The sequence below is a fragment of the Bombus flavifrons genome, chromosome 5 (assembly GCF_040668555.2).
Source record: "Bombus flavifrons isolate JBK064 chromosome 5, iyBomFlav1_principal, whole genome shotgun sequence".
NCBI classification, from domain to species: domain Eukaryota; kingdom Metazoa; phylum Arthropoda; class Insecta; order Hymenoptera; family Apidae; genus Bombus; species Bombus flavifrons.
In genome coordinates this window covers 15378440-16341493 of record NC_138446.1, presented here as the reverse complement: position 1 = coordinate 16341493, position 963054 = coordinate 15378440, and the positions used below count along the sequence as shown (strand labels likewise).

The following is a 963054-nucleotide window of genomic DNA, read 5'->3' as shown; positions in this document are numbered from 1 at the left end:
ATGTTATTAAAAAAAGCGATGTACAAGATTCTATCCAGAGAACACAAGGAAGTGGAGATTGTGGGGAAGCTGTAACAAAATATGTAACATTATAATTTATTCTTAAAGCCACAGTGTTGATTGTTTGATTGTTTCAAAAGTCCAAGATAATGAATCATAAAATTCTATTAAACTTAATAAACTGTAATTACTATAGGAATTGAAACTTTAATAGAACAATTTCAAATTTAGATTTTATAATTCAATATAGAGAAACGTTGAGGCTTCGTTCCAATAGTTAATAAAATAATTCTAGCAATATACAAAGAATAAACTAAATGGATGAATAATGTGCAAAAATACTTACACTGTTAGGCTCCAGAAGATACTTTATCCTCTTGAGTACTGACTCGAATACAGAAAACGAATGTTTAAAAAGAGAAACTATATACAAAAAGAGAAATAAATAATTACCATCGCGCCCGATAAATAAACCGACGAACAAACACTGACTCTAATTTCGCGTATAACTATTGCAATTGGTACTAATAAGAAATATTCTACTCTGAGAAATATTGAAATTACAATTACGAAACAAACACTGACTTCACTAATCGCATTGCACGCAATCATGAAAACATTCTCTGAAAGTAAAACTCTTAGGGGGAGGAGGGCCGTTACATGTCGTTATATGCTTTTCTTCTTCCTCTTACCGAGCGTTTGTTTTGAAAAATACTGCTGTTTACTGCTGTTATAAAGTTACATGTTAAAACGACGTCTGGGAAAGCGTAAAATATTATTTGCGAATGTTATAAAATATGTATCGCTACACTGAACATTAACGAATACTCTAAATGCAATATAACTGATTTTAGGGATTATATCGTGTTACCGAAGGCTGAAACGTATCTTGTAGTAATAAACCGTATCACATTTTATAAATACTCGAAAATCTTTGCAAAAAATCCAGAATTTCTTGACCAAACAGTTGCTGGAAGAGCACGATAATGTTACGCGCCAAAATCTGAACTTGTAATGGCGTCTTCTTTAGAAACAATAAAAGTTATTGATAAGTGTCGTGAGATGGCGATACCATAGAAAATTCACGCGGGAAATGCAACAAAGTATGACTGATTGCAATCTCTTAAATGAGATTACATACATACATACAATAAAATCAAGTCATTCGATTTAAAATTAAAAAATCTATTAAAAAATATTTATTACCAAAGTCTATTAAGGAAACAATACGAAAGAAATAGAAAAGTTTATTAAGAACATTCATTCTAACCGTTTAGAATTCTATTTAAGATATATGTATAATCAAATGAAAAAGAACATTTTTGTAATCTTTTCCAATTTCATCTGTAATGCTATTCTTAATAGCATTATGAATCATGCGTCTAGTATATAGTAATTGTTTAGTACATACTGTTTGATACGTCATTGAATTAACCATTGATTGTCATAGTATCCATTAACCCTTTTTCCATTGTTTTTTCATTCAATCAATTAATGATCTACACACAGGAAAACCACAAATTCGAGTTAAATGTTAATTAAAAAGTCTTCAAAAAGTAACAAAAGTAACAAAATTGTACTAAGCACTTTACCTCACGCTGGGTAACACGTCTGAACGCCGCGATTTTCGACAGGTAAATGACGTCCCGCGTGAAGGCGACGCTTAGCTGCATTCTAATTGGCTAAAGAACCACTTTCTTCCTTCGCGCGAGCAGCTTTGACATGCGCGCGAAATTGAAATAGTATGTTATATAGAAATTTTGTCGATTGATAGAGTATGAAAATCTTCGATTAAATATCCAAGATAATTTGAATGTTTTACTTTTCTCTCGATAAATGGTACCTGTATGTACATAGATAAATAATTTCCGAGAAAATGTGAGCATTCTATCAAATAATTCTGCAATAAACACTTATATATTTGTACATTTACATACTTGTATCCTATACTACGAATTTTTATAGAAAGAGGTGTTGGGTAATTAATGATGAGTTAATTAATAGTAATTATCATATTTGAAGTGTAATATTTTAATAGTAATTATAATGAAGTTACAGGATGCTTTTATACAATATGTATAGATAGATTCATAATATAATCGTTCTTAATTAGTATGATCGACGTAAGTATGCTTAATCAAACTGTAAGTTTGTTATCGTCTATTAGAGAAAAGGATGAGAGAAGAAGAGATATGTAGAGCATGTATTCGTAAACTTTTACGTGAAAAAACAAGATAACTTCCTATGTTGTCAACGCCATTATCAAAACGCTATTCACAAACATTGCCTGGGAATGATCAAAAGAAAAGAAGGGAAATAACTTTATTTTTTCTTTCTCTTTGCGATTCCGTACACGCCTACGCCTGTACAAAATTCAAATGTTTGAACATTCACGAGCATCATTCTTGAACATCGAGAACAGGGTGAAAACACGCGCGATCCGCTTATTTATTATCCAGTGAAATAAACGTAACAATTATGCGTCTCTATAAAGTACTTCTCGTAACCCATGTCACAATAAATTGATAAGATCGCATATTTATAATATATGCATATGTATAATATCTATCTATCTATATATATATATATATAAATATAGATATGTATATGTATATATAGATAAATATATAGATTAATATATATATGTATATATATATATATTAAAAATCACGGAGAACTTCTGTATTCTTCTTTTTTACAAACGTTATATCACCTAATAGAAATTTGTACACAGATTCTCATAAAACGTTACTCTTTTAATTACATGCTCACTTCAATAATCGTCATCCTCGTCGCTTTGGCTTCGAGCCGACTAACATCAGACATATGCACGTACTTTTCTACCTATTCGAGCACGAGCTCCACGAGGTTCCTTGAATTCGCTTCCGTCGAGAATTGCAACCATCGAACTACTCTCTAGAAAGAAAAAAACGTCGATGCTTAATCTTCTCCCGGCTCTGATATCTTTGAATCGTTGCACGATTAGATCGTCTTGTGTAAATATACATACTATTAAAGGAGGGTAATCGAGATTTAGAAACTCGAATCGGGATCTGTCTTTCGCGTAAGACAGCTTCGCACGACGCAAAATAACTTGCAGTAACTTGAGTAAATAATACTACGATTAGCGACCGATAGTCAGGTCGTCGAAGGGAAAGGAGGGAAAGTTCGAACGATTATTAATTACGTGCGCGTGTACAATGAAAACGAGCCTGTAGGAACTACGCTATTGAACAGCTTGTCCGTAACGAACGTGAATATGTGTATATGTGGGTATGTATGTGTACATGTATTTGTTCGTGTATGAGAAAGGACAGTGAATTTCGTTCGATCTCTCTTACATTCTCACTCTTGCGGTGCAAAAAGAAAAAAAAATAGAAACTTGGAAAATAAAAGCCCACCGAATCCAAAAATGTCTGCGAATTATTATAAACGCACTTTTCTTTAGCGTCTTTAACATCTTCTTATCGTACCCCGAAGAAAGTTCAACTTCAAAGAAGTCACGGTGTCAGCGACGAAATTCTCAAACTGACACTTTTTTCACGACGAGTTGCTTGAAAACACGATAGATCGAATTTTCCTACGGTTATAACAGTTACATCAAGACGAACACCTTTGTAACAGTTCTATGTGCGTCACTAAAACAGCATTTCCGCGATTAATTTCCATCTTCTTCAAACTATCCGACCTATGGGCTATGTGGAAATCTCAATGACAGGCTCAGCCGTGTTATTGTTGAGCAGTTCCTGCTTCTCCCTCAGCTTCAGATCGTATTGCGGTGGTGGAGTGGATTCTTTAGCCTCTGCGGGTGACAAGCCATCCGTTTCATCCAAAGGAGAGACTCCTTCCTCGCTATCCTCGTCTTCGTCGTATTCCGTTTCCATCTTGGACTCGTGCATCTCGTGAAGTCGACTAGGTAAATAGGCCGGGTGTGGGGGCAATCCATAGCCAGCCTCGCCACCATAAGTCACCTTTCCCATGAACGATCTGATTTCGTCGAAGTACGTGTCCTCTCGTTCGTTTTCGTTGCTACTTCCCGGAGAATCCGCCACGGAAACAACGCCACTACCGTCGTCGGCTTCGTGTTTCTTCAAATGTCTGTCTAAATTTGTCTGTTGGCCAAAGCATCTCTCGCAAAGTGGACACTTGAAAGGTCTTTGTTTGTCGTGGATATTCCTCACGTGCCGCTGGAGATTACTGGAGATGCTGAAGGACCGTTCGCAATACTTGCATTTGTAAGGTTGTTCACCGGTATGCGTACGCAAATGTCTGGTCAAATTAGCGGATCGGGGGAACACCTTTCCGCAGAACTTGCAGGAGTATCGGTCTTTCATTTTGCCGTGGGCGTGATGATGATGATGATGGTGATGGGGCGCGATCACGGCCTCTTGGAACGGCTTCACGCCGGGGAACGGTCCCAACGGCGGCCTGGCAAGCAGGTCGAATCCTCCGCCTCCTGGCCTAGCGCCGCTGAGCCCGTTCATAAATGTCCCTAAAAAAGGAATCCCACGCGGTGGTCCGAAGGGTGGTAGCGGTGGTAGCAGTCTGGATTCCGGGGTTGTACTACCAGGAGGCGGTGGTCCACCTGGAAATCCTGGAAAGGAACTAGTTGGTCCGCGATACATGGCCTCCAGCAACATCGGGTGAATCGGTCTGGGATACGCCATGTGCGGTGGTGTGGTGGTAGGTGGTTGTTCCGTGGGTAGGCTGGTTCTCAGCTGCGGGCTGTTGGGCACATCCTTGGAATCGACCTCCATTGGCACGGGCGTCTCTTCCTCGGGTTTTGGAGGATCTGGAGGAGGTGGTGCTTCTTCCATCGGCGCTGGCGTTGGTGACGGGCTACGACTCTTTCTCTCTGCGATGTTCGAATTCGTTCGTTGCTTCTTCGTTTGGACTCTCAGATCTAAAGGTTGATCCGTCGTCTCTTCGTTCGTGGTTGCCGGGGCATGTTCAGAATCCGTCTTTTTCTCGTTGTTTCTGTTGGTCTCCCGTTTCTTAGAGGGATCGTCGTCGCTCTCGGGAGTTGGCTGGACAGGTGGCCTAGCTGGAGATGGTCTGAACGAGGAGGTAGCCTCCTCAGCAGTGGATGGAGATACTTTACTATGCTGCGGCAGTACTCTCGGCGGGGTGAAGCGCTCTTTCTTTGGACTGTCGCTCCTTTTCTCAGCTTCCTCAACTTTTGGCGGGAACAAGAGTGGAGTGTTCAAAAAGTTAGGAGCGTTCGGGAAAATTCCCGGATAGGGTCCCATCAAACTTGGTGGGTAGAAAGGCAAACCTCCTGGGAGACTGACCGGAGGTCTGGGATAGACCAGAAAAGGACTCGGCGCTGGGGTTGGTAACTGCGGCATGGCGCCAGGTGGACCGGTCGGCGGTGTCGAATCGCAGAATCGCTTATGCTTTGATAACGAGGTGACCGTGCTGAAGGACTGTCCGCATTTAACGCATTTGATCTGCATACGACAATCAGCGTGCATTCGTTTGTGTCGGCATAGGTTCGAGAACTGCGTGTATGCCTTGAAGCACACCTCGCACTGAAACGGTTTCACGCTGCTGTGGATATGAGTGTGCTGCTTGAGACCGGAACTGGTGGCGAACGTCTTTCCGCATTCGGTGCACGCGTGGCTTCTCGCGCCCACGTGGTGGGTCCTGATGTGACGCTGGAGGTTCGACGGGTCCGTGAAGACCTGCGGTTTGTCCGACTGTTAGCGAAACTTTGAAGATGTTACTTCAAGGAGATACGTGTCGTGTTTTGTAAAGTTTGTGTCAAAGGTGATGCTTACCTTCGGACAGTTCTCGCAGGGGTAGTTGCGGAGATCACCGTGAACGATCGCACGATGACGAACCAACAGTGGTCGCCAGGCGTACGCACGGGGACAATTGTCGCAGCGATGCTGTTCCGCTGGATATCTGTGACACGTTATCAGGTGACTGTCCAATCTGAAAGAAAAACACCAAGGATCTCTAAGAAATTCATCACACTATTCAGACATCTGTCACTAAAATCCTACACTAAACCATATGTCACATCCTCGTTCCGTCGATTTAGCGATTCAAATCGTCGATAGTTTTCCCACTCTCTTAAATTCAATATTCAAGAATGACAAGCCCGGCTAGAAGAACGGCGCTGTGTTGTCGGCAAAAGCCCTGGAAACTGGAGCGTAATCGCGGCGAAATCTCAATGCGGGTCGAACAAGAAACCTCAGATATAATCGATCCGGGGCAGCGCACCGACGAAGACTGCGCTCGGTGCAGTCGAGGATGATGACTAAGTGACTCCGGTAGCGCGCCAGCGGACAAGCTCTCTCGTAATAACGGTCACACGCCCCCGAAGGAAGAGGGTGGTCATCGTATACACACAAAGAAACGAAGAGAGAGAGTGAGAGAGTAAGAGAGTCGCGACAACGGTGGCGATGGCGGGGTTCAACACGAACAACGCTCGTTGTAAGAGCGGGGTGTCGCGAGCTGGCCACGGGTTATGGTCACAGGATGTGCCATGGTGTGGTGGCGGCATTGATTTTACACCCTCGAACACACGTGTCGCGTGAAACCTATTCGTGGTGAGATAGTAGGTTCACGGTGACGGTGCGCTGTGCCAGATGAGCTGCGGGCACGCGACGCCTTCGATGATGCATAAGGGGGTGGCTCGATGCAACCAAATGCGGATCTCGCGCGTACTTTATGTGCTACAACAGGTGACTCTGCCGAGCCGAGGCTCACGGAAGCGGCTGGTGTTACGGTCTGTCGCCAAACCGGGAAACAGATGCCGGAACGGGCCAAAATGGATGTCCGAAATTGGACCAACTGCGGTTACGTAACACTGAAAAACTTTTCGCCAACTTAATTACGAAAACCGTTAACCGTTGCCCAACAAAAATGTTTATGGAATAACATTGGAAATGCATAATTGCAAATACTAAGAAAAGAAGAGTATTTATTTTTAATTAGAAGACTCGATCCTCTGTAAGGTAATTAGGACAATACCCTTTTTCTTTGGTCTTGTAAGCTCGTGGGAAGAAATTAGAAGGCAAATAATCCAAGCTTTCATACGGCGATCGCATCGGTTAAGTATTTGACTTTTCGTTTAATAGCGCTACGCAAACAATGTCGGCCCCTGAAAAAGCTATCGTAATTCTGAAGGCAACCCTCGATATGGTTCGCGTGCTCGGGCCCCTCTTTTCGAACGGAGCGCAGCTAACGCTCAGATTTCGAGTGGATAACGCGCCTCTCGTTCCTATATTTTCCTGTCGATTAATGAATAACTTATCCGTCATATCAAATTACGATTACCAGTTCGATCTGTTGTTTCTCTCGAGCACTAATGCTAGATATGAAAATACGACCGTCCGTATCTGGTATCGATATAAAAATTAATCCTCAAAGTGATAATATAAGTAGATGATTACGAAAAATATATCAATCTCGATCGCGATTTGTCGTCGGTGTGTCGCTAGAGGGGACAATTCCCGACGATCTGATTTCAACAGCGTATAACGACGAGTTATTTATAAATCCTTCATGAACCAAGCTTTAGTATCGTCGACTTTATGGTGATTTCTCGCTTCATAAAACGTAATAATAAATCTATTGCTCGTTGATAAAGGTTCAAGGAGGTCGAGGAGGAAAAGATATGAATTTTAACGATTTTGTTCGAACAACCTTATTTTTAAGATCGAATCAATTACCTAACGAAATTACGGAAATTTATTACGATCAAAGTATGATTTCTTTTTAAGATACTTACAGTTCAATATCTTGAAACGGTTTGTCGCAGACAGGGCATCTGGTCTCCCCTTCCTCCTCGTCTTCTTTATCTTCGTCTACGGTCCCACTGTGTTGCGAGGCTACAAGCATAGAAAAGAAAAGACACATGAAACGACCCTGCAGAAAGAGAAACGAAGATAGACTGGAAGTCATAATTCCGTTCCACTTTGTGACGGGCTGCGGCTCTATAAATTACAACCCCGAGAACGATGATACGTGACCCGTCCTAGTGTGGGCGAATTACGTGATCGAGAAGCGCGCGGGGAGCCAGCAGAGAGTGGCGTGACAAGTGGACGCCGGGATTGTTCCTGAATTATTAAATCAAACCGGCACTATCGGTTTATCTATCCGTGGAAGAACTCGGTCTATCTACGAGCATCCTATGGACGCGACAATTTTTTCCTAAACGTCGCGTTCCTCCGTTTTTCAACAGAAACGTCGAAACACTGCACTCTCAAAATTACAATTACAACGTCGCCCTTTCAGCCTTTTATTTTTAATCGCGATGAGTATTTTCAAAAATCTACGACGATTTCTTTTTAAACATTCAAAAGTTTGAATAATAAACGCAAAACTGAATACGATGGACGAGTGTGAAAGGAGCGAAGAAGAAAGTTAACACGAGAGAACACATCACGATCACTATCAAGTACCTTCTCCTATCGTTAGTCGGTCACGATGCTGCAGTCGACGAAGACAATGGATACAATGATGCACCAGTTAGCTGGTAGAATGTTATTCTGCAACTGAAAACGCGAACGGGGTGTCGGGGACCGCTTCCCATTGGTAACAGCGAGGTCGGAATCCAACCAATCACAGGTGAGACTCGTTTGCCCCCTGCGGCCTCTGTTCACCCCCAACTGACAAGAGCAACGGCAGGTAAAATCAGGAGTCCGTGAACGAGACAGCGTGTAATTTTTAATGATGGAGATTTCAGACCGATCCAACGGCAGGAGTAACGTATTCCTTCTAAAATCTCCGCAAATAAAAAAATACACTTTTTAAATCGATATAAAAAGTATAATCTGTCGATAGGTTGAATAACTTAGCCTTTTTGGTTCACTTACCTAAATACGTTATCTTTTAAATGTAAAAGTGTAAGATAGAGATCAATTTTAAATCGTAATTTAATCGTAATTAATGTCACTTCAAAGCTAGACATAGACGAATTAGAAATATGGAAATAGTTGATCGATCGATGTACGTTGATCGACTATTAGCCGGACGAATGACAAAGTCGAAACGATACCCGTCCACCAACGGTTATTTAAATCTGCCGCTACACTTGTCCCAACCATATGGTCGAGCGATGGCCCCCAACGGACCTTCATGGGAACCGGGCACAGTCCCTACGCCACCAACTACGCCCTTCGCCACGCAGCCAACCCCCCATAGAACGTTAATCGTTCCTCTATCCACGACTAATTTAAAGCGGCACGCCGTGAATTTAAACAATGAAGGATGCGGTCGACCTCGCGATCTGCTAACAGGGTGGTGCACTGCTCTTTCAAAAAACCATCGCATAGATCGACAGTAGATAGAGACAAAAAATATGTCAACGGTTTCATGGAAGGGAAAATTTGAAAATATAAATAACAACATTAGGAATATTTTTTCGTCAAATTCAACCGACTGTTGTCGTCGGATGATTATAAACGTTTCTGATATATTCGTCGTTTGCAAGATATATTAAATTTCCACCAAAAAATGAGTATCGTGTAGATCAATCTTGGTATTATGCGTCACTATCGAGCACGTTACGAAAAAACCTGGCGGAATGTAACGTCGCGTCGTTGAAAGTCAACAGGTGGGATCCATTGGTAATACCCCCTGTAGCCGTGTCAGTTGGCGGTTACATGGGAAAAAGTAACGGAAATCAATGTTTCCGTGGCATCGTGACGGACCAGGACCAAGTACATGGCCCCGAGGAGTTCGAGCGGGATAACGGACTCCTCGAAGCAAAACAAACAGCTCGTCGTCGCTAATATGTTATTCGTCCGCGTGCGTTGTCCACGAAGGTTTAACGGAACAAAATTTTCGAACAGAGAAATCGTAATTCACATTCGCAAATTCCACAAACACCGCGTCGCACGAGTATCGCAACGCGAGTAAAATGTCAAGCATAACGTGTCATTAGTTCGATGAATCAGATAGGGTTGTCATCCATTTTCACCGCCCTCCGCGTGCGCGTGGCACCCCCCTCGAAAACAGCGTCGCGTGCCCTTTTATGCGTGGATACCCCTTTTTTTAAGCTGTGCCCTTCTTTTTTTTCCTTCACCGACCACGAGGCGAGGTTACGCGCGCGTTAATCGACAATACCAGGCCATAAATTATCTACAACCTTAAATGGAGCCATCCAGAGGAAAAAAGAGATGCGTCTCATGGTTGGAACGAAAATTGTCGGGGTAAGCACCACTAGGTAATAGAGGAAAAAACTGAGCGCCGCGAAAAATCAAAACCATAACTCACGTTAACTGCCGCAGCCCGTTGCATCTACGCCCCCCTGATACGCGCCCCGTGCAAGCGTGGTTTACCGAATCGACGCAAAAAGTCGTGCCTGTCTCGCCAACGTAAAACGTCCTCGCTCGTCATTCGACGAAGCATTAGTTCGCGTAACTGCCTATCGAGAACGATTTCGTTCGCGAATATATCCAGCTACTTTGATCGCCAGAGACGGCGCGAACAATCAAGCGCAAATAAAACCGGATATGCCCGAAAGCTTCCCAGGATATATCCGGTATTTTCGTCGTATAGAGTAATCGTGTAAAAACTGATTTCCAAACGTTTCAAACGCATAAAAGAGATCTTATCGCTGTTTTAATGCTGTTCCATGCATAGTCGCACCCTCATGCAGTCGCGTTAAAGCGATTCCCTTAGCATCCCTCCGCACCAGTGAAAAGAAATGATCCGCTGAAGGGAGACGGAGCAGAGATGTCCCTCGCAAGGGTTGCAACGGGGTGTACGCCGTTTGTTTGACATCATTATTCTCGCTGCACGTACCAGATTGCCAGGGATTTCTCGTAAAAATGGTTTCGCTGGATTAACGGCGATTCTGTTGTACATTTTTCCATGTCTCATAGGTTGTAGTCTTTTTTAGCTTATTACGATCCCTAAGGGGGTGAAAAAACACGAAGAACACGAATAGTTTTGCGTAGGGATGGCGTATCGTTGAAACGATCGAAGAAAAAATGAAGTAGTATTTCTAGCGATACGAATTTTTCGATAATCCTTGATTTTCTGATCAAACTTGCATAATTACGAATAAACGTCAGTCGAAAACGTTACAATGAACCTCTCCGGAAGTTGTCAGGCTGACTCGAAATCGAGAAAGGAGTTGGTAACCGAAGAAACCTGCCACCCCTTCTTCGTAGACGATTTATAAGTGGAATAGAAAGTGGGTTGAAATCTTCGAAATTTTAATTGGCTGGAGGGTGAGACCGATTTAATTAAGAACGAGTCGGCTGCGCTCCGTGTCTTCTGTCCTCGGAGGAGACGTTTACGAGTCGGTGAAATTACGAGGAAAAATCGCCGGCGAATTAACCGTAGACACCGCGCCGCCTCCAACTTTCATAATAATCCCGCTTTTAATTACCGCGACATCTGGGTGTCGCGTATAGCCCCCTTTAATCTCTGCCTAGCAGTCATAAGAATCCTGACCATCGTGCAGGAGTTACAACCAGATAATTGTCGAGCAGTCAGGCACCTAGGTGGCAACCCTCTTTGCAAATGTCTCGTATATATTTCTCGCGCTTCACCTAATGAAAGTTGAAGACAAATGGTCGTGGAGAACGAAAGTTTCCCTTTCGCTATTGGATTTCCAACTTTTTCCGTAGGAATCGAGGCGCAGTTGGGTGAACGACGATTTAAATTGAAATTTAAAGCGACTCGAGGCGAGGTAACACGCGGCACGAGTACGTCTATCTCGCGATAATCAGCGCTTATTACGATAAAAAGGGGTTAATACGCAACGGCCGACCAGGTGAATCACGCCAGAATCACGGGTGCATGACGAGCAGCTCGTGCAATCAACGATTCACGATTTACCTTCTGTCCTCCCTCGCATCAGATCAGTAATTCCGCTTTCCGAAGACACCTGCCTCCTGTCATTCCGACTTTTACGCGCGATCCCGCACAAGTGCGCGCAAGTCACGATGTGTATCGGCCCGAAAAGTCGTAAAGGCAGCTTGCCCCGCATGTTCGACGATTGGGAATATTTTAATGGGTTTGATTATCTGTTCGCTTGCCCCGTGCTTCCGTTATCACGTCAGTTGGCGAACACTCGCTGGCTCGCGATCGATCTCTCCTTCGATGGAAAAGCAAATTTTTTAACGGGCCCGGTTTTTGTTCGATCGAGTAACCGTCTCGTGGGCTAATAAAACGGTAACAGCCACAATAACGCAACGAGAAAACGGTATAGCACGCGTCCTTTCTTGCGACAAGATCGCAGCGCGTTTGATACTCACCGGTCTCTCGATCGCTTCTGTCCTCGGTAGTATTTTCACCAAGCATATCCTGAAGTTGAAGAGGTTCTCGAACACCGAGAAGCAGCTCTTCACCCGCCGCTATATCCCGCACCGCTTCGTACACCATCTGCGGACAATGACACCTCCTTGAATCTTCCGACCCTCTCTCGTTGCCTTTCATCGCGAATTATCTCGAGCTTCTTCGAACAATCTCGAGTACCGCTCAATGACAATATCAAAACGATGCTTCGACAATTACGAATCGTGTTACAAAGGATAAAGATCGGTTAAATCGCAGATCGAATCGTCGAGTGAACCAGGAAATCAAAATTCCAATAATTTCTAATTCCCTCGCCATTCGTTAATATCGTAGTTTTCAACGGTACAAATTTTCCAGCGAGTCCATAACAGTCGAACGCAATGAAAGGATCTTTATGATATCGTCAGAAGGTCCCCGAAAAGTCATTACAACGACGATTCTGTAGGGCTCTGATAGAGCGGGCCACATCCCCCATTCCCACAGCGATTGCAAACAGGGCGTATAGGAAGTCACCGAAACGACCCCGTAGGGTGACTTAATAACTAAACACCCTGTATACACGTAGCTTAGGGAGCGCCCACAACGTAGCCAACGCCATGTGCCATGGTTCACATAGATAGAAAATGCAAAGGACGGGAGGTCAGGATCAACCTCAAATTGACACCGCGACCTCCAATGTCTCTGTCCAATTTATAGAACCATCCTCGAAGTTCCTGAACAGTTCAATGCGTAAAAACGCCGCTGCGTTGAAACTCGATACGTGTTGTCTTCTACGAAATAAATACGATTATGGTGAACACGACGGTATATCGTCTATTTATTTGAAGAGAATACCGCTGGCCTAGTGGTTGAAAACAACAACTCGGCGACTAGCGTAGTTGCGTGCGGAAGAACAAGAGAGTTAAAATTTTGAAGTAGTGCATTTGGCAGTTACAAATCTAAACGTAAATCTACAAACTTGGTCGCGGTTTCCGTTCCATCGTCGTCTCATTAGCGAGTCACGGAAACATGGCAGTGTGGGCACGTGTTTTTTTTTTATTAGTTTCGCTAGCACACGTAGAATTAACTACGAGTGCGTCTGACACCGTGTAATTAGTCCTTCCTATTAACTGCAACTGTCGATCCAGTGTCAGTTGCGTTCGAAATCGAATTCGTTAGTGGTCAATACCGAACGCCACGCGCGAAGTTACTATCGACTTGTAAAACAAATTGTCGAAGCTCGCACGGAAATGGAAACGTTCGTGGTGAGTGGTATTTGCGATCATTACATAAACCGCTGGCAAAGCCGAACGAGCAATCGTTACGTTTTGTGTTTGTAATGTATCGAATTTTTCTTTTTTTAATTAACGGTTATTACCTGTCCACCAATAAGCACGTGTCGCATATTAACGGTGTGCGGACTGCTAGTGCTTCGAACATACTTCAACCAATTATTTGTTTCGTGGGATGCGTCCAACCATCCCCTGACTCCACTTCCAGCTGTACGAACCTGAAAAAAATCATTTCCCCATAATGTACCACTACAGAAACGTTTTCTTTTTTTTTTTTTTCAACGTCATCCATCGCACCTGACGTCAGTATTGACACTACGAGAATCGTATTCGAGTATCGTTAAGAACCAATAAATATCTATTGGGAACACGATGCGGCCAGTGCACGTGCTGAAAACAGTATGAACGCCAACTTCCGGAGGCGAACCGCAATGTTTTGGATCCGGGACATTGCGTTTAACGGACTACCGCTCACGGATATCGCCCTCTCATCACCCAGTGTTACTTGCCGTTCCAGCATCCACTAGGGTCTCTACTCTCCCTACTTTTAGGGCGAGACAAGTGATTTTTTCAATTGTCTCGCGCGACCACGCTTCGCTCCGAGACGCTTGGCCGACCAAGCGTCTCACCCTGATACGCCCCTGGACAGCCCGCCTTTCGATACGTTTCCCAACCAATTCCCACCCTCGACTCACGCTGTAAACACATTTCACACTTCTGTCGAGAACTTCGTTGTCTATAGCCTTCCTAGAAGAACCGTTTAACACTATCAACGTGCGATTTAATTTTAGTTTCGTTTAACGTTAAAAGTGAAAAGTGAAAGAGTTTCCCTTATTATATAAATTCCAAGATATCTTTTTATATTAACAAAAGGATAATGGATCGCAAATATAACGATTCGTCTATTACTGAAAAATGTCACAGGAGTTCGTCGATGTAAAGCTTCTTCCTTAAAAGTAAAGGAGGCACTTCAATGCTTCCGTATCAGAGATATCTAAGAGCGTTTCGCCACAGACGTTCGTCCGTTGGTCGGTTTTACCCTACCACCTGCCGGTCACGAATAAAACTAGGTGTGCCCATAAAAATCAATGAATCTCGCAGGTGGATAAGCGTCTACCTTACAGGTAAGTAATTACGGTTACCTTGACTTGAAGGGTTGTTTCTTACGGACAATGATCCGTAGCTTGTGTAAAGTCTGAAAACATGGGATGAGCCTGCTGGAATTATTTACGTCTCGGCGCTTCCGTATTTCTGCATCACGTTCTTAACTGTCACGCTTGAACACTAACGTTAAGAAGACGATTCTTTCCAAAATATCAGTACGTTATTAAAAGATATCGAGCGTTCGATATGCAAAGACGGATATATAAATTTCTAGGATTCGTAAAACTAAATGATAATGTTCGCGACAACGTGTCGCGCTCGATTTCCCGTTTCGGCGACTTCAATGATTACGTAGGACGTGTCGGTTGCATCGGATATCATTGATGGACACATAGCTCAGGTAGGAACGGTAGGACTAGTAGTACCCTATAATACTGAAATAAGAAGTGGGACAGTTTGGCAGACAGGAAAGGGAAGAAAGGAGAGCGAGATGGCAACGATTCTTTCGGCACTCATAATGGCCAGTTTAGCTACCGGGCCTGGTAAGGAGCGTTTCTGGAAGATGGGCACGAACGAGCCATCACAATAGGGCTTCTAGTTGTGTAGCGCGACAGATTAGGATCTCAGGATGGTAACACCTTTCACCATGATGCGCCAACTTGTTACTTACTCGTGCAGCAAAGAGCATTTTTGCCGGGAAAAATAGAAACTTGTTAAAATTCCCACTTCGTACTCAGGTCCTCAAGAATTTTTCTACGAACTGCAACATCAACGTGTCCATTCATAAATCCGTTTTTTCCACTTACGAAAACTTGCTTCGTACGAAATCGTAATTCGATTATATATAATTACGATAATTTAATATTAAAATATCACTCAAGGTTTGAACGTTATTTTCGCAGTGATTCGTATCATCCTCGAGCGGTTGTCGGAAAGTGACCGTTCAGCTGACGGCAAAGCTCGCAGCAGGATTTCTATTCGCTTTGTCGGCGAGCGCGGACATGTGCTAACAATTCGAAGGACAGATTTGTCTAGCCGTGGATCTCGTTCATTCCCATAATCGTGGCGCAGAAAGCAGCGGCAAACGAGGGGTTGCGGCTCCGAGAGTTCTCCCGTCGCAACCGGAACGCGCATTAACATCGGAACTCTTTGAAATTAAAAGCTGAAATAGCCATTCCGGGAAAGGCGAATAGGGATACTCGAAATTTTGACGTTCTCCGCGACCTCTGCCTGCAGATATTGTTCCTTTTATCGAATCGGAAAGAATTAATTACGAGCCGCGCATTATCTTTGTACAATAACGACGAACACCGGTAAAGCCGGTGAAAACTGGGCTCAAAGGAAAAACGAGAGTACGAGTTAAATGGAAAGCAGGAGTAGAGGAAAGGAGGAGAGAAGGGGGGCGAGCGAGTCGACGGGCGACGCGCGAATAAATTATAATTGCATGATTCCTTGAGCTTCTTTAGCGGCACGCCGCGCGTCGCCGCGAAATTGCTAAAATTGGCAGAAATACGCGACCATTTTAATTACATTCCCGGTGTTCGTGCTGATTTTTCTCTATGAACCTGCATCCTCTAAAACACCGAGCGATATTCACAGTTCGACGAGCAGAAGGCAACGATGATAATTGAACGTACCGGCGTTGACTTTCACAACAAGGGAAAACGTGGAAAAATAGTATAATAGACGAAGGAAATGTCTATAAAAGTGCACCCGCGAATATTTCCTTGCTTCTTGCTTTAAATTTTCGAGCCGTTAGCGACCCATTCGAACTCTGCACCAGGAAAATCCTTCGAAACCTAATTTGTTCGTTCGCGCGGGCAAGAAAGCTGTGCACCGGCTGAAAGAAAAGGACGAGAAATCGGAACAAGCGACAAGAGGCGACAAGATGTATCTCAGGCTTTCGGTCGTTCTGCGGAACACACGGCCAGGGGATTCCTCGTTCGCCCGGCATGAGGCCCACAGGACACAGTCGTGTCGTACAAAACATGCGATCTCTTCGTTTTCCCTTTGTAATCTCACACCTTCGACAAAACCGAACCGACGAAAGATCTTTCCACGTCGGCTGGATTTTACCGAAAATACCCCACGAGAAAGGAGACGAGGTCAGACAGCGCGCCAGATCTTCGTGAATCTTCATCTCTCAATGGACCCTCATAATCGGCGAGGTTCCGCGTCGTTTTCCACATTTCTCGAGGATCAGCCATCGTACGAGGGAAGGAACGATCGTGATCTTTTGCTGTCCAACCCGGCGTTTCTATCTGATGGCGTTTCGTAGGGAACATCGCCCATGGAACGTGTCCATTCATGAATTAAAATACCGTACGCCCAGGTCAGAGCTTCTCGCGTCGATCCTTTCTCGAAGCTCTTAAAAGATGTCCTTTCGGCTCGAGTGAAACGTTGCTCGGTGGAAATATCGTTAAACGTGTAATGCTCGATGGTATTTAATTTGAATCGTGAAAGGAAAAATAAGTCGGGTTGAACGAACGAGAATGTAAAAATAAATGAAAAATGTTGTCCTCGCGTAATTTTAATGTACAACTATAACGGCCACAGAGAAAGGGGATGAGAGAGAGAGAGAGAGAGAGAGAGAGACCTGTGCGACGTGGTAACGAGGGACGAAAGTTATGAATAAAGTGGATCGATAGCATATGATAGTACCGTGATGGCCGACGCAAAAATGCTTTTAGCCGACACAGCGTGTCCGCCCCCTCCTCAAAAATCGACCTCGCAACTTTCCTGATTCGGCAACTTCAAGGTATCGCAACGTTTCCATTCGAGCTTTTCCTCGTATAATATTATCGAAATTTTTCCACGACACGACTCTTCGCCTAATTCCACAAATACAAGTTGACAATGGTCGATGACAAGAATCCTCGGATCCTTCCGAGTTGATCAGAGTCACGGGCGTCACGTAGATTACAACAGCGACAGTGAACCGTCATTATCGTCCTGTGACGCAACAATGGCATATCGAATTCCATTTTCATCCCTCCGCTCGTCGACACCGGGGCGAAAGAGAGACTCGTAAACATCGTGTGCCCCGGCACAGCGGTGAATTTCCCAGAGTTTCGAGAAATTCGTTGGGCGTCGCGAGCCGGGGAGACTGAAACGGTCAATTATCATCCCCTAAATAACAGGACTGTTTACGATTTCAGGCGTCGTATAGCGCCAGCGCAATCCCCCAACCAAATGCGGCATTAGCCATGGCGACATCTTTGCTTAATTTCCTCTTAGTTTAAAGCTCGCCCCTGCGAGGAGATCGTAGACGACTCGAGCCGACTGCCAAAGTCTCCTGCCGCCCTTAATTGGTCTGCGATTAATTTCTGTCGATCGTTCGAGGATTCGTCCGTTTGCCACGCAGAAACTTTCTGCAGAAACTCTCGCGAGTGTTTCAACGGCGTGTCCTTTTTTTCACGACTGTCAGAAGCAATTTATTGTATCGAAGCTGCCGTTGGAGGAGAACTCGCGCGACGGTCGGTCGAATTCCCAAACGGAATGAAATTCGAATGAAGCCGATATCAAACCGACGGACCAACTTTAATTACGTTTTTGATAACGAAGCATACGTGCGATAAAGAGACGAAGCACACGAGCGCGAATCGTAAAATCAAAGCGCGCGTTACGCAAGCGCTAGGATATCGGTGTCTAATCGCACGGCTGCGTCCACTTCCGGACAAAGGCGATCGAGTTTTCCATTTAAACGCAGAATACGATAAAGAACGATTCGTAAGTAGGACTCGACAAAAGGTAAGCCTGGTTTTTATGTCAGAACGTCAGTTCTCTGATTCATGCGCTGTTCGTCGATCGAACAGACTTTTCTCCCCGATTAGGTACATATTTTCCCGTACTTGACCCACTTGACTCGTGCCGGAAAAGTAATGCAAGTAATGACGAAGCAAACGGTGCCCTTCGACCCGTGTCTAACGCGCAGCAGATGCCACCCCCGACGCGCGTTCACGGAACCGACTCCGAACCTCTTTCTCTCTGTATTCCATCGTGTTTCTAAGGGAAGCTACCCTTGGCGTATCTAGCGGTATAAATTATATCCGAGTCGCGTCACTGCCAGCCCCTTATATGATCGATCATTAGAGAGACTAGCCTGCCAGAAAATTTGCCAAAATCGTTCGACTCGTATTTCCTCGAGAAATTCCGCCAAAGGAAAGATAATGAAGTTTCCTCGTTTGACGAATGATCTTTGGTGTCTCGAAAATTAACGACGTGGCTCGTTTCCTGACCGTTTCGTTTCGGACGTTCACAGGACAAAGTCAGAGTTTCCATTTCAAATTACCCGTATATTTTTCCTTTCCGTCGAACAAGCGCGATAGAAGGCTGTTTTATTTAACGAGCAACATAACATCTCGTTGTTGGAGAGAGGTAGGCCGTTCGTCGATGTAAGTGCATCCCAATTAATGAATCCCTGGCGAAACAGGCGGGACAATTAAGTTGACGCCGGAACTCGTGTAGCTCAGGCCTGCCAACGGCGTCGTGATTAATGCAAGCCAATGGTGGAAGGCATACATGAAACGCCTCCAGGCTGCAGTGTATTCCTGTGTATATTGAACTTAGGCTACCTTCCCGGACCGGACCAGATTAGTTCGGTCATTGTGACGGGGCCTGCGCGCTCGTATGCACAATCTGTCAACCGTTCGCGTACCAAATTCTGCCAATCTCGGACTAAGTAGACCTATGTGCGAAACCGTTCTATGGATAAGCTTGAATTTTCCAGCGAATTCCAATAATCCAATGAATTAAATCGTCGCGAACGAATCTCTGATTACGCGATAGAAGGAAATATCGGCAGGTACGATCGTTCGATGATTTTCGCTTTCGGCGACGATCAGTTCGTTTCAATATCGTGGCTTGTAATTCCATCGCGGCGACTGGAAATCATCGAACTGATCAAACATTCGACCAGGCGGATCAAAGCGTCGCGTCGCCATGAAACACGATTTCCCTTTTTTTCAAGCCACTGGAAAACAATAATTGCCATTGATCGCTCGTCGATTCATGGTTACGATATTGAGTGTACATTTTCAATGCAGCGACTGGCGTGCGTCGATGAATATTGCAAATAATACCGAGCTGTTTAACGATAGATTCGTTACGCGGTGCTTTTTTAATGGATGAAGCTAAAAATTTCGTTGCATTGGAGAATAAAATTACCGATTTCGATTTGCAGGAAGGTAATTTCCAACGATATTTTTGCCGAAACTAATTTCGAAAAATCCAACGCGATTCAAACTGCCATTTTGCATTCTGCTGGCCCTCGAAAACATTTTCATGGACAATACGAATTCCGAACTCGCGGGCTAAAAAGATTCGGTAAACGTTCTTTGGATAAACGTAATCTCAGGAAGGTGTTTTCATTTTGCTCCGGGTCACCCCTAAAGAGTAACAGTTTCGCAGATTCCAGACAATTGGCGGCACATCAAAGGCGTCGATTGTTTCCTGTAAATTATAACTAGGAGGGCACTTGCATGACTTCTCGTTATGAGTTGGTGAACAAGTTCAATTAAGTTCACGCGACGAAAACGAGGAACGGCTTCCTACACACGCGGAGACCTTATCCGGCGTCTGTAGCACCATCAACCCCATGAAACTACCCAAACGGTAGAAACACTGTTCCGAGAAAGAGATCCGGAGCTAGAGAGAGAGAGGGAGAGAGAGAGAGAGAGAGAGAGAGAGAGGAAACGTCGAGGGGAAGAGCGAAGCAGGACGTGGTGACAACGAGAAACCAGGAAGGCAACGAGTTAGTTATCAAGTCGTAAAATTTTAACTGTCGTTTGTATCTCGAGAACGTTTTCGATTCGTGATATTGCATTGGCACGAACTATCTCGACGATTCACAAAATCGAACTGAGAACGATTCGAACAAGGAACGAATTTCAAAGAAAATTTAATAAACTCTCGGTGTGTCGCAAGATCGAGGGATCCTTTTTAGGTTTTTAGCCTTTGGTCCAGAAATGAGCGTAGTAAATCGTAGTGGTTCGAAGGGTGGCCGGCCGAGGGACGAGAAAACCAGCGTGCAAGGAGCGATCCTTTGAAGACGATGATTCCGACGACGCGTCTCCATTGTACCGGATAGCCGGGTCAGCCTGACGACCGGGCAACACGTGTCTGTTATGTCTATTATCGACAGATAGTGGGGTAACGAGCGGACGAGATTTATCACCCTCCGTTGCCACCCTAGAGAAACGAGAAGCGGAGGGCTGCGATGGTAAAGCGAGAGAGAAGGCCGGTTTACAGCTGGTTTGACAGAAAGAAAGGCCAGTTAAAGCCTTACAGTCGAATCTCGCGCGACGCGTGCTCGTTTCGGCCAAAGTATACAAACGCCTTTACTCGGAGGAAATTTATTGGCCTGCCGAGACACGTGTACGTAGCATCTCATCTAGACAAAGATGAAGAATTATGTTTTATTGGACAAGGAATTTTAACAACCACGTTAAACTAGACATTTGGGCGAACGATATTTTCAAATTTAGTACTTTCTACCACCGTAACTTTTTGCTATAACCAGGCGAGCGTTTACTCGAACGACTGGATCATGGGGCGAGAGTAAAACTCGTTGGATGTAAATTTAATTGTCAAAATATACACGTTAACTATTCAAGTCGCGCGAAGCTGTATCATAGCTTTATTAACATAATAGGAGAAGGTGCAGCCGCAAACAAGCCTGGGCAAACCTGTCAATCAAAAACCCGATCCACGAGAAAAGGGTTAGTTAGCCGGTGGCCTGTGCATTCTTGGCTTCACACAGGATAACGTATACGATACCACGGTGCATGCACAGTTAAATATTTTCATGCCTATTCCTAGACTTATTTGCCCCTACGTAAGGTCTTATTGCATCCCGTATTATTTATTATTACAACGATCAAACGATTCGAGCTACTTCAAAAGGTACGTTCTACTTTCGATCGAACTTCTTGAGAAAAGCGCGCTAGCCCCATGCAAGGGGTGCAAAAGTTCGCGTTATAAGACCGAATCACCCCGTTGACCGGTATATTCGCATAAATGGCTATCAATGGGGATCCTTTAGCTGGGACACGTCTGACCGTCTGACAGGCCTCACAATGCCAGATATTCCCCGCGTCACTGATTGTCACTTGTTTCCTGCCGATTTTGTCCACCGCGGAACTTTTCTCTCGCACCGTTTCTTTCTCCGATTACAAATTCAAATGACGAAAATCACCAACCGCGTAACCCTACGCCTTGAGAAAGCGAAGGTCACTGCGTTGCCTTGAAGCACCATTCCCTTCGTATTATGGTGACGAAGAATATGCACGGCATGTGGAATGCGAAGAAGAAGAGAAGAGAAGATTTGAGAAGAGAAGAGGAGAGAAGAGAAGAGAAGAGAGGAAGAAACTGCCGTCGCGTTGCGAATCGCGCGCTTCGCGCCGGCCAACTTAATAAGAAGCTGAATCTGAAGGAGGCTGAATCGAGAAGAAGAGAAGGTGGAGAGAAGGAAGGGAATGGAGGGTGAGCATAATGTGGCTCATTGTCGAATCGCTTCCGGGGCTTGACCTCCAGCAACGCCCTAAAGACCAGTTCACCTGGACAATGTCCACGAATAATGGGCACCGGTGGCGTGCATTGTACGATCGGTAGGTACGACGGATACGTAGATTGTTTAGAATACGTGCTTCCAGATAGAGCGAGAATTTAATAATATCCACAATAAGATCCGTCGGCACCACCTACATAGACCCCTCGATGGTTCTCTCGATCCTCTATATCGTTTTCGTCACTCGTAAGTGGTAGGCGTAGAAGGAATACCCTCGCTCCATTGCGAGACATTGTTATTTCAATGAAGATCGCCTCGAACGAATTCGAGAAGGGTGCGTTGTTCGCTCGTTGACGGCGATTAAGTAACGTTTTGAAAACCGTTCGAGCTCGATAGAGGCGCGCTACAACGGGCAAACGGTACGGGATCGCCCAGCACGGATTCTCTGTTTCTCTCTTTGCGACGCGTCACAATTTGTCTCATTACTGGACATCGGGGTGGTTGGTGCGGTTCGCGCGAGGACACGTTTCGTCGAGAGTCGCCATTTATATGATTTGTCAGCGACATACGTCGCTAATGGCGCAGCTTTCCAGCCGATTTGTCGAAAAAGTGGCCCGTACGATCAACGAGGCGCGTGTGCCTGCTTCAATATGAAAAACAACCCATCTTCCGTTCTTTTTTCTACTCTCCCCCGTGGCCGCTTGAAAAAACCAGCCGGCGGCTCGTACTCGAGGACGACGAGAGGGGTCGTCAGCGATCACGTGGAAAAATTGACGATGCTTTCAATATGTCGATGAGCGAACGACGCGAGAAGGAGAGCGGACGCGCCAACGGGGGTGGATTCAACCCTCGTGTCCCATATGGAAATGGATGTGTTACAAACAGAAATGTCAAAAATCAGGATTAATATAAAACACCCTGTTCAATGCAAAGTACAATCGTATTCAAAAAAATACGAAACATAGGAACATCCCCTAAGCGCATAATTAACGATGTCGTATCTTCCGAAGACTAGATTCGAAACGGGAATAACGAGTAATGCTATAAACGCGACGAGATTGATCATTTAAGACGGATTCTCGAGATCATTCGGTAAATTGGAGCTGTACCCTCGACACGAGGGTCTCACGGCCGAACGAGCTAAGCCTAAGATTGGTTTAGTCGCCGCTATGGCACGCCGCGAGTCGGCTGTTCTGCGGATCACGCGTCACCGAGCAAAACGCAACCGGAAAAGAGGATCCCCTTCTGGTTTCCTTTGGTTTTTCATTTCGTACCCCTCCACGAGTATCCGAAAAACGAGACCCGGCCAGTATGGCAGGTGGGGTACCAGCGATACCTCGAACAACACCCCTCGATACCACGACCTTCTTTCCTTCGTTCTGCTTCAGGTGTGTACGCGGCGAATAAGTGTTCACAAAATTTGAGGAAAAATTTCGGTTTGGGCTATTTTTTGCCTCTTTTCCTCCGACGTTACAGCGAGATGCTTTCACTCCTTGTTGTTTACCTCTTTCCTTTCCGTTCTATTCAACTCTCTTGTGACGTTATTGGCTCGATGCATGATTAATATTCGAAATGATATACCGACTCATATTGATAGTGGTTTATCGGTAATCCAGTTTCCATCTTCCCTATCTCCCCCTTTCATTTTGGAAACGCCTTTCCCCGAGAATGTGAGAAAAGGATTAGGATTAGGGGATAGCGTGCGAATCGATGGAAAGGGATCCCTCGTAGATTTCTCCAATTTCAGAAAAGGATCGCGCGGTCTGTTAACCGTTCGATTGGTTCGTTACTACACCACCGTAACTGGTGTATAAATCGTATTGTCAGTTATTTTACAAACATACGGATCCTCGAGTAATACTATTTCACAAACGAGTAAAAATATCCGAAATTCATCCCGATCGATCTTCCCTCGACTCTCGTCCCCGATTTAAAGGGACATTCGAAATTCTGTGAGAACTCGAAGCCAGACCTCTGTGTCGCGATGTTTTCTCCGTTCGTGCGCTCGCACGTTTACGCGCGTGGGGTTGATAGATCGGCCCGACGAAACGAAGGGGTAGTTTGGCTTTAATCGATCCTGTAATCGCCGGTCCGACAGTTGGCCCCGGTTGCCTTTTTGTCGGCAGTTAGATGGATGGCGCCATTTACATTTTGTCAGTGCGACATGCGCTAACGTAACATAACGTTGCCGCTATCATATCTATCACACCCTCTGGACCGGTACACGGCCAGTTTCCGATTCTCTCCGCGCCGTAATCTCGTTTCGAAATGGATCAAGTTTTTCCGCGAGGCTGCAGACAGAAGATTTTAAATCATCGCGAATATAACTCGGAGACGAACGAACCTACGTTGGCTAGAAAAATACGTGTATTTCGCGAATCACACGGATGAAAGATCCTGGACTTGTAGCAACGATTTCACAGACTACTTCTTCGAGTTTGACTTTGTGCGCCGATTTTACGGTCGACTTAAAAACCAACAGAGACGTTCGAGCTCCGGACGAGTATCGAAAGAATTTTAGGGCAGAACCAGAAGGAATAGAAAGCAATGGAAAGAGAACTGTCCGATGCGAGTCAATTGACAGATCTGTCAACATGGATGACACCTTCGGCGTACGAGTCGACCAGGTGTCTACTTTCTAACCGAAGAGACGATTCCGTCTATCCTCTCTCTTTTCTCCCCTATCTTTCTCTTTTCTTCGTTTTTCTGTCTTCGGCATCTGCCGGATAATACCAGGGATTATAGCAGGAGGATAGCGGCGAACCCACTGACACTGGTTTCGAGCAAAGTAGTCCTCTACCGGATCCCGAGCCATAAACAGATCGATCATCTTTCAAACGGATTCACCAGAACCCCTGCGAGATGATATCGCGTACGAATGCCTAGATTCACGGAAAATTCTCAATGTATCTCTTTCGAGATATAGTACAAACAACTATATTCGAAATTCCGGTTAATATCCTCGATTATAGTTCGAATGTACAAAACGCGTCGATCGAACGAGCTGCGATCATTTACTGCAATAGCAAAGAGTTATCGAGAATTTTCTGAATTTATCTAGAGAACGCTGGCTATCGTTGTTCGATCGAGCATCGATTCGCTCGCTACGTTTACCTACGCTCCGCCTTGAAATCCCACCGAACGAGGACGAAGCGATAAGCACGCTCGTGTATCGTAAGAAATACAACTTACCTCCCACGCGTAACGGGGGTTGAAAGGCTCGCTCGCCCATTTTCCAAGAAAAGGGCCGAATCTCGCACCCCGTGGAATGTCCTTCCGCGCTCGAACCTGAGGACCACCCGGTGCCGAACCTCCCACCTCCACTTCCGGTACCGGTGATACCCACTCGCGGTTAGATTGCTCCTTTTGTTCCTGTTTGGTCGCGTCCTCTGCAAAAGCCGAATTGAAATCTTCAACGTGGTAAACGAAGGTAAGATGGTAGAAGTTGCGTTTCGCGATAATTATATCGCAACTTAACAGATTAAATCCTCTCGATAAACCGTTCATGGTACGGTAGATCGTTGTTGTGTAACCTACTATTCTAATCCGGACAATTAACCACCACGTCTCCCGATAATTTACACCGTAATTCGTAACATTAAGCGACCCGCGCGGCTGACCTAGTATTCTAATTTACGCAATTAGCTTGCGCCATTCACGACGATTCGAGCGGTAGTTTAAGAAGAAAGACGAAGAAAATAAAGGGGGAAAAAATGGAATTTATTCACTCACGATACGCTTCGTTCCTGTAGACGGCGTCTCGTGATCTCAAATACTCCTTCCTGTCAGCCTTCTCGCCGTATTCCCACGAAGATTTCTCCTCGTCCCTGGATGAAGGTGGTCTGTGCTGTTCCTTTTCGTAATTCTGATGTTGTTTGTCCATGGCGGGCGAATAGCCACATTGATAAGCCGGCCTCGATTGCGGATTATAATCCTGAGACACGTCGTGGACACTGGTCGCGTGAAGAGCCTTCAGATCTCTGTATACCAGATTGCTGGCAGAGTTGCTGCCGCCACGAATCGAACCGTTTTCCTCCATTTCTTGATTTTCGCCGGTTCCCCCCGTACCTCCACCGGCCGGCGTGCCTGACATCGACTCGCCTTCGTCACTGCTTCCTGAAACAACGCCAACGTAACTTGATAAAACGCATGCGCGTTTTAATAACACGTTGCTTCGTGTTATCGACGACCGAGAAATATCTTAGCGTTCTCGAGCAAGATCGAAAGCGTAAAAGTCGATCAGTCGCCGATCGTCGTTCCGGCGAAAAGTCAGGACACCCATATTCGCGAAATAAGATGCATTCGTTTCAGAATAACTTTAAATCGAAGTATCGTGCCGTCGATCGAAATTCAGTTTGTACGCGAAGATTTGCTTGAAGAAACTCTTGGTACAGGATCAGAGAAATAAGGAAAAACGTGTTCTTAAAACGTAAGGATGTCGGTGATGGTCCTTAATTTGCAGAAAAATCGGTACTCTGGAATAAAGTTGCCTCGTCGCCGATTCTGCGTTGTAAAGGTCACGTTTAGCGAAGACAAGACCAACGACGAGGAGCGAAATTCGTAAAATTATATCATCAGAAACTCTGGAATCACCGGAGAGAGAAACACGGAGGAGAGAAAGCAAAGGAGGTATGCTGGTTCCTGAGAAACAGCAAATTTATCTGTCCCCTTAGCGACTGGTCGAGATCCTAGGTACACAAGGACAAGTGGCGATCGAACAACGCTATCTCCTCGGTCCGTCGCGTCGGTCGTTTTCTCAGTCACAGAGCTACGAGTGTACAATGCGACACCCGAGCCAAGGATGTTTGACGCGATAAACCGAGAACTTTATTGTTCCCCTTACCAGGCTCTTTTAATGCGCCGTGAAACAGTCTCGTGATGCGACAAAGTGATGCGTCGCAGAAACCGAACGTGCGACCATAGGATCGCGACACGTAGCTTTTGGAGCACGTAGCTCGCAGAAATTCGACGTGTACTCCACTATCTTCGTTTTATCTCTTTTGTAAGACCTTACTCACGGCTTTCGCTTTCCTTTGGCTCACGCTATCGCGAAGAACCATCCTCCGAATCTGGATTTATTTGTATAACTCCGGACCGAATACGACGGGCCATTCTAATGCCGAACTTATCTTCGAATCGAACGATATCTCCGGCGTTCTATCGGCTATCTAAAAACAAACTATAAACCGTGCGCGCTCCTAAGAATGACGCGGAGGGACCTGCGACGATCGAGAGTCCTCTGCAAACGTTGTAAGCCCCGTGAATCCACAGCTAAGCAAATTGCCGACAAACTTGCAGGTGCATTCGAGAGGAACTCACACCTTGGCACGTTTCTTCGTCTGTGGCGTCGATCTTTTATGATCCACGTTCTACCAAAATTTATCTCTTACCTACATTCGCGATAACCATTTTCGGACCACAGTTGCGACAATCGAAACTTTCTTCGATCAAAACGAAGCGCCATGGTGTTTATAAAATAAAACGTTAAAAGCATTCGTTTTACGATGGCAGCTTCGATTCCATTCTAATCGAGAAAGTCAACATCGGATTAAGGATCCCGCGAGTCACGTTAACGCGAGCCAGTCGTAAAAGAAAACGGTGATCCCGCGTGGTGGGTCGATCGACACGAAACTCGCAGCCGAACGTTAATACGGAGATATCGAGACGCGCACGCGTTGTTCCTAAGAACCGTGTGTCTCGATTCGAACGACCATCGAAGAGAACCGTAACGTCTTTCTCGATCGTGCTTACTCCCGGATCGAGGTGAAATAATCGTAAAGATACGCCTTTGGAAGCTGGAAGGGATGATCGCGCGGTGACGCTACGAAGTCGATAAACCGAAATCCGGCCTGATCGATGAAACAAACATGATCGCGTGGATTTTAGCTTGGCTTCCGCGGAAGATCGTAAAGAAGAACTCTGTGCGCGACTTAGGAGGGACGCGCAGGGAGCTCGAAGACCTCTCGCGCGACTAGTCGATACGATACAACAACAATATTTGGAAAACTCTCGACGTCACAGGGGTCTTTGACTCCTACGGGACACGAGTGCTCGAGCACTTTCTCCCTTGACAGAACCACGAGTACTTAAACCATACGCGATGTTATCCACGATGATAGCGGCTCGAGAGGCTTCAAACTCGATTAGAGTAAAGTGCCGCTTTGCCGCGACTCAGAGAATCGAAAATTGTTCGTGGGAAGATCGACGTGACTCCAGCTTTTTTTCTCCTCCTCTTTTTCTTTTTTTTCTTTTTTTTTTAGTAGTTAACCCAATTAAAGTGTTATTAAGGTACTTATGCTTGAGAAAATTTGTGTACCCATCGCATACACGGTACATTTTATACCATTAATTTTAAACGAAAGGTTCAATGAGTAATTTAAAGTTATTTCCGTGCACAGATTCGAATTACATACGCTATACTGACAGAAAAAGAAACAAGTTTGACGAATTATGGTAACCGACGAATGATGCGTTTAAATCATCGCCAAATATTGCGTTACACGTACAAAGGACAAACGGAACGTGAAACGACTTACTGGGTCAGCTAGACTTGGTGTGCGAACGCGTTGTGCGCTGAAAAATAAGAAACCAGTAGACGGCCGGAGATATTCGTCGACGAATCCCGGAAAAGATAATTAAGCAAATTGGCAGGCAAGCAACGGGGTATCGGAAGAGCGATTGCATCGTAGACTATATTCACACGCGCGTAAACCGCATTGCTCTGACCACACAGGATGTCCTGGCGATACGAAGATCCTGATGGAAAACGGACGCGTACCTATTAGCGTATATCGTAAGCGAAAACGAAAAGAATTTCCGCGATCATCATCTAATCACGGCCTCTTTTGCGTTGAACATGCGATCAAGGTTAATACAATATGACAAGAATGGTTAGAACAACGTATATCCGAATCCTATGTGAAGAATATTTTGGTGAAAAGAGTATCAAACTCGTCGCGGATCACCAGTAGATGCAAACCAAATTAGATACAAGAACGAATCTCTGCAGACCAGCTTCCGGACGGGCTGCGGTTGAATTTCCTCGTGTCGGTACTCACAGATATAACGCGTTTGCTCGGTAGTTTGAATACAACGAATTCAAAAAAACCGAATACATAACCGACAGAAACTAAAAAAGGAGCGGCGAATAATATTTTGCAGATCGCGATATCATCGACTGTGATTGGAAATGGCAAATCAATGATCGTTAGATTAAATCTATCTAATCGTCCGAATACACGATAAAAATAGCGCACGCTGAATATAAATTTGACGGTATTTAAAAGTTTGCCGTATACATCGCATAAACAGTCTCGTTTTATCGGCACACTTCACCTTTGCTCGTTTCTATTGCAGGCTTTTAAATTACTCGACACACCTACGACGAGTGTACGATTCATCGTTACTCCGATTCTCTTATCAACTCCTTTACAACAATTGTATATAAAACTTACCGTTCATCTTGGAGTCGACCGTGGGTCGAGACAAATCGAGACCGTTCATAGGTGCCGATCGAACAGCCCGATCCCGGTCAGTCGTACAACGTAAAATCACTGTCTGTCACACATGCTATCACCAGAAAGTCTCACGATGACACAAGATCATTAACACAATCCAAATAGCAAAAGAATCAGACGAATTTCTTGGCCAGTAGTAGCGTTCATGATCGATCGATCGATAGGCATGATCGTGCTGCGATAAAAGGCAAAGTAAATGTAGGCGCTTGGCTTGGGCGGCGGGGGGCTGAAATGCTCGCAGGGGGTAGCTCGACGTGGAAGATGTACGATATCGGAAGGCGTGCGCTGCCCGGAGAAAACACGATCGAAATAAGAAACGGATGACGAGAAGAGCGCTGCTCCGCGTCAGCTGGCTCTTGGCAGACTAGAGGATTCGAAATCTGTTCAGAAGAGGATGGCACAACGAGGGTTCCCAAGGGAAGCCAGGGACGATCCACGGGGTGTGGCGGATCCGCTTCCATCGAGACCTCTGGTTGGCTCACGGGCGGAGCAACCCCTATCGCATTCAGATCCCCACCAGTTCACCACAGCATCCCTCGAGAGAGCGAGCAGGAGAGCGAGAACGAGAGACGAAGCTAACGTATACGCTGGTAGAGGAACAAGCTGCGGCTGCCTGACTGAGTCCGAAAGACCGCCGCCTCTGGGAGGGGGTGGGGAAGAATCAGAAAACGTGACTCTGATAACGAAAGAGACACGTTGCTGCCCCGAACATTAAACACCGACTGATTTTTCTTCGCACGATTCATAGTTTCTTACAGGATACGATTTCTATCGATCGATCTATTCGACGTACGATAACCATATCTTTCCTTTCCTTTCCACGATCTTATTTCAATCAAATGGAACTGTACAACTTTTTTATAATAATAACTCGACCAAGACGAAGCATCGTAGAACGTACTTTACAACGTTGAAGAAGATGTTTGGTCGTTTTTCTCTTGAAATTTCATTCGACGATTTTCGATACGATGCAGGGTATATGAAATAAAGTTCAGTCTTCGATTTGCCGGCGACCAAGGGTCAGATGTCAGCGTGCGAAGAAATTTTTTCCATCGCGCGAACCCCTCCATCGAAACGCGTGCAAGTTGGAGAGGACCTCACGCAGAGTCAGGGTCAGTGGAACACCTATCGAAGTCTTTATTGGACAGGCTCGGTCACCTTTTTCTTCGGAAAGTAGCTGTCACGGGGTTGTCTAAATTTTTTTACAGCCACCGTTCACAATACGTTTGCGGTCTGTATCTCGGACAGATTGACTTTGAAATCAATCGAAGTAGTAGAATTTCGAAAAACGTCACTCCCGTTTTTTCCTCACTCTTTCGTTCGTAGCCTTTGAATAACTTTTCTGCTTAACGGAAACATGTAACTGAATCTACTTGAAGGCCGTTGCACCTTCGTTATAGACGTCTAGAAGCCAAGCTTGTGAAAGGAAATTCCGTTACTCCGTTTCACGTCGTCCGACGTTTCGGCTGTGTAAAAAGTCCGATGTCAGTTATTCTTTCGTGTCGTTCCATCAGCGAGCGGCGTTCAAATTGCAACGATTTAAATCCGCCGAGCGCCAGGGAAACGGTTGCAAGAACGAATGGCGTTGCAAAAAGATGTCGAAACAAATCTTCATTTCCCGCGAAAATTGGCGGAGAAGGAAAGTCGCGGAGGCGATATGAGTGCGTTCCACAGGCAGGAAGACATGTGTCGCGTGCAGTTATATCATTCTTTATGGCTGGCTATGCCGGAACCCTTCGCTCATTCAAAGCGAACGTCGTCCGCGCAATATTTGGCCGGGAGCCTTGATTTACACCGGCATAAAAATGTCCCGCTCCCCTCCCGCTATCCTACGACATAGATATCACCTTCTTCGCCTACCTTCGAGCCTTGTTCCTGAATTTTCACGCTCTTTACATATACTGGTCCGCGATAAACGCGACCACGAACGCAAAAGCGAATCAAACACGTAATTTGCTGTGCGTCTAAAATTCCATTCTGTTTCGTACAATCATATTTTCGTTCGTGAGATCGATTAATTAGTTCGGTCGATAGTAACCAACGTAAATTGTCCAGGATCCATGTACTAGATTTATTCTCTACTTGTGCGCGCACCGAGGGAGAAAAGGGTGATCGATTCAAAGACGTTGGACGCGGGACGTCGTCTTTGTCGATGATGGCGACGGCGAAGGGGTAATAAATAACAGGAGTATCAAAGGGTTATCAGATCTAAGCAGAGCTTCTAGGTCTAGCGCAACTTCTGACACGTAGAGTGACGATGCCGTAATGTCGGTGGCAAAGTGTGCGCATGTGGGGTGAGTCCGTAGGGCAAAAGGCGGAAGGGGGGAGGGGGAGGCGCGCGAAGCTATTAAACTGACAGAAACACTTGCCACCCCCTCCTCTGACCCAGCCACCCCCTCAACCTCCGACTCTATGCCATCCCTTACTCGGAAGCCCTTCGTCCCTTACTGCAACACCGGAGTTATTAATATTTTTCACACCCCCAAAAATTGTCTCCTGTGTGCCCGGCGAACCGACAACTTTCGCTGTATCGGAGAAGCAATTTTACAGGCGTGTCACCGCCTGTCGCTGTCAAAACGACTACGACAAGATACACGGCAAGTCTCGACCCCGTTATTGTTGCCCGTGATCGTTCGTGATTATCGATAAACTACGAAATTCCTTTCCGAGTTTAATTACCGATTCTTCGAGAGAAGACTATTATTTTACAAAGTCACGAGACGCGTTCGATTCGACGTGGATTCGACGGTAAAAAAACGTAAAGCAGCCAGCGCGAGTTCATCGTTACGCGTCTCGACAAGGCTTATTATGCCGATATAAATCAGATAGACGAAGTTCGAGTGGCACGACGAGGAGACTCTCGAGATCGGATCGTGGTGTGTTTGAATCGAGAAAGGACGAACACTTCTTGTCAGCCGAATTCGTCGACCGTTAACGGTCGACGGAGTAAGAGAAGCAGCTAATGCAGAGAAAGAGAGAGAGAGAGAGAGAGAGAGAGAGAGAGAGAGCAATTCTCATCGAGGACGAAATAAGAAAGAAGTCAGCGCTGGATGAGATCAAACAATCGGCTACTGCTCGAGTGGTCTTCCAAGAGCGCGCGTAGTCGACTTCTTGATCTACCCCAAAGCGATTCGCGCGTTTCTCGACAAAGACGCGAGAGAGCGAAAGAAAGCGCGAGGAGGCAGAGGCAGAGGCAGAGACGAGGACGGGGACAGAATGAAATAATTCGAGCGGGATACGCGAGCGCTAAGGTGAAAAGGATCGAAAAGGATCGAAAAGGATCGAGAGACGTGCGTGTCCGTGAATGGCTTGTTGCGTACCCTTAGCAACGGAGCACGTATGTCCGTGAGTACCCGAAATAGCGATTGGTGAATCTACGTCGGCTGGAGTCGCTTCAACGGTCGTGCCGAGAGTCTATAATTTGTGTTCGAGTCGAGTTGGTTCTCCGCGTTGTGTACGCACACGCCTTGACTGCCTTTCGAACGCGCTGCCCTCTAATGTGCCATTGAGAGCCACGTTATGTGGCATAAGTAGTCGAGCAGAAGAAAGAAACGAGAGAGGAGAGGAAAGGAGAGAACGAACTCTCTATGAAGCTCAGGAGCACCGCCCTCCTGCCTCGAGGAACTTGAGACGCGATTGTTGTGCGCCGCGTGCACGCCGTGTACCAGAAGCATTGTCCCTCGTTAGAGGCCACCGGAAGTCACCGGAAGACGATCAACTGACGGAAGACCCTCTACCTTCCAACTCCTCCTGCCGACGCCCTTCTTTTCGACAGACTTTGCAGCTTGTCTTTGCTCTCCCCCCGCGGAGACGTTCCGTTTATTACGACTTAACGATTTTTCATCGCGTGCGTCGTCGCGTCAAGGATACCCAACGACTTTGCACGGTTCGATGACTCGATTCACGAAATTTCTCATTTTGAATGTGATTTATATTTTTGACTGGTACGGCAAGACGTAAGAAGCTACGATACCAAACTACACGTCGAACCTTTAACTCGGTGCACGTTAGAAACGCGTTGTACGTAAGCATACGCTAGCGCGGTACGATTCTCCTAACAGAGATCCGGGTTACGGGGTCAAGATCGACGAAACGTAGCAGAAGATCCAGATGTGGACGATAGAATTGTGGCACGCGAGCGACCGGAACAAGCTGAAGTAGGGAAAATCCGGTATACGTTGGGGCCTTCTCGTGCGCGTGCAACACCCTCGTTTCTTCGCCTCCGTACGGCCACGGTTCCTTTTTAGCCATCTCCTTAAACGGAACTCTGCCTGCCTTTTTAACGCAACCAGCGAAAGAACGATCGCAATGTCTGAACCGGATCGTAGTTTCCCGTCATGCGTTCGACGACTATTACGTATTTACAATTTTATAAAGGCTACGATCCTATGGGTGAGTGCATTGTACTAATATAATCTCGCGCAAAAGTAACAAAATTATGGCTACAGGCGCGCGATTGTTATCGACAAATAACGTTCCGGCCTGGTCAAAATTCAGTGGCGAATTAAACGTTGGGCGTGCACAATTCGTCGGTGAACTGCGATTAATTTAGGAAGGTTTGTGCATCAAGTTTACATCATGAGGTCGAACAACGAGCCGGAGTCGAACGGGTAGGTACGTCGTAAAGCGTGAACCGCGCAACGCGGAGAGGGGTGGACACAGTATATTCCGTACAATCGACAGGCGGTGGGAAACAGGCAGAAAGAGACAGGAGAGAAAGCAATAGCGGGAATCAACAGCGATATTCGCGTAATATCAACGCAACAAAGTGCGAGCTTATTGGAAAACGCGTAGCGCGTACAGGGACGGGAAGGTAGGACAGTGTGCAAATATTGATGCATTAACAATGCAGGCTAATTATGTTTTGGTACGAGCATGGCTTTCCCGTCGACGATGGTGTGGCGACGACGATAGCGGAGGACGGTGGTGGTAGCTGAAGTTTGCAGTGCCCACCAGCCCGACCGTTTCGCCATTGTGATCCGGACTTCAGTATACAGCCTCCGGGCGGTTCACAGGCGCAACCCGCCGTTAAATTAATTTTATCTCGTGTCCGATATTAATTTTGTATACACGGTTACCACGATCAGTCTACCTCTTGACTCGCCACCCTTTGATTTCTCTGCGTCCCCTGTTTTCCTGATAGTACAGCTCGAGTTTCTCATAGAAAAGTCAGCAAAGACGTTTGCAAATTTCTTGCCCATTTTAAAGAAAGTATCGCACAATATGCCTAGTATTATCCTTGTAACGTTAAAATAACAACCGGTTTGTCAAATACAAAAGCACAGCCGATTGCGGCTCGAGGCGAACGGAATGGTAATCGGGACGATTAGATTCTAATTAGATTCGCATCGTTCGAGCTCCGGGCTGTTTAAACGAGGCACACGTCCTCAACGAATTCTCGACGAGCTCTTCTCGCTTAGAGAGGAGAAGATCGAAGGGCAAAACCCCTGCGGATATCAGCCCTTAGCGGGAGCAAGCTGCGCAAGGGTAAAACTCGTCCGAAGGAAGGGGAACAGATGTTTTTGAGCGCGATCCAACATCATAATCTATGTTTCGCAACATCGTAATTAAGGAAAAATAGATGTTCCTCCTCACCACTTCTTCTTCTAATCTTCGTGCATCAATTTCGGTATCTTAAGCATTAGTACCTTTCACGTTCGAGTATAAATGTTAAAGATAATGTGAGACCTAGCATTCTTTTGAAGTAAGATACGCGATGTGGCGATTAACGTTTGACAAGTTGCCCGAATAAAATCATCAGTTACTTCGATCGCGATCGTTACGCCGATATGATAAGCCGTAGAAGGTAACGAAGCTTAAAAACTTATCATGACATGGCCGTTCTATTTCGAAGCCGAATAGATTAGAGCTCGATTCAATTTTCGCATGGTTATCCGCGAGAGTTCTTCGATGGCGATAAATCGTTGAAAGAATCGAATCTTCGTGCTTGAATCTCACGCCTGGCTCGTAAACAAAGCCAACAATGCCAACTGACCGTCCCTTTCGTGATCGTTCCCGCATTCACGTATCTCTTACGTCGGGCCGTTTCCAGCCGTAGAATCGTACCGTACGAGATAAAGTGGATTTAAAAGTTTAAATCCTCGGCCACCGGCGGCCCTGTGGCTTGCCTTTTCCACGGACAGAAAGAGAAAAACGGCACGACTTACGGAGGGTGGCCACTCTCCTCCAGATAGATACAATCTAACTGTTTACACCCTCGTTTACAGAAACCGTGCTGCCGAATGGAAATACGAGAAAGCCAAGCGTGGCCCACACACCGCTTGACGAACGCGCGGATCGTCTTCCCCTCTATTCGAGAGAGAGAGAGAGAGAGAGAGAGAGATGGCAATCGTAAATACGTGATCCTCGCAATCACGACTTTCGTTTGATTTTTATCGGTGTTTACCATGACTACCATTATTTATCGGGCATCATTGTCATTGAATCGTTACCCGAAAACAAATGTATCTGGGATCTGCCGCAATTTACGAAGAATTTGGTTCGCGTCGCATCAAGCGACAACGATAACGAACGAGTTTATAATCCATGGAAGTGTTAAGGCGATTACCTTTTTCCTGCGTTTCGGTGATAACGCGACAGAAAAACAAAGCAATCGTAATTGTAAATTGCCTCCGACGGAAGATTTTCGGTCCGTCTATTATTTTCTACGGGAACATGAAGACGCGTTCGGGGCCGATCGATAATTTCGTTATCCGGCCGATCGGCAATATCCGACAGTCGCATTCGCAATCTAGCAGATAAGAGCTCAGATATCTCCTGGCAGTCGTCGTTCCATCACGTGCGAATAGACTACCTCTGGCTCTATTCACGGTGCCTGGAAGAATAGCCCCGTGATTCTATTCAGAGAAAAGAGGAAAAGGAGCGAGCGAGAGAGACGGATAGAGAGAGACGACGAAACGCGCGGAGAGCTCTACACGGTATCGGTACAAGAGAAATAAAACGGGGGTAAGGGAATCTAAAAGAGGGGCATTCAGCCATCTGGGAATCGAATATCTTCGATCCAAAGGCATCTTTCCATCGAAATATCCGCAATTGTGGAAGAGTAATCGATGGACAGTCGGATACGTGAGTTTCTCGGGGAAACTCGTCATGACGCACCCTTTGGTACCATCCCGGGGGGCACCGGTGAAAGGGCGCGGAACGACTAAGACGTTTTCCAGCCTTGCGAGATCGCGCCTCCAGTTAACCTGTACTCGTTTTGTCCTATGGAAATTTTTTATAGAGTCGAACCACGCGAGGGGATGGTGAGAACCGTGAAGTTTGACGACCGAGGGTGAAGCAAGCGCCGTGGTGACACGCATCGAAATGTAATTGAACTTTTATAAAGACACGTTGGCATTCAAAAGTTTGACTATTTGAAAACTTGCAGATTTTAAACAACATGTACTTTCTAATCAGATTCGAACGAACTTTTCGATGTAAACCGTTCTTTTTTTAGAACAGTGGTGGTACAACGAACCTTTACGCTCTACTGTTACCTAGACTTTACGTACCTACGAACTATAACTCTTGCGAAAACGGCATAGGGTACTCGACACCAGGGTCGAAAAGTCAAGTCACCCTTTTCAGATTTTTGTCAAGCACAAAAAGTGGAAAAGGCAAAAAATCAACGAGGGGGCTCCTCTCTGTTATTTTTTTCATTCTCAAGATTCGTGCTTCTCGTAACAGCTACTCGTCAAGTATTGTCTGCGGTTAACCCGTCGCCGACTTCCCCGAAAAATTTCGATTATAAAAGTTGCGGCACAATCGCGAGCAATTTGGTTCGAGGCGTGAGAAATCGTCTTCTCTTTCGAAGATTCGTAGCCAATAACGGGGAATCTATAACTCATCCGTAATTGTTCACCGGGGAAGAAACGAGCTCTTCCTTCCATCCTTCTAATTCGATTTTGATCGCGTCGACACTCGATGCTCCACCGAAGGAAGAACAACCGAGTCGGTAAATAACTGATGCGAATCGAACTGGCGCGAATAAAAAATTCGCCACCCACGTGCCGGAAGCGCGAAGAGATTCAATTTCGTCGCCGATTCGAAACGAACGCTCATCAAATACGAATTCGAAGTCGTTGCCAGCCTAGGGGTTGCGACTCCCTGGATACTGAGAACGTCTCCAAGCCGCGATAACTTTTATTAAAAATATTCCTCGCGTGCTCCTGGAAACCTAACCCCTGGTGCTGTTGTACATAGAATGACTATGGCCTATGACTAGTTTTCGACCAAACGAATAACCGTTGAATAATATGCGATCCTGACGTTGTGCATCGAAAAACAGTATCCGTAACAAGCCAGTGGAAAATATTTGTTAAAGCTTATCCGGCAGCCAGACGCTGTCCTATGGAAATTCAACTTCGATCGTGAATTTGAATTCAGTCAGTGGTGGACGGTTTGAAATGGTACTGCGTGCGTCAGACATCAAACGCCTGGCTTGGCCCTTTGATCAAGCTCTGTCATTCAGATGACTCTTGTCGACCATGGCCGATCAGCATAGTGGCACAGGCGTTAAAAAATTGATTATTGTGTCATGGGCACCGCGCGAATACCTATTGACGCTTTTCGCGCATGCACGGTAGCGTCGATTGACACGGATCATTTTTTCATCGAACCCACGACACCCGGCGATGGATTCGTTCGATATAGCCAACGGCCGAATTGCACGCGAAATCTCGATACGGTTCCTCGGAATGTCTTTGACAGGAAAACTCGAGATCTCCCATAGGGGGGTAGGTAACTTTCGATCCCTTCTACTCCTCCGAACGTCCCGCGATCATTAACATTCATCGTTCGGGAACGTGGACGAAGCCACAGAGCTCTCTCAGAAATTGAAGCGGCGAGCAACGAAGTCGACGGTGGTCTCGGAGTTTCATCGGACTTTCCTCCGCTCCCTCGGAACTTTCTTTTCAGCGGGCAAAGTTTTGACTGTTGGTCAGAGAGCAGCGATACCGAAGTTCGATTACGTCGACGCCACGTACTCCCCCGAGACTCAAGGAGACTTCCGATTAAGCGACCAAAGATGGCAATGACGTCTCGACGTGGACGATTAATCGTTTCCAACCATGCCTGTGCTCGTGTAATATCTGTATATGTATATATATATATATATATATATATATATATATATATATATATATATATGTATGTATGTATGTGTATATATGTATATACATAGAGAGAGAGAGAGAGAGAGATGGAATATCGCGAACGTGTACCTGGATATAACGATGCCAATGTCCGATACCCACTGCTCAGCGAAATAGCTTACATAGCGAAGCACTCAGAGAGGGTTTCTCGTTTTTGTTCGACACTAGGCTAGGACAACACGATATAAACAGATGTCTGCTTTTTGCTACATTTTCGACTTTACCCTATTGCTTGGTTTACCGCATTACAGAGTTTTAACGAACTTCGTATCTCGTGAATACGAAGTGACGTTGGCGAGCGGTTATTTACAGTCTTCATCGTCGTATTAACCCGTTTGCTCTACTAAATGTTAATTGCAATCTAGAACGCGTTTAGACGAGAATCGTAAAAAGCCGACGTGAAATTTCGAGGAGGAGGAGAGTAATGGCGCAGTCGCGGCGATCGGTACTACTCGCGATTTCGAAAATCGAGCCACGCCGCGTTAAAACATCCCTCGGCTCTCATCCTAATGGGGACCCGTCTCTAAGGGTACTTGAGGGTGTGTAATTGCTAGAATCCACGGCCCTGCTACCACGCCGCATTTACGCGTTATGCGGGGTGCGTGTTGGCTACGGATCGACCACCTACTGGGTGTCTCGTAAATTTTGGCCCGCGCCGACTTGCACGATTTAGATCACAAAAGTTTCGATTGTAGCTTCTGTTAAAGAATCTCTAGATTTCCCGGTAAAACAATGTCGTTGAAATTCGACGAAATCAATGTACCTAATCAATAGACTTTAAAATATGTTTCAACGTATCTAAAAAATTGGATAAAAAAAAGCAACGATGCGTATTCCAGGAGACACGGAATAAGGACCGACAGAGTTAAAGAATATTATCGACAACCCTGTCGAGACGGGGGCAGCTCTCGTCGCGAGGAGAAGATTGGAGGGGTTAAACGACGAGCCACTAGAAAACAATCCCTCGGTCGCATTTGCGGATGCTCTTTTCTTCCATTCTCTTTCCTCTCGTCGGTGTTTTTCGCTCATTTCGTCTCTTTCTCTCGTTCGCCCTATCCAACTACCTCCCTCCCTGCCTCTCACTCACGCACACGCGTTCATCGAGCTCGACAGATGGCTCGGCCGCGTTTTTGTTTCAAGGCTCGCGCCAACAATCGTCGCATTACCGGAACAAAACGACTCGACGATCGGCCCTTTGAAAAAAAGAAAAGCTGCGAGAGGCTCGAGTAGCGCTGTTGGGGGAGGAAAGGGATCATGGTGGTTCAGGAAGTCCTGATCGACCATATCATCTCGTTAGAAACAGGCACCACATGTCCAAACAGAGAGACATAGAGAAGGAGGAACGGAATTATTACGTAGCCAGGCCAGAGACAATGATTCGATTGGTCGAACACGCGGCCACGAATAATAATATTCGTACCGCTCCGAGTGTACTTGTACACGATGCCTGTTGCAAGTGCAACGAGCCGACTGGACCGTGGCGATCGATTGTCTTTACGACGGGTGTAATCGTTGCCGATTGTTCTGTCACCAATGGACGCATATGCTCCGTTTACGATTTCGTTTCGTGCTTGAGATTCTCAAGGACAGCGATACGCATCTACTACGCGACCAAGTGTCTATATTATCGACCAGAAAAACGCCACGGTTTGTAAATTTTACGGGAAATTCGTCGAAGAAAGTCCTCTTTTGGATAAATAATTAACGATTATCAGTTCTCACTCATCGAAGGCCACTAATTTTCCCCGAGGCGACTTTTACGATAAACAAAGTATCGAACGACACCGTTCGAATCTGTCACGTTTCAAACTTTATTACGTACGTTTGTATACTCGAGACTCTTAGAATAAACCATCCACTCGTACGTATTATCGTACAATTGAGAAGCAATTATTTTTACGATCATTTCCATCAAAATGCTTTCTACGGATGGCCCCTGCGCTAGAGGTGGCCAGGGCGCGCGCGCAAACTCCAACTCTTTACGAGCTTCTTTCTCCTTAAACAAACATAGATAAAGCTGTACGCGAGCCTATACAAAACACCGCCCACCCATCGTGCTCTCGTTTCTTCCTCGGCAAATACGAGTCGTTCCGTTTTCGATTCACGTAACCGGAGTCGTTCGTTTCTCTCGATGGGTAGAAGTCGAAAAACGCATTAGCGATGCACGTGACGCTGCAGTTGGGACACGAAACTACGCCGCGGTGACAAACTCCCATGCGTCAACCGTACATACGAGTTCCCATCGACTTACAATTCATACGTACGCGTGTGCAGACACGGGACGATGTCGCACTCGCGCACGCCGCCACGGCTGTGAGCGTCGATCGACACAGGTCACAGCTATGGAATCTCCCCTCTAATGGATTTCACTCATTTTTCTCCCCCGACAGCCCCGCGACCGACATCAACCCCTACGACATCTCGAACGCCTTTAAGGTTTTATTCATTCGTCTCGAGCCGAAGATGGCGATGGTGGTAACCGCGTCGTTCGGACATTTCACGTTTTCTATATCGTGCGATATATTTATCAAATTGTTATTTTTAATTAGTTACTAAATTTTACGGTTCTCGGATAGCATAAAGAAAACGATTACGAACCATCGTACAATTCGTCAACGATTCTCTTCTTGCGCGATTATCAGCGATAACGAGCAACCGTGACAATAAAAATAAAAATGCAAGTCTTTGGTCCACGTAATTTCTGCTACCTTGATGTGACACGGAAATTCGATGTTTGATCATTTTTATTCGCTTGGGTCGCAGTTATAGTAAAAATACAATCGTCGGTTTGTGAAATGCTGCTTGATAATTCTCCAAAAGCGAGCATCTTCGCAATTAGCGAACTCGGTTCGTTAGTTTCTAAATCGATCACGAGTTGGCTAATCTTATCGTATCCGATAGACGGGTGGTTCTATCTGTGCGATCGGGATATGTCTTAACAAGCCCGAAATAAACGTTTGATGCGACGGATAACGCAGACAGTCGAAGATTAGTACATATATATAAAAAATCGAAAGACACCTGATTTTCCATATCCCCGATTCCCTATCAATGAAACGATCAATTGGAATTTATTTTAACGACGTCGACTACGCGAAAATCTATACTTATATAGATTACCGCTGGATTTGAAAACTTTCACCAATCGGAGCGTCGTTCGATAACTCATGCGACTAACGAACGAGTTACTACATAGAACAGGAAAACGTTCGTTATCCCTTCAGAAAATTAATTACTTTCCACGGCTTTACTTTTCTGCGACGTTTTTACTACGCGGACGCGAATCGAAACAGACATACCGACTGGAATAAAAGTTTCAATCGTGTTGAAAGGGCTTGTGGAATGCGACGCGACGAATTAAGTCGAAAGCAGACCGTCGAATAGACGGCTGAAAAGAATGTAGGGCATCGTGCTGAGACCTAATCGGCGATCATCTAGTGCGGCGATTATCGGCATAATTCTTCCTCCTATTATCAAGATGCCCATGGAGGACTTTTTTTTTCTTTCCACGTCGAAACGCAGTGAAAGCATGCGAGTAGCTTTCACAGATTGCGTGCCGCGGCCTGTTCTCTTCCTGGCAAGGACGACTCGAGCCAACTAGAAGGCAGAGAGTGAAAAAAAAAAAAAAACGAGCAAGGCGAGAAGGAGGAACGATAGAGGGTGAGCGTCGATAAGGCAAATGGCCACTTGGTAAAGTTCGCCGAACAAGAAACGACACAAATTACATTTCTGCTTCTTTCTATCTCTTCCACTCTCTGCGTCTCTTCACTCCTCGGTTTTCTTCTTCTTCTCTTTCTCTTCTTTCGTAACCCTAACCGTAACCCTCTTTTTCTTTTTCTTTTTTCTTTTCTTTGTTCTACGCTCTAACGGCGGAAATCACGTTTTCAAACGCGGAACAGCGGTCGCGATTAAGCTCGAAAATCGTTCTAAAATCATTCTCAAAATATCTAGCACTTCTTTTCCATGGCAATGAAATTATAGAAATATCTTGTTCGAGTATCTTACAACGATAAATATATTTGAAATCGGAAAACATTTATCGATAGATCGCTACTTACGAATGCCCTCGAATATCATGTTGAAAGACAACGGTCATCGGCCAAGTAAAAGTTGAAAGGTTCGTACTTGAAGTTTAGACACTTTGTTAGAGGCACACTTAGAATCAGGTGTGTCCGGTACAAAAGATACAGCAACGGCATGCATAGCGCCCAAGTATTTACTGAGGAATCAGCCGAAAATGTTTTCGCTGGAAATCGAATGGAGGTGACGACACGTTCGCGTTATCTGATTCTATCTGTTCGGCCACCCTTTGTCATTATCATGTCGGAACAACACACGACGAAATTGACATAAGTACTCCATCCGCTGTTCACTCGAAAATTCATCGAATGACGCTTACTTGGATGATTGATAACACCTGTCGTACGGTGTTACGTCACTCACGCGTGTGTCATAGATTAGCCGAAAAAAGAATTCTTGTGTAACGATTGATTTACCGGTATTATAGCATTTTTCTATCGTTCATAAAGAATTCTATCGTCGACAGGAAAGAAGAAGTTCGAAATAAAATTTATTCGAAACGGTATGGTCGTCCGAAAGATGTCTAACGAGTTGCGACGGTTGCGATAAAGTTTACCGGAGAAGAATCTGGACCCGGAAGATAAATCGTATCGCGGTGACGTGGTCGTAACCGCAAGTTGCTATGACACCGAGAACGTACGGTAATGGCAACTAATGAGCGAGATATGATAGCGAGGCGAATGTGTCAGTAGCTCGCGGTGCAATTAGATTTGTGTACAATGTAATTTGGTGCATGATCGTAAAATTATCGACGCTTAATATCTGAATCAGAATCGGAGATATCGTTCGTTGATGCGCAGTTTATCGATACTTTTCGTACGGAGTTGAATCGATACACAAAGCTCAAAGTTGCAAGCCTCGAAGACAGATCATATCGAGAGAGTCTGTTGATCAAGGTCCAACAATCGAATGTCACCTGCCGCTAAAGTAAAACGATCGTAACAATGTAATCGTGTCTTGTATTAGAGTACAGTATAGTCACAGGAAGTGTTCATATTTTGAAAAGGTTAAAGCAAACACGGTTGAATGATAATCCAGGCCGGTTCGCAGTTAAATGAATCGCTCCAAAGAGAACCTCTAATCCTTGGACCACCTGTGCAGCGTGGGATAGTCGGATTCCTCGTATGATGTTCTTGAATGTGTCACGAGGGCTCCAGCAGCCTAAACAACTCAACGAGATAAAGAAGCACCGGCTTGTACTCCGAGAAGCCTTCGGAGATACTCGTAGCCCTTGTATGCACTGTGCCAGATAAAATTGAAGAGGCCACAGTCGATGACATCCGGGATCTTGGTAGACATCGGTCCGGTTTCCTGATTACTCCCCTGATGACGCGCATTGTCTGGAGATATCGTGTGGCTTCCTGTTACTCGTCGAGTGCAATTTCGTCGAGTTCTCTTCTTTCTCCAACTCCGTTTCATTCGAATGGTTTCCTTTTCTTATCGGTAATCGCACGTCGCCAACGTGATCAATTCGATGGAAGTGGTTTACATTTTAAACGATTATAACAGAATTAATGTTTAATCGTAGGATGAGAAATCTCGTCGTTCTCAGATAGACAGACATCCGCCTTCGTCGAGATAGGAAAATTTAGTCGTCGCCACCGACGATACGGTCGAAAATATTTTGGGGCAAACGCCAAGTATCGTGGCGAACGCAACTGTCTGGTGATTGAGTCACGTTCATGGCCGTAGTATCGCTCGATGATTTATGCGAAGGACTCGCAGGACTCCTGGTGATGCTGGCCGCGCAGTTGTGCGGCAGGCAGGCGTGAAATGAAGCTTCGAATTTGAGAGGTCGTGGTGCTCGACTCTTCGGTGACACAGTAGCTCGGCGGGCCAATGAATGTCCGAGTTCTTTATGGAGCAACCTGAGACTGCAGAGACGAACGTAGTCAGAGAGGACGTCCATCAAAGGGTTCCAAATAATTACCGCCTCCGGGTCGCGCAGCTCCGTAAAGCGAGCTACGAGTCGCCGAAAGGAGCGCAACATCTCCACGAGACGGTGATAAGTCAGGGAAACGTATATTTTTTTCTTCGTCACCGAAAAAAGCCTCCTTTCTTGACGCGGCTATATATCAGATCCTAAGTCAATAACATCGACCAATAAAATACTCGTTTGTAAAAGGGAAACCGAAACGATCGGTTTTATTAACCTCACGATCGGTAATGCTTTTGGAAAATGGTAAACAAGATAAACGAACGTTTAGAAAGAAAAAAAGAAGAAAAAGTATCCGATATACGTTTCGATGTACGCGCCTTGCTTTCCTTCTTTTTTCCATCGTCTCGTCTCGAAGGGGTCGTTTTTCGTAAAACACCGCTATACGAATCGATCGCGTTAACGAGAACAAGCAGGACACAGAGAACGTTCGGATATCTCTGCAGGAACTTTGTAGCTTCTTCGAGTTCCAAAGTGTTTGATCGATGGATCCTCGAGCCTCGGACCGGAAATTATGCGTCAGCCTATCGTCCGCGCCGGAAGTGACGGCACGGCGCCACACCGATCACGCCACTATCTGCCGTTTTGCTGATTGCATTTTCTTTCGTGCGCCGGGAAAACTTCCGGCGTGTTTGTTTTTCGCACGGTCAGCCGTCGTCGAAGGACTGGTGACAATTTCCTTAGACCGCGACGAAAATCTCCGGCTCTCGCCTCTAGAGCTGTGAAACGTTTACAAAGGAGACAATAAAAGACGCCTCTTGAGTTTGTTCCTTGAGAGTTTAACGATATTCTCTTATCTTTCGTTCCTACAAATATTCGATTCACCAAAATAATTCGACGACAGATGCAAAAACTTGAGGATCTCGAAAGTCGAATTGTAGTGAAATGCGTCGCGTGCCGTTAAGACACGCGAGTTTTAGCCGCATTCATATTCTAATAACGACATTGTGAGCGAGGTCAGATGTTGGTAACCGTATGCCATTGTATTCGATCTTTCAGGTTATCGTAACTAGTCGCGTGTACCTTCAAGAAGGGGGATCCGCCCACGAGAGATCAGCAGGGGACCTGAAGAAGTCTTCCTCAACGAAGAAACTGGATATCCTGGGGTCCCGGCGAAAAATAACCGTTGGCATATAGCGACTGATTTTACAAAAAATCTATTTAAGAAAAAAATGTTCTAACGTACGATCCTTCTATTTTATCATTTTACAATCTCTGTTGATCAGTAAAACGGAAGAAACGGATTATAAGGAAAAGCGAATTTAAAAAAAAATAGATGAAACTTATGTTGATAATTATCATACGCAACGTATCTATCATTTTCATCGCGGCACAATCTTTCATCCTTCGTCGGCTGTCGATAATGGAACGCAATTAAAGTCGACTCGTTTCCTGAAATGAACTTCAAATTCCAGAGCCCGGTAGCTCATCAACATTTCAATTTCCGTCGACGAGCATTTCGATGAGACAGCTCGTAAATAGTCGGCACAATTTCGGCGGAAAGTACAATTTAAGGGTGAAGCGAAGGTAGATATAAACGCGAACGGGGTGAAACGAATTTGCTCGAGGCAGCAGAAGACATGGGGAAAGAAATCGCGCTTCGAAGTTCGAAGGGTGGGCGGAATCTCGGTAACTGGACAGGAACGAACTTTCGGATTAGGACGAAATAACTGGAATTACGGGCAATCCGCGAGCTTCGAAGGACCGATAAATCAAGGGTGGAAGCACGAGCATCCGGTTGCTCGTGCCATTGGCCCGGTACACGCAACAGAGAGCTGCTCGCGACGCTTCAGCCAATAACGCTTGCCTGACGAAATGTTGGAACGATCGAATTGGAAAAATTTCCCAGATGCTTTTCGGAAAAATTCCGCTGCCCGAAGAGTATCCAATTTCTCACGTATTCTCTCATCGAAAAGAACTATGCAACTAGCGTTGATAAGAAAGTAACCAGTTATATTGACTTTCAAGCGGAACTAGTTCGTCGACTTTCTACAAACCAATTTATGCAATCTTTCCCGATTCTCGGTATCGAGAGGCATTTACCACTATTCCGGAAGCGCATGTTTCTCATAAACAATGGCCCACAGCCAACAATGGAGGCAGCTAGATTGGCATGGTCTAACCGTAAATTACGATCGGGATCTAAGTCTGAAAATGCTCGGCGCAACGACGCTATCTATGATCGTGAACGAAGGACGACGAAAAGGAAAAAGAAGAGAAAAAATCAGCAGAGAATCTGAAACGCCCAACGGAGGGTAGATATGTTCCGTTGCATCTGTCGTCACGCCCTTTCCCGTCCGTATACGTATGTATTCGCAAATATACTTGTGTGAGTACTCGCGTGCGCGCATACGTGCGAAGTCACATGTCGACCGGTCGTATGGAGATGTATAAGCAGTATCGAGGGATGTTTTTCAGTTTGGGGTCGCGGGAGAAGGGCCTAAATGTTTTATTACTTAATCATAACGTTCGGGGGCGGGTTGTCGGAGAATCTGGCGGGGATAGAACGAATAGAACATAATGCGCTGGACGGGGTGGGATCGGATGGAATTATTCCGCGACCCAATTATTCATACGTGTCGAATGGGCTGCGGAGGATAAGACTTAGGTCCTTACAGAAGAATAAATCACGGAGATATCTCGTGGGATAAGAGGAAAATGTGACACGAACCAGACAAGGTTCGTTCGTCAGACACGCTGCTCAACAATAGAGAAAAATGTAATACCGTTGTTTCTTTCTTTCTTTGTGTACCGTTGAATGAATCTTGTTACATTGTACCTAGATTTATTCTGAAATTGCAATCAAAATAATATTCTGTTAAAAAAGTCAATGACGTATTTATTGCTCCTAGATAAAATATAAATAGTAAATACACAGAAGGGAAGCACTGACTGCGTTATAGAATACCATCGTCTAAAATGTTTATGGCTGAAGCCGTAAAAGTTTATATCGTAATATATATTATTTTCCAGGAATTGGTTCTTTATTTTTTAATTACTGATTTTCTTTATAATACTGCAGAACGCAAGTGGCGAATTATAGGTCATGAATTTTGCGACAGATACGTTCGTGGCCTGTTTCCGAAAAGCATATTTCTCGCCCCTGAAAAGCGCGAACAACTCAATTAGTCGGATGAAGAGGTGACTCGTGGTGTTGCCGTTTTGCGACGTAAAGTAGGGAAGCCAAGAAGAGAAGGCGAGACAGAGGGATGATAAAACGGGCGAAAGATTGAATGCGCATTGACGCGAGAACCACCGTGACAAAGGGGCTGAGGCATCCCTGCTTATTGTCGTTCGCACCGCGTGAGATTCCGCGCGTGTATGCGTGCCCGGACGCGTGTGTCTGCGTGCAGGAAAGTACACTATATAACTACATTAGGGGTCGCAACCTTTCCCCCGTAGCACGCGCCAGCTGGCTCATTGTTAAATTACGGCCCCACCGATATCTGTTTGTCAACGGCGTAGAATCACGATCGTAAAAATTTATTAACTCCTTTTTGTCCTCTCCTAAGCGATAACGTGACACGAGCCTGTCCATTAACGTTTGGGATTGCTTTAACTCTGATCTTATCATAATTTAACATAAAGTATTTAGATGGTATTTCATTGATCTATACCAAGTTACCAGTTTCGCTATATTAAAAAGATAGAAGCTGGCTCGACCAAGTAATGTTACATACAGTCAATGAATAACAAAATTTCCGAAGTGGTCCACGCCAATGAAAGGATCATCCTCTAATGTATTTACACGGGGTGGAGACAGTGCCGGGAGAGAGATGTCTATGGGGGGGAGATTTGTCACCCTGTATACCGAACGATACGTGTCGTACACGGACCACGTTTGTATCACCATTGTCATCCGAGCTGAAAGATTAAGCTAATTTCACACATGTCCGCCCGCTTCGCGCCATTCACTTACATTCACGCTTGACAGTTGACAGTGTCGCGTGACATAATATGAAACTATGTTCGCCTGATGAATGACTATATCAAAAGAAGACGTTCAAATGACAACCATTATTCTTCGGGCAAATTAATACAACATTTGTTACACCGAGCAAACATGCGTCAGAGTTCGACGTTCCTTGCACGTTCATTTTTCAATACCTCGAGGATTCGTGGAATATCCAACGTCGTTTTACTTTCAGGAAGCAGCTAACGATGCTCAGATAAAATCAAAAAACGTCGACCGGACAGTTGTCCGTGGAAGATGGCAACATCTGCTCGGATGTGCCGCTCGATTAGTTAGGTTCTGTCCGGCTGATCGGTTGAACACGCGCGAGACACGGCTACTTGCTTCTGCAAGAAGATCCCGCCCACATCCTTCGAGGTTTACGATTACGTAATGTTCTACATGTGTCCTATGAGGACGTCCACACGTGTCCCTTTCGAGTCACATATTTTTTTCTTCGTTTCCACTCTATATTAGTTCATCTCACTCTACGCTACAGAAAAAAATATTACGGAAGATCTTGACAAGCTTATTTTCCATTCTTCCATATTGTCAACCTGAAGAAATCAACGACTTACGATTGTCGAAGCTCGCTCCCACCACTCCTTGTATTTCAATATTGTCCAAACACGGTGCAAAATATGTTTGAAGATGTAAAGATTAAGAGAAAGAAAGTGAAGCATATAGGACCGTGTAATCTGGCGATGGAGCTCTGGCTCACGGTACTTTCTTCATTCCCACGGGACCTACGACCTGCACGAATCCTTCGTAACGTCCCATCACGGTTTCGAGCAAGTGGCAAAAAAAAAAAAAAAAAGAGAAAGAAAGAGGTGTTGGTACGAGGATTTTCGAGACCATCGTTGTGTCCTGGCAAGAGTGTCATTTGACACAGTCCTAAACCTGATTCGCGCCACAAGCTGATCCTCGCTCTTCTTCTCCGTGTCCTTTCCTTCCTTGTTCTTTCTTACCTCCTACCCACGTCTGTCTCTTGCGAACTGCCAGTTTTTGTCTCGTAGTGCCCGTTCCCAAGCAGAGAACAAACGAGAGAACCATGTATACATGGATGGACTTACGTAATTGTGTGCCCACGCAAGAATCCAGAAGCACGCGTGTAGGTAAATACTTGTGACGCGTACAAATACCATGCACGAGCGACCTGGTGTACATAAATAAACTTCCATGTACTGGCATTGACGTATTTCGTCGTACAGGTACACATACACCCACGGTTTCAAACGGGCACACGTACGTTCAAGGGTTGGAACGAGTTTGTGCGAAAATACACGGTCTGCCGATGTGTTGGGTTATACGGTGATGTGTGCGAACACGCACGAAGTCTGTGAGCGAAACTGCGAGAGGCGGGTGATCACGATTCCCAGAGCGGAATTCAATTGAAAGAGCGGTCCGCGAATCTCTCGTAAAGATAAGGAGACCACCATTCAAGGAAGAATAGAAACGTGGCGTAGAAAGACATTCGAAGCCGAAAGACATCTCCAAGTCCACTGAAGAAGATAATGAACTCCCTTTTGTATAAGTTACTCGATAAAGTGGACTCTTTCTCAGGGGCAATGTTCTTGTTCGCAAGAAACTGATCTTCCGCGTGAACGTGTTTAATAAAACGATTGATTTCTAGATATCGTGAAATCTTTCGATAAAAAATTGTCCAACAAAAAATGATCAAAATTGTGATTCTCCCTCGGTTAGACAGCAGTTCTTGCACACCGCGCGTCGTAACGATGAACCTAGACGCTTCTCATTGAAATAAATACGTATTTCGTTTCGAAGGAAATTCTGAACGAAGCCTGTACTGATACCAAATTGAATTCCACCGCGCATACGTATCCACCTTGCCAGAGGAGCATTAGCCTCGTGCACGTACCTCTGGGAGGACAAAATAGACGCAACAGTCGTACGTGCCTTGAAATGGCAACATGTTTCTCGGTATACGTGTTTATTCTTTCCTCTGTCACTATACGCTGGTTTAAATATCGCGAGGTATATTCCTCTGGATGGTTAGAAGATCGACGAAAGCGAGGGGAGACGCGTGAATTGGCAGAAAAAGAGACGAGAAGAATTTTCGAGCGAGCGAGCATGGCATTTCGTTTTAGAGGTTTTTCCGTGTCATCTCGTTCCCGTGAGATCATCGAGGGGTAATAAACCACATACTTGAGATAATGCGGAATGTACTATATTGCGGTAGAAGTGGCACTAAGAAACCAGAGAGAGAGAGAGAAAGAGAGAAAGAGAGGGAGAGAGGTACCATTAAGATACGAAAAAAATACGCTATTGGTACGGAGCACAAGAAAGATCGTTTATTAATCGAATACAAACGTATCGATTTTAAAAGCAAAAGGCTGTCAATCTCGAAAAACTGCGTAACATCATCCTCGCGCGCGTAAATTTTTAAGCATCGTAAAAGCCGAAGTGTCTGGCGTCGTGATACACAAACAGCGGGATACAGCCACAACTATTGTACTGGCTGTGACCAGGGAATGATCGTAAAATCGTGTGGTTATCGATAAATCTTTCGAAGCTGTCTAAACAAGATCTACGATCGACCAGGCGACCACTTCTTTTTCCAGGTGGAATAAGAGCGATCGGGGCACGAGGTGTTCCTGGCTCGACAAGGACAACCGGGGATAAGCGTTTCTCTTTAACCGCGAGCGAGCGGTAATTTAATCGCCTGCCTCGCAGTCATTACGATCCAAGCTGGTTTATGCAAAATTATGCGTCGGTCCTGCTCCAATGAAAATTCACATACCTACGCACACGTCATGCATTTCGTAGCCGATGCGGTACAACGTGGTGCAGCAACAACGTGGCAGCGCGCTAATGCGATAGACGTGCTGGAGGGTAGGGGGTGGTGGTCGTGCGCGATGTGTCGTGTGTCGTGTGTAAGAGGTTTTCCTCCTTCGGCGTTGTCGCAGCGTCGCCGACTAGAAGTGGCAGCGCGAGGGAGACGAAGACGGAGGCGTAGAACACGGAAAGCAGAAGGAAAAGGAAGGTAACGAGGGGAGTATGGAGAGGAAGAAAGATAGAAGAACCGAGAAGGGAAGGAAGGAAAAGGGTAGAAGGAGAGAGAAGGAAAAAAAGGAAATCTGTAGAGCTAATTCGCGTGCGAGATAACGCGGTGCCCGAGTAAGGTTGTGTGTGCTATCGTTGAAATGGTCTCCGTCGAGTCACGGAGGGGGTTGGTCAGGGCAGGGAAAGGCCACTGTCGACTTATGCCAGGGGGTGGTAAGATGATCTTATCGCGTCCTCTCTCCCTCTCCCTGTCCTTCCTCCTTCATTTTTTCCGCCACTACCTTTCACTCCCCTTCTTTCATCTTGCTCCTTCTTTCACCCCTTTCTCCTTCCTTCTCGCTAACTACTTTTATCCCCTCCTACCCCTGATGACAATATCGCGTGGCCACTGAGATAACCGGTCGTGTCATTCCTACATCGACTACCTACTTCTCAGTCCAACTAACACCGAGCAGGTTCTTCGTGTGACCGGTGTACTCTCCTCGGTAGGGACACTTTTGCGTTGCACGAGAGCCGAGTACATGGTCGAAAGCCGATTGTCATCAGGAAAATCTTACGCTTACGCTGGACACCAAGGAAATGAGAATGGAAGTTATTATGTTACGGAACAGGGGGAGGCGCTTGACGTTATCGAGAATTCGATTCCCTTTAATACTAGATTCATTAGACTGTTATCTGATGGAAGACTAGGGCCCACGTTGTTAAAGTTATCTGCGAGCGAAAAGAATGTTACGTCTAAATTACACCACATTCGTGGTACCCGCGAATTATACTCCCATGTTTTACATTTTATATCGAGAGAACCGTTAATGCATTTTTACCTACCGCGCATCTATATTTCGCCATTTATCTCTACGACGACATCCATAAGAATATTAACCCTCGAATGTTACGCGATCAGTGGTGGGACGAATCGGCGCGACGATTTATGCTATCGGTTACTAATTTTTCTACGAGTCATAGGAGGCGTCAGATCGATTATAATCCTAGAACTCTGGCCCAGTTCAATGGAAGCCGAGATTGTGAACTGACCAGCGAAAAGTGATGGTAACGTTGACGGGAGTAAAGCGCTGGTGGTAGTGGAATGACGTTGCGGGAAATGAGTCTCGTAAAACAATGCTAGACACGCGAACACTTCGAGAAAGTGGCCCGAGTTCACCCTTCCAGCAATCGTGAACTCGCTTCTGAATGTACGTTCATATCATCTCGACCAAGTGTCCTCGACATTAATTAATGTCCTATCGATTTATCTTCGTGATTCTCGCGTTGCATGTCCCCGGTTGGTGCATGCATTTCAAAGTTATAAATGCCGCCGGCCAACTAAAAACTTTTCTTTCCACGCACAAAATGCATTCGATCTTTACGCGAACATGGGATAAAATCAACGTTATTCGCCGTGACAACGAAGAGTTAAAAAAATCGTGCGAAACCGAGAAGAGTGGACGTTCGTTACGGCAGAAGACAAGAACGACGAGGATAGCTCTTAATGTATGAAAGTTCATGCACGAACACGCGTGCTCATCCGTTACGGTATTCTACTCTTTCTGGCTTCGCGTACGTACGCCTCCGCCGAACGCTCGTTTCGCCTTGGTTCTCTTCACGCGTGTGAATGCCATACCGAGAACCGTCGAAATAAAGGAAGATTTTTTAGTTTCAATATCTCCGTCGCAAATACGACCGATGACAGTCGCCAGTATTATCTCCTCTTATATAATAATTGTGTAACGATCTTTGGTAGAATATTCAAGTAACTCACCGAGCATCAAGCGAATGAAACAGCATCGGCATATAAATAACCGAGTAGACGTCGTTATTTATCAGTACCATCGTCGTGTACCAGCTTTTCTTTGTTACAATACGTCGATACTTACGTTCTACGCTTCTAAAGTATCTTGTTTAACGCGTAAAGTCGTGCAACATCTTCTATCTTCCTTTACGTCACTTTTCGTGAATCTAACAGAGAAATAGGAGGAGGGCGGAAAAAGGGAGATGATAGTAAAATAGTACAACAGATCGAATAAAATCACTCGAATAAAGTTTTCATATGCATGGATAGAAACAAGAAGAGTGTATTCGACACGGCTCCTTTTCAGGCGGGTTCGAAATATCGAGGCGAATAAATGTTGACTTTAGCTCGCTCTAGTACTCAGGCAATCGCGTAGCTCGCCGGTACGACACGTCAGTCGTATTCAGGCGCTGTGCGAGTACCTGTCTGCCGCGCGATTCGATGCAGAAGCCCGGCAGTCGATTCGCAAATCGAGAATTCGCGTACTCTTCGTGATTTTTCTACTCATTGAACGTCGACCAATGGTGAACGAGGTAACGAGAACGCGTGAAACACGGCGGATTGGCAAAAGTTTCGCGCGGGATTATGAGTAAGAAACGGATATTTATCAGGAAAACGATCGTTGTGGTGGAAAGGAATCCTGATAGCGGCGGTACGGCACGATGGATGCCTAATTAGATGATTAATCGTTCAATAGCCAGCTCCGGCAACAATGGCACGCTTATCGCTCGATCGTGCTTTTGGATGGCAACATACGGTACCCTGAAGCCTAAATTACACACCTACACGGAGGACGAATTTTGTTGGTCGCGAGCCTAACCCCGATCGAAAAATTGTCAGATTTGTCGATCAATAATATTTACGCGGATCGTGATGGCTACGTTATACCGTAGATTAACGTTCTAGCCGAAGCGCAGGGCACGAGGAAATTCAGCACGGAAACAATTCTACCTTGAACGACCAATTATCGGTATTATCGCTAGTGGAAACGTAGCTCGATGCAGAGGGATCTAGTAGCTTTCGATGCGTTTGTCCGTCGCGGCTGATTGGCCGTGTTTGTTTCACCCCGGCCTGTTTGCATTCCACCGGAAACGGCAAACAAATGACAAACAGCGGCCTTATCGTTAATTGGCGAAGGCGAGAGCCGGAAAGAAAAGAGTCAAGGAAGACTTGCGGAATTATTGCCGAGCGTTGTTAGAGGGAGGGAGCAGAGGCTGGAAGAAAAGGGTGAAGAGGAAAACCGAAGAAGGAGCAGAGACGATTGTTCGTGCTTTCTGTTATCGGATTTGCATGGCCGCGTGCTGTTATTCGAGAGGGTATTGTTGGTATTTTAATTCATACAGCTCGAATCGATCACGTCCAGTCGTCCAATAACCGTGCAGTACTTTCCCGAACCTATGACGTCACGACCGATTAGTATCCTACGATTTCATTATCACTCTCTGCTACCCCTTCGTCTATCCTTTCGCGACGATTCCTTCCACCGTCCCGTAAGGGCTCGTTGCTCGATCGCTGGGCAGCACGATCGTGACTAATTAACTTATAACGGTCGATACCTCGGTAGCACGAAGTGATCATTTCATTAGTCGACAAGCCGGCATCGTTAGGAAAAATTCAAACTGCTTGGAATTGTTCGCGTGACTTTCGAACGTATTATGCATATGTTGTATTTGTATGCAAAACGTAGGTACGTGACAGAAATTTATTGGAATACTGTGTCACCGGTGAAACGTAATGCTTAAGTATCCTTAAATCCATCCCTCGCGAGACTTTCCCGTTCTTGACGGAGCAGCTGAACGATAACAGAAACGACAGGAAATTTTCGTCAGCGTACCGAGATATAGCGAGCGACCTTATTATTCTCCACGTAGGTCGAGCGAATCGAGAAGGAAGACGTTTTTAATTGGGACTGTCCGGGGTTGGAAGCACACTGTACAAGGTACAAGAAGAAGAAGAAGAAGAAGAAGAAGAAGAAGAAGAAGAGGTGGGATCGGAGGTAGCAGGAGTCTCCCGCAAGACGAGAATGGACTGACCTACCTTAGGATCATCCGATCTATTCAGGCTTTTTATTCAATCGTGCTCTCTCAGGATGCGAGACAAAAGCACCGATGAAACAGAACCTCTCCCCCACGCTGCCTACCTCGTTCCACGGCACTCTGTGCGTATGTTTCGTTGGCTTTGTCTCCTCTCGGATACGACTTCCGGTGCCGCGGCTAGACTCAACCCTCAATGGGATGATGCGCCTTTGAAACGGGTGGTAGGTGGATTCCGCGATTATTCCTGCGGTTTGCCCGAAATGGCTCTCTTCTCTTTCTGCCTCCTATCAATTTCAAAAATTCCCTGTCTGTTTTCGAGCACAATGCACTTCGGAAGAAACTCTGCTTCAACGAATGTTGAATCGGAGAAACCAATAGCCCATCGCGATCGGATATCGAACGACTAACGGGAAATCTTTTCCTTTCGACGTAAACTCCGAACTTCCGCCGTCGTTGGCAATTCTTACGAGCAACCGTAGACGAGAAGATGCATTTCGTATAGTTCGTTATAGCAGAAGTACGCGGTGAGAAGTCAATTGTCCTGGTACGCCACTGAGTCCTCCCTTTTTCCACCTCTTTCCTTTCGTGTCTCGTCCGAGTTCGTTCTCGGCGAAACAGAGGGTAAGCTCGTGGATGGATGGTCTATTGTTTCGTCGACTCGTGAGTCAAGCGTTAACGGATTTTGTCTTACAGATTACTAGATCCCTTGAAACTGCCTACCGTCGTCGGAGCGTGGCAGACCGTGGGAAGCGGGAGCTTTATTATAAATCGCGAACACGATATAAATCATCCCCCGTGCAAAACGCTCACCCCGACAGCCATTCCGGAGAAGCAAAGCGGCAATTCTTACTTCTCGACAACGACGTCGCTGGATTCCTCGAGTTGATACGGTTTTTATTATGAAATATGAATCTTACGCGAAGCTTCTCATCGACCAAATTGAATAATCTTTCGGCTATGATTTTACAAAGTAACATATGGAACAACGTAAGGGACTTTAGACACAAATACCTACACTCTTTGTTCCCTAAAACGAGCTATCAATGTCAAAATATCGCGTAGGGATACCGAGAGGGAAGGGAAGGGAGACCGAGTGATCGCGTAACCGTCTTTCATCAATTTACCTATCGTCCTATCCACGGGCTCCGATAAAAATTTAGCCGCGCGCCGCCATTCAAGATACAACAATAAATTAACATTGGCTCGCTGTACGGTCGAATCTTTTGTACACGAAGCGATGCTGCATTGTTAACCGTGGAACAAAGGAAGATCGATCCGCATTCTTATGGGACAAATGTTCTTTGACCGTTCGAAACTATTCAAAATGTTGACCCTTGGTTAAAAAAAATACGTGCGTGAACACACTCAATGACCATGTTTCACAGAAACTCATCGAACTTGTTGACTTTTTTTCAACGAGTTACAATTTGGAGTACCGTTCTGGGTTTGAGTAATTTTCATGAAAAAATTGAGAATGAAAAGCCCCAGCAATTTTTCGCGTGATTTTCACAAACTATGGAGAGACTGGCGAACATGGTGACAGGCAAGAATGGGCGGGACTTTTAAAAGGAGATATCAAGGAGGTGGAGGCGAAGGACGAGCAAAGTGACTAGACAATACAGGAAAAGAAGAAATGATATCGACGTTGCGAGTGCGCCAGCGCGAGGACCGCCTACTACTCTTTTCCGTGTCGTTTTAACGACACGAACGATACCATTGTGAACAATGACACGTTAACGTCGTATTTTTATCGAAACTACAGTACATTCGTTGTTTGTCCAATGTTTACAAGTAGTAAGGAAGAGCGTCGAAGTATTGTTTTATCGCTCGTTTTAAAAATCGTATTTTAAAGTTTGAAAACTCGAATTCCCGTTAATTTGAGAAAATCTACGATTTCGAGTTCGTATCTTCTCACGGTTACCATTTAGAAAAATGCGCAGGGTTGAAGCGTAGGCTCAAACAGGTCCAAATTATAGGCAACGAAACAGGAATTGGAGATGTACATTTTGCTGTTTAACATTTTCTATTCACCACTCGATCAATTTAGTAAAAATAAAAATTGTCAAACTACCGATGTTAACATTACGAAATCGCGAGCTGCAAACATACAAGTTCGTTTTGATACGATAGTTCTGAGAATCGGTGTTATATAGGTTCTTAGGTATAGTTTTATAGTCTCGTCGAGTAAGTTCCGCGGAAAAAACTAATAATGCCTGCCGTTTTAAACATAGCAATTTTCAGAACTAAAACGAAATAAATTTTTCCCTCTCTGTCATTTTTACGAACGTACAATGTCTAATCTCAAAAATAAAGAATACATTTCAAATTATTAGAACACATGAGAAGTTGATGACAATTACTTAATAACAATTACTACACCCCGCGAAGCTTCGAAATTTTTTTATTTACCCTACCACGTGCGTGGTATTCTGATAGAATTTCGACCATCGTTCCACCATTAAAATAGCAACTTTATATCGGAATCCACTTTCAAACGATATTTACCATCGAACGTTAACCCTCCGAGAAGACGAGAAGCACGCTGACAGATTACTTACCCTGTGGCAATCTTCTAGCCACCGGCTTGGATCTCATCGCTGCACGGCGGATGATGAATTCAAAAACAAAACACTAATTGTAAGAACGCTGACAGTCCTCCGAGCCATGCGAGTTTATGCACGATCGTTTTATCCTGTCAATTATTTCACTCTATCCAACAACCTCCTTCCCCGTTCGTAGAAACAGTTCGTTCGATTAAACCGATCAAAACGTTGTCTATACCACAAGCTTCTCCCTTTTCTTTCTTTCCCGGTTCACTCAGATCGATGATAGTACGATAGAATTCTCGGTGGTGGTTCGAGCCGGACACTGCGAAGGATGCACAAAGAGAGTCCATTCCGTCACGCGGGTTCCGGTACACCGGGTCCCCCGGTTCCTCGGTGATCCGACGGCAGCGTCAGTCCGTCCGACTGGGATCCTGACGTGCGTTGGATCTGTCCTCCGACAGTGGAGGCTTCTCCTGTCCTCCGCGTCTCCTCCTTCTCCACCACCTTGTCCTCCACCCTCGCGACTCTGCCTCTCCTCCCCCTCTTCTTCCACACTCCCTCCAATCTCTTTTTCTCTCTTCCTCCGCCTCCCCCGCTCTCTCTCTCTCTCTCTCGTTCCTCTCACCCTTTCGCTCTTTCCCTGCTCTTGCCGTCTCTCCCTCGGTGCCACGGTTTTCGCTCCGCCGCTACCTCTGCCTTTACACCACCGCTTCTTCCACCCCTTTCTCTCTCCTCTTTCTCCTGACCGTGTTGCTTCGTGTTACTCTACTACTACGGGCCACTACTACTACGATTACTTCGCCTCCACCTCCGCCTTTTCCACCTTCTGCCTCCTGGCCTTCCCCACCTGCGGAGTCGACCTGCTCGCTTCCCCACTACCTAAGCAATCCGGCTCTGCTGTCCACCAATGATCAGCCGCTGTCTCTCCACCGCGTTCCTCTCTTCCTACGAGAGCGCAACCTCTCGTTTCTTCGCTCCCGGGCTCCTCTCCTATCGAAACCTCCGTCTAGCCGAAGCTACTGTAGCCTAGCGTATGAACGAACAAAGATGAAACTCCTCGTTCTAGTTTCTCTGCCTAGATCCATCCTGAAGGATTCCTGGTAGGCGAAACTGTTGTCGGTATACATAGCGATATAATGGTCCGTCAGTGGCAGTTTGAAGTTTTCGACAGACGCAACGCTGGACCTCCCATGCGGACTTCTGGATGCGAAACACGTGTCCGTAATGTTTGTATTTGATTAACGTTATCGATGTTTATGGCAGGTTCGATAAAGGAATATACGATTATATTATTTCTTTGATATCCTCGAGATTGCGTCTTGTGCAACATTTTAAACATCTCGCCACTCTGCTCGATGCTGGTCGATGAGCTTGTCGGATGCTGCGTTTGGTCTTTCGCCGAGTTAAAAATTCGAAACTCGATGTATCGTTTGCATTAATGACGGTGACTTGGTAAGGAACAGGTGTTCACCGCGTGCAGTCTCTTTTGCTGACGATACAGATCACCGAATCGCAACTTTGTCCGGCTGGAAGCTTATCGCCTCTTGCTGCTGACGTGTAGTCTGTAGCCGTTCGATACGAAGTATCTAACGTGTGCACTGATTATAAACATTCTTGTCTGATAATTTGGTTATGTCTCGGTCCATGCTCAAGTTCAACTTTCACATCGAGCGTTACGTAACGATATCGTGGTGGTCGCAATTCGATCTCGTCGTCCAGATTTCTTCGACGGTAGCAACGCGTGTTAAAAGAGTAGGAGAAATCGTCGGAAGCACGTTGCCGAAAACACGTGGCGACGAATGGCGCCGGATCGATAGCGCGATCAACGAGAGAGAAGGACACTTTCCATGACGGGTACACGTAGCACTTGTTTCACGAACCGCCGCGCCGCTTGGTATCCGCGAGAATCGATCGATCCGTGAATCGGTCCGTTCGATCGATTGCCCGCGGCCTTTGCAACTCTTCCGATCGGCGCGAATCGCGTAGCGGCGGCCGTCGCGCGATGGACGACGCGACGGAGAGGAAAAGCACGCGTGGTGCGCGACGCGTCACCAAGAAAATGAAAATCGACGAAGGGAATGCGAATGGAAGTGCCGCGAGTGCGTCGACTTGGAAGCTCGCTGGCTGGCAACTCGGTTCACACCGACACTTCGACTTTGCATTTCTGGGTACGTTCGCTCGGCTAGGCGCCCCTCTTCTCCGTCTTCGTCGCACCTGAACACGACCTCCGACCCCACGGATGGTGGTTCGGCGTGAAACGCGCCCGCGCACCCTTCCGAGCGCAGCTCCGCCCTGCTTCTTCGCCCTTTCGAAACCTGGATCGGCACCTCTTCTCCCTTCTTTTTCAGCGTGTGTTTCCATCGGTACGCGTGGAACGTGGAAACACGGCACGCGCGAAGAAAGAAAAACCAACGAGAATTTGGCTCGCGTTGAAAGCGCGATTCGAGAATTTTTTACTTTACATCGCGGCCTTTATAAACTCTCGTTTGCGAAAATGCTGATTTTTTTCCATGATCGTTTCTTTCTTTCTCTCGAGTACCTGCTAATCAGGCCAGGAAAATTGTTTTCCAACGGAAGCTGAACATCTTATCGTAAACGAGTGACAAGCTACTGAAATGACAGGACATTCGGCTAGGTAGCGATTTAGAAAATTTCAAAGTGAACATTTTAAGTGAAACAGTTTCACAGACTACTTCGTTCGTAATGCAATTACGTATAGAGTAGAGTAAGTAGACATTATTTTAATGAGAACTACGTGCAGCTCGCACAATCTGCTTATTGGTGACGGTCTGACCGGAGATTCTGGGTTTCGACTCGCTAGGAACGCTACGACGTGTGCGGAGTGCAGAAATATCACGACGTATCGTTGTACGAGCCGCACGCCAATATAGTTCAACGTTTATTTTCATCGCGGGAAATCATAAAAGATTGCTCCGTTCTTTTTGTCGAAAACGAATATTCAAAAGCACATTTCAAACACATATCATCGTCGTCTAATTTTCATGCATTCTTATTTCTTTTACGAGAACTGCGAATAACATAGATCAGTCGAATTGGTATGAAACAGTTGTTCCAGTTTAACACTGACTGAACGTTCCTGGCAAAGTCAACTCGTTCGCCAATATATGCTAGCTCATGTAAATTCTTTTTCTTTTCGCACGACGATCTGTACCCTTTATTTTCACCTCCATTCCATTTTCTTAGACGTTGCCTCGTCTTGCACAACGACTGGGACTGTTTCGCAGCACACTTTCATCCGGCCCCCCACGCTCCTTTTCGTTCTCCATTCTATTTTTTCTCCGCTCGTTCTCCGAGTCACCTTCTCCGTACGTTTCTCGCCGGCACCCGCCTCATCTCTCTGGCTTTCCTCCTCCAATAACGCCTTCCTCTTTCGCCAGACTTTCTTTGTTTCCCGCTGCACGTGCTCCACCCGCGGTTGTATACACATAAAAACGCAACCAGTCCCTCAGGGAGAAGGAGAAAAAGGAGCACCCGGAGGAGACCAAGTGCGGCCGAAGGATATGTGTAACTTCGCAAGGCATCCATGTTTTAAATGGATATAGTATTTCTTACGCGGATGCACGCGCGTGTGCACGCTCGCTGCGTTACGTTATGTTACGCTTGCTAACGCGAGGCAGGTGTTGGCCGCTTTAGTTGGCGAGGGTCAACCAAGGAGAGAGAAAGAGGGTGGAACGAAGGCATATACGCGTCGTACGTATCTACGCGAGGTAAACGTGCACACGTTTTCCGCACAAATTGAATACGTGCCTGTCAGTGGCGTAGGAGTCAACGATAACCTCGACTGTCGCACCGATACAACGTATTGTACAAGTGCAGCAATTCTTTCGACCGACTTCTTCGAGGTAAGATTTCTGAACGAACGAACGTACGAGAAACGACTGCTCTCTTTCTACGTTTCGCGCGCGTAACTTTCGCCACAATGATTTCCAAGCGATTCCGCGTAACGATCGAAGCTTTTCGGGGAAAATAATTGCCAGTCTTTCCACCTTTGTTATGAAATTAATCTCATTTTCATCGTTTGTTCGATCTACGATCCATGGAGTACGTAACCAAATTGGATCTAGATTTGAAAAATATATTTAAGTTTTACAACGTACGACGTATGATCAGGTACCATCGAAAATGAGCGGGCAGAAATGTATATCATTCGATATAGGAGGGAAAGGAATCCGGAGGGTGGGGATCAATCTCTAGGGTAGTTGTACAAGGCTACTCGAGATCTCGAAATCTATAAAGAGAAGGAGGAAGTAGATTTGGCCACTTCTGACCAAAAGGAGAGGTCGCTGGAGGAAGGGATGTAGAAAAGTACCGCTAACGGATGACGTATATTAGGGATACTCTGGTCGAGTAAGGCACCCGAGGATTCCAGGACCCTCCCTGTCCTTTTGCTGGCTATAAAAACCACTCGCCTTCCTTCTCGACCCTTAGCTAAAAGGCCAATCCGCCCTACCACCCTTATCGATCCAAAAGGAACGAGCGTTCGGTTACTCTTCGGCTTGTGGACTCGACTTCTTGCGCGCGACCACCCGGCTTCACCCCCTACCGTCTCTTCTAGATACATCTTTGCGAGCGTAATTAACAGCCCGCTGGTTTTCTTTCGTTCTAACAGGGCAAGACATTTCCTTTTTCCTTTCTATTTGACAATTACAACCGTAAAGATGAAATTTTCTATTTATATTCAGAAGGCAATTTGAAAGGGTTTGCTCGATACGAAGAAAATCAAACATCATACATCGTTGATCTGTCGAAAATGAGATTTGAACGAGGATAACGAGCATCGTACGATTTCTGAATGGCGATTTCTAAACGAGTCCACTTTCTTTCACTGCTAATCGATACCGTTTGAGACATTACCTGACGAAGATTGCAGAAGAGGTGGTTTACAGCGGCTTTTACATCCGCCTGTTTTCCGGCCTCGTACGACTTCGCGGAAGCGTGGAACTCCCAAATGCTTGTACATCGTTCATGCGCTTAAAAGTTTTATCGCGCGACTCTCCATATTCATCGCGAATTTTCACTGGCCGTTTTTTCCCCAGCCACGCTGCCAAAGTATCATGCCGGAGCTCGCGACTCATGTTTTTCAATTACGCCAACATTTCAAAGCAGCGAGATCTGCCGGATCGATTTGAAAGTTGTAATTTTGCAATATATTATTAGTTCAGCCGTAATGCGGCGCAGATTATGAAATAATGTTTCTCATGCGTGTATACGCGATTATCTTAAAAGTATCTGTGAATAAGAAGAATGAGCTTTTACTCTTAACATCCATTAACATTGGACTCCGAGTACCATGAGTACATAACTTTTTTTATTCGAGTGCGTGACGCACAGCTATGCAGATCTCCGGCTGGATAGCACACCGAGCAAGACGAATCGAATCGCATTTACCTGCAGTAAAGTACCAGCAATAATTGCTGAGGAAGCAAAGAGGCGCCTTCCACTTTATTTTCAAAGACGAACGGCTCGTTATTTTTTACATCGTCACGTACTTATTTCAACGTATCGAACAGCGTTGCATTATGGATTCTCCTACTTGTATTCGTCGGATAGTTAAGGCAATTACTCGATGGCAAATCTTGTTCGAAAAGTACCAACCATCGAGTTCGCATTTCAAAAAGATCGTGACTGAGTAAGCTGATTACGCGTCGTTCGAGCGAAGCGTTTTCCAAAGCTGATGGCGAATTACAAGAGGGTGAGAAACGAGGAGAAGGGTTACAAAGAGAGTGGAAGGAAATTGTGATGGAGGGAGAAAGAGAGCGAAGCATGTCGTGCAGCCTATATCTAAGACGGTCGCATGTCATATCAGCAGTCATCGGGCTGGGATATAGGTATGTCTGTATAATGCCGCGATAGTACCTCGACAGTGCCCCTGTGTGTATATTACGGGGATTTAGCTCGGGGGCCCTCGCATGCTCGGAGACTGATGTGACCACGGAGACCGCCTCGTCGAGACATGCGAACCGACCTGTACGAGAGACCCTGTATCGCCTTCCAAGACCGCAAAAAAATATCATAAATGTTCTCGATCGCCTTGCGCACTTAACTCGAGTTTACGCAATTCCTTCACAAAACATGCGTCCACCCGATGAAGCGCACGCCCGTATTTTTCGCGGCACTGTATTATAAGAAGTCTTTTGCGCATTAAGGTGATATCGGTACAAGGTTTTCGAGCGATCGCGATGAGAAAAGAAAGTCGTATTGAATAACTGGCAAGAAACGGAAGATACGCCAACTAAAAACGCACGATGCATTTTCGAGCGAGGATAAGGAGCGAAAATGCCACGACGGATCGCCCGGTGTTTGCCTCTTCCCTTCTTTCCGATTAAGTACCATTTTCATTCTGTCGTTAACGTATCTGATTGTTCAATAATCGCGCAGATATACGCGCTGGATATTCGCGTTACAATGTATATGAATGAGGGTGGCGTGTATCAGCGGTAAAAAAAGTAGGTTGCCTGGCTGACTAAGCCGCGCAAAAGATTAAAAGCTTTTGATGTTTCGTATTTAAATTAACTCGTTATCCCGGATCCTTGAGCGCTGGAAAATCGCAAAAACGAGCGCACCGCCAACAGCAGTGTCTTACTCGCATAATTGCATCGTATTCGACGCTGATCTAACAAAAGCAACGTCTGCCACTTCTTATTTATATTCGTTACGAGGACATAAAAGTGATCTCGTTAGGAAATCCCGAAATCGTTAAGCCTAGGACTAATTTATAAATTTCCACGATAATTACGCGAGGCCTAAAACCTCGACTAGCCATTCTAAATTAAATCCGAATGATTAACGAGATACACAGAGTGACCTTTACTGCCGCGTATTAATAAGTCTGTGCTCGGCTTACTATTCCGACTAAACAAGGGTGATGGAAGCGATAGCTTATCGATGTAAAGCAAAACGTGTTTCGCGTTGAATCGGAATCTCCCTCTGGATTCAGAATTCGTATCTCGATATCAGCGCCGAAAATCTCGGTATTTTCGACATTGTCCCAAACGAAAATTTCGAGCGATAAGTATGTCAGGTATTCACGAGCTTCGTCACTTGAGGACAAATCGCTCGACCTAACTACCTTCCCTTTCAGGTCCCGCATGGCATTATGGTACAACGTTTTCAGTTATTTCGCCGCACAAATTATGCGCGTTCAATAAGGTGGACAGAGAAACATGGCGTGACTTCTACGTTTCAGGTCAAGACAATATATTTCGTTATTATATTATTACGTGGCTGGATGGCAACGAGAATTATGTATTTATTGCCCGGACATTATTTTTATCGTATCACATACCAGACACACGACGTGCTCTATCTAGCCGTGGCCAACCAAAGATTTATTTTAACGACCGCGTCCCAAATCTTTGATCGATGACTCGTAGAATCAGCATATGCTACCGTGTCATCGATTTCTACAGACGATTCAACTTACATCTGCTGGTTAACGCAATGGGCGAACAGAGACGGAAGTGGATTTGTCTTGGATCGTACGTCGACAGGACGTAGCATCTAACACTTTTTCAGGACGCAAAAAAGGTACGATAATTGTGTTGTCTAAAATGCCATAACCTTACCTTACGCGACGCGATTGCAGTTCACCATACAGCCTCCTTATGGATTCGTGAATACTTGCTTTCTTTTCTTACTACATTGGCATCTTCGCGTGTAGATTGCTCTAAAACCTATGATTATCACAAAAATTATCACACAATGATTATTATTTTTCACTATATATATAATTAAGATGATACATTTCAAATGACGCTTTGACAATGTCGTAAAACGCGCAGATGACTTTCAACTGGTTTACCGCGTAACATGGACGTGACTCAACATCAAAATTAAATATTGAGAAATTTACAGCCGGAAATATTTAAATTATTTGATGTTATATTAATAATACTCAAGTTTGTTAATGTAGTTAGAGTTAAACATAAAAAGTAGTAAAGGATTCATAATGAAAATGGTATAATTATTGACAGACGTAGTATCCTACTCGTATAAAGTTTCGTCTTCTCAGTCTTTTGTGACGTTCACGCGGTAATTCTTTGTTATAATGGATAGTAAGCAATGTACCGTGTTTGACTTGTATAATTTTAAAGTTTTCATAACTGGTGTACAATCTTTCTTCATATATAACGTATTGCGAGAGTAGAATACCTTAAGACGAAGACAATTTCACTGAACAGAGTATATCCGTGTTCCACGATCTTTCAGCAGAAGGTGAGTAACTTCATAAGATATCAAATTTACTTTGTCACTTTTGAACGCATTTTTTCATTCGCAAATTCGTGCCATATTGCATCAAACAAGTCTCGCAATTAGTACATCATTAACACAGTATCGAACAATGACTGGCATAAGTGTGAGGTTATGTCATTCCGTAGGCGTAAAAGGTAGACCGCATATACCGTGTTGAGAAAATAGGCTTCGTTAAAAAACAGATAGAAGTAAATAACGGATCTCTATTTCCTTTTCTACGGAGGGAGTAAATGTCTCTATCTCTTTTTCAACAAGAACCGTGCGCCTCAGTTGGCATCCGTGGTCTATATTTCTTACGTTTATTTACATCCTTCGTTTTTAACTTATTCATATTTTTATATTTACATTTACATCCTACTCTTTATACCTGTTTCAATACATCGACTAAAGTCTGTTCCGAATCATAGAATCGATATCGATTTCCCGACTCGTATAAAGGATTGATTCGTCCTTCATAAAATTAAGAAATTGTTATCGTCGCGATCGAGAATCGTCTATCGATTACCCGGCATTCTCATTGACAAGAAAGTTATCGCGTCGCTATTTAAAGGTTAGTCGAGGCTCGAGTGAGCTTTGTAGTGAGAATTTGATTGGTAATCCTTGGCGTGGCACCCAGTCAATCGTTACCCCTTGTAATATTACCGAGCTCGTACAGACGTTTGCGTAGTCGTCTTTCAGTGTGTAGGAGCTCGAACCGCGCCAATACAGACACACACGTACAAGCGGATCAGGTGTACGCGAGCGAGCGTGCGTGTTAGTAAGTGGGTTTGGGTAACTAAAAGCCAAGCGCGGGTCGAGTGTGCGAGTGTATCATAGAGAGGGCATTCGAGCGGAAAAACGCAACTAAACGCGAGTAATTGGAAGCCCAAGGGGGGGTACATTCGAGGCGCACTGGGTCTACCGACACCCTTGCTCCGCCAGGGACGAATCCATGCTCGTTTATTACTTCCTCCGAATGTTTACCCCCGTATTTGTCATATTGAGTTTCCTGTTTATGTCGTTTCTTCGACACCGTGGATCGTGGCGCCTGTTATCACATGGCATGGAAACGAAATGCGAGTTCTTGATAGAGAAGGCGAGGATACTTGACAAATTAAGTCATCTCCCGTATTGCTTTAACGATCGCATGCGAGATATTGTTTCGTGGTCGATTCTAGAGCCGATTTTTATTCATAGGATGGAACAAGTTGTAGCAGAGTATAAAATTGGAGTAATCGTTTTGAAAACGATTGTTTACAGGACGGGTTGATTTCATCTTTTTAAATTTGTTAACTGCTGCCCTGGCGGAACTTTCGAAGCTCGCGAAGAAAAGAAAAAAGAATTTCGTGTCAAACCTTGCTTCACGTTCCAGTTTAACGCGAGCCCCAGTCGTCATCGTTAATATGTTTCCGATTCTTTTTCTTCGCCAGCGAGAGAAATTTCTCCGTACACCGGTTCTCGTTGTGTTTCACTAGATTTTCCTTGTTTTTTCCCCTTTTCGGTCCGTCGATTAACAACGGGGGTTAGCATTCTAGAATTTTGCGTAAATGCTCCCTGTTAATACGTGCCGTCGGTCTCGCGGAGAGAATCGATCGCTTCAAATTCTCAATTGTGTGCTCTCATTTCCGCGTAACTACCTTTGAAACGATAAATTCATCAATGACCGGCCTTGTTTCACAAAGACGGTCCACGTTGGTCAATAAAACGGAACCTCTCGAATTTCACTGTTTCTGTTTCCATAATAAGATTCCTACCGACCATGAAGTCATTATCATACACGTCTCAACGTGCCCCAATGTGGTCGTAAAATCTTTTTGACCATTAAGCTGCGAGATCCCGTGAAAGAAACCCTCTATGTTTTGAAAAATTTATGTAAAACGGTTACGCTGTTTAACAACCATCTTTTCAGGATGGTGCGGGAAGCTAAAATAATTCAGGATTATAACCATATTCTGTGCACCAAAGTTGGTCTGTCGTTGGCGTAGTCCTAGGGGTTGCTATTTGGAAACTGGTCGTGGTTGGAAGCAGAATTTGATAAGGAGAGAGAAAGAGAGAAGTGATTTAAGACGGTCTCCAACCTGCCGCGGTTCTGGTTCCGTTCTGTCTTCACCTCCGTGGTTTCCACCCTCTTCGGTCTTTCTCTCCCTTCCTGTACATCCTGCCTCTTGCTCCCTCTGCTCCCTACTCTCCCTCTCTTTTCTTGTGTACATGCATCGTCCCGGTGGAGAGGCAGCAGGGGGTTGTTTCGTGGCTGCCGTTGGCTTTTCGTTGCGGTTTGTGTAGGGGATGTTTCCTTCCCTTGTGAACATATCCATAGAATTCCCTTCTCTTGGTATATCCTCCCTCGTTCACCGTTTCGTCCGTCTTGCTCCTTCTCTTTCGATTCAGCTTCTCGACCGTAGCATATTATCGGCATGGCAGTGCCTTCAGTTCAGTCAGTGTAAACCCTCGAAGGCATTTGCTGATTCAAATTAATCACAGCCGAGGTAGACTGCCCAACCCTCTGGATCCTGCCCTCTCCAGTTGAAAGGCACCAACAAGCTGCTGGTGGGGGCAAACACCTATAATTCCTCGTTTTGCGATTCTTGCTTTTACTCTCTCGTCTCATCGTTGGTTTGTCATTAGACAAATATATCTGTAATCTAATTCTTGATTTTCTGACAAGAATAGATATAGTTGCATGCGAAAGCCTTGAAGCGTCTACGAAACGAATTGTGTATTTCATGCACGGATATGGAGATACTCGGTATTATTTTAACTTCAATGATTAGTTCATCAATTGTATATATTTGATCTATGAATTAGTAATTAAAATATACCATAAATATTTCGCGTGCATTTCTCTTGGTTCCGTCAGCAGCAAGAGTTCCTTGGGAAATACGTACCGTCGAATAATTTTTTAACAAACTCATTTCGTATTTTCTGCCATCCTTTTTTTCAGTATTTCAAAAAATTAATTTTTGCTGTTTTTCTCTGACTCGTTTTCCTTTCCTTTCCTATACACGATTCCTGTTTCATAATATTTAGCCGGCGCTTTGTTTGTTGTAGCATTTACCAAATTAGGAAAATCGTAAATAGAACGTAGCACGTAGAAACAGTCTAAAAAGATACTGTGGTAAAAAGCAACGCCGTGAGTACTTGGATGGTCTAATATTTTTACATAGTGCATATATCGTACGTATGATTGGAGAATCGATTAAGGATTTCAATCGGTAAAGAACTTGCTACATCGTGTTCCGTAGTCATGACGGTCATGAGTTCCCTTGGTACGATAACTAAGAATCAAATGCAGGGTTTTTCACCTCCATAAAGTTTTTTTTGTGGTAATATACGTTCGGCGGCGTAGGACGCGGAGCACAGGCATTAAAAGCTCGTCAAACAACGGTGCCTCGAAATCGCGTGGAATCATTTTCCCTGTGGCTCCATCGGCGTCTAAACGATAGAAGGAAGGAAAAAACGAGGACTCGTCAGCGTGAGAGAAGCTCGGGGTAGGAGGGAACGGGAAGAAAGGAGAAGAAAGGACGAAGAAAATGCGTTTTTCATCCCCATGACACGACTACCGGTGGTGGCCTGCTGGATTTTCGTCGCGCTGCAGAGCCCGTTTCGCAGGATTGAAAAAGAGAGAAAGACAAAAAGATGGAGAAAGGGAACGAGAAAAAGCGGGGGAGAGTCCGCCGAGAGTGCTCTTTAGAATTAGAGCAGAGCCAGCTTCTGCATTTCTCTTTCTTTCTCTTCTCTTCCTTCTCTTTTTCCCTTTTTCCTTTTCTCTTCTCCTCTCCTCGATGAATCCGCGAGGCGTCTCATCACGCAACATTACCCACAAGCCTTCGCGACTCCTGCCTTTCTCCACCCTGTCCTTCTTCATCCCCTCTATCCTTCCCCATCTCTGTCCGACCCACCCACATAGTCGGACCACCGACGGAACTCCTTGCATCCCGGCCGCGTAACATTAAGCCTACTCCTTCCCATTTTTTCTTAGACTGTATGAAGCCTTCTGTAAGCGGCAACGTTTTATTTTCCCTTCCCTTCCTCTTTTTCCATCTTATTGCGTCTTTTTTCCTGTTCCAATTGCGAAGAGAGTACCGCTTCAACTTGCAGAATATTAAAGTCCTTCGAAACGAATTCAACTCACTTTCAGGGGCACACATATACACGTGTATGTATCGTAGAATTACCGATTATTTTCTCGATAAAATTTCACTCCATTGCTTCCTCGTTATTTAGGAACCGAAGATGATAGTGGACACTCTGCAGATGGTAAACGATATTTCTGCGCTTAACAACCTCCTATGCGGTTTCTAGCTCGAGACGAAGCTCGTATCGCAGAGCTCGCATTTTTTACTACTCATCCTCCATTTTTTCGTGTTATCCTCTTTTATCGCACGGCCCTCGGCATCGACATAGCGCGATGGCAGGGTGGAGGAAGTTCACCAAAGCAAGGGAAGAGGCGGAGGATACCGGGATGTTGAGACGCTGCAGAGAGCGGGAGGGGTTGTTCTCGAGGGTGCTGCTATGGCGGGATGAGAGCAGAGACGAGAGAGAACCGGGAGGAGGCACGGAGGGGAGGGAAAGAGGTCTCGTCTCCCTGTCTCTATTGATCCTCCGAGGAGGAGCCGCGCGCACCTCGTCTTCCATCCCACCTCATCCTCAATACTACTCTACGCTCCGAGAGACGACGACGACGACGACGACGACTACGACGACGACGACTACGACGACGACGACGACGACGACGACGACGACGACGACGACGACGACGACGACGATGTAGTTGACGGAAATAAGAGGGAGAGAGAGGGAATGAGAACTGTTCTCTCTGCAACTCGGCTTGTGTGTTGCGAGTCTGGGAAAACGCATCGACAACTGGAGCCTTCCACGAGTCCACGCGTTTTACTAAATGTGTAGCTGCCGCGTGTCTGGATCAAACGATCCTTTCATCTTTGCACCGAAAGTCTCGTAATCGAGCGTATTCCCAATTACTTCTGGAAATTCTGTTGTGCATTCGCTCTTGCGATAAGAAAGAGAGGGACCACCGCCGCGACGTTTAGTTTCCGAGTTAACACGCTCGCTCGTGCTACGTATTTTAAAACTCTGCCACAGAACAAATGCCTCGCATTGCTTCTTCGCTTTGTAATTACTCGTAATTTTTATCGCGACTCGATAACGCCGGATAGAGTCCTCCCCGCGTGAGATGATTGATCGATGCTGGCGACGTGTTTTCGCCATGTTTATATTTAACATTCTTCGGAACATACTTGGACCGATGCACTAGGGTATTTGCGGTTTGCTCATATATCACTGGAATATCAGTTGGACAGTTTTGATGTATTAGTCTCATTAGCTTTACGACTTATCGTTGCTGCATTTCATCAAGGTTTATGACTTCTTCCTTGCAACGTGTTCCCCTCCCGCGTTCCACCTACAAGAGTGACTCGTTCTCTTATTATCTATCGCGATACGCGATCTTATCTATGCATATACATATGGAAATCAAAGAATCCTCGATGGCGTGGCTTGTTCCCTGTTGCAAACGTGGGAGCACGATTGGCGCAAAAGTTGCTCGCTATCTTCTCCCACTCTGTTTCGCTTCTCGTTTGCCTCTCTCTAGTCTGTTCACGGCCCCTCGCTGCTATAACTCGACCCATCGTTATCTCCGACAAGAAGACTCCCCATTGGTTGTTGATCTTCCCACTCGTAGTGATGCCTCCCTCGCTCATCGCAACCGTCCTGCGTGTTCCAAAGCTCGTCTGTCCCTCGGCTCTTCAGGACATTCAGTTTGTGCGTGTGTGCACGAGCCTCGCAGCTATTCCAGGAGCCCCATTGGGCCAAGGGGAGCATCCTCCGTTTCTGATTGGGCCGGCACCGAGAGCATCTCTGCTCATCCTCGCGTTTGCGCGTCTACCACGATCATCGTCTCTCTCGTTGCGTGTATAGTCGGAGCTGCGTTATCCAAAATGGTGGATTCCTCGGTATACGTATGTCCGTAGATACGAGAACCAAAGTCGCAACGAATGGAGCTAACAATTTCTATATTAAGAAGCTAACAAGAACGAAGTTGCAGGGATCGGGTTGAAGATTCGGATGGGAGATCCTGCGATCGTTCGGCCGAAGAAAAGAAACGTAACGCGCGGCGATAATTTTCCTTAGCAAAGATAGTCGCGTTATTTGCAATGACGTTTCCTCTCGGTCGTGCGGCTCGGACGATCGAGTTCGTCTCCGAGAATAGAAGGAGGCGTTAGTCATACATCCCGTCGTAGATCTGGCTATAACTGGCGTCTGTGACGGGCCAACGCCATTATGGCAGACACGCAGAGAGAAGCGATACGTGCACCGCGACCGGAACGAAGCGAAGGGGAGAGTAAAGACATTTACGAGGAGGAAGGCAGAGACCGGCTGGCGGAAGAGGAGAGAGAACGAGAAACGGAGAATGCACTGGCAGCGTTCATTTGCGACGCCAGTAACACGCTGCCGCATCTATTCATACACAGCGGCTGCACCCACGCCGACGGCGCGCAGCTTGCGTGTATCCAGCGTCGACGAGGGAAGACCGCGACAGAGAGTCAGCGAGAAAAGAGAGAAGAGAGAAGCGAGAAGAGCGGAGGGAAGAAACAGACAGGCTTGGCAACAGTGGCCACTTGTACGTTCTACCTTCTCTGGCCTTCGCGTCTTTCGTTCCGCTCCTCTCAGTTTCTCTCATTTTACCGTGAACCTCGCGGAGTTCAAGAGAACACAGTGACATCCAAGAAGGGTGAGACCGAGCGAGATAGTGTGATAATTGGAAGAGGAAACGGGTTGGGGAAGAGGAAGGGAGAGACAGAGAAGAGCGTAGCGTAGGTGGAGGCGCTGTTTCATGGTTGGTGGGGGCCGGAGGTGGTGGTGGAGGCCCCTCAGGAGGTGGAAAAGGTGGATGATGAGGCGGGGGAGCAGGAGGTGGTTACCATGGCTACCAGAAACCACAGCCGCCGCCACCGACGATGCGAGAGGTGTCACTGACTCCTGGCAAAGCTACCACGCACTTATACACCTGTACGGATACCTACGTACCGTGGAATATCGTCTCTACAGACACGTTTCTTTGCCTGTACTACGAACCTACCTGTGCTACCTGGTACGCATCGCGAGATAATTTCTCTCGAGTACCTTCTCTCTGTGTCGCTGCCGCTGCCGCTGCCGCTGCCGAGCTCGTTCGTAACGAATTTCATCTTTGAGCCGACGACCGTTTGATCTGTGTACAAGTATCGGTCGAGGTGTCGCATATGGTATTTTGTAACGTTCGAGACTCTTAGTACTTTGAACTTGGAGATATTCGGCAGGAAGAGAGAATTGCCAAATGGAAGTTGGGTTAAAATTATCGTTTGGACTTTAAGACCATTCGCCGCGTATCAGGAACGAAAGCTCGCAACTTGCATATTGCAAACGGTTGAAAGGTAAAAGCAAACGTGCGCTGCGCGTAGTGATCTAAACAATCGATCGTCGTAGCGGACATAAACCGGGCCTCTCTCGAGAAGTCGACGTGACTTAAAAAGACCATCTCGAGCAGGAGAGCGGCGAGAAACAAAAGATCCGCCTCTTAACCGCGGCCGTTCGTTCCGTTCCTACTCCTCTCCGCCCCCAACGTCGTTCCTATCCTTTTTCTTCGACGACTCTCCCTCGACAGGACGGGAATTAAATTAAGGCTTCCGAAAATAAACTCGGCGACATTCAATTGTTCCTCGCAGGGGCCGAAACGACACGAGACGGCGGCAGAACGGCGGTGTCGAGCCTCGTAAAAGATGAGAAACGATCCAGCAAGATGGCCGACCTGACGATGTTGGACGCGCGTTTTCTACCTAGTGCCGCTTATATCGGAGATACCGATATACAGCGTGCAGAAAGTAAAAGGGGCGAATATCGAGAAGGAAAATGGACCGTTGAATGGTCGCTGAGCTTATATGGACGGACGTCCATCTAAAAGAAAAAATATAAATACTTAACACCGAAGCTATGGCGATGAAGGAATATACTGGTTCGAATCGCGGTAAAATGGAAAGGAAACAGGTTAAAGGTCGGTGGTAGAATTTCTCTTAAAACCCTGGCAGAAAAGAGAAGAGGTACTACATGGGGATGGAAGGGTGGTTACTACGGTGGCGATACGATGCTCTTTCCACGTCTTCGTCGCTTATCGTGTGTATAGTCCGATTCGCTTCGCGGTCTCCATGGGAACCCGCGGAAAAACCTATCGATTCTCCCTTTCGACTCCTCTGAAAGAGAACTCCTTCGAGTATCCTTTGGCCACTTTCCGTTTCTCTCATCTTCTACGGATACTCTTTCGTCTCCTCTTTCCGGCGGGAGCCACAGCTTTACCTTCCTCGACAGGGTCAGCTTTTACTCTCTGGCGTTGGTCTCCGGAAAAGAAAAAGAACGGAAGAGTCGGAGCGAAGGGGAGAAGAAGACAGAAGGGGGCACGGCAATGCCGTTAAAAGAGGTTTATTTCGCTAATAAGACCGGACTTGTGCTGTGCTTATTGAAACAATAAAGAATCACCCCTGTGGGCGGAGGAAGGAAACCCTCAAGATGGCGACCCTTCCTGGTCATGCCGTGGATATACCAGAGGTACGTGCACTGGTTCCAGAGTGTCGGCTGATCAACTCCCGATGGATTTATGGCTACGATATTGTGGTACGCCTTCACCTTCCTTTTGTCTCGAGTTTCGTGTTTCTATCGTATCGTTCTTTGCCATCTGCTTTCCAGCTACATTGAAATCAAGCACTGCTTTCGTGCGACGAAACGTTAACGTTAGGGTATATGAAAAATGAACGAAAAATCATCGAACGTGAAACGTTTGAGTCGTTTTCCTTTCACGCTGTCGTGATACGGATCGAGCGATAATTATAGTAAAAAAAAATTGGCGAAAGAGCGACGGTAGTACGACTACGAAAGAATGAATGAAGCCTACATGACCTAGTTTATCGACGCGTAATTTGGGTTACCGGTGAGAAGGTTGGATTAGAATCGAAGGGTCGTAAGTATACGGGTGCACGTCAGAGTTTGCGGCGCTCACCTCCCTAATATGCTGCGTTATCGCGAGATTTATCGGTTATCGGTTACGTGCACTTCCCTCGGCTGCGGCTCCGTCAGCTTTACTCCTACTTTTTCTCGCCATTTTCGTCACCGATGGGGATCCTGTTGCGGACGTCTATTAGGTGCACGGCTCTTTAACATCAAATATTCTCCATGGAACGTTTTTCAAAGTCGCTTCGGCATTAAAAGCATTCTTTAGCCGTGGCCGTGTGCAATTTTTCCCTATCTAATGAGTTTCGTAAAAGCACGAAGACGTCCCCGTATCGAGAGGACAAAAAGGACCACCGCTATTTGCAACTTATGAGGGCAATTCCGAACTCGGTCACGTTCGACCGGTCGAAAGCTTCGAACTTTACGTCCTCGTCGTATCCCTCCTTATCGCGTTGCCACGACGTAATAGTGAAACTTTCCTTTTGTGGACCGAACCGAGTGGTTTTGCGTAAACGAGTTCCACGGGTATGAAATGGGCAAGATACAGCGGAGGATGGTGTGTCTCGTTGAGAATCGATAGAGCTCCTACCGAGACTACCCCGCGAGACACGAATTCCCGGATTCCATGTCGCCACCCCTAAAAACTCCATCTACGAGAGCGCTCGGCCTGTTCGCCTCCCTCGATCCACCACCACCCCTTCGGTACTCCTCGAGGCACCACATTACCTCTGGACGAGAGGACTTCGAGTATGGAAAGAGAGATCGACCACCGAGGAGAGGGAGAGACGAGCCTCGCTACAGGGGAGAGATAGGAAAAGAGGAAGAAGGAAAGAGGTGGAGAGAGCAACGCAAAGGGCCGAGTACAATGGTCCGCGTCGGAGATTCGGAAACGTCGGGACCCGGCATTCTGAATGGGAGACGAATGAGGAGTCTGCCCCAACTGGATCGCAGGACAATGCATTCGGGAAAACGAATGTTAACGTTGACGATAACGCGGCTCGCTAGGAGATAGATGGTTGTTCGAGTTTCTTCGTAGAGGACGATCGTGTCTCGACCTTTCCATGATTAACGTTATCGGAAACGGTGATAGCGTCGTAAGATAGATGGCTACGGCTAAGATAAAACGCGGTAAATGCGGCTTATCTGTTGGAACGTGCGCGAACAGCTAGCGACGAACCTATCGGTGACTGATTTGCACGAAAGCTCTAGTCAGGTTGTAGCCAATTTAATTTTACGCTCACTCGACCGCTAGTGATCCAAATTGTAGCCGCGCACGACGCGAGGTTAAACGTATCTTGACTATTTATAAACCAGTAACGGTTATGCTAATTTTGCGTACGAGTGATAAATCTCGCATTTCTATTTTGCAGCTATTACGAGCAGCAAGTTGCTTCAGAAAGATGAAACGTAATCCGAAACTTTTGTTCCAGACAGTGACAACGCTCTGTTACGAGCAATGAGGAATACTTTCAAGATACGTCATCGAAGGCAACGACTAGGGATGCTACCTTTGCTCGACTTCTCGCTGCGGGTTAATCGGCCACCAAGGTAAACGAAGCTATTATTCGCTAATATGTTTGAACGAGTATCATCGTTGGAATAAAGATCTTTTACGGCGGGTCTTCTCCACCCATTCGGGAGACACCCTTTGATTAAACCGACGTATCTACGATTTATGATGGATAATTGCACGTAATAGGAGTGCTCACGGTACTGTATCGTCTCGAGCGTGATAAAGGTGACAGCGAAGCGAACATGGGCGCGAACGCGTGATCATTTCCGACAGAGGGAACGGAAATTATGGTGTTAGCGTTCCTAATTAAACCTAAATACGAGCGTCCACTTAAGAAACCACCCCGCCGATAAATTTGATACCGTTATCGCGCGTTACACGTGAAACGTAGTCAAAAATGACTCTATCGTGGCCGGCAATGAATCAAAGATGCAAAAAGCAACGAGGTATCTACCGATTCGATTACCAAGGATCGGTAAGTCGTTCTACCTTCGAGTAGCTGATGACGTCCCTGAAATTCACGATCCATGATTCAAGGTGGTTTCTCCACCCTCTCGAGGTAGCCATAGACCACGATATTATAGGGCGAAAACGGTAAATAGCCCTAATAATGCGAAATCTCGGTAGCCATAAATACGAGCGGACGATATCTGGTTACTGATCTCGGTGGCATGTCCAGGAGCTGCGTTGCCGTGTCTCGCAGCGTTGATACCGGTTGCCCCACACAGTACTCACGTAAGTATCGTGGGTACTGGAAGTACTCACGTCAAGTATGTGCACGGCTTATCATACCTCTCGCGACCAGTATATGGTCTTCCTGTTCTTTATGCGAATACACGTGGGACTTGCGATGTACCATGCTCTTTCTCCTCCACAAAATATGTCGGATTCGTCGAGGGGACAAACACAAGTGGATTCTTTGATCTTTTCTATCGTCGAATCGCGTGGCGTTCCCCTATCCGACCGATCTCGTCGCCGATTGTTTTATAGTTTTCACCTTTTACTTTTCCCGGTTAGACGTCGGTGCTACCCGGTTTACAATTTGTTGGAAAGACAGGGACCTATGAAATTCGTAATTGTTACGATCCGAACAACTTCATTTTACGTAGATCAGATGCAGAGCAAAGTTCATTTCTGGTATATAAGACGGGAATCGAGAGAGAGAGAGAGAGAGAGAGAGAGAGAGAGAGAGAGAGAGAGAAAGCCAGACTTGTAAACATGTCGCTCAAAGGTAAACCACGTCACACCGTGCTTCCTGCGCGGCACCTCGAATTTCCATTCATTGTTATTCCATAATCCATAATCAGTGATGAAACACGAGATTGTCCATGTGTTGTACGGAGAAGGATGAAAAACGAAGGTATTAACACGACTCAAGGGTGAGGATAGATCGACGGTCGGAAGGAAAGCGTACGCGGGGACACGATGTTATTAAGAACTGACGTGTACCCGTGCACGCACGAACAATCTTCTCGCGTTCGCCGTGATTTTCATAAGATATTGTAATTGTTTTAACAATCGACACTAATGGATATTCTTGGTAACGCGACTCGCGCCTTCAATTTATTCTCACCTATAGTTTTTAATGAAAAATATAGTGCAGAAAATGATAGAGCCTGTTAATTCCCGATGCAATTAGCTTTGTCACTTGTACTCGCAATTAGCAGCGGTCAATGGTCGTACGCTTTCGGTATTCGTGGTTCGTTTCGATATGCTCGAAATTTATCAGCTTGGTCACCGGTATAAATCGTACCGTGCGATACCATAAAGAACGATGTTAAACACGACGTTATTTACGAGTAGTTCGGCAGTATTCCTCTTCGTGAGAGACAGGCCAGGCCGAGCCGTGCGTGTCAGGGCAATTCTTTCCGCGACCGAGGCAAAAATACGTTCGTGGGTTCTTTTATACACCCTCCTCCGAAGACAATCTCGATGTCTCCCGTCGCTGTGTGGCGTGTCGTGTGGTGGACATCACTCCGGCTCGGAGTGGGTGGTAAGAGAGCGCCTCGAAAGGGTGTAGCGTGTCCGGTATCTCGTGTTGGGATCGCAAGAGACATTTCGTCCCCCCAAGAAGTCAGTTCAGCTCCCACAAATGACCATCGCCGACCACCACCATCGCCGCCACCGCTTCGTTCGCCACGCCATCGAGTTAACCCCCTTTTCCCATCAACCCCCGTTGCTTTCGTATCTTCTAGTCGCCTTCTGCACCGTTCGCGCAGATGAAACGATAAACGAATTTATTACGCTCGAATGAACGAAACCGAGTGTCCTTAGCGAGTAAAACGACGGACGCCATTTATGGAAAAAGCACAATTATTCCGTTCCATGTTCTTTTCCATGTTCTTTTCCATGTTCTTTTCAATGTTCTTTTTCATGTTGTCCAGCTTCGATCGCTCGAAACGTTCCTACTATATATTGCGTACATTTACGATACGAGGTTAATGATTCCGTCGAATTTGTTACGTCTCGGTGCGTAAACAAGACTTACGAACATTTTACTTGTTTTGCTGTGTTTACAAATAAAGCAATTACATTACTATACTATGCTGTCGTAGTGCAGACTAGTTTGACGTTCCATTTGTATTTGCGTCGGTCGAACAACGACGCTTGCCGTTATCTATGCGTAGAATTTTAAACGAGTCTCACTGCCATTAAAAGAATTATATAACAATGGAACTTTGTCGATGATAATCGTACGAACGGTGTTTGATTTCGTAATCTACATCTAACGTATTCACGATAATGTGATATTATGATTCTACAGCAACTTCAATCCTGACTTACTGGGATTTACAATGTCAGACTCTTTTTTATAATATTCGTTTGATGCAACATTCTCTAAATTATTAGAGATACGTATGTATCGCGATACTATGTATCGACTTACAATAATTATGTACTATCGGTACAAACAAACCGTTACCACAGTTACCACAGGAACGTATCTTACCGTCGGCATATCACTTCCAACGTTACCTACCACTGGAATGGAATAAGATTGCCGCAGTCTGCTGACTACATTTGAAATCAAATAGAAAGTTACATAATTTGAAAAGGAAATATAGAGTAATCTGATTTAAAGTGTTATAATAATTTCGTAAAATTATACCTACTGGTTTATTCTGACTACTTTTCCACCTACTTTTCTAAACTACAAACAATACTTAAAATAAATCGCTTCGAGAGAGAAATTCTGATTTAGGATGTTATCTAACGTTATGGCCGATAAATCAAAATTGATTTTTTAGTCCTCTAAAAATATAAATTTATGCCACGTTTCATCTGCCAGAAGCATATCTCTTGAGGTAACTGAATTTTTATCGATATACCAAAAGTAACCATCGTTCGGTCTCAAATAATTATTTCTCCTAGAACGTTCGTTCTAAAATAGCCAATTACATGAAAATAAGATAACCGAAGTGAGGTCTTCGTTAGTATTTTATATAGAGTAGTATGCCATAATTATAGCGGTTAAAAGAATTTTGTTGATTTATTCGCAAGGTCGACGATATTGGTAGCGAGGAATGACTAAAAACGCGGACTGATTCTGTCATCTTGTGGCGAAGTTGCGAGTGAATCGAGTATCAGCCGTCGAGCAGGGATGCCAACGAGACGCGCGCATCCACGGCAGATCGTACGCGGAGTCGCGTCGTAAACAAGGATCCGTTTCATCGGTAGCCGTATTTCCAAAGTTTCCTCGCGAATCTGTCCGTCGTACGTGGATATTTTGCCATATCACTAAGCGAGTCGTTTATCAAGCCACGGCGTAGAAACGTTCGCAACCGAAGGACACCGCAAACGCAACATTTTCCGAACGTTTTTACGGTGGTGTTAGTGCGCGGGTTGGCAAGCGTTGCTCGAGTGCAGTAGGGCTGCCATTTTCCGTGTGTTGCGGTACACGAGCGAGAAAAAGATAGATATCCGTGTACGGACAAGGACGGTAAAGGTCCCGAACACACGGATTTTCGTGGTGCAAAAGACAGAGGAATTCGTCGTGCGTTGATTCATCCCGGAACTGTAACTCGTAATCGCAGTGAAAACGAAGAAAACAAAGGCAAAGGTGGAGGGACGAGTCGCGGGAGCGCGCGCCCGAAACTGGCCCGACGATCAAGGTTAGTTCCTCTTTTCATTTTCGTATTCTTCCTGGTCGTCCTCTTGAGCAGAAACGAGCACGTCTGGTCCGTCCTCGAATAGAACGTTATTGCGTTGTTTCAATTGTTACCGTGGAGAGATTTCTCGCGATAATGGCTCCCTATCTGACACCTTATCGTATCGCGACCGATCAGCTGACTTTTTTTTACGCATCTACCGCGTGTATCTCGCTAAACACCGACACGTTTCAATACGGATGCGCTCGTTAAAGATACGCCATTCCATGGACAGTTTGCCGTCTGGAAGCGGTAACGATTCCGACCGTTTGAAAATACCGATCGCCACGCACGTTCGACGTATGTATATCCAATTCTATCGATGGAGTAATGCTAATCGTCCTGCTGCGTATATTCGTTAACGATACGGTATTCGTCGAATTTCACACGGTGCATCTTTGATCTTTGGGTTAATCGTCTCGGCTCCCAAGTTGTGTGCACACGAGCGTGGCCACCACGAATTTAAAACCATGTCACATCGGCACGAATCGATCGATAAAGTCGTTCGCGAATTCGCTATCGGATGTACGATCGGGTGCATTGTTTACGCATCCGCTGTACCTTGTCTTCGCTTCTATCTCGTTTCGTGCGTTTTTCGTTCGAAACCCCTACAACTGTTCGCGATAATCTCATTACGAGCAGTAAGTACGTAATTTCTAGCTTCGGTATGCGAGCGGTTTCGGCAGTTTTTCGGCGCTCAGCTGCCGCCCGTAAAATTCCCGCTTGCTTTACGCTCGTTCGAAGAAACGATGCCGGCTTTTTTTTTTTTTTTGGTGACCGATACGGGGCAAAAACTTTACGATATTTCTCCACAGTGTTTCTAGAGTTCCCTATTCGAACAGAACCGTAGCCGCTCGCGTTAAAATTTTAGCCGGAAAGGGACAACGAGGGAAACTGTTCACAATGCAGAAAGCAATCAAATATCAATTTCACCGTGGGCATTTCTCGCCGAACGAGATAACGTTGGCCGGTGAAACGGGCCACGGGATGGGACTGGACGATCATTTTCCAATTTACACGGAACGGTTTCAATTATGAAAGCGATCTTGAAACATCACGTACGTGTAACGAGGAAAAAAGAGACCGCACGTCGGTGCCGTACTCCGCGTTATCGTCAATATTACGCCAACCTTGGTTGTGTTTAAGCGATTAACCTGCAATAACCGAGAAACACTGTGTGTCCGGCTTGTAATCGGCTTTCGTAAGAACTTGCTATCTACCGATGTCCGGTTGTAAACAACCGTTACCACGACGTTACGTTCTTTTTTTTCTGTCGTACTATTCCGTCCAATGGAATCGCGGATGTATCCCTATAGTCCCGCGATGGTTTTACGCATTTATTGTGGTCGTACGCGGTTTCTAACCTTTCTCGGGGCAGAATTGACGGCTCGCGTGTAACGACGATCGGTAATCGTATTATTACCTTCTGTATAGCCAGTCGCTTGGCTCTCTTATACGACGATTTCACGTTAATCAGCGGTGTAGCAGCCGCGTGTCTTGTTCCAATAATCGTTGCACTTCCTGATTCATGGCTTCCTGCTGCGGGCTTGGATTTATTATACAAAACCGGTCGACCGATCTTTTGTTTCTCTCCCGTTTGTGCACACGCGTGTCTACGTGTGCCGAACGTAACTATTTTTTTAAACGATTATATTCTTGTCAAATAAAAGTCCCTTGTTAAGCTCTTTTTATATCGTAGAACGATTGGTTCTTTTTTGGTTCTTCTTTGTTCGTTTATTCTATGGACTTTCGTACGTATAAACGCGCTCTGAAACGTCACGTTTTATTCAGGATGCTAGAACGCGCGGAGTATAGTGTTTTCCGCCTAAGCGTCGCAATCGTAAAAATCGTTGGAGCCGGCTGGCTCACGTCACAGTATGGAGGAAGGCCTAACTTATGAGCACTGCAAGCATTCGAAGCTTTACGTTATTACCAAGGGAACAATTTTTCCTAAGAAAATCAGGATGTTATAACAAAAGCAGATGTTACGACTGTTCTGCCTGTTCCTGAATACTACGATCTTCATTGCTTTTATCAAACAAAAGTTTGTTCGTGGAACGACATACGCGATCTACCAAAGTGAAATAAATTAATTTGAAGTTATACGATACTGTGACTCGGTAACAAATATTCAGATAAATAAATACAGTATTTCAGCATACGCTACATTGACCGAATGCTGTAACGGATCAGCTTCCAAAACCAGTTACATATATATAGTTACCTACCCGTTACTTTTAGCCACCATCTCTGTGTATTTAAAAATACAAATTCCCCTATTTTTTTTTCTTTCTTCGTCTTGTTAAACGAACCGACGTTCGTTCGTACGTATCAAGAAGCAGATATCTCGCTTACATATGTTAGAAACGGGGTCGAGAAAGTTTACACGTATAACGATGCAAGTATAAACACATAAATGTCGGAGATTACACAATGTCCGAGTACGAAGCTGAAAGAAAACGGTGCTCTCGTTTTCGAAAACGCGAGATAGTAGTTGAAGGTAACCGATGACTCGGTTTCGCGGGCAAACACATGCGGTCGTGATAATGCGAAAAGTTATTTTAACGAGATTCGATGGTAACGCGGAACGGCGGTTGCTGTGTTGCGCGGCTCGAGCGCGTCAGGTTACTTTTTCTAATTTAGCCAGGGTAACGGGGTAAACTAGATTGTGCTTGTACCGCCGGAAGAGTCTCTCCGACTCGCGAGAACTCGGCTAACGTCGTTTGGAATAGGCGACGTAACGTTACTCGGGTCAAAGCAGCCGTGGATCCCCGGCCGAAAAGCTAAGCAGCTCTTCGCCACGCGTTATAACTCGCGATTTAAAACTCATAAGCTTCGCCGCGTCCGTTTACGAGTCTCTCAGAACCTTCTGCAACTTCTGCCCGCTCGCTGCTTTCTGGAAACTTTGAACGTGAAAGACGCGCGCTCCTCAAGTATCCTTTGGGGATAACGTCGTCGTTGCTGTAAACAAAGTAGCTCGACTTCCTCGAGCTTCGTTATTTTCATCCCCCGGTGTCGACGCGAGGCTCCTGCTTTCGACGTTCCACCAGTCGTTGGAAATTTTATGCCTGCTGGAACCGAGAGGCGGTGTCGAGCGCGGTTGCAGACGAAAACCAGGCAATTCAGATACGTAATTGCATCAGGTTTTCCAGTTAGCGAATCGGTATAGAGCGGTAATCCAATAGCGAACCGCTAAACGGATTTTCTAGCTAAACACGCAATTCCGATATGCAGCTCGTTACCTGACAGTGTTGTAATATAAACTACCTTTTTGTTTTAACGAAAACGATCCATCTTAAATCTATTTATCGAATTGAAATTTATTAGACGCGTTCGTCTGTATGTTTCTTATTACATGTTTTCAGTTCCCAGAAGACAAAACGAAATAATTCTAATTATAAACGATAATTCTTTTAACACGATACGATATACGAACTTCCTTAAATACCAAGCGAACACGAAGATATTACTTTTTCGTATTAATCTCTAGCGATAATGGCCTTCTTCTCTGTTATATTTCGTTGGTACTCGGATTAATTCATCTTTCGGTTGTCACTGGGAATCTGGTCCGACAATGGGTGTTTCAGTAGCCACCCACACCAGACGCTGTCATCTGTTCTCTGACTATCGGAGAAGGGACGCGTGTAAACGTAGCCACGTGTGTCCCTGTCTTTGGTATTAGTTCGATGAAAGCAATCGGGTCAACGGCTTCGTCGCTGTTCTGTGTCGCGCAGTCGATAAGAATCGAACGTGAACTTCGAAGGAAACTTCGTCACATGTCTTAGACGCGTATCGACGTCCCTGAAATTCAAAAGTTGCAAGATGCCCCGTCAATTCGGAATTCGTGCGCTCGAAATTTCCTCGCCAAACCTGCTGTCGAACTGCGTCAAACTTTTCGCCAGATCGAAGCCTCGGCGTTTTACGTATAGAAATTACACAGCTTCCTCTCGTGGTAGTTTTCGTTTGCTTCTCGAATTTCGGATAACATACTCTTCGGGGGGAGAAGAACGAGAACGGGACGAGCAAGAAAACAGGATAGAATTTCGTAAGATGCCGTTTCTTCGAATGGAATCGTATCGATCTCGTTGGCACTGTGTAGCTACTCTTCGTCTTAAGATCTACTATCTACGGTGGAGGGAATTCAGCGTCAGGATTTCTCACGTGTCATTACATTTCACGAGGCGACGATAAAGCGATAAACCTTCGCTTTGCTTCTGCTTCGGTCTGTCGAGTTTCGTTGCGAAAAGCACGGACGTACGCTCGCTCGCACTCGTCCGTTTCTACTTAACGAGGACGACACCAGAGAACCGAACTATTACTCGGATGTTCTCGCTGAAAATAGGAGAATTACCCGTTTCAAAGATACCAGGAGTCGTCAGTCGTTACTTAGTTCCGTATAGTGAAAGATCGTTGTTCGCGCGTCGAATAAATTTAATCGCGTTTTTCGATCTTTCGAACGAATTGGTACTAATTTTTCGCGGGGAACACAGGAATTGTAATTTAATTACGCGTCGACGACGCTGTGCAGGTCTGTCTGTGCAGGTGTCGGCTAATGATATTCGCTGGAACGATAAGAATTTCAATTCTAGAGCTGCTTCGTGCAGGTCGATTTTAGCGCAACGACCGTGATTATCGATCAAATCCACGGTTGTACGTTTCAATGGAAAAGATAGCAGCCAACTTTAACGTTTCACGTCATCGAATTCTAACTTTAACCGCGTGAAAGATAAATTTAAAAGCGGCAGTATCGGACATAGGTATATCGCAAGGTATCATAACTCGAAGCAATTCAAACTTCGTTAAACACACGGAATAAAAATTCTTTGTAAAGAAACGAGAAAACATCGAGCTACATCGTGTTACAAGAGAAACGTTTCCACGTATACCGGGATTTCACGAACAAACGCGTAAGGACTGCTTTGTAAGAATCGGACTGTACCATGGGAAAATGGTGCATGGGGCGTGTGTACGCGTGTATCGTAAACTCTATTTTCTATGTAGAGACCAGTCGAGAGTAGAAGCGACAGCGGAAAACGAGTAGCACTTTGTACAAAGGCCGCGCCACTGAAAATGGCGTCTCCTTCTACGGGCAAATGCGTTTCTCGTTGAGTGGTAGCGACGCGCGCGCGCGCGCTCCAGCAAGCGCCAGGTGAGCGTGTAAAGCGTAGGTGATGGTATACGTTGTACAATGTATACGATCGGTCCACGGCACGCCGCACGGCACGAAAACGGCGTGCGTCCGTCGACCAACGCGGCGCGGACGGCGATCCGGCCGAGCGCGAACGAGTTTCGGTGAACCGGTGTTAAATGCGTTTTCGATGGCGCCGTAATTTCGCCGGAGTTGTTTCACCGTCGATTGATCGGAAACGTCGACGAGAGGCCGCTTCGTTTCCACGCTTATCGAATACCGCCTCTCGAATCGCGTTTTATCTACGTGCACGTTAACGTCGTTGTAGTTTTTCTCGTCTCTCCTTTCTTTTTTCCTCTCGAAGTCTTGTCTTTTCGGTTTGTCTTTCGCAGCGAGGAGAGTTTACGAATATTTTTCTCGACCATCCGTAGGATAATTTTCCGTTTTCTAATTCGCCTTTAAGTTTCTGCGAATGTTCGATGGAACGGTCTTTAGAGCTGCGTTACTGGCCAACCGTTCGGATCGCTTTCACAAGCGAAAATTCACGAGATTCGTGTTCGTCATCGATGTTTTAACCCAATTGCCTTGACCAACATACGTGTATCTGGTATTACGCAAGTGAAAGAAAACGATAGTAGTAGCAGCGAGTGCAAAGGTATTGGCAGAGGCTGTAAATCGTGTCTGTATGACATAACCGGGAGAAAACATGGACAAACAGTTTCCATCGCTGTCGTTAGCAACGAGCTCGTATCGCTAATTTGTTCGGCAACGATGTTTCCAGACAACGAGTTGGATTTCTGAGTCGCGATTGAGTCAGTGTGCAGGGCGTGTTTCTCTCTCTCTCTCTCTCTCTCTCTCTCCCTCTTATGCTACGGTCCTTTTATTCCCAGCGACCTCAGTCTGAACAATATTATGAAATGACTGGGTACATATATACAGACATAAACGTACGACTATGCGCATGAAATATTCATAGGGAAGTTTCTTTGGTGACCCCTGTGCATCTAGGCAAAGAAAAGAGCTAAAGAAAGGAAAAATAGGAAGAAAAGGAAGGAACGTTTCATTTGATACGACTATCGGCCGGACGTTATTCGTGCGCCTTCGTTATTCGTGGCTTTTCATATCGTACCGTTCCGCTGAAATGTCACTGCGATTTAGTTATATACGTATATAGGTAGTAGCACCGCCTCTATACCGACTTGCTTTACGGCCCCGTAATTTTTTAATCCCGCCCCGGTGTCACTGCGAGGAATATAAACGCGCGATTAAAGAGGCGCGGCCCGTTACAAAACGATGCGCGTTCACGAGCTTAACGAGCGCAATAACGCGTCGCGAGCGCCCAGACTTTTTCACGCCTATCGCGCTGCTCTCCGCTTCATCGCGACGAGAGGGAAAATTCAGGATAGCGTCGGATAGAGGCGAAGCGCAAATGGAAAAAAGAAACGTCGCTTGGCAAGCGACACTGTTGCCATTAGAATATCTGTGACGCGCGATGCAGCTACACGCGATTCTTCGATACGTACGCGCGCATTTTCCATTCGTCAGAGAGTAGCTAACCGGAATACGTGTAACGTATCGTCGAGAGAAATTCTCACGATACAGACGCGTTTCCGTTTTTCAGACTAATAAAACATCGAATTATCAACGAACAGATTCTGCGCGAAAACGTCTGGCGCTGTCGGATGATTCTTCCGTCGTCGATCGGATAATTAGCTTATAACGACCACGTTTTCGGTATCGTTAGTAGCTGTGGAAACTTTACGAAATACGCGCAATCGTCGAGACTACCGTCTTCTTAATTAAATCTCGAAATATGTTGTTACTGGCAAAGCGACGTGATGTAATGTTCGTTAGTCGACTCGAAGGTAGACGCTTCGCGTCGCACGACCAAATATCGTGCATACGCCAGCCTCGTTACGTAGCTTTAATTCTTGCTTACCTCGGATGGATCGCAGATGGTGGTTATAGAAATTTGTTATAACGAATTGTAAATGTGTCTTTACGGTCTCCGTAACGAATCATATCGAATGGAAGATATTCCTTACAGTTAAAAGTTATATCCCTTGGTATCTAGTTCAAAGTTATTTTCCTTTCTATCTTTGCGACGCGCGTTAGTCTCAAGACAAACACCGTGGTCGAACGTAATACTTCCGATATCCAACGATGAAATCGGCCGACGCGACGTCGCAGTTGACAATGGCGAGCAGAGGCGGGCGAACGAAAACCCGGAGATCCATTAGCGTTCCATTTGGACCACTGTCTCGTATAAAATCATAAGAAAGCTAACATACACGTTTATTTATTTAACGTTGCAGCATGTCGCGTAGTGGCGTGTGCATGTCGAAATGTCACACGTGCCGCGTTTACGTATCGCCACATTGGCCGCCCGCATTGCTTTCGATGCCGCGTATAGAACAGAACGAAGAGAGAAACAGGGGCTTTATCGAGGACGGGAGAGAGCACGTTGGGAAAGAAACTTGTCAGCATCAATGTCTCGGCTCGGCAGCAGCACAATGTTATCGACCGCAGGAGTGTCCGATTCCTATCCAACGCATTTTTTTCACCGCGACTATTGTGTCACCGTGCTTTATCGAACGTTGTTCGCCGAGATAGGGGCCAGCGTTGTTAACCTGGCCGGACTCTTAGCCGCGAGACAATTTGAGCCCGGGAATTTCAACTTGAGAAATGAGAGGATCCTTTGTCCCTTTTCGCCTCCAATTGGAAATCTTCGCCCGAAAGAACTCTCGAAGAGATAGCCGCGAAAGAAACGACGCGTTTTTTCGCCGCGATTCTTTCTTAGGATGGCTCCGTCCGTGTCGAGAAAAATATTTCGCTCGTTAAAAGAGATCCTGACCGACGAAGCGGAAGGCAGCGTTTCAAGTAACAACGATCCTCCGTTGTTTATTCGTTCGCGATCGAAGTGATATCGAGAAAAAGAGATCGACTTTCGTCGCAATTTCTATGCGATAAAAGAAAATTCTTAGTTAGAGGCACGGTAGGCGACCGAAGCTATTCGTGCTCCCTCCTTCGACTAATTCTGGATGAAATATTCACGCGAGATGATTGCAGTGGAAGAATCTCGCGTCCCATCCTCGCGTGGAAGCGTATTATTAGAGAGTTTATCGAGCTGGCGGCTGTGCAATGTAAATTCGCGGAGGAATTATTTTCTCGGAATGTCGCTTGTTATCGACGGTATTATTAATATTGTCGCTTTCATAAACGACGCCACCAACTGCTCGCTGATGCAACGTCGATTTAGATACGAGTTCTTCTATGCACAAGTTGCTACGCTATGTCAGTCCTCGTACCTCCGTATGCACGCAATGTAAACTAATATTGATTTAAAATTCTCGTATATTGCGCGACAAATTCTACGAAGGACACGTGTCCGCGTAATTATGCAACCCTTTGAAATCGAAAGGGCCGAGTCACGGACCACTGAATTTTATAGTATGACGTCATTCATTTTTTGGAATATAAAGCGTAACGTTAAAAAAGTTGTACGAAGCTTATCGATTAAATTGGCGGTCTTTTAATATTAAAATCGCAAAAAATGAAAAAGTTAAAAGTAAGTAGTTAATTATTATATATTAATTAATGTATAACGAAAGGTACGTTGAAATGCAGCGTAATAGTACATGATAGGAATTCGTTGATGTAAGATCGTAGCAGGCGATTTTATAATTAATTTATACCTATATTTTAATAACATTAAGATTAGTTATTACAAAAAAATTGTAATAATCTTAATCAATGGTAAGATTATTCGAAATATTCGAGATACGAAAGATAAATAAGCCGGATGTATAAAGGAACCAGAATTAAATAAATAAAGTTGTATAAACAAGGGAAAACTGACGGAACTCGCGAAGTCGTATACAACGAATCCCTAAAAAAAAAGGTAAAACTACTGGATTACCGAAGATGTGCTAATAACGGAAATTAATCGATATGTAAAGTCAGTTCGCCTTGACCAGGTTTCGTTTACTACAGTAACACGCGCCGTAGCGAATAAATCGGCTTTTATGCAAACCGCAATTCAGCGATTTTATGTGGAGCTCTTTACACGAATAACCGTGACAATAAGAGGAATATTGCACAACGATCTGCCATTGTTCCTCACCGTGTCCTCGTGTTAATTTCTCGAGCAATAATTTTTTTAGTTTATCGCTTTCTTGTATTAAGGCGTGGTGGATAGAGGCAAGAAGGTTTTCCATTACAGCGTACAAAGTTACGAGATACCTCTTAGCAATAAAAAGCAGAGAAAGGAGATTCGATAGAAAAGCACGTTGGATCGTCGATAGCGCGAGTCTCGGATGGTCGTTCGAGTCGAGGCTTTAAAAAAAATGTTTAAGAGTCACTTGCTTGTCATGTGCACGCGTGTCTGAGTCTGAAAGTACATAGTCTGTCACTGCGTTTCGTTACACGAGCTCCAAAGACACTTCACGGTTCGTTTACCTTAGCTACGGTGCTTCTACCGAAATACTCTACGGTCTACGAAGCTTCGAGACTTCTTTCAAGCTTTCTCTATCCTTTTCTCAATCGGTTGAATCGAAAGATCGATAAATCGATCGTGTTACAGGTCAGTTTTATACGAGGCTCCTATTTTCATTTTTGTTTGGTCGTTGAACGATAATTCACGGATCACGATACACGGACTTAAAAATATGGGGAAGCTCGTGGAGAAGGTTAAATCGAAATTAATCGGTGGAATCGCATGGAAAGACTTTAACCGCGGAAACGGCTCAATTCGCGTGTTTCTCGATGCCGAAATGATAAACGATTGGACGGATTGGCGCGTCGCGTCGAGCGAATCCGCTGCAATTAGATTCTGGCCAAGTATTTGTTCGTTAAAGCGACGAAATGAAAGCAAACTGCGCGTTACCGCGTCAATTTTGTCGGCTGATGGAGCGCCATCGATCAGTCGATCGAATCGATCCTTCGTCATTAACGGGCCGATTCATCCTCGCTGCGAACGTAATTAGAATAAACGTCCATTAATATTCCGGCACGGCATTCGCGACGAGCACGGCCACCGAAATTCTGTAAACTTAAATCGGTTTTAACACTCTGGCCAACCGAGACGCGGATTCGCGTCTTTCGTACTTCACGCGGTATCCTGTAAAAATGTTAACTATCGTTAAATGAAACAGTAAAAAAAAAAGCAATGGATGCTATGAACGAAATGTTACAAAAGTGTCTTTACATTACACGCTTGAATAATAGGAAACCGTAATCGATATATTAGACGTAATATCGGTCGCCTTGAATCATTTTCAATCGCTCCAAAAACAGCCGGGAATTCAAGTTATTTGCTAGTCGGAGCAGCCGGTCCCCAGGGTGTTAATAGTATTTATGCGTTGACGGAAAAGGTTGCCAGAACCGGGAACAGTAAAATTTGTATAACAAATTGCCGAAAGTGTGTTCACAACGTGCTAGTTCTCGCGGCATGTTGGCGATAAGCGCGTAACAGAGTTAGCCGGTTCGCTTTCCATCAATACGCGGCTGTTTGTTTTACGCGTCATCGACAAATGTCCGGTAAATCAGACACAGAAAACTCGTACATCGGCCAGGAATTCGATTTCGATTGCAGCTGTCGCGAATATATCTTTCCACGCGTTTTCGTACATTTTTTACTGGCCGATTGTCGATTCTGGCGAAAAATCGGAAAAGCGAAAAAAAAAAAAAAAAAATCAGAAACAGCAGAAAGCTTTACGAGTGGTAGCTATTTCACGAACTCTCGATCATAAATGTTCATCGACGCTAGAAGGCATAAAAGTCAAAGTTGAAGGGTCCATCGATTTCGGTATGTGTATTATATCGAACGGTGGCTGGTGGTGATCTCACGATCGCAACGAAGCCGTGCACGAGCCCGTAATAGCCGCGTAGTAGTCATCTCGGTGAATGCGACATTAATTTTCATTGCCCGGAGACCTTGGCTGTCATGTACCTTTCGTCGTCGTCCCATTAGCAACAATGTCACGCGATATTACCCGTAACTTTTTATCGTATTTCCCGGAGAAAATTGGCCCCGTTAGGTCGGTCGGCCGCGTGCTCTGAAATCGCGGGAAAATTATTAGATTCTCCTGCCGGGATACGCGTGCACGCTCCAGAGAAACGAAGGAACGCGGACCGTACGAATATTTGTGGAATATTCTCGTAATATTCGCTGGAAGTTGAAAAATTATTCTGATTAATCACGTTTCCCCGACCAGATAGAAATTAATGCGCGATCGTGTCACGTCGGTTACTAGCGGGGCTATTTTTCTGTCGCTCATTAGCAAAATGTCTTTAAATTCGATGCGTGGAACCCACCGCCAGGGAACGGAACAGCGTTTCCGTTAATGAAGTCGACTCTTGAACGGGTCTCTCTCTCTCTCTCTCTCTCTTTCTCTCTCTCTCTCTTTGCACAGGTGCGCCATACGATTTTCGAGCAGCGCGCATCCTCGTTTCGTAATGTCTTCTCGCGACGTGCCGCACCATGACGGAAAGAGAGAAAAGAAAACTCGTCGTGACTCTCTAGTCTAGCGAATCGCCTTGTACCAGTGACCGTACGTACGGTCGTCGAAACGGGAACGAAACGTCTGACGAAACGTGACCCGAAGCTACAAAAATTTCACGCGAATATCGCGTTATGTCGCCGAGAATACGCGTGAACGTGATGGTGAACGTCGCGCCGGTTTAAGCCATGGACCAGCGTTTCGTAACGTTTCTCTTTCCTCTCTGACATTTGACGTGTCCAGTATAAATAACGTTTGTTGCGTCCAGCGCAAATAATCATTTAATAAATGCCACGTCCGCACGCACCTGCGGCTTTAAAACTTGGCATTTGTTTGCGCGGTTTTCACCCAGAGAAACACGACTTGTCGGAGAAAAAAGATCGTTGTTCGCAGCCCGGCCACAGAATCGGCGATCGGCCTCGTCTACACGGGAGTCGATATGCATTTCGTGGCATAAATGTCACGCTTAATCGTTGTTTCGTGTTCGAGTCTCGCGAATAGACGATTCTTAAAACATTAAAATGATATGGAAAATATGTATCGATCTCCTGCGCTTTGGGCTCACAGTATTTTAGCCGCGCTGAATATGCTTTAATTTAAACCGAATTGCTTGCAGTTAGGGTCATATATGATGCATTCTTTAAATAAATAATAATTTCATGCTCTTCAAATTACGAATCACGTTGAAAACGATTGACGTCGAACGTAGTTAAATTTTAACGACTTTTCCGAAAGATTGTTCCACGTATAGATAACCTTTGAATCGATAAAAAAAAATTTACGTCGTACGATTTGCATATGCGAAGAAAAAATCTAGCACACGCTTGTATCCGCGTTCGTTCGTCCGATTAAATTAATCGAATTCGTCACTGATGGCTAGATGGCTTCAGGTGTGACTGCACGGCTTCGAAACTGGTCGGTTCGCCTGACTTAACGGTGCACGCAAGGGCCAAGAACCTTCGGTCGTTGTATGCACCTGGAATACATATTGGCTGCTCGAGGTACGAGTCACTTGTTCCTAAGCAATATTCTACTGGCTGATTGTTCTTAACGTGGCTCCGACCTTCGTCAAAATCGACTGCGAAGTAAGCGCTTTGCGAACATTTCCTTCCACGCTCTCGCCGTTTCCGACATGTTCAACGAACGGACAGTTTTCGCTTGTCCTACTGCGGAACTCGTTCATTTTTCTTGCAAGAAAATTAACTTTTATCCAACAGGGATCCTCTAGTCCCGAGTTTGCGGTAGCTGCGTGTAAATTCTTCGTTCTCCGTTCTTGCGACTCGTTCTCTTTTCATCGCTGAGTGATTTACGCGGTTTCCGTTTTGGGATCAACTATCGTCGATTGGCGTTCGAACTTTATTGTCCGCGTGTGCTCGCGAGTATCGACAGCGGTTAGCGATGCAAGGTCTCTGTTCGACGAGGGACGTCGATACGATATCCTATCTGTCGTTATTTCGAACGGGAAAATTTACAGCAACGTTGGCGGAAACGTTCGTTTCAAGAGAAACTTTGTTTTATCAGATTCATCGACTATTCGGTCGAGGAGCAGGCGCGTGTACAAGATCGTTTCGGCGAGTTTATATCGACAAATGAGCCGGCCGAACCGGATGACCCAATAACATTAGCGACTTTCATATTTCTGACGCGCGTGGCTCGCGAATCGTTTTAGGTAGACAGGCCGGCCGTTCAAGAAACTGCTCGAAAATGCAAGCGTGCATAGACTCTCCCACCTTTATTCCCAAAATAGCTGCACCGTCAATAGAGTGCCCTGGTACGGAGGTGAGAGTGTATGCGGACGGGGTGCGCGCGCGAGGATATTGAATTTGTATCGACAAACACCTATTGGCAATCGATCGATCCCAAGGGGCAAGTTTCCCTTCTACCTTCGAGCACACCGGCGTCTTAGAAAGCAGGGGGAAAAAATGTTGTCTTCGTTCTACGTTTCCGTCGATAACGCTATTAAGGAGAATCCGATACTTGCCGTTACGGTAAATCGAATTCGCGCATTTGGTTCGGTTTCCTGAAAAAAACAAATATTTTGCGATAAAGTAGAATCACGACTAAAATCGTTTCTACGAACGTTTGCTTCAGCTGGTCGTTCTTTTTTCCAAAGTTGAATCATACGTGCATTTTTCTAAATGCACTTTTATTGCACCTTTTGCCGCGAACATATCAGGGATCACACACACACAGACACACGCACACACACGTTGGTTCGAAACGAACAGTGTATCGAAGTTATTTCCACGAAGAGTCACGTTTTTTTCTTTTTTTTTTTTTTTTTGTGGATGTTGGATCGTAGCACGGGGAATATCACGACAGTTCGATGTCGTTCGCGATTCGGTGACATACGACAGTGGCAGAAACCAGGGAGGTAAAGGCAGGAGAAATCCTGTAGATAAACAAGGATGCTTGACGTAACGAGCCCACGAGGAAGTTTCCACATTGCGGATGGTGGAGGCGCCTCAGGCGGCGCCTGCCTGCGAGTCAATCGTGCCCCGAGTGTAGCTTCGGCTACCACCGAATTCAGTTCACGGTGTTGCTTGCTGCTTCGTGCCTCGTATCGGCACCTTGTTTCGTGGTCAAGGTGGATTCGTTGTCACGTGGGTAACTTGCGAAAGTGTAACAGGCAAATAAAAAACGCAACTGGGTCGTTCTATCGTTTCGTTGGTTCGCTGACACGTTCGTTCGTTCGACGACGAAGAAGAATCACATGTTGTGATGCGTGCGTGCAGTTTCCTCGTTCTTCTTCGTTGCTCTCTGTCTATCGTTGTATCGTGATATACGGCTCTTTGATCGGTCGCGTGTGAACAATACCGAGTACAAAGTTGTTTAGTTGGCCTGTGATTCGAGAAGAAAACTTCCTTCGAGACGGAAGGAGCCGTGCGTGCCATCGCGGAACTTCTCAGGAAGACAACGTGTCAGAATCCAAGGACGTCTGTTCCCTCGCGATAATAATTGTCTAGAAAGGCAGCTTGTCGTGCTTGGTAAGTGGTCTGTGCTACGTGATCGGTGGATGTGACTTTTGATGTTGCCGCCACTGCTGGTTAAATGTTTTCGAGAGGATTAAAAGGGAAGTCGACGAGCTGGAATTAATGCAGCGCAACGATAGGTTCGTAAACGTTACCGACCACGAGTTCTCGGTACCTCCCTCCCCCTCACCTCAAAAAAAATGTCCGTCGACGTGCATTGACGTTTAATTTTCCCTGTCACGGAAAAACAGGGTCGATCGATATAGAGGTACTTTCGATACACGCCAGCGTTTAATACAACGTGGCTTGTGTGACTTTGAAGTTATTCAATTTGCAGTTTGGCCTGCGAATCGATGCTAATGGATCGAATAAATATGCTTTCACACCGTGGACCTCGTGACCCGCGTGAGAACCGGCTGAACCCTTCGTCTTTGCTTTTCTATCCTATATTCGCGTCGTTCGAGCTAATCTTATGCAAAATTTTCCTCAGGGAGAAACCTTTCCCAGACACTCGGAATTTCAGGCAATTTCGCCGTGGCTGTTTTTTCCCATTTTCGTGAATAATTATGGAGTTTACGGGCCGCGTTTTTTACGGTTCGTCTTCTCTCTCGGAAAACGTCGTTTCACCCGTGTTTCGCCAGTAGCACAAAGGAATTCTTTTAGAAAATTATCTCGCTCGACTTCCATGTAGTTTCCTCCGGACAACTTTTTCTTTTATCCCGCGAATCGTTTAGCGTCTGACTTTGCGCTTAGAAACATCCTGCGGTCTCTCATCCGTCGTCTCGTTTGTCTCTGTGTCAAAATCTACGAGAATCATTCTCAGCGTTCGCGAGACGTCGCGAATCGAGAGCCAAATGGTCAAAGAGTCGGCGAAGGCGAAACGAAAATACGTATTTAGTCTCGTAAAAATGTTCCGGGAAGACCTCGAGGCTGCGTTCTTTTCTCCTTACTTCCGTACTCGTCCTTCTTCTCCAGGCTTACGTAAGGGATGGATATCGACAATGCAACGTACAACTTTCCCCTTCCCCACCCGCAATCCTTGTTTTATTTTTGCGTCCCGTGTTACGAGATCGACCAAACGGTTTCCTCGTGAGTTTTATGTTTGCTCGTTTCGCGATCAGTGACGTACTTACAGAGCTGGCTCGCAGCTCGCGGAGTAGTAATGAGAATTTATTGGTAAATTCATGGAACGGCCAGAGGTAAACTCTAATGAATTGCTTCGTTATTAACACCGATGCCAGTAGGAGTAACCTGGCAACGCCTACGTGTTCTCTATACATCTATACCTGTACACGCACGCGGATATTTATATATTTACAATTTGTTTTGTCCAGCGAAACGACTAATTTCTTTTTCTCTTCCCGTACGTTTTCTTCGCGAGTTGAAAATACCAGCGGTTTCCGCGCTTCTCGTTGGCTCGCATTCAGAACTCGTTTTTAATAGTGCTCTTTGTTTTTACGTGCCGCCATTAAATCAGTCTTAGCACACTGTTGAGCGTTAACGGCGTCTCGTTTCGTCAGCTCACGCCTTCTATTCTATTCTCTCTTTCCTCTCCTTTTCTCTTCCCGCGTTTCTTCTCTCGGCTCGACGTTTCCGCTCCGCGCGCAGCACGCGACGCCTTCTGAATAAATTAGACGCATCAAACGTCATCGAGAAACCTCGTGAAAAATTGAATGGATTTCGCTCAGCCTGTCTTGCCCGTCGATACCGCTCGATCGATCGCTACAAACGATCCGCCAACGAATGTGTGGCCTTCGTCTTATCGTGGAAACTGCGGCGGAAGAAATTCCGCTGGCTCGATTCGTTGTGTCCCCTGTGAGCTTCGCAGCCAACGACCAAGCAAATAGACCGTTCTGATATCTTGTTACAACTATTATCAAATGTCGTCGGTGCCTGTATGTAACGCGTGCATTATGATATCCGGTAACGATAACATATCCCGAACTCGCCGGTTATCAGTCAGCCACCGGAATCTCGATATTAATTTGTGGCTACAAAACTCGCGCCGGTGCTCTCAGTTATGGCATAATTAGCGAACACCGCAACAAGATCGAAACGCAGGTTGACGGCTATGGAAAGATAGAGACTCGTGATTTCGAATTCAGTCGTCAAGAGGCCGATACTATTTGATTTTCCGTGAAAAATTGTACGGGCTAACGCTGACACGCGTCGTAACACTTGAAGAACGAGAGGAATATTTCGCGACAAGAGACAAATTGTACGCGTAAATCGCGTATTCTCAGGCGAAAACGTGTTAGAAGTTGCTAGTCGCCATATATTTTGGAACGCGTGCAACTAGCTAGGCAGCGACATAAAACGGTCGTTCGTTTTCCTCGTCCGTGAACTACGATTATCTAGAACGAAGAAGGGAACGACCAGCTTCCTGCCGCATCCGATATTTTATCGCGTGCAATAATGACTCGACGTTAGGGAGCCGAGGGAACGTTCCCAATAAGTATCACTGTACAGCGCGGAGAGTAACGCGCCGAGCTGCATTATTTAAACGCGTAAAATCGAAGTTGTGTCATCCGGTCAGGAGCGGGTGGAACCCGCGTTACCTTGTAACGGTAAAAGGAGCGTGAAACTCGGCGAAATTGCCCGCGTATATACCCGATCGCAGAAGCGTTAACGAAAAAAGGAAGAGAGGCAGAGGGAAACGTTGAAAAGAAGTTCTAACGACCGTAGCGCGTGCTACCATTAATCACGAGCAACAAACGTTTTAACTCTGTCCGTTCGTACGCCGGGACGAGAGTCTAGATTCGAGGTGGAGGAAGTAAGGAACGCGAAAGGGAGTTTCTCCTCTTGCGGCCGGTTGTATCTGATGCTTTATTGCCGTTCGGTAAAGTGGAAAGGCCGCATCTCAGCTCGTAGCCAGGGCCTGTTAAACTCTCGACGAAGGAGGTTACGAGCTCGGTCCTTGTGTATGCGCCACCTCGTAATACACACTGCTCGTCTTCCTTAGAGGAGAGACAAGCTCGTGAACTCCCAAATCATTTCGCCAACTCGGTGACAATCTTATAAAACTTTTATACGCCGACCGTCTACTCGCCTACCATTCTCGCTCGTTTCGTCGTATCCTTTATTTTCTCGAAGACTAGAGAAAGAATATGGCCTTCTTCGTGGAGTTTGCGATCCACTGACTCCTCGTGTATCCTATACGCGCGCTGTCTTCTGGCTAGAGGACAGAGGCGAGATCGATGGAAAATTCACGTACGATCGGCGGAGGATAAAGGAAAATCGCGAACAAAACGAGCGAGTGTGGAGTCCTCGGTCGATCACCGGGTTCGTAGCCGAGAGATTAAATCAACCGAGCCTCTTGACATGCGAGGCAATTAATTTTCAAGAGCGGAATTGATCGCGCTAATTTCGGAGAAAGCCGAGCTCTCGAGGCTGCGTTCGAGAGCCATTCATCGCACGAAGAATTCCTTCGAGCCGCGAAATATTTATCGCCGAATTACAAAAAGAAAGAAAATTGTTCCTACTTCGAAATCGTAGAAAGAGGTAAAACGAAAGCCACTCTAGACTCGAGTGGGCGCGTTCTTTCTTCGACGCTAGGAATCATCGCGTTTTCCGAGAAGACATCGAGTAAACGCGATCGTGCGTCTAATTTCCAGCAGGTTTGAACACGCCCGATCGTCCATTCTATTAGCGATATCGCTTTTAGGCGGAAATGGCCAGGCTCGTAGAACGTCGAATAGCTAGCTGTTGTACATCGTTGTTCGACGATAATGAGGAACTGTAGCGAGGAAGATCGAAGTGGAGGATCGGAGAAATCTAAAGGGAAGAGAGGAGGGTATACAGCTGCAACCACGTTCGTACACATAGTTTGTAAATCATCCAATGCTCGCATTATACATATTGCAGATAGTGGAGAGCGAACATATGTATCCAGGAGATTTCACGCGCGTACTCCTAAGCAGATAGCTTCTTATATTATTACCAGGGAGAAGCGTACGCGAGCTAACGCCGGAAGCATCCCCCAGGGAGCTTTTATCATCGGTAGCGACACTTTCATTAGGAAAGATAAGGTTGTCGCTTGCACTGATACTTGCTGGTACGCGATATTCCCTTATTCACGTTTAACGATCGCAACGTTAGTATCGAGAGCATAAATTCGACGAGGATAGAGTGGTTTTAGGACTTTAATCATCGGAGATAACCGGGCGTTCGGTGAACGATCCCGGTATCAATTTTATCTCGCTGTAATTTTTTACTGTGAACAGTTTTTCCCTGTCGAACCAACCCGGAAGGGGATTGAATTTCACGGTAACCGTTACGACCAGACACCGTGTACACGTTTGAGCGCAACGTACACGTAGATGCAGCAGCGCGGCCCGCCACGGGAATCGCATAGATTATTGCATCTCGCCGCGAACCATTAGCCTGACCCCTTTCACGTTCGGTAGCGATATACGAGTTCGAACGTGGAATATTGTGCGCGCACTGCTAACCTGAAAACTGTGTTCGTCCAGTTGCTTCATAATACTCGCTGTTTCATCCTGCGCTGTGCTTCCCAGGGAAATGTAGCCAGCTCACCTGTAACGTATAACGAACGTCGATGCCAATACGATTGTCCGAGCAAATTAGGCGTTTCGCGAAACATTTTAAATATCTGAGTCTGTCGATTTTCGTTTGCTCTCTGTCGTTTCAACGGAAGAAACTCGAGGAACGACGAAATTCGAACAGAAATTATAGAATGAATTCACCTGGCGTTGACTATGTCGTGCTTCTTGATCCGTCCTGGCAGAATCGCCTGAATTTATAACACGCTGCCGACAGTGTTGCACTGATTTCTTCCGGCCTCCTAAGTGAAAACTCTACAATTTTAGCGTCGTTCGTTTTACAAATTGTCCTGATTTATTTTGTGTTGTAAGAAATTGATTTCATAGACATAGAGAAGCTATTTAAAGACAGTTGGTCGATCCTTTTAGGAACGTCACGCGTCGTTTCGATCGATAATCGACTTTTGCTTTGTTTCGATCGTTTGCTTCGCGGAAATCGCAACATTTGTAAGCGCAAGTAGTAGAAGCCGCGTTTCGTCGAAATGCAAACGAGCGCAGAGGCCAGCTGCAGATAAAAAGGGGCACTGTGTGGCTGGTGCTCGCTTAGGTAATGGGTAGAACTTAACAGGATGGTCGTAATCTGATTCGAGAACCATCTTGTTCATAGGGTACGTTTCCATAAAGCGGCGTTGTGTACACGAGTCACCTGTTTAGCCACGTAGGATCGTACACTCACGAGGGCCGAGGCAACTCGTCCGTAATAACGGAAGCTACTCCGGCTCGACGTTGGTTAATCGGATGTCGCCAGAAACACGCCATCCTACCGATGAAAACAGCTAGCCCGTATCCCTGTTTACACACGATACGATTTGCTCGAAGATTCGATGCTTTTCGAACTCGGTCAGCTTCGAATTAATTGGCGCCGTTGCTTTTGTATCGCGCATCGTCGGGTCCGCGATACTCGTTCCACGTTGCAATATTTCCTTCGTTTGCAATATAGGAAGATCCATCTTCAAGCGTGTTTTCTTGGAAATTTCTGCCGCGCCCTCTCTTTCTTTTCGCGGAGGATCTACTAAACGTTACCGTGAGATAAAGTCACGAGGTTAGCCGTAACTAAACTTACTTTAAAATTTGCGGCTTCGTGAAATAGCGGCAAAACTGTGTAACCTCTCGTCAGGTTCCCGATTTCACGAATGATTTTTTTTTAAGCACCGATCTAGGTTGGCTGGATAGCGAGAATGTGTTACGTCGTACCGAACGTCGACGATTTGTCTTACCTATGTAATTGGCCACTTGTCGAGATAATTAATTGCTAGGAGATCTTGGCGACGGTACTTTGCAATTAGCCGTGGCGATGTTATCTGGAATATCGAGCTCTGTAAGAATCTTCCACCCCTTGGAGAAGGTTCGCTATTGCTCGGAATACTCGCTCGGATTCCGCCTTCTCCCGACCGCGGCAGGCTTAGCCCTTTCTCCTTCGCGCCACGAACAATTAATTTCACCTGTAGAGGCGGGGTGCCTTTCCAGAAATTGAATTACGCTATCTGTAGAACAAGTTAATTGCATTATTCGTAGACGAAGTGGTACACGCGGCTTACGTAAATGCACCAACACTTCGAACTCGTTCTCTTTACCGTGTCGCTGTCGCATCGACGTCGCGCGCCACGCTCTCTCTCTCTCTCTCTCTCTGCTCTCTTCTCTCCCTATTTCAGTTGAAATTGAAATTTATTCAGCCGAGACAGCGGGCCGGGAACCTCCTCTTTGGTATTCGACCGTCGTGGCGGCGGCGATGAAGTCGCTCGCCGATCCGGAACACCCGTTATATTTTTCGAAAGTCTACCTCGCGACCGGAATACGAATAGCGGTTAGATCGGGGGTGGTCGTAAAATATGAAACGATAATGGCCGATCGTCGATTCTCGATGGTTTGTTTCCTCCGTAGACGATCGTTGAAACGCAAAAATTACCACGTCGTATTCGCGATGGCGTTGGTAATCGATCGGCGACAGGTCGGCGTTCCTCTAACGTTCGAGCTAATGCACGTCTTTTTCTCTCTTTGCCTGTTCTTTCTTTCTCTCTCTCTCTCTCTCTCTCTCTCTGTCTCTCTTTCTTTCTATTTTTTTCATTTCTGTTATTTTAGAGATGGTGCACGACAATGCTCCCGGTGATCGACGACGACCATGAGTTTTCCAATTTACGCTTTATCGGGACAGATTGCGCGCTAACGCGAAATAGAAGAAACAGAAACGCGGTCGTGTGGCAGGTTTACAACGTGCCGTCCGGTGATTCGTCGTTGTCGATGGGAAACGTCGATGGTTTTTTCCCTTTCGGTGAAAAATAAGTGGATTCATCCGCACACGTTTATAACAGTCGCGGCGACGCGAATGATCGTGGGATTGGCGTTTTTCGACAGCCGAAATCTATCGTTTCCGCAATTTCTTTCAACCCCGGTGAACAGGTTTCGTTCCTTTCCGCGTAATTTTACGTAATTTCCATGATCGAGTCGCATCATCTTTTTCTTTTTTCCTTTATTTTCCTCGTCTTTCTCGTCCTCCCTCTTTTTATCTCCTCTCTTAGGTTCTTTCAGCTTTCTAGCGATTCGTTCCCAAACGGCCAAGAACCATGTACGCGATCCTTGGCCATTTTTCGGGTAATTCGGTTACCGAGAAGAGAGAAGCGTTTTGCCAGTTCCATTAAGCTAGAGGCTGATATCAGAAGAGAGGGGAAAGAAAATCGATTATGGAGCTTCACGACGCGTCCGCTCTGAAAGCATCGGTGCCTTACGCGATAAATCCTTCTTGTGAAAGCAGATATTGCGTTAGCTACCCTCTGACCGGAAGTAGCTGCTACTTTTAAATTTCATCCACGATATATCGACGATTTTCTATCACCGATAAAATCGTCGAATATTCTTTGCTCTCGATCGTCCCGAATTTAACGATCTATTACCGTCTGACCGGATCGAACGTTTAACGTGGTTGCTATTTTCAAGCTGAGCAGGAAGAATAAATTGGCCGTTTGCGTCGTAGATCGTCGATGCCCCGTCACACGAATATTCTCTAACTTAACGAACAACGTTCCGCTCTGACCGCGGTGCGCGCATGAGCCGGAAGATCTCGGAGCACTGCTTCGGCATCCTTGCTAATTAGGTATTCTTTCTTAATGAAATCTGAGATTCGCACAAAGACAGATCATCGTATGTTTTCACCTACCATAGTACTTCGCTCAGTGCCTCCTACAGTCATTCAGGTAAGTTTCTGTACGTTCTGTACTCGTGCAATATCATGTTTGTTTATTTAACGTACAAAGTAACCGTTTCGCAAGTTTAATCAACTATAAAAAAATATGTTATTTCAATAAAAATAGCCTCGTTGTAGAATATTCGCTAATTTTCGCGATTCACCGAATTTCAAAACGGGGCAACTTGGAGTTGGAGCGTTTCTAGATCTTCGAGAAAGTAATTAAAAAGAACCGTATTTCGATTGGAAGGATAGGTGGATGTCTGTGTTACTTGATGCTACGGTGGCAATGTCATCGATATCTCGCGATAATAACGAACGGAAAAGCGTGTCGCGTTTCCTCGCAGAACAGCTCACAGTTTCATACCGATTGCATACCGACATGGATCATGAATACGCTGTTACCACACGGAGAGCCACTTATCCCTGAAATAGAATTGTTTGCACCGACTTGTAAATCGTGTTGTCGTACCAACTGTAATATCGCGACTGAATTACCTTCATGCTGCATCGAGCGCCATGCACCGAACTGCTACTGCAATTTACTACTTTAGCTTCGTATTAGATGACCTCTGCTACTTCTCTATTACCGGAAGCGTCGTATCACATAGCCGGTAGTTTTTAACATCGACAACGGACAATTTATAAATAAAACGCTCTCGTGTTACCGAGTGTTGCACGGGTCGCTTGCAAAGGCACATTTCCAAAGAAGTAGCTCTTTTTTTTTTTAATTTCCCTATCGTCCAATCGATAGTTTTATATACGCGCTCGGATCGTTCCCTTACGACTTACGTCGTAACTAACTCTCGACGATCATTTACGCCTGTTAATTCGATTCCCGAATCGTCTGAGCGGTGATTCCTGAGCGATTTACATTTACACAATGCCCCTTTTACATAACGAACCGCGGCTACCGGCATATAAATATAATACGCTCTTTGCATACGTACAATACGCTGTTTACATAAGCGTAATAGGTACGGCGATCATGTGGTGCGTTTGCGTGCGTACTTACCAATGTGACTCATTAAAGTTATAACGTTCATTAATACGAAGAAACACCGTACTTCTCGTTGTCGTTAGCCACGACGTGGAAGACACTGTTTTTCTTTGCATTATTGTTCGGGCGTACAGGGTCAATCGGTTGTCTCAAAGTTTTCCCTGGAGGAAAGTTGACCACTTCGGTGGTCCGTCGTAGTTTTACGAGAGTTCCGGCGACAAAGGCGAAAATTTCCGAAAGAACGAGCTATCGATCGCCGAATGATAGGGTAGCAAAGATGATTCACGGTTGCTTGGCTATGAACGAAACAATTTCACCGATCGGATTACGACGCGGATCAGTGTAAACGCGACCGGTTGCGTCAGCGTTTGAAGGGACGTGACGAGAAAGCGTGAGCAGCTGGTCCTCGGGATTAAGTAATCCGCCGTACCGTTCAAAGAGGGAAAAGGCGTTATCCATAGGAAAGTGAAGAAACCACCCCGAGGTCACGGTGAATATCGATAACGTAGAATTCCTTCGACGATCGGTCAATTCGAATATCCGATTGGTCGAAAACGCCAAGTTCGCCAAGTACTCGCTAGCTACTCCTTTTAAGGAAATCAAATCGCAAATCCTGCAACCTCGGGAATGGAAATCCTTATAAATGGAGGAAGGACGTTGAGGCTACTTTGTTGTATGTACGATATTATCTTCCGTATACGCGCGCATACGCTGGATATACTTCACTGGTATTACGCTAAAATAGATAAAAGACTGCTTTGGATATTTGCCATTCAGCGTTTAGACGACTCTCGGTAAAGGCAATCGGGATCCGTGCTATTTTCTTTCGTCGTATCGTGTCACGATTTCCGATCGTTTGTTTCTCCACGATCTACGCGTATTCTGATAAATCGATATATCTCTCTGGAAATATATCTCTCACAGGAAGAAAGCGGTAAGTTTTATTTCGGTGAAAGCGTGAATGAAAAATAGCAGATGTAAATACTTGCTTGTGAGTTCGTTACGGATAAAATAAGAATGTTCGTTAAATTCCTCTTGCGAAGCAAGGTAAGAAGCGCGGAATTCTAGCTTCACCCGGTGACGATAATTATACTAATTTCTGCTGCAGGAATTCGTGCGTGCGTTCCCTGTTGGACGCGGTCTACGTGCTCGTACGTCGCTCTCACCGGGTATTCGTAGGCGCTCGTATGTCGGTTGTGCCGTCGCTACCGTCGTCGCGTAAAACAGCATGATTATATTCATTCTTGTGTGCACGTTGACGCATACAGAACGCGAGTTCATCGTCTGTGTACGCGATAGCGTGTTCCGAGTGTGGTTGCTTTGCACTAACAAAGATTCGCATCTGTGTTCGTAGCACGTAGATGATTCGCGAGTTCGCTTCGAAAATTCTATCCTTGGCCTCTGCCATGGCTCCGTTGCATCTTCTCTCTGGTTGCGAGGCGATGCACGCGCACGTCTATACGTCGCTTCGTTTGCGATGCACGCCTGTTGGTACACACCTTCGCTCGAGGGATTGCTCTCGATCGGATTTACCGCCTTTATTTACGTCGTTACGCGCTCGAGGAAAACCTTCCCCGCTTCTTTCTTCCTCTCTCTCTCTCTCTCTCTCTCTCTCTCTCTCTCTCTTTCTCTCCCTCTATCTCTATCTCTTTATTTCTCTTCTTCTCCCTCTCCCTCTCTCTCTCTCTCTCTCTCTCTCTCAATTCCATCCACCTCTTACGGCACCCCTTCTCGTTTTTCCCTTCCTGTTATTTCTTCTTTTTTATGTCTCCTACCTTCCTCGCTTGCTTCCGTCTTTTCGATCCCACCCACGCTCCGCTTCTTCGCTCCCTCGTCGCTGCGAGCTAAAACGCGCGTTCCACCCGTCCTCCGATCGGTTTACGGGAAGGTTTTCAGCCGAGGCCAGCAACGTACGTACGCCGCTGGGAATCTGAAATTATGTATGACACGTATTTACCTCTGGCCTGTAGCTTTCGACTGTCTGTTATCCGATAGCTCGCGGAATAGCAGAGAAGTATTTGGTAGAAAATGTAAAGCTGTCTCCGGTGTTTCCTTCCGCGGAAAGACTGCCCTCTGCAGTTAACGATGGCGACGAAGCTTAGGGTAGAGCGAAGAAAGCTATTTCGTTCGGCAAGACGAGGTAATATTTTTGAAAAGTGATTTTCCTGTGACCCTTGCACGAGGATGATAATCGTCGATATCGAAAGCGCCTTTACATCGATTCGCTTCGTGTTTTACGTCGACGTATCTTTGATCGAAAAATCGCGTGTCGTTTCTACTGTCTCGTGTCATCTCTTTGGAATACGCTTATTTGTCTATGGCTTCTCTCGATTTATTCATGACTGCACAACTGTCCGACGTGACTGTTTGTTTCCAGCTTTCGTTTCGTCAAGGTCGATTTTTATTACCTCGTTTGTCGCTGTTTTCTTCTTTTCTTTTTTTTTTTCAGCACGCGTACGAAATTATTTTTTTCCGGGATCCATATTATTACACGTTCGCTACGAAATATCCGCGTTCCTTAGAAATTTGTGTCTCGTTTGTAGACCTGACTTCCATCGTTTTGTATCTCACTGTCTCCGGGCGATCGTTCACGCGTGTAACCGTTTTCCTTGTGTGAATCGGAACTCGTGCCGTCTAATTTGAATAAATCGCTTGTTCCGAGATCTGTTGGTCGTTCTTGGGAGATTTATGCTTTCCGCGCTATGACAACCAGACCTATTCTTTATTTCCTGTCTGATTTTCACTCGGTTTTATTTCATTGCTGGCGACGTACATAAGCAATAGAAGAAGAACGTTTGCGCGAACTTTCTGAGTCAAAGTTGGAATAGCGTCGATACAAACATCGATCGGTTAATGACGCGTGCAAACTTTCCTAATTCTCCTATGCTAAATATTTATCGTTAGGCTGCGAGTGATTATACAAATTTACGTTATGTGAACGTAAAAAATCGATTCGTTGTTCGATGAACGTTATACGTAGTCGAAAATGTCGCCGTGAAACGATAACGAAGATAAACAGCGTTCGAGTTGTTTGGCAAAGTTACGAACCGAGCGATATTAATTTCTTGCCGAGCCGTTCTGCCATCCTCGATTCTTCCATTTTAATAAAGCGCTTCGCGTTTACGCGTCGTCGGTCCTATCGAACGTTCGCTTCGCAGATTTAATCGGAACTTAGTTTCAGATTTGTCAAAGAATCCGCTCCAAGTGGCACGCAGCCACGAGAAATCGGACAACGAAACTTTTCCATCGGCCTGATGCCCTTTTGTCAATTTCTCTACGGATCAATATCGTTAATCGTTTGAAGTTCGCGAAATAAAAATGAAAAATGCTGTCGCTCTCGGTTGTTTTGACTCTCGGCAAGAGGCTCTGTGAATGTTAAAATTTACGCCGCAAACGGTTCGCTCGTGCATACCCGATATTTCATTCTTTATGGCAAATAAATACGCGCGCAAGATGGAACGTCACGGACCATGAAACTTTTATTTCCGCGGCTCATCCTTTATATATAGAACGCCACGATTTGACCCATAAATGGATATATTGCCAAGAATACGTTGAATTGAAAGAAATAGCACCGGCTAACATTAGGATTGAAATATGTAGAAGGAATAGCGAAGACGACGCGAAGAAAGTTTGAAATATTTCCGGCTGAAATTAACAGAAGAAACACGAATGAGAATTAAATAATCGCAAAGATGAAATTTTTCAATTTGAATTTTAATTCAACGAAAATTTGTTTGCACATTTTATTTTCATGTTTTTTTTTTTTTTTTTTTTTTTTGTTTTGTTTTACATTTATTATTCGTGCATGGAACGGACTTTTGTAGTGAAACTTCCTTCGTATGCGTTTCACTAGAGCGCCATTTTTGCACCAAAAAAAAAAGTCTATTGTGGCATAGTAACGGCTGATGAATCACCGACTCTGTCCTCGTAGAACGTTAGCGTGGGCGCTACTTAAGGTGTATGGGACACCGGAAGCGACAGAATTGATAAGAGAACAAGAAAGGATAGCGTTTCCTCTTTCTTTCGAATCGCGACAGTATTCGAATTCTTATTTCTATCCAACGATAGAAAAGGTGAATGTGCGAATAAAGGAAAAATCTTGTCGACGAAGAGGTCTATGAATTCCGCGCATTTTCATCGGTGGTGTTGCATTTGAAAATATTCGTTGGACCTTTGTTTCCGCAAACGGTAGCGTTTATGAAAGGACGGCGGCGGCCGTCTCGAGTTTGGAAATCCTGAGCAAATGCTTCTCCAAGCCGGAACAAATGTTTGAGGAGAACTTGGCTGTACGTACACGTGTATCGACGAAATGGTCGCGAGCTAGGAAACCGGCGTTGTAGTTACCGGACTAATCCCAGCGCTCCGGCTTAACCTGAAAACTTGTACTTACTTAATCCCTTGGTGCATGAATTCTTGGCTTCGATAGAATAGCGTGCTCGTTCCAGTTTATTCGCGGCTCATCAGATATACATAGGCTCGTCATTCGAATGAAGTTGACGATCGCATGCGACCGTTACGAGTTCCAAATCTGTTTTCCAATCCAACGGCCGGGGGGAAAGGAGAGACCGAGGACAGAAAGGAAAAAAGATCGAGCAAGGTCTACTCTTATGGAGGTCTCGTATGGAGGTCTTATGGTCTTAAGGAGGTGCGATGAAAAGATATCGGCGCGGTGAAAAATAACAGGAAGGGCGTATTGTATTTCGATTAGCAATCAGTTTATAGCGTCGCTCGACTTCTCATAATGTTTACGGCGGTAGAATTACGATAAATTTGCATTTTATCTGGCCACCGTCCTTGGGAGATAGAGCGTTGTTAACGTCTTTCCTTTTTGGAAGTCGCGCTCGCAGAAAATTTCAGGGACACTCGAGATTTTTCTTGAATTTCCAGTCGCGGTTGCTTTTTACGAAACGAGCTTTTCTTTGTCGTGCCGCGTACCTTGAACACTCTGGGAGGAGCCACGGCGTGTGCACTGGCCTGGCCTTGATGAGAAGCCTTTTCACCCTCTCTCGTGGAAGAGCCGTAAAAAATATAAGTCCGCAAAGTAGAGAGAAGTAAACGCCCCCTGCTGTCCTCTTCCGGTCCACGTTGCTCGATGCCGCGCGCTCCACCGATGAAAAACGTAGCAATAACGCGGCCTGTGTTATCGGGGCGCAACGGCCGCACCATTTGCCCAAGTGGAATGTTCACGGACCCGCTTTATAACGTTATTATTTGCAATTAATCTCCTCGTTAATTCAATTGTTGCGCGCCGCGACAATCGCGATAACGCTCCACTCCGCTCCCCCTGTTTCCCCGGATTATCCGTTTACTTTACCGTTAATGCATTTTTCGAACACCGCCGCCGCTTCGATATCGGCATCGCGTATTTTAATTAGCTAAAATTCATGGTTGGCGCGTTTCAACGAGCTGCCTTGTTATTTCGCGATGTATGCCGATGAATCCACCGACCGTCTATCGGAAGCTTGTATCAAAAATTTTAGGGCTCAAAGTCGTCTCGTCCTTCTCTCTTCTTTGTGAATTACATCTCGAACTTCGCTTTCTTTCGATCGAGAGTCCGCTTAACGATACGACGACGCGATCGCCTTGTTGCTGTTTAACGATCCACGAACGCGGTCGCTATCGCTTCGAGAATACTCGGAAGTAGCGAAAAAGAATTAGTCGTGCGAAAGACAAACGAAGAATCAGAGAAAATGACATGGACACCCGATTCTAGGGGACGACGTGCCATTCTGTAGCCAACTCGTCCGGAAAACACGGAACAATACTCGAGAACAGTTCGTCGACTACTTTGTCGCGCAATGGCCGCGATGGAACGCGTTCTTCGTGGATCGTGGAGGGAACAGCGCCTCGAGCAGTCCATTTGCTTGGTTGTGTTTGCAGAGGGTGCTTCTTGGAAGGGCATTCCTGCTATCTTCCCTTTGTGTCTTCCGTGTCTTCGTTTTTCTTACACCCTTCTCACGACCAAATTGGACGAAAGGCATAAGAACGTGAACGAGAGTGCGGGAAGGAGGCGATTGCTCGGCCGTTGCCACCGGCCGGTATCGTTCACCTGCTTCTTTTTACCCATCCCTTGGTTGCTTGCATTTTTCATCCTCGAAATTCAATAAATACCACGTTGATCATCTTCGACGTCCTCTATCGAACCAGCAACTTCCTCGGATTCTTCCACGTCGAAAATTGAATTTTTTCTCATAATGGTTCTGAAGGAGTTGAGTATTACACGCTTTCCTCTGGCTCCGTTCCCTCGTGTCTCCTCTTTGCCTTTCGAGCGTCGATGGCTATCAAGATCAGTCGTTTTGTTTGAAAGAAAATTACTCGCTTAGTAAAGGAAAAACTACTATATTTCGTAAAAAAGTCGTACAGCACGTTTCATTTCAACAACGCAACAACGGCCAAAGGAGGACTGAATTGACTCATCGGGAACGAAGGAAATCTCGAAAATTTGAAATTCGTTAAGCCGTTGCGTTAGAAGTATTCTGAAAAACTTCCAGTTTAGAGTATCCGTCGTGTCAGATACGTATCGAGTGTTTATTAAATTCGTCGCTTGCGTCGTTTATCTTGGAACACCGGTGTTTCATCTTTTCGTCGAAATAAAATCCTGTCGATGGATCTTTCGTCGAAGGCTGTCGACACGTTTTCGATTCCCACGAAACGTTTTGCAATTAGACATCGAAGCGATGTGAAATCTCGCTGCTCGTTACACTTGCAACATTTGAGCGACTCTCGATTACGAAGGTTACCTTTCCTCGTTACGGGTTGATATTCTCGACACGGTTTTTTCTTTCCAACGACTATGTCACGTATCTTTTTATTATTCCCGGGACGCGATCTAGCAATATCCGTTGCGGTATTTCTCAACGAGGGTACTTGATTTCGATATAGGCCAAGTTCGCGTCGAAACATCCCTCGAAATCGAAACAAATAACCCGATGCGTTGATATCTAATGCAGCAAGACGAAAAACGAAGGACAATCTTTTCGTCTCTTCGTGCTGCAACGAGAAACGGATGCAACTTTGGCGGATTCGACATGAGATACGATCAAAAGACGGTCTTACTCCGTCGATTGTGAAACTCAAACGCGTTCTCTCTTAGCGACTCGATTCGCACAGGATCCATGTTAATTGCCAGCGAATAAGCAGGATTAAAATTTTCAACTGCTCACTGCGAATATGCTTGTATCGAATGTATCTTCGACAGACGCGACTTATTTCGAAAACGATCGATTCGATGCCTCCATTAGTAATAAAACTTATGAACTACGTCCCAAATTACATGTACGACTGTACATTCTCTTCGCGTGAACTTTGAATCGTCGAGCGAGAAGGAACGTTCCGAATTTCCCAGGGAAAGTGCGTCTCGGTCCGATCGTTAGCCAAACGTTGCCTCAGCGTAGATCAATTGAACGATACAATTAGTACAACCTTGAAGGTGGCTGAGGTAAAGTCCGATCGGCGAATCGGTGATGACGTTTCACCACTGCCAGCGAGAAGCCAATCGTTGCACGCGTACAATTCGTATTCAAGGTCCATGAGGATGTTCACGGTCGGTTAAGTCGAGCGAGTTAGGCGACCAGAGGTACCATCTAGTGCGAACAATTGCCAAGGATAGTGAAAGCCACGATTCGCGTTCGGTTAGGCTGGCGCGCGCGTGGCTTCCTGTTCGATGTTGCGACCTGGCCGTGGTTAGATTCGTCCGCGTATTATACAATGAAAGAGCCGGTTTCACTTTGACGTAATCGACGCCTGTTACCTCGATTGTGTCATATAGGAGGCTTTCGACGTATTTACACAGCGAAAGGGGAAGCCGCCAGTCGCTCTTTCGAAGAAGAAAAAAAAGGAAAAGGATAGCTTGAGGATCGATTATGTATACGAGAAGCTTGTACGTGGGTAGGTAACGTATCGCCCTAAAGGGAATTCCTGTCTGAATCGATGATTTTATAGTAATTAGCTGACCGATCTGCATGAAAGTTGTATAATTACTCCGCTTGCTAATCGACCGGTTAAATGGCTATCGTTCTAGGGCTTAATTATCGAATAATGCGGTCTAAATTTGCCGGGGGAAAATTTCGACGTTGGTGAACGTCAGGGGACGGATACGTCGCAGCGTGATACATCGTGTGCACGGTTGTTAAACTACCGTTTCTAATTGATAATTTGCATCGCTGCTTCTCCATTTTATTTTTCTCTACGCCGCTAAAAGAGAGAAAACGAGAGGAAGAAAGGAAAGAAAAATGTACCTCTCGAACACTTTCGCGAAACGTGCACCCGAACGGTGGAAAGTTCACGAACTTTTCAATGAAACTGTGCTACGATTCTACCAACGGACTGTTGAATTTTTTCTCTGGCAATTATTCGTGCCGGCATCGTTCACGACTGGTGCACCGCGAAGAAACGCACGGCGAAACCCAGCCCTCGACGTCTCTCCTTATTACCGTATTTTAAATGCCCCGTATTTCCCGGGCTGCTGTTCCTCCCCTGCGCGATTTTCTACGTCGTTTGCTTTTGTGCTCGCTCTGACGAGTTTTTCCATCAAATTAGCCACTTTTAATCGGCCTGTCGTGTAGCCGTATCCTTGCTCGTATTTATGCATGTGCTCGATGCAGCGACTGCTGCCATCGCCGCCGACGTCGTATCCCTCGTATATAAAGTCGCGCATACGGCCACTCTGTCTCGACCGGGTCGACTCGGAATCGATATCGCGTAGCCCAGTTTACCAACGGTGTGCGGATGTATTAACGCGCGATCCTTACGGATGGTTTCCAAGCCAACCAGCGATCCAGTCGTCGCGGACCAATTCTCCTCGCGGCTTGTCCTCTCCGATGCCTGGATTACGCTTGGCCTGTTCGCAAAAACCGCCGGCCAAACATTGCAGGATTCGTCGAAATGAATCCACGTAATTCGTGCGGTGGCACGCTCGACGCGCCGTCCCTTTCCCGCGCTGACAACCACGTTCCACCGTCCAGGATTAAGGTGCTTTCCGCGGTGAGCAAGAAATTTGCGATCGCGTGGCACACGGCTAATTTTCCATCGGGGAATGTATCTTTCTGTGAAAGAAATCGTTTCGTCGAATCGCATTATCGAAATAAAATGCACTCTACAAGCAACGAGCACTGGCAATAGTCTGGAAGAGTTTCGTGCTCGCAAGCGTTGTCTTCTTTCCTCGAAGGAAAGAACAGGGGACAAAAGACGAGGATGAACATGATCGGTATCGTTTTTGGAGCCGGATGAAATCGATCTCGTTCTCTCTCTCTCTCTCTCTCTCTCTCTCACCGTGAAAAGGAACATTTTACTGGTAACGTTCGTACCACGAGGACGGTAGAAGCTCGGTTTTCCACTTGCTGAAACTCGAGCCACCTCCCATTCGCAAAAGCGTTTCTCGTTAACGAAACACGCGCGCTTTATTCGCGCAATTTCGCGCACAAAGGTTATCGCTCCGCGCGGTTTATACGAACTACTTGGTCTCGTTATTATTTCAAAGTGTCTACTACGTTTCGGGCAGCGACACCGATGGGACGTTGTGTTTGTCGCGGCTTTAATGAAAGCGTTCCCCTGTCCCGCACGGCTTTTCACCGACCGTTCAGTTTCCGGCGTGTTTTCGAGTGCAGGATATTCATGAAACTTCGCCGTGATAACGCGCATCGGAGACGAGACTAATTACAGCAGGGACCTGGATCAATCGGTGCTGGATTCGGTGCTTCGTCGATCATTTCCAACGTTCGTTATATCTGCCTTTATTATATTCATTCCGTCAGGTTGCATATTTCATAACGTCACACTACGTACCTACCCTTTCGTTTGCGAATGAAACGACTGCTTTTTAAAAAGCTTTTAAAGCTGATGAAGGTCTTGATTATCAATTGGGTCACGGCTTAATTAAGCTGTCTAGGCGTTAAACGAGCAAGTCTCGTCGTAATATGAGTTACGAGTAGAAAAACGGCTAAAAAGCAAAGATGAAACGTTGGAAATCCGAGTGACGAATAATGGAAGTTTAGCGATCTGAAATATTCAAAGTTGTTACCGTCAAACTGCTAATGACTTCGAGTTGTATGTGACGTTGGGGGAAATTTGAGCGAACAATTTGAACGAGTGGGTGGCGATAAATGGCAGGGAACTTGGCATCGTCGGTTTTGGCACGGCCCAAGTCGAGGCATGTCTTTGTACGTGGCATGAATGGCACGGCTACCTCATCAAGGTCGTGTTACATGCAATATTTCAGGTGAATGTAGGTTTGTGTAATCGCGGTCGCTGCGTCTGCGGTCGTTCACGAGCGGTTGGCCGCCGAAGAAAAGACGAATGCGCCCGTTTCGAACCGTCTGGAAAATTACCCCCATCGAATGAGAACCTCGTCGATATTAGTCCGACCTCGTAAACGGATGATAGGCCTCGTAAATCACAGTCGCTCGATACCTTCGCGATCGCCGAGAAAAATGATTATTTCTTAACTTTGCAGGCATCTGGCGACCGCTGAAATACGCGAGCCTATCTGATCCAGGAAATCATTTTCCATAATATAGAGGATCTTTCGGAAAATTTATCGTTCCCTATATTATCCAGCGATATGATGAAGTTTTAATTTGTTGGCAATGCATCTAGATTTATCGCTGCAACGTACGTAAATATCTCCAGTTAGAATAGCCACCCATTCATATTATTCACATATACGGTTAGAATGTATTACGTATGTAACGCTTTTTATCGTTGGAATTTTTATGGACAATAGCAGCATATATTCGTAACAGGAGCAGGGAATCTCATTAGGTGTGGCGAATCCTTCTGCAGTTTTCAAAACGAGCGAACTATTTCGGTTGTATACACCCTTTTCAAAACTTTATCTTCCCTCGGAGACTCATGAAAAATTCAATATCACGCGTATATTTTCACCAGCGATGTGTCAGTGCCGAACACTCAACGAAGTATCAATGGGCTAACTCAAACACTATCCGTTTCGCGCCCCAGGCCGGCAGGACAGAAATAGATTCAACGAACGTTCTCCTACAAAGGTGGAAGACAAACGACGGAACTTTTCCACGGATTTAATACGTTTTCATCGGTGAACGGAAAGGTTCGTTTATCCGAACGTTTGCGCTGCTGTATTCATCTCAACTTACAAAACCTAGCGAACGAACGCGATCCAATATAATTTACTATTCTCTCTTGACGCGTTATTTTTGGTAAAAATATTAATTAAGGGAAATTGAATACGTACAAAGGTTACCATGACAAATTCGTCGCGCGATCACCTTCTCCGCTTTTATTATTCGCTAACGACCATTCGTCGCCGATTATATTATAATACTCTGCGCGCTCGTTACGTGAACGATAGAAACCGGATTTCTGGATGCTCGTTCGCCTCGATTTTACTTTACACAGTGTCGTGGATGTTCCTGGCAATGGTTTTTGCCAGGGTGGCGGTACAACGGTTTCCTGACGATCGGGCAGGTCCCAACGGGCAAACGAGCGTAGTCGCCGCGATAATTATGCAATTTCTGTCGTGGAAGTTCCGAGTCGAAGGCACACGAGGTCGCCTCCGGGAATCGATGTAAGTATCTTGCTCGAACGAGCGATTCGAGCGGTAGCCCGGCTACAGGCCGATTTTATTGCGTTCGCGTTTGCACAGGATACGTCTGCCGTGTTTCGAACGGTGCCGTAGAGAATCTCGTGCCTCGTAAATTTCACGAAGTTTCAGATAGTTGTTTCTTTTAGTGCGCGATGGCGGCTGCGCGCCGGTCGATCAGCCTAATAACGACGCAAGGAAATAAACCGAGAGCCAGAGATGCGCCTAAAGTTTTTCGCTTCGTCCCTGCTGCTTTAACGTTCCGCTCGTAGATACGTCGGCCATCGTTTCATTTGCATGCGAACCAATTTTCATGGCTGTTAAAGTCCGGACAAAAAAGAGATCGAGCTACTTGGAGGAAGAAAGGAGCAGAATGCAAGCCGTATCCGACTGCTCGCGTGAGAGCCATAAGTTTACAGGAAAACGGTCTTGTTCCTTTTATTCCACACCTTCTTACGTATCATATACTTCAGCGTAATTATGATAATTACAAACATCGAACGCAGCATGACTTCGCTACACTTCTCCATCTCTCCCGTAAATTGATCTATAAATATTTATATGAGATCACAATTCGGAATATTTGCTCTGGCATTGTTTCGTCTAGCGAGCGGTTCGACCACGGAAAGTTTGCTCGTGACAATGTTCCCTTGTCCCGACAAGCTAAGGAAATATTTATTTTGCTGATGAGAAAATAACGTTCGTGGAAATTTCATAACGGTGGGCCGTGCAGGCTGAAATTTAATAACGATCAAACACCTTCGTCGTCTGGTTTCTTGGTCGTTCGTCGGTCCGAAGGGACGTTTACGGAATTCCTTACAACCTGCGCGATCCGAGCGAGATTCTTCCTTAAATCAACGGATTAAACGCAACCGACTGGATTTGTGGCCGGGTGACGTGAAATGTTACACTCGGACAAATTCACGAGCGTGCAGCATGCGGCATCGGGCATACGCGCGAACCGAATACGACTCTCCATGAATCGCGTATAAATATTCACACGGTCCTCGTTGTTACTCCGACCCAGTGTCTTCGGCGAGCAGAGAAGTCTGCCAGCGCAACCTGCTGCTCCTTTTCGCGGTGTAAAGAGAGAACGGCGAGATCCCACGAGCGGGTATGCAAATCACGATGGATTTTCAAGCGGCGTAGCTACCAAAGAGGAAAACTTGGAAACATCATTGTCTTTAAATCGAACGATTCCACGATGAAGCGAAAGAGCACGCGTGCTATTATGCAAAGAAAGATACCTTGTACCTTGGACAAATAACGGTGGGAAACGCATTGTTGGCAAATGAAATATCAGAGAGGAAAAGGTGATGAAACAAATGGAGCGTCGGTGAATTATTGGCTGGCAATTTTATTACTTTTCGAACGCGGCAATTAATCATCTCGTAACGATGAGCGTAGCGATGAGTGTGTTTGCTCGGTTTTATCGGTTTTCCACGTCGATGTCAAGCTCCCAGCAGGGGGAGAGAAAGAATGTCATTCGAGCTTGTTTCTAAGCCCTTTCTGTGCCACGTAAGAGAAAGAGAGAACGCGCGAGCCGAGCCGAGCCAATGAAAATTCAAATTCCAGCTTTCTCGTCACGAAGTGGCGGGCAAATGCCGGATCTCCGCTTGCACACGGATCCGCGTGCGCGCGTCTTTGACGTCAACCGTGGCAACAAAGCCGAACGAACTTGAATGAAGAAACGCGACACGACCTCTTTTCCTGACGACGCTTTATCGCCTCATCCTCTCCATCATCGTCTATCATCGCGTCTATCGGACGTTGTTTCTTTCGCTGTTACAACGAAGCTTTATTGGCACGCTTTATTGCGCGCTTTATTGCGCGCTTTTCCATCGATACACGGCGAGTAGAATAATTCCGACGTGTCGAGACCTCGTTAACGATTCGATCGTTGAGCTAACAACGCGTCGGAACCGCGTCATAATCTGGATATCTGGTTTCGATGGGATTGTACTCTTAATCGGCCGGCATCGTCGCTTGACATTCACGTTTCGCGCGCGCGTGTAATTTCCTCCGTCGATTAATTATCGAGGCGACGCGACGGGTCGAATCGACGCGGTTATGTCACTGCGATTACAAGCCCGACCGTGATTGTAACGCGCGACACGCCGACTCATTAATTAATCGCGTAATCGTAGACGAGCCTACTCTAGCGAGCGCCATCGTCGACGCGCGTACACTTGTACCAACGTTTATACATACGTACATTTGCACGTACATCCACGCGTATATACGCACGCGGTAAGAGGCTGTACCGGGAACGGGAAGGAAAAATCAACGTGTAAATGCCTACGTATGTACGTATACCAGTTACACGCGGCGCGCAGTTACGCAATTCGCGTATTTGCGCGGGTGTAATAGGATAATAATCGTGTTGGCAGTACCATCCAAGGCAAACTGTTTAACTTCTTGGAGCAGTGCGCGGTTGAAGCGGCTGTTTCGATGTCTAACGCGCGCCAGCCCATCGCGACTGCAGGGAAACCCGGAGAGAAAATTCCGCGAAACTTCGCTCTCGCTTCAAGTGCTCGAAGATTGCTATTGTTCCGGCAGAGGGGCTCATTTTGCCTTCCTTCCTTCCTTTTCTTTTCCTTTTTTTTTTATACTTCGTTTAATTGAGAAGAAAGAATCGCGGCCCGAGAGATCGTTTTAAATAGTCGTACAGTTAGTTGAAATAACAGCGTCGTAGCGAGAAGAGACGTTTGAATGTTCTTTTTCTTTCCTCTTTCCTCTGGCGAATGTTTCGCACTTTACGTAGCATTTCTACAATCACTGTTCGTTAGAACTGGATTTTTCCAGTGTCATTAGCAACATTGTGTCGGTAAACAACATTGCGCGATATAATGTAATACTCGATATAATACAAGTAATTTGCATTGACGTATTTTTTCGAAAAATTCTCTATCTGTCGAACGATAAGTTTTTAAACATCGTTGTTAGAAGTTTGCCGTCGTTCGTTAAGTGACTTTTATCAAACCGTAAACTCGGCGCCATTTATTCATTAACACGTAGCCGTAAACATAGTCACGAGACAAATAGCGCCAAATGCGCATCGAAGTAACATTAGTTTCAAGGAGAGTTGTTCGTTCCGAGTCAGACAATGACTGTGCACGGTCGAGCGTGCAACGGTAATTACGTACACATGTTTACGTAGTTTCGTATCGCGATCGTTTTTTCTCTCGAAAACACCAACTACCGTTCACCGGAATAGGAAAAAATAGAATGGGCACACAGGAATTTCAGCGTGACAGAAGAAAATTCGAGCGGCTACTTTGCGACGAAGTTCACGAACGATTAGGATAATCGCGCGGAAAAATCTTGATCAAAGAACGGTTATTGTCAGATCAGAGAATTTAATTAACTTTACTCGGTCTGGTTCGCAGCGGTTCGTGCTCGAACCTAACGTCTCTATTATCTTCTGCCATCCAGGCTGAAATATTGGACAAATCCTCTCGGGGCTTTGCCAGGATTATTGGAAGCTCTGAACGAACGATACTGTATATCGTCGCTGTAGCGGCACATATTCAGCCTTTAAAAACCATAGATAAATTTGAGCCATCCGTTCGTCCGACACACTTCGCAAGACTGCCTGCCCGTACATTTACGGTAAAAGAATAATAAATTAAACACCGTTCCGGGTGGAAGCGGCAGGGGCGGCAGCGTATCAGAGAACAGACATCGTACCAGAAACGCAAACAATAAATGGTCTCCGATATCATAACCGGTCGCGAGGTCTCGTCTCCGTTCCGACCATATATTACGTGATTTCGTGATGTAAGTGCATTTAATTAGACAATATAATATGATATATTAGAACAGCACTCGAAAATAAAGTAGTAATAAAATGTATTGAATTAAGCAATTAGTGACATAAGATTTTAGAGTATGCATGTGAATACGTATGACGTAAGCCGGAAGCCACGTCAAATCGAAAGACAAGGATTATGATAAATGAAAATACTACGGGGTTTCGAGGAACGAGGAAAAAGTCATTTATTTTGTTTCGTTCTGATCTCCATCCCGTTAACCGATGATAACGCAATCGTGCTTCGATCTACGCTTCTGTTCTTTTCTATTTCGTTGCTTAAACCGTCGGTTGAAATATTAAAATCCGCGCAATTCGGTATTACATCGAATCGACTGTAATTTGCGCGGTAACGATTACTTTATTTAAATACAACCGTGAAAAGGTGCATCCTCTCGTATTCTCCGGCTCTCGAATTTATCCTCTTCGTGTCCAGTCGCGTGTTTACCGATACGCCGTTCGAACACGATAATTCTTTCGATTAAATAACTCGTGGTTGGACAGGCAGCAGCAAACACCGCACTGTGTCAGCCGGTTGTCGATCTCGCGGTGCCTGTTTTCATCGTGGACACTGCGAAATAAATGATCGGCGCTGTCCAGGTCCGCGCACGTTTGCATCATGAACTCATTGATGAAGCGTCGAACACCATCGAACCCAAACGGTTGGTCAACGTAACAAACTCGCTTCGGAGGTTACGTGATCTCTCAACGATCGCAATTTCCTCGCGTTCGAGGAAAAGAAGCACGCTCGTGGCTGGTTTTAAATACGCCTCAGGTGTACGTTGTCGATTCGCGTCGTAGTCGTCGCTGTATTCTTACCTGGAACGCGATTCGATGCTTGCGAAACACTTGAAATTGACAAATTGAGATATAAAGACGTCGGTGTTTGATCGTAGAACGTTGGCAGAACGATTATATAGATTGGTAACAGTCACGGGCGAATATTGGGAGATTCTAGATAGTCTCCCTTTCCTGTTTCCATCTCTATTTTCGATGGACTTTTCAATTTTTCACGCGAAAGGAATCAAGCAGAAACTCGCGAACAGAGAACGTGGTAAAAACGATCGATTGCGCAACAGCTGTATAAATTTATACGTGATTAACGCTCTCGAGTATGTGACTATCGATCGGCTGGCAAGATTGACGGCCCAAGATTCGCGCGAACAACCACGCGAGACTGCGATTCGCGGCAATTCCTCGGTGCTTCCTGTGCAGGAATTCGATCGGGTTCTCGCTCACTTCCCATATTTCCTTCTGACGTTTGTTGTATGAAATCACGAGTGACATGGCTGTTCGACGGGAACGGATGATCCTTTGCGCATTGTTACTTCTCTTCTCTTTACTCTCCGGCTTTGATTTGTCGACTTATCGACTGCCGGCGCGATATTTCTGCCTCCGTACAATTTCCACCTATATTCTCTTTCGAATAAGAAAGGAAGAGGCCGAGGGGGAAAAAATGGCTGAATTTACTTAACAAAAAGAATTCGACGTTCAAACTTTCGTAGAAAGATCTTTAACGAATCTATTCCGTGTATACCTTGTTCCGCGAATGCTTGGGAAACGAGGAAGTTGGTAGAGACCGCGTTGTTCCGGGGTTGTTTTTGACGCAGAACTTGTCGAAACCGTTTGCGCCATGGAACGGCACGACAGAGAATTCTTTCTGCTTCCGCCCACCGGCCACGTTGCGAAATTCCCTTTTTTCGATTTGCTACCTCCGTTTACAACGAGAACTTACGAAACAAAGTTGGCCTCGACAAAGCCGAACGATTCCCATTGTTTCCTCTGTAGCACGTTGGTAGAACGCGCCCGCGCGCCCCCTTGTTCCCACCGGAAAATTCCTATTTTCCTTTGAAACGATAGCTCCGACAGCCGACGAACAAAGAATACAAACGCTTCCTATCGACGCAAGTTAAATATTATTCGGCCTGTTGTTTGGAGAACGCGTCCTTCCTTCCTTGTCCGCGCGTAAAACGCATCAGCTTTTCTCTCGAAGGAGAACAAGTTTTACTCTCGTATCCACATTTTTACGTTTCCTTTGTCAAACGTCACTGTCAAGGCCCCGTTTCTTGTTTCTCCCTCGTCCACGTGACGGACATTAATGACATTAAATCGTCGGGCCTTGAACGAAACGACACTCGCGGAAAATGTATCGTAGCGCGTAGATCGAGGTGGCTGAATCACGAACGAGAGGAAGCGCAGGTCAAATGGCAGAGAAGAACGAACGGCCCTGAAGGTCGCGATGGCAGAACGTTCTCACGTAATCATCGGATATCCTGTTTTCGTGCCACAATCTGGCAACTTTTTTCGCTCACGCTACGCCGACTCATCGCGATCCTATCTATCCTCGATTCCAGACTTCCGCCACTTGCAATCTTATCCGACTTATCGGTCGACGAGTTCTGTAATTTTTATCTCATCGCTCTGGCCAGCCACTCGAAAACCGTTCGATCTCCTTCGTAGACGCTTTCTTTCGTCGTTATAATCCTTTCGCTATTCTATCGATTTTTTGAATTCTGAAGCTGTTTTACGCGTAAACGTACATAATATTTGGCTGGAAATTACTTCACCATCGCCCAGCTGCAGCAGGAATCTTGGCGAAGGAAGAGAAAGAAGAGAAGAAAAGAAGCGACTCTATCAATCCGGGGAATCTCGAACTGTCTCTTTTTGTCACTTCTGTTGCCTCTTTCTCTCGTCCACAAATTGCGTTTTCAACGGCCGATTACCTGCTGTCTGCCGCTCTCTCGGTTTCGTAACGTCCTCTTTCGTCCTGGATTCCTCCATCAACATCCTGGGATGAAACATGCCAGCAACGCTTCCGTCCTTTCCCATTTCTTCTTGTGTCGCGTCGCGCGTCTAACAGTTGCGCGTCGAAAAAATTCCCTGCACCTGTGTTTGTGTCGTGTGGTATTCTTCTAGAATTGTTCTGTCCACTTTAAGCCAAATACTTTTACGTCGATTTATATGGGTGTGCGCGTGACAGGTATCGCGGAGAGGTTAATTTTATTAAACGCTTGTTTGTTTTCCTCTTCGATATTTAATTGCGCGTTGATCGTCTAACACCGCGGTCGAGCTTCGCCAAAGAATTCCTATCATCGAGCCAACTGCGGTTGTTGAGTCGCGTTTGTCCGCTGGTAATTCGATCTGTTGTTCGTGTCAAAACCTCGTGTTTCTTCCACTTTCGACGGTAATCGGGATTTTACGCGTTGATAGAAGGACGGTGTAATCGAGTTCGGCGAGTGTAACTGAACGTGAAACGCCATAAATTGCGGCACGACAGGCGGCGGTAAAAAGCGTTTAAAGGAAGACACGAGCTTAACGCGTGCTCCCGGGGAAACTGGAACGATCGGAATCAATTGGTAAATGGGAATCAATAGTCGCGGGAGGTGAGCGGGACTTGCTGGACGCTGTAATTGGTAGGACGAAGTTGAATGCGAACTTACCGCTGCTACTCCACTGAACAAACTTCGCCTCTCTTGGGTGCATTATGCTTTAATAGACAATGCAGTTCGTGTAACGATAAATTTTGTAGTACCTATCAACGTCACTGCGTTACCTTAGTGCAAACAGGGAGTTAATGTAATCCTCTTTGCTTTCCGTGTGATAATCGTATAACTCGTAGGAATAATGTAATAGAACGGCGAATAACGAAGAGAGTCGGTCGGTGGACGGAAATTCCTCGGTTGGCCGAACGTCTTAGTCACGATAGATCGTCGTTCGAATTCCATTCCAGCGATCCTATCGAGCGATTCTTTTTCTCGCGACCGGCATGACGGAAAAAGAAAGGGAAACGGACGTAACGCAGACACGAAAGTGGCCTCTAAAATAGCCAGGAAAATGGGAAGGATTGGATGGAAGAGGGGCAAATTGATCCGGACGACTTGAATAACTCGGCCGATGTATCCCATCTGCAGGAAATGGCGGCGCAATCCCAATCGGAAGCGTGGTTCGGACCGATGGGGCTTCTTACGTGGCGCGCGGTGCCATGTTCTGGCCGCTACGGTGTAAAACGTCGTTCGATTTCCGGCCAGTGGCGTCGCAACTGGCCACACCAGCTCTCTCGGTTACCTGTCGCAATCAACGTCGATACACGCGTGTGACGCAACGACTCGAGCGAGTGTGCGTACGCGTGTGCATGTATGCTGACTGATTGCATCTGTAATTAGGGCTCGGTCGGGGAAGGACCGTCAGAAATGGAAATTCCACGGAATTGCTGTGCACGCGAGATGTTTCATCCCCGATAAAATTTATCGACGCCCGAGAGCGAACGTCGATACAATATTAATCGCAACATTAACGCGTATTAAGGATAAATGTCCCGCAGCATGCCACCACCGCGCTTATCATTTTCAGTTATACGAAGATCATCCGGAACAGCCGATACGATTATTTCCTTTTGATCGTCGATTCTTTTTCGAGTCGCGTGCGGATCGTTTGCATATCGGAGCGAACCAACTTTGCAAAAGCGAGTAGCACGCATTCGCTCGGGCGAATATACAAAAAACGAAACGACGCGTCGACGATCGAACAGAATTTACAACCGATACGCTCCTCTTCCTCTCCCCGGCCCACTTTGTCGAATCTTCCTCCATTGTTAACCCTGTGGATAGCGACGTTTTATCGACATCCTGATTCTCAATATTTTTTCGAGGGAAAAGTCGTCCGATCGGATTACCAGATTCGAATTCGTATAAACCCGATTCGACGATCGAACGGTGCTCTGTCCTCTTTCTCTCAACGGTAACGGTCTCAACAGGTCTGCCAGTCGTGAAAATCTGTCACTCTGGATCGCGCATAAAATTCAAAGCGGCCGCGGTAACTAAACGTAAAAACGAGGGTGAATCCCTCGTCTAGAAACCGTAGGCCGAGGAGGAAGCCCCCTTTAATCGAAGGGGAACAGGCGAGGGAGATGCGTAAACGAGATACATCTACGTTCGGTTTCCCGATTCGTTTATTACTATTTTTGTCGGAGCGCAGTTTGAGGTCTTCTAAATGATAAACGATCCTCGTCTCGTCAACCCACACAGATTTTCAAAAATTTCCATCGACCGTCCTCGTACACCGCAATTAATCGCCCTTCCTTCGAATTAATTATCTCTTAGTACAAAAATTGATTATCGCGTTCGTAAGGAAGTATCTGTGTCGATGTTGACGACGTGGTGTAATATCGAGCTCGTCGAAATCCCTCCGATAGACTGTCGAGACCCGACAACGGCTGCCCTTTCTTCGTATGCGTCTGTCGGAGACTGTAATTACGTGGCGCGCAATTTGCAAACTGCTCGATCGCGTTAACAGGCGTCGTGGTTGGCGTTTCGGCTACGTGATCGAAGCCGGCCCTCGCCGAGTCTTCGAACGTCTGTGGAAAATGGGGGATTCGTATTCACCGAGGCCAGAATTCGCTCGTTTCGCATATCCACCTCTTTTCCCTCTCCCCGCTTCCGCCCTGGTATTTCCAAGTTCGCGGAACACGCTTTCGTTCATCGCGACTCGAATAACCGCACGTGTATAACGTTAGATGGTGGTAAATGCAGCCTAACGAGAACCTTATTGCTATAAGTAACAAGTACGCGTTCATAGACGAAAGGATATCGTCTTACGAGCGAAGTTTTAGGAGCGAATTATTAGATGTCGTTGGTAGTTTGTTTTGCACTCTATCGTTTTGTAACTATCTGTAAAATAATTGCAATGATCGATGATCGTAGAGTATAGGTTAAGGATATGTAGCTTGTAGCGTTATACAACGGTATACTATTAATAATACGCGAGGGGCAATCGATCGCTGATTGATAAGATTAACCAAACGGAAGTGTATCGTAAATTTCGAGGCAGCTGGGTGGAGTTCGGATCAACGAATGCGATTAGTCATTCGTTCGAGCTGAAAAAGGAACGATCGCGTAGGAACAGTTATTTCGCCTTCGAGAGATTAATTTCCTAGTAGAGGAAATCGGATACTTCTGTCGGGTTATATCTTTTACGTTGAATTAAGTTTAATTATCAAGGAATATCTTGGAAGACCGTCGAACGAACGAGTATTCCTAGATATTTCAGTGATTCGATTTGAAGAGCTTTGGATATTGGCCAAACAGCAGTTAACGCGAGTTAAAGGTGCATCTGTTTGATTTAAACGAGTGGAAAATATCGTTATCTCCGCGGCGTATGTACGTGATTGTAAAATGTTTTGTCCGTTTTCGACTTTATTGCCTACGGACAGAATCCTCTTTTATCGACGCCTGTTATCAAATTCTCTGTCGGGATATGGGACCTTTTAAACTTAATCAACGCCGACCTACAGACCGTGTGATCGTTATTTTTATAGTATGTAATATGGTTATACCATTTGATGCCTATCTTTTGTGCGTTTTGTTTCAGGTAAGGGTCCATTCCCATGGATATTTAACCTAGAGCCAGACAGAAAGGAATTGCTGTTCCCTTCCTCGTGAGAAGGTAACGTAGATGTCGGAGTTATCAGCAACGAACTATTCATCGACTTCTTTTTCTTTTTTTTTTTTCTTTTTTTTTTACAAGGCATATAATAAATGTACTTACGAACGAAGGCAATTGCATTTTCGTTTTACTAATCAATTCGATATATGTTATTGCACTAATCACCTTGAATTTTCCACTTCTGTAGCAGCCGCTAAATAATCTGTCCCTTACGATCATATTTTTAGCGTTTGTACGCTTTCTTCTTTCCTAAAACTTTCTTACCGTTTTCGTTCGGTCGCGAACGTCGCGAAAAGATTTCAAAGTGGAAAGTAGGTTTTGTGTCCGGATACGCGTCACTCCGTTTGGCCAATACTCGCGATATCGTAGAAAAATATTTTCGGAAACGACTGCCTTACCGACGGAGTAACAGGAAGTGAGGAACTCTGCTATTCATACTCCGATGGCGCCACCAAATCCTGTCGCGATGATCGCACACGTCCGTTATCGACTTTCGTATTACTCGTGCTTTCAGTTTTGCCAGCCCTCGATCCGCGTTTCCCTCAGCGTCGTTCGCGCAGGCGCTCGCCTGACCTTTTCAGCTAGTAACTACGCGGCACGTTAGATCGCATTTCCGGTACGTGGCTCTGAGAAGCCGTGGTCAGAACCGGAACCAGCAAACTCGAATTTCCTGAATCAATGTTTTGGCACCGACCAAGTAAACAACTTGCGTTAAATTACCTCGCAAGTTCCAGCGTACAGTTTCGTTTATGCAGGATCGATTTAAAAATACGATTTCCTTTCAAAGCGTACGACGACTACCTTTTCAGGCCGTGTCCGTTCGCAAATATACATATTAAGCGATCCGCCACGGCACGCAGAGGCAAACGTTACGGAGCAACATTGTAATTCACCGACATAAATTTCTAAGCTGCGAACGCGGCTGAATTAAACGCATTAAATTATTGATACCCTCCGGAGCGGACTAGGAAAAGAGGGCGATAGGGTTGCGCACGAGCCAATCCAGGGGGCAAGTTCGTCCTGGGGGAGCTCGTTCCGCGTCACCCTCCTCGTCGACGATTCCGTTTCGCTCGCTACACCGTCACTGTCTCTTCCCCTTCCTCCCCAAAAGGGGTTCGCCTCTTTCTTTCTTCGTCGACCTCTGCGCAGCGAGCGTGCCATGTGACGCTCAGCTGTGTATTAAATCCCGAAATTATTGCGGAGCGAGTCGACGAGCGCGCGACTCGATTACAAGCAGCCCCGTTACATAAAGCTGCGAACCAGGGGGCGCAGATAGTGGAGGGTGGCCACTTGGTGAAAAAAAAAATCAGCAGCTCCGCTCCAACGACCGATCGTGACTCGCACGAGCTTCCCGTGGCGCGTGTTACGATCATCGATTCGTGACGCAAAATGGACAGCGAAATTAGTACGCAGGAACACCGGTGACTGACAACGACTTTACTGTTATCGATCTTTCGTCGTTGCTTCCGTCTTCCGCTTTAACGTGCAACGTTTTAAGCAGAGACGATACCCGTACGATAACGTTCCAGATAAGCCACGAATCCATTTGCCATAGATTATCGCGTGGCTTGAGATTTCAGCGCGAGAGAAGCGCAGCTGTCTCGAACAGAAGCGGTTACGTCCACGGTTGTGTCCACGTTTAGATTTTCACCGTAAGCCATGGTAATACCAGAAACAATGGTTTTCCAGTTAGTTCCGGTGGATCGCGTGAAAATTCGCGAAAAACGACGCTCGATGCAACGAAAATATCGGAGAACGGCGCTGCTCGCCGCTCTCGTGACCTCCTTTTTTCCGTTCCGTTTTTCCTCTCCATTTCGTCCTATTTTTTCTCTTTCTCTCTTTTCTTCTTTCCTTCTGTTCTAAGTTAAAGCATCCTTGTCACGCCGGCGAAAATACAAGATCCGCACGTTCGCTTCGATCGACGTTGCTGCGGTTAATTACAGAAATAATCGAGAACAGAGGAATTTCTATTTCGTTTGCCACGCGCTGATTCGTAAGCGCCCCGTTATGAAAATTCCGCGCACGGTATCCTTGACATTTTTCCCACGCGCAACTTGACGAAATAATGCCACGGCATTTTTCATTTCCTGGAACCTGCCGAGGAACTACTTCCGCGCTACTCTTTCGCCAACGACACTCCTCGTCACGTTTACAGTCTACGTTATTCCGTCCACGTTATTTATCCGTCGTACCTCTTATTTTTCCGTTATATCGCATCACATTTTTTTTTCTTTTTTTTTTATTACGAACGAGGCTATTCAGGAACTCGTATCCATTTTACGAAAGCAATCGGAAGGCAATCTCTCGTCGCGTAAACAAATTAACGACGATGCAGATTTCTCAATGACGCAAATAACGCTTGCAGAAGTATATCACTGTAAACACCGAACGTATCCTTTGTAACGATCGTTCGTTTTATTCAAAATATATTTTCCGATGTCGATACAACGTCAACATCGATCGAATAATAAATAAATAGATTTCTGCAACTATGTTTCTAGACCAAACGAACGTAACAGATACGTATAGATTCTTTTTACAAATACGTTTATTTCGAATTTTCGAACATTCGGATTGTAACCGTCGTAAAATTTTGAAGACAACGTACATCGTCACGGTTGATAAGACGCTGGTGGATTCGCGAAAATCCATTGACCATGACCTTTCGACGACTATTTCGTTCGGCACGGGATCTCTGGACTTTCGCAGAAACCTGCTCGTGGTAACGAATGGGCATGAATATTCGTGCCACGAACCAGTCGAAATTTATAGCGACAAGGTGCCGCGAACTCACCCTGTGCCACGTCCAATCAATTTCATTTCGACCGTTTCTCCAACAATCTGTCGTCGAGATCGTTTCTCTAAATCAATTCTATCTAACTTGCAAGATCCATCGAATATTTATCGCCTCGTTCACCGTGGCTATACTACAAAGATTTTACAACAACTTATATCCGAAGCAAGTTTAACGAGCGTAACGAAGAAGCTTCAAGCGGAGAACGACATTCTTCGTGGACAGATAAGCGAAGAATGTCAGTGCAACAGCGATAAAACATGCCCTTATCTTCAAGAAATGGAGAATTAACGAAACTAGATCCAGTGCTCGACAGCGTATTTCGTCGAGTCTTTACTCAAATGTCTCGACCCTCTCCAGGGGTTATGATGATATACATGCCAAGGTAACTTTTTAGAAAGAAACTCTGTTAGAGAATTGTTACAATTTTTCCGACATCGTTGAAACGTAATGGGATATACGTAGATACGACCGAACGTGAAATTGTTGAGAATTGTGGATCTTAATTGCCGAAATAAAAGTAAAGGAACACTAAGGTTACACTTAGAATTTATATTAAAATAGTTTTAGATTTATTTAACCCTTAGAGTGCTGAATACTCGCGGCCTATGCCCTGTGGACGGAGTACTTTTTCGCTAGACTGAACTCTGATGATCGACTATTCAAAGCGCAAATCGTAATAAGTTATAGTAATTCTTTTGCACGAGATTAAATGATTCAAGAGCGTTATTTTTTAGTATTAATTATTTATTATAAACGTTGAAATTTACAATAAACTAGTATTTGCGTAATAAACTAGAAAACGATAAACTAGAAAGCTAAATTTAGTAAATATAAGACAAGTTAATAACTCAGTTGCGCGTGAAAAATTTCAAAACAATTATCGATACGTAATCCGACATCGCATTTTCTGCATTCGTATCGCGTGTCGCTCCTTCTCTTATTTTTCACACGAACGACACATGTTCTTCTTGATAATTGTGTCGTGCCTGCACGATTAGGGCATTTTGATGGAAAATGCCTATCAATTAAATAAAGTGGCAAATCCTCGGACTTTCTCTTTCCTCCTCCTACCATGCTTCTACGTTGGAAATATTTTCGTAAAACGTCTCTTATCGACGCTAAATGAAATTCACTAAATTTTTGTTTCGAAGCAGTAGATTTTTGATATAAAATATACGCATTATATATAAGGAATGCATTTATATGTCGGAGATAAAAGAACATCGGGATTTCCCGGCTGGAATGTTGGGAAAAACCCCCAATGCCCTAGTCCAGACTTTTACTATAGCTACACTCAAGTAATAAAAATAAGAAATAGTTCTAATGTTTCAATCTGGCCTTTATGACGATGGGTTCGGGCTCGAAGTGACATAGCGGGTCACTGGACGTAGCCACGGTCACGGGAGGGACGTGTGCCTGACAAAGGTATGGAATGATTATATGGACCTCATTAAGAACAAAGATTGACCCGAGAAGTGAGGACAGGAGTATATAAGGGCAGTTTCATTTGGATCGAGAGCTAGAGAAGCAGAGAGTTAGTTAGTCATTGTACGAATTACTACTAATTACTGATTGAGTTACTCGAATTGTGTATTACGTTGATACTCGTCCTCCCGTGGACCGTGGATTCGTTATCGAACCTGAATCCGTGGTTACTATCATCTCGACCATCCTATCGCCGCTATTACTCATAGCCTCCTCTTGTAGTGTCCACATTTGTACCAATAAACCTTAGCTGCATCCGCGATGGTAAAGTAAGTAAAGGTTCATCGAACGCCCCGCAAGTCCACCCTGATTCCGACATATATTTATCTCGCGCAAACGTAATGGTATTACTTCTGCGTAGGTGTTCGGAAAAATTGACAAACGCATGTATGCGTCCTTAGTCCATGCCGGACACTTACAGAAAACGCATATATGCGTCCATAGCACAATAAGGGTTAAAATACTCCCGTGGGTGTACTGAGCGAAACATGTGATCTCCGCGTGGCAGTGCAAGTGTTGATTAATCGAATCTAGGTATGATAAATTGAATGAATAATTTACCAAATACGATGCTATAAATGTTGAGAATTGTGGATCTTAATTGTCGAAATAAAAGTAAAGGAACACTAAGGTTACACTTAGAATTCATATTAAAATACTTTTGGATTTATTTAATAAACGATTTCCAGGATCTTCATCGACACTTTCTTTGTCTCACCATCTTCCATGTCACACTTCCAACGGAACAGTTACATTCATCCGTTTTTCGAGACACACACACGTACTTTCACATACTCGTATTCACATACGCGTGTCACTACTACGCGGCCAATCTAGTCTAGCACACAAAATTATACATATCTCAATAGGAATATTCTGTTATAACATATGTCGTTATTAGACTGCGTATATTTACCCAAATTCGTATCTCTATGAATATAATGGGAAAAATGAAATTTAGATAAAAACCTGTTTTACTGATTAAATATTAGGTTGTCCGAAAAGTTTCTTTCGTTTTATGAGAAAATAACAAACGCACGACTTCTTTTTGTTTTATATTATTTTGTCGAATCACGTACGATTCATTTTGTTCTGTTGAGATAAACACCGCGACATTTCACAGACCTAGTTTCACGTTTGTACGAAGGTGCATTGTTGTAAAAAACGCGTTTGCGAAAGAAAGACACTTTCCGGACAACCTAATAATAGAACGACTATTATATTTTTCTGTATATTACGCGTTTTCTCCGCAATTTTACGTGTTTTTCCCTAGAAACGGAGAAAAATCTGCGGTAGAATCGTTGCATTACCGTTGTCGCCCTCCAAAATTGGATCTCAAAGGATTAGAGCGCCAAATCGGTGGAATCTGCGTGGGAACGTCGTTTTACCGCGACTGATAAACGATCGCGGCCACGGAATATTAAGACTCGATAACCGGCTACAACGAAACCAATGACGCGAACAAATGTCGTCGATCGCGTAACTACGCGAAAGAAAGCGAGCACAGTTTCGCGTGCCGATAAATCGAAACGCCGCGCCTCCACCGAGCCATTGCGGGGCTCCTTTCCTTTAAATCCAGTCTCGATTCGACCGGAGAGATCGTTGCGGTGTGTCCACAAATCGCGAGATTTATTTCTCTGGGACACTACTGACAGCGCGTGGAGCCGCGCGGTGTTGGATTTCGCGAATCGATGCATCGAGAGATCGAACGATACGCTCGGTTGTTCCTTTCTTTCTGTGTTCTTGCTTCATACATCGAGTCGTACTCGATTCGTTCTGCCGTATTTGTTGGGGTAGGACCGGTCAATTGGTTAGTTAGCGAACGAGTGACATGGAAAATTCTCGGTTGAGGTATATGGAGTTGGTGCGTGGATCGTAAACTTGCGGAAGGTGTTGCCGAGGTTGCCGAGTAGACCTATCAAAGGGAAAATACGGGTACCGAGGGTACTCCGGTATAATATCCAATGTATAGAGCGAGTACGAGAAGAAACGACGTACATACTGTACGTCCTTTGTATCGGCGTGTACAACATACGTATTCTAAAGCTACAACGACACTTACGGACGTTCGCGTTTTCGTTACGAGTAACTTTGATCGACTTCTTCGATTCCAATAACACGTTCGGTCGGAGCGTTTCTTTCGTACCGTCCATTTGCCACTCGTTTATAACCTTTGCGCACGTTAAAGCATCGTTTAACTAACTTTAAAAACTAGCGATAACAACGACCCTCTCATCCAGGTTATAGATAGCGCAATTATTAGTTCAAAATCGACGTAACCTAGGAAACACGGATTATTGTAACAAACTGACACGATGCTGCGTAGGATAAACTGTTAACGTAAACGTCGCAACCGAGAAATTTCCGTTCGAAAGATCGTTCTCGGTAATTTTCCGGGACCGGTCCGTCAGGAGGGGGCAGCGGAACGTAAAGAGTAGAAAAGAAAAACGAAGAGGTCGAGAAAGAGAGAGGGATGGATCGAGGACAGGGGATACGAGAGAGAGAAGAAGACCGGTCTCGAGAGGCTCGTCCAAGCGGACAGGAATCGGCGATCGCTCGGAGCGTCTCCTTGGCTCCGGTCAGTGGCTGGCTACGGCCAACTTTTCTTCACCTTGCGGGCGAATGACCGTTACGTTTTTTCGCTCCAAGGCTGGATGTATCCTTTCGTCGGGGCCTCCTCTCCCTTCTGCTTCTCGTTTTCGCAGACCACCGCTCGCAAACGTGGCTCCTTCGTGGAACAAAGCTCCGGTCTCTCGGTCTTCCTTTCGTTTTCATCTCATAGTTCCTCGTCTCTTCGTCGTTTTGCCCATCTTTCTCCTCGTTTTCACTCTTTCCGGCCACTTTTCCCAGCTATCGTCTTTTTTCGCCGAGTACGAAACGCATCGTTGTCCTCTTTTGGCTTTAATCGCCCTCTTCAACTCCGTCAATTTTTAGTACGGCCATCGCGAGCGCGTGGGCGCGATTCCAAAAAACGAGCACCCACGAAACGATCGGACGATTTGGAGGTCCGCCAATCGTATTTCCCTGCCGTCGAACATGCACCGTCGTATTTAATATCCGCCACGCAACGTCCAAACTTCTTTCCCCTGCGAGCGAAGAAACTCGAACAACTTTCTGTCGTATAAGAAAGAAGACTATGTAAGTTTCGAGGGAAAAAAGAATCGCACGATAACGTTCGCCGCGAGTTACACGGACGATTTGCATTTTTTTCGCGAAAGCTGGCCTCCCTTCGAACGTGGCACGCGAGTGGCCCGGAGTTACCCACGGTCTATGCGCGCTGGTAACAGGCATTCTGGCCGTGATCGTCGTTTCCAGACGAATCCACGCGCGTCACGCGAACTCGTACACTCGAGGGACCACGTACGCGCAATTACGTTCCCGCCGAAACTATCGAAAATCGGCTGTGGTACGTCGCTGTAATCCACTAGACGTCGCGTTTCTGCAAATTTCGTCGCAGGCAATAACCTCGCGTTCTTCTTCGATGCCGTATCGGTTTCGATTGGACGAGATAGGCTAAAGAACGTGTTGGATATACGGTAGAAGAAGAGACGGAAATTGGAAGGGAACGCGGGGAAATAGAACGGTCGGTTTTGATGAATTTTTCAGGGAACGTTCGCTGGTTACTTGAGCCCGCGTTTACGCGTTACGTTTCAATCAGCTAATTGAAAAAACGAGAATGCGACGGGTGTGCAGCGCACCAGAATCATTAGCAAATGCGTCTCGTGATTGAATTTTTCATGTATCGCGGTCATTCGAACGCGAACAGATCAGCTTGTCACCGTTATTCCTAGTTTCAATTAGCTGATTAAGCTGACGGAATACGCGTTATGGTTATCCGTTAATGCGTTGTCGGTTGATCAATTTGAATTTCAACTCGTTTTCTACGGTACCGTGTCCTTCGCTTTGTCAGACACTCCGAAACCACTGCTTTCCCTGAAAGAGAAGAAGACTACGATCAGACGCGAGCGTAATATTAGGTTGTCCGGAAAGCGTCTTTCTTTTACAGACACGTCTTTTACAACGACGCATCTTTGTACAAACGCGAAACCTAATCTGTCGAACGTCGTGATCTTTAGTTTGATGGAACAACATGGATCGTACGTAATTCGATAAAATAACGTAGCGGCACTCGACAGTCAACTACGATCGGACGACGACGGAGCAGTGGCTAGCGCCTTTGGTTACGAACGTTCGGGACCCGGGTTCAAATCCCGGCATCGGTAGTCCGTTTTTTTCCTGAGAGTGTGGACAAGTGGGTGTCACTACGTAGCGGCCCCTTCTCCTAAAGGGAGAGGGGATGGGTCGGTCAGTCAACTTAGCCTGTGTTGCACTGCCAATTTTGACGTAATCATGGCGGACTCCAAAAGCGATAGGAAAGTCCGTAGTCCACCAAACGCTCACCGCCACATCGACGATTTCGCGTAACGTCTCTGCACGGATTTGACAACAAGCGGCCGACGCTTTATCCAGCATCGAAACGACAAATCCGCAGATGCCGAACTCTCGCAACCGTACGCGAAAACGACGAGCGAAAGTCGTACGACCATATGCACAACACAAGGAAGAAACGTTATCACTGATAAGGAGGTACTCTGTAGCGGCACTCGACAGCCAACTACGACCGGACGACGGCAGAGCAGGGGTTTTAGCGCCTTTGGTTGCGAACGTTCGGGACCCGGGTTCAAATCCCGGCACCCGTAGTCCGATTTTTCTTCCACTACATCTAAATGAGAAGAAAAGCAGCAGTATCTCAGCGTCACCTATACACCGGCAGTAGCACTATCACTACGACCTGTCCACCTCAATAATATAAAACAGGGAAAATGTTGTGCATCCACATCTTCCCTTATAAAACGGAAGAAACCTTCTTAATAATTATTAGAACGTAAACGAAATAATAAAAGTTACTCGTTAATAATAAAAATTACAACATATCAATGAGACAATGCTGGACGAAGCTCGACAAAGTATCGATTCTTTTGATAACCTCTTGCGGAGTTCGTTCACCATGCGTCCGAATGAACATACGTGCTGCGTATATTTCGCTTAAGTGCATGCACATTTTCATTCATCATCCACGGCAAGTTGGCGATGAATCACCTTCTTCGACGATCGGCACAGGTACAAATTTACCGCTTGCCTGTCTCTTCGTACGCAGCCGGTCGACCGCTGTGTATCGCATGCATTATTAATTGTAACGCTACGCACGAGATAACGCGTCGCGCGTCGACGCTCGGCTTCGATCGCTCCTCACCGCCAACGATCTTTTCGTCGGCAAACATTTCGACGCATCGGCCACTTGACAGAAGGTTCGTCGTTCGCGTTCCAACAAAGTACAGAGAGTTTTCGTTTTGCTGGAAAATGCGGTTCACGAAATTTTCAACGAGAAAGCTTATGGTTTCGGGAAAGATATCCGAGACTCGATTTGAATTCGAATCTTGTCTCGATGATAGAATCGATCGCACTTCCATTTACGACCTGATAACTGGCTCGACGAGTGGAAAACGCGGTATTCCACGTCGATCCGACGATGGCCGCTCGGTTTTAGGCGCTAGGGCATTCCAACCACGCGTGTCCGGAATCTTAGATTTCAGCGGATACCGATCGAAGCTCGTCGGCGAACGTGTCGGTCGGAGCAAATCGTGGAAAAGGGATATCCTGCGGGACGTCGGCTATCCACGTCGCATGTAGCGTGTATCGACAGCACGTCGGGAATAACTCCCACGTTCTTTTTTTAATTAACCGGTCGATCATCGTGGATGCCAGATTTCATACACATACGGTAGAGTTTCTCTACGAAGAATAGTAAATTTTTACCAGATTTGAATGGTCTATGTAACGATGAATTTGCAGTAATTACCATCCTTGTATTCTATGTAATTGTATTTGTTGTATATGCTGCTTCGTTTACGTATTAACATTTTGACTGCCACGTTGGTCGTACTATATGACCAGTCACGGTTTCTCTTGTGACGCCACGGTGGTCATTGGTGATCGGAGCGTTTGAACTTCTTACAGGTGAAAAAATTGTATGATAGTTGACAGTTAGGGCATTTTGAATATAACCGATAAATAGACGATACTTTGAAATAAAAAGTGTCTCGTTGAACGATTAAACATTTTTATTAGAACATCGATAAAAAAAAAACGAGAACGAATCTTGCATCTAACGGTGCACTGTGTTTGCATCCAAATTTTTGAGGGGGAATCTACGAATATTATTATAAACACACCTTGGAAAATAATCGCAAATGCTGCTTTATAATGATATATTTGAAGTTAGAAGTGTGAACATACCTCACTGTTATATAGAACGAGCAAATACCATTCTACACGTTTCAACGATATATTCTAGAAGTTTTGCTTGCGACGAAATAACGAACGCGAATGGTTTGTTGAAATAAACGAAGCCTTGTTACAATATGTCGCTATCGACTGTTACCAAGGCGCCACGGCGGTCACCCGTGACCATCAATAAGATAAACGGTCGATTGGAGAAGAATGTCGTCTTACATCATCAATTTATTATTATTTTGCCATTATATGCTTTGAACAATTAACCCTTAGAGTGCTGAATACTCGCGGCTTATGCGCTGTGGACGGAGTACTTTTTCGCTAGACTGAACTCTGATGATCGACTATTCAAAGCGCAGATCGTAATAAGTTATAGTAATTCTTTTGCACGAGATTAAATGATTCAAGAGCGTTATTTTTTAGTATTAATTATTTATTATAAACTTTGAAATTTACAATAAACTAGTATTTGCGTAATAAACTAGAAAACGATAAACTAGAAAGCTAAATTTAGTAAATATAAGACAAGTTAATAATTCAGTTGCGCGTGAAAAATTTCAAAACAATTATCGATACGTAATCCGACATCGCATTTTCTGCATTCGTATCGCGTGTCGCTCCTTCTCTTATTTTTCATACGAACGACACATGTTCTTCTTGATAATTGTGTCGTGCCGGCACGATTAGGGCATTTTGATGGAAAATGCCTATCAATTAAATAAAATGGTAAATCCGCGGACTTTCTCTTTCCTCCTCCTACCATGCTTCTACGTTGGAAATATTTTCGTAAAATGTCTCTTATCGACGCTAAATGAAATTCACTAAATTTTTGTTTCGAAGCAGTAGATTTTTTATATAAAATATACGCATTATATGTAAGGAATGCATTTATATTTATCTCGCGCAAACGTAATGGTATTACTTCTGCGTAGGTGTTCGGACAAATTGACAAACGCGTATATGCGTCCTTAGTCCATGCCGGACACTTACAGAAAACGCATATATGCGTCCTTAGTCCACACCGATAGCTTTCGTCAGACGCATATATGCGTCCATAGCACTATAAGGGTTAAAATACTCCCGTGGCGTACTGAGCGAAACGTGTGATCTCCGCGTGGCAGTGCAAGTGTTGATTAATCGAGTCTAGGTGTGATAAATTGAATGTATAATTTAGCAAATTCGATGCTATAAATGTTGAGAATTGTGGATCTTAATTGTCGAAATAAAAATAAAGGAACACTAAGGTTACACTTAGAATTCATATTAAAATACTTTTAGATTTATTTAATAAACGATTTCCAAGATCTTCGTCGACACTTTCTTTGTCTCACCATCTTCCATACCACACTACCAATGGAACAGTTACATCCATCTGTTTTTCGAAACGCCGTGCACACACGTACTTCCACACACTCATATTCACATACGCGTGTCACTACTACGCGGCCAATCTAGTCTAGTACACAAAATTATACATGTCTCAATAATGAAAAAAAATGAAATATACAATAATCGCGCTATAAAAATGTCCGAGGATTTATCCTCGGATAGTATCCGCGTACTCGGACAGAAATAAACGAACGCAGAACTTTTGAAACGGACTGTAGCGGCGAACATCCCCGGAAACTAGGCCTTAGGCCGGCTAGATTGGACGGGCTCGCGCGAAATTGCTGAATGCACGAAATGAAAGTATCACAGCTGACGGGTTGGGGTGGAAAGCGGTGGAGATAGACGGCAGGGGACGAACAGAGGGAAACAGAGAGAAAGAGAAGCTCGCCATGCCAGTGGAGGGTGGTTTTTGCCGAGGGTGCTTTGGCTTTTTCATAACCGGCGGAAGAAGGGTTGTGCAGACAATGGATCTTCATCTAAATTGTAAATGGCACGTTGTAAAATTGTAAATGGTCATTAGTTCGCATGCCCGTCGATACCTCGTCGCCGCGATTTATATTAGCCTTTCAACCGTCCGCTCTTTTGCATACAACGAACCCCGCGCGTTTACACCGTTCGATTCGCTTTTGAATCGTTTCGCCAGCGTTGAAGCTCGATCGCGTAGCCATCGTCCAAATACCGGCTTCCAGTCGTTCGATCGTAAAAATATTGGCCGATTCCTATGCTGGAAATTCCGACGAATCGTTTTATTAAAAGTTACGATTCCATTTTCTCGATGCGAATCCGTCGAAGAACAAGGATGACTCTTTGGAAAACAGAAGTGGAAGAATCGCGAACTACGGGGCAAGGAAGAAGCTTCTTTTCTTGCTTTTCTAGTCGCGGAAGGAAGAGGGAACGGAGAGCGAAGCAGCGGAAGAGAAGATAGGAGAAAATCAGAGAGGTTGGTCGGTGGATTTACATTTTGATAAGAAATCTCTTGGAAAGTTTCCTCGAAGCGACCTAACCTATCTCCCCTCATCTTGTTCTCTCGCTCGCGATAGATAAGGGAGGTGCTTTTATCCGAGTCCTCTCGCTTCTTCCGGTAACCCTGCCACCACCGCCTTCTTATTCTTACCTCATTACGCCGGATTAGCTTATTCGAGGCGCTGGCGGGCGCGGCGTTCGCGGTGAAAAGTCGCCTTCCCCCTCGGAACACGTCGATTAAGACGAACCTCGGAGGCGAAACGAGCTAAAAGAGAAACCGTGTGCGCGCCGAGCTCCGATCTAATTTCAATCTTGCTCGTTCCTCGCTAGATCTCGCCCAGAGCGTCTTCCTCTTAGCTTTCTTCCTCCGTTCCGGTAGTAACTTCGTCAAAGTGTCCGCTTCGAAGCCGATACTCTTTTCTCTCTCTCCGCTTTATTACGTTCCATTTAATTAGTCCGATTGAACGGAAAGAGAAACTGGCTCCGGTCGCCAAGCGTCGATTAACCGGACCCGCGAGAACGATAAAGTTGGAAGTCACTGTCGGACTAAGAAATTCAAAAGGAAGTTCTTTTCCGTCGCAGCTCGCGGGAATCGTTGTCGGAATTAATTTTCTCCAGCGTCGCGTTTTTCCTCGACACGCTTGCCCGCGTGTCTTTTCCCATCGGTGCAGAGTCGGTCTTCTTTCGGTCGACTTTCGTCGATTCTAAAGAATCGACCGGCCATCTCGCACGGTCGCACCGTTGATCACCTGTGACACGGTGCAACGAGAAAAGACCATTATCGAAGATGCTGTCGGAATTATCTTCCGCCGCAACGCGCGACACGTCACCGCATGACCAAACGGAGGATCTAACGGTTTGCCGAGCGGAACGGCAGATCGCGGGGTCGATGTCTGGAAAGATTATCCTTCGACATCTGCGAGAATCGCCGTCTTATTCGTACGTGTTTGCTGCAGGTAAACAGAAAAACCAGAAATAACTGTTTCGATTTTATCGTAGGAATATTCCATAACAGAAGCTACTACGACCGCGCTACTTCCAACTATAAACTGTCGCACTTCGCACCATACTTTCTATATTTCCAGCAAGTTTCTCTTCGCGTTCAGCTACTTTCTTTCGTGTTATTTTTCGTCGATCCTCGAGAAACACGGTCGAAGGACTTTGAAGAGGAAAAATAAAAAATGCCGCGATGCTGAAAAGACCTCGCCAGCCAATTAAGGATATTGCCAGGTTCGGTAGGGTTGCGAATTAGCGACCCTTGCAGTGGTAATAACGAAAAAAACGCGCGGATCAAAGTGCGCGATACTTAACGAACTGCGCGGCGTTCGCTCCCTCGTCGTTGGAACAGCGAAACAGAGAAAAGCATCGGGTTGCTGGTCGATTTTTACGCGTGCGTGTTTCGCACGTGAGTAGCGTGCGATACGCGCGATCGATGGCTGAAGAACGCAGCCACAGTTTCGTTCGTTGCGAATGCTACGTCGCTCGCCCTCGTCAACTTTCTCTCCTCTCTTCTCCGTGGCATTCTCAGTTCTCTTTCCGGCGATCCACCCTATCGTTTCGTTTCGCTTCCTTCGACGATCCGCCATTTGTATTAATGAGCGGAATCGCTCGGGTTTTTGCGTGTGCACCCTCGTCGCGCATCGATCGGCACGAGAGTGGATAAAGCAAGGACAACGCGGAAGAAGCGCGTTGTTCGGAACGTTTTAGACACCCCTATTTATTCAGCTGATAGGAGAATGCGACGAGTCATCGCGCGTAGAAACCAGCTCAAGAGGGATCACTCTTCCTCGTTAGGTAGAAACCACTCACCAACAAGATGACTGAGGGTTGATCGTTTCGAATTTCGTGGGCTGGGTTCTACCAAAAGTCTCTTCTCGATTTCCACGTTTCCCTCGTGCAGTCTTTAAACCTCCTTGCGTGTCGGTAGTGTTTTCTTTTTTCCATATCGGACAGAGAATGGTTAAAAGCTAGCGCCACCTTCGATAAACACGCCTGATGTGTCATGAACTTCGAATCTCTTTGCCACGATCGAGACGTTCAGAAGTCACGTCAATTTCACAGCTCGAAAAATGCGGGAATATCAGTCGTGTTGCTATTTTTCCGATGGAATTAGAAGACTGATGAAAGTTCGAGTCGATCGGATTGTTTCGAAGGTTTTAAAGATAATTATTCTTGCGCTCCGGATAGAATTTCAAAGGGTGTTATCGCGAGTAGTCGGACTCGCCCATCGCCAAGTACGCGGTTCCGACCATCCGTCACTTTGAAAAATGACGCGGTTCTTGTCCGGAGGGCGAGGAAGTGTAGAGAAAAAGAAAAAGAGGGCAAAGGCAAAGGAAAAAGGAAGAGCGAACGTGGAAACAATGGTTGGACGCGGAGGGCGGATAGAGAGAAGGGAGAATATCGAGGCAGCCGCCAGATTACGAGAGAGACTGAGCTACTTTGCGTCGAGCTACTCTCACCCTAGTCAACGCTTTGTGCAACGTCTCGCCCACCACCTTTTCATCCCCGTGGCTTATTTTCGGCCGAGGAAAGCCTCGTCCGACGTTTGCACCGTCATGCCTCTAACCGGTTCAACCGGATTTCGAGATTGTTACACGATTTTAGAATGATTAATCGTCATAAATGCGCGTTGTACAGGGCGATGCCTACGTTGTACGAACTTCTGGGTCAACGAACATCGATTCAGCGACGTTGAAGTTGCTAAAAAGTTAGTAGGTTAACCAGGATTTAAACAAAGTTGTTCGTGTTAACGACGCATCCAGGTTTATTGTTTTATCCCATGATCCTGCAGGAAGCTATATGCCGATTCAACCTCTTGGTACAATATGTATTTTCCCTAAATCCTTTCCCGTGCCATACGTTGAATCAATATTTTCGTAACCCTGTTCCACGGAGTTTCCCACTTTCGAACAACTTCTCGAGCAAGAACGAGCGCATACAGAGACGGCTCAGCTCGACGTGGCAGTTCGAAACCTCCGTCAAACGTACACCGACATTTTCTGCCAGCAAATCGAGTTAATTCCTCGTCATAACTTGCCGTTCCCGATGTATCGTTATTCCTCTCGTTAGATATTCCGTTTTCCCGTCTGTTTATAACTTGCGTCACCCGGTATATCGATTCTTTTTGCTTTTTGATTCCGTTTCGCCAACCATCGTGAGTTTTACGAATGAAAAAAAGGGAAAACACGACAACTCGTTGTTTCTATTTTTGACGGACAGGAATGGGCGAGCAAAAATTGTTTGTCCTTATCGCCGACCGAACGATTCGAAATACAAGAGGGTGAATACACGGGACAGAAAAGGAGAAAATAGCGGAAACCCCGCACGAATTCCTTTCTCGGTCTCGTTATTTTTCTTCTGGTATAGCTTGCCCCCTTAATGGAGGAACAGCGTTCGATTTTCCGCGCGAATGGAGTGCCTCTTAAATATTCAATCCACCGCGTTACCCGGACTTGTCCTCCTTCGTTCTCTCGTGTATATTCTTCAGCTTTCTCTTCTTGCTTTTCTCCCTTCTTTGCAGATGGAAAAAACCATTTCTTACCTCTCGACGAGAGGACGAGCCCTTTGATTCTCTGACTTCCACTCGAACCTTCTCCGAATATCCGTATCGTAGCGCAGCAAGTAAGGCCGCAGGTCTCTCGTCGGTATTACGTTCTTCTGGTTGAAATCGTTACGCGATTTACGCCTGTTTAACCCTGACCCGTGGCAAAACTTCGAACGAAGGTTCTTCGCATCGATGAAAGTTTCTCTTTTTTTCTTTTTTCGTTTAACAGTCTCTGTAAGCTCGTTTCCTCCTTGTCATAATGGTAAAGAGTTTCGACGATGGACTTTACATTTTGTCGAGTATCAAAGTTGAAGTATAGGTTTAGGAGATCGAGGCATCGAAAGGTTAGTAGGTCGCGCAACTTTCCTCCCAACTACTTCGCGCAGATACGTGTTAGGCAAGTTTGGAGTAAAGGGAATTCTCGAAACGAAACGGAACAAGCGCGAGAGAATCGTATCGCGAGTATATCTCAAGTATCCGTCGGTTCAGCCTCTTTTCATAAATCTTTCGTCGAACGGAGGCGCGGCATCCGAAATTAGCGACGGCTGTCGGTGATGTTTCAACCGCAATTTGCATGCGAAAAGACGGACGAAAATTAGGAGAGAGGAAGGGGAATATCCTCGAAACAGAGATGGTCCGCTGGAGAGAAACGAGCCATCGTATCGTTTCCATGGAATCGAGATGCTCGTTCGCGCTTCCATCTTGAGCTTTCGAAATATTCGAGGAAAAACACTGGAGCACCTTAGAAAGACGGGAAGACATCGGGATGGAGAGAAACAGAGCTGCCAGGATTTTCTTCCCTGTAAGTTGGTTTACTCGGCGGGTATTCGCGCGAGCTCCACTTTAATCGATATTACCGCCCGTGGAAATTAGATCTTCGCGGAGCAGAAATAATTACAGAAGAGTTCGGCCATCGCGGCGGAAAGGGTGAAAGACTCCCCGAGGAAATTGTGATTTCATTTGTCTTTAACGACGGACAGTTTAAGCGAAAGAGAGGAGAACGCCTTGGATGGACTTGAAAAAAGCTCGAGTACCTCGCGAGATTCAAAGGAGAAACGCGATTTCTTTCGCGTTCTTTTCTTTGTCTCGCAACCACCCCCTTTGTTCGACGTCCGGTGATATCGATATTGCAGCCGTAATTACGGCCAATTTTCTTTTTCCACTAGTGGTGTTTCGCGTTTCTCCTGCAGCGCCATAAAATGATCGATCGATCGTCGAACGTTGATCCGAGGAGACGTCGTGGAATTGCTCGAGACGAATAATCGTCCACGCAAAATGTTCGTTACGAAACACGGTGTCCCGATCGTGTTCCACGTAACGAGAAACGATATTTCCTGCAATCGATTCTGCCTACCCGTCTACTTCTCGTTGACATTTTACCACGTCTTCGCGGATAACTTCTTGATTATTAGAAACCATGTCGAAGCGCGTGGGCGACCGTCGTAGTTCCCGATGAATCGAAAATACTTCGACGACCAATATCTCTTCGAGCATCGACAGCCACCAACGAGAGAACCAACGAGACTCGTGTGTTTCTCTTCGAAAATCTTCCCTCGTGTATCAGATTTCCGGACAGGGAATACTCGAGTAACTTCTACGCGAGCCTAAAAACATCCTTCTCGAGTTCTAAAAGCGATTCAGCCGTGCAGTTAAAAACAATAAGCGAAAAGGTGTATGGTGGTATAAAAAGAGAGCCGGTGGCGATGGCGCGGCAACGACGATGGACAACGAGGAACAGCAGCCGCGGAGATCCGGCTTCGTATCTTGCTGGATCTTGCGTGCGAATGTCCTTGCGGAAAGGGGATGAGCGTGACGAGGAAAAAAGGAGCGCGAGAAAGGGCGGCGGTGAGAGAAAGACGGCAAGGAGTGGCGCGGGGCGAGGCTTTGGAGGAAACGCGTCGGCGGATCGATAGGAGCGGTTTCGAGCGGCGCGCATGCGAGCCTGGGCACCAATGGTCGCGCGAGGGTAGTTTCGACGAACCTAGCCGCCCTTGGGCGAAGGAGGACGGGGACAGAGAGGCGGTGGTGTGTGCGACGCCCAGGGCCGGCGTCGAACGCACCCTCGATTCCAAACTTTCTACGCTGTCTCGTTTCTTTTTTTCTCTTCTTTTTTCCAACTATATCGTTCGATGCTATCCGTGTCTCGTCGTCGTATTTGTGTTCGAATCGTAGATTGTTTTAACGGTTGCAACGATAGCGTTGACGAATACACAAGGCAGCGATATTTGCGCCGTAAACGTACAAGGTAAAGAATTTTCCAGGATGTATACGAAGGTGTGTTCTAATGGGTTCAGCCCTGACACGGGAGGGCGCGTGTTTCACTCGATAGCGGATCTCGCTACCGGCAGACGGTGCGACTAGCCAAGAATTAGAACACCTGCCGCGTCTCACGATAAAACGAATCCATGGAGCGGCGACTCGAGGAGTTTAAGATGTACGGGTGGACGCGAGATTCGTCGAAATTGTCGACGACGCGCGTGCTTTCGTATTCGTTGGGCCGCGTGTATGCCTGCTTGTTCGCGGGTTTTACCACGTCCGGATGCATGCTTTCCAGTGTCGGACAAGAACAGAAGCCTGTTCGTAAGGATATCACGTATCGGCGCGGCGCGGCGTTGGGCATGCAGATCTCTGCACCCCGTTCTTTGTTGTTCGCGTTCGCGCGTTGCTGCACGCCTCGACTTTGCACGAACGATCGCTCGACCGTAGCAGCTGTACCACGATCGTTTCCCTTCCTTTTCTTTTCCCTCCATCTTGCTCACCGTCTCCGTCTAAATCTGAATTTGAAGGATGTCGGTATTGGAGATTGTATTCTCTGTAATTTGTCGATGAACGAATAAAAAGAATTGCTTCGCAGAGAGGGTAGAACGAGGGATGCCATTATTCTACGCACGAGGTTGATCGTCGTCGAGGGTGAAGGACCCGTGACACCGAACACCGCCTACTACACGATGACAGCCTTTACGCTATCATTCACCGCGGTAATATAATTACACGCAGCCGTACTTTTAACCCCGTTTTGCGACAAAGAAAGAAATCTTGAGGTTTTGTCCGATGATACGTCTCGATTCTTTCGATTCACCTGAATATTGATGAGGAAAATACGGCCACCGATGCACGAGCTACCTCGTCGACTATATACCGTGCTCACCGGGTTATACACGAGCATGAAACATTATCGCATTACCGTCGTTACCATAGAATTCTGGCGTACGCTTCTAGTCGGTGCATAAAAGCCGGCTGTTTGATCCTATCGCTTCGCGTTATCCAACGCATCGATATTTAACCAGTGGCTCTCACCGGTTGAATAATTACAGATCGGTGTCTAATCGCCTTACCGTTTGCGTCACAGCCTTCGTCATTTTCTTTTTCACGCTCTAGATTTCATCTTTGGCCGATAACGATCGATCGATCGCATCGGCATCGTTTCGCTGCTGACGCTGTCCGATGTATAAAACTACGTTATTACAGCTTGCAGAACGGAGATCATCGATTGACTCGAAATTAATACGTCTTCGCGCCGATAGCATTTTATCCAGCATCTCTAAGCGATCGAGAGAAACGCGCGTCCTATCTATAAAGAAGGAAGACACGACGCATTAACGAGGCTAAGCGTGGAAATTTATTTATCGACCGGCAGAAACGCTGTCGATAATTAGCGGTTGCCAGGTCCGCGATTTTACCGCGAAGGTAATTGAAAATTGCCCGCGTACTCTGCATCCCTTTCGCGTCCTCTCTCTCTCTCTCTCTATCTCTCTCTATCTATCTATCTATCTATTCATCTATCTATCTATCATCTATCTATCTCTTTCACGCGTTGGAAAGCTACCTTAGAGTCGAGACAATCAGGAACGCGCTATCTATTCGACGCGATCTTCTCGTTACCAATTAGTCGCCGATGTAACGGGCGATTATGCGCCGATGAAGCATCGCGCGATAGCCTGTTGTCAGTAATAAACGAGCCGGGAGATCGTCGATGCTTGATGAACAAGGCGATCGATCGATTTCGACGAAGGTCGCCTCGAGACATCCTCTTAAGGACGCTTACCCTTCTCCTTTGCTCGACTTTCCACCGCCCCTATACTGTCTCTCCTCCTTCCGAGACCGAGAACTCAAACAAAAGCCTGGATATAGTGACCCAATTCCCTTTTACCGTATCGCGTACACTCGTCAATTTTTTCCTCGTATTTTTCTCTCGATCTACCAAAGTCTACCGTTCACTTGTCGTGTGTCTTACGATGTCAAGGCACGACGACTCAATTCATCGACAAGCTCGTAAATCGTCTCGTTACCAACCAGTCACGATGGTCACTGATTCGTGACGGTATTAGCCGGCACCTGTACAGGTAGCAGGCCGCAAAAGAGGCCAAGAGGGGGACAGGTGTAAACGACCCACGCGACCGTTCACCCTTTTCTCCGACCCTTCGATGAAATTTTCAGACCGGACAGCCAGCAGGTGCACCGTCGTACCGAGATAACGCGGAATCGCACGATTGAAAAATTCCTCGGTCAACTTCAGCTCATTAGCAGCCTCGTTGCCGCCAATCGAACCGCTTAATTGCGTGTCGACGATCGTCCAACGAAAATTGCCACGAATTTCATTGACCAGAAACCTACTCTCGACTCGATCGAGAAACGTGTGGAAAATTGTCTTTTTGAAAAAATGAGAATTAACGTAGCGGCAGCCAAGAGAGTAAAGAGTAATGAAAATCGGAAGAAAATGATTCCGCTGACTTTTACTTATGTCGTAAACCTAATTAATGGAAGCTTTAAAGATAAAAAAGATGTTCGTGTGTGTGGATACGCGAAAGCCAACGTGCATCGCGGCGGAAGATTGAAAAGGTGGTCGGTCTCTACCGACGTACAGGATATCGATCGAATGCAAAGAATTGTCAGTGGTTTCCGGAACTTTGCACGGAGCGGATGGCCTGATACGAGTATACCGTACCAGGGAATACCGTTCATGTATAAAAATATATACCACTGTGTCAGAGAATGAAAACCGATCCTGTAAGAATATCAACCGCTTCGTATCGGTCACTGTGAAACAGAAGCTTTACATAGACTCTAACTCGGAGATAGCAACTTTTTTTACGATTAACAGCCGAGTAACTTTCTCCGTTAGAAATGTTTCAATTTGTCAATAAATTGGAAAGTTAATCTCGAGTAATTGGATTTTGATTAGTGCTATTTCTGTTAACGCATTGAGGACGGGTGACGCTAATTCGCGTCTAACATACTTCATGCGGTATCCTACAAAAACCGTTAACTATCGTTAAATAAAACAACAAAAAAAAAGACAATGAATGCTATAAACAAAATGTTACGAATGTGTTTTAAATTAAATAAATAATATTGATCGCTGGGAAAGTTCGTCCGACTTTTAAGAAATTTAGTCGACATAAAGAATCATATTGAAGAGTTTGCCAGATGCGTGTCTGTGATCGAGGTTCTGGGATAAGTGCCATACCGTCTCTCGTGGTCCTCTTACGGGAAGATTGTCCGGGGAATATGCGGCAGCATATTTTAGAAGAAATTGTCGGCGCTGAAAAACAAAAGTATCCAAGGAGAAAATGCCGCGTATGTACCGGAAATAAAAGGAGGGACAACGCACGATATATTTGTAAATTTTGCCTGTTACGTCTCCGTCGTGCACATTTTTCCAGCATATCACGCTGAGAAACGTTGCTCGAAGTATCTCTACATATGCTCGTTGATTTTTAATAAAATATTACACTTGTCCAACGCACTCTTTTGAATCTTTTCAATCGTTGGAAAAGTACGCGGGAATTCAGGCTATATGCTTGTCAGAGCATATCGTGCTCGATGCGTTCACGAATCGATATCTCGTTTCCATATGAATCACGACGATCGATTGAAATTACGCGTAATTCCTATTCGGAAGTCTGGACGTTCGCTTCATAAAAAATTGCAGAGAACGAGGCAATTACGCGAGCGTGAGACAGTTGGTTGGACGCGCGATTCGGTGATCTGGAGCGTGACGAAGGAACGTGCGACGCGAAGATGACAGTGTCCAGTTCGGTTGTTTTTACACACAGTCTCGGCTGACCGTGCGGCACGAAGCGCGCGACAAGGTGCGCGCGCGCAGCGCCGTTTGAAATTCGTGGCGCGGCGCGGCGTGGCGCGGATCCTCCTAGGGGGCTGCGTTCCTTCCTCTCCCGGCTTTCGTTCCACGTCCGTTCGTTCGTTGGGTTCGTTCGTTCGGTCTCGCCCGCTTCCGCGCCGCTCGCGCACAAGTCGATGTAAGGTCGGCGTGTCGTGCCGCGAAGGGAGTGTCGCCGGCCATCTCGACGCCCTCTCGAACCGCTTGGACTCGCGACGATTCCGACCGATTCTCGCCGGCCCACCATGCTTCGTTCTATGTTCCTCTTGACGGCTGTGGTCGAGCGCCGGTTGCATTCGCGAGATTGCGACGCTGTTCCCTGATCGGGTGTTCTCGAAGAGTTGCTTGGACGAGACATCGTTCGGGTTTCGATGGTAGGGTCGTCGAACGATACCAAAGTGTAGTTGGTTTTTTGGCTACGAGAACTCGAACTAGCGGAGTCGTATGTAAAGAGTGACTCGAGGAAATTAGGATCGCGAGTGAAAGAATCCGCAGCTCGTTGAGAAGGTAACACACGGCCACACGGGGTGTTGCGCGTTCGAAGAACGATCGGACAGCTTCGATCTTGGAAGAATAGAGAGACGTATCCCGATTCGGCATGACGAGACGCACCAGGGGACGGTAGTTCCTGGTTGATAGGGATGTCCTCGTGACATGTTACCCCGTGACCTTGGCTGTCGCGACTACAACGCTGTCCTCCGCGGAGAGGCACGCCTCCTGGCGCACGGATCGAGCGAGGATAACGGTCGATCGGTGTCGTTTCATCCACGTGGAGTCGAGTACCGCCTGCTGCCCGTGGTACAGGTGAAACCTGATTACGCGGTCCCGTATGTTCTCTGCTGGAGGGTACCCAGCACGACGATCCACAGGATCCAGGTCCCGCTACAGCATCATCATCAGCATCACCGACAACATCGTTATCAGCGTCGCCATCGACAGCGTCGTCGCCGACACTTTCAAGCAACGGCTACGCCTCGAAGACATCCTGTCCCGTTCTTCGCGGCGTCCAGCTATCCTTTTCCATACGCTTGTAGTAGCTCGCAGCGAGGCGATCCTCCTACGGTATCTGGTATGGAAACAAGGTGAGCCCTGATTAGTTTTGGGGATACGTGCCTGCGCTGTCTACCGCACACGTTGAATATCGCGGAAATTATCGCGTCAGAGCATCTACGTGTTCCGTTGTTCCGATCAGAGCGTGCTCTGTACCCTTTGATATTTGATTTCCGCGATTAGGACTCGCTTCTAACGTCTAAACGAGTTACGAGATTAGATTTCGACCGAGTGCCCGCTGTGTTTCACTCGATGATATTTCGGTTTTGAAGATAACTTTTACGGGGCAACGATAGTTTCACGAAAGGCTAACTCTGACTCACCGTAGACTATGGAACGGTGCAGCTTGGAACGTTGAGTGACACGCCAGATTTTCTGGATCATTTTCACGCTGCGACGGTCTGCACTGTGAGAGAGATTGTAATTCGGTATCGGGAAACTTTTCAACGTTTCACCCGTTTTTTCGTTGGTTTCGTCGAAAGAAAAAGGATCGATACTCGTGCCACCGACGGAAGAGCAAAACCAACGAAGGTCGTTTCTGATTGGCTAGGCAGCTAGGTGAAGGCGAGATGCAGTTTCGTCGGCGTGCTTTTTACTTTTTATTCATCAACCTCGATCTTCTCTTGTTATTAGCTTGCTTTCTGCTTTTCCCTCCGCGAATTCTTTGCCACGTTCGCTTCTTCAATTCTTCCGTTCTCCAATTAAACGCCTATCCTCGATCATTAGCTCCGATAGAAGAAAGCAGAAACGCGTAGACGTAAACTTCGAAGCAGACGCGATTCGATTATATAGAAATTTACCTTTGCTCCCCTGTGCACTGTTAAACCCCTCGCGAGACGCGACGCCAGATTGTCGTTCAACCCCCTTAGCCTCCTCCTGGTCACACCCTTGTCGGTTTTTGACAGCGACGTAGAAACATTTCGTCGTCACCTCGAAATTTGATACCAAACAGGTGTTGACACAATGGCAGAGAAAAGTTGCTGATTAGCACACAGTGGAGTTGGCGTTGGACTCGATCCGTTGCTTATATCCCGCTCGTTGAGTGGCGTAACCTCGTGATCCGCCGGTCTTTTCGACCCATTTGCGTTTTATGTAGCCTCGCGTTCGTTCGTTTGCTTGTTTCTTCGAACGTTTGCGAAATAACAGTTCCCTTGCCTGTTGTGCGTCATACCAGAAGCAATTCAAAGATATTGCGACGAAGCGAAATTTACGATGATTTTCCACGATCTCGTAAACACGTTGGTCAACTTCGCATTTATTTATAGAACGTTAGAAACGAAATTCGATAGAAGAAATACGAATAAGCCAGCTTCGTTAAAGCTTGAGGAGTCTGTCAGGAAAATTCGATGCTCCCATGTGGCGATGTCGCTGCGTTCTAAACCAAAAAACTAAGTCGACGACGCCTGCTGCGTTCGCCGGCGTCGACAGATTTCTTCGCGTTCGTTCCTCGACCTCCCGCTGCTCCGGACACTGAACTCCGTGCGGCCAACAGTTTCTTTCCAACCGGACTTGAAAAGTGGAGTGATCCTTTCCCGACTGTCCTTTGCGCCGCGAGCTGACCGGAATATTAATCGAGCCGTTTGTCTCGGCGGTCTTGCACGCGCAAAATAATATTCCTGCTTAACGCGTTTCCGAAACTACGCGCGAATATTGATGTCGGTCACGTGCTGCTCTTCACGCGTAGGCGATTCTTCTTTTTTTTTCTTTAACGCGCTAGGAAATGAATGTAACCAAGATTTTTTAGAAGCAATCTTTAACGAAATAAAGTACATCTCTGTTGGAATCTGCTCGATCGCAGTTGTAGAAATCTGATCGACGTTGCATACATATTTCGATAATATTTTGTATTACGTTCGATATCGAGTAGAAAAATCGAATTTCTGTAATGTGTTTTAAAGGGAAACACGATTGAAGGTGACAAACATTGTCAAACTTTGATCAAGAGTGTATTTAACTTGATAAAAAGATCCTTAGAGCTTTGTGTTTTAAAAGTTCGAATAGAGTTGTATTTAAAAAGTTGAAATAAAGAAGCAGGTAACATTTTCATAGTTTCAAAAATCTTGCGCATCCTTCGTTTTTCCGTGAAGGAATTTGCGAAAGGATTTCTGCGAAAATCCCGAAAGGAAAAAGGTGAAAAAAGCAAACGCGAAGGATTTCGCTGACCGTTCACTGTAAACCATTTGCAGCAGCTGAGTTGGCAACTGGTCGTGGCTTAAAAGCTCCCCGAAGCTCCGACGACCTATCAGCGATGCTTTTTAAGTTTTTACATCCGTCCCGCGGTCAGCTCTGAAGAAAAGCACCGGGCTCGATGAATTCCCCTGATAAAACCGCCCGATCCCCATATTTCTTCCACCGTTACCGCGATTCGTGCCGCGTGAAATCTTCTTGAAAAACCACGACGTCTCATTCACCGATTCTCCTGTAAAAGTCAACAAACTCACGACTTCTCCCATTTTTTATCGGAGGATATTTTTTCAATTTTTACGTTGGAAATCAATGCCACGAGTGTTATATCTCTTTGGAATTTTGTGAAAATAATTGTACAAAATACACCGTAGTTTTTACGCGATTCTGACCGTGGAACATTCAAAAGTCGTTCGTAGGTGTCCATAGAAATGCGGCGAACTCTGTATCACGAGTGGGTGATTTATGCGAGGATTCGTCTCGATTAAATACATTTTTATCTCGGGATCTAAGCAAGCTGGGCCATTACGGCGAGTCCTACGGGAAGATTCATGAGGGCACGGTTATTCTACGAGAGCGTAATTTTCTAGGGTGGTTGCAGGGTTCGCGAGGCCGGCACGGTCGGTGGCGGAGGAAATTCTAATTTTTCAGGGACACCTTCGTGTGCCACGGAAGGGGTTGCGCGCCGCTATCGTCGCTGCTGAAATTGCAACGTTCACGAAAGCGGCGGCCGTTATCGATCCCTCCTTCGTTCCGTGTCGTACATGCTGCCGACGAGTACGTACGTGCTCGTTATCGCCCTCTTCAACCGAACGACACTTTATCTGGATAAACGGCGAATAAAAGGGACAGAGAGAAAAACTAACCCGATATCGCGACGTATGAGAGACGACCTTTCCTTCATCGTGGCCAGTTTCACCCTTATTACGCTTCCTGCTAAGGGGGATGAATCGCTGTACCTCGACCCGCTTTATAGAACTTTTCTTTTCTTTCTATGAATTATTCAGTCTACTTTAGTCAACCGGCTTTGGTTTCAATTTTCCGCGTGCTCGTAGCCGCAGGTAGAAGATCCTTCGAGGTACACACGAGGAAACAAGGGAATTGACCTGCTAACTAGTTGTACACAGTGGAACAGGTTTGTCACGATCAGACGGAGAAATCGCGCGCGGTAAGAGTCGCGCGAAACGGAGAATCTAAAGGGTGTTTGGTAATTCGGCGATCGAATTTCATACGCTGCTTTGTTATCGACGTAATTATTGCTTCGACGTAGTTGTAACCAGCTGTGCAAATATCGTAGAAAAGAAAACGCGAGAGTTATCGGGTGTCGTAATCACGTGACATTAATAAACCCGTGGCTTGATCGGGATTCTATACATATCCAGCAAGTTTCTTTCGCTCAACCTTTCTCAGAAACATTAGCGCCATTATCTTGTAATTAGAAATTCACTGAAAGGTTACGTAAGGTAAATGATTTTCCGATTCCCAGCTGCTCACCGTCAGTGAACGAAAAGAGAATGTTAATAATCGAACGGTAGATGCATCCCTCTTCGAAGACGATTTCCAATCGTCTAAAAAATGTTACTTACACGTTGTTGGGAAAGATTCGATCGTTGGAACGGAATTCATCGAACGAAACGGTCGTTCGTATCTCGCTGGAATCCCTCTTCTTCCTCGAGTGCACTCGTTTCTGCTTCATCGATCCTCCAGACTATCGAATCCAGCTAGTTTTTGAGAATACTCGGAAAAAGAAGGAAGATTTCCACGGAACATTCGACTGCGTTTGGACGTTCGAAGCTTGAGCCGTTTGGCACAAGACACAGGACGTTCGACATCGTCCTAATTCCGCAAAGTTTGCAGCTGAACGAACGAAGCGTGCCGTCAAGATAAACTCGAATCTCACTCGCCGAGCTTTATACGCTACAGGTGAAGATAGAAAATTGAAACTGTGGAAAGCGTAAACCTTTGAAAATTTGAAAATCGAAAACAAAGCACGACCAGATAAACGCGAACAAACGAAACGAAATATTTTCACTCGCGACGATCACGGAACGATCGTACTCGCATCTTCTTTCACGCGCATCGTTATCCATCGTTATCGCGAAACAGCCGGGTTATCGTTGTTTCTGGCGTCCTCGAGCTTCGAGGATCGACCCATCTGTCACTCGGCGCGGATCATTCCGCAGATTCCATTCTCGGATAAAACATAAAATATTACAGAAACTATCGCGGCAGCGTGAGAATGATGCCGGCGATATCCGCGGAGCTGTTTGCCGCGCTTAAAAGCGACGCTGCCGCGAGGAGATTCCTATAAATTGTGCGCAGGTGTTGTGCCTCTTCTTTTTTCCACGCGATCGCGCGCGTATCGACGTTGACTTTGAGTAAGTGCCGATTCTAGCGATCTCGCGAGAGATCGAACGGTGTATCGCAGCCTTTTGCACGGATCGATCCTTGTCGAGCGGCGAAAGGTTGCTCGTCCGTGTCATTACGTTTTATCACTGGCATCCGTGACGTCACCAAGTTATTTTCGATTACGCGTACCGTTACTTACAAGACCGAAGGTGCGACGACCCGTTCGCGACACTGAAATATCGCTGCCCCCGAGACGACCGTGAATAATTCTCGTTCAACCGCGCTAATTTGCCCCAATCTGTCGTGCATTTCCTGTTTGCTCTCGTCTTCTACCAATCGATATCGATATCAGTGAGATTTTTTTAGGATTTCTAAAATAGAAATTGATAGAAAAAACGGTGAAAATTTGCGAGGTGTCGCAAAGTTGCGAGATTTCTTCGATAACCCTGACGAATCGACTGGAAGAACAGAAGCGTCAGACCATACGCGAGTCGAAGGTTTTTGGAAATGAAAGGTGACTTTTAGAGAAAGACGAAGTTCGTGGTTGGCGCGACGTGTCGAACGGTGAAAATCCCAGGATTTTCGTGGGATACCGAACGATCGATAATTCTCGCGAATAAAAGACCGTTGACGTCAGGAACAACGCCGTGCGAGATTTTATTTAAACCATGACAAGCAAGTTGAATGGCCTGGCGATAATGCGGCGTTCGTGCTACGTCAATAAGATGACATAGAAAAAACCGAGTACGAAGCCATTCCGTAAAAAACGAGATTACGTTACTACTTCTGTTTTGCGCGATGTAAAAGCGATTCCATCGAGAAGAAGGCAATTACGTTAAAGATATACGGGTCCTCTTTTTAGGTTATATCAATGTGTAAAGGAAATTCATCGAGGCAGTTTCGTGTCTTCGCTTATCGTTCGTATACGCTACAGAGAGGAATGAAGCCTCGCAACGACTCGTGTTTTTACGCGTTACAGTCTTCTGCACCTGCGGAACTTATTTGGAATTACGTGTTTCCTGTGCACGCTCGCCTCGTGCTCGCCCCTTGCCTGTTCAAGAATCTCGTATTCCTTAGGAAACGATTATTTACCATCAACGACTCGTTTGTTCATTGTTGACAACGTTGGTAGAATCGTCGGTAGAAGGTAATCGAGGCAATTGCTCGATTTTCGATCCGACTCGAAATCCACGATTAAATAATGATTTGCACGCCGACAGAGGATGTTCTCCATTGCGTGTTTCGGCGTTGCCAACGTTCTGTCGTAAGAACAATGAAATCCATTCGCCGCGCATGCATAACCGATCTTCCATCGGATGAAAATAGAACGGTTGGCGAGATGAAAATATCTCGCAGCATCAATAGGGAATTTCACGCGCGATCCGCGATGTATTTGTATTACGTCCGACCGCCCACACGCGACGCGCGCTTCCGCCCTCTTCCTCCCCGTGTCCGCGCCGTATCCACGGATTTATTTACACGTTAATTTCCATCGATCGCGGGATACGGGCAAGATTAAATTACCAAACAAAATCTCCTATGCACGTGCTCCATGACGCGGTTCGCGGCCGTTCGTCGATCAAAGCGTGCGTCGTACCAATTTACGTCACGTGTGATTTAGTCGCGTGTTGGCTGCGCTCGTGCGAAACGGAATAGCGGAGCAGTAGGTAAAACGAGCCTCCTTCAAAGAAGCTGCAAGCAGCGGGACCAACGTGGAGCCGCGCGTGTCGTCTTTTCCCGTCGTTGCTCCAATTATAACTTTCCTCCGATAAATTATAATCTCGATCGCACACGCTTGTTTCGAGCATCGGGTGCATCCTCTCTTTGCGGCGAGCAAAATCGGTATCGGCTGTTGTCCCGGGGAGTGTAGAGTCTTGCTTCCACTCTATGGCCATAACGTCTTCCATTTGTTACGTTGTACGGAATCTATAGAAAAAAGCGTTTCTTCGATCTACACCGGTGGTTTCCAGTAAATTAATGTTTTATCGCAATATTGGCCTTCTGCACGAGGGTTGACAACGAACAGATGTTCGTGGGGAATGCTCGAAACGAGTAAATCGATCGGTCGATACGTCGATACGACTACGTGACTCTTCGGCCGACCGTGTATCGCGAAAAAAACCTCCAACTCGGAACAAAAATTGGGAACAAGAATTTTTTAGTCAAAACTACGCGGCGTCGAGCAACCTGCACGGCTGCACACCGATCAAGGGTTCTCAACCAACCACAAAAATGTCTACTACTCATCCATGAAGCGACATCATCGTTTTTTCTACTTTCATTTCTACGATACCCTTTTTACGACCATTCGGACGGATCTTAGGGTCATCGTTGCAGCTGTGCTTGCTTTCAAGCTGAAGATTCGAAATCTCCACGGAGGATGAGGGAATGAGAGTCACTGTATTAAAGCAGACGGGTCGCAACGTTGCCGCATATCGCAGGTTCCACTCTTCTATCGACCGAGCAGCGTTGCCAGCTCCTTTTCCATGCCTTTATCGCCCCTTTCCATGCAGCCCTCCACTCGTCTCCCTTCCTCCCTTTTCTACCTCTCCTGCGTTCTGCTTTGTCCCTCCCTTTCGAGCACTCGCGGTCTCGTTCTCCCCCTCGATTCAACGCCATATTTCTTTCTTTATCCGTACTTCGGGCTACGAACCGTCGGACCTAGACTCCTCTTCTCTTCTCTTCGTCCTTCCGTCTTTATTTACCCCCTCCCTCGCTTCTCCACCCGTCCCGTTTTCTCTCTGCCTTCGCCCTTTATCCCTGATTCTTCGCCTCACCTCTTTCTGCCCAGCTGTTTAACCTTCCTAGGGCAGATGCCGCGCGGTTATTCCTTTCGCCGCGGTATCACCTTTATCGTACCTGCCCCTCTCTTCCTCGCCTCCCCTTTTTCACTGTATTCGTTCGTAATTACCCGATAAGGGCAATCCGGCCACGAAGGGCTCAACGATCGATTCGACCTCGATCCCTCTTCGAGATTTGCCACGGAATCTCGGTTTCGCAGGATCACCTCGGCCGACCGTCTTGTCCTCCGTACACTCGGTGGAAGCAAGCGCGTAAACGTTCGCACCAGCGTCGCTTCCTCTCGACGAATCGACTGGTGGTCGAAGAAGAGGCTCGGGTCTGGCTCCGTTTTCTTTTTTTTCCCTTCTTCCTTTCAAGCACACTCCCTGGAGTGTTGGCTGGCGTTCGACACTGTCCGCCAGGCTCGTATTAAAGCAGCCATGAAAGAAATATGAAACGGATGACCGGCGGTCTCGAGGTCAGCCCGGTCAATAACTTCGTTATACGGGCCAGTTGAAGGCATTTGCTTCGATTCTGCCGCGAGCTCTAGCGAACGTTGCCTCCTTGCTTGCAACGTTCACGGGACGTTGTATGAATTATTTAAGCATATGAACGCTATTATCGAGCATGAACCAGTTACGTTATATACGAAATCCGGTATATTCGTTCGATCTGTATTCATCGAGATACGCGGTGAAGAAACGTCGTTGACGGATTTTTCCATCCAAGAACCGTATCTTTCGTGGTTGTTCCATTAGTCGCTTCTAAACTCGGATAGTCGAAGGAGAAACTCTAAAGCGAGCGAAAGAGGAGCTGATCGCGCGGATCGCTTCGGAAGGCACGTTTTCTGTTGGTCCGAGTGCCTCGTCGCTTCGAGTTGGTCCCCTCTGATCCGCGTTGGTCTCGAAACTCAAACCAGATATCCTCGGCGAATCTCGTCGCGACGTGACTCACCGTGAATATTACCAGTAGGTGGAGGTCGAAGGGCAACGTGGATCTGGGACGATTTCAGTCGGCCCGTATAGCGTACAGTAGAAGAGAAACCTGGGAAGACGTGTCCGCTACCGCGCAAAGGACGACATAGCTCGCCGAAGATAAGCTATCGCCGGCGCATCTTTCGAATAATACACGGAATCGGGAAAGAAATTTCCAAAGCGGACAATTACCGCGGCTTATTCCGAGGATGTTTCGTTCGTTGTTCAGTTGGCACGATTAATCGATCGATCGATCGTAGATTACGTCTTGGCGTGCGTCCGTCGTGAATGGGAATCGTTGGTTTACGTACTCGGAGGATTTTCGCCGCGTAACAGCCACGCTAACGAGCTATCGAAACCGCGTGATTCAATAACAAATATGCGATCGTATCTGGCGGACGAAAGTTGGAAAGGTTAGCTGGAGAAAATAGGATCATCGATTAATAACAGGTAGAACTATCGTATCCAGGTATCGCATTGCTACTTTGTTCCAAATTGTAGACCGGTAATAGCCTGTTTCTCTAGGAACGAACAGAGCCAAGCAATTGAGCGCATCTCCGAACAAAGACTCGTTCGTTACAGGCACTTTAGCAAAAGTAACAGTTACTTTTTACGACCGTTAATCGAGCGCGACGCGAAAGGTGTGGGCGCGCGTGCATCACGGGGGTTTCATTATCGAGCGGGAAACGCCTCTCGTTATCGTGAACATTTGGTGAAATAAAAGCTCGATGAATTTATCCGTTAAAAGATGAATTCTGAAATTCTACTAGCATCGTTAAAACTTCCGTCGTTCGGATTCTATTCGGCTTGTCGCTTTTCTGTTTCTTTTTCCCCCTTTTTTTATGGTTTCAATTCCGAAATCACAGGTGAAACTCAAGGCAAGAACGATTCGTTGGAAAACGGATAAAGGTCAGCGGTCCGTCATCGTGGACAAGTTTACCTACAGCGAAGCGGGTCTCTCCGCGCGCCCCTCGATGCTCGATGCAGCCAGACGGGATAATGTCGTGTAATGAAGATTAATCTCGTCTAGTAAGCACCGACCATTCCTGTATTCATAAATCAATCGTATCCGTCCGATTATCATTCAAATCTGACTGGATCCTCCAGAACGGCTAACGTACGCGTCGCTGCATGGGATCGGCGAATCGGCCACCGTTAGTACACCACTACCGATCGAATTATCGACAATAGGTGCGACGAAGAATGGTAACCACGGATAAACGCCGATTCTCTCTCCGCGTGTTTGGAAATCTGGAAACACGCCGGAATTATTCGTGATTGTCCGTCATTTGCCACGCCTTGTGTCAGATGGAATCGTTTCCGTGATTGACACGCTTTGCCGCCGCGTCTTTTCACTCGCTCTCGAAGCTAATTTGATGATTAGATCGATACAAACATTCCGAAAACATGAAACTGGAATTGGATTGGTACGTAGGCAACTTGGCACGTTTAATCCTCGCGTAGACAACCAACGTGTAGTGGTTATCCAAAAAGGCCGTAAATAAATTTACATTCGACGTACGCAGATTTTAGCGATAAATTTCGCTAAAAAAAGGTATTCGAAGAACGGAGTATTCGATCGTTGCAACTCCGCTTAATATAATATAATACTTAAAATATTTTCACTCGAAAGTAAAATTGTTACGCAAAATATAGAAATTAGTAGTCGGTTGCCTGCGTTAGGGTAAAAAAATGGTTGGTTGGCAACGACGTTTCGAGACTTGGCTTTCACGTATTCGAACAAAATTACCTGAACGTCCGAAGGTCAGGCGAATCCGCGGGATCTTTTACTCGCTGGGACCTTGTAATTACTCAGGCAAACGCTTTACCTGCGTTGAATCTTATCGAGCCTCTCGCTTAAAGAGCACGATACCCTCATTAGCTTGATAGTAGTTTATCAGGGCCGTTTATTGGCCATTCCGTCACATCCCCGAAAAGGATATAATCGCATTGATAAACAGTCGACCACAGGGTATACCTATATAGGTGACTCTATCATACTTGGGAAATTCTTGGCCGACAGAAACGAGTCTGCAGGAAAGGTAGGAAGTCGTTGGTTCGTTATCGCGAGCCCTCTTTTATTCCCAGTGGCTTATGATAATGACGAATACATATTTCTAGCGATTCGCTTTATGGACCGGAGGAACTCAGCCACTTAACCGATTTCAACGAGATAGCTTTGGCGAACGACCTCTTAGCCTACTCCCACTTTGCTGCAGATATTTCATCGGTCGAGTGGCATTTTTTAATCCGCCGATTTTTTTTTAAGCTTCTCGTGGAAAATACGATTCAACGAGTCGACTCGGCCGCTTCTCAACGATCGCTTCGAGCTCTATCGCTGTGCGTGAAATACCCGATTGCAAAATAACCTTCGAGAGACAATGGGATCGTTTTAATTCAGACTACGCCGGAGATTGATCGTTGGAGGCATTGAAAGGATCGTCGAGGACGCGGCAAGACGAGGTCGAGGCAATATCGACGTATTCCTCGGGAGAAAAAAAAAACATTACGAGATCCAAAGGGACACGCGTCCCTTTCTCAGGATCGTTGAAACCCTCCTGTGTGTAATAACGACACTAGCGACCCATTTTATGGCATGGTGAAATCGTGGCTTCCACTATTCGTATCCTTGCAGTATTATTATACTAACTATATGTATTCGGTGTTTGGAAATTTTCGTTTATTCGTAAAAGGAACTTGACGAGGTATCATCGTTTACGTGCTCGCCGTTACGTAGCGCCTTTCGAATTTCTCATCGACCAAATTTGGCATTTGCGAAAGAAAAGACGAAGGCCAGCATGGAATAAGAAATACCCCGACGATATCGAAGAGCTCGATGCGATTTCGCGGAGAATTTAATAGCCCACGGACCTTTGGAGAAAGGAAATTTTCATTTGGAACGTACGGCGCGTCACAGCTGGAGCGCGTACCTATTAATAACCGTCGTTATTTATTCTTTAATATTTGATTAACTTAATTAATGTTTGCCGGCAACGGTCCAAATGCAAACAACGGCAAGTGCGTTGTCCAACGATGCGTTGCGAACCGCGTGTTTGCAAATTGTCCGCGTCGCGAATCGAAAAGCTTTGCGTATGAATTTTATGCAATAATGGGCCGCGACTAACCGAGAAACGCGCCGCTCTTCGTCCAATTTACAATTTTGGATGGATTAAAGGGAATCGGCGACAAGTTCCCACTGTATTCAATTTCGCCAAATTAACCGTGCATATTTGGAAGCTATTTTTCTCTCCTCGTTTCTCTTTTTATCGTAACAGTCTCTTTACGAAGCGTCTGTGATTCGACGTAAAGAGAAGCGTAAAAGTAATCCATTTAGTTTTTAAGTAAATACGAAACGTGCAAAAACGGAGAAGATTGCGGAGAATGGAAGCAAATGGAAATGGTCAGGTTCTACAGTCTCAACCCAATGACCGCAAACACTCCGGTCCATTTAATATGATAATCGACGATGCGCGAACGCGAGATCGAAAGAGGTTCGTCCTGTCTAAGAACGTGGAAACCGGTTCTCTATCCTTGGGACGAGTGTTGCCGCGGACGCAGCCCGCTGGAAATAGAGCAAGAAAACGTAGAGATTTGTCTCCGGAAGATTACCGCGCAATGTGCCGTGGCGCGATCGTAAATTTCGTTTCCACGCGATCACACTGTTCGATCGCGACGCATCTTCTGTTATGACCGCTGCTTATCACCTTCGAATTTTCTTCTAATTCGATGCCATGCAGAGTGCCTTTGATCGTAAACCAGTCCCTGGATATCCGCATGCGAAACTTATTCCTAGTAATCAGGCTTCGAACTTTGCAATTTCAACTTTGCCGATCGATTCGCTGATTTACTTCGCATAATCTTAACATAACGAATTCGGATGCTTTTCTTAAACTTATTAGTACAACAATTTATCTTTTGTCATTTGGTCACTTTGGAATTACAGCAGATTCTAATTTCTACCGATCGTCGAAAAAGATATCTTTTTTGTAAATGCCTTTCTATAAACCGCAGCGTAAATTCGTCTGTCTCCAACCTTTCCATTTTTCAAATCTAACTTGTACCTTTGTGCTCTTTATGTAACTCGTACGATGATCATTATGCCGTCATTCGTTCCTATTGCGAGCTTAAGTATAAATAAATACAAATACATTATACCACACGTTGCTCGTAAAGAGCGCACACCAACGACCCCACTGTAGCCAGTCTCGGTTTGCGTCAAAGCAAAGGAGAATTTTCCGCGCGATTTCCGAAATCATAAACTATCGACAAAATCGAATAGAATTCGCGGATTGGCCGGTCGTGGTGCAACGAAACGCAGAACGGGCGAGGTTGTAAATCTCGGAACGAGCTTGGAGCTTGGCGGACGGTCGATTAAATCCGGTCGGCACGCATCGTGTGACAATTAAAAAATTTATGATCTTTACTTTCTAATTACGCTCGCCAGCGCGCAAAACGCTCGCCCGTATATCTTCGTTCGTTTTAACGCCTGCGCGCCGATACCATGGCGCGAGTACCGAAGCTCGCTCGTTAATTAGGAAGTTAATTCCCGGCGACGACGTTGGCGCTCACAAGCGCGAGCACGAGTCACCCCGGACGGTCGCATATTAATTACCGCCGCGAGAGAGGAGTTGCAACAATCATAATCGCGCGTTCACGCTACTCACCTTGGCATTTGTCTCGAAATGGATACGCGTGTCGAACAATGCCCGTCGCTAATAAGTCGCCGGCTAATAAGTAATAAACGTTTACGGTCGCGGAACCTCGCCGATGAGCGACGTTTCGTCATCCCTCCGTGGTGTTAACACTTTGCTACTCGTTCGCACGTCGTTCCGAGTTTATATCATTTTGTACAACTTGGCAATTACGCGGCTCGTCTTGTTGAATTAGTAAGTCGTGAGGTGTTAGTCGAGATCTCTGTAGAAACTCTCTGTGGATACTAATGTTTTCAAATATGTAAATACACGATATGTTCTTTGGTACGGCTCGTATCTGAAAAAGCAGACGCGACCGTAGAAGGTAGTTCGCACGTATCGGCACGTTTCTCCTGGTAAAATCAATCGAACATCGTTTTCTTCTTGCAAAGATACGAGCACGATTTATCGTTTTATCGTTAGATACAGCCGCTTATAATTACCGTTGATCATCATTAAAAATAAATTGCTGGAAGCTGAGAGGCGATAATCGACGAGCCGTTAAACGACGGTGTACCTTCTCTTCTCAGAGAACTTGAAATACGTAGATTCCAAGAAATTCTGGTTAGAATTTATACGATAACTCGGCTAACGCTTTCGGTAGCTGGCTAAGGACGATCGTGTTGCCTTCTCGAATAGGGAGATCATATTCGTTTAACACATTGCTGACGAGAGACGCGAATCGACGGTTTTCAGTTTATAAATATCTTCACATTTCTGAAAAATATGCGGCAACTGCGATCAAATTTATTTCACAGCGTACCGTCAACGATGTGTTAATCGACGACTCGACTAGGGACGTCGCGCGGAGGTTTTCGCGTCGCGACATCGTGCAAATGGTCTCCGGATCGAACTGTCCGGCTTCTCGACGTACTTCTTCTGTCCGCTGCACGAAAATGTGCTTGCATAATTTGCTTTGCACGGTAGGTTGAGCGGCTGACCGCGTCCGCTGGCAGATTGCGAAACGGAGGAGTGGAAAAAAGCCGTAGGAAAAGAGAGAAGAGAAAAGAAGAAGCGTGAAGGAATCCATTCCCGAAGAAACGCGGTCACGGTACTGTAGGACAATAGTTCGTTAGAAGCGGAGCCGGGGGAACGGGTAAAAAGGAAAAGAAAAGGGAAAGAGAGAGAGAGAGAGGGAAGCGGGTCTTTTTCGCGAGCGGCGCCATGTTGAGAACGTTCCCCCTCGTCGGGCGCGTACAAGGGCGTGGGCGTGCAAACCGAGGGAATTTAATACTCTCGAAATGTCAAACGTCGAAGATAAAATGTCGTCGAGAATGGTTGCCCGAGTGTCGCCTGCCATTTTTCCGCTCTCCTTTCTGCCACCCTGATCCTGCCTTATTTTACGATTCTACGAATTTCCATTTACAAATTCGAGCCCGGAGCTACGATAATCTACCTGGAAAAGATATTAACGCGCTCGTTGTTACCGCGTCGGGGTCATTGATAAGCCGTAATCGGCAAATCAATTTTATAATCAGAACTCAGCGAGCGCTAATCGCTGTACGCGTCAGAGATTCGCCTGCATCTAGTCCGAATCGTTTGTTACCAATACTTTTGTTGCGCTGTCCATCCGACCGTTAATAACCGTCGAACTGATTTTAATCGATGCTGCGCCGCGTCGCTTAAAGAGTCGACGTTTATCGATGGATTGTCGCGATCGGCGTCGTCGTCTCGTTGGCATTTCACCAGCCTTTTTCCCTCCATTCCCAGGAAACTCGATCTCTGCCGTGTATCTATCAGAAAAAGCCGGCGTCGCGTCGTGGTCGTTGGACAAAAACGAGTTGAACCGGAGGACTCCGTCCTCGTGAAACCGCAACGTTGCTCGCACGTGTTCCGGTTAACGTGGCATACATATGTTCGACTCGAAAGGAGCGAACTCGTGCAGCCTCTCGAACTCATCTCGAATCGTTCGATCGTGTTCGATCGCGCTCGAGTGCCTCGTTGTTCCACGACTTTGCCTCCGCTTGCATCGTACAACGGACGTTTTGAACGTGGCCGTTTGCGCCGTTGCAATTTCAAACGGACAATTAATAAACGTTTCTCTTGTTTGTTTCAGGTAAGCCGGGACTCGGTATTCGCGGCACGGCTCCTTATTCGTAAGTACGTGACTCGACTGTTCATCTGTTCGCGCGGTTTAACAATATCGTCTGCAGGAAAGCTCGTTATCCGAATCGTCAGCATTCTAGGAATCGCGTGCTAAAGAAAAAATTTCACAAGAATTTCATTATAATAGTACGAACGGCTCTATATTACGAATCTTCGAATACAAATGTCATCTCCAATTGAAACGATTCCGCCAGTCCAGCGTCGCGGTGTCCCGCGAAGTATCGCCGCGTCACGTTAATTGGACCGGCTGATAGCTCGTAGTTTTAACGACGCGTTAAAATTCGCAATGTGTAAACACCGCGAGTTCGATTGAATCGCGAGTTGGCGGGGGAGGGGGTAGATTTCGTGGATAGAGGGGTTGCAGCCAATTAATCGGTGCGCGATATCAATTGATCGGCTAGGCTCGAGGCCTCTTTCCGCACGGATGATCCCTTTTCGATTCGCGATCGCGAAATCCTTTGGCCCCGGCCGCGTTAACTCCCAGACAAAGGCAGCGCTCGTAGCGAAAGGGGGATAGCTAGAGTGGGAGGCGATGGTAGCACGAGGGTGAGAGGGCCACGAAATAGGTTCAATCTATGCATCTCCGAGAGGCGTGTCGCGTTTGCTAGCAGTCGTTTACTTGCCGATGACGTCACGCGTGTACACTTATGCCCACGAGACCAGCTGTTTTCGACATCTGCGCCCCTCCGTGCTCCACCACAATCTACTAGTGGTGGCGTGCTGCCCAAGTTTCCGGCCGGACAGGGTTTCCGTTTTGTTTTTTTCTTTTTTTCTTTTTTTTTCGTCCGAGGAAACACTGTCGCGTGCAAAGTGTCGGATAAGATGGCTAGGAAAGGGGAAGAATGAACTCGATAAGGCTACCTTGGTCGGTACTTTGAATACGTAACGTACGGATCTCTATTTATTTGAACTCTACTTATCGACACGAAACCTTACGCCGACGTGAACTCCCGTTGTGTACGAAAGATAGAAAAATTCGTAAATATCCGTCGCACGAACTTTAGCTATACGAGCTGTTTATTTTTCGACGAGTTTAGATAAATAGAGCTTTACCGTGAGTATATCCTATATCGAGGTAGAGAACTTGAAAAAATGAAATTCTACGAGAAATGGTAACTTTCAATCGGTGAAATTGGAACTCTACGGTTGTTATTTTCTACGATTGGATGTAATTGGAATTTCGTTGGCTTAAAGCTGAACAATGGTAAAACAGGCCATTTTGCATCGCCTCCGTAGACACACGCCTGCGTAAAAATTACACGATCTCGTGGCTCGAGACCGCAGCCCTATTCGTTTTTCCGGTAAAAAATACTAGTAATATCCGTGTCGCTCGGCTCGAAACGCCGGGATAGAGAGGAAAAACGGAAACAATTAAGCGGCTCGTGGTCGCGCGGGGCCTCCATATGGCCGATAAAAAACACACGGCGTCGCGGGGCAACGATCATAATTAACGACAGGATAATTACCAGGACACACAGCTCGTTCCGTGAAAGCGGAATCACTCGATCGTACTTTGCTCGTTCGACGCTACTTCTTTCCTCCGTTCGTTCGCTTCGACTATCCGCTTCGATTATCCTTCGCGACTAAAAAGACAGAGACAAGGGCCGTAGGTCTAGTCGGTAACAGTAGGCGTCGGCGACGTCGAAATTGAAATTTCGTCGACGTGCTTCGAAAGACAGACAGACGGTATCCGTGCACCGAACCGTTTGCATTCTCGAATTTACAGCGAATATTTGCAGAGGAGGAACGGAGTTGGCGAAAAAGTTGGAAAAGGTGAAGCGAGTACAATTGAATTCACAGTGCCTGGATTCGAACAACGATCGGAATTCGACGGAAATTTTCGTCGAGCTACCAGTGAGAAGACTCTCTCGAGCGCGATTTTTCGGCGGGCTCCGCGAAGAACTTCGAGCACTCCGTCGACAGACGAAAATTAAGCATTCCGTTTCAATTATTTCGCGCGAATATTCGCCTCTAGAGAGAGAGAGACAGAGAGGGAGAGAGAGAGAGAGAAAATCGTGGGGTGGAAAGTTTCTTGGGAACCTGCGGCTGAATCCACCACCCTCTCTTTGGTTCCTCTGTAAGGCGTCGCCGCCCTAACGAAGTCTCCCAAGTTTCCGCGGGCGGAACTCTCGAAGGCAAAGAAGAGTCGATTGCATTTTTCATCGGCCGGCAACGACGTAATTTCGCGAGCCTTCCTTCTTAGCAACCGTAGATCGGTATATTTGGTACGCTGATTTTAGCGAGTTTAACACAGAGACGAAATTATCAACGCCTTTGGACGTCGATAACCAAAATTTTAACGTTTCCACGGACAATGTTTATGGAGTTCGCAAACGTATCCGAGGAGGGCGTGAAAAATTCTCACGGCCAATTAAACGAGCACAATTACGCGGCAAAGAACGCAAGACGAAAATTGGAGACTAGGAGCACGGATATGTTCTCTCGGACATCGACCAGCTTTAACCGTAAGCTCGATTTTCTGCTTCGTTTAGCGAGATCTGAAGCACTTTCGGTTCGTTCCATGGCCGCCAGCGACACTGTTCTCAGCGTGAGGGTGCATCAACCCTTGGTAAACGACCGGCAGACTCGCGCACCTTGCCTCTCGAGCTACGTCGTCTTTGTTTTTCCTAAATTTGTACGACCAAACGAAATAATCACCACCGACAACGACAACGAGTATAATAACGAAATCGGCATTTTCTTATTTTATCTTGAATTTAATGAAATCGTTGAAACGCAATACGAGTTACCGGTTTGCTGCATGGGATGATCGATTATGGCGAAATTGCGATCTCATATTACCCCGTTTACGATGTGTTTCGGTAATACCGTGAATGTTACATTCGAGCCGGACTCGTAATCTACGTGGAACCACCGCCACCATGTAACAGGATTAATATCCACGCGAGCAAGGGGTTCATCCTTGGCTGTTGCGAACAACGGGCTATCGTTGAAATCGTGCACCTCGACACAGCGATGTATCGTGTGACTGTAGAACAGGGGTAACAAGCATCAGCCGTGACGTTGAATTTTGAACATTCGGTTGGCCCTGATCCGCGATACGCTCATCGGACAGGTAATCTCCTTTGGTTGCTTTGCTATCCGTGTTTCCATTATTCCCGCTTCTTGGAAAATTACGTCCACCGATATTCTCTCGACGGGTGTAATTCATCTTCGATAATTAAGAGCTTCTGTGGAACGTCGTTTATTATAATTAATCTCGCTACTCTTCTCTCTTTCATAGGCAAAAGAACTTTGAACGTCTTAAGAAAAATATTCTCGACCGATTGAAACACGAAACAGTGACGATGAAATACAGCTCGCTAACTGTTATCGAAGGCTACCATAAAAATATATAAGCACGCATCTTCTCGTTCTTTATTTTCCAATATTTTTTACTCGCTTCAAACAAACACTACAGAAATTCTTAGAACGCATTCGGTCGCGTCAACGTCAAACCTCGGCTGACTGTACACGTTTCTTTCGAGCACTTGAAATTCAAACACTGGCAATAAACGATCGTGCAAAGTTTCTACCTTCGCAATTTTTTCACATTTTCCTCGAATCGAAGAAATCCTTCGACAAAGAGAAAACACGATCGTATGGAAAATAATCCAACGTTTCATAGAGCCTCTGTTTGACAAAGGTAAAATATACACGGATACTTTCTTACGAATCTGTTTAACGACGTTGCAAATACAGCAGACCGACGAAACGGCGGTTAATCGAGAGTTGGAAGCAGAAGGGCAGTGCCTCTTCCGGCGATCGGCATAATTCATCGAAGCGGTTGAAAGCGGAATCGTTAATTAATTTGCACGGCACGGAAGTCGTGTGAAAAATTCACCGTTTCCTTATTGGATATTTCGCAGCCGGCTTCCATCGAGCTCGCGTACCAAAAGTAGGAGCCCCTGAAATCGTGAAAATTTAAAACCCTTCGCGATTTGATGAAAAGTCGTGGGTATTTCCACGCGGCAAAGTCACGGATAGCCCCCGTAAGCAAATAGCGGCTCGTTAGCCAATCCTATTGGACGATGCGCGCGTATCGATCGTCCGCGTCGATTCACCGTCCGACTTTGAACGCATCGTTGACCGCGGTGGTCACGGCTAGTCTGTATCGGAATAAAGAACCGATAACCACTGCGACAACCCGTTGTTTCTGCCGTACGCCAGTCGATATCTGGTCCTCCAGCTTTTGTTATGGACTTTAATTGCTTTTTTTTCCTTGCTCGAACCACCGAGTATTTTAACGATACGAAAATTAATAGGAGGGTGTAGAAAGTCGTTGAGCTATAAGTTGCGGTGCTTGCTGCGTACATTTTCCAGTGAAACAACTGAATTATATAAGAAATTTGTTTTCATTTTGTAAAACAACTACCACATAATTCTCGATTTCAACACACATGGCTGATATTAAAAGAGTCGAATTAAAACTTTCAACGCAATTCACCATTTTGCCTCGTATGCCTTTCTCTTTTCTCACGGATCGTTTCATAAATCTTTCTATTCCCCCTGCCGAAACATGTTGTAGTACCTCGATTCCGGCGATCCCAAAAGAGGATTAAGAAAGACGGCGTTCGGATCGAACAGGAAGAATCCGTGGCGGACGAATCGCGTCTCGGTGGGCGGTTTCGCCGAAATAGCTTTCAACAGATGCAGGACACGTGTTCTCCACTTAGCGTATTTAGCGTATCGCGTGTATTCGAAAAGGCGGCTCCACCCTCGATTCGTAGTCGCGAAACGAGTCTACAAAACGGCCGACAAAAAGCAGGGAGGGAGATAGAGAGAGAGAGAGAAAGAGAGGAGGAACGAATGCAAAAATCCGATGAAAAGCAACACATCAATTTGATCGCGACTGAAAAGCAAAACGAGAGTACGACAGCATCGATGTTCGCGTTCGTGTTCGACAGAGAGGGAAGCGTACGGTCGTCGACGCGTCGGCTCCGAAATATTTAAAACGCAAAACGGGCCGTGAAGAGTACGAGAAACGAAAAAGAAAGAAAAGAAAAGAGGAAAAAAATGAGAGTGCGCTCTTTCACGAGGAACGCTCCCTTTCCAGAGGGGTGAACCCTATTCGGACGCGTAGTACTACGTCTAATTGCGAGCCGGCATACTTTCTCTCGGTGGTTCGCTCGTTATCCTTTCCTCCGCGAGCGGCGTCCCGCTGAATGATTGTTGTAAAAAAGGGGCCGAGCCACCCCGCTGCCGCGGTTTCGTCAAAGCTTTTTCGGCGATGCTAGACGGTCGGACCAGTATCGGCACGATAACCAACGCTTTGTATCGATCCTCGCGTGGGTGTGTGCGGGGCACCGAAAGAATCGTCGCGAGGAAGGGTAGTAACGTTTGTCGGTGCGAGACAATACGACAGACGCGTGCACAGAATAAAAAGAGAGAGGGGCAGGAGGATGCGATAGGGAGACGCGTTGGGCGAAAAAGGCTGGTGCATCACCCTGCTGACTGGCGCGTACTTTAAAACCGAATAAAATCAGGACCAGACTCAACTTGGTATACGTTGCGATTGATTCTCGTGGTACTCCGTGTGATAGGGATCTATGTATCTTGGTCTACGTTCCAACGCGTTCGCGAATGAGTTACACGCGGAATGTTCGGACTGGGATATTTATTAGTACCACCGCATCGTACAATTCATATCGGGGTCGTTCTGAAACCAAGCAGTTTAACTCTATAATTGGATCGCAGAGGAAAATGACGATGGCAGACATTGCCTTTTTCGTTACAACGAATTTCATATAGTCTATCCTCTATCTTCCTTGAATCTATTTCTGAAATGTGTTAAGTGGTAATTATGTAATTGGATAATGGAATTGAGAAGCTCGTTAACGACGAGACTGATCAGAGTCTCGTGTATCCTACAGCCATACTTATAACCAACGCTAGTAAATTTAAGATCTCAGATATCATAGAAAATCGATGAATCACCTTTTTCGGGTATGCCTTATTCAGGGAGATTAAACGTAAAAAGGTATATTACTCGTAATATTCTTCAGTTACGACTCATTTGGTGACTCTCCAGAATTTCCAACCAACGCACGAAAAGTCGTATCGTCTAGTAACGTTCGAAGAGGATCGAGTTAATCACGCTCAAATAAACGTACATGCAACGAGTACAACGAGTAGTTGTTGCGCGTATTTCAATTTCAGGCAGGAAGTCTCGGTTGCCGCCATATGGTGGTGCAACGCGTCCGTCTGTTTTTTCGTTGGCGCGTTACGCCTATGCAAACGACCGCTCAGAGAGAGAGAGAGAGAGAGTATGTGTGTGTGAAGTCCGGGATTGTCGATCGCGTCGAAAATGTCCCTTGGCAACGATCGGCGCGCGCGAGGGGGCATCCGCAGAAAGTGCTAGCTGAAAGCTGGCCCCCTTCAACGTCCCGCCGCCCCGTTTCAGCGAACGCTGCCAACCAACACCCTCTGTCTCGCGCGCGCCCCATCGTAATCCGCCATTGATTTCCTTTGCCTCGAATCCGCCGACAGTCTGTCCAAACTCCAAACCCGCTCAAATTCGACCGACCCTCTCTCGCTGCTCTAATTAATCCCATTGATCGTAATTATTCGTGTGTTCTATGGTGGTCGTGTTGCGCCGTTGAATCTCGACCGGCGTGACATCGATAGATCGTGCAGAGGGTGATTTTTCTCTTTCAATTCTATTTTCTCTCTCTTTTTTTCTTTTTTTTTACCCTCTATCTGTCCCTTGTTGCGGATGGCACATGTATCAGAGCTCGGCCGAATAAAGTCGAAAGAATAGGTGTTTCGTGGATTCCGTGAAAAAGCGTAGGAGAAAGAGCGTGACAAGTCCATATTTGCTGATTTGTTGACTTCGATGTCAGCGAATGGCTAAAAAAAGTTGGAAGAGGAAAAGTTTCCTAGATTTAGGTCTGCTAAAAGTAGGTGATACGTGTCACTGTGGAATTTTGTATACGACGAGTAGGATACGACGACATTTTTGAGACGGCCGATAGCGATATGCAGGATGCATATTATTTGCATTCATTTTACGATCAATCGAGAAAGGCAGTTTTGATACCGTGATGTAATATGGAACAGATTGATCGCGCGTTGAATCTTAAAATTGCTTATCGCGTTCTTTCTTTGTGGTCCTCGTGTGTACGTGTATAGACTTTTGCGAGTGTGCTCGTACGCGTTTCGATTCTCAGATGTTTCGCTTATCGGAGGGACAGTTTGCCAGAGCATTCGCTACAACCATAACCTGACAGTGTTCAAAATCAGTTTTTGGGAACAAGTTGGAAATTGTTGGATCGAGCGGTTATAGCGGCGGCCAGTTTTCACTTTCGCGGAACAAATTGATCCTATTTCGCCGTTCGTGATAACTTCGTCCCCCGTTATCGACTGCGTTCCGACAAATTGCTGCGGCTGTAACGAATTAATAACATCGCTGGGGGGGACAATCGTTGCGTCGGCCAGATGGTCTGTCGAGCCATCGCGCGCGGTTCACCTGGACGTGTGGTTTGTTGTTCGAACAGTTCTCGCGGAGAGAACGATAGGAAATCGTGTGTCACATTTATATGCCCGACGTTATTGTACGTTGTACCGTTTACGGTCGAAACGTTTGAACGAATTTAAAAAATCGATCCAGTTCGATGATTGGTTATTTTGCGAAGAGAGAAGTCTCTCGGTGAAGAGAATTTGCAATTCCATTTAACCAGCTCCGAATCGCGATGCAGCGAAATTCTTGTTCCTCTGCAGCGAAAAAGTTGCACGGCTCTCGTTCGAAAGGTGCATTAACCTGTTTCGTCTCTGTTTGTATCGGTGGTACTTTTCATTTGAGATGTTCGTTCGGATACGAAGGATGCAAAGGGCGATGCATTTATTTCGCGATATATTAGAAGACAGATATTCGAATATTTGACTATTTCGTAGTTTTAACATGTATGTTCTTACGATATGCTTAAAACATCGAAAATATATTGTTATTCTGTATATCTTTCTGTACGTTGTTTGTTTGTTCGCGTCTGCTGTTTGTTTACGTTTATATGCCGAATTTGTTAAACATTTCAGATTCCGGTGTTTAGATTTCAGATTTGTTTGTTGACATTTCTGATTGTTTATCCGCATTTCCGATTTCACTATAAATACCCGTGTGTATTTGCTTGTCTAGAAAGCAATCGTCATTTATCAGATGCGAGCAATAATTCCATGGAAAGCATCTACTACCCTATGAAAATCCGAAAGAATCTTTGAACGAACGTGCCAGGGAGTAAAGCGCAAAAAAGAGTGAAAGCTCGAGTTGTGGTAACGAGGCGCTGTGCGCGTCTGTCGAAAATCAACGAGCGTGGAATGAAAACCAACCGAAAGATGGAAGAGAAAAAAAAAGGAAAAAGGGGAAGGGGAAGGAAGGTCGAAAGGAAAGGCAGGTTTTACGGGTAATCTTCGATGCTAGCGAGCATCTGAAAAGGCATTAATCCGTTGCACCGTCGGTGGTTTGTTCAGGTACGTGTTTGCAGGCAGGTAACCCGTTCACTTAGCGGTGGCAAGCGTATAAATAAACGCGTGTGTGCTGGAACTTTACGCGCACATACGCCTCGCGTTGTACGCGTATACGTTGCCGGAAAAGTACTTTCGGGTTAGGTCTCGTCCTTTTTTCCCTGTGGCTCGTCCGCTTCTTTCTCATCGAGGGGGGCTGGCGCGGTCGTTACAGGTTTTTTCAAAGCTCGTTTAACCGAGCCGATACTCTCTCACGACCGGCTGAGAAATTTTTACGTTCCTTTGCGAACCAACAACGTTTTGTTTGATTAATTCGCGAGAACAAACGAGCGGCCGAGGATCCGTGAAAATACAAAGAGATGGTGTTCTCGCGTTACGCGTACACGCGCGTTATAGGTTTCCGATTTTTTCGCAATTTGTAGTCATCAGTGCGAGGATGGACGTGCAAAAACCCGCGATCGTAAATTCGTTTACACCTAACAGAGAAGCGCGGCCATCGTTTGCCGAGCAAATAACGTACGCGACTTTTTGACGCCCCGTGTACTAACCCGTTCCTAACCCGATCGCCATAGATCTCCACTCGTCCCTCGAATCGCAAACTGTCGCTACTTTTCGTTACTGGTTTTCGAAACTCGTCCGAAACGTACCGTTCCTTTTTCTTCTCGGAACGTTTTCCTCGGAAATTTTTGCGATACGAAGAAAGGGAAGGAAATCCGGGTGGTTGGTTTCTGTAGCTGGTTGTTCGTACTGATAGTACGAGTCCCAGGCCTATCGTTAGAAACAAAGTTTGAGGAAAAAGGGATTTAGCTGGATTACACCGATAGCAAAAGGTGTATTATCCGGTAAAACTTTTCCAAAGATAATTTTCCTTTGGAAAAGACGCCCGAGGAGTAATTGCAAGGAGAGAGGTTCGTTCTTCGTTGGTGAGATAACACGCGCCACGTGGCTGTCCTGGGTATTCCATTCGTTATCGCGGTCGGGACCCTTCATTAAACCCATGTAATTAGTCATGTTCCCTTATCGCGGTCCCGTTCCACGACCATGTTCCTCATCGTCGCTGTCATTGTTACCTGTCGACCAATTACCGATGCGAATTACCGATCAGCGTTAATTAAAAGTTACGGTTGCGTCCTTGGCCGAGTAGAAGTCTCTTTTCTCGACGTATATATCTTTCATGGAGCGGGATAACCGGACAAAAAGCCAAAATGTCATCGTCCAAGTTAATTGCAATTATCCCGTTACTCGAACGAATAACATTCATCGATCTGCCTGTGACGTCTTTTCTAAATTCTTCGTACGTATTATACGTTTTGGTCGGTTCGTATTTCATACGCTCTTTCTCCTGCATGCTATCCGTTGTCTACCAAAGGATCTACGATAAATAGGAAACTTCGCAAATAAATAGATAAATTGGCAGAAAGAAGAGGAAACGGAGAATTTTTTCCGTTAGTTCCCGTATATCTACATCAGCAGCAGTTATTCCCGAGTCGCGTATAAAATTTCTACGGTTGACAGAAGATAGAACTGTCGTAAATACGAATATTTCGTTGAATTCTGGCGAAATTTGGTCGTGGCCCGTGATAGTTTACGTCCTAGTCGAGGCAGTATTGTACGATTTGCTCGATGACACGACATTGTTCTCCGTCCCTTCCATTACCCGACCCTAGCCAGCACATCGTGCTCTTCGCTCGTCCCTTTTCTCCTCCTCTCTTTTCCTCCATAACTGTCCCTTTTCTTTTTTTTTTTTTTTAGCCTCTTCTCTCTTCGATTCTGTCCTGTCCCCTTCGTAGTCTGTGAAAGGAATCTCGTCAATTCGTAGATACACAAGAAGAGAAAGAAAGAGAGAATCTGCCATGGGAGCCGTATAACGCCGTTCTCTTGTAACGCTCCGAACATTCTGGCCGACCTCGCCAGGATTGTTCCGCAAGGAAAACGCGAGCCTTCCTGTATATCCCCTAAGGGTTGCCAATCCATTGACCGTATTTCCCGGTAAGGTACGTTGCTCCGTCAGTGTTCTATCTTGCGATCAATGCTCGAGTCGTATCCGAATCGTACTTGAATGTTTCACGAATGTCGTTTCGCAATGAGAAAGAAAAGGAAAAGAAGATTAACGACTAAGGTAACAATTAACAGGCACGAAACGGTAATTTTCAAAGTATCTGCAAACACATAGCAATCACGCGCGTTGGAAAATCCCGATGGCATAGAAGCGTTAGCGCGAGAGGTTGGCAACGATAGCGGGGCGAAAGAATAAAGCGGCGAGCGCGTCGGGGACACGCGAGTTCTCATAGTGAGAATGACGCACAGGCCTAATCGACCTTATTATTCGCTGAACAATGAACAATTGCGTACAAGCGTAGAAATAATCGACGGTAGGTTGACGAAACCTCGTGTCACTCGAGGACGCGAACCTCGCCGCTTCTCTTTCGTTTCCTTTTTTCCGAACGACGTTGAATCGGTCCCCGGTAAACGCTCACCTTTCGTTCCGTCGCTTTGTCGCCCGACAAAAACACCGTAACGATGCGAAATAACTCGGGGAAAATATCGCAGCCACGATGAAATCTTCTTTTTGACAAAGATAAAGAGGAGGAGGAGGAGGAGGAGAAGGAAGGAAAGCAAGCAGCCAGCTTCCAGGTTGCAGGGACTGGAATGGAATCGAAGGAAGTCGAAGGAATCCTCGTCCGGATCGGTGCTCGAGCCTCGCGAAGAAGAAGCTCGGTGAATAAGCGACGGAATATTTCCCTAACCCGCTCTCTCGGTATTACAGCGAACAAGGTATTCAAATATTTAAACACGAAAATATACATGGAAGGCAGCCGTATGAATTATGCATAAGACGTGTCCACCACCTCCTTCGTCTCTTCCTTTCTCTTTTCCTTCTCTCCACTCCTTTCTCTCTCCGGCAAGCTTTTTCTCTCTTCACCAATTTTTGTCGGTCTCCACCTTTGCCTGGCTTGGCTTCCTACACCTTCGTGCAAAAGGAATTCTTGTTTATGCGTTACGTAGTTATGCGCCAGGGTAAAAATTCGGTCGAGCGTCAAAGATCACCGTCCCGAAGATCGACCGTTGATTTCATAAGGATTCGAATCCTGGCCCCATAGATATACGTCGCAAGTCCTTGATCTTGATCCGTGAAGCAACGTAGAGCTTCAAAGATACTTCTCGAGGCTATTTGTAATTCCAATCTGGCGATTTGTCGCGATCTCATCTTGGAACCAGTTTCCTGCAGCTTGTCACGGGTTAATTTAGTTGCGTCTCGTTAAACGATCTTCGGTGACGAAACGGAAAGTTCTTTCTTCGGAAAAATACTAAAAAAAAATGGGAAAATTCGAGTAATTGATTCGATTAATCGTAACGAAACAGAAAAACACACTCGTGCTTATAACAGGCACAAACAGTGGCAAATATATTAACAATAATCATCAGTTCTGCGTATCGACCGAAGCTTTTAAATCAAAGAAACGATCGTATTCCTAAAATTTGTAACAGTTTGAAAAACACAGTGACAACGTGACATATGGAATGTGCCGTAAAATACTTGGACTATTTCATGGAATGAACGTAGTAAGTTTTATTAAAAAATGCGATGAAATGTCAGCGGTGTATAACAAGCATAAATTACGTACGTGTACACGTAAAAGCAGACACAAGTATAAAGGAAACTAACCTACCCTACATTACAACTACATATAGCAATGTATCGTGCTGAAGTAGGGGCTTCGCGGTGTAGTGCGGTGTAGTGCGGTGTTCAAAGCATATAAAATTCCAGCAGTCGTGTTAACCACCAACGGAAAATATTCTTGTTAACGCGAATCTCAAGACGCGATCTCGTTGCATTAGGAATTTTTCCTCGGCGGTAAGCGATCCGTCGACCACCTGGACGACAAACCGTTTAGGAGAGCCGTGATATAATTGAGCTAGTTTCTTGCGAGGAGAAGGAGCCGTGCTTGGCTGGATTTTCGCTGTATCGGGGCTGGTATCAAGGGCACGAGGGTCTGGTTGGCGAATTAATTACGAGGTCGAGGCACCGGTCACGCATGGCTTGCCACCGAAAGCTCGCACAGAAGGAACACGATCGACGTGTCGCTGTTTTCTCTCGCGAGCGCACCCACGCGCTGCGAAACCGCGATTACGCGAATAAACATCGTGGATGTGTCTAACGCGCGCAACCATCGCCCAGGGTAGCCTTGATGATGTAACGTTCGCAAGGTTTCCCCCGCGAATCCGCTTCGTCGCGAACCTCGCTTGTTCTCGCTCGATCTCTGCTCGATTTTACGCACCCACGCTCCCATTTCTTTCCTCTCGCTCGCCCTTCCAGCCGTTTCGCGGTATTGTTGCGCGACACTCGGCTCGGAGCGATTGCTTTGCATCAGTCGTGGGTAAATTGGGAACAGGTCAAACAGAAAATGCAGAATCTTACGTAAATCGAGGCGTCGCTTTATATCGTTGGATGCTAAGCGAGGATGATGAACGAGCGTGTGTGTGTGTGTGTGTGTGCGCGCGTGTGTGTAGGGAATTTTGGTAAGTTGGGAAGAGTATATCGGTCGATGCATGTAACGGACAGCGGATTACTATAAATTTGCTCGCAAGAAGGTGTGAAAACCCTCCGCAGCTTGTCTGAAAGGCTTCTAAGCCAAAGTGGAATAGAGAGTCTTGTCTATAGAGGTCTTCGACGTGCCGATGGCGTAAATCATTCGGAGGGGATCAACAGCGTGTAGAAAGCGAACTCGTCTTGTTTAGAAGCTGTTGGTTGCATTCGATGATATAACGTATCGAGTTAATATGGAGAAAAAGAATAAGCGTAAAAGAAAAGATAAGACGAAATAAAATTAACCCTTTCGACTCGTACATACGTAGGACTTCGTGAAACGCATACCGAATGTTGGTGAATAATTTTACGAAATATATAGGAGGAGTCGTAGCTGAAAGGATTGGATACGTCCTACGCGTTTTATTTTCACAGCACTGCATGAAACTTGGCAGGATTTTAATCGGGGAAGCAGATGTCCCCAGTTTTTTCTTGGTCACGGCCCGGTGACTGTCTCCGATGAATAACGAACCAACCAGCGATACCGCCGATGAAACATCGAGATAAAAGCGACGATCGCCGAGGTTAGCAATTTTCTCGCGATTTTTTCCTCGGATCGGCAACGCTCGAAATTATCCGGCTGTATCGATGTCTCTATTAACCGACAATGCGACGGAGATTGGTCTCCGTTCGTTTACTCCTTGCTTGATTAATACTTGATTAAGCGCACACCCACGTTCCCTTTCTATCTTTCACCGAGCTTATTTTATTACCTTACTCGTGGCACACTTACACCGATCTTTGCCCCACGCTTGTTTTCATTCGATATAAAACTGTCCGATCGTGATATACGACACGATGCTTTCTTACTTTCATTTATCCGTTGTGTCTGATTTTCTAAGTTTTTCCTCCATCAAAAATACAATTGTCCGAACGTCGATCAACAGAACGATCGATTGTACGAACGTCGAGTAATAGAAAATTTGCGGACGCTTCCTTGAAAGAAAGATCATAAAAATTCAGAGAATCTTTACTCGATAATATGTGCTTCCGTTCGATACTAAAACTTCCTCTCGTATGAAAATAAAAATGTTTGATAAAAATGTTTGAAATGTTTGATTGGTTCGAACGATTAAAGTAGTACCGTTCAAGAATTTGGAATATCGTTGCGTGGAATTTGCAACGGATTTAGTAGACACGGCATTCTCGGTTCGTTTGGTATTACGTACGACGAGGACGTTAGATCTTTAGATTCTAAAATAGCTGCGTTTTGGAATAAAACGTATTACTTGTTGACTTTTTGTATATAATAGTCGTAATATTAGTCGAGTCGCATTAGCTGGATGTTTACACGAGAGAAAGTTCCCGTCTGTGGTTTCTCAATTCGAATCGGTTGTGGATTTGCAATGGCGCGGCGTGTCTGGCCGATCCGGCACCATTAGAAAGCGGTCCTAACGGGTCGAGTTCGACGATTGATCCGTGAAGGAGGATCCGGTGACCGCGCGAATAGATCACGAATTCTGCCGCTGTCCAATCGACCTCCAACCGACTCGCTAAAATCCCCCCAAAACGTCTAACGTCAAATGCCAAGGTTCTTCGAAAGGGCTCTTAACGACGTTCGCTTCGACGAGCTAAATCGATCGATTGCGTAAGGAAAAATTTCCATGAGGATTTCGATAGTTCAGGTCGGTGGATTTCTTGGGCAATAAATAAATGGCAGGGAAGTATCAATAGAATTCGCCAAATATATATAACCGGTTACTATGACGGTGATACGAATCGATGTTGTATTATTACGTGTAAGCATGGCGACCCTATTCTACGTTTAGAACACCTCGGTATATAATAAAGTTGCGTGTGTTTTAACGTAGATCGTAATATAAATGAATCGTTGCAAAGTCGTCATTGATAGTTTGCAGCATCCACGATCGGTGAAACGAGAGAGCAACGGGGGATCGTTTAACTTGACGCGCGATTCGATATCTCTACCGTTAATTGTACGGTCGCTAATTGAATCGGACACGCGGTCGTGAGATAGCGCGACGAAGCGAACGAGAAAAACCTGTTTGCCACTTGCCCGGCTTCCTGCGTGTTCACGCGGCTATGTGTGTCTACATAATATGGCAGCGATTTTTGTTAACCATCGAACCGACAAAAACGCGCGCCCCGATGCATTGGATAATTGTTACCGCCGCGTGCGTGCAGACCTTCTTTCGATAGTTTCCCGTTTTTTATTCCCCGCTAGAATTTCTCGCTCTCGACGCCTCGTTTCTACGATTCCCTTCTTTTTTTCCCCCGTTCTTTTTTCTCCCTCTCTCCCGTCCTCCAATACGCCGTTCCTGTCTCTCTTTCGCGTTCGCACTCACGCCGATTAACCGATAATTAGTCGCGACGTATTTACGGTCTCCACGGCACTGTACAGGAATGCCAGCCGATTCTTTTCCCGTGACGTCCTAGTTAGGAAGCGAAAGGATCGGCCTGCTCCAAGGATTTTTTCACGGAAGATAAACGGCCGGTAACGAAGCAGCCGAGCAAAAATCGGCGAACCGCGTAAACAAGCGGCGCGAGAGTTGCCGAACGACGAACGGCGTACGAACTTGTATCGCATCGATTTGCCACCGATCTCGTCGAGCGTTATTCCTCGATGACGCGATCCATGTAATATCGACCTCGACGAACGCCATTTTTTCCGCTCGACTTTCACGTTCCTGCTGAATGAAACGTGCAGATAAAACATCGAACAATAACCAGCTGGCTGAAAAGTGATATGGTAATCAACCTAATAGTATGATAATAATTTCAGGAAGCGGTAATAGGACGTGGAACTTATTATTAAACAAAAGCACGCTCCGTGAAACGGAGAGACGCTTAGAATGCTAAGGTTTCCGAACGTGGATTCACAATAGGAACGAGAAGAAAATTCCTTCCTGCGAACAATTCTTCTACTCGGTCTCGTGTCTCCTCGTCATTTCCTTTCACGCTCGAAACAATCGTCCCGCCACTGGCTTCGTTCGCACTCGCTCTAAAACTAAGATCCTTCGATTCGCCTAGTCTCGCGTTTTCTTCCTCGTCGCTAGAATCTTTGCCGATCGAACGCCATTCGTGCGTTTCGCTCAACCGTAGCTATTGGCGAACCAACTCGATTCCCTCGGAGAAGATTAGTTAGGAAAGAGACGAAACGTAGGGAAAGAGAAGAGAAGAGAAGAGAAAGCAAAGGGAGGAAACGGTAGAGGAATGAAGTTGAAACGAAGTTGGTCGAAAGGACTACGGGGAGAATCTAAGGACGATTGTCCTGGGAAAAGTTGGAAGGACGGAGAGACAAAGAGAGAGAATCCCTTTTACCAGGCAACGGACAATTCCAGGGTCATTCCACGAAGACCCTTCTAACCTCGTGGTTAAACTGTCCCTTTAATAGCGACCTTCTCGTTTACCGCCATGTCCTTTGCCTCCGCTTAGCCCCTTTAAGGGAAATCCCCGTAAAGGTCTCCTCGCCACCGTTATGTAAGACACGCGAGCCGACTCGCCTCCCGCGGTGTCGCGATGCAGATGGTGAACGGCTTGCACGTCCCATTAATAATGCATTAAATAAACCGAAGATTTGTCGGAGCCACTGTGCGCGCGTGTTTCGAAAGCGAAATAACTCGAGTACGAACGAGAGGATCGAAACGCTTTTCGACTCGAGCGAATGTTCGAAAGGGAGAACGGGCGCGGAGAGGAAAGTTGGTTTGAAAGTTGGTTCCGTCGAAAACGAAACTCTGCTTTCGAAGCTTCGCTTTGGGAATTCGTTTCAGGTCGTTGTGAAGCGATACGATCAATCAGGGAAGGAATCGTGAAAAGGATGGGTGAAAGAAAAGCACTCGACCAACTACTTGGCAGACGCGATCCAGAGAGAGCAAGAGAGACGACACCCGGCTGGCTCTTTGGCGCGGATTAATTAATCTTTGTCGTCGGTGTATCGAGAAAGTAGGAAAATCGGGACAAGGGTGCTAGAAGCGTTATTAAACCCGAAGAGCAATATGGAGTGGAATAACAATGTCTATGAAGAGGAGGCGGCCGCGCGCGCCACACAGGGATGAAAACGATCGACCCGCGCCTCGTCTCTTTCTCCTCCTCTCTTTTTCTCTTCTTTTCGCTCGAAGGTTTCGTCGACTCTCTAATCGAGGGAAGCGTAATCGAGTGGCCGCTTCGTTGCGAAACGAAAAGTAACCGCTTCCGATCGGAAGCAGAGAAAAGAGAGACGTCATTGGCACTAGTCCAGAGGCACTGGCTAGAAAATTGTTTCCGGCGCCCACGCGTCGCACCACTCTACAATTTCTACGGTGTCCCAGTTTATTTCAGGCGTTATACAACTCCACGCGGTTGTCACAAAGGCTTTCGGTGTCGTGCGATTTCCTTCGACGCTGTGACTCTCGCACAGGCAGCCGTAACGCGTTTACCGTTCGAAGAAGTACGTACCTCGAAAACGATTCACAAACTCGTATATTCTGATAATCACTTTGTGCCTTACTCGAGCAACGAAAACCGCCTCGATAACTTAGGTTGCCGTGATTCATCCACGTGGTATTCGATCTAACCACATCGAGCATCTGCTATGGAAAAGAAACTCGACGCTACGACAACTGGCTAAGTCCCTCCATGTCGTTCTGTCCCTTTGTAAATTCATCCCCATGTGTATCTTTACTTTCTTCTCGTCGGAATCATTCGCTTTTGTCAACGTGTCTTCCAGCGTCTCTCCGGCGTACACCGTTTCACCAGTGAAATTCGCGAGTTTCCTCGCAACGACTTGCAACGTTCTTCGTAAGATTTCCACGCCATGCGTTACGAAATACTTTACGAGGTTACCCGCGGGTCAGCGAAAGGAATTTCTACCCTGATCCTTGGCCCAAGCGCGAAGTTACCTGCGTGCAGAGTGCGCATTCCCTTTCTTCATTCCTCTGCGAATAGACGTAGCCTCGTCGAAACAAAAGTAGTCTTTTGCCATTTCAAGGGTGTAGCGGATTTACGAGCAGGCTTCGAGAGCTTTCCTGTGGGCACCCAAACGAGAACCGGTTCGACCGGTTCCATCGAAAAACCGTCCGGTTTTGAAACCGTTTCACGACGCTGTACGGGGTAAACTCGGAACAGGGTTGAATCGAGCGTGTCCATGGGAAACTCGGTTGACTGTCGTCTTCTTCTTGCAAAGCGAGCCACTTCTCCACTCTCCAGCCTTTCCATATCGTTGAATTAGTTCTGCAGATTTTCACAGCAGGCTCGCTAATTAACGATAACCCATTGATCACGAATGGCCGAGGTCAGTTACGCGCTGGCCAGCTTTCACTCGTGACCATCGGCGCGAGTCACCTCCGGATGAATCGACGCCGGCCATTGTGTCTTCGAGGAAATGGCGAATAATAGACGCGTACTCTGCGTTTTTCTTTAATCGTGGAAGATAATTCCGAGATGATTGAGAGGGAATTTACTTGCACGGAGGTTAACTCCTAACGCGGTGCCAGGGAAAAAGATCGTCATTCGATGTTTATTCGCGAATCACGGCTTAATTCGCGGAGAACCTGTTTCGCGGATAACGAATATTTATTGGAACGAAAGAATTCTTTTGCTCGTTTTCAACATGCTAGAGCGAGCCGTGCGTATTTCGCAAAGCACGAAGATTAAGATACGTTAAACTTCTAGATCTAACGGTTATGTGGCTATTAACTCGATAGAAAATACGAGCCCAAGTAATCCATTAATTACCGTGTTTGGAAACTCGACCAACGTTCTAGCCAATTTTCGAATCGAAACAGTACGATCGACCGTGAAGAGCAATTAAAGCTAGAATACGTAGAATCGCGCGTTCTCCGTGGATACAACGTTTCTCTGTTAATTTTCCACGAGTCGAAGCTCGGCTCGATCGGTATTTATAACGGTCCTTGATCGCGGGACTATAAGTCGACTCGTAGCGTGCAATCGTCAACCTTTGTCGCCGTTGATCCGAGAGATCGACGGAGAAACGGGAGATCGCGGCCCGATCACCTGTGTCTTATTGATTCTAGCGCCTTTCAAACGGGTTGTGAGTGTTGTGACATTGGTCGATTGGCCTTTCCTAAATACCAAACCGCCAACCATGTCACGCCGCATACTCAACCGACCAGTCGCAAACGTGTATACATTTTCTGTGTTTACCATGAAGGAACGTTTCGTGGGCGATCGACCGTAGGATCGTTTCATATCCAGCGAACGTGTCCAGAGAAATCCTGACTTTTCCTCGAGAACGCGAAACCACGCCATTTCCTCTTGATCGAAAGATCCGTAGAAAATATAAATCGCGGTTAAGCGCGGATTCGGTGAAATTACGTATTCGTCGATGAATAAATAAAGATACGCCGCTTTTCAATAATTCTAAGAAGTCTACGACACTGCAGTGACTTTGGAACGATTCCTCGATGATTCACGGTTCTTTGACAATTCTCTTTGTGAAAGATTTCTACGTAAAAGATACGCGCATCGTTGGTACGGTAAAATCTCCACGTGACACTGCAAATTTCAATCTCGTAGCTTATCGAAGTCAGTTCTTTCTCGCAATCCGATATTTTAGCATAAACAGCTGACCTCTTTGCTGATCTTCTGACACTCGTCATCTGCGACGCATCTTCGGATCACTGTCGTTGTTGCGATCGATACAGTTGTGTACATCAGATCTCTACTTAGTACGTAATAAAACATCGTCGAAATTTGTTAAAATGAAAACTAATCTGGCGATAATCTCGTCGGTATCAGAGCCAAGGTATCGAATAATTTTAATTGGAAATGAAACCGTTTCGGCGAAGAGACGCGAGTACAAATGGCTGCGATATGGGTCGCGAGTAAGAGGTGGCGATCACCTTAATTTGTCATTAACGGCGCTGGAAAAAAGGCAACAGATGGAAAGAGAGCGGAGAGTCTGGAGCACGTTCGATTCGTTGCTAGTCGACGGCGTCCTTGCACCGTGGCTCATTCATTGGCTGGCGCACTTGCAACTCGCGCGCGACACCACGATCCGTCACTCCGTAATGAGTCAATGCTATAAATATTCTCACGCTTTTCCGACCACTTTTCTGCCGTCGCGAAACTGTCTCTCTCCCAAGTTGAGTTTCCCGAGGCCGTATCTCCGCGCAATCCTCGTTTCTCCGCCGACTTATATTTACATTCGTATTGCGTAACGCGACCCGGAAGAATCAGAAATTGACAACCAGAGATAAATGTTTCGTTAACTATCTGATTTCTATAGAAACTGGACTGGATGAAGGATGAGAGTACGAGAGGCGATCGATCGACGTGTGACGTTTGAAAGTCAACCAACAACGAGGTCTCTGCTATCCTTGAGTTAGTTAGGTTAACCCTGTCCTCGGTTACGGAGGGATGTGAGAATTACTGGAAATCGTGTTAGAAAGGTTAAGTACGCGCCAGAACGAACAGTTTCGACAGAAGCGAGCTTCGACTAAATTTGAAACACAATTGAATTTCTGTTTCAACAGCGGGAACACGTGCGAGCGATGCGTGTTCGGAGGTCAAGTATTCCGGAGTTCTCGTAAAATTTGGCAATGTACCGTGCAAAATCTGGCACGAGTACCGGTTACGCGGTGGCTTGTTATTTATCGTCAGGATACAAGGCCTCTGGTTTATTCTTCCTGTTCAGCTCGAATCACCTGCGCACATTCAGCTGCATACGTTTGACTCTTGCGGGTTAAGATAAGCGCTACCTACGTACATAAGACGATCCTCTCGTTAGTCAACTGTAAGGCAGTGTCATCAATCACGTACTCTCGTTTTCGTTCTGCCTACATATAAACACGCGTAGCTTTTTGTCTCTTAATGCAGGGATATTAGCCTTCGATGACAGATCGCACATAGCTGTCGCTGCTGCATTGACTTTGAGTTAACCAGCGGAATAGTCACCCTGTGTAATCGGCTACTCGAATGCCGCCACAACCACCGACTTTACGATCACGTTTTCGTTCGAAGCGGTATTTGCAATAGCATTGCATTCCATTTTCGTGGTACAAGTAGAATAGCAGTGAAAATAGCGAACCAACTACGCAGATAGCGAAACCACTCGCCTGTGGACGCGAGTTGCAAGTTCGATCATCGAGTTGCTCGGCTTGCAAACTCGATTACAAAATTCTGAACGTTTCTGCGTTTTACCTGGGTGGCCGAAATCGAGCGTTCGCACAGGTACGACATGTCGAAGGCCACACGGGAGCTCGATCACGAGAGCGGTGACGTCGGCGTCGATCTCGCCTCTCTCGAACGCGACTCGACTGGCAGCTGAAGGAGAGAGATACCTGTCGCGAGTGTTTTCGCGCGGTGTCGCGCTTTTTACGGAGGTGGACTTGACGATTTTGCAAGAGAGCGCACGGAGAGACTTACTTGGCGTCGCTGGATAATATAGGCACGCTCACACGCCGCCGTTAGGCAACTTCTAATCGTGTTAACGACACAAGGACGCGTGCATGTCTCGAGCGTTTGTAAACGCCTGTAAGTGTTCGCCGTGCGATAGCGGGACGCAACGCGCGCGTGTAAATTGCGTGCAGCCACGGCGCGTACCAATTCGTACATTTGGTTTAAATATAGCCGACCGCCGGCACAAACGTCTCGCGTTTAATTCGATTAAAGGTGAAACGTTCGGACCGTCGTACACCGGCTCTTGCGTGGAAATATCCAGCCGCGATTTCCGTCGCTTCGTATAGAAACCGATCGTGAACAAAGAGCACCGGAGATACGCGCAACGTCTTTTCGCGTCGAATCGATTATCGTGTTTTCAAGTTGAAAGCGAATTCTACCAAATGTCCAAATCGGACAAATTGTGAATGTAAGCAACTAAATAAAAAAAAAAAAAAAAAAATAGTTGAAAGCTAGAGGAGAAGATCTCGATACGTCACATTTCTTACTTTTCGCTGGAAAACAGATTCTCTACGTCGTTAACCGTCTCAACATTTTCAAACATCGCTCGTCGCGATATTAAAATATTAAAATCTGCGAGATATCGTTTGTCCACGGACAGGATTTCCTATGTGCGTCCAACACACGCGTCCACGCGAGAAGCAATCTTAAACCCGAATCACATGACACCTTTGTGAAAGCAAAAGCATATTCCTCCATCGTAACGGTACAAATGCGTCCGACGCGTACGTGTGATTCGGGTTTAAGATCGCTTGTGACGCGGATACGTGCGTTGGACGCACGTAATTCCGCCTTTAACGTTTATAGCTTCTACGAAACTTTGTTAGCGTTTCGTGTTATGCGTTATCTTTAATTCAACTTCCGAAGTATCGCGGAACCCGATGGCAATTACGGAATAAGTAATTAAGTCCGTTTATGGTAAATGGACTTGTGGAAGTAAATCACGCGTTGAGAATCGAAGGTTCGCAACGAAATGTACAAATGTACGAAATACGAAGTCGGTCGCTCTGGTTTCTAAGAGGCTCGTCTAATTCGGTTTAATGATACACCACCATGCAAACCACCATGGAAACCAGAGCGAATTTGGAGCTCGGGGAACGCGTGAAACGCCCGAGCAATGCACAGAAAGCATTCGAGGTTCGCTAGCGAAATTTTCACCGCAAATTCGAGATTTGCTCGGCGGTCCGTGAACGCGAATCGATTCGTCGAGGCGACAAAACGGAGGCGAGGTCGCGCCGACGAACGGGGGCTAACGATTTGCTAGCGCCGATGTAACGCCGGTTTTTCTATCTTTAATGGCCCGTGACGACTGCGACTAAGAGCGTTTCGCGCGTGGGCACCGGTCACCGTGAAATTTCCACGTAAACGTACGTATCCTGCGTTCGTTCGTGTACCGTAGACCGAACGAAAGGATCGCGATCGAAAGAGCAATCGATGAATCCGCGATCGAAACCTGCGATTCCTGCCGCTAAGGACGTTCGCTAGCCTTGTCTCGTTTCACGCGAACCTCCTGCGAAATGGAAACGGCGGTCGACTTGCGTGAGTCAACCGTAGAATGGATTTTTCTCGTGGAAAATGCTTCGCAACGGATGTAACCGAAGGCTGATGCTTTCGATCGATTATTCTTCGCTCGACTCTCGAATCGTATTCTCCTTCGACGCTTGAAACGAGATCGAATAGAAAAAGGATTTTTTTTTCTCGTCCGATAAACGATTATGACACGAACACCGTGTACACTCGTGTTAAATTCGGCCAGTTTCAAGTAACTCTGCTTGGATAACAGAGGAGATAGGCCAAGTATACGATATATCGGAGATTCGGCATAAATTTATTCCGTATGAAGATATAAACCGTACAACTGGTTCAACGTTCAACGTCCGATCTAAGAGTAAAAGACGTATCGACGTAAAGCAAAGTTAGGCCAGGAAGGATTGCGACACGTTCGATAGAACGATTAAGAAATTGCGAAGAATCGCTTCTTTAAAAGCAGCACGCATCAAAATCCTTGAACGTTTGATCGAAGCGGGATAAAAAGTCCATGGAGACTTTTACGTCCACTCACCGCGATCGAAACGCCGTGGCTGGTATCGTCTCTTTAATTTTAGAAACGCGTTACATCGTCGTTTCTGCGCGTATTTACAATCGTTCAACGATGTTCCCTTCACTCGTCGGGAAGACCATCGACGGGAGAAGCTAAGAAACTGAAAAGAGAGAAGAGAGAAGAACGAATCGATTCGGCCAGTGTCTCCGGACTCAGGATGGACTCGAACGACGGGGCTATCGTACTCGAGGCCTTAACCTTTGCGAGATCGTCCGGAATAACTTTGAGGTGTTTGTTTCTAGAACACGCGCGTTCGTCTAGACGCCAACTGGTTCGACCTACGTGTATTTATGCAGCTCGATCTCTGTCGCGTTCCACCGACCTTCGCGATGTACCTTCTCTTCTTTTCTTTCTCTCTCTTACTCACCCTGTATCGCGATTTCTCTCGCGTTCGCGGTCGTATCGGCACCGTCGTCGATTTGCATAAAGACGGTGGTGTATTCCCCGCACGGCGATCGTCGAAACGTTGGCCGTGCCGATGGGATGATCGAAATCCGTGTTACGAGGTCGATCCTCGTAGTCGTCTCCTGCTGAGCCACACCGAGTTTCGTCGAAATGGAAAAGCGAAGAAAAAGATTCAGCCTGCTGCACCTTCTTCCGACCGTTCGTAAATCTTGCTTCCACCAACCTGGCGTATAATATATCCTGCAACGTTGCGATAGAAATCAATTCGCCTTGTTCGTTTTTGTCCGCTTTTAGTCGAAACTTTAACGAGGGCGTTTAGACCGGCTGAAACTTTCGGCGTGCGTATTGGAACGACAGGTAGCAAAGTTTGTTAGATCGGAGAGAAGAACGGTAGAGAAGTTATTTCACGACAAATATATACAAAAGTGTTCTCTGGTTGTTGGTTTTCCCTCGAGCATGAGAGGTAATCGGTTCGTTCGAGAGGCGAACGATGCGACGCGAAGCTCTGTTGCTGTCTAGAGGAACAGGTCAGAGAAGCTTGTGTTATCGTGGCGGAATTGCAATTGCAAAATAATGAATGGGGCAAACCTAGCGTAGCCCCATTGTACGATGCCCTCGTCTCGTCTGCCGTTTCGGAAAAACCTGTTTTTCTACGAGCACCGCTCTTCGTCCACGTCTAGTCGTTCAACGACGCTCGTTCAAATGCAAAAGTTTCGCGTCGACAAAAGGCTAGAGAAATTAAAAAGGAGCTCGCTGTTAAAAGGACGACGATCGTTCTTGCCGTGGTTGCTCGAGACACGACGCATACTATATCGGGTGTTTTATTCTTTAATACCATATCGTTAATATTTATTTATTACTTTCTCGATGGGAATAACGAATCTTCCCACGAAATAAACTCGAACACGATACACGGTAGGATCTGCTAGATCGCTAACTTTCCGCTAACTTTTCAAATCAGCTTGCGAAGCGAAATTAAAAGAATTAGCAAAGAACAGCGTAACACGCTTGCGTGAGTTACGATAAAAGGAAAAACGTAAAGTTCGTGCTGTGACATATTATATAATTTCACGTGAAATGCGATTGTTAGTAGGTATTAAACCGCCACCCAGTATACCGTGTCACCTGTGTGCCTCGAAGCACGAATCCGTTCACAGGAGAACGTCTTTTTCCTTTGTGTCTGTCGTGCTCCTGTGCCTGCTGCATTTGGAACACCTTTCATATCCCGCCTTATTGTCGCGCTCGCATGTAAATACGCGAGCACGATCCTCCGGGTAAATGACTCACAGGCCCCGTACGGCTTCCTTCCTTTGGGTAAACACCGCGATCGCGTGCGATTTCTATCGCTTGGATACCTCGGTGCAACCATGCTGCGCCTTCAAGTCGCGCAGGTTTCCAACATAACAATAAGACTTCACAGCTCCCGTTCGTCGTAGTAATTTTTTATTTTATGATAAAAATATCCTGGGTCCCTGTTCTTTGGATACTTTTACGTCGAAATTTAGTCGATCGTTCGGGATGTCGAAGCTCCGCTTAGCTTACTTGTACACTTGCCGAGTATCGAACAAAGCGTTTTGGTTTTATACGAATTATAACTGGAGAATGTTAGGTAACTACGATGACGATGACCGCAAAAATGTTACATCTACGTCGTACTGTACGTACCTGTAATGTATTCCTATTGTTAGATTACAAACGTAATTCGAGTTGTTCGAACGTCGTTACACTAGGAATTGTTCACGAACAACGATCGTTTGTCTGTTTCAGGTAAGCGAGCTTTAGAGGATAGATCGATCTCTGTAGTGCGGACCCGTCGTTAACCGTTTCCTGGCGTCTGGTTGAAATTTGTTTTACGAACAAAACGCGCTACCTGGACAGAGGTAGGTTGGCCAACGACCGAACGATCTGGAAACGTTGCCCGAGCCGCAATCGCGATAGACGTGTACAATTTAACCCTTTGTGATCGGCCGGGCGCCGAAGCGAGCGCGACGTTGATAGTAGGCCAGTCAGTTTGTTCGACGTTCCGTTAATATTTATGAAAGTTCTCATTGATATTTATGCCTGGAGGAACTGCCCTGTTCGTCGCAATAGACGCAGCAGCCGCTTCGTTCTTGACCTCGACTAATTCGTTATGCCGGTTTGAAGAAGCTCTCGAGAACTCGAAAACAGCACGGAATTACGTTCAATGATGTTAAGAAACGAGCTCGCTGGAATTCTTATTCCGACCTGATAACTCCTGCTCTTGTATTTCTTCGATTCTATCGTACGTACGTATAAATAATAGAGCCGCGTTGTTAGTTTTCCGCGAGTAATCCCGATGAAATGTAAATACCGAGAGAGGTTGAAACACGAAGGGAGTTGTATCGGTGATCGTTCTCGTATTTACGCAGAGTTTTTCTCCGTTCACCGTGTAAATCCGTCGACGAGCGCACGTACATAGGTACGCCGCGAACCACCTGTGCACGTTTTTCCCCGGGTTTTCTCCCCCAGTCCACTTTTTTCATCGACTACGTTTCGACGAGCGAATGTCAAAGCACAGTCGCGACCGAGCCACCTCCAGACACTTGACACGGGCCTGCTTCTCTCGAGTGTACTACCTACGGCATTCAGGGACGAAATAGTGTCGGAGAAAAAACGCAGATGCATATAGATTCCTCATTTTTGCTCCTATTTTTCCGTGCTTCGTACACGTGTTTTTCTAACCCCGCGGGAAACCTCGTCGAGCACACGCTCGATCGATAAATCGCCTGCAGCTCGAGCGCCTCTCGAAAAGAGTTTGAAAAAAAGAAAAATATTATTTATTCATTAATACGTAATTCTTGCCTTCTGAATTTGTCTTACGCCTCTAAAAACTAGTATTACCTGGTAATATTCCTGTAACACACTCGTAGAAATAACGGGGTAACGTAGAACGGAATAAATTAAATACGATATATCATATTGAATTTTCTGTTTTTTATCAAATTTATTCGGATAGAATAAAATAAATTATTGCATTAAGAAGTCGTAGTTCATGCAACGGAACATCGTTTCGCCCCATAACCTACCGTGTTTACATGATCGCAGCAGATTCAGCAACTTTTATGTCTAGTTTCACCACGTATCCCTCGTAAACTTCTTATAACTGACTCGCCTCTGACATTCCAATCAGCATCTTCTTTTTTGTAGCCTCGAAAGACAGACAACCAATCTCCATTCTCTCTAGTTTCGATAAGTCCACACGGTGGAATGGAGCCAACTTCTGACAAGGCAATAAATACAGTTGCGGGCATCAAGAGGTGAAATCCATGTTTTCCGAAGACACGTCGACGATGAGGTTACGGAGAACTCGATCGAAGTTCGAAGCTTCGCGAACGGCTAACTTTGACACTGTAGCTTCGTTTTAATCGAGGAAGACGAAATTTAACTCTTTGCGTAATCGCAGTGTACCATTTGGACGAATGGACGAAGGAAGCGGAGCTGTCGTATTATCCGATCGCGAAAACCGCTCGAATAACTCGTCGAGGTTTTTCACGCGCCCTCGCGTTAAACGGGTCATAATTTTTAATTAGAATGCCCGAGGCAGGCGGGAGTATCGCGAGTTCTCGGGTGGCTCGGCTCTTCGACGAGACTTTGAAGTCGCGATGCAATTAGGAACTCTTAAAGGCGGCCTCACCTGTGCTTGTATTAATAATTTTTCTTTTTATTTACTCGCCCGCTTCTCTGTCGGCGCGTCACATGGCCATAAGGATCATCGTTATTTATTTACGCCTTTGCGAGGTATCGCCGAGCTTGGCTATTTTATTGTGCAAAAGAAAGAAGGAGGAGGGACACGGAGACTTTACGGGGCAAGAGAGACGCTTAATTAAAAAGTAGAGGTTAATTTCTGGTTAGAACGTTTCATAGTAACCGAGGTCATCGAGTGGAATTTTAAGCAAGCCGAATTGCCAAGCGTCTGTTTAATTAAACGTTTGTCGGTAGTATTTGACGACTACAGTGAGTTATCATCAAGGGTGTGTGCAATCATTTTTCAACGAAAAGAATTTCAGGCGAAAGATTTCTAACAATCTGCAACGATAGAAAGGAATAATCAGGATCCAAGCATATCGCATCGACGATCGAAAACAGACGTTGTGTGGCTGGTTTTCGCCGCGCTCAGCCGGTAGAACGGGACGGTGGCTGGTCTCGCGGTGTGACCGTGCGCAGACCGCGTATATCCTCGCTCCATTATTAATTTCAGAGCGACGCAGAAGTTGCACGTGCACTCGGCCACGTGTGGGTGCCCGCAAATGCACGCACGCACAACGTATATACTTTGTCAGGTAGCTGCGTGCGAACGCACCGACGGCCAGCGTGGGCCGGCCGTTTCTAATAAACGCACTAAACCGTGCTATTCCAGCTACGTTACACTTACATAGATACTTACCGTGTAGGTTACGGAAACTTTAGCCAATTTCGATCGAAAGTTGTACACAAAGTCGTACAGCGTTACGTTAACAGGAACGTTGTGAATTCTTTGGAATTTGAAATCGAAACTGGGAGCCTGCTATTTCTCGAGCAAAGAACGAACCCGACAGACGATCACATTCTTTTCTTAGACGACCATCCTTTCTCCGTTTAATTCGCTCAAGTAACGGGCGAATCGAAAGAGAAATTGAATTTCCAATTGCGATCTGGTTCTTCTGGTGCGGGCAACGGAACGGAGCTAATGAATACCGTGGCAGGGAAAAGTAGATTGATCTTTGATCCGCAATGATCCCTCGAAGGAGCGAAATTTCGCAGTTAGGTGGTTAAGTCAAATGTCACGTTAAATGTCATCGATTGCGATCGATTCTCGGCCAATTTTCATTCGATCTCTTATTTTTTTTTCTCTCTCTTTTTCTTCTTCTTTCTTTCTTCTTTATACACGATTCTCAAGCATCGGTCGTCGCCGTCGTCGTTTCGCGACTGGCATCGAGGTCGCCACCGACGATCTTTCTCTCTGCCTCTCTCGCACGAACGAAATAGCGGGATTGTAAATTTCGCTAATGTCCCCCAGGCCGCTCGAAGGGAATAATAAGCGCGGTGGCATTTTTTTTCTGACGCTCGATTGCGCATAAAGCAGGCTGAAACGACGCGAGCCATTTCACGAGGACCATCGAACCGGCCCGTTTATGTAATTTCATCGCCGCACCGACCGCCACTTCAGACCGTTCGAAGGCTTTCGTTGCTCGTTAAGGACTCTCTTCCTCGAGATCGCCGGCGACCACTCGTGCTCTCGCTTCGAGAACGCTTCCTGCTCGTGTACTATATCGTCTTCTTTATTTTTTCGCGGCATACCGTCCCCAGACATTGCGACGAACAAACCGTGAAACGGGGTCGAGGAACCTTGTAAACTCTCCACTTGCCGCAAGTCTAGCAGCGAATTCAATTTTATCCTTCCGGCAGCCGGACCCTTCTTCTCTCCCATTTTCTCCCCCGTTTCCATCCGTTCGTTTTCTACGTCAGTTAGTTTTCGCGTGAAACGACCGACGACGCGGGGAAAAAAGAAGACGCGAAAGGTGCGAAGTTTCGGTGGAAACTGCCGGTAGAAACGTGATTTCCCTTTGCGAAACTACAGAGAATCGAGCGTACACGGTGTGTTTCTTAATTCGCGTGGGTGACTGGGTCTTTTCGTACCACCACAGGATATCGTGGGCCGATCAATTTGTCAGTCGGGTTAATCTGCCTTTTCCATCAAACTTCAAGGCTCTTGAACAGAGCCAGTCCTTTCTCCTTGATATTACGAACAACGTGCGCGTGTCGCTCGGTTTTCCAGTATCAGCCGACCATTCCACCTTTCTAACGCGGTCGTGGATTAACGTTTACCTGGCACTTGTAAATCCTTATTAAGCTGTAAATTACTTTTCCTCTCGTAAACATGGAAACGTAACGAGTTTCTTCTCACGGTAAAAGGACACGATACGCTGTGATTTCATTGTGATATCGCTCCATTAGCTTCTCTCGCGCGTACGCCAAACGAAAATTCGTTCGTTACGAAAACGTAGAACGAAAATGGATGCAACGCAAACTTGGTCGCGCGTTACTTATTATCTGGTTCGGTAACGCGTTGCGTTGCGTTGCGTTGCGTTGCGTGTATAGGACAGGGCAAGCGTGCCCACTCGTGGCTCGGAATGCGAGCAACGAAAGCAAGGTTGATTCCAAGGAGATTGCGATTGATAATTCCTGATCGATTATACGCACACGCCCCAGTTTCCCTGGCGCGTGGATTTTTTTCGACACTTCTTTTCGCCTCGCGAACGGCGGCGAGTGAAAGTGCTGTCCGCGCGACATTTTTCACGTGCCACCACCGCTCCACCAACCCTACCACGTTCCTTGTACACCGTTCACGATCGCCACGCTTCTATCTCGCGCCGCGATAAACAATTGGTGGCAATTTCGCGGAAATACATCGCCACGGAGCAGTGTGTTTCGATCTCACGGCGAGTTAGGTGGTCGTGAGAGAGGCGTGACAGTGAAATAGATAGAGACATAGCGGAACGATGTTTCAGACATTCAGGGTAAAAGTGTATCGAGCCGCATCTTTCCTCGATCTAAATTTATAGCATTAATTTATTTTTCGTTGCATCGAATATTTTATCCTCGCGTTTATTTTAAACAACGAGTTACTCGATTCGTCGAATATCGCAGTTAGTCCACCGTCGCTCTTGATGTTCCATTTTGATTAATGTTCCATGTGGGTCGACTCTACTTATTTCAACGTAAACTCGTACTACGCGAAGGTAACGTAACGGATAATGGGAAAAATTCGTGAGCCCCTGATGTATAAACTTGAAATACACCCTGTTAGTCGTGCGACGAGTTCGAACAAGCAGGCAGGTAAAGGGAGATCTCGAGGTCACGGGGTTGACGATCTGTTCCTGACACGATTAGCCTCTCGCCGTGTTTTTCAGGGATCATTAATTTCGTGTAATCCCACACGGGCGTGTTCGCGTCGTAAAATGGCTGTTCGTTTTTCCAATTTTCAGAATTCCAGTCTCCTGCACAGCAGCGTATATCTAACGTATATCTTTCTATCAAGTTTATGCCGTCGTAAAAAGCTTTATTCGCGGTGGTAACAATTATTCCCACAAAGTCCGTTTATCCTTCCGGAAGAAACGAGCAAAGCAACAATGTTGTTGCTTGGCGGAGGAAGAATCTTCGAAGAGCACGCGAATTCCGCGACACGATGGTACACCGCGTTCCTGGCCAATCGCACGCGTCGGGCAGACAGAAATAAATCCGCCAGTCAGATTGCAAAAGGGGCGCGTGGATGGCCGAGGCGTGTCGCGGGACAACTAAATTCAGCTTCGTGTCAAAAGGAGAAGGAATTATGAGCCGAGACGGCCAGGGGCCGATAGCCTATGGTTAAAGCTCGCGTACACAACGTACCGTGAGTTTCTCCAATGTAGTCGCTTAATAACGGTACAAAACGCGGAAGCGATTGGCACGCGACTCGGCTTATCTCCGCTCGCGAGCCGCTTGCGAAACCGGCGACCAGCCGCGCCGACATTCTCCTCCGGTCGAAGTTTGGCCGGAAACGCGTTCTCTTTCCAGTGAAAATCGTCTTGCTGTTTGCTTCCATGGGACGTTGATCTTGTGGGTTGTTCGTAGGAGTTTACAACGACGTAGGAGATTTCTTTTTCGCTTTTTAGAATTTCGTATGGCTGTCGGGTGATTTCGAAAATGTGAAATGTATACGAGTTTCGTTCTAGCTGATGCAAGATCTTTGTTCGTAATGGAAGAGTCGGTAGCTTGACCTTCCTCGTGTTTGTAATTAACACGTCGCTGTCTCACAGAAGAGAGAGAAAGAGAGAGCGAGGATCTTGCAGCTGCTTCCATTTACTCGCGTGTAACCTATAAAGAAAGGAATAGAAAAAGAATTACTCGTTGCGAGTCAGAAACTATTCCGATGCGTAAGGTACGTGTACGAACACTACGCGAATGACGTACGTGAAAACTACATGGTCCAGTCGTAGAAACATTGGACGTCGAATCGACCAAATTGCAAATGCTGAGACGCGCTGTTCCTCGACAATTGTGAGACGATCGTTTCGAGCATTCATCGAATCGCCATGATCTTCGAGAGGAAGACGCTTCGTATGTGACTGGCGACCGTGACTTTTCGCGGGCCTCTAGACGGAACGAATCAAACGTCGTTCCAGTAAGCGCGTAAGAGCCTGTCGTCGTCTATTAATTGACACGTAATTAAACGGTCGTTAAAACGACGCCCGAAGTTTCAGCGTTCGCCGATGATTTACGAGCAGTTGACCTATGAAAAGGAGTAGAGCGCACGCAAACGAGCGGACGTCGATCTCCTCCGCGCTTTCAGACCTTTCGATCGAACTCGAACCCGCTCGCTCACGCTTCCCCGGTCACAGCTCCCTCCTGTTCGCTGCGGTTTCCAGAGAAATCGCTTTCGTGCGCGGTTCAACGAGCGAATCGCTGGCCAGGGGACGGTGGTGCCGCTTGCGGTTACGGCCCCGGACCGTGTCTTGCTCCGAGCTTCGTGCCTTCCCTCGCACTTTCCACCGCTTCTTGCCGCTAGATGGTCCACTGAGGAAACTGACCTATGCTTCGCGAGATATTATCCGTGCCTGCAGAGAAATTGATTAAACGCCTGCTGTCTAACGCTTACGGTCGCGTGGGTAGATGGGAATTAATTTACGGTGATGTCTTCTTTCGATGAAATCGGGAAAAGAAAAGCAGGTAGCCGGCACAGAATAGAGCGAATATTTATACGTTACGCGTACTCTTCGATCGAATAGAACCGAGTAACCTGTATAGACGGTCCAACAAGTAGCTAACGAGGAGTTAATCCTATTCCATACGATCGAGGTAACAAATTAATCAAGATCGTACGTTCTGCGGACGTTGGTAAAGGCCAACAAAGAACAAGCGTTATTAGCGAACGAGCCAATTAATCGATTAATCCTTGTAACCGTATACTCGGCGACGCGATAATTACCCAAGTGCATTTAACCTCCTTGTCGTCGACGAAATGGTCGTTTATTTAGTCACTCTGCAGACCACAAAGCAAAAAGAAGGAAGGGAAAGAAGGGTAGAATTTTCCAATTTCTCCTTTTTCCTCTCGGTTTCTAGCGTGCGGCGAGCGAGACACTCGTCTCCGTGGCCGCGAGGGGCGATCCTTCGGTTTTTTTTTCTCCTAACCCTCGACGTGGCTGTGAACGAAACTCTTTGTTAAAGTCCGCCGTGTTTTTTTCAATAACACTTCGCCGACCCTTTCGCTTAACGCGCTTTTTCACCTCGGAGCCCTCGAACGTGCAAAAGCGTCGCTGCTGTCGCTGCACCCGCGTAAGCCAGTCTTTAATGCGTCTGCCCGCCCCGCAGGTTCGATGAACTTTTCTCTCTCGAAGGAACTTTAAAGGTGAGCGTCCCGTTTTCCGATCTCGCCTCTTGACTTCTCGACCGCCGCGCCCGAATCCGGACGGACTTAGGCTTCTCTCTCTCTCTCTCTCTCTCGCTTTCTCTCCTTCCCTTCTTATCTCTCTTTCTCTCTCGACCTTCTAATTGCCTTATACATACTTCAACATCGAGCAAGCGTGTTCGGATGCAAGTCATCATATTCCATCATCTACAATCGTAGGATTGTTGCGGTAGATGCGTCGTTTACTTCTGTCACGATGTTAATCTTGCAATACTATACCTGTACAGAAGTGATCGACGTTGCTAATCATGAAAACGAATAGAAGTTCAGGTGGTTGAAGAATATAATCGTATGCAACAGCCGCTTTAAACGAGTCCTTGCAAATCTTATAAATCTTAGTTTTTCTATACTATAAAATCATGAAGAAACGTATATCAGAAAGAGATATCGTTCTTCGAAATAACGGAAAGAAAACGCGTGAGAAATATAGTATTTCAGAGTTAAAAAAGTTGCTACTGGTATCCCCGTCGATTTTGATTTTCCAAAGTTTCATCTTCTAAATTCTAAAGGAATATAATAAAGAAGAGGGCGGAAGATTTCGAAATTCACATATTCCTTTCTATTTTCTTCTTAGTATAGCGTAGATTTACTCTTTATAAAACGACAATGTGTGTCCTGTGGAGGAGAACGTGTGTCCGCATGTGTGCACAAGGTGCAGCGTGCGTTTGAAAAAGTCCATCGAAATCGCAGCTGCGTCAGGTACGTGTCTCTTACGCGATCCGACGACCCGGTCCGAAAAGCTGAAAGCGTAGGTGCGTTTTTTCCCTCGGGGTAACGTCCTCTCGCTGTCTGGACAGATGTTTCCGATCGTCTCCACACGGTCCTACGCTCGTAACCTACTGTTAGCGAGCGGCAACAACCTGAAAAGGGTCTGTTCGTGGGCGCAACAATAGAGCGTCATGATTTCCAGCCGGTCGTCTCGATCCTTTTGCGCTTTCTGACGCCATATATCGTCGATCTACCACAGTAGCCCGCTGGTTCCTTCGTCTTCCTATCTTTTCACCTTCCTCGCCAACCTCTATCTTCTTTTCCTCGTTGGAAAAGCGAAGATCTGTTTGCGTTTTCCTTCGAGCTCGTGTGTACTGAATCATCCCTCCGCTGTGTGTGTCTTTTTCCTTCTACCACATTTAGTCTTTATAGGTCGCTGATTCAGCTATTCTTTGAAATACGAGGATGATGTTACTTCGTGAAATACCTGAGATTGTTTGCGTTTTATTACGAAATTCCCTGTACATACGTAGCTACGTATAGTATGTACAGATACATATACAGAGAAAATCGTTCACATTGCGCGAATGTGTAGTAGCTTACACAAAGCTTTAAATACAAGTAAATCACAATTATTACGATCATGAAATTGTATTTGCACTGTGTCCCGTGTACGAATTTCTTCCCCATAGTAAAATTTGTAATTCATGAAACATTTTGATGAAATGAAACGACGTTTATGAAAGCCACCGATACCAAGATCGTTCGACGAGTTCTCATAGTCGATATGCGTGCGTTTGGGAATCGCATCGCCGGAACAAGTCGGCAAAGCGTTAAAGATACAACGGAGTACCCTGGTTCCGCGCACGTAATATCGTTTTCCTCGGCTTCCGCTTTCTATAATTTTCACGCGACTGAACGTTCGTTCCCGGTTGTTACTCAACGAGCGAACCGAAGAAAACATCGTTCCTCGTCTCTGTGAACACCGTTCCCAATACCGTTCCATCGCGATGGTGGTAGGGGCGGTTTCGATCGCGCGAGCCACGGGTATTAAGGTCGCCTTACAGTCGAGATCGAAGCGTTTAACGCCTTCACATCGGACGCTGAGATTTATGGACGCCGGTAAGCGGCTACTTGTAATCGTATCGCTGCGACCAGCCGAGAACAAATCGCGGTAGGCCGGTATTCGCGTAAGAAAGGGAATTACCGTGGATTTTCTCGCGACTCAGCCCTCTCCTCGTCTACCGTGCCACTCCTTTCTCTCCTCTAACGATACGTTTACATAAACAAACCGTCCCGGTGAACGTAATAGGCGACAGGTGCGCGACGATTGCAATGGTAGCTCGATCCCGTGTCGACTTCTGTCAAAAAACAAAGACAGCGATAGCATCGTCCATCTTAAGCTAATTAATCTCTGTATAATCTTTTTCCTGATAACATCCAGAAATTACATCGTCCACGGTTCGAGTGTTCTGAACGAATGGTTAAAGTGTGGAGAATTGTGGATCTTAATTGGCGAAATAAAAGCAAAGGAACACCAAGGTTACACTTAGAATTCATATTAAAATAGTTTTAGATTTATTTGATAAACGATTTCCAGGATCTTCGTCGATACACATTTGCACGCGTCTCGGCATTTTCTTTGTCTCGTCCATACCACACTGCCAATGAAACAGTTACATTCATCTGTTTGTGTGTGTCACTACTACGCGGCCAATCTAGTCTAGCACACAAAATTATACATATCTCGATATAAAGAACCGAAGATATAAGTATACCTTCCAGAAGAATGCGAAATTACTTGCTTTTGAACACCGAGCGACATGGTCCCGCGATACGACTACCGTAGTTGCTTCTTTTTCCACAAGCTTCGTCCATTACAAGATTGAAATGTTTCTGACGATCCTTAAGACAGATTTTATAACTTCTCTCAACTCGTAGTTTTACATCTCAGCTTCTTCCTCTTAATCGCCACTGTACCTTCGGCGTCGTATCTTTTTTTTTTCGCTGAGGGGATTTTTCTTTCCCGCGAAATTAAAGATAAGTAAATAAAGAAACATAGATGACAGACGAGCGTGGAATAGAACAGCGGGTATCGCCCGATCCGGACATTTGTCTCGCGGCTGCCTGCGTTCACCGGATATTTACATAAGTAAACCTCTACCGGTAGACGCAATTGCCGACAGGTGTGCGGTAATCGCGGGCAAGGGAGCTCCGCCATGTCTAAGGTACTGCCATTACGAACTCTCATAGAATACTTAATAAGTGGAAATTACCGGAGAGCGAGCCGCGTCGAGCTGTCCGCGAAATTACGAATCGACCGCTTAATTGCCGCTAGCGAGCGTGTTAATTGAAATCGAGCCGGCGGACACCGCAGCGGTTCGAATATTTATTAAACATCTGAGTGACGTTGTGAAAGGAGCGACAGCTAGTACAGCTATACTTTCTCGTATGAAACGATACTGAATGAAGGCAATTGGAGACAGGGGACTGCGCAAATCGTTCCTAGATTTACCTTTCGCTGGTACTACGATCGTGTGGTGATCGTTAGTCTATCGATTAATGGATACGATGATTACATACTAGCAATGGATATGGTGAAAGATAAAATTCGGAGGTTATCGTCGAATGGAAGTTTCTTTAGGCAGGTTTCTTTCACGGCGACGGTTGTTTTGCACGCGAGGAGAGATACACGCGGATTCTATGGATAGGCGATGAACAAAGAGGAACGGCTGAAAGAAGTCGGTAGAATCGCGGCCGGACGAAATAGAAACTGCACAGACGGGGAACCGAAGCCACCGTGAATGGGAATTATTCAGGCTAGCCGCTGAATGAAACGTGTTTCTTTCAAATTCTGCTCTCGCTTCGCCCCGTGCCCCAGAGCACGTTGTTGCTAGGTCGCGCGTGCACCGGATGTTGCCTGTTCGAGCTAGTTGATTGGGATCTTCTAAACGGCCACCAGCTCGCTCATATAATTCGTTTCATCGCTGTAAATGCTTCAATTGAACCGTCAAATAGAATCTCTCTCTCTCTCTCTCTCTCTCTCTCTCTCTCTCTCTCTCTCTCTCTCTCTCTCTATCTATCTATCTATCTATCTATCTATCTATCTATCTATCTCTCTCTCTCTTTCTATCTATCTATCTATCTATCTTACTCATCCATGATAATAATAATAATAATATATTCAATTGATCTTTGTTCTCTCAAACTTTATAGTTCTCTCAGTTTTCGTGCATACGTCACATACGTACATACGTACACATACGTACGTCTATTTATTCGATGTAAGCGTATTTTCTACACTGTTTGGGTCAATGACACAGACATCGCTCGAAGACACGGAGAATTTTTTCGAAAATGACTTTCAAGTTGGCCGAGGAGGCGCACGCGGCTTCGAATCGAAAGCAGCGGCTCGCAGGAAGGTTGTGGCCGTCTCTCGATGAAAGGAAGGAGCCAGTTCCACGTCCCTGAAGGTCTTCCTCGTCGGCCTCGGCTTCACGAAGCAAGTCACTCGACTGCCCGGCCCGTCCTTTTCTCACGGCAGTGGATCGACGCTCGACATACCTAAACCTTCCATCAACAGCTGGCCAATCCCTCGGAGGACCAGCTGCGTTTCCTGTCGACGACAAGAGTCATCTCGAAAACGCCTCTCTATATGTACCGCCGCCACGTTTTCTAGAACAAGCACGAAAACCATCTAGGACACTTTTTCGCTTTTCGGATCAAGTGCACGTACATCGAAGGAAGGCTTTTTCACGTCGCCACGGTTTTCACAAACGTTCATCTACCGTTTCGAAACATTTTCTAGGTTTAGGCGTTCCATATATGAACATCGAAATAATATCTCACCTAAGGAGAATCCAAAGCTTCAAACTCGAAAGAATTTTCACGTTGATCGTTTCGATCTCATCGGAGTTAAAAAATTTATTCGACGATTGAACGTTGTCCTTCTTTTTCTTTTTTTTTTTTTTCGTTGTTAGAAGAGAGATGCAAATACTTAGATTATTCCGAAGAAGGAAGAGAACATGTAAATCCGACCATGGCTAATAGAAAACTTCATCAGCGTTGCGACGCTGGCTGGGATAATAATCGTAATTGCATCTGCTATGGCATGAATACAGGTGGCAGATTAGCGCGAATTTCACTTTTTCATCCAGACGAAACGCGTAGGAGACTGTCGCTCTCGCACATTCACCATGAATAGTGAAACGACTGCTTCTGTTCACGCCAACACTTCTTTCGTCATCTTTGTTCGCGATATCGCAGGTGTCGTCCTGGTCCATGGATCCATCGAAAGAGAATTACCTTCCTTGTCGCTCGTCCCGTTTGTCCTTTCTTTTTCCTGATCATCCCTTTCTCTTCGTGTACCAGCCAGACGTTCCAATTAGGATAACGAATGAGTGCATCCGTTACTTAGAACAACGTACACTCGCTTTCTTCCTTTTAACATACCGACGAGGAGGCATCTACGATCCCGAAGATACGAGACTCCGCTAAATTTAACAGCTTTCTTTGTTCGTGAGCGTTGCGTGGATGCAACATTGTACTTTACAAAGTTATTGGCAATAACTGGCATTGATGTTGAAGGATAAATGTATTTATTTTCGGTAAGAGTGTTCTCAGATTTTAGTGCATTATGTCTTTTTCTCGAAAAACCATTCGGAAAAATTTCCGCCTTTACCAAGTAATGGAAAAACGATTCTTCTTGCAAACTTGAACGAACCAATTCCGAAAGGAGCAAAGTGATATTTTTTAAATATTCAATGACGCGTATATAGAAAAATTGTATGTTTTCTTAAGGACAGAAGAAATTCAGCGACGAAGAAGTAATGTGGTGGTAGAGAATAACGAGCGAGAAAAATCTTACGCTTTTCAAGGACACAAATACGTTAGAAAAAAGTAGAGTAAAGGACACTGGAAATATCTAAATACATATTCCTGTGGAGTTGCTGGAAAATAAAATGCCGAATGGTCAGCGCCAGAAGGTGCTCGTCACGAGTTTCGCATAAAGAAAAACAGGGGAATTTCCGAATTCATGTGTTCCTCGTAAAACGTGGAAACTCCGAATTGCCTGACCAGGCAGCCCGAGCCACGTTGTCCGGGCAAATCGAGCGATTTCTTCGAGAATCACGTTTCCTAGGATCACCTCCGGTGCTCTTGGACGCGCACGTGAAACAAAAAGCGGCGCGCAAATTGCACGAAACGAACGATGGCGAAGCGAAGAGGAAACGGATGAGAATACGAGACGTCGATCGCGAGGAAAAATAATCCTGGCGATCGTCCCTCCCCGTTTTGTGCTACGAAACCTCTGTGTTTGTCCGTGTCGTACAAAATCTATACGAAATTGATAATTCGTCTTTAAGAAAAGTCAATTATCGAGTTCGAATATAATTTTCGAGTAAAATTGTAAAACCGCAAGTTTATAATCTACATCTTGTAATTAGTCAATCCGCTAATATTATTAGTTGTAGAATTATTCCGCAAGATTTCTCTTAATCTTCTCTCCGGTTTAAGAATTGTTCGATGACGGCGCAAAGGTTCTCACTACTACGGAGATGGTTCGGAAGAGGTGCGGTCACCGTGTATGTTTTCCACCAGCTGATAAGTTTTACCAGCGTCATCAGACTCGGCCGAAGAATCAGCTGTCCGAAGCCATCCATTATCCCCAGAGTACCGAAGAGAAATCACTGAAATCAGAGACAGAGAGCGCATTCTCGAGCTTCCCAAGGTGCACAGAAGCTGTTGCGGGGTTTAAATGGAAGTGTTGCAACCTCGATCTCCGGTTGCAATCGCAACTCCTGTGTCAGTCAGTAATGAAGTTTCACGATTTGATCCAACAACCTAGAGAACTTGGAATCAACCAGAAATCGGCTCTTAACCCCTTGTTCCATTGGTAATTGAAGGAGGCTTTGCTAGTTTTCGTTGGGAAACGTTCGCGGAGATGGAAAAGGACGCGAATAATATCGTGTGTTGAGAAGGTACGACAATTAGAAAGGTTCCCTCGTGTTCGTCAATGCTCTCTTACGCGCGTATTTCTTTTTTCTTCTTTTCTTTTTTTCTCCCCGTATTGCTTTTCTCTTCCACGCGAGCATTCTGGTTCTTTATGAAGAGATCAACACAAAGAGTAGCATGTGAATCCTCAAACGGAAGTCGATGGTCGTTGAAGATTTCTCAATAGGTAACGACCTCTTACCTGAAAAAGACGACCTTTCCTGTACCTGCATGGTGGATCGATTCGTATATCGAAAGAGTCTCACCGAGTCTTGTACTTTATTCGTTTCGTTCCGTTCCGTTTGCAGAGGCCACGGGAAGGAAGCAAGCATACGTTATCGGGACGTATCGCGAGAGGAAACGTGCAAAAATTAGCGTCGACCGGCGAGAAATGATCGAATTGCCTGTAGACACGCGACGCACCGTCTCGATGAACGACTGTCGTTACCATTGTCGTCGTCGTTACCATTGTCGTCGCGATTCTCATCGTTCGTGCGTCCGCTCGCTTGTCATCGCTTCGAGAAACGTTCCTTCGTAGTGGACGGTTTCGATAAAAACATTACGGACGAACGAGTTAACCTTGGTGGCCGATGGCGGACATCGGCGAACGCGTCTTCTTGCGGTTCTCGATGTAACTCGTCCGATGATAGTCGGAGATATAGACCGCGATAAATTGCTCGAGGTTCGAATTAAAATCGCGATTTTAAATCGAATTTAATTCGATTCTGCTCGGATAGTTGGTTCGATTCTTCCGTCTAGGATACGCAGAAACTTGGCAATTTGTTCGGACGGAGTAAAAACGATCGCACGATGGAAGATATCGTAATGGCTCGATGTACACTCTGTTTCGGTTGAAACGAAACAAAACGAGTTGGAAAAGGTACGAGGGAAATTATTGTAAACACCAGTTCTCAGGGTATGAACTATCTGAGAAATTTTTGCCACGAGTGTACTCGCGGTGAGCAGGTATAGCATCTAACCGAGGTGAGTGGAACTGAAAGGGAAGAAGAAAGGTAAAGGGCAGGTGCGACTGTACATAGCTATACACGTCGGTTCTGCTGAAAGATACGCCTCTGGCACGAGGAGAGGAAGGCTATATCCAATTATTAAAATTAGAGGCTCCGTCGCCTTCGGTGAAACATCACGGGAAGCGTTCACTGTGCACAGCTCGATTGCGCTCGTCCTCTCCTTTTTGTCCTCCTTTTTTCCTCTCCCCTGTTTTACCCCCTTTTTCCCTCGTTCGTCCCGTTCGTCCCGTTCGTGCATCGTACACCTCCTGATTTTTCGATCGTCCAGGAATCGACGCCCTGGCACGAGACGTCTGCCTGTTCTTCGTGAAAAGGAGATGATGCTTTTCACGAAAAAGCAGCCATTTCAGACTGCCACTTTTGTTCCACTTTTCTTTCGTCTTTTTGTTAGCGAAGGAACGAAGATCGATACCGCCAGGCCAACCCCACCGCCCGGTTCCCGCATCTTTTCCACTCGGTAGCATCCACGAAAGTTTGTTGCCTCGGAAAAACCGTAACCAACCCCGGAGGATGATAACGTGGATTCGGGACGAACTTCCTCTTTTCGAGAAAAATGAAACGCATCTTCCACGGTAGCTACCTCTTGTTTTACCTGAAATAATTATAACAAACAAACACGATAATATCCGTGAAACCATCGAAACCATCCAGCAGGCTGAAACCAGAGAAGCAGTCGGAATCAGCGAAACGTAGCCATTCAGCGGATTTAGAGACGCCACACTCGCCGCTCAACTTGGCTAAATCAAAGTCGTCGAACTGTATATGTCCCGTGTTTCGCTCGAATCCCATGCAAGAGCAGCGGGCGATCGCGTATTCAGATTCCGGTGCCCGGAATAGCTCGTCGTCCCTGATGCACGCACGAAGAGAGCCGTGCAACCTCTCTCTGCGGTACACACGCGACACGGCAATAATTAATACGTCGACGCAGCCTCGGCCGAAGATTTTCGCCCGTGTCTATATACGCGGCTGCATCGATGCACCGTTGCACCAGCGCGCGTTTGCCCCTTCCGCACGTGTGCACGAGCCGAGAGTGCATCCCGGGGCTGTGCGTGTCTCGTGCTGCATTCTCCCTATGGTCAATGTCGTCCTTCTCCCTCTTCCTTCCCTCGCTCTCCCGCAACCCTCATTTGTCTCTGTTGCACACGCGTACCCATCGTGCACCAACTTCGGCACGTCAACCCTTTCTCTTCCTCCCTCTCTCGTTCTCTCTTCAGCTTGATTCTCGATGCACCGAAGTGTAGATCCTCGTCGGACTAACCGGTGCATCCATCGTGGCGTCTCTGTCCGCCGGCAACATCGGCGTCGACCGCAGTTCGTGCTGCTGGCGCAGCCATTGTCTCGTTCGCGAGCTATTTATCAGCAAGGTTTACGATTCTATCGTTTGTAAATGAAGCCAGTCGCTGGCTGTTTTCACTTGATCCGTGAGCCAGATGGGCGACGCTGGATGGGGCTTAAAGAGCGTTGGTCTTTTCGCGTTCTGTTTGCAGTCGATAAGTATATCGAGTGCCTATATCGGAGCTACTGCGTGGTATTTTTCTCGAGGATATAGGAAAGTTTTTAAAGGACAAGTCGTTCGATCGAAAGTCGTTGACTTTATATCGATGTAATATCGTGTAATAGGGCCGTGCCAGCGTGGCACGCTGATAAAAGCAGGGTAAAGGTATGTTGGCTCGGTATGCGAGGTTCCCCGCGAGCGCATAACTCGTAGGTGATTTGCGCAGGGCAGCAGCCTTCGGAGTGGCGTTTCTCGTTCCGGCGTTAGACGAAGCGTTGCCCGCACGCATCAACCACACCTCGCCCGTCTCTCGTCCGTGGTCATTGTCCCGTCAGTGCGCTATCTATCGTGACCAGGCCCAGGCAATGCGCGCGATGTATAAATGGATCTAGGTGGCTGGCATCGTACACCGACGAGATCGCCATCGCGAATACGAGCGAGGGAGCGAGCGAATCGAAACACGAAGAAAGAAGCGGCTAAAGAGAGAGGCGGAGGCGCGTTTCTTCTCGCTTCTTCTCCGTTCCTCCTCCGGCTGGGCCTGACAAAAGCCGACCTTCGAGCTGACATTCACTTCACATCCGAGCCTCTTCCCTCTCTTTCTTTCCTCCTTCCATCAACCGCCTCCCTTTCTCCTTCTTTCTCTCGGACGGTTCAGCTCGCGCTCACCTTCTCCGTCTACGCTTCCTCCCGGTTCCTCCTGGACCCGACCAGAGATAGCCTCTCTCGTCGAGAGAGGACTGGACCCGACCGACCGAGCACAAAGACCCGTCATTCCGGCCAACTCGCGTGTCCTTCCTCTCCTCGACTCGACGTGGAAACAAAGTTCAGCAGAGGAGAACCGTCTCTCGCCAACGAGCCAGCGTTTCGAGTTCGACACTCGGAAAGGTTCGAATCCCTTGTCGGAATCGAGCGTAAACTTCGATCGCAGGACAAACCGTGGTGTTCTCCGCTTTTTAGCATGCAGTCTTTATAGACAGTCCTATAGACATTCTCGTTCGACCGAGTTTTTCACGCGATTCCAACGTACATACGTACTCGAAGAACGCGTAAGTACGTGCGTTTCACGCAGGTGGTATGAGACGTGTCTGCTTTCTAACGGTACATCTCGCCCTTGGTTTTTTACCTTCGAATGAAACGAGCGGGGATGAAAGGAACGGAGCAACGACTCGTGTTTCCCAGAGGGAGAGGAAGGTTCGTGACGGCGCGGCCGGCGGGCGGATGCGAGTATCGTTTACCAGGGCCGGCCAGATGCAGGCGGCGTTCAAATTGAAAATAGTTGACGGAAACGCGGTATCGGAGGAAGCAAATGTTTTTGGATAGGCGAGACAGGAGACAGGTTGCGCGGTGAACGATCGGACATTCTTACGGCAGACTCTTCGAGCTCCTCCTTCGAACGAATTTACGTCGCGGCGCCATTAAATTTCAACGATCCAGTATACACAGCCAAATATTGGGTTGCGAGCTATTTTTTGGAAATTCGTAACCGATCGAATAAATCCCTATAATCCTTGCTCTATACCGTACAGTTAATCCCTTGAGAGGATAACAAGAGGCTGCGATTAGGTTCGCATTATCGGAAGATTAGTGGATCGAACCCGCAGCGTAATTGTTAACTCCCGTTTGCCCTCGCCCTCCGCAATCTCCATTTCAGTGAAGAATGCAAATAGCTACGAACCGTTCGTCGATTCCTTCGGACAGGTATTTGCGATAGCGACAAAATTAGGCGCAACGGCGTGAATGCGTTTCTGGTGATGAATTCTATGATGGAATTGTCCAAATTTCCAAAAGTGAAACAAAGAAAGAACACGTTGGAAGTATAGAAAAAGATCGGCATCGGCTCGCCTATTTGTAATTACAGGCGCGCGATCTGCATACAATGCGGCGGTGTGTCGCTCGAGTTGGCAACGAAGTTCCACGGATGACCTTCCTCTTCTTCCTTCTCCTCCGTGTTCGCCTTTTTCTTCTGGCGAGCCGCTCGTTCCGGCAATCTACGCTCGCCTCAAAATTCCGCGACTCCGACCCGGCCTCCACCGGCGCATTCTCTCCCGTCCGGTGCTCTCGTCGCATCGGCGTCGAACTTGATGAACGATCAAAGCGGTTCTGGCCTGGAGTTTTCGAGCAGAAATTTTCAAAAGTTATATAGTTGAAGGCGGGTGGGAGCAGCCCCTTCTCGAGCACGCTGCCTTCCTGTCGTTCGTCGTTCTTTCGCAGTATCCTATCCGCTTCTCTTCTTTCTTGTTTCTTTGCAAACGTTGAGGATCTCCTTTGTTCTCGGAAACGCGTAACTTCGTCCGATCACGCACGGAACCTTCGATTCGTCTGAAAGTTTAACCCTAGTCTGCTCTCGACAGCCCTTTGCCTCCGAGGGACGAGCTGTTAACAAAATAAACGTTCCCTTATCTTGTTAACCCCTCGAATCTAGTCTCCCCTCTGCGATACCCCTTAGAAACGCAAGGGTCAAAGTTTTCAGTCAATACGATCGTTGTTTCGTTATTCTCGCGTTTAGACTTGATTTTTAGGAAGTTCTAGACTCGAAAGTTATTCTCCGAAGTTCCCATACCATTCAAACAGACAGAACATTGTGGGCAGGTTGATGTCAGCGCAACATTCAAATCTACTTGGAATCTCAGATCAGAGGTGTATTCAGGTGAGAGGCAAGCGGTCTCTCCCCTTCTTTGTCGAATTTGCCTGCAAGTTAAATACCTGGCCTAATATACAGACAATCTCAACCGATCTGCGACAGCCTTTTCCCATATGTTCGCACAGAATCCTATTTAGATTCCAATTTATGACATCGGTTTTGGGGACGGCTATCGTCCCCGAGGACAAACTTTTCACGACCGGAGGCCTTTTCATATGTTTCATGGAATGCGAAGCTTAACGCGTTACGTTTTCGGACGAGGCTCGAATGGAGCGGATATCTCGCTGTAAATAATACATGGTGGATGGCCATTTACACGGATTTATTGACCTCGAAAATTCGCTCGGATATTCCATAAAATTTATACACAATTCACGGGAGTATGCGTCTGGTTGGACAAAAGTTTAAAGGGGATGCACCGTGCGCCGCGCCGTGGAAATGCACTCGAAGCTTTTCGAACGATCTCGTGGTGCAGCCGGTTGCGGTACTCGAGTTTCGAGGGGAATTTAATTATCCCGCGCTTTTCATGCTATTATTTTGCACGATATTACGCCGTAATTATACCGCTCGTCTCAATGGCCAGGGATTAAAATCTCTGCGACTTTTTCTGTTTTTTTTTTTTCTCTCCATCTTTTTTGTCTTTCGTTCCTCCCGTTTTTCTCTCGTATACAGCACACTCGTTCGAACGATCTCGCGGTATTACGATTTTAATTTCACCGAGATTTTATCGTTTGCTCTGGCGTTCGGTGTCCTTGAACCGGGGACCACCGCCATTTAATCCGTCGTCGAGCGCGCAGGATGATCGGATGGGTTGTTCACCGCTCCGCGAACATTTTTTTGTTCCTTCGTTTTGTTTCGGATTACGCGCTTTTATGTCCGGCCCTACGGATTTGTACGCCATCGATCTATCAGGCGTCCATCGACCGCGTACATAACTGGTTTCTTCGTTTTTCCCCCCACAGCTCGAAATTTTCCCCGGTTCGTTATTCCGCTCGGGCGTATTCTCGGATTCGAAAGGGAAACGCGTGTGTAATACCGCGCTTGATCGAAGTAACAACGCGCAATTTTTCTCCCTCCAACCGAGAGGAAAAAGAAAAAAGAAAGGAACGTGGAAAAAAGCTAATCAGAGTCAAAAGAAATTCCTTGAACGGACGAGAAGGTGGAGAAGGCAGTGGTTGTCCAGTCGAAGCGTTGCATTCAACGCTACCTAGGATTTTTCTACGAGAATAAAACCCGTCGATATCAATCTCGTGGTTAGGCACACCTGAATTCTGTTCCACGTAGACAACTATCTGGAGACCCTCTCCCCGTCCTCGACGCTCCTTTCACCTTTCCCTTCACCGTCCACCGGCGCATTTGTCATTCCGTTTGGTCCTCCGCTTGTACGACTTCCTTTTACCTGGTTGTACCTCGGACCTCCGAAAAATAGCCCTTCTCGCCAGCTTGGCCTTGAACCTCTTCAGATTCCCTCTCGCGTCCCTATACGCGGCATGGAACGTCCGCTCGGAATCAGCGTATCGTTTATTCCGTAGAAATCGTGGCCGACCACTCTTCTCTTTGGTCGCGGGAACAGCGTTGTCTGTCGAGGCCCCTCTACGTTTCCACCAGAGAAAGGGAGAGAAATTCGCCGCGACTTTATGACGTAGCTATTATTACATCGTACTTCCTGAAAACAGGCGCACCGATCTGCGTCTCAACAGAGGAACGCAGTGACCGGTCTTTCAATAGATCGGAAAAGGAAACGGATGTAATTCGTTCGCATCTTTTTGCATTCTTTCGACCCACTCTCCATTAGTCCTTTTTTTTATCTATCCACTCACCAGACAAAAACCTGTGTTCCATCCACGTGCACATTTAGGCAACTGTGACTGACTGTGAGTGTTTCGAGCACGAGGTGGAAGCAGCCAGAGTTTTCAATCATTTCGACACATGTATATAAATTGTTACGAGCGTATGCATCTCGATCTGCAGATATCTCATTTGTCAGAACACGCGTGAATCGTAATCGCAGCATTACGTCCAAAGTTAATGGATCGAAAAAGGTTGCTGTATTAAAAACGTTTGAAGACGGTTTCACCGAATTTGGGAGATGGTAATGGGCACATCGTGGCGGCAGAGGCATATTCGTCAGGCTGACTCAACATCGGAACAGCTGGTATCGGAGGGATGCGCGAGACCCTAGCGTGTGCGTCTAATATCAGATCCAAAGTGAGAGGAGGCTGTAGGGACCGATCCTTCATGCTGCGTGAAAGCCTCTGTACGCCAAGTATCTTTAATGAATCTCCGCTGCTATCGATTGCTCGGTAAGCTGTTCCACCATTACGAAAACCGCTTTTGCCAACGCGCCTATTTTGCGCTGTTAAAATACGACACGGAGTCGCGTACGAGCTCGGTGTACGCACGGTTTGCGCAATTTCGTAAAATGTCCGTATGTATGGGTGCCTGCGAGATGCCTGTCTGTCGACCACGGATACGCAACCCTCCTTTCATGTTTATCTTGCTTAAAAAAGGCAGAGTTCTTATGCTGTGTGTATGGTTGTTTCGCAACACGCGCACAGCCGCTTCGAAAAATCATCGGCAATTTTCTAAAATAAAACTACCAAGCAAGTTGTGACCGACACTTGGCGATGTTCCTCGTACATCGATAGTGCGCGGGCACGTACACATTTTTCTGGGGTTAATTCGACGTCCGACCGTCTGGGTTCAGGGAGCGGTCCGCGAAACCCCACTGCACAAGGGAGAACCTCCGTATCCCTTCGACTGTTGCTCTCTCTCTCTCTCTCACACACACACACACGCACGCACGTACGCACACACACGCACACATACACACGTCAGTGCGTATTTTCTCTCCTCCTTCCCCATAGTACAGTCCCCCCGGGTAAACGTTTCAGCACTGGGTAGGCTTAGGCACTGGCGTAGGGAGCCGAGGATGATATTGAAGCTCGATTTGAAATCCACGGGATTACGCGCGCCACCCTGCTAAAGCGTCTGATTCGGGGAAATAATCTACCGGAATAGACTAAAATGTAGGAAAGTTAAAAATATTGAAAAATTAAACGATAGAAAGCACTTTGGAGTAGGTTGAAAAATATACATGAGTTATTAGTTGGCTGTCAGTTATGTTTCATAAATACAATATGGAAATATAATATGATAGGTTCTATATGTAAGTGCATTACGATGTACCGCGATAAATCCAGTTGGTTTTAATTGGTGATATATCATATAGTTTTTATCGTGGTAATGGAAGGAACGAATTTCGGGTTATACGCCACTGCGCGTTCGGCACATCATTGGTCTCGGGGCGCTGGAAGCGGTCGGTACGCGAATGCACCCACCGCCTCTTTCTGCCCCTCCATTGGGCGGCGCTCCATGCGCGTCGCAGTCGTCTAGAGTCGACGGGCTCAGTCTTCGTTGGATCGTTGCCAAGTGTGTGTCGTAGATCGGTGCACTCGTTTACCCTTGTGCGTCGATTCGGCGTGGTTTTTCGTTCGCCTCGACTCTTTCTTCCCTTTTTCTCTCTTTTTCCCTCCCTTTCAGTTCCCGATTTTTTTCTCTCCCGCACAGACAAGAGACCCAGTGTGTTATATGTTACATGCGCGCGCAAGCCGCTCGTTGCGTAGCGGGTCGGACCAGTGGTGAAACACGGCCAAGAAAGATAAAAACGCTGTGTGCTGTTGTGCGTGTGCGGAGTGTGCAATATTTTGGTTACATCCGGGATAAAAACGCCACGAAAGCAAACACGAGGTGTATCGTGAAACTCACCGAAAACGTCGCGCGAGATATGGATTGGGCGCTCAAGGCTCGCCGAACGTAAGTCCCTAAGTCACTCTTCTATAGCCCTGTTTCTGCTCCAAATCGTTCCTAGCGCTGTGTTTCTCGATTCCCGCGAGATCGTATTCTCATCGGACTTGGAAACCCGATTTCAGATTGCTCGGCCTGAAATTCATTGGCGTTTCTCTACTCTGGAGTGTAGTGTAGGAAGATTTGGACGTGTATAGATGGACGTCTCTATACATCAACGGATATTCAGTTCGTTCGTTTGCAATCAGTGTGACGGCTTCTACGAAACGGATACTCGTGCAGTGTTTTACCTATCTCTTCAAGTGAGTCTCTTGTTCGAATCTCGTTTCTTCGTGGTTCCTGTCGAATCACAGATGTGTCCTACGTGTACAGAATATGTTTGCGTGGATCGAACCGTCGGCCTCAGTTCGAGGAGAAAAAAAAATTCAATGCGCGACGTCATTCGTGCTTGTGTCTCGAGGTCAGTGTTGTTTGCCCAGCCGTCTCGGCGCGTTGCATATATATTAAGTCAACCGATTTGATAAGCCGATATACGAGAAAAATAAAAGGCTGTGTGCCTGTCTCACACAACGACACAACCGTCGCTCGTGACACGCCACGACTCGCCCGTGGGAATCGAGCTCTCGTTCGACCAAACTACCGTGGATTCATCACACCGTGAAAGATTTCGCGGAAGCGCGGTTCGCGGTAACCGTCCATTCGAAGCGTGACTCGATTTGAATTTTAGTAGTCGTTAGTGTTACGCTCTTCTTGTGCTCTTCGAGACTGACGTTTCCTGAAACATTTGCAGACTCTATTCGATAACGATATGTTCCATATATATAGAATAATTCTTCGTCAGCGTCTCTAAACGTTATTGAATTTGGAGGTCAGTTTACGATTTCTCTACGTAAGAGAAAGATTCTATATATATATATATATATGTATATATTCGTGTGTGCATGTGTGTGTATATATATATATATATATAGATCCAGTTGAAAGCGGTGAATCTTGCATAGTAGCAGTGATCAGTGATTCCCGATGAGAGATCTCTAGAAAACGCGAAATACGTTATTTTCTTCGTGTACATCTGCAAATATCGTTACAGTTAGAAATTAAACGTTAATCTTACTAAGTGACATCGAGATTCGACGTCTCTTCATTAATGGTATTCTAGAAAAAATGAAGCGAGTTGTAAACGATTGCAACCGGCAGTGAATTCTCTTGTAACGTGGTATCCTCATGTCTGATCGAATGTAAGTAATTGAAACCGTTGCACGTTCAATACAAGTGATTATTCGCGTCGAACGTGGTCGCGGCTCGATTCTCCTTTCTCTCATTCATTATTCCCTTTAATTCCCGACAAGTTCGTTGCGTAACGGTTCGATCAATACCGACAATGTCGCGCTGTCGAAGGACGACGAAAAAGAGGTCTCGCTCCTGCGAATAACGCTATGTGGTTAACGTATCGGGATAACCAAAGCCGGGAAGAGGCTTTACCGTCGGGATTCTCGCGGACCGGACGGTGCCCGTTAAGCGGCTCTGGATCGTGGAACAGCTGCTCGTTGTTTAACGACATAACAGTGGTGAATTCGCGACGCGTCCGATAAACGTCAGGACCATGTGCCCACGGTGGAGGGAGTATACGAGGAACAAGCCACGGAATAACACGCTCAGAAGACCTCGCATGTTAACGAGCTGTAACGTTTGAGCTACGTTCGAACGTCCACCATGAACACGGCCGCTTTGATACCTTGGTAGAACTGGTTCAAACGATACTTCGCGTTAGTATAATTTGAATTATGTAAAGATGTACGAGCGTTTATTAATTACAGGAAGACAGTTTGAATCAGACAGAGGTGGAACAGTGTGTGATGTATAGATCGACTAACGCGATCTTAGATTTTCACGAAGAATAAAGCATGTGTAGTGGGTGGTAATGACGGATGATTTATAAAGAACGAGAGATACATAATAACGAAAGTTTGTATAGGAATTTTTGAATTCTGCGTTTCGATTACGTTAGCTCTGTGTCACTTTAATTTTTCTTTCGTTTTTTCTTCTCTTAATTATCTTTCTCTTCTTAGAATTTGTCTGCTGGAAGGGTTTACGGTTGTCACGAAGGAAGAGGGGAGAAAATATGCGTTTTAGGATGTAGATGGCAGCAGCCGCGTAAGATATTAAGATGAAGGAGAACGAGACTGTTAACGACCTATATAGCTGGATTAATTAGATCACAAGAAGAAATTTATTAAGAAAATACGGAAGCGACAGTGACACGTTTTGTTAATTAATAAATACGTCGGAGAACGACGCGGGTTTTTGCGCGATAAACTCGATCCATCTGGAAATTTACGAGCGATATCGACGAGGGAAATCCCCGTGACTGGAGCGCACGCTTTTGTCGTTGCGAGGGTAGATTTTTTAGCGATTTTTTGGAGCGGCGCTCTGACAAAGAAATCGATGATTCGTTCCGTTGTACGCGCGATAAATTTCCCGCAGACGCGTTGAAGAAGGGCGACTTTTTCCAAAGAGGAGAGGATGGTTGGCTAGATAGTTGGAACGAACATTAGCGAATGAAAGGATCTTGCCTCGCCTCTTGTTGAATGTCTGCGGTTAAAAAATTCCTACGAGAAGTCGCGGAAATAACTAAACTTCAAAATGCATAAGTCAACTCATCGCCTTACGCTTCGTAATTTTCTTTCTCCCGCTATCTACCGTTTCACCATTTCGCCTATGACAAAACATTGAAATATATCATGTACACGATTTACTTCTGACAATACAGGATCGCGTAATCTGAAGATAAAGTGTAAGTTAAAATCAAACTTTGACGCAAGAAATCTTGCTTTCGTTGTATTCGATGCATAATTCACGCGTATGACTGGCTATTAAATTAAAAAGATAAAATGGAAGACACGTGTGTGAAAATCGGAGTTAGAAGACAGTTACTGGTCGTCACACTGAATACTCGCACTCCTCAGAAGGGGAAAATTCGCAGAACTCTCGATATCAAACGGGGAGTCACTTCGTATTCAGTCAGAGAACTTCCTGAATATGATAATACTCGCTCAAGAACGGTAATATTCGGCGAGTCTGCCGGACAGGACAATGGTGTTCGAAGTACAGGCGTGACTGGCATAGCGCGACCAGCCAACAGATCCATTTCCTCGAAGAAGCTTCGACTGGCAGAAACGGCTACTCGGTTCCAGGTTGCTCGGTATAGTTGGGATATATTCTAGAGACCAGACTAGTACTAGGTACAGCAAGACGTTCTTTGTTTCTAAACTCTGTATACGCGCGTGTATGCACATGCGCATCCGTGTATACACCGAACTTCTCGTGTAGTAGCTAGTCGTCTTGAAAATTTCGTGTAATATAGATCGGCGGTCGTTACGTTCTCTTCTTTAAGGAGTCGTTTCCCTTTTTACGATCTTTCCCGGGAATACACCTGCAGGCACCTGTTTCTACTCCAACGACATGGAACACGTGCAGTCAAGTGATATTTTTGGAGCATTTTTGCAAAATGTCGCTTTAGAAAGGTATAAAGGTTGGCGCAGCTCTTGATTGCTTATTGACTTTCAAATCTCGTTTTCGTCGGTAAAATTTACGTTTTATAGGAATTCTTCGCGATAATGGCGTTCGTTATTCCACGCGAATCTACAAGAAGCTTCTTAAAAAAATCTTATTTATACGTGTAATTTCTTGTTTCAATCTTATACCAAACATTTTTCTCGGGCATTAAGAATCTTTATGTCTATCGGAATAGGATCGTAAAAAGTTCAAAGTGACGTACGAGTCTATCAAATTCTTCAAGAACACCTGAAAATCTCCCGTCCATGAAAGTTGATCAATCGGTGTAGATTTCGATTTCGCTTCTTTATTCCCGCGGAGTACTCCAATTTCGTCACGATTCACCTGTCTCTTTCTTCGATCCACGAGCAGTCTGTCACACCGAAAATGTTACACAATCCCTTGTCTACAGCAGAGGGTCTACCATTACTAGGACTTTCCTGCTGGTGGATGCATGTGCGTGCTTCGCGAAGACCATGTTGAAGACAGGCGGGTTCGTCTCGAAATACACACCCAAGCCGGAGGCAGAGTAACGTGTGCCTTACACACCACGTGTTGTATGGCTGGCACTGCTCTTTGGTAACAGAACACCCGAAAGGGAAGCATTTCCTTTTGCTCTCTTTCTCTCGACTCTCTCTCTCTCTCTCTCTCCTCGACGACGAGACGTCGTTAATTCTGCCGTTTCTAAAGCACCAGGGGATTGCTTCGTCGATGAAACAAGTGCTCTTGCTCCCTTTTTCTTTTTTTTTTTTTCAAAAACATGCCACGTTGAATTCGAATTCGAATCGCGAGCCACAAAGTTGCGACGAAATTAACTAAACGAATTCTATCGGCAATGACAGAAGTAGCTCCGTTTGATCGTCGTTTGCTTTTCTGGCAAAAGAGTTTCGAACATTGAGATCTTTGGTTTTCAGTCTATCGCACGATTTATTTATTACGAATCAAAATCACCAAATTTAGTTCAGCCTGCTATGGATAAGAGAATTTTCTGTAGGTGATGTAGGCATTCTATAGTTTGTTGACGATAAGAGAGTAGAAAGCGATACGTAATCGAACGTCTAGGTTAAGCATTCCGATGTCATCAGGATAGAGTTTTCGATGACAACTGTGAGTTTAGTCTTTGAAAAGTTCAATTTCGAGTGCTCTATATTCTATTCAGTACAGCTTCGACGCGATTCGTTCTCCGACTGTCCATCTTGATGGCGTTTGACATTTCGAGCTGAACTATTTATTTAACTGTCAGCTACGAACATACTGCGGTAAAAATACCAGTTTCGCTGACAACGCGGCGGTTTTAATTTTAAATAATCTCTCGATTTCGTTTTACCGCAACCAAAAACACATCGTGACGTCACCTATTTTCAACTTCCAAATCCAAAGCTAGATCCAAGAAAAGATTACGTGTTTACAAACATAGATTCGAAACAATTGGAACGTGAACGCTAACCTCGATCTTTCGGTGATTTTTGAAACGAACGGTTATCGAACGGTAGGAAATCAAGACAAAATACAGAGAAGAGAAAAATGGAACGACAAAGGGGCGGTTGCGAAGAAAAAGAAAAACGAACGAATGGATGATACGGTTTTCGAGTGGGCGTCGGTTTATATTTATGCGCGAAAATAGAGGCGCTAACGGCGTCGCTAGCGTCGAGCTGGCTTAGTCGAAGCCGAGCGCGCTCTTAGACCGTGTCGTCATCGAGTAGCAGCTGTTTTCATTCAGCCTCGCCCTTAGTTGGCGACTTCCTTTGCAGCACTTTTAATTAACGTGCACGAACCACGCTCTCTTCCTCCTTTCTCTCTATTTCTCTTAACCTCCTCGTCCACCATCTTTTAACCCTCTTTTTGCAACTCTCTCCTCCCCCCTGGCTTCTTCCTCTTTCTGCGCTCTTTGCGAATCTTCTTTTTTCCCCCGCCACTCCCTTCCTCTTGGCCAACCTCGTTCGTGCAGTTTTTGTGCCCTCTCAATTACTCGCTCTTCTGCCGTTTGTAAGCTCGCTCCGCCAAACTCTTCTCCAAACCTCTCGAGGAGCGCCAACGGATCGACAGCGGTGCCTGCCATGTTCACGACAGAAACACGACTGGATCATCGAAATCCATTATGCAATTTCAGTATTCGTTCGGAGAATTCTGTCGAAGAGGACGTGGCAGGAACGGAAACGCTACTTGGACGCGAGAGACAAAAGATTTCGCAAAACGCAAACACATTTGTTGAGCCGCAGTAAAGTGGAGAACCCTGTTACCGCTGGCTCGGCCTTGAACGAAGCTAATTATTTACCAAAGACCGTGGTGCGTACGCACTTGCTCGTCGAGCAAACCAACCGAATCGAACAAAATATTGAACTTAGTTGTGTCGCAATCGTCGTCATCGTCGAGTGGTCGCGTCTAAGGGGAACAAGGGAACGTTTTAGAGAAAGGGAGTCGTCTTACGAATTATTGAAGGCGCCTCACGAATTACTCTACGTATAAACCCACGCGAGATAGAACGTCCGCGCAACGCCTGCCGCGTTATTAGTGACGTAATACCTGACACAATATCCTACATCGTAGAAGAGAGAGCGAGAGAGCGAGAGAGGAGAGGAAAGGGAACGTTCTTTATGCTCTCAGCCAGTCGCCGGTTAATTAAAGTCAGCCCCTCGTCCTCGGGGCTGCGTTAATTGCCCACCACTCGGAGGACCGAGGCGTCTACCGACGAGAGGCTAATTTAATTAACGTCCTGGCATCCGCAACCATGCTTTTTGGGCTTTTCCCGAGGATTTCCCGACCACGGAGAACGCTTTGATACCTCCTAACATGTGCACCTTCACGTTCAACTCGCTCGATAAATAGACAAAATTTTCACCTAACGTTCGCTCACCGGATGATATTTTCCGTCGAACGTGTTGCAACTGTACGAACACGCTGAACGTTTGAGAAAGCTGAAACGTTTAGCGCTTTCGCGGCTCACCGCGAATCGCTGAACGATTCGCGCGCTACTCTCGAGGACACTCGAGAAGCATTTTCGCCGCGGTGTTTGGCTCGTTTGCGAGACGCGCGAAAGACGCGGCCGGCTCGAGCGTTATCTTGCAAGCTTTTACGGCCAATGAGGGACCTCGAAACGCATTCCTAACGAGCTCTAATTGGAAGCTTGGACCCTCGACGTCCGTCGTTTAGAGGCTCGAGAACGAGCCTCTACAACCCGCCACCAGACGCCTTTCTTCCTTTTTATTTCTCTCTCTCTCTCTCTCTCTCTCTCTCTCTCACTCTCTCTCACTCTCTCTCTCTCACTCTCTCTCTCTCCATCTGCCTCTTTCGCTCTCTCGCGCTCGCTTGCCTCTTCTCTCTTTCTCGCTTTCAATTCGTTCCTCTAAGGCCAGAAAGAAGCGATGACGATGATGCGCGTCTGCGTTCCACCAAGACTTTCCTCCCCGAACGAGCTTTACGCAACGTTTGTCTTGGCACGTTCCCACTTTCGAGGCCGCGAAATTTATCGATCCATTGGCGCCGAAACGGTCTTCCGGTCCGAAACAAATGGCGGCAATTGCCGACGAATTTAAATACAATCGTGACGCCGTTGAACGAGCCGCGCGTAGCAGGCGATAAATCGACACGCTCGGCTCGCGCGGTTCGTTTTGCTCGCCTCTAGACCGATTCCAGATCGGTCGTCCCTCGCCGCCGGCTTCTTCGTCTTCTCTCGGTGACCCAGTGCGCACCAGATGCCTGATAAAATCCGAGTATCTGCGTCGTAGCCGACTCGAAACGGGAATATCGACGCCGCTCCTTTGAATAACCGCTCCTCACCGTCCAAGTTCGCGATGCCCGCAGAGGAAGTCGATTAATGCGCGATACGGCTCCCTGCTTGGCTCCGTGTTTGCTTGGCTCCTGACTTGCAACTATGTTTGAGATCTGTAACTCGATTTCAGTCTCTTTCTTTATACAGCGACTCACCGTTTTCTTATTTGTTAAACCGTTTTGCTTTTAACTGCACGTAACGTTCAATATGCAAGGAACGAGGTTAATCCAATCACAGTAGGATTCCGTTCGTATGAATTTCATTCGTTTGAACGAAATTATAGTCTACGCCCGACTAAATGAGCCCACCTGAATCTATTGTACTGTGCGTACTCTTATTGTACGAGCGGACAATTATAGGCAGTGGGGAAAATCAATGAGGTGCTGTTATACGAACTCCAATTATATAAACTATTTGTTCTCCGACAATTTCGATGATTAAATCATAAGTGAATATTTCATTGGAAATAAATCACACAGTCCGTGAGATCTATAACTGAATATTTAATTAGGAATAAAGAAAGTTTCGTTTCTCTCAGCGATAGAGAAGATATAGAGAAAATCATCAACGTGTGTCGTACACTAGCAGAGATAGTAGGAAGATATAAAAGAACCGTTCATTGTCTATATATCTGCAGAGAAATGAGGAAACCTCTGGCATAATTAGAGAATAATATCCGTAGTCGATGCTGAGATATAAATATAAGATACGTAGGTTGTTCGAATTCATACGTACACATGATTTTCAGCTGACCAAAAGCGAGAAAAACGAGGAGGAGAGCGCGTGGTTAAAAAATTCAGCACGCGTACGCGGTCGCGCGAAGGAAGAGAGTGAAAAGGGCAGTGGGGGAGCGGCAACTCGCCGAGGGAGAGGCTTTTTCGTAAGCGACGATAAATATATTTCCAAACGTATACGAAACGGCCTGGAACGGCGGCGTGCCGCTGCTACCAGTGCTGGCGACTGACCCATTTGTGAAACTCGCGCGACTCGCGTTGCCACACACCTTCTGCCGTGCGCGCGCTCGATTATTACAACACTTTTACGAATTACACGGGCCCGTCGAGCCCGTACCGCGGCACGACAGGGCCGTATTATTTTTCTTACTTTTGTAAATCGTTCGAATTGAAAAAATCTAACGTCGAATCGCGAAACAATTGCTAATTTCAAATATAGACATCGCGTGCGGAAGATTCGTTACGTTAAGAGTCGCGTAAAGAATTGCGGATAACAATTGCACAGAAACAATTACCGTGGCCACCTCCAAGAAAACACCTTCGTTTACGTTATCTTCGAATCTTCTCATACTTCGTTTCTACATCTCTTTATCTGCATACTGATTTACTCGTAACCTCGTAACAGTACCTATACGATTGTCTTGCATTAGAACCGCGGTTCTTGCCTTTCTAACAATGCCTGTTCTCCCCGTGTCCCAGGATTCTTCCATTATTTTTATTTCCTCCCTGTTTCCCGTTCCACGAAACGATTTTAATTAGGTTTTCATCGTATCTTTGGTACTACCGTCTCTCCCGAGAATTAATATGTCTACCACGGCAATTAAGGGCACGATCGTGTAGAAGCGGAACGATTTCGAAGTAATTCCTGTCTTATTTTCCTTCCTTTTCTTTATTACGATCGACAGGAGAAGCGTATAGCGGAGAGCAGTTCCTGAAAATGGTTCGCGTGATAACGCCTTGAAACGAAGCTGTTGCGCTCCGACTGGCGACCGACTACAAAGGCCTTTGTACGATTTCGTGGCGAGAGCTACGTAGTAGAAGCCGGTATCGGTCAGAGCCCTCGGTGTAAGCGGCTTTATCGAGCACACGCGATACACGGCCCGATAAAACGCGTATCGACTCGTGTAATTTGCCGCCTGCATTTTTCCTTGGCGAGGCCAGCTCCGTTGCGAGCGAAACGGCTCTCCTCTTTCAGCCGACTGAATTTTTCACTCGCCAAAGACAACTTTGACTTTCTATCTCCGATGCAGAAACACCAAGCGGTACCAAGGTGGCTGGCTGATTGGTAGAGAGCGGCCCTGCGCGTTGACCCGGTCGATGTTTTTGGAAAGACTCGTAACGGAGAAAGGGCACGTGCCTTTCGATGTTGGGGACATGTACACCGAAGAATTTCGAAAAGCTGACCCCGATGTTTCAGCTAAAAGCGAACCTAGTAAAAAGATTCAGAATGTGTTCAAGTTGTTTGCTCGAAAAGTCATTCAAACTTGATGTGCTCCGGTTTGATTCCGATCGATATCGTCGAAGTTCCTTGCGAGAAAAATGGTTCGAACTCGATGCGAACCGATCCAACTTCTGTTTCGCTCGAGCCAATATCGTTGAATTAATTTAACTCGTAATTCAGATAAAATGACAATAACCGTTGTCGGTGTCTGTATAATCTGCAATACTTGTTTCGTGGATTTCTAAACAATTTTATCTACGCGATAAAGCGATGACGTCGTGCCAGGTACGGATTAAACGCTAGAAAAATGCGAGTAGCTACAATTCTGATCATAAATTCTACGACGTATTTCGAACGATCCGAGTTTCCGTTCGAACGAAACGAGAATAACCTACGAAGACCTCGATTTCCGAACTGATCCGATTGTGCTCTGGACATTAAATCCGACAGCGTTCTTAAATTCGTTCTCGTATCCCGGGAAGCGATGGAAAAATAAACGGAGGAAGTCTGGGAGGCGAACGTCGATAGCCACGTCCGCGCGTATTGCGCAAGCGGATCGTTCGCTTGGCAAATTGACATTTTCCGTGCGAACAGCGCCGGAACGCGGACTTTTGTGTACACGAGAGCAGAAGAGGAGGTACACATGCGGCGAGCGGCGTGTATACACGCAGGAACGTAGCTCGCGCGAAGGTCGTGGGATTGGAAGCTCGTCTCTTTGTAAAAGGCAAAGACGCACGGATTTCCAGAAAGGAGAGCCTTTGAGACGAGCCGCGACGTGGGCAGAGAGATCTCTGCTGCTGGTCAGATCCACGGAGAAAGAAGAGATTTCGCCAGTGAAAGACGCGCGAGAAGGAGAAGAATCGAAGAGACTTGCAACCTACGTGCGAACGGGAAAGGGAGATGGTAAACGTGTGTGTTGGCTTCAGAACTTATCAGGAACGCGTTTCGTCACTGATCCACCTTTTTCTTTTCTCCTGCGCGTGCTTGGGAAACGTTGTTCAGCTTGGACGGCAGTGAACGCTGATCCGAGAGAAGACGGTCCTCCGATGAAAAGGGTCGTGCGACGACGCGAAAGAAAGGAATTCCATTTTCTGAGACGCCTTTTGCAATCGACGAGAGGAGGAGGCAGAGAGCTCTTCGGTTCGTCGTATCTTCTTCTTTATCCTTTTATATCTTTTATCTATTTGGTTAATATCTCGGAAAAACTGTAAAAAAATCGTCTAAAGATTACGTTAAAGGAATCGGAGTGAGCGTAACGCGATTCGTTCGACGAGAGTATAAATTTCGGACACGGCTGAGAACCGTAGAGGGATTAATTGGTTCCCACATTCCGGGTACACGGGCGAAACTTGTTAATCAGGCTGAAATATTCGAACGGCTGGTCGGTGCATTAGAAAATGTTTCGATCACAAAGAGAGCCAGACCCCTTTGTTGCCGGTGGAAGGTTGAAGCCGTGGCTGTGCACGGGCCATTTCGTCGTCTCTGTCTACGTCCCTCTCGCCGTTGCCTTTTATGATTCGTTTTTATTTATCGTCGAACCCGAAAGTCTGGTTCACAATGGTCCCGTACGCGGTATGCGGGCTGGTAGTCGTTGTTTGTCCCGCCTTCTTCGTCCCTCTCCAACCTCGTCCCTGTGTGTGTTCTTTTTTTTCTTCTCTTTTTACCACGAAGAAACGGGACGACCGTCTCGAAACGAGAAACGGACGCGAGCAGAGATGAAAAATCGACGCGGAGGGGCCCCCTCGTTGTGAAATCGTTTTTCTGGCTCACTGTTACGAGAGCAGGACGATGCCTATCTTTTAACGAATTTGCATCCAGCGACCTTTCCGCTTCGCCTCGCTCCGTTACCGATCTCTCCGACTAGATCGCGATCGATGGGTCGCGTCGTGAGCCGATATTCGTAATTTGCCAGCCGACTAACGCTCTGCTTTCCCTTTCCACGCTGTGCAAAGGTTGGTCCCGAGAGACCAGGCGATTTTCTGTTTCGCCATCCTCGCAAAAAGCCTATTCGCGCAACGTCTATTTAAACGAGACCGCGAATCGTCATCGGATGCAACTTGAAATTACGGCAGAAGATGATCCGCCTGGGCACGTAACGTCGAGCGTGTTTAGCTGGTTGGACGACAACTGGTTAATTCGATGGCAAACAGCCTGTTTCTAGTCGTTTCAGCGTTTCTTCGCTCTTTCTCTACCTCCCTCTCGAGGATCCTTGGCTCGAACCCGCTCCAGCGTGTTTTTCGTAACGCATCGCGCAACGCTTCGATCGACAGGTTTCCTTTTTGAATTCTCGGTCGAAGGCTTCTCTTTCACCGAGGCCCTCCGCGGACGCTTTCGCAAAAGCTTGGAGCGGCGCGGTTTCGCAAATTTCAGTCACATATTCGCGGTCCTCGGCTCCTTTACAATTAGTGAAAGGAGAACTCGCGCGTGGTTTCGACACGTTGTCGACAAAATGCTCGAACGTTCGGGCATCTGAATTCGTTTCGATCGCCGCTCTCCACTTTTGCCTGCTGAAATTTCATATCGAATCGCGGTAATTCGATTCTCGATAGATTCGTTCGATTCGATCTCACTTCTCGCGATTTGTTCGCATATTTGCATTCTGTGCTACAACGACAAAGCTATCGGTTTAGATGAGTCGTCTGATCGTCGTAGAAGTTGTAAATTAGTCGCGACCAATCGTTGAAAATTATCTTCCTATATCGTCGTCAGGCTAGTTCGTAAGTACACCGCGCTCGCGAAACAATAAGATTCGAAAGGGAAACTAGAAAACGAGGACACCGCGATCTCGTAATTTTCATCCTCCTCTCCACGGACGAAAGATCATACTACCATAAGAAGCTCGATGGCGGCAGGTCGCGTTTATTGCAATCGATGATCGTCTTGACTCACTCCTAGGGAATGCTAGTGACGTCGAAAGCCGTTTCGCAGGAGAGACGTATTTAAATCATATGACGGAAAAATTAACGGTATCTTACGTCATATATATTCCGCCAAATCGATGAATATCAACGACGTTAATCAGTCGGAGAAGAACTGGTCGTTTCTTCGAAGACGGCGAATCTTGTTGCAACTTCAGAGAGCTTGTAAAGTATCGTCGAATCGACTTGGTAAATTGAAAACAATCCAGAAGACTGGCACGAAGAACGAACGAAGAGTAGAGAATAACTTTAGAATAACTGGCTTATGCGGGCTCGTGTCTCGTTGACCGTCAGACGGTGCAAAGAAGAAGGAGAAGAAGGCTCGTTTGGTCCGTTGAGGCTGTGGCAGAAGGGTCCAGATATGCTGCAGGTTCCAGACAAAGAGGACAAAGGCCCAGATCTGGCCGCGCCTGTGGTGGCCGCCTCGAAAGAATTTCACCACATAGAGAGCGGTGTAGAGAGAGGAGAAAACACGTAGAACGCGGCGTTCGTGTTCGTGATAAAGCCGCGAGGCTCCTCGCTGTATGCGTCTCTCGTATACGTGTGCCTCGTCCATGGAATACTTTCACTGGTTTCACGGCCAACAGACACGTTTACACGATGCTAATAATACGCCCGACGCAGCCGTTGGTACCACTTACTCTCCTCGATGGTGTTTCGCGAATCACGATTCTGCACGCGGTTCTTTCCACCAAGTACGTAAGTACGTTTGGTCCTCGGATGCGAGCTTGGAGAAGTTCGATCGGTCGATGAACCTCGTCGAGAACCGATCGATCTTAATTTCTCGATCTTGACCTCGATTGGTCGAGTTCGAAGCTTCGCCGTGTGATTCGAACACGTTCTCGTGGTATTCGACGGGCAAATTGGCACGCCTCCTCGCAACTCCAACCTTTTGTTAACACGTCAATCGTTTCTTCGCTCTATCTTTGGTTACACGAGAGTTCTTAATTTGGAAATCGACTATGAGGAATCGGAAGAGACATTCGAGAGGCGTCTGCGAAAGGTTCGATAAGAAAAGTACAAGCGTTAACCCCTGTCTCCATGTGCAACGTGGCATAATTGGCACATACAACCAGGAAGAGGAGGGTGCTTGCTATTGTTGTCCTGGTAGCAGGATGTATCGACGACACGTCGCCGCTGCACATCCGCCGGAAGAAGCTTCTCTCTGTCTTCGACGAGGTTGCATTCAGCGACGAACGACCGCTATATCGATACCCCTGATCCCGTTCTCTTTATTCCGTCTTTTTTCCCCCTCTGTCCTTTTTCTTTTGTTTCACAGTGTCGTCGAATTTCTTTTCGGGGAAACTCGACGTTACTTCGGAGCAGGTTTTACTGGATCGTCAACAGTAAGAGATTTGTTAAAGCCAGAGTAAACGAAGATTAAAACGTTTGACGAGCGGCATCTTTCTCGGCAAGTTTCGTAACTTGGATTCCACCTACGCTCTTCCTCTGCTTTCCAACGGTCAAAGTTGCGAAACTATCTTCAAACAAATTTCTCCACGTCACAGCAGGACGATGTGTGGTGGCTTAGAATTATCTCGTTTCTAAGAACATCTGTTCCGCGTTAACGTTCTGTTGACCGCACGATTATCACGGTCATTCAAAGAAAGATCGTCTTTGTTCAGCCGGAGCCAGGTAAAGTCAAGATATCTCAAGGCCTTCCAAAAATTCCAACCGACACGATCGACATGCTAAAAGCTCCGCATTCACGTTTCACGCGTTATCGTTCCACACAGCCTAGTCACGTATAAAACAGCCGATTGGATAGAAATAGAAGCAACAGAGGAAATCGACGAGTTGTCGATATGTTTTTACGCATATAGTTGCCAGAAACGCGTTTCCTGTGATTGCGGTTTTTTTTTTTTATCACGTCATAAATTCTTCGTTCGTAACTTCCGGTTGCATTCCGAGAATCTAACTTCCCCTTCTAACGTGAACCTTCTCCGAGATTTTCAGTTATTCTGCTGGAAATTTTTATCGGTTTCCCGGTAGATCCTTTCATCGAGATATTTAGCCAAAGGAAATTTCAATTCTAAGCTTCTTAATTTTTCAATTCGCTCAGTGTCGCGCAGTACCTACTGACGCGTATGTTGCATTTTTGAGTCACGCGTTACGTTCTCGCCGTATAGAGCATGTTTTTGTTTCACCGAATATTCATTGTTGTCGCAGAGACAATCGTACCGATAAAAAATTCATATTTCATATGCAGCCATTCAAAATGAAGGAGGTCTGGACAAAACTCGTTTTAATTTTCACAACACACGTAGAACGAGGAAGGAAAAATGCCATGTCTCGGTCACGGTTGAACAAGGACGAAGGTGCTAATGAGCTTTTGGCTATCACGGACACGTGCTGCTAGTTTCTGCTCGTTAAATTAGGTAACAATCGGTGGAGGAACGCACGTTCCACCTCCTCCTCGTCCTGCTTGGTCGTCGCGCGGTTACCTTCGCGGCCACCTTCTTGGCTACCTTACCACCTCCTCTATCCATCCGCTCGTTCCTCTCCCTACCTCGATGGCTCTCCTCTCTGGTGCGTTCTCCGCTCGCTTCGTAGTGGGGTGGTAAGGATGTGTGTGGAAGCCAAGGCACACGGTGGGGTCGGGTACCAGACAAGGTCACGGCTACCAACAGCTAGTTTCTTCTCCGTCTCACCATCGCTTCTCATTCTCTTTCTGCCTGTCCCCGTCCCTTTCCCCTTCGAGGCAAGCAGCCATCTTGGGGAATGTGTAACGTCATCGAATGCACCGAGAATAACAATAAATTATCTCTTGGTCGCCTCTCACCTTCCACCTCCATAGACTTGCCCTCTGTTTCCTTCGTTTCGTCGCACTCTTCCTCGCTCTTTCCGCGATAGCTGCGTTTCAAAGATAGCATGTGCCAGGTATATTCTACCTTTGCAGATTCCTTCCAGTCTTTTTAACGCATGTTTGCACGTTCGTTAAAGGCTTCGCGTACTGGAATATCTTAATCCTCGGTTAATTGCGATGGTCGACAGTTTCCTGATAATCCAGGCGCAATTTCTTGCTTAATAAACCGTTGTTGGTTCGTTAAACGAGAAGTATCTGATGTTTCAATGAGAATCGTGGTGGGCTAGGTTCTCTGGGAATCGTTGAAGATTCGTTGGTCTATCTGGCACTCTGGCAACAGATCTCTCCCTTATTTCCATTCCTCGTCGATAGGGGACACGATACAGCCCGCGATAATCTCATCGAAAAACAAATTCCAAAGGGACACGCCCGTGGGAAGAGATATACGCCGGTAGACGTCGGAGAACGGTGAGAAGAGAAGGCCCTTCTCCCCTCTTATCCACGATCTCTCGATGCCCGATCTTGTTCGCATGAATTCAAGAATAGCACCCCTGAGTCCATACCGACGTACCTTCCATAACATAAAGGATCGTACCTTTCGACTTTCAAATACAAATTCAAATCTAAATCGATAATCAAGACCGATCGATCGGTCTGAGGTAGTACAATTGCGAAGAAAGATAGGAATTCCCAATAACGATATGGAGTTCTCGTTTTAACGATCACCCTGATCTCGGCCAAGCATCTCGACGTGGTTATCGCGCGCATAACGTGGTGGGGGTGGCAGAGGCACCTTAATCCAAGAAGGTAGAGACAGAAAGAGGGAGAGACAGAGAGAGACAGAGAGAGAAAGAAAACAATGGTGATTGTCTCGAAACGTTTACAGCCTAATTATGTGAACATGGGGCCCGACCATGGTGGAGTAACAATGCTATAACTCGTAACAATGTACGATTGTTCATTGTCTGCCCGTGCCCCTTCGCTTTTCTTCGCGTGTGCGCGCGCAGTCTGCTAACCCCGTCGTGCTAACGTCGCGGCTACCTTCAGCCCTTCTTCCTTAAATCTCGTATCCTACTCGTAAGCGAATCTCGCCTGAAAATCCTTATTCAGCGAGATTATTTCAGGCCATGATCGATAGATACCGATTACGTAGAGAAATTACCGAGGCTGGAACTACGTTGGAGAGTCCCGTGACTCATTTCTGCCAGCCACGTTTGACTCACGTTTTCCACTTACTCACCGATCGAGTCCAGACTGGAAACAGTTGCGGTAGATCCAAAAATTGCCGGTCTAAATTCGAAACGGTGGCGTACAGTGGCTGACCCACGGATGTACGCGACCTCGAACCTTTCATAGGTTGCTCGTGACTCGTTCCACGAGTTCCTCTCCTTCTCTGGAGGCTGCTGCCGCTCTACCAACATCCGGCCTGTCTTGCAAGGCCACGCAAGATCACAGAAATCGGGTCGTTGAACCGGGCCGATGCTTGTTGCTCCACGATCAAACGACCAGGCGCCAAACGAAGATAAACGCGAGCGCTTGCCTTCGATAGGTTGCGGTTGCTTCTCGATAAGCCGTGATAACACGCCGCTCGGTTCGTTGGTCTTGAAAAGCGAGAGCCTTTCACCTCGCTTGCTTTCTTCCTATTTCTCCTCCGGCGTTCGGAGAAGAATCTAGCGAGATAACGTTTCGAGGTTTGCTTTCAAGAGAAATACAAAGGTAGAATGATGCAGATGCGAGGCGGTTGAGTAAGAGGCAAAATGCTTCTCGAAACGATTGGGAAAGAAACGACTGGGAACGCGAGCATAAGAAAACGCGAGCTTCGAAATTGATATAAATTACAGTTATATAAATTGATTTCATAAAGCGAGATATATGAATTGAAATTTATGGATCCTTCAATTTACGTAATCAGTTTGAATAAATTAGGCACTTCTTGGTAGTGAACCGTGTTTCTCAGCCAAGAGAACTGTTTTGTAATGCAGCCTTTATAGGATCATCGACGCGAACGATCGTCCGAACGAGAAGCACGAGTGTATCGAACAATTTTCGTTGTAAAATTTCCTTTGTCGATAAACTTTTACCACTACGATGACTTTACAGTAGAAAAATTCTATACCGTATAACTCTTTTACCATTTTCTACTTATAATATTGCCTTTGCCATCCCTAGAATTCTATTCGAGCAACTATAATAGAATAGGCCGCTTGTGTATCTGCCTGTATCAGGCTCTGAAGGGTTAATTTTCCATAGAACACAAGGAGGTACTACGTAACACGAGCAATTTATTCAATTTCTTTTCCTACTTCCGCAATGGCGCCCTCCCTCTTCCATTCTCTCTGTTTCACGTGTTCAACAAGAAGCGTGTGTATCGCTCCACCAGCCACTAGTCACTAGACGATTAGCTCTCGCGTCGCGTGATCCCGCCTCGTTACGGGCTCGTCTGGCCGTCACAGTTGTCGGCAAAAAGAACGTTGCCTAAGCAAAGGATAGTTTCTTACCGTGAACTTTGCCTTCCGTTCCACCGGGGAAACCGGTCGCGTTTCCAACGAATGGCCCCGTTCGTCGTCTATTGGATTCTCGTTTTCGAGCGTTCTCGGTACCTGGGTCACGAGCAGTATGGTAATTCTATTTCTCGGTATTTTATCGAATAAGAAAATTGCCTGGCTGTTGGCAAGAAATAGCTCGTAGAGGAAACGCGCGTAAACAGTTTTTTCAGGTAGATATATTTAGAAATAACAACACTTTTTCGTTCTACCTATCAACTATTAGCTTGGTTACGACCATGCGACTCGTGTGTTTAAAGAAACTCATTGAAAGAACCGTTTTTCTTACGCAACGACGAATCACGTTCCTGGTAAATATGTTAACAAGCGAACGTGGAAAACTGATTTGTCATTGACACTACTGAAAGAGATTTAATCTTCTTTACGTCGTCTTCTCTCGCTCGTGCAACTCTACAGAATCTTCGGAGACGCGTCCTTATAAATTAACTCGTTGAAGTATTTTCGTGGAATACTCGGCTGTAGAATTTTCCTCGTAAAATCGTGCGCCAGAGATTGGATACCACCAGCGATTTCTCGATTCGTCTTCGAACTTAATTTCCAGTCGGTCGATGAAAAAGTCATCTGGAACGAGAAAAGCTTCGCGCGAATATCCTCCGCCAAGGACACCTTCTTCGCGAACCAGTCCCTCGGTGAAAAAGCGTGCGCGCTCGTCGTCTGCAACTCGCGAGAAAATCCGCGAGCGGAGAAACGAACCGAGCTCTTCGTCTGCCTTTCGTTTTTCCTTCGACAACGTGGCGCTGTCCTTGAGAAAATCTCGCCCCTATTCTCAATCTCGTCGTTCCGAGCACCTGTTCGTCGTCGAACGAAAACAACGCCTCTATCGATAACTAAAAATTAAACTTACTCTTTTTATTTCTTTAATTAACGTTGCAACGATGATAGTGTTAACTATTAGCATACAATTACTTGTCTATTTATTTCTATTTTTTTGTTTCTTAAATGCCTCAAATTATTGGATTTATCTACAAACGTAACAAGCAGCATATTTTTCTCAATTTTTAATCGCTATTTGCCAGTTTCTAACTGCTTTTATACTAATTTCTCATTGCTAAGATATTTTTTTAAATTTGTCGGAAATACGAAAGAATTGATTATTGGTTTTCCATTTAGATCGTACAGTAAAGATTTTTTGAACGAGTAAAATTTGGAAGTAACTTAATAGAGTGACTTAGTGTCTTTCGCGCGTGAACCAGGTGCTCCGCGAGATTTAGCATACTTCCAATAAAAATTTTATTCGGTTGACAACTAAGGAAATGCGGCTCATACGGGCTGGCAACTAAGCGAGTGCGGCTCATATGGGCTAGGGAACTGAGAAAACGAGGCTTTTGTCGATACCAACTAATAACAAATGCCGCATTCCTTAGTTGCCAACCCAACCAATAAATGTATATAAAATACATAAAGACGTACGAAGATACGTAAAGATTCGTAATACGTCGAGTATAGTCGCCGAGTATTTGCTAGACGAGAGGAATATCTGTTTAGAAACCAATTTATCATCGATTTGGCAAAGTTCAGGAAAATACGAATTTTTTGGGCTGGCAACTAAGTAGATGCGGCTCATATGGGCTGGCAAGAGATACTACGGCCTCGTTCACTCGACGATTCCCTAAAGAGATTGCGTCGCATTTGCATGCGATTGAATAAGCGACCAAAGAAAAACGCACGACTGGTTGTCTCGCTGTTTTCATACGTAGAATTCCATGCTGGTTGTTAGCAACAACTGTCCACTCGTTATTACAATGTTCCACTTGCAGACATTTCCTAATACTTATATACATAAAAAAATTGCTTCGATCGGTCGTTTCGATCAACCAACTGGCTAGTACATTCAGATAGTCTCGATTGCACCTGTACCTCCTTCCTGTTGCCATCGTTTGTCGTGCAGCGAGACTCGTTTATCCGTAACACGATCCGCGAGTCCTGCACGTGCAACATGTAAATGCGATGACTTCTCTTTTTATCCGTCCCCGAAGGATAATGAGCAAACGTGTCGGGATATTTCTTTTCTTAAAAATTCTTACGACAAGTTGCCATACCTGTTCTATGATACGATTATATGTTCCGAACAGGAAAACTCACGTAGGAGAAGTCTGCGAATAATAGCTCTTTGAGTATACCTCTTAAATATTTTAGGTAGAAAAGTCAAGCGAATCTGCAAATATAGCATCTAAGTGGGAAAAGGAAATTCTCGAAGGTGGAGAAACGCGATCGTCTTCGCGACAGGGCTTAAAAATATCTTTCAACGATCGCGTCTGATCGTCTCTGCACGTGCGCTCGATGCGTGTGCAGCGTAAGCGAGAAGTTGACCCGCGTAACCCATCCTTAAATGCATTTGCAACGCGTGGCGACACCGCTGATGATCTCACTTTCGCGAGCGCGAACAGTCGCGCCGATTTAAGCCTCGAAAAGCGAGAGTGCACGAGGCGCCGATTCTCTGAGTCAGTCGAGAAGAAAGAAAGTCTGGAGTGGCCGTAAGTGCCTAAAAACAAAGTCTTAAACGGAGAAACGACTCTTGAAAAGAGTCGACGACTCTACGCAACCAGATTTCGTCTTCGCGTTTCGTGGAAGCCGATCGAACAAAAAGCCTACGCTGCTGGTTCCTTTCGAGGGAATGCTGTCGAGAAGTCGTTTCTCTCTTGATGGATCGGCGTTGTGAAAACGTACGAGGCACTCGCGATGCCAAGACAAAAGAGGTGGCGGGGTAATTGAAACGAGCCAAAAAAAAAAAGAAAGCGCCACGAGGACTCGGGCCCCCGGGTGCGACTCGAAGAGCAAGGGAATGATCTCGACGAGCCGCCTCGTTTGAAAGAATCAGGCGCGAGAGCAGCTGAGACCCGCTAACGGCCGCCCCGATATTTGACTTCGATCAAGCCGCGAAGATCGGTCCATTGTCTTGGAACTCGCTGTTGGGGCGTGGCACTCGCGAACGAATCGAAATCGAACGATCTACGGTGAAGCGTCCATTGCGACCAGAGAAACCAGATCGACGTGGCTCAATTTCCTGCTGAGAGTAGATTCGTTTTCGAGTAATCTTGGGCATATATTTGCTTCGGCTATCGTGGGAAATCGGTGAGAAGTTAAGTAGACTTGTTCGGAACTAGTCGGTCGGACGTCGGTGTCCAATGGGAACGTCTGGTACTACTTTGACTCGGCTTGCAACGTAACTTCAATACGGAGACGACGGTTGTCCGCGTTTTACGCGTTAACTCTACTGGAACCACGATTCTCGTGATTTTAACAGTTATCACAATCTTAACCGAACGCGATGGACTATTTCCATCATACAGAGCAGTGCTCTCGAGCAGATGGTAATTTCTGTTCAGTCTGCCTCTTCGATTCTCACAATCCGTCGCGAACAATAGAACAGCCAAATATATTCTCTAATTCCCTAAGTCATACTTCTCTTTGTACGTCTGACGAAGCACGCGGTTGCGTCAGCCCTTTCGTTCTGGGGGAGCCACGATGATCGCACGGCTCACGCAGATCGGAATAAAGCGATAACCGTCTCGATCTTAATGCAAAGAGTCGCGATCAAGCCGGGAGAAGGCATTGTTTCGGCGCTCCTCGGGTAGGAGGGTGTGGTTGCAGACGGGCGAAATCCTTAAAAGGTCGCGGTCCGCCGTGAAGACCACAGAAAAAGAAGGATTCGTGGTGCCCGACAAAAGAGTTCCGCGCGGAAAACGTTCGGCCAGTGGTCTTTATCTGGAAGAGAAGGGCTTTGTCGAGGCAGCTGGTGAACAGGTGTTGACCTGGCCAGCCTCTAGCCGTCAGCTGTTCCGCTTCTAAGCCAACCGACTAAGTTGCAACGCGCGTGAAACAGCCGTTATTTTGCTCGCTAGTTAACGCGAACTGTCGCGGAGAAACCGGCCGTGTCGATTCTTCCTTTTCTCATGCAAATATGCCGTCCCCGCGACACCGAACTTCGCCCGACACTCCGCTTCGTGAACCCTTTCTTTCGTTGGAATTTCTAACATACGGACGTTATGTGCATTGCGCAAGATGGTGAGATAATTTTCATTGGCGCGATCGTTATCGAGAAAACCGTAGTTGGGAGACGCGTGTTTGTAGCAGAGAATCGTTTCAACTACCATAAAGAACAGTTTTGACTCGTGCGAATGAAATAGCAACTCCGATACGGCGAAATGTCTGCATTCGAGTTCTGACCTACTATTTAGTTCGGTTAAATTCGATTCGCTAATTGCCACGTTTTAAATACACCAATTAAGAGGATTAGGAGCTCCCCTGGAGAGCACATTAGTGGATTGATCTGTCCGATAAATCCTCTTCACCTTTCTAAATGGAAGTAAATGCAATTGCCAACGTTAACTAACGAAATATCGCGAGTATGATGACGCGAGAAATAGAGGACGATGAAAATGCCAACGTTACGTTTGTAAATTTTTTAATTAATATACGCGAACAAAATCTTTCGTTTTAACATTATCGCAGTGAAAGAAAGTTTCGAGTATTCGTTTAATGTTTTAATTTATTTAAAAATTTAATCAAATTTAAAGAGTCGTTGAAGTACTTGTCGCATTGATAAATCCCTTAATGTGTTAACTTTTTTTCTTATTCGAATTATCTTCTTTGAAAAACTGAAGTCGTAAAAGATCAAATGATTTTTGTATCGCCTTGTAAAGAGAGAAATGTCTGTTTATCGTTTGTCAGGAAACGAACGTTATTGAGATTGTACACGTGTCGCGAGAGCTCGCAAGGCTCTCGACACGTCGGCCGAGAATAACGACGCGTAACGCGGCGTCGTTTCACTATCATTGAGCGCAATTGACATCTTGCTGGCCGACGCTCAGTACCGGTTGGCAACCGGCTCGTCGATGGCTGGCAGTGCCGTGCGCGACTAGCCGTGTCCGTGGCTCTTCTCTCTCGTTCGTGTTTGATCGATCTGAGTCGTGCGTTTCCACGCCGATAACCGCCTTATCCACTTGCGGAAAGCTCGCTGGAAAGCTCCGTAACCCCGCGCGGTAGACGCCTTTAACCGTTCCTATTACACTTAATACTCGTCGCGTGACGCTCGCTAATGCTATAAGGAGAAATTTGTTTCTACCCCTTTTGCTTAGTCGATACAGCTGACTTATGGATCTGTGATTATAGCACGAGTTCTAAAAGAGATTTATCGCGAACAAAAGACGCAAGTATCGTAACAGAGGTTTCCGTGGTTTCCGAGAAATCGATCGACAGTCCGTTGATCGATCAAACTCGAGAAAAAATGATTCTACCGTAAATATAGTTCTTCGATAACTATCGGCTCGAGACGTCTTTTCGTAATTTATATATTTTGTATTTTACAGAAATTTCACGCAGGTTCACCGAATCCCACCTTTTTGTTCACCTAATCGAAGCACACTTGTCTATAGGAACAGGTCGTAAAAACCTGTTAATCCGGTGAAAACAGGTGAAACGTGTCTCATTTCAGGCTTCGAGACGTAAAACTGAAGGGATCTGCGACGCCCGCCGGATTTTTTCCCGAGCATTTTTGTCGGTCTATTTTGCAGCTGAGGGGTGGTTTACCCTCTGTCTCTCTCTCTCTCTCTCTCTCTCGCACCCTCGTACTCTCGCTCTTCCCCTCTCGATGGTAGTTGTCGATGTTAGAGGGGTCCAGAGAGGCTGAGGGAGCTCGAGGGGGATGGTAGTAGATTTGGGGGTTGGACCCGTGTCGAGAGTGAGAGAGAAAGAGAGGGTGAGAGAGGTGGGGCAAAGGTGATCCCCGCGGATCAATACCGCCGTCGGTCGGCAGCCTCCAGCCTGCTCCAACGACCGATGCTCTCGTGTTTCCTCTCGAATCTCGAAATCGAATGCCATTCGGTACACTCACTCCGAGAAAATCATTCTTGAATGTACGCGACTCACCGTGCTCGATATTCTCGGCAAATCCGGAGTTCGTTTCGTCGGAGACTCGATTTTCCGCAGACTTTGGTTTCAGGGTAGAGAACGGTTTCCGTTGCAATTGAAGCAGGTGTTTAATTCTTCCATTTATTGTTCACAGGGATTTAAGTCTTTTACATGACCCGCGAATCTTTGAGTTTAATTATCTGCGCGATAACAGTTTGTTCGATTCGATTCGTCGACGCTCGTATTTTATATTTGTCAGACAGTTTTGCTTGAAAATTCTGGCAGACTTATTTCCTATCGATATGATTTAACGTGTCTAGATCACGGCACATTCGCAGTCTACGTCCATTATTTTTTCAAAGAAATCAATTATTCTTTAGAGAAAGGAGGTACGGTACAGAGTTTCGTTCGTCTGTAACGATTCGTATAAGTTCACACTCGGATAAGTAGATTCAATCGCTTCGGACACTAAGTACAATTTCATTCAAATGTACATGTATAGATGCAATTCGTATAAACAAAATTCCACTACGATGCGTCAAATCATTTTTGCTAGTTTCAGTTTTCGCCTTTCGAGAATGGCGAAGACCATTCATTCACGATGAATTTACTTGAAATTAAAAAAAGAACCAGACTAAACATCAAAACAAGTCCCATATCTTCTTCTGGATTTCATCCGTAAACAAAATATCTCGTTGATATAATCTACGCGAATCAGTTCCGCGGATACGCCGATTGCAAGCCGGTTCTCCGCCGTCTTTTCACAAGGCGCGAAAGTAGCCCGGCTCGAGCGAGCGTGACGAAGCGAACGCTTTAAGTTGGCCGATGAACGACGCTGACGCAACGTACACGCTGGCCGATTACTCGGCTACTTTCTCCTGTTCCGGACAGTCGTAATATTGTTCGCGATTAGCCGGCGTGGCTGACGGAGGCGAACGCCGTTAACGGACCCCGATGAGCGCACGTCAGCAACGACCATGACGACTCGAGGAGAACGAAGGGCGTCTCGTTCGGTTCACGGCTCCGCCGTGAAGCAAATTAAACTCGAGCTTCTTCGACCGCGTCTCCTGTTTCGCGCGGTCCTAACTACTAGTTTCTTCGACCCGTCGATGATTAATTGTCCGCGTTTCGCAATCGTTCAAAGAGGAAACGACGATCAGGTGCTCGCCTTGAACGTAACACGCGAGCAAAATTTCTTTCAAAACTGAATCGACTTTCTAGCTCTTGCAGCAGCGTGGAAACGCGCTAGTTTCAATTAATATCGAGCGTTTGAAATTCAAGGGATTTCCGAACGATCTAAAAGCGAGTGCGCGTTATAACGAGGGCATCGTTGTAATATTTGGGTAGTTGCGAAAGCCAGTCGGGTTTTTCTTCGATAGTAATATGCGGAATAATGTTTCGGACAATGGCACGGTTCTCAAGGGACCTTGAACTCCTCCAAAGAGAATTTCCGCTCCTGGAAATTAGGCGTTCGATGTAATTTCGGCACGCGTAAACTCGTTCCACAACTCGCAACGAACAACTCTGGCGTCGAGAGACAGAGCGCTGTTCGATTCGCGACGAGGCCAAGTACCGTTTAATGAAATTTGTTAGAAAATCATCGAAAACTCTGTTTACTTACTCGATGACTATAAAATATTCGTTCGTCTGTATCATTCAGTGGATTTCCCGCGTAGATTTCTTTCGGCGTGTGTAATAATCTCGGGAAGCAAGTCAGAGCCGGATTCAGGATGTCAGTGTCCGGTATCCGTGGCCGGAAGCGTGTCTTGGTTCACGGATACGACCAAACCAAGATCCAGACGAAATAATGGAATAGGAAAAATTGGAACGACCTCGTGGCGCTACAGCCGTGTTTTGTCTCTGTTCGTTTTCTGAATCGTGGCTCGTTCTCTCGTCGCTTGTTTCTCACGTCCTGTCACTTCGAACATGCAACTGGTTAAGAGTCGCGAGAAAAAGCACGACCATCGTTGCGCTGAAAGACGCGCCGTCCGGTCTGTCGGATTGGAGCTCGAGAATGCGCGATGTCGACGATTCGAGATCAACTCGAAGTGAGCTTACACACCTTTTCTCTTAGAACGTTAATCTCGCGTTAATCGCAGCGGTCCAGTCGATGGTTAACCTTTAATTGAAACGAACGTTAATCCACGATAGGTCGACACGTTTCTCCACACTGATTTAAGTGGATTTCCAGAACGAATGGAATTACAACGGCATTAATGGAACATCGAGCCTGGCGAGACTCGCTTCTCGAAATCGTTGCCTTTCCAGCTAGCTCCGCGATGAAACGTAATTCCTCGCCAGCGTTCGTTATCAGCCAGCCACGGCCTTCCACAGACCTCGAAATTTACATCGAGCGACTCTTTTATCTTGACTCTTTGGTCAACGTAATCGCGGACGACGATTAATTCGACGAAATCGAGATATCGACGAGGAACTAGTTTTTATCGCGACAACGGCGTCGTGATTTAATTTGAGAAATGATCTTAACGCATTTGCCTTAACGCATACGTAGACACACGATTGCCGTAGCAGATGGGAAAGAGATATTGGAAAAGAGAAATTTGTTTAATCGACGTCCGATCGAAAGCGACGATTTTCCGCTGGTCGAAGGATCAGCGAGCTTAAAATCCTCCTCTCCGTTCGGTTCGTAAAACCCCGGTGGGCTGCGGTGACACGAAAATCCGCAAGCTGGAAGCTCCTGTAATCCATTGCTCGGTGCCGGTGTGTTGCGTGTCGCGATATTGTCCCCGTCGAACGTGCGTCGCGGAAAACGTACGAGACAAGGTACAAGCTGTGCCGGGCAGCGTTTTCTCCGCTTCGGGACGATGTCTCGTTTTCGCGGTGCGATTTATGCGCGATATCAAACAAGGCGACGAGCTACGCAACTGAACGGCCGCGAATACGATATGCAACGAATTTATTAGGATATTATTCGACATGATCACCACGGTAATAAATATCGCGATACAACGTGCAATTTAATCGTTCTAGAGGGCTTCAATTCGATCTGTACTTGCAATATCTATCAACGAGCATACGATCTTGATAGTTTATGCATTCCTGCGCTATACCACGCTTTATCTACCACAAAACGGTATACCAATCCAACACGATATAAAATCCACTCCAAATGAAACTTGATATAGCGCAACGTTACTACAAAATCGTTCGTTAGTTCAACTGCGAGAAACTTTAACGACAAAATATGACTCCCAATCGAAAGAGAAATTCAGACCATCGCGAAAGAGCAGAGAACGAACGAGCAAAGAGAGAGATAAACGCTCTAAGGATTAGTAGTCGCGTGATAGTGGTTTCCCAGTGAGAAATCCACCCCCTAGTGTGTCCCCTGAAGTCGCGTTGAAGAGAGGACAATTAACTAACCAGGTTTTTCCACTGTGTTCGCGTTGCAGGTACAAAGCGAATCGTTGCGTGAGCGGGGGCGGTGGCCGCGCAAACAGTGCGACTGGCGGTACCGGAGGCGGTCTAGGTAACGGAGGCAGCGGCCGCGGGGGCGGCGGGGGCGGTAGCCCCGGTAGGGGCGGCGGCGGAGGCGGAGGAGGCGGCGGCGGAGGCGGCGGAGGAGGCGTTGGAGGAGGCGGAGGTCGCGGCGGAGGAATAGACGGTGGCGCGGTACCTGCTACGCCACCGACCATCAGCCGTTACCACCACCGCTACCATCATCATCACCATCATCATCGTAATCACGACCACGTCACCACGACCACCACGGCGGACGCCACTACCATCACTGGCGTCGCCTGGCACCTCAGGCACAAACTACCCCTTGGAAAACAGTGCCTCGAACATCGTCTTCAGCACCGGCATCACCATCGGTCCCCCTATCGGGCCGTAAACATGGGCCAAAAGATTTCAGGTTAGGAACATACCTTTCTTCGAACCACGATCAAAATATACGATCAGTCGAACCACGATGATTTCGGGTGTCTGCGTTCGTCGCGAGAGTTCTGGGTGGGTGAGAGGGATCGAGTGTGGGCGTCGAGAACCGGTTCACGCGTCGAAGGTAACTTTGGCTGGATGATACATCGAGAGATTAGGGTTAAATAACTCTTTCGTATAGCTTGTGGGTGGGTTCGTGTAGTATCGTAGTATACATAGGAGTTGAATTTGAGCTACATTTTCGGATGCTGCATTCGTCAACCGCATAAATCGAAACATGTAAAAAGTTCGATGATCGTGTAAGAATTGTTTGTTTTTTTTTTTTTATTAATTTACTTTAGAATTTACCATTATTCATCTTCTTTAACTCGTGGAAGTAAGTTGTTGGTTTCTTGAAAATTGAAGATTAAATCGTGTACTTATATAACGAGATTAAGAAATTACCGAAAGGCGAGTTGCATCGGTTTAATTTCTGAAAGGCTCGTTCGTTGATTAAAATAGCATATGGAGTAGAGTAATATCGTAAAGTTCAAATTATCTGGGACAAGCAGATAGTTTAGGTACCTATTATTGTTTGAAGATACGTAGTACATGTGTTTAGTATGGTTTAGTAGCTTTCTAACGCAGCAGCGTTATATGATGCAATACAGCGTCGAGACCGCGAGTCTAAGAGGTTGATTCACCTCGTCGGACTTGGTCCAGGGTCAAGGCCTTTGACCGCTCTCGATTTTACCTACCTGCTCTCAGGTAGAAGCTCGAACAGGTCCTCGAGACCGAGATTCTATCCTCTGGCGAAGCCCGGTGTGTATAAAATACAAAGTTGAGAGGAGAGTTCAACCCAGCAGCACACAGTCGTTTGATAAATTTTTAATACCGCGAAACAAAAAGTTTGCTGATTAAACTTATCTCGTTGAAAGTTAGCATTCGAACGGTTCTCCTCCTTTTTCTTTTTTTTTTTTTTTTTTATCAAACATCCAAGCATTCTCTTTATATCCCGATCGTAAAGATGTCCAAAATGTAAATTTCAATTTACCTACATTACGAAACACGAACTACGCGCTATTACGAACCACAACTCTGTAATTATCCAGCTGGTATAAATATCCTAGATAATTAGCCAATTAAATTTCCGATTCTGATTAAAAGAATGGCCGGACCGTTAAAAGAAAAATCTCGCGGAGACCGTTTGTCGCCATGAATCAATTCCATAGATCGTGTAGAGCTTGCCATCGCGCGTCCCTCTGTCATGATTTACACTGGCCATTTGCCCGCTTCCGGAGATTCATTCTATGTCTCGGTGGCGCGATCGTGCAACGACCCTCTCTCCCTGTGTCCGCCCGAGCCTGGCCGCGCTTGTCTTTTCGGGAAATTTGTCGCCCTCGACCGCAGCCAATTCGCAGCTCAGCTGCACCCGTGAAATTTACGAGGCAAGTATACATGGCAGTGAGCTGTGTGACACGGCGAGGGCTACCGTTGGTATCTCGTAGAGTGGGGGGAAAAACTCAGCAGTAGCCAGGTCCAGGGTGTCTCGGTGTCTCGGGGCAACAACGAAAAAAAGACAAAAAGAAGATGTACGCGACGAACGCGCCGAGCCTCGAAGAAGAGAAAGAGAGCCGAAAGGTCGTCTGGAGCCGGATACACGCGAGTTCGTGAAAGGGCCTTTCTATCAGCACCCCTCGGCTTTTTGGCCACAAGTGGAAGCAAGACGGACGTGTAGACCCTTTGAAATTCTCGCGCTCCTTTCCAGAACCCTCGTTTCGGAACCCTCGAACGCGCGCACCAGCTAGGGAACAGCTGCCAGAGCAAATAAACCAGCATCCAAGGATATCGTTCTCTCGAGGCTAGAGACCAAACGCGGGAAAGAGAGGGCGAACTTTCGAAAAACCTTGAGCGAGGTCTGCTGATCCCGCCGGACGGGGTCCCTTCATTATTTTTCTTCCAGTCTTTTTTCCCCCGTTCCACGGCAAATCTACCCGGTGCTGGCAGCACAGGTATCTCCGGAATACCGAGCCACGAGAATCCCACGGACTCGCCCTGAATTATTAACGACCTCGTGGAAATTTAGCCCGCGTGGAATTTCAGTGACGATCTTCTTTTCGTTCGACGTATCCGGCTGATCGATGATCGTACGACATTCTGCCTCTTAACACTTAGCTAAATACGCGCGCCACAGCGAGTTGTACGTTTGCACCGCGCTCGGACAAGCCAATCTGTCGATCGCGCATTTTTCCAAGTATCGAGAACTAATATCCACTACTTAAAAAACAAATTATATTTTTCGGTAACGATTTTGTTTAACGATTTCATATATTGTTTATGCAAAACATTAAATTAAAAGTATATATTAAAAGTATAGCAAAAATATAGGTACAATTACAAACGTTTTAAAGATGATTTAAAGATAAATAACACGACTTAAACGCGAAATTAAAAATTAATAATACGTTTTAATATTTTCTTACAATGTGGTATCTGTAGATGTTTATATGAAGAGGACGTTGGTACGTGATGTTTAATGACGAGATTGCTCGTTGTTGTAACCGTCGAATATGTTTAAAATAATAAATTAATATACAGCCGTATACGTGAGTCGTTAGTACGAAGTATAAATCGCAAAATAAGATCGTGGAATACTCGTAGAATGCTCGTCGCGTAACTCGATAGACGCCCGTAAAATACTCGAAGATACTCTAGATACTGTTAGATACTCGATATGTACTGTCGCTCGCGATCGCGTCCGTGTACTTATACTGGTCGGGGGAGAATTGAAAATTCAAATTCGTCTTCATTCGACGGTTGCTTGTAGCGTCGACATTGTTTTGCCCGGAGTCTATTTGTTGTTACGTTACTTGTAACCTAGCGGTCTTGATACTCCGAGGCAAAACAACAATATGATTTGAATAGTCCTCTGACTTATGTGCTGCTACATACCGTTCGATTATAACTTTATTTAGGCATAACTGATAGTGTTACTTTTTAATTAATTTTAACACCACTAGATTGATGTATTTTATTATATACTGTACTTTATAAAAACAGAAAAAGCGGCGCAGTTAATTGGGAACAAATCCAGGTACACAATAACTAGTAACTAATAAAAATAATAACAAAAAAAAAAAAAAACAAAAACGCGTTGTAAAAGTAAAAAAGGAAGATCTCTCCGTTCGTTCACGCAGCGATATACTTTACGCATTGGATTAGAATCGCGTTAAGTTTCAAGGTATTATAGAATATAACGTATAGAATATGATACGAAACGAATGACTAACGGATCTTTTCATTTTTATTTTTTCAGGCGGTGTGAAGAGCGTGACACGTGAGGCTGCAGCTGGATCTGTTGGTGGAGTTGGCGTCGGCGGTGGCGGCGTCGTAGCGTACAAACCCGTGGTACCAAGAGAGCTGGCGCAACACTTCGCGAGGCCACCACGGCTCGATGTCCTGCTCGACATGCCACCCGCCTCGCGGGAGACGCAGATTCATCATAGCTGGAACGCCAACGACCGTAGCCTCAACATATTCGTCAAGGTATATATCCCAAGAATGCACACGGTGAACTTGGAATACTCGCTACAAACTTTCGTTTTTCCATTCTTTCAAAATCCCTTCGTTCTTTACTGTTTGTAAATTTAGTTTGACGCGTTGTTTTCTTCAAAATATATCCATTATTCCATTTGTATTACGTTTCTAAAGTTTTCCTTCTACGTCTCTATATCGATAAGCAAGCTATACGCTTCAACCGCGTATTTTTTCAAGTATCGAGGACTAATATTCGCTACTTAAGAAACAAAGAGGGCTAGAAATCATTTATTTCTATTTTGCGGTAACGATTTTATTTAACAATTTCATATATTGTCTATACAAAACATCAAGTCGTACAATAAAATATTAAAAGTATACAAAAATATAGGTAAATTATCGTATCGTATCTTTCTACAGATTTATTATGTGTAATTGTACTGTATGTGTTATTGGTGAATGATTTCTGTTTCAGGACGATGACAAATTAACGTTTCACCGACACCCAGTGGCTCAAAGCACAGATTGCATAAGGGGGAGGGTAGGATACACGAAAGGTATGCATGTCTGGGAACTGTTCTGGAGCACGAGGCAAAGAGGCACGCACGCCGTAGTGGGCGTCGCGACGGCAGAGGCACCTCTTCACAGCGTCGGATACCAGAGCCTGGTTGGCAATAACGAACAAAGTTGGGGTTGGGATCTCGGTAGAAACAAGCTTTTGCACGACTCGAAGAACAATGCCGGTATCACGTACCCGGCTCTACTTAAACCCGACGAAACGTTCATTGTTCCTGACAAATTCCTCGGTAAGTAATGTTATAATTTCACGAAATACCAATACCTTTTGTAACACGTACTAATCAAAATTTCTTTTTCAGTGGTCTTGGACATGGACGAAGGTACGTTAGCTTTCGTTGTGGATGGTCAATACCTTGGAGTCGCATTCAAAGGCCTTAAAGGCAAAAAGCTGCATCCTATTGTATCCGCTGTATGGGGACACTGTGAGATCACGATGAAATACATCGGTGGACTTGATCGTAAGTAGCGATAGAATCATTAAACGTTCGAATAATCTTATATGTATGTTTAAAATCGACGAAGTAATAATGTAATTCGTAATTGTTTCAGCCGAACCATTGCCTTTGATGGATCTTTGTCGAAGAGTGATTCGAAAACGAATCGGCAAGGATAAGATAGACGAGAAAGTGAATGCGCTGAGCTTACCGTTAGCGGTGAAGACTTATCTCCTGTATCGTGACAGGAGGTAACTACCGAGTGCTAGCTCCGAAACCACTACCACCACGATTACGACTGTGAACACCACCGCCCTATTGAATCATTGCCACCACGACGCACAGGGGAACGCCCGCTACCCCGTCGCAAGCCACCGAACGCACCAGCCCATAAGCCGCTTGTACGATCCATGGTGTTTGTATCCATGTAAGGATAAGTCGAGACGAGCACGATCAACGTGGTCGCGTACGTCGTCGTCGTCGTCGTCGTCGTCGTCGTCATCGTCGTCGTCTTCGTCTTCGTCTACGTCTACGTCTACGTCTACGTCTACATCTACGTCTACGTCATCCTCATCATCATCGTTGGCATGATATTTGTCACCATTATCATATGTTCATCATTGTCGTTGTCATAGTCGTTGTTAATCTGATCGTTATCGTCGTTGTCGTTCCCGCATACAATCGGACGAAGCTACATGAAAAAAAAAGAAAAAAGAAAAATCGGACGCGCAGACGGGACACATACGCGAACCGTATCAGGTCTAGCGAATTATTTAGATAATATTGTTGTCTTGTGTTAACGTCGATATGATTAAAATCGTGACGGAATCTTTATTAATTGTTAATAATGAAAAAGTGACGTACGATGTAGTTGAATAGGTTTCCGAGCACATCGCTCGACGCTGTTATTTTTTCACTTTATTTTCTTTTTCTTTTTTTTGTAGTCCTTTAAGTTGTCGCGTTACTAGAACGTTCTGCGTCTGACGAAGAAGATGCAAGGTGAGAAATCGAGGACCTGAGTGTGAGGATGAGAATACATACACGTACGGCTCGGTCAAGTGGAAAAATCAATAGAAAAAAATGATCACAAGGAAAATAGTTCTTCACACAGTTGGCCAGTAAAACGTTTAGTCGAGTCTAAAGGCTGATACGGATAACGTTTCGGTTATTAGTCAACAATGGGTAGCGGGCTTGTTCTAGTCCGGGCACACTGCGCTAATAGAAAACGAGAAGACAATGGGATAGAAACATACATTTGTTTCACAACTTGAGCGAAGAAAAAATCGACGAAACTTCAAGTAGATGTCACTATGCGGACAGTTGTTGCTCACACGGCTATCGAAAAAGAAAATGTGTGTATAGTGACGAAGATGCCAGTCGATCGAACAGCCACCTTCCAATAGACTCATTTTTCAAATATTTTCTAAGCATGCTAGGTCTAATAAAATATAGTGGTGTACATGGTTCGTGGATGGACACGAGAAAAACAAAAGAGAATTTTAAGAAATATATATATATATATGCATATATATATATATATGCGATTCAATGAGTAACACGCCTCTGATTGTTCTGTGTATTTCATCTTATTTTGTTGTTCGTTTAGTTAGAAAAAGCCCTTAAAGAAAGCATACGTATCACAGTTAGAAATTATCACTAAATGACGTTTGAGCGGAACTCTACGAACAAAGGAGCCATAAAAATTTATAGCGTTGTACGAACATCGATCATTTGAAGATGTTTTAACGAAACTGGATGAAGAGAAAAACGATAGACAGCAGTAACTTACCGCGATTAAGTTAATCGAAGTAAAAAAGAGCAAGAAGAGAACGAAGAAAATTAGGTGTACGTAGTTAAACGTTTAGGGCGAGCGAACGAACACGGTCATATTACGGCTGAGTATATTCCAAACACGAATTAAAACTGACTGGGAGAGTGAAAAAGAGAGAAAAAGAACTGCTGCGGCATTAGTGTGTGAATGTTATGTTTATGATACAATGCAAATCATGCCGACGATCCTGAAAATATAATCACGATGACGATGACGGCCATGAATGAATTGCGATGATAGTAAAAAAATTCTATCGGGCGTGTTGCTACCTATACTATTAGCATGACAAATTATGACTGGTCCCTAGTAACTCTAATCTTACGTTTAATCTTACGTTTGTCGCTTAAGTTTAATCATAATGTGCCGTTTATCGGCGATGTCGATTTGTACATAGGATATAATTATAATAATGATAACAATAATAATAATAATATCTATCGGTACGACAATGAATGTATTGTGGGTAGTGATTGTATCAAAGACCGTAAGGACGAACCGAATGCGAGAAAAGAAAAGAAAAGAAAAGAAAAGAAAAGAAAAGAAAAGAAAAGAAAAGAAAAGGATAGAAAAAAGAAAAGATAAGCAGAATCCTCTCGTATGAAAAAAAGAAAACGCAGAGGCAAAACTGTCGATGAAAACACTTTTCTCCTTTTGATCACGAAAGTACCATTTTCTTCTGTTTATTTTATTTCCTTGTATTTCTTTTAAATTCATTAGATTTCTTTACATTTTCTTTATACTTCCACAAACGAAATAAGATTTCTTGCTGATACCACGCATTGTTGTTCATTCCCGTCGAAAGCGAGTTCCTTCGTGGAACTCGCGTTACAAGAACGCGTCTTCCAGATTGTCTGGCCGGACATACAGTTACACCTTTCAGAAGAAAAAGACTGCCATTCTTTTTCTTCTAACGAGTGAAAACTTTTATACCATAGATCATGGCCACATTTGTTTAACGACCCACCGAGTTCATCGATATATCGCCAACTGAAGGTTTCAATGACACGCACGATCTCGCAATCGGCAGCCACTGCGTCGTGATCTTGCGGTCCTCAATACGCACACCCAAACCACTGTCTGTTAGAGCAATGTTCACCCTTACTATCTTTGCTCGATTTTCCGCTCGGTCGAGATCACTTGTCGAGCTACGGAAAACGCATCAAGAAAAATGAAAAAAAATTTTAAAGATTCGTGACGAAGGAAGGAAAGGAAAGAAAAGTGAATGCTCGTCACGAACATTCGAAATTATAGCTAGTGCAAGATCGCACACCGTGTGTGTCGCGTGTTGTACGATCGCGCAGCGGTAGAAGAATTTACCAAGATCATAGTGACTTGACGTCTTTGTCGTGGACGAGAAAACCTGCGCCTCGTTTGTAAGAATAAGGGGATGAAAAAAAATAAATAACAGGACAGTTGTCTCGAGTACGGCGTGGCCGGAAATACACACCGTTCGTCGAAAACTTCTGCCACGTTTGTAAGAATAAAAGAGACGAAAGAAAATAGATAAGAGGACGGTTCTCTGGAGCGCGGCGTGGCCGGAAATACACACCGCTCGTCGAAAACCTCAACCTCGTTTGTAAGAATAAAAGAGATGAAAGAAAGTAGATAAGAAGATGGTTCTCTCGAGCACGGCGTGGACGTCGTGCGTGTTGTCTCATATGCGTGAAACAAATGTCTCCGGATGGAAGTAAACAGAGCACACAAATAGCGAGCAAAACAAATGAAATTGTATAAGGTAAACCACATATAGAAGAGAAGAGTCAAAAAGGGAGTTGTCGACAACGCAAAGAGAAAGAGAGAGAGAAAGAGAGAGAGAGAGAGAGAGAGAAAGAGCGAGGAAAAGGAAAGATTCACACACGCGCAGAGAAAATATTTTCTTTTTTCCCAGGAGTAATACTCTCCTCTGACTTCGTGTTGTACCTATTCTTTACCAACTATTTTCTATATAAACCAACGGATGATTTCGTTTTCTCTTTATGCGCGTGTCACGCTCCAAGCTAGAGACAGGTCAAAAAAGAAGGTAATAGCGTTTAGCAAGAATGTTGTATATATTATTGATTAATGATTAATATTAATATTATTATTGTATCGGCTCGATAGTTTAATTGATTAATCAATTATATCGTGGTAGTCGGCATAATTGTGGATTCAGTTTTTGTACGGTAGGAAAAACGATCTACTTAATGCGATCGATCGATCGACAAGCATTAGATTGAAAAACGGGTAGGTAAGTTCTCTTCGGCTCGTCGCTTTACGCTTACGATTTACTACTCATTTTTAGTTTCTTTTCTTTTTCTTTTCGTATTTCGCGTCCGAGCGACGATGCTTTCGGAATAAATCTCAGAGACTTCCTATTATTTAAATCGCATCGAAGATTTAACGATAGATTATGGATTACACCGAATAAAGCAAAATAAAAAGTAAAGAAACGTGTTTTTATACCGGTGCGTGCTCGTGTTCTATTGCAACGCGTTTTCTTCTTGCTTTTTTTTTGCATATTTCTTTTATCGATAAGCGTATTTTATATTAATTTCTTTTTTCTACGTTCTAAATTTTAGTAATCTTCGTATTTCGACATTTTTGTCTTTATGCATGGTTATGCATATTAGACGATACCATCCCCCAGGTTGATTCAATTTTCTCTTTTTACTTAATTAATATAGTTCGTTTTAAAATGAAAATGCATTGGTCGAAATTATTTTATCTATATGCGGTTCGACATAAGGATTGATCGATCGATCCAATGACCCAATGGAATAATTTTCCTTTTAGTATACGTTAAACTTTACCCGTTCAAATCACAAATAGGACTTCCGTTGATGTTTTATCAACTCAGATGATCGAATTCAAGAACGAACAAAATAATTATCAATGATTTGCACGAAAAACTGATAGCTCGATCGATCGATCGTCCAATGGAATATCTTCACGATCGATAAAGGAAACGCGGTAACGTTCTATTCATTTCCGCTGTCGTAGCGGAGGATGTTTGAGAACTACGAGACAGAGGAAAATACAAAAAAAAAATACGAAAAGCGTGGGTGTTTCGAAATATTTTTCGTCAACTGCCTGCTGCCTGCCTGTGCAAACTACGTTGCCTCGACAAATATGTCTAATTTATTGACGATACGATAATTAGCAGGACATTTAAGCTGCGTGCGTGTAAGTGATAGCCGACAAAATAAGATGCTGTGTATGTGTGTATGTACGCGTGTGCGTGTACTTTCGGCCGAGAATGAGTGTGAAAGAAGCGAGTAAACTGAAGGGTGTGTGAGTGTGAATGAATGAAAGAAAGCCGGAACAAGGAATGAGCGCGCATCTGGCACCGGGTGGTCTTCGACAGAATATTCGTTCCTTTCCCCTTCTATCTGTACGTTGGCGAAAAAAAAGAACAATTTTAATGGCCAATCAAAAAATTTATCCCAGTCTCATAAATATCGAAATAAACACAACTAAAATGAAGTTGGTTGCATGGAAAAGGCAAAAGAACGCGATATGTACGAAGACCAATTCCGGCCCGATTTACAAGCCTGTTTCACATAATGTTCTTTTCTCATGTGTTCTTTTTTTTCCTTTGAAGCCTGAACTATTGCAACGAGCGATCTCACGTCTATTTAAGCATAAGTTTACGAGTTTAACATGGTATTGCTGTATAGTGGCGAGTGAACGCGAAGAATTTATAAATATGTAATGCCTTAATGTTATATAACGATAATAATGGAATACCGTTACTGTATAATTAGTGACGCGCAAGGACTGGGGGAAACAATGATCGTGACAGTTAGATAGATCGAAAGGGTGGGTGGTAAGAAAAAAAAAAAATGACGAACGAACGAGCAAACATAAAGAAAGAATATGTGTAACAGACAAAATAACAAAAAGGAGTGTAGTACGTGCGGCCGTTTGTCTCCATTCTGTTCGTGATTTGATATTTTTTTATAATTCCGACGACGAGGGCGAACGATATTAGAGAGAAAGAGAGAGGGAGTGAGTATAAATGGAGCGTGTATAGAGAACGGACTGCTATCTAAAATAGTTCAGGCTAGATGTCGATGTTTGTAGCAGATAAAGAACAAAAAAAAAAAACACAACACAGCATATTGTAATTAAAATTAAAAGTCATTAATACCGTGTGCTTTTTTACTTATCCGCTACTCGCATCCCTGTCTTTATCAATGACCCACGACTTCGAACCCACCTTTGTGCTCGCCTTCCGCTGCACTTGAAAATAAAACAACTGCGAGGGAATTTCGCGAGAATTACAACTCGCCTTCTTGCTATTCTTCATCAGGGCATCGATTCGCAACTGCTTCCATTCGCCTGCCACTTCATTTGCGTGCATCCTCGAAATCTTGTTCAAAGGTCTAACAATTCCTCCTTGCACTATCCTTGCACGGAGATTCAGCGTTGTCCAACAAGCTTTTGAGACTCCATATCCGCGCTCGGTATCTTCGAGAATTATGGCCGAGGATGTTCGCTCATCTCGCTGAATTAAATTCATTTCTTGTTTTTATGTGGAGACGACCTCCGTGGCCAACCCGCGCTCTCCGGGGAGAGCTTCTACTTCTACAGCTACTTTAAACACCTCTGGCAGTCTATTACAATCTTTGCTGCCTATCTTACGAGTAGAAACGTCTCCATCCTTCACGTTTACTTCGACGGTGTTTAAGTTAAGATGTCGACTGATAGAATAGTTAGTAGCAAGTCCAGTTATGTTTGCGAAGGCGATATTTATACCGAACCAGTGATGGGGTGTTGGTTGCTCCACCAACGGTCGCTCGCGGGTGGAAATGTCCACTTTTCCCATCGGATCGAACAATAAACCTAAGGAACTTGACTTGAAGGATGTTTTCAAGCAACGAAGTGCCTTAACGGTAAAATATAAATCCTTAATTTTGTAACAGTTCCTCGACCGAGGGATGGTTCTCTTACGCAATTAGCGCGCATTAGCATTAAACTTGCAGTCTCTGATCTTAACATCTCTACAACGTTTCGTGAGTAACACTCGCCACACACTACACACCTATTTATTATAGTGTAAGTTAAAGATGACTTACTCAGGTTGTTGGACTTCGATGGGATGTGTCCGTACTCCAAGCAATTGAAACATTTGGTACCTTTGCTCTTCGTTGGACATTTCGCATTTGGATGATTCTTATTTCCACATAGGAAACATCGTCGCACTGTTTCCCGTGCTGCTTCGTCGCGACTCGTCCTCTTCGATCTTTCTTCAACCCGTTTGGCTTTCGTCTTCGCATTTCCTTCCGTGGCTTCGTACAGGGCAAGCTTCTCTTTTAACTTTGTTCGTCACGAATTCCGTCGATGATGTATTTTATTACGGATTTTCCATGACTCACTTGCTTCACTATGTCGAACATTTTGTAGACATACTCCTGGTATGTCTCGGTTTTCTTCTTGGCTCGACACGACAAGTCTTTATGCACCTTGTACGCATCCACTTTTGGCTCAAATTCGGTACTCGGCATCTTCTTCGTCGTTTTTCAACTTTTACGACACCTTTCGTAGTGGAAAAACAATTTGGCCGAAGCACGTAACTGCCTCTTCGCGTATATTACGCGCTGCACATCAGTTCAATAGCAAAGGTCGCACATCTCCTCAAAATCCAACGACCAGCTTTGCACATTGACGTTGTCGACACCACTGAACGTGCTCATGAACTTTGTGACGTCTCTAAATGTTAAAACGTGCTGCTGTCGGCTCCTACGCGTGTTTCGGACGCTTCGCGCATTTCTTCTTCCTCGTCTTCTTTGCCTTTGCCGTGCTCCATCTCCAAAGCGATGGAAGCTCTTAAGCGCTCTTTCGATTCTTTCTTTTTACCAGTTGTTTTCAATCTTCGTCTTATGGGTTCGTCTTTCGATTTCATTGTTTCGAATCACGTTAGCTTATGGTTAGCAATGCACCTGTCTTCGACTTCATTTCAGCTCACTATCGCTACACGAACAGTTCTGCTGAATGTTTCGTTTCCTGTTTTGTTCAATCTCGACGAGTACCGAAAATTTGTAGAAACTTTCACCTTCTCTGGTTAGTGATGTCTGCAGAGTTATTTATTAGAATTTTAGCAGGAAGCAACGGTTACTTTACGCGAACTTTGATTATTACAACTTACAACGATTCACCCGTAACTACTCGCAACTTGCTCGCTACTCTCTCGCAACTGTCTCGCTACTCAAATCATGGCGGAGGTCTTAGTACCACTGTGCTCTCAATTGACTAACAGCTGTCTTTTATACCACGATTTTGGCATTTCTAGCACAGGGAAGGGGGTGAATTATGGTCACGTACACCTTCTTTAATTACTTTGAGTCATGAGACGCCACAAGTACAGGGCCCATTGAAATTTCCAAATTTTCCCTGTCTGTCGACACTTTTATTGCTTCCCACCTGTAGTACATCGGAATTATTCCCAAGGATTTTCTCCGGTATTACGATATCTTAATGAATAGGATAAATTTGTATATCTCTAAGAAGAGGACAAGTTAAGAAGCGAAGGAAGGGAAGAAATATTTTGATAAATCTTTCATCCTAATCTCTTTACTATCCAACGCTACATTTTTTTCTATCAAGATGTAATAAATAATAATAAATTTTATCAAAAGTCGCTCGAGGTATTTAACTTTAATCGTATAATTAGTAAAAAAAAAGTTCTGAATCATTGTTTATTTAACCGTTTTATTCATTTATTTAACTGTTCATTTCTATATTTCATTTAGCATATACATAAATATATTTCATCGTTAATCCGTAGGAAGTATTTATATTTTGTTTAACAATATATTTCTCGTTTAATAATTGTAAACTGTAACTATTTCAATAAAAATGACCACTTTCTACGTATCCGTATAAAGTTTATATGACACAAAAAATGACACAGTAACATAGATTACAGTCACTGTATCCCTTGGATAATCCGCCAACTGTACGCGGTATCAGGAAAGCTGCGAATAAAAAATAAAACGCATCCCTCTTCTCCTTCTTACTATCATATGTTTTATTTCTACATGCAACGTACATATTCTGATTGTGTTTTAGTTGATCGCGTGTTTCTCTACGATCCTGAGGAAACTTCTTCGTCGCAGCCTCTGTAAAGCACCTCGCACTCCTCACCACGAACCCCTGCCTCCCCGGCATCCCGTACCAATCGGAACCAGCCAGAAGACGATTTCAAAGATTTCTCCACGCTTCGTCTGAAAGCACACGAACGATCTGAATCAACTTCCTCTTCCTCGCGAAATATCCACAACCGCGGTATTCCCTGCCAAGACAGGAAAGTGAGAAGCATCTTTAACACGTTGAATGCCATCGGTGTCACTGGTGACCGGCGCATCAAGATTAGTATACAGTAGCTATACATTTTTTATTATTACCGTCGTTACTAGAATGGCGTGACAAAATTAATTCGGTATAAAACATATAAAAATAGTTTTATTTACACATGAAATATAAATTTAGTATGTACAACCCGCAGCAGTGGCTGTCGATCATGGGAAGACCCGCCTTTAACTTAGTGAACAATGGCCATAAGGAACGTTTTGACTTGAAAGATATACGATGGCAATTAAGGAGCTCGAGAGTAAAGTAAGAAATGCTAAAGTAAGATTATTGCAGTTTCGAATAAGTATGACTCAGGGATGAATTATAGTTTATGGTAAGTCCCAGGACGTAACAATACGGAACAATTAATTAGCAATGCGAACAAGCTATATGAGATAATTCATAATCGCAAAAAATAAGTGAATCGAGCGAAACTGCATAACAGCGATACGGAGGTCACCGGTGACCTCGGTGAGATAAATTCATTAAAACGATGATTATACACCGTAACATATCTCTTGTAGGTAATATTTCATATATTATATGTATCGCATAATAAAAAATTCATCGTGACGCTACGGGCAAATCTTGTAAAACTGCCGTGGTATTCAACGTGTCGATATTCCTACGGTGTGCAAATGGCATTTCGAGAAATATGAGTGGGATACGTCGAAGTTCTCCCGGTCCGGATACCACGACTCGCGTTCGTTCGCGTGACGACACTCTGAATATTAAATTTCTACGCCGCGTCGCGCTGGAAACTGGCCGCAAAGCAATATCGTCGTGTTCTGCAACTCACGTTAAGTACTTGGCGAGTATCTTGCCGGTAGCACCGAACGCTTTCGAGAGCTTCCGATTCTCCAAGCACACGGTTCTCTGTATACATCGTACCCTAGCGTCTTCGTCGAGAACGTCTTCCTGTTCCGGTGTCTGAGACCAACATAGCAAGTAAGATAAAGAAATCTGATCGTTAAAACTTTCAACTACCATCTCGTTATAAAGCTATAAGAAACTTCGCATCGAATTATCGTCGATATAAAGAATATCTTTATTACAGAACGAACCACGGAATGTTTACGCGTCGAATCCTTACCACTGAATCGAAATTATACGCAGCATACAGCTCTCTTTTCTTCCTGGCAGACAGCACGTCCGTCAAAATGTCTCTGCGCTTCGCGTTCACGATCGTGTTCTGAATGATAGCGAACAGCAACAGTAAACCGATGAAGCTGACGATTACGAGCTGCTTCGAAGATGGTCCGAGCGGGTAATCGATCGAGTGCGCTACTGGGTAGCTGAAATGTGGATTATCGTACACGTAAGGCGGCACGTTTTCGCTCCTGTGACGAATAAACGTTCTCTGCGGCGCTGAAAAGCGTAACAACGTTAGCATTTTCCAATATCTATCTACGTCCTCGTCACGATAATTGATTAAAGAAACACGCGAAACGTTACCGAGGAGATAATTATTGGCAGGTACAGGCAGAGTGGGAGGATGCGCGAGAAGCTCGGAAGAACGCGTCATATCCGGTCGAAGCGCGGATTCCTCTCTGCTCGGTGATTCCAGGACGGAGCCATTTCCGGCGAACGGAAACACCGTAGTCTTTGTATCTTGAGCGACGATCGACACCGTGAACGCGCTTAATAATGGAAGAGCTTTCGTCGTTACAGGGAACAACATTTTTCCTTTCGCACGAATCTTTTATCCGACGAGTGGCTTTCGTTGTTGCGTTTGTCGTTGACTTTCGACGAAAAAGGAATGAATTACGATACGCGACTGACGGAGGTTCGATGGCGTTCGGTGGTCTTAAGAAGGTGGAAGAAACAACAGCTTCGTGACGTAAGCAATTGAAGCAGAAGACACGAGAAGCGAAAAAAAAGTAGCGGCAATTTCAGAAATTGCGGCCATCATTCGGCCCGCTGAGCTATCCCGCGACTTCACGCAGAAAACGCCATGACTTATCCTCGAAGCGGTGGTTTCTGTAATGGCAGGCGAATAGGCAGAATCTTTTATGCGCGACGTGATTTTATGCTTGGAGAAACTACGTCTACGAGGTAGACTTTTCCAAGTTACTTATTCTAAGTAACTTTTCTCTCCTTAAAGTCGAAGAAGAAGAACAAATGATAACTCGGGAGAGAGAAAGCATAGAAAACGTTAAACAAACGGAACAAAGACAACGAAAACGGTATAGCATCGTCGATGATGATTCACAAGGTACATCGTACGTGGTCTTTGATACGAGGCAACAAAGGATGTCTAAGCTTTTCTTCGCAATTGATCCGGCAATTCCTCCGAAACAGAAACTTTCCAATTACAACGGTACACGCGACGAACCGTAACATTTAGCCAATCGTAAAAATGAAAGGTAAATTGAAATCGCCGATGCGCAGCCACTCCGCTCGCACACGCGAGTATATCACAACGAAGAAACAAAGGATTGCCTGATTTCGAGTGCGTAAAAAAATAAAAGAAAGAAACGTCGTGTTTGATGTAAATGTTCGAACAACGAACGGGGGACCGGGAGTGTGGGCAAATCGGTTGGTTAGGTTGGCTGCTGAATCCAAGGGGTTGCTATGGCGATGGGACGGTCGTCGCTGTCGGGGAGGGAACAGAGGGCTGTTGCCTGGAGGGTTCGTCTGTCTGGAGCCCTTCTAAAGGGGATGATGTTCTTCGTTCTGTCTGTCTGGACTGCTAGCTGGTAGTTTTGCACCGAGTCAGCTGTTTCGCGGACGTTTCCTCCATAAGCTATCCCTAAAGAACGAATTAACTCACCGCTGCTTGCTTTTTACAGCTGTGTAACCCTTCCTCGACATTTTCATAGGATCTTCTTAAGAAAACAACGACAAATTATTTCACCGTAGTAGATGAGATCGTAGAGGTTCGGCTCGATTCTGCCCGAGCGAAATAAGCTGACTTCCAGATGAAAAATATAATTCAGAATTGCGTTAACAGCTGGTTAAAATGCGTAAATTTACGAACACGAGACATCACCGCGATACTTTGCCGGGGAAGGGTTCCCAGAGGTTTAATAAGAAGAAAGTTCTTCCAGTTCTCGTGACAAGTCTCGAGAAATAATGGACCAATCCTCGCTCTATATTCTCCGAGCTTCCGCAGAGGAAATTTTCGCTCGCTCGCTTCCAACTTTCCTCCTCCACTATTTATTAGTCGTTCCACTGGTCTGTCCAGTTTTTACGACGATATGTATCAACATCTTCGAATAGTCCACCCCCCCCCCTGTTAACCTCTACAAATACGGTAGTCGCTATCAGAGTCAATAATTGTCACAGTGCACTTTCAACCCCAGGTGACACGTTTTCCTTAGGTAGTGAAGCATAGGGTATCCTTGGGACTGCGCTTCTTTGAAAGCCACCGGGAAAATGGAACGTCTATGTACCCTGGTTTATAAATAGCTACTCTGCGTTGCATCCTTTTTTTTTTTTTTTATAGATCGCTCTAAGATAAAACGCATTTCGACGAACCATCCCGCTAGAAACTCTCATCGATAACAAAACGATTCCCCCTATTCGTGTTTCGCAGAGAAAGAAAGAACTAAACGAATATCTTAGAATTTTTCTAAGCGAATTTTAAACGCGATTCGTCTTCGTATCTATGAAATACGGACGTTCTGGCGACAACAAGGAACATGGAGATTATACTCTTGTCGGGCGTTGCCAGTTTATTGCGAACAATAAAAGCGGGCTTGTGTTTTTTTTTTCTAGAGCTGCGTACTTGTATCGGGGTCACATCGATAGACACGCCGCGTGAACAAGACGCGGTTTCACGCCAACGCGACGCGAGCAAGCATTATATTTTTAGTACGCTTTTACAGCAGCCGCCCTATGCTCGGACACCTTGCACGCTGACTTTTTATCACGGTCCAATCGAAACCGCTCGGCCTGCAATCAGAGCTTCGTTAGCAGCCCTTTTATGCGGCCGGTTGACTACAGCGGCTAGACACCACCCACCCCTCCAGTCGATTTACCCCAGCCTGGCATCTACCTTTTTCTTGGACCTGTATCACGCTGTTTTTTTTCCTTTTATTACTATTTTCTCTCTACATTTTTCCTATTTTTGTTTGCGATTAATTGTAGGCCACTTCGTGACCCATTTCTACGTATTTATTTATGGAAGCAAAGCCTCTCTCATCCAGTTTACTTTGCTGGCCAAAGAAAGCAATGAAAATCGTTGTAAGAAGATTCTACGACAAGGGTAAAGTACGTGACGAAGAAACATACCTAGCGATAATTACGGTCGCTTTATGAGTCAAAGGTATCGCCATGTATACAGCGTAGCAATCGCTCGTAGCTTACAAATATTTGCACATTTAATGGAAATTTAAAAGTACAAAATGCATAAACACGTAAGAATATGAAAAACGTAATTAATAGAAGAAACAAATCCGTATGTAGGTTTCAGTGAGTTCTGTTGTATTTATAAAACTATCGTTTGTAATCTCGTTGCTACGAGCGATTGCCAGAACGTTTGTATAAAACGAAGATAAAAACATGGTAATTACTATTAGCTGGGTATCCCCCTAATAAACAGAAATTGATTTCTTCGAAGGAAGAATAGAACTCGTAAAGCTGCAGTTTAAAATTCATTTTTCTTTGTTGCCCTAGCCAGAAGCAATTTCACGCTCGGCAAATATCGCCAAGCACTATGTATGTTGTTCCTTTTCGCGTTTCTTTTTGTTCGATCGTCGTGGTAGTTTTTGGCGCGAGCCAGCCGGCATTTTAAGACCGCAATTACCACCCCGAATTAATGGATAATTCGTGTTTGTTCCGTTTGCATGGCCATCCCGCTTCTCCTCGCGTTGGCTGCTTGTTAAAGTACGCAAGAAACAGTTACATTTTCCATTTCGTCTCTCTTTCCTTTCTTTCTTTTTTTTTTTTTTTTTTACCAAAACTACCAACGGTAGATGTGTACGCCGCTTAATTAATTGGAGGGTTCTTCGTATCGTGTCTGAGCCGTGGCTGCCTTTACTACTCGCTGGCACGCAACCAACTCGTGTTTCGTCCTCGAGTGATTACCGACGAATATTTTGTTGACGAATCGGAGAACGCCCGCGAACCTGACGTGCGTTCGAGCTACACGATTCTTCTGCTCGTTAGTATGACGTAACGTAAGGGAAAATTCAATTAGACGATCGTGCGTTTGAATAATTCAGCCGGTTGGTTCCAGGTCCAAGCAAGGGAGCGAAACTTGGATTAATGCGAATGGTTAGACAGCGCAATTTACATAATATTTCAGGTTCATTATCGTGAGTTATGGAAAGGATAGAGTTAGACGGATTATTTACACGGAACGTATTCTCCTCTTTTCTCGGAAATTATATTTCAATGTAAGTTTAGATTAGATACACGTAACGTACGCAATCGTACGAGCTTCTTAGAATTCTTCGAACTTAGACAGATCCCATCAGGACGTGTGGCGAATCGAACGACGTTTCTCTCACCTCGGTACGAGCAATACATCGACCTTCCGATATTAATAGAATATATGTATCCAGAAATCCGGCGCGACCGAGGAAGCCTCGGAGGATCCATTCGGGTCAGGCAGCCTGGGAAATCCTTTAAAGCCGAGAGATCTCGTTGATTCCATTTCCACGCCGACCTGTTTACCTTCTGCTCGAGACCTCGCACGAGTTTTTCTATTCCTTACGGTCGCGCCTCGAGCGGCTCTTCACCGTGGATCAAGCGTTCCTCGTTTCAACCTGTTTGAATATTCCTCCGGAAACGTATTTAATAATGCGCTGTATTTGCATACTTTAAATAAAACTTTAATCATTTCAGAATACCTTTTAATACAATTTTTACAGAGATCTCCGGTTATACTTCTTTTTCTTTTCGCCAGTTCCTTTTATATTAGTTCGGAAGATTTTAACTTTGAAAATCGCAATTTTATGGCAGTTATAAAAGTCGACGTTCCTTCGTTTCGCTCCTCGGGCAATAGTCTACGAACAGTCGCCGGCGGAACGTGTTTAATATGTGGAACGACATGCTTGCTTTAATATCGCTGGAAAACTTCCTGGACGCCTGAATGATGAACGCGTGCTGGTAAATTAGCGGGACGAGCCTGCGCCGCGAAACTATTCGCTCCAAGACGCGCGTGCATCTTTAACGCTTCGACCGGGTCACTCGTTCGCGGCTTGCACAGAATCGCGGAAAGTAACTCTGAAATTTCTCTCGCAGAGTCTCAACGACCAGGAACCTTGTAACAGTTTCTCATCCGTGTACGTAATTCTCGTTTAGAAGGAAAGTGGAACTCGAAGAACACTCGCAGCTGGTCGTTCCCCGAAATAAAACCGCTGAAAACTGACGAGCGAAGCAATCGGGGATGATTAATCATTTATTCGAGCGAATTGTGAATCGTTGGAAGGGGGAACGTTACGGGAGAAACTGAAATAATTTTCGCAATCGAGGAAGCCTTTATAATACGCGCATAGGGTAGATCAATACGCTTTGCTGGCGGCGTGTGGATTCATCTTTTAATAAGCGACGCTTCTTCCCTTCTCTCGCGTCTCCTCGATGACCGGTCAAGAACGCGATGCATTTATCAGGCGAGGTCCGTAAACGTTTCATCGATTTCTCCATATTTTTCCATTTTATATTTCATCGTTGCAGCTGTCTCTTTGTTCTCGCGTTGAACATCGTAGAACAAGATTCTGGATCTTTCCATCGTGTCGTTAGACTCCATTCACCTGGTTGTTAAGTGAAACGTTAATTAGCGCGTGGTTAATCGATGAAACTGCCCCCGATCGTTTCTTCTCGTTCTCTTTTTTTTTCACCCTCGCCTGGCAAACTTAGTCCACAATACCGACGATAATCATACCTGTAACACGTTCCCGACCTTGTTTCGGGATGATCCTCCAAACGGTCAACAAAGGTACGACCCTCCCTACCGAGAAATTGTAATAATCGGAATTCATAACTTTTCGTGGAAACTTTGTAGGTTTGCAGTGGTTTACTTCTCGAAATTTAAATTGTATATACTAATTATTGCTATATATATGTCGGAGAAGGATTGGAATTATGGGCGTTCGATGATCCTTTAGTTACTTTACCATCGCCGAGGTAGCTAATGTTGATTGGTACGAATGTGGACACTACAAGAGGCTACGAGTAATAACAGCGTAGGATGGTCGAGATGATGGTGACAACGAGTTCAGGTTCGATAACGAATCCACGGTCCACGGGATGACGATTACCCACGTGATACATGATGCGGATAACTGTCTTGATAACTCAATCAGCAATGCGCCCAACGACTAACTAACTATCTGCGTAACTCTCTCCTTGATCCAAATGAAACTGCCCCTATATACTCCTGTCCCCACTTCTCGGGTCAATCTTTGTTCTTAATGAGAGCCATATAATCATTCCATACCTTCGTCGGGTACACGTCTCTCCCGTGACCATGGCTACGTCCAGTGACTCGCTATGTTACTTCGAGCCCGAACCCATCGTCATAAAGCCAGATTGAAACATTAGAAATATTTTTTATTTTTATTACTTAAGTGTAACTATAGTAAATGTCTGGACTAGGGTATTGGGGGTTTTCCAACATTCCAGCCGGGAAATCACGATGTTCTTTCATCTCCGACATATATATATATTACTATGAATTACTGTGATTTATTGCTATATTATCGTAAAGTGTACAAAAGTGTACAATTTACTCTTCTTTTTAGGTGTTAACAATTGCCCTTCTGGCAACATTACGACTCAAAAGACTTCTTTGAAAATACTCATTAGGGAAGATTGACCAAAGGCACGCAATTAGTAGGAAACGAAGCGAGTTCCCCCGAATGAAAGAAATTGCATTTCGAGTGGAAAATTTCGTGATTTGAAGATAGTTTTAGAGATGAAAATAGGTGGTATCCGGTGGGATGTTCGATCAGCTTTTATGGAATGTGCTCGGTAGGTCGAGCAATGGAAGTAAAATGGAAAAGGTTCATACGTTGGTGTCTTATCGAGATAAATGTTGTCTAGTCACGTTTCGAAAGCGACGATGAACGTTAAGTAACAATGAAGACACGTTGCCTCTGTGTAGGTTTCGTCTCTATTTATCTTTCGAGTAGTTCAGTTTTCAAGCACGGAACAACATTGATATCGTGCTTCTGTGTACAATTCCTGGGACAGTGGAGTTTTCCTATTTCAAAGCTAACTAAACCTGGAACGTTCGTGAAATTATCAAATCAACGTGAATTATCGCTTCGTAGAAAATATATATATATCGTAGTTTCTTAAATATATGTCGGAGAGGAAAGAACACCGGAGCCTCTGGAATGCTGGTGAATCCCGCAACGTTGTAACCTGGAGTCTACTATAGCTGTAATTAAACAATTGTAATTATCCAACCTAACTGTAATCGTCCGGGATTAGTAATAATGAGCTTGGGCTCGAGGCGACCGTCGGTCGCCAACGTACCCGCGGTCAAGGGATGAACGCTTTGTTTAACAAAGGTATTTTATAGCCGCCATTAAAAGAAGTATCCCTGGCAAGACATGACAGTAAACATTCTAACGGTCTCTGTCCCGTGGCCACACACAGCTCCTATTCTTCGAGTAAGACGTTTGCCGGAGGTCGATGTGCTCATTAGCAACCTTTTCTCGAGGACAATTAGCATCTTTTCTAATCACCGGTATGGAAATTGACCAATTAGCAGCAATGCCAATTTCCCTTACTCTCTGTACGAAGACTATCCTCGGCGAATCCGATGATTTCGGGCCCTTAGACACGCCCCGAGATAGTTTTCCTCTGTGGCATCACCGGGACGAAGGAGTGATTCTTTCACGCGATCTCGTCAACTGAAGGAAGTAACGTTCTTACGAATTATTGTGCGGACTTAGACTTCGCGAGTACGTTCATCCATCATCCCTCTGACCGCGGTTTCGTTGTCGTACCCGAGACCATTGTTGCTAGTATCGCGGGTGCCTAATCATCATAGTCGATTGACAAATTTGTATCATCTGTTTCTGTGCTAATAAACTGTGTCTTTATTGTATCACGACGATGGCTAATTCCAATGAAGACTCAACCAACACTCACAATCCTGACTACAAGGTATTTCCGACATATATATATCGTAGTTTCTTAAATATATATACATCGATGATTCACAAAGAATGTTTGACAATGCAAAAATAAGGAAAAGTTGCTGCAAATTCGATACCCCGTAATCAAATGCGATAGATATATGAGTCAAGTTGTTAAGGATATAAGCTTGTAAGCTTATCTCAAGTTTACGATACGGACAGCGTATTTGTTATTTTTGAAAGATTTCTTTTCAGCTTTCTGAATATCAACGATTGAATTTCTCACAATGCACGTTACAAAGTTTGCAACCTTTATCTTATAAATCTTAAGCGCTCGACGTGTTCGCTCAATGGCAAACAATGTGTCATAAACTTCGACAGTAGACCATCGCACAATATCGCTAACAGGACGACATAGACTCACGTCACAATTTTCACACTCATAGCGCGATAGTATCTCAAATTTTTCTTAGTTTTTTATTTTGAAGCGATATTTTCAGATTGAAGCTTCTAAAAAATTATAAGGATACGTATTGGCATGTTAAAAAGAACATCTAACAATGGTACATTTATTTTAACGAAAAGCAACGATTGATATCTGATACTGGCGTATCAAAAACAAAGACTATATATCCTGTCTGTACATTGTTGACACTGTTATAAAATGTTGCGAGGGTAAAAAACAGTGTGAAGCAAAACAAATGAAAAATGAGTCAATGAGGAAATGAGTCAGTAAAGTGACTCACAGTGTCAGTAAAGTCGTAACACAAGATGACATCCGCGAAAGCCACTATAGTGGCGCGTCGTACCTAAGAGGTTAATCTACCCTCCACCTTGAGCGCTAATATCGTCCAAGGTTCGTGACCCCAACCGAATTACTGCGATTTAACCGATCGTCGACTAGTTGAGAGGCCACAACGCGGCTACATATCCGATGGATAAACAGAAAACGTAATAAAATGTTGCAGGTAGAAAAGGTGTCATGACCTTTCTCAAAGGCTTTGAGGAATCTACGTTACCTTCACGAACGATGACGTATAATAATCTATATTTTGCAACGATGAAAGATTTACTTGTGATACACGAACGCGAATCTCCAAAGTGTCCTACTAGATTTATTAACTGCCACACGATCCTGAGAATCGATTACGCTGCTTCGAAAAGCATTTGTTTTTGACGAATGTTTAGCGAATGGTTGTAGAAAATTCTTAATAGTTAAGGCATATTGACCGTTGTGTTAAGAAAACAGAATTTTCTTTTTACAAATTTCTTACATCTCCTTCTTCTTCGTGAATCTCGTCCGAATCTTCGATAGAAAAATATATATATATATATATATACTCGTAGTTCGTAGCACTTGTAGCAAGCATAAAATCGTTCTCATCGATCATTACGATCAATCTAATCCGCTTCTAAAAAAGCATTGACGCGTTCGTATCGAAACACTTGGAAAACCCCATGAAAGGAGAGCGTAGAGAGGAGGCAAAGAGTTAAAAAGGCATGAAAGGGTATAGGTATAAAATTGCTCGCCGAGTCGAAAACCGCATAGCGGGAAGCAACCCCCACTCGGCAATGGCTGTTCTCCGCGAGGTAGAATCTCGACCTACGTTCAGGTCCCGCGGTCGCTTCCGGCCAAACATTCGCGTAAGGGCCGCGGGGTGAGAAGGTGAGGGGCGGTTATTCGTAAATTCGCAAGTAAGCTAGAGGTGGAGAAGCGGGCGTCGCGGCGTCGAAGGAAACGAAAGAAATGTTTGGGCGTATGCGGCGTGGCTAGTCTCTCTTCGTTTCACCTTCGTGGTCCGTACTTCACCCTTCTGTTCGGGGATCCCTTGCCGTTCCGTGTGTTCTCTCTTTCCTTCTCCGTGTTCCTTAATCTCCTTATCTCTGTCTCTGTCTTTCCACCCCCGTGAAATCGACGTAGCGCGTTTATCGAACGACTGCGCGCGCACCGATAACAGGGATGGGGCGTGCTACGTGTTGGTTGGTCGTAGAAAGTCTGGCGGTGGACGAACGGACGAACGAACGAACGAACAAACGAACGAGAGGACCGAACGACGACAACGACGAGGACGAGGACGAGGACGAGGACGAGGACGGTGACGGCGACGTCGGCGAACACGGCAGCCAGCAGACACGAATCGGAGCTCGCCGCGCCACTGGTTCCCCACTAGCTCTGTCAACATACACGCAGCCCTCGCGCGTTGTCAACAGTGACAGGTCGTGTCGCGTGAGCCGTCAAAGTGTTCGACATTCGCCGTTGAGAAGCGTGAATTGCGTCGTAAAACGTTCGTCCGATCGAAGAAGAAACTAGAAGAGAGACGAGGCAATCTGGGATTAAGAGGAAGCTCTCGAACGGTGGATTTTCTCTGGTTAGCCGAGAGGTTCGAGAAAACAGGGTGGTAAACAAAGAAGCGTTCGGCTGGTCCGAGAGTGAACGGCGGAGTGAACGTTCTCGTGGATGATTTGTTATTGGCTGGTATCGATCTATCGGCAAGGGAGATTCGAGCCAATCTACGAAATCGGATCCACGAGAACCGCGTGGAAGCAACGGCTGGAAAGTGGTAACCGAGAGTGCGGCGAGAGTGCAGCGAATGTGCTGGTGAACGGCACGGAAGTTGGGAAGGATCGTGAAAGGGAAGAGAGTTGCCAGAAAAAGGGGTATACGCGTCCCCCTCGGATCAGACGAAGAGGGAGAACGGAGTAACATATCTGGTGAGGTAATTCGGTGTGTCGCTTCTGTGTTTTCATTCACCCGATTGATCCTCCCTCCGAAAGGCGGAGGGCGGTGAGGCATCGATCGCTCGCCATTTTGCACGTCGACCGACATCTTCTCCACGCATCGACGACATTTTCCCTCGTGACAGGCAGCTCGAGGAGGGAAGTTTTCGCGAACGAAACGACCAACGAAACGATCGAGAAAAGAGTGTGCGCCGACTGTACGATATTTCTTGGTGGACTTGTTGGTTTATCGATCGCGGTTGGTCGTACAACGTTCTTCGAGGTTTTCTCGCGGAGGAGAAAATACGCGATCGCGTTAACGGTAGCTGACGAGACAGACGACGGGAAGAGGGGAGAAGGCGACGAAAACAGAGGCGAGAAGTTTGATAGGAAGTGCAGGTAAAGGAGGAGACAGGGTCGTTCACGTCGCAGGTAGAAGTCAGCAGGCTGGGAGGTCGGCTGAGCGAGGTGGTGGGTCCCGTCGTGGAGGAGGCCATCGAGCCAGGGGATGCCACCCCGTTGACGGGACCCTCGAGGGAATCCTCGGTTCCTCGAATCCCCCCGCCACCCCCGCACCGCGTTACAACATTGAGACCACCGAGACCTCCGCCCACTACGTCTCAGCAAACACAAGATTCGGGTCATCAGACCCAAGAGCTGAACGCGGACGCTGAGAATTCGGGTCATCAGACCCAGAATCCTGGACAACAGACACAGAGTCCGGAACAGCAGCCGCACAATCCGGATCACTCGACTCAGAACCCCGTTCATCAGAATCCTGCTCAACAGTTTCAGAAAACGGAACAACATAGTCAAAACCCGGGTCACCAGACTTCGAATCCCGGCCACCAGAGCCAGAACCCCGGCCACCAGAGTCAAAACCCAGGCCATCAAAGTCAAAACCCAGGCCATCCGAGTCAAAACCCAGGCCATCCGAGTCAAAACCCAGGCCATCCGAGTCAAAACCCAGGCCATCCGAGTCAAAACCCAGACCATCACACCCAGAACCCAGGACAGCAGACGACCAATCCAGGCCAAAATCCTGGACATCCGACTCAAAACGTAAGTCGACAGGGTCAGAATCCCAGTCACCAGGCGACGCAGACGCAGCAACAGCCACAGGCACCGTCGCAACAACAACAGCAACAACAACATCAACAACAACAACAACAAGAGAACCGTCCCAGCAGCATGGGTACGGTGTTGTCGTTCAGTCCGCGTGACAGACGCGGTTCCGTGTATCCGCCAACGGGACATCAACATCCCGCTGACTTCACGTTGAACAATTTCAATTACGAGCAGTTGAACAATGCGAAGAATCGGGAGAACAAGAGTGGCGTCGCTACAGTGGCGCCGGCGCCGCCCACGAACCATCCGCCTACGAACAATAACTCGTTGCAAAACAATAATATCAATTTGAATAATAACGACAATGCGAGAATTATTTCGGAGAAGAACGCGCTCGAGAAGAACTTGAAGAAACATTCTTTGTTTATAAACGCGCTTTCGTGGAAACGGTTCAGCACGTCGAACAACAACAAGAAGAAGCTCGACAATAAGAACAAGAATATCGGCTTTAGGCAGCCGCTCGATAACATACCCATCGTCGATAAGAATAAGAACATACAGACTCCTCAGGTGAGCCTTGTTCTTTTTTGTTTTCATAGTTTTTACCAAAGATACAGAATATTTCTGATCGTTTCTACTTAATTACTTATCGATATCAAATTGGCAAAAAATATCGATATCAAATTGGCAAAAAATATCAATGGTACCAAATATTCGTACTACTAATGTCATGCTTTTGATTTTTCACGAGACAGTCGTGTTATGAGTTGCGCTTTTGCGCCAATGTTCGCGAAACGTCAAAACGAACGAAAAGCCAATGGCATGGCACCCGTCAATCGTATCGAAAGCTTAAAATTTTCCAAACGATAGGAAAAAAGAGACGCCGTTGCATAGTTTACGCCATACGGCATAGTTTACGTGGCGATTGCGGTAAAAGTGGCCCATTTTCGTGCAAATGTCCGCGAATCAGCCTCGAAATTGACTTGGCAGTCTCGTGCGAAGAACGTCGAAGGTGCTTTGACCCTAGATACGATCGAAACTATATCGATCGCGTCGATGTTTCCCTTCGTCTATTGCACAAGTACACACGCGTACTTCTTCCTTCCCTTCGCGAAAAATTTCTCCAAACGCAACATTGCTTATTCAGAGACATGAACATTGCTTGTTCAATTTTCATCGTCCTAACTCGTCAAGAATTCCAGTTGAAAGCGGAAGTCGAGACTCCCCTGTCGATAAGGAATTATTTATCGCTAACCACGCTGTGAAATCCGCTACTCTCCCTCTCCCTCTCTATGAAAGATAAATCCTCTCCCGCGAGTATTTTTACGAAGATTAATCTCCTATTCCCTTGGTGCAGACGAAACCACCGGCGTCAAACAACAATCATACCACGCACAACCCGACGTGCGAGAAGATCGTACAGAAGCCTTTACTCTCGAAGCCAAGGAAAACCGTGATTCAAGCCTCGACTTCGGAATTGCTCAAATGCCTCGGCGTCTTCCTTCACAGGAAATGCACTCGTTTAAGAGACTTCCAGGCCGGCGACGCTGTCATGTGGCTGAGGACCGTCGATAGAAGCCTACTGCTTCAAGGCTGGCAGGTGAGTCATTGAAATAATTTTAACGTTATATCAACGATGCGCCAAGGTAGACTTACTTCGATTTACACGACAAATTTCATCATTCTCTGCAAAGTTTAAGATTGAATTTTAAGTTACCGAGACTTAGATGACTCGAATAATTCTACCTAACTATATCCTTTTAGTCTTCGTATTCCTTCGATTCTACCTTAAAAACTTATCGTTAGAAACTTTTATCGATATAAGAATTAGTTTGCAGGCAAGCAACGCGGTCACGCTCGATAACGAAAGCCAACCAATTAACGATAACGCGATAATCAGTGTTTATCCCATCGACCGTGCTAGGTACAACCTCGTTAAAGTCCATCGTTGCAATATCATTTATAATGAGTGAATTAAGCGAGACACCAGGCGATTCAGCCGTTCGGTATCATATTATCGTCGCCGTTAGCGGCTGACGAGAAACGCGAGAGACGAAAGATTTGATCAGCCTCGATGATCGAGAACAAACTTTTGGTCGCGCAAGATATTTGCCCTGCAGCTCAGCCAAATCCTCCTCGACATTCGTTTCACACCGACTCGATGCATATTGGGGAAGCGTGGCGAAAAAGAGAGGCGAATGGAAGTGTCGTTTTGCCATTTAGGCGATACGAGATCCGCCACGCGTCTGAACAGTGAGAGCACCCTCGACTCTTTTCCTATCGAAACTCTAAAGCTCCTTCTATCGTTCGAAATGCTCCACAGGGTGCATGCATACGCGATGACCCACGGGAATACGTGGCTCCGTAATGAGAGCTGCCGAGGCCGCAGGTTAGTTACAATATGCCACGAAGGGAATTCAACTTTTTCCCTCAACGAAACACCAGCTTCCATTTAGACAGATCCATATGGTACTTGACGGCGCAATGAACTGTTCGTTGCACACGTACAACGTGGGACATTCGAGGTACAGGATCGATCGAGCGAACTGCTCGCGATTTCCCTTCGAATTCGTTTCGATTTTACCGCCAAAGCATGCTTTTATGCTAATATCGCGGCTTATGCAAATGTTATGAACTTGTAACAGGTTAGATTACTCGTTCGTTTGGCTTTCATGTTTTCAGCAATAACTTTGACGTATCTCTGCTCGTTAACAAACGTTCGCGTATCTGTAGGAAAGCGAGTACTCTGGACATAGAACGAAGTTGATTTTCGTGTCTAGTTTGTCGGACATACCATTATCGCGTGTTGCTTCAGACACTCTGAATAGACGAGAATTCCATTTTCGATGTATTGTTGCAAAGCCGATCAACGCGCAAGACGTTGAAAGCGAAAGGAACACCGACTCTTTTGTCATTGGAATATGTGGTTGTCGCACGATGAATCGTGGGCGAAGGAATGAAAAAATTATTAGCGATATAGAAGCTGCCTCGATTGTTTCTGGTTTCTACAATAAAATCTCGGAGAGAATGAAACATAATAGCTGCGAATAACAAATTGGGTCAAGTACTAGCGTATAATTAAACAATGCCTTGAATTCAAGACTACCGCGAATTTATCGTTTTATTTTCGCCCACGAAATCGACACGAACGTTCTCCGATATCTAACCTGCTTTCTACAAGCTGATGTTTTTCCAGAATCAACATATTCCTTCGTGCGACGTATCTCGTTGTAAACGACGATTCCTTCCACTGTCCTTTTTCTTTCGCAGCTACGAAGGTCATTATCGATTATCCAGCTTACGAGCTATCACGCAACGTTGCATTAGGTTTTGCGGAGAACCATCGTCGATCTGCCCACGAAAACGATATTTACTCACCCATTGACAAGTGACTCTTTCTTCGTCATCGGTGACGTTCGCATCCCTGCTATCTTAAGCACAATTTCATCACGTTCACGTCAATCGAATAATTACCACCGATCACGTAAAAACATACTTCCACGCTTTCTTGCTCTATCCACCGTTCGAGCAACCTATTTGTCTTTTTCAGAGAAAACTTCATGCTCATATTTTATTGCTTACGAGTTTCGAAATTCTCCAGATCTTAATCGGTTATTCGAACCTGACAGTTCTTTAATCAGAATTTTCAATTAGCCGAATTTTAATCCTTGCGAATACGAATACGAGAAACTTTAATTTTTAAATATTCTAACATGTGAGACTATACGATACTAAACGATTTCCTACGTTGATAAGTTCGTCGCGTTTAGTTTTGGCGCACGCTACCGATAAAGCCTTCCCCTCGAAACGAATGCAACGGGGGTTCAGTTTATCTTTCCATTCAAAAAATCCTCCGTTAACGACTTTATCCTAAATGCTCCGCCATGACATCCTTCTATCGTGCAACGATGCGTCAATTCTTTATCGCTGTAAGTCGAACATCGACGGAGAAGAAGAGGAACGGTCGAGGAATAGCTCGAGTCTTCTAAAGTTGAACTATCTATATTCGGAACAGGAGAGATTCGACTGGAATATTGATATGCTCGTGGCGCTAATCCAGTTTCGAAGGTTCGATCGAAATGCGACATTTCCATCGGCACGCGGCCGCGCGTTTTGCGTCGAATTGTTAACATCGATCTTTAGATTCATCCCTGAAACGTCGCGCCAACAACGATCGAGAAATTATCTTCTTTATTTCCTCTTTTCTGATCATAATGCATTAAGCATTCATAAAGCGTACTGTAATTTGCTGTATGGTAATTTGCATATATACAAACATATATATACAAAAATTTGATTTATTGTCTTAGCTTGTGCATTTTTGCATTCATAAATCTTCTATAAACTCGTGAATATCCACAATCTGATCTATGTTTTTTTAATTTCGCGCGTCATCGTTCGAAACGCCAGCGAAAGCCAATGAAAAACTACGCCAAGCTTCGTTCCCAGAATTCTTGCGAAGAAACGCAGAAAGCGATCTCCTTTCAGCATCTATCGAGAAGCTATCTGTGCAAAAGTCACGAGTATGCGGTATTCCACGATGGTAGACGCTCGGGAGGGAAAGTAGCATCGATATAAACGTGCAGTCACGCACACGTCGATTCGTAATAAGGGTAGCATGGAGCCCATCCACGTGCGTGTGTTTATTCGTCCGAACGAGTGTACAGCGTAGGTAAATATACACAGAGCCGCAGCTTTCGCTGTCAAAGAATCTCTCTAGCGATCGTCGTTACCCTGTTTTTCAACCCCAAATCCTACTAGCCCTTACTCGAACGTTAAGCACTCGCGTCGGTCCCTGCTACGAGTATTCAATTTCCTGGCCGCTTTTCCTCCACGTTTGATATCGCGAACCTGCCTACGTGACATCACACACCTATAAAATCCGCCAGAATTATCAGCGGAATAATTATTTTTAGCGCGATACTCGGCCGTTACGTTATCATCCACCCTTTTTCCGTCACCTACTTTCCTCCGCGGGCTCTCTATAATAAACTGACTAAAATCCTTTTATAGCTAGGCTCGACGCTTTTCTCCATTCCCTAGTTCATCTCCCATGCGGCACTAATTCGCTCGTACTACGCGTACAGCGAGTATATATGTGCTTTTTTTTCTCAGCCAGAAATTGGAACGCCGCGCGGTTAATTATAAAGAACGGTCGCGAATCGATAGGGGGAGGGGGTATCGAAGAGGGTGGTTAAGGCGCCGCGGAAAAAAAATGTGTGCAGCAATGTGCAGCATCGGGAAAACTGCGTGCAAGGGTGGGGGTGGAGGGTCACGTGCGTGGAGCGGCAACGTTGCAGAACCACCCCTTAACCAGCGCCGTGTGGAAATATGCGGGGAACCTCGCTAGGGACGTTCACCCCTCGGTTTTAATTGCAACGGGGAGACGACCTCTTCCCCGAACCCCAGAGCTTCTTACCCTCGAAAGAAGTAGCTTCCAGCCAAGGAAAAGGGGATTACTTAAAAAAATTGCAGCTTTCGTCAGCCGTTTGCCAGCGTACCATAGATTTATCGACACGATGCAACCACGTTACCCTACTTTCGGAAACTAGGATTTTTGGGGAGGAAATGTCTACAGCAAGGAATGTCGAAGAAGCTTACAGCTTCCTTGATAAAGTAGTCGGCGTGTAGATTCAAAGGTTAGGATTTGGGGTGTCGTTGAAAGTTGCTCGTTAGGGGTGAACTCCAACTCGAACAGAGAAGTTTTGTAGTTGGAGTAGAACAGGGTGAAGTAAGCTTATTGCTGGATGTTGGACGGATCGTAGCTGCATCGAATTATCGAAAGCCCAGCTAGTGTTACGTAAAAGTTGCCTTTATCGATTCCTCGCTGCGAAACCGAATCGCTACTATTATTAAATATCGGACGAAAATTTCTTTTATCCGTTAGGGCTGGAAAATCGTTCGTCTATAAAAAATGTTTGCCCTAAATATATTTTTATTTATACGTAAACGAACATCAGGTAAACGGTTCGTAGTATCGAGAAAATATTTAAAAAAGGGAATGGGAAAAGCTTACTTTGCTACTTTCTCTGAAAATAATTTAAAACTCAACGAAGATGTTACTCCCGCCCATTCTTGTCAGGAAAGTTCAGAAATCGGGCGTTTCACAAGGACGATCGTTGCATACTTAATTAGTCGTGATTCGTGGTGACTTTGACGCAAGTAGGGCAATCAGATGCCCTGAATAATTTTCCATCGTGCTTTCTGCCACTTTTCCTTCCAGATGCCACTTAATTCGACGTTAAGTGGCGCGCATAACAACGACGGTTATCGAAGCGACGACTGTAATGGCGAAATATATACTTCCTGAGAAGTTGCACTGCTCGTACGAAACACAGCGAAAAAAAGCAAAAGCTCGACAATTATTGGAAAATAGCGGTAGATGATATTTGTACTTTTCAATTTTAAAGTTGTTATTTCATTTTTTAACGAGGCAGTGGTATCTGGATTTTTCTCGGCGCAACTTTGTGTACGTCATGTAGAAATAAAATAATGCGAAAGCACGCTCTTTTCACTCTGAGGTTTCTACTCGGCGACGAAGAACCGCAAATCGATCGTGCACGTGCTCAAATCTAATCAGTCAAGGGTGACACATGCAGTCCGCCCTAGAAACACACTCACAGCGAGGGCGTCGACAGATTTCGCACACTTGACACGATCAATGGTAAAATTGATGTTTTCACAGAACACAGAATGACGAACAGCGTAAAAGGAAACAAATTATCATCGATACAATTATGTTCACTTAGCTTTTGTTCCACCAAAATGACGATTTCACGACGATTCTCGAAAAGTACGCTAACTACGCTAATGTCGTCCTTCGACAGCTTTCGAAGCTTGCGATCGGAATATTCCATGTCTCATGGTTAGGTAACCGAGTTTGTTTTATTTGTTGCAACAGCGTTCCCGTGTCGAATCGCATAATCTTCGTTCAGCGGAAACATCGCCAAACTTTCAAACCGCAGCGTGGTCGTCCGATTTTTCGAAAAGGTTCGATCGCCATTCTAACAAGATAGATTCCGATCTCGACCGATCAACGCCGATTTAATTTCGATTTAATCCACTTTCCCCGACGTGTTTGTTCGTTGAGAAAAAGCACGTGACTCGAGAGCAAGTGTGACGATCGCGAAATACCGAAGCAGGAGCAACACGTAGATCGTTTAAGTTAGAACGTTAATCCACTTTGTCTAGACGGTAAATAGAAGAAGCTTGAACGTCATTGCGGAGAATCTCGTTAAAGGGAAACCATATGCCGGTGCAATCGTTTTTCGTGTTCACGATGTGGTTGGGTTGTGACGACAAAGGGAAAGCGCACGTGTAAGATAGCCTATCTTATTCTTTGTCAACAGGAAGCCAAATAAACCGATTCCGGATTCCACGGTATCACGATAGGTAATCGCTCGTCCATCACGCGCCCACGTGCTTAATTATCCTTGGATTATCTTTCCGTATGCAACGCGTGCACGATCGCGATCATATGTGAAGCTTCTCAGAAGCCAAATCGACTCTACATTTTATTCTCGAAAAATAAACGACTTACTTCCATACGTCCATTTATCGCAAGAACTTGACATAAGATGTAGGAAATTCCAAGATAAATTTTAAAACATAATATATGATCGTTCGCTAAGTATTTATTACAAGTATTTACTTAAGTCGTAAGAAATTAAAAAATAAAGGACGAACGAAAGAAAACCGATTCCTGAGTTTCAAAAACTCGTCCGATAGCTGAACGAGTGTTACCTAATATTCGCTGTCCAAATACTCTCCAGAGGCGGTATCGAATTCAATTATACCGAAGAGAGTGATGGCTCGAGTACGTTGTAACATCAAAGAGACACTTTCGTGCGGATGAGTGCGACCTCGAGTTGATTGGAGTTAAAAGCGTGTATCTGGTCGGGTTCTGGTCAGTCGAATTAAAGGTCCGTCACAGTCTCGTATGTACAGAGTCTCGAAAATTCAATTAGAACCGTTGAATCTTCGATAAGCTGATGAAAAACGCGGTTGCAGAGGTCCGTGTATGGATGCAGGCCGCTCACCCCAAGAGAATATCGACCGAGGGAACGAATATACCAGGCGGGTCGTGTGCTCCGTCGGCTCTGTATCGCCGTTTTTCTACCCTCGAAGGCTTTGCCACAGAGCCACGTTATACCCGAGCAGGTGAGCTCTGTGAACCGACCAAGACACGCGGAAACTCCACGGATACGTATCGAGTACATGGCTCGGTGAGGTCTTTATTTTAAAAATAAATCGCGCCTCCTTTGCCGTGCCATCGTGTTCTCCCCGTGTTCAGCTCCGATACAGGCTGCCAATTAATATCGAAAGTTATTATCTGTCCTGAAAAACGGAAATAGCCGGGCTATTAATACGTCGAAGCGCGACGTTTTGTAACTTAGCTGGCCTTTTTCCTCCTTTTTTACAAGTTCGCGCGGTAAACCTCCTTCCTTTTCGCTAAATATCGATCGGTTTCCTTTCCTTCCTTTTGCGGGCTGCTTTCCTCTAGTTCTTTGCTTTCTTTTCACCATTCGCTCGGATCTTCTCCTTTTCTTCCTTTGCAACGTGCGCCACAATATCGTTAACGCGACCGCAAAGCTTCGGATTCTATTACGATAGTTACGGTTATCGCTCGTGGCACACTTCCTGGATCCACCTGTTACGATTCAAGCAAACATTCGTGCTTTCTATAGCCTCCGAAACAATCTTCCGCTCGATGGATTTTCTATCATTAAGAAAATCATTAAGAGAGAGTGCTTTTCGTCTACTGCGACATACGACTACGTACAGTTCCGTTTATAAGTATTAAGACACTTACAGAAAATAAAACGTACCTCAAAAACAATTTAAGACCTTTGCAAACTTCTTCTCTGTATTCTGAATCTTATCCTAACTCTGACCGACCATCGTTTTCTTCGTAATATTGCTCACATTCGTTATATTATCGCGTTTTGCACGAGTGATCGGTAAATATTGTAATACTTGCGAAAGGATGGGGGGGGGAGGGCGTATGTATCTAGTAGAAGCACCGACGTCTCCGAGTATCGTGACACGTCAGAGTTGTTCGTTGGCATTGAGCCGTGTACCAACGCTTTGTACCGCGTAACGCACGCGTTTAACACGCTTAACGAGAAGGCGACGATGGCGGTGGTGCAACAACCGGCTGGGCGACAACGCGCTGGCAAAATCGCTGCTACCCAAGAGGAAACGCGTAGTATCGGGAGCATCGATCCTGTCAGGTCACCGCGGGGTCTCACTGCCGGTGCATCCACATGTGCATGAAACCACCTCCCTATACGCCGTTGAACCCTCGCCGATTGAAAGAACCGCCTCGCCTATGATCACCACCGTACGTTTTAATTATCACAAAGCATTCGTTGTAATTGGAGAACTACGAGAGTGGGGCTAGAGATTGCTTCAAGGGTCAAAGACTCGCTCCGCTTTGAATATGAAATCGACGACGTATGTGTAGGTGTATGGTAGATAAATATACATGTGTGTATAGAGCGTTCCAGTAATCGTTTCTACCGACTTATTTTTTCGCGTGGTATCATTTTCTTCTCGATAACACTACAATTACTGTAACACTTTGTGTATACCTGTATGTACGATAGATACTTAGATCAAACGCACAAAAAGTACCGAAATTCGATTGATTTTGAAATAGCTTTGTACAACATTCGAAACATTTGTCTAATTAATATCTTTCTCTCTGAATGTTTCAACGCTGTCTGGTATTCGTGACAGCGATTGTAACGATCTAAGTTTAGCTTTCTTATAGCTTTTGTATAATATATCAACTATACTTACGTATTACAGCGATAATATTGACGCAAAGAACGTATCGATGAAACGTTAAACGCGTGTGATTTAGTCACTACCGCTTACCTGTGGAATATGGGTGTGTTTTGACGGATGTTTGTGTAAATATAGGTATTTACAAGCCACACGTATACGCGAGATAACTGCGTGTTAAGCGTAAAACGAATACGAAGCTAACGAAGAAGTTATATAAACCAGTGGTTCAAGCGCACTCGACAAACCAATGCACTTTGGCTTGTGCACTCTGGAACCAAGTCGACCTACGCGCGGCGTCCTAATTCGCTAATGACTCGGAGGACTCGGTTTCTAGAGCAAGGAGAACGCCTTTGGTAAAGGACAGCTGACAAAAGTGGACGATTCCAGCCGCGATCGCTAATATTTAACACGCTAAGAACAGGAATAGATACGTAGATCGTAATATGCGATATTAACAACTTCGTTTACGTAAATTGCCTTACGTCTGACGAAGAATTGATTGCCTACAATTTGAATCGTATAGAGTCTATACACCGGTATCTTTTAAAATAATGTCAATTTTCTCTTCATCGGGGTGTAATTGAATATACCAAATGAATTTTTACGTTGCCATTAGCCAGTTTTCGAAAGATGGCTATCTAAATTCAAAAGAATATTGGGTAATGCGATCGACGTTAGAAAAAGTTTGATGAAATTTTATTTTCATCAAAACAGTTTCTCATGTACAAAAACTTCCACAACTGACCGTAGATGAATCTTCGAACCCTGAAAATCAAACTTACCACGCAGAACATACTTTATTCTCTTCCACTTCTTAGTTACGCTCTATCTAACTAAATAGGAAACACATACTTCCTAAAACTTACATATATCACCGAAAAGAGAGATACGAAAGTACCGATAAAATACAAAGTGCACCGAGGTAGAAGTTTTCCGTTTAACAACGGCAAGCAAATCGGAGAGTGCAGCGACGGGTCTTCGTGGAAACCGCGAAACATCGTTTCCCCGTGGAGGTCACGATGAAAGGAAGACCCTTTGCAATCGAAGTATCGACCGCAGCCGGAGTGCTGAGTGCGACAATGCCGATTGCAATTTCGTAAGCGCAGCACGTAATGCGACACCGCGCGTGAATCATCCCTTTCTACCGGTGAACGAGTATCGTCTGCCTGGCAAGAAGAAGCACCTCGCTTCACCTGGATGCACGGGGCTGCGCCGGCGAAACAACAATACGTGCGCTCCCCTGCACCAGACATGCATCGAATGTCCGTCTAGCCCTCTGTATTCGTAGAAATTCGATTTTGCCTTGCTATTTTCCTTGATCGTTGCTTACGATAACTCGCCTCGACATTGATCTTTTTACGTTGAAGCTGAGGAAAATAGCGACAATACGTATTTAACGTATGGGCGATATTTATTGGCTAAGTTAAATACAAATATAAAGGAAGATGTATATATGAGAAAAGACAGGTTTAAGTTAGTGTTGATATGTAGGTGTACATTACGCGTTACGATATTCGTTATTGTTTAAAAAGAAAAAAAAAAGTGACGAGCTATATATATAAAACAACATGGTTGAATGTTTAAAGTTGGTATTAATATAGAATGTTTTTCAACAGGATGTCGCATTCATTAATCCCGCCAACGTTGTGTTCATTTATATGCTGGTGAGAGAGCTGGTCGACGGAGACGAAGCGTCCGAGAGGGAACTTCAGGCGACGGTATTAACGTGTCTGTATTTGAGCTACAGCTACATGGGTAACGAGATCAGCTATCCCTTGAAACCGTTCCTCATCGAGGACAGCAAAGACAAGTTCTGGGATAGATGCCTGTTGATCGTCAATCGACTGAGCTCCGAGATGCTGCGGATTAACAGCGAACCAGGATTCTTCACGGAGGTCTTCACTGAGCTAAAGGTTTGTTATAATTTATATTATTAGTCCGCACTTTAACACGCATGCGTGCTCTCTAGGTGCTCGATCGCGTTAGAATTAAAATTATACTATAAATTTTAATTAAGTATCGTTTAACCAAGTGCGAAATAAATGAAACAGGCCTGTGGAGCTGGTGATCGAGGTAGTCTGCCTGGTACCGGCCTCGAGCGGAGCCTCGTCGTCTCCGGAGTCGCGGTACCCACCAAGGCGGCTTGACGGAGCTACACACACTTGCTGGTGCGCATCGACAGGCACGGCTGCGACGTCACGACGCTCTGACGACGGCCGTCGCGACGACGAGGAGCTGCCCCCGCAGCTTGACCCCACAGCATCGACCTCGACCTCGACGTTGCATCGACAGCCTCATCAGCATCATCATCATCATCGATCTAGCCGCGACGATGGAGAGCCAAGCGGACGATGTCCGTCCTGTGGTCAGAGGCGACGCGAAGAGATTTACTATACCATCGAGGATCTGGACGCGATCGAGCCAGCGCCTCTCGAGCCCCAGAGAACGCCAACGTCCCAGAGGACGTGCAGCTGTGACACGTCGGTCGACGCGGTAACCGATAGGGATCGTACTGATCTACGCAAGTACCGTAGCATCGATTCTAGATGGACCGACGGTAGCTTCCTCTCTCCGGACGACGCGATCTGGGACCTGAAGAAGCGCACCAGCGAAGGAACCGAGTTTCGATGGGCTCTACACACGTCCAGCACCGATCTGGATCTGGCCAAGAAGACGAGATGCAGCTGCCATAGCCTGACACCGGAGGACAAGAAATCGCACGATATCCAGCGAGGTGATCTCAGAAAGCATCATAGCGCGGAGACGGACAAATGGTCGGTCAAGCCGGATTACTTGCAAACGCCGATGCACGATCTGAGAAAGCACAGCAGCGATGACACCAGAATGGCCAGGGAAGCCAGGTGGCTTCAAGTTCCGGAGGTGTTGCCGAATCCAAAACCAAGGTGCACTTGTCCAAAGTCGAAGATCTTGGCACCTTCACCGCCGTCGGAACCCAAGGAACCGCCTGAACCGGAGAAACCGACGATACAGGAGCCGGAAAAGAAACTGTACCATTCTACGTCGTTGACGGTGGAACGTAAGGAAGAGCGGGTTGTGCAGCTAGCGGTGGAGAGGCCGGAACTGAAGAAACACGCCAGCGAAGATACAAGGCTAGTGAAGACCGAGAGGGTCAGGGAGAGACCGAAGCTGGAAAGATCTCACGCGAGAGTCGACAGCCAAACATCGAAAAAATGGGGCGTGAAGGAGAAAGTGAGTAGCCCCGACGAAGGGAAAAAGATTCGATCCAGGTGGGCGATGAAACCGCACTTCTCTCTGCCCGTCGAGAAGAAGGACTCGAAATGGAGGAGTCAAGACTCCACGGAAGGGTTCAAGAGCAAGAGCTTGAAGGAACGGCCAAAGTACAGTATTCGAAGGAGCATGTCACCAGAGCCGGATCCTCGACAGATGTCCAAGCTGGATAACAGAATCGTTCGAAGGTTGATCTCTCCAGAGATCACGATCACGAACGCGAAGTGGGCTCCGTACGAGGACGCTTCTCCTCTGCCGACGGTCGGGATTAAAAAACGGGAGCCGAAGCACATCAGCGAGATCAAGTGGACTCCTTACGACGGTTCACCGACGGAGGGTGGTGGCGGGAGTTTCGCGGTTCAAGAGCCGGAAGAACCCAAGTCCTGGTCGCCCTTCCACAACGTAACGCCTACGCATCATCCACCTCCAGAGGCGACTCCCTGTAGAAGCGACGACGAGGACTTTCGATGGAGAATTCTTAACCAAGTCTCCGCGTTTCCTATCTATCAAGGCGGCTGGAAGGACGAATCTCCAGAGAGAACTCCACCGAAAAGGATACAGTCTCCGGTAGATCTGTCTCCGCCAATTTGGTCTCCTCAGGTTCCTGTCACTCCCGTGAAGAGACAGAGATCGCAACAACAACAGTACTCTCCGCAGCCTGTTCACAGGAAGAGTATCGTAAAGAGTCGTGGCTTGTCGAAGAAAAAGGCTCTAAGGGCTAGATCAGAGAGTAGTCATCAGAGCGAGGACAGATTGATACCGCCTACTGTGATCGTTCGCGCGGCTAGCGAGGAAGCAAAGGGCCGTCAGAGGCCGCAGTTGATGAGATCGAAAGCTTTGTTAGAGGTTCCCGTGACGATGGGGATTACCAAGAGATCGTTAAGCGAGGAGGTGCCCCGAATGCGTGCTCGTGAACGGGCACGTGCTCCTAATAGAGCTCGTAGCGAGGAGGTGCCCCAATACGAGGACCCGTGGTTTACTAACGACAGGTTAGCTGAAACGACCGAGTTACGGGAATACGTGACGACGGTTTAAGTGGGGACGGTAGAAACGGTTGACGGTACTCGAAATCGAAGCGAAGGTATTTTATAATTAATTTCGTCCCTCCCTTTCGTCTATACGATGGGAAGGAGGGGTGGCGTTTCTCATAGTTAGCCCGCTTAGATATTTTGTACCGGTGTAGAAAAAAGAGAACGTTAAAGAGAAATTTGCGTGCAACTGCGATGACAAGGTTATTTCCGTCTCTGAGCCATACACTTTGTTCAATTGCTGCTTCTGCTTCACTCATCGTCGACGCGTGATGGATGAGTAGCTAGGAATCGTACTGAGACCGTGGATTCATGAGAGCGAACGAACAAGGTGAGGAAGAAATTTACGAACACCATAAACGATGTATAGTTACCATTGAAGAGGAACGAAAGAACGAGAGGATGAAGATGACGTGAGAACGAGAATCTCGTGACGGCTATCCACGCTGGCGCAATTCCACATCGTTGGCCTACGAAACGAAGACTACGAATCGAAAATTTCGAGCATATACCGAAAGAAAACGGTTGAAGTAGTAGTAGTTGAAAAGTCAACGATTCTTTCTATAAAAAGGAAAAAACAAGAAAAAAGTAAAAAAGAGATGTTAAAAACTGAGCGGATACACAAAGGTCGAGGCGAGGGGTCAAGTCAAGGACTAACCAAACCAAGTTCGCGTCACAACGCTTGGAAATACTCAAAACGAACAAACCAGAAATCATGGTAGCCCTCGTGTGAGCGCTCTTCTGATAAACGAAGAACGATTTTTCGGCTCAATAATACTGAACTTTTTCAGCAACACTGAGCACCGAAAAGTACAGCTCGACGCGTTAACGGTCGAACGTAATATTCGATTAAATGGTACATCCGACATAACGATAATAATACGAGCTTAGATGTTTAAGTATAGTTGATATTGATATCGAATACAAAGGAGAATGGAAAGGCGAGTTACAAAAACTGTGCGGTTTGCGTGTTGCTGATGAAAGAGCAGGCAAATCGAATACGAGAAAAGGATCGTAGGATAATCGAATGGAAAGAAAGACGAAACGAAACGAGCGATACGATTAAAGTGCACTGTGAGGGTTATACGAGTATAAATCGGTCTCGTATCAAGAACGAGACGAGAGTATAAAAGTTCGTTCGGTGAGTCGTCGGGACTCGACGAGAAGGACACCTTTGTTACATATTCCTTTCTGTTTTCGCGAATAATATTAAAAATCGCGTCAACGACTCGTCGTCGTATAGTGAAAATAGTGGATCCCTCAGGGTCTCGGATGGATCGATTCGCGAATGCATAATACGCATAATTAAGTTCATACATGAAGTAAAGTAAAAAAAAAATGAAGAAAAGGGGCCGCTGTTTGACAGCTGAGCTAAACGACATTTAGCAGCCCCTATGTGCCGGCGCGTGCAATATTAATTAGGATTATATTTACAGTTCATTGAATAGCCACTTAAGGATGGGGTACTAAGATTAAGCGAAACAAAAACGCAACTAATCCACGTTATCGACGGCTGCACGTACTTATTAATGACTACGGTATGTTTTTTCAGTAGCGAATCTTTTTCCATTGACTGGTAACCGTGGAATCGACGAAGCTCGCGGCTCGTCGAGGATTTTCGAGTACTGTATACATATTGTAAAACGCATATGCTCTCTGTACACACGTTCGTCGGTCTCTTGCCGGCTTCTTTAGCCGCGATACTCGATCGTTTTAGATTTTTGATATTATTCCAAGGAGATTCAGACGTTTTTCTGACGATACGGAGGAAGCCTCGATCGAAAGTCCATTTTGTATTTCGATTTCAATGTGTCCCCGATCATTCATCGGTCTGTGCTATACCGATTAATCAGTGCTTCGAACAACGTGTCACATATATTTACACGAACATAAATACAAGAACACAGAAACGAGCATTTTATTGACTTGAAGCGTTTAACACGTGTGTTACTTTGTTAATCAATTTTTCAAAGTAACACCTATGTTAGCTGCTATGAACAGAGCTGAACATTTTCATGCATCTGACATACATGAACACATACACCACGCGTTCACACAGATTTTGTACATATTTTTAATAATGTATAATAACTATAATTCTAAATTACGAGTACCAGAGTATCCAACAGCACAGTTGCGTAATGCGCGTGATCGTATTATATCGTGTATGCCAAAAGAAGAGAACAAAAAGAAAAAGAGGTAAAGAGAGAAGACGTATTCTGTTAAAGAAAAAAAGAATTTTTGTAGTAACTCGGGACTTCCTCCCAAAGTCTTCGGACTCGAATTTTTTGTTCGATCATTCATTTTCCTCGCGGTTTCTCGATGTCGTCTCGTTGTATGAACCTGTTGCAAGCAACGTGGAGGTGGTTTTACGTCGCGGGGGTGTGAAGTAAGCTAAATAAGAGAAAAGAAGAGAAAGATTAGAGTTTCGCGACGGACACTTTAATTCTAACTAATCGCACGAATAGAAATCGGAACTTCCGGATCGGTTTCTAAGTCCCGATGCAGACGAGCCTCTTTTATCAGCGCGATATCGCTACGATCATACGTCTTTCTTTGTTTTTCCAATTAACAATAACCAAGCAGACGTAGTGTCGCAGTGATATCGCGCGAAGAAACGTCGCTCGTTTGTATCGGACTTTACTCGTGTGGCACTTGACGCTATCGCTACAAAAAAAAAAAAAAAAAAAATTACAAAAAGAAAAGCGTACTGAAACACAAAGAAAACTCACAGAGATAAAAATTATTTTCTAAAGAATGAAAAAAAAGTGTGAAGTAAGAGAAAAGGAGAGAAAGTGATCGAGAGAAAGTGAGAGAGCGAAAGTATGATAAATTTAAAAAAACAAAAAAAATATTTAACGGAAAAGGATTAAATGTCAACGACTTTGCTTGCGCAAGAATCGCGCGAGGAATAAAAGAACAGAACAAAAAAGAAAGAAGAAAAAAAGATTTAAAAGAAAAATAAAAATGCTAAAGAGTTAGACGAATATAATTCCCTTTTTTCTTCCACGTGTTACGCGCGATCTCGTGCTCGTAAATTTTTTCTATGGAACTGCGGGTGTTTTAAGACGAGATCGAACAAACTAAACAAATTGAAAAAAAAATAGAAAAATACAAAAAATCTACGACAGATACAACAGTATAAGAAAATTAAAAAAAAAAAAAGAGAAAATGAGAGATTAAACAATGTCTAAAGTACTGCGCGCCTGATTTTACCGTTGCATAGCGTACGAGAAATTCTCACTTAGGTATTTGTAAGTACCGTTTAAGGGGGTGGGGGGGCAGTCTGCAGATAATTATACGCCATTAGTTGCATTTGATCGATAATATATTTAATTAGTTGGCAGTTATCCGTGGCTAGCAATCTGTCTTTCTTTCGTCGACTCACGAAGGATTCGTTTGATCTCGAGAAACCGTGACACACCATTTTCTTCGTTCAGAAGTTAAGGATTATTCTAGCGTAAATCGTTAGCGGATAGAGACGCGCTCTTTTTTGAACGCTTCACTTTACATTCCCCCTCGAAGGCTCCAAGGGTTTTTAATGACTCAACACATACACACAGATATTTACGCATACACGCATAAACATATACACGTATACATACACGAATACAGTCATGTACATACAAAAGCATATGTGTACTTATGTGAGCTATTCCCAGAAGACTATGATCATTTTAGACGTACGAGCCCTGTCTCTTGTTTCGATTACTTTCTTATTCTCTCGCTACGTATATTTAAGGACGCCGATGTTGTAGCCGATTAACGATAGCTGATAAATTACGAATATGTACTTTTACGAGACAAAGGCTGTTGTTGCATTTATTGTTTAAACCTCGACGATCGTTCGTAGCTGCACACGAATATGATATAGTATTTATATAGCGAGCAGGATCCTTTCCCGATCGAGCTTTCTCGAGATCACACGCGAATCTGATTCGCGTGGTCGCCTTTAGAACGAAGCGTATAGATAAGTGACGTCGAGAAGGGTCACGATGCGTTTTTCATCGGATACCAGAGCATCGTATACACGAAGGTGTTCCTTTTTGCGTTTGAAATTCCACGTGGATCGTCATTCCAGACGATTGTTTTCGCGAGATGAAAAAAGGCGAAAGAAACGATGCGACGCGATCAGTTCGCCGAATAGGATAAGTTCGAAAGAAAAGAAAGGAAAAAGGGAAGAGAGGAAGGAGAAAGTAGAAAAGGGACAAAAGAAGGGAAACAGGAAGGAGCCACGCCACTTATATTAAACGTACTATAATAACGCGCTGCATAGCGATTCGTTTCTTCTCGAAGTACACACGTATACATATACATATATAGGTTCTTTCCTTCGTAGTGCATACAGTAATTAATTCCGACGTATTCATTGCGTACTGTATAAATGTATACATAGCGTAATGTATTAATTGCGTAATTATCATTCGGATGGCGGCAATTTCAGCGGTTTCCGTGCGCAGGGGAGCCGCTAAACGCCCGTTACAAAGTGATTCATAACACGTTATTTCTATAAGAAGAAAAGACTCGGGCACGTTAAGATGCTATACAATGTAAAACAAAGAAAAAAAAAAGAAGAATAATATTGTATCTGTGCTGCCATTAGCGTTAAAAAGGAGAAAGAAAAAAACAAATTAAAAGGACAGACAAAGCCAAAATATTATAGTTAATGAAAAACACGCGGGTATTACATACATATAAATACGATACACCCAGACACGTACACACATTCACATGTTCCACACAGTGGATCACGCATGAAGGTGAGAAAACATATACATATGATGACATATGAAGACCGGTATGTTGTGTATGCAACATAAGTTTATCTATATATATATATATAGATATTATACGTATGTTTCATACAAAATATAGGTCTTCACGTATACAACACGTACATTACATACCCAGCGATGTAATTAATAAGTACTTTAATCCCGACAAAAAAGATTCGTTTCGCGGTATGAGAATGATTTTAGGAGCCTTCGTGTTGAATAATTAGCAGTCTCATTCTATGTATCGTATAATCGAGAGATCGAGTGACCGTGATCAGTACGTATATAGCGATAAAATCATTAAATGACAAAAAAAAATGCAAAATGATGATGAACCTGTTAAAAAAAAATTACGGTTCGTAGTGTGTACTGTATTCGAATGTGATCGATTTGTTACTTATGTCCCCGATTATTGTTACGTTGTGCTTTTTATTATTGCTGATGTATTTATTATTATTATTATTATTATTATTATTATTATCATTATTACTACTATTATTATTATTATTATTATCATCATCATCATCATCATCATGTTTATTATGTCTCCGAGAAGTATTATCATCATTGTGAATATTATTAGCTCTATGACTGCGATCATTATTATTGAATATTATTTATTACTATTGCTATTTATTATCATTATTATTACTACTACTATTAAGCGAGCAAGATCGACCGCTCATTTTTTTTTCTAGTGAAATTTCTCTAGTCCCAATTAGAGTACTGTCGATACTTAGTCTCCCCCGTCCCCGATGTATTTGATTTTTTGTCAAATAATCCCAAAATGATACCACGCGTTGCAGGACACATAGTTCTTGCGTAATAGAGTGATGCATTACCTGTGCAACAAATGCAGTATACAACCCGTAAATATGAGGTCAATGTTGATTTGTTTAAATAAATGTAAGTTTGAAAACTCATCACGGATGTAATCATTTTTGCAATCATTCTCCCTACGATTCTCTTGCCGATTAAAATGTAATTAGATAAGGTGAAATCTATTTTATCGGCATATACATAAAGTGCATGTGCGGTACGTTTGAACTTCACACTCGTGATATGTAAACATAACATATGTGGTTTACACAGTGCACTTCTTGCTTGCCAGAGTACGATGAAGATAACGAATATGTCATGTTCCCAGATTAGTATTTGAAGGATACTATGAAGTAAAGATATCTTTCAAAATGGAATTATTGCCTATTGTACTTTGTGTATATAAACGTATAAATATAAAGTATGGCGACGTGTCAAAATGGCCGATCTCAACAAAGAACTAAACGAATATCTTCTTAGCAGTAAAAATGAAAAACAATTCAAAATTACCGTACCTTCGGTGACGATACCGAAAGCGAATATTGGAAAATGGTTCGGTCGAAGCGAAGATGATAAACAAGAAGCGGGATGGATTCAAGGAACACAAAAGGAATGTTGTCCTAGCATGGTTTGTATATACGTTTTAGTATAACCTAACCCTCTAAATATTCTTAAGAAGTCTACATAAAAAAGTTAACAAATTCCATCTTTCCTCAACAGACAAGAGTACAAAGGCTAGTAGCATTTGTTGCATGCTTTTCTATGGGTGTACTTTGTTTCTGTTTGTCGGCGATTTATATCCCAGTTTTGCTCCTTAAAGCAAGAAAATTTGCACTTCTGTATACATTAGCAAGTGCTTTCTTCCTCTCAAGGTAAGTTGATAAATACGGACGCCACTGTCGGGAATAAAATAAGATTTATATTGAATTAATTTTTATAGCTTTTGCTTCCTTTTTGGTCCATTAAGTTACCTAAAGTCATTATTCAGCGCTGAAAGAACGTGTTTCAGTATGTGCTACTTTGTAACTTTAGTGGCAACACTTTATTGCTCTCTGTATTTCCAATCTACTCAACTAACAGTACTCTACGCTGTTTTGCACTTAATAACTATGTTATCATTCTTGATAAGTCATATACCAGGAGGAACTAAAGGCCTAATGTTTTGTACGAGAATGTTCAAGTCTTCGGTAAATTCTACATTGCCTGTATGATACTACAATTACTTAGGCATTAAATATATACATGTGAAATCAATATTGTATCTTCAATTGTAATATTTTATAAAACCCCATATATACAATATTTATATGCAAATCAACGACATGCTATGCTGCATGTTTTTATGTGGACACAACATATATGAAAGACTGACTTATCTTAGCAAATAATCTGACCTTATATACTATGTATAATAATATGTTTATTTATATTTAAAGGAATGAATCAGTAAAAACACTTTTGTTATAAGAAATAAAAAATAAAAGTTGCTATATATATATATATATAAAAAATAGAGTTTTGTTATTTCTATATATGATGTAAGGACTATTTATTTAATAAAATAAAAAGTGCATTTGTATATTCGATATTTATTAACATATAAGATAAGAAATTCTCTGGTGACATTCATGAAGTATATGATACTACTATGATGCGACATTATTTTTTATATTTGGAAACTTTCGCCGCTTTTGCACGATTAACGTTACCCTGTAAGCGTTTGACTTTTAAAGGTAAATATTTAACATTAGCAGATGCGTTAGTATCTCTCGAAAACTTTTTTCGTTTTGTCGGATGCTGATCTTCATGAATATTAATATATCTCTTATGTTTCTTTATACTTGTATCGAATTCATCAGAATCATAATTAGTTAAAGAAATAAAATTATCTTGTTCTTCTTTTTTCACAATGGGCTCATTTGTGGAACTTTCTGTTATGCTAGGTGGAACAAATGCCCTTTCTTTGCGTGAAGATCTATACATATATACATTTGTAGATACTGTATGTTTAATTGGTTCTGAGGAGACTCGAGATTCACTCTCAACGCTCATTTTGTTTTCTTTATCTGATGTAATCTGTTCTAATGTTTCAATATCTTTGAATAATTGGAGCCTATTTTGTGGTAAAGGTACATCCTTAAAAATATCACATATTGTTGTATACAGAGGATGAAAATGATGATCTGTAATATCCATCACAACATTCTGAAATCAAAATAATAAAAATAAAATAATATCAGCAAAATGTCATTTATGTATTTAAATAATTATACCTTCAAGGCACACGCAGCAGATGCAAATCCTATGGTGTTTAATGTTACAGTTTTCAATTTAGGCAATAATAATACTGGTATTTTCTTATTTTGTGCCATATAAATAACATGCTTTATTAAAAGCGGCGGTGAAATGTTCGCATCCATTAGAATACAACAGACATTGTTTTTTTCCAAAGATCTTGTGATATTATTTATGCCCAAGACCACAGAATTTCTAAAAATGTAAGTTTTAAAAGTATATGTGAATCAGAGAAGTATGTAACAATATAGTTAAGAATATTTACATTAATTCTGAATTAGGAATATTCTCTTGTTTTAGAAGCGCTTCTTTTTTGGCTTTTATACGTTCTTCTTTCTTCATATGTCTAAGTTGTGACCATGGAACTAATTTAGACGGACGTTTTATAGATGGCATTAATCTATAAATATGAATTATAAAAGCATTAATTTATATCAATATCTTCTATGTTTTACAATTTTTTAAAACCTACTTGTTTAAAACATCTTCCAACAATGGACACTTTCCTTCATCAACAATTGGCCTAAAAATATATATATATATAATGCAAATATAAACATTTTTAATATGGTATCTTTAAAATGAAATTATTAATTAGAATTATATATGAATTGTAGACTTTACACTTACCAATAACTATCTTGTGGTTGCGCTAAGACATTTCGTAATCCTTTGACTGATCCTTTCTTCGCTGACAATGACTGTCTCTGTTGTTGTTTTGTTAATATTGGAGTACCCATAGCAAAAACATTAAAATATTGATATAGGTTAGCTTTCACGTAGACACGTTGTAACACGACAGTATCACCACGATTAGTGCGTCGTGTCGTGCCTTAACGTGATAATCGAATCAGAGATGAGTAGAGAGGACTCTCATGACTATGAGGGAAATTCAACTAAAAACATATTTTACGAATTACCGCTCCTGACGGTCAAATAACCGAACTATTCACATATTTCTTTCTTCGGTATGTTTGGTGGGAGAAATAACTGTATGCATGGCGAAAAGGGAAATGTGCGTTTGTACCAAGTCGTTGACTCAAACAGAATTGGCCAAAAGCAGAGGCTTATTGTTAGTGGCGATTCGAAAATGAGATGTAAAACGGTGAGCCGTATCATGAGCATCTATAAGTTTCTGATCATCATTTTCGTATGTGAAGAATAGTTTCACCTTCATCGATCGAGGAACGGAATTAAATCATTTGAAAATTACGCAATTACACAAATCATATACAGAAAATTATGAACTCATTGTAAAATTGCATAATTAGTGTAAACTTACAACATAGGAGGTGACACGATTTCGATAATTCTTGGAATTTGATGTCACTTCTTAGAACTTTCGAAAGCTGTTTTGCGATCTTTTTTATGCTATTTCTATTTGAATTTCTCGTTTAATTTTTTTGTGGAAATGGTCAGAGAAACGGATAAATAAAAGGATCGTGAAATGCTGTTAAACTACTTTGGTTTATTGAAACCCTTTCTAAACACATTTTATATAATTATCTTGCAATAAATAATCTTAGTTTTTATTATATCGTATAATTATTAGTGGCTGTTAGTTATTGCTGACTGCTCTTGATATTATTATTGTTGTTTCTGTAATCATTACAAAGAAACGCAATTTATTTCCGATATTTCATTAAACTTATAAGCAATTTTTATGTTTTTCCGCCCTTATCTTTCAGAGCGTCGGTACGAGACACATTTCTACTCTTAGCGTCATACACACGTTTCTCCCACCAAAAGCACTATCGAGGAAATGTACGTATAGTTCGAGCATTGGTCACTAGAGGTCCTTACTGTTTGTTCGCACTTTTCGGCTGACTTTTTAAACATTAAATCGGCGTTCTCTCTACTCATCTTTAATTGAAAAAACTTCTATCTATAATCCAGTTGTTGTTTAAAAGTTCTCCTTGTATATATCTATTTTTCTTCTGCATTTCCGATGTTTTACCTATTAGTAGAAAGAAAACCAAATTACATTAAGTGCAACAATTTGATTTTAACTTTTGCAGATTGATTAGATCAATTTACATTCTAAGCACATGTATTTCAAAGTTTACACTTTTAACTACTATAATTTTTATCCAAGTTTCGAATGTAATTTATGAGAAATTAATTATTATTACAGCTACTGCTTCGAACTGTTGAATAGAATTTGTAGATCTTTATATATGCATTTCGTAGGTTAAAAGGAATGTAGGGAGAACGTTGTGGAATTAATTCGGAAGACATAATCACAAAAGTTCGCGAATTCACCTTCTTAATTAATTTCTTTTACTAATGAAAATTTAGTACATCATGAAGTATGATATACATAATATATAAATGGACCATCGTTTGCGAAAGCTTACAAGTTTGTGTCGGAATACATAATAACATAATGAATAGGAAATAGCATGTGAACTTTTAATTCTTTAAATTCAGTTTTCTGTAGAGAATTCGAATCGTTAGCGCGAGAGCGGCGTGCGCCTGCTGTTGTAAACGGTACCCATCGATTCCAGCGGCGCTTGCGAAGAAAGTTTACCGAAGTAAAAAACGTAGATGCTACGCCACTGGACCAAAGTGCAGGGGAATGGATAATGTGCAGAATACGGTTTCGAAAGGGAGCAGGACCGCAGCAGTGCACGCAGCAAGTCAAGATTGTCAAGATGGATGCTCGGTGCCGTCGGTGCGGAGTATGGATTTTGCCGCGTGATTCGTAAACGAGAATTGTCATTGTTGTTCAGTGAGCAAAAAGGAAAAACGTGCGTCGGGAAGCATTGTTGTTCATGGTGTTCCAAGGTGTTCCATAGTGTCTCAGTATGCAGCGTTAAGTAAACGGAATGCTTTCATATAGTGATGAGAAAAGCACCTAAAAGCAGTGCGGTAGTAGCGGCCTTCTACAATGGTGGATAACAATTGTATTATCGAGGGAAACGTCAAATTTCGCGACGGCAAAAAGGTAAGTACTTTCGTTCGAAATTTTTCTCAAACACTTATCTTTTCTTCATTTACCATCGAGGTATCCAATTAATATCAGCAGAATAATTGCTTAATTCAATATTCGTTAAAATAACATGGTTTAATTTATCTCACAAATCTGTGTAATGTAATATTACACGATGGTCGTTCATATCCTCGCGAAGAAATTTAACGATGCTTCGCTCTGATAGATCATAATTCAAAGCAAACTCACGTTCATGTTTAATTATTCCAAAGTCACTCGAGTACGGTACAGTTTCAATAAAAAAAATTATATAATGATGTAAGGATCTTGCGCTAACGCGCTCGGCAAACAGTTATATATACGTATATACATTGCATGTAAGGTGTATATGTATAAGCATTCATTGAATCAATGAAAAATATGAAAGTCAGAATTCAACTAAAATGTGATTAAATTTTGTCTCTTTTGTGAACACACACCATAAATTGTAGTAATATGTTGAAAATTATGTTGTAAAAAAATTTATAATTTTATACATTCAATTAAAACTTTTTCTACATAGTTAAATATTAATTAGCAGCCATGCTTCATGTAGTAAATGAAAACTTGAATGTTTCAATGAGCCTGTGTTAATATCAAATATTTATTTCTTTATGCCCATTGAAATTTAAGTACAATGGTGAAGTTTATTTGTCATGGGCAAGAAGTCAAATTAAGGTATCCTGATGTGATTTCAATGAACATTACAACTTTTAAGTAGTTTGTTGAAGGCTTAAGGAAGTAATGTGAAAGAAATGAAGAGCCACAAAGCCATAAAAAGCTAGCTCATTTTCTTTTATTTACATTGGGGCATCAAAGAAATCATTCAGATGAGAAAGGGTAGGAAACTCTTTTATTTTTATCACAGGGGTACGGAGGGTCTGAATAGATTCAGGCAAATGTATATTACATATGTATATGTTTCCCAGCATAATAAGTCTATGCAAACATGTAGCATACTAATATATGATATTCATGCATATGATTACTAGTCATGTTTGTCGACACTGTATCAAATGATATCAATTTAATAAAGCAATTATGTCTGTATTGAGTTATTCAAAATTGTTTGTTGCATTACAGTGGAAATCAAGATGGTGTGTCATGAGGAAGTTGTCACCGGTTGCAGGTAAAAATGTGTTTTTTATATTCTTTTAATGGACTATATTTTTATTTTTTACAATTAAGGAGTATACTTGATAAGAAATCACTTTGCCTTTTATGTCACCTACAGAAATATGAGATATTATCACTAACATAAAACATGAGAAATCAACTGTAGATAGTAGACAGGAAGTGTTGGATATTTTATAGCACATATCTTTGTTCTTGGTGTCAAAGATGAAAGCACTTCCCTTTTTATATAACATCTGTGCATTCCTCACAATGAATCATTCTTGTGCACCATAAAAATGAGTCCCTTTAATCTTATCAATGCTGATAAAAAAATGATAATGTTTGAGCTACAAGGAACAAGGGAATGCCAGATGTTGCAAACTGGCCCTAAAAGGCAATGCCAATTCTATTTCCTACCACATTCCTAATCATATCTCCTGAAAGAATTTCCTTACTTGTTATCAGCATAAAGAATCTCTCCCTCTGACTCTGTCCAAGGGTGGCAGCTGGCACATCTGTTATAGATTGACTAGCTGGAGAAACAAAAAATTTCCAAGAAGAGCTTTGCTTCTGGCAATAACCATTAATACCTGACCCTAGTAACTTGAAGATATTTTAAAACTTAGGGACACCAGTATCTCGTAAATTTTCTTTGGGGAGAATTAGTTAAAAGTACATAGAAGGGTCTCAGAATGGATTTAGTGCGTTTCTACGTCTGTATAACTGTATTAATAGCATGTTGTGCTCGTCAGTTAGCGTGTGAAGTTTCGTTGACACATTTCGTTCGAACGATCTTCGATAAAAAGTACTCGTTAAAGAAATTTTTCATTAAAAAGTCTTCGACCGTTTGCATATTTCAAACAATGCACGTTGTTTAGAAAACGTTATACTCCTTTGTAGATTGTCTTCATTTGCAACTTTACGGAGATAGCAAGGATCGATATAAGCAAGGTCAAACGAAAGCTTCATTAAGTTTGCAACATTTTCTCGGCGTGGAGAGTGGTTTCACTCTTGACAAGGAATCCAATACTATAGCTATAATATGCCAAGACGTGACGGTTGTTCTGGCTTTCGACACTAGAGAACGATTGATACAATGGCAAGTGAAAATCTCGAACAACTTGGGCGAAGGTATGCATCTTCAAAAATAAAAAAAAAAAGAAAAAATTACTTAAAAAAATCAGCAATTAAAAATTCACGATCTAACACAATATTTATTTTACTCCCACAGATCAGCAGTTCCTGATACTGATCTCCACGGTTCCATCGAAAGCGAAGCTCACAAATGGACCAGCACATTTACACATTCAAGATCGTCGTTTTTGCATCACCGTCGGCATACCTCCCAGATTAGTCGGTATTTGGGAAATCGCGCATCTCCGACGATATGGCGTGGTCGAAGGACGATTCTGCTTCGAGGGTGGTTCGAGATGCGGTCGAGGAGAAGGTCTCCACGTGCTGATAACGGATCAAGGAGAGGATATCGTGAAGATGCTGCAATTAGCGGCAGAGGGGAAGCTGACCAAAAAACGACCGGTTAGCAGAGAACAGATAACGCAGGAGAGCCCGCGTCGTCAATTCTCTCGATCGGAAACGAGGGCCAGCGATTTTTTCCCCTCGGCTATTTACTCGTCCACATATGAAGAGCAGTGCGACAGCTGCAAGAACGAGAGCTCCCCCTATTGGTCGTCCACTGAGAGTAGGCAACAAACGGAGCTCGACAGGGATTACAGTAGCAGAGACACTGTCTCCGTGTCGGAATTGACCGATCAGCCAGGGGAATGGCGCAGCTGTTCTCTTACTCGTCAAGGAACATCCGCTCTCGAGAGATGCGCTAGCTGTATCAGCAAGCTAGGAACTGTATCCAAATCGTCGACTTTAGCCACCACGACTGGAGCAAGCAGTATAGGCAGTCCAGCAGGAACGATAAATAATTTTGGTTGTCATCTACAGCCACGTACGCTCGATCGGTTATCGTTATCCTCGTACAGTAGTAGCAGCCACGACAGTGACTATTCCAGTTCACAGCAGATGGAATGTCACTGCTCGCAAAATTCAAAGAGCTCGCAACAACAAACGAGCGTTCATCGCGTGTCGCCAAGCCCTAGCGCACTGCCACCGAGACCTCCGAAACCGTCCCAAAACACTGCCACGAAGAAGGTTAAGAAACCTCCTATGCCCTTGCCAAACGAACAAGTTTGCGTGCACTCGCGTAGCAAACAGCAGCTGGTTGTACGAAATGCAACCGCGGCTGCTGGTCCTTACGAGAATTACGACGTACCCAAAACGATCTTGGGCCATCATATGCTGTTAGAACAAAGTTCCCAACCGGATCAGTATTACGACACGCCAAGGAAAATTAAAGAATGTCTAGCACTGCCAAAAACCTATCCTAATTACGATACGCCACAGGCGCCTCAAGCTGTGGTATTACAACAATGTGGTTGTCCGGCTAAACTCACCGTTCAATCTCCCAGATCTTCGGGATGTCCCTGCCAAAACATGATGAGTTGGGCTGGTTTTGTATTGCCGTACTGCAGACGTGGAGCAGGAATTGAACCAACCGGTGTTGCCGTACATCCCGTGAAACTTTCTGGAGAAGGTAAGATGCCTGTTGTGAACGCGAGCGGGGAGATCGCGATTTACGCGACGGCGAAACGGCCGAAAAAGTCGGAGAAGTCGGAGAACGACGAAGACAAGAACAAAGACAATTGCGAATGCCCAGAGAATAGAACAAACAATTACGAGAACGTCGAGCCTGTTATCGACACGCAACCTGAGTCCAAACAAACGAATTACGCGAACATAGACTTTACCCAATCTCTCGAACACTATGAAAACAGCAAAGATCTTTTAGCAAAGAGTGGAATTTCACAGGAGGAAATTGAGAAGTTCTCCAATCAAATTAAGGACGAGACATCTGAACCGCCCACAGAAGATTCGTCCAAGATATGCCAGAAATGTGGCCACGTTAAGGACCGAGAGAACGATTACTTAGTCATGGATCTCGAAAAGCAAACACCAAAGAAACCGTTCTCTGGATACCTACCGATGCAGCCAGCGCACAATGCTTGTTCAAAGGAGATTTTGTCGAGAATTTGTAGCGGTATAAAGAGCTCGAGTAACCCTGCGTTATCAGGTTCCGCGTTAAGCGAGGGAGGGAAAAAGAGATCCGATTCTGAATTTCGCGTTCCAGGTTCGGCGATGTTGTCTAGTCCGTACCTTAGACGCCGTTACCTGGAGGGAAATAGCGGAACAGAATCCAACGGGAATATTGGTCTATTGTTGAGAAAACGATCTTACTCTGCGGAATCTGCACACTATTTGGACGATGAGAATCATACGTTCCCATCGACGTTGACCATTCACAAATGTTCCAGCGAAGCGGACAAAGCTTCCCTGGTTAGAGGGGAGACCCATTCCCCGTGCGTTAACTCAGAAGTCAAGATAAATCAAGATAGCGGGCAGATATCGATAACCTCACCTCAGCCGTCATTCATAAAAATTCGACGCTCCTCCTCCGTTCCATCCAAGACCGGTCACAATAGAGACTCTTCTAGTAGCAACGACTCAGGCGTTTCTACGGGATCTCTTAGTCACAGAACGGCGGAATTTGTCGAGTTCGAATTGTCATTGGCCCCATCGACGTCGGCGAGAAAGCAAAACGTGTTGTCAGTTTATAGGAAGAGTCCACCGCCTACGTGTTATCACAGCAGCCTACCAAGGAAATCCAAGTCCAGCGATCCGCTTCGAGAGTTGTCGTTTCAGTTTCAAAAGATTAAGATTCCTACAAAATCCTCTTCAGCGGAAGCCGATATTCCCACGTGTTTACCTAAGGCCACGAAAGGATTCAATAGTCCAGGGGAAGTGTCCAATGCTCCTTATATCGACTCGCGAAGCACAAGCAGCGGTACATCCGATATGTCCGACTACATCGAGACACTGTCGTTGTCGTCCCACTCGTCATCCGATACGCCAGACAGTCTGAGGTAAGGTACTCGTGGAGAGAATGTAATTGTTACGTTTTCTTAGAGCTTCTTCGCCCTCTAGCGAAGAAACACCGACCAAGCGTAGAAAAGGTCATTAAGAAGAGAAGATGAATGCTCAGTCTTTTACTCGGTTTTTTGCAGACTGGGTGGCAGAGCAGTGGCAACGACGCTTCGTCCTCGCAGCGGGAAAGAGTATTACAAGATTGACAGAAGTATTCTTGTTGAGCAAGGAAGAACGTTGACGACGCCATCCGCCAATTACGCGAATATTACCCCGGTGCTTGAGAAAAGCGAGTCCCCTTCGCCTGGATACATGAGTAGCTCTCCCTTTGAACAGCCACAACCTACTCGTGAACACTTTTTGTTTCCCGATGTGAGTAGAATGATTAACGGAATTGTTGCATTACGATTACGCTAACTCTCTGTTAATAATTTATGCTTATTTTTTTATTCTTTTTACAGGAAGCTTGAACATAGCAACACTGTTTGGCAAGAGAGCGGAAAACTTGAAGTTCCTAGGAATTCCAAACAAAACCAGTAAGAGTATTCATGGTAGAAATTATAATCGGGGCATCGTGACTGTTTACACTATACGCGGGTATCTAGTAACTGACCATTAACGCTTTTCGAAGCAGCACACGGTATGAAAGGTGCATTTCGTTAAACCGGGAAGAACGAGGATATCATCTTCCAGTGGTCCAAGGTTCAGGAATCATAGTAAGGAATTTATTCAGGACGGTTATCTTTCTGCGTTCTTTATGTCTTTTTATGATAATGTCTTCTTACAAAGCGAACCCGCACAATCAAAAAGAACCTAACAGAGGGGAGATTTCGTAAGAGAATCTAGGTTCTAGCGTATAGTCGAAATGAAGTCAATATACAATTGAAATACTTCCTACAACGACTCAAACAATTTCTAAAATATGCTCAATAAGAAACTGTAATAGTTTGTATAGTAAGAATCCTGCCCTAGGATAAAAACAAATGTGTGCATCGTATACTTTATATGAGTATATCGTTTTTTGGATATGTTTTATTTTATATGAGTATACTTCTATATAGGGTATTGTAAAGCGGTTAAACCAGAGGATTGCAATCAATGCATTCTGTGTTTATACTGGTTAACGCGATACCATCGATTTACATTCTAAAATATACAACCAAAAGATAAAGCAGATGGAGAGGAAGAAAGAAAAGAAAATGCAATGAAAGTAGTCAGTTGCATAGCGTTCACAGGGTTTTCAAATCTTTACTAGTTATTTTCTAAAGGCTTAAGATAACATTTATATAGCCGTGAAATGGTCTTCTTTTTAACGAGATTTATATGGTGGATATCGTAGTCTCTGGGCAATCAAAGATGGCACTATGTATAGATTATAACAAGATTTAAATAAGTCCTAAGGATACGCGAACTGATATAAAACTCGAATTATTTTTATTGAACATTTTAATGGTTCATGGGCAGACATTTTTATTCGTAATCATTCTCGTCGTAATACGTTCCCATTTTTACACATTCATGTACATTCGATTTCATATAATTTTCCTACTAGATTTACGTAGATCTACGCAACGAATTAGTTCTTAGAATCATAATTGCAATATTATATTTCTCTTCTCATTTTTTATTCGTAATAGTAGCAAATGTACTTAAGATATTTTTTATTCGTACTTAAGATATATCTATGTCGTTTCGTATGCGCGAAGAACGTATATGTCTATGGAATTCTTTACGAAAAAAAAGCGACAAAAAGAAAAAAAAAAGAAACGAAGAATATTTATTTTTACTTCAACGGTGCAGGATCTTTTTGATAATAAAAGTATATCGTAGACGATTAAGCGAGGGAGCTAGTACGACGTATCGAAGGGAAATCGAACTAGTTAGGCCTATTTTACGTCTGCACGGCTTCGAACTTTCTTTTAATCGTCATTAACAAAAAAGAAAAAGATTAATTATATATGCGCGAGCTGTAATTGAAAATTTTTTCATGGCATGCAATCTTTCTTGCTTATGTCGAAATCGCGCATAAAAAGCAATAAAAAAGAGAAATAAAACAAGGTTACGCGATCGTTAATAGAATCTTGCACCGAGGATAATCGAGTTTTGGAACGCGCTGGTCGGGCTGGTCGATATTGATATTATGCAATGCAGTGATACTGAACGCAATAATAGAAATGCTAGGAGTTATATGGCCATTAAGAATGAAAAGAAAGAAAAGAGAGAAAGAGAGAGAGAGAGAGAGAGAAATGAAAGAATCGATATCGAGTGTTTTCGCAATTGAAATATATTAAAGCGGATTATTCTCTGTTTCATGTACATGTTACGCTCCGCGGAGTGGATAATCAAATCAGTATTCAGAATCAAAAAGATCAACGGTAACGTGGATTTACCATGCGTATTAGAGGTTCATTGAACAATGTAAAGTTAACCGGGAATCATGATTCAACGACAATATAGCTTGTATTCCCACCCCCGTCGCCCCTCTCCAACACTCAAGGAATTGTTTTCATCGAGCCGGAACAGAATTTGTAATATACGATAAATTGTAATAACTCTCTAACACTACTACGTCCGTCGATGATTTTTCGAGGTTATGTTCTGGTCTAACCTTTTCTTACTTTTTTCTATCAGAGCAATCGCAACTATCGCTGTAGCAATGCCACGCTTGTCCTTTTTATCACGCCGCGGTTTTTTTGTAAGGATCCGAAGCGAAACGAGCCACGAGCAAGCAGCTCTAAAGGCTGTTTCGCACAGAGAGCGATTATGTATAAAGAATTATATACTTACAGTTGACTTTATAACGAATTGTAAAAGTATTAAAGTAGTATTAATCACAAGACTGAATGAAAAAAAAAAAAGAAAAGAGAGAAGAATGAAATAATAGTTGCTGTGTGATTAAATCGTAGGAAATATCTAAAGAAGCTAGATTTATATATCATTTTTTGTTCACGTGTGCAGCTCCCTTCGAGCGCCATTTTCCGATTAACCATTTTTAATCAGGGAGACTCTTCTCTCCCTTTTATTTTCTACTCTGCATTCCATGCATCGAACCTGTGTCTGTGTCTTCTATAATATCGTAGATATGGCGAGACGTAAACGCGAAAAAAAAAGAAAAATACGGAAACACAAGAATAAGGTTAGACACTTATCGTGCTTGGCAAATTTAACAGGTACCAAGCCGCTCTGCTCTGTCCAAGCTGTCCGAATTTCATATGCTTAATTACATTACGAGAAACTCGTATTCTCCATACGAATGATTTATAGAACACGGCACGAAGGATGCTTGTCGAGCAAGAATCGTGCGAATATTATTAAAATGTCAAGATTATCCGAACGTAGAATTAAATCGATCGACCTTTATATTTCTCTCGCGAGGGTCGTAGAGACCCGGGGAGGAAGTTGTTAGAACGTAACGTCGAGAAAAGGTATAATCTTTAAGATACAAGCTGACATTGTACCCCACGATTTTCCAGTAAATATTGTATAATATTAAAAGGAATAATAGAGATGCGTGACGAGAGTGCGTCCACGGATTTATTACGCGACTCTATTATACGTTGCATCCGATGATTCCCAACCGAAAAGAACGAGTTTCGAAGCGATCAAAAAATGAAACGTCTCGACGAGAGTGTACCGTTTAACGTGATCGCTATTATCGATTCTACGTGGTGACGTAAGAATTGGGAATCGGTTCTATGAACACATGCTAGTCAAAGTTAAGTACTATCGTAGCGATAATATATTTTTACTGTAAAAGGGACTATCGCGGACAGGTCGATGGCTGAGCACGCGCTCCATTGTACGGAAGGGGCTCATTCGAGCGATCAAATCGCCAATTGAATCGTCTCTTCTTCTTTATCATTCCATTTGTTAGAAAAATATTCGATTGCAACGTACAAAAATCGAATCGTATCGTGTAATTACAAGCTATAATAACGATTGCATTTATAATAAGACTTCTTAAATGCTAACAAGTAGCTTCTAGTCAACAAAGGATCAATCCGAAAAGTACGATGAACGCAGAAGAATAATCAAATCGAGTTTCTCGCACGTTGCCATACAACGTGTTCGATACTCTCTGATACGCTCTAGAAAAAACACGATCCCTCTAGGCATTCGAACGAGCTTGAGACGAGATGACGAGGAATTGCTGGAAGTCGTGAAGACGCGTGCCAGCCTTCGAGCCTCGAACAACCATATCTAAGAATTTACTAACGATATTATTGATCACGAATAGTGAGTAACGTTTTTCGAGGGTATTATATATAATATATATAATACATATATATTATATACGCTCTGTTTATAATTTCTGTACATATAGTCGGTGTGTGGCATTAGCGTAACCAAGGTTTCTTTATTTTGTGATCCGAGAGAATCGCCGCTCGAGAAGATGAGGCACGACTTTTACTTAAATGTATATATGAGATAATATACAGAAAGAAGAGAATGGAACGGCTCGAGAGGAGATTGAGAGATATCTATCTAGCGTGACGAAATGCGCTGAAATCGTCTTCGGTAACCATTAACGCGTTTCGATTGATTTCGCTCGCGCGTGACAATGCCGCTTCGTGTAATTGCACGTTCAACGATGGAATAATTGGTTCGCGAGAAACAAAGAGAGAAAGAGATTTAATGGCGGGAGAACCGCGAGCGGTCCGTATTGTCGTCGTCAGGGATTATTTATGCGATACGAGCAATCTGAAACGCTTTACCGCGCGTACACATATATACACATGTATACACAAACAGAGACACACGTACACACAGAGATATTATAGCATACGAACGTCAGAGACAAAACCAAAAAGGTAAGAAGAGAGACAGACAGACTGGCGATATTTGTTCTCTCCGTGTGAATTTAAATCTGTCTTTTTTTTTTTTTAATGTGTGTGCAATGGTTTCGCGAACGGTTTTCGAGAGAAGAAACTAATCGCGAATCATTTGTACGTACACGCGAACACAGATACATAAACAATCCGTTCCTCGTGGTCGTCGATGCTACCGACTCGACTCGAAAGTATTCTCGATTGCACGCGATCGTAGTAATTACGGGTAAAAATGGGGGAAGTGCAATCGAGAGGGACGCGCTGCGTCTTCCTACGCTCTTCGATTCTTACTTAACGCGTTCTCGTTTCTTCTTCTGCGATATCGTCGAGCCACCGATAAAAGGATATTTCAGTTCGACGAACTGCTAATGGCTGTTTGCTTCTTAAAGTACATTCTTAAGGTAGATCCTTCTCATATTTCGAGTATACGATCTCTGGTTGGATGATTCATGGTCGTACTTTCGACAGTACCAAGAAGGTTAGAAGTAGTTTGTTATAACTCTGCTGTGATTCTCGAATTTGTATATCTCGATCTTACATTCAATTTTGCAAACGAAGACAGATCTTTGATGTTTGACGAAAATGGCTAACGTGAAATTGCAATGGCAAATTTTTTCTTACTTTGTTCGAACTTCATTTTTTAACGTTAGAAAAATGCAACTCTCTATTGTAATTATATAGAATACGTAATACGAACAACAATTATTTACGCTGTTCCGACTAATTAGAAAATTACTCGACCAGTTATCATTCGACGAGATTCTCAATAAAATATTCATCTTCGATTTGTAATCTAACTACACGATACTCGATTTAAATACGCTGCTTTCCTTCTTATTCGTTTTGAGCAGCTTTACGCGTGCGATCCAACCGTCTCCGTGTGCCAGGTAAAGAAAAGAGAAGACGTTAAGCGCAAGAATGCGAGGGCTATTTCGACGAGACCGATAGCATCGAGTCACGAAGTCTCCTGTACATACTTCTGCCGCAGACAGTCTGCTGATCAGACGGACGATGATCGTGTGCAAATGAAAGAACGCTATAGATATAACGAAAGAAGTAACACGTTGGTTGCACGCGAGTCATTCCAAGCGAGCTGGTTCCGCGTAAACGATTCGCATGTGATGAATACCGTGCCATCTTTATTCAGCTATTATTTATAACCTTAAAATGGCACGCGTTAAGGCGATAGATGTGTACTTACGTGAAAGAATCGGAAAGGGGAATGCGTGAATTCCACTAGGCGATAAGGGCATACATTGCAAGAGCACCGAGAGAAGGAGAGAAAAGAAAAATGAGCAGATCGGAATCCGTTTACTTTGACAATCCGTTCTCGACATAAAACGAAAGAAAATATTCAGTTCGGACTGTTCGAATGTACTACAAAGGATTCGAAAGAACGATCCTCGTTTTAAGCGAAGATATCGTTCAGAGAAATAGAGAAAATTTTATATAAAGCCAATCGCGAGAAATCGTCCTTCGACAGTGTGTTTAAGTTCTACTCTCCCCCCCCCCCTGAAAGAGTTCTACGAATTAGAAGAGGAAAATATATAGAATGGAAAGATGGTATTTTACAATTGTGGGATGGAAGGTGTTTGTTGTCGAGAATCTCGAGAAAATATTTAATATACATAAATGCCGCGTTTATTTTCGAAATCCTCATTATTATAGCGTAAACATCGACGCGTTTAAAGACGCGACGATGAATTCGACGGATTAAAAGGGAAAAGAGCAAACGAAACGATAAAGCGACGGGAGCTTACGTACCGGGCCATAATCGCACGTTTAGAACGCATTCTATCGAACGGCGAATGGAAATTTCCGATCGATTTATCTTTTTCGAAGTTTTTTATAATCAAGGTAAGCGGGTGCGTGTGAATGAGCGAGGGTGATCGAAGAAAAAAAAAAAGGAAAAAAAAATTCATTATTACGTATTTCGTAAGTAAATTATAAAAGGAACTCATACACAGTTTGTAGCGACTCGAGTCACTGATTTATTAAGAAAGTAGAAGAAATAAAGAGATTAAAAAGAAATTCTCCGTTTACTTCTCCTTCTCCCTATTCTTTGATTTTTATAGGAAACAAATTATCGGGCGATAAGATCGTTAAGAGAGACGGGTTATGTAACAAAAAAGGTTCGATTTATTGTTCGTAACGTATATTAAAACAGATGTATAATATCGACAGAGCCAATATAATCTACGATCGCGTTGTTCTTTAGTCTCTTCACATTTAACTAGATTTTTGTTTTGTTTCTTACAGGTATACCTCACAAAAATACACTTCTCTCTGTTTGTAACATTCCTTATTCTTTACGGGAGCAGTTACGAGTAATAAAAATATCGTTCGACGAATTTCATCGTTCATCATGCGCGACGTGAACGACTCTTCGCGTTATTTATTTGTTTCCTCTTTGTTCTCGCGTTTAAATATGTATCTTTATTTTATGTTACTTTATTTTTTTGTTTGTCATCACAGATTACTCCTTCCCGAAAGAAACACGCAGGCCATAGCGTTCGATCTCTTTTTTTCCTAACAGTTTCTAACGCGATAAATTCAATTGACGCACGACGTGCTTCTTTTCTTTCTTTCTTTTTCGTTCGATAATCACCACGCCGTTGTTCGTTTTTTAATACGGTCGACGACCGACGTTTATCCAGGGTCGAAAAGATTCTATCTCTCGAGAGTATTCCCGATATACGACGTTTACGTACGCGATATACGTAACAATATGTATAATATATATAACAGTGTCAGCGATAAAAGCGCTCGTCTCTTTCTTTCTCATTTCTTCTCATTTCTTTTTTTTATCCTTTTCCTCTACGTATATAAAGAAACGAATACGTTAGATAACAATTACGTAAAACGAGCGTAGCACGAGTGTGTGTACTTCTTATATATAATATACTGCGTATTTTTTTTTTTTTTACTTTCTGGCACAAAAGTTAATATTAACGTACACGGTAAGAGATCTGTACAAAAATAAGGAGCAGCATTTTAAGCGATTATTTCTTGGCGAAAATTCGACATTCGAGAAACTTTACTTTCTCCCTGCGTTTTCCTAGTTATCCTTCTAAACATGCCCGAGTAAACCTTCTTCGTTTTCTACTTTCGCTTGCTTTTCTTCAAACTGCGCCTCCCCGCGCTACGGCTGATCCTATAGTTGCACATTTAACAATTTGTTCAATTTTTGTTAAATCATGTATACTTAGCGTGTGTGTATATATATATGTATATATAGTATATTCTAAGATTTCCTATAAAAAAGAAGTTTTTTTTTTTCGTCGCATGGTTAACCAACAACCGTACGATTATGCGAAACACGCACACACACACACACACGCTCTTTCTATAAACTCAACGCGTCGTAGAACGATAGAAATTTCTATCGAGAAATGTCTGTACTCGATAGATACGAGTATCATCGGATCCGTGTTTGTCATTAGACTCGCGAAATCGTACGGCTGACGCTACCCTAAAGTTTCCTATAAAAATAATACAACAAGCTTCGCTATGTTATTATACATATATAAGTCGGTAGCCGTACGATCTTACAATTATAACAAAATAATTAATATCGTTACGCGGCAACAATCGATCGGTAAATTGCGTCTCTTTCTAGTCCCTAAGCGTAAAGAGTGTGATCTATTCTCGATGTTCGGTAGCTTGTAGAAGAAAAAAAAAACTATATCATCCTGCTCGTAAAATCGACGGTAAAATCAAATAACGATTAACTGCTATACAGGCGAATCTCGCGAAAAACGGATTGACTAGCGATTATTCAAAAACGTTCTATATAAAATCGAGTTGTTATCCTCGGAAATACGATCGGAGAAACGAACGAAAGATGATGAGAGGTCGAAACTAAACGGACAAGCATCGAGCGTAACGAACGAGTTATTAATACGTATAAGAAGAATTAGTCGATGCCTCGATTCTTGAACAATATTTTTATATAAGTCTACTATATAACTACTATAATCTTTCTTTATTCGAGCAACGTATCGAGACTGTGATATTAAATATCGGACGTGAATATCGTATTAGTTGCACGATACATGTATTTTGGGCGTTATTTTTCCAAGTTTCACCGTAAATTCATCGTTCGACGGTACGGTCACCCTCTTTTCAGGCGTTGAAGTCTCCAGCGTCTATTCAATGGCACTTGCACTGTCAAGCTTACATAGTATATGTACACGATACAAGTACATAATGCCTTTAAGGGTTTGTACGTTGATACTTAATCGTATCGTTTAGATAACATCTTTGGCTTCGAAGCGTCTTATTATCCTTCATTTCAATTCTTTTCGTCCTTCATCCCAAAATACATTTATTAAAAGCTCAATGAAAATATTCTGCGAAGATATTATACGTGCCCTTCCTATGCTGTACACTTGTACACCTCTTGTCGTTATTTCGTTCCATGATAAATTTATTAACTTCTCTTCCCTCCCTCGATGCTACTTTATTAATTAGACATTCGCTAAATTGTCTTGGTCAGTCTATATACATACATATATATATTAATATATATATATACATATATATATATTAATATATGCGTGATTTTTCTCTGTAAGACTGTATGATATTTTCGTAGATATTTCTCGTTTTAAGACACAACAGTAACTCCAGTCCGCTATATAAGAGAATAATTATAATCGTTCAACGTGTTTAGAGGGAATCGGGGAATCGAGAATCCCTAAAGTTGCGCTCAAAAAGATTTTGTTTTTTTGTTTTTTCTTTTTTTTTCGTTTCTCGTCAGTTCACTCCTTCTTCGAATAAAAATTAATCGTTCGTGTCGATGTTTGTAAATAAATCGAAAATTACGATAACTAGTATACAACGGTCTCTACGCAACGCGATACAATAATGGAAAACGATTAAATTAGTATAACGCTGTCTGTTACAAATAACGTATAATACATACGCGCATCTATGTATACTGTACCAAGCTGGTTCTCTGTAAATTCATGCTATATTAATAAAGGTCATAAAAATTGCGGTAAAAGATCCTAGTAAAAACTTATCTACCTTCGTTAAATGAATTCGTTGAAAGGAAGATAACGATAACGGAAAAAAGCGAAATATAAAAATCGTATCGAACGTTTAAAAAACGTCATTTCACGGACGTTGGAAAACGAGAGCTGCTTTTTATAACTATTCAAGACTAGACCTACAATTGGCTACTAAGAGATAATTAAACTCTATCTTTCGTTAACTCTTTTGTATAGTTTCCTAAATGCAATAATCTATTAGAATATATTCAATTAGCGAGTAAACTTTGATAGAGCAATACGTATTAGATATGCAGCTATAAAATTAAAGTGCAAAATAGTCTTATTTTTTACTCTTACGAACTGCGATACGGCATCGTCTAATAAAACAGTCTTCCAACTCAAGCATGCGTGTCCGTACAACTTGTACAAACGCTAAAACACGCGATGCATCTTTCCAAACGATATATCGAAAGATAAACTTTTTCTTTTATAATTTAACATGGAAATACTTTGGACAAGATAAAGTAACTAAAAAACTATCTTGTGTAAAGCACGCGTTAATGGTAATAAATGAAATATCGCAAGAGTTCTATCCCTTGGCCTCTTTACCTTTTACCAATTGCACACGAATAGAAAAATTCATCGTTAAACTCGTTAATAAAAAGTGAGAAATGTACAAGGCTGTGTGAAAAAAAAAAAAAAAAACGATCGTCAACTACGGACGAAACGAAACTAGTCGAGACAACCTCGTAACAGTTTCTAAATACGCCGTTATTTCGTGAAAGGAAAACGTAGACTTTGTGAACTTCAGATTTTCTAAAAGATCAAAATGCACAAAATAAAAAGTATCCTACGAAACTTTCTATCTTTTCGACACACAACATGTTTGCAATTATAATATGCGAACCAGCACATACAGTTATTTTCTTTTTTTTCCCCCCTCCTTTTACATGGAGATTTTAATTTCTCGATACCTTAAATGCGTTCTGTGTAATTACACTAATACAATTGGTACTCCTCGAACTTTCGGCACAGCTTGTCGATCTCCTCGTACCTTAATTGCGAACCTACGGGGCTGGAAGCCCTGGTAGCTGGTGCGGTTCTACTACGACGTACAAAATTTCTTAAGGGTATTTTACTATGTCCCTGATTATGATTCACGTCTAAGGTCGAATATCGTCTTAGAGCCCGGCTTAAACGTTCCGAAGATGTATAGTCGGCCACGTCCAAGCTATGCTGAGCCTTCAAGATAGGCTTAGTCTCTTTCGTATCCAGCATCTTTAAACTAAAATTCGCAGAGTGTCGTTTAGTCCTGTCCAGCATACACTTTGACTGTATGATTTTAGGCTTGTCTTTATCCATTATCAGTGAGTTCCGCCGTTTCATTTTATCGTCCATCGACCTATCCTGATTTACGCTGAACCCGAACCTAGATCTCATCAGAGGCCCAAGATATAATGGATCCTTCTTGTCGAGCTGTTGATTCTCCTTCACTAAACTCAAACCATCCTCGTAATCGATCGATCGTAATCTTATACCTTTCGCTTGATTAGTTCCGTTGGTTCTCCGTTTTATACCATCCTCGTACTCGGCGGAGAGATTTCTCTTGGGCTTTCCCTTGTCGAAATTGGCCGAGTTCCTTTTAGTTCTGTCCAACGTGCACTTTGACTGCACAACCTTCGGCTTGTCTTTATCCATTATTAACGAATTTCGTCGTTTCATCTTGTCGTCCATCGTTCTCTCCTGATTCACACCGAATCCAAATCTAGATCTCATCAAAGGGCCAACGTATACAGGATCCTTCTTACCCAGCTGTTGATTTTCTTTTACCAGTCTCAATCCGTCCTCGCAATCGATGGAAGTTCTGACATCGTCTGACTGATCGGCATTCGTTCTTCGTTTCATGCAATCTTCGTATTCAACGGAAGAGTTTCTCTTAGGCTTTCCCTTGTCGAAATTCATACTGGTAGGCCGAGCATGATTCACGTTGAACGAAGTTCTTCTCTTGCCAAACATGGAATCTTGCAGATGCGGTATCTTAGAGGTGCTTTGAGAGAACTGTACCGGTATCCTGATACCAGCGTCTACCAGGAATTCGTCATCCGACAGCATTACCGGTATCTCCGGCATAGAGCTACAAGGCCAACAAGAGTTATAGTGAGCTGCAAGCGTTCTTACAGTGGCAGTGTCCTTGCTGGCAATGTTAGTGGAAAACTCGCGGGCATAATCTCGGGTTAGTAGGAAATTTTGCTGCGATCTTCGCCGGTTCTCTCTCATGATCGCCAAGAAGACAGACCTCGCGTAATCGGACGAGGGACAAGAATGGAAAGCGTATTCTTCCGCATAGTCGCATTCGCACGTTTCCGGCCACAATATAAATGGCAATGCTAATTTCGATCGACTCTGCTGAGCCTTTTGCATTAGATAATCACTGCACGATCCATTGTCAAAGTTAGTATGGGTTGTACTAATGTTTGAGTTGGTATGCCCTATTCTTTCCCAAGGATGTGTTAGTTGAATTCTGTTAGATGCAAAGCATGCAGAATTTGATATTAGATTTTGCATGATATCGTTAGTAAACTAAGAAAGATAGTGAGATTTAACTCTACTTTTTCATCGGTTCTAAAAAATCTATCTCTTCTATTCTCGAATATTAGTGTTATATTAGACGTTAGCATCATGCTTAAAATTAAAGTTAGTTTTATTTGTATATGCGAGGAATAAGTAGATATGTAATTTATGTACCTCGCTTTTGATCCGTCGCTTGATTGGCGAGGTGAGCCTATGCTATCTGTAATAAATATTACTAATTTCAATCATTGTTGTGAATAATATTTTATGTTTGATCGGTGGTAACGAAAGCGAATATTTACCTTTCGATGATGTTTGCGGCCTGAACAAAAAGAACAGAATAAATTAGTTCAAAATTTCATAGGAAAATCATTAGACGTTCAAATTATAAAGTATAACTTACATCGTTTTTGACGAGGAATCGGCATTCACATGACGCCACCCCCCTACAATTACAGGATTCCAAATATTCAATCCGTAAGTAATAAGAATTGCTATAATTATGGAAATTTATCCTCGCGTACCTTTCTTTATTGTAGCACCTCCGCCTGGAGATTTCCCATTTGCCATTCCTGATAATCTTTTCTCTTCCTCTAACTTTCTAATATCTTCAGTGCCTTGTTTTGAAACTGCTCCAGATGTCTGAAACAAAGTATTTTGTGCCAACATAATTCGCTAACAATAAAAGTGAATTATACTGAATATTACTTACAGTTCGACCTTCGTATTTAAGCGATATATCATCCAATTTTTTTATAACGGATGACAACTCGGCTAGTACATCTCTATCCTTTTCGCTATTTATTAAATGCGTTATAGTTGATTCTAACAAAGTTAATAATTTTTTATCGGCCGGCATCCGCAGCATACTTTTTAACTGAGGCAACAGAGAAATTACTTTCATTCTTATGTTAGCTACAGGATCTTCTGCCAAGTTCAATAAAGCAGTAAAAAAATGTTCCTTGAAATATGCAGAAGAAAAAATTTCCAAAGCCTCTATCATCATACGAACGAACATCATTCTCACATAACAATTCGGATTACTAGCCAAATCTGAATACAATTTGCTACGAAGTTCTACCCTTTGCATAGGTTTCATGTTATAACGTAAAAGGAAAAGATATAGAGTTCCTGCGGAGAGTCGAACGGGTATTGGCCTCTGCAAATTAAAAATAGTATTGAAATTTGATTATGTCATATATTTTGGTTAAAAACGAAACACGAGTATTTTTTAAACTTACAGCGTGTAATATTCTAAAAAAGGCCATTGGCACAAAATATGAATATATAAAGTCACTTGGGAAGTATTTAGGCAATATCTCAAGTTGTGAATGCATTGAAGACACTAATCTCCAATTATGTGTAGCTGCTATTTCCGACTCACATTTCAATAAAGCTCTACCAATTTCCATAACGGTGGAATCCTGCAGTCGACAAACAGATTAATATAAATAGAGCAAATATATTTCGAAAATGTCTAATTATAGAAAACGCATACGAACCATTTTATCTACTCCAATAATTTGACTTTCAGCCAAGCAATCAAGCGTTAATCCTATATGAGGAATTAAACCTTGTAAAACTTCTTCAGAGTTATCTTTCAATAATTTTATTAGATCTGTTTTTATCCGTCCACTTTTTGGACCCAACACCTTGGCCACCTGCATGGTAAATTATGATTATTAGTAAAAAGTCATACATCCCAATTTCATATTCCAATCAAAAAAGTCTCACTTCATGGATTCCACACGCTACAGTTCTCCGAACCAAATAATAGTGATCACTCGCCAATGCAGTGAATGTAAGAAGTAATGCATCTGTATCATCCACGGAATTTGATACAAAGATGAACATTGCTGGCAAATTAAACGCGCAACACCTTCTGCATTCTACATATTTTTCATCTTCGTCAAAATTAATATTCATCTAGAAAGGTGTAAATTTATAGAGAAACTTCATTATAAAACACATTCGATTTTATCAGAGTCTATATCGTATTCGTACACACTTACAAATGGAAGATGAGGCTTGGATTCTTTTTTCATTAAAACAATACCCATTTGTGCAAGTTGTTGAAAATATTTTAAGAACCATGTTTTTTCCGTAGGTAATAAGCATGCTGAAATATCAATCGTACATCAATTAACTGCGATCGTGAAAGTAAAATTTAAATTCATAGGAGATCTTACTTTCTAGGCCGAGTACAATTTTTCCAAATTCTTGGGCAATGACGCATATCACGTTATCGTCTGACTGTACAGATTGTGTATTTTCACATAATTTCTTAACAAGTGGCACTATGGTAGTTTTTATTGTATCTGTAAATAATTATAACTACGTTGCATCGCGTTCTTAAAAAACTCGCGTCCAAAAATTAATCGAGACATATTTTACTACAAAAATCTTGGAATGCTTATGATGCACAACTAGTCATTAAGCATACCTTCCTGAAGATGAGGTAGCAAATACGCTATTGTTTGTACAGAGGCGCATCTTACATTGCTTTCTTCATCACTTGCTAATTCTACGAAAGATGGTAGCAAAGCAGATTTTACAGACTCAGCACCAAGGCCTTCAGCAACAAAACGTAGCTGCAAGCAGATACTAGCTCGTACTTCACTATTTACATCCTGACAGAGGGAGTGTACCATTGGTAGAACTTCCTTCTGTATCCTGACAACAATTTCAATACGTATACTTATTTAATGACTTTATCGAGAAAAAATTGTCTTTTGGCATATGTTGCATACTATTCAATTTCTGTACGTTTAATCTGTCATTCAAGAATATAGTGTTTAAAAGTTGATACCCTCGACAACAAAAATATTAGATTTTGATAAGATGAAACATACTCACAGAGCAGATTCAAATCTTGTACAAATCTTTCCTAATATCTTGCTGCATATTATCCTGGAGTGGATAGGTTGTGACAATTGCCCTTTGCTTACAGTCAATGGCAGAATCTGTATAATTTTATTTCTATTATCATCCGGATGATGTTAGTTATTATATTTGAGTATGTTCAAGTTTCAAAAAATATTTGTATCGTTAAGGCTATGTTAAATACGTAGCATCTCTTTGCAACATATGAGTTTTGATAGAGTACTTGATGCTTAGTCTAATGCCAGGTAACCAAGTAACATAAAATAAATCAACCTAATTACCAATCTACCATAATCATATTATAAGGTTGCATATGTGCTACAAAAATTACAATACATTTGCCCTTCTAAATGACAAATTTTTCTGAATATCAATTTCTAAGATCATCTATACAAACCTGCTTTCTTATGACTTCTACCGGCAGTAACTCTATCACATCCAGTAAGGTCTCCAGCCATGCATGACAGATAACTTTAAATGTACATATATACATGTTTAGTTACATGGAATAATACCAAATGCATGAAACTGTCGATATAGGTTTAACTAGCAACTCTAGTTGTACAAGAGTGAACAAAATTTCTTTACCTGGATCACGCTTTTCAAGGGAATCTAAGATACTTTGGAGGAATGTTCGACTGAAGACATTATGGTTCACAAGTTTCTGCTCTAGAATAGTTTTGAATGTTGTTGAAGCTGCAATATGGAATTCCGTGGATGCTGTAGCCAGTGACTGCTGCACTTTTGGTATCACGCGTGTTATACATGATTCTGAGTCTGTGGCTAAGAGGCTTGGTAATGTTTGTATAAAATTGAGTTTTTGAATTTCATCGCCTTTCCTGCAATAATTATGAATATAACAGCAAATAACGCAAAAACGACAGTTGTATTAACAAAGATAGATAATAATGAAAATAACACATTTTTAAATATTAATATTATTTATTATTACAAATATATTAACTACGATGTAAATTAACATGGTAACAATATATTTAGGAAGTGTAATATTTTCTGGAATCGTTAAATTTATAAAAACAATCCCGTCATCCTCGCGTTATTTTTTTTAAATGCATGCAACCTCCAAGGACAGGAATCTTTACATAACATATCCTTTTAGAGCATGTGACAATGTTTTCACTGGTACAACGTGCACGATTCTTAAGGTTTTTATTTCATCGTAAATCCTCATTGTTACAATAAAACACTCGTTATTACGACATCGTTATGCAAAGAGGAAAAAAAGACAATCGATAATACTGTCAAATCTTCGAACAACCTACACCTTGAAATCTCATTACTTCGAACGAAGTCTTTAGCTAACTGTTTATCAGTTACTCGTAGAATGTCATTTCTTCCGAGTGTCTTTAAAGGACTATAATTAGCAACGCTTAGACGACAGGACAGTATACTCCTTGAACGACGATGCGTTATTTTTAGAAACCATGCATGGGTTCGAACGAAAGAGAAACAGTCGTGAGAATGAGAGAAGACGGGCGCGACAACTGCGAGTAAGATTCACTAGCTAAAAAACCATTCTCTATTTCGGCCACTTACCGTGGAGATGTGCTCTTGTACAGAGCTTCCTCTTGCAACATTTTCAAAGCGCATTTTATTCAACGATCGCACGAGAAAGCAGCGAGGACCGATATACTAGTTTCTTTACGTGGACGACGATACACGCGTACGCACTCTCATGACGCACTTGACGCAATAAAAACAACACGACCGAACGTAGATGACAACTAAACTGGGCTCTGACTCCAAGGTATCGATTATATGTGACTTGTCCTACGAGACAGCGAGCAAGACCGAGTTCAGCCGGAACCGACCGAATGCGGCCTACGTACGCCACTAATGAAAAACACGTAATGCTGCGTTGCGCGTAACGCGTAATACAATAGACCGGGATGCGTTGATCGTAAGTGGATGTTGTGTAATCGACAATCCGATGTAATTATTTTGCGATTCCCATGCGATGATGCATCTCGCTTTAAGGTACGTCGGTTGCGCGTTTCTAAAAAAGAACACTGCTTAAAACAGCGATATTTTTTTTATAGCTTGTTACGCAACGAGTATGACACGAATTACTTGTATAATTCGATCATATCATCGAGATCCAAATATAAACATTTTTATCTACTGTCACGTAATATGTATTATTTAACAGATTTATCATCCTTTTATAACTGAAATAAATATTACTCTGAGATTGAACCAAGTAACAGCATCGATGTGTATCATCTGTACGGCAAGTGCAACCTGTGCTTCTATAGACCACTATCTAGATTTTATAAAATTAATTAATGATGCTGTGGCAGCCTTGATACGATAATCATACAGGATTACGTGGTTTAATTCAAGGTTTTGTACAGTGATTTGTCGAAGCGCTATGCGCAAAATTACTATTATTAACCATGCCCCAAGGATATGCCGGTTCTCTGTAAAGAGGTGTGTCCTGGTGATACGGAAGACGCGGTTTTCATTTTCGGCGAAAGTGACTCGTTATCGAGTCGGGTTTATTATCATATGTATATTTAAGTTCCACTTACGCCAAAAGATAAAGCGCTCTGTCTATAGGCCTTTTTTCCAAATTAGGATCTAAACTGTGCTTCTTTAATTGCTCTTCATTCTAGGAACGTACATTTAGAGTATGAGTCGATCGTTCATAGAAAATCGCGTTCACATGTGATATTACGTACTCTTAGATCAGGCACAGGCTTGTCTAATTGAAGGCTAGCGAATTCCTCGTAATCCATAAACATGGTGAACGCATTTTACAGATAAATGCTGTATACGAATATAACCCCATTTATTTGAAAGAATTGATCAGAACAAGAAACGCATATTCAGGTGATACTCGCGCGGAAGTAAAAAAACACGATCGTCCGCGATGATTTTCAAGACTCATCACTGAAATTCTTGCGGCCGCTCGCCAGGGTATCAGCAGGATGCGAGAAATGAATATTGAATAGAGTTGAACCACACGCAACTGTATAAAATACGAAATATATTTACTTCTCATAGCATGTCGTATAATTTAGATAAGTATACATACCTTACGGGTATTGCATAGGGTATATCATATACGTTTATCAATATAAAAGATTACAGTATACATTAATATATACAGAGAAGAGCGAAAGATTTGGATCGCGCGAACAGCTTCGTTCAACTTTCGCGTGTATCTTATAGTTTAAGATAATCGCCCTTTTATTCGCGTACACGAAATACTACGATTTATATGTTCTAAGTTTAAAAAAAAAGATAGAAGACAAAATGGTATAATTATAATAAACAGAGAGAGAAGGAGAGGAAGAATTATTTAACTGTCATGTTTATTCCGCAATGAATCAATTTCCTGTTGGGAGACAAGAAGGAAACGTGAATCTATTATACAAAGAACACAAGAGGAAACGCGATGGGGGGGGGGGGGCAGTCAATGTTGTTTTCTCGTTGCGCGAGTTTGCGAACGTCGGACAATCTCGAAATTGCGGAACATATCAATACAGAGATGTGCGCTTAGCTATGTGAACGTATTTAAAAAGATGATGTTAGGACGACGAATGGAAACGAACCTCGCTCTGCCTTTTCTGAAGTAGTTGCAATAAAATTTGCATTTTATTATCGGGATTCGTTCCGTAGATATTGACGCCTGATTCTCCCTCTCTAAACGGCAGTTCGCATTTGAATATCGCACAGATTGTGTTTTTTTTCTTTCCGCATAGTACGCGTACTTTACACGTTATATATATATATATGTATATATATATATATATTTCATTTTTCTTCATTTTTACAAAAATTCTTCGCGTAAGAAAAGAAATTACGAATAATATCATCTCGACGCAAGTCTTGTCCGCTACAATCTATACTTAATAATAAATGTCTCTATATGAATAACTAATTTAAAAGAAAAAGGGAAACCTATGAAGGCTCGTGGAAGCACCCTGAATCACTGTATAACAGTCAAGTCCTATCGCTAGGAATCGTCAATAACCGACAGCGTTTTGTGACTTACGAATATATCTTTAAACGTAATTACTTTAACTTTTCCGATCTATTTTACGTTTTGACGAAACAAACACTAAGCAACTCTGTATAATTCCTCATTCCTCGGTGAGCATACAATTCAATATTATACACATCGCTATTCTTTCCGATATCGTACGTGCGTTCCAGTTTGGACTAGTTTCAGCCGTACCGAGATCGCATGGATACACGAGCCAACATGTATCCATGATCTCGACCTGCGACTTTTTCGGTTCTTTGATTCTCCCGAAGTGCCAACATACACACAGACGCATCATACGTACACCACACACGTACACACAAACATACACGCAAGAGCGATTCTACTATCTCCTCGTTTCATATTAAACATAGCTCTCGTCATCGACGACGGATCTTCCATATCCTAGGTGCCTAGTGGTAACCGAGGCACGAGGTTGAGGAGGCGGACGATAAGGAGGAGGCGGTGGTAAAGACCTTGACCTACCCGCCACTTTGTGTCTGTCCTCCAGATTCATGTGTACCGGTGGCAGATGCCTCAATCTCGGTGGTAGTGGTGGTGGTGTATCCGGCCACGTTCTCTCTTCCTCGTCGTCTTCGTCACCGTACAAATCGATCGCCTCGGCTTGCTTGAACGAGTACAAATCACTCCTCTCTCTCGAGTCGTATATCTCGCTCGTTCTGTCCCTATTCCCATAGATGCTACTCTCAGATTCGTATCTCTCCGTACGCGTCGTTTCTTTGTTCACGTATATCTCGCTCTTCACCTTTTTGAACTCGTACAGATCGCTTCCCGAATGGTAGCTACCGTTCTGAGAGACTGGTGACTCGCGATTAACATACATTTCCGACTTGACCTTTTTGAACTCGTTGAACCGTTCCTTCTTGAATTCGTATCTGTCACTGGACAACGTCGCGTCTCCCGACAGATCCTGCTCCGAATTATGAATGGAGACCCGTTCCGTACAGATGTCCTGTTGCGTAGCTCTTTCGTATTCCGTCCGAAGATCCCGCGTTATGTCCAGTTGCGAACTCCTGTAGATGTCCTTGCAATTCTCCATGTTCTCCTTCATGGACTCTTGTCTCAGATACTCCCTGCCGTAGATATCCTTCTCATCGAACCTGTCTTTACGATGATCGTGCTCGTCCAACTTTGTTCTTGGCGTTCTCTTCAGCTGAGCCCTCAGCCAATCTTGTCTCTGAAAATTCGGATTAGGGTAACCGATGCTGCTCTTCTCCTCCCTGAAATTATGCTCAACGGCGCTCGTGTGATGATTATTTGCCGCGTAGCCGTTCATTCGCTCTTCCCATCCACCGTAGACACGGATATACGACTTGCTGGTAGACTTGTCCTCTTTGGTCAGAGACTTGTCGAAGCTGGATGACGAGGCATTCGCGGCAGAGTCCTCGGATCCCACCGGAGACTCTGGGATGAACAGCTGACAATCCGACAGGGTCAGACCAGAATCTCTTGAAAGAGACATGTGGTCTTTACGCGGTGGTTCCGTCAGGTCCAGGCTGTCCAGAGAAAGCCCACCTGCTGCAACGAGAGAAATTCCTCTGTGGACTGAACACTTACATAAAGTGAATACCAAAGGAACAAACGCATACTTCGCTTATGATTCACAGAGTAAAAAAAGAAAGAAGAATTAAAGAAAAAGACGAAGAAGAGGAAGAAGGAGAAGAAGAAGAAAGATAAAGCAAAGTGCTCACAGTGAAGGCTATCGGTGCTTTCTTCGGCTCCACTGTCACTGCGTTCCTCCCCAAAGAGCTGCGTGACGCCCTCCCCAAACAGGACTTCACAATGACGAATCAACATCTCCGTCAGTGTAGGGATCGCCCTGCTCTGATTCACCGACGGATTTGGCGACCAGAGTAAGCTTGGTCCACAACACACGCCCAGATTACTGGCACACATGAGATTGTGCTTCGACCGTCGTGCCACATGGTGTAGAACGCAGATCAGATGCGATAGCAGGGTGTAATTCGCTTTGGGCAATCTATCTAAAATACTGAAATCACCATTGTTCGTTAAATATCGCACAAACACGAAGAATTTCTTGTTACTGTAAAACCGTTTCTTCGCTTACTTTTTAATAGTTTGAACAGGATTTGGTGTGTCCAGGCTATCCATCCAGAGGGGAAACAGGTGGGAAGTCAGCAAAGGGTCCGGTAAGGATCTCAGAAAGTCTTTAAGGAGAGCTGCCACGGCTATAATTGGAGCATCTTCCAAGCAACTGGGATCTCCAGTAGACTCGATCTGGTCTCGTAGTTCTCGAACGATTCTAACATTCGCCGATTTTCTGAAGATTCCTTGCGTGAATGGTCCCTTGGCGAATAATTGCTGGAGCATTACTAACACAGGTTTCGGCAATCCATTTTCGTCGAGCCTTGATAAATTGACTCCAAACAAACTCGGGTTCAACGAAAGGGATCTCCTCAATAACCCAGTGATCTTGGACTTGTTCTTTTTTACCGGTGATTTTGGTACCGGCCTGAGTATAAAGTGGCAAGTATCGTGTCCACTTTTGTTGCAATGCTCCAGATCGAAACCTTCCTCCGCGGACAGCGTGTGTCTTAAATTGGACAGTTTGACGGCGAAAGGCCTCTCGTGTCCTATCAGAGGATACGGCGCCTCGTCAGCAGACGTTCTGGCCCACAGTTGAAAAGGTCCTTGAAGATCCAAGAGACGCGTGGCCAGGTTCACACAGGCTGCCGCTGTCATCTCGGATCCCACCATAATCGTCTTACACTGCAAATACCAAGATGGGACGCGGATGTAGCTTGCAACACGAATAACAGGATTGCTCGGAGAGAATCGTAATCGCGCGCAACACAGACATACGGTAAAGAGAATACGTGCTGGTACACGCGATTATAGTTATTAGGGGTTACGCGAGAGTATGCGTTCACGTTGACCGCAGCTTCTGGCAAACGATAGGCGCTCGCGTGTTCTCTAATAGAGGTGTCGAGCGGCGCGTGTATTTAAATACGACGCGCTGGTCGATAATGAACCTCGACCGGAGGAGCGAACACGTCGTACAAAGGCCGCGAGATAGAAGGAGGGTCTTTTTAGTAGAACCGATCCACTCCAGCGTTGACGTCAATGATATAAAAGGGGCATCTGAAAGAAGAATGCCTCCAGGAAGGTCAAGCGATCGAACTACGGTCTCTCTTGGAGCGCTACGATGTGCAAAGAATGGACCGTGAAGGCGTGACCGCGTGTATCTGCCTCTCGTTCGGCTTTGAATACGCGTATGCGACTGTATATTGCGCGCAACGACGGAGAGCAGTATGCAGTACTTACGTATTCCGTGTTCGTGTCACTGTCGTGATACACGACTTGAATGTTCGTGTCGGGCGGCTCCTTCATACTCTCCTCTCGTACGAGTTCGGTCAAACGTCCCCACCAGAGATCCCTCGCTGCAGCAGTCCTGAAAGAAACGAATAAACGTTTGTGTGATGCGCGATGTCGCGATAAAGCCGACACCTCGACGGTTAATCGAACGATATATCTCTTTGCCGCCACCCTCGAGCGGTTTCTCGTTTGCGAGTTTATTGCGCCACTAAAAGAATTCTGGCTGGAACCTCGAAGCGACGCGGAGTCGCGACGTCATTACGAGTCCAGGTAGGGTGTAAAGAAACGTGAAAAGGGTGCAATAACACAAGAGAACGAGATACCAACAGCGTGGATAAGGCACATGTAAAGCATCGGCAGGCACGTACATAAAAGTTGCGACGACGTTCGTAGTGGGCCAGCCGAGGACGAAGCTCGTTTCCTGAGATTTGCTCGTTTCGGCCACATCCTCTATGTGCCCGGCAGTTAGCCATAGCTCGCTCATTCTTACGGATTGTTTCAGCTTAAAGTTACCGCCGCTTCGTGCCTTTGCTATGAGCAATAGGTCGGAGAAGAGAAAAAGGTGTCTGTCCTGGGATTGTACACCCTGTAAATACGGAAAAGAGATTGCATTATTACGGTGAACTTAAACGTAATATTTGAATTACTATTATGATCACTCACCGTGGTGAATTGTACCGGAGTCTCCAAGAGGAAAGTCCTCGGCGGAGATTTCGGAGCCGGTGAGTTGTTGGACACGTTTAGAGATTTCTGCGACAACACTCTCGTCAGCCTTCCAGGGTTTCCGCCGTTCCTCTTGCGGATCAGACTCTTCATTTTCTGAAACGAAACAGACCGCGTTGCCGTATAACGAAATCAATAACAAACTCTGCTATATTTGAACAAGGGCAATACCATACCACTTGAGAAGCAAAACAAAATTCCTCCGATTCGACCTAACCAATGCTTTTGGATCGCCGTTATATTTGTTGCACGAAATATCACGTAGGGAATCGACATTGGAAATGGAAAATATCGACGCGGTATCGAGCATAGTTGACAAGGGATTAGCATTAAATTATCCATTGGAAGGGGCGCTCTTCTGTCCAGTTACCGTGTTAAAGGGTCACAAAGTAACGACTAATTTTGATGCTCGGATCTAGGACATAAATTATTATCATCCTCGCAGCAGGCGGCTAATAACTGAACGCCAACGTGCCAAGCCGCATTAACATTCGGATGACTGAACAGCATTATTTCACCGGCTCTCTATTCACCGAGAGCGAAGCATCGTTTTTTTTCAGCAAGGAACCCGTTCGAAATTTTCAGCAAAGGCTAGTTCACATTCGACGAAGCTACTGGAAAACAGTGGAAAATACCGATTTATATCGAAGCCGTTTAGTAGCAAAATTAAACGACCGTTTATCAGATGTATTGCGACGCGGTTCCAGTCGAGAGATTCCAGCGGATACCAGTTGCTTTTCCCGTGACTTCCGCCGATGTCAAGACGCGCAGAGACGGATGAACGGTTACGCCTGACAAATAACCCTACCAAATATAGCAAGAAGACGACGCACGAAATTACAAACGACCACAGGGCAGACTGATTAACATATTTCGCTTTGACGGCGTCGAGCGTCAGATTTGTGTCCCTCGTCATTCCTTCTTGGCCTTCTTCTGCCTTACGAAATCGATGCTCCTCGTATTCCGTTCTCTCGACTAGGTCGTAACTCGCAGTCGTTTCTGAAACTATCGGTACTCTACTAATGCTACTGCTTGGTTGTTGCGTTGCATCGAATTATCGTATGTTAATAAATGCCGTGGAAATCCAGGTAAACATACCGATGACTCCAAATGATTCTACGTGATTCGTTCTATCATCGTTCTCAGGAATATGCGCATGAATGTGCAGAGCAGCATTGAGAAACTCGAGCACGGGTCCGCCTATGCGACCAGTGCAGTGGACCCGTGATCTCACTTGATGCCCCGTAATCCCTGCTCTTGACAATACGTACTCTTTACGCCCAGTATGCAAATTAGACCGCGATACACGTGGGACGATGACACGCCGCGCCGCGGCAAACAGTGTTGTCATTCGTAGATACGAATGAAAATCTGTATCATCGACTTGCGTGCTTTAATCATTGCGTATGATGAAAAAGGAATTCGAAGGAGAAGAAGAAGAAAACAATCTACTCGAGATCGGCAATACGAAGTATAGAGTCACGATCTAAAGACAAAGCTGAAGACTCGGCGTTTACCATTAGTTTCAAAGATCTATATATTATCTGTCGGCTCTCAAATTGCAAATGAAAAAGTCGTCCAATCTAAGAAACGAAGAATTGCAGAGTGAAGCGTCTAAAGCATAAAATAGCTGTTGATTCACGAAATACGAATTGTAAAGTCGAGTAGTACGTTAGTTACCGTTTAGAATGGAGAATTTCGTCGATGAATATAATTTGCTGGACCAGTTTTATGGATTAAGTATGCATATTTCCGGGTCAAAAAGCACACGACGCGCTTCCTAGTTAATCTAGCAACGCTGTTTTTTCACGATACGTCACATCCATCATACGTGAAAATGGCATAGAAAAAGATTCTGTGGAGTAGCCTGTGAGATCCGTGGGAAACATCACGCGCGTTGAACGCGCCAGTGTTTTTCACGAGTGCCAGGAAATATGCTGTGGGGTGCTCGTGAGAATCGTTGAAACGCATCGTACGATAGCGTTCTTTCCTACTTCTCCCATAACTGTTACATTTTTTAAGCAACAAATATTTCACGCTTATTTTACTGATTTTCTCTACGTTGAGTAATCGCAATGACGAAGGAAAAAGTTTTATGCGCGAATGTATATGTTGGTAAAGCGCGAAGAAACAGACAAGTACCGTGGTAAGGACATCTCGTTCGTGTAGCCGGAGATTATCACCAGGAAAGAGTTCCTGGATACGGTGAAGATCGCCCTCGAGCTGACCACGTTGAAGAACGGCGCCACTGCCGACGCTTCCGTTTCCGTTCTCCACTAGGTTTCTTGCCTCCTGGCCTAGGTACCTCTCGTATTCGGCCAGCCTCTGGACCTGCAACATTTAAAAAGCGTTTTCTCGTTAGATTATCTCGGTAAATTGTTTCTCTTTGCATTCTAGATCGTATCATAGATTCGCTAAAATTCTACTATATTTTATTCATACCAGGATTGTGAATGCAGCACGTAGCTTGTTCTCTTAAAAATGACGAAAATATTGATCGATATTGTATTCGATATATTTTTTATGTTTTACCGACGAGAACCATTGTCTATTGGAAAGAAGCCTGACCTATTGGAAATTACCGAATAACAAAACAATATCGAGTATTTCTATTCTTTCCTGAACGTATTTTGCATATTTAACAACGATATTCTTAATGACGTATTAGAAAATTAAAAAAAAAAAGTTAAAATATCCAGAAAATTATTCCTTTGCATTACCAACTCTCGCACGCTCTCGAGAAACCAGGCTCGAATGATCGCACCACAGTAAATCGATGAATTTTGCGCAACACTCTGCGAAATCCCTCTACTTCGCCACAATTACGATAATGTGAAGTTCTAATGGTAAGATTGTGAAAGCAGGAAAAGGAAACCGTTGGGAAATAGGGAGTGTGTTCGTTTTCCCCAGCGATCGACGCACCAAGTTACTCAGTGATATCGGTCGGTGAGTCGTAACGCGAAATGCTGCCGCGGCAAAGAATCGACGCGAACTTTTTCAATCGCGACGATCCGGATAATCGTCGTCCGCGATACATCGAAGCGAGTTATGTAAATTCACGGCGACTCACCGTTCAATCACGTCGTGCCGTTTCGTTCGAGCTAACTCTGCTCGCTGGGACGAATTTCTACCGACTCGCGACCACGCGATCGGTTGATTCATTGCTTAATTGCTACGAGGCACGAGCTGTTCGCATCAGCTGTTCGAATTTCCGTTACTGTTTACGATAAACGCCCACGGATTGGCCCTGTAGACCCGTGCCAACGTCATATTATTGTAAAACTATTTCATTCTCGAACTATGTACGCTCGTGAGTCTTAGCTCATTTTTATTTTTAACGCGACTTCGATGATTTCACGTCGATCGTGAACTTCAAATTTTATACGACTGCAGAGATTTGTTAGCATGAAAATGAAATATAGAACTTGATGAAACGATAGTCGGCAGTTGAAATATAAGTTTACTTTTGTCTTTCGTGAAATAAATAATTATTCTAAGAATCAGCAGCGGGGGTGTACACGTGAGACATCGACAGAAATATCGCGGTGAATTGCAATTTTCCCTGAGTAGTCGATTCGTCAAGGGTAAGTACGCCGACGTTTTTACATTGCTCCGTTTATTATCCGCACCCACACGTGCTTCGAAATTTTCAATTAAAATGCGACCACCGCGGTGCGTACCACCCACACAGAACCGGCTTTCGTAACGAAAGTGTACGTACCACTTCTACGTTCGTGTTCCGCTGCGTGATCGAACCAGGAATCGGATTTGGTATCCATGGCCCATGTACAAACGAAGTAATACGAATCTACTCAAAGCCGGTCAAATCGCGGTTAATCCCACAGAAGGCAGAGGCTTAAGACGAGCCGCTAACGAACCCAAATTTCACTATGTCGTCGATTATTCGATGATCGATCGTCGAGGATTGTGCAATCACTTCGATATTATCATAAGCCAACACGTGTATTCTATAGTAGCCCCTGTGATACAACGAGATAGTGAAATCGGTCAAGTCTACGTCACGTTTGAAGTCGCTGAACGAACTTTCGTCGTTGGCAGAGAATTACTTACGAAACGTGGAAATTCTTCGATGTCTTAGAATTCTGTCAATTGTGATTTAGCGTTGGAAGAAAATACGTGAAACGACCACTATTTTCTCCCAGCGATATAATTATAAAACGAACGTCTGTATTCGATAAATCAGTTGGAATCGTAACACAACCTCCGTAAACATACGCAGCGATCAAATAGTCGGATAGTTATATGGGCGATTTAATAAAAAGCGAGCAATAGAGACGGCTAGGTGATCGAAGAATGGGCTCTATTCGCGATAGACGATCGAGCAAGAGGCGGTTCGTACCGTAAAACAACTTAGAGAAGACAAGGTTAGCCGCGAAAATTGAACTAAATTACAAACACCTGCGAAGAATACGCGGTTAGCGATCCTTCCTCTCGAACTTCAGTGAAAGACGTTTAACTTGAAATTACAGCTGGCTGCCAGCGAATGGTTTGCGGTAACTGTGCGCGCCCGAGTTGATTACTTCTTAATAAGGTACATAAGTAGTTTAGATAATACTTAGGTAGCGAACTCTTTACAGATTTCAGATTCCCATTCGTAGATGCTGCATCGTTTGATTAATTTAGAGCCTCGCTGTATCGTGGAAACTGCTATACGATCTCAAACGCTGTTTCAAACTCGCAATTGCTTCGATTCGTTCGATCGCAACAAATTCTTCTCACGTTTAGTATACCTACATTCGACGAGTCGGACATGTAACCCTCGTCCATGAACACGTCCACGTACTTGATGAACATCTCGATCTACGAACGTCGATCGTGAAATACGTTTCTGACAACGACACGCGACAACACGCCACGAAAGAAAATATACGGGACAGCTGCGGACGTCGAGAGGGAAGGCGTGACGAGGACCGGTTGCTCGCCTCAGAGCTGCCAGACTGACTACAAGAACGAAGCGAGATTTCGCGCGCAACACACCTCGCCCCGTGATACATCTTTCGCGTGCAATGAATCATCGGACCACCGGAAGTAATCGCTTCCACCTGAGTAGAGACTGTACCTCGTATGTCACCGCTTTTCTTATCTATGCGCCTTCTCGCGTGACGAGTACCAGGAGACGTGCAGAACGCGTGGCCGAATACGTTTTTTTCTTTTCGCCATCATGTTTTTATCGTTTTTTATCGAGATGGAAAGTTTTCTTGAGTGGGCCGACCATAGAGAACGATTGGGCGTTCTGTGTCATCGAGAGAGATCTTTTTCCTTCAATGGAAGACCTTCGCTTTAATCTGCTAATCGAATTAGCTAGGATGTTGCGGAGGAATATTTTGGTGATCGTGGAAAGAATTTTCTGTGGCGAATTTTTATTTCTTTTAATACATTTAATACATATAGATATTTCATAAATTTAGCCAGTATAGAAATTTGTTAAAAATTCTACAAGATTACCAATTAATCTTTTAATAAGTCTAATACACATCTAATAAGTTTGAATACTTAAAGGAGACATTTAGGAAATTTATGAAAAATTCGTACTAAATTTATTTTTTAAAAATTCTTTAGGTTTCAAGAGTTTTCTATAATCCACAAAGTATTTCTCTGCGATATTGCAACAAACCATAATCAACAAAAATCTTCGTAATTACAAACATTACAAATTATCCGAATATTTTCCCTTTATCATTTAAAAATCCACTCTTCCCAGGATTGTAATAGCGCTTGATAATCAGGGTCACGATGGAATTCGTTCTAATCATAGTTCCTTTTCTTCATTCTCGTTTTACCGACGCTAGTTAGGTTCGCGATAATTGCCGTGTTCGACGTGCTTTACGGGAGTCGGAAAATTTCTCTTTCACGGAGTAATTTTTACAGTTTGACGCTATTGGCATTCTTCGATGCGTATCATCGACCACGAGGCCACATCCAATATCCTCTCTCTTCTCTTCTTTACTCGTTTTCTTTCGTTCCGTTTCCCATCGTCATTGTTCCAACGACACGTACTTTTACGCGGCATTCTTACACCGGCACCGTTTCTGCGCCCGTTTTCGCACACTTTCACCGCGCCACATCGATTATATTCTTAGGAATAGCTGGAACATGGAACGCGGCGTTGTACGCTCGATCGACGATCGATAATCGTTATCGAGTCACGAGCTGGCCCACGTATCACGAGACCGAGTCATACGTACTTATTTTCTTCTATTTTCTCTACAAGCAACGACACATAGTCGCAAAACATTCGTACGAACGTACGAAAGCTTTGAATCGCTTTCTGTACACGATATTCTTCGTTCGATCGAATCAACTGGCCTTTTTGCTCGCCTAATGTCGAAACAACTCGATCGATGGAATATACGAGTCTTTCGCGTTAAAACACATCGAACACGTGACGCACTCCAGTTCCCAGACATTTTTCTCAGAGGTTGTTACCGATTCGCTAACAGCCTAATTGAATTTTTTTTCAACGTTCTGCAGACAGCGTCTAGTACATCGCTAAGAAACACACGGAAACGAGATATCCCGTGACACGTCTGAAATATGTACGTTCGAATTCCAGAGGTTGAATACTAATACCAGCAGCTTTCACGATGAAACATTTTATACTCCGTTTCTTTCTTTTTTCGACTAATCCTCATATATTCGAGAATCCTCCGTGTCTTCCAAATAAAAGAGAAGAAACAGCCGTCGTCGGAACCACCGAAATCCTCGATGCCACGGTTCGTATGATTCGTTCCAGGCGCACAAAGAGTTCCATCCCAATCGCGCCTCGAGATCAGCGAAATAAATACTTCACCGAGCTCGAGTGCTCTTCGGTACAAAGGAACTTCTGCTGGATAGGCCGTAGAAGAAAGAAAGAAAGAGCTATTCCAGGGAAACCGTAGGAAGGTTTCTTCTTGCAGGGTGGCTTTTCGAGGGGTAGGTGTCCTGACCATGCACAAGAGGCTGCTTGTTAATGCAGCTCGACGAGCCTCAGGATGCCTTCGCATATTAATCAGCGGCACAAAGGAGCGACATGTATGTCCTGGGGACTCGCGAGAGCAAAGAAAGCGACGTGTGAAAGAGAGGAAAAAAAATTGGTGAGGTAAGGAACGTACATTTCGTTCCGGAGAGGATTTCGACGGCGCTACAAGCGCCGACCGGTTAAATTATTGCTAATTAGCATAGTAAGCACGCATCGGTGAAAAAAGGAGACCCAAGAAGTACGTGTACTTTTCTATTCGAGAGAAGTTGCGGCTCGACAAGTCATGTGTGCGCTCGTAAATCGAGCTTTCTGGCTCCGGGCGTAGAAATCCGATTCCGCGTATTATTCCCGATGCTTTGCACAATCGACGCGTCTACTGTACATTTATCGCGAGACCGCCGTTTTTATCCACGTCAGGTCGACGTGTGATCTTCTAAATTGTAAAGAGGATTGCGTGCGTGCAGATACTTCTAGCGCGAAATAAAACTCTCGATAACGTAACCCAAATATTTCTACGCGTGTAAAACTTTCTTCGCTGTCTTGGTTTCGAACAATCGTCTTTTATTAACACTCTGTATATGTATGCCAAAAATATGACAATCAACAACACGATAAAACCTGTCAAGAACAAAAGGTAATACTCGTGCGATACTCACGTACGCAAGTACGGAATCGCGATGAAAATAAGTGATATATAAAATTTCCAACTATTGTAGTCGGTTCATCGTGAAGAACGGCGACAGCAACCGCGCGATACACGGTAGAATCCTTTAACCGTTCCCAGTGATTCTTCTCGAGTGACGAAACCTAGAGAGCCCGTTGCTTTTGTGTCGCGCTGTACAAAGAGGAGAAAAAGTGATCGGGCAGAAGAGGGCTGGCGGCGGTTAATTTGTCGGCCGGCCGGCACGATAATTTGCCCGTCGGGGTGATCAATCATTTAATTAGTCAGCGAGAACGTGCCCGCGGCTGGAAATTGTTCGAACGCGGTGAATGGAAGAGAAAGGTCGCGGGGATCCGCGGTGACGGCCTTTTTGCCTCGGCTCCTCGGCGATACGTCCACGAATGCATACATCACCGGTGCCTGGAATACGCACGGATATGGTATATATACCTCTTGGTCATCTATCTGGAAGCGTACTTAAACGTATCTACCGTTATACCATGCTCCAATCGACGACCTCGCGACTCCGAGCGTTCGAGCTATTTCTCGACGGACTGTTTACGCCTTTGCGCCGTCCAGAACGCGATTCCAGCCCGGATGACTCTCGATCGACCGCTTGGCTGACCTCTCGAGGTCCACCAGCGGATTCTGATTAACGCGACGTCGGGATAAGAATCGTGAACGAGAATCAAGAGGATGACTGGGTAACGGAGAACTGCTTCTTTCCCTGCGAATTTCACGGGTCAACGTTTCTATGAGCTAGCCAGGTCCGATTGTTATCGTGTTTTCTTCGGGGAGATAACGAGTTTGCTGGTTGATAGAGATCCCTTCCATGAAACGGTTCAACGGTTCAACCATGTGATGATTCCTAGCTTTCTTGTTCCCTACGAGTGTTCTCTGAACTGGTAACCTCTTTGTAGCGTTATTTATCGTCGCGATCTTATCTGCGTTTTCTTTCCTTTCTTTTGGCTTTTACACCGACTACTTTTCTATATTGCATCGTAAAACGAACTCGACGGAGCAGAGCTAAGTGCAACGCGAATGATATGTAGAGCTGCGAATAAGACCAGCGAGATGATACACGGGCAAGACGGCTACTTTGCTCGTATTGCTCGATTAATAGAACCTGACTACTGTGACCGATAATACGCTGCAGGCGAAAATTCGTACGAGAATGAGATGAATATATTCCGTTACGACTAATCGAACCGCAATCTTTCACCTGCCTTCTTTCCAATCTCTGTACGATACTTGGTATATTCGTTACAAAGCTCTGCAATGTCGCCTATGGAAGAGAATCGAGCTCTGCGACGTCACAATTTTTTTTAGCGATTGCGGCAATCGCGAACGGCGAATGGAAGTCAACGTGGCCCCGAAGGCTCGACGCAGGCTGGAATAACTTTTTCCATCCAGCATCCCGATGTTACGAGAACGGAGAGCGTGGACGGGTACTACATACGCACTCGGAACAAATTGCTGGGAGGCTGACGCAACGTAGAACACCTGTCTGGAAAAGTTACAAAATCCGCTTCCTGTGGCGGTGATTTACGCGGCGACCACGGTTAGATTTACATCCGAGAGAATCGATATCAACAGAAACAAATCTTCCTTCTGTCCGCCATTGGAAACACCGATCGCTGGGTCGATCAATAAAAGGCTCTCTCGCCGAGCGATTCTACTCCAAGAAAACGTTCCGTTCGTTCCTCGTTCGTTTCACGGGTATATCCTTTTATCCTTTGCTTCCTTCTTCGCTCGTTTCTCGCTTCTACGCACGGCTGGCCGATCACGGCGGTTCGTTTATATAACGTAATGGGCATTAATAACACGGCATCGAGGTCAAATCCACGCGGAATGCATAACGCGCGTACGAATGTCGAGGAATGCAACGTGCATTACGTACGATATATAGGCGTGCATAAACGAGCACGTACAAGAGGCACGTTGCAAGAAACGCGAGGATATACGTCGACTACCGAAGGGATTACGAAACATCGTATATCTACCATGGACGATAATTCCGCCGCGATCCAGCTGGCCCCGTCAAGAATATGTAATAACGCGAAAATAAAGCCGAAGATCTCGTGGAGATGTTCGACCGATTCGATCTTATCCGAGGCTGCGTTAATCCTCTTGCGGTCGTCGAATTTTTATCTTTCGATCTTCTTCGAAAAAGATTTTTTTAATTTATCTCGTCTCGTCGTAATATATTTCGAAGTTACGTTTCATTAAAGTTGTATCACGAATCCAATGTATATATAGTTATTGTTACACGATACCGATAACTGCATCTTTCACGAAATTTTATACGTTGTACCGGTCGTAAAAATTATTTATATAGCTACATACGGAATACGTGTGCGTTATACGTGCTAATTAAAAAGACGAAAGTATTTTTACCAAACGACATATGTCCTTTTATGTCGTCGAAAAATATTCGATATTTTGTCAAGCGCGTCACCATAAAGTTCGTGCGCACCCAAGGCAAATACCCCGGAGGGTGTCCCATCGATTTCTTCGAAAGAAAGTTCGGTCGTAGCCGTGACGCGCACGGTGAACCTGTTCCTCCGGTCACCGATCCATTGAAACGAGCCTAACGGACGAGGAACACGACGATATACACGCCGACTACCGAGAGCCGGATTACGAAACCTCGACTATCCGCGAGCAACGATAATTCCTCGACGAAGCCACGACACGCTCCTCTGCCCACATTCGCCTTTCGCCATTCGCGTGTGACGCTTTACAGGAACAGAAGAATCTTCTTTGAAAGGGTTCAACGACGATACAGAACGCGGCTGTACGATCGAATCTTCTCGTCCGTTTCAAAGTCCACGAGTTTTCTTGCCAATATTTCTCCAGTCTACAAGACGTTCGGAAAAAGTCGATTTCTCCTTAATTTCCACGTATCGCGGCAAATAACATCCGTTCGTATCAATCGCTGTAGCTTTCCACCGATCGCAAAATATTTTATCGATCTCGTATTTCGAAGAGTGCGCTGCCTCGAAATCTGTCGGATAGTGCGTGGGTGGATAAGAGGAATCTAAAATCTGGTCGTGGTCCAAGAGAAACAATAGCCACGGAGAGACGATCTCATCGTATTTATTTATTATACCCTTTGCTAATCTGGATAAAAGACCACGATCGCAAATGCCTAACCACAGAAACGTATGGAACAGTCGAGCTTCTTATAAAAATATCGAACAACATTCCAAAGCGTAAAATATAAGGACGATGCACGTAAGAGGGAAAGATGGTTACTTGGGTCGAAATGAAGCGATTCCAGTAATGGAAGCAGGTGGTCGCGTAAAAATTCACCGGTGCACGATGTTCATTCATTAAGCGCACGCGATGGTAGAGCACGGCGTGTACGGATACAGTTCGCGGCGTATAATAGTAATACTCGAAGCGGTCGAGCGAAGGCAGTGCCAAGCCTTGGCTTAGATTCCACCTTTGTCGCGTACGCTAACTCGCGATCAGTGGCGTAGGGCCGTTCTTAAGTCTCTCTCTCTCTCTTTCTCTCTTTCTCTCTCTCTCTCATCTTGCTTTGTACGGTACTTTCTCCGCGCAGCGGGATTGTGACACGTAATTGCATACTTTCGTCGACGGGTTATGATGAAAGTTCCAAGCAGAAATCAGCGGTCTTTCGCTTGCCGTACGGTTCTTTCTCGCTATTTCGCCGAAAACTTATTTCCTTTGCCTTTGTAACGAGCAAAGAAAACGGATAAAACGAGCGTAATTTCGATACCAAGGTAACTGAACAACAGCCGAAGAACCAGGAAACGATTGAATTTCTAGCGAAAGACGAGAAAACGTGAAAGACCGCGATTCTACGCCTCTGCGTTTACACGTACACACCTTTACTATTTAGCGGCACTTCGTAATAACAACTGGCAAAGGTATTCGAACCACGACCAAGGAATCTCATTCCGTTCACCTCGATGACGGAATTCCGATAGCGGAGAAGCTGACCGAGCCTCTGTCATGCCTAGAAGCTTCGTGCCGTACTACGATCCTAGCGATTCAGCTACAAACGTTCAACCCTGTCGTCCCGGTTTCTAACTAACAATATAATCGATCTCCACCACTCACGTTCGTCTTCCAAGACTTCTTTTCAGATCTACAACCGTCAAGTTAGACACCGAGGCGAACGATTTCACTTCGACTTCCATTCCATTCCATTCTGGAGAAACGCGTCGAACGTTACAATTTGTTGAACGATGTACGATCGATCGTGAGCCGTCTACCTGACGAGAGAGATCCAGGCTTTAATCCCTGACAGGTAGAAGAGTCTTATTAGGCACAACGTATACCGTTAGCCGTTCGGTCGGTAGACGGCGGAGGAAGTCGTGTGACCTAGCGCGTTTCATACGCGACCACGAGAAGTTGGCACGCGTGCATTTCTTCTAATCGCGTTGGCCAGGTCTGTAACCGATTTTTCGACCTCGAACAATGAAAGTCGGAGCGTGTCGCGTTCGCTAGTCCGATCACAGGGTACCGCATACAGGTTGTAGGTTAACGGGTTGAAGACAGACGGCCCGTACGTTAACGGCGTAACAACGATAACATTGTCGAGGCACGAGCGTCGCGTGCTTTCTCTTCCAGTCGTTCCATACTCCATACCGAGCCGGGTATCGATCGACCGACAATGAAGACAACAAGACTACTCTTGTAAACATCCACTTGTGATAAACGTTCTGGTAAAAGTTCCGTCTGTCCGATTGGGCGTTACGTACATTTTTCTGGAAGTTTCTTTTTTTTTTTTTTGATCGTAGTAAACTAGAAAAGGTCAGAGGTTATGCCGTTAGAAAGGAAAAATATCTACCGGGGAAGTTTAAGAAACAAAGAGGATGCGTTCGATCCCTCCATAAAAAGTAATCTAATTTGACAACTGAGTGGGGAGAAAGAAAGAATCGAAAAGTTGTGTCGTCGGACAAGGAGAATCTGTGCCGATGAAAGGAATTTGGTGAATGGGAGTGCCACGACTCGTTTTTCCACTACAATGGCACTGCCGTAAGAGATAGAGAGGAACTGGAGAAAGAAACAAACTCACTGTATACGGTCCGTGCATCGGGAACCGTGGAATTTCTAGAGATCATAGTCGACAGCTACAACCACGATATCCCAAGGTGATCGAGGAGGATCCGTCGATATCGAAGACGAGCAGAAATTTCGAAACCTACCAAGTAAATTCCCTACAGCGACATCGAAAGTCTTTGACGTCATTCCTTGAAAGAGATGGGACCGATAATTGCGCTTCTCCTGGCAGGCGTCCGACCACACCGCCCACGATTATTCTCTCGCGTGGAAATTCGAGCGCGTTCGAGTTGTAATTCGTGGCAGCGACGCGGTCGTTGATTCGTTCGGAAACCGAAATCGCGTGGAAAGTTCCTCGAAAGATTCATAGCTTTTACTCGCGAGATATTCATTGAGCGACTGGTCCGCTGAAAGAAAAGAGAAAAAGCAACTTCTCTGTAACCTCGTAAATAGCTGTGTTTACGAATTTCTGTCCATCGCGTATTCGCTCCAAAGACTCGGGCGTTATCGTATCGCCACCGTTAAATTCGATGCGCAGTTGAAACAGTAAAAATGGTGTTTTAATCGTCGGGTATTGTGTACCTCTGGCATTTTTCACGCTTCTTACGAGCTGTGCTCACTTTCCATGGAAGAAAAATCGTGCAATTAACGCGACGTCGAAGGTATCGACGAGAGGGACGAGGCGAAAATCGACGAGAAGCAGCAACAACAACAAAACATCAGGATCATGAGGGGAGAGAAAAAAAGGGAGGAAGCGCAGCGAGATTGGTCGGAGTAAAGTCAGAAGTTTCACGGTGCAGATCTGCGATAGCGAACTGAACGACGACAGGAACAGGGGAGGAGGGAGAGGTGGGTGTCCTTGAAACATGGTAGTTAACCACCACCAGCATCGACCACGAGGGACCATTACCATCGTCATGGATCTCGTCCAAGGGAAGGGAGCTTCGAACGTAGATTAAGGTGCGTGCACGCGCCCCCATCCACCGATAACGCTATCGAGGCAAAATCAAAGCTTATCTAACCTAATTTTGCCTTTCATCCAGATTTTCTGCTTATCTTTCTACGATCGTCCAATTATTGGGTTTTGCTGGCTTTCTGAATTTGGGAAATGTGCGTAGGACACTGCCGCGGATTAACAAAGCTCTATGCGAGGAAACAATTGAACTTTGATGCTATTCCATTTGGTTGCACGTCCCTACGAACGAACTGTACAAGTGGAAGGCGCTGCTAAACGTGGAGTTTGCGAACGATCAGTTTCGAGTTCGGGCCTCTCGAACGATAACGATAGCTGTCGAGAGAAACATTGGTTTTGGAGCACCGATTGTCGTTCGTTCGTGAGAAAAAATTAGCCTTTATCGAGCACGCGATACTCGACAGAGGTCGATGCTCGTGCATAAGATAAGAGCTAAAACGGAGCGATTACAGGCGGACGCGAGATATTTCTCATTTTGTATTTTTTCCTCTTTTTTTCTCGTTTCAGTTTCTTTCAAGCTGGGGTCTAATAAATAACGGGGAGTTTAAAATCACGAATAAAAAATCTGAACAATGTCCGGGAGAAACAAAGAGGCTAAGGTCTCGATAGAATCGTTGCTGTAAAAATAGATCGCGGAGCGGATCGTTGGTACAGTCGCGGCACCTTTTTGCACCCGTTCGAGATCGTAAATCGGCTCGTAGCCCGCGGCAGGTAGCAACGATACAATATATAATTATAGTGTAACGTACGATTTAATTCTCGTTCGGTCTGGCGCAAATTATTCGCGCGTGCAACACTCGTCTCGGAGAAGGCCAAGAGGGAAGAGCTGTTCAAAACCAGTCCGGGCCGCGCGAAATTGGACCGAAATTTAAAGGTCCCCCGCGTTCGTCCTCGCCTTTTTCTTCCTCTCGAAAGGCTCTCTTCTCTTTGGAACGCAGCAACACCGAGAGAACGCTTTATGCAAATTTTCTTCGCGAACGCGTTCGACCATGTAGCAAGGTCGTATTTTAACGAAAATATCGACCAGCTTGCCGTTTCGCGTTTCGTACACAGGTGCAAAATTACGCGTAATAGCGGCAGCCCTCGAATCAAACAACTTCTTCTTTCGTATAGACTGCCCTGACGACGAACACTGGAACGACAAAGACTGAGACGACCTCCTGGATGGAGAGACAAAAATTTGGTATTCGACGTGGATTCGTCGTCGAGCGAATGCCGCGAAAGAACGAGCGGATAGAAGAGACGCGGAAATTCTTGCGCTCCACGTCACACTCTTCCTATTTCAAGAAACGAGCACCGCTTCTGACTACTCTCGGCGACGCGAGGGCTTTGAAGACCGCCAAGACCCTTACCAGGAAATGCACACACGGAGCAAGATAGAGACCAACTTCTATCTCTAGCTGGTCCGCGTCTCTATCCACTCTCCTTCCTCTTACTTCTTTATTACTTCGGCTCCTCCGCCGCCTTCTTCTTCTGCTCTCTGCTCGAGAGAGCTCTTCCTGTTGTTAGTTCGCGGCTCCTAGAATGATTCCTCATTCGTCACGAACAGGTGCGGACTTGATAAACGAAACTGCATCGACCGTGGTCTACGTGGAAATTAGTCGCGAGGAAGGAAATAGACGACCGCAATAACCGACCTGACGCGACGCGCCTCTAATCGGATCGAGTTTCGCGCGGATCGTTAACTGTTCGTGATGAAATCGTGTCGAGAGATGCTACTTAGTTGGTGGTAGTCTTGATGTCATCTTGGAAATTCACGTTTCGCTGAGTAAACGATAACTGTATTTTGATTAGGATTCGCGGTACGCGTCGACGGTTTACTAGCAAAACCGTAATTCGCCAGACACTCTTTGGTTCAATCCTTTCAATAATTAAATTCAGTGTTATTTAATTAATTGCCATAGGAAGAGATTGCCAGGACAATCGAGTATTTCGTAAAGCAAACCGTTGTGAAATTTTTTACGGAAAAATTATACTGCGTTCTCTCGAAATATAACCAAACTTACATACAAAAACTTTAATCTCGCGGTCCACGATCGTATCTAATAATCGTTCAATTTAATTTTTGTCTCCTAAAAGTGGCGTCTTCGAATGAAGTTATCTTCCTAAAGGAGAATTTACAATAAAGAGGTAGAACGTAGAGTGTTCTAAGAAAAACTGTTTTGCTTTTAACGCTTTGTATACTCATTGATCTCGTGCACCCTGGTCATGGATTCTCGCATTAGGGGACGTTTACGACGTATAGGACGCGCCGACAGCTGCATAACGCGTCAAGAGAAACACGCGAGAGTGTAGACACGTACAGAGAGAATCGCGGCGCACCGAGTGACTGGCGCCTTTAACGAGCATACTTTTGACATCCTTAAGAGGGATCCTATAAAGCGCGCGAAGGGTCGTGACAACGACCTTGTTGACGTCCGACTAAGGAGAATGGCCCTTAGTCATCGTAGGAATGTCCACTAAACGCATATACGGATGCCGATGCACTTCCTCTATCTGCCAGAAGTTAAAGGAAACGACGCGGTTACGCGTATCAGCTGTGTATCGAATATTCTTAATGGAACCTACGGATTCGTCTTTCGAGTAATGGAGTCGACTATTTTCTTTGGTCCTAATACGTCTAGCGGCGTGCCCCAAATTTTCTCTATCTTTTAATAAATCTCGGATAGAATAAAATTCAAAATTCAAAGTGAAAATAAAAAAAGAAAAATGTTAACGACTTACACTTCGTGTTTCATGAAAAATGAACTTTTACCTTGGCTTTATACCCCGTTGTATATTAAACGAGTACATCGCGAGATATGAAATATTTGTTAAATGTGACGGTGCAAAAGCGAAATGAAGCGTTAACGACGAAGTGTGCACAATAATTTCACGTCTACGTAGTTCACGGAATAACGAAGATGTAGAATTCTATTACATTGGATCGTGATGAAAAAACATAGATATTCCAAACAGCATAACGATAACAATAAATGGACGATGAAAGGTGTATCAGGTGGAAGGTGGCGATTCCCGGAAAACGCGCGACAAGACAGCCGGCAGACTGTGCGCGAGGATTGCAGTCAGCATACGGTCAATGCACCAGCCCAGTTTTCAAAATAACTTCAAACGCGCCTATTTGCCTGTCTCGTTTCCACCATACGCCGTCTTCTTCTTTCCCATCGTTTCACGGAATCGAGAATATCCCTCTCGGACATTCGCAGACTGTCTCTTGACCAGGCGCCAAATCGCCCACTTTATATTTGTGCACCGACACGGGAATATGCATAGGCCGATTCTATAATCGTGCGTGGTCTACCAACTGAATCGCTTATAAATACATCACCGAGACTCGGACGTAATTGGAAGAAATTTCTCTGCAATGTGTGCGACTATACGTTTCTCATACAGCTTTTCTTACCTTGTTCCGATTCTTCGAGCAGACATTGCTGCAACTTCTTTGTAAGATCCTTGAAGTCCACCGAAAACACTTCGACGTCTTCGCCAAACACATGATTAACACAGTTAATTTTAAGATATAGTTTAGAACATACTTATCCTGATAATAATTACGAAAGCTTAATGTAATGATATGCAACTTTCGCTATCACAAAAATTCCAACTTGTCCGAATACGTCACAAAAATAAAATTCAAAATATAGTTGAAGCACGTTTGCAATAATAATAATTTGAAAATTCGTTGTAATATTGAATTTTATAGCAAATGCTAGTTAAATAATACTACAGTAACTAGTTAAAAATAAATTGTTCGTTGGATCGTATATCGTGAAAACAAATTCACGTTCAAATCACACGAGTGTATCGTTAAAGTATTAAGACCGGCTTCGAATACAGCCAACAGGATCGATGCTTCGAATATAACCAACAGGATCGATGCTTCGAAGATCGACTGGCTCACGACTGACAGCCGGGGTTGTGCGCTACCGATTATTAGAGGTAACACTCTGGTGGTCGGTAAAGAAAGTAAACCTACCCCTAAGTCATTAGCGTTTACAGCCGGATTTCCTTTCGCTCGTTATCTCGGTGACGTAGAGATCTTCAAACTGTTGAGAGCTTATCTATCCTGCTCGGCTTTCAAAACGGTTGAATAATGTTGTTGGCAGTTGGCGGGAATAATAGGGACAAGCCAATAACGTTGATCGCTTGAGAATGCAATCTTATCGATCGCTCGAGACATTCGAAACAATTATATTCTACGTTTGCAATTCATCTTTTCATCGGTCGTTGATGGTCAAAAATATAGTAATTATCAGTATTAGGCATTTTTACGACTATAATTAAAGTAATGGATTTTAAGTAAAAATTTGTTTCATATTAATATTCATATTAATATCAATTTCAAATATCATAATACGAATACTTTAAATATTTTATATATTTTCGCACACCCTTGCACGTTTACGTTTCTCTTGAATTTTACTACAAAGCATAGAGTGATTGTCCCTATTTGTATAAAGTTGTTATTTCATAGAATATGCGATATCTACAATACTACTTTTTATATAACGATGATTTACATATCGATACCGCATCTCGTCAATCTATTTTACTCGTGGAACGATAAAATATCCGAGGCAATTTCCCAGTTAAATGGAATGCTTCGTCCATCGCACATTTTATGCCACGAAGCATAATCGATCGTCGATTCGTGTTTTTCGCTACCGATCATCAAACTATGTTAGCGTAACAGTACCTTTCGGCAAACACTATAAACACAGCTGCCCACATTTATTATAAAAGAATGAAACCTCCCCTACATAATACTTCCGGTGTAAATTGTCCAAACACGGAGGTATTGTCAAGAGGAAATTAAGAATACAAAGAAAAATAATAGTGTGGAAGAAATAATATTTATCAGCCTCATAAATATTCAGTACTTTTGAACGAACGCGTACTAATATCCTGGATAATAAATTCGCATGTAACAATGCCACGACTGTCTAAACAATGGGTCATTTGGAAATTGTTTGTTAAATTTTCTGTATACAGTTGGCCGCGTTTATAGTGGTCATACCCTTAGAACCCTTCTTATAAGATCCCAGGTCAACTATTAACTATCTTTGGTTATCACGGTTTGAAGAAACCCTTTTTTACCTGATATATTCTTCCGCATATTTTTCTTTTATGTATTTACTGAAATTTAAATTGATGAATTTTGAAAATTGAATTTTGATGAAATTTACTGTATTTTGTTAAGGAGGTATTGTGGTCTAGAAATTTGACAAATTTCTTTTTTCATATTTCCAAAGTTTAGACATTTAAGAATATGCCCTTAAAAGGATTTTTCAAAATTTCAATTATTTTATGAGTTACAGCCATTTTTGTGACGCAACATTTGCTCCGGTCCGACCGGGACCAATGTGCAATAAACGGTAGACGCTGCCGAGTATCTACATCTCAAAACTTCAAACGCGTTTTTCTCGAAACTACTTTTTTCGAGTTGGCGTGCACGATATCTCAAGTTCTAATGAACAGATTTATTTTAAATTTGGTCTGAATATTCCTTATATACTCCTCTATCGTCCGGACCACGCTCAGCTCAAAATCTTCAATATCACTATTTTTTTAAACGTTCGGAATTGTCAAAAAAACGTGCGAAATAAGAATTGTTTTTTCAAACGGCCGTCATTTTGTGAAAAAATGTTGTATTGACTTTTCCAAATTTCAGACGATAGCGGCATCCATACAAATTAAGAATCCGTTCGCATTTTTTGTTTCGGATGACCAGAAGGGTTGATATCATGCACGCCACGACACCCCATTTTTTTGACAGCACCTACTTTTCCAGCTCATAACTCTGTAAATATTGAGTTTTTTTTTCAGTGAATTTTTTTACGTAATCTCGAAATATCAATAAACAAATGCTAAAAAGAAGGATAGCAAAAATATTTTTTGTTTCGCTTGTACAGAGCTTCAAAAATCGCCCGAAATTCATGCCTCTAGACCAGAATACCCCCTTAACCCTTCGATCCGTGTCGTTGCTCGCAGATTTTTACCTATGTTACTTGATTTATCGCGTTATCGTATAGTAAGCGAATAAATAATACTAGGGTTAATAGAGTAGGTCGATCGATAAATTAACAGCGTATTTGGGGAATATCGGTCACCTCGCACGATCGACTCTCAATTGTCTGGCAGAGGGACAAATATTTCGTGTGCTTCTGTCGGCGTCTTCTCTGTTTATTAAACCACCGAATCGGATAATCTACTCGCGGAATTTATTGAGATATTTCTGTGCTTATTAAATCCTGCTAAGAATCGAAAGAAATATTAAACGCGCTAACAGACAGAGACATAAATTCTTGAGATACGTAGAAACAGAACTGGAAACATTATATTTAGCGGCAAGAAGCACCTAATAACCCGAATGGCAAAGCCATGGGGCTCGTCTCTCGGTACCAAAGACTCAAAAATACGTTTAGCACACGGTGTAAAGAATATTCTTTTCGCGGGTAAGAAAAAGCGATGAAACGGAACGAAAAATGGCCAGAGAGAAACGTTACAACGAGTCACATTTTTCAGCGAGCCTCTGGATGGATGACAGTGTTGCTCGTTTTTCGCGGTTCAGGGTGGCGACGATAATTTCGCCACCTGTCGTCGGTTCTCTTCGCCCGGCTCGTATTATCGTCTTTCCCGGAGTCGAGGGGGTGTGTTTTTTTGATTTCGAAACCGGATACCCTGGATACTCGACGAGAAGCAGCGGGTAAGGGGAAGGACAGGTCGGAACCGGCGCCAAAATAGAAACGCATCGGGGTGAACGCTACAAGTGGGACGTCGTGAAACGAACACACGTCAGTGACGACGACAAACACGAAGGGAGGAAGACGACCACGACGACGAAGAAGAAGAAGAAGAAGGAGAGGTGGAGGAGGAAGAGGAGGAGGAGGAGGAGGAGGAGGAGAAACCGACGAAGAGATGCATCGAAATAACCGAACGACTGGAAGAAGTCCAAGAAGAAGGAGACTGTCTTTGCACGCGCCGGCAAAGAACAAGACAGTGCACGTCATTCACGAGACTCGAACGGTCTCTTCCTCCTTATCGAACGTTTCGCGATTGCGACGTTCCCGTGTGCAAAACACTCGTTCGCCTCGAGACTCTCGTGTCTATATAGAAAATCTATCCGTTGTCGTTTGCGATGTTTTTCCATCGAGCAAATACAATTCGAGTCGACTTGGAATCTGGTTGAATTTTTTACGTAGCAGCGGTGAAAAGGAGCGCAGAAAACGGTTTTCCACGGCGAGAGGTTCACGTTCGCAGGATAAAAGCGGTCGCTGGTTTCACGCTCTGTTGGAAAACGAACAGAAGACGCGTCCTCGTCTCCGTTGACGAGGGCCGTGTCCAGTGTCTTCTACGCGCTCGTTATCGCGAGCCAGCGACCGAGGAGATCAAGATACACGGCTGGACTGCACGGTAGCGGCGTGGTCGTCGAGGAATTCGAAAAAACAATTTCGATAAACACGGTAATGGAACGGCTACGTTTAGCAGTTGAAGGTCCGCGTGGAATTTCAATCGCGTTACGACGCGTCTTCCTCGAATATTTCCACCGTCTTCGATTACCGTTGTTGCACGGAGGGAAAGCCTCGACACTCGAGGACTACGGGATGGTTGGCAAACTGTACGATTAAATGGAAATTCCAAGCGAAAGATCAGGTCGTCGACTCACCAGCTCTAGCTCCAGCTTGCGCACGTCGTAGTATCCCTTGTAATATTTGAACCACATCACTTCTCACTTCTCACTTCTCACTTCTCACCCTATCGAGCATGGTAACCACATAAAAGTAACGAGGGGAAAAACTCTTCGAGGATATTAAGAATCCACGATGAAACTTCCTGTATTACAGTCCTCTATTATAAGTCCTATATTATAGTCTTATATTATAGAATAATCGACGCATATGCAAACACGCAACACACACTACACGCCACCGTGGTCTCGTCGCTTTATCAAAGGCCGTGTAGAAGAGCACTTCCGGCGTGTCAGCGCGCGATCCCGTCTGCGTAGCATCGAACGATGGAATGAAAGAGTGTTCTGTTCGACGGGTTCGCTGGCTAGCTGGTATCGGTGTAGCATAAAGTTGGCGCAAGATAAATAGACGGAATGGAATGGAACGGTGGATCGACGAAGTCGGAAAGAGAGGAAAGAAGCGCGTGATACGATGCACTCGAGGACCTTTGGGAAACTGTTCGCCTCTCGGCATAGCCAACTCGGGGGCCAAGTATAGACGAGGGCTGCTGGTGTACGAGCGCGAGCGTTAGTTACGCTCTTTCCTCCCTCTGTGTGCGTGCTCGCGAGCTTGCCGTGTATGCACGGGGCCACTAAAATTAATTAGCCGTTTCATCAACGGGACTCCCTGGCGTTCGATCCTTTTTTTCCAGCCACGTGGGATTTCGCGCGACTACGGCACCGCGCTTCTTCTTCGTCTTGCCTCTTCGTCTTCTTTCTAGCGTAAACGCGACACAAAGCGTTACTTGTGTATCCGAACCGGCCTTGCCTGTCAGATTTTTACGATAAATTCTCGTTAGCGTCTAACGAGATAATTAGAGGCGTATACGAGCGAAGTTCGATCGCATGCTACGACTATGCCAGCAGAATTACATTTTAGATTAACGTCTTCCGGATTAACTGCCTACCGACTTCCGTGTAATTCGTTCGAGAATTTGGAAAATTCGTTTATCTAGATATTTCTAAACGTTTCAAGGATATTTTACGCAAGAAAAGTCAGCCCTATTAAGGCTCGTTAGCTTATCTACGCGGCCTAGATCGCGCAGGCTAATCAGGTGTCGGCCGGTGAACCGTGATCGTTCGGTGATCAATTCCTAACGAATGACGAACGAGTTTCTAAGTGGAAAGAACTATGTCAGGGCGAACTGGATTCCGCTAATTTTTCATTACCTTATGAATATTTTTGTGTTTGCGATACGACGATTTTAATGTCAACTCTGTCGCTCAGCGTTTTAACGAAACGCCTCGTTACCCTTCGTCATCGAGAACGTGCAATTACGCCTACTTTCTCTCCGATATGCGATCGAGTTTACTTTGTGTTCTATTCTGTCATGATTCAATTCACTCGCATTTACATATTATCTTTGCGTGCAGTTATTACACATTCGGAAATATCCACACCAGAACGGTGTTTAATTAATTACGACTGGGACTGCGTACTGGATCGGAAATAGTCGCGATGTTTAAATAGATGGTCGTGAAAATCCAGGAAAAGTATTATCGATTCGTATTCGATTATTCGTCAATTCGTAAATAAAATTGCCACGTTCTTCGCACATTGTTCGTGCTTTTAAATATACAAACTTTAATAACGATTTTAAAATGAAATACAAATTTTTCCTAAAATATGCTAGCTCCGTCCTTCTATATCGAAGAATATATTTTGTCTTGAATACAAGATGATCCATAGAATAATCGAAAGCGGAAGAGAAATAAACGCGCGTGGAAATAGTGACGTTTGCTGAACAGTTACTTCACACGAAAACCAGAGATCTCGTATGTTCTCTTATGGAGGCGATTCGATAAAACCAGTGCACCGAATCCCCTGGTACCCCTGCCGCATGGTGCAAAGTTCTTGCAGAAAGAGAGGCTGCCGTTTTATATATAGCCGGTTGCAAGAGCTCGCTCGAATAAAAGTATTATCTAGTTGCGCGCATAACGATAACGTTTATCTGGCGCGCGTTTGTCTACGAAATACCATTGATTCGGTTAATTAGAAGATGCTCTGGCTTACATAACGACGTTGCTTCGGCTGAGAAAATCCTGGTGTAGCAGGATTTTCGAACTCGGCCTCTTCCTCGAACCGGCAGGGCTGTTAAAATAAGCTGGTAAAATTATCGTTTTTAACGAAACTACGATTATCTGCCTTTCTAGGAAAGATATTACACTTTTTAAAACATTTCCAGCGTGCATTGCATATCTTTGAAATAACGTTTCTAATTATTTCAACGTTAAATTGATCGGGACGTCAGATTTTATTTGCGGATTTTTACCAAATGTCAAAGTTACGAAGTTAGAATATTTTAATCGTCAGGACATAACATATAAAAGTAGATGTGTTATTGGTGTATAGGTTTTAGAACAAATCAGTAAATTAGAAAAATATTCTCGCGTAGAAAGTGCAACGCGGAAATAGATTGCCGGATAACCGAAGGACGATCACGAGTAACAGCGTACATCGTATCAAAGACTGATTTTCAATCGATCCAACAATCGATATTCAAAGTATAGAGATGTTCGTTTAATGAAAGACTCGTTTTTCCCAATTTCTGGATGTTATCGAACTGTTTTGCATGCTAACGAGACAACCGCGTGACTGAGCGACTAGCTGCGGTATCGCATCGCGGAACATCGGAGGCAACGGTAATTTACAGAATATTTATCGTCCCGGTTCGAGCTACCGGGAACGCAGTAAATCGTCGAAAGCGCTGATCGTAACATCGAAAATTACAAACCGAGGGTACAGGGGACCTCCTGTCCGAAACTGGTCGAACAGAGAGCAAGCCGCTGCTTACCGGTAATTAATTAACGAGCTATAAGGGCTGCAGGTCCATTGGCAAGGCGTCTGAAATTGATCGTGGAAGAACGATGGTTAAGCACAAATGAATTACCTCGTTTTGGGAAAAGTCAACCGACTTTGTGCGACCTCCCCCTTTCTATTTCTATCTCCTCCTATTTCTCCTTCGTCACCTCCTTCTCCTCTTCTCGTAATTGTCGTGTTTATTTGCATAAACGATTCACCTGTTCGCGCGATTAGCGATATTCCTCGAAACACCTCGAATAGCTTTAGTTCGTTTCTTGCTTTGTAACTCGTATAATAAGTTCGATAAAAGACAAGTAAACCAATACGATCTGTGAAACTCTTCGAGATTAAAATATTCGATAAGAAAACGTTCTTAACGTTTGAACTTTTCATAGGAAATCTATTTTTAAAGTTACAATATTTTAGATTGTATAGATCTTAGCCAACCTAATCGATACAGCATGATTATCAGATAAAGAACAGTATCTTGAATGAGCACGTTATTGTTCCAACGCGATCGTACACTCTCCTTCGCGCCGCATTATCACCGCGTCGTTTGTCGATAAATAATTAAATCCGACAACATGAAACGCGATTCCATACTTGCAAAAACTTTGAGGGACTCGATAAACATTGAATCTTGATCGATCTTGACCCTCTAACGTTCCGACCAGTCATGGAAACTCGATATCTCGCGTTATACTCTACCTTCGATATCTTATACAAGATACGAAGAAATTAGATAGCAATGGGGAATTTCAAGACTTATCGAAACTTCAAAGGCTCAAGATCTATCGAGACGCACGATTCGAGACTTTAGTAAAGTTTTTCAAACGTTCTAAGTATCGAATCGTATTCGAAATATTTAGGATTTTCGTAGCACAGAACTTTGAACTATACTTCGAAATTGAGATTCAAGAGACAATCGCTAGAAGAAGGGAAGAATAAACGTTTGATGGCGACGGAAGCGACAGTACACGTGGTTTCCGGGCGTCGTGGGGACGCGATGGATCGAGTAATTAGAATGCACTCTTCCTACCATCACGCACAAAGGCGACACGCGGCTATCGATTTCTTGGATCTCGAACACGTGACCGCGAGTACCAGAGCCTTCTTTGAATCTTCTCGTGAATAAATTGGAAAATCGTTTCTTAAACATCGACGATCTCGTCGAGATTGCATTGTCGGTCTCCCCTTGTATACGTATGGTACTATACCTCTATGGAACTACCTATAAACGTACTTTCTTGACGTTGAATGACGCGTCGTAAGAAGATAATCTTCGTTCGTAAGGTAAATGCGATTAACGAGAAAAATCATTTATAACGCCTGACGAGGAAATCGGGCCTATTGTCGAGTTAAGGAGGTTGGTTCGTCGTCACAGCCTGAATCAACCGCCCTCTTCTAAATCCTCGACGGCCCTACTCGTTTACTCTGCGTCTGGAAATTTATGAACGGCACTTCCATTAGTCATCGTGCTCGTATTCGCGTTCATTTATTCCGAAAAACCATTGTTCGCGTACAGTTGCTTACGCAAGTATTCGAACGCTAGATGTGGATCTGTCACGAATATATAGGGTGGTTGGTAACTGGTGCGGAAAGGGAGTGATTCTACGCGAAAAAAGAAGTCGAAAATATAGAATAAAAATTTATTTTTAATTTTTTTTTTTAAATCTACAGTGAGATCCGTTATAACGAGACGTGATATAAAGAGCACGCGTACCGAGCGAAAATTCAAAGTCGATTTCTTCGAAAACAAAGCCTCGAACGAAAAATTTTTATTCTATATTTTCGACTTCTTTTTTCGCGTAGAATCACCCCCTTTCCGCTTGTACCACCAGTCACCAACCACCCTGTATATACATACACGTACAGATGTACATTTCTAAATTTCAGCACTGCAATGAAACTGGATAATCATTGGTAAAGTTTATCTATTGGTAGAGTTCAAACCAAATATTAGAAATGCATAAACGAGCTATGTTATCTGAGATTTCTTTCTGACACGTTGAATATTAATCATGTAATCGAATAAAGTAAAATTGATAACCGCATAAAAAACGGAGTTGGTCGGTGCGCAACATGTAACTGTGGCAAATGTTCAAATATTTCCCACTGTACGTTCGTCTATCGGTTTATAGCTACCTTGCGTAGATTTTAAAAGATCGTCCGTTCTCGGAACGTTCAGAGATATTCGTCCTTGTACTCGATGATAATCGATCGCGACGAGACGCGCGTCGCGATAAAATGCATTACGATCGAGTCGAATATATTTTACGAGTGGATTCACGGTCGATTAAAAGGGCAGCTTGTCCGTCCGTATCTCAAGCGATTAGCCGGGCGAATTAAAAGCGTTAAAAAGCTGGCTAATCACGGCGATCCAACGACATTTATCAATCACAGGGCGGTTAGCAGAGGGCAATATTAATCTCCGTGCGGACGCGCAATTATCGGGATAATTGCGACTCGAGCGAATGATTGCTATGTCGAAACGCGTGATGTTGCAGCTTTCGATGTACCCTCCGTTGCCACCGATTTATCTTGGAATCGCAGCCAGTTATTCGCGACCAATTATCCCGTTCGTATGATCAGCGGTTTCGGCCACACTAGCGCGTACCATCCATCGAAACCTATTCAAACCATCCTTCGTATTTTCTTTGTTTCTGCGAATTACAAATCGAATTTTTACTTCCCGGGACCTCAGTGCAGTTCTTGGTATAGTTATATCAATTACCCTACATAAACCGGGATTATTCAAATGCATAGTATATTTTCATTCATAAGGTTTCGAAAATGTAAAGAAAATTGAACGACCGATTGTTTCAACATATATCATCGCGTTGTCAAAGAGAAATAACGTTTATATATGTCGGGTTCACGTCAAGAATACGGTTAGGGGCGTTTAACGAACTTTCGCTAGGATTAGCCACGGTTGTTATACAATAGCGGTAACGTTTATTATCACAATCGTGAGTATTACAAAGTTATCGAGTAACCGCGGTGATTAGACGCGAATGACGGTGGCCTCAGGTTCGATAACGAATCCACGGCCAACGGGACGACGATGCCATGTGATACACGATCCTGGTGTCACTCAACGTGCAAATAGTACTGCCCTCGATAGATTCCAAACAGTACACGTGGAACTGTCCTTATATAGTCCTCTCCCAACCTCTTTGGTCAATCTTTGTTTTTAAGGGGAACTATATAATTACTCCATACCTCTGTTAGGCACACGTCTCTCCCGTGACCACGGTTACGTTCTGCGATCCGTTATGTCAATTCGAGCCCAAGCTCATCGTCATAAACCTTGAGCACCCACAATCGGATTAGAACGTTACAACTATTTCTTAGCTTTATTACATAAGTGTAACTATAGTAAAAGTCTGGACTAGGATATTGGGCTTTTCCCCAATATTCCAAAAGGAAGGCCCCAATGTCTTTTCATCTCCGACATATATATGTCGGAGTCAGGGTGGATTTTCGGGGCATTCGATGAACCTTTACTTACTTTACCATCGCGGATGTAGCTAAGGTTTATTGGTACAAATGTGGACACTACAAGAGGCTATGAGTAATAGCGGCGATAGGATGGTCGAGATGATAGTGACCACGGATTCAGGTTCGATAACGAATTCACAGTCCACGGGATGACGAGTATCAACGTAATACACGATTCGGGTAACTCAATCAGCAATTCGTACAACGACTAACTAACTAACTGTCTCTCTACTTCTCTAACGGTCGATCCAAATGAAACTGCCCTTATATATTCCTGTGCCCACTTCTCGGGTCAATCTTTGTTTTTAAGGAGAGCCATATAATCATTCCATACTTCTGTTAAATAAACGACCCTCCCGTGACCGTGGCTACGTCTAGTGACCCGCTATGTCACCTTGAACCCGAACACATCGTCATAAACCCGGGTCGGAACATTAAAGTTATTTCTTATTTATTTCTTTTTTTTCTCTTTATTGCTTACAATGCAGTTATCGTAAAAAGTCTGGACTAGGGTATTGGGGTTTTCTCCAACATTCCAAAAGGGAGGCCCCGATGTCCTTTCATCTCCGACATATATAGTTACATGAAACAATTCATTGGATTGACAACTAAGTGATTGCGGATTTTGTCAATACCACCCAATGACAAAATCCGCAATCACCTAGTTGGCAACGCAATAAGTCAAGGTGTAACCGTTTTGCATTCACTTTTTAGATCTTCCATTATAAAACGATATTTACTATGAAACGAGATGTAGCAGGATAAAAAATACTCTTGGATCGTAAACACACCAACCTGTTCAACGTTAGATCTTAATATCGAATCGATATCACTCAGCGATTCCACGTCTAGCGGGATTCTCTCGCTTTCACCAATCGACAGGTCCTTAAAATATTCCGCGCTCGTCCGCGGTCCTGCTGAAATATGCGCTCGTAAATTCACAAGCGTCTTATTCATGCGCATCGTTAACCGCGAGATCGTAATTACGCAAACACAATTTCTATAGATAGGGTGTACGCAGACAGGAGGGAGGCAGCACCAGTGGTATCATCTGCCGCGTGACCAGGCGACTTCTGATTTATGAACGGCTCGGCCTCACGCAGTTTTCAAGATTGTATCTATTTTGAACGCTTCGAATTACATTTTTCCCGGCGGCCGGTGATTGGCTTCGCACGCTCCTACACGCACCAGCCCTCGTGTCTGCTCTCGGTCTCGCGCGCGTAATCTCGCGTTTCAACGGGCTCGCGGTGCCAGGCGTCGGAATTAATTTCAATCGATCGTATCTCGACCGCGCCAATATCGTAAAATTTATGAGGACCGGTCTCTTGCTCGCTCTCTCTCTTTTCCTCACTGTTCGTAGACTGGCTGAAAAATCCTCTCTCGAGGAACGGCTATGTATACGGCGTAAACGAAAGGAAGATCGTTGAAAAGCGCGAAAGAACATGCTTGTTTCTGTTATGACGAATATAGCGAGCTATGGTTATTCGAGGCAGCTAAGGTTCATCGTTTTACGATTCCATCTTGAACTTTGCATAGAATCATCGAATCTGTTATACATTACGTGACTTTCTTAGTTTTTAACGTTGTAACGAGAGAATGAGAAAATATCGTGTACTCTAGTATCGAGAAGAGAAAATACGAAAACTGAGAAAATTACTCGAACGATTATACGGTAGGACTATTCGAGTCGGTATAACTCAAATATTCTTCTCACCCAAAAATAATCCTACCTTATCCTAACGCTATCGTCTGTGTTTCCTTAGGGAAAATTCCAGTAATTGCGACGTCGTCGCGACCATCTCGCTCCTGGGTTTCAATTTAAATCAATGCCGTCTCGAAAAATCAATCATCGTCCGCTCCGCTGCTGACCGATATATCGCGGCGAAATTTATGAACCACGCTCCCATTAATCAATACTATCGGGTCGCGCTCGTAAAAATCGCAGATTCATTTCTGTTGAAAGGGGGCTCGCGCGCATAATTGCATCCTGGCTACGGAGAAGAAAGGGGTAAAGAGAAGAAGAAAGGAGAAGAGAGAGAGAGAGAGAGAGAGAGAGAAAGATAGAAAGGAAAGGCTGGGCACAATTTCGATTTCCATACCACAGAGGGAGGGAATACGACGTCCACTGGTGCGCGGTGGTTGGACTCGCGAGATACCGGACGATCATCTCCGCACGTCCGACGATTCCTGATTTATGAGCCGAGCAACGCGTGCACTTTTCAAAACTTTATCTCTCCCTACAAAGCTTAGGGTGGTGCAACGCTAGCTTCTCGCGTGTTCGTGCAATTGCACGGCACTGGCAATTATCGCGAAGCTCGAGAGAGAGTCCTGCGTCGATCGACCGTACACGCCGCTTTGAAATCTTTCACCGCCTGTCTCGTGTCTTTTCCAACCTTTCTCTCGCATTTTCCTCTGATCGTTTATAAACAGTCAAGCGACTCGCAACCGATTCGTCGAACGAAGCGCGACAGCGAAGAAAAGAAATATGCAAGTTGTAATAACCCACTAATAGAATAAATACGATATATGAAAAACACTGATATTAATTTTGTTGTAGGAGGAGGAAGCTCTACCTTAACGTATAGCAGCTATTCTTTGACCTAACTCGAACCTAACCCTCATCTAAATGGAAGTGTGAGAATCACAGCGGTGCAAGTCAGCTCTTCGCCTTAACGACCACCTAATATTCTTCCAAAGTTCTCCCTGTTTTTTAAATCTTTTTCACGTTGCCTTGGTTCACCAAAGAGATCCACGTCACTCGATACTTACAACGAATCTATTTGATACCGAGAGTTTTAAGACGAAAAGATCGAGGATTAATGGGGATTTTGTGTCGGGTTGTACGAGTCTTCTCGAAGTTGCTGCTACTTGAAAAAGACTGACCGTGGATATAAGAGCTGTCTTTATATTCGTCCATCAAGGCAGATTTATGTGCCTCTCGGATATCGGAATGAATGCTCGTCCTTACGATAATGAGCCCGTTTATTCTACGATATCGGAACAATAGGGGTTTGCCGATCGAATTATCTTGCAAGTTCCTTCGTTACGCAAATCGTCCCAGATAAAAGTATCGATATTTACGCTTTGATATTCTTTGTCACGTTTCTTGTATTTGTACGATCGGCCTTTTCCTTTCGTAATTTATTTATAGTCACGCGTAAAAATCCTCGTCCTGCCTCGCAAACTGGCGGCTATTGCTGAAATCAAACGTTCTACGACACAATATCTTTTCTCTTAACGTTCAAAACAATAATAAAACGGCTGCTGCAGCGAAATTTTGTAGTATTTTATCAGAAAAAAATGGTTTTTCTACATGATGTACGAAAACCTTCTGCAACGATTATACAGGGTGGTTGGTAACTGGAGGTACAAGCGGAAAGGAGGTGATTCTACGCGAAAAAAGAAGTCGAAAATGTAGAATAACAATTTTTTTTTTTTTTTTTTTTTAATTTTTCCATCGAGACAACGATCTACAGTGAGATCCGTTACACCGAGACGCGATAAAGTGCACGCGTACCGAGCGAAAATTCAAAGTCGATTTTCTCGAAAACAAAGCCTCGAACGAAAAATTGTTATTCTATATTTTCGACTTCTTTTTTCGCGTAGAATCACCCCCTTTCCGCTTGTGCCACCAGTTACCAACCACTCTGTATATTTTTCAAATCCACGAGATATCGAAAGAATCGTCAGTGGTTTAAGCGTGGAGCTAATCCAACAATACCTAGACGTTAATTAACGACCGTATATGTACTTTCTCCGAACGAACGCGAAAATTTCTCCGCTTGAACGCGAAATTCGCAAGCTAGACTAATTGCTCGCGTAAATAATACTCCTTAACGCACGATTCCAACCAAGCGTATTTTGTCCGCGAATCGTCTCGTTAATGAGCCACGACCGAACATACGAGCATCTGCTTCGAGCTTAATGCTCCATTAAAGGGAGCTCGGTAGTCGAGCCGCGAAAGCCAGATTTGCAAATCGGCCGCGCGGTAAACTGGCCGCTTTATCGCTCTATCTCGTAGTCTGACTCCAAGAAAAACCAGTTACTTTGTGTTTAATTTCAAGTCTTTAAATATTTGTTATACTAGTACAACACAGAGACTTTTTTCTATTTTCTAATAATACGTTTTCTCTATTGAGAAACCTGATATTTTTGTCTTACCAGATACTATGTGTTTTTTTAGATTGATCGGATGTCAAAGCGAAGGGTTCGGAGAAGAAGCGTATCAATATCGTTTGGTTATAAATATCGACGTTATTTTAACGCTTCCTATACTTGTCTCGTTCTTAGTCAAGATTAGAGCTACTTTGTCATCGAACACCTCGATTAAACGTTAATCGAATTATCGAATTAACAAACGAAAAAGCTTCAGAATCATCCACCTACTGTATCCTCGGCTCTCTATCGTTCTACATTCCATTGCCTGGGCAATCCACGCGCGATCAAGAATCCATTCTTTGCTCGGCCGAGCGATTAGGGGAGAGCCAGCTCGCATGACGTAGCAATGCGATGCACCTTGCACCGTGAATTCGTAGCGACCCAACCGTTACGCGCTCCATTCCTTTTTCCGATTCTTCTGCTTTTCTGTCCGTTGCAAGTTGCTCGCGTTGCTACGGCTTTCGAGACACGTTACTCACCGCTGCCACGTCGAGCATGTCATAGGAACTTACCTGCAACAGAGAAGAAAACAATGGTTAATTGATAGCTCGAGGAGAAACTGCGTTACGATGCAAATTCTTTTCTACTTGGTATTATTGTAGCGTGTAGAGTATAAAGAAAGAAACGAAAAAATGTTGAGATTAGATTCTTGTTGCCTTTGAAGCTTTGGAGCGAGTTTGGTATAATATTTGTCTACCAACGAACGTTTGAAGAAGATAAAAAAGGTTCCGTGAAGGAACGAGCAGAGTTCCACGAGCATTCGATAAACTCGTAGATAAAGATTCGTAGGAAAGAATTCTTTATTCGTGAAATAGTCGCATCGTTGCAAAAGAAGAATTTTGAACGGAGGTCTGTGAAATTGAACGATCATGCCACGCGTTAGAGAATCTACTTCTCGATAAAAATCAGCCGAACGAATAAGAATTCTCTTTATTCATGAAATAAATTTGTTATTCCGAACAGGAAATATCGAACACGAAGATCCGTGAAACTTGATTTCCGTGCCACGTGCTTCGTCACGAATCTAACAAAAATCACTACATCATTGTATAATGCAATTACTTGAAATTTTAATAAATGAAATTCATAGTCATTCCCTTCTTCCTAGAGAACATAAAACATAGTGAACGGTAAAAACGATAAGATCTACTTCTAAATAATCACCTTAACTGTTCTAAACGTGATGCACATTCTCGCTGACGCCGCGTGGCTGTGCTCCTCGCGTGTAACATGAAAAACTTACGGAAACTCAAGGGACGAGGAATCACAAAAGCACAGCGAAAGAAACAGAAGAATAGAAAGTATTAAAAAAGAAAAACAGAAACAAAAAGAAAAACGATAGAACAAGAAAAAGTAAACGTTCAACGCGCGTTCCAAGATTTATCAAGCACTTATCGCGACGTTAGTCAGAATCACACTGAGTTTTAGACGCATCGGTTACGCGACATCTGCTTCGAACACTCGAGTCTAAGGGTAGGGATGCCTAGTTGGCCTCCGATTGGACGAATCGACATCGAGGTCGTGACGACCCTCTGTTTCGTTCTCAACTTTGAACTCCGAAAAGATGTGGCTATTTTCGTTACCCAAGATACCCAAAGGTACCGCCTATAGCGAAGAACTGACATGGGAACAATTCGGAAGTCGAACGTCTTTGGAAATAGACGTTCATAAACCTTCGACTTATCTTCGACGTTGATTTGACGCGCTCGTCAAAGATGGTTGTGTCTAACTGTTTTTCGGAAAATATACAAATATATAAGTAGACGAAGCGATTCAACGTATAGAAAGAATTAACGAGACGTAGCAAATCTTGCGTTCTGCTATTTTGTATCTCAAAGTCATCCCCTTGTATGACAATGCACATTCGAAGACACCTCGAAACCCGATATTCTTCCAATTCGACGAAACGCTCGCTTGATTTTTCATCGAGGTATTTCGTCGTTTCTAGTAAATGTTGGCATATTTGGTAGATACCGGATTTCAAATAAACCACGGAATAGGATCAACAGTTATTATCACAACACAAAACTCGCCATATAATAATAAATAATGGATGATATATCTCGCGAACAAGACTTTTATCAATTTTTCTCACTCTTTTCACGGAGACTGAATATTAGTCGCGCGTTAAGAAATACTCTGCTACACTTGATGTAAAATCGATGAGGATGAGACGGAAATGACAATAGCGACCTCCCCGTAAGTAATATTAATAGCGATGATGATGTTAGTTGAACATCAACCACTCTGACTTAGAAGGCCTCCCACGCCAGAACCGTTTGATCGCTGGAAACAAATGTGAGAACACGCGAGACGAGCTCTTTCCGTGTCTTCTAATATTAATACAAGTACTGCAACGGTTATATGGTGTGAGGAAATTGCTGGATTTCTAAACGAATAATTACGGAGTACGCGTAAAATGGACGTTCGCCTGATCGGACATCGAGCTAGCGATTGCAGTCTCTCTTTGAATTTTTCACGTTCCTCGCCAGCCCATGTAACGGAATGCACGTTAATCCGTGAATCACCGTTAAATGCGTGCTTACGTGCTTACGTTTATGCGGCGATGTAATTAGCGCCGCGCCGATTCTTTGGGTCAATCACGTGCCGATGCATGCAAATGCGTTGATGGTCGCGCATCGTTACATCCGTCTCGGTTCGACAAAGTCTCCGTGTTGCTCGAGTATTTTCAAATATACAGGGTGGTTGGTAACTGCTGGTACAAGCGGAAAGGATTCTACGCGAAAAAAGAAGTCGAAAATATAGAATAAAAATTTTATTTTTTTTTTTAATTTTTCCATCGAGACAACGATCTACAGTGATATCTGTTATAACGAGACGTGATAAAGTGCACGCGTACCGAGCGAAAATTCAAAGTCGATTTTCTCGAAAACAAAGCCTCGAACGAAAAATTTTTATTCTATATTTTCAACTTCCTTTTTCGCGTAGAATCACCCCCTTTCCGCTTGTACTACCAGTTACCAATCACCCTGTATAAAATATTCAAAGTATTCGTATCATAATATTTGAAATTGATATTAATATAAATATTAGTATGAAACAAATCTTTACTTAAAATCCACTTGAAACCACTTTGTGCTTTGTAGTAAAATTCAAGAGAAACGTAAACGTGCGAAAATATATAAAATATTCAAAGTATTCGTAAGTTTCCGCTTGTACCACCAGTTACCAACCACCCTGTATAAAGCTTGCTTTGTATAAGAGAAACAGATCTGCGTGATATTAATCTACCGACTAATCTAACATCGTATCAACGCAACATTTCATTTGCAATTTTGTTCGATCGATTCGCGTTATCGAATTCCGTTTTTAATATCCTGACTGTAAATGGGAATTCCAGAGGTTGGTGGAATATTTTTCTCCGCGCTATTATTTCTTCCCGTTAATATCGTTAATCCATCAAATTTCTGCCGAGGTATGGTAATTTTATTTTCATCGTTCCCACACTCGTCGTAGTTGTAACAATAATTTTACGTAGAAAACTGCCCTTCGTTTTGCGAATCGTTTGCAAGAAGGAGAAGAGAAAGACGAGAACGCCTGGAGGGTGGTCCGAAACACGCCGCCACGTGCTATTTCGTCGCAGGAAAGCGACAAAGCGTAAGACGACGCCAGGGAAAGCCGACGATTTTCTCACCATTTAGGCAACACGTGCAGGTTAGTTGTTTAGTTGTCAGACCCTAACCGTCCTCTGACGCCCTTGTAGTGACCTCCTCAACATGATTTAATTATCTTGACCGTTTAAAGCCTCTCGTTGTATTACTCTTCACGTACTTTTCCGCACAATTCACCGCCCTATTTGCATTTTATGGTTGCACTGCATCTTCCTGTCACGCGTAGTGACCTCGTGCTAAATTCTCAACTGTATAAATAAGCGAAACACGTTTTCGTCGTTTCTTCCCATGATTTTTAGTTCTTAAATCCGTTTATTAAATAATCGATCCTGTCGTACTTTCCTGTCACGTGCAGAATTCTTAAAGAACGCCTTTGTTATTTACTTTACTGTAATCCTTATTTCCTCGACCATCGATCCTTTCCAATTTATTTATCTTCTCTTTCGTCAAATTCTTTCGAGTGACGCAACACGCGTGAAAGGATCGCCTGTTGACGCAGAGTATAATATAAATACACTTCGCCTTCAAATGGAATAAAATCCACGTCCCTAAGGACCTCCCAGCCCTCTTGACCGACCTCGAGGACCGCGCGACTTTTACGACAATTTTTATAGTTTCCTCCCGCGATACTACCGCGTTTCTTCGCGGTTGTGCTTTCGAACGGCACGATAAAAAAGTCAGTCGAAAAATTGTCTGCCCGGAGCCGTGCTTAAAAGCTTCCCTCCTTTCTCCTTCCATTCCAAAGTGACTCGTAAACAACGGTGAAATACGCAAACCCTCCTGCGCGACTCAGTTTCTGTGACACTTGAAATTCTTCTTCGTTTTTCATCCGCTCTCGCTTTCTCGGTGGACCAGTGCGTATATCCGAAAAAAAGCTTCGCGAAGGGAGACTTTGATCGTTACTCGTGGAAAAAGACGTACGTATTTATAGCTGGCAATTTTACACAAGCGAATATCATTTCGACAGTAGCAGTGCTAAATCTCTTTAGCCGAATCTGTTTCATTTTAAAGAAGACACTGGCTAAGCGAGTAACTCGCCGATCCATTAAATTCCCAACAGACTTCTCGCTTCGAACGCTGTAAATCGATATATTATACGAATCGCTTGCGTCACAATCAAATTACAGACCCTTTCTTTTGCCCTAATTGGAAGATTCAAGAGTTCCAAGAGGGGAAAGAAAACACGATCTCGAAGGGACTAACGGTTCGTGAGCTGTTTCATCGGTTGTCGACTACTCGTCTCTTATATAGAAAGTACGCAGCTAATCTGCTTACGATAAAGCTTTTCAGCGGTCCGTTCGACAGACAGAGCAACGTTATCCAAGCCAAGATGCGGGACAGCTTTTCCACGAGGGAAGAAAAACGAACCGAGCCAGTGCCTACGTGATTTTGGTCACGACGCTCGCCTCGGTCTCTGACGTTCGGTTTCTGACGATAAGGATCTCGGTTCGAGAAGAAAAGGAGCACGAGTTGGGCCTCGAAAACGAAACACCCAAGCTACGAAAATCGGAGTTTCGGTAGGGTGGGTTAAGCCCGAACGGTCGAACGCGTGTCCCACCGTGTGTGGTGATTTTGTGACGCGCGAATGTCGACGCTTCTGATCCCTTCGAACCTTCGAAAACGAATCAACCACGCGAGCAATATCGTCGTAGAATCATCGTCATAAAGGTCGCGTACATCGTTGTTCGAATTAAAATCGACCCTTGGCAATCCCGATTTCGTTCCCCCTTTCATTCTCGGCACACGTGACCGGGTAACGATGGATCGTAAGATTTATAGACGGTCGAAATAAAAGGGTTCGAGAGGTAACCCATTGCGGATTTATTTACGGCCAACGCGTAGCTCTGGGGGATGAAGATACGTCCATGAGAAGATTCTGCGTACACGGTCGCTTTCTTTAAGAATGCAAGGGAATCGTTGCGCGTGATGAATTTCAATTGTTTGTAAATTAGCGATTTCGTCGTGCAACGATAAATAGCGCGCTAACGAACCGATAATACTAAAAGATGCTTTATGGAAAACGTTTAAAGTTTGCTCGATCTCCCTTCGACTCGCCAAGTTTCTTCAACGATGTACACGTATACAGTGCGTTGAAAGTATCGGTGGTGAAATCGCAAAGTTTCTAGCGACAGAATGCAAAGATGGATAATCGAGCGAAGTTGCTGTGAGACATCTGTTAGGGTGAAACTTGTTTTCTTCCTTGTCACGTCGAGCAGAAGCAGCAGAATCGCATTTTTTTTCTTTTGGTCAGAGAAATCATCGTCTTTCCTCCTACCTTGCACCGGGGCTTCATCATGCCGATAGAAAGCCGAGAGGAGGGCAGATCTATAGAGACCCGATTTAGATCCTCTTCGGTGAATCGAGTGGTGGAAAGAGGTCGAAAGGTAAACGTCCTGGCCCTGTCAGTGGACGTGGATCTCACGTTTCGAAGATTCGTCGTTTCCAGTAACAAACCACGCGTTAAAATCATCGAAACACGGACCGACCGAGATATCCGTGCTATAAGAAAGAGAGAAACAGAGGAACTTTAATACGTGATCGTTACTTATCCACCATCAGACCTATACCCTCGATTCAGAAGCATTAGGATTTAGTCGTGGTACCATTAACGTGTCGTTATAATCTAACCTCTCATTTATAATTATAGACAATAAGAGAACATGTTTTCGATGATTAACTACGCGTCATAAAATTAAACGTTCTTCTCGTTTATGACCGCGGCATCGGTTAATCGCTTCCTTGGTCAATCTCGATATTCCTATTACTGGTCAATGTATTTATTATTTAATTTATTTCATAGTTACTTTTAGTCGTACGTATCGCCACGTATCACGAGAATATTAAGTTTTATACCGAGTACTATTTGCCAATTACCGCTTATATAATTTATACTCGATCAACAGGTATTCCAATACTTACGAACGCGAATGTAACTACGTTTCGCTCGTATACCTTCGAAATGATCCGAAATTACCCGTCAGAAGGGTTTCAGGACCGGTGACTGTCTCTCCTGACAAACGCGCCTGTTCCATTATCGCGGTTCGACTTATCGTCGAGCAAATTTATGAGGCTGGCTCGCGATCGTCGGCGTTCCACGGTCTCGCGAGTCGATTTATCACCTTCGAGGCCGTGATTACGGGCCGATTGTTTCTCCAGCCGTCCGATACCTCTCTCGTCTGCACCCGCAACCAATGTAACGCGCGATTATGCGCCGGCTCTTCGCCATTTAGGACAGCTAAAGCCTCCCCGACATTTTATCGCCGTACGTGCAATAATAGTTTTCGCTTCTTAGACCGTGCGCGTGTTTCAATAACAACGCTTAATGACGGTAGTGTCAATAATAACGACGATGATAATCGTAATAGCAATGGGAATAAGAAGGAGGCTCGAGCCGTCTCGCACTTTCCGTCTTCCTTTCTCTTCGGCCTTACGGAGAAACTTGGCGGAGGAAGAAAAATGAGCCGGCACAGGCTGTTGCATAATGCCTGTGCACGGTATGATAGATAAGCTACGCGGCTTGGGTTAATTCGTGGATTTATCATAGACGATCGGTGGGCAGCGTGGACGCGCGAGTCGCTGCCCATCGCCGCGGATATCGTCGTCGAAAAACGCCCAAGGCTTCGCCTTAAGAACTCGGGGCCTCGCAGTTAATTATTTTCTGGCTCCTCGACCATCACGACTCGGTCTACGCAACTGTGAATTAACATGTCCCGACAGAACGAAGAGTTATCGCGCGCCATGACGTACTGGGAACGTGTAGCACGGTCTTCCAGGCCTCTCCTAGGCGTCTTACGATCCTTCCTCCAGCCGTACTCTCCAGCTTTTTGATTGATTTCGAGTTTCCAGGTTAGGTGGCAACGGCTAGGTTTTGAAATAATGGAAAGTCGTAATTTCAGACGTTAAATAAGAAATGTTTTTGCAAATGAACGATCTCGATGCACCGTTATTAGAGCTTTCTTCGTTTCTTCCATGATACATTCCTCGCTGGATGTCTTAATTAAGCGGACAGCCTCTCGAATCAGCCGCTTACCTCCGACATTACCTGCTATTATCGAGAAAAAAAGGGCAGAGATCGTCGGATTACACGCGAACAAATTTTTCAATCATCTGGATCGTAAGCTGGCGGATCAAGAGGGTACGACACTTTGATGGGGGAAGACGCAGGTAGACGATCCGAGGATCGGATTCGAGGGGAGGTTATTCTACGCTGTTCTTTTGCGACGTACGTTTTATTCAAATTTTATCTCGCGCTACGTTCCGTTAGAATCGTTAGATTCGAATTTACCGATTCAAGTATTCGAACAGGAATATTCAACTTTCAGGTGGGAATTTCCAAATTCGAGAATCATCGTTCGTAATTCGCTTCGGGCTCATGACACGAATACTTTAGAATTCTTAGAGAGATGCTCGATATTCGAAAGAATCCATCCTAAGGCCTTAACGTCGATCCACGTATAAAGTCGGAATGCATCCCAGAAACGTAATCGTTTTAGAATTAGTACTCTGAGTGCTTTATCCCGAGGAATCTCACCAGATATCCTACTCCATTATGACAGCGTATAGGGTGAGCAGTTAAGGAAAAAAAAAGTCGTTCGAGAAGCATAGCTGAAGCAGATCGCGTACAAGGATGTTAAAATTTCGTCGGTTATACCACCCTGAAAACGTCATTCAGAGCGCACTTTTACGACTGTGTGAGTTCTCGAAAGAGACATGGGCGCACAAGTCGGCGCTTTTGATTGCTCGAAACGAGTCTCTCTAATCCCACGACTAGTAAAATCTGACGCAGTCACAGCGTGATAAAAGCGTTTGTCGTTGTTCGAAAGCAAACTGCATGGGTGCACGATGAACGTGGCGAAACACATCTCGTGCGTACTAGTCGCGCGTCAGAGATATCGTAGAAAGAGGAGGAGTCGGAATATTATCTCCACAAATATTGTTTTAGTTACAAGATCTTCGCGTTTCCGTGAACGTAAGAGTGTTTGTTTGAATGATATCGACGCGTACGTCGAGCAGAGTGGTTTTCTCAATGTCTTTGGCTTTGTCTGTTGCGAGACAACGTTGGTCAATAGGGCAGAGAAAATAGCTGCGGGCGTCCCAAGGATACTTTTCCACGGTTCGTGTTCTATAAACTTCGTGAGATGTCGATTTTTTCTTTTTCTTTTTCGTGCTTAATTATACCAGAAAGGAGCAAATTTAGATCGACCGACCCACGTGGTCACGCACGCGGCAAGTTTGCATAAACGAACGACTTGGCGATCGCATCGATCAACTCCGCAAACTGAAAAATTTCGAAAAGCGACGCTGTTACAAATAATTTGTTTCTTAATAGTTGAATGTTAGCTACGTGTCCGTGTAAAGAAATGGAGAAATTTAGAAAAAATAGAGTTGCTCGATTTCGCTTCCGAGAGGCGCAAACCTTATTACTCGCTGTACATCGTCGCGTAATTCCGATCAAAGTCGTCAAATCACCGACGAATTTATCCAAGATTTCCGATCACGCGTCTACGTGGAACCTCGCTGTAATCGAGGAGATGTCCGTTCGAACGACTCAGAATCCATCGTTGGTCCTCGAATATATCGATTAAGCCGAGTCGAAAAATTTCGATACTCGAGGCGCAGTAAAAAAAAATAAAAGAACGTTCCTTAGGGGACGCGATTCAAATTTATGCGAGTGTCTTCCACCGGTGCGAGGTATTTATGGTAATGAGTCTTCCACTCGGCACTCGGACACGGGCTTGATTATTCAATTTTTCGTCCTCTGCCTGTTTCCCGCTGGCTTTTTGCGTTCCATCGATCCGCAAAACTTGTAGGTGTACACGACCGATTCCCCTCGTTTCCACGCAGCGAAGAAAGAACCTCACTGTCCTCGTAGAATTCCTGAGAAACGTTTCTCTCGGTCAAAGAAATGAGAGAGAGAGAGAGAGAGAGAGAGAGAGAAGTGCGGCTCTTCAACATTTACGAAGCGCATCGTGGCCCGCTGACATCGGTATCGGGGAGCATAAAGAAGCGTTTTGTATCGGTTCGGCGTGTGTGGGTGCGATCCGCGTCTCAATAAGGTCTACTGTGCCACGCTTCTCTTTTTTCAACAAGCAGAAATCTCTACCGTGTACATTTCTGCTTAATTACTGCTAATTCACGAGATACAATTTTCTTAACTCTTACTTTCCACGAGATCATAGAAATTTTTCCAACGCCGCAGACGATTAAGACGATCGTCAAGGAGTTAAGAAATATCTAGGTCAAGCTATATAAAAGCAATTTGCCTCGTAATTTGCCAAATTTGATTACGAGCAATTTTCAAGCGATTTATATTCCATAACAAACTAATCGACCGGTTATTAACGATGTGCCTGCTGTTCGAACTATCGGTTCTCGTAAACAATGTCCTGCAAATGAAAAAGCAACGCTTCTCGTCCATTCTGTACCCCTCCCCCCCCCAAAATATTAAGATAAATGTACAAGCTGTACGTATTTCTGAGTGATTTAGCTGCAAAAGGTGTCGAATGGACAAAATGGCAGGATGAGGAGTCACGGCGCGACGTGGTCCTCTGGAGACGCGCACGAGCGATCGAGCGTGCTGCGTTCGTGCAAAACAACGCGCGAGCCTCTTTCGCCGGTTTTTCCCCTCGTTGCAATCTTTCCGCGCGGCGGACGTGCTTCCTCGTTGCGCCGGCAAAAACCTCCACGTCCCTTCGACTGACAGACGTCTATTGGCAGCTCGTTCCTTCGAGGCCGAACATCGGGAACACCGTAGAGAATCGACGTGCCGCCGCCAACCTTGTCGTGTATCATAAAGTCGCGGGACAACCGACGATACGTCGCGTCGTGTATCACGCGACTTCGCGATCGCTATATAATTGCCGCATCGTGATGAGTCCTGGCTAACCAGCTTTTCCTCCGCCCGATCGAGCCCGATGTACGTTTAATATCGCAATTACGCCTGCTATCGAGTACTTCGGCTGAGTAGCTCGATACTCTGGTCTCTCGACTGATAATTTAAGGATTAAGACCGCTACTGCGTGGCCTTGCGGCATATTTATGGATATTAGACGTCGTAATTGTGATGTCAAGTAACACGCGAGACCAAGTGTTTCAGTAGTCGGCAATTAGCTTTATTTTTACCGGGATATCTATATTACAGCTTCATCGAATAATCGACGTAATACTTCTGCTTCGTCGTAAGAATCAAAGATCGATATGTACGTACGATAGCTGTGACACGAGCGAGTTAGAAGCGTCAAAGCGTGTACACGTTTCTCCATCGATCTTCTTGTACGAGTCTCGAATACTTGGTGGTAAATTATCTCTGAATCAGCCTGTATTCGTCGATGCTAACTTATATAACTAATTAAGGTGATCCGATTCAGACGAGAACAGTCTGTGGAAGTTTTAAAGGAGAGAAGTCTGCGTCAATGGGACGCGTAGTTTCTCCAAAGTCCACGAGCGATCTCCGATAGGATCCGAGATCGGTAACTCCAATTATAGATGGCGACGCAAAGAAATCTATTTATAAGGCGAAGAGAGAAGCCAGAGGTGGCGTGCTCGATGATTTAACGATGCACGTTCCCCTTGCAATCGCCGATTCCCGTTGAATGGAGTTTACCTTAATCAGGTATATTAGTCAGGACGCTGTCGGCGATTAATTAAACAGGATATTCAGATCGCTCCCGTTTCTATTAAGTGCGAAACCGTGCATCCGAAGGTGTGGCGGGATAACACTTCGGTGAAACCTCTCTTCTCTCTTTTAATCGTTCCGATAGAACATGAGCTGCATCGCTGGATCGCGTGAAATTGTTCGTGTACCGCATTTAACGGTAATTATGGTAATGGACTAATAAATCGATCTTATCTGCGTCTTCCGACCACAATCCTTTCTTCCGTAACCTACGAACATCGAACTGCCAGGCTGTGTAAATCTAATTCTACTCGTCGGCTACCGATTCCTTGGAGAACACGAACAAAGTCACTGAAATTCCAGTGCTAATAAGAAACCAACTTGCTCCTTTTCCTTCGGGCAAAAGGTCCATCAATTTTTTCATCGATGTTATTACTAGAATAACTGCAAGTTTTATAACTTATCGTTTTAATTATCAGGTTGTCCGAAAAGTTTCTTTCGTTTCATAAGGTGATAATAGATGAACAACGATTTTTGTTTTATATTATTTTATTGAACTAGGTACCGTCCATTTCGTTCTGTTTCTATTATTACGTTCGTGCATAATTCGATAAACTAATATAAAACAAAAAACATTGTGCGTCTATTATCTCCTTATAAAACGAAAGAAACTTTTCGAACCACCTAATACTTTGAAATTTTTCATTTTGTTCGACCGTTCGCGGAGAGTCGTAAATTCCCGTTACGATTATACAATCGGCGCCACGAACTGCTCGACCCGCCATTTCGGTTAGCATAATAGAGGTAGTTGAATTGATTATAACGCTGAGCTAACAGGTTATAATTTACACTTCATTCCAACGATATAAGCAACAACGATATATTTGCACTGCTGTGGCCGACTCGACCGAGGGATGGATTCCGGGTTACGCAAAGAATCACCGGACGTAACACATTTTGTGCATTTACAGCGATCCATTTCTCAGAATTTTCATGGAAAAGGATCAATGTCTCCCCTTGCGTTATCTGTCTCTTCGTATACGCTAGAATTTCACTCACGGGGACGAAATGTTCGTTAATGCTCGATTAAACGAACCTGATCGATCGAAAAATCATAGATCAGTTTCTCCAACAGGTTCGGATTCATCCATCGTGACTCGATCTAGTCACCCTTCGTTTCGATTTCTTTGGTACAACCTTTCCACTTCGATCGTCGATAGTTGCGACGTTAATCTCGTCAAGATGACGTGCCAACGACTTATCTGCTCGCTTCGCGTCCATTTTGCATCTATTAAGCTAGCAAACGCAACGTTCCAGCGAGACGAGTTTATCATCTCAATATCGATAGAAGCATCGGCGTCAAGACCGAGAAGCTTCAGCTTTTTTCTACCTTTGGTTCTCTGCTTGGCCGTTACTACACGCTACTTCAACCGCGAATTTCTTCTGCAGTTTACCTTTCTGCGAGACTCTTCCGCCTCTTCTTCGTCCTTAACCAGCCGTTTTTCTTCGCCGCTTCTGCTCGCTCTTCTCTCTGGCTACCAGCTGGCCAAGCTACACCATTTCACCAACACCCATTTCTCTTCCTGTTTGCTTCCCCCTTCTCGGCCCTCTGCGGTTCATTTTTTGAATTCTTCCAGGCAAATAATAACCGCAAAAACCCGATATCCAGGCTTTGTACTTCGGACGATAGCCTCCTCCGTCGGCGGCGTAATTTGTTTCGGAAACGCGCGCGGTTGCCCGGAACGCGATCGCAATGCGCCGACGTTCGATACTCGCCGGTCCTTAACTCTTCTCCTCGGCGATCCTAAATAGCTTAAAATTTCGACAATATATCGTGCGTGAAAATGTATCAGGTTGTCCGAAAAGTTTCTTTCGTTTTATGAGGAAATAATAGACGTTTTTTGTTTTATATTATTTTGCCGAGTTACGTACGATCCATTTTGTTCTAAACGGGATAAACACCGCGACATTTCACAGACTTGGCTTCGCGTTTGTACGAAGATGTAAAAAACACGTTTGCGAGAGAAAGACACTTTTCGGACAACCTAATATAAATTCGGCTTACGCTACTTTTCCAAACCACTCGGTTCTTCGACTCGAAGAAGTTTTTTCTTTCCGTATATTTCGAATATCGATTTAACGATGCGGTCAGCGCACCGTAAGGCATCGCTCAGCCAAAATACGCATAGTTTGGAAAAGCAATACGACGTACGACTACTGTGTCGAAGTGTTAAGTCCGACTGTGACCTATCGCGTGCTCTAAATCTTAGGGTACCTAGATCGAAGAAGTTCTTAGATCGAAGAAAATTATAGAACTTTTTCTTTGCCAGTCTCAGAGTCGGCACGATCTGCACCTTGTCTTATCCATTCTCATGCACTTGGTTAATCGCTTAGATAAGACGCGAGGAAACTCGAAGACGCTCGGTTATCTTCTCAGCTGGCGCACCTGTGCCCGAGCGTAGTGGGTGGGCGAAGATAACGGAGCTAGGAACAAAAGCGAGCCTAACGTTGGCTAAATGGAAAAACAGAGTGGGCTGTAGTAACCCTAGGAGCGGTATGTGTACCAAGAAACGGGATGGATGTGTCTGTGTTCGTCACTGGACACTCGATCTCTGTCGCCTTTTCGTTGTTTCTTCTAAGAAACTGGACGCATACCGCTCAACGGTTGTCCATTTTCGAAGCTTCGGGATATTTGAGGTTCTCTTCGAGATTTTCGCGCAGTTGTTGAATTTGCCAGAAGTCTCCTTCGCTCGGCCTACTCCGAAAATACTCCAACTCTTCCCGAAATCACACTTTCGTTCGCTCTTCTCAACGCGAGAACAGTTTCCTGTATTCCTTTCGCTTTGCAACGGAACATCCTTCGTTTGTCAAACTTTCAGAACGCTTAAACTTTCGATTCGAGTATCTCAATTTGCAAAACTTTCAAGATACTTCAACTTTGGTATGGAGTTTCTTCGACTCGTTGAATATGCAGGAGGAATACTTCGATTTTCGAAAATTCATTTTCAAAGCTACCATTTTAATTGCTATGCAAAACTGCATCTTCGACAAAAAGTTACTATCAGCCATTGCAATTGCGTCATTCGTTTATCTGTATATATGTAGCAATGTCACATTATAAATTGATAGAAAACAGTATGATAAATACAATATCGTTGCACTCACACGAAATCGAATATAATACTACGATACACTAATTCTACGATACAACGACACAACGTACTTCACACGACCACGATAAATTCAACTCTGACAGCATTTTCCATGCTCATTTTTCCCTTAACATACCTTGGTAACGCTCACAACACTCCTTGACAACATTAACATATCTTGACAACAATTAACAATTAATAAACAATTAATAAACAATTAGCCCTCACGCCACGTCCTTCCCTGACGTCACACTATCCCACATATATATTTTTATTTATATCTTAATACGAAACCAACGTTCACCTCTCTTGTTATTATTTCGACATTCATCTTGTTTCTTTTCAATATCTTTTCTCCTTTTACTAAGAACCCGACGTAAATGGAGTTACACCGGTGAATAAACAAATAAGAAATAAATCATAGAAAGTATACTGGCAGTTTCTCTCAATTAATCATCAAGCACCAATTAGCGATCAAACTCTTCAACGGCTGAAGCTTAGAAACGGCCCATAGAACGATCGAGCGCGTGTCTAACGTGGAAAACGAATGTAGTACACGAGGATCGAATCCGCGATCGAAGTTTCTTGCGGCTCCATCCATTGCGATTCTCGTCCTCGGGGTTTTTGCTCGATGCGCGGACTCGAGAATAAGGAGAAAGAAATTCCCGACGCGTCACGCTCACGCGTCCGTCCTTTTTTCATCTACATATCCGAAGATGGAGCACGCGATTCGCGTTCGTGTTACACTCGAAGCGTATTCACGAACATCGTTGGACGATCGAGCAGAGAAAATCAGCGCGGTTCCGGTGCAACGACTCCAGATACGAGTATACGCGTTTCGCGCTTTTGTTGCTGCTCGATACATACGGATGAACAACCACGAACACAGCTAAACGCAAATATACAGGAGTAAACGGTTTGGTACAGCACCAGCAAAGGAAAAAGAGAGACGAGACAGCCTCTCGAGCCAGTGCAATCATAAAACCTCTGGCAACGTTTCTCACCGGGCACTCTATTCGCGTGGCTGGGCGAAAAATTGCGAAAATCGCCAACACCTTTTGTATTTCTGTTCAGAGTCTGATGCAACGAAGATTCGCCGGGTGCGATCGATGCGGAGTCGAGGCGCGATCGATCTCTCGATGGAAGATCCCGATTTATCCGTAGTACATTCTATTTCGCGTTTGCGTATTTTGTCGATTGACACTGTCGAAAGTTATATTCAGCAGCTAGATTTTACAGCGTTAACGAAATAAATATGGAAAGAATGGCGACCAATGCATTAGGCGTTTCGGCTTTCGCGAGTGTAACTCGCGTATTATATCCTGCGCCAACGACTTAAAGCGTGTTTTCGTTGATAGAGAACGAAAGTCGTTGCGAGTTACTCTCTTAAACGTTACAGTTAAGGATTAACTGGCGCCGTGTAACAAGCGCAGAAGCTCATAGGTAATTTCGCCAGTGCCGAAGAAACAAAATCGAAAGAACCAAATGCTATTCAAATTGATTCGCTTTCGGAGAAAAACCGCAGCCAGAAAATTGCCAGAAGATTACCGAAGATCTATTTTTCGAACAAGGGAGGAAGAACGCGTAGCTTGCTCTGTTCTCCGTCTGTATCCGATAGTCGAGAGCCTTTTAATCAGCATCGGTTATAGCGATGGGGAATTCGTATTACGCGGTTTATTGAGAGTACTGGCGGGGTACGCGCTACTTTCGACCATACGTTCGTGGACATTATGATTACGGGGCGATACGAGTGCGGGCCGCATTAAATAGAAATAAAATAAATCCAAGCTGCGGAGTCGGCAGCGGCAGAGAAAACGGAAGAATCCCCGCGGGCTTCTGCATATTACAGCCGTCCGAGGCAGCGAGGCAGAAAACCAAGAGCCAGTCGGGGCCTGATCTCCAATTCCCTCGTAAAATGCGTCCGCGGCACTCTGGCTGCACTTAAAGGAATCGGTGCAGCTGCAGTTTTACAATGTGAGCATCGTGTATCGTGGCTGTCTTCGTTTCTCTTCGGTTTCACAGGACCCAACTGGATCTTTGAAAAAGAAAGAAAGATCGAACAGCCTGACTGAACACGGAGCGCTCAGTTCGAGAAGAAACTTCTTGAATCTCTCGAGGTACTGGCGAATAAGAATTGCTTTCGAGTCGATTTGCAGAGCTTCGCGCTGTTACGAGCGTTAACCGTGCTCGTAACTTCGTCGTATTCCTTTCCGAAAGAAGCTTTATCTGTGCAGATACGAGGGACACGAGTTGTACAGGTGTCACCGGCTTTGTAATTGTAAAAACGAAACACGTGTCTGACCAAAACGCGATACGGACGCTTCGTCGCGAGTATTCTTATCTTCGGGCTTTCTCGCGCTGGCCTTTGCTTATCGTCTCGTCGCTGATCGACACGGAAGAGCAGTTTGCGCGATTCTCAAATTCGGATTCTTGTTAGTTTCGAAGGGGTCGATGAGCGAAGAGTGCGAAGTGGACAAGACCGAAGACAGTGGCGAATTTAGAAAGTTTGGTTCGTGAGAAACAGTTACCAAAATACGCTGACGCTTTTGCACGAGTTGTATACATCTTCGTGTATCCATCGGAGATATCTCTGGCCGAGTAATCGAACGAACAGAACGAAGCTGAAATGGAGCACGACGGTCTAATAGTGGTTCGTCCTGAATCGTGCCTCGAGTACGAACAATCTACGCGCGTAATTATCCCATTACGCGTACGCAAATGATCGCGCGTATCGTTTCGTACGAGTTCCGTTTGCGTGGAACGAATGGGGAAATCGAGAGGATTTAAAGCAGCCAAGTAGTCGATAGTGCTCGTTTGGAGGGCAGCTGCAACTTCCTGGTCGTAAACTTGCTATTCTAATATGTATCTCGGGAAACACGCTATTACTAGATTCAGATTAATCTGTCTTCGAATTACCTAATCTCTGACTCTCCTCGTATACTGTTATACCTAAAGTACCGCCGAGATCCATAGAATACACGGAGACAAGTACTTAGGATCGAATAAACTGTTCGTTGAAATTTCTATGGCGATTCGCGCGAGCCAACAGCTAGGAACGATGATGTACGGAAGCAGAGGAGCTGCACGATCGTGCGCGCGTGTACGCAGCTTTACGCGTGTGCGTTTAACAGCGAGAAGGGGTACTGACCGCGCATTCCACGAGGGAGGTGACCGCCTCGCTTCTCATCTGTGAGAAGCTATAGGCAGCGACGACAGAACGTTGCTGTGCACGCTGCACCGTCTTTGATAACGGCTATCCGTTTGACAAGAAGTTGCAATCTCGATCGTTTCGATCGGTTAAAGATCAAACCGATCTCGTTAATCGGACAATCGCTTCTACGGTAGCTTACGCGTACATTCTCCAATTTCTTTCAAATTTTATCGATACGATCGTAACGACGCTACTGAAATTTCAAAATGTTTTACACGCATAACGTATTGGTAAAAATTTTCCACGGTAAACGTTCGAATAGCTTCGTGAGTCACTGTCTATATACGTTCGTCGGACGAAAGAAGAAGGCAAAAAGATATATAGATATCTAAGGGAAGAATATAGAGAAGAAATATGAAAAAATTGGGCAAAAATTTTCCAGTTAACTCTCGCGGCAAATTATCACATAACTCTGCTGGTCAATTACCGATAGAATTAATGACGTTGGCGAACAGACGATCACCCGTCGTAAACCGAACCGAGGTGTATACGGTCGTTGAAATTACGCTGAGCTCTATCCAGATGCTTTTTATCCGCTGGCTTATTCGCGTTGCCTAACGACGCCCCATTAAAACGATCACAATGCCACGGTATAACGAGAAGCGGCCAGTTGCTTGGCATCGTGTGTATCTGTTGCTTGCTGGTTGCTCGCGCCAGGATCAACGACCAGCGCAGCTTTTTCATTCATCGTGTCGCGCAACTTGCATATGCAACTCGCCGGAGTACATACGTTACGTATGTATTCGCGCGACACGGTCAAGTCGAAGTAACCTGAAGGTTCGATCGAATGATCGGACTCCTTCGGGCGGTATCATTAGCGCGGGCCTTTCCAGCCGCGTTTTTCCTTCCCAGTTTAATCATATCATCGGCTTTTTGCGAGATTGACTTCTCCATACTCCGCGTTCCTTTCGAGGCCGTAACGCACGCGCTCGAATTAATTTCTTAGTGGAGGGACGAAAGGTCGTCGATGGACGTAGGACTGCGATAATTGCATTTAACCAAAGTTTCTCTCTGAATATCGTCGCAACGTTAGTCGCATCTTTCGACAAGACTCGGTAGATTTAGCGTCTAGCGATGTTTAGAAGATTTAAACCTACAGGCTTGTGCACTTTTTCAAGAAAACGTCACAGTTAACGTACTCGCCTTTGTTACGAATTAATATCGAAATTAGTAAATCGAGGAACCACGATTCGTTACGCTGTTCCCACGTGATCCCTCGTACGATGAATATTTCTATTGAGATATGTGTAATTTTCTATGCTGCACTGGGTCAAATGCGTAGTAGAGATACTTGTATGTGAGTGTCGGTGTGTGGAGGTATGTGTGTGCACGGCGTCCCGAAAAACAGATGACTGTAAACTACTGTCGGTTAAGAGTCGGGTATGGAAGAAAGTGCTGAGGCGCGTGCAAGTATGTATCGATGAATATATAAGGAATCGTCCATGAAATAAATATATTACTATTTTAATACGAATCGTTAGTGTAAATTTAGTGTTCCTATAACATTATTTCGGCTTCAAAGATCCACAATTCTCAACAATTTCAATATACGTTGTTCCAAAAACAACGGTGAAACTCGAGAAACTTTGCTGAAAAATTTCTCCAATTTTAACCCAGAATTAACACGTGAATGGAAATTGGCGAAAGCGTTTAACGCAGTTGGCGAGTCGCGATCTCTTCGAAATTCTATTAGCTGCAATTATGTTGCAGTGGCGTGGGCTTGTTGCGTTAACTGTAATGCGAGGCATCATCGATCTAGCCAACAGCGTATCGACCGGGCAAAGCGTATCGGCTGGTAGCCGGTATAGATCGATGATTCAGTTCAATTAATCGCCAGGCTTCGATCGTCGAGAACACGCCGTTACGATCATGCCGACGCTAGAGAGAACGCTATCCGAGCTACGAGACACGGTTCGAACACGCTGCCTGTCCGCCTCTTGATACCTTCTCCGACACAATCCGCTTCTACGAGCACGTACACGCGCTACGTGCTACACGTAAAATGAACAAACAGACGACGCAGGGTCCACCCACCTTCTAACCTACATACAACTGGACGCGTACCGTTCCTGGCCTACACCCTGCGCGACTTATCGCCACGCTGGTCACTGTTTTCTATCTTGCCGTTCGACCAGTTCTTTCCTCCGTGTCTGCGATTGGTTTTGTCTTTGTAGGGGAATTTATGATCCTCGATCGTCGCTTAGGCTTCTATTTCCTATTTTCTATACGATATTTCCAAGACAGCGATCGTCCAAAGTTGGAAGGTGTGGAAGCGTCGTCGTCGTCGTTGACGTAAGCTTCGAGTTCACAGGTTTCCGAGTTCGACTCGCGATCGAAATTGGCGGAAGTTTGCGAGTTCGAACGTCGACTGGTCGAAGCTGGAAGACGACAATTCCCTACGTAAATCGTAGAAGTTTAAAGCTTGCAAGACTAGTGGTTCGTACGTCACTGCATGGAAACACGTGTAGCGGAACAATCGAGATCAAAGTTCGAGATCACGTGGGTGTTATCTTTCGAGGAAGTTATTCCTTTCTTCGTGCAAAAGGAGGAAACTGAGACGAGAGAGAAAGCCGCGGATGGAATCACCTTGCGAATTACCAAGCAGAATCTTCGAGGAAAGAGAGGCCTGTAGGTAGGGCAGCAGCGGGGGATTTAAACACGGCCTCGATTCACCTTCCGAGCATCCTTCGATGCCGAATCAGTGAAAGTCATCTGTACCCTTGACCAGTCTCTCGATTCACGCGCCAGCGTAGTTAAACTAGACCGTGCGAGTTTAACGACGTTGTCGTCGAAATCGAGGCCAAACGCGTGCCACTCGAAATTCGACTTACAGCGTGTCGCGTTCGACGAAATCCGCTACCAATCGCGTTTTCATCGAACCTTTCTTCCGTGTGTTCGCTAGCGTAAACGACGCAAGTCCGAATCGAGGACGTGCGAGTAAAAATCAGTGGTCGTACCGGTACTGACCGGTGGCAAAGACCGCGCGGTTTTGTTTCCCTGTCGGATCTCTCCATCGCAATTCACCGGCAGTGGTTCCGCTAGGTGAGTAAGTACATTGCGTGGGCGATTCAGAGTGGCCTTTTCTCTCCCCTTTGCCTCTTCGTGCCTGCCCGTTGTCCAGTCTAGAACCTGCTCGAAGAGGAAAAATCAAGGGCACGCTTTCTCGTAAATTTGCCACGCTAATGGAGGTAATTTGTGGCCCCTCGTTCGCCTGTGTCTTTGATACACGAGTGTCCTCCGCGTCTAACTATTCGGCGATAATTTACGCGAAAAGCGTGTCATTTATCGATCAAGAACGTTTAACGACCGTACGCAGAAAGATATAGTTTTTTTCATACATATAAGAAAATCCATCTTGAAATTTGCTATCTATTATTTATCGCATCGTTTCACGACGAGCGTACCGTGAAAGTAAATTATCCGTGTTCGGTGAAGTTGGACGTTGATCGGAAAGCTGAGTAACGATATCAAAGAATGTACAAAAAGCGGAATCGATCGACTTGCCTTCGGAGAGTCTGGCGTATACGCGATAAAATAGATTTCTATATCGTTGGAGAAAAAATTCCAGTTTATTTAAAGTCTCGCGATCAACCAGAAAGGTTTTCACGCCAGGCCATTGTGCGGTGGACACGAGAACAGGATGCGGGTTAGCGTGTCTCGTTGCAAGAATTTCCTTCGACCTACGAGTTCATGCAACTTCCTGTCGCGTCTCGCTTCACCCTCGTCGTCCGACCATCGAAAACTCGAACGTGTCTGCCAATAGAGAAAAACGTAAACTCTGTCGATTAACCGTCGCGGCCCATACAGACTGGATTTAACGTCGACGGCTGTCTTTGTACGTCGATCACGCATCGAGCGATTCAAAGGGACCAAAGGAGAGAGAACTCGGTGGCTGTTCCCTTTGCACGACAGTTTCGTTGGCATCCGGTGGAAGCCGGTTCGCTCGAAAGACGCGATTTTATCCGCACCGCGGCTCTCCTCGCCGATTATTCATCCTCTTTTCTGAGGCAAGGCGTGGTTTATGTCGGTCGGACTCAGAGATAATCGTGGCGGTTCCAAGGAACGACCGAGGCTTATTTCTCCACGATCGACGATAATAATTGGTAACGGTACGACACGACCAGGATGAAGAAAAATGAGGGTCCAGAACGAAAGATTTTTCTTGGAAACCATGGAAATCCGATTCTTTTTTCTTGCTTCTGGATATATCTCTTGAAACAACGTGCCCCTCGTCTCGTAAGAAGTATGCATAGGGTTCGCGTGAAAACGTGCCCACGAAACTGGAATTTTTATACATCCGATAGTATTTTATCAGGGGATCTTTAGAGTGAAAAAACCGCAAAGATCGGTTTCTTTTCTCTATCCTGTCGACGTTAGGTTACGCGATACATTTTATGAACTTGATAAGGTGGCGCCTACGGATTGCCACCTAGTAGGTTTAGTCGCCTTGTCCTTTCTCCGATTACGTTGTTACGCCGTGACTTTCCAGAATTATCTTCTCCACTTTAAAATCTCAAATTTTCCTAATCTTTAAACACGCACTTAGTACATAATACTTGGAACCTTGAGACGGTTAATCGGATACTTGGAAGCACGTTCGTAAATTTCCTTAGCAGTTTTGTACGCGCGTTCCGAAAATATCACGTACCAATCCTCCGGTCACGTCGAACGACTTATCGAGATATACAGGGTTCGTGGATGAAAAAACGAATATACGTAAAAAATCCGATAACTCGATTCGTTTTTCTGAGTTCGTAGATTACGAGATCGTGGACCGTGCGCCATGCGCTATGCACCGCGAGGTATCGACGATCTCGAATCGAGACGATCCTCGGCGACCATTCCACCTGTGCGGGTGCACTTTCGACGAGAGCAGGCTGCGGATTCGTGGCACCTGCGAGAGCCGCTACCTTTCACAGACGCTAATGGTGTAAAGGGAGAGGGAATCGACGAGCACAGGCGACTTCTGCGGGCTGGTAATAAACTTTCTCTGCCGGAGAGTCTCGGCTCGCGTTCCTTCTTCACCGGTCTCTCTCTCTCTCTCTCTCTCTCTCTGCCATTGTTGCGCCTCCGGTCGAAATAAACGACGAGGAGACGAGGACGAATACGAGGCGGCGTAACGAGCCATCTCTTCCTGGTGCGGCTTTAACGAAAGCACGCGTGAACGCCGGCAATGCAGCGGCCTCGTGACTTCTACACGCGTCCGACAGACTACTTACTATATCCTGATCGGTGTTGTTCGTTAAAATTAACACGTGTTAACGTTCTCTACTATTGGTCGTATAAAGGAGGCTGGACAACGGTTAAATCCCTGAGACAGTTTATCTCGAGCCACAGTCATACAAGATCTGTTAGCACTATCGTCGAATGAGTTTGTCGGTCTCAAACTACCTTCTTTACTAACAGGATGAAAGGTACTTGACTGGAAAGCAGAACTTAACGCTGCGAGTATTAGAATAAATATTTTACTTGGAATATTTTGTACACTTGTACTAATATGTTTGCACGTTGAAGTTTCTCATGAACGCGTAACTCGTACGTTCTATGTAAATTGTCGAAGGATCGATCCTCGCATGAAACGAGTCGACACTTTGACATCGATCGCGATCGTGGCATAATCGGATCGATGTCTCTATTCTACGGGAAGAAAAGTATACCTTTCAAAGGTCCGTGGAGCGGAGAGTTTCTTCGATTGGCTAAGGATAAAAAGAAGTTTGCGGATACGCGAGAATCGTTCGGATGTAGGTTAGGTATAGTATTACTGTGATTAGGTCTCGGTTACGTGTTGCTGAGACTTGGTCGATAACTTGGGTCAGGTCGCGGTTAAATGTCAATTTTCGGGGTCCAAGTAAAATTGCAACCGCATGTTCGCGTGTCCTGCCACCCACGTTCGCTGTACAAATTGTAAAAGAAATATATTTGTCTGGCGTATCCACCCACGTCGACGAAAGATAAGATGAACCAGATGCGTGAACGAGTTTACCATATTTTTCGAAAGACAGAAGCGAGATCGTCGTAAACTAGCATCGACGCGGAGGAAGAAACGGCGCGTTTGCTTTTAGGAGAAATCTCGAGGGGATCATAGAGAGTGAATGAATCGACTCGAGGCTCGACAGGGTGCATAGATAAGCAACGTACCAATGGCAAGAAACTGCGTTGCGTATCAGATGATACTCTCAACCTGTTATCAATTTTTTACCAGTTAAGCGGCTGGTTTCTCGAAGCACACAGCTCTATGCACGTCCCGATACCGCAAGAAACGCGGATAATAATCGTAGCTCGTGTGTACGAGCGAGCATCGGCAAGAGACGGGCCCAATCATCTGCAGGAAACAATCACACGTAACTGTTCGCGTTAAATGAAACGAGTGGATAAGGCAAGATCGAGAGTCAGGTTTCTCGAACCTAACCTACACGATCGAATCCAGCAACGATAGAACCTTCGATCGAGTTTCCACCTTTCCAGCTCGATTCTTCCATCATCGTTTCCATTTTCTCGCCAAACGTAAATTACGTCGAAGAGCAATTTCACGCGCTGGCTATTAATTGCGGCGACGAAGCAACCGTGAATGCTTCGTTTATAAAATAACTGCCTTTTTTATGGTCCGCCGCCGTAATTTTTACAGAGCTTTTAAAAGAGTCCAACAGCGATGTGACAGAAAACGTGCAGCTCTAACTTGGGTTGTTTTGGGCAATTTTCAAACGAATTCGAATTAAACGAACAGTCGATATTATTCGTTAGCGTATTCGATGCGTTTCTCTTTTACAATTTCACGATGTTAAGTCAGACAGAATGATCGAACGATTTATACTTTACTCATTGTGCAATAGAATTCTTTTATATCTACTAATAAGAACTTGTATCTTGGCGCTCGTAATATGTCACCGATAAAATTAATGCAATCGCAGGGGAGAACCGTGGTGTAACTAACTAGGTGCAAGGAAGTTAGTTTTAACAGATGCAGTTGGATTAACCGAGGTAAACGCGAGGAGGACCTTCGGAAGGTCGTTCATCGCGGTTCGTCGTCCGGCGCATTGCCGGAATCGTCGGCTAATGGGACGATTGTGGCTGCGGAACGCTGCGTCTCTGCTAGTGCGAAAGCGTTTCCGAGAGAGATTGGCACAGAAAACGGTCCTGGCAATTGCCGAGATCATTCGAGGGCGACTAACGATGGTTCGAAACAACGTGCTACGAAGGACTCGTGACAAAACCGAAATATCCAGAAGAAACTGATACCTAGAACCGATCGTCTCAGACGGAAAAATGATCGGAAGCTCTTTTCAAATCGGAAAGAACAAAGCGAAGAGGATCGAGTTCACCGGAGTTATCCTAGGTTAAGATCAAACTCATACACAGAATCGGACGAAGAGTGTTGTAAGAAAAATATCCTTTGGAAGCTGAGCGTCGTACGAAGATCGCGCTGTCGCTGTCGCAGTAGCGAGGAGAATACGAAGATCGTGCGAGTTAGCTGGAGCCAAGGTCGAGCTTCTTATTTTCTCAAATTTTCGAGGAATCCTCTTAAAGGTAGAAAAGTATCGAAATGTCAAAGGAAAAGTTGCAGTTCGTTCGAGTTGGCCCAGGTCAAAATTAAGATTCAGGCCACGTCGTGCGTAATAAGACGAGCTACGAGAAACAAAAGCTACGAATAAAACGTACGAAACGTGTAACACGGAAAGAACAATTATCTCAGTCAGCAGAACGTAATCGACGAGGTTATCCAAGGCGAAATTGACGAGGAGCGTGTAACCGCGGAAGCAGCGCGGCCAATAGCAACGTGAACTTTAATTGATCTGGGATTTTACGCGGAATCGCGGCGGCGCGTTTAACATCGACCTGCCTGCAGCTACACGGATAAAACGTTGAAACCGCGGCCAGATTCCTCGGCATCATTTACGGGAATATCACGGTATCGGTCTCAGTCGATTAGCTCCGGCCTGGCTCGAACAATAGCTCGAGGAAGAAGAAGCTCGCGTTACGAGTTTCACGGTAGCCGCCGGTGCTTCTGCCTTCGTCTCTGCATCCTCCGACAACGTGTATCGGTCGCGAACCCCCTTCTCGCTACGGAACATCGAGCAGATATCGTTGGGAATGACCAAAGAAGAAAATAAGTAACAGTCGAGAAGTGGAAGCGCAGGTTCGAAAGAAAAACTGGTGAAATCGACTCCCTGGATGCCAAAGCGTTACTAGGTTCAGACCGCGTTAGCGGCTGGCCAGATGGAGAATTGAATTAACCTATTTGAGAATGATAGATGTCACCTTGGAGACTCATTACCGACCCTCAGCGTGAAACTGGACATTTCGATTATCTGTTTCTTCCAAAGCGTATCGTTACGAATAGCGAACCCTTGATTAAATTAAGGTTTTTTAAAGACGGAGGAGTATGCTACGTAATTGGGTTTGGCAGAGATTTTGCCTCGTCAACCCTTCGACCGATGTTGCACAGAAATTTTAATAAATTTCGTTATTAATCGTTATTAATCTATTTTTATCGTAACGCGTAATGGTTCCAAAGTTTTGACCAGTTACGTACCGCTCTCGATAATTATGCAGATAAAATCCACGTTCCAGTCGTTAGGGAGACTCTACTGTAGCCAAGAGTCTGTTGTGGCAAGGTGCACTGAGAATGGAATTCTGCTCGATCGATCACCGGCGCACCCATCCAGAGAACGCCGCGAAATTCCACCGCCGGAGCAATTATCGATCGTCCAGTTAGCTGAGAGATCGCGATCTTGACAACAATGCTGGATGCTGACCGCGAGTGTGACCTGCTTAAGCCGTATAAAAAAATATAAACGCGCAGGCATCGCGAGCACGTTTCATAGGCGTGTACGAGAGGCGCACGCGTATGATTTCCCTTCGGATTGATGGCTGGACGAGCTCATGCGAATAAATCGTTAGAGTCACGAAGTACATTTCCGTGTGATTCCATAATTCCAACTCTGGACGGCAGTCGAGTTGAAAAAAGAGATTGACCGGCAAGTAGGATTAACGGCGATTCAGCAGGAAGTTGGATGCGCTTCCTTTTTCATCGAGCGCGATACAACACCGAGTATCTCACGTTTCATACGAGATGTTGGCTAACGATCAGCAGAGGTAGCTCGATTCCGCGTTTTCCTTTAATTCGACCCATCGAGCGACGGTCACGGGATGAAATTCTAATTCCAACGCTGATAGGTTCCCTTAAACACACGGACGGACGAATAAATCGATGGAGTCACGACACCGGAAAAGGGAGCCGCGTGTTGCGACCAGCTTCGCCTATTACAGCACCACGTACGCTTTATTCGTGTCTCCAGCTACCTGTGTTAATTTTTCTTCCCCTTATGAATGCAATCTTCAGCAACGGTCTCTCCAAATACAGAGCTTCGCCAAACTTTCAGATCTAATGGACAGAGACTCTTAGCAATCGGCGTCCTCTAACAGAATCCTCCAGCGGTTTGAAAGCTAAAGGTATATAGAATTTTAAGGTAAACTTTATACGGTTCGATTCGAACGTTGCATTTGCCACGACGGTGTAACGGAACGCGTTTCGTTGGATGCCGTGCGAAGAGTTAGCCACGCAATTTTAAAGGAATCTCAAAGTCTAGGAACGTTAGCTTCGGTAACGAGGTAAGGGCAAAAAGACCGGCGCACGAGCAAATACGAGTGCACGCGTGTGAGAGAAAATACGTAGGACGAGAATACGGTTCGGTAGGAAGCAGTGACCTTGACCCAGGCAATCAGGTATCGTCGAAGCCCGCGCCAACTGCTGGCACACATTCCCGCGGATCTATGCTGTCGCTTGTTCACGACCTTCCACGATGACCCAACCTCCGACCCCGGAGTCACAATAGCGAGGATCACGAGAGCCTGAGTAGGCCACGACAGCCGGTGAACGCGAAACGAGGCCGTTCCGGGGATAATTGAAACTCGACGGAATCGAAGGGAAAGGAAAGTCAGCGTTGTGATCGTACGAGATTGGACGGAGGAAATTCTTGGAGAAAACTGGAACGTTTCTCGGAAAAATTCGCGACAGAGAAATTGCTAGTACGTACCGATTCTTACGAAGTAATTCGACACCAACGCTTTATAGAAGAGATCAAATTGTACCTACGAGCCCAGAAGACGAGAATTGGTCGTACAAATTTCATACGTTCTCGCGAGTGTTCTTGCAACAAATATCGAACGTATCTGAAGAGGAGGATCGATTAATCGATAAATTAAAATGTTAAAAATGCATCGCTTGCGACATAGTAAGCTGGATTGACTTAAATATCAACGTGAGAGGAGATTGTACCGAATCAACGACATCCCCAACGAAGTAACTCGAAACACGAATTTCAGTTCAAAATTTGCCGCGTCGAAATATACAAATTTCTGAATATGTGAAATTATTTCATTGGATCCGATTAACAACACGTTTTTCAAAACTTAGTTTCGTAATTCTATCCTACAGGTGACCATAGAAAATTTGTTAATCTTGATTATAGGAATATGGGTGGCCTATTTCGAGGAATCTCGGTTTTCGTACAAAAAAACGAGGTAAGTCGGGTGCAGGCTCTTCGAGAAGAAGAAAAAACCGTATCCCATTGATGAATGGGGCGATGATATTACCTTCCTAGAAAAAAGCGCACGAAAATGAAACGGAAAGGCCCTCTCCCTCTATTGGGGAGAGATTACGTCACGAGAATAATCCCCGATGCGAGCAACCCTTTATCCGTGCCGAACGACGTGAAGGAATATTCTTGATACACCTAGACAACTGTAAACCCTACGACGCTGAGAAAGTCGAGCCTTTTTCTTCCCGGTATAAACTAGCTTTTCTTTACAGTTACTCACGATTAGTAGATCGATTAACTGCGCGTCTTTGCTTACCTGCAACAGAAAAAAGGACACGTAGAATTAATACAAAATTCGAATAAGCTAATTTAACGCGTGTACACGATGATATAGAAACTTTAATATATTAAAGTATACAGGGTGGTTGGTAACTGGTGGTACAAGCGGAAAGAGGGTGATTCTATGCGAAAAAAGAAGTCGAAAATATAGAATAAAATTATTTATTTTTTTTTTTAAATTTTTCCATCGAGACAACGATCTACAGTGAGATCCGTTACAACGAGACGCGATAAAGTGCACGCGTACCGAGCGAAAATTCAAAGTCGATTTTCTCGAAAACAAAGCCTCGAACCTCCTTTCCGCTTGTACCACCAGTTATCAACCACCCTGTATAATTAAATTATAGCAATTTACAATATAAAAATATTCCGTACGAGACACGTGCTTTCGGCTATCAATACTTGGCATTGTATTATCTTTACAGCTCTTTGCGGTTAAACTGCATTTAAAGTTTAGATTCTATAGAGTATTAGACGCCAGCACACAATGCTCTTACCCGTTACACAATCAGCCAAACCCTTACACTATCGACTGCCTGAAGAAAAAAAAAACCTCTTCGCTCGGAGCCCGCAACCGTTTAACCGAAGAGGAAGCTGTCCGAACGGAACCCGGTTGGCAATGTTTGAATTGGCCAGGGGCTGAGCGAAAACACACGGCGATGTTTTCCCAGGGCTGGCTCCAATCGGTCGTCGAAAAGCAAATCTGTGTGTTTGCACACGTGAGAAAGCTTCAAGGTACTAATCGTCGATAATACTTAACGACGACAACCACATCGATGGAAGAAACAAACGGTAAAGTAAAGAAACGTAGGAAGAAAGGAAGCGAGTAAAAAAGAAAGAAAATTTCTTACGGAACAGGAGGAGAGAAGCGAACTTACTACGCCAAAAAGATTAACCTTAACTATCCTGCTTATCGATATCTATTGGGTTGGCAACTAAGCGATTGCGGATTTTGTCATTAAGTGGTATCGACAAAATCCGCAATCACTTAGTTGCCAACCCAATAATGTTAACTGTGTACGGTTGCTCGAGGTAGGATCAACAGGAAAAATTATATCAATGTATTCGCTGTAATTTGACAGTGTCGAAATATGTAGTTACGGGACTGCGGTGTATTTCGTGGACGTGGTTGCTTCGACGAGATACTCGAGTCGATCTCTTCCTGGCTACTGCGATCGCGTGCCACGAAGCTTCGTCGGCACCGAGAAACGTAGACAGCAGCCGAACGAAGTAAAAAGGGAGACCGTAGGGCGGCTCGTTCTACCAAAGAGCGAGAGAGAGAGGAAAGAGAATCGAAGGGAAAATGAACGAGAAAAGGACGAAGGGACACGAAGGCTAGCGTTCAGGAGCTGGTGTGCTACTCTGGACGGAAGAACAAAGGGAAAAAATCTATGACGGTAAAACGTTGGTAAAAGCAACCGACCGAAAGAAGACTTCAAGGTGCCGCAAATCTCGCGTAACGGGTTCGGAAGGGTCGAAAATTTGATTTTAGGACGTGGGGTACCTCTGTCGACGATCCGTGGGAATGCGTCCGACCCTCGTATCCGCGTGCATTCCCTAATGGCTCTCGCATCAACGTCCAATCTGGTCGAATCTAATCTATTCTTTTTCCTTTTCCGTTTCTTTCGCTTCGGATTCTATTAAGTCTAGTTAAGTGGATCCGCGTAATTTATTCGCCAAGTGTCTTTTTTACGATGGTTTTTTGCACAGTGTGGTTTTCATCGGCTGAACAGATTGATTGCCTGGCACCCGTTAGACAGCACTCTTCAAAGAAAGAATAGGTATGAATTTCTCTTTGGTTGCCCCGAGCTACCGAAAAGGTTTGCACCCGTCGGTGCACCTGCTAATCGCGCATCTGGCACTTGTTGCCTGTTGTTTCTGCGAACCACGAATTATTCCCTGCTCGTGTCTAATGTTTTCAGAACGCTCGTAACGCCGCACGAATTTGACGATCCCTCTCGATGGATTTAATTATTTCTTAACGCTTTGATTGCCACGCCGAAATCACACGTTTTGCTCAGGACGCCACAGTGTTTTAACACGGTGCACCGTTAGATGCAAGATTTGTTCTCAATTTTTTTTTTTTTTTTTATTGACGTTCTGATAAAAATGTTTAATCGTTCAATGGGGCACCTTTTCATTTCAAAGTATCTTCTATTTATCGGTTATATTCAAAATTCCCTAACTGTCAATTTTCATTCAATTTTTACAATTGTAAGAAGTTCAACGCCCCGGTCGCCAATGACCACCGTTTTACATTCGACTTTACATCCTAAACTCTAGATGCTTCATAGTACGCACGACCAATTTCATTGAAACAGGTTCTTTCACGAAACTCTACTTAGCAAGTTGCTTGATAGAACGTGTAACATAACCGTGACAGATCATAGACTTGGGGCAAATACGTAGGTATCCGCAGACCGGCCGATTTGTTCTTGCTTTTCCTCCTATACAGCTATGCATATGCGATCACAGTCTCGAACGTCTAATCAAGACTAATCGTTCGGTTGATTCCTATCGATCACCGTGATTTTTTTCGCCGGCGTGTAAGCTGTTTCGCATTCTCCGAGCAGAGAGAACCGGAGAGACAGGAAGAGGTTCTGACGCGCAGAAGGCAAATCTTCGATGCGAATTTGCCTCGCGGGCTAGCGTCCGCTAGCGAACGACAAGAAACCACGCGGAACGGGTTGAGAGCGCGTAGAAAATCCTAAGACGCGGTTTAAAATAAAGCTCTGAAAGTAGAGTCAATATTTATGCCGCGCAATTACACCGCATTTTAATAAACTTTGCTCGATCGTTTACGAGGAGAATGCAGCGCTGCGGCGTACACGGGCGAAGCCGGTGGCGGACGAAGAAAACGAACATGGAAGAAGTAGAGACAAGAAGAAGAAGAAGAAGCAAGAAGAGGAAGAGCGGAAGGTGAACGACGAAGAAGAAAGAAGAAGAAGAAGCAGTCGTTTCATGCGAAATGGCGATTCCGTCCGAGCGGAATCGCCCTTAATTTGCGCATCGGTACACGCTGCAGAGAAAGAGAGAGAGAGAGAGAGGGAGAGAGAGAGAGAGAGAGAGAATGCGCTAGAGGAAGGAGAGGAAGGGGATAAGAGATGTATTCGCGGCTGGTACCGTAGACAAATGCACCAGCATTCCGTCCTACTGCATCCCGTCCAATTATCCGCCGCGCTCCAGCAACCAACGAGATAAAACTCTGGCAAGAGAAAGAGACAGCCGAGGAGAGGAAGAGAGAAGAAGGAAAAGCGTAGATGGAAATGCTCGAGTAGAATTATTTTACTCGATCATGCAATATTTATATGTAAGAGCGCGACTCGTCGCGCGCGACCAGCGCGACCAACAGCCAGAAAAGAAAACTACCGCATTGGTGGGGGGCCACAAGGTGGAAAGCTCCGGTGGATGGAAACGGAATTAATGGAGGTTGAAGAAGGAGAGAAAGGAAAGGGACACGCGATCTCTCTAATCGTTAGAGAGAGCGCAGACCGAGAGCTCGGTTGGTATTCAATCGAAACCAGTTCGCCAGGTACAAGCGACGAGCGACATTAGCGATGAGTTATTGCGAGGGATGGAACCGGGATCCGGGAAAAATGGCCAGTGAATGGTCACGAGATTACCGCGGTTTTTCTACGTTAATACCACGATTTTTCTCCCCCGAGGCGATCGATTCTCCGCCTCGCGAATTCCGGAGCACACGCAATTCCCGCTGTGAGAAACGCACTCTCCAGCTGCGACATTTTCTCTTCTTTATCAGATCGATCGAGTTTCTCTCGATACACGATAGATGGGTGGACTTTTGTCAGTGCTTTGCCCGAGTTCCACTCGTGTTTTCGCACGAACGGAGTTGAAGTAAGAAAGAACCGTCAACCAAATTCACAAACAGCCGGTAATGGAGCACACGTGAGATACCTTGGACGACGAATTTCACACCTGAGTATAGTGTTTAAACGAACGAATTCGAAACGTTTAGGCGACGCTTATACGGAACGTCGCGTTTAGATTGGATCTAAGCTCGTCCACGGTCGACATCCGGAGCGACCTGTTCCTGTTCTGGACCAGTCCCGGGGACAGATCCGTCGCTGAACGGGGAACGAACTCTGGGTGACGATCGGCCGTGCGGGACGAGTCTTCCTTGGAAGCCTGCGGGACCAGTTCACCACATTGCCGTTTCGAACTCGAGTTCGAGGGAACGAGACGGGTAGACTGCGTGCAGGGGCTACGAGAAGGAAGCGAGGGGGACGAACCACTCTTTCTAGAAAGAGAACCTCGAAGAGGGACGAATCGAAAAGAACGAGCGAGTGGAACTAACGTACACACGGGCAAAAGAAAAAGAGTGAGAGAGAGAGAGAGAGAGAGAGAGAGAGAGAGAGAGAGAGAGTACAAGCAACTGAAAAATCCCCTACATAATTATTCGCCGCGAAGGCCGTCCTGTGCGTTACGCGGCGGACGTGTGAGTGCGTGCGTGCGTGCGTGCGTGCGTGCATGTGCGAACTGAATGCACGTTCGCTGGACACACGCGTCTCCTTCGTCCTGCGAGGGCACAGAAACGCCGCGATAGAGAGAATAAAACGAGGAAAGGAAGTGGATAGAAGAGGGACCGTGTCACGGACCTGTTCCCGATATACTGGTCTTTGCGAAATGCCGCGGGATTCCACAGTCGAGCGTGAGATCTCGATTTTCGCTGGTCGATCGATACGGTAGCGGTGGATAAGGTAACGTATCGTACGTTATCGTCGCTACGGGATGTCTAACGCCAAGAACGTAGATCTGATTGGACCGTGGTATAATAGGATCACTTTCTCTCGACATAATTCAGTCCTTCAACGATACAATATCGTACGACAATGACAGCAGCATCTGCAATCGTGAAAACCGACATGGTAATTCTCTCGAATTACGCGAACCAACGGTACCCGATCGATATAGATTTCCGCGCCAATTAACCGCAAAACCACGTCATTTCGTGGCTAGGTGAGGCATGCACGCGCGTGTACGGGCCTCTCGTGGATAATTTACAGGCAACGCAGCTGATCGAATCTCGCCAGGCAGATAGAGTAGATTTGTTTCGACCGGAATAAAATCGAGCCGATCGCTGGACGAAGACGGATGATTCGAGGGACTGAAAACAATTTAGCGGAGGGGAAAAATTCGCGGCCAATCTGCGAGACGTAATAGATAGGCGCGACCAGAGCCTTGGTGAAATGGTAACGAACGAGATCGCGAACAAAGCGGCGTACAATGATCGCGTCCGGTGGTCTGACAGGGCTGTAACCATGAGACCGGAGAAACGTATCGGAATGATTCATCGGAACGTGCCCGCGCGAGTGTGGAGAATTCGAAAAGTTGAACGCGTCCGCGGGACGAAAGCTAAGGCCAGCAGCCCTTTGTGGCTGCGCTGCTTCGATCCAAGGAATTCTTTCGGCGTGATGCAACGCGGCTTGCTCCAAGGATACCAAAATTTAGTCCAAAGTAGCGCGACTATGTCGCGAGATAAAATTCGTTTTTAACCCCTGGACACTGAGTTTGGTTTGAAGTGGCGGGTTTGCTTATTTGTTAGCTACGTTGAAACTACAGAATTAGAAAACTAGGAATGGCACGTCAGACGACAAGTGGCGAATAACGGGAAGCGTGATCGTCGTTCTGTTTGCAAAAAAATGTTACGATAAAAGAAAGTACAAGCGCTTGTTCACCCCGCCATTGTAACTTTTTCGCTAGTATAATAGGAGTTCGCGTTCGGATAGATTCAAATAAGAAATACATTCGATCGACGAGAGTTCGTTCGATCTGACGCTAAGCAAAATTTCGTCCAAATATAAATACAGTCCGTATAAACGTAATTTTACTGCGAATACGAGGCACGCTCGCCTCAAGTGCAATTTAAAGAAGAAAAAGATCATGGCTGTCGAGAGATCTCGATTTATTTCCGCAAGACGATACCTATCGATGGTGATACGGATTACTACCTTGCAGAAGGGATTCGTCGAGTGTAGGTCGTGAGACCAGGTGCGAGAGTTCGACGGACATCCAAGGATCAAGGTTGGCGAGGAAGTTTCTTCTCCGTGTATGCGCCAACTTCCATACGGCAATGCGAACGCGTTACTTTTCGCGTCGAAGCGTGAACGTATAGGTGGTGTGCACGAACGCGCAAGCAAAAGGAAAAAGATAGCGAGATAGTAGGAAGAGCGAGAGAGAAGATTGAGCGTAGAGCAGCGGAGAGGCAGTACGGTCATTCAGAGAACCGGCAGCGAGAGCAGGCAGCCGGAGCCGGCCAGGCAAACAGCCAGGCCAGGACAACGAAGAAAAAGTCTTATCCTCAATGGCAAGAGGACGGATATAACGCGAGAACTGGAAATAGGTGCGAACCGAACAGAGAAAGACAGAGGACGGGGAGCTGCATCCAGGCCAAAGGAATAAAGCAGATTTATCGCGATTCGATGTCCAGGATTCGATAGGGTCGCGTACCAATCCCAAACGATCCGAAACGGTTTCCTTTCGAGAATCCTTTCGTTCCAACGAATCGAAAACGAAAACGTAGAGGAAGAAACGCGCGCGATTTTTACCAAACACGTTTGAAAACTTCTCCTTTTGAGATTCTTCGTTTACGAATGAAACGTTACGTTGCCTAATAACCCGAAACCAATGGCAAACGATTTCTTTGAGAGATCGGAAGAGAAAAACGAATGAAAACGTATACGTCTTTCTCGATAATCGTTTCAGGATTCTTCGATCGTAAAGAAAGCATGTGCGATCGATGTATAATCGCGAGGTATTCGCGACCGTCAAGGTCAGTTAGCTCGAAAGCTCGGTTCGTGGTCTTAATCTGCTTGTACTCATAAATTCGCTGGCACGGTGTAGGTAGATCACGCGCAACGATGCTGCCTCTGCTTGGTCGAGGAACGCGATCGCGTTGCGTTAGCTCGCTGCGCTTATCGAGAGATCGATAACCGATTGGCTAGCGTTCGCGAATACGAGTTACGCGAGCTCTTAACCGAGACGAACGCCCTAGAATGACGTCATTTGAATATCAAATTCGATTCATTCGCTGTTCTCCCTCTTCCGGCTTATTTACTTTATCCACCCCGAGCTCGCTCGCTCGCTCGCTTTCTACCCATCATTTTTATCGACACGCTATATTTAGCCTCGATCCAGGCCCATCGACAGGGTTCTAAACTACTTGCATTAACCGACGCGAATAGACGTTATGTTCGATTGCAAATACTTTACGCCGGATATACTTCATACTTTTATTCTTACCGTTTAAAAAACATAGAAAATTTCTGGCCTCCAAACCAGTTCCACTCGAGTTACCGAGAAACGGTGTTGCCTCCTTATCGCAGCAGCAGTCCCTTCGGTTCTCAATTGATACTCGATCGATGCTAAGAATCTTCGACTGAAAATAACCGCGGCTACCAAAAATACATAATTCGCGGAAGACATTTCGCAATCTCCTTAGGGGTCGCAACACGCAAATTGGAAGCCCCAGCTGCAACATACCTTTAACTATGCACCGCCTCTTTCTAAGCATTCTAAGGATTCTTCTCGCATGAATCGTGCACGTTGAAAGCTCTCGAGACCTCGACCGTGTAGCATCGAAGGATGGAACAACGACGCGAGATCTATCGCTGCGGGCATTCGCCGATCTTTGATCGGTCATCGATCGGGTGTAGACGCATCGCGTGCGGCAACTGGTGACAGAGACAAAGAGCGGAGAAAAGATGCTCTCTCCGGATCGTTGCTCGTGCGCGACGTGAATAAAGTGCGCGCAAGCAGAGTCGTACTGCGGTGGCGGCGTTCGCGGCACACGGTCACGGACCAAGAGACGAGAAGAAGAGGCTTTTCTACTCGAGGATCGATGAGCGGCGAAAGGACGAAAGACGGAAAGATCCGGTGGGCGCAGAATCCCGGATGGAAGCTTTTCGTATCGCGTTACGTTTCGTTCCACTCTTCTTTTCGTCAAATTTCTAGAATGCGAATATACGGAATCAGTTCGATTCGCAGTGGAAGAGTCCTGACGCGTCGCATCGCGTCGCGCACCTGCACAGCTGTCCGACAGCTGGACGCGATGGGATCACGTAGAATATAACGGTGTAACGGGCCCTCGAACGAGGAAGGAAAGAAGAGGGAAAACGAGCGGGCAGACCGCGAGTTACATACGACGCCGCGGAGAAGAACGCTCGATGTCTCGACGGTCGCCATCGTCCGTTAACTGCATCGCGATCCTCCATGCCAATGATCGTCCACGGTGAAAGCATTAGCGTCCTTACGTTGCAAGTCACTTCGAACGGCGCCCAACTCTTGCGTTTAAACTTTAAACGAGCGACGCTGCAGATCAGTGCGAAACGAAGATGCAGAGCGATAGAATCGTTTTTTCGTACGAACACGCTGCGAACGTCGAAGAATCGCGATTCGTACGCCCGTAAGGATCCACGTACGTATACATATTCGATCGTTCGTTGAGTCGATCAACGTCAGATCCGCCGGTAACCAGAAACGTACTATGGGGTCTAGCGTCGAACGAAACAGAGAACTGGTAGAATCTTTCGCTGGTATTTATGCTTCGAACGTGGCTTAATTTTTGCGTTTACAAGACCGATTATGGAGATTATTATACAGCGTCAAATAAAAATAGAGACCGGTAGAAGCAAAGAAGCCTGGGCGACAACGTCGCGAGAGAAATACTCGTGAGTCGCTGCCAGTCATTAGGTTCCTCGGGAACGTCCGCGAGTCCAATCGATTCGACAAGGTCTGGCGAACGGGCGACTATAAACGACGGATTCTACACGCTACTTTTCATACACGTTGCGGCTGATGCAGTCGCCGGTGCTCGCGTATGCTTTCCTCGAGCAACTTTTCTCCCGCGGTGAACGGTTCCTGGGGACGGATTTGATCGAAGTTCTTAGCGGTTGCACGCGAATGCGAGGAAAAAAGGACCTCGGTCAACGAGGTACGGACGAAAGAAAACACTGGGATGAGCGACTGCGCGAACACGCACGCGATACGACGATTTGTAACCAGGTTACGCAACTGTGCCACTCTGTTTTACAGATCTGTCCTCTTTTCGATTCGATACTACTGCTGGTACGTGGTAATTCTTCCCATACAACGATAAAATATCTCTTTGTATAGACACGTAGAATTATGGCAGGTGACTACAACACAACGTCATTGATATAGCGAAGTGTCTGACGTGAAAGAGGAGCAAGGAACTCGCGAAGTTGCAACAGGTGTACGTATGGGTGGCGTGGGGTGTGAAAACTCGATGGAAGGAGTTAAAATAGACAAGGTGGGACGCGTGTGAGCGGAAGGGACATCCGGAAAATCTCGTACAGAAATATGGAGTGCCTGGGGCAAGGGTGAAACGAGGGGAAGTCGCAACTGTCGATGATTACGTAAATACGTATACGCACAATTGCAAAGAACTCGTCCGAGAGGAAACGGCAAAGGGAATTTTGGTACGATCGTGCGAATAAGAGCGCTTATTATTGCCTTAAGGTTCGTATTAAACTATACCTAAGACGATTTCGTATCCAGAAATAGAATTATATCGCGACAGCGAACGAGGGTGGAGAAAAGGGCAACTCGCGAACGAGGAAAGGATCGACGTAACAGAGAATCTCTTAGCGCATCGAATATTGTTCTACCAGCAAGTTTTAAAAATAGTATTGAGTCTAGAATAACCTGGTTCGATATAGTCGGCACCTGGCGTAGCTAGCGCAACGTTAATTTTAGCGAAGATACCCACAGTGTGGCATCGATGCAACGAGAGCAACGTTCGTTGACGATTTATTTCCTTTCTAAACGATCAAGCCGTATGAAAATAAACGCGTACGCTAGTAGTATAAAGAGAGAAGCGAACCTCTCTGACGTAAGTATTCACGAGGATGGACGTCAGAAATAGGGTAAGGTCAGCATTCAAATCGTTTTCTCTTTTTAACGTTTCCTCTTCATGAGCGTAAAATACGTGCGCGATACTTTATATTAATCGCGTCTTTGTGATACGCATCGAGTTTCGTTATCCTATGCAAATTGTGAAAAGATGGAATTTTAAGATGTTGCAGCTTATCCGAATCGAATAACCCTACTTTACTCTGTACATCGAAAGATCGAAGGAAGATTTGGGGAAAGGCGAGGGTGCATTGGCTCGTTAGATAAGAGCGTCACGGCAACGATTCAATTAAATGTCCTCGGAACGCGATATTCATCTGGGTAAAGAGGACGAGCGGACGAAGAAGACGCTCGCCGTGTTGGACACGTGTTCGAACGCGGCACGATCATCTCGGCGCGCGCGAATCACACGCAATATACACGCACCGGAGACCTGGATGGCGGATGTACAATACGAATCCATGGTACGTAACTGCGTTATGTAAATAGCGCGTCGCGAAATACGTTTTACACGGACGTAGGTGTATCAAGATTTCCGTGGGGATCTCGTGTTACCGCAGCACAACAGCGACTACGGTAATTCCACATTTTTTTCCCCTGCATTATTACGTCCGTAACGCGAACCCTTTCCCCGCGCGACGCCCCGTCAACTGCGGTCCTTCCCGGAATTAATGCGAATCCCTTTTCAAATATTTCCCACCCCTGGTCCCTATAATTCTCTCCATAGGACGTTGAAGAAAAGATGTTGGTGAATTTTATTGTATGCGTGTACTCTCGTGCTATTTCTTTTAAATTTACCGCTCAAGGATACGTAAATCTTCTCTTTCCAAATTCATATTTTGCGCATATCGTTCCTTATACTGTTTTCTGTATTTTGAACTGCGTACGAAACGTACTTTCACGGTAATAGAGACGAAAGACAATGCTCGTATTCGCGATACAAATTACTCAAATTTAGTTTGGTAAAATCTCGCTGATCGATCGTCTTATCGCGTATGAACGCGACATAAGCATGGTCGTTACAGGATTACGTTGCCAGAAGAAAGGATTTCTCGTAGAAAATTTAGGTCGTTTATGTTGAAACGATATTTATTTTGGTCGAACTTGAAAGGACCATTCACTTCCCTCCTCTCCGCGATCTTCACTTTCTTCCTCGTGCATTCGTTCAGAATCTTATCGTGTAACGGAAATTAGTGACAACGTCGGCGGAAACTGAAAGACAGACCTCGGCCATGTGCTCAAAGCCCGCAGCGTGGCTGTTGAAGCTCTCGAACCGACGACAGCCAAGCGCGAACGGACTGAGCGACAGATCGCGTTTTCTAGTGCGGAAGCGAAGTTCGAAATAGGTCCACCGTTGGCCACGAACTGTGTACGATGATAAAGGCGGGTTTTCGAGCGAGCGAGTGCAAGAGACGCGCGTAACGAGCCTGGCGCAAAAGCCCGTCCTGCCATAATCGGCGCAAGCGAGTTATACGGCCTGGTTGTCTGTATCTGGAGCGGAAACAGAAGAAAAACGAAATGGAGCTCCTGCTGGGAATCGCGCGGTTATAATCTCGCCGACTCTTCAACGGGCCGTGATACATTTTTGACCATACCGTCCGATTCGTCGACGAGCCAGAAGATCGATCCTCGTAACGCGTTTCTTCGAGAATCGGTGATTTGCTACGTCGATAAAATATGATTGGTTTTTGTTTAAGAACCGAACCGAAACACGCTGCGATCGTGGATTCGTGGCAAACTCAAAATTCTTCGATATTCCAAGCATCGTGAATTTCAGTTCTGAGTTTTCGCGGCTTAAGTCCAGGGACGATTACATCTCGACGATATCGTCCTAATTTCTAGATGTAGTTTCTTCGGGGATCGAGCAACGCGTTCATATTCCTTGATCGAAGCTGTGGAAACTATTAATTATTATATCTGCTTACGGAAAGCAAAATTTTGTAGTTACTTTCGCGACGATATTTCAAATAAAGCCAACATCGTCGGCAGACGAACGATATCCCAAAGAGACAAATGGAACACAGGCCAACTATATAGCTCTTGGTTGAATCAGGCCACTAATTAGCATCTCTTTCTAAGGTTAGGTTACTCGAAAGGAGGTGGCGCGAGGACTCGAAGAACGAGCTCGGCCAATCAACACAATGACGAAATAATTGAGCGTCCGCTCACGTTGGCAATAGGGTTCGCGAGGGCACCCGAGGACTAATTAACGAGAAATGGAGAAGCGGCAGCGGTACGTGGTCGGACTCGTTTCTTTCGGACCGCGGTCTGCGAGTCTGGAACGCGAAACGGGCGCATGCCATCGCGATGCCGTGACCTGGGCGCGAAATTTTCCACTCACCTCGGCCCCGCAGGAGTCCCGAAATTCACGAAAAATCACCGATCACCCCGCGCTAACGGTACTCCGTGACGCGAGCATCGAAATATTTCTTCGTGCCTGGTGCTGGTGTCTGGACCCGGACAGGAGCATTACCGGTAAAACGTGAACGAGACACGTTTCCCCTTTCGTCTTTCGGTATATCTCGCATTGCATATTGTACATCAGCTCTGTGACCAGTCTTCGATGTCGATATTCCCTTTAAAAGCGGATCGATGCGTCGAAACCCTGACCGAGACCTCGAGCAAACCTCCGGCCAGTGTATCGAATGAAACGTGAGCTGAGTACAGTAGGTGAGAGCGATATAGCGAGATCGTTAAACGAAGTAGTCGATTACTATTCGCAGTAATATCCTTTCGTGCCTTTGAATGCGAAACCTATGGGATTCTTTCTCTTTGAATACATGCAATTTAAATGTTGGTACTATCTCTGCATTGCAACGGCTTCTTCAATTGAAAACTATCCTCTTTCTTACGCACCTATTTGTCTTTCTCCGCGAAAGCAAAAGAGTACGTAGCAGCTACTCTAGCGTCTTTGATCGTTGTTCAATATATTCCAATCTTCTTTCTTCTTTCCTTTTCTTCTTTTCTTTCTTTCTTTTTTTCTCTTTTTTTTCAACGAAATGGCGATTGTTCGAACGAAACGGTCAAATAAAAATTGTAAACTTCAACCACGGACTGATTTTACGATCTCACCGTATCGCTTCCACTTTCTGTACTTACATACAACGATCCACGGAAGGGATTCACCGTACGTAACCGTATATCTTCTCTTCGTCGCTGGAAGATTCTACTGAATAAATGCGACTACGACGCGGCTATTTCTCTCCCTTGGAAATTCGTTCCTTTTCCAGATCTACCTTTGGTTTCACCTGTTCGCGGAAAAGAAATTCGTGGAAACGTCTTGGGCAGCATGGCGAGATATTTCATTGGCAGGGAGGAAAGTAGCATCGATCAGAGAGAGAGAGAAGAAGGAGAGAAAGAAAAAAGGAAGAAACGCGGATCGAAACCGATTCGTCTGCCTCTCGGTTCGTCGATGGAACAGGTTAGATCCGCGAGAATCTTTTCTTTTTTCCGTGGCCGACAGTTTGTACGCACGCACGCCTTAGAAAGAGAGATATAGACTCGGTAGCTCGAAAGGCAAGGGAGTATCTAAAGGCTTCGATCAACGTCTTTCCCTCTCGCGATCTCGCGTGGAAATCGATAAATGTCGACGTGTGTACGTTGGTCACGTATCTAACCGGAGTATCGAACCTCGACTCTTTTGGAGTTAAGAAATCGACTCGATCCATCGGAGATCCGAGAGAAGGCAGAATGAGAGACTCGCCCAGGAGTCTCTTCTCGGTTGGCTGTCCTTTTTTTCATCCCACCCCGGTTCCAGCGCGTCAAGGTTTCTCATAACGGACTCGCGAAACGATGCGAGATGACAGGATATCGGCGACAGCCGCGTCACAGCAGCCTAAGCTAATTAACACCGAACGAACCTTCTAATCCAATGAATTTGTTCGATGCAAACTAGGCGTCATGATTTATGGCGAAGATCAATAACCTCGAGAGATGCGTAGGCATAAACTTCTTCGAACGGATGTCACGTAAATCCAGGAAGACGCGAGCTTCTACACCAACACCGTCAACCGACAAACATTATCGCGTGTCGCGTCTAAGTTTCACCATTTCTATTCCTACGTTTTTCTCAGTCTGCATGACTCTTCCGTTATAATTCAAGACGCAACATGGTGCAAAACGAACGGGAAAGCAACTTTGGCTATGAATGTACAGGGTGTCCTGTATTCCGTAGTTTCGTTCCAACTTCGTCAAAAGTAATATTCAAATGCGACGAAGGGAGAAAGAAAACGCGATAATATTTATTTTTATTACGCTTAATGGAACACACTAGCGGAGTGTGAAAAATGTGGGACACCGTGTATTTTCGAGGAAGGGAAAGAGAATCGTTTCGCAGGATAGTTAGCAATGGGTAGGAGCATTGTCGTTTTCGCGCAATAGGTGCTTCCTCGAGCGTGTCGGCGCAACGTCACAGCTTGTTTTGCAAGCGAAAGTTTTGCTCGCGCGTTTCCACGATAACGCACGGCAGCGAACGCGGTCGAAAATCGAATTTCGTATGGGCACGATCGATGGATCGGGCGACGCTCGCGTGGCGCGCGGGAACACGTTCCACAGCGCGGCTATTCGACGTTCTCAAAGGCTTCGCGATCCTATCGAGAACGTTTAATCGCGCAATTAAGTCGACGTATTGCGCGATCCAAGATTATTTTCATCCACAAGCGCGCGCGCGCACATATATCCACGTATACAGAGTGTCCCAAGGTTAAGCGGATAAATTTTGTCAGTGTGTTCTATGGCTATATGCAAGCGAAACACACGTTATATAAACGTAGGTCGTTCAAAGTTTTATTATTGTAAAAAGTTACGAGAAGAAAAACAGGAAAATAGGAAGGAAAGCGTACTATCGATTTCGATTCGCGACTCAGTGGACTCTTGTGTGTCGATCATTTCAAAAAACAAGACTACGTCGAGTAAAAACATTGATACGTTTGGTGACCACGATGGTGCAAGATACGAAGAGTTTCATCGAGACGAATATTCCTTCGACGAGACGAAGTAAATTAAATTCTTCATCGCTGTCGATTTCGTATCGAGGGAAATGGTACGTGTGTTAAAATAGAGTGTTGGAATAGAGTACTGGAATACATTGACAAAGTTGAGTCGTTAAACCCTGAGACACCCTGTATATATACAGCAGCAAACAACGTTTTAAAGGAACGAAGGGCGAAAGAGAAGAAACGACCAGCACATCGAGAGAGACTTAGTCCTCCGTTGGACTAATTAATTAGCATCCGGAACGCGACCGGCTCGAATCGCTGCATCGCAATTTTCGCGTCCGCCGCGATGAAATATTTATAAAACCTCGCGACTCGTATGTTAACGCGAGACTAACTTCGCTAGTGTGGAAGTTTTCCCACAGTTCCGGTGCTGTACACAATGCCGAAAGGACGTGCTCGCATCCTGTTGGATACCTCCTTCCGGTTCGTTCTCCCTTTACCTTTTCTCTTTCTCGCTCCACCTCTCTCTCTCTCTTTTTCCCTCTCTGTTTCATTCTCTCTTCCCCTTGCTTCTTCGGGCTTGCTTTTGTTGGAACGTTCCCTTGCGAGCCACCAAACTGCCTCGCCACCTCCTCGTTATGCTCCGTAAATTTCGTGGAATCGCCGAGATAAAAAGGAACACGCGTTCTTCGTCGAATATGAAAGGGAAAGCGCCGTATCAGCCGGTATAAGCGTCGAACCTTTATCCAGAGTACCCATCTAAGTTTAATCTAGTTTTTCTCGTTGATCGAGAGTCGAAAATCGTTCGTGGTTTTAAACCATTAAGAATCTTCACGCGATACTTCGTTCGAAGACTACAGGTGAAACACGCGACGTGCCGCATTTCCGTACCATTTTTTACAGGAAAACAATTTTACGATTCGATACGCGGTCGATTAATCCCGTGTTACTAAGATTCTCTGTATAATTAATTATGTAAATCCCGATGTATTCGCGCCTCGAAATGTTTCATCAAATCATAGACGTCCACAGTCCGATAATTACAACTTCAGTCTCTTAAGAAACTCGCTAACGTTTCGTAATAATTTCACGTTTAACGCTCACCTTGGCGAGTCAAAGGTGAAAATTCCATCGACCTGGTTCCCTGCATAGAAACAACGCAGCGTTACGTCACGGCCCAAGACTAATTACCCCGTTGATGCGTTGTACACGGAGAACGAGGGTGGTCCTCGAGAGCGAGTCGAAACGGAGAACGCGTCAAGTGAGTCAACGTGCAACGAGCGCGACGTCTTAATGAAAAAACGAACGACTCACTGTTTCACTGGCGCTTGCTTTTATATTTCTTTTACTCTTTCTCTTCCAAAAGTTCATCCAAAGTTCGAAAGAGAGAGAGAAAGAGACAGGAGGAGAGAAAATGGGGACAGAGAGGACCCCGTGAAATCGATGCGAGAACAGATTCACGGCGTCAGAGATGCACAATGAGCCCCCATTTTTTAACGTCCGTCACACGGGTCGACGTGTCTCGTCACGCGTTCTAGCAAGGGACAGCTGCTGCGGGCTGCTTTCCAGCCCTCCGCCATACAAATCGGGAAACATACCGAGTACGACCCTTATGATATAAAAACGTATTAGGGACTCTCGAGGAAGAGAGGGTTCCAGCCGAGGATTTCTCTCGTGCGCGCATGGGAATAAGGGAGACCGTGGATTCGCATACGTTTCGAGATCCAGCCACTTCTTCCACTCTGTTCCTGCCAGCTTATGTTTTACATAATAAACGTGTTCGGTGGTTAATTCGTTCTTTAGCGAGCACGTGCGTGGAAAATGGCTGCTTTCGTTTCACAGGAATCAAGCGTGTGTTTAATCGTATGGCCACAGTCTATTACGGTGTCCATTACGATCGTAGAGAAAAGCTTCTTTCATTCGTAGAGAATAGTATGGTTTAACTCGGTTATAGAAAAACGAATCATTGGTGATTAATCGAAGTTAGGTTAATTCTTCGCAATGAACGATCAGAAGATAGTGGTAATCGGAAAAATACCTCCCTTCGTTCGACGGTGTGAGTAAACTCAGGAAAATAAACGTAAGTACATAAATCTTTATTAGGCAATTGGAACAAGGTTAATATTCTTTATACAGCGCTATCGTGAAAAAAGTTTCTTTCATTCCCATGGTAATTATATAGCGAACTCACGTATAGAGAAATAAATCTCCCTTGAACGATCCAACGAAGGTTAATCGACCGGCGTGATTGCAAAAAAAAAAAGAACCATTTTCAATCGGAAGTAATTGCACGTAAACTCGAACGTCATTGGAGGTTACATACACCATTTCGCCTGACTGATCATGCATGGCGGAAACGCGAGAACGGATCTCTTCCAGATCGCCTACCTTGCCTGTACCGTGCACGACAGTGTTGCGTTAAGATATCGTGCACGTGCTGCAACCTGACTTCTCGCAACTCCTTTCCGAGAGACAGCCACGAGTCACAGGTGCAAATTGATATTAAAGAAAAAAAAGAAACGAAGGTGCGGCGGAATTGCGCAAACGGTGGATATATCGTGAAATTCTCGTCCAAGGACAAGGCGTTTCCGAATGAAATCGGTATCGAATCGCGTTTAATAGGTCGTCTGGTTGGTCATGCGCGCGGAACCAGGTCGCGTCGTTCGATATCTAAACGCGATCAATGGAAACGACGCCCGAAACGAACATGAAAATTGACTTGGCCTAGAAAATCGAGCGATGACGCGTCGAAACAGTCATCAGATGCAATCAGGGGCAAAGCGTAAAATCTATCTTCGATCTTTAAATCGATCAAATCGACTGCTTTATGCGAGTTTTATCTTCTTTCGTCCTTTAAATAGCGAAGAAGATACGAAAAGATGTAAGATCTTCTAAGGATCGTTGCGACTGTCGCGAGAGATGCATAAATCACGACCGAAGAAAAGAAGGTGCTAGGAGATGCTGTAAACGTACGTCATCTGGGAAGATCCTTTGCAAATTTTAAGGTGCAGAAGAGAAAGAAGTACCCTACAGGAGAGACAGAAGCAGAGGGAACGCAACCCTGTCGTGAATCGTTCGCGCGTGTACCATCGTATCGAGAGTACTTAAGTATGTACGCGTCCTCGTAGGGGCCAAGCCTCTTTCGCGGAACATCTCGACCCTGGACCACGTGTTCCACCATCCTTTCCCCTCCGAGCCAACTTGATTTGGCATTGTGATGCAAATTTACCGGGGATTCGTACTCGCGAGAATTCCTGCGAACCGACCTCGAGTGTCTTCCCCCGTTAAGCTAACAACCAGATGCTCGTTCTTCTTGCTTCGATCGATTCGCCGTCGTATCTGTCAACGTTCTATACTCCATCCATAATAAATAGCGACGTGGTTCTAACGGTACTTTACAAAATTACAAGCATTAACGGATAGAAAGAAGGAAGATCGCCGTTTTACACCTTCAACAAAGATCTCTAAAACGCTTAGCAAAGTCTCGGTTATATCTTAGAATCGGTTTTCCGATCGAAAGATGGATTATTTCGAAGTTTCGCGGAAAGCGCAAAAGGTACGGACTGTTTTCACGGATGGTGAAATACCGAATCAAGGAAAAATCGCGCGTTATCGCGTTCGCAGGACTGGAAGAACTTTTTCTAAGGAGAGTTCGTCGACCCAGCGAGCGGAGTTCAGCGAATTCTCGATCTCGCGTTCGACTCCCGCTGCTCGTTTTTGTAATGGGCAGAATACAAGCGTCCACCGGGGCTAAAGGGACATACGTACGTGTGCGAGCTCTGGCTTAATATTTGAATAACGCGCGTAGGTTTGACCCGGCCGAATCAACGACATATCGGCCCGGCCATAATCAGGCGACATTGTGCGCCGTAGATTATGGGGTAGAGAGAGAACGCGGCGACTCGCCGAGCCAGCCGCACGAATGTATAAGTAATGGAGTTACGGGACGACTCGTCCTCCCGAGGAGCACTCTCCAAGTCCGCTTTATTGGCTTGGTCGCGCGATCTTCGCACCTGTCGACTAAATCTTCCCCGAACCAGGCAAACTATGGCGAGTTTACCAACGGTAGAGTAGGTATATTTGGGCAATTGTCTGTAGCAGGTGATGGAGTTGTAATTCATAATTGAGTCGGACTCCAACTGTTTCTCAATTTCTCAATCTCATTGCTTAAGTTGGCGATTAACAATTAATTACAAGTTAAATTAAATTAATTACAAGGTAAATTTAAAAAATGGTGTTTGCAACATGGTCGCTCTTTTTTTTTTTTAATCTTTTAGTCAAGTTTTAAAGGGTAGTTTCGTTAGGTGTATTTTGTTGTATTACGTCGCGTTGTATTCTTACGCTTCCAATATATTTAACTGTACTCTTATCGTAACGTCGGAACTGCTTTATATTAGCATCTTTTCACTTTTTCAAAGATATCGCGATAGAAATTTCTAAAATAGAAAGCGATCTACGAGAAGCTCGCAGCGAATTCGCGAAGAGTAGTAGCCCATGAAAGAGGAGATAAGAAGCGGCGATTAGAAAAAGCGAAAGAGATTTCAGTAAAAAAAAATATCGAGTCTGGAGTAGAATTCGCGTAGAACGATGGCGATGTGGCGTATAACGGTGCACGTCGGGGAGCACTTAAATCATACCTCTCCTATTCTATGGCGGGCAAGAGGCGCTGGAGTGCGTGCACGTTTATCTGACACGTATCAAAGCGAAGGAATACGAACGAGAGATCGCGATCAAGAGAGCTCGTGTGCACAAAAGCGCATATTTCATACAAATCAGTTTAAGAGCCTATAGATTTAGCGAGACGAAAGTAAAGGGAAAGAAGAAAGGCGTAATTCAGCTCGCAGCTCTAGCGAATGGAACGAACCTTCTATCATAAATAGAATCATAGAAAAACACATAACGACACATAGAGCTGCGATATACTTAGAACGATAATATTCGTGATAACATTTGAAATTGCATTAGTACCGTAGCGTAACGCGAATATCGTAATATTGTAACGCATATAATTCCATATAATTGGTGCCAAAGATGATCTCGTTAAACGTTCCGGTTTCTCAATAAACGAACAATTGACTGTTCAAGTACTCGGTGCAATGTTCGCAGCAGCTATCTTGCAACTTCTACGTAGATTCTTAGATTCGTTTCAAAATTTAATTTAATATAATCGCGATGCTGTCGATGAGTTACGTATAACGCGCCTAATATACCCACGTAAAGTTTCTAGAAGCGTTCAAGCACTTTCGTGAGTTAGCGTGCATATGCCGTTACTTCGTCTATACTTCGCGATCGACATAGGATACACCGAATATCGAAATCAACTCGACAAACATCGTAACCCTGGACGTTACAATTTGGACGATCGGCAAAGACGAAGAAGAAGAGGCACGCTGATCTCCTATTCACCTACGGAGGCCTATGGTGTGCACACACCCGGCATCGTGTACGTACAAGCGCCGACAACGGCGACGTGTACACGGATGCTGACCGAGAGAGCATGTCCGGAGATAAATCTCGTTCTCGGTGATATTGCCCGGGGACTACCCGCGGTGGATCGTTCGCGCGATCGATGGATCATCGATCGGTACTCGGAGCCAGCGGGTGGGTGCAGCGTGCTGCTATGCGACTCGCTCGTGCAACACGTTTGCGCACGCGTATACTGCAACGTATATGCTTGTGGGACTTGCTCGTCGTCGCAAAAGATAACGGAAGATACGTGGGTGATGTTCGAGCCTCTCGGAAACCGAATCGATCGAATCCACTTTTCGATCTCGTTGTTCGAACCGAGCGTCGAAAAGCGTTTCGAAAGAAGCGGAGAAGCGTTTTTCGGAAGGTGAAACCGAAATCCATTCGTTGCTTTCGCCGGTCACGTAAGAAGATCACGACCGAGCTGCGGCTGAGAATTTTGATCGTCGGTTGCTCGTTTCGCATTCTGACTCGCGTGTTTTCGTAGTTTTACGAGTGGACGAGCCGCTGTTAAAAATGGATCGAACGACGTGGCATTACGGAACGAAATCTGTGAATTTGTAATAGTCGAAAGAAGTATGTTTGTAGCGAGTTCGTGAGGTTACTGTGAGAAGCGAGTGAAACCTTGGAAATTGCTGAGAAATTCCACAAAGATGTATAAACGCGTAACGACACAATAAAATGTAATTCACAATGATATTGAGTCAAATCTTTCGAAATCCTTTCCCATCTCGTGCTAAAAAGAAATCTTTACCCGGACCACGCAATACATGTAGCAGGATCGGAGCCAACGAGATTAATTAAAGCGTACAATTAATCGCGCGTCTTTTGTACTCTTTACTGATTCTCCGCGAAATAATTCCACGGCAGACGGTGTCTTAAAATTACGATAGGCTCGGCTCGATTCATCGAGCTCGGTAAAGGCCAAGACGAGCGTAGACTGACGGATTATCGTTTGGTCGATCGAGACGCCTCTCGACTCCCTAATGATCGGATCATCTGGCTCACCGAGCGAAGATTGAACGCGCCTAGAAGACGCGTGTAAGCGTCGCGGTCGAACGCGAAAGGAAAATACCTGGCTTGCTCGTAGGTGTTTGCAAACAATGGCGGGGAATCGTCTACGGCCGATTTCGACATGTGGTTGGAACGACGCTTGTAATACGACGCGAGCAGGGTGTGCCACAAATGAGCATACGCTCACCGGAAAAACGAAAAAGATGCAGCTGGATGGAGAGACATCGCGGTGTGACTCGTCATCGAACTACGTCGTCCAATTCCATCAAGGATACATCCTCCGTTTCTTTCTTCCATAATAGTAGCGCGCAGCTGTATTCGAACGATTGAAAAAGTTTATCGACATCGCCCGAACGATTTCAATTGGACAATAATCAAATCGATACGATGTACAGTACAATTCCTGTTCCACGAACTCCGATCTACATTTTACACTGTACATCGACGTGATACAAGATACCCCAGTGTATTTGATAAATATACTACTGTAGTATCGTAAACTATTAATAATAATTAGTTTATTAATAACAAATGGATTAAACAGAAAGCAATGGTTATTTAACATGAACTAATCGTAACAACGTATTATAATTAATTAACAGCTCTCGTCAACACAGATTCAACTCTCTCTCAACAACGCTAACAATACTATCTCGACAAAGCAATCCGCACTTTCTGACTTCTCAACTCATACTGCTGTTAATTCGTTTATGTCTCTTAGCAACTCTTTGTCTTTTGTCTGATATCTTTTGTTGAAGCCCCATCATGCACACGCTCAGCAATCGCTTGTTTACAATTCGCACGATACCCCCTAGGCCCCTCGTCCACGATACTACACTACGAACTCAAAATGTTGCGTCCGATTATTCTTTCCATAAACCATAATCTATCCCTCGAACGAGGTGATTATTAGCTGTGCAAATATAATTAGTCGGGATTCTAAGGACCCTAATTAAGGATCCTAATGAAGGATCAATGATCCTAAGGAACTGTCATAAAACTCAGCATTTGTATTTACCGTAAGGCCTTTAACTGTTATAAAATATATTTAAGTCGAGACGTTGCTTATCCTTATTGTTCCATCGGGTAAAAAATCGGAAGGTTGGGTTTTTTCCATATTCTACGGTCATTTGCACCTGCAAGCGAGCGGTGGTGGAGCGACCAACACCCAGCGATAGTTTTCCTCTGCGACAGCATCGTCACCGAACTTCATTGGTTTGTCTTTGGATCTTTGGATCAGTCAACATCTCTTAACTGGTTTTTCCTCCGTTGATCGACCAATGTTCCGACTGGTTTTCGTTCATTGATCAGTCATCAGTTGTAACTTACTATCCACGCGTCTCTGAGAATACGTCTGAACGCACGTCGCGTAACTATTTATATCTATCGAGATATGTATAACTTTATGTGCTAGACTAGGTTAGATGCGTAGTAGTAATACGTGTATGTGAATATCAGTGTGTGGAAGTATGTGCGCGGCGTCTAGAAAACAAATGAATGTAAACTGTTCAGTCGGTTAACCCCTTAACCTACGATTTACGTTCGAGAATTTTAGACCGATTTACGTTTGGCTCGATCATCGTACTACGGGCTATGCTCGTAGTTGTAGGTTAAGGGATTAACAGTGGGATATGGAAGAAAGCGCTGAGAGGCGTACAAGTGTGTATCGATGAATATCTTTGAAATCGTTTATCAAATAAATATATAACTATTCTAATATAAATTCTAAGTGTACATTTAGTGTTCCTGTACCATTATTTCGGCTATTAAGATCCAAAATTCTCAATAATATCTACAAAGTTGTTGGAATAAAGTACATACATTGTAACCTGTTGCTTCAGTGTTACGATCAGTCAACCATCTCTATTATCCTAAATAGGTGATCGACCAATTCGTGGCGTGGATTATCGAATCGTAACGAGAATTTACGACTCTCGTTGACGCGATCTGCCGCGAACGATCGAACGCAAAGAGAGCTAAAATACTGACAACGAAAGATCGATAAAAGAGACCTAGAAAAGTCGCTAATAAGAAGAAAAAGTTGGCGAAAGAGATGCTCCAAGTATTGGGAAAGAGACAACGACCATCTGTCTTCCGAACGTATCGCTATGGGAGTAACTGCGAAGATGATAAAAAGAAAAGCGAAAAAGGGCAGACGCAAGAGGAACGATAACGTATCGGTCGTAACGCGTTAAATGAAATGGGCCGCGGCTGGGCACGGAGGAGGCTTGTGTTCCAGGAAATATGAATGGCGCGGATAGGCATGCTCGTTACTTCTCTTTGCCGGCTCTCCGAGTCTCCCTTACTTCGTGTCCTGGCTCTTTCTCTTTTTCGCGTTAAGCTTCACCGTTCGGCTTTCTCTTTCTGCCGCGTTCAGCCGGCAAATATGTATCTCTCCGGTCAAGTTGCACGCGTCTGCGTGCGTGCCAACCCACGCAACAGAGACGGAGGCACCGGCGTCTAGATATATGACGCGACAATGAATCAGAACCGGAACCTTCGGCATTCCCGAGGGCCGTATTCTGCGTGGAACAAGGTCCCTGTCTACACCAAACGCCTGTTCAACGCGCCACCGATTCCACATCGCGTCACCAAACCCACGCAAAATTGTTTAGCGAAATTTCCAAAATCTCCGAAACACGGTATTCCGACACTAGCTGGAAACGCAATCGGAAGAAATCGTGAGAAACATTTCGCCCGACTGAAATAGCAAGAGCGAGATTTAAGAGTTAAGGCGAAACGTTTTCTCACGGTAAAATACCTAATGTCGAGGATCGAGTAGCTTAATAATAACATTTCAAAGAACGGCTGTGTCAATCATCTACGTTTTTGTCGTTAAAAAAATTCACGATAATCCGCCGGAAGTTCCGAAGTCGAGAAAAATTTGAAATTTGTAGTTCTTGTCCTCCAGGAAATTCTCTCGATCGTGATATCAAATATTTACGATGCCTCGACAAGCGACGCGTAGGTATGTGCGTCGTTCCTCGAGTATCCCATCCTGGCAGTTAGCATCGCGTGCAATAAAGAATGAAAATATAACGCGGATTAACGCGAGTTAGCCGACGGCCATGCGCAGCAACCGCTTCGCCATCTAATCCGCTCGATCGAATTAGAGCCAACGAAGACTTCATTCTCCGTTTCCGGTGCGGACCATTCTGCATGTATTATGTATAACGGCGGAGAGACAGAGAAAGAGAGAAAGAGAGAGACAGAGAGCAATGTACATACGATAGTCGTATCTCGTCAATTAGCGTAATTCGAATTAAGCATGTCCCGCGGTGCGATCGAGGATCGCGATCGAAGATCGTAAAGACCGTGGGGTGGTACGTGGAGCAACTAGATCGGTGCTAATACGCTCTTGGGCAGCCGTACCGCGTTCGAGATACCGATCGATTTTATCGAGTTCGAGGTACGGCAATGGAACCGTGCACCCGCGGCAGAAATCGATGGCGTTCATTGCGTAACGAGCCACTTACCGCAAATCAAACTAATAGCCAATAAAGTACAACGGGTCTAAAATCGTGTTCGCGTAAACCAGCCACACCTGGGATCCAGCAGGACTCTTTAATCGGCATCGTCCATCGGTCTTTTTAACGGTGCGATCGTTCGGTCCCTCCCGCGTTCCGCGCGCATCTTCACCAAAGTATCTGCATTCGATCCGTGTGGCCATCGATCGCGTTTCTCAAAACGTAATTCCACTGCAGCTTCCTTTAGTCAGGAAAAAATCGATCTTCCTAGTACTGGTCGTTGCTTTCCGAATGGTACGAGGCAGCCTACGAGTCTCTCTGTCTGTCTGTCTGTCTGTCTGTCTCTCTCTCTCTCTCTCTCTTTCTATGCCTCTCAGAGGATAACGAATGGAACGGATAGTTCACGGGGGTTAAGCTATTCGATTGGCTGTAAAGCATCGTAAATGCCGAGATACGAAATACGGAATGCCGATCTGTTAAACGCGATTAGAGTGTGATTCGACACCGCGAGACGGCCGCGTAAGTACGCAAGCGAGGATGTGAAATATAGATAAGCCTTGTATAATCGGCATAATTAATAAACAGAGAGGTTGAAGTGGTCGAGCCCCGGAACAATAATAGACAGCCTAGGTATGCGGTAAAATCGATACCGCGAATAACAAGCCGATGAGTAAGCCGTCTCGTATCGGAACTCGTTCTGCTCGCGACAACCGAACGTAGAGCTACGATCGACGATTTTCACTGGTCGATGATTTAATCGTGCTGACTCGAGAGATAGCGCACGTACAAATGTCGTGGACGTACCTGAGCGCACGAGGGACGTGTCCGCCAACGAATCGCGATCTAAACGCCAGGGCATCGTTCCTTCTTCCGTTCTCTTTCGAATTTTTCTTGGAACTACGAAACAATGGTCCCCTGCGATGCGATTAGAGAAGCTCCAAGAACGATACCATGGAGCGGAGAAGCCGTCATTCGAACATTTCGTGCGCTACGTTGGTTAACTCGGTAACGGTACCTTGGATACTTCGAACGTGAACGCTCACGGGTTGTAATTTTGCCGAGCATGCATGTCGAACGTCGCGTTCACCGGCCGAAAATAATATTTCGTCGGGAGTAGCAATTAATCCGGCACGAGAGTCCAGAGGAATGCGGTTCTGCATCGCCAGACGTCCGTACGAAGCGTTAATTAAGATATATACGCAAATTTCTGGCGATAAACGTTCGATATCGACCATCTACGAGATTCAGGCTCGATGAAAGATGTTTCGTCGACGCTGATTAAGCGCAATCGTATCGGGCAAAGACGAAAAAAGTAAGAGGTACTATCGAGCAGGTCGAGCATTTCATTTCTCGCAAACGCAAGCCCTTTAAATCGTTCGTCTTACGAGATTCAAGCGAGGATACGACTAATCGATCGGATGCCTGTAAAAAGGAACAATCGTATAATACTTAATTATCAGAGATTTTGTGCGATGTCATGTAAGAGTAAAAACGTAACGATAGAAAGCGGTTCGATTTTTAAAAGAATCACTAGGCTAAGAGGTTAATAGAGTAGTCACCACTATAAAAAAAACGGCACGCAATCTCGATTTCCCTCGACTATTTCTTCGTCCGTTTTAATCGTGTCTTTTAGGCTACTATAAAGCTCGTTTTCAGCCACTTTGTCCGTGGCGCGACGTTAATTCTCCTTTTAACCTGAACCTCGCGTTCTTCGGGTCGAGGATCTCTGACATCGGGCCGACAATCATGACTAGAACAACGAGCAAAGAGGAAGAGCGAAAAGGAGACACGACGAGGCGACTTAATGTCGAGGTCGTTAAGACCTCGTTTTCACTGCATTACAGCCGGCCAGCGTACAACGGTGACTCGCGCCCCTTTTCCGCCTTTTCGTTACGCAGTTACTGACCCTTCCACGTTCATTGTTCCCTCCATTTAGGTGAAAGCATCTGGCCAATGACTCGTTCAACAAGAACGCGCGTCCTTCGACCAGTGTTGGTACGTTCCTTTACACCAGCCAATTAGCGATTATCGGTAATCGATGATTAAATTAACGTTAACCGATGAAAAATCACACCACGGAAGATTTAAAAATTTTTCCTTAGAAGGAAGATCGTAACGTTAAATTTATTACGGACTCAGACCTTTCCACTCTATTCCTTTAGTTACATCTTTTATGCTCTAAAAAATACCGTCCGTCACTGTAGACACGAAAACAGCCGTGAAAAGAACGTACATACAGAGTTCGTACAATACGGAAACATGTAGAGAATATTGAACAAATTTTTATTTCAATTTTATTTCTGCCGAATTTCCACAAACATCCGCCGTCTAATTACAGTATTTATAATAAATGCTAATATTATTCCTAGGCAATATCATATTCACAAGAATATTACGCAGTGTTGTTTATTTGTCAAGTTTTAGCATCGAGTTTTAGCGCACGAGATCGAACTTTACGTCATCGATGAGGATATTCGTGGCAACCTTTCTATGCTCGATCGATTACTCGCGATCGCTTCGAACAAGCCTAAGCGACGCGATATACCATCGAACCATGGTATCTTTCTTTCATTCATGCGCCATCCTCGATATCATCATCTCGCATCGTGCATCGCGAAGCATATCGAGGAAAATGCGTCGCGATTGCGAGGCGAAGAGTTTCGCACGAAACTCGTGTGAGACCGGAGAATTGAATTATGGGAGCACGCCTCGACACGATACAATCTGATTCCATAATGAAAGAATGCTCTATGATGTTGCGTTTTCTAACGGCCTGTGTCGGCCAATTACCATCGAAACGCCCTGCCTGGATCGATATCGCGTTATTCCGTGGTCTATGAACCGAGAATTACAGAGAAAGTTCGATAAACTTGGATATTGCAGAATATAAATACGAGTCTTCTTCATTCATGGTCACAGAAAGAAGGAATTCTTTTATTGGATCGACAACCAAGTGATTGCGGATTTTGTCAATACCATCTAATGACAAAATCCGCGATCACTCGGTTGTCAACCCAATACAAGAGCTCTTCTTCATTTTTAATTTCGTTCCGACTACTTGTTTCGTGACATTCTACGAAACGAAACGAGGAAATATTTTTGTCCGGCACCGTCTGTTTTACTTAATTTTACGGTCGATGGATAAAACGAAAGTTACGCTCCGATCATGAACGAAGATCTTTGTCATAGGAACGATATTATCGTGCGAAGTTGAAACGCGTGCTCGATTAACCGTCTGTCGTCCATGAAGTCCCGTAAACGAAGAAAAGGAGAAAACGCCGTGTTCTTATCGAACGCGCTAAATCTAGCTACGATCGAAACGACGACATTTCTCGTGGATTCCCAGCGAGATAGTCCTAAAGCCGTTTTCGTTTTCTACCTGTGTACGTACGTACGTACGTACGTATATCACGATTGCATCGTGGCTCATTTTCTAACGAAACTGTTAAGCTGTTTAAACATTCCGAGAGAGAAGAAGAGAAAAATGAACTGCAAGGAGAAACAAAGTTAACGAACGGGCGTATATAAATATAAAGCAACGTTCGGTAACCGGTAACTATATTAATTACTGCGAATAACTGGATCGCATCGGGAACAAAACAAACGAATTCACCACGCTTCCTCGGCCGTGTGCAGCGCTTTTAACGAGACAGAGCGGGAGAAAGAGCAGGGAAGAGAGAGGAATTACAGTGAAAGAAGGGAATTGTCTCGAATCTAATTGCGATCATTAACGCGGCTATATTTCCCTGAGAGGTAACGATCCCGCTCGGGCAACATTAGACAGCAGCAAGTGGCAACCGCGAAAACGTTCTCCGGTTTCTTTTTCCTCGGTGTAAGGCGTGTCGTCTTAGCGACGAGATGCGATTACCTTCGTTAACGAAACGATCTGGCCGTGAACGAACGATAGTTTTGGGCCAGTGAATTCGCGCACGCCCTAATAGCCAGGTGTAACGAGACGATTCATCGCTTTGATATTTCATTCGCCACGCGCTGTTACGACCGCGAGAGTGGAAGTTGAGAAAAACTGAAAACAACGAAATGAAAAGCCTGGCGGGAGAGAGCCTGAGAAAGAACGACACGGTTGAAAAGCGTGAATTCACCATCGATTTACATTTTCTACGTACACTTCCACTTAATGGCACGCTAATTACAGCCTCCTATCGCTCAGTTTTCATCGTTATTTTTCCATCTGGCCGTGTAAATTACGGGCAACTAGCGACGTTTTAATCCGCTTCCGAGAAGCTTCCATCGAAATGTGCCAAAGAGCAAGATTCGAGTATCGTTGCGCGTTGTTTCGCGAAACCACCGCACGTTTTCCTCGACGTGTTTACACTCTGATAACGCTACTAATGTCACGGCTCGTTTAATTATTCATGCGCGTATACGGCGGCGTTTCATCGATCAAACTGCAAACGAGAAGGAACAGAGGCGAGGGGAAACGCCGTGCGAAAAATCGCTGGCGCGCCAAGACGCGAACGATTTCGAAGAATCGCGTAAAAAAAGGGCATTCGGTGAATCGGTTTGTTCGAACTATCTCACGAGATATCGCAAAGATCTTCGGAGGGGCCAGGAGTAGAAGAGTTAATTGCAGAAAAAAGTCCAAGTAATTAGGATAACGATCGAGCGCGTCAAAAGCTTCCTGCTCGCGCGTTCCGGACACCTCCGGTTCGTATATATTCGTGAGTATTTTATTAGCTTGTTTCCCCTCCTCTGTCTCAATCGGGCATTTACATCTAAACAACGTTCTCAACGAGAGAATCTAGCATCTTCTAGGAAGGATCAAGGACAGGTGGAAGGAACGAGCAACGACGATCAAAGAATGTCACGGTCAAAACGTTTCGAGAGACCTCTCGTCTTTTTTGCCATCAACAAGACTCGTTTTTCTACGAAATCTGCTGGCCCTCGGGAATGGTGCAGCGTGTCGTAACTCCTTTGGCCCTGTGGACGTTAAGGGATGCAGAAGAAAGCGAAGATTACAGAGCGGTTCCCTCGAGAGAGAGAAAAAGAGAGAGAGAGAGAGAGAGAGACGATACTTGGTATCTCTCGTAAAGAACGAAACCGATGGCCAAACACCCCCGTCGGGATTTTCATATTCACAATTAGCATGTTCTCTGCCTCGTCTTTTCGAATTCGTCCGAACAATGGCAGGGACACCCGCGGTGAACTGGCTCGTTTCATTGGACAAAAAGCAACGCGGATTTTTGGCAAATAAAAACGCGAGTCGAAACCCGCCGCGTGTTCCGCTAATCCCTTTTGACTGTGATGTATTCGAAATTGATGGCTCCTGTCGTCATTCGTTTCGCGTTTAGGCGATCTCGCGCGTAAATCTTTCGAAGAAAACGCATCGGTCAAGCTGGTAATTTCGTTTAATCTTTGGACGCGAAAGGGAGGTTCGACGAAAGAGAGTTTACGAATTTTCAAAGTTTTTCTGAACGCCAGATACAGGTTGTTGCGGTAACGATCTCTCACGGGTACGCCGTTCCACGCCGGTATGGCGAACGAAAACGAGGTTTGATTCAGAGTTTCGGAATGCGCGCGGTTCGTGCTAAGCCTCCGGGCCAACGAGCTTCCTCGCAAGGTTGCTTTCCAATCAACGAGGAATTTCAGTCGGTCTACCCTGGCACCGGTTTCTAACGACCAAAATCTTACACTCGATCGCAGCACAGCTACGTACTCAGTCTCTTTCGTACTCTTAAACGTAATATTCGCAACAACTATCGATGACATTAAGATCGCCGAATCGGCGAAATCTCTTCAAATTTTTTATCCAACTTCTTTCCATCCATTCGACTGATTCACAAATATCGAACGTAAGTGCCAGTGTATTTCGTTTATTCGATGGGATAAATACGGTCTGGGTAATGTTGGAAGGTGGTTCAAGGCCTTGCCGCGTTCAAGGACCCCTGGGTGTGGATGCTGCGGAGGCGCGCGAACAAAAAATCGACCAAACGTTCACGCGAGCCGATGTTGAGGATATTCGGCTACCGTGCTCCATCACGTCCGATCGTCGATGTTATCTGATCGAGAGAGGCGGCCTGGGACTTCCTTGTGTTTCGCGGAGAGAGAGAGAGAGAGAGAGAGAGAGAGAGAGAGAGAACCGGAGCCCTGCGAGCTCAGCGATTTAACTAGATGCGCCCAGGCAGATCCCTATCTGCCGCGATTGCAAGAGTCGTTGCTGCTCGACAAGAGCTCCGCTGCCTTCTCTCGTCTCCTCTCGCGTTCGGCTAAAGGGGAGCGAGGTAGTCGTTAAGGGCTGCGCGCGTACCACCAGGAGTTACATAGCGCTAACGCGTTCGACGAGATCCATCTTCTTTCTTTTTCCGTGCGAAATTAATGGCACTTGGCGTACCCTCGCGAAACAGCGGGCGAAAAGAAAAAAGGGGAATGTCTGCTCGGGGAACACCAAGTTGACGAAGGTTAGCTACGCTGCAACCCGGCTTGGAGAAGGGGAAAGAACGACGAAAGTCTTGTCGTCGTTAAGAGTTAAGAGTCGCTCGAATTACGAACATTTGGCAACGTCCGCTTTTACTGGCCGGCTTAATACCCCCCGTTGCACACGCATCCTATATAGACGCGAGTGCACGTGTGTGGCGCCGGCCAGAGAAACGCACAAAAGCCTGTCGGTGGGCCTTCGTCGTTCAAATACCGAGTCGTTAAAACCGTGCAATTTCGTCGAATTACGAATCGCGCCGCACCACCGCGGACGACATTTAATGGCCGCTATGCGCACCGAACCCGCCCCGTCCGCGTGCACCGCCGTTCCTTCTACCCACAATTTCGCGACCCACTGCTCGCCGCTTTACGGAGAGAGCACAATTTGCTCAAGTTACGAACGAGCCACGCTATTGCATTACGCTCGGTGAAAGCTGCCGATTTTACGATCATCCTTTTTCTGCGCTGCAGTTCGAAGTACGCTTCTTCATCACCGGCCAGGAAACACGTGCAAGGAACCCGCGAGATGCGCGCAATTTTCGTTATACGGTATCGTAGTTGCATTCCTGTACCATCGGACAGATGTACGTCGAGAAGAATTTTTGGAAGTATTCGACCAATAAAGCTTCTCAGAAACCAAAGAATATAGAAACTCCACTTTTTCTCGGGAAACAAACGATTTACATCGATAAGATGACACGGATAACAGGACATTCTAAGGTAAATTTTAACAAATTTCTTCTCTTACAGATATACGTCCTATGGCCTCCATCCTTCGCAATCTCAGCTACCACCAGCTTTCTTTCCTTTCTTTAATTACCACGATACAACACACTTTGCGTAATACAGCGGAAATTGTGGTCAAACGAGATGTAAGCCCGTTGGAAAGCAATCGGAGCGACACATTCCCAATCGTGCTTCAAATTGAAACACCGAAGGAAGACGAGAAGCGAGATCGATTACCTTCTTGATCGGTTTCACTGTGGAAGCCAGAGAACGCGTTCAGATAACTCGAACCAGTTCGAACAATTCCCTCGTAATTCCGAATATACGTATGCACGTCGATATTTGAAATAGCTAGAAATCCATATTATAGGTAGAGAAGGATGGAAACATTCGCGGTTGAAAATAGCCGATAATCGCGAGTCAACTTACAAGTCGATCCGTTCCAACGCGAAGTAAACACACGAGGCAAGCGAGAAATTCCGCTCGCTCGGTGAATTCTTTTTTTTTTTCTTCGAGCTATCCGGTGTTCCGGTTACGCGATGGAACGAGCGTGCCACGGATACGAGGAAGTAATGGCCGCAACATTTCGACGCGCGGCGAAATAAAAAGTCATTAACGCTTGCCTACATAACCAGGCGCGCGGATTACGCGAAACTCGCGAGTACGGGAACACGAGACCATAGTAAAAACAGCCGTTTAAAAACTGGTATTACGTTGCGATGCAATTATGTAATCAGGTTGCGGCACGTACATCGTCAGGTTTCCAATCGTATTTAATTAAAAACTATCGGCGAGAAACAACGCACGGGCCCCGCGACTCCGACTAATCGATTCCAGCCGCAACCTAATATCCCAATTTTCCACGAGCCGCGAGACAGGTCACGGTTTCTGTCCCAGTTTCGGCATGGAAAACGGTGAAACCTGTTTTCGATTAAAGTCGTAGAGCTGTAGAGCGTTATCGGCGATAAAAACATCAGACGCGGCTTAGAAACCACTTACGTCTACCGTCGTTCGACTGTTCTGTGTTTACTATCGTTCTCGAATTCGTGGAATAACGCGAGACAGAAATTCCTGCTAGTTACTCTACTAGAACACCTCCGTTCGTACTTCTAATCCTTACAAGAGATACTTGCACGTTGTTTATTTATCTTTTGTTTCGTGATTTCTCTGCTCGCTTAAGCGATATTCGTGTAAACATAGCGTACGCAAAGCGCGTAATTTTGTTCGCTTGGTTCATTACGTTGAACCATTCATAGTAACGAATTCCTAATCGTTTTAAACGGCGCTTAAACATCCTCGATATTTTAAATATCGATCTAGAAACGATTAGAAATATCGTAGAATCCGTCTTCGTCTAATTCTGTCCCTAAAACCCACGAACGCCACGAATCTGGTATTATAAAACAAGGGATTAATCGCTAAATGTACGTTCCTATGACCGGTTAAATTAAAGAAATTCCATCGAACAACGCGAATCGTCTCGATGATGACGCATCGAAGGAATTTCGACGTTACCTTGCTTAATTACATTACGCAACGAACAACGCCGCTCGTGAATTCCAGGTATCGTAATCCCATAAAATGTACGTATCAGCTTGGCGAAAATATTCGAAGGGAACAATGGGACTCACCTCTTTCATGCCATCGAGCCTACCGAGGCTCTTGGTACCCCGAAGCGGCGGAAACGCGGCGTCGTGCCATCCGGAGTTGCACATCTGCACTTGCTCCGAATGCACGTTCAAAGCTCGCGCCCTGCTCTTGCTCTTGCGCTTGTCCAGCAGATGCTTCGCCCTGGATTTGCGGACTGGCGCGGCCGGATCATCCTCCGGATCGCTCTGCACCTCCCAACGCGACGGAGATTTAAAACGACGTCGAGGACTCGTCGGTGAGGTCACCGGCGAGGTGAGCCTCTGGACGAGGGTGCCGAACATGGTCATCATTCGACCTGCTTTAACACCGACGTAACGATCAACGATACTTCACTCCGACTTGGACATCGTGGTATCGAGCTGTGCGCGCCTCGTCCTTCGATAACGTGGTTCAGCTCATGCCAGCACACGATTCGTGTTCTTCCACGGGGAGAAGAGTATACAACACTCTCTGTCACTCGGTGGTTCGCGCGAAATCCACAGGTGGTTCCCGGAACGGATACGCGGTGCACACCGAGTGTATACACTCGTGCCTCGCGTGCCAATACACAGCTTTCTGTTTGTCGATGGACGATGCCGGTAGGAACGGAGCAAAACACCGTGGTTCACTTGAAACTGTAACGCGTGGATAGAGCAGTGGAAGAAACGAAAACGCGAGATAAGAAGCGATAGAAAAAACCGGTCACTGTTTACTATCACACGATTTTTATTACGCCGTAGGTAGATAGGTTCAAGAGCTCGTGTATGTAACTTGTCTGTCTGTCTCTCCCTCTCTCTCTCTCTTTCTTTCTTTTTCTCTCAGTCTGGATCTTGGTTGATCCTACGCGAGACGTTGCACGTTTGTTTTTCCGTGCGTACGCGAATTGAACGCAGACAGATACCGTTTCAGGTACCTGTGTTCTACAGCACGTTTCACCGATCGAGCAGAAAAGTAGTGGCCTACGGGGAAGCGACGTGTCAGAGGGCCGGATCGACTTGAAACCAGGCACAGGTATTTGCCTTCGGGCGTGCAGCGCTCTCTCGCAAACACGGTCCGCGTTTAAAGCGGTAGTCTACGTGCACCGTTTCTTTCCTATACGGTTCGCGGTTTCCAGTGTTACTCGCCGTTCGCTAGACGGCCTTCCCTCGTACTATGTTCCAACGATCGGAACGAGACGCGAAAGAACGCACAACCGTGTTACCGAAACGTGACAACAAAACACGAGATACGTTCGAGACAGAGATTGAACGTAAACGCGACGCGAAACATACACGCCACGAGCACCGATCACTGGCTACGTGCGGAATCGAACTGGTCGCGCGGAGACTGCGTCTGCCGACCGGTTGGCCTCGCTCTTACGAAAATGCCCGAGTACGGACGAACTCGAACGAACCGGATCGAAGTTGCACGATCCGCGACGGCGAGACGCGAGACCGAGTCACCGGTTACCATGGCGATCGGGACTTATTCCCCGTTGGGCCTTACACGTCGTTCGTACCTCACTGGGGAAACCGAACCAACCGAACCGAGCGCCGATAAAGGGTTCCTCCGTACGTTTTCCATGCCTAATTTTCTCTTATATTTCACGTTACTTTCCCACGGAGCACTTTATCATCGTTTCGTCCAACGATCGGAGATCTAAACGTCAACCGTATATGTGGTTGTTGTTACTCGGCAATCGCTAAAGAAACACGCGGTATTTATTCCGTTGGATCGTGGAAGATCGTAACGGATTACGAACGAGATAAATAACGACGTACCGATTGATTTTACATGATTTCGAAGGATTCGATATCGGAGATGTACAGAGGCTGGGATGCGCCGCAGGGTGCATCGTACTCTATTTGCAACCGGCGGAACGTGTCCCGCCGTAACGGTCTCGGTAACGATAAAACGAATTGATAATGCCTGACCCCGGAATGAATTCCTGTTTCTAGGCGTCAACCGGCTAATTAATGGCACGATGACTGGTTCTCGGTTGCTTCGCGGTGATATTCTTGCATGTCGGACGCGATAAATGGGGAGTAGTCGTGCGGAACATGGCGAGAAGTTGCCGGGATGTCGTGGAACGCCAGCTTCCACGAAGACTCGTCGGTTGAAAGCACGAGAGAGGCGAAAATGAGAGCTCGATAAGCGGCAAAGGGACACCGACCGATCCCGGCTTTTAATCGATGGACACAGGGTTAATCGCGCGTCCAGACTCCCGATGATTTTCATCGAGCTTCGACGCATCGCGATCTACCCTACCCGGTAATCAAGCGAAGAGGCACGCTCGTGATACTTCGTTGCTTTCAAGGACAACGAAGCCTGACGCGAATTAAGAACGAACGCAACGTGCCTTCTTCTTGCTTGAACGATATCATTAGAGTAAGATCCCGTCAAAAGTTCAATTATTCTCGCGTCTATATACGGTGATACTGGGAAGTTGATTAATCGTGTCAGAAGCCCACTCGGTAATTATTACGCGGACGCGTAATTAGCGCGAATCGTCCGATACCAGGTTCATCCTCCGTTCCGTGTCCTTATCTTGTGGCAACGGTATCCGTGAGAATCTGAGTTACGCGAGGCAAACCGATTCAGATTCGTCCCTCTGTAACGAGCGCGTGATCCATGATGCAGCTCGAAACGTGTGCGGTTAGTCGCGTTAGTTTCTTCTCGCGCATCTCTCGTCTTCATCGTCTCTCGTCTTGTCTCGTCGAGTCGAGTCGAGTCGTGTCGAGTCTCCTCTCGACTCGTCTCGCGGAAGTCTGCTCGTCCTACATCGCGATTCACCTATGCGATAAAACGTAAGAGGCGTGTAACTAGAAGTACGCGTTATCCTACTCGGCTACCTGTTGAATATATCCTTGCTCGTATGAAATAATTAATCGTGTCTCGTCCAAAATCTCGGTGATTACTCTTGCAGACGTCCTCGGTTAGTTTACCAGCGAAAGGAGGAATAAAGTAGCGGCAAGAAAGGAGCAAGAAAGCGAGAAGGAAAAATTCGTCCAAGTTTCTCGACGTACGGAATCTTCGTTCGTAGGATCGCGCTTCTTGTCGCTGAAGGCTTAAATTTCAAGACCGCGACAGGTGCAAAGGCTGAATAAATCCCAGCTATCGTGGAATCGCGTCAGTCTGCGGTCGTGGCTGACTTTTTTACACATTCTTTTTCTCGCTTTCGTAGGCCTCGATTTATGCCCGTCATTGCGAAGTAAAAGTACGAGATTCAGGATATTCGGTGCGAGTTTGCCAGTACGTGCGACTGAAACGTGCCACGTGTCTACCTATTGTTCGTAGTTTCGTGTTCCATCGCGCCTCCTCCACGTTTCTACGTTGCACACTCTCGAGAGCGAATCTGGAGCACGCCGCTAGAAGAAACACGTAGTGCCCGCCTAGAATCGAAGATAACGTCAAAGCGCCATAAATATCCGATTAGATCAGGTCGCTGGGCGCATTCCTCTTCCACCAGTCATAATCCGAAAAATAAATCCTACACGCGTAAGTTTACGTAATGCTTCCTCCCTCGTGTTCTACAGCGGCTACAAAAGGTATTGGTACGTACGGACAACCGACAATGAGGCTCACGATTAAAATGCATCGTATACATCCAGAAAACCGAGTCATGTTGCTCGGTCGAGTTTCTCAGCACTAAAACTGGAATGCCAAAACTGCGTGGCCACGGAGATCCTCCGCGTAATAAATCCATGTTATCAGGAAGAAATCGCGGTAAGTTTTTTCAGCCAGTCATTTTTTCAACCCTCCGACCAACGCAACGTCCTTTCGGAACGCGGAAAGTTCTTCAGCGCCGCGCGAAACGATCTCGAACTCAACGAACCGAGCACACGCGAATGTTTTGCGCGCAAGCAGCGTCCAGGATACGGTTCATAATCGAAACTTTGGCCGCGATATTTGCATCCGACCCGATCCGCCTCGCGTTTCACCGCGTCATAGCCGAGAGGACCGATCGAATTGAATTTTCTGCAGAAAGAAAAAAATCGTCGGTCGATCTACCGTGACTGATCGTCACCCCGTAGCGAATCACGGAAACGATACATCGATCGACAGGTCGTTTCCCTTCCGGTCTCCAATCCTAAGCGACTGGAGAACGCGAAAGCGAGTCTTGGCAAAGTACGTCGCGCGTTCGCTCGTGTCGTCGATTTTCACGAATCGCGAATGCACACGTGCACCACACCGTGGACCGATTGGTAAAATCCAAGAGTTAACTTCATCTCTCATTCTCTCTCTCTCCTCTCTTATTGGGAGAGAACGTGCTCTCTCGTGTACGTGCACGAGAAGGGAAACATTGCGTGCCGATTATACTGTCGGCCAGTGTGAGAAATATTATCCTTTGATCTCCGGTGCTGCGCACTCCGTGCCGGTTTCACTCCGGCAAGAAATTAACGACCACGGCCCGCCGTTTCAGTACGACCTGCCTTCGGAGATTATCAGTCGCGAGAGAGCCTGAGCGAGACGGAAGTGAACGTGCCGCAGGAAGTGGTCGAACAGCGATTTCCCCTGACATTGAAGCGCGAGCTTAAGCAACCATTCGCGTTTAATCCATGCGTATATACGCCTGTATGCTTCGTACAGTTCTAAACTTGGTGATATGCGTCAAGGATGACGATTTGAGAAATTTATGCGTACGACCGGCAGGGTTCGTGCGGTGTCACTCGAATGCAAGGTTGAACCGGCCGACAATATCAGCTATAGTTTGAACAAGCAAACGTGAAATCTCTGCAACGAGTTGGATCAACTGGGTCAAGGAGTGTAAGATAGAGGATGTTATAAAACGAATTCGATCGTCGATCGGTTAACAGCAGCGTGAAATTTGTACGATGGAAATAAATTAGGCAATAGGCTATACGAACCCTAGGTGTATGAATTATTTGTTTCTTTCCGAGGTGAGATAAATGGAATTCTACTGCAATAAGAATTAGAACATGTACATATATTACACAGAACACTGAAACTTACGGGCTTATAGTTGCCTATCGACTGGCTCGTGTGCATTAAAAGTCCCCGTTTTTGCATAGTTAATCCGCGCATGACTAATACGGAAATATGCGAGCCGAACATTTAGACATCGAAGATAATCGATATGAATCGTAAGCAAAAGCATTCGGCAAAGTAACCATTGCAGAAACTTCGCCCAACTTCCGCGAAATTCCAGAGGAAAAAGAGAGAGGAGAGGAAATTGCGAAAGAATTTGGAATGAACGGAACGGTTTAGGTTTGGGTTTAGATAAGATAGACGCGTTGGTAGGCGCGGCAGATTGGAAAAAATCGGCCACGCAAGAATCGTAGTTATTCGAAATAGTACAGAGGGAGAAAGAGAGAGAGAGAGAGGGAGAGAGAAAATAGTGATTTACAGCGTTTCACTACTCGCGACGCGTGTGCCCGTCGCGCATTCGGCGCTCGGTTTTCAAGTCGTCCCGTTTAACAAGCTATGCGATCGAGAGTTAAGACCGCGAACGAGATCGTTTCTTCGTGAAAGTCGCGAATGCACACGGCCACGGAGTCCCGCCAGGAAATACTCCATTCCATCGATCGAGCAACGATAACGATCCGCAAAGACCGGTCTAATAACTCGCGATCTAAAGGCTCGAGAGCATTGGCTATCGTGTGCAGACCACGCGGTTATGCTTGCGTAAACGGGTTAATGGAGAGGTCAATGATGGAGAGGTATTAATAAATGGCTGGACAATGGGCGTGGAATTCGCCGGCTTCGGTGAAGCTTGATCTTCCAATTCGAGCAACGAGGCGCGATTGCCCCTTGTTTAGCCTCGTGTTTTATACGGTTCTACTATGTAGCAGAGAATCGACGAGAAATCAACGAGAAATCGATGGAAAATTATATCTTTCTACGTATCTACGCGTCACCCTATATCTCAGTTCCTTCCAAGGATTCATCCGACGTACAAAACGCTGATGGATTAACCCTACGAACCGCGATATTCGTTCGTAATTATTCCAAGATATCGTCGCAAAGTTCTACGAATCACTTTATATTTTATACATCGACACCTACCAACGAAATGTTATCCGATTCGTATAAAACGATGTTTGATCGATCCTACGAACCGTAGGATTCGTTTGTAATTAACTATTCAAGGAACCCGTGGTAGAGTTCTATGAATCAGTAAACATGGCTAATTAATTTCCTTTAATAACAGGCTACTACCTTTTCGCCAGAAATTAGTTCAGCTTGGCGGGATTTAACGGCGGTGTTATGTTCTCGTAAATCAAGAATAATGAAAGTCTCGCGTGTCGCGCGGGAACTGTCGACTCGTTCCGCGAGTAAGCTTTAACCAGGCGTCGAATTAAATGGATTCCAGACCTTGTACGGGTCCGTTGTTATGACGTCGGCGAGTTATCTTCCAGACCTTGGCCACGCCAAGGCTATCTTCCACGGGTGGCCAGGAAACGGCTCGTCCTCCTCTTCCAGGGCCAGGAGGAGTCTTGACCTCACGCAACGTTTCCGCGTGCTACTATGTTGAATTCTTTTTTTCGGGCGCACCTTAAACTACCAGCCAGCTTATAGAAGCTTAACTTCGACTTTGAAACCATCCGCACGAAGCATAGCCAGTGTTTTTTTTCTTTTCACCATCTCGTAAATTCTGGTCGCATTTTTATAACGCGATCGGAGCGCGTTGCGCCTGCGCGCGTTTCGTTATTTATGTAATTGTGGGAAAGATTTAACGCAACGGTCGTAATAAATACAATCACCCCAGCAGTCGTACTCTTAGACACCGAGGCGATAATATCTTAATTTATGTTTCGCAACCCGCCCCATTATCTCATTGACGATTCTTCCGTCGGAAGACGATCCCTTTGCCAGGATTCCGCGACCTCACGCAACGTTTCCGCGTGCCTGATGCCTCGCACTCTGTGCACGGCTTCGTTTAACTTATTCCCATCCCTTCGATGAATCAATTCCCCTTTACACCCTGATTCTCTTGCACGATTGAACTAATAAATTTTACAAGTTGCAATTTACCAGCGTTAATAAATTTTCTTGTCTATCGGTAACGCGACTTTGGTAATAAAATTTTGTACGTTACGAGGCGGTCGATTGTCCCATTCTACGAAAGATTGTAAAATTATATACGATACAAGCGTTTGCGCGAATCGTTTACGGCTTTACCAATCACTCGCGCAATGATACTTTACACGCCGAATTGATCGTTAACCCACTGAATTTCGTAATTGCTCGTCTACGGAAGATCAGAGATACGACTTGTCGTGTTTTTCACCCGTGGTGTTCGAATAACTTTATCGTATAATTAGTTGACGAAACGTTAAAGTACAACGTTGCTTATGCGCGTCATAGACCAGAAACACCAGTTCGCCGATAGTATTAATAAATTATCGTGCAAGAGGGCCCTCTCGCGATATAAATCTTTAATTGCGCTGCTTCACCGGGTTGTAAGAGACGAGCGATTCCATCCCGAAAAGGTACTGAAGAAGCTTGATCTCGCTTCCAAATAATCACTTACCGATTCAGATCGGGCAATTTTCCAGGAAAGGCGAATCAACCTCGAAGAGAAGAAGAATCACGAGTCGTGGCAACGTTTCCGCGTGTTTGGAACACGCGTGGTTCCTCGTTTCCTGCGAAGCCCCGTTCGCGGAACGTGCGCATCGCACGCGGTTCCCGACAATGCTCCAGCGTGGCTTTCGTACGTTCCTTTTTTTCATCGGACCCGGTAAGGTCGCGCCACTTAACGGTCCACGGCATATTGCATCGGTCGTTTCGTGCGTAGACGGGGAGATTCGAATGGGTATTAAAGATGGGCGCGCGAGGTATCCGCATGCCACCGAGTTGCGAGTTAGCTGGCTCGAACCGAATGAAAATCCGCCAGAGAAAAGAGAGAGTGCGTGCGACAATGGCGCGTAACGCGGAGGATAACGAGCGCGAGTTATGTCCCGTCATAATTTGCAATTTAGATTTCATTATCACCCGCTGCCCGCTGATCTCGCTACCACTGAGTCTACGTCTAAGAGTCACGGCTACCGGCGTGCACGTGCTCCTCGAAAACAAGCCCCTGGCTACTGCCTACGTCGCGAGTATATAGACGATTTTCCGCTTCCTGTCAGACGCGTTTTGCTTAGAAAATTGTACAGCCGTACCATTCACGAGGAGAAAAATTACGACAATGATCGATGGATTCCACTTCGTGGACGAGTCGAGCCGTATCTTCTGGTCTCGAACAACGTGGAACTTTTAGCCGAGGTTGCACGTTTCTTGAAAACGTTACAGGTTGGTTATGCTCTCTTTTTCCACCGCTTTACAACGCGTTTTAACCATCTGTCGTAATATTTCAGGGACGATAACAGAAGAAAAAGTTGCTCGAGTAGCTTCAGGGAGGATGCACAGCTTTACGCCGAGACGACGTTGCGTCGCTCGAGAAAGCGCGTCGCGTTACGCAACGACGCGTGTAGCAATACGCTGAACGCTTCGAATTACACAACCGTGACCCAACGATCGACATTTACGCAGCGTTAACGTTATTTTGCATAAGACAACGGCAACGATATCGTTCGGTTACGTTGGACCGCGCGCAATCAGGCAGCGTTGATACGTCGCAAGTGGCACGAAAGGTATGGCAGTAAGATCGTTTTCGACGCATTTGGCCGGTGCAGGAGCTTCGAGAAATCCGCGGGATGCGCCTCGAGCCGAGCCTATTCCGCAAAAGTGTGCTAACGACGCGCAAACCGCCCTCGAGCGAGCATTTCCGCATTGCGTGCGAGCCTTTAAAGCGCGGAAAAACGCTCTTCGGAACACAAGCGTGCCGCGTATACGAACCCGCTCGTTCGGGGTAATGATCCTGGTTAACGGTACCGCAAATTGGTATAGTAAAGGGACGGTAAAGTCCTTTATGGAAATGTCCATTGCAATATTGTTGGTACAAACTGCGGATGCGTTGCCGCGCATCTGGTGTGGAATAAATGACGCGGAGTCGCCCGTTTCAGTCATTAGAGGACTCGAGACATCGTGGTCCATCACCGATACTTTGTATTTAGAGCCGTTTCTGTGTCTCGTACCTCGTTGCCTCTGCCGACGCTCTTGAAACGGTAGACAGAGAAATTGCAGATGTATCGTCGATGCGCGAAGACGAACGGAGGATCCGAAACGAAACGATCGACTAACTTTATCAGCAGATTTGTAAACTCTCTTCCGTTGGAACGCGAAATTTCGAAATTCTCCATCTGTAATTCGCGAATTCATCGCGCTTCCTTCTCTATTTCGCGGTTTAACGGACGTTGTCTTGCTCGTTCGCGTTTCTAACCAGCAATTTGAACACACACGCGCTAACGTATAAAAGGCCAACCTGCAAAATCTATCGTGTTCTCTCGACGAGTCTGTAATTCGCGTGGGACTTTGGTTACGCGGAGGAAAAGAAGCGTTGGAAAAAGACGGAGAAAGCAGCGATCGTAGTTTCGACGCGTCTCCTAATTCGGGCCGAGAAGATCGAGAGACATCTTTCGAGGAGCATCGGTGCAACGTCCTGCAGAAGAAGAATCCTCCTGCCGGTACCTTACACCAGGTTCCTTTGGACTGACTCACGTACCGGTCGCTCGAGCCCTCTCCCTCGCCCCTTCGCGCACGGTGCCACTTTGTTTCACGAACGCACGGAGAACTCGCTTTTCGGAAGCAAAAACGAACGTGGGCGAACTTCTCGAAGGACATTCTCACAGATTCTGTTCCATCGCGACGGCGTTCCTCTCGTTCTCTCCTCTTTCTTACCTCCTTTCTTTCCTCCCTTTCTTTCCTCTTCGTTGCCTTACTCTTCGATCCTTTTCATTCTCTTTATCTTCCCATCCTTCTCCCGTCGATCCGATCTTTACGGCGCGCATCGAGGCTGCGTTCACGATGCTATTTAGACACCGTGTTCTAACACCGACGACTCGACTCGATGCAACTCAACGTCGTATCGATGGAACGCAGTCTCTTTTCACGGCGCTGAACGACTCTGCTGGCTGAGATTCTCGTAGGATGAGTTTAATACAATCAGAAAACCGTGACACGTAACGTCAGATCCTAGCCGACGTAAAAAGCCGTGGCTTGCCGACCGATTAAATTGCGCCCTTTACAAGACCCCTTTTGTTCTTCGTGTAGAAGCATCTAATTCTTTCGATTCGAGCAGTTTACAGATCAATATCTCGAACGCTTGACCGATGCCACTTATTGTTAAGGCAGTTAAAACGATATCGAGTACACGGATATCCAAGTTCGTTGATAACGCGAATAATTTATCGCTTCTCTGCTGGATATGTTTCAGCGGTGAACGGCAATGCGTGATTTCTTCTCAAACGAAAACCTATTGTTGAAATGGTCACCACTTATAAGAAAACTCTACATCTGGTCTTTTTAGTTTCTCAAGCACCGAAGCCATCGACAGCGCGTAGACAAAAGACTGCGAAGAAGTCAGGCCATAAACAGTAGACAGGCGACGTTGGCTTCGGGGTTTTCGGTTATTGGGTAACACTGCTAGCGTGCGGATCTGGACCAGCTCAAATTGTATTCTTACTTATAATTACACTTATATTTAAATATATTTTCTGCCTTACAATTTATCCACTAGTTTTCTCTGATTACACGTCGAATAACCTCAACAGCTATTTATAGGCGTACTTTTCCACGCAAATTATAGTGTACGTTACAAATCGAAGGGAACGTGGCGACAAGAGAGCTGCGCGTTCCAGTAAATTCCAGCAAACCGGCAAAAGCCAACTGAAAATCAACCAAAATCGCATCGAGTTTCTTCGCTGATATTAATTCAGTCGCGTCTTTCGAACAACATGCGCTGTATCTTTGCCTGTCGAAGAAACAAAGACCAGAGTAATAAAGATCCGAAACGTTATTCTACCATTAAACGGTACACGATTTACGTGGTCTATCGCTGTTTAAACGAAAGAACGATCATCGTCACAGTCTCGATCCATGGAAACCATTACCGCCATAGCAAGAAGACCCGGTATCGCGGAAGTCTGTTTCCCCTAAAGGACTTACGAGTGACGTCAGAGAGTGGCCGATCGCGAGGCTGAACGAGGAGCCGCGATAGCTCGATATTACGGCATAGTGGCGATTGTGCCCGTCGTTACCCTTATCCAAGGCGGTTCAACAGGAATTCAATCTGCGTTACGAGCGCCGCCGAGAGAACACCGGTTACAAGTATGCAAACGTCCCGATGGTGCGTGAATAAGTGCGTTGCCGCGTGTTCGGCCACGTCCGTGTATACCGAGAGCTATGATTTGCCGGTGCCGCGTACCACCGTCTACGGACGTGATCGCAGAAAAGCGAACTCGCTCGTTTGTTCCAGCTGGAACCGAGTAGACGTGGTACGCGGTACTTCTCCGAAGGAAGAACGATAGGCAACCAAAGTTGGAAACTTCGTTGGCAGCTTTAGGAGACGAGAAACGGAATTAGTTGGTGGACGGTAGAAAATATAGAAACTGCGGACTTGGAAATTGGAAAGGAAGAAACCGCAAACGTGAAAATTATGGACTTAGAGATTGAAAAGGTAGGAACTTAAAACGTAAAAATAGGAAAGTCGCAACGAGGATATTAAATCGTCGATCGTTTAACTACTCGAGCCATAATAAAAGAAAATCCAAAGTAGCAATTGGAATTGCGATATTTCCAGAGTTTCAGTTAAATACACGCGAGCAACCTGCTCGGCAGAAAATTGCACGACTGGTTACGCGGTTTCCAGGAAGGCGGTTGTCGAGATTTCGCACGTATTTTATCGCGCGTTTCCTCGTATACCTGTTACGCGGCGAGCCAAGTCGCAGGTGAGCGTACAGGTAAACGTTTTAGGTGACACTTTCGTGCGAAGGTCGTCTATTCGACCTTACGGAGGTCGCGCGCTAAGAATTAGATCTATCACGCGTCCTACGACATTTTCGCGTCTTATATTTCGCTTTAACGCCTTTCGTTGTTCCGTTTCGATCACGTCGCGCGATGAAACGCATCCGTGTCTATCGAGCCAGATCAATGGTAAATAGTCGTTCGTAGAACGAAAAGCTGAATGAACCAATTAACGGAGTTCGACGTTACATAAATCACGATCGACAAAGTAGATTAGTTTCGCTGTAAAACGTAACGAGCGCCGGGCTGCGCGGCGTGGCGAACATAAATCTGCTCATTTTCTCAATTACATCGAGCACTACCGCGCGCACGACCCACTTTCAACGACCTTAAGCGAACTAAAAGCCCATTTAAAGGCTGCACGAATTTTTGTGACCCACTGTACGTAGCGCGATCGTCAAGGTGCTCGGCCACCTTGGCCGTCGGCTAGCTTTCCATCGGTGAAAGCTCCGCTTTGTGAAACGCTCAACGCGCTGCATACGTGCCAACCTGTCCCCCTCCCTCTTTCTCCGTGTATACGAGAATCGCGAGACCGGTTAGGGACCTTCCTCAATGCGTTGTGTCGTCGATTCGTCGATGAAAAATTAACGGAAGTGGAACCGTGAAGCGCGCTTTGACGAAAAAAGAAAAAGAAAGAAAAGCAAAGAAGAAAGGAAAGTCAAGGGGGATGATAGAAAAGACAAACGAGAGAAAGAATCGACGGGTTCGTACGATTCGATCGTTCGATCGTCGGATATCGCGATACGACGATGAATCTATGAGCGATTACTGGCAACGCGTATTTACTTACAAGATACCAATTCGAGTCTTTTCCTCTGTAATTTATGTAGGATCGAAACTGCGAAACGCAGACGCTACGACGTCTTGGAAAAGTCGTAAACCAAGGGCGAAGCTCATTTTACAACAGCCATATCCTTGATCGTCGATAGGAGAAACTCGCAGGAAATCTCATTAAGTAGAGTGTCCACAAACGATAACGACGTCGTTAATGGCTCGTTCGGAATAATTAACTACGTGGATCTGAAATTCGTTGCTTTTGCGTAGAAACAATGACGCGTGATATCGATATCGTTTACTCGCTTATTCCTTCGTACGCTTCTTAGTTTAAGGAGGAGAGAAAAAAGGTTCGTTCACGAGCTTGACTCGTGCGTCCTCTCCGCGATAACCTGTTCGTCTTGTCACGCTAAAATTAGTTAAACACGAGAAAACAGAACGAAACACGTCGATGACGCGTTAACGAACTCTTATTAGACCGGACAGTAAATCGACGCGATCGTATTACCTACGTTTTTCAACGTTTTTCCAATCGGCTTTCTCCTAGGAATTATCACGCGGATAATACAGGCAATTCGTTGGAATGTCTGATTTACGTGAAAACGATAGAGACAAGGTTGAAAAGCGAGCATTGTTTACCCGAACGACTATAAAACTCGGTAAACGATCGAATCGAGCAACGATAAGAAACGCCAGCGATAACGTGCAAATAGGAATTCTACGTACTACGTTTGCAAACGTTGCGTCGCAGCTGGTGTTTGCGAATAATTCGTTGTCTCTCATCCGCCCGAGTAATATCTTCGAAGATGTTCGCGAAACGTACTTCTTTGAAACGCGTATGGAAAAATTCTCGGGAACACGGTGTGATACAGCGTATCGCGCGTGTAACGTGTTTGTAGGTTTCGAAAACTGTTCGTGAGCTTGTTACAAGCGGCATTCGCGGGAAATTCATAGAGCGGTTATAAGATATTTATGAACATCTCGTACAGTTGGCTGACGAACATACACGCCTTTACAAGTACCGAGTTGGCACGTGAAGCTAGGTAACGCGAGGGTTTCGAGAAGGTGTGTTGCGTGCGCCGTGAGATTTCTGATATTTTTAATAACAATCTAGGCGCTATCTACCGACAGGATCCGAAAGAAATTGCGGTAACGGAGTCGTTTTGGTACCGCTAGAAACAGTCGATGCCAATCTGGGAAACCTCGTGGCGTGGTTGCGGCGAAATCACGATTGCGAGGGCCGTGTATTCATCGCTACGAGTTTCAAACGATATTTCCCACTTTCGATGCAATAATCGTACAACGACGATATATGCCACGACCGTATCCTGCTTTACGACGCCGACGATTTCTAATATCTCGTTAACGTTGCGTTAAATATTCCAGACTCGATGATTTAAGTAACAGGTATTTCCATATCCACTAAATCTTCCGTACGTTCTTGCCGGTCTCTGTCTCGCCCTCTAATTTCCTCGGAACGATTCCACTCTGATATCCTTCGTTAGAATTCCTGGATCGATGAACAGGTTTCTCGGTCTATCCGTGGCCAACCCCGGGGAAATAGATCGAAGTTGGTTGAATAAGAACCGAATCTAAGCGCAGTCGGAGAACACGCGAAGCGTACTTGACTGGAAACAATTTTACTTTACCGACGCGTTGCTCGCGCCAAACCAGCTATTTAATACTTACGCGCTCTTTCTTATCCAACGCCGCTCCGGCAAATTTAAACGATTACCACGTTGAACGGTTTTACGAACCTCTCGATTGCAGCCCGATGATATACGAAATCCAGGTGCTGTTGAATAACCGCGATAAAGACACCTCGAAGAGATATTCGAGCGGTAATATCGTGGTCCAGAGGCATCCACTTCCTCTCACTGTCGTTTCGATCTTGCCTTTTGTAGGACACGCATTGGGTGGCCAAGCGTACCGTGCACGACCGATCAAAAAACGCGGTGAGATTTCACTACGTCGAACCGCCCTTCCTTTCTTTCTCTTTCTCCTGTCCTCGATGACCACCGACTGCACAATTTCGTTGTTCCCGACGTTATTACATTAATAACGATCCAGCCAGCCAAATAATTGGATCGAACGAAGAAAAAGAAGGAACGGTCTCCTCTCGTTTCTCTCTGTTCGGCTTTCCCTTTTACTCGACGTACGCTCACGGACAAGCGAACACGCATATTTATATTCCGCACGCATCCGCCGTTACGAAATTCGCCATCGAAACTATGTTTTCGATTATCTTCGACAGGCGTCCACTTGGACGAAGCGGTCTTGATTTTCATCGGCTAAGTAGTCGCAGGCACGACATTCGCGAAGCGAAGATAAGGAAGCTGGAAACAGAAGCAGAAGACACGCGGTTTACGTGCCTAAAATTCCTCAGGATGACTTCCGGTGTCCGGTTTCTCGGCCCGTTAGGCCGACGCCCTGACGAGAATGCATTTTCGCAAAAAATTCGCAGCTACGTGGACGCGGTGGATACGCGGGCCCAGCTGAACAAATACGCGCGGTTCTGCGGCTTCCACGCATCGAAATCTCCCGGCCTCGCGGCCTGCGTGCCACTATACGTATTTATAGATCGACCGAGCAAAAGTGAAATTGCCAGTGATAAACGGAACGAAGGTTGTTACGAATTTATTACGCAAACGTTACATTGGCGAGTATCAACCGAAAGTCTCGAAAATCTTCTTATTAACGACATGTACCTGTCTTTGGAAAAATTCTTTGTCACGAGGATTAAACACGGCGTCGATTCCTCAAAATATACGCGTCGCGTATTCGATCCAATATTTTCGTCCATGGTCGTTTCATTTACTCGAAATATACTTTCCTCCGTTGACCTTTGTCGATCGCGTATCCGTACAATCTTCGCGTTACGACGGTTAAAATCGTCGAAGATGGTTGAAAATTTCTCACGGATTCCTCCATCATCCACCTATGGATTCTATCTCGTATCGGAAGCTTTTACTTTTATTTCATGACGTTGCAATTTCGCTGCAACTCGGCGCTTTTATGTTTCTAATAACGAAATCGCAGGCTCGTGTGTAGCACCATTAAAAACATAATAATCCTACCGAATAACATGGCTGCTAAATCGTACGGACGTTGCACGGTTCGTCTCGATCGGAGACTCGTGGCGGACCTTGAAGTCGTAAAAGCGATTAGACCGCGGTGCTCGTAAACGTCAACACGACGAAACGATCCATTCGCGGGAAGCGTTGCGATCTCGAAGGGTTCGGGAAATTGGATTAAGCCTTAAATACGTTGAAACGCGTACCGCGGACGGCCGGATCGCGCTTAGAACCGCGCGAGATAAGGGACGGCCGGTTATCGTGCGTCTACCTTCTAAGGTACGCGTTGCACGGTCTGCTCGCTCTGCTCGCGGAGATATATACCCGGCCAACACCGACAAAGAGAATACATCTGGCTTCGCCGATGCGGTTAAACGCGGCGAATCGATAAATAAATTCCGCACGAAATTTTATTACCGCACGCGAACGCGTACGCTTCGAATCGCGGACGAACGATTTGTCCGGCCGGGAAAAGAGAAAGAGCCGCGCCGCGTTCAATGAAGCTATATAAATTATTGTATCGATTGTTTGTCTTCGTAAATCTTTAACGAGTATCCCGGTGATCGGTTCGAAAGCGATTCTAGAGAGACGCGCATCGATCAATTTATCACGCGCGGTCTCCGTTTCTTTTCCTGTTGGATACACTTACGAACAATGCTCTCTACCAAGTCGAGATTTCGATTCGTTCTCGAGTGTTCCTTCGCGTGTATGTGCGTGTGTGAGAGAGTAATCGAGACGAGCAAGATTTCTCTCTTTCTCTCTCGACGAATATTTGATAGTCACGATAATTACGAATATTTAGAGTCAACACGCGTATGGCGGTAGAAAATTGAAACGATCGTATTTTTTCTTTTTTTTTTGCGATATCTGAGATAAATAGAATTTAAATAGGAAGAACGGTGATCCGAAACGAGCAGGCGTGTCCAAAACGAATATTTCATGCATACCTTGTACGTTACAGGTTTGTATAGAATACAGCGAACAAAGAATAGCGTGGAAGAAAGAGGATGGAACCTACGGCGGTGTTGAAGATCGATCAAACTAATTTTCGATATTAAAATACTTTCTTTCCACGCTGGAAACTTTCGCGCAAAGATCGGATTGTTTCATCAGCGAATTAAGCAAAACGCTAACCGGACAATGTATCGCGATCAAATTGATCGGATGCAGCTGCAATTTCATATAAAATAATCAACGTCCAATCGTCGTTTAACTTGGTAATCCGATACTCTCGTCCGAGCCTCGATACAGGCATTACATGAAAAACGAGTCGCTTTCCTCGTTCTTCCTCTTTTACAAAATTCCTCGTAACGCCAAAGAGAAACCGGCCGTGTATTATATAAGAAATAAACGCGGACACGTATTGCTCACCGATCTCCGAGTATCCGACGATATAGTTCGTCGGTTCGATTGGACGAATCGCGGCGCAACTCTCTCGAACGCGCACAACACGGAATATGAAATTGTTCGAAGGTGAGAGGATCCCGTGTTGCACGAAAGATACCGGAAGTTATTCTCCGGAACGAGACTTCGAATCTCGCCAGGCACGTAGAGTATGTTCTCTCGGTACGTAAAGTCGCGGCGAAATTACGGTGGATTAAGATTTTTCCATAGGATCGTCGATGGTTACAAAGGAACCGCGTGTTCGACGATGATGTTCGCTGGTAACTTGGCAAACCAGCCGACACGGCGTAAATATCCGATCAATTTCAACGGTGTCGAATACTTTCGTCGGATGAATACCCCGCCTATTACAGCGAAATTGTAGAATAACCAATGGAATGTTGCAAATTCCACGTCGATCGTGCTTACGGTAGAACTTTGTTCCTACGAGTATCGTTTATACGAGCGACGTTTTAATTACACCATCCATCGAACTTTAATGGAGCTTGTATTACGCGAACAACTGCCGACCGTTGTTCCGGTTAAATAAGCGATTACTTTGTATCGAAGTTTGGCTAAAGTTTGCCGTACGTCGTTCGTCGTTTCATCCCTGATAAGGCGTTCGAACGACCTGTTCGCGCGAACGCGCCTGCACCGGATAAGACAAAACGGAGTTGCGTTGTGCCAGAGCCGAGCAGATACTCGCTCGTAGTCTCGAAAAATCGGCGAACCGATGGAAAAAGATTTCACGCAGGTTCGTTAATCGTGGCATAAAGCTGGGCACGTGGATGATGCAACCGATCTCGGACGATGCTGGTCGAAAAGACTATACTCAGACATGGAACTCGACTGGAACGCGTGCAGGCTGTCCTCTGTGTCGAAGGAATTCGCTGCTGTTGCAACGGATCGATATCTCGATTCTCGGTCGCGGATCAAACCGCCGCGAGCCGAGTTTAACGCCCTGCATGTAGGCTACTTTGCAGTTCCGCCGTGCACGACGGTGAAAGTGCACACAGGCGCGTGACCCTACCATGGTATGCGTGTACGTGTACGCCAAACGCGCACACATCGATCGTTTGCCGATTCTATGCACGCGCATCGGCGTGTCGCGCGAGTACGCGCCATCATCGGTCGGGGAAAAAGCATTTTTCTCGATGCGCTTCAAAGAGAATACGCGACGTAAGTACGCTTCGCGCGCGAATCTTCGCTGAAATATTTACATAACGGTCGGAATATACGGAATACGACTGTGGAAAAGCTAGCCGAGATTTATATCGACGGCTTTCGAGGCAGATGTTTCTTCCGTCGTTGCGAAGTTAGAGGCGCGCTCGAGCGGCACGCGCGAATTCCTTTTCATCGTTCGACGACGAAATTTTGTAACCTGCCTGGAACGTGACTTCGCGAGATAGAAGCGATCGGTCACGATCTCTCTTCTGTTGTACGTCGCGAAAGAAAGAAAACACGATCAAACGTTTCACGGAGGTCAACTCGAAAATCATTGGCGATAGAAAAATTGTAGAGAACACGCCGTTCGCTCCGTATCACCGGAGTTCAAAGTCCTCCCGAGTAGAGTTCCATTCGATCGTTCGATCGTTGCATAGATCACGCCCCAGAGAGATCAAACGGCATGTTTTCTCAATAATTCAGCGCGTGCCTGGCGTTGCGAGCAGTTCGATGTTTTATTCATGAGGATCGTGGCGTCCTTTTTGTAATTACGCCAGCCATGCATCGCGCATAGGTGTCTCTCGATTTTCGATTCATGGCTTCGATTCAATCGTACACCGGGACGGTGGTCGTTCCATCCACGCGATTAATAATACTAACAAATTACTATCCACGGAAGCAACCTTCGCTCTCCCATTTCCTTCGCATAATTAATGATAATTACACGCCGGGCTCACGATCTTGCATCAACGTTCCCTTGATACTCTATCAATGACCGGGTCAACGATGTCGGGACAAGCCGAACATCAATTTAACCAGCTTTTCCCGTTTCGCCATTTTTCCTAAGACGCTTCCTTTTTCACCGACCGGAAACCACGTAACCAACGGATAAATTTCTAAGTGGTAGAAGATTAGATCGCGAAGGATCGAACATCGGTAAGTACACGTGAAAACGCGTGGCTCGAGGCGAACTGCAGCCAAGCGGCATTTCCCATGGAGGTGTTTCCAGCCGATATCCGGCCGAACGTTCATCTCTGCCGCGAACCTACCGCGATTATATCCACCTTTCGAACCCGTCCTCTCGATAATAAGTAACTTTCATTTCCTCCCCCGACGGCGGCCTTTCCTCCGCGGCAGGAGCAACACGTGTTCGACTATAACTCGCCTCATAAACGGCAAACAGGTACAGCGCGCCACGTTAATGACCTCAGCCTGTTCTTACTCGATAATTCTATCCTAATGAAACGATCGTTTTTATGCGATCCACTGAAAGGGTTTCAACCGGCTGATCCGACATTCGCCGTTGGCTGAATGCGCGATTGATAGAATCGAGTTGATGGCGAGAAGCGGTAAGACGCTTCGCACAGATGGAAATATTTCGTCGAGTGAGAAATTCGGAGAAAGAACCGGACTGAAACTTTCGTTTCGCCTCTGTATTTCCCGTGAACCGACGTTCGCGAACCGCTTATTATCCTCGCGTTTAACGAGTCGATGAGAAGCGGATACAGAGAAATATTTGCATTCTTGCCTGATCCTTCACGGTCGATAGCCGTCCTCGAGCAGGACAAGTACGTCCCGGGTATGGCTTATTATTCCAGAAGGCGTCCCGATGCTGCAGCAATTCCCCCGTGCTTGCGTCGCACGCAATGTATGCGTGACATCCGGCCCCTTCTGCCTCGCGTCTACGCGTACATCTTTGAATTTTACTAAAAGGATCGCGGGTCCTCGTGTACATCGTGTATCTTCATCGAACGTCGTATCGGAATGCGACGTAACGTTGCACGGGAATATTTCTCATCGAAACGCGACGCTTCTCGGTTATCTTCCCCGCTAAAGTGATTATCGATGCATCACCTCGTGCCACCGTCACCCCTTTCGTAACATGCCAGAGTTTCCTACCGTTGCGTAACGACGTCCAACTTCTTGTTCCCTTCCTCCAGCGAACGATGCATTCCTATCCGAAATATACGACACGACGATAACGCTCCGGAAGCGACGCTAAATCTCGCGTTCCAGTAGCTTTTCAAACAACTTCATCCAGCTGTTTGCTTTATACTTACTTCGGTAGTTACCTAAATAAACCTTAGCTTCTCATTGCTGTAATTTTAAAGCAACAAGATTGCACCCTGTCGGCAAATGGAAGAAGATAGAATAAAATAATCCCGATAATCGGGTAACGCGTGTACGTTTTGGTAAGCGGACTGTCGCAGCTGGTATCGTCGGCGTGGAATTGCTGCGCGAAATCAACACCGTTCCACCCGTTTCTTTCGGGTTTAACGAGAATTATGTTGGCCAACGTCCGCGAAACCTTCGTGGCGATTAATCCGAGACACACCGGGACGTAAGATAGCGTTCTCTGGTCTCGCACGATTCCGCGAATGATTATTTTAACTTATTGTTCCACGAAATTCCGGGAGGCATTTAACAGGCGCGAGGGTAACGGGCCCGTATGCGTACACATGCAGGCGCACACATCGAGTCGAGTATTTATATTCAGACAGAAAAGGTTGTACGAGACGATTCGCGCTCGTGCAAACGCGCCTTTACACGTGTTACTTACGACGTGCCGCAAGTAACGACGTTACGCGTGTACGTACTGGTCAGCCTTAAACCATAAAGGAAAGACGAGTGCGATACACGTGCGCGCCACAGTGTGTACAGTGCTTTACGACGACCGAGCTTTAACGACAGTGGCTCGCTTATACCGAATGAATATTAAATATAAGCGATATCGGTCTCTCTCTCTCTCTCTTTCTCTCTATCTCTGACATTCGTGGGCCGTGTAATCGCCCACGAGCAACGTCGACCCGCAGGGGCCACAACTGAGAATAATTGCCATTATCGCGGTATCGCTCTGTAACGGAATCTTTACCTTCGACGTTCGACGTCTTTCTTACGGCCTCTTTTGGCTTTCTTAACCTCTGTTATCGAAGCGTTAAATTAATAGCCGAAGGAGCGATATATTCACGGTCTGAAAAAATGAGATAGAATGCTTCGCAAGATTCGCCAACGAGGATCCTTAACGTTGGAAGAACCCGTTGAGCAACCTTCGTCATCGGCCGATGAATCAGGATTACTCGAAAAGGACGATACGATCGCTATAGTTTTTAATATCGACGTCGTTGACGGAGAAGAAAAGAAAACGTTGGTCGGAATCGATGGATGGGTCGCGAAGCTAATCGTAATTGAATAGAAGAAATTACAATTCAGGTGTGGAACGCGAAACGGACATAAATCAGCGTAAATGCAATTAACCGGTCGGTGGGGACAAGCGAGGAAGAAAGAGAAACATCGAATTATAGTAAAAGCGATACTGGCCGAACTACAGCTCGATTTCACTGGCCGTAATTGCGATTAATTAACCAGTTGGAGCGGAAGCGCCGGAGGCTGGAAGGAAATGAAATTCGAAAGTAGATAGGATCTTGATAGACGACGCGAGAATTGCGCAAACCCGATGTTTAATTAATTCCGATGACGAAATTGGCAAACGAACGCGCGTCCACAGCGTAGATACTAAATATCTACTTACCGATAGGTAAATCATCGACGATAAATATTCTCGTGTGATCGGTGTTCGAAGGAAATTAGCACAGATGTACGGTATATGTCTATAGTACAGCAATTACATAGATAAAGGTTAATTTTCGTTTCAACAATGGACAGCTCGTTAAAATCAATCATTCGACGATGTATGGGAAACGTGGCGGCGACAAAAACCCGAGCAACAAAAGACAAAGGTGTCGCAAGAATTGATAAATCAAACGATCTCTCTCCGCGAGCATTGCATAACGGAGCAATTAGCCTCGATTCTAACGAGAAATCAACCTGTCCGCCAGGTATGTGCGAGGAGCAACCTTTCGAAAAATCACGATCGCTTAAACAACCCATTGTTCTTTTCCTATAGACGCGAGTCCAGTCATCGAGGATGATTCCATCGTAAGATCATACTTGGAAATATCGGGACCAGAGAGACGTCCAATTATTAATAATTAAACTGTCGTTCGAATTACGAAACGATGGTTAAACGCTGGGCCGACTCGCGACGCGTCCAACGGCCGGCGATAAATTAACATCGCGACGATAATCGTCAGCTGCGATCGATTTAGTTTCGTTAGCCAGCCGATAAAGCAACTTTCCTTCGCTCTACAGAACGTCCATTATCGCTTTTCAAGTAATCGTCGATAAATTTCCGTGCAAGGGATGCGCGGACGGGCTCACGTCCCTCAAGGGGAAAGCCGACCAATCAAGATACGCGGATAAGTCGGAGAATTGCAGCTTATCACCGGCGATTATCGACGATTTATCCTCTCCGATACTCGCGGAAATATTGCGAACAACGTTTCTAACGATTCTTCTATAACGAAAAGTATACATTTCTTGTCTGATTTTTTCATCCCTCGCTGCTCTCTGGCGTTTCTCGTTTCGATAAAAGAAAAATAAAAATAGTCGGAGCATTTGTACGTTGCAAGATGAAAATACGTTTCCACTTTTACTTTTACTTTCGTTTCGCTAACTTTTTAGATAAGAACATCGAGTCGACAAGTAGACGTTAAACGTTTCTCGCAATGCAAAGTCACTAACTGAAAATGTAGCGACTCTGTTTGAAAGATACCAGTTTGTTAAGGATAATACGTATATGTATGTATAATAAATAAATTTTCCCTTATAAATTGCCACCTACAAGCACGGTAGTAATTTTTCAAAATGTCTGCCATTTCGCCCATAATTCTCGCGCTTGCCGAGAAATACCTAGATACCAAGCGTAGGATCGTTGGCGCGTAGAACGTACCGTACAATCGTTGTCGGGCATGTCAATAGAATGTAACGCACAGTGGGCTTGGTTTACCAGCGTACCGTAAGCCCGAGACCAGTGGAATGCAAGCAAGGCGCAATAAGCGTCGTTTAACTACCACGAACGTGGCAATTATTCCAATAATTCGGGGTTGCGTAAAGGTCCATCGTAATTGTTTATGCCCGATTCCTCTCGACTGGCGTGGCTATATACGCGCACACTTATCCGTCGTAAAATTAATGCCGGCGAAAATTCTCCGTGCGCGCGTGTAGGTTGCCCAATCAGCGTTTTCCACCGACAATGGCTCGTTACGCGGTTTTTTCTCGTGCCACTTTCGTCTCGTCGTGTCCCGGGATTCGTTTCGACTTCCTTAGCGTAGTCTATTATTCTTCGCCGAACGGTAATTGCGGATAACCATTCTCGACTAATTGCCGGCCTGCCGTCAATTATTCGAACGTTTTCGAGGTCGTCCTAGGCCGGCTTCGCGTTTATGGTAATCGTTAGCGTTAAAATTTACGCGCGCCCGACTTGGCCGGTCGAAGGGAAACACTTACGTGTCCCTTGTTGCACGAGCCACTTCTATCCCGTGATTATTCCTCGTACGAATAATGTTATTATTATCCGGTCGACGCATACCGCGTAATTACTCCATTTGCGAGAAAATAATGCCGTCGATTATGCGCTGCTCTTCTCTATGCATACACGCGAAGCCTATGTAAGTAATGTTTATTGCTTTTCCTAAGACAGATGTCACGCTCGATAGACTCGACCAGTTCTGCCAGCGGACGGTTCAATTATCCGTTAACTATTTCGTCATTTTTTGCCCCTGAAGAAATGGAAAGTACGAAAGTGAAAAAGTGAGGTGTCAAGGACGAGCCAGCCTCTAACTTTTCTAAGGCCAATCCGACCTCTTCGATACGCGAGTCGATTTGAAGCATCGTCCTACTCACGGAGAAAATCAACGCCGCTAACAGCGAATCTTACCGAATCGCGCGACGCGATTTTACGGCGAATCGATCAGACCGAGTTCTTCGGTGACGTTTCTTGCGCGATCACCAGCTATGACTAATACCTTTCGTTGCATTATTTATTGCAATGCGCCGATTGGTTCCCTGGCGATTTACGCACCTACGATGGAGAAACGCGCCCGCGTACACGATACGCCCGCAGACAATTTCTTTCCAAGTTACTTCTGCACCGTATTTACCTTCTAGCGATACGCGTAAGGGTCATCGCGCGTGCTTTCGTCGAAAATTGCTCGTCGCACTCGGCCGAATTACATCCCCGGAAACGCGATTGATCGCTTTGTTCGCGGATTCGTTCGGATCGCAAGCGTCGCGAGATCCCTGTCGGTTATGGTTAAGCCCGAGGAGCGATACCGTGCTCTGACCTTGATAATAATTCCGAAGAATAAGCGGAATGCGCGGCCTGAAACGGGGAGACCTTGCAAGTGCGCGTCACTGTAGGTCTTCCTTTGCCTCGTCTTCCACTTCGTCCCATCTTCTTCTCATCTTTTTCCTACAACTTGGCGACGATTCTTCGAATTCGAGAAACTGGTCCGGCAACAATTTGTTATCCAGACGTCGAAGCTCGGATCGATCGCTAATAACCTTCTTCTAGTTCTTCCTTTTCTTCTTGCGTTACGTGACCGTCGTCGAGCGAAACCGTCGTCGTGCGCCGAGAGAAACATTGTCCCTTCGTGCTCGTACCTGCGTAAGCAGTTTCCACTCGTAGAAGTCTAACAGCGTCCCCTTAGGCCGGGACGTACGCAGGTACGTCGTTGACGGAGGAAGTCACGAGTGAACGCGCTTCGACGCTTTCAGGAAACAGGTTACCGGTTGTGTTTTTTAATTATCATCGAGCAAAATCGTTGGAACATGCGCGGCACCGAGAGGAATGCGCACTTATTCAGGAGACAAACACGGCCGCGTTTGCATGAAACAAGAGTTCGCCAGCAGCTTGGATTGTTTCTTTCATCCGACTCGAAGATGGGATAAATTCCTACTCCGTACGAATCGCTTCTTCGGATTCTCGGTTTTTAAACGGCGCGACGACGATCCGCCGAGCTTAATTAATTTACCTGACGGCGTTTTATTTTCCATACGGACACCGGCGTCGCGTCGTGGCGAGTGACACAATTTATAGCAAAGTAAATTCTCTACGGTCGCAACCGGGCCCGATTTGCTCGTTTTTCCGAGTATCGCGTCGCGCCTGCTCGTCTTTAAACGGTCCGCCATACTGTCCCTTATATTATCGCGTTTATCGCCCATCAAATCGTCTTTCATCCACGCTCGAAGGGAAGAAGAAAAAACCCTAGCTCGTCCAACTTGCCAGATTGCTACTCCCATCGCGCTGTGTGCAAGCAACTTTGTGTAAATCTCTTCGCACAAGGCTGTCAATTATCATCGTTCGGTTACCTGATCGACCATATTAGCGTCGTTGTCATCGTCCAAGCGTATCGTCGTTATACCGCGAAACTATCGGGAATATTAAATAATTCAAGAGGCAGAAAGAAAAAAAAATACGAAAAAAGAAATTACATTAAATATCGCGATAAACTGGCAATCTTCCTAATCCCTGTCTGAACGCGCAAAGGGGGTAATTCCATTAATCGAATATTTGTATCTCCTTGTTAGCTGGAATGGGTCCCATTAACTCGGAATGAAAGATCCAACCAATAGTACCGTCTTCGTTTCAGACTTTTGCGCGATTCGAATCCTCGAATCCTATCACCGATAAGAATCCTCGAGAATTCTCGAGATATCGTCGAGTGAAAAATCAAAGATTCCTTTTATTCTTACAACGTAAGAGAGATTATGCAGCCGCTCATATTCGTTTCCCGCGATAATACATCGAGTATATTTCCACAGTTCGAGAAGCATCGACTAACGTCAGAATTTTACGCCGAGACCATCGATGAGAGCGAAAGATCGTTTATCATCCGCGAAGCATCGCTCCGTCTGTTGCGTACGGCTATAATCCACCGGCTAGGGGAAACCGTTAGTATTTTACGCTTTTAATTGCCTACACGATGATTCCTCGCTTTAATGCTCCTAACTATTTCCGCGACTCGTGCAACGGTCCGCGCGAACAACGGTGATGGCTATATATTTCTAAGATGCGCGCATCTTTAGAAAGCTCCGACAGAAAGAGACAATATACCTAACCGAATCAATTAGATCGTAAAGTATTTGTACGCGTCCCGGAGGCTTCACCTTTCACAAAATTATCTCGCTGCCCCTTCGGGCAAAGCGCATATTACCGGCGTACGACGAGTGCACCTCGTAAATCACTCGTCGTTCTGCAACACGCCAAGGTAGAAGAGAGAAACAATGAGCGCTGGCTCGGCCGCGTATATCCGAACGCAGGTGCGTACCAAGCAAAGAACACCGTGTAGCTTTCTCTCGATTCGCGAGTCGAAGCATTTTCTACGTCGCCTAGAATTTCGTTCGCTTCGACTCGCCAAGGAACAGACAGCTCAGAATGTGACAGAAGTTTACCGATTTCTTTTTAATGCGTAAGAGTAATTCTGTAAGTGACGAAACTTGGCCATATTTTGTTCGCTCTTTGTAATTTCTCGTTCGCGTGATAACAATTGCCACTTTATATATGCCTTGTACTTACGATCGAGCGCGTTATTTACGCTATTACGTCGTATCCTATAGAATACTTAATAGGAAATTCGCGAAACAATCTGGTTTACAGCTATAAATAGCTGAAAAAGATTTCACGATGGAAGAAACTCGTGGTATAGAAGAGCGTGTTGTAAGATATCGAAGGGTGGTTTCTGTAACGCGGTAGGCGGTAAGACACGTGTACGGATGGAGCAAAGTGTAAGTTTGGATTTGCAACCGGTGGATCGAGCAAGCAAAGCAAAACGGGAACGAAGGTGACGCGGCCTGGGGAGCTGATACGAACGAGTACCGGAGTGCCTGGGACACCCACGTGTGACAAGGCATCGCATAATCTACCCGGACATTTAGCGTAGGCAGGGTACTAGCCGCGGTGGCTACAGGTGCTTCGATGGGCAGGTGAAATTTCATAGCGAATAACGCGATTAATCCGCTATGCTCCGGGGAAAAGTTTCAATTACGTGGATACTCCGGCGCGAGGGAAAGCATGGAAAATCGGAATGATCGATGCGAATGCATCAACGTTAACGCAACCAGACGATAGGATAGATGATATCTGAGAATCGTGCTCGGCGATCTAATGAATTTTTCTCCCATCAAGCGGTCGCCGAGCATCGAGGTACTTACCTTACTGGAGAAAAGTTGGTTGGACGGTGCGAATTTCAAAAGTAACGAGCGATACCGGCAATGGCGATATTAGGGAGAAACGATGTTGCTCGTTAAGTATTCACGACAAAACCACATTTACCGAGAGGCCTGATCGTCGTGCTACGAGCATTAGGTATACGCGAAGATACTCGGGTAGCTGCGTGACTTACAAGCCTCGAGTCTATATTTCAACGGGCGTTAAAGTCGAGGTCGATTCCATCGTACCGAGAGACGCTGTTCGAAGCGTCCGATCATTACACCCGTTATAAGCTGTCACATAGCTCATCTCACACATGCCGCGGTCCCGCACACTGATACCCCGTCCGGGGTACTTTGCCATTTTTTCGATTTTGTAATCAGCCCCGCATCGACGCTGGCTAACTTACGCGCGTCACTTTCGATCTTTCTTAAGACGATTCACGCACAAAACGATAGACGCGCCGCGAGGCTAAAACCCATATTCTTTCTTGTAATTATTCCTGCGATACATGTACGTACCTTGATATAGGGTAAGTTAGAGTTATTTGCTCGGTCGGTATGTTTGGTTCGGCGATATTTGGCACAGATCGAGCGATTTTCACTGATAATTCGCTAAATTAGCTCGTAAGCTACTTTTGACAACAGACTCTGACACGTTAATGATACACGGCGAAATTGCGTATTGCGTGGGTTAAGGAGTGCGCGTTCCGGAATATAACATCCGCTCGTCGAGAGGTAAGAAGTTTGTTCGATGTACGATATTTCCTTCTTCTTTGGTCGTTGCGCCAAATACACGTGAATCGTACGTATAAAATCCCTAAACCGACTGACCCAAAACTTAGATCTCGTGAATGGTGCGACTGTGCTGGTTTACAGCGTAAACCTAACCAGCACGATGTCACGTGTTCGATCATCGAAACGAAAGTTATTGGAACGATGATGATACACACGTACGTGGACGTTGTCGTCGATCGTTAGGTGATCGGATCGGGAACATCGACAGCTTTGTCTGTCTGCAGACGCGGCAGGAACTCGAAAGGTTAACCGAAGATGATGTTCTTGTACACCGTTGCGTCACCAGCCGCGTGATAGAACTTTCACTGTGCGCGAACACGACCACGATCTCTCGTCGTTCTTCGAGAAGCGGTAAAAAGACAGGGGGAGGTCTCGTTATTGCTTCGAGATCGTTAAGGTCAATTACCATGGTCGATTTCTCGGACGCGAGAAAACGCCCTCGACGTAATTCGTCAAAGGCGCTCCGGCTGGAAAAACGCCGGTTCCTTTTCGCCACGAATGAGCGTAATTAGAATTAACGAGCGCGCGATTAATTACGCACGTATCCACGACAGAACTCGCTTGAGATATTCTCGACATATATCAGCAACGTGCTCGTAACGCTGTACAGTGGCTCGCGAAAGTATCTGCTTCGGTACTTGTAGACACCTTTTACGAACTGCTTATTTATTTGTTCGATCGTTCGACGAATACAGTTTGTATTTTCAGGTTTCTTTCCTACGTTATCGATATACCCGATCGCGACAGTCGTGTGCGATTATAGCGCTAACGAGATTTCGAAATGTTTTTTATAACGCGTAAAGTATGGACGATAAAAGTTTAAAGTTTTCTATGGTAAGCGTTCAAATATTTCCACTGGTTGCTGTACGCATAACGCGAAACGGCGGATACTTTAACGCCTTATAGATCAGTGTGCTAAAAAGTGAAAACCGTGTAGCTGGTCGAGCTAACTAACTACCGTATATTTCATCGTCGAGCCGAGGATCCTATCGATATTCGTGTCGACCTATCGGTGTGTTTCAACGGATCTATATTCTCGTACGTTTGCTCGAGGTGTTGTTTCTCTCGAGCTGGTTCGACTTAATCGCCGGGATAATTCGATCGCTTACAAGCAAACATCGTGTCTCTATTTCATGTAGCTATTAATAACTTACCGGTAGAAGAAGTAACGAGGATGGGGAATGCCTGGCCGCGGCTTGCCTAAGACTAAGAAAGTGCAGTAGGGGGTCCTCGGATGCTCTCAGCTCGTCCAGAATCCTCCTGGCCTCGCCGTAACTCTCCAGGTATTCCCAGTAAGAATTCCAAAACGAGCCAGGGAATAAGTCACCTGGTGGACACACCGAACGAGGCAATTAGATACCGTATCGAAGTCGGTATACCCACTGTGCTTGACGAATTCGATAAATTCTCTCTCGGCTCGTTCCGATCGTCCCGAGAGAGACTAAATCGTGAGCTCGTTGACCCATTTTAAGAGGATGATCGACGATACAAAACATAAGAGAATGAGTGAGAGAAAGAGAGAGAGAGAGAGAGAGAGAGAGAGAGAGAAAGAATAAGCTAATTATACGAGACGCACTGGAAAGGCATGCAAAATTTATCCGCGATGATGGAATAACCGTGAACGAGAACCTCGCGTCCAAAATCTTCTTCGAAATGATTCGATTCAGCGATACATCATCTCGCTACCTTCCCTACGAAACTTATTTCCGTTCCAGGATTCCTATCTTTTTCTCTCTTTTCTACCGTTCTTCGTCAGGTGGGGTCTTCACCATCACGGAACAGACACTCGCGCATCGCCAATGATTTACCATCGAATCCTTCGGCTTTTTTAACGTCCTCTCCCCGACTCCATTATCCCACTTGGTCCCGCCATAAACTTCCTCGTGAAAGACACCACGACCTATCGCGATTTACATTTTTCTTTGCAATGTTCGCGTTCTTTCGCTATCGTATTACGGTTCGAGTATCTAAAGAAAATCTGATGAAAGACGAAAGCGTACACTCACCCGATTTGAAGGTACCGCCATCCCAATTCTCCAGCGCTGTGCGGATCTGAAAGAAAGCAAAACGGCCATGGTAGAATTGGCTCTTAAAATACAATGACCAAGATACGAGGAAGGGATGGGAAGAGATACGGGGGACCATGTATAATACATGATGTATAATGCCCGAATGAGTGGAGCTCGAGGGGCGCCATACGCCAGTTTTATACAACGGGCGAGTTTCAACCGATCATTTGATTACTTTTTTATACTCCTCTTTACATCCTGCGCTCGATAGCCTTAGCGGACAATTGATCTTTTTCGTACGACGAAGAAACGATATCCGAGAAGAAAAACGAAACCGGTGTTGCTTTCTCGTAGCAAAATACGAATTAGGCGGCGAACAAAAAATTAAGGCGAGTATCCGGACCACGTGCAATTGAATGTCGAACGGAATCGAGGAACCCGTTGCTTTTACGATCTTTCGAAGGAAATGACGATCGAATAAAAATACAGAGAGGAGAAGGTGAAGACATTTTTCAAATTTACTACTTCGGCCTGAACGATGGTTCGATGGTTCAGAGGCTAAATCACGCCCTCGAAACCGGCTTGTTTCGTTGAATTATAACGCGGCATTATGCCCGATCAGCACGTGAATAAGCTCGATAGTTCTTAAGGTTCTTTCTATTATCGCGTTACAGCGTGAGTGAAACGAGGATGAAATTCTCTTCGAATAAAGGAAAAACAAAAAAAAAAAAAAGAAAACAAAATATCCGGATGCCTATCGATCTCGTTGTCGGAATATAAATATTTTTTTCCGATAGAAAATTTTTCCGACAAATTTCTAAATTGATTGAAAAATATAGAAAATACGTAAACATCCGTAATCTGACTTTTACGCGCAGAGAAACTACTTTTTTTAAACGAACGCTTCGACTTTCATATTTCCTTCGAAACCACTTTCTAGCAACGGCGACTCGTTACTCGAAGCTCGATGAACCGATCAACCAGGTAGATGCGAGGACTTTGTAAAGGTACGACCGACACCCACTTAACTCTTTAACGAGTAACATTGTCACGAGAGAATCCACTTACGTTTCCATTACAGTAGGTAAAGGGAAAACGACTGGTCCGCGCGGCGTGTAAAGTGGCAAGACGCTTGTACAGCAACAGTATCGACCTTATGTTAATCGGCGCGTTAATGGTTAATTTCAGCGAGGCCGTAAAATCGAGAGAAAGTTGCGTAAATAAAGACCGACGGACAGGTGGTACCCGTGGGCACGGTATTTGCATTTCTTTTTTCAACCAACCGACGTTACATCGAATAAAAATATTTATCGTATAGTTTCGACTTCTTTTCGGATCACGCTGTGCCAGGACAAGCGATTATCGATGATACACGGTTAATTGCCTGCGAGCTACGAATACGTATCTATCATGGACACCGTGTAATCATAATAAAATTGCTGGCCTCTGTGCGCAGGTTCGCTAACGAGCAATTTCTTGCGCTTTAATTGCTACGTTTTGCGTAGACCATCGTCGTCCAACGATCGAGAAACTTTTATCCGACTTTATCCGCGTTTATCACAGATTTTCGGAAGTATGTATTACAATTGGATAAACGCACGTAGTTTCGTGCGTCTGTGGCACGTGTTCCGGAGCAAATGAACGAGAGAAACGTCCGACTACCAGTTTAAGAAACGGTCATCAACCTTCTGTTATCCGTACCTTAAAAAGGCAGCCTACGATGATGACCCGCTGAGTCATAAGATACGCGATAAGGCATCTGAAATGGGGTGACGAGCCCGTTTATATGGTGCGCGGGTGTTCGAAATCGCTTGGTCTTTTAGAAACGTTTCTCGATTAATTCCCAAAATCTTAGAATTCGTCCGAGGGAGTGATCCAACGCGGTTGCTGTTATCGCGTTACGAAGAAAAATCTCGATGGACTCCTCGATCGGTACTTACGATCGGTGATAAACCGCGTCGAGATAAACGAACGAACGCCGAACAAGATTGGAAATCAACGGGTACCGATGTGCGATACGTCGATGTATTCGAACGTGGAGGATGAGTTTTCGCGGTATCATTCGTTAAGTTAAAGTTTCGATAAGCACGTATAGGATTGGAGCAGAGGGTGCAACGTCAGCGGGATGACGGCTGCCGCCCGAGTAAATTGAAAAAAGGGATGCGTGTGGTTGTAAGGGGCATCGTATGGTTGTCGGTTGCATTGTCACGTCGGCGACGGCGCGGCGTGACGGTGCGTCGGCGTGTCGATGTGTTTCTTATTGTCAGATACGTATCTATGTTAAGCGCACACGCAGTGCATGCGCCCATGCATTTATGCAACGCATTATACGCGCCGGCGAGGCCGAGCATACGCCGTGACCCATTCATTTCCGAGCGTTATTCTCGAAAACCCAATCCTAGATTAATTATAAATGATTCGTATTCATGAGGCGCTCTACCGGCTAGAGAGACTTTATAAATCGGTTTAGAAACTAATAAAGAAAAAGAAAAACGGAAAAAATAGCCGGCAACCTCCTCGTTAAACCTCTCTCCCCATCAACATCCAACTTTATTTTCCAACGTTACAACGGGGAACAAAGTCGAACGACGTTGTCTCGGCTACCGTGGTTCACCACCGCGTCAGATTACGATGCACGGGCAGTCGCGAGACAGAGACGAAGAGGACGAGGGGATTCCTCGATATCTAGGTTCGTGGAACAGCGATAGACGATCGTAGCCGATCACCGATTATCTCGTGGACCTGGTGAATATTGCAGAGTCTCCGGAGTGTCCAATTTTTCGCTGGTCCCTCTCTCCTTTCCGCTGCCTCGCTCCAGCGAATCGTGTGCGGAGACGCGCATCCTCTTGGAGGCGGTTTTAATTACACGTCGCGCGACCGCGATCGTCCCCTCGAGCCTGCATTATCCATCCAGGACGAGCTCTCGAGGATGAGTACTCCGGAGGGCGTTCCCAAAAAAACAGGCCAGACCACGTGTTATTAGGGACTACGCGTGGGCGTTTCAACCACCCATTATTATTTTATAGTCGTCCGGACGGTCTCTCTATAAAGATTTTTTACCCCGTGAGCCGAGATCGAAGATCGATAAACGGGATATGCACCTGCGGAGTGGCACCGAGTTACCTGCTCCATGCTTCTTCTTGTCGCATCCATCCAACCACGATGTCAATACGCTTTTCTATTTCGCTTATGTAAATCAGTTTTTTCATCCGGTACAACTGAATCGCATTTTCGTCCCGGCTCTTCTAAATAATTACACGCCTCGTTGCATTTAAATCGCAAACAGGTTTTTTCTTCCAGATATATCAATATAGGGGAACGACGAAAGCACCGTGGGTTTATAATTAGGTTACAGGGAACTTTTAGATCGCCACTGATCATCACCTGCCTTTATCGCGACGCTTCTTATTTCTTATCATTGACAACGTTCGCACGCGCGAACTATACATACTCGATCCACGATTATACTCGATAATCGATACGCGATTGCATCCTGTTTAACGTTACGTTCACGATCGACCGAGCTCGCCAGCTTCTTCGTTGAAATGAGACGCGTCAGATACGCGTTTGTCGTCGCGTCGTCACCATTTCGTCCCGTCGAACGAAAGCGTAAGAGAGAACGTTTAAAGCTGTTCTAGTTTCGATCGAGTAAATCGTTCGAGCTCGTGGCTCTCTCAGCCTCGTCTCGATCGCGTTTTTCCGAGCCACATGCTCCAACGGCTCGGCTTTTGTTGCTCTTCGTTTATTGACACTGAGTGCGAGTTGCAAGACTCGAAAGAGCCACGCGTGCAACTCGTTTCGTGTTGTCCCAGTTTTCTCAAATCATCGCAAATTAATGACAAACCGGCAAAAAGGAGCAACCGGAGACCGACGATTTACGACGAGCTGTTCTGTTTTACCCGCGATTTTTCGAGAATACGTTCCACTTCTGTCACGCGGCCGGTTTGTCGGCGTAACCGTCACGACGAGAAACGCGTTTCACGCGATCGAAGCCATTCACACGCGTGAATCTTACCGGCGCGTGAACGACAATTTCGGCTGCAGGAAGCTGAACCAGAGGCGGAGCTAGCCACGTGGGCCGCGCGTAAATCTCTTTATTCTTTTATCGCCGGGTTAACAAGGCTCCTACATACGCGTTCGTCTTCGTTGCTAACGAGAGCGTTGACCGCGCGTCGATTGTGCAGAGAAAGCAGATTCGCGCTTGAAAAACCTTCTTTCTCTTTCCTACTGCTAACTGCTGCGTACACTCAACCGATGGTTATCCAAGATACGTTATTATTACCTTTGATGTTCCTCTTCGATCATCGTTTCGACGTCGTAAAGAAACGTATGGGTTGGACGGAGGAATAAAATCATCGAAGCGGAAGCGAATTCCTGACGTACGTTTAACGTGTATATTATTTGGCACAGATCAATTTTTTCATACGCGAACTGCATTGCAAGTTAGAACGTTTCTCTCGCGATACCGATTCTACTATGATACGTAACACCGTGAAAAGGGAACAACTGGAATTCCAACGAGGATTATTACGACTTACAGGACGGCATGGATACCAATGAAAATTTATCGATCCGTCACGATCAACGTCGATTCGGACCGACTACGGTCGTAACTCCCACTGGTCACACCTTTATTCTCCGAGCAATCGATTAACGAGTGGCTGGGATCGCGATGCTTAATTTCTCTCGGCTTGGTTACGCAAGCCAACCGTTTGTTCGATTGGCAAAAGCTAACGATGGAACTCGTTAACGAACTTATTCTTCTGAAATGCCAAAGTTTGACGCAATACGCTTTTGCATCGTGCGACTCTCGGACGTTGAATCCGCGACCACGAAACAACGTGACGCGCGAAGGCGAAACCGTTTTACGAACGGAGGCTACGAAGGAACGTGTCCTGGGTTCACGCACACGACGAACGAACCTGCGTGCACCGCAGAACGCACTTTCTCCCGTCTGAGATAAAAGCCGTGCCGCGGTGAGAGCGATTTGCGATTTTCTAGGGTGTCGGGAAGTATCGGTTTGATCGATGCACCCACCACCACGACACGAGAGCATTGTCCTCGTATTCTTTCTCTCGATTTCCATTTCGAAAACCATCTTCCATCGCACGCGCAACACGGCTGAAGAATTTATAATAACCGTCCAGTCTTTTCGATCGTCGCGAAAATCGAATGGATCGCCGCAGCAAAAAGAAAAGAAGAAACTGGCTTGGGTGAATTTAGTTTTTAAATTCAGATACACCGACAACGATTAATTTGCATCTGCGAAACTACGTTATTAATTTGGGTAGCTTTTTAGGACCAAAGATACGAACAAAAGATATTCGACACAAGGTGAGAAGAAATTAGAGATCGACAAGCAGAACTGGTCCCATTAGCAACGCGATCAAAACCATCGAAATTCTGCGTCCCTGTATTTATCATTTCCTGCTACTATCGCGTTTCTCATTCAACGGCTACTCGACGCCCCCGAGAGGTGGCTCGGAAATAAATGTCGCTGCCGAAAGGCGAAGCCCGGAGGTGATCAAGCCCCCTCCATGTCGACAAACTTTTTATTTCTTCCACTCGTCCTTTCTTTCGATTCCTCGTTCGAACCCTCCTTCTTCCCTCTTATCCTCGCGTTAAAAGCTCGCGCGTCATCGCACGGACGAGCGTTACACATAATCCGACCGTGGAATTTCTTTGTCGGAGAAGACAAGTTCCCGGAAGACGTGGATGGAAAGGTTGAAATCGCGCGTATTAAACTTGCCAAGTTGGTCGAACATTCGTGACGAATGGCTATTTAGCAAAGCGATCGATAGAGCAAGCGATCGCTACTTCTTTCGTAAAGCCTAAAAACTTTCCGAGCAAACTTCTCTTTCTTCTTCGCTGAGTGAAACATTGACAAGACTCTCGCGTACGATAATACGAATTCGCAAGAAATTAACGCTCACTCGGTACAGGCTGGATCGTTTCTGACACATTTTTTAAACTTTCACTCGATCTCCATCGTTTAAGGTTTGATAAAGTACATATATATGTCGGAGATGAAAGAACATCGGGAATGTTGGGAAAACCCCCAATACCCTAGTCCAGACTTTTACTATAGCTACACTTAAGTAATAAAAATAAAAAATATTTCTAATGTTTCAATCTGGCTTTATGACGATGGGTTCGGGCTCGAAGTGACATAGCGGGTCACTGGACGTAGCCACGGTCACGGGAGGAACGTGTACCTGACAAAGGTATGGAATGATTATATGGCTCTCATTAAGAACAAAGATTGATCCGAGAAGTGGGGACAGGAATATATAAGGGCAGTTTCATTTGGATCAGGGGGGTGAGTTATGCAGATAGTAGTTAGTTAGTCGTTGGGCGCATTGCTGATTGAGTTATCGAGACAGTTATCCGAATCATGTATCACGTTGATAATCGTCATCCCGTGGACCGTGGATTCGTTATCGAACCTGAATTCGTTGTCACCATCATCTCGACCATCCTATCGCTGCTATTACTCATAGCCTCTTGTAGTGTCCACATTCGTACCAATAAACATTAGCTACATCCGCGATGGTAAAGTAAGTAAAGGATCATCGAATGCCCACAATTCCAATCCTTCTCCGACATATATATATATAATGCACGCAGAACGATAATCGTAAAAATTATTAATGCAACGACGATGCGGATAGATCCAGGAGAAACATCGTAGTTGTCAATAAATTTGTATTTTTCTCACGAACGAACAAAATATACGATGGACCGCGATACATTCTCGAAGCGAGAATGGAAAGCGGCTAGAAAAATGTGGCAAGTGGACGTCGAGGTAAAGGACTTTGCCGCGGCGCGTCGTGCGAGAATTAAATTGGACCGTGTCCGCCCCACCCCCGTCTCATAAAAATAAGAGACCCTTGCCGATGAAATCGAAACCGTTCTCGGCGATCCGCTATCCCAACAGTCCACTTTCCCAACAAAATACCACCACGTTCATCCACTTTCCTGCGACACGATCGTCTCTCCTTTTTTTTTCTCGTTAACCCGCGTGTGCTGCACGCCGCGCGGCACATTTTTTTCCCTCGCTGTTGCTCTACTTTCTACCCGCGTCTCCTCTTTTTCCGCGAGTCAGGAAAACGAAGAGGGACAGAACGAAAAGAGCCTACGAAGGAAAGAGGACGATAGAATGGCCAAACGATGCACTAATGCGAATAAAATTACGTCTGCCAGAGCTCGTCCGCTATTACGGACTGCTTCATTGGTCGATGAGCGAGGTGGTAAAGAGGAACTCGACTTAAGCGTCGGTATCCGAGAACTCTTTCATTTCTCTGCGATAATGTATACGCTGCCGGATGATTGCACACCGGCTAATTAATTTTCCAGCATTCTTCTAACTTCCTTCTCGTCTGTTTCACCTTTTCCATCCTTCGCGTTCGGAATGCGCGAGCCACCGCAACGCGCGACCTTTTCAATTTTCTACTACAGCTATCTCGCGCAATAATTTACCAAGCGAGCGATATTGATAAACAGACGAGTTACGAGTTGTATTCTCGTCATTTGGGATAACGCGATAACTTGTAATTCGTGACATTTTCTTGCAAAGTTTCGTCTCTTTCGTTACCAAACTCGTTAACGTCGTACTGGTACTGGTACTCGTCGATACTGGCGTAACACGTCAAATTTCAATAAGAGCGTCGGTTCCACGGTACAGGGTGGTGGAGAGGACTCGTCGTAACTTGCAACGATAAATTTTTCCTTTTTCTCCGACAATGTACATATCAGCTCGTGTTTTTCTTCTTCGTCCGTGGCACGATTACGGCATCTACGGTGTAATTAACATCCATAACCATCAAACTGGATTACGAACAATATCCGGCTCGTGCTGCTTCGTCTTGAGATTAGAGAAAGACTGTTAACCGCAAGACTCGAACTGCTACTTACTCATTAGCCGACCGGCAATGAGCGTAAAGAAACGGCTCCATGTACATTTACTTTTCAGCCAAGCACGTTGATTATCGGCGAGTGTAGCAGGATCGTTGGCCGAAACTCAATCTGTAAGTACGTTTACACGGTCTGATTAACATCTATGGGTGGAGGAATTAGTCGAAGAATCGTGGAATTCGGTCACGGAGGATCGGTAACGAACGGTGTTTGGCCGTTGTAAGCGTAACGTTTCGTTTGCACGGATTTTAAAGCGACCCAAGGTCCTCCGTCGAAGAAGGCATCGCGCGACAGACGAACGAAGGCCAGACGGACGATCGCGTTGCAGAAAATTCAGCGAACTCTCGTCGGAATCTTTTGGAAAGAACGAGTCGCAAGAAAGGCGATATTCGCGAGATCATCGGCTTCGGACGGTGCTTTCACATTCTCGCAAAAAAACGTTGACCTGCAGCTGCATGAATATTACCGCGACGAATACGGACACGGATAACGATGATCGGCACGATATGACCAAAAACGATCTTCGTCCGTCATTTATTATCGCGCATGTCCACCAGATTCACGCACGAGTAATTTCATTTCTGCTCCATTCCGTGTTTTACTCTTACGACCCAAGTAGACCAAATAAATCTCCACTTTCTTCCTCGCTTCTTCGATTCTCGTCTTCGCTCCGCTCGTCCGAATCTTATTTTTTATTCCTAATGAGAATGAGAATCGATCCTTCGTTTCGCACGCGGATAAACACGGCGATTATTTTCTCAAAACGATTGCCCTGCAATTTTTCATTTTTCACGCGTATCACTTTCCGCTTTGTAAGATCGAGAAAGCCGATTGCGAGACAACGTTCGATACGATTACGAGTAATTAATCGATCGTTGTATCCTCTTCCGTAAACAAGCAGATTGGTAAACGAAAAGGAAGAACGGCAGATACGGGGAAAGGGTAGAAATAAAAGATAGCAGGGCGTTGGTTGTCGCATTGGCAGTGGCCGGGGCAACGAGCGCAGGTGCACGTGCGCATCGCGATGCAGCTACTCTCGAGCAGCCGCCATGACCGCGGTTACCGTGGCGCGTTGCTCTGCCGCAAAAACGTAATTTACGGTCGTAGCGAGTAGAGAACGTCGCAGAGAAACGGAGAAAGAAGGAAGAGAGCGAAAGAGTAAGAGAGCGAGATTGGACCAAAAAGACCGCGCCAGACTTTACATCCGTCCTTCTCGAAATTCTACGCTCAATTGCCGAAGGAGAGACGCTGCTCTGGACGACGATGAAACGATACAGAAGAGGACGAACGAGGGATCAGTCGTTAGGGACGATACTTTTCGTGGAATCCTCCGAGGTTCGTCAGGGAAGCAAACGGCCTGAAGAGGCTGGATCACGGATAGAGACAAGGTTTGAAACGCTTCGAATCTGTATACGTACGAAGCCACGGAAAAGCATCGTAAGTCGCGTCTCCTATGTTTAACAGGCAAGCGATTTCAACATTCGCTAGGTTGTCTTGGTATTTGCTTTTGGAAACGAACGAGCGTTTTCTTCGTCTGTTCGAAATTTTGAAAATATCCTTCGTCGTAACGTCACAGCATCGAACACGTTGGAATATCGTTTGTCTTGACAGTTATACCCTCAGCTTCTACGAAACTTTGTCGATATCTTCGCGTATCTAACGAATTCTTTTCGTTCGTAGATATTTCACATCGGTTTAATCACGGAGTGACGTTAGAAATGTACGTATGGCGTTTTTCTTTCGTGATCCTCGTATTCCGTGGTCTTGAAAAACCTCGAGGCTGAGATTCGAACGCCCATCGCTAGCCACAGGACGCCACCAGAACTCGAAGAATCCTTGGAGCAAATAAACGTACGAGAATAAGTCCCTCCTTGTTCGCCGAGTCCCTCGGCGTTCTCTCTGAAGAGAGAAAAACGGAGAAAGAAGAAGAGAGCGTGTACGAGGAAGAGGAAGAAAGATGGAACGAGTCTCCCTCGCCTTCCAGGTGCGCGATTGCTTCTAATTGCCCGCGCTCTGGCCCCAAGGTGCTTCCAAAGTGAAATTGCTCTGTGGCAGCGGAGATCGCGCCAACAGCCGACCGGCGACAACAAGCCCGGAATAAAAAGGGTGCAGGGAAGAGAACTGCCGGGTTCGTGCTCCGCTTCACAAACTGCCTGCCATTCGAAGCGTTTTCATTAATTAACCTTCGGTCCTGCGCGAGGTTTTGCGTCATCCTGACGATCTCGGATTAACCTCGACCAGTTTCGTATACGTACGTAGGATGGCTGACGTTCGCAAACACCGTCTTTCCTTTCCTGTAACTCTATGACAAAGCGTCAGATTCCATCGATGGATCGAGTCAAATCGCTCGGATGAATCATTCCGAGAGAGAATGGCGAATATAAAAGGAAATGCGTAAATAGCTATCGTCTTGTCGTAAATTTAACGTAAATTTCAAATTATCTTCCACGTGTATTGTTCGAGAGCAACGACGAGAAGCAAAACGAAAAATTAATACAGGGTGTCCTAGGAGGAAACGTCCCGACTGACAAATTGCAGATTCGAACGACGAAATGTGGTTTCCGCGAACGTAAATCTATTCGCTGGTTTAACGATCATTCCTATTCCATCGTAGACGTTTCGTTTCCGATCGTGTCGCTCGCGTTGCGTACTGCTTGTATCGCTTCTTCGCGTATCTTTCGCTTCTCCTTGGACACCCTGTACGTGATCATGTTGCACAAGTTGGAATCAGATCGAGTGATATTCCATAACCAAAGGCGTTCTGGAAAATATCTTTCGCAACGACCGAACGAACGAACTCGAAAGAGGGCCTGTACGTGTCTGCTATAATTAATCCACGCGTCGATCGTAATAATCATTTGGCGCGAAAAAGATCGGTGTCTCGGTCTCGGTGCGAGATGCATCGAGAACGGAGCGTATATTTGCACGGTTTTTGCGCGAGAACTTCGTTATCGATGACCATCGGCGTCTCAGCGCGCGGAATAAAGAAGGTAGGCGTTTCCTCGGCGAGTCGGTTTCGCTCGAATCCCGCGGAACGATCTTTCGCCGGCGCGAAGAGAGGCTTTTTCACTTTACGACGCCGTTGCATCCTCGCGAACTCTCGCTGAGTCTTGTAAAAGTCAATATTTATGAGGATGCTAACCACCGTCATCGCTCATCCCGACTCGTTAACCAGCTCCGCCGGCGTGGCTTTGTGTTTACATCCGAAGGACAGCCATCCTCTTTATTGTCAGCCCTAAGAAAACACGTCCACCGTTGCATCCAGAGTAGCCAACGTTCGTCGAGCCCCGGGCACCATCGCCTTATCAGTATCCGCTCTGTCTGACCACCATATTTTCCACGGTGTTTTTAGTGAAAACACCTTGCCCGCCCGACCAACGATCATCTCTCTACGCTTTCTTACGACCGATCCAGAGAGAGACTGGTCTGCGCACCAAAGTAAGCTGTGAGTTCTGCCTCCTGGCTACTCTCGGTAGGTGTTTACATTGTTGTATAAGAAACGCACCAGGCTTGCGGAGCTAACTAACCGGACATTGAATTCTAACGAGGGCTGTTCGAGTGGAATTTCGAGCAAGTGTCCAGATCTTTCGTACTGTATTCGTATCGTATCGAGCGAACACTGAGGCGATCGCGAGATCGACAGACGCTCAAACCGACAGAGCGATTTTCGCTCAATTTCGATCGAATCGTATTTCTCTGTTGGAAAGTTTCTTCCAGAGGAAAAGGTTCTTTCGACCTTCTTTCAACGTTAAGAGCTCTTTTCACCGTTGAAAGAATAATCGATATTGGAGTATAAAAGACGCAAAAACGACGAGAAAGAAACGTTCGTGCGCAACATGGAATCTAAATCCTCCACAAGGAGGCTCGAAGGCATAGGGTCTCCTCTTTCTTTCTTTTTCTTTTTTTTTTTTTTTTTTTTGACGAAAAATAATACAAAGAAGAGATACGCGTTTAACACGAAAAATCGTCGCATCCGCCATCGTGAGGAACTCCCTTTCGCGAAAGGTTGCGCGGATGGAAGAGTGAAGCGTAATTGCGACACGCCAGGAGAAAGGCACAACGTGGTCGAAGTAACAGGTGCCGCGCGAACTTGAACAACGTGGCTCGATTCGAGTGCCGCCATCTCTCAACCGAGAGCTTCAGTCAGCCTTGCGATTAGGTCAGAAAGCAGTCGATAAGAAGAGCTCTACCATCCGTGTAGAAAACTGGCGCGTTCTCCAAGGACGTTCGCGACTTCGATTCAAAATTCTTTAAATTGCACTCACCCTTTGACAATGTTCGGAAGTGACCACCGAGAGATCGGCGAGCGGCTGAAAGATAACATCGTGAAATTCGGGATAGTTTCGCGCCAGGGGCCTTGCGTACAGCTCCTTCGCGCTGCACAGAGCTTCGTGGTACTCCTCCTCGGCATGAAGAAGCTTCTCCGTAGCTCTGTATCGTCTGTCCGTATCTGTAACACAAAGAAACAAAAAACCGACGATCGCGTCACTGATTCACCGGTTAGAGCGTAGCAGCTATCGACATACGCGTCAATAACGGTGATAGCGTAGAGAGCAACCGACTTCTTCAGCGAATAAAGTCGGATCGAAGCGGTGGAAACTCACCTCCTATCGGATCGTACTGTCTCGCGGAGTCCTCGATCAGCAAAACTTCTCCGTGCAGCAGAGCAACATCGGCGGCTGGATCGATCTCCGCTCTGGAGCCAGCGAGCAACAATCGAGGCCTGCAGACCCGATACTTCAATAGCACGGGAGCAACCACGGACGAAATAGCTCCGGGAGACGCACCAGGTAGCTGCAATCAGACATGGCAGATGGTCGATAAACGTGTAGCGACGATAAACAGTCGCGACAAGAATCCCAGCTTCCGGTATCGATTTACGCGTCTCTTATCGTAATTTATATTTAATGGACACGCGCGCGATTCGCAGATACGATCGTATATCTGTTTCGACGATATCGATGGATCGATAGAATACAAATCGTAGATCGATGATACGACTGGAAATTTCGTGACAAGATTCCAATACGTGCAAATACCTTTCACGCGTTGTACACGTAAAAGTGGAAACCGTGAAAATTGTTTGACGCTGGAAAACCTTGGAAGACAAATTTCAACCGCATGGACCGTCGGAAATTCTGCGAATTGTCCGGAAATTAAAAGCTCGATGATCGATGAAAGGAAATTATCGGATTGACTGGGATATCCAATGATCCAAAGAATCGTGCAGCCGGAGTCTGGTAGTAGGTAATAACCAGGTGGCTTTTGTAAAGTACAACTATATTCCATCTACCCATACGTTTTCGCTTCGATCCACGCCTTCGATGAATTCCAACAAAGCCAACAAGTTTAATCGAAGTTTAAATCGAGCCATATAGCCGGACGATGGTAACCGCGAGAGTATCGATTCGTCGGGGCCAGGCAAACGAAAATTGTAATGTGTTGCACGAGTTCGTGGTTGCCCACTGTGCTTAACCCGCGACCTCGTTGGTAACCTTACGCCGGCGTGGCAATTATCGCTGGCACAGTAACGGGTCGGACAATGCAATTTAATCTCGGTTTACAACAGCCAAGCTTACACCCGACGCCGATCTTTTCTAATCGTCGTTCTCGGAATGGCTCGGAAGAGGAGAGCAATCGGTAGACGCGGGGCAAGCGACGCGAGCGAGATTCTTTCTTCTCGACCGAATAATCGACGGTTCAAGGGAATCGGGCATAGTCGGATGATCCGGTGCGGAGCGTGCGATCACCCAGGATCGACGATACGATCGGTATGATTGGGAAGAATCCGGTAGTCGATGAGCTCCACGCCGAGCGTACCGTTAATCATATTGCGAATTCTTTTTCCGGTGTAACGTGGCTCGCGCGCGCCTCGTTCAGGAATTCGGTGCGTTCGTTTTGTCCAAGTCGAACATTCTTCGCGACTTTCCGCTCAAGCAGAGTTACGTGTAAGTATACGCGCAACCACGTTCTTAACGATCATCGAACGCACAAAGTCGTCACACCGTTTCTTTCTATCGCGTAAGCCGTTTCCTTTGCAAATTATGATACATTTAAACGACGATACGTACCGGGATAATGTCCGGCGATAAGATCGAGCTTCTTTCACGGTAGAACGCTCGAAGCGAGAGAGAGAGAGAGAGAGAAACGAGAGAAAAAGAAAATCTGCAAGTTCTGCGACCATCCACGAGCGTGTTTTCTCGGTTAATAGATCGGTAGATGAAAACGCGATTAAAGAAAAGGAATGGTCGAAGATACGCGTTCGCGGCTCGCGTTACGAGTCCCTTTTATATCCAGGACGATTCTCATCGGCTCATCGCGGGTATAAGAGCGATGCCCGTTCGAGACGTATATACCAACTTCTCGTTTAAACGAGAAGCGCGTTATCTCTGTGACCAAGTTTTTTCACGACCGGCAAGGTACTGATATTACTCTCGATCGGAGAAAGGGCGAATTCGCGTATACGCCCACTCTCGCTTTTAATAAAGTCAAACCGGAATCGTAAAACTGAATCTAAATTGCGTAATTATACCGGTCTGTCTCTCTCCGTTTTCTCCCTTCCATCTGGCGTTTTGTACCCGTTCGATCGCGAACGGCCTCCGCTTCGTTTCCTTCGTTTTCGCCACCCTCCACCTTCGCTTCTTTTCGATTCTCTCGCAGCCTTCGTGTTTCGCCTCGTAACGTTTCTCTCTCCTCTTTCCGCCGCTGCGATACGAAGACATCGGAGCGAGCAAGATTATAAATTGGCGCGAAATACGAGTACACAGCGCGCATCCCCCGTTGCAACGGCTTTTAAAACCGGCCTTATTCGGCCAAAAGTAAATGCCTTGCAGCACCGGCAACCGCAACCGCTCGCTCGCCGCTTTATATTGTAATTAAACATTTGATACGAGCCAGACGTACGAGGGCTCGCGCGTCTCGCGCTACACGCGATTGCACTTTATGGATGTTAATATTAGGCTAACGATCGAGCCTGCTGCTTTTTTTAATGTATCACTCGCCGACCGGACAGCAACAAAATTACAAGTCGTTCGAGCAAAGGGTTCAAACAGAAACAGTCTGCCTCTGCCTCTGCCTCTGCCTCTGCCTCTGCCTCTATCTCTCTTACTCTCTCTCTCTCTCTCTCTCTCTCTCTCTTCCTCCCTCTTCTCTTCTTATTCTATCTCTTTCTTTGTCTCTTCGTATGCTTCGTGAACGATGTTCGAGAGAAAAACGACCAAGGATCGCGAATGTTTCCACCGCGCGAATCACTCGAGCCCCTGCCGACCGGAAATTGCCTCTAATTGCCTCGCAAACTTTCATTCTTCATCCTGAATATCCGCGACTCCTTCTCTACCCCCTCCCCCATGTTCTCCGTCTTTTGATTAAATCCCTCTCCATTAAGCTTAATCGGATTCCGCTTTATCATCCGTCCTTCGTTTAAACGAGCACGACTCACAAAAGCAAACGCCTCTTTGTCATGTTCAACGCGGTCGAACCTGTTACTGAACCCATTACCAATACCGATAGACCATATTTCTCTGTCCCACGAGTCGTCCACGATCGAATCCGAATCAGTATTCGATCGCAAGGCGAGTCGTTCCAATGGACGAGAGAAAGAGAGAGATGAGACGAGACTGGTCGTGCTCGAAGAACGATGCGTCGATGCTGCAAGATGATAATACACTTTCTTTTTCTGGATACCCTCGTTACCATAATTTTGCTAAACGTCCACTATGTATTTACGAGTGTTTAATTTCAGAAATATTGGGTCACCGTATAAATCTATTAGCTTGACAAATTTTCATACATATTTTTTACGCCATCGAATGGACCATCGTAAAACGCTTCGATTTATAGTATAGTATCAAATATTTTATTTCTTAGCAATAAGAAAGAAGAGTCGATTGAAAAATCCTTTCGCCCCTGTGGAAACCAAATTCATTCGAGAAATACAATGTTTCCGATAATTTAAACCGAACGATAATACGTACGTATCTAGTGCGTAGAATAATAATATCTAAACGCCACTTGCAAAGTAATAAATGGGAAATATCGATACGAGTCGATCAAAGTTTCTCCGCTTAATAGGATTCAGAAGTTTCGCGTCTATCGAACTGTACGTTTCACACATCGATTCGTGCATGTGTCTGTTGAAAATACGCGTACACGAACATCCTGTCCCTCCCAGACTCATTACGGGACAATGAGCGTCGTTACATCGATCACAAGCCAGACCATTCTGTCGAGGCGGAAGAGAGCGGACTATTTCGAGTGGCCACGAGCAGGAGGAGCCGGTCGATGCAACGCGCCGATTAATTTCTCCCGCGTTCGAACGAGAAGTATTGCCAGCTTAAGACGTATAGAAAAACCATTAATCATGATACGATTGCCACTTTAAACTCGATTGGAATTTCCGTGATACAGTTCCTGCTCGATAACGTGACGTAAGAATTCGCACGAATTGTGTCATCGTCGACTAGTAATAGCGAGAGATAATCCGCAGTTCACGAATATCGACCTTTTTATTTCATTTTATAGCGATAAAGCGAGAAGTTTAGCGAATTTTACATACCATTCGCGGATTTTTACGCCATCGTGGAAAATTTAAACGCGCGTTTTTAATTAACAAGATTCGAAATTATATAAAATATGGAAAGCAGTGCATACCTTTTTAACATTTAACGAGTGAAACTTTCTACTTATTTCTCGTTCATAGACATATAGTATCCGCGATTTATTAAAAACTAAATTTACTTAAAAAAAAAAAAAAAAATGGAAAAGAAGGAATAAATATAACGTGAAATGTAATAATCTCCAGATATGTGCATGAATCAGAATTGACTCAGACATATCTATTTAAAGTGAGCGCTATTTGCAACTATATAATGAAACAATCTATCTTAAACGACGGTTCTTGGTCTGGAAAAGATTTTCGAGGCACGCGGCAACGAGGCTAATTTTTTCAATTCGAAGAATTACATCATTGGTCAATTACCGGTTAGGAGGAGCTCCAGTTAGAAGAAAGTGGCCGCGACGGATGATTGAGGGCTGTGCGCGTGTCTGGAATTGTTTTATAAGAGTTGTTCAACTGGGGGAGGGATCTGCTCTTAACAAATGAACCGACCAATTGTTTCAATAATTGAAGATCAAAAACGGTTTTGCATGTCGTTAATTTTATCAATGATATTTATTTTATTGAAATTTATATCGTCGAACGTATCGAACGTACGCTCTAGTCAAAACATTGTTACCCAATAACGGCTGCCAATAATGGATTGAGAGGTATGATTGTCATGCGACTGAGAGAACGAAGGCCATACCAAGTATATATAGCTCGACACAGTGGTGGCACGGAGAAGAATGTAAGTACTTGCGTAGTACACGGAGAGATACACTTGCTTTGAATAGATCGCCTAAGCCTAAAGAATTTCAGACTCGGTCTCATACGTATTTAATCGTATCTAATTAAAGAATTTACATTGTAAATCGAAGATCGACCGAATAGTTGTACGGAACTTACTCGACAACAGTTTGATCGCAATTTATAAAATATACATACGAACGATGGAATAATATTTAGTGGTACACATACGCTACAGTAAAATCGTACAGTAAAATTACTTGACGTTTAATTAAATAAATAAACAGTACTACGATCGGTTAAATCCGCCTGACTGAAAAATTACAGCTAGTAGAAAGAATTGAGGAACTGCTGTTACATAAACTGTTTTCTCTCGATGGATTCAAATAAATCGTTCGACCGTAAAGCATAAATAATCGCGCGATAAAATTGGCAAAAAATCGATAATATATGTACGAATGCTAAAAACTTCCCAGGTGAATATAAAATTGCGAACATTTCGTATAATTCCGTACACGACGTTCGACAAAAATTGCAAAGAGGGTAGCGACACCCAGGTAGGTCGTCCCACTACTGACGCGCGTCGCTCACTGGGGGTAGGACGAAAACACATTCGGTCGAACCATTGCCGAGTTCCGTTCTTTTCCACTAAATTAGCTAAATGGAGAAAATTTGTATTTTTGATATCCTCGTCCCTCCAGCGAAATCAAATATTCGCAATGAAAAAATTAAAATTCGCGTCTTTTAACAAAAATCATCGGTAATGAACCGAAGAAAAGAAATTCTCGTTTACACTTCGTTAGCTAACGAGGGAAAGTATCTCATCGTTTATTTTTTCACCGCTCTTCTTTCTTTCGTATTTCCTTTCATCGTGTACTTCCGTGTCAAAATTAAACGTTTTCAACGCAAAAAAGTAATTTATCATACATAAATAAATTACCTCCGCTCCACCAATACAAACCGCTGGCGAAGAAATTAAAAAGCAAAATTCCTCTACACAAGCGAATAAATCTATCGTTAATAATCGTACCAATTTTCCACTCTGAATCTAGTTCAAGAACAAACGAATATTTTCTTGACAAACACCCGGTACAAGTGTGCGCCGCAGTATGTAGACACATGTGACCAGTATGGGCTTTAAGCTACCGGTTTGTGTGCAGGCAAAAAAGCGTGTGAATGCAGTCAACACGCTTAAAGAGAGAGAAATGTGTTGGTGCACGCGCGTTCTAGGCCTCGCCCATGCTAGAACGGCCGAACCAATTCGTCGAACCGCTGCAGCACCAACAGCCACTCTCATTCCTTTCGCTACGAGAATCGAATCGGTCTGCCACGACGACAAATGAACGCTTGGAGAACACGAAGAGGCTGTTTGTCGCGTCGTCGATTCGTGAGAACACGGGTGTTAAATGAAAAATCGCGATTCAGCGCGCGGATCTGGCGGGATGCGCGCGATGCATTATACATCGCTGCTTGAAAACTATCGTTCCAGCTGAAACGATTCCGCGAGGGAATTCCGATGAACTTGCGCTTCTATGCATCAAACAACAAACATCAACTACGATCGGTAGAATTTATGTCTCAGAATATTCCACGTTTCGAAAGTTTTCGTACGTTTTATCGTGCAAGTTGCTTTAGGAATGAAAGGACACGTGACTCAAACTTGTACGAATGAAAACTAAGCCAAACTCGATTCAAACGTAGATCTCGGATCGTAGAATGTTCGAGTTTTCGCAGACTCTCGTAAGCTTTCGGACACAAGTTGCTTCGAAAGAAGCAGCGTACATGAATCATTCGAGAAGAGCAATAAAGAGATGACGCAAGAACTTTTTCATCAGCCAGCAGATCGCTGCGAGAAGATCATAAAAGTTGAACAGTCGCTATCGTTTTAATCTTTCGGCGACGAGATATTCGCCGAAATTCGTCATAACGAAACGACAATGAGCGCTCTTTCCTGCGTAGAAAGCTATGACAGGAAACGCAGATTCACCGGTATTTCCGCTAGTTGACTCTCGAGGTTAAAGCTTCTAATGACTGTTTACGCTTTATGCTGTTCACAATGAAGCCGTTAAGAGTCTCTCGTACAAAGCAAAGTAGAGAAATACGAACTTGGTTACGTGGAAGACGCGCGACCGGCTATCCTAGATCCTCTAGATCCCCGGCCGAATAATTGGCTCGTCTCAGAAGTGGTAATGCAGCGGTCAAAAATAGTAAAATCGAGCTAGAGGCGGATGACCTGCTTTCGGAACGCACATGTTTCTCGCAACAACGAGCTTCGTTCATCTTCGTCTTATGTTCTTCTGTTTCTTTGCTGCGTTAACGATAGCCGTGAGATTAATAGCGCGAACAATACCGACGTGGAGGAGGCGATTATCTTTATGACAACGATTTCAACGTATAATTCTGGAACCACAGACATCTGCTACGCGTCAACTTGAATTTATGACCATTTTCTTCTCTTTTTTCTTAGTCAGACCGACAATTCGAATCTTCGCGAAGAAATTATTTCATAATACATCGTACGTACGTTCTACGTCGCAGGACGACGTATGAATACGATATAGAAAGGAAAAGTTAGAAAATTAGAATAAAAATATACACCAGTTTGACGTAATTGTTCAATCAGTTTAATTCTCCACTCCTCGAAAACAGGACATTGTTACAATCTGACCAAGCCTGTTGGAGCAACCGAGTACACAAGACTACAGTACCCGAATTCACGACACGATGAGCGATATTCCGCGACAATTTCTGCCTTTGTGCATCGTCTACTCGAGCCCTTTCTATTCCAAGGCAGTTGTTGATAAACCAATTCCGAGAGAAATGGATGGATTTTTTTCGAGATTCAGCTAGTGGAGCCACTTGTTTGGTTGTTCAAAGAGCGCAAAGTGGTGCTAATTCAGCCCTATTGTCGTTGTAGAGAGGCGCACAGGATAGATCCTCTCTCTCTCTCTCTCTCTCTCTCTCTCTCGGCCTGGGCTACGCATTCGAGAATAGACGTTCACTCGGTCTAAATTTGCATGACCCAATGAGGGGCCACTGATCTCCCATCGTCGAAAGTAAATTTCCTGGAACCGTCACTTCGTAACGTATTGCGCGCTGCATTACCCAATATACATACATTCGAAAATAGATTTTTCGCGGTACAAGTACTCCTCGATGATACTTTCTAATTTTAGTCAACGTTACTCGACAGCCGACGGTGGAATTTCGTCGTAGAGGCACCGAGGACCTTGCTAATCGCTCTCGACCCACGTTTTCTCTCTCTCTCTCTCCCTCCCTCTCTCTCTCTCTCTCTCTCTCTCCCTTTGTCTCTGTCTCCCAAGCTATCGAAATTCGACGCTGCAAAAAGTCGAGACCCGAGAGGAGGCGATTTCGATTCGAAACGCGTCCCTGCAGAAAAAAGCTACCATAACTCTACTGACTCGCGCCAAGTCAAGGTGATACCTGCCAGCAGACTGCATTAATTGTCGCTGGAATAACGATGGCAGGGAAAAAGAAGGATACACCCACTCGGTTCTCTAGGTCAGCAGGATGATCTTCAGAGCGAAAAAGGCGAGATAAACGAGCTGTCGGGAAGGACGACTCGCGTGGGTGGTTGCGCGCGTGTCAGACGGCTTAACGGTCAGAATCTGCGCGAGCGAGGCGCATTTGGCTCGCGATAATGCATTAGATTCTGTTCGCTCTTTGCTCTTGCTTCCGTTCTTCCTTTCCTTCCATTTCTCTTTTTTCGTTTGTCCCGTGATTTATCGAACGATCGTTCAACGATCGATCGAAATTACACGCGCGCTATTGAACTCGTTGCAAGTACAATGTAAACGCGTTCGTCTTGCATTTTGTTTAAAAACGCCAGAACCTTGATGTTAATCTACCGAATAATCGTTTCTCGGCAACGACGTTATGATCGTTCGTTTACCAAGTACACGCCTATTTGCAGATATTATCGTGTGCGATCGATCCACGGGCGAATTCAAGGATAACTCACGGATGTTGAGATTAGTTACGATCTTAGATAACGAGTCGCGTCGATCCTTGCCGAGAAGGTTCGTAATATACGAATTTACGAAATATACAGTGGCTCGCGATAAATTCTCAAACGTCAAAATACTTTTGTAAGCCACCGCGCGTATTTTGTGTTTTTTATCCGTGGCAAGTCAACTTCCTGATGTTAACAGGTACACGGTCGGGGAAGCTACGAATGTTTTCACACCTCGGTGTCACTTCGGCGATTTACACCGTGCGCGGATCCTTGAATGGGCGATAAATTTTGCGTGTTTATGGTTCGAGATTTAGCATTTGCACCGCGGCCTTGCAAAAAAGAATGGTATACTGGCGGATAATCGATTCGTCGTGTTCGTTAATCCGTGATCGATAAGCAGCAATTTTCTAAACGTTAAAAAGAACATGGCGAAGCGTAGAAACCGAGCGTTCGCGTAGCTCGCACGGTTAACCCACTGACACGGAATCCGCGTGGTTTTTTAGTTCGGCCAGCAAGGTCAGTTCCTGGATCTTTTCGAAATTGGAAAATCGCACGTTCTGTTCCGATCTATCGAAACTCGTTCTATCGTTCTGCGTGAATGAATATCCGGTTTCTCTGGCGGACGAGGCACGCTGCAGGAAATAATGCTAAAAACGTTTTCTACGTGGTTTCGCGACTCTTCTTGTTGTAATTTCGCGAGGTTCGATGGTCTACGGCGAGGCTTACCGTGCAAAAAAGCAACGCACGTTCGCGCGATACACGCATTTTTAATTATCTCTGCTGTTCCTCGATTAATTGTTTCAGCGGTCACATCGACCGACTGCATCTTGTTTCGTGGCAGTGACTTAACCGACTGGCTCGATTAAAATTCACTCGATGACTAATCTGTATAGACGCGCTATTCTCTTTCGCGATACGTATACAAAGAGACGCGTTCCAAAAATGGTATTGGAATCTTTGCTTACGACGAACGCGTTACCAAACGGTTCTGCAAACTCTCAAAGTTTTATCAAGCTTGATTCGACCGTACACCAAGCGCACGCATTTGAATTTCCCTCTTTTAAAGTACGCGACATAGAACCGCGATAATTGGGATCCTAATCCCAATCGTCGAATAATTTTAACCATTGGCTATTTTTTACAAAACAGTTTCGATTAATTTCTTTCGACGGTTTCTTTCGTCATCGAAGGTATCCAACTACCAGAGTTTCTAAAACCGTCGATTAAATCGTAGCGGCGAAACGAGGACCATGCTGCTCTTAGAGACCAACAGCCTATCAATAGTTAAGAATTAACTTGCAATTAAACGATTCGATGTTCCGGAACTAATAAAACTGTGTCGCCTGGGTCGAAACCACTATCCTACAAATCACACGAGCGACAATTCGCAAGTGTGCGCGGATCTGTACGGCTTGGGAATTAATTCGCCCTCGGTCGAGTCGGGGAACGCATCGGGAAAGCCTGTCAGGCCTGGAGACGTTGCTTGACGAACGCGTAACGATAATTAATCGTTCCTGCAGCGACATGCGTGCACTAGATCGAATCGTTGCTCGAATGCGCAAACACGCGAGAGAGAAGCCCACGACTGTAATCGTGAAATTTCTTATAAACGTAAAACGCATGAGTATTATTTTTGCAAATTCTCGCTTGTGATATATAAAAGAAAAAAAAAAGAGATGGCGGTGCATGATCCGCGATACGGTTAGGCGAGCAGAAAATCGTAAATGTTTCGGTGAACGAGGCGACGATTTAAGAAATTTCGAGGAAGATCAAGAAACAACGTTAATACGACTTATGGCACGATAATTTCTGGCCTCCTTGCATCTTGGCCCGCGTACTATACTTTCACGATCGCCTTCTTACCGAAACAAACGGAGCACAACGCGATTTCGCAAACGAACGCGATCCTAGAGTCATAAAACCAGATCGGGAGAACTCGATGGAAATTTCGGAATAACGACAGCCGCGTTTGCACAACCGTCAGTCTCGCGAAAATGCTAAACGTTTCCACGAAAATTCGATCGAGTATTCGCTCGGTATTCCGTGACTGCGAGCCTCGTTGCTGCCTCTTGCCAAATCGTTCACGACGACGGGCAGAGAGATTCGCTGGAAAGGTGAAACGATCGAACGTTCGGTCTCGCTTTGGCGATTTTCAATTTTTCACTCCATAAAACCGTTCCAATTTTTATCACAACCCGGTACAGACCGGTGCATTTCCGGACAATGCCGCGCTCACACGATCAAGAGAATAAACATCGTGTACGATTGATCAGACGGTCGACGTTGAGCCGTTTACGAGACACGCAATTCCATAAATTAAAAGTAAGAAATAGGACGAGCGACGATGTTGTAAACATTCTTTTGGAAAATCCTTCCTTCGTATTCCTATGGTTCAATTATATCGTTATTAATTTACAGCTACGCGCGGTTACATAAATTACCGTAGAGATAAGTTGCGTGTTTTATCAAAAATTTCGCGTTAATTATATACCTGGGCAATGGGATTGAGAAATTTACAAAAAGGAGTTTCCGTTTGACTTCGGAGAGGCTCGGTTTCATCGAGGAACGCGTGATTGCCAACGATGAATATCTGATGCATTCGCGAAGTATTCGACGAGAGGGAAAAATGAGCTGGTATTTAGACGATAAACCTGGCATTCGGATGGCCTAACAACGTTTCACAAGAGAGAAACTATTCATACACGATGCAGATGTGTGCACGATTCTGGATTGTTTTATAATTAACGATAATCGTGTGTATACTTTCGATTCTATTTCACCGTTATCCGTTCACGATACTTCCAAGTTACTCGTCGAAACTGTTCTTGAAAATTGTGCGTTTCCTTCTGCGAACAACGAGGGCCACGTGGTTCGATTCGGTCGTTTTCACAAATTTTATATTTTCTACGTATACATGGCAAGCGACGTGCATGGTGATAAAGCGGATAATACGTACGTAATGATACGTGCTACGATAAGGATATTACGAGCAAGCTACATTTCTAAATAGAAAACGAACGTGCAGGCGCACATCGTAAGGAAAATATAATATTATACGCCAGAGAACTCGATACACGCGGCCAACAGACTGGTGACACGCAGAGGAATTAGAATACAGGGGTATACCGTTACGATAATGGTGAAAGTAGAGACACCCACTTGTTGAGCGTTTGCTGTTCCCCGATGCGTCACCACGTTAACCGCGAATTAGCATAGTTATCGTAATTTTGTGCCGATATCGACCACGTTTTGACCTCGTCAGCTTTAAAATGGCTCTCTCCCTCTAAATTTAGATGTCAACGTAGGAACATCTCAACGAACGTTTACACGAAACATATCCGACGATAACCTTTTTCGATCACGTTTTCATTGACAAACTGTAACTTGCAGCGTTATCGCTCGTCCACGGTAATCAAGTAATCGTCGAGCTGATTCACGGCGACGACAATTTTGAAGAAAGTGTCCGTTATGTCTGACCTCAAGACGAACGTCGTCCACGGTCGAGCCGTAATTAGTACCGCAAGGTCGGTTTTCAATATCTCAACGATTTTACCTGGATATTTCGTATATTTTTTAATTAATGCTAGTATACCTTGATTCGTTCGCATGGAATGTCCGCGTGCGATTGCGAACGCCGCTCGACAACTGGTACAGCTTCTTAATATTTTAATTGATGACCTTTCTACGTAGCGAAAGGCGGCATGTACGGCCGTTGCTGGCGCACTTTATGCGAAAGACGAAATTTACGTCACGTAGAATTCGATGTTAATCGATTGTGCAGTTTTCGGGCGCGATCAGCGATACATAACACGGTATTGTATTACAATTTAAGGAACGCCATTGCTGTCGCATGACGAGCCAGCGATGGCGACCGAAACGAAGGAAATTGCAATTAGCATCGGCGTTTGGCTCGGCTCGCCTTCCTCGATGCCTCGTCCGCCTACTTTTTCCACATCGATCGAATCCAAAAACGTGCTCGCGATCTACGAGGATATCGAAAGGATGTCAACTCCTTTGCGGAATCGAATTCGAGTTACATTCGCTCGCCTAATGTCTTCGTGCTGACGAGTGAAGTCATCGGCATTAAAAATCAAAAACGCGTGGGTCCTTCCTCGCCATATTTTGCAAAGCGAAAAAGAGAAATTCCGTTTGAACTTTCGGCGACGTAGGTGCGTTTTTAGCACCGGATACTTCTATCCAGGAAACGGATATGGTGGATTCGATGATCGGAATCTGGCACGATCTCGGAAATCGGTCGAACTTCTGGGAAACGACGAATTAGCCCGTTCGCGCTAAGGCTGGGTCGATTCTGATTACTTTCTCGAATGTATCACACGGCAAAACGAATATATCGCGAAGAGGAAACCCAGAGAAGGGAACGTACGAGTCCATTTTGCTAACGGGTCTTCCGCCTAGGGGACTTTAAACTTTTAACAAGGATTGCATCTTCGCATTGACCTGCTGTCGATGCCATTATCTCCGTGCATTTTCTATCGTCCATCGCGTCTTGTCACTGTATCATTTCCATAGAAGATAGCAGGTTGCAAACGGTTAACCGCTTCGTTTCGATAACGGTACGGCTGAAAGGCGAGCGCGAACGAAAGTCGCGTGCGCCACGTGAGAAATTCCGTGCACGATGTTATAATTCTTCGGGGGATACGACGAAACGTACAACGTACGTAAGTAAGTACACGCTATAAAGGAGACGAGAGGCTTTATATAGCGACACAGAGACGTCGTAATTCATAAAACGAGCTAAACAAGGCGTGGTAGATGTTCGACACAATTCCATGGAAATAACGTTCATCGAGCGAATTGCAAGGAAAAAAAGGTGGTGGCCATCGAGCGGCACGCGCGTATAGTATGCAGCTTAATAAATCTTTGAGCCTAGCACGTTGAGCCTAGAAGTTTTCGCAACGATCACGACCGGCTGGTCTCCTGTCGTTACTCATCCTATTATGCGCCTCTTTTTGCCACGGTGAAAGGAGATCCTTAAAGATGTATCTAAGGTGATATTGTCTCGCAAGACGAATGCGCTTATGAGAGAATAGACGATGGATGGCTAATACGTTTTGTCAAACGTTCGGTAAGGAAAGGTGAGAAAATAGAAAATATTTGGAATTTCCGCCTACCGAAGCGTGGTTCATCAAGGACACGGATATCTTTTGGTCCTCGGGACTCGACCAGCGGTGGTGAGAATCGATCGCGTTTTGTCGGATTTTTTCTTAATCCTCTGTCCACGATGTTCTCCTCGTTGATTATTCTTTCTCGCAGATTGGCGTGAGACGAACACGATTGGCGAGGGGTTCCAAGTTCCCAAGAATGGAACGTGGTACCGAGTCGGCGATCAAAGTATAAAAAAAGGCGAATTCATTAAGAGTAGTGTGATATGAAAGGGGAAAATCACTCAGTGCGTGTCGATTAACCGATGTGCATCCTGGTTACCTACGTTACCGCTCGTTACGACTATCTTTGTACACATACGTACACTGCCGCGCTCAACCGCGATTTCTCAAGATTTTAGATTTGAATTTTGTTCGACTTTGAGAAAAGTTCGTTCTTATCGATCGAGTCTCTCGGAAGAGAAATCGAACAACTCCGCTTTTCGTCGACTTATCATCTCGTTACATAAGAACACGATTAACGTTCGATCGCCAAGAACAAATGGCATATTTCCACAAGTTCATTTGTCGTCCGATATTATTAGATGTTCAATAAATTGCATCATAAATCGCATCGATAAGCTCCTCCTTTCTATAAATCGTTCGAGATGGAAAGAGGAAAGTCTTGTAAGATATAAGACAATATTACCGGGGAATCTTGCAACGATATACCTTTAGACGCAATTACTGAAAACTGGTTTGCAAGTGGATTAGAAATTATTGTCACACTGTCGTAATACAGGTCTCGCTGGTCTAATTAGTAATTAGCAATTACGCTGGCTATAGTTAGTTCGCGACCCGGACGAACGATCGTCGGTGTATTTATTACGCTTATAGCGTCGCGAGGTCGGTACGCTCGACGACTAATCGATAAGAAGAGGTACTTACATTTGCGCATAACTTTGCAGCGAAAACCGTATCGCGTAATTAATGCTACAATCTTGTATAGTGTAACGTCGACGTGCCAATTATACTTTATTAGCGAGTACGATTCTGTCTGTTAATCCGGACGGATAAACCGCGAATCAGACGAACGAAAGCTTCTCGACAAATTCGATAAAGTCCCTTCTTAATTAAAGTCTTTACTAGCGCGTCCGAGTTCCACTAAGAAATTGTCGATTCTCGACTAATTTTACCTTTCAATTTTTTCATCGATAATTCATTCTATCTCAGCTTCAAAAATTCTTTCCAACGTACGACTTGGCTTCCAATCGCCACTATTAACGAGGTATCGTCTGCTTAGCGACTGCTAAGTCGCACGAACGAAAGATAGTTCGCGACGATCTCCAACTTTGATAACGAGTCGCGCATCCTAACAGGGAATTTTAATCTGGAAATTTTTCTCGAATTCGACGCAAGTCCGCGAGAGTATCGCGCGCGGAATATGCGTACGACTGTCACGTGGAGCGAAGGGAAGGAATTTCTCGAAAGGTTATCGGGTGAACGAGAACTAGAGGGCTTTACGACCGAGTGAAATAACGTAGAACGGGGTGACAACGCACGCGAGGCGATAAATCGTAGCTCGACACGAACCACTGCGTCGATGCCATTTTTGTTTTCTCACGTGGACTGAACCGCGATCAAACGCAATCTCCATTCTGCTTCCGTTTCTATATTTCTTTCTTCTTCTCTTTTCGTTCATATATTGCCAAGTTGCTGCGTAAATTACAAAATTGAAAGAACAAAAGGCGCAATTTACGTCGCGTAAACACTTTGAAATTTCACTAGCGTCTGATTCATTTTTTGTAATACGCGTTCAGTTTCTCTCACGAGCCACTTCATTAGATCGTCGAAGATATAAATCTTTGGCGTTTCGATCGAATACAAAGTTTTCTCGCAGATTATCGTCCATCTCGATGAATTGAGCACGGGCGAATAACCGCAGCTCCATTTTCGCAAGCACCGATAATCGATCCACGGCTTTCCTCCATCGATACTATTCGACATTCCACGTTCTTTGGCGGATATTATCGTATTACTTCGCGCCACGCCGTGTACTATGGCCGACTTAATACGTAGACCGGGGATAAGCAAATGCCCGTAGCAATTACTCACTCAACTTGAACCGCGATCGCTTGTAGATCGATAACAAAGGTTACACGAACGCTTGATCCACTATTATTATGTTATTATTACAATCTGGCTCGCACTCCGGCACGAGGAGAAGCTACATCGGCACTGTATTTACCTGTAGGAAGATACGAGCTGCGGGTAGATGCATCGTATCAAAATCTCAAAAATTAATTTGCTTCTAATTGCAAGGCAACCGTTCATTTTCTGTCCTTATCGCCGTCTCGAATGATAAAGCGAGATCGAAATGACTTCTATTCGTTTCGATCGAATAGAAATATCGCGTCGAGTGAAACTTCGAGTCGTGCGTGTAATACGTAAAACGCACGAAAGTAAATAATACCACGTTTATAAAATTTCTACTTCTTTCCGATCGTGCATGTGTTACTACGCTGAAGAAGTTATTACCAGCGAACCAAGCTGAATCGGAAGATTTCCTCGATTTCTTACCAGCGTGTGAAATCTCTTTGACTCTCGAGCGATTATTGCTTGTTGTTATCGTCGTGAAACAGCGTGTGGACGATCTAACTTCGAATTCCAACGCCGTATACCTTCTTGGTTCGCGATGACAAGGTCGAAAGTTGGACAGCTTGGTCGCGTCGATGAATATGCGTATCGATATGATCGAAGGTATGCACGGTGTAACCATATTAGCGAACAGTCGATATATTGTGCGCACGAGCCGATATACGTGTGTATATTAACTAATATGCAAGATCGCTTTGGTCAGGGACGCACGCGCATCGTTCCATCCAATCGGAACACAGATTCGATTCTCGATCTTCGTCACGAAGAAATTAATACGTGCCGATACACGACGATAATTTTATCATTCCTGCGGCGAACACGATTACGCAAGATTACGCGTATTTCAATTCCGAAAACCCAATTACACGAGCAGCGTACGCGAAAAAGAAAAACTCGCGAATATGTGGATGTAGGTTCGTCATCGGTTAGACCGAACGATTTCCCACGAACGTGAAAACAGATCTGTATAGTCGGACACGAATCTGCAAGCTTGTAATAGGAGAAACGTGCCTGGTATACCAGTGGATAATGGGAAATCGTGGAGTTAATAAGTCAATGCTAATTATACGCAATAGCGCGAAGATAACTACCGCTCCGCTTGGATTTATGATTTCGACGAGGAAGGCTCCTCGAGGCACACGGTCGAAGAGTAAAATAAACGATAAGAGAAAAAGAAAAGAATCGACCAGAGAGGATATCGATTTGTGTTCGATAAACACGACTGAAAATTAATTTCTCCTACGGCGATTCTAGTCAATGCGTATTACGTATACGATTCACGAACAGCTTCGTCAGCTTGAACCATAAATTACCGGTGGAGTCGATTAAAACGTCTGACGAGTAGGAAAGCCGCTTTATCTCGACTCCATTGACGAGCGACCAAACCGATGATGATTCCACGCACAATGCCAGTCGCATTTGCATAAAAACGTCTCGTGCAACCGCATAACGTCCGATGAAACCTTCCAAGTGCTTGGTAGGTAAGCAAAGGAAAAGAAGACGACAAACCTTCCCGACGCTTCCTCGGTTTATCCAAAAAGTTTCGACGGATTTTTCGCGGTAACACTCGACCGTGAGTCCAACTCTATTTCTACGGATCTAAGCTAGAATTAGAAAGAACATTCGAGGCGATCGATGGTTTCTCGGAAGATTGACGCACATTTCAACTGGTTGGATACAAATCACACGGTGTACAGACGTACGTCTGAAACGGTGCAGGAAAGGTTTATGGAAGACACGCATGAAACTAAACACGTATAGATTACGTAACGCGTGGTAAATTTAGAAGATCGAGCCGATAAAGCGGACACAGCGTGATTTTCTGCGCGAGCGACCAACGCGATGCATCGGCGCTCGATTAGTGGAACGGATGGCACGACACACTACTAAATGGATTTGCATAAAAATGTCTACAACGACTGCATAATGCGGCTGCAGTTTGCCTCGAGAGACCTTGACGGCGTGAGACCTTCCTGACATCAACAGATACGTGAAAGCTGCACACGTGCCTACACACTTTTCTATGCCTCTCTTCATCGACCCTGACGCAGATCCAAAAACGAGAATCTCCAGCTGTTTCGAACCGCGATCTCGCTTGTCGAAGATACGATGAAATTCCAGGGAAATCCATTCTCACGTGTAATTTCACACGCGAGATAAGAGACGATCCTGCACGAACGGCGCGATTATGGAAAAATTCTCACCGATTTTTTGATCGATCAAGCGTAAACAATACCGACGCTATTACCGATCTCTCACAACCACGATTGCGAACTCGTCATCCGAGAATATTGAGACGTACTCGAGAAGAACGAGGAATTTCTACCGCTTCATCTGCGGAGTCAACGTGTCGCGAACGACGGCTAACAAACAATTGATTCGACCGATATGATACGCCAGCCAAACGACGATCAAGTCCATCTTTTCCCAATTTCGTGGAGAAACTTAAACGATCAACGTTTGATTTTCGAAAAGCAAATGACCTATTTCCACGAGTTTGTTTATCGCAAGAAGGCGACATAAATAACAGCAAGTTCCACGTTGTGTAGAAGTAACATCATCGCTTTTTTCTGCTTCGCAGTTTATGAATCAACGTGACTTCCGAACGAGTCACACGTGTTACGAGTATAAGATGGAAATTCGCAAGCTGGTATCGATGGATATTAACGCGGTATCGGTAGCAAGATCGAAGCAAGATAGAATCGATCGATTATCCGTAGAATATCAAACAATCGTCGATCACATCGTAATCGCCTGTCGTGGGTTAACGGAACCGCGGTGAACGATCAAAGCGATCGTTTAAAGCGGTGCACGAGGATCGACTGGCAATTTTCCCGTGACAACGCGTACACCTCGACCGATTTCGTGAACCAATGCCACCTGGATACGCCATTTTGAAAGTTAGCGCTTTTTAAATGCGACCTACGTAACGTATCGGAAATAGACACCGACCGGTGTACCACGAAACCGCAAGAAAAGTTGCCAGCTTCTCGAGACTCGGAGCGGATAACGTGCGCTCGCGGTTGGCATCTGCTTTGAACCGTATTCGATCCGTCTTCCAGTTGCTCCAGTACTGGTATTCGTTCCACTATACCAATGGCGATGGCCTTGACGTGTTTCTTGCCTTTGACGCGCTCGTATCTCTCAACATGGAGAGAGATTGACAACTGCTTGGACAAATCGGTGCCGACCGCGTTCCTAACTGCCTCCTGTGTGTTCTTCGATGCCATCGATCGATCGATCGATCGATCGATCGATCGAGACACCATTCATAGACCACATGTTCCACCATACAAACACAACATTACACTGATACAGTTTTTCCTTGGATCGTTTCTTCGTGTAAATATTCGTTTTAACATCGCTACGATGCGCGTGGTTATTTTCAACACCTATTCGATCTTTTTCGGCGGTCAAACACCGAAAATATCTTCGGCTGACCTTCTTCGTTCCCTGCAGACAACGTTTGTCATTTCTTAGAATCCATAGTATTCTTATTTTGCACCGAATGTGAAATCGAGCGGAAATTTTCGTATTCGAATATAACCTCATCGTGCCGAATACAGGTTATCGTCTTTAGAGAGTATCGCTTTCTCAAATCCGTTGTCTTTTCTCGATTGTAAGTCGATGCAAAAGATGTCCATCGCGGATCGTAGCTATAGCGACAATGGCGAGTGCCTCTGGTACCGTGCTACGCTCTTTCTTCCCAAAATTTCATTCGAAAACTTTCGTAAAGCCTGCGTGATGTATCTTTTATTTATACGCTCGTATTGTGCAACTATGCTTTTATGCGCAATAAATAATGGAACGATTGGTACCAACCATTGATAAATTGCAAAAGTCAAACATTTTCTCAATTTTAATGCACCTTGCAATATGTCTAATTGTAAGCTTCTAATCGTAAAAAGATATCGATCGCACGAGTACTTGTGTGATTCAGTGTACAGTGATACAACGGAATCGCGCACACGAAACGAATAAATAACGATATAATTCGTTTGTTCGTGCAACAAAGAATTCGATAGACCGTTTAAGACCGTTTAATCGCTATTACGATGTTCTTTTATTTTTTTTTTTTTTTTTCTTTTTTCTTTTTTTGAGTGCAGTAGGTGATAAACATGCAACACGATCTACGATCGGTGTCCGTTACGATAAATGCATCTGTTCACCGGGAAGTAAATTATTAAATGTTCGCCACGCCTCGAGTTCCGCGCGAAGCGCATACGAATCACGTTCCGTGGAATTTACATATTAGGTCGTTTCGCGTGGTCATTACCTGAAAGTCAGACAGAGGAATATATCGTCGTACCCTCTAGTATTCTCGGGCCGCGGTGGAATTATTTTTAATTGAACCGGCAAAAAATGGAAAATAAAATACGATCGCGATATTTCATTGTCGGTACCGTAGGATCGCGAAGAAGTTGAGCATAAAAGACAACCGTAACGCGTATTCATTGGGATTCCACATAAATAGTACGTCGCCGATAATAAATCGTTGAATCAACGAGAAAGAGCTAACGAAGCGACGGTCGCGAGTCTTTCATAAATGGATTAATTCAAAGTGAAACACCATTGGTGGAATTCATCCTCCTGCATCGAGCGTGTTTAGAAAAAAGCCTGTTGAATATTTATGCTTTCGCACTGATGTCTTATTTATCAACGCGATCGAATTCCATTTGTACAAATACCAGGCAACGTTACACGCGATTCCGCTTGCAGACGATACCTTGCATTTCCTATTTTTTCGCAAACAAGCGGTTTTAAAATTCAATACTATGATTCAATACTTCGTTTGTACAACGCGCATCTTGCTACTAACATACTGCAACTCTGTTCTTCTAAACTGTTCCGAGGACAAACGGTTTATCCGACCAGAGTTCGTATATTAGGAGAATCCACCTGCCACTATCTATTATATTTCGTTCACATAATAGAAATTTACATTCTGATAATTAGATTCGGTCGGTAGGAGTTCGACTAATCAGATGTTAACTAATACTTTGATTTATCGATAAATGAAGTTCAACCGTATATCTTGAAAGAGATAATCGCGTGTTGTTCTTTCCTTCCTTGTCTGTACTTTCAAGAAGAAAAAATATACACCGAATCTCATAGTTGAATACGGTTTCGTAACGGATCAGTGTCGAAACAGTTTTATTAAGAAAGGGTCACTGCATGCGAAACATCGTTCAACGATCACGATCCTCGTTAAATGCGTTAACAAAATATTCGCCTACGCGAGAGACCCTCGATTCCTCGATGCATATCTATGAGCTTTCGTCCGGCTAAATAAATCCGCAATGGTTCGTTTGTCTTTGCTAAACAATTTCAACGATGCAAAGGTTCGACGGAAACGAGGTCAACGAATAGAGCGAGCTCTCGCACCGTTCCGACCGGTGCATTGGAAATTATGCTCTCACCTGCCCGAGGGCGGCTATCGAAACACGATGTCGATGATAAATCGACCGCATCGACGTCTCGATAATAATAATTCACGCGATCGTTACGTGCCCGGTTATTTTCTTCGTTAACGTTCGCGATCAATGGAAAAATCGAATCATCGTTCCGAATGCGTGCTCTATGCGTCTTCTCCGTAGAAAAAGACAGCGTCGTTCGACGTCGTTCGTATTTTTCTTTTTTTTCCACCAGACGTTCTCGTTTCGACGCTGCTATTCGTTTGCCTTTTCTTGACGCAGTTGGAAAGAGCGTGCTGTTTGGCTGTTTCGAAGAATTCGCAGATCGAAAGCTAAGAAAGAAACGATTCGAGTTAAACTTTCTGCCATCTATTCTATGAGAAAAATTGTTGGTCTTTTTCGATAACGAGTTCCTTCGAGTAGCTTCTAGACGCTCGCAGAGTGTTTAATTTCTCGTCTGTTCTCGCCTCTCGAACGAGTTTCGTCAAGACCGTAGTAAACAACGACCAAACTATACCATGTTTGTTAAACGAGACAGATGGAGACGAACGTTGCAGTAAAATTGAAAATTACTTCGATGTACGAGCTGTAACGTTGCTTTATGGAGAGAAAGAAACTGTTGCTTTGCGATCTTTAGTCGTGAAATTTGTAGTTCCTCGCAAGTGTGAACGAGGCTAAACGCGAGAACCATCGCGAGTTAATGACCATCGCCAGTTAATGACCGTCACGATCAGACGTCTATAATGGTAATAATACAGAAACCGATAGCGCAACGTCCCAAATGATTACACGATTACTCGTTAATAACGCTTTTCCTTTATCTTTTATCCTTCTTCTTTTTCTAATGCTCAGCGATTTTCGAAGGATTATCTTCTCTGGAAGCGTGGGACAGACTTTGGAGCGTGTTCGTCGTTCGAACGTAGTCGCGATTGTTTCTGTGCCAGCGCGAATCGACCGTTCGTAGTACGTACGTGCGTGCGTGTATGCGAGCGAGTTGCAAAATCACGAATGCACCAGGAGTGCAGAACGCGGTACAGTGAATAGTTTCAGCAAAGATAAAGAACTTGGAATAAAGCGTGGAAGGACAGAGTTTCCAAAAAGAAGTAGAACTCTGTCTGTGAATCTGTCGTCGGTCGTTCGGTTGCGCTTTCGAGATTTTAACTCTGTTTCGGGGAGAGAGGCGGACTGCGGCATATACGTATGTCGGCATTGCGACATCGCTAATGCATCGTGAGTACAGAATGTAGCCGTGGATGCACTGCAGAATTACGAGAATAGCGAACAACGGCTGGAATTCCCTTCTGCTTATGGAAGTGTTCGAAACGGAGCGACTTAAATCCTCGTGAGAAGGGGAAGGAGGAAAACGTAGGAAAAATATGTAGATGCGAAGAGATTCACGCGGTACGTTGAACCGAATCGGACGTGAGACAAATGAATCAATGAAGACGATGCGGTCGAGCGTCTAATTGGCGTAGACAACAATCGCACTGTATTAATGAACGCAACCTTTCGACGAGAAGGAGAGGCAAAAGAATCGACAATACGCGAATAATAAACCAGCTGGTACTTTCTAAGACGCGTTTTCTTTTTTATATTGGCTTGGTCGGAAAGTTTGTAACGTGTTCGATAGTCGATGATTAATGGTATGTGTTCGATACAAGTGAGGAAGATACGGTTAAACGAGAAGTTGGATATCGAAAGAAATTGACCAGAAATATCCGGAAGTGATTAATTACGGTGATCTCGTTTTTCAATAAAATAATATTTTTCTCACAGTCAATGGATCTCTCTGGACCGATAAACAGCATGCAAAAAGTATGCAGTCGTAATAGCGGTATAGTTAGCCATCGATTAATCCGATTTTTATGGAACTTTCCCTGCTACGAGGCAATTGGCTTGTAGTTTGCGTATCGATCAAGAACAGGCAAACGATGCTGAATCATAACGTTCCTTCGTCTTTTTCTTTTTTTCAATTTCATCCATTATCTAAGTTAATCTAATAGTATTTTCAGCCTTATAACAATTAAAATACCTATACGCAAATAGAAACCTAATAGAAGAACCAGTTTGCCGCCTGAGATTCCGTTTGTCGTACGTTTTACTTGAACAAAGCCGATCGATTTTTAATTACGAATCGGAGATTAGAGATCTTTTCGCGCGAAAATCCAACGAATGAAACGACGATTCGCAAGAGGACCATTCCTGACAGGAAAGCACGCGCGTATACCGATCGTCGACTGGTTGCGAAATTCCTAATGTACTCGACGCACCGATACGCGTAGCTAGTACACGCGTGCAGAATCTTCTCGCATGGACTCACGAACCGAAGGACGTTTGCCCGTCATCCAAACAATGCAACCAGAGATACATCGAGGATACGGACGTCTCGGATTGCCGCGTTTTCTCGCACGAAGCTCTTCGAATGGTGTCGTGCAAACGCTTTGAACGCGCGTCCGCGATCTCGACGACACCTCCAAGGCTTCTACATCTTTCGCACCTCTTCCATTCTTATCTGTCGGGTTTTTCTGTTCCCATCCTTCGCGCACTCGAGTTTCGCAACGCAGCCTCTTCATTAACCGCTTCGAGCGCCCTTAGAAAACCGCGGCCTCCTTTTTCGCCATTTTTCTCGCCGTGCAACTTCTCCCTTTTACAAGATGCTTGGGAATCTTCGTGAAACAGATCTCCAAGATTATATATTTTTATTTGCATAAAATGGAGTAACCTGGCAGAGTTACGATAAACGCTATTTTACTAGGCTCTTGCTTCGCATATTTTTGAAACGTAAGACATTTTTCGTTAGCCCAATCCGTTCTTTGGGTCGTGGCGAGGAAATTATGTTTGACGAGAAATCGGCAACAGAAATACGTTCTTTTTTACTTTACACTTAATTTACCCGGTTTAAAAACATACCTGTGATAAAAGAAATAAACGATCAAGGAGTACTTCGATTCGAATAAAACTGTGGAAGATTCGAGAGACGCGAGGAACATAAATAATCTGCAAACGATTTTATCCAACTGAACAACAGTATCCGTGTTACTGACACGAAGTTCGGTTTCGCAATAACATCGGTATATGTGCGAAACTAATATCCCGTCGACTACAGATTTTCTCGATCATCCAAGAAAACTCTTCGAATATTCTTCGAAAATTTTCCAAATTTGCATTCTCGAAAAACGAAACGCTACGACCAATAACAGCAGAGTTAATACGACAGATTTCTACTGAAAATATCTCTGTATGGAATTCACGGCGTATTATATTCGTCACGTGAACCGTGAGAGTGTAGGAGAACGCGTGTATCACTGCGTGATTTATCATTTTATCAACGCGGGGCGTATATCGGGCGTAAAACAGCCAGAATCGATATATATAGATATATATACCGTAATGCGGTGCTGAAACAAAACCAGGAGAAAGAGGGAAGAAAAAAGTGCTGGGAAGAACAATGAGACACCTCTATGGGTACCGTTTCCGATTCGTTCCCCAATTCAAGCCGAACGATAAAAAACGTATCGCGAGGCTCGTGATTTACGGTGGACCTGGTCGACTGCTAACGGTACGAGTCTCTGGGATCGTTTCGAAAGAAAACAAATGGCAGTATATCCCTTTTACTTTGGATCTTATTTCGGAATCGCGCTAAAAGTATAACACCATATGCACGCGAAACGAATACGAACCTGAGTGTTTGCATAGTGGCATAAACGATTTGAACAAGCACGGACTCGTAGATGATATATAAATAATTGAAAATTAAGCAAACTTGTATCAAAGTATCGCGAATAAGCGAGAAGTGGCTGACAAAAGTATATGATAGGCACGCGAAGCTTTTTAACTTTGGTAAACTAGGACAACCTCGGTTCGACAACTTGAAGATTCCAGCGAAATTTCATACTCGAATCTGCTTTTCCTCTAAACTTTTATCGTTACTGGAAAAAGTTCAAACGTCCAACGAAACTACGACTGGAAAGAGTTGCGCGATGACTGGTAGAGACACGGGGAAGTATCTCAGAAAGAGTGTTTTCAGATCTTTTAAAAGCCTAGAATAGCGAAAGAACTAGGCCTGGATATAAACGACCCGGTTTACTCGCGTAGTATGAAAAGATATGTTTATCTACGGACGCTGTATAAAGAGTGCAACGTGATTCAGCAAAAAGTAGACCATCCATCAAAAGCCGTGTAAAAATTGCCGTGGCATCGTAGTGCCAGTAAGATTAACGCGAAACATTGTAATCATAACTAAAATAAAAAAATAAAAAACATAAAGATATATATCCAATACTTTTTGTAGCCACTTGTATATTCCACTTAGCCAAATCCACAGATCCTACGTCTAAAGGAAAGGCTGATAATTCGCATCGTTTACCGCACAGAAAGTTCGTCGCATCGATACACCAAGTATCGCTTTACTAACTATGGAAACCATGAAACGAGAAAGATCGGAGAGTGCCGGAAGGATAGCTCGGAAGATCGTTCATCCTGCCATGTAAATCCACGCGATATCTAACATCGATGCATTATATACGTTTCCCAAGATGCAACGCTGCGCGGTTAGATCAGAAACGTACAAGCTTAGATCTCCTTAAATCAAGTATTTTCTGATATTTCTACTCGCAGAGCTCGAACACACGAACCGGGAAGCCGAAAGCGGAGAGTCACGAGGAAAGTGAGCGTTCTCGATGCCGGAAGACCGAGACGAGCTGTTTTCGCGATCGTGGATCGCGCGCGCCGCTGCTGAGTATGTAAATGCGCGTTATATCTGGCATCGCGCGAGTATTACACTCCGTAGCTAGAGCACTAGCAGCCCGCTCGCGTTTGTCCCGGGTATTGTGTGACTGCGCGCAGATTAGAGACACACGAGGCTCGCATTCCTCGCCGACCGATCGAAAGTAGCCAAGCAACGGCCACGCATCGCAGCCGCGAACAATTAATCGTGCAAGATGGAAAACACAACTAACGTGCACGCAGGAATGCGCGTGATGCGCGTAACATCGACAATCAGGTCCGTGATTGCGCTACACGGGAATCAAATTAGCATCGAGCAGCATCGCCATTAGAGTCCGGATGGGAGAACTATGGAGAACGATAGGCGTATTTGCCGATCTATCTAGGACCCTCCCTGGCTCTTCCGTCTTTTTGCTTCTCTTCCTCCTCCGTAGGATTAGACCTTTTCCTCGGATAGTTTCAAAGCATTGGTTAGTCAGACTAGTTCGAATAAACGTTCGCGTGTCCTTTTTAGTCGCATAGTCGAATAATTACGAAATTTGGATTTATTTTGTAACTTTGCGATCAATCGTAATTGTCCACTCAATCGTAGCTAACGTTAACGAAACTAAAACTAAAAATTCGCTGCTAGCAATTTTCTTTCAGCAGGAACGAAATTTGAAGTTTCCTTGGAACATTGAATTTCGATGAAATTATGAAACATTTCGTTTACGATGCGTGCCATTAGAGACGACTGCCCTGCAGCGGATAATCGAGAGAGAAGCACGTGCGTTTGCAGTGCATGTGGCGCGCGTTACGCGCATAAACCAACCCCTGCTTGTGCAGCCGCGTGTTTACCGCGTGCGAGCGCTCTGCCGAGCAAGATAAACGCGTGGCTGGCACGCAAATGCGGAAAGCCGTCGAATCAATCGCGGCATTGTTCGCGACGCGGGAAAGAGACCAACGGAAACTGACTTAATGGACACCCCCGCTTTTTCATTCCATACGTCTAATCGCGAAGGAGAAAGAGAGTGGAGATCGTGGTTCGAATCGGAGACGCGTCTCCTCGACGTTAGGTGAACGGATCGGATTTTTTGGCGACGCTTTGCCGTATCAGGGTTCCACGGTTTTATAACACGGCTCGTCGCGTCGGCGTGTTTCACAAATTTATCGAGTATCGAGCGTGCGAACCGAAACGAGTTTCACGAACAACTTCAACCCGCACCGATCTAACGAACGTTCGATTATGGAGTTCTATTAAAATTCCCAGTGCAGACATACACATTGAACGATAATGAACGCAAAATTTACGAGTATACCGATAACACGATGCAGGCTGACCTTGGCCATCCTAAACCACGGAAATTCGAAGGCTCGTCGAGTCGATGCGCGGCCACCAGTACCTCCAATGGTTGCATGATTAACCTTAATCCAGACTCCGACGAAGAATGGTTGACGTACGAAAAACTCACGGAGATAGTTTTCCTTCGTTCGAAGGCGAGATCGACCGATCATCGATCTGCGTTCTTACGTAACAATCAAGCTAAATCTGTGGACGTTATACGACATCAATCGGCGAAATTAACGAAGAACAAGAGCATTGTTCTGAAAAATGCGGCTCAACCGGTTGTTTTCGATAAACGGGCCGATGGAGATAAGGCTACCGAGAATGTTTCGCCACTGCCGTTGAGGGCAAGCCTTTTCCCTCGTGTCTCGCCCTACGTTCTTTTCCAAAGTCACGATCATATACCGAAAAAACTGCCGAAAGATTTTGCTCGACTTCTTAAATGGAAATTTACCACATCTATGCCTAGAGTTTTAATCAAAATTTTGATCAGTTCTGGATATCAAGTGGTGAATAAAGGGACTGACTGGTCTGGCGTTTGGAACTTATCCAGTAAAGACACGGCGAGGTATCAACGTATGAAAAGCTTCCAAAAGGTAGGAATTAAGTGAGAAGATTTTTGGAGGAAAAGAAACATCTATATAGTTCGTAGTAAATCTATAAATACGTACTTCTAGCGAAATAGTTGAATCGTTATGTTCAGAGTTCTTTTATAACAGCCGTTATAATGACGAATTGAAACATAGCTAATATTAGAAAAGTGGAACTAAAATTTCCGATATAATTTACTCGATTCCAATGAAATTTATGTTAAAAATCAGATGAACAACATACCAGGATCTGAAAATATAGGCAACAAGGACCTGTTATGGACGCACTTGAATAGAATGTCGCGAAAGTTCGGCCCTCAGGAATATAACTTTATGCCAAGAACGTACGTACTGCCGAAGGAGATACAGAAATTCGAAAGCATGTGGAGCAGACACGGTATGGGTACCACGTGGATAATTAAACCGCCGTCAGCGGGTCGTGGCCAGGGTATCAAGATTGTTAATCAATGGTGGGAGATACCAAAGTGGCATTCGGTAATCATTCAACGATACATCACCAGACCGAAACTCATTAACGGCTTGAAATTCGATCTGCGAATTTACGTTCTCCTAACAAGCATTAACCCGATGAGAATTTATGTCTACAAAGAGGGCTTGGTTCGTTTCGCCTCGGTCAGGTAATTCGACGACCCTAACTTACTCGATATTTCATCGATTTTCACGATAATGATCAGAACCTGATTTCGTTTCGTGATTTACATAAGCGTTGCGAACAGCGAGAAGTAGATTTATTCGAGTCGATTAAACTTCGACGTCTTAAAATTTAATTTACCGCTTTACTTGGAACAATCAAATTTACATATTACGAGATACACGGCTTTAATTACATTAGCTTTAAACTAGCATCGATCTGTAACAAATAATCAATCATTTTCAAACGTGGATCGTTCAAAAATGATTCATAAGCAAATTATAGTTTGATCCAAGTATCCCATTCGCTTAAATAATTCTACTTTATCTTATACTCTGTTAAAACAATAGTAAATACGTAGATACGTTCGTGGAGCAAATCTAAGCGACAAATACATGCACCTAACCAACAGCAGCGTGAACAAACAAAATCCACTGTACGTGGTAAACGATGGAGTGAATTCGTTCAAAGGACACAAATGGTCCTTCGCGAGTTTATGGTCGTATCTGAAGCAGGAAAGGGTGGACGTCGCTGACCTATGGTCCCGGATCAAGGATATCATCGTTAAGACTTTCATATCCGTGGAATCGAGCATGAACGCGACTATTTTACAGAGTTTGGTCTCCAGTTACACCTGTTACGAATTGTACGGGTTCGACGTACTTCTCGACGAGGGTTTAAGACCGTGGTTACTCGAAGTGAACATTCTACCGTCGCTGCAGACAGACTCGCCACTCGATATCGCTATTAAGGTACTTATGATTTAAATGGATGTTCGCCGGCTAACTGGAAATTAACGTCTACCATCGCGGTATTAACTTTCCCACAATGAGGAGTTTGACTCGCGGATAATTATATCTAAATGCGATCGCATACTGCATGTACGCTTTTGTCCATATGTCATCGGACACTTCTTGAAATATGCGAAAAAATTGTCGATACGAGCTTTAATAAAATAAAATAGCGTATGTATCATAGTTTTCAAAATAAACGTAATCAAAGGGTATCCTAACGCTCGTGGCTGATAGCGTGGTTTCTTCGTACTTGTCACCAGTTAATTTCGAACTTTCGAATTCCTCCGCAATGATGCACGAAAACCGCGCGAGACACGCGATAAATTATTTATGGTCAAGTGGATTGAGTCACGCGTGTCATAAGCAGCGATTAATAGCATCGTGTGGCTACGATTTTTATTATTTTGCAGGGTCCTCTGGTGAAAGACGTGTTAAACGTGGCTGGCTACCAAATCCCCAAGAACGAGCAAATTTCGAGCAACGGTGTTTGCAATAAAAAGTACGACTCGATCGGCCATAATTACATATTGTACAGCACGGCCTTGAACCTTCATGAGAAAATGAAACAGAACGAAATCAACGCGATGCAGACTCGCGACGAGTACCTGGATGGAATCCTGCAGAATTTGACGAGGGACGACCTGAGGCAGCTGATCCGCTACGAGGACGAGCTCAGTCAAGCTGATAACTTTGAGAAACTATTCCCTACCAAGAATTCTTATTTGTATTTCAAATTCTTCGAGGTCGAAAGATACTACGATCGATTACTGGACGCCTGGGAATATCGTTACTCCGATAACAGAAAGGAAGGAATTCGTAGACTGCAACGACATTGCGAAACGATGCAGCACTTAGATCAAGCCACCGATTGAGCACAAACATTGTCGTTCGTTCGTGCTTCGATATGGAAATTATCCTGTTAATACGGCACTGAAATCGCTTCAACTCTAATTAAAATAGTTCACACGGAGCAAGGTCACTGGCGTGACGCGTGTACTTTCTTACGTAACGTACACGCCTGTTCCTAAGTATATTCGTAAGGGTATTTTCTGGTTTCTTATAAAATCGTTTAAATCACGAAGCGAATGATTAACCGATCGCGAGTCTGAACTCGTGCAAGCTAACGCTGAATATATGAATTCTTTATTTATGTTAATTTATGTTAACAGATAATAATAGTCAAAGGCTTCCCTTGTCATTTGCAAGTTCGATCTCGCTTTCTACGAGTGTCCTTAAGAAAATATAACAGCGAAGGAGAAGATAGAATAGCCCAATACCGATTACGTAATTTTGTTTTGAAACCTTCGTTCGTTCATATTCCCAGGAATTACGTCGAGTTTATATTTTCTTGCTTATCGCGTATTCTGCAAGACTGGATAAGTACACGGCTACTGTTTCTCGATGGACGATTAACACGCTAATCGCGACTACTTTAATCGTAGATTATTTTGTCTTCGGAGACATCCGATGTCAAAGGAATTCGAGAAATCCGACGAAACCTTACGCCAGTTAATCCACCTTAGTCGAGGGTTACGCAACACCATAACCGCAAGGTACTGTAAGTCGTTTTAACTATATCGGTCACGTTGACGTCATTCATTCGCCGTTTACAACTTCCACCGAATAGGAGTATCCGTTTCCACGAAGAACTTCCTTTATCGAATTACGCGTAACTCAATTTCCCTTTCGAAATAGTAGCGCTTTGAGCTTTGCTCTCAAGACGAAGCGATCAAATGACGAAACGACAAGTACTTGATACATCGTGGCTCGAAATTATTCGCGTTCTTCCTTCTTTTTATATGCAACTTGTTACGTTCAAGTCCCGTGTCTCACGATGAATCGACTTTCTTTACACAGATGGGTAACTTTGAAATAATCTTATCATTTCGTCCATTGTTCAAGCGCTCCTGTCGTATAGTCAAGTTAATTTACCCATGATGATAATTTGTCGAGAGATTAGTGCAGCCAAAATTACACGGTTGCGCAAATACTTTGTAGCCAAGTCCGCCTCGGGTAAATAAAGAAACGCGCAATGTGTCATTTAAATGGAACGAGAGTCACGCCGGGAAAAAACTAGTTTAAATTGAATAATATTCGCGTTGCACAAGCAGCCGCATTAAGGATAATTTGCGAGGATGCTAAACATTTATACGCGAATGATTATTTATGACAAAAACTAGGCAACGTTCTATGCTTTGGTTGGTAGCTTTCAAGTTGCCTGCATACGTCGATGACCAGTTTCACAACAACACTCCAATGCATGCTTTATCCACATGCAAATGGCAAAAGCAAACTATTCTTGTTGCCGGTCATACGCTGAAGAACGTGTTCATAGGAGTTTTTCCACTCACTGTGTAGGAACTTTGACCCTTAATTACAGACTAGTCGTCTTTCGGACGAATAAATTTCTATTTCATTAACGCGATTCAGCGGGCAATGTCGAAAGCTGCAACGTTCGAATATCTTCCATAGCGAACAATTTCGCTAGACAAGTATACGTGTATCGCCTGACGAATGATAATAATTAGACTTCGATTCGATACTGATATTCGTATTACGTCAATTTCTATATAGCACGCTAACGTAATAAGTACGTGGAGCTGGCAAATGATCTCAGAGGCTACCGATCTGTAATTAAGGAACGAAGCTAATATCTCGTCGATACTTCGAAAAAGCAATTCTACAACGCGATGGAATTCGTCGACTCGTAATTATTCGATGGAACGCATTTAGCGTGGTCGCGTTGGCAATAATTTCGATCGGTAACGCGCTCGTCACTTCGCTCGAAGGTGACGTAAGTGGCCAGTGAAAGCTCTCCGCGGGCTTCAGAAACGTGAATCACTTCCTGAAAATTCCGTAGACGCGGCATCCAGCGGTTTTCAGTTCATTCAGACGAGCGTTCTCTCGAATCGGCCCGGCTGCTCGTCACATGCAACCTACTTTTCTCCTCGGCGACTGCACGTGAGCATCGCGCTTTAACGCGCCGCTATTTTATCTGTCTCGCGCGTTACGCATACCAACTTATCAACGACGCAAGCCACTGGCTCCACTGACTTTTTACTCGACCAAGGCGGAAAGCTGCTCCAACTTTCCTTCGTTAATCCGTCTAAGTAATTATTCGATGCGATTCTAACTCGACCACGGTTTAAAATATTAAACAACGGCCAAAGATTATTATCGTGTCGGAAACGAAATAGGTTCCGGAACGATAGGCGGGAAAACGTCTTAAAGTGCAAAGATAAATCGCTATGCAAGAGAATACACACGAGAATGGAACCCTAAAAGCTATTAAACGTTAAAAGGTACCGGCTCTATTGACTCTCGTAAACGTTTCGCTGCAAATCCTTGGAAATACAAGCGAGAATTTTAACAGCGTTTCTCTTAGAGTTCCTGTCACGTTCAAGAATTTCGGTAGGTTCCACTAATCCTTATCGACGCTCTTATCGAGCCTGTTTATCCCAATTTGTGTACCTTTGGTACTTTTTCAGCTTTGCGATACCTGCGAGGCGTTTTAGTCTGGCAAACACAGATAGAAACTCTGGAGTGAAGCGACGACTAGATAAACGGTGTTGGGTCTAGTTCTAGAAATATCGGGACCGAATTTGTCAGACACGATACGATCGACCAGAATTGTCTGTTTGCGATCATATTTTATTTCTCTTACTCTTAATGCGTAAAATTGATTCTTTCGCGTCGATGTTTCATTTATTCGATTACGAATAACCTTTGAATCGAACTTATCGGATATAAATTAGTCATAACGAGACGTTCGATATAACTTGAATCGCAAAGAGCCAAAGGATATTAAAAAACGCATGGACAGATGTCGTTCGCTTTCTTAATCTTAACGACAGATCATCGTTCTGAAATTATTTTTTCAAGCAGATACGAGTGTTCTCTGTTCTTTGTCGCGGTCAAGCGTGATAAAATACTGGACTGTTTATCGTGGCTGCGTTCCGACTGTCACATTATTAGCGAGTGTACGGCTGCGTGACTCTGACAATCAGAGCAGAATGAGATCTAAAATTCGCAATCTCACGAATGAATCCACTCGAGTCCGCTTAATTACGACACTGTGATCGCTAGCCTCCGACGTTCGGAACAATCAGCTGCAGATGTACAACTTTCGGAATTCTCGGTTACATACGCAAATCAAACCGCATGACAAGCGTATTATCAGAGAAAGTAAAACGCAGCAGGTAAAACGGAAATAGGAAAGAGCGTGGCCCAATTTAAATATCTTTCTAGAGTTTAGTTAAACCTATCGCTTATCTACGCGCTAATCGATTTTATATGTCTCGGTCGCCTACTTATTTGGCGCACCGTGTATTTTCACCTAAATCCTCGTTACGTTATTCGCGTTAATATCGTGTTCTCGCTAGATTCAATTAGAACCAAACACGCGATAAACATTTATTAAACACGACATAGTACCACGCCAGGAAAATTTACTTGTAATTCTCAACGAGAATTGATTGTAAAATTCATCCAAATAAAGAAAAAATATCGTATTCTCTGCACAGATTAAACCGGAGCAGTGTATGAAAATAGACCAGGTTCAATAGGAATACCGGAAATTGCATTCAACGCCAGAAACAACAGACGTTTCTACCGTAGCAAAACGATACTCAGCGCCGGTGTTCTTTGTCTCTGACTGACGTTGACTCATACTATAGCCTACAATGAGAACAAGACGTGCATGCACGGCAAAGGAAATCTGTTGTGCATTCACGACGATAATAATTGATAGGTGTTCGACGAGGATGGAATCGAGAGCGGCTAAATGGAATCGATTCAACGACGGGATAAATGGTTAATCAAACGAGATTTATAGCGATTGGAATCTAATTCGAGAATACTTTCGTTCATTCGGTAGATTCGCCGTTTACGGGTCAATTGGATCACGCGCAAAGCGGTATGTCAATGTTTAGAATTGGAATTTTTTGGGTCGTGAGAAATATTCGTGGAATGTTAGCTGATACATTGACACGATGGTACATATTTGTGGCCACGCATCCGTGCTAAACGTAACGACACTTCCACGCCTGTGGTTACGGGTTAAACCAGCCTCTTATTCGGAAAATCCTCGAATTCGCGGAACCACGACGACGTAGATGTCGTTTTTTTCGACTTTTACTTTGTGCAAGTTACACGCGGTGCGGAAGTTACTCAAGCGCTAAAGTCTTTCGCCCGAACCGAATTTCCCAACTAGTTTCGCCTAGAAAAGAAAATGCGATCCACTACTCTCGCCATCGAGTCTACGATACGGTAAAACTTGGTTTATTGCAACGAAATTTTAATCGCGTAATGCTCGATCGAACGAACACCTACTAATTAAATCCGCTTATCTGAGAAATCTTGGCGAAGAGAATCAACGAATCCCTATTATATCAATCGTTTCGCCACCGATAAATTCCAGCAAATTGAGTTCTATCCTACGCGATACGAAATTAACATTTTCTCGCGATAGAAATTACGATCCGATCGAACGCAAGCAACGTTGGATTAGTCACCATGATTGATACTATCCATGGTAAAAATGCTACGGACAAGGGCAATCAGAGCGATATACCGACGAGATAAAGCAAAAGTACTTTCGTCTGTTTCCTATTCGTGGCTGTTAGAATGCGGGACTTGATGAACGAGAAGGCGCGTAATTAGCAGGAATCGACCACGAACGATCGTGCGCTGGCTATTTTCAACGCGTTCTATGTTAAACGCGAGGATATGCGGCCAATTCGAGCGCCACTTTCTCCGTTTCGTTAGAAGAACCGCGTTGGTTTCGTCAGCGCCGCGATCGATCGTCGCCTTGGGCCCTCGATCTTCGAAGTCGAAAGTGAATTTCGCGCTACACCGAGTGTCAGTGACCTTTAAACGGGTGCTCACGTGTCGATCGAGCTAAACGAGGTTCGTGATGCCACCGGTGACCGGTGTACATACCATCGGCCATAAATTCGGTGTCATGAGACATTTTATGGCGTAGTAACTGTAATTGGTCGAAGAAAGTGACTCGTTCGATGCTCGATCGTATGTACAAAGTACTTTGCTTTCGTTTATAGACCGGTTCATCTTACGAAGTATAATTGGAGCAGGATTATAGTCGACAATGTTTGAAAGAAGTTGTTAAGGTGGAGAATTCAAGGTCTTGCTTTAATAGCGGTTCGTTCGCTGGCTGAGTAAATATATTGGTGCATTTTCTAGTCACGTAGTTAAATTGTTATGAAACTTTCCTTTACTTTTTTTCTATATAAACGTAAAAAGAAAGAAACTTTCTAAGAGATATTACAGTTCGAACGCAGCAGCAGAAATCTTACAAAGCGATTTGTTCGATTCATCGTCTCGTCTTACGGCGATTTTTCCAAAAATCTTCTCGACTATCTCCGTTTTCTTTCGATTAAATTCCATAGAATCGTTAATCGCTACTGTTAAAAGGTATCTTAAATTTAAGAAAAATGTGAGAAGATCGTAAAATTTCTGTTAAGACGTTAAAGGTCCTTCTATTTGTACTGGAATCGTGCTCCGAAAGCTCTTAAAGTTTACGATCCAACAAAAATCATTCTCACGTGCAATCCTGCGATATCTTTCTAGAATAGCGGACACGAGTTTCTACCCTGACTAACGTGGAAAGTCATCTAATCCCCGGATGTTTGGCCGCTAATTATTTTTGATTCGACAAGGTAATCGTACGAAGTTGCACGGAGAAAGCGATGCATAAAATCTACATCTGTATAATGGGAAATGGTGCTGATTCAATCAGTCTCCTTTCCAGAGCGATTATACCCGGTCTCGTTCGATTTATATAATAAATTACCATACAATTTCCCAAAGTAATCAACTAGCACGGCGCAAACAACGGCCGTCTAACGTAGCGATATTTCATGATACGCGATGGAGGCCATGAACGAGCGAAAAGATCACGAAGGAGCGAAATTATTTATCGCTGGTTCGATACGATTTTCTTGTCACCGACGAACGAGTCGACGAAAGTCGTTTTTCTTTCGAAAGTTTTTCTAACACTCGCAATCGCGTCGCTCTTACATAACGCGATGACCATTGAAAATCGAACAGCCGAGCCTGCTATAGTATTGTAAAACGACGATTTAATTGCAACGTTCGTTTAGCGAAGAAAACGCAACGACGTGTAAATCTTTCGACGATAAAAGAGAAACGAAAAAAGAAAAGAAAGAAAAAGAAAAAGATTGTAAATGTATGAAAAGAGGATCGTAGAGAGGAGAGTGTGGACGGTTTAACGAGACAACGGAAAGAGTTATTTCTTCCGTAGGGATCAGGACTACAAATTATCCGGCGATTACGTCGTAAATCCCAGGAAACGCGTCTAAAGACGCGAGATCGTTCGATCAACGGCGAAAACACTTGTCTACGCCGTATTAGCATTTAATCAGGGTTTTCTGTTTATAGGTAAACGGCACGAAAGCTCGTTTGAAATAACAGTTATCCGCACGATGCAACCGTGGCTACATGTTACGCGTGCACGTGCGACTACTTTGTGCAATCAGCTATACGTATGTCCAGGTAAAAATTGAAAAATTATCATTCCGGTCTAAACGATCGGTATCTAGTTCGCAATCGGTAGTTGGAACTGCATTATGTCGTGAGCAATATAGATATACACGGTATAGATACACCCCCGTTCAAAAGTACGAAGACATGTAGATCTTTCGTCATATTTTATCCCAAAATGCAAATTATCACTAAAGTGTGTCGCGAAAGTTTGTAGAAATTATTTGCTACAGCTACGAGTGAATTGATAGGAAAGCAAAAGAATAGAGTTCAAAAGATATATTTCAAAATGGGAAATGGGAAAGATGAACACATTAACAACCAGAATATCCAAAATTAACATCGTAAAGCAAATGTATTAAACGAAAAGAAATTTCCTAGGTAAAATTTGTATAAAACACAGTGAAATTCATCTGTGTTCGATTTGATAACTTTATGCACGCATTTTCCGTAATCAAGAAAATGTCACGTCTTTGACACGTTACGTGTCGTACGTGTAACGCGTTAAAAACTGAAATCACTGATACACGGTTCGTACCTATTTGTTTCCACCCACGCGTTCTGTCGAGCACAACTTCCGATATCGTGATCGATCGCGAGATCGATACATCGCGAACGTGAACCGCTCGCAAAAGTTCGAACGGGGACAAAGTGCATTTTGTTCACCGGTAGAAAGTGCTGCTATCGATCACGTTGCGCACTTTCTTTCTTACGACGATTACGTGTAGAAGTCGGCGGAGTTCAAGGAACGCCATCGTGCATACGTATATAACGACGCCTTCACTTTTCTTTTCGCGAGCTCGACGTACGCACGTGCAAACAACCATACACTATACATATATTAAAGATTATTCGGAAGCTGAGAATATTTCTCATCTTATACGATAGAGAACCGCGATACAAAATAGAAAAGAGGAAACGATGATTATTCGAAGAAGCATGTAAAGATTCCGATCTTTGTTACGAGCCAGACTGTCAAAGAATGGAGGGAAAAGCGGTTGTGAATCAAAGGTTGCTGCTTTATATATATAGCAATTCATCGTTAACCGACCATAAACCGAACGTAAACGAGGTACAAATACGTAATAACGCATTTATTTACGTTAGATAGATAACACTAGAGCAAAATTCACTAATAACGTTACTTTAATTGTACGAGAGAACCAAAGACTTACTCCACAAAGTCGGTTCCAAGAAGTAAAGAGGATAACAATGTCCAATTAACGAAACAAAATTCCAGCCATTTATCGCTACACCGTCGTATCTTACTTCCTACAGCCTGTAGGCTCTATTAATCGGAATGTTGTAAATACACGATCGAACCAGAATCCAAACATTCGTTAATTCTTCCGGAAATAATTAAGCGTATCCTATATGTCGTATATATTAAGTTCTGTAATGAACTCGCCGACTGTATACTGTAGCAACAAAAGTTATCGAGAGGGTATGTACAATTTACACACAAAGAGAAAGAGGCAAGAGCAAACGTGTACGAACACGCGAGAGAATGACGTGCAACGTTTCTATAGACCGCTTAAATACCGAAGGTAACGCCTTTTACTCCTGTATAGAATGTACGCCACCTTGTAGTTGGTGCATGGTGTACGTGTTGGTACATTAATCGTTCAAACCCTAAGCTACACGGAGAGTTTCGATTTCTACCACGGAATCCGCGTTGCTCGAATATAGGTTCGAGCTTTTCCACGATGTTACGGCGGAGATACGCGACACAGTTCGAAACAATCGGGTCTCAACGCGATACAGTCGAATCGATCCGATCGTTCACGAACTCTTCGCTAAAATATCGCACCGAATGGATCGACGCGTGTGACTCGCAAGCCAAATACCAACAACCAACGTATTCAACTTCGAAATCGTAATCGCGAAGCTAAAACGACGGGATCGTTTTATTTCGAATAAGAGAAAAAAAATGTGCTTTTTCGTTCCTCGTGCCACCTATGGGAGAAATCTATTTTATGCTTTCTTCTCTTATAACGGTTAAACTATGATTAATAGAGTTGTCCGGAATCCATATTGATCAACTTCATAAATTGAAAATAACAAAAAGATGACGATGTTACAAACACTATTCTTAAAAGTTCCATTATAGAATTTATCGTTTTTGACTGTACCATCTTCTTACGATAGAGAAACTTATAAAAATAAATCATTTATTTTTTGAGAATTGAAAATTAATCGTGTAACCAATAAGCACGAGAAATTCGCGAAAAGTAGAGTCGATCGATTTGACTTTTAATAAACTCAGCTGCAACTTTTTGCACACTAGCGAGAGCTCCCATTTTTAACGGTAAATAAATAAATAGATTAAAATAGAATTTACTCACGGTGAGGTGTGTCTTGTCAGGCGCGATCGCCGTGATCTCGACTGGCCTTGGTTCAGGTGGATTCGCTTTGCTAAGAATGGCAGCTGGCATTTTCGCGACCAGAGATAGCCTCCTGGTGAGCCGTCTACCTAATTCCGCGCGTCGTCGCACCCTAACACGGGGACCGGTACCTTTGTAGCCTCCGAATTCCATCCTGAGAAACGTGTATCCTCCTTCCTTATCCCCGTGTTCTCATGGAGGCAAACGGTCGCATCTCGTGTGTCACGTGGTCGCACAGATTACACGATCATAACTCGACGAAAGTCTATCTGCGAGTCGTCAAAACTCTTTACTATAGTATACGATCGAGAACTGCGCTTACAATACGTAGGAATCTTTCGATCGTCCATGTCCCTGGACTGAAACTTTCGTTTACCGTGTCTCCTCCCGGCGTCAACAAACGCATCCTTCGCGAGTCATAAACACTAACGAGTCAATACACCGTTTGCCTGTTTATTTTCAAAGATATCTTGCACACGCGTCGTCCATGTGAAATCGTCAACACGAACGCTCGTTCTGTTCGAACAGTTGTTGTTAACGGACTTTGCGGATTCGATTTGATCGACTACGACGTTCAATTCGATTCAACTCGATTCGATATGATTCGATCGAAGCCAAAGATCACTCCCGGCAGTCTCGTCACTCCTCCAAATGAAACTGGGTCGTTGACGTATCGGTTTTTTCGAACGCGTTCAAAAACGCACAAGGGTTATACTGGTTTTAGACCAACGGTTGTCCGCAGTGGATTACACGCACGACGTAAACACTTGCTCGGATGCTGGAGGGCCGCTCTCAGTCGCGTGCACACACACCTTTACGTTTACTACCCAACGTCTCTCATACTGACTACGTACACACATGCATCCTAGGCTCACATACGTATATACACCGTGGTGGAACGAGACGAAGAGAGACACAGTATGGCGCGCGCGTGCACCAGGAGATTCGATGGTATTCGAAAAGCAAAGCACGAGGTGCGGAAAAGAGAGCAGCCGGTTCTTGCTGGCGCTCGGTCTGCCTGGCGCGCTTCGACTGAAATTGAATCGCAGCAACCTCCTACCACGCGGCCCGTCACACTGCCGGCCTTCCTAACCGTCGTGCCTTCTCGTCACTCTCGTCGTGTCTTCGCTTCTACCCTACTGAACAAATCCGCGTAAACAAAACGCATTTCAAAACCAGTAACCCGCGCGCACGCTCCACGATCAAATACTGATGTAACCGATGCGCGCGCGATCAATCTCACCAATCTAACCAACCGTTAGACCAATCAAAGCTACCATATTAGAGGCACTCCACCAATTACAGGACATTGTTTATCAGCCAATCGACGATGTCGTTGTTTTGCATTTTCAAATTCCTTTTCTATATTATTCTTATATCGAAGTTTTCTAATCGATAGAAACGTAAAAGAATTGAGATTCTTATTATCGATTAGTACATTGAAATGAAATAACGGATTACTGGATTGAAATCAAATGATTATGGAAATTGATATTGTTATGAATATAATTGAAGAGATATAGTCTAAATGAAGATTTGCTATATGTTTTAGACATTATGATCAATTTACCGATTAACAATAGGTTATAGAACTTTTGTAAGTTAAATAAGATGATCAGATAACGCGTGGTTTGTAAAATATGTGTACATTATTATCGAACTTGTTATTGTCATACTAGAGAAATACTACTGAAATACTAATAACTTGTAACATATGACATAGAATTTCATTAATACTAACAATTTAATTGTGCAAAAGAGCCATTCCATTTAAATATTTTGTACATAATTGCATATTTGACATCCGTAGATATTCGATTGTATGAGTTTTGATACAGCTTGCACATATGAAAGATAATTTTGTTTTAATGAATTCCCAAATTCCAGACGACATATTTTCTCTTAATTAGTTTATCGTATCTATGAAGATACGAACAATGAAATTTTCGAAAGTCAGTAATTCTTGAAGGTCGATGTAACGATCGATAATGCGCATACCGATTACGAAACTCGTACCCTGTAGTATTTATGAAGCGAACGATCAACACGCTTGAGGACAAATCGAATTCGATGATCTGTAGGAATTGACGTATGTCTGTTATAGGACGTGGGACTAAAGAATAATTTTCGAATACACCATGTGCCATTGCTATTGTGACGTACTTGGATGCTCAATGATATTAAAGATTGGAATACTCGGCGATGTTCACGATTGTCATTGACGAGAGAAATCAAAGAAAAGTAATCGATTACAATTGGCACGATTAGAGCGTATTTACGCTTGTTGCGATCGTAGTAGCTCGAACGATGCACAGTCGCCATTGCTATATATTCTTGTTCGTGGTAAATAAATTCTTTAGCCTATAAATAACAAAAGCCTATAAGGAAGCTCATTTCTGTGCAAGTCTAGTCGTGCCAATCGTTCTAATGCGTTACGTAATAGGCTGATTCGCAATTAACTAAATATTTAGACCCCCGGTATGTTATCGTCTCTTTAAATGTATAAATTATACGCTAGCGTGCAATGAATTCAATCTAAAACAAAGATCATTCATAGTAACGATGATTTCTGTGTCTCTGGTGCTTAAGAAGTAATTCCCAAGACGAAGTATAAAAATAAGAAGCATCGTTATCTCAATTAATCTTATTATTAGAATTCCAAGCCTAATTGGTCGAAAGTCAGGGAAATCTCAGGAACGACTAAATAGAAGAATTATCCAATATGAAGTGAAGCGCGTTTACATTCACGTTTCTGCACAATCGAGCAAAGCGGAAGGAAAGCAGGACCGTTTCATCCTTGACTTTTCTCTCGCATCCCTACCACCAATTTATCCGACGTACAAAATTTCTCGACTACCACGAAAATCATAAGCGCGACGACCATGAAATCCAATGCAACGCTGCAAGACAAGCTTGCTAAGCAGAACGAGATTAGCCGTCAAAGGTTGGCGCAAGAAGTTGCGAAACTTGAGAAGGTGGAGAAGTCGGATTTGAGGATGTTAGAGACTGCGAGGCATCGGTTTCGATCGCGTCACAAGAACCTGGAAACACGGCAGCCCTCCTTTGGATCAAACGTAAGATCTCTCGGAAAATGCGTATATAAACGCTTACCAAGGATGCGCACGGTTTTGTTTTCGTTTCTAATAGATGATTTTATGTTACACTGTCTCTAGAGCTGACGAAAGTTTCAGATTTCATCATGATAATTGTATCATGTAAATCACATATTCAAAATATATTTCTGAACATGCGAGTGTTCGAATACTTTCGTGAGTCTATACAGTGCTTGAAATAACGTTAATTGCAGGATTTCGATTGCAACGTTTCACGATTCGACTAGATTTCTCTAGATTAAAGATCAGCACCGTGTATTCTGACAATTACGCGACACGTACGATCAGCGGGTACGCGGTTCATCGTTTGATCTTCCGATCTAATTGCGAGCACAGTAATTGACGCGCAGGCTATTAATGTGCGCATGTACGAAACTCATAATCCCGGCTTTTGCTACCATTGCACGGGCGCCATAAAAAAAGGTGGCCAGACGATAGAACAGGAGCAGGCGTCGAAAGATTCCTACGAGTTCGTGCGTTCGATAGTATTCACCAGAGGCGAGGTAGATCCTGATAAAATTCTTTGTCTCCATCTACTGTCCGCTCACAGTACGAAATGGAAAGGCAACGACGACTCCACCATCAGACCCGTTACACCTTTAATGGAAAAAGGTATAATTTTCCACGAATGAAATCAAAAAAAGCTTATTCGATAATTCTGTGAATTTGTATCCTTAAAGCTAAGAACAAGCATTTATGAATCTCACCTACTTATCTATTTGCGAATCTTTGAAGCTAAGAACAAACACTTTTCTGGGGCATGGAACAACGTCATACCCTGTTACGTGGTGGACACTCAGGTAATCTCATCAGACACGAAGCTCCATGAAGATCCACGGAAGAAGATTTTGGATGATCAGGCGATTTACGAGTTCGAGGAGAAATATAAGCAATATATGAAGAACGACGCTGATTTTGAGAGAGCTTTGTCGTCCAATGCTAAACACACGCAGAGAATAATGTTACAGGGGATTGATAAGATGCCCGCGATTTCACCTCACGTCTACTCTTTACTTGGAGCCTCGCATGAGCTCCGGATTAAACAAGCTCTAGCCGAAGGTATAGTCAGGAGAAGACACGCTGGACCTAATACAGAATTGAACAAATTGGACGAGAATAGTTTGTCTTTTCGTCTCGATGACGATGACGATCTTTCCAGTAGAACAACCATGAACTTATCGACTAGAAATTGGATTGCGAAATCGTATAGTCCCTCGAGAAGGTCTACAATTGGATCCACGTTTAAAATCAATCGTGAAATTACTATGTTAAAGCCGAGACGGAGAAAGAATCACGATGCCATGCCTAAAGATCTTATCGCTATAAAATCTAGTATTAGAGCGATGAAAGAAGCATCTTCGAAAACTTCTAGCACCAAATCTCCTTTTCACAGCATGTTTGGCAGTCGACAATCCGCGAACTCTCTCGTCTCAGCCACATTAAATCCAGAGATGACAATTAAAAAATATAGAAAATGTATTTATCTGAACGCACCTGTTAAATGCATCGAACTTAGAAACAAAGAATATCAAATTGTACCGATTCTTGTGAATTATCAGCTGCAGGCGTTGGTGCAGACGGTATTTGGAGTTCTTGAACGTGTGAATCCTGAAAAATCAAAGAAAATAATCGATACTGCGAGAGATATGGGAGAGATAAATAAGATGTTATCACGTCCAGAAATACAAAATTTTATACAATATCTGTTGGGTCAATCGTTGGTCTCGTCCCCAGAAAGTTTCGTAGTTTCAGTAGCAACAATGGCGAATGAGATAGATCTTCGATTCGAAGGAATTCTAGAAAAGGAGATAATCGCGTTGACTCTAGAAATGCCGTCACTTCCATCTCTGGATGCTCTGATTACCGAGATACGAAATAACATTTTTCTCGATAATACAAGAAAGAAATCCGAAGCAAGTAGAAATACCGGTACGACATCTTCGAATCCAAATAGAGGAAAAATTGGAAAGAAAAGAGGTGCGAACATAAGAAACCTGAAAAATTATCCTAACTGGAATAAGAGTAAAGATTGCAGCAAAGATGCGTTCGCACATAACAAGTCGAAAGAAGATAATGTTATGCAACTCTCGGAGACAAAGTGTGGAAACAGTCTGAGGAAAATATCGAAGATAAAAGCGGCCGACCAACCGAGAGTTTCAGGAAATGTTCTCGCCAAACGTACTTCGAATTCCAAAGTAAGGTCTCCGTAGAGAAAAAGGGCAAAGAGAGAAAAAATGATTGCAACGGCATTTCGAACTCTGAAATATTCAAAAGGAAGAGATCTGATAACAAATATTTTTCCTATTCCATGTGGTTGCAGTCTTGGAAGAGTGCCCAGGATCTCGGCCATTTAGACGCAAATCATGTAATATTGCGAAGAATGACGAACACTCAGAGAATCTTAGTAGGACAGATGTGTGCCTCTCTCAAGACCAAGAGAATTAATAATCAAGGTCTTATCCGGTTTAAATTAATATTGTACAACTTGTGATATCTATAATTTATTTCTCGATTTTTATGTAGGTCTAATTGATGAGAGCGTACCTCTTGCTGCGCTAATTGCTCCAGTCCTTTCGCGCAATAGCATTAAAGTCTTGACACAAGGTACAGTATTTTCAAACTGGAATACCACAGATGAAGAAGAAATAGAGGATAACATTGTAGTTCCGGATAAGTTGACTGGTCCTTTGCTTGCAGAGGTTAGTATTTAAATATATTCATTTATATATAAAAAAAAAATAATAATAATATCGAAGAATGCAGAGGTTAGTATTTAAATATATTCCTTTATATATAAAAAAAAATAATAATAATATCGAAGAATGATAAATTATTAAGTTTATTTTTTTCAGATACGACAAAATGTAGGAGAGAATGAAACAAAACGACGTTTGGAAAGTTTTCTAAAAAATGAAATCGTATAAACTAAATAAATCAAATTAATCATTTTATTCACTTACATACATTTTGTATCAAAAAATTGTGAATATTTACCGATTGTTAGTAGAATTCGTACTTGTTTACGAATATAGCAAGTAGATGGCACAAAAGTTGTTCGTGCAGTTCGTTGGCGACATAAATTTAAAATTACAAATAAACGGAAAATGTGGGACACGCTTCTTTTTAATTCATTAAACTTGTGTAAAGTATAAAGCAAACTTTTCTATTATAAATAAAATGATAAAATTGTCGTGAACTATAACATTTTGTGGGAAGTGCTATAAGAGCCATATAAGGTCAGCAATGGAACTTAATACCTACTTATCTGAGATTTCAATAAATAATTTGTATGCTAAATAAGATTTATGAAATATGTAGTTCAATTTTATATAATATTTCACTGTTTGCATAAAATGAGACTAATTTCCACAATAAGCTGTTAGCTGAATACGATTGAATATAATCAGTCAGCTGATCAGCGCCGCGCAGTCGCAGCTGTATTACTGCATAGGCGTAAAAGAACAAGTTCGCTGTTTTAAATGAAGCATAAGTTTACAGCTGTATGTGCACAGTTAAAAAAAGGTGGTTTAAAAGTGAAATATAAAAATTGTATTAGAGTAGAATATTCGATATCTGTTGACTAAACGATCGTTCAGAAAACCAGCGAAGAATTTTATTGCGTTACGCCATGTTCACCGATGTGAGAAAAGTACACCAGATGTATTGCAGAGTTCGTGCAAAATGTCTATGTTAAAAATTTCTTATGAACATCGAAACAATGCTCACATGTTTATTCAAAGTAGCACGACGTTTATTTTAACATATAAACCTCAACGCGACAAGTAATTCGTTTAGATAGACAGGGAACGATATGTATGAATGTTACACATGGTTCTTTTTAAACATCTTTTTTTGGATTCTGTAGAAAACCTGTGACGAGAACAACTCGTACTTTTAACTACTTTTTGGGGAATTAATATCAGTTTGTCAATTAATTGACAAACATGTATACATTTAAACCATTTGTGTTCATAAAGCACGAAGCACAGAGTATAGAACGTCCAAAAGCTAGAAGTGGACATAGAATAGTCTGTGATCATAAGAATTTATATTCTTATGGAGGGTTTAATCCCTGTATCCCTGATACTGATCCTGATATGCAAAATGATCAGACATGGATCTCTAGTAAACCACTCTTCAAAGAAGTCTGGAAGTTCAATCTTGTTACACAACAATGGAAACGCTTACCAGGTCAAAATAATATGCCCAATGAGTTGGCATCAAATGCGGTGATTTTAAGGGGCAATGCCTTGATGGTTTATGGTGGAACTGGTGTACCATTTGGTCATAGTTGTAGCAATCATCTGTATGTGTGTAATGTTAATAATGGTAGAATGTACATAGTTCCTGCAAAAGGAGATCTACCTGAACCCCAATATGGACAAGCATTAATATGTCATGGGTCATATTTATATACCGTCGGTGGTACTACAGGATACGAATATACTTGTGATATTCATAGATTTGATCTTAGGGCTGGTATTTGGCAGACTGTTTATATATGTTCTGGAAGAGATCAGAGTGAACCTACAGGACGATATAGACATGAATTAGCTTTTGATGGGAAACTTATATATGTTTTGGGAGGAGGAACAGCTACAGAAGCATTTGGTTTTTCGGTATGTAAATTTTAATACAATCGTACAAAATAAGTTTTAAATACTTGCATTAAAATTTTTTAAATACAAATTATGTTTAGGAAATCCCTGCTTTTGACCTAGAAACAAATAAATGGATAATATTAAACACGTATGGTGATAATGATGATAATACAGTGCCAGAACCTAGACGTTGTCATGGATCTGTGCAATATACAAATGAAAAAACAGGTGTCACATCAGTAGTAATCTCTGGAGGATATAATGGAGATCATGTCTTCTCTGATGTTTGGAGATTAGATTTAAATCTGTTACAGTGGACATGTTTAAGGAAATGTATACTTCCATGTCCTGTGTATTTTCATTCTGCAGCTCTTACTCCGGAAGGACGCATGTATACATTTGGTGGTATCGTTAAGGAAAATAATAAGGTTGTTGTAGCTTTCTTATTTTCTTACTTTAATATATACAGTTTCCTACATTTTTGTGAAAAATCTTATTGCAGGTTGTAAGGACAGATGCAGTTCATTCTGTTTGGTTAACAATTCCTAAATTATCAGAAATATGTTGGCAAGCATTAATTCATTACTATCCAGACTTAAGGCACAAATCACAGGATGAATTGCTTCACATGGGTATACCCCTAAAATTTGTGCAAAGAATTGATTGGTATGATGCATAATATTTAAGAAACTCTTTTGATATTTGCTACACATTCAAAGCGTTACCACTCCGACCATTGTTACCAGTTACTTATTGCATGAATATTGTAATTGTTGATCATTATTGCCATAATTTATTTACGATATTTTTATAAAAAAAGGTACATAGTGTGTTGGGCAATTAATGCAACAAATATTATCAATGGATCACTTTCTTCAAATTTACTTATATCGTGCAATATTTTACGTATTGGATGAAATTATGCATTATGCATATTAAAAATAGAAGAAAAGTTCTTATAAACATATATTCAGAAATGAATACTAATGTCAAAAGAATTTCAAAATATGTAGCTGTTTAAAACGTATTAGATTGAAATATACTAAAACTAAATCAAAATCTATTTCTGGAAAGAAGCATTTCAGGACATATGTTTATATAAATTCTTTTTCTTGTTATGACAAATAGAATTTGAGCTCTAAAGTCTTATCTTTATCAAATGCTTTTAATGCACTTGATATAACGAAGGATATATATAATACTTTTAAAATCTTTTTGTTCCAAATCATATTCAGTTATAATTATAAGAAATCTAAGTTTGTGGATCTAGAAATTGTAAGTACAATTTTTTATACAAAGCTTTATTTGTTGAAACAATTGCAGAATCATATTTTCAAATCATGTTTCTAAATTATTTTTTATAGTATACATCTTATTTTATTATTATTTACCTAATCGAATTGAATTATTCTTTTCACGTTTTTTACTTGAACTTTTAATAAAGCAGGTTCTCATAGCGAACAAAGAATTGTATTGCATGCTATACAAGGTTGCTGGTAAATATGCTCATTAATTTAGTTGTTATATAACATTCACAGCAGATATGCCTATAATACAGCATATAAATTTTCATCTCGAACTATGCATACACACACCTTGTTAAAAAACTATGTTGTTTTTTCTTTATTTGCACTATAAAACGCCTGTCAATAAAATTCACCACATCATTGTATGTATATATAAATATATATATAAGCAATAATTCATATAATATACGTATATCTTAAAGTGAAAAGGGAAGAATAAGGACATGTAAACAAAGACATCGAAAAAATGTTATCTCACTTTAGCTACGATAGTTATTCAGTTCAATATGTCGAAAAATAAATTTATGTAATACCACAATAGTACCGTAATATATTAATATAATTGTCGTTTGTCACATATTATTTAGTAGATAAAATTTTCCTTCTGTTTATAATAAATGATTATTGTTTTGCAGAGATAAATTATATGAATTAATGTAATCTACAACAGTTAGAAGCAAATTTTATACATTCACATACAGATCAACAGTACAAATAATACACAAATCTTTAGGCAATATAAGTTTACTCTTTCAGATAACACAGTTTTATTTAGTTCGGCGAAGAAACGATTTCTAAATCTAATTTTTATACGACTTAATCGAAATAATTTTATTCACTACTTCTATTCAGGGAAATTGAATAGCAGAAAGTGCTCCATTGCAAACGACAGCCTTTTTACAATGATATTATTGATAAGAATATTAATTACACAATATCTATTTATTATCTGTATCATATTACAGATTATTATTTTTTTAATAAATATAAGCTGGCCTGCGGATATGAATAACAGATTAACAGAAACCAGTAACGATATAACTTATACTTTTTAGTAATATTTTAGTGACATTGCAAGCTAAGTTTCAACATTATGAATGGCAGCTGAATTCAAAGTCTAATACCAAAATTCTCATTGTATTGATTCACATTTGTGCGTTAAGTAAATTATACATGGACTATGAAGTCTGCATAGAAAAGACGTATCTTAACAATTTCGAAGAGATGTTAGTGATCGAATATCATCGAACATTTAAGATAAAGAAACGAGAAAATTTCTTTAGCAAATTGAAATGACTTTATACAGAAGATTCTTTACTTCCAATAAAAAAAGAAAAAAAAAAAACTAAAATATTGCTTCTCTTTCGGCAGAAAACAATACGATATAGGATGTTGCCTTTCTCTGCATTTGCAGTTTCTCTGAAGCAGAACTCCATATCAAACAGACGATGTATTTGCGTACCAATTTCGGAGTACAAAATAGCTTAAAAGTTACTTTAAGTACGCAGTGCAGAATGCATCTAATTATTATTAGTAGGCATGACTATTGAAAGAGAACTCGGGGAACAAATGATGGTAAAGAGAAGGATAAATTTCGCGTGAATTTGTATGAAACGCAAAGTAACTCTTGCCTTAAAATTAGATAAGCTAAATGCATTCATATTTGTATGCGATACGTCAATAATTACAATACAGTAAAAAAAAATTCTTATTGACCTTCCATATGAGTGGATCGTATCGGCATGCGAAAAATCACACGAATTATATTTAAGTAGACACAAAGTTGTTTCTCTTCTTATATTGTTCAATTCTCGGTGCTATTTATCTAAATTTAAGGAGACGCGCGCCATAGGCGAACGTATTAGCAAAGATAGATTGTAAATAGGAAATTGAATACAGTCAAGCTGATACCCTTAATCCTGTTTATTTCTCTTCACACACCCTTTATATTATAACTAATGTACTGAAAATGCTTACGAATTTTATGATCAAAAAGTTTGTGTAAAAAGAATCTTTTCCCTATAATTTGAAATTGTAAATGTTGTAATTACATATGTAACAGGTGGTTGACAATGCGCAAGTGTATCTGGAAAAGCAATGTAACAAAACACTTTGTAAAAATTATATCGTTATAAACATCGCATATAATTGAAATATCATACTCTACGACTTCATATTAAACGAAATTACCAAACGAAGTAAGGGTTTTCAGACAGCTGTGCAAAGACTACATTGAAATCTAAATTGGTACATTAACGAAGCAATTAAGATCTCATTTGACGGTCTGGATGTTAATTCCACTTGTTGCCTTTATCTTATTAATAATGACAGTGAAAGTATCTTATAGTACGCGTGTTTGTTTTCGTGCCTTTAAATGCGTGTACACGCGTTCACGATGATCGCAAAACGTCAACGATAAGATATATACTACTTAAGTATTATTACGTCTGCTCATAGAATATCGATAGACTGACAACATTTCTTAATATCTCAATTGTTCTATTAATGATATGAACAGACGCGAGAAGATAAAAGAAAAAGAATTCAAAATTATAATGTCGATGAGATCAAATACGTAAGACTATATTTCTAAATATTAGAGTTAAACTAGCTAGGTATATAAATTAATGTTTGTATCTTTTGGTTGTATTCGAACTAACAAAAATACGCAATACCCATCGAAGCGAAAATAAAATATATTTTACAGACGTACATTGTGATTGATTTATTAAATGGCAGACTGCCAAGGAAAATATTGTAAATTAATTTCGTTACGAAAACAAGTGGAAAATTTTAGTGTACGCTTAAAAAAGGGTCGTTGTAATTTATAGCCACTGTACAGGTAACGATCGATGGAAAGATAAAGAGATGCTATATGAACTGCTTCTACCATTTCTTTCTATTACATTACCGAAATTAAATTTAGCGCGCATTTTAAATTCCTTTAAAAAGGCATTACATACAGTTCCGGAGAAAATGATAATACATGTGTGCTATCCTTAATTTCTCGAAGACAATTTAAGACTTTTTTAAATGTAGCGAATATTCATATGTATCAGAGACTCATATGTATCACAGCACCAAAGTAGAAATATAGTACATAATAAAAAAAGGAATCTGTTATTAAATAAAGTTGTTATTACCAACATTCAGTATACGTGGAGAAAATGATAGCAAATTAAGAAAATCTATACGTATATTTAACCTAACAAGAAAACTGACATCATAATTAATATAAAATTAATAATGAGTATAAACGCTTTTGTTCTCTATAACTTTGACCAACTATGATAAGAGTTTAATTGTAAAATATTATCGTATTGACTTCCATTCTTGCTTACAGCACGTATGAGTTTTCTTCAATAATTTTCAATTATATATATGTATATGAACTAAGGAGCGTGCAAACCATGGCGAAGGTCATGTCGCATTTTCTTGTAGAGAATGTTTCTACAACTTTAGCTTGATAAACGGCAGCATAGCTACACTGAAAAATAAATTTCCTTTGGTAATTCGTTGAATACGTTAAGATTAAATTTATATGTTTTTGAACATTTATTTTCCCTTCAACGAATCATAAATCGGTTTTGCCTTTATACCCAATTCTGACTTGGAACATCGTCACCACTATCTCCATTTGTCATCGCTTTTTCACCATTTTTTTCTTTTCGTCAGTCATGATAATAAAACGAAGATTCATCTATTCATTACGCCTTCGAGTGAATACGTTCTTTTGCGAATGTTAATCGCTGTCCTTGACATAAAGGTTTTATTAACGCAGGTACTTGCTTCGTTTTCAATAATTAAATAAATTTACACTTCTGAAGAACACAGCGAACACTGAACGTTTGCAGAGAAACCTGGTACGTGAGCAATTTTGCCAGATGTTAACATCGAGTTTGAGGCAACACATATAGTAGCCTATTTTGTTGCCCTCTCAGAAGATAACACACATATGCTATAATTTTGTCCGGGAATGTATTACGTTCTTTGAAGGTGTTAAAAATTGCATCTTCTATAAGCATAACTGACGTACTTAAATGTAGTCAACGAATACGGTTCGGTCACGTAAATTTTATTCGATATTAAAATTTCAAAAATCTTCCTCAATTTTTTTTTTTCTTATATTGATTAGGAAAGAAGAAAAACAATTTTGACGGAAGCATTTTTACGAAATACGAAACTTTAAGTTAACATTCATTGGTGATCGGCTGATCGAGCAAGGCGACAAACGTGCAGTGTTATTCGGGTAGTTTCGTGAGCAGCGGTCGTAGATTCGTACGTTTCCGTGTCGCGCATGACTGTAACAGAGAGGGAATAGCATAACCCGATTAACCAAACTCGTGAATCGCTTCATTTTAAGGCGGACGTCTGCTTCCTCGAGTAGCAGTTTGCTATCTTTCTGCGTCGAGATATCATCACTTTATTCCCATGTCTCCAACGTATTTAACTTCGAGATATATCGAAATATACGGTGAAGTTTTCATGTAGTATTCGTTGTAACCGTAGACACCGTTCACGTGCCAGACGAAGATCCGTCCATCGACGTCGACTCGAAACACCTCGTGGACTTGATCAGCGAAAAAAACCTCTAAAAATATTCATTGAAACATGGAACAAAAACGTCTGTATAAAGTGGTGCTCACTGGAGGTAAGCGGCTTTTTTTCTTAGAGCAAATAATTCATTGTCATGCATTCCGTGCGTCGTAATTTCGTTTCGAAAACATTCGTTCGTTTGGATAGATACTTTCATATATTTTATAAACGAATAATATATTTATCTCGACAAAGATATCTTCGAAAAAGGCGAGCTGTGCGTGTCTGCGGAAACCACGTGTTTCGACTACCTTATAATCCTTTCGTTGATTCTATAGTTTTTACTTATAGAAATTTATTTCTGAACTTTTGTTACGTACAAACAAACGCAAAGTGGTTCGTTTCCATTGTTTCGTTGCTGTGACAATCACGTTTCACGTAGAATGCTTTGCGAGTTTATCCGTGGTGTGAAAATATTGATTGAATTCCTATGGTATACGAAGGAAATTGTATTATTTCGAATTGAATTTGCGTGCTTTGAAAGTCATCCCCTTTTTTGTAGTCCGTACAAACTTAATCGCAAGGACAGCTATACAAACCCAGTTTGAAATTTCTTGCTGTTTCACAAATATCTTAAAACACACATTTGATAACTTGAAATTGATTTTAGAATAGACAAAGCAAATGAAATAAAATAACTCGAACTATTGTATTTAATAGAATACGGTTATTACTTCAAAAACGTTGACAAAACAAACTTGATCCGGCTATATTTAATTCGTCGAAAACATATATCTCAAATTATTTATATATATATGATGCATAAAAACTTATTTTCCCGTTTGTGCTATGTACTTCTACATTTGTAAATAAAATACAGGATCGAATTACGACTTCTATAAAAATCCACATATATATACATTGACTATACAGGGTGTTCAGGAAAAACCATTCCATATTTCGCGACTCTGTCAAGAAGAAGATGCCAAGCGTGTAATGGACGAAAAAAACGTGGAACATTTTCTGTAAATGTCGGAAAGTCAGTAGTAAGTCAATTATAATGCTAGATAGAAAATCTTTATATCTTAGAAATGGTTGAATTTTCCACTTACGTTTACCAAAGTTTTTTACTAAGTATGATGTGTCACATGCATATTGAATGGTTTTTCAAACACATTGTATATTATTTAACTTAAAACAAGGACCAATTGAACAGAGAGAACTTGATGTCAGAAATAGAGTGACTATTCTAGAATTATTAGCCTTCGTAAATAAAAGATCACGATGATCAATGATCGGCTCTTTCATTTGGTTCGATAGTCTTGAATCAAACATTTTGCGCCGGTACATAAACATGATTAGTCTTTACAATTGTTTGTAATTGTAAACGACATTTTCTTATATCCACGATGTCAGCCGTTGATGAGTGTTCAGCGTGCAATTATTTTATCAAGAATTACACGAATGTTATACACAGTAGCAGTAAAAGATATGTTTCCGCGAGATAACATTTTTATGAATAAATCATAATCAATGATTATCGATTTACTCGAGCACATGATCGTAATTTTACATTTACGTCCATAATAAAACTCTTCGATATATCGTTACACGTACAATTTTGGATATTTCCCATATTTTAAAGTAAATTAAATATTCGTAGAATTCATTCAATGACCAGCGTGTTACCTGCACATTTTCGAACTTTTTTACCGACAGCGTTTGGCCAATGAACACAAATCCAAAGAACGGACATCAAATATTCTTATGTATCGCGTTATGATGTCATCATCAGTCATATTTATCGTATTAGTGACAATTTGAACCAATTACGAGTCAATGAGCGCACGGCTGGCCAATTGCACGCGGAGTATCCGTCGATTGCATGCACTTGAGGTGCATTAATGTATCTCGAATGCATCATATCTCATATCTCGGGGAGCGTCTTTTAATCTCCGCGGATCGTTTCATTCGCCAACACTGCTCGGAGCAACAGCGATAAATATGCTCAAACATACGGAAAGTCGGTGTCATAAAACAAACGAATCTTAATGTTGAATTTATCGCGTGTCTAATAAATAACGAAATGCTATGTGCTTTCCTAAACGCAATAATAACTCGAAATAATAAATTTTATTTATTTAAAATAAATAGTTTTCTTATCTAAAATACTTGACTCTTTAAACCTAATCTGCCACGCTATTCAATTGATGATAAAATCACGCGGAGTCTTTTTATATAGATCGAAATTGTATGTTACAAAGTCACGAAAAATGTAAATTAAGAATACTACTAAAACCGTCTGACCTTGAGAGATCAACAAAGAAGGAAAAATAAAAAGAAAAAGATTGAGTGAAAAGAAATGACAAGACCGTCTATTCAAAATTAATTACCTTTATTATATAGAAATAAGTTATAATAAATTGATGATGCATAGTAAATAAGAAAAATGAACGATAATACTAATGAAATCATAATAATGGGTAATTACAGATTACATTCATGATAATTTTGTCATGAAAAAAATCAGAAGATTTAAAAAAGTGATTGAAGCTATAATAATTTTCATAACAACTGTAACGAGCGAATACTATTTCTTTCATACCGTGACCAACGAGACAGTCTAAAATAAATAAATTGTAATCTGGCAACATCTTAAAACACAACGCGGCTAGTGTTTCAAAGATAACATTGTCTCGTTTGATTTCATAGTAGTTTTAAAGCATGTAAAGGTACATGATCATATTCTTGTATCTTTCAGCTGAAAATTGATAGCGAATCTAAGATTGGAGTTTTACTATTGTATTGTTAGATTATGCTAAATACCGTTATGTATGATCTGTCGACTAGTCCGATTCAGGAGTTTTCATTCTCATTCTCACATTCTTGTTTTCATTTCATACACGCGGTCAGCATTATGGATGACACACAAGCGACATCAGCCTCTAATATCACTGCGAAGATTGATCGACAGATCACACATATCAATGCGGTATGTATTATGATCAAAGCAAGCGATAGTACTAATCCTATTTTGGAGGAGTAATTAGTCACACTTATGATTTCACTGGTATTATCATTCATTTTTCCTAATTTATGTCATTAATTTATTATAATTGTTTGTAGTAAAAGTAATTTTATATTCGAACAGACGGCTTTTCTTCTTTCCTTCCTTCCGCATTTGTTCGTCTCTCAAAGTCAGACCAACTTTTGATAACATTTTTAATTTTCATTTTCGTGACCTTTGCGACATATTACTTTAAAGCGAGCGAATAAAATAAAATTTTGTCGTCGATCGAATAGTGTTCCAAGTACGATAGTTTAATCTAAGAAGGTAGAAGTTTGGTGCTTTAAGTCCTACTTTATCCATTTATTTTTATCGATATGCCGTTATCTATCGAAATGGAAATGGTTAATATCGCATAATTTCTTTAATGTCGTTCGTCTGATCTTCGCCTCACGAATAATTATGTATTTCACCGTGTTGCAAAGAACGAGACGCAAAAGTAGCTGAGATCGGGAGATGGCTAAAGAATTTTTCCCTTTTTGTGTTTCAGGACCTTGTGGTGGTAAAACAACCGGACAGGCACGGCTATGTACATTCTTCGAGAACATGGGTTGGAAGGTAGGCATGTTTCGCTCTGTTTTTCATTCCGCTTTACGTATAACAAAGGGGTTTATAACAACCCTGTGAAAAAAAGGTCCCATGAGTTCTTCTACGTGAGCCTATCTCTTTGACCGATGATTCGGTCTGAATAAAACACCCCAAACAGTTCAGTAGCTTTTAATTAACTAAAATCTATATATGTACACAGACATATATAGCCAAACTGAATTATACAAATCCGTCAAGCAAATCCATTTATCTAATTTTGTTTCTTTGGGTCGTCCAGGACATAAAATTTACCTGGTTTAATCTTCTTACGTTAGCCGGTTCGTTCAATGAAACTTACATATATATGTCGGAGATGAAAGGACATCGGGACCTTTCTTTAGAATGTTCGAAAATACCCAATACCCCAATCCAGATGTTTACGACAATGACATTTAAACAATAAACGAAGAAATAGCTATGCGGGTACTTAAGGTTTACGACGATGGGTATCCAAATGAAACTGCCCTTATGTAGTCCTTTTCCCATTCCTTGGGTCAATCTCTGTTTTTGAGGAGAGCTGCACAACTATTGTCTACTTCCGTTATTACACGTCCCTCCCGTGACCGTGGGTACGTTCGGTGACTCATTAGGTCACCTCGAGCCCAAACCCATCGTCGTAAACCTTAAGTAGCCGCATAGCTGTTTCTTCGTTTATTGTTTAAATGTCGTTGTCGTAAACATCTGGATTGGGGTATTGGGTTTTTCCGAACATTCTAAAGAAAGGTCCCGATGTCCTTTCATCTTCGACATATATACCTAATAACGCACAAAGGGATCGCCGTGTACATGTTTTTACATACATAATTCTTTCGTCTTGTAAAATTTGTTAATAAAGATTTTCTACTCCATCGAGATTATTCGCCCACGTAGCAACACTAGCAATAAGAGCTAAGTCGTATTCCATTGAGATAAACGGTATGAAAAAAGCGAAGTTTGAGAGAAAGAGAATGAATCGAATATGCGAACTGATTTTGGGGTTATCATCACCTTACGATGTGGATTCGATAGAGCGCTGGTTGTCTTCTTTTTCAGGTGTTCCGTGTTCCCGAGACAGCGACCGTGCTGCTCAGGTATGCAATTACACGATAACAAATTTATAGTTGCAGAGAAAGGGAACGAACGTAACCGAAGAACGAAAGTTTTCGATACGAATCCGAGACCGATTCGATCTGCTTGGGAAACCATCCGGTCTCTCCTCGTTTCCCTCAATCTCTTAGGATAAAAAAAATTGCGTTCTTTTAACGTTCTTGGATATTGATGGAAATGGATAGGGTTTCCATACGCAAGGAATCGCTTTAATTCGTACGCCCAAGCTTTCGTTCAGAACTTACTTCGTTACCTTCCACTGCCCAGTTATAGAATTATTGATTAATTAAGACGTTCCACATAACCGTACTAATAAACGTAATAATCGTGACAGCGTAAGAAAGATTCACGATCCTATTCGTCACGAAAGAATATACAATAGGTGTTTAACGTGCTTCTAAATCCTTTGTCAACGATCGGAACGGGAGTCGATGGAAGTTGCTATAAACTCCAATCGTGACAAACGATGATTCATCAACGGTAAAATCAATCGATTCGAAAGAACGCTACGTATACATTACAGAAACAGTTCAACGAATATACGCGTCGCGCACAATTCTATTCTGGCCGAGACATTGGCATGCCGGTACACGACTCTTTAGAAAAACAACACTCGTGACAGAGTAACATCAACTGTACTATATCTAATAGGGAGAAAAAATTCTGGCCGATGAACGAACAGAATTCTCCAAAATTCTCTCCACTTTTCTAACTTTAATTTAACAACTGTTTCATTTCTCGTCTGCTTTTTCCATTTCAGCGGCGGCATAAAGTTTTCAGACCTGAACGCCGAAGAGGGTAAGTTCACTTCAACTTTTCCTTTTCTAACGACCTCTAGCTTTAGTCTCGTTTTGAACACGCGTATCCGCATATTCCGAGCTACCGTATTTTAGATTCGCGTTTTATCTACTATGCATTTATCTATGACCTCTTGTTGGTATCCGCAACTTCGCAAGACTCGGTCTGAGTTTACGGTGCTGATAAAAAAGTACTTGCAACAAGGCGTTTACGAGGCTTCCACGAGAAAGGAAACATTACCCGGCTACAAAATTTATACTTGGCCGCTTTTATTACATCTGCGCGTTCTGGCCTTCGCGAAACAACATAGAAGCCCGGTATATCCGTGAATCGTCTTACGAAACTTTTTAACCGTATCTAGAATGAATCAAATTTAAAAACAGAATAACGAATCGCGGAGATCGTAATATTTTCCCCGATTTATTTCTTCGCTCAAAAATTGTATAGCTTGTACGGGAAAATCTAAAACATCGACTAATGAACTGTCTTATTTGTAAAACGTTTTCGAGTTAATAAATCTGAATTTACGACGAAGATGGAAGTTCGTGGCGGATTTTGAACGCGGTTATCTTGCGATTATGCTAGAGCGGATACGCGGAGAGACACAATGTCATGGCGGTATCGATCGCTGGTCTGCACGAGTACCTCTCATGCCCTCTCGTTTTACCCCTTGCTGCCGCTTAAGTATTGATATCATTGCGTATGCGTCGACTGTCATCGACGAAACTTTCCATTAGGTCCGAAGAAGCCATCCATGTTCAATGACAATCTCAAATTACCTGGCTCGTCGGCGCTGGCCTTAAGTCGCGTGCTACGTAAATCCCATCAAATCTATCCGTTTAAAACACAACCGCGTTTTTACCGCGCAAAATGTGACAGAGATGGAAATGGCGCGAAACGATAAGAGCGCTGGTACGATTTACGGGAAAAGAAGGAACTTTTGAAAAACGTCGAAACGAAATCAATATTACGAAGTCTCTTCGTGTTTATCAACGATATTTGTTCAAATACAGGACCGGAAACTGATAAAAGCGCGTGTATTTTTTCACGGTATATATAAAAAAAGCTGATAATTCAGATCTTTTGCAAAATATATTTGTGATTATTATTACGAAGCTAATGGTTACTCATCGGATCGTGTTTGTCAAAATACGTGACCGGTTACAAGAAAATCAGATCAGATTACCTTGAACACTGTTTTTTCGCCGTATCATCCGTTAAGAAGACCGACGATTCGGTAACAAAGCGTATTTGCAACCGAACAAACGTTTGTAACAGTCGATGATCGTCAAAGATCGAAATTGCAATTTTTTGCCAACGTGAGACTGTTTCGCGTCGAATTACGCAACGTTACGTCAGTCTACGTCACTCGGTGTTCCATCATCGAGTTTCTGTCAAATACTTCGTCGAAACGTCGAAGCGAGTGAAACGACGTAGAAAATGATTTAGTTTTAGAGCCGCGAGGGGAAAACCTTTAAAAAAGCAAAGGATTTCGCGTACATTAAAAACAGAACAATTCATACAGTTGGTTGCGGATGGGCCAAAGAAGAATGGCCAATGTATAACGTCCGCTGATTGCGTAAAATCAAAATCGGCGACTTGCCAAGATTCTCGCAAAGTGGCAAACGCGATCGAGTCACGAGATGCAGACCGTGTTTTTCACGACACGATCCTTGTGTTCTGAACTCGCTCGTTATTCAATGAGTAACTAAGTAGAGAGAAATAACAAGAATAAAAGAAGAAGAAAAAAAAAATAATTGATTTCCGTCGAGATACGTTCAAAGACGACGAGAAAATAGTCGAGGTCTTTCGGGATTTATATGCAATACATATGTGTGTACTTTGTTAGAATCGAAAATATTTGTCGTTGACCTGACAAGGAAGTTTATCAACGTCCACATAAAACAGTATATCATTAAGAAGTATATCGTTAATTATCTAATTATTGATTATATTATAAACATCGTTATCTCGACTGCTTGACAAAATATAAGTATTTAAAAGAGTCTTCTATGGAACGGCCATGAATACAAAGTCTTCTTTCAAACGTGGGCTTTCTATAATTATTTCAATGACAAAGCATCCCTGTTCCATTCTAGATAGTGAACTTTTCTTCGATAGGTCAGTTAGATGCCTCCTTGTGCGAGCTTACTTGTTATGCGATTAATCGTTCATACCTAATTACAAAAAAGCATTTATATGTTTCTGATAAATGGTTGATATTTGGATTATAATAGGACGTTTTCTTGCAAGCAGAACTGCTAAGTCGCTTTTCGTTACGTAATATACACGATTATATTATCGCGACGATTTTGTAGGCTACAATTATCCTAAAGAATTACCACAAAAAGATTTTTTAGAGCTTTTTGCGTGGAATTGTACCAGACAGCTGTATACACCCGAGTATCGCGATAGTGGAGCACATTTGCCTTAAAATAACGCAAAAGATACCACGGTAATATTTCTTTCACCTTTCTCGCTTTACCTTTGTTCCAACCATTTTATTCGTCCGCAACTCGTCATCTTGTAGCGCAATCCACAGCTATGCGTTTCTCATCTTCCACGTAAATCCCGCGTAAATTAAGCTATAATTATTAATTATTAATTCAAAATGCTCGTTCACTTATCGATTAAGGCGACCAACTGATCCAACGAGGTGTCACATCGATCTATACATATTTCCCATTCTATTTGCACGCCCCACGAGATTAACCACGAGATAATAATATACCACCCGAAAAGAATTACGTAACGGAAAATTGGGATCAGAGTTTTGTCAAAGGCACGCAAGGTGCCTAGCTTGAAATTCGTGATTTCTCGTAACTGCTATTTATTTAACACGTCTTCCTATGTATTTTCTTGTAAAACGTACCATTCGTTACGTATCATCCGCTATTTCTTGCCAGATTCGTTGCTTCATCCTATATGAAATTGAAATACCAGTTCCATCGTCTTCGAAGCTTCCAACAGGTTTTTCGATGCGAAAGAGTCGCCGGATGGTAACTATGTACCTGGCGATCCAACGACCAACGCCAAGTTCTCGATGCAAATACCACTTAGAAATTTGCATTCCAAATTGCTCCAATTCTCCCCGTGCATCGTGAAAAACCCACCTTTTTCGCATGTGTTTGCTTCAGCCTGGCTTACGTGCTTTTATGTAATTGTATTTGTCGGGTTTGATCCGTGGCATTGAAACACCGATACAAATCGGGCTTCATACGACTCTATATCCTCCTTTTGGCTTCTTCTTTAAATAGATTCATCAAATTGTACTTATAATGCTTGTCGATTTTCGTTGCCATCATCAAGCACGATTTCTTCTTACGCTTATATCGCATTTACGCTATCGAGCAAAGAATGATAATTGACGCATTTTTTTGTTTAGCCGTACGTGAAATATAACAAAGGGAAGTGGTGTAAATGCGTGTGGTAGGCCGTAATTGAAGTCATTACAGTTTATCATTATTCGCTGGTATCGATACGCGCGATAGAACCAACGTTCATTGGTTAATGTAGGTCGATTGTGACGAAGTGCGTTCCATATATTCTCCGATGTATCAGACACTTCGTAAGAAGTTCGTTATAACGAGCACCGGTTATTAATAAATTCATATTCGACGCTGTCCACTCGATTGTCAGTTCCCCTCTATCGTAGTTAGGGTACGCGCATCGTTCTCTGGCTTAGCGCCAATTTGCTTTTACATATTATGAGTTCGCGTCTGGCCAATTGCCTCGGCTTCTTTCTTCCCCTTTTTTTCACCCCTTTCCCAAAACAGTCCTCCTTGTATCGTACGTTATTACAGCAAACAGTAGGGCACGAAACATATTTGTCAAAGATGATAACTGACAAGATGTTAAAGACGATGGGAATAAAGAATTCGTTACGAGCTTTATCTCTTCGAGCAGTAGTTTGTCGCAATGTTATAAGCGTTACAATTTCTTTAAATTTCATGAAACTGTAGGGTGGAGGAAATCTTTGGAATTTTCTTCCACGGTTACAATGTTAAAAAGTAGAATTTTAAACCGTTAAAAGTGGAATAGTAAACCGATTGGAAACAAGCTACAAATGAAACGTTGCGTTGACGCAACATCGACCGATTAGTGGGTTTAATGTATTCCACGGAAAGTCAAAGACTCAAATGAAATCGAGAGTCGCAAGAAAGGTCAAGAAAAGGACTCGCGCTCCAAAGACATCGCTTCCCGTTAGCTTTTGAAACGTCAAACATCTCGCGAATCAAAGTTGATGTGGAAATGAAATTATGTTTCAAAGAGACGCGTCGAATGTTGTTGCGAACTCGTCGGCTCGTCAAGATGATTAAACGAGCGTAGCGGAAAAGCGATGAAACGAGCCACAGTTTCAAACGATTTAAGTATACGCTCGAAACGCAACGTTTTTTCATGTACGATGTTCACAAAAAATAATTTAGTCGTCAAAGAACCGCAGCGTTCGTTGATCGATCAACTTCTTCCGTGTCTGTTCTTACACAAAATTTCATCTTTCATTTTCCTACGAAGTTTCATTTTCCTACGCGAGATGGGATATGGTTGATAAGACACGAACGCGTTAACGCTTTCCGGTTCCGACCAGAAACACTTAAGCCTTAAACAGTTCGCGGTAATGAAGTGTAATTGGGTATGCAAATGAAACGACAAAAATGTAGCTTATGAAATATTGATACGCTATCGCGTCGTACAAGTTCATATACGCAAACAACGCAAAACATCTTTTTTGTTTTTTTTGCTGTGAATTTAGTGGAGCGGCAGTAATTGTTTCAATGTCGAGCTGCACCCAAGAATTAATAACAACTGGTTACAATTAACAAGTCTTCTGGTTATAACAAGATAACTCAAGCTGGAGCGAGCCGAATAGTTAATGTATATTCATTTATGTAGATTTTTCTATCTGCGTCGTACTTGAAAAAATTACATTAAAAATTTCGTTAACCGACGGCTAAATCCCTTCTCTTTATTTAAAAAAAAAAAAAAAAAAAAGAAAAAAGAACATTCTATCCGACGCGATTATTAAACATGGACGATGCAGATGTTGCTGGATTTTCGATCGTCCAATTCCTTTGATAGAAACCTTCGCGAATGATTACTGCGTTGTTGAGAAAGTGTTGAATTTCGCGCAGTTTGTTAAAAATCATAATTGGAATGTCTTCCTTCTTTCGTCGTTGGAAAGCTAAAGTCGAAAGCGCCTGGTACCGCTCGTATCCTTCGATCTTTTTTCGCCAACGCACGGAAACATTATCCACTGGCGTGTGATACATTTGCAGCGTTTTTTTATCGAGCCCACGTGTCTGTCGACGCAGCAATTGCCTTTCGTCGTATTTGTTGACGCGCAGAACCGAGTAAATCTCGCTCCTCGATTTCAACCCTCGACCAGCTATTTTATCCTTCGAAAGCTTAACCGTGATTTATTACACAGAATCGTGCTTGCGAGAAATTGGCTCTTTCGCTCAAAGTTCAAGCACGTGACGACCAACTCGAACCGGGCTATAGCGTAGAAAATCGAACGTTGACAAATTATACGTTTGTAACGAAAGTTTCGCAAATACAAAAGCAACTGGTAATGTCGCTCGCGTACTTAGAGAAATTTTCTTAAAAGAAACTAATTGCAAGGGGAATCGCAACGCTTGGTATCGCGTGGAGACGAGTTTGCGTGCAAAATGTCAAGCAATTTCAATGCGGAGAGACAGGTGGAAGACCGCGGATAACGCGTAGCTATGGATCGTCCTGGCACGATTTAATTAAACCGTGCATGAGAAAAAGGAAAAACGGCTAGAAGGGGGGAGGGGGAGGGAGAGAATACACGACAACAGAGGCTTATCGAACTGGAAGTGTCTTCAAGGTCGGTTGGTTCTAGCAAAGGGATCCGGGTCGCGTCCTTCGATTACGAAGTCCTCGCAGCGACATTACAGGAACAGGTCGGACAAAGGCGAAGCAAGGTGGCCGGAGATCTTGGAAGTTGACTCTGGTGAGGGTGAGTTTTAGAAAGTGCCCCCGTTTTTAAAAGCGACACAGACGAAAAAAAGTTTGCCTATCTTTTATTTTCACCACGAACGTAATGAAAAAGCTCGCAAATACAGAGATTACACGCCGAACGACCCTAAAGACATTCGTTTGACATTCGTTTTTCTCCGTTGTCGGTAACCCACTTTTCTCGTTTTATCGAATTCTGTTCCTCGTGTTCGTGTAATGTCTGTAATTCTATGCACCGTATGTAGTTACAGGAACGCGATCATTGGTACCCGATAATTGTATTTACCTCTCAGAAGCGGTAATCTCTGTACGCTGTTTAACGTTGTCGAAAGTAAAAGAGGCTCGCCGTCCGGTCGCCTTGCTAGAGCGATTCGTGTCGATCCCTGCTGCTAGAAATCCGCCTGTGCGACCGATCGAGTCGTGTCATTGTGCCACTCTTGGTAAATTAGGTATGAGCATTTTCATCGCATACACCGTCCAGCATTTCCTCCCGAACTTTTACTTTCGTTCGTTCTGTATACTTGAATCATATTCGTGTACGTGTACAGAAACCTTGCTCGATCGTTTTTAATCGATGTACTTACATCGAGAGAAGAATTTAAAAAAGTACATTCCTCCGTGATAGAAGATCAACCTCGTATGTACTTGTCGGCTCTCCTTGCTAATTCTATTAACTTTCGGGAGCGTAATAGCCCGTTGCTAATAAATGTATGCAGGCGTTCGCGCCAGACGTTCGATGCTATTAATTGCACACACGATATCCACGATATTCGTCGTCGTTCATCCGTTAAATCATAAAGACGTCCCACGGACCATTAGTCGCGATTGTTTTATGCTCGTGGAACCGCGCACGTCGAGATGAAGACGCGTTCACGATGCCGATACTGGGAAATGCTGAATCTGGTTACGGCTTGATAATCAAAAACGCCAATCGTTTCGAACGATTATCGAACACCGTCAAAGCCTGCAGACGATCATTCCGTTAATTGGAGTTTTTCTCACCGTTTCGATAACGAGGACGTATCGTGACAAGAACTCACACACGCATACACGCAGTAATAGCAGCCGGTTGGCCCGTCTGGCCCGTCTAAAACGATGCGTCGCGTCTCTGGCAGATGCGTGCAAGCAACGAGTGTCTGAACGGGCAACGACTAATGCGAAACTTGTTTGTCTGTGGTGGATTTCGTTGCAAAAAATACGTGGACCGTATCAGATATCAGCTGGGCCAACTTGACTTTGGGTCAAGATGCGAGAAACGTAGAATTATATATGTAGATAAAACACTGTGAGACGTGTACATAAACAGATCTGGAGTATCGTCTGCACAAAAAGAAAGAAAAAAAGAAAAGAAAAGGAAAAAGATGCTTGAAAGATGTTGTTAAGAGAGCCAACTTCGACCCTCGTATTTCCTATTTCGACAATTACAAAACTTTTCGAGCTGCTATTAATTGCACTTGATTTATCGGCTCTCGCGATAACGCGATTTTAGTTATTTGAAAAGATCGTGTATCGAAGCTCTTGGCAGTTGACCTCGATTAGATAAGGCTGTGATTTGTTCTTGGATCCGATCGATCCTAATCGCTTTAGTTAGTAACGCGTTGATTATTACGCCAACTATTAAGATAATTTTCACGTAAAATATAGCATCAACCTCGTGCTTGATATTTACCTTTTTTTTCTCTCTCTCTCTTTTTTTTCTTTTTTTTTTTTTTTATTTGAACGACGTCGAAACGAGAGGACTTGAAATACCTATAGAAGTTAACGAGCACGCTACTTCGAAGAAATTTAAATTAATCACCGTGTTACGCTCGTAGTAGCATATCGTTACGCATATGATCATTCGTTGAGAAAAATACACGATCATTATCGCTTATCAATGCAATTGTGCAAATGTGCTAATAAATTCCTACGTTCAATTAATTCATGGCTTGCGATTACGTAAACAGTTGCAAAGACGGGAAAAGTAATTGTTGCGTAGTTACCGATCAGCCAGGTAGCGTGTAAAAGTTGACTCGTAGAATCGAGAAACTATAACGATAGTTGCTTTACTTGTTTCGCATTGACCGATCTAAAATTGTACGTGATTTATCTTATTCTGTTTCAGCGTTCAAATTTCAAGAGAATCTTCTGCGCACGATGATACAGATAGAGAATACGTTCTTCCAGCTGGGTGACAGCTGTTCGCGAAATTGTCTTATTATCTGTGATCGTGGTGCCATGGATGCCTCTGCATGTGAGCGATATTAATAACTATGCCTATCTTTTCCTCTGGTCCTTTACGAATCAAAGTTAAACCGAATCTTTCTCTTCTTTAATTTAGTTATATCGAAGGATAAATGGGAATTGATGATGGCTTCGAACGGATGGAACAACGTGGAGCTCCGAGACAATAGGTACAATCAGATCATCCATATGGTCTCGGCAGCAAACGGCGCCGAAGAATTCTACTCGACGGAAGATCACGCGTGTCGTTCGGAAGGCGTCGTGGTAGCCAGAGAACTGGATTATAAAGCAGCGGCCGCCTGGGTTGGGCATCCTTACTTCGATGTGATTGACAATTCGCAGGACTTTGAAACGAAACTCTGTCGTATGATCGAATGCGTGTGCCAGAAGCTGGGTATCGATACCGGAGACAGATTGAGAGCAAGTAGCAGAAAAGTCAAGTTCCTTGTCAAAGGTCCTTTACCGGCAGACTCTGAGTTCCCGCCGTTCCAGGACTTTGATGTCGTCCATAACTACCTCCAAAGTAACAATCCGAAGATGCAGGCTCGACTACGTAAACGTGGGCAAAAAGGTTCGCGAGACAGTTACTATTTGAGATTTACAATGCTAACGCGTCTGTATCGATAACGCGTAATCACATATAAATTTACGTTGATAGGTCACTGGTCTTACATTCATACAATTCGACGTCCAAAAATGTGCGGCCAAGTGATCGAAGTGAAAACACAATTGACTCATCGAGATTATTTGAATATGCTCGCTCAACGCGATGACTCGCATTTCACCATCTTCAAGCGTCGACGATGTTTCCTCATCAACAATCAGTATTTCCAATTAGATATATACAGAGAACCCGCTCATCCAAGGTCAGAGTTAAGAAATCACGCGCAATCGTGTAACGAAATAATTTATTATATATATAGATAAATGTGTCTAATATGATTACAGGTGTCGGGGATTGATGCTGCTTGAAACGTACACAGCATTATCCGGAGACGAGCTTAAGAACATATTACCACAGTTCCTGACAATCGAAAAAGAGGTCACTGGAAATCCAGATTACAGTATGTTCAATCTCAGTCTAAGAGAAGAATGGAACAATACTAATAAATTCTGCCATAATTTACAAGGTACGTATCGAATATCGTTTGCCATTAAATTATACAGACATCCGTAACTAATAAATCACGCATATTTCTTTAATGAAAAAGATATATCAAGAAAGTCGTTTGATACACTCTTTTTCGCGTAGATCTGTCTTTGATTGTCTTTCTTGTTTGATCAGTTTCTTTTAAATTGCACAGATTACGCTCTTGCAGGCTTAACGGAATCTGGATCAACAGAAACAAAAAGTACTTGCTCTTCGGAAGCGAAAGATACATCGGTTAAGAAAACAGTAAATGGACTTGATTGTTGTAGAGTCAATGGTGTGGACGTTGTTATAAATAGTGTAGATAAAGTTGTAAATGGCGTACAGAATGGTGTCTACGGCGTTACGAATGGTATCGTGAAATTTGTCGAACAAAATAGTATAAAAAGCAATAGTCAAGAATGCGGTAGTCCTACGAAACACTAAATGATGATCCTTAAAACGAAAAAGTACGAAGAGGTGTAATGAGAGCAGGTTTCGAAACGATGTGAAAACACGACGGTATAAATAAATTAGGCAACGATAAGGGACAAATTACACAATTCTAAAAAGAAACAAAATATTTTATTGGCACTGACAGCTATCTCGATCTAAAATTTCTTAGGCAATACGAAAATGATAAACTTACAAACTATAATACCTATTTTTTAATTAATCTTGCGTGCACACTTTGAAGGTACCAATGCGAAATGTACTTAATAATTCGACTGTAACTTATTTTTTACCAATTTGTTTAACAAGTGATGTCGATTAATATACCAAGCATTTTTACATCTAAATCACTCCATTTCACTTTCCATCTCTTTGCTTCGTTGTGTGTTTTATCTAGAGTACCGTAGTAACTCTTTATTTAAGAATATTACTATGAATAATTGTGATACAAAACACATGTAATACATAGCATACAAAACACGTATGGAGCTATGTAATTATTCAAGAACAAACGATCTGTATGAAGTATACTTTCCTTTAGAAATATTTAACATTATCTCAATAGAAAAGTAACACTCTGCACTAATGTGAACAACTTTAAATTTATGGATAGTACTGTAGACGGAAAACTTTGGTCCCTGCTATAGAGATAAATTTTACAAATAAATTAATCATTAGTGGTGTCTTATAAAATACTGACATAAATCGAATATTTGACTTGTCTTTAGATGAATAATATCGTTGAGTAACTATGAAAAGTATGATTAATTAATTTATTGGAAATGTTGTTGGGTTAAATAAAAATATCGATTTCTATATTGTAGTCCCTTATGAAGAACGTTCATTTTATTATTTAATTTATCAACAAACATTATTGTGTCATTGAACATAACTTAATGAACACAAAGTATGTAAAATAAGATATATATATATATATATATATATCTTATCTTATTTTACATAAAAACATTTGTCACAAACCTTACTATTATTTAGAGACAAAGTGCCTGTGAGATGTTCAGTCACAGAAGTGAAAAAAATGATATATAAATATATATTTTCAATGAAAGATGCAATAATCAGTTATCGATGCACTTATGCCATATATAATTGGTCTGAATTCATATATTGTACCCATAATTGTCTAATAAAATATCATGTGCCTATCATTTTTTACCCATTTTGATATACCCCTTCTCTTTTTCATTCTTTCAAATTATTCATATAAACTAAGTAATTTATTATCATTTTATTTTGCAGATTGAAACTTATACCGATTTTCATATGGTACAGCTAGGAGAAGGATAGAAACTAGTAATATCTTGGTCATTGTAATTTATTGCTCTTTCGAAAAATTTCCTTTCATAAACTTATTGCTATATAAAATAAAGAAGGAAAGTCGTAAACCTGTGTTTGTGTTACATTCTCCGACATATAGGCATTTTCGACTTCACATTCATTTTCTGGTTTAATAAATTAATTTTTTTCGTATTTAATATATTGCTGAAGTTTAATGAAATACGAATTATGTATATAGGAAGTAGACAGTACACACACACAGTGTGTTATAATACACAGTAATACACAGTAAAAAAATTAGTAAAAATACTGACACAGATAAATCATGCGAAAAGGGAGCTACGTGACATTACATTGATGAAACCAAATATTTAATGTTTCATTGTTCCATGTAGAATTATAAAGCCTTATTTTACATCTTATAACATTATATAAAAAGTAATGCATAATGGAAGCGTAATTATAGTTTTTTTCTTTTTTTGGTATACCATTGTTATAATATTGTGTTATTAGTATCTAAGGTAGATACTAGATTAAATAGTTTATCAAGAAAAAGTATTAACAATATTGTACACAACTCGCGTAATCCTTTCTTTACATACATCACTTTCATATAGATAATTTTTGCTCTGTACATTAAACAGGATCTAAAAAATTTTTAGTAAAGCTGCAGTGATATTTTGTATCTATCTAACCCCAATCTAGGTAGAATTGCTATTTATAGTTACTTGTAAATATTTCACAATTCTGATACAGGAAAACTTTCAAATAGCTGCCTCTTTCTAATGAAAGAGAGACATATAGGTAATTAAATTACATAACAAAATGTAAGTAGTAAGAAGACATGTTTCATCATTTTTTCATGGGCAAGTTAAGAATACCAAGTATAAATAGAAATATATTTATAAAACTATTTGCATGCAAGACAATGAATTATGATCCACTTATACAGGTCCCTGGAAGTATTAATTATACAATTAAACTCTATATTCTTTATATACATAACAAATACTTCTTTTTATAAATATTAAGTAGTATTTAAATCATCCTGAAACTTTCAATTCATTTAGAAATAGGCATTATCTGCATGTGTCATATCTTTTTGTAAAATTTTACTGGAAGCATATATTTGTTTTATTTTTTTTCCTTTGTTCATATGTAAAGAAATTATTAATCTTTTATACTGTTTTTCGCTTATAAACCATTTCATGCTTTTTGATTATCATTTTTTATACAATTTATAATCAATTTCACTTGTATAAATTCATTTGAGTTATAAAGCATATGAATCATAAATTACTCCCATTTCAGAGCATCTAATTAAATGTTAACATCATTCGTATGCTTGACACAGTTACATTTATCTACTAATAGCTTTAACTTGTTGTGCTTTGTACATTTTTAAGACTTTTTTGCTTGGTACTAAAGATTGACTTAATCCTGGCCTTTTCTTGCGTCTATTCATTTGATTATTTTCTTGATCTATCTCATCATCGTCATTGATGGGAACTTGGCCATTGTACTGAGTCTGACAAATAACTGTTTCCTGTGGTGTTCTAATTGCTTCTAACTCAGCTGCTGTACGATGTAAATCTGAATCATGTGCAAAGGTACAATTATGACCAAATCGGCATCTACCTTTCCTATAGTTCCAACAAATCTTTCTGCCATTTATCATTTTTGTATCATCAAGAGTTGGCGTCATTTTCACATGTTTCTCAAGAATTGCACTCTTTGCTTTTTCTGCTTCAACAAATGGATTTGAGAAGACTGAAGTTTTCATCGTGGGTATACCATTAAAGTCTGGAGTTGGTAATGGAAGTTTCTCTTTGGAAGCTGTTTTACATATTTCATTATTTTCATTATGTTCTTCTTCTTCGTCATCCTCTTCTTCCTCTTCCTTAAAACTAAGGGTTAGGCAATATCAGATTACAAAGAACAAATTCAATCTGATGTGTAACTACTAACTGTGATTTAATATGCTTATATTAATATAAATATAAAAATAACATTAATCTATAAAAAATGCAGAATATCGTTATGCATTTAGTTTATTAATATCGAAACGTGACATTAAAAAATTATTAATGCAAAAGAAAAGAAAAAAAAATACCACATTAATATTGTAGAACATAAATTTTAAGAAGTGAACATACTTTCTCTAATTTTCATTTCGCCAATTCAGACGAAAATATATAAAGTCATATATTTCACGAAAAATAAACATACATTTACACAAAATACAGTGTTAAGAATGTAATGACATAATAATATGTAATTTGTTTTAGGAGTCAAAATTTATGAGATTATGAAGGGTTATACGAAGGAAGGGAGAAAACAAACAATAGGGAAACAGGTTCATGAAGGTAAAAGCTTACGTGTTATCGGCACCGTCTGAAATATCATCGCCGCTACTTTCTGAACTCGAGGAAGTTCCATAATCCGCAACTAAGGAAGCCATGGTTCTTAGCAATTAATTAACAATATTCTCTAACAAACACTAATCTAATATAACCATTATAAACAGTTGTGCTTCTGTCCACATTCACAAAATATGGCAACGCTGGAAATCTAACGTCACCGGAAGTTATTGACGACGTTCTTATAGTTTTGAAATTAGCGGTAAACGTAAAGTTTACTACGCAAGTCTATTCTATATTTTATATTCTGTCAGATTAGTTTTACCACATTAATCGATATTAAAATTCTAATGGTTAAATGCCAAAATAGAATTAATTTATTTTATTTATAGATATTTTTAATATATTACGAATAACATGAATTCCATACTTATTGATAATTTAGCAAACAGTTTATGTAACATACAAAATATATGTATATATATTTATTTATATTATTTACAAGATCCTTGTAAATCAAAGTAATAATAAACTTATATTTAATTATAGATGTACATGATATATTTATGGACATGAAATACCAGAATCATTTATAGTTAACGTGCATGTAAGATTTGCTTCCAATTGGCAACTGTTCCAAATTGAAATTTTTCTCTTTCCAAGTTCAATTTTTTCCAATAACAGTCTTGTATTAGGAATATGTAACCAATATTTTCCTAAAGTAGGGGTTACACTATAATTTTCATTTGAGCTTGTGCTAGGTCCTTCTTCACTGACAACATCCCACTGAGTAATCAAATTAACAATAATAATTGACAAACGAAATTCTTTTGCAATATAGTGACACATATTTGCTAGCTGATTTAAAGCAACTGTTATTTTTCTATCTTTACAAAATTTAAAAATTACTCCTGGTAAAGAATCAATGATTATAATCCTAGTACGACACTCTCCACCTTCTTCTTTCAAACTAACTGTTAACAAGCATAAAACTTTAAACAACTGATGTATACTGTATATACAGCATACTTTGATACGTTCCATAGTTTCATCTATAACCTAAAATTGAAATAAAAATGTATTTTACTGGCATTCTAAATCATAATTATATTTTTATATTTATATATACCTGCTTACTAAAATCCTGTTTTAGTAAAATTTGTTCTATTCTTGAACCACAAAAATCCCTTTTTGTATCAATGTACCGTACAATGTTATTAGTTTTCAATGCAATGTTAGTTGCAATTGCAAAGCATAATTGTGTTTTGCCACTTGAAGATACACCACATATTTCATAAATTTGACCATAATATAAACCACCCTTTAATAGATTGTCTAAACTAATCAGTCAAATTCAATATCAATTTCTCAATTAATGCCATTTGTATTTAACATACTTATATACCTTGATAAATTAGTAGGAATTATATCATTCTGTTCCATTTCAAATAAATCAAGTGCATTTCTAATTATACCTCCAAACCTTTTTAAAATATTTTGCTTAATTTCAATTATGTCCTGTAAATTTAACCTTAAAATTAGCATTTTATAAAAATTATTATTTATTAGTAAATTTAATTCAGAAATATTTATTACGATTATTTTTTTATAAATAATCTTGTAATATACCTTGAACGATAATCCTGTAAAATGTGCCAATCTTTCAGGATCCTCATCTACAAATTGTATAATAGTACAAATGTGTTGACGTTCTAATTGTTCTATCACAGAGCTTGATAATTTTGAATTTATGGCCGCACTTAGTTTTGTCATATTTAATATAATCAGTACTTCAGTCGTTATTGTCGCTATTCGCTAGTTCTATACATCATACTTTAGACTTCTTACTTTTGTATTATAATCTTTTTTTGTAATTTTCCTTTTAAATTAATTGAAACTGAAACTTACAAACTTCCGGAAAGTTAGGATTATTATTTATATTGTAACCCTATTTTTCAATTTGCATGATATATATGATTAATCATAATCGAATTTGAAAATATTCGTTTAAAAAATCTATAATCGTTCTAAAATAATTTAATAAATTTGCTATCTTTCGTTATTAATTTTAGGTAAAAATTTTAAATCATTATCTCCCGTACTACGTAGTTCAATGTAAATATAACAGAGGCAATCAAAAGATGATGCGCCGAGTACCGAAATGACCTCAGCGTCATTCTTACGATTGTACGTACTGTATCGCACGTGGGCATCTCGTTGGGCATACTAGAGTCGAGTAGAGTCGAAAAAACGTGTCACAAACTTTAAGTATACGAAATTTCATTCATTATTCGATTACGATTCACATAGAATCTATCGTTGATATAATTATGGTTTTCTGTGAGAAGACTTATCGAGGCTGTGTCATTGCATTTGAAAATGTGTTTAGCATACGTTGTATCACGAGAAGTTGCGCATGTGTTCAGCATATAGATATATATTTTTTCGATTTTGGGTAGAAAATTTGCACATTCACGGATACAGAAAATCACAAAAGGAATTAACGAAAAAGTAAGTACAATTTTCTTCTTTTTTAACTGTACCTTCCTCTTACATGTATTAGTAATAGTAGTTACATTATAATGGTTATAAGTAGCACGTGGTATATTTAAGTGTATATAGTGCGGCGACCATGTTGCGCTTAGTATGAAACTTGATCAAAATTTATTATTCTAATAAATACACCGTGTTAATAATACTTTAGAAATTGTGTATATTTAAAATAGAAAACATTACCATTGAATAAATATATTATCAATTAAAAATATGAAATTCATAGATATTTTTACAAGTGTTTTAATAATATGTATGGCATTTTCCCTTATAAATAACTATAATGATTAAAGCAAGATACAATAAGAAAAAATATAATACTTAATTATCAAAATACTATATACAGATAATGCACGAATCACGTGGTGCGTAGCTGTAAGTAAAAGAGAAAGATTTGTAGTTTCATGATATTATTCAACAATTTGTTTGCATTATAAATTAAAGCGAAACATTTGGATAACGGCTTTCTATACGATGCCAGGAATGTAAAGTGATGTAATACTACATGTAATGTATGCCTATATTTGTCGGTTACTATACAATCGTATAAAATTATTACCGAAGGATAATAATAATAATTTACTATTATAAGATCTTTTAATTTCTATATTTTTAACATCATAAGAGCGCCCGTTTTGTGATCATTTTTAAGAAATTTGATTATTTTACAGATAATCAGATAAAACTGTTTTACCAAATACGATAAAGCTTTTATATATTTTCAATCCTTATCAACAAGTAATAACATGTAGTATCTTTTTATTAATAGGTTTCATGCATATTGTAATCCATATAGTGGTAGATTGTAAAGAATGCATGTTTTACACTTAGAAATAATAGTTGCTGATTTGATTTGTTAGTCGGAAAACGAGCCCTTTTAATATTTTTACTAGTAACCAATCGGGAACGTCTGATACTGCCACGTTGCCAAGTATCCGGTTGTATTCGGCCAATCGTAGATTCAGCGCCCAGTTGGAGCGGCATCTCTCCGTGGCTTGTGTAAACGCGAAGTAGCGAGCAGCTCAAGATCTGGTCGCGGTCGAAATTTGTCGGGAGCCGTCGCCATGTTTAGAAGTGTGTGCGTCCTTGAGCGAGTCGAGCGAAAATGTTCTGTAAAATATTAGATATAGCTCATGCACTGTACATTACGTGAAGTACCTAATTACAATTTAATGCTTGTCGATCACGGGTGTAACAATTATTTTTGTGGATGGCTCACCTACGTTGCAGAATTTTGTGATTACAGTATGGTAAGTCCGCCCTCCTATCAGACCAACGCCAACATGGCGGACGAAAAATTTCCTTTGTATCGCCGCGAGGCTCCACTGACGCAATTGTGAAAAATGTATTATTTGGAAAGCGATACACTTTAAAAGATCGGAAAAGCTGTTTCCACTCTTAAAAAGCTTAACTGATAGACCGGTGTGATGATTGTCGTTATTACATTAAGATAAATTGACATTTTTCTAATAAAAAGACTTGAACGCCCTGAATGCTTGATATATTGGACGTTTGCGTATTCGTTGCAATCTTTTGATATTCTAAATGACATCGTTCATTTCACTATTCGGTTGATTGTAGATACGTTCTTATTATTCATGATGCCGTATTTTTGAGGGTGTTTTTTCTTCTGCGCAATACGCATGTTTTACAAATTCCAATGTGGTGTATCAGTTGGATCAACGGAGAAATTTTGATTTCGGCGCTTTTTTCACAAATCAATTAACGTTCTCATTTTGAACCATTGAGATTACTTTACTTAGAATAAGCTTGAAATGTACATATTTGATCTACAATTAAATAATAAATTGCTTATATATGTTTTAAATAATTGAAAAATAAACTGTTGTTAGTAATTTGTGAAGCTTTAGTTTGTTGTTTCTTATACATCTTTTTCTCTCATTATCAATTTCATATGTTTATTTTTTTATTGCAAAGTAGATATGTAATTGTTACAGAAATGTTCAATTTAATACAAAGAAGCACAATTTCAATTTATTTTTATATCTTTTCAATTTCTAATTTGCTCATTTTGTTTGTTTTCTTTTCCCTATTTGTTTGTTTTTTATTAATTTATTATGAATACAAACATATAGGTTTAAAAAAAAAGCTTGCTTGATAAATGTAAGGTACAAAGATTAAAATATTTAATGCTTGATACATTATTACTAAGATACTTATGAGAATAACAAACACATTTATTGAAGTTACTTTTATTATAAAGTATAAAAAATATTTGTTTTATATGTTTCTTTTAATATAATTAGAAATTATTTAAATTTGTATTGTTGGTTTGATAGATAAAGGTATAGATAGAATTATACAAAAATCTGGATTTTGAGTGAGAATATACCAATTTAACATTTATTGGTAACAATATATGTTTATATTTATCTATTGAAGTATATTTTTCAGTTTCAATGTAATGTGCTTGTATACATTTATATTTCTTTAAATATTATCAATATTTTATTCTTATGTATCATTTTTTTTTTTTTTTTTTTGCTACAAATGATAAATGGTTTCATTCCTTCATTTTTCGATTGCAAATGACAAAGTTATTAATAACATTTCTTATTACTTTATATTATAGTGTAATGTGTAATGAGTGATAAGCAGACTGCACCTATTTTACCACCCCTCAATGGGGGTGGAGGAAATAATGGGGGTAGCAATGGAGGTGCACCGCAACAGACTGTTAATTTACAACAAGTTCTTGCTACTGCCCAAGGACTTAATGTCCTTACTACAGGCGCTGGACAGCAATTTGTTATTACTTCACAGGTCCCTGGTCTTACACAGGTACATATTTTATAGTGTATTCTAATTTTTGCAACTTTTTTTATACATAATTTTTTATAAAATTTTATATATAATAAATGCTATATAATAAAAATTTAATGATTTTTTTGTTTTTTATATGATTGCAGGTTATACCAAGTAATGCAACAACAAATACAAACATTCAACAAGTTGGTGTTACAAGAATTGTTAATATCAGTGGTACACCACCACGTGCAGCTAGTGTGGGAGTTGCAGGTGCAAGCAGTTCACCTCTTACATCTCCTACTCGTCAGGGTTCACCTAAAGTTGTTTTAGCAACATCTCCAAAACTTGTTCGAACTTCTATTGGAAATATGTTTGTTGCACCAACCTCGCAAGCTTCTATGCATTCACCACCTGCAAGAAAAAAGTTGAAATTAACAGATTCTACTGAAAAACATACTATGCTTGCTGATGATGCAATGGGTTATAGAAGAAGAATTATGGAACATAAAATGAAAAGGATGCGTGCAATAAGAGAGAGATATGCAGAGAATGCATCAGAATTATTCTTTCTTCATGCTGGAGGCAATATAATGGATTTTCAGTCATGGAAGAAGAAACCTCCAACACCCCAATATTTGCATTTTTTACAGCAAAATAGATTAGATCCAGATGATGATGAAGATTTAACAGCTCCACTGCCAGCAATATCAGAAATTCCATTAACACCAACTGCAACAACTGTTTCTACAATAGTTCCTGTGAATCAGTGTACAGAAGTAAAAATTTCTGGAATGAATGTTGCTCCAGTTGCGGTGTCCACAACATTGCCTGCTGCAGTAGCTCAACTTAATCAACAAGGTAATCATATTGTCATTGTGAATATATTTGTAACTGATTTGATAATTTAAATTATATTATAGCAATCTTACTTTCTAATAAGATGTTTTACATTTAACACTAATCATTTTCACTAGAATATTAAAAGGCACACCATTATTTTCAAAAAAGTATAAATATTATAGAGTAAAAGATAATTTCAATTCATGTGTAATATATTAACCTTGCACAAAAACTATAAGCATATTTTAGAATATGTTCTGTATGTAGGTACTTATACTAGTTTCTCATTATTAATAAGTAGTTTTTTGAGTATGTGGAAAAGCAATTAGGAGTTTTAGTATATATCTTACAACAACCAAATATGTAATTACTTTGCATAATAGGACATGTACCAGGTAGGCCTCAAGGGGGCCGCCATGGCATGGTGTTTGCCTTCAGAGCAGCAATTCAGTCTTCACCAGTCACCGCTCACCCTCCACCTACTTCTTCTACTCTAGCACCCACGCTCATTATAGGTGATTACTGCAGGCTTATCGTTTGATGTTTAGACTCCTTACTTTTTTTAAAAATAATCTTTGTTGAATTCTGTAAAATTATTTTCAATATATCTAAAAAAAATTTCACTTAATTGAGAAAATACCACTAGATATTACTTTGCATTATTAGTGAAACAGTTTATTATAGGTTTCATTAAATAAACATGATATGGTGAGTGAAACATAATATGGCTACTTTTTGTACTCAAATAGTATTGTATATTCCTTAAAGTATTAAGAGCAACGATTTTCATTTAAAAAAATGCAATAGGCCATTTTCTTTCATATTAGATATGTAATTCTTTTATTTTATTTTTTAATCCAATCATATTAAATTCATAGTTCATTTTCATTTAGTGATTTATACCTTTGAAAAAAACTTACGGCTGTGTTTATGTTAATCATTTATGTATTATGATAGTATATTCTTTTTGATATTGTAGAGTATTCCACAGTAGACGGCTGATTCAAGTTACACATTTTGGATCAGTTCACTCTTTGTGGAAATATTAATTCACAGCATATGTATGGTTGTTTAGCAATATGCTTTTCAGCCTAAGGGCGCTGTTGATACATGTATACATACTCTTAATTTTCTCTAAATAGATTTCTTCATGTATTACATTATTTTATTACTATTACAGGTAATGCACCAATAGTTCCAGGTTCACCAAAACCTGTGACAACAACTGTTACAAGTCCAGTGATAGATAAATCTACAATAGCTACATCTATTACAACAACTATTACTACAATGACTACTCCTACCCTTACTTTTACTGGAGCTACCACCACCACAGCTACTGTTACTACTGTTACAAAAACATCTTCTGCGCCTACTATACCTACTCAGCCCGTTGTTAAACTTGTTAAGTTACCTGCCTCTAATGCGACTACGTCATGTGATATCACAAATAACCAAGAACAAATTGTAGAGAAGGCAAAACAGGTAAAGTAATTTCTATGCAATTATGTAACATTTAATGAATTATTGTGATAACTACAAATTGGTATAATTTGATACATAAAATGTTTGTAGGAAGCATACGTTATGCAAAGGATTGCGGAATTACAGCGGGAAGGATTATGGTCAGAAAGAAGGTTGCCTAAAGTACAAGAACCACCTCGTACAAAGGCTCATTGGGACTATTTGTTAGAAGAGATGGTTTGGTTAGCTGCTGACTTTGCTCAAGAACGAAAGTGGAAAAAAGCTGCAGCGAAAAAGTGTGCGCGTATGGTACAGAAATATTTCCAAGAGAAAGCAATTCAAGCACAAAAAGCTGAAAAATCACAAGAGCTGAGATTAAAGAAAATTGCTAGTTTTATTGCTAAAGAAATCAAAACCTTCTGGACAAATGTGGAAAAAGTAAGTAACAAGAAAAAGAGTTAGAATTGTAAACTATAATAGTAAAGATTTTACCCCACACTATTAAGCCGACAATTTCAATGTATTTCAATTGAAACTGTGTGCTCGTTGTGGGAACAGCAAAGTCTGCTCATTGTGTATGGTTGTATTTATTATTACGGTATAATCAAAGAATTGATGCTGGACATATATTTTTATATAGCACTTAAACTATTTATAGGACTGAATGTATATTTCATGTTTATATTCTGTTTTCAAGTTAGTGGAATATAAACAACAGACGAGGCTTGAAGAGAAAAGAAAGCAGGCACTAGATCAACACTTAAATTTTATTGTGGGCCAAACAGAGAAATATTCTACATGGTTAACTGAAGGACTTAATAAAACTGATGGTCCTCAAAGTGTGCCAGCTTCCATAAATAGTTCGCGTATTTCTTCCCCAGTACCACCCGGCAAATCTCATTCTGATGGTATGTAAAATACATTTTCCTAAGCTCATCGTATTTCAGTTATGTTAATAGTTTTAATCTTCTTAATATAGAGGATTTTCAACCAAACCAAAGCTCAGATGATGATGAAGAAACCATAGCAAAAGCCGAAGAAGAATTGAAATCTGTGACAAATCATAAAGAAGAAGTTGAACTGCTGAAAAAAGAATCAGAGCTACCCCTAGAAGATCTCCTTAAAGAGCTACCACCTGATTACTTGGAAAATAGAAATAAAAGTTTATCACCTGCATCAAAAGGAGTAGAGGAAGTAAGTAAAATATTTTTAGACCAAGGGTTTTAATGACATTATTTTTTACTGTAATAAAAAATTTGTTATATGTATTTATTAATAGGAGAGTGAAAAGACAACAGATGGCGATATGGATTTCGTTGCCGCATCGGATGAATCCTCCGATGAGGAGGAAACTATTATGGAACAAGAAAAACTGGAAGAAAATGCGGATTATAAACAAGAATTAGACGATCTTAAAGTATGTATATACTCTTCTAGCTATTATGGAGGACTTGTGGATTTTCTCTATAAAAGTTTAATACTTTTAGGCTGAAAATGAAATGTCTATTGATGAACTTATGGCCAAATATGGTAACATGTCAGATGTGCCAATAGATGTTGAACAAGAACCTATTCAAGGTCAATATTATTTAAGTTAATTTTCGCCATATTATATTTGTTCATTGATGATGATATTCTACCGATCCTGATGGTTTAAGAAATGGTTTTCATTCTTAATTCCTGTTACTGATGTGACTTGAGGCATTTGTCTGAAAATTAACATTTGTTACAATAATCCAATAAACTTGAAAATTTATAATACGTATATACATGTATTTATTTGTGTAGAGTCAGATAAAGAAAGCATAAAAGAAGAAGCTCAGGAAAATGACGAAGAATCTACGAGTAACGAAAGTGAAAGTGAAGAGAGTGACAACGAAGTTGATGAAGCAGAGTCTCAAACACAAACTGATAATGAAGCCGATATTGGACTTAAATCTCTCTTAGAAGATGTATCCATGGAAAAATCATCAAATGATAAGGTAAGATGGTGTTTTCATTAGTACTCATATAGGAATTTTGTATACAAAAAAATAATTGCACTGGTAAATCTGCCTTTTACAGACTGCAGAGATGGACCATTCAAATGCTCGCGATGAAATGGATAACGTCGCGGCATTGGCAGAAAGTATCCAACCTAAAGGAAATACTTTACTTACCACCAGTGTATGTGTCATTGAAATATTTTTGTATTTCCATTGTGGGTATATCAATTATTCAGCCTTTCATCCAAGGTTGTGTAACAATATTTTGCACATGACCATTTACGAAGGCTAAAGCATAAGTGATTTTCTTTTAACAAGTAAATTGATTCATCAATTTATTTTAGAGAATTATCATGACAAATTTTACCAGTTATACGAATTAAAATAAAGTTATGTATGATTGTCTAACGAAACTGATATAATTTTAGGTTGTTACGAAAATTCCATTTCTTCTGAAACATCCCCTTCGAGAATATCAACATATAGGCTTAGACTGGCTTGTTACAATGTACGACAGGAAATTAAATGGTATTTTAGCAGATGAAATGGGTTTGGGTAAAACTATACAAACGATTGCTTTACTTGCACATTTGGCATGCGAAAAAGGAAATTGGGGTCCTCATCTCATAATAGTACCAACATCTGTGATGCTTAACTGGGAAATGGAATGTAAGAAATGGTGTCCAGGATTTAAGATTTTGACTTATTACGGAACGCAAAAAGAAAGGAAACAAAAAAGAACAGGTATTAGTTTATCTCTAAAGAAATATAAGTGAAAATAGGAATATTTGTAATATTTTGTTTATTTTTAGGTTGGACTAAACCTAACGCTTTTCATATTTGCATAACATCATATAAACTGGTTATACAGGATCATCAAAGCTTTAGAAGGAAAAAGTGGAAATATCTTATATTGGACGAAGCTCAAAATATAAAAAATTTCAAATCACAGAGATGGCAATTACTATTGAATTTTCAAACCCAACGGTAAATATCTATTTGGGTAATATAATTTATAAATATATTACTTTAAATTATATGAAGAACTTATATATAAAAATCCTTATTATTACAGACGATTATTGCTTACTGGTACACCTCTACAGAATAACTTAATGGAATTATGGTCATTGATGCATTTTTTAATGCCGAATGTATTCCAGTCACATAGAGAATTTAAAGAATGGTTTAGTAATCCTGTTACTGGAATGATAGAAGGAAATAGTGAATACAATGAAAATATTATTCGTCGTCTGCATAAGGTCTGTACGTAATTTATTTTTATATACTTTGTTTCACATATGCAATTATTCGCTACCGACACGGATATATGATGATTACGTATCGCATGTCTGTTTTATATAAATAGCGAGATATTAAAAAAATTCTCTATTAAAACTCGCGTGTCGTAAAGTATTGATTTGACATACGAATCCTGTCTAGAGAAACACTTACAACTTTCATTGTATCAATCTTATCCTCTAAATTTGTGTATCTTTATATGTTATTTATATAGCAATTATATTGTTTGTAGGTTTTGCGGCCTTTTTTATTACGAAGATTAAAAACAGAAGTAGAAAAACAATTACCCAAAAAGTATGAGCACGTCGTTATGTGCCGTTTGTCAAAACGTCAGCGATACCTATACGATGATTTTATGTCCAGAGCAAAGTAAGTATTACATATTTTGTCATTTTTTTTATATCACAAAGATTTATGTAATATGAATATATATATATATATTTATAATTGTTTTTCATGAAGAACAAAGGAGACTCTCGCCAGTGGCAATCTGTTAAGTGTGATTAATGTATTAATGCAATTACGGAAGGTATGCAACCACCCAAATTTATTTGAAGTTAGACCTACTGTATCACCATTTCAAATGGAAGCTATTGAATATGTCACAGCCTCGTTAGTATGGAGTGCTCTTGATTATGATCCATTTAAGGTAAAATATATAATTTAATTTTTTCTAATACTAATTATGTTCTTAGAAGTTTAGAGGAAAATATAATATATTTATTTTTTACTTTATAGGATATCGATCTATCTAGTATTAATCTTTTATTATGTGATTTGGAGTTAAGTCTTACTGCGTTTGTGGCGCATAGAGTCAGACGATTGCAAACACCACGCAAGCTTATAGAAGAAATAGACACACAACCAGATCCGTCTCCAAGATGTCCACCTGGAAAGATTAAAATTAATGTTAGATTATCTAATCAAGTTAAACCGTCATCCGTACCGCGGCAGACGCAAACAAAATTAAAGAATTTGACTGGAATATTGCCTACTCCAAAAGTTGGAACATCTCCTTTAATAAAAACAGCAAATAATCAAAGCACTCCAGGGCAAGGTAAGAATGATTATAAGATTTATAGACATTTTATATTTTGGATTTTTCCAATTTTTGCAATTAATTTTCTCTGTTTTTATAAATTCATAGGTGTCACACTAAAAGTAGCAGGTGGCCAACAGTTGCAAGGATATTCCGTACAATTAGTTCAACATCAGGGTAGTGTAAAAGGTGAGGGTTTCCTCTCGTGTGTTTTTACACGTTTACTACGTATATTTATATCCAAAACCTGGAATCCTTGTGCATCATCGATCAGTGGTTGCACTCAAACTTATCGCTGTGTAATCATTCTTGCAATGGTGCTAGAGCAATTGATCTCGGGCCAGCTTGTTTATAGTTTTCCCATGTTATAAGCATTCTAGAACCGAGAGCACATTAACAAAACTTACATTTAATTATAATCTAACATTTGTGAATCACAGTTTGTGTAAAACATTTGTTGTGTTTGCTTCAAAAATAGCAATTCCTGTTGGAACACTAGCACATAACCCACAAAGTACAACAGTGACACCAACTACAGCAGCAACGAGTGCACAGAGGATTACAGTAGGGAATGCAAATATTATAGATGGACTGCAACGGCTAGCAACACAAACAGTTGCAGTTAAACAAGGTGATTCCGTCCAAAGAATAGCAATGCCTAATCTTGCACAAGTGGTTCAAACATCTATTGGTAGACATATCATTCTGACTTCAAATCAACAAAACACTAACACAGGTTTGTCCTAAGAGTGCTCATATCCCACTGATTTCATTTATGTTCTGTGTTCTAAAAATTGCACCATATACATATATCCTTTTTCATGTCATTTGTATGCATTTAGATGAATGTCAAAGAATAATACAAAAATGCATGATTACAATATTCCGTATGTTAACCCTTTGCGGACGGCGGGACGGTTCGAAGTTTATCGTACCGCTGGGCCAAGCTGCTGCCGCGATAGTCATTTAAAATTGCCAGCGCACATTTTTGCTTAGACGCGCTTTTCGTTTATAGGTGTCAAATTCTAACATATGTACATGCACAGATTCTCCACAGGATAAATAAAATGACACACATATATGAGTCGTTCGGCTCTATCAGTTGTTTTCGCCAAACGGATATATGACTTCCTCGGCCAAATTGATGGCTTACGCAAAACGCATATATTCGGCGGTAGTCCGCAAAGGATTAATAGGCAATATTTCTATCCTAGTAAATTGATATATTTTTCAGATCTTATTTAAATTTGTTTACGAATGATTAACATTGTTTATATTTACAGTTTCATTTCCAGTAATGACTCCATGTGTACCACGTTTGAAAGTTTTACCAAAATCTTTAATGGGCCTATCTACCTCGGCAACTACAGTAAACAAAGTTATAGGAGGAGTGGTGACAACTACAAGCGGAACAAGTGGAAGACCCGTTATGAGGGTGCCGCCTCTTAATGTTACTGCCTCTCCTAATGTCACTGCACAGTCTCCTGCTGGCAATGGACAATCTCAACAACAATCGAACCGTTGTGGTATTGTTACTAGACACGCACAAAAAGAATCAGAAAAGGCACAAATCAAAGAACGTCCAAAATCTGAATTTTATTTGGTAATTATCTTAATCGAATAAGGTTGTAAATATTAGAAGCATTTAAAGGTTTAGAAAATTTAAAATATAATATCTCTTTATAGCCACAATTAGAAGAAGAACGGAAACAAAGAAGACAAGCTAAACTTCGTCTACTTGCAAATACTAATGAAAGACGATGTGCCGCATGCCCTCTCTATGGAGAAGATTTGTTTATGGCATTAAGAATTGGTAAACCATCTACGGCATGTCGGTGGCATAATGGTTGGGTTCACTGTGCAACTGCTAAAGATAATGCACGTACACGAAGGCAGTTTTTTTCTCGCACAGAAGCACTTGCGGAGGCGATCAAAAGTACAGAACAAATTGTTGAGGAGCTGAAGGAAGTTTTTGAGAGGTGTTGTATATTGATAAAAAAAGAGAGTTTAGTATTTAGTAATGTATTGAAGTTATTTAATTATTCTTGACGTAATATAATATATGCTAGGTTTGTTGTACATGTTCCTGCTGTGTGCGCCCCTACGCCACGTTTTCACGTTTCTCATCCTCCTCCACATAAATTGTTCGCTCAACGACGTATACAAATGGAGTTACAACGTCAACTATCGCCAAAATTGGCATTGTTCCATCCAGTAGCTAGTGCAATGATGACACAGTTCCCAGATCCCAGATTGATACAGTATGACTGTGGAAAATTGCAATCTTTACATCAACTTCTTAGAAAGCTTAAATCTGAGAACCATAGAGTTTTAATTTTTACACAAATGACCAGAATGTTAGATGTATTAGAAGCTTTTCTTAATTTTCATGGACACATATATTTACGTTTGGATGGTACTACTAAAGTAGATCAGCGGCAGGTAATAATTATTTACTGTAAATTATTGTGTCATTATTTCTTTTATTGTTCTCTAACATGGTTTATTTTACGGGGAACTGTAGGTTTTGATGGAAAGATTTAATGGAGACAAACGAATATTTTGTTTCATTTTATCGACGAGATCTGGAGGTGTAGGTGTGAATCTTACAGGAGCAGACACTGTTATATTTTATGATAGTGATTGGAATCCTACGATGGATGCCCAAGCACAAGACAGGTGTCATAGAATAGGTCAAACACGTGATGTACATATCTACAGGTATATATAAAAAATATAATATATATATATATATACACACGTATATTATATTTATAAATATATTTAATTATTCTTCACATGTTTTAGATTAGTAAGTGAAAAAACCGTAGAAGAAAATATTCTGAAAAAAGCCAATCAGAAGAGACTACTTGGAGATTTAGCTATCGAGGGTGGTAATTTCACAACTGCTTATTTCAAAAGTGTAAGTATTTTGAAAAATTTCAACGAAGAAATATGCTCTAAAACATAATATTTTATGATTGTAATTATCTTTACAGTCTACGATTCAAGATCTGTTTAACATCGATCAATCGGAGAATGATGCAACGACTCGAATGGCCGAAGTATTGGAACAAAATCGAGATCGAGAGAAGTTCTTGCAAAAGGATAACCAAGGTCAAACTTTAGAGGATAAAGTAGCGATGGGTGCGCTTGAAAGCGCTCTTGCTGCTGCGGAAGAGGATCTTGATGTCCAAGCCGCAAAGACCGCTAAAGCAGAGGCTGTTGCTGATTTAGCAGAATTTGACGAAAATATACCCTTGGATGACGCGGACAGAGATGACATGCAAGTTAGCAAGGCTGAACTTGAAGTACAAAATTTAGTATCCCAGGTAAAATAACGTTTTTATTCATTTTTATAATATTTTATTCAAATCTTAGCATGTATATCGATAAAAATGTTTGTGTTTTTGTACATAGTTAACACCTATAGAACGTTACGCGATGAAGTTTGTCGAGGAATCAGAGGGTGCATTCTCTGCGGCACAACTTGCAGCAGCCGAACGTGAACTCGAAGAACAGAAGAAAGAATGGGAGTTGGATCGGCTACGAGCATTGCGCGAGGAGGAAGAAAGGAGAATGCGATTAGCAGATGACGATGAGAAGCCTTTGACGTTCGGACGCGAGGATGCGCAAAATCAGGTTAATAGTGCTAGTAATTCTAAGAAATTAGTCAATAAGAAACTCCCACCGAATAGGAGGAGGAATTCGCGTAAGAATATTAGTAAAAGTGCTCAAGAATCGGAAAGTGAAACTGAGACTACTACAGAATCAGAATCAGAGTCACAAGAAGATGTGGTAGAAGATAGCCTTGACGAAGAGTCGAGTCATACGGAAAGTCAAAGTCAAGGCGACGAGGATGAGGAGGAGGAAGAGGCACACGATCAAAATGATTCTGAAAAGGGCGGATATCCCAAACGTAAGAACCGTTCTAATAAATCATTTAGTCAAAATCATTTTGATCTGAACAGTCCACGGACGAGATCAAGGGGAAATGTTAAAATTAATTTGTGGACATTGGACGTAAGTCCTATCTTGCCTGGTATAAAACCGAAATGCCGAGGTAGAGCCAGCAATTTGCGTAAACAACGTGAGCTTGAAATGAGGATGAAAGCAGAAGAAAATTTCATTTTACCTTTGCCACCAGTTTCAAGTCCTAAAAAGTTAAATAATACCAACATTTCGAATAAACCCAATGAAGGAGATAATACTGTGAATGAGAAAGAGGAGGAAACAGTTGATTTAAAACATACAGATGCTGAAAAAAGTACAATTTTGCCTGCTGATGAAAAGCGATCTGAAAGCATCGAAAATTGCAAAGTGATTGTAAATCATTGCACCATTGCAACTTCTTCGCCAAAATCGAACTACGATAAAACTGTCATGGACGAATCTAATGCCACCATAGCTTTAGATTTGTTAGAAATAGAAACATGTTCTCAATCAGGTAATTCATCGGGTATGTCAGAACAGAATAAAGATTTAGAAGAAGGTATAATTGATAATAAAGATGGTGGTGAAGCAGCACAACAGTTAATGGAGAATACCACATCTTCAATATATATTAAAAAGTTAATGTCCATAGAAATGGCGCAATCTAATAATTTAGAAGGTGCTCCAAGTTGTAATGACGATTCCGAATATTCTAACGTTGATTTGATCTCACAGAATAGTAGTCCTCATTCAGTTGTAATGGAATCGAACATGGTAAAAAGAATTTCTGATTCGAAATGCTTCAAAAGTTCAATGACTTTGGAGATAGATGAAGAAATTAATATATCGGAAGATTCATTGATTGCTCCCTTAAAAAATAAAATAGTTGTTCAAGATACAGATGAGAATGCTGAATCTACAATAAAGAAATTAGTAAGTGATACTGTTTCTAAGAGTAAGATAACTTCATCTACCATTGATGAATCAGATACGGGATTAAAAGAACTACTTATCTCTAACGCGGAATCGAAGGTATTAAAAAATAAAGCTCTACACGAGCTTCAAGATATAAATATTTCTAATGACGAGTATAGTGTAAAAAATGATGCAAGAGCGCAGAGTCCTATCGAAACGAAAGAAGACATGGATATGAAAGAAACTTCAACAAATAATAAACAATACGATGAAAGTACTTCAAATTCAGATACAACAAATAAGTCTGTCAATGATAATGAATCCATTTCTGTGATAGAATCAAGCTCTAGTCAAGAACCTAGTAGCAGCAAACAAGAAGAAAACTGTACTAAATTAGATGAATGTGTGTGCGACGAAGATGATACAAAAGTTCAGTCGATCTCATTGACACAAAACAGTGACAATACCTTTTCCTTTGATACTTTAGGCTCGAATGAATCAAGTGGATCTGAATTTAATACAGAAAATAAGATTAAATTTCGTAAACCAGATACAATATCTTACGGAGTGACTACAAGAAGCGCGAAAGTAAACATTAGCGTAGAAAATACCGAAAATAAAAATTTGATATTATGTAGTGATACATGTGAAAGTCAAGGAAGCGAAATTTCAAGTTCAAATTCGAATACTCATCGAAAAGAAACTAGCAAAGTAACACAGATTCGAAGGCCCGACACACCTCGACCGACGATAGAACATTCTAGGATTACAAGGTCAAGTGCAATTCGTTCTTTAACACCTCCACCGAATTCAAATTCCACAAAATCATTGCAAAGAAGACGACCAGACACTCCTTTGCCTGAATGCTTTAGATCTTCCCCACGATTAGCGACGAGGTCTATGTCAAATTTGAGTTCATCAATAAGAAACGAAGAACAAAATACATCGTCATATGAGAAACCCATGACGCGTAGGTCAAAGACTTTGGATAATGGTGTTTTGAATCCAACTGTGTTTCGAAGAAGCAGTTCAATACCACCTATGAAACCAACATCCGATTCGAAAGATTGCACTAGTTCTATTTCAACTAGATGTAAAAGAAATAGTGAATCTACAAGTACGAATACAAGTACACCGAGACGACGACCGGATACACCTGTTCCTACTTTTGAACAAGGATCGAGAGTTACTCGATCTGGATTGAATTTTACGCTAAATTCGGCAAAGGGTCCTAATCATGTGTCAAACAAAGGGAATAAGCACATTCGGAAGATAGATTCGTCTTCTGATTCAAAATCACAGGTAGAGGAGTCTTCTGCCGTTTCACCATTGTCTGGAAAAACAGAAACGTTGAACACAGATTCAAATGGTAACGCGGTTGTATCAGAAACCTTCCCCAAACAAGATGGTTCAACCCTATCCTCCTTTAATGAAATTAACGAAAAACCACAAAGAACTGCTAAAGTCGTTGCTATTCTTACTTTGGATACACGAAGTAATCATACCAGTAAAGCTTCTAGTTCCGTTCATGCAAAAACATCTAATTGCAATTCCTCTGATACGAAAAATAATAAAAAAAACGCCGATTCTAATTCCAATTCTGCATCTGATTCGTCAGGGAAAAATTGCGTTCTTAGGATTTCAGATGTTACTCCGAATTGTAAAGTAGATGGGTGGTGTGATTCTGGATTGGATACCGGTTCTCGAGATCGCGTTTCCTCTAATGTATTTTCCAATGTAGCAAGTACTTATACCAGTTCCAATAAGGCAGGAAAATCACCGACGTTGAATAAAAATACGTCATTGAATTCTAAACTTAAAACTGATAAGGTTCCGATACAATCAACAGTGATAGCATTGGTCGATTTGGACAACGACTCTAATTACGATTCATCAGATGGATCAAAGAAATTAAGAAGGAAAATTAAACGAACACGACTGTCATCGTTTGCAAAGCCATTGATAAGTGGAAAAACGAATGAATCACAAATAGCTGACGCGCTAGATGACGAAGAGCAGATTCCGCCAATGAAAAAGTTGATTCGTACTCAGCTTACTCCTCCTCCTCCTTCTTCGCAAACAACTCAATTGGAAAAATTCAGTAGCGGTACTATATCTTGAGTCCCGCTAAAACTTTATCGCTGTAACATTTAGCAGCGTGTTTGTATAAATATTTCTCATAATTTAGACATTAACATTGTCTTGAACTACTACCTGGAGCGGCGTGCGCATAAGAGAAACCAAGTTCTAATTGTTTCTTAATTTTCACATGATTCTTGTATATAATCACAAAAGTAAAAATAAGTGAGAGATGTTTCTTTCATTGTACTAAGTACATACGTGTAACATTTTTAGCATTGTAAATTGTACTTTCCTGTAAAGAATTCAAGTGTCTTTAATTGACATTGTAATTTATACTTGGTGATAAAAACAAACGAAAGAAAATGATAAAAGAAATAAGGCAAGGCATTCGATTGTATTATAATAGGATATATAGAGGAGAACAGATTCATTACAGCTTAGCTCATTAGTACGTTGCGAAAGTCTCGCTTTTTGCGACGATTTTGTAGCGTTTGATTTCTTGAATAAAAAGAAATAAACAATTGAGTCAGATGTAAAATACAAAAATAATTCTGCGAATGCGACGTACTTTGCTCTCGTGTAACGCCTTGCACTCTACATACTTTGCAAGGTCGCGACCTGATTACATATTAGACTTAAGAGATTCTTCGTTTAATGGTATGCCCCACTGTAATATTTAAGTTGCGTGCCTGTATTTTGTATGATCGAGTGAGTCCGAGGAAGGAAATAAACAAAATATTCCTTGCTATGAAGATCATGTGTTTTCTTATTTCTTGGTGCGGATCCAAGTCTGTTCGATCAAAGGTTCAGTTCCGTTTTGGTGTCAAATTTTGCTCAGTGTGCTTGGTTATATATACTGAGATCATTGAAAGTAATGATCTTGTATTCTCGCGATGTTTTGGTGTGGCAAGGCTATCATGACCGCACATTAAAGAAAAGAATTTTTTTTGCAAATATTAGATAATAGCATGCAGTAGAAAGCTCCAAATAATTATTTGAAAAATGGCACCAAAACACTGCCTTTGCCATTCCAAACTTGGAGTCAGCCAAGGTATAAGCAGGCACATTAATGAGCGTCTTGCACAATATTTAATATCTACGCGGGATTGAAGTAATGAAATTCTTGAGTAGAAAAATGAGCCTTTGAACGAGCAAAATGTATGTATATTTCCTATTCATTTCCTTGATCTTCCAAAATTACTCAGTTATTCAAGCATTCTAGCATTTTTTTCGATTGCATTTAATAGAAGACATATGAAGACATATATAAAAACGAAGAAGAAATCATTTTTTCTTCAAATTATTCGTCATGTTTGAAAAGTGAGTGCTTCGTACACGACGCTCGTTCTTCGTAATTTTTCTTTTAAATCTTGTTGAAGCAGATTTTTTTATTTATAACTTTCGGATCTCATAGACGTACTTTTTAATGTCTTGCAGATATGGTTATCGGACGACAATATGGAGCAAATGCCGGTTAGTATAGAAATTTTATTTCTATTTTCATTTATTATTTATTTGTATTTTCAGTTTAATGTATGTAAAATTTATTTTAATGATTAGATGTGGTGCCCTCCTACACCTCCTACAACAGATAATGATGTTTACATCGACTATTCCTTGGGATTCCTTTATGAAAATACTCCTATGTCAGAGGCACAATTACCTCCAATATACATTAAAAAGGAACAAAAAAGAAGTAGGATTGAAACTGGAATTACTGATCGCGATGGTAAGTAGTTTATATATTTATAACAAATCTATCTATGGTACTTTCTTTATGTACATATACAGTTGATATTGTTCTTTTTAATTGTATATTAAATTGTTTATCTTCTATGTAGGACGGCGAACGGTTAAAATGCGACACAAGGAAGAATCTGTTTATGCACCGAGATCTTTATTCGATCGACCTTCGCCAGCGCTTATGAAAATACGTCGCGATATGAAACTACATAAATACCGTATAGTTCGACCACCAATTCCACTGCCTGGTATAAAACCGTCGCATATGTCAAAGTCTTCCGCGGACCAAGAACATGTTTTAGATTGGATGATACATGAGGATTGGGCCCTTCTCCAAGCAATTCAGGTTTATCAAGGACTGCCGCTGAATTTGATGATTTTATCTCCTGGTCATACTCCCAATTGGGATTTGGTTGCGGATATAGTTAATAATACTTCTCGAATATATAGATCTCCTAAACAATGTAGAAGCAGATACGAATCAGTAATAGTACCAAGAGAAGAGGGAAAGTTACTTTATGATACTACGCCGAAGAAACAAAAGAAACAGAAAGGGGTTTACAAAATGCCTCAGGTTTCCGAGGTATATCGAGATATTTTTATTCTACATTTGACGAGAGATATTTGTTGGAAAAAAGTTATCATTTTTTAATCGTCTTCTTTTAGCAACAAAGTAAAACAAACAGGCCAATGAAAACGTCTCAGTTATATAATCAGGATAAAAATCATTCGTTTACATTAATGTGCTGTCAGAGATTTGACACCATTAAATCTGTTTCGAATAAGAGAACGCCTACTGTTAAACCATTACTCGTTAACCCATTAATGAAAAATCCTACCAACGCTGCAGTTTTAGCTGAATGTGGTATCCAATATGATAACCCATTAGCTCCCATAGAAGTTGCAACGCGACGCGCCGATAGGATCGCAAAGGAGAAACTGAAACATGCTGTTAGTATAATAAGGCGTAATGTCTTTTAATTATCGAAATTTTTAAACATTTAATGGCATCATTCAATATTTTGTATCCAGGTTTTATCAGCAGAGCAACAGCAACAAGTAGCCGCTCGCATATTACAGCAACAGCAACAACAGCAGCAGCAGCAGCAACAGCAGCAGCAACAAGTTCAGCAGCAGCAGCAACAAATCAAACTGCAACAGCAACAACAAGCTCAACAAAATATTTCAAATACCTCAAGCCCTCAAGTGCATCAACTAACGCAAGTTGCGACCACCGTCACCACAGGGTTAACTACAATGAAACCTATTACCACAATTAGTAGTGTTACTACGGGTGGTACGACAGTTGCTACGTCGACAGTTAAAGCCCGACCAGGGGGAACGTTAAATATGCAAGATGCACGGGCAACGCCAACCGTTGTCAGTGTCGGTAATCTTCAAGCCGCTCAAAGAATTGCAACAGCGAGTTTAGTATCTGCTGCACAAAGTTCACCCGTGGCTACGCAGAAAGGTATTGGGGTTACCGTGGCGACAGCTCCGGGTACTAAAACGTTAACTGCGGCACAGTTACAATATTACCGACAACAGCAAGTTCTATTGCGACAGCAGCAACTAAAGGTATTGCAAGCACAGGCTGCTGCAAATGGTCAAAAGGTATCGGTAGCCGTTTCAGCTGCCGCTGCGCAACAAAGGGCTACGTTGATGAAGCAGAATATAACTGCTGGTACTGTTGCACAAGCAACTGTTGGAAAACAGACGGTAGCTCGTACAGTATCAGAGACAGAAATGGCTGCTTTAATAAAACGGCAGGCTTTGCAACAACAAGCAAAAGCTGTGGCTCAAGTACAGGTACCTGCACAGACTGGACTTACTCCGGCCCAAATATTTGCTCAGGCAGGTTTGCAGGTACAAGCTGGAACATCAGCTAGTGGAACTCCAGTTGCTACCTTAGTAAAAACTGCAAACGTTGCCAGTGTACGTACAGCAACACCTCAACAAATCCGTCAGCTCGCTTTGCATCCACAAATCATCACTCAAAGAAAATTGCCAGCGCAGAAAGTTGCACAACTAACGCAAGTCGCTGCGAAAACTGGTGTTCAGACTCAACTGATTGTACAACAGAAATCATTGCCTGCGACTATGACCGTGCAGCAGATTCAACAAGTTATGAAACACGTTCAACCATCAGCGATGCAACAATTTACACATGTATGTTATATACCTCAGATGTCGATTTTGTCGATATCGTTCGTTTCTTTTACATTTTTTAAAAATAAAATATGACTTCAGGTTTCTACAGGACAAGCAGTTTCTCAACCTGGACAAGTAGTTTTAGCAAAGTCTCCGTTGCAGACGAGAGTAATTCCAGTCGCATCCGCTGCTTTGAAACAGACGATCCAAGTTATGACTGCAAGTAGTGCTCAATTGCGCCAAGCTGCACCTGCTCAGGGTAAACCTGTCGTTACAGCTGCAAGAGGTAGTCCTGGTCCTAGTCAAGTTAAATTGCAAACTCTTGCACATCCCATTCATCCCCAGCAGGTACAGCAACAACAACAACAGCAATCACAAACTCAACCAGATACTCAGCCGAAGTGAATATGTTTCATTACATACGTTCAAATTTACTAGATGTTACAAATTTTTCTACTTACGTTAGTCGAAATAAAGCTTTTATTTGTGGAATAAAAAACAAATGATGACATTCCAAAAAATATTGCAAGTAATTTAACTACAATTAATTTGATGTTATAATTGATGATGTGATCTTTTATCTTCTTACATCTTTACGTTTATATTACTAGAAGGTTTTCCTTCTTTTGTATTTCAATTCTATCTACGAAAACTGATATTTCTACTATCGCCTTTCAAAACTTGCTAGCCGAATTTGTATATAACATCAAGAGAAAAATTTTGTGCGCTACTAAGTTTTGAGGAATTGCGATATGGTATTATGACATTGTTTTAAGTACTCATAAAAATTTGAAAAAGGTTATGAAATTGCAAACAGCAACAGAAGTGACAAGGCAATACAAGTACACAGCTTAATTTTTTAATTTCATTGAAATTAGTGTCCATGCGAGTTGAATGTTTTGCGAAGGTATTGGCGTACTAATTTATATTAAGCAATGCAATTCTGTTTAAATAATATGGTGTATATGAGTTAATCTTAATATGTCATCCTGAGAGGATCAAGTAATTTATAGAGGTCAATCATGAAATTCAAGATATCTCTACGATAATCCTGATCATATGTTAAGATGTATTTTTCTTGACTGTAAGAATTAAGAAGAGGCGATTCAGCTTCGAGAAATATGTTTAATTTGTTGACACACATGAATGGAAAAGAGTAACTACGAAGCTACGACTGTATATGTATCTATAGTTACCTGTAGGAATTAAAAATTCATTCGATGATACGATGTTTATACTAGAATCTTTACCGAATTGTGTAAGATTGTACTAATAATATATATAAATATGTATAATTCGTGTATCATAGACGCTAAAATAAATCTATCATAAGGAATTTTGTGTATTCCAACGAAATCTTGTCAAATAACTTGTCAAGAAACCGTTATTACCATGTTATGTATCCCTTTAAATCCCGTATCTTCTGCTAGAAATATTTTCGCGTATTGTTTGAAACAACAAACATATTTCAGGTGGACAGAGTTCGTGGGCTACGCTGTGTATAGAGAGTTCAGCTACAGATGTAAAAAATTTCAGGTGATTCTTGAACTTAAAATAAGATAAAAATCAAGGATAAAAAGAAAATTGCATTTTTGGCTTTGTTTTTTAGTTATTGATAATTAAAAATCAGCCGAAATACCTCGGATTACCTTATGGATTTTTATGAGTAGATAGATTTAATGTTCAATCTACGATTTTTCTTACGAAACGTCCTGCAGGATATTTTACATCCGGAATGCCACAATCTTCTCTATGACTTGTACCAGGTAAGCTCTGCTGCGCGTTCCATTGAGTATTGCTGTGCATCCCGCTGCTCTGGTTGACTTATTTCGCTCGTGTAAGGAGGTTTGCTCGCGTACAGGGGTATTTCGATGGCCTTTTAATTGACAGTAACTAAAAAACAAAGCTGAAAACAATTTTTTATTCCTGATTTTCATCTTATTTTAGCTTCAAGAATCGCCCCTTAAATCTTTTTATACCTACAGCCGGATACCCATATATATAAACAGACACATTTTTACATCCATTTGATAATTTTGTACAGTTGAACTTCGCTTATCCGTTCCTTCTTTATACGAACTAGTTTTTGGTTAGCGTTAATTATATGAACATATAACTGAGCCTTTGTTATTCTAACTACACTCGAGCTTATTTTATAATTGCCGAGATAATGCGATTTGTTCCATTAGTTACCGTTTTTGCGCGGTCGAGTTAGAAACGGTGCGTGGAGATGTCTGTGGTCATTTCTTACTGAAAATGGATTTCTTTGCGCTTTTTATTAATTTGCGGCCTAACAATTGGACTTATCGTAACGTAATAGGGCTCATTTTACAGATAATTTTATTAACTGCAACTTTCTATCGGAACTTTTCCACGTAGATAAGATACAAAGCAAAACGTAAAAAGAATTCGTGTTTTTCTCGTTCAGTTGATATTTTGTTCACGGGGCTCCGGAGGAGCTTATTAAATGTCGCCTATTTTGTTTTCAATATCGTTTCGAGTCATATTATACGAAATATTTCTACTATTAATTTGTTTTTGGAATAATGTTGATTCCGAATGGTCTGCACTATTATCCGACTGTTATCCAATTATGTGACACAACTTGTCCACTGATTATAAGAGATAAATGGAATGTATACAAAATGCACAGTCATTCTTCGATAAGTACTACTAAAGGTCATCGATAGAGCTTATGTTGTCATACATATAAAACGTTTTGTAATAATATAAATAAATAAATTACCTCAATAAATTAATTAATAATTAAAATATCTTACCTCTATGATTATTTAATATCATAATAAACATCTTCAACCTTTTTTACAAGAAAATCCTCAATATCAATTTTTTCCTAAAAAAATGTTAATTTGGCTAGACTATTATTCGACCGATCCAATTATCCGATACGTTTTATCTTCTAACTGCACGATGAATGCATACATTTAAAATGCACAGTCATTGTTTTATAATTATAAACGTCACTGAAACAGCTTCTGTTCTATCGAAAACATGAAGTGTTCAATACTAAAGTAAATAAATAAACTCTTACTACTATGATTATTTACTATAATAAATATTTTCATCTCATTTTACAAGAAAATGTTCAATATATATTTTTGAAAACTATGCATTATTCTTCCAATTTTATAAATTAATTTCAACTATCACCTATAGATAACTCAACTGATGACCGATCTTATATAAGTGCGGATAACCAGACTCCATCAGTATCATTTCAAAGTAGCTGGAAGAGTGTCATCAAAAGATGGCAATACCAAACTTCTGCTTTGTCAATATTCTTCTTACGGTCGCCATCCTTGTAACGTTCCTGCTTTTATACGTAAAGTATAGACGTACCTACTGGCAAAGACGAGGTGTTCCTACCCTACCTGCCCACTGGTTCTTTGGTAATGTAAAAGATGTGATACAATTTAAGAAATCTCCGTCCTTTGTGATCGGTGATCTACACAATGAAGCTTCAGACAACGACGATGTTCTTGGAATTTACATTTTCCACAAACCGTTCTTGTTATTGAGAAATGCGGAATTAATTAAACAGATTTTAATCAAGGACTTCGATTATTTTCCGGATCGTTATTTCACGGCTCAATCGATTCGCGATAAAATAGGAAGCACTAATCTCTTCACGATGCACAATCCGGAATGGAGACAAATGAGGTTCCTAATTTTTAAAACGTTTATCAAAATAATGTTTATGAGCATGGTAAAAGAATTTATTGACGAACGTGTACTCTTGTTAGGACAAAAATATCGCCGGTGTTCAGCAGCGGGAAAATGAAGAAACTTTTTCATTTGATCGACGAAACCGCTGGCTCAATGATCAAATATTTAGAACAGCAATTTTCACATGACGCGAAAACGAAAACTATTTTCGTAAGGGATATTGCTTTGAGATATACGACTGACATTATATCTTCCGTCGCTTTTGGAATTAAAGTAAATTCGTTCGATCCTGAAACGGTACAATTCTTTGAAAAAGGTATTTGTCAAACGTTTTTCGATGCTGTGTATTATCTTATTTTATTGTCTTCTTGCAAGTTGGAACGATCTCGCATTTATTGTGTTTCTTCTTTTCTCCTTCGTAAAAGCTCAAGAAGGCACTCGAATAACGTTTCTTCGTGCTATCCAATTTGGCTTTATGTTCTTCTTTCCACAATTTTCGAAGTGGATTGCCGGTCAAATGCTAGGATCGTCTACAAATTACTTCCGTAAAGTATTTTGGAATTCTATGGATACCAGAAATATGACCAAAGCTAAGCGAGGGGACTTGATCGATTCTTTAATAGATTTGAAAAATGAAAATGATTTGAGTAAGAGCTAGATATTTAATCTTAACCATTGATTAACTCTCTTATGCGTATAATTCGTCTAAAAAAATAATGATTTATCTTTAGAGCTTGAGGGCGATGAGTTAGTGAGTCAAGCAGCAATCTTTTTCGTTGCTGGTCGTGAATCAAGCGTAACAACTATATGCTTCACGCTTTACGAACTTGCTAAACATCCGGAGATTCAGAAACGAACGCGAGAAGAAATTCACGAGAAATTGAAGGAACATGGAATGACTTACGAGGCCTTCCAGAGTATGAAATATCTTAATCAAGTTATTTCGGAAACTTTACGAATTTATCCTCCAGCTCCACTTATTGACCGTATTTGTGTGAAAGACTACAAGGTAAATCGACAAATTAGAATAATGATTCGTTATAAACTTGTTCAACGAAATATTTTCTTCGGATAATTCGAATATTAAAATATAAAGAATATCTTTTTCTTGCGAGCGTGTGTTTAGTTATTATCTAACTGTTTTAGTTACTATGTAACAAATAAGGAAACGAATAACTGTTTACTTACCATTGCAAACAAGATTGAAGGACATGCAATTTCTAGCAAACAACACGGATTCTTTTCCTCGTAAAAATTTTTATGAAGATCATATTTTCCTTTAATTCGATTGTTATTAAAATTTTGTATTTTATTTAAGTCTTTTATAAGTTTCAAAAATGAAAAAAATATATATAGTCACAATAACAGAGAATGTTCTTCTTTTATAATATATGAATTCATATTATTATCTTATAAGATAAGACAAAAAGAGTCTTATTTTTTGTGCCGTTAGAGATCTCTTACACGTTGTAGTCGAATATTTCATTGGTCATATAACGTTCTAAATGATAGATTTTTTAGATTCCAGGAACTGAGACAGTTATAGAAAAAGGTACACCCGTCTATGTGGCTTTAACTGGTCTCCACTGTGACCCAAGATATTTTTCAAATCCACAGCATTTTGATCCTGACAGATTTAGCGATAAAAATAAAGATAATATCAAACAATGCACGTACATGCCTTTTGGCGATGGACCAAGAGTTTGCGTCGGTAAATATTTATTTAACATTATTTAACATAAAATATTCTTGTAATATTAATATAATATTGTTAACTTCTACATTTTAATGACATATTCATTGTAGGAGTACGACTCGGTCTATTGCAAAGTAGTATGGCTTTAATTGCGATACTTAAAGATTACGAAATTTCATTAGATCCCACATGCAACAAAGATGCCATTGATGTTCGTAATGTTTTCTTGACAGTAGCAGAAGGCTTTAGGTTAAATTTTACAAAACTATAAGGAATCTATCGCATTATTGAAAAATATGTCTTTTCTTCTTCTTCTCCTTCTTCTTATATTTCCATAACAAGGAACAAAAGGGAACGTCATAAAGGAATAAAGAATCTATTTAATAAAATATGACATATGTATTTTTTCTATATACAGATATACATTTGTAAATATTATTATACAAAATCTTTTGGAGGCGTTATTTGTTAACGTTTTATTTCGGTAGTAATGTTAAATACTTCTTAAATTCGTCAATTACACATTCTCGTGGATTTAATGGGGTTTGCGCAGTAAGATGATCGCTTAAATATTGTGGCATAAAGCAGAGAATACCTTTACTGGCCAGCATTGCCCAGTCGATCGGTTGACTGGCTTGTTTAGGATTCACGAAACAATGAGTAATCCTCTTTCCAGTTGGACTTGTATCGTATGGTGGTCTAGAACAAATAACATGTAAACTATAATGTATCTGTAAATAATATGAGTTTAATAAAAAAACAAACTTACCGTGCTTGGACAACTTTCCCACCTCCAGCTTCGATTAATCTTTTAAACTGATCGTATTTGTCCCCAGAAGCTAATAACAAAGCAACCATATTGTGAAACGGCCTATTCGGTTCTTTTAATAATCTAAGCCTCCATCTATACGCGGCTGCTGCGATTGTTTCTTCAACTTTGTCAGTAGGATCCGGTATAATGCCTTTACTTTTTGGATTCCCCCATTCATATTTTTCTTCCTGCCAATAAATAATTGAAGTAAAAGACTACTCGTAAACATAAAATATAGGTAAAATATGATAACGATAAATCAAGAGAATCAATACTAACATCAAGGAATTTCCCTTCTTGTTCAGAGTCCCGCAAATACATGCAATGTAGAACCCATTTTCCTGATGCTATACTTCCAAGCATTTTTTCATTCCTTGATGGTCTAATACAAAGCAAATGTGTTGCACTTATATCAAAGCAAGCATCCGATGATACGTCACCGTCGAGATCTCTTATTACTTTTTCATATGATATTCTATCCTATTGAGATAAATATAAAATATTATGCATGCATATACGTATTGAATATGTATAATGCATAGATATAACAATTAATATACCTTCATGCCTGATAACATGAATTTTGGTTTCTTTCTTTCTGGTTCAATTTCTTCTTCTGAGGATTCTTCTTCATCATTGTTTATAGTATGTCCTTCGTGTGCGATACTTTCATTTTGTTCTCCATGCGTTATCAACTTAGTATAGAACAACGTTTATAATTACAGTTAACTGATATCAAATATTCAAAATAGAATCGTTTTATGAAAAGAACCTACCCGTTTTGAGTGGCTGGGATCTTCCCATACAATAGCATCGACAGGTTGAGAATCTTTTACGATAACTATAACAAAGAATATATATTAAATAATTAGATATTAACAAATAGATATAAATGTACGTACATTTTTGTATGGGATCGGAACATTCAGCGCTATATGTGTCTGCATTCTCTCCGGAAAGAGAATACCTATTCTCCGGAGTACTTGATGCTCTTTGAAGTACTTGATCCAGTTGTGCAATTTGCCTATAAAAAAACAAAATCCTATCAAAGGTCTATAAAGAATTTTATACATAAATTGTGAAACACATTTATGTATTAACTTACATATTAATCTCATTATTTGGCAGTGCATTATTTTCATCTGTGAATTCTAATTTTTTCCTGATGGGAGTAGTAGCGGTTATTTTGCTATCATCTTTTGCTTCTTCCGGTGCTTCTTTTGACACTTGATCGTCGTTAAGAGATAATGTCTCATCTGCATTATTCCGCTGTAATGTTATAATATTTATCAATATATATATATATATATCAATATACATATATATATATATATATTATATATGAATAAAGCATGCTACCTCTGGATCACAAGTCTCACTTTTTAGTTTCTGCCATAACTGTCTTTTAAGTTCTGAAAGAGGCTATAAATTCAACTATGTTAATATCTATTAGATATTTATGCATTATGCACATAATTAAGCTTAAAACAAATACTAACTGTACTAAGTGCCCTTTTTTTTAAAGGAGGTTCTTCTATTTTTGACTCTGGAAAATTATCAACCCATTTTGTCCAATCTTTTCTTGTGTCTGGTGAAGAATTGGGTCTGGATACTTGACCAGATGCTGTTTCTGGCGTAGACATATGAAACTGTGATTGAGGAGTTTTGTTCATAAGTAAACTGAGTCTTTTATTTATTAACGGTTTATCGCCGGACCTGCCATCTTGATTCTATAATATATATTTTTAGTAATAAATCGCAAATTAATAATAAAAGAAATATGTAAAACTATATATATACTTGTAAATTTGATAAATGTCGTTTTGGAGTAATAATGTTCCTAGCTGCTGGTTCAGTTGGTAGATCCATTTGATTTGAGTTAACTTTAAGTGAACTTGCGTCTGTTTCGTTAGTTTCAGTTGGTCTTTCAGGAGCTTGGAGGAGAGATTAATATTAAAAAAATTTGTGTGTATACATATTTAATATGGATGTGTTAAATATTTGTGTACCTATGGTTTCTCCTACAAGAAACGGTGTTTCGTCAACCCGTTTCGATTGAACTGCACAGGCTTTTAACCATTCTGCAGTAACAGCTGGTAATTTCCACTTCACTGCAGCGTTATATTTGTTTCCTTCGGGTGTCGGACAAACCAAATGGGTGCTTCTACATATATTTTTTTCAAGATTAGTTTTACGAACGAAAATATCTTGACACCTGAAATTAACAATGCTTTAATACTTGATTCAGTTTAGTTATCTTTAAGGTGTATGATAAGAATAATACATGGCACCCAATTCCGCAGCTAATGTTATAAGATACGTTCGTTCTACTCCAACATATGTGCTCATTGTAATAACACAGTCTGATAATGGAGTAGAATGCTTTTTTATAGATAGAGGTCTATGATAATACATAATTTCAACTATTTCTTCCTGATTTACACAATCTTCCTACAAAAAAATATTAACATTAAAAGATATATCAAAATATAAAAATCGAAACAAAAAGCTTAAACTTACAATAAACAAATCGGTAACGATTTCATTCACTGTATGTTTTAAAGGTGCGCCACATTTTGGTACTACACCATAATCTGGAATACCAGCGAACGTACTTGAAACTACTTTTCCATTCATTGCCATTATAGTTTCAACTACAAAATTATCTTCCTCGTTGAAGCCAGTTACGACAAATGTCAAACCTATATGTATATTCTAGCATTATTTTAGTTCATTGCTATACATATTCTACTAGTGCATTACCTTCAAATAGTCTATCATTCATAGTAGATGTTTGATTAATCGGTACTGCAGTATCATCTGCTGCGAGTGTTATAGATTCTTTTAAGCATTTTTTTTTACTTTCATGATCATTTACCAAGGTTTTAACATTATCTTCTCCCGAAACAAGTGTATCGGGCTTTAAAAATTCTTGCATTGTTTTATCATTTGTTGCATCTAATAATAAATAAGATATATATTCATTTTCTTTTATAACAATGTAACCAATTATTTACAGACATTACCAGCTGTATCTTGAAGATAATGTTGAAGTAGATCAGATGATTCTTTCTCTTTTTCTAACATCGCCAATTTTCGGTCTATGTCAAAAGAAGGTATAGAGACTTTCTTCGGTTTTTGTAGCATTTGTAAATTCTGCAAAAATACATGCACACGTCAAATACTTATATACTATATTTTTTATGTATTTACCTTCTTACTTAATGGTGATGCTGGTTCTGTAACTTTTTGAACTACAGTATTTTTTTGTCCACATAAAAAATTTTCTTCTGGCGCGGGCCGTTTTAATTTGACACTTTCTTCCAACCATTCTAGTGTCAATATATATGGACTATATCAAATATCCATGGTATTAAATTACAGAATTTTAAATAGATATTTATAGACATTAAATTAACATTATACCATAATCTTTTTGATTTCAGTAGTTTTAGTTCACTAGCTGCTCTGTTTTCATCCCCGACGATAACGTGTGTTAGAGCGTCAGATATATCATCAAGTCGCGTTGCACTACCTACGTTTAATATTTTGTTAAGTTTATCCCGTTGATTAGAAGCGAATCCAGCTAGGTAAATCTAAAGAGAAAAAAAAAAGAATTGATTAGAGAAATATCATGGGACAATATTATACATGACAAATTTTTTATGTAATTTACGCACATTGCAACCATCTAGAAACGGACCAGCCATTTTTGCTTCACTAAATGTAAGTCTATCCAAGACTGTAGTAGTTGTAGAAACTGAAAAATTTAAATAAATTTAGAATACAATTTATCCTTGTTATAAGACACTTTTGTGCATTTTATAATACTAACCAGTAGAAACATTGTTATATAAAGTATCGAGGGTAGAAACATTGCTCATTGTTGTTACTGAGGTTTCATCTATATAATTGCCTTGCTGTGTGTCACATGTTATGGAACTTATCGTAGAACAATTAAAACTTTCACATGCTGTGCATTAAAAAAATTGTAATATCAGTTACTAATCTATAGATTTATAACATTAAAGAAATATTTTTACCGTTGAACCTTTCTGGAGTGGAACATGCTTTTAGTGTTTTAATTAGATAGTCTTTAAAAGGCAAAGCATAGCCAACGTTTATACTTTCATATACCCAATTTGGTGTTAAACAAGCAATATTTGCTTTTTTTGCATATTTAAGCTTCTCACTTATTGGACTATTTTCAGGTGCAAGTACAACTTTAACTTTTGCGCCATCCAAAGGACCCATAAATATCTAGAAAGAGAATAATAATATAAGGCAATAGTTCGGTAAAAAAGAAAAAAATTTAAAAAGCTATATATCTTACTCCTCCATTAGTGTTAATTAAACGTTTAATTTCTTCCTTCTGACGTTTTGGAAGATTTGTTGATGTTACAATTAAGTTAAGAAACACAGAAGCTCTATATTTATCAAACATTTTGTCATGTGGTGTAACAAAATCCTTTAAACTCATTTCCCAGATTGCTTCAATCCATTCTTTTGTAACTATTGGTATTTTCATATCTATTGCTGTCTATTAAAAAGAAATAAACATTATGATAAGAATATCTATATAATTTTACTGATATAAATTTACTTACCTCATATTTAGCAGACATGACAGATGATGTTACAAGATGCGTTACACGACTACGTAACTGTTTTGTAAAAATTCCTCCCATATATTCTACTAATTTTTGCACATGTTCCTGTAATAATAAGATTTTGGGATAATTTCCTCTTTATTGTGCGTAGAAACAGTTAATGGGTATACCTTTTCTTCTAAAGATAAACCAGAAGCACATACACATAGACCTCTCATTGTTGTTGTATACACTGGGCTTGTTCCTTCTGGAATTGGTTCTCCATTGTTAAAACAAACTAATAAACACTTTGGTCCAATTATGCTATAGAAGTAAAATAACATTATCTACTATCTTAAAAAAATCAAAGTATCATTAAATTATCACTAATTATATCAGTAATTAAACTCCTACTTACGAACATTTAAATGTTCTTAATTTACTAAATGTATCTCCTTCGAATTTTTCCATTACAAAGACATCAGTTTTATTAGGTTTCATTTTATTACAATCTTTTTCACTGATCCATATTGGGTGTAAATCATTTTCACAACATTTCTAAAAGATCAATTCATTACATTGTTTCTACTGTTGCTTAAAAGTTATTATTTATGTAAAAATAAATTTACTAACATTGTATGCATGACACATATCTTCACCACAATCATCTTCAGAATTATATTCATTTGATACAATAAAATAGAGATTTATATTTACAATTTGGCTCCCTTGACTCGTCATTTTTAAATACTGTCTTTCACTGTCTCTTTGAATCTGATACGACTTTTATTTGACAAATAGACATTCAATGAAAAAATAAAATGTTTATATGTCAGAGACTTATGTTTACAGATTACACATTTTATAACTAAAACAACTCGAAAGCATCATTATTTATTTATTAAAAAATTATATTACACAAATTACGTTAAGGATTAGATATTACCAGTTTCTAATAGTTGCGATGATAGGTTAGATTGCTTTCACAAATAGATTTTAGAAGGATCGCTAATTTTGAAGAGACGTGTTATTTTATGCCCAATAAAACAATATTTAATATTTCATTTAAATTTCTATTTAAATTTTTTGTTAAAATTTTTAAATGGTAAAATATTAATACCACAGTTACTTATGTGGAAGATCTCGCGCCCAATTTTACTACTCAAGTCAATATTAATATGATTTCTATAATTATGGTTAAAACTTTAAAAAGAATTTAATTTATGTAGACGAATGTCAACAATTAAATAGTATGTCGTATGTCTTTTTTAAATTAAATATAGTACATTAATATATTTATGAAATAGTTCACAACTCTTTTGTAGTGGTTTTAAACAAGTACAATGTTCGTTCTCATTACAGTCTGAACAAAGTTATAATACAAAATAAAATGAACTACTAAAATATTGTATGAATTACTAAACAGTATGTTTTATTCCGGTTAAATATGGAATAAAATAAATATCTATTGCAAAAATGTAATTTTATGTTCCATCAGTCAACAGTGCAATTTATTTTAAGTTTATTAGAGTTGGCATCACTGATTTTAAAATTTCAAAATTTTTGTCCCCTTTCAGCTGCGTCAACGATCATGTGACAAATTGTTTTTCTAAGATGTTTATTTTCATTTTAGCATGTTTTATGTGTACAATCTAGCTCCAAATTTGCAAAATCAAAATTATTCGAGTTTCTCAGTTTGATATGTAACTTTGAAATATAACCGTTCATTAAATCTAACGCATATATATATATTTAATAATTCATAATGTTTATTCATCCATGATTTATTCATGTATTACGAATTACAATACTTACATTCATACTTACTTTCTTCCATTGAAATTTCGTGCTCGAAGGAGGGAAAGGAATAGCTGCAGGTTTTGTAATATTAAAATAATTTAATTGTATAATTCGATAGACAGTAACACGGTTGACACGAATGACATAATGCCACATCGAAGTTGTTGCATTTGTATCAAGTGCCGGTTGATACAACAATCAAGAACATTTATTCGGTCCTCTTACAATCGTAGTAGCTCTTGCAGCAACATTCGCTGCGCATCATTATTGACAGTCAATAACGAAATCATAAATTCAGGGAATAGCTTCTTCGACACCCTTTTTGTTTGCAATTGTTAATCCGGTAAACTTTTTCACGTTTCGTTAGCATATAAATATAATTTTCTCGTAATTAATCGAATCACGATCACGCTAATATACATAATACAATGAATACGATAGAAAGATAAAGTTCTCGCCAGTTCACCAGCTCGGATTTTCGTTAATGTATGAATGTAGAGAAAAGGTTAACAAAATGCAGAGAAGGAAGGGAACACAAAAGTTTCCTTTATCTCGTGATCGATCAAAGTTCATGTCTCATTAAGAAATAAGTATTACATACGAAAACGCGTATTTTGTTTGCATGTAGAACGTCATAGAAATCATTTCTATCATAATACAAAATATTGTACAGAGATTTTCCTGTTCGCATCGATACAATACTTTCGCTTCCTTTCCACGACATTCAGCACGTTCACCTTGTACACTTTTTACATAGAAGCTCCATAGCATACATAGGTTCTTGTCACTGGCCATCAGACGAAATCGTACAGAAACAGTTTCAACATAGCACATACTCGGCGAGATTTATATCATTCATGATAATAAAAAAGAACAAACAATATCGAAACAATTAGAAACTCTAGCATGGCATTTTCTTCTCCCGTTTGCACTTTGCTTGATTCAGTACGCTTGTATTCCGCACTGTGGAATCATGTATCGCAGAAAATTCATCTAATTCGTCGAAAAAGAATAGTACTGAATCACGGAAAGTGACGAGATCGTTACGCGTTCGGTACGAATCGAAGATGAATATCTACCGGTTAACATATATTGTACAGAGAGAATAATCACGTTCGCGTATGCGAAAAATTGCACAGCAATCTATAACTCTGTGTTTATGGGCCGAGATTGAACATGTACATATAATCGAGAGTCAACCTTAAACTAGACGGATCCTTGCGTCCCTTTCGTTCGCCAGGTTACAATTCACTGTCCTCGAATATATTCTCTTGACAAGACGTCCGAGCGTGGCTCTGATCTAGAGAAACAACTTCGCATGAAAAAGACCGCACTCATCTGGCGTTTTTCCGGTAGTATTATTCGTTACTGGCTCTCCCAAGACCGTCGTTAGACGTTACAGAAATTGTACGGCTTCAAGATTCGCGTGCCTAGGGAAAGATGTGTCCGAGGTCACGCGTTTGGGGCGTTGGTAGCCTCATCCTCTTTGCTCAGCTCAATCAGCTTCTCTAGAGAGAACTGGCGTGCCCTGGCTGCCCATACTTCACCGTTTGCTAGCACCCTGAAAAGGAAACGATGTCTGGTCAAGAATTTACCGATGAAAATGATATAGTTAAAAGTTGCCCGATTATTTGGTTACATACCGTCTGGTGTTTTCGCTAACCAGCCTGTCCGGTGCTCCGTACACCGGCGGATTAGCATAAGGATCATAGCCGAGCACAGAAAGCATCGGCGCGATGTCAGGCATCTCTCTGACCACATCATCCGGAATGTGGCCTACCCACTTGGTCAGTGCCTCCAGATTGACCGGCTTTATGATCTGGTCCGACGACCTTTCCACTCTAAATTCCAAAAATACGATAGATTTTAGCCCCGACCGCTTCTTCATTTTCGTGTCTTGCATTTATCATTTCAACAGAGGTCTCGTCTCTTATTAAACCCTAAGTTTTCATCGAACCAATTAAGTACATACGTATATGCTTACTTGCTCAATGGCACGCCGCCTGGTTTGTTAATGAATTCCTCGTGATGCATCACAGACTCGTTCCAAGGAACGTCTAAAAATTTGAGAATCTTCTTCATCCATTCACGCGGATGTAGCACCAGTTGTTCGTACGGAACCATCAAACACTTGTCCGAACCAATTTCTTTACATTGGCCGTACATTATAGATATCGCGTGGTTCCATTTGATCAACGACTGTCGATACGAGGACAGATCGAATCCTGTTATAGTCACCTGAAAGACAAATCGTTCTCTATATAGTTATAGTTACGTAGAACAAGTATCGATCTATATAGTTATTCGAAAAGTGAAATACGCCTTTCGTCTCGTTCGAAACGATAAGGTAATATTCGATCAACTGCGCATAAAATCAACGATCCACTCGATTACAAGATTACGACGAGTTGCTTTTGGATTTGCATGATTTTACATGCTGCCATTGTATCTCGTTTCGATTCATTCTGTTTTGCATAAAAGAAATACGTAAATTCCTGTTCGTTCTCTTTTTTCGCTCTCGCTTGTACCGACGAGTACGTCTCATTTTAATATTCGCGAATGAAGTGGGATAAATTTGCATACATCAGCCGGAATGGCCGACAGGGCGGAGGTCGAAGCCTTCGATCGGGCCATACCTTTCTCGAGATAATGGAATGCACGGTGGCACGACCGTCGCGGATCATGAAGATAAACTTGGCATTTGGGAAGAGATCGAGAATGTACGAGCCCATCTTCAGAGTGAGGGGATCCTTGTTGCATAACCGCGGTGCCGGCTCCGCGTGTCGCGCTATTATCTCCAGGCAGAATGCTGCTATAGCACTGTCCATTACCTAAACAATCGATTATTTTCTCATTAACATCGTTAATTATACACGAAAATCACAGGAGAAGAACATGTCAAATTTTTCATATTTTACCGAGGAATAATTTTAAAATTCAATACGTTGTTTCAATCACTTCGTATTATCAATTTTTCTCTTTTTATTTGATTTTAATATCGAATGAGTCGTTCAAAAGACTCTATCTTGATCAACCGTATAGAGGAATCGCTTGCATAAAATGATCTAAGTTACTAAAAATACTCACTTCTTTCGAAATGCCCGCTTCCGAAAGACGCAGATTTTCCCTTTCAGATTTCAGCCAGTGCATCCTCATCTGTAAGATTCTTGGTATCACCCGTGTCTCCTGTCCACACCTGTCGATGAAAAATTATCCGTGTATAAAATACTCGAACGATGGATTGATCTTTGACGATGATGTTGACCAAGAACACTCAACGTCTGTCGTATCCGCCGATAATTGGCGATTTGTCCGGTGTATGGAACTCACCTGACATCGGGATGTGCATCGAGCATGGCGCGTACCAAGGTAGTGCCAGATCGTGGTACGCCACCGATAAAAATTAGCGGCATGTAGCGATCGTACGCGTATCTCTTGTGATCGAACGGGCCCACCACGTATTTCTGAAAAATATACCCGTCGTTAATATTTATATTTAATAACCGATTCATCAGCAAGGATCGTGAATTGATTATTTCAATTTTTACGTCCATCGAAATACACGACCAGAACTGTTTTTCTCCTTATTTTACAACGGGATTATAATTAAAACAGAGGTTTAAAGCAGATATGGTTATTTTAAGAGCAGAACACGTAAAATCCGATATTTAAGGTCCAGTAACTTTGCGCAGAAAAAGTTTACTCGTTCATGCAGGAAAATTCGGTTTCATATTTTTAGAAAGCGTTGATAAAACATAGATTCCCGTATAGCAGCGATAAAGATAGACGATAATTTCTTGTTTGGTTTGGTGTTGGTTAGCGAAGACGATAGTAGTTGCTCGGTGAATGATCGAGAAGTTTCTGCTAGCCATGTGCATGTATGTAGTTTGTCGAACGATTTCTTCTAAAATTATGCGAGTCTGATTAAATCTCGGCAACGAAGGAGTTTCTGCCTTGTCCTACAATATCGCCTAACGAACGAACTTTACGAAGATGATACTTCGTAAGCCTCGAACTAGGATCGATACGCTTTGAATTTTGTACGGAGGAATCGTCACCTCTTTTCCGAAACGATGACGATTCGATCGTGGAAAAGTTCAAACGATTCGCCTGCTATTACGAAGTTTCTGCTTTTCTCAAGTTCGATCTCTTCTCGTTTATTTTCTTATCTTCGAGTATCTTTCTTTACTTAGACCTGTGGATATTACAAACCTAAAAATTACATCATACATTGTGCTATATCTAAGGGAGAGAGTGACTTCGATCTATGTTTAGCGGCAATTTCTACGCTGTTTATGTACACGGTTGCGTTGCACCTAAATTTCGCGATCGGAGAGACGCAGATCGATAGTTTATCAAAATGTTTTCACAAGGTAAATTTCGTTCTCGGTAAAGCGACCACGTTAATGACTCGCGATAAATTTCACGATAGCCTCTTTTGACGAACGGCAAAATTAACAGCACATTTTATAGGATTTAATTAGCCGCAATCAATGCGAAATAGGATAATATTCCAACTAGCTCGGACTCGATTAAGCGAACATTATATGAAGAACTTTATCGTTTGATCGAATCGTCCATCTATTTTGCATGATTATTAATAAATATTATGTCCGTTACTCTTCATTAATGTGGTGTACAAATTGAAATTAAATTACTAGATATAATTTTATCACGCATTATCTACACGTGACTCTTCTTTTCAAAATTAACCGAATTTAATACTAATTAAAGGCGTAGCTGGAGATACTTCGCGTTTTGGATTAGATAAACATTTTCGTACATTCTTTTTAAGAACGATTTAATTAATTTAAATAATTAATTTAATTAATTAAGAATGATTTATTTGAGCGAGTCATTATTTCTTTTGACATGCTTGAAACTTCTCGATTTCAATGTATATTTTTTTCTTCTTCGTGCGCTACAACAAATAACTTACGTCGTTTCTTGCCCGGCATTCTGTATCTTCCCGTGCTTTTATTTGAAAAGGTCGAATAAACTGGCGTCTGAAACGCTGCCCGTAGAATTTATGCTTTAGGCGGCAACCAAGTTCTAATAAAAACTAGCAATTAACGTTCTAATTGGTAGTTATATTGGCTTAATTATTGTATCGATCGCGGCACTCCGCGATAAAAATAATTAATTGCGGGTTAATTGGAAACACGGTCGTATCTTTCAGAGGTGAAAGCGGTGTCCGCATTTTGAAATTCAAAGGGTAGCGTCCGTGGTTTTCGTGGCGATGAAAAATACATTTTGTACGCGGTCGTTCGAGTGTCTAGCGACTTTTGTACTTTTGAAAATACGGCTGGATGTCGGGGCTGACGTGCAACGCGCGGCAAAATTTAGCGATCGTCGGTTTAATTAGCTGCGCGATTAAAATTACACCGGCATGCAAATGAACAATCGTTGGAACAATTGATGTTACGACCCGCAACTCGCGTGTATCACAGCTGCGATCGCGTTGTAACATTGGTTACGATCGCGTAAATAAATCTGTCTAAACGGCCGAGAAAAACAATAAATGATAATATGCATACAAGCTGTGCAATAGTACCTAGTATTAAATGAAAAACGAGAAAAAAAGAAGAAACACTTATTTACAATAGGAGACACCTCGACCGATTCTAATGAGCCTGAAATAAATTGTCAAGATCAACGTACCGAGTAATTTTTCCGTATACGTATAGCCGCCACTTAGTTTTCGAATTATACTTTTAACACTCTGCGTGTAATCGCGTTGTGAGTAAATGTAATGTCGATTTAGGTTACGTTTTGGTTAGATTTGGATTTGGTAATAAAGAAAAAGCAGATACTTGGATGATTTTCCTATTCTAAATAATAAGAAAATACGAGAAATAGATATAAATAAAAGAAGATCACGAAGGCTGAACAGAACAAGGAAGGAACGTTCCCGTGGTGGATCGCAGAAGGTTAAGGTAGATGGATGATTTCATTGCGATCCCTCATCTACCCCTGTAAAATAAGCTCTTGTTTTGAACAAAGGGGTGTTGTTAGGCTGGCTCGCGTTACGATTTTTTTCGCGCGCGCCAGACATCGTTGTCAGAGGTCGACGTTAAAAAAAAAAAAAAAGGGAGAGAAGAAAGAAAAAGAACAACGGGAAAAACGGAGAAGCAAAAAAAAAAAAAAGAAACAAGAAGAAAGAAAAAACTACATTTCGCAATTAGCATTTCTCGGGTAACAGTGGTGGCTTCGCTGTTCGGCCTGCCGTCAGCCGGCCTTCCTATTCTCTTTTGCTTTTAGCATCGAAGCACACGGAGGAAAAGTACGCGTGAAGCTCAACCGACGCGATTTATGTTGCGCGGAGGGTGAGTCTGACAGAAATTCGTTTCTCTTCCGTCGGCGCGCGTTTCCCGCCAGGAACCTACGAATACAACCATGCTCGCTGCTTCGAGCGTGCACGTATTCACGCATGTTGCATCTTCTTGTGTCTCTCGTTCTCTTTTGTCTTTCCCATCCTCTCTGGTTGGTCGACGTCGCGACGCGCGTGCTCTGCAAGCTCTCGCAAAAAGGTAGAAAGGTCGGACGCGTTGGCGGAAAGTTTCGAGGCGAACAACCGCGATTTCGTCTCTTCACGGGGACACGCCTTCCACCCCCTTTTCTTCCACGAGCGACACGTTTAACGCTGGATGCACGAATCAGCAGAAGCGTTCTAACTTTTCTTTTTTTTTTTTAACACGAATAGCCCCGCTTCTATATGATCTGTGCCGGAAATGCGATCGTGCTGTACACATGTCGGTGGACGATTTAATTAAATTACTCAAAACTATCAGTTCGAGGACCTTTTTTGATGTTAGTAAAATCAATGATAATATTTCCGTTGCTAGTGGAACGCTCTTTTATAGGTAGATATTACTCGTTCTTCCCTTGAGCTTTCAAATAGCAAGTTAGAAATGGAATTACTATTTCAATATATTTGTTCACTAATGTATTGAAATTCACCTGATCGATACGATAGAATTGTTTAGGATAAGATTCTCTTAATTATTTCAAGGAGTAGCAGCTATTTTATTTTCATGAAAATATTAGAAAAGGGCGCATATTTCCCTCGGTAAGATAATGGAAGGTTGATTTTTTTTTTATTTGAAGGAGAAATGTGAAAGTAATAAAGCCCTGGAAAGGAAAGTGCATCTGGTCGTTAGAAAGACGCAACATTTCCTTTGCCATTTTCACTAGACCAAGCTATTTGCCGGTCGGATCAAGCACACGCTGTCGAGTTCCCTTTAAAGTTCGTGCTTCTGATACATTATCTACAGGATTTACGTTACGTTTTAATATGACAGTGCATCCTTTAACGGGAATCTCTTTGTTCCTCGTTATAACAGTCTCGACGAGAAAAGTTTCGCCGTTTCGGTTTTATTTTCGTTCATTCTTTCGTTTGCTAACGAAATAATTAGCGAGTACGATCAATCGGCGAACATTCCGCGCTGTTCTCGTCGTCAAACGATTTTTCGCATCTGTCTCGTATAACCAGCGGATCGAGTGTCTGAGCTTTAAAAAGCTTCCCCTTATCGCTGCGTTATCGTTGGTTATCGCACGTTTTCAAAATTTGATTTACTTCCGTTCCTCTCTGCGCAACCCAAAGGATAATTTCTTGCTTCGTTCTATTCCTCTTCTTTGCTTCGTCCTCTATTATTTTCTCTGATGGTGCGTTCTTTTCTCTTGTAGAGAAAATTTAATAAGTAAAGGACCCGTAGGAAGAACGAAGCCAGCAAAATGGAAATATTATCTTATAATTTAATTTCAACAACTCTTTGATATCTCTCGAGAGGTAGGTTTTGAAATAATGATTTTTTTTATTCACCTGTCGAGAAAGGATGAATTATTAGAAATACCATCTGCTAAGAAGCCTCGATATTCAGTAGGTCCATCTTTAACGTTCGCAGTATATTTAAGATAGCTATTCGTGCAAATTTCTTATTAAATATATTTTTGTAACCATTATCATATAAATTTCCAGGCTGATTTCAAATTTGGTTAATATAACTGCGACAGTTGTGTCCCGTAACAGTGCCGATAGAATTTCAAAATGTTTTATATAACGCACACAATATACACACGAAAGATTTTTATGCTAAATGTCCAAATACTTTCACGAGCCACTGACTACATGTAAATCAAGGCGTAAAAAATTTCCCCACGAAGAGGGCAGCTTATGCTAATCGTTTATTAAGTCAAACGCGTCTTCGAGACGTGTCTCATCGATTATTGGAGAGGGAAAACTTTCACGCCGATAATAGGACTCGATTAGTCGATTCATTCTGCTCAGCGAAAGATCGGTTAAAAGGCAGGAGTTCGCGATTATGACAGAGTAATTAGTCGGATAAACCCACATCGGAGACTAAGCCGCAATTTCCTTGCTAGTTCTCCGTTTCTTTTTCGCCGTTTTTACTTCGACGAAAATGGAGAATGACGGCGCGAAGTAACGTCGGTTGACATATTTCTCGTCGCGACTAATTTCGACGAACAAAAATCCAATTTCAAACTTTCCACGGCATAAACGAAGTTCCAAGGAAATTTCTGCCCTCTCGGAACCCACAATATGAGTTCATAGCGCCCGTTGCGTTCCGACTTCCCTCGTAATCTATGCATAGAGACGCGTGCTACGGTTGTCAAAGCAGTGGCAACTGACCTGGAATTTCGCAAGAATCACGTATTAGAATGCACCCTGTGTATGTCTTCTGTTTTTCTTTCGAATTCTATGAAGCCTATAGAGGCCAGGAGCGTTCGTTGTTCCATCGTTGTTCGTCGTTCGATCGATTTTCTCTCCTATCTCATCATCCTGACCCTTGCCCCTGTTAATTAATTGCTTTCATAATGCGCCACCGTTGAAAATTCGATTAAAAGTTCCTTGATTTTACCGGACATCCGTGCGACGAGGTAAACACGGTCCTCTTGTGAGAAAATGGCGTGAAAATCGCGCGAGCCTTTACTGTCTTACTCGAACGTTGAATTACGCACGTTGAATGGAAGGAATCGCTTGGTAAAACATCGACGAGTTAAAGCGGTTTCCCAGTAGGGGGATGGAAGAATCGCAAAACGAATAAAGTTTCTGCCAGGCGGATATAAAGAGTTTTATGTACGAGCATTGCATTCTTGTTGAATTAGAGAGGAATTTTCGGGTGGTAAAACAAAAAGTTGGAGGAAATTTAATTTCTGCAGCGTTGAAGACGGGCCTAGACAACGACCGGGTATAAGGAAAGGAACAACTGGGACGCGGTTAATTCGCACGATAAAATCCGACTGACGATGCTATAATTGCGTCTCGCCTAATTCCAACCCGGATCTCCATTGAAAATTTTCTCGGGGAACTCGCAGAAACACTGTAAAACGACCTACGACCCACTTCATGCCTCAGCGGTCGTACTGGAAGTTCGTTTCTTTAGACTATTAGCTACAGAATAATTTCTATTGGATTACGACCGTTTTCCCTTTGCGCGACGAGACTGATCTATTGTTATTAAATCATCGAAAATTTCGCAGGATTATACTCGTAGCGTGAATATTTTTTATTTAAATTAGTTTCAACAAGGCAGATTTGTATACTGGATTGGGGAATACGATGATATAAGACGATGCGAACATAATGACGAGAATGGAAGGTGAGATGGGAGAAGTGAGTTCGAAGGTCTCGTAGGTTCTGTTATCGATCCTTAAATTCATTCGAAGGTAACGAGATGATCGTGGAGATCGCGTCAATGACATTAAGGCTACCCGAAGATCATTCCAAATTTATGATCGAGTTTCAGTCTAACTTAAAGATCTCGTAAAACATCAGCAGTGGAAATATATAGAATTCATCGTAAACTATATTTAAAGTTAAATCAATCGTATATAAATTTAAAACGTTACACACCACGTACGAGGACTTTTAATCAAACCTTTAAATTACAAAACTATTTTCATTTCCGACTAGAGTCGTTCATTATTTAATAACGTAACTCCCCACGGAGAAAATGGGAAAAACTGGTTTACGAGAACCCATATTAATATTTCGTGCTCATAGATAAACAGCCCTTTCATCTCTCGCATCCAACTGTGAAGTATACAAATATCATTAAATCCCACCTAGTTTTCCACCGAGTTTCCCACATAAAATTTCTTCACACCATGGTCAGTTGCTCCTTACTGTTCGATAAAACATGTAATTCTGGCATTTCGTTCATCGTAGCAACACATACGGGTAGACAAAGTTGGCGAAAACACGCGTTTGTCTAGGCGTTCAGGCACCGACGATTGTTCTGGCTCCGACTGCGGCACGTACCCACTGTTTGCACGACAATTTCGCGAAAACTGGGATAAAACTAATTCGTAATTACTGGCTCCGTAGTCGAGGCACGCTCGTAAATCGTCAATGCGATAATAACTTCATGCGTGGTGGAGAAATTTCCAGAAAACTTTTCGAATGCTGTTTGTTCGAGGGGTTCCCTTTTAAATAATTCAATTCCAATGATCCGATTCGTCAAGTTTTTATCTATTTTGTAGGCTATGACGAGAACAACAGTTCGATACAACACGTATTCGTTGTAACTATGACCTAATTAGCGGATATAAAATGCGAACAGACTTACCTCTTTGGCGACCATCATCGCTGTGGGCACGTACTTCATGGAACCGCAGATAATGCCTAGCTGATAAAGAGCGAAGACCAGAAGAAGGCCTACGAAGCAGATGATGGGCCCCTTTCGGCCGCCTCGACTAAGCAAGAACGACATGTCGTCGTTTCGAACGACGACCACGTCACTCGCGTGCACGTACTTGGACGTGTTTTGGGCGGCACGTTAGTGAGCGCCGATGCGATCGTCTGGATCGGTGTGGTGGTCACGGCGGGCTACTCGAGGCCAAGGTTTCGGGGCCTCGTGTTCCCGGTTACGCCATTAGCTCATTGCACCTGTTCAACCAAAGAGAAAATTTGATTAGGTAACAGCGGCGAAGTTTATAACGGAATCGAGTAACGGTGTTTAACGCGATCGATAGATCGTGGATACTTATGATATTTTTACGAATACGACTAGGATGGACGACTAAATGGAATCTAAGCATTTCTTTTCTTTACCGAATATTACGACGAATGCTGTACTTGTAATAATTTCATTAGGTAACAATGGCGGGTCTCGATATAAATTCAATCGGAATGACAAATTTTAATTGCCACGATTATTTTGTATAAATCATACACGAAGACGAATAATCCGCTGGAGAAAATTGTAGCCACTTTTTCCGACTAATATTTATCTCGGAGGAGGCGGAAGCTCGTTCGTGCCGTCATAATTTTCATTTCGATGGCTCGCTGCCATCGGCTGAGTTTGAGCCTTTGAGCGGTTCCTCGAGCGTTTTTGATTTAGCTGCTCCTCTTCCGTTTCGCGGCTTTGTTTGATATAATTTATTAACGGTGCCAGAGATCTTCGTTGCTTCTACTTAGAAATCAGCGATGCATTAATACGATAAATCTCGTGGATTATCGAATAGCCCGTGACCGAAGTCCATTTAGATTTTACAGCCAAAGAAACGAGAAAAAATACAGGAGAAATAGGAACCGTCCTCGCCTGTGTTTCATTGTGCGTGAGCATCGCAATCATCGGTGCTGAATCGATCGAGCTAGCAAAAAAAGAAGAAAAAGAAACGGGGCCACGATAGAATAGAATTTTCGATGGAGGATCCTGCAAGCGGTGGTGCTTGTCGACGAGCAACTTGTTAATAACATCGTATTGTGTGCTTAAAGAGTTTCCAATACTTGCAGAAGATAAGCTTGCAAATTTCGTTAGGAAGTTAGGTGGTCGCGTTTATTTGATATAAGCCCGAGGTAATGTATAAGTAATGAAATTGGAACGAGCTATGAAGAAGGAACTCCCGAGGGGAAACAATTCTTTGGAGACTGGTCGATACGTTTTTATTTCGCGATGCAGTTTCGCGTGATTCCAGGCAACATTCAGAGAGGAAAAAACTGAGAGAGTAAATAGGAGTTTGAAAGACCCATATCGGGGCGGATGGTCAACCGGTGATTCGTGAAACGTAGTCTACGACCAAAGAGAGGAAAAGAGGACGAAATAACGAGAAAGAGAGAGAGAACGGGCAAAGGATCAAAAAGAAAAGGGGGATGAAAACGGAAGAGGAACTGGGTCATATATAAGCGACCTGTATCTATTTTCCGGCGACAGCTTTCAAGAAGGGCTTTCCATTTCGCGCCTCGCCTTTGACCTCTCTCACCCTGGAGGTCCACCATTCCTCGCGCGATGAAAGATGAGGACAATCGCCACATATTGCTAGCTCTGTGCTACCTTCCAATCTAACGCTGCCGTGCTGTACCTTCAATCTCGCCAGTTTTCCTCGCTCACTCTCAAATAAAACATCACTTCGTTTCCTTGTACCAACACCAATTGTTTTCTGGATTGGACGCCTTTCATTGCGACGCGTGGTTCTCTATTGTCCGTGGAATTGAATCGAGACGAGTAATAAACCCTCTTCAAATAGGTACACTTCTGTCACCAACCATTTGCACTGATAGTATACAAAGATTTTTCAGTTGTTTTCGTGAATAACGATATTAAGATTTCGCTCGAGTTTCAAAATTCGAATTTCTGAATTTTCTGCGAATTTTGAGACGCGGTAATCGACCATTACGCTTTATAATTTATTTACTCTACTGCACGATTAATTATAGTTTTACGTTGTATTTTTTTCTACAAAATACACGTCTATATTTGTGTGTCAGCGTGTGTACTTATGCGTGGAAATTCGTACAAATTTGTATCTTACGTAAATTACTTTCACTTATTGATATATGTATCATTCACGAGCCACATTGATCAATCATTGATCTCTAAATTGAAAAGTACAGAAAAGTTATCAGCATCGTCTTGAGTCTGCAGAGTCAAAGCTTTTCGTTTAATACTTTCATAGTAAACGAAAATCTCCTTTAATATTTGAATTACAAATGATACGTGCGTTTCTATTTGACAACATTATTCGATTAACATGCTATATCAATGGTCGTCGTAAAAGCTTTTGCCTGTTAGTCTTAATTTAAGCGTTTCTTTGTTTGCAATTCGCTACCGGTAGAGCGTTCAATTAGTGAGAGCATGGTGAAAGTTCAAGTCCTGGTTGCCTAAGGGCTCGTTTCGTTATGTTGTTGCATTCGTTCCGGCGACCACTCAAATTTTTTCTCCTTTTCATCGTTCGTAGAAACGCAATTGAGGCTGACCCTCGTTTCTTACTTTCATATTTATGCCGCCTTTAATATCCATGAACGTGAGGCGTATTCCCACGTGGTACCCGCCGCTGAATTCGTTGAAATAATTGCGCCAAAAAATGAGGCTGATTACATTATCAATTCTTGTCTTTCCTCCTTCGATGTATACTTTACCTTTCAAGTGACGTCGCTATCGTCGCTTATCGTCTCTGTATAATTTCTTTAGCAAGTGTCTTTATGCAAGTATAGGTATCTATAAGACAAACACGAGAAAAAAGAAATCCTGGTATTCCTAACGTTAATGAAGGGAAGACGAATCAATTTCATCTTCTTTCTTCAATAGTCACATTTCTAAACCTTCGTATTTACCTGATTATTATCGATGAATAATTTTTAATACAAACAGTATTGGTTTGATTAATTTCTTTACATACTCCTCCAAAGCGTCCTCAAGTATATATGTAACTTTTGCATAAATGCGACCCATATGGATGCTGTTCGTTTTGGTAGGTTTCTTAAATTCGACATTTGTCTACGACAGCGAATCGTTGGTGGAAAATTGATATCAGGAGGGGAACCGCTGGACGTTGGCAGATCGATGTTTACGATAGCGTTTGGCTGTTGGCACTTAGACATATTGTTGCTTTTCGCCCTGGCGTTGAACGACAACTGCATTTCTCCTCGTGTTACACGCCCCTATTGGTCGTTGCCTTTATGATTGCACGCTTTTGCACACTCCACAGAGTTTACTGTGCGAGTTCCAATTGTCCTCCTATGGACCAGTCGCGCTATTGTTAATTAAACTGAGCTTTGTACTCTTCCATACAGCATTTGCGTTTATATCAATGTCGCATCGTTAATCGTCATTTTCTAGGCTGATTCGATAATGTAAATCCTATTCGTTTTCATAGATGTATAACGATGATAAATTCATTTTCCGCCTGACCGAGATTTTTCACCGGTTCTTCTTCCTTCTCGGAAATGACGGATAGAACCGATTTCTGATTATCGATAACGCAATAGTCGCGAGCAGCACGCAATAATTTCCAATTGGAATCACTTTATGCGAACCAGCTTTTTGCGGAAATTCTAGCTATCGTGGAACTGCACGATGCGAGCCCACTCGAGCAAAAATATAATCAATCGTTGTGTGATTATTAGAAATATCTACCATGAAAGTTCCGTTTGCTGTTTCCATTAATTGCACCGTGTTTTTGTTTCAAAATTACGTCGCTTTCTGTCCCAAGAAAGTGATTGCTTTCAAATCTTACTAATATAATCGTTGACAATTGCGAAAAGTTTCGTACGACGTACGTAACGCATTTGTAAAAATTTCTCGCGTTAAATATTCGAATTTTGCGAGCCCCTGTATTTTCCATATACTCGCTTCGAATTCTCATTACTTTCCCCTACGAATTTCCTTTCAGCTTGGTCGTTTCAAATTGGAATCGTTCCAAATTTCGTCGACCAATTTCGCGTCAAAGCGATCGCACGAACGCTACGAATGATCGTAGGTGCGAATACTATGCTACATGTGGCAGGATACGCAAAAAGTTGAGACAGCTCGGGGAACGCGTGTCGGACAGAAGGAAAAATTCGCGTGTCACGGATAAGCGGCAAAGTTTGCGATGTGCATGCGATTTCGTGAGAAATCGAGGCTTGACCGAAGAGAGAGGATCGAGGGTTGGAAATTATGCGCGCCATAAACCGTTCTTTGTCTCGGTACCGGTAACTTTATCGATCCTTCGACGCGTTATTCCCTCGGGGGATCTACGGAGGCAACTGAATCCTCTCAAGTTTAATGAAAGAACTTCGATGCCGCGGATCGTTGATCCGATATTCCGATGGAATAAACCGTTGAACGAAGAAAAAACTGGATCGAGTGTCCGAGACCACGAAGCATAAAATATAATTACTTGGACCTGTTCTATTTTCTCTAGAAAAGCACGTTATCACTCTCTAGAAGATTTTGTGACGTGTATAGCATGCTCATTATACTTGTTGGATGAATTATATTGTCTAATGGTTACAGAATTTAAAAAGTTATTATATTGCAAACAAAAGGCTTGATCTAGAAAATATACACGACTGTCTTTACTTTATAAAATTATAATTTTCTTAATGTAATCCGTCTTATTGTCTTTATCTTACACACTCGTACAGCTAGCGATGACGATACGGATGACATATAGCGTTAATCGTTAATACATAGAAATGTATTACCTAAATAAATTTTGCCGAAAATTGTTGCTTAGAAAAGGTGGAAAAGAGTGGAAAAGAAAAAGTGAAGTATTCAAAATGAGAAAATCAGTTCTATCCACAAAGTATGTGGAAGGAAATTCGTTAATATACATTAGGAATCAAAAGGTATGTGGTGATTTTATTTTTCCATAAAACGTAAGTTTAAACATAAGCTTCGACATGTGGCATCGATAATCGACGCATCACGGAACACGTTAACCTCGGTGGATCGTGGCATGAGTCGCGGTTCGAGAAACTAAGTCGCAAGAGATGACGCGTCTCTCTCTCGAGAGCCAGAGGTAGAGTTGGTATAATTCAGTCGTGTTACGAGCCGCCTAAAAGGAGCTTGGGCTCGCAGCCAACAACTTTATACTTCGGCTAAAGCTTCGATTTCAGCCATAACATTTTGGATGCGAAAGAAAACGTGTACACAGTTGCTGGATAAAAGAGCGTAAGACGCGACGTCGAGTAAAAAAAATAACACTTGCCACCGTGTCGACGATTCTGACGACTTCTCCATGAGAAACGTTTACACGAAGAGTTCACACCTTGGCACACGTTTGTGGCGTTAATCCCTCTTGCAATAATTTCGTTAGCAGGTTCGTAATTGGATTCCATCGGTCTCTCGTGGCCTTTGGTCGCGTTCAAATTTATAATGTCACCAGAAGGGCCAGCGACGACCGGATAATGATACGGCTCGTTTGCCTCGCTATTTAAATTTGTCGCGGTTTGGGGCGAATTTTCGAACTTCCTTGTCGCTTTGTGTGATCCGAAGGGATTTCCTTACAGGGTTGAACGGGCGGATGTGAATTCTCGCAAGTTTAATGAAAGAAGTTTGGTACTGAGCAACTTTAAGCCGATATTCCAATCGACGGTCGTTTAACCGCCGCTAACGAGAACGAATCGATTCCATCAGGGAGCCTGTCTCGTTTCCAAGGAAATCATATCTATCGATTCTCTTACTCGAAAACCTTCAAAGCGATACGCGTTCAAATTCTACGCTCAACCAGAGAGGCATCTTTTTCACCAAGTATATCATTGATTCGATCCTTTGTCGTTGAATTTCGAGTTTAACACGATATAGTAGAATTATCCAACTAAGCTCGAACGTTTCAAGATTCAATTTTGAACTTTGTATAGAATAATCAAACTTGAGATACTATTAGTATATCACGGGACACCATTAGTCTTTAATATAATAACGGAGAATGAGAAAATTCTGTGTACTTTAGATCTAACCAAGAAGCATTACAAAATTCATAATCGAATTTGCTGGATTACAAGGGAAATTACTTAGCTCGATTCAAATATCCTTGCGACACAGATAATCCTATCTTATCGAACCTGGTACATCAAGAGAATTTTATCTGAGAATCTCTGGATAGTGGAAATTGCAGAAACTTGCCGCGAGAGTTAGCAAATTTTTAAATACCCATGGAAAAGCGGAAACGAGATGTTGACACACGTGCACACGAGTTACCTACTTGCGAATTGTGTTGAACTTAAATGCCGTGCTACACGCGTCTGTTGCAAGAAACACGTAGCTGTGCTTTGACTAATTATGATTACAGGCCGCGAGCATAAGTTTATTAAAGCGTCAGCTTGCGAATAATTACGAGTTCCTTTCTTATCAGCGTTGTATCATCCCTTTAATTAATAGCGTTAGAATCGTAATACCTATTTCGCAAGACACGACGACGTTTCGTTCGCCAACCTTTCAAACAACTATGCAATCGTCTGATTTAACGCTAAGCACGTCGCGTGACACAGATTTTACTTGAAATTACTCTTTCTTTTCATTCTTCGTCCTTTTTCTACGAAACAAAGAACTGCCGAGAAACATTCGTCGATTAAATTCGATGGAAGTAGGTTTTTGGCCGTTTCTGGGCGAGGACAATCCTTAATTGCTTTCATCGACTAATCCTTTGTCACCTTAATTGTTCTCTCAATCGTAATACTTTGATTTTCCTCGTGTTTAATCGTATTTCGTTCGGATCAATAGTTACCGTTGAATTATGGAGGAAAATGTTACGATAACGATCCCTCCCCAATAATTCCATATTACTATATTGTTCTTGCATCTGCCATCGATTTTTTGTCGTAAGAATGTTTTTATTCTATTTACGGTGTATCAACGTTTCGGATTACGTATCAACGAATGAAAATTTGGTCTGTACCAAGCGAAAGGTAACGTTGGCGCAAATGCATAAATTCTGTGAATAAACGGGATGAATTTCGAACAAATATACGAGGGATATGAGCTTTCACGAATTTTCAAAGTAACGAAGAGACGCCACGAAGAGATATTTCCCCTCAAAGAAACGAGCTGATCGTAGATTCGCGGAGCAAAGAGGGCGCTCGAAAAGTCACAGTAATTACATCGTCCGCGTTAATATGTTTCCTTTACCATTCTCGGCCCGGGAATTGAGATTCCGGCATCGGTGCCGAGAATTGCGGAAACAGAAGGAACGGGACAGAGAAATGGAATTCGAAATGCGCAACGCGCGAGAGAAAGGTTGCCGCCGGAAGACAGGTGCAAAGACGTAATACTAATAGAAATCGAAATACAGAAACAAAGGGGAACATCTTGAGACGGTAATCGAAGTTCAGAGCCCGTGGAAATAGGAGTTGCGGAGAATTTTGTGGAAACAGACGGTACAACTCGCGTTAAAGTCGAATTCGAGTGCACGGGAACGGTTCAACAAGAATATCACAATAGATAAAAAGGAAAACGGGAAAACATTAGGATGGTCGTGCAAATCGGAAAAGAATTTTATTTGAAAATAATCTGAAGCGTGATATATCGTATTCGAGGGTGAATAATTCGGGGGTGAATAATTCAAGGTGAGATTTTGAGTTTTGAGCGTTATAGATGCGTGAAAGTATTGAGTGTTTGAAATTAGCGTGCAAAAATACCGTTAACTGGACAATCCTTTATCCACGTTCTTCTATAATTACAGAGTTAAAAATTAATAAAGATAAATAAATATCAATCGAGTCGGCTTTAATTCCTGTTTTAAAATTTCATTAATTTCAATTACTAAATTATCGGCAAGATACACCTGGTGTTTCCATATTTATGAACGAGAATGTATATGAAAGTATTATGCGCGTATGTAGACGATCGAGGAAAGTAGCTGAAAATCGACATCGGGGGCAAAAAGTACAGAGAGAACGTACAGGAATGAAGGTGCGGATCAGGTTCTCTCTCTCTCTCTCTCTTTCTCCCTCTCTCTCTCTCTCTGATTGTGTACAATTCGTTGATGCACCGCGTTAGCAGCAATCTAATTAATCGCCGAAGTCCGCGTGCACTCACACGTACAATGCAGCGGCCGTGCAAACAGCAGTGCGCTTTCAGGTAGAAACGAGGCCGATGCGCGTATATTACCAGTCGCAATATGCATCACCGTGTGTCGTTCATCCGACGACGGATTCACCCTATTTCACCGATCCGCCGATGCCTCGTCTTTAATACGCGTGCATCGGGAAAAACTGTAGTCTGGGAACAGGGACGCGGATAACGCGCAGCTCAGCCTCGTTGCTTTGCGTTTGATCGCGTTTGTAATGATTATGGCAAATGGACGTCACGGAGAACGGATAATCTAAAAATGCTGTTTCAGTGCTCAGCGCCGATACCGCTTAATTAGCACTTTTCATTTGATCCCGTTTCGCGTCGATTCGCCGCTGGGACGACTGCTTTCAATATTAGATAATGGAACCATATTTAGCGAGAATGATACCGTTTCGACGAATGCAGCAGAGTTAGGTACTATTAACAATAAATAGATACTACCAAAGATCAACTGGAGTATCGGTTTGAAGAATCGAAATATATATGCAACAATGTATAGATATAGTTGAAGAACATTTTGAAGAATGTTATTTCGGTTATATTCATTTAGTTATTTGGTATGCAATGCAGTATGTGCAACCCGAATGGTAAAATATTAAGGATTTAGATTTATAGATTAAATTGTAATTACTGTTAAATGCAATTATATCGTATTAAATGAAACGAACTTTATATTAATTCGATTCTGCACTATACGCGGTATCTCATGAGCATCGCGTCTATGATGTGGAAATTAATTGTATAAATAGGAATGCTGCATGTTATTCGCAGTGCGCAAGATTCGAATATCAAATACATTATATTCCTACGATGACATCGTACCACGCTTTCTATCTCATTGCACAGTAACGTCAAACAAATTCACATTAAACAATATTTTTCATAATTTTTCGACCAGTCTCGTTACGACACTAATGAAATTTCTCATAAAATGTTTTATAAAACATACGCAACATATGAATAAAAAATTTGATAAATGTTCAAATACTTTCGTGAGCCACTCCATAAAAGCGTCGAACTCAAGTTGCTACAATACCAGAAATAAAACGGAATATCGGTATGCGCAAATTCGCGGATATATTGAATATAACATTCAATTAGCAGCTTTACGATAATCGGTAATGGGATGGGTTCGCGCGCGAAATCCTGATCTGTTCGTTTTTCTGTGAAAGTAAAAAGCATAGCGTTCGATTGTTCGACGCAATCGGATTTTCGTTGTTGAAACCGCGCGTGAAACACATCCCACGCAACGTGCATTTTTACCCCAACCGGATCGGCGAGGATTACGATAACTGTCGAATTTATTTTAAAACTGTAATCGTATCTCGAAAACGAGCCTATAGGGATCTGATAGGATATATATGGGGCTGTTGGGAAACCATAATTCAGCGATGACCAGTAAATGGCGTTACGGAACGGCAAATCACGCGCGAATGTCTCGAGCATGTTATGTAATTGAAACAAATGGTCGAAACTAGCTGGCTCTCGGGACCCTTTTGTTTCTGCTACGCCAATCGAGAAGCCGCATCTGATCGAAAGTTAAATACTTTTCTCGAATCTAATTTTGAGCCAGCCATCCCCGGTCGGAATAAAACCTCGTTCCAGTCAACGAGAAAGAAAAAAGGGGTAGGCACGATGAAAAGTGTGAACCGCCCGTTTTTCGCGCGAGATCAGGCTGCAACTTTATGACGCGTTTATATTTCCCTCGTACGCTCGTTTCGCCCTTCTGTTTTGTAGCATTTGCATTATTTTCTTTTTTTTTTTTTGTCAAAACACGGCAGACAGTTTTGATCAATGCGAGACGGTAAATTAAACGCGAGACAGTTTTGAAATACTCGCTGGATAAATAACGGAGCACAGGGTTGCTTATACGCCGTTGGTGGTATGTCGCGAATCTGCTATTTTAGTTGCGATGTACTGCCGATTTTTTCGTCGTTGTTTTTTTGGGGGGGATATTTTTTTCGGTTTTTTGAAAGAGGAAGGATGACACGATATGCGCGATCGGCCGTAACTTTGTTCGAAATTACCGACGGAAATGTATGGTTCGATTAAAATTTCGTCGACAAACCGTGCATCGTCGAAACACCGTTCGACTACGTATTTGATCTGTAAAATGGTGGGGGTGTAAACGATCCACTTTTTTTCAATTCCAACGAACGGTAAATACCTTTCAGAGAAACACTCATCGTAGCGATAACGCGTCGAAAAAACGTGTAATTAAAAAGCTTACGTGGAAATGTTCGACATAAAAATCCACCCGACCGTATAACATGGAAATTGCCTTTTTTATTCATCAAGCTGTTCGGATTGTTCACTCTTGAAAAGTTTAACGGCGTTTCGAATTTTTGCGAGTCAAGTTCTTTTGTACGAAACATTCATCAGGCATCGTCTACAGCCCGTGTATTATCATACTTTCACATTAACGATTCTGTAATTCGACCGTGCTTCGCTTAAAGCCGTCATCTCCAAGTTTCGCGTAGTCCATTTAGGATATCCCAGAAATTATGAAGCCTGTTGATCTTTACAGACATCATATTTTTACTTAGAAGAACTTTGTTTCTTTTCCTAACGTGATATTTTCTATCTTCTTTATGGTGCCTGTTCTTTATGTATGTTGTACTTCTGGTGTTTTTTATTCCTACACCGTCTTTATTTCAGTGGAATTTCTTTTCTAGTACGCTTATGTTATTTTCATTTTTACTCTGAAATTCTCGCTAGATTGTTCCCAAGCTGTTTCTTTATTGCTGCTTTTCTTCTTTCAACGCCTTTACACAACTTTGTTCGAACGAACCAAGTTTCTTTTTAGTAACTTTTTATTGTTTTTCTTTTTTTATCAAGGGTCTGATTAGGGCAGCGTTATACTGTCGTCTTTCAATCTTCGTAGCAAAATTGTCTGCAGTGCCGCTTCTAATTGTATCGCTACTTCGTGTTTTAATTTACCGCGCAAGGAGGAATATCTTCTGTTATTAGAATTTTGCCAGCGATATCAAACGGAATTCGAAAACCGAGCCTCGATAGACAAGACAGGTTGTCTCTGTGAAATGGAAATTCGGTCGGAAGAGAGAGATAGCCATTCCCATCGCGATATAGCAACGATTTCATTCAACGATATTGCATCCTGTGCGAAGCTCTAATCGATTCGGTTTATTACCGCAAACGGGGAGAAGAACTTTTCGCGAGTAAATTGCAAACCGCTTAGCCCGAGTGACCGACCGGCCATTTATATCAGTTCCAAAGTTTCCAACTTAGTGGCGAAACTTTGTCGCCTTTCAGTTTTCAACTCCGCTGCCAAATGCTCGACTCTCTGAACCTTCTTTTCTCAATGAGCTTTCCAACCTCGTTTCTTCTGAAACAGATAATTTCCCCAAGTAAAACGACGAAACCGCCGATTCAGGCAACTCGCAGAGAAAACTGTGTAGTTTTAGTATTAATCTTCTAGGTAAACTTTCAACGATACAAAAAAGAAAGGAAAAAAGAAAAGGGCCGAAGTACCAACGGGACGTCGTACCAGAAAACTTGCCTATCACAGTCCGTGTACGTATTAAGCTCTAAAAAGAAGAAAAAATAGTACTGGGGAAGACGTAGGACAATAAGAACAAAGTCTGATCCAGTGACACGCATCTTTTTGCGCGTGAACCGCCAGCTTGCCGAAAACGGGAGCATCGTCCTCGTTTTCACCTCGTCAACCTTTCAAACGTCTCTTGTTCTTTTTCCTTCTTGTTCTTTGGATGACATATCGGGCAAAATGAAAGTCCTCCTCATACCGGATGCATCTCGCTGACTGAACGTTTGATTATGCGAATCTCAGAGAAGATTGGAGGACTGCTACTTACTTACTTGCTTGGCAGAGAAAAGAATGGCGAGAAAGAGGAGGATCGAGTCGAAGGAAAGAGAATTCTCGTTAGCGATACTTTTACGCGAGAGACTTTTTAAAACTCTGTTCGTGCGAAATCTTCATTGGAAAAGGAAGAGATAAAACGTCTTATCTTTCTCGTTTACGAAACTCGAAAGACTTCTCGTGACACGAATATACACAGGCTCGCGAATCTAACCGAATACTACGAGTCTCTTGTGAATATACTATACGAAATGTTTTCAAGTTTCATTAATATCGTAACGAAATCTAGTAACAGCCAGTGCAGTCGGTATTCTGTACGCGGTCTATAATTTTTCTGACATATTTCAACAAAATTCTTTTTCTTTTCATCTGTCACTCCACGTAGAAATTTACAAAGTTATTAACGGTGGTCGAACAGGTCGCGGTATCTATCGTCGCTAGGACTGAAACGATAATGCGCCAGTACGTGAAAATGACGTACAACAGCAGAAGAGCTGACACGAATGACATTGTTCGTCTATCTTTTTGTCGTGCAAGCGGGTCATTTGCATCAGTTACAGCGGCCGCACTCGCTCCACCTCTGCCATTTTTCTGCATCACCGTGAAGCGTGGCTTCACTTTTGTTCCCCCTTTCATAAAAAAATGTTGTCGTATCTTTGGACTACCTTGTAGATAAGTGCGAATGTCTTGTGATTTTTGTTAATGGCATAACGAAAGATAAAGATTGAAAATATTTTCCCTCGCCTCGTTTTTCCATCGATGTAGTATCGATGTTTTATTTCGTTCACAGAGGAGAAGGATCCTATTAGAAAGCGGATTATTCAGGTTAGTGAATTCGGTGTCGATCGCTTTGCGAGCCGTTACCTAGCATGATAATCTGATTCAGTTAGTAATTCGGTAGAACGAAGCGTTCAACGAAAGCAATTATACATGGTAATACGTAAACGAGCTTGCACAATACCGTGATTAACGTAAAATTACAAGTTACTTGCACTGCGAGCTTTCAAATTCTCTACGGATAGTATTTGCCACACGGCTGTGCGATGCTTCGCTTGTTATTGACACGTTACGCAGTATACGAACATCGGAGGCCTTATTGTTGTAAATTGTCAATGAAATATAATCGGTCATGTATGGAACTTTGAATAACGAACCTTTCATGAATACGAATATTAAATCTACGGAAAAATCGTCGTGAAAATTGAAATTTAGAGTCAAGCATAAATCGCTTCGTAACGTTAATTGCGTCGCAGTAAAACTTTGCTAGAACAAAAAAGTGTAATATAATAAAAAAACTATTACGTATTCGTAAAATCTAGCGTGTTTAATACAAAAATAACGCTATCCTCAGAAACATAAAAGTATGTCGCGCACGACAACAGCATCGACGGATAAACGTGATAATAGCCATTGAACGTAAACGATGCGACAGATTCGACGATGCCGTGGATTCAAAGAGGCGATTCCCTGTCCCGTTTTTCTGTCTTTGCCGAACTCATCCGCCGGACAATACGCTTCATCTCCTCGCCTACGGCTGGTTTCTTTCCCCCCGCGCGAAAATACACGCGGCGCGCCCAACAAATTGGAATTCCAACGGGATAACCGGGTTTCCACTCTATTCGCTCTCCTCTTTTCGTCCATATTCCGGTTCCTTTCCCGGAGGCAGACTCGTCTGTTCCGTGGCGACGGCCAGAGGGCTGAAACGTAGCCGACCAAACTCGACTTTGTCGAGCTTAACCACAGAGAACGAGCAGCATCGATGGAGTGCTAAGCTTTTATTGCCGACAATTTCGTTGCGCCTTAAGCTCACCACGGATTATTGTCTTCCGTCGCGATTACGATTATTATTATTTTTATCATTATTAAGATGGTTCTGGTTTCATAGCTTTTACGAGGTCAGCTCGCAAGCCGACCTCTTTTCCACGATAACACAGACGAACATAGCGCACCGTAGAATGGGCGAAAATATGATTTACGTTTCGTTGTATCGTATTTACTATATATGCTTTTTCATAAAGATACGAAGCGTCGCACGTAAGAAAGATAACGCGATAATGCTATGAGAGAGATAACGCGAGAGAAAATGATATGTATATTACGTGCAGAAGAGAACAAAAAAATGATAGACACAGAAATTTAAGGGCAAGTTAAGAACGAATAACTATAATATAGCTGACAGAGTGTTTTACGGATAATAAAGATTGACCTTTGACAAATATATGGAAGTTGGGGAAACGCGGCGGCAAACACTAACTCTTCCGCGAGTGAAACGAAATTGTCGCTGTACGCCGTAGCCAAGCGTAGAAAATACGTGCCATTTTTGAGACTGTTACGTAAGTTGTGTGAACGTTGTTTGAGACGTTTATGAAAGGATCAGAGGCAAAGGTAGAATCTCGTTTGTTCGCGAGAAGCTGTCGGTTTCGAGTAAGACAGAATGTTTTGAGAATAGGCACGTGGTTGAAAATGGAGAGATATATTCGAGGGATAGCAGGGGAACAGATATACCAATTTCTCCCTTGAAAGTATGGAGAATAAAATCCTGTAGGAAAGAGTACTTTTTATTCCTCTGTAATCCGGTATACGAGGTGCTGAACCTTTGGAATCGCTTTTCGAAGATAAGATTTATTAAAGAATTGAGGCGGTTCGCTTTATGCAACACACAATAGTATTACAGTACTCAAATTGTGTACATTTCTCTTGTTTGATTTATTTGTTCATCTTTCTCAATCTATTCATTTGCGCTGTTCTGATTTATTTACTTATTTACGAAATGCTGTTGGCAAAGGATAGACAAATAGGAATTACGAGGTGCCATGGGAACGATACGAGATTATTCGTAACGAATGTAAGTTTCATGTAGATGCGATCGAAGGTGAGTGAAATACCGATAAAAACGACAATCGCGTTTATTTACCAACCTCGAGGATTATTTTTTCTCGGTCAATATTTGTTTCGAAGCGTGCAATTAAAATTACCAGGGAAACCGCCGCGACGAGCGAACGAGGGTATTCATCTACGAAGGAATAAGCGTCGATACGAGTCGACAAAAACGTGCTAGATGCGAGGGACAGTGACAAAAATATGTTTATATACGGATTATATGAATTTATCGTCGATCCAGTTTCCAGCGACGGTATTAAAATTGCAGGTGTTCGAATATGGCGCGAGCGGTTTATTTTAGTCACGTACGAACATTGATGTTATCTGTCCTCAATTTTTCACATCTCCTGCTTGGGTAATTTATATCGAAAACGTTCACATTCCGGGCTCAACAGCGCATGTAGAAATATTTTACATTGCATCTTAAATAATTATCTTACTTTCTATCCACGATTTACCATTTAATCGCGCTGTTCAAATTTACAGCCCTGCATAAATGTCTTGCACGATCGAATTAACGTTAGGAGAGAGATTTTACAAATTACAAATTATCAACATGGAATTTGTAAATTTCCCTAGAAACCCATTTATTTCTCTTATGAAAAAACAAAATTGCTATTCGCCGATGGAAACGTCGATTGAAAATCAAGCATCTCCGGCATTTTGTTTTTATCCAAATGTCAATCAACGGTCCAGCCCCAGTCCGGCATAAAATTGATTTCACGCGATCGCACCGGTATAAAACGGATGGTTATTCCCTATTTCTCCGTGTCGCGATGCGGTGTTCTGTACGGTCAAGCAGACTTGCGCGTTCAATTTCGAAACCCAGAACGAACAGGGGGTGGTTTTCAACCCAACACAGTCTCCACCCCTGTTCCATTTGGCCGTTCGAGTTCCTTCGACCGTTAAATCTCCTTTTTTTCCCGTCTCTGTCCACTCCAAGCCCGGAGAAACTCCACTCGGCTATCGGGCATCCGTACCTATTTCCGGTTCTTGTCATTGACCTGTCCGTTTGCAATCTACGCACGTTTCTAATATCCTGAACGAGAAGAATGTATCTTCTTCTCGTGGTGATTCTATTATTCGCTATCTAAGTTGCTCGCTCCAAGCATTCGCTTCGTTCGATGATTTTCTTTAAGAATTACAACTCACGTCTCCTTCTTTGTCACACTTGGGCTACGTATCGCGAGAATCGCCTGCCACCCAGGGAATCGAAATCCATTTCGAATACAGTGATCCTGTATCTTTCGTTTCAATTACTCCCACCCTTTACGGTGTAATAGCTCTCTTGCCGCTAGAGAATTCGTAATGCGAGGCGAAACACGCGGAGGAATCGCGGTTTCGAGTAAGTGGGATTTAAATTACAAGCTTTCGTGTTAGTTCTACGATGTTGTATTAACGTCATAATTTATATATACGATTCTTTAGCCAAATATTGTCTGCTTTTTCGCTCACCATTCGCTCTTAATCATTTACAGTGGTTGCTATCTATAAAAATTATTCTCAGTATTTGCCTTATTTTTCAATCACACGCTTTCTCCTCAGACTCTACGTTTCATTTTCACGGTATTAAATTTTTGTTAATCATACGAAAGTACTGCTACGCGAAAGGAAATTTAATATACATTGGTTTAGTCGATCGTTACGCAAGTGCTATAACAAATACGATTCTTTCTTCCATTTGAAGGAGGAACCACTGAAAAATCGGTGGAGCGAAATTTTGGACATGGAAAAATTAATGTCGCGCGATTGTTTGCCGGTATCACGCGAGCACGTTGAAGTTCATCAGCGTGGAATCGATTGGACGACGGTCGCCGTGCGAAATTATGCGAATTCCCAGAATTTTTTAGTGATTCGACGGAAGTTAAAAACGGCTGTGTAATGTCATTAACGAGCAATAATGAAATCGGTCGTCGGGAAATCCCCATGGAAACCAGGTATTAAAGTCGCAGGATAAATCAGGAGAACGAGACGAAATAAAATTACAGCGTTTCCCGTTAATGAAATGCAATTGCGATCGCAAATTCGAAGCCTCGATTAAATATTCTGTTGTTTGTCCCGCTATGTGTCGCAGCTGTAAAAATCGCGTTTCAAACACGCCGTCCCTGCGTGCGAGGAATCGAGCTTGTTTTATGCGATTCGTCGTAGAAATTTCATTCGCTTTCGACGTTCGACGAGCCTTGATACGTATTTCATTTACGCACGTAACTTCTTTTTTCTATGCGAGGTGTATAAGGCACGTTTCATAGAGCGACGTTGTACAAAATTGGTATTCAGCACATTCCAATGGTGCATTAAGGCTCGACGGTGGAAAATCGATCGTTTCCCGAGCGGGTATTTGAAATTATGCAAATTCCAAGGCTAACGATCGTTCTTCGTGATTAATACATGCGCCAGAGCTGACGATCGCGTCAGCAGTTGCGGCTTTTAACGATCGAAAGATCTTTTTTCTTTCCTCTTTCAGATCACTCACTAAAAATGCTAAAAAGTCTTGTCATTTATTATACCGTTAATGACGAAACTTTCCTGCTCTGAATTCCTGTTCCGACGTAAACTTAATTTATAAAAATGCCGATCGATCTTCGTACGAATAATTGATTGAAGCGCATATTCATTCTCTTGCCAGCGATAACAACGGATCCGTTGAAATACAATTCTTTTGAACACGTTCCTAGTCTTTTATTCGCCTCTTTTTTCCTTTTTTTTTTTTAGATTTTCTCGCATTCACAGCGAGCTGATTCGTACTCGCGATTATTCGACTGACGTTCATCAAAATATCTTGGACGAGATTTACACTATGAAATTCGCAAGAGCAAATCTTCCAGGAAAGAAAGGAGGGAGATAGTAATTTACGTAGTCCGTGTTTTCACCATGAATCGCCTAAAAAAATAGAACGTTTCCGAAGCCTTATTACTCTTCGTTGAGGTCATTTGATGTAGCTGATGTAGCTTTTGACTTGCGCGTTGCAAAAAGTGAAAAAAAAGGGAGAAAGAAGGGAAAAGAGAGGAGAAACGGAAAACGAGATAAAAAATAGCAGGTCACGAGTACGTTTTATATTTTCAAAAGGTTAAAGCACGATCTAAAAAGCAGAAAGAAGGGTGACTCTCGCTCAAAGCGACACGGCTAACGACGTTTGTATCAATTTCAAGCGGGTCTCATCCCATTTACATTTTCGGAGATGGACCGATCTTCTCGACTGTCATGCTCTTTCCTTCTCCTCCGATGAAATTTCATGAAATATACCCCAGAAATACGCTTTTGAAATACGCGAGATCGGCGAACCATCGTTGCAAAGAAAAAGAAAAAAAAAGAAAAATGGAAATTGCTATGAAAAACTTGGAACTCGTTTAAAAGGTCTCGAAGAATGGGAGAGTGACAGCTCGAAGGTCGGTGCTTTTTTTTATATGATTGCCTATTAAAAGTTTTCAAGTACTGTGATTCTTTTAAACGTCGACGAGATCGAGCACCGCTTAACGTACAAAACACTGCCGCTCGTCAATTTTGATCCGCTTTGTTATTTGAACGGGGATAAGCATCAATCTCGCACGTCGATTTTTAATTTTTCGAGCCGAAATATTTGTTGGATGAAACGAATAAAATAGAAGAAAAGGAGAATGTACGGGCGATAGAATATATCGCGTGCATGTTGCAGGCTCCTGTTAGTTCTTGAATGGCAGCTTCATTTAGTATTGGTAGCGTTTTATGGTTTCAGTTTTTCGCTCTTTCAAAAATAAGAATTCCTACAAAACCGATACGAGTTTGACATCTAAAAAAAGATTACCAGGAAATACAGAAAAATCGTACACTTAACTTAGCAACAACTTAACAAAGACTTAACAAAGCAACACGAGCGTTTCGAGAATATTTTTGCAAATATTCTCTCTTAGATTTATCGTTACATCAATCTTTATCACGTTGAACCAAATATCAAACGAGAAAACTAAAATGTACATGGTTCTTATATAAATTTTGACAAAGTACTTCGACAATTACGGAACAAACTCCAGATTTTGAATCCGCCTGGATGGACAACAGTGTGTCGAATGAACATCGAATAAAATTCGGTTGAAGTGGCATTTTAACGTAATTGAATCCCAGAAGAGAGCGGCGGTATGGAATCTCGAATCACAAAAATGGCTAGTTCGACTCTTTTTCCCGAACGGTATATAACGATAGACGATTATAATGGTTGTGCGAGTGAGTGAAACGTATGCGTTAAGAACATTAAAGCGAATGCATGGTTGGATTGAGAGTACAATTTGCGTTCGGTCGGAAAAAACTCTGATTTTACGTACGCACCGTGACCTATAAGGAGATGAATAAATATCGGGAGAAAAGTTCCGGAATCGAGCAACAAAGCTATTTTGGCCGCGATCAATGTTTTCGTGGATTATTTTTCGGCTCGAATTGCAAACGACCAATCGACCAAGATGGAAATTAAAATTTCGCGCGAATCAAATTCGATCGAAAAAGTCATGACGAAATATAATTTAATTTGCCATTTCATATGATAAATAAAGATAGCTCGATATATTAATAAGTTTATTAAAGATGCAATTAAATCGCGAAGGCTCTTGATTTACCTTCTTACGAATAAAACTAAAATCGATCTTCGCGAACGAGTATTCTGTTTGGTCGCAAATATAATCACGATAATAGTAATAATAATAATAATACTTATCTTGACTGCTGCCGAAATATCCGCAAAGCGTAAGGATTATCTCAACGCGTAGGGAAATAGAATAGGGCGAGAGCGTGTTGGCTGGACTGAGACCGGCTCAATTTTTCAATACAGCGTGTCGCAAATATCGGCTGTCGATTTTCTTTTTCTCGTATCATTCTAGGCCAGCAGCGCGTGTTCCCTTTCGTCCTACCGAGGTTTGACGCAGCGCGTCGCTTTGTACCACCCTGTCGATCCGATTGTTTCGAATAAAATAAAAAGGAAGAAAAGAGCGAGAAAAAAGGTAGGGAACAGGAAAAAGAAAACAGGGGACGTTGTACGAAGCAGCGAGTAATTAGAACATCCGTCAGTCGTTTGTGATATTCGAACGTCGTTTTCACCGTATCGAGTTATCAAAATCGTTGAAAACACGGGCGGCAACTGAATCCTACGACGAATTTTCCACGTGTCGTTCAACGTCAGTCTTTTTTCGACGCTGCTGTTCTCGACAATGCTCGACGAAATTCGTTTCTGCCATAATACGACGTATCAATTCTTGTTCGATCTACAGTTTTATCCGGAACGTCAGTGTTTTGCAAATATTCGAACGTTTCACGAAAATATTCGAACATTTATCAGAGAAAATTTGTACGAATACACACGTTATATGAAACTTTCTGACATTTCATTAACACTGCAGTGACACACGATTAATGTGATGATATCGATAAAATTTGAAACCAAAAATGTGTATAGGTAGAAGATTTTTATTGGAAACACGCGTTTAGCAATAAATGAAAAAATGACATATAACATGAAAAACGGTGTTAAACATATAATTAGTATCGAATATGGCCTCGATAAATATCGTGGTTTATTAATATAATTAATAATTCACTGTTCAAACGCTTTAACGATCTCTACGAAAACTATGTTTGCAATAACTGTAAAAATAAATATAATCACGATAGTCGTTGCTGATGAAATTTCAAAATGTTTCGTACAACATACATGATATACACAGAAAAAGTTTCTGCAAGCGTTCAAATACGTTCGTGGGCCATCGTGCCTGGAGATATTATTTTCTACAAACGAATTGAACGAAATTATAAAGGCCTTTCTTTCGGTTTTATGAAATTTCGAATATTTCATATCCAATATCGTATTTAATACCGCATCGAGTCGAGTGTAACTGAATTAGAGGAACGAACCAACGGCAGTAATTTAAAACTCAAAGTTGCCGTTGAAACTGCACGTTTTATTTCGACCGACTATCTCGTCGAGTATCGAATATATTAATTGGATGTTCGATATTTCTCCGACTACTTGTCTGTAAGAAATTCCATCGTTGTCGTTTCATTAAACGTCAAAAGTCTGTTTGTGAGAATAATTGAACTAATCGTGGATGTTGTACGCGTGCATTAGCCAACCGATATTGTGAGACGAGTCTCAGGGAACTGTAGTCACGTAAGCATTCGGTACACGTGAGCTTTTCGAATTTCGAGACCGTAGGACGTTGCACGTTGTCCTCGATCGACGAAAGTTTGCGAAATTCTGGCTAGACTATTTGCCTGAAAACCAGCGGTGTGAAATTATGCGCGCTGCCTTGAAAATCATCGAACGTTTACTCTTAGGTTCAGCAAAGAACATTCCTTCGTTTGCGTTAAAAATGCGACGATTAAAGTATAAAGTTCTACAAATTCGTTCATATATTTTACAATAGCGTCATTCGAATTCTCAAAACTGAAGCATTGTAAAACGATCTATGGAATCTATCAAAAAATTACGAGTTGCTCATTTTGATGATTTTGGTGATTCAAGCATTAAAAGGACACACCTTTCTTTCCACCTCTAAGCGTTTTAACTCTTCAAAATGTAGAATAACGTGCCGAAACCATTCACCAAACTCCAAATTCCTGCCAAAGTTGTAACAACGAACGAAAACGAACGAAGTTTTGCGCAATTTCGCGGCGCATCGATTGACATTTTCTCGAAGCAACTGCCAGTGAATCGACGAAACACGTCAACGGGAGTCGTAAATTCCCGTTACGATTAGATAATCGACGCCACGAAATGATCGTTCCCCTATTTCGGTTAGGATAATAGGGGTGGTTTAATTGAGTAGTTACACTGATTCAACAGGTATAACTTTATATTTATTTCAACAACTTTGTAGAGAAATGATTACACTGATGCGAATGTACGAGTTAAGTAAGTAGTTGATTTGACCCTCTTAGTGTCGTAGGAGAAGTCGTTGACTTGACTTTCCTAATGTCCTAGGAGAAGTGAGTTAAAGTGACGATGCTGTATCGGAGGAAAGCTAGTCGTGGGTGTGTCTAACGCAAGGGATCATCGGATTTGTTGATGACAATTTTGGTTAGGAAGGTGAGGGCAGTAGACATTGCTTCTGATTGGGTAAAAGAAGGTTGGTGGACTAGGAAGGGCCTTAGCCGCCCTCGATAGAAAGTTGTTGGTGGGAAGCATCATACGTGAGAAAAAACTAACTTTCCCGTGTCAAACTGCAGTCGACAATACTCTTTAGAAGGCGATTTAGAAAAGGGATATTTGTTTGGTCTGAAGGACCTTAGCTAGTAAATTATTGAGATTTATGATGGGTCCTATTGAGACTATTGAGGGTAGGCAGTGAGGACGAGCGGACATCTGGTTACCATCTTGCCCGCGGTGTGTGGCTTGGTCTAGGTAGAGTGTCGCCCGACGTAACAGGTTAAGTAGACAGGAATATACGGTTTCGTTGGTATACACTGTACTACATAGAATAAAATTGACGCGCTTTGGGATTTACCAGGTACGTTCATGCCAAAAAGCATCGGAGTTGTCGGTTAGAAGGATTTTAATTTAGGGACAGAGCGAGGAGGTTGCAGCGACCGATTTGCCGCATGCATCGATTGCTTATAAGCGATTCCTGTGGTGGGCTACTTGCTTGGTTCGATGGTTGTTAGATGTCGCGTAGTTGTTAGATCGACTGGAAAAAGACCAAAAGATCTTTTATTCGATACGTGGAAAATCGGTTCTATTGAAAATTCAGAACGAACGGTCAAGAGGTCCGATCGAACGGACGACTCGTTCAACGAGCATCGATTAATCGTCAGTTAAACATTTAGGGCTTATGAAGATCCATCGGGCTGCCGGTTTAATTGAGGACGATTCATTTCCTGCCGAATCGGGAAACGGAAAAGCAACTCGTATATGCAGGCAATATATCAGAGACCTGTGGAGAACGGTGGCTGCGAAACAGACACGAGAGCAAACAGTGGAACGAGCTCGTATTGGGTCAGCCGGCTTTTCGGACCAGCCAACTGACTTTATGATATTGTTGCATCGACGGACAATGAAGAAGACGTATATTTACTGGCCGGATATAAATAATTCTCGTGGCAGATATTAACGTGGAAACCGTCGCTTTAAATATTTCTTATCGTGTAGGCAAATACACGACGGACAAATAAATATTTACACATCATCTTATATTTCAATGAAGCAACTTTTTACGACGTCCTGTGTTTTATATTTATACGATGGAACGATTATGCTAAATGATTAGGCGAATAGACGATAATAGAAAAGTAGCAAAATTGTATATACTTGATTATTCGGTACGTAAATGTTACAATCGAAAGCAACGATGTGGAAATACTGTCGTTGTATATAAGTAAGTGTACATATGTGGAGATATCAGAAGATAACTTCGGTAGAATTTCGCGTGATTTTTCCGAAAGTTCGTGTAGACTCCTAATGTAGAGCGAAATTCTACCGTTATATCTTTGGTAGCGTGGGGAAGCTTTTTCGAACTTGAGACACGAACGAAATATTTGGATATTCTTTTCAACGCGTGGGAAGTCTGCCAGAGAATTCGGTTGCAATTCGAACCCTTTTCTTCCGTTCGCGCTACTCCCACACGCTTTTATTGGCCTAGCGAGTTCTCTCTGGTTTCGTATCGTTTTCCACTTTTCTTATTCTCATGTGTTCCACGAAGAAGAAATCCAAGAATTCTCGCGTCGTTTCGGATACGATGGATGCGTTCCACTTGTGCTTACCTTCGATACCGATGGATTCGATAAATCACACGCGAGCGAAAGTGAGTAAGGGTGTTTTCGATTTCATCGTGTAAACGAGCACTGATATATTCAACACCGTGTATCATGCTGCGGAAAGATATCGTTCGACAAAATACTTTGCACGAGAGTTTACGGCAATCTTTTTGAAACACGTACACCCCCGACAGATTTCCAGATCTCGAGTTCTCTATCTATTGGGTTGGCAACTAAATGATTGCGGATTTTCTCATTAGGTGGTATTGACAAAATCCGCAATCACTTAGTTGCCAACCCAATAAATTCACCTTTAATTTCTTCAACGGTATTTTATTAATTTTCCCAAGAAATTTGAACAAATTGTCCTTTCTACGTATATTGGATGGTAAACTTAACAGGAATAAAATTCTGATCGATCGATCGTTTCCCTGGTACCTTAGATTAATTGTCGCGTTTCGTATGAAACCGATGGTTTACGGATAGGTGTCCAAGTACTTGCGAATGGGAATATTTACGAACTTCTTTTCGCAAGAAAGGTAACACAGTTCGATGATTTCGAGCGCGATGCTGTGTGAAGTCGAGGAAGAGAAATCAGAGCGCGAGAAGCAGGTACGAGGTTTAAGAGAAAACCGTCGCGCGGATTCTTCAGGGGGTTGAAAACTTTCTGGCGCAAATCCGTCCGGTTGGGGAATCGGATAAGCTGTATGCCTAATCCGTGACGTCACCGAGGATTTACCGCGTTTTCCAGTGCACGACCGGACCGAGACTGGCGTCGTTCATTGGTGGCCTTTACCGCGCATCCTCGCACTTATCCGGCTGTCTCAACGAGATTTACTCGTAACACACAGATGGAAAAGTTCCACGAGTAAACAGGGACCGATGGAGACAGCTACGAATACCGGGTGACATAAACTTTTATCATACCATTTTTCCGCTTTCGTTCGCTTTCGCGTTTATTTTCGCTTTTTTGTGTTTTTACGTGATCGATAGTTAAGCGACAAAGTGGAAAAATGTATTCTTCAGTGTGTGACTTGAAACGCGTCTTAGGAACGTTGAAATGTGTTTTATATTTACTGCCTTAAAATTGTAGCATACTCGATCATATTACAAACAGCTTGAGGTTTTTATTTTGTATTAATGTAATATTATATACAAGAACGAACTAATTTCATTTCATTTTGCGATATAAAATTAAATTCTGTTCATATGTGGCTGTTCGATATTAAATAAAACGATGCGGTGTTATACTTGTCAAAGATCCGTAAAAGGACGAAATTTGTAGGTAAATAACGTATTCGAGAGTATTGCATTGTCCACGTTTGTTCTTTCAAAATAAACTTCAATAAATATAACGATCGAAATATTAACAAACTGTGTTAAGCAATGTAAATTTCGATACGATTGTACGGAATAATGTAAACTAACATACACATATAATGATATAAATTACGGTATAAAAATATTTGAATATGTAAAACAAAAAGCAGATAATCGTAGTTTAATATTGTATCAATGAATTATCGAAACGAATACGCAATACGCAAGTCTGATTTTCAGAACGGATGGAACAGCTTTATTTGAGAGTTAATTAAAATTTCATGATTTAAAGCAAAATCCTCTTGTCGCGCGATTGTTTATTTATTATATATTTACAATAATACGATAGCCAAGTAATTAAATCGATGAAATTTAAATTAATTTTACGTTCAACACCGAAAACACTGTATTCTTCGTATTCGTGCCTTTCGTCGTAACTTTCAAATAAATTTTAATAAACATATGACGATATTTAATAAATTTTATTAAGTCGATGAAAATTTTGATATCGACACAGCAAAATAACGCAGCAAGCGATCACTAAATTCATTAATTCGTTATTTTAATCAATGTATAATATTCTCTGAATAATTGTACATTTTAAATAATTCCTGTTTTCGTCGACAAGCGAGAAATGTTAAAGGGGATGAATATTCCTTAGAAATGGTACACGTGCTCTTGTAATTCCCGAAATTATCTCGCGATAAATTTCATTCGAAATTCCGAAATTTCATCGGAATTACACCTGATCTCTATTGTGCAACAACAATTTAATTATCATTGTCTAACCTCGCGTAGAATAGTCCGTGAGAATTGATTTCACCCTTTTTCGCGTTTAGCTCGAATCCCTGGATGCCGCGTTTCCATTTGAGCTCAACCGATGCTTAAATCTCCGTGATATTTGCGTAATTGGAGAGAAAATATCAACGCGATATTCCTCTGAACACCAACGAGACAACAATTCCGGATCTATTAAGTTCTCAACTTGTAACGGGATTATCTGTCGCTGGATTTTATGGCCAATTAACACACGCGCTGCTACTAAAATATTTGTTTCGTCGGAATCATTTTTACTTTATATCGAAATATTGCTTTTAGCACGTTGTTCATCGTCTTGTTCCTCTACTTATTTACGGATCTTCTATTTTTCAATACGTTGTTTCGTTCGCATTAAAAATTAATGAAACCATCTATTCTCGCAAAAAGACGAAATTAATCTAACAAAATTAATACGCAGATATACGTAACGCCGATAGCGAACGTGTTAAACACGGTTCAGCGATAAAATATCGTTCGTCGAAAGATCGATGCTCTTTAATGCTTGTACATAACGATAACCCCGAGTCTATGCTCTTATACTCTTTGAAATAACGTAGTCGCTCTCTTCGAAGTAAAATTTCGGAGTTTATCGCGGCGCGTACGAATAAGGAGGCTCTGAAGCCGCAATAAAGATGTTGCTGGAGAATATCCGCGAAGGAAGGGGAATTTGTCAAGCCGAGAAAGATCCAAAGGGCACCGTTCCAAGTCTCGTTATTAAGCTACTCCTTTATTTGACAAAATAAGCTCGATCTACCGTTCCGAGGTTTGCTGCGCCTTTTATCGATTTCCCGTTTATCGTGGAGATTTCAATGTTTTATGGAGAACCGGCGACACTCGGTTCGGAACGAATATCCGGTGCACGTATGTCGAAATAGTTGCCATAAATAGGGATTCTGCCTAGTTGATCCCCGCTGTACTTCTACGTTACTTTCAAAGAAGTGCTTTTAGACGTTTTCTCCTACGATACACCGAGCTTCTGCGGTGATGTTCCGTTATCTGCTTCCTGCTTATTTTACAACCCGATAAACTTGCCTTTATGCCTTTTCTTGCGTAGAAACCTTCTACGAATAGATACGTGCAATATGCATGTTACGCAAAACATCTTGGAACTTTACTAGCACCGTAGCCAAACACGATTATCATAATCATATTGATAGAATTCGAAACGAATTCGAAAATTTCACCGGCCACTGTACATTGTTCTCTCGTCGGTTGTGCATCGTACACGGTATATTTATGTTTCGGTAGCAATTTTTCTTTTTTAAAAAATTCTATTCGAACCGCGAAGGCTCGTAGAATAACGTTCAATTTCCGGAAGCAATAACGAGCAAAACTACAGTCATTTTTCGTTGGGTGGCCGGCAGCGGGGCAGAGAAAACCAATTTGACGAAAGCAATGTTATCCGCAACTATGAAATCACGGTGAAACCAATTAATTATAATCGCGAAACGCACGCAACGGCGCGTGTGGTCTCTGTTTTATCGCAGTGCCGCGGATGGTAGTGCGCGCGTGGACAAGCAAAGAGGAGTAAGCGTTATTAATGCCTCGTGGTTCGAGCAATTTCCGAAATGTCCGTGAAACGACGTTCAACGGCTGACACGATACCGGTCCCGTAATTCATTGTTTATTCATGCGAGAACGGAGAGTCAGTCACCGGCCCTTCGCCTTGCAAGGGAACAGGATCTTGGAGGATACTTGGCCGCTCCTCGCGGGGACCCTCGATTCGCAGCCTGGCAGTTTTTCCTCGGGAACTTCTATTTATTCCCCTTCGCTTGCGCCTGCCGGGTACCTGGTGAATTTAATTAAGAACTTTCGCCATGACTCGAGCAAAAAGAACCGTTGCTTAGCAAGTTGCGAGCAACTAACCCCCGCACACTTCTGGTTATATTACCCCGCGTTCTATATTCGTAACGTTGCCATACTCCTTCCTTTGCGTTCCGACTTCTCCTTCATCTGTTCACCTTTGCGCGTTCGAGCTTTAACGCATCGAAAAACCTGCAATTTCGCGCCTCAAAGAGATTCCTATCGTTCTCGACTTTCAGAGGAAATCCTTCGATCATCGCCGAGTATCTTCGATCGCTGTCGGATATAATAGACATCATTCGTTTTGAACTCTTCGTTATTTCATTATTCTGTGAAAGGATTAAAAACGAAGAGGAGAAACGAAGACGACGAGGATCTCGACATTAAACAACAATTCTAAGTCGTAAAACTCATTATTTTACGACGTGGTATTAATTCGAAATGTCTTTGCAAAAACATCTTTCGATCGTACGACGATCTCTTCCGCGTCAGTGAATATATTTTACAATGGTCGATAAAAAATGGCAACTGACATGGTGGCATTCTCTGCTGGGAGGGTAATCGATAGTCGTAAAGGAAGGCGCGAGAAGAAGCGTAAAACCGATGGGTTCTGACGATGGCGATACGGTGACACCAAGATATCGTAGAAGCGCTAGTTTAAGAAATAAATTGATAAAACTATAGGCGTTAGCGGCAGTTGAATCGATCATCTTTCGTAGATCTAAATGTATCGATTTCGGCGATCGATGGTTAAAGAAAGGGGAAAGAGAAGAGAAATTTCTCTTTCTCGTATAACGCTCGTCCATATCTTTGCTAAGAATATTGAAGCGTATTTGACCGACGCGACGTCGTCTTTAAAACTTATGTCCGTAAGTAACGACGCTCGATCTTGCTGGAACCATAAAAATCGAGCTACTTGAAAAAAAAAGAAAGAAAAAAGAGAGAGAACGATTTTCCACCGTAAAACTGGAGCTACGTCGTACTCTCCACTTAAACTGTCGTGTAAAATTAACGGTAGGAAGCAGTCGCCCGGCAATCTCCTTTGAGTGACAACGACACGAACTTATAGAACGAAGTGAGTGTCAGACGCGTCAAGAAAGATATATCGTTTATATTTAATAACGAGACAAACGCTTAGCTAACTGTCCTAAAAAAAAAAAAAAAAAAAGACCTTTAGCTTCCAGTTATTATAGAATCGAAGTTGCCTGTTTGGACGTACGATGTTACGATTATTCAGCTTAAAAATGTCTATCTCTTATTCCTTGATATTCCTTCTATCTAGGTCACAACTGAACAGAAATTCGCAGTAACTAGCCCTTAATAGAGAGGCAAACGTTTAGTCAACTGCTATACAGGAAACGCCTTTCAACGTTGAATTACAATAAAATTGAATTTCCCTCTACAAACAAACGATACTACGGCGACTCAACTTAGAATTGGACGTATCTTATTCCTCGATATTTCTCCTACAAACAGCAGGTCCAGCGAATGCAAATTCAGAATACGTAACCCCTAATAAACCGTCTTAACGACCCGAATATTAAACGGCGTTAAACAAGCCAGTCCATTAGCAGGATTCGCAAGAAGAGAAAATGGAAGGGCCCGGTAACTTCAAACATCTTCCTCTCTCTCTGAGACGAGTACCAGATTCGACCTACGATCCCTAGCTGTTACTAATCAAGTAGTCAAACACGAACGTAGCTCCATCATTCCCGAATTAACATCTGCGACCTGGTTTGGCCATAGTAAAGTGCACAATGTTGAAAGGCTGTGAAACCTCTGTTTCCCGTCGTATCGATCCTCCGGTGGCAAAACCGTCGAAATAAGGGTGCACGTTTTAAGGAACAGTCCTTGGGAAAGGCGAGCGCGGCAGGGCGAGTCGTTAATGAATAATTCAGACGATGATTTGCATGAGCTGGTGCAAACGTCCGGCCTTCGTTTCGGTTTCGTCTTGGCTGTGTACTAATGGCACGGTTTTTGCGGTTCGCCGACGTTGGTGTGTCGTGTGTCGTAACGCCGACGAACGAACCCCCGAGGAGCTTTATTACTCCCGGTGCCGTAGGCAACTGTACGTTTTTGGCCTGGAACCTCGAGTCGTCCGACCAAATGAATAAGTAAGTCGAGGAAATGGCCTGTTTCATTGGGCTAACGCAGGCAATTCAATTCGAAGGGAACGAAAGCTGCGTGAAAGAGCTTTGTGCAGGGGAGAAATTTGTTGGATCCTGCCTTTCAGATTTTCTCCAAGGAAATATTCTTCGTACGTGAGATATATCTTAGCTCGCTTGTAGGAAGTTTTTATGAATATATTACGGGTGTTATATTTTGCGTAAAACTGGGAAATTTTATCGACGCTGTGACGAGACCCGATTATCACCATCGTATCGTTAAAGTTTGGAACAGACGAAAATATATATTTTGCAGATATTACAAAAGCAAATTATCCGTTATATCGATAAGTCTGGATATTTGATAGGACTGTTCTTAACACTTTTTATACATTCAAGATGATTATTCACGTTGCATAGCAAATTTGATAAATAACATACAACACTGATAAATAATATAAAAGACGACGCTGGGATATTAAAGGACCATCCGAAACTTCTAGTTCTCGATTCTGTCGTGAATTTTGTCACAAATGTAATTTATCGCTAGTATACTTTGAGTAGCTGCAACCTCTCCCTGGCCAGAATTAAATATGCATTAGCATCAACAAACAAATTAATCTCGTCGCAAGTTGGCATCGCGAGCGTGGCAACGCTTCACGCATCTTCCGTATGCGAGTTACTTTGCAAGAAGGCAATGAAAAGCGCAAGAGCTTTCCTTCGCTTTTAATAGTTCACGAGGTAGGGAAGGTAAACGAGCGATGCCCGAGTTTCGCCTTACTTCCGCAAATCTCTATAACCTTCCTCTATAATATACAGAATTGCGACGTTTCTGAAAATTCTCTCAAACTGTCTCAAACGCGTTTCCACATCTATCTGATGAGAATCGGATCACCGTACTCCACTATTTTACCTTTATATTTACTCGAGCGCCACACGAAGGAAACACGACGACTCCATTTTCCTCGATTTTCTAATTTCCATACTCGCCAGCTGAAAGGAAATACTACCAGAAGTTCGATACTTCTTGTGTATCGAAATAATGAAATTGAGAAATACGTAAAAAGTAGAGTTTGATTTCCGAGGCGCTCAATTAACCCAACCTTCGATAGTTAATGATACAACTATAATCTATTGGGGTGGCAACTATGTGTCATTAGGTGGTAATGACAAAATCCGCAATCACTTAGTTGCCAACCTAATAGGAAGGCAGCCGCGAGCAGGTTCTCTTTAAGCGTGTTTCATCATCCGCGAAGCCGATCAGTGGCAGACCATCGACTAGACGAATCGTAAAGGTTGCTTCGTACGGTTGTTACGACGAGTGGAGCGGAAAACCGCGAGCTCGACAAACCAGTCCTCGTGAGTGTGCAAGTGCGCAGTCGATCGATCATCGTGCATCGTACGTTTGTCCATTTCACGATACCATACCATACACCTTTGCTTCATATCGCTATATATACAAGAAGATCGAAGAAATAGAAGAACTATAGAAAAACACGAGGCGATCCATGCTTCCCGAAAATTGCAATTTTCTACGATTTCACGGGACTTTCGCAAGAGTTTCGCAAGATACGCTATTTCTTCGAGAAGATTGCACGTAAACACGTTGGATAGAACGGCTGAATTCCGAACGCTTGGTAGCACTCGATATAATAGCAGTCGGTATGAACTGTTTCGGGGAGAATTCTGCTTAAAGGAGGACTATCTCGGCCAACAATTAGTTCAAGAACGAGTTTCCCTTATTTTTCAACGAACGTTCGCGCATCGTTCCCCCGACCATCTCGCTCGATTCTTCGCCGCCTTCGAGAGCCAGTCACACCTGTTGAGCTTATTAACAAAGTAGCCGGCAGACTGCGACGTGCCCTTTAAATTTCGTGTTCGCGTTCGTCTGTACCCTTCCTTCGCGTCGCTCGTTGCAACGTAGACGTTGTTCAGAGTCAATTGAAATTTCTGAAATGAATTAAAACAGATCTTTCGACGGTCGATACGACACGACGAACTTAACAAGCAAATATTTGAATCGCTCGTGGTAAGAATTTGCGTGCATTTAATTTAACAAAGTCAATAGCCTAAGGCCAATTTGACTTTCTCTATCGAATAGAGCGGAACTGTGATCGAGAGCGAAACGCTCTGTAGAACGTCGCGCGTCTTTTTAAACGTTTGTGTGGGGGAAAAAGCGGAGATTCAAGCGTTTGCAACGTTTCGTTTGCCAACTGAGAAAGGCAAGACGATGAACGTTAGAAAGATCACCGATTCGCGTACAAGATTTTTATTCGATCGTCTAGAAAATGAACACAAATTTATGAAGTTTATAAAACGAGAAAATTTGAACTTTATATTCATATAATACTCTCTCGTTTCATACTCTCGAACGTGGAGTTTTACAAACGCGATACACTTCGTTTGCATGTTGAAACCGTAGAGAAGCATTTCGAACGACGTGTCAAAGTGACAACGTTACACAGTGCTGTTCAGGTGTATCAGGGATGCACGGTTTATTGTTCGTTCGAATTACAGGCAGAGACGAATGTAAAAGCGAAACAGGACAGTGCAGAAGGACGGCGGCTCGACTATCGAGGTTCGCGCGTACGCGAATTTGCCGGGCTTTTGTATCGACGACCATTGCCAGCAACACCTAAGACAAGTCGATGCAAGGATTTAGTCAGTGAGGTCGGAACCCGAATGAATCTCTTTGATGGAAATGCCGGCTGTGTATAACCAACGCGTAAACTCGGCATTTCTGTTTCTACGACGATCTACAATCTCGGGTCTCGTCGTTGCGACGCTCACGTTAAACGTTAGCCTCGATATATCGTGGAAATAACGCTAGCTCGAGACAAAGTCAGATTTAAAAAGAGGGAAGGGTGGAAAGTACAATTTCAACCTTTTGTTCGAAACCAGAGAACTCGCAGATAATCGTGTTAAAAAGTGGAAAATTGTGACAACAATGTTTCCGTTAAATTCAAGTAGATTGAAGAGACGAAAGGCAGACAAGGTGGAACATTGGCCAGAAATTGTAGATATTCGGACGCGGAGTTAGCGGAAACATGATAAAAAGGATTCGGAGGACGCAATAGACATGCAATCTATTAGCACGAAATTTGGCCGGGGAAATTTCGTCCTGTTGGAAGATGCGGAATGACAACGACAGTGAAATCGCCGATGCGATTCTTGGGAAGAGATTTAATTGGTCGTTAAGCGACCGTACGCTCCGACTCGGCTAGGACACTCTTCTCGTTCAATTAACGCTAATTACACTTAACTACGATAATAACGATGTACGCGCGGAGCTGATCCTCGTTGAAAGTCGAGTCGAACATCGTGTACCCTCGTCGCTCTGCCCGATGAACAAAGCAAAAAATTGTCTGTCCTTAACCGGACTCTTCTAGCAAGAGATCGTGAGCGAACGAAAAAACCTGTCTGACGCAAGCTTGTCAGAACTCGTTACAATGCGAAACTTTAAAAACGAATTTTTATCGGAAAATTCTACGTGTTTCGTTCTTTTCGATCTGTACGCTTTGAAAAGGGACACAAAAAGCGACTTCGATTGTTTTAGAGCCTCTGGTTATTGAATTCGGAGCAGACAAAATTTTCGATAGAATATTTCGAGAGAATATTACGTAGATTGCAAAAGCGCAGAACTAATTTCCATTTAGCAGCAAGAATTGAACGAGTTATCGTAACGTGTTGTAAAAGTCGGGCGTAATAAATAAATTACGAAGATATTGCGAACGATAGATGAACAAATTCTAGGGTCTAAAGTACGATAGTCAACGTAAGGGATTCTTTATGAAAAGGTGTCTCGTTAAAATTATAGTAATCGTACAATATTTGCATTTTAAATTGATTGCGATATGGGGCAAACGTGCTTTGCTTTGCGCTAGAGCGTCACGGTCCTGGGACGGTTGCAAGGTACGCGATGATGGGTTTTGCTTTTAATTCAGCCAGTTTCAGTTTAATCCCAGAGCATGCAAGCGCTTTTACAAGCTCGCTGCATAATGCATACGCGTATTTCGTGTGCCGGCGATGCGATGCTTTCGCCATTTGACGCTCGAACAATGTTTTGCGTGGAAAACACATCAGGCGCGATAAAAAGTTATTAGAAAATTGAACAGGGAAACAGGTCAGCGTCCATTTTACGTAACTTCGATGAATTTATCGAACGAAATTTCGCGGTACAAATTGCACATGCGGTCGAATATTCGTTCGAATGTTATAAATAATTATTTGCCCTAGCTATTGATAAATCGTCGTCGTAAATTGTTTCGATCATCAGTGAAAAATTCGAAAGTCCGTTTAATAGAGTAGATGATTCGGTTGAAAGGATAACGAACGATTTTAAGATAGGAATTTGTGGTCAGGAAACCTCATATTCAATCGTTAACGCATCCTCCAGTCGCGTATTCGAAATTGATCCGCGTGTAACGGTTTAATCAACCAAAGAACATCAACAATCGTGCAAACACAGCCAAATATCATTTCGCTGTGGCGTTTACCGTGGCGCATTATTGTACCAAGTAAACAATGTTTTAACGCAGAGTATTTGCCACCCGGTATACGTGAGATCGATCGAATGCTAACTAATTAACGAAGCTTGACTCGCGGACCCGCGATTTCGGACAAAGCCACGGCAATTAGAATGGACTTGTGTTCGTGAACAATATCCTGTCACCGCTTACTCCGAACAAACAGGATTATCACCGTTTTCGTTTCGTGACACCTGTTAGGTATTCTTCCGACAAAACCTGTCGCCGAAACGTTAAAGAAATAGCGCTAGCAAACTACAAAAATTACGTATCTGTGTATTTTATCTGTATCTGTGAATTTTATTTCCAGCGCGAGATAATTTGAATTTGTACAAATATCCGATGAAAAACAGCGGAAACCAATTTAAAATCGTAGCAAGATTAAACCGCGGAAGTTTCATACGCGAGATTCAAATAAAAGGTTTACGTTATTCGCTAGTTTTAATTGGCGTGTATGATTTCAAGAGAGAACTAATATCGCGTAGAATGAACGGTGAAATGATCGTTGAAACGGTTTCGTGTCCAGCAGGGACGAAATCCAGTTCCGTGGAACATCTAACGGATCGTACGAGCTCCGTCAAAGTCGAAAGCGGCCAAACGGCTATGTTTCCTTGCCAGCGCTGCAGAGTGCACATGACAAGTGTTAATATCTGGCGAAGGGGTCGAAATTTTCAACGGAGGCCTGGCATAAATCCTGCCGCGTGCTCGAGACGGTCTATTGTTTTTGCCGTTTCCGCCTGTACGCCAGCGAACCTCGCGTGCATCTAGAATCTTGTGTGTCATCGTTTTCATCGACGTTTCGTAAAAAATGGCTCTCCCTCTTCCTGTTTATTCATCGAACGCGATTCCGAATTGAAATTACGTACCGTATCGGTGGAATCGTCGAATTTGAACGTTTTAACCCTTTGTAGGCAAAGCGGTGGATCGCCAATAATTTCAACAATTTCGTTTGAACTTCTCTCAATAAACAGAATTTTTATTTTTATGAAGGGAATAGTAGAAATATTAGCAGGTATACTAGAATTTTTCCAGATTTTTTAGAGTCCCAGAACGGTAAAAAAAAATTAGAATCATCTGGTTTATGCATTACGATCAAAATCATAAATCGCTTGCTTCGTTTGAAAAAATTGTATTTTGTTCATTTTATAGATCGAGCTATTGCATAATTACATTTATCTTGTTTTCTCTTTGCGATATCCGCGTCACTACGAATCTTCAGCATTATCCGGTATTTCACTCCGAATTTACAATTTCATTCTTCTCTTTGCTTGTTTCTTTCTTTTCTCCTCTGCATGAATATGGTTCGTTAATCAGGAAATACGAGGGTATTTCTCGCTTTTTATTAGCCAGTTCCGCGAAGGTGTTTTAATTACGCGCCGAGAGTGTAACAAAAGGTTAATCGAGGATAGAATTTTAACTAAATTATCCGCACTTCCGATAACTCCGCGTCTCGTACTAAATTTTCCGTGTTCTTCCTTTTTTATATTTCTCTCGTAGATTCTTTTTAATTCATCGAGCCTGATCTACCGGGTTTTCCAGAAACAGCAGAAGTTTGTAAGATTTCGGCAAGGAACCCGTGAGCGTACCATTTTCAAGGGCTCATTCAATATCCTGGCCATTTATAATTCCGTGTGCGGAAAATTCAGTATCCGGATTGGGGGTGGTAAAAATTTCATAAGGGTTGGATCTCTAGGGTGATGGCGGCAAGCTCGACTTTAATTTTTCTTCCACTCGGGACGATAAAAAGAAAACGAGAAGGATTCGGTCTCGATGTCCTTCTACGCTCCTAATATCCTTTCGACATTCGTTCTGGAAATAGCAAAAAAACCACATGGTCAGAGAAGGAACGAATAGTTTCTGCTGGCTTTCTATCTTCCTCCAGCTTTTTCTTAACCCTCTTTCTGGACGCGATACAATTAATCAACGACGGAACGCTTGACTCGGTCACATTTCATCTTCGATCGGCCGAATAATCGCGAGATTACCAAAGAAAGGTTACGATTTCCAGTAGAAGAAACAAAGAAATAAAATTCAACCGTATCAGGGATTCCTGCTTGCCACGCAAGAAGTTGTTCACTTCGAAAGCGGATATCGAGGGCGCGCGCGTTTATGAAAGTCCTAAAATTAAACGTAGTGAGCGATTCTCTCCCTGGTGAGCAATTGGGGCGTCTAATTTTGGCGTTCCAATCGTTCCTAAATATTCTAGGAACGTTTAGGAATGTTAGATTACAGATGGCTCTTTATTCATTGAATATTTAATAGCAGAGTAATAACGATAACTCTGAAAAGTCCTTTTGTCGTCGACGCTGTAGTTCGATGATTTCTTCAGAAATTTTCTTACTTCTTTTGGAATAATAGTGGCATTTTATTTTATTTAAAGAGTTAACGTTTCGTTCGAAATTTTTCACTGTAAAGGCTATTTAAGAGTTCGAACGGTAGAGGTACCAAGTTTTCTATTGTTCCAGTTTCGGAAATCACTTTTTGGGTGTGTAGTATTTTTCCGTCCGTTTTTCTTCCTCTCGTTCGTCTTTTGTGCGCGAGATCCCTTTGATGTGTTCCACTCTGGAAATACACGTTACGGGAGAGCAATTCGAGAACAATTCCAGACGAGTATCGATAACGGTCGCAGAATGGGAAAGCATAAAGACACACGCGTACACGTACATACGTAAATATCCCTTGCTCTATATACGTTCCCTGGTTTCTTCCAAGAAATTTCGATATATGGAACAAATTTATCGTGCGTTTAGTACCTCCGTTTCTTGCTCATCAATTTCTTGCGCAACATCTATTAGCTATGAAATACGGAATTTTCTCGATAAAACTTTCGTTACTCCTTAAGTACGAGTAAACCTTACTCGTTTGATAACGTAGAACTTAGGAAGTTCTAGAACGTTGCAAGAAGACTTCGTGACTCAAAGTCTATGGACTACGTTATCGATGAAAAAAAATTTGAAATCACTTTTCTCCTTACATAGGAAAATTATTAACGTGCAAAAGTTAGTGTCTGTTCCAATAAAGTTAAGCCGATAGTTTTCAAGAATTTTCCAAGATAATAGAATTCTAAGGTGACTCTTTTTCTTAATCTTCGATCATTAACTGTGCGACATGCAGTGGTTTCAAAATTTTGCAAGCTCGAAATTATGAATTTCCATGGTAACACGATAACTAACATCTTTTAACGCTTGGCAATTACAAACTTTTGCTCGATATCTCGTATTTAAACGAGCCATTGACTACCTTTCATATTCCCGTTAAAAGAAGCTCTCTTACCATCTTCGATTAATTTCCCGACAAAGTTCAATACGAGAATTTCCATGGGAACATCACACCTCGTTGGGGACGCGCGTCACGTGTCGACGATCTCCAAGTAACGTCATAGAATATACTTCCGTATAGTGAGAGAGCACAGGGAATAAAAGTATGGATCACGAGGAACCGCGCGTCATTCGTATTTATATAGGCACGAATTTGATACGAATCAGGTACATGCGTTTGATCCATCGCGAACACGTACAGCTTCGAGAGAAATTCGAGACATACTGTGAGATCGTGTGGTGTCCGTGAAAGGAACGAGATTTCCTTGGTTCGCGAGACTTCGTCTCGAATCCTTCGCGATCGAAGCGTTTTTCACGCGTTAAATCGTCGCTCGAAGCTGTTCGTCTTAGCTATGGATATCCATGATCGCCGGCCAACTCAAACGAAAAACCGATCTCTCCCCGTGACTACCGTGTTTCATCATCGATCCCTAGATCGTGATAAAACTGAGCGCCGTAATTATGCTTCGTCGCTGAAGCGAGAATCCAACTAGGTGAACATTGGAATATCGTATGAGTTTCGATCGCTCCGAGCCTTCCACCACTTTTCTTTATCTATCTTCATCTTTCTATGATGAAATCGAGTTACAGGAAGAAGTGTCGGTTCTTGCAGGCTTCCGGGTGCGAGTTGTGTTCAAAAGAAATTATTATCTATTCGCACGTTTCCTCGGTATCATAGTTAAGTTTTTCCAGGATTGTACAGGAATTCTCGTGTGTTCTGTCGAAGTGAGTCTCGCTTTAAGGAAAGCTCTACGTTGTTTGTAGTGTTTTGTTTTCTTAGTACCGCGAAAGCTACAACACCAGCGACGAACGCGACGCGTTATCACATGGGATAGAAACCACTGGAAATCCAAATTTCTAACATTTCTGAATAAAGAATTTCTATAATACATTCATTCACGCGTTTGCTCTCTCTATTCCGAGATAAAACCTCAACATGTTCGACATTACGCAGACATATATGTTGATCGTGTGCATAGACTATCGATCAGGAATCGGGTCCTAATTAATCGATCATCTGATCAAATCTACTTATTTTAGTTAACATTTGATTATCTGAAGCCCTGCCAACTGAATCTATTTGTTTTAATGAATGCCTGTGATGATATGCCTTGATCTCCGGCCGATTGAATCTACTTATTTTTGTTAATAGTCCGACTACTCGAGCTCTCGTCGGTTCACTCTCTGTTTACATGGACACGAATTTCTATTACGTGGACGATAAATAATATCTAGCGAGGAAAATTAGCGTACTCCTATTATGAGAACTTTAGTTATACGAAGTGTTTATCCCCTGGTGACTTTAGATAAATGGGGTTTCATTGTAAGTTCTACTGTATACGACCCATATTTGGGAACTTTGCATAGTCTTAAATAACATAGGACCGAATCACGAAGATCCTAAATTCTTAATTTTTAGAATGCTGCTTTCTTTAAAGTAACTTTTATTTCGTTGAACGTTGTACAGAAAATTGTAGAATTATATAGAGTATAAATCGTAAGAAAGAGCATCGATAAGATGAAACCACGAGCTCCGTTGTAAACTTTTTATTTTCCTTTGCTTGACAATGAAATCTGGATGCAGAAGAGACGATCAACTTTTCCACGCACGGCTTCTTCGTGGTGTTACTTGTTTGACAAATGAGGATCGTAAGATGTATAAGTTGATGTTATATAGAAAGAAACGTTGAGAAGATGTTTATGGTAGTCACGAAACAAGAGCGAAACAGTTAAACGTCTGTTACTACGAGTTATTCATTCGTCCAACCCAGAAACCGTATTTACATATTCTCTGTATATTTCATCGCGGAGGATTTAATAAAATCTCCGCTACTGGCCGGAGTTTTCTCGTTTCTTTCGTCCCCGTTGTTCCAAACCCGTGCTACTGCTATTATTATTCTCCGAGTTTCGACGAAGATTACGAGCCGTCGACAATGCGAAAAAATTAAACATCGTTGGTTTTGTAAAATTCTTACTTTCAGCTTATCTGAGACTCTTCACGCGGCTCTAACTACCTCTTCGACGTTACTCCTTTCTCCTTTCGCACCTTTCACCTTCTTCCCGAATATTCTCGTTATTATTGGTATTCAAGGGATGCTCAAATCTTCAAGACGACATCGAACAACGTTATCACGATACGTTTTAATCAGAAAGAGTTTAGAATCGTGACAGTTTAAAGATCGTATCATTTACGTTTGTTCCTTTTTATTTTCGTCTACTTTTTATTTCATCTTTTTGATGATTTTTCACAAGTCCTCGTTCTCGAATATTTATATACAATAAAATCATTCGCGTTACATGAATAAAAATACGATACTGATTTCATTTTTACGCCAATTTCCTTTCTCTTTTAACGCTGGGAAAAACGTGGAATGGAGATTGGCGAGGGACATCATAGGAGAATAATAATTTCACACGGCGGACAGAAAGTTCGGTATCGTAGTTCTGCAACTGGCCAACCAGTAGGGAACGAAATTTTATTCTGCGTCCGTTTCGACCACTGAATCATAAAAATTGCCGCGATATCGGCGGAACTGTTGGTAGAGAATCTCTTGGTATAACTCGGAAAAATTGAGAGCGTCGATGCATCGGGACACGCGAGTCTCCGCCGTGATCTGCATTTTCGTCGTAATAAAGGGATCAAACAGAGAGTGTAAGCAAGTTAGTAGAACACGATCCTCCTCTCTGTCTTATTCCAGGCCAGGAGGAAATCGTGAATTAGGTATGAACTAAGAAATAGAATTTCACAGGCACGTGATATTCTCGATGTTCTCCTCGGAGGGAGAACACTGCATACCGAACGTAGCTAAAAATTCATGAGGCAATACGAGACTGATTCGATGGTAATCGTAAAGTTTTAAGACTTTTCCAGTTACGTGATGTTTAGAATAGAACGAATCACGGCTATTATGTAATTGCTCGAGCATCGATATTAAATTTGAAGATTGGAAGGAATTTCATCTTATAACGTTAACGTTAACACTTTACCGACCGATAGCCGATTAATCGGCTTTTTGTCGCCGACGCTTACCGACCGGTAGCCTATTAATCGACTTCTTGTCGCCGACAATCTTTCTCATTATTTGAGCAGTAATTTGTTATTTAGTACTAAGGTGCCTTGCTCTGTTGCGTCAGTTGCGTTGCTTTGTAAGCTCCTACAGTTTTATACCAATTTGAAAAACTTAGCGTTCGCGATGAACGAAAAGAATGGCATCGGAGAGTCTAAACCGAAACAGAACCGGCGCCAGGGAGAATCTGCGCCTGAGCTGCCGGTCGGACGGGCGTATGCTGTTGAACCGCTAGCGGTCAGTAAAGTGTTAACACTGCTCAGAGATGGCTAAAATAAAAACGAATGGAGAGAAACAATACTCCATGGTAATATTCTAGGGTTAAATAATTAACATTGTGTTTAACAGTGAAAATTTGTAACGAGAGTATGAGATAGTTGATATCATACTCTAATGGTTCATCGATAAAGTAAATTAGCATGGCAGCTGATATAAAAAAATGTAGATCGACTGTAGAACATTGTCACTATACATATGTCTAGTCTCTATACATATTCCTCGACTAGATGATAAAATGTTTTTGTTAAACTTGATTCCCTTTGTCGACCCCTGCAAACTTTCCAGCCGATATATTTCAGCCTCCTAATCTCGCCGGAATGTGTTCGCAAGGCGCGGAGCCAAATGTTTCAGGGAGCGTTTCGAGACTGTTTTCGTTCGATACCGTATTTCCCGCTGGCTGTCACGATGTCGTCGAGTTTCGTAGTTCGTAAAACGCTCAATTTAAGGTCGGCGTGCAACTTGCAGAGGCTCGTGTCGGCCATTCGACGATACATTAAAAAGAGAAACAGAGCGTTTCTCGGTGTGAGAGAACGAGGAATCTTGTTGGAAGATGAGAAAGAGAGAGAGAGAGAGGGAAAGAGGGAGAGAGAAGATTGGGGATGGAGTACAGAAAGTAAAGCACTCCTTGCCAAAAAATTTACAGCCCGTCGGTGGAATACTCGAGCCGTAAATATTTTTCCTGGTCGACGACCCGCGAGAATTATTTCCCCCCTCTTTATGTTTCCCACTCGAGTATGCAAGCCGTCGCGGTCGTCGTGTATCCCTCTTGCCTTTTGCGGCTACAGCTGCAACGACTTTTTCCACTAGTCTGCAACCTCCGCGCCCAGATTTCATTCAATCTTCAACCTAACCAGCCCGAGAAATGAAATTTTTTATACTCGGTCCGTGCGGTCGGTCACATCGGTTTTACATTGTGACTGGATCCATTACTTTGGCTTCACGGTTCCCCTCGTCTCCCCTTTCGCGCGTGCTGAAGTCACAGTTCACCCACAGGAAAAGGGTAAAAAAGAAGAAAAAGAAAAAAAGAAAAGAAAGAAAATCCCGGGATATCTGCATTTTCCCCTCTGAATTCCGACCATGTTCGAGATATCTCGACGTGTAAAACGTCGATTTTTTGAGAGGTCTCCGGTTTGTTCCAATTAACCGCTACTTTCTGACTCGCGCCACTTGGACAGCTTCCTTTTTTTTATCTGCGTTACCAAACCGTTTGCACCTTTTAATACACGTTTTACCTATCTCGAGACGCGTCGTTTTAGGGGAATTTTCAAGCTGCTACTTAATACCACGCGATGTATATTACGTTTAATTTAATTTAAGAGCGATAACGAAACACGCGAACATTGTTCTATAGTTGGATCGTAATATTCAAGGTTTTGTGTTGCAGAGGAAGAATCTGTACCGAGAAACTGCTGTTTTGCAACTTAATCCCCAAACAATAATGTATTATGTTACTCGTGCAGGTGATAATAATAAACTCTCGGAAACAACCTCTCCATTACCTCGCGCAATTTCAACATATTATTCAACTAAATGTTGCATAGGCGGAAACGGGCTAGAAAATGTTGGAAATAATGAACGATATCGGGAAGTATAGGTCTTTCTATGACTTCACCTATTTTTTTCATAAATACAGTTATCGGTAGAACGTAAATAGGTCTTTTCTTTTCTTTTTTTAAATAGAGCAGTGTATCCTTTGTGTCGAGTATAAATCAATTTTTCGAAATATTTTAAGCGTAATTAAACGCGGAATCAAAGTATGATATCAATAATGAAACTCCAAGTAAAATATAAAATTTTTAACAAAGACGTAAAAACGAAGGAAAAATGAAATGCCTGTAAAATGCGTCTCTGTAAATTTATAAAAACTGCGCATTGATCAGTTTAATCATCCTAATGTTGCAACCATCCTACCATTACAAATCTCTAAAGATATTTACTCTGTCGCGTGGAAAAAGATCGTCGTAACTACAAAGAGAATTTTGGAAAATAGGAAACTCGTTACACCGGACGAGTCTTCGAGTCGATAATTAGCGTATTTCGGTTTTTTGCCGGACCAGTCGGGGATCAGTTGCCGGTCCGATTAATTCCGTTTACAGGATGGTCATCCATGGGGGATGAATCGATCGTCACGGTAGCGTGGATACCCGACGAAACGAGGCAAACTTTTCGACGTATTTTCACCGCTCGTATATTCATTCACCTCGGTACTCGGTTCTCTGGCGAGCTGGATCAGAGCGAAAGAGTAACTTTCAAATATTTTTCAACGGCACGCGAGCAACTTCTGCCTGTCGGGAACAAGTTGGTCCGATCGTTTTAAGTGCAAGCAATTGGTCTATTCTTTTCCTTCCTTTCTCCTGTTTTTTTTTTCTCCTATTCTCTGTTTCATTCTCTTTTTCCGGGGTTGTTGTTCTACTCTCGTAGCTCGGCCCGTTCGATCGTAGCGGTTGATCAAACAGCTTCGTCGATAGGAATTTCCCGTTCCTTTCGAATCGGAGAGCTGGTCGATTTTTTTCAACCGCCTACCTATTTCGCTGCTCGTATCAGGAAAGTTTTGTTACCAACACCGACGTAAGCCGCTTTCATTTCGATAGCCGAAAAACTATCTCGGTTTCTTTCACCGTCGAGAAGGGAAGAGAATTAGAAAAGATGCCGAAAATATATCACGTAATAAAGTTCGCATCTTTTGATACAGAAAGTATCGAGTTCGCTTCTCGCGAGTTCCAAATGAAATCGCAGAGAAGCGATTATTCAAGCTTTCCAGCGTATGGACCAAACTACAATTAGATTCGCTGGGAATTACAGGAAACCGCGTCGAACGCAATCTTCGTTAGAAAACCAGAGGATTATTAAAGTGTATTGAACTACGGAACGCGCAATTCCCAGTAACCGTCCCCGTCAACGAGGTTATCGTATTTCCCGAATACCCTGCAAGATACGCGGAGAATATTACTCGTTCCTTCGGCTTAGCTACGAATTCGCGCTTAATTCCATTCAATTACTACGCGGTCGACTCTTTTCCGTGGACTGCGCGCGAATGAATTCGAATAATTTAGACGACTAACAGGCTCGTCTTTACTCGTGCGCGGCAAGTCTTCGCGGATAACGTGCTGAAATCCACCTTGGAATACTATCGATATCGATCATCGCTAGAGTATGAATTTAGAAAGTTCGCAAGTTACGAAGTCGATTAGAGAAATTAACGAAGTTAGCGATTCCATCGAAATTGTAGCCGCGTCGGCTGATCAGCTTTCCGATAGGACGGTTTGAAGAAAAATAAACACCAATCTGATCGATATCCATTAGACGTATCCAAGATATCTTTCGTGAAATTAAAACGCCCCTGTTGGATAGCTTTACTCTGGTAAAGAAGAATCATTTAGTTACGTAATTGATTAAATGTAATCTCATCGCACGAATAATTCTCTTCGAAAAAGGAGAGACTATCGTGGGAGAAAATTATAGTGCTAGTAGGTTTGGTAACGGTATGATTTGTTTCAATATCGTTCATGCCAACACAAAATCAAGTATGATGCTTCGTCAGTCTACATGCACGCAGTCATCATTCGTCACTCACTTCCGTCGCCACGGTTCAACCGCTCTTCTTCACGCGGACAATCCTCCTCGACAACGCTGATGTGACAGCGACCATATCCAAATCCACGCCATTCCACACTACCTGACGATGAACCTTTAGATTTCGACCTTACCTTTGCACATGGCCCGACACCAAATTTTCCCCATTACGTAGGGCACTCAAGATCCTTTCCTTGTCCCTCAACTCCTACAAACTCAACATATAGAAACTGCGAGCATTCGACCACGAGACTAGTCTTGAGTACAGTCTTGGCCGTGATTTGAACGACTATTTTAATACTTTGTAACTTCGCTACTTCATTTTGTGAATAAAAGCATATAAAAATATAAAAGGACAGCCAAGTTAAGCTATTGCTAAGCTCCTGCTTTTTTTATTACGAATTTTACGTGACACTGACAACAATGACTTCTCACGATTGCCTGTTAATTCGTCTTTCTCTCTTAACACTAGAACTACCGATAGTTAACACGAAGCTATTTCTACCAAAAAGACTGGTTTTTAAAAAATACATAATAGTAGAATATTTTTATATTTATCGATTTATTACTTTCTTACAGAAGGAATTCCATGTTATGTAGAGTACATTTTTGGTATTATTAATCCATCTGGCACCATGATCCTTAAACGAGGGTTGACGCATTTATAAAATTGTAGAACCAGTTACTTTAACTGATGTGGTATTTCTCGTGTTGGCATCTAGCGATCGATCCGGAATTTTCCTGATAACTATCATCATACCGAACGATACGCGGTAAAAATTTTGAAAACGCGTGGAAAGCTGTACAAAACGAGGAAACTGGTTAATTGGGGTTCGATAAACAAATTGCAGGACCCTTTTAGTCTTTGACAAGTGCCAGTCATTTTGGCTGGCATTGGTATAAGTAGCCTTGATACAAAATTATTTTGACTTTGAATACATAAAAAACAAAATAAAATTCATTATATTATTCTTTTAGTTATCGTTGCAAAAGTCATTACATCAGCGCGGAAAAAAATATAACACGAAGTAGGAATTTTAAAATAAAATTGTAAAACCAGCCAATTTCACTGATGTGGTAGTTCTAGTGTTAAGCATCCCTTTGTCTTTTCTCATAGACTCATCACGTACGTGTTCCGTAATAGTCCACGGTTATGGTCCCGTAGGCCTTTTTTCCGTGTAATTATTCGACTGAAGGATCGACGATACATTGATGAGCCATTCAGCCTATTGAAGTTCCCAGACCCTTTCAGCTTTTTCTTTTTTTCATACGCGGGAAATCCTCATAGACATACCCCCACCCCCAAAACCCCACGATGGACTGCCTGACGCTCAGCTGGGATGCTCCGGGACCTCAGACCCTTTCAGTCTACGGTACTTAGGCTTTCTCGCAACATTGCTTATGGTTCACCCGATATTTTTTAGGCAATCTGTTCACGATACTACCACTATTCAGGAAGAAGATACGTATGAGAAGTATAATTTGGCGATTCTTGTTAGATGCTCCAAAGACGCTGATTGTTCTATCGAAACTGAGACGTCTGTGCTGCATGGTTCTATTCTATCTATTGCGAAAGATTTACCGCTGCAAGCAACCGTAAAGATAGAGAAAATGATATGCCCGAGAATGTATATACGTCGTAAACGACACGCGTTTGCATAAGTTAAAACGTGCCCGTTCTACCAAAGCAGAATTATTGAAGATCGTAGCTAATTAAAATTAATTCCCTTCAGCGGGAAGCTTCTTTATAAAAAGGGAGAAAATTACAGACGGGAAAGAAGATCGGTTCTTATACTGGAGCAGAGAAGATCCGGGATGCACTCAATGACAAATATCTGTCTGAAAGTAGCGCGGAGCTCTCGACGCGGAGTAAGAAAGGTAAATTGAACCGTAACAAGCGAAGTAACGTAGCTAAGCTTCCTTGGGAACGAGTGTTCCCTCTTTAGTGCAGCCTCTGGCGTTTCAAATTCATCCATCTTTCATCGTAGCTTCTCCAATAAAGATCACCCGGAAACGCATTCGCGGAAGAGGGTACGCTTCTTTCCGACAAGACCTTCGTCTTCAACGGATCACCGATTCGCCGTTTCATAAAAATGTTCCCCGGAAAACGGAGACGGACAAAGTGTCTGGGTCTTCGTCTGGTAAACCGTATCCCCAAATGGAATTCTCTGTCGGCAGGAAAAGAATGTATCAAATTGCGCGAAGGCGCCGCTTCTTATCGGCTCGTTGCACCCCGCGAATCTTTTTAGCGCATCATCTATCCATCCGGGGAATTACCGGCGTGAAATAGTTTCTCATTGGAAGAAGATAAAACTGTAAACGCGGCTGAGATAAAAATACAGGGAAACAGAGGTGATCCATCTTAGTCCAGCACGCAGTGTACCTCGCGTTCTTTTTCGCGTATTCTCTTTGAACCTCTAAACTATTTCGTCCAAGTACCTTCTACCGTGCCGGCTTATGGCTATGGAAATAAGTTCTCGTCCTTCCTCTTAGTCCTTCCTTTTACCAGTCTGTCCACATACGAATTCCTGTTCCAAGGTTTTTCTTTGTATCGTCCTATGATTCGAGGAGACTCTAGACAGGTCATCTATCGATTTCCTTTTTTCGAATCGCTGTTCTGTGATACTTTATCGGTACGTTTGTCATGGCGTATGTAAATACGTGGGAGAATTCCTTTTCAGATGCTTTGCCGTGGTCTGGTCTAGTTTACCGATGCAATCTTTTCCCTTTCTTCTGCTTGCAGCAGAGCAATCGAGACGAAGAAAAGGTTTTTGTGAATTGTTCCGTAAAGTTAAAGTGCATCATCAGCGATGAAGTAGTTGTGGAACTTTCCATAATTCGCCAAGCGAATAGTTCTATATCTGGACCAGCCATACACGCGCTAATCGACCGTCGAATACCGTGGAAATTCACCGAGAATTAAGGTAAAATCCGTTTAAATTCTCCACGCTATCGACCCTAAGCCACGTTATCAAAAGCCTCGGAAGGGACGGGGTGGCCGTTAACTCTTCGCGACGCAGGATTACTTATTCCAGCGTGAAATTGAACCACGATTTCGTGGCTAGCCTATGAATCCAGCTGGCGATAAAAATTTTATGCAACGACCGACCTGTGCCGATAGACATCGATGCGAGTCTTACGAATATTTTCCCATATTTCAGGAAGTAATCAAGTAGCGAAAAAGAACGCGTTCATGGTGGTTTTTAAGGATATGATATATACACACGATCTGTTTGGAAAATGAGGAAATTTGTATTAATTATATCTTTCTAGACGGTGTAAATGATACGTCTTTTTGAGGTTTGAACCAGAATATCGCAACTGCTGTGCAAACGACTGTTACAAAACGACTGCAGAAATATATTTCCAGAAATGTAGTTGTCTTTTCACTATCGATAATTCTTAGGTACTTCGAAGAAAATGAAGGACCAATGATCTTTGGCAATTCCACTGCACTTTGGACAAGTCGAATACGCGCAAGAACATGTTGCGTTTGAAGAAAATAAATTGCAGCTTTAACTATGAAAAATTGAGAGTATTAAATGTTCAATGAAGTTTAACGTAAACTTTTCGCGCAGGAGCTTCGAGTTCGCGCGAAACGCATGCAAATTTGAAATGGCGTTTCGTATGAATTTTTCACGCATCGCGTCTCGGAAAGGCCAGCAAATTTCCTCGTTATTTGCGAATTAACTTGGTAACCTCTGTCCGATGAGCCGAAAGGATATTATCAGGGGGAGGTTCGTTAAAGCGATTTAAGCACAAAAGCGAGTGATAAATAAAACGAGGCCGCGCACGTGGAAAATTCCGGATTACGGCGCGTTATAATGAAACTGGTAAGCAACAATGGCGTTGGCCGTGCTTTTCCAACGATTACGTTGACCGGTGAAACGCGTTATCATTATCGATATCGCGATTCGGCGAAAAGCAATCTCGTGTCGATTGCAGGTGCGCGCGTCAAACGGAAGAGAGAATGTAACAATAAATAAATTGTCGCTGATAAAATCGTTGTTCGGCTCTTGCCGCTACTCGCTCAATAGTTTGCTATTTTAATCTTTTCGCTCTCAAATCGAAGCCAATTTCGTTTATCGTGGGGAGAGGAGTAGCGCGTTCAAACGTAAACCCCGATACGAAAGAATCACGACAACTACCGGATATTAAAGCGATACAAATGTGGCGGCGCACTTAATGTCTCCGAATTTGCGCGCGAACGACACGTCCATCGAAGGATCGCTTGGAATTACGTGAAACTGCGAAATGAAGAGATTGCGTCGATCGAACTCGCGTTTTTAACAGTATTCGCGATTTTATTTGTTCGCATATAGTAGCATTTTTATTTACATTTTCGATGGTAACGTTTTTATCGTGTCCTTTTCTTCCTTTAATTCTGTTTGAGCGAACAAGTTCTTTTTTAACCTGGAAACATGACACGACGTACGCGGCTAGGAAAGGTCACGTAAAAAATTGCAAAGTAGGCGGCAATTTCGTTTTACGCGCTTTAACTTCTCCGATTACCACTACTTTGTAGAGAATTTATGGCGGTACCTTTTCTTTTTTTTACGTATCCATATTTCGAGAGTCGATGATTACATCGTTATACACGTCGATGGTTACACCGTCTTTATCGTAATAATTCGCGATTCTTCGAGTAACACCAGAAATACGCTCCAATATTGTCCGTGCTGCCCTTCATTTACGACGTAACATTAAAAGGGACACTAAGAGAGCTGAGGAATATTCCTCGCTAAAGCATTAACCGTACGATGAAACCTTTTACACGCTCGCTGGCCGCGCAATTACTAAATTATTCTGCCGCTTTCTTTCTCCGCTGTTTCATTGTACTCGTGGCTCATTATCTTCTTATACATGCGATAAACGCGCGCGTCGAGATTACACGGAAGGAAGAACCTGTACCCCAGGTCTGCCTGTGGCCAGGATCGAACTGAATTTTTCATTTCCTCCCATCTCTGTTTGTAATTAGAGATTCCCTCGTCTCTTGGCCATTATCGTTCGCTTTAATTCTTTGAAATCGTCTTTCCAGTCGTTTCCTTTCTTCCAGAATGTGTAACATTACGTGAAGAATTTGAATTACTTTCTTATTGCGGCAAACTCTTGAATTTGTAATCTTGCGAGTTTAGGTATTATAGAGAGAGAGAGAGAGAGAGAGAGAGAGAGAAAGAGAGAGAGTAGGTTCTTTGCCGTTTAAATCTGTAAAAAATGGGACGTAAACGCTCTCAATCTCCGAAATAATCTCTTTACAATCGTAAGAAGACGCCTATCTATCCAGCTCTGAATTAAAATTCTGCGAACGTTAGCTGAAAAGTAATCAGACAAAAAATGGCACCTTTTCGAGAAGAAATACTTCACGGTATCGATCATGACGGAAAGTAGACCATCTCCTTTCAAGCATCTCGCATTAAGACTACCAAAAAGTAAAACTAAGAAACTTCAAAGATAGAGCTGCGACGACTCGAGAGACCTGCAGTTTCACCCTCTTGTGGAATCTTGCGCAGGAATTTCAATTAGTCCCTTTCGAAATTCAGCGTTACCTCGATAGTTCTTCAGGAAGGATGAACCTCCGTGACCTCGGCGGTAATCCGGAAACTAGGCCGAAGGCGCAACCATTGACGAGCCCGTTTAACCCCTTTTTGCGCGCAATTCTCTCTTGCACCTACTCTCCCTGTTCGTGGCCACCGATTGACCACTCGTCTCTCGCGCGGAATAAATCACCAACGATGAATATTAATATAGTCGCCAGTGGATCCGCGAATGATAACGTGGATTCACAAAGTAGGACGAAAGGGGGAACACAACTTCGATGGATGTCTCGTAATCTTATACGGAATAATGGAGAGAAAAAGCAGCGACCTATTTTTTCAAATGCAGCTTCGATTCTTATTTAAGATGATAATAGAGTCTATACTGTATAGAAAGTTTTCCTCTCGTTACACGCGTTTCTTAAAATACAACGTTACCCTGAGAAGATTTTTCGTGAAACGATAAAGCATAAATAAAATGTGTATGTTTTAGGTGTTCTCCTTTCTGTGAATCAGCCTGTATACTCGCATTCGAGAAGATCTCCCCCCGAAACGGTATTTTTTTAGCGTTCGTATTAAACGCAGAACGTACAGAAAATTGCAATTTGTTTGAGATTTTAGCAGTGTATTATTATTAAAAAAGTTGCGCGGCTCGGTATTCATAAGTGGTGGGTTATTCGAAAATGGCCGCGTGGAAATTTTGTTCGAGAGATCTAGCGCGGGCAATTATGACGCGAAATGACTCAACAAGTGCTCCGGGGATTTTCCCTCTTCAGGAAATAATTCTAGCTCGTACCTATAATTTCTGCGGTATTATTTAATTACAGAGCCGAGCGTAAAATAAAATCGTGATATTTTTTCCCCCATAGAATATGAAAAAACATATATGTGTAGAATAGACGGAATTTTTATAAAATTGTTATAGAAGCGCAAATTCTCTTTATGTCTTACTGTACATCTTCGCTTTGGAGAAATAAAGTTGTTAAAGGAACCACTCCGCTGCAATTTATGTTACTTTAATTCGGGTAAAGCATTTTTTAATCGGATTAAGAAAAATGGAGGAATAAGTTGGCGCGCGGTGAACTCGGCCTGGTCGGCTCGGTCAGACGCGTAAGATGGGAATTTATGTTTCTCCAGAAGTGTTTTACCATTTTTATAGCCCCTCGAGAAGCACCTGGGCCAATTTAACGAATGCCCAGGAAGATTGAATAACAAATCTGGAGTTTCACGCGCTCGTTCGGCGTAAAGCAAATCGTTCGCGTACCTCGTGATCTGAAACAGAAAACAACGTTCTCGTGTTATTCTCGTGAGCGCTATTAATCGTCATTAAGAGCTAATAATCTGGCAACAATCGTAATTAGATTCGGATATTTCTCGTGTCATTTTTAAGACGATAGTTTCATATGAAGTGTCAACTAAGAAAAATTAATATATACATGTATTATCGGAGGAAAAACCCTGGAGAAAACCCCGATGTACCCCAGGTAAAAAGAGAAAGGTAAAAAGAGTGTTGATAGTGCAGAGTCGAGAAGTGTTGTAGGACGAATTGTTAACTGCAAGTTGTGAATTGAATTGTGAATCATCCATTTAAGTTGTATAAGTTGTGTCACATCACTGTATTTAGTTCGTGTTCATTAACCATCGTTTCCTGTTTTATAATAAATAATTTGCTTAGAGAGAGGGAGAGAGAGATCAAACACCAGAGGAAAGGTGTATAATGTTATCTACTCTCTGTCTGTCTGTCTGTCTGTCTGTTTGTCTCTCTCTCTACATATATATATATATATATATATATATATATATATAATTTGAGTGCAGATGTAGGCGTAGTAATACAATAGCGTTAAAATTCATAGGATACATTTGTAATTATCGGTGGGATATATATGTTCGATGAAACAGAAACACAATTATAATTTTGACACAATTGACGCATCGTTATTCGTTGGACGCGTGTCATCATCAATATTCATTATCCTCGACGCGAGCAACGTTTCAACGCATTACAAAATCGAAAATAACGTAATCAATCAACTTTATCCTCCATCTGTCTACGTCAGTTATCTTCTTTCCTTCGGCGACAAACTTTTCTCTCCTTCATACTGCCTCTTATCGCGCTATTGTTGCTCACAATCGACCAAATGTTGCTTTATAACGTTCTGTCGTCGTCTAACGTCGAAATTAACTTTCCAATGTCCATGTACGATATTTCGATAAAAATTGAAAAACGAATTTGATATTTTAGAAAATTTCTATCCGCGACTCGAAGTTATCGAGCAAATTGATCGATTCTCACGTACATAAATCAAGACGGCTATATTTCGTTCATTTGAAACCTAACACGCACGTTTCTGAGAGAAGTAACAAGCTGATTCGCGAGCCTCGATTTCGAATGCATCCCCGGCTGTCTTTCCTCGTTACTCTGAGATCCGTCTGATTCTGATTCGAGTAATTACGCGCTGCTCCGTTTCCCGTTCTTCCACAAATGGAATTTTAGCCTCGATCGACTAATGTTGCACGCTCAGCGTATTTCGAATCGACACTGCAGACAAATCGGGATATACGCCGTTGCGAATATTCGCGGTTCTCTCGTATTTCCTAGATGAATGCGTCGCTTTCAACGCGTTCCTCGACCTTTCTTTACAAATCCCTACGAAAAGCATTCGTCCTACTTTTCCTTACTCCACCGTATATTATTTCTATCTTCTTGTTTTAGATATAACGTTACTGATTTTTCTTTCAAACGTACCAGAAAATAAATTTATAATTACTTAGAAAGCTGAGGAAGATATTCCTGATGTTTCAAATACTCGAAATCTTAATTTATCATTTTCAATCCGTCAATTATACAAAGCCAATATCGTCGCACCAACAGCAACGAGATTGAACAAAGAAACTTGAAATTTCTTGGACGAGTCGAACGAATTGTCATAGGTTTTTCTACCATCCTTAGATATAATTTCCCGCGAGGATCGAAATCGTTTTGGCCAAGCATCTACGAGAATGCAGAACCAACAGTAGAGAAATTTAGTAGATCATCCGACGTCTAGTCGCACATCCATGGGAGGGAAGATTTTTCTCAGGGGAAAAATAGAAATTCGTCCAGCGACGAGCGGCGAATCGTAAAGAGCGCAAAACAGTGGCAGGATACAGCTTGGACTGGAGTTATGAGAGATTGCTGTTTCGTACGGAATAAATTAGACTGACAAAGGGGACGAAAGGGTCCTCTTGAAAAGGAGAAGCTGCTCGAAGCTCTTTGCCCAACTTTTTAAACTTTCGTCGTTACGTTTCTCAATCGCTCTTTCATTTGAGAAAGATCTCGCGTTAAATTCTAGTTGCGCTTCGTAAAGCGAACAAGAATCAGACTTCCTGTTCCTTCTACTTTGGCACGAGCCGATGTGTGTGAATAATTGTATCTCACGAACATAACACACGTTACGGGGAACGTTTTGAACTAGTCGTGTCTTGTTATAATATGAAACTTCGCAGTGTCTTATATATTAGGTTGTCCGAAAAGTTTCTTTCGTTTTATGAGGAAATAATAGACGCACAGCGTTTTTTCTTTTATATTATTTTGTCGAATCACGCACGATTCATTTTGTTCTGTTGAGATAAACACCGCGACATTTCACAGACTCGGTTTCACGTTTGTATGAAGTTGCACTGTTATAAAAAACACGTCAGAGAAAGAAAGACACTTTCTGGACAACCTAATAACACACGCAATATATAGGTTAAAAGTTTTCTATAATAATATATTATATAAATATAATATAAATTTTTCTGAAATATTTTCGCGGCCAATTGCATATTTCTAAATTACTCTTCGGAAACACCGAGTATATAACACGTCTTCGGCCATCGAGAGAGGAGAAAAATTTTCCTTCCTTTGTGAGCGTGCTATAAGTTTCGCCGACTAAGATCACGCGGGTTCTTTTGTGTTAAGACGGAACAGACGCTTTTCTTCCTGGTCTCTGATCCACGGCAATTTTCCTCGCGTATATTGCCGCATAAAGTTGCCGATTTAATTACTTCTCAGTCTAGAAAAGGATTTGCATGCGAGCAGGTATCATTAACGTTGCCTCGCCTTATACTATATAAGAGTGGCTTTCCTAAAAGCTATTTGCGCCCGACTGTGCATGGCGTACGGTTATAGCGAGTCAGAATATTCCGTACAGACCGTGCGATGCTGAAAAGCGCGCGATAACGTCCATGGTACGTGCATACACGAATAAAATACACGCGATGATGCTGTCCCGAGCGAAATTTTGGCAGACCACGCTATTTTCCTCGATCTTTCGTTTCTTCGAATTTCAGCTAACGAACGTAGGAAGATCGTTTCGGTACGATAACGCGCCGTAAGGAACACGTAAACGGTTTTCGCGCGCGTTTACTATCGCATTCGCGTCCTCGATAAATGCTGTATATCGACACGTTTCGAGATTTGCCGAGCGTGCTTCGAATTCGCTGGCACAGTTTCTAAACTAAGCTGAGTGTTGCTAAAGTTAGATCTATCTCGATCGAGTACTGTGGAAGGATGAGCGACATTAACGTTGGTAATATTAGAGTGGGAATGATGGATTCGTAATTTTTGGGAGAAATTTTAGAAATTACATTTTTGCAAGACGTATCGTTCCAAATCGACGAGTGATTTTTCATTCTTTCGAGACAACTTCTATACTTCGAGTACGACGATCAACTTTCGTTGCATGGGCAAAATTTATTCGTTTCATTGATCCTGAGCAAAATTTTTTAGCAAAATAAACTCTCGTGACTTACGTTTCAAAATGAATGTTTATTTCTCTCGATATGGTGCGATTATAATCTGTTAACATGTTAAAGACGCAATCCCTGCATCATAGGAGTCTCGATAAAAGATTTGTGATACAAGATTTCGATGGATTTGTACAAAAGGCTGCCTTTCGACGATAATTAGAGCACGAAAGCTTCAAAAGCTCCGCAGTTCGTGCTTCTGTCGTGTCGTCGCACGCGAATAATAATGGCATTCAATGATGCGATCTGCACCACACGTTTAAAGTAGAATGTACTTCGTCGGCGGCGAAAGCGACAAGCTTCGCGTCTGTCGCCTTATTTCACTGACACGTGCTCGGGGGAAATCGTGTTCAGCGTCGCTATGATTCCAGCACAAGGGATTGCGGTCTCTCGTATCATTGTCTCCGAACGTTTCATCTGCCTGTTGGTGCAAGCTGTCGACGAGACCAACAGAAACACAGACGTCTGAGACGGTGTTCTTTCACGATGGAAGTTTTAACGAGTCGCGATTACTTTCGTTCCACGGTGACGTAACTTTTATTTTACTTATCCTGGGAATATGTTACGGTTTTCATTTTTTCTGAGCGAGCAATTTTTAAATTCAGTACGACGTCGATCGATTCCACGTTACCAAAATCGTCTTCCTATTTAGTTTTCACACGCACCCCGTAATATTACAAACGTAGTATCGTGGAAAAGGGCCTAAGGAGCATCAAGTTAACCATGAAGAATGTCGCGAGAGCCGAGGCGCTGTCGGGTCCATCAATGTGTCGTCGGTCTTTCAATTGTATAGTTTTGTAGCAAAGGCCTATGTGACCCTGGCAACGAGCGTCTGCGGAACACGTGCGTGGTGGGCCTAAGAAAAGACAAAGGGATGCTAGAACGGCCAGAATGTGAGTGGAGAAGTCGCAGAGTGTGAGTGGAGAAGCCGGAGAGTATGAATCGGGAAGTTGAGAGCCGAGTATGATAATAAGACGTACGAAGATATTGTAATCAGTTTTTTGTACTGAGTATTGCTTGTTAAACTAAACTTAACTCCAAATAAAACATCATTACTTGTCCTTACTCTAAGACCCTTTTAAGTTACCACACAAATATCGTTTATCGTAATATTAACAAGTTGCGAATTAACTATTTAGTTGTCTTAATTATAGTACGTTATTGTATTTCGTTCACGTTAAATAACCATCGTTTCCTCTTTAACCAACACCTGTTTAATTCATTTCAGAATAAATAACTAACAAATAATATAGTGCAATATAGTGCAATTGTTGGTCAGCATAGTGCATAGAGTATGCTCTTCAAAAGGAAAACGCAGCGAAACTAGATATATTTGCGAAAACTGTTGCGTGCCATTACACGTAGGTGAGTGTTACACTGTTTATCATACGAAAAAGAAATATTAAAAGTTGAATTGTTAAGGAAATCAGAGGATTTGGAAATACAAATAACTGACTTTATTTCACACACAACAGCTATACATCTATATTACACTCTGAAGAACGTCTTGCACGCACGCTTGTCGCCAACCGACTCTCTAGAATGCTTCTTAACGACTGCTAACGGTCCTTTGTCTCAACTCAGACCAGGACACCCTCTAACGGATACACACACATTCACATGTACAGTGTAAATGTATCATCTTCCTAACATGAATAATAAGTAAAATTTATTAAAGTTTATTTATATTGTTTTACTTGCACATCCAATTACGAAATAACCGTTGACATAAGATAAATTCTCAGTAAAATTGCCGGTCAACAATGTGTTAAAAGACCAAAGATTTGGGCTTTAACAACTTCTTTCAGCTTTCAATTACATTCTACTAAAATAGATGTTTCTTTTCGGTTATAAGTCGTCATTCTGTCCTACATTCTCCAAAGGGAATTTTTAGTAAATTTGATAGTATTATGTCACGATACGAGAAATAAGTTACGTTATCGATTACATCGGAGAGAAAAGGACGAAGATAGGATCTCGGTATAAAAAGACAAGGTGAGGTACAAGCACGTTATAACTTAACGCAGATTAATGCATAGATGACCGTAAACTGGTTGATTACAAGATATATCGACGCTAAGTGTAGCAGTTGCACGTAACATAGTGGCCACTCGATCAATCGATTACCGATAATTGGTCGGCGGAGTACTATCTCGAATATGATTTCGGATCTCCGTAATATATTTGATGGAGCGATCTTCTTGGTGAACCTTAACGTTCAGTTTTTGTCGCGAGATTGCGAGTTATTAGCTGAGATGCAGTTTCACGAAGGATATCGATGATATATTTGGGAAAGAAGAGGTGCCGAAGCGATTCGTATATTTTTTCTGTGGTGAACATTTGTTGCCACTTAATTAATTATGAAATTAACCGAGCGATATTTTCACGAGTTAAAAATCTGTAACTAATTCATCGAGATTTTCAAAGCGTTAATTCGCACCATTGCGATTTCCATCCTCGTGCATTTTTAATTTATCTAATGTGCGTCGTGCACGAAAGAATTTGCGTTTTATCAGCCAATTGCGGAAAATATTACGTGAAATTAAAAAGCTGGTATTGGTTTCGAGATAAAGGAAAGAACTAGGACAATCGTGACTTTAAAATATCGATTACTAGTTATTATCCTCGGAGATCTTATTTCGAGATTGCTCTCGAACGAAACAGCCAACAGTATAGGAATTGCTTTCAATTCCTTGAGACACAAAAAATATTACAAGACTTGAGATAAAAGCTTGGAATATTATACTAAATACCTTCTATTTAGTAAAACCGGAAGAAGAACGCGCATTGAAGTCTGATATCAAAGAAATCGTGGAATGTAGCGAAGAGAAAATGGTATTCCACGTGTTCGTTCGCATCGATCGAATTTGTATCTTTATCCATGAAACCGACTTAATAATCTGACTGCTAATCCTTAAAAAATTGCTTGGAAAATGGAGAGCGTAGCTGACGGTTTCCTTTATCAGCGCCAAGCAGCGATGTAACCGACTGTTGCGTGACGTTTTTAAGAATAAAAGATCTCGTCTACGCGGGATCTCCATGCGCCGTTTATATCGGCCGAAAATTGAAACCCTGGTAAATTTCGAACGATATTAATATGCGTCCTCGGTGGTGTTTTTACGTCCTTGTCTACCTTGTCGAGCTGAAGCTTACAGATTACACCGAGTCAGCGTGTTTCAACATTTGCATCGTAAAACGCTCTGCGTTGTCCGGATATTAATGGATCTGCAACGAGCTGATACCGATATGCTCCTGGGCTGCTTTATATTCTCTCTCTCTCTCTCTCTTTCTCTCTATCTATATATCTATCTATCTCTCTTCTTCCCTCTGTGCATAGGAAACTAGATATTTAATTTTAACACGAGTAACGCAATCGCTGCGACCAGCTACACATGTAAATACATTTGCATTGGAAAAATTAAGGATAATAATATTATAAATATTCCCTCGGATTTAATCCGATCTGAAACGAACATTGATTTTAGAAGATCACATTGCGTTTTGGTTGAAAACCACCACCAACATCGATCGCATTATTTTAACCTTTTCACTGTCCTATACGCGTGTACACGTTCTTCGCGTTGTAGGATCATTTCCAATTGTTACGACCGTTCGCGGAGAGACGCGATCGCGAGGAAAACGCGCGAGCGAGAGGCGTAAATTCTCGCTACGATTCTGATAATCGACGCCGCGGATTAGTCGTTCCCCTGTTTCGATTAGGATAACAGAGGTAGTCCAAATGATTTTAGCACTGAATTAACAGGGTTAATATAAAACTTGTATATTTAACAATATTTAAAATTATATAATGAACACGTCACAAATTATTTGATGATGATACAATTGGCTTGTTATAGTAATTCGACCCGACTTTATGATATCTCTCGATGTATTAGTTAGACTAAGCGATCTGGATTTTATTCGTCCGAATCTCTCAATGCATTTCGTTTGAATCATCAAATGATACTGATTGCCTTTCGATTTTTTCTTTGTCTTCTCTGGGAGACCACCCACACCACGCTCGGGTCACGCCACCGTTCGCGCCTATGAACACATATGCCACCTTCTTTGTGTAGATAGAATAACGGATCGAAGGCGAATCGACGTCTCTAAGACTCGCTGCTCGATGACAACTATGCGCTTGTCGCTACATTGTATATGTCGGAGACGAAAGGACATCGGGGCCTTTCTTTTGGAACGTTCGGGAAGGTCCCCAATACTTTGGTCCAGACTTTCTATTATAGCTGCACTTAACCCATTTGCATCCAAGCGCGGATTAATCCGCGCGCTGCGACTGCTTTTTATTTCAGTCGCTAAGTATTCTTCAGATGTCAGAGTTCACGTTTGGCCCGTTTGTCAGCATCTCGCCTATATCAGTTTATTGTATCGACCATTTTAAAGAATTCCACGAGAAATAATATGATTGAATTTCTCATTTCTTATTTTTTTTAAATAAATAATTTTTTCTTTTTTCCTCTGTTATAAAGAATGCCAGATGCGATGTTTGCGAAGTAACATTGTCTACCAATCGTTTTGAACAGTAAATTTTCTATAAACTCCATGAAGAATTCGGATGTCATTTACTGCACCTACGACCGACCGCGCGCGGTGATAAGGACCAGTCCTCTAAAGTAGAGCCACGATGCAGATGGGTTAAATAATAAAACTGAGGAATACTTGTTCATGTTCTAATCCGACTATGGGTGCCCGAGGTTTATGACAGTGGGCTTGGGCTCGAAGTGACATAACGGGTCACTGAACGTAGCCACGGTCACGTGTACCTAACAGAGGTATGGAATAATTACATGGCTCTCCTTAAAAACAAAGATCGACCCGAGAGGTACGGAGAGGAGTATATAAGGGCAGTTCCACTTGGACTGCGATTCAGTTCATTCGGATAAGTTCTACTTGTACGTTGAGTCGCACCCGGATCGTGTATCACATCGCATTCGTCATCCCGTTGACCGTGGATTCGTTATCGAACCTCAATTCATTGTCATCGACATCTCCATCATCCAACCGCCGTTACTACTTGTCACACTCTGTAATAATCACATTTGCATCAGTAAATATCATCCCTAGTACACCGCAACGATGGCCAATTCACGCGAAGGTTCAGTATACGCCTCTAACTCTAATGATAACCCGACATGTATATTTCGCCGGTCATATAAAACGATCTGTCCGCGACACGACGTAGTACCACGAGCGACGGTTAGGAACACGGCGTAACACCAACGAAAGAAAAAGAATTCGAAGATCGTTACTTTTAATCGCTTTCTCCGTTTTTCGTCATTCGGACGAACCGCAAGGATTTGCCTGCTTCGTTCGACGTATCCTGGACAAACGTTCGTGCTGTCGGAAGTTGGTGATAAAACGGTAGGGAACGGTAAAGCTGTCTGGTAGGGGATACGAGGAGTACATCTCCTGTACTGGTTTGCGAGAGCGCGTCACGTCCGAGACGTAACGGGATTCGGAAACACGTCCGTTGCATTACGAGTCTCGTGATGGGATCACGAACCAATAATGAGAACAACGGGCGTTGCTTTGGGATCCACGTGGTCTGGATCTGGCCACATTAACTAACAACGTATTTCCCTGGGGAGACGGGAGTCCGGTCGCACCAGTCGTGTCGGCTCCAGGGAAATATGGAATTGAATTGTTAATGCAGAGCAACGCCTGTGTCCGGTGTTATTGGAAAGCGATAATGTTCGAGAGCGACCGGTGGACGCGCGTTCATCGTCGTCTTTTCGTCTTCGACTGTCTCCCTCTCGATGACTTCTCCAAAGTAACAAGCCCGGGACCCTTGTTCGGCAATCGTTCCGGAGGAATCTCGTTACCGATAACGACGAGGATGGTGTGCCTTCTTCGAATCACGATGGAGGTTGTTCCGTGGCAAGAGAGGGATTTTTCTTTCTTATCGGGAAAAAATGATTGGTTTGTGATTATTGAGAGGATAGATTGGGAAAGCAATGGCCTGTAGCGGGCTGAATTCGTAGTTACAGCGAGTTTTCAAGTATCGAAAGAAAAATTCAGAAGATAGTAAAGACGATCTAATTGGAACGCGAGTTTTCGCTTGCATTTGGATCAAATTGAAGGTGGTGCTGCTTCTGACGCTATCTCTTTTATTTGAAGTTTGCAAATTTAGAGAATAGATTGAGAGGGAGAGAGAGAGAGAGAGAGAGAGAGAGAGAGAGAGACAGTGATGTGGACTAATTGTAATTTGAATTCGTATTCACAGGAAGTATTTTAGACAGTGGGATGGTTATTGGAAGATAATAGAGATAATCTAATTGGAACGCGAGTTTTCGTTTACACTTTAATTAAATTCAGTATGACTGTTTTATTTTTATGGACTTTCTGGCTTTTCGATTTGAATTCCTCCTCCTACCTTTTTTTCATTACCAATATCGCGGAAATTGCGCTATTTTATCCTCTTTTTTATCTGCTCTTTTATTTCTTTGAATATCGTCGCATATTTCCTTTTTCAATTTCAGAGTTTCCTTGTAATTGTATTTTTTATGCATATTAAAGTCCACTTCAAACCATAAATTCTGCTACAAACTATAAATTCTGAAGAACTCACTTCCATATAATTACAAAATAACACCCCATTCCCAGGACAGTATAATCCTCTTAGCCGAAACTCTGCAATCTCAAACACCAGAGAGATGGTAATCTTTATTGCATGGATATGAAGATCCTAAGAGAATAAACACGACAAGTACGTTCTTGCTGATTTTCTGATTTTAATGTCGTTTCGAAGGGAACAGATGTTTAAAGCGATTTGTCTCTGAATAGAATTACTATAGACTTTGCGGAGAAAGATACGTAACTAAGTTTCGTAACCAGAAGATTACAAAATTTTCGCGATTAAGCAGCCGCGGCTTGACACGCTCCGCGACGCTGACAAAATCGACTATAAGATTAACATTTGTTGAGAATTGTGGATCTTAATTGCCGAAATAAAAATAAAGGAACACTAAAGTTACACTTAGAATTCATATTAAAATAGTTTTAGATTTAATTAATAAACGATTTCCAGGATCTTCGTCGATATACATTTGCACGCGTCTCAGCACTCTCTTTGTCTCACCATCTTCCATACCACACTGCCAACGGAACAGTTACATTCATCTGTTTTTCGAGACACCGTACACACACGTACTTCCACACACTCATATTCACATACGTGTGTCACTACTACGCGGCCAATCTAGTCTAGCACACAAAATCATACATATCTTAATAACATTAACCGAAACATTCAGCAAAAGTATGATCATCGAGATCGAGTGAAAATCTACCTGAACAAAGAAGCAACGTTCCTTTCGCGATTCGCCGACGAATCGATACGATAGCAAGCAACAACCATCGTACGGAATTTCAACGTAGAATCTCACGAATTATAATCCGGACCAGGCCTCCAGTTCCCATCGAGATTGGATGCTAATGTATTTGCAGCTCTTATTAGAAGGCACGCTGGCTTTGCACCGGTACGATTCAATTAGTGCGAGTTTACTATCGCGCGGCAGATCGCGTCGCGACGCTTGAGACTAGAAAGAGACAGTGGCTGGGCACGCCTACGGTTACGGGAACGGGACGGATGGATTTCCAAGGATATGTTTGCGTGAATGTACATACTACGGTTTCCGTTAATTAGCTTCGTGACTCGACGTCTTCCCCTCGGGATACATGCTACAGCATCCAACATTTTGTGCCCGAAATATCGTTACAGTCGCGAATACCATCGTCCCCACATCGTTTTTCTCATCCCTAATTTACCTTTTATCAGGATCCTTTGTTCATTCCCTCGCCACCACTGAAACCAAGTAACTTAGATAGTAGAAGGATATTTTATTCTTTGTATCGTGTCGTGGTTTCATGGACACGTAAATGGAACTTGTAACTGTGAGAGAACGTGGGAAATACGAGTGTGTATGCGTGTATGTGGTCACTGCCGGTTTAAGAGCCTTTTATACAATAGAATTAATATGGTCGACGGAATTACACAAACTATAAATTACTAGCAGTAATGAATTTTTTTGCACGGTAAAAAACCACTTTTCCCACAAGTTTTGCGTTACCTTTAGATTACACGCGAGGATAGTCGCGATCAATTATTCGAAAAATGATCGATCAGTCTCTGTTTCTTAATTATCGATTAATTAACAACCATTTATGCGGAGATTTTTCGATCGTGAAATGATTCTTCTTTCGTAGTGTGGCGGATCGGTATCAATAGGACGCCGACAGGTCGAGGCATCAACGCGATACAACACCTCCCGGGCGATCCGCGGGTACCAACCGTCAACATCAGAGGGCTACGACGACGACAGTCTGTCTATCTCGCTAGTGGTCGAAATACGGTGTCACGATACAAATACCACACCTAGCGAGACTCCCTCTACGTCTAAGGCAGAGACTACCGAACATAGCCTTATTGACGAGTCCACCGGTAGTCCCGGGACGAAACGCAAAACTCTCTTTTCTTCTGGCAGCGACAACACCTCCGCCACAGTAGCTTGCCACGTGTTCTCAAATAATACTCTTTGCAACGCTTCTTAACATTTGTAATCTTCCATGACTCTTTACGATTCTTTTCAACCCTTCGTAACACGTTGCCGTAACCAAGAAAAGCTTTACAAACTTGGACGATAATTCTCTGAAAATCTGCCCTCGTTTCTTCCATTCCATCTGTTCTCCTCTACTTTTTCCCAACTTTTTCATCCCCGGTTTCCCTACAGATAACAAATCCTATCCAATTACCAATCGATCAATTCGTGCTTTCAACAAGCCCGATTTTCCCTACTCTTTGACTAGTAGGCAGCTATAGGAGAGCTTCAAAGAGCATCGATTAATTGCAGCTGACCATCAGAGGCCGTTATGCTCTCCCATAATCCGCGGTGCATTGTGTTTTCACGTTATCGCGAATTCGATCACGCCATCACTCGAGACCTCTTCTGTCACGATAGTTTTATAAACGCGTCGCTTTTCGCCGGTTTGTTAATTCACATGGCAGTTTCGTCGCGTTCTTCGATGCGTGACTTTTCCAACGATCACGGTCCTCCGGTGTTTCACCCCTGTGCTAGCCTCGATCGCGGAATTTAATCACGACCTCGATGGTCGAAATCACTGTTCCACGCGAGACGTGCTCAGCGTGCGAAGCCTCGTGTTTTCCAACGCGATTATTCCGAGTGAATTGAATGGTATCGGTAACGTTTCTCGATGGTAATCGACCGTGTCGTTTCGCGGATGCCACAGACAGCGGAAGTTGGTTCGCGTCACGTCGTTGAAAGAAAATTATTTACCACCCTACGAATGATGTTATTTTTTTCTTTTTTCAAACCTTTAGAATTATTATTATTATTATTATTATTATTTGAATTATCTCGTTATTCGTCGATAAAATCTGAAACCAAGCTGAAAATATGTATAAAAATTGCGAGATATTTCCTGCGATAGGCGACAAGAAAAGAATATACGATAAGAAATTGGCAGAATGTCGCGAGGAATTTCATCGGATCGTTACAAGTTGATATATCGGGAAACAATTATGCGTTAATTACAGAGGAAATTGTTTTACGCGTTCCTTGGCGAAAGAAAGACTGGCATGTGTTTTTCAGGCAAAGACTCGCTTGGGGATAACGCGATTACCAGGTCACCTGTTTCTCTTTTCCATCTAATTGAAATAAACTTACGCCTGAAATTGCGAATCGACGCGAGGCGACGCGGAGAAATTGTACATTTGCATTTAATTCGAATACTCGTTTACGTTCGATTAATCTTCTTCCGAGTTGAGCCAGTTAATTTATAAGAAATGACTCGATCTCCCGCTAGAAGTGCTGATCCACGTTTCAGCTAACACCTTTCAGATTTGGGTTTGCAGTTGCTTTAGAAAATTAATTAATTAAAATTTTTAGATATTGATTGTAATTGGATTTCAACGAAGCTTTAGGCTTATTCATCCGCAGTTTCAAAATATCATCCGCGTTTACGTAATTTCACCTATAACTATGTAACTAAAGATGATTATAACGATTTATATAACGCGATTCATAAATGAAATTTCAATTGACAAACCTGCCATGGTAAGTTACGTAATATTAAATATTATAATGTTGGAATTCTTTTTATATAAAACGACACAGACTTTAAAATCTTCAACGACGAGAAAAGAAACTCTCTCGAAGGAGAAGAAAATAACTCAAAGTTGTGCAAAAGTATCCATTGAAAAGAGTTCCGTACGATAAATGAACTAGAAAACAATATATCGTTCTTTGTACGCGGATCCCTGTCCAACTGGTAATCCCGAAACAACGAAAGAAACTCTTCTAATCCGACCCAAGCAACGTGTTGTTTCCTCCGAGGGATCTGCATCGGCGAACAAATCCGGATGACACGGTAATAGCAAACTCGATCCCAGTGGATACGTCTTTTTGTTGGCTTGGTTAGGAAAGAGAAAAGCGAAAAGGGAAAAGTGGAAGAAGCGAGTGGAAGGAAGTCTGGCGAATTCGGTGCGGATTCCAGTCATCTCCTAATCCAACCAAGAATCTCTAATTTGGTCGGGTGCCTCTGGCAAGTGGCTGGTCAGGCGTTGCCCGAGGAGAACAGGCGTTGAATCTTCAAACCATTTTTCTGTTTCCTACGACCCTTTTAGTCTCCTCTCTATTCCCTTGATGCGCTTCCTTTCCTACAATCAGGATTATTTTCGACGGTGTAGAGGCGTACGTGTGACGATTCCAAGACGAAAACATAGTACACACGACTGTCGAGTTTCGTATTTCGAGGAGTGTGCTGTCTGCTCGTGCCGCTAATACGATGAGAACACGTTAACGAAGAACCGGTGGTTGTTCTTCGTTTCATCTTGAGGTGTAGTTAGTTGCGTCCGTGATCTGCACCTGATTCTGATCTTCTATGTTGCCTTACGTTGTCAATGGTAGCAACGAGGAGAATGAAAAGATTGGTAAATCGAAAGCTACGCATCATACGCTATTCTCTATTGAGTTATTCGTTTAAAAAAAATACATTGTAACCGTAGAAGAGTCTGAGAGTCCCAGGGCGTTCTCAACAAAGATATCTTCTGCATTCATTTCGACTCATACTTTCGAGGGAAGATTCTTTGTTAAAGATAATGTTCTACGTAGTAGGTATCTCTCTGTTCTTTATGGTGCTCGAAATAACGAAGCTGGATGCAATTTATCACTCCTTATCGGGATGATACTTATGCAAAGTACGGGGTCGGGGAAGATTTAAGAAAAAGGAACTGTGCGTAGGGCCGTGGAGATAGTCGGGAAGAAACAGCGCTTTAGAACGTTTTCCCGAACTGTGCGTAGAAATAGTTGGTAAGAAGCGGTGCTTTCCACTTCTTTCTCTCTTCTAGAATAATGGTTTTCCAGAGTTTCTTGAAATAGTAGAGATTCGAGAAACTTGGACAGATGATATACATCTTCTCCTATTTCACGTCGAATGTTAAACGTGGCTCGAAAAGAGGGCAACTTGTTATCGTAGATTTTTCGATTTCTCGTAAAAAAAGTTCTCGATAATTTTACGGTAGCTACGTTATCGTTAGTATCAATTGTAGAAGGATCGATGAAATGAACGAGATGTGCCGCTCTCTACGTAATAATCAAAAATTCTTGTCGTTAGTACCATTTCGTTAGGTTAACAGGTTTCGTTAGGCTATAAATCGAGGATAAAAAACGATGGACGATGGTGATCCATGGAATCGAGTGGTCGGTCGAGGCCGAATCGAGGGCGGGACACGAATTCCTCTGTGGTCCTTGACGAACAAAGAATTATTGACACTCGTTCCTCCGTCGGTGACGATCGATGTGCGGGCTGACGTGTGTCAGACTCGAAAGAAAGATGGTCGTTGTCTATCGATTTTTTTCCCTCGCTATGGAAACGACCGGCAGCCGAGTTTGGAATCAAAGCGTTCGCGCCTCCTACGATGAATGGAGTAATCGATTTAGAGAGCTGTTCGACCTATTTTCCACTCCAAACGAACTGGAACGACATTCTGTAAATCGAGACGCGCTAAACTGAACTGAGACGTCAAAGCCTGTAAATCAATTGTTTCTCTTGGTATTCATCGTTCGAGTCGTACGTGGAAAAGGAAGAATACAATACGAAATTTATTATAGTTTGATCTAATTAACTGCTACATAAACGCAACGATAAATGCGCTAGTGGGCAAATACTTTTTATAGCCACTGTGTAATACGCGTATCTTTTTACGGTTAAAGTGTTTTTCCCGAGACTAATAAACAGGTAAACAAATAAAACGAATAAACGAGCGAGCGACGAACGAGCGAACCAGCAAACGGGTGAACGAAAACACAAACAAACAACTGAATAAATAAACTTTTGAAAGAGAATCTTAAAAAAATGAACAAAAACAGTGTAAAAAGTCAGACTCCTTAACTGAAAACCGACACGTACTGTCCCAAATAACGTGACAAAGATAGTCAATATTCTACTCAGCCGGATTTCTTCGGAATCGTCGCGATGGTCGGCCCTCGCGATAGCCAATAATCCGGCACCTTTGAGATTCCATTCTCCACGCGGTCGGATCCTTTTTCCAGCTTCTCGAGGCGAACCGAATGCCAATAATCCTTTCGTTTCGGGACATCGCGATTGAGTGTAGGAAAGCAGCGTTGCACCTGGAACACGAACGCTGCGGTGTCGATTTCCGGACCGATGGGAATAAAATACGTCTTGCGCGGGACAACGATCGCGTCTCGCTTCCGACTCCCGGCAAATCCGAATGGAATATGCAAACGCTTGGCAAATGGACGGAAAGAAAGAGCATCGGGTGGGGGCAGATTCTCGCCAACAATGGAATTTTTCTTCGCTGCTGATGGAACAGACTGAACGGATTCCGTCGGATTTTAAGATCGTAGCGTGCAATGGGATGCTTTGTCGCGGCCTAGATTTCCATCTCTCGCTGCTCCACCAAGACTCGCGATGCGTTTTCAACAGAGTTTCCTGTATCATTCGGTTCTCGTTTAAGAGAATACGATCGGATCGCTGTGACTTTGGATAGATTTTCGGCTCACTGAAATTTTATCCATGAAAATGTGGTTGAAATTCGTGAGAAGGAAGAATCGTTCTTTATTTTTCATCGTTTAACCTGCTAATGTCTCGTGGCAAAATAGATCACGAAGCGTTTAAGTATATTACCGTACATCGTTTACGAAGAACGCGTTAAATAAAAAATACCTGGTGACTACTCTTGCCCAGAATCTGCCTTCTCCCTCATTTTGTTCCGAGCAAGTAAATACACGACACGAAAACAACCACCTGATCTTCCGATCTGGCAACACGAGCTTCTTGTTTCGATGCTTTGCGGAACCATGCAAATTTCAACAGGAAGATGGGTAAGCTTCTGTTCGAGTCGATGTAGCCACGCTATTTTACGCACACACCCCCGCACAGTTTCTCTTCTATCTTTCTCTTTCTCTCTCTTTCTCTGCCCCGTCTTATTCGTTTCCTTCTCGCCAGCGAAACAAACGATCCAATAAAACCGCGACTGCAACCCTCTCCGCCTCTCAGGGTTTTCACTCGCGATTCTGGACAGATAGTCGCTATTATTCCATCACCGTCGACGAACCGTTTTCCACGCGATATCCTTATTGATGGCGACTTTTATATTCCGTTTTCCATCCGTGCTACCTTCGCTCTATTCATCCTTGCCGCCAGTGAAAGATAGCGTGTTTGTTCATGAATTTTCCGCGCTCTTACAGCTCTGCGAGGAATATTCAGTTTCAGTTCCTTCTCTTTCACGCTATTCGCGCGATATAATATCGACTACGGTTCATCGAAAGAGAGATTCATGGATTATATTATAGTAAATTGTATAGAAATATCGAAGGTGGAAATCTAAATTCGTGTATTACGTTTATAGCGAGAGATAATATTTTGTAGGGGTGTTGAATCGCAGACACGTTTTCTCATTGTCTCCTTGTCTCCTCGTTGTAAACTCTTTCGAATTTCGCCTATCTGAATTCTTCGACGACTCTGTCGATCCTTCGACTCTTGCGTTCTTAAAATCCTTTCTTGTTCGCAAACTGACAATTCAACGCAAAAATTCACTGTAACAAAGCAATTACAAAGATTCAGGCCTGTTACACGTATAAATTTTCGCTCTAATTTTCACACTTTTCCCGCGATATATCGTTAAAAGAAGAGCAGAGTAATCTCTTCGATCGAAGCGCAAAAAGAAAGCAACAACAACAGCTGAGATACAATCAATTTCCCGTCCATCGAAATCCCGTTCGCTTTCCAGCAGAGTAACTCCACCGATGTGAAGAAGAATCGAGTGACAACAACGTGAGAATAATTCCAATATCTCAGAAGCTACCCGAGTTTCTCGAGTTCGAGTCTCGCGTCTAACGATCCCACCAGTCCACTCGGTTCCTTCCACTCGTCTCGGTTCAAAAATCTGCTCGTACACAGGACGAAAGACGTGAAACAAGCTCGTGAGCGGAGAACCTATTGACTTCCACCGAACGTTCCCCCTGTCTTCTCTCTTCTTTTCCTTATTTTTCCCTCTTTGCTTCGGCTTCATGAAATTTACGTATGCGGCGGTGCTTCTGGCGGAAACAGGGCAGGTCTAGCGGAAAACTGAAACTCCAGGGAACGGGAAGGTTAATCTTATTTCGAGCAGCAAGGAGCTGCTGTTCAAGTACGACCTTTAAGGACATCCTTCACCGTGCTTGATACGAGCGTGACGCGGAACGTTCGATTTACGCCCTCGACCATACGCTTTCGAGATCGAGGACAGCCTATACAGTTGCGAAAATGAAAACCTTTTACGAATATACTATGCTTGTTATACGAAGTTTGTTATTTGAAGTTTCGCTGCCACTGTAACGAGACACGACCATCGTGATTATATTGGGAAAATTTGAAACCGATGCGAAAATCTACAGCACAAAATATACGCGCACACACGACGCGTATAATACGTTATACGAATTCGTAAAATATTTCTACAAGTGTTCGAACACATTTGTGAGCCTTGTATATTTATTGTAGGCGTTATATATTTATTAAGGATATTTAACGTTAACAAACGCGCAATTTCATTTATCCGTTAGATAGTCGGCTCTGCGAACTGTATGACGATCTGCCGCAGCCTATGATCCTCGAAACCGTATCGCGAAATCTTATTCTGAATAAAAGATGATAAACTCGATAGAGGTTGCTTGATAAGCCCTCGCGGGCTGACCTCGAGAGCCCTCGTCGCCTTGAATTTATTCATACGCGTCCTCTTCTTGCACTCCATGCTCGCCTCGAATGCGACGATACATCCGAAAGATCAGCGTGCAACGTAGCCGATATCGCGCGGGAAAGGGAAAGGAGCGTGACAAGTTTTTTCAAGTTTCTCGACCATCGTCGGTGATTAATATCGCGCAAAGTTCGACGGGATATACGGAACGACGACGACGATCCGCCAAGTTGACCAACTTCTTTCGAGTGCTGTAGATCATCGTGGTTAGCTGTGGATCGTGTGCTCCCAGGATAAGAACGAACGTGATAAGTACACAGTGATTAAACGGAAGAAAAGATTCGAACAAATATTTGGAACAAACGTCTGGGAAAAATTGTTTGAGATCGTACTTCTGAATATTAAACAGGCTCTTTTGCTACGAGCAGGAGGGAGGAAAGGAGATCCGAATGCTGGGATTTTTGATGGAAATACACAGGAAGGTATGAAATTTTCATGGGAGAAAGTCGGAGTTACTGGTGACTCGTATCGTCGTCATCCGCCCGTGTCTGATAATGCAGTGACTCGTGCTACTTGATTACCTGAAAAATCTCGTATCTCTGTCTCCTTCGTTTCTGTGAGAAAATTGTCGAAATCCTCGAAAAGCAAGTAGCAATTCTATGATTGTGACGCACCTTGATCGGTGTCTGACCATACGCCGACTCGTGCTATCGATTTCCTTTACGAACTTCGTGCGTCTGGACTTTTCATCTCTGCGAGAAGATTGTCAAAGCCCTCGTAATCCAAGTATCAATCCTCGTCTAGTCTGTATCTCTGTTTCGTTTATTTGTACGAGAAAATTTGCCGTGATTATTCTCTTAAATTAGATATTAAATATATAGCGTGGATGTAATATAGAATTCGTGAAACGCGTTAAATTACTTCTTGTAAAATAGAGGAGAACTTATCGGAGGATGTTCTTACAGAAAGCGTGCATCGCATTTTTTAATTACACGGGAAATTTTCTTGGAAAGTTGTTCGGGTTGAAAAAAGCCAGTGTTCGAGGTCTCGATCGAAAACTTTACCGCAGCCCGCCGCTAATAAACTGTCGAGACGTCGACGAGCGCAACAAAACTCCGCGGCCAACTAAAGGATCTTCGAAATAACGAGCAGTAACAAAGTAGCGAACGAAAGACGGGCTTTTGTTCCCCAAGCTACTTCTTTCGCGGTATGTTATCTTGATTAGAGGAAAATTAAGAAAGAAAAATAGCAATTTATCGTTGAACTTATAAGCCCAGATGGCTCTTGCAATGGAAATATACTTTTGTTGTAAAAACAATTGACCGACATTTTTATCTCAAATTTCCTACTTCGAGCAGCTGAAATTAGAAAGAAAGTGGATTATTACAACATCGTAGTATATTAGTGGGTAATTTTTTTCGGGCAAGCAGAGTTAATTTTTGCAAGTGGAACAGCGGGAAGAAATCCGTCGCGAGAAACAAGAGAGCGAGCCGGAGACAAAAATGACGGAACAAAGGGTTAGATTTTCATTCGTGCTCGTGTATTTGAAGGAGGAACGAAGAGGCTCGAAATTACAGTTTGTAATCAACGTCAATTTACACCAGCAACTTGGCCCACTTTCCACCAAGCTCAAGTACTATCGATCCGCCTCTATTTATAAACATTTCTTATAATTTGGGTCAAGTGTAAACTGCTTTGAGTCTCCGTGTAAAACAAACAAATGCCAATGATTCATTACAGTACCGTTGGGACAGGAGATTGTATATGAGTGACGTTATGAAATATGTCAGGTATTAACGTGTGCGTGTTTCAAGAGTTAAAGCAACCGTTCGAAATACGGAGACGAGGATCCCGGGACCTCGTTACGAATCATGCAACGTCGATTCACGATCGTTTCTTCTTTTTTTAACATAGAAAATATAGTCGCAAACACGCGTTGTCTTAACACTTTACCCACCGATAGCCGATTAATCGGTTTTTTGTCGCCGACAATCTTTCTCGTTATTTGAGCAGTAATTTGTTATTTAGTACTAAGGTTGTTAGAATTTAATCTTGGAATTAAGATTAATAATCTGTGGAAGACACAATGTTTGTGTTGAAATAATATAATGTGATATTTATTAAACAATTATTACAGTGAATATAAGTAAGTGTTGTGGAATGTAGACAGTTGGCTAGTTATTCACAGACTGACTGGCTTAGTGACCCATGGCCCTTGAAAAGGTTTTGAACCCCGCTCTCTATGCAGTAATGAGTGTGACCTGTGTAGATGTCTGTGTGGCGTCGCATGTGCCACAGAACCTTTTAGTAGCTTCTCGACGTGCCCAATGTTCCATCTATATCCTTACGCTTCTTCCGCCGAATTCTCGAAAGAGCATGCACGTGCTAGCCGCCGCGGTACATCTCACGAACGCACGCTGGTGGGGATATCGCTGGACAACGAAGGGAAGAATCCGTTCGATCGATCACCTCATCTGTATGCGATTAATATCGTTGTATTCCAACAAAGGTACCTTGCTCGGTTGCGTCAGTTGCGTTGCCTTGTAAGCTCCCACAGTTTTATACCAATTTGAAAAACTTATCGTTCGCGATGAACGAAAAGAATGGTATCGGAGAGTCTAAACCGAACCAGAGCCGGCGCCAGGGAGAATCTGCGCCTGGGCTGCCGGTCGGACTTGCGTATGCTGTTGAACCGCTAGCGGTCAGTAAAGTGTTAATTACCTAAATTGTACAAAGGTTTCCCAAAAAAAAATACTTGCCATATAAACAACATAAGCTACGAAAATGACGAGAAACAGGTAAGAATTTCATTAGTTCGGAAGCTTTTGTAGGCGGATTAGCAAGGCAAGAAAGTGGCACGTGACAAGAGTTTGCGAAGATCTGGTCTCAGACTCAAAATTGCTGTACCCTCGTTGAATTAATGCAATTTAACCGGATAAAGGGTCGTTCTAAGTCGGCCCGTCGCGTCGCTACGGTAAATGCGAATACTCGTTATAATCTCGTTTCCCACGGACAATGTTCAAACGTTCGCGGCTCAAGACGTTCGCGGCGAAGAGGAATCTCGGCGACTCGAATGCAAACCACGTACCACCGCTGTACGCTATACGTCCATTTTATTCGCCAACAAGAGAGGTGCGAAGAGCAGCACGTGTGGTCGCGAGCTCGTAAACCTGATGGAAGATCTTTTTAGTTCTCTCCGGATTGATGCGAGTGTTAAACCGCTTTACGAGGTCTGCTCTAATTCGATCCATAATTCATAGCTGCTTCAGAGGTGGCCGGTTATGATCCATAAATTAGCATCGCTAGACTCACGTTAAGAGATGGTTTACAGTCGGAGAACGAAGAAAGGAGGAAAGAGATTTAACAGTGAAGATCCGGCTGTAGCTGGCGAAACTACCTCAACGTACCATAGAAAACGTTTATGTTTGTATTACGTTATATCGCGATAGTCCTGTAACAATGCAACGATTCCTACAAGTGTTTGAATACTTTCCCGAGGCTGAGTAAATTCGGCTTAAGACTAACTATCGCTAATTCCACGAACCGATCCAGAAATTAGCATCGCGAGATCGACGTTAAGAAGCTTTGCAGTCGAGGAAGAAAGAGATCCAGGAGTTAGAATCCACTCGATGCTTCGCTATCGCGTACAATCGTAAAAGGTTTAAGGGCAACGCGATAAAACCTTTCGACGAACGGACGTTGGATCCAGGCTCGTTGTCGCGGGCAGGAATTGATCACGTCTTTGATTATATCGTCACCGAATCGCGATAGTTTTATCGTCTGATTTCTTGGCAAATCCGATCGATGAGATCTCCTACTCTAAACAGACGTAAAACTTTCCTGGTATCCCGAGGAAACATAAAGTTTAGAGTTGTGAGTCAGCGGGTCGGTTTACGGTTAAATAGACTTGGATAAGTTGACCGGGGCAAGTCGATATCTTTTATTTTCCTATATTCTTCTTCACATTATACAAGATGTTCTAAGTTTTTCGACTAGGTTGTTTTAGTATTATCGATTTAAATAAGCGTGAGGATTCTTCCTTTGCCCAGAACCATTGGTAATTGACTTTTTATTATAAAATTGACTATTTATATGTCTTTTCATAAAGCATGAAAGTTCAGTGAGGCACGCAGAAACCTTCATATCTTTTTCCTGTATACTTTTAAACAAACCTACGGACGACGTTTGTTTACGTAACATCGTGCACCGCAGGATTATGCAAAAGTTGATCAGAACGCTTGAAAAGCTCTGTATACAGCAAAGTAACAACTCGAAGCATGAGTGGAGATACCTTTCCTTGGGGAAATTTCGAAAAATAAGAGAAAATTTATGGGAAGTGAAAGAGCTCGGTTACGTCTAAAGCAACAATCGATTTACACTGAACGGCTGAGTCAGAAAGATCGCGATGGAGCGAGTTCAACGCGATAAATCAACATCGAGACGATTTAAAAGATAGGCAAATAACGTTAGCAGGTTTGCAAATAGCATAGCTCTGACACAATACTGGGCATCCATGAGGTTCTCCAGTCATCGTTAGCTAGGAACTCGTGTTCGGCCGTGGCAATAACGACGCGTAAATACTGACGGAATTACCACGATTTTCTACGCGACTGACCCGTGACTAATTGCGCGGAAGTCTTCTCCACCGAGTATTCAGTCCGATATAATCATTCCAAGAAATTGATCTAGAAAGAAAATCGAAACGACACGTGAGTCTATCTTTCTCGCGAATTTTATTCCACCTGTTGTTTATTTCTTAACGGAGAGAAATAGTTTCGTGTAAAGAAAGTTTCATTGATTTTGTAACAGTTGTGCAGTTATATTTAGTTATCGTCTCTACTCGTATGTGAAATTTCTATATACATAGGTATATCAACGAATAAATTCTGAATTACCCCTATTCAAAATTTCTAAATGTATTAACACACTGTTGACCGGTTATTTTATGCAAAACGCAACGCGTGCCACCGCCTATTTTATGCAAAATCAAACGACTGAACGTTATACATGAAAACACGAGTTCACTCGTGACCACTCAATGACGTTTTAATAGACGAAACCTTAAAACCGTCGCTCTCGATGTTTCTGAATATACGTAAAATGCAAGTTACCCTGCCCAATATTTCTGATATTCTCAATATTAACAGGAAAAATCTATATTATTTCTATGTAAATTTTCTAAATGTAAACATACGAGAAAAGGCAATAAACATAAACGTACGAGAACACGCAATAAACATAAACGTACGAGAACACGCAATAAACATAAACATACGAGAAAACGCAATAAACATAAACATACGAAATTTCTACACAGAGCCCATTCGATTCGCCCCTTTGAAGAAAGTGAAACATAGAGGAAGGATAAGAGAAGTAATGCACTTTTATCCACGAAAAAAAGGAAGTTCGATCGAGCGCTAAACGAAAGGCTGGAAGAGAGGTTGAACAGGGATTGACAGTCGATATCGAGGGAATGAGAACGGGAACGGGAACATAGACCGACAGACGATTTCCGGTGAATCATGCAGAGGTTCGCGGATTGCTCCATACCTCGGGGCGCGGAACGTATACGTTCGTCTACGTCTGAATACTCGGTGAGTCGAGCAACGACCGCCTTTCTCTTGGGGTAGGTCGTTGTGAAAGAGGTCGTTGAAATTTCCGGTTCTATAGTCGGCAAACTCGAGCGCCAAAAGCCGCCTGCAGGTATATTTCCCTGCACTGTGTCCAGTTTCACAGTGTGCTTTCTGCATAATGAGAGCCACACCAGCAGGAAGACAGGGAAAGAGAACAAGAAAGAGAGAAAGAGAGAGAGAGAGAGAGGTGGCAAGGGTGCGCTAGAGGCTTGCAAAAGATAGAGAATCGAGATGCTCTCGTGCACCGGAAGTGGCTGCCCTCGATCAATGACGACCGCTTAATAGGCTACCGTTCACTTCAAGAAATTCTACGTGAGTCGACGTCGCTTCTCCGGCTTCTCGCTTTTGCCTTTCAATGGATCACGCTTGTTAACGTGGCTCGTTGGTTTAGTTATCGAGAGAAGGTTACTGTATGACGATTGGGTCTGCTGTGTTCTCTCGAACGTTTTCTACCGTGTTATATTTTTCCAACATTACGTATATCTTCACAGTTTGAATGAAATACGAAAATGGTCTTACCGATACGCATGGTGCCTGGTTTCAGTTTTTTAAATTTCAAGATTCTCTTCTTAAAATATCGCAACAAGACCGGCAAAATATTACCGACAAACCTTAAAATATCGAACAAGATTCGATCGATCGTAGCAAGTTTAACGACATGTTCCAGAAAGGAAGTGGAAATATTATTAGAGGAGAATGGATAATATAAAGGGGTAGCTCGTAGGGGTCAGATATCAAAGTCGAGGAGGCAAAAACGCGTTGTCTCGTCGCGAGTCTCTGTAAATTAAAGCGTGTAACTCAAGTTGCCCGGTCGGCAACTCGAGCCGCGATAAATAAACCTCATGAATTTGGCGGTCGCGACTGCCTGCGAACAAACTACCTCTATCTAGTTCCCAGTTTCCAGCCGTCCTTTAGATGGACATCGTGGACAAAGTTTCCCGACTATCGTTCGTCTCGACCGTGTAATTACTCCACCCTTTTCCTGGTTATCTGCATCTCTTAGCCGTCTCTTCAGTTTTATCAAATCCTCGAACGTATACATTCGTATCGCGAAGAAAAAACCACACATGTAACTCCATATATGTAAATTATGACTGAAGATTTGTTTATACCAGTACGTAAGTATATGCATACGTGGCTCTCTTCAGCTTCGTATAGTTTCCAATTATTCTAGCTTCTTACAATCCTGTAGTCTAAAAATGTTCACCCAAATCACCCGGATCAAATTCGACACGTCCCAACGACGTTAAGCTTCCTCTATATGGATCCATAGGCTAGCGAGAATTTTCCACGGTGTTCAGCGAGCAATTAACCACGAACAGCTTCGTCAAATGTCAAGGTGGATCGGCCCAGAAACGCCAGAAAGGTAATTGAGAGGTTGAAGCCGGCAGCGAGCGAATAATAGATCGAGCCGTACGGCTGGATCCTTTGCAGTGGAAAGCGAATGGGGAAGATCGTTTGATCTTTCGTGTGCTCGCCAACGACAAACGCGATATTTGCATTTCCATCACGACGTCGATCGTTTCTATTATCGTGAATCTCGACCGCGTTGTTTCTACGCCGCTTTTCTTTTATCCTCGACTATTGCCCTGCGCGTTTTCGTTTAACCCACAGAGATTGGGCGTTTAAACGGGTTTCCAAATGCGGTTCTTCGCGAATGGAAGAAGGAACAAGAAGATTCATATTCGTAGAAGATGATATTCATCTATGGTATTCGATCGAGATAGAATTGCGAATATGGAGATAGCGATATTCGATCGTAGGAACATATTGATTCTTGGTCTTTGTTATTTCATCTATCTTTGGGTATTTGATGGAACGTGCTGGTTTCCTGAAAGCATCCGTTGATTGATGTAGATAATAGATTTGATGCACCGAATGTTGGATGGGATAGAATCGAGTACTCTACAATCAAACGATTAGCAGATCGATAAAATTAGAACCATTCTTTTAACCACTCGCGCTACTAATAAACTCACGGTTGCGCGTGCCGTGCGCTACAATACAACACGCTTCGCCGCATCTGCGAGTGCGATCTTTTAAGCAGCGCCTCAGCGCGTTAGTAGGGTCTTACATAAAGAATTTTACACGGATATGAATAAATACTCACATTCTGAAATATCTCCAAGATATCGATGACTCTATGTGACACCGTGTGTTTCGACCGTTCGCGGAGAGACGCGAACGCGAGGAAGCGCGTCAACGGGAGTCGTAAATTCCCGTTACGATTCGAATAATCGACGCCACGAACAGGTCGATCCCCTATTTCGATTGGGATAATAGGTGTGGTTCAATGAGTATTACGCTGATTTTAACAGGTTGTAATATTATATATTTCCAACAATTCAATAACTTTAATACGCAATACAATTGTGAGTATGTCGACCGCCGAACTACGAGATACAAGTTGTTGAAGTAGTCACCACTTCTAAGAAAACTTTACATCCGGTCTTTTTAGTTTTCTCAAGCACTGAAGCCATCGACAGCGTATAGACAAAAGACTGCTGCGAAATCGACAGATCATAAACAGTAGCTCAAATTGTATTCTTACTTATAATTACACTTCTATTTAAATATATTTTCTACCTTACAATTTATCCACGAGTTTCTCTGTTTACACATCGAATAACTTCAACACAAGTAAATAAAGATTGAACTAAGACTGAGACTGAGAGTTAAAGTGAGACTTAAGACTCTTTTCGAGTAGGCGACTATGTTTTGACTCATTGAACCACCCCTGTTGTCCTAATCGAAATAGGTGATCGATCTGTTCGTGGTGTCGATTATTCGAATCGTAACGGGAATTTACGACTCCCGTTGACGCGCTTCCTCGCGATCGCGTCTCTCCGCGAACGGTCGAAACATTTGGTCCTCCGAGTTAAACAGATTAAGTTAAAAAGATTACGTTAAAAAGATCAAGCTTTATGGTGGGTCCTCGGGTTTATCGAGGGTCTGAATAACGGTACGTGGACCTTTGGCGGCCAGACAACGTGGGATGGCGTACGGATTATCTCACGCGACGTAACACCGTGCACTCTGGAACTGTAGCTCGACGAACGAACGATCTGACTGTTAGCCGACATGAAGCCACGTCATTTTTATTTCTGCGACGAATGCCTATCGACGTGGTACACACACGTCGCTGGCGATTTTAAAACAAAAGCGTGGCACGTCTTTCTAGCGCAAGTGGTTAATAATGTTCGCGTACAAGAAAACGTAATATCCCTCGTTCAAAAGTAGTCCGAATTATATACAAAACGAATCTGGTACAAGCTGTTTGTTTTCTTCGAGAAACTACAGGCCCGTTATTTCAAACTCTGCGACGTTTCTTCGCGTGTTAGGGAAGCAGGAGAAGAAAGAAAAACAAAAAGTACGCTACGGACAAGGTTCGATTCGGACGATTATTACTCGGGGTCGTTTGTCTCTGAGAATATTGTCTTCCGCCCCGGTTGAAGTCCGCGCGCACTGCCTTCGGCCAGTAACTCGAAACGAAAGCGTGGCGGCAACCCGTGATGCAGTTTGTTTTCGCAACTGCCACAATATCGAGACAGACAAACAATACCAGAGGGCGAAATCTACTGCGCCATGCTCTCCAGGAAATTTGAGATAACACACTTGCGAACGAAGCTCTTTCTACGCTGTTGGGACTCTCGTTACGAAGAAGCCTGACATCGAATTTTCCATCGTCTTTATTAACACTACACTGCAGCGTAAAATTGGTACCGAAGAAATCGGAATGAAACGATATATAACGCAAAGAGAGTTTGCTTTTCATTAATTTCTTAATTTCGTTACGTGCATAAACAAATAACTACACGTCTTGGATCCAAAGTGTTTCTACGTTCCTTCGACTAAACGTTTCCTAATTCGCTTACGATATCACGATTACTCCTTCCTCTCTAATGAAACGAGCTAATTAATTAACGAGCTTAAAGCAAATCGCAACGAGCCAAGTTTACGAGATTTTTAGAAAATGGTTACACGAAAGTAACTCTTAAGAGCTGTTCTAAGTAGCAAGCAAACAGAAAAGAAATATATATATAGAAAGAGAGAGAGAGAGAGAGAGAGAGCGGAAATTTAATATCGATCAGGATAAACAGCAGACGAGAAGCTACGTGCCACTCACAGCTGCGCGCGTCAGTGAGAAAGTCAGATTACAGCTGTTACTAATTAGTCTCGACCGTCTATAAGAGGATAAAAGTATTTCTATGGAAGGTGCTTCGATGATCTTAATCATGTACAGTACGTACTTTTAAACTGAAACGACACGAAAAAGTATTAGACGCGTAAATTAATCCGGTGCCTTTTCAAACAAGATTAAAATTTTCAATTAATTAGTGTTGCAAGTTTGATAAAGTTACAAGATACTTCTTTGACTAAATAACATTTCTAAAATGAAAATCCATCTTTGTCTTGTCTGTACCAACAGCTATTACGTACACCATGGTCCTTCTTGCAGAATCGAACCGATATTATCAGTTGCTATAAAAGGAGATGACATGACTTTGCGATACAGCGAATGAAGATTTCCAATTCGTTATTTCTTGATTCGTTTTAGCGGATCGATCCTGCAGCTCACGTGCGGGTTTTAGCGAAAATTCATTCGCTAAAGGTCGGTCGTTTGTTCGGTTTTACGTTTGCAAGTATCGTAAAGTCACATTCTAAAGGGTCGTCTGGAATCCAGATGCTGAGTGCAGAAGCTAACGATTCTCGGTACTTCGCAGTGCCGACTTGACCTGGTGGAATCGTCGCTGTTACACGGTCGTCGTCCACCGGTGACCAGCTTCATCGCCTCAGCTACAAGTACGCATTTCGTTGTGGATGCATTTGGAAATTTATCAGTCGGTACATCACGTGCAAACGTCGACAAATTCCGAACGATCAACGCTCGATCAACCACGGGAATAAATATAATTTATTAAACATTAGTAACTTACAAGTTACACATGGAAAATTATATAATGAAACGAACGTAATTCTAGGAATAAATTTTACAAATTACAAATCAGTCGATTATCCTATTTGGCGTAAAATTGTAGAATTCACGTGCTACGATTAATAGCTTACCGATATCATTAGTTGGTAAATTATTATGCAAGGCAATCCTGTTAGCATTTTCCGCGAAAAGCGTAATTGTGTAGGAAGGATCGGCGAAGGCAAACGAGAACGTTAATAGAATTCTGAACAACATTTTCCCTATTACGAAGAATTACGATAATCCGATCCATTAATCGGAAGTCGGAAATTGATTAAGGCCAGTGCACGTTCGGAACTCGCAGTCTCAAATTTCGAGATGGTCCCCCCATTGACCTACATGAAACTACAATGAGGTATATCGAGTGGCTACCAAACCACGGTTGATACCATCTCGAAATTACAGGGAAATTACACAGGAACGAGGGTACATTGAAACTGCCTTGAAACTCCATTGAAGTTGCGCAACACGCGTGGGAAACCGGTGCCGCCTTTTGTAAAGTTCGCACGTTTCTTTAACACCCCTGAGAGTTTTCGTTCATGAAGCACGCGTGCGATCTAAACGACCGATCGAGTCGTTATTTTTTATTGCATCCACCTAGATGACTATTACTATTCGATTTACCTGTAGTAGCAGAAATTTTACAAGCGAAATCCCTCGTTCCTTTAACTTTTCTTACTTATGCGATTCTGTCTCCCGTTGCGCAGGCGAACGTGATGAAATATTTCCACGATAAAGCACGATCCTTCCGGAATTCTTCTCACATCTCATAGAAGCTACGTACGTCGTTCGATTTTCTATTTCATCGATATATCGCTTCTACACTCGATAGAAAATGACTAGAAATATTTCCATTGAAAGTTCTATCGCGCGTTCCAACTTTTACCGCTTCGCTCGAAACAAGAATCGAAACTTGTACACACGACCATCCGTCTCCCGCGGTATACTTTCGAGAAGTGAATTTTCTATTCTTTCTGTGTTCACTTCCCTCGTTTCCATGTCGTTGGCTTCCAAAAGATCGGTCAAATAGTTCCATTTGAAATTTCTAGTCGCGACAGGGCAATCGTTATGCGTATCCTAACGCTCGATACTATCCTTTGTTTAATTTTGTCGAAATATATTTTAATTACGAAATTGCTTGTTCCTCTATTCGACGTTACATTACAAAACGACAAACGATTCACTGGTAGAATCGTAGAAAGCTTTTCTCGGAGCACGCGGTATTTTCTTTTGCCTGGCCAGCGGCAACGCGAATCCGGATATCGTGGTTCTCTTCGTCGTAGCGGTTGGAAGAAACCGGCTGGAGGACAGCAGCTCTGGGGTAGCTAAGCTTCGTCCCGTATACCATGTTAGCTCGTTGACATTCTAATTATGCGCCAGAGACTCCTGGTCCAGGGAGATTTCCCAAGCGAGCTCGAGACATGCAGAGCAACCGCTTCCGCTATGATTTTGCGTTTGAAAGAGAGAATTTTAGCAATGAAAGACGTTAAACTGCTGGTCTCTTTATCTTTCGATTACGTGCTAACCATTGCTTGTTTGACGTATTAATGCGTTCGTGCGTTCGTTTCAAGCGGAAGAATTTTTTTTAATAAACACTTTTTCACATTTAACCGTTAAAAAATTATTTATATTTAGGAGCGAGTTTCCTCGATAAATTTCTTTTTTCGGAAGACTACGTTTAAAATGGCCACCGGATGAAATTGGTCAGTGTTTAACCAGACTAATCACTCGGAATCGTGGAATTCGAGATTTTACTTGTAATACGTCGACTGTTGTTACTACAACACGGAGAAAATCCCGAATGTTCGACTAATTCTCAAGAATCGAAAACTTTCCTGGCAGCGAATGAAATAACAAAACACGCGTGTCGATATCCTGACCTAAAAAATAACAGAGGAATCGCGTGCGGATTATGAACCTAACATAAACTTAATTGTTCTTTCGTAATTGTAACTTTAATGGATATCTAATATTCCTTATTTCTCGAGACAAAAGGATTTCAAATTATCGTCGTGCACGTGGGAGATTCGGCGGAAAGCGCGGAGGCAGATTGTTGGACCGAAAGTATCGACGATTGAAATTCGAAGACGCCTTGATGTCGGATTTGCTCGACAAGCGTTCGAAAGCTTTGTTACGAGGAACTTGAGTGTCTCGGAAGTTCAGATAACCCGTGGAACAGTCTATCTCGCGCGACAAGGCAATCGAAGCGCAAGCTTAACTCGCTATCGACGAAACTGCCACGTTAACCTGTCTGATTTACGATTTTAATTAGACGAAAGTTTTAGTCAGACGACTGTCTGATCCGTCTGTTGCGACAGTATGGAGAACTATTTGGAAAGTATTGCTACTTGTTTTTCCAGGACAGATATTATGATTGACGAGATGTTCTGGTCGAGGAAGATGTACCGAAAATACGCGTCTCTCGAGATGGTGTCGAAAGCGTGTTAGTTCGAAAGTGCTGTCAATCGTAGTATATAAATTGCTTTCGTTAAAATAGTTTTCTCCGTACGTTTCTATACATTAGACGAGAAAATTAATTCGATGCTTTTAGACTTAACAGCCATTTTTACTTTAGACCTTTCGAAGCGGATTTTCCTTTCAACGATTTCGCTATCCAGACATTCGATCTTAGTCTTCGTTCGTATTTCCTAACGAACGAAAAAGTGTCTAAATATTATTTGTATATCTTTGTATGTGTGTGGCGTGTATTGTCATTCTTAACTACTTCATCTTCAGTTTCAAAATTCTATAGAATTTCTAAGCGAGTTTCCACAAAAAGACATGAAATTAAAGTGATGCGGTTTCGCTGTTTTCAAGCTTCAACGAATTCAGAGCGGCGACAGGGGCTCGGTTTCACATTCGCGAAGCCAGAGAGGGTTGGCGAAGGAAGAGGGAACGGTTGAATCGAAGAACGGCGCGCAAAGACCGCGGGGGAGTTTTTCCATGAAGGGTGAGGGACGTCTGAGTGCGCACCTACTTAATCGCCATTGTGAGATTCCTCGAGTACGCTCCAAGCCTCGAAGACCCCTCCCTATCTGAGGATGAAAGATACCCCTCTCCGCTTAGGTTCCTGAACATTCTGCGACCCTTTGCAATTCGCTGACCTTTCTTCAAGGGTCGTGAAAAAAAACAATGCGAATGCGGAGCGGTTAAAGACACTCGCACAGGGGGAAAAAGGGTCGAAAGTTACATCGGCCGAGGATTCAACCGCGGAATATTTGCAGCTCTTTGAACCCGAAGTAAGACGATTTCGCGGGACAATCTCGTCGAGGATGACCTTTTTTTTTCTCTTCAACGGGAGGAAATTGTAGCGGGCCAAAAGGGATTTTACAACGAAGCTCGTTAACGTAACAGAAGATTGCTTGCCTTTATTTTTCCATTATTTCGACAGAAGCCACCTTCTGTCTTCTCATCGAGTGACGGAAAGTCGAAATTCTGCCTTTAATTAATCGTGAAAACTCGCGGTCATTGAAAAAGTAGTCGCTCGCTTCCCGGCCACTTAGCGAATTGAGAAAGTTTCTGTCGGGTTTCGTTTTCTTTCAAAGACTTCACCCCTTTTTCAGCCACATTTTTCCAAAGCTGCCGCGATAAGGAAGACGGAAGTCGAAGACAAACTTCGAACCACTTTGAACCGGACGCTATCAACTTTCCTCGAGAGACATTTCTCACAGTTTCAATTCTTGTCCGCTCGCGTTGTCTCCGCTCCTCTTCCTCGAATCGATAGATTTTTCATTCTTTTCGTTTCTTTTTTCTTTTTTTTTTTTTTTTTTTTTTTTTGCGTACAACGATGCAACGCATGCAAAATTCGTACGATCAATTGCGTTGCATCCGAATCGCCGATGGATTTACGAGCGTAACGAAATAATGGCCGAACAAATGGCGCACCAGGGAGATCGCTACCAGGGTTGCCGGAAATAATCCTTTACTTTTTCATTTTCTCCGAGCGCATAAAAGAAAAACGGAGAACAGGGAAGGGGTAGAAGAGGGACGGTTTAGAAGTGGAGAGAAGACAAAAGAGAAATACCCGAGATGGAAAGGCATAGGGACTTTACATGTTCGTTCTACTCTTTTCCTCGAGCGGAATAAAAAGTTTTCTGAAAAAGTTGCCAAGTATTCGTGGCGGTGTCTTACTGATTTCCCCGGGGCTGTAATACACCCTCTATCCTCCCTTTATCCCCCTTTATTCCTTTATTCCTCTCTGTGTCTTTTCGTTCAGGTGGTCCAGCGATTCAAGTACAAACGGAATTATAATCGAACTCGCGATGGAAACGTAATTAACGAGCGATAAAAGAGCGAGCGTCTGTCAGCTAGTCGATCAGCTTTTATCTCGACGAAAGAAAAACAACAAATTGAAAGTTGCATCTCTCGCGGCGCCCTTAAAGCGAATCGACTCGCCTTTAATTCGAATCGTCATTTGTAATTCCATTAATTCTCTCGGCTCTCGGGGTAAGCAGCTATCGGATTCGTTCGTTTCACTCGTGTCCGACTTTCGATGCTTTTTCCTTGCATTTCTTTAAAACGATACGCACCGTGAACCATCGTGAAATATCGTATCGTTGGAATGATTTTGTACAATTTCGAGACTTTATTTGACATCTGAAATGTCGCGAGAAGAACAGTTTCTCTTCTAACTCTTCGTTAAGAACCTTCCCGTAGTTCGATAAAATTCGATACAATTAAAGTGCTCGTTATTTGCCGAGAGATTTAAAAAAAGACTCCAATTACCACTGACAGACTCGATAAGTAATTCCGTGAAAGGTCCCTGCTTCTCTGAAATTACCTTTCGAAAGAGGGTGAGTCGGATAACCGATCCTGTGAATGATTCAGCGCTCGAATTTTCTGGGAAAAAGTTGGAAACGGGAGTGGGCCATAAACAATGGACGCGGCCAAACAGCCCGACTCCATTATTTCCAGGTGATCGATCTTCTTTCACAGAGTTTCTAGAGAACCGATAAGGGCCTCTTCGCGCGAGATATCGCGTTTTTAAGAATTCGACTCGATGCACCCTCCGGCCATTCGCAAATCCCTTCAACTTCTCCGCCACTTTTGAAATTCGTGTCGTTCTGTTATCACGCTTCGTAGCCTCTTCGACAGTTTTTAGACGCGCGCTGAAAATCGTTTTATCGCGTTCTCTGTGTTATACAATCTCGCTCATAGAGGCTTTCCTTTCCTTTATCTTCTCTTTTTGCCGCAATAATTAGCATATAAACTACCGTTCAGTGTCGCGAGTGTAACGCGATTAAAAATTTTTAAATTTTTATTAAAGACTCTGCGGGAGAACGCTAGCTTTGATAATCGCAAGATATTATACATCGTCTATCGTATTTTATTCGCTTTTTTCCTCGTTTCGCGCGTTTAATCTCTCATTTGTTGAACTCGAACTAATCTCGTTAGAACGTAGGAACAAGAAATAGGTGGTTGCGGTAATTAAAATACACAGCGGTGGGCAAAACTGGCTTACGGTCGACGGACGACTAAAATCTTCGAGGCCGATTGCGAGTGCCGTTCATTTCGAGCTGGTGTTACGAAATAACCCTCGGCTAACTAACGATAACGATAACGATCAACGCAAACAAGCTTCGGCCGTTTACTTCCGAGAACAACCGCGGGACCCTGCCACCAACCCTCCACGCGTTCCTAGTTAGCTGTGTCGAGTTGCACAAGGCTGAGATTACGACGATCTAGATATTCTCCTTGGACACTTTCATTCGATGACTTCTGCCACGCCATTGTTGTCTTTCGTACAACAGTTTCTCTTTCTTTTTGTTAGGGTCTTGATCGCGCGGCTTACATCATGGTCAGGACAACTGCTGCTTTTCAGAGATAACATTTATTTCTCTGTCCTCCTCTAGAAGAGGAAGGAAGCCGAATACAACGACGAACCCTAACGTTGTGTTCATTCGTATCGTGCGAAAGTTATTTCGTACGAAAATTTCTCTTCCGAAAGGGTTTGTTCTCTGAACAACTTTCGGACATGGTCTATTGTTCTATGGTGGAAATTTAAGAAAAGTGGAACGGAGAAGCCTGGAGGCTAGACGAGTCAAAGAAACAAGAGACGATGATTAAGAGAGTACAAAGGGTCGCCCAAAACGCTTCACCGTTCATCGGTCTCTTGGTTATATCTAGGTTGAGAACCGCTGATTGCACGCCTGCAGCGTCTCTTTTCCATTCGTATTCCTCGAGGTCCTTTGAAACGTGTTGCTTCAGCGATACTTGGCACACCGATGATGAATGGCGAGTCAGCTTGAAACTGACAGTGTATCGTTCGTGTGAACGATCGACGCTTCATCTGCTCGAAGCTTAAGTAGCGTTTGTGTTAAATATTGAATCAGTCAAGACGTTGAAAATTGAGTTAATCCTTTAACTACGAAGATCGATTAGCGGCTGTTCAACTATTTACGATCCGAGTTATTACAGTTGCGTACGAAGTTGGGAACAAAAATGGGTGGCCGTGTAGTGTAAATAGGAAATATCTAAATATAAAATAAGTATTTAATTATTTTATATTTATATAATTTATATATTTATATATATTAAAAATAGGAAATATCTAATAAAGAAATATTTTGATATCTTCAAAACCAGTAAAGCATCTATTAGGTCGTCCGGAAAGTTTCTTTCGTTTTATAAGGAAATAATGGATGCACAACATTTTCCGTTTTATATTATTTTATCGAATTACGTACGATCCATTCTGTTCTATCGAACTAAAGATCGCAACGTTCGACAGATTAGGTTTCATGTTCGTACAAAGATGCGTCGTTGTAAAACACGTGTCTGTAAAAGAAAGACACTTTCCGGACAACCTAATACGTTGAGAAATTTCTATTATGTTGTAGCGATGTAACAATGTTCACGATGTTTTACATAAAACTGAGAGGAATTATGATCGAATGTTAAGTCGAATTCAACGTGGAGTCTGAAAAGGTTGAACCAAGTTTCAAGTGATATTTAGAAAACGAAAGTCAGGGAAGAGTCTGTGACGTAGAATGTAAAAACTCGTAGCGGGTATTCAATCGATGCAACGAATATCGATGATCGTTCGATAGCTTCGCAAAAGAAAAAACAGGTTGAAATAGCAAAGCGAAGTTGGCGGAGAGATGCTAAACGTATTCAGGGCCGACGTAGCACAACGGAGAAAGGAAAAATGCTTTAATTAATCATGATAGCGAAGGGACGAAAAGGGGACCGTGCTCGATTCATTCGATTCCGTGGACGAGTACCGAGAGAAAGACAATAAAGGAGGAGAATCGTGAAGAATGGGAGCGCCACAAGTGCCTTTCTTCGACTAGCACCGGGTTTAGCCTTCGAGTAGGGGACTTGGCGAAGAAACAATAAGATTTCAAGGGAAAAAGGGAGCAAACAAGAAGCGAGGGATGTAGAGAACGCTGGGAGGAGAGAAGCACGATGGTGTTTTTCTCGAGGACATGGATAAAAGAAGCAGAGACTAGCGGTTCTGTGTGTAGAGAATATTTTCCATTTTCTCGAGGTGCATTGGCTTTGTAAAAGCTGTCCGCTTTCGAGAACACAAGTTCGAAAAGGGAATATCTCGTGGGGTTTGCGTAGGATAACGTAGAACGTAGGAATAAAATGCACAGATGGTTGGAAGAAGTTGCAAGGTGGACCGGGGCTTTAATCAGTGCGGCTCACGTGCAACAAAGTATCTGCTTTTAGACTAATATCCGCTTTGTGCTTTCAAAATGTTAAATATATCGAAGCTTAGATCCAGCGCTGAGTAACAACAGGGTAAACTAATCCCTCGGGGTCGGACAAAAATTTATTAATGCCAGAGGAAGATATTATTATCTTTTATTTTCAGTTGTATTTAACCGAAATATATCTACAACTATTAAAATATATCGATAATTTAGATTAAATTAATCAACGTTTCTTCATATCGTTTAACCATCATTAGACGTGTTGCAAGCTTTGAAATAAATAGAATAACTCAAAGAGTTAGACCATTTTTACCAACTTATTAGGTTGTCCGAAAAGTTTCTTTCGTTTCATAAGGTGATGATAGATGAACGACAATTTCTGTTTTATATTATTTTATCGAATCAGGTATGATACATTTCGTTCTATTTCTATTATTACGTTCGTGCATAATTCGATAAACTAATATAAAACAAAAAACATTGTGCGTCTATTATTTCCTTATAAAACGAAAGAAACTTTTCGGACAACTTAATACATCTTGTGTTTAACGAAAGCTGAATGTAAATTCGAAATAGGTGGAGGAGCGGTGTGTTGGCAATTTTCGTAATGAAAAGGAATAACGAGAAGAGGCTACGAAACTCTTGGCTAGGCTCCGAGGATCAAGGAGAATCGACCGATTAAATAGTTGGCCGAGGTAATTAAGATTCATCGTACGACGTGCGCAATTAAAAGATAAGGGTTGGAATTAACTCGAAACGTAACGGTGCAAGAGAAAGGCGGGAGATGCGGAATATTTCTTAGAAGGCTTGATCAGCGTTGCAAGAAGAAAGAAAGCCGATGCGAAGAATAGAAGAAGCCAACGAAACAGAGGGAGCAGGTAATACAGCGTTGAAGTAATTTTTCGTTCGCGTCGAGCTTTACGATGATGGAACTACGAAACGGTGGAAAGGGGCTGGCGAAAATACTGCTAAAGTAGTTTCGAAGAGAATAAGGAAACAGCAGGCCAGAAGAAAGAGCCGATTATTTTTCTTATGCAACTGTTGCGAGCTATGGTAATGCTCGGTGGACAAACATTTAGGAAGAAGAATAAAAGTGTAAATCAAGATGAGAGACGCCGGGAAAATTCAGAAATAAATCGTGAGGTAGGAAAAAATTGTCGTAGGAGAAGTACAAGAAACTTGAAATTAACGATTATTAACTTTTTCGTGCGTCGAAACTCGGTGTAAATTTACAACGAAACAAACGTAACGAAGAATTATCTTTTCGAAATACCAAGTAGACATTTGACGTTTCATATTTCTGAAGATTCTAGTTCGCCTCTGCGATTACGCTCGAGCGAATGTTCTGCGACTTTTCGCGACTGAACAAATAATTCAAACGCGAACGCAAATGGAATAAATTAACGATTATTACGGAAACTTTGAAAAATAAATTCCCGAATAAAAGAATGTCCAATTTAATTAAACGACCCGTGGCGGTTTCAGCAGACGAAAATGAACGCAATATAAATTAATATAAATTAACTTGGAAAATAAGATGAAATGTATACCGGTCCTTGTACGAGCTTTGGAGAACGTCGAGCGTAAAAAGAGGGAAAGAAATACGAACAACGAAAGGAACATAACATAATACAATAAAAACGTAAAACACAAACGAATCCTAAAGTAGTGAACGCGTGATACGGGAAACAGAGGGGCGGAGGAGGGTGGAATGACGTCACTGGGAAAAGATCAAAGAACAAGCATAATTGGATTCGTTGTTTCGCGAACGTCGGCAGGGAAAAGGCCGTCGTCATTATAAAAAGCGTGAACAAAGGGGGATATCAGGTGAGTTACGCGGAATCCAATCGAATATTCAGCGCAACAGAGGAAATTCCATATTCAATCGGTCGGGCAAAATATTCACGATCCTGTATCCGCGCGTGAGAAATAAAGCTGACGCGGTGAGAAAGACAGAAGCGAGAAGAAGCGAAAGAAGGTGTCGAGATCGGCAATTTTCGGATTAACATTCTCCTCGTTATTTTAAGCGAGGAGACGAGGAGGATGACAAAAGGATCAGGGAGAAAAAGCGCGAGCTATACGGTGAGAAAGAAAAAGGTACGACAGAAGTTTGGAAAGCTGGAGGGAGGTTAAGTCAGAACAGCCACCAAAGGAGAGTGCTTCGTGAAGTGTGACGGTTAATTTAATTCCTTCCCCTCGAGAAATTACGAAATATACGGTGTTTTCTCTTCAAACTGTAACAATTACTCTGATGAATCTCGCGAACGAGCAACTATAATAAAGTTGTCGAGCGTTAACTGGATCGGCTTGAAAAAACTCACGAAAAGTAATCGAAAATGGAAACTCTGGCAAGCGTTTTAAAGTTCGCGCTTCGAATCGGAACAGGTCCCAGCTTGGCGAAACAGAAACGCTCGCCGTGAGAAACCGCGAAGAAAGTCTCGTGACGTTCGACGATTGAACGTTCCAGGGACAGGATTAAAATTCAAACGACGAACGGGGTGAGGGTGGTCGAAGAAAACGTGCGCCACTGGTTAGCTGAAAAAAGAAAAAAAAAAGGAGAAAAGAGAAAAAAAGGAGGCGAGGAAGGGAAGGAAGTGGCTGGCACGAAAACGGAAGAAGGAGCGCAAGGACAAAAGAAAGAGAGAACGAAGTGGGTGACAAGATTGGTTGAAAGGATGGACCGGACTGCTCGTTCTGAAGACGGGTCACGTAGTTGCCCAGAGATATTTATTATCCCGTTTAAACATTTCCATCGAAAAATCGGACTAACTTGCTGCAGTGATGTTGTTACTTTCTCGGTGAAGTCAGCAGAGGCGGAAAATTCTTCGAGTAACTTTATTCGTTTCCGATGGTTCCACGTCCGCGGCCAACTCCCATTTTACATTCAATGTTCTCTGTATTCGGTAAGTCTACGATAAAATGCACAACCGTGAAATTATAGCTACCGTGGTCATCAAAAGACACAGTACGTCTGCAAAATAACCAGATTTATGCTTTTCCTAACTTTCTAGGTAAATGCCATAAATCAATTTTTACTGTCGTTTTCATGTTACGTTTCATTGCGCGAGTACCAATTTTTCACGATCATTGGACGTACACCAGATCTCCAGAAATCTATTCTTCGATTGGTTGATCCTAATATTGCGTTAGTGTCGAAGAATAGTTTCTGTAAATGTGGTCAACGTTTCAACCAATACAAATTATATCGTATATACGTTTTTATATACATTCGTATATATTTTAGACACGATTCACTGTTGGTCGCCGCTTCTCCAGCAGTTTGTGGCAAATGTATCAAAACATACGATTGATAGGAAATAATTTGACGCGTCGATAATCGTTTATATCGAGCTAAAATGCAAGTAAAAAAGGTGGAAGGACATTCCCATTTTATAAATTCGTGTCGTTGAATTTTTATCGCTACGTTTTTCCTATCGTATACAGCTTCCGTTATCCAGCGATTACACATAGAATATTGATAGACCGTGAAGCAACAAAACCTTCTAACCCGTTAAAAATAATCTACCACCGGCATCGATGCTTTCATAGGACACCGCGTTGTTTTCCCGTGCCTGTTATTTTTAAATCATGCCAATCTCGGATCGTCAGATCCCAACTACGCATGTATATACTACGTGAAAACAATATAACACGGTCGTAAATTAAATCCTCAAAAAGAAGATTTATACCTCGCACGCTGAACACTATTTTATCAATCTTTTACAAAAGCTACGTGATACGACATATTTAGCCATACCAGACAAAAATTACTCGGTAGCTGTTAGATTAAGACATACGCTTTCCCCTGGAAAAATTCTTCTTCGTTCCCTCAAAAATGTCTCAAATATTTCGCTCGAAACGCGCAAACTAGTTTTCTATTAATCCTACGATCTACGATATAATTTCAAAGTTTTCGATCAATTGAACGTCATAGCGATCGATGACGCGACACTAGCGTTATATTGCGTTGGCAACTAAGTGATTGCGGATTTTGTCATTAGGTGGTATCGAGAAAATCCACAATCACTTAGTTGCCAACCCAATATGTGTCAACTACTAGCGTCCAGTACGCGTTTATTTATTTCCGTTCAAAGATTCGAGATTACCGAATCTTCGAAGAACCAGGTTCCATCGTTTTGATACGTAAAACAGCACATCTTGTAATATTAGCCAAAAACGTAGGGAAAAACGTCAAACACAGATTCGTAAAGTTGAGATATTTCGCGATTTCGGGTTGTTACTTTCGCGATAAGGACACGGCGGTTGCGGGCGGACCGCGACGTAACACTCGGAAATTCCGTTTCATCCGGTTAATGCACTTCGCCGGCGTTCGCAGGGCGGGGAGTTACGAAAGCGAGTGATCAAAGCACGGCGTGGCGTTGGTTGCGGTCGCAAATGTGCTCGAATACATGCCGCCTGTATTAATAGGGAGACGCAATTTGGAAAGTTTATGCATCTTACGGTGGTTGTACGTGGGCGCATCGGGAATTCCGTGGGCGAAAAATGACTCGATAAGCAGAGGCTGCGTGAACTTCATCGCGATGTCGATCTCTCGCTGGGCTGTAGTTGCAGCAATTTTCTGGCGTAAACATCCCACGCTTTATTCTGACAACGAAATATCGAGGGAACACGAGGGTGGATTGTTTCCCAGTTTTCGATGCTGTAACAGGGCTTTGATGGAAGTTGTGCACGCGACAGCGACTGAGTTTTACTCCATTTTTGCTGCCGCGAATTTCTATGCTTGCCGCGGCCAGGATAAAATAGGATTTTTGTTACTACGATTTGTCTGAAAACATATAACTGGTCGTTTGTTACCGTTGAAAAATAAGACACACGGGGATTTTTTTTATGTTTCTCTTTTATAGTTTTGTGTATTTATGTGTCTTTCTTTTTTAACGGCACGCTATATTTGTCTCTTTTTCTCTTTCTTTTAATCAGAGAGATTTAACGCGAAAAGAGTAGTCAAGAGGTATTCTTAATTATTTCGAAACCTAGACTCGTCGACCTTGACCAAGAAACTCAGCCATCGAAATAGCCACGAGCAACGGTTTAGCGCTAAATGGGCTGCGATTCACACGAGGGATCCGAGTCCAATTTAACTCGAGGCGAAACGATTCAAAGCGTGACAATTTAATTGCAACATTTACAAAGAGACTGGCGCGAGTCGTGTAATTGACCCAGTGTTGTATATTTTTGCAAATATTATTCAAACATGTAAAACAAGCGGGGAAAAAGTTCTGCGAAAGTTTAGCGAGGACGCGATTCATATTCATGTTACGTGTCATGTATGTGAAGGACCTTTAAAATTGTTATAAAATATCCTGAAACGCGTCGATTATAACTGTTACGGGAAAGAAAGCACTGGATCGACCAAATTATCGATGCAACAATTATTTTTATCACGATATCACGCGTTAATTTCTGTGAAGAGGATTTGTATAGCGGATGTTTGATCGTGAGATTTATTAAATGTTATTGCTTGTTGTTGAAACCGTGGAATATATTTAAAAAATAATAAGTTAGTAAACAGGCTATATTCGCTAAGTTGCTCGTACAGTGTATAAATCTTAAAGTAAGATTGCTAATTAATACTTGACAGATGCTCCCTAGATACTCGTCGATAACTCGGTAGATAAATCTTGATAACTCTTAGATAGCTCGTCGATACTGTTCGATACTGTGTCGCACGCGATCGCGTCTGTTTATTTATACTGGTCGGGGGAGAGTCGGAAAATCTAAACTCGTCTTCATTCGACGGTTGCGTGTAGCGGCGACATTGTTTTGCTCGGAGTTTATTTGTTCTTGCGTTACTTGTAATCTAACGATCTTGATACTCCGAGGCAAAACAACAACATGATTTGAAATGTCCTGTAACTCATGTGCCGCTGCATTTCATTTATTCCAGAAGAAAGGAAAATGCAATAGAAATAACAATGTTAGAAGGATGAATTGTTTCGGTTTAAACTTTTGTGGAAAAGCCACGTTACTTTATCGATAAGGAAAAGTTTGACGAGCGGATTAATGCATCGAACGTTCAGTACATTTCAGCATAGTAAAGAAGAATTGTATGGTAAAACGTGGAATTTCGTAGAAAATCCAAGCTTGTAGGAAAGGAAAACGCACAAGGGGAAGACTTCTTTTATTCGGCCCAAGAGAGGCAGCAAAATTTAATTGGCCCGCGAGAGCGCGTTTCACGAGAAGGCGGCTTGTGTCGACCGTTTAAAACTTTCGTCGACACGTGGCCGAGAACGCCGTCGCTTTAATTCCTCGAAAATCGTCCGCGAAAAAACGAAGAACTTGCGGTACGAGCGTGTTCGAGCTACCGAAAAAAGTCTGAGTTATTTCCTCCGGACACCGCGAATGGACTGTGGAAATAAGCCGAGCATCGCGGCCGATATTAGTGTCTCGGCGTATTAGCGTTTTCTAGCTTCCCGCTAAAAGCCAAAGGAAACATTTTCAACGATGGCGTAAATATAATATTTGGATTTTAGGAGCTTGGAATTCTACCGTGCTGGACATTGTTGAATTTTCCTCGACAAATAAATGAACATTTATTCGAACCATCGTCCTGCGTGTAAAAAGTAACGAAGTTTAGCCTTTTATTTTTACATTTTGTTATTCTGAATATTTCTATTATTATTTATTTGTTAGAATAGTAAAATTCCTATTTCTCTTTCTTTTTTTTCACAAATCTATTTGCGAGGAAAATGTTCAATATATGTATATATATATACATATTTGATGATCAAACTTTGAAATTCCATTTGGGCTAAACAGGTTATACGGCGAGTTAATTAATTTTTCAGGAGACAATCGAAGCCTGGCACAATCCCTCCTCGAAGCGATCGATCGGCCGAGGACAAATGACAGGTTCTCTGCCACCAGACACTCGGAATATCTCGTGTTTGTCCAAGAGGCGATGGTCGGGTTTACATTAGGACCATTTCCGGCCAATTGATTAGTCTCGATCGGTTTAGCTCGGTCTTGGCCATTTCCAATGATCGGTTTTATCGATCTCGCCTCGTTCGGAACAAGTTCGGAACGGGAAGTCAAGGTAACTTCTGTTTGCCACTACAAATCGATATACGTTCTTTTCACGTGCCTCCACATCCGTTCAAAAGTATCTTATTTTAACAAGATGTATTTTAGTGTATCGAACAGCAGTCTTTAAAATATTTTCATAATTTAATTTCGGTGACTTTCAGTCTTTCGATGAGCAACATAAAAAGAGAGATACCAAGCTTCCTGTTATCGACAATCCTTGATAAATAGATTTAGATTAAATTCAACCACTGTTACCACAAATCGAGCAAGATTTCGAAATACCGCGAAACGAATCAAGCGGCAATTATTACATATGCGTATTATTAGTTTCTAAATATTTCGAGTTTTGTTTCATAAAAATTATTGAGAAGATAACAATGAAATACAAAATACCGTCAGTCGTCCGTAGCGTTCAAATGTACCGAGACTTTTCGATGCAAAATCGAAACAGCGCGATCCAGCTGCTGCTTGGGACTGAAACGGCTAGGGTAGTGGCAATTCCGAAGAAACACGTTGGGTCGGTGAAACGAACGTTCGAGAAGACTCGGTAAATCTTTCGACTATTAGCTGTTAGCGTAAACTCGTCGAGATTGTTCGCTAGGAGAACTTGATAGGAGGTGGCAGCGAGCTGTCTCGGTATTAACGACGCAAACTTATTCATCGGCGAAGCACTATTTGTAGAGGAAACTACCCTGGCTGAGGCTCGATCGAGGGATGCGCGTGAATCTCGCGATACCCGACTACGAAAATTAATTACCGCGTTCGATGCATCTCTACCGTTGCTGGCCTACCGTCGTCCATGTTAATTACAATAACACCGCTTATGAGTTAACGCGCGCAATCAATCTTGTCACTATCCACGAACGTTGCCTCCTCGTCCGTCACGTCGTATTTCGCTGCCCACCGATGGATATTCTAGCAAATATTGTCCTATGCGCAATTAAATCGTCGCGATATCATAATAGAAAATCTTTCCCTTCTCGTTCTTCCTCTACTTTCGCGATAAATTTGAAATATTTCGTTCTCTATCAGCAGCTAGAAACTATACTAAGGTGTACGTATTTCAAACTGGACGTACTTGTACTTTTTGAATACCAAGTTTAAAAAGATATCAGTACCGCAGCTACTATTTAAAAGCGTAGCTTCGGATGTTCTTTATGAAAACTGAATGGCACGCTAAATCGAGCGATATATTAAAAAATATATGATTTCGTTACAAGCGTATCTTGACTCGTCTCACATAACGTGTCCCTCTTAACTTTCATTTGGAACATTTCCCACTAGCATCAACAATTTCAAAGATATCCGAGCGTGCTGATTTAAATAGAACACTCTGCGCGAACACCACTGACTGATGAGCATGTTGAAATTGTACTCAAGAAAGCGGTAAAACGAAAGACATCACGGTACTTGCAAAGTCGCGAAAATAATCTCGTTTCGGCGGTCGTCAGCTGCAGCGTTCTTCCCTTCGACCGGCGTCTATTCGCAAAAGAATATTTTTAGCGAACAGAGACGTGTCTCTGTATGACCCTTGAGCCGACGTTCTACCGGTTAATAACCCCTTCTTCAAGCTCTCCCCTCGATGTTCGTTCTCTCGCTATACTCTCGAGCTGGTTATCTCTGCCGGTTCCCCTTGTCATTTGCCATAGTGTACGCGCGAAATGGGGGCTATGGAACGCGTAAAAGCGTAGAATACGAAAGCACGTTCCTGACGAGTGCATCCGACGCTGGTGATTCGGGCCTTTTACGGCGAAACCAGCTGTCGATGGATCGTAGTCGAGAGAAGACTCGATGATCCGCACGGAACTCCCCTGTCAGCGATTGGAAGTCGCACGAATGGTGCCGGTGAATGCACGGATCAGCGCCGCTTTCCAAGGTTTCGACGTTTTATTCGCGCGAGGAGAAGATCAAGGGGAAGGTCGAAGAGGAAAAAGTTCGAATCATGGCGAAGATTTCACGCTCTTTCTCTTTTCAATGTTCGCTGTGAAGGACGAAGCGAGCGAGCTCGGTTTCGGGCACGTGAAAGCTCGCAATTTTTATCGTTTTTGAAGAAGAGCAACGCGACGAGAGACAAGGAAGGGAAGAATCAGGAGCGGGATTTGCGGAGAATTGGAGTGTAAAGAGGAACAACGAGCCGAGAAACAAGGCCGGATGTGTTTTCTTTTTATCGTCTGCGAAGCACAGATCCCGTCATATAAAATCAATGAAATCTTCTGTAATACGGATATTCTGACGCGGAAACGACGATTCCCGCGACCGTCTTTCGAAACGATTGGTAAGTCGTTCCCCGAGGAAACTTTCCAAGATTTTCGAGATAAGACGAAAGATCGAAAGGCTACGAGTCAGAACGTAAAGTGTTTTAAGCAAGATAAAAGGAATATTAGGAGACATAGGGAAAAGGAAAACAGCAGAAAGCTATCGGATCTTCTTTCTATCGGGAACCGTCCTCTAATCACGTTAATGGAATCTTAATGATTCTTAGCGATTCTTAGTTTTCTCGAAATGTGTAAAAACTTGGATAAAGAATGGCCAAACAAAAGGTTGCCTGTCGCTTTAGAAAATTAAAGAACAATGACGACAGACGGTGACAAAAAGAAGAGGATTCTACGGGATAATAAAAAGCAAACGAACTAGAGCAAGCTTTTGTACCTTTTTTCTATCGACTCTCTTTTCCGCTGGAGGACGCTATCGATGCGGATTTAACCCATTTCCATCGGGTCGCTGATTTACGCCTGACTTTTCTTCATGCCCGTGTCACTGAGACGCGAATTACTTTCCATTGATCCGAACCGTCCTGCCTCAGGTAGGACACTGAACGCACTGACGTCACTCCTTCCAGCAATTTCTACTAAAAATTGGAAGGTGAGACCTTTCGACATTTTAAAATATCTCCCTCGATATTTCCACGAATGAAAGAAGCGTCGTTTTAAAAAATGACCATTCGCCAGCTACCACAGTTTCGCGATAAATCTTCAAGGGAAAAAAAAGCAGGATATTTTTCTTCCTGTGTTTTCTTTTTTTCTTTTTCATTGTGTAACATCGCGGAGGAAGGAAGAGAAAAGGTGGGTTAACGGGAGGATGCGTTTTCGATGACAAAAGTTGCTTGCACGCGGTCTTAGCGCCCCTGTTTCGTCGCGGAACAATAGGATCGTGGGCAACTCTGTTCCCGTCATGCATAATGTATTCATTGTGGACGTCGGCGTGCGCGATAAAGCCGTATCATTGTTTACGAATCATTGAATCGACTGAATGAAATTACACCGATGCGCCTGCCTGTCGCGGAAACTTTCGATCCGCATAGGATCGCGACGACTACTTTTCCTCGCGGTTATCGAGCTACTCCAACGAGTTCCACTTCCACCAAAATATGTGCATTTTTTTAACAAATCTCCCTCGATATATACCGTTGGTTTGCAGCTTAAAATAGAACTGCTAATTTATTACTTTCCGTAAAAGTCGCTGACAATAATTTTCAAATCGTTATGAACTATTCAGATATGTATAATTTTATGTGCTAGACTAGATTAGCCGCGTAGTAGTGACACACGTATGTGACTACGAGTGTACGGAAGTATGTGTGTACACAGCGTCTCGAAAAACAGATGAACGTAACTGTTCCATTGGCGGTGTGGTATGGAAGTTGGCGAGACAAAGAAAATGCCGAGACGCGTGCAAATGTATATCGACGAAGATCCTGGAAATCGTTTATTAAATAAATCTAAAACTATTATAATGTGAATTCTAAGCGTAACCTTAGAGTTCCTTTACCTTTATTTCGGCAATTAAGATCCATAATTCTCAACATGAACGACTGGAAAAGTGAATTGCTCCAATCATTGAAAAACGCGCGTACGATTCGTAAACAATGATACAATATTCGTAAATCTTACGTAATATCAAGGAACCCTTACTCAGCTCTTACGCTAGAAGAGAAATAACGTAATAGACGTATCGCTCGAATGATAACGTACAGTACAGAACGTCGCGTACTATCTCGTATTTTCGTTTCTCTTCGGAAAAAATTCATTCCTCAGAAAATCTATGCAGCGTACTCAAAATAAGGACTAAATAAATTTCGCTAGATTCTCGAAGATCGCTACTTTCGTTCGGGATTTCATACACCAGAGAGACAGAAGTTATGGTCGTGCGAGGAAAGCGCGGATTCCTCGGATCCTCCTCCGGTCGGAAACTTCCTCTCGACTTCTTACAACACGGATGAAACCAACAGGGGTTGGACTACTTTAAAAGCTGCCATCCCTAGGTACCCGACCGTCTGTCGGAAGAATACCAAATGTGCCATAGCAGCACGTGTCTCTCTATCTCTTGTGTTGCTACCCGAACTTCGGATCTCCTTTTAATTTCCTGTATGTACCCTACGATGGTTAGCCTCACCGGCAACCTAGAATAATTTAATGACACGTATTTCGAGTCGTTCGGGTATGAGATGCATGTTATGCATGCTATCCGGGATTTCGTGCTACTGAAAATCCTACGAGCAAGAGTTTTGCGACGCCGTGAAATTATGAAACATAGTGTGATGACGCGATAAAGCAAAGGAAATGACGTTTTCACGACTTTGTGGAACGCGAGAATCGTATCTTGCGAATACTCGGTGAATCTTGTTCAGGATAATATATCGCTTGTTTGTTAATAACGAAGAGTAATTTGGCATTTCATGTGCTTGTTTACAGCGTGCGTGTTAAATTTATATCGACGTGCATTTTTACAACATAGCCAATTACGAAAAAAATTGCATGTAATACGGATTCGACAATGTTCCTTGTACAATACATTGTATTTAATAGGATCGTTGTGCGTGTTTGGATTTGAGTAGACCCGTTTTATGACAATATTCGTGTAATGTCGACTTGGAAGGAGAACTACGATCTACTTGACGACTATAAAAATAAATTTCTATAAATTGAATAACATCGATGATTACGATGTCGAAATAGGAATTATTCTTTCGATTCAAAGATATGTAAATGTATGGGATATTTGAAGAAAATATGTCAATTAATCGAAAAGCGATTAGAATCTATAGAATTGTATAAGAATTTTAAAAAATGAATTGTCCATTAAAAAATGAATTCGCGTACGAAAAAATGTGAGAGCTTCTGTAAGGCAAAAGTAATATGCAAAGTTTCGGAATGGAGAGACACGTCTCGCGAGAGATACGTGAATTATTTATTAGCATAAATGTAACACAGATAATGATGATTTTATCAACGATGTATTATATGAACATATTAACACAAGAATTATCAAACTCATGAAAACATGTATTTTAAACATCTTGTTTTGCAATTACTAAATTCACGGCAATTTTCCTGTTAATAATCTCTGCTAGCCGTTTCATGGAATTACGTAGCAAGAATTTATTGAATACGCGATATAAATTCGGTTAAACGCTTCTCGTTAAACGACATATCGTTTTAGTGGAACGTTTCCAAGAAGATTAACAAGGTCCGGTAAATCGTTCGCAGAGAAAGGACCGGAACTTAATTTAATGTATATTTGGAAACAGAGGAATAGTAGACACTAGCGGGTAGTTTCTTTTAAACTTGGAACCAGGCAGGATTACTAGAATCCATGATCCTTTTTGCCGAGACCCTCTTACAAAGTTCCTTGCCATTTCGTTAACCTTTACGCCGAGAGACTTTCTTCCTCGTTTATCGCATGTCTAGTGGTCTTTAGCAATAGAGTCGTTTAATACCATGAGAGGAAATATAAAATAAATGGGATACCAAATAAAATAAAAAATCATATCTACCAATAAGATAAATACGTAATATATAAAAATGGCCATAAAATGGAACAAGGATAAGTCGCGTCTTTTATTTCTCACGAGAGAGCAATTTTTTAATTCTCGCACGTTCGTACAATGTTTCCGTTTTTATAAATATGAATTTGTTTAAATAGCTGCAGTCTGACAATGATACGCGACCAAGTTCGATGCACCGTATCCACACGAGTCACAAAAGTGACGACGAAATTCTGAATTTCATCTGCGGAATTAACGTAACAGTGATGTGCAGGTGGTCAAGCCACGAAGCTAACTTTAAATTAATTGTGATTTTACGGGCTCGCGAGGATCCAGTGATTTACTCGAGAGGCCTGCAGTAACATTCCGCGTATGTATTTCCCAAATTTAGCAAAGGGATTAATTTAAGACACGTGAAATTCAAAATGAAACCTTTGTTCCTGAACGCAACGCGATATTCCCAGCTTGAAAACGACCAATTTGTATTATTGCAGCATTTTCTCAAACTCCAAACTCCGTACAAATCCCTTTTAGTACTGTTACGTTTTACCCTCGCGAGAGTAACTCGGTGTTTTTGTTAACTGTACTCTGTTGTACAGTGTACTCTAATCCGTACTCTTTCTCCGTGTGCTTTCTGCCTAGAGAGAAATCATTTCGTAGGGTGTCTCGCACCACGCGAACGATATTTTAAGAAATTGATTCGACGCGAATAGATCATTTTTATGAATCTGTTATACCATGTTGAAATTGCCTTGAAATTTAAACAATACAGCGACTGAAGATTTATTTGAGAAAGAAGAAACACTTATATCGAAAAGAAGCGAGAGATTCCTCGAAACTGAAACAAATCTCGAAACAACGCTCTAAGAAAAAGTTACGAACACGTGCACGATCAAGCTTCAGTTTCACAAAACACATCCGTTTCCACTTCCAATTTCGCCATTAATCAATTGACCAGCGTTCGCCAAATAATTTGCAACGACCCAACCGCTCCAAATTCGAGGATTTTCGCGCTGTGCGACGAAAATGTACCCCGTCTTCGTCCTGTTGCACGATAAAGTTTCGCCGTGATAACGCTGCAAGATAAATGAAACGACAATCAGTCGAAGAGAATTGGAAGCGCCGCGACGAAGCTTCTGGCGTCTCGCGGAGCCGCGTCGAAAGCAGCGACTGGAAACGGTCACGGTCAAAGAATAAGCAGCAAACCCGTCACTCGAAAACTGGTCTTTGAACCGTGTTCTCTCCCCTAATGGTCGTACAATTGCGTTCATTTAGCCACCATGAAAGCTGCACGGGTTTCCCACGCGCCCGATTTATTTCTCGCTTGTCATACGTTTTGGAAATGTTCGCGGTAGATCGAACGAGTAAAATAAATCGTCGGTTAATGGACAGAAATCGAGTGGAATTCGACGTTTTAATATTTTCGAGATCGAGTTCTCGTGGAACAGTTTCTATGAAAATATATCAATACCTTTTGTGCGTTTGATAATCTTGGTGAATTTTTCACCGAGTTTTCTTGCCACGCGTGTTTGCACTTTCGCGAAGGGTGCCTAGAGGATTCTCAAGGAAAAGACGACAGAAAAAGTTAGACGATAGTGGAGGACTCGATGTGGAAAGTTTTTCTCGTTAAAACGAAGATTAATTCGACGAATGTCACGGAACGTTTCGTTGAAACGGTTGAAATTAATGGTAATCCGTATGTCGGATGTACGTGTTTGATTAATCGAAAGAAATCACAGCAACCGGAGAGCCAGGTGGCAAGAAAACTTGTCCGGTGATTTATCGTTTTGTCCGAGGAAAAGGAAACGAACGCCGGTATCAGAATTTTCTTTCGTTTCAATGTGAAACAAGCAGGCGCATGGACATCCTGCTTCACAATACTTCGCGCTCGCAGCATTGTTTAAAATGATATACCGCTTTTTGTCTCCAAATATGGCGCAGGTAAAACCCGATGAAAAGTAATTGGCACTCTTCCCTATCTAAGTTTACCGCAACTATAATTAGAGTTATTCTGGGAAATATGTGCGACTAAGTTTCCTTCTACGGGCAACGAGTTGCTTCGTAATGGTTAAACTAGTTTTGCATCAAGTTCTATTCGCAGTCGACGCAAACTTCGCTTCGATGAGAATCCTGCCAAATCACGTTTTCGATCTTATTCGTCAGAATTTTGGAACATTTTGACGATTCTTTCATAACACACAGATAACAATTAACAGACAAATTCGATATTTCAAAATCACCGAAGAAATCCATTTTCTTCGTTCACCAGGTACCACGAGTTTTGTATCGTAATAATTGCGTTTATTTAACGCCAAACAAATTTCTTCTTCTTTGACGATAATTCGCGCTAGAGACTCTTTCAATATTTCAACATCACGACATAGTTGAAATACGAAGTGCCGAAAAGGAGCAAATCCACCGTAACGTCTCGTCGTAACAAGAAAACTTGTAGCAGCTTCCTCTACGAGCAGCTGAAATTTATTGAAACTTAAATGAGTGTCTTACGATCTCTACGGCTTCCACGATCTTCCATAAATCAGAATAATTGTAAAGGTTGACCATTCCTCTGCTCGTTTAAGAAAGAACGTAACTTGAAGAAGCAACTCGGACATAGAGTGCACTTAGAGCAAAGAACCGCGATGCGAAGTTCAATTGGCGGAGGTTCAACGCGACAGAAAGAGCTCTCTCGGGGAAACCTAAAACTGCTACTTTACAGGGGCAATGAGATGGTTGTTCGTGAGTCGTGTAGCAGACGTCGAAGCATTCGCCGCACCGGAGTATTTCTCCCGCCTGGCTCTTTCTTTGTTCCCCGAGAAAGATATTCTTCGTGTGTTTTTACGATATCCCAAGAATCGAAAGCATTATGCGCAACGCTATAGGGAAGGCATAAGGTGTCGTAAACCACCTAGTACCATCGTCGAGGGAAATGCAGGTGAAGAAAGAAAGAAAGAAAGAGAGAGAGAGAGCTACTATCGACGAGATAGTCTGAAAAAGGCTGAGATGCTCCTCAAATTCGAACAGATTGGCTCGACGTGTAACTTTAAAGAACGGTATAGATATATTTCGTCCATTCAGGAACAAAATGTTCTTGAGTTATGAGATTATGTCTTTTTTTATCGATTATTGACGTAAGAAATAGATTTCTTCCGATGGTTTCGTAAAAGAAGATAATACGCTGAAATGGAAGAGCAGTTTCACTGGAAACGATAGTTGGTTCACTGTTTCATAGATACTTTCTAGATTTACAAGCAAGTATTTTTGGAAATATCGAATGATCTCTCGAAAAAGGAAAACTTCCGAACAGATAGACTAACGCAAAAGAAAAATGACAGAATGAAGTTATCTCGCGCCTGTCGACCAGACAAGATGAATTCCACTCGAGTCTTAAACTTTCCACGGAAATTCGTCAAGTATTAAGAGATGAAAGACGACCGCGACCGACTTTTACAGGAAACTAGCAATGCCATAACTCTTTTACGGTACTTTCGAAGTATATGTATACTTCCAACCGAGTCGTAACTATTTCGCTAAAGAAATTCGAACCAAGGAAACGGAAATACCCTGCACATAGAAGGTATTCAAATTTAGGCTACAGGAATAAGGTGAAGAGAGCTTGACCCGGATCTCTAATTCCATTAGACTTCGCGTCGGTTGCTTCTATTTTTTTTTTCTTTCTTTTTCTTTATTTAACATTCAGCATGGCTGTTTATAAAAATTATTTGCAAAGCACTCGACACGAATCAAACGTTCGAACAATATCTGCATTTCTCTGTAAAAAGAACAATCGCGATTGTAAGCAACTGAAGTAACGACAAATACGATATGTCGTTCAGTGTATTTGAAAGGAGAATAAGGAAAGAGAAATATTAATACTGCGAATTACCACGCTGATCTCTCGTGAATAAAAAAGAACGAGGAAAGGAAGCTCGTCGAGTATCGGACTGAATTTCAGCCGGCTCTTTTTGCCAAGAATTTTCAGCCAAAATCCTTTTCTCTTCATTTGCACCTTCATCCCGTATAGTGATATGTGGCGGAATGTGGCGGCGTAGAGACCGTGGAAAGTGAAAATTACGAGGCTCGGAAGCTGGGGCTGGCGCGAACGGCCTTTTGTCTCTCAACGCTGAAAATCAGCGTAATGAGAGCGTAATCGCACCGTCGTGTATGTAACTGCAGCCTGTCCAGCCACTTTTGAAATACGAACGTCGCGGTTAACCAGCCACATATTGGGAAGCTGATGAAACCCGCAGCGCACGGTTCGATGTTCGATTCGAGCGATCGGCTCGATGACAACAGTTTTTGGTGATTAAATTGACCGTCAAGCGGTCTCCGTGGTTTGGGAATCGTTGATGGACCTCGACTGATGTTCTGTAAAATAATATGAACGGTGCAAACGTTGAGGTTTTTAAAGGTAGATATATGCAAGCGTGTGATAGCGAATGCAGAAAATCAGATTTATCGTATTTATTTGAAACTGTGGATTAACTGCGGTTTTCTCTGATATTCGTTTCTGATATTAGATAAGAGAAGATCAATTTTCAAATAAAATTCTGCGTCGATTATACCAACTCTTTTCGCTATCCTGATGATTTCTAAAACCAATTTCGTACGCATCTTGCATCACAGGTGAGTAGTAGCAGCGATAAATACAGACACAAGTTCCATTTGCAGAGTCATTCTACAAGAAGCTATAACTCGAGCAGAATCTCGCTGTCTTCGAAACAGAAGATTGAGGATTTCGCACGAAAAGGACGTGGTTGGTCGTTTAACGCTTGGCGTAACTCTGTCGTTATAAATACCATCGATCATGGAGCGGCTGGAGCCGTGGCGACGCGCCTACGATTACAACGCATCCAGGAAACAGGTGAAACAGGGGAATACGCGGTAGTGCATAAAATGCGACTAGTATCATAGGGTACGGCAGGTGATGGATCCTCCGTCAAATGTCAAACGTTGTCGTTCAGTGTGCACGGGACCGAGTCGAAATATCGACAGACCTTGCGCGGCCCTATTACCCTTTCTCCGTCGATAGTTAACCTCGAGTAGCCTTTGTGTGTGTATCTCGAACGCGACGTCGAGGTCGATGACTGGTTTTCCGATGTGAAATTCGATATGAACGTCAGCTCGAAATATTATACAATTAGAGGATGAAGGGAAAACATTGAAAGTATTGGATAATGCGATATTGATTTTCCCTATTTTATTCCCTTACTTTACACGGAATATCGTTCAAATTTTGGCAACGAGATTAATTGTATTACGTTTTACGCGTCGAATTTTATAAATGCGATTCGAACGTTTAGAATATATACGGTGTCCCAGAGCTTGACAGTGACACGAAAATGTAAAAAATGTGAAAAGGTGTAAACGTATCAGGCGTCGTATCGAAACGAGAAAGCTAGAATTTCGTTACTTTCTTCCTATCATCTTTGTTTTTCTTCGTTCCATATAAAATATTTAGTCACCGTTCTGTAACAGCTCATACAATATAACTTTGCTTAGAAGATAACAAAATGCGGAGTGCAAACTGTTTCATTCTATCTTGAAGATCGAATAAAATCCTGGATAGAGTTTGATAAGTCCCGAGTCGAATTTCATACAGCGATTTGGTAATTAAGTTTAACACTAGAACTATCACACAGTCAAAATGATTGGTTCTACAATTTTATAAATCTGTCAACCCCCATTTAGGGACTATAGCCCCCGATAGATTAATAATACCAAAAATCTATTACGTAACATGGAATTCCTTCTGTAGGAAAATCATAAATCAACAAATATAAAAATATTTTTGTAATTGTTACATATTTTTTAAAGACCAGTCATTTTGATTGGTTTTGGTAGAAAGAGCTTCGTGTTAACTATCGGTAGTTCCAGTGTTAATAATCGATGAATCAATAAATTTCTAGAAACGAAGTGTTTAATTCGGCGAGTATTCCACGGGAAATATAATTCCTCAGAAATTTTCTATCAGCCCTGAAACTTCGTTATTTCCATTATTCCTTACTTCCTCTCTACTTTCAAGCAATCCTTTATCAAGGCGTTGTCGCAGGATCGACAAGCGTTAGCTGGGTTCTAAGCGAGCAAAGGAAGATTTTTAGTGGAAGAAACGTACATCATGGGATCAGGCACGATAAATCACGATCGGGAAACGAATGGAACGGAACGTGCCGGTACACGAAACCCGAATTTCATCCACAGGTCGTGCGACCGCCTCTCTTCCAAGTCTGTCGTTCGCTTGCATTCGACTACCTTGAAATATCGACAAACAGGAGTCATTGTTCCAGCGTCGATGGTTCAGCGGGACAGGGATAGTTCGGCCGCATAATTCTCGACTTTCAGCGACGCCACGGCACAATATGCCTCTGACACTCTCTTTCTAAATAGGCAGACATAACTTTTCCTAAAATAATCCCGGCCAGAATAATTTACAATCCCGTATACATGTAGTAGACAAAGGATGAACTTTCAAAATTTCCATTAACTGTTTATGACAACAACGTCCAATTAAAAAACTTGGTAAATGTAGTTTTTCAAATTTTAATTGCTTCTAATTCGATGACCAAGAGCTATAGTACTAGGTTGTCCGAAAAGTTACTTTCGCTATATGAGGAAATAACAGACGCACAACGTTTTTTCTTTTATATTATTTTGTCGAATTACGTACGATTCATTTTGTTCTGTTGAGATAAACACCGTGACATTTCACACACTTGGTTTCACGTTTGTATGAAGGTGTCTTGTTATAAAAAAACACGTTTGGGGGAAAAAAGACATTTTCCGGACAACCTAATAGCTGCAATGAGATTGTACAGAAATATAGTATTACAAAATTATTAACGTATTAAAGAAACTTTGGTATCTTGCGATCTCATTTACGGAATTCACAGTAGGTGTGTCCGATTATATAATTAAATTTCTCTGATCTGAGTTGCAGTGTTTTACACGTGGTAATTAGTATTTATACGGAACTGTGGAGCAGGAGCGAAAGAAGTTGCATTTTATGCGTGGAGGCGCACTGTGTCCCGATCGACGTGAATGAAAACGAAGAACAACGGCGGTTCGCAGGTAATATTCTCGGCAAAGAAAAGAAAAGGAAGAGGAAACAGAAACGGGATCCAGGTGCATCGACTCGCTTTTCTTCCGTTGCCTTTTATCGGCGTAACGCGCGTCGCCTCTCGCCGCCCGAGTAAAATTAATAATTTCCTGGTGGCTGAAATAAAATTCGCTGAAATAAAATCCGCTAGACACTCGAAACGATCCATTAACCGATATTTTTGCGCGGTCGCATTCAGCCGCTAAAAAGCCTTCATTACGACCGATTGAGCCTCGAACAGAACTCGACGCGATGAAACAGCTTTTTTCGTTTTTTTTTGTATTTTTTTCCTTTTTTTTTAAATCAGGCATTTCGTTCAGCAAACAATCGGACGTTTTCCATTTATTTGGCGTGTAACGACGAACGAATGGCTCTCATTAAATTATTACTCAACTTTTGTATGGAACTAGCCAGTCGTGCGAGAGCGAACGATGAAATTTTCATGACCCACGACCGATCGAATGACAAGTAGACGACAAAATAAACTGACCTAGCTCGACTAACGCCAATATATGAAACACTCGATACTCTAACACAATGTTTGTCTAATTCCAAGCTTTCCAAAGTTCCACGTCATATCGTATCTCGACAGGATGTAACAGCCTCACTTTGTAACATCTCACTCTCTATATACAGAGTGTCTCAGCAATTATGGTACGATCGCTAGAAATGAGAGATTACATTGTATGAAAAAGCCAGGTGAGAAATGTACAATAAAGCTTTCGTTTTTGTAAAACAAGGTTTTCGTTTCCGTAGAATAAAGTTTCGCTGTTCGTGTGCTTCATTTCAATGTAACAGACTTCATAATTTCGAGCATGCGAGAACGAGGTTCGGTCCTCGTAAACGCCAGGATGCCGAACAAAGGCCAAACTCATTGTATTCTCCGATACACAATGTCGGTAGCACGTTAAAGATCCTGGCTCCTCGATATTCAGCCAGAACTAATTTTCAGCCGCTTTGCAACGCTGATTGGATTTCGCATTCTCGATTAGCCACGGCTCGCGCGACAGGATTAAACGATGACCCGCGAAATTCAACGGGTGAAATCTTCGTAAATAATACAGAGAGAAAAGCAGGGGCAAAGAGAGAGAGAGAGAGTTGTTGATAAAAACAAGGGCCAAATGGGTCGTAATGAGTCGTCGAACGAGCTGGATATCGTTTCATCGACGAATTAGTCTGTTCCCTCAAAATTAATTCGACCGTTAACAGAAGAGCGTTGGCGATACTCGTTGCAATTGGGAAATTTTCTGCGTTTCGATTGTGGGAAGAATTGTACGAATTGTATTTGTATAAAAAATTGTAGAAAATGGTGACGATGCGAAATTGTCGATGAACGAATTAATTCCCTGGAAACTATCTCGAACACTTATAGAAGAAGATACCGATCTTTTTTATTTTTTCTATCTTAAGAATTAAACGTCTGTCTTAAGAAGAAAATGCTGTATTTCCACGGCGAGAAGAATTGCGTAAAGTGTACTCGCGTAAAATGTTATAGAAAGTAGCGATATATCGTAATTGTCGATAATGAGATTGTAAATGATGTTAACGGGATGACGGAATAATGTAAATTCTTCTTCTCTTGCTTGCTTTCTAAGTTATAATAGTCGATAGTCGACTTGGAAAATTTATATTTCCTCTTTGCCACGTTGTAAGAGAGAAAGTATTAGTTATAGATGCTACGAATAGGTGACGCGTTCGACAACTATCGGAAAGATGAATTAAAAGAAGGTTTCCAAGAGGCGAGTTCGTAACTGCTGTGAATTATTACCCAGAACGTATGTGTTAACGTGCGATGATGCGATTGCATGGCGAGCTAACGGGAAGTTAAAGAGACGTGAAAGAACGCAGTTAAAGAATGGGCTGGTCGAAGCCAACCGAAGCGACACTACCGAACCGAGCCACGTTAAACGAGACTAATTGGCTACACGTGTTATAGTTCTTCAAGAATTCTTATTGTTAGGTTCTTCGTTTACAAACACCAATAAATATATTAATACATTTTAATTCTTTTAATCGTTTCACAACTATTAATTAATTAACAGCGATTAATTTTTCATTGCTAATTTTAACGTCACATACCGTCAGCTAAGTTAATACGTTTTCAACGGTAAGATATAAACAGTATTTTTCTAATTTTAATAACTTCAGTCGCGGTGTACTTTATTTCAAATGAATTATCCCAATTATTAAAAGTTTTAACAGAAAGGACTTTCATGAAACAATGACAATGAAACAATTCATACAATAATATATAGAATTTATTACCATCTCGAAAAGCGAGTCAATTACGTGCACGCATATTTTTCAGAACAGAAGTTGCATTATCGAGGAGTGGCTGATGTTCCGTTTACGGGTCATCTGTTATCGATCCACTTTCCGTCTGTTATTACCGTCATCGTGCGTGAAAATTAACACTTGTGTTTCCTATTAATACGAGTACTACATATTATTTAACGACTTGAATCAGCGCGTTGCGTAATTGCAACAATCTAATACCGATTCTTCGTTATCCGATTTCAACCACAACGAACTTTCATGATTTTCGCGTGGATCCAGTTTTCGCGCACACCATACACCATAGCCACTTTCCTCTCAGTTGACGTTAATTCATTCGATGTACACCGTGTAACCAAGTTATCGTGTTTATCGATAAGCTTATCGGATATAAGCTCTATCGATGCGGCAACTGAAAGGGTTGTACGAGTATCGAGCTGTCGGGTCGTGGTTGTGTTAGGCGACCGTTGACATATGAAACTTTAACAAGTATCGAAATCACTATGGTTACATTATGTTAGCTAAATAGCTGAGCGTAAAATTTGCAAATTTTAGGTTCCAAAGCGACGATACTGATTTAGAACGCAGGATATTAAGAATATCTGAGCGTAATGTAGCAAATTATTCTGACCAGGTTTTTCAATTAATATTTAGGTTTCTGGCATAACTTTTTCCGATTAATTTTTTTCAATTGATCAAATCACTCGCCATAGAATCGATTCATGGCGTTCCGTCACTGCGATCTACGTAGATTACGTTAAAATAAAATAACTAAGCAGCCGATCGTTATCAACTTGGAAATTTGAATTTTAGAAACAACACGGAGACAGAAAATTTGGTATGAAAAATACTCGAGGGTGATGTATAAATTATTGCAACGAGATTGCCACCCTAATTTTCCTCCTCCGATTAATCAAATCAGAGACAATGCAATCTATTCCCGTCATGCTGTCTCACTGCAATTTATATACTTCCAATTAACCTTCCGTCATCCCTCAAAATTAGCCGAGTTAAATGCAGCAGTGATTACTGTATAGAAACTACATTCGTGGAAGTTCGTTCGTAACAAGAAATTCCAGCGAGAGCCATGATTATGGTTAACGTTGTTAATTAGCCGGTCTATTGGTCGTGTAAAGGATGCGCTTGAGTTTGTAGCGTTCAGTTTACTGTCCTGACACTGGCTGACACTTTAAGAGGCCGAGTAGTCTCCTGTAAGCGTTCTAACGTCTCGACGTTACCGTTTAATCGTCCGGAATAATTACAGAACGAACAAATCGAACGAACAAGAGTCTATTTATCATGCATACGCGGAGTAAACCATTCGACAAGATAAAAAGTATGACGCAGACAAGATAAGGATATTACAGACCAAACTTGTAACGTTTCATAAAATTCTAAAATCTAGGTGACAAGACAGAAATATCAAGCGAATCCTTGGAATTTTTTCTTTCGTAGTTGCAACGTTAAAAACGCTGAATTCGATAATACAAAGTGACCAAAAAAAAAAAAAGGAAAAGAAGAAGAAAGGAATTATCGCAATGTTAGTTCTCAATGGGTAAAGAACAAATTACTATAATTTTGCGTAACTTGGCAATATAAGAAGAAGTAGGGAGTTGGTCGTGAGATTTTTGAGAGGAAATTGTGATTTTTGAGAACGCGGGAGCATCAACCGCATCTCGATGGATGTGCCTGATAATTACCAATTAACGTCCATAATAGATCGGTGCAGCGATGTACTTTCGTGACAGTGCGCGTGTCAGTCGGATATAGAGCAGGCTGTATTACCGTGGATCGTCTCGAACGGGGGTGATCGACCTTTGTCGATGCATTGTTCGCGCGTTCGACTAAATAGCGAGTACGCGTGTATTGGAAAATTGGCAAAAGCCACTGCTTTCAAGAAATGAGATCGAGTTAGAGCGGTTAGAGAGGATCGTTACATAGGAGGTGCACCGTGAACTTTTCCACGTTGTCGAGAACTTTTCGAAAAGTTTATGCTTCTACGGTGGATGTCAACGATCTCTTTTACCTTACAAACTTATGTTCAACGCAAATATAGACGAATTATTGTGTATTTAAGCAAACAACCAGTAATTGTAGACAAACAAATGGAGATTGTAAATAAATCAGAAGAGAAAGGGGGAGTAAACAAACAAATGGAGAATATAAACAAACGAACGAAGCGTAGTCAACAATACGTATTAACCTCTACGATCTACGATTTACGTTCGAGAATTTTGGGCCGAAAACGTAAACAAGCTATTATACAGGGTGGTTGGTAACTGGTGGTACAAGCGGAAAGGGGGTGATTCTACGCGAAAAAAGAAGTCGAAAATATAGAACAACGATTTTTCGTTTGAGGCTTTGTTTTCGAGGAAATCGACTTTGAATTTTTGCTCGGTACGCGTGCACTTTATCACGACTCGTTATAACGGATCTCACTGTAGATTTAAAAAAAAATAAAAAAAAAATTTTTATTCTATATTTTCGACTTTTTTCGCGTAGAATCACCCCCTTTCCGCTTGTACCACCAGTTACCAACCACCCTGTACATTATATTTGGCTCGATCATCGTACCACGGGCTATGCCCATAGTTGCATGTTAAGGGGTGAATTGTATCGCACATTGTACAATATCGCACCGATAGTTTTGCCTAGTAGATTTTCCTTGAATCATGTTCGTGACAATTTACTATCGCTGAAGCATCCATGTAACTTGCGAATGGGCCTTGTCTGTGACGTCGAAAAAGAACGCAGTAATGAGGCGTTTCTTCTAAGTGCACGACAAGGCCAAACTGACAGCTCGTTGAGTAACGTTTATGTTTCAATGGAGATTCAACGGAGCAATGGGTTACCATAAACGTATTATCTCGTTTAACTGGCAGAGAATTGACGTTGCATACGTTTATGCATGCACGATGTACAAGTCCGTGGTTGTCTACGTTATGACGTCTTGTAAGTACTTCGTAAACACGTGAGATCTACGATCGAAGTTCATTTCGTGCGCGCAAGTTCGACAATACACGCGAGATACCTTGCACACGAGCTCGAAGCCTCTTCCACTCGGACAATGAGCAATTTACGCTGATCTGGGAAATTACCATTTAAGCTTCGTTCCTCGAGCTTGTCTGGTTAGCCTTCGATTTTCATCGATGGGGTATATTTCGTGCTCCAGAGACCCGATGAAATTTCCCTCAATCAACGAATGACACCTACATAAATACTAGTTCCTAACTGCGTATACAGTCTTGGAACGCGCGCCTGTCTAAATTTTGAAGATTATTTTGCAAGTGAAAATTTGAGAAGATTTTCGATAAATTTAGATTAGGTCCTCGTTTAATAATAATATTGACAAGCTACGTAAGTCAACTACGAAATTATAATTATAACGTGAAATCGATATCTATATATACCGTGTGTATTATAGCAAAATTAGATCGTACTATATTTGGAAAATCCTATCGCAGATCTATTTGGTCAAAGCGTGTGTTTAGAATTAACAAGCGTCGTGTGATTTATGGGCAAGATCGTATACCTGCAAGAACTTGATAGAATCAATCAAATCCCCTACACCTATCTATTATCTATCGAAACTTTGTGAATCTCGATAAGCTGATGGGATTTACCAAGCTGAAACGATAACAGAGAACAGCAACGGACGACAGTGAGATAATTATATCAATCGTGCGGTTAACTAGAATCCTGAGGCAAGCGTCGAGTTCCCTTTGATAAGAAGTATCGCGTGGGATGCAATTTCGGACGAGGTCGAGAAATTCGTCAGCGCTTGATTCTCGTGTTACACTCGCGAGAAATTGCGCTATGCTTTGAAACGAATCCCCGCTGAGATCTTGTGGATTTTCCTCTTTACCGTGCAATCATAACCACGGAAACACAAGTCATCGTGAGACGTATAACGTTTTTACTGTTGTCAAGGTTTCCGTTAGTTTGTTAAGGTTTGTTGGAGAATTCGATATATTCTGCTAACGAAGCCGCAATCGCGCGTAACACATTCTAGAAGAAAGCAATCGTAGTTATATTCTTCTGTCACGAAGCAGCATCAGTGAAAGTCTGCGCGTCATCGTAATGCAAGTAGAAAGACGAAAGATCTCTAATCTACGAACCGTCTCTCTTAAATAGTTGCGAATTACATTACTTAGGCATCGATCTTATCTGTGAATTCTTTCTCTTTAATCTGTTTAAAGTTAGAGCGTTATCGTAAAACCGATCTTTAGAATCAGAATTGTTCTCGTTCTATATTGAAGAAAAGAATGGCTAATGCACCTGTATCATTAGCTGTTTTGTGCAGGTATTGAATAGCATACTTGGTGTGGGATCAGTGGATTAGCGATATTAAACGCGTTTACGAGAAATTTAACGACAAAGAATGTACGTGATACGCGCGTGAATACAAAACATTCGATAAACGATACAAAATCTCAATTTAAAAGTCTTAAGACATCTACTATTTTTAATGAAATCCATTCATAATAAATATGAATTTGCATAAAATGCTATCGCCTTCGAAAAGATTAAGCGATCGAAAGCTGAAACTCATTGCCACGAAGAAATAATTACACGAGAAGCGGCACTATCGACGTTCGTTGCAACGAAAGTAGCGATGTGTCGATTTCTTCAACTTTTACATTCGTAAAAATACGTTCATAAAGTCCGCTATCTAGACATCACCATCGACCGAATCAAATCTCACACTTGAACTAATTACCGCGAAGAAGCAATTGTATAAAAAGCAATATCAATCTGCGCAGCAATTAAAATCGCATTTTCGAATCAAACTTTACGATCAGCGCGTACTCGATGCACAATAGCGAGCTTTCAGCTCGTTTCATAGCCAGCGAGAAATCGAAAGAGCACAGAGACTGCGGAGCAACGGTATTGTAGGATCGTGCAAGACCCGGGGAAAGGTGTAATCAACGCGAGGTGTGCAAGTGCATAAATCATTCCGCATCGGAGGACGCATTCTCGAGCGCATCAGTCAACTCGACTTCCCGGTCGGGTTCATTGTAAGACAGGTGGAATGCGGATCATCCGCTGCACGCCTCTAAACGCACGCTGCGGGCATCGTATTCTCTTGTCGCGTGCACGGTAATTCCGTTGCTCGATTAATCCGTAGATCGTCCCGCGATGTCGCGCATACGAAACCCGCGTACGCGTTTTCCCACGGAAGAAGATGAAACTGCGAGAACACAGGTGGCCACGTGGACAAGTTGCAAAGTCACCGCTGGAGAATTCAAAACGGCCGAGTGTTGGTCGTGGAAACTAAGATACGGAGGAGAACGAAGGAGATAAGGGGAGCTCGGTGTCTTAACCTATTCGCGGCTTTGTGACTGCGTAAGCTTGGATTTCATGCTGGATGCTTCGAGTTGCTCGTCAGGCTGATTAAGGTTAATAGAGGTACGTGTACCAGGGGATCTAGCAAGGATTGGATACCACTGGATTCTGGGTTATCGTCATGCGTGCGTTACTTCCAGTATGGGTTCTTGATAGATAGACATCTTGTATTTTGAACGATATAACGTCTTATCGAGATGCATTTAAGGGCTGGTTTCTTAGGAACGTTCGTTTGCAATTGGATTAGTTTAAAGAGGAAGATGGAGAAATGAATGGTTACCAACGTGTATATGTTCTGTACAATATGTGCATATATGTATTATACAGGCTGGTAACTAATTGCTTTAAAATTGGATTTGTTTGAACATTTACAATACAGCGACAGGTAGGTACTTAAAACTATCATAACGTAGGAAGCGAATACGACTGATGTTTTGCAAAGATTATCGTCGCGCTAGTAAGCTACAAATATTTTCAGATATTTGTTAAATAGAGTTTATTTCCTAAATTACTACGCCGCTTGAGATAACCAGTCACTGTCGCTCGTAAAAATTCGCCAACTATCAAAGTAGTTGACGAACCGTGCGAAGAATGTACCGTTAACTTAAAAAATCCTAAGCAAGTGAACCAGTAAGGGAAAAGGCGTGTCAAAGTCAGCGAAGAAAGAAGTCGATCGGCGTTTTCTAATTTTCCTCGTAGCGAGTACCGGAGAAAGAAGGCAGTTACACGTTGCGTACGTAATTATTATGCGCGAAACGTTGCATCCTCGCGTGCACCGTCTCGTTTTCCACCTACGAGTCCGTGGACTCTCGCCGGAATTCGGGTCAGCCGTTAGATACGTCCGAGTCGTATGCAGCGTTTCCCAACCTCGACTTTTCCCACGAAAAACTACGCTAATGACAGCCCTCGGTCCTCCTACGTTACGACGCGCTCCTCGTACGCGACACCGTGAACATACCAGGCGGTTTCCGATAGCCAGCGTCCGCTCTTTTCCGTTTGCCAGGTTGATCGATCGTAGCAGATCAGATAACGACGCAGGTTCTTGGATAATTGTCAGTGCTAATTGCAGCTCGTTCACCTTCGTTCACGTCGGTGACTGGCGACTACCGTATGAAAATCGAATCTGCCTGTCACCGCTCCAAAACGCGCGCTGCTCGTTTTTAGCAGGCGATCCCCGATACGAATACGAAATGAAATAGAGTTTCTTCCTGGAAATTGCTGTTCGCGTACGACATCAGAACAGGAAGAATTATCTGATTCTTTGTTCCATGTTTTTCGAGATCGTTCGAAATTGTTGAGATAAAATTGTTTATTTTTCGTTATCGATAAGTTTGAATGATTTTGATCTTGGTTTCTGGTGGTTTATCGAAATCATAGAAAAATAGAGCTGCCTCCTTACTAACGAATTGTCATGGAAACTGAAACAGATTAATTTACGATCAATTGATTTAAGCAAAGATTTCTAGTTACGGTGGGCACCACCGTATTGGATCTCCCAGCAGTTGACATCAACCGAGTCTCAGTGCGAGAGTAAGGCTGAGAAGAGATAACGCGCGTATATACGATGTAAGTATAACAGGTAGAACGTTCCGGTGATCCTCGTTTTTCTGTCGCGTTCACAAGATTCGTTCCGTCGAGGATCGCGTATCGTTTAATAACAAAGCATCGCTAAAATTCCTTAAAGATTTTCATCGTTCTAGCGATAAATAACCGAAATGTTTCGCGTAATTGATGCTAGAGATCTTACGCAGGGAACCTCTCTCCGCATAGTTAACATATTCTATTTGATCTCTTTTCTTCTTTCACGTAACGCAACTTCTTATTCGAAAGCGGTCGAGAATTCTCTTTCCGAAATTCTTTCCACTCGAGTAGAAATTTGCAAAATTTCAAAATTCGCGCTCGATCGCTACGAATCGCAAATTGTAAAAGCAAAGCATGCTTGACAGAGTCCGTACACTAGTTTCACCTTGAGTCACGGCATCTCTGGAATCGAATTACCAGCAGAATATTTTCCGCGCTGCTGGAAAACGAGGGCAGAAAAGGTTGGCACGCGATGGTCTCGCATTGGCGCGCGCGATGTCCGACCTAAAGGACGATAATTCAGGATATCGGTCGATTCGTTAGGATCGGTTTGCCCGACGTAATCGCAATTTACGGGAACGTGGCGACGAAAACGCTAGGACGATAACGAGCGACGCGTGTATCGGTGCGATTATATTAAGCGAGTGAATCTGTTTCGGCGATCGTACAAACGCGTTGCGCGATTATGAACGCGCTTTCGTTCGCGATCGACGATCGTTCTCGCGGAAATGGGCCGCTACAGTTGGAAAATTGGCCGATGAAATTACGATTCGACGTTTACCACGACGCCAAGGGGGAGGGGGTTGATATGGTATCGAAACTTTCGCGTGGCAAATTTTTCAATTTGAATACGCGAGCGATACGCGGACTGTAGTTGTTGAAATTTTCAATTACGCGGTTTTACTCGCAACGATGATTTATTTGCTCGGGTTGTTAGCTTTTTTACGGGTTTATCGTTCATGAATCGCTTATTCCAACTTGTTTTTACAAATAAACAGAGGATTTTTTGTAAGTTTTTTTTTACGTACGGACAGTTCTTCGCTAGTCGCACTAATCGAATATAAATATGCAAACAGCTGTTTGGTTTAACGGATCACCGACGTAAGTAAATCAAAGAGCCACGCTGGCGAAACAACGTTAACCACACTGTGGGCTATCGGTTATCGAGAAAAATCCGCGGAACATAAAACACGACTGAATCGCAGCCTCTCCGCAATTCGAAGTTGCTTTCGCGATAACGATGTGGCAATTAAAATTCGTTAATTGAATATCGTCTGACCGCCGAATGTTTTGAATTTAATTGCGTTTCGTAACGATGTCTTCAACACCTGGTAGCGCCGCCATCTCGCAAACACACGATACGTTTTAATTTTGTTCAATTTGTGCACTCGTGCGTTTGTTTCCTCGATCAACAGTCGAGATTATCCGTGTCTTTTTACAAGCATCCAAAATTTATCCCAATACATCCAAAATTTATCCCGATATATTCAAAATTCTAATTAAATTTAAATTAACTTTTACGCGTTCACCGCGCGTGACGTGGATCCCAGTTCGCACAAACTAATCAATTCCACCTTTTATTAGTCTCTTGGTTTCGTTACCTAACTACATTTGACAAAATAGAAATAGCTTTGTACGAAATTTATCTCTTAATATACGAAATTGTGGATAATGAAACTGATGTTGCGTGTTGAAAGACTCGTATTTCAGTGATAGCAAAAAAATCAGCATTCAGCAAAAATGATGAAAGATCGGCTGGTGAAAATGGGCCGTGCGAGTTCCGCGAATCGGTACGCTTCCTCAATTAAAAGAATCTGCGCACCTTAAATGGTGAGCATCGGATTTAATTAAGTGTCTCGCAAAGTGTCCGCGGCTCCTTGTAAGTTGCATCGACGTTTAATTAGTGTCGTCCACCGGAGATGCTTTTTGCGACTCTACAATCAACTGAAAAAGCGTTCCATGGAATCGAGGAAATTTTCATGCGCAGTAGAATTATTTCGTATTACGCGGCAACGATTTAATAAGCTTATTACCGATCATATTATGCGCGTATATACATAGGTGGACGCGTGTACACTATATACACATGGGTTACAACGCACTGTTTATCCCCGGATCCGGATGCACCTGCCGCAAACTGCATGCCTGTGCGAATATCACGTAATACGGGGTTACGCAAACGTAATCACTGGCGATATATATCGTGCTGACTCGACATTTGTAAAGATTATACTAGAAAATTCTTGTATACTCGGATATATTCAACGATCGTTGCTCTTGAGGTAAATAAATGTAGAAGAACACAGCGCGAACGAAAGCAGCTGAGTGGTTCGAGATTCAAATATGCAATGTACGCTCTATGAGTCTGGCTACTCGAACCACGCAACGTATTCTACTTACGACTATAGATTGGTTCTAGATAGGATCGTCTTTATACTTAATCATCCTTGGAATATCTCGATAGATAAATTATTCGACGTTTCTCTCCTCTTTATCAAGATTGATTCATTAAAAGCATAGAGGCAATAGAGTAGATTAGACTCGGAGAACGCCGATACCAACTACGATATCGAGACATATCCCCTATGGTTTCGAGCTCACGTGAGCTATTAGCGGAGAAATTATACTCGTGCTTAATCCATGGCAAAGTAGCCGAACTCGTGAACGAGATCTTGCGAGACAATCTCGAGAAAGACGTAGCTTGAATCGAGAGTGGGCAAATATTTTGTTCGTTAAATATCTAAGACCTGTTTTAGTCGTGTTACTCCATAGATGTTGCAGAATATCGAAGAACGAGCCACTGAGTCTTTCGATATTCATTGAATTTACGGTCTATTCTCCTGTTGTTTAGCTGTCTTTATATTTTCGAATGATCGTATAAAATAGAGCGTCGAATTCGGCATAGATTTGCAAAGACGTTTGCAAACTGTTTATTATATCATAAGACAGTTTCTCAACAATCGTCAATCGTTCGTTCGAATACAAGCGCGGGCGCGCGTGACTTTTCCTTCGGGAATCATGCGCAACACAGCAAGATAACTCTGTAAAAAGATCTCATGTGTACACTGTACACGCCCGACTCTCACAAACGAAATTTCATCAAACAATCTCGAGAACCAGGCTTCCTCGTTCCACATTCAGGAAACGTCCCGTCCACTAAACACCCATTGCGAGTTTCGCCCGCATTGCTCGTAAATAGAGAGAGAGAGAGAGAGAGAGAGAGAGAGAGAGAGAGAGAGAGAAAGGTAGACGAAGAGGAGTTTTCGAGTCATTAACGCTCGAATTCGCGCCTACGTCTTCACCAGCGTCGAAATTCGGTTAAATCGCTGACAGTTCCTGCACAACGATGTGTCGTTCATTCGAATGCTGGTGCGAACGGCCCACGCGGTTTCTGGTCGGGATGCGTGCACACACACGGAGGACAGTTCGATGAAAAGAGCCTGGTGTGCACACACGTCCCGTAAAATCTTGTTACCGGGGGCTAAAGGGACTCCTTTTCGCGACATGCGAGCAGAGAGACCCGGTCAAAAGCAATTTCGCCTAAACCAAGCCGTGGCTCACGGCCACGCGCACGCTTCTCCCTTTCCATTTCACCGTCTGATTTTCACTACCCTCGCTCTGTCTCTCGAGCCACCCTCTTCCGCCACGTCTGACCATCGAGCCACGTCGTATCCTCTGCAAGTCGAAATAACGTCGCTTCGTCGAGAGAACCGAATGCAACGATGCGACGCCAACCGATAAGGATATTGAATTCCATGTCCGCGTAATGATCGCAATAACAGGGAACAGCACCGAGTTAGATAAGCAGCGCTGTTAAACGATCGAGGAAATTGAGGTTGAATCCTTGGATCTACCGCCGCGTTTGAGGTAACGCGTGCACTAGGAGAACCCGACCGAGGATTCCAAGTCGAGATGTCGTAATTTGCTTTGACACGAATGGATCTTGCGTTAGAGTGGTGGAAAGTTTCTAGCGAATAGTTTAAGATATCTGATCCGTTTCTTTTTTCCTTTTTTTCTTTTCTGTGGGAATTTTTTATTCGTTAACGATGTAACTACCAAAATGCTGGAGTAGAATAAAATAATTCCTAAATATACAGTTCAGTACGATACTACAACTCGACAACGTAAAATAACTTTCACTCTCAATTCGATTCAATGTTTACCGCGTAAATGCATCTTGAATACTCGCACAATTTACATTTGCACGTTCTCTTTTCCTCTATTTTACAATCTCTTCCACTCGCTTCAGACAAATTACGCAAACATCGGTACGACATATTTCTTCGCATTTTTGTCAAATTGCATTCAATTTTATACCGATTAAATACTCGAAACTCATTGTCAGTCACTCTATCCTCAGTTATTCTAAATATTCTACGAGATTACGTTCACATATCGCCAATTCTAACGATAGACATACAGAGTGATATCTAGTATTTCCTGGAAAAATACGTCAGCATAACGTGAAAAAGAAATTGGATCATACGTCGAGCAAACGACAATCGATACTCCAGCATGTTAGAATTACATAAACAAAATAAATTGTGTAATTATACGCGTTCACGTCCAGCCACAGGCAGTCCTTTCTCACTTCTGTCTCGTTAGCGTGTAATTAGTGGTACTAATTCACGCTGCTTCGGACATTAACGAACATATTTGATTCTGGTCAGCGTGTTAATGCGCCGGTACTATTTTCATTAGCGTGTCTGAAGCACGTGTGTGAGTCTTTATACATTTTTAATCCGATGCCTGTGTCCGCGTCGCACCTCGTTCGCGAATCATTACGACATACGAGCAAGATCCGCGTGATGTAAATTTCCTGCCGATCCACGCAACGCGGATATCCCACTGTATGCTAATACATATTTACCAGTTTCTTTGGCATTCTCCGCTGCGGTCTGTAAAAGGTAATGAGTTTCGTAGTAAAATCTCGTAAAACAACGAGTCAGAATTCTTTATGCAAAATAGCGAAGCATTCCATATAACGTAAACGGATGGAAATGATGAATACGTATGAATAATTAATCTGGAACGAATTAGACCAACAGAAAGAACGTCGGACGAATATTGTCATTTTTACCAAACACTTTTTATTCGCGACAAAACGACTGGTTGTTGCAGAAGTCTGTAAGAATCTACTTCGAGCAACAACTTGTTAACAGAGACAAGTTTCTTTCAAGAAATTATTACCAAGTTACTTTGTAAGTAGCAAAACAACGGGCGACACTGAATGCGCTGTTTAATGATATAATACCTTTGTAAAGATACAAACTATCGTTACGAACTCTTTGAGCCAACAATTTCCAACTTCTTACATACGAATCGAAGTTATTACGGAACAATTGGAAGTGAAAGTAAAAGCCAGGTAACGCGAGTACAACGCAAATTAATTCTGGAAATCGATGTAAGTAGCGATTAAACGATGTAGATACACGAAACTGTAACGAATCCTCTATCCGGGCTGGCCGACTGAATTTTCCACGATAAATTCCGCTAGGCTGCAACAACGAACGGTAGCTCTTTAACGATATCTCCATTCACTCGACGACTCGACACGATCAATATCCGTTAAACACTCGGCATTAATCCAGGTGCTCGAAACTGGCAATTGTATCCCGAAATTGCGTTACACTCGCTACCATCGGGAGGGAGGGGGGAGAGAGAGAGAGAGAGAGAGAGAGTAAGAGAGACACACACACAAATAATTTTGCTCGCCAGAGATTCATCGATTATACGATATTCGCTGAACAAAGTTTCTCTTTGTACGTTCATTTACGCGTGCGAAATCGTTCGCGTGGAAAAGGCGTCAAAATGTCCAACGATCGTTTCATTCGAAAGCGAGTACGCGAGAAACGGCTTAATCGCGATCTCACGGCGTTTGAACTCAAACCGGAAGTGGAGGCCGTTCAGCTTTCAGCGTTAAAACGCTCTTTCTATCTTCCTGTTCCTTCGCTCTTTGGCAAGAGAGCCGCCACTCGAAAAGGTTTAAGAAGCAATTAACCGTGATAACGCGTAATTAACGCCTGTGGTGCGTGCACATGCGAACACGGCCATTAATTAAGATGTATACCGGGTCGACGCTAATGAAACGACGAAGGCAGCTCCCTTAACGATCAGCCCTGTTAGCGCGCGGTTAGAACCGTCAAATGAATCAAAAAGCTCTTCTCTGATTTATTTCACTATTTTTACTTTATTCTCCGCCGTTCACACTATCTACTATGTCGAGATACTTTCTACTAATAAAAATACTAATAGTTTTTCGCTTGTTTCTCTCAAGCTATAAACAATTTTATTTTACGCTAGAAATATATTGATGTATGAATGCATCGGCTGTTACTAATTATTCCAATCATATTTATGTTATCTTTCTAGTCCTCGAATGTACGAATACGCGTCGATTAAAATAGGTCAGCTATTATTCATGACTAATGAAAAAAGATAGTTATTTTTTACCCGACTACTTTTATGTCGTGGTATTACACGAACGGTATTTTCTATACTATCGTGAAATCGAAGCTCAAACGTTCTAGCAGACTCGTAATAAAAATGCAAAAGGTAAGCAAGCAATCGGGCCGGAGATTTAACGAAATCGTCAATCACGAGGGAAGCCGTCGATCGGCGAGTGCTGTCGCTCGAATGGCTCTCGATTACCTAACCCAGACCAGCCATGTGCTGGCCGTCACCCGTACGAGAGGCGCGAAACGCTTTCCGGTGATCGACAGCCGCTTCAATTTCAGGCAACGCGTTAAAATTCGCGTTAGCTTCGCTTATCAGTCACGCCAGTTTTGTAGACGCGTTGAGATGCCGCTAACATCAAACGACTGGCCGAATTTCGCAGCTTCTCCTTAGCTTCTACCCCGTGCACGGTTCGTGATGATTTGTCTTTGACGAATCACCGTTCGCGAGCTTGTGACGCGTCTCTTTATGCGACCTCTTTCGAGCCTCGTACGTGCAACCCTTTGGCAATAGGGAAGCGAGGCCAACCTCAAAAGAGGTACTTCAGCTCTCGCTTTTCTGTTGCAGAGTTCCTACAACTCGTTTCAGGCCAGCTGTCACACTACTTTCCTTTTGCCTCTCGTTTGTTCGCCTTTTCCTTGTGTTTCCTTCATTCCGCGTTAATCTGCGTCTTTCGTAATTTCGATATTTTTAAGTGCAAGTCTTTGTTCGTGCGTCATAACGAAGAAACTTATTTTTTGTAAGCAATAAATCACGTAGATTCTTAGATCGATTAAAAATATTCCAATGTAAAAATCCACCGAAAAATAACTGTCAGTCGCGATAATAAAAAGACCGTGCCGATGAAAAATCTCTACTGTTAGAGAAAAATTCTCGCGATTTATTCGATATCTTTATTCCAATTTATATTTTTATTCGGGTTTATCCGTGGAGCAGAACGAAGAGAAATACGGTTCGAGTTTCTGAAGCGGAGTGACGGCGGTTGCCGGACCAAAGTGCCAGTTTATTGCGAACAACCAAGCCCCAGGAGTGTTTGCCAGCCGGGAGAGGATCCCTTTCCAAGTAATGCGTTTCTAGCAACTGTACCGACCTAAGTACTACTCGGAATCGAGTTCTTCAGTTCGATTAAAGTAACACAATTGGATCGCTTAGAACGGCTTAGGAAACTTGCTCCCCGCTTAGGGAACGTTTCAATACCATCGCGGTCTCGAATTAACGACCGGATTAAAGAGTTTAAATACTATCGACTACTTTCTTTTATCATTCGAAGTTGATAATTTTCTATTCTGTTTCTCGTTTTCATCGGTTTTAGTTCTACGATAAGTAAATTAATTTAATATTAAGTTATAACATTGTATTAAAGCGTCGTGCTTTATGAAATCTCAGGAAAGATATATTTACGTATAACACGCGAAGCTGGAAAAATTAAAATCGCAAGAGAGATAATTTACGTTTAAAAATATTTGCGAAAAAGCAATGTTTAGGAAATTTAAACAATCGAATGGAACATTTCACAGGTACGTGGCAGCCTAATTTCTCGCTGAATTTTTTACTTTTCTTTTATTCTACTTTCATGATAAATAAGTGAATACTTCCATCCCCAATATTTCTGTTTTTGCACGAAAAACAAAATGGTTGGACCAGAACGACGGGGTCAACATACCGGTGTAACAATGTTTAAGATTTTTTTTGTTGCTCATCAACGAACTGCACTGTACACGCACGTATACACGTACGTCACTTTTCGTGGTAGTTTGCGGAACGCGTTAAAAACTACCCCTTTCTACCTCTCGACCAGGAAAAAAAAAACTTCAATTTGTTTCCTTTTTCTCTCTTGATTCGTCTATCCTTTTTTCATTTTATTTTCCATGTCATCCTTCGCGAGGAAATGTTGATTCGCGGTGCTCGTGTAATATCACATGTACATATCCAATTTTAACGAATACACACCGAAAACACGTATTTGCTTCAACGATCCACCCTCCCCTCCCTCTCTCTCTCTCTCTCTATCTTGTCTCATTTTGGCTAAAATAAAAATCCTGAATTCTACGAACTGCTACTCTCTCCTCCGAGAGTCGCTTGAAACTAAAGTCACACGGAAAAGTAGAAATATATGGCACGTTTAAGTCCTGTTCGCGGAAACGTCACAACTAAAAACTTTCTTCAGCAATAAAGATACGTATCTTATAAAAACACCTGGAGATCTATACCAAACGACGAACAACTCATGCGAGTCGCCAACAAATAGACTGCGGATTTTTATACATTTTTGGATAATTTGAAGGTGCAAGAATGCACAGCGCGTGTATACAATATGCAGATATATAAAATATTCAAACTATAGCGTTAAGTAAAACAACTATGTATATATGTAGACACCATTTGTTCAATCATATGCAGAAGAATATAAATTTGCATAAACGTCCGCAGACTACGAATAACCGATACGACGACTGTAACCAATCGTTTAAAAAGAAAACGTGTAACACTCACGTTTCGTGGACGCCAGTGCAAACACGATCCTCGCCTCGGACAGAGCAGCTGCCACCTTTTCTCCGTGTCGAGATTTCCCTCTGCAAGAATAGATAGAAAATCGTTGAATAAAGCTATCCGTATGGTATTCTTCGATGGATCATTGCGCGTCGTTCCATTTCTACGGATCACGAGGACGCCTCGTAGCACGATCCGACAGAGATATACAGCAATAACGAGACGAATATCGAGACGGAATCGCACGGACCTGCCACACGAACACGCAGTGAATTTCCGGATTATTATTCGCCCGCGCCCGGTTGATGGTCTACGATGATATAATCGTGTCGCCGACAACGTTTCTACCTTCGATCGTGCTACGATTCAGCCTCGCGTTATGCGGAACGACGGCAATCGAGTCGACTCGAAAACGAGAACGTTGCCTGCAACGAGTCAGCATTCCCGCATCTGCGAGACGAACAATTAACCGATAACGTATTTCGATCGATGTTCATTGTCTCGCTAGGAAGAATCAAACCGGGGAACAGATAGCGAGATGCAACGTACGTTTACGTTTGTTACACGCAGATAGGCTTGGCGGTACTTGCAAATGTCTGCTTTAGCACTTCCCCACGAGACTTTGTTATTGCGTAGCGAATAATATTTTCTTACAATTTTGTACGAGAAAGTCGATTCGTTTGAAATAATAGAATTCAACCTGTGTTCGGATGAACGAAGTTCCACGCTATATGTAGGTATTGCGAACAACGTATTATAGATATTTTCTCATAAAATATCCAATTATTCCCGTGTTATTCTGATAAACACCGTTTTCCTTCTTTAATTAAAGTAATTACAAGCCTCATTTGCATTTTGCGATACTGCAACATGCAGAACCAAGGTTCAAAAATATTTGACTGATGTAAACATAAAATTCTGCCTCGACTCTCGACTGGTCAATTAGAATGATCTTCTCTGCCACGGTCACGTAAACAGGGACGACCAACGAGTCAAAATACGAAATGCCTGGCAAAAGTCTCCCGCAGAATTCTACCAAGACAATAGACAATAACCCCGGTGGTTTGGTCGTTTTCTCGTTTTATTCGTCCCTCTGTATTCCCAGCCACAAGCTGGACGAGATCCGCGTGCTACGACGATTTTCCTTTTTCATTTTCAGCATTGCTTGAACGTACCAAGCCAGACAGATTCCTCGTACAAACCAGGTAACCAGAAAAATGTCATAGCATTATACCATTGCGTATCTAGAGACTATCTTCAACCTGTTTACAGAGTTAGATTCCTTTGTTTGCCAAACAGGAGCTTACATTTTCCCTTCGCGTGTTATTACCGGAGATGAGACGTTTGAACAACGAGATGTTTCATATACACCAGAATCGTTTAACTTTCTTTGCGCAAACTCTTATCTTTTACGTAGGGTAGATGGAATACAGCACTTTACAATTGCACGTCTAACTGTCGAATCGGGATATAAAAGTTTTGCTTCTCGTAGGATTCGATTACTCGTAAGTGGATCTCAGATTTCTCTGCGTTCGTTCGAGCACACTTTATAAGGTAAATCGATAAGATGAAATGTAATGTTACGATTAAAGATGGAAAAATGCATCAAATTATAAAATGTAAAAATACATAGAGTGCATTAAAAGATATTCGGAGTACAGAATTCGCACGAATATCGCGAGGACTGTAAAGAATGAAATTCGGAAGCATTTAAGGAATTTAAGTTCACAAACTGGTGGTTTCGAGTAATTTGGCAAATGGATTTTCATCGCACTCTTCGGTTAGATCTGCACACTGTGGTCCGTTTTAGCATCTTCACCCATGTGTCGCGATGCTTTTATCTACTTCGCATTCAAAGGGACGGGGCTTGTGCAACGCTTCGTTAATCTTCCACACGCGATATCAATTTTGGTTTTGAATTCCTATGCCATCGTTGCAATTCATTCTTATCAACGATATTAAACATAACATCGTTTCTACCTTATCAATCTTCCTGAGTACAGAGTGGTTTTCTTCCTCGAAATATTCACGAGCTATTCGGAACTTCACAAGAAGATTCCAGTCGTATGTATAATATATATGTGTAGTATCTAAATAATCTATAGTAAGGATAAGAAAGGATGTTCTATTTGAAGTGAAGTTTAGTTTTATTTTAACAAGCAATACCCAATGCAAAAACTGACTACAACATCTTCGTACGTCTTATTCTAACACTCGGCTTACAACTTCTGTCTTCCCAGGTCAAAAAAATGCTGACCCTCAACCCTCGCACCCTTCTCCCACTCCTTTACTCATTTAGCTTTGACGTCACCAAGGCATACACTCTTCCTTACACACTCTCTTTCTCTTTCTCTCTTCCCCAGCGCTCTTACGATTCTTAGTTTATACCTTAAATTTACAACTTATACCATCCCGAGAAAACTGGAACTTAAATATATGATAGACCAAGCGTATACCCCCTTTTATTTGATATTACATATATATGTATGTATGTATGTATATCGTATGTGCAATTACATATATTGGTTGCTAAATATTTCCATCCAAAGTGTAATTTCACTATATCGTTGAGATAAATAATTTCTGAAAGAAATCAGCATGTTCCGTATAAAATACACTGTTGTAAAAGTTTTTGCAAGAATTTTATTAACATACAAAGTCCACCAATACAGAGCTACACTCTGATCAACAACTTCCGACAACTATTCGGTGCTATCGCTAATCGATTGAATTGAAAACTACGAAGAATTTAACCAGAATCTTAACACGAAATTCAGCTTTAATAAAAAAATTTCGAGTATTTTGCTCATATCCATGGAGAACGAGTATAAGTTAGCGTAGGTGCGCGAGAGTGGCCCTCGTCGCACTCGCGGAGATAAAGCTCGCGAAAAGTGGTGTTTATCCCAGCGCAACGAGACAAGCGTAATTCAGGTAGGTCGGTGACGCGAGCTTCTAGCCGACTCGTAGAAGCTTCACAGAGATATTTTAGTACCAGGGTAATTTAATTTTCAGCCTTAGCACCGTTAAATCTCGTTCGTTTCGGTACAAGAGAGGGTCGACGGGAAATCAATAGCCGTGTAACGCGGGCCTCGCCGAAATAATTGATACGTACGAGGAAAATCCATTTCTGATGTCACTTGGAAATTAAACATCAACGTCGATTACGACGAGGACAGGCCGACTGAGTTTCAAAGTCAAAAATTCCGTCGTTGTTCCCATTTAAACGGAGCCAGCAAGAAGAAGCAAATGGCTGAGTAAGAGCAAATTCTCTGCGCTCGACGTGTCTCGGTTGGTCAAAAGTTTCGAACAGCGACGTTTGCCTCTTTGCAACGAGATCTTCCTCCATCGACCAGACTTCGAGAAGTCTTTATCCGAGGTTCGATGGGATTCGATTCATCTTACCCTCGTCGATATGAATACTGAGAATTTCCAAGTTTCGGTAAATGGCGGAGAACTGCGCAAATATTCTGCCAACCCTGCTGTTCGCTACTCTCTAGTCGTGCATTTTACACAATTAACACAACGTCGATTCCTCGAAACATCTGCGAAGAATTTCGTACGATTCGACGAACGTCGTTTAAATTATATACCACTCGAGATTGCTACTGCTTACCTCCAACTGAACAATTCATCGGAGTTCTCGACAAAGTCGAACAATTTCGCCAAAATGAAGGGGGCAACACGCGAATACACGGAGCGAAAGCTGGCAACTCTTCGGTTCAACGTTAACAAGTTTAACGGAGAACGCGTAAGGTGGTCGGAGCTAATTAATTAGGAGGAACAATTTTCCACGGATATAAAGAGAGGACGAAGGTTTGCGCGTGCGCGCGATCGCATTGGTAGCGACGTCAGCCGGTTTCGAAGCCAACAGACTTACGTGTACACACGTGCCTGCCACAGGTCGATAAATTATTCAGCAGCAGGACGAACCGCCGACAGGCGTCGTGGGCTAATTAACCTCGTTATCGCGTGTGCACGTTAGACCGGGCCGTCCGCCAATCGAACGTGTTCTGTACCTCGATCTTCCGGTTCGAGGACCTTAAGGAATCTCGGTCTTATCAACCTGTTCGTTGAAACAATGGCTATAGTCGATACGAAGATTGACATTGTCGTGACTTTAATCGAACACTTTGTTCCTTTTCTTTTATGATCAACCTAATGCCTTGCCATATAACATCGAGTTGCATTTGCGACAGGTATTTGTAGTTACGACTCGCATAAAGATTGCATTCATACTAAAGTTTAGTTAAGGGCCTAATCTCAGTTTCAATTTCTAAGATAAGAGATTATTAAGTATGAGGCCTGACCATCAAACACGTCCAACTGCAACGCTATATCATAAATGACGAACTGTTCTTACACACGCACACGATCATGTAATATGTAACGATCAATTAATTACTACACTGTGTTAGAGACGCAAATCAGTCACAGAATTCCCTCGTAAACAGTAGATCGTTCTGCCATAGTCAGACATATTGATCTACGTCGCCGAAAATGTGTGAGGCCTGTCCATAACATTTGTGTAGTCATTAACGAGCAGTATTTTACGATTTAAAGACAAGGATATTGAAGACGTTTTAAAGCACAAGCTCTTGCGAGGCGAGATATACAAATTATTGTTGTGTAAGTATATAAGAGCCCGGTAATCACTAAACCTTGCTAGTATATGGAATTCGTTCAGGATTCTCAATTTTATTAAAAAGATAAATCGTGTTAAAAATTTTCAACGATCCTAATAGCTCCGTAATCACGAACTACGTACAATACTTCGATATTGTGTCGTCTGTTACTGTTACAATAAGCAACAAAACCCTCAAGCAGCCAATGCAAGAATAATAAAGCGAAATGTTAGTTAAGATATTAATTAAACGTGTGATCCCTGCGCGACATGGAAAAATGCCGATTTGGAAGGAGATTCGTTGGCAGCGTGAAAACGCATCGAAGCGGAACGCTAATTAAATTCGTTACCGAATTTACACGCGCCTCCGTTGACGCGACGTGACCGCTCGGCCAAGTTCGACGACCCGACAGAACCGGAAGCGGCTGAATATTTCGACGGTAAGTGAACTAATTGTCGCCGATTCGTGGGGGATACAGAAACGAGGGACAGCCGAATTGCGGAATGCCGGTGGAGCAGGCGCCCAACGATAATAGGATTCGCAGGTGACGACGTTAATAGAAGGATTTCGAGTAGAACTTCCCCGTGGACTAATTAACCTTGTTATTTCGACCATGGTGACAGAAGGTCGCTGCCGGTGATGTAACATTCGCTGCGCTAGATGTCAACCTAATGGAAAGACAGCATCGTTTACAAGCTCGACTTGAATAATCGACGTTCATCGGGCTCGATGACTCTCTACCATCGGACGAATCCACGCGATGGTTCGCGTTAATGATGTTCGCTGTTTATCATCGCAACGGTTCATCGACCATTTATTTCTTCTCCGTAATGACCGATTAATCATCGATACCTGTGTTGCGAGACGAACTTGCTCGTTTCGTGGATTTCTCACGCGAAAGTGAAATTATAACGTTCGGATGAAACTGTAACGGTTAATTGAGTTGTGAAGTTTGAGAAGTAAAATGGTTGAACTTCAAGTTGTTCCCGGTACGAGATGTAGACATATTACGTCTTTATACACCCTAGCTGTATAGTTACGTATATCCAACTATGTTTGTACAAAAATATTTGTATTATTTATGTAAATATGAATAAGAATTGCGTAAAATGCACGAATAAGCATATAATTATTTGATCGCTATTAAATGAACAATTAATTAGAAATATTTCAGTAGGATTTCAAACACAATAAATAATTAACTGTACAATTAATACTTGGATATTTTGATTATATAGCTTTAATTTCCCAAGATATGTTCTTCAGATTTACAAGAAGCACCTATAAGAGGTATTTACGTTTGAATCAATTATTACGTTTAATTGAATAATTTTATTATTCGTATAAGAATTGATAGATGAATGTCTTCTGCAAGATTAGCTCAACTATAGAACATGCGACCCACAGGTGGCCCAGCATACGTGTGGTTTCACTGACCACCCACTAAGGTCACAGAACTGCAAACTTGTTAATTTAGATTTGTATTCTTGGACTACGTTCCCACACAGACTAACGTCTCGATTTTGACAAGAATCTTGCTTCATACATATTACGATACTAAAGGAAACATCGTATTTCGAGAAGTCGAAGCAATACCGCAGGTGCAACGGGGTTAAATAAATACCATTATTTCTGTGAATTTCCAAGGAAAAATTTCCATGACGTAGCAAAAACCATGGACAACCGAGAGAAAGGAAACAGAACGAAGCGATGGTGAAAAAAACGAGGATTTGACGAATTCGCTGGGAACGTCGAACTGGAACGCCAATACTACGAGTCTCGCGTTTAAACAGCGCACGTTCTGTCCCGCTATAACCATGGAAAGAGAAACAGTGGCAGAGAGTCGGGGATTTTCGAAGCAGCAACGTTCCAATTCTTTGAAGAGAATTCGAGCTGGGAGCACACGTTCTTGCCGGTCACCATCCTGAAATAACCTCGAACGCTGTTACAGCGGTCAGCCGTTTTGAATGCTTTCGCAACCACTCGAGCGTTTCTCGTTAAAACGACAGAGACACATCTCCGTTCTCGTCTTTACACTTTCGAGAATTCCACGCGAATATCAGACGAACGAGGCAGGTAACCTCATCTGGTTACGCTCGAACGAAAACTCGGGACATGGTATTCGTCGAAAAACCAACCAAATTTTCTGATGGATCCCCAGGATTCTGTTAACAACCTTTAGGTAGCTGCATTTCAGGATGAACGAACCTCCCGGTGATATATTCGATGGCTTTTACTAGAAATTACGACGTTTTCGTCTTCTTTTTTCTTCTTTTTTATGTTAGAGAGATTGGAGATGTTTGAAACATTGAAACAGAAGATACACGAGCAGAGCATGTACACGGTGCCTGGTAACTAACTGGTAGATGGTACAACAGTTAATTCGATAAAATGTCATTTGCAAAAGCGTGCCAAAACGAAATTTACTGTTAGTAGATATACATCAGGCTGGTTTTGAAAATGGTTTTTCTCAAAATCGAAGCCTCATACGCAAAAACTTTATTTTTCATCCATTTTTTCACGAGGAATCACTCTTCCCTCGGTTGTACCAGCAGTTACTGGACACTCTGTACAGGACGTAGATGTAAACATAGAAGAGAAGAGTGAGAATTTTCGTGAGCAAATGAAACAACGAGGAACAAGCTTCGTAAATTCACGTTTTGCCGGCGGAACTGGAAGAACTCCTGGGAGATCACCGCGTGGTGTTCCTCGCTTTTGAAAATCAGAAACGCGCATACAGATAAAGCGAAATTTACGCGGTAACGTGTCGGATCGCGTGCGGAACAGAACGTCCAGGGGGCGGTAAATCAAGTGAGAAATATTCTTGTCGGAGCTTTCGGATTCGTGATAGAAAATAGACAACGGAGAAGATAAATTACGTCCGCGGATCCAGCGTATCGAAATCGATCCGGAATTAAGATAATGGTACGCATACGAAGATATACAAGGTATTGTAAAAATTAAAGATCTTGAAGTGTTTCTAAAAAGAGCAGTACAAAACTTTTAGCAAGTATCGCTCCTAGAGTCGATTCTACCGATGTTGTATTAAAATTTTATTTTGCTGTAACGTAAAACGATGTTTCGATTGAATTATTGGTGGGCAGACAAGATGAAAATACCCTTGGTATTCAAAAAAAATTTTTTTTGTAGGATCACTTCTGTGTTTTTAATGAAATGAAATGAGTTGATCTTAGGTCCTACATTGTACTCCCCTTGGCGAAAACTACAGGCTCGCAAAGTCTTCGGTGTATTTTTCCTAACATTCTGCATATACGTATTACACGTACGCGTGTACACGGCAGAAATTAAACGCGAATGAATAAACATAGGTTAATCAGAAGTTATTACGAATTAATTAAACGAAAACTAACGAATCAGTCGGAGGGTGAATCTGACGAATTAACGCGATACCAGTGCGGCGAAATGAAAATTAACGCGGGTAATCTTATATGAATACGAGCAAACTCGTCCAACGGCAGCTAATCGCGAGCATACGCGCGGGTAAACTGCAAACTATGTTTGATTAATGCGACTGAATGAAAATGAACGTACGATTATTCGCACGAAATACGAACGACAGACTATCCACGAAGCCCTTGATCGATGCACGGAAGTCGACAAAATCCGGCAAATCGATCGCTGACGATTTGTCGGTTGAAGCGGAATATTTGCGCGAGCAGAGATATTTCGAAAATCTGAAATTCGCAAACAGCGCGGAAAACTGGCAGATTGCGAAGAGGATCGGCTTGATCCGGCCAGGGAACAATAGAGGGGAATGTTGTTTTACACAATGTACAAACGTACGTATTCGCGTACTGACTGATGAAACTCGTGGAGCGAGCGATAGACCAGCAGAGAGTGTAGTGGAGAGCTTATGAAATGACGCGACAATCGCATTGAGCGATTGGTGTCTGACAGCGGATCCCAGATTAAGGTTCGCGTCGTGATACTAGCGTCGAACGTCGAACTACCGACAAGCTTCGAGTAATTAGAGGATAACTGTGATCGTATCGCAATCAACGCCTCGCTGGAAATTCGGTTAATCGACTAGTTATGTTAATTAACACGGAGATGTTGGTTATCTACGAATCTTTCAATCGATCACGCCAGGAATTCTTATTTTCTAAAGTGTCTCACAACGATTTTATCAACGAATAACACCTGTTCGTTTCGTTGATCTAACAATGTCTGCAGAATCATCAGAATAACCAATTTTATCTACAAAAGCTATCTATCCATTCGTCGTTTATGTTCATCGTGACGTTCGACCACATCAAAAGCATGATCTAAGAATCCCACCACCTACAGTGGGTCACTTACCACAAAAATCTTTTATGTAATATATATCGTGTGTATTATATGAAATATCTTGAAATTTCATTATCGCTGTTATGAGACTCGATCGTCATAATTATATTGGTAAAGCTTAAAACAAGCCTGATTACAGAGCTAAAGAAAATTTCAACACGAGCCACTATATATAAATTAATGTCAAGCTGAATCTAACCAAGTTTCAAGGGATCTTCCATAGGTATCCGTATCTTGTACAGTACAGATCAGTTACATCGGTACATAATTATCTTCCAGGGACTGGTTGCAAGTACGAAGATATATCGTCGTTTGGAAGCTCGCTCGATCCATTACCACCGTTCGCTAATTCGTGTTTTATGTACCGTTCCGGCGTTCCCGGTCATTAGGCCGGCACCAGTAGAATGCAAGCGACGCAGATCTGGTGGCATTGCCTCTGCCCTGTTATCGAGGTATCTCCCACAATAACCAGGGTATCGCTGTCCTCGAATCTGGCGTGCACGTGAAGCCTTAAACCAGCCTGTGTAGACGCCGCGTTCCCGTCCTTTGACTACGTGAAAGGAATTTCCTTCGTGGCATGGCTGGTTACCGATGGAATGCGCAGAATGTCAGAGTAAACTTTCCTTGGCCGACGGGAAGTCGTCGTCGTAATAAATAAGGATGCCATAGACGTCAAAACGTACGCGAAGAACGACGTTCCGCTACTTTTCTTCCAATGGTTTGTAACATCACGATTTGAAAATTCTTTCAGAGATTTGAAAATACGTAGATGCAATTGCTCGACGCCCGTATTTTTCACGGCTCGATCATTAAAAATATTAGGTCGTCCAAAAAGTTTCTTTCATTTTATAAGGAAACAATGAATGCACAACATTTTCCCTTTTGTATTATTTTATCGAACTACGTATGATCCATTTTATTTAAAATAAAGATCACAACGTTCGATAGATTAGGTTTCGTGTTTGTACAAAGATGCATCGTTGTAAAAGACGTGTCTGTAGAAGAAAGACACTTTCCGGACAACCTAATATAATAGTAATTTCTGACAGTGACGACGTTAATACTTTGGCAAGTGTCGTGCACTTGGACGAACTAATTTTCAAAAATCAACGAGTAAGATTGTTCACATCAGCCCACGATGCAAATGAGCTAAAAAGAACAAACTTTATCAACGGATAATATGTTCCCTTGGCAAATTCTTTTCTTCGTGGAAGGAAGAGGAAATCAGAAGGTTAGATCTCGGTTAGGAAATCGATAAAGAGGCTAATTGGAATCCCGGCGTCGACGGTATTACAGGATCTGGCTGTTAACGCGGCAAATTCCGCGAGTAAGCCACGCTACCCATTTTGTTTCTTTTCCCGTTTCAGCTGCTTCATTTCTCTCGATATTCTATCTCTATATTTCTCTTTCCCCTTCAGAAACTCGTTCCGCTCTTATCTTTTCTTCTTTCTACGCTTTCTCTCGCCTCGTTTTCTTTTCCGTAGCAGCGTAATTCAATTTTGTCCGAGAGACGAATCGATATGTAGCGAACAGGGTGTGGAACGTTCATAGAAACGGTTGCCACTCAGCTGGTGCAAGAAAAGTTTCTTTTTTTGCGGCTTACTCGGGGTTAATGCCGCCCTATGCTTGACCCGTAGTCACCCCTGGAAGTCTCGTTAGTTCGCGAGGGTAAGAACATTCGGATCGAAGGAAATGAATAGATGTTTGTTCAAGGTCGGTTAGGCACCCCGCATTTTCTTGGATCGATTATGGAAATGTCCCTACCGCCAGAATCCTTCGTTTCATCTCGATAAATAAATACCCTGACGATGGTATTGTAAGCATTTCGATAGGCTCAGGTAAAACTTTTATGCATTTACGGGAAATTCGAAGGTGGATAATATGTCCGAAGTCGCTTCAATATTTGGCAAGTAAAAATTTTCTATCTAAATTCCATTTTTCAACTATCTTCGTACAAGTAGAAGTTTGCATAAATATTCTCAGTTTAATTACCGTATTCTATACCCGGCCAGAAAGTGTCCCAATACTAAGGAACAAAAATTTACAAACTGAACTCCCATCGCTATTAATCATTAAACAAAATACGGGGTTGTAAAATCAATGACGCGTTCTAAGTACAGGGTTGCAAGTACAGGGTAATCGTACACGCGAGTCTAAAGTGTCACCGCATTAATCAGTGCTGTCATTCGAAGGCCTAATGCACGTACAGAACTTTGTTACATTTCATGCTGGCACCTGAAGAAGCTATCGATCATTCACGCAATCCAACTTTTCGTAACGTGGAAGTTTAATGACGCGCAAAGTAAATAGATTCTCGGAGGCGGGTTACGCTTCCGGTTTCTCGTATACGGACCAGAAAGAGAGAGAGAGAGAGAGGGAGGGAGGGAGGCTGCGCGTTGGTCTTGTCGATTTTCCACGCGGGACCAGATTAAGTTCGACGGAACATAGATTACGGTGACACGCGGCGTTGCTGCAGCTTCCGCATCCGGGTGTTCGGAGCCGACGAACCGTACAGTAATCCTATCTCACGCGGTTCGATTCGTCGCCAACACGGCCCGCCATCCCGTTTCTGTCACCGCGCATAAAACACGACGCTCTTGACGCGATTACTGCCTCCAACCGAGTCACCGCCATTCGTCGTCCGATACGATGTCGCATTATGCATGCCTCTGTCACGCGAATCGCCGCATCAAACAGCGTCGTTTCGTAATGAACGATACACGGCCAACTTGATTCCCTGAGCAGTTCGGACCAGCTTTGAGTGGCGAAGCTTTGATAAATTTTCAATGAGACGACAAAGAGACTCGTTCGATGAATCGGGCCAATGTATGACGGCCGTTTCGCGTTTCGAAGCTGAAACATGTAAGTAAGTCGCGATTGATCGATGTTTAACCTCTTTACTGTTGAATTGGTACAGTGGCTAGCGAGAGTGTCTAATAAGATCGTTGAAATCCTTTTCGAATATATTAAGCGCGTTATACCATCGCAGTCGTGTCCCAATACATCGATAGTTTTATATAACACATATAATAGAATACATACAATTTTCTACAGTAGGAAAGTGAACCACTGTTCTTCAAGTTTTATGCCACTTACAACAATTTCTAAATACGAATGAACAATACTAATTGTACAATACAATTCTAATTGAGGCCAATCAAGCATACTAAATTGCACCAAATGCTACTTAACGTACTCTGGGACACCGAACCTACCATTTACTTCGCAAGATTGAAACTTGCACTTTCTACCTGCCACATAATCAACAGTCAACGAGACGAAAGATTAAAAGTCTAACGGTTCTCCTAACACGCGTGTGGTGAATGAAAGGCAACGACTCGTTTAATCGTTCTATGTGAAAAAGAGAAAAAAAGGGGCCTGTTCGTGGAGACGATTCGACGGAATGAACAGGCAGAAATCTCGAGACATCCAATGTTCTATAGTCTAAACCACAAAAGGGGAAAAAGCCTTACGCAGCGTGCATCGATGTTAGAGATGGCGGCTTTTACGCCAGGCGAAATTAAAAGCGAGTAACAGCCTCCCCTTTTCTCTGTTTTTACGGTCCGGCGGCTGTATTTCTGCCAGAGGAGCTCTTTGAAGATACTAGCAGAAGCCATTCACCGAATCAAAAGGATCGCCCAAGTAGCTAACCTCCTCTGACTTTCGGTCTCGTTTCTGGTCCCATTTCGCTTCATCGAATCGAACGATTCGTTTCTAAAAGGATAATGCCAGCCGAGTTTCGTGAGAACTTTAAACGAAGCGACCCATCGCTTCCCTACCCATTCCCGAAAAATTCGATAATGTCCCCTTTGAATATTAAATGGAATTATAAAGAGTATTGGGGTTTAATTTAATTGAGCTAAGTCTGGAAAGTTTGTAACCAAGTTTGGGAGAAATTAATTATCTTTCTGACATTAGTAGATTGTTAAACGGTAGAAGCGTTGTTACCTGTTGTCGCTAGCTTTTCGTTATTTATTAATCAACTTCGATATTTTACAAAATCTTGTCCCAATCACATAGTTTCTAATGCGTTACTCGACACAAATACAAAAGATTATTAGGACTTTTTTTATAATTTAGAAAATATTTTAATCTCATTAATATTATTCCATAAAATATTTTTTGCCACAACTTATAGATACATTTATAAAACGTCGCTTCTGCACTCATAATCAGCAGCAAAGTACGATAACGTTCGAGCGGTGCTCTGGCTCCTGTCACTAATGCTCTTTGACTAGCACTCGTACTTTTATATATTTAACCTGCCAGGCTACCAGACTCGAATAAGCTTTCCTGCGATAGAAAATAAGCCCAAAAGACATTTGATAATAGTTTCGTATCGTGCCTCTGATCGCAATATATAGTAAAGACCATTATCGTCAATTCACATTACCTTCGTATAAATGTCCCATTTCGCCGAAATAACACGGGACAACGAATAACCGTGTTTCCTCCCAATCAAACAGTAAATAGTAATCATGCCCGTGGACGCAAACACCATTGGTCATCCACGTGTTTAACTTTTTGCACGCGACTTGAAATAGACGAATATCTTTCCATAATTAATCTTCCGATTAATCATTCGGAAAACTGTTTCAAATATATCACATTTTAAAATATCATACCATCTAAATATGAATACATCGATGTATATATTATAAAACTTAAAATTGTTCAACCATGGCAAATATAAATATAAATATAAATAAACTAACCGTCCTTTATTTGCAGCGCTCGTTTCTTAATTACCGAGCTAACACAAACGTATGTTTCAGTAATTCCCGAGTGAAAAAAGGATTAACGATCTCCACCAGACTATAACGGATCTTCATCGTCCAATTTCCTCGTCCAGATAAAAACACGCTATTTTTATCGCGATGATCGATAACAGCGGCAAATCTCAGGATATCCTGCGTGTTGGCAGTTAGAAATGATAATGAAAATGAAACCGAATGGTGAAGTATTCAGAAGGTAGGAGGGGCAGCAACCCTTCACCGGAAACGGTTGGAGCTGTGCCAGGATCGTTCGTCGGGATTCACTTCGGATATCTGGATGGTCTGGTCGACGCCTCGTGTCCGGGGAGATAGACAAACCGAATTTGGCTGGCTATGCATACGACCCGAGTCTTTGAGCGTCGATCGACGAGACCCGTTCACGGGACGATATTCCGCCACCTGCTGACCCGTCACTGCTCTCCGACTCTTCTATTTCTGTCTCCTTGGGAGACACGTTCAGCTCGACAAGACGACCGTGCGATATTAATCCCACGCGATAGGGAGATACGTGCTTGTAGATGGGACGGATGTTACCCGGGCAACTTCTAGCTAAGCTGGAGCAAGGGGATGGGAGATTTTCTTCCCGTGTCACGTGCAATTTCGTGCCGCAAAATGCCACCCATCCTCGGGCAACTTTGCGAGACGCGTGGTCTCGTATACTTTGACGAACGTCGCTTTAGGCTGTATATACGTGGACGAGCATCCTTTTGTGCCATAAAATTCCTCGCGGTTTCGTGCTGCATGAAAGAATCTTTTAAACGTGTACGGCATTTTAGATTAGACGGAAGTTGCGTTGTGTATCGATGCTAGCTTCGAAAATAGCAATTTTTAACCCTTCGACGTTCTGCGTTATGCGTCGTAATTGAACGAGTTATCAGCTAAGTGTAAATGGTATTTATTTTTGGGAAAATTGGTCTTGATCCCTCGTGTCATAATATGAAAATAGAGCGTAGAGTTATACTCGTGGAAAAGCATACGGTTCTGATTTAATACAGAGAAGTTTACTTTAAAATTGTTACGTACATAGTTATAAAAAATACAGGCACGTTAGTACGTTCCTATATATCCATAGTATCAAATAAACGAAAGTAAAGTTAAATGATATGAAATTTAATATTATTCTCGCTATCGTGTTTCTACAATATTATTAATAGTTACTACGGAAGACACTTTTATCGCATTTCAAAAGAAGCCTGATCTTGAAATGGTAAATTATTATCCACTTAAATATCGAAACGAGATTCGCCGCAAACCGCAAGGTAATTTCACCCAGTGAAAATCTGAACGTACGTCTAGCTACGCGATTATTCTCTCCTGCAAACAAATCATCCCTAATTCCGTCCCCGGTGACCACCGGCTGGCACTGTAATTCTCCGTAAGAATTACGCACAAAAACCACCCTGCGCAGCAACCAGCGCAGCACCACGCCCCATTGACGATAAATAAACCGTCGCGTACGTTGGAAAAGTCAACCAGTTGTTTGAACATTGCAGTTTGCTTTTCACGGCAGATCTGAGAATGAAAGCCGGTATTTATAATTGTCATTTTTCTTTACGTTCTAATTTAAGCAGTTGATCAACATATCGTCTAAGAGGGTTGTTTAAAAGTTTCTCGATCGAAAAAATCAACACGTAGTAACATCTGTTTAGAAGTTCAACCACGTGCCACGAGCCGAAGATCCAAGCACGTGCCTGGTTTCTTATGTACGTATCATCTTATTAAACTTGCTCGTCTCGAGCGAGTTGCGGTGAACGATACTGTCAATCTGCTCTCGTCTTTTCCACCGCCTGTCATCCGTTCCAACGGCTGTTACCGCGGAACCGCCCTCGAACCGCGAAATTACAGAGTCGTGCGGTGTTTCCAGCGAGAGCAACGTGTTCGCAGGCCAATTTGCCAAGCGGTGATTCTAAGTCCCGAACGAGAGATGTCTGCAAACGAGGCTACACATCGGTCGCCCGCCTCTGTCATTATCGGCCGCTAGGAGCTGGAGCACGAGTCTAGGTCGGCTTGAATAGTCATTAGCAACAGCAGGGGTTGGACGTTGATAAAGGGCAAGAGGAGCAAGGGTAGCGGAGGTGTGGCCACGATAAGGCGTCTCCTTTCGGACCGTACCGATATCGTGTGGTTAATTTAATTAGAAGATAAGACGATTGTAAGATCAGGGTCGGATGACTAATTTTCAATGATTCGCTGGAAAATGCCGAAATTCATTCGAAAATCAAAATACAGTAGAATCCTTACAACGTGTAAGATGCAAATTTTCTTCAGACTTCTGATGCGAGGAGAACGATAATGATAACAGGGTATCTGTATGTTGAAGATATCACAGGAGAATTGGTTGTAGATGATTCGAGTTGATAGTGTCTGGCAATTTTATTATGTAAATACAATGAAACTTAATGTATGTAACGAGTGACTATCCTTGGCGGTCTTGTCGAGCGCGATACGTAACAAGTGTCGCTTTGATAAGGTTCTATTTATAATATTAAATATTGCAGCGTTATATTAGATACACTCGAGTACATTCAAACGTTCAGTTGAATGAAGAGCAATCAAGACAACGCGATGAAAAGGAGAATCGCGTTACACCGACAAAAGTGCGTTCAGTTTTGAAATCTTTCAGTTTTGGGAATTCTCTTTATTATTATTATTAACGTTTATTAATGATCTGCATTTTAATTACCGAAGTAGTTAAGATAAAACCAGTTCATAAATTTTCACGGAAATTTCAAATTGAATTTTGACGCTGCTCTCTCGTAAAAGATGAAATTCTAATTTAATCCAACGTTCAAACTGTGAATGAACAAATCCCACGCATCTTAGCGGAACATCGTCTCGCGAATTACCATAATTTTTGCGAGAATAACGATCGTTAAGCGTTCGTGGAGGCGATAGCGAGTCGTGGTTCCCGCGGAGAAACGATTTTGCCGCGTGTTTCGCGGCCTCTGTGGCGGTCCGCAAACCAACGTCGACAAGCGGACGAACGACCGTTAACGATGGTTAACGACCATCAATGAAACAATGAACAACGACGCAGTACGCTGTTACCGAGCCGGCTACTGCAAATTTCCTCTCTCCCCTCGCGATCGTTCCACCACCGCGTTCATTGCGAATTTGTTCCTTCTCTACGCGTCCATCATAAAACATCATCGCGTTTCGGCATCGTTATTTGGCCATCAGTGGCTGCGAGACGAGGAGTCTGTATGCGTTTCATAAACACTCTAGTCTTTTCAAATGCGCAAATGATGAGTGTTTATGGCGGTTGCATCGTCGCCGCAGAGCTTCGGTCTCGTGTAGGGCTCGTTCATTGCTCCATTTAGCCACTTAAGACAGCAACTTGTTTACGAGTATAACGAGTATAACAAGTATAACGACTAAAGAAGTTGTCTTTAAAAGTACATGTACTCGTTGTTTAAATATGTTCGAATGGAATACCATAGAAAGCTTTTATGTGTATATCGCGTGATTTATGTAAAACAGTTTGAAATATCATTAACGTTTTAATAAGACGCGATTGTGTCAATTATATGAATAAAACTTTGAACCAATCTGAAAATGTATAAATGTAGCATGAAATGTATAAAATGTAGCATCGATAACATACAATCATAGTTTGGTCAAATTTAACAAAGTAAGATTAGAATATAATGTAGCCGTTACACGTTATCTACGTTGTTTTTACAAAAAATACTATTCTATACTAGAAAGGACGCAAACATAGGGGACCAACATGCGACCTCATGACCAAAATCTTGAAACAACCCATCCAAGTCTGTTATCTTTTATTTGCACTGGAACAGCGATGGCAAATATCTAATCAGTGTCCTACTTCAACGAACCATGAAACGATAGACTCAAAGAAACAGACTCAAGGAGATCTGAAGATTCCGTGTAGCTTCGACCAATCTCTCTAATTCGTAAAGTTTCAAACTAAACTACCGGGAACGGACAGAGGGTTTTTCTACACAACTAAACTCGCTAAATAATTTCATTAACTTGGTGATAATGGCTGGCGAGGATACTGACGTCGTCTGTTAACCTACCGGTAATTCATAGATCCATGAATTATTCCACGTGTTGCTGGAAATACGTTTAGTTAATCCGAGCAGAATAGTTGGGGCTAAATTAATAGATCGTAATTGTCCGAATTGTTTGGAACTAGTCGACGCAAATCGAATTGCAAACGACGTGTCCCCGGAAGCGGGTTTGTCTCTCGACGACCGATGCGATCTTAATTTCTGAATCGCAGAGTTTGGACCAGAAACGATCGTGGAAATAGCCTGATTTGTCCTTCCATTTGTTCGTGCTGGCGTTACTACCGCGATTTCCATCGGTGGACACGATATTACGCACACATTGTCCCAATTGCACCGCGAATCGACGTGAAACGTCGATGTCCACTCAAGATACAACGCTCGTCGATGCGTACTCTTGATGAATTACCAGGCATCGGTGAATTAAATTAATGGAATACACGGATGACTCGTCGATGCGGCGATATTCAGCTGTCGTTGCACCCTCCAGGCCACCCGAGGCTAGAATATGCTCGATTTTATCGGAGATGGTCGTTTATTTATGAATTTCAATGGATTTGGTGTTAGCAGGTGATCAAAATTCTCGATTCAACCCAGCTATTGTCTCCGAATTTTTCTATTTTCGTTCTGTTCTTGTCGAAACGAGTAAAATAATCTTTAAACAGAGATATCGTAAGAAATTCATCGATAATGAAAAATACGATTGTGTTAAAAATTACCCAAAGGAAACACCGGTAATTTTCTTTACTACTATATATATGTCTCTACCTTAAGTTTACAATTGATCTGCGTGTATTGTTAAATCCGTCATTTTCCGAACACGACTAAAGAAATTTCTATTAAATTAAATCTATATGATAAGAGAATCTATTAAATTTGATGCAAATGAATCTACTTTACATGCTAAAATTAAAAGAATGGAACGAGATATCGGTATCCTAATCTTACTTTGTTAAATTTTATCGCGCTCTAATTTTACACGCTATCGATGTGACAGAGAAAATTGGCATCGTCAAATGTTCTACGACTTAATGTTCCACACGAACCTTGCCAAGTGACTGAAAAAGGTCTAATTATCAATTGATAGAAAACGAGATTTTTCCAAGATTTACACGGCGCGAAGGCAAAGCCGATCGGGGGCGAACTACCGAGCCTGTTACGCGTAATTGCACCATCGATCCCAGTTTCACGGAACGCCGCTAATTGTAACGTCAGTTCGCGTGCCGCCACGCGATTTGTAACGAAGGGTAGGCGATCGGATCGCTCCGATAAATAATTCTCTCGCCCTCTTGGGATCGAATTGAATTTCAGTTCCAAGATTAATCCCAGTTGCAGCTTTCGTTGCAGTTCCGCAGAAACGAACGAAACAAACGTTACTTACGCTTACGCGATGAAGAATCTGCTTGACCGTGATATCGCGTTGACAAAGGAACATAAAAGGTTGAGCTGTTTGCAAATTTTCTTTGGCCGGCGATACGCTTTCTCTGAAAGCTGTTCGATAAACTGAACTTCGAGTACGACACTGCAATCGAATTGTTGATTCGATTCGATTTGTTTGTTGCCAGGTTTTGCGCCGATGAGCTTTGTTCCGCCACGCACTTTTGTTTATCGTTTGGAGTGCTCTTGGCTTTATTCGATATCGATGCTTTTCTTTCAATTCAGTGCTAACGAATAAAAGTATCGAGACGTGGACGTTATTACATGCAGTATGTTTGATTTCCAGGTTACTTTCACGATACAATTTTACAATTAGTTCAATTCCGACCGCTGTTATAGCGCATTTAATTCCAAGACGAATTAAATCGTACGATCTGATTAAATTCTTATTTGCAATTTGAAAACTAAGTAATCGTAGAAAACATAAATTTAAAACTAAGTTCGAAGATTGATACTCGATATATCTATGGGAAAAAATGATTGGAAATAAATTGCACGTCATAATACTTGCTAATGTTACGATCTTATTTTATCGCGTAATCTGTAACGTTAGAAACTATAGAACAACGCGTTGAATCATTAATCTGGCCTGTAATGCGTCAGATCTGCCGTATCGAATTTATAATAGTGCGTCAAGGGGTGCGAATTTCAGCAGTACATACACATGAAATGAACAGTTAGTAATCGATGTCCCGTTTGCCTTTGTACCAGTGCAGCGCTTACACGCGCGACAGAGGTGTTACATGTTGCCAACAGGGATTTTCGAACGTGATCTTGCCACTCGTGATACGATTATGTGTACACGCACCTTTGACAACTCGATTATAAAAGCTGTGGCTGATGATAAATATGGAACGAAGATTGTCTTCAACTCTCTCCAATTTACAGATTTTTAAGTCAATGCATATGTCACGAGAGATGTCGCGCTCCGCATAGTTTCAGCCTCCAACATTAGTAACCGCTGTTACAATGGTAACTACATGTCTGATTCCAAATTATCGATTATACTCGTGACTTGATGAACTTTTTAAAATACTCGCAACACACCAGTTAGTGATTCTTTGACTGCCACGTTGGTCATTGGTGACCGGAGCGCTTGAACTTTTTACAATTGTAAAAATTGTACGGAAATTAACAGTTAGGGGATTTAGAATATAACCGATAAATAGAAGATACTTTGAAATAAAAAGTGCCCCATTGAACGATTAAACATTTTTATTAGAACATCAATAAAACAAAAATAAGAATAAATCTTGCATCTAACGGTGCACAGTGATTGCACTCATATCTTTGAAGGGTAATCTACGAATATTATTATAAACACAGCTTAGAAAATAATCGTAAATGCTGCTTTATGATCATATAATTGAAGTTAGAAGTGTGAACATACCTTACTATTATATATATGTCGGGTTTACATTGGAATTAGGGTTAGGGGCGTGAAACGAATCTTCGTTTGGATTACACATTGTCGATAAGCAATAGAGAAGACATTGACTAGTGCAGATACGATTATTATAGAATTGGACAAGTAACCGTAGTAATTAGATACTCGAGAAACTAACGACAATGATCCTAGGTTCAATAACGAATCCGCGGTCGACGGGATGATGGATGAACGTGCTCACAAAATCTAAGTCGGGCTCTTTGTTAAAACGTGGAATATCCACCGAGCGTACAGACGTTAAGTTAGTCGCTAATACAATCTCGCGAGAGAATGACTTTTCGTCGCGATGATGCTGCAGAGGAAAACTATGATGGGGTGTGTCTAAGGACACGAGATCATCGGATTCGTAGAGGATAGTCTTCGTTCAGAAAGTAAGGGAAATTGACGTTGCTGCTAATTGGTCAATCTCCATATCGGTGGTTAGAAAAAGATGTTAGCCGCCCTCCAGGGAAAGTTGCTAGTGGGAGACGTCGTTCGTTGAAAAATAGGTCTCCTCTATCTTCTCGTAGTTGGGGCAAAGACTGTTTGTTTGAAGGACTTTAGTTAGCTAAATCTTAAGATTTATAACGGGCCCTTAGGCTAGCTGAACATGTACTGCGGAGACGCATCGACATCAGGCAATCATCTTACTCGAAGAATAGGGTCTGCGTGTGACGAGCCACGGGACAGAGACCGTTGGAATGTTTACTGTCGCGTGTCGCCAGGAATATTTCTTTTAAGGAGAGCTATAGAATTACTTCATACCTTTGTTAGACAAAGCGTTCATCCCGTGACCGCGGCTACGTTCGGTGACTGGCTGTCGCCTCGAGCCCAAGCTCGTTATCACAAATCTCGAACAAATACAATCGGATCGAAATACGACAATTGTTTAATTACGCCTATGATAGAATCTAAATTACGGTGTTAAGGGATTTTCCCGAGGTTCCAAAGGGAAGGCTCCGATGTCCTTTCATCTCCGACATATAGAATCAGCAAATACTGTTTACTAATATCTTCTACACGTTTCAACAATATATTCTGCACGTTTTGCTTACGACGAAACAACGAATGCAAATGGTTTGTTGAAATAAACGAAGCCTCGTTATAATATGTCGCTATCAACTGTTACCAAGGCGCAACGGTGGTCACCCGTGACCACCAATAAGATAAACGGTCCATTGGGGAAGAATGTTGTCTTACATCGTCGATTTATTATTATTTTGCCATTATATGCTTTGAATAATAAAAATACTGCCGTGGCGTCCTGAGCAGTCAAAGTATTAATACGAGGAAGTCTAACCACGAGAAACTATCTCTACCAGCGATGTACTAATAATCCATGTCGCGCTTAAGTAATTAAAAACGGCGTCGAATTATCGCCGGCTCATTTGCCAGCCCCCTTTTTATCATATCGTCCCACTTACATCGGGCCTTTTTATCAGCCGTTCGAACGATCGCGTCTTACCGCGCTGTTGCTCTTATTTCATTCCGATGATCTGCATCGTGTTAAGCGCTCGTTACACCGCGCCATGGAGCCAGCTTTTTATTTGTTTTCAGTTACAACGCGCAACTCGGCCGAGATCGTTTCGGTTTTAATAGCGGAATTCCCTATTATGATACGTAAAGACATTTTACAATGAACCTTTTAAACGAAACTGTAGCGTTTAAAATTCTTCTACTTTTTCCAATTATAAAAGAGAAAGAAACAGGAGGAAGGATACGTAAAAGAAATCTTACAATTAATTCTCTGAAAGAATACGATGTATTTAATTTACTCCTGTGAGACCATATTTCTAACCAAGTAGTGCGAAAACGTAGAAAGTAATATTTAAAGATATATCCGCTTGCTTGTACAGCAATTTATTTATCGTTTAAAATTGAATCTAAAAAATATTTTTTATCATTTTTCATCACTTTGAGTCACATTCAATTAGCATTCGCAAATTGCTTCGTTCAAACATTTTTGGCGAATAGCTTGTTTGCGAATCACGTATATTTATTTCCCAAAATATTTGAACACTCGTATCTAAGCACTCTCCTATCGATTCCCGAAATTGAAATACCAAACCGATTAGGCATTTAAAATTTCCATCCAAATTCAATTTATAGAAAACACCGTAAATTATCAATGCAATTAACATAAGGTTAAAAAGCTCACAAATGAAATCGTTCGTATTCATAAATGAAATCGGATAAATCATGATAAAACAATGAAATGGCTTTTGCTTCTGTTTTTTTGTTAAGCTAAAATTACATAAACACATTGTTGACGCGAAACGTAAATCGATGATTTCACTTTGTTAAACGTTGAGGGCGGGAATCGTTCGAACCGATGTTTTACGTTTTATTTAATTTGACATATTTCTCAATAATATGCGAAAACTGAGGTAAAATATATTCCACGATACACAGTCAACGATGTGTTAAACCGAAATCCAATTAAAATCACTGTAATGGACAAACACGTATTAAAACTACTACGAATATCAAGAAATGACCTTCTTACAGCCTACGACGAATCCTGGCCATGAATTTCAGAACCAACTAAACGACCCAATTGACAAATAAATCGCCTGCGACGTATCGGTGGCGACGTTCCATTAAAAGATGCGCATGCACAAACATCAGCGCGTAAAATGTTACGAATTTTCGGCGTACTCTGCTTAAGAGTACGCGTTTATAATTTACGGGGTTGAATGGATTCGAGCCATCCGTCCCATCCCTCTCGACTCGACCTCGAACGCAAAAGCGGTCGATCTACACGCGGATGCTTTTCCACGGAGCCACTTTGCGCGGATTCGCGTGAACCGCCTCGCTCCTGCAACTGTTGCTTCCCTTCGAACGCGACCCGTTGCCAGGGAGCTTCCATAGCTGGGATCCAACCGAGCGATCTCTTAGAAATTTCCACGCTATTGCCGCCCGGCGATTTTATACATCTGCCAGCGTTATGAAGTTATTCGAGACACAGTAGAATTTTTTTAGAGACAACTCGGTAAAATTTTCGAAATGATCGAAGTTGGACACATTTTCGTTTGATACGGGAGAGACAAATACGCGGACACACGAAAGGATTCAAACTAATTGTAGCAGTCTTTTATGAATATATGTGTCGTAATATTTAGGTGCAAGGGATTACAAAAGTATTTAGAACAATTGCCACGGTGGTCATCGGTGACCTGCGTTACTAAACTTTTTATAATGATCAAAATAAGTTAATTATTGTAGTATCGTGGACGAGGGACTTCCTGGGGGGTGTCGGGCAAATTATAAACAATCTGTTGGGGAACATGTGCGTTGTGGGGCTAAGACAAAAGACACGAGGCTAAGACAAAAGGTTGCTAAGGGACGATAAACGAATTAACAGTCATTGCTTATAACTTGAGACGTTAGAGAGTGCAAATTGCGTTGTCGAGAGAGCGTTGAATCCGTGGTGACGAGAGTTGCAAATTAATTATCTAGTTGTCTTAATTATAATACGTTATTGTGATTAGTTCACGTTAAACAACCATCGTTTTCTGTTTAATCAACATCTGTTTGCTTCATTTATTGTAAATAAACTAATTGTAGTAAAGATCCTACATTATGATGGACTAAAAAATTGTGTACAATGCGAATAAATCGGGTGTCAAATACACGACTTTCGAAGCTCTTAGTATCATGGAAATTCGCTTGTTCGTGACGGGAGCACGAGGTTATCGAAGCCCTAAAAGACATGAAAATAACGACAGTCGTCGAGGAGGAAACGCGAATTCAGTAGCTGTATTGCATATATCCAGAAGTTCAAAGAGTTTCATTGTGCGAATTTGTTCTCGGCAGCTTGCTCAAAAGCGTTACGTCAACTGACGAGCTACTTTCTACGCGGACGCGTTAGTTTAGTGAGAGATTTCGTTATGCTGGAAAAATGCTCGGTTTCGTTAGACGTGTCAACATGTATTCTCCTTTCAGAAGCGCTCGTGTTATACGAACGTAAATTCGAATTAATAATTCAACGACCGTTTAAACTCCAATAATCATCACGATTATTACATATGTGAAATGAAATTTCGAAATAATTTTCTCTTCCGCAACATGTGCGTTATTTTCGGAAAATCTCTTGTTATATAAATGTAAATTCGTTATTAATTCAACGACTATTTAAATAATAATTTCAATAACATTTTTATTATCGATCGCCTCAATATTGAATAACTGAAATGAAATTTCAAAATAATTTTCTTTGCCGCTCTGCCACTCTGTATTATTATTTTCAAAAGAATCATCCATTCAATTTCATTCGAAAATGTTTGCATTACTCGCGGCTATAAACTACGAAAGTTACTTTTGGAAAAAGCAATCACGTTGACGCTCGATTCACATTCGCAATTTCCCACGCACATCCATTTCGAAAACCAAAATTTCTCTCCATTTCCACGCGAGATCGATTGGAAAAAGATTACCTTTCGATCTTTCCGTGTCCTTCATCACCGGTCAGTTACATCGAAAATCACGTATGAAAAAAACCTTGATACCAGCCGCAAGTTATTCGATCTTCGAATCCTCAAAAGGGTAGTCCCATGAAACCCATTGGATTAATCTTTGTAGAACGTTGAACGTCCGTCAAAGCATCGTCAATCGACGCTGGATCAGACAGGATCATACGAGTGAACAAGGGAAATCGAATTATTGCTGCAGCTATGTGTCCTGTTCGATTTGTCGAATCCAACGTTTAAATCGCAAATTGCCTCTCCCTATAGTCAAAGAGACGCGATATTCAAGAACTTGTAAACGCGTTTGAAAGGATGGGAATTTTTGATGATTATTTACTATGTATGACTGAATTTCGAGTGAAAAATTCGAGATCGTTTCCTGAAGATAACGAAAAGAATTATAAAATAAAAAAGGAAAGAATGAACGGATGTTAGGATACATTATGTGAAAGAACTGTGCCTGAATTAGATCCTGAATAATAGTCTTTGAATTATATTTCGTCGTGTAGCGGTGTGTTGCACTATCCTCTTATTGTTTTAACATATCTAATTATCGTTTTGTTCTATTTTATACTGGTATTTTGTATTCCCTTTCATTAAGTAAGAGATAGCGGAATAAAAATAAAAATTCTTATTCTGGCGAGTTCGTGGCCTCTTTAACGTGTATATTCGGCCACGTGATCATCGTCCCGCGACTTTATTATCAAGTTTACGGTCACCGAGTACCGCATCTTCGCAACGTAGCTGGAATTTCTCGAGTAAACGCGGTCCCGTGACGCATGTACCGAGAATCAAGAAGGCGAATCGATTCCAAGTGGGAGATTTCTTTCTCGCTACTCTCAAATTTGTATCCTACTCTCTCCATTTTATCTTTGGTGTAAAAGATTTCTATTTTCTATACTCACACAGCTTTCAGAGGAATAAACGTACTACGAACGGGTGTTTCATGACACGTAACGCGAAATGATTTATAAACCGTTCACCGATTATCTTCAGATTCTCAATTCCTTGGTTATATTAATTTAACTTTAATTATGGACCTTCGATTTCTTTATCTGTCGTTTCATTATATTTGCGACTAAAATTGATTTTTCTTTATAAACTTCCCAATTCCGATTACGGAAGTTTCTTAAGAGACGGTCTGGTTAACAGATTAACACGGTGTGAAGAGAATTAAACGAATATTTTAAAAATGAAAACAGGATACTAAACGTGTTCTTTCTTGGTTAAAATCGGTTCCTGTTTGGCTCAACAAACGCTAAATGCAGCTAGTACGTGGAAGAGGCTTGTCGTTAGAGGCAGAACGCCTCTTTGAAATTTCTTCGAGTCTAGAATTTCTTCAAAATGGGAAGGTAAGCTGCAAGGTATACGAGCAAATAAAGTCGAGGCTCCACGGAGCCGACAGTAATTTTCGTGAAGCTCCTTTGAAAGAAAAAAAATGACTTTCCTCGGACGGAAACCGCCTCCTTTCATCGCGTGGACCACTTTCATCCTCGATATAAGCGAACTAACGAATGATCTAATCGGCTTTAAAAACAAAGAGTAAGTGTTACGTAGTCGGTTAATAAAATATCACATGAAGCGTGATTTTTATTGTCTAGCTAAGTCTGAGGTCTTCGCAACGTTATCCTGGAGCTCTTCAACAGATTTTTCGTCGCTAATAGCGAATCGTAACTACCTAAGGACGTATATATAGAAGATCGGGACACTGCAAATTGAAAAACTACTTCCAAGTTTACTTCAAATACTATTAGTTGTGAAAAAGAGAATGAAAGTTTGAGACGCAAGAAAGAATGGATTTCTTATCAGTTCGTTGGAATCCAGGTGCATCTAACACGGATTCATGGCCAATATCGTGATGTATGTCGCTGCTGTCTGTACTTGACGTAGCCAGCCAGCGAAGCAGCTTCAATTTGGTAAGACAGGCGTGCAAGTCGATTTCCTTCGTGTAACGTATGCCCAGATAATACATGAGATATGGTGATGCATGGCTTCCTCCTTTATATCGATGTGCATAGGGAAATCGAGTTTGCTGCGACTCTGCCAGTTACGTAATTCGTTGAGAGTAAAAAATGAATAAAAAATATCGAATTTTCACGAAGGAGCATAAATCGGCAGGAAAATTAAATAAAATAAATCTATACATATTGAAAATATCGGACGCTGAGGGAAAATTCAGCGAATGAAAAACAGCACAGTGAAAAAATAAAATTGTCTGTACAATGGACAAAGGAATTAAAAGCAGGCAACAAACGAGCGACTTTCATTTCCAACGACAAAACGAGCCACATTGTTAAATAACAAAAGGAAAAGCATTGCACAACGGGATCATACGAAACTGAAGATGCAACTTTAAACTTTGTACGGCCATTAACATATTTCCGTGGCAAGTGCAGCCCAAATACCCGGGCTACGTTTCCTCCTTAACTCGAAACGACGAGGTAGCGCATAATAAGCGTTACATCGTATTGCTCCCAGGCGCCTTGTAAAGCTTCCGTTTTGCTCGCCGTAATCCGGTGACATCCAGTTAAGGATCGTTTCACGTTACCGACTAGTAGGCTATAGTGGCCCTGGAGAATCATCCGATATATAATTGTACGTTTCCAGTTTCGTCCTGACCTAAATGTCTGAAAGCGTTCCACGTGTCTGCAATAGTTAGATCAACAGGACCAACTTCTTCTATGTTGTAATACAGATATCAGACTATATCCCTCGTCGACCAGAAAACATCGTGCAGAAGCGAAAAACTGAAGAGGTGAGACAGTGGAACGAAGGAACGGACGTGATTGGACGTGCACGAAAAGCAAGAAAAAAGAAAAGAATAGACGAGGCAAAGAGGACGTTCGAGTTAGCGGAGTGGTAGGACGAGACGTGACGTTCTCTCAACGGAGAATCCACGTGGTAAATTATTTCTTCGTTGGGTGGCTAATAGGCGAGAGCCGAAATTACGCAGCGCGCACAAAGCGACCGCTCCATTGTATCGGACAAAGGGAATCGGGATACGCGACAGGCAAGGATCGCAAAAATTGGACGTGTTCCAACTCGATTTTTTTTTTTCATTAATTCTTTTGCCATTTTTCTCTTTTTTCTTTTTCGTCTTGTTCTACTTGGCCTCTTGTCGCGTGCGCAACTTACACTTCCGTTCTCAAGTATTAGGATATGTACAGACATTACTTAGAACGTCAGACTTGATATTAAAATATTAAAATCTAAATCCGACTCGTGGAATCGTGTATCTACAGACAGCGATATAATTCCTAAGATTTATGTTGCGATAGTGAATATACGAGTTCTTCATAGTCTAATGTTGCAAATAAAGTTTAGTAATTTCCCAACGATTCGTCCAGTTCATCTTACTTTTGTCCAAAAAAGATCCTGATACCTATGAACAGGGGTTTACGTGTACAGCTCGTATCTCGCGAAGGTGGCTATCGATATCACAGGCGATGGTTCATATCGGTCGCTGTAGAAACGAAAAATTCACCATTCTATACAAATATCAAGCAACGGGTTATTTCTGCACATGTCCGCTTTTTTTTCTTTTTTCTTTTTCCTTTCTTTTTTTTCGGTTTTTAGTTATATAGTAACACGTCGTGTCGATAACAAAGAACATCGCGATCGGGTCGACATCCATCGATTGAAATCTCTCTCTCTCTTTTCCTCCGTATGCTTTTATTCATCTACAATTTTTTTCTCTCCTTGTTTTTTTCTATATCGTAGGTTAAAATTTTTCTCTGCAAGTCACACAAAGATGCAAGTGGAATATTAAAATTTAATGGATCACTGCGGTAGTAAAATCGAATAGTCTCGCGGAAAGCTGATTACCTATTTTTTGTTTGCATTAAAACGGTTCAATCGAGCCTGCGTGAAAATGCGATAAAACATAACAATGAGCGACTAATTGCCCCGTTACCGTATCAATTAACCAATCTCTCCTTTAGCAGAGAAGCCATTAATGCTTCGATCAAACGCGATAAAACGCGCCGGGGCAAAGCGTTCCAGCCTTTTCCCTTGCCACACCGTGTCAATTAGTCGATCCCCTTTTCGCTCGTACAAGATGAAGCTTTCGGTAGAAAGCCAACGGATACAAGAGTACTTATTCGACACGGTTCTTTGCCACCATATTAATTAACTAATTGCCCGATGATAAAGTAACTTGCGGACCCTCGATAATCGTAAGTTATGGTCAATCATGCTCGTACAATGATATGTATTTTCCGGGATTAGAGAAGCAAAAACATGCGAGAAAACCGGAAATAGACGACGAAAGAAGGACACATACAGACATAGCTTTTTACGCATACCTCGTACGTAAGAAGGAAAAAGAATTCCAGGCGCGCTTAGAAGGTCCCAGAGCTCTTGGAATTTTTATACACAATAGCATGTGGGTTAAAATGACGTCATCGAATACTTGGACATGCAAACTTACTTACTGTATCATATATCTTTTCGGTTTCGATGAGAACCAAAATTCGAAGAAGCTGGAGTTCCCGTGAGAAAGAAATTCAGGCGAAAAGGAAATCCCGACGTAAAGCAAAGTTTTCAGAGAGTTGAATCCTAACAAAAATTAAAATTTGCAGAGAACCAAAAAATCCTGATAAGAATGAAAACTTGGTAAGAACTAAATTTCAATAAGAAGCAAATTCCTAGGAGAACTAAATTTCTATGAGAAGCGAACTCTGATGAAAATTAAATACACTACGCGAATGAAATCCAAACAAGATTAATATTTAAATTCTTATATCTATGAGAAAATACACACGTACAAATGCACTCTGTCATATGCAACTCCGTTCTCCATTCGATTCGATGTTTTTCCCTACTGTCGACACTGACACGTTCGTTTACACGCGGGACACTTCGTGATTCCCCTTCCTTGCTTCCCAACTTCCGTCACTACACGTTCGTAAATATCGACGTGGACGAATGAGAAGAGCAAGGAGGACCTCGATAAAAATACACGAGAAATACGAGAACCACGACTCTCTTAGTCTGTTTTCTTGTTATTCTTCCTCTTCAACATTCATTCGTACCAGTACGTTTGAACCAGTACAGTCGCATCGTGTGCTTCTACCATATTGTGCCCGTCTCTTACAGCTCTGAGATAGCTATATTACATGAGAATTCGTGTGAATAATTGAGAATCGGATAAATGTTTATGTTAAAGTATCGGTAGCGAGCGAGGAGAGATGTGAGGACTGCGTAAGTAGAACAAGAGTTGCGGTGAGATACGAAGATTTGGTTGCACGTGATAAGAATGTCCGTCGTGCGCGTGAAATTTTTAAAATTATGGTGTTATGGAAAAATGCGAGTATTATTAACCCATCAAGAATAAACGTAACGTTAACGTAATATTTCATTTGCAATTTTCTTCCATCAATTTACATCATGCAATTCTGGTTTCAATGTTACGGCTACATTCTTCTTTACAAGCTTCTTTACGGCTTCTTTACAACATTATCATAAATTGTTGCTTTGTCCTTAATACATTTAATGGATTAAGCCGAAAACTATTCGCGAACGACAGGTATATTGATCGTAAGCCAAAATATCATCGTGTGCAGACTATACAGCGACACGAACTGAGAGCAGAACACAAACTACAACCTTTGATATACAACCTCACGAAAACGTCAGTGCCGTCAACGAACGCAAACTGTTCGCAAACACCGGTATGTGTGTACCATCACAAAGCGCGCGTGTCAAGAACACAGCCAAGCCCAAGTCATATGACCGGCAAGATACAAAGATTTACGACTAAAAAGCCTATTCGAATACGTCGATGTATCGTCGAAATACGATCCCACCCAACCCCATTACACACAGCCTTTGATTTAAATGGCAGCGACGCGAAGAGAAAAGTCATCGAGTGTAAAAAACGCAAAATAGTAGAAAAAGTGAGTGTTTTTGTAAATACGAAAAAACGTGATCGTTATTGAAATATTAGGTTGTCCGGAAAGTGTCTTTCTTTCGCAAACGTGTTTTTTACAACGGTGCACCTTCGTACAAACGTGAAACCAAGTCTGTGAAATGTCACGGTGTTTATCTCAACAGAACAAAATGGATCGTACGTAATTCGACAAAATAAAATAAAAGAAAAAACTTTGTGCGTCTATTCTTTCCTCATAAAACGAAAGAAACTTTTCGGACAACCTAATATATGTAATTTTGTGTGTTACACCGGATCAACCGTGTAGTAGTGATACACATATATGAGTGTGAGTATGTGCGCGCGCAGCGTCTCGTAGAACGACAGAATGTCACTGTTCCATACGGTGGAAGAAATGATGAGACTAGAAGAGTGCTGAAACACGTGTAACGGGTATCTATGAACATCTTGTAAATCGCATATTAAATAAATACAAAATTATTTTATTATCATCTCTGCACGTAATGTAAATGTTCCTACGTATTTATTTCGGCGATTACGATCCATAATTCTCAACAATCGTTTAATAGTACAAAATGACGGTTGGTTGACTGTTTCGCGCAGGCTTGTGCATTTTCACAAAGAGATTATGATTTCATTAAGAGATTAATCAATTAAAAAAAAAAAAATTCCAACAAAGTTCAACTTCGTGCGCTTCCAAATGCTATCTCCATCTCTCTCCCTCTCTTTCTCTCTCTTTAGAATCAAAATCATCCCCCGAGGGATTTCTCGTGGCACGAGAAAGAGGAGGATGCGGAGGCAAGAGAAAAGAGATCGGAGGAGTTGGCGAAACGAAGGCAAAACGTTCGTCGAAGAGTGCACGGGAATAGGCAGAAGGAAGGGCGGGGAACGCGAGGCGAGAGGGAAAGTGCAACTCGTCGTTGTTAGAGGGGAGAAACGTAAAAGCGAAACATCGTCGTTGGAAACTGGCGCCTGGCTCGCGAATAGGGAAGCTGCGAGTGGAGAGGTGGCGAACGGAAGTAGAGGAGAGAGGTGGAAGAGGTAAAAGTGGTGTAGCACCGTGCGAACCAGAGGCCGTTCTTTCGCCCTGGCGTTCGTGCGTGTGTTGCGAACGCTCGATGTTTGTATCGCGCGACGTGTGTTTCTGAACTAGCTGGCGCGCACAGTTACGGCCACTTTGTCGCCGTGTACTTTGGGAAATTTCCAGTGTCGGTGTCCCTTTCCCTCCCGCGCTCCAGCACACCAGGTACGGCGAATCGTTTCGTCTGAATGGCTACGAGACGATTCGTGCGGAATTTAGGGATATTCGGGACAATTTCGCGATTTTAGCCAGACTAAAGGCTGAAACTACCTGTCTCTGGGACGTGCAACGACCCAGCACGTCTGCTACACGGAAATCGAACCTGCGTTGGAGTTTCGATTTCTCGAGGTAGGTGTGTTTAATCTGAATTCTACTCAATTCGATTTCCTTTTTTTCCTTTTTCTCGAGTCGATAGAAAGAAATTGTTGACTGCGAGGAAACGTTTAATTGCTTTAAAATGAAGTTTTCTGGATTCCTTCTTTTTATACTTTAACCGAAGAGATCGTCATGATTAAGAGAAAGGAAGTTTATCACGATGCAATAAATACTTTAAGTTCTTTAAACTTTACAAAGTTGTAGGATCAAAGAGAAGGGAGAAACAGGGATGGAACGATATAAAGTACATCGTTGGAGTCTCTTTTTACTAGCTACGATAGAGACAACAGAATTAAGTAACGTAATGAACGAGAAATAATTGAAAGTGAACTATCGCGTTAACGCAAGATCGTGTCTTACCGAGTTAGAAAGAACTGGCGAAAATACAAATCACGATATAACTGGGTTACGTTCGACTCACACGATCACTCTTTTTCTCTTCGGTACTAAAAAACAGACAGCCGTTTCTGACAAACATAGAGTCACACGCAGAAAAAGAAATCACGATAAAAAAGAAAAAAAGAAAGGCCTAACAAATTTGCATCGCGATATTGTAAAAGCTTAAAAAACCTGCAAAATATTCTCTGGAACCTGAAAAATCAGCAAGTCGACACGGTTACATAGTATTCAAATCACGATCAGAGGTTCCTGGTCCAAGCCACGTAGGAGCGCAATAAAATTCCGCACAAGTAAATCGAGGACAGCAACTACACGAGAACATCGAGTCCCGGGACTGGACGTTCGAATCAGAAGGCCATTTCCGGCCTGGAGGCCACGGATGCAGTTCAGAAGTGGCACTTTTCTACGCGTCACGAAGCTCGATGCGGTGGTACTTCTCGTCGAAACGGTCGCGTTCGATCACGAATGATCGTGCCATTCGGTACGACTCTGTATCGAACCAGTAAACGTTTTACGTTAGCCGAACGACTCTCTTCCATATTTTATGGAACCACTCTAAAAGATGTAAGACTGTAGCGCGCGAAGCGAAGCCTCGGAGAGAACACGTCGATAATTTAATAGGGCAATTAACAGTTAAAGATTCCAACGTGAACTTTATAGTTCTTTTAAGTGTTCAGGCTGGAACAGAACGGTTTATGGTCGCAGGATTGAAACACAGGAAAATTTTAGAGGAAAATAAATAGCAGCGATCCTGGAATTTTCAACGTGCCCATTTCGATAAGTCTTTGTTTTTAGAATTTCTGTTTGAAAGTTATCTTTGGGATCTTTGAACTTTGTCAACTGGAGGTACAACGTTTTAATGAAAATATAACATCACACGGAGATATGTTTCGTTTTTAAAAATATGGAACATTGCGAAAGGTACCCAAACGCACACTAATTATGATCTCGTTTGTAGATCTAATTTCAGCGCATGAATCGTTTACTTCGGACGTGGATGCTGACTGTTGAGGTACCGTTAGTTGCAACAAAAATTCACGTAATATATCACAAACTGAATGACAGAAGATAGTCGCGTTTAGAACTTACGACGAATGAATACTTCGAATTGCTATTGAAAATTTACTTGATCGACAAGGAACATATTTAACTCGTTTTGACATATTTAAGCGACTTGTTCAGGGAGAAAGTGAAGAATTAAAGGAGAAAGTACAGAGTTCAAGGAGAATTCATAAACGTACGATAATAAACACTGGTTCTAGACTAGAGACAAACTCAACCTGTACGTATCAAATATATCTACTTATTAGCAACCGTATGTTAATTTATTTGCTGTATAATTGACTCTGACAACGTTCTCAAGATTCTAGCTATTACAACACTTCGACTCATGAACACAACGAAATAGATACCCAACTATTCCATACTTTCTGCATTAAACGCGCATTTAACACTTTCGCTACTATGCACACGTGGTCCCGACAAAACTATTTAGAAAAATAAAAATCACAACGAACATGAACGTATCGAAACGAACGTTATCAGCGAAAATAAATGCCTATCTAGATTAAAACATACGCTGATTCCAGAGATACAATAACGCACGTGTTAAATGAGAAAAATCAACTGCGCTATAACACGAAGATCAAAGATCCTAAACACGCGGTCTCTGTTCGCGTGTTCGAATTCCATGCGGCTCCGTGTCCCGATGTGTCGCGTGGACGAATAAACGGCCGCGGGAACAAATCGAGTTAAAAGTCGGACTGCCGTGAAAAGGGACCATGATCCAATTACCCCGTTTTCCGTTTCGAAACTCGCGTTCGTTTCCGGCTGCACGAACGCCTCGCCCAGGATTATCCCTGTGGCCGCTTCCTAATCCCTCTTGCACTCTGTTTGAGCTATTATTCAGACGGCCGCGCTCTGCAAATGTGCCTGCAACGACAAAGAACCTTCGCAAACACGTGTCTCACACGGTGAATGATGCGGATAAGCTCGCTTGGCTTAGGTCGCGCGATCATTCACCATCGCGCATGGAACGTCTCTACGTCGCATCGTCTTGTGTTTGAGCGTCATACTGCTCGATCCACGGATCGTGTTTGAGCTGTTGAGTAGTCGAGAACGAGGATAATGTTTGGTGTAGAGGAGACTGTGTGCTGAACATTGTGTACGTGCGATGATGAGTGTTTAGAATTATTAGGGTTCGATGCAAACGGGCAAACCCTGCCCTGTGTTCGTTTCATGCGAGTGTCAGTAATGCGTTGGCTTGTACGAAGGAATATACGAGAAAGTGTTATTTTATTTATTAAAATTATTGAAAGTATATTGTACATCGTATTGTACAAAATTTCAGACGTTTGGCAACGATTAAACATGTAATTTTTACACTTACAAGCAATATATTCGTTGATTTACGAAAAGGATTTACTATTTTTTGTAATCTTTGATTTTATCATCATCTAAAAATGTAACGTTTGATGTTTCAACTATAACGTTCGAATCAGTTCGCGATCGATGTAAAATTCTAAGAAAAGAAGATGAGATATGCGAGAAACGCGAGGAGAAGCTACGACCATGATTTCTATAAACAAATAATTTACAAAATCAATTCAATTGTCGTGAAAACAAGCAAAAATCGTAGCCGGAAGGAAGCGAGGCTCTATGAAAGTTCATCTCGCGTTATCGTTTTCGACAACAGGCAGCCGAGCTTCTGAAATTCCAAGTTATCGACAAAGATGAAGTTGGTGCGGCTGAAATTTATCAGAACCACGCCTTAAAGCACGCCTCGCGGGCTTCCACCGTGAATTCAATGAGCCAACTACTATGGTCTACCGATCAACCATTGAAATATTGCAACGATCGCAATAAATATCCAATTTAAACATCTTTATACCATAAACGCGCTAAAAACAAGGACGATTCATTTAATCAACGATCTGATTAGAAAAGAGGAAGGATAACAGGTAATTTCTATCTCAAAAAAAAAAAAAAAAAAAAAAAAGTAAAATTAGTTTGAACGATTATTTCATTTCACGTAATAACGTACACGGAACTAACGCAGACGTTTAAACGAGATATATTAAATTTACATGGCGGAACGGCGAACAAAGCGGACGAAACTTGTACTTTTACGCGATAAGATTCTGTGTTTCGCGCAGTCAACATTGTTTATGGAACCACGGTACAGCGACGCGGTATTTACGCGAGAAGAAAGGTGAGACGACCAGATATTTAAACGACCCGGGTCCACGGAGAGGCAGGTGTTTTTCCGGTGTTTATGGGAAACGTCAAGAAAACGCGAATATCATCTTTTAAACGAGCCTCTGTTCTTTACTATCTCTAAACTCAAACAAACCACCTGCTCGACAATCTTCGCGAATTAAAATACGTACGCTACCGTTTAAACGTAACTTGTTTATTTCTTACATGATGTATTTTAATTGTAAAATTATAAATTACACGATCGAATCGTGATAATCGTATTCCTTATAATTGATAATTATCAAAGCTACGTATAATAGAGTATCGTGTCATGAATAAGTTAATCTTTAAACTATAATGATAAGATATATATAAATTTATAATACGAAACAATATGGATGTTTCTACTTGGAAATTTTTTTTATGTTTGCTGCAAATTCTTCGCTAAAATCCGCTGGCTTAGAGATATTTTCCTGGCAAAGCGTAACGATTCAATATCTTTTGCTTCGTGTAGGGCATTTTAAAAGCTAATAATGCACCGTGTGGCCAGGGTATTATAGGCCGCGAAACGCAATATTCTAAAGTATAGCATTTAAACCGGCGACCAGAGACTTCCGTTCCTTTCTCGTCGTAAACTTAATGAAAAAACCGGTGCACGCATGTACATTAATTCGACCGAGTCAAAAAACGTTCTCCTATTCGAGGAACGTTTATAAAATACACAATTTATTAATTTATTAGAAAGAAAAGAAAATAAGTAATAACCGATTATAACGAGGAGTTTTAGAAAAAGAAATTGGTATAAGAATGGTAGAATTTTAAAAATTCGAAGAAACGGTAGGTCAATTGAACCTTCGACCGTAGACTGTACGCTTCTGAGAGTAGTCTCTAATGAATTTTTATTTCATTAGCATAATTTAATACAGAATTCTACAAGCCCCGTCGTTTGAGTTCCTTTACTAGAAAAACTTCTTTAACATTTTCTTAAAAAACTCCAACAAAGTATGAATTTTATATACATGTACCGCTTTTTGTGTATTTATCTAACTTCTGGAAAAGAAACGCGACTCTACGAATGTTCCACCGGAGTCTTCAACTAACAACGACAATAAATAACAACGATATTACTGATGATGTTAGTAAGAAAGAGAAGACAAAGTTCACGTGGCTCGTACGTGTCCGACAGACTTCTGTTCCAGTTTCCCGCTACATGACGCGCTATTAAGTCAATTTATTGTTTACTCGTTTTATTAGCTGACGGCTTGATGCGCTCTTCCTTTATGTATTTATTATACAACGACTCTATTCATTACTCTACATCGCGAAATTCCCGGCACGGAACGTTCGTTCCATTATTCCTTACACGGTTGCTTACTCCACTTTCGCGTTTTGTGTAAATGGCGTAAATTAAAAGAAAAGACAGATTCCTCTTCCTGGAACCATTTCGGGCTACTATTATTTATCAACTAATAATATCAACGAAGCGGTAAGTTACAAGTTGTAGATTGTAGAATTCCCTTTCGCAAATTTTCCAGTTTAATCGCAATATGATAATTGAGATAGAATATATTACGAGTGTTCATACGATTTGATATTTCTATTGAAGCAAGTGGGAAGATGGAATCTAAACGGAGATTTGTTCTACCCAGTAAATATCGTAATGAGTATTACACGTTGGATATTTTATACATTTTTACGTATTATTTCACGCAAACGTATCACCAATGTAAGAACATCTTCAGACTAACAATTAGATAACTTCTGACGCGTAAAATTTACTTCGAAAATTTGATTCGTTTTATTATCAAAATCTGTTGCTATACTCTTCTTAGCGAAAATATTCTATGTACTATTTCAACGCAAAAGAAGACTGAAGTTTCATTATATTCTTTATGTAACCTTTGTTTTTCCTCGTTCAACAACCTGTGCTCGATACGGCTTCACGTACGAGAAACAAGACACAGTAAGCTTCGGATGTTCCGACGTATCTCGAAAAATAGAAAGATGCTAAATAAGATAATTCAACCAAGGAGGCTAATCCAATGCAAGAGGAATTTATTAATATTAATAAATTGTAGCTTGTGACTAAAGTTTCACTAACGATGTTACTTCAATTACACAAGAAGGCACACGGTGTGCACGCGTCAACTCATTGTTCTTTAACAGTTCTCTGTTTTCGATCGACGCAACGATTCGATGCTATCCGGATGAATGGAAAGGCGAGGATCGTTAACCAAGCTGGGAAAAACCATTTTCCGTGATTAACGACGGTATCGAACGAACTGGATCCGAATATCGCCGTTCAATTTTCCAAATCGTTCGCAGGAACAACCAAAAGATCGAACGCGGGGTGGCAAAACCGAGTTCGATTACGAACCTGCGTCACCCGGCTCGATATATCGTCGATTCGATCTTAATTGCCTTTTCAATCCCGGAATGTTCATTCGACTATCGAAATTTCAATTAAAATTATCGTTGTCCCGATTACACGGAACCGTTCCAGGACCCAATCAAACACTCGCTTCGTGTTGTACGGGCTTATACCGATCTTTCTGAAACAATACCGTGTTCGAGTGGCTGAATCCGCTTTCGCCCCCTTTTTAATTCTATTCTGTGTTCCCGCGCGAATAATAAGTTCGACCAATAAGTTGGAACGAAGCGCGTTAAAACTTCATCGCGTTCGATCAAGCACAATGCTGACTGGATAATAGACAAGTGAAAAGACGCTTGGAGAATCCCGATGCGATCGGATTGACACAGATACCACTCATCTTTGTTCTCGTGATGCGCTTTAGAATAATCCTTGGAGTCTAGATCGGATAATTGCAGCTTTCGTTTTCTTATTTTCTATCCATCTGTAGATAGATTTTGAGGTGGTTTAACGTGTAAGTGCCCAAGAAATACTCTCGAGGTTCAACAATATAGTTTATTTAATAACCAACAGTCAACGATCAACGATCCATGCTTTTCGATTATGTTTGCTTCGCTGTTCAAAACCAAATGAATCTTTGGACAGATTCTTTTCTTTTGTTGCCCCTCGATACACCCACTACGCACGCGTTTCTTAGACGTCCACGACCATTGCCGCGTATGCATTCTTCCAAATATTCGGCGGAAGGACCGTAGGGATATCGATGATACATTAGACATGTCGGTCTTACGCTTTGATGGTATAGCGCTTTGTGTCGCGAAGCCGGCGGAAAGTTCCGTCGTCGAGTACCGCCACACATCTATTCGAAAGGGAAAAAGATCGTAGTTGAGGATAAAATAGAACGAAACGAATGGTAATTTTCACGCAGTAGCTTAGTATCGTGGACAGATTGCGTAAGAAATATCGGGTGAACCATAAATAATGTTGCGAGAAAACCTAAGTGTCGACAGGCCAAAAGGTTCTGGAAACTTCAATGTGTCTTTGGTCCTTCAGTCGAATAGTTAGGCGGAAGAAGGCCTACGTAACCATAACCGTGGACTATTACGGAACACATATGTGGCGGGGCTATGAGAAATGACAAAGGGATGCTTAAGGGAAAAGGACGAATTAACAGACAGTCGTTAATTGAGAGTAGAGTTGTGAGGAGCCGAGAGTCGAGTTGCCAAGTTGTTACAAGTTGTAAACTATTAGTTGTGAGTTGTGAATTATCTATTTAGTTGTCTTAGTTATAGCACATTACTGTATTTAGTTCATGTTAAATAACCATTGTTTCCTGTTTATTGAGAATAGATCCATCTATCAATAAATTTATCATTTATCAATAGTAATCATGGGAAACCCTAATTTCTAATATTTCTGAATAAATAAATCCTATAGTAGAAATAAAATAATCGAGAGAAATTCTCGAAAAGTTAACCCTTTTACATAGGTGTTAGACACTGTATAATTTTTCTATTTGCCTGATTTCATATTTTGTCTTTCAAATACGAATTATTAGTCGCTTTCTTTATCGTCGTAAGACGATGATCGATAGAATCGACGAACAGGAACTTGGCGAGTGCGTTCGGAAAGATTTAGGCTCAAATGGGGCAACTCTATTTCCGACGCGAAACAAGCGGCTCGTTGTTAACCTCGTTAGCGAATCGTCGGAACTATTAAACGAGGTCGCCCGCGGGGAAAAGCTTGCGTTTGATTCGCGTGCGCAAAAATACACTCGTGGGAAGGTAAACGGCAAGAAATTTCTCCCGCGAATGCGCGCGCCGTTAATCCTCGCGTTTTCATGCCACTTCTTTCACGAACGTTCTATCCAAAAGCAAAAACGATTTCCCTTTTCTTCCCCTTCACCGCCTTTACTTTGCTTTCTACCTTTTTCTTGTTTGTTATTATTATTTAATTTGTACTTTACAATTTGTCCAGCTGGACATTCGCTAAATTTTTCTAGCTTTCTACCTTTAAACCGCGATCTTTTAAACGAACGCGGTTATGACAACAGCGATCGGTACTTCGACATATTTGACATTCTCGTTTCGCCACGTATTCATTTTCAAATTCAAATCGGATAATCTAAGTCGACGATGAACCTACGGTTGATTCAACAAGTTGAATTAATTGCTCGACTATGGAAACACGGAGATATTTTTCGCTACGGCGTACTAATAAATTGAACAAATCGCATAATATGCGTACTTGGTAATAATATGGACGTGCAAATACCGTTTTATATCGATGGGCCATTTATACAGGGTGGTTGGTAACTGGTGGTACAAGCGGAAAGGGGGTGATTCTACGCGAAAAAAGAAGTCGAAAATATAGAATAAAAATTATTTTTTTATTTTTTTTTAATTTTTCCATCGAGACAACGATCTACAGTGAGATCCGTTACAACGTACCGCACGCGTACCGAGCGAAAATTCAAAGTCGATTTTCTCGAAAACAAAGCCTCAAACGAAAAATTTTTATTCTATATTTTCGACTTCTTTTTTCGCGTAGAATCATCCCCTTTCCGCTTGTACCACCAGTTACCAATCACCCTGTATAAAGCCATGGATATAACGCGATACCGTAGTCAGAAAAGGAAAGTTTCTACCGTGTGACTCTATAACAATTTGACAGCTAAAAACGACGGTCGAATAACAAGAAGTGCGTGTGCCGGATGAATGAAACGAAACGTCGAACGCAATCTTTAATAAGAGAACGTTTTTACGGCCGCGATTCAAGTTTCGCGCGGCCGTGTTACGCGTGCTTGGAATTACACGATGAACCGAGAACCAGTTTCGCCGTTTCATAGTCGATTAATCTCCGACGCGAAAGTGCTGGACGGGTTTTCCATTAGAAACCCTGACCGAACGGAATACTGCGAGAGTGATCAACATTCTGCGTTTTATCTCTTCAGGATTGAATGTAAACAAGCGTGACGTAAGTATTAAACGACATTCTTGCATTATCCGTAATATTCCTGATGCTTAATGACGTGTTTTATATAGTGGAAACTTGTAAAAGTACTATGACATGTAATTTGTACAGCACTTACAATCTTTGAGAGTTAAATAACCGAGAATATGTTTATAAGACGAAGAAAACGACAAAAAGAACGTTCGTTAACAAGTCACTATTTACGTGCATCGCGCAACATCTTAGAAGATCTGAACGAACTATGATTTTTAAGAGCAATGAGTATAAAAAAGAAAAACACACATACGACTATCCGTAACGATCATAGTCGACGATTTATGTCGAATTTCGATGGAATTTTAACAAATACCAGTCGATATCACGTTCAAATATCGTTAGCGATGTACGTGCACGCTATTGTAGATTTTATTCGTTTGGTAGATGTACAAAGCACACAAAGCGCTATAAGCAACCAGATACCCGTGTGTTACGAACGTTCTAACGCTACGTTAAAGTACAAATAATATTAGCAAATGTACGCAGAGTTTCGAATACATAGATTGTTTCTTTGTCAATTATTACTTTTGTCAAATATTATTACACGTTAAATAACAGTATGTATCTATATTAAACAAGAAACTCGATTTTCAAGCGAATTCGTTCGGTAAACGTTTGGCTAATATAGTGGAGAAATATTCGTATATAAATACTCGAATTGCCACGTTACATCTCGCTACATTTTTCAGTTTTCAGTTTGTCATGTAACGAAGAACATTCAATAAAATGCAAAGTTACGCAACCGGTGTTGCGATAACCACGTCGGTCCCCTCGAAAAACATTAAAGCCGCCTATGATTTTTCAAGCGTGTACGAGCGCATTACGAGAGGGTGTAACCATCCGCACTGTGTACTCGCGTGCACTTCCTGATTTATGGACAAAGCTCGTCGACCGCGGAAGGTGTATCGCGTTCAAATATCGGAAACCGGTCCATTGTACACATTCGGGTACGGCGTTGATGATTCAAAACGCGCGCTCGCGTTGCCATTATTTACAATATAACCATTTACGTAGAAACCTTCCTGGCCGGCCAATTAAATCAATTATTAAAAAAAAAAAAGAAAAAAAAAATGTCTACGTTATCGACGAAATTTTACGCAGGCCAATGATGAACAAATGGTCGAATAAAATAGCAGGAAATATGGAAAATTTGTGGAAAAATTAAAGATAGCAATTGAACGTTATGTTTGTCCATGTATCGTGAGAACGTCTTGTTGATACAATTAACGAATAATAACGAGAAATAATCCCAATGTAAAATAGAGGTACAAATGAAATTTCACATCTTTCCATGTATTCCTATTCCACTTCCTATTGTTATCCTGTGGTTGTTACTATTAGTAAACGATAACGATGAATAATCTAATAATATGATAACAAAATGGAAAAGAATATACGGAAAATTATAAACAAAATAAGAGGTAAAAATAAAATGTAATTTTCTCTTGTTCTACCCTTTATTTATACCTTGTGGATACGAATAGCAAGCAATAACGAACACTCGAACGACAATTGTTATCACCTAATTCGTTTCCAACGGGGACGAGGTAAGTTTTGGTGTCGTCGCTGGGAACGAGAGACGTGTCATTTAGCCGGTGTTCGAGATAATGAAATTTAAACGAAGCACTCGGGGGCGAGCGTAACCGCTCCGAAATTTCCATAAAGTTTCGCCGGTGAAGCGTGTGCACGAGCGCACGCGTGCGGCCCTGCAGCAAAATTCGTCGTTGGAAATAATTGTAGATTTCCCCGATGTAACACACGTACACGCATTTTTATAGTTTTACGTGTTTCTTTTTCCTTCTTCCACTTTCTCGTTTTCATAAGCAGTTTTATGTTTATTTTGATCAATACACTCCTTCTCCTCCTCGTGTCATTATTAAACATCAACGACAGAGAATACAAAACAAGGCGACATTGTTCCACCGTATTATAAAAGATAGTTAATGGAAAGATATTAAAATAAAAAAAAAAAGAATAATGTTAAAAGATATTGAACTTAGCGAAGAATACATTACGTTGTATTTTTATAAAATTTTTTGATATATATATACTGGTGAAATACCAACGATCTTATCATTCAGCTCGATATAAAATAAAAAGAATAAATAGATGAAAATTTTGAAAGAAATAGTGATAGTACATTAACCTTCGCCACGAAACGAAAAAAAAAATATATATATATATTTTTACTCTACGTGATAACAAAATTCATTTAATTTCGCGGGTTTCCTCGGATCCGTATGAACGAAAATAAATTTTAACATATTCGTAGAACATAAATATACTATATATAGAAATTACCGGTGTACAGTCTGATTGAATAATACACGTAAACGTAGATCTACTCTTCCAAGGGCTAAAGTTCACGGAATGCAGGTTTCGTAACGCGTTAAGGTGAACAAAGCGTGAATTCGGTAAATATCACAATGCATTCGAACCGGATGCTAATGACGCCCTCTTCTCGGTGAAATCGCATCACAAGGATAATTCGTCTACAGCTGGACGCCACTCGTAGCAGCGAAATATCTAGCGGCTATTTTCATTGGCGTTCTAGCAGTAAATATTATGTGCCAGTCTGCGACGATCGACTTGGGAGTTAACGGAACAGTGTAAGGATGTTATTGAATGAACAGAGAATGGAATGTCTGACAAAAAATCGATACATGCGTCTCCTAGGTTGATTCTACGTCTTATACGATTGTACACATATCAGCTAAATTTACAAATTATAAAGTTACAAATTATAAAATTATAAAGTTACAAATTATGAACGCTAACAAATTCCCTTACGTTATCAATTGGTAAATTATTGTGTAAGAATAACTCTTGATTATCTTACTTGACATAAGATTGTAAAATTATAAAGAAGAATTTTGTAACTTGTCAAATCACCGATATTATTAGTTAATAAATTATCGTGCAAAAATACTCTAGTAGTAAAATAAGATCGTTACAACTTCTCTTTCGATACTTATGTTTATAAGAAATACGATATGTAATATGAAATATATGCTTTCGATTTCTGCTATGATTATGCATTATTCGATATAAAAAGAATGATTAATGCGGAAGCTACGAGTTTATAATCTGTGTACACGTTGGTCTATTCAGTGCGTGACCCTGAACTGACGTTAAACATGAAAACAGAGTAAATTTCGATAATGGATAAATTTGATAAAGAGCACGACGCGTCACTGAATAATGCATCGATGACCTAAGATGCATTGCATTAAGCATACACACACGTATATACGTATTAGAATTATCTATCGTGAGACTATGAGACTCACCACTCCCGTGAATCCCACGGTTAAAAAAATGCTGGCTGGCATCTGTGACATAACCTATCTCCGGTCCGCTTGGCGACATGGTAATCGCGAAAAGCATGCCAATGTCTTTTGTTTCGTACAACAGTCATACTGTATTCATAGGAAGCATTCGTAAATATGGTTCTATTAAATTCAAACGGAGTCGGAATCACGAAACAGAGAAGCGAGATACACGCGACTCATACGCGTGGTATGGTCATTGACGCATCAGGTGTCAGTCACCTCGAAAGGGTACGCAAGTCTCACGTGTGCGCCTTGTACGATAGTCCTCAAGAGCAATTTCAAAGCACGTGTCACGATTGTAGCCATCTTTCCGACTATCCACGATGTATTTTTACGCACAGTTATGTTCGTATATGTCAAACAAAGTGGAATTAAAACTCACCGATCTTTCCTGGTAAATGCGTTGTGGCTGATGCTCCTTACTCGTCCTTCGTCTCGTTGTCCTCTCCTGCTCGTCCTCTTCTACCTTTCACCGTTTCGCAATGTGTCAGCAAAAGAATCGGTCGGAATACCAGATTTGGTACAGTCACTTGTCACGAGTACGGTACACGATAATCACTGCGACGAAACCGAGAGTCGAACATAAATGTCGTATAACCGTACCGGTACGAACACACTACGAAACGCGGTACGAACACGACTGCTCCACACCGTACCATAGATCAGCTGCTACTATAGCAGCGCTATAGCGCTGCGCGGCACGCGCCTGAACTAAATGGTGGGGGAAGGGCGGGAACGCGCTAGTCAAGAGTAATATTGGTGGTATTTCGAGTCCCAGACTGTATCATTGATCCGAAATTGCAAGTAAAATTGAGCGCTGAGATAAAAATGTTTCCGATTAATAAAAGAGGACTACACAAATTTTTATGTGTTTATATGTGTATATGAAACTATTAAATCACTATATCATATATGGATTCAGATAAAATCTAAGACACTCGTGAGAATGGAATCCATATATTTTAAATAAGAGATATCTGTTTTCGAGATGCCTAATCATGATATAGGAGTACAACAATATGTATGAATATGTATTTATCACTGTATGTAAAATAATTCTTTAATTAATTATTACCTGCAATGGATAAAGTACAACATTTACTTTTCAATTATGATTAGTTGATAATAGATAAACTGCTTTGTATATAGACGAGTATACAGTCACCGATCAGGTATAGAATAGATCTATTAGCACCAACAAAGTGCAAAATAGATCTATTACCCAACGTACCTTTTTGTTCACGGTTTCGGGATCACTAGAATCCATTTACCATTTTAGTGTCATTTCCAACGTTACCGAATCAACGCAGAATGAGATTACGGTACCTCCAGCGATTGGAATTAAAACTAACTTCTAATATGGCATTACCATGAAGTTACAAATAAGGTATAGGCACCAACGAGGTGCAAAACCTCGTCTGTGCTATAGGCACGTATAAGACAGAAGTACGATCGTATACACAGGTCTAGTTACTCTCGCGGAAAAGACAAGGCTCTTAGGCAGCGGCAAATGTTGTTCAATTTATCCGCAGTAAGGCGCTCTAATCAAACGAGGGTTGGTTGACTAACGCCATCGTGTAGAAGTAGCCTGGACCCGGTTCTCTCTCGACTTGTCGATTGAGACTGGACTCACGATGGAAAGAACAAACGGCACCACGATAACATTTACTAAGAATAGGATTGTAAGTCTCGACACTCATATACCGGAGCCTAGAGGTAACCGTCCAAAAATTGAGTCGTAATTAGTTGTGAAAAATCAACATGGAAGATAAGAAGGTTCTCATCACACGATCATATACACAGATCAGAAACTCTAATGAAGGAGATAAGATCTTAGTGATCGAACGATGTTCGTTAATTTCTCCGCAGTAGGGCACTTCAATCGAGAAATTAGGATTCGTCGTGTAACGCCATTGTGTAAAAATAGCACAGATCTTGTTGTCTCTGCCTTTATTGACCTTTGATTTTAATTTTTCATGACTAGACACGACTCAATTTTTGAACGGTTTAGCCTAGTTATGAAATCCGCTTATGTGATCGTGGACCAGACCACAGTTTTTTTATATGATTCTGACCCATATTGTACCTCGTCGGTGGTATAGTATATGATGACATATGTAATAAACGGTTAATGGTGATCTTCTAGCTTTTATCTTATTGATATAAATGTGGAGAAAGTATTTGTTGAGAAATCTGTAAAAATATAGATATACATATAAACAAATAAATTAAAGTTGAATATATGTATATTAATGATATGAAGATATTTTCACAGTTAAATATAGTAAATTATAACAGGTAATGTGCTTTCTCGAAATCATACTATTCTGTTACAAATATAATTTACATTATCCTATTTTTTTATTTAAAATAATGTATTTCGTTTGTAGCCCTTATCGCATGCGTAAAAAATGAGATTAGAGAGCAGGATTTTGACTGTGTTTCTCTAGATAACTTCATTCGCCACTACATTGTGCGATATAACCTAACATCTTGTATACAATGTCATCATTTGAAACAAAACTATATTATTGATATTAGTTAAAAATTATGGCTTGTGATTCAAAAATATTGTGTTTTCGTCATTGTTGTTCAAAAAGCATATTCTGTAAAACTGTTCCAGAAATATGCCCAATTTGTCAATTATGTATTACAGAATATAAAATAATGCCCTTTCTTGTTCCATATCCATATAAAAATGCAGCGTGTGAACCAAATTCTATAGTTGTTAAGCCAGCTAATGGCAATTTTTTAACTGATTATCATATCGTAAATGATTTGCATATAGGAATAACTAACATGAATGGCCTTGTTTTTGAATACGACAAAGAGGGTTTAATACTAAATGATTGTTCAAGATGGACAAATTGCATTGCGATAAATGTAATCCCTTCATCTTGGGACAGTCATTGGAATGAAACATTAAAAATAATGTTAAAAGACTCAAAATGGAAATCTGAAAATTATGATGAAATCTCAATGAATTGTTTTAACTTTGTTATAGAGTTTATAAATAATTTGAAATATATGAATATGAACTTTACAAATAAAGAAACTATATGTGAAAAGTTAATATTACCAAAACTTAGAGATGCTCTTACATATAATTTTTTATTTATGAAATTAGAAAATAATGAATTTTTTATATCTTAAGAGAAGTTCATTTTCTATATTTACTTTCTACATAGATTTATATGTATTATTGGTATTATATAGATCTCTATGTATTTGCCTTTTAAAATCATTATATGAGTATATTTTTTACACATATAATATATTTATAATTATTACAATAAATCATTTAGTACATGTTTAATGAAATGCTCATTTTTTTAATCCTAGAATACTTTGATAATAGAATGAATTATAACAAGATCAGATTGCCTCCATTAGGCAGAAATTATAGACAAGGTTTTCTTCAATTATTAAGAAATCTTTCATCAAACAATCATCAATATAAATTTGATGTCATTGTTATTGGTGGTGGTCATGCTGGAACAGAAGCTTGTGCAGCAGCTGCTAGGATGGGTGCAAAAACATTATTAGTTACTCATAAGAAAAGCACAATAGGTATCACTTTTGTTTCTCTTTTAATATTAAAGATTATTGAATAAAAATAATGACAATACTTTCATAGGAGAAATGTCATGTAATCCATCCTTTGGTGGAATTGGAAAAGGGAACCTTATGAGAGAAATAGATGCTTTAGATGGTGTTTGTTGCCGTATCTGTGATATCTCTGGAATTAATTATAGAATCCTAAATAGTTCTAAAGGGCCAGCTGTATGGGGATATAGAGCTCAAATTGATCGTGTCTTATATAAGAAGCACCTACAGAAGGAGCTTTTCAATACACCTGGTTTACAAATATATGAATCCTCTGTGGAAGATTTAATTGTACATGGAGATTCTCCAAGTTGTCATGGAATAATTCTTAGTATGCTTATTCTTTTAAATTGGATATATGTATGTTATTAATTTTTAAACAAATAAAATATTTATGAAAATCATGTTTCAGGGGGTGGGACAAAAATATACAGTGATGCAGTCGTCATAACAACAGGTACTTTTCTAAAAGGTCAAATTAATATTGGGTTAGAAAAAAGACCTGCTGGTAGATTCGGTGATGAATCCAGCATTGGATTAGCTAACACGTTAGAAACAATTGGATTTAGAATGGGAAGATTAAAAACTGGTAATTGTCATAATCATGTCTTATATACTTTATTTACAGGCTCTAAATGTTCTCATGTTTTAAAATATTTTTCTAGGTACACCACCGCGGTTAGAAAAATCTACTATCGATTTTTCCAAATGTGATGTACGTAAACCAGACGAAGTATCAACGCCATTTTCATTCATGAATAATACTGTCTGGTTACCCGTAGAACAACAAATAAATTGTTATCTAACATATACAAACGAAGCTGTCTCAAAAATTGTAAAAGACAACATGCATTGTAATTTACACGTTACAGAGGAGATAACAGGACCACGGTATTGTCCAAGTTTAGAAAGCAAAGTTCTTAAGTTTAATACACATGAACACCAAATTTGGCTGGAACCTGAAGGTTTAGATTCACCCATAACGTACCCCTCAGGATTATCGTGTACACTTCCAGCAGAGAAACAAGAAGAACTTATTAAATGTATTCCAGGATTAGAAAATGCGAAAATGGGTAAATCTGTTCCCTTTATGATATACATATGTATATTCTGACATTCCATGTTTTTAAATATATTAATATAACATTATAATCTTATGCGCAGTGAGACCAGGTTATGGAGTTGAGTATGATTATATTGACCCAAAAGAATTACATGTTACGTTAGAGACCAAAAGGATTCCAGGACTATTTCTTGCTGGGCAAATAAATGGTACAACTGGTTACGAAGAAGCGGCTGCACAAGGAATTATAGCAGGTGTTAATGCTGCGGCCAAGGTCTTTATCACCCATTTTTTATTATGAACTTTTTAAGTTAATAACGAAGAAATTCATTGTTTTATTTCGTTGAATAATCTATTTACTAGGTTCTTAATAAAAAGCCATTGATAATAAGTCGAACAGAAGGTTATATCGGTGTACTCATTGATGATCTTACTACACTTGGTACAAATGAACCATATAGAATGTTCACCAGTCGTGCAGAATTTCGATTAAGTCTACGACCAGATAATGCAGATCAAAGGCTTACCAAAAAGGGGTATGAAAGTGGTTGTGTATCAGAGGAAAGAATGATAAGAACAGAAGCAATTTTATCCAAACTAACAGAAAATATAGAGTTGTTTAAAGATGAAATTCATCACAATGCAAAGTGGTGTCAATTATTGGGTGTTCCAGCTTCTAAGAATCCTAATTTAAGATCTGGTTTTGATATGATACAGTTTTATGACATTGATAAATTTATCAAAGCACTTCCTGATCGCTTTGGACATCTCGCAGATGATCCAATTATTTCAAGAAGATTAAAGGTAGCAATATTTTGTTGCAAGTGATATTTTTAAATCAGTACGGCTTATTACCTTTTATTATGACCATCTATTTAATCTTATAGATAGAAGCATTGTATGCAAATTCCTTAAAGAAAATGGAGGCAGAAATCAGTGAAATTCGCAAAAACGAACAGATGCTTATCCCGCCATCCATAGACTATAGCTTGTAAGTTAATTATCTGAAATATAAATTGTGATATCTATCAAGTGCAGTTATCTTTACTAATGACTGAATGTGTTCCGATACAGACCTCAATTAAGTTTATCTATGGAGGAAAGAGAAAAGCTCTCTGAGTTTCAACCATATACAGTAAGTGTAGAAATAAATCTTCATAATTTTCGCAGTCATTACCCTTATTATTTCTTCTGCATAGATTGCTGCAGCCAGTCGTATTCAAGGAGTCACTCCACCTGCTATTTTTCGTTTAATAAATTATATACGGAAAAATATACAGGAAAATGTACAGAATAGAGCTAAGGAGTCAATTTTAATAGCAAATCAACTAAAATAAATAGCCGATCAAATCATATACTTTACGTATGTTTATTTATTGTGTGCATATCAACAACAAAAAACCCATTGAAAACCGTTTGCACGCACGTCTGGAACTAAACAAAGTTGGAGTCTATTCAGACTCGAAGACGGACCCCAATTCTTAAGATGTCACTCAACTATCAGCTTTAAACGTTCGTCTTAAGAGTAGAACAAATAGAAGGTTGTTGCCCTCCTGTTTAACCACCGGATGTATCGTGCCAGCAACCATCAATCTTCCTTAAATAGAAACTTGCTTACCGTTTGACAAGAATTATCGAAACTCCGTGTTTACTCGAATTTCGAAACACTACGAAATTATTAATACCTCGCGTGTCAGTATCGGTTGGTTCGCATACGAATCCCGTAGTGAGAATTTACGCGGAAGAGACGAAACTCAATTGCGGCTACTTGTGAAATACGCTCGTTTAATAAGACTAGAGTAATTGTCTCTAACTTACAATGCGGTCGAAGTTTCCATTTCGGCTGGCGCAACTAATGTCAGAGTCCATAGCAGGGAAGTTTGCCTGATTGAATTAAGAGGGGTTCGTCCAGCTTCAAACTTCTCACTACCGAATTGATGAAGCATACCCAGGGTAAACGTCGTTACGAGATTACTCGCGTAATCAATTTACTCGCTGAAGGCACGCGCGACGTACCCTCGCATTACTTCAAATTTTATAACGATGTAAATGAAATTTATTGCTTTTTAAGATCGAGAAGATGAGGGCTACTTTGACATCTATATGTCGTAGAAATTTCACGATGTCCCTATATTTGTCTACAAAGAGCTAAAACAAATTAAGAAAGTAGAATAATTTGAGGATATATAAGGATTAGAAAATAAATCTACTGGACAATAAATCGATGTTTCAAACAACAACAAAACATGTACTAACAGTTATTCTTTATTACCATTAGTGCAATAGTAAATACTGTTACGATACATTGTACAGGAATGGTGTACGATCGGCCGTAGTACAGGGTCGTTGTAATTATAAATTTCTCTACCATGGTAATCCGGCTGTTCTCTCTACATGGTTAATCGAGCCAATACGAGCTCGCCACAAACTCGTCCTCTAAATCGCACGACGAGTTAATACTATTGTCTCCCTATAATAGCCTCCGTGTCTCCGAAGAATCAACCTTCCTCTTCTCGATATAACAGTTTCCGCACAACAATCCTTCGTTTCATTCTTCATCTATCACGGTAAAAAATATACAAAAAGTGAAGAACTATTTTGGCCAAATTTACGAAATTTCCTACCTCGCGAAGAGTCCAATGTCGAATAGATTATCAATAACTTTAAATTAGCGTTAATCGTTCAATTTTGGACAATGCATTTTCTATAAAATTCCAAATCAATGACTTTCTAATCTATCCCAATGACCACGGTTGTCATACCAAGCGCGTTTCACCGTGGTTGGGAACGTTCTCCATGTTAAATTCAACATTGGATTTTCCGCGTTGCGAATGCACGCACGTAAATTACGCGAAGGCACGCGGTCCTCAATAACCGTTTAAACGCGTTGGTCGATCGCGGGTATTTTCCCCCCGGAACGATCGCCAGAGCCATTCTTTTTCTTTTTCTCTTGCCACGATCTCCATCGTGCTCTCGCTGTGATTCACGTGTTCCCTTCTTAATTCTAATTCTCTATACTGGCAAGTTTCCGTGTATGTTTATACGTTTACGTGTATGTACGTGTATACTATATGTTACGTTTCTCTTATTGTTCATACGTCAACAACGACTACTTCGAATAAATTAGTTTTAAGGCTACGCTGCTCCTCTTTGCTCATCGATTACCCTAACTACCTAACGAATTATCGTCGACTACACTGAATGTTGAATTAATGTACATCGAGATCCATCTTTACGACCAGCAACAATTTCTCAAAGTGGCTTGTATTATTCTTAAATCTTGTAGCTGGTCGCGTACGACGGATACGAATAACTTATATGCGCTTACCGTATAATTACAAGTAACATAATGACGAGAAAATGTTTATCTACAAGGAGATGCAATGACGGGGAACGATCGATGCGTACGAGCTTGACGATCGTCGATTTGTCGCAGACTCGATCACCAGCGAGATTAATTGATCCTTGAACTCGCGTCATCGAGCCAGATGCAAAATAAACGCGCGATGGTTTAGCCCACATCGCGATGAATTACGAGCGGACGAAACGGAAAAGCTGCTACGACTGTCGCTGGCTCGTTACGCATTGTTCGGCCACGATTATACATAGCAAGGGATTTATAACGAAGTTACTGCTCGTTAATACGCTAATTACACAGTACCATTCACACGCTCGCATTGTCACGCAATTACTCGCTACGTACACGCAGCCACGACACGCACGCGGCATGGACAACAATGTCGACAAGGAATCGAACAATTACGCGTTTCATTATTTACGAGAGACGAAAGATCAAGAATTTCCGTTTTCGAACACGTGATATTTATCGACGAAACTTTGACGACTTTGCGCTCCACTCTCATTCATACAAGAAGAAAAGGAACTAATATGATTTTAGAAACTATCTGTCACTCTACGAAGATCATATAAACTCTCATAAGGTTTTTCTAAAAGGAGAAGCTTTCGATTTAAACGTTGTTGAGAAATTGAGTCTACGCGTAAGCTTTGGTACCATTTCAGGGAGGAAGATCTGTTTGGAAAACAGTGGTGGAGTATCTTCGCAGAGAATTCAGATAGTTTCCGATTAACATGAGCGGAGGGGTACATGGCTCAGTCTCTTGGATGCACCTGAAGAAACAATGACAATGATTACTTTACTCCCGCTCGCGCGTTGAGAGTTACTCGCGCGAACGTGTGGTCTAAAGAATAGCAAACTCGAGTGCGAGGTACTAATTCTACGCAGACGTGAGACGGTTTTTATGCGGTGCGTGTTATCGCACTCAGCGATTTCCCATGACATTTGCAACGACTCAGCACTTGATTTGGAATTGAACTGATGACAAAAAAAAAAAAAAAAAGAAGAGAAAAAGACTCTAACGTGAAGAAATAGTTTCGCGAACTGATAAAAAATTAAGAATATCAATATTCATCGTCTGTCGTGATTTTATTGCACACTGACGCGTAATTGTGATTAATTCATCACTGCAAGGTGAATGAATCTGTCGTGGAATGTCATCGGAAGTTACGCCGGAAATCGCTTGGAGAAATGGTAATCTCGCACGGTCGCACGCGATGCGAGAACCGAAAGAGACAGGAGACTTCATCTGGTCTCCGTCTGGTTTCCCATTGTATACAATTCGGCACGTTGAACACCACGTTTGGAAGGCATTTCAGAAGGCATTGAATTCCTAGTGTGTATTGTCACGAGTTGTCGTCCATTATGCCCTGACCTACCTACGTATGACTTCGTGAAAGCGTGACTCACCTGTACAAAAAAAAAAACACTCTCCTCGTTCGATTCAACTTCAATTGAACTGATTGCTTTTTAGATCGTCTTACATTGTCCTTATCATATCGTCTGTGTAAAATCATTTTCACGGTATTAAAAGTATCAAAAAGAATATGGTTTATCCTAACGGAGATGTGCGAACGATGCTTCGTTGTGTTTACGATCAAACTAGCGATATTGTAAAGTCTCATCAAAATTGCTGCAACATGAGGCGAAAAATTGCTTCGAGTTTTGTCATCGAAATTGATTTTGGCAGTGTTGTTGCTTTTCTTCGAGCCCCTCTGTGTTTTTCACGGTCCATTGTCGAGATAGCATGATCGAAAGAACGCCATTAACGCCGTGGCTCGATAAATGTAAGTCGTCGATGATCCGGCAGTCGTACGAAAGAAGTGGAATAAGGAGACGTTGAATGTATTTCAAGAAAATGATGCGCGACTGACGTCGACGAGACTACGCTACAAGACTCCTAATGCAACGCGTTAATGGTAGCCACGATTGTAGTCGGTTGATGCAAATTTATGCCGAAGGAAATTGAAGAGGGATCGCTCGTGGCCTTAAGTACGCTCGATGAATAACTCGATGAATAAAGAAAGTTCCGGATTCACCTGACGCGTGCTCGCGAACACAGGTCAAGGTCGTTGCGATTTCATCGATCGGACACGTCACACACGTCGTTCGTTTATTGGGAAATTTTCGTGGTCTCGATGTGTCATTTACTTGTAGAATCGACGCGCGATCGCGAATAGCAGAACATCAGACGTTCAAAAACGAGCAAAACGAGCGACCATGTATTAATATCGATGATCGTATTTACTGTCGCGCGAAAAATTCCCTCGTAATCGACCTCGTCCGGCGCCGTTTGTTAATACCGAAATAGCGTGTCTCGTATCGGCCACACATCATCTCGTTAACTTCGCTCAACGTATAATCGATGGACAGTGACTGGTTGCTCCTACGCGCGTTAACGACGGCCTGGTTGATTCGACGACGAATCTCCGAGCGATCGGTGACAACGAACAACGCGACTCTCGCTTCGAATCGTCGTTAGAGTGATGAAAAGACGGACGAATCCAGAGAGTGGCGCGAATTACAAATTGCAACGATAACAGGAGATTCGACGCGAGTGAAAGCTGGACCGAGAGTCGCTGGGAACGCGCTTTTCCCTCGAGAGGGGACTCGAACCAGGACGGGTGTCTCTATGAATATTTGTCGCTTCGCGTTGTTTTCTCTGTTCTCCACTGTGTTTCCTGTCGAGACAATCAACCATTCAAAGTGACAGCTCGCGCGTTCTACCGCTTTCCCCGCGTTTAGTCCGCAGGGACACGAGCGGCGAGCAAACGCGTTCTTGGCGACTGTACTTCTCCCAAGGTCGACGACCTCTTTTCTTAGTAGACGAGGATTTTTGACGCGAGTCGAGTCCTACTTGGACGGGCCTACTTGTATACGGGCAATGTTCGTGAAACGGCACTCGTCGAGTCACAAAGTCATCCGGAACGGGGAAGTCCGGTTATTTCAAGTTCACGGCCTCGAGGTCGTCAACCCTGCAACGCGAATCGGGAACGGTTAGTAGATATAGAAGCTTTTCTCTGTCTCCTTTGAAGACGATCGTATTATTAAGGATCAACGGCGTTCGTATTAAGAATCGCACGAACTATGAACAGAGAAAAGAGAATGCTGCTTCTTGGTAGTGATCCATCAATGCGATGCTTTTCACGCTGGTCGCTTCGTATACAGTGTTCTTCCGCTTCGTGGACTTCCGCGTCTGTTTTACATGTTTCACGAGATTCGTGAATCTGCCTCTTTCCAACACACGCTTTCGACTTCCCATCCACTGAATCCTGTCTCGATCTCTCTGCTTGAGAGTCGAGTAACTCTAAACTGACCGACAGCGACGGTTCCAACGGACTAAACAGAGCAAGCACGTCGTCAGAGAAGCTCGACTGTCGGAAGCGGCAGGTCAGAGAAGTCGCTTAGCAGATGGTTTCCAGCGGAGCGGTCTTCGTGCTCGGATTCTGAATGACGCTGTCGCCCATGCTGGGCATCCCGTGACTGGTGGTGCTCAGTCCGTTTCCCTGCCTTCCAGCGTTGGTCCTCGGGTTCCTGTTGCAGATCCTTTTCAAGGCGGCGCGGACCTGGGGCTGGCAGCCAACTACCGCGAAGATCAGCACGCCCTGGAACGCGTTTACCAAGTCGGTGAAGTACCAGATGTATTGAGGACCACCGACTGCCCACGAGACCACGTCGGCTACCCAGGTGACGCCCATCACGACCACCAGCTTCATGCACACACGGCCCAGTGCGGCTCTGAAACAGAAACATTAGATCCTCGTCAGAGCTAGGAAACGAGTATTTAGTTTGAAGATGATCGAGTGCTCGAAGAAGTCGCATTAGAAACTCTATAGGAGACTCCGGTCGAGATTGCCTTTTAGATGTCGGATTTTTTTACAAATTCGTATCTTTATGAACAGAATTTCACGAAACAAACTTCGAGCTTTGATATTTCAAACGTTTGCACTTTCTTCGGATCTGAAGCGATTTTATGTTACCATCGCTAGAAATCAATTAAGTCGTTAAAAGAAATATAGAAATGTCTACTCGATTGCCCACACCGGGGTTAAGAGAAAAAGAATCCACAGGTCGATTAGAATTTAGGGAGATTCGTCGATGGTTTGGATAATTGAATTGGTTAAAGCGATCATCCGAGGGAATACGGGTTCGCGTAGTTGACACATTGCTCGGAGAATCTTAAGCATTTATTATCAGTTGCACGTGAAAGGAATTTTTTGGGTCTGGCCTGCTTGATTTATGACGGTTATTGTGCCTTGAATTCAAAGAACGAGGAATGACAAGGCAGTGATTCAGAGATCTATGGTGATACACGTTGGTTTAAGAAAATTCTCTGCACATTTATCTTTCTCGTTATACGCGCAGCATATAGGAACGTTATTTTTCATGTTTCGTAAAGATGCTGTTTTATTCGTGTTACGGGGATATCGTTCAGCCGCGACGCCACAGGTACCGCGACGAATTTCCGGCGACAAAAAGCGACCCGATTCAATTAGCGCTACGTTCAATTACGATGAACATAAATCAGGCCGCAAACGTATCCGTTTGTTCAGCGTGACACGTTGCGCCGCCACGGGTAATGTATGCATCGCATTGTGGTCGAAGTCAAAGCATTATTAATTCGTTCCGGCTGAGTATTCGCAGCCCGTTACGGTGTTGTGTCGCGAAATTATAGCGTTATAAAGGCCACGGAGTCCTCTTTCCCTCCTGCCATTCCCCATTTTAGTACTTTCGTGGTTGCCCAATCTTTATTATCGCTGTCGCAATGTTTCCTAACTTATAACGTATAATTGAACGTCGATAAAATCTGTATTTTTTGTTGCAGTAGACAATTTTTATTCTTTTTTTTGATATTTCAAATTTTTTATACAGATCCTTAATAGCACAAATTTATATAGCGTGTTGTAGTCAAGAATTTCCGAAGCCTTTATTTTAATTAGTAATTCTTCGCGTATCCGATTTTTTCGAGTCTATAATCCAACGAAAACTGTAAAATTTTGATACGAAATTCGCCTCGCAGATTCGACTTTTATAATCGATCCCTCCCGATGCCACATTTAGCAGGTTGCCATGTGCGAAACTGGCCCATGCAAGTAAGTTCGAATCAGGTCGACTCAGCCGTTTCCACGCGAGAACGCCAACTCTACTCGCCGCTTTTCCGTTTTGCTTACCTCTCCGCTCTCTCGTTGATCGCCGCGTTATTTTTGAACCACCACCGGTTGCAAGCCGCGAGATGTTTGCATATTCCCCGCTCGTAACAATTAGGCGGCGCCTCGAAAATAGAAGATTCTTGCATCCAGCTATTACGAGATGCCACGCGACCATGTTACGCATACGTATTATGATAATTACGGTTTAATGCGCAGTGGAAATAAAAGCATCAAAGGCAGAAACATAATCTTAATGCACCGGCTGTCGATTAGATTTCACTACATCTTATTTGAAATCAATTAACTATTTGTAACCGGTGGAGGATAAATTTTATTCTACTCTATACATAGCTCTTTTGAAGTCGTCTTTTTTACTATATTCCATCTCAATATAAAAACATATCAGATATCTGACAAGTATAGTAGCAGATCTAAAGCTTATGATTATTATTTAATTTTCCACAATAAAAAAAAATCTGTATAGTACGTTATAGTAGACAATTTCTAACGCGTCCTTTTTTTTTTTGATATTTCAAATTTTTTATACGGATCCTTAATTGCCCAAATTTATATAGCGTGCTGTAGTCAAGAATTTCCGAAGCCTTTGTCTTAATTTTTAATTCTTCGTGTATCCGATTTTTTCGAGTCCATAATCCAATGAATCTCCACGTCTTGGATAGCACAGACGTCTAACAAGTCGAGCAACAAATCTGATATTGCCACGTGTAGAATTATTTGTCTTTCAAATTGGAACAATAGTCAACAAGACGTGACATGGGTACGAACGCAGACTGATGGAAATATCGTCGGGATTTCGTCATCAATGATGCAAGGCTTTTATTATCGATCCACCGTTATACGAGTATGTACGGGTAGTACCGGTTCGTCGATTATTATTCGGATGAAAATTTTATCGTGCGGAGACTACTGAAAAATTCATCGGTGTGCACCGCGGGCCGATGGTTTCAATCCAAACAACGAATTCGCGGAACGATCGGCGCATGAAAAATCTCTACAGCTATAATGATATGCGAAGAAAGCAAATTAGACACGCGTCCACGAATGCAGAAGGTGAACTCGCGCGTGCAGGATGAACCTTTCACCGTGGTGGGAAACGTGGAGGCGCGTGATAAGCATGAAGGCCCATCGAACAGCGGAATGCAAACAAACGGTCGATCACCTGTGCGGGAACAGCTGCACCCAAGAACCACGGTACACGATGAACGCTTGAAAGGCGAGGAGAACATGAAAGAGAAGATTTTTGAGAACGTACTTGACCGATCAAAGACCCGTCGAATCGGCTTTGTATGCCAAACGACGAGCAAGAAGCAAGGACAGCGACGGATAATGGTCAAATTTTATATACCCCTTATTCCTCTTTTAAGATTTCACCATTTCTGTTTATCAATAGTGTTCGTTTACTGCACTTGGATCGCGATCAAGTCAAACAGACTATCTTTGATGTTTTATCATCTTTTGTTTTGATCTACTACTTGCTATATGTGGAGCATCATGACGACTGATGCATTGAGTAATTTTACAGAATAACGCGTACTTGGTACGTTTCGATTATTCGATACTGTGAAAATGAAACGTAGAGCCTGGTAACAAAGAAAAACACTTCGTTAGAAGATAAAAGTATGCCGATAAAAATATTAAGAAGCACATTGTAAAAATTACCGTCCAGAATAATTTTAGTATATTTTCGATATATTCATCACACTTGCCGATAAAAATATTAAGAGGTACATTGTAAAAATTACCGTTCAGAATAATTTTAGTATATTGTCAGTATATTTATTGCACTTGCCGATAAAAATATTAAGAAGTACATTGTAAAAATTACCGTCCAGAATAATTTTAGTATATTTTCGGTATATTCATCACACTTTTCGATAAAAATATTAAGAAGTACATTGTAAAAATTACCGTCCAGAATAATTTTAGTATATTTTCGGTATATTCATCACACTTGCCGATAAAAATATTAAGAAGTACATTGTAAAAATTACCGTCCAGAATAATTTTAGTATATTTTCGGTATATTCATCACACTTGCCGATAAAAATATTAAGAAGCACATTGTAAAAATTACCGTCCAGAATAATTTTAGTATATTTTCAGTATATTCATCACACTTTTCGATAAAAATATTAAGAAGTACATTGTAAAAAGTACCGTCCAGAATAATTTTAGTATATTTTCGGTATATTCATCACACTTGCCGATAAAAATATTAAGAAGTACATTGTAAAAATTACCGTCCAGAATAATTTTAGTATATTTTTAGTATATTCATCACACTTGATTTTAGGCACAGAAATACAAGCAGAAATATTTTTAATACCACGTATATTATTCTACGGTTTGGTGTAAGTTCGGGGTATATTTTAACGTAGAAGGCTGCATTTCGGTCTACTTCTACCAACGCCATCTCACTCGAGGATTGCATCTTCCGTTCTACGTCGTTGCTAGAAAATTTGTGGAGAAACGAGTCGATGAACAGTTTGAAAGATCGAGCACGAAATTGAGAAGGGTGGGTTTCCATCGAATCGAGGCGGAGGAAGGGCGAAGTAGAGTCATTTGAAGCAGACAGCCATTCGTATTTTTGTTCGACGCTTCAAATTAATGCCACTCGCCGCGTTTGGAAAGAAAGTAGAATCGCGGATCCAGCTACGTGTTAATTGACGTAACGAGACAGAGGGGTGAATATGGATTGTTAGCGTCTGTCTGAGACTGAAAATATCGACGGCATCTAATAAAAAAAAAAGAAGAAAAAGATAGAAAAAGAAGAAGGGAGAAAGAAAGAGGAAGAAAAAAAGATCTGGAAACGACACACCGATGCATGCTTCGATCGCTCGTTACACTCGTAACGCGGAACATGTTTAATGAGGACCATTTCGTCTGGACGTTATTATTATATGGATGTTCTTTATATAATCAGCGTGAAATAATGAAAAAAAGAAAAGAAGAAACGTTCAAAGTGTTAGGTATTACGATTGCAATTTATGAGAAACTTTGCAGCTGCATAGGAAACACCACTGGCCGGAGTAGAGTCGTTCGAGCTTCCGTTTATCGCAGTCTATCTCGATAGATCAAACACGATCTTGGTGCGATCAAGATTTATTTCGAACTCTCTGTGTCTTCGAAGAACTTTTAACGGAAAAGATAGAGCGACGTTTGTGACAAAGAGATATGATTTTCTCAGAAATGACTCATCAGGGTCGAACGGAAGAAGAGAAACGACAATACGAAGGGTAAAAAAAAAGGAACATCAAACGAAATACTGGCTATAAAATAAATTTATCTATTACGTTTGTAAGAATTTACATTAGTCGCGAACACGACTAAAGCTCGTCGACCAGCATATTTTCCATTGCTTCCGCGAGATCTATCCGGAATCTCTAAAAGCTGGCGAATACACAGGTATCCACTTTACGATCCACGAAGATTTTCTAGGAGAAAAGAGACGATGTTGGAACAGTGGGAGGTTGAAAATGGAGAAGAAACGAGAACGATGCAATCGTAAGGACTGCATCTACCCGCATCATCCAGCTGACGGTTATAGCGCGTGTTTTATCACGTTTACGTTTCGACCGGCAACCTTGTCGTTTCTGCTCGGAACATAATTCAAAAGTAAGTCCTTTTCTTCTTCTTCTGTCTCCTTTGAACGCTATGATACACCGACGAGGTTTTATTTGCCACGCGTTTATTTTGGCAGCGACGCTGAACTTTTAAATTGCGAGCAGAGAGCTGACGACCGGCGCGTCATTCATTGGTCGCTACGCGAATGAATGATTTCGTCTGAACATCGATTTTCTGTGATTTTTCATTTTCTGTGATCTTTTATTTTCTCAAGCGCAGAACGATAATGTATTATAACGAGATATTTTCGAAACGATAAATTATTTATTTATAAATTATTTGCTTCTATCCTCGCTTATTTATTAAGCGTTTAAATTCTTCGTTTTATTCGATTAAACACAAATTATTCGAATATTTTACGTCATAGTAAGCGAAACATCGCTTTTTTAATGGTTTTTATGCGCATTCCAAAATCGGACATTTTTATTGGAACTTGCTATTCAAAGATGTCTCGTAAAACGTCATTTTTATACGAGTTTTTTATTTTCATATTCGATATTCGATCAAATATTTTCGAAGCGTACTGTAGGGAGTGAAGTAAAAGAAGTTTAGTTAACGTAGACCCATGCATCAACCTTGACAGAGATCAGAAGAGTTTCTATTTTTACGTATTTATTTTCTTTTTCTAAAAGTGATCTTGTTCGTTCTCGTCTTCTATTGCATCCTGTACATTCGTGACTCGTTCGAACAACATCGACTCGTTTAACGAGTATTCTTTCATCCAACCTACGTATTTTTACGTTTCATTTCTTCGTGGCACCTTGAAGAATTGCAAATATTTGCGATAAATCGAATAAGCATCCGGGCGATCCGTCGAAATAGCAGCTCGCTGAAAGTTACATGAAAAATATCGCGAATTAACGCACCATGAATCAACTTTTCAACGAGATTTCTTTGAAATCGAGATCCTTCGACAACCGTATTGTTTCGAAAAATCCTTTAAACAAAATCAATCACCTTTAACGGCATAAACCACCGGTTTAGTCATCTTTTCCACCGAAAAACAACCTTCGTCTTTACTTTCCATTCTATTTTAATCAACTTACACTTGTAACAGGCGTTATGCTTCCCATTCGAGTTTCTAATTTCAACTTCAACTCTCGTGTTTGTTCTTCGATTGAAAGATCAACGAATACAATATTTTGCACGTGATACAGTGTTACTTTTCATCCGATTACTTTGATTTAAAAGCATATCGAGATATCAAACGTATATTAGCGGAATTATAAGAGGAATTTCTACTTGAGGATCGGTCTGTAGCGAAGTCGATCGACTCAACGACACAACGTCTATTTCGATCATCATTTTCACGGCACAATAACAAAGACAAAGCTGTAGGAACTATCGAGACTTCGGAAAACTCGAAGAATGTTGCCCGAAGACGAATGGGTCGGATAAACGGTAAATTCTTTGAGGGATACGTCCAACCGGATGTGAAAATATCACGTTTCCCCATCGATCCTTGGCATCGGGCGACGAGTGTCGTTTGACGAATCGCATTTTTTTCGGATATTTATGCCTGGCAGCCGGTAGCTTTTTTACAGAGCGACCGGGGCTCAAAGGAGAATTTATTTTATCACAGCCGCGCCGACAGATATCAGGCATCGAATCGTTATTTTCCATTCGCACGCCGTCCCTTCGAACCACCTTTGCTCCCTCGTCCCGTCGAAATTGATATTGACGATCTCAATTTGCGATTCTCTTTCGGCCGAGCCTCCTCTTCCCTCGCTTTCGCTCGTTCTCTTTCTGCCGATACAGAGGGACCGGGACACACGCTGGTCATAATGGTGAATAGAGATTCTTTCATGTTCGTTTTCTCGTTTTCTCCGTCCATTTTTTAGCTATTCGTAATTTTCCAAGAGCTCGCTATTTTTTTCATTCGTCAGCCGGTTACCAGTTAATTCGAATATTTCAAGCTCTTATATCTCTTTGGCGTTGCTTGAAGGATACAAAGGATAGAAAACAATGGTCAATCCCTCTATCACACGATTCCACCTTCGATCGAGGAAACTTATATGTATCGGAGTAGGTTTGTTGAGGTATGTATAATTTTCTGTGCTGGACTAGGGTTGAATGCGTAGTGGAGATACTTGAATGTGAATATCGGTGTGCGGAGGTGTGTGTATGCGCGGCGTCCAAAAAAAACAGATGACTGTACCAGGTATGTAAATATGAAACTGGAATTTTTGTATAGAAAATACACGTTTATTGTATGAAAATGATTAAAAATATTTTATTCGAAGTATTGCCCATCGCTAGCTATACATTTTTCCCACCTGTCTGGTAATTGGTGGATGCCACGCCAAAAAAACTGTCGCTCTTTCGAGGCAAACCAGTCATCGAGCCATTTTCGTACATTTTCGTAAGAAGCGAAGTGCCGGTCAGAAAGTGCGTGTCCCATCGATGCAAATAAATAGTAATCGGACGGAGCCAAGTCTGGCGAGTAAGCCGCGTGCGAAAGTATTTCCCAAATGAACGCTTCGATCGTTTCCTTGACCGGTTTTGCTGTATGCGATGGTGCATTATCACGAAGCAAAATTACTTTGTGTTGCCTTTTTTGATATTCTGGTCGTTTTTCGCGCAAAGCTTGATTCAAATCGATCATTTATTGTCGGTAGCGCTCGGTATTAACGGTTTCGCCAGGTTTTAACAGCTCGGTGGTCTTTTTCGGTGGTCTTCCACGTTCTTCGTTCCTCGCGACAAAATTGCCACTTCTGAAATTTTTAAACCATTCAAAGCACTGTGATTTACCAAGAGCATGCTCACCGTAAGCTTCGACAAGCATTCGATGCGATTCTGCGGCAGTTTTCTTCAAATGGTAACAGAAAATCAATGCTGTCCGCAAATCGTAGTTTCCAGGCACAAAATTTGACATGTTCAACGCTATTACAAACTATGCTGTTGTATGAAACTTGTATTGTTCCGAGTCGAAAATGTTTGTGAGATGTCAACAAAGACTTTTGGCATCAATGACGCAGTTTAGTGATAACTACATTATCAGCTAGGGCCATCTATAGGCAAATTCCGGTTTCATACTTACAGGCCTGATAAATTAGTCAGTCGGTTGAGAGTCGGGTATGGAAGAAAGTGCTGAGACGCGTGCAAATATGTATCGATGAATATATAAGGAATCGTCCATGAAATAAACATATTACTATTTTAATATGAATCGTTAGTGTAAATTTAGTGTTCCTATAACATTATTTCGGCTTCAAAGATCTACAATTCTCAACAAGGTTAATATTGCAACGCAAGGGATTAGACTTCTCGTAAAGTTTGGTAGACCAAGCCCTTCTTGCACGATAATTCAACTAACGATATCAACGTACTCGTATCTTTTTACAACTAGAAAATTTAGAAAAAGAAATATGACAATAATTCAACTGATTTTGTAATATGTAAAATTCACTTGCGTGAGTCTTCGTTTGTTTCGTTAACCATTCTGCCGAAGAGTTTATTATATAGCGTTCACGTCACGCGACTTGTAAAATCTCAGAAATAATATTAGTCGAATCGTGTAAGAGGGCTCAGATTCTCTATTTATTCCAATCTCCCTTTTCTCATTGATAAATACGATTTCATCGAAGAAGACTCGTTGTTTCCCACTGAAGCAGCTAAGAATCACCCTCGTTTATTTCCTTGGAATTCCGATCGACACGGAAGCGCTCGTAAATCCCCACTTCCCAGGCGAAACGGCCTCGCCAGATTTCAAAAGGAGACGCGATTCACTTTCTCCGTTCCTTCGTCTCGAGATAATTGCTCGTTAAACCACGAAAGAAAAGGATGAAGGGACGGGGAGCGGGGGAGGGAGCGACAAGATTCGAAGAGTATCTTAATTTAAGCAAACATCCCGAGGTTGAGCGTTCGCTGATCTCGATTATCTATGGATTCCGTGTGAACCGAATGCAACAAACCGGTTATCCTTGATATTTATCATCGGCCTCGAGCGTTTTCCTTCGCGCCGAAATAAAGCATCGTTCGCCGGCAGCGATAAAACAAGAGCACGAAGATCGTTACGCGTTTGTGCGCCGCCTGTTTCTCTTAATCGTTGTGTATCGCTCGTCTCACTCTCGAACAAACAAACCAGGACTTCTTTAACTCGGCTGTATCGCCGACTTAAACTCCTTCAAAGTTTACCACCGAGACGCGTAATCGTTTCCCTCTTAACTTCCCGAGGAAATGAGACGCGGTTGCATCTCGCGGTGATTAGCAAGGACGCGCGCCTCCAAACGTTTCCTGGTAATTTCCGTTTATCTGAGAACTCGGTTACCAGATGGTATGGGTGTAAAGTGCGCCGATAGCGTGAGCAAGATCGAACTGTAGATAATACTCAGGTCAGAAAGAGATTTCTCTCTATCTCCGATCTAAAGTAACTGGTAAACTTTTAGCGTTTTAGGCTTAGCGCTAGATCTACATCTTCCGTAAACGTAGCTACGGTGTAACGCTTGCAAGAATCTGAAAATAACCCGGACGTAGCGTAAACCGGGTCTTGCGTGTACCCACGGAACTGACGAAAGTAAAATGTTGCACGCAACGTGACGAAAGTTCGATTTCTACGCGTGGATCGTCGATTTTTCTTCTTCTCGATCGTTCTCCGAAAAGATCGCCGAGCGGTACCAATGGCACACGTTCCTGGAAGAAATTGGCCAAATATTTACGCGAAACGAAGACCGCGTGGCCGTTCGCGAAGCACAGAATGCGTTTACGAATTCGACTCGTCGATTCGCTCGGGAACTTTTTAAGGTAAATATTTCTTTTTCTTTCAGGGATATACGGTTTGAACAGTCATATCCGACGTGTGCAAGACTGGCGAATATCCGGGAAGTAACGCGTAAACCAGATCGGAACTTAATTTAGAGCTGGCAGATTCGGGGGGACAGTCAGACGCGGTGAGCCGTGCTCCTCGATTTTCCAAGTCGTTCGGTCGAACCGAATGAATTCGCTTACCGTTCTGTGGTGCTCTTCACGAATTCGCCCTTCCATAGACCACAAGTTAGCTCGCGGGCAGTCGCTGCGAAGAATAACAGGTTCACTGCAAGTAGGAAGCCAATGGGACCGAAGAAGTACGCCAGGATCTCCATGTCACCTGCGGAGTAAATTTTTAGTGTTCAGTATCTAAAGAAATTTTCTGAAATATTAAGAAAATATATATGTAAACTCTCTAAGGGTTCAAATGCGGATAAACAAGGGGACTTTCTCTGTTTTACGGACAGCACGACCAGGAGAGCCATTTTGAGAGACACGCATTTCCCAAACGGACGGACAGAGATCGACATCGGAGATAGACTAGATCACAGAAGAAAGAGTATTTATTTAAAACATTGAAGATTGACGGAGAAAGATCGGTAGCTCAGGACGTTGAAAATCGATTTTCGATTTTCAGATAGACATTGCACAGAACTTGCTATTTATTGTTTACTGTTATTAATTGCTTGTTGTTTATTTAATTATTACTGTTATTAATTGTTGTTAATTATTAATTGTTGTTTACTCCTGTATTTCATTTAAGTATTTTCACAATAAACTCGATTTTCAGAATCGATCCCTGAATTATCCTAGAATTGAACATTACATATATACCACGTGCATTCTTAAATAAGTACGAAGAAACCACATCTCCGATCGAATATTAATTCAGATATCGCCGAATATTTTTTCCTCTGCGGTATTTTTCAGAGTAATGTCCCTTCTACTTAAAATATTCAAACAATTCAAAATAATGTCCCACTTTATTTGCAAGGATATTTAAAAACTGGAAGAATATTTTAAATTGTGCATAATTAAATTATCGTACTACGATTTATCGCTCAATTATTCTTCAAATAGGAAAAAATATCATTATACCTCAGTGAAAATGTGGAAAATAGATAAAAATATTATTCTTCGGAAATGACGATAGTCGTACGAAAAAAACAGTAGATGTTTCCATCTACCATTCACCGCGTCATTGTTAATGCAAGCAGCTGGAGTGTCGAAGAAGAAGTCGGACCTGGAAACGTTCTAAATATCTGGATGTTCGCTTCGAGTCCGCCTGCGTGTTCAATAATAAACGTTCAGATCGCTTGAATGGCGAATCGGTTTATCTTTACGACGTCCGATTGGAACGTGGTCTGTGTACGCGTTTCGATTCATCGAACGCGGAGGATCGTAAGAAACGAGCGTTTTAGCTACTCGTTAACCGGAAGTCGTGGAACACTGACCGCCAGCTAGCATTAGCGATTAAACTTATTACGCGAAATGTCGCATCGGGTGAATGATTATGTGGCTGCCTTGTCGTGATCTGCTCATTACATTTCGAACGGCTTATCAACGGACGTGAAACGCGTTTCAAGCTGGTAGACTTAAGATCTGGCGGATACCGTAGCGATATCTTGCATCCAATGTATCGTGCAGCGAACTTGAAACCTGTCGCAAATGGCGACAAGATCTTTTTCAGCATTTATAGTTGTTCATAAGTCACTCTTATTTCTTTTCTTGTATCTTTAAATAACGAGCGATGTGTTCTCGTTCTATGTTTCTTTTGATTAGTTGATCGAGAAGTATTTATTAACTCGAGTCTACCACGGTATTTCAACTACAACGCGAATACTGTTCGAATATCGATCAACATTGAAAAATTGTATATGTTTGCGCGGAAGATATCCACCAGATGTTATTAGCGTGTAAAGTTAACTAGAAACATGTAGCTAATTCGAGGCAGGAGTCCAAGGACGGATTCCTTCGAAAATAAAAAGAAATAGGAGAAGAGGAAGTTCGCAGACGAGAAACACAGAAAGAGGAAATTTCATCGAAGATCCTTCGTACGCGAATAGTAAAGGAATTAGAGGACGAGTTCCTGAACAACGTGGCAGCATAGGAATAACAACACGACCAATACCATTCGATAATCGATGACATAAGAATAAATCCGGCGACGACTGACGATGCCCGCGATTTCACGAATTCCGACCTCCTTCTGATTCTCGCCTCTCTATTCGCGGAATCGCTGGTCACGAATCGACCAATTTCCACCGTCTTTGTTACGTAAGTTCTATTTTTGTGCCGACCTGACAGCTTTATCTGCGTTTCTAAATGAGACGAATTGAAAGGAGACAAACGCGCCGAACGCAGATTTCGCCGCCTTCATTTTTTCCACGTCTACGTTGAACAATTTTTCGATCAAATTTCTCGTATTACAGAATTTCCCGATACATAGGTATATACAGTGGTATGGTGAAAAATTTCGAATCGCTAGAAAAATTCACAGAATCCATGGAAATCCACGGAATGTATAAAATTCTACAGAATCCGTAGAAATGAGAAAGATCGCTTTAGAATTTTGCTATCCTAGAATATCCTGTTGCCAACGATTGTGTCAAAACAAAGAATATTATTATTAATAGTTATAGCGTTAATTTAATAACAAAGTTAGAAATGATCGAAGAAGTGTTTCTAGATTTTTGTGTCGGTAATATAAATCTTCGGCAGACAAGATGTTTAGAATAAAGAATGGAGAATTAGTGGGAAATACGTATCGAATGTTCGCCAATGTTTTCAATGTTGTGCTTGTGGTTAATTTAACGGTCCGAATGATAGGAAGAAAAATCGTTCCTGGGGGAGTACGTGCAAGGACAGGGGGATGAAAATAAGATGCGGCAAAAATATCAGTGGGTGCTGCAAATAGATCGATAATTCATAGAGGCTGGTACAAATCGCAGAGTCGGGCCTTGCTGACAGCAACAGTTTGTTTTCCTATCGTCTTAAAGCGTTGGAAAAGATGCTCAAAAGAAATGAGCGCGTCGTCATACTTAATCCCGCGCGCCTACATGAGAACGACGTAACCTTCCTTCATTTATTTTCACGACATCGTTACACTACGATTATCTTCAACGATGATACGTTGTTGTCAAAAGATTCAATTTTGACGCATACGTATGTACATTATATGTATATAGTGTTTCGTAAAATTATTCGAACATTTATTGTAGAATACATACAACATAGATAATGCAAAATTTTTGGAAAGTTTAGAACAAGTTTGAAAATGCACATAACAATAACAAAACGTTTACAGTGAACATACGTTTCACGAAAATATTATATTTGATATACAGGGTGGTTGGTAACTGGTGCTACAAGCGGAAAGGGGGTGATTCTACGCGAAAAAAGAAGTCGAAAATATAGAATAAAATTTTTTTTTCAATTTTTTTTTTAATTTTTTTAAAAATCTACAGTGAGATCCGTTATAACGAGACGTGATAAAGTGCACGCGTACCGAGCGAAAATTCAAACTCGATTTTCTCGAAAACAAAGCCTCAAACGAAAAATTTTTATTCTATATTTTCGACTTCTTTTTTCGCGTAGAATCACCCCCTTTCCGCTTGTATCACCAGTTACCAACCACCCTGTAGATCGTCGTTTTAAACATATGTATTAGATTGTCCGAAAAGTTTCTTTCGTTTTATAAGGAAATAATAGACGCACAATGTCTTTTGTTTTATATTAGTTCATTGAATTATGCACGAACATAATAATAGAAATAAAACGAAATGGATCATATCTAATTCAATAAAATAATATAAAACAGAAATTGTTGTTCATCTATTATCACCTTATGAATCGAACATTTCGGACAACCTAATATAATTAGAAGATAAAGATGGTTTCACTAAATAGATACGCGTATCACAGATTATTGATACACATTGATACAAATTGATTCGTTCGCTCAAATATTTTTTTATCTCTGGGTAGAGTACGTTTGTAATTAATTTTTTACTGTTCTCTATATACATTTTTGGATATACTACAAATTTTTCCCACTTAACCATGGTAATTGTGTTCCATTACAATGCTAATGAAATTTCAAAATATTTTGTATAGTACATACGATACATCTACAGAAAGATTTTACAGTAAATGTTCAAATACATTCGCGAGCCGGTCTACATATATGCATGGTAACGTCGGAATCAATTTGTTAAAAGGACCCGGCGGACCATGTGTATTTTAATTACTTCGTCCGATATTTTCAATATTCCACGTTTGGATGTCGTTAATTGGATCCATTTGTTTCCCTTTTCAAGATCCGATTACGAGCAGCCCGGGTTTTCGGATATTTCTCGTGGTTACGCTTCCGCCATGGCTCGTGTGTCATTATTCTCTGCAATTTCTATTGCTTCGTTACGCTGTTCGCTCGTTATTCGAACCGATCTCGAAAATCGACTTTATCGTACGAAAACCAACGAGATTCCAACTGGATTACCGTTCTGCACCGAGTTGTCATTCCTTCGTTCAAACTGTTTTCCAGAACAATTTGATTATTCTTGATTTTCACTTGTGTTTCTTTCCAATACCAAACACATTCGTCCGCGTTATATTTTCTCTCTTAGTAATCTCATTTCTGTTTGCCTAACAATATCTTTTAATTCGAGTTTCTTTGTTTCTCCTTAATAAACTCTAAAATGAAACTATAGCGAGGTATGTCAGGAGGAACTTAACCGTATCTGCTTTCATCGTAGCATTTTCATGTTATGGACAAAAATTTAATCCACCCTAGCCCAACCTATATACTACGCTCTCAACAAGAAGATTCTCAATTATTCCTTTCTCTACCGAGTTTCCTTGTAAAAGGAAATATCAAAAATTGCAGGCACTTGCCTCGCTTCTTAACTATCCGAAATCGTCTCTAAAAGCCGCGCAATTTCAGCCCTAACTATTGCTGAAAGGTCACGAAAGCGGGGTCTGTTCCTCAATTTTCTCGCAAGCAACGATTTAATCGGCCGACAAGCTATTCTAATTTTTTGTGAAACACAACAGAGGGAAAGCAGCCGGAAGGGAAGCCGGTGGATCGGTAATAAAAGTAAAGTAAGGTATTGGCGCGCGAACACGCGAGACACGATCCTCCGCGTGTCGAAATTACGGTAAATCACGTGAGCCGGTACTTATCGAAACGGCTCGGCGTTCACAGGGAGACGGGAGAGAGGGTGCGTGTCTGGATCCGTTGGTAAGATCGCGAAATCCCGGGAATTCGCGGGAACACCTATGAATATGAATACGTTCGTTCGAATGTAATGCGTCTGGTCTCGGGGCTGGTTTTCGTGAATACCATGCTCTACGTTCCTCCTACCAGCCAATCTGGTAAGTATACGCGCACAGGGAAGCGCGGATAACTAGTTTCCGAGTAAATTGATACGTCGGTACACGTACACGTTGCGTTCGGCTTTTCTCCCTCTTACTTTTTCCTCTCCGTTCATCTTGCGCAATATTTTCATGCGCGTGTACCCTCGCGGCGAGGGTCGAGGAACAGGGGCCTTTTTCCTTGATAGTTGTAATCTAGCCGGACAATTACCGGGTCGATAAGTAATTGCAGCCCTTATCGAAATCGTGCAAGTTGCCATAACCACTAGGGTGGAAGGTTTCGTCCTTCTTTTTTCGTCCTTCTTTCTTTCCCCTTTTCTCTTTTTCTTGGTCCGTTTGACGTTGGTTGGATAAAAGTGTGGAAAACGTTGCGATGCGTCACGTTACACGGATGAAACAGAAAAACTTGCGGTTCCGACGAAACACTGGCGTAGTTCGATTTTCCCGATCATCAACCGCGTTTTCGGTACGGTACAGCGACCGATTCGAGCGCTAAACGCTCTTTCATTCCGAGATCGTTGCGCTTTTATCGAACTCGCGCGGACGAACGCGAACAAAAATGTCCCCGTGTTTCATCCCCTTCCCGTCGCCGTCCGTTGCGGTCAGTCGATGGACAGTGCGTCGCTGATCGAATAAAGAATACAGCTTTTTTCTTCTTTTTTTTTTTTTTTTGTTAGTTCGTATGCAGGTCGCGGTTGCTCTTTTTTCTCCTCTTTTTTTATACCAGAAAAAAATGGCTCTATTAACGTATCGGTAGTTAGTAATTGGGCGGTTTGTCATGCCGACGGTAATAAAATTTTAGCCGCGGTCGCGAAATCCATTCCGCTTGGCGAGCACCGGTCGAATTTTATGGTAAATAAAGAACCATACAAGCCTCGGACCCGTTATCGGGCCAATTCCCTCTGTGCTAAGCGGTCTCTCCGCTCTTTCTCTCTCTCTCTCTCTCTCTGTCTCTCTGTCTCTCCCTTCGTGCATCCCCATAACCACGAGCGCAATCTGCCAGAAGCACGCTCCCAGCGAGGGCCCCATAGCCACTTATCGGCGAGAGGGTCGCGCTCGTCCGCAAACAAACTCATAAATAAAATCCTTATGCCGCAACTTTCATGGATGGCGATGCATACGCCACGGAGTGAGCGAAAAAGATGGAGAACCGGTTGATATCAAGGCTGCAGCTGACCCAGTTGCCAAACGTTAATCCGGTCGACATGGCGTGGAGTGAAAGACCATCCCGAGGATTTCGTGACTGTCAACGACACGCGAGTATAAATAAACCTGCTCTTGGATCGATTGGTATTTCACACTGAATCGCGCCTTCCTCTGTTGCATAGGAATTTTAAGGAGATTGAAAATTGGACGGAAGGCCCACGCACATGTTCGAACATTTGTGAACGCTTCTTATGAATGTATTATGTACGGTATACGAAATAATATGAGATTTCATTAATTGTTACGAAACTCGACTATCACGATTATTATTATTATCGACGACTGTGAAATAAATCTGAAAATAAGTCATGTAGAAATTACGAGGATATATTTCACAAGGATCACGAGACGCAGATACGAAATTAAATAGCCCAGAAGCCTGTACAGGTTGTTTAAAGAAAATGGTTATTGGGAAAGATAAACGATTTTTGAAGAAAAGATTCGTTAAGTTGTCCATGGGAAATCTTCTAATTGTAGTTAAATCAACGATGTAATATATTGAAAATTCAGCAAGGAAGAGATTTAGATCTTTTATTAAGTATTTTAAGGTACATGATTCAGTTTGTACGATACTATGAAAAATATACGCGGCTGGATCTTTCGTTCTTTATTCTCTATAAGAATATCGTGTTATGAATGGCAATGATATTAATTTAAGCGATGGTAAGTTACTTCTCGAGTTCGTAGAATCTTGTTACAACGTTAATTTCATCTTCCTCCGGCGCGGTTAATACACCCTTACAAATTTATTCGCCGCACCCAAGTTCTAGCCTGGAACGACACTTTTCATCCCCCGCGCGCGTAATTTCTCAGTAACTTTCGCACAGTGCGGCCGGAATATTGTACACGTACAATACGTTGTTGTTTTCCAATATTTTCGTGTTTGTTTCGAACAGCCACATACTGTAGTAACCATCGTCGAAGTAATTCCGCAAATTTTTATTCCTCCATGCAACCAACGATAAGTGCCTATTGTTACTGACATCGTTTAAAAATATCTTACTCGTCTTTGATGAATAAGTCGATAATTGTCGGAACAAAGTACACGTTGACTTGAAAAAATTTTATCGAGAAGTCAGGCTGATCAACTTCAAGACGGATTACGAATCGCACATCCATTACGCAAGCGATTATTACAACAATATCCGACCAGCGACTTCTTCTTTCAAGGTCCCTAGCAAGAAAATCACCCCGTATAATCGGCGTCTGTTCTTCAACCCGATTCCAACAATTTGTTCTTGCATCTAGTCTCGCTAACAATAAGATATCCAAGAGCTACATAATAGGGATGATACCAAAGATCCACCCTTCTACTTCCTCAATCTCTTTCAACCCTAGCAGCTTCTCCTGCCAATTCTTCTCTCTCCTCCCGACAACCCCATTATTCCTCCATGTAACCCAATCTCGTACAAGTTAACGAAGTCGTTGGTATCGTCGCATCGATCAGGCCCGATCCGGTTGCAAGTGGCGCGCCGCGAAATTTCGCGAGCAGACCGGACGGGAAGGTTCGTAGCGAAACTCAACGAGAGGCTGTCACGAAACTTTTGGAACGCCGAGTTTCCACCGGATAACCGAGGCAGCTTGCGTCTGGACCGGCACTCCGCGCGGATGCGCGCCGGAATATTAAACGAACGCGGTCGGATCGGACGCGTTACGCCGCTCCTTCGCGGCCTCTCTTCGTCGTTTCGCTTTTCCTTTTTGCCTTTTTCATCTCAGTTCACTGGCTCATCGGTTCAACTCAAAATTCAGCGTCCGTGCAGGCGGACCCTAACCAAAATTCAACAACTTTTTCCAGAGTGTTCTCCTCGCTTCTTCTATCGAGGGAGATCCGGTCTCTTCGCGAAACTTTTTCTATCGCGATTACATGGCTTGGACGTTAAGGATGGAAAGGAATATCCGTTATCGTCTTTGCTCACAACTCTAAATGGATTTTGTTTGCTGCAGAGAAGAAATCCGCGCGTTTTTGTTCAAACTTTGGTTGCTTCTGGGCCCAAGTCATTTTGAAGACGTGGCGGCATGGAGTGGACAGAGGCGAGTCGAGTAAATGGGATTTGTTGGCTCTAGAGGAACCAAGTTTATGTATCCGTGTCTTTTGGGAGGGAGGTGGCTGCATTCCGGAGTTTCTTGTCTCGCAGCATCGAATCGCGTTACTCATATGGATCGTAGTTTCGACGAAAAGTAGATTCTACTCGCGACAGAGTGTAGTTTTTGAATTTCGACATCGATTTCGATTATTCGGATCGACAATTACCGAGTACAAACATACATATTAATATGGCGCTCTAATGAAACAGAGATGTATTTTATCCGAATATTTATAGCAAAACAGCTTAGTTACAGCTTAGTTTAGCGAATAAGATTTCCATATTAGTATTTCGTATATCGTTGACTTGATTTTATTCGACTACATACGAAAGAAACCATAAAACGAGAAGTTAATCGAATTGCCCGTGTATAACGTAAAATTTGCAACTTCTAGTGTCCTTGAAAAAAATATCTTTTCAATTAAACGGCTAAAGCCAGAACCAGAGACACGTTTCTATTAACAACTTTGATAATCCAATTAAATTACCGGAAAGCAGGTAGCCAAGTTTATTTTTGCCAGCGGTCCGTAAACAGAAGGCAGCGGACGAGGTCGCAAAGCTGGTAGCAAATGGAGAACGAAGAGGGGAAAGAGGAAAGCCCGGTTGGAAAACAAAAGGAACAATCGCGGAGAGTAATGAACGAGTTACGAATCTTAGGGGGTACAGAGAGCAAACGGGCGTCTATATTTGCTGGGTTTTGGCGGGTCGCCAACAATAGCTGTTTCGGCTAGGTTATATCTCACTCCATGGCAACCCATAACAAACATAAGTGAATTATGTCGACGCGTGCCGCGTTCGATACTTTACAGAAGCGCGGCGGTCAAACCCGATTAGTTCGGCGTCGAAAACGCTACGCGAGATCAATTGCATGCGCCGTGTGTCACCTTCTATCATCCCACGCTCTCACTCCACTCTCTCGTACAGTCTCTTTTGCTCCTTCTCACTCTCTCTCTCTCTCTCCCTTCCTACCTCCTCCCTCTTCCTCTCCCTTTCGCTCTGTCGTTGATTTATCCTTTTAATAGGGGCTGGTTTTTCGGCTGATCGCGTGCGGGAACACGACAAACAGATTTTTCACGCTATGCAAATCGGGATTATGATAGATCAGCGGCGTAACGAGAAACAAATCGTTAATGAATATTCAGCGCGTGTCGAGTGTTCAGGGTACCAACAGTTTAATACGCTTAACGATTATCGTTATTGTTGTGTCCGCCCGGTAAAAAATTCTTATCGTGGAATCGTCGAATAAAAAAGAAGAAAAAAAATCGTGAACAAGCTTCGAAGTTAACAAAGAAATATGTTTGATAAAAATGTGAATATGAAAAATGAGATTGGAAATACCGTGACACGTACATTTTAATACGTAGCATAGAAATTTTCGATTCTCCTCCAAACTTTGTTAATAAAATCATGTCACAGATGACAAATTGTTTCATCCGTTAAATACTCGAAATATATTCGTGAAAAATGTTCGACGATAAATGTCCGAATACTTTTATAAATCACTATATCTCTACAGCGCTCAAAACTAGCCGGTAATGGCGACCCTATAATTAGCTCGAAAATTATCGAGGACGAAAATAGCCGCGAAGACATCAAGTCGCTATCTTGATCAGAATTAACGTCAAAAATTCCAGTCAAACAAGATAACTCTCATCGGAATGGCTCGATAATGCTATCGCTCCTCTTAGAGGCGCCGACAAGGATTTATTGCGGGGCGTCATTGTAATCGTTGCTGTTTTTCCGGATCATCGGGGACGGGATTTACGGTCGACAGTTTCGGCGTAACAACAAGCTTTCCTCGCTTTATCAATTACGATGTATGCGCCAGGCGACGGGAATCGACCGCGCGTAAATCAACGCCGGAGGAATTTGAAAAACGCGCGAAACTCGCAAGCACAAATCGTTGTCAAATATAATTAGTCGAGGATACCGCATGAGCACCGTGACTCTTCGCCCCCGATTTGCATTCAAAGCTTCCAGTATCAACTTTTTTTCTTCCTCCAACAGAGAGTCAGAGATTTATCGTTGGCGTCATTTTAATCACCGACGGTTTTTCAGATAATCGAAAGCGATTGCGCGAGCTTGTATCAGCGTATCGGCGAGCAACGATCCCGCGAATCCGCTGCCAACAAATTTCCACGTCGTCCCGTCCTGAAAAACCGATGGCTCCGCGAATTTTCCAAGCGCAAATAAAAACGAATTTGTGTAACTCTTTGCCTCCCGGTACTTGGAGCAGTTTCATTTACACGCGTTAGCATATTTTGCTTCTTTCTATACATTTTACTGGCTGCCTCGCTCGTTCAACTTTCCAGCGGCTTTCGACATCAACTCGATTAGAAATACGATTTTTATCGAAATTCTGTCCGAGTCTAGGAAATGATGAGTCAGGCGAACAACCGTGATAATGGAGTTTAAAAGATTTAAAAGTAACCGAAATGGTACATACAACCGTGAAGATAACACACGTTTTGAAGATCCAACACGCTCCGTCACTCGGCTACGAATATTTATGTATCTATGGGATATTTAAATGTGAACAAAATTTACGGCATATACGGTGGCTGCGAAAAGTATCTCTATATAATCCTTATTTTTCTATATTTTATCTCTGTAATATGAAATGTTTGTAGCCATATGAAACTGTTAGACTATTTAGTACGCAAATGCTACGACGAATATACTTTTCGTAGTCATTGCATCTAATATGCAAAAATATTCAAAATATCCAGAGTGAAACAAATCATCGCATATATTCCATTTCTTTACTCAGATACGTGTAATAAAAATCCACGGTGTATTAATGACTAAACCCCGCAAATCTTAGCTTAAGAAGTAAATAAATTAGAAGACACTTTTCGCATTAGCAAGAAGAGCCATTAGCCTCTGGGATCGAAGGATTCATTGGCATTCCTAAAGCAATCATAGATTCTCAAGACCGAACTCTTCCTTCCTCAAGACAGATCGAGCTTGCGTCCCTCGAAAAAGACAATAAGGAAATTCCTTGCTTCCCCGATACTCCCGATTCATTGCTCGGGGCCAATAAAGCGGGAGTGCGTGATAAATAAAGTAGGATCGCGGGGGGATTGGACCAGGGGCTTACAGCAAAACACTTGCCACGGCTCTTTAGCATTCGTTAATTTTCTTCTGCCAAGTCACCCTCGTAGTTGGTGTGTTCTAATCGCGTATCCCCTTTCGATCGATTCGTTCTTCGAATTCGCAGCTCCACTCGTTTCACGCTCCTACAAACTACGTGCAACCGAGTCTTGTTAATTCGAATCTTTGTGATCAAAAAAAAAAAAAAAAACGTTTAAAGCTACAGAGATTTTAACTGCTATTTGTCTTTATTCGAATTGGAATCTCTAAAATTGAGAAAAAATTAATCCTTATATCAACGTTCCTTCGAGCGGTTTCCTTTCTTTTTCACTGTTCTTATTTGAAAAACTCGATAAAATCTTGACAGTTGAAAGATTTCGGTTCTTAGAGATTCGATTTACCAAGTAACGATTTAAGTGTAACGACGATTTGCTTTAATTAGCCGATATCGATCTAAAGATTGCTCGCGTTTCTTGCTCAAACCGTGTAGATTACTGTCGATCGACCTCTTGATTCCAGTTAAAAAGCGTAACGAGGCGTGCTCTCGACACGCGATGAGCAACCGATCGGCTGAGCAAATCCGATAATTCGCACGAGCCTCGATATCCTTTTTTAATTCCATCATTCGCGAGGCTTTCTCGTATCGTCGAAGCGCATCCGATCGGTTTTCGGTTATTAACGCGTTCATCGCAAATGTGGGTCGTTATCAATCTTTCCGAATAGGATTTCCCATCGAACTACCACCTCCTCTTCCGCTCTGTCGACGCGGCGAACACACAAAGGATTTTTTTCCTCGCTCATTATTCGCGCTGTTATTACCAGCTAAACGATCCACGTTGATTCGTTTAATCGTCCACGAGATCGATCGCGCTTATTAATCCCATTACACCCATTCGATTCGTTTTATTTCCAGCTACCAACTCGTTCTACGACGTTTAACGTTCTTTGTTCGTTAGCTTTGCCGCATCCTGTTTTCCTTCCAATTTTACGCGAACGTTGTCTCACGGAACAGGAATTTCTTTGGTCTTCTGTCCGTGACTGCGTCGTTGGATTTCCTGTGCTCACGTTTTGTTATCGTTGAACAATTTCTTAAGCTTAAACCTCTGTTGTAAGGTTGGTGAAAAGATAAAACACGTATTTCTGTAGTTATACACTAGGAAAGACTAGAAGAAGAGTTATTTTAAGAGACAGATGACTCGATTTTGTTAGATCCTTGAGTTTATTTAAAATTCACAGGGGATACAATTTTATCCATGACGTTCTTCAAAGACTAAATTCGTTCTGTAAAAAGATAGCAATAACAGAAATCTACATTCCAATTGATAAAATTGTACGACTAAACACGATCATAGATACTTAAAAAAATTGATGTCCCTCGATCTGTGATTATCAAATTTCATGAAGATTTCCAATAAATTACTATTTTTTGAGTTAATCGTGCGCTAAAATAGTATTAATAAAAGTCTACAAAAATTATCTGATCAAACACGACCAATCAACAATTTTACAATCATCTAACGATATTTTATCCTACATACACGTCGTCCAAAAATGTCTCTTCCAAATGGGAATACCCTTAATTAAACTCTGATCCAAGCAATACCACTTCCACACGTAAATCCCATGGTAAGTCTCTTCAGTCGAGAGTATCTTTCAATAAGAGTTTGCGGCTCTAACAGAGCGATAATAAATATCGTCGGGACAGTGCACGTTAGTGTTCTCTCACGCGATAGTCGCATGCGCGTAAGGGCGAGTGTATTAGTGGGTCCAGAGATAGGGGTGGCGTTTCGCTGGTTTCGCACGGTCGAGTTGGACAGGTTATCTCTCTAATCCTATCGTTTTGGTGTACGCTATTCCAGCCTGTGCCGAACTTCCAGGGGCATGAGATTGCATAGATACGGAGGATAGCCCAGAGATTTACCATTCTAATGTATGCGAACGTTAGTTGAATATTCTGCCGAGCCGCTGCCACCGAAACGTGTCTCGAGCTCTCCTTGCCCGCACTTCCACTCTATTTTTTTACTATTTTTCAGGGTTACTCGCTCTGGAGAACTGAGAACGTGCTAAGTTCTCCTTAAAAAGGACTCGCCTAATTTTCGGCTCAAAACTCCGGATAAATGTTATTTTTTACTTATTCTAGAAGGTCTGAGAATTTTTTCCTTCATAATTACCCCTAAGCTCGCTATTTACTTTCCTACATTATTATTCTACGTATGTGATGAAATATTCCTACATCGAACTAAATTTAACATTCTATTCTACTCGATTTCTTTTACGCGTGAATCATGGTCTTGTGTGTCATAAATGAATCTTAGTAGGTATATATCAAGGTAGATACGTTACTGGTTCTAAAAATATGAAAATTCGTCTGTATTACGAATATATTTTGGAAAATTAATTTACCGAACACAAGCCAATTTAGATAAAATATCAAATACTATCAAACCTGCGAGGGGTTAAGCAAAACCGTTGATTTCCCATAATTAACAAACGTCACTTTTCAGCCTTTTCAACCCCACACACGGTCTCTTTACTTTCCCTACAATCATCTTCTGTCGGTAGCTACCACAGTTACCCCTATTTTCCATAGAGAGCTTCCACCATACGATGCAATTGTCTGCTTACGAGTATATGCAGAAATTGCGATTTCAAAGCAGCTAATAGAACAGCAACGATATAACGCAACACTGAAGTAGAACATTTTTTGTTCCCCGATAAAAGCAGCTAAGAGGCGAGCAGGGGAGGAATCAACAGTATGCAGGTGCAGTAATAATGCGTATGAACGCGAAGGAGGGGCTCGCTTCGAAGCTACTTAAATACTTGGTCGTGTGCGTTTAGGCGTGCAGTTTAGTGGGCCGCGGACGGTAGTTAGTATAGGCTTAGAGAGAGGGGAAACAGAGAGTTCTACTGGTTTCGCACGCTGGGGTTGGGACTGGCTGGCACCAGATTTATCTCTCTACCCCATCGTTTCGGCCTACGTTGTTATGGGGCGCGCCAGAACACCGGAACGCCAGAATGCCAGTGCACCAGGCCTTGTGAAGGGGAGGCTCGAATACCAGTCTGGCTTTTGAACCACCTCTGTTCGATGTGCTGGTAAATGAGTTTTCTTACGTTCCCGTTTATTCAGCCTCTTTGCACGACCGTCTCTTCTCATGGGAAGCCTTTTCTCTCCCATCCCTTAGGGACACTTCCACCATTCATCGGTTTCTTGCTTGTTTCACGTGTTGGATTATGGTTACAATGGACGCGTATTCGGATGAACTGGAGTTTCGACGAATACGTCAAAAGTCCGACAAATTTTACGAATGTATTTTACGAATCATTCTGCCATAGAGCACCGTCACGAATATACCGCGGACTTTTATGCAAGTGTATATTTTTATAAATACAGAATCACATTGTCTACCGAAAATATAACGAGTACTCTACTTCGGGCATTTTATATCTTTGCATATTATAAAATTCTGTGAATTCTTGTGTCTTTAAATTTCCCGTTAATTCGTAAAAATCCGTAGTTACGAGACTCGATTATCACGATTATGTGACAAACAAATCTTACCATAAATCATCAAAGTTACCATCAAATCATAAAGTTTAGGAAAATCGCGCGAGCGCTGATCGCAAATATGTTCTCCGATCAGTACACGTCTGTGCAACTTTACATTCTCTCTTTTGTCTAGAAAGTTAGAAAGCAAGGACGGATGACGTAAAGTGTTATTCGATCTCTCGATTAATTATGAATTTAAATCGCGGCTGATAGGGACACGCATCCTTCCTCTGCAGGAAGTTAGTCTGTTTATGCGCACGACGTAAGAACAAACGCGTATAATCGATCATTCACTGACGTTCACCGGTATAACCTGTCGTTGATCTACGCGCCTGAGGTACACAGGAAGGGGGTTGAAAAGGGGTCGTAGAAGTTCCAATAGTTCCGCGCGTTCGAAGGGGTTGAACTGGCTGGCGCCAGGTTTATCTCTCGTCCCCATCGTCTCGGCCACGTTGTTATGGGCTGTGCCCAAGTGACACAGAGGGTGGGGGATGAAGTACGAGGGCACCGTAGAAATAGAGTAAATGGAGGGAGACGTGAAACAGAAAGTGTGTAGGAGAAAGCTGAGACGCGAAGGGTGTAAGACGAGAGCGGAAAGAATGCGAGGGTAGAAGGTGAGAGGAAGAAGCGCCGGGCGATCAAATGGGAAGGAGCATTCGGGAAAGTGAAAGGGGAAACTTTTAAGATTCGCTGCTGTCAAGTTAGAACGTTTACGCGCCGGTCTATTAGAATATCTCTGGTGCGTAAGCTGCTATTTATTTTTGAAATATTGCAATCGTTCTTGTAGTTCGGAGTACGATATGGAGAAGCTGTAAAGTCAATTATGGGTGAAATCGTCACTTTTTGGATGTCAGGACGTTTGCTAGGAATATAAGAAGGCGAGAGTCGAAAACCTTAACGAGAGCTGTACAAAGAAATTTCTAATAGAAAATCTTGCAATGTATTTTTTTCTTTTTGTAAAATATTATAGAACATGTAGAATATAGAATATTGAAACAATTAGTCACAAGTCGCATTTTTTTATTGCACAGCCCAAGATATTATTCGATATCGTTTCACTGTCATTTAATTTACAACCTTGCTATATACCAGGAGAGATATAATATATATTAAATCCAAGCTATTTACAAATACAAAAAGAATGCTCGAGCGTAGCCACTGTTACCGCAAATATAACCATTCTGTATTAACCATAAACCACGAACGACGCGGCAAAGATTTAGATACCGATCGATCGATCGCGTAAAAACATTGAATTCGATTCCATGGGTAGACCGCAAGAAGCCGCAGAAAAAGCGAAACGAGAGAAACAAAGGTCTACGAGGAGGACCGCAAAGTGGATGGATACAGCAGCCACTGGGTCGAGAGAGATAGAGGGAAGGGTTGAAACACGATGGAACGCGGGGTAACGTCCGTTGCAGAACAACCTCTGCTTGTCCCTCTGAACCCCTCATCTAGTCCCACCAGTGCAAAAGCATTGTGTCAGAACGTAACAACTCGCGATAGTACGATGCAGCTTCCCATGGGGCACCATTATCCTGATTTAGCAGCGCGCGGCTACGACTCTATTTCCTACGCGCGCTTCCAGGCTATACACCCTCCTTTGTCCAGTTTAGCTTTATTTGCGCGAAAAAGAGAGGAAACGCTGCCTGGCCAGTGAATTGACACGTTTGAGAAGCGCCTTCCTTTTACTCTTTCACTCCCCTTCCCTGATGTTCGTCCCAATGCGATTACGTGACACGAAGACGCGCCATTGTACTCTCTGTGCGACGTGAGAGAGCAAACATCTCGACGAGAACCTGCTTTCGATCGTTTTTCTTATGGTTCGATACGGACGAACGAATCTTTCCTCTGTGTTACATAGTGCGCACGTAGCATAATGTTTGTTCATCGGAAAATATATCCACTGTAACCATTAATCATAGACTTAGCGAAATAGACTGATCGTTTCGAGAAGTCGAAGTTTCGAGAATTTGAACATTAATCATGTACTTGGAGAGTAAAATCGAGAAACTTAGGAAAAGCGGAGTTGATCAATTTGACTTTCGATGAGAGGTTCGTACATATATATATGTAATAGAACTTGCTCATCTTCCATTCACCTAACAAGCACTCTCGATACTTGGATTTGGATTTTGCGCGGATATTTCAGGTGGTACTCCATGGCTGGTGGAGAAGGCAGCAGAGTTATTGCGGCAGAGACACATAAACGGGAGGCATCTTCCGCTCGCGATGCAATTAATGTCGCGGGAGATTGTTCGAGAAGAGACTCACTCGTGACGATGTTTAACTCTAGAGTGGCTCAACAAGCTCCGTATATTTACAAATAGCATCAAGCGTTCCGACCTGAGGGCGTCTTGAATGGGCGTTGCTTGATGACTGATTGTGTTTCTCAATGGCTCTGTGGTTCCCGCAGCGTTACACAATGTCGAAGTCCTGAATATTGGTGCTCCAATGAGCTCCTGACGGCAAATCCAATATTATCTTGCTGGTACTTGAACGCCAAGCGAGCGTGTTTTGTACTTATTCGAAAAAACGTTCGCTATCATCTTTGATACTTGGTTTCGCGAGTTTCAATTTCTTCCACTGGAGATCAACCAAGTTTAGTTCCGAGACTAACGATGATCAACCAAAAAGAAAGTAAATAAACGAGACAGAGATCATCGAGTCCGGACAAATATGACTGTTTTAGGGAAAATAGCAATGGACTGATGAACACCATGACCCTTGGTCCTTCATACTATAGCGTGGTGGTCGCAAGAATCTCATTTCACGATGCACTTTGTCGAAACGAACCAAGGTTCGGTCTAATTAAAATTCCTTTCTCTTCGTTGCAAGTTCAACAGTTATATGGCTACCAAGCGATGAAATCGTTTGCGGACGATCGATAGAAATGTAAAGTAAGCTAGTCGAAAATGAGAGAACGGGAAGGGAAGCACAGGGTGAAAACCAGTCGCGCGACCCACCCGGAAACCGAAACGAAAATACACAACCGGTCTGCGTATAGCGACGTTTATATTTGTCAAAGGATATAAAAGCTAAATATTAATCACCGGGGGTGTTCTCCTCCGGTCGGCGTCGATAAATATCGCGGTCGCGGAAAATTAATACGCAACGTAGTTGCACTGTTTGAAACGAGTGTTTACGCGGCCAGAGAGTTTCCAGCGGCTTGTACGAGGCGGTGTACATATACACAGAGATATATACAGAGAGAGAGAGAGACAGACAGACAGAGACAGAGACAGAGAGAGAGAGACATTAGGTTGATGCATATGAAATGTTTCTTCGAATAAATCTTTTCATCAGATATAGGTTAAGACGTTATTGGCAACGTTTATGTCATCTCCTTGCGACGAATGAATTTATGGGAGTGTCATTTATTCTTTTGAAAATCTATTATTAATTTATATAACGTATTATAGAGATATTATATAGGTATTTACGTAATGAAATTGAAAAATTTACGGAAAATAGAGTCGGTCAGTTTGCAGATAGGACGAAACTTAATGAGCGGTATTATCCAAACCCCAAATACATTGAAACTTTAGAGAAACGATATTTCATATGTATCATCCTAGGAGACGTAGAAAGATAGAGTATGCTCATTGGATTATCGGTTGCGGTAAATGTGGATTACAGGGGATGCTCGTTAAATAACGTGCAACGCTGGTAAATCCGTGCTATGAATAAAGACATGACACATCGTCGCGTGGTTCACCTCCTTATAATCTCTATTCCGCGGGTACATGCGTACCTAGGAATCAGCTGGTGGTTCAGTTGCCACGCCGTGCCGCGCCGCAGGGGTTGCACCGGGGTTATTATTAGGGATTCGAGGTATTAAACGTACTTTGGGGTATCGATCTTCTTATTCAGCTACCCTACGTCATACTTAAATACAATCTTTCGGGAGCTATGTAATCCTCTTAGCGAAGTATTCCTGTGCCTGCCACGCAAGGAATCCTGATACCGCGCGTGCCATTGTTTCTTATCTCAACTGATTACGATGCTTGTGCATACGTAACAGGAATCGTTGGGGCGAGAGAAATGGAAAATCGTGGGTACACGACCTAACGAGATATTCTGCTAATCCACTTAGCGGAATACTCACCTATTAACCACCGTGTGTTTCCTTCGAATTTTCCTTCACTCGTGAGACCAGGAACTATTGTCCGCAAATCTTTCGATCATGGTGGATTTAACGAAGGTTCGGAAACAAGAAAGTACACGGATATAATTTAGTCCCGAGTTAGTCGGTCAAACCGCCGTATTATAAAAAAATAGCTAAATTATACTTATAATATATTATTTATATTTTATATATATCTGGAAGGTTTTTGTTAAAATCGTGTTAAAACTTTGTTAAAATTAACGATAGCCTACGTTTAACATTACTAAGTGTCCCTGTAATTCATGAATGTACAATTAAAATTCATTAAATTCGCTAAATTTTCATCTATCGATTAATTCGAAATTCCATCGACGACAGATTCCGGGATGAATCGACTTTTACACGAGCAGCGACCGAAGGAACGCCGCAAACGGTGCTTGATTAGCAATTAATACGCGGCCGGCCGATCGATCCATCGATTAACGAAACCGATTTAATCAGCGCCCCGGAACACGACTGACCAGTCCTATTAATTAGCGGAATAATCGGATCACAGGGAATTACGTGTTAACCGTCCTCCTCCCAGCCTGTATTACTTTCGATAATAGGCTCCATTACCGTCTGTGCTACTGATCCGTTACTAATGTCAGCAAGTCCGGCACCGACTGTCGTTCGAGAACAACAGAACACGAGAGAGACAGAGGAATCATCCAACGAGGGCCACGCTCGTGGCATCGACGGAAATTAATTCACTGATAAGTCGTGTGTGACGCGATCGAATTAATTTGCGGCGTTCGTACAGCACCGGATTAATTATCATCGCGAGGAAACCTCGTCTCATTGGCTCCACAGAAATGTTATTCGACGTGATCTCGTTTCCTCGCGAAATTCCTTCGACCACACGATGTTCCCAGTTATTACGCCGTTAATTGTAACGTCGATCGCGAATCCATATCGTTCGGTAAGCAATATTATTATATTATTATACACGCGTTACTAAATTTCTTAGAACGATCAAAATAAGATATACTTCATCGATTAGAAAATTTCCAACGACTTAGGCGAAAGATACAATGTAATATTTTGCAAAAATTAAATATTACGATACAGTATATTTCGATATACTCGGAGTATACGCTGAATCGCTAATTTTGATTTTTCGAATAATACGAAGCAGACTGCATCGTTCCGTCAACGCTTTCTGTTTTCTGCCAGTTAATCTTTTCTTAGATTCTTCGGTTTATAAAAGATTGCATCCGGTTTATTTTCGATTCTTCAGGCAGACGTTTCTTTAAAATATCGCTACGTTGATTTCGCGTATAAGAATCCAAAGATACATAAATTATACGAATAACGATACGAATAACATTCGCAAATACTTTCTGTTTATTACCCGCATGTCCAACATTAACTTCCACACTTTTAGATCATTCTGTTCATCCGGTTGTGTCCTCTTTGAACAGTTAGAACGGCAGAAATCCTACCAGAGCTTTCATTAAAGTCAAAGTTTCAACCACTGCTTTGACGAGGACAAACTTTCTCTAACTGAGAGATATTTCAAGGATCTCTCGAGGAGTTCCTTTTTTCATAGCAATGAAAGCGAATGGGAACTTACCGTAGAACCAGCACTGTTTGTCGCCGAAACGGGGCCTGAGAAACGTGTATTGAGGTTGAGGCGGAAGATGATCGAGAAGGGCGGCCAAACCGGCGACTAGAAGGGGGCCACCCCAAGCGTAGCAGGCGTATACGCGTAGTCGGAGGGTCTCTTGGCCTTTCTCCAAGCTCGCTGGTCTCAGGTCTCTGCAAGAAGAAGAAAAAAGAATGGTCAGTGGGGGCGAGCACAAGCCACGAAACACGAGATCGTCCTGTGCACTTAAACGGAACGCGAACAATAAAACACTCCGGCAATCCCGCGCTAGAGTTTCGCGTGGAAGGAGAAAAGAAGAGAGGAGTTCCATTAGAATCGGCGGAAGTTAAAGTTTCACGGAACGCTATTTCGGGAGACGGATGGTCTCGCGTTTTGCGTAATCAGTAGTGAAAAATGGACACGGGCATGATGATCGCTTCTTCGTTTTAAATCTTTGTCTGCCCATTTGGCACGGAAGATGAACTTAGAGAAAATATAGCGAGATTACAAAAATTAGTTAGGAATTAATATCGATATAGTCATTCGTGAAAACATTCTATAGAATAGAATAGTCATTCTTCGTACATTCTATAGAAAGGTAATTTTTCTTAAAATAGAATGCTACGAAAGTTCGCTGCGAAGTTATTGCGTTTCGTTTCACGATGATTAATCGTAAAAAATATTTTGTTACATACTATAATTGTTGTATACTATATGATGCTTTAATTAAATGGAAATAACTTTTACAGCGCATTCTAAAAGTTATCGGGACATAGCACTTTAATTTACGACCTCGCTATAGTACTTCTATGACTAGAACTACAGGTCGCAGATATCTTCGATCTCCAACACATGAAAAAAAAAAGACAATTGCAGTTCGAATGCAATTTCGTAGCACCGATAGAACGAAATACACGTTCGGATCTCGAAGTGTATTGCACTCTATCCTTCAGCAGAAAAACTGTCATCGAAATAGATTTATCGTCGGAACGGGCACTCGTTCGACAAAGGGCCTCGAGAAAGGTAATCTACATACGTTTCAACGAGCACAAACAAGCCTCTAGAGAGGTAAGCGGAGCAATCGACGGAGCAGAAGGGTGAAAAACTACCGGCACACTCGTCGATGGGGTGATGGCCGAAACAATTACCTTAGATGCAATTAATGCATAGTCCGCATTCCTGGCTATCGAATGCAGGCACCGAGACCTTTTTTCGAAAGGGCTTGCTGCAGAGCAAATCGCGCTAGTTTCGCGCTAGTTTCGTCCCGAGTTTGCTAGCAAAGTTTCCCGACCATTAGCATATCCGAGCGGTGATTGTGTGTGTACGTTCCTGAATGTTATTATGCAATCTACACAGGCCTCCCTGTGTGTTTCTCTAGTACATCCAACTTCGATAGATTGCCATTACGCTGTTTCGTTCGTTAAACTGCCTCCTAAGCAGTTAACAATTACAAGCTGCACTTTTATACGCGGTATAGAAGAGATATAGCGAGGTAAAATCGGTCAGTGGCTAGAGCTTACAGGTTTTAGGGACCGAAATAAATAATTTGAGCACTGCGTCATATACGCAACGCTACATCACTACAATTACCAAACCAGTCGAAATGATTCAGATTGTTAGAATTTAATCTTAAAGTTAAGATAAATAATCTGTGGAAGACACAATGTTTATGTTGAAATAATATTAGGTGATATTTATTAAACAGAATTACAGAACCAAATGCATTTAAAATATAAGTGAGTGATATGGTATAATTAAGAAAGTGTGCAGGTAAAGAATTTATGGATCGTTGACAGTTGGCCAGTCACTCTCAGATTGACTGTACGTAGTGACCCATGGTCCCTTAAGATTTTCAACCTCACTCTCTATACAGTAGTGAGTATGACCTGTGTAAGTGTCCTGTTCAAATGTCTGTGTAGGTGTCTGTATAAGATTATTTGTGCCTATGTGTGTAATATCGTTGTATTCCAACACAGATATTTCGTTTTCTCAATTACCGAAGCCAAATATTTTTGATAATATCGATATCTGCTTGTGTTGAGACAGAAACATGAATACATACACATACCGATTTATTTTCGACATATCGTTAGATTCTAATTAACTATGTATAACATATTTAGCTACATATCGAAGGTATTATAGGTTTAACGACGTACATATTGTTGGCTATAAGTATTAGGTTGTCCGAAAAGTTTCTTTCGTTTTACAAGGAAATATTAGACGCACAATGTTATTCGTTTTATATCATTTTGTCGAATTACGTACGGTCCATTTTGTTCTGTTGAGATAAACACCGCGACATTTCACAGACTTGGTTTCACGTTTGTACGAAGGTGTACTGTTGTAAAAAGCACGTTTGCGAAAGAAAGACACTTTTCGGACAACCTAATATTATGACTCGATCAACGATGACAGAAATTCGTGTAAAAAAATGGATGCAAATGCCTGTGGGATAGCTGCAACTAGATCAATTGCTGCTCCTACTCAACGTTTTACTTTGCGACTTCGCTATATCGCTTCCACCTATAATACCAACCGATGTTGGGTCAAGAGTTTGCACAGGCTAGAAATTTTGCAGCCACCGCGGAGCCAGTCGAAAAGTCTACGAAATGAAATGCAATAAGGAGCAGAGAGCACGGCTGGCAAAATTCCAGGGAAAAATGAAAGTCGACAGAATGATGAGACGCGCAATAAAAAGGATGTCGGCTGGTAGCGTAGGACGTCGTGGTCCGAGAATGACTATCGTTTGCACATCTGGCTGTGTCTTCCGTTCTTCTCGTCCGGATATAATCAACGAATTCATCGCGAGAACGACGATATATAATCAACTGTGACGAATGACGACACGCGACTCATAGAAGGGAAAAGGACCCGATCGTGAAACGATTAACTGGTCCATTAAGATTTTCAATTTCTAACGCTCGCTTGTTCAATGACCTGCCTTCTCCTATTAGGCGTCGGTTAATCTTTTCCCACGGAAATAACGAACGGTAAACGTGTTTCTGCTTTGGCTTTTTGTGGATTCGAGCGAAGAGTCGATCTTCGTGTCCCGAAGAGTTATGAAACATAACGGAAATCACGTCGAGTCCAATGAAAAACCTGAAACAGGACGGAAGCGCTAAATTTTATATAAACAAGTTATAAGATATACGAGCAGTAAATGAGCCTCTCGGAAGTTAAACCGATCTCCCTATTTTTCATTAAAGCAAAGATGTGATATAATCAAAACGATCTAATTTCCTAATTTCATTACGTAAGAATGTACTTTCAATTCCCAGGAAACAAATGATCTAACACGTAATAAGATGATTCACGTCGGAAGGTGATATAAATGATGGTAAACTTAAAAACAGGAGACGTATTTTTGTTAAATTCACCACGTCAAAAATAACACAGAAAATACGTGTTTGTGCTTGCGTTAAACCTAGAAACGGGGACACAGTTACAGCGAAGGGAAGCCCAATTATTAGCGGAACCACGGAATAACAGGGTCACTCGCAAATTTATCGACGCGAGGGCTTATTAACGAAACTTGAAAATAATTAAATTCGGACGCGCGACCCCGATATCACGAGCAATGACTATGGAAACGACGAGACTCCGTCATTGTCTGGCTAGTTTAACGTCGCTATAACAACAAACCCCCTGTACAGTGAATCGGAAGGGGTTGGCCCAACACGGCGCTTTAGCACCAGGGGTTGTTACTCGTAAATCGCACCCTATCTGAACCGACGTTACTACGGATATGGCAAATGTCGGGCGTAACGACGTGGCTCTATTGTCAAAAAGTGAAAATTCAAATAAAACGAGCTGGGACAAGCGAGACACACCGGTGGTGCCAGTCGGACTACGCTGCTTGAAACGCGTCCATTCGATTATGCGTTATTTTACCTCTCGATTCTCGATTGGCTTTCTCCACTGGATATACGGAGCCGACTTGATTACACGAGCTCGTTAATGTAACGTGGTATAGACTACCAGTCGATTGTCGTAAGTTTCGCTCGCGGTCGTGTACACCATGCAGCGAGATGCAACCGTATTATTTTGCTAATTACTTTTACGATTATTTCCTTAATCGTCGACTCGATTATAGTATAGCAACACGGGCGTCGTGTCGCACCTTGTGAAATAAGAGTAGGAAGAGTGGCGCCATGCGATTCGCTGTCTCGTCGCGAAAGGACGACGAAGAGGTGAGAGAAAACTGGAGATATTAATTCCTGGTGGCACGGCTCATTTCCGAGAACGCTAATTAGCCGTCACCGCGGTCGTTGCGCGCGATTAGTTGCCTCTCGTCCGGTCGGAAGAGAAAGTTTCCCGCATAGGAAGAAGAGGGTGGGTTTTCGCGTCTCGCTTCGATGTCTGTGCGGCGCCACGATAATTTTCCACCCCTGGCCGGCGGTCGTGTCCCGCTGAAAATGGAACGAAATGGAGCGAACTGCTGCCAGGGACGCCGAGGGAAAACGCATTAAATATTGCTGTCGAGAAAATTAGGGAGCTGTTACCCTGCTCGTAGGGATACACATATATAGCATCGTTTCTTTTTCTCTCTTTCCTACAATTGTACCCCTGAAACGCGCATGATAAATATTTTTACGGTTGTCGCTGTGTTTCCGGATATGGATGGGGCTGAAAAGTATAGGTTACACATCGGTGTCTTTATACACGATGCAGGCAATTTGCGAACGACGACATCTTCTGTGATAAAGAGGATTATTGCGCAGCTCTTCTTCGTGCTCTCGAAAGTATAACCCATTGTCGGAGCACGGAAGAGATAAAGGTTATTTTTGTAATAATGGATTCGCCGGAGAAGGGTTCCCATTCGAACCGGACGAACGGCTTCTCTCTTCCTTTTCTCTCTCTGCGTTGCTCTCGATGAAATATACGTATTCTATTATCGCAGCGCGAGCACACGAGACACGGAGAAGGAGAATGGTGAAGCGAATCGGCTTAATCCTGACAAAGGACTCGTCGGAATAGCTTCTTTTAATTGTATCCTGTCACTGTGACTATTTATCGTTCGGTATTTGCGAACGGAAAAAAAGGGGAAGGCCAGTCGTAAAGGGCCGCGGAGCCATTAAGCCTTTGTACACGAATCGCCTTGCCTTGTGGCTGTAGTTAAACCGTCGACGGCTTGAAGTTATTAAAAGTATCCGAGAGAGAGAGAGATCATCAGACGACGACGAACGCGTACAGCGAATACAAATACGGTAGAACGTCCAATATTCGCACGAATAGGGAGACAAAAATGTTTTCTGTATTCGAAGCGGCAGTCGTCACGCCACTTTGCGCCATTCAAATCTCTCGTTGAAACCCACTTGCTCGTCCATTCACCAGCGAACGACAGCTTTATCTTCGCGGAATAAAAGTCACGAAATAAAAGAATTTCGTAGAATTACAAACCAACGTCTCGGTTTCTTGCTGTTTTCGTCTACCGGTTGTCGCGAGTTCTTGTGTATCTGCGGAGCGCACGCCGTCGGCTTTATACGCGGCCGACCTAAACGTCGCCGACTGTCTCCGAGGCCACGAACGTGCTAGCCCTATATTTATCTGTCCGATATGGTAATTATACGGACGGCAATTAGCGGTGGTGGCAGTTAGAGGTAAAGGCCCGCTTGGCAGACGGTATCACGCCATGGTTCGCGGAGAATACGGAACGGGAAGAAGCGAGGTCGTTACGCGGAGTCACGATGTACGAGCAAGATATTATTTATCTTGGCCGCGGTACGCGTAAACGCGGGAAAAAGTCACAGTTTCTGTAGAAAAAGTTAGACGACTACTTTACGTCATACCACGCTGCTTCTTATGGTTAAGGGAGAGATATCTTGGCAATTTTTGTGCACCTTGCAAGCACGCAATCTCGAAAATACAATTTATTATACCGTTTTTCTTCAAACGGACGCGATATCACATTCGTATGTTCTCTGGATCGATATCAAACGATCTCGGATGAGCTTTTAATTACATACAAGCGACCTCGAATGATCTTTATAACCAACGAAACAGCCACAAGTATCGAGAAGTCGTTTATTCCTCAATTTCGAATAATGATTTTTTAGCGACAGAAGATAGCACATATCATCGTGATACGATAATAATTGCTTCGCTTCAAAGCGGATAAACGGGGATAAAATTGGTTTGTCCACGAAACTGTATCCCTGGTGGATAAACCAATTTTATTCCCGGATGATTTTCAACGAAACCGCACGCGGAACAGCCAGAAGGGGAAAGTTCTCGGAAAGAAGATCAAGAATGATAATCCGCGACATTCGGAGGGGTGTCACGCGGGGAATCCGGCAAATGTTGCGTAGGAACGATAGTGCCCCAAAAGTTCGTCCCCCGGCGGAACGTATGGAAAGCCGAGACCCGCTTTATTGAAAAGTTTCGGGAGACGCGGTTAAGTGCGAGAGAAGTTGGTGTCATCGACCCGCGAGAATTTCTCACTTCCGAACTGCGGCAGCTCCCGCTGCTACCCTGTCAATTTATCTATCCGAGACGGTTGTATTTGCCCGTTTATCCCAGAACGATCGATCCTCCAGCATCGACCAGACCTGTCGATCCCTATAACCATGGCCATTTGCTCGTGTCCCTTGATTTATCGTCGTTACCGATTTCATGCTGAAGCAACGATTAATTATCACGAATATATGTTCTTATTGTCGCTAATTAGCCTGCAACGCGATTGCACGCGTGTTAGTAATGAATTATAGCATATGATGTTAGGGCGAACAAGTACCATCGATAAAATCGGGTACAACGATCACGATATATACGCGTTAGATCGATTGTGAATTTTATTCAGACTGGAAATATCGCAGAAAGAAAATTTTCGCGCTTGAACTTCTTGTGTCTCGATAAGTCGATCTAAAGATCAACTGAACGTGATCTACGATCTATAATTTAGAATGTAGACAAAAATTGTTGACCTTTGAAAATTCAAAAGCTACGAAAAATTTTAATTATTAGCGAGAACAATTCTATTGATATCTGTTAATTAACAATTTTGAATTAACTGGTCTTTCTTTTTTAAGATATTAGACTTTGTTCGTGGTTTAATATACAGGGTGGTTGGTAACTGGTGGTACAAGCGGAAAGAGGGTGATTCTACGCGAAAAAAGAAGTCGAAAATATAGAATAAAAATTTTTCTTTAATTTTTCTTTTTATTTTTTCTTTTTTTTTAATTTTTCCATCGAGACAACGATCTACAGTGAGATCCGTTATAACGAGACGTGATAAAGTGCACGCGTACCGAGCGAAAATTCAAAGTCGATTTTCTCGAAAATAAAGCCTCAAACGAAAAATTGTTATTCTATATTTTCGACTTCTTTTTTCGCGTAGAATCACCCCCTTTCCGCTTGTACCACCAGTTACCAACCACCCTGTATACAATGCGTAAAAACAAACAAAAAAAAGATGACGGTATTATCTTAATTAAATAACGGTAAATTTGCTTGACGAGATCCTAGAACCAATTAAAATCGTTGCAGTAAACCCCAATATATTATATCTCGGTTGATTAGATGCACATTCGAAGATCGGTTTCACGAGAACCGGCAGTTCGAGATTCATCGATCATCCAATTAACCGTTCATGATTGCGATAGTGATATTATCGATGGCAAAGGATAGATCATTTTCTTAAATCGCTTTCGACTATCGCTAACATTTATACATTTCAAAAGTTGCATTGCCTCGATCTGTCGGTTGGTGATCATCGTGTTTTTAACCTCTTAACGACAGAGGCCACGCTTGAAAAACAAGTAGACCGGCAGAAGGACGACGTTAAAACGGCGCAAAGAGAGGCGAAGAGCGACTCGAGAAAAGAGCAGCTAACGAACGAACGGACGTTAATTAGACGCAATAACCGACGATCGCGACAATTACAGAGTGACCTGGCTCACTCGTCGTCGAGGTAACGTCGATGAGAATATAAATTCCGATACAAAGTCCAAAGGCCGCGCAACTACATCGGCATTTGCTCTGACGTTTCTCGGTTTCTGCATAATCAATATCGTACTTTCGGAATTAGACATCGATTACGGACGAGGAAGATAACGACCTGGGGTTCGCCACTTTCACCCCCTGTAACACGGTTCTAACTGTCCTCCTCGACCCCTGTTCAACTCCGTTTTCACCCCTTTCCGCGATGGCTTAACGCAATTCCGTGGAGTAATTCAAGACGAACAGATAGGAACATAGAAAACCGAGAGGGTAATGACGTCTGGCTCGCGCAGAATTTTCAATATACCGCCGTTACGTCGCCGAAGCGATTACGGCAATTAGAGAGCGAAAGGGTTGTTCGCTGTAGACGATGGAAAAGCCTAGGGAAATAATTCATGCGGCACACGTGGCCCTCTCACACGGAATTCTTCTGAAGTTTCCCGATGGAATCGGCCTAGACCATGGGAAACACTGTAGCGGGCAAGTTTTTTTTCTTGGTATCTTCAACTACTTTACCGTAGGTCGTATTCAACCTCATATGAAATTTATCGTGTTTCGAGAAAAGAATAAAAAGTACCTTCACGATATCCTTTGGTGAGCTATGTATGTGAGTTACTTGTTTGGGGTAAGTTAACAGGTTGTTATGGAAACTAAATCGTAGGTGACTTGTTTTCATACTTATACAGTTTTTACCTCGTGCATTTTTATTACAACCATTTACGTTTATTCTTTATTTTATAATAGAAAATTGAAAGATACAGGTCGAGTTTCTGTCTGAGAAATTAATATATTTAAAGATTCTAGGACTTGGCAAATCGTCATAAGCCAGATATTACAAGGTTTTCTCGCGCGACTAGAACTAGGATATAGTCGCACGATTTTGTACGTTTACATCCCACGTTTGTTTATGTTCTATCTTCGTTTATTTAAGCGAAATTTTCGATGTTTTTAAAACAATCAAATTACCATTCAAAACATCGTCTCCCATATCCTTGATGAATCCCACTCGTTCGTAGAATTTAGTTATTTTCACTAAAAGCATCGATATCAGAAAGAAGAGCAGCGATTTATAACACGTCCTAAAGCAAACGTTATACTAGGTCGAGGTTAGATCTAGGTTAGTCACTCTGCGTGGTAGACACGCTGGAAATTGAAAGTGTCAGAATCTTTTCATTGCCTCGATAAAGTCGAGTTGTGGCCACGGTGCGCGGCCATCGTACGTGTTATCGGTCTATCAGGGTCGAAACAGCTACGGCTGAGACTTCACGTGTCGTTATCGAGTCTCGCGTGCCACACGAACAGTCTTGCAGCTCCTTTTCCCGTGGTAACTTTGCCTTCGTCCTTTGCAGCTGTTGCAAAGAAAAGGTAGGAGGCGTGCCGGAACTCGACCATCGCGAGAACTTTCATTAGCCGTGAACGAGAGGAACGTTCGATGACTACGAAATTTCCTGCAGAAACTTCTCCTTTGGTATAACCTTTGCTCCAACATACTCAAGTACGTAATCCCTTCTTAATTTCATTCTTCAAAGTGATTCTTGAACGCGTCTAAAATTCAGTTACCCATTAAAATCGCCACGATCCTATTAATCGTAGCGCCGTTCGACTATAAGAATAAGCATGATCGATTGGTCAGATCGTATCGTGTCCCGAGAAGCAACCGAAGCGTGCACCCGAGAGGAATGCGCGTCCTTGACGTAACTGGTTCGAGGAATGCCGTTGCATAATCAACGGGAAACCACCGGAGGTGGAAAGATTGACGTAGGTATGGAGCAGTTCTCGAGGAACAACTGCCGGCCTTGAGGCTTGATAGACGTTCGACCGTCTTAAAAACACGGGAACGGATAGAGAAGTGAATTAGTTTACACGGTACGTTGGTCTCTGGTTGAACGAAAGATAGAAAAATGGGGAAAAAATACGGTGAGATGGGGCGGATGGTGATAACGCGGCGTGGTCGTTGCACAGAGGGTTTGCAAGAAGTGTCACGAAGACGAGGGCGAGCAAGGACGCGAGTCATTTCGTTGAGATAGTAGTGAGAAGTTGTCAGGTGTTTGTTGACGCGGATAACCGAACGACAACAGAGCAGACGGGAAAGACGTGGCAAAGGGGAGAGGACACGGGTCGCACGTACGTAGACGAGAGGGTGGTGAAGTCGCTAATGGAGGAAAAACAGAAGGGACCAGAAGGAAAACAAACAGGAGGGTTACGAAGAGGACAAGCTATCGAGGCATGCCGCTCTTCGAGATGTAGCCCCGTCGAGGGGTAACGAAGAGTGACTTGTTCTTGCGACACACTCCATCCAGGATGACGAAACGTCACCTCGCCTAAAACTGGCCGGAGGGTTGGATATTCAAAACACCCGCCGCGACAATATTGATCCACTTAGCGGTTTAGAAAAAAGCTCGCAGACAAGTTCTCCTCAAGGTAGGGTGAGCTATATTGGGGAAAAATCAGCCACGATGATTACTCGGTATTGGATGTCGTTTGACTAAAGGGACGAGAAACCGAAATGTCATCCCCTGTAACTACGACGAGGGTGAGAATCGATTCGGTGTCATTTTCTCGTGGAAAGATTCGAGAGGAATCGATCACAGTGCGACGATTTTTGCTGGTTCGGATACGAAGGGGAAAAAAACATCCGCGTTTACGACGTTCCAACGAAATGGACCACCCACTCTTTTTTGGTCCTCTTTTTCACAGTTCCGGGTAATACGGTGTATTTTTTGCCATATAATGGAAATCGAACGGGTATCCGATAATTGTCGGATTATCTCGGTTCACGGGCAGATATTTCAATTAATTCATTAACAGTTCTCGCGGCGCATATAAACAACTCGCGGATTTAATTAATCCCCACAATGCCGTCGACGATATTTATTGTGTCGCGCGCGTCCCCGCCGCAGTTTTCAATAAAGCGGCGTCATTATAAATCAAATTTCCTCGGACGGTAACGTGCACGTGGACTCACAATGCGTGCACATCGCCGGCAAACAAGGAAAACAATAATGTCCGCGCATGGAGAAACTTAATATTTTGAAATACACCGTTCGTAATACGGCGAACAACCAGCCAAACCTGAGCAACAAACTCGTAAACGGAAACCGTGTTCGTGCCGATAATCCACACGCTCTCTCGTCGTTAATTAATTTCCGTTTCTCCTTTCTTTTTCTCCTCGTTCATTCATGACCGAGAGTCAAAGACTCGGATCAAGGGGAGAAAGAAAAAGGGAAGCGGAAATCAGCTTTCATTCGCGAGCGCAAAAGGACAACGTTCGTCGTCGGCGGGAGTCTGTCGCGTCACCCCTCACGCGCCTCGATATAATTCCAGAAGAAGAGGGTGAGACTCACGCTTTCGACCCCAGACACCCTTTTTCTTTTTTCAAAGCTTCTCTCGAGACGGTTCGGCTCGTCTCGCTGTTCTTCTTGCCCCTCTTTCTCTTTTGCTGTTCTCCTGTCTTTCGTTTTCTACCGTCGCGAATCCTTTCCAGGTGTTAGCTGTTTAAACGTTGTCACGCGTAAAAGGAGCTGGCTGAAGGGTAACCAAGCAGACAGGAAGAAAGGAAGGAAGAAAATGAATAGTGGAACGCACTCGAGGGGGTGCTCTCGATTGTTTGGTGGTTCCACGAGTGGTTATCTGCAAATGAAGGGCAAAACGCGGAACTGTAGGGAAGTCTACGAGAGTGGTCGCCAGGAGAAATTGCAGGGACATTAAAGTTTATGCCGGAAGGAAACAGGCAAACAGAGAGTTGGAACGGGTCACATGGTGGTCGTGGTGGTGGTTTTCTAGATTCTCAGATTGCTTGCTATAAAAATTGATAGAATTCTTCGAGTCATTTTCACAATAAACGTATCTTACACTCGACTGACAGCTGTAAATTCAGTCACGTCGTTTGTAAATTCGACCGTAATGTAGGACGAATTAAAATGTCGTAGGCAAAAGAAACTTGGAGGAAGATCGAAGATAAAATTGAGAACCAACTGGGACAAAGAAAATTCGATGTTTAAGAGGGACTCGTTCGATTTCCGGGCAAACGTTTGCATCGGATGGAAACAAATTTCCGAGTTGACAGAGTGGTAGCAGACGGGAGATCTTTCTCGGAGATTGAACGACACGGAAGAATCGTTACACTCGGAAACTTCGAATCCCCTAGATATCTAGATGACGGTCCTGCCAGATAAATATCCACGAAGCTGTGGAAATTTTTTACGATCATTTATCCCGAGTATCGCGCATTCGTTTCGTATGCTACATTTCTCACGGCGTCTCGGGAAAGAACGGTCCCCCTTCGTCCCCAGTCGCTGCGCGATTTTCGTACCGAAAGCTGAGCGTCGTCGCGCAAAGTCCGTACGTCATATCTGCCAGCCCATGATCCGAATCCTCTCCATCTTCCAAATCCTCAGGACGAATCGTTCACTTTAATAACGCCGCGAATTTATCAGGATAATCCTCGCTTCGATGTGCATCTTCCGAAGTAATGTCTTTTTATTGGCTGCACGTGTTCCGAGTGGTACATCCAATGATTTCGCATTGTTCACGATCGTTTACTAATTCTACTTGAGGCAACAGAATTGATATACGAACAAGCACTGTAGAAATTGTTTCACCATTATTTTCCAAATTATTCGTTAATAAATTTATGTTTTCTTATACAACGATTAGAATGAAGATAAAATTTTCGTTATTGGTAAGAAGAGTCATATGTCTACAGATTGAATTGCGCAATGAAGAAAGCGAACAGGAAATACGAAGACCAAGTAATCGAGATCTGAGCTTTCAATTCACGTATCGACTCTGGTCTTCGTGATTATCATGATCTTTCAACGCTATTGAAATTTATAGAGGTGCTTGGCGAATATATTAATTCGTTTAATTTAATATACTATTAGAACCTATGCATGAAATGAATAACAATTAATAAAAGCGCGTCACGTCTGGACAGGCCATTAACCGCATCACGCGTTGTATGGAATCCACGTGACTCAAAATCCATCGCACTTAGTCTCTATATTTACATTAACCACGTAGTCTATTTAACATTGAACAGCTATATATCGTATGTTAAGCGTATTAATATCACACTTAACATTTATAACTTTCAATTTACAATAAACGACGGAAAGCAAAGCCGAAACCAAAATCTTGATTTTCTTCGAAACCGAATAGTCCACCGACGAATTCTCGTCTAAACCGAAACTATGCAATCGGATCGATACTCGGAAAACTGTCAATCGAATTCTGGCCAAGCGACGATGGGCCGAAACCGCAAATCCGCAAGACTGACGTAGTCCGAATCGGACGACGTCGAAGGAAGCTCTTTGACGTCGGGCTGTGTACGGAAGCGGCATTCAGCCCTTCGACACCATTTACCGAGGCGATAGCGTCGATAAATGGCCATTAGTCCGCCATGTTCACCCACAAAACCGAAATGCACGCGTGCCATTGATAGACCGGAAGCCGATTTTCACCGACAGTTAAGCTCGAACACCAAGTTTTCGGCACGGAAAATCGTCGACAGTCGATCGACGTTTAGTTCGACCTGGAATGGCTCAATCGAGGGTGTAATTGCTCTCTTCTGTCTGGTATGTACCCCTTAGATGTTGCGTTTTATTCGATATATAATCTAGCGTTTGCAAAAAAGATATAATTCCTCGAAAGAAAGAAACAGAATTGCGAGATTTTGTCTTTGAAAAGAATGTCGTATAGAATCTGTCGTTTCAATGAAAAAGTTTCACGGTGTCTACATGCGAAACACGTCGATCCATAATCTATTTTCAAAGGAAATTATTCTTTGAAGAGGAAAGAAAAGTTGTAAAATTGTCTTTTTTCGAAAGAAATCTTATCTGCGATCTGTTGCCCCAACAAAATATGTACAGGAACCAAATGTGAAACACACGAAGCACGTGCCAGAATCAATCGCACAACGTCGCGTCGCTTATGAAAGTGGCGAAAAAAAGTGGACCATGTTTAAGACGACGAGTTTCAAAAGAGCCAGCTTCAGTCTTTAAGATCCTTGTCTAATTAATGCACGCCGCTCGTTGATACACGTTCGACTCACGCGAGACGTGTTTTTGCTGGTGGCGTCGCTGCCACTCGAATCGGCGGAAATAAGAGTTTCGGGTTACAGGCAAAGGGTTTCTTTCAACGATTCGCTTTTACGACCGCTACTTGCGAAGAACTTCCGCGCGACCCAGAAATGACTCTGAAATAACTTTTTCATTTCAAATCTTTCATTCGACGATTCTCACAAATAATTACAGCCAATTATGCGCCATAAAATCGGATAGCTCGTGAGAATAAAAAATACAATTTGCTCTTAAGACGTATTCGTCTCTTGTAAGTTTTACATCCAACACCTTGTACGTTTAACAGCCGCTATCTGCAAACAATCTTCTCCGCATACCGTTTACTGCGTTGTGTTTACTGCCTTTATCTCTTTTATTGCACGCTTCCGCACACGTTCGCAACAGAAACAAGCGTGCAGCTTCTCCTGTAGCCTCGTTCTACAAACTCACAACTTTCCACAGTTCTTTCTATACTCGTGGTAAGATCTAACTTGAGAGGACCAGATGCGTTAACGTTCCTCTTGAGTTAGCAAGGTTCAAGAAGAAACGTCGAGAAAGGACTGGCGCTTGCGAGAAGTCGCGGCAGCGAACGTGCATCCAAGTTGGAGAGTTTATAGAAGCTGGCACGACCGCGAGAATTCTAGCTTTACGAGCGATAAAAGCGACACCGGGAGTTCCAGGCTCGTGCACCGTACACTTCGCGGCTTTCCAAGCCTTTTTGCGGCTCTCATTGCTGGCGCCTTCGACTGGAGCACCGGATTGTCTCGTCCGCCGAAGCCACCCGTCGGTAAACGACGATGGAATCATAAAGTGGCGAGAGATGTACGCGATTCTTCAGCTTCGTAACCTCGTTCGAAAAATGTTGACGCTTCGTGACGATCCGTTCGGAAATCTAACATCTTCCAATGGATGTTTGCCACAAGTATATCCATTTAAGTTCTATCTCTTTAGCTGTGCTGATATACAGGGTGGTTGGTAACTGGTGGTACAAGCGGAAAGGGGGTGATTCTAGGCGAAAAAAGAAGTCGAAAATATAGAATAAAAATGTTTCGTTTGAGGCTTTGTTTTCGAGAAAATCGACTTTGAATTTTCGCTCGGTACGCGTGCGGTACGTTATAACGGATCTCACTGTAGATCGTTGTCTCGATGGAAAAATTAAAAAAAAGAAAAAAATTTTTATTCTATATTTTCGACTTCTTTTTTGGCGTAGAATCACCCCCTTTTCGCTTGTACCAGCAGTTACCAACCACCCTGTATATTAAACCACGAACAAAGTCTAATATCTTAAAAAAGAAAGACCAGTTAATTCAAAATTATTAATTAACAGATATCAATAGAATTGTTCTCGCTAATAATTAAAATTATTTAATTTAAAGGAGATTAAAGGAGGAATTTAAAGGAGAAGAAAGGAAGGCCACGTTATTTAAAGGAGAAATTATTCGTTATTATTATGGCAACATTTACGTATCGTTAATATTAAAGTAAATTTCCCATATAAATGTAACAAACATTATACAGTCTGACCGTAAGAATGAAAATCACAGGGTATTCATGTTGATATCGTAGATTTATCTGGTCTGGCAACTTGAAAGGAAATATGTACATCGAACAGTTGGCCGATAATAAGAAAGAACATCGAGCCACAAAGAACGAAACGCACGCGCGAAAAACCTGCAGATTAATTCATCGCGAGGCAGACGTACGGCGAGTACAGCGCGAGCCATTGAACCGATTACAAACAACCTTCTGATCGACTGGCAAAGTATGTAGCAGACGCTCGTCGCACAAAGGGTGCGATGTATTCGGTGCGTTAGCAGAGACATCGCGAGATCTCGTTCGCAAGAAACGCATTAACCGCGCGATAAATGAAATCGAACGATAACAACACGCTGTCCATGCACAGTTCGTTGTGTCTCGTTGCGTTTCCACCCGTTTTACCTTGTATTGTGGCGCATGACACGCACAAGGGTGCCGTTTGCGCGCTGACAAATGTGCCATAATGGATCTACCGATAAAAAACTCGCGTGCAAATCACTCTTCCTGCCCGTTTCTTGCGATCTATCGCTACAAACGCGTTTCTATCTGCTCGGGCGTCGTCCATGATGGACATTGACATTTTTTGACTCGTGAACGTAATAGGATATACACAGAAGATCTGCACGTCGTGTAATCAACGTTGTTCTTATTCGCATTCAGAAAGATGAAGATTACAGGATAAAAACATGATAAGTAGATTTCTGTTGATTTTCTGATTCTATTTCTACTTGTCGAATGAATAGGAGAATTTTAATATAACATAATTGAAAACGAAGATAACAAAAATGTCAATATTTTAAATAATAAATTAGCCAAGTTGCATGGGAAACAAAGGTGTACATAATTATTAAGATACGCGATGTTTTAACATCTATGTTACTGTAATATTTTGTCAGCCGATGCTTTGAAAATTTTCGAGATTATCAACTAACGTTTAGCTCTAATATCGGATACATATAGACGCAAATGAATCTTAAAAGGTTGCTTTCCTGTAAAAAATGGAAGATGTGTATCGCGTTCTTCTCGTGTCTCCAATTACTTTTTACATCTTCGTTTTACGCAGAATCATTTCCAATTTCAAACGTTACCAAACGCGAATTACAATCAATACGAAAATCTCTTTTCTTTCCGGCCAACAGATTTCAGTCGTCCCGTTGAACTGGTTAAGAACTGAGAATGCAAATCCACGAGGGTACGCTTAAGCCTCGTTTTACGATAGGATTTTAGCGACGGGCGATGGTATCGCGGGATACGATGATGAGATTCCATGCGGAATTCGAGCACGGTGGTCTCACGGTAAAAAAAGGGGGGGGGGTTGGAGAGAGACGACCCCGTTTGGTCTAATCGGTCGCCGAGAAAGGAAGAGAACCCCGGCACACCGGGAAACGAGATTAACGTCCAGCTGCGTTTCGCAGATGCAAGACTCGCGGCGTAGTTCGGCTGCCATTAGCGAAACGTCTGATATGGATGAAAGCTTGGTGCTGGTCGCGCTCGTTCGACGGTGATATAACTGCTGCTCGGCCCATTAGACCTGAATCCGGCTTAAGCGACGACTTCTCCCAAAGGCCAAGTTCCCTTTCTCGTTTCGTCTCTTCTCGTCGCTTCGTCTCATCGACGTAGCATACTGGCCACGGTTGGAGAAGACGCCTCGAAGAGACCCGACGGCGTTGAGAGAATTATTTATCGGTGGGAATTATTCCGTGCGAAATCGAACCGGCTCGCGAACCGCCTCGTTACGCATTCATGCGGCCCCCTATTATGATACGGCGCGTTGCGCGCCCCACTGAAAGACCCTCTCGAAGGGAGAAGAAGGGAAGTCTCTTCTTCCCCCGGTGACGGAAGTTCGGTCACCCGCGACTGTCAACAAAGAAACCATTCTTGCCAACGGTCCGCGCCCTTTTCCGTTCGCTGGTGCGATCGTCCATTTTTTCGCCGCCTCTTCGTATTCATGGAAACTCGCGACTCGTTACGTGTCGTCTGCGAAATAATGAAAAGCGAGGCAGCTTTGCTCTCAGCTGGAAGAAGGAACGCTTTATCTATAACGCGATTTTCCATGACTGGAAGACGCGACAGAGAGATGAAGGAAGAGCGGCCAATTAATTTGGAATAGTTTCCAATTGACAGATCCTAGAATGGTTGGGCAAATTCTCCATCTCCGAGAGCCGTCTTCCCTCAAGATCAGAGTCTGAATCGTATGCACGTTTTCTTTTTCAAATCCCACGGAATCTTCTCGCTGGGTGAGCAGAGGAACGCGGAATCCAGGGAAAAAGGCGAGCATCGAACGAGAGACCAAGATAGACGAAACAAGAGGAGAATGGAACTCGATGTCTGGCTTTGGCAGAAAAATCTTCTCTACGTGGCTGCACCCGGTAGCTTCCGAAACTCGATCGGCCGATTGGCTCGTCTGTATTCGGTTTTTCTTCGTTGGTTATTCTTAACCGAACGCCGACACGACGAAATGCCTCACCCTATTTCCGTTTCGCGCAGATAACGCGGAATTCACGGAAGCCGCGGCACTGGCATTGCGTTCGACGTTCCAGGAATCGAGAGAAATCGTATTAAACCGTATGATTAATTGGTCTACGAGGGTTTACACGAAGGTAAATTCGACTGTGTACGAGATGCGTACGAGCGAAAGTTTAGAGGACGACGTATCGAACAATTCTCGCCATACCGTAGTAACTGGGATCGAGTACACCTTCTTCAGGTTCAAAGTTGATAATCTCGAGATTATGCGTAAAAACGAGGCTCGTGCATTCGAAGGGATTAACCTTGGACCTCGCGAGCAACTTGCAGCCTGAACGAACTTTAAATCCACTCTACAGTCCATTTGGTAGCGAGGTAGCTTTTCGAAGATCTAAATGGAGCCCTATATATAACACCTGCAGAACTCCGTCTGCTGTACAACCTAGAACGACCTTCAGAGTTGCAGGCCGTTGAACTCGTTCGAAGGGCGTCCATTAAAAATCCGATCCACGCGATATCTTTGCTACTTTCTCTGCAAGCGCAATATCTCATCGTTGCTCTGCTTTCGTGAATGTAAACGATAATTTATCTGTCTGTGACGGATCTCGTTAATCGAACGAACGGAAGAAAATCAATCGTTTCGACACCTGCACGCTAGAAGCAGCGTAAGGAGAGAGAGAGAACGATCGATAAACGGAGTCGAGTACTAATTTACTTGCAAAGGGCAGTAAAACCGGTGCCTCGCGCAGATCGGATCGACCAAGGGGGAAAGTGCACGGTGGCTAGCCACCATCATTTATCAAGGATTCTTTTGGCGAGAGGAGAGACAAAGAGAAGGATAGAACGGGGGAGAAGCTGTTCGTTGGGCTGGATGAAAATCGCTGAAGAAGCGCGCGATCATTTATCGAAGAGGAACGAGGTCCCATCAGGCTGTTTTTGGTCGTGTTGGAAAGCTCGTCGCTCGAGCCCCCACGAGCTTCGTCTCTGCCGCAGAAGAAAGGAAACAGGAAGGAAGAAATAGGAGAATGAACATGTGGCCGACACGTGAGCTGAACGAATAACTAGGATGATGAATCTATCGCGTGGGCGGCCTCGATGCAACGCTCGCTCGCTGAGATTATTGTTTGCTTGCAGCGTTCGCTTCCAAAATATTTTTCATCGAGTTTCGTGCTGCGAAAAGAACGAACCGATGCAACTTGCTGAGCAACCGAATTTCTCCTTGACGAGCAACGAGTAAACATCGACTCTGTGGTGCGTATGGTTCGACAGCTTTCGAGCGAAATTTGGCGCCGTAGCGAGATGCGTGAAACTTCGTCGCGATTAAAAATTGACAGTTTCGTTGAGCAAGAAGGGGCAAGTAAATTAGACGTTAGTTGCAGAAGGAGGTAGACACGATAAGATGTTTCTTGGGAAAGTATGACGTACGCGAGAATTCACGGAAGAAGTCAATAACGGTCGGCAGACCGATGTCTTCGAATTTTTCAGCCCCGCCTCGATCGTGCTCCGTGCGATTAACGACGGTCAATAAATTTCTCCATGATCGTTCTGCCTTTTCGTTCCGCGAATTCGCGGCCGATTAGTCCCTTCTTCCTTTCCGAGACTCGGTACCTGTTAGTCTCTCTTCTTCTCGTTCCCGACGTTTTCTCTTCCTTACCAGAGAACGAGCGGGCTCGTTCGGCCGTAATTAAGTCCTCTATGAATATTCCGGCTGGCGAGAAGAAGCCGCCGGTTCAACCAGTCGTATAATTCTTTTCACCACGAACCGTAAACTACCGCAAGAGAAACGCGCTTGGAGAGACACTCGGCACGGGCTGCATAGTTTCTGGCTTTATCGAACGTTGACTGATTCCTCGAAGCGGAGCAGAGCAATCGTACGGAATTTCTGTAATCTATCGTCGTCCGTCTCATTTCTTCCGACGTTATTGAGATTCGTGTGACTTTATTCCGGGCTTTTACGATAATTTTGTACGAATTGTTGCGAATTTTTATTCTACATGGCTCGTTTATTTGAGACAATCTTACGCAAATTCGGAACGATCGATCCTTCGATGAAAAGATATTTTAATTTCTATCGTGCGTTATTGGAACACGGCGAATTTCTGCTGGTGTAAAGATCGTTTTAATTAGACTGCAAAGAATTTTTATTTGCGAGCACTCTCCTCTAAACAGGGTGTACCCGTTTCCAGGAAATTCTAATTCACGAAACTCCCATCGAAGCAGGGAAATTTGCAAGCAGGGAAATTAGAAACGGAGCACCAAACATCGATGCAGCTCAATCAACCCAGCGCATTACAACAACGCCACGGTGAACGTCTCTGGATGTTCGTCTAATATAAGTCCCGTACAAACTCCTGCTGTTGTCGCCGATCGACCGAAATCAGTCCGCTCTCTCTGATCCAATATCCGCTTGTAGAGAGCTTTCCAATTTCACGAATGACGAATAACTCGGTTGGCTCCATCAGGACCGATCTGCCAGGTCGATTTTGACAGGAGGGTTTGAGGTCGTTGGGCGAGGGTGGTGCAGGAGGACAGAAAAGGGGGTGGCCTCGTCTACGACGAGAGAAAACAAACGTAGGCCGGATAGAGAAAAGAGAGACGGTCATAACGGCGAGTCTCGACGCGCTCGACGATATTTCGATTTTCATTTAGACACGACACGTAGCGGCACTTCGAGCGAAACAGCGGTTTTAATTAAAGCCGTGGTCGTCCTCCGTCGACCACCCTCTGTCTCTCTCTTCCGATATTCAAATCAGTAACCCGCATTTCTGCACGCCGCGCCGTGCCGCGCCTCTCTCCGTTCCCAAAGCTGGCGGCAGATGGCCAGATCCTCCTCCTCCGAGAAAAAGGTGTCCCCGCGTGGTCGCCAGACGCGTCGCGTGTTTTCCCGACACGACCACGGCCTGCTCTCAACGAAGCACGCCTTTTCTTCCACCCTGACTTTCGACGCGTTAATCGTCATACGATTATTCGCCAAAATGGGATAAATCCGGTGGCCCAGACGCGTCGTTGGTCTCGGTTTGTGAAAATTGTCGGACGATTTATTTACAAAGACGCTTCTCTTACTGTCGCGCGTCTTTTTCTCCCCCTTTTGTTTCCTTTTTTTAATCGAAATACTCGTAACGATACTAGAAACAGCGTTTAACATCGTCATTAGAAAAGAACGGGATTTGTCGACTCTATTGCGATGTTTTCAGAGTTCCGTTATCAGGGGAATATATTAACTTGTTTCATACAAAGTCAGAACATTTTACCGTGTAATTTTTCACTTTATCAGCGTATCTTCTAAGTGCTTCGGGTAAGATGATTACGAGTCAACGATATGTACACAGCTATAAAATTAAATTGCCAGGTACTTCCCGACAATGTCTATAATTAAGAGGATCCTTTGAATAAGAAAAACCCGTTGATTATAACGTTTATTAACCCAATCCCTCGGTAATCATACACATATATTCAAGTATAATCCAGCTTTTTTTTCTCGTACCAATTAAACAATCAATTAATATCCAGATATTACCTCTATCGGTCAGTCGTCGAAAACAAAATCATCGCGACTAATACCCGTTATATTCCCTGTTTCAACGGAAACGGATGAAAGACAGAAATGCTAAAACTGGTCGAGTGAGCAAGTACAAGTAAGTACAAGCAAGTACGGCAGGAAATGGCGCCCACGTTCGTGGCTCACCGACGCGGATGCTTTGACCGACAATCAAGACACCGTTTTGCTGGGATACGAAGGTCCTGCTGATGGTCGCAATCATCGTCGTCATTGCGGCCGTCATTCGTGTCGGGCATTATTCTCGAGCGATGGCAGGACCGAACAACCAGCGGCATCGCGAAAGAACCACGACCCACGCGAAGACCATAATCAAGCAACGCTGTCCTACGGGCTTCTCTCTCTCTCTCTCTTTCTCTCTCTCTCTCTCTCGACGTTGGCTTGCCAATTGCGATTCTCCAGCCACTACTCGGTGCAATGTTTTCTCTCGGCGTGTCGACGACCCGATGTGCATCGTTCCGCGACAAGAAATACGACCGGCGATCATTTCTTCGCCAAATGCGCCGATCGTCGTGCAATTATTCCAACTATTTACCTCCAACGTGGATAATATCGAACTTGTTCCTCCGAGTCCCGTTAAAGTCTTTTCCGCGAATCTCAAGGCGTAAAAACACCGATCGAAGATTAAATTGGACGAGGATTAATATGGGTTAAAGGGTTGACTTGTAGGGGATGTTTTTTCAAGTTTTCTTCGGGGAAATAGATAAGACGAGGTTGATATACGGGGGTGAAGCGGGACGATGGATTGGTGCAATGAGATTCGAATCCGGATTTTCCGTCTTCTGGTTAGATAATCTGACCAACTGGTCTATCTGGATCGGCGGAGTCCACGGGTGGTGTCCTTACGCGGTTTCGTCCCCTTCTGAGCATCCGATGACGGAGAAATCAATACGTTCTCGCGGGAAGCAATTATATCCGTGATAGCTATTTGTCATGTGGTTGCCACGGAAACCTCTCAAAGCTGGCAAATATAACTTTAAATGTCACTTGTAAAACGGACAGTCAAACGTTCTAAAATATTATTTTATGACATCACATTCGTCAAATAAGGGTCTCGAGGAAGAAGAAAAGTGGAATTCAAGCAGAATCGTCGGATAGCGCATGTACGCGATTCGACCTATTTTCAAACGGACGAAAGAATATAAATGGCCATTCGATTTTATGCGAACTATTCTTGCTACATTTAAGTGAAAAATCCGAAGCCTTCGAACGGGCATTTCACGTATTATCAAAACCGACATACAACGCGATGAAAAATGAAGGAAACAGTTGGAAATAAAGAATGCATTCAAAATTTTAGAAGATCGTACACTGATATCTGAAATTATCGACAATAAAGTATCCTATCAAGGCAGGAAAACCAGTCTCGCGTTTTTAATATTAAAACTTTACCCCGCATTGTAACCGAACGTCAATTATATTAATTCTTCCTAACAAATATGGACTTTTTCGAAGAATAAACAAATTACCTGCCTCGAATAAACAAAACCGACTTGTCTTGTAATTATGCTCTACCACAAACCGCCGCAAACACATGTACAGCCTGCGAATCAAACTCCAGAAACTGGCACCACGCACGTAATCGCCTCACCGCAGTCGATGATTAGGTACCCGCCGTGCTGCACCGACGATCGATCTTATCCTGTAGCCTCACGAGAAAGAGAGCTTTATCGGTGATCGCGGCACGGGGTCCGTAAATATTCGCGATATAAATGCTCCCTTTGCCGCGCCCTTAGGCGTCCTCGTCGGCCAGTTTCCTTATCTAATCAGGCGGCGAGCAGTCGCGCCGTGAATCACGATCCCTCGATCGAACGGAAAAACGCGTTCTCCACGTCGACTGGTCCTGGCCAAGCTCGGCGACTTTCGCCATAAACGGCCTCGCACCTTCCACCAGCACGTTCCTCGCACTCTTACGCTCGCGCGTCCTCGCCTGCTTTTGCGAGCGAAACCTTTGCCTCCGAAGGAGAATTTTCCTTTCGTAAGAAAAGTCAATTTCGTAAAGATCGGACGAGCGTCTGTATCTTTCTTCGAGGAGCAACGTACTCTTTCTCGTTTAGGTAAGATGTGAATTGGTCGGTTTGGCGTGAAACGAGGGTCGCCTATCCAGGAGGTTGTTAAATGTGTCATTTATGAGACAGAGAACCGTACTGACATCGATCTTTGCGAAGTAAAAGTTGGCATCGAGTAACTTCGGGGTATGCAAGTGGAATTTGAGAATCCTTTGAAGTTAGTAAAATTCTATCGATATGAATTCCATTTGTTTCAGCGAAATTTTAGATAGTGTCTGATTAAATGAACTCTTACCGACTCAATCTACTTATCCGAGTCTCAACTATCGTGTGAACGGAAAATCATAAGTAGCGGAGAGAACGAGGAGGATAGAACTCTCATTATGTGTGGGTTGCTTGTCCTTCGATAGATTTATACGAACCGAGATCTACTGTAGGATATTTTCGTAAAAGTTCGTGTTAACAATGTCACTGATGGGAACCTGTGTATTATTCATAACGGAGAAACAGCTATCTCGTCTGACTCAGCCATAAGGATAATATCCTTATCTTTGTCGACTAACGGGAAATAAACCGAGCAAGTTCTTAATTGGGAATACGATACGGGTAATGCGAATAAAGGCGTACGTTACATCAAACAGACCTACGACGTTCGATTCATGTTCGGCTGGCTTTAATGCAGATTTTGCATTGCGCGATACTAAATAATTTCTTATTAAGTAATAGATCTTATCAACTCTTGTGTTGGTTACAGATATCTTCGTTACACGGTTACATTACACGTTACATGGTTCGTTAGAAGGTGAAAACGTAAAAAATTAACGTAAAATTAAACGTAAAATTTAAATAAAAGAAAACATAATATATTTATTTCGTGAGGTACGAAGCGATAATAAAATAGGCCTAGTTATGTTAACATAGAAGCTTATCTTTATCGCTTCGTTTCAATAGAAACAATTCTCTCGTATAATATACGAAAGCTTGATAACCTTTTCCAATTGGAAATAACTTCATTCTCTTATCCACATCAGCATCTTTAATATTATCAGATAAATTTCTAGAAAATTCACGATCACTTCCAATCTACCATACAGTGGCGACAAGTACTAGTTTTCCGCACACATGAGTTATCAAACACGTGCGAAAGTATGTGCGTAAGCAGAGGCGCGTAATTTAAGCCAGACGTCGTCCGCGAGAAAATCGATCCGTTCGACTCATCGTTTTATGGAACACGATACGGGGATCGCAGCGGACGACACCGTACATCTTACGTCTGCTATTGGTACACGCGATTCGCGAACAGATAACACGCGTTGCGTCGCGTCCAAGTTCGCAAGAAAATAAACGATATAACGAAGAAGAAAAGCAGCAGGTTTCGTAAACGTATCGCGTTACGGTTCAGAGAGCTGCTAGCCGGTTACGATTGCGCGCTATGGGCACTAGGTACTCTTGACCGAGTGAAATGGCGACGAGAAAGCCATAGAGAGTGGGAATTTCACTTCTGTTTCGTTTTCACGCTCGTTTTTCCCCTCGTTTCTACTATCTTTCCCGCTTTTTGTTTTTTACGTCTGTTTTTTCTACCCGGCTCCGTTCAGTCGCGTTCAATCGATGACGCGTTCGACCGGTTCGTGGCGTATCGATCGCGAACCGATTGTTCGCCTAGCGATAAATCTCTGGGCCTGTATCGAATAAAAATGCGCCGACCACGTAGCCAGCAACAGTTTATGCGGCGTTCGCTTTACACCGCTCGCCGGCGACGACACACCGTTGCGGGTGCGAGTTGTGTAAATCGAAAAACAATACAGAGGCGAATTTTAAATGGCGGAGAAATAGTGGGAAACAAAAGGGGGCACGTGAAACGAATCGATATGGCTCAGAGCTGCGGCTGCAATTTACACTTTGCATGTTAGAGACCTTGCCACGTACGTAGTTACCGTTATCGTCTCTAATTCCAATCTTTATGCACCGGCATTTTCGTTCTTTCCAGCTTTCGCTTTAATTATGGTACTTCGAATGGTCTATCCCCCTTTCCTAAGGCAACCATTGCAAACAGATTAGGCCAGAGTTAGCAGCAATTAGTCGCTACACTAAGAACGATCGAAAGGCGGATCTAACCACGAGCAAGACATTAACAAGAGCAATCTTCTGGATCGTAGGCGTTTCGTGACCGTAACCATCAGCCAGCGCCAAGATCGATCGCGAAGCGTCGAAGAGATGCGGCAATTCCGCCAGCCACTTCCGCGAGGCTCGCATGCGAATTGCGTAATTTTCGCGCAAATTCAAAAGCCCGTGGGCGTGTCACGCGGTCTGTCTACGCGTGTTTCGTACGCGTTCGCATAATTCTGGCATTCACGTCGGTTCTTCGGTCGCGCGACGAGACTTTGGTTTGTGTAAATAAACCACGAGATACCGAGATCAGGTGGGCGAATCGCGAAGACTTCGGTCTCTTCCGTCTGTTCGGCTTTCGATTGCTCGTTAAATTCTCGAGAAGCTGGTGAAAGATTTTGTCGTTCTGTTTTATTTTGACGACTGCGTCCTTTAATATCCTTCGATTCATGCGTGCAATTTATATCACTTGTGTGGTAAAGCGTGTGATAATTGATTTTCGAATATTCATACATCAATGGAAATTTCTGGAACAAAAGGGAAAACTAGTTGAGTTTGCCAGAATGAATTCGATTTAATCGTTTCAGCTCTAACAATCTCCGTGTGGCTTTCAAAAAATTGTTCGCCATACACTGTAAATTTATTAGCATGTTCGTATACAACGGTTAAAACGTTCGTTATCACGCTTGTTTGGAGTAAAACGTCTGCTACGAGTCGTATTTTGTTTTTCGTGCTTTCTTACAATATATCTAACAAACCGGTATATTTTAATTAACGAACGAACAAACCCTTGTTGTCGTATATTCTTCGCCAATTTCAGAAAATCCAGTCGACCAAGTACCATTCTACGAACACTGCTGCGTCAATGAAGCATTTAAAAAATACGCTAGTGGAACGTGCATACACGCGACGCGTTTATACCTGCCGGGTCTATTGCCCAGGGACACGCAACAACGTCCATTACACATTGTTAACGCGATTGTCCCCCTTCTGTTTTGTGTTTTTCCACGGATAGAAAATGTCAGTCGGGGACCAGTATCGTCCGCGTATCCTCCCCTTTCCGATTTTCCCAACTAACTCATGCCGGTAGCCAGCCCCTTTTGTGTCGCGTCGACGCGTTATCGAAGTCTTTTTTGGTACAGGAGATGGCAACCAAGAGAGAAATCTCCGATTTCCGATGTCGGCCAATTGGTCCTGACTCCTAGCCGTTCCATCTGTCACCGGCAAGCTATTGGCTCGTTTTCCTCGGACTGGCCGCGACAGGAAGTTACGGCACGTGCCAACGGAACTAAGTAACCCATCCGCCGTGCAATTCCACGCCATCGGCGATCTTACTCTTCTCCGGTTATCTCTTAATGGCGCGGCTCTACCCGACCGTAAAGGGTCGCGATTCCTTCGGGACGAACCACCGAGAATTAAATCTGAAATCTATCGTCCGAATGGTGGATTCTTTGTTGAGAAATTATAAAGGATCGCGTGGAAAGAGACGTTGGGATTTCGCAGCGTTCAATGTCTTTCAGCCGCTAAAATTTCCTGTTTCTGACACTTTCACGGTGTAACGGAGCAACGAAGAATTCAGAGTGAATGGTGTAGAAGAAAATCGTCTCTTTATCCTCGAGATTTCTCGTATTTCTGCTGTTATATACAATGAAGCGCGCCCTTTCTACTATCTACAGAAAATGGATGTTAATCGTTGAGTTATGTATGATGTTTAAAATGTGAAATTCGCGAGTATCTCTCGTGCTGCACCGCAAATGGCCCCCATTAACACTTTTCTAGCAGGTGGTTTCTGCAAAATCTATGTTTACAGTGAGTTTCTATATACATTTCTGGATTTGTTCCAGACTCTACTTACACTGTTAATTACAGCGCTCATGAAATCTTAGTAAGTTTCGTGCAACAGACACGATATACCCATAACATTTCTCTACGGTACAAGTCTACAACGTTTTCGTATTTTCAATTAAAATTGCTTTTCAAAGGAAACTACTATGATTAATCAGCGATATTATTTCTATCAAACGAATCTTCGCTCGATGCTTTCGCTTCATCTTGCTGCATCGTAAACACAGAAGAGCGTAGAAACGGATAGACCAAAGTGACGATGTAACCGTATTCCGGTTGCCAGAGGATCGAAATCATAAATCCATTAGCGGCGAATTGGTCGCGTCGATCGCTCGACGTGGCATTCTGATTTTGGCAAATTGCCGCTGACGGTAGGCAATGTCGCCGGAAATGGCAAAATAGCCGATCGATTAATCCCGCCAGGTTTGCTAATCGGTCCACGGCACGTACAAGCGTCATCGTACCGCTCGTTTCTGTCCTGTTTTCCCTTTGATCCTCCCGCCAACCAGTCCTACCTGGCGTGATTACGCGGTTTCCGGCAGAAGTAGTCCCGCGTTCCAGCTCGTTCTAGGAAACGAGCTTTTTTCAGGTAGTCGAACGCGAGAGGAACGACTGCAGCAACACGATCTAAGAATACGCGTACACGTCGATTCTTGGGACGTCGGACTTCCAGAAATAAATCCGCGCTTTGAGAAAAGATCGTAGACTCCCTACTGTCTGCCTCGTTCCGCTTCCCAAGAATTCTCTAACACCGTCGTGACTTTATGACCTCTCGCAGTTGTCTGTGTTTTAAAGGAGACAAAGGCCGAGGAATTGGAAGAGCTTCGTTCCACATCGAATCGTAAACTCTCGTTTTAAATGTTGTGGGCTGAACTTGTTGCGAGTTCTCGATGGTGGAACGATGCTTCTGGCTACACTTCTATACTCCGACGCTTTGAGATCTCTCGACGTTGAGTGGTCGTTGTTATGAGACGGGCTTAAGAACGGAATTCGAACACTTGGCGACGGTTTCGGTTATTTAAGAAGATAATGCGGTAGCAAGAATTCGATCGAAGGAACGAAAAAAACGGAAGCACGAGTGTGAGATTTTCATCGTGTACATAGCAAGATTATAGAATTGCACATGTGTTAAAGTTTACGTGTTTCGAGAACAGAAACGGTAGCTTGAAACGTACACACGGCGGCAATATACATATGGTGTCAATTTCGAACTTAAAAAGCTACCAATAACACATAAATCGGAAAGTGATTCTTGAAATACTCAACTTGCTACTTGCTACGTAAACAAATCTGATAGATATATCAATTTCCAAATCATTCGACAGCCTGTCATCCAAGATATTTCTATGAAATATTAGGTCGTCCGAAAAGTTTCTTTCGTTTTATAAGGAAATAATGCAATTTTATATTATTTTATCGAATTACGTACGATCCATTTTGTTTTATCAGGATATTGATCACAACGTTCGACAGATTAGGTTTCATGTTTGTACAAAGACGCGTCGTTGTAAAATACGTGTAAAAGAAAGACACTTTTTGGACAACCTAATACGTACAGTTCGATTTTTGTTACCGATTAACGATCCACCGCATCTGTGCCATCGAATATCGTCTAATTCTATTGACATGCTATTTAGAATGAAGTCGGAAGCGTGTCGCGAAATCTCTGCCAGAAATTTCCGACAGTTACACAAAGTAGCGTGCACATTGCTCTCTTTCTCTGTTCTTCTTTCTTCCACGTAAAGACAAAAGTAACTAAAAAGTGCACGTGACGAGTAGCCGGTCGACGAATTAGCGTAGGTGCACAGTAAATGTATTAAACGACGGCATCCTGATTACACGACACATCATGGCTGCAATTAAGCAATTGGCCGCGGTTTCCATTTCGCCGACACCCGGAAGCGTGTGCACGCACGTCGCGACGAATTCGCCTGTCGAGAGTGTCGAGACGCCTTGTTTCCAAAGCGGCGAACGATATATCAGCTTGGACATCTGTGAACCGCGACGGTAATTTTCCTCGTTAATTTGACACTGTTTGAACATCGATCCTCTCGTCGATCGTAAAAGACGAACGTTAAGCTAAGTGGATTGTCAGGATTTGGAACTAGAGAAATTCATCGTATCATAATTTAAGTCTCGCGTTCCTTTACTAGTGCATTTGGTGATGGAATTAGGTTTGTGGAAGTTTTAAGTTGTTTGCTCTTTAACGGTGGTTTTCTCGGAATAAATACTTGGAGCATTTTCCTTAAAATAATTTCTACGATTAAAGTGGGAAAAATAGTACTAAATGTATCTTTTATTTAAAATCCGGTAGTGAAAATTTTACCTTCAGATAGTTTGCCAATTATCGGTAGATCGCGAATGTTTGCGTAGATTCATTTTACGAAGTAGAAGTTTGTAAATTTTTATAAAGATAACTTTAGATATTTCGTATAATTTTTCATATCATACGCGTTCCATATATTTTTTGCATCCTGAAATTTCCCACCAATGCATAAACGTTCGCGATCCAATTACGCGCTAAACTTTTACAAACCAGAATGAACAAGTTTCACCGCTAGAATGGAAACTGCAAGTGTGCAAAGTATAACTCAAAGAGCGATTAATACTTTCAGGTGGAAAAAAACGTGGGGCCATAAGTGGCGTTCGATTGGCATCGAGCAGTCAGTTCAGCGGCGCGAGAGAGACGATAAATCTGTGGGACAAGGATCGATAGGCGTGCGATTTCGACGCTTCGAAGAATCGTTCGAGCGTTCGCGTCCCGCTGCTCGCGACACATCGATTAAACGTGATTTTGTCGCTCGTGAACAATCGTTCGACCGTTATCGTTACCTGCGACGGATCGATTAAACGCGATTTCGATACTTGCGAGAGTCGTTGAAGCGTAACGACGACGACGAGAAGGAGAAGGTACACGGTCGTCGCAACGCTTCTCCTCTCTCGAAAGCTCGTCTCGAAAGTTCCGTGAACTGCGTTACGCGAACGGTACTTGGCTAACTGTTCTCCGGACGCGGTTTCCGAATCCACTTCCGGCAGGACAGTTGGCGTCAAATTGCAGCGGCAAATGCCCGCGCGAAATGGACATTAACCCGAAAAGCGGCTCTCCGCTTGCTCCGCTTTGATGTTCGCGCGGATAATTGTAGTTACCGCCTCGTCAAAAGACTCATTACGTGTCACGGCACTTATTACGCCGTAATTATAATACGACCCTGCTCTCTTTGTACAACCTCCGCGAATATTTGCAGCCTGGCCACCTGTGGTCTTCGATGTAACTCGTCCAGGAATTTCTACTTGTATTACGCGATACCAACGAAAAACCCCCAATATCGAGGTTAATTTAGCCTGGCCAGGCTTTGTCGGGTTTATTGCTTATTCCCTTGTTCATCGGTGCGGTGTAATTAGGGTTACGATGCTCAACATTCATATTTATAGCAATGGGGTGAAAAATCTTCGAAATTGAAAGACAGAGAATAGAACGTGGCAGATACCGTTGGCAGTAAGTTCTTTCACTTTCTTTTATTTTATTCCACGTGTAATCTATATTAGCCATATTAACTTTAGGTCGGAATATAGTGACCTGATTCTACTTAATTCGATCTAGCTTGATCACAGGTAGATACCGGTTAGCAAGTTCTTTCAATTTCCTCTATTTTATTCTTCAATTCGATCTAGCTTGATCACAGGTAGATACCGATTAGCAAGTTCTTTCAATTTCCTCTATTGTATTCTTCCTATAATGGTAGCAGTGGTAACGTTGACTCTGAACAAACAACGCGTCTGTTTCTATTCATCAAAGTTTAGAGAAAGCTGAGTTTAATACAGCATTATTTCGACTTAGGGATCAGGAAACAGACTTGTTCAATAGGCAAGCCAACTAACTTGTAGGCAGCCACTTGGAATATTAGGCCGAGGGAGAGGAATCCGTCGACAACCTGAATAGCTCAATTAGAATAGCTCGAGCTCAACAACCAAAAGACTCTGGTCAGAATTTTGGCTTGGCCAAGTTCGATCCTGCTCGATGTTCCAGACTCCATGTCTGATAGTGAGTCGTGATATCTCATAATCGTATGCTTCGAGAGTCGATACATTCGAGAGAAAACCAAAAAATAAGAGCAAGCAAACTCCAAAGCAAACCGTAACCTTTCTAGAAACATGTCAAAGTGCCTCCTAAGTCAATAAATCTCTCGGTTTCAACGTGGCACATTTTTTCCATGGTCTATCGCCTCATCACCTTCCCGCGCACTTTCTTTTTGTTCTCTTTCTTTTTTTTTTTTTTTCTTCAACGATCGTTTCCGCGATCCGTTAAGACGCCGGCTCACCGAGCGATAACGTTTCATCGAGCGGGAAAATCTATCGGTGAGTCATGAGTTTTTACGGTACATCGAGGCAGGTGGAGGGAATCTACGATGAAAAGCCGGAAGACGGCGACGTCGTGCGGGGTGAGATAGGGAACGAAGCGGAAAAAGGGAGAACGGATAATTACCTGGCGTCCAGAGAGAGGTCCAGCAACGGCCGACTCGTCGAAGACGTCGAGCTTGAAAAGGGCTCTAATCCGTTCGCGAAACGAGCGAAAGATAATTTGGATCGGTCGAATAGGCCACGGATCATATATTATATACGTTTACGGTGGTACGAGCAGCGATCAGTCGCCTGTGTTTCGTGTGCGCCGTTTTAATTAATTCACTGCATTTCCTCGATCGATTCGCTCCGTGCCGAGCTAATTACGATTCCGGATAATTTTTAATTAATGGACCGAACCGGGGCGAACGAACTGACTGATCAGAGACTTTTCGACAACCGCGATTATTTACGAAAGGTCGTACATTTTTGAACGTCGGTGGCTGATCTTGTTCCACTTTCGGGAATTAGGGTACTCGTGAATATGTAGCGAACGGAGTACGCTTACCGTGGGTGAATAAATTCCGGATATCCTATCGAATAGTGTACGGAAGATCGGCACCAAGATAACTACATTACAGATCCAGTGCGCTTATCCGAGGGAATTCTACAGGCGGAACACGGGTTACTAACCCTAACTAATTCAGCATTCCAAAATCGTTCATTCGTAGGTCGATAGTTTTTCTAATTAACCTATTCGAACTTTCCAAGAATACCAATTCTCAACCTCGACGTTAAACCTTTCAACCAATTAATATGTATAACATTCTATAATAAATACAACGATTCGTAAATATTTATCGTAGCCGTTGTACGTAAAACTTTATACGTTTTAACGTGTTTTCCCGTAAACAGTAAATAAACTTTTACAATAATCATCGATCATTTCATTTGTTCCACTATTATTCTCCTTTAGCTTCGTGCTTGTATTCCCATATTCCAGTACATCTTTAATACTCGATCTACCCGCCAAACGTAAAAAGAAGACTCTGCCAACGAGAGATATTGTCTGAACATCGTGGCCACGTGCTGGAATCGTAGAAACGAGCAAAAGTCGTACACCATGAAACGCGACGAGAGTGTAAGCGTTTGCAACGACCAAGGAGCCAGTTAACCCGCGACCTTTCATCCAGCCTTCTCCTCGCGATGCACGTACGTATCTGCTGCATTCCGTCGAGGCGATCGCAGGTATCAACGCAGCTTCGAGTCTCATTCGGTCGTTCGGCGTGCCGGTTAAGGGGTTAACGACACGAGGCAACTTGCCTCCCCCCGCGACATTTGCGAATACAGGCCTGACGTGCAGGTTATGGCATTGTAAGCGAGGGGCACCTGGTGCTAGGCCGTGGTACACCCACGGAATTCGATTAATGTCGGAGGATCGATCGATCCTCTGGTCGCATAACGTTTAATTAATCCGTACGTGGCCGGCTCGAAAGGAAGGAAGCCGGCTCCGTCTCTGTGTTTATTAGCCCCAGCCCAATATGTTGCGTCGATAGAGCTGCCTCCGCTGTTTGTTTATCCCACATCAAAAGGATCCGATACGCTCGCTTAATCGTTGTTTTCTGCCGCGCAACCGCCGCGTTTCCGCTGCACACGGGGTTGCAGCTTTCCAGGCTTCTTTCGAGATGCCTCTGGCAAATCTAAACGCTCGAAATCGTTGCGAAGGGCGTTGCAATACGTACGTACAATGTTTGTGTACGGTGGTTTCGAGGTTTCGGATATTTGTCACGTTCGTGGATCGTCGAATCGTGGATGATCGTTTGCAGCTTAGAAAGAGCAGCGAAATGAATTCGTGGAAACTGGAGTTCCGTGTATGCTTCTCGCTTGCCTGTTCTATGCGATAGGCAGATTTCTATTTCTATTGTCGGATGAATACTTACTAAATGGCGCGATCTACTTTGAGCAACGTATCATTTATATTCAAGCGACACGACGCTCGACGTGATAAATTGCACGTTGGAGGTGTGCCAAGTTACGTGGTTTAACGATAAATTCTATCGATGAAGTCGTTTCGAGGAATCGATAGCGTTTCCAATTTTACGAAACGGGATCTAGGTTGCTTGAAATCCGAAAGTTTCCAGAGCACGAGGATTAAATCGGAAAGACGACGACGATGGGTCGAACGGATAAGGCGGGTCAGGTCTAATTGCCAGACCCTCGGGATCTAAAACGCATGATTTATGGACCCTTCGAGATCCTCTGCAGGATTTGGAGGTTCTTAAAAGGAAGGGACAGGCACTTTGAACGCAAACTCCTGATACTCGATTCGAACGGTTTTCTAGGCGGTCGGATCTCTCTGTCAGATAACGTTGACGACTCGTCACAACGCGACCGGGAGCTGGTGTGTACACAGGACAGGGAAAAGTCGCACGTTCTACGAAAATCGATCGCGTGCCTCGTCGTCTTTCTCGCACCGTGTAAATATAATTTTAATCTTGACGGAAATTTTCACCAGGCAAGGTACACGACTGAAGGGGATCGAGATTGAAATCGCGTTCTCCATTTTGGTTGGCCGATTTCCGCGCGTTTACTCCATCAACGCTGGGATTCGACTCCAGTTTCCGGCTTAGAATTCAATACTAATATTTAACGTGGAAAACGACGATGTACATTTGGAGGTTAGCGTTCGTCCAACCAGAATTCACAAGATGAAGGAAGTTTAATAGGAGGATCCGTCCCTCTCTTCTTTTTTTTTTTTCCTTTCTTGACAGTGGAGTTAAACGATCGTCGAGTAGCAATATAAAATTGAAGAAGAGAGAGTTATCAACGGCAGACGCGAATCTTCTCGAGATAGATTAGACAGTGATCGATCTTGGAAGCGAGACGCGTGCAACTTTTTCCTCGCGCTACCGACACCCACTCGCTCATCGATATCCAATGATGGAAGATAATTTTTCCTGGTTGTCGCTCACTCTGCGCCGATCGCGATAACGTTGCTATTTATTCCATTAAATTATCACAGATTTCATAAATTTCTCATGCACGTTTGTATTTCTCAAGGACAGGAAAAAATTCTCTGGCATCTTTCGGAAAAGATTGATAATTCGTTATCCATTGTTTCGTAAATCGTTTTGACAATTGGATGTTGTTTTCGCCTTATTTCATTCCGCGCACGGACAACCGCAGTCACCAGATTAATTACATGTCTTTCCATTATGGGATTAATACCCGGTCTGTACACGTGCTGAAAGTCTGTGTTTACACACCGATGTTTGCCCCGTTGTGCAATCGATCGATCGCAATATAGAGATGGCGCACGCTATTACTGCTTTACATTAATATTTACACGGAACGCGAGATTTCACGAGATTCTGTCGGCTGCGATCTTAATCGCGAAATGTCAATCCTATTCGAATCGTCGTGACGTAACGTGCAATAAACTTTGAAAGCTCTATTTACAATACGAATGATTGCTTCGTGCCGTATATCACTTTTTTAGAGTTACATACATAAGCACGACGTTACTTATGAAATGAATACGGCCGATATATAACATTTTCAAGCGGAAGCAACTAGCGAAGCTTGTTCATACGCTATATTAATTTCACTCAGTTCTCCGTAATTACCTCCCGTTTCCAAGACTACGAACAAAAAGAAGCTAATTTTTAAATACTCCATTATTAAAGTTATTCAATTACTTAATTCCATTTCCACTCAACTCACTTCACCACCGATTATTACTTCAAAAATTTTACACGCGATAAACAACTAAAAGTATGTTCAAAAAAAAAAAAAAAAAAAGAAAAAAGAAAAAACGCAGCACCATCAAGGTTTCGAAAAAGTTTCGGAATAATTAGCGGCTATTCAATATGCGTATCGAGTTTCTCTATCCAGAGGAAGAAGTTTTATTTGCAATTACCCTCGGTAATTACCCGCTGCTTCTGGACCACGGTGTATTAAACGTTGCCAGCTGGCGACGAGAAAACGCTGCCTACGCGGTTGCACGTCCTGGATGAGTTCGTTAGGGAACTTTTCATAAGTTTCTCTCGACCGCGTTCCCGCGTCGCGTGAGACCGAGCCATCGTCACGTTCTCCATTCCTCTTTCCCCCCTTTTCCTATTCCAGGACTCCAATCTTCCACGCACTTTTGCGTATCGTACCTTGCCAGAGAGAGGTGTTGGCTCGCACGCGTAATAACGCTCTGCCCCGACAACGGGCTCGAATTAAAATGCGCGTGCACACGTGCGAACGTATCCCTTTCACGGTGAGTCACGGCTCCGTACCACCCGAGTGCGGAAGCGGACAGGGGTGAAGTTGAAGCTACCGGTTACACTTTTCGAGAGTTTCGAAAGGGGGAAGCCACTGACAACGCCGCCTGTGTTAATCATCGATTCGATTACAATGAAACGAGTTTAATTACAGGTGGAGAGTTTCTTCCCTGAACGATAGAAAGGTGGGAGGGGGGAGGGGAGTTGGATCAAGTCTGAGCTGTATCAAACTCAAAGATTTGGATTCCTAAACGTTTCAGTTAAACTTGAGACGCTAGATTCGATACTTTTGCTTCAACTATTTTTCTAGAACTCTCTTATACGATAATTTATTGAGTATTGATATTAGTGTATTATATTTGTAGAAGTAGATGACAGTACAACTACGATTTGTTTAAACTTTTATTGAGATATGTATAATTTTGTGTTGCTAGACTAGATTGACCGCGTAGTAGTGACACGCGTATGTGAGTATGAGTGTGTGGAAGTATGTGTGCGCGCGGTGTCTCGAAAAACAGATGAATGTAACTGTTCCGTTGGCAGTCTGATATGGAAGATGGTGAGACAAGGAAAGTGCCGAGACGCGTGCAAATGTGTATCGACGAAGATCCTGGAAATCGTTCATTAAATAAATCTAAAACTATTTTAATATGAATTCTAAGCGTAACCTTAGCGTTCCTTTACTTTTATTTCGGCAATTAAGATTCACAATTCTCAACAACTTTAAATAACAATACGAGTTGAATTACATCGACATTAGGGTATAGTTCGCAAGTTAAGGTACCCTAAATTCGATAAACGCCTCTGGGTTTACGGAAGCTGCTTAACCAAATAGCGCTATACATGGCCCATGTACAGCTCCAATTATGATATTCCATTATATTCCAAATATAAGCTGTATAGGTAGTATCCAAACAGCTCGATATTTAACCTACTACCGTTCTAGACCTATGTCACGTTGAACTTGGATACAGCGGATCTCACTGAAACGATGGCCAGAAATAATACTGATTTTAGCTAAATCTGTGTTTGCTCGAGACATCGCGCTGGACAAAGATTACCTCATCTGCACTAAGTTTAGGCGATACTGAAGCTCGATTGCACTTGGCTTAGTTCCTAACTTTACTTCTAGCGTGCATTTACGAAGATTCAGGTCGCACACCGTTCCTTTCAAACGAAGTTCCCTAAGAAAAATAATTCCTAGCAACGGAAAATCACGGCCATTAGCCCACAGAGTTACACAGAATACATTAACCCAGGAAAAAACAAACGATTCTCGTGATCCATTAACCGCGTCGAAAACGGACTGCAGGCGAACTGGAAACGAGGATAAATAGAATTTTTTCTCGCTTGTCAGCGAGTCACGAGAGGACGGGCAATTAATTGGTCGACCAAGCGGAATGCGTGACCGAGGTGGCGATGAAGAATGCGAATCCAAAGGCATGCGAGGAATGTTGTGCGTATAGAAGCGTCCGAAGGAATTAGAAGGTTGGCCGTGGAAAAGTTTTCGCTGGAAATTGGATTAGAAGGCGAAAAAGAAACGGGGTCCTTGACGAAGAAGCGTCGAAAGAAGAGGAAGAGAATAGAGATTCCGGAGGAGGCAATTTCCTTCTGGTTTTATAACGCGTCGACGTGAAACAATATGCGTCAGGCGAAACTGCCTGATGCTGCCGCTTCTGAATCGTATTATTCGAGGGACGAGCCACCGAAAAATGTCGCGTTCGTTCGCGATTCCGTTGCGAGCCACGAACTGAAAACGTCTTCATTTTAAAGTCAGATTTCCGGCGACCCCGGAAGCCACCGGCTGTCACTTGTCCCTAGCAACTTCTTCCCTTGTAACTGACACGTTTTTACAGGATCGCGCTGCTACATTTTGCATAGAAAGGAAAAAGAAGTCCTCTCGTCTTGTTTCACGAATACTCGTTGCTCGATACTTGTTCAGAAGAAAGCTCGATGTAACACAGCAGCCTCGTAAAACGATCGTAAGTAAGAAATTGCTACGAAACGTTTCCTCTTGCAGTCCTACTTATCCAGGAATTACGTAGTCAGCCTCTGAGTAGCGCGTCTTTTCCTACAGTTAAACGCGTTCTTTGATCCGGTCGGCAGGCGGAGGGAGGATTATTTAATTTCTACAGCCAAGGTCGAAGCTAGAGGGAAGAAAAATAAGAGAAAATGTACATGGAGTAGCTCGGTGAAAAAGAGAGCGGGCCTTTCTCCGCTAAAAGATACAAATTCGCAAAACAAGATTTAGCCAGGAAGATATCGGTGAAAGGACCGAATGAAATATCGCTGCGCTTAGGTCTGATTCGGTGCTAGTGCCTTGGCTCCGGTGTCGAGTCTTTTCATTTTCAAAATCGAATTACCGGCAAGCCGAGGAGAAAAAGGCACGCCTTACTTATCCTTGGTGTAAAGAGGGAAATACTTTAATCGTGGCCGGGACAAGGCGCGCTGCTCTAAGCATTATTGTTCCGTGATTCGTTTCGCCGTCTTCCTCTTCCGTCCACGGGCAGGGCAATCGGAACGGACACGGCGCCTGGCAGAGGTTGGTCCCTTTCCGTCGCTCTAACTTAACTCATTTATCCCGACCCTCTTCCTCGATGTACTGCCAGGCACAAGCGCGCCCCTCTTTTCTTTCTTCTTTTCTCTCTTCCTCGCTAGAGAAACCTTTTTACCTCTTCCCTCGTTCCCGTAGCCACACTTTCATTTCGTTTTTCCTCCCATCTCCGTGTCTTCCTTTCTTCGTATCGTCTCGTTTAGTTTCGTCTATCTGTGGACTTTTCATTTTTGCGTCGTCCGCTCCTCTCATCTTTCCCCGTTTACGACACCTTATTCCTCTGTTAATGTCTGGTTACTTTTTACTGGTCACGCTTTTTACGACGAAGAATTATTTCTCCTCGTCTCGTTCCTTGTTTCCTCGTTATCCCTACCTTCTTTTTACGTTTTACCAACGTTTTCAGAGTATGTCTCTCTTATTTTTAACGCAACGTTAACAGAACGCGCGTTTATACGAACTGTTGTCATAGTTTTCAGATCAACGTGCGATCAGTTGCTGAAGTGGATCCTACATATTACGAGACACCGCGTATACATGTTCGAAATTCGATTTAACAGAAAGCAATTCCGGCATCAAATTTACACGCCAAACAACTCAATGGGCCATTGTGCGTGGCTAGAGCCGTAACAAAAAACGAAGCAGTAGAAGAAACAGAAAAGGAAACGAAGAAAAGGCGAGGGGGAGGAGGAGGAAAGAAAATCATTCGTCTCCCCTCAAAGTTCTCTTTCACCGACTTCCCTCTTCCTCGTTCCTCCGTCCCGTCTGGGACGGTAGACGACGAGGACCGACCTTCAATTTCCGGCGAGCGAGCTCGCTCTGCACGATACACGCAGCACGAGTTGCCTAAACGATACCTCGGTTGTTAACAACTACAAAACGGTCGGCTAATTGCGCGCGAATCAGGGACGAGCCGCGTCGATGCTCCGCCGAGGTTAAATTAATTTCCAACTTAATTGCTCTTGTTCGATTCCCTGCCCGTTATCGAATACCTGACGGCCTGCTAATTGATTTCGTGAGGATTCGTTAGCTCTTTCCCGTGTTTCCCTCATCAAGGGGACGATTTTCTTCCAGTCGAGCCGAATTATTTATTCGTTCGTTTATTTCGGCTAAGTCTATTTGGATAGTGGACTACATTGGAACAGTGGAACGTGGAAATTAAATTTTAATTATGCAACGTGATTTGAGTCTGTTATTCCGAGACGAGGGATGCATTTTTAAGAAACAGACAGTCGGAAGTCGAAGTTTGCCGCGATACAAATTATCAATAGGTAGACAGATCTGTATATGAGTTTTGAAACGGTGGAACGTAAGAATTATGACAAGTTTAGATAATGCAAACGTCCCTGAAATCTGTTCCTCGGTATGATCCTTTGAGATCGAAAGCTATTGCTCAATGAGGTTTTCTAAACTGAGTAGATAACAAAGAACTCACCCGCTTCGCTATAGTTTAAAGACGGAAGATCAATCCTAGGTAATTCTAGAACCATACGTTCAATGTTCGTTCAACTTTTCTGAAAATGTGCTACGAACCCTTATTCCAGGTTTTCATACGATTATTCCTGGAAGCTTTTCAAAGTCCCGGACCGGCTATTTACATACTGGATACATGTCAAACATATCCTACATATCAAATCTCCCCTAGCAGTCGTCACTCAGACACCTGTTCAAGTGCAGTCCAAATCCGTAGACAGGTCTCATTCGAAACACCTTGTTTCACGTCGGACATGGTGGACCTGCGGCCTGGGAGACGGTTCGTCGTAAATCATCGCGGGCCACGGGCGAAGGAGGTCGAGTCGACGAAAAGAACAACGGATGCTTTCAAGGGAATTGGAGTGCCTACCTATCGGTAGACGGGTCGGTGTCGCGAAAAACGACGAGTCACGGGGAATGGCAGACAAGAGTCGTCCAATCCATTAGAAGAAGGGGACAGAGGGCGGCTCGCCTTGCAAATATTTGCTACATAAATCTGGCTGGCAAAACGGTCGACCCCCGCGGCGCTCGACATTCCTCTTCGCTCCTCGTATAATACTGCCGTCTCTGTAGCGAGATTTCCTTTGGTGCCCCCACTGGGAACAGCTTCCAAAACTAGCGAGCTGCTTCAATAACAAGGACAAACGAGTATATCGGCTCGCCACCGTTCTCTACACGGAAGCCACGAAGATTTACATACGCGCGTGCTTGCGGAAAAACCACCCCTTTAAGACAGCGAGAGTAGAGAATACACGATTGGAATTCCAGAGGCAAACCGCCGCGCAGCTTCACTCTACTGTTATCGATTTATTGGCCGTTCACTGGGTCAATTACGAATTCCAGCGAGATAATTTGCCAGTGGAAGAGGAGCAGGAGGTGCAAGCAAACACCGAATGCCTGGATCAAACTCTTGATAATTGCTTTAATCGGTCTCCGGCTAATCGGGTGCTGGTTACGGTTTATTTTTTTAGCCAGCCTACCCGGTTAGTTTGTAGAAGGAAGTTACTTTGTTCGGGTACGAGAGAGCAGTTGTTTGGAAAGTTTGTGTTCGTGGTTGTGACGAGTGGTCGGAGGGTTGTTTGTTTCGCGGTTCGCGATCAATTAACTGGAGCATGGCGAAAACTAATCTACGCTAATCGTCGCGCTAACTTTTGGGAATGTAAAGCGTAGGTGAATTTCAAAAGGTTTCGATCCTCGCCCGGGATCTCTTTATGGAAATTAATTTATATCCTAAGAAGAAAAAGGTTAGTTACACGAGCCACCCTAATTTTCCATCAGTGGGCGCTCTTCTGTACACGCTCGCAGCCTTTCAAATCACGCGATTAAAGCCGACATTGGTTTCGAATACAACGAAGCACAGAGAGCAATGGTGACACTGTATACTATGTATGCGAGAGAAAGAGAGAGAGAGAGAGAGAGAGAGAGAGAGAAACTCTCCACGAAACCGAGCCGCGGTGTATATAGACGGTCGGAAGTCGAGGCGAATAGTATCACCCTTAGTAAACTTCGGATCGACCGGGAATTCCCATTACGTCCGGGCCAATCAAAGATGAAACGTCTCCGGCGCGCGTAGACGGTTTAATAATCCCGCATGTTTGCTCGACGAGCCCCGAAAGGGCCCGGCCCCTCGCGAGATCCTCGAACAACGCCTTTGAGCTTCATTCATATCGCAAGAAGGACCTTGCGGGGACAGCACCCCCCTCTAATTCGAAATAAACGAGAACTCGTCTCCGCTTTCACTGCCGCTCTCTACTTTTTCAATTCGAAATTTCCGTATTGGATCTTAACGCAGGGAAAATTGATTAATGATCAGAGTCTCCATTGGCATGGGACGAAATAAAATTTCAATTTCGTAATTTAGGGTGATGGAGAATCTTCTTTCCTACGAAGTTATTACGAAAACGGAGAAATTTCGTTTCAACGCAAGGATAGCAAGGAAGGACTCGTTTCTCTCGTTCGAGAAATTAATAAAATCAAAGATCAAAGAAACTTTCATCGACGAGGATGAACAAATTTCTAAAATAAAATATTTCAATTGTTTCCAAGGGGCAAACGGAAGAAAAGGCACGCTCGAGATTCGTTTAAAGAACGACAAGAAAGGGAAATAAAGCAAAGTGGTTGGCGAGCCGCGCGTTCTAAGCTCGGCTACGCGAGAATTTCATACGGTTACTCGCGCGTACAGAGACACAGTTGGAGACGCGTTTCGTTGGCGCCGCGGGTTTCGTGGCCACGGAAAAGCGGATCGTTCGCTCGACGTGCGTACACAGGCAGGCTGATTCGATTCGTAAAAGACGCGCTCGTGAACAGACGGATACTCGAGAGATCGTGAAACGAATGTATTCGGTTCGTGGAAAAAGAGCGAGGGAAGACGCTGTATTTCAGAAGCTCGTCGATCGCGAATGAAAATGTATTCCACGGAATAAAAATAACTGCAGCGTTTTTTCGTCATCCGACGTTAACGATTGATTCTATTTTCTTTCGTGCTCGATTCGATCAAGTCAGCTCGATGAGGAGCTATTCTCTCGCGTTGAATAGAGGGAACACCGAAGAGAAGAATTCGTATCGAAACGTATTTGAAAGCGACGAGAATGGCACCATTTTTATATCTACGTCCTTTCCATGGAAAGTTAAAATTTGATCGATTCTCCGGTATTATCTTGGTAGAATCGGGTATCCACGATAAAATTCAGATACAGTAACGGTATTTCATTTCTATAGATCGTACTCGATTGTCTTCGGCGTTTCTTGTTCCATATGATCGGATGACGATACGCGTTTCTACGATACACCTTCCGAGCGCTTATAAATTTTCTACCGCCGCGGATTCATCCGATTGCCGGCTGAATATGGAACGAGGGTTGAGTGTTTGACGGGTTAAAGGGGAGGAATTCTTTGTATCGAAGTTGACGCGGCGGAAGGAAGGAAGGAAGAACGGAGAGGAGAAGGTAAGAAAGGAGAGAGGCAGAAGGGGGAGACACGCGCGAAGAAAGATACAAGGGTGACGCGACCCGACGAAAAGTGTCAGAAGCTGCAAGAACGGCGTCTTCGCGGAGGCAGAGACGCCGAAGAAACGTCGTCGGCGTTCTATATCGTCTTTGGTGGGGTATTCGCGCGACGAGGCGGCTGCCGGGAAATGAAGGGCGAAACAAACCGTGAAAACGAGACGAAACCCGCTGGAAATGCAATAAACCGGCCTGACGGACGCCGACGTGATTCCTGAAGCGAGCAACGCGCTTGCAAAGCGAGAACTGACAGGGCGTTAAGCGAAGAAAATCTGATTTGAGTGGTGCCGCGAGTGACACATCCTCCGGGAGGACCACCCTCCTCTTTGATAAGTGCCACACGGCTTCGTGGATTCAACAACTCGTGGATCGTCGTCGTTTCTCGTCCGTAATCACGAACGCGTCGCGATCGTTCAACGATTCTGCCGTCGTGAGCACTCCTCCGATTCAGCTCTGTAAATTAATACAGGCGATAGAGAACCGCACCGGATACCGTGACAATTCAAATTTTATCATCGCGAACCGTACACCGCGTTTATATTCGCTCTATAGCCGGTTAACGAAGGGATTTGCACTCGCCGGTCTAATTGGCAGCCTGACGTCGTCCTCTCCTATCCGCTTCGCGATCCTTATCGAATCGATTCTTCAAACGGTTTCCACGTCCAACGATCATTTATTATCCTCCGACGAAACCCTCTACGGTCGAAAGAAATTGTCTGCGTTCCTACAGAATGGTTCTTTCTTCTCAATGTTTTTACTGCACGTTACTTTCGCGATCGTAAAAGAAATGCACATTGATTATCGCGTATTTAATTAGGAGCTTATTAGAACGTAAATGATAGTTAGACGAACGCGTAAAGAAGAGAGGAAGAGAGGTAAACCGGGAATTAATAACGACCGGTATGCTACCAGTCTTTAAACAACGTTAATCACTTTTTTACGAGCGAAAATCAACATACGTGGAAACAAACTGGTATATATATATACATAGAGTTCGTGGAACTCCGAGCAATGGAATATAGTACGGAGGAGGGTTATAAAAAAGAGAAGAATTGAAAAGAACAGCCCCGAAATTCCGGCCACCATCTGTACAGGGTATTAAGTGTCCTCTTAAACAAGCTTCCACGTATCGGGTGTCCTTTTAGCACGAAAACCTGTCCCATTCGTTGGCTGGTAGGAAGAAAGGTTTCGGTATCAAGCGGACGCGAAAAGCGACACCGAAACAGCCGGTTATACGACCGGAATATCCCCGTGCGTGGCCACGAGCTGAGCCTGACACTTCGCAAACTGGCGCACTACGCGACTCTGCCTGAATTATTCAATTATTTCGTTGGAGGGTTCGCGCGAGCTGGCAACCATGATCCGCGGGGAGACGCGACGACGCGTATTCCTTTCCTCTCTCCGAAAACGTGTCGTATCTAACGAGAAACCGTGATTCCGCCAGGGGAAAAAGGTTTAGCGACACTAGAAATCAAATCGTATATTCCGGCTAAGAGATTGCTCTGTCAACTGATTCCACTTGGATCTCTTTCTCCAATTTTATATATACCAATGTCTTGGCAACTGGCCATGAGTTACTCAATGGTCAATGATCAGTTATAGTATATTAACAAGAAATTCCAAATATTTCTCGTTACTGATACTTGACGCATTCGTTAATTTTAAACGTACCATCGTTCGCGTTTATTTAAACGACATCGATATTCGACGAATATTGAACGACTTCTAAACGATAATATAATCGACACAATGTTCGTTATTCTCATAACGAATCGTACGCGTTAATAATAAAAACGCAAGTAATATCAGGACTTTTTTGAAAAATAATTTCCAAATTAATAATATTAGTGAATTGATAAATTAAAACTTTGAAGAACCGACGAGGACAGCAATAGCCACTTAACCAATATGTTTAATCAAACGGAATCAGAAAGCGAAAAATCGAATTAAACTCGAAGAGGCCAGTTTGATACGAAACTAATATCGTTCTGAGAATCACTGTCGACGACGTATCATTCTACTCCCTTTAATTTAATAAAGAACGACAATGGGTCAGCGATTACAGCAATCAGTCCGGACGGTCCGTGTCTCCTGTCGCCAATTAACGTTCAATCTTATCCTTTGATCGATTCTCACAGCGCTCTGGACCGGGACGTTTTCTCCACGGAAGAGCTTCCGTCGTCCCTTTCGTGACTTCGTGTTTCCCATAGAAAACAGAGAGGAGGTCAAAGGGCGTTCACCAAGGGGTAAGACCGGCGTGGGTTTATTAAAACGTTGGATGGACTCCGGAGGGAAAGAGGCATTCTTTGCGTCGTTTCATCGGCTCGTGCGCGGGTGTCACGACGCGACGAACGCGAGATTGCTCGCGGATGAATCGTCGGAACGACAGCCAGCTATTATTCCGGCCGAGGAATGTGGAATTTTCGAAATAAAGAAGCCCACGGGGCCGCTGCATCTCGCACGATACTTGCATACGAAGTGCATTTACGTGTATGGAATATGCACGGGCCGTCAAATGGCTTTTAATACAATTTCACAGGAATTCGGTGTTCTTCGTGGAAATGAGGGTTGAACGAGAGTGGCTGAAAGATAGAGGATACGAGGAACGTACGAGTGTAGTACTGTTGGCAGGTGGGATGCATTTTTATGACGCGAAACGAAGTTTCTGTTCTTGGAACGTTTTGTTTTCGAGGTTTGAAGATACAAGAATTTTTAGTGGATTATATCATGTGGGGCGATGATGTCCTTCTTATAAATTCGATAGGTTGTGGAAATTCAGAGTATGTTCGAAGTAAGAAAAGAAGAAAGAAAAGAGAAAAACATCCAGCTCACTTCCTTATCGAAATAACGAGAACTGCTCATTCGTGATTTGTAAGTTAATAACTAAAGGACGCGTGATTTTGACACGAGAAAGATAATAGTTAGAAGCTGAATTTTTTTTAATTTCTAGAAAATCAATAGAGATGGAATTCACTGAATTTTAAAAGCTATCGAGATAGCCTTTTTTTTTAGCGAGAACCCGAGAAAAGTTACCACTCGTTTGAATATCTCTTTTATAGGATAGAACGGAAGCGATCGACACGGTAACGCATGCCTGGCACGTACCCAATTATCGAGGTTAATTAACGGAGTGCGTAAACAAATCGAGAGGATCGTCCGGTGGTGGTTGCGGCTCGTGGTAATCACCTTTACCCATTTCCACGCGGAAATTCGTGGACTCTACGTGGACACAGGGAACGAAGGTGAGATCGCAATAATCCCGAGTTCTACTAGACGAACAATTAGGTAGAGCGCTATTTCTACGCCACTTGTACAACTTCCCGTAAAGCTACTGGTTCCCTCGTAAACGTGCACACCATCGCGTGCGTGCTATGCTTCCTTTTTCGACTATCACGCTGAGCGTACGAATACTTTCGTTGAATTCAAAATGCTACGATGTTATTAGTATAGCGCTGGGCCGTAATATAGATTCGTTCTATTTTCCTACAGTGCCTCGCCTAAAATTACCACCTCGATTTTTGTCATTATTATTGTTCACGGCAAAACAGCTTTGTATAGAAGTTGAATGATTTCGAGGAGCGCATATACCGATGTTAGTATGTTCTCTGGGTGGATGCATCAAGGACCTATGTATATCAACCAGTTTGATTTTTTAAATGAAGTTGTATATCTCTCAACACATTACTCGACGGAGCTAGAAATTCTCTATAAAGGACGACGAACCTACTTCTGTCGAAGAACTACTAGAAAGAACTAGAATCGATGTTTCTCGAACTCGCTGCTTGACGACAACTATGCGTTTATCGCTACGTTGTGTATACAGGGTGGTTGGTAATTAGTGGTACAAGCGGAAAGGGGGTGATTCTACGCGAAAAAAGAAGTCGGAAATATAGAATAAAAATTTTTCGTTTGAGGCTTTGTTTTCGAGAAAATCCACTTTGAATTTTCGCTCGGTACGCGTGCACTTTATCACGTCTCGTTATAACGCATCTCACTGTAGATCGTTGCCTCGATGGAAAAATTGAAAAATAAAAAAAATGTTTATTCTATATTTTCGACTTCTTTTTTCGCGTAGAATCACCCCCTTTCCGCTTGTACCACCAGTTACCAACCACCCTGTATATCGACGGTCATGTAAGACGATCTGTCCGCGACACTGCAGTACCAAGAGAGACGGTTAGAAACACGGCCAATAGTGAGTCTCGGTGCGTAACAACTAGTTCAATAGATATTTGAATCTTTATTTTGTAAAACTTATTATGTGAACGACAAGCAAAGACACTACGTTCGTACTTGTTCTCCGTGTCTTCCGTACGAAAGTTTTGTATTTGGTTTGCAACGGGATCTCTGTTCCACGGTCACGAAGTGGTTTTCCACGTTCCTGTCTCGCGCCTAGTCCCAGGAAGGAGACAATGATGCTCGCGTTACCGGTGCTTTATTGAAGTTTCGAGAGCACGTGGCGTAACGGTACGAAAAGTAGCAGCAAGCGTTCTCGCTGCGTAGCATTTGGCTACGCGCACTTTTCGCGGAGAACAATGAAAATCGGGCTGAGATCGGAACGAGAGCGTTTGTGCACGACTCGTTCTCCTCGATAAGATCTGCGTGCTTAGGCACAGGTTGCACCACGAGAATTGTGTACGGTTTTACCGTTACCCTGAACAGGAAACGACGCAATATCAACCGGAGGAACTGCTGGCCGCTTTCATCCGCTGGAATAAATGAGATGTAGAATATAAAAGAATATAAAATATGGAGGTGTAAGTGGAACAGAAGTGGAAACTTTTATTATTCAGAGGCAGAGACTTTATCTTTCTATTCACACCGTGTTTCTCAACACGTGTTCAATAACACATATTCAGCTCTTGTTTCTTATACATTCAGAAAAATGATACACGTGCCTCGATCGAGCTACATTGTCTATCAATGGTGTAATAAATTTATTTTGTTATATTTAATATGGAAAAGTAAGGCAGTTGGATGGTTGTACTAGAAGAATGAATTCTGTCCATTGTGATATAATAATCACCTAATGGTAACCAAAGATACGATTATGTAATGTATAGTCAGGTATCGTATAATATCACGTATATTCGATAATATTTCGAAAAACATGTTGTACGATGTGCACGTATTCTACGAAGCTTATCGAAAAAGTAACGAATAATCGAAAGCAGAATATTCGTGTTTTTTATGTGAAAAGAGTATATGGATTTTTGATTGCGAATGAAAGCAAATTGATCGACTCTGTTTCTCGGAAATGTCTTCGTTTTAGTGCTAGAGTACACGATATTAACCTCGATGCACTTGATCAGTTTGATTTCCGAGAGGCGCGTATAGGTCACGGAACTGTGAACATGTTAATTTAGTGGTAACTTGGCCTCGATCTTATACACACCAGAATACTCTACACCTCCTTCGTTACTCCGTATAGTGATTTTCTGCACTATTCATCTACCTACGTATCGACAGATTGTATATATGGTATTTTAAATGGCCTACCACCGCATTGCATTAATCATCTTTGAGAGAACGTCTATAGCATTCGCTGGAGAGCTCGAGGACTCTATTAATCGTCTACTTCTTCGTCTAGAATGATGCATTAATTCCTGAATCTGAAGTACGAAACCTCCCATGGTATAAAAAAAAATGTCATAATTCATATATGCACTTTACTCTCTATCCCACGATGCATTCGCAAGAGTTCCAACAATTTACCAATTATGTATAACACAATCTAAATTTCACGAAATATCCAGTACAGAATGGTCGCGAAATAGCTTACCCACGATGCCGAGATTTATTTACAAAAATTCCAACAAATTACCAGTCATAACTTAGCCTGTAATTTTCCACAGTATCCAAGTACCACACAGAAATTACCGGAAGTAATCAATTCGTAAACCACGTATGGTAAATAATTCTTAGAATGCCAGAGAGCAAGCAGTTAATGAGCCATATCGAAAGTACGAACGAAGATATGGGTGGTGATGTTTACGCACGAAGGAGGAAACGCTTGGCTTAAATCCGTGAATTCCGCGTTGCATTCTGTTCTTCGATGCGATCGCGTGTCCTTCGCAGTTCCACGCGCTCGCTTCGCCACTTGAAATTCCTCCTCTCCGTGGCACAGATGGCCGGGCAACTTTTTTCACGGTTAAGATCAAGTTCACCGCACGGTCGAACGGCGACGATCGTCAGAGTTCCGTCGACGGGTTGCCTCTGGCCGCAGGTGATGCAGGTGCAGCCTGAGGCCGGGGTCATCGACATGCCCCTCTCTTCTCCCACCGTTTTGCCGCTCTTTCATCCCACTTTCTGCTTCCTCGTGCCCTCGCGTTACCGTGTTACCGAGTTTGCGACCGGTAAGAAACGAGCCTACGAGCCTGGAGAAGATTCGCGTTTGTGCCGGCCGAGAGTCGCTTGACCTGTTTCCAAAATCTTGTCAAAGGATCGTCCACGGTTTCTGAAGTTTCGCGAGTGCGAATAGTTTCGACACAAGAGCCGCGGTACGTGAAAAATGTGAGGGTTACCAAAGGGGAATGCATATTCGAGTAACTGTTGTGTTAGCAAGTAAAATTAAGTGAAAGCTTAATTGAAGAAGTGTGTTAACGTTAAGACCAACATTCTCCTACTTTCTTCCTGATAAATTTATTATTACGTAGATTCTTCAATTTCTTGTTTTGTAATATGAATTTGTGATACGGTTTCTGATTCCTAGTTGATAAAGGCATGTAACGTAGCATTTATAAGAAAGTTTAATTTCTCATTAATAAAGATTTATGCGTGAAATTAATAGAAAGTTAAATTCTAAATCAAAACGGAAAGAAATTGTAGCAATTGGAGCAGACTTCGTTTAGCAACTTCTAACGCGTAATCTTCGGCGCTCGATCGATATATGGCGACGATGTCTCTATATCTCCAAGTATCTAATACCAGAAGAAACGTCATTAGTAAAGTCGATCGTGCAACGGCTTTGCAATCAGTTTCAATCAAGTTCCGTGAAAACCATCTAATGGCCAATCGTAGAAAACTGGTAGCGGTATCGCGAAGCGTTTCGCACCGGTTGAAATTCAGCCTCGGCTGACTGGCTAAGTGCGCAATCACGAGCCACGGTTACGGAAGATGAGCGTATCGTGCAACACGATCCGTGACAATGTCACGCTCCAAGAGTTCACTGTCACAGAGAGACTTATAAACGAAGGACTCTCGTAATTCCATCGACTGGCCTCTTTCGCGGTACGGTGGCGTGCAGGACGAGTCTTGATCTGCTCGCCTATCTTTACCCCCATCACCGAAACTCGTCCTCGTACTGACTTATCGAACCAGACCTCAGACCTGATTCATTTCACGCACAGCGTGCTCGAAATTGCCGGATATGAAACAATAATTAGTCCGATTATCCCGCGATCTCTCGCGATTTATTCCAGGCAACTAAAGGTTAAGTCTCTCTGAACCGGTCTTATCGCAATTTTCATTTAGTTCGTTCGATCTTTCAGAAGTTAGGGATCATTTTTCTTAGTCTCTAAATCCTTCTCACTTTGTTTTATAGCATTGCAATTTTACAAATTTTGGTATTAATAAGTATTAAGGCGGATAAGATGACTGTGACCAGTTTTGGGGGCATTCTCTGAATCAGAAGACGAAAGATACAAAATTGTTATTTTACTTGAAAAACAATCTCATTGAGCGATATGAATGTTTATATTTTACTAACACAGTGATGCAATAATTGTAACGTATTTGAGTATTATCCAAAAGTGTCTCAACAACCGAGATGATTTCAATTTTCGATGAACGCTATAAAATATATGTAAATGATAATACTTTGATATATAAGTCGTAATGATTCGAAACTCTTAACCCGTAGTATACATATAATTCACGATCAAGTTGAACTGCAATTTCGCCTATGTCGCGTGTAAATTTTGTAACTTCTAAACACGATACCCTTTGATTCATTACGTCTTCGTTAAATTTCCACTTCGTTTTCTCGACATCGGCAAAGAAACGACTAAAGGAATTCTGCGTAAGTACATCGCTGTCGAACCCTTGTCGAGACACCGTTTCGAGGACTAGAAAAACTCGACGAAGGTTGATGCAAAGAATATGCAACTCCTCGCTGGTCCTCTCCTACGCGTGTTCACTTCGCGCGCAAATCATGCGTGTAACGAGAGAGTCTCGCCACCATGCACGAGCGAATCGGGGGCCATCCTCGTCCAGATCGACCAGGGATAACGATGTGAACAGCGCGAAAGAGATAACGAGGAGAAATTTAGGACGGCCATTCGGTCGGCTTCAATACCGAAATGGCGAAACTGTGTAACCGTGAACAGTTAATTAGCCGTAGGTCGACGTATGCAAACGAAACGAAGGGAGGAATTGGAGATTAACGGCGTACGAGAAGCCACGATCGTCTAAACGTATTAACACTTAGTCACTCTGTTAAAACGACAACGACGTGGTCACGAGTTACGAGTTCACACGATGGTACTACTTTCGATACTATTGTTCCTGGTTTGCCTGTACGCATACGTATTAGATATAAAGCGATATCAGGGGAAAGCCGGCTAATCGGATGCCAAATGGAAGTGTGCTAACAGGGGTTTAATCCTTTGATTACATGCGGTCGAGCATACGTAGAAGTTCTATTCGCAGATTATTGTATTAACCGATGACATTCGCGAAAGTTGTATGGATTCGAATGGAACGAAGTAACGGAATGGCTAGCAGATGTCCTTTCTCGACGATATAAAACATTCGCTTGTAAAGAGCGTTTTAAGATTCAGGTACGATAGAGACGTCTCATTAAGTCTGCTTGGAGAAAGCAGAAGTTAAATTGTTAGGAGCACGCAATCTGACCGAAGACAGGTAAGAAGGAAACTTTTACGAATGTATTTGCACGTGTTAGCGTACCGATGAAACGATCATTCCACAAGTTCGTCAGCCGTAACGCTGAAACTGGCAGAGTGTAATCAAAATTATCGTAATCTTTCTGAAGAATTTTTTACATTTACAACGATATATGTTTGAGAATTGGAATGACCTTCTTTTCCACTAAAGCATACCTTTTCGCTTATATATTTTTCGATACGCCTCTCACACACTCCTACATTTCTTTGACACAAATTGTACATTTTATTCGCCGGTAAAAGTGATGTGAAACCAGTTTCGGGAGAACGAGTGGCGCAATAACGGGTTAATAAAATTCTAGCGTCGAGTTAAAACACGTACAAGCAGGTCCAAACGAGACTCAACGACGGTCAATAAAAATGCCAGCAACGTGTACCCAGCAAGAAATCTTGGCGACCAAAAATACGGATGAACGTCTAGCATTACGTAGTCTTCGAGCAAGAACAAAGATGTATCGCGTATATCCAAAGGTCAGAGGAAGAGAGAGAGAGAGAGAAAGGTCTAGGGGATGGTCGAACTTGGGCGCAATTCCTTGGCACTGCTCCCCGAGAAATTCGAAGCTTAGTCTCTAGGGAACCATAGTCCAAACCCTAACGACCATTCATGATTTACTCGAACGGTGTTAACAACCACGACGTACGCGATACAACAACTCTGTGTTGGCCCTAAGCAATTTCTTTGGCCGTTTGGTAATTTCTCTTATCTATAAACGACGTTTGCAGTCGCCAGCCTGATATCTACGACTCGGTCAAATAGAGATTCTGTTTGAGGAAGAACCGTATCTGCCTAACAGATCCGGGTCTGGGTTAAGTTAAGCTGGGGTTGTTCAGGGGATGGGGGTTTTTTATGGTGCTTTTTTTCGTTCATACGGGATGTGGTTAGCAGCCGATGGTTACCAGATCCTCGTGAGGAGAGTGCCGTGCGTGACGCCGTGTCAATTAAAGACGTTGCACCGCGTTTGGACAGATGGAAGTTTCAAAGTAATTAGTTTGCCCGTCTCCAGTTCTTTCTTGATAGGTCTTACCGCTTTTCGTTGTGAAACTTTTGCGTTTGAATAATACTCCTAATTTAGGCAGTCGATTTCTGACCGTAGACTGTCTCGATGTATGGTGAGATAAGAAAGTAACAAGACTAGCAAGAAGTAAGACATTTAATGGACAAGACGACAGTTTTGAAATAATCTCCAAGATACTTGACACAGTGTTTCTGAAATTCATACATGCGTTTAAAATACTTTGAACATTATTTTGATGTTGAATGTTCAGTTTCAATTTTAATTCTGGACACGAATATAACGTAAAATTTAATTATACTTTTATTTTATTTAATTATACTTTAACATTTCTTCGTTTGTCAAAATTCTTGTTTGCAGATACTTGTAGTTCTTGATAGATATCCGTACAGTAGATAAGAGTATAATAGATTTAGTTTCATTATTTTTCTATCGTACCTTGTATGGATCAGAAAAACCTATTAACTTGATCTACTAGCTCTAATTCTATCTACGATCTCCAAACTACCCTTTTTATTCGTTAAGATTATTGAAGATGCTTCAAACGAGCAATGAATTGACGGATTAGAGTCCAATCTCTTGCATCATTCTCGAACAAGCAACCGCTCGAAACACCTAAAGCTGTTTTTTCTCCGCTAATCGTGGATCATCGTCCGTCTATTTCGACAACGTGGCAGCTCTTTTTAGCATCGTGCGAGTATTTTTAATCAACGCCCACGATGTCTATTAAAGATCTATAAGTGGCGGATCGCGGGTCAGGTAAAATGCAAATAACCCTGGCTACAAAGATCGTATCGTCGAGCGTATTAACACGGCGGGGATTGAAATTCCATCGATAGAATAATCCGCACGATCGGTACAGACGTAACGTGGGCTAAAGGAAGCCGGTTTCATCGACATCCGGACTGGCGTGCGTGATTCACTCGAGTAATTCCGAGCACACGGCTGCCAGTTAATGGCCGTGCGTAACAACGAATAGGTCGTCGAGTTCCACCAGAAAACACCAGAGTTACGAACGTAGATTTTGCTGGGCGCACCGTACGAACGCAAATTGGAGACAATCAAAGTGTACATTAATACAGCGAAGAACCGTTCTTTCGCGTCTACTTAACTTTCCTTTGCTATATTGTTTTATTTGTGTACGAGACACTTTCGGCCGATAAACAAACCTGCGTTTCTTACGCTAGTCTTCTTACCAGCATCGCAGTAATTACAGAAATCGAAGTTTAATCATTTGCAATTTTATGTCGAATTGAGGCTGAAACTTTGTATTTTACGCGGTTCTTTTCACTTTGCACATTGTGCGATGATTTAATAAAAATATTTCTGTGTAGATATGTTGTCGATTGTAAATAGATTGGAAACGTCTATGCAAAATAGAACCTGTGGACGTCTTATCTGTTTCTCGCAGAATATCTAGTAATAATAGTAAATATACTTAAATTACGAAAAACTGTTGAAAGTAGTTTGTAGAGTACCAACCAACCACTTGAGGATAATTCACCATCAGTTTCAGGACGCTGCTTCAAAGGGTTAATCTCCACTTTCGACTATTCTTATTTCCAACGTAATTTCCTCCTCTGATCGACACGCGATATACCAACCCTACCGTTGCTCTATCTGCTCGCGATTTAATTAGAGGAAATAATTGGAGAACTGGCGTAAACGCATCGACGCAGGATAACTCATCCACCGGCGAATGTCAATTATCGCAGATTATCATTATTACGCGGCAATAACGAAATGTAGCAATTTACCCGCTAATACTTGGCAATTTATCTACCCCGCGCTCGAGGCATTCCTAATTGCCGTACATTAAAACGAGAACTCCCGTCTACAGTCTCAAGCAAGACTAGCTGACTACCAACACTGGGTATCTCTGCCTCCGAAGTAATTAAGCCTGTAGAGAGAGCAGAGCCCGCGCGCGTCCATTGCACGCCGAGACCTCGTGAAAGGACCACGGAGACGAGGAGGAAGCACGACGAGCAAAGAAGCCGCACGACCAACAGAGCGAGCCAAGATTCGACGAAACTGCGAGCAACGAATACGACTCGCGACACGCGAACGAGTCGGAACGAGAGTCTCCGTTCAAAGGGAGCCACCGCTGCATCTCGTCTTCGATGTTTCTGAACGTCTCGAGTGATTCACTGGCCGGCTCACGGAACATCTATAATACACCCAGAGCTGGCTGACAGTCGGCGTAATAGATTGGCCTGGAAACTGCAACGGTAAACGCGCTGACGATTCGTCCTATCTTTACATGGACAGGTCGTTGACTAGGAGGGTAGAGCCAGAAAAAGATAGAGCTGGACGACGCGACGTTACATCGTCCGTGCCCGAGAACCGGTAGTCACGTTGACTTAATGCAATTTGCATGCATTATCTAACGCGTAACGAGCGTAGTCCCATGGACGAAGGAAAAGAAGAAGCAACGGACCAAGTCGTTAACCTCGCGAGCTCGCTGATCCCTGCCACAAGAGACAGGCAAGGAAATAGAGAAAGAAAGAGAAAAGGAGTCAAGACAGATGGAAATAGCAAAGAAACAACGTTGCCATCAAAGTCGTTGCGACGGACGTCCGGTTACGCCTTCGACGTTTCGATTATCTTTTCCTCCGATTTCCTGCGAATCCGCTACACTTTCGATTTTCCTCGAGCTTCGTCGGTAGATTGCTCCCGTAACGAGTAATCTGCGGTAATGCTATTACCCACGGCTACTGTGTATCAAACGAGAGATTATATTTAGATTGGGCTCCAATCAGACATCACCGATTGCTTCTTCCTTTTCGCTCGTCGAATTATAACTTCGTTTCGAGACAGTTTCGCCGAGTCGACTTGATTTTCGCTTCATAGAGCTCTCACGCTTTACCTTTTGCTTCTGTGAGGTTCGTTTCGTCCTCTGAAGTTCAGAAAGGGCGAAGAATCGCGATAAATTCATAGAAAATTATTTCGTCCGTGTCTTAAGCTTCGCAAATTGTTCCTGTTTTATTTAAGAACTTCGACGAACTGCCGGATACCTCGGTGTCGGTTTGAATATACTCCATCGAGGCCGGCGATCGCGATTCCGTCGAATCCCGTGGTCCGTGCCAAGAAAATTTTTCCACGGGGATTAGTACGATCGCCATGGCGAACAGAAATAGGCGCGGTGCCGGCTACGCTGATGGATTATAAACACTTTCACCGCGAGTCCCCGTAGATCCTCGGTTTATACCTGGTTCACCTACTTTTAATTTTATTCCACATCGATCGAATCATGCTCTTTCGATAGACACGTCGATCGGAAGAGGAATTTTTCTATCACTTTTATATCATCGCTTCTCCTTAATCTTTTGCTACTTCCGATTGTTATATTTCAAATAAACGACCGCGATCTAAATAAATGAAATAAAAAATTCTTAAACTTTCCTTATACCGCTAGTCATGTAAGTTCGAGATTATATCGTTTTTCCGAAATACTTTTTCCGATTACTCGAAGCATCTCCCACAGAATAAACTCGCAGAAATCTAATTTCATTTAGTAATGGTACCAAAACAAAATACGTTAATGTGACACAATCCAACTATTTATAACCATAACTTCGATATCATTACCGGAGGATCATGAAACCTGCTTCAATTCCTATATTTCCCTACATTTTCATCCAGAAGCGTCTTACCTCATTCGTAGAAGATAGAATAAAGTAAAACACGCATCTCTTGACCGATGATCTTTCATTTCGTACTACAGAATACTACGCTTCAAAGCAACCCACAGACAAAACCGAGCTCCGTTCGGGAACCACGTGGACGCTGTCCTCGACACGGTCCGCCGCGCCGGCTGGTCCGGGGCAATATTTGAACTCGGTCGAGTCGAGAAGTGTCAACAGAGCAGGGGAAATGGACCGGTCCGGTGGTCGAACCAGCGGAGTATGTATACGAAACTTGCTCGGAGAACTCGACTCGCTGGATCAACGACTTTGCGTCGCTTCCAAGACGGCCACGAAGCTTCTCTTCTCTTCTCGTAGGCAGATGCAAGAGAAAGAGAGAGAGAGAGAGAGAGAGAGAGAGCTACGAGGTAAACCGACAGGGACAACCGCAAACGTGACGGTCAGCGAGATATCTTGTTGCCGTCACGTCCACAGTCTCGAGGAACTGAGGAACCCTCGAAGAAGTTTGCCGAATCGGGACCGGGAAGACTACGAACCTACTCGCCGGGTTAAACTAATTTGCTCGCGGCTGTAGAATCTGCTCTTCCGCTGAAAAGCCATCGAACTGGAAGTCTCTTCAGGATCCTCTGGTAATCCGTAGTGTTCGTGGGTGTTACGTGGACGAACGAAAGAAGAGGGCGTTTCGAGCAGCGCTTCCGGTGAGGACGCAAAGGGAGCCGCGGAGACCGTTTTAATTCAATTAACTTAATCGGACGTCCCAGGGAATTGACCTAAACGGTCCGTCGAACGAGCTGACAATTTTCGAAACGGAGAGTTTGAACAATTCGGGAAAACGATTGCATTGGATTTGTAGAACTTTTTAAGCAGAAAAGTTAGCTTCTTTCTAGGTGTGAGTAATCCCTTTTTACGAGCCATGACTGTAGGGATTAACCTCGTCGTACGAAGAGAGAATTTTTGGTACACGGACTTTGAAAGACACGGAACGATCGCTAAGCTACGTATTAGATCTCTGAAGTTTAGATATTTACAAAAATTTCGAAGTAGCAAAGATCAACTTCGTCATCGATTTGACGAAGGTTCGTACAATAAAAGACACTCTGTTGGAAACAGTTGGAGGATAGCTACCAAGAACGGTACGCGACAAAGATTGATTTTAAAACGACGCTTAAGAAAGGCGTAAATACAAGCAACGAGTTGATACAAAAACTGATCATAATATAGGTTGAACGTACTTACACGTTCGTTACGAAATTCATCTAGAAACATGCTACAGCCAACATCGCGTGGATGTAGGTCACGCTCCTGTTGGCATCAACTTGACGCCCTAACAAATTGTCGATGAACGAGAATTAATCTATTTATAACCGACCGACTAGATCGCTTCTCTGTCGCTACCGAAGCAGAGACTCGAGCCTTTCTCGGACGATATTATGAAAATTTCTTGGGATTTTTCAGACCCTCGACAGAGGGGGATGACACGAGGGCAATTGATTCGATCCACTGGTCAAGAGATCCGGTGACTGCAGAAAATGAGATAACGGAATTAATGAGCTACTGTGTTCGAGAACAGAAGGGACCTTAATCAAGCTTCGTTGGGATGCGCGCCACGACAGACCGGCCGGTGTTCTTGATCACGTCCCCGAAGCGTCTCCGAAACTCCCTTTTCCTCGTACTTTTTCGCCGCCATGCTTGCCAACTCTACCGGTATCGCCTTCGGGCGACGGTGTTACACGCCCGACGCAAGTAAACTTTCTCGTTATGAAAACGAATCTTGGCAACGACCACTTCGCCGATTACAGATTCCGCTCGTTTCTATCAATTCACCATCTGCTCCGACTACTACGATCCGGATCTTTGACCTAGCGCAAGATGAATCTATGCATATAGATCTCCATTGCCTCGAGCAATATTAACTTCGAAGTATACCAGACTTTGTATCGGGCCGATCTTATCATATAAAACGTAAGACGCTCTAATGCTTAGAACAGAACGTTCTAGTTTCTGTGATTCGAGAGACTATTGTCGGACTAATTCAATATATTTGATTAAGATATTCTAAGGAATTCGATCGCACAGTTATCACAAATTTCAAAGGGGTTTCGAAAATTATTCCTATTCCCATATTTCTATTTAAAAATCTTAGGACAGTTATGATATTTGCTTTAAAAAATTTGATTTCTGAGCGGGAGTGGAATTAATTCTTATTCGGGGTTAACGTGTACTTGCTATGTGTATAAATTTTGATATCAAAGCTCTTGTATGAATTCCAATCTAAAAGTATCTAAAGAACGAAAAAAAGAAGATCGTCGAAGGAAATATAGAAATGAAAATCGTTCGACGTGCAAATTTTGTTAGGAATTTCCTCACTATCTAGAATTTTGTGCATGCTATTAACTTGGCAGCGGGGGAGTACGATCTTGTGTAGCCAAAGAAGTGCAGTCCATGATGCAGCTATCGGGGACGAGATAAACGAAGTTAATGAGCCACTCTTCGAGAACAGTGGAGACCTTAACGACCGACACGAACGCGTACTTACACCGTCACAGGCTAATACACTTGACCACGATCCTCAGACGACACATTCCGCCTTTGTTCTCCGTTCTGTCCTGTGCCTGCGGCCTGGTCGTTGCATTGTTTCGCAGGCAGGCATCGAGATTAGGCGTTTCTTCGTTGCTGACAATGACCGATCGTGCCGTAGCCCCAGTTCATAGACGAGTCTTTGCTTTTTCGCTCGACCGAATTCCATTAAGCCTTCGAAGGATATTTTCGATCTTCGTGACCAAACTCTCGAAGCGATCGAAACCGATTAGAAAAGCTTCTTTCAGAAAACTCTTTGATTTCTACCCTGAGAAGGGAAACCAACGTGGACGCACCGAAGTATTTTCGCAACGAAAAATTTTCTGGGTTTCTTCCTGGAGAAATTTTTCTCCTGAAAATTCGCCAAATCTCCGAGAAGCTCGCGAACAAGCATAAAAGGACACTCTCGAGGATCATTGATTCTCGCAGGTGAATCTTTCGACGAACCAGTTCGCTTCTAGAATGCAAATTCGTTTAGAGAAAGAACGCTCTCTCGTTGAGTGCACGCACCGCCGAGAGTCGAGAGCGCAACCAGCAACAGCAGAAGCATCGGCGGTAGCAAGGAATTGCGAGGTCAACCCTGTTAGAAGACTTCGTATATGTTCTCTTACATGAGCGTCTATGTGCAACGACTGCACTGACCGTGGGAAGCTGCTAGATGTTAGGTAATTGAAGAATTTCTCGGAAAATAGGCGTACGCGCGACTAGTCGTAAGGAGCAAGTTCGAGGAGCTCACCTTTGGTGTAAGAAGCAAGCGTATTCAGACGCGTCAAACCAGCTATCTTAGTCAGCAATTAAGCGTATAAATTTCCACGCGATGGAATCGTCTATTCGCTCGAGGTTATCGTGTTTGTACATTGTACTTAATTGTACTTGCTATTTCCTTATCACCGAATCCACCAACTGTGTCTCTCAGAAGGATAAAACTTCGAATTCCCATTCTTTGGATATTTCTGCAGCGAAACATATGCGACAGTTTAAACAGCTTGTAGTAAGTTGAGAAATAACGAAATTCAAACGTAATCGATATCAAAGACAACACCAAGACCAAAGACTATCGAGTCAGTCTGTTCCAGTCTGACCCAGTTCTACTAACAGTTAGATTCGTATCTGCATTTATACTATTAAAATATTAAAAACTATGTTAGACCGTTATTCCGTGAATGTCTCTACGTTGAAATTTATGCACAGGTTTAAAATACCAAAACCTAAGATTTTCTTATACGCTTGGTTGCCTACGTAAGGATTAATGGACTTAAACCACTCAGGGGGTAATGAGTCGAGAAACAAAGAAATTCAGTCGATGGCCAATCTATAGGAGGTACCAATCTATAGACTAGTCAGTGACGTAATCGTTCTCCAAGCAGCCTAGAGTCGTACCTTTTGCCGACGTTGCTCAATGCGTCCAATTATGAAGACTCTCATAATACCGCTAATTAAATTCGATAAGTTATTTCCAGGTTGCGTCACTGTTTCTTCTGTGAAAAGCTCCTTTCGAATCTTTGTGAAACCTAAACGAAGCAAGCAAGTGGCGGCATGAAAGCAATGACCTTGCAGCGGGAGGAAACCTGTGGATGAAACGAGTTATCCGACAGGATGCATCGCGCTAAACGCGACTGCACAGCGGTAAATGACACCGGGCTAATTTTCCGGCTGGAAAATCACGGAGCTGAGCAGCTAGCGTGAACGCAACGTGTCGGTGACACTTCAACAAGTGGATACAACGGGTTGCGCACGTGTCGCTGACACGTTTCGGCCGTGTGCATCCCACGCGAAAATCGCTGATAAAAGTACAACGCTCGGGGAACAGAGAAAAGTCGGAGTCATTGATGCGGATGCATCCAGTCGGAGCAGCTATTTTTTGAATCGTTTCGCGAATGCAGTGTACCGTGTAACACCGCGATGGTAGATCGGAGATAAGCCCGCAGTGAAATGTAGCTATTAACGTAAATTACAAATAAGATAAAAGACTCTCCGAATATTTAAACTTTCAAATTTCTTAATCTTCGAATCCTTCAAACTTTAAAACCGAAATTTTGAAGCTCCGTATTTTTTAAGCTGAAAATCCACGAACGTTTAAATAACGATCGGCTACATAATTCTCCAAAACCGAATCATTTTTAATTATTGCGAAAAACCTCGACGTATTGCAAAATTAGTAAACGATATCGCCGAAACCTGATCGAGATATACGCGATCGATCGAACAGATTTCGCTAGTGAAGAGAAATATTTTACATGTTACAACTCAACAAGAGAGAAAGAAAAACCAAAGGAGAGATAAAAACGGAGAGAAACAATGGCACACGAGCAGCAAGACTTGGAAGACGAACGAAGAGACAAAAGAAGTTGAAGGCTGTCGAGAGAAAAAGGTGAGAAATGAGCCACTCGGCTGTATCGGAAGAAAAAAAAGTCGACAAAATCGACGAACAAGAAGAAGAGGAAGAAGAGGAAGAAGAAGAAGAAGAAGAGATGGAGGGCCCGTTATAGCGACCGTGTTGCATCGCATTAACCAGTCGACCGAGTGATCTTGATCCCATCTCTCACCGCGACGACGCGACGGCCTGCTTCGTCCCCTTTCGATCCTTCGAGTCAAACGTGATCCGGCCACTAACGATCTTCCGCTGCTACTCCGGTGGAGATCATCGTTCTAACCACCTCAACGTTCGCACCCGCGTTCACGTTCGCTGTAACGCGTTCTCACCGCGAAACATACCGCCAGAAGTAATTTCTCGCAGGTGCTGCGCGCGTTCTATCCGTTTCTCGCGGGTAAAGGTCAACCACGAGTTCCATAGTCTGTTAGCGACCGTTATTACCGGATAATAATGAATTATGATAATTCAATAGGCGACATTAGCGTTGTTTAATGCAACGCATATTGGACGAAGAGGCTATGAGAACGTACAAAGTTACGGTTCATCGAGCGTTCGGACTAATATCGCGTAACGATTATTTACCGCGAGAAATTGTTTCAGCATAGTCGCGAGAAAAAAGTAACGGGTCCAGAAACTGAGTTCGTTATCAAGCATATAGTTTTGTAATGGAATAATTCTCACAGTTCGATAGCTTGACGAGCGATTTCGCCGCGAACGCGATAAATTATTTGCCAAGAGCGCGCTACAGATTGCGTAATTACGTGGCAATTGCATAATTGCGAGGTAACGAGTGGTGGCCTTCTGATCGAAGATGCGACACGAGGCAACGCGGCTAACGCGAAACTCGGCCAGGTCGATAACCTGCAACCCGGTGTTAATTAACGGCGTACGCACAAACCACCAGAGTTACTCTCTCTCTCTCTTCGGGACAGGGGCCTCGACATTCCCGTTACCAACCTCGTTTCGCTTCTGAAATTCTCTGCCAATTACGCTTCGCGAATTTTCATAATTTTTACCTCATCACCCTGTTCACGGGACTCGTCCACCAAACGGACGCTTAATTGCTACGTGACGGCTGTTCGTGTATTTCATTTTTCAAAAGTATATCTGAAACGTTTGCGTCGCGTGTGCAAAAACCAGGAGCTTTTCGAGCGGAGAAAAATTAAAAAAGAAAAAATAGGAAGAAGGTTCGATCAAATAAATCTTAACGCGGTACAGTCGTTTGATTCGAGAGCAGTCGCACGGAAGAGTACACACGCGGCGAAATCTTTCGCCACAGATCTATACCCATCTTCTTTCTTTGCACCCTATAGCTGATCAGACAAAAGGGAGCAAGACTCACCTGAACGTCCACCAGATGTTGAAGCACATCGTGTTCAGCCAGAAGAACGCAGCCAGGAAAAAGAAATGCGCCATGATTGCTGAAACAGAACGAGAAAAATGGACTTCGTTACAAACCTCTTTACCAATGGGTAAGGAGCTTAAAGCTGTTGCTTTTCTCGCTCCTGAGAGAATTATTTTTCCCACGGATAATGGACGGAGAATTTAATGGACACGAGATGTAAAAAGAAAATTGATCGACTCGTTGATGTTCCGCCATCGTAGAAATAAGAAAATGCAAATACAGTTTTTGTATTCCTGCTTCAGCGCAATTTTATTCGCTATAGAACGAGCTGCAGTCACATAATAGCAATCAATTCGTTGAAACTTAATCACTCTGATTAATTGATCACGCTTGGCCTCTCGTGACTATGTATCTCAGTGGACAAAGTTACAATTAACGCGCTGATATACGAAATCGTTTTTCCCTCAATAATCTTACCGTTTAAATTCTTTTACGATCAGAAATTTACATCTCGATGAATGACATTCGAAATTGCCATATTTAAAATCGTGCCACCTACAAATTCTCAAGACCCACGGAGATCTCTCTAATCAACGAGTCCGGTATAAGTACAAAAGATCTCATTGATCGCTCTTCCGTCCTTTCGACGCTGTTCCCAGCTGACGGAACGCCAAAACCGTCGAAACAAAAGAAGACAGAGCTGATTCCCAGGTTCCGCGATGAACTCTCAAAGATTCATGAACGGGAAAGGGGCGGAGAGAGGTTCCAGTCTGTGGTATGTCGGGGGGCCTCAGACAAAGCTTCGGGGGAGAAAGACAGCTTTTGTAAAGATCCGTTTGAAAAGACGGCCGGTTGACTGGGAACGGTTTAGCGCACACCGGGCTAACACCGGTTCGACTGGATAAATTTTTCAAGCTGTCGTGCGCATTCGTTCTTAGAGATCGCGGCAGCGGATACAACGAGCGCGGAAATTCAGACCGCGGCTGGCCATTAATTTCTGAAAACGCAATCGCGAACCACGCGTCCACAGAAAACACACGCGCATGGGGATCCTTTCGATCGAGCACACCCTTCGCTTACGAAGAGTAGGGTGGCCTGTCACCCTTCGTCAAAAGAATAGTCGGTGGCGAGCAAAGAAACTTTACAGTTTGTTCCCACTAAAGGTTAAGGTGCATAAGGTGGATCGAAACATCTCGAGGTTGGTCCGTTTGTGAAACGTAGCCACGAGCCGTGCATGAATATCCGAAAACTCAATCGACGCGGGTTTACATAATATCTACGGCGTGGACAAAAAGGTTGGCGCGCTTGTTTGTTCGATGTAATAGGCTGATCAGGGGAGAATGGTTGGACAAATACGGGGCTGCTTGTACGTCTAAATTAATAGAATTGAATTGCCGTAGGTACATATTTAATCGTATCACGGTATTGTTACGCACGTTACATCGACTGTTTTCCACTATTCGCAGGATCAATATTGGTTCACCGGTGTTTTCCAATAAACGGAGGTTGTAACGCGACAGTCGGCCGCTGTGCAAAGCAATCAGTTCGTGCGCTATGAATATACAAAAAGTATCGTAAAAACGTTCTTTTGTGCAATTATACCTTGCTTTCTACCATTTCCGACATCTTTCGCGTCTCGATAAATCGTATTATACTACGTGACTACTTGAAGGCATGGCTGAAAACGATTAAAGATAACCAGAGCCATTGCAGCTTCCACGAAAGCTTCTATTATATTAACCTTGCTGCGTCTTTCCATCCAATCGTATTCTTGGATCCTTTATGAAATTTGTTAAGTTTGAAGGAAAAATGAAATCATCGATTTTATGATACGCGTGGATACGAGATGTTACTAAAATATTGAGAAGCGAGAAAGTTCTGTATAAATCCGCGATTGACGTATTATCGATATATCGACTTTAAGACAGTCACCAGAAAGAAATGCAGACGCAAGGAACAGGTATGGAAATCGCAGTAACACGCAGAACGATCCTCTGATTGTTGCCAGTAGCGTGCCTTAAATTTTTCGATAAATTCATGTATTTCGCTACCTGTTTTATCAACGTCTCTTGCATATCTTGACAGGATATAGGAAAGAATCGTTCGAATATGCTTCATCATCTCGAATGGAAACACGAGTTCGTAGGAGAAAAGCAATAGTCCCGTTCGCAATACTAACGGTATATTTGCTCGCGTCGGACCACTGTTATGTATCTCGCTCTGTACACATGTCACACCGACAAAGCGCGGAAACGTGTGTTCAAGGAATGCCGGTGACGCATGAGAAAGTTTTGTAACCGCTTCGCGATTTGCATTCACCCGTTATGCACCGTCAATCGCGAATATTTACGATTGCAATCTTTTTTTTTTTCTCATGTGCAACTACGTGGATAACTGTACGGTGGCAGGGGCAATTAACACGCGTTAACGCGAGATCGTTCCGTTCGGCGTAAAAATGTGAGAAATCGATGTTACGAGAGCGAACACCTTCAAGGATGGCCTTGAACAATTGGTTTCGCTTACGTGAGCACGGACTTTGTAGGTTCGTATATGGAAAAGCCAGCGTTTAACGCGCGAGAGAATTAATTTTGATAACAGACGAAACAGATCTTTTTAAATATACCTTGACTCGTACAAAAGGTTACTTCTATTGCAATAAAGCGCTGGAAAATTTTACTGCGCACTTAGCGATTACGTTTCATTCTTGTCCCATGTGTTAAAAAATAAATACATTATATGGTGCAAACAAACTGACCTTTTTACGAGCCATGCAAACACTGTTCTGGACGAAGTGTAAGTACGTACGTTTCTGCATGATTTAGAGACTTTATCGTGTCACAAGAGCGTCTAAGAACCATAATCTAACAAGCGACGTTAGCAATATTATCCTTTTTCTCGTGTCGTTCAGGGGAACTCTTCTCGACGCTTAAAGTACATTAAGCCGCACGTTGTACCTATGTAGGATAGATTAAAACCGTCTGAAGAATTCATGCGATAATACGACGTTTAAAGGCAATTTTCTTAAACACGAGTAATAGCCTCATCGCGTATTCCCCCGACTTTCGTTGGCAATTTCTTCACCGACTGGAAATCGATTCTCTATAAAACTGTACGCACGCATTCGTCTACGCGACTCGCTGCCAGCCCACAAATTAGACGTGTCCTAAGGCGTTCGAGGTTGATTAACAAAGCAACGAATGACGCTTGTCGACGGATTACGCGATGTAGAAAAGCCGAGGAGAGGCAGCGGGGCGAGATGAAAGCGCGTCGAGGTGCGGAGGTTTCGAAACTCGACGATTTTCCATTGGTTCGAGGTTGCTCGAAGCAGGATTAACGGCTGCTACGTGGGAAAGTCCTCCGATAATTCTTCGTCGAAAGGCTTCCGCCGGCGGCGTTTATCGCCCGCCCCGCCCGGAAATAATTAAATTTCCAAAACTAATTACGCCTCGTTGCAATTACAACTCCGACGACATTTATTCGTGAACAGGCAACGACACACCCTGGCGCGCGTGGGTCCGGTCGGCTTAACCCGAAACCGTCCCCAACCGGTGCCGACGCCACGCCATCCTTTTCGCTCTTCTTTCGAAATTTACGGCCACTGTTTCGCCGTTTGGACAGAGAGCAGACCGCGCCTCGCTGTTTGTTCTACGTTTTCATTCCTGTTTCCCATTTCGATCGACAAGGACGACGAGCGATTCCCGCCTCGAAGCAATCGTGCAAGTTTCTTTGTCGGAATTAGGACGAGGAAAGGGGAAGGAGAACAGAGAGGAAAGTGACAACGCTCGGAAGAAACGGCGCGGTAGTTGGATCGAGAGTGCTCGAGAGTTTCGCGATATCGCGAGACCCCTTTGATATGGTAATGCAGTTGCACCGCGACCCAGGACGCGATCGAGCTTTTCCTTTCTTCGCGGCAACTTCGCATTTCCGAATGGGATTGTTGAACGCCTCCCAGAGAGGAATCCGATTGAATCGCTGTTTGCGAACACCGTGACGCCGCTGCTCCGTCAGGCTCTGATTAACAGCCTGACACGGTTTCCATTCGTATCCACTGAATGAAATTTTTCGGATCCAATGTTTTCCAGGTCGAACGTAAAATTTATCTACGAAGCGATCTACGTAAACACTTTCCTCGTTTTACTAATTATGGTTCGAATAAGGATGTTCATGCAAATGTATACCTTTATAAATGCAACTACGCAAATACAATTTACGTAGAAGATTATTTTTACTAGATATATTACAACGAGTATTCTATGTTGGATATTTTATACATTTTTTTTTTTTTTTTTGTGGATATTATACGCATTCTGTACAGCTTCGCCCATTTAAATTTCCCATAGGTGCATAAATATCCACAGTCTAATTAGCTAGCGAGCTAACAGAAGCGCGATAAAATTTCGAAAAATTGCCACCATCGACATTCACTCGGCTGTTGCAATGTCTTCCATTATCGTGGCGAGTAATTTCGCGCCGGTCGTTGAAATCGACCCTGGGCGCAGCGGCAGGCAACACCGGGACCAGGAAACGGGGAAATAACGAGTGACGTGAGAGAGAAAGAGGGCTTGGAAAGCGGTCGAGGGTTAATTTAAGTCAGGAGAACCGAAGGAACCGGGCCGGTTGCTGCGTTACGACCCCATGGCGCCGCGAGGGCGAGTGTCAAGGGTTGAAACGTCAGCTAGTTAAGAGCCTCGATTTGCATGGGGGGTTGGAATTAGATTGCGCCGCCTTGACCCGTCGTTTATCCTTTTCTTCGTTCGCGCGATCGTCTAATTGCCAGGGGATGCGATGCACGCACCCCTTGAATCGTTGTAAACACTATCGATTTCTAGCCACTACCTCGCTGGCTCTTCGATTCAGTTCCAAGCAGAAACGTTTTCGTTTCGAGACATTAGCGAGATTCGCGGAGGCTAATGCGGAGAAAGGGTTGCTCGCGTGATGCTGTTTGATCTGTCGGATCAAGCTTCTGAACGTGAAACTTGGCCCGAAGTTTGTTTCTGCACGCTGCATGAATAATGCAGCTTAAGACTACCCGACTGCTGCTCGTAGAATCGCTGCTTGATTTATGATCTGCCCGTGGTTGATTGCTCTTGGTTATTCAGACGACCAGAATCATAGGGTTGAATTATGTCTCGGATGAGCTCGCTTACTGCGATTTCCTTCTTAACGCGTCGCCTTATCATCTTTTAATCGTTGCATAATTCTAGCCTACCTACCGATTCACGAGTACCGTACGTGTAAGGGAAATTATACCATCTGTTTGTGTTTCAATTCGACTGAAATAAACGATATCTATAAATGATTTCAAATTTTTATTTTTCTTCTTTCATGGATTCCTCGATCTTGTTGAGACCCTGATGGATCGTTGCCACGATATCGATGGGTTACGATTACACGCTCGAAAGAAGTAACAGTTGATTCTTTATTTAACAGATTTTATCCTTTATCTCTTATCTATCTAAGATCTTATTACAATAATGAACGTTATTTTGTTATAAAAGTCGTACGTTTCTTAGATTTAAATTACAGTCTCGTTGCGAGCGTTCATTCACTAATTCCATCTACCCTTAAGGAATTCGATCAAGTCCTTAGATAAAGTCCATCGACTGCCCGATCTGCCTTCTAATCACGAATCGCGCATTCAACATCTGTTTCTTGCCAGCGTGGCAAATTACCGATTCTACAGACCTGGCCCCCGGCAATCTCTACGATCTGTGTTTCAACGATCCTCCGAATCCAAACACGGAATTAGTCAAGTCCCGCGTGCTGGTCACGAATACCACAAGAAGCGCGTACCGTTCTCAAACGGTTAACTTCATTCCCGGTCAATTTAGCCGCGAAACTTATCGGTGGTCTGGCGTCTTCGACGGAAGAAATTCATTAGAACCTCAGCGTGGCTGAATGGACAGGGTGAGCCGACAACAACAACTTCGGAGATTAATGTCGGTGCATTAACATCGGTGATTAAATTAAATACTTGGGAATAGCACCGCGACGACTCGTAATTAAATCATACTGGATTTATCGCGTAGTCCCGATTTAGATGGGATTAGAGTTTGATTCAACGCGCCTCGTGTCGCAACCCTTCGCCGCGCCGCGCCGTGTCGTGCTGTCTCGCTTGCTCTCGTTCCCCCGGAAGGGGTTGGTACGCGGCGATGAGTTATGAAAGTTAGCGACAGGCCCTCGGGGACCCTCTATCGGTCAGTTGAAATATTAAGCCCGAAAAGAACGACACGCGCAGCCACTGTGGACCCGTACCAGGACCAACTTGATTCCCCGAACACCAACTACCTGAACTTTTGCCGAAAAAGTGAAGTAGTCTGTCCACTGAACCGTGTTAGAGTTTAATTAAGGTAATGTACACTTACAGAGGTGAGAATAAAAGTATTCTTTCCGATCGATAAAACGCAAGTCTTTTTCTTTTTTCCTATTATTTACGCATTAATAACGACTATATGATATTAGTATACAGAGCAGAATATTTTAGGTAACTTCATGAGTCTTGTACCGATTTATGATTCTTTCATTCTGTCGATGTCGTTTTCTTGCAAAAGCTATCAACCACCAGGCCACCTGGAGTGCAACTACACGTTCATTTTGCAAATTTGTTAATTCTGCAAATCGATTAGGGTTAGCAAAGTAACCCGACAGCAGAATCGTTCTACTGAACTTTGTCGAACGATTCGCGAACTTCTACGTACGGATGGATGTATTTCCTAATCGTAGAAATATCGATCGAATTCTAATTTCCACAAAGTATGAATGAAACCTTGAGAAAACGTCGATAAGAGATTAAAGCTCTTCTAATCGATAAGTCGACCCAATTTGTCTCTAATTTGCTAATACAACGGATATTCTAATCACACGATGTTGACACATTGACACGGGGTTTTTGAAAAATTCGCTCGACCACCCAGGCAAAAAGGAACGGGTTCGAGGATCGAGAGCGGCTTTGACACGAGAAACAAAAATAGTCGGTCATCTTGGCGTATTACAGGCGTAAGTAAACGGATAAATTCGCCAGGATTAATAAAAGTCGTACGTTTTTCCCATGGAATTACGATCGACCATTTTTACGAGTTATCGGTCGCGGGCAGGATGAGAGAGAGAGAGAGAGAAGGAGAGAGAGAAAGAGAAGGAGAGAGAGAGAGAGAGAGAGAGTGTTCAGGGATTTTACGGCAACGTTCGCGTTATTTCGAGAACCGAGCAGCGTTTCGCCGGTGCGTACTTTACATCCATAATTCCGGCTGGAATTAATTGGTGCCACGCAGCCCTCGACGTCGAAAATCATTTCGCGACGAGGAGATACGATACGCCGGCCGTGTAAACGATTAACGTGAATAAATAAACGGAACGCCTAGCTACTAGGGGAGGGTCGAACGCGACCCGGGAAAAATTTATGTAACGGAAATGCGGAGATTAATGACTTCAGGAAATGAATCGGTCTAAACATTTAGACGTTTCAAATTTTGCGAATCCAAGTTACTGGACAATGGAAGAAGAAACAGAAGTCGAGGTAAAACGAGAGAAAAAGAGGAACGAAGGAGGAGGGGAAGGTAGACGAAGTTGGTTATTCGCGGAAATCCGATGCCGATAACGATATATCCGCTACAATATTAATAATTATCGTTGGCTCGTGTACCGGCTCATTCGATGCGGCTCTTTCCATTTCACTTCCGCTTCGACCCGTTTACAAACGGGCCACTGCCGCGCACCACCGACAAACAACGCACCTGCGCATGCCTGTAAACCAATTTAATCAAGCCCGCGATAAAACTGATGCGACGAATATTAGATTCCGAAATGGATTGCTAGTATAAATCCCGCGTGAAATACGAATGCGAGAGGCCAGCAACGCGCAGCAACCTATGGAGTGTGAAACGCGAAACGAAAAAATAAAAGATGGGGAAGAGAGAAAAAGTATCGTGACTATAATCGTTCGCTATCGAAGCTGCGCAGGGAATTTACAACGCGTTTCACCGGCACCATGCTCGGGGGAAAAGGTCTATCTCGATAACTGCGAGCTCGTTTGACAAAACGCGGTCACGTCTGGCGAGGTTTTTGATTTTTTTCTTGTTGCATCGATTAACGAATTGGAGTTTCCAATCTCGATGCAAGCGTATGGTGAAATTGAGATAAATAAGCGGAGAGTTTATTATTTGGGGGAAGGTGTGCCGGGTAATGTGATTCGCTGAAAGAATGCATTACGCAGTGTATACCGTGCACACGCGGCTCCTTCGATGCAAGTCCAAAGAAAACAAACCTACGGTTACATCGTTCCTGCATTTGCCCGCCCCTAATTTACAATTGTCCTAATTTACAAGTGGCTGGCATTTATTTCGTGGTGTGGCACGCGACTTCATGACACCGAAGAACCCTCGAACCTTTCAAATTTCCAATTTATAATTTGACGTTTTATACTAATAAAATTTCACAAGTGTGTCTCTAGCCCCTAAATACTATAATTGGATATTCAATAATTTCGGATATCGATGAAATATCGTAAAGCATTAAATTTTAGTTTCGACACTTTTGACAAAATTCAACAACAAATAGAAATCCATCGATAACTGACATTCGCATGACGTTACCGTCACTCCACTGAGTGTCATCGTAATACGATTCTACCTTAATCAATTGCAATTCAACTTTTGCTTTAACTTGCACCAAAGAAAATCTTAATAAACCTCGTCTTACAAATCCCGCATTTTATCGTTCACGCGAGATCGAATTTAATCGAGGTCACGAGGATACTGGCCGATGGCGTTGAGAACCGCGGAGGTGGCCCATATTCTGGCCACTTTCGGCCGACGCAGGTTTACGCGACGGAGACGGAGTTCTAATGAAAAGCACGGTGAATCAGCGTACCGGGTGTATAAATACACACGGACTATCCCTTCGCGTGGTTTCCGCGGAACACAAGCCGCACTCGAGACCGCCCAATGCGAATCCACGGCACAATCGTCGTCGAAGAGACCATCCACCGAGCATAATTTATCCGTCTTACGTGCTTCCACAAAGAGCGAGTAAGTGTCTACGACTGGTGAATAATGCTACAGTCCGATGTAAGTACTTGACGTAATCGTCACATTGTCGTATAATAGTTGTAAATCATCTACTCAACAGGAATGGCCACTTTCTCGTTGCCAAAAACAACAACGATATTTCGTAACTCGATTGTTCGTGCTATTTAAAAGAAACTTTGACGAGCTTGTAAATTATACCGCAGCCATCTCTCTGTTATCAAGGAAAACACGCGTAATCAATGATTATTTTCCACTCTCGCAGATGGTATACGTTTGGAACTGTAAAGTTGGGAGCGCGATATGGACTCCGATATAATCGACGCGTTGTCTGGTCGAACAATATCCTACAGGTGTATCCTTGTTATTCCAACAAACACAGCGTGTTCGGCGAAGAAGCAAATCGTGTCGTTTTGTAGCGACAAATTACTACAAAGCTACCAGACATTTGTTATACGCAAAAAAAAAAAAGAAATAATTTCTAATCGAGATTAACGAAAACCAGTGGGAAACATTTGCAGGAGAACGGAGAAAGAGGATTAAGCGTCCATCTGAAAGTCTGCCGGTCTGCACCCTGGTAATCCGGACAATGCGAACTCCGGCTAATAAATTTCAACTTTCCCATTGTTCCTGAGCCATAAGTGGACGAGCAATATGCAAACGAGCTACCAGGCGACTCGAGATGCCAACTACACAACCAGCGACCAACGAGGACCGTCGCGTGTCTCGACTGCTTCCGATTAGCCTCGAAAATCACGGCAACTTTTCTTCGAACAGATTCGTCACGCCACTCATCGCGACTCTAATCGACGCATGATTCTCGAGGAGGCAATCAGCGATCCGTGCCGACGAAATTCCGTTATATTTAGACGTAACGAGCCAATCAAATGGAATCCAGCGAGGACCAGCGTCAGCGTGTAGAATATAGCAAAGAAGAGAACGGGACTAGAAATCGGTCGAACGACGGAGAAACACGGTATACACTCTGTACTCCACTCGAGATTTCCACTTATGGTTGCTCGGCGAAACCACCAGAGCGACGCTAGCAGAACACGGGCCACCATAGATTGTGTGTACGTCTGTGTCTCGAGTGTAGCTGAAATTGCCGACGGATGACGTCGTCGGAGTTCCTGGAGGAGCTCGTCAACCAGAACCTTCATAGTTGTCTCTCCTTCGACCCTCTGTTACCAGTCTAAACGTCCACGTGACGAATTACCTGGAGAATAAGCGGCTTCTTCTTCCAACGTCGCTGAAAACCACCCTCCACCCCTTTCCCCGCCTAATTAATTTCCCGCTCGTCGGGAGCAACTTCGACGCTTCCTCCTTTTTCCGCTCGAAACTACAACACACCGGGCCTCCTTTTTGCGCCCGGATAATTAACGAACGAACCTCGGCGGCTAGGCTGGGCCAGGAACGCTTTTCTCTCCCTTCTCCATCGTTTGTTGCCAAAGAGTAACAACGTGGTCTCTCGTGGGACGTCAATTAGCGGGTTCTTCGGCCGTTTTTCGTCTTTCTTTCCTCGGTTTCCTTTCTCTGTGGCGCAGTTCGTACGAAAGGGCCCTGTGTCTCCAGGATCGCTCCTGCGCGTCGTACACCGCGTTGAATAATGGACGAGAAGCTTCCAAAAATACGAGAAGCCTCGTGCACGGAAGAATATGGAAAGCGTTACGAGGAAACCTGGCAACCAGGGGAGCCTGGAAATCGCGTGTATCGCGTTGTATCTTCTCGCGAGGAAACATCGTTTCCGGTTGCTTGTTACCCGAACGGCTCTTGACCGAGCGCTTCGCCCTTTCTCTTCTTTCGCCCAGCTATTTTTCTTTCCCAAACGTCGAGTCGACGGCAGATCGAGACAAAGAAGCGGTGCCAGGGAACGGACGTCTGCCACGAATCATCAAAGGCTTGGAGACTCGATAGGCCGGAGATAATGGTCGCATAAATCGGCGAAAAATTTCGCGGATCGCCCGTGAGACGCGTTTTATTCGGGAAATAAAGGGTACGATGACCTACGGTCCAGACGTACGGCCTGTCGTCTCGTAAATTAAGAACGACGATCGGTCCGTTGTAAAGCGAAAATAAACGAGTCGTGACTGTACGGAATTAGCGAAGCCAGGGATATTTCGACCAGTCAGGCGAACGATCGAGAGAAAGACAGGGACACTTGGTTGGAGAAAGAAGCTGCAACGCGTAGGTGACACGCGGAGGAGTACAGGCAGAGAAATCTCTGACGCGAGATGAAAACGTAGAGAGGAACGATTAATGGGGATGGGGGATTTGGAACAGGAGAGAAACGGTGGAAAAAGTCAGGAGACAAAGGGTTGCCAGGGAAAATATGTATCGCGAAGCACGCACGATTGCACAACGGCTTACGCGGAGGGACGAGGCCAGCCCTGAAGATTGTCGTTCTGGCAAGCGGCCAGGAAGCGGGGCGAAGTTCGAATTTTTGTTGCGTCGCGATATAATAACGCTCGCCCGCCTTAGGAATTCTGTAGCCACTCCAGAGTCCCTCGTGAAAGAGAGAGACAGAGAGAGAGAGAGGGAGAGATAACGGAGAGAAGAAGAACGAGACGAGCAGAGACACGAGAGAGGCTTTAAACTTTAGACTCGAACTCTGTACGTTATACGTACGCGCGTTTACGAAGCCGTAACGTAACGTATTCCTGATCCACGTGGTGGCACGCGTGTGCGGCCGCGCACACGTCGAACGCCGGTCGATCGTACCTAGTCGAGGGTCCTCGAGGGTTAAGCCGCTTTCCAATGTTGCTCGAGCACGCAGTACACAGCGGGGCTATTAAACCGACGGACTCGTGAAAAACTCCCGCGTACGTCGGCCTACCGTCGCTCGCAGCACACGCTGATTCGACTCGTTAAAATCGTGGAACAGAACGGAAAAAGGGAAATGTCGTTTTGTCGGTATTTATAAAGCTGTGTTTTCCTTGCCGTGATTGGCCCCGGATATACACGCTAAGAAGCTCTGACTCGAACGTTATTACTGACATTGATGCTACTGTCACAGACAGCTTTTTACGAGTCGGTAGAAAATTCTTCTATGGAAATATAATGACGTGAATCTCGATCCATGCATTATCCTAATCGATCTACGAGGCAACCTGTATTATCGTAATAAATCGCTCCATCTTTGAATTTTAAGGAAACATGACCCGCCTAATTCAAATCTCCTATCTACTACTTTTACATTTTTTGAAATACGTCGTAACATTCGAAGTTCTACGTGTTCGTCTTCTAAGTAACGTTATAATATAATATACACAGTCTGTTACGAAATAACGAACAAGTACTTTAAATTAACGATGACACAAAGAAGACGATCAAACTTAAACTTTCTTCGGTTTCGAGATGAAACAAGTATCAAATACTGAACAAAGTAAAATATGTTCGACTTATTCAATAAGTGTAACGAATAGCTGTCCCGATACTCGTGACCGGCAGTGTATAACCATAATGTCAGCGAAGTCCTAAGCAAACAAGGAGTTCGCTATTCAGCCGCCAACGATTTCTAATAATCGCGACGTTTCAATCCCGGAAAGAAGTCCGATGGTCCTCTTCGTCCTCCAACGACGCGTTCCGACGCTCGAACGCGCGTCCTATCGGCGAATTCGAGTCGCGTTCGTGCGGAGGACACGCTTCGAATGCAAACCGAATCCGGTTCTGCCAGCCAGAAGAGCGACGAGAGGGTAGGAGAACAGATCGGACGTTCCCGATGGAGCTTTTCGTCCAGAGGCTGTGTATATTCGTCCGCAGACCTGTCCGGCCACACTCTCCCCGTTTCCCTCGGGAACTCGCGCGATTACGCAATTTCCGCTTTGGTTTGATTCAATTTTCGGAATCGTTCGATTTCCTAGCAGATGTTCCAGACTTCTGGCTTCGAGTTTCTGCTTGGAACCGGGTTCCTTCTCTTTTTTCCTGGCTCTCTGTGGGATAATTAGGGAACGTGGGTTTTACTATTGGGAATAGATTTTCCACGGGGAAGAAAGAATTCTGGAGATCCGGTGCAATTAGTTTCTGACAGCTTGTTAAGGGCTCCTTGATATATGAGGTCGAATTCTGCGATGATTATGACGATTTGTACCCAGCGAGGGTGCGCTGGACTGGGCATTGTTCAAGTTGAACTAACCGTCGACTGTTTTCTGCCGGAATAACGATGCAAATAGTAGCGCATGTTATGACAAACGAATACTAGGACGAATAGTTTTTATTTCATATAAAACCAGAGTGTTACAACAATTACAATTTGTCCCTTTCGCGTATGCTAGTTTGTTTATACTTTTTACGATAAAAAGTTTGTTTGTAATTTAACATATAGATATACCGCATAAAAGTTAGATAAACTAATTCGATATTGTTCTTATATTATTTCTACTAGATGGTAATTTTGATGTAAAGAAAACAGGATGACTGACTCGAGAATCAATTTATCCCAGCATAATCAACCGCGCAATATGTATATTGGAAAACGAATATAGAGTTTCTCTTTCTTTTTTTTTTTTTGTCGCTCGACATCGTGACCTCTTCTCAGGGAAAACGCGTTTGGAAGATGGAATATAATCTTCGAGACTAGAAACTACGCTTTCTACCGGTAGTTCTCTTTCGCTGACGCAAAAACGCATTTTACAGAATACAAAAAGGTAAATAGTTTAACGACGTGAGAGAAATTAATTACACGAAGGAAAGCGGTGCTGGCAAATTGCGGGAAATTTCTGATCGAAGGCTTGGTCGGCCTAATGACAGGAATCATCGATGCTTAGCCGAGTATCGATTATCTGTCGATGGAACGTGTCACGTGTGTTAGCTGCATGTGCACCGCGTTGTGCATTTACGCGTGCCAAAGGATGCGACCGACATGCGGATGCGCCTTGACACGCGCGACGCCCGAAACTCCGTTACAACGCGGCGCCAGCCAATTGCTCTGCCGGCAGCCTGTTCGCTTCACGTCCTGATGGACGTGAGAGTATCCGAAATCATCCTCGACTCAACTCCGTCTACCGTATCTCGTTCAGATTCCAACTCTTTCTGTTCATTGATCGAACCTCGTTTAATATAAGAGCTCGAAATTCCAACTAAATTGGCTTTCTCAGCTTACCGGTGGATGATACGTTTCTATTTTTATTACTTCGCAAAATTAAACTTTCGTGCGTGAAAATGTAAAAGTACAAAACTTTTTATTTTTTGCTTGAAAAGTCAAATTTAATTTTTACTATGTAATCGATTGGTAACTGAAGTGCAGTACATATAATTACATCTTTTTCATTAAAAATTGTATTAAAAAATGTATCTGTATAACCTTTCCTCCGTTTCTACTTTCCAATAGATGGAAAGAAATGGAATAAAAGTTTCCACGATTATCGTCGTACGCTGTGAAATATAAAAGATGAAAGATCCTAGCATTAGCGATACGAATCGCTCGAAACTATTTAATTGTTTGTGCTATTCGTTTGATCTCTATCTCGCGAAATATCAACGTTCGGCGTTATTCGAGCATTTCGTTCACATCTTTTGCTTTCTGTCGATTGCCATTGTTCGCATAACGCAGTATAAAAATGGAAAACAAACAATTAATCGATCGTAGCGTGGCGAATCGTGGAATCGGCGCGCACCGTTATACGAAATGGAGCGCGAATGGCACGATTAATTGAAAGACCGCATCGCGTCGGTTTTCGAGTTTCGTTCACATCGATATAGTTGAAAAATGTATGTGTCGATTGAAATACAAGCGATCCGGATAGACCTTAGCGCACGACAAACTGCGAGATTAGCTTTGCTGCTGATGGACGCGTGCGGCAGAGCGAGAGGACGGTGAAAACCGCGGTTAATTGGCCGCTATAATTAACAAGAGTGACGTTGAATAGCAGCGGCCATCTATCGCTCGAGCCACGATCCTTGCTGATTTGTTTTATTCGCGGGGTAACACGCGCGACGAGTCAGCCCTGACAACGCGAACGCTCGAATTTCGCGAGTCCTGTCATTCGTCAAAACTCGAACGAGCTTTAACTCGATGCTTGTGTGGAGCACGGGACGGCTGAAAAATATCCACGATACGTTATCCATGATACCGCTCGACTTTATCTACGTGTTTTTTAATCTTCCATCAGGCGTTATTTTCTGCAATATAACGTTCCGCTCGCGTCTGGAAATAATCACCTCTTTGTTGTAAGGTTCTGTTAGGAACTGAGTAAATATGGATACAGTGAATCTCAGTGTGATCCGTGTTTGTATGCTCCATCAATAATCGCGATAGATAAATTTCGAGGCGTTATTTTTCGTGCTTAAGAATCAATCGTACTTGTATCTTAATAGAAATTACGGGGAACTAACTTATTCGCGTTGCGTTTATTTTGAATCCATATATCATGGACAGGATACATGGAACGATCAAATAAAAAATTAGGATCGTTAATTAATTAAGATCTTCAAGAATGTTTTTAAATAGAAAATCTTTATGGTTATTGTACGAAATGACGTTCGCAAAAATTGATCAGCAAAAAAAAAAAAAAGGGAAACTGAGATTCAAGCACCGATCGAATTCCTTATTTTGCGCGAATCAGTTAGAAATAATTTTGCAATGGAATAATCGATGTTGAATCAAGGGAATGTGGAACGTAATTCTACGACGTGCTATCAAATGACCGGAAAATAATAAATGAGGTTATCGTATATCTACGTTCATGAATAAGACGCACGCAGAACCTCTAAAAGACTTCTTGCTCGTGTTCGTCGGTAAACTATTACTCATGCGTTTACACATTCCATCTACGATTGCACGTACCTATTCTAAAGTCACTGACCAATCGTTACACTCTTCTTCCTATACTAATACGATCATTCTCTTCGTACAACAGAGGATATTTTACGCTGTCTGAAAACGCCAAGATCTATGTGAATGGTCTGAAAAGAGTAGGAAGAATAATAAACGAGGAAGTAGGAGCTATGTACACACGTGCCATGGAAATACTCCAAAATTACTAGTCTGTCGGTGGTTTTCCTTTGAACAGCCGAAAAACCTACCCCCGGCGAAAACTCGGTTGTATTTTTATACCGAGCCGATCGATTTCGCGTCTCGCATTTTTGCGGAGTCGCTTTGGTATGCGGCTATTGGTAGAACAGCGTTTGGTTTTGCACGGTTTACTGCCGGCCTCGTATGGCAGACGTCGCAAAGTGAGAAAGAGAGAACATAGATTCTATCGCGTACATATACGGAATCTCTCTCTGGCGGCGTATTTTTTGCCCGAACCGCACAGGGTGTTCGATAAACGACGCGTTTCCTGCACGTAATCGATTCTTCACTCTGAAATGGCACCTTCTAATGGCAGACTTTTTTCCATGATCCCGAACGATTCGATTCTGACCCATTGGCTCGTTGAACTCGAGATTTTTCACATTTTTCTCGAGTCACGGCAAGCGAGCGTTCGGCGCGAATGAACCGATAGCTTGTAGGTAGTTGGGATAATTGTTTGCAGCGTAGAGTGCCAGTTTCGACTGAGTGAATGAGTTGCCGGAAGGTACGCCAAGTTTTGGACGTGAGTGGAGGCGTGACTGGATTGCACGACGTGGCTACGGAACATAGAGGACTATCGTGACCTATCCGCAATGCGTTAACAGTAAAACGTGAGTGAGGCGTGAGTTAATAGAATGGCAAGTTCGATTGTATTCAAATATTCGACTTTATTAGTTGGACACGAAGTCGTTATAAACGATATTTTTAATAACGATTAATTTAATGATCGGAATGGTCGTAATCGGTGAAGATATTGGAAGATCGACGTCTTAAATAGCGTTGCATTAACAGATACAAAGTTCTTCTGGAGCACCCTGTATGCAGGATCGACTGGCACGTACCAGTGCACAGCCGCCGTTTCTTTGGCATTGTTCGGCTTTTGGCAACGGCTGAAAAGCCGCTTCCGATGCACGCACAATGCTCGTGTACATTGGAAACGGTGGTGCACGCGTCACGTCCACGTGTTTACACAGTCTACACGGAAAGTTCAAAACGTTCGCGGTCCACCCCCGAAACCGATCGTCGTTTCGTATTATCGCGACTAAATTGTCGGCCACGCTCCCTCGTTTCCGACGATATCTCATGAAACGCGTTTACAGAAACGCCATTTCCTTCCTCTTCTTCCGATCTACTACTCTCTCTCTCTCTCTCTCTCTCTCTCCCTCTCTCTCTCGTTACGCTTTACACAATTTGTTCTCTGTTCCGTTGTGTGGAGCGCGCGGAATTTCCTCGTGAATCGTTCGAGAATCAAGACGATCCAAGAGGTAGACCAGGTGGGAGGGTTCGATTAACCCGCCGCGAAATTGCGTCGTAACGATTATCCTCGACTAGGGTAGCCACTCGTGGTCGTTGGTTGCGAGAAACGAGAAAACACACTCGCCGAGGAAATTTTAATTTTCTTCTCTTCATCGGCGGAAATTAATTTACCACCGGGAATTGAGCCATTCTCTCGAGCGTGTTCCGCATTCGAGCGCCTCTTCTTCTATCTTCTTGCAGCGAGATATTTTCTCAAGAGGGAGATAGACAGAGAAGGAGAAAATGGTGCGAGACGTTGAGTGAAAAGGAAGAGAAGAAGAAGGAAAAAGTAAGGGCGCGAACGGAAGAAAATAAGCGGTCGTAATACCGAGAAAAGATACGCTCGAGGAGAGTCTCTTCAGAAGCGCTCCTTCCTCTTCTGTTTCTTTTGCTTCCTTTTCTAACTACTCGGCGTCTAAGACCAAGTAGCGAGAGAGAGAGAGAGAGAGGGGGAGAGAGAGAGAGAGAGAGAGAAGATCGCGAATGCGTTTCTCTGCAGGGCTTTACCGCGAAAACCAATCCTCGCCCCGTTCGTTTCATCGTCGCTCGAGTTTTAAAACTCTTTTACGAGTTCACCGGAAAGGAGCGAAATCCATGGCCCTCGATGTCGCTGATTTTCACTCCGTAAACTGGTGGCGGCGAGCATCTCTGTCGGCCCTTTCCAGCACGCAATATACGTATGCGTTACATATTTGCGCGCGCGCATCGGAACGAATCCTCTTTTAGAATTAATCGAAATTTTCCAACGTCCCCGTTATTCGAAATATTTTCCGGCCAGCTTTGCGCGGCCGCTTTTGCGAATCGATTATTAGTCTCGCCGCGAAATTACAGTTTCGCCAGTTGGTTCCACTCTCGTGTATCTGTCTGTCGGAGACATTGTCACCCGTACACGCGCCTATTTAATTATGACAGCGATCGAAATTAGCGTCGCGCGCAACGCGACTCGGTCATTAATTACGCCGCAATGATCGTCCGTCACTTTGTCGTCTACTGCTAGGCTCCCCGTCGCCTCGTCCACTACGAATTTCAACGGGGACCCGATATTAATTCGGAACTTTGCTCATTAACTGGCGCGCGCGATCGAGATGCAATAGCCAGCACGCTGGCTAGTCGCTTCGCGCAGTCCGAAAACAATTTTCATCAACAGCGATTGAAAATTGTTCGTTTTTCACCGTGACTTTTTGAACGGACGATGGTATTCCGTGGCCGTGATTCAATTTACTCTTTAACAGGGATTATAATTCGCGAAAGAAGCTTTGCAGACTTTGGGAAACTTCGTCGAGATATATTTGTATGCGTAGAATCTAGATATCGAAGAATATTGATTTAGTTAGTGTACTAGATATTAAGTGGACCAAATGATAGCTACTTGAAAAAGAAATACAGGGCCCTCGTAAATTATTGACATAATCTATAAACTAGGCAAATAAAACAGTACAAGTTATTCTCTTTATAACGGTTCGAGCAGTTTTGTAAAATAGGAAAATTTGTTATGAAGTAGCTTTATTATTGCTTGATGCGACAATAACAATTTTTCACAGTAAAGATATTTATTTTTATAAAAATAGCTCTTTTATTATAAGGTGCACGAAGAATTATGCGGATGTAGTTATTTATGATGCCAATATTTTGCACTTTCAATCCATTCACCAAGATCGAATAAACTCGTACTTGGAAGCTACGCATGCATCGTGATTTTTTATTAGTAAATATTTTTCATTACAGCTTTATAACGTTAAATTGTGCCTTCAATGAAGTAAACTGAATTCGAGGTTAATCGATTAACGCGACTACGAACCCGAGGTTGCATCCGCCGGGCTATTACCTCGCTCGAAAACACATTAAAGTCACGGATACTTTATGTCTTCGTGCGTGAAACAGGATCTTTATTGTCGAGCATCCCGTAAACCACCGGCCGCCTACGGAAATCGTCCGACAAGGATTAAATATGTATTTTGTTCGTTCTCTATTTAACTGCAAAGATTTCTGAAAAAATGTTCGGCACTTAATATCCCTTGATACTCGAGTAATTTTTAATCCATTAAGAACCAAGCAGCGAGATAGTGTGTAACAGTTTGCACACTAAAAATCGCAAACAAACTACATGTTGTTTTACCCAGCCATATCTTCTTATGGACATAACTGTAAAACTATCCTAAAATATATCACGGCAGAAGATATTTTACAGGAGCCCATTATACAAATTAGAAATTTTTTTTTTATTTAGTTGTTTACATTCACAATTTGTCCGATTTGGACATTTGGTAAAATTTTTTGGCTGTTTGATTATCATGTGGGTGGTTACCCCAGAGGGGTACCATCTTCGTGTTTGTTAGGTTATATCCTTTGTGAAAATTAGAAATACAAGAAAATTTCCACGGTTTGAAAAAAAAAATGGTAGCTCGTGCAAACAAATATGCGTTGAAACAGGTGAACCATCGATAGATCAACGAAATCGACGAATTTCTGTTAAAGAGATGTTTTTCCACGACTCCATCCCTGTCATTACATCGTGAAGTAATTTCACCCTAATTTTAGCATCGCGTTCGCAAATGGAAACCTCGAAAAGGCACGGAGCAAGCAAAGGATGCAAAGAGAAAAAAAAACTTCCCATGGAATCGAATAGCAACGATAACGTTAACAGAATTCGGCACGCGATCGCAAAACGATTTCGATCGCGAGTTACAAATAGGCGGCGCAGATCTTTATCGAAGCGATCGGTTCGCCGAGAGGTAGATTGAATTTCGATCGGATCGCGCTACGCTGGGGGGTTATACCGGGGTACACGTATAGCCTCCCAATTATTCGAGCAAACATGCGGGTATGCATACCTGCTGCCCTGAACCCCAGGTGAGTAATCAAGGTGAGAGCCGTGCGATGTACACAACGGAGGATCGTGGTCGAATTCGTGCGACCGTGGATGGCTGGTCTGCCCTCCCTGGAATTGCCGTGTTCCTCCACCATCCTGTTATTTCGTCAATGATAAACCCTTAAAAATACATCTATCGTCTGATCGCACGCAGCGGCGATCATTTTTGTTGCAGATCATCTCCGTGTAATTTATGAAAATGCGAAGGCTACGGTGTTTTGCGTTTCGAGGCAATTGTCTGACGATGAAAGTCGCGCAGATTAATATCGCCTACGATTTAACTGCACGAGTTACAGTATTAATTTTCCCATGTAGAATCATCCTGCACAATTCTTTGCAAAATCCATAATACGAAAACTAATTGGTTAGAAGTATCACCTTTTACGGGAAGAGGAAGCATCGAACGTTAAACGAAGTCGTTACAAATTAACTTAAGAATTCTCATTGATAAATGACATTGCATTTAAGAATACTGAAGAATTTAGAAGCTGAAAGAAATTAAGAACGAAGAATTAAGCGATCAAGCATTTTAAAAAACAATTCCACGTGGTGGAAATTCGCTCGTTATAAAATTTCCATCGCTATGATGCACTGCCGTTATAAATCTTCGTTTCCACCATTTTATATAACCGTGCGGTATAGGACAAGTTTAATTAATTTGTGGAATTGGAAAGAGTGGAAAGCATGAAAGAAGAAATATATGCACGTGTTTCTGTGCAAACATCGAAACGATACGGCTATGAAATGAGCTGTGCATTAGGAGCGTGCTTCGACGTTGCACGCGGCAGTCGGAGGCCATGCATTTTCCTTTCCGTGATACGCAACGTGCTAGTTACAGCCGCTTATTACAGGGGATCGATGAAGTTTCGTATTCGCCACGAGGAATGGATTTTAATGTCTCGACGGATTAACCTCCGCATGACGGGTAGAATGTAGCTATTTGATACAGAGAAAGTTGCAAAAGCGTGTAATCGTCTGGTGTGAACGCCTTCGGACTATGCTCGTAGAAATCGGCCGTGTAATTTTCCTTGCGTTTCCCTCGCGAAGGTACCAATTTCCCTGGTCACGCTCTCGGTTAAATTGCTTTTCGATCGGCGGTCACCGGGACTTCAAAGTCGGCCGAATACCTCCGGCAGACTCGTCCGACATTTTTACTAGACTACCACTCTTTAGATACAAGACTACTTACGTACCACGGGCTAATAAACCAAACGAGATTTCACAAGATTCGCTTGCTCGCCTTTAATACGGCGCATTAATTAACCGGCGAGCAGGGTGCGCGTTTCGGCTCAAAAGATCCCGCGAACCAACGAGTTATTATATCGTTCCGTGCAAACGCTGGCACAGGATACACCTGTGCACACAGAAAGAAGCGGGAAATGCGCGAAAGAAGCGAAATAATTTTGTTTCTGGCTCGTAGACAGAGTAGGAGAGCAAGGTATATATAAAGAGAGAGAGAGAGAGAGAGAGAGAGAGAAATGAAAGGGAGAAGCTGGTAGGAGAGAGAACGGTGAGCATCCAATTGGAAAGGGTGGGAGGTGGGGCTACTAAATAAACCCTCGTAGGCGCTCGAGGGGTTTGCGAATCGCGGCCGATGAAAATTGCATTTCATCTCGATACACACGAGAAGCCGCCATTATCAAGTGGCAAGGATTTAATAAAAAATTCGAGTCAGGGTCGTGAGGATCTGTGCGCGCGACCGACCGATCGGGGCGGTTCGGATAACGCGGGCAGGAGGTAAAGGGGTGAAGAAGCCAAGCCAGCCGATTCGTGAGAAAGCGAGGGAGGACCGACTGGTTGGTTCGCGTACGGAATATCGAATAAACTCCTTGGCTCGTCGCGTGAGGATTCCGCGCGACGATAAACGCACCCTTCGCAGGGTTGAAACTACTTTCGCCTGCGATTCTCGGGGCTCAGGCGACCGTGCACGATCGAGTGGTCGTTCCGTGGAAATTTGAGTAGACTCGAATGGATCGGAGTAAAGCATTTCGGCAAATTTGCAATCCTTCCACGAAGATTCGATATTTATCCTTCTTCTTCTTCGATCTTCTATCTTGTCGACGCGAGGATTCGTCTCTCGTCGAGATTTCTCTATCTACGTCTTCGAAATGTAAAACGAGTATACAAGAAGCAACTATTTAATTCGCGTGAAATGGAAATTAAAAGTTTCGATGCTTAGGGAATGCAAACAGAAATGATTCAAGACGAGACGATAATTTATTTTTGCATAGAAACAGATAAACAAGTAAATGAAGTATCGTTAAAAGCAACGATCCTCCGAGACCGTATAACCGACATTCCAATTATCCGGCCAGGTCCTCCAAAGTTCCCAGTGAGTCCTTGTAAATTCGCTTTCCAGATTGTATACCGATTAGTTTGCTCGTGGACCGAGGCAGACGTAATTGCAGCCCCGCAGCGCGAGGGTGGCGGGGAAAATTAACGCGGCAGCTGGACGAGCGGCGAACGTGTTCGACAGCTGCCAAATCAGTGCCAGCGCGTTTCTCTCGTTCCAGTTTTGCTTGCGTGCACGCCAGCCCTTCCCGTTCGAAAGTCTGCGGACCATCTGTTTTACGAAGGTGTGTTCGACATGTGTTTCGACTCGAATATCCGCCGTTTTCCATGCAAAATATGTCCTTGACCCTCGATCTACGTCGATACCGTTACGCGAGAGCGTAGCAGTGAAATTCGAGAATGAAAATCGAATTCCTCCTCCATGATTTTCTTTTGCCCGCAATTCGACCGACGGCTTGTCCGAGAACGTCTCGAGAAACTACCGACTTGCAGCGTCGACTATCCGAACTTCCCTCGAGGAGAGCAGCTAGCCGAGGTCTTAAACTCGTCTTAAACTTTAGTTGGAAAATACAAAGGGTAAGGTCGAGGCAAAGCCTGAGCGAAAGCCCACGAGTTTGGCCGGAAGAGTGGTGGAAAAAGGAGACCACGAGGAGAAGAAAAGAGGAAGAAAGAGGTGGACGACGGGTTCTCGCAGGTAGACGGGAAGCGTGGCGTCCCACGAGATAGAAAAAGGTAGAGGAATTTCAACGAGGAACGACGAATTGCGCTGGTTCATCGGGACGTAGCGAGGCACGGCCATTCTCTGTCTTTCTGTTCTAACTCTCTCGCGAAAACGTCGCGGTGGCTCGTTGAGCTCGTTAAAAGAACGGCAAGAAAAACAATGGCGACGAAAGCGACGCGACTCGACAGACCGACCACCAACACCGTCGCGGATCCTTTTAAACGAAGACACTTCAACTTCCGCCTTCTGCGGTCGCCGGCGCTTCGCGCCGTAATCACTTTAATGCGACTGCTTATTATTTTAATGCATCCCGGGCGTCGTCAAACCGAAACGCCTAACCGGTGTCTTCGAAACGGTTTTCCTCGCTACTCTCTTTCCTTCCCTCTGTTCACTTTTCCTCTTCCCACCGTCGTTTATCGAGCATTGCTTCACGATCCAAGTATATGAATCTCGTGGAGCGACGAGACCGGTTGAATACATATTATATACTTCTGTTATCGAGTGTCTGGGAAAAAACGCTCTTCACTCGGCGCAAGAAACTCGCATAACGACAGTGTGCAATTAGTCCAAGAGATTCCCGAAGATGGACAAGAGTGGGGAATATGTATCTCGAAACATTCTGTGACGCGCTTAATTTCCTCTTGATAGTTGACGTTTAACGGCGATACGTTTCGTTCGACCGGAAATTTCTCGAATGACGCGAGTCAATTAGGAGCCGGATGAAGCACCTTTCGAGGTTCTTCTGGTTCTCTAGTGGCAGACCGGCCGACTGCTAATGGAGAACCCTCGATCGGCGCGACTCGATATTAATTTTCGAGAGCGACAGCGTCGCTGAATGCCAATGAACCAGCCAGGCAAAAAACCGAACCGACGGTCTGTGATTCACTCGTCGCTTCCGTACGATGCGAGCATGCCGAGCAGGCTTCCATCGTTAATTCTTCTGCCGTGATTTCCCTAATAACTAAATCCGAAATATCGAGCGAATTGTTATACTTCCTTCAAACTGAATGGTTGTCGCGTATCCATGTCATCCTATATTGTCACTAACGTCTACCCTACGAAATATTCTTCAATTTTCTCTACTTTTACTTCGAATCGCCATCCACCATCTTTTGTACATGATCTACGCATGATTGACCAGTCGTTCCATCGACTACGACACCGGAAACCAGGTCATCATCCGCTCGTCGTCCACGAGGATGAAGAAGCACATCCCGAAGACCGCATTCCGCCATTGAACGACAAGCAATCCGGTTCGCCGGCAAACGTAACGGATTCGTTCTACGACGATGAAGAAGAAAACCGCGGTATCTTTTCAGCGAGTAAATGGTATCGATATGGCATCGCCGGTTGAAAAGGGCGCATCGAGCAGATCTTCGATAGCCAATGCGCTAGATTAATGCAACAAACCGGCGGGTTAGTGAAGTAGAACGGTGATACGCGAGCTGGCGCTCGCCCCGATGTCAAAGCGAATATGCAGCCCGTTCATTTGATTTTTTGCCGGCTTTAATCCCCGCTGGGCCGTATAACCATCCCAGAGATTTTATTCATGCGACGCTAGTATTAAAAAGGTATCTGTATGACGTTAAATCGCGTCAAAGGACGCCGCGCGAGCATACCGCCAGCAACGTGGCCGCATTATCGATTCCGCGGCTTTTAATCCGCGTGAACGCGCGCCGCCGATCTCGGCTCGTCTCTCCCAACACGCGCGCGTGTACCTCTCCCGCTCTAATTTTGTATTTTAATAACTGACAAATGACGTGAACAAGCGCCCGATGGTGCGAGAGTGACGCAATCGTCGGAGCTACGTTCATTTTCTCTGATTTATTGTACGTAGGAGAGCGTGTCGTGACCTTGTTAGCGGGCGTCGATTAGTTCCCGTTGCATTCGGAAAACAGGCAATCGTCGATACTAAATTTTATTGCCCTCTATGCCTCTACCAATACGAGGTTCTGTAATACGAGGTTAAAAGATGTAAAAACGACGAGCGTCCGTCTATTTCGAAAGCAATATTCTTTTAAATGATCCGAAATACCACGTCAGGTTAGGATGAGTAGCGAAGGTGGTAATATTTTCAACCTACTTAGGAGAATTCTTCCGCATTGTGTTACAAAAATTATCGTATTATTCCAAGAGCCTTGTTTTGTGCCTTTGATACCGATAACACATAGTAAGAAACGTATAAACTGCTACATCTAACAAATATCGATACAGTAGGGAAATTTCGTTAGAACAAAGAAGAGATGCCTATTGCTATCGCTCCAATATTTCGAATACCTCTTGCGATCTGTAACGTTGAAAGACTCGTTCGTCGCAGAAATTCCTGCAGTTGTTCGACATTTCGATATACCAAAGGACGGCGACCCAGTCGTCAAAGAAGCTCGTTCTCCCCAAACTCCTCTACGATTCCGACTTCCCCAACCCCAGTTCCGCTTTCCCAGGTGGTCCACTTTCATCAAGGAACAATATCACCATAAATTCCTGTCGAAGAGATTCGAACAAAATCGTTCGAAGTACGGCGCAACGATTCGTTCGATCGAAACCTTACTTCTTCTTCGGTGAACAATCGACCAGCTGCTGCGCGTTCCTGCTTTCCGGCGGAAGTGGCTAAACAGACACACGAGTATACAGAAGCACGGAGCGCGCAAGCCACGATCCTGTATTTTCGCGTGTGCACGGCCCGTTGCGAGGCCGCAACGATTCATTTTTCCCCGCTGCACATTGGCTACAGTCCGTTCACTTACTTATGCTTCATGCTCTACTTATCGAGAACCGGAGTTCCCTCTTGCCTGAGCTCGGCCAGCGAGTCTTTGTTGCGCGTTCCAGTTCGCGCTATTAGTCCGGCGATCGTGTAACGCGATCGTTCCGTAGCCGCTGAATAACGACCGCGATTGCCACGCTGCCTTCGCTAACCTTACTCCAGGGACTACTCCGTATTTTCCGCTAATGCAATGTCACCGCGGTTACGCTTTCTTCGTATTATCCCGCCACGTACATCTGACGAACGGTGGCGAGACGCGAGTAATTGTCAGGATGGGTTGGAGGAAACGCGAGATTCTAGCGAGTCACGAGATTTGTAGCGTGAAAGGATTGATCTTTGCTGCACGTACGTGGAAGGATGCTGACTGTACTTTCTGGTGGCAGTGCTTTTGGAAGACGCATCTGAGATCGCGATGGATGTTGAAAGAGGATATACTGTACGTGTATCGATAAGGATAATTTCTATTGGTATTACTATTTTCTTGACAGTCGACTGCTTCAGATAGAAAATCTTCCGTTAAGTTTGATAAAACAGCTATCGTTTATTAAGCGCGAAAGGTGTTCAATTTCAAACTGTTGATTCTTGGAAAAATAATAGAACGAGTAGTTTCAAATTGTCAGTATGGACACATTGTATATATTTATACACAATTTCGGGAGAAAATAAAGAATAAACAATCGATGATAGTTCGTTGACGAATGTACAAAATATCTGTAACATCCATCACGGATAATGTTAGTATGCTGAAAATATAAAAATTTCTCCCGTCCACGGAAATATACAAAAATAAATATAATATACGGCTGGTCGTAAAAATATTCGGCCAGCTGAATATTTCATATTCAGTTTTGAAATTTTCAAAGGATTAGTCCATCACGGTGAAGTAAAATAATAAATGCTTGTTGAAAATAGATTTCGTGTTATTTCCTCTTCTCTGCTAACATAGTCAGATATTTTTGTAACCAACAGTATATCTATATAATGAAGATATACAGATTTAGTGTAACGTATAGCTGCTATTCTTCGTCGACTCTACGATATATCTATTCGAAGATATTTATAAAAAGAGTTCGCATGTATCTGTCAGATCGAGCACGATCTCCATGGGATTAATTGAGAGGAGAGGGAAGCGGATCACGAAGTGGGATGGTCTTAGATCGTCGGATGAAAGGAACAGGATTGCAAAATGAATGGATTTGATTCGGTCGATAAAATGTTGATGGGGTTCGGGAGTTTCGTAGGTGTAATTATACAAAGAGAAGGTACAGAGAGCAAATACACCGGCGAATAAAGATCTTTCACGTTAGTGTTCTATGATTTGCAAAGATCAACTGCAGCGTCACCGTGATATTCTTAGACGCGAGAAAATAGGTCGCAGTTTGAACTGGATTAAACGAAACCATATTACGCGGAACGAGGATAAAACGCAGCAGTTTTAAATCGAGATCTTGATAAGCAGATGTTGTATTTTTCCAGTGTCAAATGGCCGAATCTCCTGACAGTTTCTCTTTTTCGAGTGTTTGCTAAGTGCACTGGATAATTTTAGCAGCTTCGGCAGACTGTAACTACTCTCCAGACAGTGATAGACTAAATTTACTAACTACTCCATTCTACGATAGAACGAAGCAACTTTGGTGCGTTCCAATCACTTGTAACAACACTCAAGGGCGATCGAATCGGTGTAGGAGGAACACCGAATTCCAACAATCGCTGGCACTCGTGCGAATAAGACGGTATTTCATCCACTTCGACTACCGTTTTAATGCATAATCTATTATTTTCTATTCTAAATCTTCGATGCTTGAATTCTTCTACCACTGTTACATCCGTTCCTCGTATATTTCGATCGTTTTCAATAAAATTTTGTGTGGTATATTTCAAAGAATATCTCGTAAGACACGTTGAATCTTTACGTAGATACTAAAAAGCTCTACGGTTATCCAGTATGTATCTAAGTAAATGTAAGGATTCGATATTTTAAACTTTTGCATAAAAGTATTCGACGAATGGAGATTCGAAGGACTTTGGTGATATTATCGTTAGAAAACGATTGAAATGTTAATAGAGAAATGGGTACTTAATTAGCTACGTTGAAATTAACATGAGAATTAAGAGATCGAAACACAACGAGAACACGGATAATCAGTGTGTGTAGCTTGAAATCAATAAAGCGGGTGGTACACGGTCGCCAAGATGTTTAATTGGAGCACGATTATTAAAATATCTCCTTCGGTTCGATCGGAGCCAGTTACGCGAGGAATCCGCGCAATCCCAGCGCTACCCGTCGACCTCGCTCCGTCGTGGAATTATGCGCAGGAATTCGAGGAGGACCAGAGACCGAGAGGACAAGACCGACGATTTTATCGTCCCATGGAATTTATCAAAAAAATTCGTTGCTCACAGCGGCAACATTTAATTCGTTTCGTTATCACGACCAGCGACACGACATTCTTCACGACCTTCCTTCATTTAGATCCTTCGTCTCCTTTCCGCGGTTTCGTACATTTTCATGATTTATTTCCTAACGAGTACTCTTTTTCTTTCTCGTCCTACGATCACGCTCTTTTATTCCACGGTCTTTAACTAACAGATTTGTCAGGGAGGAAAAAAGGGCGAAACCAGCGTTTTTTCTCGCGTATTAGCCACTTTACTCGTCGCATTGTTCGCAGGAGCCGTCAATAGCACGCGCGTAGGGAAAAAATCGACGAATTACAGACGATCGAAAAACACAGGCCGAAGCAGACCCCTTCTGGCTACCCGTTTTACGCGATCAAACCGCGTTCCGGCATTATCGGCTACCGAAAATAGCGTGCAAACGCAATTTCGCTCGTTTTTATATAGCGATTCGCGGAACGCGCCACTCGAAAGTGCTTCAGAAGCGGCACCAATTTATCGGCTAACCGTAACGCGACCGAGGGGGTGATTCTGTGTGGTTCGTCATTTCTTCCTTTTTTTTATGCTCGCTCCCCGTGCGAAACGCCGACGAAAAGACTCGAACGCGATACGTTTGAAGAGCCCTCAACGCGATCGTTCTCGGAACACCGCTGCCGAAGAGGTCGTTTCCGATTGTTCGTACCATCACTTTACGATATAAGTTCTTTGGTTTTTTGTTTTTTCTTTTAAATAAAAATGTAGCTCGCTATTACGCCGCGAAAGATATTTTAAACAAGCGTGTCTACATAAATGCGGTTGAAAGGAACAGCGGAAAATCTCTGTCGCTCGACTTGGTAATTCACAAGAATAAATCTGCTGCGAGTGGCTCTTTGATCGAAAGAAACGAGCCAAGGAGAAAATTAGAATCTCAAGAGAATATTCATTCATAGAGGAATGGGATGGCATTGAACAAGAGAGCCACTGTTTTCGTGTCTTCGAGATGGACATAATGACACCAATTGTATCTTCGACAATGCGACAGCAGCTCCGTTACCGTGACGAAGTTTCAGTCACGCACGTTCTACGTGTGTCCATCCATTCGCGACATTTCAACCAATTTTCAAATGCTATCGTTTGAGTTGAGCACCGCTGTGCTCCTTTGTATGTCGGTCAGCTCACGTAAGCGTCAAGTGGAGTCGAACACATAGATACACATCGGTTCGCAAAAGTGTTGGAACATTTCTCACAAAAAAGTTTTCTGTCCATATCGTATGTACCTATTCCATAAAACATTTTGAAATTTCCAGCTTTTTTTCTTAGTTGAAAAAATTACTATACGCCGTGTGTTAACTCCCAGGAGTTAAATACACGAGTGTCGAAGATGGTCCCGCTAAACACAGAGACTCGTTACACCGATATAGTAGATAACTGACTGCTCAAATACTTTTCTCATTTCTGAGAAATCTATACTTGTACTAAATGTCTTGTCATTTCTATATGTTACAAGTACATTTTCTACATATTATTGCCACATATTATATTTCCATATCAGTGCTAATGAAATTTTAAAATATTTCGCATAACATACGATAAAAAGTGTCTACAAATGTTCGAATACTTTCGCGTGCCTGTATGTTATACACGGTGTGTATAATGCACGCCTCTGAAGGTGACTCTCGACTGAAGATAAGTGCACCACAGGGCAACACACAGGCGTGTACTTTCGCCACGGCGATTAACCTCCCGCGTGTAGAAGGTCGCGCCTTTATTTCCCCCTTCCCTTCCTCAGCATCGTTGAGTCCACAGCATCCTTTGACCACCGGCGAAACGCGTCTGTTTTCGCGTTTCACGGATTTCCAGCGCACGCAGAGAGCCATTACGCGGTGGATCGGGTCGTAAATACGCGACTCCTCGCGTTCCTTTTGAAAGTACGCGCGCTCCTTCTGCGGTGTATTCGCTTGATCGATCGATCGAGGAAACAATGGCGCGACGACGACTCGTCCGGTGAGCTTCTATGCAAATCAACATAGGATACGCATCGTTCGACGGTGCAAGAATCGCAATACTGCATGGGTTCGCATTAAAAGCGTGTTGCTGTTGGTAGTTAACAAAGAAAATCTGGGATCGTTTTGTCGAGATTTTAAGTATATTGGTGTTTTCGCATAAGCTACCAGAGCAGTTAAAGCAACTAGTTCATTGTATTTTTAAAATTTTAAAATTACATTCTGATACACAACTATTGTGTTTGCAGAACAGTAACTAACTTACTTTCACGAACTTGTCACAAACAAATCGTATAGGCAATTCTTTATTCCAAGATAACAATTGTAACAAATATGAGTAAGACGATCGCTTCTCTCTAGTTTCCGATTCATACGGTCGAAAAAAGATTCTTTTAATAGAAATTTTATATTTTAGTCATCGATAGATCTACTGTTAATTCGTAAATAAGACGAACAATAAAAGCTAATTGGAGCACGAAGAGCTTCCTGCAACCGTCTAGAATCATTCGTAACACGATCTCGTAATAAATTCCAGCTGCAGTACTGTAAATCACGGTCAGAGTCAACCGTTAGAGCTCTACCATTATTTCGTCACTCGAGTGAAAATGGAAGGAAACACGTGTTAACAGTTTGTAGGATCGGGATTCTGATGACATCGATACAGCCCTGAGTACGACCATATGGCACTATATTCACTATAGGTAGCCATGGAACAGTGAGTCTATGGTGGGCCAGCAACACCTGGCATGAGCTCTGCTCTTCGAGTACGACGATCGTATGTCGTCGACAACGTTCGAGACATTCCAAGCACGTAGCTAGTTCCACGAATGCGAAATGACACGACTGAGAAATAATGAGGTGGTCATGGGAAATGGCGATGCCCGTAAATCCTTCTGAATGTCGCTCACCATTATGTTTTATGGGTTTCAATTTCCTCGAGGCCGACGCGCGATTTCCACCTTTGGCCCGTGTCCCGACTTGAAATTTGGCGGCTAGTGACCCATCCTTTCCCATATTTCATACGTCTGTCTCTCTCTCTCTCTTTCAGTCGTGTTGGGCATCAATTTTAATTACTATGCTCCACTGAACTCCAACGCGAAACGACCCCTCGATCACTCGGTTTCCCTTTATATCATTGTTCAGGATAGAAACATAGATTTCTCGACTTCACGTAAATTGACATTTCCCTCTTGCATAATGGAGATACATCCGTTACGCGTGATATTCTAATCGAATCGAGGCTGTTCGTCTGAAATCTTTGGTTTATTCTCGTAAGTGGAAAGAAACTCGTTGTTTTTAGAGAAATCTCGAAACGTTTCGTATAACAAACATAGTATATTCATGAAAAGTTTTACATGTATTAGAACACTTTCGTGAGTTACTGTATATAACATGGGACTCTCTCTCTCTCTCTCGAGACTAGAATTAGGATCTTTAGTTTACAGAACGCATCTCTCCAAGTATCTAAATCTCTAACCAGCTGTTGGTCGTAAACTCTCCAACGAGCTAAAATCCTGTGCAACCCTCGGATCTAAACCAAAGAATATTCGAATGGAACAACTTCTAGCCGCATTCCAGTGAACTCAGCGAAAAGCCGATGGCTCAAAGCAGCACTCTCTACGAATGAAAGAATCCGCGACTCCAAAGAGGCTGCCGAACCAACGTCCCTTTTTTTTCCACCGCGAGGCGAAGAAAGGACCCTCTTCCTTTCTTCCTGGAAAACGGGAGAAAAATCCGCCGCGATTCCATTACTTTCGACGCAGGCCTAGACACACCCACGGGATCGGGCAAGGGAGCAATGATTCTCGTTGTAAACTGCCGGCGAACTTGCCACGCTAAGTCGGGGACACTTGTACTCGGTCCGAAAACACGTAAATAAAGCTGAGACGGAGGGGTGGGTGGGCGAAGAGAGAGGAAATTCATGGAGGACGACTGAAACGACGAAGGCGAAGAAGGAGAAGAAGGAAGGAAGGAAGGAAGGAAGGAAGGAAGGATGGAGGGAAAACTCGTAGAGTTATCCGTGTGACGGACATCGGAAAAAGGAAGAACGAGCGTGAACCAAGGAGAAGATCCTACGCTAAGAAAAATCTCGACGCGCTTTTCAACGGTGAGAAGCTGCTAGCACGCGACTTCTCTACGTCGAATAAAGGTGGCTTTTCACGAGAGAGAAGCACGCGAGAGTGAGAGAGAGAGAGAGAGAGAGAGTTGAGCGTTGACGGAAGAAGAGCCCCTCTCTCTCGATAAATTTTTCGGTGAACAGGGAGAAACTTTCTCTATCTGGCGCTCTTGCCTTTCCACTGGCCGCTACAATGAAATCAGGTTGCTGCTGCCGGCGCTGTTGAAAGGAACCGCTTCGCTTCCGAGTAGTTCCGAGGTAACGAGAAACGGGACTCGATGATGAAATACTCCGTGTATTGTGCGACCGTACTCGCAATTTTCTGTCCTCGTGTATCCGATACGAGGATGCTAGGTATATACTCGCGCTTCGGAGTATCGCGCGTTCGAACAACTTTTATCCAAGATTCTTACACGATACCGATAGGCGTGGAAATTCTTAGAAATTGAATACACAGCTGAATTTTATCAATTACAACTTTGCGTCGCTGTACCGGTAAACATTCCTTTCTTTCACTTGTCAGTCGTATCTTCAAAAGTTTATTACTATATACTAATAATAGTCGACTATGAAATTCACAGCACGTTTCAAATAGTAATTTGATTTCCACTGATTTTTCTTAGTTCGCTCAAATTACTAGAAAATGGAGCTGTATCTTTATTTCATCGACCCCTTCAACTGTCTTATTACGGAAGATATGCTTTATGAAAGCTTCTATATGTAGCTGTACTTATTTCTTTAACAAATTTTCCAATTTCCTTATTCGTAGCTCTTCATCCACGTACGGACGCATCTCTTCCAAGATAGATCCGGGTTTGATCGATCGCACAAATTCTACGTAAAACCTGTCCCATTTCGTTGGATATCCTGCGAGCAACAACCTACTGGGACCGAGACGAGAAACGGAGGTAGGACTGGGTTATGGAAGATCGAAGGAGACAGAAACACGAAGATGTTCGCGAGCCAGTTTTCGCTCTCGACTGAATATGTTATCGAAACGGAATACAGTCGGATCACGGTGGCCAGAGTGTTTCGCATGGGGCAACCCGCCGCGAGACCATCGACCGTTCACGACCGGTTCCCCCTCTCCATTTCTCTGCTAACTTCGCCTGGTCGCGGTGAATAAATTTCCGAAGGTCCGGCAGCCGGCTTGGTCGCGGTCTCTGCGCTCCTTTTATTTCGAATTTCCCGCCCACTCGAGGGGAACACACGGATCGCTCGACGGCCACCGCAACGAGCCGAATTTCGTCGAACTCGAATTTCATCGTCCCACTTGGCAACCCGAGATAATTCCAAGGGATTCCGATCGAATGACAGAAAATTGTTAATGTTATGTTAATTCTTTCTTTAGATCTCGAAGACTGCTCACTTGTTTAGCATCGCTAAGCTTCACCGAGGTATTTGAAGCTGCGAGTTTGCGAGTTCGCGCCTTTTCTTTTAATGGTAAGTTTCTCTCGGAAATAGCTCTTTCTTTAGCAAAAGATAAATATATAAATGGATAAATATATTATTTATAACACGCGTTATTTGTGCTAAAGATTTCATATTCTTAGTAAAAAAAAGAAGGCACAAACTTTTGCAAAAATAACGTGAGCCCCATATTTCAATTATTAATTTCCTTTCTTCGTCGATAAAAAGAAATTGTAATCGCTTACATCAACAAAATTTGAAAAAGCCTCGAGAAGGAAATAACATGCTATCGATCAGAACCCTCGGGAGAATCTCCCACCAATCGCGGAGGATTTATCGAGGGTTGAGGACTATCGAAGAAAGTTAATCGCGTACGAGGTCGCTGAAATACGAAACTCCGCGATTCGCCTTAATTTCACGGGATCGAGGGCTGCAATGTAGAGCTAGTAGATCGGGGGGAATAAGAGGATCCAGAGGAAACCACCCTAAAACGGAGAAAGGGAGACGCGGCAGCCAGCACAGAGTACACGTCACGATGATAAATCGAGCGCGAGAAGCACGAGGTTGGGGTGCGTCGCGCGGTCACCCTAGCGAGACACAATCTTTTCCTATTAGCCGCGCATGGAACCTTAAAAACGTTGCCAAAAAAGGGGGACCGGAAAAACGGGGAAAAGGCTCCGACTGCGCTCGGTCCTCGTGAATTATTGCGCGACGCGGTCGCGCGAATTTAATCGGACGCGCGCCACGCTGCACCGAAAAATATTTCATCGAGACTACTGTGGGGAAACTCCTCTTGAACGCCTTCGTCCCTGCTAATTCTAATGACGTTAACGCGTTTCCTTCGCGGTGGATGAAAGAAGTTTTATCGCGGTGATAAAAGGTAGACGGTTGCTTGATTCGTTGAAAATAAAATAACGGAGACCGAAAGTAGTCGGAGGGGTGGATCAAGAGGGAAATGAATTTCCTCGATTTTTTTAATACGGTAATAATTGCTATTACGAATATTGAAATTACCCGGCAGGATGAATAATGGAAACTCTGAAGGGATTTGTTTAATTTTAGGTTATAAAATGATCGTCAGCAAGTAAATGGTCGGACCAGCTACGTATAACACGCTGGTCTCTGTTAATTCACTTAAGGGAGAGGGAGTAGGCAGGGCATAATCGACGGTGAAGCTGTTATATTCGCTCTAATAATAATAAGCGATCGGTCCTCCGAGCGGTCGTCCACCAATTTATTATAGTCATAATCATGAATATGGTCGGCGCTGTCGCAGCCAACGACAATTTATTACTACTATCGTTATTATCGCGACTCCAGAGATATATGCATGCACCGGTGCTGGCCGTATTCCCATAATCATCGTTACGCTCGTTCTCTGGTCGACTGCGAGCGCCAAGAAGCCAAGAGACATCATGTAGCAAAAATCTTTAAAAAGTCTCGTTGTCTCGGTGTGTTAACAACCATAATTCCGTCGTTCCAGGAACACTGAACGTTACTTCTTTCAGGGAACGCTATTATTCGTTCCTGAGAAAAGGGATAAAGGTCTCAGACGTTTTCTAAACGTAGAACCCATCGATCGGTTAACGGTGATATGACTACAAAGAAAAATCGCAACAGGATAGAAAAGAGAGTACAAGAAGGTAAGGAGCTCGTTGTCGAAGAGGATGTTAAAAAATTGAGCAAGACACGCGGAAATCTCGACGTGAAGCGAGTTACATCCGGCTTTTCGCTACTCATCGGGCTTTCACGTCCGTCGAAAAACAGACAGATTCGGGATTTGAAACAGTAGGTCGGCAGACAAAGAAGATACGCCGCGAGCTACGGCCGGATGAACGTAGGCCTGCCGAGCAGGAAAAACTGGAGGATGAACGACGACGAAGCAAGAGGGTACCGTTCTGATGATACTCCGTGCATTGTCTAATCCCAGAGCTTCGTGATGAACTGCCGGTGCTTGGCACAGCGGGACAAATATTTGGCGATTATTTTTTTAAAAGTCAGCTTTCCTTGCTGTAGGTTAAGCTGCGTTTGCTTCGACCAAAAATCTTCGTGTCGCTAGTGAATTGAAATATTCCACGAGATGATCGAATCAGGGATTGTACATATTTCATTTCATTCGGAACATAGGAAAAGGTAAGGCCAATTATCATCTCGAGGGATGCTAGCACGTTATGTGTCCGTTTAATTTCTCGTCAATACAAACATGATGGCAAAATGGTTTTCAGTGGACGTTATTGTAAATAAATGATTATTTCTCTCGGGAAGATTGAAAGTAATAATCTTCTTCTGGCCTTACCAACACTTTCGCGGTAAATTATTGCAACGAGCTTATCCTCTTTTCGTTAAAAGAAGACCTGTAGCAAACATATATTAACTGCACAATTGGAAATGTATTTCCCAGCAGTTATACCGCTAAACTAGTAAAGAAATGACAAACCAGTTCCTGAAGAAGCGTACAACTTCGAAACAATAAGAATGAAAATCGAAGACGCTCAAAAACAGAGGATTTTTACAATAAATCGATCTTTTGTCTGCTGGAGTCAGCCAGTCTGCTTCGGTCAACCGAGACGTCGCGGCGAATTCAAGCGGAAAACCGTGGAAGATCATCGCGCTTCTCTTTCTACCGACTTTTCGACTTACGAATATGCTGTGGTGGAATGGGTCGCGAGCCTGGTCCAGAAAACACCAAGATCGCGTATACACGGCAGTTTGGCCGCTTGGAACGCGTCCATTTTCCGGAAGGAAACAGTCTCGCCGCTGAGTTTCCCAGAAAGCGACGGTAAAACAACGAGTGGAGGCAGCATCGCGACGCCAGAGTCGCTCAGGAACGAGCCGGGCAATCGGAAGAGGGCATCCATTCTCGTTTTCGCTACTCCTCCCGTCCTCTTGCTTTCAATTTGCGCTCCGTGTTTTTACCCCACCCCCGGCCAATTGTTCTCTCTGCTCCCTTGTTGCGTTCCGAACGTACGAAAGAAGCATTTGTTTTCTCCTAGTCGAGGCAAGATTTTTGCCAAACAAACAATCTCGCTCGATCGGAAGAACACCAGTGAAGCTCGAAGAAGTTAGCAAACTTTTGAAAAGGCCTTGTTTACCTGTCAGGAACGTGGTTCCTTGGAACGAACGATACAAATTACTATATCTAATATTACCATAGTACTATACTAGTACTATGCTAGTATTGCTATACTATCGCTATATCCAGGAACTAAGATGGTATAGGAGCCAGGTCAAGATCTTCTTAACGCGATTGTTTTCGGAAACCCTAGGAAACGTACCGTTTTCCCGTTGTTGAAATCGTGGCCCTCCCGAACAAATACTAGAAATTGTTATTTCGAAGGAAGCCTCGCAGACGAGTCAACGTCCTTGCGAGACGAACAATCGCCACTAATCGGAGAATATCGGTAGAGGTAGCAACGTAAAAAATGAAAAAAAATACATCGTCTGTCAAATCGGTGGAAAGACGTTTCTTTTCTGCAGAAACGAATAACAAAATTACTCGTTGAGATAAAACTCACGTTCTAACCAAACGTCGGCCAATGTGGCTCGGTGTGTCGCGGCACACACAGAACGCAAGGGGACGCGTCTAGGGGTAAACCGTGTGGAATAGGGCGTGTAACTACATTTTCTCGGAGAGTCTCATCCCTTTGGAGCCATACTCGTTGAATATCGTGCCCCCGCCAGTGGAAAAAGTATGCTCGATCGCGAGTTCGCGGTTTTCCATGTGACTTTCGCCGACACTCTGAAATGCATCGTCGCGAGTAGACGCGGGGGAAGCATCCTTTTCATCTAGTAACGAGGTTAGGAGCCGTTGGAACCGACGGAAATAATTCTTCGCCGCGACCAACGCGAAGCTCGAGGAGCGCGTCGCCTCTCACCCTTCCTCGTTGGCTGGTGGTTACTTTTCTAACGGGATTCTCTCTCCCTTGGGCTGGAAAAGCACGACGAGGAAACTGATTGCCCCGGCTTTTCGCGAAATCGCGGTGTTATTTATTCTTGTTGCGCGCTAACGTATCGCGAAAAGCTCTTACAAGCCACGATCTACGACGCGATATTTTCCTTGATGCGTTTCGCTAAATCATCGACCGTTGGAGTGTATTTATCGTCGTAAGAAAAAAAGGGAAGTTGGATTTTGCAGAGCAGCGAGGGTAGTCAGGTGAACGTGGAGCAGCAACCGGGCGTAAATTCGAGAAACTTTAAAAGAGAGCCGTCCTCGCGATAAAGTGGCGGCATTAAAGAGGGTGGTTCGAGAGCAACCGCGACTTTTCAGATCCACCAGCTGCAGACACCTTCCGGGACACGGAGAAAGGAGCTTCTCTTTGGGATTTCCAACGGGTCCGCGTGTGTGCGGAATGGGCGAAACGTAATCAGAGAGCGATTTCTTTATCCCCTGACAGTTTTCCCTCCCTCGAGCTCCGAGTAACATCTTCTTGATCGAGGGAAGAACCACCTCTTAACCGCTGTTCCCTTTTCTCCGTGAGTGTTTCCGAAACGCTCGCCTACATTACGAAAAATCACGTTTTTCGTTGTTAATACATAAATTATATCGGACAGATTTTACGCGTTAATATTCTCTTAGCATAAACACGCTCTCCGGATATTTGAATATTATAACGCGAGCCCTTGATTACCTCTTGAAAATATTTTTTCAAGAACCACCCTTCAAAGGGCACACGCGTACATTTGAGGAACCAGTCCTAACAAACTTCATTCCCAGAAAAAACATTTTTCGCTCTTCGCACGAGTCGCCCATACTCCCGCGAAATCTGATTATCCCAGGCAAAATTGCCTGCTTTCGAAAACATACTTCAAAGGTTCCAGATACGTATACCCTACCACTGTTATGGGGTTAATCAACCCTCGTATCAAAAAACAAAAAAGAAAAAAAATATTTAACGTTCTAGCGCTCTCTCGATTCTCGTTTCACGTGTCCAGTGCGACTTATCGCGTCTCTGTGGACGATCGTCCGCAACCGGCAGAACCTCTACGGGCCAATTGTCCCGAGAAATCTCAAAGCCCTTTTTTCCGGGGGGATTGCAGCTTCTCCGCGTCTGCCGTAAAAAGTAAATTGTCCTACGCGTGAACCGTATCGCTCGCATAGGAGGACGGTTTATTTATCGCGGATTTCGCACAGTTCCGGACTCCGAGGTTCGCTTTTATGCACCATGGAACAAAGCTCTAGCTGGGAGCTGGAACGAAAGCTCGGCCGAGGTACAGGGAAACAAAGAGGAGAAGAGAGGAGAAAGAGAGGGAAAAAGAGGGATCGTATTTTGCTCTTTGGACGTGGACGCGCGCCTGGTTCCAAGTTTCACCCTCTCGCGGTGCATTCGAACACGCTTCAGGGACAGAAAAGAAAGGGAGAGAGAAAAAAAAGAAATTTCTTCGTCTCTGCACGCTGTTTACCCAGATTTATGATCGCCGGCTCCGTCACAGATGAAATTTCCATGCCGATGGAAGCCCGACCAATATTTCATATCGAGATCTCCCTGTCTCTGCCTACAGTCGGCCGCGTAACATATTTTCCAGTCCTTACGAGCAAATGAACGAGCTCCATCTATCATATTTACAACGAGCCCTCGAACCAATGCCGGCAGACGATCTGTCTGAAAACCGTTCCGCGCTGCTTCCGAGCTGCATTTGTTATATTAATTTGGTTACGCTCTACACTCTATGGTATCGCGAATTTTTCACCATGGGATGTTTCCCTTTGCTTCGTATTTCGACACATTCGACAAGACATAATATTTATCGAAAAGATTTTTGGTAATTTTGGACAATAATCCGTACATTTTTTTCTACCCGAAGTATCATTTCCTATAAAACTGTATAAGAAACAATTTTCACAGAGCTCTAAATATATTGTAAAACATTGCACACGTGTAATTAATATTACCATGTTCGAGTGAGTACCAGATGAAAAACCTCCATTTCTAACTCCTAATTTATTCTTCGACTGGCCACTATTCCATATCTTTGTATCAAAATCCACAAATCTGAGACTCGAAAGGAAAACGTTTGGCTCTATCAATCCTCCCATATACGCGCAACAAACAACTAACAAAAATCGTACGGTCCATCCGACGCTATGAAACGCCTCACAATCTTTCTACTCGCTCTTCGACGCTGTTTCGATCAAGTCCGCGACTATTTTCGATACAATCGTTCAGCAGAGCAAAGGCGCGATTCGAACGCCTCCGTTTCGCAACCCTTTCACGGTGGTCCGAACGAAACCTATCGATCATATTTACTGTGCGACAGAAACGTAATCTGCTTGTCGACAAGAATCGACCGAGCGAAGCCGAATCGAGGAGCCAGGAAAGAGGGAGAGACGAGAGTACGAAGGGACAACACGAAGAGAGAAAGAGAGAGATGATGGCGCCAGGGGACCACGACCAGGGTACTCTCTCCCCTCGACTTTTTCCCCTGCTTCGTCACATTACGTCTCGCCTCGACGAGACACGTCCCAGTCACGTAACCTTAAATTGGTCAATTATTTGGCAATCGTCGTGTCCCAACCGCCGACGTTCGCAATCCAAAGAGGCACCGCGACTATCCGTGCCAGACAATCGCGGTGTCTTCCTCGATAAAGGCCATCACGTTATCCAGAAATATTCAACGTTGCTTCCTGGATTGACTAAGAAACGACGAGGGCTTGGAAGGATGAAACGCTAGCGTCGACTGTTGATTCGAGGAATTCAGAGAGCGGAAGCAGGATGAGAGACGTCTAGAGCAAATCGAATCGCACGTGAGATGTTTATTGAAGTTATCGAACTGACAGGGTGTATCTCGCTTAACGTGTTCGCGACAAGTTTTACGAGCTGTTGCTTGATCCGCGATGAAATTTTTCCGGGAATCGGCGTGAATTTTTCATTTCGGTGTTGATAAACTTCGACGATATACGAGAAATATGAAACGTAAATTTTGTAATTTTATTGCAGTTGGTAGTTTGCTTTCTAAAGAATTGGACGTAAGCTGTTAGACGTTGAATCTCAATACAAAATATTCCTACGATCATAATCAAAGAAACAGAATCTAATCAGCCTCGGGGCATTACAAAAAATACGCTACTTTTTTTCGCGTGAGAAATTTTCCATAGACCGTGGATTTATTTAAATTTATGTTAATTCATTTCGATTTCCGATAAATGCATAAATACCCGCCATTTACTAATCGTCTACCTTAATACTAAAATTAAGGGATTTACAAAATCTAGCGTCAATCGTATTGCGTTACATCGAATTAAAAATATGCACTACCTACTTCGTAACGATGGTATATTCTTTTAATAAAAAGAGTTTAGGAACAGCCGTCGTTGCATTAAATTATCTCAAAAGAAACTCGAAAACACCGAGACGTCGCGTCGGCTGAATTCTGACTTTGCACGAGTCAAAGGCTAAGGAAAAATCCCTTTGTAGACGAAATCCAAAGCGTACCAACACGGGGGTATTACGTAAAAATCTCGATTCCGCTGGCAGGAACGGCCGCGTAACGGCGAAATAGCGGGAGAAAGGAAGGAAGAAAAAGGAGGAAAACAGGGAAAAAAGGAAACGCCAGCGCGCCCATGTGTTTCCAATTGCGCCACCCTCTGCGCGATTCTCGCACCCCGCCCACGTATGACATACGATTCGCTACTTTTTTGCTCGCGGGCTTGTTTCTTGCGAGAGCGCCACGGCGCTCTTTAATCACCCTTTTCCACCCTCCGCGCCGCCGGGGCTTGCAAACATAAAAATGGCACACCGCGATTTGCCGCCGGATAAAATGCCGCGCCGCGCGCGGAACCGTCGACGACTTTCGAGAAAATCCTTCTCGTCAGCTTTTCGTCGTTGCATACACCTTTTACGAGCTATTTTTCCAGGTGTCGTTGTAAACCCTGGTCGAGGATCTGACTGTACGGCGAATGGCTAATTGGATAAGTGGAACTCATAGAGAGGTGGCAGAAGTACGCAATAAACTGGCAAGACAAGAATTTACGATCTAGTTTTTTATGGGGTGTTAAAGAACGACGAAGAGAACAACGTTTGGACGTTGACAGGATTAGAACAGTTGAGCGCTCTTTATCGAAACTTCTTTTTGTAATTGAATTAAATTGGAGGAAGAATTTTAATAGAATTTTAGCGGACGCCAATAGAAACGATCATTCGTGGCCAGACAAGCGTATTTTACGCGTTATTCCATAGGAACAAATATTCGTTAATTGACCAATATAAAACACATTATGTCAGTGTCTACATGAGCTATTCGAATAGGAATTACAATTTATCGTTTGTTATAAAAAGACATTTATTCGTTGGACAGATCGAGTGACGTGTACATCGACTTATTTCGTATTAGTCGTAATAATCTACTGAAACTTTATATCTCGTATACTGTTCTATTAAGCAACGAATATTTCTTTCCTCCGTTTAAAACGATATCTTGGTCGTACCGATGCATATGGCTTGGCAAAACCAAGGACTGTAACGTTACATTCTATGCCGAGTGCCATGCTCGAGCCAAAATATGATAGCTGCTGGCATAAAGGAATAGTCTCGTTTGTTTCTCTTTCACGAAACTGAGCAATTCTTTCTTCTCTCTACGTTCTAACTTGTTCTCCGATATACGCACCAAATTACCGTAACTTTATCACCGAAGTTCCAAACTTCAGGATTTTCTTAAAATTGCTTCAAATTACCAGCGTTCACTGACCGTATGACAAACGAATAAACATTACGAATTATTCGTTTTATAACGTGTGATCTCACGTCGTCCAGATCTTGTTTCCTCTATGTTTCAGTCTCCTGTAAACTCTGCTCGTGCTTCTGATTTCGCGTTGTCGAACAAACGGAGCGTACACCGTGTATACGCAGATAATAAAATCGCGAAAGCGTGACAATTTTCCGCGGACTCGTAAAAAGTGTATTAAAACCAGCGAATCGAAAGTTCGCGTTCTCTCGGGGAAAGCAATATTCACAGGGAGAAAAGTTTCTTAAGCAATCGGAACAACCGAGTTTCGCAACTTCTTAAGGACTGTGTAATTTCCGGCCTAGAAGACGGATAGCCCATTCCTCTGCCTACAACTCACGCGGAGCTCGAATGCAGGGCAATTTAAAAATCATAATCCTACGCTTTATGTGAGAGGGGGATGGGGTTGGAAGTTTCAAGAATTACTCTGTACAGTCTATCCGAAAAATGACGATGAAGATGTATTAATCGAAACTCTGATTATATTTGAGAAAATTGTTCGTCACGTTCAAGAAGTTTCGCATCGCTGAGCGTGTCTTTTTATACGAATTTATATCTTTATAACTGGGGCTGAAAAGAAATGGAACACGTCGAGAAACTTGTTCCACTCTCTAAATATTATAATAAGTATTCTACCTTTGGACATTTTGTATATTTTCGCGTATTGAAATTTTCTATAAATAGCTAAAACTCCGCAGCCTATCGATTCTGATTAACAGTAAATTCTGGTCTCCCCACAGGGTAATTTGGCTTTGTCGTTATACCAACAATTATCTAGCCCTTGCTCTTGACACCAATCTTCACGCATCTTACCCTATAAATCTCCAGCGAAACAATTACTTCGATTATCTCTCCCTGGCGACTTTGAAACGTAACCAGTGTTCGAGACAAGCGAACACGGAAAGGGTTTCCCTCTGCTACCCCACAAAGAGGGAACAAGCAACGATAAGCGAACGCCAACCGTGTTGTACACTGTACAGACTGAGCATAGCGAGCCAACGCGTTTGAATGAAAAAGAGCGTTGTCGTCAGGGAACACGGAATCCGTTGCGTTCGCTCGTGCCACGCTATTTTAGGCTAATTAACCGTGTCATTAATCAACCCGAGGAGAAACGAACTTGACATCGAAAGAAAGCGACCTACGATAACGGGTTTCCTCGAGTGTCGCTACACTGCCGGTGTATCTAATCTTTCAATTAACCATAATCACGGGCTAAAAGAAATTGATGAAATGGGGAGGTTTGACGGTTCTCTTGGAACTAAAATTGTAGCTGTAAAAAGATCCGGACGGTCGAAATTAATTCTTGGAAACAATGTCGTTTTTGCGTGCCGTTTAGGCTGCTATGATTTCGGTAAAGCAGTTATAGTTATGAAACGATTCCTTGTTGATGGCAGAAGGTACAATACGGCCACAGAACCACGAATCGAATTATCGAAATTATTACGCAGGGAGCAAGGGAATATTATGACTTTGCATCGGATATCTTTTCGTGTCAGTGAAAGATTTCTATTTGCTTCTTTCTACTTGGCTCGATTACGTAAAAGGTAACTTGATTTCTTCGAATAATATTAAGACGATTCTACCACTGGCGTTCTTCCTAAACGCGAGAATTCTGGGAAAAGACCAAGACGTAAAAAGAGTTTGCACGAAGTCATCATCTGGAACGTATAAATAGCGAAATGAAATATCGAACGGTCTCGGAACGAACTGGAGAACAAATATGGGTGGCGGCGTACGGACAAAAATCCGTGACTTTTCGTCGGGGAAGCGTGCTTTTTACCGTCATTAATTCCGAGATATCGCTGGCGTCACGGCAAGGGTGACTTTCTCCCTTTGCACGAAAAGAGATTATAGATCGTCTTCTCGGCGGACGAGTTGGTTAAAAAAAAAAAAGGAAAAAAAGGAAAGACACCCACCAGGCTGCTGTACGTTTTTTTTAAGCTTACTCGACGGTCCAGAGAATCAAGGAACAGGGAACCCTTTCGTAAATGAGAACTTGCATCGGAGAACTGGGCTGAACCAAACTTTTAACGAATCCATGCAACGTATATGAAGCGAAAGTAGGTCCATTTGACGAAGGAGGAGACTTTGAAAATGACCACGATCGAAATTACTAGAAAATAAAGTTGAATCTTCTAACAAAGTTAAATAGAACGAGGAAATAACGACTGAAACCAATTTCATATTCGTTGGGACGCATCGTTTTTAAGAAATTCACATCTACAAGTACAGATGAGTGAAGCGTAAGACTAGTACCAAAAAGTTCAAGATAGAAACTACACAAAACAAATACTCGTTGCAAATATTTTTCCATGTACACAACCGGCTAAAAATTTGGAATCATTTTCTCAAACGTATCTACATCGAGCGAAGACTGATCTATTGGGTTGACAACTAAGTGATTGCATGGTATTGAATGGTAATGATTACCATTACCACCTAATGACAAAATCCGCGATCACTTAGTTGTCGACCCAATAATTCATCTTTAACTTCTTCAACGGTATTTTATTAATTCTCCCAAGAAATTCGAACAAATTGTCCTTTCTACATATATTGGGTGGCAAACTTAACAGGAATTACCGACATTACCACCTAATGACAAAATCCGCGATCACCTAGTTGTCAACCTAATAGATCAATAGTCTTCGTTCGATGTAGATACGTTTGAGAAAATGATTCCAAATTTTTAGCCGGTTGTGTACATGGAAAAATGTTTGCAACGCGTATTTGTTTCGTGTAGTTTCTATCTTGAACTTTTTGGCACTGGTCTTACATTTCATTTATTTTGCAATTACCATCCAACGACAAAATTCGCAATCGCTTAGTTGCCAAGCCAATATACATTCAACGGATGTTCTATTAGTTTCCTAAGGAAGTAAACTTCCAATCTAATTTATTCTAAAATTCCATAGAATACATAACGCGACTTCAAGTTTCTAGCCAGAGCTGTACTTTAAAATCATTCAAATTTCGAAAAATACTCCGCTGCATCTACGTTCGCATCGAATTTACAAGATTTCAATGAAAAATTACAAACTGCCCGTTTCGGCACTCCGATCGTCCTGCTATTCACAATACGCTTCGAAGCTTGCACACGCATCACAGCAAAATATGGAACTAATCGAAAGGCAGGAATGGAAACCGGCATAGCGTTCTCAATCTCCTCCAGTTTCTCGCTCGGAATACGCTATCGACGAGGGTTCCCCATAAAAGGGTGTACGCTGCCTCTCGGCCAAAGTCACGGCGAAACGATGTCGGGTCGCGGTGTTTTCTTAGGAAATAAGGTAACACGAGAAAGATCAACAAGTCGAGTAACGTTTCTTACCTTCACGATGACTCTTTCTGGAAAGAAAAGCAACGATCACGCAGGATCGCGTAGTTTTCTTGGGCGTCGTGGAACGAGAAAGGATGACACGCAACGCGCAATTATTCCACGGATATCGAAGTTAGATACGTAAGTGGATAGAAAAGAACTACAATACAACGCAACGCGGATCGTTGGCGAAGGTCAAGTCACGCCTCGATGATACGCGCCGGAAGAAGAGAGTTTCCATGAAGTCATCCGGCTCCAGACACGACAGATATTTGCAAGGTCGAAAGTAATTAAAAGTGAATCGAGCTACGAGCCATTGCGGAGAGAGTCGAGCCACGGGAACGTGGGTACTTGCGAACGAGCGCAATTAAAGCGTTACGAGATGAAGGCATTCCCTTATATACCGGGTGTATCAACCGAATTAACTCCTTTACGAGGAGGAAATTTGTACGTGAAGTCGAGTATAAACGCCTTTGGTTCAGTTACGGATAAAATTCACTGAACGACCTAAATGTGCTGAAAGATACGTGGAAGTTGTAAGTGGATACACAATGGAAAATAACGTTGAAGGCAGCGATTAAGTATGTGAGACATTAACTATAAAGCGTAAATATAATAAAAATATTACGTACATCGAGTATGAAGAAAATAGAGACAGTCGACTTGGTTACCATTTGGTAAACCGATATTACCAGATATGAAACTGCAAATAACTTCAAGTTACTTGGGAAGGAACTCCTGTTCTTTTAAAGTCAAAGAACCGTCGAGAAAATCTGAGCTTCGTTTGAAACTTGGAAGAATAAGTGTACTTTAAGTGAAAATAGCAGTTTCGCGTTAGCGAAGCTACGATACAACTTGTTTGAAAACTACTTGAATTTCAATTTACTTGGATGCAAACATACAACTTGATTAATCTGAACGAGGTTGTATAAACAGCACGGAAAATTATTTTCATTTATCAACTGCGATACAAAAAAAAAAAAAAAGAAAGGAAAAAAATAGAAAGAGATTTTTTAAGTTAAAATTGTAACGACTTTGAAACATTCCAAATCCCAACAGCGTTATAAATCAGGAATAAAGTCCTGGAAGCTACTGTAACATCACGGACACCTATGGCGATCAACCTGTTCCACGCGATGCCTCCTATTTCCATCTAACAGGATCGAAGAACCGACCAGCGTAAACCTTGCACGCAACACACGCGCGTCAGAGCATACGCGCGTTACGCCACGCGTTCGTAAATCGCAATGCAACCTCAACGAAAAAAAAACGGCATAACCCGTCCGTGTAATCGCTTTGACCGCATACCGGCATCGGCCGACTGTCGTCTAAAACGCTGAAAAAGTCCCGTAATTGCGGCAATGAGCGTTTAACCCGTTTTTCGATGCCGTGACGTTGCAAGGCCATCGATACGTAACAATCTAGTTCTACGAAACAATAACGTCTCCGCGTCGACATTTTCCTACGGCTCGAGAACAACGAGAAAAGAAGGGAGACAATCGCGATACCGTTAACGCGTTCCGTGTGTATACGCCGCATGCTCAACTTTTCATTCAAACCATTTGGAATTTTGGCAGAGTAAATGTTCAACCGTGTGTTTGTTGAAACAATTCCATAAAAATTAAATTTATTGCCTCGACGTTTAACACATCTTAAACGATACAGCCTTTTCTTTATAATCGTGTTATTTGAACTACGAAAAACAATTGTAGGGCATAAGCAAAACTATTAATCGTAACAACGTGATTGAACGAAAAAGTAACCAAACATCGGTCTGGCACGGAACGTGTTAAACGTCGCGGGGAAATTCTTTGGTTGATCGAAGTGGCGTCACGCTAGCGTAAAATTGTACGCCGCTTGCGCGGCGCGTAATCGAAGATATCGTGCTCGCGTTGGAACTCGAACGTGGTGGCTACCTGAAGAAACCGCACGTACCAGGATAAACACACAACGATCTCCAGTGACGAGTAAAAATTTATTTTTTATCGTTCCGATCATCCTTCAAGGTTTCCGTTACGCAAATATTGTATCGGCCAGTATAAAACGAGCAGCGGAGTAGTGCGTAGAATTTTCAGCGAGAAAACAGGTAACAGGAAACGGAGGGCTTCCGCGAACTTGAGGCAATGGAAAAATAAATTCCAACTTTCGATCGAGTCAACAGTAGAACCGGTGGTCCTGGTGCTTTCTCAAATACGTCGGTTTCGCTAATAGCTTTCGACGAACTGGACATAGCGTGTATGTAGCTGATTCTAAACGGAATCACCGATCGATTTGGAAACAGAAGTCCGAGCACGATCCACGGTTTAAGAACCGATGAGATTTCCCCGGCTACAAATTATTCTGGCCGCGAAGCACTGCGAGAGGCCTCAGGGAGAAGAAGTTAACAGTTCGGGGAAACTAGATTTCACCGAGCGAACATAATCGAGTTGAATTTTTAACCGGCTACTGTTGCCGCCGTCGTAGTCGGTTCCTGAAAGACGACCGAACTAATCGAATTAAAAACGCTCATGAATTTTAATACTTCCGCCACGATGAAATGAGTACAGAGTCGAATCCAATTCGTTTTCCCGGCTCGATCGCCGACGAGTCAGCTGAATTTTCGATTGCTTGTGCAACTGTTCGATTCCAATACCGCGTCTAGTCTTTTTTGTTCGTAGTTCTTGGTATCTCTTAGATATAAGCTCATAGAAACTATACACCGATCCATAAATTAAGAAGTAAAAAGGGACGAGGATATTGCAAAATATTTTTACAACGTTCACTTTGCGATTTACGATTATTCCTGCGCATTTATGGAACTATGCCAGTTACGTTTCAGAAAGTCGAACAGTAATAATTTAGCCAGATGATGGAACACGAATTTAGCGATATGTAATCGTGACGGTTGTAAATTTCAGTAAAATTAATCGACCGCGTACTTTTATATTTGTTTGTTGCGTCATAACAGCTGACGCCTTCCTTCTCCTTTTAGACGATATGCGTACACACGAACCGTTAAGAAGTCGCAAAGCCACGTTCCATCGATTCCGCAAGTTGAAAAATACAAAAATACGACCATGTTACGATCGTTGCTTTTTGAATTTACCTTAGAATTTATTGTTATTTATGTCGTATCTTGCGACGAACGAACCTACGGAAGTAAATAAATCGTTTCCTCGAAACTGGATATGGATCGTGTACCTATGCAATGAAACGAAGGAATTACCGTAAAGTAGAGCTCCGAGAGACTCACATATTTAAATACAGATATGTTATCCATGAAACAAAGTTTAAAATGCGCGATCGAGTAACGAGAAATTGAAAAATTAACGTACAGCGGAGTAGATGAGTTTGAATTCTGGGAGGCTCATCGTGTTAGAAGTTGTAATTGTAAGAAATAGAACAGTAGATTGGCTTCCATCGAGTTCGACTCTCCTTGAAAATGCGTCTGTTTGCTCATTTTATCTCTCCACGCGTAAGATGTCTGAGGAAGTATAACGTGACACGCTTATGCAATCTCCTCGCACAAAGCAGACCAAGTATTTCGAACAAAAGAGAACTTCCAACTAATTCCACCATCTCGCTTAAAACGTGCCATAACGAAATCAGAAGCGTAAAAACCCGGAAAACAAAAATTACCCGTGATATCATTATTAGGAAGCGTAATCTCCTAAACAATCGCTGTCGTCACTCGGACCATTAGTCTCCCCTAACAGACCTACAACACGTTGCGCCCAGTTGGTTCTAGCCAACCAAACAAATTCATCACCAAACTGTGTCAATACAATAAACTTCGTCCGTAAAAGGTTCGAGAACAGGGCGATAAGACCTTAGGGAAGGAAAACTTTGGTGGAAGAAGGGACGAAAAGAAAAAGGAGGAAAAAGAGCAAGAAGAGCAACCCGTGGAGAGTCCGACTGTAGGTCAGCCGATGTCCTACTTTCTCCTCTTTCCGTGTTACTTGGACGCACACGAGTCTACACGAACAAGAGAGATCCTTCGCTCTCTTATCTGTTGTTTAAGAATATATTTACCAAAGAATATATCACGGTAGAAAGCACAAAAAGGTCCAAAGACCATTGGTCGATCGATGAACGCGAAGCGGAGCGGTATCAGGTGAAAGGACGCAAAGGGCGCAATCGCCGTGCTCTGTCAAACGGACGAGCGATCCTATGGTGAAAATTTACCGGTGGCTGGGGAACGGAAATAGCCGCGAGACTTGGTGGATCCGGCGCGCAAAGGGATCGCGCGTTGCGCGCGGAAAGAAATACGCTCGATGCAAATTCACCGGTTTCCCTGGTCGCAACATAATTACCCCGCGGAATGGGCCGGGTTAAATCTGGCCGCGACCAGGGACATAGAGGGGAAGGAGAGAGAAAGAGAGAGAGAGAAAGAGAGAGATGCGAAAAAGGCCGACTACAAAGCGATAATGCCGGAAACGAGCGGAGATGCAAATGAGAGTCGCTGTTACTCGTGGACACAGACGAGACCATCCGCTGGATAGCTCGCAGGTGTACGCTGTAATCGATTCTCGCGATCGAAACGAGCGAAACGGAGAAGCGAAGCTTTGCCGAGGGATTAGCACGATTATCCGAATAATTAGCCTGGAGTTGGTGGGATGGCGCACAGCAAATAAAGCTTCGCCCTGGCCGATTCGAATTCCATCGGTGTATATTTGCTCGCATAGCTGGCGCGCGTTACGAGTGAGCACCGCCGATTGTTCCCTGTGAAACGAGCAAAAATTCGCTACGCAGGGAGAGATCAAAACGAGCCGCGGAACGCGTTCCACTCGTAACGTCGGTTCGACAAGCTGGTCGTTGATTAATTTCGCGAGAAATCGCATGTTCCGCATGATCGAACCTCGAATGATTAACAACGGTGGCTCCGGGGTCTTTGATTCTAGGGGGATCTCAAGAATCGAGTATCCGAAGATTTGCACGATGCTTTTATATAGAGTCAAACCGAATAGAAAACAGTGTATCTTCTTGTAATAAAGTATACTGTAATGTTCCCTAAGTTTCGTCGTTCTAACTGTAACCTTTCGTTTAAGAAATCCTCTTCGTAAGTACATATCAGGATATTTTTGGTTCCATACAACACGTAACGCTTGATCTAAATTATCCAGGAAACGATCGATTAATTGCGATGTTCTAATCGTGCAAGATTGCAATGCGATATATGTAAAAGGACGGGATAAACATAAAGCGCAATGACTCACCGAGCGCCTTGCAGAATGCGCCGTGCAGAGAGTAGCCGGCGAGCTGAATGATGGCCATGAGGAGATCACCGAGCATCAGGCAGGTGACATGATGAGTCTGGCAACGCCAGTGCAGAACGTGATGAGAGGCTGGCAGCAACCAACCGGCGGCCAACGTGGCTGCCAGGAATACTGCGCTAATGATGAAGCCCACAGGGTACAAGGTGAATCTGATGTCGGCTGCCTGCATTATGGGCCTGAAAGTTTACCAAGAAAAGCATTCGTTTTTTATTCTCTGCGTGCCTCTTTACGAATCTGTTTCAATTTCTTCTGATATCGCGAAATTAGAATCTCGTTGATCTTCGAACAACGCGAGTCTGATCTACGTGACTGCAATTTTGCGCGGATCTTTCCTCGAAAAATTTCGAAACTGTTAGAAATTGAATTTTCGGTCAACAGTGAATTATCGTATTGTTAAAAATTCGCGTAATTAGTCGTTGATTCAAAGCTTCGGTCTATTGCACAGGCTATTGCGTTTTTTTCTCGCGATATACAAGATCGAGTGATTTTATTGCGTTACGTTGCAACAGACACTGTTTGCCATTACAAGCACCGATCGCTTCTGTGACACTCTGTCGACAGTTTCGATTCCAGGAACATCCTGTTCGTTCCACGAAACGCGCATTCGTGTCTCGATACTCGAATTTCGACGCAAATCGACGCTCCATTCTCTCCAGCCTCGCCAGTGAAAGTCTCGCCGGTGAAATCGTTTCTCCGAGTTTCGTGAGGGTATCTCGGGCTTAGTCACGTCGTTCATCGCTTCTCTGTTGGAGAACCGTGTCTCCGACAGCGGACAGGAAAAAAAGCATATGGCTGTTTTCTAACTAATCAGCGCGTGTAGTCATGCACCACGAACGTTCACGCTCATTATGCGTGGCATATGTACGATGCGTAGCGCTTTCTACGCGTAGGTATTCGCTTTCTTTCGTCGGTCCACCTAAGACAGGGGTTTTTCTACGAATAATCACGATCATTGTGTAAATAAACATCGACCACCTTCTATTCGAAATAAAACGTTACGCAGAGGAAGGATTTTGCTTGTGAAAGGGCTGCCCTCCGCGCGGCCACATGTAAACGGTCCCGTTAATTGAGTTTCGAGCGTTGTTTTGCAAATTGCACGCGACAAGCGTACGCGTCCACACGTTTTCCGAGTGCAATTTCCGAGACTCTTGTGTCGAGCGTTCTATTACAGTCGTTTTCGAATAGAAAGTTCAACGATACAATTTGGACGATGTAACTATTATAAAAAGAATTGATAACGTGAAACTTGATAAAAAAAAGTCCTTTTCGACCATCGATCATGATGAATTCAAGCTACTATCTGTAAGATGTTTCACGTTACACATACGTATATTCTTCTATCGTACAAAATTACACGAATACGTCAAGTTCGTGTTTCATATAGCAACGAAATATGGAATCTGAATTTCATCTTGTCATCGATACGGGCCATCGTTTCAAGTAGCACGATACACCTCGTACGGAAATGTGTTCACGCATGATGCGGCGCATCGCGATCGCACGAATGTGACCTAGAAATTCTTCGTGAGAGAAGTGAAAGTGAAGGAACCGACTTTTTCTCGTGTTGTCGAAGCGGAGAGAAGCGGCCAGCACCGAACCTCGACCATCGAGGATGCAATTAAGCCGTACGATAAATCCAGATCGAGACAGCCGATACTCGACCGGACAAAAAGTCGATTCGTGCTTCGAACCTCCAAGTAGGACGCGCTTTGATCCAGCTTGCCCTCTTGAAAAGCGTGAATCGACCGATTGTCGATCGATTAAAAATAAATTAAAAGAAAAAGCATCGAGCCCGTGCTTTACGGCTGCGAATCGCAAGACCTATACGTTTCTGATAATATTCACCGATTTCACTGGAAACCTGCATTTTCGTTCGCTTTTATTTGGCTGAAGAAATTCAGAGACAGTCGCGTTACAGTCGCGGTTTCGTTCATTACTTTAATTTTGTTTAACGAAGAAACGCGGTCCGTCGAGTAGAACGCTCGTTGCGCTCGTTTGAGGAGGCACGCGAAGAAACGACGCTAACGAGAGGAAATCCTAATGCCAGTCCGAGAAACGAGTGGAAAAATAGTAAAAGATCGGTGCGTATGGTTACGTAAGCAGGATGTCTGAAGTTTCCAACGTTGCAGGGCAGCGAATTTTTTTTTTTTTATAGCGGACTATTTCTTTCCGTTTTAGAGCTCGGTATATGGAACGTAACGACGTATAAAAATATATGGGATATTTAAGTTTATATTCGTTTTTTCAATTCTTATCAGGTATGTATAAAAAATCGGAACAGTTAGGATTTCTCTTTCACATAGTAATAGGAAAAAAAAGAAACATAATTTAGCTTATAACTTGCAAAATGTCACTAACAATATCAGTTCAATTATGCAAAAGGATTTAGGTCAGGAAACATAATTTAAAAAAGAAATATAGATGATAACAATTTTCTTACTTCCTTAATTTTATGTTTAATTTATATATGAAACTCACCTTTGCGATCCGTGCTCGGAACACGCGAAGACCTTGGACACGTGGTTCAGTTCCTTGATCCTCTCAACACAAAACTGACCAGTGGGTAACGTGACGCCGCCGATTTCAAAGCCGCCATCTGGCAATAACAGGGCATCCTTAGCGTCGCCCAAAATCGTAAGATTATCGGAACGACGACAAGATGGAAAGCCAGGCACGATTTCAGCAGCGGCAGAGGCATTTGGCAGCAAAGGCGTCGGATTCGTGGCTTCCTCGGAAAGAACGCACGTTTGTCTGCAATGGAAATTTTCAATGATCTCCGTCTTGTTTCGAAAGTATCGATGTTGATAAATTAACGATAGAAATATAATGGAAGAAACGAAAGACTGGATACGTTGGTGATGTAAGATTAATGGTGTTGTAGAAACGTTTAAGTAAGATGAAATTGAGGTGAAAGGATTAGGTAGCGATTGTATACAAGTTGGATATTAAAGAGCGATGATTCAGAAATACTATATACCTATATTATGTGTTTTTATCGAGTAAAGGATTGAGCAAGAAAAAGCCAGTAACGTTGGATTGCAAATTGTTTTGAAACGGCATATTTCTCATTCGCGTAAAATCTGTCTTTTATTCAGGACAGTTGATCCTTCGACGGTGTGATAAATTGAAAAATTATTCGCCATGATTATTTAAGAAATAATTGTTCTTTTACGCTCAACATTTCTACGTTTCGTTTCTTGAATTCTTGATGTTAGATACTTAAGATGTACAAGACTTTCACTATCAAGTTTAAGAGATTCACCTCGAGAACCAATAAACCACCGATAACGCTGAGTCTCGAGGGAACCACAGTTCATAGAACTAATATTTAGGGTTTTCGAAGACATCCTACACTAAGAAAGTTCGACGTGGACGAATAGAAGCAAAGCGACAGAGAAAACCACAACCGCTAGCACGAGTGGATAAAGAAGAGAAAGAAAAATGCATATATCGTTCGTATCGCAAGAATTTATCTAGGAAACGCGCCGGCTGGCCACATAGAATTCTAACAAAGTCCACGGAACACCCAAGCTTGAACGATTGAAAGCGCGATTAAAACGAAACCCGGCATTTTTTGTTTACTCGAGCGTCACGCTTGCATCGCAAACACCGCATTTCCGAGGGAAGCCTCGCGCAACTTTTCGAACATTTATTCTTTTTTTTTTTTTTTGCGGAGGGACCGCGTCAAACGACAACTGGCGCCTCTCAATAAAAATACACCGGCATGGGTAAACCAATAAATTTCGTGTAACCGACCGAACGATTACAGTTATTCGCGAAGCTAGCCGTCGTTCCTCTCAACTCCGAGCTTGCCACTAGAATACAAATCACCGGGATATTTGTCTGCGAGGAATATCGATCGTCTCTAACTTGTCTAAATTATGCGGTTCATTTGTATATTAAGCCGCATAAAATTTAATTTACCTTCTTGTTTTTCCGTTCGGTACATGTATATACGAACTCTATCAGTAATATTACGATGGCTTTATGTGGCTGTAAATATATGTACATAAATATTAACTCTGTTCAGAACAGTATTTGTTCGCGCGTTTAATTATTTGATAGAAATTTCCGACAAAAACATCACGAGTTTATCAAACGACCAAACGTATTTTATACCGACAAACTATGGAAACAAACGCTAGCTACAAAAGAGTTTCTAAAACGAGTTTCCTTGTACCTTTAACCTCTTACAGACTAATGGTATATCACGTATCAAAGTGACGTTTAGAAAGCCTGTTGTAGACTGTCAATGAGACATATGGAAATATAAAATTCCATGTTAGATGGAACTACTTATGCCATTTCAGAAATTGCAGTAAACTATAATGTTCCGTTAAAAGGATTTAATTATATATTTGCTGTTTCTAGACAAAACGTAATAAACGCAAATAAAAAACCTAATGCGAGTATATCATAAAATATTACAGTTCGAAACGTTAATAGTTAAAACCGTAAAAGTTTATGTCAACATGTTATGAATCGATACTTGGAAATATCGTTTTTCTCCGTAGTTGTGCAGCGTACCTATTGGTAAATAGAACGCTAATATCACTGGATCATCCAATTAACTTCGACGTGTCTTATTACCTTTGTTGTCAAACAATAGCTATGGCGCGAATCAAAGGAACGTCAACAAAACCTAACGCAACGCCTCAAAACATCCAAACTCTAAAACTTACTCTTCTTCGTAGAAAGTCGCGTTTTCTCCGCAGCATTTTCTAATACGTGGTCTCATTGTGGCAGCCGCGTGGTTTCCTTCCGTTTTATTCTTCATGCAAACTAGAAGAGCGTTCGAATCGGCGCAATACTCGTTCGGCTCGAATCTTTCGTTCATGTGGATGTCGATGAGCACGCGGCCATCGTCCATGAGCACGAACGGATTGGTGATTCGGTAGGGTACGTAGATCAACGCGGAATTCTGATCGCAAACGGGCCTCCTTCCCTCGACGATGTCCCATTCCATGGGCGGTTTCTCCAACATATTTGCCTCGGAAGGCGAATAGATAATGGGTTTCCATTCGTTTTTAGTCGGTCTGCAACGAGTCCTCGTGTCTGTCTCGTTGTCAGATTCTTTCACCAGTTCCTCGTTGTGTCGACAACACTTGAGAATGGTCAATCTTGGTTTCATAGGCACGTTCACGGGTTCGCACAACACCGGGATTGCAATTGTCCAGAGAATCGTAAGGTAATAAATCGCCTTCATAGCGAAAATCATTCGTAAAAAGTAAAACGACGAACAGACGAGTAGAATCGAAGAATAAAATCAGACGAACATTACACGGAAGTTTCAGTCGTTCGACAGTCGTTTCGTAAGCTCGATGTTTGGAGAATTACACAAGTCACCGTTGTCAAAATTTCGCGAATATATCAAACATCCGATGGGATTTACGAAATTCACTCACTCTTCGCCAAGAATATTCGACCGCATATTCGGCGTAGAATACACGAGAGTTCGAAGTCGTTTGTTTGGATCGCGCGATTATCGTGTTTATAAACAGCGTACACCAAATGTTCGATGTTCACTAAACGATCAATTTATTCGGTAAAATGGGAGGGAAAGTCAAGCGTGTTTTTGCATCGTTTCGATAGCGATACGCCTACTGAATTTAACAGCGTGGACGAAAATAAGCACGAAATACTCGGAGTAAGAGAAGTTTTGGCGCGTCTCTGTAGGCAGTCGGGTTCGAAATCGGACGTGACTCGCTCGCTCGAAGGTATCGGAGTTACTGAAGCGGGCCGACCACGCGGCTTACTCTCGAGCCACCGGCGGCAGCGTGGCTTGTGGTTGCGCGCGCAACCTCCCGCCACTCCCGCCCTTATTCAACCATCTAACCTTCTTCTTTCTTCGCGACGAACCTCCTCGACTACCGTGGGGTGAGTTGGCGTGACCACGTGCTCGCTCCCACCACACTTCCTTCCCGGAAGTGCAACGGTATCTTGCGTGAGTCCTTCTGTTCCTCCTTGGGAAGCCACCCGCGTCTCTGGTTCCTGCTTAGGATCGTCTTTTTCTCATTTTTATACTTCCGTCTCTTATGTTTGTATAAAGGAATTAAATTACACATCAAGCAAAATAATGAAATCCCGTGTTGTTAATTAAATCATCGCTTCCTAGAATTTTCTTCTTTTCGCCAACACTATCCGTTTAATTAAATAATATTTCCGTAACCTTCCTATCTTTTGGCTTTTCCGCAAAAGTTTGTTTGAGTTATGTTACTTGAGATATGTAGCGTGAAATGTATCAGCGTGGATTCGTTTTCAAAGGAATTAGCTTTAGTGCTGAAGATGAGAGTTGCTTTGCGATGGGTTCGAGAAATTCTGTACGACGGAAACATACAAACGCATCGACCGATGTTCGATGAGACCGGCTTCGGTGGTTTGATTAAAAATTACGTACGTATTAGATAACCGCGAGAATCGGGAAATTTCGCACGGTAATAGGCAGGTTAAACGAGCCGAGAATCCAGCGAGAATCGCTCGTCCAGATCTGGAAGGCGGCCGCGCGCCGCTTCCGGGAAGATACAATGCTCGAACGGAATCTGTGAGAAAATACACAGCACCGCCCTTGCGTTCATTATTATTGACAAAATAAATACGGTACTATCGTGGCGGACGTGCTATCGCGAAATTACCATCTCTGCCTATGTATTTTCAGCGCGCAAACATCCTGAATCGCAGCGATGTATCGGTGGTGAGTTCTGATCGCGTGCAGGTCGACGATGATAATGACCGAGAATCAAGGTAACAGTACGCAAGATCAAGTCCATAAACTATCCTCCGAGGCTGCCTACGAAGATCCGCTGCCGGGAAGCACACTTTCCACGTAGTGGCTCAGCCGCTCGTTTGGGTAATTTATGGTCGCGTTATATTCGCGCGAGATTAACAGTGTACCGCTCGATCCCGTTCAACGAAGCCAGATCGGCCAGCAGACGGTGTTCTGTGAACACTCCTTCGATCTCGTTACCGTCTATTCCCTCGAATCCAGCCGTTTCATCGATTCTCCTCGAGTCCATATCAAGAAGAACCTCTTAACAAACGAGATACTTTGAAGCCGCAACACCAAAGTAGTTCGTAATTAAGGAGTACACAGCGTATACAAAAACAGTATGGTAGAAGGTTTTTTCGAATACTGGCATGACGCGGCCAATTTGGTTAATGGTCGATGGTGATGCAAATACCAGGCTTCCAAGAGTTTCTAGGGTGTAACACTGTCGAAAATTGATTCGAAAGACGGGTTCCATCCAGAGTGGAAGCTTTCACGGTAAAAACCGCTCGGAAGACTCCTTTTTACCCCCTTTAAGGAACGAACAAGACGCTGTTCCGAGCCGACAAGCGGAAACGCTTTAAAAGTTTCGGACGGCGCCAATTAAACTTCTTCGCCATTTCTGCGTGACGAAAATTGGAAATTTATGTCGCGGTGCCGGTGGCGGCGGTGTGTCTGCGAAATTTTGTCAATTAAAGTGTCCTTAACGTTTGGGACGCCGAGTAGCGCGACCCACGGAAAAACCTTGGAACAAGGCGGAAAGGGGTGGAAAGGAACGAAGGATAGGAAGAGGTGAGTTGTTTGTTGTCGGACTAACGGCTCGCACCGTTTCTTTTTGGTTTTTCGCCTTAATGCGAAGCTAATAGCGAAATTAAGGGCGGAGATGTATGCCGCAATTAAGCGGCTGTCCCATGGTGGTTGAAATATCGCGCGAGCGCCGCTCGAATACGACTGCAATCGGGACTAGCCGATAAAATCGTTTTTCAAATTTCGTAGGAACGCACGAAGCGGAGCGTACCACCGCGCCGCCGCGATTCCGCGCGCTGCACCCAGTTAATAGGAAGCTTTGGAATTCGGAGCAGCGCCGGCACGCGTAAATCACGTGGATCCAGAAACGATCTCGCTCCATCTCCTATCTCTGTCTTTGTCTCGGGTATGGGTCGCGATGCAACGCGTGCACGCACGTTAATAGGTTTGCAAGAGGGTGCACGCACGCCCAGCAACGTCCCTAAACGTAATACAGATTTTATCTACCCCCGTGTGTTGCCGGTGGTCGTCTAGGTTGGTCGGGTGAAGGGTACGGGCCAGACGGTTTGATCCAACGCAACGTTATTCTCTCGGACGATTTCGAAATCCGGCGAAATCATTGTTCGATCGACCGTTACTCATTAAGGGAATCGAGGCTACGCCGACGATCCTATCGCGAAAATAATGCGCTCCGGGCTGCACGATAATGCATCGTCCCCCACCCTCATCGACTCTCGTCCACCCCTTCTCCATTTGGTTTATTATAAATCGTAAAAGCGATCGCCAAGCGCGGTTTTGTTTTACTAATTGAACGATGGAACAATGAAACGAAGCGGGAAAGATACGTAACGCGGTTGGTCGCGGCGCCGAGCCAAATATTTAGGAGTCTCGGTTGAAGCGTCGACGATGATGATTACGGTGGTTTATGTGGCGCCATGGATTCGTCGAAGTTCCGCTAATACACGAATTACGCAAAGTACTCGCACGTTGTGGTAAAAATGGTCCTTAAACGACACGCGTGATTTTCATTCTTCCCCTTTGGTTTCAAAAAACTTCGCGCTGCCATAAACAAATTCTCGCATTCGTTTCGGCTGAGAGAATCGCCTGTTACATCCCGGTATTATATAAGTTAGAATAAGAATGCAAAACACGTAGGAGGAACGTTGTGGAAAAAAAGGGTAAACGCGAGGCAATAAAGTTACTCATGCGGCAGGCTCGACGATAACGTCGTTCGATTACGTCGCAATGTCGTAAAAGACTCTTCCTCGTCGTAAAGGTTACGCCGGGGTCTCGCGAGCTAATCTCGAGCCCCATAAATACGAGGACCCATGGGAGTAACCGTCGTCGATCATAGTGATCTCGAAACAGGGAGCAACCGGGGAAAATTAACACGCTTCTTGTCGAAAGAACAGCTAGTCGTTTACCATCCTGAGATAATCGTTCGGCGGCCTCCAGAGATTACACGAAACTGCCAGATTCTGTGCATTTATCCGAGGCCATCTATATTAAGCGTTCTGTTTAATTGCACGACACGTCAGCTTAGTCGCGTACACTCTCGATAAATGCTTTTTCTAGTAGCAATTTTCTTCGTCTTTATCATCCTACGATTAACTACCACGAGACGTTCTTTCGCGAAAATTAAAGATGATATCGTTTTAATATCGGCGCCGATATAATTTTCGGAAAAATACCGTTCCCTGGCTTTTGCGCCGATTAATTTTGTTGCACGACGTGATACTAGACGCAGTAAAATTTATCGCGGCGTGACCAAAGAAGGAAGGGCTGGACGGAAGTTTTTCCAACGAACGCGATTATTACGTAGCCAGAGGAGGGTTTCACGGTTGATCGGGGATGATTAAAATAAGCTTCGTTAATTAAAGATCCTGGCCGGAGTGGCGACCGCCTTTGCGATTACTGCAAATTCGCTTAATTCGTCGCTGATGATCCTGTTAGCTGGAGATTTTCATTACGCAGAGTCGCCGAGGAAAGACCGGTGAAAGTGGAAGATATACGCAGGCGCGATTAAAAGTGGAAACGTCCTGGCGTGCTGAAAAGAGGGCAACTACTATTAACGAGTGCGCCTCTTCCTTCTCTTTCTTCCTCTTAATATCGTTCGCGAGCATCGATTTGACGTGAAACGATCCACTTCGAATCGGCCATCTCATCGATAATTACGAACGCGCAACTGTCTCGCAAGATCGAGTTATCAACGGTTTGCCGGGAGGAGAAAAAATATTGCACGACTACGGAACACCGTTTCGGTGTGAAAACTCAATCGTAATGGCCTATAAACGCTCCCCATAAAGATCATAACGGTACATTAAACCGAGTATCGTGGACGCCACGGTACCGCGAAACTTTCGTGCGCTCTAATCTCTTCCTGCAGAGCTACGTTCAACGTTCTCCCTTTCGTCTTCTTGGTCTTGTTTAGAGGCGTCTGAGGGGAATTTAAGGCGGTGCTTCGGACCAGAGCCGACCGTGCATATCGGAAGCACGCTCGAGCTAGGCCGCTACCACCGATGCATGGTATCACTGGAAATTTATGGGCCGATTGCGCTGTCTGTACGCTCTATGCGCTCGTCGGTCAGCTCGCGTACGGTCTTTCCGTGATACCGTGCGCCCGCTTCCTGTTTTCCGCAATTGCTTCGCATGTTTTCAGCGATTTTTCCCAGCTTCGGTGGCTGTTGCCATTATCGAAGGTAATTTCTACCCAGCAACGACCCTTCCATATGAAAATCACAAATTCCGCAGGAAAAGTGGCAGGTACGAGCTTCGACCATGTAGTAAGTGGAATTTAAAGCGAACACGAACACGCGAGTCGAGTTTTGTAAAGCACTGGCGATGCCGATCCCGACGTGCAAAGCAGCTTGGGTTTCAAAGGGACGAACAAAAGGTCCGAGTTAAAGGTTACTCCGAAAAGGATCGACTAATTGCGATTCATAGGCTTCACGACATCAAGCGGATCGGTTTCACCAGGCAGACATCCGTGGAATTTCTAAACGGCCAATAATTGACGCAGGTATACGCGGTTGGACTGCAACAGGCCGTTAGGCCTTAGCAACGTATGATGACCTGTAGAAGCGAAGATCGTAAAGCAGAAACCTCAATCCTAGCTACGCAGCAACGAAATCTCGTTTCATTATTTTTCCATCTAGATAAGCGAGCCTTTTCGTCTATGCCGATTTTATAGACGATTTCCTGTCAAAATTGTCGAATATAATTGTCTATTAACGAACAATTTCGTTTTGCGGTAGTAAAGCTTTTTTAAATAGTAATAAATTACTTGGCGTGACAGTGTCTTCATGGTTTCCGTACAACTCCTATTGATCGGTAATTAACGTTTTCCAACTTCCAATTTGAGGCGTTTCGGAGGATATAAATTCTTTCGTAGCGTATCTGAAAAAGGTCATCTCTTTATACACCAAAACGACTATAACGACTATAATTTCTAACTCGTATTATCGTTGAACTGTTAACGAAGGTAGAAATAAACTTGAAGAAACACAGCTGCCTGCGAGTGACTCTAACTTAGGTTAATATATGATCCTACTTAACGATATAACTTACAAACTTGCTATATCATTTCCGCCTGCGATACATTCCGAAAGATACGAAAATCCCTTAAACCGGAGTAAAATTCCAAAGCGCGAATTCGTGAACGGGGCAGAGGAAAGGGACACGTAAGAGCCTTCTGCTCGACGATGGAATCTTTGTAAACTCAATTTTCTGACTGGCGCGAGATAAGGGCTGGTCTCTTCCGCCAGCACCATAGCTGGGAACAGCGACGCCGCCTACCACCCTCGTCACTTTGATATCGATGAGGGTAATTTACGCGAACATTGTTGGCAAAGAAGATTGATGCGTCGAGTGCGTGCAAGGGTACCTACAGGGCCTGCGGCCGTTTTTCTTCCTTTATTTTTCTTCCTTCTTCTCTCTTTCTATCGCCTCTCTTCATCCCTTCTTCCTTCTCTTTCTCTTTCCGCCGTTCTCCTCGTGCTATCTTTTTCTGCTTTTCCCTTTTTCCGCGTTCCCTCCCTCTCTTCCGCGTTCAATCTCTTTGCCATTCCCCTCCTATTCTTCAGGGGCGAGCTGCATGATGAATTGCGTTTCGACGCTCGACAGGCTTGTACGATTGTCCTTCGAGACTGCCCCGTCATTCGATCGTATTATCACGCGCGTGAAACTTGGCGCCCGGTCTCTTTCGACATCGTTACGAGTTCACCGTACTCCGTAATTTCATTTTTCGGCTAGAAACAAGTAGCTCGTTCGTTGAAATTCAACGTCTGTTTATCTATTTTTGAAATGGATGTACAGAAACAATATCGGCTAGCTACTCGATCATGGTCGAATTTACGAAGCCAAAGGGCTGTAATTTCTGGAACATTTGCCAGGCTTCCTGAGCCGACAAGTTTCCGGAAATGGATATTTCATTGGGTGATATTCGCGCGGGCCACGTGCAATAGCGTGAAAATGGCGAAAACATTCGGCGACCGAAATATCATTTGCTTCGCGGAATCGGATCTTACCGAAAGAATTTCGTTTGCGTAAGGTTACAGCGTTAAAAAAAGTGGTAAACGAGGTATCGACGAATTATTAACGGGTGGCAAATTAATCGATCATACAAAATTTCTACTTCCTTTTATCCACACCAACATTTCATTATGTTTACGTTGATTCAATTTCCTTAATAATCTCGTCGACATTTTTAATGAAATTTCTTAGATCCTCTATGTTGGAATATAAAAATATTTGTTCGAGTAATGGACCATTTGTTATTCTCCGATGTTCCATCGTCGCATTAAATATGTCGATCAAGTTGTAGACGCGGAGTATGTTCGGGGAAGCTTCTCGCGCAAGATAAATCGCAGATATCACGATGAATCACACCGACGACGAGTACCTTCTATCGTCGTCTTCGTCGTCTTCGTTGTTGATCGTCCATGGCGAAGACGGAACAGACGCTAAGCGAGTTCCGGACGTAAACCATCGCGTTTGTATAATGAACGGAGGAAAACGAACGGCCGTGGAGTTCCCCGTCGCGAGATCGTGACAGGTCTTATCTACGATCGTGATTGCGTTGAATGAGCTATATAGGGACGCGCACTTAATACACCCTCGTGCACGTTGCGCACAATGCACCCTTGCTCGGTGCGCGATTCTCAGATACCGGATTATCAGATGCGCCAAGCCTTAAAATTTTCCCAAATATCCGGCAGATATTTTCGCGAGAAGCATCGTTAAAATACTCCACGATCTTTCGCGAATATTGTTAGTTTCAACGATGGTTAGTTTTAGCGATGGAATCAAATTCAACGTACATTCACGAATCGAAAAACAAAAGTTTTAACACTCGAAGAAGGAAATATAAATCTCTCGATATCGTTTTGTGTGATTATTATCTTGTCTACATCGAACCTTGGAAATCTGTTCCAATACAAATGGTACTTGCAACAGATTTAAGCTGATCGATAGTTACTTTAAAGAGCCTTGAAACAGCGCTTCGTCGGTGATCTTATCCGAGTAATACGTATACAGTATTGAGAATCCTCGAGAAGACTTTTCGAAGACTTTTATCATTAAATCGAAAGAGGAAGAAATTTATGAATAGCCTTTGAAGTTTTCTAGAATCGAAGGAAGTGTTTCAAAGCGTAGTAGATCGCTATCAGGTAGGAGTTTAATCCGGAAAATCAAGCACGAAATTTGCCAGAATTTTACAACAAAACGGTTCGCACTCCTCACTGCCAGGGAAACTTCGAAACTTTCGCAACATCGGATCCTGCTGCGAGTCGCGTTAATATTAATAGCATCGTTTTTCTGGCATGTCTGCCGGCAAGAAGGTACGCAGGCACGGAGAATGAAGTTAGCGTTTCGGCTCGTTACAAGATGCATAGAAATATGAAAATTTAACCAGTCGACAAAGGAGCCGGCAGCGGGCAGAATGGAGCACGTGGAAATCCATGGCTGCGATTTTCTTGAACGAAAGACATCGTAAAATGTGAACGTAAACGCACGTTTGTTTACCACACGGAGAAATCCGACATCTCTTGAACAATCGTTTCTTTCGTAATTGTTATTCTGCTTTAACGTTTAACCGCTGCCATTGGGTAACGGACAATTGAAACAATTTGCACTCTCGGATCAGATTGCTTAATTTTAATTGGTATTCCGAGATTTACGGTAACAGATAAAAATGAACAGTAAAAGAGGAAAAATGAAAGTTTCTTTTCTATATCACGAAAGAGGAAATATTATATTAGGTTGTCCGAAAAGTTTCTTTCGTTTCATAAGATGATAATGGATGAACAACAATTTCTGTTTTTTATTATTTTATTGAATTAGGTGTGATCCATTTTGCTCTATTTCTATTATTACGTTCGTGCATAATTCAATAAACTAATATAAAACAAAAAATTTCCTTATAAAACGAAAGAAACTTTTCGAAACCTTTGGAAGTTACGGTTATGATCATTATACCAGTTACGGATTGAAATCTTTCGATCTAGCTGTTATTATCTCTTCTCACCGATCTATGAGGTAACAAAAATCGAAGTTGCTGGAAGTCGTGAGTCGTCGAGTAAAAATTAAAGATATCGATCAAAATTGTCGGGTCGGGGGTTGGAGAGAAAAGAAATGGCTGTCAAGGATTGACGGAGAGCTTTCCATCCTCCGTTCGGTTCCGGCTGCGTAGGCACCCCAATCGAGTTCGTCTAACGCGATCCAACGTTATCCGCCGGAATACTCCTTCGCTCCTCTCTCTCTCTCTCTCTCTCTCTCTCTCCTATCTCTTTTGTCCCTCGTCTTGGTGGCAACCCTCGCGGCGTTCGTCCCGTCGTGAACGCTTCCACCCTCGTATCGTGGGCCACGTCGAATTCACCAGCAGCTTGCCCAGCCAGCGAAACGAGCTTCGACACGGTAGAACGGAGCTCGGCAGCTGCCTACCATGCTCGCGGTGCACCATGCTGGTCCTGATGGATGCTTTCACGCGTCTCTACCGCGTAACACGTGTTTATGCAGGGTGCAAGCAGCATCCTTCCTGACTCTCGATTCGTCCGCCTTTCTCCCGGCCCAAACTTCTCTTCCATCCCGTTCTGCCTTTCACTGTCCCTTTCTGTCTGCTTTCGTAGTTTTCCTGCGTTCACGACGACAGCCAAAGTCCCCTGCAGCCTCTACGACGATGACGACGATCCCTTCTTCCACTTGTTTTTTGACAAAGAGTCACACGGTTCGGTCGCGGCGTGGGGAAGCTGCCCGAGTCCCACAGACTAGCAACGGTCTCCTTGATATTTTTTTTCCTTTCATCTCGATGACGTGGTTCGAGGAATCCCGATCGAGCCTCGGTAATAGGACTTGGGGGGTAATGACGACTGGACCGGATGAGACAGAATAAAACGTCGTACACGGGCCTCTTTCGTGGCGTTGCTTGGGGAGCGAATCGATCGTATTCTCGATACGATGACAGAGATGCATCGTTCGCGTAATATGAATTATTAATGGGACGAAAGTTCTTGCATCGGAGGAGACATCGATTAAAATGCCGAGAACAAAGAGCAGATAGATAGATTAGCGGGACGCGCAATTTCTTAATACCGTGTTCGATCAACGAAATCGGGTAACGCGAGTCGTTCTCGAGAAGGATGATCCGTCGAGTTAGACGACGATCGTCGTGGTTAAAATTCATGACGGCGAAATGCCGAAAGCTGGCACACCGACATCTACATACATTACAATTTTATAAAAGTCTCGGAACAGTGGATTTGCATGGTTCGATCACGCGATCCTTACGAGCCCTACGAGCTTCGAACGTGGATGCTCGGAAGTTGAGGGTTGGCGAACGTACAACGAGCCGTTTAATTATTTTTATGTAAATGGCAAACGCCACCGGCCGGGGATTACTCTTGCAATTCCGTGGGATGAACGATTCTTGGGGCACGCGTAATGTTGCGAGCCACGGGGGTTACTGGAAGGCCTCGTGGGGATGTTTACCCCTCGGTTGGCCGCGCGTCGATCGCACAGAAACAGATGGCTACGCGTTTCCCGACGAGAAATTCGTCTGGTACGCTTCTTTCGCGTGGTCGAAACGTCCCGTGTCAAAAGGGAAACCTTCCACTGCCCCGGGGAATAACGATGAAGCTTCACTGGATGCTCCAGGAGATACAGTATACGAATTTTAACGCTGTGAATTTACAATTTGACGAGCAACGAAGGAGAAGGAAGAAGAGCTCTATAAGTAATCTTGCGTTTAGATATGTTACTCGGAACTTGCTTACGTGATTGTAAAAACAAAGTTCCTTTATTAACGAATAACGCTGCAACTATTTAACCGAAGAATTATTTTTAACGATCGATCGATCGATCGCTGCAAGGTCTTTTGTTCTGCTAAATTTCCTCCCGATAGATACGAGATTTATTTACGAAGATAATTAAGGCTAGTTTATGATGCTTCTATCATCCATCGACGTCGCTTTTATTTAACCGAAAGCTCGTTTTTAAGCCGGCTGAGTTAATGCGGTTCTTCAGGCACCCCGCTTATTTTAGACCGATTTGCATAATGGCTTTCTTATCACGCGTATAATAGAGAAACTTTTTACGAAAAACTCCTGCAACGCGAGGTTAAGATGAACTGTTAAGCGGCGTCCTGGAACGCAAATATTGAACGACGTCTTAGCGGCGGCAGTAGCGAAAATAACCGTAACGTCCACCGATTAATTATCATGCTCGGTTCGCTTGCTCTTTAAACAAAATATTCCTTGTTTAACGAAGGATTACCAGGGCTCCGGTAGTCGCAACTTCTTCGATGATCTGTAGGAAATCCGATATCCGACTGAGTTTCGGAATCAGTGACCGGCGAAAACAGCAGGGTGCGTACCGCTTATTGCCAGTTTCGCTACCCACGAAATCCCGTGGCTTTTCCTACGATGACTAACACCCTTGGTTTATGTTTGCCTCGACGACACCCGCGTGTTTGCCGAGCGACAATAAACGTGGCCATTTTTGCCACGACGTTTAATCAGCAAACAGCTAACTGGCCTCGACAATTTCAGACTAAGACTCTCTCTCTCTCCCTCTCTCTCTTTCTCCGAGTATCTAATTGCCTCGAATAATTGAAACAGTTCTACGGATTCTCGTTTCAACCTTCTCGATGCATAATTTTCTTTAACGACCGTTTTAAGCGATACAGCGAATGTCCAACGTATCCACGCCCATGGTCGTTTGTCTCGGCAAATACAGGCAGTGAATTTTGTAGAAAAAAAATAAGAAAGAAATAACGAAAAATCTCAGGGAATACTAATTGACACGTGGGAGAGAGGAAATAATCGTGGTGGGCGTCGGATGAGATAGCGACGACTGCTTCAGGGCCTGATGCAACGCCAACACGACGATACCGCCTCTGGGCCCAGCATCGTGACACGCGACGGTATCTCTCGTCTTTCTCTTCGATACGTTACAGATTTTTTGTACTTCTCAATTATGTTACATGAATTCTTTCGTAATCTGTAGATGCGCTCGTATTTTGACAGCGCGCTTCAGATATCAGAAGAATCCAGATTAGGAATGACTTGAAACGTTTAACAAAATCCAAGTATTCTGTCCATTTGAAATTGTATTGTAAACTTTGAATTTACTAATTTAAAATTTTATGATACTAATTTACAAAATTAAAATTTACTTCTCCTCGTGACGCTATTAACAAAATTTTAATTACACACGTAACATATTCATAAAAGGTGCCTGTAAGTGTTCAAGTACCTTCTTGAATCTATATATTAACACTAGAACTACCGATAGTCAACACGAAGCTATTTCTACCAAAACTAGTCAAAATGACGAGTCTTTAAAAAATACGCAATAATAGAATATTTTTATATTTATTGATTTATTACTTCCTTACAGAAGGAATTCCATGTTACGTAATGTATGTTTATTGTTATTTGTATTATTAATCCATCTGGGACCATCGTCCCTAAACGAGGGTTGAAACATTTATAAAATTGTAGAACCAATTATTTCGACTGATGTGTGGTAGTTCTAGCGTTAAGTAGAAACGCGCTACAAACAGAATATTTCTTAATTAATACACAATTATTTAAAGTGAAAGAATTAATACAAACTCTTCCGTAAGTCAAAAATATCCGCTTCGCTTCTTTTATCTTCGTTCCCCTGTTAACTGATGTTTTACGACTCGATTAGGGAACTTCTCTGTTATTTGTTGCAACTTAAAAAGCTTAGAAAAAACTGATCTTCGATAAACGTAAAAGCAGCACCAAACGCTGAGCGTGAGTGAAAAGTGACTCAGTCCGCTTTCGGGTTAGCACGACGAGACTTTGGAGCGCAACGCAAGCTTTCCTATCGGCAGTTGACAGAAGATAAACAGCGCAGGCTACACTCGTACTCGACGCCGGTCAGTCGCCTACCCCGGATACTTTTCCCCTGTTTTTATTATCTATTTACACCACGTGCATCGTGACCGATACCGTTCGTATCGCCAACGGATCAACAGAGATTTGTCCGCGGTTGGCTAACCTCGATAACTATGTACTCTCGTAAAGTTCCTTTAATTAATCGGCGAACTCTCGTAACGCGTTCCAACTCCACTAATCATCGAGGTGTAAGAAAACAACATTGACGTCGGGATAAATAAACATCGAATGTGTTCCAAAATTCTAACTTCCAAACATCATGATTTCACTGCGATTTAAAACAGTCGCCCTATTTTTATATTTTCGTAGAATTGATATTTGTTTTCCAACTTTACATGTAATAAGTTATCAGAAAAATCATCTGCTTTCGTTTTCTTTCAGCGTGTTGACTTTACTGATAAAAACTGTTCGTTGTAGTATTTCTTCCACGTGGCATACTCCACTGTATTTCCATTTTTCTTTCATACTTCCGATCCTGTATTCGCACACGTAAAACGTACGATGCGACAAACGTTGTCTTATTCGATTTCAAGCTTTACACCGCCTCCTGCAGTTTCGATTAATCCTTACGAAGGCGAATCACGACCAGTCACCGTTATATCATCACCGGTCCCTGTTGCTATATTCTCGACCACGCAATATTACATCGTCGAATCGATGAATCGCGTCGTCGTGAATAATAACGACGATAGTGCTGTTTATCGTGAAAATAACGCGTTACCTGCTAATTAAAGTCTGTGAAGGAAGAGTCGAAGAAGCGACGTCGGTTGTCGTTTTCAGCGGGACAACCAAGACGATTATGCGAATTCATAGCTTTATTATACGTAGACGTGGCGGGCCGGAGTTATTTTAAAGTCTGACGAGAGTATGCAACGACTGCGCGATAACTGTTTATTGATGAACGTTTCCTGTGTTTGTCGAAGGAGCCTAAAATCGGCTATCGATCTTCGCGGTATAATTAGAACGGTTTAACGAGGACATCTAAATTCCAAATAGAATTCACGTTACTTCGGAATGGAGGTTAAATGTTTGGAATTTCACGAGTCGAATCTTCGCGAGGTGTCTTCGTGTCACGTTTCTGGCGTTGAAGTTGAAGACAAAGGTGTGTACGCGATACGGTAAGACGAGGTTACGGCGAAAGGATTGCGAGCTGCAGCTGCAGCACGACCCAGTGTTTACGCGGCTGCTGAGTGCAGCGATCCGAGAAACGAACGTTCATCCTTGCAAATTCTGAAAACGTAAACCGAGAGGGAAGTACACCGCGTCTCTTGGACATCGAGTGCTGAATCGCGTGTTTTGGCACACGATTCGCGATCGCTTCGGATTTCCGAGAAGAGAACTTTCAATGGGAACGATCGGTAGTTACGAGTGCAACGCACGCTAATGGAATTCTGCATCGCATCGAGGCTCGAAAATTCTGACATCGGCTAGCTCGATCGATTCCATCGTTGCTAATCGACCGAGGCTCCGTACAATCGTCGATATTTCCAACGAGATTTTCGTTGCGAGTTATATTTAAACTTTAGCCTGAAATGTTTCCGTTTCGAGAGAAGAACGAACGCTTACAATGTTCTTAAAGAATCGTGCCTTTGACTCTGGGAAATATTCAAACAGTAGATTTCGAAGTATGTCGTTAGAGGTACAGAGAAAACGGAGATGGAATTTTAACAGTGAAACTATTCTCTCAGAAATACGTAGTTACTGCATGTACGCGCGTTTATGCCAGCAGATTCAGATCTCCGCATTCGTCCTATAAACAGATGCACGCGGAGCGTTTCCACTCAAAGCTTACACAGGCCACAATGGCGTACAAGAAAATGCGTTCGAATAACAGAATGTTCGACCAGCGATACATCCGGATAATACGCGTCCGAATAATGGAACCGCTTAAACTGTATACAAGCTGTAGGAATATTCGATCGACACACCCCACGGAATAATCCGAGGGAGCCTGGAAATCCCTCGATCTCCGTTTGTCTCTCGATCTCCCTGGTCCTGGTGTCCTGACAGAATTCAACGAAGGATCGTCTCGTCGCCAAAGATGCGTGTTTCAGCTGGCGAATCGAGAAGCGAGAGACGAAGATTGAAAAAGATGGGAGGCCCTCGCGCGCGCGAGAGAGAGAAAGAGAGAGAGAGAGGGAGAGTCATGCTCTGATTCAGATTACGAAATCGGGACGCGTGAAAGGGCTTCCGGTTGCATTCAGGTATCAGAAGCCAGAAGAAAGAGAGAATTAACGGGTGAATGGGGGACGGTACCTTAAGATGGTGCGTGTGCACGGGCGCGCGCGCGTTGCGTGGCCGATTATGAATGCGGATTAACCTTCATTCAGACCGGCAGCATCTATTCAACAAAACGTCACGAAAATGCCGAAACAATGACAGCCGTACATCTTCGTTGCTCCGGCAAGTTCGTTCCTTTCAAGTTCTAACCCCCTCTTTTGGTTTCTCACTGATTTATACCGGGGGAGCTGGCTTTTGAAGTTGCAGCCAGACAGGACCCATAAATTTGCACCACCCACCAGCAACCGTTCGATGCTGCCTCTCTAACTAGCAAATTGGAGTACATTGTTAATTAAGATCGCGTGACGTTCACAGGTTCCTGCTATGTTTCCTGGACACCAGGGTGTCTCTTCTTACGCTTGGAACGCGGGTGGTAGCGATAACGAAATTTTCGAGAAATTGTTTGCAACGCTTCTTCTTTAACAGTCATGGGAAATATTTATTTATTGCAACGAAATCGTAACAAACGATCGATCGAATTAATTACCACCGGCCGAATCCAGTTATCTAAATGTGAACTACTGTCGTATGAATTAATTCTCGCTCAGCGAAATCCGGATTACTGTAGTTGCGAGTTTGATATTACGTCATTTGAAAAAATATCGTAGAAAATTACCAGGTATGTAAATATGAAACCGGAATTTTTGTATAGAAAGTACACGTTTATTGTATGAAAATGATTAAAAATATTTTATTCGAAGTATTGCCCATCGCTAGCTATGCATTTTTCCCACCTGTCTGGCAATTGGTGGATGCCACGCCAAAAAAACTGTCGCTCTTTTGAGGCAAACCAGTCATCGAGCCATTTTCGTACATTTTCGTACGAAGCGAAGTGCTGGTCAGAAAGTGCGTGTCCCATCGATGCAAATAAATAGTAATCGGACGGAACCAAGTCTGGCGAGTAAGCCGCGTACGAAAGTATTTCCCAAATGAACGCTTCGATCGTTTCCTTGACCGGTTTTGCTGTATGCGATGGTGCATTATCACGAAGCAAAATTACTTTGTGTTGCCTTTTTTGACATTCTGGTCGTTTTTCACGCAAAGCTTTATTCAAATCGATCATTTGTTGTCGGTAGCGCTCGGTATTAACGGTTTCGCCAGGTTTTAACAGCTGGGTGGTCTTTTTCGGTGGTCTTCCACGTTCTTCGTTCCTCGCGTCAAAATTGCCACTTCTGAATTTTTTAAACCACTCAAAGCACTGTGATTTACCAAGAGCATGCTCACCGTAAGCTTCGACAAGCATTCGATGCGATTCTGCGGCAGATTTCTTCAAATGGTAACAGAAAATCAATGCTGTCCGCAAATCGTAGTTTCCAGGCACAAAATTTGACATGTTCAACGCTATTACAAACTATGCTGTTGTATGAAACTTGTATCGTTCCGAGTCGAAAATGTTTGTGAGATGTCAACAAAAACTTTTGGCATCAATGACGCAGTTTAGTGATAACTACATTATCAGCTAAGACCATCTATAGGCAAATTCCGGTTTCATAATTACAGACCTGATAATGTAGTTAAAAAAGCAAAAATAGAACCAAAACTTCCGACGTATTAAATTCCAGTCTAAATTCCGATCTATCCGTGTTTTTCTCAATTTCAATCGAAATCGGCGAATCGAAGAGGCCTTTTCCGGTAAGAAGAAATTTTCGTTCTCTTCGTTTCCAAACGAACCGATTCGAAACTAATCGATTTTTTCAAAGGCACTATAAATTCACGACTATTTTATTTTTCAAATACGAAATCTATACCTTTCCTTCGCTCCTTTTAAATATCGAAGCTGCCAGTTTATCGCTGCAAACGTTTCAACTTCTATGTTCGTTTTAGGTAAAGTAAATGGAAACTGATAATTAGAAGAGAATGAATGGGTAGAACGCGTGCAAACCCGACAGAACGAAAGAAAACATCCGTCACCGTTAATTCGATTCCAAGTTAATAACTTGGCCAAATCTAGCAAACAGATAGTGACGCGTGTTACGCGGATTGGTCCAACAGCGATCATCAATCTTTCCGTCCCGTCTTCTACGCGCTCCTGCTGAAATATTATCGCGCGGACGGCGACTCGACGTGAATTTGCACGCCTTCCCGTTTTCGTTCTTCTCCCTTTTCCGCGTTCCTCCTTCTTCGACCCTCGTTCCACGCGTCCACGTGGAAATAGCCACACCATCGGCTGAACGATACGAGCTGTCGCGTCCGCTCTTCGTTTCGGCGTGTACACGCTCCAAGTGTACTCGAAACTGTCAACGCGTATCCATCCGGTTGCCGGTAAACTAGCTCGTACAACCCATAAAAAATTACCAGATTCGTTCTCGTGTATTTTCCCTCGCATTCCTTCGAGTCTGCATCGTGATGTTCGAGTCGTGACCCACATACGAACCGTAAGCTGCCACCGAAAGATTGCCGATATTCTTTGAAAGGCATCGTCTTTCGCGCGGATATAAATCGAAACACCGAGATCTGAGACGCTTTAAATTATGCGCGCTTCGTGTATGCTTGTACACCGCTTAATTTTCTAAGTTCGTGTTTGGTAGTTACTTTGAAATTTTATAATACTATTACGTCGACATTTCACGTACGTTAATTTTTAGATCATGCTTATGTACTATTATTTTATTACCGTAGGAACGATTTTATTTTTTAGCGAAATTTAATTATCTTATCGTCGAATATATCAATGAATAATTACCATGACATGGCTAGAAAATACAGTGAACGATATATATGCTATAAACTATTTTTTCAGGAATTTCCTCCACTATTTACTTTGCAGATAATACTAGGGTCCTTCCGTACAATAATTTACCAACCTACGATATTAATAAATTGACAAATAGCAAGATGTACTGATGTTACAGACGGTTCTAAAATATTAGAATCGCATAATTAGCTGTCTTGTAAATCGTAAAGTTTGCTTGCAGAACTTTACTCGCATTGTTATCGAACTTGTTACTGATTCGCGACAAAGATATGCTGATTATAGCTGACAACTTGTAACTTATAACTTATAAAATTTCATTAATAATATTAGTTCAGTTGTACAAGGGCATCGAGATCGTCGACGAGAAGCCATCGCGATTATTATACATCGGGTAAACTTAGTTTTCAACTTTTCCTAAGATCACTGAACCAAGGGAAGTTTCGAAGGGAAACATAGAGTGGGGCGTTGATCAACGAACAGTAACGCCACTGCAACTTTGATCTGGATGACCTTTGATCTAGACGGATCAATTTCTCATATATGTGGACGAGAGGGAGACAAAAGTCGAGCAAAGAAAATAATTATCGTCGTTAACGGGCAGGATAACGATACACCGACCGTGGTACGCGACTTCAAGGATATCGAGTTTTCGTTGGGTCGTCGATTTTCGAGCACTCGACCAGATATCTTAATTGAAGGTTTACGCAAGTACGATCCTGATGGGGACGAATACGCTTTTTCCTACGCCTGGATAATCATTGTTCGAGGAATATCGTGATCGCAAGCGCGCTTGGAATCTATTAAACGACTCTTCACGAGAAAAGGGGGAAAAAGGTTGAAGAGAATCTCAGAATTTACAGGTGGAATGTGGTTTCGATTTTCTTGTCAATACAAAGAAAAGAAAATCTGAAGAAAAAGGGATTAACAACAGTCATTTCATTGGGATAGGAGTCGAATGCAAGTTGATGGAAGAAATATAAAGGGAGACGTTCGAGAACCAGTTTCAATTTATCGTTTTGTTCCAATTCGTTTAGTTCGTCGCGGATTTTCTTCCTTTAAGTTTCAATAACTACATTCTTAAACTATGCGTGTAGGTTCATTAACACCTGATAATCTGGCCTATTCCGCAAAATTAAATAGTCGATGTGCATCTCAAACTATTGGATATACTATGATAACGATCGATTTAATCGTAGTAAAGAAATAATTGAAAGAGTATATGTCAGTAAAGAAAATTTGAGAATCGTAGACTTACATCGATCGAGTGGCAGTATTGTGTTCTCGTGTCCACCACCAGATAGCACAACGGTACAGTATGAATTTAGATTCGATAATTCAAATTTGAATTTAGAAACGTTATTTATTATAAATTAAGTGTCTAACTTCTGGTATGTTTACAATCATCGTTTTGATCAAGGATTTTCCAATAAAGACAAACGAGTATACAAAAACGTACATACAGAATTCTATATTTTGTTTACAATAACAAGACAAGTATTCTGTTCCATGACATATTCATAGTTTCATAGATTTTAGTTCTAATTCTAACCACTACTAATGTTGTTACCACTACTCTTACTCTATATTAAATTGAAATCACCGCATATGATATAAATAAGGTAAAAAGGCTGCTCAAATTATATTTCATACATATTTCCAAATTAAAAACATGATCACGAATTAAATACAGGATAGATTTGATTGTATCATGGAACTTTGTATCTCGTGCCCTGAAATACCGACCTTGAAAAAGATCAGTGTTTCTCGCGCCCTCTACAGTTTATAACAACACGTCGCGACGGTTTTGATTGAATCCGTTTGAACGCGTTCCGTTTATTCAAACGAAATTTTAATTAGTGCTCGATTAAATAAATTTTTAAGTTCTGGTCATTGAATTCGTTAATCCGAATATGAATCTGAACGAGAAATCGTAAATAATAGAGATATAAGCATTTGTCGCATGACAGGTTCAAACAAACGGACTTCTGTCGTATATTAAATACAAATCACAGAAATTTCGTAAAATAACGTAAATAATTAAATTGATAATTATTTCATGTAAGATATATGAAATTTAAATTTTGGTCGAAACTAATTGAAAAAAAAGGAACTGTTATTGTACAGTAATGTATCATTTTGGTAGTATGTACTGTACATGTGTAATCTACGTAATGGGTGTACGATATTTTATTATTTTCTTAGTGTGCAATGTTTTTTGAGTTATCGTAAAAGTATAAAATTCTATACTTCGTTGCGGTTATAGGATATCCCGTTCTATATTTTATTTATAATTACACAGGAGACTTTAGTTCTAGTTGAAAGCAATACTGTACCGAATAAATAACATCGTATTGGACACGAAAATAATAAGGAACTCGGGTAATCTCCAAAACGTGGGACATGAAAAGTTTTGTGTCTCGTTTATGACGATTACACGTATCTACAAGAGATAATGCAGAGTACTGCGCGAAACCTTAGACTTGGATTAATTATTTACATTAAACTCCCATCGATAAAATGTTTCAACTTCGACTTTTCCTTTTAACAGGGACATGTTCATTTAATTAAGCAATAAATTTTTACATTAAAATTATCGGCACATTTACTTACTGGTAAGGTGGCGCACTCTGTATTGCCTCTCCACGATCAAAGTAAACTTCCTGTCGTTTACATACGAACCAGGGGCAGGATACCCTGTGCAAACGAATATACGCGCATTAAACAAATGTTTCTAACGTATATACGCTGAAAAGCCACCATCGATTCCAAACGAATATACACATAAGCGTACTAAATATAAACATACATTGGCAAATAAAACTACAACCACGTGAAATTTTTATTTCGTCGAACGAAACGATTTACTTTCGAAAATTGTATTTCCCTCGATGATCCCTCGAAAAGCCTCATGACTCAGGGAATATCGGGGCGTCGTTTACCGGAACATCCGGCTTATATCGTAATTTCACCAGCTACGTCCGTTTTACGAGGCGACGACTGACAAAAAACATGCGCATACCCGCTTCCTCCTCGCGTATCCCTCGCGAATTATCGCTTCAAGATAAACACGACTCGCCAATCATTATTCTCGAACAACGCTGGAACGATTCAAAAGTCTTGGAAGAAAGAAACGAGTTACAATCAACAGAGTACACGACCTCTCTGTAACGCTATTTTTTAAGACGAGTTGTTAAACTTCGATTAATCGACGAAAGTTTATTACGCCGTGTTAACTGGCCGTACACGAGCGAGATGTTAGCGAGGAATCTCGAATTGCCCACGTGCTTTCATCCAAACGACTAAAAGTCAACGGATACAAGTAATTTTACCTTTCAATTGCTGTTCCAGTTCATCTCTTTCCTCGTGTTTGTAGAATCTGAACAAGCTGGTAGTTGCTGGGAATCAATTATCGCATAGAAAACCACTTGATATTCATGTATTCTTGGCGACGTCCAACCGAACGTAAATGGAAATGAATCGAACCGACGATTGCCTATCTACATCCTCCGGGAGAAGAACGTAACCGGAGTTTAGGTTTACCAATTAGTGATTCGTTTCTTGGGATAGTTATTTTCATCCCTTTTTTCCAATCCACATGTACAGAAATCTCTTGCAAGATAAAATAAGAACAATCGATACTCTACATTTCCTTCCTTTGTTTCTCAACGGTTTCAACTTTTTAATTCTACGATTAAGTAAGATGACTTTGATCAAAATTCGTTCCACAATTTGTACCGCTCATTAATTTTGTTCATCGGCACGTTTAGATCCACCGAGATTCGTCGATAGTTGAAAACGTATTCCGACGATACATTGACACTCATGAATCGTCGTTTATTCGGGGACTGATCTTGACGATGCACGTAATTCGTTGAACACGGTGACTAGGTTCGCTGAAATAGCTTCAACCCAGTTTTAACGACACTTTTGGCGAAAATAGATAATTCGAAGAAAGAATCGGGCTTTGAGATGGATTTTTACTTGCCGTGGAAGGCACGGTTGTAGCTGGCAATTAAAAGTTTCTTCGCTACTCGTTCCTCGGTAGTTTCAGCAATGTTTCTTGCCTCGAGCATCGTGAAGATGATGGAATAACAAAGGAATTATTAAAATATCAGCGTTTTCTTTCGGGACTTTTCTTACAGAACAGAAACACGAAGATTGAAAACGGGTCGCGTGGGCGCGCGATGTTCAATGAATTCGCATCAGTCCGAGTTGCACTAGAATCTTATTATAGACGTACCTCCGATCTTTTGCCTATCGATGAATCAGATTTTCGAGCCGTGTGACTCGCGCACACTCGGAAAGAAAGCATCGTGTTTCGACGCGTACTGCGCGAATTTCCAGCCGGCCATGTCCATGAAAAATCTCGACGAAGGAGAAGAAGAAATATTTCCAAAATCTACGTAGCCTACAGCGCTCGAATCGTAAACCTTCCAGTTAAAACTGTTTCCAAGCTCTCTAATCTACTCTCGCTAATTCTCGTTGCGATGTACGTTACTGTTATTCTCTTTTAGCCTCGAAAAATATCCGCGGAGAAGCACGACAACAGATAACACCGAACACTTGGCTATCTGCGATCTTGAATTTGTACGTCACCAACTAGGTCATAGTATACGAAGCGAGAAAGCAAAACAACCAAAAAAGTTCAAAATTGCGGACAAACAGAGAAAAGATAGAAGGGGTGGAACATCCGAAAACTTTTCCAGTCGTCGTATCAATCTTCGTTGGTCAACTTTATTAAGGTCGCCGAACTGTTCTTTATTAGACGTTGCTTGTGTAACGTGGATTTTTCGTTTAGTCGTTCGATTGTGCATAAACAGAGAAAGGCAGAACCGCGATTTGTCCTGTTAAACGACACGGTTGCTCGTACGATTAAAAAATGAACTCGACGTGGCTCGAATACTACGCGGGACTGTTCCCTTTAAGATAAACGATCTGTATGCCTGGCACAGAATTGACGCGTTACGTGTCGCTAAGGGTTTTCCCGATGTCGTAAAGGATACACAGCGAGACATTCTTCCTGTTCAGGTTGATCGATAGAAGAACGAATTCTATTGTAATAGAAAAATATATTGAAATAAATAAAGCTATAAGTATAAGTATAATGTATAAGTTTATGCTGATCCAGATTCTTTCTCTCTTAGTGTTACATACAATAGAATCGATAGGGAGCACGTTTATACAGGGTGGTCGGTAACTGGTGGTACAAGCGGAAAGGGGGTGATTCTACGCGAAAAAAGAAGTCGAAAATATAGAATAAAAATTTTTCGTTTGAGGCTTTGTTTTTGAGAAAATCCACTTTGAATTTTCGCTCGGTACGCGTGCACTTTATCACGTCTCGTTATAACGCATCTCACTATAGATCGTTGCCTCGATGGAAAAATTGAAAAATAAAAAAAATGTTTATTCTATATTTTCGACTTCTTTTTTCGCGTAGAATCACCCCCTTTCCGCTTGTACCACCAACTGGTGGTACCACCATTGGTGGGGGGTTGGTAACTACCAACCACCCTGTATATTTATAACAAAAGGACATTACCAAAAAAGTTAAGCTTATAGCTTTGGCTAAAGGTTACAAAGAACATAAATAGAAATTTATTTATTAGTTCCTTTGTTCCTAGACCTTGTAACCCAAAACATAATTTGTATTCAAGGACACAATAATATGCACCTCTCCTTATTTAGAATATTTTTGTTTCACTAGATTCTATTTTTTGCGTAATAGCGGTTTCCAGGTCACGGAATAAACAAATAAAGATGTCGAGTTTTTCTTCAACGCTTCCAACCGGGAAGAAGGTAAGAATACACGGAAACATAATCGCGTAATTGTCATCCCGGAGACGATGTCGTAAGGCCGTGCTAGATGGAAAAAACTGATCGAATATCGTGTGGGCTTATTGCCATGTTCAGATGAAACGGCACGCGATGAGTCGTTTATTTGATCGCGAGATATTTCGTGGGCCCCTCTGAATACAGCCATTTTATTTCTTCATTAGAACGTTCGTACGAACTCCGTCACGATAACCACACGTAACAACGGGTATTTCAGAAGACGACGATTTAACGAAATAGCCGGCTTACGATCGCTTCAATTTCTACCATTTCCCGATTCTTTTTCGTTCAAAAATTGACTTTGTAAAAATTGAGTTCGTAATTATTGGGAGGGCAGACTTCTCATAATTTACTTCACCTCCGATATAATAAAAATTAAGCAAGAATTCTTCGTTATCATTAATTCCTACCATTTTCAAATTCTTGGTCGTTCGAAATTTTATGATTAATACACGGCGTGCATTGTATTCGTAAAACTGCAGACTTGTACGAAAATGGAAAATATGATTCATCGTGTTCTCCTCCGGTAGTTTATATCTTACTGAAACATAGCACGCGTACAGTACGCTACAAACATAGCGTAGGAATTTTAAGTTTAAATCGTTCAAGCCAATGTCCATCGATTATCGATCTCGTTCGAATAATTCTGAACGACGTTACACATTAGAAAACGAAAAACAATTTCAGATATCAAACATCGAACATTGTGGCGTATAAACACGGAGAATATAAAAATTAGGGATATTTAATATCGAATATCGTGACACATAAGCATGGAAAATCGAAATACTTGATCCGCGAAAGCTTCTTGTCTTTAATCAAAGTTATCTATAATAGTTGCATCGAGTAGTATCGGAGATTCGTGGAACAGAATTTGCGATAGAACGGTTTGCGCGGGTAGCATTCAATTTCACGAGCATCTCCAATCAGATGCTCGGGAGTCAACATTCCGTTCGAAACTCTCTCACGGACCACGGGAACAAGGCTAATTCGATTTCAACGTAACACGGTTTGCCGTCAGCCTCGCCGCGTTTCAACGTGTTAGCGTACATTAATACATATAAAATGTAAAAACGAATTGAAAGACGAGTATCTGGCAGTTCATCGCAACGCTCGTCAATTTAGGACACGATACACGTACAAAGCTCATTTTCTGCAACGTGAAACTGTTTCGTACAGCAATTTTACCAAAGGTATTCGACCTGCACGTCCACAAAGCACCAGAGAAAATTTTGGCAAAGACAGTTATCTTCGATCGTCGATCGGTTCCGCGAGTAACGCAACGCGCCATGTTTGAGAGAGGAACGTCTATGTACGTGGGTGTGTTGGTCCATCGTGTTATTCGTTTATTATGCTAGCTAGCTTGCCTGGCTTATATTGTGCCGGGCAACGTTGTAAATGGGCGGCTGGCACTGTTCTCCCGATACATCTTCCTTCGAACGCCTCTTCGTTCTCATTTTCCAAGCTCTCTCGCGCCAGTTCGACCAACCATCGATCCCGTTCGACGCGAGGATCGACGCACGGCTTCCAGTGCACGCGAGATGTCCGTCGTGATCGTCTATCGTGAACTTGGTGAACCACTGTAGACCCTTGTTACTCTTCTCTTTTGTTTCCATCCTTTCTTTTATACCAAAGGGACGAACGTGGTCCAAGTAGTCGCTGTAAATCGTGATACAGCCATTTCTTTCGTGGTGCGACCAAGCTGAAGGGATGACCTGACCCAAGAAGTCAACAGTGGTGATTTCTGTCAGTCCAGTCTGTTGTTTCAAAGTGATTACATCTGTCAGCGTATGAATGTCGGATGAATCGAGACGAAAGACTTGAAGACCTTCCACGATGACTCGCGTTCTTCCCCTTCGTCGTAATTTTTTTAATTAAACTACAACCTTCGTAATCTTTCTAATTAAACCACAGCGGCCGTAAATACGCGACGTTTAATTTAACGGCGGGTATGTCCGTAAATTTCGCTGCGAAATTCTTGGCATCTCTTCAGGCGTACCTACCGTCGTAAAAATTTTCGACGATTGTCGACCGAAGGGAGAGAGAGAGAGAGAGGGAGGGAGGGAGAGAGAGAGAGAGAGAAAAGAAAACGAAACCAGTTGCAATACCAGACAAGTGAAATACCGTGTATAATAAAATGCACGGCAGGAGAGTGTTGGTCGTGCTGCAAGGTGTCCTTCGGCTGGCAATGATTCATGTTGTCGCTTGAATCGAGAAGAACGACCGGGAGATTGAATCGCGAAGAGGGAGTATCGATGATCTATGTTCGTGAAAGAATAAAGTTCGAATCCACCGGGACCTTCCTATCCCTGAGGATTATTTAAATCTGTCGGTGAAGCTGATTTATGTCATTGTCAGGACCATGCCTCTCAGATCGAACGAGTCCTCTTCAAGGGACACCCTCAATACTGTTGCAACCTCGGTTAGTTACGATATTTTCAAACGATTATTAGCGGGATGGTGATTTCGAAAGAGCAGAGTCGAGGGAAAAGGTTTCGTAAAAGGTGTTTGGGCACGAACCTTTTCCCGCAACTTCGCTATTCGAAATTTAGTACAGTTCCATTCGACTTTTGTTCCAGTCCCATGCGTCCTACTTCGATCCCTTCAACTTTTCCAACGATCCGTGTAAACTTCTCTGCAACCTCGAACGCAGATCTCCCTCGCTAGACAGCCATCTGGTTTTCGTAACGTTACGCTATGAATGTGAATTTTATAAGACGAACTTTTCTTTTTTTTTTTGAAACATTCGCTCGTGAATGAAAAATTAGTCCATTCGTACTTGTACGTTACAGAAGAACGACGCAGTTCACGCTTCACCGCAGACGCGAATATCGCACGAACGTAATTTCACGAACGAAGCTCTTAGAACGTAATATTTTAACCGTGGCAATATTTTTTAGTCTGTAAAGCTTTGGTTTCTCTATCCTCCGCATGTTGCTCCATGTAGAATGCTTTTCGCAAATAAAAATACAGGAATAGTAGCATCGTTAACGTTAATCCTTTGCTTTCGCATAACACGAGTCGTACGGAAGCGGGTCATACGCTGTGATGAAATAGGAAACCGTGTCCCTATGGTATTTTCTACCCAATTTGGAAACTTGTTAAGTATGAATGTAATATTTTTTATTACGCAGTTACAGATTAACGCGTTATCCATTTTCCTGCTTAACTCTTTCTATTTAAAAATTTATTTATAATAATTTCTTTCGCTGCTTTTTCGCACCAGCTGTAGCTTCTATTAGGACCGACGTCGTCACTTCCATATCGCTAAATGTTACGATTAAACCAATAACTATTTGCAACATAGGCCGTCTTATATTATATCGTTTGTTTTCGTTCACAGAAACGATTCTTCAAACCGGACTAAACTACCAAAAAAAAAAAAAATCCATGCAGAGTTCATTCAGTTAAGAAGTAAATACGAAAATCCAAAGTGAAATAGTGCGCAATTTTGTCTTTGAACGTTACTAGAGATATTTCGTGCATCGAATCCATCTTACGCAAAGATTCAATGAAAAGCAAGCCGAGTGATATCGACTTTAGATTCCTCTTCGTTTTTTCTTTTTTCATCTAAAGAACAGTTTCTTCAAACCAGATTAAATTATTAAAAAGAAACTATGCTAAAAGGCATCGCATGTCAGAGTATACTTCGTACAACGAATAAATATTCAACAAATAAAACGATGGGAAGAATGGTCGGGAATTCGATCCTCAAAACACATTTCAGAATCGGTGGTGCATGTGATACGACCGTTCGCGTATCTACAAGGCACGCCTCCGCTTGCGCGCGACTTACGGCAAAATAGATCAGCGACGGAGCGTGCCGACTGTGTATATCCGGCGATATTTCGATTTGAATACGATAATAATAGGAAAACGCGTCAGGATATCAGTGATGGTGCGGATGGACGCATTTGCGCACCGAATGCAAAGTAGCTCCGCGACAGGTCAAATTGCATCGGCATCGCACGAATGGAAATGGAGCTGTCACTTCCGCTAGTCGCCGCTATCCAAAATTTAATACCGACTGTCCGAATTCCTGTACTCGTGGTTTTCTCCTATTCTATTCGTAGAACCATCCTCTGACCTCGTTGAATCTTGAGAATCAAGCGTATCAGGGATTCTTCCATGCAGTTCCCGAACAAAATCTTTACTTTACGTTTGCTGCTTACGTACCTTTCTTCGTCTATGCATTTTTTAATTCTGCGTGTCGTACATTAATACGTTTATTGTCATGGAAATATATCTATTGATATAGAACCGAAATATATCTATTGATATAGAACCGAATTTAGAAAGTCTTTGTTCGGATCCTGAACTTTTTGTATTATGCTTCTTACAAGAGATGGAATAGTTTTATTTGAATAAATAACATTATCTTCACCAGTATACCTTTTTTATCAGAAATATTCTTGGTTTAGCCAATTGTTTCAACCTCACTGCTTACCATTTTGCTTGTTTTCCTAAATCTGTTTATTAAAATGCATGAAAAATTTACCGGTTGCGTCAGTAACAGCGAGCGCGTTAATTTTGACAATACTACTTTCATACGATTTTGTTTTAAGAGACCAGTTCTCTTTACAACTCCGTTTCCAGAGACGTACTTACTCTGCTTTCAAGCGCGATACTGTTCCCATTTCATCAACCAGCGTTCATAGATTTACTGTCAGCATCGAAGCCAGTACCTTTCCTTTAGAATCTGCACCATAACCTTTCTATTGCATCGTTCATGCACATCCTCCTGTTACCGATCTTATCACCATCCATTTTACATCGGGACGTTTCTAAACGAACCATCGCGTAAGTTTCATGCGGGACACGCGAAAGACTAATGAAGGAATCTTTGGACAAAGTGCAGCAAAACGTCGGTTAGAAGAATCTTATTCATCACAGAATCTCAAGCAGAAAGAATTATCTTCTAATATTGACATATAATAGTGAACCGTATTGTACACATTATGGTTAATTAACATTAATGTACACATTATGGATATTATTATATGTTATATAACGAAGCCAGGTCGTGCTTATTCCTTTACTGTAAATAACCGTAGTCCAGTAATATTTTAACGTTTCGTTGTAGCAGGTGTTCAAGCGATCGCTATTTAAATATGACGTATAGCTACAGTCGTGGGAAGAATCATAAATAGTCAGCGGATTTTTATGAATTTATGAAAAGTTTGCAGATATACATAGAAAGCATACAAGATGCAGAGATACATGAAATATTCAAAGTACAACGCTCGTTATATTACAAATTCTTAGCAGCTGAAACAAGTTTTCGCTTAGGTTTCATTTTCTTAGTTATTTTCATAAAAATATGAGTTTCCATAAAAATTCGCAGTCTAATTATAACATCGTCTGAATATTTGCTATTTGTCGATAGGAGGAACGGCGTCGGACCGGAAGATACGTCGCCGGTGGAGCTGTGCTGGCAATCATGCTACTCGCTGTGCATCATGCACTCTTACGGGAAGCGTCCACCATAGCTGGTGTCAGCATACCGGCCATAATAATGGTGTGCTACATTATCTGGATCCTGTATTCTGCCCACAGGGACAGACGAAAGGTAATGACTTTTAAGTTATAACCGCACGGCAATCGTATTCAGCCAACGAAAGTCAACTTCCGCGGAATTGGACAACTGCCAATGGCTTCGTTAAATGTTTACAGCAGTCTCGGCGAATACCGAATACTGGGGCAAATTTTACGGTGAACTCGAGAATTCACTACACACGCGTTCTTTGTTCATCTTCTTACTTTCTATACAATTTTCGTAGCAAACTTTTGCCAAACTCATTGTTAACTTTTGATAGAATGGGATGAGAAAACTGGAGATTACGTTTTCATCCTTTGGCATATTAATATTCCGTGGAGCGTAAAAATTTAGAGAAAAGTACAATTAACGAAACAATTGAATTAATAAGAATATAAGGCCACAATAGTTCACACCACCTGGCAAACGATTATGCACGCCAATGAGTCGAAAAGATTGGCTCGATAGTTCTGAATTAGGCGAAAAGACTAGAATAATTGAGTGAATCGAACGAGTGTATGATTATTCGATTTTTCGCCGAAATGATTTCAAACATTGGTGTAATATTTTCTCCCGGTCGTTTGTCTTTCGAGACAGAAGTTTGGCGCTTGTTCCTAAACCATCAAACTCGAGCGATTTTCTACAGTGGCTGTCTTTATTCCGCTACGCTTAAACTAAGTCGAACTCCCGTCCAACCAAAAACTTCATTCACTGCTCGTACTTTAAAAAGCGATACTTTTTCAATTTAAACAATGTTTGACTGTTCTTTCTCGAAGTAACAAAGTTCTGATAAAAAAATATCTTATTTCGTGAAATTTGAGTTGCGCGGAATTTTATAATTTACAGGCGATCGCAAAAACCTTTGGTCACCAGAGTATTTATACTGACTGTTAATTCTTAAAAGATAAATTTCCTTGTTCAATCTTGTTTATTCTCAAAGTATAGCAGAATAATAAGTAGGCATTTGTTAAAAATGGATTTCTTCTGGGTTTTCTTCGTTTTAAGTACCATTATTTTTCTTCTTTTTCACTCTTTGTAATTTCATTTCGCCTAAAGTCTCATATAACGTTGTCGTCAACAATGCAATATACACGTCCTCGACGTTCTTAACGAGGACGTAGCAACGAATTGCAGCCGAATGTCCACTGGCGAATTTCCGTTCAATTTTCGTGGAAAGCGAGCGCGACGAAACTCTCCGTAAACGACTAGGATGAAACGCGTAATTGAATGGGGATGAAGTTCGGAAATAAATGTCGTTTCGAGAGTGCGGAAAAAGCGGGATGGCGGCGAATTAGAGGGTCCTGTTTGCGCGTGCGACAGACAGCCTCGCAATTGGACAAGTTTTTTCGCCCTTCGGCTACTTTTAATCTTGTAATAAGTCACGTGGGTGGCTGTAGCGCGACTGATGGCACAGAAACTAATCGAATTGCCCAGGAATCGGCCACGTGCGAATCGCTTTTCAAGTTCGACGACGAAGTTGCATCGTTCGACGATTGCGTATCTAAAACTCGTAGACATTGTAACAAATTGCACTTGAGTTATACATCGCGAAATCGCGTTTGTTCGTTCAGCATTTTCGAGTTGCGCTTCGTTAAAAGCGCGTATGTTTTATCGGTTCGAACGATTCGCGTTACTTGCACATACTTTCGATTTTATTTTCCTGTTTTATGTTCGTGGTTTACTTATCTACTCTAGAAATTGGTTTCAGCGGGTCAAAAATTCACCTCGATGGATGCAATTTCTATTCCCGCTGTGCTTTTTCTATGTGGTACATTGTATTTCCACGAGATCGAACTTTTGGTCGTTGTGTTGGGTTGTCCGAAAAATTTATAGCGCTTTCAACTACCGATATATTCTGTTAAATGGTGTGGTTGCTGGTTATTTAGGATAAACTTTAGTAAAATATTACTTGAGAAAATACTACTTTCAAATAAATATCAAATTTAGCGACTAAACAGAGAAGTTCGGCTTTGATCAGTAGAAATGGCGTAGCTCTTTCGATAAAAACATTAATATGTATATTCAATAGGTAGAAAGTACGAACGTTCAATCCTATCCGACCTATTCATAAAAAACTTACTATCGCCCGACAGGATAGCAAAACCTTTCTGATAACTTTTCGATTTGAAATTACTTTTAATTGTCCACTGAATCACATCGCTGAATTCACATCGACCAAAGCGTTTCAATGGGATACAGCGATTTTACACAAGATCGCTCAAACATAATTTTTTGCAGCCGAACATAACACATAAAAATTAGAATGTATGGTCGTTTATTCGTTCAAAATACTATTAAGTCGTCTGAAAAGTTTCTTTCCTTTCATAAAGTAATAACAAACGAACAATAATATCTGTTTTATATTATTTTATTAAATTAAGTACGATCCATTTCGTTCTATCTCTATCGTTATATTCGTGCATAATTCAATAAATTAATACAAAACAGAAAACATTGTGCGTCTATTATTTCCTTATAAAAGGAAAGAAACTTTTCGGACAACCTAATACAAATGTATTTACGATGTATTTCTTCGACGTGTAAGAAATTCATTGTTAGAACGAGTTGTATTTAATATTCGTGGCCGATTTACATAGAGAACGTGGTTAAATGACTTGAACGCGGAAACATCGACTAAGGAAAGTTTTATCGGACGGTTAAACGGAAACGGTGAAAAACGAAGAGATAAAAATAAGTAACAAACAGCGGGGCTAAACGGTGCGCAGAAAGTCTGTCTAAAGTGGAACAAGGTTAGTTGATAACATAAAACAACGTTATCTACTCGTAGTCAGGATTCGTAATTTACGAGGATTGGAAATGGTACTGGTTGCGCGGATTTTCCTGTAGTTAAGTGGTGCCTTGAAGAAACTGCGAAAAATACAATTTTTTAATGAATTCGCCTCGAACGCGTTTCTATCGACCCAAGAAACTAATTGCATCAGATCCTTTGCGAGTCTGCGAAGGTTGTAACTTTCCATCTCTCGCAAAAGAATTATCCTAAGAACCTTGTAAAGTTATGGAATTCTCTTCGTAATTGTTTTACGTTGCACTATCTTTTACTCGCATTTTTTCATCTTTCTCGTTTCTCGTTTAACACTTTACAAGGCTAGAAGATATTGCTTCCTTTAAGAATAATAATAGTAATTAGATAACAAAAGTAAAAAAGTTGAAAAAACCAACAAAGAAGGACACTGAACGCGTCAAACTCTCGTCATCCCCTAATTCACGCTTGGCAATTCAAACATTCTCTTGGGCGTGAAACCGCGAAGGAAGGTCCTGACTCCCGAGCGATTCAACGACCATTGTAGTCGACACCCTTTGCCCTACGCGCGTGCACCGACCTGTTTGCACTCCCTTCTCTTTGTTCAACCAACACTGTTTCACGCGACGTACGTCAATAGCTTGATCTCATCAACGAAACACGATTGAACACACGTGAGTCCCCTGTGTGCATACCGCTGAATAGCTTTGCAAGTTTCGCAGAACGCTGACGATCTCTCGATTCTGCTTTCAGGCGTTGCGATTCGCCACAGCGATGCAACTGACAGAAGTAATCAGCGTACCAGCCACTTCCAATGAGATGATCTGCAGAAACGGGACGAGCAAGAACGAGATACGAAAGGCGGATTCGTCGAAGCTGGCTTACGATACGCGAGCATCCCGCGAGAATCCTGCCTTCTCATCCAAGGACGAAGCTGCGTGAAAGGAACCACGGAGAACTCGCATTCTTCGACCGGACTTTCCTTGGTTTTTCACGACGAATAACGAATTCTTCGATAAATACCTTCCTTCAGCCGCGAATTCTTCGTCTCATCTCTTCAGCAATCACTCGAGCGACGGTTTCTTGCCGGGTGGTTATTACGTTTTACTGCTAATAGCAATAAATACGTAAGTTCGCATCGGTAGCGTTGAACGAGTCCCATTCGAGCGGACAAGTTTCGCAAGATAGAATTATTTGTTTGGTCCGCCGGTGAGATTATTTAGCTGCGTGACGCAACGTTTTCGTTGGCGGTAGCGGCGTGTGCACGCCGCCCTTCTTTCGCAAATAAATCTATGCAGTGGCGGAGATAAATTTCGAAAAGCGTCGCGATCGCTTGGGAAATTTATTCCGAGCAATCGCCACGACAAATCGTTGCGGCTATTTTGCGGACGAAGCTTCGAGCTTGGATCGATTTCGGGAACCTTTCCCTTGCAGATCTACGGTCGACTTGGATCCGTTTATTTCACGAACCACTGTGATTTTTTATCCTTATGGGTGAGATGCCGTCCATGCAGATTGGTTAGAAGGTCCATGTGTCGGATTACGAGATAGAAACCGTGGAAAGGCCATATTTCCATGGTTACTTAAACTCCGAGCCGCTCGTAAATTACGATTATGAAGAGTGACGCGGAATATTAGTCGAAAAATACGAGCTGCGTTTAATACGACTTAACGAAAGCCTCCTTATCCTATCGTTTTTGCTCATTCTGCTCGAGCGACGGAGCAAATCGGAAAGCGACGAATAACACGACGAAGCATTGTTTTTAATAAAAATTCAATAAAATCCAACAAGCGTCTATTTTGTCTAAGAATGAAACCGACGAATTATAACTTTTTCTTGCTGGATCGCGTAAAATATTTTGATATATGTAAAAAACTTTGTATGAATATATTATGTGTGCCGTATGAAACGTTTGAAAATTTTATTAGCGCTGTAACGAGACACAGCTATTTTGACTGCACTCGTGCATTATGAAACCAGACAATTAGATATTCATTGAAAACATACGCAATGATCACAAATATATTTGACAAATAAATGTCGACGTAAACATAGCATGAATTTTCATAGAATGAAAATACGACGACGTTACATATATAAAATATACCGATCAGAGTTTTCTACGGTAACTACCCAAATACTTTTCTGAGAGACTGCGAACGTCGATTCGTTGTGCAGCCGACTTTCAACACAAAACGAGCTCGGGTACAATGAATTAAGTGGTAACCACGAGTATCGTTTCGAACAACCTCCGGCGCTACCGTTTGTTCGTTTCAATTTCTCACCTGAACAATAACCGTGGAGGGCCATTCGTAGCGAATCGAAAAGAGGGGAGAAGCCAAGGGCGCGTAACACAGGACGATGAAGAGCGAAGGGCGGCGAAACAAAGCAATTCATCGATGTTCCAGCGCTTAATAGATGGCGTCCATTAATTAGAAAAAAATATAAAGCGACGTTGTAATTCATTAGCGAAGCTTTCAGTTTCGATTTATCTGCGTCGCGAGCCACCGCCATACTTTTTCTCCGTTCCTTTTCTTATCTTTTAATTATTTCTTACGCGGTTAATTAATCGACCTGCTAAGCGATTAAGACGAGGAAAACGGAAGAGAGAAAGAGAAAATCTCCGAGAACGAGAAAAGATCCGAAGGAAGGTGAGAAAATAAAGAGAAGAATTTCCACGGCAGTGAAATAAAATCCTCCAGCTCGTTAACAAAGGCGTTAACGACGAGGAACACGACATGGCGTACCTGACCACCGAGGAAACCGCGATTTCAGTCGAAGTCCAGTACCCTGACCCACCGCGGATTACGTAGTCCCGTAATTCAGCTACGATCCTATTTCGAGATAATTTGATTCGGTCCGGTACGAAACACGCGATTGCAACATCCATCTTTCAATGGTTTCACCGCGGAAGAAGCACGTCCATTTCGATACGCGAACACCGTGATTAAATGCTTTTTCGATTCTTCTTTATCCTGGCGTCTCTCGAAATTCCTACTTATCACGAGTCGCCTAACATTGAGAAACAACCATTGTGAAACGTTTCCAGAACTGCGATTATGCGAGCGAATAATCGATTAAGGACCTTTCGTGTTCGTTTCGACGTGTTAACGGAAACTTTCCAATTGCGTTTGGTGGACGCGGCAATTTCAAAACAATTACACTTTTCGATTACTTTCCAACTTCCTAATTAATTCTCGTCGAGAAATAATTTTATTCGCGCGTCAATTTATTATTTCGGAATCGTTGATTATTTCGAAGCTTCAAGACGTCGTTCGTTGTAGTAGACCGTCATCGTCACGTAGATGATGGAGAATCTAATTAGCGGAACAAGCATACGACGTTGTGTCTATGATTGTAATACCACACGGTGACCTAATTACAGTTGTTTCGGATCCTGACAATCCATCGAATCAATAACGATCGTTTATTTAAACGAAACATTGTGAGAGGCATTGTACGGGGATGGTTAAAGATTCTGCGGCCATTGTAGCTGGTTCGCGGCACGATTACGAAGAGAATTCGTAAGTGTTTTCTCGCTGAATACGGTGAAGATCGATTGAGTCCAAGTTTCGTGGTATCGGTGTCGTGATTAACTTGGCTTGTTCCTAGCCGAAAAAGAACTTCCGTATTGTTGTGGTAATCAAACTGGCGTAGATAGGAAAGGGGTTTCTTTTAAACGAGTTGCTCAAGCAGTCCGTTACGACGAAACTTCGAATTTATTCGAAGAGAAAGCGCGCTCTGGTGGTGTTCACTGTCTCGGGGCATTGTGCTTCGGGTTAACGAGCACAGAGGCTAATTTATGGCAGGGAAGCTATTTCCCTGCAAGAGAATTTGTTGACATCGTATATCCTTCGTATACGTTATCCAAAATCTCGTATCTCAGCCATGACGTTCCCAAACAAATCGCGAGATTCAATTTCTAAGGTATTAAATTAAAGCGTATTTTGATTTTCTGCAGAACCTGATCGTTGATCCATGTTATCTAGGAAACGATTAATCGATCAACACTCTATATATTTACGCACGATGAGAGAGAAAGAGAAAAGGAATTCGCGAAAGCTGGACAAACAAGTATACTTCCTTTTATACTTTTATATTTTCTTTCTAGAAAAAGCTATATCCGTGTTCTATCTGAATAAGAATTGACATTTTATATGATTTCTGGAATTCCTCTCGTCCGATTTGCGTCACGTAGTCGTAGAACGATTGGATCTTCGATGAAATTGATTTTTCGAAATTAAGACTCGAAGAGAAACGTTACTCGATCTTGGGTGATCTTTGAAATCGTTCGATCGTTTGTTCTACGAAATTCGAAGAGAATTTCAGGAATTTCACACGAGTCGAACGATACGAGGAAACGAAATTTAAAATCACCTGGTCAAAGAATGGAAGTGGGTTGTGCCACTTGGCTGCAACATGCTCTAAAAATTCTGAAAAGAACCAACGAGAGATTCCGTGAGTCGTTCATCTATGGAAGATCCAGAGAATACAAAAGTTCGCTTCCCGAAAAATGTTTCCTACACCAACGTTCCTACATCCAAGCTAAAATTACCACTTAGAATAATCTAAGCAATTTCCACCTTATGCATTTTACGAGAAATACAAAAGGCGAAAAGTGTTAGTGTGTCAACACGTTCACTTCGGATCCAGTTTTCGTTCCGTACAATACTGTATGCTAACAAATAATTGTCTTGCTTTTTGACATATGAAATGTAAGTTATATCCAAGAAATAAAATGAAGATTTTCGTGATATTTAAATTCACGTACTACAATCGACAAAATATAAATAATGTAAAAGTACGCGTCGACTCGAATCCATGTCGTATCCCATGCTAAATAATTTCTTTTCGCGAATATCTTTTCCACACTAACTTTTCACGTTTAAATTTTAGCGAAAGGTTCCAAATTTCATCTACACTTTCCTCGTATCATGTTCCTCTCGTACATTCCTTGCGCTTAAACGTGATCAGGTCTCGTAGCGAAGTGAAATATTCCGATAGAAAAGGGTATCCTTGTTTCGGCTCTCGTCGAAACGATATTCACGTCATAGGAGAAAGCTTTTGAAAATTACTATTTACGCGTGACGTTTGATGTATAAAATTCACGTAGATATATGTGCACGGTAAGCAACAGGACTTTTACACGGTGCTATCGTGAAATTCCATCGAACGAGTTACGCTTTCCGTGTCATTACGACCATCGTTAGAACGCATTAACGCCCGCTGACAGACGCCGTTAAAACACGTTCTTTGAAGGTTGCCGGTATGGCAGCAGAAAATCGTTCGAATTAACTGAAACATCTAGCTATCACGTTCGCGTACGTTCAAAGTTGCGAACGTCGTTTCCAAAATATCGGGTTAACGTCGGTTCTATCGGATCGATTCGTTCTCGAGCAAGCGATGAAGAGAATGAGCAAGAGAATGAAGAGAATGAAGAGAATAAGATGCGAAGCTCGAGAATGAGCGCACACGGAATAAAATTGTATCCCCTTCGTGGCTGACGAATCGTCGCGGTTTCCGACGAATTTCTGTCCTCGGCGTCCAGTAAATTCTCGTCGACTGAATCGTGTTGATTGTAGCCGCCAGCTGGGTGGGGCGTGCTTGCGAAATTTCGCGTTGATATCGGCGTTGCTGATGATTAATTGCGCATTGAACCGACCGTCGATTTGCGATAATTCTGATTTACGTAGCTCTGAACACCGCTTAACGAGCCTCGAATCTGGTATTCGACGTTTTTGCAACGACACCAAATTAATGTATATCAATTAGCCTTCGTTAATCCGAGTTTCACGAGTTTCGGTGCAGCGCGGAAACGTGGCTGGCGAATCTCTGATGAAAAGATTACTTTGTAACTTCGATTCTTCCCAAGAGGAAGTTTCTCTTTGAAAGTGTTTCTCCGCGAAATCGATGAGCACGCCACGTGATTCAACGTGGAAGCCATGGGTGGTGGATCACTCAATTGAAAAAAGCTTTCAGGACCCATTCTTTCCCGTTCCTTTCCTCGCGACAGGGGATCGACGCTTACCTACATTTGAACCACCAACACGTTTCCAACCGTGGTCCATGTTACACGTACTTACGAGACTTCTGAGAAATGATTCGTACCGTAGATATTACATTCTCCGTTATTTACGCATAGGATCCATTCTGTCTATTAGTTGGGTTTTTATCTACATCGAACATTCGTTTCTATCTCGATACGTTCTTTACGCTTAGGCTGTGCCTACGATTGATTCGCGTTCTGGGAAACTCGATACATCGAAACAATCAGATATCATGTATTTGAATACTTGAGAATATAAATATTTGAAAATTGAAATACACATTAATTGTGCATTTATGTAGTGAAATTAAAGAACCAATAAGGAAGTAGAATTTTCCTTATGAGAAGTTCGTATATCCTGAAGAATATTTTCATTACATTCGACGATTCTTCTTTATCTCGCGATCGTAGAACGAATGGAAATTCGAAATGTAACGTTATCTGTTCCTTCGGAATACCAAGCGGTCGGTTCTCAAATGAATATTTCTCTATATTCTGATGACGAGATCGTGTCTACGTAGATACCATTTCGAGCGAGTCGTGAAACGAAGATGGCCTTTAATTCCTGGCCGTATCTCATCGGAGTACAAACAGCATGCAGCGTGAGCTAAGTAATCGAGAGATAGTCGTTTCTTCGGCAAAATCTCAGCTCGTGTAGAATATCGGGAACGCGTTTCCGCACCGGGTCCACATATATCAAGCTTTACGACGTACTTAGAGCGGAATCTGCCTTTAATCGGGCCCCTCGATGCATCGATAAATTACAAGTTACAACGACACCGCTTTTCGAATATTCTTTTCCTTCGAGCACGCCGCTTATAGAAGATTGTACCAGTATCTACCTTGTCGATTTAACCTCAATCGTGTAATCTTCGCTAAAGTACGAGTATTTAAAATACAAAATAGCACTATTCGTGTCTTTAAGTCCGAAAAGAAGACAAAATATAAAACGTTCTTTTAGGAACTAGACAGAGTTTATAGGTTCTAATAATATTCTAGATCAAAAGAGACTTTGCCGAAACAACTCGAGATGAAGTATAACGCGATGTTTCGATATTCTCTACGTAAAAGATGAAACGAACGAATGTTTGCAACAGATCAGCGTGGTCTCCATTTAATTGAAATTTCAATGTTATCGCGTTGTCATGGACACGTGTGTGTGTACGTGCGCAAGCAAGAGAATGGCAAGTATGTGTGACGAGCTCGTACATAGATTGCATTAACAGACTGACGTGTATCGCGGCATCTATTAATTCAACGAACCGCCACACACGTTCGTCACTTCGCCAGTTTACCAGTCTCACGCTAATGGTCCGCCGTTTTGACAGCTCGTAGCAACTCGCGATGCGTTTATTATTAATCAACCAAGTCTGCCCTATGCGGTACACGTCAAAAAATCCAACGAGTGCAATCCGAATGTTCAGGAATCTAGCGAAATATCGCACGATCGCAGAGTAAAATTCCTCTGATATTAGCGACAATAATTTGCACACTATGCTTGCAAATATTTAACGTTAAAATCAACAGAGTAGTCGAAATAATCAATTAGTAATTTTTCAAAAGATTCCTATAGAGTTGTCAAGGTGCTCTTTTTTAGGAAATAGGATGATTTTGTCTTTTTGATATAAGAAATTTGAAGAATGAGATTCCTTCTCCATCTTCGCCTTCTCTTATTCGATCGGTATATTTACGTCGGTTCTATCATTAAAGCGAATACAAGATTCTCATGGTAATTCGTAATGCTACGAATTCCGTTCATAGCTTTCGTAATTTCAAATTTTGTTGAAATTAGAATGTCATTTCCTAGCAGAATTCGAACTAAAGTAGTAGGAAATTCCTGTTTCGTATTCGCGAATGAAAACGTATATTCCATGAATGTACTTGATATATTTTATACCGTAGTTACTGTACCGAGAGATTATTATCTTGTTCGAGGACTCGAATGTTATTAAGATGGACGAAGATTGAGAAACTTTCCGAATGACAAAACGGTAACATCTGAGAATCTCTGGAATTAACAAAATGGGAGTGCGAAATTGACTAGGTAGAAGACTTGTAAATTGTAAATACGCTGGAAGATTAAACAATGATTGTCGACTGCGAAACATATTTCATCGGAACGAAGTTGATTGATAAATATGGAAGAGATCTCTGAGAAGGGTGAATATCATTTGCGCCTCGATCAATTTAATTTCAATCGATTCTCAGGTATATCGCGCTTTAATTTAGTCCACGTTTTTATTCACACAAGGTTTAATTATGAACATGAGTAGAATATATACTCGTACGTATACAATAAGAGAGATGCTGGATATAAATATTCAATTCAAGATTCTAAAAGATTTTATTTTATTCTTCCTCTAAAAGGTTCGATTTAATTAATATTCTTGATATCGGTAAGGATCAACTATCTTTTCGAATTTACGCGATAAGCATAGACCATGACATTTTAAACAGTGGTCACTGAATATACGTAACAACGTAACAGGAGTCCACTAATTTTCCCTACTATCATTCTCTTCATTATGCATGTGTGTGATTTCTCGTTTAACTAATTGGAATTCATATCCATAAGTGGATTCGATCGATACTTCGTTTAATCGTGTACTAAATAAAATTTATCCAATAAATGCAGTTCTATTGTACCTCGAACAATATTTTATCGAAACAATCAGCCTGATCAAACGCGTAAGTGTAAGACTCGAGTAAACACAAATTGTATTGTACAGACACAATTCATCCTTGACGCAAGAGGAATCTTTTCAGCTTAACGCGTTCTGAAATATTTACGACGAACGTCTAAACGCGAATGACGGCGAAATCGTGTCTGAAAATACGATACGACAGCTTTGAAATCGTCTACACGACGAGACTCGAATGATTTCGCGAGCAGTTTCGAGGATCGAAAGGTTGAGAGTGCAGGAAACCGAGTTTCTCTCAAGGACTGACGCGAAGTATGCTTAACCGGTGCACGTCGAAAGTTTCTCGGCCCGTGAGTCGAACACGGTGATTGTTCCTCCACGTTACCTGTAAATTTACCTACTTGCTGCTGAATAAATCGGTCGAGAAACTTTAATTTGGGCAATGACAGGTCACATTATTCTCTAGAGGAAAATTAATTCGAGTACAGTGATCCAAAAGAATGGATCCCGTAATAATTTCAACGTTCGAGAAATTTGTTTGCGCAATAACGATATCTCTTTACCTGCGTTATTTCCACCCCCTCCCCCCAGGGAAAGAAGGGAGATTCATTATCACGGTGACCGATGAACTGGTAGTAAAAGAGATCTTCGTCGTCACAGTCTGTGGTAAAATGAAAAGAACGTTCTATGGTTTTATAATTAATGAAGCAACGTCTTTAACGGCGTCGCTAATGATTAATAGCGAATAGCGAATTAAAGCTTGAGGTATGAAATTCTTGAGAATGATGTAAAATCGAAGAGACACCGTTTTATTGTACACCATTTTTTAATAAAAGCATACGACGAATTTGTATTATCGAGATGAAGTTCGAAGTAGGAGGGAAGCGAAATTTTTGCTACTTCACAGCAATGCGTTCTTCGAGATAAATATTAGGTTGTCCGAAAAGTGTCTTTCTTTCGCAAACGTGTTTTTTACAACGGTGCACCTTCGTACAAACGTGAAACCAAGTGTGTGAAATGTCACGGTGTTTATCTCAACAGAACAAAATGGGTCGTACGTAATTCGACAAAATAATATAAAACAAAAAGCGTTGCGCGTCTATTATTTCCTAATAAAACAAAAGAAATTTTTCGGACAACCTAATATTTCGTTCATTTTGTAGGTGTCATTTGACAGATTCGTTAATGAAAAAAAAAACCGCAAACGAATCCTCGTAAAGAGATGGTCCTCGAAATTGGTGGAACGAGCGTTATTCAAACTTCGATATTTATAACCTCGCGAATCAATCTCCAAATCTACCCGGGGCGACACGTCGTGTGGATACATTGGAACGACTGCATGCATATGTATTCGTCGTGTGAAAAACTCATGCATACGCTTGCAGTATGTCTATTGTTCGCCTCGTTATATGTGTATGCAATCGAACAAACAAAATCATGAATTTCTAACGAGATCATGACAGTATCCGTAACAATGTGTCATGCTACGCTGTCTTTGCGATTACCCTCGGTCCAATTACTTTTGTACTTTGCTGAAAAGAATCTAAAACGAAAAGGTGTCCCGAATAGCAGTGCATCGAAGGGAGAATTGGATTAACCCTTTGGCGGTATAATAACAAGACGAAGAATTTCAAATAAATAATTTAGAAAATAATTATTCGTTTATATTCAAGATCTTTGGCGTTTTTTGGAATCAGCCCTTGTTAACTTAGAACATCGACTATTATCCAGACACGCTGAATCAATATAGAACTAAAATAGTGTTTATTCGAACTACAAATAACTTTATAGTCTAAATCGAGCAGCGTACCACCGTTTTAACGGCGCATCGAGTTCAGTATGCTCGATGATCAGCGCTGTTAATAAACGCTAGCCGAGGAATTAACCGATTACTATCGTTCGTTGCGCAATTAATTAACGCTCAGCTTATGCAGGAGCGTTTGTTTATCAATATTTCCAGGTAGGAAACCAGGAACAATGGTGCATCGAACCTTGATCGAGGGATAATTTGCCGGAAGACCAGATGGAAATTCCGAGCAGGCGTCGTAAATCCACGACTGTCTCCGTAAATCTAAGCAATAATCCTTCCTCTCTCGACTGTGGATTCCGTGGATCCCGCAAACTTACCATGAAAACTTCTAGAGCAGGACTTTACCCTTCCCTCCGAACCAATCGACCGAATACACTTGCGTCACGTGAGTAATCTGCCTATCGTTGAATTAAATTTAATTAGCGTACTCCAGCGAGCTCTATACTTGAGTTTCGACATGGAACGTGGTAAACAATCTGTTTACGATCACGTTGAGTTATGTAATCGAGGACTATCGATGCTAAGAATTAATGACCATAGTATTATGTAATAATCGATCGGGAACGCGGTCTTTTGCTGGCTCGAAGCTGAAGCTTCTTGAAAACTTGCACAGGGTAATAGCCAAGCCGAGAGAACTTTCATTCTTTAGTAGCCAAGTAATTTTAAAGAGAGGGAAGGAAGGGTGTTGGATCTCGGGTCACTTTTCAAAGGGCACGTAATCTTCTCCATTCAACAGGAGCTTGTCGCGTTTATTTATTTTATAGATGGTACTATACTAAATGGAATTTCTAGAAAACAATGGATCATTTTCATTTTGAATTAATGTCCTTATCTTCTCTTTTCTCGATCGAGATCACGAAATCCTGGAAATTTACAACTGGCCGTATTAACATTACGAGGATAAGAATTCAACTGAGAAAATTAGTACATTCAAATCCGATGTAAGAAATTCCTGAGATTGTTTTCCAAATCGACGTGAAATTGAATAATTAGACCGCGCATCGAATGCGAAACTTAACCGTGAGGATTCTTATTTTGCCTGCATACCCAGGATATTCCGCGAGTGGAAACGAAGCTTATTCTTTCGATGTGTTCGTGCGAACCACGGTCGAGTAGCATATTTATGGTTGTTTTCCAGCGAGTTTAAAACGAGCTTTTCACGCTCCAGTTCTCGCATTATATCTTCCCCGCTTTCGATTTTATTAAATCGTTTCTCCGTTTATTTGAATACAGGTTGGTTCGACACGTGGACGTAAGACGAAAAGCATTTTCTTTCTTCGAACTTTCATCGATGCCAAGTGTTCTTTCCGCTGAATTTCCGCTAAGTACGTCTCGACACGCTTCATTAGTTCGACTCGCGAATAGATTCGATTTGACGACGACCTATTTCCGGGATCTGCGCTTTAAACAACCCTATGTTGTAACCGCGCTAAATGTAAATGAATTTCATCCCTTGTTTTATATTCGTCGAAAATCGACCAGCATCGTCCTAACGAAAATTTGATCGGACATTTCGGACACGTACATCGTACGTGTCTCTTACTCGCCAAAACAGAATAATTTTAAATCAATATTTGCGCGCAAGAGTGTTTAGAACATGTGTCACGAGCAACGTTTAATTACGAAAATTCGAACGTGTTCACCAGTTTCGAAGGATCCTAAATTATACGAGAAAATCCGAACGCTTCGCCTGTCGAGCATTCGCGAATTTTGTCGTTCTCACGCTTCTTCTAATACTTTCGTAGCTTTTATCATCAGCCACCAGATGTACAGATATTTTATGATACGGTGTTGTTTCATTATAATTGCATCAACTATGCTTCGAGCGTGCATTTGCCGTTACTTAATACCCACACGGTGCAAAGGCGAGCAATGTCGCCGGTTTTATAACGTAGTATGACGACAACGCGTTGGCGTAATCCCGTACAAAAGAATAATGCATTTCGTGTAAACAAGAACGCCACCGATTCTCGCTTTCAGAAAAATTCATAAAACATTTCGCGAAGGAAAAAGAAAAGGAAAAAGAAAAACAAAAATATGAGCGTCGAATTTCATCACGAGCTGACGAAAATTCAATTAAATTTACGATCTTATCCTGCACGTATAAACGACAAATACAGAAGAAGAGTCGGTGGAGAATTTATTGCGTAACCTTATTTAACGGTTGCCATCGAATGTAGAAAAGGACAGATGTTCACGAGGAAGAAAATTAATGCCGGATTACTTCCGCTCGCGCCATTAGCGTATCGTTCATAGGGGTGACATTTTTTCCCTCACACGATGACATGAAAATTAACGAGATTTTATGAGGAGCGCACGGTAGTTGGTCGAGAAAATTTCATTTCGAACCGGGTTCGAAAAACAAACAAACTCGTTGTACGGCTCTAGCAAATACGTATGCGATAATGTACATACGGACAGGCCAGGTTGGTTCAAGCTAACTATGTAACGTTGGAAGAATATTAAAATAAGGATAATCTGGGATCGGTACGTGCGAACTCAAGGTTATTCGAGCTTATTCTCCTTAACAAAATATTTTAATCGATGGCAAAATAAAAAGGAAATACCGCTAAAGTAACTTGTGCCTTGAGATAATTTCGTGTAAATATTGTTTTTCGAAATGAAACGAAAGATATAATTTGATCGATTACTACTAGGAAAGGCTGTAGTTCAGTTCATGAGGCACGTTTAACCAACCATTAACATCGGAACTTCGTTACTTTTACCTTTGTCTAATTATTATGCCCTGACAATCAAGTAAACAAAGTGGGATTGACACGGCAAACGAGGATATTCGATTGGGAGTAGAGGGCCGGGAGTTGACAGCGTACGAGCGAATGTGCCATCATGATATTCAATCTGGTTTGTGACATGTATACAATCAGGATCAATTTTAAGTCTGTGCATCACGTCGAATTCTATTACCACACGAATGTCCAGTTTGACAATAATTCTGATTGCGAATTTCACTAATTACCAATCGGCTCGTATGCCGCTTCAACTTTTCCTAATTTCGTTATTCGTTAATCGCCTTCATTACGAAGGAATAGACCGTGAAATTTTTATATTCGAAACAGCAACATTACAGTTTCTATCGTTTCACCGTTTCGAACGAATTTACGCTTTAAACGAATTACAAAGTAAACAAAAATATTAAACTCCGTCTCAAAAGGGATGATTCAAATCCACGCAAATTTTCAAGAGGACGCGTTAATTACAGCAAGCTCAATTAAAATAGTTTCATCAATCGACTTCGTAATCCTCTAATGGTATTTTCGTTGAGTTACACTCAAGGGGAGAGTGTTACATCCTTAAGAGCGTTACGGAAAATCGGCTTACTTCTGAGAAATTTCTCCGGACGTTCCTTCGATTCCCGCGGAAAACTTTTCAACGAAGCCTTTGTGCTCGGTGGGCGACCCTAATAAGGACAGCTCAGCGAGGAACGGAGGTGTTTCCGTCCCGACAATGTTCCAGGAAGTTATCGAGTCAGTCGCATTCCCGTTTCGTGCTCGACGCGCGCTTCCTACGACTTCCAAGTTAGGACGACTGACAACACGATCAAATCGATGCGACGTTTGTTTTCGTTTCTGTTCGTCGATTCTGTTTTCCTCCCGTGGCAAATTTTTCCTCTTGTATTCTTCGTCGATTTTCAACCTTCCGGATATTTCGAACACAGCGATCGCGTCACACGCTTCTCTGACGGGAACACAAAGCCTTAGGATCCTGTTATTGAAGTAAATTCGCTGGTTCACCGACACGATACAATAGCCTGTTCAAGGAAGTTGTGTAGTTTGACGGATACCAATACCGTGTCGGAGTAATGTTAATTAACTGGTTTAATAATTGCTTAATAACGACCGCTGCCAATAATCGTTTCACCTTATGTTATACGTTTAACATTATATTCTAGTCTGTTAGTAGACATCAGTTCTATTTATTAATTCTAATAATTAATTTATTAATTCTAAATTGTATTAATTTTATATTATATTATACTATATTAGATAGACAAATGTCAGTAAACATGCAAACAATGTTATACTGTTGTGTCGTTATTAAATCACGTGTAATATTGCCTGGTTAATCGATAATATCTATATTTACGCAAGGAATATTCTGTATTATCTGAGAGTTTATCGTACCCCACAACAGAGAAGAAAAATATTGTACGATTAGAGCGATATAAAGGAAGAGATCACAACAGAATCGGGAAATAAATCGTAGACCGAACAGGACAGGAAGAGCTGATTCCCTGTCGCTTAGTGGAAGCGAAACAAAATCGAGGAAAAAGGAAGAAAAGTAAATGGATTCAAGTGGCAGTAGAGAACATTAGGTCGTTTCAGTCGGTTGCAACAGGTTTCAACGTTCGCTGCAACGACCAACACGGAACGAGGCCGCAGGTCGAGCTATCACCCCACCCCTATTGTGCAGTTAGTTAAGCGTCATACAAACGCATAATTATGTTCCTGTGAATCCAACACGACGACGCGGTCTGATTCTAAAAACCGAGATCCTACAGCCGTGATTTTATGGGAAACTGCCTGTAGAAAATCTGTAACGGACTGGAAATATAAAGAGATTCGCCTCTTTTTTTCTTCTTCTTCTCTTTTCTATCACTTTTCTCCCTTTTCATTCCTCGCTCATCCGGAAATTACTTCTCACGACAGAGACGGCCTTTAGCGAATAGGCTTTAATATCACGCTTCCCTTTCAAACATTTCATCGATAGCACCGGACTGAACAAGACGAAATTACATAGAAACGCGACGAACACACGCAAGCTCGTCAAATATTTAAAGCGTCCGGAACTGCTTTATCGAAACGGCACAAGGTTCTCGAACGAACGTCGAGGGAGTGAGACGAGGAAACTGAAAAATGAAGATTGGTGCACCTATACGATAACCTCTTTTAACTTCGATTTTGTTCAGAATTTGCGATTCTGAAACTGTATCCTGCGCTTCAATAATATAACAAAATTCTAGATATAATCACATAGAATATATCACATATAATCATATAGAATAATCGATTGAATCGATCTTTGATTACGTTTTGAAATAATACGCGACAGGTTTAGTTTTGACCGTATACAGAATATTATGAAGTACCATCAGGATCGCGATAAAACCGTTAATGCTATTCCGACTATGAATAGGAAAACGCCATTATCAATGATATCCAAACGCGGCTACACTGTATTCACTGTAGTACGTAAATCACCGCAGTTCAACGATACACAAATGTTATCCTGATCAAAGTGGTAGTTCATAAAGCGGCGAGATGCTCGATGCAATAACAGTTTTATCACATGACCATTGCGCAATAATCTCGAGAAGCAATTTCAAAATTTATCGTTGTTATACGACTTCATTTTGCTAATCAAGGTAGTCAGGCACAAAACATAATCACGAGTTATATAAATTATGAGCCAGAAATTTATGTTGCTCCTGCTATAAACTTTGAATCTTTCATTTTTTCGAAGGTAATTGCTTATTAAATTTTAGGATTTTATAAAACACACCCTCCAAACTCTACTTTGCTAATTAGAAAAATAAAGTTTTAGATTCTTATCGAACTTCGACGATCTTTTCCCATTTTCCACTTTGCTCAAACGTAAATATCAGCCGAGGATCCGCGCGTCCACAGAATTCACGCGAAAGATGAATGACAGTGTAATTCCATTGGTGGAGCGTTACGAGAAACGAAGACCCTCCGCGTTTTACGCAACGCGTGTACGACACGCTTGCGTACTCTGCAACGATTTTCTCATGTCATAGATTTTATTGGGAGACACGTTTATCAGAGTCACGTTTCCTCCGAGTTGGCAAGAAAATCCGGGGATCGTTACACCATTACAAGGAGCCAGCGAAAGCCCGACTTAAAGCTGTAAGTTCAGGTCAAAGTACTTGGCCGCCATTGTACGTCGACCCAGCGTATGAGTCCGGATGAGTTTAAACGAGGACGAGGGCTTTCTATTGCTACAATTGAAAACGTGTCTCCGAACGAGTAAAACTTTCAACCAATAAATTTCACCAATGGATTTTTGTTTTGATACGTGTGTGATTGGCATTCGCGGCTGACCTTTTACGATCATATTTTTTTGAAAAGTTCAATCGTGCAAACTATAATATATCATTCGACTGTGCTTCTCTCGCACTTTCGAATTTACCATTTTCGACAGGCGTGAAAGTTTCTCTACGTCAAAAACAATTCACCTGTACTTTGCATAGAAATACGAAGCCGAGTAATATCTACTTTTCTACGTCTGTAGAAATGAAAAATTTAACGTTTTAAAATCCTCGATTTTCATCAGCGATCAAAAAAGCTTCACTCACGCGATTCAGCTAGAACGCTGTTCCGTTATCGAAAACTAAACGGGAATTAATAGGTTCGAACGAAACGAGCAAACCGACACGATTTCGTTTTTTATTATCACCAGTAGTCCCATGAGCGTTAAATAATCCTTCGTATAACCATCACATAGCGATTTAGAAACGATTTGTGGTAACAGAAGTAGTCCATATTTGTCGATAAATTTTTCACATCTGACCATATATAGGTGGATGTTTTTAAAGACAAAAATTTCTCGCAAATAAGGGTGGAATTCCGACGCTTGGCGTGGTTCTCGTGTATAGCCTTTGATCTTGACACGAAGCTCAGCGTCGTACGTTTCACGGGCGCTCGCGTGTCAGACAACAGCAATTTCCGCAGAAACCAAGTATTTTCGGTAGAATGGTCATTCCGAATCACTCGTTAGAACGTTCAACTTTTTGTTCGTGGAATCGTGTAAATAGCTGGTAACATTTTCTCTATTCATGTTTCCCGATTCAGCGTGCATCGCGTCCCGGTCGCAGGAAACGTTTTTCGAATGGCCCTTTGTCGTTATTTTCATTCCGTTTGTTTCCTCTGTTATTTTAACTCGATTTGCCGAAAGTATCTAAAGCGTACAGAGAACGAATTTCGAGAAAAATTCTCATAAATATCCTGCAGCTGTTGAGCAAAGTATAAAGTGGGCGAAAATATTGGTCTAACTTCCTGATTTTTCACGATAAGTATAATAAACGCACCCTCTTTCGTTTTTGTCCGTTCGAGTAGGGCAAGGACCAATTTCGTAAAAGAGAATCTCTATTCCTAGATAACGATAGAAAAGAATGGGGTCGTCGCAACCGGCAATAACACGGGGCAATCGAGTCCACGTGGCTTGTTTCACGGAGAATTTAGTTGCTGAATGGTGGAAATCAAAGCGTGTCCTCGTGGGACCAACTTGGTCTCGCATTAAGTTCATTTTGCGTTCAATTTGTATCGCAGCGAACGTTTCTCTTTGTAGTCTTTGAATCGTATAAAAATGTGGCGGACAAGATTATAGCGTAGGCTCGTGCCGCCGATCGTACACTGGCGTAAGAGACGAAAGTATCGGGCTGGCCAAAAGCTTTTTTAAAGGAAATTCAAAGGCAAATTTTATGTTTCTAACTAAAACTACATTATACAATGTATTGTACGTTATTTTCCAATATCCTGTGCTTCTTTCAGGTAACTTCGCGATACCATCGAAAAATGTGTGTGTCAGATGAAAATTGTATCACTTTTATCTTCGAAAAACTCTTTCAAATCCATTTTGCAGGTACAACCAGTAGAAGATATTGGATAAAAATACTTCGTATTGTAGTATTGTGGACAAATAGCCTGAGTAATATCGGGTGAACCATAAACAATGCTGCGAGAAGGCCTAAGTGCCGTTAGGCCAAAAGAGGCAGTTTTAACGGGTGGTCTTTACTTGGCAGTTTTTACCAGCAGCTTTTTTATCTATAGAGTCGAGTGGTGAGAGTCGAGTGAAGTATTGGTGAGTAGAGAGTCGAGTGGTGAGAATCGAGTTGAGATAGTCGTGAGTTAAGAGTCAACTTGTGAGGAGTCAAATCGAGTGGAGTAATTGTGAGTTAACAGTCGAGTGGTGAGGAGTCAAGAGTTGAGTTGCCGAGTTGTTATGAGTTGTAAACTATTAGTTGTGATCTGTGAATTAACTATTTAGTTGTCTTAGTTATAGCACGTTATAGTATTTAGTTCACGTTAAATAACAATCGTTTCCTGTTTAATCCATTGTAAATAGATCTATCGATTAATAAACTTATCATATAGAATCGAAATCATTGAAAACCCTAATTTCTAATATTTTGTAAATAAATAAAAAATCATATAGTAGTTCTTATATACATATGCGAATAATTTCAGATTTGTTTCAAACTTTGCCATTATAATAATAATAGTCGAGTCTCATTATGGTACTAATAATATTTCAGTCTGTGTCGTACAACATGCGTAATATATTCATAAAAGTCTACAAGTGTTGGAATATTTTTGTGAGCCTGTTTTCTCGCTCTTGTGCGGTGAAAGTTAGACTTTTAACCTGATCGAGCATCGGTTAACAGGTCGATGGGAAATATTTAGCGAGAATCAGGCGAGTAGTTGAGGTTCGAGAACGATGGGTACATGTGACTCGATCGACAAGCTTGCAAGATCAACGCACGAAAGCGCCGCTTTTGAGACTTGATTTCATTCGAAGATGAAAGGAGATTGGAAATTCCATTCTGTCGCGTGTCGATTTCACCGGTGTATCCGCCGGACGAAAGGCATACCGAACGTTGAGTTGCATTACATGCTGACGAACAAACTGCAACGAGTTCCTTTCACATTACGAGATTGGGCAAAATTTGGAAATTAATCGGTCGAATAACATTTTCAAGCTTGACCCTCCGAACGAAAGAGATTCGATGAAAATAAAAATCGAAGATGAGTGCTCGAGACTCGATGTTCGTCAAAAATTGAATTTTACTGTGGGTTGATCGGCATGTTTCGTTGTTTTAATTAAAACTCTGATATATCATAAATATTCAGCTAAAATACGCGTATCAATAATCTACAATTTACGAAAAATTCCAAATGAAATTGTATAAATATAAATACAAATAAAATTTTACGACGGAATTACCTGATCAATCTGATGCATGTAACGAATTTGTTAATTTTTCAGATTTATTGACTCTTGTAGACATCTCGTCAATTTCCCCTAGTATCCTAAAGCAACACGGATGTTTAACACGACATTTCTTTGAGCTAAAACATCAGGCACGCTGAACAGATGAATAACGAGTGCCTTAAAGTGCAACACGCTTCTACAGGTTACGGTGGAAAAAGTTCAAGGTCCATTGATCACGTCTTACAAAAAGCACGCATCCACTATTCATACAGCCTGTATGCGATACATTGTGTCCCATACACGTTTACCGCGCATAGTCAGAAATAAAGGAATAATTACTTAAAAATTGCCACGCGGTTAGAGGCAAAATAGATGAAACGAGAAAGCACTCGTCCAGAACAAGAGGCCATTTACAGTTTTCCCGATTATGTACGAAAAACAAGCAAGTCGAGCATTCGCGTGCATTTTTACGCTCGCTTTTTAAAGCTAACGACTATCATTCGAACGCACTCGAAACCGTCCCGCTTTTAAATCCTCTCCTCTCGTAGCTCATGGAATCATAAGTCGGAGATCCGATGGGTACTCGCAAAAGCTCAACGATAGGTTATATATACACACCTTAAAAGGCCAATAACTATTACACGTTAATACTCTGAAACTACGCGATCGACCTTCGTTTCGAAGCCGCTTATAATCCTTAAATGAAACATAGATCGCCTAAGCCTCGATCATAAAATTAGCCGCGTATCATTTAGCCCTCCTCTTCCCAGATATCGTAGACCTTGACATTTTCCGCTCAATCATGATGAAATTACGACACAGGATAAAAGCCCTAGGCGGCAGGAAATAAAGTTCCTTCGATTCGTCTTGGGTCGGGTGCGGCCTATATTCGACTAGTCGACAAGAACCAAGAAACAAGAGAAACTAGTCGAAATCCTAACGAAATGAATTATTCACGTTTCCTTTCCGCAAACGAAAGGATTCAACGCGACGAACGACCAAATACTCTGAATTATTTTAAGGACGCACGATTCTCGTCGCCTTCGAGAAATCCAGTGGAGATTGCGTCGGGTCAGGTATTCAGCAATTTCTCGTCTTCCTGGAATTTCGTGCAGCTGGACAGACGGTCGAATGACCGGCGAACGCGCTCGAAATTTTATTTCGTCCTAATTCCAACGAAGCGAGCCGATTGTTCTCCACCATTGCGAGCCTCTTCGTGGTAAGTACACGGCGCGACCCTGTTTCTCTGAGTGAACGCGATGCGAGAAAGCGCGTGGGTGTTTTTAGATCTATGGAAGATAAATGTAGCGGAACGTCTCAAATATTGGATGATGTTTTCTATGAAATAGCACGGGTTTTATTTACAAGTTGCGCTCGGAAAAACCGAGCTTCTACTCTCGCCACGAAGTTTTAACGGATCCGTCGAATGTGTTCATTCGTCATAGTTCGTAAATGTTTACTCGTATTTGAAAATTCTAAAGTTGACGCCCGCAGGCAATTTTATTATGTCTTTCCGGTTGTGAATTTCTAACTAGAATAAAATTTATAGTAGAAAATTTCGAATAGTACAAAATAACTATTTCACTGGTAAAAATATTCCCGATGGCAATGAGAATAGCTTTGAAGAAGTGCGATGTTTAATGAAGAAATCGACATTATTTCTCCATTAACTGGCCAACGAGAAGAGCATGTTGCAGAAAATACTTGGAGCTATTGGAAATGACACGGTATCATAAATTTCGTAATTAATATCTCCGTATCGCGGTAACCTCTAAAGCCAATCATGCATACGGTTTAATTGAAATTTCATTATAATTAACTGTTTATCAGACAGAAGTGTATTCTGATGATATTTCACGAGAGAAGAGAAATATTAGTCCTATCTGTCCACAACGACAATTCTATCATCGATAATTAGGATATTTAATTAATTTATTTGGTGTAAAATGTAGTTAAAAATTTCGGAGATTTTATCGAGAATTAACTGTCGTAACTTATTTAATTTATTGTTTCGCTCTTTGAAGCATTCATCGACCCATCTCGATCGCGTTAAAGTAAACAGTCGTTCTTTAAATCAAAAATGATTGTTTTTCGCTGTTTGCCAGATTGTCAGATGTGAATTCAAGTAGTATAGGTGCGTACGCGGTCGGGCGTGTCGGGACGACCACGTAAGAAACAGGCTAAAAACGAGAAAGAAATTCATTCTCCCTCCGCAGAGCGGATCCCTGATACTTGTCAACGTCGACTTTTTCATTGGACAATTCAAGAAAACAAGACAGCTCGATTTCAGTCGTCGCTTGTTCAAACGATCCATCCGTCAGAAACATCCAGAGAGCTTTCAACCCTCTCGCGAGTTTCCATGTTTTCTCCTACCGAGCCACGGGTTGCAAGATAAACTCGCGAAGCTCGATTTCGTCGAAAGGAAAACACGAAAGAGGCAGTGACAAGAGACGAAAGAAAATGAGATACGTCGGCGAAAAAATATATTCTTTTCTGCATTAGTTTCGAAAACAAACAGGGAGAAAAAGAGAGTGGAGTTACGCATAGCTTACTCAGTATAAATACCGTACGACGCCCGTTGATACCGACCACCCGCAAACGTAAAATTGGAAAACTTTCGACGAGTTGGTAAAATTGAATGACCATCGTGACGTCGTACGCTGGAGCTGCGCCTAGTTGTTGAATTCATCTAATACCGGCGAAGTAACTCCAATCTCATCGAAGTTGCGCGCACAAACATTGACCCTGTCTCAGGTGCATCGATGCCAGTCAGCTCGAAGAATGGGGGTAGAACGGTAACTAAACTCGTCTACGAACGTAGAACGCGATGGATACCTGGCGATAACTCGAATTCAGCCGTGACAAGAGAAACTTGACGAAACGGAAGCTTTAAAAATCGAACGTGTAATTATCCGCGAGAATCGTTCGGTTTTACGAGTCTTTCAGCAGA

At 42.8% G+C, this 963054-nt stretch overlaps 23 protein-coding genes and 1 non-coding gene across 56 annotated transcripts; 14 read left to right on the top strand and 10 right to left on the bottom strand.

Annotated features, from left to right (window-relative positions):
* Positions 1-2032: 2032 nt before the first annotated feature.
* Positions 2033-66647, bottom strand: LOC138180216 (transcription factor hamlet). 5 transcript variants are annotated; one of them, XM_069113830.1, is made up of 9 exons: positions 66351-66647; positions 65765-65872; positions 25879-26262; positions 25339-25535; positions 13622-13753; positions 12225-12351; positions 7742-7841; positions 5781-5937; positions 2033-5699 (listed from the first exon to the last, which is right to left on the bottom strand). In XM_069113830.1, exons 3-9 carry the CDS (start codon positions 26237-26239, stop codon positions 3696-3698), a joined length of 3078 nt encoding a protein of 1025 aa, XP_068969931.1. In that variant the 5' UTR covers positions 26240-26262; positions 65765-65872; positions 66351-66647; the 3' UTR covers positions 2033-3695. The 5 variants fall into 5 exon arrangements, with proteins under 5 accessions (XP_068969931.1, XP_068969929.1, XP_068969928.1 ...); XM_069113828.1 differs by lacking the exons at positions 65765-65872; positions 66351-66647 and adding an exon at positions 58191-58659; XM_069113827.1 differs by lacking the exons at positions 65765-65872; positions 66351-66647 and adding an exon at positions 29601-30013.
* On the top strand, positions 66238-252010 carry LOC138180221 (protein gustavus). Of its 8 annotated transcripts, none has more exons than XM_069113850.1 (7): positions 66238-66413; positions 76853-76970; positions 241032-241495; positions 244814-245043; positions 245510-245840; positions 245913-246071; positions 246163-252010. In XM_069113850.1, exons 2-7 carry the CDS (start codon positions 76879-76881, stop codon positions 246300-246302), a joined length of 1416 nt encoding a protein of 471 aa, XP_068969951.1. In that variant the 5' UTR covers positions 66238-66413; positions 76853-76878; the 3' UTR covers positions 246303-252010. The 8 variants fall into 8 exon arrangements, 6 of the variants coding, with proteins under 6 accessions (XP_068969951.1, XP_068969953.1, XP_068969948.1 ...); XR_011173235.1 differs by lacking the exons at positions 66238-66413; positions 76853-76970 and adding an exon at positions 148912-149907 and having other exon boundaries at positions 246163-246448; positions 246992-252010; XR_011173234.1 differs by lacking the exons at positions 66238-66413; positions 76853-76970 and adding an exon at positions 148912-149907 and having other exon boundaries at positions 246163-246474; positions 246992-252010.
* Positions 252011-254832: 2822 nt separating this feature from the next.
* Positions 254833-257019, bottom strand: LOC138180117 (uncharacterized). The gene is made up of 4 exons (XM_069113617.1): positions 256666-257019; positions 256304-256578; positions 256010-256140; positions 254833-255083 (listed from the first exon to the last, which is right to left on the bottom strand). The coding sequence occupies exons 1-4, from the start codon at positions 256889-256891 to the stop codon at positions 254945-254947; spliced, it is 771 nt and encodes a 256-aa protein (XP_068969718.1). The 5' UTR covers positions 256892-257019; the 3' UTR covers positions 254833-254944.
* Positions 257020-268157: 11138 nt separating this feature from the next.
* On the top strand, positions 268158-280125 carry Cdk5alpha (Cdk5 activator-like protein). The gene is made up of 4 exons (XM_069114375.1): positions 268158-268604; positions 269392-269634; positions 279443-279739; positions 279878-280125. Exons 1-4 carry the CDS (start codon positions 268158-268160, stop codon positions 279971-279973), a joined length of 1083 nt encoding a protein of 360 aa, XP_068970476.1. The 3' UTR covers positions 279974-280125.
* A 7843-nt stretch (positions 280126-287968) lies between these two features.
* Positions 287969-288951, top strand: LOC138180469 (uncharacterized). Its single transcript, XM_069114378.1, has 3 exons — positions 287969-288325; positions 288418-288569; positions 288638-288951. Exons 1-3 carry the CDS (start codon positions 288137-288139, stop codon positions 288906-288908), a joined length of 612 nt encoding a protein of 203 aa, XP_068970479.1. The 5' UTR covers positions 287969-288136; the 3' UTR covers positions 288909-288951.
* A 318-nt stretch (positions 288952-289269) lies between these two features.
* On the bottom strand, positions 289270-290859 carry LOC138180468 (uncharacterized). The gene is made up of 5 exons (XM_069114376.1): positions 290623-290859; positions 290465-290515; positions 290258-290392; positions 289971-290187; positions 289270-289902 (listed from the first exon to the last, which is right to left on the bottom strand). Exons 1-5 carry the CDS (start codon positions 290730-290732, stop codon positions 289357-289359), a joined length of 1059 nt encoding a protein of 352 aa, XP_068970477.1. The 5' UTR covers positions 290733-290859; the 3' UTR covers positions 289270-289356.
* Positions 290860-292193: 1334 nt separating this feature from the next.
* Positions 292194-302814, top strand: LOC138179704 (uncharacterized). The gene is made up of 6 exons (XM_069112777.1): positions 292194-292939; positions 294047-294092; positions 294980-295210; positions 295311-298068; positions 298210-298441; positions 298531-302814. Exons 1-6 carry the CDS (start codon positions 292883-292885, stop codon positions 298537-298539), a joined length of 3333 nt encoding a protein of 1110 aa, XP_068968878.1. The 5' UTR covers positions 292194-292882; the 3' UTR covers positions 298540-302814.
* Positions 302815-307618: 4804 nt separating this feature from the next.
* LOC138179702 (serine/threonine-protein phosphatase 4 regulatory subunit 4) lies at positions 307619-315203 on the bottom strand. 4 transcript variants are annotated; one of them, XM_069112769.1, is made up of 16 exons: positions 314907-315203; positions 313938-314188; positions 313747-313820; positions 313323-313429; positions 312910-313139; positions 312656-312784; positions 312479-312585; positions 312201-312392; positions 311969-312127; positions 311708-311890; positions 311179-311625; positions 310991-311108; positions 310870-310912; positions 310769-310788; positions 310641-310686; positions 307619-310416 (listed from the first exon to the last, which is right to left on the bottom strand). In XM_069112769.1, exons 1-16 carry the CDS (start codon positions 314945-314947, stop codon positions 308895-308897), a joined length of 3669 nt encoding a protein of 1222 aa, XP_068968870.1. In that variant the 5' UTR covers positions 314948-315203; the 3' UTR covers positions 307619-308894. The 4 variants fall into 4 exon arrangements, with proteins under 4 accessions (XP_068968870.1, XP_068968871.1, XP_068968872.1 ...); XM_069112770.1 differs by having other exon boundaries at positions 307619-310029; XM_069112771.1 differs by lacking the exons at positions 312910-313139; positions 313323-313429; positions 313747-313820.
* A 1141-nt stretch (positions 315204-316344) lies between these two features.
* Positions 316345-498496, bottom strand: LOC138179703 (rho GTPase-activating protein 20). Of its 3 annotated transcripts, none has more exons than XM_069112775.1 (12): positions 497280-498496; positions 457941-458130; positions 457602-457786; positions 445420-445465; positions 444568-444740; positions 323584-323772; positions 321382-321537; positions 321087-321304; positions 320668-320794; positions 319451-320112; positions 319074-319372; positions 316345-318897 (listed from the first exon to the last, which is right to left on the bottom strand). In XM_069112775.1, the coding sequence occupies exons 1-12, from the start codon at positions 497469-497471 to the stop codon at positions 317726-317728; spliced, it is 3609 nt and encodes a 1202-aa protein (XP_068968876.1). In that variant the 5' UTR covers positions 497472-498496; the 3' UTR covers positions 316345-317725. The 3 variants fall into 3 exon arrangements, with proteins under 3 accessions (XP_068968876.1, XP_068968875.1, XP_068968877.1); XM_069112774.1 differs by having other exon boundaries at positions 316345-318900; positions 497280-498495; XM_069112776.1 differs by lacking the exons at positions 444568-444740; positions 445420-445465; positions 457602-457786; positions 457941-458130; positions 497280-498496 and adding an exon at positions 415328-416645 and having other exon boundaries at positions 316345-318900.
* LOC138179765 (tubulin monoglutamylase TTLL4) lies at positions 485362-488285 on the top strand. Its single transcript, XM_069112891.1, has 4 exons — positions 485362-485973; positions 486199-486605; positions 486981-487371; positions 487824-488285. The coding sequence occupies exons 1-4, from the start codon at positions 485362-485364 to the stop codon at positions 488283-488285; spliced, it is 1872 nt and encodes a 623-aa protein (XP_068968992.1).
* Positions 498497-500508: 2012 nt separating the features above from the next.
* LOC138179705 (uncharacterized) lies at positions 500509-504199 on the top strand. Its single transcript, XM_069112778.1, has 5 exons — positions 500509-501043; positions 501167-502626; positions 502752-502884; positions 502955-503130; positions 503284-504199. The coding sequence occupies exons 1-5, from the start codon at positions 500797-500799 to the stop codon at positions 503353-503355; spliced, it is 2088 nt and encodes a 695-aa protein (XP_068968879.1). The 5' UTR covers positions 500509-500796; the 3' UTR covers positions 503356-504199.
* On the top strand, positions 503890-509051 carry slim (scruin like at the midline). Of its 2 annotated transcripts, XM_069112791.1 has the most exons (4): positions 503890-505050; positions 505131-505460; positions 505535-505698; positions 507711-509051. In XM_069112791.1, coding segments are annotated over exons 1-4 (1170 nt in total). In that variant the 5' UTR covers positions 503890-504375; the 3' UTR covers positions 507712-509051. The 2 variants fall into 2 exon arrangements, with proteins under 2 accessions (XP_068968892.1, XP_068968891.1); XM_069112790.1 differs by having other exon boundaries at positions 505535-509051.
* A 1645-nt stretch (positions 509052-510696) lies between these two features.
* On the top strand, positions 510697-529921 carry Ttd14 (TRPL translocation defect 14). Of its 9 annotated transcripts, none has more exons than XM_069112787.1 (10): positions 510697-510990; positions 514433-514500; positions 515563-515600; positions 516377-516414; positions 522281-522397; positions 524501-524629; positions 524717-525190; positions 525278-525485; positions 525568-525749; positions 529789-529921. In XM_069112787.1, the coding sequence occupies exons 1-10, from the start codon at positions 510951-510953 to the stop codon at positions 529896-529898; spliced, it is 1404 nt and encodes a 467-aa protein (XP_068968888.1). In that variant the 5' UTR covers positions 510697-510950; the 3' UTR covers positions 529899-529921. The 9 variants fall into 9 exon arrangements, with proteins under 9 accessions (XP_068968888.1, XP_068968885.1, XP_068968881.1 ...); XM_069112784.1 differs by lacking the exon at positions 529789-529921 and adding an exon at positions 525939-527370 and having other exon boundaries at positions 510699-510990; XM_069112780.1 differs by lacking the exons at positions 515563-515600; positions 529789-529921 and adding exons at positions 513789-513867; positions 525924-527370 and having other exon boundaries at positions 510699-510990.
* LOC138179709 (uncharacterized) lies at positions 527907-530019 on the bottom strand. Its single transcript, XM_069112795.1, has 2 exons — positions 529879-530019; positions 527907-529407 (listed from the first exon to the last, which is right to left on the bottom strand). Exons 1-2 carry the CDS (start codon positions 529959-529961, stop codon positions 528861-528863), a joined length of 630 nt encoding a protein of 209 aa, XP_068968896.1. The 5' UTR covers positions 529962-530019; the 3' UTR covers positions 527907-528860.
* Positions 530020-530281: 262 nt separating this feature from the next.
* Rad51D (Rad51 recombinase D) lies at positions 530282-532142 on the bottom strand. 2 transcript variants are annotated; one of them, XM_069112794.1, is made up of 5 exons: positions 532056-532142; positions 531490-531771; positions 531266-531391; positions 530990-531200; positions 530282-530919 (listed from the first exon to the last, which is right to left on the bottom strand). In XM_069112794.1, the coding sequence occupies exons 2-5, from the start codon at positions 531534-531536 to the stop codon at positions 530425-530427; spliced, it is 879 nt and encodes a 292-aa protein (XP_068968895.1). In that variant the 5' UTR covers positions 531537-531771; positions 532056-532142; the 3' UTR covers positions 530282-530424. The 2 variants fall into 2 exon arrangements, with proteins under 2 accessions (XP_068968895.1, XP_068968894.1); XM_069112793.1 differs by lacking the exon at positions 532056-532142 and having other exon boundaries at positions 531266-531378.
* Positions 532143-532238: 96 nt separating this feature from the next.
* On the top strand, positions 532239-553972 carry dom (domino helicase). Of its 6 annotated transcripts, XM_069112768.1 has the most exons (33): positions 533500-533663; positions 535007-535215; positions 535344-536040; positions 536406-536537; positions 537203-537507; positions 537598-537924; positions 538184-538394; positions 538466-538680; positions 538766-538903; positions 538974-539064; positions 539275-539468; positions 539551-539652; positions 539900-540215; positions 540284-540458; positions 540547-540733; positions 541006-541142; positions 541236-541422; positions 541512-541830; positions 541921-542001; positions 542291-542548; positions 543096-543415; positions 543499-543791; positions 543882-544254; positions 544337-544533; positions 544621-544735; positions 544812-545144; positions 545233-545454; positions 550180-550215; positions 550303-550471; positions 550584-551068; positions 551152-551436; positions 551518-552654; positions 552736-553972. In XM_069112768.1, exons 2-33 carry the CDS (start codon positions 535018-535020, stop codon positions 553039-553041), a joined length of 8541 nt encoding a protein of 2846 aa, XP_068968869.1. In that variant the 5' UTR covers positions 533500-533663; positions 535007-535017; the 3' UTR covers positions 553042-553972. The 6 variants fall into 6 exon arrangements, with proteins under 6 accessions (XP_068968865.1, XP_068968869.1, XP_068968866.1 ...); XM_069112764.1 differs by lacking the exons at positions 533500-533663; positions 550180-550215; positions 550303-550471; ... (2 more) ...; positions 551518-552654; positions 552736-553972 and adding an exon at positions 532239-532371 and having other exon boundaries at positions 545233-549494; XM_069112765.1 differs by lacking the exons at positions 550180-550215; positions 550303-550471; positions 550584-551068; ... (1 more) ...; positions 551518-552654; positions 552736-553972 and having other exon boundaries at positions 542291-542443; positions 545233-549494.
* On the top strand, positions 537977-538111 carry LOC138180472 (small nucleolar RNA snoR639/H1). The gene has a single exon (XR_011173318.1). It is a non-coding gene; the product is annotated as a small nucleolar RNA snoR639/H1 (small nucleolar RNA).
* Positions 553973-555856: 1884 nt separating the features above from the next.
* On the top strand, positions 555857-558349 carry LOC138179712 (cytochrome P450 6k1). The gene is made up of 6 exons (XM_069112799.1): positions 555857-556317; positions 556401-556639; positions 556749-556970; positions 557055-557332; positions 557845-558034; positions 558130-558349. Exons 1-6 carry the CDS (start codon positions 555905-555907, stop codon positions 558288-558290), a joined length of 1503 nt encoding a protein of 500 aa, XP_068968900.1. The 5' UTR covers positions 555857-555904; the 3' UTR covers positions 558291-558349.
* Positions 558350-558398: 49 nt separating this feature from the next.
* mus101 (mutagen-sensitive 101) lies at positions 558399-564711 on the bottom strand. The gene is made up of 26 exons (XM_069112798.1): positions 564366-564711; positions 564053-564287; positions 563838-563977; positions 563611-563743; positions 563438-563545; positions 563164-563370; positions 562874-563090; positions 562666-562803; positions 562511-562590; positions 562257-562426; positions 562044-562182; positions 561857-561986; positions 561594-561788; positions 561351-561532; positions 561115-561281; positions 560840-561045; positions 560631-560764; positions 560330-560560; positions 560190-560252; positions 559936-560099; positions 559733-559854; positions 559607-559671; positions 559391-559525; positions 559110-559310; positions 558789-559018; positions 558399-558718 (listed from the first exon to the last, which is right to left on the bottom strand). The coding sequence occupies exons 2-26, from the start codon at positions 564158-564160 to the stop codon at positions 558496-558498; spliced, it is 3888 nt and encodes a 1295-aa protein (XP_068968899.1). The 5' UTR covers positions 564161-564287; positions 564366-564711; the 3' UTR covers positions 558399-558495.
* Positions 564712-565297: 586 nt separating this feature from the next.
* On the bottom strand, positions 565298-747517 carry Tpst (tyrosylprotein sulfotransferase). Its single transcript, XM_069114288.1, has 9 exons — positions 747218-747517; positions 702116-702195; positions 575809-576128; positions 568550-568683; positions 568307-568415; positions 567856-568050; positions 567204-567457; positions 566863-567060; positions 565298-566780 (listed from the first exon to the last, which is right to left on the bottom strand). Exons 3-9 carry the CDS (start codon positions 575950-575952, stop codon positions 566672-566674), a joined length of 1143 nt encoding a protein of 380 aa, XP_068970389.1. The 5' UTR covers positions 575953-576128; positions 702116-702195; positions 747218-747517; the 3' UTR covers positions 565298-566671.
* Positions 747518-748390: 873 nt separating this feature from the next.
* Positions 748391-753749, top strand: LOC138180425 (protein MTO1 homolog, mitochondrial). 2 transcript variants are annotated; one of them, XM_069114285.1, is made up of 10 exons: positions 748391-748517; positions 750178-750405; positions 750473-750772; positions 750854-751030; positions 751107-751514; positions 751606-751778; positions 751868-752308; positions 752392-752495; positions 752579-752639; positions 752704-753749. In XM_069114285.1, exons 2-10 carry the CDS (start codon positions 750195-750197, stop codon positions 752839-752841), a joined length of 2013 nt encoding a protein of 670 aa, XP_068970386.1. In that variant the 5' UTR covers positions 748391-748517; positions 750178-750194; the 3' UTR covers positions 752842-753749. The 2 variants fall into 2 exon arrangements, with proteins under 2 accessions (XP_068970386.1, XP_068970387.1); XM_069114286.1 differs by lacking the exon at positions 748391-748517 and adding an exon at positions 748989-749133.
* On the top strand, positions 749320-750163 carry LOC138180428 (MKRN2 opposite strand protein). The gene has a single exon (XM_069114289.1). It carries the CDS (start codon positions 749386-749388, stop codon positions 749986-749988), a length of 603 nt encoding a protein of 200 aa, XP_068970390.1. The 5' UTR covers positions 749320-749385; the 3' UTR covers positions 749989-750163.
* A 2-nt stretch (positions 753750-753751) lies between the features above and the next one.
* Positions 753752-909319, bottom strand: mthl1 (adhesion G-protein coupled receptor methuselah-like 1). The gene is made up of 7 exons (XM_069114287.1): positions 908286-909319; positions 906082-906354; positions 903544-903779; positions 852442-852520; positions 789427-789611; positions 768602-768740; positions 753752-758597 (listed from the first exon to the last, which is right to left on the bottom strand). Exons 1-7 carry the CDS (start codon positions 908819-908821, stop codon positions 758264-758266), a joined length of 1782 nt encoding a protein of 593 aa, XP_068970388.1. The 5' UTR covers positions 908822-909319; the 3' UTR covers positions 753752-758263.
* A 24313-nt stretch (positions 909320-933632) lies between these two features.
* On the top strand, positions 933633-945398 carry LOC138180005 (uncharacterized). Its single transcript, XM_069113349.1, has 3 exons — positions 933633-934760; positions 937725-937907; positions 941389-945398. Exons 1-3 carry the CDS (start codon positions 934701-934703, stop codon positions 941575-941577), a joined length of 432 nt encoding a protein of 143 aa, XP_068969450.1. The 5' UTR covers positions 933633-934700; the 3' UTR covers positions 941578-945398.
* Positions 945399-963054: the final 17656 nt, after the last annotated feature.

Coding starts and splice junctions, on each gene's coding strand:
- LOC138179765 (XM_069112891.1), top strand. CDS start 485,362: ATGCAGGCTGACCTTGGCCATCCTAAACCACGGAAATTCGAAGGCTCG. Junction 486,606..486,980: donor GTTCGTTTCGCCTCGGTCAG/GTAATTCGACGA, acceptor GTAAATACGTAG/ATACGTTCGTGGAGCAAATC. Junction 487,372..487,823: donor CACTCGATATCGCTATTAAG/GTACTTATGATT, acceptor ATTATTTTGCAG/GGTCCTCTGGTGAAAGACGT.
- LOC138179705 (XM_069112778.1), top strand. CDS start 500,797: ATGTACGAAACTCATAATCCCGGCTTTTGCTACCATTGCACGGGCGCC. Junction 501,044..501,166: donor TACACCTTTAATGGAAAAAG/GTATAATTTTCC, acceptor GAATCTTTGAAG/CTAAGAACAAACACTTTTCT. Junction 503,131..503,283: donor CTGGTCCTTTGCTTGCAGAG/GTTAGTATTTAA, acceptor TATTTTTTTCAG/ATACGACAAAATGTAGGAGA.
- Ttd14 (XM_069112779.1), top strand. CDS start 510,951: ATGGAACAAAAACGTCTGTATAAAGTGGTGCTCACTGGAG. Junction 514,501..515,562: donor TCGAGAACATGGGTTGGAAG/GTAGGCATGTTT, acceptor CTTCTTTTTCAG/GTGTTCCGTGTTCCCGAGAC. Junction 525,191..525,277: donor ACGTAAACGTGGGCAAAAAG/GTTCGCGAGACA, acceptor TTACGTTGATAG/GTCACTGGTCTTACATTCAT.
- LOC138179712 (XM_069112799.1), top strand. CDS start 555,905: ATGGCAATACCAAACTTCTGCTTTGTCAATATTCTTCTTACGGTCGCC. Junction 556,318..556,400: donor CCGGAATGGAGACAAATGAG/GTTCCTAATTTT, acceptor TACTCTTGTTAG/GACAAAAATATCGCCGGTGT. Junction 558,035..558,129: donor TGGACCAAGAGTTTGCGTCG/GTAAATATTTAT, acceptor TATTCATTGTAG/GAGTACGACTCGGTCTATTG.
- Rad51D (XM_069112793.1), bottom strand. CDS start 531,633: ATGACAAAACTAAGTGCGGCCATAAATTCAAAATTATCAAGCTCTGTG. Junction 531,379..531,489: donor TTACAGGATTATCGTTCAAG/GTATATTACAAG, acceptor TTAAATTTACAG/GACATAATTGAAATTAAGCA. Junction 530,920..530,989: donor AACAGGATTTTAGTAAGCAG/GTATATATAAAT, acceptor TTTCAATTTTAG/GTTATAGATGAAACTATGGA.
- LOC138180117 (XM_069113617.1), bottom strand. CDS start 256,891: ATGTTGTTCCCTGTAACGACGAAAGCTCTTCCATTATTAAGCGCGTTC. Junction 256,141..256,303: donor CGTATAATTTCGATTCAGTG/GTAAGGATTCGA, acceptor TGTTGGTCTCAG/ACACCGGAACAGGAAGACGT. Junction 255,084..256,009: donor ATACTCGCCAAGTACTTAAC/GTGAGTTGCAGA, acceptor GTGTGCTTTCAG/ACGAAGCGTGGAGAAATCTT.
- LOC138180425 (XM_069114285.1), top strand. CDS start 750,195: ATGAATTATAACAAGATCAGATTGCCTCCATTAGGCAGAAATTATAGA. Junction 752,309..752,391: donor TTATTTCAAGAAGATTAAAG/GTAGCAATATTT, acceptor TTAATCTTATAG/ATAGAAGCATTGTATGCAAA. Junction 752,640..752,703: donor CTGAGTTTCAACCATATACA/GTAAGTGTAGAA, acceptor TCTTCTGCATAG/ATTGCTGCAGCCAGTCGTAT.
- LOC138180469 (XM_069114378.1), top strand. CDS start 288,137: ATGGCCGATCTCAACAAAGAACTAAACGAATATCTTCTTAGCAGTAAA. Junction 288,326..288,417: donor AGGAATGTTGTCCTAGCATG/GTTTGTATATAC, acceptor TTTCCTCAACAG/ACAAGAGTACAAAGGCTAGT. Junction 288,570..288,637: donor AGTGCTTTCTTCCTCTCAAG/GTAAGTTGATAA, acceptor TAATTTTTATAG/CTTTTGCTTCCTTTTTGGTC.
- Cdk5alpha (XM_069114375.1), top strand. CDS start 268,158: ATGGGTACGGTGTTGTCGTTCAGTCCGCGTGACAGACGCGGTTCCGTG. Junction 268,605..269,391: donor AGAACATACAGACTCCTCAG/GTGAGCCTTGTT, acceptor CCCTTGGTGCAG/ACGAAACCACCGGCGTCAAA. Junction 279,740..279,877: donor AGGTCTTCACTGAGCTAAAG/GTTTGTTATAAT, acceptor TAAATGAAACAG/GCCTGTGGAGCTGGTGATCG.
- slim (XM_069112790.1), top strand. CDS start 504,376: ATGTATACATTTAAACCATTTGTGTTCATAAAGCACGAAGCACAGAGT. Junction 505,051..505,130: donor CAGAAGCATTTGGTTTTTCG/GTATGTAAATTT, acceptor AATTATGTTTAG/GAAATCCCTGCTTTTGACCT. Junction 505,461..505,534: donor TCGTTAAGGAAAATAATAAG/GTTGTTGTAGCT, acceptor ATCTTATTGCAG/GTTGTAAGGACAGATGCAGT.
- LOC138180428 (XM_069114289.1), top strand. CDS start 749,386: ATGGCTTGTGATTCAAAAATATTGTGTTTTCGTCATTGTTGTTCAAAA.
- LOC138180468 (XM_069114376.1), bottom strand. CDS start 290,732: ATGGGTACTCCAATATTAACAAAACAACAACAGAGACAGTCATTGTCA. Junction 290,516..290,622: donor CAACCACAAGATAGTTATTG/GTAAGTGTAAAG, acceptor ATATATTTTTAG/GCCAATTGTTGATGAAGGAA. Junction 290,393..290,464: donor TTGGAAGATGTTTTAAACAA/GTAGGTTTTAAA, acceptor TCATATTTATAG/ATTAATGCCATCTATAAAAC.
- LOC138180221 (XM_069113847.1), top strand. CDS start 149,480: ATGTTACCCCGTGACCTTGGCTGTCGCGACTACAACGCTGTCCTCCGC. Junction 241,496..244,813: donor CATGGGCCAAAAGATTTCAG/GTTAGGAACATA, acceptor TTATTTTTTCAG/GCGGTGTGAAGAGCGTGACA. Junction 245,841..245,912: donor TGTTCCTGACAAATTCCTCG/GTAAGTAATGTT, acceptor TTTCTTTTTCAG/TGGTCTTGGACATGGACGAA.
- LOC138180216 (XM_069113827.1), bottom strand. CDS start 29,649: ATGAACGGTCTCGATTTGTCTCGACCCACGGTCGACTCCAAGATGAAC. Junction 26,263..29,600: donor GGTCGACTCCAAGATGAACG/GTAAGTTTTATA, acceptor GCGTTGTTTCAG/GAAGCAGTGACGAAGGCGAG. Junction 13,754..25,338: donor ACCCCCGTTACGCGTGGGAG/GTAAGTTGTATT, acceptor GATTTTTTTCAG/GTTCGTACAGCTGGAAGTGG.
- LOC138179704 (XM_069112777.1), top strand. CDS start 292,883: ATGGTGGATAACAATTGTATTATCGAGGGAAACGTCAAATTTCGCGAC. Junction 294,093..294,979: donor GAAGTTGTCACCGGTTGCAG/GTAAAAATGTGT, acceptor ACTCCTTTGTAG/ATTGTCTTCATTTGCAACTT. Junction 298,069..298,209: donor GATACGCCAGACAGTCTGAG/GTAAGGTACTCG, acceptor GGTTTTTTGCAG/ACTGGGTGGCAGAGCAGTGG.
- LOC138180005 (XM_069113349.1), top strand. CDS start 934,701: ATGCCTCTCAGATCGAACGAGTCCTCTTCAAGGGACACCCTCAATACT. Junction 934,761..937,724: donor TCAATACTGTTGCAACCTCG/GTTAGTTACGAT, acceptor ATTTGTCGATAG/GAGGAACGGCGTCGGACCGG. Junction 937,908..941,388: donor CCCACAGGGACAGACGAAAG/GTAATGACTTTT, acceptor TTCTGCTTTCAG/GCGTTGCGATTCGCCACAGC.
- LOC138179709 (XM_069112795.1), bottom strand. CDS start 529,961: ATGGCTTCCTTAGTTGCGGATTATGGAACTTCCTCGAGTTCAGAAAGT. Junction 529,408..529,878: donor TCAGACGGTGCCGATAACAC/GTAAGCTTTTAC, acceptor CCTAACCCTTAG/TTTTAAGGAAGAGGAAGAAG.
- LOC138179702 (XM_069112769.1), bottom strand. CDS start 314,947: ATGTTGCAAGAGGAAGCTCTGTACAAGAGCACATCTCCACG. Junction 310,913..310,990: donor AGGTGCTACAATAAAGAAAG/GTACGCGAGGAT, acceptor CTGTAATTGTAG/GGGGGTGGCGTCATGTGAAT. Junction 310,417..310,640: donor AGCGACGGATCAAAAGCGAG/GTACATAAATTA, acceptor TGCATCTAACAG/AATTCAACTAACACATCCTT.
- mus101 (XM_069112798.1), bottom strand. CDS start 564,160: ATGACGAGTCAAGGGAGCCAAATTGTAAATATAAATCTCTATTTTATT. Junction 563,371..563,437: donor TCATGTCTGCTAAATATGAG/GTAAGTAAATTT, acceptor TCTTTTTAATAG/ACAGCAATAGATATGAAAAT. Junction 559,019..559,109: donor AAGAAGGGAAATTCCTTGAT/GTTAGTATTGAT, acceptor ATTTATTGGCAG/GAAGAAAAATATGAATGGGG.
- mthl1 (XM_069114287.1), bottom strand. CDS start 908,821: ATGATTTTCGCTATGAAGGCGATTTATTACCTTACGATTCTCTGGACA. Junction 906,355..908,285: donor GCGACTTTCTACGAAGAAGA/GTAAGTTTTAGA, acceptor TTTCCATTGCAG/ACAAACGTGCGTTCTTTCCG. Junction 789,612..852,441: donor AACATCTGGTGGACGTTCAG/GTGAGTCTTGCT, acceptor TTCTTCTTGCAG/AGACCTGAGACCAGCGAGCT.
- LOC138179703 (XM_069112774.1), bottom strand. CDS start 497,471: ATGGAATTCGGAGGCTACAAAGGTACCGGTCCCCGTGTTAGGGTGCGA. Junction 444,741..445,419: donor TGGCGGTACCTTCAAATCGG/GTGAGTGTACGC, acceptor TGTGTCCACCAG/GTGACTTATTCCCTGGCTCG. Junction 321,538..323,583: donor AACGAGATGTCCTTACCACG/GTACTTGTCTGT, acceptor GTTTCGTTTCAG/AAAATGAAGAGTCTGATCCG.
- Tpst (XM_069114288.1), bottom strand. CDS start 575,952: ATGTCGTTCTTGCTTAGTCGAGGCGGCCGAAAGGGGCCCATCATCTGC. Junction 567,458..567,855: donor ATTCCATTATCTCGAGAAAG/GTATGGCCCGAT, acceptor TTTGTCTTTCAG/GTGACTATAACAGGATTCGA. Junction 566,781..566,862: donor GTTAGCGAAAACACCAGACG/GTATGTAACCAA, acceptor TTTCCTTTTCAG/GGTGCTAGCAAACGGTGAAG.
- dom (XM_069112764.1), top strand. CDS start 535,018: ATGAGTGATAAGCAGACTGCACCTATTTTACCACCCCTCAATGGGGGT. Junction 537,925..538,183: donor TCTGGACAAATGTGGAAAAA/GTAAGTAACAAG, acceptor TCTGTTTTCAAG/TTAGTGGAATATAAACAACA. Junction 541,831..541,920: donor TCAAAGCACTCCAGGGCAAG/GTAAGAATGATT, acceptor ATAAATTCATAG/GTGTCACACTAAAAGTAGCA.